The 817,996-nt window shown below is 30.2% G+C and overlaps 45 protein-coding genes, 7 long non-coding RNA genes and 2 other non-coding genes across 99 annotated transcripts; 25 read left to right on the top strand and 29 right to left on the bottom strand.

The window, feature by feature from the left end:
• The first annotated feature begins 2,603 nt into the window (after window positions 1–2,603).
• LOC143193987 (uncharacterized) lies at window positions 2,604–40,370 on the top strand. 2 transcript variants are annotated; one of them, XM_076400510.1, is made up of 8 exons: window positions 2,604–3,070; window positions 28,567–28,743; window positions 31,772–31,937; window positions 34,925–35,182; window positions 35,457–35,598; window positions 35,821–36,337; window positions 38,083–38,248; window positions 38,667–40,370. In XM_076400510.1, the coding sequence occupies exons 2-8, from the start codon at window positions 28,597–28,599 to the stop codon at window positions 38,765–38,767; spliced, it is 1,497 nt and encodes a 498-aa protein (XP_076256625.1). In that variant the 5' UTR covers window positions 2,604–3,070; window positions 28,567–28,596; the 3' UTR covers window positions 38,768–40,370. The 2 variants fall into 2 exon arrangements, with proteins under 2 accessions (XP_076256625.1, XP_076256624.1); XM_076400509.1 differs by lacking the exon at window positions 2,604–3,070 and having other exon boundaries at window positions 28,406–28,743.
• LOC143194045 (uncharacterized) lies at window positions 21,475–27,401 on the bottom strand. The gene is made up of 2 exons (XR_013005169.1): window positions 27,231–27,401; window positions 21,475–27,176 (listed from the first exon to the last, which is right to left on the bottom strand). It is a non-coding gene; the product is annotated as an uncharacterized LOC143194045 (long non-coding RNA).
• Window positions 40,371–40,753: 383 nt separating the features above from the next.
• tweek (transmembrane protein KIAA1109 homolog tweek) lies at window positions 40,754–66,616 on the top strand. 3 transcript variants are annotated; one of them, XM_076400418.1, is made up of 80 exons: window positions 40,754–40,889; window positions 40,996–41,313; window positions 41,369–41,579; window positions 41,896–41,988; window positions 42,042–42,340; window positions 42,400–42,543; window positions 42,753–42,889; window positions 42,948–43,103; window positions 43,204–43,444; window positions 43,520–43,676; window positions 43,804–43,912; window positions 43,971–44,163; window positions 44,217–44,355; window positions 44,428–44,557; window positions 44,613–44,819; window positions 44,873–45,067; window positions 45,123–45,405; window positions 45,462–45,757; window positions 45,815–45,942; window positions 46,003–46,311; window positions 46,372–46,641; window positions 46,705–47,086; window positions 47,137–47,294; window positions 47,345–47,482; window positions 47,558–47,789; window positions 47,850–48,006; window positions 48,066–48,221; window positions 48,699–48,910; window positions 48,968–49,105; window positions 49,159–49,302; window positions 49,358–49,522; window positions 49,583–49,774; window positions 49,828–50,005; window positions 50,105–50,345; window positions 50,401–50,581; window positions 50,727–50,888; window positions 50,940–51,062; window positions 52,181–52,301; window positions 53,858–53,986; window positions 54,299–54,427; window positions 54,684–54,875; window positions 54,927–55,139; window positions 55,204–55,359; window positions 55,412–55,631; window positions 56,030–56,186; window positions 56,240–56,387; window positions 56,472–56,664; window positions 56,713–57,100; window positions 57,154–57,513; window positions 57,564–57,713; window positions 57,822–58,067; window positions 58,166–58,343; window positions 58,402–58,610; window positions 58,745–59,306; window positions 59,366–59,482; window positions 60,198–60,384; window positions 60,445–60,531; window positions 60,585–60,722; window positions 60,786–60,929; window positions 60,990–61,127; window positions 61,178–61,384; window positions 61,792–62,002; window positions 62,053–62,279; window positions 62,386–62,615; window positions 62,671–62,881; window positions 62,932–63,087; window positions 63,163–63,302; window positions 63,363–63,564; window positions 63,621–63,706; window positions 63,758–63,914; window positions 63,970–64,127; window positions 64,191–64,383; window positions 64,442–64,635; window positions 64,688–64,846; window positions 64,903–65,049; window positions 65,112–65,294; window positions 65,352–65,546; window positions 65,613–65,743; window positions 65,800–65,989; window positions 66,051–66,616. In XM_076400418.1, the coding sequence occupies exons 2-80, from the start codon at window positions 41,028–41,030 to the stop codon at window positions 66,236–66,238; spliced, it is 15,069 nt and encodes a 5,022-aa protein (XP_076256533.1). In that variant the 5' UTR covers window positions 40,754–40,889; window positions 40,996–41,027; the 3' UTR covers window positions 66,239–66,616. The 3 variants fall into 3 exon arrangements, with proteins under 3 accessions (XP_076256533.1, XP_076256534.1, XP_076256535.1); XM_076400419.1 differs by lacking the exon at window positions 54,299–54,427; XM_076400420.1 differs by lacking the exons at window positions 52,181–52,301; window positions 54,299–54,427 and adding an exon at window positions 51,274–51,322.
• Window positions 66,617–66,661: 45 nt separating this feature from the next.
• On the bottom strand, window positions 66,662–85,569 carry ATPCL (ATP-citrate synthase). Of its 5 annotated transcripts, none has more exons than XM_076400478.1 (20): window positions 85,429–85,569; window positions 74,242–74,481; window positions 72,589–72,792; window positions 72,195–72,527; window positions 72,014–72,134; window positions 71,762–71,959; window positions 71,551–71,681; window positions 71,195–71,421; window positions 70,753–70,794; window positions 70,029–70,193; window positions 69,740–69,973; window positions 69,459–69,679; window positions 69,297–69,339; window positions 68,558–68,678; window positions 68,361–68,504; window positions 68,116–68,301; window positions 67,901–68,019; window positions 67,674–67,845; window positions 67,547–67,616; window positions 66,662–67,490 (listed from the first exon to the last, which is right to left on the bottom strand). In XM_076400478.1, the coding sequence occupies exons 2-20, from the start codon at window positions 74,444–74,446 to the stop codon at window positions 67,112–67,114; spliced, it is 3,315 nt and encodes a 1,104-aa protein (XP_076256593.1). In that variant the 5' UTR covers window positions 74,447–74,481; window positions 85,429–85,569; the 3' UTR covers window positions 66,662–67,111. The 5 variants fall into 5 exon arrangements, with proteins under 5 accessions (XP_076256593.1, XP_076256594.1, XP_076256592.1 ...); XM_076400479.1 differs by lacking the exon at window positions 85,429–85,569 and adding an exon at window positions 80,842–80,939; XM_076400477.1 differs by lacking the exon at window positions 85,429–85,569 and adding an exon at window positions 80,254–80,443.
• On the top strand, window positions 73,342–133,574 carry LOC143193986 (facilitated trehalose transporter Tret1-2 homolog). 7 transcript variants are annotated; one of them, XM_076400505.1, is made up of 12 exons: window positions 115,591–120,397; window positions 120,463–120,602; window positions 121,305–121,393; window positions 121,480–121,500; window positions 125,524–125,665; window positions 129,674–129,809; window positions 131,446–131,631; window positions 131,709–131,807; window positions 131,867–132,066; window positions 132,124–132,345; window positions 132,563–132,749; window positions 133,038–133,574. In XM_076400505.1, exons 3-12 carry the CDS (start codon window positions 121,380–121,382, stop codon window positions 133,478–133,480), a joined length of 1,650 nt encoding a protein of 549 aa, XP_076256620.1. In that variant the 5' UTR covers window positions 115,591–120,397; window positions 120,463–120,602; window positions 121,305–121,379; the 3' UTR covers window positions 133,481–133,574. The 7 variants fall into 7 exon arrangements, with proteins under 7 accessions (XP_076256617.1, XP_076256618.1, XP_076256621.1 ...); XM_076400506.1 differs by lacking the exons at window positions 115,591–120,397; window positions 120,463–120,602 and adding an exon at window positions 73,409–73,468; XM_076400507.1 differs by lacking the exons at window positions 115,591–120,397; window positions 120,463–120,602 and adding an exon at window positions 111,397–111,568 and having other exon boundaries at window positions 132,127–132,345.
• Window positions 85,650–95,054, bottom strand: LOC143193989 (facilitated trehalose transporter Tret1). Of its 2 annotated transcripts, none has more exons than XM_076400512.1 (6): window positions 94,860–95,054; window positions 88,915–89,050; window positions 87,907–88,092; window positions 86,900–87,019; window positions 86,679–86,845; window positions 85,650–86,615 (listed from the first exon to the last, which is right to left on the bottom strand). In XM_076400512.1, exons 1-6 carry the CDS (start codon window positions 94,947–94,949, stop codon window positions 85,710–85,712), a joined length of 1,605 nt encoding a protein of 534 aa, XP_076256627.1. In that variant the 5' UTR covers window positions 94,950–95,054; the 3' UTR covers window positions 85,650–85,709. The 2 variants fall into 2 exon arrangements, with proteins under 2 accessions (XP_076256627.1, XP_076256626.1); XM_076400511.1 differs by lacking the exon at window positions 94,860–95,054 and adding an exon at window positions 89,864–90,098.
• Window positions 133,575–133,823: 249 nt separating the features above from the next.
• On the top strand, window positions 133,824–142,072 carry Gbeta13F (guanine nucleotide-binding protein subunit beta-1). 2 transcript variants are annotated; one of them, XM_076400539.1, is made up of 8 exons: window positions 133,824–134,387; window positions 135,555–135,640; window positions 137,309–137,518; window positions 137,956–138,079; window positions 138,134–138,346; window positions 140,997–141,159; window positions 141,221–141,369; window positions 141,433–142,072. In XM_076400539.1, exons 2-8 carry the CDS (start codon window positions 135,584–135,586, stop codon window positions 141,537–141,539), a joined length of 1,023 nt encoding a protein of 340 aa, XP_076256654.1. In that variant the 5' UTR covers window positions 133,824–134,387; window positions 135,555–135,583; the 3' UTR covers window positions 141,540–142,072. The 2 variants fall into 2 exon arrangements, with proteins under 2 accessions (XP_076256654.1, XP_076256655.1); XM_076400540.1 differs by having other exon boundaries at window positions 134,129–135,497.
• Window positions 142,073–144,790: 2,718 nt separating this feature from the next.
• Nipsnap (protein nipsnap) lies at window positions 144,791–147,761 on the bottom strand. Of its 3 annotated transcripts, none has more exons than XM_076400556.1 (7): window positions 147,672–147,761; window positions 146,890–147,028; window positions 146,547–146,720; window positions 146,312–146,483; window positions 145,718–145,862; window positions 145,540–145,662; window positions 144,791–145,233 (listed from the first exon to the last, which is right to left on the bottom strand). In XM_076400556.1, the coding sequence occupies exons 2-7, from the start codon at window positions 146,934–146,936 to the stop codon at window positions 145,085–145,087; spliced, it is 810 nt and encodes a 269-aa protein (XP_076256671.1). In that variant the 5' UTR covers window positions 146,937–147,028; window positions 147,672–147,761; the 3' UTR covers window positions 144,791–145,084. The 3 variants fall into 3 exon arrangements, with proteins under 3 accessions (XP_076256671.1, XP_076256670.1, XP_076256672.1); XM_076400555.1 differs by lacking the exon at window positions 147,672–147,761 and adding an exon at window positions 147,256–147,381; XM_076400557.1 differs by lacking the exon at window positions 147,672–147,761 and adding an exon at window positions 147,115–147,243.
• Window positions 147,339–173,646, top strand: LOC143193972 (rabankyrin-5). Its single transcript, XM_076400476.1, has 17 exons — window positions 147,339–147,478; window positions 147,568–147,798; window positions 147,862–148,004; window positions 148,058–148,247; window positions 148,304–148,473; window positions 166,260–166,486; window positions 167,621–167,807; window positions 167,895–168,200; window positions 168,318–168,466; window positions 169,822–170,186; window positions 170,280–170,544; window positions 170,640–170,822; window positions 171,669–171,918; window positions 172,018–172,166; window positions 172,244–172,483; window positions 172,540–172,706; window positions 172,762–173,646. The coding sequence occupies exons 1-17, from the start codon at window positions 147,475–147,477 to the stop codon at window positions 172,920–172,922; spliced, it is 3,387 nt and encodes a 1,128-aa protein (XP_076256591.1). The 5' UTR covers window positions 147,339–147,474; the 3' UTR covers window positions 172,923–173,646.
• Window positions 148,800–164,261, bottom strand: LOC143194029 (uncharacterized). Its single transcript, XM_076400580.1, has 4 exons — window positions 164,048–164,261; window positions 155,673–155,900; window positions 149,460–149,630; window positions 148,800–149,374 (listed from the first exon to the last, which is right to left on the bottom strand). The coding sequence occupies exons 2-4, from the start codon at window positions 155,719–155,721 to the stop codon at window positions 149,118–149,120; spliced, it is 477 nt and encodes a 158-aa protein (XP_076256695.1). The 5' UTR covers window positions 155,722–155,900; window positions 164,048–164,261; the 3' UTR covers window positions 148,800–149,117.
• Window positions 173,647–174,616: 970 nt separating the features above from the next.
• wkd (TBC1 domain family member whacked) lies at window positions 174,617–178,051 on the top strand. Of its 2 annotated transcripts, none has more exons than XM_076400532.1 (8): window positions 174,617–174,826; window positions 174,887–175,007; window positions 175,061–175,207; window positions 175,275–175,467; window positions 175,531–175,745; window positions 175,797–176,033; window positions 176,090–176,282; window positions 176,868–178,051. In XM_076400532.1, exons 2-7 carry the CDS (start codon window positions 174,893–174,895, stop codon window positions 176,272–176,274), a joined length of 1,092 nt encoding a protein of 363 aa, XP_076256647.1. In that variant the 5' UTR covers window positions 174,617–174,826; window positions 174,887–174,892; the 3' UTR covers window positions 176,275–176,282; window positions 176,868–178,051. The 2 variants fall into 2 exon arrangements, with proteins under 2 accessions (XP_076256647.1, XP_076256648.1); XM_076400533.1 differs by having other exon boundaries at window positions 174,639–174,795.
• A 98-nt stretch (window positions 178,052–178,149) lies between these two features.
• FAM21 (Family with sequence similarity 21) lies at window positions 178,150–186,147 on the bottom strand. Its single transcript, XM_076400461.1, has 15 exons — window positions 185,918–186,147; window positions 185,676–185,855; window positions 185,481–185,623; window positions 185,244–185,427; window positions 185,051–185,191; window positions 184,895–184,994; window positions 184,684–184,824; window positions 184,394–184,629; window positions 183,293–184,337; window positions 182,872–183,127; window positions 182,558–182,808; window positions 181,083–181,211; window positions 180,821–181,032; window positions 180,021–180,744; window positions 178,150–178,344 (listed from the first exon to the last, which is right to left on the bottom strand). Exons 1-15 carry the CDS (start codon window positions 186,029–186,031, stop codon window positions 178,247–178,249), a joined length of 3,954 nt encoding a protein of 1,317 aa, XP_076256576.1. The 5' UTR covers window positions 186,032–186,147; the 3' UTR covers window positions 178,150–178,246.
• Window positions 186,148–186,598: 451 nt separating this feature from the next.
• Window positions 186,599–187,652, bottom strand: LOC143194024 (protein DPCD). The gene is made up of 4 exons (XM_076400574.1): window positions 187,526–187,652; window positions 187,110–187,472; window positions 186,822–187,058; window positions 186,599–186,759 (listed from the first exon to the last, which is right to left on the bottom strand). Exons 2-4 carry the CDS (start codon window positions 187,368–187,370, stop codon window positions 186,652–186,654), a joined length of 606 nt encoding a protein of 201 aa, XP_076256689.1. The 5' UTR covers window positions 187,371–187,472; window positions 187,526–187,652; the 3' UTR covers window positions 186,599–186,651.
• purple (6-pyruvoyl tetrahydrobiopterin synthase purple) lies at window positions 187,621–188,543 on the bottom strand. The gene is made up of 4 exons (XM_076400582.1): window positions 188,306–188,543; window positions 188,130–188,238; window positions 187,995–188,074; window positions 187,621–187,936 (listed from the first exon to the last, which is right to left on the bottom strand). Exons 2-4 carry the CDS (start codon window positions 188,207–188,209, stop codon window positions 187,659–187,661), a joined length of 438 nt encoding a protein of 145 aa, XP_076256697.1. The 5' UTR covers window positions 188,210–188,238; window positions 188,306–188,543; the 3' UTR covers window positions 187,621–187,658.
• Window positions 188,544–190,011: 1,468 nt separating this feature from the next.
• Sara (Smad anchor for receptor activation) lies at window positions 190,012–202,239 on the bottom strand. Of its 2 annotated transcripts, XM_076400460.1 has the most exons (21): window positions 202,111–202,237; window positions 201,404–202,040; window positions 201,243–201,346; window positions 200,849–201,194; window positions 200,459–200,734; window positions 200,047–200,328; window positions 199,837–199,968; window positions 199,639–199,763; window positions 199,492–199,586; window positions 198,809–198,993; window positions 198,483–198,755; window positions 198,258–198,371; window positions 198,038–198,202; window positions 197,787–197,946; window positions 192,236–192,386; window positions 192,076–192,180; window positions 191,807–191,966; window positions 191,506–191,746; window positions 191,298–191,424; window positions 191,080–191,241; window positions 190,012–191,006 (listed from the first exon to the last, which is right to left on the bottom strand). In XM_076400460.1, exons 2-21 carry the CDS (start codon window positions 202,038–202,040, stop codon window positions 190,848–190,850), a joined length of 3,999 nt encoding a protein of 1,332 aa, XP_076256575.1. In that variant the 5' UTR covers window positions 202,111–202,237; the 3' UTR covers window positions 190,012–190,847. The 2 variants fall into 2 exon arrangements, with proteins under 2 accessions (XP_076256575.1, XP_076256574.1); XM_076400459.1 differs by having other exon boundaries at window positions 201,243–202,040; window positions 202,111–202,239.
• A 15-nt stretch (window positions 202,240–202,254) lies between these two features.
• On the top strand, window positions 202,255–204,486 carry LOC143193997 (UDP-N-acetylhexosamine pyrophosphorylase-like protein 1). Its single transcript, XM_076400524.1, has 6 exons — window positions 202,255–202,880; window positions 202,935–203,097; window positions 203,152–203,220; window positions 203,280–203,480; window positions 203,542–203,703; window positions 203,760–204,486. The coding sequence occupies exons 1-6, from the start codon at window positions 202,662–202,664 to the stop codon at window positions 204,374–204,376; spliced, it is 1,431 nt and encodes a 476-aa protein (XP_076256639.1). The 5' UTR covers window positions 202,255–202,661; the 3' UTR covers window positions 204,377–204,486.
• A 4,354-nt stretch (window positions 204,487–208,840) lies between these two features.
• Window positions 208,841–216,957, bottom strand: LOC143193990 (uncharacterized). 3 transcript variants are annotated; one of them, XM_076400514.1, is made up of 8 exons: window positions 216,817–216,957; window positions 215,638–215,868; window positions 215,349–215,515; window positions 214,819–215,164; window positions 214,652–214,758; window positions 212,999–213,313; window positions 212,194–212,460; window positions 208,841–211,786 (listed from the first exon to the last, which is right to left on the bottom strand). In XM_076400514.1, exons 2-8 carry the CDS (start codon window positions 215,834–215,836, stop codon window positions 211,622–211,624), a joined length of 1,566 nt encoding a protein of 521 aa, XP_076256629.1. In that variant the 5' UTR covers window positions 215,837–215,868; window positions 216,817–216,957; the 3' UTR covers window positions 208,841–211,621. The 3 variants fall into 3 exon arrangements, with proteins under 3 accessions (XP_076256629.1, XP_076256628.1, XP_076256630.1); XM_076400513.1 differs by lacking the exon at window positions 216,817–216,957 and adding an exon at window positions 216,367–216,530; XM_076400515.1 differs by lacking the exons at window positions 212,194–212,460; window positions 216,817–216,957 and adding an exon at window positions 216,367–216,530.
• Window positions 216,958–217,263: 306 nt separating this feature from the next.
• On the top strand, window positions 217,264–219,906 carry LOC143193996 (uncharacterized). Of its 2 annotated transcripts, none has more exons than XM_076400522.1 (9): window positions 217,264–217,545; window positions 217,609–217,731; window positions 217,805–217,962; window positions 218,016–218,414; window positions 218,481–218,617; window positions 218,667–218,829; window positions 218,887–219,032; window positions 219,131–219,357; window positions 219,422–219,906. In XM_076400522.1, exons 2-9 carry the CDS (start codon window positions 217,609–217,611, stop codon window positions 219,506–219,508), a joined length of 1,440 nt encoding a protein of 479 aa, XP_076256637.1. In that variant the 5' UTR covers window positions 217,264–217,545; the 3' UTR covers window positions 219,509–219,906. The 2 variants fall into 2 exon arrangements, with proteins under 2 accessions (XP_076256637.1, XP_076256638.1); XM_076400523.1 differs by having other exon boundaries at window positions 217,371–217,509.
• Window positions 219,907–222,484: 2,578 nt separating this feature from the next.
• On the top strand, window positions 222,485–223,376 carry LOC143193574 (COMM domain-containing protein 3). The gene is made up of 3 exons (XM_076399872.1): window positions 222,485–222,624; window positions 222,725–222,999; window positions 223,052–223,376. Exons 1-3 carry the CDS (start codon window positions 222,495–222,497, stop codon window positions 223,244–223,246), a joined length of 600 nt encoding a protein of 199 aa, XP_076255987.1. The 5' UTR covers window positions 222,485–222,494; the 3' UTR covers window positions 223,247–223,376.
• Window positions 223,377–223,654: 278 nt separating this feature from the next.
• On the bottom strand, window positions 223,655–225,651 carry LOC143193570 (uncharacterized). The gene is made up of 5 exons (XM_076399867.1): window positions 225,510–225,651; window positions 225,035–225,122; window positions 224,730–224,965; window positions 224,364–224,547; window positions 223,655–224,310 (listed from the first exon to the last, which is right to left on the bottom strand). Exons 1-5 carry the CDS (start codon window positions 225,643–225,645, stop codon window positions 223,896–223,898), a joined length of 1,059 nt encoding a protein of 352 aa, XP_076255982.1. The 5' UTR covers window positions 225,646–225,651; the 3' UTR covers window positions 223,655–223,895.
• Window positions 225,652–227,578: 1,927 nt separating this feature from the next.
• LOC143193569 (M-phase inducer phosphatase 2) lies at window positions 227,579–231,110 on the top strand. Of its 2 annotated transcripts, XM_076399865.1 has the most exons (5): window positions 227,579–227,720; window positions 227,813–227,928; window positions 229,085–229,725; window positions 229,805–229,992; window positions 230,152–231,110. In XM_076399865.1, the coding sequence occupies exons 3-5, from the start codon at window positions 229,123–229,125 to the stop codon at window positions 230,420–230,422; spliced, it is 1,062 nt and encodes a 353-aa protein (XP_076255980.1). In that variant the 5' UTR covers window positions 227,579–227,720; window positions 227,813–227,928; window positions 229,085–229,122; the 3' UTR covers window positions 230,423–231,110. The 2 variants fall into 2 exon arrangements, with proteins under 2 accessions (XP_076255980.1, XP_076255981.1); XM_076399866.1 differs by lacking the exon at window positions 227,579–227,720 and having other exon boundaries at window positions 227,805–227,928.
• A 94-nt stretch (window positions 231,111–231,204) lies between these two features.
• On the bottom strand, window positions 231,205–234,094 carry LOC143193568 (aminomethyltransferase, mitochondrial). Its single transcript, XM_076399864.1, has 6 exons — window positions 233,741–234,094; window positions 233,444–233,652; window positions 232,750–232,952; window positions 232,566–232,694; window positions 232,327–232,476; window positions 231,205–231,487 (listed from the first exon to the last, which is right to left on the bottom strand). Exons 1-6 carry the CDS (start codon window positions 233,988–233,990, stop codon window positions 231,214–231,216), a joined length of 1,215 nt encoding a protein of 404 aa, XP_076255979.1. The 5' UTR covers window positions 233,991–234,094; the 3' UTR covers window positions 231,205–231,213.
• On the top strand, window positions 232,803–233,349 carry LOC143193575 (uncharacterized). Its single transcript, XR_013005059.1, has 2 exons — window positions 232,803–232,943; window positions 233,240–233,349. It is a non-coding gene; the product is annotated as an uncharacterized LOC143193575 (long non-coding RNA).
• A 624-nt stretch (window positions 234,095–234,718) lies between the features above and the next one.
• Window positions 234,719–236,737, bottom strand: LOC143193573 (lysosomal membrane ascorbate-dependent ferrireductase CYB561A3). Of its 2 annotated transcripts, none has more exons than XM_076399869.1 (5): window positions 236,593–236,737; window positions 236,196–236,407; window positions 235,928–236,136; window positions 235,716–235,873; window positions 234,719–235,613 (listed from the first exon to the last, which is right to left on the bottom strand). In XM_076399869.1, exons 1-5 carry the CDS (start codon window positions 236,664–236,666, stop codon window positions 235,454–235,456), a joined length of 813 nt encoding a protein of 270 aa, XP_076255984.1. In that variant the 5' UTR covers window positions 236,667–236,737; the 3' UTR covers window positions 234,719–235,453. The 2 variants fall into 2 exon arrangements, with proteins under 2 accessions (XP_076255984.1, XP_076255985.1); XM_076399870.1 differs by having other exon boundaries at window positions 236,573–236,721.
• A 116-nt stretch (window positions 236,738–236,853) lies between these two features.
• On the top strand, window positions 236,854–238,766 carry LOC143193572 (serine/threonine-protein kinase 16). The gene is made up of 7 exons (XM_076399868.1): window positions 236,854–237,362; window positions 237,464–237,621; window positions 237,685–237,835; window positions 237,890–238,020; window positions 238,078–238,232; window positions 238,286–238,420; window positions 238,480–238,766. The coding sequence occupies exons 1-7, from the start codon at window positions 237,253–237,255 to the stop codon at window positions 238,594–238,596; spliced, it is 957 nt and encodes a 318-aa protein (XP_076255983.1). The 5' UTR covers window positions 236,854–237,252; the 3' UTR covers window positions 238,597–238,766.
• A 2,240-nt stretch (window positions 238,767–241,006) lies between these two features.
• On the top strand, window positions 241,007–246,794 carry LOC143193566 (uncharacterized). The gene is made up of 11 exons (XM_076399861.1): window positions 241,007–241,140; window positions 242,809–242,943; window positions 243,048–243,156; window positions 243,211–243,389; window positions 243,449–243,619; window positions 245,284–245,541; window positions 245,660–245,824; window positions 245,898–246,002; window positions 246,066–246,188; window positions 246,244–246,393; window positions 246,458–246,794. Exons 1-11 carry the CDS (start codon window positions 241,095–241,097, stop codon window positions 246,649–246,651), a joined length of 1,635 nt encoding a protein of 544 aa, XP_076255976.1. The 5' UTR covers window positions 241,007–241,094; the 3' UTR covers window positions 246,652–246,794.
• A 3,946-nt stretch (window positions 246,795–250,740) lies between these two features.
• LOC143193567 (uncharacterized) lies at window positions 250,741–253,022 on the bottom strand. 2 transcript variants are annotated; one of them, XM_076399863.1, is made up of 6 exons: window positions 252,773–253,022; window positions 251,966–252,089; window positions 251,516–251,637; window positions 251,089–251,229; window positions 250,885–250,967; window positions 250,741–250,851 (listed from the first exon to the last, which is right to left on the bottom strand). In XM_076399863.1, exons 1-5 carry the CDS (start codon window positions 252,885–252,887, stop codon window positions 250,915–250,917), a joined length of 555 nt encoding a protein of 184 aa, XP_076255978.1. In that variant the 5' UTR covers window positions 252,888–253,022; the 3' UTR covers window positions 250,741–250,851; window positions 250,885–250,914. The 2 variants fall into 2 exon arrangements, with proteins under 2 accessions (XP_076255978.1, XP_076255977.1); XM_076399862.1 differs by having other exon boundaries at window positions 250,741–250,967.
• A 3,982-nt stretch (window positions 253,023–257,004) lies between these two features.
• On the bottom strand, window positions 257,005–567,662 carry LOC143193970 (voltage-gated inwardly rectifying potassium channel KCNH6). Of its 14 annotated transcripts, none has more exons than XM_076400463.1 (24): window positions 566,829–567,662; window positions 459,462–459,695; window positions 399,359–399,508; window positions 396,274–396,406; window positions 392,058–392,315; window positions 389,246–389,364; window positions 389,029–389,177; window positions 382,161–382,241; window positions 312,220–312,463; window positions 303,360–303,541; window positions 299,364–299,384; window positions 297,510–297,664; window positions 294,991–295,232; window positions 285,514–285,823; window positions 279,294–279,484; window positions 277,953–278,098; window positions 277,733–277,892; window positions 274,660–274,770; window positions 271,107–271,175; window positions 266,377–266,576; window positions 262,745–263,074; window positions 261,153–261,274; window positions 260,736–260,880; window positions 260,492–260,671 (listed from the first exon to the last, which is right to left on the bottom strand). In XM_076400463.1, exons 1-24 carry the CDS (start codon window positions 566,902–566,904, stop codon window positions 260,630–260,632), a joined length of 3,870 nt encoding a protein of 1,289 aa, XP_076256578.1. In that variant the 5' UTR covers window positions 566,905–567,662; the 3' UTR covers window positions 260,492–260,629. The 14 variants fall into 14 exon arrangements, with proteins under 14 accessions (XP_076256584.1, XP_076256582.1, XP_076256578.1 ...); XM_076400462.1 differs by lacking the exon at window positions 299,364–299,384 and adding an exon at window positions 298,686–298,715; XM_076400465.1 differs by having other exon boundaries at window positions 389,041–389,177.
• On the top strand, window positions 295,114–308,272 carry LOC143194043 (uncharacterized). Its single transcript, XR_013005167.1, has 3 exons — window positions 295,114–295,245; window positions 307,990–308,079; window positions 308,139–308,272. It is a non-coding gene; the product is annotated as an uncharacterized LOC143194043 (long non-coding RNA).
• Window positions 452,515–453,340, top strand: LOC143192534 (uncharacterized). The gene is made up of 3 exons (XR_013004800.1): window positions 452,515–452,642; window positions 453,081–453,144; window positions 453,201–453,340. It is a non-coding gene; the product is annotated as an uncharacterized LOC143192534 (long non-coding RNA).
• A 3,915-nt stretch (window positions 567,663–571,577) lies between the features above and the next one.
• Window positions 571,578–590,400, bottom strand: LOC143194028 (uncharacterized). The gene is made up of 2 exons (XM_076400579.1): window positions 590,091–590,400; window positions 571,578–572,583 (listed from the first exon to the last, which is right to left on the bottom strand). Exon 2 carries the CDS (start codon window positions 572,552–572,554, stop codon window positions 571,991–571,993), a length of 564 nt encoding a protein of 187 aa, XP_076256694.1. The 5' UTR covers window positions 572,555–572,583; window positions 590,091–590,400; the 3' UTR covers window positions 571,578–571,990.
• Window positions 590,401–629,570: 39,170 nt separating this feature from the next.
• On the bottom strand, window positions 629,571–630,929 carry LOC143193539 (uncharacterized). Its single transcript, XR_013005047.1, has 2 exons — window positions 630,428–630,929; window positions 629,571–630,350 (listed from the first exon to the last, which is right to left on the bottom strand). It is a non-coding gene; the product is annotated as an uncharacterized LOC143193539 (long non-coding RNA).
• Window positions 630,930–643,727: 12,798 nt separating this feature from the next.
• LOC143193576 (uncharacterized) lies at window positions 643,728–644,815 on the top strand. Its single transcript, XM_076399873.1, has 3 exons — window positions 643,728–643,883; window positions 643,999–644,143; window positions 644,210–644,815. Exons 1-3 carry the CDS (start codon window positions 643,788–643,790, stop codon window positions 644,332–644,334), a joined length of 366 nt encoding a protein of 121 aa, XP_076255988.1. The 5' UTR covers window positions 643,728–643,787; the 3' UTR covers window positions 644,335–644,815.
• A 238-nt stretch (window positions 644,816–645,053) lies between these two features.
• Set1 (SET domain containing 1) lies at window positions 645,054–657,017 on the bottom strand. The gene is made up of 23 exons (XM_076400449.1): window positions 656,588–657,017; window positions 656,295–656,523; window positions 655,256–655,422; window positions 654,852–655,098; window positions 654,556–654,741; window positions 654,187–654,282; window positions 651,584–651,766; window positions 651,201–651,505; window positions 650,978–651,138; window positions 650,684–650,923; window positions 650,518–650,629; window positions 649,001–649,373; window positions 648,738–648,865; window positions 648,296–648,684; window positions 647,802–648,237; window positions 647,398–647,549; window positions 647,247–647,342; window positions 647,014–647,187; window positions 646,424–646,610; window positions 646,071–646,358; window positions 645,796–645,977; window positions 645,569–645,739; window positions 645,054–645,503 (listed from the first exon to the last, which is right to left on the bottom strand). Exons 2-23 carry the CDS (start codon window positions 656,519–656,521, stop codon window positions 645,330–645,332), a joined length of 4,674 nt encoding a protein of 1,557 aa, XP_076256564.1. The 5' UTR covers window positions 656,522–656,523; window positions 656,588–657,017; the 3' UTR covers window positions 645,054–645,329.
• Window positions 656,015–656,366, top strand: LOC143194041 (uncharacterized). Its single transcript, XR_013005165.1, has 2 exons — window positions 656,015–656,156; window positions 656,208–656,366. It is a non-coding gene; the product is annotated as an uncharacterized LOC143194041 (long non-coding RNA).
• A 208-nt stretch (window positions 657,018–657,225) lies between the features above and the next one.
• On the top strand, window positions 657,226–657,775 carry UQCR-11 (Ubiquinol-cytochrome c reductase 11 kDa subunit). 2 transcript variants are annotated; one of them, XM_076400587.1, is made up of 2 exons: window positions 657,226–657,448; window positions 657,516–657,775. In XM_076400587.1, exons 1-2 carry the CDS (start codon window positions 657,356–657,358, stop codon window positions 657,687–657,689), a joined length of 267 nt encoding a protein of 88 aa, XP_076256702.1. In that variant the 5' UTR covers window positions 657,226–657,355; the 3' UTR covers window positions 657,690–657,775. The 2 variants fall into 2 exon arrangements, with proteins under 2 accessions (XP_076256702.1, XP_076256701.1); XM_076400586.1 differs by having other exon boundaries at window positions 657,263–657,466.
• On the bottom strand, window positions 657,765–658,755 carry MED21 (Mediator complex subunit 21). Its single transcript, XM_076400583.1, has 4 exons — window positions 658,572–658,755; window positions 658,407–658,517; window positions 658,240–658,344; window positions 657,765–658,156 (listed from the first exon to the last, which is right to left on the bottom strand). The coding sequence occupies exons 1-4, from the start codon at window positions 658,611–658,613 to the stop codon at window positions 657,980–657,982; spliced, it is 435 nt and encodes a 144-aa protein (XP_076256698.1). The 5' UTR covers window positions 658,614–658,755; the 3' UTR covers window positions 657,765–657,979.
• Window positions 658,756–661,456: 2,701 nt separating this feature from the next.
• Tao (Serine/threonine-protein kinase Tao) lies at window positions 661,457–669,082 on the bottom strand. 4 transcript variants are annotated; one of them, XR_013005153.1, is made up of 14 exons: window positions 668,650–669,082; window positions 667,953–668,114; window positions 667,729–667,838; window positions 667,276–667,491; window positions 666,908–667,034; window positions 666,569–666,784; window positions 666,154–666,490; window positions 665,553–666,090; window positions 665,143–665,278; window positions 664,600–665,091; window positions 664,366–664,524; window positions 664,193–664,311; window positions 663,887–664,105; window positions 661,457–663,014 (listed from the first exon to the last, which is right to left on the bottom strand). XR_013005153.1 is itself a non-coding variant. In XM_076400483.1 (14 exons), the coding sequence occupies exons 2-14, from the start codon at window positions 668,073–668,075 to the stop codon at window positions 662,999–663,001; spliced, it is 2,727 nt and encodes a 908-aa protein (XP_076256598.1). In that variant the 5' UTR covers window positions 668,076–668,114; window positions 668,650–669,082; the 3' UTR covers window positions 661,457–662,998. The 4 variants fall into 4 exon arrangements, 3 of the variants coding, with proteins under 3 accessions (XP_076256598.1, XP_076256599.1, XP_076256600.1); XM_076400483.1 differs by having other exon boundaries at window positions 663,968–664,105; XM_076400484.1 differs by having other exon boundaries at window positions 663,968–664,105; window positions 665,553–666,087.
• Window positions 669,083–669,427: 345 nt separating this feature from the next.
• Window positions 669,428–676,831, top strand: LOC143193978 (transmembrane protein 145). Its single transcript, XM_076400486.1, has 13 exons — window positions 669,428–669,551; window positions 669,607–669,756; window positions 669,855–670,038; window positions 670,174–670,400; window positions 671,377–671,559; window positions 671,617–671,701; window positions 671,759–671,980; window positions 672,047–672,219; window positions 672,879–673,010; window positions 673,065–673,226; window positions 675,937–676,138; window positions 676,200–676,385; window positions 676,472–676,831. Exons 1-13 carry the CDS (start codon window positions 669,462–669,464, stop codon window positions 676,687–676,689), a joined length of 2,214 nt encoding a protein of 737 aa, XP_076256601.1. The 5' UTR covers window positions 669,428–669,461; the 3' UTR covers window positions 676,690–676,831.
• On the bottom strand, window positions 676,825–680,654 carry LOC143193994 (uncharacterized). Of its 2 annotated transcripts, none has more exons than XM_076400519.1 (6): window positions 680,197–680,654; window positions 679,433–679,652; window positions 678,817–679,380; window positions 678,573–678,764; window positions 678,112–678,286; window positions 676,825–678,026 (listed from the first exon to the last, which is right to left on the bottom strand). In XM_076400519.1, exons 1-6 carry the CDS (start codon window positions 680,426–680,428, stop codon window positions 677,904–677,906), a joined length of 1,506 nt encoding a protein of 501 aa, XP_076256634.1. In that variant the 5' UTR covers window positions 680,429–680,654; the 3' UTR covers window positions 676,825–677,903. The 2 variants fall into 2 exon arrangements, with proteins under 2 accessions (XP_076256634.1, XP_076256635.1); XM_076400520.1 differs by lacking the exon at window positions 676,825–678,026 and adding an exon at window positions 678,482–678,495 and having other exon boundaries at window positions 678,146–678,286; window positions 680,197–680,647.
• Window positions 680,655–680,923: 269 nt separating this feature from the next.
• LOC143193999 (ankyrin repeat domain-containing protein 13C) lies at window positions 680,924–686,419 on the top strand. Its single transcript, XM_076400527.1, has 11 exons — window positions 680,924–681,061; window positions 681,831–682,064; window positions 682,245–682,286; window positions 682,378–682,482; window positions 682,548–682,679; window positions 682,732–682,943; window positions 682,997–683,128; window positions 683,191–683,361; window positions 683,471–683,620; window positions 683,680–683,927; window positions 683,979–686,419. The coding sequence occupies exons 2-11, from the start codon at window positions 681,953–681,955 to the stop codon at window positions 683,992–683,994; spliced, it is 1,320 nt and encodes a 439-aa protein (XP_076256642.1). The 5' UTR covers window positions 680,924–681,061; window positions 681,831–681,952; the 3' UTR covers window positions 683,995–686,419.
• A 2,356-nt stretch (window positions 686,420–688,775) lies between these two features.
• LOC143194003 (testicular acid phosphatase homolog) lies at window positions 688,776–691,447 on the top strand. Its single transcript, XM_076400530.1, has 4 exons — window positions 688,776–688,936; window positions 689,577–689,678; window positions 690,294–690,494; window positions 690,646–691,447. Exons 1-4 carry the CDS (start codon window positions 688,844–688,846, stop codon window positions 691,381–691,383), a joined length of 1,134 nt encoding a protein of 377 aa, XP_076256645.1. The 5' UTR covers window positions 688,776–688,843; the 3' UTR covers window positions 691,384–691,447.
• Window positions 691,448–691,859: 412 nt separating this feature from the next.
• LOC143193981 (polypeptide N-acetylgalactosaminyltransferase 1) lies at window positions 691,860–696,045 on the bottom strand. The gene is made up of 9 exons (XM_076400492.1): window positions 695,460–696,045; window positions 695,246–695,390; window positions 695,025–695,188; window positions 694,802–694,951; window positions 694,622–694,750; window positions 694,324–694,571; window positions 693,951–694,180; window positions 692,674–692,878; window positions 691,860–692,600 (listed from the first exon to the last, which is right to left on the bottom strand). Exons 1-9 carry the CDS (start codon window positions 695,656–695,658, stop codon window positions 692,358–692,360), a joined length of 1,713 nt encoding a protein of 570 aa, XP_076256607.1. The 5' UTR covers window positions 695,659–696,045; the 3' UTR covers window positions 691,860–692,357.
• On the top strand, window positions 696,025–699,274 carry LOC143194001 (prostatic acid phosphatase). Its single transcript, XM_076400529.1, has 3 exons — window positions 696,025–696,480; window positions 696,572–696,670; window positions 697,430–699,274. Exons 1-3 carry the CDS (start codon window positions 696,388–696,390, stop codon window positions 698,492–698,494), a joined length of 1,257 nt encoding a protein of 418 aa, XP_076256644.1. The 5' UTR covers window positions 696,025–696,387; the 3' UTR covers window positions 698,495–699,274.
• A 1,050-nt stretch (window positions 699,275–700,324) lies between these two features.
• LOC143194011 (DNA polymerase beta-like) lies at window positions 700,325–701,841 on the bottom strand. Its single transcript, XM_076400543.1, has 7 exons — window positions 701,760–701,841; window positions 701,508–701,707; window positions 701,288–701,448; window positions 701,104–701,226; window positions 700,876–701,044; window positions 700,634–700,823; window positions 700,325–700,582 (listed from the first exon to the last, which is right to left on the bottom strand). Exons 1-7 carry the CDS (start codon window positions 701,824–701,826, stop codon window positions 700,488–700,490), a joined length of 1,005 nt encoding a protein of 334 aa, XP_076256658.1. The 5' UTR covers window positions 701,827–701,841; the 3' UTR covers window positions 700,325–700,487.
• Window positions 701,842–702,783: 942 nt separating this feature from the next.
• Window positions 702,784–704,299, bottom strand: LOC143194010 (DNA polymerase beta). Its single transcript, XM_076400542.1, has 7 exons — window positions 704,218–704,299; window positions 703,966–704,165; window positions 703,746–703,906; window positions 703,562–703,684; window positions 703,334–703,502; window positions 703,092–703,281; window positions 702,784–703,041 (listed from the first exon to the last, which is right to left on the bottom strand). The coding sequence occupies exons 1-7, from the start codon at window positions 704,282–704,284 to the stop codon at window positions 702,947–702,949; spliced, it is 1,005 nt and encodes a 334-aa protein (XP_076256657.1). The 5' UTR covers window positions 704,285–704,299; the 3' UTR covers window positions 702,784–702,946.
• Window positions 704,300–705,255: 956 nt separating this feature from the next.
• Window positions 705,256–706,861, bottom strand: LOC143194008 (DNA polymerase beta). The gene is made up of 7 exons (XM_076400541.1): window positions 706,690–706,861; window positions 706,438–706,637; window positions 706,218–706,378; window positions 706,034–706,156; window positions 705,806–705,974; window positions 705,564–705,753; window positions 705,256–705,513 (listed from the first exon to the last, which is right to left on the bottom strand). The coding sequence occupies exons 1-7, from the start codon at window positions 706,754–706,756 to the stop codon at window positions 705,419–705,421; spliced, it is 1,005 nt and encodes a 334-aa protein (XP_076256656.1). The 5' UTR covers window positions 706,757–706,861; the 3' UTR covers window positions 705,256–705,418.
• Window positions 706,862–706,932: 71 nt separating this feature from the next.
• On the bottom strand, window positions 706,933–707,717 carry LOC143194037 (mitochondrial fission process protein 1; the record flags this gene model as incomplete). The annotated part of the gene is made up of 4 exons (XM_076400589.1): window positions 706,933–707,052; window positions 707,118–707,293; window positions 707,470–707,597; window positions 707,669–707,717. Coding segments are annotated over 4 exons (354 nt in total), but the record flags the coding sequence as incomplete, so codon positions are not given.
• A 25-nt stretch (window positions 707,718–707,742) lies between these two features.
• Window positions 707,743–708,035, bottom strand: LOC143194044 (uncharacterized). The gene is made up of 2 exons (XR_013005168.1): window positions 707,952–708,035; window positions 707,743–707,803 (listed from the first exon to the last, which is right to left on the bottom strand). It is a non-coding gene; the product is annotated as an uncharacterized LOC143194044 (long non-coding RNA).
• Window positions 708,036–708,051: 16 nt separating this feature from the next.
• Window positions 708,052–708,123, top strand: TRNAP-CGG (transfer RNA proline (anticodon CGG)). Its single transcript has one exon. It is a non-coding gene; the product is annotated as a tRNA-Pro (tRNA).
• A 432-nt stretch (window positions 708,124–708,555) lies between these two features.
• On the bottom strand, window positions 708,556–711,431 carry Cdc45 (cell division cycle protein 45). Of its 2 annotated transcripts, XM_076400491.1 has the most exons (10): window positions 711,139–711,431; window positions 710,643–710,996; window positions 710,413–710,592; window positions 710,221–710,356; window positions 709,950–710,169; window positions 709,673–709,877; window positions 709,379–709,573; window positions 709,128–709,327; window positions 708,994–709,070; window positions 708,556–708,867 (listed from the first exon to the last, which is right to left on the bottom strand). In XM_076400491.1, the coding sequence occupies exons 1-10, from the start codon at window positions 711,187–711,189 to the stop codon at window positions 708,803–708,805; spliced, it is 1,683 nt and encodes a 560-aa protein (XP_076256606.1). In that variant the 5' UTR covers window positions 711,190–711,431; the 3' UTR covers window positions 708,556–708,802. The 2 variants fall into 2 exon arrangements, with proteins under 2 accessions (XP_076256606.1, XP_076256605.1); XM_076400490.1 differs by having other exon boundaries at window positions 709,950–710,356.
• An 80-nt stretch (window positions 711,432–711,511) lies between these two features.
• On the top strand, window positions 711,512–712,974 carry LOC143194016 (18S rRNA (guanine-N(7))-methyltransferase). The gene is made up of 7 exons (XM_076400554.1): window positions 711,512–711,682; window positions 711,734–711,771; window positions 711,824–712,002; window positions 712,063–712,137; window positions 712,194–712,312; window positions 712,373–712,583; window positions 712,762–712,974. The coding sequence occupies exons 1-7, from the start codon at window positions 711,647–711,649 to the stop codon at window positions 712,923–712,925; spliced, it is 822 nt and encodes a 273-aa protein (XP_076256669.1). The 5' UTR covers window positions 711,512–711,646; the 3' UTR covers window positions 712,926–712,974.
• Window positions 712,975–713,011: 37 nt separating this feature from the next.
• Window positions 713,012–816,702, bottom strand: LOC143193998 (nucleoredoxin). 2 transcript variants are annotated; one of them, XM_076400525.1, is made up of 9 exons: window positions 816,445–816,702; window positions 799,673–800,112; window positions 768,467–768,622; window positions 768,273–768,401; window positions 768,115–768,215; window positions 717,248–717,443; window positions 717,103–717,193; window positions 716,196–716,393; window positions 713,012–714,155 (listed from the first exon to the last, which is right to left on the bottom strand). In XM_076400525.1, exons 2-9 carry the CDS (start codon window positions 800,042–800,044, stop codon window positions 713,971–713,973), a joined length of 1,428 nt encoding a protein of 475 aa, XP_076256640.1. In that variant the 5' UTR covers window positions 800,045–800,112; window positions 816,445–816,702; the 3' UTR covers window positions 713,012–713,970. The 2 variants fall into 2 exon arrangements, with proteins under 2 accessions (XP_076256640.1, XP_076256641.1); XM_076400526.1 differs by having other exon boundaries at window positions 716,196–716,387.
• Window positions 723,880–723,950, top strand: TRNAG-GCC (transfer RNA glycine (anticodon GCC)). Its single transcript has one exon. It is a non-coding gene; the product is annotated as a tRNA-Gly (tRNA).
• Window positions 816,703–817,996: the final 1,294 nt, after the last annotated feature.

Raw genomic sequence — 817,996 nt, 5'->3', positions numbered from 1 at the left:
GCCAACATGTTATGTATGAGCATGGCAACAAAAAAATCTGTTCATACATAATTTAATAGAAAAATCGTTAAACTATGATTAAATTGGTCTAACTGGCAACAAGGCGAAATAATCCTATTTCTCACATGTTCGCCAAATGCACCGTTGCCGCATTGACGTTTGTATTGCAAACACTCGGACTGTCAGACAAATCGGTGTTGATAAACATTACTCTATTCATACAGAATGCGTCCAAAGATAATTATAATTATAAATTATTCCAAACAACTATTTACTATTTTAAACTTAATTTAATCTTACATATTTCATATTACTGAATTATTCACATAAATTTCAATAAACCGAAGCGAATAAAATCATTTATAATAGGTGATATATTGCACTAGTTCAAGCAAAATTTTAAAGTACAGCTTGTTATTGGATCGCATAGCTAACATCAATCAGTAACACATCCAGTCTTACTGAATTTTTTAATTTCTCTTTTCACAGTTAACGAAGTTAAAGTTTACAATATTGTACAATGAAAATTTGTTTATCATATAGAACCCAGTTTTTACTAATTCTAAACTGTCAACTGACTAACTGTTTTTTTATATTGTAATTACACTTACAGTACAATTAAAATTTTTATATTTTAATTGCCTCTGTAAATATTATCATTTACGAAACATTAAAAAAGTAATGTATAAAAATATTATTGTTAAAATTAATGTTAAAAATATTAATAATATATTAATGTCAACCAATTAATTAATATCTACTATCAGCATAGAATTTTTTTTTAAAGAAACTGATTTCTCAATATGAAGATATATAAAATAAATATAATATAATATGAAAATATATAGTTTTGGTTAATGGTATAAAACGATTAACCGTTGTTGGTAATTATCACTAGTCTATTGACTATTTACAAGGTTGGTTAACAGGTGGCTTTAAAGATTACTTCTCCACTGAATAACAAACTATTTGTCTTTTAAAGATGGGCTTCGACAGGTAGAGCCGTAGGACATTCATCATTGCAAATATGTGCGAATTCAGGTACAAATACTTTTGTTATTCTGAAGTATTTAGGATATTTTTGCACTCAAACGCTTGCAAGGAGGTCTATTATGCGGTTACGCCCCTATCGAAATTTGAAAAGATCTATAACAGGATTAAATAATTAGACTGTAATTGAAATTAGATTTTACTGGAAAAAAATATTATTTTTTTTGGATAATATATTATTTAAATAGATTAAAAATTTAAATAGAATTAAAAAATAGTTTGATTAAATATTACTAAGAGTATATAAAATATATGGAATGAAAGAAATGTGACGAAAAATAGTTGATTCACATAATTGACAATTATTAAATGAAATTTGACAGATGATGATTTACAAAATTTAACTCATTTTATATGACAAACTGTCACTAAAACAGATACCTACTAAAAAAACCACATCCACTAACTCTAAATCTTAACTTCAGAAATATTAAACAATCACAAACATAAATTTAAAACCATGCCCCAGGGATTCGTACCCGCGACTATCTGCGATAGTAGGTCGACCGTTCCGTCACCTTTACCACCGCGCCAACCAAGCCAGCCTGTTAACTTTATCTTTTAATGTATAAAATAATTCTCTATAATTCTTATCCTTTTTTCCTTCCCTATTTTTATAAAATTCATTCACAAATTATATGTTAATATGCTATATGCGATTTATTCAACAATTTAAAATACTGTTCAGTATGAAAAATTATATATGATATTAGTAATTACATAGTCAGTAATTTAATTAATATATTTAAAATTATTATTTATCAATAATTATAATGTTAGATATTAGTAATTAGGATTTTCTTAAACTAAATGTTGATAATAATATGACATCTTCAAGTATAATATGAGTACTAATAAAATCGTAACAATTTGATGACTTTTAGTCTATTTAGCAAAATTTAGTAATAAACTAATTCTACAAAAGTTTTAATATCATTCTAAAAATATATTTAAATATATATGTAACATTTATCGATATATTTTTGTCAACATATATAATATATTTTGGTACAATACTTTTACCAGTAAGAGGTATTTTCATACAAAACTTTAATTAAGATTCTAATAACAATAATATGGTTTTATTAATTTATAATTGCGCGCATATCGCAGGCATTATTATGAGGAATTCGATTAGTTGCCTGTTAAAATTTTGTGATTAAATTTCAAATAACTATTGACAAAAAACCGTATGTAGCCGGATTAAAAGCAGTGGCTATTGAGCATAAAAGACCGGCCTGTAATTTTTATTCTATTATTTCGCGTTTGAATAAACAATGGCAATGAGATTATAAACCGTGTACACTCTATAGGATTCAATCCGTCGGGAATAGGTGGGCGAATATAATCAATCGTGCAGTCGGCCAACTCGTGGAACTATCCTATATATACATAATTCCGCATACCGTCCGGCTTTCGCGACGAGCCGGCAGCGCCGCGCTGGCTTTCATTCCCGCGCACGGCCGACTACGCACCACCAGACCTGGACACGCGGTACCTCCCCTCCGTCCGCGCCGCTGTTTGCGTGCGAGCCACGCCAAATGTTGATCGTTGAGTCAGTTCAAGCCCGTTTTCCGTCGCGGAAATATCAATTGCGGGGGCTTGGATCCGGACAGCTTGGTGGTTTCTACATGGGCTTCCAGTGAGAGGCCGTACAGAGCTCGGGCGGGGGACAGGTCCCGTGAATCGTCTTCGTGGTCGTCGTCGCGCTGCAACAAAACGACCGAAAAGAAACAAAAGAGGTCCGCGGTGAGATTTCGCTAACGGTATATGCAGCGACGTTCGTCATCTCTCCTCGCGTCCCATTCATTGGTCGATACAGCTAGGTACGCACGTGACATTTTCGTATTTTCGCGTCGGGTCGCGGGATTTTCGCAGGAAATCGGTTCGGTTCAGAGCGCCCATCCCGTCATTCGGTTCCCCCCTGGCCCAGACTTCTACTTTCGAGACATTGAAACAAGTGAAAGTGACCGGACAGGCAACGACACTCCAACAACCCCGCCCCCCTCCCGTTAGTCAGGTGAGTACGTCGATTTTCCCTTCCGATAATGTACCCAGGACATTCCGCCGAGATCCCGATACGTAAAACGGAAAGGGTGTTTCTGTAACAAGAGCATTGCCCGGGTGATATCTGGCATGTGACGTAGCATGTGCTTCGATCTGATTGGCCCGCCCCTGACACCGTACCTCTGTCCTCGATTTCTGCGATTTTTACTCCTTTATTTCCCTTAATTTAACCGACAGGACGCCGTTCCTAATCACCCTCATACTGTTACTTGCGTCACCTTCCACATTCATACGATAAACCCCATAAAACTCCGTGAATTTTAAATGAAAATGATGTCTGCAACGTGTCCTTATTGACGACGTGATGTGCGCTGTTGCCAGGTATGCGGTGGATTTGCCACTCCTTTATCAATGATCTTGGCTAGACCACTTGTTATGCTGAATTATTTTTTCTTATTATTTTATTTTCTCGCTTCACGCGCTTGTTTGATAGATCTTGAGATATTTACGCAACACCGGGTTGTCGGTGATGCAGTTCTGGGGGATATTCGTCGTGTTTTAGGCGACCGTTTACACGAAAAGGGCACTTGTATCCCGGTTTCTTTGTTCTCGAGGACGCAAATTAACGGTCTCGTGTAATTCGTGCGCTATGGGGCTGTGGGAATTGGAAGGGGATTTTTCCCATGCAGAATAGAGCCGTATAAGACCACCATATACTTTGTATGAGTTTTTGATGTAATTATAAAAATAATAAAATTAAACTCAGCTGCAATTCCCGCTTCAAACAGGTTTGTTAATTTCTTCGCGTAAACAACAAATCGGAATTTTAATAAAAACAAATTATTTTTTCACATAATCTCTGAAATCAAAATCTGTTGTTCAAGGTCACAGTTAAGGACATTTTTTCTAATGAGTAAAAAACTCAGTCGTGTACTAGATCCTGATTCATATTGATTTTTAATACAGTTATGGTCAGAGTATAGCAAGTTACTGTTTGGTTCTAAATTAAATTAAAGGTTAATATGTTATCCGGTTTAATAGACAAATAAATTAATTGATTACTGGCTGGAAATTCGAATTTAATTACAATGGTAAAAATTGTGTGTTAATGATTTTATGGGGTTCGACCTATGAGTCAAGATTATTTTATTAACTTTTGGCATATCATCAAAAAAAATTTAAATACAATTTAATTGTCTGGACTATTTTTTTAAATAAAATATGATAACGTTACTGTGAAGAATATAAAGTCAATCTCATATATATATGTATATATATATATATATATATATATATATATATATATATATAAATTTATAAGAAATTTTATAAGTAAAAGTATATAAAGTATATATTTTATAACCATATATAAAGTTATGTGGTTATAAAATAAAATTAATATTAATAATTACATTAATATAATTATTTGCATATGTAAAGCAAAAATAGTATTTAATAATAATTAATAATTCACTTGATTAACATATTTATAAGACTATGTGTTCTATCATTTACTAAAGTTAATTCAATTTAACATATAGGAAATATAATTTTATATTTAAGAGCATATACTTAATGAACACCTTGCAAAGCAAAACACTAGCAAGAATAATCAGTAGCAATTCCGGATATAATATCCAACCATCCGGGCTTACACAGCATGTTACTGAATGATGATATTAATGAGATTATTGTTCTTTGTGAGAATTTTTTCTCATCCAGATAGTTAGTCCATATAAGTCATAGTGAATAAAAATTAAACGCTAAAATTTAATTCAATAAAAAGAACAAATTCAACGAACAACCGTCTAGTAATGTATGGATATTTCTAGCTTTTAACTGAGCTATTACTATTGTCATAAGTGCAGTTTCTATAAACTTGTTTTAACCGAAACAGAATAGTTTAAAACACTCCAATATCTGATATTAAAAATAATAATTCATTAATTAAAATATAATAATACGACTTTGAATAAGTTTTTGTGGCTCATAATTATTAATTATTATGTGTTATTTTTAAAAATTAAAACAGGTAGACAATTTGTATCATTATGGTTACCTTTTTTGACTGGTCAATACAATTCTTGACTTTCCAGCAGTAATTGAATTTTACGAGTATTTCAGAAGAACAGAAGAACATTTATTCAGATACATATTAAAAGGTTCATGATATCGTGGACATCGCTCTTTTTCTTAGCAATAACTGATTAATAATCATTTTCTTAAACTATACGGAGATTTGGCGTTAGATTCAATTAACATACTTCTGAAGTATATGAGATAAATAATTTTTTTCATTGAATGTTTTATTGTTTAGAAAACATATTTTGTAATTTTTTATTTTTTTATTATTATTATTTTATTATATTATTTTTTTGTTTTGATGAAACTTTTATTATTCTATGAATAACTAAGTAAATATTATCATTTAAACATTGAAATGATTATAAACCATAAATATACAATAATGATAAATATTTTAATTAAACATCTGAAAAATAAGCCGTCAATATTAAATGCGACATCTATTGGAACAAGAGTTAAATGAATAGAATAATGTTTGGTGGATAATATGGGTGTAGCAGGAGTTCCCATTTAACTATAATCAAATAGATATTCAGGTGTGATTCTCTGTAGTTTTATTACAAATTTACTGGGATGTACGAATTAGTTTGTAAAACCGCCATTTTACTCTTTTATTGCTCGGCTCGCGAACACAAGATCACAGTTTTCCCTCTGAATACAACCTTCGGTACGATGGATCATACGTCTGAATTGAATAATCCATTTGGATTTTGAGTATATCCACCCAAACAGCCTAGATTGTTCAAAATAAGTACTCCGTAGATTAGTTTAGAGATTAGATCTAGATATATTTTGACGGACTTTAAGCCAATAATAAATTGGAAAAATTCCAAATAAACATAACCCCATAAATGTAATTATAATTTATATATATTGAAAAAATATTACTACAAGAAATTTCTTTCGGCATAAAACTTGACGTATTCCAAATTATAAAAATAATACATTTATAATAAAATATTTTTAACAAAAACATTAAACCGTCGTAACCGGGACTTCCTATTTTCCGCCACATTAGCTCAGCAATAACATTATACATTATTCTGATTATTATAGATAAAAAATAGGTGAAAACATTATACGTGCCTTTGAAATTTGCGCGTTTCCCTCGATTTCCCCCCTTCCCCCCAACAGATCCTGATTTGGTTCCAATGAGACCACCTCAGAAGTGCACTCTTTCGAGTAAAAAAATAATTGACGGAGAAATCGGCGAACATACATTTAAAAAAATATACAGCCGAATATAGAACATCCTCCTTTTTCGAAATCGGTTAAAAATGATAGATATTGAATTTGAAACAATTTGCACATGTTACCATTGTAACAAACACTCACGCACGCAGTCCTGTTAACGTTATCTATTGTTAAATAGCGAGAATTTATTCAAAGTTCCTATAAATCTACATATATTCGAGACAAATGCGATGATATAGGTCAGCAACTGTCACTTTCTAATTGATTATATTTATATCATATTGATTTGTCACAGTTCGCTTATTACACATGACATGACTTTTTATTTGTTTTCTAGATTATGCTCGAACGAGGTACCTCAAATATTTGTTTGTCGGAAACCACCCTGCCTACTTGAGATAATCATTTTTATTTTATTTAAACGCGTTTAATACATAAACAAAATTCGATTACATAATTTATGCCGCTTTTTTATACTATATGCAGTATAAAACCAATTTTGTTGGGATGGGTGAGAAATACGATTGCAAATAATAGATAATTTAAAATGAAACCTTATTATATTCGGTTTGCTATTTTTTTCATAAAATGAAACGTGAAAAAAACATGTTCCATCAAGTTTAATTAAGGCTTGTTAATAGGTTTTAAAATTAAATAGTTATTAGTTATGTTTTCATGTGATAAATAATATTTAATTTAACATACATTTATTTTTCATTTGAAGTTTTCCTCAACTTTTTGAAATCCAAAATTTAATTCAAAATAGAAATCCGATTAGCTTTGATAAATATGCATTTAAATCTCCAATTTCTATAATGCTCCTCTGTTTGTTTATCTGTTTCCCAACTACTGTAAAATACAAAAATAAATTGATGTTATTAAATGCCAGGTCAGATGTAGCACGTGCGAGCAAAATGCCAAAAAGTTCAAATATCAGTATCTAACACCGTCCACCTTTCCATATGACTGTATGTTATTATTTTTGCAATATAAGCTTTTATAAATGTCTCATTAAAATTATGATAATAATGATTACTTTAATTAATTCTGATTTTTAATTATTTGATGTTTTATTTTGAAATTATAAGAAAATGAATTCCATAGAACTTAAATGCTATTCATTTTGTAAATTTTCTTTATTATACCATATACTACTAAGAGGTATTTAATATTAAAGGAGTTTTTAATTATACTGATACTAATACTTATTTACTTAATATTCAAATACTTATGAAAAATGCATTTTATTTCAACTAAAGTACCATCCATTTCCAATCAACAGGATGTTCAATGATGAATTCCCCATGGAAAAAAATTAATGTCCTAAATAATCCAATCTTGGAACCATTTTCTACATAAAGTTGCATAAAACGAGTGTTATTGCTATTATGTTAAAAGTTCTCTGATGACCTCTTCCCTATCTTGTAACTAATTAGTTGAGCAATTTGTGGCCGAACATTATCGCTCAAAAATTTACTTTGGCGCATATTCAATTCTTGTTTTTGGTACTTATTATTACAGAGTATAGAGTATAGAGCAGAGTAAACTGTGTGAATGAACAAACACCAAATGCTAAAAAATTGAAAATGTAAGATATAGGATTAGAACAGTCTCAAAATAAAAATTGAACTATTCTTAAATATATTAGGTGCTTGTATGTATTCTATTCATTTTTTTTATTTTCATGCGTTTTAAGAGAAATTTTGTTGTTGAGTGGTGTTGAGATTGTATACACAGTTGAGCTGCAACAGTGTATACAATCTTGGAACCATTTTCTACATGAAGTTGCATAAAACGAGTGCTGTTGTTATTATGTTAAAGGTTCTCTGATGAACTCTTCCCTATCTTGTAACTAATTTAGCAATTTGTGGCCGAATATTATCATTCAAAAAGTTGCTTTGGCCCATATTTAGTTCTTGTTTTAATGTAATTAGTAATCCTTTGGTCTCACTAAAGAGATAACATAACTTTTACTGTATGAACGTCCCATGTCGGTATCGCAGTTGACGTCGATAGAATGGTTCGCTTACTCTTTTCCGTAGGATTATCAAAATAACTGAAGATCAATGTCAACTATAGAGTTATAAGGATAAACATAGTTCCTTTTTGAAGCAAGATTAGCACATTTATTTACCAGATCATTCCCATCGCCATTTAATTTATACTAGTATTTTTTTGTTCAAAATTCGCTTAATCATTAACGTAATCTCCATCAAGAGCCACACAATAATTCCAGCGCAGCGCTGCTCTAACATTTCAATACCACTTTTGTAGAACGATTTATCTTTTGCCTCAAAATAGGCCTGTCGCCACTTGCTGTCCACTCAGATGAGGGTCCTTTTGATTCCGAAGTGAAGTGATGGATCCATGTTTCATCCATTGTGACATATCGACAACACATTTTTATTTTTGCTCAACAGTGAGAAAACGCGGCATCCACTTTGAACAGAACATTCTCATAGTCAAATGCTTATGCAATATAAAACCAACACGTGCCTTTAATATCTTTACGATGTTAGCTAACTCATGCAACTTCACTTTTCGATCATTCAAAACGATTTTGTGATTTTTTTTATGTTTTTTGGTGTTATCATCTCATTTGGACGTCCACTGCGTTCTTTATCATCGGTGTTTTTACGACCACGTTTGAAGTCAGTAAACCAACTGATAGAGCGGAATCCTTATAGTACTTTTCAAGTCATTGCTTCGCTTGAACGGTATTTTTCCCATCAAGAAGCAGGGTAAAATTAAAACCGACAATGTTTTTGATCCACTGTTTTGAAAAGAACAAAAACAGTGCCACCCTTAGCACAATAATTCACAAACTTATGAGTAGAATATAATAAAATTTTAATAGCTTTCTTTTCAAGGTTAATAGTAACTGAAAAAGCGATAAATACAATAAAACAGCGCTATCTATGTGTTAGGCCTGAGACTTTTCAGCTCATGTGTTATTATGTTATTCAAAGTGCCATTAAGCATAACGAAACTAATTATACTGATTAAATCAGCTATATTCATCAGGAGCACAGACAATATTCTATCAATCAAAATCTGCAACGACTGAAATTTGGCCACTGCAAATAATAAAAAGGGCCAAAAACATACAAAACACAATACATATTTTTCAGAAGCAAAATCATAAAAACGCCATAAGGAATAAATAATAAATCTAAACTTTTGATAAGGTGTATTATATAGATTATAAATAAATTTTAAAAGGACTGAAAAGTGTCAAGGTCATCAAGTGAAGTGCATAATGCAATAAAGATAAATAAAATGTTTAATCACGTAGAATCATTCATGGAATTATATCTAAATCAAAAGCGCCAAGGTTAGTTGTATGGCGGTCACCAAAAATAAACTGAGAAAATTTATCAAATGTTATTGATTTAGTAGACAATTATTATCAGCCCAAACGGTATGACAAATAATATCGTACTTTTTTAGCTTTAAGATTTAATTTCTTTTAAGAATGCTATAAATAACTTCTCATTGCTACTTGTGTTACAGTAATAATGTTGTGTTGGAAGTGCAAATTGGTTCGATCCGTTCTCAAGATGTCTCTGGCTATTACATGTACATTGCATAGCGACAGCTAATTTTGGGTGACATCACAGGAGTTAGACATATTTGGTTACATACTTTGTCAATAATACTTTCGGTTTGAATGTCATACAAAATCTCAGTTTTTTTACTGTATAAGCAGCATGTGCGGGAGGTTTTCTTTCTTCTTCTGCTTTAGTTGGAAGAACACTGCAGCATCGAATGCTTTAGAAGTTTTGGGCGATAATACTGCAACTGATAAATGTTTGGAAATACTCAAGTGGTACTATTTTACCGAAGTTGCCTCTAATTTATTTTTTTCAAAATGGAATTAAAAAATCGCCTTGCGTGAGAAAAAAAGTATTAGCTAGCGATATGCAATACACTGATTAATCTGTTCATTAATTTTTTTCAGAAATAGAAGAAATTAACGTGCTCTACAAATAATAATGCCTTCCATCACTTTATCATATGAAGGAGATCAGTTTTAACATTTATTTATCGTCTAGTGTTTTACACTGTTTCTAATTTAAATTTCGTCATTCAATGCATAATGTTATATAGTCTTTAATCAGTTAAAAAATGCAACGTCAATTATTAATAATGTAATTGTTTTAAGTTTAAAAAACACTGAGTAAACGCACTACATGATAAAAATGTTTATCACATGGTGTGATAAAATTAAATTGAAAGAGAATAAAATGGAATTGATTATGCCAGACAAAAAAGATTATTTCTTGAACCCATTTATAGTATATCAAAATTTGCCTTAATTATTATTAAGTTAATATCACATGACGCCTAACAGCACACAGCAAAAAATTGAAAATCCGAGATATATAATTAGAATTAGTCTGAAACAAGTCCCCAATAAAAATATTTATTATCGCATAGAGTGATTTATTTAAATTGAAACAAAATAAAACTAAATAAAAATAAATATTTGGATATTGCATTCAGTTGATCGAGACACTTTTGTCATACTATCACTTATAAAATATCCATCTCCGTTTATCTACGTTGGAAAAGTAAACTTTCCTGCAAGTGATATTTTATTTGCTCTTAATTCGTCATATCCAAAGGTAAAAGAATATTAACATTACAGAACAATTAAATAAATATTCAACACGACAATGCTCGCCCACACATGTCAAACCGCTGAAAAAATATTTGGAAACACTTTAAATACAAGTTCTAGACCATCTGCCGTATTTTCCAGATATTGCTTCGTCCAACTGTCACTTATTTTCATCACTTTTTGAACAGTATATAAAATTTAATAACACACTTCTTCAGTTCTAATAAATCATTTTTATAAAAAACGCTATGAATTAATTCCAATACTCGATATTTTAATGGAAATATCCTCGATTAACCAGACCTAAACGATTAAAACTGAAAATATAGCGAAAATGAATTTCTGTAATTGGAAAATAATATATATATAAAACGATTCAGAATTGGAAAAATAGAATAGTAGTAAAATTAATAATAAATAAAATGAAAATTAGTCCATACAGTGAAATTTATTGAACAATAGGGATAATAATATTTTTTAATGAGCTGATATAGCGATACAGAAAAAATATCGATATATCAATATTTTTTTAGTCGATATTTTTCGATATCTTTTCAAAATAAATTAAATATAATTTATAAATTTAAAATATCGATATATCGAAATATCTATATATTTTCGGTGACCAACACCCCTAAGCTGGAATGAATCATGGCAAAATGTTTCAAAGGAAGACAGTAGAAGTGCGGGATAACGCAACCAAGGCCAACTAGGTATTGCGACCATGATAACAGTGAGAATAATATGACAAGCGCAATTAGACAATATCCACAGCGAAAAAACGATAAGACAATTAATGTTAAATGTTACTAAACATTGATATTTTATTTGTTTGTAGCAGTAATTTCCTTATTGAGACCTCTATAAACATTTATTACTGGTGTCGTAATAATATTTTTATAACAATATTGAATAATTAAATCAACCTTTTTATCTTACCGAAGGGGTCAAGTATTAATAATTTTAATATTTTACTCGGTGTTGTTTTCTTATATGTTTAAGTGTTTACATATATGTATATTACTATTTAATTTTTGCAATGCAATTGTTCCGCTTTTAATTAATATATTATAGTATGTACATAGACAAATGCAGTTGCATGAAATTAACGAAAACTCACTTTTGGTTGAGAAACACTGATTATACACAATATGTGATAAAAATGTTCAATCACATGGAATGATTCATTGAAAATAAAACAATGCTGAGCTGCTAACCATATACATGACCAAGGTCGGCCATAAATTGGAATCACCAATTAATATTTCAATAATTGTTCGAGATTACGAATATGTATAAATTGTTTGCATAAATTAAAATTTTGAGCATGTATTTTATGAATTTTTACAGACATATATTTTGAGGCTGTAGGTTTTTTCTGTAAATTATATCAAGGCTTTACTGTCAAATAAATGCTGTTTTCCAAGTATTGTGCATGGTTAGTCATAGTTTCCTGGCAATTTTTTTTGGTAGAATTCGAATTCTATGTCTAAAAAACTCAACTAATACGTTATTGTTGGTATGAATCTGAATGTTTTTTTAAAGGTTAGTAATTTAGCGTAGCCTCGTAAAGCGCTAAATAGCATGTGCGGTGAAACAATATCAAATAGATAATGAACAGAAATAAAGTATATATATTAAAGAATCGGTATCGTGTTTCATATTTGACAGAATATTTAAGCTTTATGGTTTAAATTTAATGGATGCTGTTGAAGCTGAGAAATTAATATAAATCTTTTAGGTCGTATAATGTCGAAACTTCGAAGATGATGTAAATATTTGACGGCTCTAAATCGTGTGCTAATGGTGTCAAAGTTGATGTTCATTTTTAAGTTTCGAAACTAGACCGATTCTATATTTTTTAAATTGATTACATCTTAAATTAGATATGTTTAGTACAATTTTAATTTTTGTTCAGTTGTACTTGCATCAATATACAAGTAAGGCGAGTATGGGATAAATACATCAGTATGTATTTCCCTAATTAAAATTACTACTTAAATTAAAGTTAACATTAAATACTCGTAGACTATACAAACTCATGTAGGTTCGCTTCAACTCGAAGATTTAAAAGACCAATTATTCGAGTACCGCCGATTAAAAATGATCGAAATAAATGGGTTCGACGCAACCTCTTCGTCGTTCGTCTTAGGACCTCTCCTATATCTGCTCTATACTGCTGACATTCCATCAACAAAAGAAACATTACTTGGAACCTTTGCTGACGACACAATGATTATGACAAACGACATATCTCTTCCTAGGGCAACAGAAAAAGTACAAGTGGCAGTCAACAAAATCTACAAATGGACGAAATATTGGAAAATTAAACTTATTAGCTCCAAATCTGTCCACGTTAATTTTGCATTGCGGCGAAATAATAAAAACTTAATTATATCACCCAATGGATACCCGATTCCGAAGCAGAATCAGCTAAATACCTTGGAATCCATCTTGCCGGTAGATTAAATTGGAAACATCACGTTAGACAGAAAGCAAAACACATTAGAAACAGAATAAAACAACTGTACTGGTTAGTCGGAAGATACTCTCAACTTGATCTAAAATCAAAAAGGTTGATCTATAATACCATTATAAAGCCAATTTGGACCTATGGGGTGCAAATGTGGGGTTGCACTAAAAATTCAAATCAACTAATCATACAACGCTGTCAAAACAAGGTTCTTCGATTGATTAACAATGCCTATCGCTACGTAACCAACGAAGAACTGCACGATGACCTGGAAATCAAATGAATTTGCGGAGTTATCCAAGATTTCGCTTTGAAACACGAAAGAAGATTACTAAATCATACTAACATGGAAGCAATACAACTGCTGGACTGTCAGGAGATTGAATCGAACCAAACCATACGAATTTATATAAAGTGTATACCTTTAGTGTAAACTATAGCTATAAGTTATTATAATTTTATAATTGAGGAATACATTGATGTATTTTCTGGCACTCGTCTTGCTTGTGAATTAATATAAGTACAAATGAAAAGTACTAATAAATTATTTTTAATTAAGATTGTACTAAGCGTATCTAATAAAGATGTTATAAAAAATGTAGGTTCGCTTTAAGCTTCTGCGTGTTGTTCAGTAGCTATATTGCTTCTACGTTGCTGTGATTTAGTAACCTCATTTCATGTTTTAGGTCGAAATCTTGGATAACTGCGTAAATTCATCTGACTTCCAGGTCTACATGATGACCGATCGTTCTTCGTCGGTTACGTAGCGATACGCATTGCTAATTAATCGAATAATTTTATTTTGGCATCATTGCATTACAAATTGGTTTAATGTTTTAGTGCAGCCCCATATTTGAACCATATTCTAGTCGAAATAGGTTTTATAAGAGACTGATAAATAAATCTCTCAGGTCAAGTTGGGAGTATCTTCCGACTATCCAGTACAAATCTTTGATTTTGAGTATAATCTGCTCTGGTTTTTATCTAACTTGATATTGATTCTAGAAAAGGCTAAACAGTGGGAAGAATGTTCTCTATATTGTATCTAGTATATGCATCTTCTATACCTCTTAGGACTTTGTTCTAAAAAATGTGTATTACTTTTCACAGAACATTCCCATAACTGTTTTCCACAGGGCCATATCGATTTTAAAATTTGCCTGTACAACAACATTTCATTATGTATTCTTTTCATTTTGATGTGCTTTGATTTTTAAAGTTACTTATCGTTGTTGCTATTTGGGATGATAGTGTTATTCATTGTTTTTGTTGTATGGACAGTTTCATTATATGTAAACGAAATGTTGTTAGGAATATGCATTGAGTTACTTTAGTTAACATGTGGGATTAATAATGATAGAGAATAAGAATTCTTTCATTTTAATTGGGCACAAGTAAATATCAGGAAGTGTTATACGTTATAGCATCTTATAGATTAAATATGACATACAGAATAAGTTATTCATACCTTTTGAAAATATAATCTCATTTTTGAATTATCAAGGGAATTATGGGAAAGTATATTTTTTACTAATTAATTAATTAATTGCCAAATGTGTCTTAACAAGTCTTTGATTGTTGAGACATACTTTCTTAAGCTTCATTATTCACTATTAATTTTACATGCTAAGAATATTTTTTAAGGTTTCGACATTGCAATAGTCTGCAGCTAGAGCTGGAACTATCGGCTCAACTTCACTTTTCTTGAATTTTCCGACACCGGTGAATTGGATAAATTCAAAATATATTTCATGCTTCCACTGGTTAGTGTGAATGGACCAATTTTAATGTTTAATGTTTACAAGGTTGGAAAAAAACTCCTACAAATATTTTTTTACATAAAGTGATTATATCTTTCTTTGTCCACCCCCATCTTGTCATGAATTCCCCGTCTATCTTTTTTATTTTCGTCCATTATACAGTTATATCTCTTGAGAATCAACCTTTCATTGGCTACGTTTAATTAGAACATTGGACACCACCCTTTATTTGTAGCAAAGTATACACCAGCCTCTCACTCTGCTTATAACATAATATGTTTTATTTGTTTCCCCAACGTTTATTTTTGATTTATCGTCGAAAGTTTTATTGATAAAAACGGCGAGAAAATCGTTAATTTTCTTCTGTTATGCAAAGAGATTGTCACTTGTTCTATAATTGTGTGATACATTTTTTACTACAGTTTATACAGCGGTGTTTTTACATATTAGAAACATTATTCTATATAATTGATCATTAGAACATTCAAAATCATTAAAACACATAAATATAATTGAGCAATACCTTTTTATTAGCATTCAGTTTATATCTGATTTACTAAAACAATATATAAATGAACATATGTACACTGGAATATTTTTTAAAATATTTTAAAGTCTGCTTTTTACCAACTAGGGTTTATCTGGACTGGTCCTATAGTGGGCTCCAAATCACGGTCCTCAGTATTAAATCTACCGACTGACCAGTGACCAACTTAGAGACCATCCCAGAGGACATCCTACCTTACCCAGCCGGGTTACTGGCGCGACTGGGATGGTTATTCCTTATCGGATTTTGCACTCTTGTCTATGACAATCACAAATATTAAACAACCACAAACATAAATTTACGACCATACCCCAGCAGGACTCGAACACGCGACTATCGCAACAGTAGCTGGACCGTCCTGTCACCTTAATCACTGCGCCAACCAAACCGGCAATAAGTTACATAACATGTGGTAAATTATATATTACACTTTTCAATAAAATTTCAGGTAACCGTGTACCCTTTATAACTCTTACCATCTGTGGCCGACATATTTCATGCGAAAGGATGGCTGCGTCTTTCGATTTGATAGGCATGTGTAATAACAGTTTCATTCAGCTTTAACAGCTAGTAAAGGAAAGATAGGATGAATTATCGGACAATACCTTGAATATACATTGTACCCATTTTTCACAATAAAACTTCAAATCAAAATAAATTCTTTAAAGCTAACTTATAGGCCTAATAAATGTTTTTTCCTGTTGGTGACCCAGAATTCAGTCAGTGGTACCAAATCACTATGTCAAATTTCACATCCAAAATAATAAATAAACGTCCAAATAATAAAACTTGTTATATTGTTATGTTATTGTTAAAATGAGTAATTGTCAACAGTTTTGGATGAATAGTTATGTTAACAAATATAATGGTCATATATGGAAGGACGCCAACTAACACAAGATTTAGCAAACATCCACAAAATGTTGGAAAGTTAGAAAAGAAAACTACATAATATGATATTTCACCTAATAAATGTATAAATAGAAGCCTTATCTTCAATTTCAGATGATTATAACAACATATTTTTAATATTATCGATTTATAAATATAATACTAATTTGCATCGGCATTTTTCCCATTTTTAATACAACGTATTAACGCATAATAACCATAACATATTCACCACATGTAATACAAGCAAAAAACATAAAGTTCCATAAATAGAATCGAACAACAAAAATTAAATTTACACATTTCTATATAACGAAAAAGACTATTATCGAATAATCCTTTGAACGAACAAAAAAAAATCGTATCCTTTATTTAATACATAAAATGGAGTCTAATTTGATTATGTCTGAATGGAAAACATCGGAGCTCTATTTGAGCAATGCCGATTCAGGTATCTCTCCATATCTTCCAAAATCGATGGAACTTTCGGAGAATCCTGATACAACGAGAACAAGCGATAATCAGATGATAATATCAAGGAGAAAATAAAAATTAACATTTTTGGTTCGGGACGCTGAATCAGAATCACTAACGGAGGAACGTGAATTGATTAACAAGTTAAAAGACCCCTCGGGGTTTAATCTTATTTTATGGTTATTGTTGTTGATGTCGCTAATTTTATTGCTTAATTAATAAACAATATAAACACTTTTTTTTATAAAAATTAATGCCATTAAAATGTATAGTCTATTCAATGTTATGAACCACGTCATCAAGACGTCGAATATATTCGAATTCCTATCGGAAATTGTAAAATCGTTTTAAAATCTGACAATGACAATCTTCTCATTTTAATCTCATTAAATAGAGATACATTGCTGTCTGATACGTGCAAACATGTAACCGAATCAGCCTACAAAATTCGCCTGGTTGTCAACTTCAAAAGTAAAGCATTAACAATAAAATTGTATTAATTATTTTTATTAAAAAGCTGCTTGGAATAATACTCCAGAAATTAAGAGTACAACTAAAGGAATTAATTATCCAAAAGAAGTGAAGGAAATGGTAGCTGAAAACGTAAATTACGAAAAAAATGTCAACAAAACAGAACACCTAAAAATAAAAATAGAAACGATATAACACAAAGACTGAAAAAAGAAATACTGGAAATTAAAAACAAAACCATAAATGACTATCTGAGAAATTTAACAGATGATAAAAAAACTGATTACTTACTCTGGAAAGCCACAAAATATCTAAAGCGCTCATATCTACACAGTCCATCACCTATAAGAGACCTATGTGGGAATTGGGTACGTGACAATTCCCAAAAATCAGAAGCATTTGCTGAATATCTAGAAAAAACTTTCTAACCAAACGAATCTAATATTGAACATAATTTGACGGGCATAGAATCTGAAAATTCGATGATTGAATTAGTCACGCCGAAAGAATTAACCAAAGTTATTAAAATAGACATTAACCCCAGGCAATCACCAGGCTACGATTTAATAACAGGAGAATTACTGCTAAAACTACCAAGAAGGGGAATTTATAAAACTCACTAGCTTAATCAATACATTATTTAGATTAAAACATGTCCCACACATTTGGAAGATGGCGAGAATTATGATAATTCCAAAACCTGGGAAGGCAGCAAACGAAATAAAAGCCTATAGACCTATATCACTGCTGCCAGTAATATCTAAGGTTTTTGAAAAACTCCTGCCGAAAAGAATAAAACCGATCATAGAGAGAAAAAACCTAATACCAACACACCAGTTTAGGTTTATTAACAAGCACTCAACAATTGACCAGGTCCACAGAATAACAGTTGTTATAACAGAACAACAATAACAAAGTAACAGCTATCGATAAGGTTTGGCATGAAGGCCTTGTTTATAAACTATGGAAAATGCTACCAAAACAACACACCGAACTATTAAAATCATACATTACAACCAGAATGTTTAGAGTCAAACAAGAAGAAGCTTACTCTACAATAAAAGAAGCTAAAGCAGGTGTACCACAAGGAAGTGTACTGGGACCAATGCTTTATCTACTCTACACTTGTGATATACCACAAAGGGAAAATATTATATATATGGCTACATTTGCTGATGATACTGCGATTATAGCTGTCGGAGACAATAGTGAAGAAGCCTCACGAAAATTACAACAGTCAAGTGACAACATAAATAATTGGACACAAGCTTGGAAAATAAGAATTAATGAAAGTAAATCTGTACATGTGCAGTTCACCTATAAACAGACCGTACAAGAAGCAATAACATTAAATAATACTATCATTCCGTATAGCAACAACGCTAATTATCTAATTAAAAATTTTATTCTTTTTAAGACATGTCTGGAAGTTCCATTGGACCTCTTCGAGGGTTACCTTTAGACCATTTAAATCCTATGCCCTGTAAGAGTGTATGAAGGAATGTCTTACATCCCTCAAAAAGCTGCATGTCTAACTCTTTTATGCATACTTTCCAGGCTAACAATTTTCTCTGAAATAATTTTATTAAATTATGTTTATATCGATAATGTTCTTATACATTTCGTATATTTGATCTCGAATAGAGTCAATGATCAAGATTCGTCACCCACTTCGTATGTAGACGGGTTTTTTGGTTAAATCTAACGTATTGTTCTTCATTTTGTAAGCGATCTTATTCACAGTACCCACACTAATATTCAGCGCAGCAGCAACACGTTAAAAACATTTTCAATAAAATTGCAATAACTTTTAATATCAACAATTACCTGTCTCTAACGGAATTTACGGGCAAAAGGGGGCGTTTGTTATCTCGTACCTTTTCGAAATAATTTATTAAAACCACAATTTGTGACCCTGAATATCTATTGTTACAGAGCGATTTCAATTTTATTAAAATAATCAAAGCACTAAAATAACGTTTTCCGGTTTATAACCTGTGGTAATTATAACTAAAATTTTGAATAATTTTGCGTACGCCTGACAACCGGACGACTTTGACAGACATTCGTTTATGCGTTCGAACCGAAAAACGAATTTACAATACAAATAAACTTTGAAAAGACTATATGTAATTAATTAGTGCTCAATATGATAATTTATTTTATATAAATTGAAAATGTGACATAGGTTTTGCACACTATAAACTGTACATTAGCAGAGATCAAGTACTGAAATAGGGTCTGTGACCAAGTTGTTATCAATGTTACCTTGTTTAATTATTTCTATTTTTGTCTGCGCAATGTTACTTTTTCCGAATACAAATACTAACAAATAAAGAGACGTGCGTTTCCATATTCATTTAATATCCAAGCAAACGACAGCGTATTACACTAGAGTTTTGCTATAATGGATAACACAGCTTCAAGTAAAGGTATGGTCTTTTATTTAATAATTTACGGTCCTGCGACTATAAGGTGTAGGAAGAACATTACGGGTCCTAATAGGATTGTATGGGTGCAGATTCTCCTGGGTGTTATTCGACGCCATTTTCGACAACGTGTTTATATCTATTTAAATTATTCGTTACGTTTACATTTTTCGAAAAACTCGATGTGTTCGCACAGATATTTTTTGAGGATTTTGATAGAATACGTGAATTTTTTGAGACTAAATAAAAATCCTCATTATTTTTCAGAGGTTAATGCCTTAGAATGTAAAAACCATTTTATATAGTCTTTCCAATAAAACAGCCAATGCATTATATCAAAATTTGTGACGTCAACACGTCACAATGTTGCCCTATTAACTTAAAATTTTGGTTTACAACGTTTGCCGGTGTATAACCCTAATTATTATCACTAATATTTTGAAGAATGTTGTAAACATTTGACAACAGTGTTGATCAGTACCTACACAAAAATGGAACTTTACTGACTATTCGGTTACATGTTCCGACGCTCCAGACAGCACTCTGTCTCTTTTTAACTAGGGTAAAATGGGAAGAAAAAAATCCGCTCCAAGTTTAAAACGATTTTTACATTTTTATAAATTGCATTTGCCAGTATATTCGACGTCATCTATGACATGCATTGGCTGTTGTCGTTGACCATCCATAGTATCAAATCAAATACTATCGAATTGAACAACATTCATGTCAAAGCAAATGCTTTACTTTTTATGTATCATTTCAATATATATCAATCAATCAAATATTCATATCAATATTTGGTGATTTCGGTACAGCTGATAAAGAACACTCTGAACTGTGCTAAATCACTATGGGTGATCATTATTGATTGCAACAATGCTATGCATTGCAGCGTTGGAAGCAAAATGTTTATTAAACAATCGAAACCGGACAAGGTTATTTTGCTACATGATAATGCCCACATATTATTCATTCAAGGCTTTCCAAGTAGGCTATGGTAGGTTTTACACGTAATTGAACATCTCAGATTTTGCAATGATGTGTAGCTTGGGGTTGTCCAAGAATAGTTTAGGCTGAGTTTTTTGTACTATATACATTTTTTGTTGCTTATGATTTGGTTTAGTTGATTTTCCCTTGATTTTAACTTAGTGTTCATATACACACTATGTTGTTTGAATATTCCAGCATCTACACAATTTCGAACCATTGTCACCTTTTCAATAATTGAATGAACATGTTATTGCTTTTAAACAACTTTCATACGTTCATATTGTGCAAAAAATTACTTATAGAGGAAATCAATTAATATTTATATAAATGTGTTATGTTGTCGTTAGATATTTTAACTTGCACCATCACGTGGTTATATTTCTTATACTTTTATTTCAGTGTCGAATTGGTCACACTATGTATAGCAATTTATTTGTAGCTGTTGTTATTTCTTTGAATCAATGGTGACGCAGGAATACATTTAAATCTAATTATCAATAAGCTTTCATGTATTTATTAAAATGATAAACAACAAAAAGTGTGTTTGCAAATTGAAGAAATATATGATAATTATTAACACTTTATAAACTTCACCACATTACAAAAATACGCATACCTCATAATTTTAAAAATCTTCGTTCAACTTTTACTTAATATTAAACAACAAAAACAAAATCAATATATTATTTCACATGCTTCTTGATTTCGAAACATTATGTTTTACCATAACAGCAGTCAAACAAAACAAAAACAAACTAACCTGGTGTCGATCAAAAACTAGTAGAAAAGTATCATATGCAAATTTTGACATAACTACTCTCTCGATCTTAATCAATACAAAAACACCAAAGTTTTTAATTATACTCAGATTTTCAACTAAAATGAAATGAAATTTGTGTTATTAAAGTCATATATAGTCTATTAGAAATTATTTTGTACATACGTCATCTAAATTTGTGACGTCAAAACGTTGCAATGTTGCCGCATCAACTCTGAGTTTTAGTTCAGTTTGGCTTTGCCATACAACAAAATCCTAATCTGAATAAAATAATTGAAGAAAAATGTCATCAAATATTATTTATTTTAACATTATAGTATATCTAAAAACTGCAGTTAATTATACAGCCACAATAGTTTATAGGTTAGAGTTATAACCTCTTATCACTATTGCTTTCAAGAATTTTGCATAGGTCTGACGACCGAACGACTTTGACAGGCTCATTCGTTTACATGTTCGACCTAATCAGACAGCATTGTGTCTCTTTTTAACTAGAATAAAATGAGAAGGAAAATATTGTTTGATTCTAAAGGAAATTTACAAATTGCGGCCAGCAATACATTAAACATCTTGATGACGTATATACAAAAAAATTTTGAATAGACTAATGTCTGTTCTACAAAATTCCTTTAATGAAATACTTTTAAAAAATAGAACAGAATCAGAGATAGAAACTATATTTTATTAAGCTTTATTTTTTATTAAATTTACTAGAAAAAGAACACAATAGTTTACGGAGATCGAAAGTATTTTTCATTTTTTTTTGTCCAATCTAAGAGCAGCAATGCTTTTCAATTAGCTCGACTTCCTCTATTTTTTTACAGCCAAGCTTAACATTAACGTTGTTTCCTTTTCCGCTCTACAGCCACTTTCATATGTGACTTTTTTTTACAGTACAAAACGAGAGAAGAACATGATTTATTTAGTCGGCCACTGATACTGTCAAAGTGGCATTTTTAATTAAATCATTTAATCCGACTAATAGAAATAAGAGAAATTAGTTTTAAAATTGAAAAGTATTGCATTGTATGGCAAGAAAAAATATGTCTTAAAATTATATAATGATTTGAAATATAATGAGTAATATTATTTAGATTTCAATACATCCATTATTTATGATAATCAAATATCTACACTTAAAAGTATAATTTTTTGTTATATTACTGCATTTGTCATTCTAGATCGCGTGACTGAATATATAAGATAAAACTATTTCATACGACAAAATATAAAAATAAATCAGACACTGTTATAATGATTCCCCAGCGTATTAAATTAAATGTTTTCTGAAAACATTATATTTTGACAGTTTTTAATATAGATATCATTACTCACTCAAACCAAATTCATATTAAGGTTAATATTTTTAAAAGACAGTAATTTTTATTTATATTATAGATTTAATACATCATGATTTATTATTTTAAGTAAATACAATTTATGGTAATAATACTGATCTATTTTAAGTAGAAAATAAATTAAATTAAAATGTACTGATAAACAAAACAGAATACAAAGGCCATATTATTTAGAAATGTCACTTTGACAATGTTTAATTTAGATAGAAACCGTGTCGGTAAACAGTCAGTATCATTTCATTCAAGGTGCAATATTTTTGCAAATCAATCTGAGCCGAAACATTTATTATTAATTTAGTTAAATCCTTTTGATTAGCTCTTTGTTATATTTACTTCACGGTTGTTATCAGATAGATTAAAAGCACCTGTTATATTTTTGTCAGTAGTCATTTCATTACGTTTTTATTTTTCCATTGTACGGTTCAAAACTATTGTTGTGTCATGTTCTTCTTTTTATAAAATGCAAGTTGTAAACAATAAATATAATAATAATATTATTTAATATGAAAGGATTTTTCATCAAGAATTACTATTATAATTAGAAAATTAATGTTGTTTAAATCTTCATCCACTATTTTTTCCACTATAGGCTTTATTTAGTTTTTATCATCCATACAATATTTATGAATGGATAACTTCGTTTTGCCATGTTGCCACAAAGATGAAAATGTCATAAAAAGTTAGATAAAATATTTTGATTTTACTTGTGCCAATTGTTATATAGATTGATATTAATATTTAGATTGTTATATCATAGTAATTAAACGCCATTCATTAACTACAACGGCTAAATTAAAATTATACATTTGACATTTAAATTAATTGAACACAAAATGACCCTTAAAGGTACTTCATATTCATTATCGGATAGACAAAGTGCCATATTCGCTTTATTTTTATCAGTGATTGCTTGCATGATTGATCGATTTACAATTAAATCACCGGTCAAGACATGCGTTGACGGTTATTATATATAGATGGATTTTCGTAACGTTATCGCGAAATTGTACGTGACCAAAACTAATAATCAGCCCAAGAAGACCGAGAACACAACCTGTGCGTGGTTCTATTTGGTGCATTGTGCCGAACGTGCATTAACCCGTGTCACACCGCCAAGCACACAAAGGTCGCCAGTGTTTAGTTTTGTCAACTTGAACGAGAGGGTTTCGCGAAGCGACGTTGCCGCCTCGTGCCCGGATTTTCCTTATTAGTCGAGGTGAATCGATCGAGATTAATTTTAACTCGAAGTAAAATTAGTTTTCGGATTTTTCTCTGAATTTTACCGCACATTAACAACTACACAAAATTTAAAAAATCGATCTCTACGTAACTTATCATTTAATTTTTTTTAATATTAATTTGTAGAGTATCCTTTACTAACTACGGTTTATCTGGACTGCACTTACGGCTGCTACCGTCTAGTCAAGAGACGTCAATATCCATTTTTTTACTGGATGTTTATTAATTTTTAAAGACTACATAAAATAAAAAAGTGAAAAAATTAAAAAACCAAAAAGTTACTAGTGATCAAGTGGGGGAATGTCAAAAAAATGACGCGCCCTTGTTGACACGATCGCAACCTTCCTAGTAATCTGAAACCAAAAAAAAAACAAGAAAATTCTTAATCTAGAGAGTAGGTAAGTGCCGTAATAGTACAAAAGTCCATTTTTTGACATCCAAATTTTTAAAAGATAGAAAAAAACTTAATTTTAATAGAAGAATCTATAGAGGAGGCTTATACAAAATGTCAAGTAAATCGGTTCAGTAAAACCTAAGATATCATGTCAACCGTCTCGAGAAAAACGTGTTTAAAGCTTCGTGGTGTAAAGTTACGCGCACTCTAGATGCCGCCTGACTAAAACAGCAATATCTCCGAAAATAATTTATATTATAAAAAATCCTCTTAATAGCATATTCTTGAATGTTTGAAAATATGAAAAAAAAATCGATTTTTTCAAATTTCCAGAATAGATTAATGCAGAACAAATTTAAATCTAATAGTGTCTAATAGTCATACTAGTAGCTTATGACTAATGATTCAAAATCTCTATTGTATCTGTACATGACAGGACGCAATGACAGCTTCATTTCAAAATTATTTTGTCCTTACATTTTAATTTCCGTTATTACTTTCGCTAATTATTCTAATTAAAAATATATATTATTAATTAAATTCAGTCTTATGAATGTTAAATAATAAATCATTTAAATATTATGCTTATGCATTAATAACGATTGGTGAATTTTTGGCGGACTTGCCAATAAAAAAAATTGAAATTGTTCCAGTTCAGAAATATGTTTTGAAACAATCGAAACAAATTAAAAATTGTTCCTTGCCCAAGCCGACGCTGACACAGAATAGGTATGACATAATATTTTTTCAAAAACCAGACGCTTATTATTTCTAATAGAAAGCCATGAAAGAAATAGAAGAAAATAATGAAATATTGTTCTCGAACAGGAAGTTTTTTTTTCTTTAATTCTTTACGGTACCATAATATATGGGTTGAAAAGTACCGGGCCTAACACATCGATGGCGCTGGTTTTATCGCATTCACTACTTTTTCAGTTAGTATTCACCTTTAAAAGAACGCTGTTAATATTTCATGATATTCTATTCATAAGTTTATTAGTTATTGTATTAACAGTGACACTACTTTTGCTATTTTCAAAACAATGGATCAAAAACAATTTCATGTTTTAATTTTATACTGCTTCTTGATCTATATTTTCTACTATATTTGCGTCTATATAATGGACGTCTAAATGACGTGGTAACACCAGAAAGCATTTAAAAAATCCACAAAATCGTTTTGACTGACCGAAAAGTTGCGTGAGTTAGCTAACATCATAAAGTTATCAAAAGAACGTGTTGGTCTTATATTGCATGAGCATTTAACTATGAGAAAACTCTGATCAAGATTTTTTCCATCGATAATTGACAATAAATGAAACATGGATCCATCACTCCGGAATCAAAACGATCGTCATCTGGACAGCAACTGATGACAGGCCTATTTTGAGGCAAAGATAAATCGTTCTACAAAAGTGATATTGTTATGTTAGGGTGGCGCTTGAATGATTTTGTGGCTCTTGATAGAGATTACGTTGATGAATAAAGTCAATTTTGAACAAAAAAAAACGCGTTTTCTTTGTTACAACCAGGGCTTTTCAACCCATGTGTTTTTACAGAATTTTTACTTCTAGCTCCCCACATCTGGCAAGGTACGTATATTATATAAAAGTATCTGACAATTTTAAAATATTGTTTACCCTTTCCATTGTTATTAACGCAAAATAAATTATTTGTATTCCCGTATATTCTTGACCAAAATAAAAAATTTAATTTTTAATTTCTTTTAACAATTTCAATTTAACAACAACCGTATTAATTATTAACCAATTTTTACAGGCATATTAAATGTCATATAATGTTCAAGAAACAATAGATCCTAATATCTGACGTGTACTTATTTTGAAAATAAAGTCATTTATAATTTCAAGCTGAACCTTTCACGAAAAAAAAAAGACTCAAAACAAGCCCGCAACAAGCGTGCCAATCGTCGCGTGTTCAAAACGCCGTGGTGGGGGTAGGAGGGGCTATGAGGCACGCCACAGTTGTCGCGGCGTTGCCCCACCTCGCCGGACTTCCCAATAATTCAATCAATATTGCAAGCGTATGTCCTTCTATCCGACGGAATTTATGCTATTTTTGATATTAATAAGCCTCTTTCTATTTATTATTTTTGAATCTAGATGATGGCAGGGATAGTAGCAAAATTGCATATCGGTGTATCCGAATAAACCGGTAAAAATTAATAAAGCGGCAACGTCGATTGCCGATCAACCCGTAAATATATGATTATGCGTGGTGCGCGAATACCACTCGCGCCTATGCTGTTGTTTTCTATTTTCCAGACGGTTTTTTTTCTTTTAGAAAATGGTTATTTAAAATGTCATAACCACATTTTTCTTTCTCCAAACGTATATTTCCTTATTACTGTTTTAATATTAACATGAATTTTACGAATATATATTATCTACTCTGTAAATCGAGAAATTGTAAATACATTTGGATTAAAACATATTCTGGACTTACTGTTTTTCTGTGAATGTGTTATCTGTTTCCTTTTATATGTTAATATTCATGTATAATTTTAAATCAACATCCACTGTTGCAAATTATTTGTCCATATTTCGCAAAGATGAAACCGCAATAATCAAACGTCAATTAATGGTAAACGCATCACCTTATTTCCCCCACTAACCTAAAACCCTTGCTTTTTTAACTGGTATGCTATCGAATCAAATATTTTTCGCATCTATATCTAATGATTTTAATCTATTTTTAGGTATATTATTTCTGTTTTATTTAATAGTATTAATACGCTATTAATATGACGTATGATTAATTCATCTTACCAAAGTAATAGCAGTGTTAAGAAAAATAACACGTGTTCTCAGTTGTGGGCAACGTTGTCGCATCTAATCGCGATGTTCCGCTCAGCCATTGGTCGGGCAGGTTGTTGACGTTTTTTCGATGTCTTGTTTATTTTGCGAGCGAATTAATGTTTTTGGTAATGGGAACGTGACTGGGTTTGCGTGACCGAAAAAAGTAGGTTTAGATTATCGCAATAAGATTCAGTAACATTATGTTATGTACGATGAAAAGCCAGCAAGCTGTTAGTCGATGAGTATTTTATTTTCGCCGTATTCAGTACGGTTTTCTTTTTTTGTTGTGTTCGGAACGGAACGGTATAGATTCGATTTTCTTCTTTTTTTCGATAGTTTCATTCGGTTTACAGGGTGGAATACTTATTTAAATTTTGAATAAATGAATTAGCCGTTACATAATTAAATAATTTCCAAATTAGTATCATTAGGAAGTCAGCAGTTAACATGATTTTAACGAGTAGAAACTTCATTTTCCATTCATAACAACTTGTATAGTGACTATAATATTTGTAATACACGTAATCAATAATATAAACTAAAACGTACTTTATGCATACGTGACGTACTACATCGCTTCGTTTGTATATAAATAGATATAATTAAATTATCTATAGTGTAAAAACAACGTTGACAATATCAAGCGATATAAAATTTGCATTTTAAATTGAAGTTTGGTATTTTTAAGAACGGTTAAATTTTACGTAGATTTTGAAATATTTCACGACATTTGGCAACGTTTTGCTAAAGCATGTTTTACCTGTCCTTGTCTATCTCTCTTTTTAATACCCCACTACTACTATCACCGTGTTCCCGGACAACTAGTTTGTCGTACAACTACGTTGTTTGCGGCGAAATTTTCAGTCGTTTCGTGACTTTGACTGTGATTCGTGGTGGGGATCATGGCGTCCGACGACGCTAATCCCATATCCGACGCGCTCTTCAAGAAAACTCTTACCAACATGAAAATCATTCTGTTACAGCCGGTGGTAAGTGCCAACGCCGTCGACAAAATGAGCCTCAGCACCCTCCTCGAGGCCGCGAAATATCTCGAAATGCAGGAACAGCAGCAGAAGGCCACGCAGGAGTCGACATTGACGACTGCCACTATTCGACCAGTGGCGTCGGTCAACGGGGGAAGCGCCCATTTACAGAATGGGGTGAGTTTTTATTTGTAACTTGCCTTGAGAAATACTTAGCTTTTTCTTCAACATTGTTTTGTATTTATATACCATCAGTTTTAAAAAATCATCTTTTTCTCAATGTCATTAACAAATATCAACATATTCCACTTTTTATTATTGAAAAAAACAAAACTGATATGAGATTTTGTGATAAAAAAAATATAGCACCACATAAAATAAGAAAGTGAAATGATATCCTTAACTATTACTTAGTTTTGCCTTAAATTAACACATTTTTTTATAGAATCCTTAATATAATTTATTTTCAATTAAATAATACTGACCCGTAATAATTAATTACACAATTGCATGTTGCCAATATGTGGTGTCGAATATATGTTTCACAAATACAAATACAACATTATCAGGCTAATACAATAAAATATAATCTTAAACTCAGCATTCTACTAATCATTGCCGGTAAAAAGTTCATATAGTAATTAAATATTGCTAAGTTCTATATATTTGAATATATTTTAATTAGTATATTATACAAATAGTATATTTATTAGATGTAATTATCATAAAAATTTTAAAATTTCTCAAGAAGAATAGAAATGAATGAAGAAACAAGCCACACTCATAAGAACCAAGATAGAATATTCTGAAATGCCCATATGTAAAAATAATATCTAATTAATTTGCCTCTCAATCTCTGCTAGACATAAAATGAACACAAAGGTATTGTTCTGATAATAATACCTGGTATTGATACTGAATAATAAGCTGGAAACATGGAATAAAAAATAATAAATAACTTAAATGAAATATATAACTTGCATTTTTGTCCGAAATTTATATCATTTTTCACATAATTAACAGCATTTGAAAAATATAATGTTATAGTTGCTGATAACGTAGCACATGTCTTTTATATTAATAAGCTACTGCAATTTTTAAAGGTCCTGACAGTGTTGCCAAATTGCCGAGGCATAATTACTATAACAACATGATATTTAGATATTATAATTTTACGATAACTTCATCAATATTATAATTATTATGAAAATTTTAAGGGCCAATATGCGGAGGATTAAATAAATTAGAATAACTTTTACTGTAAACATAGATTTAACATTTTAATTTTATTGATTTTTTTTTCGTTTTTGTATTTTTAGTAAAGCTGTGATTTAAGAAAGTTTTTTCTGGCCTTATTATAAAAAATATATTTATATTATTTTTCACCGTTGCTTTAAAGACACCGGAGATATTTCTATTAGGCCAGGCACAAAATGGGACGCAGCTTGGTGAGGTGATGCAATTATAAAACTGCCAGACACCGAAACCGCACAAATGCGATTGCAGTTCTCGCTTCGCAGTAAAGCTGTACGCAGTAGTAGGCTTGATAGAATTGCAATTGTTACTGCACTAATAACGACTGAACAGGAATTTAGTTCTGAATCTAAGTCGGAAGACGAATTCGAATCTGAAATGGTAATGTTTATCTCCTAGATGGCTAGTAAAAGGTAACTGAGAAGTTGTGTCTAAAAAGAAGAAAGACTCACGGAGAATTTACTTTAATTAAAGAATTTAATGAAGAATTTTAATTTAAGAATTTAATCCTCATGTAATCTACATGACTTATATCGTACGAAACTTGGCGAATGCACGCAGATTCGATTAATTCTTCTTCCATTTTTAAACACTCGCCGTGACTTTAGGCTAAAGACTGCGACAAGAATACTGCGTTCCGCAGGATCACGTTAGCCAAAACCGCGCTGCGAAACAATATTGCATGGTAGCTATCGTTCTTCAAACCCACAAATTCTCGCTGCGTCACCTCACCAACCTGCGCCCCATTTTGCGCCTGGTCTTATATAGTGTTTGAATTGCACATGGTTGGAACGATGCGTCTTTAAAAGCCATCGAAAAGTTTACAACAGCCTTTAGAATTTTTTCTGTTCAAGTTAAAGATATTAATTAACGACTACATAATAGTTTTTGTTGATTTCAAAAGTGTTTTAACACTTATGGCAACTGAAAAAGTTCGAAAATGAAGAACAGGAAGGAAGAACACAGATTCATTTACACACAGATTACATATTCACATACAGATTACTGGCGGAACAGTTTCTAAGTGTCAATCTATTCGAAAATTGGGTTACTACTATAGTCTTAAAAAAGATTTTTTTACATTTCAGTACTTTGAATATCGATATTTTAAAAAAATACAGATATATCGGCGAGCATAAAATGTCGATACCAAACCACCCAAATTTTTCTTGATGTCCTATCGAAGTTTTTCCGCTCCACTTTTCACGCAAGATTTTCACTTGATAACCAGTGGAAGAAATCCCAAAACAAAAAATTCGACACTGTTCTTCGAAAACTCTAGGTTTTTCGTATCGATATTTTACTTTACAACAAAAAGTTTGATACTCTCATTTACAACTAATGATCGACGTATCGGTATTTTTCGTCATCCCTGTTTCAAATATTATTCATTGTGCACATTAATATCGATAATTCATTGATTAAGAATCGTCATTTATTACCAATTATATATTATAGATAATTCAACAATATCGTAGACCTTTAAAAATATAGTTTATATATTTTACTGAATTTTTCTTGAATGTCCTCTCATTAAATTTCGTAACGCTGCTGGTATTCCACAACAAAAGTGAAAATGCTTTATGAAGCATTTCTGGTAATATTTCCTATGTTTTTTTTAATTAAACCCAATTGCGAAGGAGGTATTAATCCCCGTTAAACATATTTTGTAAAGATCATGATCTATCACTGAAAGCAAGTGAATTAATTTATTATATTTAGTGGAATAAATTATGGAATCGTATTAAATTTTTTATTGTACTTACAACATATACAACACAAACATAATTTATCCAGCTTATGAAAATATGACAGTTGTGCATCTAAATAATACATACACTGAATTTTAAACGTTACTCAACGTGTTAGATATTACGACTTACATAGATGTAAGCAGGATACATAACAAATATAGAGCCATAATATTATTGAAAATTACGTTTTGTTTCAGACAACGGGAACAGCGCAAACCATAACTGTACAACTAGGAAAAATCATTAATACAACCACTCCACAAACAAGTGTTGCAAATATTCAAAATTCCCAAACACAGCCCACCCAGACCGTGGTAATATCAAGTAACAATATTTCATCCACCTTTTTACAAGGAGTTCAAGGTACGTTAAGCAGCATTCGTAGCAAATAATAATGTTTGACCATCCTACAATAATCACCGTAATATGTCAAATAATCCAGAAAACTAGAAATAATGTAAATCGTTATCTCTTTTGGGAAATTATTTTTCAATTAATTTTCATTTCTTTTCATATGCATATGACTATCTAATGAAGAGCACGTCAAAACTACATTTTATCTGTAACATATTTTGGTTAGTAGCTCAAACATAAAATAATAATCGTTAGCAACTAAGATATGGGAGAAAGAGGTGAACAAGCTCAAAACGATAAGATGAATGCTATATGTTAAATATTAGAACGCCGATAGTAACGGTGACCGATTTGATCGCCTGTTAAACTCACTGGTAATAAAATACCTCTATTATCCTAAAATAACCCCAAATAATTAAAAATAGGCTAGATGACCGTAATAAAGTAATAGAGAATCACAAAAATATTGATTTATAATAATAATATACTAAAGGGAGCTTATTAAAAATACATCTATATTAAAATAAAAAGTGGGATTACTAAGATTTTACCAGAAGTAAAAAACCAAACTCAAAGTTCGCCATGTTAAATCAAACACCAATCAGAAGCGCTACAAAACATTGACGTCATTTACTGTTTCCTTACATAATTTATTTGGATAATTTATCGTACATTGTACAGTTCAAAAAATATTTTGTGTTACCAACGGGAAAAAAATATATCCGAAAAAATTAAACTGGGATTTACCAAAGCAAATAACCAAAATTTTCTCAGAATCAATTCGTCGATAGGGACTATGCATAATAATGTTAAAAAGAATGCTAGAACTTTTATGGAATTGAGGCGAGTGAGTATTCCAGACAGACTAACCATGAAATGTGGTAGAATATTGAAGAACATTAAGTAAAAATACTATCGGTATAACACTTTGCAAGAAAATTAATAAGTGCAGGTAATAAATATAAAGGGTACCTAATAATAGCACAAGTGCCCTATATTTTCGAAGACAAATCAAAATTGTATTGGTTGGTGGCCAACCTTCTGAAAAATTTTATAATCCTAATTTGAAAGTACAGATGAAAATATCAAATATATTAATATATAAACAGGGTTACTAAATTCATTTTATATAGTTGGTAGTAACTAAAACACAAAAAAATTTTAAATTATTTACATTTGATGATGGATGTTTGATTATCTTAGTAGCTCTGTAGAAAGAAAAAGTGTACCCGGTGTCATATTAAATTATCTTAATAGTTTGGTCAATAAAAAGCACAAATTATAATTTTAAAGTTTATTTTAATAATACCCTTACAAACTTATTAGCATGTGCAAAGGCAATACTTTATCAAGTACTTTACAAAAGCTAGGTTTAAACATACTTTAACATATAAATAGGGGACTATGAATTCTTAAACTAGATCTTTACTTTTCTTTTACTTCACTTGACTTCAGGGACAATATTTGGGTTTATACATTATCTGTAAGTATTTTTCGAAGTGTTTGAAACTTCTGTTTACCATAACACATACCAAGTTGTAAAAACTTGATAAAATAACATAGTTCATCAAATATGTATCAATTACTCATAACCTGGGCTCATCAAACTATTTGATGTACAAAAAACCATATACTGACTTTTTGTAATCCAGCCATAATGGAATTTGATTGACACTTGTTGAGAATACATTTTTGTTCAGTAGTGAATGGCAGTGAATGTTCATTATCTTCAGTTAGAGGCCCATTTGTTTTCTGTTAGGTTGACATTCAAATCTTGTCGTGTATATACTGACTTTATGCACTTGTACGGCTAAACCCACCACATTATATTAAAAATAATTTTCGATATTATTTGGTAACTGAAAAGGGAACGAAATTATTAGGGATCCGTATACACAGTAAACAAAACAAATAAGGCCTAACCATAAATGTTATCAACAGAGTTATTTACCTCGATATTAAAATGGTCTTATTGCTATGAATAAATTTCCGATATTCAAACTATACTGGCTGGCTCGCGTCTTTAGATTTAACCACATTTTTCTGCCCTGGAATGAAAATAGGCTACTTGTTTTTATCAATGTATAGCTTATATTAGGGACTATCTCAAAATCGATACACCTCAGAATTTTAGTAGTCTACTTTTTATCAACGAGGGTTTATTTGGACTGGACCTACAGTTTAACGTGGGCTCTGAAGCATGGTCCTCGGCATTAAGCCTACCGGCCACTCGCAGTGACGAACTTAAAGACCATCCCAAAAGACATCTGGTCTTACCCAGCCTAGTTACTGGCGTGACTGGAATGGTTATTCTCTGTCGGATTTTTCACTGTTGCCTATATATACCCCAGCGGGATTTGAACCCGCGACTATCGCAACAATACGAGGACCTCCTGCCGCCTTAACCGCTTAACCGAAGCCGACAGAATGTCTAATTGTAATGCAAAATTATTAAAATGTGTACGACCAAAACAACTGTCATGCGCAGATTTAGAGCGTTTAACGCGTATATAAAATTAAACTATTTTAAAAGTTTTCTTTCAAATTCATGTTTTTGTAGAAATAACTTATTACGAGTAAAATAAATACATAGAATTGTCATAAAATACTTTTTCAAAAATAGTCATCTAGCCTATTTTACAATATTACACTGACAGCTGTCATAATGTTTCTGGTGAGATGTTATTTAATTGAATATTTTTTATTTAAGTCTTACTACAGCCACACGACAATTACCTAAAGTCTCCTCAAATTAAAAAAAAACAGATTCATACTTATGACTAATAATAATAGGTTTCTATTTGACGAGCATTAAAAGATAACAAAGGAATATAATAAAGAAAGCCGATTAAACATCAGCCGTGAAACATTTGATATTGCATATCTATTTTAAAATAGCATAAACACCTTAACATTAATTATACAGGCTACTGAACGATTGTATTGTTATAGTACCACGTTTATTTTTTTATTCACCGGGTTATTGTGTATTTCAGGTCCAATTTCATTCGCAACCGCTACACCGATAACATCAACACCACAGACTACACCTCAAAATGGAACTTCGCCCAATGGTATATCACAAACAAAAAAGGAACAGGACGGACATATTTCCAGTACAACATTATTACCAAACCAAAGACCTCCTAGGGTCTTAAATAATTCGTTTGACATTATAAATCCACTCGTTATCGACGAAAGTAACCCGGCGGAACAAAAGAAAATTAAACAGCCTCCTATGGTGTTCAGATCAGGTTAGTATCTCCATTAACTAATTAATCAATTTAATCGAAGATGTATTAGTCATATTTTATTCATAAATAAAAATAAACATTAAACAACTGGGTAATCAGTACGTTTTTAAAAGAAAAATAATTAAAATATTAATAAAAACAATATTCTTTTAATTTCCCTTTCCATTGAAATTTCCAAATGGGCAAATTTCCAATGATATAATTTATCTAATCTCAGAATACACTAGCTAGAATATTGGCATAAAATATATTTCAAATGTTCTCTGGATTTCAGGTACTAGGGAGGTTCATAATAAATTGGAAAAACATCGAAGAGCCCACCTGAAGGAATGTTTTGATTTTCTAAAGAAGCAACTTCCCGCCAATGGTGATGAAAAAAAGACTTCAAACTTAAATATTTTACATTCATCTTTAAAGCAAGTATCAGCATTTATGCTCTTTTTAAACTAGAATATTTATATGTTCTATATTAATTATCTAATTTTAAAAAATTATTACTGTACAGCTTTTTAAAGAATAAATAATAATTAAAAAAGATATATTTTCAAAAATAATGTTAGTTTTAATGTTTTATTAAAATAGCAAACTTTAGTTCATTACTTCAAGTATAGTATATAAATCCATAAATTACATTTCAGATATATACAAATTTTAAAAAGGCGAGAACGAGAATGTGACCATGAAATGGAACGTTTAGCCCGGGAGAAAATAAATAACCAACAACGACTAGCCATTCTTAAAAAGGAAATATCTTCTCATTTTGATAACGTTGACTTTTCAAAGATTTTACCTGAAATTCCACCAAACACAACGAGCCTTACTCAAAGCTGCAACGCAACTGTTCAATGCGGTGGGATCCATGTAACAAATAATCCGCATAGTAACTCTGCCAGTACAGTTATTAACAATGCAGCTTCTGCTAATATTATCACAAACGTCGGTACTGAATCTACGAGAACTGAGCCTGTTACCACATCAGTTTCAATTGGTGAAATAGGAAACGTAAACGGTGGAACAGTTGTCAGTTCCAATACTGTGATAAGCCAGTCAAACACTGTGATAACAAACGGAGAAAATAAAATTTCCATTCCGATCTTGAGCAAAACTTTGCCCATTGTAACAACTCAAGCACCAGGAGTTACTAGCATAAAAGAGGTAAATATGTGTTCTATTATTACAAGCATTCAAGATTACTGTGAATTAATATAATTTGGTGTATCACTTAATTTTTGCTATCTTGTTATCTATATTCTTGCTTAATCTCTCAAATATTCGGATGCTGTCGCGAAAGAAACTTTCTGTTTACTAGCCAAGGTGTTTATCTACTAAAGTATACATTAGTACAAATAGTATTTATATGGGATCAAGTTTGATGAACAACCGCGCGTGGTACAACCTTTCTTCCATTCTTATTCAGAAGAATTCTGAATCGCAACAAACAATGTGAGGTTAAGTATTACCATGCTGCAATATAAGTTATTGGTTACTGCCTATTTTTAACGGGTTTTTCGCTCAGATAATTCATTGTTGGAAGTAATGTTGGTGTATAACTTAATTTTTATTATCTTGTTTTCTATATGTTTGCTACATCTCTCAAATATTCGAATGCTGACGTGAAAGAAACTTACTGTTTACTAGCTAAGGCGTATACTGTTTATCCACTAAGGCGTACATTGTCCAGAACAATTAGTATACGGGACCCAGTTTGATTAATAAGCCGCGCGTGGTACAACCTTCCATTCTTATTCAGAAGAACTGTGAATCGCAACAATGTGAGGTTAAGTGTTAACATGCGGCAATATAACTTCTCACTGCCCATTTTGTTCTGGTTCTTCGCTCAGGTAATTCATTGTTGGAAGTAATGTTGGTATATAACTTAATTTTTACTATCTTGTTTTCTATATGCTTGCTGCATCTCTCAAATATCCGAATGCTGACGTGAAAGAAGCTAAAGCATATAATGTTTATCCACGAAGGTGTACATTGTTCAGAACAATTAGTATACGGAACCCGGTTTGATTAATAAACCGCGCGTGGTAGAACCTTCCATTCTTATTCAGAAGAATTCTGAATAGCAACTAGCAATATAAGGTTAAGTGTTTCCATGCGGCTATGTAACTTCTCACTCACTCTAAGCTTCCTCACTGATTATTTTCAGAGAGTTCATTGTTGGAAGTGATGTTCTGCAATCACATCTGGCCATTAATTAGTAATAGTAAATAAGTCACTCTCTTCACGACCCAGATATTAAATACAACAAGAAAAGCTCTTTTGGTGGTGGTCCTATTTGTACATCAATAATACTGAGTAGTTCGGAATCTACTCACGATTTTTTACGTTTCGGAATCTCGAATCTCGTTTCGTAAAATGTATAATTTTTATTACTCATATTCAACAGTTTTTTTTGTTGCTAGAATTTGTGAAATACACTGGTCATAAGATAAATTGGGTTCGTATGTGGGACGCAACTTTCAAATTTTTTAATCTGTCGCAGTTTGTGCAATGTTAGTTTAACTGTTTGACTTCCTGCGAGACTGATCTAAAACAACTAAGATGGAAATTACCATTTGTACCAATTGTAATTATAAAACAATGTAACACTTGCACATGACCGACATAACGTTAATATCAAAAACATGCATTGATTATCGCACTTTAAACACACTATTCGTTGGAATTGTAGCGTCAAGTGTCATCAGTAGACTCAGTTGTTTTAAATTATGTAAGTCACGTAGGCTTGTTCGGTGTTCTGAAACATTAAATCCTTTCAAAAAATGGAGAAAATATTTTTATTTTAAATATAATTATAGACTCCAAGAAGAAATATGTTAGAATTAAGTCCAACACCTAATATATTAAGTAATTATTGTAACATAATAGATATATACGGTTATTTTAAGGTGACACAGCCTATACAAACAACGGGTATTTCTGTATTGCCGATGCCGTATCCAGTAAATCAAGGCTTAGTAGTACAAAAAGTGGCAATTGTGCCCCACAAAGGCATAACTGACTTGACGCCAATAGTTTCAACCCATTTTATTACAACTCCTCAACAACTTAACGGTAAGATTTGTTTTTTAAAAACCATTCCACTGTAAAAATTATTATAAATTATATTGATATATGAAAGTATAAACCAGGAAAGGGATTGGAGTTCCATATTGTGATACAGTCTGATTGTTTTTTTTTCGACATCATTGTATATGTCATTTATACTTCCAGGATGAAATTAATCAATTTTTTCAAAATACAGTAAATCCAATTTATTCAATTTCAATTGTGATTTAACATTAAAAATTTTTCATACAAGTATTCAGGTTATATATTCATATTTATTTAAACAACAGCTTTAATTAGAAATAATAGCATTAATATATTATTGGTTTTATATATTGAAATGTTTTTATACATTTTAAATAAAGTTTAAATAAATCAAAAACATTTTTACATTAATTTAAAAATTAAAAAATTCATGTTCTAGGTATAAATGGACAATTAAATGGAAAAGTAGTGCCTATAACTCAGTATCTGGTTAAGCCAGTGGTTGTGGTAAGCACTGCAAGTCCCCGACCTGGAAGCTAGTATATTAATTTGTAATAATTTTTCTTTCCATACATAAAAATATCCCAAAAAATTGTTATTAATTGACTTTTGTAAAACATTTCTCAAAAGTACAGAACCAATAATCTAAGATGCAAAAAAACAACAAAGAACTTAGAAATTGGTTGTGTACATTTTTTTAAATTACTGTATAATTTGTAAATTACTGTATTATAAATAGAGAAACACCAAAAAAAGTAATCAAAAACTGATATTTTACACTAGAAGAAATTATTTTTTGAAAGACTTATTTATTTATTTTTGTTTTTATATATACATACAAATATCTTAGATATATAGATTTTTATTTTTGTTTCGACCTGAATTAAGAATGATTTGAGATATAATTTACAGTGATTTTTGTTACCTCTTTATTTATTTATTTATTAATTATTTAACGCGCGTTTAGTATGTAATATAAATCAAATTTATAATAAAAACCTTTACGAAAATCACTTAAAATTATTTCCCAATGTTAATGGACTGGTATAAATTTAAAAATCAAAATTTCCTTCAAATGTTCTAAAACAACAATATAAATCCTTTTATCTAGCTTTAATCTGGTTATAGATATAGTACTTTCCCAGTGGCATTGATGCAAAATATTCAACTACTATTTATTTAAAATTATTCACCCACATATCTTCTTTAGTTATGTATAAAATTAAATTCATCATCTTTAGGGCAGTTAATATTATCAACAATATAAAAGTAATTATTATGTCTAGTCATATTGTTTACTAATTAAAAAATAATGTATGTGAAGCAATACCTATGTAGCACTGCCTAGTGTAATCAATGCCCTATCTACACATTTTTATCAATCACTATAATTTAAATAATTAAAAATTGTGTACAAGTTAATATTCTAGTACACATAAGGTGCTATATAATTTGTCATTTTACAATATAGTGTGTTTAATAGAATCAATCAATATCTCTGGGAATAAATCTAGCGAAATCAATTGTTATACAATCGGCAATAATAATTGAAGGCATGCCGAGGATTCATTTTTACAATTTAAATTGTCACGTGTGTCTTCCTTTTTTTAGGAGTTTACTTTTATTTGACATAACATTGAAACAATTAATGACTATTTCTTTGTCGTAGCCTTGTATCATTAGATCTCTTAATTTTATGAATGTAAATAGTAGAGAACCTTTTTAAAATGGTTTTCAGTGTAAATCGGAAATGATCAAATATTTAAAATGTGTTTAGATGAACTGATTACCTAATGTTTTTTTTGTTGATTTTTTTCTACTATGACTTAATTTGTTAGAAGCTGTTATATTATATTACTTGCTTATAGTTAGAGTTTAATTAATTTTAAGTTAACTGTTGAGATAACTATTAGTTTGCCTAAATATATTTTAAAATCGACTGGTGATATACTGGATAAGTTTGTATGAAATAAATGTTTTCATTAAGGTTTTGTAAATACTTAGCTTGTAAATAAATACTTTTGTATATAAATTAATAATAATAATGTACAAAAATAAATTCAAAGGTAGATATGTTATTGTAAATATATTTTAAAGATCTCTCAGTTCTACTGAGGAAAATATACTATTATAAATAGACAAAGTGTTTGAAGTTTTTTTTCTCCTTCTGATAAATAATTTACCCTTTTCTTTTTATTCTAATAAAATTGTATATTTTTTTTAACCAGACTCCTTCAACAAAAGCGATCAAATTAAACTATAGTGTGCTATATACGTTAACTAAGATATGTTTTAGTTATTTCTTTGGAAACAATCTGCTAAATATTTGGATAAGTATCTTAATATTAGATACAAAGATGTATTGTACAGAGAACTTTTTAAAATTATAACAATATTTTTATAATCTGTATTTATCACAGATTTCTATATTCTACAAATTACATTTTTTCATAAATTTAATCTAAGTAAATTTTATAGATATCTGTAATTAAAGAATACCTAACATATCGACGCTGTCAAAAACATATGTTTTGATTGACAGTAAAATGATGCTAAAGGTCAGCGGTGAATTTAATCGAAAAATGTTAATTAAATAAGAAACAAACTTAATTATCTTATCAGTGTAACATAATGAACACAATAGGTTTTCACGGAATGATTGGTAATATTTTAAATTAATTCAAGTTTAAAACATGCATGTTACATATCTTTATGTACAAACATAATTTTTGCACTTTCATATAATTTGTTTTTAAATATAATTTTAGCTAATGTCAATAAATATGCCAACTAATAATAAATGGTTCAAGTTGTAACAACAGTTAATCGTGTACAGTACCATAACGAGTCATTAATAATGAATACGACTGTGTCATACCTGTTTGAAAAAACAGAAGCCTCTAAATGGAACTCGACAATACCTTTGGAAGATCTTAAAATGGACTCGAATTTTCTGATGCTTCTTTTCTCCTTAATATTCGCAGTTTTATGGGTTATTTATATTACATACTACAATTCAAGAATATTGGGTTATATTATTACAAAACTTGTTAACAAATTTATAAGTGAAGGATATTTCAAGATTGGTATATTAACAGTGGCTTGTTTTTATTTTATAAGTTAACATTAATATCATTATAGGATCTCTTAGTATGAATGCATTATCTGGAAAAATAATGTTTAGAGACTTCATTTATATAACAACAGATTATACTTTAAGAATTCAAGATGGTTATCTAATTTTTCGTTGGTGGAGAGCATACGTTCCAAGGGATGTGAGTGAGGACTTGTCACATTCAGATACTAGATTGTCTGTTATGTTAAATGTATTTGAATTACATGTATACAATAGGTATGTAATGTCATGAAGTAATATTTTATAATGCATTTTTTGAATGTAATAATACTTTTATGGTTCTCTAATTTTTGACACTAAGAAATGGTTAAAATATGATATTAATTATTATTTTGTTATTCTTGAAGTAAATATTTAAGTATACTAAAAGCACTGTTTTAGAAAATAGAACATACTTAACACACCTAATTTTAATCAGAATTTAAGTACAAATGCAGTTTTGTAGCATGTTTTATTATATTAAAAATATATTTCTCTTATAAACCTTTTGTTTGGAATACTAATACATATTTTATTATGGAATCAATTTTAGATCTTATATGTACTCAAAACTAGTTAAAACATTTGGTTTGAATCCCAATATTTTTCCAACTACAGATCAACAAGTAAATGAAGAAATAGAACGGTATATGTTTAATAATTTTATTGGTACACTTCTTTTAAATGTATATGTTATAGGAATGAAATTGAGAGTCATTCCCAAGTCAAAAAACCAAAAAGAAAAAAACAAAGACCTGAAGCTGCTATGGCTAGAACATGGAGAGATTTGATACCTGTGATTAAGTGTGATGTAATTTCTAGTCGGTTAGTTTTTGGCAACAGATTGGTACCGACCACATTAAGCATTACTTTTGAAGAAAGCCATTTTGTTTATTCTACTAAACCAGCAGTATGCACATTGGATCGGTTTATGCATTTTATCAAATGTAAGGCTGAAAATGTAAAAGTGATGTTAGCTCCAAGTTTAAAATATACAGGTGATAAATATTTTAAATATGCACTTTCTGATCCAATATTTATTCTAATTAATCATTAGGGATGTTGGATGAACCTCCACGTTATATGGGTGAAGGATTTGTTTTAATGTCATCAAATGATTTAGAATTATACTTTTATATGGATGAACCAGGGTTAGTACCAGAAGAACCTGTTTTAATTACATTAGCAAATGGAGATATTGGTAAGCACAACTTTGTACTAAATGATATAAAAAGAATAAGAATTAAAATATGTGAACATATAAAACTTCTTCAATTAATGTTATTTATTTATATTTAAAACTGACCAAATTTTTTAGGTCAGAAAATATTTGTAACTATAATTTCCATAAATAATATATGTTTCAAATAATTAGATAACGCTCAGTGTAAAGTTAATTTATTCTTTTAGTGGAGTCGAGCCCACCACAGTGGGGAGTTGACATTAAATGTGGAAAAGGAACGAATTTTAGTTATGGGCCTTGGGCAGATAGACAAAGAGAGCACCTATACAAATTTTTTTATCCACAAGATTATATACCGATGGAGGTAAATTAAAATTAAACTTAATTAAATTAAGATAAAAATAACTTTTTATTTTTAATAGGTTACAAAGATACCAAAGCCAGGCGACAAAAGGGAAATGCAATCTTTTGATGTCAGACTTCTTATGCAAAATGATGCCACTATTGACATACTATTCACTAAAGATAAAGAAACTAATGCTGTGCATATAAATGTTGGCGCTGGAAGTTATTTAGAGGTAAATTTCACTAATGAAAACATTAGGTCCAAATTTTATATACTCACATTTTAATTGTATAGTAATATGTCGCAAACATACATAATAATAATCGTTTTAGATTACGATTCCTTGGGTTACTAAAGACGCTGGATATACAACAAAAATTAATGGCCAACTGTTACATTTAGAGGCAACTACTAGCTTACAATTCCGGGATTTAGTAGAAAGTGAAACGTTAGAATTCAGTGTGTTGTGTCATTATCCTCTAGTATGGAATGAGCATCAACTTTGGGAAGTAAATCTTACTGGTTGCAAAGCTACAGTGAATTTAGTATTTTCACATAAATGGTTTTTCACAGGTATTTTTAATATCTACTCCAATTATGAAAGTTTAATCCGATGGTTATTCATTAAAGTAAATTTAAATATTTCAGATCTTATTAACGATTGGGCGTCAAAAGTACGACCAGATCTAATGCATTTTGTTCCATACACATGGAGATTTGGATTAACATTAAAACATTGTGAATTAATGACAATGATCAATCAATATAATTGGATAGATTGTAGCAGTGCTGGTCAGAGAAATAGGTAATTGATAAGAACATTTCAAATTTAATAACTTTTTAAAAATATTCATATATCATTCTGTCTTTTCTGCTATTTCCATTGTGTATCCTCTCATGTACCTTATAATATATGCATAATTGTCTTTAAGGTTGGAAAATACACAACTTGCTTTGTGTGCTCATTTTCTACATATGTCTTTTGACTTGCCATTTGATGAATTTTTACCAGACACTGTCCCCATTAATTTAGCAATACAGGTATTATATGAACTTTTTTTTACAAGCATGTTTCTTTAAAGTGCTTATTTCTTAACAGGGTGAGAGTATTGATTTAAGTCTTTTTATTCCTGAATTTCACACAAGCAGAAATATAATATCATCACTTGAAAAACATGCCAAAGTGCTATCGAAAGATGGATCGACTACCAAAAAGACTGAAATAATTCCAAAATGGAGAAATGTTTGTCAAAATTCTGCTGGTTGGATTGATTTTTGGTGGATACCAATAGGTATAAACATTCTATAGACAATATAGATATGATTGCATAATAGCGGTTTTCAGGCGCAATAAATATTATCTATGTTTATCATCCTTGTCCACCTCTTGGACCACAACCGCAAGCTGATATTTCTACCCCAGTAAAGGAGGAAATTTTACTTTCTCCTATAAGATTTCCCCATCAAAGAAAAAAACGAAAAAGGTACGTCTATACAACTAAGTTGCTGAATGTTGCTGTGTTAATGTACTTATCTTAATATATGTGTTTAATTAGGTCACTTGAACGTGGTCAGAAATTTGACCCTACAACACTAAAAGCCGACACAGTCACTGTAGAATTGGAAATAGGACCATCCGTACTATTATTATATGGAACTGCATTGAAAAATTTTATGATATTCAAGGTATTAAGAAATACTGTCTAGTATTTAATTTATTTGGTTTTATGCATATTTTCAGGAGAACATATTTGGTGAAGATCAAGTTTTTACCGACATGCAACAAGCGCAACCGAATGAGAATACAAATAGTTCAGATATGAAATCAGAAGACAGTAGTAATAACATTCCTTTGGAACTGAAAGAAGACTTTGACCATCGTTATTATAGACCTTTAGAAGTTGATGTTTCTATTATTATGCATGACATTCAAGCTCATTTATTGAAGGTATGTTCTACATTATTTTATGACTAAAAAATATTTCCTATCATCTTTATTAGAGCTGCACAGAGAAAGATCCCCCATGCCCTGTTATCTTGGTAGAAAGGTTTGGTTTTGAAATGAAAAAAAGATATGATCAAACAGAGTTACAGCTACTTCTAAGTCCAGCAGTACTTTTAGTATCAGATAATTTGGTAAGACTTACCAAGGATAAGCATTTAAATCAAGGAAAGCTAACATTATCATCATTACAAGTAAGTAAAACATTTCAAATAAAGTTTCGATTATATTAAAATGACACATTTATAGATCAGGGGACATGCTATGTTCTCAGATGTAGGACAAGCTTTAGATCAAGATACTATTGAATATGGTTGGCTGGTTGAAATACAGTTAGGAAAACTTGCCGGAAAATTGAGTGCGCCCCAATTGTATACACTTGTGGCAAGCTTAGAAACATTAATGTTGCTAATTATGGATGACGAAAATGAACTAAATTCGCCTAAAGATGATGTACTGTTAAACCAGCCAATTGCCACTAAGAAAGATACACCTACTATTCAAAACGTCCATGTTCAACATGTTCAACAAGGTGTGATAAGAAGTGGCGAGTCATAAACAATTCAAATGCGAATACTATTTTTTTAGCTATTCAGCACTTATTACAACCAAAAAACAGTGGTACAAGCCTGATGTCCAGAAATACAATAGTCAATACAAATGCCAACAAAAATGACTTAAAAACTAAAAAGAAAGAAACAGATGATAAAAGTATTAGAGGATCTATGAGGGCAGCAACAACATCGCAAGATGGTAATACTGGAAACAGCTCAACTACCAGTGCAATTTATTCAGAACATACCCTTAAATATAAATTAATCAGAGTTTCAATAGATGCTATTGATTTTTGGCTGGTTGAAAGTGGAGCTGCCTTACAACTTTGGGTAAGAACAATATTAAATCTATTTTATAATTAAACCATTAACATTGTTGATTTATAGTTATCTCCTCTAAGACTTGCTAGTTGTAATCTGCATGGAAAACAGGTCAGTTCTGGTTTATCTTGTATTGTCTATGGTTTATCTTTGAGACAATTAGTATGGCATCCTCATAAATATAATCCGAATAAGTAAGTATTAAGATATTATTATATTTTTAAATGACTAGACTTAAATGATTATTATTTTAGGTCAAGTATAGAATCGCAAGATTTATGGTTAGAAGTGGGTGCAATTAATTTTGGACCTTTAATAATTGAATCTGCCATATCAAGTGATGTGAAAGAACAGCACCTTTACCAAACTCAACAAAAATTTCTAAGACTACATGATGAAAAATCGAAAAAGCTTTGGTTTTTATGGCCAGAACTCAATAAAACTACAGGCAATTGCGGATGCACCGGCGGGTGTATGTTTTTTGGTTCTAATAAAAACGGACCACGTTTTTTTAAACCTAGCAGAAAAGATCTTGACGAGGGTATAAATATCGCAGCTTTTCGGTATTTTACGATTTTTATATACAATAATACCAACTAATTTTAATATTTAATATCTTTCAGAATAAACGAGCCTGGAAAAGATCCAGGATATGGGCAAAGCATTTTACATGATAACTCATTGATTTTCAGAACTCCACCTTATATCATAAGTGATATAACATTGCAAGACACTTTTTATTATACAAAAGCCAAAAAAATAATTAATAATAGTCCAAAGATAACTTCACAAGAGGCTGATCGATCTGCTGAAAAAGAAAATTTGCAGTTTGTTAGCCCTGTAGGATCAACAGAGAGGAAAAGTAACAGGAGATTTTCATCAACTTCCATGAAGTATGTTCAAAAATACCAAAATATTTAAGATATATCATGTTGCATTTATAAACTTATTTTCAGGGGCACTCTAATTAAAGAAGTTCCTTACTCCAGACTTATTGATAACAGTGCTACAAATCTACCAAGCAAGCTTGACAGCGATTCCAAATTACATTCAGATAAAACCAAACTGAATGTCATTGATTCATCTGATTTGCTTCCAAAAAACAGTGCATCCGATTCAAAATTGGCTGTGGATTACTTTACTAACTCTGAATTAAAAGGCGACATGGTATCATCAGTAAAAAGTGATATTACATATACCAAACCTGATATTTTTAATAAAAGTGAAATGTTAAAAGGAGCGACTGGCGATATTAACATTATGTCTAAAAGTTTTAACGGCAGTGATAGCCAGTATTCATTAGGTGGAGAAGTATGTGAAGAACAATTGTTAAAGGAGGTAATCATTTCACTAAAAATAGTTGGAGGTGCTTAATTTTATTATTACAGGTACAAAGAACCACATCTATGTCTAGTGAAAATCATTCCGAGGCATTTTTTTCGGCAGATGAGGATTTAAACTCTCGAAGCTCGAGTTTACGAAATTCAATTTTAAGCTCCGGGGATGCTTTTACTAAACAAGAAAGTAGTAGTGTTCCTCCTCAAAGGTAAAACCCACAAGGAAATTATATGTTTATATTAAAATGGTGTTTTCCAGGAAAAAGTTCTCTAGTGAACTAAATATAGTGACCGATAAGAACCGACCAATTCCAGCACCTGGATCAGCACCCGAAGCGGGAAAATTAAAACTTTCCATGCATAGAAGCGATCATGAGATTCATACACCAGAACATAGGTTTGTTGTGTTAAAAACGTGTTTCAAAACCGAATGCATTAGAAATTCTTTTAAAAAATTATTCTCATGTTAAAGATCTTTTGAAAATCACCGTACTGTACAAGGTTTGGTAACGCCATACAGGCAACCTACAAATCGCTCAGTTAGTCCGAAAATTACGTCAAACACGGATCAACCGTTTGAGGTCCAAGCTGGTGGTGTAATGAATGATACATTTAATGACAGCTCTGACAGTGTTAGCAATACTAGTTATGTTTCTGCTGTAGGAAGTCAAGAAGATTTTACTTTAGTTGATCTTCATATGCAGGTACTTTATATACTGATATATTGCTAGAAAATGTAATTGTTTCATCTTGTATAATCATAGGTAAATCGCCTAATAATTGATTCGCCTATGCTGATGTCCAGTTATGTAACTCATTTAAGTCAACTCAAATGCCAAAACTGGCAAAACAAAACAAAAGAAGATCAATTTTCTGCCCCGTTATTTGAAAAAAATTCAGAAGGAAAACTAGAGTATGTTGGTAAATTAGAGGAAACAATAACATATTAATCGAATTGAATAACGAGAATAATTTATTAGGTGGAAGATTTGTGCCAAACATGGAACTATTAAATGATGGTATAACATCTCTAAAAATGGTGTCTCGATCGGATTCTGTTGTAGGAAATCAAAATAAAACCCCTACATCGCCATATGTTTATATATGGGATAACGAAGATGTTGAAAATGATTCAGGTATTATGGAGCGATATTGAAAGGAAATAAACTATACATTTAGTAAATCCTAGTTTCTTTAATAAGTGTGAATGACACCATCAGTTCATCAAAAATGATAAATGAATGCAAAATTTCGTCAAAAAAAAATTTCGTTTAGATAAGAAAAAAATATTCTCCATCAAGATCAGGATAAATAAAAGCTCTAATCAAGTTATCTCTAAAATCAAGTTAAAGTACAATTTATTTCAACATCCTTCTGTTTTCTCGCTGGTTTTCTCATATTAAAAAAATCTGCCGTGAAAACCAATTTTTACAAGATAATATAGTAAAAATATAGTGGTGAGATTAAGTTATGTATTTTTGATCGTTGAAAAAATAAAGTCGCAACTATAAACTTATTTTCAATTTCGTTTAATTTCCGCGAACTTATTTTATAATAACCATTAAATTACTGTTAAAAGCAAATTTTTTATTCTTTGTATTGTGTTTTTTTAGGCTCGTTTCAAGAAGAAGAACTTTTGAGTAGCCAAACTGATGCTGGTTGTAGAACTATTGTAATAGTTAAACTAAAAGGCGATTTGGATGTTATGATTAGCCCATTATTATTGGAAACTTTGCAACGATTTGTTGATTCCCTAACACCAACAGTTGCTAATTTACATCCGCTAACTGTTATTAATCATTTACATTTCTCATGCATTGGCCAAGTAATACTAATTTATATGGTTTCTAGATAATGGAAATTCTAATTTGTTGTTATCTAGGTAAAGTCAGCAAATATTTTAAAAACCACGGAAAATGTAGCAAAACTTTGCCAACCGCCGTCAGAGAACGACAATAATACAACTACATATGAAGAAACTATCAAGACACAAATACAAGCTGCAATATTTTTACCAAAAGTTTGTTTATATATTATTTTTTAGAGTTTGTTTTATTATATTTTATGTTACAGGTGAATGTAACTCTCTTACAAATATCAATCGTAGAAGAAATTATTTCCTTTTCTGCATTGGACAATATTAAAGATTTAACCTGCGTGTCATTATTTTCTGTATGCTTTGATAATATAGCACTTAAATTTCATTTTGACCATCAAGTGATTTTCCATATAAATACCGCTTAAAATTACATTTTAAAAACGATAATTTTAGGCAAAAGAAGTCTTAGAAAAATTTTTACGACCATCGGTGGTAAGAACTAAAAACAAAGGAGCAAATTTAGCAAAATTTTTACGCTTGCAGTCAAACACAAACCCTGACGTTATACAGGGCGAACCTGTTTTTATTGAAAGTTGTGAAAACCAACAATCGCAATTGGTAAAGTTATTTTGGTAAATTTTGTATTTATATAAGGTATTTTAAGAGGAACTTTTGTAGGTTGTATGTCTTAATATTGGTAAAGCTCACGCTCAACTACGACGATTGCGGAATGAAAGTTCCATATTAAACGATGCTGTTATCACCGCTATTCCACCTTATAAGTCCAAAGTATCCTTTATTCCCACTAAAATAAAACCTATGTATCGAGGATTAGAATATTACTTACAGCCAATACCAAAGGAAAATAATGTAAAATTACATGTATATGATTTGTATTTGCATAAATATTTCTGATTTTTTAGATTTCACAATTAGATGAGTTGAGTAATGAAGATAAATTAGGTTTTATTATGTTCGAAGGTGGATTAGAAGGGATATCTATAAAAATAGTTAAAAAATCAAAATTTGATTCTGATACACCAATAAATGGTTCAATAGATACCCAAACAAATGAGTCCATTAAATCTAATGAGAATTTAGGTATGTTATTCTATAGTATAAATAATAAATAATAATTCTGTTTATGCTGTGTACAATTATGTGAAACTAGTTTGTTAAGTATAACATTATATAATTTAGAATCAACCGGAAATACTCCAAGAGCGAATACAGAAACAAAACCGACAACAAAAGAAACTCATACCCCAAAACCAGAGAAGAAAAACGCCGAAGAAGGTAGTCACGCTGGTGAACTAGAAAAGGATTCAAATACGAAAGATAATGGAAATGTGTCATCAGGCGTAATAGAACTTAAAATAGTTTGGTTTAATTTTGCCGCTCCGCCTAGAGCCCCCATAACTAGAAAAATCGATTACACTAGGTATTAGTTGTAATATACATTTAATTGGTTTATTATTTAATAATAATTAATTTAGATTGGATTGGAATTTGTTGAGTACAGCGTCTCCAGCAATTAATGCTTGGATGAATCCAAGCAATCGTTTAGCCATTCGTGTGGTTCATATGGTCAGAACAATGTACAAAAGATCAACAGCAGCTGTAGCTTCTCTCATGGCCGATGCTTTAGAAGGGCAACATATACATAGTGTTCCAAAGGTAAAATGCTTCAATTGTACGAACACCTTTTACATGATTATTCCGATTTTTAAGTCGATACAAATTCGTATATTAAGTTTATACAATTTAATAATGAAAATATGATAAATTACAACAAAATATAAATAATACCTGTATTTTATAGAGTCGATATGGAAAATTGACGCCTCTTAGTCATACGTTGCACGAAGATCCCAGTTTACAACTTTGTCAAATACTAAGGAAATATTTTATTCAATGTGATTCATCGTATATAGAATCAAATCTGAGAGAATCTGAAATTCCGCCGTTATTTATTCTGCGACAGGTACTAACGTTAACTTTCACTATCTCTAGTAGTTTAATAAAATATTTTTAGGGCGTTATAGTATTAAGTCGTCAATGGAAAAATACACTATACACACCATTAATGCCCCAGAATACTTTAAAGTCTAGGTTAAAACCTGTCAATGTTACAATTGCCGTGCCTGATATTCAAGAGGTAAGCTTTTTTCTAATTTGAATTTCATCATTTTAATATAATGGCAGATAACTGTATACAAACATATCTTACTTAAATGATACAAATAAAAATTATATCATAAAATGCATGTGTTTTTTAACGGACATGGATTGAAGTGTTAGTCTTGGTCTATTTTATTTCAAAAGAAAAGATCATTACCCTATTTTATTTTAATTAATTTTTTATTTAGGTATTATCTAACCCCGATTGTGACACTAAAAATGACGATAATGTGGACAGTAAGATATCAAAATATTTTTCAATCTATATCCACTTCGTGTCTAATATATATAAATGTGTTAGAAATTTGTAGATAATCACTTGTGCACTAACTAACTAGAATGGGATTATTAATAATGTTGTATAAATATATATATTTTCGGTTCTTAAACTGTCTATTGATATGTTTCTATCAGCGACGTTTAATGAAATTTTAAACGACATATTGCTTTAAAGCCATAAAGAAGTTAATATGATTAATTACAATATGAAAATCTATTATAATAAAAGTAATACATCAAAAATGAATTTAAATCCCACCTGGTTTTCTCGGCTTGCCTCTTTGCGATCCCTTTGAAGTCTCATTTGTATGGCCCTTTATAAATACCCTCCCGACAATTAATAGGTTTATTGGCAGGATTCCTCTACCTAAATATTGGAGACTATAAAAATAACTAAGTGACTAAAATATCTAAAATTTATTGTGCGTTAATTCCTTTCATTAAGCACGATCACGTGTATCATTAGAGATTCGTTAAAAGTTGTACTTTCCAATTGTGATTACTTTGTTGAATTATAATTATTTCGAAAATATTTTTTCACACACCTAATTCATAATAGATTTTTCATGTAGTAGTTTTGATTAATTAAACTTGTATGCTAATTAATTGAATTTAGTATACATTATTTTTCTTGTAATGTAATATGAAATGTTTAATAATATAATTAGCATTGGCCTTAACATTCCGTTAAACGTTGCGATCAATGATCAATTTTTAAACTACATATATCATCTAACATGAGGTTTAAAGGTTGACATTTTAAAGCATTTACGTGTTGTCATACCATTGTCACTACCACCTAAACATTTTCACCAGGAATCCTGTTTCACGGACGGTGAGGCCTCGGGCAACGAAGAAACCGACATTACTGATGAGCACGCGAAGCTACTACACGCAGGCATCATTTTAAGACCGAATGCACCGCATAGAAATTTGGGTAGGTTAAGGGTTAGTCGCTTAAGAGGCAGTTTGGATTTCAATAGAATGAGTGTCGCTAAAAATGTTTAATTCTTCACCATTACGGAATTAATAAACATGTGAATTATTGAATCTTTTTGAAGGAAAAAAATAATATTCACAGATCGGTGCTACGTTTCAAAGATCATTTGTACCATATTTCTTCATATGAAATTAATATAATTACGAGAAATATAAATCATGTAGTTTATACAATTTAGCAATGTGAAAGAAAGCAAATTTATGAGTGTGATATCTGTTGATTTCATTTTAATAATGTTAGTAAAATTATTCCTGTTATTATTATTAAAAGATTATTTTACACGAGAGAGTATAATTTCACGTTATTTATTGTAAATATTTCAGTTAAATGGACTCCGCCGCTATCTTGGTGGTAATCTATTCTTATAACAAGTTATTGCTCTATTATTTGTGAATATTTGGAGTAATACCGACTCTTAATATATACCTATAAAAGTAAGATGTTGGATAACGCTGATCAATGAACGTATTCAAAGGAACCGTGTAAATGATTACTTGTTTCGTATATTACTTCATACTGTTGGATCCAAATTGAGTACAAATCTAAATTATTTAATAGCAATCATACAAATCATTTAGCATGATTATATAGCGCGCTCCATTTACCATAACGCTGTTTAATTCTAATAAAAGCGGTAATCAAATAAAACCTACACCAAATAGTTACTATTTCAAAATTGCTTTCAATGGCTTCTCAACAGTTACAAGGGAATTTGCAAATCTGTCACCTTTTTTCAATATTTAAATTAAACATTACTCCAAAGTATTTCATACAGCCCAGATTTAACTCTAATGTGTCGATGTCAAACGCGGTATTTCTGACAATGATGCAACAAAACCATGAACGTAAAATAAAGAAACAGATTTCTAATTCCTATACAATAATTTAATTTTATAATTTAAGTTCAATTATTTCAGAGAACATGAATATTTAAATAGACATTGCACTAGAAATAGAAAATTACTATAATCATTTAGTAGCTAATTTCATTTTTATTAAATTATACTTATAATTATTATTTTATTTTTCGAATCTCGTAGTTTTATTTTTTTTTATCATTAGAAATATATTTGCTATAAAAAGTGTAGAAATAAAAATGTGGGAAATACTTTTATGCAATTATAGGAAGCAAAGATGCAAAATATTTTATCTTATTGCATTATTCTACAGTACGATATTAGATTATTTAGGTATTTTTATCCATTCAGTAATTTCCTAGACAATTTAGAAACAAGATTTTGCCTTTATTTCATGAATTTCCGTTTCTAAAAGTCCCTGCATATCCAAACTAATGCTAATGTAACAAATCTAGTAGTCTATCGCTTTACATTCCACGCTCAGCTTTTTCATTTTTTTATCTTGTGCACATCATGGTAGGCCACAATAATAATTTTATATTTTCAGTGTACTGTAGAAGCTTCGTTTTCAAATTATAACGTTTAAAATCATTGATCTTTACCGACTACAAAGTAAAATGGGCCAACTTTTTTTAGTTCCATGCATGCCATCTAAAGATTTAACCTCTGTCCAGCCGTCGCCAAGGACGGCCGGGTTTTCCGAAACTCAAGTAGCTGTTGTTTCCGGCGGTGTGGAAAGCGTATTGGCTTCACCAAGTCCTCCTGGTAAGTCGGGTATATTTAACCATGCGGATAAACAGCGCCGCTCAAATTGATAAATGTTGAGACATACTTTTAGATTTGTTATAATATCTTACTTTTTTAGGCCCTCTCAAATTTCAATAAGTTGAAAAATAATTTTATCTGTATTCAGCCATTTTAATATCATCGTAATTAATATTACGTAATGCCGTAAATAATTAATATTTTAAATACGTAATATAGTCTCGATATTTATTGATTTAAGTACTAATATCGGAACAAATGCCTGTAAAGCTTAGCCTTTATTTCCATGCTTATTCGTGGCGACCGTTTTAGTTCCAGTCAGAAAACGCAAAAAAAGTGTCGTACCTGTCCATCCTCCTACTAGCAGTAGAGCCAGTGTGGTGTTGCCACTTTTAACCAACGCTAACCCTTTTGCTAAACGCGTTATTGACGATAGTATTTGTAAGTAACGTTTCGGTTCTATCTGTGATGTAATATAATTTACGTAATTTGTTTTGCCGTACAAAATGCTGTGTGCTAATGTATTCCTTTATAATTTTATAACCACTAAAATATGTATATAGTTTGAAATCTTCTGAGCATGTAAGACTGCTGATGCAGTACTTTGCCATGACGATTTTTTCAGACTATCCTCATCTCTTCCTCCAACTAACTGAAAACTAACATTCACTTTAATATTAATTATGTAATGCATTAGGTTATGGGACGCTTCGCGAAGATCGTACTGTTGTGAATCTAGGATCGGATCCAAGTGACGCTTATAGTCAATCAAGCCCCGATTTACCATCTAGTCCTACTCATAGGGCTCTAGGACATGCACACTCAAGTGAAGATTTGTACAGTTGGATGGCCAAACAAGACGCGGAAACTGACATTAAAAATTTAGAAGGTGACCTTCAACCAATAGTTATAATTTAATTATTATTAAAACATGCTTTAGGTTGTCTGGAAAGTAAAGTAGATACTTTACATACAGAATCATCTGGAGAGCATGGAACTTTGCCGCGCGAAAATATTATAGAACAGGAAATTCCGTTACAACCGATCCAGGAATCCGTTAGACTCTTAGATGCCAATCAAATATTTCAGCCTCTCTTGTCAAGTTTAGGAGTTATGCCGCAACAGTTACGTTTTACAACTATGACAGAATCAGGTAAAATATATTGTAGAGTATTTTCTGGATCATATTTGATTTTGTATTGAATAAAAAATAATAGGAGTTGGCAATGAAGTTACAACGCTTGATGCGCTTGGATCAAACTTGTGTTTGGTGGGCAACATGGAAACTCTCAGAATAGATATTGTGGTGTCTGAGCATGGAAAAATCGAAAAGAAAAAAGGAAAAAGTAAAGGCAAACGAGGCTTATTAATAGGTTCGTGTTATCTTAATTGTATATATAAAAACGCTAAATTTATACTTTGTAGAAATAAATGCAAATGATGAGTCCCCTGCATTTGTGTGTGAAAAGGTGTTAGTGGAATTAGAAATTGATCGAATGACAGATATGGCTGTAAATGATTTAATGAAAACTAAAAATGTTTTGTACATTTCCAGAGGACAATTAAAAAACCATACATCTACTGCAATTAATTTTACTATTGGAGTTAGATATATCCATCAAAGAGTGAATATGCCATTACTAAGGTAATAATTTATAATATTTATAGGAAACATATTTCACTCAATAATTCCTGGGTGTAACTAACAAAACGACAAAATTCAATTGATAGCATAATTATATCAAGATATTCTGCTTCAAGAGAGATACAGTATCTAAAAATGTATACCTTTCTTGGAGTATAATTTCTTTTTAATTTCAAAATCATCAAGCTTCAATTTCACACTCAATTGGCAATCGCTCTTTCATTTGAACCAGGTGTCAAAATATTTAGCCTTTAATAACATTTAAAGCAAACGTCAAATTGTCCTAAAGTGTTGACAGATGTTGTTAGAAGGTTCTGGAGTTATCTATGCCAGACTCACCTACTTAATAAATTTTATATAGTTCCTATACTTATACATAATGGGATACTTTAATTTAGGTTATTGCATCAAATAAGTAATATGTATCAAAATGTAAAAGATACTCAAAACGAGTTAAGAGAACAACAACCTACTGTTGAGATTCGAAGGCCAAAAACAAGTGCTAGTGATCATAATGAACAAAAACATCATAGCTCAACATCAGATTTTCTACAGGTAAATAATCCATATATACATATTATGTTATTTTGCGATGTTTTACTGTGTAGGATGTACCAGTAGCACTATCAAAACAGTTAACATTGAAAATATCTGATCCCGGATCGTACAGTTCTCAAAGTAAACCAGTAGTAATATCGCCAAGTCCTAGTTTAAGATCAAGGCCTCAAAGTTTTGCTCAAAAATTAAGATCAACAGGTATTATTATATATAGAAATTAATACATTTACTACTAAAAAGCTTTAAATCCTATTACTATAATCATCTATTATATTTTTGAAGGAAAAAACGTCAAGGGTTATATCAATCTTAGCGAAGGAGGTGGAACGCCAAATTCTGTTAGTACACCAACTGGGTCAGCTTTGGAAAGAATTACTGTGTCATCAGATAAGAGCATAGGACGATGTTGGAAAACTATCTACTATTTATTAGAATTGTACGCCAATATGCCTGATACAAAAACTATAAAGCACAGGTAAAATATTTGAAGAAAAAATAACTCTTATTTAAATATATTTTTTAGATTTTCAGTAGGAATTAATGATATATCCGAACATTACAAAGGAAACCGTAAATATGATATTCTTACAGAAATGAAATCTACAGAAGATATTGAAAAGGCTGAAAGTACACCACCACCAACACACTTCCATAAGGAAACACATTTACACAGTGTTAATGAACATACTAAACTGATTGTTTTTGGTGTTGCCAGAATTCATAGAACTAGATTATTGGCTACTTTGTCTGGTTTAAAATTAGAAGCTGAAATAACTAGTTTACATAGTAGTTTGACTGTTAGGAAAAAGTCAATACCTCAAATGTTAGAATGTTCATTAACTGGGCAAGTTGGACGAACTATGATCGTTCTATTGGAGGGAGTTGCACCTAATCTACAAACTGTTGTTAAAGTAAAATATGTTTTTATTTTTGATAAGTAGTTTTCTCATTAGTACAATTTTAGGTTACTATTGGAAAATCTCAAGCTTTGTATTCATCCGTTACAAAGCGACAAAAGGATAAAAATTCTGGCTTACTTACTATCGGCGCAGTAAACATTGATATTCCCCAACACCCAGTTGCCTTGCATGGCATGGTAACTAGAGGTAGCAAACAATTAAGTTCAACACTTCAAGAATTGAGAGTGCAAAGAACTTCATCCCGTGTATCTAGAGGTGTTCAGAATGAAGATGATCAACAGAATTCTCCTAATCATCCTTTGAAAGATACACCACTTACAGGTCAATCGTCCCATTCAAAAGGAACAGTTGGTGAAAAAGGGTTATTACAGCCATTAGTTATGCAGTTTTCAGTAATTTTACAGGTAAATATATATTTTTCTCTCTTAATCTTATATACATTGTTTGTTTTTAGAGTTTAAGTATAACAGCAGCGTTATTGCCATCTTTACAAGCCCAATATAAAATGGATCAAGTTAACAGCACAGGTTTTACAGGTAGCAAGGCTAAGTTTACCATAGATTTACCGCATCATACATTAAGTTTTACTACAAAACTCCCACAAGTAAGTAATATATAACATAGCTCCATAATATATTGTATTATAAAATATTTTCTATCTATATATGATTTTTATTGGTTGCTGTTTAACCATATCAAACATTTATCATAGGGATATACACAGACTGAAAAAACTGAACCAAATCTACCTTCAGAAGCTAGCATATCCCTTCCAGCAGTTCACGTAATGGCCGAATACATCCCCGAAACAGCTGCCAATGGCTTACGTAATCCTGAAGGAGTTGTTTTTAAACAAGGGGGATATTTAAATGCTAACGCGGACATAGGAGTTTTCGAACACAGTTTAACGACCGATTTGCTAAACCATTTAGTGTTCGTTCAAAAAGTGTTCATGAAGGTACCTAGAATATGATTAGAGTTTGATAAAAAATTGTTTGCAATAATTATAATTTCATTAAAAACTAGCACTAGGAAAATAAAATATCTTTTTTACAGGAAGTAAATGAAGTAATTCAAAAAGTATATGGTGGGGAAAGACCTGTACCAATATGGTTAGATGATTCAGAAGAGCCATCAACATTAAACAGATTGTTGTTTTCTTTAGTCATTAAAATACAACGTATACAATTAACTGCAACGACCGCAGGAAGTTCTGCTGTTAGATTAGAAACTGGTAAGAATAACTGTTAAACAATATGTACTACGATCTTTTAAAATCGTTAAAATTATAGGATCTGTAGTTTTGGAGCTATCAAACAGAGTTCAAAATGTATCTGGATCAAATCCTAGTAGTACTCCTCGGCTTTTTGGTAAAGCTCAAGTGGAATTAAATTTATCTTTAGGGCAGATAATAAGAAATGCTTTGTTTGAAGAAGCGGATATTGAATATCAGCATGTGGCATTTTTTAATACCAGAATTGGTTTGCGAAATGCTTTCCAGGTAATTGTACTAAATATTCAATTTATATTAGTTTGTTTTCAAAAAAGTATAAAATTTTATGTTGGTTTTCTTTCTTTATCTAATTAATAAAAACATAATATAATGAATTATAGTAATTAATATGTAATTTACAGGATGAAATTGTTGAAGGCGAAGATAAGGAAGTGGTCCTGATAACTCTAAAAAGGCCTTTAATTTATATTCAACCTGCAGCGGTTGACAAAGCAATATTAGTTTGGTTGAACTATAAAAATGCATATGATTATTGGAATGAAAAAAGAGCTAATCTTAATAGAGAGGTTAAAGAAGAAAAATTCCAGTTTGGCCAGTTAACCAGTCAACTTAGTGCTCCGCATTTAGGGACTTTATTTTTACAACTCACTGTTGAGGATATGGGCATTTGCTTACCGTTAAATCCACTTCCAATAACGTGGAATGGTCGTTCTGCATATGAAGAAAGTCGAGGAGCTGTAGTGGTAACTTTGGAAAATACAAGTATATCAGCGTGTAGCTCTGGTTCACTCGTAAGCAAAGGCAAATTTTCAAATTTGTGCCTTCGTTTTGCTGAAGATTTCGAAAATTCTTTAGACGATTGGAAACCTGATATGACAGACTCTTCTATTATGAACTTATGCGTTGTTAGTGATGGTACATATGAAGTATGCAGTCGTACTGTGGCAACAAAAGGTCCAAATGGTATAGTTTTACTAAATTGTCATATTATAAAATAACAAATATTTTCTGGATTATTTCAGAAAATGCTAAATGGTTGTTAAATGTGCAGTGGCAAATGGAAGGTGTGGATATCCATTTAGACACCAATGTTGGTAAACAATTGTCAGCTTTAGGACACACTCTCACTATGCTAACAGGTAAGAATTATACTAGATTTAATTTTGCATCAAAAAGTTATTCTCAATTAAAATGTATATATTATCGATTCAGGCTTACTATATTGTGGATTCGATATTTAGAATTAGTGAAATTAGACCGAATGAAGATGACAGAACCTTAGGGGATCCAGTATAGCTAGGTGAATGAATAATTTAACTAGACTGTAAATAACCGACTAGTGGAAAGAATGTTTGAATGATTCTGAAGAGAAACATCCTCTGTTTCTCTAATATATAAATATATATCAAATATATATTTTGATCGTATTATTTTAACTAAGGGCGTGCTTGCTTACTGTCCTCAGTGTCATTCTAAGCGCAAGATGTTACGTAATGTTTTAAATAAATCAAATTAATAATTTAAAATAATTAAAAATGTTTTTTTTAAATATCTGATATTTCACAGTTTCAGTATGTTTCGGGCAATCCCTATGAATAACAAAAAAAAAGATACTATGAATATGACTACTTTAAAAATGTAATATAAAAAGTATCAACCTCCTGTTATAAAGGAGCTAAATTCATACTTGACGACGAGGGAAATATTGAAATTAAGAACTCCTACCCCACCTGCCGTATTCTCACTTCTTTTCACTTCGAACCATACACATATATGACCAATTTTTTACAATTTGCAAACTTCGAAGAAAAAAACTCTTATTCAAAATAGTACACTAGTAACATTTACTTTTAGGAGCAGAAGATACCGGCATACCATTTGATTATGATTCAGATGAAAATGATCCTACCGATGGAACAAGAACGTCACAAGAAAGTATTTTACCATCTTTTATATTTGACCCATCCTTAGATAACAAAAGCAGATCGAAATTGATCGAAAAAGAAATGAACGAACAAGCTAAAATTATCAACGATCTGAGGTAATTAATTTTACTTATATTGCTAGAGCGGTTAATTTATATCTTGTAAACATTTTATAGATCGCTAGGAGCATCTCATGGCACCATCGAATTAGAAATGAAACGATATCACGAACTAGAAACTATGGCGTATAAAGATTTTCGAAGGTACTCTTAATATTTATGGTAATTATTATTTTACATAAAAAAATATGTTATAGAGATATGATTCAGAAATTAAGACGGCAGAGTATGAGAGCTTCATCTATAAAAGGAAAATTCGGTTTAGGATCTAAAAATAGTACATTTAGATCTAAATCATTTGTAGTTCCAAGTCCAATGCCAGAGGACCAGGGAAGGTTAGTAATATTAGACATAATTGAAATAATTCATATATTTTGATTGGTTTCATACTTTTTTAGTCCTGGAAGTATAAAGCTTGACACAAACACCGGAAGTTTCGATAGTTCTCCGCGTTCAGGCCCATCAAGATCAGCATCATTACGTGTGAAAACCACGGATCAAGGACCTAGAGTCACTTTTAGCGATACTCAAACAATGAATAGGTAACATTTTGCATTATTAGATTTGACCTCCATGTAATGATTTTAACTGCATATGAATAGGCAAAAATCCTTACCAAGCGCAAGTTCAGAAATAAGTCTCCCTGAAACTCAGTTAGATTGGGTTGACCAGTTGGATATTGAGGGTGAAAAAGTGGCTTTAAGGAAAAAGCTACCTGCTTCATATGAGTCAGTAGAAGGGTAAGAGATATATAAGACTACACCAATTGGCTATAACATTTTATTTCTAGTTCTCTTTTAATGGATAATTTTGAAATTGATCAAGCTCTAACATCTAGTCCTGTGCAATCTACTAACACAAATTTGTCACAAACTACCACACTTCAAAAATGCCAAGAACCTAACGTTGACCTAGAATTAGATGTAAAAGTATTTATCAATAGTGGAAAATGTGTGTTACACACTAAAGATCAATTACGTGAAGATGAAATCAAACTGTAAGTGTAATTTAATGTGTTTACTCCTGTTTACCACTATTTGTTTATCATTTAAGTGCTTGCATGTAATTTGAACAATGGTATCTAGTAATGAAAATGCAAAATGTAAACAACTGTTAAATTCGATGGTTTTGACAATTCTCTATGATTTTCCATTTAATATTAAGTTATTAGTGTATACAGGTGCTAATCTGGAATACTCAAAATGAAGAGTTGTGAAGGATATGTGAGTATGCTGGCTACTCATCAAACAGTGCCTTCTGATTATCCATTGCGATGCAGCAGGGCTTGGCTCGTGCCTTGTGGTGAAAAAATGATCAGACTATATGCAAGCACCTATTAGTTAGTCTGTTAATATCCGCTTATACAAAACTTAACAAACGGTTATTCGGATTATATGATTACAGGAGTCGTATGAGAAAAGATAGATCATCGTCAGCAGCTGGTTTATTAGAATATTCTAGTTCCTCTAGTCCAGATGCTATCAGAAAAAATAAGGAAAAACTTACATCACAAAGCAGTGCATCCAAGCTGCGAACAACTCCACATAATACCTTAGTGGATTTAACAATATTTCATATACCTGGATTAGATGTAAAATTACAATATCAATCAAAGGTAATCAAATTATGGTAAGTATATGTGAATGTACTAATACTGCTTTTTAGGTTATTTTTGAAGAACACCAGGAACAACAATTTGATTTTGATAAAGCATTTTCATCAACTTCAAAAATGCCTTATAGTGATTCGGAGCAATCAAGAATTGAACGCGCTTTTAAACGACAAGAAAGTCAAGCCGAGCTAAAACCACATAGTTTAAATACAGATTTACGAAGTTCGTCATCAATGCATGGAATAACGAATCCAAATTACGGACACTCCCCTACATCTAGGTACTTCATTCATATTGCGAATTATGAATATTTTTTAAACTACAGTCAGATCATATATCGATAACAATTGTATTTTTAAGATATTAATAAACCTATTTATTTTCAGTTTGGATAATTTGCAATTTGGAAATTACACACCTCCGTCAGAAGACACATTCCGGGTTTATACAAATAATACTTTTACTAATGTAAAGAAACAAGGGATTAAAAAGGCATCGCTTTTCGTTTGGATGACATTACAAAGTGTTCCTGAAGAAACCATTATTAGCCCACATATTTTGGAGTTCTTAGAACAAACATTAGAACCTATACCAGCTAAAACCTTGAACACAGCTAGTAATAATGGCACTATAATTCATTTGATCACCATAAGTTATTGTTACATTTGCAGATACATCATTTCTTTCATCTGATCAAGATATAAATTATGGAAATTATGTTTATGCTAGTTTCCCTGTTGATGTGATTGTTTATTTCCATATGCAGCCTAGCACATTTAGATTTAGTTGTCTTCCAGTTTCAAGAGTAGAGTGTTTACTACAATTACCATCATTAGATATTGTGTTTAGCTCTAAAAGAGCAGAGGATGATTTCTTTTCAAGGTACTATATTACAAAATATATCAGTATATTATTAATTATATTTATTCTAGTGAATTTGGAGATGGCACTCCAAATACTGCAGCAACAGCTGTTGGAGGATTAAGTGTAACTGGTTGCTTATCAGATTTCTCAGTTTATATTTTCCATCCATATGGTGGAAAGAAATCAGCATTGAAAGAAGCTCAGTGGTCTCCATTATCTGATAGGTAATAGCTTAATAAAAGTATCTGTACTACTGTAAGTGTTAAATAGCTCAATATTAATTTATATTTAAATCGCAGCGAACGGAAAGATTCTTTATCCATTAATGTAGAATTTGTTAAATTCCATTTATCAAGATCAAGAATGTTGAATTTTAAACAAGAAGTCAACAAAGGTTTAAAAGGATCAGATCAAAGTAGAGCAGTTATACGATTTTCCAGTAAGCATTACCTCATAATTCAAGTTATATTATTTTTAAATGGGAACCTGTGACTTTCAGCTATAATAGACATTGGTTCAGCGTCCTTTAAATATGATATGAGACGATTAACGGAAATTTTAGCATTCCCTAAAGCTTGGTACAGGCGTTCAATCGTTCGTAGAATGTTTCTGGGCGATTTAAGTATGTCCACTACTTATAGTGAAGAGGAAGATGTTATGTCGCATAAAACGTCACCTGGAACCTCAAGAAATAGTGATAGGTAATGTAGAAAAATGCTATTGATATACTTAACTGTTATTGGCTTAATACTTTCAGAAGTTCCACCACACCGTTACTGGGTGGCAATAGAAATCGCCATGATGATCATATTTTACAAAAACAAAACAAAATGCGCGAAATAGGTACGACTTCCGTGCGTTTGTTTGTTATTTTTAAAAAAATATCGATTGTAGGGAAAGCTTTTAGTAATGATTCAACTATACTGGATGAAACACCAACTCCCTCTGATTACAAAAACATGACTGCCTGGGAGACGCTTGTCTTGTTTGCAGTAAATTTTAAAAAGTTAAATGTTCACATGAATATGGGAAATGTCATGGGAAATGTTTCGTAAGCTGGATATTATTAAATTTCGTTATTTTATACTAAATATATCTTTGTATAGTTGGATGACGCGAGAATTTCGAAGCGATGGTCGTTTAAGTATTGGCTCAACTGGTCACAAAAACTTATATATCGCATTTGGCTTAGAAGGCTCAAGCTTGGACGCTAAAGGGGGTATTGTTGGTGGAAACATTGAAATCGCCAATATTGATACCTTTGGTTAGTTTTATGATTTGGAAATAACATACCTTTAACATTTTTACGTCACTTAAAAAATTTTAGTTCATATAAGGGAAGAACCTGATGTAGAGCCATATCATACAGTTGGATTGAGATTAAGAGCATTAGAATTACGGCTTGATTATATGGCGACTTCTGTTTTAATGTGTCGCGTTAGCGATTTAAATGTGAATCTGCGTGACGAATGGAAGTTAAACAAACCTATTGGAAGGGAATCGTTTATGCCCACTAGAAGGTAAGTTATTCATAACAGTAATTTTTAAAAATTTCTTTACTACAGCTGGAATTTATAGACCAGCAAGTATTTTTGTTCATGGCGTATTAAGTTGGGATCAACTTCAAATGATGATATCGAAATCAACGACGGCTGACCTGTTAAAAATGTTTAACAAATTAGAAGAGTTCTTTTCACAACAGTTTAATAGTAGTAAAAGAGCTTTCAGTAGCTTTTCTGGCACTAGACCTCCTAGAGTGACACCACAAAAGAGTAACTATTTTCATTATTGCGGAATGCATAAAATTTAATTATAATATTTTAGACCGTGAAGCCCAATTTCCATTATCACAATCCCAAGTACCATTAGCTCCTCTGCCTGATGCTAGACATCATCGTCACTGGCAGAAGGTTTTATGTCAAGTTGCTGGATTACAGCTGAGTACAATGCATGTCCCATTACCAAACTCTGGTACTGTTTTAGGTTGTTTAAAATTCAATATTCATTTACTGATAGTCATAATAATAAGGTTCTTTTAGGAGGCTCGATGGAACTTCACGGAAACAATGTTTCTTTGGCATGTTTCCACGGTATTAATTTTAAGAGTAAATCATGGGCATTATTTAGTTTAAGAGAACCTTCTATTAATTTCAATACAGAAAGTCAAGAAATACCATCAACAACAGGTTGTTTTTGTTTATAAAAATATCATTGCTTACAAGTAATAATTAACGTTAATATACTTTAGAAGATGCACCAGCTCAAGATGTTCATGTTGTTCAAACTCTACTATGCAGCCTTGGTTTACATTCTTTGAGGCATTTATCAATGGCTCAAGTGTGCAAAGTCACACGTGCTCTTATATTTCCACCACAGTTTAAAACATTGCAAGAATGGTTTCACTATGCTTTTGCTAACAGTCAAATTGATGGCAAGTATTAAACGTATATAAAAGTAGTTCTACAATATTGTATGTAATAATTTGCAGAGGTAGATAAGTTCCCATCCTTAGAAAGGGAAAAAGAGGGATTTAATTCAATAGAACGTGCCAGTAGGAGCAATAGTTCTACACCTAAACTTGCTGACCCTAATCATACTCGAGAGGTCATCTTTGCATTGCCAGGCATGCAGATTCATTTAAAAACAGAACATTTACAGTGTGCCAAATTACCAGATTTAACTGGTAGGTAGCCTTTTGTTATCATTCTACCAGTTATATAATATCCTACATTAAACAAAATTGTTTTAGATGATAAACCAATAGTTGAATGCAGTTTCATAACAGAATTTGAAGATCACATATTCGTTACTGTAGATGCGGAAGCGTTTTTCTTCTTACACGATCTTATTACATCATATTTGAAAGAAAAAGAACGAGTGGTAAGAAAGAAAATATTTTTAAATTTATGGAATATTGATTTAATATGGTTTTTCAGCTTGGTGGTTTTGATAAACGCTCAAATGATCAAGAAAAACTGAAAACACCCCTCAGTGAAACACCTAAGAAGGGTTCTATAGACGGAGATATATTTGCTAATGATTGGCGAAACTATAATTGTAAAACATGGCATTTGGAACCGACTGTTCGATTACTCAGTGTTGCTGGAAAATATATTGAACCATATGGTAAGATATTTGCATGTTTTACATTACCATATATTTATGAACAATGATATAATAATTATAGGTATTGATTATATATTGCAAAAATTGGGTTTTTCTCATGCTCGTACAACAATTCCCAAATGGATGCAGAGAGGCTTTATGGATCCTCTTGACGCGATATTGGCCGTCTTGATGCTAAGAATGATTCAAGTAGTTAAAGGCGATCAATCTCACAAAGACGAAAAAAAGGCGATCGAAAATAAAAAATAAATTTAGCGGATTTAGCCGTATCACGTAGTTAAAGGTGTAATAGTAGCTGTAGTGTTAAATAATTCTTCAAAATCATCTTATCGTATGTACACCAGAATTCAATGTGTTGGGAACGCAATCAAATAGTGAGAATTGGTTATTGTATATTCAGTTTTTTTTAATTGTTTATAGATATTTAGTGTATGGTGATTATTTTGTTGTATATTTTTAATGCAGGTTGTAAATATTTTTGACAATTTATTTAATTTAAAAGGAATTTTTGTTAATAATTTTAACAAACTATTAAATGAATTGCAGAACGAATTAGTTAAGGAAATATATAGATACTAGAAAAATGCAAAATAATGTAGTTGAATTAATAAATGTATTTAAAAATGATTAATTGTTTTGTGTATGTTCATACAGGGAATAATAAAAAACGCCTTTTCAATCTTTAAATGAATTTTATAAGTAAATTAAAATCATCAAAAGTGAGTTAAATAGATCATAATTTCTTATTTCATGTGATTACAACGCATACAAAAATATATAAATTATATTTCTCCCTTTTTCAATTTTACACCAATTAAATATAGTTTTATCACTTATTCAACAACCAATTAACATAATTGGGGGTCAAGAGATAATAACAATTTTAATAATGTTCATAATAGTCAATATTTTAACACCTCTTTAATGATTAATGGTAATTTACAACTAACAAATAAATATGTTTTGGAGCTTTCAGCAAATTTACTTAACTTTTAAAGTCTAAATATAAATAAAAAATCTAAAATATACATAACAAACTAATAAACGGAAAATTTGAATTTAGATTCTACAATAACTTTTATATCTGTTTATTTTCTTGTGTTTTTAAAATTTGGATTTTATTTAGCTGTTATATTGTTCAGGTAAGACATAAGAAATATCATCCCATGGGTGCCTGTAAAGACCCTGTTTCAGTCTTTTTTGGTCCATGTAATGACCAATGAATCCAATATTTCTGCCTAGTACAAATAAGGAGTTTATGGCACCAATATTTATATATTCTTGAGCTTCTTCACTTGTAAAACTACCGCAGTGTCTAAGCATATCAACAAAAGTTGTAGCTATGCAACCATCCACATTTAAGATTAGATTTGGTTTTTTGCTTGTAGTAATCTTTTCTACTTCAAGGGCATATGATAATAAAGGAGTGGCTGGAAAATTAGCTAACACATACTCCTTTATAATTTTTACTCTCTGATCAGGATTGTTGATAGATTTAACTCTAAAAAATAATTGAAATTATTAATCACGTAAATAAAAGAAAATATTTTTAAATACCTGTGCCCAATACCCATAATTAATTCACCTTTGTTTCTCATATGATTAACAAACTCGGCAGGATGCATTCCTGCAAAACAATTTTTAATTAAACAATTTTTATCTTAAAGATGTGACTTTTTAATACCTTTATCATATGCTTCGCTGAACTGTTTAGCAGAACTGTCTAATGCTCCACCAAATCTATCTCCAATAGTCAACAGTCCAGATACCAAACTAGAAACTAAATCTTTACCAGCTCTTGCACAAACGATTGTATTATGTGCTCCCGAAACAGCTGGTCCATGGTCAGCAGTAACCTAAATATAATACCTGTTAACACTTGATATTGAAATATTTAACTAAATTACATACCATAAGACACATTTCAAAGAATTTGCATACATATGGTGGAAGGCACCTTTGGAACCACAAAAGTGATATGACACCTCCAATACCAACGTTTTTCTGTAAAACCTCAGATATTGGCATTCCTAAAATTTATTTAGGTTAAATGTTTAATTAACGACTGAAGGGTGTAAATTTTTATTTGACAATAATGCAGGTATATCAGATATTTAAAAACATACCAGCATATATTAATTCTTGTCCTCTTTCATCACAGATTGAAGTCATAAAGCTGGCTGGTTTTCTAATAAGCCCAAGTTCTCTGGCCCAACTATAATCCATGGGTACAGTTGGTGGGGGTACTTCAGGTGCAGGAACAATAACACCTTGTTTAACTAAATTATCATAGACTGATCTAATAACATCCCCTAGATAAAAGAAATATGCGTTAATTTATATAACAAATTCGTAAAAAAACATGTTATACCTAAAGAATCAAATGAATCGGGTACATGTGCTCCCGCTTCTCTAAGAGCAGCATTTTTAGATGTAGCCGTTTCTTTAGCAGAGTTGGCGCATGATCCGGCGTGTCCAAATTGAACTTCAGAAGTAAACATACTAGCACAAGTACCTAGAACAAAGGGAACTCACTGATTTTTGAAGAGGAAATTCTTTGATAATTACCTATGCACCAAGCTACTAAAGGTTTATTCAATTCACCATTCTTAAGGGCTTCACACACAAAATATTCTTCAGTTCCACCAACTTCACCAAGAAGAATGATCATTTTTACATTATCATCAGCCTAGAACAATATTAAGATATACTAAAATTTAAAGTAATAGATCGTTCAGTAAGTGTTCAATAAGAAATTATATGATTTGGAATTTGGAAAATATTGGTAATTAGATAGAAATTAAACAGACTTAAGTCTAGAATCTAAAATGAAATTTTTTGGTAAAAGGAATCTTATTTTCGGATGATTTTGAAACTAGTACTAAGAAAAATACGTTAATTTCATCAAAACACCTCTCATATGGCTAAAAAAAATAACACTAAAATCAATGATTGAAGTACAATTGTTCATTCATCTTAATCATCAGATTTAGCGCCCTCTCATGGTTGTTATCTAACATCTCAAAAAATGTATATGTAAAAAGGGATATTCATAGAATGAAAAGCTAATATCAACTATAAAAGCATATTTCATAGCCCGGATTTTAATTTCAGTTATAGAACACATAAATTAGATGACCAGTACATGTACATTTCTTACTAAACCTAGTATGAGAACAACATATATTATTATTTGTGATTAATGATTTATAGAGTACTGAATACAACAAAACAAACAAAATTAAGACAGAATGACCAGAAAATGAGAGGGTATCATTATTTTGATTTATAAATTCTGTAAACAAACCTGATATCTCCTTATATGATCCATAAAAGTAGTTCCTGGATATCTGTAAATAAAAAAGTTATTAACATAAATTATCAAATTGATATTTTTTTATTTTGAAAAAATAAAATGATCTTAAATTAGAATTTAATAAAAATTAATTCAAAATAAAGCTTTGCTTACCTATCACCTCCAATTGCTACACCTTCATATACACCATCAGTCGTGTGTGAAACGATGTTGTTGAGTTCATTAGACATACCACCAGATTTTGAAACATAAGCTACACTACCAGGGCGGTATAGTTTAGAATGAAGAATATTGTCCATCATACCCCCAGTATTACCAATTTTGAAACAACCTGGCTTCAAGCCACCTACTGTTGCTGGCCCAATAATTACTACCTAGACAAAAAAAAATATATTAGAAAATATTTCTTAAGGCATTGATAAAATATCACTAACCCCTTTTTCATCAGCCATTTTAATAAGTTTCCTTGTCATATTTTCCGGGATACCTTCAGCAATAATAGCAATAGTTCTGATTTGAGGATAATCCATAGTTTCCACGGTGCTCTGATATGCTGATCTCAGTGATGCGAAAGATATTAGCACATCTGCGTCTGGATGTTTGGTCATAGCGTCATTCATTTTTTTATAAACTGGTATAAGAATTTCTTTATGTCCCCAATAAAATTTCTGATAATAAAAAAATGGATTTTCTTGCATGTGAGAAACTATTTATATGTATTACCTGTTTATGGTCACCTGTGAAAGGATATATTATAGCTACCACACTAGGTTCAGATCTTCGACAAACAAAATCGAAATCGAGCATCGATTGTACAGCTCTGTTTTGCATACCCCATACTATAGATTTGGTGGTTGCCGTAAATAGAGGTGAATACTTTCGTGTAGCCTATTAATATAACATAACATGTAAACCTAGTTTATGAAAAGCAATATTATGGGTTAAAAATAAAATAAAAATAATTTTAATACATTAGATTGAGAATTATATCAAATTAAAGATGCCCATTGGCAAACGATTTATCTTGCGTATAAATGTATGGAATGAAATCAAGGTTAACCTTACGATTTGTTAATATCTTAAAATAGCAGGAAATCAATTAACATGTTGAAGTTATCTCCTAAAAATCTAACTTTACAGGTAATTTATTATATGAATTTATAAATAATCATATAAGAGATATGCATTTTTCATGCAAATTTTGTGAAGCACTAACTGAAATGAAAACAATGCAGATTGTTTCTAAAACAATAAAGCTTCACAAAATAACCATTCATTCTTCAATGTACAAATGAACAATACAAACCAAATACAGTAAAAACTGACAAAAAAAACAAACATTAAAGAAAAGGCAACTTATAACATACGCGAGGTTGGTGTTTTAGAAACATCCTGAGAAAATTTTAATGAATAATTTTAAACCAATATGGCCAAAATGAATGATTACCTGACATGATGGGTGGTCTTTAGTGTCCATCTGGTTTGGATCCTTAAACAATCACAGAAATTTTATACCTAATTTAAATTTGGCAATAGTGCAGTAAAATAAGCTAATTGGACTAGCCATTTTACAATTTAGGTTGAAATTTATTTTATTTAAAATATAATTTTACATATTGCATGCATTATAGTACTGCACTAGGGTTATTAAAAAACGAAAATTGTATTTTCTTAAATGTATCTGTTAGTTATATAGATAATAAAAAGTAGATAATAAAGACCAAACCACCATAAACACACAATATTATAAGGAAAATTGAAAAATCCCAAACAATTTTACAGAGTTAATACTCATTAGTATTTGCCATATATAAAATAACATTTTTTTTCACACTTTAAAGCACAATAAAACCAACAAGACAGATAGAAGAATGAAAATTGTAACTTACACTTCTTCTTTCAGCCGCTGATGCAGCTGCTGCTTTTAAGGCGCTTTCACGAGCAGCCGCTACTTCCTCTGGTTTTTTCTTGATAGGTTGCTTATCACCAGATGGTAACAGGAAATTTGCAGTAGTAAATTCGACGTTATTTTCTTGAGGAATTGGTCTTGTTCCTAGTGCCATACCAACTATAGCAGTCATATGCGTTTCTGGTCCAAAAACGTACAACGGTATTCCTAAAATATTGATACATTGCATTATTAATCTACATAAACCATTGATTCCTAAAAATTTAACGGTACATCAATATAATCTGTCTGATATATTGCATTTTTGTAAACATTACATTACATCTTAATGCTTACCCAAAGTTTGGCCAACTTCTCGCATTCTCCTCAATCCTTCTTGATAATTTGGACCAGCTCTTCTCACGAAAATTTTTATGTTTTGTTCAATCATCCTGTCCTTGAATTCAACAAAAGCTGTTATAATTCCTCTGTAAATAAAATAATAACATAATAATGATATAATTTTTAATTGTTAATAGTAAATTTTCTGTTATTTTATTAAACCAACCTGAATGTAGCTGCAACATTTGTAAAATTAGCAATACCACCGCCAATGATCAACACTTTTCCTTGAGGGTGTTTCTCGTGGGTCATAAGAGACAAAATTGTTTTAGCATATTCATATGTCTGTTGTTCAGAAGGGGCTCCAGAATATTCTCCATAATTCGCCAATTCAGAGGTACCTCCAAGATCACAAATAGTATCGCTAAACAATTATGTATTAGCACTCTATATTGATATGAAACCGTTACATTAATACCTGTAGATAACTGATGCTCCGCCACCAGCTACCATGGTCCAAATACGTCCTTGTCTATTTAATATGGTGAGTTTCAATGAAGCTCCAGATTTGGAGTCTAAATCGGCAATATATGCCTCCTCTGTAAAAAAAAGAACAATAGGTTAACACATAAACATAGAGGTGGTAACGTTTATTATACCTGGATAAGCATCACGTCCAAATGGTGGAGGATAGTCAATTTCTCCCCATTTGGGTCTGCAAACAAAGTCGGCAGTGCTGTCAAGTTTCGCGGCCAAATCAAGAATATAAATTTCCTTATCAGTCACTACTAATGGATTTATTTCCAAATAAGTAAAATATAAGTCAACATAGAGTTGGTAAAGGTTGTAAATAAATTTGGATATCATGGCTTTTTTAGCGGCTTTAACTTGTCCAAGTAATATTTTGGTAATGATTTCCTCAGTGACAGATTCTCCTACTGGTATATCCAATTTAACAGCTTTACTGTCAACATCACCGATATCAACACCACCTACAAAAAATAAACATGAGTTAACATTTACCAGTTTTATTTAGAGAAATATTAGAAATACCTTGATGGTAGAAAAGTATAGTATCGGCATGTCTGTGGGAATATATGCACACATAAGTTTCTTCTTCATCCTTATGAGGTACAAATGGTTCGATGATGAAATTTCTCAACTTGCCAGAGGCTTGACCGATTTTTTGATCCTTGTCCATACGTTCGCCGACCCATTTTTGAACTTCGTCCAGAGTTTTGTTAACAGCAATTAAACCTAAAAAGTTAATAAATGTTAATAAAGATGTATTAGGTCGAAATAAATCGATAATGGTAATAGACCATAAATTGCATCTATCAACAAATGCCCATATTAAAATTAGTCGACTTCTTTTAAAATTATCATATAATGTAGGTTCTCAACAGCCAATTATTATTATTGGAGGGATTTTTAACTACATAATTTAACATGAAGAAATCTACAGCTAGGGTTTGTCGGGTGCATCTGATATTCGTGGTGATATAGTTATTACTGAAATAGTTATTAATGAACTTAGTGAACCAATGGTTCCGGTCTTAAGAAGTAAACATTGCATTTATTGACACAACGCTTCTGAAGATCACCCAGGATTAAACAAATTATGATAAAATGACAAAAATATATAGAATATTATTGTTAAAGAATTAGAAAAATAAAATTGGGAGGTATTATAAATATTGTTGCTTTGAGGACATAAATGGTTCAGTTACCTACATGAATTAATAATGTGCCAAAAGACTAAAACATTCAAAAACACAATATGACGCGTGTATTTGTAGTCGAACAGTTTAAATACAACTTGGACTGTACCCAACACAGTTTTCATGATTAGTATTCTTTGTTAAATTGTCCGGTTGTGTTGTTTAATCATTAAATTGACTATGAAAAAGAGTGCATCACTAAACAAGTCAGGGTATGTATTTAAGAGATGCTAATAAAAATTAAACTTGAGAATCTATTGCATGCATGAGTGAACTTTAGTTTATTTGAAAATATACCTAGACAAAGGAGTCTTAAGGTAATGTAAAATGGTAAATAACACTGCTTTATTGAGATTAATTAAATCCCTTTGTTCTAAATATACCGACGTTTGATATAATATATTAAAAATAGTAGTAAAGTTATGAAAGATTATTTAACACCCATATTTTCTCAATTGTTTTAGGCGTTTATTCAAAATATGTAAACATATATATAACACCATTTAATTAAGACCTAGGACTTTAACATCAATAAAAAATATCGTTTTAAAACAAAAAATTTTATAGATCATTAATTTAAAAATTAATAAACATTTTATGAGATGATAATTAATTTTAAACTTTCATCTACGTCTTACGCTGGTAAATAAATTAATATTAAACAATTTTTCATATTTGTCATTAGATTAAAAATAGCATGTTTTGTTTGGTATATTATAGTTTTTTAAATAAAATGTTTTTGATAGGCCAACAAAATAACCTTAATATAATGTGAAAATTAATACATATGTAATTACTAAATAACCTTAAAGAACTTTCTTTCTCATTTACTTATTTAGTACAAGGTTTTCCTAATGAAGGAACTACAAATACTACGATAAAAATTGCACGATAACATTTAAAACGAATAAAAATTGAAACAATGTCAGAAACCCTAAATTGAAGGTGACATATTAAATATAGGAAAAAAGCTTATGTAACTTACCTAACTTTCCTCTCCTTTTAATCAACTGATCCGGTTTAACCACTAGGCGTTCTGTCTTCAACCAAGGGTTATTGGCTACTACTTCAGCAAATTTGGTATTAGCATCGATGCTCGCAAAACGACACAATGCTGCGGCAGTATCATTGCCTAAATGCTTATTAATCAGATTTTTGCCTGTGGCTTCCCTGATGGCCTTGGCCGACATTTCGTTAAATATAGTATTCTTTCAAATTTGTAGATCTGGGAAAGAAAAAGACCTGATCAGTTCTGGATTTAATTTAAAATGAAGGCAAATAAAATATATTTTACTAGTATCACAAAGATCCCAATTAATTATAGAAAACTATTGAATTTTAGAACTCGACAATTATAACTAAACCTAATAAAGATGTGTGAACGGCACGGCCTTGATCTTCGTAACAGTCAACTACTTACCATCATGACAAGCATTTTGTTGTTACGTTATTTTTTTCATTGAAATGGTAATTGTTTGGATGTTAAAGCATTTGAGGTAATTGTTGTGGATCTAGTTATCCACTTATTGAAAAACGTTTATTTGTATTACAAAAGTTAAATATAATAAGTTATAAATAGCTCAATACCATCTCCTAAATATTGTAAATGTCCCCGTCGTTCAAAGGCGGAATATTGATCTTAAATGTTAGAAAATTTTGTTTAAACTAATATAACTCCCAACAGTAAAAATACGTTTTTTAGAGTACATACGGATAACACAATTGGACAATGACATATTTTAAAATAACTTATGATGAAGTTTTGACGTTAGTAAAGGTTATCTAGACAAAAAGATTTATACAATTTATGCTTAAGTAATTAATAGTTATAATTTCTTGGAATTTTTAGTTTACTTACTAATTTCTAAAGCATTTAATAGCTCCACAAAAATAAGGTTAACTTTTTAGACTACTGACAGGACAATGTTTTGGTTACCGTTAAAATAAATAGATTTTACTTTTTCAACAGCGTCACTTATAATATATACTATATAACAAATGTAACTGTAAAATAACTTCAAATTTTATGAGAAATCAGTTCTTTTAAAATATAAATGTTTTCATATCGTTAGATCTTTCTAAAAATACTAAGAGAACTATGACGATGGGCATACGTACAGAACCATCAATACGTAAAACTCATAATTTATTATTATTTAGAGTTTTTAAAGAATTGGTGATGCACGTGTTATCAATATTTAAAATTTATAGTTTTATTAGTAAAAAAATAAAAGATATCATTAATAAGACATTAAATAATAAATTTGAAATATATGACACAGTTAACAAATGAGAAAAAAAATTCATAAATTCTTTTTTTCACATCTGTCATCGTCACTATAATACTTTCACCAATCACTATATTACCCAGATAAGAGAAAAATACAAATTTCACTTATACTTATTAACATATTACATTATTATATATTTATTATAATTATATAATATTTACAAGTTTAACTAAATTTATTTATTGATTATGACATTAAAATTTTTCTGGATTTCTTATTAAACATATCGATTATTTATAATAACATAACTAATATTTCAATTAGATTGATAACATTTTTTAAATCTTCAAAGCAATTTTATTTTTTATCGAGTTAATTTTCAAGTTATATACTGAAAGAAAGTAGCATGTAGATGAGTCGGGCAGATGATCAAGTAGAAAATCGCATTATAGCACCCAGCAACGGATCTTAGAAGTTTGACAAAACAACTATCAATAACACGGTGAGTTATAAGCATCGAGCGATTCTTGCTCAAAGTTTAAGTACAACTTCCTGTTTTCTGGGTATATTTAGCAGAAATTATCTTACACTTTTCGATTGATTTGATCCTATTTTACCGAGCAGCAATGCTGTTTTGTTGATTTAGGATCTGGAGTTCGAATACAACATATCGGGTTATCCCATAGGCATAGTCCAGCTCTGTTGACATATTATAATATCGATAAATTAATAAAATTTAAAAATTTTAGGTAAACATCAAAAAGGTATAAAAAAGGTTTTAGGTATCAAAAAATACACACATAACAGGCATAATGAAACAATCAATCACGTCATCAAAATTTCTAACGTCAGCACGTCGCAATGTTGCCATATCAAACTTGATTTTTGGATCACAATGTTTGCCGGTTTATAACCCCTAATTATTATCATTAATGTTTTGAAGACATTTGACAACATGACAGCATTCTATCTTTTTTTAACTATCTTAATATGAGAAGGTTAGCTCGGTCCCGGGGTTAAAACGAATTTTATATTTTTATAAACTTCATTTGGAATGTATTCGATGTCATTTATGACCTGCTTGATTGTTTTATTGGACGGAATATAATAATATATATATTGTATTACAAATTACATAGTACTTTGTGATGTTGATTAATATCATCAGCAATTATTATTAATATAATGTTTTGTACACGATTCTACCTAACCTAACAGATTAAATAACCTTTTAACTATTGGAATTATGAAAATTTCACCTAAACACGACCTCGAAATGTTTCAAACTGTAAAAACAAACCAGTCTTTGGCAGAATGACATTTAATCTTGTTACTTTCGAACGCTATGTTCTCTTCAAAGCGCTGTTTCAAATAAAACTGGCCTCAAATTAATCATGAATTAGATTCAATAAAGCCGAGGCCTCACTATTAATTTTACAATTGACTCTCATGTCAAGACTACTTTTATGAAAACATATTTGCAATATATGTGTCCTATCTACGTTTGTAATTCAAGTAGAAACGCATGTAACATACTTATAATATGTCCCGAGTATTTCTTTTCAAATGGCGATTCAATTAAATAATCTTGGAAAGTAACCTCGATGCTTTATATTTTATTTTAATTTTTCTTATTTATTTGATTCTTGTTTGGAAATAAAACGACGAACTACTGTTGTGGAACACGACCTTATAAATACAGGGTGAAAGTTACGAAATTAGTTTATTGTTAAGTTGTTTTTGCTCGATCGGTGCCTCACCCACCTGGTTCGAGTACTGACACCGTTTTCATTAATATACTTTCAAATATTTTTTCATATCAGAGATGTTTTATCACTACCTATAATTCGCACACTTGTTTTTTTTCCATCGTACTGTATGAGAACGATCTTGTTTATATTTTAATTTATACCAATACTAAGAACCAACAACTTATTCAAACAACTTTTTTCATATTTGCAAAGTGGTTTTACGATTTGATTAATATACGAGGCTAGCCCAGGAAATACTCGATCGAAAATATGGAGGTTAATATTTCTTTTCCACGTTCATCAAAAAATAATACCCTTAGAAAAATCGACAATTAATTAATTAATTACAACATTTTTAATTTATCGACATCGTTATATTATACATTATTAAAACCAGGCTAGCTTTTATTCTACAAATGCCTTGACTAATACAGTAAATTACTCAAGCAAATTTTGAAACTAATGTGTACTATATATTACCAAAAATACTGAAATAGTCGATCAAAGATGGTGATAACGATTAAAACAGTAGAGAAAGATAAGAAAACAATGTGGAATAATGGCCGATTCAAAGTGCGTTAGCAGACATAATGGCCATTTCAAAAATTTCGAATAACTACTTATGAATGATTTTACGCCTGGCACAAAGGATCTGATCATCTTCATAAAGAAAAACAAATGCAATTTGAATGATAAAATCCTGAAAATGCGGACGCATTTGATAAAAAATTACGTTTTCATTTTCCGTTTTGTTTAAAACTCATTTTTCCAAAATTGAAAACATTTCTGGATAAAAGAGTATATAATAGCTATGTAATGAAAATGTATAATCTGCGTTAGATATTATGTTGAAGTCATCGTTAGAAAAAGTGTATAGATCAGATATTTAAAACAATTAAATAAATTGTACAACAAATTGGATGTGGAAAACATGTAGCAGGTAAATATTGATATTACGGTACCAATATGAACGCTGTATTATCGTATTTGAATTACATCATTACGTATGCGATGTGATCAAAACAACTTTAGTATTTCATAATACGACAGCAATATTCAAACAGCATTACAAATAGTGAACCTAATTGAGTTTAATTATTTTATGAAAAATATCGACCTAAGGATTAGGTACCTTTTTAGAACGACATCTATAACATAAGGACAATGAAATTGAGTATAGATAAAAGGAAAATTAATAAAATACAAAATAAAAATATTTAAGGAAATATTTAACCTTAATGGCATTAAAATGGCCCATTTGTATAAATCACCATAATGATCATAATAGAATGAATATTTTAACGTTACCTATTCAAATCGGTTCCGTTTAAAATTAGTTTTATAAACGCAAATTTAAAATGTCTAATGAGTTGTATAGTATATTGTAGTTTCACACTAATGTCTTTTTGTTGATATTTAAAGTACGTCACAAAAAGAAAGTATTATGGCTATCCTTACCTAGTATTTCTTCAACATTTCATACATTTTTTAGAGCAATTAAAATAGTATTTTGTAATACTAGATAAAAATTGGAGAAATTCAACCAACAATAATTATAGCACTTAATAAGAGTTCATTCTTATTTTAATATATGGTAATTCAGTCAAAGTGAAATGAAAGTGAGTGAGTGCCTGTTATAACCTAAAAATTGTAACTAAATACTTTGAAGAAGACCAAACAGGAACAAAGCAATATATGAGTACAAACAAATTTTTAATTTTAATAAAACATATTTTTGATGATACTCATTACTTATTTATTTACGTTTAAAACCTCAAACTGATTTAGAATATATATAAGTGGCGATTTCAACATAAAACATAGAAATTATAGGCTAATTATTGCTGAATATAAATGATCGAAAAATCGACATACGAATAATAACAAATGAACGTCAAATAAGTGTTTTTTATATTAATAGTAGACTGGTACCGAACTTCTTAATAATTAGCATCAAAATGTTAAAACAGTGACTACAACTCAGTTTATATTTTAACATTTATCATCTTGTACATGTCCTAATAAATCATTGACGGAAAGCGACATAACACAGCTATGGAACCATGGACCATAAAACAATGTTGAACCATTTATATAGGACTGCATATTAAAAAAGCCGATATTTGGGTTCAACATGAATTAACAGTGAAAACAAAAAGAAATCGAGCCATTTTTGAAACGAGAGTACAATAATGTGAGACAAATATAGTGATTGAAGCCTGGAGAAGTTTCATAAATAGCTGTAAAGCCTGCAGTGACACCGATGAACGTAATATTGTTTGAGGAGATTGGAAGGGAATTATTCATCATTATCCACTCGACTCTTTACTATTAACAACTAATGCTATTGAAGCGGGCGATAAGAGAAAGAACGTTCAGAACTGATCTATAGGAAACGTGTTGTTCCAACAACCTTAGATCACAAACATCTCTACTGATACGGCAAAAACTGAGTTTGGCTGCGAAGAACCTACATTTGTTCATATATCCACAAAACTGAAACAAATAGTGCAAAAGTGGACTTCAACAAAGGCTTGCGAAAGCTTTGTATCTCTAGCATACTGAAGTTCAGTTAGTAACATAATTATGGTTTTGCCACAAAACTAATAAGAGGTCATCCATTATAACGATGTATATATCACTGATTTGTGATTGATATTTAACTATAAACTCGCTTGAAAAAGTATGAAAAAATTTTTATTAAAAAAATATTTTACTATATGGGTTTGAATTTACAATAAAAATCAATCAAACTCGTGAACGTTCAAAATGGAAAATATGTAACTTAAGTATTGATAGACTTGTTCTGTCTTGGATTTTTCGATGAATCGATGTTATATAAAGTGTTTCACCATAACAATTAATTTGAAACAATTGCAAATCTAAATATAAAAAAATCATTACTCATAGGATTCAAAGAAGCTTATAAAAAATTGCCATTTAAAAATCAATCAAAAAAGAGTATTCGAAAAATCGAAAAGTAAAAGTCACCGAAAATAGGTAATTTTCACTTACTTAAATATAAAACGGTGAAGAAATTCCTGATGCGAGAGACGATATCACCACCGGCACTTTCACTCTAATAATTGAATATGGACAGTGACTTGTGTCGATGCTCAAACCAACGAACAGGCTAATGACACTGCGACCAGTTCCTCGCGTACTGACCGCTCCTGCTGCTTTCACCCGACTGGCCCACCACATGAAAACGGTACACGCTATATTGCTAACAATAATCACACCATACATGTTACCGTAGTGATGTTGACGTGATAATAACGCTATTGTTGTCGAATTTCATGATGTTCGAGCTCCACACTCAAACACTATTAATCTAATACCTAATACTCACTTAAGAATCATGTAAGATGAATAATTATTTTTGTAAAAAAAAGTACAATTTTTTTTGACATATTTGTGTTCCGTTGATAGCATAATTCGTCATTTAAATGAAAAGTTTCCATTAAGTAGCACATCCATAAGGATAATATGAAACATAATCCTATAAATAATTAAATATTAACAGACAGATAACGGAAAGTTGAGGTATTTTTTTAAGATATGATTCTAAGAAAGTAACTACATAATTTCCAAGTAACTCACCTAATACAAACCGATAACAGCATACAAAAGTTACAGTAAAAAGTATCGAATTGGCATAGAAAACAAAATATAAAACAACTTGACAATAATATAAAAGGCGACTGGTTATTATTGACATTTATCATTCACCTGTTTTATAATACAGCTATGTCAAACCGGTTACAATTCAAGCATCTAAATTGACTGAAAACTATATTATTTTCTAACATTGCTGAATAATTCCATTGGGTTATAGAAAAACGAAAAACATATTTTCCTTTCCGCATTTGATCTAGTGACCCGTGTACAAAATAAATATATTTAAATAAATTAAATCCAATAAAACACTGGGACCGTAAAGTAACTTTAAGCTAATTAAAATAAATGGGGTAATTTAGGTTATATGGGACTTTTGTATTTGATTTTGTATAAACTGTTGGATATAATTCGTAACGTTTTTGTCATTTTTTTTTTGAGTGAATATATGTGGATGCCTATCGGAGAATTTTTCCTTCAATGTACGGTTTAAGCATATTAATTATAATCAGTAGCAATTTCTGGTATTGTTTTATTCGGTTTTAGTAGTTGAGCTTCAACTAATGCTGATGTTCCACCTGGTTTATTACAACAGATCAATTTTTCATCATCGATGATAATCCGACGATAAAATATTTTTCGAGTATACTTTTTTTAAGTTCTATGGTTTTTGTTTAGAAAACTAAAGCGCGGTGTAAAGTATTTAGTCTGTGATATAATTAAGGAATTATATATATAACGAACGTATATAATACATATAATTATACGAATATTAAATAAAACAATACTTTTTCCTTATAATCATTTACTTATTTTAACTACTAAACACAACTACTCATTTTTAATTTTTGTTAGAAATAAAATCACTCTCTGCAAAAAAACACTTATTTAAAAGTCTAACTGTTGAGATAATTTTTCGGATACTTAAAGAGGTACAAACGAACAACGCTACAACAAACGACATCTTTTTTGTGTTATCTACTGAATTAACCCTTTCAGATTCAACAGTGGTTGGAATTAGCTTGAGTCAGCTCATTGTAACCAAACTGCAAAGCAAAGATGTACTCTTTTGTTTCCCCACATTCAGATATTCATCTGTTATGTATGAGTGCTCTAGTTTATCTGCAGATAGCGCGGTCGCAGAAAGAGCATAGAGCATTTCCCAATTCCTCTTGAAGGGTAGTGTTGACTTGAAGAGCAGCAGCACGTAAATTCAAATTATTAGCAATCATTGAAAGATGTCATATATATCAACTTTAACGTCTACTGTTGTGGTGTTAACCACATAACCAGAAGTTATATAAGTCTCTATAGTTGCCAAAGTCCGCTAGACATAATATTAAGCGAGGTTTGATTATATTATTGATTTATTTCATGAAATTGTAAAGATGTTTCTATATTCCATATTTTGCTAGCTTTCACGGGATATTGATGCGCTCCCTAGTCGGTAGGTACGTTTGTGAAATTTTATACACTTTTGTATAGAAGGAACTGGTGTTTAAAAAAATGTTTTTTGATTAATCACAAATTGTCGGTAAAAAACCAGACTTGTTTTACATTTTATAAATTGCTATACTAGTGTGCATACAACCTTATCAAAATTTCCAATTTATTTTTATTCTTCAATATTCTTTTATGCATTCAATTACAAGTTATACTACTTAACAATATTTGATATTAAATAAAGCTATTATGAGATAATCACAAGAATGCTAGGTTTTTTTTTATTGAAAATCAAATTCCAACTGCTATATTTTAAAAAATGTTAAATAAAATTCTTAAAAAATATTGTTAATTATAACTTTAAAACTTTGGTATATTTCTTCCCCAATCTTCGTAACCCATCTTCGATCTTAGATTATGTTATTAGGTATTAGTATTTCAAACTAGTACTTGATTATCTATGTGGAAAACATATTAGTTGAACTTTAAAGAAAATATTTAGGATTATTAAAAATTTAAAAATACCTATTATCACGTCCATGGGGTACTTGAAAATGTTTTGGTGAATGATCGTTTATCTTTTATCCATTCATCTTTGACATGACATATTGTAAATTCACTTTAAGTTTAAAAAATCCTATGAATAATCCATGTTCTACATATTAATAAATGTTGCTTAACACGTATGTAATATTTTAATAACAGCTTGAATAATTTCTGGCTGTAAAATATCTACTAATCGTTATTAAAATAGAAAGCATTTAAAAGCAAGTGGTAACAGCAAATTTACTACTATTCCTACGTAAGTAAAACTTCAAACAAGAAGAAAGAAATAAAGAAGTTTTAAGAAAAAGTTCTTAAAAGTCAATTTTAATGTTCCTTTAATAGTGATTAAGATTTTTAGATTAAATGGAATAAAATTATATAGAAAATTTAAATGTATTTCCAGGATAATTTGAAATAAATTCAAATAGTTATCGCATATTCTTTATACGATTCCACATTTCAATACAAAAGCGTATTGCTTTTAGTGTTCAATATTCATATTATAAACACGCATTTAGTAGTATATTCAAATAATTCAATATAAACCATTCAAATAACTATCACTGAAATTACATCTAATGGTATGATAAGAAATTTAGTAATTATGGTGGTACCTAATCATAAAGTAACACTTAGTAATGTTGCAAAACAAAACAAGAAGCATAATAGAAAACACGAAATGGAATTCTAATTATAAACGATGATCACTTTTAATGAAAACTTTAAAATCAAATATAATATGGAAAATGGACCATATAAGGGCATCCGATCAATTAAATTTAAACTAAAATTGTCATCGATTCCATAAATCTCTAAAATATCAAAATATTATTGCTAGTTTCCCTTATTTTGAGTTAAATTGAAAAACAAGGTAATAATACTTTTTGTGCCACATCACGTGACATAACATCAACTTAACATTGTCATTAGGAAGGTATTTTCAACGGAGAAAACAACCGTTTAAAAGCGTAAAGAATATGCATATTAATATAAAATGATGTGTTAAACCATATATTAAGCATAAGAATAATAATATTAAAATGAATTCGACATTAATACCGATTTCCAGTGGCATTTTTTCCGAAATGTTAATCGTAAATTATGAGATAAATGTGGTCGAGAACAACGAAACAAACAACAATCTCGACTTAATTATGAACTTGCAATGATCCATTCGTCATTGAAAACAGCGCCCTAATAAATATTATATGATAAAAGCATTCGGTAATGATTTTTTACAATGTTTCGCGTGGTCAATATATGATTCGACAATACCAATAACCTTCAAATAACCTAAACTAAAATAACCCCACTGTTAGTGAAATTGATAATATTTATAGAGTTGCAATATACATATATAAATTGTACCTGAGAAGGATAATTCTCGACTTTTGTTATCTTCAAGCGTTATATATGCTCATTTCATCCCCTACTGGATTTTACAATACATTAACCCAATACATGTACATATAAATTGGCACTGATTTAATATTAATTTATCTTTCAAACTATTCTAAATAATATTCGTTGAAATATTTGTTTTGGTAGAAAATGAACTTGCGTTCTTAATTACATTAATACTTAAACAAAGAAATGTGAATATAATCACATTCAAACAAGGAATTGAAATTAAAGTACTCTCTTCGGTAATAATAATTTCTGATAAGTTTATTTAAGTTCTTTAAAAGCAAGTTCTTTTTAATAGTGACATTTTATTAAAAAATAATCTTTAATCTTATCTTTGGCATTTTTATTACATTTCCTTTTTGACTTGATTGATCAGGTCAGATAGTACATTCCTATGATTTCCTACATAAATCGTTACCCTTTAAAAGTACATTGTTTGAACTGTTTCCTATTACAATTAACTTATTGTAATAGTCAAATATTTATATTGAAATTCTTGATATTAACATTAATTTGTTGACCTACAGCCGACTTTCACAGCTTTCGCAGTATTCAAGGATTATATGAAAAGTTGTTAAGCTTGTTACACTCCCATATACCTTATTATTTTACGGCAATTCATTGCTCAATAGCACAAACTAAATACTTTTAAAAGATTGAAATAGTAATATTAATTCATAACAAAATAGAAAATATTTGCAGACTAATGGCAAGGTCAACATAGGACTAACAAAAATAACTGTATATTATATACTTCGTATATTATTTATTATATCATAATACTTATAATGTATTAAGTATTAAAAATATTTACTGTGTGTACTGTAACTACTTTATTTACATATTTTATACTATATTTTTATATTTTCTTTCGCCAATAACATTAAAATTATTAATAATCCTTATCACAAATGCATATAAAAATCTTATTTTGAATCAACCCAATATGAAATCAATAAATACAAAAAGATAAACAACTAATCAGATTTTTAGTAAAACGTGAATACTTGTAATAAAGCACGTCAACATAATATTCAAAATAACATTTAGCGCATGTTATTCTTTTTTAACTACCCATAACAGAAAAGGATACAAACAACCGGAAAATGTATATAGGTTATAAATGCATTTAAATTTAGAAAAATAGAAAACAGTGAATGGGGTAATAACACTTACCTTCTGCACCTTGTTAATAAAACGTTTATATATAATAATAAAATGAGTAAAATGGTTTTATCGTAGGTTACAAAAAATTGCACAAGTACTCTCAGAACACGAATCACAAACCTTTTGACAAATCGATTTTCCACCAATCATGACATATTTGAACTACTATTGTTTTAACCTACCTGGATTTACATCATCCTGATATATAGAAAAATATATAAAAACAATAATTTGAAAAAATATGATTTATTTAAAAGTAATACATTTAATAAATTATGAATCACTTCATACTATTTTTTAGCTTTAGAAGATTGGAATTTCCTAGCAATATCTTCAAATGTTTTACCTAGTGTTTCAGGCAACCAGAAATACATATATATTAAACCTGCGGAATTAATCACCCCTGATATTATAAGTAAATTTGCGAAACTTATTGCTTCTAATATAAATGGAAACATTTTTATAACAATAAACATTAACAAATATGCAACTGATATTAATACGCCACCAAGTTTTCCTCTAACTTTTACTGGAAGTAATTCACCAATTAATGACCAGGGTATGACTAAATATCCTAATGAGCTAAAGCATACATATCCGAGAATAAGGAACAAAGGAATATTATTACTGGTGTATGTATGTGGCTGTGTTGAATTTGTAGTAAAATCAGAAGTTGGAATGATTGTTGCAGCAGATTCAGTTTTATTGAAATTGGTAAGATTACTATCAAGGAATGGTTGATAATTTGACGTGGTATTATAGTTGTGTAATGAATGACTATTAGAAAAAATATATAAATAAAATCCACATGCAAAGCCAGTGATTATCATTCCAAATGCAGAGAAGAACATGACTGTTCTTCGGCCAAGATTTTTCGAAACCAAAGTCGAAATTATAGACATAACGAAACGTATGATACCAAGCCACACTAAAGCAGTGAAACCATCTATTGAGTTTTTATTGCCAACTTCTCTAAATATATCGACGGCGTAAAATATTATGATATATGCTCCTGATAATTGTTGAAATAAAAATAAAATTATTAGAATTATTACTGGTTTCCATACTGTAGGATCTTTGTATGACTCAAAACTTCTCTTTAGCCGAATAAATGCTGATGTTTCGTTTACATCGTTATTGTCACATGTTGCGTTGCGTTTGCTCTCCAATATTCTTTTAAAAGCCTCTTCATGGGTCTGAAATTGTTAAAATATATTATATTATTGTTATGTTATATAATCTAATTTATAAAATATTACCGCTTCGTCGCTATATATCCATCGTAAAGCTTTGGAGCTAGCTATGTGGTCATTTTTGAATACCACTAGCCAATAAGGGCTTTCTGGTATAAAATATAAGCCTAAACAAGAAAGTAGAACTACACCGAAAAATATTTGTGACATTAATCGCCAATTAAACCAAAAACCTACAATAAAATATTTTTAGAAAACAATCAGTAAATATTACGAAGATAATTTACCAAAAACGCAAGTTAATAATATCCCAAAAGTAACAAAAACACTATTTAGTGAGAGTAACATTGGTCTGAATTTCGGGTGAGCAATTTCACTTACGTATACTATGGATACTGTAGTTAGCCCTACAAAAATAAAATAATTAAAAATCAACATACCTAAAACATGATATGCAAGCATGGCATTAATAGGCAGCTAATTATATGTTACATTAATGTTTTTTTATTGATTACTATAAAATAGAAGTGAAAAATTAGATGATATATTTTTATGTATTTATTATTAATTAATCGAATATATTAATATATATCTAACAAGTCATACAATACGTTCCATGATAAAATATAACGAATACATGATCATCTATCGATCGAGAGTAGTAGAAAAATTCAACGCCACTAAAAGTGGCGATGCGAATGCTATTTTAACAGCGGAAGAATATTATGCAATTATGGAATTATTTGCTAAGGAGATTTAAAAACAACAGATATTTATTAGGAAATAATAAAAATATTGACATAATGTGAATTTGTTTCTTAAAATTGATTTGCTTAAAAGTAGTCGTAAAAGCCTTGAAGCCATATTATGTGAAAGATTTCCGAAAAATCGATCACACTAAAAATCTTCGCAAAATATACATGAAATAATTTTTGGAAGATTGTTGATTGAACTAAGAGAGATGTGCCCTGTATTTTTCTTGAATTATTATTATAATCTTTCGCACCAACTTGATGCAATTTGTGACAAAAGACCCGGTTTATGGACAAAAAAAGGTTTTCCATCTAGGTAACTCATCTCCATGTAGCTAATTAATCCAACTTATTCGACAAATTTAGCTCCCTCTGACTTCTAGCTCTTTTGCCAACTAAAACAATATTTCATAGAATTCACTAACTCGAATAGGAATAGGAATTATTTAGTGAAAACGTTACAACCATGGGATGGAAAATCAAGATATTAATAATGAAAAGTCCGATTTATAAATATAATAATTAGTCATGCTTAAACTTACCCCCACTAAATCCCGCAATTATTCTAGCGATGTAAATGAACCAAACGTTAGTAGCGAAAGCATGAAGAACCCATGCCAATAAAAATGGTAATGTTGTGATGATACACATTTGTTTCCGACCATACCTATCCATGAGAGGACCAATAAATATGGATCCCAGCGGAAGTGCTATTGTAACGATACTTGCTGAAAATTATCAATAATATATTAAGAAAATATAAATATTCTGTAGTAAATAGTTAAAGAAAATCACTAATGTGTAAATTTAATAAACTCTAAATACTCTCTAAAAATATAACCGTTATTTATATTACTTTTAATATTAATGTTGTTATCTATTTTTCAACACCAATAGTATATATTCCAAGTATTAAAATCTATAATAGAATTATGTTATTATTAAAATTATTACACATGATTGAATGGAAATGACTTTTATTCAGTGTTGATAAAATAATTAAATATAACATTTTCACTTATGTAGTATTTCAACTTGACATTTTTATTTAAGGTACATTGAATACATAAACGCGATTTCTTGGTAGGGAACATTCATATTGGGACCGATGAATTGTTTGTTGGGAATCATGGGTAATTCCGCATCTTCTATAACTATAACTAGCGAATTATTCATATGCACAAATGTCATTTATTCATGTTATAAATTATTTATAATTAAAACATAGTAATATAGATAACATGTTAGAAAATTTATGTCAAATATAATAAAACTAAACACACAATTATAGCCCTAACACTTAAGCAATCCTATTAGCCCTCTAATACCTATTCATAATAGTGTAACCTTTAATAGAAAAAATAACAATGAAGCCTAATCTTATCTTATTTCGGTGGTATAAGCCTTAATTTTTATTATTAACTTCCACTTCTGTAAAATGTAATAAACAACAGTAAACCGCATTTTAGTGGTTTATTTATGCGATTGTAATCATAGTAATGAATTTATTTAAATATCAAAAGATAACATTGAGAAAATCATTTACTTACCTATCCATGATGCTTGCGATTTATCTATGACTATATCTGGATCAGAGTCTTTCAGTTGGGGCAGTAATACAGCACTAAATGCCATATTAATACCGGCCTGTATTACTAAAGAATGAGCAATACAGCATGCCATAATCTAGAAATAGGATAAAGTTTCAGAACATACAGAAAAAATCACAATGGGGTAATAGTTTTTCAAATTAATTTGAAGTTTTTCGGTATATTTTCCATACGGATAATTTGAATAGTATCTTTAATTGACTTATAGGTTGTTAATAAATATATTTTGTATATGTTAGAAAACCCAAATAATTTTGTTAATTGCCGGCTTGGTGGCGCAGTGGTAAAGGCGATAGGACGGTCCTACTACTGTTGCTATAGCCGCGGGTTCGAATCCTGCTGGGGCATGGTCGTAAATTTATATTTGTGATTGTGCTAGGTAAGAATGTAAAATCCGACAAGGAAAATGACCCCAGTCACGCCAGTAACCAGGCTGGGTATGACCGGATGTCTTCTGATATAATTTCTTAAGTTGGTTACTCGCCAGTCGGCAGGCTTAATGCTGAGGACCGTGGTTCGGAGTTATATATATATATATATATATATATATATATATATATATATATATACAAATTGTTAATTTTTTAAAATATCTCTTTTTTGTACTTATTTGGATGAATGGTTGGTTATATATTAGGTTTATATAGAATTACATAAATATCTAATTTTTAATACAATATTTAAATATATAAATTTAATTATTTAATATCTATACTCTATTAAATATTTGTATTTTACTCTCAAAAATATCTTATATCTGTATAATAAAAAACAAATTATTAGAGTACAGAACGATGACTATATATACAATATAATTCAATAAATAATGGTCATTGTATCTAACCTTACTATTAAACGTCAAAATAACCACTTGTTTATTTAGTATTACCTGTTTTAATGTGTCTTTTCCAGAAAACGAAGGATCATGCTTAACTTCCCCCTTCTTGGCACACTCATTTTTCTCAATATCAATCGGTTTCATTTTTTTTCAACACAAACACACACAAAGCTTATTTTGGTCAAAAATTTAATGATAATAGGAAAGAATCCATATCACCCACACAATCGAGACTAATGAATTGAATACTTGAAATAAGTCGAACGTCTTGTGTTTTTGCAGTTTTATCAGTTATTAACGCGACTATTAGTGTTTATTTAAAAACCAACCATTATATATTATCGGTTGCTTTACTTTTAAATCAATATTGTTACATTTTTATCAATAATTGCTTTACTTAAAAGTTTAGCCCAAACAGTCATATTATGACAACCTAAACTCGGTAAAACAGATTTAATATGAAGATCGAAGGTAGAGTATTTATACAGAAAACGAGGGGATGGATACAATACAATTTTTTAAGCTAAAATGTTGTTCCAAGAAATCGCCGGTGAAATAACCTCAGAAAAATCCCCTAATTCTTGTTTTCGAACAGGTGTGATATTAAAAAATAAGCGAAGTAAATTCAGGACGTTATTTTTTAGACCAAGTACACCTTTCGATTCTAGGAATTAAACCAATGTAACTTATGTAATATTTATGTTATACAATTTTTATTTTTAAAATTATTTGACAATTATTTGATGCTTATTGAGACAACCTTAAATTTGCTGTATTTTATTAATTATCGTATTACTGGTTGCCTAAGTTCTGGCATTATGATTATATTTACAATTTAAACGTAAACGACAAATTATCCATCAAATAAATTAATGTTGTCAATATTATAGAACTTGTATTATAGAATATTTTAATAATAATAAATTTATAAGTAAAGAGATAATAATAAGTTCATAGTATATTCCGCAACGGTAAACTGTTATTGTTTCTTATCAAATAGATATTAACTAAATGCCTAATACTAACGTATAAAATAATATGTATAAAAATATAAACTTTCAAACTTGGTTTTCAAGTATTTATTTCAAGACTGTTATCTATATCGCTTTAGTTCCTATAAACAATAGGTATAAAAATAAAAGTTCTTATCGTTATATAGGGAGTATATGACATTTGGTTGTTCCATTATTTATTATTCTGATTGTCAGTATTTTATTTTAGTTATTCGTTAAATATTAGATGTAAAATACGTTTTACAATATGGCCACAATAGGAATCATAATTAAATTACTAAATGTTCTTCATTATATGTAGTTATATATGTATGGAAATTGATTTATCAACTTTATTTAGTAAAATTTAAAAAAAAATGTATATTCAAGATTTATTAAAAATTGATTGAGGAAAATCGAACTATGAGTTGGGCGGAATGTTGGAAATATTATTTTATTATTTACCATATTACTGTAAGCATAACACAAAATGCATCGCAAGAAAAGACTGAACATCAGCGAGGTCAGATGAATACAGTAGCGGTATATGTCGAAGACAATATATTTAAGACAGCAGTAAAAATGCGGTGATTCGGCAATATAAGAATATCTCGTCATATTTTACAAAATCCGTGAATATCCTCATGGAAATGCTTAAATCAAAAGCCGTCTTCATCCCACATTACACTTTCCGAACTCCACCAGTTTCTTTTGTCGTATTGTTTATTTATTTTGAATGACATTGTTAGTGTGCTTTGCATAGGGAAGAGTGTGATTAGTTTTTATATGCTTTAGTGATTAAATTACTAATCATAAGTTCATTACTATAATATTAGTCGGTAGTACAATAAAAATATAATAGACTTTCCATCTTGGAAATGTTGTATACCCGGATTCATGTACAGTAAAGATATGCAGCATCGTTTTCCTTTGAAGACTTATCCGGCGGCCTTTAAAAAATGGATTGATAATATTAAACAATCCAAACCGGCTGGATGAGTTATGAAAGAAATTTATGATTGTTATGAAATGTAAATAGAAGATATTCTTTAATTCTTGGATCAAATATTTAATAGTCGCAACTTCATTAAGGGAGGATTAAGTGTAAGTTCAATACACAAAGGATTTTGATACAAAAATATTCAGCACTTGTACGACTACCTGTATCCCTATATGAATAAACAATATTTTACGTTGTACCGTAGTACATATTTCAGATTATTTGATACAATTTTTGAAAAAAAAAATTAATTGTAATTTTTGTTTATATTCAATTATAAATTACTCAGTATATCGACAAGTTAAGAGTGATTTTATAGAGATAAGACAATATTTCATGCCCCAGACTTGCTTTACAAAATTGCTTTATTATATTATATTATTACGTCAATAATATAACACATTTCTTGTCAGATATTGTAATACAAAAGGAAACTTAAAACCTTTTAATTGTACAGGGCATAATGATCTTCCAGATAAAATATTAAAAATAATAACAAAGAGCGCCATATAATTTTGGATTTAAGAAGTAAATAGAATTTTAATAGCGAAAGACTCAAAGTTTGGTTTCAGTATAAGGAAATGATTGTATTGGCTATGCACCAAAGTTTTTTCTTATATATATATATCAAATGTCTAAATGATTTCATAGCTAAATTTTTGCTTACAGGTACCTACAACGGAGATTTAAATTGACCAATCAAATTACTTGAGTGTGATTATAACCCCATTTAGATACTGGACGTAGCGAAACTTTTCTCCAGAGACTCCTATTGAGTTTCTGCTCTATTAGTCTTTGGTATCAATTAAGTTTATTAGTACAAATGTTACGATGGGTCATTCAATTCACTCCAAATGTTAGTGTATTTTGCATTTTCAAACGAAATAATTACAATACTGTATTTTATATTTATATTTTAATTACGCAATTTAAAAGTATTTTATATGTGAAATAGAATCTTGTAATTTGTATTGTATTTAAAGCAAATCGTGTATTTTGCTCAGCTCTAACTGTTTCAACGTGATCGAATGCAATTGCCGCAATGAATGTTACACATAGAGTAATAGAGATGCAACTCAATAGGGGGCTCTGGCGCAAAGTTTTGCTTTGCCCAACATCCAGAGGGAGACATAATGGACCATTCAAGTAATTTGATTGGTCAATTTAAATCTCCATTATAGGCACCTGTAAGAAAAATATTTTACTCTGAAGACATTTGATTGGCTCATTAGTAATGTTTGGCACGTGACAGCCTTGACGTCATGTTTAATTGACCAATGAAACTTAAATAAAAAACAATTTTTTTCTGAAATAAATTTATTAACAAAAAATATAAATTTATACTGTAAATTTATTTACAAAATATAAATATAATATAAAAATAAATATATCTATAAAATATAAATATTATATAGATATATAAAACCATAAGCAAAACTCTTTGGTGCATTGCAAATCAAAATTATCTCTTCCATCTCTCCGTCAGTACTTTTAATATTTTATCCGAACGATCATTATAGAATGTAGAATTAAAGGGTTTTAAATTTACTTTTTTTAAACATTTGACAAAAATTTTGTTATATTATCGACGTGGCAAAATCGCTGAATAAAATAAGACATAGCTCGAAAACCTACTGACAGTATAATAAAACCATTTTGTTAGAATCTGGGGCACGAGATATTGTCTTGCCTCTATAAAATCAGTCTCAATTTGTGAGTCTACTGATTTATTCATAATTGTATGTAAACAAAAATCACACTCAATTTCTTTTTTAAAAAGTTGTATTAAATAACCTGAGATGTACACTACTGTACAACGTAAAACTTTGTTTGCTCTAATAGGAACATCTGGATTGAAGTACAGTAATTAACAGTAAAAATGAGCAGAAAGGGAGATACTGGCTGAATGAATACAAACTTTACCATTACCTTCTGGAGTTTTTTTGTTTCAAATGTCGATGATACTTGCTTCGAACACCCTGGTGGTGGGCCTGGAACGATGGAAATAGGCACTACAAATATAGTAAGACAGTTTAGAAATTAATGGTAACAATTATGAACAGAAATGTGACTGACTCCGTCAATTTACCTTCTATATAATTTTGACTTTGATCCACTTCCATTTGTACATATTCTGGGCTTGTGGTATTATTTTCACCATCACTAAATTGTTCATAAGTACTTAAAGGAAAGTTTAAATGTATCACAAAAATGTCTCACATGGTAACAACAATAAATCTGTTTCATGTTTAACTCAACCAGTTTAGGATTTTTAATGTGTTCTACTCATTTCTTAAAGATCGCTTTTTTAACGGAAAACGATGATGCATTTCCTCACTATCTGTGCATTCGGGCACACAACACTTCCTAGAACGGGAATGCATTTCAACTACGGATTCGTATACAGTAATAAAATAAAATAATAATTTAATGTATAAACGTTATAAAAAGCTAACCACAATGTTCTCTATATAGGGCATATTGAAAATGGCGTTCAAAATTAAAAAACCATAAAACGAAATTCAACCATTCAGATTCCGTCGCGTCTCTTAGCATAGTGTGTAAAACAAGTAATGTGTTAAAGGTAACGACATCTACACGTTGAACGTCGCGAAACATATCGCCAAAATTTCTTATGAAGTTAAATCTCTATTTCTCTATGACGTTACTTTAGTTGGATTTGACGACCTTATCCAGCTAATCTGATCAAATGTAGTAAAGCATAGTACACTTAAATTATTCAATAATCTTTATCTTCGGTAATGATATGATGAATTAAACTGTTTCTTTTCTCTGTAGTTAGGTCAGTTATTCTGCCATTTTTAATTACCTAATACTTTCAGATGTAATGAATAACTAACCACTATTATTAAGTGAAATATGTTTCGGAAAAGGCAATTACTAATAGCGAGAACTTACTGAAGTCTCCAATATAAATTTAATATAAATAATGTGTAAGTTGCTAATAATTTACGTAACTCATTTAGTTCGTTTAGTAAACAATTCCATTTTAAATCAACATTAATAATTACTATAACCTATAAGTAAATATTACCTGTTTGAAAATATCCTTTGTAGAATGTGGCGGATCTTTTACATCATCGTCATCATCCATTATGTCTTCACTTTTTTCAATATCAGCCATTATCTTGCTTATAAAAATTCTTGTGTTAGTAATAATAATGAGAATATATTAAAATTAGGTTTATATTAACTGCACACAGTCGTGACTAGCGAAATAATTACTTTAAATATTTCAGCGACTTCTGTCGTTTGCTGTTTTATCAGCCTCGAACGAATCGAGAGAACATTGTTTGATATTGGATCAAATTATGTATTAAACATTGTTATTATAATGTTTATATTAGATTTTATATAATTACTAAGCATCATCACATCTAGATTATTAATAAGAATTTGTCTAAATTAAAACAAATATTGTTTACACTAGTTCTAAATATTTTTGTTCTTTCAACTCTCAAGCAAGTCCTTAAGAACGCCTTCGAAGTATAAAGTTTTTGGCTGTTTTAATAAGTGGGCGGCAGCAACAACTGACTAGGTTACATATAACGGTAGCAAATATTTAAACAATTATTATTTAAACGTATTGTACTATAACATAACTTTTGATGTTTACGAGATATTAGTAGCCGTATCTATAGGTGAAAATGTGACGTATCAATGAACTGTCAACCGACCTAACCTATATTATAGTTAAGTTAAATTTTGGAATTTCTCTACAGAATTTAAGTTATTTGTTGTATACAGATGCTAATTATGGAACGTTCACAATTGCATTTTCGACATTAATTTTTTTAATTGTTTTGAAAATATTTGCTATCAAAACCGATTAAAGACTTTCATAAACTTATGCTGTTCTGCTATATATAAAGGCCGTATCTGCCTTCTAAGTACCTTTAAAGTATTTTAAATTGTACGTACGTACGTTTAAAATAAATCGTACTTGTAATGCTCTTTCATAAAACCTGAAATTTTGAAGTTACCTTTTTCTAATAACTGTTTAACCAGACTCCTCAGAAGCCATAGAAAGAAACAGGCTTAAAAGAAGAAAAAGGCTTAGAAGAAACAAGCCATCATAGAAAAAAACAAGCTTAGAATGAGCCACTGTTTTACTAGATTGACCAGCTAGAACCAAATGATCTTCGGCTGATGTCGCTTCAGGTTCGGAGTATGGTTGACTGTCGTAGTTTGATTACTACCGGGATGTGTGGACGGGTAGGGATTTTATTAAGATGTTGTCGTGTTTTAAGGTTCCTATGGAGAATGTGAGGACACTGAGCATGTTGATGAAATTTTTCACACATTGACGTTCATCATAAACCATGGGGTGTTGAGTAACGCGCGGACTTTTTTGGATTGGAACCCTTGTAGTAGTTCAAGTTGTCTCTCCGAGACATACCTGTACTACAACTGTGCTCCATTGAGGCAGATTGGACGGACTAGCATTTTATACAGCGTCGCTTTCTGTGGGATTGGGAGTTTGCTTTTTCTGCAGAGTAGAGGAAATAATAGGCTGTACACGCCATTTCCTTTCTGGAGCCATGGGATAGGAACTTTATAGATTTGGAGGCGATAGGCGCGGAACTCATTCTTGCGATGGAACAGAATATCCTGAGTTTTGCTCGGGTTAATCTGTACCCGCCAGAATTTGTACCACGCTATCGCTTGGTTCAGTTGTGTATTGCGTCGGGAAAGTAACCTTCTGTGAAGAAAGCGGTATGATCTGCATAAAATGCGTGGAAAAGTTTGTAGAGCGGGAAATCGGCCAAATAAAGGTTGAATAGGGCTGGGGTTAATGGAGCACCTTGCGGAGATTGGATTACGAGAGGAGACTGCGTCACCGATCCTCACCTGAAAGGACCTACCGTCCAAGTATGAATCTATCAGGGATATTAGGTTATTCGGTAGACCTAATTGTTTTGTTTTAAATATTAGACCATCGTGCCATACTTGGTCGAAAGCTTTGGAAACATCTAAAAAGATGGCTCCGGTTCTTCGACCTTTTATCAGTGCCTGGTGGATAGTTGCTGCGACGCGGGCAGCTTGATGGAGGCATGAATGTTTGGCACGGAAACCGAATTGTTCGTTCGGGATTATGTGATGTGCGTCTGTGAAATCGTTTAATGCGTTTAATATCGCTTTTCCGACAAGTTTGGAAGCCACTGTATCGAGTCACTCCTGTATAAAGAGGTAATCAAGTTTTGTTCGTCCTAGGCGCATGAGGGCGTGCAAAGCGGTTTATTTATTACAGGAGGAAACTAAAACTTAAAAAATGTTATTTATTACCTTAAATATTTTAAAATACAAATTATAAATTAAAAAATTATTTGTCCAAAATATATTTAAAAATACAATATTTGAATATATTGAATATAGTAAATTCAAGTTAGAATTTTGATTACGAAACCTCTTTTTCTTCTTCATATATTTTTATAACTTTTTTATATTTTTTTGCTTAACTATTTTTTATACTTAATTGCGCACTATCCATATTAAATGTAGCAATGCAAAATTTTCGGTGTTTGCCTTTGCAATTCTAATTGTTCTTTTCATCTAACAGAATAAGCAACACCTAATTAGTATTATCCTTATTACAATGCCTTTGATCGCCATTTTCTGGCAATATCTGTATGATAATCTTCGTTATATTTGGTTATATACATTCTTTTGAAATAAATTAAAAAATCTGGAAATAGCTTCGCACACAAACGAATTAATAGAGGTTCCAGGTACCGTTAAATAACATTTAGGTAATATAACATAACAGCACATTTATAAAAATATATATGAAAATTTTTATTTGCAGTATTACCAGCTTATGTGGTAGTACTTAGTCTTTTTGGTGAAGGTTCAAGTCCTGTCGTCTAGTTATTCGGACGCACAAAACAAGGTTACGGGCCTGCCCATTTAAATTCCCAATATTTCTATATTTTGTGGTGTAACAGGTCAATTGAAAGGTCCCCGGCCTGACACATAGATGGCGCTACTAGAATTAAATGCATATGTTTTTAGTTACCCTAACCCTCAAAAGATGCATGGATAAATTTCACAGCTGTCGCTGTCAGCGGATCATTAGTTAGTAAATAATAGCATTTTGAGTGAAGGAACTTTTGTTATTGTGAAAGAAATGGATAAAAAGGAATTTCGCCTGTTGATAAAATATTGCTTTTTGAAGGGAAAAAATACAGTTGAAGTAAAAACTTGGGTTGATGCCGAGTTTCCGGACACTGCCCCAGGAAAATCAACCATCAAATATTGGTATGCTAAGTATGACGTAGTGGACGCCCAAAAGAGGTTGTTACCCAAGAACACATTAAAAAATCCACAAAATGATTTTGAATGATCGTAAATTGAAACTGAATGAAATAGCAGACATCCTAAAGATATCAACACAACGTAGCAGTGTTTGTAAATTATCAAGCGTAATAAACCCGAATTTTTGCGTCGTCGAAGTCCAATCGTCAGTGGACTGCACACAATGAACCCGCCCCAAAGCCTGGGAAATCGCAACAGTCGGCGGGCAAGGTTATGGCGTCTGTATTTTGGGATGCACATATCATGGAATAATTTTTAATGCCTACCTTGAAAAAGGAAGGACCACCAACAGCGACTATTGCATAGCGTTATTGGACAGTTTGAAGGACGAAATCGCCGAAAAACGACCGCATTTGAAGAAAGAGAAAGTGCTGCTTCACCAAGACAATGCACCGTATCAAAAATCCATGAAGGGCTTTGAATTGCTTCCTCATCCACCGTATTCACCAGATATGGCCTCCAGCGACTATTTTCTGTTCTCAGATCTCAAAAAATGCTCGTTGGGAATAAATTTTCGTCGAATGAAGAGATGATCGACGAAACTGTGGCCTATTTTGAAGAAAAGGACAAATCGTACTACAAAAATGGTATGGACGTCGCTATAATCAGTGTATGTATCACCCTTGAAGGAAATTATGTTGAAGAAAAGAAATAATATTGCCAAAGAAATTTATTTGACTATAGTAGGCCAGGGACTTTTCAATTGACATATCATACAAAAGCGAATTAGTTTAGATTTATTGCGACGGATGTCAGCCAGATGACACATGACACGGATGGCAGACATATGACAGTAGTCATCATGGGATTTTTGTGTATTTTTTAATTTGTTTTATTGTTTCTATAGGTTTTTCTAAGTCTAATAGAAAGTTTTGTTTGTTTCTTTTGGCATCTGGATAAATTGTTATTCGAATATTAATTATTGCTAGTAAGTAATCTATTTTTATAAGTTAATTTTAGGTGGATAGATTTCTCTGCATTTAACTTGATTTGCCATTTATTACCTTAATTGTTGACAGCTGTCTGCTATTTATTTGTTGTTACTTCATATAAGTTATTAATTGAAACGAGTAAGGCAGAACCATTGGCGAATATATCTAATATTACTCGATAACATTTAGGAATTTCGCAATTATTCGTTATTATTCCGAAAATATTCTCAACTTGACTTAAAATCAAAAAGATTGATTTATCGGTGAGGTGCAAATATGGGGTTGTCAACTGCACGATGACCTCGAAATCAAATTAATTTATGTTGTTATCCAAGATCCCCTAAAATCATGAAACAAGGTTACTAAATCACGGCAAAGTGGAAGCAATAGAGCTACCGGACTATGCGCAGAAAATCAGAAGATTTAAACTTGAATAGAGTGTTACTGTAAACTCTGAACATAATTTATGAAATATATACTGTATTTATCTCGTATTCGTCTTGTATGAGTACTGCCAGCGCAACAATAGTAATAAATTAAGTTCAGATTGTACTGAGTATATCTAATGCAACATGTAATAAAAACTGCATCTGCAATAATACATTTTAGTTTTGTAAAGTGGTGATCAGAAATGTATGATTTATAGCAAAGATTTAACTAGCTATAAAAATATAGCTAAATATTTGTTAACGCGTTTTTCAATTACAATGAAAGTGTCGTAAAGTTAGATGTAACTATAACGATTTTAGAAATTTGTAATCTCTTTACTATAGAGATTTTCTTTGATAGCTGTAGGCAAACTGACAATGGAGGAACCTCTTTGAAAATACTTTCTTAATAAATAAAATATTGTCGTTGGGTCTACAACATACACATTTATTATTTATTAGTAATGATATTCTAACTGCTACATTAACTTTTATAAATCAACACTTATAAGTACGGGTAGCTTGATCAATGAATTCGTGGAGCACTATTTCTCAACATAAAATTAAATATTTAACGCCATTTTAATATCTCATCATTCATATGAACATCATTCATTGTTTAGTTACAAGTAATTTTAAATTGACGTGTTAATGCACTTTTAACAATGGAAAAAATTGTGCGGTGTAGTGCTTAAATTCTGGTAAAAAGCTCTAAAGGTTGTGGCAATTCATATTAGTGTGACAAATGAGACTACACGGAAGTGAACAAGTTTTAGTATATAACTGGCTAGTTGAGAGCAGGCACATTTCAATAAATGAATAACATTTCAATTAGTTTGGTTATGTTTGAAGTTTTTAATGTTTACTATGTCGTATATTGTTCATTCTACGCATTCTGTATCTTTTTAACTAAAGTAAAATGAGAAGAAAAAATCCACTGCCAGATTAAAACGATTTTTACATCTTCACAAACTGCATTTGGTAGTATTTTCGAGGTCATCTATGACGTACATTGGCTGTTTTAAATAAATATTAGGCTTTTAGTTTAAAAAAGCACTTTAGCGGTTACATTATTGGTTAATGTGGATGATGCTACAATTAACTTTATCAATTTTTATTGATGTTTATTACGTTCAAATTATCAATTTTAACATTTAACATTTTTCAAAAGTTGAATTACAGTTTAGAACTTTTTAAACTGACATTTTTTGTGTGGAAGATACAAATCCTCGGATAGCAAATATACTAGATGAAGATGTAAATAGAAAAACTATCTTGTGTTCAACAAAGGGAAGAGACACTAATTTATCTGAAGATGAAGAATTGAATGTTTAACTGAACTAAACCATTATTAAAGATTGCTATAAATTAATAGTGAATTAAATGATTTCACATGTTAAGGTTACATACATGTTACTTACAATATTAGTAAAGTAAAATATTAATGTCACGTTTATATATAGTTATATTTATATTTATATATAACCACGTTTTATCAAGAAAGATACGAGCTTACGCACGCACTGACGTTTAAAAAAAGTTCTAGGATTATTCCAAAGATGCATCATAGTTACACATCATAAACAATATACGAGTATATCACTGAAGGCCATTGTAATTGTAGGTTTCCGAACAGGCGTTACATTAAATTATTTTAATTCCAATATTTTACTGTTAGTTATCATGACACATCATTTCGCATATATTTATTTTTATGTATAATATTTATTAGAAAAGATTATAAAAATAGTGGAAATTATTATTTATCATTGAAATTTTTAAAATGATTTACTGAATTTACTAAATAAGTTAATAAAGTAAGGGTGTCGGCCACCGAGAGTAATATCGATATTTCGATATATCGATATTTTAAGAAATATCGATATATCGTCTTCGATATTTTAAAAAAATATTGTAATATATTTCGATAATTTAATAAGTTTATAAAAATAATTAAATGGTTTTTTTAATGTAATATATTTAATTTTAAAAAAAAAAACGATATTTGTTTCGAAAAATATCGATATATGTGTAAATCGATATTTTTTGACATCCCTATATTGAAATACCCATAGTTAACTTATTATAACATTTAACATTATTATTAATACATTTTTACTACCATTGTCATTAAAATAAATAACAGAAGGGTCTCTGAAATATGCGTATAAAATAAAAGTTTAATTCTTCGTTTGATATTCGTTCGTTTTGAAAAGGCATTTGATTTCATGAATAAAGACAAATTATTGGAAGTAATGGAAGGTTAGGTAGAGATGAGCTCAACGGCGACCAAGGTTAGTGGTACTTTCTTTCGTACGGCTGTTTTTCTAGTTTTTGTTGTAGTGCTTTTGTATTGCTTGAGGAGAGGTCAACGGCGAGAAATAATATTATATGATACAAAGTGTCTCAAAAATGTTTATATTTGTCAGCTTGCTATAACAAGGCAACGAATACGGGGATCGGAAGTGCTGTAAATGCGTCATCTTTACGGTGCAATCTACATAAAGATCTAAAAGTCCATCACTATAAAATGTATTTGGTACAAGAATTAATGCACAAGAATGTCAATCTGAGTTTAAACTAATGGTTCTGCCTTGTTGAATATTGGGTCTCTGGTAATTCTCATTTATAGCAAAATATCGTCTAGAATCGTTATATGAGTTAAGCTTAGAACACTAATAAAGATGCTACTAATTCAAACTGAAAGTAAGACAATAAAAACACATAAAAAAGATTGTACTATAGTACTGAGTATATCTAATGCAAGATGTAATAAAAACTGCACCTGCAATAATACATTTTAGTTTTGTGAAGTGGTGATCAGAAATGTATGATTTATAGCAAAGATTTAACTAAAAGATTCTAACTTAAAGATTCGTTAACGCATTTTTCAGTTACAATGAAAGTATCGTAAAGTTAGATGTAACTATAACGATTTTACAAATTTGTAATCTCTTTACTATAGAGATTTTCTTTGATAGCTGTAGGCAAACTGACAATGGAGGAACCCCTTTGAAAATACTTTCTTAATAAATAAAATATTGTCGTTGGATCTACAACACACACATTTATTATTGTAATAATATTCTAACGTAATGATATTCTAACTGCTACATTAACTCTAAATCAACACTTTTAAGTACGGGTTAGCATGATCAATGAATTCTGTAACAAAAAAGTTGAAGCGAAATAATTAGACATATAAGCAACACATAAAAAATACACATAAAACCTGTACTATCAGCTATGAATTTCATCATATGCATATAATATAATGAGTATAAGTAAGATAATGAGGTGATCAATTGTTACCATATGTATGTTATGCAGTACGGCCCAGACTATCCGACCATCTGTTTTTCTAATTACCTGACTGGTGAACGAATGAGACGTGTTGATCTGTTTTTACGTTGAATTGGCAATCGTTCCGCAGTTACTCGAAGCGTCGGTGTAGTTACATGGAGTCCGGCAAAAGTATCGCAGCTGAAGCTGTAACGTCACAAAAGGTAAATTGAAAGTGCTTAACGACCTCTAGTCATACACTGTTTCAAGTAGGAAACACTCAAGCTTTGAAAAACATCCATAGCCCGTAAATTCGCTGCACATGAGTCACAGTTCTAGATGTAACGCCACCAAAGGCGGACTGTTGCTGTGAATTAACATAATCTACTGGAATTTGGACAGAAACTTGCGTTTCAGGGTGAATGGCCTCCAAAGGCCGATTGCAGTAACTCATTTTCTTAGCCATAGACTATTGGTATCTGCAGTCCATGGGAATATGGGTGGAAACAGTGCCATTTCAAAGATCTTAATAACGAATAATAAAAAAGAATAATATGGTTGAGATAGTTGCCTATCACAAATGATTAAAGTAATTTTGCAAAACTGGCACCCGCAATATTTATTGTTATTTGCTAATAGCAATTAAAGTACTTAAGATAATAATTTCTCAGTTATATCAATAGTTATATCGAGATAATTATTTTTCTCCAAAGTAGCAATATATGGAAACAACATAAAAAAGTATGACAATATATAGAGCATTGTCACCTGATTCATTTATTATTTTACAATATTAAAGTATATAATATTTAATTTAATAAACGTTTAATGTCAATGTAATATATATTTTTAATAAGGTTTTAATATGGTTTTTGTAAAGGTGGTTGTTACCATTGTGTAGACTACAGTGAACCAATATACTACATTATGATTTGTTAGTAGGGACACAAGCGTAAAATAAAATGAAAATATTTCATTTTTGTTTGTGTTATGTGTGATGTTTTTATTGTTTAAATGCCCATCTTTTATTGAGATGTAAACTTAGCTAACGATATTGTTTATATTATTATTTAAGCTGTTTCTCTTTGAAAAGCGATTATGATTATTAATATTTTAAGATAATTAGTAGAATCGAAAATTGAAAGACCTAAATACTAATAATATCAAAACTTGTATTAATGGATACTGGGATAACGTATTATTGGCCTATTTCCTTTGTATTTGGTTTTTTTCATACCGTCTATGAGCCCTAAATGTACCGTGTATATCAGGATTATTCTCTTGTAACTTATTTCAAACATGCATAAAATGGTCTACAATAATGTCAGTATCTATACTAATATAATTCTTATATAATTTTACTAAATGTAGATGTTTACACATAGTGTATTCAAATAAGCTCTATGAACAATGATATACTCTACTAAACAATGTTAGATTTTTTTACAGTTTATGCGATTATGTAAGCTTCACGGTACCATATCATTGTTATTGTCACATCTAGAATATATAACTAATATTCATATTTTAATATTAGTTGAATTTTACATTGTGTTTTATACTAATAATATGTAGAATATAACAGATACCTACTGGATTTAATATATCTTCATAAAGTAAATGTCACTAATTTCTTTTCACTACATTTTTGTCTCAGTTTAGCTATAATTTTTTAGTTTTCTCTGTTACTAATAAAAACTAGTTTTTCGTTTTTTTTTTCAGAATTTCATCAAATTTTCGCTAACCAAGTGACTTCATTTCTAATACGCTCTTGGGGAGAAACATATAGAATTAGCTTAGTCTCTAGATTACTATAGTCTCTAGATTGCAAACCATATTAGAAATGAACCTATTGGAAATGTTTGTTATGCTAGTTACATATACATTTACGAATTAAAGCTACAGTTTATTTTAATAAAAAACCTTGAACAAAAATCAAATAGCACTCGATCAAATAGTACCAATTAAATCAATAATATAAATAAGGAGATGTATTTGTTGGATACAAAGAACCTATTGCCCTATTAACAAAACGAGTACATCAATTATTTGTTTTTTTTTTTAATATTTACCGATAAATATTTATAAAAGCGTTTTAATATCATTTGCCCTTTATGAGATTTTGTGTTTCTAGTCTAGAATATTTTTGTAAATAATGTCAATTTTATATTAATAATAATTTGTCAAAATAAAAGTTTGACGATTTGGTAGTATAGGGGTCAATAACGGCTCCTAGTCAAAGGTAGGAATTCCTCTTATGGTCTTTAAATTTATGTTTGTAATAATACAAGAGCAAGAGCCTGATAAAGAACAACCATCTTACTTACAATACAAATGATAAGGTAAAGGGAAATGCAGTTTTAGGTACTCTATCGGATCTTTGAGGATAGATCGCAACTAAAACGCTCTTTTCACAACCTAATGAAAGATCTGAAGGATTTCTTTCGAAAACTGCATTGATTCCTGTTGTTACCATGAGTAAGTTGGATACTTTGTATATCCATTCATTCTATTCATATATATAAACTAGCGACCCGCCCCGGCTTCTCACAGGTGCAATGCTGATACTAAATTAAATACACTACAGAAAATATATGAACGTTGTATATAAAAACATAGCGGCCCGCTCCGACTTTGCACGGGCATAAAATATATATGCCTATGTCACTCAATGAAAACATGATAAAAATCGATCCAGTATTTTTGGTTCATTCATTACTGCCCTTGGCCTGCACGCATTAAATTTGGAGTAAAACAATTCCTCTTCCCCTATACTTACTATGAAGATTTCCTGCTATCTTTGGAATATCTAAATTCATACAATTTTTATTACATTACACATTTTTAAACGCAAATTTTAAATTTGTAATATCTCCGAAAATATTTGTTTAATTTACATGCTGTAAGGAATCATATTGATCTATATTAATTGCACACTGTATTTAAGGTACTTAATTCGATAAGGATTAATGCCGTATTGCTTAAAATAGCTTCGTAAATAAGCCATTTTCTCACGTAAAAAGTAAACAATAAAAATGGTTAATGTTGGTTATCCCTAAAAGATAAACATATACCATCGCGGACATTTTTGTAGACCTTTTTATGGTGTACAATACTGTAGTACATTAATTTGAACTAACTCGTAGGGTTAGGCAGCGTTTTTGCTAATTGCTAAATAAGCCTAAAAAAATAGGTTAATTTACGACATCACGTTAGAAACCTCTAAAATTAGCAATGTTGCCTTAGTATATTATGCATGTATTATACATATAAACCTTCCTCTTGAATCACTCTATCTATTGAAAAAAACCGCATCAAAATCCGTTGCGTAGTTTTAAAGATTTAAGCGCACATAGGGATATAGGGGCAGAAAAGGCGACTTTGTTTTATACTATGTAGTGATATAGGAAGATATTTTGATCCTTGAATATTTTTTGAAAATACTCTTAACATTCTTAATCACACGATTAGCTTCCCTGTTGATTCTAAGATATTATGTACTGCTCCATATTTCGTAAGAAACCTCCAGATATATAGGGTTATATTGGTCCGAGACATCATGCGAAATCTTTACTTGACAACGAATGATTTTTCTTATACCAAACTACCAAGTCTCTAACAGTTTACGCGTGTATATGAATCCACTCGACAATCGACAAAGTGCACTGAGTAACAGCGGTTGTTGAAAAGGCATTCGAAAAAAAAGAAATACTGCCCTGCAATATTCCTGGATGTCTCACAAGCTTTCGAGCGGGTATAATACTTGGGATTAACATACAAAATGAGGAAATTGCTACCGCGGAACTACCGTCTACTGCTGAAATCATATCTTTTCGAAAAAAAGTCAATCATAAAGCCAATTTGAACTTACGGGGTGCAAATAAGGGGTTGTACTAAGACATAAAACCAACTAGTCATCCAACGAACACAAAACAAAGTTCTACGGTTAATTAAAAATGCTTATCGCTACGTAAGTAACGAAGGGCTGCACGATGACTCCAAATTAAATGGATACACGAAGTGGTCCAATATTTCACCTTAAAACATGAAATAAGGTAGCTAAATCACACCAACGTGGAAGCAATACAGCTGCTGGACAACACGCAGAAATTTAGAAGATTGAAGCGAATCAAACCACACGAACATGTTTATTGTATAAGTGCATTTTTAACTTTAGCTTAAATAGTTTTAGTAGATTAGTTTTATTTTAATTTGGGAAATACATGGTGATGTATTAATCTCGCACTCGCCTTGCTTGTGTATTAATGAACCTACATCAGAACTCTAGTAATAAATTAATTGTAAATTAGGGTTGCACTAACTATATCAAATGTAAGATGCAATTAATAAAAAAAAATTATATGAATTTTAGCTATACCTCTTGGTTAGATTTCATGGTTGGTTTTTTGGTAATTCGTAAAATCTACTATCTGTCAAATGAAAAGCATTGACGCCATCGGACCTGGTTACTGATGTGAATAGTTATAAACAATAAACAATAACTATATAGAGCATTTCGCAACTTTGATCCTACTTGTTAATTTATTTATGAAATGTACAGTACGTTTTGCCCATTACATTTTACGATCTACTTAACTTTTTAAATTAAAGCTCATTTAATTTTCTATATACGAATAAACATTAAATAATACATTTCTCTAATTCAAATGGAAACTAATATATATTGGATATTTATTGAATACTATTCATACAGACAGTCCAAAAGAAATTCAAAAGTTTTAATTATTCGACTACTTTTATGAAAAACATAAAAAGCATCAGTATTTTTTTGGCATTTTACCTAAAATATATAAAACCATCAATGCACGCCGTAAATGACGAATATATTGTCAATTGCAGTTCGTATTTTATCCTAGTTAAAAAAAGAATTAGAAATGTTATTTAATGGGCGTATGTAACATGTAACCGAATTACCCTATAAAATTCGATTTCAGTTGGTATTAGTGAGCTATGTTGCCAAATGTCTTCAAAATTCTTCAAAATATTATTATATTGTTATATGCCAATGTTAAAATAAACCAAAAGTCGAAGTTCATGCGGCAATATTGCAAAATAAAGACGTCATAAATGTTGAGGACGTGCATTGGCTGTTTATTGGACTGGTTATAGAGTCGAAACGAACATTAATTTCCATAATTTTTCCAGTTCCAGAAATAAAACGATTTAAAACCTAATAAAAAAGAGATGATACCAAATATATAGATAAAATAGTTATAAATATAGGAATAAAATAAAAATATATATAAGGATAAAATAATAATAAATATAGATAAAATCAGAGTTGGCCACCATCTTAAATAGGTGATGGTAGCTAAATAACAAAAAATATATTAATTGATGACATAGACAGTCCGTGGCATTCGAAAAAACTTACATGAAATATTTGCATTGCATACCAATTATAATTATACAAATTATACAAGGCAATTAATTATAATTAGAGAAATCAAATTATTAAATAAAATTTTAAAAATTAAAAAAGAAATCAAATAAAGTCTTTCTAACCAAACTTAATAATATAACATAGCAACATTCTTGTTAAGCACCAATTATAACTAATATTATTTTTAGTATTTATTAGTAACAAAATAAATAAGTTATAACACGAAAAATTAATAAAAAATAAAATATTTTTCTTTGATCATACATTAATCAATTATTAGGGCAATGGCGTTTGAAAATTATGTTTATGTTTGTCCATAGGCAATAATATAAAATCTGACAACGAACAACAATTCCAGTTATATCAGTAATAAAACTAAGCCAAAGTGGACGTAATACATAATGAAATATATGAGCTTTTTAAATTAAAAAGGAATGTCGTTAATATTTTACACACAGCGTGTTTCAATCCATTTCAACATCGACCCGTCCTTATTGAAAAACCCTATAGTAGGTCTGGGAACAGGTAATAGATAGAATATTTTTTACATATTTGCTCTAGTTCCGGGCGTTAGTCGGAAAAAAATCTTATCATGGAATATCGACTTTTATTCCCAGTCACTAACCGATGTAAAAAATATTCACTTATAGCCTTTGAATCCTCTATGTTTCAATTCACTCCACATTCAACATTTAATTGCCTTCCCTGCGAATTATTCCCATGATTTTAATGGAAGATGCCTGTTTATTTTACAAGGTACACTTCTTTTTATTTATTTCTTATCGAATAATGCTTCTAATATGATTTTTGGGCTTAATTCACAATTGTTAAACTAACAGAATGAAAATAACTTCAAAGTACCATCGAAACTAGCTTAAACATGGAAATCAAGTCTGAAGTAGTCACGACCAGTTTTTCAAAATAAATCATTTAGTTTTCAAGGCATAATATAGAATAAATATAATACCAATAAGTTTTAATATATATGAAACAAGGTAAGATCTATAACATCAGGTTAAAAAAAAAGCAGAGCAGATCAAAGTCTGAACTGGTTAGAAGAACTGTAAAGGAAAATATATCCAACTTGACTTCAATAGATTAGTTTACCAGCCTATTTGGGCTTGGACGTAGCTTAAATATGGGGTTGCACTAAAACATAAAACCAATTAGTAATTCAACGCTGCTAAAACAGAGTACTTCTATTAATTACCAATCTTTATCGCTATGTAACCAACGAAAAACTACATGGTAATCGAGAAACCAAATGATTTTACGAAGTTTTGTTTTTTTGTTTTATAAAACTTTGTTTTAAAATAAGATTACAATGTAGTAACTATACAGCTACAGCACAACACGCAGGAAATCAAAAGAATGAAGCGCACCGAACCACACGAACTACTATAGTTACAAGTGTTAAGTAGTGTAATTTAATTTTAATTTTGAAAATATATACTGATGTATTTGTTCCCTATGTGTTTCTTCTGATATAATGATGCAATCACAACAGAATAGTAATAAATTAATTTTGTAAATTAAGATTGTACTAACCATATCTAATGTAAGATGAAAATTTTTAAAAAGCTTAATCTCTTCTCTAGGTAAGGTATAATATTATGCTTTAATATTCGAAATAATTGATTTAAATAATCAAGTCGTTAATGAAATTTTTAATTATTGAATCTGTAAGTGAAACTTTCAAAAAATCCTCTTGCAGATCTCTGAGCTCTGGATTCATATAGATGAATCATTAACAGGTCAATTGAAAAGTTCCCGGCCTGACCCATAGATGGCGCTACTAGAATTAAATTCATATATTTTTTAGTTAGCCCTAACCCTCAAAAGATGCGAGTATAAATTTGACAACTGTCGGATCATTAGTTTGTGAATTATAGCGTCTTGAGTGAAGCACCTTTTGTTATTGTCAAAAAAAATGGATAAAAGGGAATTTCGTGTGTTGATAAAATATTGCTATTTGGAGGGAAATCATACAGTTTAAGCAAAAACTTGGCTTGATGCCGAATTTCTGGACACTGCCCCAGGAAAATCAACCATCAAGGATTGGTATGCTAAGTTTAGAACTGGTGAAATGAGCACCGAAGACGCTGAACGTAGTGGACGCCCAAAAGAGGTTGTTACCGACAAAACATTTAAAAAATCCACAATATGATTTTGAAAGACCGTAAATTGAAATTGGGTGAAATCGCAGACACTCTGAAGATATCAACTGAACGTGTACATCATATCATTCACGAATATTTGGGTATGAGAAAGCTCTGTGCAAAGTGGGTGCCGCGCGAGCTCACTTTTGACCAAAAACAACGACGAATTGATGATTCGGAACAGTGTTTGAAGATTATCAAGGGTAATAAACCCGAGTTTTTGCGTCGATATGTGACAACGGATGAAACATGGCTCCATCATTTCACTCCGAAGTCCAATCGAGAGTCATCCAAGTGGACAGCACGTGATGAACCCGCTCTAAAGCATAGGAATAGTCGGCTGTAAGGTTATAGTATTTATATTTTGAGATGCGCATTGAATAATTTTCATTGACTACCCTGAAAACAGAAAGACCATCAACAGCGACTATTACATAGTGTTATTGGGCCGTTTGAAGGACGAAATCGCTGAAAACGGCCGCATTTGAAGAAAAAGAAAGTGCTGCTTCACCAAGACAATGCACCGTGTCACAAGTCAATGAAAACGATGGCAAAAATCAATGATTTGGGCTTCAAATTGCTTCCTCAACCACCGTATTCTCCAGATCTGGCCGCCAGCGACTATTTTACTATGGTAGGCCGGGGACTTTTCAATTGACATGTTATAATCTATATATAACATATTTCGTTATAGTAATGAACAATAGTAAATAATGTGTCTTCCGTCCGTTAAATAATGAGATGTCCATGAAATTTGCTTCCAGGACCACATTGAAGACGGCCATGAAAACAAGAGCGGTTGCTTTATGTAAGTTGACACTTCATCAACAAATTTATATAAATCGTTCAATATGATTGATTATTTAGGTTGTAATTACCAACAAAACATTATATGAATATTTGTATAAAAAATACATATTTTTATAATTGCGAAAAAAGTTTCTCGACGGGTGATCCTCATCGATAAAATCGTCCTTATCGGCAGCTGAAATTTGCGCAAATTTGAGTTTCAGGCTCGGTACGTTCTAGAACGCAGCGTTTTTCCTATATCATCGAGCACATTGGCAACTGGTGACGAGTAGTTGTCCTACGTCCATGTAGGTTAAACTTTATTATCTCTCGGTTGCAATATATTAACGATTTGTTTAAGTGAATTCGTGTTTTTTGTTAATTAAATTAGTTTATAAAGACTCCGCGGCGGCCCTGTGTGTTTATACCGAGAGGTAAGGGTAAATTAATAGTGTTTGTTTTTTAAATTCGAACAGTCACAGATAATAGATTGAATAATATAATATTCTATTATTAATACAGTTGTATAATAATTTAATAATTCTAAATAAAAATCTTTACATTTAAGGTTCAAATTAAAAGAACTTCCTAAGATATTTTAAATTATATTATTATAAATAACATATAACTTAACAACTTACTAACAAATATCCGTATATTTAATAATATCCGAAAATTAATTAAAATTTATTGAACATTTTGAATAATAAGTGTTCATTTAATTTATATCCATTATTAAATGTTTTGTTTATATTTATTCTTAGTAAAAGCTTTGTAATGTCGAAAATATATTCTAATATATTCATACCTTGAAACGTTAGCACTTAACCTTATTTTTTGCTATTTTCGAAACAATTGCCTCTAAATATCAAAGATTTTTCAACCGGCATCAATTTTTAATGAAAATTATATTTGTTTATTCTTTATTTTATGTAAAAAATTATTTAAATCCTCGTTATAAATCATATTTGTTTTATATTGTTCGAACTTTTAAAACAACTAAAATATACGTCATTTTTACTTATTCACAGCAAAGTCTGTAAGTGCAGCTTACACTTACAGACATTACATTTTTAATACCCCGTTTAAATATACATACTCAGCAAAAACTAAAATAAATGTGCTGGGGTAGTCTATTTACATCAATGACTTATTAATGCAATTCTATTTATACTATGTTACTTGCAATTTACTTTCTGTCTATTTTAATGGTTCTGGAATATATCCTTATTAATAAATTCAAATTTAATTTATTTTGGTTCAATTATATTTGTTTCATGATCAACTTTAAACTAAGAAATAAGATGTGGGATTATCTCCATAGAACATCTATATGTTAAACTGAACTAATTCTATATTCTTTATTACACAGATTTTCATGTTGGATTAATAATTTTTCCTATCTTTTCGAATGATCCTATATAGGACAACAACAGATTAATGTTGAAATAAAAACTGACATATGGTTTAATTAAAATCTATTATATAAAATTAGCGTTCAATTGGATAACCTATTGCACTTGCTACTTTGGATACCAATATTTTTGCTATTTTTTATGCTCTTGTTATTTAATAAGTCTGTATTAACATATGGTGCTTACGATAACTGTTATTACGATATAAGGCCTAGGATTCTCGTACAAAACAATTAATTTGTCGCGTCTTCTGTTGGGTATATTCTGTTGGTTTGCGTTTAACAATTGGCTGTAAGAATTTTATTGGATTATATTATTGCAGATAAGTTTATCCATATTTCTGTTTTATGTACATCTTCCATGGTTCCTATTCATCTAATTTCTCTTTCTCGCTTGATACTTGCAATAATATCACACCCCGGCAAGAATGTCACAACTCAACAATCCTAATTCTAAAAACATTTCCTTGCTCCACAATGCTGGAGTAGTGATGCTTCTGTAGTTGCATAATTAAACACCAGGGTACAAAAATATCGTTATAACCATTTTGAATCTAGTAATCCTGGAACCAAGTCACTTGTTGTCCCCGAGTTGGTACAGATATGTACTCGACTAGCTGGAATAACGTCACTTTGTGACTCTCTTCATAATTGAAGTTAACATGACCATGGTAACATGCTGTAACAACCCAACTGCTAAAAAAAGAAAAGATAGATTTAACCGTTAAAATAAGGAACAGCAAGTTAATTAAGATTGTAAAAAGTAATTCAAGAGTAAATTTTATTAAAAAATTGATGACGCACAAAAATAAAAGGGGATGATGTAAAGCGCGAGAAAAGAGGAAAACTCCAATTCCAATTCCAACTCCACCAAAAAAAGGTTGATTGCTCTTCACAATGTTCCTCTAAGTCCAATATTTTTGATCTCATCAGAATAAACTACATTCTCAGGTTTTTTTAAACCTTTTTATTAATTTATTTTTATTTTATTTTTAATTACCAAGGAGCATTTGCTAAAGGCGAAAAAAACATTCCAAATGATGCAGCAAATGAAAAAGATTCTAAGAAGAAGGTTAAATATAAGAACTAAAAGTAATAAGTCAAGCAGTCATAGATTGTCCTGAATATTTCGTTGCTTAATAAAAAAGGAAGTATAATCAAGTATTAATAATACTACCATTTCAAACTATGAAGCATCTGGACATTTCTTGATCAGTTTTTTTTCATTTAACCTCAATATATTACACGGACACTGTAAAGTTTGGTTTTGTTATCATTTGTTATAAGTTAGGTTTTATAATTGTAGCTTTATTCTAGCAGGAGGCAATATCGGTTGCATTGCTGTTAAAATATTTTGACACTACTGTGACATTACAGGAAAAGTTTTACTAACTTCATCTATATTATTAGCCACACATAACATTAAATTTAATTAATATATCTGTATATTGTCAATTAGAAGAACTATGACAGCTCTTATCTTGGGATACTATAGTTCATTTCTCTAAAATAACCACTATGAAATAATCATACATACATTTTAATAGTTTTTATTGTATTTGAAGTATTTTATTTGTTTTTTTTATAATCCTTGAAGTACTTCAGCACTGTTTCAAAGTAATTTTTAATTTTACGACAATATACTATAAAACACAAATGAGTTTTTAATGCTTAAAGATCTCTTTGTCCAATTTATATTATTGTTATTTAAAACGATTAAAAATACATTATAGATGTCTCAATGTTGTCGTTATATAATCATTTTTTAAACTTTGATCACTGTATTATCAGATATGAGAGCTACAGAATCAAGTGGTGTTTGTTTCTATATGCACTATAAATAATAGTACGATATTTATTAATATGTAATTGTAATACATACTATATATTGTAATAAATATAATTTAATTAAATCCAATTGTTGAAATTTATTTCTAAATCAGCTTTCTAAAGACTACAAGATTGTTCAATATAGATGTTTTGGAATTCAAAAGAAATGTTGTTTCCATATTACCTGCAAACTATTATTATTGTAACATTTGGGATAACTGGACAAAATTCTTAAAAAAGACAAGACAAGAAAGTTTGGTGAAGAAAAAATAATTTTCAAATCATCACTGCTAAACCAAAGTACGAATTGTTTCAACATTCAGCTTATTGGTTAGATTCAGATCCTTCTTATTTCTCAATATTCTCGCACCTTGCTAAATTCTTTAATGGAAAATTATTTTGATAATATGATGAGATGATAACTGCCGTAGAGGTGCATTCTGTAGCCCTTTAAAAGAACACTACACTGATTCATACATTCGATGATTATTGAAAAAAGTATATTGACGTTATTAAAAATTCATTCTGCAACTATAAATCTGTTTTCATTTCCATTTTTGGAATGATCCTTTTCATTTTCCCAAACTTGTTGAACATTACTTTTATTTTTTGTTTGTTGAGAATCAGTTTCTTTCGAATAACATTTGATATTAGCATTTATAACGTTTAAATTATTATTGTCATAAAACTAATTTTTAAGCACATTTTAAAGTTATAAAAATAATAACATAAAGAAACTTTATTTAACATTTTTAACTATTATCAATATTTAACTTATTATGTCATTATTCGTATTCATCTTCAATACGTTTTCTTTCGACAGAGAAACGTTCTACATATTAATTGCACTGATGAGAAGTAACTTATGGTTGATCATTATCTACTAAATTGGCTTAATTGAGGGACGTCTTTTGTTTAGGGACTTATTTGTTTAATTAGAGCATACACTTGCACTGCAGATCAGTTATGCTGTAAATACAAATATACGGGGCGATCAAATATAAAAAAACTGCCAAATCAGCAAAAATAATGCTGTAAACTAATATAACAATAAAATATATGTGTTAGTAATTTCGTTTTATTAATACTGTATGTTTGTTTATAATAAAGATATAGATTAGAATCAGACAAGGTTAAACAAAATACAAAATCCCTAAGGCATATAATAATATAATTCGGTGCATTCTAAAATAATTATAATATAATTCTGATAGCCAGACTATGCTGCATCGATCTCAACAAATGGTTATATGTCAGTCGGAAGGTGCTGTGCTTGATGATTACGCTGTCTGGACCCTGTAGAATTTCCTACGATGTTAAATCATTCAATATGAAGCAAGAGGAAAACTTAAACTTACAACAATATATTCATAATAATACACTTATACTGACTCCACCGTTTCCAACTTTTTGCACTTGGAATTGATGTAGCAGACTCACTTTTTACAATACGTCACAGAAAACTTTTATTTTCTATTTTTTTCATAAGAATATCAAAACCATCGATGTTAACAATTAGGTTAGGTCTTTAACTGATGAGATGTACATTTATATTTCGCATTTTCATCAGTAGATATAGCTGATCAAAATACATGACACGACATCATTTTCGATTCTACGGTATAAAAAGCAGTAATTGTTGAATAGAATGGGGGCGACCACCAAAAATATATTTCTATAGAATGTGTGATCGGATTGAATTCTTTTTAATTATCTAAATCCTTTTGAATGCTTGATTTTCATTAGTATCGAACACACGATTAAATTCGAATCAAAGCCTTCTTAATGACGGTTAATATGACAACGGTTACCTTAGCAACATGCTGTAATAAATTATCGGTTCAATCTATTCGCAATAAAAATTTACTTTTTATTCAAATTAATATATATATAGTGATATGAAAAGGTTTCCAATTAATCCTTTAACAAATTCTCTGGTGTTGTTGTCACAAACACAGTGCCTTAACTTTTTATATAACGATTATCGGCTGTAATAACAGGTATACTTATTTGTTTTTCAGGTTTCTTTTGCAAAGACCAGTTATGCATTCGGTTCAAAATATTGTCCATTGTCCGCCATTACTTTCTCCTATCTTTAACACAGTATACGAGTCGTCCCTTGAAAAACGTAAAATTCAAGGTTATCCACCAATCATTGCTACACTCATTTACTACATTATTTGTCTGAAGTATTTGATAAACCATAGATTATATTTCTATATATTCTTATTCTCTATCTTTTTGACACTTTATATAAATTCGTATGGTTTGGTTCTCTTCAATCTCTTAACATCCTGCGCGCTGTCCATTAGTTATATTGCTTCCACGTTAGTATGATTTAGTAATCTTCTTTCGTGTTTCAAGGCGAAATCTTGGATAACTTCGTAAATCCATTTAATTTCCACGTCATCGTGCAGTTCTTCGTTGGTTACGTAGCGATAAGCATTGGTAATCAATCGAAGGAACCTTGTTTTGATAGCGTTGGATAACTAGTTGATTTGAATTTTTAGTGCAACGCCATATTTCCACCCCATAGGTCCAAATTGGCTTTATAATTCTCTTGTAAATCAACCTCTTTGATTTTAGATCAAGTTGAGAGTATCTTTCGACTAACCAGTATAGTTGTTTTATTTTGGTTCTAATGTGTTTTACTTTTTGTCTTTTTGTCTTTGTGGTAATGGTGTAGGAATCCTGTTAGCCTAATTTCTGATATCATCATAAGACGGACCGTGTAGATCAGAATAGCCGGCTTGGTTGGCGCAGTGGTAAAAGCGACAGGACGGTCCACCTACTGTTGCAATTGTTGCCGGCGCGAATCCTACTGGGTCGAAAATTTTTTAATTTATATTTACAATTGTGAATGTCCAAAAAGTAAGAATGCAAAATACAACAGTTGAAATGTAATAACCCGGCTGAAAAACGACTTAGAAATAAACTTAGTTTAAACGAATTTAATTATATGTATTATGACTGTAAATTATAATTAATATGTAAATTAATATTAATATAACCTAAGTAATATCGCATACTTATGTAAGGGTATTTATGCTAAAGCTTTCTAAATAGCATTGTTCTTGCCCAAATTGCTATGGAATTGTTTCCCAAGTTTTGGTAACACCGCCTTTGGTTGTCTTAGGCCCTGAACTGCGATGCTTGTGTCAGGAATCCACTGACTAGGGATGTTTTTGGGCTCCTTCAATTCAGCATTTGTGGCCTTACAGCTTCAGCAGCGATATTTTATCCAAACTTCAACTAACTATGCCCAGAAATACTTCGAGTAACTGGGTAATGTTTCCGACATCAAATTGTCATCTTTTTTGGTGTAATTTAAAGTAATTTGATTCAGGTTAAATGAATAAATTCAAAAGGAAGCAGCAGGAATTCTAGCCACTGCGCCAGATATATAATGTAAAGGGTTTAAAACAATAAAAGCTTTTATTTTACATTAAAAATATATTTTATTTGCGTAAAGAAGTGACGACTTACTGAAGGGCAAGCATAAAATAATACTGCCAGTTCAACATTGTTCTAATATAAACCAAACTCTTATGTCTAGACGTCTCACTCATTATACCTTTCAGACTAACATAAATACACCGTAACTATTCGTAACCAGGTCCGTATTAATTGCTCGATATAACAGATATACTTCAAACGCAAATGGATATTATGACAAAAATTCCTTGTAGAGTCTGTTGAGCAAATTATATCATTTTTATTACCGAGATTACATATTTAATGACTTGTTTTTTAATGTTTTGTCAAAGTGGCAATTAATTACGAAACAATACCTATTATCTGTTATTATCATGTGAACGTTCAAAACCGAACCTGTAATCTGACTGAAACCAACAAGGCAAAATGCCTTGTAACCAACCGATAGCAAAAGTCGATCAAATGTTTTATCAGTTTTCTTGTTTGATAAAGTAACTTCCCAGTGTTAATTATGATTAATCGTTTCCTTAAATGTATAATAGTGATATATAAAATATGTAATAATGTTCTTTGTTTTAATTCAGTTCTTTGTATATCAGTTCAACATAGGTCCTTACTTAAATATGGTTTTTTTGTATTTTGGATTACCGCATAGAAAATGGAACTGCGACTAAAACAAACAGCTTAGTTAGTAATTATGAGATTAAATTAAATATTTATATTTTTAGTGATTATAGTAATCGAAATTCGATTATAAATTATTAATTTATATATATTTTTTGCAAAGGGTAATAATCATTGCCTTTTTTTAAATTTTGTCTATGCCTTAGCTGCGAGCATATAAAGTATTCTATACCAATATATATAGTGCCATTAATTTATTTTACCTTAATTCCCTGCAACGCATGTCAAAAAATTGATTGGAAAATACAGCTAACAACTCTAATTTGTATTTTTCTAGATCGATTCTTTGTTTAATATGTATTATATTTAAAATTTTATGATTCAAAATTGTCTAACCGAGGTTTTTTTTATATAAATTCATCACTTTAACCATTTTTTTGAATTATAAAATCTGAATAAATAAAGTGTTAACTAATTTAAAGCTAATTTATATTAAATTAATTTATATTAAATAAATTAGCGTGCGTTTGTTAATTTTGAAAAATATATTTAGCAATAAGAATTTTCTCAGTATAAAAAATCTTTGTCACCAATAGATTAGAGTAGATTTTCTTTAGGTTTAGTACATACAACGTATATACAGAGTCAAAATAATTTGAATATGTTAGTACACTAATATTTTTATTTTTATTTCATATCATTTTCATGTCATTACTCTAACAATAACCTCAAATATGTTTTGGAAAAATCTTTATATTTTTATTATAATTGATATAAATAGTCGCATAAACTTGTTCTTTTGACAAAAATTATTAGGTGTGATTAAAATCAATTTAAATGATCTGTTAGGAACTCGAATTCTTTATAATATACAAATTATTCCTACTCATAAGTTCATGATCTTAGGATCTGCTCTACACAACTGTTTTGTTTGACCAGCGACAGCAGAGTACAACAATAAATCCAAAGGAATATCTTTTATAATAGTACTAGCAGACCCAACATACGTTGTCTTGCCTGAACATTGGATTTTTGTTTGTATATGATAATTTATTTCAACAATAAATTAAATACTATAAGATTGATCAGTCAATTAGTTATTTTGTTGTGATATGTTATTTTAATTGAAAAATGTTTAAAAGTATGGTTATGAATCTTGAAATCAAAAATTTTGATTTCAGGGCAATGGTACACACATACAAAAGAATTGATGGTATATACTTTCTCTACTATGGTAATTCGTATAGCACGTTCCAATATTGTAGGGCTGCAATAAGAACAAACACATTTGGTGGTTTGCATTTTAAAAGTGTCAGCATTTGTAGAAATATCTGACGGTTATATTTTAAACTATCAATATGATTTCTGTAACTTTGAAGTCGAAACATAATTAGTATTATTCAGGAAATATTAAAATAAATTGTTAATAAGTAACTGCCCTATTTGCACTTGTTTGTGCACGGTAAATTTTACAGTCCATCGTGAACACAATGGGAATGTTGTGACATTTTTTTGAAAATTTCCAATATTGTAGGATTACAATGAGAACAAACCTCTTTATTCTGTTGGTTGCATTTTAAAAGTGTCAGCATTGGTAGGAATATCTGCCGGTTATATCCAAAAAAACTAATCCAAAATAACGCATTATATCAACGCACGAATAAGTAATAGAATAATTGTTTAAGTAAAATATTTCTCTATTACCACGGCCACCATAGATACCACATTTAAGTGCAATTGGAAATCTATGAGGTTAATTGGAACTCTCTGTTATACAAAATAAAAGAACGACTTATTTGTCGTGTTATATATAGCAAAAAGCCGCTGCTGTTTGCAGGTAGGGGTTTACTGTGAGTATGCTCCAGCCATAAGAACATGTGAAACTGGTTTCGACAATTCAAATGTGATGATTTCAACGTTCAGTATAAAGAAAGTCCTAGTAGGCTGAAAATATTCGAAGGTGAGGAATTGCAGAAGTTATTGGATGAAGATTTAGTACAAACTCAAAAACAATTTACTCAAAAGGTGAATGTGAGCCGAGTCGTAATTTGTGAATCATTACAAGCAATGTGGGAGATCCAAAAAATGGAAAGATGAACGTCACGTGAACTAAATGTCTGGAAATTAGAAGATTGAAAAATCGCCAATGTAATGCTGTGTTAAAGGTATTAAAGGAATTAATTTCCCATCGAATAGTAAAAGGTAATGAAAAATGGATTTTTTGCGGAAATTCCAAGCGAATTTTCATGACATGATAATACGCCAGTCTTCATATAGTAAAACGAGTGAAAAGTTTTCAAATCACTTGGATGGAAGGTTTTATCGCACACGCTTTATTTTCCAGACCTAGATCCATCCGAATACCATCTCTTCGCATCGAAGAAGTTAAAAGATTGGAATTGCCTGAGAGCTGGGCAAGATGTATAAAATAAAATGGCCAATACTTTGAATAAATATATTTTAACTATTGTATATAAATTTTTATTTCTTTAGCGAAAAAAAACCGAAAGGAATTACCGACACACGTATCACAATTAAAATATCGGTCAAACTGATTATGTACAATTTTAATTTTAATGATTTTCTTGAATATTACTGGAAAATAATTCAAAAGAAATCCCCATATCAACTATAATAGATGACTTGGCATTCACACGTGTGCTGCAACATAAAGTATGGAGTTCTATAGATAAATCAATTTAATTTTTACTGTTTCGATAACGACATGATAAATTTCCTTTATCAGCTGGATTATATTGGAGACAAATAAAGTCGTTTCAAATAATTACTTTTCGCACATAAACCGTGATCTTTTCGATAATTATTATGAATGATTATATCGTAAACTAAATATTAAACATTTTCAGTTTTTCGCCTACGGCTAAGTATTCCAAAGGATACACATTTAATTGGGATTATTTTAAAACTGTGCAGTCACAAAGATGGATCCCATAGGGTAAGCCGATTATTACATTTATGAATTTATCCGGCACATTTCTTACGTTGCACGTATATCTTACTGATTTTTGTCTTTTGTTTCAGGGCCAGCTGTTTGAGTCTGTTGTAAGTATACTTTTATTTTATTTAAGTATATTAATGTGCAGGATTTTTCAAAGGGGGGTCGATGTTGAGTGGAATGTGTGGATGTATTTTTTTATTTGAAAGGTCCACGTAAACGAGTATGCAATCAATATAACATCATTCAAATGTCCAATAAGTAAGCCAATTATTATCAATGATTTAATGAGCGATGGCCTGATTTATGCCTGCAAGTCATACCGTATTACTGGAGCAACATGTCGTTCATGCCAATATTGTTGATTTTTTTCAAAACAAGTCGATTATAATTGTTCTGTAGTGTTCGTCGTTGATGATAACGCTCCAATAGCGCCTTTTTCGAAAATGTATAAGCCAATGAGGCCACTAATCCAAAAACCTCCACTAAATAGTGCTCATCTGACTGAAATGCTCTTCCAAATGCTCCAAAGTCCAGTGAAGTAAACACTACTTTTGTTATTTTCAAAATAATCGACCAGAAACAATTTTATATTTTAATTTTACACTGCTTCTTCATGGGAAAAATATCGTTTAAGTGAAGTGAACACAAAAGTGATATTGAAATTTTAGAGCGGCGATGGAATGACTGTGCGGTTCTTGATGGTGATTACGTTGATGGATAAAGCCAATTTTGAACAAAAAAAAAGAGTTTTATTTTATACGCCCGGGACTTTTCAGCCCATGTGTTAAGAGTATATGCCTAGTCTTTGTTGTTTTTGGCAGGCGATGTATTTTGGGGGCTAGCCGATCTGATTCGAATCAATCGTCTCGTATTTAACCATCAAGCGTGGAAGAGCTGACTAAATTGGGCGCAATGTTCTAACCAACATGCTTTTCAATAAGGAAACTTTATAATTTGGATATGCTGCTCAACCACGGTAATTTTCCAAATGATGGAACAATAGAAATAGGTTAAACGGACACTGTCAAAACAACCTAGCTGCAACAGACTGCCAATGTCAACGAGTTACAATTAAAACCTCTGTATTTTAATTAACAAACACCAAAGAAAGTATAAAAACAATAATTATGGCATAATGTATTTATAACATTATAATTCTTGTTGCTATTAAAACACTGATGAGGCGTAGAATGCTACCACAGTTTTTTTTTTTAATTCTTTCAAGTAATTTTTCTTGCTTCGGTTGAGATTTTACACCATGGAATCGAAGTCAATAATTTGGCGTAATGTTTGAGGGACAGGAATGTCGTGAATATGAATCACTAACGGTTAAGAGGGATATCTATGAGTATTATGAGTCCTTCAATTTTGAATATTTTGGAACTCATACATATATGCAATATTTTCTTCGAGTTTTATATATATTTAAATATGGTAAATAATAATAAATAGCAAAATAATAATATAGACGGAAACATACTTTAGAAATAAGCTTAAGATTCAAGAGAAAATAATTTTATATCCATATATTTAAGGATTTTACTTGTTCTAGTTTTACATCCTTAATTTCGGTATTTATTACCTCTGGTTCACCCAACATCATCAGCTTTCGTTTATCTTTTGTTGCTTATTTTAACGAGAATGGACCAATCCACTGTATTAACCATTGATTGAATGAAATCAGCAAAACTCCTATCGACATTTCAGGTTTTTCTGTTTGAAATTTGTTTATTATTTGACCCATTAATGATATAAACAGGATGAGGCCCAAGCTTCAGCTTTGTCTTAGTCCTACTTTGATTTTGAAGGAGTTAGATATCAATGGCAGTGACAGTAATGACTTACAATTTTATTACTTACTCCTATTTGTTATAATATAATCCACAGTATTTCTATTCCAAATCTGTCTTTTCCAAATTAATAAATTGTAGATATAACTTTGTTTTGTGTAATACATTTTCCTTTTAGTCTTGTATACGTCTTATCTGCTATTGATTTGAAACGATTTTCGATTATTTGTTGTATTTAATAAACTATTATTATGATATAGAATAGTGAATTCAGGTTTCTAGACCTCGTATTTATTTTATTAGCTTTTAACTAGCATTTTATTAGCATTAATAAAACTGTAACAAAATTTCGATTTTTATTAATTTTATAATAATACATAATTCACTTTTTCGAACAGAGAGTATTTTTAAGATAAAAGCGTTTAAAGTCATAGGGTATTCGATATTTCATTTTTAGATGTCTCGTCTCTAAAACAAAAAAATAAATCACTAAAAGCTATATCCCCGAAAATAATTTAAATTACGACAAATCGTCTTAAAGGCATCCCATATTCTTAAAGGGTTACCTTGAAAATATGAAAAAAATCTATTTATAATAGTTTACAATTTACAAACCATTTTGCAACAATAATTTTTAAATTAGTGATAATGGAAATATAGTGACATAAATATTTAAATTCATTTATACATATTCCACACTATTATTATTTTAAATCTGTTGAAATAATACTCATACAAATTCTTTACTAATAACCAAGATTACATATTTCAATTACTTGTTTGGTTTTGCGGTAATATGAAATATTCAACGAATGTTATATATCTTAATAATATGTTGTATATCCGTGGTGATTGTACCCATTAATCATTTTATAGATATGTAGTTCGTTTTTTTCACATAAAGTTGTCACTGTGGCACTCAAAATTGATTCAAGGAATTTGACTTTATTTTTTACAGGATATATTAGAGCCTTGAATAAATTCTTGTTTTATATGAAAATTAATGTTTCACAGGGTGTACAAATAACTTTTGAAGCTTTTGTTGTATCTTTGAGGCTTTATTCAGAGAAATTTGTATAACGTATCTTATTCAAAATGTTGTCCATCGTTAGCGATGACTTGATCATTTTTTTTAATTTCAAATGCAACAATTTGTATGTTTGGTTGATGGTTGGTAGAATTTCGATAGCTCATATCTCAAAAACTATAAGTGATAATTCAATTTGGCAATCGAGAACGTTTTTAGCATGCGGAATATTACTTGGAATGTGAATTGGAAAGAAATCGGTAATTCATAAGACCATTTTACAATTTTGGCCTAAGTTAGAAACAGAGCCTAAAGTGTAAAATTTCGATAGCCCATATCTCGGAAACTATAAGAGATAATGCAATTTGGCAATCGACAACGTAATTAGCATGCCGAATAATATTTGGAGTGTGAATTGGAACGAAATCCGTAATTCATAAGACCATTTTATAATTTTGGTCTAAGTTAGAAACAGAGCCTAAAGTGTAAAATTTCGATAGCCCATATCTCGGAAACTATAAGAGGTAATGCAATTTGGAAATCGACAACGTAATTAGCAGGCCGAATAATACTTGGAGTGTGAATTGGAACGAAATCCGTAATTCATAAGACCATTTTACAATTTTGGCCTAAGTTAGAAACAGTGTTAAATTTGAGCCTAAAGTGTTAAATTTTAATAATAATTAGAAGCTATAAAATGTCAAATGTAAAACAAAATTCTAAGTTGATGCGGCAACATTGCGAAATTCGGAATTTTTCGTTCATAAATGTTGATGTCGTGTTTTGGCTGTTTTATTGGATAGAATATATAATACTCATACAACATCACTAAGACTTGTAGGTTATGTTGTTAACCGAAAAAAATTTGCCATTTTACATTACTTAACCGATTATTGAAACGCGTTTGTACAATTAATGTTTAAATGTTATAATTTATGCATGAAAAATCATTTTCAATAATATATTTTCTAATTTAAATAAATTATTTCTATCAAAAATATCATACGTCACTAATTAATTCCAACATTTAACATCGGCACTTCCAAATAGAGGCGTAAAATAAATGCAGCCTTTCCTCTTTGGTGGAAAATAGCGAAAGTTATTCAAGCCATAACTATATTGATATCGATAACTCTAATGATTATTAGGTTATATTTCCATGGCATAAACAGAAGCAGAATAAAACCATAAGGTTAATTTTATTCTCTTTATTTACTTTAAAAAATAATAAACATTTCGATTTTGTGAGAACTAACCATTTTAATTGCCTAATTATATAGCCTTTTTAATAAAAGACATAATTATTTTAGTAAACCGGAGAAAAACAACTCTAGCGATGCTGCCGAGAAAAAGTTTGAGGGCACTAAAGATGAGGGCCTTCGAAATATGATAACAAGCTGCAAATCCTTAAGCAAATACGAAGGAAGATCGTTCAAAACTTTATTTCCACAAGTAAGTATACCAAATATTAAATTTATTTTTAACCGACTTCAAAAAAAAGAAGGTTCTATGTTCGAGTCTATTTCTAATTATTTCTCCGTCAATTATGGACCGATTTTCAAAATTATTTTTTATTCGAAAGAGTGCACTTCCGAGGTGATCCCATTGGAACTAAGTGAGGATCTGATGGTGGAATCTGTGGAAATCGAGGGAAACCCTCAAATTTCAAAGGCATGTTCAAAGTTTTCACATATTTTTTTATATAAAATAATCAGATATTTGTGTATAATGTTACTGCTGAACTGATGCAATAGTAGAGTACTAGAAATATTGCAGGCAACTGTTTCGATAGTATAATTGGTGCCGAGTCCAAACAATACAAAAATAATAATATAATTTTTAACATATACACAAAATTAAATTACGAAAAAACAAAGTGATCAGTTGGTAGTAGTTAAAATAATATTGTAAATAGATAAATAGGTTTAGGTAGGCATTAAACTAAATTGTGCGTATATAGTAGAATATAAAATACGTCTAGTAGATAGGTTAAATAAGCTATTTGTTTGTTTATTTAGTTATTACAAATATTTTTATGTATATATTTTATTTTAAAAAAATTTTTTCATGTCAAAAATTGATTATTATTATTATTATTACTAAGATTGATTATTTTTTACGTTATTGTGAGTCCCTTATTTATTTTTTAAAGTGTGTTCAGTTTTTTTATTAAAAGTATTTTATGATACAATGAATTAAATAATATAAACGCAACTGCGTATAACATCTTTGCAAAAGCACTCTCTTAGCCGTTGGTAGAGCATTAATTGATAACTCCAATTATTCTAACTTGATATTTCGTTTGGTTGATTTTTTATTTTCGCTTGCTTGAAACAGGCGAGCCTCATATTGTTTATAGCGTATAATTCCATTGGACTTACAAGGTGAATGTAGAGGTTGCAGAAATATAATATACTATTGTTTGTTAATCGTTAAAAAAAGAATAATTGTCTGGTTAAATTAATCTTCGTCATCCCCGTGATATTTATACATACGGCATAAATTAATGACTAACTTTATGACGAAATTATTTATATTTTTGTCATAACGGGATTCTATCTAAGTAGTATTAGTTTTGTCAATATTTACATATTATAAAGCGGTAAATTTCATCATAACCTATACGAAGCACTAGCTAATATAAAAGGAATAATAATTATTTATTTATATAGTGTTACACCTACATATATTTACTTAATTACTATTCATCATACTATATAATAGTGTATGAGGTTAATCAGCTGCATTGCATTCCATATAGAAAATAAGCGGAATAATTTTAAAATATTAGCATTACTGATAAGTAACAACATTGAAAACTAAACCATTCTGATACGAATTTAAAATCGTTTTCATTGAAACAATATCTAACGTATTTAAATCCAAAATGAATGACCATTGGAAATATGCTAACTAATAAACCAGCATTTTTTTTAGACAACAATTCTTTATTGTATAACAATTGTGATATGTGATAATAATTATTTAGATATTGTATATTAAAATATCCATAATTAACTGTTTATATGATTGGATATCAAGATAAAATCAAAAGTTAATTACGATTAATGTATTAAATTTTGCCAGTTTATAAATTTAGAATCCCCAAACAGAAAATAAATTGTGTTAAAAGAAGCGATAAATACATATAAGTAAATTTTAATTTCAATAAAAATATCTAAATAAGCGATGACTAACAGGTCATTTGAAAAGTCCCCGGCCTACCATAGTAAAACATATTTTTTTGGTAAAATTAGTTTTTTTTATTCAACATAATTCCTTTTAAGGGTGATACACTGATTATAGCGACCCTCCAACGTTTCGATACCATTTTTGTAGTACGATTTGTCGTTTGCTTCAAAATAGGTTTCAGTTTCGGCGATCACCTCTTCATTCGACGAAATTTTTTTCCCAGCGAGCAGTCTTTTCAGATCTAAGAACAAGAAATAAGCCCTGGGGACCAGATCTGGAGAATACGGTAGATGAGGAAGTAATTCGAAGCCCAATTCATGCATTTTTGCCATCGTTTTTACCGACTTGTGATACGGTGCATTGTCTTCAACTCTTTGTTGTTTTTGGTCAAAAGTGAAATCGCGCGGCACTCATTTTGCACAGGTCTTTCTCATACCCAAATATTCGTGAATAATATAATGTACACGTTCAGTTGACATCTTTAGAGTGTCTGCTATTTCATTCAATTACAATTTACGTTCATTCAAAGTCATTTTGTGGAGTTTTTTAATGTTTTCGTCGGTAACAACCTCTTTTGGGCGTCCACTGCATTCACCGTCTTCGGTGCTCATTTCACCACTTCTAAACTTAGCATACCAATCCTTGATGGTTGATTTTCCTGAGATAGTGTCCGAAAACTCGGCATCAAGCCAAGTTTTTGCATCAACTATATTTTTTCCCATCAAAAAGCAATATTTTATCAACACGCGAAATTCCTTTTTATCCACTTTTTCACAATAACAAATGTTGCTTCACTGAAAATGCTATAATTCACAAACTAATGATCCGACAGCTGTCAAATTTATACACGCATCTTTTGAAGGTTAGCGCTAACAAAAAAACATATGGATTTAATTCTAGTAGCGCCATATATGTGTCAGAGCGGGGACTTTTCAATTGACCTGTTATATTATAAAGCAGTAAACTAGAACTTACCACTAGAAAATTAATATTATAAAAAGGTATAGTTTCAGCAGATGCTCAGTAACGTTAACACTCAATAATAAAAACATTGTGTTAATATAAACACAAAATTCGTTCATTTGCCAATTAAGGCGGACTAAAATTGCAGATTATATTTCTTCTAACTAAAAAATTATTATAGCTGTTGAAATATTTCTTTATATAGTCTGTTACAAATATATGTATATAGCTCGTCAGCGAACAAAATAGCCAATGCCCGTCAATACAATTTATGACGTCAGCACTTCGCGATGTTGCCACGTCAATTTAAAATTTTTATTTTGAACGTTTACCGGATATAACTTCTGATTACAATCACTAATATTTTAAAGAATTTTGCAGACCACATTGATCAAACCACATTCTACCTCTTTTTAACTAAGATAAAATGAGAAGGAACTGCCCGAATATATTAATTTCATCTATGACGTGCATTTGCTGTTTTATTGAACGGATTATATGTACTAATCGTTTCTTTTAAAACGTGTATTATTTAAATCTTGAATTAACATTAACGAGTTCATGCTGTATTTGGATAAAAAACATAATCTAACACGCATTAAAAATTTGCAAAAATAAAAGTAATAATATAGTATAATATAATAAGCAATAAAGAATATAATAAATAATCACTCATCAATATATATTTGAAAACCAATATAATTCTTAATAATAAGTTATTTATAAAATTACTATAATAATATATAATAGAGTATTCGAGCAATAAATATAAGTATCATATGTATAAGGTGTACCAATAAATTTTGAAGGATTTACAAAAAGTCCTTAACTTAATTATTTATAAAATTACTATAACATCTTAGGTATAGAGTATTGGAGTAATAAATATAAGTATCATATGTACAAGGCGTATCAATAAATTTTGAATTAACTTAAAACCCTAAGGGGTCATAATTTGTCTCCAAAAATTAATTAAACATATTGCAGTAATTTATTGGAATAAAGCTTCAAGATTACAAAAATATCATCAAGATTTATTTAGGTGCACATCTTATATTCCTCTAGGATCATCACTCCGTACTGACACATTATCATGTCATGCCGAAAATTCACATCTAGGAATAGCTTTTACCTTAAATTCGTTATTATACTAGCAACCTCTTAAAAAAATCACTTAAGTATAATATTCCCAATATTCTAGATTTAACAATGATTAATTTTTAATCTAAGTAGACAGACAGAATCATCATTTCTGTATAGGACCAAAACCAGTTATTATAAAATATGTCGTTCATTCCGTTACAGATCTTAGCATCCCTACTAGCTGCCAGTTTTCACATCGGAAATGGAATCTCATTAGCTTATTCAGCAGTATTAATTTCTCAATTGCAACATGAAGAAGACAGTTTCAAACCAACAAAAATGGAAAATTCATGGATGGGTTAGTAAAATAGTATCATTAATATGACATAATGGTAAAAATAAGCTAATACTTTGAGTTAGTTAATGAAATATTTTGATGGTCTAACGTCTATATAAAATATCATTAAATATTACATTCTAACGATGAAATAACTGAATTATTCGCAGAACATTTAGCTAACTTATTCCAACCGAATGATATAAAATCTACAATAAATATAAATATTTTTTATCAGACCGAGGTAGCTGTAAATCTGATTTCTCCAATGGAAGTTATTACTGAAATTAACAACAACCTCAATCCTAAAAAGGCCCCTGAAATTGATGATATTTCACCTGGCTTATTAAAAGTGCTGCCACGAAAAGCAATAATCATGTTAACATATATATTCAATGTTTAAAACTGAACCTATTTCTCTGCTACTTGAGATATCAAAATTATGTGAGAAACTGCTGTTAAAACGTATTAAACCATTTATAGAAATACCATATTTCCAAAGTGCACAGAGTAACAGTGGTTGCTGAAAAGGCATTCAAGCTATTAACCAGGTATGGCATTTGGGATTAATGTATAAACTAACCAAATTGCTATCCCGGAATTACTGTCGACTGTTGGAATTAATTCTGGAGAAAATTTAAAGTATCACATGAAGGGGCTTTCTCAACACTTAAACTTATTTCGGCTGGAGTTCCACAGGATAGTATCTTGGAACCTCTCCTATATCTGCTCTATACTGCTGATATCTCAACAACAAAAAACAGTACTTGGAACATTTGCCGATGACACAGTTATCATGGCAATAGATGTATCTCTGTCTAAGGCCGTACAAAAAGTACAAGTAGCGGTTAACAAAATTAACAAATGTAATAGAGACTGGAAGATTCAGCTTAACAGATTCAAATCTGACCATGTTAATTTTGCGTTGCGGCGAAATCCCAGCAACCTAATTATATCACTTGACGGATGTCCGATTCCTCAAGCAGGATCAGTCAAATACCTCAGAATATATCTCGATGGAAGATTAAACTGGAAACATAATTTTAAACAAAAAGCGAAGCATATTAGACTCAAAGTCAAGCAATTGTACTGGTTAGTTCGAAGATACTCTCAACTAGACCTAAAATCAAAGAGATTGGTTTATCAGTCAATCATAACCAATATGGACCTAAGAGGTGCACATATGGGGTTGCACTAAGAAATCAAATAGACTGGTGGTAATACACCGTACCCAGAACAAAGTTCTGCGATTAATTACCAATGCTTATCGCTACGTAACCAACGAAGAGCTTCACGATGACCTGGAAATCAAATGCATACACGAAGTGTTCCAAGATTTCGTCTTAAAACATGAAATAAGGTTTCTAAATCACAGCAATGTGGAAGCAATACAGTTATTAGACAACACGCAGAAAATCAGGAGGTTGAAGCGAACTAAACCACTTGTTTACATAATGGAAATGCATACTGATGTATTGAATCCGTACTCGCCTTGTTTGTATAGTAATGAAAGTACAACAGAACACTTGTAATAAATTAATTTGTAAATTAAGATTGTTAATATTTCACTATTTTTATTTTTTCTTAAATATATCGACATTTGTTTTGGGTGACCAACACCCTTAGTATTAAATAAACATATCCTTTTGTGTTTCAGCTAGTGTACTCATAGTAGTTATACCTCCAGCCTCCATAGTGAGTGGTTTCATTATGGATAATTTTGGTAGATTAAATTGCATAAAAATAGCAGGCATCCCAGGTGTCATTGGTTGGTCTATGATTGCTTGTGCTCAAAATGTACCAATAATTATTTTAGGCAGATTATTAGTTGGTATATCATCAGGTAGAGTAATGCTCCATATTTCCTGACTTTTCAAAATTTGTACAATCGATTCTCAAACTGTGTATCAATGATTTCAGCTTGGGGTACAAGTCCTGGTATAGTATATATAACAGAAATCGCAAGCTCGAATCTAAGAATGTCCCTTATGGCAATTGCACCTACATATGTATCATTAGGTAAAAATTTAAATAGACCTAACTTTTGAAATAATTTAACTTAACTCGCCGATTATCAGGAATGGTTTTAACTTATTTTTTGGGATGGTACTTACATTGGAGGATTCTAGCTTGGATATGTAACATTTTCATCGTAGTACCTTGTTTAGTTTGTATGGTAATCCATGAAAGTCCCTCATGGTTGATTTTAAAAGGACGTTATGACCAAGCCAAGAAAAGTTTACAGTGGATACATAAATATCAGAAACCACCAGGTGAAGTAAGTTATTTAAATATATCTGGGTAAATCAAAAAGGAAAACCTATGTGTATTTTAGCAGGAGACATATGCCGAACTTCAGTATAAATTGCTACAGGAGGAACAGGAGAAAAAAAAAGAACAAAAAAGTGAAATCACAAAGAAGGGTCTGAGGTTTCTTGTTAATGAATTTCTCAAACCAACAGGCTGGAAACCGCTGATTATATTAACAGGGCTTTTCTTTTTCCAGCATTTTTCAGGAATTTATATTACAATGTTTTACAGCATTAGTTTTATTGAGGTAAGATTTTTATTTTTAAATAAAACACTTTTTATAATGAAATGCAATCTATATAACTTAAATAATGAGTATGTTGATATTCTTCCAAGATTTTTTTTTTAATTATATAAGTAATTTGTTAATGTATTCGTATATAAAAAAAGGTTAAGTTAATTTCATCAATACTTTTTTTGTTAAATTTTCAGAATATATTTTGATAATGTATTATATTTTATAGGAAGCACAAACAAATATCAATGCCTATTTTGCATCTATATTAATAGGTGTTGTACGATTGATCATGTCAATTGTTAGTATATACATTTTGAAAAAGTTCCGTAGAAGATCTTTAATTTTTGTTAGTACAACACTGATGTCCATTTTTATGTTTATCGCAGGAATGTGGACTGGTTGGATAAAAGAAGGTATTTATACGTATAATACTATACATTAATAACATATAATATTTATACATATATAATTTATAAAAATTTATAATTAGCTAGAAATTATATGACTTTTTAAAGTCCTGCTATATTCTGTAATGATTCGTAATTGGAATTCTGCTATAATGTTCGATAAATTTAACTAGATCTGATAACTTGACTTATTTAAACTTCAGAGGACTTTAAAACAGTATATAATTTAATAAAATCCTATTTTTTATTATATTTACTCAATAATATAATTGAATTTTATGTTTTTGTAAACAGGCACAACTCAGTTACTTTGGGTCCCTGTAGCAGCCTTATTATTTTATGTAGTCGCATCAACAATTGGTTTACTACCTATACCAAATATGCTCATAGCTGAATTGTTTCCATTGGAAATTCGAGGAATTGGATATTCAATCAGTTACAGTTTGTGTTGCATATTAATGTTTATAGCTTTACAGACATATTATACAATGAGTGACCTGTTTGGTGGTGCCAGCAATTTACAATTATTTTTTGGTTGTATTTGCTTGGGTGGGGCAATCTATTCATATATATTCTTGCCAGAAACATTTGGAATGAAACTTAATGATATTACTGACTATTTTAAATATAGATTTATTTATATTGGAAGTGGTAATGAAAAGCCTATAGTACAAAGTGATACACAAGAAAATATGTTATCCACAACTGACTACAATAACAAACAAGAACTTGTATAGAATTTAAAACATTTTACCTAATTATAAAATTTTGTATTAAAATATTGCGTTCCTTAATTGTACTTAAATTAATATAGAAACATATTTCTTAAAATTGTAGTTTCAATTATCAGTATTATTGGTATATTTTAATTCGAATTAATTAGTATTGATTATTATATTACATTATGTCCTATATTACTATATTTTTAGTACAATATGTTTGTATTTTATATAATTCAAACATATTAAATAAATAAATAAATATATATATATAATAACAAGTATATTATTATATAGATCTTAATATGACATTTTAAATTATTTTAAAATAACTTCTAATAACTGATTGTTGGATAACCAGTGAATTATCCAATATAATATATATATACATGTATATATATATACATATATACATATATATATATATATATATATATATATATATATATATATATATATATATACATATATATATATATATATATATATATATATATATATATATATATATATATATACTAGTAGTGTCATCTAACAGACAATAGCCATACTAATAATAATCCTACAGATTAAAACTGATTGGAATGTTAGTGTGATAAATTCTAGAAGGTGGCGTTAGTAAAAAAATGGCGTCTATGACGTCACTTTCTCGGCTCCATAATCGTTACGAAAAGTAGGGACCGGGATCGCCGCACCCAAGAGTCGAATTCGTGAGGAAAAATCGTCGGAAAACTAGGAAAAACGTGTGGAATAGTCCTTAAGTAGTGCAAGATTGATCTATGGACCTATTAGTGTAGTAAACTTAATGAGTAGTGCGCGGGATAACCAAGAACTGTATGCATATCCCTCAATGTATTCGTGATTGTGTGAACACCGTAGGATAGTCGAACGAAAGTGATAAAAAGGAGTTAGGAGCCGGAAATTAGTAAGTTTTAGTTATCGCATCTGTGGTTCGTGTATAATAGTATTTGATAATATAGAAAATTTTTCAAAAAAAATATTAGGAAGCATATAAGTAATGAAACAAGTATTTCCAGCAGGTGCAATGACTGTCATGGCGTCTCCCTCACAGAACTGTCATTTTACTATTAATTCATCGTTTTTTTGTGTTTCACTTGTTATCCTACTTCTTAAAAGTCGTGTATGTATTTTATAAGATTTTATATTTATTTTGGTGACTATTTATGTTTTATCTTCTCACTTAATCCTTGTAATTTATCAGTTTGTGATTATAGGTGTGTCTCAAAAAATGCAATTTTCAATTTCTATAGGCGGGATATTAGTAGTGTAAGGGTTTGTACTTTAGCTAGTGCTTTTAATTAACTTGTTATCGTTTTACTATCGCTGATATATTAATTATAATATGTTAATATACATTTTAAGTTTGCTATACGACATTGTATGTTTTCCCTTTAAAAATCAGGTAGAAGTTAAATAGGAAGTATATGTGAATAATAGCCCAATTGGTATAAATTATATAGTTTACACATTAGAATCTAAAGAATACACATCATATATTTTCAACTGCTATTTTATTGATCAAATAATTATCAAATGACACTTTTAAATAAGATAAGGTTTATTCTAAAGTACTTCAATGGATTTGAAAAGTGACATTACATTTGATCATTGTAATACTTTCTTGATAACGAGGCATTGCTTTAAAACGCTATACTACAGTTGTGGTTTTCCTGTTAGAAATATGTTTCATGGTTTTAATAATCTACTGATCTTGATTGCGTCAATATCTTTTTAATAAAAATAAAGATGTAATAACACCCGATATTATAACTTACTTATAAAGATAGATACTTATAAACGTTGATTTATTATCAACCCAAGAATGAAAAAATTAAATCTATACTGTCACTTTTAAAGTGTTTATATCAAATATTGGGAATATGGATATTTTTAGATGTTACAATTAAAATTAAATATGTATGTTTATTAAAGAGAGCTTTTATTTTTTCCCCAATAAGGATATAGTTACAGAATTGATCTATTTAAAAATATTTCATTCCAACTAAATCAATAGGTATGACATATGTGTTCTGGAATATAGAGTACTTATATATTGTTTAATTTTTCGTAGGTTTTTGTTCATAAAGGCCCCTAAGCAGTATGAACGAATTGGACACTTTGAGGCAAGAAGCTGAAACTTTAAAAAATGCCATTAGGGTAAGTAAAATTAATCAACATTCTTTTATATCAATATTTTTAGCCATTACAAATATATATATATATATATATATATATATATATATATATATTTGTTTAATATAAACAATATTTTCAGAAAGTTTGATATTTACTGAAGTTGTGGATTGTATGAAAACAAATGTGTAGAAAACAACACAATGATCTATTTGTCTAAATATATAAATTAATTATGTCCTTTGAGTTTTCAATTTTATTAATTAATCAATGCATACATACAATCAAGGTAGAAATTAACATTTATATATCAGTTACCTAAAACAGATAACCGCAATTAAAAGAAGATAACCACTGTAACTATTGTGATTTGTTCTTAATTATTAACACTTTATTGTGAATTAAGTTTTAATTTTAAATAATTATCTCCTAGATTATCTGACACTACACAAGTTTAAGTAATCATTATAATTTAACTGTAGCAGGAGAGGCATACAGCAATCTAGATATGCTTTATATAAATAGGATGTTGCAAATTAAAATTATTATTTATAAAGACAACAGGGTTTAAAGGCCTTGATGTATATTTTTATTATTTCTTTTTGGTTACACAGGATATTGCCATACAACCACATGTTATTCATACGCGTGATTTCCTGTTTTAATAAGTGTACAGTACTCTTACATATAATAATATTGATGCTTTATTATCTTAATTTTAAAAAGCTTACTTTTTAATAAATCATGTATAAATGAATATAAATCATGTGCATACAATATGAATTTCTGTTTACATTTCAATAAAGTATATCATAATATATTTTAATAAAATGTGTTTAATAATAACATGTTAATTTAATGAAATAAATTGTAGTAAAGTAAAAGAAAATAATACACGTCAATTTTTTTGGAAAAATTGTTGAATGTGTTCTGTTCAAAACTGTTTTTTTCATTTGGTTTTCCTGACATATATCGATTAATATTCTTTATACATGTTGGAAATCTTAAGGTAACTATAACAGTAATTTTTAGTGATTATTTAATATAATTTAAGATTAATTAATTTTTTTAATTAACTTTTGACCAACTGTTATGTAGTATTAAATAAGCTAACATTAAATATGTATTGTTTTATATTAAGTTTGATTTTAAAAAAATTAGTCACAAATGTATCCATATTTGACAAGTGTAACAGAAATTCATATTTCTAACGGTAGTGAATACAAATTAACTGTTTCCAGTTTGAACATGCTTTGATATTCAAAATAGTCCAAATATTTAGCCGAACAAGCACTTGTTTCGGAATTGTAATAAAATATTCACGAGTATAAGGTTATGTTGTGTCTGTTTTATGCCTAAAAGGGCGTGGTGTTTGTTCCGTTATATAAACAGCCTCAGCTGTCCTTAATTCTAATACTTATTAATATTTTTGGAAATTCAAATATTTGGTCCTTTTTTATTAATCTTAGTTTGTAATTCTGTTAACAATATTTTGACAATAATGAGGTACTGAAACTTAGCAGGAATGTTAATTGTAATGCGTAATAAGAACATTTTATATTTATAGCTCTTACCAAAAATTAGAAAAACCTTCAATATCGAGTATTAGTTCTCTTTAATATTTTCGAAATGTCATTGTTATAAAATTGTGTTTGTATTGGCCATTTCGTTTAAGTTTTATTTGTTTTTCAGGATGCTCGCAAAGCAGCGGCAGATACCAATCTGGCTACGGCCACTGCATCTTTGGAACCCATTGGTCGGGTGCAGATGCGAACGCGTCGGACCCTTAGAGGTCATTTAGCTAAAATTTATGCTATGCATTGGGGTTCTGATAGCAGAAATCTTGTATCAGCTTCTCAAGATGGCAAACTTATTGTTTGGGACAGTCATACCACTAATAAGGTAATTACTTTATGATATATATTTGATTTCCATTAATTTGATCGAATTTCCATTGAATATTAGTTAACAACATTAGTGTAATTTTAATGTTGAAGATGTAAAACATTACACATTTTTGGTCTAAAATTACTTAATTTAGATGACCTGATATTTAAAATATTTAAAAAAAGTCAATCATTGTTATTGTAGGGCCTCATATATGCATAAAGGTTTGAAGTATATTACTGGCTGAATATATTGTAGAGTGAACTGGGTAGATGGACATGTGAAATAAATGCTTTTTCTGTATTATTCCCATAAAATTATATTTTTATATTTTATAAAATAGACAATTAGTACTTCTTTTTTACAAGAACTATTAAACATGACCCTGATATTCAATTGTAAAGTGTGAATATGCTAACATTTCATAGTTTTAATTATTGCAATTATTTTAGGTTCATGCTATACCCCTTAGATCATCTTGGGTAATGACTTGTGCATATGCACCATCCGGATCTTATGTAGCATGCGGTGGATTAGATAACATTTGCTCTATTTATAGCCTAAAAACTAGAGAAGGTACAGTATAACGGCCTAAATAACAAATATATGTTAAATGTATTTTATGTTTAGGCAACGTTAGAGTAAGTCGGGAGTTACCTGGTCACACAGGTTATTTATCTTGTTGCCGATTTTTGGATGATAACCAAATTGTAACCAGCTCAGGGGATATGTCTTGTGCACTTTGGGACATTGAAACAGGACAACAAGTTACTAGTTTCCTTGGACACACTGGAGATGTTATGTCTCTCTCCTTGGCTCCAGATATGCGCACTTTCGTTTCAGGTAAAATAATTGTGCTGTATATAATTCTTAAATTTCTAGATAACACAGTGAGGGGCTAGGGCGGTTTTACCATTAATTTCTACAGAAAATTATTAATACTACTAAAATTAAATATATAAAAAAACATTTAAATATGTAAATGAAAAGAGAAGCTAACAGTCTCACTACCAAAAAATCCGTGCTTCAAATTCTAAGTTGAACATGGGGCAGAAAATGTTAAAATCTGAAAAATAATAATTCCAGTCAGGATGGATAAGCTCAAATTTGTAAAAAAAATTGTTAAAGACTATGACAACATAGTATGTTAACCAGAAATGATCAATAACTAATGTCCCTGATTTAATTCCACAATAAGTCCAGTTTGAATAACGCTAACGGGTTATTGACCAAGTAAATAAACTGAAAAGGAAAATATTTAGGGTTTTTGTATTTATTACACCTGACTTATATGACCTGATGAACCTCACATATCTTCTAAAGCTGCACTTCCTGAAGTGTTTTTTTTTTGCAAATAATTCGACAATTAGGCACCAATTTTTACTCTAAATTGCGTGGAATAATTTAATGCATATTAGAAGTGAAAAAATTACGGCAGTGCAATTTTCAAATGACCACGGAATTCACCAAATATCTTACTATATTGAACAAAAATTGTTACACCAATTAAGCCCACTTGAACCAAATGCTCAAGAGTAGTTCCTCTGGCATATTGTTAAATGCATGAACACAAAGCTGGATATGAAAAAGAGTGTATTAACGTAGGTTGGGACCCGATCGCAACAATGGTAGAATAAAGATATAACGCATCATATCAAGAATTAAAAATATTGCGTTGGAATTTAAGAGTAGCCATTGTATTTTGTATCGTTACATCTTATCAAGCTGCAAAGTTATTTAATTATCTGAAATGTCTCAGTCAGTCCAAAGTGTGCAAAAAATGGGTAATCCATATGAATTACCCGTTTTTCACAACTAACTCCGATGCTTTCAAGAGCTGAAGTTATAGCCAGGTTATATAAACGTGACGTATGAAAGGTTTCCGGAAAGGCACAAAACAAGTCCGCAACAAGCAATTGTTGGAAAGATCAATGAAATTACAATTTCATCGAAATTAGCGACCATATTTATCCTGACTACAAATTATCAGCCTTTTAAAACTAACTTCTAAACTCTTCTTCAGTTTTACAGGTTAATACTTTAGAATTACCAAATAAAAATTAGGATTATAACTGGATATTTAATCTCCCGAAAGATTCGTCTCATTACTTTCCGTATATTGATCAAAATTCAGTTATTACCTGAAGTTAATTTTCTATACTAACAGCCCTGAATTACAATGTATCGATAGATGTTCAATAGATAGATGTTCATCTAGATTAAAGCGTATATTTGAATTCGTCTCTAAGGTAGTTTTAGGTTGGCGTGTTAAGATTTAATATACAGAAAGATGGCAAAGCGTAGTAGTTGGGATCTGCATACTTTGTATACTTTTTGAAAAAACTTCGGAAAAGAAACTTATTTGGAAAACCATGACAATGAATACTACTTGAGAGTATATATAATTAACTAAAACACACAACATTTGTAAACCAACTTCAAATTAAACGACTAAAGAGACAACAATGTTATTATTCAACATGACAACGCCAAACCGGTGAAAACATACTTGGAAACGTTAAGATAAGAAGTAGGTAGCACTCGATGTATTCTCTAGACCGTGCTCCTTCTGGTACTACTTGTTCTGACATATTGAGGATAGCCTCAAAAGATTTGTTCTTTCAAGATAGAATCCTTAAGTTGCCTGAAATATTTAATAAATAGCGGCTGTAGATAGACAAAACTTTGAATATAAAACATTGTACAGATTTTTCACAATAAAGGTTCAAATTTGAAAAGTAGTTTATTCCTTATGATCAATCACTTATAATTAATAAAATAATTACAATACAAATTGTGTTGACTATATTATTTTTTATGCAGTATGTTACTTCACATTGAATCCCATGAAAGCGAGAGTGATAAATACAGTAGTGTTATCGGAGTAAGTTCAGTTTGGCTTGTTCTATCGAAGGTAACACGTTTTACTATGAATGTTACAAATGATAATATCAAAATCACTGATTTAAAAGCCTAACTTTCGTGTGATTTTGGAAATAGCTTCTTAGAACCAAAAGTTGTAGTCTTTTAGATAGTGCTGTTCGATAAAGGCATTTTATTTGAGCCTCATGTACCCAGCAGTTGAAAATTTTCTCTTAGAGTCAATACTGATTGGCACCAGCTTGAGTAAGCTTATTATAAACAAACTGTAAGAATGTAACTTTTTAATTCTGGTTTGTGGGTTGGCGGTGTGAACTTAGAAAGGTGCGACAAAATATCCGTATGCCTATTAGAATATCTTTTACTTTTCTTTTTGAAGTCATGCAATTGTTTCTAAATCAGTCAAAGACAATTTAGGTCGCCATTGAATGTTATCCCGGGCGTACACCGAAAGCTAACGGTTTATGAAAACCTCATATAAATTATTTAATTAATAATCAGAATTAGTGTTAACATTGCTAAAGCATTAATGGTTATGATACAATATTTGTAAAGTACATCACTTATGTGGTTTATGTAGATTGTTGCATCTTAACATAATGTTTATTTACAGGCGCGTGTGACGCTTCCGCAAAATTGTGGGATATCAGAGAAGGAATGTGTAAACAGACTTTCCCAGGACACGAATCAGATATAAACGCAGTAACATTCTTTCCTAATGGTTTTGCTTTTGCGACGGGCAGTGATGATGCAACCTGCCGCCTGTTCGACATCAGGTAATACAATTTATAAATACAGATAAATAGGTATTCAAATTATTGATTTGATTTATTATAGGGCCGATCAAGAGTTAGCGATGTATAGCCACGATAATATAATCTGCGGCATAACTAGTGTAGCATTCAGTAAATCTGGTCGGTTACTTCTGGCTGGTTATGATGATTTTAACTGTAATGTATGGGATTCAATGAAAACTGAAAGAGCCGGTAAGATTTCTTGAAATACATTTATTGATTGTACTTAAATTATTTCTATTTTTATCTTTTTAGGTATTTTAGCTGGTCATGATAACAGAGTAAGTTGTCTAGGAGTAACAGAAAACGGAATGGCTGTTGGTACTGGTTCGTGGGACAGTTTCCTGCGTATTTGGAATTAAAATCACGCAAGAGAACTATAATATATAAAGCCAAAATTTCCGTTATAATCTCACCTACATCACGCAGTGATTTTCATTTTTAAAAAAAATATTACGAGTCACTTTTCATTTAGCGTGTCATATTATTTTCTTCACCCCATCAACTAACTAGGAGCATTTACGGAAACATGTTTTGCCATAATAAACAAAAATGCATTTTTATTACTATAACTTTATATTGTAACTATATTTTTTTAAACTTATATTTGAACTATTGTATGTGTATAGTATTTTTATTTAATTTTTTTCTGTTTTTGTAATGCTGTGCTTTTTTGAAACTTATTTTTATAGACACACACCTACACACACAAAATACACACGTTTTTCTTTACCGCTTTGTTAATACGTATTTAAGATCGTTAGGTTTTAAGTTATCATTTTCTTTGTGATTATTTCCAAAAAAATGCTTATAGGCCTGTATGTGTATATTAGTGACATTATTTATTTAAGTGTTAAAAACTGTTTAGAATTAAATAAAAAGGCGATAATATTTATTTTGTTTCAGTTTGTTTTATTTTTATTCTAATTATTATTTTGGTTTATTGATATATGTATATTTTTGTTTATATAAATCACTTCACAGTGTTGTAGGTGAGACATGGACACTCGTATTCAGATATAAATCATTTTGCTTTGCAACAACCAGAACGTGGGCCACAAGGCCCTTTTTCTTTCTTTTAATCATAGTACAAAACGTTTTCATCTATATTGAAAAAGACCAAATAGGTGTACACCTAAGCATTTGACATTTTTTCCTTAAATCTGATTAAGACATGTTTAAGGGTCGTAAGATTTTTTTGCTTGTATTGATCCCCGGTTAAGGAATTTGGTTCCGTTTCATGAATTATCGGTTAGGATTGGCTTTTGATCTATCGCGTAGACACGAAAGATAACTAGTCAAGAGTAATCACTGGGTGGTTATTTGTGCCATAACGTGTAGAAGGTTTTTAATAGTATAAGTAAGGATGAAATGATTAGCTAGTTACATTTCTTCATCCTGCTTTTTCACTATGAAGAAAACCTGAATCATATAACTGACCAACTCAAAGATTGGCAGAATGACTATATACAAGAATAAAATGTGTAATACTGCCGCGCCATTTTTAAAAAATGGCGTCTATGCGTATTTAAACTATTATAAGAGGTTTTCTTTTCGATGCCGATTTTTTTTGTTGTAATTGTGTGATTTATGTTCAAAATCTATTTTCATTGTCGCTAAACGATTAATGATTTTTGTTAATATTTGTTGTTATTAAAAATTTGCCAATTTTATATTGGAGCCTGTTATCAAATATATCATAACGTGCTATTATTATTTTTGTTCCAATTCATCTCTATTAATTTTTATATTCGCATTGAATATCAACTATTAGCATATATTAGAATTAAAAAGCATATAACGACTCCAATATAAAATCTAGGAACATTGTTTCGTTACTTTTCGATATAAAACTTAAGGATATAATAGTAATAAACGGTATACACTATTTAAGCTTTTTGCTTACGATATCAAATTTTGCGTCGCAAATGGCGTGAAATCCTTTTTGATTTTTGACGACAGATGACGTAAACACGGTCTTTTTTTCAAGCACATAATAATTTCTTTAAGGAATGTAACTTTTTTTATGGAAGCTTTTTTTATATGTGCTAAAGTGGTATAGGACACAATGACAATGTTTACGGACACTTTATCAGTATAAAAAGGAGCTTCTCCAAAAAATCCCCTAAGATGTAAGTGTATAATTTTTTAAAAAATTACTTATTAATATAGGGATATAAGATAAAAAACCAGTATGTACATGTATATATGAGTAAAAGCTAAGGGTACTCGAAGGTGAGGCTGTTGAAAACCTTTAGAATAAGCAATACATATTCCTTAAATGGTTTTAAATATAATTTGGCTTCTATTGAACTTTTTTATTTAATTAAAACAAAAAAGTTCAATCTTTCGGGACGCTGAATTTAGGGCTCAAAAATCATTTTTAGATGTTGTATTAAATGTATCTCTACGAGAATAATTTAATTTTTCTTAATCAGATTTACTAAAGAAAAGCTATTCTGCGATAAATGATGTTTATTTTTTTTATTTTTGTACATACTACGAATATTCTATCTTGATAAAAATTATCGCAGATAAAGGTATTTTTGTTGATCATTAAGATAACAAATTTCAATCCTGGCCTAACTGCTATCATCCACAAGTAAAATGAGTAAATATATGGGAAGTTATATTCATATTTTTAATTAAAAGTAGAGATACTATACTAAAAGTTTTCGAATTGTCGATTATATCAAAACAAATCCCTTTATCTACCCTAAAAAAACAAACGACTACGTTTGCTTTTTTAGCTTAGACGACCCTTCAAGCTTCGTGAGTGTGTTTTTTTATAAAGTTAGGAAACAATTGTCACAGAATATAAACTAAATATTAATATTAACGTCTGGTGAATCTAAGCGCTGTTTTTTCAATATTTGGGCACAAAATGCATGTAGCTACTTTCTTTTTCTTATAATAAGTATGAAAGTTTCCTTGGAGTGATGTATAATACTATTTTTGGAGAGGCCCGAAATACAAGGTTGTAACGAAGATGAATAAAACAGATGACCAAAAATAATAACTTTATATATATCACGAAAAAACCTTGTATATGTTTTAGGAAACGTTATTATGACGGGCATAGTAATTATTTTGACAAGTGGTTATGGGGGTATTTTTTTTTTCATAATTTCAGTAAAATGGAACGTTTCGTTTAATGTTTACATAGTCTTTTTCAAACACTACATACCGACAACAATTTAACTGCGGCTATTCTAGCGGTCGACGGAGTTCTGAATCGTAAGGTTGCAACTCCCATTCGAACAAGACTAACACCTTTTTGTTTTAAAGGTCTTGTTTTCTCCCATTTTGTTTCGTTTTGCTATTGTACTTGTTTATTGTCACTAAATTTAAGATAAACGCTATAATTTAAAAGGTATTCTTTTAAACTATGGCGCAAATTTTTCAACAAAAAGTAGGTTTTAGTCTTATTGTCTTTTTTTATTGTTACCGATTAAAAGAATGCAGTAATGATGACGTGTCTCGTATGATATAGCATATATGTAATAATGTAATGTAAAACTACAAATAAAAATATGAAAAAAATGTTGTTTCTGTTTATATTTTCTTCCTAATTACTTTTGTATATAATACAGTGTGTTATTAATAAAACTAATTATACTTTCAATACCCATTTATTTAAATCTATATTCAACTTGAGAATATAACTACAATTAGTTTACAAATTGGGGATTTAAAAATTATAGCATAAACATAAAACAACATTTCTTCTTAAATACACAGTAACATAAAAAGAAACAAAAATGCAATAAAGCTTCAGTGGTAAATTAATATTAAAATAGAGCTTGAGTTGATCTAAAAAAGTTCAAAATTCAAATGAGTAAAATCATTTTTAAAATAAAATGGCGTTTTTATAATTTTCCGTTCTAGTCCGTAGTCGATCTCTTATTTACTGGGTTGGAGAAAATTCTGTTGGGACCATAACTCGGCAATGCATTTCTCTGATCAATGGCACTGTATAAGCAACACACTCATCCCATCCAGGTGATCTCCAAGCACTTTCTCTTGTTTCTTTCCTTTTGTTTAAGTTTTCATAACCTAAAATAAAATTAAAATGATTATAAAGCACAGAATTTTTTAACAAGATTTTCAATTTTTATTATGTATGTGCATATGGACTACAGCAACTGGACCTACAACTGAATGTGAACATGAACCATGAATTATCCTCCATTCAAACACCCCATGTCATCCTGTGATTAAGATCACTTCAGAGGGGATCCCCCTATAAATAACTGAACACATTCATACCCAGGCTGGAATTTGACCAAGCGATTTTTTTAGCAGCAAAGCCAGACAAATAAAATTTATGAGTTTCATTAAAATTTAAGTAAAATCACTTACACCAAATATGATGAACATTGTATAATCTACCAATCTGAGAAAAGAAGCCTGCAAAGGCTTCATCATTATTTTTTCTGAAGTTGATAGCTCTTGCCCAATTATTTCCCCACTCAATCATAGTACCTGAAATGGTTTTTTATTTAATCACTGACAAATCTACAATTAATGATTTCATTACCTGGTTTAAGAGCATAACTTCTTATTTCATAAATATTTTTAGGTTGCCTTAGAAGTATTTGTGGCCAGTAACTAAAAGCTAATAAGTATTGCAAATGTCTTGCCCTTACGAGTTTTCCCTGTTCTTCTTGTATTTTTTGATATTCCTATAGAGATAAATTTTTAAAATAACCAAAAAGTTAACATAACTAATGTAACCTAATAATATTTTTGTTTTATTCATTTTATCAATTTAAGTATTAGTTATATGTCAAGTTAATGCTTATGTTTGTGAATATAAGTATGATAAGTATTTTGGTTTTCTGAAACACTTTAACAATGTTATGCTTCAAATAAGACTTAGCATATGTAGACAATTAGGTTTTATATATCATAAGTTAACTATTACACAACAAACAGTATATATTATAGATACATTATTGATATGTTAATATTGCAAACTGGTGCGGTGATGTAACAACTGATTTTAATAGAGTAATATATTTACTAAATAAATATTTTTCACTACAATGCCATTTTTAAAGTAAACAAAATTGTAACATATATTATGTTACCACTTATATTATATACCTGTTATGGTATAAATCATACTTACCAAACTTGTATCAGTTAAATTATTAAAAGCATCTATTTGTTGAAAACCTCCTATGAATCTCCATAAATGTAAAGCTTGATCCTGATCCCCCACATTCACGGTCCAGCTTCCAACCAACTGCACATTTTTATTTAGACTATCTTGAGTTCCAATCCAATCAACTATATTTTTCCTATATGATATTATTCAGATTTAACTTAAAATTATTACTAAATAACATAAAAACACTTCTTACACATTGGTTAAATATGGTTTCTTAGAATCAGCTCTGTAATTATGTGTCTGTAAAGCATAAATTACTTCTTTATCACTCAACATACGACTATGACTTTCTTTAGTGGGTTCAATTTTTCTAACAAAAATTTTAGATAACCAAGCGTCATTTTTGGCTGTTGTAGTTGAAATATTCCTGTAAGATAAAAATACATTTAGGTCAATAAACACAATTAAAGTTATTCAATAAACCTATTTAAACATATTATTTTTAAATATATCTATCTAATATATATATATATATATATATATATATATATATATATATATATATATATATATATATATATATAATTTGAACTTACCTTATATTGGAAGATATACTATTTATACATTTTAAAGAGTTGGCCATGTTACACTGTTTTGTTTTTCTCACCAGTTTATTTTTATTATTTTAAGAGGTTATCAACCAGAAATTTGGAGATATCAAATTACGTACAAACTCTGGAAAAAATAGAATTAAATAGTAAAAATAACACTTAATTTTTTTTACTGAAAAAAAAATTTGATTTAAAAAATAAGTTAAATACTTGATAAACATTTAAAATTCAAAAGTTTAATTAATAATTAACTATTTGATATTATCCATTTGCTACTTTAACAAAAATAATTTAATATAATTAAAGATACATGACAAGATTTCGGAACTTATATTACGGAATAAATATTACCGGAATATATAAATTTCAATAATGATGGAAAATCACAGAGACATTAGATAACAAACTGATTTCCAAGTCATGACAGATACCAGCTGATTTTTAATTTTCAGAATCAATTTTAAGGTTATATTTATTTATTTTTTTCTGGGCGGTTCGTTGGTGCTAAAGAGTACTCTCTCGTAAACATTTCCTCCGTTCCAAGTCTCTAAAGACCATTGCCTTTAAATTATGGGTAAGAATACTAATAAAATATGTTTTTTCATAAACCCAATTTTCCTACTAATTGTATATCACAAGTGTGACATTGTATTTATATTTTAGCTAACTCTGAAGTTGTTAAATTACAACAACATCTTTCTTTGCTTAAGCAAGAATACTCCAAGCTGCAAACGAAATATAGAGATTTAGAAAATCGTTATACATACATTGCTGCTACAAACAGTGATAGCACTGAAAATGATTTCAGTAATAGCTTTGCTTCAAGATTGGTGAATATTATTTTCAAACTATATGATTCATCATTATACAGTGATATCAATATTAAATTAGTAGGTTAGTACATTCAAATGACTTTTGTAATAATAAACATTTCATACTTTTGCTACATTTTAATAGATAAGATATTGCCAGCACATAAAATTGTTTTAACTGCTAGATCAAAAATATGGGATGAAGATTACTTAAAAGATAAGAATGAATTAGATTGGTCAAAAATGGATTCAGTTGTGGCAAATGCAATTGTTTTATGGCTTTATAAGGTTTGATATGACATTATATTATGGTATAAGGTTTATAATCATTTACATTTTAGAGTGAAGTTCATTTCAACTCAGATGATACAACTCTACAATTAATTAGAAAAGCTTGTGAGTTCAAATTAGATAGCTTGGTGGAAACTTGTGAACAATATCTTATATCTGTTGTTAATATAAGAACTTGTGTTAAGTTTTATAGTGTGGCTGAAGAAATCCAAGCCTTAAGCTTGAGAGAATATTGTTCTGGTATGTGTTTTTACATTTATATTATGTTTATATACTAAATAAAGGCATTTACACAGGACTTATTTCTACACATTGGGATGATTTAAATTCAAGTGACTTTGAACATATGAATGCTCCATTGTTGTATCAAATGTTGAAAAGCAAAACACAATTACCATTACACAGTGCTGTGAGGTTACAGAGGGAAGATGTTGTATTTTTATGTTTGGTTGAAAATTCTAATAGGGTAAGTACAATCATCTCTTTTTATTTCATAGTTTGGAAAATATCTGTTATTTGATATGAGTAATTATTTATTAGGAGTTTGAAAAAATGTATGATAATAATTTAAGAATATATACTTCATTTCTTAGAATAAGAAATAGTTATTTAATGGGTATCTTGAAGTACTATTTAAGTTGAATATCTTATAAACAAACTATTATATATGAAAGCTGATTTAGATAAATTACTTATTAAATTTAAATTCCCCCTAAGCTAAAGGTATAATCATTTTAACAGTTAATCTGAAAGATATATTTTATTAAAAAGGCATCTTTAGGAAAAAGGTGGTTGAGGTATAGTTATTATTTATTACTTAAATTTCAAATTTATATTAAATTAAAAGTAAAACTATAGTTATTTTAATAATTAATAGTACATATTATGGCACATACTTTAATAATGTGTTCCCCTAATTAAATTATAATATCATTAAGAATCACAGTTTGATAGACTCAATAATCTGTCACTGTATTAAGTGATTACATTGTATTTTAGTAAATTATAAAAACTTTCTGTTTTAACATTTTATATAATGCATTATCATAAAGTTTTTTACAATATTGTAAGGTTGGTCTGAACATATTTTTATTTTTTTTAATAGAGAATTCACAGCCTACAAACTAAAATAATGGTAAACAAGTAAATTGGAAACAAAGCGTTATATCTATATCCTGCATTACATAAATCTCCTCTACAGTAACAATGTTCTATAGAAGCTGTCCTTAGGCCTTTATCTGAATTGATTTTACATCCTTCAGTGTAAGGTTCTTCAACCTCAATAGCTTGATGCCATTTTCCTTCTCTTATCTTTTGTGTGGTTAATTTCTGAAGTGCACAGTCCCTTTCAGTACCATTTATTAAAACTACAAAAAGCAAAATTATTAAAGGTATACTTCTAGATATTGTTCATTCAGTAATATGTAGAAATTAGATTGAAATAACACTTACCATCACTAATCACTGCATGACTGTTCTTCTTAGTACAGAACGTTGAATATGGACAGTCAACAATAAATTTGTCAGAATAGTCAAAATCCTTACATAAATTAGCATTTGAATCATAAATATATGGAGCAAACATACATCTGTAACATTGAATAGCTCCAACGTTGAAAATATCTGAAATTAAAATAAAACTTAATATGTTTAGATAAGTTGTGTGGATCATATTAAAAAATATTTATTTCGCATTGATAAGATGCGATTTTTGATCATGTTTTTTATTCCATAATAAGTAATTAAATTTTATTCCAATATAAAATCAATTTGCAAATAAAATAACGTTTAAGCGCTAAATAAGTAAATACCAAAAACCTTGAAAGTACGAGTCGTTAATATGCAAGTAGTGATTTAGAACGTGATCAATAACTTTTCAACTATTACTTTGAAATAGATTGTTATAGTTCAGTGATTACTGTTTAGTAATTATTACAAATTGTCACTGATTACTTCTAAATGTTTGACAAAAATAAATGCTATGGTCAGTTTAAAATACGTTCACTAATATAAATTTCATATTAAGATTAATTTAAGGAAATATAAGTATAAATACATAGTTTTACAGTATAAAAGCATAATACAAAGTAATGCAATCATATCATAACAAGGCCATGTTAATAAAACAAATGAATATAGGCAATGTTTGTTTTAATATTTTAATTTAACTAATACGCATTGTGTTTAATTAATATCGGAATATGGACGGTACCCAAGGGCCAACTTAACCTATATTAAAAACAAAAAATATATAGTTGAAGCGCTTTTACTATTAATTTACAGCAGCATATGTATATTTGTAATAACATATAATTTTAGTAGTTAACTAGAGTAAAATTATTAAAAAGTTTAAAAAGCCTAGTAAGGTTTATAATATGTATATGTATTGAATTCCGGTTCTGGATTAACTTTTGATTAAACTAGATTAAAATTATCTGGAATTAGCTACCAACATGAATATTTTCTAGATAAACCTTTATTTTGAAATTGCTTTAATTTTATAAAGTTACTAATAAGATGTTTGTCGGTTAAAATATTAATATTGAGGGGTTTTAATATGATTATGTTGCATAATAAAGAGCTTTGTGATAGTCAATCGCAATTCTTATCAGAACAAAATATATAATTCCGAATAGAGGATATATGAAATCATTTCAATTTGTTGCTATTTTATCTTACGTAAGAACCCCGATCACATTGACGGGAAGTACGTAATTACGTAATTAAAATCGACGATATGAGAGTATACGATTTGTTTTGGGAACAATTTGGATAGTAATACCTGACACGAAAGTGCGTTCCCATTTTCATTATTATTATCGACCTGTTACCGCTCGAGTGGCGTGAAGAAATATACGTTTAGTCATTGCGAAAATGTAATTATCAAACTGATGTTACATACGCATCAATTTAATTAATTTAAATGCAACAACCCAACAGTTTCCCACTATGAATCTATGGATTAATTCTATTAAAAATTCAAATACAAGGATACATAATTTGATTAGTGAAATATAGTTTTATACTGGATAACAGAGAATAATCCGTCGATATTTATTACATTTATTGTTGTACTGTATACATAATATACCGCAACATTGCAAAATTTACAAAACAAAGTTCTCACCACAAATTTGTAATTTTAACTACATAGTATGTAATAACCAGTACTAGTCACGCCGATATCTTAAAAATACCGAACAAGTTCCGTTGGTTATCATTTTTCTTCTTCGAAATGAAACCGCACTATAAACTGGTTATTTAAGGGGCATGGTTAATATTCATTTTGCAAACTCTATATAATAATTTTTATAGATATATGTGTATAAAACAATTATAATTCTTTTGCGTAAGTGGATACAAGGCAAATTGCTATATTAAAAACAAAAAAAAACTGTGCTATTTATTTTCATCATTATTATTTTATGTTATCTTTTAGGTAATATCATTATTTAGAAATGGCAATTTTAGAGTACTGATAATAGAGAACAATTTCAATTAAATAATTGTTCTGGCTGGCTTTAGTAGTAGCACATTCCACTTAATATATATCCATTTTGCAGCAGCACATTCTCGATTGTATGTTTTTTTTTACTAATAGTCCCATGAATATTTTTCTTAAATTTCCACAGGTCTAAAAATAAATTATTCTCAAACTGATATAATTTTACTCACTTTTACTGTTCTTGAGTACAATGTTCCATTTTTTAGATCGATGCTTTGATACTAACATATAGTCCAATAAAATAGCCAATACACATCATAGATCCCGTCGAATATATTGCCATATGCATTTTTTAAAAATGTAAAGTTCGTTTTAAACAAGGAGCGGATTTCTCCTTCTCTATTCTACTCCGATTAAAAACAGACAGAATGCTGTCTGATGTGTCGGAACATGTAACCAAATCAATCTATAAAATTTTGTTTGTTTTATCAACGTTAGTGAAAATAATTAGAAGTTATAAACCGGTAAACGTTGTATACCAAAAGTTCAATTTGATGCGGCAATATTGCGACGTGCTAACGTCATAAATTTTGATAACGTACATTGGCTATTTTATTGGATAGATTATGCCTGTCGATATGAAACGTAATATGTCGACCGCGAAGAAAAATATCGATACTTAATGAAATATTTTTGCAACAGCTAGAAAAAAAACATCAATATATAAAAAAATTTACTGATATAGACTGATAATAGGTAGTAATAGGTAGGTAAAGTAGGTACCAAAAATTAAATTTTAAAGGTTTATTAATTATATCGATATTTTTTCGTCATCTCTAATTGTTAATAGAAGTAACAGATTTAAAGTGTTAGTAATTTAGTTTAAACAAAGTATGGTTAATTATATTTATCAATTTATACTAAAACAAACTGATAAATTACATCCTTTGGCAACGACATTTTTTTTGATAACCAACCAACTACGCATATTCTTGGCAGATTTTCCAGTGCCTTATCCTTGTGGCAAAACCCATCCTTAGCTGGTTTCCGGACATTTTTAGCTACTGTTTACGGTGATAACCAATTTTGCTTTGACCATAGTCATTGTTTGCGGTCGTCAACATTAGACGATGGCTCCAAAACTAAATTTAAATTAGTTATGCATACAACGTCTCTTCGCCAAACGTACGTGATATAACGGTAAATTAGTAAATTAAATTCAGGGTGGGTGAAATAATAGAAAATGTTAAGATACTAAATATATCTACAAAATATAGAAGGTGGGAATATACGAATAGAATGCCAACATAACTTTAATAGTATATTCTCGACACAAAGACTAATTCCAACTACTGAAAATTTTGCCAATAAACTGAAATCATAAAACGTCGAGTCAAGACAATATGACAATAGAGGCTTTGTATAATGAGTTTTTTAAGCAACTTCCTAGGCGTCCTTTAAAATATCACTAGAAGGCTTTTGGAGGAACTCCACGTTGACATGGTGCTAGATCAGGTGAAGATGGCGACTAGTTGTGATTGTAAAAATGCGGTAACTATAAAAAGGTGTCGTTGGTTGACACATGAGATTTTAGGTAGATTCCTTTATTTATTTCATTGATTCATTGAAATATTTCGGTAAATGTTTTACCATATTCAAGGCAGAACTGGATATGAACCCTCTGCATATTCATTGGTTAAGAAACAGAATGACCTTTAAATTGTAGCATTTACTTTTTTATTTACTCACCTTAGCGGCTTAGTGATCAATGTAGTTTAATATGTGACTTTTAGTTAATATTAATATATATATATATATATATATATATATATATATATATATATATATATATATTAATATGATTCTCCTCTGTGATAAATGTTGTCGAAATGTATATTATTATAATATTTTTGATCCATTTTTTTAACATATTTTTATGTCTGAAGAACATATTAACTTCTAGTTCTTAACAAAACTACACATATTTTGGTTATAATCTAAACTAAATATATATAAAAATAAAAACATCAACGCTAATCTTTCTTCTTTATTATTATCCAATCGATACGAGAAACTGGGCAATTCATATCGGTACGTATTGTAAAGAATGCAAAAGTTCCCAAACTGGTTTAAATAAATGTATATTATCAAGTTTTATGGGACTCCAGTCGATGACGTAAACTGTACGTAAAAGTGTTTTGGGGTACTGTTCGAATATTTTAAATCGTTCGGTTCTAGAGTAATATTTTAAAAATTTAAGAATAACTAAGAATCATACAGTTTTTTTATTTTATAAGTAATCTAAAGAAATATGCGACGTCGATTACCCAAGGAATGCAACGCTACAACGTTCGATGACAAGATCAAACCAGTAGCAAAAATCACTTGTCAATAAAAGTCAAGGTCGATAAAAATAATATACATATCTGTGAAAGACTACCACTGAAAATATAATGCATCTGTATAAGTGATGATTAGGCCAGAATATCATTTTTTAAGTCCGCAGATATCAATGTCATGGCCGCCTGTCAAAAACCAAATTTGTTTACACGTTTATGCGAAATTACTGACGTAGTCATATCATAAATATTATATTATTTGCATTAAGTTTTAATTATCCAAATATTTTATAATATATTAATTGAATGAAATTACAAGTAGAAAATATATTCGGAAAGTATTCGGATTCGGAATAGGGTCGATTATTTGACGAACTGGTGGGTACCTCACAAAGTAGATTAACATGGACAATTGAGTAAACGATATTTTCTTTATTAAATAAGCTAAATATCATTGAGAGCAATATCGCATTTAACCCAATTACGTATTACGACATATCCAAGATGGCCTTATTCTTTAATCGGAAACGGCAATAATTGAACGATCCAGATCAGAACTTGTTGGTTCACGAAACCTCTATTATCAATTTCCGGATTTTCTGGGACGCTCACCCACATCACGGCACCACACTAGTTAATATTGCCCCCAGATAAATACACTGAATTGATTTAATTAGGAAAAAACAACGTAGAGGTCAACGGACGCCATTTTTTTCACGTTGGACATAACAATAATTAAAAATTTAATGTTGTTCAAGGGGGTCGATATTACAGGATACCGTAAAAGTGGGCTTTTATGTTCGGTCGTTTAAGTAGCAGGTTATAGGTTATCCAGTTTCGATAATATGTTTTCTTATCGAGAATTTGTATTTAAAACGTTTCAAAAGAATATAGAAACGACAGTGCACGTACTATTCTTTAATGTTACATTAATATAATGTTTTATATATAACCATAAAAATTTTGAAGGGTTATACATTTTGGAGATTGTTTATATATTGTTTTCATTTCTATTAAAAAAATTAAACACAGTTAATTGAAAAGGTTGATTACTGGTTATGTCTTTATCTTTTAAAGTTTATATCCTTTGCTGGTCATTCACTATTTTCTCCAATTTTTCAAGCAGCATTTCGAAAAAACGTCTCATGTTTAAATTTTATCAAATAGGCAATTGTAGTGTCCTCTGATCGGATGTTTCTGCTTGTATAATGACTATTTTGAACTATTCTATATCGTTTTGATGATACGTGATAGTTTCGTTCAGGTTGATATCACCGAATATATATATACACCTTATTAACACCGCGGTTACTTTCCAATTTAGACCAGTGTTACTTACTTTATCGATACTGAAGGAATTGTTAAGTATCCTCAAGCTACTCTTGAAGCAGAAGAATACAAATGGGCTAAATAAAATTGTTTTTCATAAATAACTGGAGGTTATACTCTTTAAAATAATGCAGTAATCTTTTTAAAATATTTTAGATGTATTTCCAATAAATACATTATTTATAAAAACTAATAGTATCTATGGAAACCTGGATATTTATCAATTTCTTTATTTATTGTAATTCTTTAAAATTATTATTATATATATATAATAAGTTTTATTTTTAATGCATATATTGACTCTTATTTGAATATGAATTTTATGAATTTGAACTCAAATATATATGCCTCTGCATCATTGAATTTTTGCAAAATATCATAAAATAAAAAATCTGAGTTTTTGCGATTTATTTTATTTAATTTAAATTTAAAAATTTAAAGGATTTATTTATGTACAGTGTTCAAAATAAGATTAAAATAATTCATTGTAGACTTTAAAAAATTACAATTAACGAGGGAACAATAAAGTTTTCATGGAAAATTTGTACTTACATTCAGCTATTATTAGTAATATCACAGACAAGTAAGTGGTGGTCTCCATTATGTCGTCCGCCGACCATCAAATTCGCACTCGAAACCTGCTGGTGGTCCGTTCGATCGTAAGGCTCATTAAAAAAAATCCGCGCGGGTTCTCATTACAGTCCGTGCCGTTTGTGGTACCATCCGTCTCGGGCTGGATGCTCGATACACTGCTGGTGTGGATCTCTGGTCAATTTGCAACTGGCGGTTTCCGAATGGGAGAGAAAGAAAAGACAATTACTCGGGTATAAATGAATAAGGTTACAAAACCATCGACTTCGTTATATAAGAAGTGTCTTGGACGGATTTATTATATAGCTGGGTTGGGTTTTTGATATTTCCTACGTTATTTAATTGGATAATCTGTGTATTTAGTTGACACACAACACAATTTGTAATTGAACATGTTACTAAATAACTGTTTTAATAATATGCTCTTTTGAGCAATGTTCTTCTAATAATTATTATTCGAATGGCTTTAAGGGTTTCATATCGTAGTATTAAAATAGTTTTAAAGTTATTAATATTACTGAAATATTTCATTTCTATCCACTCATATTTTATTTTATCATAACTTTGAACTTGGAAAGCAAAATCATTCTGGACATATTTGTCTATAATTTAAATTAATCCTTACACTAAAAAATGTTACCTTTGTAAAAAGGCCAATTAAAATATTAATAGTAACTGGCTGAATTTAACACGTACAACAATGTTACATGTCTTCCATTTCACATCGTATTACTGTCAGAAAATGGATATTCATCTTGCACACCTGACTAACTGTAAATCTACACATTTTCTTTATCATGCATCAAGAGTAAAAGAAAGGTATGCATATATCCGGCAAATGCAGGATGTCGATGTTGACCGTTGAAACGACAACTTTTTATATGATTTATATTAGATACCAACATCCTAAAATTTTGAGTGTCTGTGGTAACTGCGGTTTTTGTGAATCCGATTTCGTAATTTAAAAAGTCTTATCAAAGAATAGTTTGGTAATTTTAATGTACATTAAGGGGCTATTCTAGTCTAGAAGCACGCATGTTAGATATTTTATCAAGTGAAATTAAAAAAACAATATATTTACAATATCTAGACATTTATTACAGTTTAAAGAATATATAAAAAAAAGTTAAAAATTAAATATCAAAAAATTTAGACCGATAATTTGCAACCTTCCTAGTAATTTGCAACCCAAAGAAAGTAAAAATCTTAATTTAGAGAAGAGCTGCTAGAGAACAAACTATAAAAAGTCAAAGATTTTTTATTCAAATTACGGCTGTTTTTAAGATTTTAACGATTTTTTTTTGGTTTTTCAAATTTTTTAAAAAATAGTGAACATCCAAATTGTTATAGTTTTACTTTGTACGATGGAAAAATGTATACAGTAGAACTTGAGGTATCATGCAACAGTCTAGAAAAACGCGTTAAAAATATCGTTTTTAGAAGCCGCGTCAAGTTTTGAAAAATCCTCTTAAGGCATATTCTTAAAGGAATAAGCTTTGGAAATATGAAAAAACATCGACGTTCCCTTCAAACAATACATTCCAGCAAAGCAAATGTCTTTTAAAGGATTTGTTTTAATTTGAATCTTTATTGTGAAAATTCATCACAATGTGTTTTAATCAAAGTCCATCCATAGCCGCTACTTTGCTACATCTTTCAGGCAATTTACGGATTCGATCTTCAAACAACGATGTGTTTTCAGGCTTTCAGGCCTTCAAATTCTCGTCTTTGCATTTTTAAGATGTTCAGAACGCTCTTTGCCTTCGGTGTCAAAATCACCACTTTTAAGACGTCGAAACCAGTATTTACGTATTGAAATCGATGTCAACCATAAGCTCCACACAACAGTCGATGACCTTCAGTCGCCTTTTTTGTCAAACAGAAGTAAAAAAATAAACCTATGGCAAATGCAATTTACTCGGTTCAAATTCAGGCATTTTGACATACTCAATATGAAATTGATTACAAAAGTACCCGATGCGATTTAATACACAGTAAATGGTTTAAAATTAATGTATAGACCTGATAAAAATAATGTATACTTTATCAATATGTCCAATTTTAGAGATAATATAAAAATTAAATAAATGGGGACGGCCCTATCAACTGCTTATGATGCAATTAACTATGATGGAAAAACGACAAAAATACTCCCAAAAAAAGCAACATATTTTTCATCGCAACATCGCTCTTCACATGTCCCAAAACCAATAGAAAAATACTTATAAATACTTATTGAAACACTCAAATGGAAACCCTCGCCGTATTCTGCAGATGCTCCATCCGACTATCATTTGTTCCGATCAATAGCACATGACCTGCAGTCGGGAGAGTTCGCTTCTTATGTATTGCAAAAATGGGTTAATTCATGGATATCATCTAAGAAGGAAACATATTCCGCACATACAGAGTCTGTGAGTTCGTTTTAAATACACTATTTTTAATAACACAAAATGTTTCGTCAGCCACTTTTATTTTAACAAACAATATTTTTACAAATACTCTATGAGAAATAAAATCTGAAATATTGTTAGTTACTTTGAAAGCTTGATGTTTGTATTAAAAAAGTAATATTTAAAGAGAACCATCATTCTATAGCAAAAAAAAAACGATCCAATTTTGCTACCAGTTTTTAACAAATTTTTTTATTAAAGCCCTGTTAACATCAAGTAAACAATAATTAATTTGATTAATTTTATTATGAAATTAAGTAGATACTACAAATATGTCGTCGCAACTTCTGCAATCAGTTTGTTGTCATAAAAAGTGTTTGTTTAGATTTTACACAAAAAAATATGGCTAGAATAGGTGCAGCACGTCGCCATGGCACAATCATTTGACAGGTCACAATTTCACCTCATTCGTAGAAATAAAAATTCCCTCCTAATTTGAATAGGTTTGAAAAATACAATAGTCACTGGTTCGAATCCAACTAGGCAAAGACAAGAGTTTAAAATCCGATAAGGAAAATAATCCCAATCACGCCAATAACCAAACTGGCTGGGTGTGATCGGGTGTCTTCTGGGATGATCTTTATTAAATTAGTCACTCGCCAGTCGGTAGGTTTACTGTCGAGGACACTATAAAATATAACAAAAGAATTGGTTTGAAGAATTCAAATAACTTTGGAATTTGAAAATTGCCCGATGGTGGAAAAGCAACAATGTACAGTATCTTGCTTAATCCGTTTTTCTCTTTGCACTAGAATAAATCCATTTTGGATCATAAAGAAACAAAATAAACAAATTATAATAATTATATACAATTATGAACTAATTTGTGCCCCCAATAGAAACTTAAATATATTACTAATTTGAATTTTATGAGTCATTTTTATATCTGAAATTCATACCACATATATATTTCGTCGGCCACTATCCTTTGTTTCGTCACTTAGTCCAAATAGCACTAAAATATTAATTACATTGTACATTCATACCGCCACAAAAACACATTTTAAACGTAAATTAAATCCTTAATTATTTGGATTATTTTAATGGATTAATGAAAATGTACCAATCTAACTACATCGTTATTCCATTATAAAAAAAACAGTCGTACTATTTTATAATGCTCGAAAAAAAAAGTATGTCATGGTCATCTTCAGAACAGACAATAGTTTACGTCTTTAAGACAACCAGCATGTTTAACAGTTACCGACATTAATCTAACTTAATATTTCCACTCAAAATACACACACTATTATTAGCGGTAATTAATAATATGATTATTATTGTTATTAAATTAGAACGTATAACTTAAAAGTAACATGAACCTTGAAATTTCGCACATTCGAATAGTTGAATTTTTAACAGTTGAGCCTTGCAGTTTATTTTTACTCGCCATATACTTAAAATATTTTGTTATTGATTGTAGCAGGAATAAGGATAGTTAAAAGGCCGCCGAGCAAAAATGTTAAAAGATGAGAACAGATTTTCAGTGAGTTAACGTATAAGGTTACCGCTCTTATTTGGTGTTCTTCTACTCGTCAAAACAAAAAAAATGTGTCGTTTACGTAAATCTATCCGTCTCTGTAAACCGAAATTAAGGACCGATAACTCTTTTTTTTACTGCTTTTGTGCGCCTTCTTCGTAACATTAGTTCTCTCAACCACCCTATTCCCCTGATTTCGTTTCGGACACGTTATATGAGACATTACTTTATATTAACCCAATATAAAGAGTTAATATTTCCCTAGAAATATTCTAATTGAAAATAAATAAAAAATATTTTACTAGTTATCAAGTTGTGGTTATTTTCTAAATCGTTTGGAATTACCCTTAAACTACTATATTAATTAAAGCAAAAGACGCATCCAGTATAATTTACATAACAGCTTGTTTTGTCCACTCTAGAATTATAGTAGTTCGACACATTGGAAAAAACTAATGTAATATTATATTTACAAATAAACAAGACTGACTGACAGCAGAATGTTATTACAACCGAAATCAGGGTTAGTTTAAAAGGTCCTCTTGTTAACGACACATATGTAGACACTTGATATTAAATCTCCATAGAACGTTTTGATGGACGTTCCTTGTTTTATTTTACAAAAACGGGCCAAGGAAGCAATTTTGTAGAGAACTACTTAAATATACTACTTATATAATTATTTTATAATAATTAAGCTGTGTTACATAATAAATATATGAGCAATAGTTCAAAAACTATTAAATATAATTTCCTAACCATAATTATTTTTGACATTTAAAGTTTTATTCATTATTTTTTAATATAACACTAGTCTAATTGACAAAAGCATAATCAAATAGTCAGACATTATATATTAAACATTCTAAATTAAATATTATTCAACTTAAAAGATTCTTTTATTTTTCAAAACTATTTAAGCTACATTGATATCAAAATATTTTATACCAGAAATTATCTATACTATCACATTATTACATAAAACGATAATTATAATAAATTAGATAATCGGTATCGTCTTTCTTGGTTATATTTTGACGGCAATATTCTTTAAAATACATGTCGAAAACGTCTCAAAAACTTTCACTAGTAATCTGACATGAATAAATCAACGTTCATTAGTTTCATTTATATCCGGAATCATAATTTAACACACTATCAACTGATTTCACATTAATTTATCGCAAGAAAATAAATATAAGTAAAATAGTTTTATCTCTAACGGTTTACTTTATGTTGCTACTAAATAAGGAAATATTTTTCTGTTAGAATTGATTCAGATTTTGGAATCTAGGCGACCGAAAATAGAATTGGGGCTATCTTAAATATTTGTCAGTTTATTTTAAGTGCTTTTGGGCCAAAATTATATTCTTTAATTTATAGTATCTATATTCTCCTGTTTAGCAGCAAGTATTTAATAATTTATCTTAACATAAATATAATGGGATTAATATACTTACAAACGTATAAATAATATATAACAGTGTTTCTAGAAATGTTTGGACACAGACTGATGTCATTTAAAGCAAAGTGTTTGATAAATTCAATTCGAGCCAATTAAGACGTTGTTAACTAACACGGTCTAGTTCGTCAAAAATGTAATCCGAAAAGAAATGGCCATTATACTGGTTCCAGGCAGGAATTGTTATTAAGGTGTATTCTCAACGTGTCATTTAACATTTACTTCGTATAAAAAGGTGTTTTGCGCTGTGGCTTTTGTTATTTGAAAGTGTGCTTTGTAATGATTATTAATATTTTAGATCTTCACGTTCATTAAATTAAAAATTGATATAATTGTTTTGTACTACATTTTGAAGCGATTTGACGCAGAAACGTAATCAATAAATATAATTACATGTCTGTTGCCTTGAATAAGTGTAATATCAATATAACGGCGTAAATACAGTTTGTTAAAGTGTAATCGTACTGGGAAATTATTGAATGTTTAAAATTATTAAAACCCTTTAAGGTAACAAATTAATTTAAAAAAGCAGTTCTGTCTTTATTCCACCTAATTCAACGCTCTTTCTACGCTGTTTGTCATTTTATTACTGTAACAACGTGGATAAAAGTTTATTAACTAATGGCTACCGCGTATTTTATAGTTTGTTATTATGTATTGCGGAAATAAAATGTTATTGTACTTAAAGAGAGAGAATACCAATTAGAAGTTTGAAATATTGTTGCTAAATATAGAAAATCACTAAAAATAAGACAAGAAAACAATATGCCAACAATATGATTACAAAAATAAGATTACTATAAAATAAGGTCCATGAAGCATAATAGGAATGGCTATAAAACTGAGTTATCAAGTTTCAAATTTTGTTTTTAATTAACGCCATACCACCGTCAAACTGTATTCACTATATAATTGGGATCTAAACTAAGTTTAATAAAAATCGGCCAAGAATCCATCTTGGTTATCAATAAATTGCTTGGCAACGTTGAGGTATTACGGACTAATTTAGTTACCAATCCGTTGGACCAGTTCATTCGCGTTTATTATTTCAGCTATATGAGAAATTTTACCGTCTGTTCTTATATTTTCTTTCAATTAAACCGTATTTTTGATGTCATTCTTGGGTATTGTTTTTTCAGCGTCTGACATAGAAACATGCGCATGAATTTTTTTTTTGGTATTTTACGTATTATTAGACGTTAAATTAACTATAACAAGTAGTCTAAACAGTATAGCTAAACGAAATTAAAAATTTAAACCTGTAATTAATGTCGAAATAATAAATATGTGTGTTGTTGGTGTACCTTGTGTTGTTTCATAACCTTAATGAACTATAATTTAAAAATAAAATAGAGAGTTTTAATGTTTCAGTTGTAAGGATATTTACAGAAACCTTATTCAACATTCATGTTTATTATTGAATGTTCTATATTTCTTTAACTACAAATAATTATTGTTTGTCGAAAAATTATTATATTCCACAATATTTGTGCCAACTTTTTGTTAGTGCGTTTAAAATAATTCAAACTTATCTGTTATCTAAAATTATGTATTACCCAGAGGAGACCTTTAACTGTTTTGATATATTGATGATATTTTGTTTCAATGTAGGATTTATAACAACTAATTCGTGGTTATAACAATCGGATGTTCATAACTTTTAACATCTTATAAAATAAACCGTCTCCACCAAACCAACAACATAATTCTTGTGGTTTGCCTCTTTTTGTCTTTGTTACTTTGTTTGCAAATTTAAATTTTCAAAATTATTCCTTTTTCTATAAATAATAATTAATATAATAATTAAATCTTTTATCTATTAGGTAAACAGTTTTCCCCCGTCCTGAATCATTCCTCTATAGTTTTTAGATTAACACTACGCTATTTATCTTCCAGATTAATGCATGCTGAACTGCCAATCATAACCAACATGTAAACCTGATAATCAATATATTATATATATATATATATATATATATATATATATATATATATATATATATATAATATATACAAATAATGAAATATATATATAAAAATATATTAAAGTAACCTTCATCAAACATTTGTTTGTTGCGATAAATAGTTATCGAATAAAGACTAAGACTTAAAATGATTACGATATATTATGGATTTAGACGATATAGAGCAATACAGTATAAGTACAAATAATCTTTTCAATTAATATTTTTCAAGAAACCTTCTAATAACAAAAACTAAAGATAAATTTATAATCTAGTGTTTTTAATTTAAGCATCCCCGAATTTTCACTTTCCAAATTTTCATACTGGATATCAGTATTTCATATACCTAACATATTTTGACGAACGTTTTCTTTGTAGCATTTAACCTATATATAAATATATACCAGTTTCATATTTAATAGTTACTTGAAATAAAGCACGTAAGTAACTATAAAGTCTGTCTGTATTGGTTCTGGTCCCCTGATGATATAATCGTAATTAATATAAAATTATTCATGTTTTTTTTACAAACAGTTCCTCCATTCAAACACGTGTTACCAGTTGTTAAAAGTTACTTTACACTAACTTAATATTGAAAGCTTCTTTTATCGAGCTAATTCCGTGCTAAATAGCATCCGAAAAGATCACTTAGAGTTTATTTATAAGTGGTATATTTTCTTTTAGAGCGAATTCTTTAAAATTGCTTTTATTATAACGAAAAAGCCACATTCCATGCTATATTTAAAAATTATCAAGACTACTCACTTCACCCACGATTTAGATTAAAAAATAATTTTTATTTCTGTGTTATAATATAACAATTAATATTTATATTTAAAAAATGTTGATTAAAACTTATTCCTATTTTATATAAATTATATTTTGGTTCGAACTATTTTTCTAACATAAAATATATTTATTGTATAATATGTAACATGTAAATACATTCTTTAAATACTTCTTTTACTAAAACATACCTTTAATTTATTCCTTTATTTAAAAAAATTAACACTTGTTTCACTTATCACTGGATAAAAATTTTAAAAATCATAATAAAATTTAAATCTGATAATTTTTTATGTTATAAAAAGTACGGTTAACCCTTCACCCAGCTGAAACCCTTTATTTACAACTGAACAACTGAAGTTGCTTTTTCGCTCCTACGATTTTGATTGTCGACAAACAACTATCGTCGGAAAACGAGTGGTAAACAAAATCGCTTCGATATGCGCAGTTGCCACACTTCTCTTTTGGACGATGATATATTTGATTTCTAATTATACTTAAAATAGTTGTACATGATGGTTTGCTCTTAATAATCAATAAATTTGGTATATTATGTATTAACTTTACAATTTTACAAATCTGTAAATATATAAAATATATATTATAAATGAATCCAAATATACTTTGGAATACTTTAGTCATCATTCCATAAGATACCGACAGATATTTTTCAGCATACATACATTCATGAATAAGATCTAATAGTATTTCCGCCGTGGTCCATCTCACAAAGTACGGAGAACTCATATTTCTGGGTCTCTATATTTGGCGATCCTAGCCTTTATATCCCGATTTCAGCCTGCAAGGTACAGTAAAAAAGCGCTAAATAGATTTGAATAGGAAAATAAATTATATGAAGGATATTTCAGAAGGTGACTTAATATCATCCAAAACAGGCGACTTAACGAACCGCTGGCGGAAATGGTCAAGTTTGTCACTGAATTTTGTTCTGCTTTTTCTGCTTAGTTACTTTAGTTCGCCGGCGTCGAAGAGGCAGTGACGTCAGGAGCCGTTCATTCTTAAGAACTGTACAACCTTTGTGGCGAATAACCTCTGACTCATCCCCGAAGATACGAATACAGGGTGACTGAGAAAAATTAAACGTAGCTTAACTATCAGATGTTTATCAATTATTGGAATTTCCACTAATTTCTTTATTTTATAAAATATTGATGTAGAATCATTTCATATTATTATAATAAATAATCATTCTATAATCACACGGAGCCAAAATCATATTCAGTCTTGAGAAAATACCTATTTTTCTTTTACTTGTTATTGCCTAAAATGCCGCTACAATTTTTTATGGGTAATATACTCTGTTTTTATAGGTATTTAAAATTATGTGTTTATCTTCTAAGCTTTATATTAACGCATACCAGTTGGATAAATGCGTATAAGTATCTTAGTTTTTAAAAGTTTTTGTTTGAAAATCTTAAAGTAACATTCAACATTAGGCAAAATTGCAGGTTACTCATTAAAATATTCTTCTTGAAGAGTCTTTAATTCTGCGGTCATGGTTTTTTATACCTTTTTCATAGAACTATTTATCTTTGCTTTTAAAACAGTTGAAGTATATTTGAATATCTTGAATGACTATGGTATTTCGCTTTTAGATTTTTTCGATTTAACCAAAGCTCTCCCTTGAAAATGTTTAGCTCTGCAGGAAATCGCTAGTTATAATCTGATCTGTCATAAAATTGACACTTGTCAGAATGAACAATGAATTGAACTTGTAGGAATGTTAGAACAATTTAGAAATTGGTATATATATATATTGATCAAAATATTTTCTCACATTTTCTACAACTTTATCTCATCTTTCTGAGAATATGGCGATACTGTGATGAGAAAAGGATGTTGGTTAAGCAGCGATCCAATTATCGATCCATCCATTTTCGCATTTCTTCAGCATTTTGAAAACCTGTGTGCCAGTCAAACCATGTTGCCTTGATTTCAACAAGTGATTTTGCTCGGCAAAATTACGATGGTTAAACGGTTTGAAATGGTGTTTTCAGTTAAACGTTGAACTGCTTTTTCGTCAGATAAATCATGCAAGTCACTGTTTTCGAACTTTGTTAGTCGGTCCTCCTTCAGAAAAATAACCTTTGTTAATGACATCAATACTTTTAACACTATTAAGTCATTAAAACTAAAAAAGACAATTGTTATATAACGGAGCATCACCATCATAGATGGGCTTCGGCTGCTGATTTTTTAATTATTCATTAAATAACTCAATAATATTAACTAGAAAACTGTTATTTATGTAAATAAATATCAAAACCATCGAATTTAACAGTACGATTATGTTGTTTACATTGATACTATTTTCACAAATAATCAAAATACTTGCAAATACCTAATATATATATATGTATATATATATAACATTTGTTGCAGCTTTCTGATATTGTCAATGTTTGGTCTCAGCAAGGTGAACTACCACTGGATTTAGCGCTCAAAAGTAAAAACGAAAGCATAGCAGCTACTTTGGTGCAACACAACGCCGACATTAACATAAGAGACTCTGATGGAGAACCCTTACTGCATCGTGCTATAAAACGGGGTGATAGTTTTGCCGCATTGTTTTTACTACATTATAATTGTGACGCTACATTGTCAACTAGGTAGGTAATAACAACACAAGTTTGCAAATATAGGTCCAATTTGATAAAAATTCATAAAATGCCTTGAAATTGTCTTCATCTCTGGCGAACAATGAAAGCGATTTCATTATAGAAGAAAATAATTTAATTTCGTGTGATTTGATTCACGATTTAAATTTATCGAAAGAATAAGCAGATTTGCGTACATCGCAGTTGCAGGAATGGAAAAATTTGGCCCTAAAACACAAATCACTATATACAAGAATAGAAATCACGCGATTTTACCGTTCTTAAAAATATAAAATGATATGTGTTTCTAAAGATTTATTTTATGTGATGAATACACCATATGATCGAAATAAAGGGCGTTTGGTTATAAATAGTTCTAATTACAGTTTGAAGGATCCACGCTGGAAATAAAAACCATCCATTCCGATTGCTCAAGCAATACAACTAACAAACAAAGTTTACAAAATGTTTAACGCCTAATGAAGCAGCAGCATGAGCATCACCGTATTACATCGACAATTTGTTCCAACATTATTGCAAGATTGGAGGTCGAATGTCTCTCAAAATCCATTTTCTGTATTCACATCTTGAGTTTTTCACAAAGCATGATGAGTGTTTACTGCTCGAACAGGTCCCAAGGTCACAGTTCATTTCTGATTTATACTTTTTTAACTTAATAAATGACCTTTAATTGTAAAAGAAGTAAAATAATGAATTTATTAAATATTTCGAAAACTAGAACCAAATTTAAAAAACGGGCTGTTGATTTGATTTCAACTCCCTCAAGTGTAATCTGGCAGGTTACGTTTAGTTTTATAATTAAGTATAATACTATCTACTACTACGATAAAATATAGTAAAACTTCAAATAAAATATAATTAAGGCTGTTTTTTCAAATTTATTTCATTTTAGTTATCTATTTTTCATAATATCTTTAAGCATAGTAATGGATCCGGTTAAAGGTAATCAAAGTTTACACCCATTTATAGATTTACTAATTAACTTCCTATTACTAACAGTAATTTAGACATATTAGTAATAGGTTAGTAATAGCCGATTTGATATATAAGTTCGTAAAACTTGGTTATTCATGGATAATAAATTAAATTAAATGGATAAAGGAAATATTTTTGTTGCTTTTTTAGATCAGAAAATGATTCTGCTTTACATTTGGTCGCTGGTTCTACCTACTTGGAAGACTCAGAGAAAATAGCCGAAAAGCTTCTGAATAAGAGCTTAAACGTTAATGCTCAAAATAAACTCGGTTTCACAGCACTTCATATAACAATACAAGCTGACAATTTCCCTATCTTTAAGTTATTACTTCAGCAGGTATTTATGTTTTTCAATGCGCATTATAGTAATGTGATTTTATTTCATCGCCTTCAATAATTGTAAACATCGTGTATTATTTTACAGGATCAAATTAACGTAAACCTGAAAACAAATGAGGAGCATACTCCCCTCTATTACTCTTTGCTAAAATATGACATCGACATTACAACATACACCGACGATTTGCTAAAAGTTGGAGCTCAAACTGACCCTATATATACGTCACATTGTTGTTCGGATTTGTTACAAACGCTGATAATAGGAGCTGTTAGAAAAGGAGCAGCTTACTTAGCAAAATATGTGCATAGCTTAAATCATGTGAATATAGAAGGTGAAAGTGCCTTGCATTTGGTTTGTGAAAGAAATTATGCTGATTTAAGTAGTGTTCTTGTAAGTTGACATGCATTTACACATATATTGTATGAAACGTTACCTGTTTTTATTCACTTTAATTAGCTTTAGTAAATTGATTTTTCAGATATACATTTTTTGCATATTATATTTTAGGTGAAGCTTGGTGCGAATGCAAATCTTTTGTCCAACGAACTTAGACAATCTCCACTGCATTATGCTGTAAAAAATAATGCAGCAGATTGCATAAAGACTTTTATAGATCACAATCAAAATATTGAGTTAGATAATAAATCTGATAACAGGTATATCTTTTACTTATTACGCCTTAATAATGTGCTTAAAAAGCTAAAAATGTTACCTTAATTAAATAACAGGCCAATTGAAAAGTTACCGACCTGATACATAGATGGCGCTATTAGAATTAAATCCATATGTTTTTTAGTTAGCCCCAACCCTCAACAGATGCGTTTATAAATTTGACAGCTGTCGGATCATTAGTTTGTGAATTATAGCATTTTGAGTGAAGCAACTTTTGTTATTGTGAAAAAAATGGTTAAAAATGAATTTCTCGTGTTCATAAAATATTGCTTTTTGAAGGGAAAAAATACAGTTGAAGCAAAAACTAGGCCGTGTTTCCGGACACTGCCCCAGGAAAATCAACCATCAGGGATTAGTATGCTAAGTTTTGACGTGGTAAAATGAGCACCGAAGACATTGAACTCAGTGGACGTCCAAAAGAGGTTGTTACCGACGAAAACATTAAAAAAATCTACAAAATGATTTTGAATTACTGTAAATTGAAACTTAATGAAATAGCAGACACTCTAAAGATATCAACTGAACGTGTACATCATATCATTCACTAATATTAAGGTATGAGAAGGCTCTGTGCAAACGTAATAAACTCGAGTTCTTGCGTCGATATGTGACAATGGATAAAACACATCATTTCACTCCGAAAGCCAAACGACAGTCATCCGAGTAAACTGCACACGATGAACCCGCTCCAAAACGAGGGAAAATGCAACAGTCGGCTGGAATGGTTATGGCGTCTGTATTTTGGGATGCGCATGGAATAATTTTCATTGACTACCTTGAAAAAGGAAGGACCACCAACAGCGACTATTACATAGCGTTATTGGACCGTTTGAAGGACGAGATCGTCGAAAAATGGCCGCATTTGAAGAAAAAGAAAGTGCTGCTTCACCAAGACAATGCGCCGTGTCAAAAATCCATGAATTGGGCTTGGAATTGCTCCCTGATCTACCGTATTCTCCATATCTGGCCGCCAGCAACCATTTCCTGTTCTCAGATCTCAAAAGAATGCTCGCTAGGAAAAAAATTTCGTGCAATGAAGAGGTGATCGACGAAACTGAGGCCTATTTTGAAGCAAAGAAGAAATCGTACTACAAAAATGGTATCGAAAAGTTGGAGGGTCGCTATAATCAGTGTATCATCCTTGAAGGGAATTATGTTGAATAAAAAAAAAATTTGCCAAAAAAAAATGTGTTTTACTATGGTACGCCGGGAACTTTTCAATTAACCTGTTATAATAATTAATATTTGCCGTAATGTAATGCATCCTTAATTATTTTGATCGTATTTGGACTTTTTTATATTTATAAATCGTTCTATAGTATATTAAAAATATTTTCAGGATAAATGTAAACTTTAACTTGCGGGATATAAATGGAGATACTCCAATAAGCTTAGCGCTAAACGAGGGTTACAACGACTTGGTACCACTTCTAATTGAGGGCAAGGCTGATATCAATATTCGAAATGGCAAAGATTTCACACTTTTACATCAAGCCATTATGAAAGAAGATTCCAAAACCTCTGTTTTTTTATTAGAACATGGGGTTGACATTAATGCTATAACATCAGAAAATGAAACTCCTCTACAATTAGCCATTCATTGTCGATTGCCAGAAGTGGTCGATGCCTTATGTACTAAAGGTGTCGATATGTCTGCACCCGATAGGCTTGGTAACTGCGCATTATGGGCGGCATTAGATTCAGGTAAAGCACGTTTCAAATATTGCTGCGTAATTTGTATGAAAGAACAAAAATTGTACATTTTTCGCAGTAATGAAAATGACGATGAATTTTCAGATCAGGAAGATATAGCCAATATTTTGGTTCGTCATGGGGCTGACACTGACTGCTGGGGTGAAGGACCAGATGGGTGTAGACAAACTCTTCTACATAGAGCCATAGATGAAAATAAAGAGCATGCTGCTATCTTTCTTATTAGAGCTGGTTGTGATTTAGATTCACCTAGGATGCCTGGTCCTAACGGAGAAGGCGGAGAAGAAGCTAATGATGGCCTTAGTCCGCTTCATTTGTGTTGTCAATGGGGATTGGAATCCGTCGCTAGGTAATTTTGTTACAAGTTAATATTTTCTTACTTTAGTTTAATTTTTATCCGCTGTTTTCAATTACAATCAAAATCGATATAAAATTGTATTTTAGAACGTTAATAGAACATAGAGCGAACGTTAACACTAGGGACAAAGATCTAAAAACACCTCTTCATGCAGCCATTGAAAATCAACATCACGAACTAATTTCATTGCTTTTGAGTGTTCCGGAAATTGACCTGACATTGCGTGACAAAAGAGGTTTATCACCATTTGCTGCAGCTTTAACTTCAAGGTAAGTAATATTATATTGTTTAAAAAAAACTCGCAAAGAAGCCGACAAGAAAAACCAGCCAAAAAAGCCAAAAATACGGCTGTTTAGATGCAATTTTTACATTTTCAATTTATGGAGGTAATTGGTGATTTATGGTATTAGATGCGAAAAGTATGATTGTCGATTTTATAACTTTTTGTTCTGTTTTCAACTATACTATCTACACTATTCTATTTCAATATACTAACTAGGCTTCGCTTTGGGTAACTTTAAAGGCTTAAAATGTTCTCATAAAAATTATTAAACTCTTATTAATATTAGATACAAGTATTAACAACTAATGGAACGCTTATTATTGTAAACCTCAACGGCTTTTAGTCAGGGGAACTGCAGGAGTTCAAGTACTTGGATTCAGTAATTCAGGAGAGGAAAAGATGTTCTCTGATGATAACGCTGATACAGATGTTGAAGCTTCGAGTATTTTCTATGGTATAGTTCGCATTTTAAAGCTAAATGGACTGATAATAAATGAAGAAAATATCGAAATGAAATGAAGCACTTATAGTTGTAAATCTTAATGTCATCTAGACACAGCTAGTGCGTAATTCGACTATTTAAGATCAATAATACAAGAGAAAGAAGTTCTGTATGCCACCTTTTGAATAGTAGACATACATGATTGAAAAACATAGAGCAATCTGAAATATAAGAGACTAACAGCATAACTGCAAGTCCTGAGCGTCAACAACAATATGTTGATTCAGGGGTAAACACTTTCCTGGGGCGCCAAGTATAGATTGATGAATGAAATGATGATGCTAATTGTTTTTAGTATGTAATATATAATATGACTTACATTTTTTGCAGGAATAACAAGGCGGCTACAGCAATTTTGGATATATTACCAACCGCAGCTGAACAATTCGACAACAAAGGCCAAAATTTCCTTCACGTAGCTATAAAACAAGACGACATTGAAAGCGCCCTATTTTTATTAACTGTACAAGTTGATGTTAATTCTAGAGTACAAGATGCTTTATTAACACCACCTATCCATTTAGCGGCCAGATATAGTAGTGAAACTCTAATTAGAAGTTTACTGTTGGCTGGTGCAAGAGTAAGTATCCATTAAAATTGTAAGTAAATAAAGCGTTTTATAAACTAGTTTCATTTTTTAATTTTTTTCTGGTAAACTTTGTAAAAGCAAGTATTTTAGGTTAATGATCGGGATGGCGGAAGGCGTACAGCACTTCATATAGCAGCTGAAGCTGGTAATGCTGCTGCGGTTTCAGCATTACTTCAAAATGATGCTGATTATGACGCAGTCGATATGGCCAATGATAACGCTCTTCACATAGCTGTAAGGTAAACTTTTAACATTTACTAGAACTAATATACTATATTTCACATGCATTAATTTTAAAAGATTATTATTTTTCTAGAGAAGGTCATTTAAATGTTGTAAGAGTTCTGCTAACTGAATCTGCCATAAATGCAGAGTTAGTAAATCTCAAAGGACGAAATCCTTTACACGAATTATGTAAATATGGTAAAGAAAATGCAGCAGCCATATGTGAACTATTTTTAGAGTGTATGCCAGAATATCCCATTGATAAACAAGACGTTGACGGTAATTCTCCACTATTATTGGCGTATATAAATGGAAATGGACAATTATGCAGGTAAATGTTCACTAGTATTGATTTTTAGTATTGTTTAATATGAATACTTTTTACAGGTCTCTTGTAAAAGCCAATGCTTGTTTAGCAACAGAAAATCTTGATAATGTTTCTATTTTCAATTATCAAGTGGCTAGCAAACAACTGCTAGTCAGACTCTTGGATCAACTCAGCCAACCTGCAACCTGGACAAAGAACGCAGATAGTTGTCAAGAGTGTGGAAAAGGTAATATAATAATATATATTTTTATATTTATAATAGTCGTATAAATGTATTCCAGGATTTTCTATAACTGTGAGAACCCATCATTGCAGGCATTGCGGCAGAGCTCTTTGTCACAAGTGCAGTGAACAGGAGGTACCTATAATTAAATTTAATGAAAATAAACCAGTTAGAGTATGTCAAGTCTGTTTTAATATTTTAAAAACAGGATCTACATAGTATGTGAACTAAATAAATTATATTTATTTTTTGAGGCGATTTAAATTGAGCGTAATTATAAAGTTATAAATACAAGATCACGAATTAAAGCTTTCTTAACGTTACGCATTCAAATTTGATGGGACATAATATAATTATAAATACGATGTATCATCAGGTTACAAAAGCTTTTATTATTTATCTATAAAGTACATTTTTCTTAACACTAATGTATTCCTAGAATTATTACATCGCGACAAAGTATTACGTCACGCTCAATCTGAAATCTCCACTCAGGACCAAAGCAAACCTCTATAAATTGATTGTTATTTTTTGCTCTAGTTATTAATTATTTATTTTCTATAAAAATCCTAAATATCTAACTTTTTATCACCATTTCAACTTTGTATGATGTTGATTAACAAATCAACTATTAAGTGTATTTTTAAGAACAATCAGAGAATAGAGGTTTTATATGTTATTCATCTAAATGTTATATATGTTTAATATTAATAAATATATTATGTTTAACATTCCATTTAACACATTAACAATAGGGCTTTATTTTATCAAAAAAAAATTAGTGGCGATATTACTATTACATAGTATTTTAAATTAATAAAATAGGTGCCATTTTTGTTATTTTTATAATATATGTATCAAATATTGGCTAATATATCTATAATATATTTATAATGTAACAATTTATATAAATCCCATATAATAATAAAATTAATGAATGTCTTGTGATGGGTTTCAGTTTTATTCTTTGTATATTCATTTTCAAAATATTAGATGTGAAAGTTGTATTTAACTTTAATAATAATTAATTTAAAGAATGTTTCACTAATTTTAGTATTTCATACATTTCCAAAATTTAACAAATAAATCTCATTACCACTGTTAATTGAAAAATTATTGTATCAAATTTATTAGAAAACATGTTATGTAAGCTATTTTTTAGAGATGGTCATATTCCTTGAAACTTAAATTAACATCAACTTTGGTATTAAAATAGTGGTTTATGACGGAATAATCGAATTAGTAGGATGACGTAAACTAATTTAAAATATTTTGAAATTTTAATGTTGAAACCAAATTTCCAAAGAGCTAAAACTATTTTTTAATAATAATCCTTGTTAGTAAAATCCTATTAAATTTACTTAATTTACTAGTACTACACATAAAATGTAAAATTTATAATCTTTTAAATAACTAATGATTCTAAATAATTTCTAGTGTTGTTCGATCCATTGAAAAAAGTTCGATCATAAATAATTGTAGATATATCGATATAGTGATAAAGATATTTTAACTTATATAAATCGAGAACGTTCCAATTTTATACTTTGGTTAATACCAATATTGCCAGAAACATAATTTTCCTGCAGTATTGAAAATATGGGATTATTATTTTTCGCACATCAAAATTTAGAATGCAATTTTTAACTTAATAGAATATTGCATTTGACAACATCGCAAATCAAATTATCATTGGATTATCTTCATTCAATATTAACTGTTAGGTTATTTGGAAAGTCTTCATCACTTTTACATATAGTTAAACTAAGTAATTCAAGATATATTAAAATAAATATATAATTCTATATAAATTATTAATTCCAAAATTAAAATATGCAAGCCGTAATATATACCTAACTTAATTTTATTTATGTTAATTTGTCAAAGTCAATCATATGTCACCAAATTGACCCCTCCCCCTTAATTTGTAGTTTTTGCATTATCAAAAATAAATTAATGAGTGATTAATTTTTTATTCACGTTCATTATAAAGAAAGTTTAAAACAAATCTGCATGTTATGTTTAAATTTCGTTAACGGAAATATGGACTAGTGTAAAAATTGAGGACAAGATCGTAAATAGATTGTGGGAGGTAAACATCAAATTGTAAACATGTTTTAAAGGTGTTAAATGTGGGTGTGCTCTCGACACCAGCCTCATTAATCTTGCATTAAAATTTGAAGATAAGAATGGCACATTCTATTAATTCTGCTAATGCTGACACAATCTCAGAATGTTCAGAAGCCTCAACACTTATCGATGGATCAGTCATTTCAAATGTTCCAGATAGGCATGGCTTTTTAGGTTGGTATATATTTCATAAAGAAACATAATTGTTAACAAATATTGTGTTTAAGGTGGTTCACAATATTCTCCAGAACCTAGACAAGGGCCACCTCCTGGAACTGTACTCAGGAGGGAAAGAAAATGGCTAAAAATGTTGAGTACATGGAATTTTTACATGGAAAAAAACTATAAAAAAGTTAAAGAAAGATGTCGAAAAGGTACAGCTTTTATCTTAGTACTTTAGGACTACTAAACAATAAATTATGTGATAATTTCATATTGCAGGTATACCAATGTCGATAAGACCACGTGCTTGGTTATATTTATGTGGTGGAAATATATTAATGAAAAATAGTGAAGGCCGCTATAAAAAGTGCCTTGATGAATCTGGCGATCCAAAATGTCTTGAAGACATTAAAAAAGATATACATCGGCAGTTTCCTCAACATGAAATGTTTAATTCAGAAGATAAACCAGGGTGTGTTTATTAATATGTATATTAAAAGTCCCTTAAATATATATACGTATATATTTATTTTAGACAACAAGAATTATTTAATGTACTAAAAGCATATACAGTATATAATCCTAAAATTGGATATTGTCAAGCCCAAGCACCAGTAGCAGCTTTTTTACTGATGCATATGCCAGCTGAACAAGCCTTTTGGTGTCTAGTTTCAATTTCAGATAAGTATTTAAAAGATTACTACTCTCCAAATATGGAGGTTGTTCAAAGAGATGGATTTATACTACAAGGTTGGTTCAACATAATTTATTACTGTAACATATTATTATAATCTTTATTAGGCCTATTGAAAAAGGTATGTCCTCAAGTGTATCGGCATTTGAAGAAAGTAAATGCAGAGCCAATGTTTTATTGCACTGAATGGTTTTTATGTGCTTTTACAAGAACATTACCATGGGATACACTATTAAGAATTTGGGATATTTTTCTATGTGAAGGTGTGAAAGTTTTATTTAAAACTGCACTTGTTATTTTAATAGGTTGTTTGGGAACTGCTAAAAGTCGAAAAAATTGTCCTGGTAATAAGCATAATGTTGTAATTAGAGTAAGATGATTATGTATAAATAATCTCTAGGATTGTGTGAGACATTGGATAAACTTCGTAATCCTCCTGAAGAAATTCTACATGAGGAAAACTTAATCTACAGTATAAATCGCTTAGATCTATCAGAAAGCGATTTCAAAGATGAACACAGAAAACAAGCTATTAGAATTAAACTTGAAAAACTTCAGTTACAAGCAAATGGAGAGCAAACTTGATAATGACAGTAAGGAAAAATAAATACTTTCACTTCAAGATTATTAGAAATTTTCCAATCAATATTTTAAATTTGTTTAGTTAAAACAAAAACCAAAATACTGTTATAAATTACATTAAAATCATAAAAATTATCATAAATTAGACAATGAATATACATGTCATTGAAATGTGGTGGATGTACCATTAGTTAATCTATGAATTTTAAACTCTACATAATTATTTCAAAATACTGCATTTAATTTTAATTTACTATATGATCTTCATATCAAAATACTTTAATTTTTTAGTTTATTTCTTCAATATTTATTTTCTTTTTGAAAAATGAGAATTTGATCACTGCTTAATGTTTCAGTATTTCTTCTGTTGTAAAATAACAGGTACTCTTTCTTGACCTAATCAACTTACCTATCCTATAAAAAGTTAGATTTACGTAAAATGATTGCCTAAGTAGTAAGTACAGGTCAGCTCAAGTACATATCATATAAACCTTATGTTAAGATGTTTACTTTCAAAGTTTTTTAGTATGTTTTCTAAACTCTGTATTATTAAAGATGGGTTTTTTTTATTTAATTAATTATGACATATTTTTCAGATTAATCAAAGGATCATGTAAGGCAAAAATGTATCAATTTGCGACATACACTGTGAGACTTTCTTATTGTGCATTATATTAAGAATGCATCAATACAGAAAATATGCTTTTGGTACCTAAATAATCAGTATTGATTAATAAATAGAACATGTTATTAACAGTGACAACCTTATAAAATATTTTATTTATTTTACAAAGCGGACATTAATGGTAATTATAAGGAAATTTGAGTAAAAAGTCAAATTATAACAAAACTATATCAACATTCCTATAATTTAGATTTTATATGACTTACATTTCATGTATTTGCCAAATATTTCCTTATAGTTACCTTAAAAAGTTATCACATAATATTATGTTTCAGAGCAGCTCAGTTTTACATTAAAGGTTCATTAAACCAAAATAATGAAAAGCATTTTTTGATGTGGAAATGTACAATAATTAATTGAATGCGTATATAATAATTGTATATATAAGAGGAAGTTGCTGATTTCCTGCATTAAAAGTTGTTTAATTTATTAAAATATGTTGTTGTTTTATATTATGCACAATCTAGTCCATAAGGTGCAAGTATTTTCTTATAAATTATTTAGTATAGTTTCTATTTTGTAATACATATGTATATATTATCTATAAATTTATTTATTTTTGTTAAAATTAAGTTTGGTCAAGCTCCATGATATAACCGTTTTGATGAAACAGCATGTTTTAAAAAAATTATGAATGAAATGTAATATACGTCTTATAATTTCGAATAAAGATATCAATATCGAGTTTGACACATTCTGCATATTATCTAACGAGTTGTGCTTTTTTATTTTCTTGAGGGGTTTATGTTGATTCTTAATTTGCACAAATATGGAACTTTGGGATGCGGGTTAAACATCACGACAAATACAATTTTGGTTATTCACTATTTTTTTTAATTAATGTACAAGAATAGTCTTATTTTTATTAGATAATACTATTTAATTTTTTATTGTTTCAATTATTCGATGGTTATTTCTTTAGTGTTATGAAAAGAAAATTGTTATCTATTAATTGTATTTACTAGAAATATGCCAAATAGTTGAGGCCAAACTGTTCTTGATTATGTAAAATTACATTATCAAAATATTTACAGGTCATTATAACTTTATATTGTTTATAAATATATATTTTGTATTATTAATAAATGTGAAAAAGTTGTTTTATTTTAACAAACCTCATTTAAAAAATGGTATTATTCCCAATATTTTTTCAAGCAAAAAATTATGTCAAATTAGTCATTGAGAGAAAAAAATTAACATCATATATATGTATATTTAAAAACAGTATAACATGGTATAAAATATTAGTATAACTTATTTTCGAATAAATATAATAGATATGTCTATTATTTATTTCAATGCTGACAGTGGATCATTATTAATAACTTCTTTATTTTGTAATTTTCGTATTTGAGTAGTTTTTGCCATTCTTCCTCTTTCACTAAAAACTAAAATAAAAAACATCTTATAAATACCTTATACAGAATATTATATTAGAGTCTTGAATAAGTCGTCGCTGTTTTCGATATTATCGCTGTTTCCATTTCATGATTAATATTTGATATCTGTAATTTTTCGGATATATTTGTGTCGAATTTTACAGTCTCACGTTTTTTCTACAAATCTAGAATCTACAGGTGGATTATTTAAAATTTTTGTTTTAATGGTAGAAAATAAATGGTTTCACTTTATAAAGACTTGTCAGATGCTAGCTTAACTTGAAAAATAATTCAAATATAACTATACAACAGCTTCTAAGTATTAAAAAAAAACTTAAAAATGATTTAAATGTATTGTATTTGTGGTTTAATTTGACGAACTCGGAGATTTTCGAGATTAACAACTATTTTTGAATTGAAAAATTGAATTTTGAAATTGTTAATATCAATTTCTCTAAGTAAGTCTCAAGCAAGCAAGAGCACATTTTAAACAGTTTTAGCGGCCTGGTTTGCGCAGTGATCAAGGCGATAGGACGGTCCTCCTACTATCGCGATAGTCACGGATTTGAATCCTGCTGGGGCGTGGATGTATGTTTGTGATTGCAATTGTAAATATTTTTATAGGCAACAGTGGAAACCGACAAGGAATAACTCCGTCACGCCGGTAACCAGGCTGGGTAACACCAGATTTCCTCGTTGTTAAAAAAGAGGATTTTAAAATACACTAAAAAGTCAATTTTATAAATATTTACAACAGATAATCTTGTGATTAAAAAAAATCGGAATCAAATCCTCTAATTGAAACTGATGAGTATCGCGTGGTGTCCGTTATATAAGTAAAGGCAAGACAAAGTGATTTTTAAAATGTGACAAGGTTAGGTATCTTGTTAGAAACATTATGAAAACCTATTTGACTTGTCCGCTAATTCCTCGATATTGCATGATTTGGTTTAGCAGTACTTCTTTTATTAGACTTTCTGAGGCCATGAAGTGACTCGTGGATATCCCCAAAAAATGTATGATACTTTCAATGACAGTTTTGTTATGTATCAAATTTTGACAAAAAGGTATCGATAACTTATTCAAGATCCCGGAATTTTAAAATATATACAATATCTTGATTAAATATCACAACGGATACCTGTATTACCAACGGAGAAAGAGTTGTATACAATAAATTCAAAATAACAGTCAGCTCACGTCATCATGATGTCTAATGATATCGCAATTTGTAAATTAATTTTAAGATCAGACAATATTTTCCTTCTCATTTTATTTTAGTTAGAAAGAGATACAAAGTTACAGCCTACAAAATTCGTATGGTTGTCAAACGTTTTCAAAATATTAGTTACAATAATTACACGGTATAAACCAACAAACGTTGTTTTGAGACTTAGCTTGATAAATTTTGAACTTCTGCTTATCATTAGTCTCATTAAAAATATCGAAGATTTGTAGATAATAAGAGTCAGGAACAGATTGCGTTTCTAATGTTTCTTGGAACAGAAACCAACCATACTATATTGTTAAAATAAATTATATTTGCTAACACTATTTCTGTTTCACTATTTTATTTAGATGAATGCAAAGTTGATGCCGAACTCACTTCATAGAATTAGATGACGTGCGTTCACTGTTCTATTGAACGAACTATATATTAATGACCAACATTTTAAACAACTCACCTTTTTTCACTTCTGGATCCTTTACACTGGTCACTGACTTTGAACTGAATAAATCACTGTCACTTTGGCTGTCATCCAGGTCATCAAATATACTAGTTTTCTTTATTGGTGGAGTATTTCGACTTTTTTTAGTAATATTTGATTTTGCGCCAAATAATTCACTGTCGCTTTCTGATTCTGACTTGTCTGAAAATAGGCCTTTAGTATTCGAATTGGATTTATCCCTGCTTATCTTTTTGTAAGATTTAGAATTCTTATTGACTGATTTAAAAAAGTCATCGTCGCTCGACAAATCTTCATCTTCATCAAATACGTAACGCTTCGTATTTTTCACATTCTCCATCTTAGCATCGGGCTTATAATCTTCATTTGATTTGTCAAGGTATAATTTTGTATCACAAATGATTTCCACTTGTTTAGAGTCAGCTTCGCTTTTTGCAAGAATTTCCGCTTTATTCTCGATATTTGATAATTCCGGAGAACTATCTAATACTCTTTCAGGTTGTGGTACAACTGCTATGCTTTTTTCTATGTTAGCGTTTTCATAGGAAATCGAATGGTTGATCGTTGTTGTATTTAATTCAGATGTTTTATTATCTTCAATGACTACTGAAGAATTATCATCTAATCCAAGATCACCAAACTCCGTCATAGATTTCCTGGCAGCTTCCTGCCTTGCCCGTCTTGTTGACGGTCGCCTTTTAACAGGAATTTTAACTCTATTCTGAAATATTTTTATGAATTAATTACGAAAAAAATAAATTTTCTTGTTGTTATGCTCCAAAAACTAAGTAACTTACTTTGGTTAAGCTTATTAGCATATTGGGATTATCAATTATATGAGAATTTCCCTCATTACCAATTTGTTTTTGTTCATTAGTCGACTGGGTGATATTATTTTGATTAGTTTCAATTGGAGCTGATACAAGATTAACTTTTGATAGAGGTCTAGCACCTGGTCTCAAAGCTGCTACATTTATATTTAAATTATGTTTTAATTTACCTGGCGATGCTAAAAATTAACATCAACAAAATATAATTCGCATAAGAAAGTAAACATACGTTTATTTTTTGAGAATTCCTCCTTCGTTTCTGATACATCCACAGTATTATCCCTACAGTCGATATTCAAAATTTTCTTGATACCAACTTCTTTTGAATTGCCATGTTCTTCGTTCGTATCTTTTAACGCTGTAATCAAAGATTATATAGTATTTTAAGTGATTAACTTGTTAATCAGTATTTAATGCTCGTTAAGATGTTATATGGAGATAACATAATATATGATTGTAAAAAGTATCAGCGTATAAGTACACAAAACACAATATCGCAAAGATTTCGTATAATAATTATATGAACACATTATTGAATCAATATTCGGTGTTCGAAGCTGAAACTGTACTTATGTGAGATAGAGATGTGATGGTCGATGAGTCTAGACATAAGGAATCTTGTTCACATTAGAATAAGATTGACCCGGCACTATTGTTTGTACTCTTGGTTCAATAATTAGGCACTGTTTGGCTTTAAATAAAATATTTTTAAGCCGGCTTCATTGGCGCAGTGGTTAAGGCGACAGGATAGTCCTACTCTTGTGATAGTCGCGGATTCGAATCTTGCTGGGGCATGTATGAACTTTATGTTTGTGATTGTAATTGTAAATGTCTTTATAGGCAACAGTGGAAAATAATATCAGGAATTAACCACCCCAGTCACACCAGTAACCAGGCTGGGTAAGACCGGATGTCTCCTGGGATGGTCTCTACGTTGGTCACTGGCCAGGTAGGCTTAATGCGGAGGGTCACTGTTCCGAACCCACGTTAACCTGTAGGTCCAGTCCAGATAAAACCTTGTTGGTAAAAAGGAGGTTTTAAAATATTAAAAAAAAGTTTTTGTTTTAAACCCTTTACATTATATAAAGAGTCTGTCTCAAAAGTTTCCACAAATATTTTTAGACAATTTACCACCGACAAATATACATTTTTAGTAACGTTTCTACCAATACTGGAGAGCAACGGAGGTCTTTAAGCTTTTGCGTTGAAGCATTTTTTCTAAAAACTCCTTTCAGCGCTCTCCTTTTGATGCTGGAAAATAAGACCAAGACTGATATGTTGCTACATCACGGCTGATGTGCAACTTGCTGAAAAGTATATGCAAAAACATGGTGGACATATTTTGATAGATACATAAAAGCTGTTTTTATATCAGGATTTCAAAGCCGATATTCACGCAAAATATAATAAATATGTAATGCTCAATTATACTCTTTCATATATTTTTTCTCATACTCTTTGCATAAAGTGCTACCTTTGCTTATCCCTTACTCATACACAAGTTAAAAGCAGAGAGTTCTTTAACTGGGAACTGAAAGCTCTGTTGGATATTTAGCTCACTGGAAAAAATAATTTTGGAAACTTTTGAGAAAGGTCCCGTATGAAAATGTTTATAGTTATATAAATTAGAGTTTTTAAACTAAATTAAGTTCCTAGTAACGGTAATTGTTTAAGTATTCAATTAAAAACATAAATTCCTTCTACCTTCCAAATCATCTTTTCTTTGTACCAAAATCGGTTCACTGGTCAAATCTCGACAGCTGTCAATTGGGGTGATATAGTCAATTTTAGACGATGAATCTTCAAGTACTGGAACAAGATTACTTGGATTTGTATTTTCATTGCTATTTTTAGTTACAAAAATATCTTGACTCTGCCGTTCATTATGTATATCAGAAAACAGTCTTCTTGATGAACTATCATGGGGATCAAATGAAAAATCATCAGTGTCAATTCTACAATAAATTAATTCACAAAATAACAATTTTCAAAAAGAAAATTCGGTATAATTTATGTACCTAGTTATTTTTAAATCCTTTACTATATCACTAGAAGAGTTAATGTCACTGATAATATCTAAACTAGGTGGTTCATTGTCAAATAGACTTGATCTTTGTGGCTGGACACTAGATTGTAAGTGGTCTAACACAGCATCACTAATTGAGAATCTATCACTATCTGCACTATCGGATCTAGCATCCCATTCTGTATCAGGAGGTGGATTTGAATCAAATAAATTTATAGGAGGTGGAGCATTATACTGCTCAGATTTATCTAAAATAAAGAATAATCATTATAAATAACGGGAAAACATACACACACACACACACATATATATATATATATATATATATATATATATATATATATATATATATATATATATATATATATATTTAGAATTTGAATCCTTATCATATTTTATAATTTTTTGATTACCTGTGACCAGAGCATAAGATATTTCATCACCAAGTGAATTAAATTCATTATATACTGTAGTATCTTTACTTTTAGAAGACACTGATGCAGGTTCTTTACAAAACGCTACACCTAAATTATCAAAAGTTTCATTGGATTCATTATTATTGAAATTCTTTTTATCATTGTTTGTTTTTGCTTTAAATAATTCATCATCAGATGAATTATTACTATCAAATAATGTAATGCCTTTTGCAGGACTCATATTTATAGGCTGATTTATTCGATTAATTTCAAATTTTGGTTCCTCTTCTAATTTTACTTCGTTTTCACAAATACTATCGTCTGGCTCTTGACAATTAACATTACCAATAGGTAACTCAAAATCTGCTGTTAAATTTTCTTTCACAACATTTTCAGATGAATTGTTATTACTTGTATTTGATTGTTGTTTAGACTTTTCTGAAGCCGTAATAACACTTCTATTTGTACCTTCAAACAGTTCATCATCATCTGAATCATCAAATAAACTTAAACTTTTAGTATTCAAAGCCTCTTTTTTTAAAGGTATTATCTTATTCTCATCATCTGACTCAAACAAAGTAATAGTTTTTTTTTCTCCCACCTTATCAGGTAACGATGATATTGTTTTTTTAATAGATATATCATTGAAAAATGAATCATCATCATCATCAAAAAGACTAATTTTTTTATTCACCTTTATAGTTTTACCAAAAACCTCTTGAGATTTTTGTATCAGTGGATTAGGTTTGGGTATCAGACTATTTGTTAAGTTATTATTCCCAAAAAGATCAATATCATGTTTCTGAGAAGTTATTGATACATCATCATTATCATCGTCATCATCAAATAACTGTAATGTTTTGTTTGGTTCAGAATCTTGTACAGCTTTAGTTTTATTTGATAACACAGATTTAACCTTATTCATAGATTCTTCAAATTCTTCTTCCGAAGATTCGTTAAATAATATATTTTTCTTAAAAGTTTTTGAGGCAGATAACATATTTGGGGATTGGCCAAAAACATATTCTCCACCAACAGGTTTCTAAAAAAAAGACAATAAAAAATTTCATTCAATAAATGAAGTATCATGATAAATACTTTCTTAATTGACAATACTTCACATTCACTTGGTATCTCTGGAGGTTTGTCTTCAACATATGGAAGTGTGACTTTTTCATTTTGATGAGAATACTTGTTAATTGAAACTTTTCTTTTCTCGGCTATTCTTGAAATATCCTCTTCACTAGAATTATCATCCAATTGATTTAAATTTGTTATATTTTTTCTTATGTTGAGTGAACTGTTATTTTCTTGTAATATATTATTATTTTGATCTGGAAAACATATTTAATAACAAGTGTTTTCTGGGAATAAATTAGAATGCATACTATCATCAGGCTCGACTTTAAATAGATCATTTTTTTGTGATAATGTTTGATAATCTGAGGAGAATAAGTCGTCTTTATCATTAGGTATTATTGTTTGATCTGTTTCATTCAAGGGTGGAGGTTCATCAGAAAACAGACTACCTAAATGATAATTTAAAAATTGAAATTAAAAAAAAAAAGATTTATGTTCTAAAATAGAGTAATAAATTACCATAACTTGAAGGCTGTATAGATTTATTAATTGTGCTTGTATTTATGTTATGTAATTTTGCTGCTAATTGTTCAGCAAAATTTATATTCGAAACAGGTGCCTGCAAGTATATGTTATATTTCTAAATCAAAAACACAAGAAAAATATGCAGTAAACCTTGGATGTATAAGAACTGTCATGCTGTGAGCTAGTCTCAGATTCATTTACATTAACATATGAAGAATCCTTTAACATAGTATGAGCTACAGGTTCGTTAATCCTGTTATTAAATTCCATTTCGGAACTTGTTCCAGATCCCTTAAAACTAATTATGTAAAAATTTTGAACAATTTTATTAATTAGTCTTTACCAATATTTTATCCTTTATAATTTCATCATCTGAATTACTACTGCTATAGCTATCTTCCTGTTTTTCAGATTCGGAATCACTTTCTGATTCAAGACCAATATGCCACTTTTTATACCATTCCTGTGTTCCAATTAAGTAAGGCAATGGTCTTTCAGAATACATATCTTTAGGCTGCAATATATAGCTAAAAATAGGTAAAAGATAATGTACTGTTAAGATATCTAACAATATTGAAACCTTGTTTCTGTTTCCTCATCTTCACTGTCACTTACTGAAACTTCAATTTTGTCAAAATATTTATTTATAGTGATCAATCCTTTTTGAATTACTTCTTTTATATGCATCTCGTTATCTTCTTTTACTTCAATATTATTCTGGATCTTAAATAATACAGGTTACTACATATAAATTTAAACACATTTCAATAAATACTTTGCCATTTATAGAAGTTAGGGTTTCATCATCTTCATAAACTCTATTCTCAATAAATTGTGTATTTCTTAAACTATGAAATTCATTTCTTGTCACGTCCAACTTCACAGAAACTATGTCCAATTTATTTAATAATTTGTCTATATTTAAGCTTGTTGAATTAGTTTCCGATAATAAAAACTATTTAAAAGTAATAAGATTAGTACAAAATGTGTTTAATTAAAATGATAGTAAAAACTTACATCAGAAATTCCTTTTAAATGGTTCAACAAAGCAACATCACCTGCTAGAGACCATTTAGGCGCATTTTCTATCATTTCATTACTTTTCCATGAAAAATTATGGTCATTTTCCATGTTTTTATAATCCACAAAACAAAGCTGAAATATATATATATATAACAGCTAAACACCAAACATTTATCGTTTAGGTTAAAAGTAAAACGTCAGCTGATTCCACAGATTCACACAACACAGAGGAATCTCAATAATTTTGTGCACAGATTGCATTCCGTACTCTATGAGCTGACCACAAAACATATCAAAATATAGAGAATTGTCAATATTTTGTGCATTAACATTATATAGAGTATTCTCTACCTTTATATTTTGCTTATCTGACTTAATTTTAGGTGGTATATTAATAAAAATAATAAAGCAATTAGAGTAGATAAATATTCCAATATTTATTTAACTAAGTTAAAACAAATTATGGTTAAAAACTTATATTTAGGAACATTATTACTTTATAATTTTCATGAATCATTACAATATGTGAAAGTTTATTAGAATACAAATGATTGATATCATGAAAATTATTTATTTATTAATTAATATATTTTCATTATATAAGAAAAATTATATAAATCAATAGTACAAAGGGTATTTCTTATTTATGGACTAATATCAAAGCATTAAAACAAGTTTGTAAGAGGTAAATGTTTTAGTTTACAAAAGTCATATTGGAGCAAAACAATCTAGCTGATCTTACAATTATTTAGATCTTCAGAATTTTGCGGTTCAATTTTTTTTATTTCTTCAAAAAGGGCTTTTTCAAATTCTATCATTTTCTTAGGCTTTTTATACTAAAAGTAAAGTGTGTATAAATAAATTGATTATAATACAAAATTCAATAGCAAAAACATACTGTTATAATCAGAGTATTAAACCTATGTGAGCAGCTAACATTTTCCTGTTCTAGTTCAATTTCAAGTCTGTCAAAGTCGGGAATATTAATTTTCTTGTAATATTTCTTATTACTTGTTTTTACTATTATTGAATTAGTTCCTTTATCAACTATAACTGAATATACCTCAATAGGATATGGTAAATTTCTTATCCGCCATTCTATGTTAATTCTAGTGTTTCTTCTGGTAACGAAAGGCTAAGGAATATAATCAAATATATTTTAACAAATTCACTAACTCACTAATACCTGTCCTGAATTCTCCCGTATCATATATTTTTCTTCAAAATTATATGTGGGTTCTGGGTCACCAATTTCAACATCCCAAGATTGTTCCCCTTTTAGTTCCTTATTCCTTCTCCAAGCCCGACGAGTAACAACATTTGTGTTTAGGTCATATTCTTCAACCAATTCAGCACCATTATCTAATTCATAATGCACTTTTTTTAAATTATTATCTATAATACAAGATTTTTTGGCCTTCAACAATTTTGTAAACCATACTGACATTATTATATTTTATATAGGATAAATAACTTAAACCATATATTTCGAACAAATATATACCCGTTGCTTGGAAACAATACGTATTTAAACCTTATTTAGCGATACCTAAAATTGAGGTTAGAATAGATTGTATTGATATTTTAAAAGTGTATATCTACATCGTAACTTATTCATAACTGCTCATCACACTTACAAATTGCAGATTTCCTATTTTATAAGTAATTTCATATGGAATAAAATAAAATCGTTTAAATAAAATGTTCCAATTAAAATATATTACATTTAAAAGTTTCAATCTCCTTTATATGAAACAATATTATTTTCAGTCTCGTAAATTTCAACTTCATGAAGCCACTCAGGATGATCCATAATATTTTTCATACGCTGCCAAATATACACTGCAACATTTTCAGTTGTACTAGGTACATTTTTAAAATACTCTATATCTTTATCCAAATTTTTATGATCCATTGGCTTCATTATTGCTTCTTCCATATATTGTTTTAGATCGGTTAAATTCATCAGCATACCCGTTTTTGGGTCAATCTCACCAAACAAGGTAACTTTCACTTTAAAAAGTATTTTTTAATAAGTGTGGAATATTATCAATAATATTATAGTTATTACCAACATAATTATGCCCATGGCCATTGATGTGGTTACATTTTCCATAGACTTTCTTATTTTCTTCATCGCTTAAATGTGGACTACAAAATATACATATAATAATTTAATAACTTATGGTACTTATGATGTTGATACCTATGTAACCTGTGACACGCTGATAACATTATTCTTCTAGTTTGGTAACATTTTGGATTAATTCCTTTTACATCACCCATGTTCCTTCTAAGCTGAATTAACAAAATAGCTGTTTAACCGAAAAAAAGGACATTACATTTTACATATAAATAATCTTAATCCAATTTAATATATACCTCTATGATAAATACCTAGTCGCAAATTTACAGATTACCTTTCCTTTGTGTATAGAATTTTAAAAACAGAAAAAGCCACTTAAAATATCAATATGATAAGGCTAAGTTTGGAACCTCAAGATAACAATAAGTTGTTTAACATTATTAAATACAATTTTAAAAGATATTAAAAATATCTTTTAAATATATATATATATTTGCATTTAAAAAGTTTGCCATAAAACTGTTAAGAAGACATAACCTTAACATTAATCCGTTAATTTTGAATTTACGTATCTAGATATATTTATGTAAGTATCCTCCAAAATATAACAAATAATTAATTCAGTAAAAATGTCTGAAGCGTTAAATAAAATACAGTCTGTGTTAGAAGAGATAGAGCGAATTAAGAAGCCGCATGAACCTCGTAGATCCTTATTTGAAGATCCAAATCAAACAAAACAAGCAAAAGAGAAAAATTGTGCTTTTTTAGAGGAATGGAATCATAGATGGGGAAAACATAATTACGATTATGTATACACAGTACAACATCCAGAGGAGTACTTGCAAAAAGTTAAAGAAGATAGAGAAATTTGTTTAAATGGATTAACTGAGTTAATTAAAAGGTATAACTATTTTGTAAAATGTTCTTAATGTGATAAGTAACATATTTTTAGATCTGGATCACTGTTAGACATATCTGAGGATTTTATCTTAATATTGACTGAAGAAATTTTAAAAGCAGATCAACATGCTTATTTACAAAACATACATTTTCAAATAAATAAATACATTTCAGATGCTACTTTATTTTTAAAGGAAGTTGAGATATATCAGAAAACACAACAAATAAAATTAAAGGGAATTGAGCATGAAATTGACAATTTTAATGTTTTTAACTGTTAGTACTTTAGTTAATAATGTTAATATAAGATAGATTTTATTTTATTTTGTATTATATAATTTAATAGAATATCTACAGTATTTACACATATTTTATTTCATTTCAAGATAATGAAGGAGGTACATTTTTATCAAACACATTGGCCTGATACTTAAGTTTATCCACTTTACTAGCATTTTTCAACTTTTCATCATCTAGTAGACGTTCGTTGCGTTGTTCTTCAATTGACTCTGTAAACCCAAATGTTTCAATATCCACAATAATTAAAGAATAACAAATAATCATACAATTTGTAGAAAATTCAAAGTGCCAAAATAATTTAATACCTACTATTATAAGGTGTATATTTATCAGACAAAATGTTCTCTATGTTATAACCTATAAAGCCGATTATTCCTGCGAATGGTAATGTAATGTAGGGTGCGTATCTAGAAGAGCCTCTTAATAACGTATAAAATATAGGCCACATTTTAATCAAAAAATGTATACAAAACATCAAATTTTATATATAACATAACCTTTAATTGGAAAATATGTCTTTATTTACTTTGTTTTAAATCCAATTTGGAAAGATTCATCCACAGAATATAAAAAATTAAAAGTAATTCTGGAAAAAAAAACAAAAAAAATATATATATATATAAAAGTGAGTAAAAATGTCGATATTTAAAAAAACCATATCGGAAAACAAAAAATGATAGCATATTTATATTATATCATAGGCCGGATAGGTCTTACAACATTTTTTAATGTTTCATTGTTTCCTATATTAAAATTAAAAGATATCTCCTTTAGGGTACACTCCTAAATAATAAACAGTTAATGTGTGTTATTTAAATTTATTAATTTAGTCTTTGAAATATAATACAGTTACAAAATAAATGTGCAATTTACAATATAATAAAATTTCAATTTTTTAACAATTGTAACAACAAAATAGATATGAATATTTATATTAGTAAAATTAGATAAAATAGATAAAATACAGATACTTATAAAAAATATACAATAATATTGTTAACATATGAAGTAGAGATTCATAGCAAGAAAAATTAAAATAGCAACAAAAAATTAATTATATTTTTTTAGAGTTTTAACAGTGATATCTAAATTTTGATCAGTCTAATACTTAATAACGTTTCTAACATATAGATCTACATCTATATTTGAAAATACATCTACATTATAAAACCAGTCAGCAAAAAAATTATGGTTAATTTACAAGTGAATCTATATCAATCTAAAAAAGCTAAACAAATTATTTTTATAATGTAGGCACTTTATATCTAAAACTATATATATGAAATATTTTCTAAATAATGAAATATAATTAAATTGTAGATTTACAGCTTAATATATATCATCACAAAATCTATATATACCACAAGAAAAAAAATGTGAATCTCTACTTTGGCTTTTTTATTTATAGACGTTCTGCTTTTAGCTTTGTTATTATGCTTGCTATAAAACTGAATACATTTTATACCAACATACTTTATAGTATTTGCCTTCAAGTATAGTAAAGTTTAGTACTAGCTTATAGCCAGATATGAAAAAACAAACAATTTTAGATTCATGAAGTTTTCTTCCATAAATAGTTAATTAGCAGACCATCCATTTAAACTTTAATTAATTCATATCTATTCCAACTATGTTTTGTTAGGAATTTAATATACGAAAAATCAATTCTAAGACGACTATGTTATCACCCAAACTATTTGTAGTTATTCTATGTAAGACTGGAATCAATTCATTATCCAAACTTTTCATATAAATTGGTGGAAGTTTGTTTCCATTTGCTCCAGCTGAATAAGAAACCTGAAACATATAATAATTTTTTATTGTTCGTTGCCCAATTTGCTAAGAAGAAAAGTTTAATTAAAGTGCTTACATTTTCTACGTGTAATGTAGCTCTAATTCCAATTTTTTGACAACTGTTTGAGACTAAAAGGTCTAAATATTTCACAAGAGCATTGCAGCAAGCTTTTGCAATGGATTCTGAAACTTTCGATACATCAAGAGGATCTTGGTTTCTAGAATTCTCCTCTCCATTCTAAAATATAAAATAATTAACTGATTCATGAATATTTTTAGTGATCAAACATTTACCTTTAAAATAAAAACTTCCGTCCAGCGAATGAGTTTAGTTCCATTGTTGCAAAAATAATCCTTACCGTTATGTACTCTTATTGAAGGGACACCTTTCATATCATTTTGATCCACAGGAGATTTTACACTGAAAATGAAATATTTTTTTATAAAAATACTTGCAAAATATTGGTAAGTCTATTGAATAAAAAATATTATTTGTAATTACCCCACATTAAAATTAGTTTCACTTTCACCCCAAATAATATTGACAGTCTCATCTGATATAGCATTAACACACCCACATGATATGGTATGATTTTTCATATTACGTAAGTCCTCTCTTAATTTTTCTAAATGTTCTGATGGTATTTGTATCATTAGACCATCTTCAACAATGTTTGATTTAGCTGTCAAACCTGTGGCGGACTTAAGTGAACCATTAAAAACTATAAAACTGGCTCCTGTTACTAAAATATATATATATAACATCAGAATTTCTAACACAAACTAATAATATAAATATTTACGTTTCCTTGGTTTATTATGTATATTTATCGCATGAGTAGTGTAAACATTCTCTATGTCCTGTGTATTCTGAATGCAAACCAAATGACTATCAGCTTCTGGACTAAAGTTTCCAGCAAAAGCTAGGATATGCTCACTAGAGTTATTAATGGATTTTATAACCTGAAGAAAAAATGTATTTGCCAATTTTAGGTTTTTAGTTAATATAACACATTTAAAGTAACAAGAAACCAAGACAAAAATCCCTTTATTGTGGACCAATATAACTTACTTGATCATATCTGTTTTTAGGAATAATAAGTGTCGTATTTTTTTCTTCCATGTGTATGATTAAACCTTTAATTTCTGGTAAGGTAAAAGTAAAATTTCTGAAATCCTAAAAAACTTCTCCATTGAATGAGAGCTAAATAATATACGGAAAATAAACATACAGCTAGAAGATTGATTATTGTATGTCCTATTTCTACAAATACACTGTCTCTATATCTAGTTGAAACAATAGGACTTGGGTAATATCTATATTCGGCCCCTAATCTCAAAATTAATCTTAATGGAAATAATTTTGCCCAGGGTGTTTCCCATCTACAAAATAATAAAATACATGTGTTATAAATTTTTTTTTTTTTTTTTTTTTATAATTATATACATTGTTACTAGTCGTTGCCGACTAACCTACAATTTGTCCTTATAATAGCTTAAATCTAGGTATATATCTAATAGGACTCATCAGTCCTACATAGTCTCTAACATAATAATAATTGTTTTAACACTTTGAGTTTTTTCTAATGCACCTCACTGCACTACACTACAACACACTACACAAGTTCAAATGGTTTGGTCCTTTTGAGTCTGCGTCCGGTTTTGGTGTTGTCCAAGAGTTGTAGTACTTCGAAATTAACATGAGAGTGAAGTCTCTCCTCATGTCTCTTTGCAATTCTTTTAATTTCTTGATTGACAGTCGGTATCTGAAGATCTCGATGTAAATAAATGGTCCGGTAATATCTGGGTGCACCTACGATGCTTCTTAGGACTTTGTTCTGGAAAACTTGTATTAGATTTATGTTGCTTTTTGCGGAACATCCCCATAATTGTATTCCGTATGTCCATATAGGTTTTAATATTTGTTTATATAGAAGTAATTTATTATGTATAGTTAATTGAGATTTTCTTCCAATTAGCCAATACATTTTTCTATATTTTAACTCAAGTTCTTTTCTTTTCTTTTTGACATGTTCCTTCCACCGTAGTTTTGCATCAAGTGTCATTCCGAGATACTTAGCATTATTGCTGTATGGTATGACAGTGTGGTTTATGGTCAATGGTGTAAGCGCGGCCTGTTTATAGGTGAATTGAACATGCACAGATTTGTTTTGGTTAATTTGTATTTTCCAGATTTGGGTCCATTTATTTATAGCGTCAGTAGCCTGTTGTAGGTTTCGGGTTGCTTCTTCGCTATTGTTTCCGACAGCAAGAATAGCAGTATCATCAGCAAATGTAGCCATTGTAATGTTTTCGATTTGTGGTATATCACATGTATAAAGTAGGTACAGAATTGGCCCCAGTACACTTCCTTGTGGTACACCTGCTTTAGCTTCTTTTATTGTAGAGTAAGCTTCCTCTTGTTTCACTCTAAACATTCTGGCTGTGATGTAAGATTTTAATAGTTCGGTGTGTTGCTTCGGTAATATTTTCTGTAGCTTATGGACGAGGCCTTTGTGCCATACCTTGTCGAAAGCTTGTGCTACATCTAAGAATACAGCTGAGCATACTTTATTATCTTCATAGGCTTTTTCAATAACATCTGTTATTCTATGCACTTGATCAATCGTTGAATGTTTGGTAATAAACCCAAACTGGTGTGTTGGTATTAGGTTTTTTCTCTCTATAATTGGTTTTAATCTTTTCAAGAGGAGCTTTTCAAATACCTTAGCTATCATCGGTAACAGTGAGATAGGTCGATAAGCTTTTATATCATTTGGTGATTTTCCAGGTTTTGGAACCATTATTATTTCAGCCATTTTCCAAACGTCTGGGACATATTTCAGTCGAAATGCTGCATTGATTAAGTTAGTGAGCTTTATAATACCCTTTCTTGGCAGATTGTGCAGCAATTGCCCTGTTATTAAATCATAGCCTGGTGATTTATTTGGCTTGATGTTAGTTTTAATAACGTTGGTGACTTCTTTCGGAGTTGTTAATTGAATTGTCGAATTTTCGCCGTCTATGTCCGGTAAAGTATGTTCAATTTCACTTTCGTTTGGTTTGAAAGTTTTCTCTAAATGGTCAGCGAATGCTTCTGCTTTCTCCAGGTTGCTGCGTGCCCAACTTCCATGCATGTTTCTTATCGGAGGACTATGTAGACAGGATCGTTTTAGGTATTTAGTGGCTTTCCAGAGCGAATAGTCTGTGTTCTTGTCGTCTGTTAAATTTCGTAGATAGTTATTTATGGAATTGTTTTTAATTTCCAAAATTTCCCTCTTCAACCTTTGTGTTATGTTGTTTAAGATATTCTTATTTTCAGGTGTTCTATTTTGCTGCCATTTTTTCCGTAGTTTTCGTTTTTCAGCTACCATTTCCTTGATTTCTTTCGGGTAATTTATTCCTTTGGTTGAAGTTTTAATTTCTGGAGTGTTATTCCAAGCAGCCTGTTGGATGTCTGCAACGAATTTTTCGGTTTCATAATTTAATTGGTCTTCTGTCTTAAGGGGAACATTTAGTTGAATTCGATTGTTTATTTCTTCAACAAATCCTTCCCAGTCTGTCCTCTTGTTGGTTAATGTTGGATTTTGTTGTTTTCTTATAATGTTTTCACTCAGCGTCAAAATCACAGGTGTGTGATCTGAACTTAAGTCAAAATTTTCTTCAACTTCCATGTAATTAGTGGTTATGTTTCTAGCTATAAAGAAGTCTAACAGGTCTGGAGTTTTCTCTGGATCGGTAGGCCAATAAGTTGGTTTTCCTGTCGACATGTAACTGCACCCTAGCTCAGCAGCTGCTTTATGTAATTCATTACCTTTAGTTGTCGTCATTCTAGATCCCCATCTTGTATTTTTAGCATTGAAATCACCACCGATTATAAATTTTTCTCCTAGGTTGTTTAGAACATTCAAGTAATTTTCTTTTTTTTTGGTTGTATCTTGGAGGGCTATATATGGAAGCTAATGTAACCCTGTATTTGCTAGATATAACAGTTACTGCCGTTACCTGATTTTCTGCTAAACTGAGTCCGGGTTCTTGATGATGGCATATATTATTTTTTATTATTATTGCACTTCCTCCTCTTGCTGTGTTAGCTGGATGAATGGTGTGGTAAAAGTAATATCCTCTAAATTTAATAAAGGATTCCTTTGTCAAATGGGTTTCAGATATTAAGCAAATATCTATTTTTTGCAATTCTAGGAATACTTGTAGGTCAGCGTGATGTTTCTGAATCCCATTAGCATTCCAAATTGCGATGCGGATGTCTTTACTTGCCATTTTTAGTTCTTGAGGCCACCGCCCTATTGTTTTCGAGTTTAAGTAATCTTTCAGAAAACGATTCAATAATCTTTTCCTGGTTGTCCAGCTTTGCTATAAGTTTCAATAGCAGTTCGTTGGTTGTAACGTCTTCTTTTTTTGTTTCTTTTTGAGCGGTTTGGTTTATGCTTTGAGCATAGGTCATTTCATCGTTGACTTCGTTGTACATTTTTGGTTGTTTATTTTGAGTCACTGTTTTTTGCTCTTTAGCCTGACTGATTTTATTTCTTCTCTCTTGGAATGTTTTCGCAACTACGCATCCTCTGTAGCTTGCTGGATGCGCTTCATTGCAATTCGCACATTTCGCTTTTGTTCCTTTGGGTTTTTTGCATTCTCCCGTGATGTGTTTTCCTGAGCATTTTACACACCTTGGTTCCCTTTTACAGAATTTTTGTGTGTGTCCATGTAATTGGCATCTCTTGCACTGTGGCACAAGATTTGCCTTTCTAAGAGGTTCTATTTTTACTTCGACTCCTAGAATTTGTTTAATTTCATAAATTGCTTTTATGTCCGTGTTATGTTGGAATGATAACATAAACAGTGGTAAAGGCTTCTTCTGGACAACTATTTCTCCATTGTTATTTTTATTTCGTTCTTTTTTCAGGATATTTGTGACGTCAGTACATTTAAGTCCATTTTTTATTAACTCTTCCACTATTTTAGTAGTTTTAGCTGTCGGTGGAAGCCCTCTTGCCATTACTTTAATGTCTCTGGTTTGCTTATCTTCATACGAGTGCCATTGTAATTTTAGGAATTCCAAGCACTCAGCAATTTTCGTAAAAGTTTTACGACATTCGGCGTTTAATTTGATTTGTCCATTGTTTAATGTTGTTGCTCTAAATAGTATATTATTTGTTTTCATTGTTTCATATAGCAAGTCAAAGTCTGTGACATTACTTACTATAATTGGAGGTGGTCTCGGCACTTTTATTTCTTTATTCAATTCTTGTGCTTTAATGGTTTTTGGTTGTTGTGGTGAAGCTTCAGGTGTATAGTTTGCTTTTCGTTTCTTATTTCTTTTAACTGTTATCCAGCCTACTTCTTTTTGCAATTCTTCCTCGTCTGTTTCATAGTTTACAGGCAATTTGTTTTCAGTGCACTGGTTCACTACGGGAATGCTAGTTGGATTGTATGTGTTTTGGTTTTTTATTAGGAGTTGTAGTGCATCTAATTGTTTTTGCATATTTGTTAGTGCAATTTCCAGATTCCGTCGGGCTGTTTTTTCGTTAATATACGCATTATAGAGAGCTTGCTCATTTTGCGTTCTCTTATGGTTTTCTTGACAAAAGATTTGATTCTGTTGTGCCAGATAAGCTTCACCTGACGTTGAGGATTGTGTTTCCATCTCATTTAGTCTCTGGTTCTCTCTATTAATCATTTTTATTTAATGAATAGTTTAATTCACGTTTTTACAAAAATTTCAGTACCGGTATTTGTTTCAGAACCGTTATAACGCCGCATTTGTGGTACAGATGATGCACCTCCGACCCTTAACAGCCCCCAAAATTTTACCTTTGTTACTTTATTGCAGTGACCATCGTTTTAAACACATTTTCACTAAACATTTAACGCGCAGTTTTAACACTGTTATTGTCGTCACGGTTTTTACTTATTTTTTAAAATCGCATTTGTGGCACAGGTAGTACACTTTCAAATTTATTACACTGACCGTCGCTCCAAACACGTCTTTACTCTACGAAGGTCGAACGACAACATGTGTTATAAATGATTATTTTATATTTCAAATAGTTAATACACGCGTGGTCTGAAATATATATTTGTTTCAATTTTAAATTTGTATCTATATTACTAAATACATTGTTCTGAAGTGTGATGTGAATAGTAATTTAATTTTATTTCCGTAAGACGCAGAAAAATAAAGTATATTTTTTGTCACGTTTACATATTATCAATTATATATACAAGCAATGTGAAAAAAACTTTTTCCATTCAGTGTAGCGTGGGCTTGTGCTTAATTTCATATCCCATTAATATTCGGTAAGCTCAAAAAGGACCTAAAGGAATCCACTAAAAAGGCCCTTTGTAAGTATATAAGGGCAAACATATTCTATTCAATGTAGTCACCGTCTAGTGAAATACCAATGCAAACTTTTGTAGATCTTTTTTTCGTAGACAAAGAGGAATAAAACTAAACATTTCTTCCATACGCCAATAGTTTATTACATTTTCCTGAAAGATAATGTATATATAAAACACTCCAAAATAGTAATTGATATTCATAATTACACAACACTGAAGCACACCTTATATTTTTTCCCGCAGTGTATTAAATTGAAAAAATAAAAAGCAATTTTAAACTGAAACTACTATTCAATTATGTATGGCCATTTTTTTGCTAATAATATTTACTAATATTTAATATACATCAAACTGACAAAACTCAATACTATGGTTCCAGAATTGTAGAGTTCGGCCTCCCGATTTAAAATTTATTTAAGCACATACCTGTGTATTAAAATTCCTATAAGATATGATTCTTTCGGTTTGATGATTTTATCTAAACATTGAAATGTAGGTTTTATATACACAAATCCTGCATGATTTCGTGAATCCAGAAAAACAGATTTATTATGTAAAGATATTCCTAGTTCCTTTACAGATGTACCTAAGCAACATAAGTCAGTAATTAATTATCTAATTATATAAATATTAATATCTTAGCAATGTATTTTAAAGTATATAATATAAAAACTGACCTTTAACAGCATCAATATATACATTATGAATATGAAAAAATAAATCTTTAGGTACAAAACTTTCTTCATCTATATATTCTAGTAAATATATTACTTCATCTGATCCAACATTAATTAGGCCTTCAGTAGAAAAACACCAAGCATATTTATTTATACAACAATCCACTGTAAAAAAAAGGTTGTTGAATAACATGATGGAGGTTATTAATATTACACTTACTATTTATAATTTTAACATGAACAAAAAGGTTTTGATTAATGGCAAACGTTAATGTTTCGTTTTTTAACATTTCGACGACACTTGGTGAATTGGAACATTCTGAATATAGTACATCTAAAAAACAAATTTATAACAAGTTACAACATTCTAAAAACTAAGAATACATTTTTATTTTAACCTACCTGGGCTATAAAAAATAGTCAAAAATTAACATAATTTACTCACCTGTTTTATTAATACTTATAGTCGGAGGTAATTTGGTTTCTGATACAGGTATGTAACAGCCTGTTTCTTGATCAATTTTGGGTTGATTTCTGCTAATTTTAATACCGGGCACAATGCTTTGAATTTTTTCGTCTTTTTTCACGGTTTCATCCAGTGGTTTATCAGATTTTATATCGGGATTATAATTGAAATCTTGATCCAAATTTGTGAGATCGCTCCCTGGAGCTATTCCGTCACAAAACATTACAGATTTGTTTGATTTTTTATTTGACCCTAATATAAAATAACACTGAACTATGTACTAACTGAATACTATTAAAATATACCTTTTCTTTTCAATACTCCTACAGGGACCATGACAGTTGGAGGATTGTTTCCTGTTTGTCCAACTTGTTGTAGCGGAGAAACAGTGGAACAATACTCTAAGGGATTATTTGGATTAGGCCGAAAAGATGGAGAATTTCCTGATAAAGGTGTGTTATGATCTGAACTGGACGTACTATTTGTATCTCTAAAAAATATTTAAACTGTTATTTTATAATGACAAGTTTGTTAAAACCGTAACAATAATAATTTACATATACAACATAGCATATATAATGTTGGAATATTAGTCTATAAACTTTTCGCGAGTCATTCTTTAAACCACAAGTTAACGTGAAACTGTGGGGCTGCGCATTGATATTTGTCAATTGGTGAAGCCACCCAACTGGTGAATAACCAACTAGGAAGCCAAACATGCTTAATGAGTTTTATTACTAGTGTACTAGACAAATATTTTGTATCAGATCTTAAACGCTTGTAAAAAACACAAACATCTATAGCTAGAACGACATTCGTACGTCAACGATATTGGTGGAGAAGGGATATATCCTATTCTAGATCCTACACCACCAAAATGGCTATATAGTAATTTCATAAATATTTTACAAATACAATCTAATAGTTATAAGATTGTAGCTGTTTAAAAACTAAATAAATTCTATACGTCTTTATCCTAAATCCTTACCTATTCAGTATTTCAAAACATTTATTGCAAACTCTGGCATCTGCATTCATGTAATCCAATTTAAATTTCAAATTACAACATTTTGAACAAAGAACCTAAAAGGTAATCCTGTTATCTATTATTTCAAAAATATCCATATAGTTTTACCAAACCACATGCTCTACAATGATGTCTCCTTTTTAAAACAGTAAACTTCATATCACAGTGCAAACAGGCTACTGCATCAGAATCAGGTATCCAAAGAGGCGCCTGTTTTCCTAGCCATGACTTATCTGTTAGTAAAAAAATATATTATTATTAAAGCAGAACTATTAAAATACTAATATTCTTTATAAAATAATTTACCAGAAAAAGAATCAGTACTATCTCCAGCAGCTTCATTAGTAATATGTGCTCCAGGGTTTTCAATAGGTAATTGAGACGTATTTTCAGTATTTTCTTCCCCTATTAGACTAGAGTTATTTCCTCCTACAAGATCTAAAATAGAAATAATATTTACAAGAAAAGTTTCAAGTAATATAAATTACTTCAACATATTTCTTATATTTAACTAACCTTCAGTGGCACTTTTGTTATTTCTGGAAGCTTCATCTGTTTTCGGAGTTGTATCACTCTTAAGTTCAACATCCACTGTATTACAATTTGATTTATTATCTTGGGGGTCTACGTTTTTACCATCATCTATAGAAACTGTACTAGCTGTGGTACTACTTTCTCCACTGCAATCCGAAAATGTTGGACTTGATGAACCACTTTCTGAATCACTGTCATCACAAGTTTTTGGTTGGATTGACTGGTTTATATAAACATTATTGTATGGTGTTGAACCAGGACTGCCTATAGAATAAAATACAAAAATCTTAACTACATAAATAATTAGAATACAAATATAAATATATATTTATTTTAAAACAAATTCATAACATTTTGCAATCTTTTTCTGTGATTTTTTCAATTTTTTTCATACCGATTAAATCGATTTTTCTTCCAACTTGGTTTGTATTTTCATTGTCATTCTTTAAAGGCAAGTTTTGGGGTCTTGGTAAGGAATCCTGATCCTTCTCAAGTAGTTCATCACAATCTGCTACAATGCCATGTTCCAATTTTTCATTTTTATTCTCCTCTTTATCAATGATTTCCATTTCTTGGTCTAACTCTACATGCTCCAAATTTGTGGTAACATTTTCTTTTATTTGATTTGTTTCTTTTGAAGTTTCGACTTCTAAATCATCTTCCGCATTATCTTTAGAAAAAAATTAATTAATAATAATAAATTAAACTACCTCAATTTATACTCTCATGTTTTCATTTACAAATTAAAATAAAATGATTACTAAGTTTCTCAAAAATATTTTACCTTGCACCATTGTATCTTCAATTATATCAACATCAATTATAGAATCATTCATTACTCTTTCATTGTTCTTTAGCTCTTCACTAAGTGATGACGGCTGATTATCTAATACCTCCTGTTCAAAATTTTCTAACATTTCAGTTAATTCATTTTCATCAATATTAATATCAGAAAATCCAATAATATCAGCATTTTTTGATGGTAAATCCATATTCACAGTTCCTAATTCTGTTTTCAAATTATGAACTTTGCTTGACACTATACTATTATTGTTGTTAATGGTTAATGAAACTTTTGAATCATCGGCTGTAGCTTTGATATTATAAGAATCTAACATTTTTTCACATTCCTACAAATATTTTTTAAAAATTTATACATACATTTATGCATAACAAACCTCATTGGCACAATCACCATTCTGTTCATTCAAACTAACAGGTTCTATCATATACTCCTCATTCGAATTAGTTTCACCTATTTCAGTTAAGAGCTGATTTGTATCTATATTTGGAATATTTTCTGTAAACTCAGAATTATCTATGTCTATTAATTTGTTACCTTTTACTTTTTCTACATCAGCAACTGACTTAACAGAGTTATCCTGTATTTTATCACTATTTGATTTATTTACATCATTATCATTAGTTTCCTGCTTAACAGATATCACGTATTGTTCATTTGGTAGTAAACAATGTTCATCAGTCTTCATTAATTTCTTGTGTGTCTCACTTCCACTTTCAGCCAAGGAATGTAAATTTTCTTCAGAATTATCATATTTCTGTATATTATCTTTATCAATTGTTGATATTTTATTGTCATTACAATTTGGAAGTTTATGTATATCTTCTATATTTTCAATTAGCTGCTGATGTTTAGGTTCAGTATCATCTACTAAATCTGTGTCATTTTGTCTGTTCAATAAAGCTGACTCCTTAACTCCATTATTGTCACTACCATGATCCTCATTTTTAAATGTGCCCTCTTCACATTTGACTTCTCCTTCTTTGTTTATGCTTGTATTTAAATATTCATTGAGACTATGAAAAACATTATTTATACTATGCTTTGTTACAACAGGTGATGGTGTATTTGAATTGTGAGGTTGATCTGCAGCATTTTTAGAATGTTGATCAGTTAATTCTAAATACTCAAAGTCATTCAGAACCTGATCCAAGTCTATAGTATATTTATCCATCTGAAAATAGTGATAGAGTATAGTAAACATATTGACGATATTTTGAATTAATTTGTTATTTATCAGTTACCTCTTTTAAAAATTATCAACAATATCATCTCTGTCCATTACTTCAATTTTGTTAAATATTAAGAAAAATATTTTGACGTTTTGTCTTCACATGACATTGTTACTTTACGTCATTTACTTAATTTTAAAATAATATATTGAAAAGTATATATAAATGATATTTAATATTTATATAGTTCACTATCTTAGTGAAATAAAATTTGAGAAAATCAGATTCATTATCTTTTAATTTATATATATATATATATATATATATATATATATATATATACTTAAATTTTTGAGAGTAATTTCAATACATAATTATTTAATTATTAGTAATTATAATTATTTAAATAGAAGTAATCTATAATTATGAAATTTTTATTTTATTTTTGGATATTATTTTTTTGATTTTGAACGTTTAACAATAACTTCAAGTTATAACCTGATGAGTTGTCATCTGCTATCAGAGTTTAATATAACCTTAGATTTTTGAGAAAAAAACAGGGAAATACAGCCTCCAAAATAGGTTTTTTGGGTGTTTTAAAAAGTTTCTTATTGCCAAAGAAAATGGATGGTTTTGAGGAAATTAAAAAACTTCTTGAAGATTGCAATCAGAGTCATATATTAAAATATTGGGATGAGCTGTCGGTAGAGCAACAAAAAGAGTTTTTGAAACAATTAAATAACTTAGATATAAAAGGTGCTTGTGAAATGTGGGAACGACTTCAAGAAAGGGATAAATATGATAAAATTGATGAAAACGATGTCATTCCTGTAGAAACAGAGGTATTGTATTATGCTCTTTAAAACTCACATAATGTATCTAATGTGCAATATTAGGTTGAACGGAACTGCAGCCATGATGTCATAATTGCATATAGAAATATTGGGCTGGAAGAAATTTCAAAAGGCACTGTAGCTGTGATAGTTTTAGCTGGGGGTCAAGGAACTAGATTAGGAATGTCATATCCAAAAGGCATGTGTTCAACTGGAATCCCTTCAGGTATGTTACTATTAATGTTTATTAAAACAACGTTTTTATAAAAATTAATTATAGGAAAAACTTTATTCCAATTACAAGCAGAGAGGATAAAAAGACTACAAGAATTAGCTAAAGAAAAATCAGGTATTGCAATATTAAATATAGAAGTAAAAAAATATTATTTTATGTTGTAAATTCTTCAGGAACAGAGGGTATAATACACTGGTACATTATGACTAGTGAAGCCACAGATATCATAACTGACAAGTTTATACAACAAAGTCAATATTTTAATTTAAATAAGAATAATGTTAGATTATTTAAACAATCCCAAGTTCCATGTTTTGACTTAGAAGGAAAGTTTATATTAGAAGAAAAAGATGGTATTGCAATGGCACCTGATGGTTAGTTTTATAAATGTCTGATATAATAATGGCCATTGTAATGTAATAATAAAAAATTTAGGTAATGGGGGGATATACAAGGCTTTGAAACAAAATGGAATTTTGGATGAAATGGATAAAAAAGGGATTAAATATGTATTTGTTCACAGTGTAGATAATATTTTAATTAAAGTAGCTGATCCTGTATTTATTGGCAAAGCTGTTAAAGATAAAGCTGACTGTGGTAAATTAGTTAAAACAATCTTTAAACAATATTTAACTGCATTACATTGTTTTTAGCACTTAAGGTTATTAAGAAGACAGATCCAAAAGAACCTTTGGGTGTAGTAATAAGATCAAATGGTACTCCAAAAGTTGTTGAATATAGTGAAATTTTACAAGCTGGAAAACTCGAACAGGCCTCTGGAGACGGTTTAGTTTTTAATAGTGGAAATATATGTATTCACCTTTTTACTGTTACTTTTCTTAAAACTATTTCTAATGAATATGAACAAGATCTTAAATTACATGAAGCCAAGAAGATTATTACACAAATTGGACCTGAAGGAGATAAAATTAGACCAACACAACCAAACTGCATTAAAATCGAGAAGTTTATTTTTGATGTGCTTCCTTATAGTAAGAATTTTATGGCTTGGCAAGTTGAGAGATCAGAAGAATTTTCACCAGTTAAAAATAGTGACTTATGCAAAAAGGACTGTTTCACTTCTGCAAAAGCAGATTTATTAATGCTACACAAAAAGTGGGTTGAAAATAATGGAGGAATATGTAAGGGAGTTGAAATAGAAATTTCACCTTTAGTATCATATGGCGGTGAGGGCCTTGATTTCATTAAAGGAAAAGAATTTAAAGAAACTGAAATTATACTTGCTAAATCAGAACAAACACAAATTTAAAAAACAAATATTTTGCCCAAAAGTATTTTTGTATATGTAATAGTCATGTGTTATTAATTTATTTATACACAAGATTGTATATTTTGCTTTAAGTAAATCATTATAAATTTGCCACGTTTTTCATTATAATTTAATTTTACAAAATTTATTTGTTAAAAAAACTATATACCCTGAAATTCTTTTTCATCCTTTTATCTTGTTTATGAAATGATAACATAGTTTTGTTACTATTATTTTACCCAGTTGTCGACTTAATTTAACTATATAATGTACAATTTAATTCAAAAATGAAAATTAGGTGCTATGATTTTCACCTACCAATAATTAATGGCATAAAAAATGATTACATAGTATTCTGAGTGGGATAAAAAAAATGCATACAGTATGATAACCTTGGAAATCGTGGATAAAATAAGTGTCTATTGCTATAGTCAAGAGGCTACGAGCGGTGTGAACCAGCATATTTGACACTGAAGTGACTTATTGACGTATTTTGAATTGCAAAAGGTGTTTTGCTTATGGGTTAAATCCAGTTCGGCCTCATTTTTGTAACGTTTTGGACTAACAGGGTGTAACATTTCATGAAAAAAGATGTATTTATGGGAGAAAAAATATTTTACACGAAAATAAAATAGTCTAAAACAAGGAATAAAATATGAATTGTTTCAACATCTCGTTATTTGAGAAATTCCATTTGTGCTTACTTATAAACAGGGTAAAAACGATTTTCACCAAAAAGATAATATTAACATAACTAGAGGAGCTTTTTGTAAGTCCTTCGGAAAATCAGTACATTAATGGAATCCATAATTTTGTTTAATTATGTTGAAATAATTGTAGTAAAATTGAGGGCAACTATACTGAAAGATGAATTTATTTTTACAACTATAAATCGTTTTTTTATTTTGACCAAGTTACTAAGCAGTGTTACAATCATGTTCATTAAATATTGTATGGCTATTATTTCCAATTTTACGAAGATACAAAACTCGTTTAAATATTGAATGGAAACGCTGATGTTTAACTTATAATTAACAATTATAATCTTCTGAAACTTAAAAAATATCAAAACAAAACTCCAGTTACAAAGTTGTAATAGGGTATATATCAGTAGTAGATACAGGATTTTCTTTCGGGACGGTCTTGTCTATGTTGTTAGTTATTGTTATTTATGTAAACGCTAACAACTTTTTGCCAAGGGAGAATTGAAACAATAAGGAGACGTACTGAAAAAGCTGGCCTTATTCGATTAAAAGCGATATTTTAAGTTTAGGCAACGGAGTTAAATCTGCTTTTGATGGCGATATAATATGTTAAGGAATATACTCCTCAATAGAGTTTATTAAAATAATATATTTAATTTAATTTAAATGTTGACATTGTAACAATTTATGCGGTTACAATATGATAAGTATATAAGAGCAATTGGAAAAATTAGATCTGGCGTAGTCTTTGGGGAGAAACGGTTATATTTGAGCACTCAGGATTAAAAGATCCAGGTATGTCGTCACTCTTTCAATTGCCTTCGATCAAAGGAAACACTCTAAATCGCCTTTAATGTTCAATTGTAGGTTGCTGTAGGTATACAGCGCATATTTATATTAACGACTGGACCAGCTGGGTTAGATATTGTTAAATGCAAGTTGGTCTTATTCTCGTTACTCGCCTGTGAATTAGGCACTCCTAGCTCACACACAAGTTCCTACTGATGGAATAATTATTTCAGTTTTTTTGATCATTTGTATAGAAAATAAAATAAAATATATTTCTGTACTGTATATATATATTTTTATTATCCTTTAAGTTTTTGTACATAAAGCCTTACCCTAGCTTTGTAAGATAATAAATATTTCTCACTTTTCCATTTCACAAAAATCACTTGCTAAAATATAATTTTAATTTTAGTGCCCTAAAGTGTGGGCTTGCATTGATCAAAAATCTCACTGGGGAGCGTTGGGTTTTACGAAAAGAAAAGTCGCAGTCGAAAATTTATACCTTTGCAAGTAATCAATGTGATTTATTTAAAAGTAGCCTTAATATTATGTGTATTGCATTTAATATTAATAAATACATCTAAATTATTGTTTAGAATATGAGATAATTTTATCATTATTAAGGGGAATATCTATTCGTTTTTCCTGTAGGACAATATTTTGTACTTGTAGCTTTCTATAGACTTAAATACCTACGTTATATTAAGATTTTTAATTTAAAATATTAGCAAGTATCTTTTTATCACCAAAAATAAAATATATGCCTCTTATTTTAGAAAGCTACAATCGATAAAATTATATAGCTTTTTGGTGATTTTGTATACAAATCTTGTTTTATGGAGAATATCAAAGTTGTTTGTTTGATCTTTTTTGCATTTATTTTGTATGTTATATTCTAAAATATCTAATCTTACTATACCATTAGAATAGCTCTACCTACTCTTTTTTTGCACCAAAATAGGTTTTGAACACTTTTAATTTGCCTAAAGTATGCTCCCGAAAGTACTTTTGTTCTCGTTTTGGAGCATATTTTGGGCATTCTATCACAAAAATTTTGGCTTTCTCGGACACAAACTATAGCCTGTCTTAACCGTACCAAATTATATAACGTCCATTTTTTCATTGCTCAATATTTAGTAAAACATACAAAATATCATTTTTAAATTGTTGTTACATTGATTCACTATATCAGGTCCATTGAATGCATCCAAAATAAATTCATAAGTTAAACTAATCAAAAAGCAAAATTGTTTAGAAAAGTAACGCATTTTTTGGGATGATGGTTCAGATATATTCTATAATGTTTTACAAAATTAATAAAGGACATCAAATAAAAATGTATCTATTTAAAATTATATCTATATACAGAAATAATTTTAGAACAAATGTGCAAATAATGTCTAAATTTTAATAACGCCAAAAATTCTCGTTCTTGTAAGTAATGTTCTTGCTGGTTTTTTTTTTGCTAAAGAAATATAACAATTCTCTTTCAAAACAGGGTTCTCACAATTCCGTACCATATCTAGCAATAGTAATGTTATCTGGCTTATTCTAAAATCCTAAATTACGACCTATGAACAGTGTTATATAGACTTATAACTACATTTATTCTACACTTACAACCTTAGTAGTTTTTTAAATATTTGTATGCACAACCTTGAGTAGAGCATCTCTGTATTTTTTATAGTATTATCCGTGTTATTTACAGACGATTAAATGTCAAAATAATTGATTTGATCTGAAATAGATCCGCTTATAAGGTATTGCTCAATTTCTGGTTGACCGAATGATTTATTGGAAATATTGAGCTTTATATAATAAAAATATTGTTGCTCCAATTACTTGTTACGAATATGAGAATATTCGCGCTTTTGCTCAAATTTTGTGCTCCACTATCCTATGACATTATTTCTTAGATATATTTTAATTGAACAAAATATAATTGGTGAACGAAGAAATCTGAAATTGCACGCCAATATCGCTAAAACATTATCACTTTTTAATTATTTCTACTCTTATAAATTGGTATAAAAAAACAGCCCTTTTCATATTATCTCGATAATTATATTACGCATAACTATCACACTGACATTATAAGTATCACCGTCTCTCTGAGATATAGCTCAGTTAAGAAAATATTACTATAAAAATGAGTGTAAAAACGTATTAAGACATCGTAAAACAGTCTGCATACTGCGCAACTTCAGGTATATTTTGTTCCTTAAAATATATCCTAACTGCTAGCAACCATTGTTATTTAAAATTTTAAGAGCACAGATCAAGTGTCTCATTCAAATCACACTGGTCGCCAGTAAAATAATTTGAAACCCTCGGATATGCACTGAAATTACTTTCAAAATTGTATTGGACAGTACCCAGGTGTATATAGCATGCTTATACATTAGCAGCAGAAAATCTGTATCCTTCGGTCAAAATATTGTTATCAATTACATTTCTTTTTAGGTATTGCTTAATAACAAGATTTTATATGTGCGGCCATATTCGTCATTGGTATGTCTGCTACAAACTACAATACATTGGCCAGTATCGGTAACAAATACACAATATCTTATTAAATAACATAAAATAGTGAGCTTCATCCATAAACTTTTCAGGTGTCAACAATTATTAACAAAATATGTACATTTTGTTTGCAGGTACAAATTTGAATACTATGGCAAAAGTATCCATGCAAAAAAGGAAATAGAAGCAGAGGTGGAGTAGACGTCATAAGCATACCAAAAAACCTTGTGTCAAAGCTATTCTAAGACGTTTCATAAATCATCTGTTGCATTTTAATATATGAGTGATAAATATTGGAATTGCTATAATTTGTAATTATTACCTGTAGCTTTGGCAAAAGATATACAAATATTTTTCTCTATATATAGCTTTTTTTAAACTGGTTGATAAAATTACAGAACAAGAGGGAAAGGATAAGCAAAAATAAGATAAAAACAAAACAAAAAAATATTTCGTAAAGTTCGTTCATTTCTTGTAAACAAAAAAATTACAGTACCAAAAGAAAACTAGTCGTAGCCTAGTAGTAATGATTTTGGCCGTTGGATATTATAGTCTCTACATCCTTTCACTTAAGAGCTAACTTACATCTAAATAACTGTAGTCTCAATAAATTACTAAATATCTTAAAAACGCTATTAGCTATATAATACAACTACATGCTACGCTTAACTTATCTTTGGATTTAATTAATATTTCACAAAATCAAACCAGGGCTGGACACTGGAGAATGAACTTTACGTATCAAAGAAATGCCCCTTTATTTGCTATTTCGCTGTTTATATAGCTTTTTCATGTTTCGTAAAAAATGTAGAATTAAAAATATTACCAAAAGTGAAAGTAATCGCTGATAATTTTCTTGTACAAAAATTCGAAACCGCGCATTTTAGGCTTTCTATATCGTACTTTTTTTTTATTAAACATGGTGAAAAATTTTGATTTGCACTTGAGATTTGACCTCGGGCAAAAGTTAATTTCTCTATGGTTAAAGAATAAATCTTGCCTGAAGGCCTCATAAATATCTACAAAAAAATTCAACAATCATATCAATATACATCTTCACAGCCCAAAATTCAAAGAAATATATTTAGTAAAAGAAATAGTATCAACAAAAACAAAAATGAGCATTGCAAATGAGGGGAAACAAGTAACATTTTTTAAATAATATAAAAGCATAGCGAAATTGACTTTTTCGTTAGATAACTGTCATGAAATTGACACGATTTTTATTAAGATTGATGGAAAGCAAAAACAATTGACAAGGGTCAATAAATTGACGTCGTCGTAGTACTATATCATTGAATTAATGGATTTTTAAAAAATTGACAGTTATGAAGCTCTACAATATTCAAACGTGGTAATGTTTCGTTTGCGCGACTATAAAAAAACTATGCAAGATGGCAATTTTTTTGAGCAAGATTCTCACTTTTTGTCAAAGTATTTTTTGTCCTTTACAAGATCAGAAATATATGGTGTTACTTCATCTTGTGTTATACTTTATTTCTGAATCTCGAAAATCTACCGCTATGTAGGAATACTAGACATTTTAATACTCAAATATTTAGTCGCTCAAAGTGATTTGTGCCTTATAATTGAGTAAACAACCTATTTTATAATCATGCAATATTTAATCTATATTCCGATTACCTAATTCAGTGAATTACAAATTCTGCCAATTAAAAATTTTATGTAGTAAGCTAGGTAGAGTTCTCCATGTGACGTACCTATTTTTATTAGGTAATAATTTTCTGAAACTTTAAATTTAAAATGTGATGTATATAATTACATTGTGATGTATGGATCTTAAATGTTGCATAATTTAAATATTTGGTTATTCATAATCTTAGTGACTGTTTAAAAATGGCGTCGATTTCAAATAAAAATTTTAAGTCTACAATCAAGAGATCAGAATATTCATTACAGTCAAATTATTAATGTATATTCGTTTTTTTTATACATGTTTTTTTTACTTGGCGACTGTTTAAGAAATATCCAGTAAGTAATTAATTGTATTACTTTTAATAACCTTAGGACTCAAACTAATCTTATATATTAAATAACAAGTTAAGAATATTTATATATGTATATAATAATAATGTATATATATTTATTCCGATATAACCTAAAATATATTAAATATTTCTCCTTAAATCTATGTTTTACTTCGTTTCGCAAATATTATCTACAAAAAAACTTAAAAGGAAACTTATAAGTGTGACTTAGCTCCGATTCTTACACTAAACCAATAATGGCATCTCACTTTAAATATTTCGCGTTTTATTTTCAAGAATCGCGTCAACATATTGTCTTCTTTATTTTTATCAAAAGTATTTTTCTTCATGTTATATACTGCATAGTAGGCAAGAATCAAAAATGGTCATTATTAGCATGCTTTTTAAGAGAAATAAATGAAAGAATACAAAACTACCCAGAAGAAAAGTAAATTTTTGATTCTTCCTTAATGTATTGTTCAAAAGCCCCACGAGAAAATGTGCATATATGGTATAGAAACTGTGTTGATATTACCTTCCAGAGGATATAGCACCACCAAGCTAATATTTAAATCAAGTGGGCCTTCTTACGTTAGGAAATGTTAATAGCAATAGTTGACATCTTTTGATGCTCTATTATTCGACAGATAAGTTGCATCTTATGTTCATTATTTATATAACTACTCGTACGTTCAAGCAGAACAATAATAATAAACTAAAAATAATACAAGAATGGGGCACGCTTAAGTATATTTACCGATGCTATTTTACATTATGTATATGGTATATATGTTTTAATATACATGGAGGCTAAAGCATTCCTTTTAGACAGTTGCAAAATATTTGATGTTAAAAAATTGCATTGTATAACATTTTTGGGTAAATAATTTAAATACGAAGAAATTTGCTTTATAATAAAATATAAATTATTGTAGATAATTTTGATAATTTTTGTCTAATTGTCTAAAAAGAATATTTTTAGTCTCCCATCTACAGCAACTTAAAATTATTGCTTTATACAAGAGATATCAGGCCAAGAGTGCTATTATTTGAATATTCCGAAAATATATAAACAAATAGTAATTTATGTAGATCAGTAGTTATGATAGCAGTATCTAAAGAAAGATAACTTTTACAGATTTTTGCGAATATATAAACGGAATATTCTAAATATCTGCACCTCTAAACCTGGCAACCTCAAAAATAACTTGTACTAACGGTTCACCTTCGCAGGGGAGTATCTAAATTTTGAGGGCTTCCACTTGAGCCGCCAGTCCATCATCTTGGTTAGGAAGAGGAGCATCGCCTGCACCGATTTCATTGGGTGTCCCATGTACTGTAGTACCTCGCCGTTGGGGTTTGCGCGAACGACGCGCTGTTGGTATGAAAGAAGTAGGTTGTGGGGGCTAAAATTATACAAATAATGTTACAGTAAAGATGTTAAATAAAACATTTAAATATATGCATTATTCAAAATACTTATTAACTAGTTACAGCTTAGATTTATTATAAAAAAAACGACCGAATATATTCTGTTAATGTTAGGAGAAAAAAGTATATTGTTGTGAAGAAGTTGAAATTACATGGACTTCTAATAGTCCAAATATGCAAATTTTATATATATGAATGTAAAAAAACTAAAATTGTTTCTGTAATTATTAAATAAAGTAAATTATTAAAATCATTTACATTTCACAAATAACATGATACATAAACACACTGTAAATATTTCAGACATTTGATCAAAAACAAGATACAAATACATGTTAAATATGTACTGTGTGTTTATTGTGATGTCCTTTATAAAATCTACCTGAAAATGTTGCATATTAGGTGGACGACCGTAGGGGCGACGGTTTCCGGTAGAAGCCGGACCGCGACGCTGCGCGTTCTGTTGTGGTTGTGGGGCAGGGGGCCGGCGCCCTCCTTGCATGGCCGCGGGGTCCTTTTCCTGTTGTTGGTCGAGACCGAGCACAGACACTACCGGTGTAACAGCGCTACGTTGTTCAGCTGGAGGAGTAGCTGTGAGCACGGAGCGCGGAGTCGCGCTGGTACTGGGTCGATCCAAAAATGTACCATCCTACATCAGCAAATTACAATATACACAACAAATTACCGAGCTATCATTCGATCAGATTTTTTTTTATTATTATCAGATCCATTCAGTTCAATTCTCAAACGCATAGAACATGCACACACTCTGAAGGACCTAACCAAAACTCAAAACTGTTAATGCATTGAAAAATTCAATAATTAGAATAAGTAATACGATATAACGTCACTGTTAATGTGTTGATTTAACTTTTTACATAATTCACAAAGTATATACTATATATTAATATACATATTTTATAATATATTTTAGAAATGTATCAACATTGAACTAATGAAAATATTTCAGAATGTGTGTAATTTATAAAAATCTTAGTAATAACTAACATTTACATCAAAATGAAATTACATTATAAAGAATACATAAAATACGTTATATTAATAATGAAAATAAAATAAGAACAGCCAACAGGAAAAGGACTGTGGATCGAAAACTTACAAAATATAAGTACTATAGTTAAAAATGATATTAACTTTGGAAATTATAGTGAATATGTAGGACTAACCTCATTTAATCCAAATGGTACTCCCATAGGCCCAAAGGATGCCATGGAAGGGTGCGGACCCATAGGATCAAAGGTTCCATCGGCAGAGGCATACATAGGTCCTCCCGCGCCTGTTGGATCCAAAGCGCTTGGATGGAAAATGTGATGCGGGGGATGCCCATATAAAATCGTTTCAGGAGGTGCTGGAGCTGGAGCATAGCAAGGTCCGCGTGGAGGCGAAGCTCCTCCCCCGGGAGGTGTACCGGCAGCAGCGAAATGTGGTGGCATGCCATTTGTTGGTGGGGCGCCTGGTGCCACTCCATATGAATATTCATACTGAAAAATTTGGTAAAAAGCTTACAAAAAATACACCTCATAATTTATAAAATTATCTCATGCAAAAGAATAACATGCATTTCCTATGATAAATTGCTACCGCACATTTCGATCATAATTCATGTTAAAGTACATTCTAATAAAATAAAATGTTAATGCCAATTTTTAACATATACTTTCGAATACGCAAGAATGCTATATTGACATCAAATATGAGGAAAATAATAATATATCTTTCTTTATAGCTTTGCATACTATTGAAGAATATTCAAAGAATAATTCAATAAGTAATTAACACTAAGGAGTTAGTTTGTTTTAATATTTCAGTCAGTTAGCTGATCAGTATTTGTACAAAAATTTCTATACATTCTGTATTATGACATTTCAATATACAAAAAGCGTTTTATAATTTTCACAGCTGTATTTTTGTTTGTTCATAATTACACAAACAAGCTAGAATATGAGTGTCATGATATTACTATCAATGTACAATACTGTATAATACTGATTGAGATCTTATAAATTGAAATGATTGAATCCTTCCTGAATCTTTTTTTTCAATATTTCACGATATAATTCAATACGTTAACGTACCAATAAGTGATAAATATAAAAAGCAAATAAAAGTAATACATACGGCATATACATCAAATGAAATAAAATACTATCATTGTAAATATATATTAACAAATAAACAGTTCAAACAAGAACTCGTGCTTCGCTAAAGGCAGGCTAATTTTCTCAAAAAAATACATATTAAATTTTTAAAAACCGAACCTCAATATTGGAGCTGGGGCGCCGCACCAGCGTCCAACAGTACATAGGCCTGTGGCGGCGGAGGATACAAACCCGCCACGGCGCACTCCAAGGGGCCACCGAGGGCCTGAGCGGACTGCGGTGCAAGGGACAGACATACATACAATATTCCATACAAGTGATTTTTGAAAAAAATTAAACTTTGCAAATGTTGTATATTAAACTACAAAAGAACTTATAGATAGTAAGAGCTCCAGTTGACATTGGCAAATAATGTGTAAAAATATATTTTTTTAAGAGGAATAGAATCAAAAATCCCTTTTAAAATATAAGGAAGCTGTAATCACAAAAATGTGTATATCAACATCACTTGAACATAATCATAATATATAAAATTTAGCTTATATATTGAGAATCAAATTACTTAATATAATAATTATTTGGTTATTAAAACAATAAATGATTTACTGTTATTGTACCTAGTCTCTTTAAGTATTATCTTGTAATTGTGAAACATCTGTACTGTTAAAATTCATCACATGCATTCATATTTGTAAAAATAATACCTAGTTTTACACTTACCGGAACCATTGGATACTGTTGGGGCATATATATAGCTTGAGGAAACATCATTGATGGATAGGGAGCAGTCTGATGTGGACCCGTCTGTGTAGGATAGACAGGTGGTGCTAAAATATAATGTATATGGCTGCTAGAAAAAATACAACTAATGTTATAGATTGTTATACCTTGATATACAGCTGCCTGTTGATTTGGCTGATCTTGGCTAGCTTGAGACACCTGAACTTGTGCCTGAGTTGAACTAACCATAGATGGTACTGGAGGTGCATAATAAGCAGTCGCACCAGCATAAAATTGTGGTGGTGAACCAAAAAATATTGGCATTTGTGGTTGCAATGTAGTTTGGTGTGGAGGCGGTGCGGGAGATCTACCGTCTGCCGTTATTTGAGAGTCATATGGTGGGGCTGCGCTCGGACGGCCAAATGGTTGCTTTTTAATGGCGGGGGCAATATTCAAACGGCGCTCACGTAGCATTATATTATCAGGATTTCGTAAAGGACGACGTGCATCATCCTGTAAATTAATATTTTTATTGAAATAGTTTTTTTCAATATTTAACAATTGTGTTATATGAATTTATAATTTAATTTAGTATTACAAGTTTACACTCATAATACACAAAAATAAATTAAAGAGTAATATACAATTGGCTATTTTGAAAAACATTATTTCACTATATAAAAAATCAAATTCTTACCTCTGTTTCAAACGTTATAAAACCATAACCTTTGGACACACCTGCACGATCTTGTATTATTTTAGCTGCCCTAACAGCTCCAAATTCTGAAAACAGTTGCATCAACTCAGTTTCTGTTGTATTAGCAGCAATGCCTCCCACGAAAATACGATTTGGGACTAAAGTTCCTGAAATGAAATAATGGGATTTTCAATATACTCCAAAACGTGCTAACATTTCAAATTTTCTAAATATATAACTAGTTGATAGTAATAGTAGAATAATAGTAAGAATATGTCTTAAAAATTACCATATTTAGGTGCATTTGTAGATGGTGGTGGACTAGGTCCTTGTCCAGTTCCATTTTGTACTGGAGTAGCTGCTGGTGTAGGACCACCTGATGAATTTCCACCTGATATTCCCTTTTTTGTGCCTCCATTACTTTGGACGGCTGTCACTTGCGACTGTTGCTGCTGTGTCATGTTGGTGGTAACACCACCGCTTGACATGACGGGCTGAAAGAGTTGCGGAGCAACTATTCCTAAAAATTATAAATAAAAAATGAGTTTAAAATTAAGATATATGTATGTATATTTATATATAAATATAAATATATATATATATATATATATATATATATTATATATATATATATATATATTATATTATTTGACCTAGTTATGCTCTCCTATTTCAGTAACTATATTCAAATATTTTTTTATAAAACAGGGCATATAATACAAGCACATCTACTTCTCTTTTACCTCCTTTCACTTCAACAATTTGAAACAATCAATAATAGGGAACCACTAAATTGAAATTCTACAGATATAACTTTAACAGTTAAACAAAGACGTTTAGCATTATATATAACAAAGAACTTTTATACATTTCAGAACGCGCAGCCCGATATGAGCTAGAGTCAAGGGGCCTCTAAACAATGCACCAAACGAAAACACTGCAGTAATGCTGCGGATTTTTAGGGCTAAACTGTATGGAGTAATGCGCGAAATTTTACACAACCCTTCTTCTAACTTACTTGCAGGACCTGGAACTTTTTTACATTCATTGATTCCCCTACAACTATAAACTTTATGAACTGAAAAACTAAGCCGATTTCGCTACTCAACAACTCAACTGTCGATAAGATGGCGTCCGCCAATCGGATACCTCTTAGCTCTGACGTAACAAATCAAAAACAATGTTGCCAAATTATATTTTTTAAAAACTTCATCATGGTAGTAGAATTTAATTATTTTCTGTACAGTGTTTTTTCTTTTATTTTATTTTTAAGCTTTTGTAAAAATATCTGTGGATATAATATTAATTGTTTATATACAGGATAACTCTTTATTTATACGGTTTTTTAATTTTAAATCCTGGATTTTAAAACACAATTAAAATCATTTACAGTTGCAGCAATTTAAATATTTCATATAAATGTATAGTTTCATATAATTTTAAAGCAGAATCATATAAATTTACTTACCAAAGGATATTAGGTTTTTGAGTTCTAAAAGTGTTTCTTAAATATATAAAAGTTAAAACTTTTCTTAATATAAACAACATACGTTGCCTGAAATCATTATAAGACTAAATTATTTCAATTAAAAAGAAAAGTTTTTAAAACGTATAACTTTCAAAAAAATAAACAATTTCAACTGTCATGATATTTTGAATATTTTAATATAGCACACTGAGATCCGCAATTACTGTTATAAATTATTTATTTTTCAGCATTTCAATACATGTTCTTACATTTCAAATGAAATGATTTATTTTCTTGAGTAATAACCAAACAAACTTAATTCTTTAGAAATTTAAATACATTCTTATAATTTCAAATTACCCGCTAGTATATATAAATAAATAAATCCTGTGGATTGGTTCATTTACAAATAATGCCACCTTTTGATAATATTGTAGAATAAAATTTGACACAATTATAATCTGTCAAAAGGTTTTGTGTTGTATAGATATTGTGTTTATTTTTTAATTGCATTTTAACTACAGCGATATATCACCTTTACCTTTTGCCAAGTTAAAAATGTATTACAAATATTAAAGAATTTGTGTGGGAAGTTAAAGGCGCGCTAAGTAATTAGCACATCGTTAGACTTATTAGTGACCAAGAACATGGCGCCATTTTAAGAAATTAGTTTGTTTATGTTATATTTTAAAAGTAATTTTTTTTCTTGTGCCTTTCATATTTATAAAGGTAATTAATTATATAGCAATAGTTAATTTTGAATACTGTAAATATAAGCCAATTTACTTTTAGATGGACTATTCAGCCAATTTTGAAGATATATCAGATGTGTCTTTATTTAATCGTTCAAATATATATGAAAGTACCCCCAAGACTGATAGCTCTGTCCTATGTAATGTTTCAAAAAAAAGAAAGGTATTTTGTTCCTTAGTTCTTTTTATGTAATATACATTTAAAAGAATTATTTATATGTAATTTGGTAATATAGTTTACAGAAACCAAAAGCAGAAGAAAATTGGTAGATTCTTTGGAATCCCCTTCAGTGAATATTTCTAATGAAAGTTTATCTCATAAGTTTCAAAATATTAACATTGAATCTAGCTATTGTGTTTCGGGGCCTGCATTTAAGTATTATAAGAGCAATGGGTATATATAATTAAATTATTTTATTTTCAATTATTCATATTTTCTACTTATAGTTGTGAGAAGATTGAAACACCCCCTTCGACACCAGAATCAATTATAAAGTCATTTGATACCCCAAAAAAGCCCATACTATTTCAGAAATGTTCATCAGCTAGCAGTGTGCCTTCTCCGTTGAAAGAACAACATGGAATATTATATCCAGATTTGAAACCTTTAGTACCTCAAAGGAAACCTTTAACCCCTCAAAAGTTAAGGGAAAAAATTAATAAAGACCCTGTATTATCTAGAAAAATAGTTTCAAAAGAAGACAGATTAATTCATGAAATATTAACAAATGATGTAATAATGGGAAAGATTTTTTATCATATATCTGATGGAGATTTATTTAGAATATCAATGGTTTCAAGATGTTTTAGGAATTCATTAGAAAGGAACTTTAGTGCTAGGAAGAGGTATGTTTAAAAATTCAATTACTATACTATTTAATTTAGATTATGTTTATTATATATTTATTTTAGATTTGAAAATTTTAAGGAGAATCATAAAAAAAATAAAGAAAATTATAAAATTACACCACCCAGTAGTCCTGAATCGAAACAATGTTATGAACCTGTAAGTCCAAGAAGTCAAAAGTTTAAGGAGTACACGGACTTTGGTAAATATGTTATTTTTCTATAAGACAATTGCTAACATTTAATTTATAGGAAACCTATTGAATTTCAACCAATCTCTAAATAAATGCCCAAGGTGTAAAAGGCCATCTATTGTTGAATTTTCTATAGGAATATGCCAAAATAGGAACTGTGGATATATTTATTGTCAGAAGTGTGATAGTTTTGCATTTCAATATGGAGATTTTATTGATCGGTTAGTTAAATGATTTTTTCAACCAATTTAATTATAGTAATTTAAAATTTGCTTTAGGTGCCGGGGTATTACTTTCGCTCAATCTTTGGATAAACAGAGAAAATGGCTTGAAGACATGAGTAATAATTCACCCGATTGTACTGTTGGTTCAATATTAAACAGTACAACTGACTATCTTTCTTCAAATATGCAGTACTCTTCTGGTAATATTTTTACATAGTTTCTTCAAATTTGTACTGAAGTTATGATATAAGAATGTTATAGGGTAATTATTTGCATATGTTGAATGGTTATTTTTTAGGATATATATCTGGATATGATACATCACATACCGCATCTGTCAAAAGAAATCTCAGTAAATCTTTTGGTGGTAATGGTAGTATATCAAGACCTCAGAGAGCTTTATTTGATAGTAATAGGTCCACAAGGGATAATGAAAGTTTTACAAAAACACACAATTGTGATGATAGAAGGAAATCATCAATTAAGATCATACCAGTAATACAAAATGATAAAAAGCGAATTGAGGTTTGTTTCTTACTTTGTTTGTAAATAATTAACATAAGTAACATTTAAATATTTGGTGTTTTAGGTAAAAGAACCATCATCTCCTCCACCCAAGATTTATTCAGCATGTTCAAAACAAAGTAAAAAAATGCTGAAAAGGTTGACCAGATAATTTATGAATAATATTACATTCCTTTTAAACAATATTACTTTTTACTGGACTTTTTAAACTGTGATTTGTATTTTAGTGTTTAACACTGAAACTGTTTTGGTCAAATGTTTTACTCATTCCATTAAAAAGAAACAACCCCGTTTGTATAATACTGCGGCCTCATTTTCGTACTTTTTTGTCTCCAAGACATTTCAAACTTTTGTTTTAAGAAGTTTTAATCCAGCATATATAATCAACGATGATAATCTATCAACGTGGTTGGATTCGATCTGATTTAATTAGTTGTACATAATTTACGTTAAGTGAATATATATTCTAGTTTAGTCTATTTTACCATTTACTTTTAGAATTATGATAATACATTCCTTTTTACTTATTCAATAAAATTTTAAATATTATTGTATTTTTATATGTATATATATATATAAATAAGTATATATTTTATAAATTTAGTATAACATTTAATCGATTGGACACAACAAAATTATAGATTATACAACAAAAATTTAAAATAATTAAGTTGTAGAGAGTTTAAGGGTGCGATAGGCAGGGTTAAGGGAATTAAGAACTAATTATGCTGTATTTATATGAACCGAGTTGTGCTTCATTGAATTTTGATTCTGACAAAAAGGTGTAATACAAGGTTTGATTACTATATATTTGACCTCATCTCGATTTGTAAAGCATTTCTACAATAATAGCTATTTCGGCTATGGACTTTTTGTTCTTAGCTTTCACATTGTGCCTTATTACATTTACATATGTAGTATATCTAAACCCTAGCAACATTCGAACTAACAGTTATCATAGCAGTAGTACGTGTGATGTGCTTAATAGCTATTAAAATAGAATTTTCTAATTTTATTAGTTGTAAATTTCATGTTTAGGGTATACAGCTGCAAAAGAATATTTTTCATAAAAACAATAAAAATTACATCCTTAAAGTTTTTATCAGCATATATTGCATAATGCAATATTTAATATTAACTAAAAATTAGAATAAAAAGTAACATGTATTTATATATATATATATATATATATATATATATATATATATACAGGGTGCACAATAGGAATTCACATTTTGAAGTTGGACTGTTCGTTAACAATTAGTGCAGAAAAGTATCAATCAAACCATATCATATAGATTGTTTAATGTACTTATCGTGGAGCGTTGGACTGGGGTTCAACACCCGTTTTTGTTAAATACATGACTTGTCTCGATACAAGAGCCAGTATAGGTATGAGAAAGAAAAGTTAGTAGGGGGCGCTGCGACTTGTATCGAGTGGGTATACATTACCAGGGATCAAAATAAAGTCTCTCTTTTGTTCCAAGACCATTTCTAGTTCCATTCCAGTGGTGTATTAATTCCGTTCCGTCCCGAATCATAAGTGATTCGTAATAGTTTTCACTTGAAACGTGTTTTAAGAATGCTAATTCCTATGTTATAGTTCATCGACACAGATCTCTGTTAAAAAACATTCTGTATTCAAGAATCCAACGTCGAAATCTGCAATTATGTTTGTTTTATTTTGAACTTCTCCGACTTAACTTGCTGCCATAAAAATTTAATCTCTAATTATATTGGCTCATAAGTTTAACTGTATTTTAAAATTTAAGATAAGTTAACAAACATAACTTGGTATTAGTTGATAACTTGATAAACGTAACTTGTTTAGGTTTATTAAAACTACTTTTTTTCTATGACTACCTTCCAGTAATTATATATATTAAATTGCAAATTAGGGATTTTATAAAGTTATTTCAATATATCGATATTTTAAAAATATATATCATAGAGTAATATTACTCTATGATATATATCGGTGAACAAAAATTTCGATACTAAACCACACAAAATTTCTCTTGAAATTCAGGAATGGGAGATCTCAAAACAAATGTTCGATACCATTCTTGGAACCCTAGGTTTTTGGTATCGATATTTATTTTGCAACTAAAAGTTTGATAATCTTGTTTACAACTATCGATAATTCTTTGAAAAAATATGGAAATATCCGGCAAAAGAATATCGTTGTTATATTACTATTTAATATCGACTGTATCAGTCGTACTTTTAGTTAATATTTTTCGTTCTAGTAGTTTTATTCGACTGATTTTTAACTTCGTGGATCTGTCGTCCTAGCCGCGACCTTGACAAAAATTTACCCAATTTGTGTTTGCATATATTTATATGTAATATATGTAGTTTTATGATTATTTTGATAGTTTGCTTGTTAATAACAATATATTATATATATATATATATATATATATATATATATATATATATATATATATATATATATATATATATATATATATATATATATATATATATATATATATATATATATATATATATATATATATAAATATACATATATAGTATTTATGGTTATTGTACAACTTTAGTTTTTAGATTTTGTTTAAGTTGTATTGCCTCTTTTTATTATAGTATATTATTTAAAAATAAGAATTAACACTTTAAAATAAAATAACACATTTGTGGGGTATTATTTCATTCCATAGAGAAATTTCATTCCTTTTTACAGAACCACAGAACATCCAAATATAAAAGTAATTCTACTTCGTTTAAAATTAAATTATAAGTTGCATGTTATGTATTGTTATTATTATAATAGTATTCAGTAATTAATTTTTTCATTTTCTTTTTTCAAGTTAGTTCTTGAAGGAATATATTCATCTCGGTTTCGCTTATACTAACATTGGAAAATATAAGCACATAAAATTAACTTCTTCAATCAATTATCTTCGTCCTTTCCTCTCTCACAGTTTTTACAGGAGGGCTTGTCTAACATCACTAATTAAACAAAACAATCGAATCGTGAGTTTGACTGAAAATAGTAATCACTATTACGCTGTTTTTTTGACTGTCGACCATTTTCAGTCGATAGTTCCCAACGCTAATTTTAAATCGAAGGTTATTAAGATAATTTATGAAAATAAAAGTGAGTATATTTTAATATGGAAATTGATGATAAGTACAAACATACTATTAATTTATTAAATAATAGTGAATTGTTTAATGAAGATCATTTGAAAATTATGTTAGAAAGTTGTTGTTGCACGTTAACAGGTAGAACAGTAAGTAAAGGTAAATGTTCTTATTTTTATGGTTTCATTATTTTATTTTTATTTTACATTATTATTTTTACTCTTACATTATTTACACTTTACTTCACATTATTTTTTAGATTTTTGCTCATCATTAGATGAACACTCGACGCAGAAGAAAGAAACATACTCTTCACTATTGTATATTTTTACAGAATTTGTACGAAACAATCAGTCTACAGAAGATTTTGTACAATTCCTGAAAAAAGAATGTGATTTAAATAGCAATGTAATTAAAATAATTGAAGATTTTTATATCAAATGGAGAATACATATAAGAATTCAACTTCTAAATATTGGAAATGAACTCCCTCATGTGACAGATGTAATGTGGAAAATTGACAATATTATTGATGTAAGTCTATTTATAAAGTGTATTCATTGAAATTATTTGATTAATTTTGTAGTCCAACTCTTCAAATAATTCAGAAGGGCCAGTATTTAGAATTTCTTTGAAACTGGAAAAATTTGATAGAAAGTCAGAAGGCCCATCCATTGAATTTTTAGAGTTTTCTTGTTCAACACCAGAATTGCAGGATTTTGTTTATAAATTAAATGATTCTGTACGGCATTGTCAAAAATTTACTTCTGATCAGCAATGAGTATACATTATTTTGTACTATATATAAAACATATTTTGTGATAATATAATTTATAAATATGTTGTATTAAATATAATAAGTTAGTATGTTTAATTATATTGCGCAATATATTGATATATTTTGTTTTGAATTATTTCATATTTGAATCATGTATCTTATTCAAAATGTATAAGATTCTCTTTTGAATAATCTGCTGTAATTAATTTCTTCAACAATTATTCCAATTGTCACATTATTTTAAGTTCCATTGTTTTGTTTTATTATTAGTTAGAATGAACTTCATAATCTCAATTATAGTGATATAGAATAGTGATTCTGATGGGATTAAATACCAAATGATTTGTTATGAACCAAATAGAATAAGTTTGTTTAGATAAGGAGTTCATATTAAAAACATAAAATCCTTCCTAATATGTACAAACACATTTTTTATTATAGCATTTCATATGTTTTAATAAAATTCCATAAAGAAATAATACAGGTATTTATATCATATACATTAAATATAATAATATAATTAATTACCATTAATATGTTGTCCTAGTAACTTTTTGTCCATTGTTATCAGTTTTAGTAATGATTTTTCTAAACAAATATGTATGTATAAGTTATGTTAGTATTATATCATATATGATTTTATGGAAAAATATTAATTATTGCTACAATAATTAATATTTTTTAATTTTGGTTTTAGTGTCAATAAATCGGAATCAATAGAAATATCTTCATCATTCTCTTTGCAACTAGTCATTCCTAAATCGAGACATTCATCTTCCATTTCAGAGAAGACATTCCTTGTAGCTATTGAGTCTTCAATATGGTGATTCAACGAGTTGCTTTCTCTTGGACAAGATGTTTCAAGAGGACATTGATCCATAGAACACTTTTCTTCAGGACATTGATTATTGGTTTTTGAATTTTGCATTGAATTTTCTAAAAAGGTTTCCATTGAAATTGTCAAGTTGTTAGTTGATAGTGAGGAACTATCCATGAGATTTGTCTGTATTATTTGCTGGCTGGTTACGGGCTCTGTTAACGATATATTTATTTGGCATTGTTCTGGACTGAAACATTTAGTTTATTAATTTTTCTCAAATATTTTACTGATAAAAATTACCTTAAATTTCGATGAGTTGTTTCAATCATTTGGTGAGGATTGATACAAATATCATTAGGGCTTGTAGTGGAAAATGGTATGGATGAAATAATATTTGGCCATTCTAATCCCAAAAATAAATTTGATGTGTTAGGACTTTCTGATGATGGAAAGTTTATTGGAGAATCTAGGGGGGTTGGGCAACCTAAAAAATGTAATAAAAAATGCACAATTATATTAAATTTTATGGATTAGATTAATTTTTTAACAATTATGGTATAATGTTTTCTTTTGTATTAACTCTAAATTTTTCACAGTGTAATATTTTTAGATAAAGCACGGACTGCAAATAGAATGTATTTTTTTATAATGAATACTGGTACATACGAGCCATATGAATTTGCATGTTTGAATTTCCACTATTTGTCATATTTCCCATCACTTTAGATAAGTTTTTTTCTTGTTTTCGCCATTTTGCTCTGCGGTTTTGGAACCAAACTTGAACACGGGCTTCGGTTAAATCAATTCTTAGAGCTAATTCCTCACGGAAAAATACGTCAGGATAGTGTGTCTTACTAAAAGCTCTTTCTAGTTCCTCTAGTTGATAATTTGAAAATGTAGTTCTATATATATAAAAAACGTATCATTAAAAATGCTTTTGTCTGCTTTTTATTATGTTATAAAGCACCTACCTGTATCGTCTTTGTTTTCTCTTTGAGTTTATATTATCAATAGAGCTCTCTTCTTCATTAGGAAAATGTTTCAATGTTTCGGCGTATTCTTAAAAATATGGATAACTATATATGTACCTACTCAAGATTGCAGTGATCTGGTTTAATTTTATGGACAATTGAATTAGAAAACCGTTTATTCAATTTATTCTTAATTTAATAAAAGGTGCTTCTCATTTTATAATTCAATTATTAAGGAAATTCCATATGACTGGAAATTCATATATGTATTTAAAATTGATGTGTGAAAGTGAGCAATATATTTAAAAGAGGTAAGAAATTTTATTTAAATATTAATGCCTTTATTAATGAATATATAAGGAACCATAATTATAGTGTTACTTATAGACATACTAATAAATAAAGGTTGTTATCCATGAATATTAAATAGCAATTTGTAAAATTTAAACTAAATATTTCTTTGACATGACATTACCATATTTTTCATCTTCACCGCAATCCTTCTCCCTCGGTTCAGCTAAGCTATTTAATAGGCCATTAATACTGTAGGAACATTGCGATTCTAAAGCATCACCTATTATTTGAGATTTGTTTATTTTATTTAAATCCATGTTTAACTGTAAATAATAAAACCTTTTAACGATAAATATTTTCAAATATTATAAAGTAATAATTATTCCTTTATTATATTTGTAATTCGATTAATAATAATGTGATTATTGCGAAACTAGGAGGCCGAGAAAGCATATAGATATTCTATTGCTAAAACTAGTTTTACGACTAAAAATATTAGTTTTGATCTATATGTAAGGCTTTATGTATTAAAATTAGAATGTTTACTTATATATTTGTTATTTAAAATAATTTTTTAATAAAACCAAACTATCTATTTAAAATATTTGATATAATAATTATATTGATAGCTTACTTGACTATGTAGATGGCTAGTACTATAAATAAAACCTCATATAATAAATATAAACAATTCGTTTGTACGTATTTCTGTAACCACTCAATATCATTCTAGTTTGATAAAAAACACTTTTTACTTATACTTTAAAAAGCTCTCTTCCATGAAACGGCGACCTGTATAAGGTGCTTATTTGAAACCTTTATAGTGCTTTATACCAGAGATATTAACTATTTTAAGGCTCTTTGCTAAGGGTTTTCTATGATTTCCTTCCGCGTAGTTCTACTTCAGTATAATAGTTATTTCATTTGGTTTAAAAATTGATTTATATTAATATTTTTTAGTTATATATTATGACATTTTTATATACACATATATACTAAAAATTGTTGATAACACATATGTTCCTAGTTGAAATGTAAATCGTTTTTACAAATTTATTGAAGATAAATTTTTAGATATTTTAAAACAATTGTTAATTTATTAAGGACAGCATATTTTAATTAATAATAACATGATAATTTTATAACAAATTGTCGGTTTGTAGATTAACAGACATTCTAAAGCATTTATAGATCGTTGGAGTAACATCGGGTATTATTATTTCATTATAAATTAGCCCAATAGCATCGAATTGACAAGCGTCTCTAGCAGGGTTCATAATAGGACCATCAAAATTTGCATTCGTGTGGTACGTTTCTCCACTCGGTTTTTAGACTATTTCGCCGAAATTGTCATCTAAACGTGATTATATCCATTTCTCACGGCAGTAGTTGTTTTATTAAGTAAATTAAAGGATTCGTCCTCACTTGATAGTGGTAACGGGAGAATCCTATTTTGGATATGAATGGTTAGTATAAACGCAGCAGCAGCAAAAAATGACATGGAATATTCATTGTATAATAGTGACGAGATCTTTTAATTATATTCCTTTTGTGATACTCTACGTTAATTATCAATTATTGATAAGCACTAATTAATCATTAATTGTATAAGTGCTATAATTATTTTTAGATGCTTAACACAAACTTAATATAGCTTAGTATCCGCAATGGTCAAGGCGACGGACTGCTGTTAGTACACCTGCCATAGTGACATATTCAACGAATCCTGCCCGAGCGGGGCTGTAAATTTATGTTTGTTATTGTAATTGCACAGAGGCAAGCAAAAAAAATGAGTCTCTAAAATTCGATGATAATACTTATTATTATACTCCTTTAAAAGGAACAGGTAAAATTCCTGTGAGGGACTGCGCCGACCATCTTGAGCCAGATTCTCAATAGTTTGAGTCAAGCGGGGAACTGCAAATGTAAAAATAGCCCAATTTGCTATTCAAAAATCAGTAATATATTTTGAGCCAAACATAGCAGCAGAGTAACTTCTGTAATTTTCATATTTTTCTGTAGCAATTACATAAAAATTCTGCGTTAGGTCAACTTATAAATTTAATATAAAGTTGAGGAAACAGTAGTTTACGTTTTTTGTAATAGATAATAAAGTTGACTAATATTTATTCAATTAAACCATACATAGAGATAGTTTGAAGAGTAACAGTACGTGGAATATTCTAGATATAATGGTAGCCGCATTCATTTACTGCGTCGAACATTATTGTGCTTTGAAAATGGTGATTGCAAAAAGTAATCTTCTTCATGGGTTTTTAATTTTTTAATTCCGGATGGAAAAAATACAATGCAGGCTCAAAAAAAATGTTTATAGTGATTTTTTAAAAATTTAATCAAGTCGCACATTTAGCTGATTAGCGAGTACATTGGGGTAACACTCTTTTAAAGCATTTAACACAAATATTTTGAATTACACTAGTTATGGGTGACAAAAGGATATCGCATTGTATCACTTTATTACAGACATAGTACGGAGCATGGACGGTGGTACGAAATACCTTGTTTTAGATTTGTTGCGTGATTGCTATATTAGACTTGCTACCAGTACCCCATAGTTGGATCTATATGAGCAAATAGGGGTAAGCATTGATTCGTAGCAATTATTAATGATAACTTGGATTTGCAGCCGATGAGCCAATACACTTGATATAGATTAAGTCCACGTTGTTTTCTTTAAATGTGTGCTTCTTCTAGGTTAGGTTTCGATCTAGATGAATACCAATATACTTAACATCCTCAGCTTTGGGGAAATTAACAATTATTGTTATTTACTGATGGCATGTTCTTCTACACATAGTAAATGTTGCGTGGGTAGATTTTGTTTCATTTGCTTTAATACACCATGTCTTCAACGACATTTCCAATCTATTAAGGTGTGTTAGGAGGTGCCTTGATTCTGTTACTGAATCTTCGTGTAGTAGATCGACTGTATATAGGTGTTTGTAGTGGCGAGACGAGTTATAGTTTGCTCTTTTCGTTCAAGAAATGTCGATGTTAAAGATGAACTTTGAACTGGCCGGATAATCGGTGAAAAATTCATGATATTCTTAATTATACCGAGGTAGACCGATATATTTCCCTACTCAACGTCGCTATAGGACTAAACATCGACAATAAAACAGTTCTCAACTATTCATATTATAGTGAATACAAAAAGATTTATATAATTTTGATTTGTAAATAACTCGCAACGAAGCCTCACAAACGATTGCAAAGCCAGAATTGGCGTCAAAGAATAAAGGCTATTAAAAAATGACCAAAATTGATCAGTAGGAAAGGCGTTGTCTTTCTTCACGACTTATAACACTCCTATATCGAATCAGAAATCAGTCTGAGTTTTCGTTCAATTTCGGCAACACGGTATTAATGAAAAAAAAAACATCTTCACTATTACCCAACGTTACTATAGGATATGAGTTATAGAAGGATTGGCACTAACATATCTGTCAATGTCAAACGCTGTAGAGTTGTCAGTGTCAAAATAATATCTCAAATTTAAATTACCAGATGATCCACACTATATATCTTACAAATATTATCAATATTAAAATATCTAGTTTAATTATTAACTATTTTAATGTAATAGTGTGTAAATAGTTTTTTTTATTGTGAGCTGATTATATTTTTTATTATTAAATAATTTAATAATTCAATATTTTTTATAAATTTAGTAATATATTTATGACCGTTGAGTAGTTCTAATGTATCGTTGTTGATTTCACATTTATTTACTAGTAAAAAGGCGCGAAAGTCAGCTGGTGAATAGCCCGAAAATGTGTGACGCCGGTTTGGGTTTTTCTCTGGGAAAAGAAATGAAAGAAGTTTCCTTATTTGATGGGGATACAAAAGATTCTGGTTACTGTGAAGACCAACATTCTGATTTGGAAAATTTGGTGGATGATTCTCCATTAAGGGACGATAATGTGGAAGATTCCATTGTATGGTTCTCACAATGTGATATTGCGGAAAATGTCACACCGAATAAGACTAATTCTTGTGGCAAGAAGAAACGATTATTTGGTACACCTGATGCCTTAAAAAGCCCTACCCAGGATGCCGCTTTTAACTTAAAACGTCTAAAACTTTTTGATGGTAGTAGTGTCGAAACAGAAATAGATTATTTTAGTTTTTTAACTCCTACTAAGAAAATAAAAGTTTGCGAAGAAAAAGTATCTGTTAATGTATACTACCAAGAAGAAAAAGTAAAAGAGGCTGTTGAGAAATCTGAAGCTGATTCAGATTTAATAGGCGATTTCTCAAAAACTTATATCTTGCCTTTAGTCTTAGGTGTTCATCCAGATCTTAAATCTATATCTCCATTAACGATGCATGATGTTTTACAGGGAAAATATAGCTCAACTTTGGATTCATTTTTAGTAAGTTTTTTATCATTACACATTATCATTTTTAGTACATTTTTAATAAAGAAATATTTATTGGTTAATTTACTTATAGATTATCGACTGCAGATATCCTTATGAATATAACGGTGGACATATTGAGAGAGCTGTTAATATATATACTAAAGAAGATTGTTTAAAACTGTTAGAAGTACCTTCAAGATCAACTAATAAAAGACACATATTAATTTTTCATTGTGAATTCTCAATGGAAAGAGGACCTAGTATGAGCAGACTTTTAAGGTAGGATATATATTCTATAATACTATATTTATGTTATATATATATATATATATATATATATATATATATATATATATATATATATATATATTTATATATATATATATACATATACATATATATATATATACATTTTTTAATATATTTCTCTTTTTACAGAAAACAGGATCGTTTTATTAATAGCTCCAATTATCCAAATTTAATATATCCAGAGATTTATATACTTGAAGGTGGTTACAAAAAGTTTTTTGAGTCATTTCCAGAATTGTGTGTGCCCAGAGAATACAAACAAATGCTTCATCCTGATCACACTGATGATTTTAGATATTTTCGAAAAAAATCTAAATCTGCTGATTGCATCAAAAATTCTAAAAAGAATCCATCATGTAGAAAAATTAGGAAGTTTTTGTCAGATAACAGTTTTGAATAGGGCAATATAGCAATGTATAATGATCAATTGTGAGACAGTGCCATAAAGTACTGATGTTTTTAAATTTTGACTTAATTATTTTTAAATATGTTATAAAGATTAACAGAGATTTCATTTTGTAATTGACTCAAAGGAATTACATAAATGTAAATATATTTTTATTTATTTTGTTGACTGAGGTAGTATTATATTATTGTTTTGTAAGGTGTTTTTTTATTATTATTTGGGATTGAAACAATAGTATAACCAGATTGTTTTATAAGTTTAGACTATTAATAATTAATATTGAAAGTATATGATATTGATATAATGTATATTATTAAATTTTTATTTACTTCATATTTTGATGTATTGTATTTATATTTCAAAATTATATATGACATAAAGATTTTTTAGATATTAAGTAAGCAATTATTCTTAGTGTTGTAAGCTTGAATATTGTGATGTGTGTTATAAAACTTTATATTCTAGGTATTGTTATGTTATGTCTTGAAAATATTGAATTATATACTTATTGAAGTGCTGATATTGATGTTAATTTAAACCAGTGCAATTTGTGAAGATTTAAAATTATTTTTAGTGAAATTAATAAATATGGTGCAATGATTTGCTTGTGATTATCTAGATTAAAATTTAGTGTTTTCAAATTCATTTTATTTACACGAATAAAATTATTTTTATAATTACACATTTGTAGTTTTTATTTATTTTATTCTGTTATTTGAATAAAGATAGTTGATATAAATATCCTTATAGAGACTGAATTAAAGAAAAAACACTACTTATTAAGGTTATTTAGCTTTATTATAATAATTTGATTTAATAAATGGCATTTTTGTAATAACACCTTCATATATTTTTCCGCGAATTTTCAGTCCAACTTTTGTTCCAATTTTGCTGGATTCTGTTGGAACATAACCCATCGCTATATTTATGCCTAAACTTGGTGATGGGCATCCTGATGTTATTTCACCCAGTGTTGTACCATTTTCAGATAAAATGGTTGCACCATGGCGGGGAGGCGGTCCGGCTTTTGATGTCACACCAATTCGTTTTATTTTTGACCTGTATAACAAACAATATGTTTAAATATTACTACTATACATGGATATTTTTTTAAACAGGAAGAAATATGTCAAAGGTAAATGAGCAGTATTGATTCACTGTCACAATGCATCTGTAAAAATTACGTTTTACAGTACGCTTGTTCTCAAACATCATTGGAGCTACTACAAATTCAAAAGATGAAACAAGAATTCCAAATTTTAATCACAAATAAATACTTATCTGAACCAATTATTGAATATGCAAGTAAGTCTTAGACATTTGACGATGCGTACAGATGGGGGAAGATTGAAAACGAGCAAGACTCACCAATATCGAGAAGAACTGAAAACTAAATCAAGAGAGAAACTAAAATTACTACTGGAGTGGTCTGCTCGCTAAGAGCCAGTTAGGAAGTTACTACACTAAAGCGTGATTTCCGTTGAAATGTATTTAATATTTGGATTGGCAGAGCAATAATATTAAAAAAGTCGGCAGAGTTTTCGTAAAGTCGCACGATAAATGTCTCGAATATTGGAACTCTTCATGCAGCTCTACAACCATGATCCACTATAGGAATTATAAACTCTACCAATAAATGATATGGCGAGATCGCTGAAGTGGAATAAATGTTACCAGAAGTAAATAATGTTGGTGTGTTAATAATTTAAATACCAAGTACCCGAGACCAGAACGGTTGCGATCGTTAAAACGGTGAGGACTTAACGAAGAATAATATATTCTTGCGGAACCTATAGCATCCTATTGGTCGGGAAGTGGCTCTTCTCGAGCGCCTATTATGGATTAATGATGATTGATTTTATGTACTTCATCAAACTATTATAATCACTTAAATTTACCCGTCTTTTATTTGTTGAACAATTATGTCTGCACCAGGAAAATTTTTAGATTCCCTTCTTCTTTTAGCGACCAACCAAGTTAAACCTCCTTCAATAGGTGTTATATTAGCATTAATATCACTGCCATAAAGACATAAGCCTGCTTCTAATCTAAAATGTTTAATTTTCTTATAGATTATTCTGTATATGATTTCTTTAGTTTTTCTATAGTTGTAAAGATAAACACAATTTTAACCTACCTTAATGAATCTCTAGCTCCTAATCCTGCAAGTTTTACAGCAGGATTTTCTAGTAGAAGTTTTACTACATTTTCTGATTTTTCTGCGGGAATGGATATCTCAAATCCATCTTCTCCAGTATACCCACATCTGATAGAAAATAATACTAATATCTCTATAGTTACATTGATATATTTATATATACCTAGTAATTCTACAATCTCGAACATAACCAATATTTCCAGTTGAAGTTTTCATAAAGTATATTTTTTTTAAATCTACATCTGTGTACTTTTGCAATACTGATGAAGCTTTCGGTCCTTGTAAAGCAATAAGAGCTTTTTGGAGCGGATCGAAAAATTTTATTTGAATATTAGAGGAAGGATTTATTCGTTTTTGGTAAGACACCTGTAAATATTTCGGTTATAAAAACACCAAATGTATAATTTTATTCATAGCATTATTTCATCATCCTGAAGGGTAATTAACACTATTACTAATAGGAAAATATATAGTGACCAGATATGTTTTAAAAGATTATTTAAAATGAATGTTTCAAAAGTTTTAAAAAATAATTGCCTTATTTTTAAATATGTATTTTTTATGAATTTATTATGAAAATTTTTGTGAAAGATAATATAGAATATTTTGTTGTTTATCATCTTCTATATTTGGTAACGGCAATATATTATCAGTTGTAGGATGACGAGCCTTGAATAATAACTAGAGGATTATGATAATATGGAAATTAAGAAATGCAGAGCACATAGTTAAGAGAAAATGATGCAATAAATTAGAAAATAGTTCCAATGACTTTAATTTTTAATATTTATGTTCAGCTGCGTTTTACGTTTTATGTATTGTAAGCATATACATTATACAGTAAGCAGTATACTTACTAAACCTTGTAACATAATATGTTGATCTTGTATCTTCATTGCAGCGTTGGATACGACATAAAGAAATTCATCATTAATTTTTGTAACAATTAAATCGTCTAAAATACCCCCTTTCTCATTAGTAAACACTGTTAATACTGAACTGTTCGCTTCTAAATTACGAATGTCCGCTGTGCATAGAGTCTCAAAAAAATTTACACTATATTTTCCTGAAATTAATTTTTAAGAAATAATATTCTCAGTAAATAAAATAATTGCTAATATAAACAAATACGCCCTTAAAATATATAACTTTACCTTTAATTTCAGTTTGCAACATGTGAGAAACATCAAAAATACTTGCATTTTTTCTTGTAAACAAATGTGAATTTACGATGGATTGATCGCTGTATTGAACGGGAAGATTATAACCACCAAAATTTACAATTTTTCCACCATTATTTAAATGAAAATTATATAATGATGTTAACTCTCCAATATCGGTTGAAAAGGGTCGCTTGGTTTTAATATGCGAATATTTTGTTAAAAAACATTTTAAACTATTCATTTTCAAACGTACCTATTTACGCACTACTAAGAAAAAACTACATTACAGATGAAATTTATTTCTTAATATTGTTTGGGAATTATAAAATAATGTTGAGACATTTTAAACAAATCAGTGCGTCTCTTTAGATAAATATAAGGTTAAAGTTCGCTAGTTGTTTTTATATTTTACAGAAGTCCATGGTTAATTCAACGTAAAGATCTAAAGATATCACAATAAAATTAATATGTCATTTGATCCCAAAATATTGTTATTTAAGATTTTTATATAATCAACAGAATTTAAATATTTGATTATATTTCTAGACTCATAGATTTATATACACAGTTAAATAAAAAAGACTGAATATCGTTCCAGTGTTGATAAACTGATAGCAGTTTAAGCACTTAATATTTGTGCTTTTAAAACTATTAATTTAAAATTCTGAAATTAAATTTGCCTATATTTTTTTCTATTCTGTTTGTAATCGCGCATCTAAATTAATTCCTTCTTATTAGTGTCCAGAATAAGAATGTAACATAATAAATGCTAAATACAATGTATATATAGGTTAGATTTGTGCTAATGTTGGATAACTATGTTTGAACCCTTTTATATGTTACGATTAAAGTACCCAAAAACAATTACAGGATAAACATCGATTTGAGCTCCAAGTTAAAATGCATCATTACTTATATGATAATAATGAACTTATGCATTTTAAGTAGAGTGATAAATAAAACACGATACACTTGCATTTTATATATTTATACGATATATATTTTCACTAATAATATAATACTAATATATATATATATATATATATATATATATATATATATATATATATATATATATATATATATATATATCATATATGTCTATATTACCACATAAAATATCACACAAATAGTACCAACAGAATAGTTATTTCAACATGAATAGATTGTTTATATATAGACAACAGTATATGTTAACATTATAGAGAAATTCATTAGACTTTAAACAAAGCAGTCAATATATGGATTGAGATAGTAATCCAATATATAAATATATAAAGTTATTAATACCTGTATAAAGAATGAATAGTTTCTTAAAAAACATTTTCACAATAAGTTCAATTTAAATTTTTTTACAAAAAAGGGTGATGTACTCAGTCTATTCGATTTTTAAGTATTGAAAAATAAATAGTTCTAAAATACGATATGAAATTTCCATGTCAACTTTAGCACCAAGAAAATAATTTTAAAAAAAATGTAAAATAGCACCACTTGTTAGGTAACAAATTATATGCAAATGGAATTTCAATATTACACATAAATCTAAATAAAACAGTAAAAAAAACATATAACATAAAAACAAAGAAAGCCTTAACAGTATTTGAGTAAAATCACATTGGTTAAAATGCCTAAATTAAACATTACATTTTATCATAGATCTGACATAAAGTGCTAAACATAAATTTGATTTTAATTTCATTACTTTTATTCAGAACCTGTGAGAGCAAGCTCATCCTCTGGTATTGTAGCTCTCTTATAAAGTGGTTCATTTACCAAATATAAAACCAAGAGACCATATAAAGTTATAATCAGGCCAATAGCATTAAAAAGAAAAGCCTCTGGTGGAAAGCTTGAGTATGAACCGCTGAAAAAATTTCAAGAAAAATATTTTAACACCATACATGTAAAATTATTAGTGTAAATAAAAAGATAAAATAAATCTGCTTCAGATTTTACAAAAACTTACTTTAATGTCCATATCACTTTTTCTGTAAGTCCTGTCAGAGAAGAAATTAGACCCATAACAAAAGCACTTGTACCTATTATAACATGAATTGGCATGAGTGTCTTTCTTAATGTAGGTGATAATCCCGGATATAAGAATGATATAAATCCAGATAGAAACTATAAATAAACTGTATTTAAATGTATCTGTATAAATAATGATAAAACATATACCTGCATAGAGAAAATAATCACTGTTAACAATCCAAGCCAAGAATGAATTGTATATAAGTTTGCTATTGGTTCCTTACTTAAATTATGGGAATCAAAAACAGCTTTTAATCCAATAACAGACATTATGAAGGCTAATAAATGAAGAGCTGCATGTATTATTTTTAGTTTCTTTTTTTGAAGCATACGTCCCGTTCTGTACACTAACATTGCTAGAGATAACAAATTCTCAAATAATATGAAAACATCCGCTTTGAAAATATATTATTACCTTGTGAGTATAAGAAAACCATTCCCAATAACATTAAGAATGGATGCCAGTTGAATTGTGTTTTAGGATTACTTTGCCAGGTAAATCCACCACGACAATGTAATATCCAAAATAATACAAGTAACAGTAATCCTGTTCCCAAAGAAGTAGTAAAAGAATATAAAGTGTTGTACATTTTGGTTCTTTGATGTTCAGATTGAGCTTCCATTATTCTATAAATAAAAATATATACGTTAAAAATTATTGTTAAATTAAACCATAAAGTGGTATAATGCTAACAATTAAATAAAGCTGTTTATTATGTTAAAAAATATAATACATATGCATATAATACTGTAGAAATAAAAATAACTTTTAAATATTAATTCCTTTGTTACCTGTAAAATATTTAACGCACCTTCTATTGTTTCCAGATGGTAAATTGTTGTCTAACTCGTGTTCAGATAACAGAGATTCTGACTCAGAATTCATCTACCGTAAAATCTGGAGCAACAGGTCTAGAAATCAATATTTTGCATTCCCCCACTAATTTATAGAACGTACAAATTATTTTTGAAATACCCAAAACATACGATTACTGAAAATAAAAAAGCAAGAGATAGGAGAAAATCATGCAAAATTCTATAAGGTTTTAAATATATGGTATATTTTGAAGCTGTCAAAACAAGTTTTAAAAAATGCATGACTATATGAGCAATGCATGACTTTTTTTAAATAATCGACTAACAGAATGAATTGGCATATATTCATGGTCTTTTTTAAATCTTTGTGATTTTTTTGTTAGTTACTTTATATTTATAATTTTATACTTTAGCAAAATTATGCAACTCCTGCTGCTCTTTAAATGTTAATGCAATGGAATTTATCGTTAATGTAGTTTTTACATTTTGATATTCTAGTTTGATTCGAAATTTTAATGCTATATTTATTAATTCTTAATTACTTAGTTGTACAATCTTAGTACTTAATTTTAAAAATTATAATATTATAATTATAGGTTAGAATATCATTTTGTTTGTATTATACATATTTAATTAAACTTTCTAAATTGAAGACGATGAATACTTTAGGTCTTAGTACATTATTTAGGATGGGATGTTTGTGTGTAAGGGAATCCGTAGATATAAACGGTGTAAAATACACTGTTAAAGATCGTCTGGGAGAAGGGTAAGACATATAGATATATAGTAACGATATTTAATAGTGAATGAAAGTATTTAATTTTAAACAGAGTTATGAATTATGTCCGTAATAATTTATATTTTTAGAGGCTTTTCATGTGTTGATTTGGTAGAACAGTCATCTACGAAGAAAAAATATGCCTTGAAACGAATTACATGTCATAGTATAGATGATCAAAAACTTGCAAATGAAGAAATATCTTATTATAAAAAACTGAAACATGCTAATATAATAACATTGATTGGTAAGTCATAAAGAGTAGGTCATTTTACATTCTAACATTTTTATATTTGTAATATATATTTAGATTCATGCATCAAGGGTTCAGCAGATCTTGTTGTACAAACCACTTCAGAGGCTTATTTACTTTTACCTTTCTATAAACGAGGAACTTTACATGACTATTTAGTTCTTAAATCATGCACTAAGAATTATTTAAATGTTAGAGAGATTTTGAGGTTTGTTTTTAATAAAGCAGATGTTATATCTCCTCTATTTTGTTACTATTTTAGGTTATTTTCAGATATATGTGAGGCTGTTAGATATCTCCATCATTTTTCCCCTGAGCCAATTGCTCACCGTGATTTGAAAACTGCAAATGTTTGTCTTACAGAAAATATGGAACCAGTTATAATGGATTTAGGTATATCATTTCAGCTATGCTTTTTGAATTATTTTTATTAATAAATTATTATATAAGGTTCATGTGCTCCCGCAAAAGTACAGGTATGTGGAATTCAAGAAGCTCAAAGACTACAAGATATAGCTGCTGAAAGATGTTCTATGACTTACAGAGCACCAGAATTATTTCATGTTGAAAGTTTTTGTGTTATTGATCAGAGGACTGATATATGGGTAAATATTAAAGAACTTAATGTATTAAATATGTCATGTTATAAATGTTGTAGAGTATAGGCTGCATTTTATATGCTCTATTATATTTTAAATCCCCATATGATATTGTATATGAAAGGGGAGACTCTGTAAATTTAGCAGTCATATCAGGAAATATTCCATTTCCAGAAGAAACTCCATTTCCAATGGTAATATTTAAACAATGCAGTAGTTTTAGAATTTATAATATAAAAATATTATTTTTTAGGAATTACACAATTTGATTTTATCTATTCTTAAAGTGAATGTAACTGAAAGACCATTTATTGAAGGGGTTATTGAGTCATTAACAAACTTAAAAAGAAAAATGGAATTTGCAGTTTAAAACTATTTTAAAAGTATATATACATATTTTTGTATAATGTTTTGCATTTAATATTTTATTTCATATAACTTGTATAGTTTTGTTTCTAAAGCATTTTATTTATTTTTAAATATTTATAACAGTTGAAATATTTTTATATACTAAATGTAATAAATTTGTGTCAGTGTAAAGGTATTTATTTAATCTAATTTTTACTTGATTAAATTTTAGTTGATTTAATCTTAAAGTCATATATATTTATTTAAACAAGATATTAATTGATGTCACAGATGTTGGTAAGTAAACTGAAGAATGAAATGATTGAATTAAACAGACAATTATAGCTGTAAAATGGTAATAAATGCCCTAATTGTATTTTTTAATCATCTATTTGCATTATTTAATAGTATTATCATCAGACTTTTGTTTCTTTTTGTTTGATAAAAATTGTTCTAAAAACAATTTATTAATGAGAAGAATTAGAAGTCAGAGGTAGATAAATCTGGCGAAACCAGGATGTTGAAACAATTTATACCTTAATAATTTTAAGGTGCGCTATATTAATGGAAAAATATGTTTTTCTCTAGTAAACATTTCTATGAATTCTGGTATTCAGTTGATCCAAAAGCTTGCAATAATAATTTAAGTTTGTTATTTTACCTGATTGGAGATAATTTTCCAACACAACTATTTGCGTCCTAAAAAAACTAAGGCTAATACTACTTTTATGTAAGATTATCATTTTTTACCATCTTGTGTTAATTCAGGATCATGGTGGTAGAAACAATTTTCATCCATAGTGCTTAAATGAAAATCCTTTAAAACATTTTGTTACATTCGAATATTTTTTTATTTCGTTGTTAAATTTTTCAATTGAAAATTAATTGAATTATTAAGTTTTCGTTATATGTTCTTATGAAATATGAAACATTACAATGGATGTCCATCTTCCATTTTTTTTTCTAATTTCATGCAGTGTACAATAAACCAAACTTATTCAACATTGTCAGCGTTGAGACACATTTGCTTTTATTAAAATATTAATTGCAAAATATCTCTTATGTATTCAAAATAAGAAATATAAAATATTTTTAGTCGTGTATTTTTTATATAAAACTAAATTAACAATATAGATTATGTAAATATATGTATTGTCCCTATTCGAAAAACAATAAAAATCATCATTCTTTAGTTGTATTATATTTTTGTTACTCCCAGGCATTATTTTACGTCTTTTATAATTTGCGTTTAAACTGAATTGCAAGATTTTGAATAACTTGCCTCTGATCTGTGGTGTCGCTTTCTGGCAACCATAGAGGATTACTCTATGCTGGCAACCAACGTATTTTGTAACTAAGTTGGTAGCATGACGCCATTATGCGTGCATTTCTTTCAGGTGACAGTTTTAGAAACCTATAAAATCTTTATAAGCTAAAAATGCCTTAGATTGAAAACTCCAGCAATTGATTTCACTATCTCAACGAATATTCCTCAATTCCTATTTCTATGACCAAGAAAGTGTTAGTCTAATCTAACTTATTAAATAAGTTTGAAAATTTTATTTAGTCTGAAAATCCATCGAATTTATATTTCAATTATGTATTTTAACTTCGGTCTTTATGCTTAGGGTTAGTGTATTATTTATAGTAGCGAGAATTTGAAACGGATACAATAAGTTTCTGTTACTGACTACGTGACTTTCTTGTGTTCATCTAAATATATATTAAATATTATTACAATCGCAGCCATGGCAACGCTGTTTGTTGGAAAACAGTGACATTAAAAATTCTAATTGTAACATTTTTTTTGATTAATATTTAGTAAATTATCAATTGTATAGACGACCTAAATCGATAATATTCTGTATCGCATCAGATTATTCCATATTTTATATTGGCAGGTGCAATACATTTTTTATGATATATTAATCTTTGAAATCTTCTAATTGAATCATTTGATTGAACAGGTGCTATAATTGAGTTAAAATGTATTTAAAATAATTATTTATCTGTTATTTGTATTGATAATTTTGTTGTAAAGTTGATTTTTGCCAGGTGCGTAAACTAGAAAAAATGTATTTATTTTAATTGTATGACAACCTTGTTGGAAAATTTGGAGTAATTTAAGATATTGCTGTTTTATATTGACTATTTGATAAGTAACTTGAAGGATGTAGACAAAGAATAGGTGGACGCATATGTTATTTCTTATTCCGAAATTCTATTAAATTATTAATAGTTATACTTAATAATATTTTAGTAAAGCACATTTTTAAAAAAATTTTATTGACATCTATGGATCTAAATTTCCTATGACTTTTATAATTGGAACATGCTTCTATACGTGAAAGAAATTTAGAAAAACGTGTTCTGCCTGTGTGTGTCTATATCGTTATCAATTATATATCAGCTCTAGATTAAGAAACAATCACTACATATAATAATTTTGAATTTGATTAGAATGATTTCAGTAATCAGTTCACCGCTGATCTTTGAAGCGTCGAATTTCTTTTTAACACTATGACTTATGTTATTTATTGCTTAGTTTTTATATTCTATTGTATTGGTAAGTAAGATCTCTATAGTATGTTTTAAAAAATTCCTATAAACGAAATCTGTAAGGGTAGTAGAGAAATAATAGTTATCATATTTTATTTTTAGTCATATTAAAATAGAAAAAATATTTTCTTCAAGTAAAAAATTGTAATCATTATTTTTAACATTATTTGGATTTAGATCTTTGGATTAACCACAATTAGAATAGTTCTTTAATTACTATATATTAATTTGTATGAGAGCTATAGTTGTCGGGAGTAGACGTATCAATTTGTTCATAACAATTGCTACTTAATTAATCTCTCTTTCATACTTCAAAAATGTTGACAGCCAGGTGTTTTTGAAAATATTATCGAAATGGGATAACAATGGTATCAATGTCTTCTAGTGAGTCGAATCTCTTCCTTCGTAAATGTTTTTTGTGCTCGAAAATAGACTGAAATCGCACATTCATAAATCTGGCAAGTAAAGGGTATTTTCTATAATAATGGCCGTTGCTATATGGAACGAGAGAACAAGATTCAATACACTATTTAGTGGCAACTGTTTTCTGCTCTTCTAAATTAATTATGGTCTTATTTCTAAACATATTGTGTACATAGGATGCATTTTATTATCTATTATTTTTTCATTGTCGTAAGGATTTCCTTACTTTTATGGATCTATTTTCGTTCTCTTTTGGTATGTAACATTTGTTGCCAAATACTTTTTGTAAATCTGTCAAGTTAGCTTCTAAACTTTTTTAAATATAAATGTTCATTAATACATTCGTATTGACATTCATATTGATATCATTTGTGAGGATTCGATTTTAGTTTGAATTCTATCACGGCGTAGGAATTTTGGTTTTCTTTTAGTATGTTGACACTAATAACTGTCAAAGGAGGACGAATTTGTTTGTTTTTAATGTATAAGCCGATTTTGATCTCCACTGCGACTTCGTTCAGGTTATCTTTATACCGTATTTTATAAACCGTAGCTAGTTCTTTATATTTATTCTGCTATTTACAACAATAATTTATTGAATAAGTTATGTGTAATACGTTGGTTACACCAGTTTTAAGAACCAAAGTGACATTTTTTAATGAACAATTTGCTTTCCATGGTTGGTTGTATTTCTCAGTTCTGAATAATTGTAGCTCCGCCACCGTATTAAAAAGAAATTACATTATTAGATGAACGTTAAGTCGACAAAAGGATGGATTTGATCCTGTATTATTTATGGAGCTTGTTAAACTCAGACCAATTTTTATTTGTAAATAAAAAGATATAATTAAATAATTTGAAAACACAGTAAAAATATGAAGGAAGTAATCTAATGTAACAATAGATTCGACTTTAAATTATCAAAATATGTCAATTTATTGATATTAGATTATTTCCGGAATACTATTTAAATTAGCATAAGTGTTTTTTTAAGAAACATTAATTAATTAATATTCTTGTGATAGTGACAGTTCTGGTTATTTAATAGTGACAATAACTTCAAATGTTATCATTTAAATCAGTTAATCGTTTATTTTCTTATCAATTAAAATATTTTTGATTAGAAACACCTGAGTCAACAATGATATATATATATATATATATATATATATATATATATATATATATATATATATATGTCTGTATAGTTAATTGTTATAAATATAAATATATTTTAAATAATTAAATTTAGGTGTTGTTCACCCAATAAATGAGAAATGCTCATCAGACAATGATTGCAGCAAGGATAAAAGTTTTTGTATCGACGACGTCTGCCAATGTGACAGATTATCGATTTATTCCAAAAACATAAAACAATGTTGGAATTGTAAGTATTGTATTTTATTATAAAACATTTAATATTTTTATTTAAACATTTATTATTATGATAAAATAATACAATTTTTAAAAATGTTTTTAAATCTGTTACAGATGCAACGGAATACGCTGCTGACTGTTTCGAACCTGAACAGTGTACCGAATTTTTGGGCGAACATGGAAATTGTATAAACAATAAATGCTTATGCGATGACGGATATAAGTTAGTAGTTCACTAATATTGTTAATATTAATAGATAATTCAGTAATGTTGCAGATGGTTAGGAGGCAGCTGTATTAGTTACGTTGGTAAAAACGAGTCGTGTTCTGAGAATGTCTCCTGCTTGGACGCCAATGATCCACTTGCTTTAACTTGTATAGATGGAGTTTGCCAGTGTCGTGCTGGATACTATGATCGAGGCATGGATTGTAGAATTCAGTCAGAGTATCAAAAAGGTTAAATAAACCAATAATGGATCATTTAAATGATATTTACTAACATTATTTCATTTTAGAATGCGCTATCAACAAAGACTGTTTTCCAACTTCCAACTCTGTGTATAGTTATTGTAAACTTGGAAAGTGCACCAAGGACTCAACTTTTAAAAGTGATATCGAGGAGAATGTCACAATTTCCAATTCGCTGTTGTATTTTAATGAAGACAATACCGATGACTGTTCACAAGGTTAGATTTAATTCTGTAAAGTATCGTTAGCAAGTAATAGGTCAATTAAAAAGCCCCCGGCCTGACACATAGATGGCGCTACTACAATTAAATTCATATGTTTTTTAATTAGCCCTAACCTAGATGTGTGTATAAGTTTGACAACTGTCGGATCATTAGTTTATGAATTATAGCATTTTGAGCGAAGCAACTTTTGTTATTGTGAAAAAAATGGATAAAAAGGAATTTCGCGTGTTGATAAAATATTGTTTTTTGAAGAGAAAAAATACAATTGAAGCAAAAACTTGGCTTGATGCCGAGTTTCCGGATACTGTCCCAGAAAAATCAACCATGAAGGATACGTATGCTAAGTTTAGACGTGAAATGAGCACCGAAGACGGCGAACGCAATGGACGCCCAAAAGAGGTTGTTACCAACGAAAACATTTAAAAAATCCACAAAATGATTTTTAATGACCGTAAGTTGAAATTGAATGAAATAGCAGACACTCTAAAGATATCAATTGAACGTGTCCATCATATCATTCACGAATATTTGGGTATGAGAAAGCTCTGTGCAACACTTTGCGGTGCCGCGCGAGCTCACTTTTGACCAAAAACAACGACGAGTTGATGATTCGGAGCAGTGTTTGAAGATGGTTAAGCGTAATAAACCCGAGTTTTTGCGTTGATATGTGACAATGGATGAAACATGGGCTTCGAATTGCTTTCTCATCCACCGTATTCTCCAGATCTGGCCACCAGCGACTATTTTTTATTCCCAGACCTCAAAAGAATGCTCACAGGGAAGAAATTTTTGTCGAATGAAGAGATGATCGCCGAGACTGAGGCCTATTTTGAAGTAAAGTACAAATCATACTACAAAAATGGTATTGAAAAGTTGGAGGGTCGCTATAATCAGTGTATCATCCTTGACGGGAATTATGTTGAATAAAAAAAATAATTTTGTCAAAAAAATGTTTTACTATGGTAGATCGGGGACTTTTCAATTGGCCTGTTAGTATAAACATCCCATCCGATTTTGTTTGCAACAACAAATGGTTCCAATTTTTATTTTCAACCAATTAGTGTGGCAGTAAATTTTCATACTATTGGATCTTTTATCAACTACTAAGCTGTCTGAAAGTTCATTGAGATAAAAATCTTTTAAATAATTGAAATATAAACCGACAATTGGGATATGCCAGAGCAGCATCACCAAAGTTTAGAAAATAGTTTGATGGTCTTCGGCAGTAGGTTAACAGGTTAACAATCTAACTTTGATAAACTGAATAACTCTGAATAATACTAAATGGAAAACTGTTATTTTGTGTAGAGAAATGTCAAATTCCTCGAATTTAACAGTTAGGTCAGGTTATTTAACAGTTGTTTAGATAGATACTTTGTCTTTTCGTCAATAGATATCGCTGATCAAAACACATATAAACAACTAATATTTTATAGGATATATTTAATTTATAAAGATCTGTTAGTAAGATTATAAGTTATTTAAGTAATGTTGTGGCTATAAGGCTTTAAGTTATAATATATAATTCATTTATTGGTTAGAATTTAAATTTAAATTTATATATATATATATATATATATATATATATATATATATATATATATATATATATATATATATATATATATATATATATAAAGATATATGTGTGTTTTTAGGTATTTTATCCAATTTTACCAAAGAAGATTGTAGCAAATGTTCTAAGCATTTATACTTTCGAGATTCAATCTGTATTTGCCGGCCAGGATATTTTCTGCAGGATGGTGAATGCATCCCAGAATTAGGAATGAGTGATTCATATAAACATTATACTGAAGATAGTGACTGTCCCATAAAACCTAGCAAGCTTAGTAATGGGATATGTTACTGTAAAAACTATTGGTTTCAACATTATACCAACAGAGAATGTAAAAAGAGTAAGTGGTTTTGAGTTAAATATAGTTCCGTTGAATACTTTATAAAATATGAATTATTTTATTATTATTATTATTAATTTAATTTATTAATTAATAATTTATTGTTAATTTATTTTAGCTACTCTCCAGTATACTTATAATTGTATGGATAATGATTGGTGTAAAGCTATGGGACCATATGCTTATTGCGATTCTAACACCAAACAGTGTAAATGTATAGACCAGGCTGTTTTAAATAGCGATACGTTTTTATGTGAGATTCCCGGTGAACGTAATTTAACCGGTGAGTAAAATTTTTAAAGATTTTATTATGTTGATTTTATTATTTACACTAAATTTATAACGTTTTTTTATAGGTATATGCTTGGAAGATACCGATTGCTCGTTGTATCAGAAGTGCTTGAATCAGGAATGTCAATGTGAGAATGAATTTAGTCAAATGGATAATACATGTTTACCCAGTACGTCATTCTACATATTTCATTGTTTATGCCTATAGGCTGATTCTTTTATTTGGTTTATAGAAATTGGAGGTTCATGTGAAATTTTCAACTGTTCTCACATTGAAAATGCCGAATGTATTTCCAACCAAACGTGCCAGTGTAAAAGCTCAGCATATGTAACAGATGGATATAGATGTCTTGAAAGTATGTTTGAAAACTAATTGTATAAAATTTTACATAATATGACATTTTTTTTTAGAATCAACACATCTCAATGATGAATGTTCTATTGAAGAGCAATGTCAAGATATTCCGCATAGCAGCTGTATTAGTTCGTCGAATGGATCTTCTTATTGCACGTGCCAGAATAATTATTTAGACAAAAACGGTACTTGTTATTTGAAAAGAGGTGAATAACTGTTTAATGAAATGACTGTTTAAAATTAAATACCTACTATTATTATTTTTTTTAGAATACAAGTCTCAATGCGCCTCCAGACTAGACTGTACTATACTTTTGGGTGATTCATTCGTATGTAGGAACAGTCTGTGTCAGTGTCCAGTTTATTACACCTATAAAGATGATGTTTGCGTTCGTAGTTCATCGTCGAAAATATTAGCCCTTTATTTTATGTTATGGGCTTTGGTTTTTGTAATTTTAATGTAACTCAAAATCTCGGAATTAGGGAATATCAATAATTAACATGGATTAAATTTATTATCAGAAATTATGATTGAAAATCAAGTTAAAAGTGCATCGGAATATATTTATTAGCCGCAAGTGTTCTTAATAGAATTTAGTTAATAATTTATTGATGAATTAGATATAACTAATATGATCTGTTCTTTTTTATAGTAATGTAATATAATTCATCTTTTTAGTATAGTTTCTAAATATATTTTAAAAATAATTTACAATTAGCATTGATTTCTCAATAGCAACCTCAACTGGAAAAATGCTTTAAAGTTCCTTTTAGTAACACTAATATTAAGTAACACACAATATTACCTTAATATTTATTATTATAACATGGTCACAACAATATCCAATTGGAGATTTTGATGTGATGTTTTAATAATCTAAAAATTTTTAAAAGATAAAAAAATCCTTGAAGCTTCTGCCAGCGCCACCTACCTGGTTCTCGAACCGGGAGAATGGTTTATATTCAAATCAATATAAATATACAAAAATTTTATGAAAATAGGTTCAACCGTTTAGGAAGAGTTCAGTAACATGAACGTTGATAGAACAATTATATTTATAAAGGAGATTTTCTTTTGTTAGCCTTCCGAAAACTACTCTAATGTCATCTAAACTTATTAGAAAAATTAATAGAAATAATTTCACTTACGAGCGTATTTTAATTTTATTGTCAATTACAAAACGGTATTTAGTTCGATTTGTTTATTTCATAGTATTAAATTTTTTAATGAAACGTTATATAAACGGAGTTTATTATCAGGGGTGTGCAACTCCAATGGTAAGTAATGGGGCAAAGTTTTGCCTAGTTCAATCATTGGCGGCGCTGACAACGTGAATTTGATTGGTTAGTTTAAAATAATTATGTAGAAACCTTTAAGGAAAATACTTTGCTTTGATTGGTGTGTTATTTCGCCTGATTACTTTGTGACGTCACATTTGAATGAAAATTTAATTTTTAAAATTAATTTATTAAAATAAAATCGTATACAAATATACATAAGTGTAAATAATATAAATATATATTCTAGGTAAAATTAAAATATCTATAATTCTTCTATAATGCCTTCCCATATTTGTTTAGTGCCATCAATTTTATGGGATCTACTAGAGTTCTAACTTATATTGATATATTGAAGGTAAACTTTAAATCTTTCCCTGTTGATATTTTATTAATTTCGTTATACCAAAAATACAATCACACCTCATGATAACTTTTAAAATTTGGTCCTGAAAATCATTATGGATTGGACGGTTGAAACACTAAAAATGATATTTTTAGACTGACTTAATGAATGACTTAAAACTACAATTAAGAACACGGGTATAATAATTTGTAGGTTAAATTTGTTTTGTTTACGTTGAACTCTTTTTCACACCATCCATGAGGTAGAATTTCTAGGTGCGTTTTCAGAAGAACTTGAGCTGAGTTGTTGTTTGTGAAATGATTGAAATATGAAGTGCTTAATTTCTGGAGTGTCAGTTTCCCTATGAATTTGATTATTTATGACATACCATGGAGCGTTTAATATTCTCCTGAGGAGCTTATTTTGGAAAACTTGAAGCCGTTTGACCTGGTTGGGTGTAACAAACTTGAAGTAGACATTAGATCCGTAGAGGAGTACGGACCGAATTAACATCTTGTAAAATAAGCATTTGATGGAGATGAGAAGTCTACTAGAAGGGCAGATCAGAGAAGAGAGCAGGTTTGCTATCCTCGAACCTTTTTGGATTGCTTTCTGGTTTTGGGAATGCCAACCGAACCGCCGGTCGAAGTGAAGACCTAGGTACGTGACGTTATCCAGCCATGGAATTATTGCGATGTTGATCTTAAGTTGCGAGACGCGCAGTGCGTAACGCTTCTTATCGAAAATGACGGCCTGGGTTTTCAGGGGGTTGATTTGCAACCTCCAGAATTTGAACCACTTGACCGCATGATCGAGCTGCTTCTGTAAACGTTCATGAATTGTAATTTCGAACCTGGCGGCCGCGAAGAAAGCAGTGTCGTCAGCGTATAACGCGACGTCAATGTGCTCCTTTCTCGGCAGATCTGAAATAAAGAGGTTAAATAAGGCTGAGGCCAGCGGGGAACCTTGAGGTACGCCAGCATCGATTTGTTTACGACTGGAAAGTGATTCCCTGATCTTAACCTGGAAAGGTCTGTCCGAGAGATAGGACTTGATGGGAGCTATGGAAGGGTGTCTTACATCCCTCAAAAAGCTGCATATCTCTAATTATTTTATGTATACTTTCCAGAAAGACAATTTTCTCTAAAATTATGTTTATATCGATGAAATAGTTTGTGTACTTACTGTTCTTACACATTTCGTATATTTGGTCTAGAATAGAGCCAGTGTCAAGATTCGTCACCCACTTTGTATGTAGACGGGTTTCTTGGGTGAATCTAATGTATTATTCTTCATTTTGTAAGTGATGTTACTCACAGTACCCACAGTAGTATTTAACACGGCAGTAACCCGCTAAAAACATTTTTAGTAAAATTGGAGGGATATATTATTTAATATCATCAATAATTACCTCTCAAACGGAATTTACCGGCAAATTTGTGAAAGCCCCCTTCCGTTATCTCGTTCCTTTTCGTAATAACCTATTAAAGCCGCAATTAATTTGTGACCCTGAATATACATTCTTTTTGGCATTTTCAAACGAAGTAATATGATATAATATTATATTACGGAACGACTTAAAATTTATCAAAATAAAGGGCTAAAATGTTTTCCGGTTTATAACCTGTAATAATTTTAACTAATATTTTGAATAATTTAGCGTACATCTGACAACCGGACGGCGACCAGCTGTCAGACATATACAACATTCTTGAAATCAATAGTGATAAGAGGTTTTAACTCTTACCTATAAATTATTGTGGCTGAATAAATAACTGTAGTTTTTAGATATAGTATAATGTTAAAATAAATTATTTTTGGTAACATTTTTGTTCAATTATTTTATTTAGAATAGAATTTTTTTTATGTCAAAGCCAAACTGAATTAAAACTCAGAGTTGATGCGGCAACATTGTAATGTTTGGACGTCACAAATATCCATTACGCATTACTAAAAAAACTTTGAATTGACTATATGTTATGTAATACGGCAATCTGTTTCAAAAGTACCTGAATGGTGAACAAGTGAGGCGCGTTGATCTGTTTCCTAATAGATAAGAACCTTTAGTGTCGTTTTCTATCGCCGTTTAACCAGTCATCTCTTCTTTAGGTTAAATAAAAACACTTTTTAAAGTAAATTAATAGCTTTTATGATTAAAATTTTTTCCCAAAATATAACTGGAGATCATAAGACTTTTGGCCCTTTTGCATTCATTTAATTAACCGGAATCAAATTAATTATCAAGGATAGAAGACAGGTTTGTTGTTGGATTACCAATCGTTTTGCAGTTACTCGAAGCCTTTCTTGGTGTGGTTAACTGGAGCTTGGGTAAAAACGACCCCTAACCATAAGCTGTTCCAAGCAAGAAACATTCAGGCTTTGAAAAGCTCTAAACGTGGATGCCCGGTATATGCATAACAGTTCAAGGTGTCAGGCCATCAAGGACGGTCGATGGAAATTTGGGTAGAGACAGTGCAATTTCGAAGATCTTCAAACGCAAACTTTGGAGGACAAACGGAACAAATTTCGTAACAACTATAAGCTGTCCAGGCGAAATAACGACTACGTACATCCCTGTAGTCGTTCCTTTAGGAGGAAAATGTTATGTAATACGGCCCAGACTATCCGGCCATCTGTTTTTTGACTACCTGAATGGCGAACGAGTGCGACGGGTTGATCTATTTTTACCCTCAGTGTCCCTTTGTGTCGCCGTTAAATAAACTAATATTTTGAAGTAAATTAATAGTTTTTGTTTTTTAAACCCTTTCACATATTATAACTTGACACTAGTGTAAATCCATATTAAATAAGCACATTCTCGTATTCGTTTTAATAAATAGGTAAAATTTGATGTTACAAAATTGTGTGAAATAAAATGTTTATAGTGCGAATTAGCAGATGTTTGTCATCGATAAGAGAAAAACAAGTATTTTATTTTTTGCAAAATAAGCCTGTTTATTTGAATAATATGTAAATATATTTTCAGTTGGATCAATGATCGTATAAGTTTATACCTGAAATATTCCATTTATATGTTCGGGATTTTTTAAAATTTGAAAAATAACCTGTCCGGAGATGTTATAAAAACAATCGTTGAGCTAAACTAACGGCTAGGTCCATTGACTGCGATTGTAGCGCCTCCTGCATTATTCGAGTCTGAAAAGCAACGTTAAATATTAATAATTATACACGAGGAAAATATTAAAATAATAATTATTTCATTGTATTTTTCATTAAAAGTTTATGGATATATATTACAGATTTCTGTTTAACCTACTAGATGCTCCGACCGAATTGCCAAAAGCAATGTTCAAGGTTTGGCCATTTGGTAATTTATACTGTTGACTGCCAGAAAAACTGGCAGAGCCTACTGGGCCGTTAGGCCCGAAAGCCAGTGACTGGGATTGTCCTCCTGCGGCTGTAATATAATGGTAAAATTGGTATCATATATCCCAGAATAATGACGAAGAGAAAATAAGAAGGAAAACGATGAACAACAGAAAAGCGAACAGAGTAAAGAAGCAGGTTGTTCAGATACGTTGGGGATGATGCGGTCTAATCAATGTATACGTGAAATTGATTTTGATGAATTTGAATAATGGATACAATGTCTACGTAATGGTATAAGTCGTTAGGACAAGTTAATAAATATAACTACAAATTGAATCACAGGAGAAGGTAGAACTTCACTACAAGATTTTTACCAGAAGCCCCGAATTTTCCAAAAGGACTGTCAGCTTCGTGAGATTGTGCCTGAGCACTGGCGTCTGCTGCGGATCCCCCGAAAGTTTGAAATTTCGGAAATTGAAATGATGGGAAAGGAAATCTAAAATCATTCATAAATATTTGATTGAAAGCTAAATAGATATTATCATTATTAGAAGTCTAGAATTAATAAATAACATTTATTAAGTGTAACGCTTTATATTTTATTTATATATGAACTTTATATCTGCAATTTAACAAGAATAAAAAAAATCGATTTCATAATAACTAATTAATTTAACGGATAATTCCCGTTATAATTAATTGATATTACTATTGTTACGAGTAAATTTGTTTCATTTTATTTTAATATTTCTTTTTTATAAATTAACACCTCTGAAAATTTCAAATTGTTCCGTTTGTGTTAGACATTTTTATAACCTACTTACCCGTTTTGTCGTTTTACTCTAAGGGAAGAAGGTTGGCTACCTCTTGATTGTCTTCCGTTTACTTTTCTTTTCACATTTAACGTAGACTCTACCACGATCTCATCGAATGGTTGACCGAAAGCAGCTAAAATGTGGTTTTGTTAGTTTTTGTGCCAAAAGTATGACGAAATCCAATATTGCTCAAAACTCGAAAGTTATATAAATTTTAAAAAAATATATGAAAACCGTAAAATTACAGTTGTGAAATTTACTACAAAATAATATTTATACAAATATTTACATCTAATAAAGTTACTTCACTAAAATTTTGGATAAAAGATGCAATTTGCTTACTAATTAAAACGCATTTTAAAACGTCTTGGTAGTCTGACAGAAAAAAAAAATTAATTAAAATTAAATCTTGGTCTACTTTGCATATAATTAATGTTTTGTAATAAATACCTGTTTTATTATTGTTATTTCTTTGCAAGTATATTATACAATATTTTAATATATAATTTTGACCATCATAAAGGAAATAATGCTGGTTTTGTTTTTCAGGAAGAGGCAGGATGTTTTTTATGTATTGTTTTCTCGATTTGGATATCAATGAAATTAGAATTGAAATTAACAGGTAATATAAATGTTAAATCAATTATTGAAGGCCGACTAGCAGTAGATCACATTTTGTAAATTAATTTGATATTTAAATAAAAGCAATAAACATCTGAATAGTTGTTATGGCTAATCAGAAAATTCAAATTAATGTTAACAAAAAAATGTCATAAGAATGTATTAACTATTAGAATTAATTATATTAAAACTTACATTTTCCACTAGATCCACTGGTTAAAGAAGTGCTCTCTAAAGGTGCACAGTTCGATAAACCTATCACAGCCAAGACTAAAACCCACATGGCAAAAATCACAGATAAGTGCTTCATTTCCTCGGCAATTAATCGATATTTAGAGAGCAGGATACTGAGATGATTGAGATTATCTCTTGTAATGCTGGTAGAAAAGAGATTGAATACGACCGTTCAGAAAATGAAAGTTTGTGAATGTCTGACGAATATATGTCGCTGCTGACCTTCTTCCTGGACGTTAACCAATCGGTGGTATACGAGGGCAATGGTATTTGTTGAAGACTTTATCAACTACTAATCTTGTAAATAACAGTTATGAGGTAACAGTATTAAAACGATCTTTCTATTGTTATAAAAATAAATATTTTGCTGCAGTTTATTTGTCACTTTTATCGAGTCGGAAGTGGTTATTTGATTTTATTTAAATTAGTGTTTATATTACAACGGGATGTGCAAAAGAATTGTTATTATAAAATACATAATGCTATGGTATATCTATTCGCTTTAATTACTTTTTAACAATATATTACTAATTAAGTAAACTGACATTGACAATCGAAAATGTCAGTTGATAATTCATGTTAAATAATATTTATTTTTGATAACATTTAACAATGTAATTTTAATGTTTTACTTCATAGCTGAAAACGTACTTACTTTAGGAATTTTTCTTTACTCGTATGTTATTTTTACATTTTCATTTAAAATTAGGATTCTATAATGTTTGTTTGATAATAAATACATCTTAATGATGTTTTTATGAGATTAAGGATATAGGGTGATATATGTTTTTTTTTAATTGTCTGAGTCTCATAAATAAAACTTGTAAATAAAATATGTAGGTATTGTATTAGATTTAAGAAACCATACACCCTTGTATGGAGTGCCGTCATCAAAATTTAAAGGAATTTGATGACGTTTAGCAAGACAATAACAACCGTCAGTTGCTTGAGCTTTGTTTGGAGAAGACACCAGGGAAAACCAAGGTTTATGACACCGTTGGCTTTCCTTATAACCGTTCTCTTCCACTAAGAATCAAAATCGTACGTGACTTTATATATATCACATATTTACGTATTGATTTTTATGAGAAATACCGTTTTAAGAAAAAATAGATAATTTGGAACTATATTTACATTTTATTTATTATGAAATTCTTTATTATGAAATTTATGTACTTAATTTAAATTTATAATTAAGTTACTAATTGTAAAAACAAATTCATTATTCATTATTCAATTCAATTTTGTTTTTCTCGATGTGTCGATCAGTTTTCGATTTACCGTTTGTTGTTATGTCAATTACTTAGTGGTCTCATATCATTTATATTGGTTTTCATTATCAAAACTGATTATTTCTTGCCATTGGCGATAATTCTAAGTAAATAAATTTAGAAATATTGTGATTGTTAGACATTGCTTTCTTAGATTATTATATGTTGGGCTTCTCTTTCACTTTTTCCTGTTAAACAGGAAGAAGCCAACAAAGGGAGGGATATATTGTATTATACTTCATGTGGTCAACTCATGGTTATGGCAATAACAATAAGATATAAAATAAAAAATATGCAAACAAATAAAAACGAAATTAAAGATATTAGTTTGCTATCGAAGTTCCAGGAGAAGCAATTTTTCGTCCTTAGTAGGAGTGCCGAAAATATAACGATAAATATTTTTGCCTAATTTTAAAGATTTAGCGTATTTTGGTATCTGATTTTTAAGGAATTTTAAAAATATCGCTGTAATGACAAAAAAAAATCAGTATTTTCTTTTCCTCCGATATATCGATGTATTGATAATTTTTAAAAATATCGATATTTTTTTCGGTCCCCTTAGGCCTTAGTATTGTAGCCTTGTGAAGATTATGAGAATGAGAATTATAATGGTTTTTTTATAAAGTGCATGTATTCTTTAGACTGCGTTGGTGCGTCAAGATGAACTAAGTAGGACCCGAAAACACAACTATAACTTAATGATATGATGATATGATTAAAAAGGAAAGATATATGAAAGCATACGGTAAGGGAATTTGCGTGGTCTTTCATGGAATTGAAAGACGAAATATACATGTCATATGAAGAATAAAAGGATGAACCGATGACAACTGATGAGAATATAATATAGATGAAGATGTATGCAGACATTAAATGCACGACTGTATTTTTATTTACTTCTTAAATTATTCTTGTTCAATTTTTGTAATATACCTTTTATAGTGTCTATACAATTCAATTCAATTTGATATTCTTTAATCTTAAACAATGCAAAGAAAAAGTCCAAAATTGAAACATATTGGTGGCGTTGAAATTAAAACATCGCGTTTTCCAATTATAACTTGTATATTTCAGTATATTTTATAAATAAACATGATGGATATTGTGATGAAAGTTTGATGAAATATTTATTTCGTTGTAAGAGAAAAAGTGCTTTACCTGAGCAAACGTCAGATGAAATCGTATCCATAGATTTATAAAAATGCATTATTTTCACATTTAGGTCGACATTTTTTAGATTGGAACTACTGGTTATTCTGGACTGGAACTACTGCTTAACGTAGGTTCCGAATTACGGTCCTCGGCATTAAGCCTACCGAGTGACGAATGACCAACTTGGAGATCATCCCAATATACGTCCGGTCTTACCCAGTCTAGTTACAGGCGTGACTGGGATTATTTTCCTTATCTGATTTTGCAATCTTGCCTTTTGGATATTTACAATTATAAACAATTACAAACAGAAGTATTGACCACTGCGCTAACGAAGTCATTATTGAGATTATTTGATATAATATAACTGGAAAATAGAGTAATCCGGTTTTGTCACGTAATCTTTATTTTTTGGATATGCTAGTTCTTCATGATAAACTAAACTCCAATCAGAGCCCAATACATCAGTCTTCAGAGACCGATTGTTATAGGAACGTTGGAAGTGGCGGGAAAATATTGATATTTCGACCAAATAATTTTTTTTTTATAAAAATTATCGTTTTTGATAGTTTTCCTATATTAGCAAAATATATAGATATATCTTCATCAATTTTATAGATTTCTTAATACTTTATTAACAAGTGTAGGATACGTATGTCATTACGTTGTGGGCAAACTTTGGGAATATCTGGGGTTTTTGATTACACAGCTTTGTAAAAAATGTCTAAAAGCTGTTTGGGTTTTGTCACATAATCTTTATATTTGGGTATGCTGTATCCGAAAATGACTTGATCTTTGCCATAGGACGACATGTTTCGTGACAATTTGGGAAACTATGTTAAACAGTTATTACATTAAAATAAAAGAACTTAAAAATATTATTTAGTTAACAAACCATTAATGGTACATAATTTTTTATTTAGTATAAATTTACAGGCACATACTAAAACATTTCTGCCTTTTTATTTTCTGTCTTTTATATATTATGTATACCTACAATACGTTTGATTCTAATATTTCCTTTGTACATTTTCGCTTGTGGGATAAATCTGGAAGGTTTATATGAACAGTAGTTTGATATCATTGAGACGCTCCTTGCTATAGTTTCTCCATCTCTTTAGTATTATGGTAAAATCGTTCACCTTGCTCTTCACTCACATCTCATTAATTTTTTCGAAAAGTAGTCGAGGTGGGATTGAAGAAGACTCAGACTCATTAGGCAACCTAAAGTTTGAATTGTTTTTGGTAGTTTTTTGGCGATTTGTATATAGTTAAGGACTTTATAATGTCCTAAACATTTCTCTATGACCTCCTTAAATGCAATCTTCTTTTCATTTTGAGGATCTGTCATGGTCATGATGAATTGTGGGCCAGTTATAAGCTGTCTAATACCTGGTCCAACGAAAACACCTTCCTTCACCTTTGTTTCTGAGAGTCCCGGAAACTTTTAAATCATATATTTGAATCAATTTCCATCTTTGGCAAGTGATTTTACAAAGTGCTTCAGCAATCCCAACTTTAGGCGTTGCGATGGTAAAATGACCTTATGTGGAGGTACCATTTCTTAGTGGACGTTATTTTGACCAACTTTTAGCTCCCTCAGCGGCCAACACTTAAACATTAACAGCTACTATTTCTTTAAAGAAAGTAGACATATTTTCTCACACAAGTTTTTCGGAATAATGAAATTTCCTGGCCATTGAAGAAGTAGTTGGTTAGAGAAATATTAGATTAATGATGCATTTATGAGAGGGTGAGAAAATAACACTATTTTATTTTTTCCAATTTATTGGGCATTTTTTAAATATTACATAGTATTTATTAAAAATATGATAAAATGTGTATAAACATATTATATTTGTGCTTACAAAATGTACTCGTTTTAAGTTATTTAATGATTCATACGTAACAAGCGACTTTTTAAAATTTTATCCTTTTTAATGCCAAAAAACAAGCTTTATGCTCATTAACATTTTTTTGCGAGGTGTCACAATTCGAACTAGGCAAATTAGAAGAACCGTTAATACTTATCTTCAGTTCATTTAATACCTCACACTTACATATTATTTTTCTTGTTCGATCTTTTAAAAGATGTTTTCTTTCAAAACTAATAAACTATTTTACAAGATTGCTATAAATTAATTGGTAGGGAATATTTATGATTGCCAACGGTCGATCTTTATTCTGTAACGTATTAAATGAATACATTTACGTAAACAAGAACGAGGGTTCGTGTGTAGTTTTTGTGAAGAGTATCAGCGACACAAAACACCATCGATGAGTTCCAAAGACTGTTTTGTGTATGCCTTACGTCTCCGTTAATGTATCTTATATCTTACTTACACAGTGGACATTCCCTATTTTTTGCTTCCTTTTAAAAATTTTGTTAAAACACAAAAATGCTATCGCCGCAAAATCGAGAAATGAGTCCACCTATATCACAGTGCAACTTGATCAACTTTTTAATTATTATTTTACATTTTTTCTCGGGATATACGAGGTGAAAATACACTAAGTGAGGGGGAGGATATTTTAATTTTACTTTTAAAACACTTTTCAACAATATATTGTTGATTGAACAAAAGTGATTACTGAGCAGAAAGCTTTAAAATGGCGAATGCGCGTACAAATAAAAAATAATGGAAGAAAGTAATTTATGTTGGTTTTACAGTACAGCTTAATTAATTAAACATAAATGAATTATCTAAATTCTTCTAGAAATGGGAGACACTTTGATTTGGAGCAGTATTTTTTAGCTGATCTTGTACAAATTCTAAACTTTTATCAACAACTTGTATACATTAACATGTTAATGCATTCGCCTTTTAATTACTCATCGAGCTACCCAGGTAATCAGAAGATATAATAAAACTATGTATTAGTATTGCTTGAGGTACATAAGATTTAAATAACATTCCTCGATAATTCAAAATTACTTTTTCAAAATTGTTTCTTACGATCACATCATAAATGTTTATTATTATCTGTAATTCAAAGTAATGCAAGCATCAGTGTTAAAATTGATATGCAAGATATCTGGAAGAACTGTAAATACATAAGATACGAGAACAGAATAGATTTTGGTAAAGGTAACATATTCGAAGAACAGGGGGAAATTTTAGATACATATTCAACAAACACTCAGCTAATGATTCATAAAGGTTAAACAAAATCGAAGTATAAATGATTCTTCCCAGAAATCTTATTTATAATGTAAAAATTGACGAGTTTGTGAATTGCTTGCCTATATTTTTTGTTAAATATCGGTATATTTAAATCCCATCAATTATACAAACAGGATTAAAAAGTATTATTGAATTATCTTTGAATTGATATGTGGTGGAATATTCTAAAAATGAAGTTTGAAGAAAGTGCGAGTAAATCCGAACACAACATTTGAAAAAGGGTAATCAAAGAAAAATTGCGAAAGTTTCATTAAGCCAAAAAGAGAGGAGAGATAAAATATCACAAGAAATGTGCGCGAACTTGTGCGCAGATAACACTTAATAATAATCAATAAACCAATATCACATTTGCCCGTCCTTTATACATACAGTACAATTTTCTCAATAACTCTCGTTGTACTAAGTGTATTCCAACCCAGTGCATTCTATATCTAAAGTTTCAACATAATAGAATTACGAATGTAGGCAACTAGAAATACGTGAAATTATGATAACCTGTAATCTAGAGATTACATTAAGTACACCGACAGTTATTAACACTTATAATATTGATTATACAAATTGTTTTGTACATAATTGGGTTGAAAGAGTACTACGTACACTTTCAGAATGAAATAACAAGTTTGCATACAATAATATTATACAACGATTTTTGAAACTATATTTCTTAAACATATGAAGCCATTGAAGTGGTGAGCCACCTCAATATTGATACAAAAACATTCAAATATAATGCCGCATGCGAAAACTTATTTTAATATAGTGGTGAATAAATAATAATCGAGTTATGTAATATTAGAATCAAACGTATTGTAGGTATACATAATATATAAAAGACAGAATTGTTGGAGTAAGTCTAGCTCTTTCACCATTCTAGTTAAATGTAATTGAAAATAGGCAATAATATTTGATGTTTAAGTCGCATATTTTTTAACGATAAAAATTTATTAAAATTCTATGCTGTTCGAGTTGCAACACCTTTAAAAGATCTACACAATTATATAACAAATATGTCAAATACTTTAACAAATAATTAAAAAAGTGTCTTTTCTGTTACTAGTTATGTCTAGACAGTTAGATAATAACTGCTGAATTTTTATAATTTAAGTTTATATAAGACGGATTTTTTAACGTTCGAAACCCCATCTTATTTGGTATTTTCCAAATTCAGACATCCTTCCGATTATTAAATTCATTGGATCATGTACAAAGTAAAAGAAAATTACTGAGTAGTTTAACCAGAATAAAAGCATCCGAAATAAAAGCGACGTTGTTATGATTTTGGAAAATACGAAAATCACATTTTTCTTTATCTTCAGATACTTGACTCTCACTGTTCGCGGGATATTTAATATATTTTAAAATATATTCTCACTGTTTTTAACAATATTTATAATGTATATATAGTAGTACAGTTAAGATATTATCTTCTCTTAGATACATTTTTCATTTTGTTATTTATATAAAGAGAAGAATTTGAGTTTGTTATAGACCTTAAGTCCAAAAATTAGAAAAATACAGTGGCTCTGGGAGAAAGCTTGATAATGGCGAATGCGACGGTGTAGATTTTGTGCAATTATATTAGTTTTAGAATAAACATATTTTAGGTAGTACAATATTAATATCCTGACAAATTGGTATTATAATTTAGATCAATTAAATTCTATAAAGGAATGATATAATTTTAATAAATTAATTTAGAAGAAAAATATATAACATTTTTCAGCTTTGAATATTAGGCTATATAAGATATCGAAAAAGGACAATGGTCTATAACAAAGCTTTCCAACAGTCTATGTAAGCGGTTTGTTAAAATAACAAAATATTTTTGGGCAGGTGTTGTACGTATACAAAATAGGCTATTTACAGTAAAATTATATTGAATTTTTTTCAGAACCGACTTGAGAATTGTGAAATATAAAAGAATATAGAGAAAAAGACTAAGGAAATCCATTGAAATGCCCCACTGTTTGTAATTTTAGTAACTTAATTAATTTCGCTATCAGCTTTTCAATTAATAACCACGAAAATGTTATGTAATATTATTATTATTATTTTGTTTCCTTATGGCGATATAGCCACAGGACCAACGGTTATCATATATCATATATAGATAATTTTGCGGCATTCTCTTAACTTATTACTTTGGCGAGGAAGTAAATCGCGGGCTTTAGTGCAGTTCAATGTTGCTTTCTAAATAACTACTGTCGCTATTTTTTGGATTTCTTTGTTGGGCTTCCCAGCGGCGATTCCTGAAACGAAATCATTCTGTATAGCTTCTGGTATGTCGAATCGCTAGTGTCTTAATTTGCTTACCAAATCTAATTCATCTAATGATTCTAATTTAGCGATAGGAGCGATTTTTTCCTCTTTGGTGTCTTTTTCTTTGGAGATGAGACATTCTACCCAGGACGGGTCTTGGAATTTTTCAAAGTCGAAAGCTTTATTGAACGAAGCGAACCTGAAATGAATTGCCATAATCATTGAAGAAATATTGATTTTTCTTTAAAAAATATCGATATTTTTAACAAACAAGTATTGATATTTGTAAATGAGAGTACTGGACTTTTGTTTTGAGATTTCTCCACCGTGGACATCAAGTAAATTTTATTTGGTTTGGTATCGACATATTTTGTTCGCCGACATATCGATATTTTTTTTAAATATCTATTTTAAGGGCTCTTGACTTTATACTGGATGCAAAGCAATAGTAATTAATAGAGTAAACTATACCTCTGTAATGCTTGGGAATGATGAGTCCTAGAAATAGGTTTTGGTTCACTAACAGAGCGTTGAAAAGTTGTTCGCCCTCGACTAGATGATGGCTCTAATACTAAGTTTTCATAGTCGGGCACCTACGAAAAAGTATTGTTACTAAATCTCAAGCTTGAATCGTCAAATTAAATAATAATAATAGTGTATTGTGGGTTGTTGAATAAACCTGTTGCTTTTTTTTCATGTCTTGTTATCAGTCTCATCATGACTATCATGACTCATCAGTGCTAAAAACTACTGAGCAAATATTTCCAAAATAAATTCTTTAATTTTAACCACAAATATATTTTTGGACTATTTAGACTATTATTTATGGGTGTATTTTAAGAATCAGTTTTATTCCAACAATTCACAACTTTTAAACAAACCTGGAATTGGCTATTTGTGAGAAATATTTGGATAAGAGATTGGGTTATAAGTAAGTTGTGCTATTTTGAATAAAACTAGAGTAATTTTAAAGGTACCTTTAGTAGCGTTATTAAAAAATAGATCTTAAATTTATTAAATTCTAATTACATCGATTTAAAAATTACTAGTCTGGATTTAAATATATTTTTAGCTAACAGGACCTTAAAAAAATATGAGACAATATTATATATTATAAGACAATATAATAATATATAATGCTTAGAATGTTATAGGTATATGGGATATATGGATATATTTTTCGGGAATATTATTATGTGAAATGTTTTGGCAAAGTGTTTATTGTTATGGCAAAGTCCACATGGAATATATAGAGCAATTGTCCGAGGATTTGGATCTAAATGAAGATTCAGCACAAAACAAAAAATATTAGGTTAGAATGTACGAGGAGAGGATGAATACTAACTGTTTTGTGGATATGGTAGAATGGTGTACACAGGTAGTAACAGAGGAAATAAAAAAGTGCAGTGATATCAAAATGACTTGACAAGGAAACACACAATCGAAGGAAACAAGAATTAAATGTAAAAAGGTAAATATGCTCTCTAATGAAAATAAAATACATTATTTGGATATACAATTGTTAATTAGGTGGATTAGGCTTCTAGGGGGTACCACTATATAAAAAAAACGCGCCTAGAATTCAACCTCATGCTTCTCATGGTGTGGAGAAAAGAATGTAAATATAATAAAACAACTCTAACCTATAAACTATTGTGGCCGTATAATTAACTGTAGTTTAAATTATTCGAAAATATATGCATTAGATGTACTATAATGTTAATATAAATCATATTTGATAACATTTTTGTTTGATTATTTTATTTAGACTAGAATTTTGTTATGTGTCAAAGTTAAAATTAACTAAATCTCAGGGTAAGATGACATAGGTTCACTGCTACTTTGTATACTACAGCTCTTTCTGGTTGTTACTTGTTTTGTTCAGATAGCATATGAACAGCATTTATATCTGATAATATAACTAAAATGATGTCGGAGTCGAATACATCTATTGTCAAAAGATTGCTGGGTTACACACAATATAATATAATATCATATGAAATTAGATATCAGATAAAACAGAAAACTAAACAAGCAAGCAAGCAAACAAACAAGAGGTGTACCTCTGAACTCTTTAATACTGTGACATCACCGATCGCCCAACCGGTGGGTCCCTGTGTCAGTCCTTGCATCTGGCTGTGACACTGATGCCCGATACTATTGACTGGATTTGTCTGTCGATCTTGCAGTAGCGCCAGTATCGTTTTGACGTCATTGCCCAGTGTACTTTCTAACGTTTCCACTTTCCTACTTAATGATTCTAGTTGGCCATGTAAAGCTTCTAGATGGGAACGGCTAATATGAAGCATCTCGCTATCTTTATCGGAATGTTGAGGTACAATCGGTTGTTGAGGTGGGGGCTGCCCTCCACCTGCGTCCACTGGCACCAGAACCTGAAACGATCTGTTTTTAAGAGCTGTTCATTCTTAATTTACTTAAAGGTATCTTTTATTTTTGAATATACCCTATCACTTGGTAATAAGTAAAATATAATAGTAAAGTGGTGTTTTAATACATTTTTTGCAAAAAATGTATTAAAACTTTGCACTTTGGCTGGAGATCCCCAAGGCAGTGTCTTGGGACCAGTTCTCTATCTTCTTTACATTGATGATATCCCAACAACAACAAAAACACTACTTGGAACATTTACTGCCGACACAGTTGTTACGGAAAAAGATATATCTCTGCCTAAGGCTTTACTATTGGCAATGAACAAGATTTGTAAATGGACTAAAGATTGGATAATACAGTTTATTAGTTCAAAATCCATCCATGTTAATTTTACGTTGCTGCGAAATGATAAAAACCTAATATATCACTTGACGGATGCCCGATTCCTCAACCAGGATCAGCTAAATACCTCGGAATCAATTTTGATGGTAGGTTAACTTGGAAACATCATATTAACATTGTACTGATTAGTCGAAAGATACACTCGACTTAAAATAAAAGAGTCTCAGTCTCAGTCAATCATAAAGCCAATTTGGACCTTTGTGATGTAAATATGGGGTTGCACTAATCATCAAACCAACTAATAATACAACGCTGCTGAAACCATATTGTCAAGTTGCCACTGCTTATCGCTACATAACCAACAAAGAACTTCACGATGACCTCGAAATCAATTTGATAAGTTATCTAAGTGTTCATTTTATATATGCATGAAATAAGATTATTAAATGACAGCAACGTGTAAGCAATACAGTTACTGGAGAACACGCAGCAAATCAGAAGAATGAAGCGAACTAAATCACATTATGTTACCTTCTAACAGGTGAATTGAAAAGTCCCCGGCCTACCATAGTAAAACACATTTTTTTGGTAAAATTAGTGTTTTTTATTCAACATAATTTCCTTCAAGGGTGATACAGTGATTATACGACCCTCTAACCTTTCGATACCATTTTTGTAGTACGATTTGTCCTTTGCTTCAAAATAGGTTTTAGTTTCGTCTATCACATCATAATTCGACGAACTTTTCTTTCCAGCGAGCATCTTTTGAGATCTGAGAACAGGAAATAGTCGCTGGGGGTAATATCTGGAGAATAAGGTGGATGAGGAAGCAATTCGAAGCCCAATTCATGGATTTTTGTCACAGTGCATTGTCTTGGTGAAGCAGTACTTTCTTTTTCTTCAAATGCGGCTGTTTTTCGACGATATCGTTCTTCAAACCGTCCAATAATGCTATGTTTTAGTCGCTGTTGATGATCCTTCCTTTTTCAAGGTAGTCAATGAAAATTATTCCATGCACATCCCAAAATACAGATGCCATAACCTTACCAGCCGACTGTTTCGTTTTCCCACGCTTTGGAGCGGGTTTATCGTGTGCGGTTTACTCGGATGACTGTCGATTGGAGTTCGGAGTGAAATGATGGAGCCATATTTCATCCATTGTCATATATCGATGCACAAACTCGGGTTTATTACACTTGATCATCTTCAAACACTGCTCCAATCAACTCGTCGTTGTTTTTAGTCAAATGTGAGCTCGCGCGGCACTCACGTTGCACAGAGCTTTCTCATACCCAAATATGATATAAACGATATGATGTACACGTTCATTTGATATCTATAGAGTGTCTGCTATTTTGTTCAGTTTCAATTTACGGCCCTTTAAAATAATTTTGTGGATTTTTTAAATGTTTTCGTTGGTAACAACCTCTTTTGGCCGCCCACTGCTTTCACCGTCTTCGGTGCTCATTTCATCAAGCCAAGTTTTTGCTTCAACTGTATTTTTTCCCTTCAACAAGCAATATTTTATTAACACGCGAAATTCCTTTTTATCCATTTTTTTTTCACAATAACAAAAGTTGTTTCACTCAAAATGCTATAATTCACAAACTAATGATCCGATAAGTTGTCAAATTTATACACGTATCTTTTGAGTGTTAAGGCTAACTAAAAAACATATGGATTTGTGGCGACCGCCACGACTTTTTAGGCCACCACGCATTCACTTACACCAAGGTTGGCAACGCCGGTGGATTGGTACCATACAGTTCCAGGTTATAAAAGACCATCACGACGATGTGTCGCTCTCCCTATCCCTTGGCTCCAGAAAGTCTCATACCTCGGTCTTCAGTTCGACCGCAGATTTCAATGGTCTGCCCAAATCCAGCACGCCATTTGCAAAGGAAATAGTCCGTGCGTTACTCATGGAGCCCCATGGTTTATGAGGAACGTCAACACACACCTCGAATCAGGCATCCCGTTTGTGAAAAATTTCATAAACATGCTCAGTGTGAGGTTCTCCATACGAATCTTAGCACACGATAACACCTTAATAAAATCCCTACCCGTCCACAAACCCCGGTAGTAAACAAACTACGGCAGTAACCCAGGGTCTCTGTCGCCCGCAAAACGAACATATCTCGAACCTGAAGCGACATCAGCCGAAGACCATTTGGTTCTAGCTGGTCAATCTAGAAAACGAAAAAAAAAACGTCTCGCTCTCTTTTCTTTTCTCTACCCCCTTGTAACAGTACCACTTCCACACCGCTACCATACTTCCTTCCCCTAAAACCTTCCTTCCTTTACTTTCCTTTACATGTATCTTTAATATCGCAATAAACAAGTATTTTTTCAATCAGTGTTTTTAGTTCTCGTGCAAATTCCTTCCAAAAGTAGTAGTGAATGTTCGGACAAACAATTGCATTGACAGCCACACATTTCGACCGACCGACCAGACGAACATTCCTACAGATTTAATTCTAGTAGTGCCATCTATGTGTCCGGGGTCGGGGGCTTTTCATTTGACCTGTTATAGTGTACAACTTTAGCTTTAAGTAGTTTAATTTAAATATAATGTCACACTTCTGCTTGTGAGTTGATGCGCGTAACTGTATTTTTATGCACGATGTAATTAATAAAAAATATTTTAATTCACTGATTTTAGCGTTAGTTTGAGTTGCGTGAGAATGTTCGTTATTTTGGTGGGAAATATCCAGTAAATCATTTGTCATTAGCAATCATTGTCCGGGTAAGTTTGTAGGTAATATACGAACAAAACTTATTTCCTTTCAGAAAAATTCGTGCTAACACCTTGGTTAATTTTTAGACAATAAATCGTTTCGAAGCTGAAATATCAGTTCCACATCGCTCTTCAGCTTTTTATATTGATTCAAAACCATTGAGGTAAACCTTAAGTTTCATCCATAACGATGAAATGATGCATCATAAGATATTTTAAGTTTACCTCGTCTCCATGTGGTTGCTCAGTTTGAGGTACTGGTGGGCTTGGACTGTTTGTATAGTAGCTGGTGCTGCTGGATAAAGGTGCACTTGAGTGGGCGTGCGATGATGTTGGAGGTGGAGGGGCGCTCTGTTGATGAGTGTCGACCGATGACTGACGTCGTATAGTACGAACTCGGTACGAGGACGGTGGTGTAGCTTGAGCTATAACAAAGAAGAAACGAATCGTTTTAGTGGTTGTATGCAAAAGTATACGATGTTTTTCATTTACTATCTATGTTTTCTGATAACAGTCTTTAGAACTCATGGAATCTATGCTAGAACAAATTATCATGCTGAATTTTTCATGCTTACGAAAAATCTTTAACTAAAAGGAATTATGAAATTTTATTTGTATAAGTTAATGACTCCCAAGATATGTTATATACATATATATATATATATATATATATATATATATATATATATATATAATTACTGTTTGTTATTAATTACTTTAGTTATTGTTTTAAAGTATTAAATAAAATATAGTGCTTCAATTTTAACAAAATTAAGATATTTATTTTATTTTTATGTAGAAATTTGTTTTATAAAGGCGTTTACAGAAATTTCCTCATAATATACTATATTTGGGAATCATTGTTATGTTCTATCGATTTTATGCTAAATATTTAAACGTTTCTAAATGGCTAATAGCTATATGATTACATACATACAGTTTGTAGAAGATATATAAAGATAATTACTAATGATATATCCTTTAGTAAGGAGTCAAAGAAATAGAGAGAAAGGAAAACGAATCTATTGAACCATAATATTTTTAATTAATACAGTCTAATAGGAAAACAATGCTTTATTAATGAACATATATATTTTATATATAAAATTCATAAGATACGAGGGTTGCTACTTATTTTTTGAGCCTAATTATAAAAGAACAAAAGTAGCTTTGTTGTTTTTCAAAGTATTCTACATGATGATCATTTTTAATTTACTGCTGCATGCACTTGAACAGTAACAATCCGAATTCGTAACACTTCTTCCACTCTGGTTGAGGCACCTCTAAAACATGGTTCTTGGTTGCAGCAACTTTTTCTTTAGACAACAAAAAAAAACAGCGATATAATGTATTCTTGAAATGCGTAAACAAAAAAAGGCATTTGATACAATATTAGAGCTGATGAAAGTGGATTCTTCGTTGTCGCTTCTGTTTTCGTATTTCAGGTAGCACTTTCTGTAAACAAGTATGTGGCTGTGTTCATAATTCAATATTCTACGTTGCTCTAATCGTATGTTGTCACATGTCCAGTTATTCCAAAGAAACGGAGGATTATTTGCTTCAAAGTGCTTTGCTCACGAATCATTTTTGTCGGATTTGACTCGTGTTGGAAGACCTATTAAGTGGATTCTTGTTTTTTTGGGGCTCATACTCATACATATATATATATATATTATTAGTTTATTTATTAATATCAATAGGCATCTTTTTTATCTCTCTTTCTTTTTTCTTCAGTCTTTTTTTGCCCGTCATACTAATGCTCAAGGATGACTTAATTTCATTCAAGTCACGGTCTTATAGAGATATTATTTTGTTCACAGCATCAATGTTTTCTGGTACAACTAATTTTGGATGACTTTCACCATTTTCGTTTCTGAACGAAGTATGGCTACGATTAGAATTGTTATGCTAACTTTATCACCAAATGTTCATTAGCTAACTCCATATTTTCACTGACACAAAATTTTCGAGCCACTGTAAACAATACCAACAAGTTTTCTGTAAACGATAAAACGTTCTGAAGAAAGTTATGGTTATTAAGGTCAAATTTCCAATTGGAAAGGTCAGACAGAGCCTAACAACACTTTGTGGTATTGCAACCCACAGTATTGCCAAAGCTCAAAGTATAAGTAGCAACTCACGTGTATGAATGGATAATGTATCTGATTCTATTTTTGGACTATAGATAGTTCTATTAGTGGCATATGAAAGTTTTATTTTATTAGGAATAAATATTGGTTTTGGAAATTTAAGTAATAATAGTAATACCTGTAAAAATAAAGCCATGGCTTTAAGAATATTAAACTCTACGATGGATTTGTCATAGTTTCACCAGTTAAATATAATTATAAAATGAAAACCTTATGGTATTTTAGATATTCTAGCTCGTATAATTTTGGTTATGAAGACGAAAATGCAGAAACAAGCAGCTGACTGAGAAGAAATATAAACCAGGCCTTTAAATTAATTTTAGAGGATTTACAACAGATGGTGTTACTGTCGCATCGGATACATTTCTAATCAACTTCATTTTGAAGCCTCACGCGCTTCACTTTAGGGGCTTTAGGGTTTTAGGCTTCACTTTTCAATATGTGTCATGTGTCACTTTGTCAAAGTATTATGTCAAAGTAAGAATATGTATTGAGTAAATCGTATTGATTTTATATAAGTTTTCAATTTAAATGTTCAGAAATTCGATTCTTCAATGTGAAGAAAGAGACGACTGAAGGTCATCAAGTGCTGTATGAAGCTTATACCAACCATGCTCTGTCGATTTTAGCAGGCGAATATTGGTTTCGACGTTTTAAAATTGGTGATTCTGACACTGAAAACAAAGAGAGGTCTGAACAGACAAAAAAGACGAGAATTTGAAAGCATTACTCAATTAAACCAATTATAATTGAGACGCTTGAGTCGAGCACTGCGCTAAAACTGTCGGAAACGAACACATACCTAACAATGTTATTCTTCAGCATAACAACGCTCGATCATATGTTGCAAAACTGATGAAAACATACTTGGAAACATTAAAATGGGATTTGATACCCTAACTCCCGTATTCTCCAAACTTATTTTCTTCTAATTAATACTTGTTTCGACATAGTCGTGGCCTGTCTGAGCGACACTTCAATTCTTACGAAGATTCCAAAAAATAGGTTGATTCTGGATAGCCCATGATATACATTGTTCTTTTAAATGAAATCCGTAAATTGACTGATTTATAGAAAAGTAGCGTCTATGGATGGAGAATACGTTGAATAAAATAAATTGTACGGATTTTTTACAGTAAAGCTTCAATTTAAAAAATCCTTTAAAAATTATTTATAGGCTACATATCAAGATTATCGTAGTATCGTAGTATCCGCGATTCGCTATGGAACTTTCGGCTCTTTTTAAGGCATTTTTCATGACATCTTGCAACATCTGAGGCTGAATGTCTTCAATTTCGTGACGAATATTGTTTTTAAGATGTTGAATCGTTTAGGTTATTCATAACCTATAACATAAACATTTGATTTTAAAAGGCCCCATAAGAAAAAGTCTGATGCTGTTAAATCCGAAGATCTGGTTGGCTATGCCAAATCGCCATTTCGCGAAATTAGTCTTCGTTGAAAAACATCATTCAATAATTGAATTGTTGAACGAGCTGTGTGTGCTGTGACCCCGTCTTGCCCTTCATCTTCCATTTCAGACAAAAGAAAATTTCGAATCATGTCTTGTTACCGATCAGGAGTAACAGCAACTGAAATACCTTAGTCGTTTTCAAAAAAAAAAAGGACCAATCATGTTTCCGGAATGAATACCATACCATACAGTTGTTTTTAGAGGATGCAATGATGTTTCATGAATTAATTGAGAATTCTGTGTTCTCCAAAACCGACTGTTCTGGTTAGTGACGTGGCCACTGAGAAGAAAATGGGCTTCATCGCTTACGAATATCGTTAATTTAGACGGAAAATCTTCAATTTCACCATACAGCCTTAGGATTGCATTAGTGTGCTCAACTCGTGGTACGGGAACATTTTCAAATCAGTTTTCAAAATTCGCCTTAAACTGCGTGCAGAAATATATTACTGGGAATCACGTGAATGAACCGAATTGATGTTTCTGCCGACTCTGCAACACCAGAGCCACATTTTCATCGTTACGAGGCGTCCGTAATCTTGTAGAACGAGGCCTGTCTGCTGTCGTATCGTACTGTCGAAAATTCGCATGTAAACGATAAATTGTGGTTTTGTGAGGCAATAGACGATTAATTTTTGACGCAATTTCCGCTGAGTGGCAATAATGGAACGATTATTTTCAATAAATATTGTCACTATTTCTGCTCGTTCTTGTGGCGTATATTCATCCATAATAAAATTTGGACATCTACACAAGACAATGGTTAAAGCGAAACTAACCTAAACGTCACTTAACCAAGATGGCGCGCAATCAAAATGGTAACGGGACTTTTGCCCCACCTGTTATATTGACAAGAAAATTATTGTAAAACCTTTTGATGGGATAAAATCCTGAGGATGAAATCTTTAAGAAATACCTACAAAAATGGCAGTACGTATATATCTGCCTTGGAAGACAATGGTACTATTAAACCGCGAAATTGAAATATATGATGTCTATTTTATATCTAATTAAATGTTTTCATATGCCAATATTAGTTTCTAATAATCTACCTCATGACTTAGTTTATTATTAACTAAAAACAATTAATACTTTCTAATAGAAACGGGATGTTATTGAGATTAAAACGCTAACCTTTAAAATTCATCCGCTGAAAGTATAGGCTAACAATAAAAGACGAAGAGTTGTCTTAAAACAAAAAGAAAAGGAGAAACCCAATTGGTTTTAGTCACAAATAAATATTAACTAGTACGAACAAGAAGCTTATCGAATATCGTTGTCGACTTGTTAACAGTAACAGTGAACTTTCGTAACAAAGAAAGAATACTTACCTACTAATGGTTGGTGGGTTTTGTGTAACCTGAGATCTGGAATGCTCCTTTTCAGTTGCGATAACATGCCTAAACACATAAAAACGCAAAAAACCTGTTTTTAACAACACAAACCTTGCCTTATCAATGTTATACATTACATCCATTAGTTTTACTTGCATTTTTTCGATAATATTAAGGTAATCTTTTAATGAATTTAGTTAATCACTTGTAGATAAAATTTTAAAAATAAGAACTATATAAAATAGAAAACTACTACAATAACTCTTAGCAGATTTTTTCACATTGTATGGCCGAGCAGAATTTTTTAATGTTTGTCAGAATATGTGACAATTAAACAATTCTTGGGTCTCAAAAAACATATTCTTTGATAAATAACAAATTACATAGTTTTCCATAATAAAGCCTTGAATTTACAAAAAAGGAAACATCAAATTAATGCACAGTCCTAAGAAAATTGGTATTAAATTTCCAACCATTTACGAAGGTAAGAGTATGAGTAGTATTAATGCAAAATTATACTTAACAATGGACGTTTTGTTACTTTGTCGGTGACACTGTATTTTATATGATATATTAAATATTCAGTGAAAAATATAAATTCGCAACGAGTTAAAAATCCGTATTATCGATATTGATGTAATTGTAAGGAAAACGTGTTTTTTTATGAATATATACGTTGTAATAGATTATTGTAATATATCGAATGGTTCTAATAAATATGAATCGAAAAAATGCATTTTTTAATTCTATTCCCATATAATAATAAACAGACGAAATGTTGCTTGTGTTATTAAAATATATCAGTAAAAAACAATAATTATTATGATATAATGGTATGGGTATATGTTAAAAATAATTACTTATCTACGAAAGGTAAAGGGGATTTTACTGAACTGGTAAGTTACTACTCATATAGACTATTTTGTTACCAGTAATATGACCATAATAAAATCAATAGTTTCAATAATTAAAACACTTTTTTAAGTTTGAAAGTGTATATATAGTTCATTCTGAGTAGTACCGTACACTGCAATGAATAAAGGCATCGATGAATCCGATATTGTAGTTTACAACATAAAGACATAAAACAAGGTATTTTGCCTTTCGACTTCCTGTTATTGTCCACAATAATAAAACGATTTTTTTCATCGAAGTTTTTAATAAACATGCATGAAAAATGCTCAAGGAGACTGGACAAAAAGCTGTTCGATATCATTCCATCATTCGTCTAGATCTAATGAGGCAATAGCGCATTAAAATAGTCATGGAAAAGCTTCAGACAAAACGGGGCGATCTACTGATATTTGAATAAAAAATAAAAGTCTTTTATTGGTCCTTTAAAAAAAATCCCTTTATTATTGTTAGGAAGTCGAAAGAGAATTTCCTTCTGCTTTTCTTTCATAAGCTAACGTTTTGGAAATAATGCTTAATAGGAAAATATTTAAAATACTAAAAATTACTTTATTTTTAAGCTCTTGCTATTCTATTTTATAATAAGCTACTTAATTAAAGTGATTATAACTATAAACCTAAACATTCTCTTAATTACATCAGTTATAAATTAGTTAATGCTACTCTTTGTTTTTTTATGACTACAAGAAAAATTGATGTAATCATAAATAAAAATATTTGGAAACGTACGTCTGCCAGGCCATACTGTATAGATATGAAAAATTGATAATCTTAAACGGCCAAGTTTGGTGAACATGTTGAGGGTGTGAAAAATATTAAATTAAATTACAATAGTGTACCTTTCCCACCTATTATAAAAGGTATCGTTACATGCTATTGCTGGCCTTTTTTGGGCTTTAACAAATGACTTCTACACTGGTGGCTTTATGACGTTTGGTTGTAATTTCTTGTTCACCATTTCTTATTGATCCTAGTAATGATAGAGTATGAGCTTGTTCTTATATAGATGCTTTCCTGAGACCAATGTCTTTTGTGTTTTTATTTCTTTTTACATAAAGAATTTTCTTTTAGCATTAAGCCTAAGTACCGTTTGGGTTTCTTTGTGCATGTTTCGCTTAGTTTCATTCATACTGAGAGGTGATTCTTAATTATTCAGATGAATTAAGAGTTTGAATGTCAGTGTAACTTCAAAACCAAGGTAAGAAACAATTTTTAGATCTAATTGTGGCTGACGAAATTATTTAGATAATTTTATAATAATGTTCTTAAAATACAAGGTAATTTTTCTCCATGACAGACAACATTGCGTCATATATTTTGATATCAAACCAAACGAAAATTGATTTGAATGTATGTACTGCTCATGAGGTGTAAACATTAGATAATTTAACCAGTTATGCCAAAATAAGTCACCAAAAAATAAAAGCTGATATATTAATACAAATTAAGCACCGGCGAATTTAACAAAATATACCAAAAAAGGGAATTATGAACCGATTAAAATATGTTCCAGGTAGTTGGAAGATAGTTAAGATTTCTAAACAACTCCTGTTGAGAAGATTGAATCAAATTGGAGAAAAAAACACTCATATCATCAGACACCACTCATAGAAAAAGGCTACAAAGAAAAAAGGCGTGCTCAGCTTTATTCTTAGGCATACTTCAAGCTTTTGACAAGCTTCATATTTTAACAATCAAGATGGCATGATGGACTTATCCACAACCAAGAAAAAATGTTATCGAAGCAACACTATACAACCCTTTAACTCATAGCTCAGTCAGAATGTTTAGAGTTATATGAGTAAGTGCATTAATAAAGAAGTGTATTGTGTTGGAGACAATAGCGAAGAAGCAACCAGAAAGAAACAACAGACAAGAGACAATATATATATCTGGAGCCCAACATGGACAATAACAGCTTTTTTTGAAAGTTTTTGAAAGCAAATCAATGCATATTGAGACCACATATATTAATAGCAATGAATAATGCAGCCTATCTAACAACAACACTTATTACAAATATTTTGAATATCTTGGTATGAATTTTGGTGTGAAGCTCCGATGAAAATGTCATGCAAAACCGAAAAGAATTTGAATTGAAGTATATGAAAATGTATTGGTTAATTGAAAGAAAATCTCAATTATTCGTATATAATAAGTTACACAATATTACAACTGTAAAAAGAATCAAACTTGATATTTTATAGCACAGTGAATTGTATTTAACACAAAAAAACAGCGGTGTTTAAAAAGAACATACAAGAATATTATTATAGAAATATTGATGGATTCTCAAGTTTAAAGGTAATGTAAAAACAAATTATAGGTTAGTCGTAAAGGACTAGTAACGATGTATTAATAAAAAAAATGAAATCAATGTTGTTCTAATTCGTTCTAGGATGATTTCAGGATATAATATAATACTTTCGTTAAAAACTATATGGCAAATACTATACAATGCTTATATTATTTCCAAAACGTTAAACTATTGATCTAAATGAATCATTTGTTTCTTATGTAAGTTCTAAGAAAAATAGCAACCAAGGTTACCTTATGACTTCACACTTGACATCAACAAAAAGCTTGTAAAAATCCGTTTGGAAAAAACGTAAAGAAGTCAAACAAACCGTCGTAATACCTGTTATGGAGTTTAATGTGGATGATCGACGTTTCTCCTCACCAAAGTCCAGGTTCATAGGCGTCACGTCCTGACCAGCTTTATCCGTTGAAAATTCCAATATGCCATGGCCTGTAATGTATGTTTTCCAATAATAATTTTTTACCATATAATATTTTCTGTGATTGACAAGTAATGAGTTAAGAATTAAATATAAACGAAACATTAAAAAGATAGACATGTTAATATATTTCATAGCATATTTAGCAATTTCTAAAACTGGTAATTGGTATGGCGCGGTCCGTTGGAAGTGTTAATTTGCTAAGGAAGTTCCGTGACATGAGCTATGTGCTCAACAAAACATTCAGCCATTGTAGGTATTCACCAGTCGACGCTTTGTTTAATTATAAAGAAAATTGCATTTCCATCCTTACAAAATTCAATTTCCGCAATATTTAATGAAAAATTATTGTTTTAAGAAAACTTGCGTTAAAAAAAAGTATTATATTATTGCGTATATTGAAGAAAAACTGAAGGTTACACTTTGGCGCAATTTACGTTTTTGGTTAGAGAAGTGTGTAAGAATGCATGCAAAAAATTTACCCTCTAAGTTTTATATAATATTATTCTTTATAAAAAATATTATCTATTCAAAAAATACTGTTTATAACAATAACGCTAAAATCATAACTTAATTTTTGTATTATAAACATTATTTAATTATACTGGCATTTTCTCTCTGTATAGTATTATCAGAATGTACTATTTTCTACAACAGGCAAATCTTAATTAACAAATAATATGGTTATTCATTCTACGCCTATAGAACCAAATCTTTAACATATTTTTTATAAGTTATGTAAAATGATACTCCTTTATATAATATAAAAAGGATTTTATATCAATAAATTGTAAGAATAAGCTGCTGCTAATCCTGGCAAACAAGTCTTTGTAGAAGTATAGGCCCTTATTTGCTCGATAACAACTTCAATTGAGGATAACATGAGCTGATCGTAAATTACGATCGATGAGTATTTTTATGAACGTTTTTATTTCATATTTTTATGGTTCTTATTTTACGCTATTCCTTGTTAGTTGCTACTATTTCTTAGAACATCTGAGGAAACATTTTGTAAGATTTATAGGTATTTTTAATGATTTTGCGTTAACAGTTATATTAAATTATTAGAAAAAGTATCTTTAAAGGTATTTGTGAATTTATTTTAAGGATTTATTTGTAAAATCAAGGTTTTATTGTGATAAATTGTGTACATTATTATTTTTCAAACTATTGTGACTACTTGTATAGAAAACACGCCTAGAGAGTTTTTTACATGTTACGTAAAATTTTTTAGGAAATATAAATTTTTGTTCTTGTTGAAAGTTCTTGCCATTTAAAATAATGGTGTATCCGCAAAAACGCTTTTATGAAAATGTTATTTGACGTTTTAACACATATACGCCATAGAGTATATATAGAGGTTTACTTAAATCCGAAAACCCGAAAAACGAATTTTCTGGTGATACCCAGGAAATGTTTTGCGTGGTCTGTTAAATGCTGGCTCTGAGACCACTTTTTATATTCTTTCATTTCAATTGGCCTACAAAGGCGTTTCATTGGCTCATTTCTATAACGTCATTATTTGTTTCAGTTTGTTTACAACGCTATTTTTGTGTGTCTGACATAAAATGCAATCAGTATTTTTGTGTCTTAAATATAATCACAATTATTTGATTATAATGTATCTTCATCCCCAAAAGTGTTAGCTAGATTCAGGATGTCTGTGAGTGTGTGATTTAGCATTGCTTTTACCTGGTATGTATATAATTATTTATATAAAGCATTTGTGTTCATATATATTATTATTTACCAGGAATACAACAGAACAAAGCTAGATTGAAGTTAAGTGTGTTTATACTATATGAAAAGATTTTCCTACCGTTTAAAAAGTTGTTTGTAAAGAGACATCAATTAAAAACCCAATTATTTTGAAGGGGTTCATTTACTTGAAACAAATGTATATTGGTCAAGATACTTATAATTAATATTCTGGCTTAAGACTCCTTAACCGAGATAACCTTTTAATCAAGGATGTTAGTAAAATATATTAATACAAAATAATATAATACAATTTGTAAATCATGTCTAATATTGTATCATGTCTAATATATCTGTAATAAAACTATTATATTGTTAATAATAGATGGCTTAAACTGCCTTTTTAACTTCTCGATTTTACCATAATAAGATCACAACAATAATTTTGATATATATCATACATTTTAATTTTTTATTGCTAAGTATTACTTTTTGGTATGTTTTCTACATTCTTACGTATATCATACGATTGAACTGTTTTAATTATCCGTTCTATAATTTTCACAATAACATTGTTAAAATAATTAAATCTCAATACATCAATTCAATTTTACGTTGAACAAGTAAGTAAAATATTTTCAGCTTTCAGCTGTGCTGCTCTGCTTTTAGTATGAGGGAACAAAAAGATGGAAACTTTAAATATTTTATTTGAATTGATAGCAGTAAAGAAATATAAAAAAGGGAAAAAGAGCTATAGACAATTTTGATTATATTTGCCACGAGATATGTTATATCTTCAATTAGATTGCAGCTATTTTTATATCCACATTTAATTATTTTTTATTTATATACATTATATATATTATATACTTATATTATAGCTTTTTGATATTGTAAAATATTTGTATTTATATAGAATTTTATATTAATAAATGGTTTTGAAAAATTACATTTTTGGTTTTATTTGAAATGTAATTGGTAGAATGTGGCGTCGGAGGTTAGTCACGTGATGCGTATGAAATCGTCGACCAATGAAATGCTCTGCTAATAAAATATTTTCATTACAGGTGCCTGTAATGGTAATTTAAACTAACCAATGAAATTCAGCAAAATGACGTTCTCAGCGCCTTCCTGCTGAGACCACGCAAAACAGTTCTGAAATTATTTGTATTAAGTTAATACTCTAGATATTACTCTGTGATGTACGCACATAAACACATACAATGTAAAGTCATCATGACACGAAAAAATCTATAATCGTTTTTTTACTCTTACCTGATTCCGATTCGTCACTATATTGACTCTCTTGTCGTCCATTGACGGAATTTCCCCTTGAACTTAAACCGTTAGAACGGGAAGGCACACCCCTGAAATATCTGCTCTCCTTGTCTTTCGGATAAAACGATCGTCTAGGTACAACCCCGGCTTGTTCTTCCTGAAACCCCAAATTGATTTTATTGCAATATCGAGTCAGTATGACCAATACTGTACTCACGTCTCTGAGATTGAAAGTGATCTCGAGATTTGTCAAGAAGTGGTTGTAGAATTCAGGATACAGTTCCAGTACGTCAAGCAGATCTTCTCTATTTATCTTGTGGAGATCACAGTAAGTCAGCGCTCTTACATTACAGGCACTTTTTCCTAAGTTCAATAAAATATAGTCAATATGATCACGGAGAATATAGATATTTACATTTATAGGCAATTTTAATAATATCAAGCTGTAGCTACTTTGAACTTACTACTTATTTGAATCGCTATGCTAAGAGCCACGAAGGCATTTAATTGGTTTGTTTAATTTTTATGATGCGTTTGTTTTTATTTTGGGTGCCAATTTCTAGGTGCAGAAGTAAGGAAGAGTACTTTTAGTGTTTTCTATATTTTAGTCTTAATGAATATTCGTCGTAACAAGCGTAACCGGGTATAGAGAAAGCAAAATAATGAGACCCAAAAAGCCCAAATGATCTGTATTGTACTGTATTGTATTGTGTGTACTGTTACTTCAACCAACCGAATGTGAACGAGTGAGACGCGGGTCTGTTTTGTAATAGATAAGAACCTTCAGTGTCGTTTTGTATCGCTGTTCAATAATCACCTTTCTTTGAATAAATCAGTTTCATCAGTCAGTAAAGTAAATTAATAGTTTTTGTGTTAAATACCCGTTCACATATTATAACTTGTATAAAATTGTATACATGAGGCCTTTGTATATATACAAACAAAATAAAAATTGTAATTATACTGTATATTACTATATATCATACTAATATATGAATATGAATGGTAAGTGTTTGATATGTTTTTGGATTAAAGAAGTTATTAGTATTATAATAGGAATTGTATATACTATATACTTTTTTGCTTATATTGAATTTTATTTTAATACGTTTTATGTAATACAGTTGTTTTAACAAATTAAATTTAGTTTTTTATTTACATTCTATTTATAAATAAAATGTAACGTCAGCGGTTAGGCACGTGCCGCATCTGCGTGGTAAAATTTTTTTAAGAATCAGTAAAATACCCTTTCAATAATATCTTTTCTTTACAGGTGTTTATAATGTATATTTAAACCAACCAATCAAATTACCAGAATGGCGAGCACAGTACCATCTGGACATTGGACGTAACGTAGCGAAACTTTTCCCGAGATATACCTATTGAGTTCTCTCATATAATTCTTTAAATATAATTTACCTCTTTATAACAAATATAGTAATAGGATGGAATAAAAGTGATTTTTCAATTTATGGTGGTTATATTTAATAGTCATATTTGTTATAAATGCATTTTTTGCATTATTAGCAGTAATTAAAACTAATAATTAATTACTTACCAATTGTTGGATGTAAACAAGGATTTTCACCAAATATATCATATTTTCCTAAGATTGCCATTACAATATCATCTCGTAATATCTCGATTGAACCTCTGGATATAAAATACAACGACGTCAAGACATCGCCCCTGTGCACCAATGTGTCTCCAGGTGGTGCGTGAGTAGTCTTAAATTTCAACGTAAGGGCTCTGTGATGGCAGAAATAAACAACAGTTAGTTTACGCGACACAATAGATAAGTTTTATTGAAATATGGGCGTTGTTTCGAAATACTCCGCCACGTTTTGTTGGTCATAAAATCAATTTCTACTAGTATAGCTGTTTGTCACTGTGACGTGTAAATATCGGATTTTTTCTATAATAATTGTTGGAGTATGTTTTTGAAACATGGAAATAAATGTATATCCCAAGCTACCAAATATGAAGACATGAAAGTATATTCAACGTAAATGCAAAAAAGTATTTTCAATCATAGTGGATATGGATTGTGAGGTGTAACGCAGTTGTGGCGGGTGATGGAAAGGTTCTCGAAAAAATCTCTGAAAAGCAACCAATGACCAATAATTAAACATACAGTCAGTAAGACTCGAATATGAGATGGGAATTTCTCCTGTATGCGGCATATTTAGAATATTTGGCCCCAAACAATTACTATTTTTTTGAGAGTCGATTGGTAAATAAATAGTTCAAAAATTTGTCGATGACTGCAAGTTTCTTTAATGATGCCATTTGTATATTCTCCAAGAGATGGCGTCAAATTATAGAAAGCAATGAACAATACTTCATTAGTGATCTATTTATTTATGAAATAAATTTTTATTTATATCTGTGTCGGGGAAGGTAATGTTGCTTATGTAAGAAAATCTAAAAAACTAATGAACAAAATTTAATTTATGCTAGCCTATCTCATTTAATTTCATTTAATCCATAAATATTGTAGCATAGGTGTTTTTTGTCAACCATTTTTCATTTTCGTTTCATTGCTTTTAAACGGTGTCACAATTTCTGCCCAATATAGTCTGCATTTCATATGATTTTTCAAGTTTAACTCTTTATTACTTTCTATGTTGAATATTTTAAGAAGTTTTGAATTGAATGAACGTTATTTAATAATATATTTTGTTGAAACATATGCGTTGTTTTGTTCTGTTACGTGACGCTTCATTCCAAGCATAAAATCAATTTTCATTGCTAGTTCTGTTTGTCATCCTGCCGTGTAAAAATAGTATTGACCTTTTTTCTTTTATAAAACAGACATATTGTCTTGGTCGTTGTTTTTTTCGATCGTTACTCATAATATATTGATGTTGGTACTTAGTTAAGTTTGTGATTATATTTTACTAATATATTACGACAATTTTGACGTGACTTCTCAAAAAGAAGACAAAATATTATTATTTATGATAGATTATTTGACAAAGGTTGTATATCTTTGTTTACTGTATATTTTTCAATATAATTAAAGGGAGAGATATTACTTATATTTTTAGGGCATAATTACGGATTAATAATAGTAATAACTTGGCTATTAATGATTTAGGTCAGTTTACGAAGGCTCTATAATAGGTATTTTGCCTAAGCCAAACCTAGCTCTACTTATCTTTAAAAATGATGAGATTAAAGTGGAACCGATTTTACCAGGTTCAGTACTTTTGCAATATACACAACAGAAATAACAGGTTAATTGAAAAATCCCCGACCTCACACATAGATGGCGCTATTCGAATTAAATCCATATGTTTTTAGTTAGTCCTAATCATCAAAAGATGCGTGTATAAATTTGACAGCTGTCGGATCTTTAGTTTGTGAATTATAGCATTTCGGGTGAAGCAACTTTTGTTATTGTGAAAGAAATTGATAAAAAGGAATTTCGCGTGTTGATAAAATATTGATTTTTGAAAGAAAAAAAATACAGTTAAAGCAAAAACTTGGCTTGATGCCGAGTTTCCAGATACTGCCCCATGAAAATCAACCATAAAGGTAAAATGAGTACCGAAGACTGCACGCAGTGGACGCTGAAACGAGGTTGTTACCGACGAAAACATTTGAAAAATCCACAAAATGATTTTGAATGAGCGTAAAATGAAATTTAAATTGAATGAAGTAGCAGACACTCTAAATATATGAATTCAACTTGTATATCATATCATTCACGGATATTTGGATAAGAGAAAACTCTGTGCAAAGTGGGTGCCGCGCGAGCACACTTTTGACCAGGAACAACGAAGAGTTGATGATTCGGAGCAGTGTTTGAAGATGATCAAGAGTAATAAACCCGAGTTTTTGCGTCGATATGTGCCAATGGATGAAACACCATTTCACTCAGAAGTCCAATCGACAGTCATCCGAGAAAACGCAACAGTCGGCTGGCAAGGTTATGGCGTCTATATTTTGGAATGCGCATGGAATAATTTTCTTTGACAACCTTGAAAAAGGAAGGACCATAAACAGCGACTATTACATAGCGTTATTGGACCGTTTGAAGGAAAAAATTGCTGAAAACGGCCGCATTTGAAGAAAATGAAAGTGCTGCTTCTTCAAGACAATGCACCGTGTCACAAGTCAGTGAAAACGATGGCAAAAATCCATGAATTGGGCTACGAATTGCTTCCTCATCCAAAAGAATGCTCGCTAGGAAGAAATTTTCGTCGAATGAAGAGGTGTTCGCCGAAACTGAGGCATATTTAGAAGCAAAGGACAAATCGTACTACAAAAATGGTATCAAAAAGTTGCAGGGTCGCTATAATAAATGTGTCACCCTTGAAGGGAATTATGTTGAATAAAACAAACTAATTTTGTCAAAAAATATGTTTTACTATAGTAGGCCGGGGTCTGTTCAATTTAATACCAACAATAAGTGTTTTTAATATAAAATTTCGGCTAAATGCACCGTTTTTATCAGAGTTAGTACCCAGCGATTGTTTCAGATATTCGGACCTGAAAGAATGTGGCTGAGAAATATTGCTGAAATGAGCACTTATTTTGTAAAGTTGGAGCAAAACACTTTTTATAGAGGATACAAATGGCGCGGTACTACGTAGATAGAAGAGAACATAGAACAGTAAATAGATATACTTAGAGACAGTTTTTGTCACGATCTAGTCCACTTCTCTTAGATGTTTTGACTATATTTTGATCAGCGATATATATTGGTGAAAATGCGATAATGTTATTTTAGTTTTTTGTTTTGAAGTAATCTAATTCCAAAAAATAACGGCATTTAGAACCAAAAATGTTTCAAGACAATGAAATTCAACACATATTGGACAAAAATAGAGCTTAAATTCTCAAAGAGATTTCAGAAAGCGTAGCAGTTGATGAATCAACTGTTTTCAAACCTTTATATGTGATATAAAAAAATCGAGAAGAAGCGAAAGCGACTGTTTTATTGGACCGGCTATAGTATTTACGCTAAGAAACCTTATGCAGGTGGCTTGTGATTACTAGGAATAAAGAAATAAAGAAAAAAAAGTTTAGGAAACGTTTTTATAGATATTTGTACCATTACAGATTCCGTGCCAATCAATCATTTGTGTTTATTGGAAATAAGCAACAGATAGTTACGATCGGACAGAATACGGAATTTAATTAAAAATTGAAGGTATTTTGATATATATCGTTCGAGTTTGAAGGTTGCGGCCCTTTTTTTGTCGTGTTAACGGAAATGATATCGGCAAAATAAAATTGCTAAATAAAATTGCCTGCTTTTGAACGTTCGAAGCATAAAATCAATTTTCGGCTCTGGCTCTGTTTGTCATCCTGACATGAAAAAAACACTATCGACTTTTTTTCTAAAACTGAGCCTATGCCTATTTATCGTTTATAGTTTTTTTTAGCGATACCGTAATTAATGGTTATCAGTCAACTTTTATCCCATACATTAAGTCCAAGTCTGTACTTTTTATTTAATATTTATGTTATTCAAAACAAGTTCTCAATTTTTTTAGTTAGTTTGAATTTTTATATTGCTACAGCATTGATTTTGTTCTTTATTGTCATTTAAAATTAGCGATTTATAATTATTTTTGCCAATATAACTTAAATGTTTATCATTTTATTCTAGTTAAAAAGAGACACAGTGTTGCTTGATAAGTTCGAATGTGTAACCGAACTAGCCTGCCAAGGTTGTCAAACGTATGCAAAATTCTTCAAAACAATAATAATAAGAGGTCATAAACTGGCAAGCGTTATTTGAATGCTTTGCTTGTTTTGATACATCTCAAATCGCCGCTTATTATTACTCTGGTTGAAAATTCCGAAGCCAGGCAGAACTTATTGCGTCTCTAAACAGTTATTTTGAACGAGATAATAGAGCCCCTTCTTGCTTGTAAAATGTGTAGGAGGTAAGCACTTACTGTAAATATTAATTTGCTGCGATTTTTATTGAAAATATTTTTTAGCGTGTTGCAGCTGCAATTAATATTAGTATTGACACGGTCACTGAAATATCTCAAACATAATTTAATATGATTATTTCAGCGGAAACTGTTTGTGTGATAAGTATCGAAGAGGTCTAATGGAACTTCCGGATATTGCTTTTAAAAGAATGCAATTTTTAAAAGCATATAAAAAGTGATAGAAGACTTATTATTTCAATTTATGTATTTAGATGAGTCGTGGTTATTTCAATGGGACCACTCATGTTAAGATGATAATAAAAATAGTGTTATGATAACAAAAGTTGATAGACAAAGGTAAATATTGAAATAACAATTGATTAGATATTGCAAATATATAGTATTTCGTACTGAGGACAGGAATGGTTAATAGCATCTCTGGTTTGGATGAACTCGTAAAGACACATTAAAGAAAAAATTGACGAAAGATGGAATTGTGAACAAAGGTTAGATTGGAAATTAACAGTTTACTTATTCACTTGAATGGACCTTTCTCAATATGATATAATTCAATGCTGCCAATTTCAAATACATGGTGATGAGAATGGAAACAAGTAAAGGTGAGTATATAATTAATATATTATAACTGTAGGTCTGTAAATCTTAATGTTCTTTTAATTTTAATGTCTTATTCTTCAGAATATACATGAGCATTTGGTTCAAATATGTCAGGAGAGAAAGAATAGTAACTGTTTTACAGGTATGACAAATGCATTAAGGAGAATGCAGTGTTTAAATCTAGTATTGCTAAAAAAGATGTATACAGGTATTAACAGAACAAACGAAGAAGAAATACAGTGATATTAAAATGTCTTTACAAGGAAACAGTGTACCGAAAGACAGAGAAGAACTAAGTGTAAAAGTTAAATATACTCTCTAATGAAAGTAACATATATTACTTGGGCATACAATTGTTAATTAGCTGGATCAGGGCACCAGGAGACACAACTACAAACGCGCCTAGAACTTTAACTCATAGATGGTATGTAAAAGAGTTCAATGTAAATATAACCAAATACAACCCTAACCTACAAACTATTATAAATGTGTACTTAATAGTAGTTTTAAATAGTTTGTTAATATATGCTAATATTAAAATAATAATTACTCTAATGTTAAAATAAATTATATTTGATAATGAGTATTTTATCTAATTATTTTATTTAGATTAGAATTTTGTTGTACGTCAAAGCCAAACTAAAGTAAAACTCAGAGTTGATATGGCAACATTGCGACGTTTCGACGTCTCAAATTTAGATGACGTATGTACAAAATAACTTTAGATAGACTATATATATATGAATATTTAAGTAAAATGTTTCATAAAAAAATATTTTTTAATTTCTCCCTGTAATGTAAATAATATTTTTAATGCTGTTTTTTAATTGCTCCTGTAGTAAATAAACGAAGAAAACTTGGTTATAACTTTATGCATGGGAGATCGCATTCTAAGTCTGTCTATTTTGTGACGTTGACTTCCTTTAAAATATTAATAATCATTTATTTTAGGTTCTCGTTGCTACGAACGTTATAACGAAATAGCGATTTAGGAATGCACTGAGGTCAATACACTATTTTATATTATGTTCTGTCAGGTATGATAAATGTCAAATAACTTAATTGTGTCCCTTTTTATAGTTAGAATACAAGCTAAATATTTGTTTTATTTATAAAGATTAAAGACATACAGCGTATCCAAGACAAACAAACATTAATTTTTGTATATCAGACATTTTATTATCAAACTAATTTTATTAATTAACTTTCGGATAAACGTTAAATTAAGGTCAATTATAATATATAAATATATTAAAATGTTACCTCAAACATCCTGGACTGGCTCCCTCGAAGACGCCGCAATTTTGCAGCAGGTTTCTGTTCAGATGGAGACAGATGTCGGCTTGTAGACATTCCGGAAACCCCTTGAGGACCGAGTTCATATCGATCCCGTTCGTGTAGGTCCAAGCGTGTTGGAAATATTCCTCGAGACGTTGACGTAGAGGATTGGGTATCTGATGGAAACGGATAAATTCGCGCACGCGTAACATCTGCGTATGATATCGGGCAGTTCCTGAGTATAGACGTTGGATGATCGCCGAAACGTTACCGAAGATGCTGGCATACATTAGTGCTGCAATAAAAATTCAATTAAGTCTGTTGTAAGTGGTTGTGTAATACAAAATAGTTATATATCGGTCTATATATTAATTTTAAAGGAATTATAACAGATAGTATTACTGTGTATTAAATCGCATCCGGTACATTTGTAACCAATTTCATGTTAAATCTTCACTGATTGTTTCAGTATTTGTCATTTCGCTAAAGTGCAAACAAAAATGTTTTTCAGCGCGTTGAAAATGTCTGGATTTGTATAGAGTAAATCGCATTTGCGGGAAGTTCTACTTTATAACTTCAATTTGAAGAAAAAGGCTGTTGAAGGTTATCGAAAGCTGTGTGAAGCTTATGGCAACTATGCTCCATCGATTTTAACATGTGAATACTGGTTTACACGTTTTACAAGTGGCGATTATGACACTGAAGACGAAGAGCGTTCTAAACCGCCAAATTAAATTGAAGATTTGAACGCATTAGTAGAGACAATTGATGCGTTTGAGCAGAGTATAGCGCGAAAAAAGCCGAAATACTAGGCTAAACCATGCTATTCGTCAGCATTACAACGTTTGACTACATGTTGCAAAAGCGGTAAAACATTCTTGGGAATATTGCAATGGGGAGTGCTACCCTACCCGCCGTATTATCTATACGTTGCTCCTTCTGATTACTATTTCTTTCGATATAGGAGTCGTGACCTGTCTGACCAGCGCTTCATTTCTTATGAAGATACCAAAACGTGGATCAATTCGTTGATAGGCTCAAGAGACACGTCGTTCTTTCGAGATGGAAAGTAAATCCATAATTTTTTTGCCATTCCAAATTTCGGGAAAATAGCAAATCTTTTGAGGCGATCGAAAAAAATATTTATTTTGTTTAATTTTATAATAATGGAAGTGTAATCGATGGGCCATGTGGTCGAAAATAATCGGAAGAAGTAATATCTGCTAAATAAGATCGGTGGGGTAGGTTTTTTATTTAAGTGTTTTTATATTATTTGAAGATCTTTTAAGTTGATTGAAGTATTTTTATAAATGATACGAAATTGTGTTTTATTAGTTCCTAATTCGACATTCTTCGGTACTGATAATATATATGTTGTTTTCAAGAAAATGGTACCTTAAAAAATATTTAATAAAATAACGTAGTTACAGAAGCATTAATTTATATCATCAAACTTCCAAAAAGAAATTACCTGTACTAAATATATTAAAATTACAAAAAAGCAGAATTAAAAAATACGTCAATATGATTTGGTAAATATAACTTTTATCGATTTTATGGTGTAGCAAAATAACGAATATTAAGATTGTAGGATGTGAAAGTGAAAAGAAATGATAGAAAAACTTTAACAGGTCAATTGAAAAGTCACCGGCCTAGCATGGTAAAACACATTTTTTTGGCAAAATTAGTTTTTTCAACATAATTCCCTTCAAGGGTGATACACTCGTTATAGCGATCGTCCAACTTTTTAATACCATTTTTTGTAGTACGATTTGTCCTCAATTTCAGCGATCACGTCTTCATTCGACGAAAATTTCTTCCCAGCGAGCATTTTTTTGAGATCTGAGAACAGGAAATAGTCGCTGGTGGCCAGATCTGGAGAATACGGTGGATGAGGAAGCCATTCGAAGTCAAATTCATAGATTTTTGCCATTGTTTTTTTTTCACTGACTTGTGACACGGTGCATTGTCTTGGTGAAGCAGCACTTTCTTTTTCTTCAAATGCAGGCGTTTTTCGGCGATATCATCCTTCAAATGGTCCAATAACGTTATGTAGTAGCCGCTGTTGATGGTCCTTCCTTTTCAAGGTAGTCAATGAAAATTATTCCATGCGCATACCAAAATACAGACGCCATAATCTTGCCAGCCCACTGTTGCGTTTTTCCACGCTTTGGAGCGGGTTCATCGTGTGCAGTCCACTCGGATGACTGTCGATTCTATTTCGGAATGAAATGATGGAGCCATGTTTAATCTATTGTCACATATTGACGCAAAAACTCGGGGTTATTACGCTTGATCATCTTTAAACACTGCTACGAATCATCAACTCGTCGTTGTTTTTGGCCAAAAGTGAGCTCGCGCGGCATCCACTTTGCACAGAGCTTTCTCATAGCCAAATATTCATGAATGATATGATATACAGGTTCAGTTGAGATCTTTGGAGTGTCTGCTATTTCATTTAATTTCAATTTACGGTTTTCGTCGGTTTAACAACCTTTTTTGCGCGTCCACTGCGTTCAGCGTTTTCGGTGCTCATTTCATCACGTCTAAAGTTAGCAGTGTCCGGAAACTCGGCATTAAGCCATGTTGTTGCTTCAACTGTATTTTTTCCCTTCAAAAAGCAGTATTTTATCAACATGCGAAATTCCTTTTTATTATTTTTTTCACAATAACAGAAGTTGCTTCACTAAAAATGCTATAATTCACAAACTAATGACCCGACAGCTCTCAAATTTATACACGCATCTTCTGAGGGTTAGGGCTAACTACAAAATATATGGATTTAATTTTGGTAGCGCCATCTATGTGTCAGGCCGGAGACTTTTCAATTGACCAGTTATATATCATAGGGCAGCACTTACTTGGAATGACAAGTGCGTAATGTATTTATATACTATTTTGATATTAAGAATGACTTATATGATATAAGGAGAAAGATGCGGATTAAGTAAATATTACTTAAATGTTGAAGGATTATTAGCCATTCAGATATTCATGATGCTTTTAGATGAGAGATATACATTTATTTTCTTGTGAGAGGTAGTCATTGCCGAAACAGAACAGATTTTCCTTGAGAAGAGGAAAGAGGAGCGTTGAAGAGGAGGGACGAAATTAACTTCAATATTAACTTTATAGATTATTTTTATGAATCTGCATTTCCAAGTATCATGGGAGTATTTATCAGAATATATATTAGTATGTTCCAAAAACAACTATATACTAAAAACATAATCTATAAACATTAAATAGGGACACAGTAATATTTTGTCATTCTAGAGGCATGTAACACGAGATATTGTGGTACAAGTGGCAGATAAAATTGGAACTGAAATGCCTGGCGAGAACCATTGATATTTGATGGCTCGATAATGTACGTCTCCTACTATACCGATGAAATATTTATTGTCTAGACTTATTTTGCCGCAGATGGTGTTAATAAATGTTTCAGTAACGTTATGTTATGGTTAATGAATATTTTACTTTATGAATATTATAAAACAATAATACAATTATTTTATAAAAAGTGATAAATATTTTATCATATATATGACACTCAATATTGAAATAGTGATTATATAGATATAGATTAATTCATTATTTTTTAATAAATGTCTTTTTTAATGATTCGTAAAAAGATCTCACTGAAATGCATACTATAAAAGGTCATTGAACAGTGCCCGGCCTGACACATAGATGGCGCTACTATAATTAAATCCATATGTTCTTTGGTTTGCCCTAACCCTCAAAAGATGAGTGTATAAATTTGACAGCTGTCGGACCATTAGTTTGTGAATTATAGCATTTTGAGTGAAGCAAACTTTTGTTATTGTGAAAAATATGGATAAAAAGGAATTTCGCGTTTGATAAAATAATGTTCAAAAAATCAACCATCAAGAATTGGTATGCTAAGTTTAGACGTGGTGAAATGAGAACAAAAGACGGTGAACGCATTGGACGCCCAAAAGAGATTGTTACGGTGAAAAAATTAAAAAAATCCACAAATTGATTTTGAATGAGTGATACCAAGATGACTTGATAAGTAAACATACCATCGAAGAAAACTAAACGTAAAAAGTAAATATGCTCTCGAATGAAAGTAAAATAGGTTTCTCAGATATACTATTATTAATTAGGTCGATTAGGCCTCCAGGGGAATAACAGTACATAAGAAAATTCGCCTAGAAACTCTACCTCATGGATAGCGTGGAAAAGAGTTAAATGTAAACAAAACAAATCTAACCTATAAACTATTATACCTGTGTTATTAATTTTAGTTTTAAGTCATTCAATACTATATGTATTAAATGTACTGTAATGTTAAAATAAATTATATTTGATAACATTTTTGTTCAATTATTTTATTTAGATTAGAATTTTCCTGTATGTCAAAGCCAAATTGAACTAAAACTCAGAGTTGATACGGCAACATTGCAATGTTGCGACGTCACAAATATCCACGACGCACTACTAAAAAACTTTGAATAGACTATACCTAGAAATTAAATATTTTATTAAGAAGTTTACTCAGGTAAGATATAAATAATTCTATCTTATATTTTATTAAAATTACAGGGAAAAGGGTGTTCTTACCAAATTTAGAATAGTATTTTTTTTACTTTTATTTTTTCCTGTGAATAAACTATTCTACTTGTTATAGTCTGTAACAAATTCTATGGCATTTTATTAATTATTTATATTTATACATTCTTTATCAATTCATTGCATTATTTTACAGTTTGCATTTTTGGTTTTGTGCTAGTTAAAATTTTTAAATAAAAACCGAATTAAACAACAAAAATAAAAATAATGGTTTATGTTCCACGCTTGTACGTGTATATTTGCAAATAAATAACAAATATGAATAGAGTTTTTTTTTAAAACCACTTAGATTCTATACTTACGGCAACTTTTGTTCCTTCTGAATAACTAAAGCAGTTTTTGTCAACGTTTCACCACATAACATACTTTAATACACCTAATGTGCATATTTTTAAATACATCTCGACATTAGCATCTATCGAAACGGTGTGTCTCTTATTGTTTTTGCAATTTACATTATGTCATTACTTTGATATTTAGTGTTAATCACTTTGTGATACCAATATTTTTGTGATACGTTTATGATAATATTTAGGATGACCCCGTTTTAAACAATTAGTATTCAACACCCGAATTTGTTCATTACAGAACTTGAATGTTATTAATTATTTGTAGATCATAGAGTGTTTGTTATAAACATTAACCTATTCTTGATTAATTGAAAATTATGGCAAAAAATAAATTGGAATGACGTTAAAAAATTACTTCTATGGTAAAATGAGTTGTTTTACGAGACTCTGAGAGTATTATTGGTTGTAAAGGGCATACACGTAACCTAAATTTTGATATTAATATTTTAAGAACTGACCCGTTTAAATATTTTGTAATCATATTGCAATAATATGTAAATTTATTGAAGAAAATATAAAAACGTGATCTAATGGACGTTAAAAACAGAATTCACATTTCCTAGTGTTTGACAAAACGATACTAATACCCAGAGTTATTACACTATTGGATTTTACCGTTAATTAGTTTGATTGCGAACGAAAATATATATCTCAAACAGGACAATGTGGTTTAATACCTCTGTATGGGATTATCGTACTGGTCGGTATGGAGTCCGGATTTAAATCCTTTAATTTTTGAGTTATCCTAGATAGGAAAGTAAATGATCAAGAGAAATCACTAATTAAAATTCTTTAGTTTAAAAAAATGTCTAGTATGTATACGTTCATTATTAATGTAAAACGTGTCTTTTTATGTTCGTGCATTTAATGACATAGCATGTATTTAAAAATAAATATTGAAGATAATTCCATAGTAAAAAATGTTAGAGTTTCATTTTAATTAAATCAATAATTTCACCATATATAACTAAGTCATATTGACTTTAAAAGCGTCGATTTATTATTACTTATTTCCATCGCCTTACAATTTCAGAAGACCTCACAAGAAAAGTACAGTGATGTTTTATCGTTCTGCAGAATGTCTGTCGTGGCATGTAGCACCATCCTGCTAAAATCACATGCACCGTCTATTTGGTGCAACATTTATTGTTAGTTACCATTGTCCTGTAGTGTTCGTCGTTAACAGGATGAAAAATTAAGGACCAATGACGTCGCTAGACTAAAATCTATACCAAATTGTCGGTCTTGGTTTTACCTAAAGTTTGACTAGAGTTTAAGAATTACGGGCTCATATATTCCTAAGAATATTGCAAAAAGACCATCCTCTGGCAGATAGAAAAGTATATAACAATCTCACATTGATTATCTTAACAAGGAAAACTTGGGAAAATTAAATTAGATACATTGTAGAAAATGTAAAATCGTACTATGAAAGTTATATTGCATATAAACATGTGTGCAAGAATAGTGGATAGGAATGGATACGCTAAGAAAGATGAATGTTAGAATACAATGTTGCCATGTCAAAATATGTTACTGGATTAACTCATATGGTTGATTGGTGGTACGACCGGAAGGTATTATAATTCAAGGAGGAAGAATAGCGATCTCACAAAGAAGCCTGATGCATGCGGGAGTACCAATATATAATAAAATGCCAAAAGAATTGAAACAATCTATAAACCTTAGTGCGTTTAAGAGTCGGGCGTAGAATTATATTAAAAGTAAGCGTTGGTATGCTCTTAGAAATTTCATTTTTCGCGCATTATGTTTCTATTTGTTGAATTTTGCATGTAGAGTAACTGTTAAATAAGTAAATGTTGTCCAGTTTCAGAAACAACTGAAATGTGGTAAAACTATGCCACTCTATTTTTAAAAAGAACAATTAAGTACATCAAGACAATCATTGAAGAAAAACTATCCTGAATATACCGAAATACATTATTTTATTATTAGCTTTAAAACGCTATTGGACTACTAATAACATAATCTTCAAATATTAGAGATTTTGTATCAGAATATATTTTATATTATATAATTTTTGTTAAGCATTAATTTTTGATTATGTTCAAGTTTGGGCTAAATAAGCGCAATCTCGGAAAACTTGCATTGGAATTTATTTTCATACAAATTTAGCTCCATAGATATTAATTCAGTTGAGCCCTTAATGAAAAATGAAAACTTTTCTATAAAGGCGATCCAACACAGACATACATCAAAAACCGAATGGAAATGTTTAAATATGAGATTAAAAACATTAAAAACAAAAGTAATTTCTTTTTTTCATGATCTAAAAAAACACATTTTTTTATAGTTCGTTAATAAATGGTTTATTAATTATTGTATTTATTATTATTTATTTTATTCAAGTTTAGCACTCCAACAATAACGTCCAAGGATCGAATCTCGCTGGGGCTAAAGCTGTTTTTTAAGTTTATAAAATAAAATAAAGTTATAGTGTTCGTTAAAATTAAGTGAGTGTTTAAAGTTGCTAAATAACGCGACTATAAATAAATAAATTAAAAAATATATATTTAAACAAATATTTTAGGCTCTGGCCAAAGCGCTGCCGGCTCCAACTCTTACAAAGTAGATTATTCGTCGTTTCTGTTTTACGTAAATCAACCACAGACGCGGAATTTTTGAAAATGAAAATCTGGCAATATTGTACAGCAAGGTGCAAAAGTTTTAATCAGAAGACAAATCCCTAAATATATTCTAAACAATGTTAAAACAGAAAGTTGGTGGTTAAAATATTATTAAACGAAGATATTTAATTTTAAGCTGTGTTAATTAAGATTTTATGTTACTTTCGATTATTCCCATATTGCTGGAATTATTAAAGAGAATTATGACAAGTTGGATAAAAAACTATTGAGACTAGTATGGTCACGGAAAGTTATATATTACATTTTTTTTCAGGTGAAGTTGTGAAACAGCTCGAAAGAAAAAAGATATATGTAAAAATTTCATCCCAACATAGATTAACAAAATTTGAGAATAACAAGAATCGTCAGTCTTCTAATCCTTACAATTTTGCTTGACTTTCGAAATCAGCTTTTGATTTAATTTGATGTCTGATGAAGAAAAAGGAAAATTGTTCTTACTGAACAACTGTTATTGCAAGTATACTAATCGAATATTTCAGGTAATAAATACGTTATTTTCTGCATCAAGAGTTAAAATGAATTTTCCATAGAATATTAACAGTTACAACATAGTTTCACAGAATTTTAATTTCTCATGTGTTGGTGTATTGTTAGTTCCCACGTAGGATATAAGACAAAGTAGAAAGCAATAGATAAATGAAAGACAAACTAAAGATGAAGCTCTGTAAGGGCGTGATTGAAAAGTAAAATAAATTAGCAAAGAACAATACAATTTTATTTAAAAATTTATATAAAGAAATTATTCTTTTTACCAGCCTGGAGTATTTATTGTTTTGTAATATATATTTTAGGTGAAAAATATGGATAACAGGTGTATATAGTCTTTATCTTTTATCCATATGAATACATAAATAAAGTAATGAACATATGCCGGAGTTATGAAATGAAATGTTGAAAATGAAACTAACTACATTATTTGTATAGATGGAACCCATAGGACTAATAGAAGAAATTATGAATTATTCACATTACTTTTGCAAACATTTTAAAGCATTGGTAAATAATACCGAGTAGTATTACCGAATAAAACCCGAGTTTTGTTATGAACCATGGCTTCATCACTTCGAAGTCCAATCGACAGTCATTCGAGTGGACCGCATACGATGAAACCGTTCCAAACCGTGAGAAAACGCTTTACATAGCGTTATTGGACCGTTTGAAGGACGAAATGGCTGAAAAACAATGCACGTCGGTGAAAACAATGGCAAAAATCCATTAATTGGGCTTCCAATTGCTTCCTCATTTACCGTATTCTCCAGATCTGCCCCCCAGCGACTATTTCCTGTTCTCAGATCTCAAAAGAATCTTCGCTGGGAAGAAATTTTCGTCGAATGAAGAGGCGATCGCCGAAACTGAGGCCTATTTTGAAGCAAAGGACAAATTGTACTACAAAAATGGCATCGAAAAGTTGGACGGTCGCTATCAGTGTATCACCCTTGAAGGGAATTATGTTGAATAAAAAAACCAATTTTGCCAAAAAAATGTGTTTTACTATGGTAGGCCGGGGACTTTTCAATTGATCTCTTATCATTTTTAAATTAGTCCTTTTACTCTATTATGAGAGAAACATGTTTAATTTAATACATTGTGGTCGAATTTCGGCCACAGGGCGATCACTAGTCTTAATAAATCACCTAATAACAATTTATTAATTTGATTAATAATAATTTTTTTTAAAACGGGGAGATAACGCGATCGAAATAAATCTGAGCGAACCATATTCGAAATCCCGACAATGGAGCGACACAATTGAATCCGAACGCTATCTCGGTCGGGTGCGATCCCATTGCCAAATCCGACGGTGTCATTACGCGCCTTTCGTATGTGACAATTGCCATACTTACAGCCAACCAACATGACGCAAATGGTAAATATCTTCTCGGCGTCGGTGTTCGGCGCCACGTTGCCAAATCCCACGCTAGTCAACGAGGTGAACGTGAAATAAAGGGCCGTTACGTATCGGCTCTTGATGCTGGGACCGCCGGTTCCGTTCGGCAGGTATTGTTGGTTAGTGTCGTTCGCCAGGATGTCCAGCCAACCGATTTTGGAATGCAGGACCGGCCGTTCTGCGTTACCAATGGCGTACCTTTAAAAACAGGGTAAAATTAATTACATACAGCTAAATCATTTTTTCTTCTATTTAAGTGGGACATTTCAAATAATCTAATAGAATTTTGATTTTTATAGACTCATTGTTATACGATGTGGGTCATATATTTTGCTTTTTGATGATGATGAATAATTGTTATTTTTTCTGACATGAATGACTACCATGTCAGCCTTGATAATATTTAAATTTAATTATAAATTAAATGAAATTGATTAATTAAATTATTAATATCGAAATTAACTCCATTTAAGTGGCTGTCTTGACAGTATTGGTAATATTTCATTGTCTTAAACTAGTTTTAAATATTAATTGTTTGATGTTTATTAGATAATATTATACTTAACTTATGTTCACAAAGATTCTATTCGATGATGTAAAATTGCAGATTTGCGATCTCAAATCAAAGAACATTTTTAAAAATGATTTATAACAAAGGTGTAAAATATTGAAAAATATATTGATAAAATTAATTAATTTACGATTGTTACTTTTTCTGTAGAACTATAATTCTAGCTGTATCAAGTTTAAACAGTTTAGTAGCGACGACTAAGATATTAGTTCATTTTTTCAAAATATTAAATAGATTTGCTTGTTTACTTTAACTACAGTAATCTCTCACAAAAATGAAAATCAGTTTCGACTAAAAAGGTAATTTAAGGAAAAACAATGCAATGAAACTATATTTTAAAAATGTAAATTTGAAATTATAACTTTTAAAGGTTTTTCAACAGTAAAGTTCATAAATCATAAGTTTTCTTATTATCAATGTCAATAAATTGTCGGTAAATTGAACTGTTAAAGGCAATCGTGTTACTGTTGTAAATGTCGAAATAATAGCAGTTCAAAATTAACTGAACAGATAACAAAATTTGTATAATAACAAAAGTTCAACACTTATTATTCTCTATAACTCAAGTTTGTTACACATTTGAAACATAATTATTTAGTAATTTAAAAGTAATATCAATAATGTTTTGTTATTCGATGTTTGAATTACTGGATTTGACAAAAAAGTGTGTTTTATGTGTAAATTATACGTGTTATAATAATAATTATACGATATATTATGATAGCTCATATTCTTCAAAAATATGTTGTTTTTTTTGCTCTCACTACCTTATTAAAATAGTTCTCCAAGCTTAATATATACTTATTAAGTCATCTTAGAATTATTTGGGTCGCAGCGTGCATTATTTGTACTATTCTTTTAGTCCTTGCTTTGATATGATGAAATCATGTTTCATTTGAGTTATCTCATTTATATTCTAATACCGTCAAATATTGTTTTAAAGCTTAACAATATTATTGAGAAAGGTTATACAGGAGATACAAAATAATATGAACACCGTGTTATATAATATATTTTGTTGTATGTTGGCACCACTACTGTCGTGTAAATTATGTGACACGTATGTGTGCTCAGTTTAGATAACAAGTGTTGTGGGTTATGTTTTTGTGTATTATACGCAAAACGTTAAAATAAGGGATCGGCGAAATGTGTAATCTCTTAGACTTTTTCGGAAGTTTCATGGCCGTCCACGGTAATGACAGTTTACACAAACATGGTAAAATATCATCGGCAAAGATGAATAGTTGGCGAAACCCAAACTTAACTGACAAAGACTGATTGACACTCGATCAACACCGTTTTGAGGAAAACAGTATAGCGGAATCCACAAAGTTAACATTCATGGCTACGAATGCAAAATTCTTTATGACTAAAGCTGCGAAAACCTGCGAAAACCTTGATAACTGGAAACATGACACTTGATGATTGGAAGAATGTGATATGGTCGATGAATCATGGTTTATGTTAGTTCCTACGCAGAGCTCCATCTCTAACATCACTGAATCAATTGATTTACAAGGTATGCTATACTATACTAAGAGGTTTAAGGAGTATTATAATATAATCAAACATCTCTCCTTGGTAGCAAAAATGACAGATATTAACATATTATGGGGAATTGGTTTATGGGGGTTAAATCTCATTTATCATTGAAGCACCTCGTAAATGTTTTGATACAGGAATGGGACAACATTCCGTGAGAAACTATTGAGATACTCAGCGAATTCATTACAGGTATTGGTATTATTTTGTCTGTTCTGTGTACATGTCCGAAATGTTATTTAAAAAAAGTAACACTGTTATCACTTGCTTAAGATACTTATTACGCAGCCCTCGTAATTAGAATTAAAAGCATAAACACACTGAACAGTTCTAAATAAATACTAATATGTTATAAAGCTTACCATATACACGCTAACCAATGAGCAATCAAGGCAAAGGTAGCCATCAATAATAAAAGCACTGCTGCTCCATATTCCGAATATCGGTCAATTTTCCTAGCCACTCTCACCAATCTCAGCAGCCTGGCCGTCTTCAAGAGACCAATTAATGTTGTCGTCTGGAAAAAAGAGATGTGCGTTGTTTTTCATAGCGTTTGTCTCAGACCAACACTTCGTTATTAGTTTTGAAAATGTGTGGAGTGGTAAAGAACCAAACCTTGCGTGAAAAATTGCCAGTTACATGGTTATGTTATAGTTTATCCAGTAATACATCGAATATTATCCAAAATTGCATTCTTATTATCAGTAAAAAATACCAGTTTATATTCGGAGTGTTCCGCGTCTGAATTTGCATAAAACACAATTTTGAATAATTTATTAATAAATGTTAAAACGCATTTAATGTTGAATCTGTTGTTGAATAATGTTACTTGCTACTGTTTTGTAAAATTAAAGGTAATGACATTTATGTATTTATTTTTGTCAAATAACAATTGATATTACGTATTGCACTGATATAAATTTCTATTTTTGTTTTTAATTTAACATTTTAATAAAGTATAATTTAGCTTTTGGCATCTTTATTTAATAAAATAACAAAAATTTAAAATACGGCGGTTCGTCATACTCATAGACAATTCTGTTTTTCTTATATTCTATTAATTTTTTATGTGTTTATAATATTTTATAAAAAACATTTAATTTATAAATAAATCTTTGTAAGAAAATAAATATAAATATTGGAAGAATAAATAAGGATATACTTTATTGAAAATTTTATATTATGGTCCTAATTTAACCAAAATAAAAAAATAAATAAATAAACGTTCATCTTACATACCAAAAGCTTTTTTAAAAAAACTTTTAAAATATTTAACAATAAATTTGTTAGTATTTTACAAAGATCTATTCACCGTAAGTTATAGATACTAAAGGCAGCTATGGTTTTTATCACGCACATTTGGTTACAGAATCATAAATAAATAAAAAATAACAACGAAAACAAAATAAGCGAAAACGAAAAGGAGAATATCTAATTATATCTAATGATTAGGGAAAACAAATAATACCAAAACAAGAAAATAACAACGAAAAACTAAAGGAAACTAAGGACACGTAATTTGTTTTACAAATTATTACCTGCTTCTCATTATTATTACTTTCCATAGCCTGGAGAAATAATAAAAAGAACAAATTAAATTGTTACTTCGAGCAAACGTAAATATATCAAAGTAAAAAATAACGTAAAATGTGTCAGTAAACTATACAGTAGTAGATACAAACAAACGAGATGTTTATATACAGTTGGTTGGTGTATACAATTGTTATCAATACACACAAATTCAGTTTTTCTCTATACATAATTGGTATCTGCTATTCCTTGTGTGCTTACTTCCTTTACACTAAAATAAATATCGATCAATGTACTAAATACTTAGTCTTGTTGTTTTTCTTTTGGTTCAATGTATAAGCTTATAAGTAGAAAAATGCATTCCAATATAAAATATAGCAATACGAAAATATAGCGTGCATCAAACTCCAAAATAAAAATCACAAGCAATACTGAATTTTAAATATATGTAAGGTAGTAATGTCAAGAAAACCGTGTAAAGATTGTGAGTTATATCAATGGAAAAATTAATATAAAATTATACTCGAAGAATGTGATTTTTAAGTCAATTTGAGAAAGGCCGTGAGTATCATACAATGATTTATTGTGATATTATGGTATACTTCGAGTATATTTTTGCATTGAATCCTAAAATTTCGCTGAAAATAATAGAAAAATAGAAGCAATTCAAAACTATGTCTCTCTACCTCATCCTTATCCAAGCCCAACTATAGAAAAGAATTGAAAAAAGGTTTGTTTAAAAAATAGTCGACTTACAAAAATCCACTGTTTACCAAATAGGTTATCATAATTGTAGACACTTAACATAATTAATAACAATGGTCAACAATTATCAGTTACGATAAATGGTTTTAGGAGAGACGAAACAGGAGTGAAATATCGTCTAAACAAAATCCACGAGTACAAGAGGTACATAAAACTAACATCAAACACGTAGTCTCTTGCAACAATCATTCCCTGTTTTCTTGTTCAAAATGCAACACGTATTACATTAATACAATATATGACGATAAATACACATATACAGGGCGATTTATGATATATTTTACATATGACGTTAACATTCCCAATATTGTTTTATTATTTTAGTAACATTAACTGAAAATATGGTTCATTATTGAATATATTTGATCTATATTTATTTATGCTAAATGTTATGAGTACAAGTATTTGGGAGTGAATCTTGCTGCAAAAAAATCTTGGTAACAAAAGTAGACCTGGATCAAATAAACAAAATATAAAACTATCAAATACATAGTAATAATCTAATGACAAGGGAAATATAATTCATTATTATGTAAGAGTATAAGTAAATAAATTATTGTTTTGTAAAAATAATGATGTACTCACTGAAATCTCCAAAGTCTGATAATCCATTCATTTTAGGCTATTAAATGTACAATATGTTAATCGAAAGCTCGCATAGTTGATTATATTTGGAGATTTTTAGGAGAATTTCACTGTTCTCATATATAGTGGTGGCTTTTTCGTTTGGTTTTAACTGTATTGGCTGAGTTTGATCTAAACGATTTTAGTATTTTTTATGGTAATGTTTATTTATATGGATCTTGGAATTCTTGTTAATTGTTCAAATTAATAAATTAATTTAAATGTGGTGTTTTTATAATATATATATATATATATATATATATATATATATATATATATATATATATATATATATATAATAGGCATATAGAAATTATTTGTATACTATTTTATTTTATTCAATAATTTTTTAAATAAAATGTTTTATTTCAGAAGCTTTTCAATGTTTATTTCCTTTCTTATATATAGTTTCAACATTAAATCAATTATTGGTCAAATTTGTGTATATTTATTTATAAAAAATAATTTATATATAAAAAAGGAGTACGTAAACGTAGCTGTAACTTTTAAAAAATAAATGGTGCCTAGTAAGAGCATGCGACAAATTTAGAGATATTTGTTTTTTATTCTGTTGTCACATATCAGAAATCAAGAACGAAATGTGATTTTTATTAAAGGAAATAATTTCAATATGAATTGGAAAAACTTTACTGTAACAAGTCTGTTGAAAATCACTGTTTTCGTATTAAAGGTCAAATCTTATTAAACAATCTATTAAGTATAACACATACAATTTACCTTAAGGCATAAATGGTGGATCAGTTTGGTAGGAATATTCCATACTGTAAATAACGTTATGTTATCTTATGTAATAGTGCCATCTTCGAAATTATTATTTGAAATTGATGCATTAAGTTATCTAAAAATATAAGTTATTACCCTTTAGACAACTACTAGTTAGGGGGTTAATGGTTTAATTAAGATATGATAGTGATTTAACATGTTATTGTTCTGGGACGAAATAATATCTGGTTGGCGGGATATTTCCTGCCCAAATGTTTGTTCGAAAATATCTCTTTAATTTACAAACGACTATATGTGGAAAACAATTCTATAAATATATTTGGCGTTATAGTAATGGTAACAGTATTGCGGTCGTGTTATTAATGTTGTTCTATAATAAAGGGTTCATTTACGAGTTTAACTGTGGCATTAATTCGCAATTAGGATTCTTTTCAATTCATTTAATTTTAATGTCATGATACCTAGTTTATATTGTTGAATATAAAATAAAATTAAACTTAATATTCGTTTAAAAATAATATTATATTTGATGTAACAATTTTATCGCTTCTGGTTTTAATAAGTTTTAAGAATTTTTATTTCAAATTTGTTTAAACTAATTAATTTGAATATAATATACTTGATCATTATAATTTTCTTAATGCATTTAGCAAGTTAATATAGCACTGATCAATAGTTTCTTAATAGTGGAGAAGATACAGAACCAGAGAAGATCACAGATTTTTTATCATTACAACATTGGGAATGAAAATCGAAGTTAAAAAATCTAAGCAAGGTTCCAAAAATAAAAAAAGAGAAGATCTTGTCACACCTTCAATTACTTTATAACAGCTGTTCGTAAAATATTTGGTCAAAAACCGATATATAAAAGAGGGCTGTCCACCTCACGACTCATGTTTGTCTACAATGGAGATTTTCCCTGGGAAAAGTAAATTTTTCATCAGCAATCAAGGGTTTATTGAAGAATTAATGGAGAATATATTCAGCTGGCTGAGGTGTAGTGGGATATAAAGTAGGATTGAATAAAGCAGGTGTTGGTGGTTGTAAAAATTTAACTTAAAGAATTTCAATTGTTAAAATATTCGCAGAAACTATATATATAAAGAACACTGTCGGTAAAAACATTTAACTATTATTACTACTTGATTGTAATGGAGTTATGCGATCACTAGAAAGGCTAAGTACTACAATGCTATCTAATGTACACAGAGTTACCATTAGAAAAGCACTTCTAGAAATATTTAATTTAGTTACAATTTTTAAAGTCTTTAACTAACAATTCTTATATTGAGAAAAATAATTTATACTTTATTATTTGAATTCAGGAAACCTACTTGAGAAAATGTTATTTAATTTTATAATATAATATATAATTTTTTGGTATGGAAGTAGTGTATAAACTAAATTATAGTTACCTGCTAAAAAATTGACTTTAGTTTGTTTCCGGTCTGAATTAACTGTCCCATAACATTTTTAGCTTGTTAAGTTAGTCTTGGTTCAGCTTTTACTTTAGTTTTTAGTTCCAAGACTGAATATTGTATATTTAATATTATTTCTGGTTAGTGTTCTTTATTAATACCCTTTCCAAGACTTATCGGAATCGTGTTACAATATAAAAAAATGTACTGATTGGAATGACTGAATTTGGAAGAAAATCTAAATTACTATGGGGACTTTTTGCGAGAAGTAATGTTAACATAACGCAAGTATTTCAGAACAAAGATCTGAGAAGTACTGTTGATGCACCCAGATACTACAAGGACGATTACTTACTCCGAGGCCTTCAAATTCCAATTGTCCAGACGAAATTGCTGCGCCTCTTGGACTGAACACTGAACTAGGATGCAGATTCAACCAAACCGTGTGATCTTGTGTTGTAGTGGAATGGTAAATATCTGAAGTGCTATTAACTTTTATTTTATTAGAGAGTAAGTGTCAATAGGTTTTCCAACTTTTTGATGTTTCTGCTTTAATTAGATATATTTATTGATCATTTTCATATCAAAATAAATAACATTTCCATTTAATTTTAAAAACCAAGAAGCTATAATTAATAACATTTCAGTAAATGTTACTAATCTTTATTTTATACAATTTGTTACTTATCATCAAAAGTATATGTTTTAGTTATGTTATAAATCGCCCTGTATTCTACAAATTGGTGGTTGATTTGTAAAATAGCATTATCAATATTAAAAATATAATTATAGCTAACATTAAAGATAACATTTCCGTTAAAGATAAACCACCAATTTCAATTTATTATCAAATAAAAATATATAATCAAACAACACTGCAAATGAAATGAACACAACGTAGTAAGTGTAATCGAATGAATGTTTTCTCGATTCTTCGATCGAACGTATTAAATAATCACCATTTACGTACGTAAACGCTTTTAATAACAATCAAAACATCCATTGAAAACGAGAACCACAAGTAAGTAAATGGAAACCTTATCGTCAAACGTATAGCTGTAATATATAATATAATCGAAATCCTAAACATCTCAGACATACGCTCGAACAGCAAAATCTCAATCCGCTTACCTCATCAGTGTTGCTGCCGAAGAACAGGAGATCGAAGGGGACGGCCGCCACCAGGTCTATGAGGAACCATCCCTTTAGATAATGTATGGCGATCTTCCCCGGGTCGGATATTATTTCGTCGTTGCCGGATACGTAGGTGGTGCGAAAGTTAATCAGGATGTCGATTATGAATGTAACGTCAACTGGAAAATAAAACGGTTTAGTTTTGGGCCAAGGAGGACGTTTATACGAGCGGTAACAGGAAATCGTCGTCTAGGGACAATCCCAACGTGAAAGTTTTATTTACCTTCGAGGCTGTGTGGAGCTTTTTCGGTTTTTTTTTGTAGATTATGATATAATAAACGTTTTATAATGTCAACTTGCATGCGTGTTTTTTATGTGCATTTTATCTATTTTCATTTTAATTGGTGCGTCGTCAAAGACGAATTCAAATAACGTATACCTTTCACATTAATAATAAGTGTTTAAAGAGGGAAGTTTTAAATTACTTACATGTTTCGTAACAACAATTCATTCAAGACATTCAAAATATATTTGCGCATAATCTATTCAGAATATTTTCCTTCTCATTTGATTCTAATTAAAAAGAGACATAATGCTGTATGATAAGTTCGAATATGTAACCGAACCAGTTTGCAGACGTCCGGTTGTCAAATGTATACAAAACTCTTCAAAACATAGGTAATAAGAAGTTATAAACCGGCAAACTTTGTTTTAAGTCTTTGTTTGTTTTTATAAAATTTAAATCATTGCTTGTAATTACTCGGATTGAAAATGCTGAAGCCACACAGAACAGATTGCGTCTCTAATCAGTTAATGGAGGCCCCCTCTTTCCAGTAAAATTCGTTAGAAAGGTAAACATTTTTACTGTTACATATTAATTTTCTGCACATTTTATTTCCACTGAAATAATTGTATTAAATAATATGAACATAATTTAATACAATTATTTCAGTGGAAGCTGTTTGAAAAGTATGGAAGAGATAAGATCTATGTGTAATTGTTCAGAATATACATGAGCATTTGGTTAAAATGTGTGAAAAGAGAAAGAATACTAAATGTTACTAAATGCATTAGGGAGAATGTAGTGATTAAATCTAGTTTTATTAAGAAATATTTATACTAATAGTAATAGAGTAAAAGTGAAGAGAAATACAATGATATCAAAATAATTTTACAAGGAAACACTGTACCGAAGGAAACGAGAACTAAGCGTAAAAGATAAATATGCTTATAATGAAAGGAAAATATATTACTTAGATATACAATTGTTAATTAGGTGGATTAGGACTTCAGAGGATATCACTAAAAAATGCGCATAAAACTCTAACTCATAGGTGGTATGGAATAGTTCAATGTAAATATAATAAAAACACAACCCTAACCTACAAACTATTATAACTGTATAATTAATTGTAATTTTAAGTTATTCGATAATATATGCATTACAAGTACTATAATGTTAAAATAAATTATATTTGATAATCGTATTTTTGTTTAGATAATTTATTTAAATTGGGATTGTTATATATCAAAGCCAAAATAAACTAAAACTCAAAATTCACTGTTTAATTGAACGGGCTATAGTTGTATATTTTTAACAGCCACTCATATTTCCTATGATGAATAGAGCTAGGGTTATATTTAATGTATGACAATTTTTTCTGATATTTACTTGTGGCTAATAAAAAAAAAGTGTTTAAAAAAGTAAAAAAAGTTTCAAAGGCTTCTGCTGTAGATTTCTTCAATCTGCCTATCTCGCATTTTATTGGTCAAACATAAATCACATAGCACGTTTCACGAATCGCATTTCAATATTATTTGACTAAAATTTGTTTATTGAAGCAGAGTAAAATGTCTGGTACGTCTGAATGTCATGAGTTTTTACTAAATAATTGAGTTTTAAGTTATAATTTATCTTTTAGGTATATTTAAGTTTAATCTTTCGGAGTATCGATAGATTATCAGACAACTTTATTTCATTGGTTGAAATTTTATTTGCAATTAAATCATAAATTATAGTGGCTTGCATGCATTAATCTGCTGCCAAAACTCATCAAACACTTTTAGAAACATAACGTCTCTTCAAAAAATCTTCGTTATTAGCCCAATTCTTGCTTCTGTATTCAACCTAAATCGTTGGTGATTTTGATGTTATTTGCAAATAATGGTCTGGAGGACCAAATAAGCTCGAATATAATGAATTGCAAGACTTATTAGAGGAAAATCCTGTTTAAACAAAAACTCTTTTCACATAACTTTAAGACAGATTAAAAGTTGGTGAATCAGCTGTTTTCAAGCGTATATATTCGATGGGAGAGATCGAAAAATAACGAAAATTGTTACCACATGAATTAACGTCTTTTTAAACTGCTTCAACATCGCTGTTTCGGCGCTTGCCAGCCAGTTGTCACTCACGATGAAAAGCGAATCTTCTAGGACAATCGCAAATGCAAAAGGTCATAGGTTACTCCAGCAGAAGTACCTGCATCAACCACCGAAGCGGAATATTGATGACTATAAAGCCTTGTTCAGCATATAACGGGATCAATAAGGTGTAGTGTATGATGAGCTGCTAAAACCGAATAAAACTGTTACCACAGGTTAATTTAGCAAATTCAACAAATTGAAAATATTGCTGCAAAAAAGACCAACAATTCTTCTACAGCTGCGCATGATTTCGAAATATTGAAAGAATTGCGAAAATAGGTCGATAATGACCAAAATAAATATTCTTTTTTTCGATATGATATTCATATGTTTCCAAAAAGGTGGGAAACATTTGTAGAATATGATGGGAAATATTTTGATTAATATTTATTGTAGCAGTTTTTCTAAATAGATGCCATTTAAAAGTGAAAAAATTATTGGGAACTCATGCATGCACCTAATATAATGCATATCTTATTAATATTTTACAATGCAAATGCAAATAAGATATCATCAAACACTAATATCTTTAAAAACTATATTTCGTAAATTATTTGCAATTAATTATTTAAAATTTACAATAAAATAATAATAAAAAAAACAATATGTTAGATAACAGTATGAAAATAATATATTTGGAAGATTGTACTTATTTCCACGTATATTTGCTTTCCAGAATATTGTAAAATGGTCTAACTTTAACTCTAAATTAGAATTAGTAACTTAAAAACATGATTTACTCGCTAAAATTAAATTCTAAATACATTCTTTCAAACTTAAAATTAAAATTTTTAAATGACTTTCGGCAGGGAGAAAAATAAGGTTTGCGAAATTTCCGAAGAGATTTACATAAAACGTAATCTTGCATTGATTTTTTACTTTGAAAAAGTTAAATAAAATTTATTTTATTATCTTTAGTAATAAAAAAACTCGCACTGATGATAATTGGCTTTATTCGAAGAAAATGAAATCATAAATTATAGCCTATTTAAAGTTTTCTTGTATATCAAGATGTTTCATTTATTGCCTGCCGCAATTTGTAAATTCGTTTCAGAATTAGACAATATTTTCATTTTATTCTAGTTAAATCTAGATTAACATTATTGACATCTCGTATTACTTTGTTTGAAAATTCCGAAATATTTCGAAAAGGAACGAAATAATTGCGGCCCTTTTGCCCGTTAAGGGGGTAAATATTAGCGTGTTGCCGCTGCGCTGGATATTAGTGTGGGTACTGTGACTAACATCGCTCAGAAAATGAAGAACATTATATTAAATTCAACTAAGAAAACCTGTCTATATACAAACTGGGTGGCGAATCTTGACCATCTTGATATTGGCTCTATTCAAGATCAAATATACGAAATGTATAAGAACAGTGAGTACTTAAACTATTTTACCGATATAAACATAATTTAATAAAATTATTTAAAAAAAAATCGTTAATCTGGAAAGTATACATAAAAGAGTTAGCAACATGCAGCTTTTTGAGGGATGTTAGAGATCCCTTCGTATGGGGCATACTCCTACGGGCCTTCATAAGGTTCCTATATGATTTAAATGGTGTAAAGATAACCCTTGAAGAAGTCTAACGGAACTTCCAAACTGAACTATTTTTAATTGTTACTAGGTAAATATAAATAAAGAATAGTAAAGAATTATTTTAATAGACAAGCTGGTCGAGAATATGATGAAATATCCCATCAAGAACTAGGAAAGGAAAGGAAGCATTGTCAACCATAACACCATCCGTTTGGATGAACTCGATAAGACATAGAGGGGAAGAAATTTATAAATGGTGGAATCGTGAACATGTTTTACATTATCGTTACATGTTTGACAGACTGGAAATTAATAGTTTAGTGATTGACTTGGACAGTGACTCGGAAAGTGACAGTGACTAAAGTAAACCTTCAGGATATGTGATAATTATGTGCAATGCTGGAAATTCCTGAAACTGAGTGATGAGAGTGGAAAAATAATTAATAGTTATAGTTAATTTATAGAATATAGCTGTAGAAAATGGTATTGAAGGCTGTGAAAGATTTGTGTGCATAGATATGATTGTAATTGTTCAGAATTAAACATGAGTATTAGGTTAAAATGTATGTGGAGAGGATGAATACTAACTGTTTTGTAGATATGGTAAATGCGTTAGGTAGAATTCAGCAATTAATTTTATCAATAATTGTTTACACAGGTAGTAGCAGAAGAAATAAAAAGACAGTATATCAAGATGACTTCACAAATAAACACACCATCGAAGGAAACAAGAACTAAACGTAAAAAGGTAAATATGCTTTCTAATGAAAGTAAAATGCATTACTTTGATATATAATTGTTAATTAGTTGGATTGGGCCTCCAGGGGGATACCACTACATAAAAAACGCGTCTAGTAGTCTACCTCATGGATGATGTGGAAAAGAATCCAATGTAAACATTAGAATTATTATAATGTTAAAATAAACTATACATGTTTGATAACATTTTTGTTTCATTATTTTATTTAAATCAGAATTTTTTTGTTTATCAAAGCTCAACTGAACTAAAACTCAGAGTTGATGCAGCAACATTGCGACGTTTTGACGACGTATATACAAAATAACTTTGAATAGTCTGTATGTAATTTATTGAATATAGTTTGAATATAATTGTAGTTATATTTATATTATGTTCATTAATGATATTGTTGAAAAATATATTTCAACATACGGGAAACTTAATATTAAGTTTATGCTTATTTTATATGCTTTCTTTGCATGAACATTTCCTTGAAGTTAGACTTTCTTTAACGTACTTAGAACTTTTTTATTAAAAGAAATTCGCCAGAAATTCAGGCTACTTCACCAACATTATTTTCACACTTTTTAGTTTTACTACTATCGCTTGTTTTTGGTCAAATATTCTTCCCTGAGAAACGAAATGAATTTTAAACTTTTCTTACTTTTATTTTAATTAGTCTTCGTACTTTTATTTTAATTAGTGGGATTATTTTCATAGTTAGCGTTCATAGTTGGTTGCTGAAGACGCATTAAAAATAATGAAATGTCTCTTATTTTAACAATGTTACTTCGTTCTTAGTAATTTAAATTAGTTTCAAAATGTTGTTTATCGAGAATTATAATATTTCGATATTTTGGTATTTCATGAATGGTATCATCAAAAGTACGTATATTACAAGTTCAGAAACGTTGGATCTAATTTTTCACCATGTCCACGAAACATAACCACTTATAGACCAAACTTTGCGCGACTGAATCATTATAGGGCCGCAAGTACACAGATAAACAAATTTTGTAACACATCTTACTTTTTTTTTGTTTTTTTTTATTTTTGTGTATAATTTTAAGGAAATTTGTTATTATGACGTTATTTTAGTAGTATCTAAGTTAAATGTCATTTGTTCAAATGTAAACACATAATAAGAGTGTTGCTTTTGTGTGCAGAAATGGGTTTTTAAAGTAGACAGTGGTAAACCTCCGAAAACCTCTTATGATCTCTTATATCAAGCCTACCAGATGATTAAGGATCCAAATGTGGAGGGTCATTGCTAAACGAAGATGCAATGCTTAATTGTAATTTTAATTGTAATTTTTATTGTAATTTTAATTGCAAGAATTGTTGTATATATTTTCATGATTCTCCTGTTATGTTAAATTAACTAAATATAATTTAACAGTGCCAGAAACCTATTTTAATTTATTTGTGTGCGAATCTATCTCTAGATTTGTTTTATTTATGGGCAAAGAAATCTACAAAAACAAATGTCTAACAAGTTCGGAGCCGACTTTAAACTGTAGGTTCAGTCCAGATAAAAGGTTGGTAAAGAGGATGCTTTAAAATATATAAACAAAATGTAATTACTATATTCAGTAAATTCATATATTATATTTGTAAGTATATTTTGGACAAATTATCAGTTGCCAGACTATATATTGATTTTTTTTATGTATTTTGAAAATGTTTTATACAAATATTAAGTAGCATTTAAATGACATATTTTAGTAATATTCTATTTTTTAATTCACCCCTGTAATATAAATATTCTTTAATACTATTTTTCATTCACATCTTCAAGTGGTTTAGACGAACACAACTTGGTTGCAACTTTATACATGGAAGATCGTATCTAAGTCTGTCTGTTCTGTGGTCAGGTCCTCTCGATTGCCTATATAATAATTTTCGTAAAAGTCTAAAAACAAGTAATTCACAGTAATCCGTGCTTGTAATGTAAACGGATCCTTTTATTCAAAAGTGATATTTACTTCGCGACCAAAAAACAGAAATGATTGGGAAGATCGGGGAAACATTATATCAAGAAACAATTTGTTTTTAACCGACCTTAGAAAAGGAGGAGGTTCTATGTTTCTGTCAATTATGGACCGATTTTCATTTTTTTTTATACGAAAGAGTGTACTTCCGATGTTGGTCCCATTGGAACTAAGTGAGGATCTGATGATGGAAACCAGGGAAATTGATGGAAATCCTCAAATTTCAAAGGCACGTACAGAGTTTTCGCATATTATTTATTTAAAATAATCAGATATTTCTGTCTAATGTTGTCTAAAATTGCTGCCTACAAGAGTGTAAAATCCCAGTCACGCCAGTAACCAGGCTGGGTAAGACCGGATATCTTCTGGGATGATTTTTAAAAAAGTTGGTTTAACGTTTTTAAGGTTGGTTAATGCTGCGGACCGTGGTTCGGAGCCCACGTTAAACTTTAGGCCCAGTCCAGATAAACCCATAGTTATAAATATTATATATATATATATATATATATATATATATAAATATATATATATATATACATATACATATATATATATGAAATATATATATATGGAAAAAAGTACTTGGAAGCACCCACAGAGAACTCGTTTAAATATTTTGCCGCAGATGGTTCTTTGTTATAAAATTGTAAAATTTAAGCTTATTAGTATATATATTCTTTATGTTTCCCACATAAGCTTTCTGTATTGCCCTTAGTAATAGGGAAATATTCTTAACATATAAGTTAATAAATATTTTTAATTAAATATTAATAATTAGAGTATATTGCTTATTGTATTTTCCTTGACATTTTTTATCACATATTTTACATAAATATTTTTTGTTTTTGGAAAATGATATTTCATAAATAATCTGATGTTTACATTTATAAAAAATCAACAATGGTGTTAAAAAAATACCCCAGACTGCCAAAAAATATAAAGATAATGAACATAGAGGATTGGCGCAGTGGTTAGGGCGACAGGACGGTCGTCCTACCGTTGCGATAGTCACGGGTTGTGTGTCTAAAATGTCTTTATCTTTATAGGCAGCAGTGGAAAATCCGACAAGTAGTAACCATCCCAGTCACTCCAGTAACCAGGTTGCATAAGTCTGGATGTCTTCTGGGATGATCTCTAAGTTGGTCACTGACCAGTTGGTAGGTATAATGCCAAGGGCCGTGTTTCGGAACCCACGTTAAACTGTAGGTCCATTCCAGATAAACCCTCGATAGTAAAAAGGAGACCTTAAAATATTTAAAAAAAAACCAGTATCGGCGTATAAAGAATCTTCGTTTAAAGAGATGGTGAACTCATTGTTGGAAAAGTAGAAACGTAATATATCTTTGAAAGAATTAAAAAAGAAAGCAAAAGTAACTAACAAAAGAAACTTCAAAATCGGCTTCAATATATCATATATAGCTAATAAGGATAGTTAGAATGAGGTTTCGAATATTTTTAGCAATTTAGCATGCAATGATGAGTTAACTGACCAACTGCATTTGACCAAGCGGTGATATGTGTACTATTACGGATAAACTATTTATATATTGTTGAAACCTGTTGTCAGTTTTCTTTCTACCATCTTACAATTAAAATTATTTGATGAAATTACGATAAGCTATGAATAGTTTGAATCAAATATTGGAACCGTAATATACGGTGAATAAGGCCTTAATAAAAGTTTCATAATTGTTCAAAACCATCTTTCAGATGGAAGAGACAAGGTTAAGTTTATGAATATGTAACATATGTATACATTAATACCATATGGCACTAGAATAATAAGGATCAATTGACGACAATGGAGAATTTAAAGGAAATGTAAAAAGACAATGGCGTAAACAAAGAATATGTAGTAGGTTTTATTGGTTGGTGAGTTGACACTTTTCTAATTAAATGTCATATTCATTCTAAAATATATAAAATATATTTGTCTAAAAACGGCGCATCGTTTAGTTGCATCATTATTGAAACCAAAGTAAATACTATGTTGGGAACAATTATTTTTAAGTTGAATCAATTGAGATTATTAATAATTGTTCTTTGATTGATTAATAATTGTTGTATTAACATAAAATTTGATATATAAAAATATAACAAGTATTACACTTGGTATATAAAAAATAAAAAAGTTAATCGAAACATCAAGTTGGCTTACCAATTAAATCAATAATAACAATGGGGTCCTCGCTATACTTTTTGTTTTTTCTGTTGTTGAAATCCGGCTCGCCAAGCAGGAACGCCGCCACGTACGGGGTGAAAATCGCCGTGTACATTACCAGTATCAGTATGATCCAATCCCAAACAGCTTTAAATGGCGAATAATGGAGAATGGTGTAGTTATGTATCCTTGGATTTTGCAGCTTATATTCTGGCAATACGTCTGCGCCCAACGATAACACCTAAATACACAAATTATATTTAGTTAATTATGAAACGAATAGAATGTTGGTAATTTAAAGACATATGGAGTTTTTTTCTATTGGGTATTTTTTACTATGAGCTAGAAATTGAGCTAGTAGCATTAAAAATAGTTGAGTTTTAGATTGTAATATATCATTTAAGTAAATATACAGTAAATAAAAGGGGTTATGTATATTGATCATAGGTAATTATTTTACAATTACATATTTCAAAATATGATCAAAATATATCAAGATATTTGAAATAGAATGCAATTCAGTTTGGATACAATTAGCGTTGGGAACTATACAATTAGCGTTGGGAACTATCGACTGAAAACAGTTGAAACAGTCGATAGTCGCAAAACAGTCGAAACAGTCGATAGTCAAAAAACTAGCGTAATATTGATTACTATTTTCCGTCAAATGCACGGTTCGACTGTTTTGTTTAATTCGTGATGTCAGACGAAGATGTCAGACGAGCCCTACTGTACAAACTGTGATAGAGGAACGGACGAAGATAATTGCTTGGAACAGTTAATTTTATATGTGCTTATATTTTCCAACGGTAGTATAAGCGAGACGAAGATGTATATATAAATTCACTTTTCATTAATTTCATTTTAAACAAAGATTTACTTTTATATTTGAATATTCTGTGGATCTGTAAAAAGGATTGGAATTTTTCTATGAAGTGGAATAATACCTCAAAAATGTTTTATCGTATTTTAATATGTTAATTGCTATTTTCAAATAATATATTATAATAAATATAGAATACAATTGAACTTAAACAAAACCTAAAATCTAAAAATGGACAATAACTATAAGTACTAAATAAAAATTAAGCATATACCTAATCATAGAAAAAAAAAAATTAATGACATAATTAAAAATGATCGCACTATAGCTACTAGAGCTCCTTTAAATAAAGTAAATGATTTATTTATTATTGAACGGAAATATTGTTTAACAAAAATCGAGAGAGTAATTGAAATATTACCTTTTATTGCCATAAAAACAGTCAAAATTATTTTACTATTTATCATCCACAATTTATTACAGTAATAATCTTGAAAAATATCGTTCCAAAATGCTGCTATATTAATATACAATATATTGTTATATACTAGCAATCTACCAAAAAAATCATAAAACTATATATATTACATATAAATTTATGTAAGCTTAAATTGAATTAAATTAAATTTACGACGCCATTTTTATGTGTCTGACATAAAATGCAATCAGTATTTTTATTTATCATTTAATTATAATGTATCTTCATCTCCAAAAGTATTGTGTATGCAGTGTATGTGCGGAAATAAAGAACCACACCTAGTTTTCCTTGGAAGAAACAACTCAAGTTACCTAGGGTGTGTGTGTGTGTGTGTGTGTGTGTGTGTGTGTGTGACTTAGCATTGCTTGTACCCGGTACGTATACAGTTATTTATATAAAGTATTTGTGTTCATATATATTATTATTTACAGGATTACAGCAGGAGAAATCATGAGACTATTACACACAGTTTAAAAACAAAATGTGTCCTTATAGGACGATGGCAAAATTACATTAAAGGTAAATGTGATTATACTACATCAAAAGATTTTGTTACCCTTTAAAAAATTGTTTGTAAGGTGCCACAAATTGAGCTTGATTTTATAGAGAAGGGATTATCATGCCTCTTTTATTGTATTGTTAATAATATATGCTTAAGCTGCCTTTTTAACTCCTCGATTTTACCAATAATCCATCACCAATAAGAGCATAGTAGAAATTTTGATATATATCATACATTTTAATTTTTTGTTGCTAACTATTACTTTTCGGTATGTTTTCTTCATTCTGACGCATATCATACGATTGATAATTATCCGTTCCATAATTTTCACAATAACATTGTAAAAATAATTATATTTTGTCACAATATATTTTTGGGTTGAACAAGTAAGTAAAATATTAAGAGACACAGACTTTCAGCTATGCTGCTGTGCTATCAGTATGAGGGAACAAAAAGATAGAAACTTTAATACATATTATTTGAATTGATAGCACTAAAGAAATATGAAAAATGGAAAAAAGAGCTATAGACAATTTTGATTATATTTGCCACGAGATATGTTATGTTTTCAATTAGATTGAAGCCATTTATATATCCACATAGGATTATTTTTTATTTATAACTTATATTTAATTATTTTTTATTTATGTACATTATATATTCATTATGTACTTATATTTTGGATTCTTGATATTGTATAATATTTGTATTTATATAGAATTTTATATTAATAAATGGTTTTGACATTTTGGTTTTATTTGAAATTTAATTGGTCGGTGGAATGTGACGTCGGAGGTTAGTAACGTGATGAAATGATGCATATGAAATCGTCGACCAATGAAATGCTTTCCCAATAAAGTATTTTCATTACAGGTGTCTGTAATGGTAATTTAAACTAACCAATGAAATTCAGCGAAATGACGTTCTCAGCGCCTTCCTGCTGAGACCACTCAAAACTATTCTGAAATTATTTGTATTTATTAAACACTCTCTATATTACTCTATGCTACAACAATATTAATATAATTAGTTACATAATAAGCGACCTGGTGGTGACTCATAATTCCTTTAATTTCAGATTGATAATAGCACTAAATTTATATTTTTGTAGATAGTTTGTCTTACCAGTTTTTAATCACAATATTATCTACATTTACATTTTTTATACTGTTTGTGCCTTTCTTAACTCAAAAGTATACTTGTTCAACACAAATCATAATATATTTAAGAGAAATACAGGGATAAATTGTTCAATATTTTAAAGGCTTACAGACCAGAAATAATCTAGAACAAAAAAGGGCGCCATCAAAACTTTTAGTCAAAGACATAACTCCTGAAGTTTTAACATAAAGGGGAATAAAGTTTAATATCTTCACTATTTCTGTTGATAAATATTAACGACATGGGGTGTTTGGGGTTGGCCTTTAAATTTTAAAACTTTATCTTAAAATGTCAAGTTAAAATGTTTGGAGTAAGTACGCAAGTTTATAGATATTGTATTATTGTATGTAAGGTCCTTACAAATCCAACAGCAATTAGAAATGAAAAATTTAATATATTAATGATTTGAATTAAAATTTCTATAATTAGAACAGGAAATAATGCGAAGTAAAGGCACAAACATCTAAAGTTTTAATAATAGATAAGTCCAAATTAACACAGCTTTTGAACTTTACCATGAAGGAGGAAGCGACCTTGTTATTTCTGTTCATAAATGTTGTTAAGGAGATTGCTCGATTATAACTTTATAAAACTTTCACAAGTTTAAAAGCGGAATTATTACATAGGATTTCATTTTGTGATGTTTATTAGATATTTGCTGAGTTTATCCTTTGATAAAAAATTAATTTGTGTAATAAATGTAGTGAAATATTTATATATTTGGTAATTTAAACTAAAACATGTGTAAGACAGTAAACATATATAAAATTATAACAAACAATAACCAATACCTATCATATATAGTAATGATGCATTGTAATCTGTAATTAAAATAGAATAGAATGTTTTATATTTTCTAGATGATTGTATTTTTTACATGATATATTTGGAAATGGAGTACTTCACTGCAAATTATTGACATTATTCTCTGTGTACGCCATATATGGCCTTTTGAAACGTTTTTTTTTGTTACAAGCGTATAGTATTACAAGCAATATAGAGGGCTTGAGAAATTAGATTATGATTGATTGCTTGGTAGTATATATTTTGACTTCGAATGGGGACCGTGCAGCTTATTGTACTGACCAGAAGAAATTTGGGAAAATGTAATTCAATGCCGATGATGATGATACTAAATCATAAAATGTACGAGAGAAGAATCTTAAAAACCAAAAAAAATCAATAGTTCTACCTATATATAATACAAATGAATAACCGCAAATTTACTACCAAGACTTCAGTGGTTGGTAATGATCTAAAATTGGTGCCATGTGGTCAAAATGTATAGATCAGAGCGACAACGTGTCTCTCCGTTACATCTTCCCAGATCAGACTCAAAATAAAAGGTTCAAACCATACTGGTTAGTAGGAAGATATTGGTTTATCAGTCAATTAGAAAGCCTTTGGTTTTTAGGGTGTAAATATTGGATTGCACTAAAACAAGTGGTATCAAGCCGAGTGGTAATCCAACGCAATGCAATAATAGAAAGATCTTCGATTAATTACTGACGATAGAACGTAAAATATAGTCAATGAATCACAGAAGCGTAGAAGCCATACAGCTATAGGACAACGCGCAGGAAATTGGGAGATTGAAGCGGACCAAACCACATGAACTTGTTGAGTTTTACTCTTAACTTTAGCATAAGTAGCCTAATTTAAGTTTAATTGGGTAATACTTACTGATGTATTTATTCCGCACTCGTTTTGCTTGTGTATTGATGCAAGTACAACAGAACATTAGTAATAAATTAATTTGCAAATTAATATTGTATTAATCATATCTAATATAAGATGCAATAAAATAAACGCAATTATTTAAATATGCTTATTAGTTGTTATATTTAAAAGGTTGATTATATATTGTTGTTAAAGATACAAAAAGCAAGGGAATTTGGTAAAGTCAGCTTGTTTTATTCCAGAACCATGCACAACATTTTAACATTTTTTGTGAATAACCCATTTCAAGGTCTTGCCAGTTTCTTTGAAGTGTACGGAATGACCTATAGGCATGGAAGCATAAAAACTTCAGTTCTGAAGCAGAAATGCTTTAAGGCTTCTTTTTGTTGAATTTATAAAATGATGGCGTCATATTGTGCTATATTGTAATGGATCCATCAAATCTTCGATACTGGTCATAAAGACCTTCTTGGACAAAGCAGGGAGTAAACTCTTTCTCACGATATCTAAACCAGGAAGACGACACTCCTGGTAGAAGTGTTCCATCATTAGAGCCTTGAGCCAAACAACTCAGCAGCATCTGTGGAAAAATGTAAGTCTCTTACGAAATCATTTAGCTGGATCCTGATGTTCTGGAATTTTTTCCATATTATTTTTGTTTTCAGCATCAAGTTTCAGTCAATAGTTCTACTTATACATAATAAATTTGATACTAAATATGAAATTTATTAAGACCTGAAACGCAAATAAATAACTGCAAATTTACTAGCAAGACTTCAGTAGTTGGTAATGCTCTAGAATTGGTACCATGTGGTCAAAAGGTATAGAAGGTCAAAGCGACAAACTGTCCCTCCCTTAAATTTTCACAGATCAGGCTCAAAATAAAAGGTTCAAACCATACTGGCTAGTCGGAAGATATTGGTTTATCAGTCAATTATAAAGCCTTTGGTTTTTGGGGTGTAAATATTAGATTGGACTGAAACATCAAACCGAGTAGTAATACAACGCATTGCAATAATAAGATCTTCGATTAATTACTGACGATAGAACGTAAAATATAGTTAATGAATCATAGAAGCGTAGAAGCCATATAGATATAGGACAACGCGCAGGAAATTGGGAGATTGAAGCGAATCAAACCACATGAACTTGTTCACTTTTACTTTTAACTTTAGAATAAGTAGGTTAACTTAAGTTTAATTGGGTAATACTTACTGATGTATTTATCCCGTACTCGTTTTGCTTGTGTATTGATGCAAGCACAACAGAACATTTGAGAGGTTGCACTAAGCATATCTATATCTAATGTAAAATTCAATAAAATAAATGCAATTACTAATAATGCTGGTTTGTTGTTATATTTAAAAGGTTGATTGACAAAAAAAGCATGAATTTAATTCTAAATTATTTAAATATTAACCGTACACAGCAGATTTGGATTCTGATGAACATATTTTGAAAATTCATTTCAGAAATGTTGAATTGAGGGTATTTATATTGATAGTAATAACGTTTAACGATAATTTGATTTCATTTACGTGTTATGTTATCGTATTATGAAAAGGAAATATTGTTCATTAATTGCAAATTGTTATTAATCAACATTTACAATGCCTCAATTGAATTCCAAGTAAACGCAGAATATATTTCCGAATTAATTTATATCCCCGTAATAGGTAAAGCCGTTCGGATACAAAGAGTAATGAAATGGAACAGAAAATATCTGGGTATTTAAATACCAAAACCCAGTGAGCACAACATAACTCTTAGTTAGACGGTGCTATCTGTAATTTTGTGTAGTGCTATCCTCTGGGATACAACGTAAATTCTCATTAAGAATTTGAATTGTGAGGCGTAATATTGCGTTGTTGTGTATGGTAGCTTACACCATTGTCTTTATCGCAGTTGTGTAAGAAGAAAAGAAATGTAAGGAAATATTAAAATCTTTGTAATTACTAAATGTTCATGAAAGTTTTAAAGGTCTGAAAATTATTTCTAAAAGCTGTTTAGGTTTTGTACTGTAATATTTATGTTTTTGGGTGTGCTGATTCCAAAAATGACTTCCAGACTTTCTTGTTATAGGACGACGTGTTTCTTGATAATTTGGGTAACTATTTTAAACCAGTATTACATTAAAATAAAAGAGAAAAGACTTGAAATATATTAATTTTATTGTGTGAGACACTCAATTATACTCAGTATCTTTTCTCGATCTGTTTAATGTCCTGGTGAAATCGTTCATCATGATCTTCAATAACATCTCCCAATTTTGCTTGAAAATAATCGATCTAGTAATAAAGAAACTCATTAGGTAACCCAAAGCTAGAAATGGTATTTTAGTTAGTTAAATTGAGTATTCTCTGTAAAGTTAAATTTTAGTTTCTTTTGATGATTTGGTTAGAATTAGGATTTTTACGATTGCCTAAAAATTTCTCTATGAACTCCTTCCTAAAGTAATCTACCCTTCTTTTTGACGACTCGTCATAGTCGTGAAAAATTGTGTTATTTTACATTGTACAAATTGCTTCGAACTTTATGTTTAGCGGTGGTAAAAGAACTTTATGTGGAGCTACCAAAGCTCTTGTAGAACGTTTCTATTCACTAACTTCTTGGTTTCTCATTTTCGGTGGTCAAATAGTTTTGGTTCACAGATTTCCCCGATATCTGTTATGCTATTGATACAAAAAATAATCCATTTCAAATTTTTGTAAGTTTCTTTGAGGTACAGAATGACCTATAGAGATGGAAGCATAAAAACCGCAGTTCTGAGGCAGAACTGCGTTAAGGCTTCTTTCTGTTTAATTTATAAAACGATGGCGTCATATTGTGCTATATTGTAATGGATCCATCCAATCTTTGATATTGGTCATAAAAACCTTCTTGGATAAAGCAGGGAGTAAACTCTTTCTCAAGATATCTTAACCTTGAAGATAACACTTCTGACAGAAGTGTTCCATCTTTAGAGCCTTGAGTCAAGCAACTCAGCAGTATCTTCAGAAAAATTTAAGCCTATTACGAAATCATTCAGCTGGATCTTAATGTTCTGGAATTTGTTCTATGTTATTTTTGTTTTCAGCATACCAAAAAAGTTCATAACAAATCGTAGCAGGTTTGCTTTTTAGTTTCTTATTAAATACATTTAGGTTATTACAAATACAATGTATATATAATTTTTTAGTAGTTTAGTAGGATCTCTGCAGCATATAAGCATCTGGAACACTTGATTTATGCATTGCTAAGCAGTCTGAAAGTTCATTGAGCTAGGTTAACATTCTATAAATCTTGTAATTCATTAGTATCATAATGTCTGTTTCTAAACTGTTGAAAACAAACCTGATAATGGGCATATGAGTGAGCAACATCAGTTTCAGAAAATTTTTCTAAATTATGGTTTTAGTTAAATTAAACATACGACTAATTACGTATTAGGTACATTAATTTACTTGTAGTTTTCTCTATTTAAACCTACTTGCTGAGTTGCTGGGTAATAATAAATATCATTAATCTGTTATATGCACTAACGATGTGTTTTGTATCTCAGTAATTTAATTATATTTTAAGTAATAAGTGTGTTTGCTATTTGTGTGTTTTTTTACCAGATTTTTATTCATACTTTTGTTTTATAAAACTTTTTTTTATAAACCAAACAAAACCATACGTACGATTCGATTTCAAACCTGTTTCATAATTCTTTTCACTATATGATATCGATTTTTATACATTTTATATTTTTCTTCTTTATTTTGAAATTCCTTTTTATTTCCATTCTATTTGAAAATTCGAAAATAAAAACTTTATATTTGCCCATTTTCAGATTTTCTAAAAAATACATATTTCCAAAAAATATCAATAATTCTTTTTAGCCATATCAAGATTACTTTACACTAGTGAGGGTGAAGCTTTAATTTTTAATACTTAATTTTAAAGCTGCTCTGTTTTAAAAAAAACTAAGGATATTTTTATAGTTTTTCAAACAATATCTGTCAAAAATATAGATATTTTTTTTCAAAAAATATAAATGGTAAGAATTCTCTAAGTTTGCCTGGAAATTATCAATTCTATTTGACTTAATACATTAAGTTTAGGGAGAAACTATTATAGTTATGATAGAAATATATGTAGGTATAAGTTTAAATTAAAAAATATATTAATATGATAAAATAATAATAAAATATTATTACATATTTTTTCCTATGCATAGAAAACCAAATAAACTTACATTAGAGCTAAATATTGTTTATACTTACATTTCCTATGTTATTTTTAATATGTCCAGTACCAGTGGGACTCTTTAACTTATCATAATCCACTCCCATCGGCATCCCATTGCAGGGCTCAACCTTGACTTTGCTACTATCTTCGAAACCGGTTCCCTTGATCCGTACCGAACTCCATTTGACCGGAAATCCGATGATAGACGATCGTTCGCGGCCAATTTCGTATTTCAAGCTACCGCCTACTCCGGTCCTTTTTCCCTCGATGATGTTCGGATGGATTCGGTTAGAGTCCTCGCTCGGACTGTTCACCGAAATGACGCCCGTGGTGCGGCGACTGTCCGTTGTGGCGCGGCTCTCGCTCGATTTGCTCTGCCGTCGCGTCGAGACGGTGCTTTTTTTCCGTTTCTTCGGGGTTTTCTCCTTCGGTTTTTCGGTGTTTGGTGTTACTATGAGGGGAATCTCTACTGCTAGATGCTCGTCATCCATTTGGGGAATCGACAACTCCTTTTCGGGAGCATTAAGGGATTTGACGCTGAATAGAGCTATAATGTCGTGAGGCAGAACGAGATTCGATAACGGCTATAACGATAATATGGACGCTCGTCTAGATCGCCTTGTAATTAGATGATGTGTATCTTTCAGTCAGTCGATGTGGAGTATTGTTGCTTTTGGTGTTCGAATTGTATTTTTGATATGAAGGATATGTACTAGGTCGAGTTCAGACACATATATTTTTATACTTTCTATAAAATTTTAAACGAATACTTGTTTTTGGGTGAAAAATTAGACATTTTCTAAGTTAAAAACAGTGTTTGACAATATTTGTAAGCTACTTTGGAGTTTTAAAGTTAATATGGATAATCTGAACACAATAACTTCAGAAATAAGCAAGGCAAGAATTCACGAGAGTGACCTTCCTTTCAATGCTCTCTGATAATTGAAAAGAGTAAAGTTTAATAGGGCAACGAATTGTGATGAAACGTATTTTTTAAATTTAATTGAAACGTTAAAAATTATGACAATGTTTACCATTTGTATATTCTATAGAAATGTTTACCATGTCGTTTCGAAAGTCATTATCTTTTCTAATAGTTTTTCTAATAGACATCGATAGGCTTAACATAAATAATAACGTTGCATAGGTATGTAACGTTATTATTTAAAACATATGTCATTTTGTTCTATTGACATCAAGCTTTAAAGTTATACATGTTGTATTTTACGAAAGTAACACCATCGTATTCTTATCCGGACCGTCACTATTCTTATTTAATCAAAAGAAAAAAGTCGCTGAAAGTCATCGTTTGCTGGTAGAAACTTGCGATGCTCGCCTAACCTTATAAACATGTGAGACGAGGTTTCGAAAAGTCAAAAGTGGTGAAATGTGCAAGACGAAGAACGTTCTAGTAGATCGAAAAAGTTTGAAGATGCGAAACTGCAAAAAACCATGGTTATCACCTGGCGAAACCGGCCCCAAAGGCCAACTCGTTTTGGTCGCAGCACAATGCTCTGGGTTTGATGTGACCAGAATGGCATGGTGTATTACGAACTGTTGAAAACATCCACAATGGGCCCGAAGACACGATCAAGTGATTTTTCAGTACTATAACATGCCGTCTCATAAAGCAAAATCGGTCAAAGATGCGTTGAAATCGCTTAGGTGGGACATATTATCGCATCCACCGTACTCTCCAGACATTGCCCCGTCCGACTACCAATTTTTCGCATCAATGGAATACGCGCTTGCAGAGCAGCACTTCCCCAATTTGGAAGAAGTTAGAAAATGGCTCGTTGAATGGTTTTGCTCAAAAGAACAAACGGTTTTTTTGGGATGGCATACATAAATTGCCTGAAAGATGCTCAAGATGTATAGAAATAAATGGCCAATACTTTGAATAAATACATTTTTCCATTTTCTTGAAAATTATGTAGCTTTTTTTTCCGAAAAAACGGTAATGAGTTTCCGGTAACACCTGGTAAGTTTCACTAAGATACCAGACAAGATGTTAAAGGAATGTTCGGGTCGTATATCTAAATAAAATTTTGATAAAACATTCAAAAGATATTTGAAAAATCACTTTTTAGTTTTAAAAGAGAGCTTGAAGAAAAATGTTATGTCAAAACTTAAGAAGCGTAAGTCAAAATAGTGAATTTTTAATATTGTTTATTTACTTGTAAACACTTCTAATTATTTATTATATAAATTGTATATATTTTGAATAATTTAAGACTTTGATTCTGCAAAGGATTAATTTCGTTATTTGTATTTATAGCGGTTTTACACCAAAATTTGATTGTTTTATAAATAGAAGACGTAAAATCGTTTTCATTATAACATAACATCATTAAAACTTTCTCGTAAAAACTTCTTCGAGTTTTCGTAGATTCCTTTGAATATATTAGAATACTTACTTGTTGAAGATTATTTCATCTTATCTGTTATATAAATATTTATAATGTTAATTTGTGCTTAATATTCTTAATTAAATTTGTTATTTGCGAACGTTCAGAACGTTTTATCATGTTATTATTGTAACATTTTTATATGTATTAGGTTTACAAATATGATTGATATCATTTGGCATTTTTTAAATCTGTTCCAGATATGACATCTCTTCTAAAAGTAACTTTCAAGTTATATTACAACTAACATTTTCAACCCTATTTTGTTAAAAAATAAATTTAAGTAATATTAAATATTTCTTCATTGTTTTTTTTAACATCTTTTTGAAATGTTAATCTTCTGATATTTAAATTGTATATATTTTGAATAATTTCGTCAAGACTCTGATTTTGCAAGGGATTAACTTCGTTCTTTGTCATAAGAGCCTTTATATTCCAAAATTTATTTGTTTTATAAATAGAAGACGTTAGATTGCTTTCATTATAACATAACATAATTAAAACTTTATCGTAAAAATTTCTTCGAGTTTCTCTAGATTCCTTTGAATCTATTAGAGTATTTACTTCTTCAACATTATTTCATCTTAACATATCTGCTGTATAAGTATTTATAATGTTAATTTATGATAACATTCTTATTATTTTCGTATTAGATCTACATATATGATTCCTTTTTTTGAGGAAAATATGGAAATAATTCTTATTCAAAGGCCTAAAGAATATAACATGTGAGATTTCAAAAAGAAGTCTGATATAGTAATTTATCCTTCAGGTATTTTAGAAATACGTCGTCTAAAATTATATTGAAGAAAAACAAGAATGTTATTACAAAAACAGAAAATATTTATAAAACTATGAGCAAACATTCAACAATCTACCAGTTACATAGAATCCCAGATATTATTGGGAAAGCCTATGAGGAGAAAAAGGTTTACAGAGAAAAGAATATCTAAAAAGGAAAATTTACGAAGAGAAAAACTATACCTTGAACTCCTACATCTCAGCAAGGATATCTAGAATTCATCAAGAAGAAGCTTACTTAACAATGAAAGAAACAAGAGCAAGTGCACCGTAAGGTAGTGTTTTGGGTCCTGATTTTTTACGTACTCTAGACATACGACAAATAGAAAATGTTATTATGATTTCATTTGCTAACGATACTGTGATACTTGTTATTGGAGACAATAGCGAAGAAGTAACCAGAAATCTATAATAGGCAAATAATAATATAAATAAGCGGAACCAGTCATGAAGAATAAAGGTCAACGAGACTAAATCAGTGCACATTGAATTCGCCTACAATCAGACTTCATATACGAATAAATATGCATTGTACAAAATACCTATATTAAACTACCTTGCGACGATTCTTGATACAAAACTTTGTTAAAAGAAGCATACAAAATAACTCAAATTAAAATACCAAAGAGTGTTTTAAAATTAAGTACCGAAATAATAATAAGTATAAGAAACATACATATATATATATATATATATATATATATATACATATATATATATATATATATATATACATATATATATATATATATATATATATATATATATATATATATATATATATATATATATATATATATACATATATATATATATATATATATACATATATATATATATATATATATATATATATATATATATATATATATATATATATATATATATATATATACATATATATATATATATACATATATATATATATATATATATATATATATATATATATATATATATATATATATATATATATATATATATATATACAAAATAAAATTAAATAAATATAAGATTTAAAAAATAAAAATATAAGATTGACCGCCTGAAGCGCTTAATCAGCCCTATCCTGTTTTCTATATTTCTTTTAGTGATTATCACTTCTTCTGATTCTTTCTAAGATTGATAATTTTTAAGATTTCTTTTAAATGGACCCTTTGTATTCAAAGGTTTAGTAATTAGACAATATGTAAATCTGATAAGGAACAACAATCTGGAAATGTATAAATATCTATGCTGGCTAAGTATATTTTTCTAAATCACTTGATTGGTAACTTAATACGTTTTCAGTAAAAGTTTGTACCAGTTATAATTAATTAATTTTATATTTTATGGACAATATCAATTTAAATCATTGACAACTCATATTTTTGAATAAAACGATACTGTGCAATTTTTATTAATCAATCAGTTTCATTTTATTTATAAATTAGTCGATTATTTTTGAAAGCCTGTACCTGGCATTTCGTCCTTTGTTTTATTTACGAATGCTGTTTTGTCGCGTATTGTAAACATAATGATTTTATTTTCATTTCAGTTTGTATACTTTTCACTAAACAATTTAATTAATAGATGTTGTTATTTCCCACAATAAACGGAATATGTTATATCCTGTGTGTTTGTTTTATATCGGATGTGCCGATACACATTTACATGAACTAAGTACAGTTCTTATTTAAAGATACACTTGAATTTGTTATATAAGGTCAATTTTGTTCGTTAAATTTAATGGTAACTGTTTAAAATGTAATAGAAAAGTGTTGTATTTTTGTATAATGTATTTTTTTATAATGTATATTTTAATTATGCCGCTTTACTTATGTCCTGAATATCGTACAATTGTATACTTAATAAAAACCATTCACTTAACGAGTCTTTCTTGTTAGTAAACTAACTAAGTTAGCCTGAAGTCTTCGCCCTTAAGCTTACCAATTGGTGAATAACCAACTGAGGTTATCTCAGTATATATCTGATCTCGCCCAGTTTGACTGGAATGATTGTTCTTTCTTGGATCTTACGTTCTTGTCTCCATTCATGTTTGGGTATATTTCAAACCACTGAAATTATCATAAGAGTGGTAGAAATCGACAGATAACATTTTTGGAAAATATTATATTCTTTTACTAACTTTACGATGCAGCAAGAACTTATTGTCTTTTACCATTCTTAAGGTATACTTTGTTTATTCCTTTTAGCGTACATATTTTAATTATAACCATGCTTTATATGTCTTGTTTTTAATAAATACGTTTAGCATACAATTCTTGATATTCTTAATTACATAAAAGTCAAATTAAAACAGAGGTTTTCCGAACTTAATGATTAACATGATTCTTTGAGCTAGACGACGGATTGTGAACATTTAAGGGCAATAAGACGACAAATCAAATAATATGAGACCTTTTAACTGTCTCAACAGGTTTGATATTTAATTTTAATTCATTTATGCTATTTATAAGTAACATCAAAATTAAACATTTACATTAAAATTGTTTAAACCTAGTAAAATATTTATGGATCATAATTAATATTATTAAATCAAGAAATGAATCAAAAATACGTTGAATACTCGGAAAGGAACACAATCGCTTATCTTGAAAAATTGTTTTATAGCACATAACCTATTTCTATATAACACTTTCATGAATAGATTGAAACATGGGAAAGGCCTGTTAAGAAACATGCTAAAACATCAAAAGCAGTAATATTTACTATTTTGAAATAAAACTGTTTAATGGAACTTTTTTCCATTAAATAAACAATTATTTTTATAAAAGTATATTATAAAGCTTTATTATATATATATAGTCAATTCAAAATAGCAGTGACACGAGTGTCAACATATGTCCTTCTAAAGTTGTAAATTCGTTTTACAGTCCGACAATATTATCCTTGTCATTTTATTTTATTTAAAAAGAGATAGAATGCTGTTAGCGAAGTACGTACATGTAAGGGATCGAACCTGCAAAAGTTGTCCGTTTGCCAAACTTCTGAAAATTCTTCAAAATATTATAATTACGGGTCATAAACCGGCAAACGTTGTTTTTATTGAAAATATTTTTTTGCGCCTTGCAGCTGCACTTTATATTAGTACGGACAAGGTCACTAAAATATCTCAAAAAATAAAAATAATATAACCTTTAATTTGATAAAAAGGAACCGTGTTTATCCGAAACAGGTGACGAATCAGGATCAATCTTGGTGTTTCAGAGATCAAATATACGAAATGTGTAAAACAGTAAGTAGTTTTTACATTACATAATTTAATACATTTATTTCAGAGAAAATTGTTAGTTTGGAAAGTATCCACAAAGATTTAAAAGACATACAGCTATTTCACAGATGTGGAACATCCGTTCATACATTGTTGGATAATCTAGGATTTAAGTGGTGAGATAACCCACGAATGGTTTTAATGGAACCCTCCAGAGATTGCTTTTAAAATAATACAATTTTTAAAAACATGTAACAAAATCAAGGAAGAATTATATCAATTTATATATTAAAAAGAGCCATGAATATTTCAGAATGGTACATTGGGATACTCATGGCGAATGATAATAAATATAGTATAAAGACAACAAAGGTTCATAGAAAAAGGTAAACGTTGGAATAACTATCGATTAGGTTTTTTTAGTCATAACATTTAATCATTGTAGACATATAGTTCTTCATGCTGGAAACAGGAATGGCTTTATTCCTGGTGCAGAATTAGTGTTTCTCTAAGTCAAAGGATGACTACCATGAATAAATGAACCATAACTTGTATTTGCAATAGTTTGGAAATCATCTTTTAAAGAACTTGGAGGAACAATTAATTATTGTTATGGTGGAGAAAATCCCAACAAGTTCATCAACAAAGGCTGCAATTAAGGAATGGCTTAAAGTACATAAAATAAGTTTCGAGGAAATCATGTTAAAGAATAAACTATTTCAAATTATTCCTCGGTAAATATAAATGAAATATTTAATTGCATTTTATGTAATTTACATTTTTAGAATTAAGCCTGAAAAAATATACATAGTAGATCAGATTACTGAATGTTATGCCCACAGAGTATTATGTCTCCCCCCTTATCACATTTTTAATCCAATTGAGTTGATATTCAAACCAGAACTGTCTGGATTTAAGGAAAGAGGCATTGTCGAAAATAACACCTTCGGTTTGTATGAGCTCGATCGGACACATTGAAGAAGAAATTGACAAGTGGTAGAATCTTGAGCAAGTTTTTAATAGATTGGAAATAGACAGCTTGGTTATTAACTTGACTAGTATTTCTGAAAGTAATTGTGATTGAATAAAACTTGAAGAATGTTGGTTTATGATTCAATGCTGACGATTACCAAGACAGGGCGATGAAAGAGGAAACCACTGAAGGCCAGTATACAATTAATATTAATATCAATTAATATCAAAAGAATGTAATTGTAGGGAATTGTAATATAGAGTGTGATAGCTTTATGGGCATGTGTGTTATTGTACAGAATATGCATGAACGTTTGGTTAACATGTATGAGTAGAGAAATAACATTAACTGTTTTGCAGATATGGCAAATGCATTAAGGATGATGCAGTCATTAAATGTAGTTTTATTAAGAAAGATGTATACAGATAGTAACAGGGCAAACTAAAGGGAAATGTAGTAATATTATAATGACTTTACAAGGATACATTGCATCGAAAGAAACAAGAGCAACTAAGCGTAAAGCATAAATATGCTCTCTAAGGAAAGCAAAATACATTACTCAGACATACAATTGTTAATTAACTGGATTAGGCCTTCGGGGGATACCACTACATAGAAAAACGCGTCTAGAACCCTATCGATACTAGTGTGGAAAAAAGTTTAATGTATATATAATAAACCAACTCTAACCTATAAATTATTGTGGCTGTAAAATTAATTGTAGTTTTAAGTTCTTCGATGTATTTGATGTATTATAATGTTAAAATAAATTATATTTAATAGAATAGTTGTTCAATTATTTTATTTATATTAAAATTTTGTTATATGTTAGAGCCTAAATCTACTGCTAAATGCCTAAATGTCACTGCTATTTTGAATTGACTATAGCCAATATATGTCAAAATTACAAATGTCACGAAACGTCGCAATGTTGCCGCAGCTACTCTGAGTTTGGATTTTTTTTGGATCTATTAGAGCTCATGAATTTAGTTTAGTTTAGTAACATAAGTTAAGTTTTCATATCATTCGTCTTTAGGAAATTGTGAAGAGAATGAACATGAGGGCTCTTTAGATAAATTACATTCTATACTAACGCAGGATGGCTCTATAACTTCAATTCCAGATGTTCCTATATGAATAAACGGGTCAAGGCAATATCTTATACCCCAGAAAATTATTTTATTATACTATCAGTGGGTCTTTTATTTTATCCACCTCGATAGTATAATATATTTTTGTAAATATTTAAAACATGTAAATTTAAAACCTTTTAATTGTACATCACATAATGATTTTCCAGATAGAATATTACAAATAATAAGGTGCGCTGTATACTTTTGGGTATATATAATTTTAACAGGGAAAGTCTCAAAGTTTCTTTTCAGTATAAGAGAACGAAAATACAGAATTTTAATAGATCTTTAATAGATTAAATTGATGACTCTAAACAAATATGGAAAAGGGAAAAGACTGAAGAAGTAATTTTGATTTGCTCCAAATTCGTTTGTTTATGATTTTTTATATCTAATATTTATATTTTATAGGTATATTTATTTTTGCATATTATATTTATTTTGTTCATTTTATTTAATAAACTTTTTCAGAAATTAAATTGTTTTTATTTAAATTTTATTGGTCAATTAAAAGTCACGTCAGGGTTGTCACGTGCCGCACCTGCCTGGAAAACTTTATCAAAGAGCCAATCAAATGTCTTCACATCGAATTGTTTCTTCACAGGTACCTAAAATGCAGATTTGAATTAGCTAATCAAGTTACTTGAATGGCCGATTTAACCCCATCTGGATGTTGGGCTAAGCAAAACTTTTCGCCAGAGACTCCTATTGAGTTTTCTCTGCATTACTCTATGGCTATATATGTAACAATGATAGTTATTGTCAGCTGTAAAACAAAGAAATTACATTTAAAGGTTAAAATATACATAGAATAAAGAAATTTAGAAGAGAAATTTATATAGAAAAATCGGGTCCCACGTTAAAGCTTTTTGGAATCTCCGTTACGCGGTCAAATGTAAATGAAAACTTTAACAGGTAGATGTATTCTCTCTCGTTCGGCATCGGTATTAATAATTCTAACCTAACAGTTAACGGCCATTTTTAGGTGATATAATTTGTATTGTTTATTTACGTCAAGTTTTTCGGTATGTGTTTTTATATATAGTTGACAATTACTTTAGATTATTCTGTGTATTTTAATTTATTAGTGTATTCAAAAGAAAACTTTAAGATTTATAACTAAAAGAAAACCTATAACCTAAACTATAAGAAAAGAAAATCTTAAGAAATCCTTTTTATATTAAAACCTTAAGATATTATTTTAAAGATGAGGATTATAGACCAAAATGTGGAAAGCCATGGCTGAAACAAGATGTAATTCCTACTAGTAATTTAGATAGCAAATATTTTGTTAAATAATAATGAAATAATATTGAAATATTTCTCTTTCGAGATTCTTTACCTTTACTACAAGACAAGGAACATATGCCCCCAGTGACAATATTAAATCACATATGTTTTTTGAGGCTGATAGATATATAGGAGATTCTTCTACCCCAACAAGACCCAGAAGTAAGTATATAATAAGAAACTTATGTTTATTATTAGAGAATGGAGGTTCTAACTTGAAATTTATATGTTCATTTACAGATAACTCAGCCTGTCCCATCAGTTTCGTTTCAGGTTGGTTGAAAAACTAATGGCTTTATCCTAATTAAAATGTAGTGGCAGAAGATATAAACTGTTATCGAAGATATTCTGCTTGCCTACTAGAAGAACATTAGTGCAGATACTGAATAAGGTTCCTTTTTGCTACTGGAGTAGTAGACCTCTAATTTTGGTCGTTAGTTCAGAAACTTGACTGTATATAGACCGAACTGCAGTTGTTATATTTGATAAAATGTACCTCAATTTAGGTAGGTTGTTAATTTAGTTGATTTTAAAAAATAGTACAACAGAACCATTAATAGTTATATTATCTTGTTTTAATATTTGTTTTAAATATTATAGAGAAGATAATAACAATAAGTTTTCCCAGTAAAATGAAAAGAATTTTTTTTAATTTCCCGCTAAAATTTTTTACTATAAATTTTTAAATTTTCTGCTCAAATTTTTAAAATTCCCGCCGTAATTAGCTGTTATACGGCGCACGCGTAAGCGCTCGCACATGGGGATTCCGAGCGTAACTTAGAACCAATTTTAACATAGGAGATGCGCTTCTAAGTTTCTTTATTCTATGAATATATATATATATATATATATATATATATATATATATGAAATTTTAAATATTATCTCAACAATCAATATTTAACAAATTTTAGCTCAACTGAGAAAGGCATCACCTGAACAAAATCGCATTGGAAAATGTCGTGGGAAAGTATTTGCGCTATTTTCTATTACGTTGGGGATTTCAGTGCCTCGCGTCAATTATGAAATTCCTTCATTTAAAAATTTGCAGGTCATATTTCTTATTACTCTTCGTCCAGTTTTCTCTGTATTTAACATTTTTAATTCGTTTCAGAATGAACTCATTTTATTGCTAATAAAAATGTATTATGTATTGATAACTGTTAATACTTTCGTAAGTAAAGAAATTTAACCATTATTAATTCTAAATGTTAATTTTACTTTATTGCAATTTTTGATGACTATGAACCTGATAACTACATTTGATAATTGTCATTAATTAGTAGATATGAAATAAGTTAATAATACTATATAAAGAATATTCAGGGCATTGAATCACGACTCTTGGAGAGAAGATAAATAAATAATATAAACTATATTCTTAAATGTTGTAAAATATTCGGCACAGAGTATCATTAAGTAGTTGAATGATGTGTTAGCAAAACCTATATATCAGTAAATATTTTGTTGACAATGAACAAATTATGCATTCTTCCTACTGTTGCGATAGTCGCGGGTTCGAATTCTGCTGGGGCATGGTCGTAAATTTATGTTTGTGAATGTTTAAAATTTGTGATTGTCCTAGGCAAGAATATATAATCCGACAAATAAAATGATCCCAGTCACGCCAGTACCAGGCTGGGTAAGACCGGATGTCTTCTGGAATGATTTCTAAGTTAGTCACTTGCCAGTCTGTAGGCTTAATGTCGAGGGCCGTGGTTCGGAGCGCACGTTAAACAGTAGGTCCAGTCCAGATAAACCCTTGTTGGTAAAAGGAGACTTACAATATATATATAAAAAAATGATGTATTCATTAATAAATACCATGCTGACGATAGGGCGATTTTATCATCCTGCAAGGATGCAATATTAACCGCAAGAAATTTCATCTCAATAAAATCCATTTGTGCTTGAAAATATGGCGTATCAGAGCGAATGAGAAAAAATCGAATCATGGGATGAATCACCGTATAGAATGTTACACCTATCGTAAATGATGCTTAACTAGTAAGAAACATATATTAAAAAAGCATTGCATGTATTGTCCAGGTATATGTATATTAAATTTACCATATGTAAGGGTGATGAAAGAGGAAACCACTGAAGGCCAGTATACAATTAATATACTTTAATTGTAGGGAATTGTATTATAGAGTGTGAAAGCTTTATGAACATGTGTGTTATTGTTCAGAATATAATGTTTGGTTAACGTGTATGAGTAGAGAAATAACACTAACTGTTTTGCAGATATGGAAAATGTATTAAGGAGGATGCAGTGATTAATCATTTGACGCGCTCATCATAAGTTAAGCTTTCATATCATTCGTCTTTAGGAAATTGTTAAGAGAATGAACATGGGGGCTCTTTAGATAAATTACATTTTATACTAACGGGGGATGGCTCTATAACTTCAATTCCAGATATTCCTATATGAATAAACGAGTCAAGGCAATATCTTATACCCCAGAAAATTGTTTTATTATACTGTCGGTCTTTTATTTTATCCAGATTTTTCCACCGGGATAGTATAATATATTTTTGTAAATATCTTTAAAACATGTAAAATTAAAACTTTTGAATTGTACATCACATAATGATTTTCCAGATAGAATGTTACAAATAATAAGGTGCGTTGTATACTTTTGGGTAAACATAGTTTTAACAGGGAGTGTCTCAAAGTTTCCTTTCAGTACAAGATAACCAAAATACAGAACTTTGATAGATCTTTAATAGATTAAATTGTTGACACTAAACAAATATGGAAAAGGGAAAAGACTGAAAAAGTAATTTTGATTTTCTCCAAATTCATTTGTTTTTGATTTTTTAATATCTAATATTTATATTTTATAGGTATATTTATTTTTGCATATTATATTTATTTCATTCATTTTATTTAATAAACTTTTTCAGAAATTAAATCTATATCAGCGTATCATTAAGTAGTTGAATTATATGTTAGCAAAACCTATATATCCAGTACCAGGCTGGGTAAGACTGGATGTCTTCTGGAATGATTTCTAAGTTGGTCACTCGCCAGTCTGTAGGCTTAATGTCGAGGACCGTGGTTCGGAGCGCACGTTAAACAATAGGTCCAGTCCAGATAAACCCTTGTTGGTAAAAGAAGACGTAAAATATATTTTAAAAAAATTATGTATTCATTAATAAATACCATGCTGACGATAGGGCGATTTTATCATCCTGCAAGAATCCAATATTAACCGCAAGGAATTTCATCTCAACAAAATCCATTTGTGCTTGAAAATATGGCGTATCAGAGCGAATGAGAAAAAATCGAATCATGAGACGAATCACCGTATAGAATGTTACACTTAACGTAGATGATGCTTAACTAGGTAGAAACGTATAAAAAAACATTAGACGAAACATATATTAATAATATATGTATTGTTCAGGTATATGTACATTACATTTACCATATTTAAGTGTCCAAATCAAAATACATACTTAGTACAGCAAATTTTTCCAAATCAGAAGCAGATAAGCCGGCTTGATTGGCGCGGTAAAATAGTGGTAAAGGCGACAGACGGTCCTCCTCCTGTTGTGATAGTCACGGGTTTGAATCATTAGGCAAGATTGCAAAATCCCCCAAGGAAAATGATCCTATTCACGCCAGTAAACAGGCTGGGTAAGACCGGATGTTTTCTGGAATTGTTTTTAACTCAGCCACTCACCAGTCTGTAGGCTTATTGTCGAGGACCGTGGTTCGGAGTGCACGTTAAACAGTAGGTTCAATCCAGATAAACCCTTGTTGGTAAAATGATACCTTAAAATATACAAAAAAGCAGATAAATATTTAAATTATCAATATCGCACTTAGCTTGAAGAATCATAGAACTATATGATGAGACTGGTATAAGCTGATTTCTGATTCTAAAATAACGAAGTAGATGTTTATTTTATTTACTTCCCTATATCCCAAAATAAGCTAAGTCTCTAGTTTGCATGAAGAAATAAACTTGAATGGGCTACCTTGAATTTAATATAGGCCTCTTTGGCAGTTGTACCACCCATATTCTGTCACGGAGGTGAAACCGGCCTGTTAACTAAAGGGCTTATAAAGCAATGGCGTGCCACACATGTCTTTCTCAATAGACAATCAAACCTTGCTTGATAACTATAAGAGAATATATAATAGTCTAAGAGTTAGCAACACTTTTGAGAGAGAATTTCAGGTAAGCTGATATTTTGATATATAATCTCTTTCACTCTCTCGGTCAGCACCGGCATAAAAATGTTTGGCAATGAATTAAATAGTTATAAATATTAATAATTTAGTTAATTAAATAGTTATAGATACGATGCGCACTGGGAAAGGTAACCCCTGCCGTCAAGCAGATGGGCCGGGTGCTGATCGAGAGAGTGAAAAAGATCAAATGTCAAAATATTGGTTTACCTGAAAGTTTTGTTTTTTTCTACGTTACTAGCTCCCGTACTATAAGTAGAACCAAATATTATAGAGAAGATAATAACAATAAGTTTTCCCAGTAAAATGAAAAGAATTTTTTTTAATTTCCCGCTAAAATTTTTTACTATAAATTTTTAAATTTCCTGCTCAAACTTTTAAAATTCCGGCAAAACATTTTTTAATTTCCCGCCGTAATTAGCTGTTATACGGCGCATGCGTAAGCGCTCCCACACGAGAATTCCGAGCGTAACTTAGAACCAATTTTAACATAGGAGATGCGCTTCTAAGTTTCTTTGTTCGAGGTGAAACCGGCCTGTTAACTAAAGGGCTTATAAAACAATGGCGTGCCACACATGTCTTTCTCAATAGACAATCAAACCTTGCTTGATAACTATAAGAGAATATATAATAGTCCAAGAGTTAGCAATACTTTTGAGAGAGAATTTCAGGTAAGCTGATATTTTGATATATCATCTCTTTCACTCTCTCGGTCAGCGCCGGCATAAAAATGTTTGGCAATGAATTAAATAGTTATAAATATTAATAATTTAGTTAATTAAATAGTTATAGATACGATGCGCACTGGGAAAGGTAACCCCTGCCGTCAACCAGGTGGGCCGGGTGCTGATCGAGAGAGTGAAAAAGATCAAATGTCAAAATATTCGTTTACCTGAAAGTCTTGTTTTTTTCTACGTTACTAGCTCTCGTACTATAAGTAGAACCAAATATTTGCTATTATCTGAAAATAAATTTGTTCAGTAGAAACATCTGTAGTAAGTTCTAGGGGTGATTTAAGAATTGCCAAAGACAGAAACATTATGCTACCAAAACTGTGGGTAAATATATGAAAGATTAAATAAAATTTTCGCCGAAATTAGCGGAAATAGAATGAAATTTCTCAGAAATACTAATTTATCGCAATTTTAATCGAACATTTACTTGCAAATAGGATTCGTTTATGTTTTTTTGTTTGTTTGGTTGAAACATACATATATACATTTGGTTTACTTACTACTTATTACAAATAATATATTATATACATAACAGTGCTAAAAATAATGTTCATAATGATATTAAATATTATATGATTTATGCATAAAGGTGAATATTTTTTTTGAAGCATAATAGATGGATTGTGATGATATTATTTTTCCTTATTAAACGATCAAGGTGTCTATTCAAAGAGTAGATTCTCAAGAAACGTTCGAATGAAATCGAATAACTATTATGGATAAGAATTTAATACCGCCAACGATCAAAGAGAAGAACACAGAGCCTGCATAATAGCATATTTTGAACGTAACAGTGTAACATTGATGAAACGTCCTGATTGAAGTGTTAAATCCAAATAGATGTAATGACTTATTTTCGAATAATAGATTCCATTAATATAACGACGGATGTTGACAGAGACCGCTTCGAAGATCAATATGCTGTATTTATAGAGAAATTCCTGTTGTAGGATGCGACTGAGGATCCCATAATAGAAAGTTAGGCGATTGATTAGATTTCGTATTTTCCATTGAATGGAAATGGATGGTAAGTGATATATTTCGACTATGGAATTTGCTGTATGTAATGTGATTAATAAATTAAAATATCGACGGGCGAAACTGTCAACAATGAATATTATTGAACAGCAGTGAATATTCGTATTAAACCACCGTACTTATATAATTTTTGCTTTATCATGATAAACCATAAACCTAAAAGACCACTCCAAAGACATTATTTTGAGTGGAATGAAGATATTAAAATCGATTCGAAAAGCCAAAGAAGGCAAAGGAGGTTGTATTCAAGGGATTATTACTGTGAATACTTTGTACAAGTTTCACATACCAACAGAGCAAAATACCTAGGTATTAATCGGGGTGGCAACCTCAGATGCAAAGAGCATATAAAAAAGAAGGGCGATGAACTCAATATCAAGTTTAAGAAAACTATATTGGTTGCTTAGCCGAAACTTCCATATATTAATCTATAACAAACTAATTTTGTATCAGCAAATACTGAGACCAGTGTGGAATTATGGAATTCGGTTGGGGGTTGCGCCGGTGACTCCAATGTCCAAGTAATTCAGAGGTTTCAAAATCAGGTGCGGAAGTATATTCTGAATGCGCCTTGGTATGTATGCATTTCTGACCTCCATCACGACCTAGAAATTGATACGGATGTGGACACTATCAGAAGATTTGCCGATTCCCATCAAAGAAGATTTCAGAACCACGTCCAGAACACGGAAGCGTCTAGACTTCTAAATATGGATAAAATGATTAGACGTCTCAAATAGAAAAACCTTCTGATCTTGAAATGTTTGAACACTTAGTGATTCAGTGGAAAATATGTTAGTTTTTTAGTAGGTCAAAATTGGTAGGTTTAGTAGATTTTTACTAGTTAAATAAATTAAAAAAAAAAGTTCAGTCCCACTCTTACCAACTAGGATGTATCTGTATCTGTTTGGACTGCTTAACGTGGGCTCCGAGCTATAGTTTTTGGTATTAAGGCTACTGATTGGCAAGTGACCAATTCAGAGATCTTCCCAGAAGACATCCGGTCTTACCCGGTCTGTTTATTGGCGTGAGTGGGATAATTTTCCTTATCGGATTTTAGACTCTTGTCTTATGGACAATTGCTGTTTTAAACAAATATACAACCATGCCTTAAAAGGTTTTGAACACGCGCCCATCGCAACAGTAGGAGAAATGTTTTACCGCCTTGACCACTGCGCCAACTAAGCCGGCTTTTTTGTTTTCGATAATAAAGTTAATTGACTTAACAAATTATTTTAAAATAATTTTTCTATTCTTGTTTACATAAGAACCATTCGAACTTTTTTCAACAATTTCAAACTTGCTTTTATTTTGTAGAAGAGACATATTATTCATTAATAAGTGGATCTCATTCTAACAATCACAAATATAAAAAATGTTTCTTGTTGATAATCTTTTGGAAGGTTAACGGTATCGAAAATCGAATGCGATCGGTAGTCAGCGGTCATGTTAAAGAAGTTTGAAGTTTTTGGGTGACAATTTGTTAAAACCGTAGTTTTACATTTGCATAAATTAGACATAAATTATGTTTACATACATTTAGTTATTTTTTTAAAGGTATAATTATCGATTAGTAACAAACAATATCAGTTATCACTATTCTCACTTTTCTACGCAAATTTATAGCATTTATTCGATAGTCTCTGATTATATTTTACAAATAAAACGATTTTAAAACCGGTACTAAAATCATGGCTTCTCTTTTACTATATGGTGAAAATTATCTTTTTCCAAAAATATTGTTAAGTTACCACCACTTTCTAACACTATTCAGGTGAAACTATCAATTTTCAGTCAAGGGAGAAAATATCTTCAACATCGAAATAATTAACCTTTTAAAAATAAATCAATAGACCATTTATTGTATAACATATCTTTTCTTTTAATCAAATCCTATACGAGAATCGATGTAAATTTATGTTAGTGATTATAGAAAAATATTGTAAAACTCTACCTGGAACGACCACTTAATCAGTCAAATGTGTTGAGGAGTTTTCGCAAAATTTCTTTAAATCTCATTATGATTTAATTTTATCCTTAGCCACATTAATTTTATAGTAAATAATCGTAGGAGATTTTAGAATAAAAACGTTAAAAACTCAGGATGGAATTATAAAAAAGTTGACCGACCTAATATTCACGATTTTTCCATTAGTACTTTGTGACTTAAATGATTCATCAATAATTTCGACTAACATTATAACAAACTGTTCACCACATTATCTAACACGCAAATGCTCCTATGGGAACATAATAGTTGAGTTGCATATTCAGTAAGTTTCACCGAATTACAATACTAAATTACCTATTAAATTGCCTATATGAATTAAAATGATGGTTTAATCAATATGTTATAAATAGATGAATCAAAATATATTAATTAGTTTATAAAAGGAAATCAATAACACAGTGTTTGTATTATTGGGATGGTCCAATGTTAACCTGTTTTATTTGAATATATACCATAGCGACAAAAAGTTATACATTATTAAGGTGGCTTTCTATTGATTTTATTCTAGACACAATATTCTTTGTTGGACGTACTAAAATTGTGGAAAAAATTAATTTTTATTGAAATATTCTTGTAATAAATCGAAAATAAATTGTTATTTTAATTTGACTTGTTTTTTTATGTCTTAAAGTCTCCTTTTACTAACGAGGGTTTTTCTGGACTGGACTTACTGTTTAACGTGGGATTCGAACCACCTCGGCATTAAGCCTACCGACTAGCGAGTGACCAACTTAGAAATCATCCCAGAAGACATTTGGTCTTACCCAGGCTTGGCTACTGGCGTGACTAGGATCATTTCCTGTGTCGGATTTTGCACTCTTGCCTAGGATAATCACAAATATTAAACAATTACAAACATAAATTTACCACCATGCCCCGCAGGATTCGAAGTAATCTCAACTAATACTCAATTATGCTAACGCTTCTATAGCTTGGTTTTTTCAGTTTCTTATGCATTACTGACTCATAGTTTAATAACATGTTAACAGTTTGATTCAGCGAAAGGAATTTTTAGTGACTAATACTATAATTTTAAAAAATCTTACTCTATTTTTATCTCGTGCTCTTGACTTGCTCTTTTATTCTTATTTATTATTATCAATAACATAAGTATGATAAAGTCGACAATTTTGATTTTTTAAAGAAGTTTATGTAATCACATGTTTGTACGTTTAGTGTTACGTTTAATACAAACCAAAAGAAAAGTATCCAGCCATACACATTGACAGCGCTACTAGAATTAAATCCATATGCTTTTTAGTTAGCCCTAACCCTCAAAAGATGCGTGTATAAATTTCACCGCCGTCGGATCATTAGTTTGTGAATTATAGTATTTTGAGTGAAGCAACTTTTGTTATTTTGAAAAAAATGGATAAAAAGTAATTGCGCGTGTTGACAAAATAATGCTTTTTAAAGGAGAATATATAGTTGAAGCAAAAACTTGGCTTGATGCCGAGTTTCCCGACACTGCCCCAGGAAAATCAACCATCAAGCATTGGTACAATAAGTTTAGACCTGGTGAAATAACCACCGAAGACGGTGAATGCAGTGGACGCCAAAAAGAGGTTGGTACCGACGAAAACATTAAAAAAATCCAAATGACCGTAAATTGAAATTGAATAAAATAGCAGACACTCTAAAAATATCAACTGAATGTGTATATCATATCATTCACGAATATTTGGGTATGAGAAAGCTCTGTGCAAAGTGAGTGACGCGCGAGCTCACTTTTGACCAAAAACAACGACGAGTTGATGATTCAGAGCAGTGTTTGAAGATGATCAAGCGTAATAAACTCGATTTTTTGCATCGATATATGGCAATGGATGAAACATGGCTCCATTATTTCACTCCGAAGTCCAATCGACATTCACCCGAGTGGACTGCACATGATGAACCCGCTCCGAAGCGTGGGAAGACGCAAGAGTCGGCTAGCAAGGATATGGCCTCTGTATTTTGGGATGCGCATGGAATAATTTTCATTGACTACTTTGAAAAAGGAAGGACCATCAACAGCGACTATTACATAGCGTCCATCCATCGTAATTTCCAGATCTGGCCCCCAGCGACTCTTTCCTGTTCTCAGATTTTAAAAGTATGTTCACTGGGAAGAAATTTTCGAATGTGTTTTACTATGGTAGGCCGGGGACTTTTCAATTCACCTGGTATATTAAAATATAGCAATTCTAGAAGTCTCAATATGCGCTAATAAATATATACTTACGAAATGAAAAATCTTTCGTTAAAAGGAAAGAAAATGATAAACATTTTTACTATTAATGACAAAAATATAAAAAAATATATAATTTCGTTCTGTGTGTTTCTAATTAAGTTTTATTAAATACATTTTGAGTAAAAAAAACAGTATTACTTTCCGAGATTGCTTGTTATCATATATGGAACAAAAATAAATTATTTAATATATAATAAAGTACCTGTTATATTACGCTTATATAATTTATACATAAGAAAAATATTTATTACATTACAATCACATTAATTAAATGAAATTATTTTGTTTCCTTTCGGACATGTTATTCGAAACGTGTGGTCGAGAAAATATTAATTAAATTTTGTTTGTTTATTAACTGATGTTTTTTCGACGGGTTTCTTATAAAAATCTGATCTCTATAATCTCTTAGATAACCCAGTATTTTAATTTTTTTTCAAAGGAAAATTGGGCTATTTTTATTACATTCTCTATCTTTCATATTTTAGAATACGGTGATTAAATTTAAAAAATAAAACTATGGAAAGATGATATAAACTATCTGATAGGAAAAATATAAAATTTTATGGGGTACTTGCAATCATGTGATAAATATCTTCATTGACATTGACATGGAAATTATTATCATAGCGTGCATCACTTGTTTCGTTAATTTACATTTTACTGGCGCATTTTTATTTTATGTAGATATATATATATATTGAATAGAAACTGTTACATTTTATTGCTATTTATGAGAATTATTGTTGAAATATTCAGCGATCTGTAGCTGACATTAAATCTGTCGGGCACGTGACATTTAAAAGTTCAAGTTCAATATCTATTTTTAACTAAAACTTTGCTATAAATGATAAATTAACTTGTTTCTTTTCAATTTTGTAATAAAACATATCTTGTGTTTCTTTAAAACATTTTTGTTGTATACCCTAGAAATCTGGTAGAATAGATATAAAACTTTTGAACTCAATGAATTGAATTATATCATTCCTTCAATTAATTAACATAAATCATATTATATATTAATTGCTGTAAATTTTTTAATTACATTAATTTAATAATTTGTAATTTATAAAAAAATCACCACCAATAAGAAAATTAATACTTACTTATGTTAAACATAATTCATTTCGTTATGATATGCATTTTATTAACGAAATTTAGCTTTAAAGAAATTCATAAAATTATTTATTTAAGAAATATTCTTTCAATTCATATGTAAAGAACAAAATTTCGGTGCTATGGTGTTGGTCAATTGTTTATAAACAAAATCAAACTAATACAAATTTTAAAATGTTTACTTTGGGTCTTTTAAATTAGTCCATTTTATACATTTTTGATGTATGTCTAATGTGATTTAGTCTCGATATAGTCTCTTTATTTTAGTTTCTTTTATTTTCAATGAAATATTGGATTAAAAAACAATTTAAGATTACTATTTCTAGATTGGACAAATGTTGACAAAAAATTATTGTTTGACAATATATATGTATTTTTATGTAAATGTTTTATTGAGAAAATCAATTTGCTATTCCAATCTGTCTGAGAAGCCTAAATTCTCAGATAATCCACCATTCAGATGAGTAGTTTTATCTAACTTGTTTCTTTTCAATTTTGTGATAGAACAGATCTTGTGTTTCTTTATAATATTTTTGTTGCATATCCTAGAGGTCTGGTAGGATACATATAAAACTATTGATTGAATTCAATTGATTGAATTATATTATTTCTTTAATTCATTAACATAAATCATATATTAATTGTCGTAAATTTGTTTTATTTTTTTTAAATTATTTACTATTTTATTTGTATTTAGTTTATATAGATTTGTTATAAAATATAGAATTTGTTTTGCATTCGTAATTTTTATACATACGTTATACATTATGTATATAATATTCCAAACATTTTAAGCACTGTTGGGTTCATAACTATAAAATGCGAAATATAAAAATAAGTTTGTTTTAAATTAAATCTATAATTATAATACATTTTTGAGACTATTTGCTTTGTTTGAGTTGATGTCTAGATTTATTCATATTTAAGTTTATATATATATTTCATTAAAACAATGTTAGTAAAACAAATGTGGATAATACACACATCTCTAATCTCTATGTGGATTAGGGCAATAAGGTAGACCTAGTAAGAAAAAGGTTTTTTTACTTAGATAAGAAATAAGCATATTTAAGATAATTAAGTAGTATAGAACAGATACAGGAGAAATGACAGTTGAATTATATGTTTTCCGGATTAATTTTCTATCTGCTACAAATGTTAGAGAATGCAACTGTTATGGGTCTGACCATCGCGGTCATGTGCATGGGCCACCTGCTTTAAGACTACCTGAATGGTGAGCGAGTGAGATGGGTTTGGTCTGTTATCTAATAGATAAAAACAGCCAGTGTCGTTTTTAAAGTAAATTAATAGTTTTTTGTGTTCTAAACACTTTCCTATTTTATAAATTGCTTACCTCGTTACTTTATAGCCCTACCTCACATTTCTGAGAAGATGGTGTGATTAAAATCATCCTTTCTCTCTCTCTCTCTCTCTCTCTCTCTCTCTTAATAATATATATTAGTACCATTAACATTATTTCAATATGTTTTGAGTTATACGATCTATTAAGAAATAATTTATTGATAAACAAATAATTTTTATAGTATAATAATATTTATGGAATAAATCTCAACAAATATAAATAGGTTGATTAAGCTAATGTTCGAAATATATCTTTTATTTATTTACACATTCATAATTTAATGTGTTAAAAACGTCCTATAAATATAAGCACTATTGTTGGAGATACTTCCATAATGATATTTATGTTGTCAGGATATTAAATAACCACTTGATACGATCGGTTGTTTATATATGTATCAATCATGTTAACGGTAAATATTTTTAGAACGTTATTGGGTTACATATTAACATGTGTATATTTAGCGATATACATTTAATAATACAACAGCAAATTTAATTTAAATATACAATATGCGATGGGTAAAATTAAAGTATTACTTGGGCAATGTTTTACAAAATAGGCGATTTGAATAATGACACTAAAAAGAGATAAAACCGGTGTAACCGTTTTTAGGAAAAGACAAAATTAATAGTCTTCAATTAAATGACTCAATTTGAACGCATCTTACATAGAGGTAGTTAGATATAGAGGCATACATGGGACAGTGAAAATAATATGAATTAAAAACAAACACCAGAGTGAAAACACCAGAATTGTTTAAAGTTTAAGAGGGATAGTGGACGAAACCCAAAGTTAACTGACAATGACTGACAAATATTAAAAGGATTGCGACCAGACAACATAAAGCTGCTACGGCAAAAGTAATAGCAGAAATCAACATTCTGTTGAGTAATACTGTTGCATAAACCTAACATTAATGGAAGGGTTGAGCTTGAGAAGTCCGTTATAATAAAAGCGAACGTAATCTGCGAAAAATGTGGTTTAATGATCATAAAACTAGGATATTTGATGGTGGAAGAATGCGATACGACGATGAATCATGTTTTCTATGAATGGCCTGGTTTATGTACGGAGAACCCAAAGAGAGGCTCCTGTAGTCAATCATGTCTGGTTCTGTCTTTCACATTACTGGCTATATTATCGTGAATTAATATCTCGACATCTTCAATGATCAATTTCTTACTATGGTTATCATATTGTTGCCATACACTGCCATATATAAAATATATATTCATATATCTTCTCTGGTCATCACAATCATCAGATCAAACTATTCGGATAACTATTCCGCGAGTAATGACAGGGGATCTAAAAACAAATGATGGCTCAGCATCTTATTAATAAATAGATATTTTGGATATGTCCGACGCCCATATTATTTTGTCCATCGTTTGCACATTATGAATATATATATATATATATATATATATATATATATATATATATATATATATATATATATATATATATATATATATATATAAGTTATATGGATATCTAAGTAATTGAAATCAAGGAAACAGTATAGGTTTCGCTTTTATTAGAATAATAGTTATGGATAAAGTTAACTTATTTTTTTGTCCAAAAAGTCACAGATGTTCTACCATAATAGAATTATAGCTTTTCTATAATTCCATAAAACTTAATAAATTATACCATATATCATTGATTAATACCAGAAATGTATATTAATAATATGTGCACTGAAAAACACCAGAAACATAAATAATTTTTACCACAATCTATTTTACAAAGGCGAAAAACACTTTTGTCATTATCTTTTAAATTATATTATTTAAGATGAATAATAGGAAATAAAAACTTTAATAAATATTTTTAAATTAATTTTATCTTAAATTGGTGTAGATAAATATACCTTAACTTACGTTATATTATAAATATATATTATGAAAGTTTATCAAATTAGTAATAGTAACTGGTTCGTTTCCGCTCATCAAATATTAACACTGCAGAAGCCGAGAACATTACTCTTTGTAAGCTCTTAAGTATAATTGACCTCTTAATAATTTATTTAATTCGAACGTCTTTATCCGTTTTAAAAATTATTTCGCAAATAGTTCTCCACATTCTGTATTTCTTTTGATTAATTATTCCTACATTCTGTAAATATTATGAATCGTGAATGTCTCCAATAACATTTAACACAGTAGTTAATCCTTAATGTAGGTGTTTTCATGCTCTTTTTCCATTCTCGTTGTCGTTAGCTAGTTGCATTTAGTAAAATGTCCTAAAAAGGCGGTTTGCGAAATAAGCCAAGATGTTACCAAATGATTAAAATAAATAACTTCTTATTTTTAGAACATATGTTCAAATAAACTAAAAGTAAAAAGGAATTGTTAAATTTGTGAACTATAAGTGCTGCCAAAACTAATAAATATAAGTAACAGCATTAGCGTTACATAATTTGAAAAAGAAAATATGTACACCTAATACATCCATTATATTTTTATAATTCTTGTAACTTGATAATAAACATGACACTATATCAAAAGCTCTTTTATTATATATACATAATTAAGAAAATAAACTTACTCAAAAAACATCATCAATAAGAAAATGAATGCTTACATAAGCTAAACATAATTCATTTCATTATGATATGCATTTTATTTGTTTATATTTCATGAAATTTAACTTTAAAGATCATACTACAATTCATAAAATTATCCATTTAAAAAATACTCTTTCAGTTCGCACTTAAATAAATACATTTCGGTCTTATGGTGTTCTACTAAAATTAATTGTTTATAAACCAAATCAAATCAATACAAATTTTAAAATGTTTACTGTGGTTTTTTAAATTAAATTAGTCCGTTTTCTTACATTTTTTGATTTTTTTATGTCTCTTTAATTTAGTTTCATTTATTTGAAATGAAATATTGGATTGAAAAACAATTTAAGATCACTATTTCTATACTAGTGTAAATGTAAACACAAAATTGTTTTATAATTTGATAATATAAGAGTACTTTTATGTAAATGTTTTATTCAGAAAATCAATTTGCTATTCCAACCTGACTGAGAAGCCTACATTCTCGGATAATCCACCATTCAGATGAGTAGCTTTATCACCAAGCCCCGTAGGGGATCTGTGGGATTCTAAACACAGAAAACTCTGATATGTTTACTGTTGACGAGTCGCATTATATTCGTGAAAATAAATGAAATTTTTCACCCAAAAACGTATTCGAGCTTAAAACAAGGCTGATAAAAGACAATGCAAAAGAAATTCTCACACTATTTTCATTAAGAATTCTGTTATTGGGAGAACGCGACGCGCGTCACTGTCTGGTCGGGTTCGTCGCCGTTTTCAGACTGAAGCGATAAGCGATCAAGTAGGGATGCAGGGATGAAGGGAGCGCAGGCGCCCTGTACTTCGGCGGGATGAATGGATGACCCTGGTGCAATGAAATTTAAAACTCCGTGAGCATCATTGGAAATAATTTACTTAAATGTAATTATCTGGAAAATTAGATTAATTTTTTTTCAGACTAACGAGTGCTAATATATTTATTTGTTGGAAAATTATCAATCTAAATTAAGGTTATTAAATAAAAAAAGAAAATTAAGCGTGAACATCTTTAAATTAATTGTTATATATTATTCCACATTGATTTCCTAGTTGTATCAGCCTATAAATTAATTTTAAAGGATATACACTATGATTAGGTTTATTTTAGAGATGCCATTAGACTTAACTATGCAATGTTATCATTTGACATATATGTTATTTTATTCTACTGACATCAAGGTTCGAAGCCATACATATTATATTTTGTGAAGTATCAGTATGAGTGTCACTGTCATATATTTATACCTCTTACACATTATTAAGTTTCGTGACCGAAAACGCTTAAAAAGTTAAAAAATATAAAACGTTGTTTTGAAAATTCAAAAGTGGTGATATTGGGGTGTAAGACAAATAACGTTCTGGCAGATCGAAAAAATTTGAAGATACAAAAAATGCAAGTGTTATTGGATGATGACCCAACCAAAATTCAAAAACTATTTACAGAAGGGTTAAATCTGGCCTAAGAAACGATTAACGACCGATTACGAGCAATGGAGAAAATCCAAAAGATGGGAGATGCTGCTTCAAAGGTATGATTGGAAGTAATTTTTGCACAGAATAGTGACGGATGATGAAAAGAGGATCTTTATCGAAAACCCTAATCATGGTTATCACCCGGTGAAGCCGACCGATCGATTCCAACTCCAAATCATTTTGGTCGGAAGACATTTGGTGGAACTTGACGTGTACTATGAATAGTTAAAAAATGGTGGGATAGTTAACAGTGATCGCTACCGACAACAAATCAATTTGAATCATGCATTGGTCGAAAAACGTCAGGAATGGGCCGAAGACACATTAAAGTATTTTTACAGCATAATAACGTGCTGTTTCATAAAACAAAACTGTTCAAGGAAGCGTTTCGATAGGACATATTATCACAGCCGTTGTACTCTTCAAACCTTGCCTCGTCCGACTATTAACTTTTGGTATCAATGGGACACGCGCTTGCAGAGCAGCACTTCGCCAATTTCGAAGAAGTTAGAAAATGGCTCGATGAATGGTTTTGCTCAAAGAACAAACTCTTTTTTGGAATGGCATCCATAAATTTCTTGAAAGATGGGCAATATATATAGAAGAAAATAACCACTACTTTTTTCCATTTTCTATAAAATTATGTAGATTTTTTTCGGAAAGTTTCCGAATTTGTATAGAATAAAGTGCTACCCCAGCCGCCACATTCTCTAGTCTTTGTTCCTTCTAAATGTTATTAGTTCCGATATATGAGTCGTGACCTGTTTGAGCAGTATCAGAAAATATCAATGAGATATCAAAAAAATGGCCGATTCGTGGTTATACTCAAATGATACACCGTTCTTTCGAGATGGAATTTGTACATTTGAAAAAGGGGTGGCTATCCATAAATAATACTTTGAATAAAATATGTTATAAAAATTTTTCACAAAAAATAATCGAATTAAAAGATCCTATAAAAGTAATTTATAGGCTGTATGTGTTAATTATAATCTTCTGTCTGTACAAATAATTAATGCAACGGCAGATTAAGGTATATAACTGGCGACCTTGTTCGTTTTCAGTTGCAACTTCCTATATATACATATATATATATATATATATATATATATATATATATATATATATATATATATATATATGTATATATATATATGTATATATTATAATATATATATATATATATATATATATATATATATATATATAATATTCGATTCGAAGTTTCTCAACACATATCCAATAAAGGCAACAATTTTCAGCGTATGAAGAGATAAATCAATCAACTTGTCAGGGTTCAGTCAGGTTAAGCCTTTGCTGAGATAATGTTGTGACACTAGTACAGGTAGAATGCAAAGTTGATCATAAGAAGAAGTAATCTAATATAAATTTTGTAATTGGATTTGTTATAAATATATAATATTTATAATATAATTTCAAAATATACACTGTTATTTGATGGTAGACAATGACAATGAAGACAAAGAATAACAAATTATCTAAAGTGCAAGAAGATGCGGAATTGAACATATTAAGACGCAATTTCGATCGAAAAATATGTTATAAATTAGTTAGATCAATTAGACCAATTAATGAACCAAATATATTTTGATGGCCGTTTATCTCAAAGCAGTGCCCATGAAAGAAATACACACTTATGCTATGTTTATATATTGGAAAATGTTAACTATTATTACATCTAAATAGAGATAACATTAAATTGTTATAGTTAATTTAAAAAAGTTAAACTTGAGTATAATTTAAAGTGATATACATATTTTTCATTCTCATTTATAGTAATATACATTCTTCGATCCACTATTGGTAATTATGGCTATATCGCCTGTTGACTGGAAAATGGGAAATCAACACGAGTGGGTCCTAATAGTGCCTCTATACATATATTTCCATAATAGCTGGATACAAATCAATAATCAAATGAAGATTCCATAATCATATGTTATGGAGTATAACGTTAATAAAATTGTGTTTATTACTATATTGCCGTAAGGTAAATTTTGACTCATTGATTAAGCTTATTAATTGGATATAATATTAAAGCTTTTCAAATTGGGTGTGTCTTTTCTATCTGCTGTTTATTATTTAATTTATTATATAATCGTCCAAATAATAAAAGTACTAAAATAGGTGTTCCTTAATAAACATATTGACATTTCAGGAACTGTAAATACTATTCGTTTGGTAAATCAACACCCTTACATCAAAGAAACAGAAGATTGGCTGAGAACGTTTCTACTGTCGGTAAAAGTTTGTAGGAGAACTCGAGATATTTACTTCCTCATTGTAGACAAGAACTTGACTTTTTGTACTTAATCGTACAAGATTCAACGCATTCAAATGTTCTTTAGTGATGAAGCGCATTTCTTGATGAACATATACGTTTATTAGTATAATTTCTGTTTGGAACGACGTTAACCTATACGAGATGGATTAGGAGACGAGAAGCACTATAGAATGATAACAACAACTTTATTTTGATCCAATCAGCCAGTGATATGAACGTAGACAATATATTGTTGAGGCAATATAATTTATTTCGATCTATGTCTAAATGTTCTGTTCCAAGTGACTGGAGAATCATCTATTAGTTAAAGGTATATTTAAAAGTTTAATGCCATTTCAGTATTTACATTTTCATAACTAAACTTAAACAACATTCGGTTATTATATTAAATTTAATTTGAAAACTTCAAAGATGTAGTAAGCTGTCTGAGAAATAATTAAAATGGTTTTGTCTTGTTTCTTCACTTTGGTCTTGAGTCTACTTCCGTGATCAAATCAAGCAGCTAAGAGGTGACGCGAATTGGTCTTTGTGGCTACGAAGTGAGTGTGTTGAGAAATCAGTTAAAAAAGTTCTAGTATTTTTGGAATGTAAAAGGAAGTCTTGTTATCTCCTGTTATCTATACTTAACGACACAATTTTCAGATAATTATTGCAATTAATTTGGACCAATTTAGGAATCTTGAAAAATATGTTTTGTTTATGTATATATATTATATATATATATATATATATATATATATATATATATATATATATATACATATATATATATATATATATATATATATATATATATATATATATATATATATATATATATATATAAACTGCTTAAAATACCCAAACAACTGTTCGTAAATTTAGCAAATTGAAGTATGAAATACGTTCTAAATATTTATTTAGTATAGCTTTTATATATAGTCGGTTTGAGGAAACCGAGTGGAGGTAAACAGAAATATATAACGAATAAGTTGCAATCTAAATTTTGGAATTAATTCAATATACTTTTTGCTCTCTATTTCAATCTGTAGATGTGTTATTTTGTTCCAAATATTTTATATCAACAAAAAATAACAATTTAATATAATATTTTATATTATTACATATCGTATGTTTTGTAAAATTTTGCACAATGAAGATCGGTGTATCTAAAGATCTCATATATGTCACCGCAATCTTGCGAACAACTTTCAAATATGAATCAATAAATCAATCGACTTGTACTAAATGATATTTTCTGGATTCGTATAAATATTGCATTAACTAGGGTGATATCAATGTGTCAGAAATTTCGTAGAATATTTATTTATTTTATATCAGGACTAAATACAATATAATCAAAATAATTATATTGAAAATTAAAAACAGTAAAACTCATATTTCGCTCTCATTTCGCAACCTATTTAATATCGAATTTGTATATTTTACTATTTATTCCAACTGATATTGCACTGAAAACTATCAGTTGTCTCCGATGTTGTATTTAACATTTTCATTGTATCATAACACGTGCAGCACGTTCCTTTAAAGGTCGAAAGGTTACGAAAGTCTTCGATTGGCTACGTGCATAAGTTTATAATCAAAATATATTTTGTCTTTTATATATAATGTTTATATATTTATTATATCTTGGTGAAAATGTGCAACAATGTAATCGATATAACTTTTATAAAATAATTTATATTAAGCTATAAAATTTAATTGTTAAATTGCGTTTTATTTAATGCACTGTTATATAAAATTTTATATATATATATATATATATATATATATATATATATATATGTATGTATGTATTGTTATTTAATTTATGAAAGCTTTAATTTCTATAAGTGTGTCTTATGTATTTGTCGTATTTGTGATATTCTCATAAAACATTCATAAGCACTTAATTCAATTATTTCCCGTTATTGTTTACACTCCAGTTAAGTTTGGAATGATTATAAACCTCAGGAGTTGATCCAGGATATGGGATTGTGGGGAGAACGTGACCCTGAATCCATTACTGATAGGCCATTTTCTAAGTGGTTTGATTGCCAAATTTATAGAATGAAAATTTCAACAGATCGCTAAGCAGCTATTAAAACTACAATTTTCGCCAAAAATCATAATAATTATTAGCTCGTTGATTGTTAGTTTGTGATAAAAAAATTAACACACAATTGTATATAATTTATTTCTGGCGATGTAATCTCTTGGAATATCCCTGGAAATTATTCATATATACCAAGTTGATAGCATTTATCATATATAAAAACAAAGCTTATCTCAATAAAAAAGCACCCAATATACTTTCGTGAAGTATATTTAGATTTATTCTTGATCTCATAAAATATTTGCTACCATTTGGATGGGATTTTATAGTGGGTTTTAAATTTTGTTCTCCATTATAAACTTTGAAATATAACGAGTAGGACTAAAAAATATATCTCAGAACATAGCAGAAATGGACAGATAATAAATTTGAAGTTCGATGCAATTCATAACAGAATATGGTTCTGTTATTTTAAATGTACGGAAATTCGTTTTAATAATATGATTATTTTAAAATGAAATAGTACTTCACGCATTCTTTGTTATTAGTAGTATAGTTAGTATAATATTTGTTCATTGCTTATCATAATATTAGGTGTGATATTTAGTAATAAAATTTTTTCGATATATAGTAAGATGTAAAATAGCGTTTTCAGAAAATATTTTTAGAGATACGGAATATTATAACAGTAAATTTTATTAAACATAAACGTAAAAGTATTTGTGAATATTATAAGAGACAAGAAAAATTAATTAAAGTTTGAGCTGTTGTGTAACAATCGTTTTAAACAAAAAGTGATTGTTTGATTGAAACTGAATTTTGAAAAACTTGTTGACTACACCCAAAGGCATGACAGGATATTTATGGTACAATATTTTTAGATATTTTTGAAAATCCCTAACTCAAATGTCCAGCTCCATACGTCGTATTCATCAAAGATCGTTTTTATTTGCCTATTAACTATTTAAGTCGTTAGTGCATAACTTATCTATATAGTACTTTCAACTATAAGGAAATCGAAAAATTGGTCTTAAAATATCGTAACACTTTGAAGGATATGGTACTAACTCATTAAAGCAATCTGTTCCCGAATTTATATAATATATATCAGTGGCGGCCAACTTTTCTGTATGTAAAATCTACTTTTATCTTAAAAGTGTGTCGTGATCGACTTGCTGCCCTACGAAAATCTAAGGGGAAAAAAGGGGTGTGAAATGCATACTAGGTTTATACACTGCGTATGAAGAATATGTATATTTTAAGACCCAACTTTTGATAGCAGCATTCCGTACATACATATATTTTTCTAGTTCGTAAAGAATATCTATAATTTCAAGCAATAAATTACAAAATCGCAGCAGAAATTTACTTCTGTTTAGCTATCTGACATCGCCACGTATTAATAAATCAGGTTGGCATTCATCGGGTTGCAGTTGGAAGAGACGCAGTTTGAGTGAACTTCCTCGAATTATATTAACAATTTTAAATGTGCGTTACCTCTTTTGGCTAAGAATTTATCTTCATTTTGGCGTAGGGTAACCTATCATTGCAGCTGTCCCATCCGTTGTTACTTGTTGAGACTAATTTAAAAAGTGATAGTTTAAAATCATTGAGCAAGTTTTTAAAGGCTTTGAATATGTTTACAACTCTAGTAGTTTCCTTCAAAATAACCATACCCAAAAATTCTTCTTTATATGTAAAATACTCAAAAAATCATATGAACGAAAACAACTAATTGTACTGTATTACTTATATCTGTCGATTCATCAGAGTGAAGGAAAACATAATAACATCTATAAATTTCATTATATAACTGCTCCTTTACATCCCCATGCATCCTTTCAATATGTCGCGTTACTGTGTTCTCGGATAATTGTAGATCTTAAATTGATATAAAATAATTCCTTTACGAATTTACCGTCGAAAAATAGCGTAAATTATATAACATATAGTTTACTTTCAACGATCCAGTAGTTCCTAACGTTATGCTTTCTCAACTTGAATTTGGTGGCTAATTTGTTTGACGCTTATTATGTAAAGATAAAAATAATTACTCCTTTTTAGCAATGGCTACGAAGTAAAAACATGTATTATTCACCATTGCAAGAAAGTAATCGAGTTCACGTTCTTGAAGTGATAAGTTTTCGGTTTACTAATCATATGCATCAGTATACTAGTATATAAAGAAATTCAATAAATCATGATTTTCTGCAATTATCTTCATTACATTGAGGGAAGTCTATAATTAATAGGCTTAGCGAAAATTTTTCCTTCCTTTTTGAAGAAAACGGGGACACTTTTTAACATTTTAGTGTAATTTTTAGCCTTACAGTTAGCCTATTTTAGCATAACATTTTAGTGTAATATGCGCTACAAATAATTAAATTCCAATAAAATAAAATACGCCTAAATCAAGCAACCAGGAATAGCCGTCAGATCGATGATGCAAAATATATAAACAATTATTTTAGGCTCTGGCCGACGCGCTGCCAGCTCCAACTCTTATACGGTAGATTATTCGTTCTTTCTGTTGTACGTAAATCAACGGACGCGTAATTTTTAAAATCAAAATCTGGCAGCGTTGTACCACAAAATGCCAGCTAGCAATTTTGAATCGGAAGAAAATCCCTAAATTTTACATATTAAAATTAAAATTATTAACTATATTAAAACGGGGTGTGTTAAAATATGACTAAACGAAGTTATTTGATTGTAAGCATTGTTATTTAATATTTTGTGTTATTTTCGTTTATTCCTGTCCTGTATTGTTGGAACTATTGAATAAAGAATATTGAAACTAAGAATGGTTTGATCACGTACAATTATATTTTACATTTTTTGTAGGAAAAAATACTTTAATGTGTCCGCTTTATCGGAAGTTATATACAGCTGTGAAAAAAAAACTCGACGTATAGAAAAATTTCATCTCAATACAAATTAACAAAATTCGAGAGTAACAAGATTTGTGGGTCCTCTTTGTTTATAAAATATTTAGAATTTCGAAATCAGCTTTTGATTCGATTTGATCTCTAGTGACAGAGGATAATTAGGAAATAGTTAAGAACTATATTTGCTTAAGAACTGATATCAATTGATATGGTTCTGGAGACATTCATGAGACATAGATTTTTATGTAAATTTAGTGGTATTAACTTCTGATTTATTTTGAGTTTCCCTGGTAAATATATTTCCTAACACTAACCGAATATAGCATGTAATAAATACGTTAATTTGTGCATCAAGAGTTAAAATAAATGTTGCAAAGAATATTAATTCCTCATTTGTTGGTGAGTTGTTAGTTACACATGGTAAATAGACAAAGTAGAAAGCAGTAGATTTATGAAAGCCATAGAAGGGAAATTAAGGGTGCAAAAGTAAAATTCAGATTTACATAAAATACATAAAATAATAGCTTAAAACAAAATTATTCTACTGACAGAAAAAAACTGCAGCTAGTCTTTTAAACCTCGAAAAGTATATATGTTGAATATATAAGCGAAGAACAATGCAATTTTATTGAAAAATTAGGTAAAGAAATTATTCTTTAAATTAAAATTGTTTTTACAATATATATTTTAGATGAGAAATATGGATGAAAGATAAAAATTATGTTAATACATAAATGAAGTAATGAAAATATGCACATAAAATGAAAAAATATGTGACTATATAATTTGCCTAGCCGGAAGTTATTTACATTTTGGACGTAAGTTTTGAAAAGTCAATAGTTTAGTTAATGATTATAAACATTACTTTAATATAATTTCTATATTGTAAAAAATAAAGTTCCTAATGGTATTCGTTATTATTTTAATTAATATACAAATTTGTAGTACCTCATTTAATTAAGTAAATTACAACAGGCAAGTGACAATATAAATAATTGGACACAAGCTTGGAAACTAAGAATTAATGAAAGTAAATCTGTACATGTGCAGTTCACCTATAAACAGGCCGTACAAGCACCAATAACATTAAACAACACTATTATTCCATTTAGCAACAACGCTAAATATCTCGGAATGAATCTCGATGCAAAAATTCGCTGGAAGGAACATATAAAGAAGAAAAGAAAAGAACTGGAATTTAAATATAGGAAAATGTACTGGCTAATTGGAAGAAAATCACAATTATCAGTACTTAATAAATTGCTATTATATAAGCAAATATTGAAACCTATATGGACATACGGAGTTCAATTATGGGGATGTTCTGCAAAGAGTAACATTAATAAAATACAAATTTTTCAGAACAAAGTCCTGAGAGGTGTTGTGGGTGCACCCAAATACTATAGGACTGATTACCTACATCGAGACCTTCAGATACCCATATTCAGTCAAGAAATCAAGAGAATTGTAAGGGGGCATGAGGAAAGACTCCATTCTTATACTAATATTGAAATATTGCAACTTTTGGATATCACCAGAACAGGACACAGACTCAAAAGAATAAAACCACCTGATCTTGTGTAGTGTTGTGTAGTGAGGTGTATATATTAAAAAATTCATTCAGCAGTGACATGTACAAACATTATTTCACCAGGGACTAAGTTAGGGCCGATGGGTCCTCATAGTTATATACCTAGATTTAAGTTAGCATAAAGACAAATTGTAGGTTAGGCGGAAACGACCAGTAGACAATGTATTAATTAAATAATCATTAAAAAAAATACTAGTTGATAACTAATAAAATTAAATAATAACGTTATAACAACCCAACAATTATTTCTCGATTAGTTAGGAAAAGAGGAATAATTTGAGATAATTAAATACTCGTCGGTGAGCTACACAGTTCGTCGCGTTTTTTGCCAGAGAAAAGTTTATAAATACACATTTTTAGTTAAGCCGTGCTCGTACTCGTACTTAAATCTTTAACGAAAACACTCGTAAATAACCGGCTGCTTATTATGGTCGTTATGTTCTATCGAAACGATTATTTCGAAGGAATCAAACCGGTGGCACAATATTCGATAATAGCGAAAGTATTCGGAATCTAGGCCACCAAAAATACGTGCCCTGAACAGATAAGTTTGGGAGGGGCGTGCTTGAGATACATTTATCTGACAGAGGGTCGTCCTTGGTTTTATTTGTATTGGACATATAGTATAATCTATTATATATAAAATATATATAAAAAGATAAGCAGGATTAGTAGATATATATCGTATATAGATATAATTATTGAAACAACTAGTTATTTACCAAATAAGTTTGATGTTATAGTGTTGTTTTTATTAGTATGGTAAATATTTTCTAAAAAGAACTAATTAAAACAATATGTTATTGTAATGTTGGATTATTATGAACATTCGAATATTGATTTACCATTATTTTAAAATACGCTTGAGAGCTGGGTTTTGTATGTGAGATCAATAGAGTGAGAGGTTTTGTAAGACTAATTTCCTATATTCACTCTAACCTAACATGTTTACAAAAAAAAACAGAATATGTTTGTTACAAAGAAATAAGTCAAATTGGTATTAGGGATGAAACTATCCTTATATAATTATTAAGAAAATTGATCGATCGCGAATATTGAATAAAGAATCCTCATCTTCTGATGAAAAACAGCCCGTTATGAAAAAGTTATGTACGTATTGTGTTCTAACCACCACAGTTGTGATGGAGGCCATTAAATTAGAAGAGCAGAAAACAGTTACTATTAGTGATATTTTGAACAAACTTATTATGAGGAACTATGTTAGATGTGTGTGACACTTATCAGATTTTTTAAATTGGTAGTATTTCATATTAGTGATGTACAATATGATATCTAATTTAAAGATTTTTTTTACAGACTACGTTAAACATTAAGTTCTACAACCTTTGGCTCATTATATCAGAACAATTTAATTAAGTACAACCATATCTTAATATAAGAAATTTAAAATTATGTTACTACCTTTGGGAATTGGTTACTATCGAGTCTTTAGTAATTGACTACTTTTTACTATCGACTGTTTCAGTCGCGTACTTTCAGTCCTATATTCGGTCCTACTAGTTTCATTCTACTGATATTTAATATCATGACTTTGCCAACATAGCCGAGAACTTGTACCGACAATAACATAAATAGTTATGTTTTGTTATAGTGTAATATAATTGTAAATAACAATATATTGTAGATATAATATAGCAGCATTCTGGAAATCCATTTTTCAATTATTTATTAATGTAATATGGTAAAAATAACATTAATTACAAATAATAGTTAACAAATTTTCACTGCATTTATGATATCTTGGCTACTGTTATGTCTTTTTGTGATTAACTTTTTCGATTTTCTAAGTCTCTCCATTTTTGTTTTACAAGCCTTTTGAATATTATTTAATTTATTTAATGAGAAGTTTCATTCAAGTTTTATTGAATAATAATCTTAAACTTGAAAATCTAATTAACGATAAATACAATTGTTATTTCATTTAAAAAGGGTACCATAGTTAAATAGTTGTAAAAGATTGATTGAGAAAATACGACACAAATATTTAGTGGTCATTACTCCATTCCTCTTTATAATTTGGTTAAATAATACACATAAATAATAATAATAGTACATAAATAGTACATAATTCAAAATGAAACTGTTGTTTTGAACGTAATAAATTCCAGCATGTTCCTTTCCTTTTCTTTCGCAAAAAAAGGTTTGAAAATTTATACGCAAATCTTATTTATTATTAAAAAAAACGTAAGCCCATGTTGGAATAAAGTAGAAATAAACAAATTATTTTATTCTATTATCTCATTGCTATTTCCTGAATATTAAAATACGATTAAATATGTTTGGGATCATTATTTAATTCCTTTTTTTACACTGTCGTTTGCAAATTTAAACTTATTTTAAAGAAACTGATTTTTACACAATAGATGATCAAACAATTATCTCTGTCCTACGGATGTTATATTGTGCAAAATAGATTGAAGTTGTTTTAAAAACTGTGACTTATCTCTACTGTAGAATGGCGTACAGTCACTCTAAATTCTTTCAAGAATATTATCTTATTAATTGAAAGGGTTTTTGAGTAAATACGGAAATTTAACATGCTATTAAAGAATTAGGAATAGTTTTCAACGTTTTGACAGTTAATATTTATGTGTAATTACATATTATATTACAAGTGAAGTGTCGTGTAACTTTATAAAATATATTTTTAAATATTAACAATTTTCCTAAGAGTACAACGTTACATGTCATATTCCCAATCCGTTTGCTCGAAATAAGGTTGGATAGCTATTTGCTCCGCTTCTCCGTGAAATGAGGGTTTAGACGGCATGAAAAATAGTTGTGGATTGTGGCCTGTCTCGTTTTATTTTTATTTAACTCGAATCGCTACACAGATATACTTTTCTAATGCATATATATTTTCCGGCTTTTGAGTTAGTTCAGTTCTTACGTACTGCACGACATTTTGAATATTAAAAACAGTCAAACCTAAAACTGTCTTGACGACTGAATAAATATTTGTATGAAGTAATATGTGATATTTTTTAAAATGACTGATACTTGTCAAGATAATTAATTATAATACCATGTAGTACAGATACAGAAGATAGACAAAATAATATACACCATGCAATATCTTGTTGCGTGATGACAATTATGCTTTTGTGTAAATAATGGGACGCGTATGTATTGCTCATTTTACATGCCAGGTCTTGTAGGTTATATTTCAGTGTATTATACGCTTATTTTGTATCAGTACTCGGTTCGCGCGAGCTTCTGCGATGAAAACGACTGAATTGTCCAACGATTCAGGAGAGACAGTATTCACGGTGTTACCATTACATTACAAAACATGGTAAAATATCAATAGTGAGGACGAATAATGGGCGAAACCAAAAGTTAACTGACAGAGACCGACGAACATTAAAAAGTATTGTGGTCAGCAACAAAATCTACTGCGATAAAAGTAATAGAAAAACTCTAGGCTCTCTTGAGTAAGACTGTTTCGATAAAAACATTACGGTTGGAGTTCCATAAACCTAATATTCATTAGATGATTGAGAAACTCTTTTTGTCGGTTAAAGTTAGCGCTGCGAAAGCTGTGGTACAATGATAAAACTTGGATATTTGTTGTTGTGTCTATGTATGAAGAACTCCTAAAGATGCACCTGGAATGCATGAGGCTCACCCTTAAGCATGGGCGAGTGTCCCTTATGATTAGGGTAGTAATATTATGGTATTCAGCTGGTTCTCTCATTCACATCATTTCTCGGGTTATTGCGAATTAATATCTCGACATCCTCAATGATGAAGTTCTTACTATGACTATCGCATATTGCTGCCAAACACTGTCACATACCATAGCCAACAAGTTCAGTCTTGGTTTGAGGAGAATTAGTATCATCAAATATCTTCCCTGGTCAGCACAATCGTCAGGATTCAACATATTTGAACCCTTGTGGGGGGTTTTAAAGAAAATAGTGAGGATATTTTGATACAAGAATGGGTCAACGTTCTGTTGAGAGCTATTCAGGTTATCCACGAATCTATTTCTTGAAGAATTGCAGTTGTTTTAAAAGCAAATGGTGGCATAACACTTTATTAATAAATAAGCAGTGTGCATATGTCAGTCCGCTATTCGTATAATTTACCCTATATTTGCGTATTTAGCTTGAAAAGTGATCTTGGACAATTGTTTCGTGCTGTACACAGGCTAAATGACACTGAAATGCCCTTTTCAGGCCTTAGATTTATTGATTTGTTTCAGTTGTTTTAGAAATTGAATTTTGTTTTAAATTCAAGTTTTATAGGACAATAAAACACGACGTTAGGGGCTAGCCACATGATGACACGGTATCGCGCCTGACCGATTTACTTTATTTAAGAAGCAATCAAATAATTTAACGGCATAATCGTTTCTTTACAGGTGTACAGATTACAGATTATAACTAACCATCAAAATTACTTGTATGACGACCATTGTAATATAGTTAGCGCAACTTTTACAACAACTAGCGAGTTGAATCATTATCCATTATTAAGAAAATATTTTTTAATTTCAATTTTATTTAGCAATATAAGAAATTTCAATCAGCGATCAACTTGTTCTGTTTTATATTAAAGTATAAAAAATATGGTTCTTATATATTATACTATTTGATAATTTCCGGGAATAAAAATAAATAAAATAATATAACTAATAAAACTGTAATAAATATTAATAAATATAATAAAACTTAATTAACAAAACTTATATTTTTACGAGGAATATTATCGAGGAATTGTTAGAGTTTCTAATAGATATTGTGGTACCAGAATTAATTTTTGTGGCATTGTCATGTATAAAATCAGTTGTTAGTTCAAATAATAAGCAGATTTTGGGTGAATTTTTTCATGGAATATATTCTTATGTAAATAATGATCACGAAAATTACGTAAACATCAGTGCTTGATGGTTTTATATTATTAAAAATTGAATACAGTTCATGTTGAAATTGGAAAAATCACTATATTTTTTAAAAATTATCATAATTATTTAAATTGTTCATGTTTGTGTGTAAGGATAGTCCCCTTATCTATGCTTATAGAATACGAATAAAAATAAATAGCAAAATTATATGAAAATATAGTTTTGATATTTCAAAATCATGTACGCCTTGTTCTTATCCTCGGAGGTCCTCAAGACAGGCCTTTTGCGGTAGTTTTTAAAATATGACGATATATCGTTGTTTAAATTGTTTTTTCATGTGAAACCTATCGGGCAACAGATTCTGCAATGTATGCGTCTATTATTGGTTAGACTTGTATTTAGCCTCATCCTTGTATATACATATGGTCGATATGTCGTCGATAGGTAGGTCGATATATAACTACTATTATACATTTGAAACTTTGCTATACAAACATCAGTTAGTAATACAAGTCCCAAAATATAATAGAAAACCGATGTAATATTGGTAATTGATAAAAAAGGTTTTATATATAAATGTAAAAGTGGCATTCATTTCCCCAATATACCCGAAAATTATACTGATTAAAATATTAATTAAGGCGATTAAGATAAAATTATTTATCTGGAATTTGTATTTTTGCGCCATCAAAATGTTTTAACACTACGATATAGAAATAACCGAAGTTTGTTTTAATTTTATGTTATTAAATATAGCGATAAAAATAATTCGTAAAATAAAATATGGTTTTAATACTTACTAAAAGTCGATAATATTAGAAAAATGCAACCAACAAACCTCACGAACATTGTTGTTAACTCGTTCTTGATGCTTTTTATCACCCATGAACTTAGATAGCTCGTCCAAAATACCGCTCGCTGGATCTTGGCTTCCCCGTCCTCCCCATATACTCTTACGTTGGCTTTTCCGTCGACCTTCAGTGGAATTCTTGTTTACGCCGTCCTGAAGCTTGGTCGTTGAAATCTTGTCCAGGCCGCCGGTGTGGCTGGTGTAATTATCCAAGTATTTATCCGTATAATAACCGATACGGCCGGATTGTATGAAATTGTTCCCTTCTGTGTTATCATTCTCGCCGCTCTCCATGAAATTGATGTAGACATTGTTACCAAGTGACTTTTCCGGCACGATAATATCATGATCACTCTCAAAATCTTTATATGGCTGGGTTGAATTTAATCTATACATCAAGCTGCCTCTTAAGCTATGTGGAGGTTTCGGTGAAACTTGCGATCTTTTGTATGGTCTAAAATATACAAAAATTACATCAATACTTATTAGATAAATGTATTTAATATAAATACTTCAGAAAAATTTTATAATATTTATCTATTATTATTTTTATAGTGCTGTGATCAAGAATATTTAAGAGTTTTAAATTTTATATGAGTAAAAAAAATCTAAATAAGTTTTGTTTCTAGTACGGGGGACCATGTTCAGTAAGTCGACCATTGGGTGCTTGAACAATGAGATGTCTTGTTAACATGAGCAAATTGATTATAAAGACGACTTGGGCGTCAATATCATGTTCATCTTTTTGTTTTGTACTCCAAAAACTACTTTGGCTCATTGTTTGTATCAATTAATGAGATTAAAGTTGGATGGAACAACGTTTTAAAGGTCATTTAAATAATCCAATTCAACAACTGTCTCAAAGATCTATTTCAGTGTAAATCCGCAAAATATTTTATGGTTTGGAATATCCAATATGGTAAATGACTGGCAACGACACGATTGATAAAACTTATAACATAATTTTAAAGATTGAGAAATCGGTGTGGGAAATAGTTCAGGCCATATGATCATTCATTTTATTCGGTTTTATAGGAACATTCGGTTGAGAGAAATAAGAATTTGTGTAGAAGTAGCCCGTTTGCGTGTTAGAAAACCAATACTGTGAAATGAACAGGAATGGTGATATGGTATTTATGGTTTTTGAGATGTAAGTGGATTCTTTTACGTTGATTGTTTGGAAAGAATAAAAATAGTCACTAAGGAGTATCAAGCATCGTTATTGTATCCGTTGAGTGAGAAAACGAGAAAAACAAAAATAATATATTCTTTCGCTGGGATAAGGTCGGACACATTCATTAATTAAAATTATGGATTCAAAAGCTGAATATTCACTAAATTTAAATTTACTGACTTGACTTGGTTTTTTGAAATTTGTGTTACAATTAATTAAAATATCAGACCTATAAATTAATTTTAAAATATTTACAACAGATGGTGTTATTTGTAACTAATTTCATTTCGAAGTCTCACTAAATAGACTTCAAGTGATATTTCGTCGTAGTGTGAAGAAAAAAATTGTTCAGTATATTGAAATTGTGTTATCACACTTCTTTACTTCAATTTCCTCTTTAATTTCAATACTTCAGTTGAAGGTCATTGAATGCTGCGTGAATCTTATAAGAAATATACACAATTAATTTGGATATGTGAATACTGTTTTTAACATTTTAAAGGTGATTAATTTGACACTGAAGTCAAAGAGCGTTCTGAGCGGGTGAAAAAATTAAGACAAGGATTTGAAGGCATTATTTAATTAAACTGTCAATGAGGCAATGTTAAACCGGCCGAAATATGAGTAAAAATACAAAAATATTGTTCTTCAGTATGACAATGCTCGACCACCTGTTGCAAAACCGGTGAACAAATATTTTCGGAAACATTATAACTGAAAGTGCTACTCTACTCGTTGTATTTTTTAGATTTTGCTCATTCTGAGTACTACTTGCTCCGACATATGAGTCGTGATCTGTCTGAAAAGCGCTTCACTTCACAAAAATGGCTGGATAACTTAAAAGATTCATCGTTCTTTCGAGATGTAATCCGTAAATTGACTAAAAGATTGAAAAATGCAACTGCTATCGATGGGCAATATTTTGAGTACAATACCGATTGTACTGATTTTTCACAATAAAGCTTCACAAAAAATCCTTTGAACCTAACTTATAGGCCAAATATTTTAAGGGTTTTAAAAGGTAGATAGCGTTAAAGAAACAAACAAGTAAACTATATACAGTTAAATTAATGGCTTTATAGATGTTAGCAATATTTTGAAATATTTCTACTAACTACTTATGCAGCAACATAGCTACGCTGAAAAAAAACTATAAATACATATAATTTAATAAATAGTACGATATAATTTACCTGCATTCTCTGTTATTCAAAATGCTGTCGCTGCTACTTATCATTCGTTTATGTTTCTTTTTGTTTTTCTTCTCCGTTTTCGTCTGATTCTCAAAATCATCGATAATCCTGCGGATTATGTTAAGATTTTCCGTAGTCTCGGCATCACTCGAATCCTTCTTGTCCATCTTTTTCTTCGAACAGTTCGCTTGTATAACCATGTTTTATAAGTGTGAACATCTCTTTAAATTCTTATTCGAGTGCTTGATGTCATCGCAACACGGACGGATAATGGTAAAGCATCATTGGGATTTTAACGCTATTCTACATTTTCTGTGGGTTATGTCAACATTAGTAGCTAAAAATTAAATTTTTAGAGACGTTTTAATTATCACATTTCATACGTGTTTGTGCCCATCTATACTACGTGGAATATTTAATATACACGCATTATGAATCGTGACGCAGTAATATTTTACGACACGAAGTAATACTACTCGAACAAGGTCTGTGCCAGAGCAACGGATCGTTGCAAAAAAACAACAAGCCTTTAATTATGTTAAAGTGCTTATGAAAATGCAGAAACATACAAGAAAAAGGCTGTGAGAAAATTTATTTATTGTTGATGCTAATTTCAGAAATTGTCGTCAAATGAAAATTGCCTTAAGAATGAGGAATGCAAAAGAAAAGTAATGAGGTATTCTAGGAATGTGGTAGGTAGAAGTATTGGATACAAATATACGACAGTATTTTATTGAAGTCACTGAATAATATATAAAGAATGGCTTTATTTTATTTTTGAATTATTTTATTTAATTTATAAAAATATTATATTTTGTTATTTTAGATTTGTGTAATAATAGAATAATAAAAAATAATAAAAATATATAAAATTATATTAATTTGCTCCTATTAGAGCTACTTTTGTTTTTTTAAAGGGTTTGTGGAAATGGAATAAATCAGGAGACAAAAAAAAATTGCAATAAGCAATAGCAAATTAATTTTAGCAATAAAAGCGAGTTTCAGTTCCAAGGAAACAAGTAACCATTCTAGTAAATAGTCAAGTTCGTTTTCCATATATGTGTTTCATTTCATCATCGACCTGATGTTATTGGAAAATCCTATGTAATAGCTATTTTTAGATGTTAAAGAACCAAATAAGTGAATATTTTATTTTTATTAAAACAGATCATCATTAGTATATCTTTTTTGTCATAAATATTTAGAAATTAGGGTAAGTTTGTTTCCTGTTACTAGAGTTTATAAAAAAAATGAAAAAAATGAATAAGTATTTTATTACTGGTTAATGTTATTAACTATACGTAATATAAAAAAGCTTTGATTATCCAGAAAGTTTTATTAATTTAATACAGACAAAAAAGAGCGTATAGTATTAAGTTTAAAATGAACTTATTGGAAAAGCCAATTTTAGAACAAGTCGTTTTTTCTTTGAGAGTTTGGGAAACAATGAGAGTTTATCAAAAGTTTTATTGTGTTATGTAAAACATTAAAGTGTCTAGAATATTAATTTTAAAATTGATGTACAGTTGATGTTATTGAGTTCACTTTTCAAGTTTGAGAAGTATTATGTAACGAGATACTTTAGATGTATGTATGAGTTATATATAGAAAATCAGCAAATTGTATTATTCTACTGAAAGTTCAATTTCAATATAGCAAAATTTGTATATTACTTGTGTCAGTATATGTGCAATTTTTATCAGAATATACAAAAAGAAAAAAAATGATTGCTATCTTTTGGATTTTTTCTGGTTATTTTTGTGACATAAAAGCTCGAGGTTTTGTGATATCTTGATATAATGAAATAATAAATGTTTGCAAAAACATAAATTTACTCTTTTATCTTTATAAATATCATATGTGGCTAATTTGTATGCATTGGGCAACTGATTTTGAAAGCTAAGGTATTAATATTTACTTTTATTTCTGGTTAAAACAAAATAAAATAAAATAAAAAGTAATAACAAAAATAATATAATTGGTTCATCATAACGTGCAATATTATGAAAAATATTTCTGTTTTTAATTTACAGCTTAATGAATTTCTTTATATTTTGTTAAAATGATTTAATAAAAACAAAATAATATAGGTGGTGCATCAGAACGAGGAATATTATGATATTTTATTATACAAATATACCAATTATGGTATTCCTGAATATTTTATTAAAATGCTTTATGCTAAAATGGTATTCTGATATGTTATGAAAAATATTATTTAGTATATAAGTATATATATTTAGTATATATTATATATATATATGTATATTTAGGTTGGATCGGTGAAGACAACCAATGGTATCTAAAATAAGAACCACCTGCTGAAGTAATCATGTTATAACAATATATTAGTATATTATTTCACCTGTTCACTGGATTCTGGGCAGTATATAATATACTGAGCAAGCATCATCGTTCCATGTTCATATCAGATAATGGATTAGTTTTTAAAAATCCGTGAAACCTATTGACAGTACCAGTAGTCTGTTTTCCTGTCAAATTTTACGCCCTTGCTTATAAATAATCACAAATATTCAAGTCTTCAAGGAGTTGAGTTCCCGATGCTTTCAGCAGTGATATAAGCTACTTCAGTATAAATATATTTGCAAAGTTTTGTTATATATATTAATTTTAAAATGTTATAGAGTATTTATGTATTATTGTTTATTATAATGTATATATATATATATATATATATATATATATATATATATATATATATATATATATATATATAGATATATTTATTATATATATATATATATATATATATATATATATATATATATATATATATATATATATATATATATATCGATAATAATGAACACTTTAGTGAAAAAGGAAACATGTATTATTGTTTATTATAATGTATATATATATATATATATATATATATATATATATATATATATATATATATATATATATATATATCGATAATAATGAACACTTTAGTGAAAAAGGAAACAAAAATAGCTTTGGGAATGTATAATTTGATGTTGCGTGAGATAGTCGATTGAAGATATTAGAAGGTAGTGTGTATGGACCATTTTATATGATAATTTAAACATGTGTGTGAAATAAAATAATTTTTAAAGTTAAGGTAAGTGGAGAACAGTTAATGAAACTCATCCAAAGAACTGGAAAAAAAATTATGCAAGTGGAGCATTGGAATCAATAAGATTTTCGGAACAAATTATATTGCGATGATAAAGCCTATTTTCTTTTAAAAAACTTATAAAAATACTTCTATTTTTTAGTTTCACTGATGACTTATTTAATTCTGTATCTGATACCATCATATATTTTTTATATGAAAGGGGATAGAACTTGGAGTCTCATTATTATCATGAAAGCATTTTAAATTTAAATCATATTTTGAAAACTGAACTAATTGAACTTGAAGCACAATGTTATATTTTAAAAAATGTTAACATAAATTTAACTTACATTAAGTTATGTTAAATCGTTATATTTTCTGATTTCTGTGCAAAATTTGTATGCAATGAAAAATGTTATTTATGTTTCTACATAATTATTTTTCAAGTCACGTTTACTGTCCGAATATTTTTTAGATATATATTGTGTTGTATACGATACATATTAATATTTAAAAAACCTAAACGATATGAACAATTTTTATTCCTTTTATTTAAATTATTACGAATTGTTGTTTCATTGGTGAATTCTTTCGTAAGAATTTGTTTTCTATTTCAGTGAATAAAAATAAATGATTTTTAATTGATTTTTGCGTTTCAAACCGATTCTATATATTCGCTGGAATATATTTTGACGTATTTTCCAATTTATTGGACAAATATTAATAATACAATCACAGAACAAGTAAGCAAGAAGTAAATAAATAAGAGGTGGATAATAGTTAAAACCAAAAAAAGCGATTATTTGTAGTTAGTTTTATTTATTATTATTTATATTTAATTAGTTTAATATTTAATTAAATGAATTATATTTATTAATAGATGTAAAAATTATATGCAATGAACATTAGAGTAATTTTAATATTTAATTAAGATGCTCAGAACAATAATAATAATTTATACATATCATAATAGTGCATTTTAACAAAAAATATCAGTTTTCTAAATTAATTTAAGGCCATTTTTATGTTAGTAATATTTCTTACATAAATATTGTATAGTTAAATACGTATTGGTTCTGTATATCTATTAAAGTTATCCTATTAATAAAGTTGTAAATTAGAAGATTAGTAACTCAGTAATCATAAATAAACTTTAACTCTATATATATTTTTACGCTTTGTATTCATGTTATTTGATATAGGTGAGATATATATGCGTGGTATAATATTTATATAATTTCATCGTCGTAAATCGTCAATAGGCTGGTTATGCAACGAATAATAATTTTCATAGTTTTAATAGTTTGGAATATATATTTGATACATTTTAATAAAAGACATTACAAGACAAACAATATGGCATATTTTCATAATGAAGCATATTATGAAAAACCAAGTTCTCCTGTATTTCTAATACTATTCTCCTATTTCAATGCAAGAAACTTCAAGAAAATATAATGACATTTGAATATATAGACGTACTATTAACGGATTTCGTGTGTTAGTGTGGGTTGTAATCTAAACGAAAGCAAAAAATAAAACAGTGTTTTGTTATGCTAAAAATGCCTGCTTGCAGTCCACTAAACCAATATTTTTACAGGTGTGTGTTTATATTTTTGTCGAAACAATTTTTTACCTCAGATTACATGCCTATGGAGAAAAAGTTATATGCAGTTAGGAACAAGATTTCGAAATAAAAGTTTTTGCATGATATGAACAATTTAATTATTAATGCTTCCGAAATTTCCGTGTCTCTAATAGTGATGCATATAATATCAAAATTAAAGTATTGAATTAATTAATTTACAACATGTTTATTAAAGGGCTCCTACGGCAACGTCATAATGCGGTATATTATGAAACACTTAATTCTATTGTACCTCCGCTAAGCCAATTCCTAAGTAAATTCCAACGCATTTCCAAGTTTACACATGCTAAGAAAAGTTCCAGCACTATATATAAAATTAAACAAAAGCTCTACAACATAACAGAAACTACGTACAACAGCGGCGAAAGAAAATCAAAACTAGACTAAGTGGAACCCGCTGGCGAAACTACAAAAGTAATTTAGCGAAATTTAAAATCATTAAGTATTAAGAGTCACGCAACCTTGTCAAGGTCAAATGACAAGGTGGCACGTCAAATGCGGCGTTGTTTTCAGGTTATTACTCTTACATGGTGGTGAAAATAAATTCCTTTTACTGTCCGGTTGACCGTAGCATCAACAGGTATGCTTACGATGAATAAGCATTTTCTGTGAATGAGAATCGGATGTTTGTTATGTAGGGCGAAATAAAATTGGAGAAGACTTAATATATCAAGAGAAATGTTTAACGTCCGCTATAATCAAGCTTATAAAGTTAATTTTTATTTAACAGAATGATTAGTGATACTACTATCGATTATTCCTCAGTATATATTTAAGTAATACGCAGTTATGTATATATTTATGCAATAATGTGAATATAACCATTGCTTTAGGGAATGCTATAGGTTATTTAATATTTGTTTTCTATAATGTTTTAATAGAAAATCTATTTTAACATAATAAAAAGAATGCATTCATAGAATATTGTCCGTTAATTATTCAGTGAACTCATGTCACTTTTACATATAACAAAATTCTGACTAAAATATCTAAAAAAAAATAATGAAACAAAAGTAATGTTACTAAATATAATTTATTTTAACATTGTAGTAGATCTAATGCATATGTTATCTCATTCCTGTTTGAAGTAATTAATTAGAGACGCATTCTTTCTGGCTTTAACTCTGCCAATGGGTTCTGCATTTTATTTCAGAGCAACAATGAAAGGCGAAATTTATCAAAATAAATAAGGAGCCATAATAACGATTGCTGGTTTATAACCTGCAATTATCATTAACGTTTTCAAGAATATTGCAGACAGAATTATATCTCTTTTTAATTTAAATAAGATGAGAAGCAAAATATTGTCTGATTTTAAAACGAATTTACCACTTGTGATAGACAATATATTCGACATCGTGTTGACGTGAGTTCACTGTAATTTTAAATAGACTATAAACACATTATCAGACTTGCCAGTTTATTTTTTTGTTTAGTTTTTAAGAATATTAAAATGCTACTAGGTAAAAATACCAGAAAAAACAGTATTCCAAACTTATGTTAAAGAAAAAATGTTTTGTATTTGATTTTTAAAGCCATATCTTTTATTTGGAATAGTTTTACTTTTATAGTTGAATGATGTTCTCCTCCTCCTTCATCCTCTGGGTGAGTCCACTGTTGTCGAGGAGTTGTAATATTCCGACGTTCTTATGATCAAGCACAATCTCTCCTAATATTCTTACTCTGACCATTGATACTATTTGTAGATGTCCGTATTTCAAATAATATACCATCGGGTACCAAGTTTCGATTATGTTAATATTATATTTCTTAGTGCAACCCCATAGTAGCACATCGTAAACCCAAATTGGTTTCAAGATTTGCTTGTATAATAAAAGTTTACTATGGAGTATTTATTCGGATTGCTATACAAGTAACTTGTTTTTATACAAAATTCAAAAAATATCAGAAATAAAGCAGAAATGTTCACAAAGGGAAACAGTGCAACCATATTAACAACCCGTAAAGAATAATAATTAAAAAAAAGTGTTAAGTTAATTTCTTAAATAATAATGGCTGGTTAGAAACTACATAAAATTTAGTAGATAACATGTTTTTATTGTACGACTAATCGTTATGAATAAGGGTATCAGATTACTATATATTATGCTATAAAATATATCCACAAGAAATCATCATAAAATATCTTCAATGCTTCTCAAATTCTGTAATCTAGATTAAATTGTATATATTTTGAAAATTATTATTATAATTTATGATATTAGTTGGTAGTTATATAAGTAGTTATTAAAGAACGTTCGTTCTTCATCATTAGAGCTATTATAAATCAGAAACAACAGCAACTTTGGTTCCCTAATGCTGTGCCAACACTTGGCTAGTACAATTCGTGCTAATTCCACGCATAAACTTAACAAAAGACGTTTAGTTCATTAAGTTTCAAAGCTTTTGAAAATGGTAAATAAAATAGTACGATCAAAATCACTAAAATTATATTAGAAAAGAAAGAAAATGTAAAAATATTTATTAAATTTTCTGTTATTTACCATCTTCGATAATATTTATGCTCAGAGTTTTGACAATAATTTAAATTCACAAGTTTTTTATGTTTTGCGAGTATCATTAAAATCTTCAATATTATTTTTATTTATTTGCCTATTTAGTATTTTAATTGCTTATTGCATGTTTAAAAAATAACTTCAATTATTTTGACTTATACCATTGTTTAAACTTTTATAAATAATACAAACTTCTGTATTACTTTAGTTTTCTACCTTTAGCTTCTAGTGGGAAATATTACTCTATATATAACCAATTTGAGGTAGTTTTATAGGTGAGACAAATCTAACCAATTTTGCGTCATTAAATGATTATATTTCTTAAGAAGACCTTAATTAAGAGGTACAAAATATCTAAGAGTATAATAATTGATGATCTTTATTTTCAAAGTATTAAATGACGAGAATTGTTCGTTAATTATAGCAACCGTCATTTATTTTTAGTTAGAATTGAACTAAAAATACGACCAAGTATGTTGTTGCCACGTGAATTTCCTTCATGTTGCCTACATTTATTGATCAGCTGAATACTTTTTTATATAAACTCACACGCCCAAGTTATATTAAATGTATATATTTTTAATTCTCAATTAATTTCAGAATGATACATCGATATTTATAACGAGAAAACAAACAAATATGATATTCATTACAAGTTATGATTAAGAAGAATTAAGAAGTTTTAGAAGTAGATGGTTCTTATCTCCTCCGGATCGCACAACTTGTTTCTGTCAATATCGAGTAATTTACGAGTTATTATGTACATAATAGATTACAAACACACTACATAAAGGAAGTTTTAATAAAAACTTGAAGTCTACCGATCTCAGAAAACATTTGGTTACTTCTATGTGATTAATATAGGGATTTTTTTGTAAAAAGTTAGTAATATAATGGTAATATATCATTAAAAAGTAATTCGATCATATTTATTATGCATTAACATTTATTAATATTACTATTAACAGTAGCTTTATTACTATTAATTATATAACTAATATTATAGATTTTATTTTAAAATAAAATATTTTTTTTGGTTTTTAATTTAAACTTATTTAAATTTCTCTAAATCACAGGGAAGAATTAATGAAAAGCAGTCTATTAAAATTAAATTAATTTAATTATTTAATTTTATGTTGTTCGATAACAAAATCACGTTAAATTGCACTTAATAAAGTTTAATAGGGAAAAAGGCGCCTCTCTCATTTGTTTCTGTCGCTTGTGATTTAAAATTGGTCTCGTTAGGTTCAAATAACGTTATAAATTGATTAAATTAATACCTTGTTTGAATGAGGATATTTTTGCATTATTTTTTATAGTTCACGAGAAATCGATAACTTAATAGCCAATTACATTTTCTTTAAAATCTCGACAAAATATGTTATTAATTTTTTTAGGAGTTTTAGAATAATTATTTAGGAGTGTTTTTGTTGTAAATTGATAATATCAGTGAAAAATTATATTACGTTGTATATGTAAGCAATCCAGGATTATTGTATTTATGCAAAATTTGCGGTATATTTCTTCAACAAATGTATTAATATTAAATTATTACATTACAAATTTAACAAATATAATGGTGAAAAGAATATCATATGCAAGTTAAATTATCAGTATTTATTCTATATTAAGTATGCTGTATGGGCGTTAAATTATGTATGAGAGCTTATTACGTTTAACATGTAAATTGCCTATCAAAAGGCATATTACGTTTGAAGAGCTCCTTTGATGTTTCTGCAAGCTTTAAGAATGTTATGAACATAAACTTTAAAAAATGTTCGTATTGCATTTTAAATGGGGAAACAAATCCATTTTACATGAAAAATGTTATTGTAAATATATTATAATCTATCTGTGGGCATAATATTGGTTGCTATTGTTACTGTTTTATCTTTAGTTTTGAACAAATCACCATGCCTATTTTTATGACAAAAATTATGGTTATAGCTATCAGGGGTGGAGAACATTTGAATTACTTGTAATTAAAATATTAATTGATATACAAATACTTGTACAAAATACTTAAAAATGTATTTTGTAAATTATATTTCAAATATCTGACGCTGATTTATTTTGTGGTTAGTATTTCAAATATTTATGGCCTCAAAATGCGTTTGAACTCAAAAGCACATATCGGTAATTTCAAACAATTTACTATTATTACAATTCAATTAAAAGAGTGCTTAGGGAGAAAAATTGATAGGTTTTTTAAAATTTTACCTGAATTAAATGTAACCGTATTGTTGTAATGCTACTACTATAGTTACAAAATGCGTTGGTTGCCAGAAAGTATCACAGCAGATAAGAGGCAAAGAAATAAAAATTTTGCAATTTACGCAAAATAGGCCAATTACAAAAAAGGTTAAATAATTCCTGGGAGTAACAGAAGTAGCAGTATTAGTAAAGAAGGTAATGGTTTGATTTTGCAAGGAGCTAAACGATAAAGGCAAAAAGCCTTGAACTTGCTTGAACTATAACCAAATATAAAAAGTATATTCATAATATATAACAAAAGTATGGGTTGTAGAAAAATTGTTTGCTAAAACAGGTTTTATTACTCATAGTATATTTAAAAATCTAGTGTAAAAATCTAAGTAAGGAAATTCTTGTTTTACTAATTAGTAATATGGGCTTGATTAGTTCTATTCTGTTTACATATTTACATAACATAAGCAGCCATGATGGCCAATAATAGTTATCCATCATCTAGACTGGCGGATTGGACTCAAAACTATATGATTGGCATTTTGTTATTTCCTTAGGGTTTCCTACAATACCATTCTTACTAACTAAAATGCATTAGAAAGATGGTAATGGTATGAATCGGAACTTCCTTTCATTTACTAAGAATCTTAAAACTTTTTCTGAATACAAAATTGAATGTTGAAAACTGACTGATTTTATTTCTTTTGTCGAACTTGTTAAAACATCTAAATATACGTATATTAGTTCAGAAATATCTTAGAATATATATATATATATATATATATATATATATATATATATATATATATATATTAATTTAATACATTACTATTAAATCTAAATTATCATAAAAATCAAGACATTTTTATTAATATAAACGGCTTATACTTGTTGGCATAGTATGATTGCAGTACGACTGCAACAATATACTTAATATATACTAAGCTTAAAATAGTGAAAGAAAATTGTGTCAGCTCGTATGACCTTGCAGTTCAGTGTACGATCGATTTTTAATGGTTAGACATTTTAAAGTTAAATATACAAATGTGTCCCCTTTATTAATTAAATAGTTTTTAGTATATGATGTTAACAACTTTCAATGGAACACTAATTAATTAACTAAATTAAAAAATAAAAAGAAATTAATTAATTAAAAATTATATACAGAATGTAATCCTGCAAATCCTGCAAAAAAAAATCCTACTGATCACCTTTTTATAAATTTTAATATGTAGGTCTGCAAGTATACTAGTAATTTAGTAATTTTCGTAAAATGTTAAATAACAATAACTAGATTAATAAGTAAACAAATTAATTAATTAAAAAAGTAAATTTATGAGAAATTGTTCATTGAAAATTTAGGTTACGTTAAAATGTCTGAAATGTAGTAGCGTAACACAGCGTTATTTATGACAAATGTCGGAATTTCCGGTTTCCATTTGTGTATTAGTTTTCTTTCAAGTCAAAAGACGTCCCTCAAACCACAGGGGATTAATTTTCCTTTTGTTGCTAAATAAAGCAGTTTCTACGTACACAAGTTTAAAAACGAATCCTCTCGTGAATCCCGACAAGCCTCTTCTCCCATTTTGATTCGAATCTCTCGCCAATTTTCGCGGTGATTCCTTTTGACGGCGCCTCTCAAAGACAATTTAATATGGAATTTTTCAATTAACCAGTTAAATATTAATTAGCTTACAAATTAGCAAATAATTCTTCGTATTTATCTGTAGTGTTAAATATATTTTCGTCACAAATGTTGTTTTGATTGTATATGTTTCAAAATACTAAGTCACGATATTAGCTTTGACAGATTACGATAGATGACGTATATTTATACCATATCATATCGCATATCTCTGAAACCACATTATATTAATGTAAACTTTGTTATTTAATTTTACTATTCATTTCCTTTTGATGCCATATCGTGATTTTTTTTATAGTTTTAATAATAACCAAATAACCAATAAGCAAGGTAAATAGTACTTCTTTATTAATGGTTTTATAGAAATAAGTGGACGATATATCAGCTATAGTTTTTATACATGCAACTCTCCATTCGTGGAAACAATAAACCTCAATATTTTATAAATTCTGATAGATAAGCTTGATTGATTTGTTTAAATCGATGTGACTGGCAATATGCCAATACGATTTGCTTTTATTACAACTCCTTTGATATTTTATTCTATTGATAGTCAATCTAAAAAATCAGTTAGTGGAATAATATACCGAATTAAATAATATAATTCAATTAAATAAAATAATTAATTAAATTTATAATTAAAAATCTATTGTAAATGCGTCAAACGTAAACATTGGTCAAAACTATTTATTTAATAATTAACAGGTGTTAATTTGCAATGCTTCAATATTTTTCTTAGTGTCATATAATAAATAATACTTTTTTTTTAATAACCTGAACGGTTTAAATTTTATTTGAATTTACATATTTTGTTTGAAGTTTCATTGGTTTGTTGAAAACAAAACAAATATTAGTGTCTTTAATCTTTTAATAATCGTCGTAATTCGTAAAATCGAATTTGTCGTAATTTGTGAAATATTCTAACAGGCTTCATCACTTGGAACAAAAAATACCCTTTGATAAATAATTAGTTAAATATTTCAAGGATGATACCTATCATTTCTTAACTAGCGTTCTGATTGTACAAAAGCGAATTTTATTGAATTGTTAGCTGGCTTCGACTAAACATTACAGATGTAAACCTTGAAACAATTGAGCAATTAATTAAATATTTAATTTTGAGACGTATAACTCGCATTCAATGGCACGAATTAAGATACATTTCAAGAATTATCCAGATTAGATTATTTAATATTAATTAATATTATCATTCTCGGTTTAATTTATATTTTGAGCGTTTGTCGGCTTCGTTATAAAAACTAATAATCTATCCTATAGAGCTTTCCATTCAGTAACCTTGGAATTATGTGATTAAATTCTTTTTTCAATTAGTTTGAATTACAATAACTTCTACAAGGACTGCTGAATTATAGGTGCATATTAGATATGGTATTCAGTTATAAATGATTTCATAATTGATGTTTTAGAGAATACAATGTGAGGTTAAAGTGCTTATTGTAATTTATATTTAATATAATATTTTTTATTGTATTATATTTATTTTAATAATTTTAATATAATAATTTTTATATATATCAAAGCAAGCTTTGCGATAGCGTTGCAATTATTTGTTAGTATAAAGGAAAGTGCTGCTAAAAAAGAAGAGTCATTGCTTATTGTGTATACAAGGATGTTTTGACAGGGAATGCTATCGTAGGTATAATGAATTGTTTAAATACAGAGTCAAAATTACAGAGATTAAATATCGCCTCGTTTGATTATGACTCGTTTGACCAACAACCTACTGAACTAGCACTTTCAATCTTATAAGGAAGACGAGAAATAGGTTGTAGAACGGTTTGTTTCAAATACATATCCCCTTTTCTAAAAGTGAATTTTCACGTGTTATTACAGACACTGAAACTGTTTATCTCTGATTAAAATTAAATTCAGTTTTATATTCAAGATAAACTTATAAGGACTTATTTTTAATAAACATATACATATATTATGTTACGCATCTGTTATATAATTATAGCTTTTCCAATATTGATAATGTCTGTATAATATTGGTGAAAGGGTACAGTGAAAATATTTTAATGAGAAAAGCTTGGGTACGGCTAATATGTCGAAAAATACATAATCTAATTGTAATACGCTAAAAGCGAATGTGCAAAATAACTTATTTTTGCCAAGACACTATTTAAAAAAAGCGATCATAAATTATGATTAAAAATAAAATTATCTTTTTAGCATGTCTGTACTTACAACAACTATTCGTTAAATATAAACAAAAACCGACATATAAAAAGTTATTCCCTAAAAGAAAATACTAAGCGAGTACGATTCATTGAGTTTCTATCGTTTCTCAAACTGGAGCGAGAATAATTAAACTGTAGGTTTCCGACGGAGAAATCGGCTTGATTTATATGCATGAAACTTAAATCGGTTGTTTTTCTTCTTTTCGTGAATGGGAGGGAAAAAAATTAAATGGGCTTCGTGCTAGCGTTGGCGTGGCCTGGAACGGACTGAACTTTCCGCCAAGGGCCGACAAATCAATTTCTGAAAAATAGAGAGATATTCCGCTTGGGGTTTTATCGGTTTCGAGGCTACGGCAGCGCCACCGTTACGTATGCGCGGCAAACGCCCTTTCGCAGTGGCAGCTCTTAGACATTTTGGCGCTGCTTATGCACGAGGTAAAAAAATCACAAAAAACATTTTTACAAAAAAGATTGAACCGACTTCAAAAATAAGGAAGTGGCTAAATAGTAAAACATATTCAAAATTAAATTTTTGTTCAATTTTTTTTGTAAAATATTTTATTTTTCTCTTTTTAGTTTGTTAGATATTTACTCAATAAATTACGCTGTTATTTCATTAAGTATTACAATGGAATGGATAGCCTAAGTAAAAGTACAGCCCGTATGAGGAAAGTAGGAATAAAGAAACAATGACTGAAAATAAGGAATGTTTGAGGCACTGGGGCCCGCTATCTAGTCTAAGTGATTTGACAAGTGTTTCAACTAAACTGGAAAAAGAGTTATTGTCCCCGCTTGAAATCGAACCCGCGACCTCCGTTTGGGTGCTAAACGCTATAACTATTACGTCATAAAAGCAGTTGTGTACAATATTTCTACGAGATTGTATATGCTATAGTTTGTGCTTAAAAAGCAATCTGAATGGCTTTTGCACTGAACGACTTCCGATTTTTCGTCACATTTGCTCAGCGATAACATTATACTCAAATATGTGATTATTATAAATAAAAAATATGTGAAAAAATTGTACGTACCTTTGAAATTTGAGTGTTTCCCTCGATTTCTCCACTTCTCCTCAAGAGATCCTGATTTAGTTCCAATGGGACCACGGATAATTGACGGAGAAATCGGCGAACATACATTAAATATATATATATATATATATACGTATAGAGCCGAACAAAAAACCTTCTTCTTGTTCGAACTCGGTTAAAAATATTAACTAATGACTGTCAATTAACCAGAAAAATAACTTTGGGGTGATAAACTAAAAACATCCGGATGAGACGACAATAAATCCGAAAATAAAACATACATTATGTATATGAATCCCGTCACGCCAGTAACCAGGCCGGGTAAGAGCGGATGTCTTCTGGGATGATTTCTAAAGTTGTCTCTCGTCAGCCGGTAGGCTCAATGCTGAGGACCGTAGTTCGGAGCCCACGTTAAACTTTAGGCCCAGTCCAGATAAACCCATAGTTGGTAAAAGGAGGCTTTAATATATATATATATATATATATATATATATATATATATATATATATATATATATATATATATATATATATATATATATATATATATATAAAATTGTAAATTCGTTTTAAAATTAGACACTATTTTGTTTCTCCTTTTATTCCTGTTAAAGAGAAGAAAAAGAACACGCAACCCAATTAGCTTACAAATTTTGCCTTGTTGTCAAACCTCTGGAGAATTCATCAAATTATTAGTGATTATAATTACAGATTATAAACCAGCAAACGTTTTTGTGCTTTACTTGTTTTAATAAAATTAAAATTACTGCTTATTATAACTCTGAATGAAAATACCGAAGCCATGAGATAGTCAGAAACAGATTATATGCATTATATGTACTCTATTTCACAAACAGCTTAGCAGCTCTATACCTAGATGTGTATATTATAATAGATTGTATTATTCTGTTGGAACCAAAGTGGCCCAAGGCTGCATTCTCTACTGCATATTCTTCAAAATAAAAAAGAGCTTCTTGAGAAGGAATTGTGGTTATATAAATATTTTCGACTCTTCTTCAAGCGCAAAATATTTATTTCTACGGAGCTCTGATACTAAGATTGTTGTTAAATACGGCGTTGTCAACTATTATAATGTAGATGCTAACAGATGGTCTGTATAAAGCGATATTCTTAGTTTTTATTGGATCTTACTTCTTTGATCAATAGCAACCAACATTTTATATATGCTGTTGAATGACCGCATACAACTTTTTGATACTATTTACTGAATACTGATTTACACACTGCAATTAGTTCTTTTCTTGGCACGTCTATAAGATTTCATAGTAATAATTTGTCTAGATCTGCCTCTAGATCTAATCTATTTATGATATGATATACTTAATCTATAATTTTAAATATTTAGTGTAACCAACAAATATATATTTGCGACAATCACTTATACTACTTATGTCATCCTACCTACCTAACAAATTACAAAGTACTAATGCTAGTAGAAGACACATATCAGGAGTTGGAATGTTGTTATGTTATGTTAGTTATATTTTCATCCTCTTGAAATGACTCACAAAAACTATGGATAACATTCAAATAGTATGTCTTGTTAACATATTTTGTTAGTATTGGGTATTGCCCTCCAGCCAAGGATGAATATTGAATTAAGCAGTGTTACTATTACGAAGAACTGAAAATAATCTTCAACCATCTTGTTTTAGTCTTACTTTCTCGACTTGATTTTCGCAAAAGTTGATAGTTTAGTAATTAGTATAATTATTCCAGTAGTTACATATATATTTCTCCTTAGTAAGCCATAAAAAATATTTATCAAATAATTTACCACATACCCACACCAATGTCAGAGCTACCTGCACATAAAAGCGATGAAAATTTTTGTATGAACGTACACTACAAAAGGCACAACAACTAAATAAGGGTGTTATTATTGTTAGTTGCACTATATTTATAACTTTGTCACAGGTGTAACCATATACAAAAGTTATTTAGGGAATTAGGTCACTTATATTCTCCGATACAAGCTTCATATCTTTTTTTTTTCATTTTATAGAACAAATGATGCGGATTAATTTAAATCATACGCATTTGGCGTAAAACGATATCCTTGATCTTCATTCGGTTCAAGTTGAACTAATCACTACGAAATACTTTATATATATCCAGACGGCGACCGAATTTGCTATGTCATATGATATGAAACTCTGCGATTAAAGTTCCGACGTAACTGAAATGTTGCTTTTATTCGTTCAGTTTCTCTCGTTATTCTAAAGATTTCATCATTAGTTTTATTTATTCAAAAATTCGGAGTTCTACACGATCGTATTTCATCTCAATTATTTAAAAAAATCTAAATAATAAGAAAAGTTTTCCAGTTTTTAATGTTTTATAATCGAAATTATTATTTGTGATTTAATTAAATATGAAAGTTTATTATTGCAAAAACTCTATAAGAAAGTTTTTAAATTAAATTCTTTCCTAGTTTATGGGTTATTAAATATCAATATAAGGTAACGCCCTTGTTACCATTACCTTGACCCATGCCTACTGGATTCCAATGTAATTCAACGCCTCTATTATGGATTTTCAAACGTTTATTGCCCTACTGTCGATTTTCGTAAGTGTTTTTTAATAGACTATTAAGAATAGAACGTGTTTTTTTTTAAATAAATCGTTACATCCGTGGTTAATATTTTATATTTCCTTTTTTGTTATGAAAAAAAGCAATAAATAAATGTAATAATGTTTTTGATAATTTATATATCACACAAACAATATTAGGAAAAATAATGTCCAGATAGGACTAGTCTAGGACCTATCAATATTAGTTAGTATAAGATCACAAGCAGCAATTATTGGCTAATTAATTTTTAAGAGAATAGTGATATAGCAAATACAACTCCACACTCTACAATCATACATACCATAAAATGATGCTAGTCCATTATACCGGCTATATTCTATCAGGATAAAATGTTGATGAACAATTATTTCATCGCTGTATTAAAAAAAAAATTGCTTGGAATTGAATGGAAAAAACCTTTTAGGAATCTCCTAGTTTCCTAATAAATGGGGTCTACTCTGTATTGTGAAATTCAAAGCATATACATATATGAGTTATTTATTTATTATTTTTATTAAACCGTTTTCTTTTCAATAGAAAAAAACTCCATATCTAATGACTTTATTATTTTTAATGTGTTTGCATTTAATTTTATCGATATATCGACAGCATTAATTATTATTAATAAATCAATTATAATAACTTACCTGTGCTACCTTTTCTCCCATTTTTGGTGTATGTATTCCACTTTGAAAGTACTTGGCAGATCCGTTGTCTTGAAGGGAAAACTAAATAACAACAACAACAACACATTAAACTAATATAAAAACAAGTACGGACAATCACAATTAGATTTAGTAATTAGAACAAGCCAAGACATGTTTGTGTATTAGTACTTGAAAGAAAAAATATTAATTTGTTTGAATAATAGTGTTAAAAAATTTTAAAGGTAAGAAAGAGGTTACATTTATATTACTGTCCTATTAGATTTTCTTGGAGAGTGGGAATAATATAAAATGGCATATAATAAAGTGTTTTATAATTAGAAATAATTTTATTAATAATTTAATATTAATGGCCTCAAATATTTAACATATCTAAATTTTATTAACAAATTATATATTTTGAAAGCTTCCGATAAATGACATATCTTCAACGAACCGATATATTTAGGATTAACAACACTTATATTTAATTATAGTCGTAGAGAAATAGAGATTTAACTTCATAGGAAATTTTGGAGAAATGCTTCGCAACGTCCAACATCTAGATGTCGCTACTTTTAACTTATCACTTGCTTTAATTACTACGCTGTAAGCACCGAGGGGATCTGATTGGCTTATTTCGTTTCTATGGTACGTTTGTTGTTTATTTATTTTTAACGCCATTTTCAGTATGGATCACATATGGAATAGCGCGTTTAGACACTAAATTATTAGTTCATTACATTAGTTCATTATTAGTTCATTATTAGCTCTAGCTAATCTAGCTATTCGGGAATATACATCCTTGGCTAGTATGTTGTAGAAATAATTTGAAGCGCTCAACATAAGTTAATTTATTTAATCTCATTGGCCTTTAGGTAATTGTGAAGAGGATGAACATGAGGGCTCTAAATATTTACATTCTATACAAAACGGAGATGACATAAAAATACTGTCCGTAGGCTAACTCTGTTATTCTACGGCACGTCGATAATAACACAATATTTGTCAAATGTTTTTTGTCAAACAGGGGAAGACTCAAAGGCTTGTTTTCAGTATTATAAAACAAAAAGACAGAACACTGATAGATCCTATTAAATTGATGGCAATAAACAAATATGAAAAAGAAAGACGGAAGAGATAATTTTGATTTGCAATGCACCAAAGTTTATATAAATAATATAAATATTATGTATATATATATATATATATATATATATATATATATATATATATATATATATATATATATATACATAATATTTATATTTTATAGATATATTTATTTTTATATTATATTTATATTTTATTTAATAAATTTATTTCAGAACAAAATAGTTTTTTATTTAAATTTCATTGGTCAATTAAACGTGACGTCAAGGCTGTCACGTGCCAAACATTACTAATGAGCCAATCAAATGTCTTCACAGTAAAATATTTCTCTTACAGGTGCCTATAATGAAGATTTATGTTGACGAATCAAATTACTTGAATAGCTAATTATGGCGCCCTCTGGACGTTGGGCAAAGCAAAACTTTGCGCCAGAGTATCCTATTGAGTTACATCTCTATTACTCTACGATTATACTTAAATATATATAAAACGCTACATAACATAGTTAATGATATATTAATTTTGTTTTAATATTACCCCAACTGGTTTATTAATCTGCTGAGTGGGCAATAAATAATATTGATTTTAAATTGTTTTAATTAAAGTGATCAATGTTAGCATAATTATGTGTTTTATATAGTTAACTACAATTTTCAATTCTCAATAATTGTAACCCGACTTTCGTAGGCATTATTAATTAAAGATACATCGAAAAAGAATAAAAACAAAATGATTACTAGTTAGTCTCGCTAAAACTCGAGAATGCCTGGACCGACTTAACTAATTTTGGTTTTGTAAAATTTGTAAAAGTCCAGGGAAGGTTTATACAAAATTCACTGTCACTGTTAGTTGTCAAATAGTTATGGGTGCGTTTGGAAATTTATCTTGTGACTAAAAATGCTGATTACCAATTAAAATTAAAGACCACCAATTATCCAACTGCGATTAGACTATTAAACACACTATACAGGATAATTTTTCTGATTTGCCACGGCACTGGCACCTAGGCATTATTTATATGCCATAAAAATGTAGTCATTTTTTGATTGGTGCATTGATTCAATCATGTGAAAATTTGAAGAGTAATTGGAAACAAAGTGTATATGGTTAGAATGCAACGAGGTCGTCCGCATCGAACACAATAACAGCGAGCACGAGACAATCAAGTCGAGAGATTCCTTATATTGCATACAGACTGACCCAACGAAAGACAACGAATGGGTTTGTTGACTCAGGAATCAGCAGCATTCCACCAAGGTCCGAAATGAGATTATGGTTATGCTGTGCCGGTAGAAAAGTAAAATTGCCATAATTGGTCCATAACGCTCATGAGTTTCTGGTGTGGGATGTAATGTGATAAAAGTTTTTTGGTAACATTCATATTCATACTAGGAGGGCTTTATAGGCAATCCGGATACGGAAATTGACATACGTTGAGCTTACAATCCAACAAAGAAGTGAACTATATTTCAAAAACTACAAACGTTTATCAAAACAACGATTTAGTAAATATATTTAAATAGCATTGGATTGGATGCCAGCTAACAGACATATTATCGTCATCACATAATTGACGAACTGGCTATTGTTATTGTCCGAGGAAATTTGTTCAACGGGTGACAAATCGGTGATTGGTGTACTTTTCTTGTAGGACCATAATATCGTCCTGTAAATGCCAGATCTTTAGGTGAGAAACTGAACAAAATAATCACAAGCTTATTTTGACGCTGTCGTTATGTTAAAGAACGCATTCTATTGATTAATTCTGGTCCTTTTGGATTTACCAGGTTCGACCAGATCATGATGACCAATTATTTTTTAATATCACCAAACACTTAGAATCAACTTCGTTGACATCAATCCGGGCATTGTAACCGTTCTCAAACAAACCTTTGTTTTTGCTTTTTTTTTCATTTCACTTCAAGGCCCCAGTTTCGTCGATCAACTCTTTATTCGACGAAAATTTCTTCCCAGCGAGCATTCTTTTGAGATCTGAGAATAGGAAATAGTCGCTGGATGAGGAAGCAATTCCAAGCTCAATTCATGGATTTTTGTCAGTGTCATTATGATTTTCACTGACTTGTGACACGGTGCATTGTCTTGGTGAAGCAGCACTTTCTTTTTCTTCAAATGCGGCCGTTTATCGGCGATTTCGTCCTTCAAACGGTCCAATAACGCTATGTAATAGTTGCTATTGATGGTCCTTCCTTTTTCAAGGTAGTCAATGAAAATTATTCCATGCACCAGCCGACTGTTGGGCACGATTTGGAGCGGGTTCATCGTGTGGAGTCCACTCGGATGACTGTCGATTGGAGTCATTCTTCGGAGTCTTCATTCTTCGATGTTTTCGGAGTGAAATGATGGAGTCATGTTTTATCCATTGTCACATATCAACGCAAAATCTCGGGTTTATTACGCTTGATCATCTTCAAACACTGCTCCGAATCACCAACTCGTCGTTGTTTTTGGCAAAAGTGAGCCCGCGCGGCACCCACTTTGCACAGAGCTTTCTTATACGCAAATATTCGTGAATGATATGATGTACACGTTCAGTTGATATCTTTAAAGTGTCTGCTATTTCATTCAGTTTCAATTCACGGTCATTCAACATCGGAATATATACATCAGTATGCATTTACCAAATTAAAATTAAATTAGTTCACGTGGATTTTTAACTGATTTCTTGCGCGTTTTTCAGTAGTTGTATGCATTGCTGTGAATTACTGAACTTCTTTCAAGTTTGAATATCAAATCTTGAATAAATTTGTAGATTCATTTGATTTCAAGGTCATCGTGCTGTTATTAGTTGATTATGTACCGAGAAGCATTTTTAATTAATCGAGGAAGTTGCTTTATGTCTTCTATGAATTAGTGTTATTAAAGATTTGCATATAAATATATATGCTCATAAATATATGAAGCAATATACATTAGGACCTTGTATAGGTTAAATGTGTCTTCCCTAGAAAAAAATCGACTCAGGTTCTACTTAGTTAAACAATGATTTTGGGAAGGATTAATGTTAAATGAACATTTTTAGTTCTTGTTGTAGTTGTCCAGTGATTTATTTACGGGTATATTATTTTGTTATTATATCTATATTTTTAACATATAAATAATATTCACAACATAAACGACATTTCTTAAACAATAAGCGATAAATTTACAGTAGTTTATAGACATATTTAATGACCGATAGGATTAACTTTTATTAGGAACTGTAGCAAATAGAGTGTCATCAGTTTATCAAAGTTAATGGTTCGGTAAACAATAAAAACTAAATAAAGCTTAACTCTCTCAGCGACGACAATGTTATATAATACATTTCCAAAATCATTAATCGCTGGAGGAAGATATTAATCTATAGCGGGGCAAATTGTTATTAAAATTCCATCAGAACAATTTGCTAGAACATTATAATCCTAGCTTGAACAGTTTGGTATTATTTTGATATTATATTATCAACTATAGAAGTAGAACTTTTTTATAAAGTGACAAGTATAAAATTCACGATAAATAATATAGTTCTTAGTTCAAAGTGCTGTTACTTGATAGTTATTGATGGCGTAAAACAAGATGTCACAGCTATTCCTGGAAATATTTTCCAGTAGATCCTAAAGATATAGCACGTACATTAAGGAGTATCAAAAAGAAGCAAATTCAGTGGTGGAGATTTATTGCATTATATATGAAATTACATATAATAATTTTATCTTCTATAACTATAAAGTCAGTACTAATTTAAATAAAATTCTAACAGTGAGTCAAAATCAAATTTTATATATGTATTAATTGATATATATAGTGTACAAGGATTTGTATTTAATTTTATTAATTAAAATTAAACATTATTTCAATGACTATCTTGTCTATTGTTGTTAAATATCTTTTATAAATTAAATATTCTTTGATTTATTCTACATAAAAATTAGGTCAGAAGGAGTAATGCCTAGGGAGTATAGGAGACAAAGTGATATATTGTAGCAAAACCAAATATGCTCATATATGAATATATTTCTGAGCATTATGCTTCAAAATATATAATATGTCATGTCAGTTTTTGGCTATATTTAGGACCTGTTTAATTCAGCATAGATTTAATAGACAATCAAGAATATTATATTGTATTCAATTTCTAGTTAACATAGCTAACTAGATACTTAATAGGGAAATGTGCCATCGCTAATAGGTCCACTACAAATAAAAATGTTGCAAAACTGGTTTGAGAAGATGTGTGTTTTTTATAGGTTCTTGTTATGGCTCCCAATTATGGTAGTATATTATATATAATATTTTATATTATGTTTATCTTCATGATACAAGCTATAGTCTACTACACTTTAGACAAAGCTCACTTCCAAATCTCTTATATCAGAATTCAGATGTTCCTTCTGTTTAAACTGGCAGAGCATCATATTACATTATAATATTTATAAGTGAATATTTTTACTGATAATACAATTAATTAGAATTCACTTTATCAGTCAATTCATGAGAAATCCTTAGTATTTTTTCAATTTCAAGTTTATCTATACCTAGGAAATTCAATAAACAGATAATTTTAACTAAGATTAAGATTGATTAGTACCGACTTGTTAGACACATTGGTTAAGGCCAGAGCAGCGATATTTTTTTAATCTTAGTTTTTAAAAAGGAGACCAAGAGAAACTACAACAAGAAACTGGTTTGTCAATGGATTAAAACTATTAACATTAGATAATGCCTCAGATTATCTAGGCTATCTAATAATCATTAAAATACGTATCCTCATGGTTTACTATTTCTGCTAACACTATTCTTATGGCTCATCCCAGTGAATTTATGGATATTTGTAATTCAAGTTATTTAAGGCGTATCTGGATGCTCATATAAATTATAATATTATATTATCTAATTTTTCAGTATAGTAAATACAATTAATCATTCAAACAAATTTTTGCCAAAAATATAGAAGAACACCTTTTGAGGTAAAATTTCATTGCAGATGTTAGAGAATTTCTAAATTATTAAGGCGGCTTCATCAGACAATTAACATAAAAACTTATTCAACATTGATACGACTGAGAAAGTTTTAGAAAATTTTCTTGAAAATGATATCAGTAATTAATAAAACATAAAACCCAGAAAAAAACATACTCTTCTCCTTCTTTATGACGCTTCAAGGGGATAGGAAACTATAGAAATCAATGACCACTTGATATTTTTCGAAGAATTACTTAAATAATACAACCAATGTATTAACATATTAGTATTCCTTAATCTACATTTAATTTCCAATAAGTATATTACGTTTTGCTCAGTTTTTTATCATGTTATTTTTTTGTGTGTAGTAATTTATATTCAACTACGTACACGAATATGTGTATATGTAAAATTGACCTTAACGATAATTTCTTTAATAGTTTTCATTTTTCTGAATCGTGTTTAATAGCAGAACATTAAAATATCTATAGAATAATAATACTGTAGTGTACGTTACGCCAATGACTCCAATTGTGTCGCATTATACACAGTGCCACCCGTGGCCAATTCTTGAAACTATTCTAAGAAAATCCATAATCAATTGAGGATATGAAACAGCGCCATCTAGAGTCAGATAACGTAGATGTTTTTGATCGATTTTTTGGTTAATAGTTTATATAAAAAAACGCGCCTTTCGCCGGCTCACAGATGCCGCTCCATTCGTTGACATTTTTTCATTTAAATTTAAATGTAGCAATATCTATATAAAATGGGAATAGAAAAAAGTGGTACATACTTGAGGACAAACCTTTTGTTTAACCGAATCGGTAGGATTCGACAGGCTCGGACTCTTCCGTTCGTTTGATTGTTGAGCTGTTCGGTATCGTTGGAGGTCGCTTTCCGACGAAACGTTTGGAAATTGTTTACTAAGAATTGGTTTACTGGCTACAAATAAGAAACAATGAATGGTCATGGAATACGATCGGTTTATTCAATCTATTTTGATATCTTACATAAACTTTGCGCAGGATAACCAGTCCTGAAACATTGTCTTCTAGCTATGGCGTCCAAGCTTGTGGCGTGGGTTACTTTATGTAAACTTATTGTATTTTGATTGGAATAATTTAAATGCCTGAAAGAAAAACATATTTTAAAATATACAGTAGTTTATAAAATATATTCTACAGCACATAATATTCAAAAAATATTCCTTGTTGATGGTTTGGTCCAGATAAATGATTATAACTACTATTTTTATCAGATATTTTGATGGGATTAAGTCTAATAGTAATAAAAATATGCTTGAACCAAAACTAATATGTCATATGGATGTTTTTTTAATTGAATTAAATTTTAATATAAATAAAAATGCATTATAAAAATATAAACGTATGTAGTATATGAGAATAGAAAATGATTTAGTCTTAACAATGAAACAGGCAATACACGTAATAAATGGCGTCAAATCTATTGTCAAATGCAGTTTATAAAAATGTGAAATTCATTTTAAACACGTAGCGGATTTTTCCTGTCGGTACATCTAACCGAATCAGTTTATTAAATGCGATTTGTGCTGCTCGTTTTTGTGTCGATACTGTTGTCAAATGTCCACAAAATTCTTCAAAACATTAGTGTTAATAATTACAGGTTACAAACCGGCAAGGTTATACGTTGCGACGTGTTGACGTCATAACTTTTGATGATGTGCATTGGCGGTTTTTTTGTATAATTGTAATCTTGTCGCATTTTTGTCAAATGAGAAAATGCAAATGTAAGACCGTTAGTTTTCTGCCAGTGGAGTAGTGTTTAGTTATCAATGATGTTATATTATATAGTGTGAAAGGAAGAGAGATAGAAGTATATCATTAACCAAAAATTAGTTAGCGAAAAAAAATTGATATGTTAACGTATTTGAAAAAGTCTTTTTTATAATATCAGTCATTGTGTTATGTACAATTTGTTATTTTCAAAAATATTTTAACGGATTATGACTTAAATATTATGTAATTCATTGCTAAATCGCCAGTTTAGTAGAGGAGCCAAAAAGGTCGTAAAAAAATAAAATTATATATACAATTGTACAAAGTACTTTTATTATTTTTATGGCATATTCAAGCTTGTGTATTTATTTTTGAATGTAATTTATGTGCTTTAGATGTGGAGGCAGAGCTTAGGGTAAATAGAAATCAAAATGGGATATGAATAAATTAGAGAATCAGATAAACAAAATTTCGAAAAATCAGACATTGTTACACATGGTCAACACAAATGCCTACAAATTAATATTTATTATTTGTTATTTCTATTTCATCTGAGATAGTAATGATGAATCGAAAGCACGTTGAGACATTTCTACCAGCCTACTAGTATTAGGTACTTTAAATGGTTCCAGAACTATTAAGTGATTTTTTACAATTCATTTTCAATTCAAGTTCACAAGGCGTGTGCCCAAGAATGAGGAAGAGATTTCAATGATCTAATTCTAGTGAAGTGGTACTTGATGTAACCAGAGATTAATCTCAACATAGAAATGTAGTCTTTCAGCAAAGAAAAAATCAATTGGTAAAAGTTGCAGAAACTCATCGATGTTATCGATCCTAATTTGAAAATGTTTTGTATTATCCGATTAATGCCCCTGTAATTGTCCCTGAATATTCTTAGTTATTTTTCTCTTCCGTCATATTTTTAATCTAGAAAAAATATCATTTGCCACGATTTTGGTGCGATCTAAGTTAGGAACTAATCTTCTATAGGACGAAAAAAGTGAACCGATATTCTACAAAATCGTGGTGTATCGGTAAACCCTGCCTTTAGAGTGCAAATATTTTTTACGACATACGGCCTTACTACGTGTTCCGATCCATTTTCTTTGGACTCAACAGGCTGTTTGCTACAGTCTCACTTCTTGCTACACTTCACAGTGTATATCTTTTTGACATCACCATTGCATATTTGTAATCACTGATATTTGGAATTGATTTTAAACTGATAGTATTCATCATCTTTCGATCTCTCGATATTAATTCAATCTAGGAACAACCTTTTTTTGCTTTTGAATCAGCTACTTGTTGAGCCTTTAAAATTATTTCAGGTACTCTCTGTTTCATTTAATAATACTTCTAATGACCTTGCTTTCGTATCAATGTCTTGGCTTTGAATCATAGTGCTTGCTACATAACTCCCAATAGTTCTCGTTTGATCCGAATAATTTTAATGAAAGTAAGGTATTAAATTCTTGGACCTCGATTTTTTGTTTTTGGCTATTTGGAACAGGGCATCAATATCAACAAAAACTGGAATCAATCTCTATATGATTTATTAAATGAAGAATTGTCAGCACAAACTTCTGTGAGTATTCGATGTGCTTCAGCTATATATTTTTTTATTAAAGCAGAGAACCCACATTTTTCAGAAATTCTGTTCAGTTAATATAAAAATGAGCATATTTATCATAGTCATCAAACCGATATAAAGTGAATATTATTCATAATGTTGAATATTATTGATAAATTCTATTATATAACAATTCAAAAGTAATTTAGATAGTTGTTAATGTTGTATTAAAATGTGAAGCTTGAAAAAAATATGATACGTCAAAAATTCTGTCCTGTAAAAATTGTCGTATAAATATGTTGTTACTTTACAATTATTTTAGCGTTTCTAATGGTCTATGTATGTGCCTACACTAAATTATCTATTTTCCAATTAGTCTACAGCTGCGAAGTGATATCTATTAACAGATTCGAGACGCATGACAAATTTCATGCGATAATAGATAAGCTGATAATGTTGTTTGGTCATTAAGCGTGTTGTGAAAGCAATTACCTATTATTGCTCCCGTTGTTCCCATTCGTTCGAGATCCGATTACTCCCCGTTCTTGGCTTTCGCCCCTTTCGAAACTGGCCTGGTGGCTGGTGGGGGCACTGTGACTTATCGTCAGAGCCGTGTAGTCAGGAGTCCGATGCACAGTTCCTGCATGGAAAGGGGCGGGAGGACTCACGTGCGGCACCTGAGGAGCTTCTGTTCGGGTCACCCACGTTTGCTCCGACAAAATTGGCGTTGGAGAATTGGAGGTTAATGGGCTAAAAATACAATAAGAATAACCGTTTAGGAATAACAACTATTAAGAATTATTAAGTAATAATTTGAACACTATAATAATGCTGATATTTTATGGATATTTATAAATATTTATTGAACACATTAGTTTTTCAATTAAAGGAAGATATTTATTATGGCGAAAATACAAAAAATATATCTTGTTTGGTAAATTATATTTGGTTGGTAAGTGCACAAAATGTAGTCTTAAGTACTAATTTTACCTAAAAAAAATCTAATTAATTTATAGTCGATTTGCAATAATTATCTAATATAATTTATAACAATACATAAATAGTACAGACAATTAAATATCTTACGTCAACGATATATTGTGGATTTTGTTAGAAGACCTCTGATAATTTATTGACAAAAAATAAAATAAATCTTTCCGTGTATCCAACTTTTGTATTTGACTGTGTATAAAATAAGTTGAATTTCATCACTAATATAAACAGCATTAACTTTAACAGCCTTAACAACTTACTAGAGGCACTAAAGAATTACATAATCATCAGTCAGTCTTCCATAAGCCAAAATATTCTTATTAACTTTAGGGCACTAGTTTGAATATATCATATAACCATTATCAACTATATAAAATGTCAATCTCCCATTATTCATCATGTATTCATCACCATTGAGAAATATTCTAACTTGGCTATTACTTGATATACCTACATATCCAATTCCTCATAATTTACAGTTAATTAATTTCCACTGAAATATTCGTGCTGTGCTGGATTTCAAATAATTGCGATCTGACAGTCAGAATGTACATATTTTAAATTGAAATTGTATCGAATTGGTTAATGCAGAATAGAAATATAATTAAAAGAAAAAAATTAAAATAAAATTGGTTAATGGAGTGTGTTAAAATAGAGAGCTGTCATAAAAGAATATTATAAATAAATAGACGGAGAGAGAAATAGACGAATAAAACTCTAATTAAGAATTTAATGAGCAGTTTAATTTAATAGCAATATAAAACTAAAATAGTACTCGTAAGAGCAACTGGAACTATATTCTCTTAAATATTTCTGCTGCTTGAACGGCTATGCTGTTGTAACAACAAGTTCAATGTTAAAGTGGCGAAAAGTTGCTCTGCATAACTATTTTAGAATATATTGATTGATATATTGAATATATTGAGGGCTTCCCAATTGAAATTATTTTTCTGCGACCTATCGCAGGGCAATATCATGTCAACATGTTTTGCTTTTGTAATTTTAAATTAATATAAAACTAGAACTCTAGCATTTTCAATACATCTTCATGTGTGTATGCTAACTGATAATTATGACTAAAATAATAAAAGAACGTAACACCAAATAATATATAATTTTTATATAGATTGGGTAGTCGATATCGTGAGAAAATACTACCATCTTCATACTTAATAAAATCTTACAGTTATAACTTGATATCGGCGTTATATAAATATATATAAGGGCGAAATATAGCCAATAAAAACGAAAATAAAGCTTTTCCCAGTCTCGAATAACACTTATGTCGTTTTCCTTTTAGCAGTTGTATTATTAGATCTGAAATATGAATGGAAAACGTTCCTGATGTAAATGGGTTTATGCGCTTTATTTATAAGATTTGAGATTGCGTAATATTGAAGATTGTGTATTAAGTTCTCATTAAAGAAAATATGAAATTATGTTTACTCGAAGACGTACTTGTTAAGGGAAAATGATACAGGTTAGGTTCTAATGATTTTAAAAAGCATTATTTTATCGTTTTGGCAACAGATTGATGTTATGCGAATATAGAGATTCAGTCCCTCAAAACCATGCATCAGCAAAACTACACCTGCCACTTTCAATACTACAAGTGAAAACTGAATTACTTAAATGTTATGAATGTAAAGATGTTTATGTTGTTAAAATATTAACATGCATTAATGAATTATGTCAATCATTAGTATAAATATAATTAAACAACTCTATAAAATGTTAAAATCACATAAACTGATATTAAGAGTGCTTGATATGTTACCATAGCACCGGCTATTATTTATGGTTACCATGCTAATGTTACTGTGACAGGTACACGTCAGTTGAATTCTTATGTAATGAAACATCTTAAAATTCATGTCTAATAATCTTAGTTGCTTATTATATGTTTTTATTGAGCATCTACGGCTAAGAGGGAGTAATTATGTCAAATTTCAAATTAGTTGGATCTACAATTTCAAAGATTTCGTGAGTATGTGACAGTCAGTCCATCAGAGATATTTTGATTATATTTATGTCGATGAAATATAATTCTGAATGAATACCCAATACTAAAGAAAAATATATTTGGCCGTTCCATTGTGATATTGTGGAAAAACGTGTGCGACGTTGAAAATATAAATAAAATATATAAATATATTTCCGGTCGTCTATGTTTACACCAGCAAGTTATTAACATTTCAATGTTAAGCAAGTCTATAATTATCAAGGCATTTAATTAAAAGCAGACAAATAAACACATGTTAGCTATTTCAATCGAGTGACCGTGATTGAATAATTTAATAAAATTAATTTATTAGCAATGAATATATATTAATAAAATATACGAATTGAAAATATTTTTAAATTTAACTGAAACTTTCTTGATTATAATTATATTTTAGTATATTAAAAATTCTCCAAAAAAACATTTATTTATCTTCTAAATTCTATAATACCATTATAAATATTTATATAGTCTATCCAATAAAACAACAAATACACATCATTAAAATATATGATTCCAGCATGTCACAATCTTGCCGAATTAACTTAGAATTTTGATTTACCACGTTTTGTAACCTCTAATTATTATCACTAATATTTTGAGGAATTTTGTCATAAAAAGTAGAAATACTCGATGAAGACTTATCTCAAGAGCTTCAAGAATTATTTGAATTATTGGAAGTTCACTTATTAAGAGCTGTTAGTGTTGTGAAATGTTGGAACTGATAAGCAAAGAAGCACATTTCTTCACCTATGAATTGAAATAAAAGCACATTAGAAGGATTTATTTGATTAGTTAACAAGTTATTTTGATTAAAAAACATAAGGGATTTTTGTATTGATATTACCAGTGTTGATGATAATAGTGTAACTGATAATAATTCGGAACCGATTCAATCTCTATTGCGAGCTTAAAAAAATCCTTAACATTCTTTTTGCAACTGCACTAAGGTTGTGGTGCTAAATGTGGATGTAGTCTTGCTCAAATGTTGATTCAGATTCATATATATATATATATATATATATATATATATATATATATATATATATAAATATATATATATATATATATATATATATATATATATATATATATATATATATATATCTTCTATCTTACTGGAAGAAGAACGAATCGAAGAAGACGTGACTGTTTAAGTTGAGTCTGAAGATTATAAATCAGACTAAGAGTATTGTTAATACATATATAAGGTGCATATAAATTTTTACTTATATCAAATGTCTGTCTATGTATATAAGTTATATTTTATAAAAGGGTGTTAAACAAAAAAATCTTTTGCTTAAAAAACTGATTTATTCAACAAGACAAGAGGCGACTGGTTGAACGACTGACTGACTAGCCCGTCTCACCTGTTCACCAGTCAGGTAGTTAGAAAAGCAGATGGCCGGATAGTCTGGTACATAACATACAGGTGGTTACAATTTAACTCGTTTGATTTTTAGTAGCTCAGTATCTCAGAAATGGCACATTACAAATTAAAATTCCATTTTCTTGCCGAAACCTGGATCGTATCATATAACCCCTCGTATAATTAACTTCCAATTAAAACAATATTGTCAGTTACAATCAAGTCGATACAAATCACACGTAGAGTAATCAAAGCGTTTAATTAAAGCATGAATGCACACTGATCTAGCCCGCTCAGTGAAGCCGAACGAACGTGTCACATTAATTGCGTCGTCGACGACTTACCATTGTTCTAACGTCTCCTCCTCCTCCTCCGCGGCAGTGACGTCACTGGGCGGCGTTAAGTAACCTCCAAGGCGTAGTCCGCGACCTCTGCCGAGGCGAAGACTCTGACGGAATGAGGCACGTGCTCTGTCGACTTAAAAAGTGTTAGATAGAACATTTGGAAGTGGCACAACGAATATGTTTTACTATAAATAAACGCAAACCATTAAAATATTTAAACCTATGCCAGCATTGAAATATTTAATCACATACAAAATATCCGGATGACCTATTAATGGCCATACCAATTGCATTTACTTCAATTAAAAAGCAACAAAATAATTGGTTAATCAAATTATTAATATTTATCTGGCCTATTCTACAAGGGTCGTTCAACAAGTTCTTAGAAAATGGAGTATGGGTTGTCTTAACAAGCTGCAGTCACTAGGTATTAGTAAAAATCTCACTTATATCAATAATATCATTTAATATTATATTACTTAATAACATTTACTCAAAATTAGAGATATTTTATTTTTAATGATGCATTGAAAATTAATTTTTATTAAAAAAATAAGAAAAAATATAACGACTGTGAATTAATTTTCATGTATTATGAATCTATTTAAATTGGAAAACAGATATGTCTTATAACTAAAGTTATAACACATTGGCCAATAAGTTCTTGTCTTATACATAGATGGTGTCATCGTTGACAAACTCTTTGGTTCTGGATAGTACTAAAGTTCAAATGAAAGGTGTTAACATTTAATGTTATTTCGACTATTAATTGATGCATTACAAGGATTTTAATTAATTTTTCTTTAAGAATTGTCAAAACATATTTTTATGGGTTGATTAAAAGTTACTCTATTGACGCTAAAACTATTTTTGAAGGCAAAAAATCCATTAGTAAGGGTTATAGAGACTCTGCATCAGGAAAATCAGTTATTTTTAACAGATATGATAAATGGTCAGAAAAAGATTGGTGATGTTGAATGCTCTTAATAGCGTTTGTAACACATGTAAATCGAAAAGTATTAGAAGAATATCAGATTCATCATTTTGTAGGATGAATTTGTGCAGGTGCGATTCAAAATGTTGGTTGGGGTGAAATAAAAAGGCTTTTTTACATCTATATAAGTTATATAACAATAAGTATAAGATATTAAAATTTAAAAAAATGTCAGTTAGTGAACATCGGTGGGTGAAAAACCTCCAGCACCATCAAAAAATAAATTGTTCCATAAAAAAGGCGGAAACAAGTTTCTCAGTTAGAGAGGCGATTTATTGATTGATGTGTCACATGCTGATTACACACTCAATTTTACTAGGTCAAATTATGTGGTGCCAATGAGAACTTGTAGTAGTTGACATTAAACTTCACTGTCTAGATTCTTTCAGATTTTCAATATGTTGCCGAGTGCTGTCATGTTATAAATCTAATTTGTTTCGTCTCTACCTTCATATTAATTATTTGTTATAAATATTTGGCTCGAGCTTTTTTTGTGATATAAAAATCATAACTCAACAATATGTTCGTTTAATGCAATATGTTCATCATAAATTTTCAGCTTCTCTATCAATTTCAATAGCTTGATGGCTTTTATTTTAAAGTTAAAAAAGAAAACCCTTCCTGCAAATAGAGCTCTTAATTTGATATTTTTAATGAACTGGTCTGAGAAAAAATATACTTCAATGGCTCATAAAAATAAAAAAAAAGTTGCCATCTGCCATCTAGAGGCATGACGAATAATTTTGAAAAACTATTTTATGGCCATCTTACATCTTATTTTAACCGGAATAAAAGTTATCTCTGTAAATAAATGAATTTTTGTAAAAATGTAATGTTCGTTTAAAATTCAGAGCTCATATTTCCTTCTCATTTTACCCTAGTTAAAAAGAGGCAGAATGCTGTCTGATCTATCGGAACATGTCTATCTCGAATCAATCTATAAAATTCGATTTGTGTTAGTATTAATAATGCCCTAGACTAAATCATTTTGTCAAATGTCTACAAAATTTTTTAAAACGTTAGTGATTATAATTGGAGGTTATAGACCGGCAAACGTCGGGAACCAAAAATTCCAATTTGATGCGACAACATTGCAACGTGCTGACGTCATACATTTTTATGGCGGGCATTGGCTAGCATATTTTTTTGGTTGCACTGGACGATTTATATGGGTACAGGTCTTATTTATACAATATTTCAATAATTTTGAATTGTAATTAGATATTCTAAGGTGTATCGATGGTGTGTTGTTCTCTAATGTAACTATATATTCCCATAAAGAGTTATTAAACACATACCTTAAATGTAGGTATCAAACAAATTCCATTATGGTTAGATTAAAAAGACCTAATATGGAATATATAGTTTCTTGAACATTAAACGCTTCGATGAGGTCTAGTTCACCAGATTAAGGGTAATTGATTCATATTTGACTGAACAATGTAATTTTATGAAGATTTTACAGCCTGGTACGTGTCGGTTATGACAGATGGAAGTTCCAAGCACTTCGAACAATACTTATTTACAATGTATGAGCTCAAACATTATCACTGATGTCAAGGAAAGTAAAATAAATGAACCAGATCTCTAGTTTAAGAATTCATAAGATAATTTAATATGCTTAAGCATGTCTAAACACAAATTTTGTAAAGTACATGAGGATGTATTGCAGCTGAATGTGATTAAAATTACAATTTGTGCGTTTTATTTACCTAAATGGTATTAAAATTTTGAAAAAATAGTAAAAAAATTATTCAAATAAAATCGAAAGACACCAAAAAGTTCAAACTTTGGAACGCTGAAATGATGGTTTTAAATTTGCTACTTTTATTTTACTAAAATCTTAGTAATGGCACTTGTAATTTAAAAATAAATCTTTTGTTTGAATATATCTATGATTAGTATAGATCAATATTTTCCTGATTCTTTATAACACCATGCCATCATGCCAATCGTAAATCCATCAAAATTAATTTACGGTCTCAGTACAGTAAATGTAATTCAAGAACACTATAGCAAAATAACGATACTTAAAATCAATAAATATTATACCTCAACCAATTAATAAAGTGCCACAAGATAAATACTTACATTTACTTAATCTATTTTTGCCAACCGGACTGCTTTCGAGAGACGGTGTGGGAGCCGTCGTTAGATCCTCGAAGTTGATGATGATTAAGCTGATGTCATCCACCTCGCTTCGAATCGGCGCTATTACTTCGGAGCATAGGAACTTTGAACCTGCAAGTAAACAGATACGGATTATCCGATGGATCCTCCGTCGAAAATATATTTTCGGACCTCTTTTTTTCGGCCGCTAAGGGATATCGAAAAGATTGGCCGAGGTTTCATTCGTCTTTTTCCTTTGACGTTTCATTCAACTCGGACCAGGCTATCCAGTTATCTTAACAGGTCCAGCAGACACGTTTCAAACTTTTTTATGAGAGGAAACATATCAATAATAGTCTTGTTATATATATGATTGTAGGTGTACGTATATCCTTTACACGTAAAATTTGAAATGTGCCTGCAGGTTAACATATAAATAAATGTTTGACTTGAATTTGATCAAAACTTTAATGATTAGTTGATCAAAACTAGGTACTTGACTATAAGGTGGTGTACAGAACTATATTTTCGATATTATTGTGTGAGGAATAATTTATATTAATTTAGTTTATATACTCAATAATTTAATTTATATTCGTAATTATATTCCCGATAATGGTAAGTAAATAAAGGCCATCTTTCAGGCAATTTATGGATTCCATCTAGAAAGAAGGACGTATCTTTTCAGGCTATTCATGAATTGACATATTTTTTGGTATATTCATAACAAGTGAAGTGCTGCTCAGATAGGTCACAATTCACATGTCGGAACAGGTAGTAATCAGACGAAACAATGTCTGGAAAATACGGCCGGTTGATTAGCACTCGCATTTTAGTGCTACTAAGAATGTTTTCATCGACTTTGCAACAAGTAGTCGAGCGTTGTCATGCTGAAGAATAACATTGTTGTGTATTTCTCAACTCAAAAGCATGAATCGTAATCAATAACGATTTCCATTTATGATAAACCATGCTGATTCTACCAATTAAAAATCCCACTTTTACCATTGATGTTGATGCATGATCTGTTGGTAACCTATGATTTTTTTGCTTCGAATTATCGTAATGGATCCACTTTTCATAACTAAGAACAATACGATGTAAAAAACCTTTCTGATTTTGCCATAAATGAAGTTCTTCTCACACGACCAAATGCCTTTCTTGGCTTCTATTTGAAGTTCTTCCATGCTCTTCAAGCAATTGGAAATGATTTACCATGTTACTCCCAACAATTCTGCATATTTTTCTTGCCTCTTAAATAGATCATTATCGAGTGATGCTTTCAAATTCTCCTTATCGAATTTGTTGGCTCTGCTGAAAGCTCCTTCTTTCGGTATCACTTTTCAAACGTTGAAATCACATATTGAAATCGATGAAGCATGGTTGCCGTAAGTCGTTCATACAGCATTATATGACCTTCAACCGTCTTTTTCTTAAAATTTTGTCATGTAATACCATGCCACTGCAGGTATTTTTGCAACAACATCGTAAATTTATTCAACTGATGTCGATAGAAACCTTCACTAATAGTTTCATTTAGTTTTAGTAGTTCATTATTCACTGCACGTTGCTGATACCATCGTATGTGCAAGAAGATTTTATTGCCATGAATATTCAGCTTCCGAGTTGATGTTGATTACTCCTGGGCTAATTCATGATATTTTGCTTCTGAGATTGTCATACCAGATCCATTTTTTCATTGGCAGTTACAACATATTACAGAAATCTCCGATATTAAAACGCTTTGATCCAATATGTTCAGTCAATTCGTAGTGTACCCATTTTCCTTCATTTTGAATGTATCCTATCGCATGGAAATGTTCATATTTCTAACTTCAACACTTTTTTGAAAGCTTTCGTCATTCGAAATTAATTGTATTTGACCTTTTTTGTCCCTCCAGAACTTTTCTTGTAATCGACATCAGAATCGGCACTTTTAAATAATTAAAACCAATCGACGATTAGGATATGACGGAGTAGCATCATCAAAATTTTCATCATTTTAAATTCAAATAACAAAAGTAATGATTGTGGAAAATACAATATTGATCGTTTCGTGATTAGCGCTTCTATATACTGAATAATTTAAGAATATAATATGGAAGGAAAACTATTATGTTATCTAGGGCAAGATAAAACTATCTAATTAAATAGTTAGGTTAGGTTTTTCAATAAATGTTTATATTGATACTTTGTTTTTAATGAATCTAAATAGACAGAAGAATAGAAATAGACATAGAAGCACATAATGTTACTTCTTTGTATTTTAATCTAAATTATTCTGGGTGTAATGTCTCAAGTATTTTTAATTTGAATTAAATTAATTCACTGCTGGTAATGACCACTGACCACAAATTATAAATTTGAATGGTGTATTGAAAAATAAAATAATTTTTAAGCTTGACTCTATCCACTGAAACGTTTCAAAATCGATCAAAACATATTTGGAAAAACTAAAATGGGAAGGCCTACTCCATTCATCATATACCCTAGGTAAGACTCTGTAAGATCACCACTTGTTCCCATAAATGCCATATGGTCTCTTTAATAAGACCTAAAATGTAACTACCTGACGGTTACTTACAATATTTACAGCTCAGACTTCTAATGTCAGAGAATTTATTAATTAAAAATGAAAATATCTTGTTATAATAGTGCCAAGCTATAATCATATACTGAAGAACTAAAAAATACTGAGAAAGTTCAGCTGAGAAGTGCATTTATGTGTTATTTCACGATTATATACAAAATAAAATTTTGTTCTCATTATTTACGGAGAAAATCCTCTATTGTTTTTCATATTTAATTCACAAAGTATTAAGAAGTTTTTACAACTAAGTAAGATGTAGATTAGATTTTAATTAATTAAATTTCCATTTTTTTTACAACGTTCCAAGCTTTATTAAAACCGTTAAATATGTAATAGCGTCGACGAAAGTTGGAGGCAACTTCACAAAGGTTAATTATATTCCATATCTAGAGCGAGACAAAATATGCGAAACTAATCTCCTGAATGTCAATTTAATTATTCACACACGTATGACCTTTAAACACACTCATCCGAATTTCAATTATGATATTTTGTATGCGTAAAATTGATTTGCTGCCTTTATTGAAAAGATAATGGCAAATTACGGCACGGTCAGAGGCGACAGTTTAATCTGTGATTTAATTAATTCCTATATGGATAAGATGAACGCTGGCATCGAATCAATGACAAAACATCTATATTGTTCAAAATCTACAGAATGTCAATAATGGAATAATTAAAAGGTCTTGAAAAGAAACTTGAAAAGTTTACGGCCTACCAGAGTAAAATAAATTTTTTTGGCAATTTTTTTTTATTCAACATAATTCCCTTCAACCGTGGTACACTGATTATAGCGACCCTCCAAATTTTCGATACCATTTTTGTAGTACGATCTGTCTTTTGCTTCAAAATAGTCCTCAGTTTCGTCGATCACCTTTTCATTCGACGAAAATTTCTTCCCAGCGAGCATTCTTTTGAGATCTGAGAACAGGAAATAGTCACTGGGGGGCAGATTTGGAGAATACGGTGGATGAGGAAGCAATTCAAAGCCCAATACATGGATTTTTGCAATCGTTTTCACTGACTTGTAACACGGTGCATTGTCTTGGCGGTTTTGCAAATGCGGAATTGCTAATGTGGCCGTTTTTTCGGCGATTTCGTCCTTCAAACGGTCCAATAACGGTATGTAATAGTCGCTGTTGATGGTCCTTCCTTTTTCAAGGTAGTCAAAGAAAATTATTCCATGCGCATCCCAAAATATAGACGCGATAACCTTGCCAGCCAACTGTTGCTGACTTGTTTTGGAGTGGGTTCATCGCGCGCAATCCCCTCGGATGACCCTCCTTTGGACTTCGGAATAAAATGATGGAGCCATGTTCCATCCATTGTCACATATCGACCCAAAAACTCGGGTTTATTACACTTGATCATCTTTAAACACTGCTCCGATTATTCATCAACTCGTCGTTGTTTTTAGTCAAGACTGAGCTCGTGCGGCAACCACTTTGCACAGAGCTTTCTCATACCCAAATATTCGTAAATAATATGATTTACACGTTCAGTTGATATATTTAGGGTGTCTGCTATTTTATTCAATTTCAATTAACAGTCATTCAAAATCATTTTGTGGATTTTCAAAATATTTTCGTCGGTAAAAACCTCTTTTGAGCGTCCACTGCGTTCACCATCTTCGGTGCTCATTTCACTACGTCTAAACTTAGCATACCAATCCTTGATGGTTGATTTTCCTGGAGCGGTGTCCGAAAACTCGGCATCAAGTCAAGTTTTTGCTTCAACTATATTTGTTCTCTTCAAAAAGCAATGTTTTATCAACACGCGAAATTCCTTTTTATCGATTTTATATTGTTTAACTCAAAATGCTATAATTCACAAACTATAGATCCGACAGTTGTCAAATTTATACAGGCATCTTTTGAGCATTAGGACTAACTAAAAAACATATGGATTTAATTCTAGTAGCGCCATCTGTGTGTCAGGCCGGGGACTTTTTAATTGCCCTTTTATATTAATGTTGTAAATTTATCAATTAATTAAAGAGTTTCTTCTTATATCATTTAATTTAAAGATATTACGGAAACTAGCGTTTTAGTCAGGTTAAATTACTTTGCATTTTTTATATATATTAAAGTCTCCTTTTTACCAACGAGTCTTTATCTTTAGAGGACCTATAGTTTAACGTGGGCTCCGAACTATGATCCTCGGCATTAAGCCTACCTACTGGCGAGTAGAGAAATCATTTTCCTTGTCGGATTTTGCACTCTTGCCTAGGACTATCACAAATTTTAAACAATCACAGATATAAGTTTACGACCATGCTTCAGCACGATTATAACCCGCGGTTATCGCAACAGCAGGAGGACCGTCCTCTCGCTTTTACCACTGCGCCAACCAAGTCGGCACATGGTTTTTTCTGTAAAACTTTTATTAGGTTTAATATACTTATTCTAATGAATGTGTTTTCTTTGCACTGGACCTTTTTAATGGAAATTATCGATATTTCAAAAATTATTTTTTTGCCCGCTCCACTCATACTTTTCCCATCATAGATTTGTTTAAGGCTACTTAACCAAAATAATTGTTTTTGTATATATTAGAACGCGTGGAGTCAGAAATGCATATCATGCCCGCGATAAGTACATTAAAAGAAACTAAATACAATATTTGTTTATACTCTGCTGTGACTAATTCTGTAGATCAACAAGATGAGATGAATTTTATAGAGGTAGAGCATTATCTCATGCCCCAATTAGTTACTCTCAAGATTGTTTTGTTAAAATGTGTTTTTTTCTTCTGTTTCTCGCTCTATTTTATACAAATAACAAAATAATTCGCAAAGACCTAATTAGCTATAAACATTTATTTCGATAATAATTTTATTAATTCAATTACAATATATATTATCTAAACTGCACTATTTGGTTTGGTGGATACATTGTGTTATATCCCTTAAGTTACTGGTGGTGCTTAAGGATGATGGATCAAGAAACTCCTTTCTGCAGCTTGATTCGTTGTAACTTTCAATGAGGAAATGACTAGTCTAGTGTATTGTAACTTTGTTAGATAGATGGAACACTTGTACTAGTTTTAATAGTGGGAACTAGTGCTAGTATATTCAATTATAATGTGCTCTCTCGAATTTTTTCATTCATGTCCACTTTCACAACACATTGAGCAATATGTACCTTGAGGTATGTCAAATTTTACATCGTGGAATAACGGTCTACAAAATACCCAGAAATAGAATCCCAGATGTTGAACACGGGCGGGGTGCCAGCAGCGCCAACTATTAGCTGGCAACCCCGAGACGTTTATCTGGGATGTTATTGAAGGTTATTTCTATTCATTTAGTCCTCAACCATCGTTTTGTTTAGACGTGCCACCATCGAATGCCCAAGCCTCGTCTCCAGGTAACACCGCTGCCATCCGTTTATCTAATTGTATTTTTCACATTTTTTTATATAGCCAATAAATAACGGTCACATAATGTAAACACCACTGTTTCATTTGGTTTTACCTCCATCACCGAGCCACATCATTGACCCTAAAAATGTAATAAAAAATAGGTATTGCTTGTTCTGATAGAGGAAAAAAATAAATAGGATTGCAATGGGTAAAAATGGAAAGGTTTGCATACCTACGTATAATATGGATAGTGTCTAATTATTACCTATACCTATAGAAGTACCTATAAAAATATATAAAACTACATTTAGTAAATTGAAATATTATATTTTTAAGTATATTTTAGACAAATAGTTTATAATTTTCCCTTTTATTATGGTTAAGTCAATATCAATGTACAATTAGAAAACAAGTTACTAGTTGTCAGATTAGATATTACTTTTTTATTAATAATTTGATTAATAATATTTCTTAACCTTATTTTCGCGAGCCCTTAGGTGGCTCAGACGAACGAAACGCTACAAATTCATACAAAGCAGATCTCATTCTATGTATGTCTATACTGTGATTTTTATGATAGATAATTTTGACCAATGTTTCTTGTTTATTCTTACACCCTCTAAATTGTGAAGATTTTAACTTTGCTGTTTACATAATTTTCTATATGAAAATAAGCTTGCCGAATTTATTGGGGGAACCAAGTACCCTACTGTGTGGATGTTTTAAATGAATCTATTTTTAGGTATCAAGATTAGTTCGGCTCTGATAGAAAATGTCGCTGGCAGTAGCTTGATTGAAACCTAACAAATATGCGAATAGTTTTTAAGTGAAGTGTGTATACTAGTAAAAATACTCAGGAATATATTCATAAGAAAGTAAGTATAGGAAAAATCATACATCGAAATAAGAAAATGTCTTTCAGCTCCATTTTTCTTTAAAACTAGAATTACCACTGAATTTTGTGAGAAACTAAATGCATTGATCCAGAGATCCAGATATCCGTTGACCCATAATAACTCAGTCACTCACCGTTGGAAGAGTAGTTGCAAATCCTAGCGTTCATTAAATTGGTTATAAATGGGGACATCAACAGCCCAGCACACTTACTATTTTCGCACAATCCAAATTTTAATTTTGAATGTTTCTAATGGACACCTTGCACATATGTTTTTGTTCATGGAAATCTATATACGTGGAAAAGCCAAGTTTAGCATTTAATAAAAATAACTAAATGGCCGAAAATTAATCAATAGTAAGGTCTGAGTCACGCTTTTAGTTTTTTGCATCCAACATAAAACAAACCTATAAGCAAGTACAAATTCCGTGCCAAAATTCTACCAACTAGTTAAATAATATAGAATCCATTGATGCTAAATCTTATTCATTTTGGTCATTTTGAAATCGAAAAGTCACGATACTTTATCAAGGATGGTTTTTATGTTATTTCTAGTTTAACTTATTCAAGATATAGCAATAACAAGAAATAATAGATGTAGAATGATCAATGACGAATGTGGTAAAATACCGATTAATAAAGATTACGTTTTACAACTGTTACTGTGATGTAAATGCGACTTACCCAATTTTAAAAGCTTAAATATTAAGTTAAAAAGGCTTTTCGTAAACTCCCATGAAAATTTCGCTACACCTTCTTGAAATATAAAGACACGTCACCTATGTGCATACGTTATAAGACAGGCCTTTTGTCTACGTTCTTTCACACGACCTATTTTTAGATTGCCTCTAAAAAGCTGAATAAGCGAGGTTATAAATAGATCGTTTTTTGTCCCTTTGACGCGTGTGTTGATTCAGATTAAGGTATTGAACACTCTTTTCTTTAAGAAGTAATATGAGTTAAATTTGACATATTTGCGTATAAATATCGATATATTGTTATAAGTAACTTTATATAATATTATTTGCGGTATATTTTCGTTTATTAACCGCTAATTTCACACCACTTTTCTTTTAATATGTCATCCATTCAAACAAGTGATAAAAGTTTGGCGAATTTATCTTTGCACCTTCTGTGTATTAGATTAATATTAATCATTATATTAATCGTACAATATGTTTGGAAAGTTGTATTATAATATATTAGTGTCATTCAAAATGTAACGTTAATTATAAATTGAGTTTATTTTAAGCTAGCATCAAAATTTTATATGTTAATTAAGGTGATGAACCATTAATATAATAGCTTAGGTTAGTATACCATTCTTATTATAAAAAGTGGAAATTATCAATTTATTAATGGACTCAAAATACTTATTCAGAAATCGAATTAAAATGCTACCAAAACGGATAATTGCGAATGGTATTTTCAATTTTATGTTTTTATAATGATCAAAATTTATTTAATGTTTACGTTATATATCACATTCAGTTTTAGAATCTAATAAATTTTTGAGCAGATATTAAATACTCACTATTCTCAAAACCCTTATCTTTTATGATATTTTGCATATTAATATAAGCACTTATTTAGTATCTCTATTGTCAACACATGTTGACTTTGAAGTAAGAAACCTACTATATATTAAGCATATCTTAATATACACTTTACTACCTATTTAGTATTATTACGTTAGGTGCTTACATATATTTTGATAACTGATATCTGTTGGTGAAAATGCGAAATATCACTATAAACAGCTGTTGAAAAACCTAACCCAACTGTTGAATCAGAAGATGATAAAATAATAGATTCATAGTTAGCATTATTGAATGAGTGTATACACATTCTAATCATGGAACGCTCAAAATTACGTTTTCAATATTAATTACTTTTATTGTTTGCTACTGAAGCCCATTAAACACCTATTGAAACTTATAGTGATGTTGTTCCCTCTATATATTTATTGTCGCTTTTGGTTTCAACGTTCATGTAAAACTGGTGGTTGTGATGTCATTGGAAAAGAACGCCTTAGAAAGTCCGAGCGCTGTTAGGGATCTTATTTTATTTATTTAGTAATAGGTCAATTGAAAAGTCATACCATATTCAAAATAATTTCCTTTAATACACTGATTATAGCAACCTTCCAACTTTTCGATACCATAGTAAAACACAATTGATGGCTTCAAAATAGCCATCAGTTTCGGCGATCAATTCTTCATTCGACGAAAATTTCTTCCCAGCGAGCATTTTTTGGAGATCTAAGAACAGTAAATAGTCACTGGGGGCCAGATCTGGAGAATACAGTGGATGAGGAAACAATTCGAAGCCCAATTCATGGATTTTTGACACGGTGTATTGTCTTGGTGAAGCAGCACTTTCTTTTCCTTCAAATGCGGCCGTTTTTCCGCGATTTCGCCCTTCAAACGGTCCAATAACGCTATGTAATCCTTCCTCTTTCAAGGTAGCTGATGAAAACTATTCCACGCGCATCCAAAAATACAGACGCCATAAGATTGCCAGCCGACTGTTGCGTTTTCTCACGCTTTGGAGCGGGTTCATCGTGTGCAGTCCACATCGTGTGCTAGTCGATGACCGTCGATTGGACTTCGGAGTGAAGTGATGGAGCCATGTTTCATCCATTGTCGCATACCGATATAAAACTCAAGTTTATTACGCTTGATTTTATACGCTTTATTATCTTCAAATACTGCTCCGAATCATCAGCTCGTCGTTGTTTTGGTCAAAAATGAGCTCGCGTGGCACCCACTTTGCAAAGAGCTTTCTCATACCCAAATATTCGTAAATGATATGATGTACACGTTTAGTTGGTATCTTTAGAGTGTCTGCTATTTCATTCAATATCAATTTACGGCCATTCAAAATAATTTTGTAGATTTTTGTATGTTTTTGTCGGTAACAAAATCTTTTGTCCATTGCATTCACCGTCTTCGGTGCTCATTTCACCGCGTCTAAACTTAGCATATCAATGTTTCATGCTTGATTTTCCTAGGACAGTGTTCGGAAACTCGGCATCAAGCCAAGTTTTTGCTTCAACTGTAATGTTTCACTTCAAAAAGCAATATTTTATCAACACGCGAAATTTCTTTTTTATCCATTGTTTTACAATAACAAAAGTTGCTTCACTAAAAACGCTGTAATTTACAAACTAATGATCCGACATCTGTGAAATTGATACACGCATCTTTTGAGGGTTGGGGCTAACTAACAAACATATGGGTTTAATTCTTGTAGTAAAATTTATGTGTCAGGCCGGGAACATTTCAACTGACCTGTTACATACTATAAATTAACATACCCCATATCCCATGAAAGGAACTGAAGCAGCAAATATCTGCGAGATCTTAGATTATAGTATTGTTATGGGACCAAATTTAGTTTTCTTTGATCTGTTGCAAACAGCACGTTTTACTTTTAATATTTAAATAATAAACCTTTATCTTACAGTATTTAATCATATTTCACAAGAATTCAAAGACAGTCGACGAAACTGAATTAAAGCACTTAAATAATTTTCAAATAGCTTAGCAGTTGATGAATCAACTGCGATGGGAAATATCCAAAAGGCGTGAAAGTGGCCACTACACGAAATAACTGAAAATTCCATTTAAAACCGTTCTAATATCGTTGTTTTGTTTAAAACTAGCAATAGCGAGCAGATGTACCATCATCTTGTGTAACAACAATCGGTCCCACTTTATCAGAATTGTGAAAGATACATTGTTTCAGTCTGAATGAGAAGTTCAATCGCTCCAAGCGTACTCAACAGATATTCGACCCTCGTAATTACTGCTTGTTGGTTGATCAATGCAGCATAATTAGGCTGGTACAAGGTGTCGAAGTACTGAAGAAGTGCAAAAATGGATCGATGATTGCATTACTTCCAAAGTAGAAAATGGTGATAAATATTTGGTTTAATATATATTTTACCATTTTTTCTGAATAAATGACTTTTCTAAAATGATTAGAATACAAGCAATTTACATTTGGTATTGGAACAATACTATTTTTTAAATGAAAAATAGTCAAATAATTGACTCATCATGTTCATAAGAACTGAACATATATCCGAACAAATCTTGTAGTATTGACCGAAGTAAGTAGTACCGGATTTATTATTTTGATCAAAGTTGCATTTATGCTGCATAATGATGAAAAACGGCCTGAAAAAATAATTTGCAACAAAATGCGACATATGCAAACTAAATTATTGCTATATCAAACAGTAAATACTGTTTAACCAACATAAAATGGGTGATATTGCTTAAGACTTATTGTTGGACAATAGATTTTTCATAAAACGCTACAAATCTATTCGAATATATAATAATACAATAATAGTTAATATAAATACAGATTGATAATGACATTAAATAACGATGATGAATTTATTATATTAAAATGAAGATTATATTAAAAAATAACCTGAATTTAATCAGTTCACCATCTAGTACATAATTAGTAAATTTATAAGGAACGAGGAATTATAAAGAAAAAAAAATAGCAGCACAACAGTTTGAATAATTTATCAATCCACGTCACTGTCACAACACTTGATTAATCGCAAATAAACTCTTTACTGATTAATGGCGTCGCCAGACTGTTTTAATCAATTATCAGCGTAAACAATATAATTTCGCGTACCAGTTGATTCGAACTTTCGTTACATAGTTTCCTCACAAATTTCAGCTGTAAAACAAACGCAAATTGTATTAAAATAATAATAAACGTTTATTACGCCAAAATTAATATAATAAATTACGAAAACTCTAATAAATCACTTATTATATCTCTGAATGGAAGTGAAATTCGATGAATGAACACAAATATTAACATCATAAGATGTGACCTCCTACCGACCTATAAGTTTATTACCGATAATCTCGAAAGTTTTCGAGAAATTATACATAAAAAAGCTAAACTATATAATAGAAAAAAGAAAAATTATTCCAAAACATCAGTTTGGCTTTCGCAATAAGCCTGGGAATATAGAACAAGTGCATAGACTTGCAAACAAAATAAACGCTGACCTAAATGCCAAAAGGTATTGTTCGGCTGCTTTTCTAGACATATCTCAGGCTTTTGACAAAGTATGGCATACGGGCCTGCAGGTTAAACTAAAGAAACTTTTCCCTCATCCGGATTATCAGTTACTAAAATCGTATCTCACTGACAGACATTTTATTGTAAATCAAGGCGATGAACATACCGAATTAAATCCCATATATTCAGGAGTTCCGCAAGGTAATGTACTGGGGCCAGTGCTGTATCTTCCGTATACGGCTGATCTGCCCACCACAAAAATAACTACTGTGGCAACATATGCAGACGATACAGCAATCTTAGCATCCCATGAAGATCCAGACACAGCATCAATAAACCTACAAACTCATCTGGAGCAAATATAATTATGGTTGAAGACATGACGCATTAAAGCCAATAGTAACAAAATCCACGCATATAATGTTTACCCTGTGTAGAAGAACATGTCCACCATTGAATATCAATCATCGTCAACTCCCCCAAGCAGAACATGTTAAATATATTGGTATGCACTTAGATCGACGCCTAACCTGAAAGAAGCACATATTCTCTAAACGGAAACAACTGGGACTAAAACTATATCAAATGTATTGGCTCATCGGGCACAAATTCAAGTTACCATTAGAGAACAAGGTATTGCTGTATGAGTCTATACTCAAGCCCATTTGGACATATGGAATCCAACTATGGGGTACCGCTAACAAATCTAATATATCCATCATTCAACGGTTCCAAAATAAGGTGTTGCATGCCATTGTTGATGCTCCGTACTATATTTCAATTAAAGTGATACAACGCAATATTCCTCTAGAACCTATAACGAGTGTAATTCAACGTGTTTGTGTGAAGTACTTCGAAAGAGTGTCAGTGCATCCCAATGTATTCGCTAATCAGCTAAATATGCGACGTGATAGTGAAGTGCGTAGACTAAAACGTTTAACACCAGCTGATCTGATTACTGGACATATGTAGACTTTAAAATAAGACTAATTAATTAAGATAATATTTTATACAGAAGATTGCTTAATGAAGTGATTTTCTACATGCGATGTATATATAATATAGACATAAGAAATACTTATTGCTAATAGGGCAGATTGTGGACTCACGAAGAGTAATTTTAAAAAAAAATTCGATCAAGATATGTTGAACTTCTTAATGAAAGATAAAGTTCTTTTAATCGCTTTCTTCAACCGAATTAATGATTGAAAGAAAACTAATAATAGTTTTTGATCAGGTTAATCCTTCCACATACTTTTTGCGACTTTTTCAAAGATTAGTCGAGAGTTGAGCCTATTTTCAGTGTCGAAAGATTTGGAATGAAAACTAGCAAACCTGTTTTAACAGAGTGATATTGGAAAATTATCACCATTAAAACTACTCAATTTTCGATGATTTTCGCTGCAATTTTCCCTTTTCAGAAATAAAAAATCGACAAAAATTATCTTGAGGAACGTTAGCTTCCAAGGCGCAATAATTTTTGTCTGAGTTAACGAAATATTTATATCTAGTCTTTATATCTTTATCTGACTGTTGCCTTTTAAACGCGATAGAGAATGGCTTTATTGAAAAAGCATTACTTACTTATAATAACATGCTCGAAAAAACAAACGATTTTAGTCGGACAACCTTTCTCCTTATAATCACTTACTAGTTAAAAAGGAGCATTATTAATTTAAAAAAACTAAGTATGTATGAAACTTAAGTATGTATGGCTAATAAATTTTTAATTACAAATTATAAATACAACTAGAAGAATAAACTCAAAAATATTTTATCAAACATTATATAAGGTGGGGCAAACGTCCCGCTACCATTGACGCAATTTCCGCTGAGCGGCAATAATGGAACGATTATTTTCAATAAATATTGTCACTATTTCTGCTCATTTTGGTAGCGTATATTTATCCATAATAAAATTTAGACCTCTACACAACACAATGGCTGTGTGTGTGTAGTAACAAACTGAGCTAAACATCACATAACCAAGCTGGCGACCAATCAAAATAGGAGCGGCACTTTTGCCCCACCTTATACAAATTAGATATGAAAATGAGCATTTATTATTCAAAAACTACTTTAGTCTCTCAGTATCTTTAGTCGCAAAGTGTTGTGTTGAATCTGAATAATTTTTATATGATCATTATTGTATCAGTTTGTGTATCATAGCATTTGTTTTGACGAAATAGAGACATGAAAATTCACTATTATAACTAAAAATGTTATTAATTAGAAAACAAATTATCTTCTATAAGAGTTTTGTGAGATACTTATACATTGTTAAGTCACTTTTACTTTAATACTCGATTTGTATATATTGATGATTCCTGATGTATATTAATGAAATAAATGGCATCTTAGTGGTTCAGTGGTCAAGGTAACAGGATAGTTTTCCAAGTTAAATTGTGGTGGAGCATGGATTATCCAAAAAAATGAGCCTGCAATAAGGTTAGGAAGACTAGGTATCTTCTGAGATAAATTTAAAAAAAACAGATTAGAGAAACTTTAAAAGAAATATTTTGTTTTATTCAGTGTAAACGTTTTATTGAAAAGTATTTCGGCAGTGTTGTTGTGTTCTCTCGGGGTTAAGAGAGAAAAAGCAAAGAGAATAAATTTACATATCCTTAGGGAATATATAAGATATATATTCGAGTTCGAGGGGTATCGTTTCAAAATAATTGATTACGTCTCAGAGGATGACATTTGAATTTAATGCAAATTTAGACGCTTGGAATTTATACTTCATGCTGGAATAGAACTATTCATTTATCAAAGAACTTCCACATATCCAGTGTTATATTTTTTATTATACGAGCCATAGAAATGCCTATTCTTGATTTTAGCCTAAGTATATTTTATTCTGATAAGTTGTAGTACTTTCTATTTTTTGGTAATGATACAAACTAGGACAACACCCAACAAATTTATAACTATAGTGGAAAGAAAAATGTTACCTAAAAATAAATTGGCAGCTTACATATATTGGATGATCATATATTCAGTCCCAAACATAACAACAAGGCAGAACACTTTCAAGAGTTCTTCAGTACGCTAGGTAATATATTTATAGCCGCAGGAGATTACAAGTAAAATATTTAATGTGGGGTTCAAGAATAATCAAGAAGAACCTTCAAGAATAATAAAGGTAGAGAACTGCTAAAAGCAATAAAGACAGATAATTTACAACATACCTCTACTGGTGAACCAACATATTGGCCAGATTTCAGACAGAAATAAAAAGTCAGATACTATAGGTTTCTGTATTACAAAAAATATTAGTACTAAAAAGTGTCATGCAGTATCGTGTTTCGGCCTGTCCTCTGATCATTCACCAATAATAGTAACACTTTTTTCAAAAATTACCATCAAAGATAAACCCCCTTCTCTGTGCAATAATAAAACTAACTGGCCCTCATTTAGAGAAATCTTAGACCGAAACATCTCTCTAAACTTACGGTTACAAAATGAAATTATACAGCAATAAACATTATAAAAAATATACAGGAGGCAGCATATTCCGCGACTCCTAACAATGAAACATTTGCAAGAGAAAATACACATATATCATGCGCAATACAGAAAAAGATAGTTGTTTCTAGTTGTCCTAGCCTTCAAAGGACACGTGTAAAAATTTTGCATTCAGTTTAAATTGTTTTACAAAAAGCATGTAAAAAATTAGAGGTTTACGTCACTTTCAAAGGTGAGTATTTTGATAAGTCAAATTTAATTCCGCCTAAAGGTTTTATTAGCTAAGCTCTGCAATTAAAATGTAATTAATTGACATTGGTGATCATGCTAATTTAGTGGACCCTTCATTAAGTCTTGCCGCGCTTGTTATTGGTAAATATATGAATAAATACAGGTTCGTGCTGATATGAGAACTGTTTGTTTGTCACACTAGTACTTGAGCATATAACTTCAACTTGGCCCCAGTACGTGACCTGATCATCACCAACCCATGGTCAACGCTCGGGGTGAGTGTCTACTTCTCAACCAATACGTTGCTGTTGGTGCTACCCATGTAACAAAATTTCTGACCTCGGACAATATTAGCATCTCATTTCTCATGCTGCTTTCTATGAAATTTATTGTGAGCTTTTCTATACATTTTATAAACTGTTTCACCAATCGATTTTTTCATATTTCTATACTAGAATTCCGCTTTAAACGAATTGCTTTGCATTTCTAATGCAATCTCGTATATAATGATGTAGAATTTGACTTAAGTATCGGATTTGAAAGATCTCAAGCCTATATATATTAACAGTGTAACAGTGTTCAAGATATGAAGCCATGCAGAAACACAGAGGAGTTGCTTATTTCACAGACACTATTAGAATCCCATTTTTGTATAAAAAGCGGTTAAAATATAATAAGGGATAATATAACATATTTAGTAATTAATATAACATAATATTAATAATAATAATACACCTAAAACATAATTTTAAAAAATATGATACTTTGCTCACTACACATTGTTAACTCATTGAATTCATTACTTAAATATTATTTTGGATCGAGTATGTTACTTTATTATTGACGATTTAGAGCTGACTCGGTAAAAATAGAAAGAAGAAGGAAAGATTAAAGTAATTTAGTATTAAGCGGAGACACGTATAATTAAATTCATGTTAGTTGTTATTGACCAGAAAGCTTTATATTGGATCAGATAGCAAACAAAAATTATAAACACTATAAAAATAAAACAACAATATCATAAGTTAAAATCAATTTAATCGGACAAGATCAAAAAATATACAATTTCCTCAATAAAATTCTATAAGCGATCTCTTTCCGCCAATCTAATAAAATAATCGCCAACAATTCGTAATAAGAAAACTTGGGACGAAATACTCGGAAGTTATCTGAAAAGTTTTACAATGCATAAGCCCAAGTTTCGAGTAAAACCAATTAAATATATACAATATCCAAATAAATAGGCCCCTATCTGTTAGAAAACTTGGACGATCGCCAAAGTGATCTTTGGCTATCTCAAATATTTCCAACAAATCTCAATTGATATGGAATTTTTGTACGCTGTAAGAACAATTCGAGGAACAGGTCGACTGAAAAAAAAACAAGAAATGTTTTATCCCTTGTTATGGCTTTACGTTTAGTTGTATAACAAAGAAACTAATAAAAATACAAATATGGGTGGTGTTTGCATATAAAATATTTTAAGTAAATCATTTGTTATGCAGCTCAACGCAAAGGGAGTCAGGTAATTTGCCTTGTTTTTATATTTACTGTTTCAGATACAGTAAAACTTTAGGTTACAAAAGAGTATAAGACTTACAAGATACAACAAATCACAGATCTAGGTCATCCTCTGGTTTTTCTCCTCTCCGTTCCCGCTTTCCCTATATAACAATTTAGTAGTTGACTCTAACAGTGACTCAGATAGTCAGTCAAGTTGATGTGGCACAATCGGTATAAAAATTGTATTAATTATTAATTTAAATATAGTATTCGGTTTTTGTTATGTATACTTGTTCATTCTTAAACCATATTACCATTAACACTATGATTTCCAGTTATTAAAAATATATATGTTTTTTCTACATAATACCCATGGATCTTAGTACACTTGGTCAGAGTTTCTCCAACGTCAATATATCTTTTCAAAGTCAATTAACAGGATTTGTAACGCATTCTAAAACATGCTATGAGCTATGAGATTTTAGGCACAGCTTCGACTACGGTTAAGATTCATATTAAAATCCATCCATCGAATCTTCGACCACTTTTTACCGGTTGATAGGGAAGGGGTCTTCGTAGAATTGTCAATTTCGGATGAATTTCCTTGAGGTTTAATCCATCCAAAACAAACAATTTCATGACATCTCTATATCCCATACATTTTAATGAAAAATACATAAAACCTCTACTGCAAAAATTCGTGTAAAGAAACCACTCGAGAGAAAAAGATGAAACCTGCTATACGAACTCATGACACTGTCTCTTAAGACGAGAAATACATTTGTGGTTAAAATACCATCTCTGTTTCGGATCGAGAATTTTCATACGTAATATGGTGAATAAATGAACACAATGAACACACAATTCTAACCTACAAACTATTGTAACTGTATAATTAACTGCGGTTTAAGGACTTCGAATAAAGTATGTTTAATTAATATTTGTTTCATTATTTTATTTAGATTAGAATGCTGTTATATGTCAAAGCCAAAATGAGTTAAAGCTCAAAGTTGATGCGGCAAAATTGTGACGTTTTGACGTCATAAATTTAGATTACTTGAGTTCACTGTTTTATTGAGTCGGCTACGATTGAAAGTCACTAACTTTCAGAAATATAACATTGTTTCTTAACTAAGTATTTATAGCTAATTCAAAAGACAAGTAAGTCTTTTATAAATTGGATACGCAGTAAGCAAGAAAGGAGTTGGAGTTCCTAACGGATGACCAGGATATGCTATGACTTTTCTAAAATTTGATCCGAAGTATTAAAATACTCTGAACACAGAGTTAAAAGGAAATGACAAATTACCATGTAATATGATACTATGCATGTTAGTTTTTCATCGCAACTTATCTTTTAAAGAAGTATTGCAAGACAAGAGCTTTATTTTTAAACAATTATTGAATATATAAACAACTATCCTAGAGAGAAACTTAAGCTGAACTATTTCAATACTTTAAACACCCTATAAAATTGTTGTAGCCACAGAAACTATTCCTATTAAATCATTTTATATTATGTAAATGTAAATTGTATGTAAAAGCATTCGTAATAAATTGGCCAGCAAGAAAATATTTTTTTTGAAACTATATAAAATTACTTCCATTAAAGAGTTTTGGTTCAAACATATTACAGAAAAGTCTGAAAATTGCAAGAAACTATCTAATAACTTGGCTTCTACGCTTGCTTGTACTGCCTCCCTTTTTGAAGTAAAAGTTTCGGATTAATATTTTTATGTAATATGCCGTACAAATAAATATATTCCACTAAAACGAAAATTGCCCAAATCAAGCAACCAGGTATAGATGTCAGAGTTTAAGCGGGTTAAGAGTTTAGCTCGCCGACAATAACGTATTGTGATCGAATATAGCTGGGGTTAAAGTATTTTTAAGAGTTTATAAACTAAAATAAAATACAGTATTCATTAAAATTAAGTGAATTTTTATTTTTTTTGCATTTGAAACGATAATAAAACGGAAAGTAATTGATTAAATACAATATTATTAAACCAAAAACAGTGTTTTTTTGTGTTGCTTTCGGTTATTCTCGTATTTTCGGAATTATTAAAGAGTTATGGCAAGTTTGCTTAAAAAACGATTAAGAACAGTATGATCACGTAAAGTTATACTTTACATTTTTTGTGGAAAACACAATTTAATGTATCCGCTTTATCCGAAGATACAACTAGGATATATGTGAAAATTTCATCCCAACATAGATTAAGAAAATTCGAGAGTAAAAAGAACCGTCTATTTTCATTGCTTACAAGATATTTAGATTTTCGAAAACACAATATTTATTTGATGAAATCATAACAAATTGGATGCCTGGTGAAGAAACAGGTGAAGAAACAGAAACAAGAAAAACTTTGATTATTGCTTGATTGTTTTTCTTATTGATATGGTTATGGAGACATTGTATATTATTGTACTAAAGACTATTAAGATGTTTGTGTGAATTTTGGTAGTATTGACTTGTGATTAATTTCAGGTTTCGTTAGTAAATGCATTTCTTAACAAACCACTAACCGAATATTGCAAGTAATAAATAAGTTAAAGTGTACAGTAAGAGTTAAAATGAATATTGCATAACAGTTATAACATAACACTAACCATAACAGTTATAAAACAGTTAAGTTAAATATAAATTTAACAAAAAAGTCTTAAAAATAGCTAAACCAAAGAGTTTAGTTTTCTAAAGTGCTTGTAACTTTGCGCAGTATTGATAGAGCGTTGTATTAAAAGTATCATTTACTGGTGTATCTGTTGTGCCATCTTTTCTATATTTCTCAAAACTAATTTAAGGTCCCATTATATTATTTGAAAACATAATTTATTATTTATAGTACTATTTACCGACAGTCCTGGTATCTTTAATATAATAAATACTAAGTCTCAGAAAGTCTTTTTGTATGGCGCTCAACCTCTTCCAAACTCTTCTAAGGTATATTAAATTTTATTTATCCTATGTTATCATGCTAAAACAATTTATAAAATCAACAGTTTGAAGCTATTTACTAATCAGTCATATTGTTTAGAATATTTCAATCTTCTATCAGGCATAGTTGAAGGTTAGCTGAAGGTGCGAGCTTAAAGGTGAGGTAAACATATTAAAAGCAATTATGAGTGTGACAATTATAATTAGTTAATGTAGTTTTACTGCAATCGGTTTTTTAACACATCTTTCATACTAGATTATGACAGACTATTATTATATGACACTAATTAGAATATATGTTTATTATTTGTATAGTTACGTAAAATGAATTTAGTTCAATTTTAATCTATAATCTATATAACCATATAAGTTTTGTGCAAGAAATTGTGACAAAATTACATTCTCTGATGAACTATGGAAGAATTGTTAAACAATTTTATAATGAAACTATTACTGATTGAAAATTTATCAATAACTATAATAATATAAAAGATAATAATGATGAAAGACAAATTTGATAATAAGTGCATTATATACATAAAGTGGAAAGCGCACTTCATAGATTATGCAAGTAAGATTCAATTTTTAATAAGGAAATTGTAATAGTTTAGAATTTCCTCAAATTAATTAAGAATAAATTTATTCAGCGATAAATAAAACATTAAAATGAAAATTAAATTATTCTTTTTAAATATTCGTTTTGATATCAATATTTAAATAAACTAGTTACAGTTCTATCGCTATTAAATTCAAAATTTAAATAATTAGATTATAAACATATATGTATAGTTCAGATACAAAATATATATGTAAAGTTTAGATCGCAGCATATATTTGCACTTTAATAATATTCATTTCATATGACTTGCAATAGATGGCATAACTTATAATTCCGTGATATAATGGGGGCACAACTGTAAGCGATAATTTTGTTTTAATATTTTAGTTCTATTTGGTATATTGATTAGCCTAAATTGTCGCTAATGAACTATACAGATTTCCATACGGCGAAACATAATTCAAACATTACTGAATGCACAATTTGGTTATTATGTAGCTTGACGTGAACGCCTGCTCCGTTTATCAGATTAAAACTATGGAATTACACGGAAGCATCAGTCGAGATCCTCTGGAGATTGGAATATTCAGGGCCAACGTGATGCATTTTACATAATTAAAAATGTACCCGTGCATGCAGCGCTGTTATTGTTCATTTCAGATAGCGGTCGTATGATAACGTATATCGTGTATCAGATCAAACTTGAACTATAAGTTTCATTGTGTTTTCATAATCTCCCTACTGACAAGACTAGACCATCCTACATGTTATACCAGAAGGATTTCATTACAAAATCGGGGTAAGCAGATGCTGAGTTTTCACTGTTTTGATGCTGGAAACTATGAGATAATGTCGGACATTCATCATGTATATAGACGTAGCAAAAATAAGTGCTACCCGGAGCTTGGTTGTGAAGTTGTCTGTAATGGTCACACTTGCCTTGTCAGATTTTTTCGCTGAATTATACGCCATACATCAGGCTCTAAAAATGTACCTACCCAACCAAATGGAAAATGTCTCATCCTCTCAGACACCTACATTTCGCAGGATTGCTTCTTTGAGCGGAAGTACGTTTATACGCTTGTCTCCAAATATCTGAGTCTTCTGCGATTACTCTTGCTGGCTGGTCAATTGCTGATGCTAGTATGGATCGCTTCCCACGTTGGGATACTTGAGAATGAACAGGCTGCGGAAGGACGCTACGGGGTCTGCTCTCTATCGAGAACATACGTATCATTATTGACCTCTATCTTATCATCATAACATTTACTAGAACAGCAGTACAAAGACTTTAGTACACGGAGGATTAAACAATCTTTTTGAAATAAAAAGTAACTTTTCAGCCTCCTTCTTGTTCCTCCTACCCGTTCTCATTCAGTAACACTCAATCGTCTGAGACTGGGACACTGTTATTTCTCTCACAATCACTTTTCCTCATGCTCTCCATGTCTTCAAGCTCTGAATCGAGCTCTAAATTATGTGATCAATCACCAGTCTCTGTCTTCCACCTTTTGAGGTCTGCCATCGCCTTTCCCCTATAAGAATGGATGAATGAATTCGGATTGAATAATTAGTCGGCGGCAATAGCGATCGGTTGATGGGATTTTTGCAAGAGATCGATTATCATCATAAAATTTAAGTTATATGAATCGTTCCATTAGCTCTCAATAATTTTCGTTTGTGTTTGAATCTTTTAACTGTTCGCCACTGTTACTGTTATCCTGTACGTTAAAAATTCGCCGTTGACGGTTATTTTATCTATATCGACAATTTTATATTTACAAACTTCGTTATATAGTTTACTCTAATTTATTATAAAAAAAAATTAAACACATAAATATTTGTGTTTCTTCAAGTTCTTGGTGCGGGATGTCCTGTTCTGAGCGCAAAAGCAGAAAGGTATAGTCGCGAAGTACCGATAAAATCGTCGAAAGAGGAAGAAACATAACTGAGTTGGGAATTTCTCTTAACAGTCAATTAATTTGCTTGTATCCATATTGACCTTATCCTATTCGTTTCGTGTTTCGCCAAAAACGAGGTATAACGCCGTTGGGCCCAGGAGGCCAACCATAACAAGCTATTCGGAATTAAAACGGAATATTTCTGCTCTCTTCACGTTCCTTCCCTTCACAGCCATGCCGTAGCTCTGAATCGACTGAGATTAGCTCACTGTCATGCCTTACACAGTCACTTAATGACTTCGAGCCCATCTGCTCACCATGCCATTTCTTTCACTCTATCACGTACTGGCTGATTGTCCATGAATCACCCAGATTAGGGCTATTTATGGGCCGCACAATTGTAAGAATTCTTTAATAGGAGAATATACAATCATATTCCTCGAAATTTAATGAGAAGTCGATTATCTTCATAGAGTTTAGCCTATGCTGAGATAAGTGTCGCTGACCAAATAACCATTACCACTTCGGTGTGAGTGCTAGTGTGTGCTGTCGGGATTGAGTCTCTACTTTGTCATGGTTGTGTTTGTTGACTTGAATTTGTGTCCATTTTAAATTGTCTAGTTCGCCTTGTTCGTGTTTTTTATTGTAATGTGTTCGTGTAATTTATGTTTGTCCCCGCCCCTTTATATTAACACCGTTCTATTTTACAGTCGCAAAATGACGACCTCCGTCAAAGCTATAAAAATTAATGTGCTTAAATAATTCAAATTTCCACAATCTATTTACCTCAAAGCTAAACAAATTTATCTTTGTGCTTTGGTTCCCAGCTTAGTATCTATAATGTCTAGAAAAAGGTAGATTGTCATGGCCAGAAACAGGTGATTATGAGTTGGTTCGGCCTATAAATTATAAAGTCAAAGGTAAAGGCATGATGATCACAGAACCAAGCTCCCGGAGTTTGTGGCGAGTCACTATTGATGTGTGAGGCCCCCTGTGTCTTGATAAAACACAATACCTGTCCTAGTGGCCAGATGTGGCCGCTTCTGGGCAATTGCTCCAGAAGGTTCATTTGATCAGAATATACCAAGAGTTTGGGCATAGGGGAGCAGCTTATAGTATATGATTTCCTCCCAATCCCACCATACGTACAATAACTTTTTAATGGCTGTCAATCTCGGCCACCCTTTATGCAAGTTCACCGTGCTTCGATCATGAATTTTTCGGTAGAAATTATAGACAGAGAACCATTTTTCAACGGCAGACATGTCAAATCTTCAGTCGAAAATTATGAATATATTAAATTTTAGTTTTTTAATTTTTTAAATTTACAATTTTCCATTGATTTTACTTATGGTTTATTATCATGTTTATTAATTATTATTATTTAATCTACAAATTGATATAACTTTATATTTATTATGCCCTTTCCTCTTGGCAATTGGCTTTCGCTGAAAATCTAAAATTATAAAGAAGGTATAAGCTAACTATCCATTTTTACTTAATAATCGGTAGTACTATGGAACGTTACAAAATGTGTTTGTTTATTTTATACTATACTAGCGACCCGCCCCGGCTTCGCACGGGTGCAATGCTGATACTAAATTAAATACACTACAGAAAAAATATGAACGTTGTATATAAAAACATTGCGGCCCGCTCCGACTTTGCACGGGCATAAAATATATATGCCTATGTCACTGAATGAAAACATGATTAAAATCGATCCAGTATTTTTGGTTCATTCATTACTGCCCTTGGCCTGCACGCATTAAATTTGGAGTAAAACAATTCCTCTTCCCCTATACTTACTATGAAGATTTCCTGCTATCTTTGGAATATCTAAATTCATACAATTTTTATTACATTACACATTTTTAAACGCAAATTTTAAATTTGTAATATCTCCGAAAATATTTGTTTAATTTACATGCTGTAAGGAACCATATTGATCTATATTAATTGCACACTGTATTTAAGGTACTTAATTCGATAAGGATTAATGCCGTATTGCTTAAAATAGCTTCGTAAATAAGACATTTTCTCACGTAAAAAGTAAACAATAAAAATGGTTAACGTGGGTTATCCCTAAAAGATAAACATATACGATCGCCGACTTTTTTGTAGACCTTTTTATGGTGTACAATACTATAGTACATTAATTTGATCTAACTCGTAGGGTTAGGCAGCGTTTTTGCTAATTGCTAAATAAGCCTAAAAAAATAGGTTAATTTACGACATCACGTTAGAAATCTCTAAAATTAGCAATGTTGCCTTAGTATATTATGCATGTATTATACATATAAACCTTCCTCTTGAATCACTCTATCTATTGAAAAAAACCGCATCAAAATCCGTTGCGTAGTTTTAAAGATTTAAGCGCACATAGGGATATAGGGACAGAAAAGGCGACTTTGTTTTATACTGTGGCGACCGCCACGACCCTTTAGGCCACCACCAATTCACCATCAACAACTACAAAGGTTGGCAACGCCGGTGGATTGGTACCATGCAGTTCTGGAGTATAAAAGGCCATCACGACGACGTCTCGCTCTTTTCTTATCACCGTCCCCCTGTAACAGTACCACTTCCACAGCGCTACCGTGCTTCCTTCACCTTAACCTAATATCCTGTCAATCCTCCCATCGACCACATGTATCAATAGCAAGTTGAAATAAACAACTTTGATTCAACCAGTGTTTTTAGTTCCCGTGCAAATTCCTTCCAAAAATAGTAGTGAGTGTTCTGACAAATAATCGCAGCGGCAGCCACACATTTCGACCGATCGACCGACCCGACGAACATTCCTACAATACTATGTAGTGATATTGCATACTAAAAAAATTACCTAAATTTTGTATACAATATTGCATTTATCAAATAGTTGTACCCATTTTCTTTTCGGTTTTTCTTAGGTTGTTATATATTCCCTATACGCCTATTCCGATCATTCTCTGATATCTTATTAGAAATAAAATCGTTACGTTAAGATACCAATTTCAGTGTCAGTCAGAGTTTAGAAACAAATTCAGAAGATTTAGGTCGAAACAGACCTTCACGTTGGAATATGCGACGAGCACCAAAAGGAACGTAGTCCTCAGTCATGTCATTTAATGAAGAATATTCATGAATGTTGGTGAAGTCTTGCGACATTAATAGGAGCGTATTAGTTCAGAAGTTATAGAGTTGCTCTGAGGTCAGATTATGGGTTGTTGAGACTGAGAATATTTTATTTAGACTTGCCTCTTAACAAAGGCTTTGCTCAAGGTCTTCGACATTAATCCTAGAAACTGGCAACTGATCAATTTAGAGACCGCTATAGAATACATTCGTTCTTATTTAACCTGGTTGCTGCCATGATAAAAATAATGCCTTTTATGTGATTTTACACTTTTAGCTGGCGCGTATTTGAATTTGCGTATTTTGAATTATATGAGAATATTTAATATTAACAGTGATTGTTAAATATGCTTAGATTCTGTGATTTTAGAAGCAATTCAAGTATTCATTAAATATAATTTTCAGTAAAAAAAAAATAACATATATTGTACTATTTAATATGTCCTATTGGAAAAAGAAATTATCATTATTACAACAAATTCTCTATTTAACATTAACGGTAAACTAGATAATGAAATCTAGCGTAAAAATCATTTAGCATAGAGTGTGATTTTCTTTATTTTTAATACATTTTACTATTTTTCTGCAATACATTTTTATATATACATTTGAAAATTGAAAAGAAAACTATAAAGTTAAAAATAAACTATTATAGAACTATAAGAATTAAAATTATACATATTTAAAAATCTACTATCTTTGAACCCATTCAGCCAATTATTCTCCGCATCTCCACCAATATTGTCCGTTTCATTGCCTCTTTATTAGCTGTAACATCCTGAGCGCCAATTTCAAATTAGAAACTCCAATGTACCTGCATAATATATAAGGCTAATTTTTGACCATGCTCTGGACACACTTCGATTTTTTATATTTTTTGTCCAATATGATTAAATTTCTTTTCATTTTATTTGTAATGTTAAATTCTTCCATGAGAGAACATTTTATGATTATTCATTTCAGGCTTTATTCAACTTTATTACTATATAATTAAAATATTATATATTTTCTATCTCTATAATTTTTTATTTATTATAATTTTTTGTGAATAAAAATATCGGTATAACTATAATATTTCTTACAGAAAAAAATTATACAAATCTGTTAGTGATAAGACCAATTTTTGAATTGTGTTAAATTTACTAATAAATGAAATACAAAATAAATAATTCGTTAAAATCTGTATTCATAGGTATAGCAATAATGCTTAAAATTTATAGACACGTTTTGCGGGGTTGCATAAACCCTTCAGCTCTTAATTTTTCTCATACATACCGTTTAATTAATATAAATAACAAAAAGGTTAATAATCTTTATATCCCTGCGATAAATATAATTCAAAAATAACTATATCTACAGCATTTGCTAGACCGCAATAGGGGCTATCTTTGACCTTAATCTTTGAAAAGCTAATTGAGTCCCGTTTTATGCAAATATATACGAATTTTGTACCAATAAATAATAATAAAAAAATGTGCGACTCAGCTATGTTAATTCAGAACATGGCAAATTTGGTTTTGGTTCAAATATATCTTTTGACAAGGACTGGACATAAAGTTTAGGTTATATTTAGATATTTGTAATGTTACACCTCTTTATATATTATAGAATAATATTTAGAGTCAGTGAAATTCAACTTGTTTATTTCTTGAATATATAAGAAACTACTTGATGACATTTAGTATAAATAGTTTTTTGTAGATTAATTGGGAACTTACCTTGCAAAATAATATAATTGTTGTACTACTTAACTTTTTGAATGTTAAATTGGCTTTCTTTCATTACTTCAAGCTAATCTGTATTTTTATATTTTCCTGGATCAATAGTTCAATTTTTTTAGTTATATCATTGCAATTTTTGCAGGAATCCATGTAAGTTGCCAATATTCCGTATATTCCAAAAACAATTTTGACTAGGCGTCTAGAGAATGTAGGAGTTTTATTTCACTGTTATAATTTCAGATGAAGAAGAAATTACGTACACTGCTATTTTGCTTTAATTTAATAAGTAATAGTAATTTATAATAAGTAAATAACAGTAATGAAGGAATAATAGTAATTTCGCTCTAAAAGCTCCACTTCTAATATGGCAGATTATTCCCTGTTTTTGTTGTATGCAAATCGACTCCGGACGTGAAATTTTACGTTGTAGCTTAAATCCTTAATAGTCCATACGTTTTGTATTTGAAACGATATTGACAGAGAAATTGAGTAAGTTAAGATATTATTAAACGATTTTATTTTATTTTAAGCGGCGCTGTTTAAGATCTTGTGTTACTTGTGGTTGTTCCCGTATTGTTGGAACTATTAAGGAGTTATTGTAGTTATTATTTAACAGTTAAGTATATTAACAATAAATTATGACAATATAAAATTTCATTTTACGTTATTTGTACAGTTCATGGTAAGGTTTAGTGAACTGTGAAAGGAAAACATATCTGCGAAATTGTCATCCTAATATAAATTAGCAAAACTCCAGAATAACAACAATCGTCTGTCCCCTATTTATAAGGTAAATAAACATTAATTAATCCATATTCAATTTTAGGAATTTCAATTAATTTGATATCTGGTGAAATTAGACAGGAAAAAATATGACAACTACTGTTTTTGTAGATAACAGAATTATTCTCCTACCAAATAAGCCTGTTTTTTTATTCAATATGTTTCTCAATATATATTTTAGCTGAGAAATATGTATTAATGAAAAAATTAAGTGATGAAAATATATAGATAAATATTAAGATGTTTAACGATTAATGCAGTAAACAAAATATGTAATGATATGACAATTTATTCTTTGGAACTTTTATTAATTATTTCAGTTACTTACTTTATAGACCTAAATTTTCATAAGTCATTAGAGTTTATTTAATGATTATAAATGCATTACTTTAATATAATTTCTATATTGTAAAAAACAGAATACCTAATTGTTTTCATTGTTTTTTTTAATTAATATAGAAATATGTATTATACTATTTAATATTTCATATTTATGTAACATAAAAGTAAATAAAAACCATATATATTTAAAGTTGATGCTCTGAAGTTGTTGCACTTATCATAGTTCTGTTATAATGTTCATTGGTGTAGTAATTTAAACTTATTATCACTTTGTTGATTATTAAAATGTAATGCAAATTAAATTTAATTAAATACCATTTAAAAAGGTTATGAATGTTATTTGTTGAGACAGTTTTTATGTAGTTTAATTTGCAGCCTTTTGCTACTGTAACTAATGTTATATATCAAATAAATTTCTGATCCTATACTAAAAATATTATCAAAAGAAGTTTCAGAAATATTAACATGTCATTTTTAAATTATTTTCTCTACTTTATTATGACAGAAACTTCATTAAATTAATAAATTGTGGTCGAGTTTTAAATATCACTAGTTTCTACTTATTTATTAAATACGACTGTATAAACTATTCGACAAATACAAATTCTATTCTGCAAAATAATTATGTATATACTAATATTTGTTAAATTATAACATAAAATAAGACAATATAACCGTAAAAAAATTATATTGCATGAATTCTTGTAACTCGATAGGTAGTATTTAGATTTATTTCTTAAAATCAATTAAAGTAATTTATATGAAATATATATTTTCCTTTAAGACATATCAGTTTTAAATAAACAGCTAAGAAAAATTCATTATGAAAAAGTAAAAGTTACCGTAAAATGTTATCGATTTGGCAACCACGCAAAAACCTTCGAATTAAAATCAAGTGTGCTGTTGTATAGATTAAAACCCGTCCCAATTAGATTTCAGTCCAGGCGCATCGCAACTTACCAGGTATCTGCGTCAAAGAAAAAAAACCACCACCTCCCCTTAATACGCCATCGCCAGCCCGGTCTTCGACTTTTCTAGATCACACTCGCGGCCTACTTCGCGTAAAATGTCATTCGCACACATCACAAGCTCTCGAACGCACACCTCCGTCACAGTGGCCTATCGTTCCACGGCCAACTCCAGAACGTGAATTGGCCGAGTTAGCCGTATACTAACCGGTTTTCTTAATAGACCCCGGTAATATTCTTAATCTAAGGGCTAAGGTATTTTCATATCAGTCCGATAAGCCGTTACTTCTACGCTATTTTATCGATCGGTCGGTCGGCTCAAAAAGGCGAGCCGTTTTAGCCTAATTTCAGGGACCCCCCATAACAAATTATCGAGTGTGGAACGTTGGCGTCGGTGTGAGATCGTGTCAGTTTTTTTCGTCGTGCTGACTACTCATGATTCGCTCTGATGATTAATGAGCCGAGAGAAGCCTCATCGACTGCTTTCAATTTAATAATTAACACTTTACGGTGGTAAACAGACCTAATGCACTTGTCGACTGGTCGGTTCTACTCCTTGTTTCGAGTCTTTGTCCTGTAATGAACTTAATTTCTCCCCTTTCTAACAAAATTCTTAGTAAAATAAAAATATAAGATGACTTGGTACCATTGAGAGAGTGAGATCTGACTTTATAGGTTCTCTAAAATATATTTTTTCTCTAGACTTATTGGATTCTTTTTACTTTTCAATTACATCATTAAAACGAATTTTTCTTGATCTGCACAACAGATTATTTGTAGCCATGTGATGTTTTGTTTGAAAAATTTCGCTATTCACGTATTGATTATGATTTATATTTGTACCTTGTATGTATTATTTAATTAAAATCATGGTTTAGCAACTGCAACAATAGATATGTTAGAAAGTTTATTGCCTGATAGCGAGTTAACAATGACCGAATTTCAAACCGCCATAAAGTAATTAAAGTATGGTAAGACCGCTGAAGGCAACTATCTTATGACAGAAATGAACAAGGCTGGTTGTGAAACGTTTCAACGGTTTCTCGTACTGATCACACAAATTTGGCGATCGTAGAAAGTGCCGTCAGCATAGAGGAAAACGCTAATTAGCGTTTTCCTCTATGCAGTTGCAGAATATGCCATGATTTGACTATTGAGAGAGAGAGATAGAGTGATGTGACTTGATAGTTACTCTGAAATATACATTTTCATACTTCGGTCGAAAGTACGTACTTTCGTTCCCAATTTCAGGGAAGAAAGTTAAACATTTACTCCCTGTGTTTACACCCGCGCCCTCTATAACGGCGGGAGGAAATAATTTCTTATGCGCATTTATACTCGTAATTAGGGACTATTTATTCTGCCGCTACAAGAAATTGTTTACCGCTGTCATTAACGTTGCTACCTCTAACCTTAAAAATAATCATCAATGTTGTTTCGAATGTTGTTAATAACATCGAAAAATATATTCGAAAGTCTGATATCTCTGTGCAGAATATTTATAGCCAAGCCATGTTTTCTTTTTTAAAAATGTCTTTATTTACGTATTACCTGTTATTAATATTTATATTTAATTATAAACAAAGTTTATCAACTTCTCCAGCAATTGACATTCGAGAAACTTGATTATCTGATGATGAGTCAGCTATGGACGAACTGCGAGCGGTAATAATGTAATTAAAGTGTGGTAAGACCGCTGTCGTTGGCCAGCTTACGACAGAAATGGTCAAACGTTGTTTCAATGAATTCACATACTGTTCATACAAACTGGGTGATCGGAGAGCGGACTGTAAGTATGGAATAAAACGATCATTGTACTGATCCTGAAAAAAAGAGACAGCAAACATTGTAAGGCAAGATGTAAAACATATGTCTCCTATCAAATGTTCGGAAGACGAGAGACTTTCAAGAGTTCACGAGGGGACAAGCCGAGAAGCACAGGCAGATTTTAAACCCAATCGAGTATAAATAATATTTTCGGGCTAAATGAGCTGATAGAGGAACGTATTAGAGGCGGAAAGTGTGCTATTGTCGTTTTAATTTATTCTTACACTGCATTTTTCTATATATACAGAAGCTCTCATTGCTCCTCAAGCTGAACATGTTTCCCTAAAAGTTTTTTAGGCATCTTACCATGCTTTCATTAGTTATCTATTAGTGCAAAGAGTATGAGTAAAAAGTTTTTAAAAATAAACACGGCGTTCAATATGATGTTGCAAACTTCTTGGCCGATCTAATGTTCACTTACGATAACGCTATATTCACTGATGGGGCGTATGAAAGAGAAGAATTATCACGATTAAGACTAAAACCTGTCTCTTTCGAACTTCTATCTTGCCAGTCCATCTATATGCTTCCTAGACTTGGACTCTGTTACGGTCTGACATATGTAACCTTGAGGTCTTTCAAATACGACACTTAAGGTAAATTCTGCATGTTTATCTCCAAAATCATATTAGATATTAGAAACGTTTCTTATCAAATTATCAGGTCAATTCTTTAACTGTCGAATTTTATTCTCCAATTTTCATTAGTAAATAAACGGCATACATCACATATTTATGAACAAATATTTAAAAAAAATAAATAATACCTAGAAATATTTGTTAAAATAATAATAAAATTTAGATCTTTTGCTAAGGAACTGTGATTTATGATAAACTACAAAACATATTAAGAAATAATATCATTTACTGTAAAATAACTTTTCTTAAATTAGAGAATAAAATGCATATAATTATGTTATCAGCAGCTAATTATGTAATATTTATATGGATCAAATATAATATAATTTCCAACTAAATTTTTTGCTAATATAAGAATATACCATGACTTATTGAATATAGTCGATGAATAAATCGAGTAATATGTGGTTTTCTTAACGATATTTTCATCCGATTCTTTAAAATTTTCAACCTTTTTCTTAACAAAACAATCTTTTTAAAATTCAAAGGTATCCTTGTACTGTAACACATATTATTTGTATCCTAGCAAGGAGCCCAAAGACAACTTAACTTATATTTTTCTCATTATATTGTATATTTAACGTGGATTGATGTTTGACTTTATTATGCAATATATATTTATATTATGTATTCTATTTTAACTATGTATATAATATTTAATATATATTTATATTCTATTTAACTTTAACTATGTATTCTAATATACTTTATTGCGGTTGTATTTGCTAAACTTATATTGTTTTATATATTACCGAGTTGAATCAAGAACGAAAATAAAGAATATCCAAATATCAATAGCAAATTTGTTTGCCGCTAGTGTTTTATTTAACCCAAATCACACTCCTTGACTATTTGTTACTCTGATCAACGCACACATGGTATTCCCAGACTAAATATTAAAGAGCAGATCAGTTTGGTAGCAAGTATAAATTTTTAAATTAATCGCTCTATGTATGGTCACCATTTCTACTAATTTCTTCTTTCATTAATTGAATAAGTTAGAAATATGATATAAATTTCTTTTCCATTTACTTACAAATTATATATAGATTCGATAGCATTCGCTCATTTTATTTTGCAAGGGTTTAAAATATGTTTTGTTCTCTTATCCATGTTTTAATATCTGGTGATTAGATTGATTATTCATTAAAATGTAATAATATTTTTAACTGCGTGAGATTTTGCTATTCATATTTTAGAGGAGTAAAATCAAAATATATTTAACATTAATTAACAAACGTACATCATGTACCCGAAAATTATGAATAAATAATTTTTAAAGAAATAATTTAAAATATTCGTTATGAATGACAAAAATATTTATAATAAATTACAAGATACCTTCTGTAAATAGATATCTGTAAGTTACAGTAATAAATTGATTATCTGAGGTAACTAACACTAGTGAGAGAGAATTCAAAGAGAACAGACTAGGCTCTGTTGGATGCCTCATTAAAATAATAAAATAAATAATTGATGTAGTATTCATTTGCTAAGATTTTTATAGTAATTTAGACTGATATCATTTTCATGTAGTCAGTTTTTATTACACCCAAAATGAAAAGATATTCAATTAATTTTTTGTTTAATTTCAATAAAATTTATAAGAATTTAAATAGAGATCCGAATTGAAGTTAAAATGCTTTATTGTTAAAAAAGCTTCTTTATATATTTACTGAATTGTTAAAATATTTTAAGGTAAATAAATTGCTTGAAAAATAAAATGATCAGCAGTCAACACAGTAAATCTATTTTTTAAATTTTTCACTAAAAGCTATAGTGCGAATATTTTGACTAATCTAAAAATGATTCCAAACATTCCGAAAATAATCGTAATTCCGAATTGGAATTTATTTAATTACACGGCCTTCAAAAATAAATTATTTCGGAATTCCAGCTCAATTACGAATAAATATCCGCACTTGACAATAAAACGAAATCTTAAAAATAAGCCTCTTGTTGGCAAACGGACAAAGCTAATGCTAACAATTTAAATAGTCCTAGTTTTTTTAGCGTAATTATTTGGAAGTGACTTTGGTGTGGTTACAGTTATTGGATGTTTACAACAAAATACAATAGTGAAATTTCGCGAAAAGCATAAAAGTTGTTTTACATTTTTATGTTTTTCTCACGTTCAACAAAATTTTCTTCAGTTTTAAAGAACATATTGTTTCACTTATTTATTGCTTTTTCTATGCTGTTATACATATATTTTTTTATAACATCTTTATTAGATATGCTTAGTACAATCTTAGTTATTATTATTATTACAATTAATTTATTACTACTTTTCCTATGTGCTTGAATTAATTAGCAAGCAAGACGAGTGCGAGAAAATACATCAGCATGTATTCCTCAATTATAAAATTACAATTATTTATTAATTATTAACTTATAGCTATAGTTTACACTAATAATACACACTAAATGTTCACACAAGTTCGTATGGTTTTGTTCGTTTCAATCTCCTGACATCCTGTGCGCTGTCCAGCAGTTGTATTGCTTCCACGTTAGAATGATTTAGTAATCTTCTTTCGTGTTTCAAGGCGAAATCCTGCACAACTTCGCAAATCCATTTTATTTCCAGGTTATCGTGCAGTTCTTCATTGGTTACATAGCGATAGGCATTGGTAATCAATCGAAGAATCTTGTTTTGACAGCGCTGTATGACTAACTGATTTGAATTTTTAGTGCATAGTATTATAGATCAACCTCTTTGATTTTAGATCAAGTTGAGAGTATCTTCCGACTAACCAGTATAGTTGTTTTATTTAGGATCTAATGTGTTTTGCTTTTTGTCTAACGTGATGCTTGTCTAACTGTTGATGATCTTGTTGATGTCTAACCCGATCAGAAGCTTGTGAGACATCCAGGAATATTGCAGGGCAGTATTTCTTTTCTTCAAACGCTCTTTCAATAGCCGCAGTTACTCTGTGCACTTAATCGATAGTTGAATGCTGATTTCGAAAACCAAACTGGAAATCTGGTATTGTTACCAAATGTTTAACACGTTTATATATCAGCTTCTCAAATAGCTTTGATATTGCAGGTAGTAGCGAAATAGGCCTGTAAGATTCGACTTGTTCTGCAGGTTTGTCAGGTGTTATACATACTTATTTTTAATATTAATATGTTTTAGTCTGGATTGGTCCTCTACTTTCGGGCACTTATCTTACCAATTCTTCTGTAAGACTCCGAGATTTAGGCTCTGCTACAGTCACACATATCTAAGCTTGGGGCCTTTCAAATGCGAAGCTTAAGATAAATTCTATATTTTTACTTAAGGAAGAAGTTATGCATGCGTATAAATGTATTTTTCATCTACATACAATTTTTTCTTTTCGAGCACTACATATCTTCTTTCTATATTTTCACTTATTTTGAGTTTTAGCAATCTCATCTAATTTCGGAAGTGTACGGGATCTGGTTAAAGTACGGTTTATGTAATTGTTTATTCTAAAATAGATTTCTTTATTTATGGATTTTTTGACATTTTTGAAGTCTGTTATTGTTCCACTCTTCAGGTGTTGTTTTTAACTTTTCTTATCAAATTATTAGGTTAATTATTTAATGAATATAAGTAACATTTTAGACTCTCGGATTTTGTTCTCTAATTTTTCCAAAGGAGTAAAATGTATTTAACATTACTAAGTAAATGGCCCTCATATACTTTAAAGTTTTAAAACTTTTCTTCAATTTTAAAGAACATATTGTTTTATTTATTTATTACTTTTTCTATGCTATTATACATGCTTATATTATAAATACGTTTTAATTAGTTTGATTTGGTTGATAAGAAGAAAATTGGTTATATTGGTAATTGCTCTGAAGAATATCTGTTTGTCATCAATTCATATGATGTTGGACTTATTAACAATAACTTTTGTGATGTTTGATTAAAATCAAATATGTTTTCTGGTTATCAAATGTGTGCAAAATGCTAGCAATTTTATAAATTTTAACGCTAAATTTATTTCAATATGATTTGTTTACATCTTACAATATTTATGTATTAGTACAATCCTAATGTATTACTATCGTTCTGTTCTAATTACATTAGTATATATGTAAGATGACTGTCTTAAAATTAAATTAGTCTACTTAACCTAAAGTTAAAATTAAATACTTATACACTATACAAGTTCATGTGTTTTGGTTTGCTTCAGTTTTTGCTTTCAGTAACTCCCATTATTGTTTATTTTAACAATTCTTGAGTACTCTTTCTACCTTTCACGTCAACAATTACCAACTTTAAAACATAAAAACCAATGGTATCAGAAAGAATAAGCCTATATTATTGTAAGTCAGCATCACAACCACTGAACCAAAGTGAAAAAAACCAATTATAGAAGCAGTTTTTTATTCATGAAACATATTTCATGAAAAAAAGAGCATTTCGAAAATAACGTACCCTTATTTAGAGTCGTTTTTCATTTTACTTCCAATATCTTACAAAAAAGAGCCGTCGCTATATTTATCATGACATTTGACAATAAAAACGAAACATTATCTAGCTACTTTACATACACATTTCACGAACCCCCATCGATAAAAATCGCCATTCGAACACATTTAAAATAATTTCGCTCGTTCCAGGCCTCACTATACATATCATCCGTAAAAAAACCCTCGAAACTCGTTTACATTTCAAAGGAACCTCAATTCATTGTTATCAGTATAAATTATTATCTGCGATCGTTATCATCACTACATTATGTCGTCGGACAGCATTCGATTTGTTAGTCCCGTTTTACCTATTTGCGCGTAACCTTGAAATGACCTAGGGGTAATGTAGCGCCCAAACAAAAACTCACCAAACTGTTTCAACCGTAAATATATCAGTCGGTCCGTAAGCGACTCTTATCTCGAGCAGCTTGTCTCGAAGTGGATCGAAAGCATCGAGACCAATGCTAAATGGCTACACCAGCCAGTTTTCTGTTCAAACGTGATATGTCGCTCGCGATTTATCCATTAGATAAAGATAATCGTAAGGTTAGTTATTTCGCAATGCGGTGAAATTTAAATCAGCTTATAATTATTTAAATGAATTTATAAAGTCGAGCTTTTCTGTTCTTGTCGTCGATGTGGAAAAATGGAAATGAGACTGTATGAGTAATCAGATCGTTAACTATCAAAGAAATGAGAACAGTACATTACAAATTAAATACAAAACATACCGAGGATTTTATAAATCACTAGAGATGGACTTGGTGAACTTCGTATAATCTAAATCCATCTTGTAAATTTACTCCGACAATAACAATTGCGCCGGCATGGTTGGCGAAGTGGTAAAAACTGCTGGGGCGTGTTCGTAAATTCATGTTTATAATTGTTTAATATTTGTGATGTGAGGCAAGAGTGCAAAATCTGACAGGGAAAATGATCCCAGTCATACTTAATTCCGATGACCGTTTTCGGAGCCTACGCTAAAATGTAGGTCCAGTCCAGATAAACCCTCATTGGTAAAAAAGGAGACTTCACAATATAAAAACAAAAATAAAACAGAAACAATTGCCATTTCGTCGATTGTCGGTGAATTAAAGCTCGTCGCGTGTTCAAGCTAGGTATTTTGTCAGGTCTGAAGACGAAATTATCAGATTGCATTCGATCCAATGGTATTTTGAACATTATAACTAGTTCTTTCTTGTGATTAAAAAAAGTTTATAGTTGTTGGACAATAGTTAGACAATAACTGCTTTACTATTATACTCCTATCAATCTCCGCATCCGAATTGCCCATAAAATAAATTTGTAAGGATTGATCTTATGATTACAGCGCTCCTAGTAAGTGATAAATATATCTTTGCATATGAGATTATTCGAAATTCTGTTAGCTTATTTCTGACACAAATTTGAGTGTTACCAAAAAACATTTATAGTATAATACTTGGAGAGTGAATATGAAACAATTCTATACAATATGCATTGAACCAAACGAAGTCATTTGAAAAAAACTTTTATATTTTTGAATGTAAGATAAAAGTAGTTGAATAATTTTGCCATAAATTAAAGATTGTGGTGGTGAAATCTGGTGGCAATTTTACTTTTCCACCTGCACAATATAACCCAGCAGATTTACAAATATTTTAATGCCCTACAATATTGACCAACGATTGTCAATTACCTAATTTTCTGATAGTAATAGAATGCTGCTCATTCCTGGATTACAGGGGCACTGCGTCTGCGGATTCTCTTAATTTAATTCATGTCGGGCTCTCTGTTGTTGCGTTTGATGTGCTTGAACACGAACTCATTGCACTCTAAATCTATCGACTTCATTTCCTGTCACTCTCGAACGTAATAGTGACATACATTTTGTATTTTCTGTCCCTCGCTAGTCCTCAATGCGGTTAGAATGTGAAGTAGCTCGTCGCACACTTGATTGACTTCGACAATCTAAGTCAGGTCGTATTTTTCTTGGGACTCCGAACAATAAAAGTAAGGAAAGTTCTTCCGCAGTAAATAGGTGATTAATAACAAATATGAAATATTCTCCTTTACTATAAACAGCTACAGGATGAAGCTCGGTGAAGATTCCAACATTTCTAAAATTATTTAAATAAGTCAAAGCTGATTTATATTTGAATGAAATGTGAAGTTCCCCATGATATTTAGATATTGCTCTGTAGGGCTACTATTTGTTTCAACCTATTACATATAGTTTGTTGAGAATTATTATGAAAATTGTAAAAAATGACTTATTTATGGATTACATCTAAGATAGAGAAGTTTTTCCAATGTACAATTTTGTAGCAATGGACAATATTTTCAGTAATAAGTATTTTAAAAAATAAACAACATTTTAATAAGAAAACTACTAGGGATTCATTCCCTCATTCTCTAAAACATATATATGTTATATCGCATGACTAATACACCTCTCAGTATGGATTGTTAATACGACGAAATAGGTAACACGTTTGTTTCAAACCTAGTTTATGTTATAACTATCTAAGTGTGTTTTTTTACCACTATTTAACAAGCCTTCACTTATTTTCTGAAGTAAAATAACATTTCAAAGTAAATTAAAAGTCTTTAATATTTTAAACCCTTCACATTTCATAATTTAAATAATAACTAGCTTATTTCCGCTCGTTTTACCGAGCACAGGGTTTGATTTAAGTGCAGAATCAAGGTGTTAAATATGAACAAAACTTTATTACAAGTATCAGAAGCATTCTCAGAAGACTCAGGAATATGCAGCTCTTTGAGGGCGAAATATTTAAAATTGGCACTCGGTAATAACCAGCAAAATGTTTATATTTTATGTAATTTACTTTTTTTTAGAAAAAAGCCTGAAAAAAGATATACTGTACATCAGATAGCAGAAAAATATGGTCACAGCGTATTACGCCTTTCCCCCTACCATTGCATATTTATTACTATCGGACTGATATGGTAGTTGATATATAATTATTATAATGGACATGCTGGTCAAGAGGAATATGCAATAAAGAACTGTTAGATCTTATAGATGGAAACATTATTTAGAATAACACCTTCGGTGTGGATACACTCCATCAGATAGACAGAAGAAATTGATAAATGAAGGAATCATGAACAATTTAATAATTAACACTAGAAAATTAGTGTTGTGCTCTTATCTAATTTCTTAAGTATATTAAAACCTTTCAAAGAAAATTATGTGGTTGTATCAATCTGTAAAAAATTAACCCAAATATTTTAGCGATAGTTATTCTGTATGATGGCAAAATATTAGCTTCGCTTGATAATCGTAGATATCTGCACGACTCATTCACTTGTGTGTATTGTAATCTATAACTAAAGTGAAGTTATACGTAGTTTTTGTAATAGTTTTTATATGCATCATAATATATTATTTTGTGAGCAAGATGTCTAGACAGCAAGGTAGGCGAAAATATAAAATTGGTTCCAAATTCTTAGAAATGAAATTCTGCGAAATAGATTAAAGATATTATCTCCTGATGACCAACATTTTTGACCAGTTTAGACAAATTTGATTATGATAAAAAAGAAACGCAAGTGACATGGTGTCGATAATGGAGCCCGGGCTAATGAGGTAGAGATAACCAATCAAATAATCAAACAGAATACTGAACAAATCGTAGCCAAATATTTTGAAAAGAAGAGAGCAGACAACATAAACTTGCCATGCCACTTGCAGATGTCACTACCACAAAAATTAGTAGCTATCGTAAGATCCAGCAACTGAACTGAAATTTCTGCCTTTTAATGGTATGCCTTATCCAAATCAAGCCCGGATAAGCAGTTTGTAGATGCAATTAAAATAGCTGCAATTTTTGATATTTATTTCCTGTGTGTCCTTATTCAATAACTTTGTAAAAATACCTAATCATTACTTTTGTTATTTTTTATTTTTTCATAGATTTGCATGAATTTGCCACATTAAATGTTATATTGTTTGTGTTTTTAAATACAAAATATCGCCACTCAACCTATGTCATTAATCTGAACAATTAGCGGTCAGATACTTCAATATTCGTTGAATGTGGTGACTAGTCTGGAGCTTTTCATTATTATAGCAACATTGGAAGCTTTTTCTGACAATTTTTCTAGTTTAAGTTAGTTCTTATCACATGCTTAAAATTAAAAGTATATATATATATAATTAAAGTGTATTAGATCCAACATTGTGTAATATTTTTCAACGAGTGTATTCCTAAAAATGAAATTTACAGAAATAAACAGTAAACAAGAACAAAATTGAACTTATAAATATTATAAATAGAAACTCAATGGAAAAAATATAAGTTCAATTTTGTTCTTGTTTACTGTTTATTTCTGTAAATTTCATTTTTAGGAATACACTCGTTGAAAAAGAAAAATAACCAGCCATAAAAATCTATCTTCGGTCTATTGGTATTGGTAGAAAGGAATCATTTTCCATTAAAACACAAAGGACCAACTCTTGTAATCCAAATAAACTCTTTCGCTAGAAAAGTTCCGAATCTAAAAAACAATTATTTTTCGAAGAAAGGAGTCTCGCACATTTACCAAAAATATTAGACGAATAAAGGATTTTATTTCTTTTATTTTCCAATTTACCACGGCTACATAATATATATAATACGCACCTTTATACTGGAAATGGAAAAAATCTATAAAACTTTATGGGATACGTTTCAAGTATTCTCTCAATAAGTGTCTCTCTATCAGTTGAAAATAAGCATATTATCAACTTTTCTTCTCTGTATTTTCTTACCTTTGTCGGATTCTTATAATTCCCGCGAGAGAAATATACCGTACGCTACAATCCGTTTACCAGCACCAGAGAATATTTCAGATAAGACCCATTCGCAAATAGTTAAATAGTTTATCTCTTGAATCCCGAAAAGCTGAGATGCTAATGTGATTTTTATAGATTTTTTATTTTCTACGAAACATTCTTGTTTGTTGAAGGGCAATCAAAAGTTTCTTTATCATTTGGTGTATACACTTTGAAATATCTGCTTGGAGGATTCCTAGCTGTGATTCAATTGCTGATTGCCTTTACATTTTGAATGTATCTAAGGGAGAGCCGGCCACTAATGTCGAAATTACCACTTCTAATATATTTGTTCGATTATGATAGTTGGATCGGCTACAGCGGTTTTAGACTCGGACAATGTTAGTCTCCTACTTTTTAGATCACTTTGTATGAATTTGATCCATGTCATTTCGGAGCTGTGCGCTGTGTGTTTTCACCCAAAAGGCTCATTTCGCTACAAACATCTGTGAAGAGTAGTTTACTTTTTATTATGTTCGAATCTTTTCAATTGAGTTCAGAAACGAGAATTAGGTTCGAATTTCAATTGTGCAGTGATTGTTGCAACGAATGTTTGTATTTCTGATAACATCACTTTTGAAAGACATCAGCTTACATCGGACTGTAATAGTGTCCAAGTCCCGGAGCTACACGGAAGGATTGACATAAACGTTCGAAAGAGATTTCTCCTCTTCCAAGTATATGGTGTTCTTGCAGAAGCGAAATACGACTTTATTCTCCTTTGTTACTTTTCACATAATTGCATACTTTATTGAAAAGTAGTGGCGAGACATCTCCTTGGCGAACATGTTTAGCTTCCAAACCTGTCCTTCGCGACAATTGAAGCGAGACTTATACCTCGATATTTCTTACAATAGTTGGTAGCTTGGTTACTATTTTCTGTTTTCAGTATTGGAACAATTATCGCTTTATTCCATGCTAAAGGTATTCTTCTCTTGTCTTTCCGAGAGCCAAATTTGTGTGAGTAGCACGTGAAGCCATTGAAACAATGTTCCCCACCGGGCTTGATCCAGAAATGATCAAAGATCCGTCGACTCCAGCGGTCTTACCAGATTTTAATGATTAGTTCAGAGTTAATTACATTGCATTAAGGCTAAAGGTTCCTTAAGAATTTTAGTTTGCCTTTAATGCAGCATTTTAGCATTACTCATTAAAGAGTGCTTTGAGTACTTGAGTACTTGAGCCTCAAACCAATTCATTCAATTCCGGAGGTACTATGATTATTAAATGGGATATAAAGAGGCTAAAGTCTATATCAATGCAAGATGAGCTTGTTGAATGTTTACTGGTAAAGTTGTTTTCAAACATTCATGTTCCATATACTCGAAAGCACGAAAAATTGCGATACATTTTCTTGCATTAACAATTACATAAAGCACAAGTGGTCAGAATGAAAGTGGTTTTTGCATTTTATCATCAATGATTAAGGAAAATTATACTTTGTATTGGGTGAGGCTTCCTTTAGTTATGTACTGTGAGTTTGCACATGGGGATGAGGCTATTCAAGTATAGATATGACTGAATATTTTTTTAACATTATAAAGCTTATATACATATTACTTATGCAAGTAATGCTAAATTGAAATATTACATTATATACCCGCCATATTTATCATAAATATTGCAGCAATACCAAAAATATACTTTTAGATTTGTTATTAAACCACCGATGTAAAATTAATTTGGTTAAAACATGACTCAATTCTTCAACGATACATAAAGCATTTAATAATCTAAAAAATAATAAAACCATGTAGTTTAAATTCTTCTATTATTTTCATGGCACCATAAAGTATAGCTATATTTTTCACTAGATATACATGTTCTCAATGGTATCACCCCGACCGTTCTCTGATCTAAATTAAAAATCAGGTCATACTGTCTCCACTTTTCTTCAGCTTTTTAAAATTCCCTTTGCATATAATCGTAGAGGAAATTGTTCCCTTGGGCGTTCACTAGACAATCGATGTATTTAGCTATTGTCCTTATACAAACTGATGCTAAATATAGGACTGGGAATAATAGAAGTTTTTGTGTTCGTACAAATATTTCAAACTCGGATTTTTTAATTATGGTATAAAGTAGCCAACTATGTGACTATTGATTTATATTCGTCGCTAGGTATCGAGTGTTATAATATTGTTACAATTGCTAAAATACAATTTAACTATATTGGGCCAGTATTTATATAATATGGTACTTAAATATAATCAGAAAATAGTATGATTTTTGATGCTGTTAAATTCGGTTTTAGTCACAATCAAAACATGAATTTCCTTTGAGCTTGTAATTGATGGTTATTTAGTTAAGTTATATTATTAGCTAAGTTATATTATTAGCTAAGTTATATTATACTGCCATAAATAAATATCGATATATATATATATATATATATGAAATTCTAACGAATAACAATATTTTATATATTTTTTATTCTGAAGAGCAAAAAAAAATTATAAATAAAATAAATGTCCCAAAAATCTTCGTATCATTTGCATCCATCTTGCAAATTCTCCAACAATATCAATAGTATTTTTCTGACCATACAGTCACTAACAGTTACTTCATATTTTAATTCAATTCTTAGTAAATGTTTACTTCACCGTAATTAGAAAATAATTCGAAGTATGACTATGACAGCATTTTTTTGACCTCATTTTCACGTTAACGAATCCGTGTACCTATCAAAAAATACTTTGTGACAGTGATAGTTTCAATGAAGAACAGCCTAGAAGCCACTAACATCTATTAATGTTGACTATGATTATTAATATATGATCAAGTGACTATAACATCGTAAAAATACATGAAAAAAAATTCTATCATTCATTTTATCCGTTCTATATTAAGACTTTAATATATTCAGTAGATATTATTCTTATCTATGATCATATCTTTGGAGTAATATCACATTTCTTGACTAAATTATTCTGGCATAGTTTTTAGGATAAATATCCCTCAATATTAATTTACACATTCTTGATATCAAAGGATTCTTGGAAGCAAAAAATCCTAAAAAATGTATGTAAAACGATACTGATTTATCCATTTTAAATTTTTTATTTGGTGCGCTTACATTCAGAATGATTGGGAAAGTATAGAATTACACGAATTAGTGTATATGAAAGTCATACGCTACGTTAAAAATGATTAATAACAATAAAAAATACGAACAAAAATTAAAAAATGCCCCACATAAAACAATGGAGAAACGCACACACTAAAGCATTATTAAAAACTTTATAAAAAGCCTTGCTGTTTGAATCAAGCGGCCATTCCCGTCATGTCTAAAGCTGAAAAAGGTAAATGTCAGCGTGCCAGTGTGAAAATGATACCAACACAAACGACCTCTGCATTTGACAGGCGCTGGCTTCTCTTATTACTAAAATATACTGCTGCAGTAAATATACAGGACAGAACATTAATTCTCTCGCCGAATGAACCTACAGAAAGCTTTTAAGTTAAAAATAATGTTATAGTTTCAAATTTTCTCCAACTCAAATGAAGGAATCATGTATATTTAATAATGTGGTTTAATAAGCTAATAGTTTAATATTTAAAATAGAAATATAATGAATAGAACTCGTAAAAACAAGATGATTTAAATAAAAATTTATATCACATAAGTCTAAATAGCTTTTAGCCTGAAAGAAATATTAAAAATCAAAGAAGATAACGTAATTGAATAAGAATATTTAAATTTGCCACAAAATACGAAGATAGTGAAATTTCTTGGAAAGCTTATATTAAAAAGAAAATACATGGTCTCGAAATAAAAAACAAAAAAATGTGTTAGATATTTGATAGAAAATCTGTAATGTATAATCAAATACTAAAACCTATGGAATACAGAAAAAAAGAAAAAAGTCCTGAAAACTTTTGTGGATGCATCCAAATACTATAAGAACAATTGCTTACACAGACCTTCAGAGATTCAAAATTGGCATAGAATAAATCAAGAGATTAGCACCAAGACGTGAAGAAAGACTGCATTCACATGTTAACAAGGAAGTGATGCAACTCTTAGGTAACACTGAAAAATGCTACTAAATTTATTAGAGACTAAGTAAGGGAATGGTCTTCCCAGATAAGTACCTAGTTTTTGTTACATTAGTAAGTGTAAAGACAAATTGTAAATTTGTAGGGAAAAAACAAGGACTTTGGTCCCAAAATTGAAGCCGTAGAGTATTGAAAGGTGATTTTCGGTATATGCAAGCACCTACGAAATATATACCTATGTGATATATAAAAAGTTATTTCAGCTCAGGAAATAAAAGTTGTGTTTGAATTATTATTGGTGAATTGAAAGCGAGATAAGTCCTATGTCAAGTAACAGTAAACTGGAAAGATCATATCCGAAGAGGAATATTAACACTGTCAATTAAAATATATGGTGGGACAGAACGATGTGTGATATAAATTGACAAAATATTTCTGACTGGCGAAACTGATACATTTCTTGTGGCAATATTGTATCTCATGTTAAGCAACCAATTAAAAGTCTTCCGAAAATAGCGGAAAGAAAGCTATACCCTCATTAAATCTTATAATTAACCCCTTTTGATTTTGTATCATATTTTATGCCACATATGATTTTTGTATTATCTTTATCAGTTGTTTGGATAAATGTACATACTCCTATCAAAGTGTACTACACGCTGGATAGATAAGTTTTATTAGTGGCTAGCTTTTAAAATATTTTTAAATGAAAAGTATTTTTCTTGTGAAATAAAGCGTGCATTTTGAATACAACAAAAATTTGTTTTTTGCGTGGTATCAGAACGATTTGAAAACGTATCAAAATCTACGTCACACCAATACAAAAATATTACTCTTAATACTTAAATGTACAAATCTCGATTTTGATAGAGCAGAGAAACTATCATAGAAGAAAATTCCTTCCACAGTTTTAAAATTTGCGTTTTGTCCTAAAACAATACTAAAATAAAAACTCGCAAGGTAATCAATATTTTTATGCTATAATAAGTGAGAATAACAAATCGTAACATATATTCTCGATGCCAGACTACACACATAAATTATATTCATATTGTGCCTTTAGTTTTGTGAAATTTAAAAGCACAGCTCCTAAAAATTTTACTATCCAAATATTTATTTTATTTAAAGCTTAGACAGTGGCTGAAATCGTCAATATATTTAATGAAAACGTAAACAATTCTCTGATAATTTTTATATAAACCCTACAAAAAATTAAATATTACATTTATAAAGCTTTTCGCAATTCTAAATTTTCCAGGTTTAGTAAATACCCTTTTCAAAATTCGTCAATAAATTTCAGCAAAATATTTCGGCCCGCATATTAACGTTTAACAAACCGATAAATTATTTTACGTATAAAGTTATATGCTGAATATTATTAATACATACGTTTAGACTGAAATATCGGCAGTTTAGTTCTAAGAAATTAAGCAAACATACCGCCATTTCCTTTTCTTATTGGAAAGTAAAATTTCGCGTGACTGACATGAACATTTTTTTCCTTTGTCTATATATAAAAAGTTCTGCTACGTTGTTTTTGTATTAAATTAGCGTAATCTAGAGCAGAATCGTTCCAATTTCGTAGTATTTTGTTTTATGTTTTTGTAGAAATATATAAGTGAAGCATTAGAAGTTATGTGATCAACGATCAATTATATGAAAGCCCTGATATCATAATAAGGGGGTTTCAAATACAAATTACTACAAAAACTGTATGCGTGTAAGGGCAAAATTAATCAAACCTATTCAAAATAAACCTTCTTGAATCTAATGCAGTTATGCCAATATTTTTGCATCCTTTAAAACCGTTTGTGAGTTTGATTTCTAGAAATGTTTTGAAATCTTTCTCTGATGAGGTTTTACTCTACTCAATAAACTAATAACTATATTTTCGAAGCATTCTTCTAGATCAGAAGACAACCAGAAGCTAGGTAGAGCTAAATCATGTGAAGATGACAGTTATGAAATAACATGATTTGGATGATATATATTTGATGTAAAAATCACACAAAAAAAACAATTCCGATCTTTTGGGAAGAGATTAATGCAAATGACGCATCAAATATCATTTCTTATGGACAGCTTCATTGGACTGCCTGTTAACAAATCACTGTTTATGGATAAGTGTTTCTTAAACACATTCCTTAATTTGGTTGCATTATTGCATTTGCATAGTAAATACGGTTAATATTTCATTAGGTCCAGAAATATGTTGAAAATGTGTATATATATCAAAAGCAATAAATAAATGATATGAATTATTAAACACATTCGTTGGAGCATAACTAATAATCATACATATTATTATAAGTATATATATGTCATTTGTATTTTGTATATATCACAAATTTCAAGATCAGGTACGTACTTAAGATACTTGGATGTATGGAGTATTTGCATATTTTTTAATTAGCGATATTTAAAAGCGGTGAAAATTCCAAGTATCAATGTAAACAACTGTTAAATAACTAGACCAAGCTTTTGAACTAGATGATTTTGAAATTTCTATACATAAAAATTTTTTTTCTATTTAGTATTATTGAGACATTCATTAAATTTCTGTTTGATTCGAATAAATCTTCTGCCGATGCTCAAGAACTTTTAGAAATGTATGGTAATGTTGCTTCGTCATATCCTAATGCATGGTTTCGATTAAACAAAATTAAACAAATGGTCTAAGATAAAGAAAAGTCTGTTGAATGAAAAAAGTTTGAAGACAATTTATTATCGGACGAAAATCCAGCTTAAACTCAAAAAAAAACTTTAAGACATCTTAACAATGGATGAAGTTGTTGTTGTTGCGATAGGTTTATATCCGATGGATAAATCCAAAAGAAACAATATCTTGTAGTGTATTGTGAACTGCTAAAATTGATTGAAACTGTTAATGCAGACGTTTACAAACCTACTGTTGAAAAAGCAACAGCTAGTAACAGAGTTATTTACTTACATGACAACGCTCGGTTGCACATTGAAAGAGTGGTGAAGAATACAGTATGAGAGTGGGAAGTTTCGCGCCTTTTGAATGCAACTTCTTCAGATCAATGGCTTGAGTGGGATACGGCTTCGAATCTCCGAAGAAGTGTGAAAGTTGTACCAAATGATAAAATAGAAGAGATCATGTTACAAACATTTATATGCGCAATAATATAATGTAGAGCGATTTGTTTTTGGTAAGCCGCATGCATCTTCAACGTTTGTGTAAAATATGTTTCACTATACCGCTCCAAAATACGGCCTCTGTTGTAGTTAAAAGCAACAGTTTAAGAGTTTATCAGTAGGAGTCAATAAATGTGCTGACCCAATGCAATTAACAATAGAAATTAATTGACAATTTCAGTGAATATAAGGAGCTAAAATGCAAATATGGATAGCTTGAATACATATTACGTAAATCATGCAATAAAATCAGACGGTTATTACACTAGAACTTTAAAGACACAGATACTAACTATATTTAATTGTAAGGATTTATTAAGAATATTAATATCTATTGCAAGAAATTATTTTTATTTCTAGGAGGAGACCCTACTGTAGGGTCGAGTTATATGTTATTAGGAGACTGACTAATCATTTCATGATCTTAAATTAATTGCACAAAGTATAATAAGACCGAAATCATTTGAAAAAGTCTTAAAATTAAGGCATCAATCTTAATCTATCCATGATCATTATCTAAGTATAATTAGAATTGTTTTCAAATTTAATATATTTAGACTTTTTAGATTAATTAAACTTAATCGAATACTAGTTAATATCCCAAAATTATTTATTTAAATTAAACAGAAAATGTAAAACTTCTTGCATATTTATACTACTATAAGGTTTCTCAGCTGACTCAAGCTTTGATACTGTTACGAAATCTATTGTAAGCCATTCAAAATTAAATCACAATCCTGGTAAATTCTATATGCTTGCTGCTCGTATATCCGAAATAATATATTTCTAAATAACCATAAAAGATTTGGCTATAAAACAATTCCCAACAATAAATACTGTATAGCTTCTTCTATCAGCCAATATTAAAACCAAATTTTATTTTAATCCTTGTAATAATTTTTATCCGGATTTCTTGGATTTATTTTTTTTTTCAAGATCATTCCGGACATATATATCAGATATGCAAGGTCGGGAAATTTATTTCGGAAATATAGCAATAATTTAAATTAAACACCCACGATATTCTTAAATTTATCATAAATTTACATGGCAGATAAGTTTGCTTTTATGAAGAAATAAACCCCGTTGGTCGAAATGAAACCGAACCGCTTTTATATAGGAATATAAAACTTTATCTACGTTGTTCTTAATATCGAAGTTTGAATCAAGATGGGGAATATTTCGGTTGAAACGTTTTTATATTTTACTATTAAAACGATTAAATTCGGTCGAAAAAAGCTACATTTATTTTATAGGCTCCGTTTTAATTTTAATTAGTTGTGTTTACTGTTTGAATTTTAGTTAACACTTAACAGATATTATGGATATTGTATAAGGAAGTAATAAAAGAAATACTTTTAACTTAACGGCATTTACAACATAGTCTTAATAACACATAGTGCTGTAAAGCTATAAAAAAATTAATACCATGTTATTCAATAAGTTAACACTCAAATTTTAAAAATAATGTTTGCTTTACGTTGTTTTATATTTTATAAGAACAATTGATTTCAGTGGATCGTTGAATTCGTTTTCTATTTAAAAGTCATTTAGAAAAGAAAAGCTTTAAGGAACAATTTAAACTTTGAAACAATAGCTTTAATTTTCAATGATTACAAGTCTTATAAGCTGCAGGCATTATACTAGATCTAAATACTATATGCCTTATATTAAGTGGCTTTGGTTTTCGAAAAGCTATGCTCTATAAAAAATGTAATAGAACACATTGGAATTTGGCTTTACCGGCAACCCTTGTCGCAAAAATTTATTTTAAATTTCTAGATTAAGTGGATCCGAAAATAAATAACAAAAAAAAACAATTTACAGAAGGAAACATTATTTTTGATCAAGATGTCGTACCTGCTTACGCAGCTCAGATGACTAGTACTCAGGGTTGCCAACGCCAATTTATCAAATTCGCCAATAATTAAGTCAAATTTCCTTAGTTGGGGAGAAAAATTTGCTGATTCTCCACACATTGCCATCAAAATTATTTTAAGAAATGAAACAAGCCTCAACCATTTAAACAATATTCAATTTTATCTATTCATACGATGGACTAAACTGTAATGTAGTGAATTATAACATTACACTTTTTTTTGAATTTTTTTTTAGTAACATTTTGTTTGATGGATTAAATCTGACTGATAAAGACTGTCGCACATTTTTTTAAATCTATTTTCTTATTGCCATTAAAGACACTATAGTATCTGTTTTTAGTCCATTGCGGTTATTTGTTTTTAAATTTTTAGGGGTACTAAATGTTCGTTCGCCCGATGCTTCCATCACAAATTTGCTGTTCAGGAACAAGTATTTTACTGCAACGCTTTTAATGCGAAATATTTTACTTCAATGGTATTCACCATCATTGTTCACTTCTTGAAGTTTAAGCCAATGTTGATCAAAATTCAGTATAGGATCAGTTTGTCATCTAATTATTACACTGATGCAGATTTATGAAGCACTGTAAATCGTTTTAGCACTCTATCAACATTAAAATTATGATGAGGTTTCAAAACCTCCGCATTTTCCGCGCATCATGCCAATACACAATAAATCCTCAATCAACATGAAATTCCCCGGAGATGCCAATTCCCCACAAATTAGAAACGCTAATAATACTGAAATAAGTGTATAAAGCACACATTCCACAAACTTCACTATATTCCAAATCAATCACCAAATTTAGTTCCTTATGACTCTTGGTTCGTTTCACACCTCCAAAAAATTTTCTTGGACTTCTTTTATCAAATGAAGCGGTAACAGCTGCAGTAGATGAGTATCTTGCATTAGTTCCCCTGCAGAGTAGTCCCCTTGTCTAAAATAGATGTTAAAGATTTGTTCAATTTAGTTTAGTCTCACCAACCGACCCACAATAACACACGAGCAAAGAAAATAAATCCAATCCTGCATTCTATTGGAGGCCAATCGCGTTACCTACATGTACAATGCCCAGCGCGGCGTTCGGTGTGACGCCATCCTGCTAAAACAATACATCATTCTCGTCCATATTATTCAATTTAAACTAAAAGAAATCATTTATCCCCCCCCCTTCCATCTATCAATAATTTGAGGATACTTCCCTCCGATATAACAAGTATATTCTTGCGTCGTTCTATATACAAAATTAAGGTCATCTTGTATAGGTTCTCAAGCTCCCTCAGCAAACAAAGCAGATTGTTTATAGTTGTTAAGTTTAAGCCATTTGCTCAACATGACTGCAAGTCTAATTTAGTTAATCTTTATTAGTTTTGTCTTTGTCTACTTTATTATTATTTAAAAAAATAATTTTGAGTTTTCCTTATAGGTGGTTTCGAAGGTTTTATCTCTCGAGTAATAAATATAGATATAAAAAATGCAACATCTCTCATTTATTCAGTCAAAAGCTATTACGATTTGGGAATGAAAAGTCCAGAACGCGACTTATGTCATATTTTGCTTTTTTACTTCCGAAAATAGATGTTCAGAAAAATGACATTGCATTTGTGCTTAAGATGAGTTCTTAAGAGAATTCCAATGTTAGAATTGATTTTCACGTTTTCTTTCTGAAAAATTTGATATTGAAGCTGAAATTCGTCCTGACTGTTGATTCATATCACGGTAGACCGACATTTTGCACTACAAAGCATTCTTCATAAAGTTGTTTTGAGCCACTTATATAAGATTGGAAAGTAAAATAAGCAGAAGGATAGTACAACGATAAGAAAGCAAAAGAGGCCCTATATTTGCGCTTGACACTAATTTGCTGTGCAAGGCGAAATCACACCACTTTTTAAAATAAAAATTGATTAAGTGTGACCAAACGTGAATCACAAAATATTTTTTTTTTAAATATTTACCATAACCTGGAGAAAATTATGATAAGATTTAAAACATCACATTGACGCCAAGGAAGAAGCTTTTAAGTGATTTATTTGGATTCGAAAGAAATTCTTTACTATAAGCTGCTTGAACTGGGTTAAACCGTTAATTTGGTTCTCTACTATTAACAAATAACGGGACTGATGGAGGCAATTAAAAAATAGATCAATAAAGAATTGATAAAGATGAAAGGCGTTGTCCCCTATTATGACAGCGTTAGACCACAAATATATTTAACGACTCTGACTTCGATTTGTCATCAATTAATCACTGCATAGACCGGATCTTGCCCTATCCGACTAGCGATTTTTTCCGTATCTGAAAAACTCTCTAAATGTTGTAAAACTGACTTCAAAAGTGGCTTGTAATAGCCATTGGGCTCAGTTTCTCATCCAGAATTATTTATTAAGGAATTATGGTTTTACCAAAGAAATGTAAAAATATAATTGATGAAATATTATTACTTTTAGTTACCTTCTTATTTCTAATGATTATTTTTTTGAATTTGCAGCAGTTACCTTGAAGAAAAATAAACATAAAAATATGTTTATTAATTAAGGATTTAGAATGAGGATTAATTTTTCATGTACCTAATTTTATATCTGAAAACAATTAAGATATGATTCCGACGATCAGATTAATCACGTTCCCCTTTGAGTCTAACCTACTTCTTTACACGTGGGAATAAATAAAGATAAATGCATCGACCGTCTAATATACTCGTTTCCTAAACAGGACTATATTTCAAAAGGTCCGTTCAAACGGACCAGCCAGCAAAAAGGCGGCGCACCGTTCTCTCCTTTTTTGCCCACACTCCCGCCGGTTCCCTTCTTCAATCCATACTTTCCCGTTGAAAATCATTAATCATCACGAGCTCGAGAAAGGTGTCCGATAGAAACGCGGACCCACCAACGAAAAACAATTGGCACCGAGCCATCGCGCCCGTGACGCCATCGCTTGCGCTTATGACGTCGAACCGTCGTTTTCCTATGGGATAGTGTGCCGGCAGGCTCGGATCAGACAGCTATACGGATGACGTTTCGTGTCAATACCACTTACGAGACGAACCACGTAAGATTTTTTTCTTGACCTTATCGAATTCGTATAAAAGATTTTCAATTTTATATTTTTGGCTGAAAATATCCGAAAAACAGACATACAGATTTTGTTCTTTAATTTGTTTTTCTTTAAAAGCAAATTTGTTTATACAAATTTAAAATGCTAATAAATCCCTTCCTCTCGAGCTATCCTGACCAAAACCTGATGATTCTAAATCTACAAATGAACTTGTCTGTGCTATTTACCGCAATATCAACAGCTTTTCCTCTAAAATATATAATCTTGCTTCTACTTGCTGAATTATACGCCAAAAATAACTTTTTCTAAACACAAACACTGATTAATACTAACAGGCACATTCGATTCCATATAGTGTTTCCTCAAAATAGATCATCCCCATCCCCTCGCCTGCTTGTATATACACAATTAAGTCCAACTACGGTTTAACAGATGACAGAAACGCTCTTACTGGAGACAATATGGACAGACTGCTGGACTTCCTCCGGATAATAAAGTATACCCATGAATATACCGACAGTGTCTCGTACCAAATCGGGCTTTGTTTTGCAGCAGTGTTCGCTGTGTTGATACTATCACCAAGTCTCATGTACCTCATCTTGATATCTGCTATTTACGTCCCAGTCTCCAGGACAGTAAGTCTATTATGGAACATAAGCTGCGAAAGTGATTTGATTTTTATATTTTCCTATATTGTTAATATTTTATATTTTAAATTTTATTTATATTTATATTTGTTCTTGCTTTCTTTTTTATTTTAATTGTTCTACCATTAGTTACGTTCATTTTATTGTATTCATTTATTTCATGTCAGTGAACAAATTTATTGCAATACCTTGTACACATTGTTATCAGTTACTAAGTAATAGAATAATGTTGAAGTAACAACAATTTTAATTACAGTATAATCAATCTATCAATTAAAACAATGATTAATTATTTTTCGATAATTGCCACTTTTCTGGAAACTATAATGTCGTTACTATAGTAGTTTTCATACTTTTTATTATTTAGTACATTTCACTACACAACTACATAAAAACGTACGGTTTTGTTCTTTTATGTCTACGCCCTGCTTTGGTGTTACCCAAAAGTTGCAGCGTTTGCGTTAAGATAGGAATGGAGTCTTTCCTCATATCTTGTTGAAAATATCTTTATTTCCTCTATAACAGTTGGATACTCTCGATCTCGGTGTGCTCACTTAGATTAAATAGAAATATTAAGGAGCAAGAAGATAGTTATGTTTAGGTTTGTTATATTGAAATGAAAGCCTGCTATATAGATGCGTATATAAATGTTGTATTAATGTGAAAATCTATAGTTAGAAGGTAATTTATTATGCTAGAGGATGTGTCCCATGTAAATAGAGGATTAGTATTGAGGTGTGCAAGTGCAGTTGTGAACATATAACGATAATAGAAACTATAATTTCATTTATTTTGAAGAATATATAGTAGTAAATAAAACTATATTTTCATGGGCGTGATGTGAATTAAAAGGATATTGAATGGCGAATTTCGAAACAAACAAAAAAAGTTTCAATTTTCAGCAAAAAAAATAAAGCCAACTATTACAGTTCATTGAAGTAAAACATTTATCATTTATCAGCAGGAGCTCTAAATGTTGCACTAATTGAATATCAATATACTATAACACTACACTTAAGTATACTAATGTTATATTTTACACTTGAGACTTGACTGGAACTGATTTTTTAATTATTAAATTTGAATGTTTTTTTCTTAGCAGAAATCAAATAAAATGTTTCAAATTTTATTTATTTTTTTTATTTTTTTTTTTTAAATTTTTTATTTTGTTTAAAATAACATCATAATTATAAAGAAAAACTGATGAAGGATTTCTATAACATTATTTAAAATTTAGTCGAGTACTCTCTTTATATTTAAAAAATATTTGTAAATGTTTTAATTTATATCTACAATCCCAAGAAATATTTGTAAATGTTTTAATTTATATCTACAATCCTAAAACAATATTATCAATTTTATATTGCCCCTACAATTAATTTACTATCTCACAAAATTGTCTTCTGGAGTAGAGCCAAAATATCGGTTTGTATGTTCTAGCAGGAGAAATAAAATTTTTGCATTGCAAATATTTGAAATACTCAACTACCACGAAGAGTGAATTATAGCTGATAGGCTTATGCACTGGCAATTAATGTCTCATTATTTTCACATATATTCACACTAACCTTGCTATAAAATATCATTTCTACAGAATTCTATAAATGTTTACTAGAACTATTATATCGCTTGGAATCTCAATGATATTACAATATCAACCAAATATGTTCAATGTTCAAAGTTAGTTAACGTTCAAGATGTTAGTGTCATGACAAAGCTACAGTGGTTACTGATAAACAATATATTTATTGAAGTTTGTCATCAATAAGTTTAGTAAATATTTTACAGTTTCTTTAAGATTCTCCTTTCTGACTAAGATGGTTTAACGAACCTTTCGACCCTCAATATTTTTTTCGACTTTCTCATAACTCCGTAACAATTTTCATGATTCTAATCATCCAATAAACCAGTGACTATTGAAGAAAACTAGAATTAGTCAGATAAGAATAATGTTGGTGAATCAATCTATATGAAGAGCATTTAATGTATCTCTAACCAATTTCGTAATATGTGGGAGAATATAATATGTAGTATTAACGAATGTCAGTTTGAATAATAATTTCTGGTTAGTGGATTTGAATTCTGCATCCTTTATCCTCACTTGCTCAGATGCGGCAGCCTGTTCATGTTCGTTCATGGACAGTGTCTTCTTCACACCTCTTGCAACGTAATCAATGCTACTGACCGTTATGATGCGTTTACTATCTCGATATTGCTGATACTTTTGCAACAAAACGTCGTTAAATTTGTTCAAGTACGTCTATATAAATCTGCAGTAACAGTTTCAGGACTACCTTCTAAACAAACCCACGGATATTTACAATTGGGATTATGTCAGTAGATCAACTTTTCATCTCCGGTCATAATATGACGCTGAATATCTCTTTTACCTGGCAGGCAATGAAACCGCAATATTGAAACGACTGGAATGAAATAGCCAACAACTAAATTAGATTATTTGACATTTGTTTACATTAACAATTAGTATTTTCTAATATCATACGTAGTAGTATAGTATATCACGTTCGAATAGTATAAAATCGTAACATATTTTGATTGATTGATATTTTTTTAATTGACCGATAATTCTTTCATTACTATAACATAGCAATTAGTATTAAACCGTATTATTTTTGCATAAGTTACTTTCTGTTTTTTTTTATTAATAATAAAACAATTGAGTTTGATTAATGTATCTTGATGACCTTTTCAATGTAAAGATAAATAATTTACGTGGTATTATCCGACTGACTTCAGAATTTAAAAAATTAAAAACGTTACGTTAATGAACGAAATGACATTTTTGAGTTATGTAAGGTCGAATAATTTGGCTCGCATTCAATATTTATATAAAATATTATCTATACCATATCTTAATATATATATAACATTTTTATATAACATCGATGTTTCGATTATTGTTTCTCAATCAAATGTTAATAAAACAGAACTGTTATTAGATTATTTAAATTAAGAATACGATAATCATACGTTAATTATTGCTACCGAAAAAAAGCGTTCTTCCTGAAGTCTATTTTACGTTGCTAATGATTCACATCCACTTAATCACCACACTGTTTGTTCCGGTAAGCGCGCACCTGGCACAAATTTCGTCTGAAAACTAAAATATCTCAAACGAAAATAAAAACATATCTAGCCCGTAAACCCGATAAAACGAAACTTAACCGATATTCCTCGAAAGAATGGAATTTAGTCCACTGGCGCTTTTTCCGAACAATCAACTACATTTTTGAATTTCAGATTAAAATATAAATGTAAAACATTCGATTTCGTTTGGATTTTAGACACACGGCTGCCAGACGATGAAATAAACTAAATTTTTTATTGGGCTTCAGATTAACTTCTAACTTATAATATATGGTATATCCAAAGATGCTGTAAACATACATTATCAATATATTGTTGTAAGGTATTGTTTGTCGCAAATTTTAAATTAGCTCTAGAATAAGACAATATTTTCCTTCATTTTATTCTAGTTAGAAAGAGATGCAATGCTGTCTAATACGTTCAAACACGTAAACGAACAAGCCTGTCGAAGTCGCCCGGTTGTCAAACGTATGCAAAATTCTTCAAACCAATAATGATACGAGCTTTTAAACCGGCAAACGTTAACTTAACGCTTTGCTTGTTTTGATAAATTTCAAATCGCTACTTATTATTACTGGGATTAAAAATGCTGATGGAGGATAATAATGGAGATCATCTCTTGCCATAAAATTAATTATAAAGGTAAGCATTTTTACCATTAAATATTAATTTGCTGCGGTTTTTTTGGAAATATTTTTAGCATGTTGCAGGTGCACTGAGTGCAACAGTACTCACACGGTCACTGAAATATCTCACAAAATGAAAAACATAATCTTGGATTCGCCGAAAAGAAACCGTCCTCTTTCGAAGCGGGTGATGAATCAAGATCAGCTTGATGTTAGCACTATCAGAGATCAAATATATGAAATGTATAAAAACAGTGAGTAGTTTTTTCAATATAAACATAAATTAATACAATTATTTCAGAGGCAACTGTTCTGTCAGAATACAATTTTTAAAAGCATATAATAAAATCAAAAACTTATAATTTCAGTGTATTTGTGTATTCAGATGAGACATGGATACTTCAGAATGGGACCGATATACCCAGCGGTCACTCATAGAAAGATGAAATGAAAATAGTGTTAGGACAACTAAAGTTGTTGGAAAAAAGTTAACGTTGGAAAAACAATTAATTAGGTTGTATTAGTCATAACATTTATTAATAATCCATTGCAGATATATTGTGCTTCATGCTGGAAACAGGAAATATTAATAGCACCTTAAATTTGAATAACCTCGATCAGACATATTGAAGGAGACATTGTAAAATGATGGAATCGTGAATAAACGTTCCATAGATTGGAAATGAACAGCTTAATTATTCACTTGAGTGAAACTTTCTGAATATGGGATAATGGCTCAATGCTGATTATTTCCAAGACAGGTATGTATATAATTAATATACGATAATTGTAGAAAATCGTATTCTAACAGTGTGAAAGGTTTATGTCCATTAGAAAAGTGTGTTCAGAAATATACATGAGTATTTGTTTCAAATGCTTGAGGAACCTATATGTTTTATATTAGTATTAGTTGTTTGTATCATTCCGATAATTTTTTCACTTTAAAAAATATATTGAAGATTTATTGAGAAAAATTTGTACAATATATATTAATCAAAATCCTCACTTTCTACAGATTTTCCCGGTACTTCTGGTAATATTGTAGACCGATTTTAGTTTGGCAGCGATTTAATCATTAATGCATGCTGGCAATTCTTTAGCATATCAGAACCATTGATATCATCAAAAGGTACTATGTTTGGTGAGTAGGCTGAGTGCGGCAGAACTTCCTATTCGAACTGCAACTACTGCTTGATTTCAGTAATGACAATGACAATAAGAGCTTCATTCACCACACCCTCAATAGATTACACCTTGCTGATCCTTCCATATGCACAGCAAGACTTTATGCCCATGGATAAAGCTTGATCCATGAGCCTATTATCCGCTTCAGTGTCGATATGGATGACTCTCCTAATGATGTTAATGAATCAACTGCTAAGCTGTCTGATCTACGCCGCTCTTTGTTACAATCTTAGGATCTTTGAACCAATTTTAAATCGTTAAAATCAAAACCGTAAATTGAAGTGTTATGAAATTGTAGCACCATAAATTTTTAAAGTCATTTTATTTGACAGCATATTGCTTTGAATCAAATAACAAAAGTAGTAAATGCCCCAGATGCAATTTTGAGCACTCCATAATTAGAATCTGTATCTGTATGTATTAAATAACTCCATAATTCTAAACGCAAGACTGTTATTTAATGTAGAAAAATGTGAGAAGTTATTGGAATGAACGGTTAGGTTAGATTGTTTGACTGAGTGATACATTTTCAGGATACATACGAATTTTCAACAATAAATATCACTGATACATGAAAACAACTATAAGTTATCATACAGTATGATTCTAAATGTACTCCCTGAAATTACTAATTAATAGATTTTAGGGTTTCAGTATCTATTAAATCAATTTCAATAAAAGTTCCTCAAAGTTTTTAGGAGATAATTTGTTGTCTTGGTTGTAGTTTTAATAGGTGAATATAGGCAATATAATTCGAGCAGAAATAAATATAGACTTGCCCATAATTGTCTGATAAATATTCGTAAACAGTTTATTCAAGGTCGAATTTTTTGGCTTTTATACTATGTTTATTTATTTAATTATAAAAATATTTCAAGACTAAGACTCCTTAAATATGAAATAACCTTTGTGTTCGATAATAGATATAGAATAACGAAATTTGCAAATTTTGAGTTTTAGATTAAAAAACAAAAAAAAAATCAAAATTCATTCAAAGGAATAAATAATAGAACCCCTGAACATTAAAAGTTTTTGTTAGTCGCTAAGTTCATAAATTAGAAAATTGTTGAAATTACCAAGAATAAAATTTAAATGGCCGACAATACTTTGCAGTTGAACGACTAAGTTTATATCAATCAAAATAATTTTACTACATGTTTATTTATGCCAGATTAATAAATATGTTTCTTTACCTATATCTACTCAAAATGTAGAAATTTCTTCTACTAACTACAACTAATTCTTACCGTCTTTTCGATAATATAAGACCTCTGCGTGCTTCTCGATACCCTTCTGTAAGGCGTCCCTCAGACCGTTGACAGCCTGCTGAGATGTAAGCGGACCGCACAGAAAAGAACAGGAGGCAGATCTCTGCATCACTTCTGCTCTGGAATAGCCTGCTAGACGGCAAAAGCCGTCGGAACAGTAGATGATGTTGCATTGTCCCGGTTTCGAATAGTTTGCCACTAGGAACGAGCGATCTGAAAACAAATTAAATCTTTTTAATATCAAGGATAAACATTAGGTAACGCATTTTAAAAGGGTTTTAAAATACTTTGGCGACTGGCTGCTAAAAATAATCATCAAGTTAACAACATGGATTGTCTCGTACTGACATTTTATAACATTTGGTACAGTGTCATTATTAGCATTTTTTTGGGCATCAACCCAAATTTAACCGAGGAAATATAAACATAGAAATGCGTGACGAGAGGTGGATGACTTTCTGACTCAAAACAGAGTAATACACATTTTTCAGCGTACATATTTTGCATATATTTAAAATCTTATTAAGGCCAAAAGAATTTTAAACATAATAACATGTGATATTACTTTATGTGCATTTTTCCATACTACATGCTTTTTATCACATAACAATTGACTTAAAATGTTAATTTTAGCTTCGAAAGCAGGGAAAATCATACAGAGCCATATCAGAGGAGGTGCGTGGCGATCACTTAGTCAAATATTCAGAATAGTATTATTTCAAGAGTATTTGTACTTATATGTTATATACAAGAATAATTCAATATCCAAAACTGACGTCATGTAATAACAATTGGTACCTTTATTGAATGTATATTTTGTCAATCCTTCCTTATGGCTTCGGGAAATGAATTGCTATAGTCTGACATCTGTGAAATACGTAAATGTTTCTCTCCGAGATCATCTTAGATAGAGTTATTCGAATAACATGCGACAATAAGGACGCAGTTCATTCATATGTCCATGGATTAAATAGGTAAAAAATTCTTCCACACTTTGCACAATTTTACAGGCATATGTGGAGCATTTGACCTTCTGAGTGAAAGATGCGACAAGAAGAATATTCGAGGTCCTTCAGTACTATTGGTTGAAAAATAAACTGTTTCCCCAAGCACCGGCAATGCATTGATATGATATGATTGATATAATGCTTCCATATAAATAATGCGGTATATTTGAGAGTTTATATAACAATGTTAATTTTAAGATACGTAATATATTCAGTTGTTTTTAAGTAGGTTTTGTTGTAGGATAATAGAATAACTGATAGATAAAATTAGTGTTCTTTTAGAATTGAAGAATTGACAAAATGAGGGTCATTTAACACAACAGAGTTAAGTCCAACACTCAGTTTGACAAGGCGTAACAAAAATTGTTTCTACATGATACTACTCTAGCTCCACCAAGATAACCTTAATGGAAGGGCTACATTTCCGAAATATTTTATTAAGAAAAGCAGAAACTAAGAAATATGTTGTATCACCAGTCATCATTCACATTTTTCTATCTGCGATTTGAGATCCAAGTCTGAAATCATGAAATTCATATGGCGATAAGCATATGATATAAGAAAACACTATCCTGCTTCTAGATTACAATTTGTCCATGCAAACAGCCCAAAGTATTAACTCTTGACTTAAGGAACATTAAAATATCGTCAAAGATCTTTATTGGCAACTCAATCTTTAGAACAATGACAGGGAATCTTATACAACTATCTATCTCCAACATTCCTTTGGTAAATATTTAAACATATTTGGTAGAATTAGCTCTTCTATAGGCAACTGGTGGCCAAAGCTTATTAATAAATAAATATGTATATATGTATACATGTTTACATTTTCAGTGTAAATAATACGATGGGTATGTATTGGTAAATATACGTGATGCAGTTATATTTCAGTGTATTATGTAATATATTCTACCACTAAAAATTGTTAAAATAAGCGACATTAAAAAATCGGACTTCTAACGAGGGCAAACAATTGGTGCTCTGTTAGCGCGAGAGTCTTTCATGTGCGCAGTACCCATGGTATTGACAGCATATACAAAAATATGGTAATACATCATCAGCTAAAAGAAATAGTATAGGCGAGTAATAGGCAGGATAATATAGCAAAACTAAACTGACAGATGCCGATAAACATTATAAAGTATTGTGTGCAGGCAACATCAAACCACTGTGTTAAAAGTAGCACTAGAACCCAACATTCACTGAACACTCACTAATACTGTTTCGACAAAACACGATGGGAGTTAACATTCATGGAAGGGCTGCGAATTGAAAACCTTTTATCACGAGAGACAACGCTAAGCTGCGAAAAAGTAGTACAATCATGAAACCTAGACAATTGGTGATCATCGTTTACATTGTTTCCTATAAATGGGCGGGTAAATGTATTTAGAACTTTAACTCACTGGCTGGATTACTGGCAAATTGCTGTTGTAACATATTGCTTAATAAACACTGCGCTATTCCAAGATGGTACTGGGCCCAAAGTAGCTAAAATGTTTCAATCTTGGTTTGAGTTTGAATCTAATTTTTAAAGTCTCCTTTTTACCAATGACGGCTTATTTGGAGTGGATCTACAGTTTAACGTGGGCTCCGAACAGTCCTCGGCATTGAGCCTATCGACTATCGAGTGACCAATTTATAAATCATCCCAGAATTCATCCGGTCTTACCAAGCCTGGTTATTGGTGCTAAATCTTTTCCCTTATCGGATTTTGAACTCTTGCCTTGGACAATCACAAATATTAAACAATCACAAGCATACATTTACGACCATCCCTCAGCAGGATTCGAACACACGGCTGTCGCATCATTAGGAGGACCGTCCTATCGCATTTGCCACTGCGCTAATCAAGCCGGCTTACTATTTGTATTTGTATACTATTTATTTTATTGAAAAAGAGGGACACTTGTTGAACGACGATGCAAAACAACACTGAGGGTTTTTGTCTATTAGAAAACTAGCCAAGCCCATTCTCACTCATTACACTACTCAGTCCTAAACCACATGGCCCCCAGCTTACAGTCCGTAGCTAGGGTCAGCAACATATAGGAATATTTGTGTGTTTATCGAATATCAGAGAGACGATATATTTAAGGTGTATCAATCTTTAAGGTAAGTTCAAATACAACAGAGTTATCCATTCACAAAAGTGTCAAATAAGTTTTCTTATTTAGTATGAAATATCAGTTGTCTAATGTTATCTAATGTAAACCGATGGAGCTTTTACAGGCTGAGTTACAATTTTTTAGAGTCATATATTAAATACTAAATAATAATATTTTTTTACTAGTCCTAATATATAATATTACGATTTCATTCCAACGCCTAATAATATTATAAGAATGTTGAGTTCCAGCACAATTTTGTGCCTCGAAATCTCGATCGAGTGAAATCCACAAACTCTTAACTTGATTTAAAATAAATTACGTCTTCGGTTCTTATCGTGGATTTCGTCAATCTGCGCTAAGTTAAAAGGCTTAATGCAAGTTTTAAGACTTGCCGATAAAAACTTTCGTTATTAAAAGCCGTTTTACCTATTTGTTGAGTTAGTGGACGAATGTCGGTCAGCGAAAAGTTATGTGCCCTTAATAACCGAACAATAAAGTAGAAACGGGGGTGAAACTTTTAACTACGGCATCATTAGAGCAAGGTCTTTTGTTAGATATTTAATATGGTCAATAATACAATGAAACCAGCACAATCGGATGTCGTTATGCCTGGACGACGAATTTACGACATAACGAATTAGCAAGAAATAAAACTTGTTTTTATCGTAACAGTTTCTGTGAACTACAGTTCGATAATATTTTATGTAATGCTTATTTTATTCCAAAGCTTTCGTTAGCCTATTTTAAAAAATCTATTTATAATATCAAATTTTAACCAAAATCAAAAATATTGTAATGGGAAAATATGCAATATAGATAATACCGTTATATGTTTATTATAAGTTACATTTCAATAACTTAAAAAATTCGAACTCGCAAATTTCTTGGCGACGAAATGATATCTCATTTCTGCTCTCACTGGTGACTATTCATAATAAAATACGATAAATTATGTAAAAATATCTACAACAAATGCATTGATATATAACATTTAATTCACTTTTCACTAAATAATAAAATAATTATGATGCTGTATAATAGGTACGAAGATATAAGATCTGGTAAAATAACATATTGATAATATTTTGCATGAAAATGTGGGTATGAGGTATAAACATAAATATATACAATGTAAGTTTAATAACGACCAAATTTACTCAGCACATTATCCATCCATTATTTTGCATTTGATATGATAAATTTAAAAAATTAGCATATATTGGAAAATTAAAGTTATCTTACATGAGAGTAACACACTGTTTTACAAATCATTAGTAACAAATTAAATGATAAAGAATTGCTTTGATATTAACTCACAAGATATGGCCTCCTGTAATGATTTGTTCGCAGTTATTTAAAGATTTTGGTCAAAAATCTGTAAATACATGATAAAAGGGAAAACATTTATTATTAACTATTTGAATGCACATTGAAGAAACCAAATTTCTATTAAAATTATATAGGTTCTACTATATTTTTAAATAAAATTAATTAAACGTTCCTTATTTAAATATAAATAGTAATAATATCACACCATTGCGTTTAACAGCTCAAAATATTTTTCTAGCTCGCCCAAAAAGACAAAAACGAACTAATAATATTTTTTTACTAGACCTAATATAGATAATTATATATTATAGATATTTATTTATTATTTATAATGTTACGATTTCATTCCAACGCCTAATAATATTATAAGAATGTTGAGTTCCAGCACAATTTTATGCTTCGAAATCTCGATCGAATGAAATCCACAAACTCTTAACTTGATTTAAAATAAATTACGTTTTCGGTTCTTATCGTGGATTTCGTCGATCTACGCAAAGTTAAAAGGCTTAAAGTAAGATTTTGAAACTTGCCGATAAAAACTTTCGTTATTAAAAGCCGTTTTACGTATTTGTTGAGTTAGTGGACGAATGGCGGTCAGCGAAAAGTTATGTGCCCTTAATAACCGGACAATAAATTGGAAACGGGTGTGAAACTTTTAACTACGGCATCATTACAGCAAGGTATTTTGTTCGAAATTTAATATGGTCAATAATACAATGAAACTGTCGCAATGAAATGTCATTACGAATGGTGGATAATTTACGAGGTAACGAATTGTCAAGAAATAATACTTGTTTTTATGGTAATAGTTTCTGTGAACTATAGTTCGACGATATTTTATGTAATACTATATTTTATTCCAAAGCCTTCGTTAGCATTAACTAAATAATACAATTGTTATGAAGCTTTACAATAGGTACGAACATGTAAGATTGGGTAACATAAAATAATATGAAAAAATAATAATATAAATTTACCGTGCAACATAATCCATCTATTATTTTGGATTTAGTATGATAAATTTAAAAAAATTACCATATATTGGAAAATGAAAGTTATCTTACATCAGAATAATACACCGTTTAACAAATCGATAATAACAAATTAATTGATAAGGAATTGCTTTGATATCAATTCACCAGATCTGGCCTCCAGTAATGATTCGTTCATAGTTCTTTAAATATTGTGCAAGTCAAGAATCTATGAATATATAGTAAAAGGGAAAACATTTATTAACATTTGTTAACTGTTTGAAGAAACCTAATTTTTATTAAAATTATATATATGTTCTTTATTGAAATATAAATAGTAATAATATTGCACTATTGCTCATTAACAGCTAAAAGTATTTTTCTAGCTAGCACAAAAAGACAAAAAAGAAAGTTTTACACGTTGAACTGTTTATAAGCAATGGATGAATGATTTTAATGTTAAAGCGTTAACTTCGTATTAATTAAAATATTGCTAATCATTAATACTAGAAATTATTTATAATAAAGTAAATCAACTCCATATATTAATAAAAAAAACATTCTGATATCAGTTATCTGATATGTTGATGATTAGCGATGAATTTCACATTTATATTATAACCTATTATTCTCCTTACATCAGTAAGTTTTTTACAAATCCCTTTTCTCTAATTTAATATATCACCTGATGTGATGGCATAGATAATTAGTTAACTTTTAACATATCCGAATACTTCTAAGAAACTTTAATAATCATTGAACTATTTTAATAACATAAATGGCGGAAGCAAATTTAAGTTTAATTAAATTTCAAAGTTAGAAATTAGTGAAAATATTTTTTAAGTTTTATATTTCGTCACAAAAAACTTTGCACCTGTATATCAAGACCTTCATCTGGTTTTGTTTTCAGTATATGAATAATGTTATTGAAAAATATGTATTTTTTATCTTATACTAATTCTTATATATATTTGTCCTGCCTTGGTTAAACTTTTCACAAAAAAAAACTGTAACACATTTTTATTACTAATATTCCGTAAAAAATATATTTTTACAAAATAGAGCATAATTTATAGCTTTTCATTGCTTGAAAATCCAATAATAACTAAACAGTAAAAATAATTTTATTGATCCACTAGATATATTATACTGCGACAGTTTGAAATATTACTGATAATTAAAAAACTGCAGGTATCCGTTTTAAAGTCATGATGTTATTACGACATAAATAATTCAGAATTAATCGAGTTATTATTGGAAGAGAGAAAAAATAAGGCATTACAGGACAGTAACCCCAAAGACCGTGTATTCCTTTGTCTTTTTAAGTTTCCAATAACTAACAATTGTATTTCTAAGATACTAAGATTAAAACGTACTTAAATAATTTTGAAAATTTTTATTTAACAATTTTATTAATGCTTTAAAAACACTTTGGAATATTTTTTTTTATACTTTTGTCCTGAAGAAAGATTCTATACAGATTTTAAATTAGTAAAAAACTCATTTTTAGTTTACCATATTATCATTTAGCTACAGATACTGCTAGCAAGCTTTTTCATTTTTCTCGATTTGTATAATCTTTTGTGTCCTTTTGCCAACTATGGGTTTATCTGGACTAGACCTAAAGTTTAACGTTTAACAGCTTGGTTACTGGCGTGACAGGGATCATTTTCCTTGTCAGATTTTGCACTCTTGCCTAGAACAATCACAAATTTTCAGCAATCAGAAACATAAAGAATTCAAATTCAAAGCAGTATCGCAACAGTAGGAGGACCGTCCTATCGCCTTTACCACTGCGTCACCAAGCCGGCGCAGAAATATTTAAAATGTTTATATAATTATAATTGTTATCGAAATCAAAACTCATCATTTTAGTTTCCTTTTAGATGTTTATAAAGGCAATGATATGCCTGAGTTTCACAGAAGTATACCTGAATTGGTATTACAAAAGGTGCAATCATATATATACAAAACTTTAGAAATTTTAAAAACTTTTAGTCCATATTGACCCTATTGATAATATTGAAAATATAATTCTAAATACTTGATAGCCTACCTACAAACATATATTGATGCTATATACCTACTTTTCATATATATATAAATACTTTATATTCTTCTGCCAACGTGTATGTAACTGAACTCCTCCTATCGTTCAAAATGAAGATGGTAGGTAGGGTAGAAAGTAGGGTAGTTTTGAATCAACATTGGAACAATTGTACTATCAAATTGGTTCTTTGTTTTGAATGACTGATGCCGATCCAATATATTTACAAATCTATTTTATGGGTAGCGAGGAGCAACAAATTAAGACACGAGAGAGAAATTGTCGAAATATTTTTGAAAAGTGATAATGAGTTAGTCCAGTGGTTCAACATCAGTTCCAATAGATTGCAGAACGAAAACTACATAATTATCATTACAACAGAAGATGCCATAGAAGTACCAACTGTGAATGAACATTTGAAAGTCGAGATATGCGTATAAAACGCATAGATTCGTAGACCTTTAGTTTCACATATTTTCATCAAACTGGTTCAAACAAATTACAATCTACTTGAAAAAAAATTAAAAATTCGGTTCTAAAATGTTTGAACAGGACGTCTGTTGGGCCTGCTAGTAATATTATATAGCTTTTAATTTGAAACTATTAATTTGACAATCCAACAGCCAAAGAAATTTCAGAAAGTAATAAGTAATTTTCGATACTGAGTTGTTAAAAAAAATCAAACTACAAGTATATAGAATCAATAGAAACCTTTTTGTTAAGTAAAATGGATCTAAAAAAATTTACAAGTAACGTATTTACCTCATTGTCCCTAGAAATAAAATTTCAACAACATTAAACAACAAAAGTAAAAATGATATATATGTTAGACATATAGAATAAAATATGTAAAATATATTTGAAAAATGAATTACCACCTAAAATCTCGAGGGAGTTTTATGGAAAAGATTCGTAAAATTAGTTATACACAATGAAGGTCCGTGCCATCAATTGACCTTTGACCTTAAACCGTCCTTTTCGGCTATCATTCCGACTGAGCGGAGAAATATATAACGCTTTTTTATGGTAATTAGCGCAAAACAAAATTCTGCAAATACAACGCTAAATTTATGTTAACACACGAAAATTAGATGAATGTTTCTTCGTTATGTCCAAATTTAGTTGAAGCTTTTCGCTTTTACAATCCTCCGCAAAGGCGTACAAAAACATTATCGTCATAAGTAACGTAATTTACATTTCTAATTAATAGATTATTAAGATATATACTAGATTTATTAATAGATAAATTATATATAATATTAGCTTTTAAAAGTTGTAGTGATCAAGAAAAAGTAAGACGTAAATTTGTGGTGTTCTTGGGATTCACACCAAACAGCAAAATAGAATATTGTTTGCAAGTTAAGGAAATTGTGTAAAACTATACCTCCCAAGAAGATCGTTATCGGCTGATAAGTATTAGGTTTCACGATATTACGCCTTCTTACATAACGTTGGCTGTGCGTCAACCAGCTTATTTGTTTAACCAAAAAGACCGATAACATTTTATCTAAAAAACGAATTCAATATCAGTTTTGAAAACTAGCAAAAAACATTGACAAAAATGCATTATATCAATGACATGTATTATTCCACATGTATTCAATGACAGGCAATTAGAAAATCGAAAAATTCTTCGCTGCTTTAATGGTATGTAACGGGTGATGAAAAATGGATTTATTTCAAAAATCCCAAGCGAAAAATATCATGGTTATCATATAATTATGAACTATTTAAACCCAAACAAACAGTTAATAATGATCATTACCGATAATAAAATATCAATTTCAATAGTGTATTGATTGAAAATCGCTCACAATACGCTGAAAGACTTTATAAGACTCATACACTAAAACGAGTGAAGGGACTGTAGAAATCACTTAGATTCGAAGTTTTATTGCACCTGCTCTAATATCCAGACCTGGCTACATTCAAGTGCCACCTTTTCGCCGACTTGGGTTAACTTAAAAAAGAAACTGTTCTTAAGCTGAAAAACTGGAAAGACATCCACAAGTTGTTTCTTCGGTTCACATAATGACATTTAATATTTAAAATCTATTCATTGTATACAATTTGAGAATTACAATGATTGCTTCGTTTGTTCAGAGCTCCAAATTTTTCACTAGATGTTTTATTGGTGGGTAATTCAACAACCTTAAAAATAATTCTTCAGAAAAATATTTAGAGCTATATCGCAACGATATAGTTATATTATAACTTATGTATTGTTAAACAATATAATAACAAATTCATTACATATTGAAAGACTGAAATATTAGCTTGTCATATGTGACCTACATGAGAAATTATAAAGGTATAACACTTTTTATGTAGCTGAAATTATTAACATTTCCTAATGCAGTGAAATCACTTAATTTTACCCGTGAATACAAATTTATGGGAACAAGCAACATTTTACAGTTAAATTAAGTGAAATGTCTTGATGCAATTATTTAACCCTCTACCTTCTATAATTCATACTAAAAAATATTCGTTGTTATTTATTACCCTGTATTATACCTTTCAAATGTTTCTAAGCCATGATATTTTGTAGACTAATTTACAACATATGCGGAAAATAAATGCAAATGTTCTCGGCGTTGCAGTATACCCATTAACAATAAAAACTATGTCTTTATTACCATAATTTTAACTACTTGAGCTATAAATTTAAGAAAAGTAACGATATATGATGGCGTTGATGATGTATTTATTAATCTGTTCTATTAGAAGGCACGCCCATCGACGCTTTACCAATAAATTAGATCCAACGAGTTTATGTTCTAGAGTTAATAACGAACCAACTGAATGATAGTGGTTTTGATAATATGGTGAACATTACTAGAAAAAAAGAAGAAAATTCATAAGTAGAACAACTCTGCCGTTTTTTTTTATTTAGGCAATCTAAACCATAAATAATAATTTATCTGCATAATGCTAATTTTGCTACATCAGCAAATATCCATCCATTCTCAGCAAATATCATACTGATTAAAAAGTAAAACATCACGACTACTTAGTGGTAAATTCTGCTTCATTATATGAATGAATTTATAATTATAACCACATTAATATAATAAATATTAAGGTTCTTATTAAAAAAATTTAATTTGTTAGAAATGTTCCCTTAAGCAGGTTCCCTCAAAACAGATTCCAGTAGAATATATAGAAAGGTAATTAAATAATAAAAATTATTATATTTTTAAAAAGCTGTAACAATTTATTTGGAAATTTATTTTTTGAAAGACCAAAGCTGCATATACCTACGACTCCTACGTATATATGTTATATAGTACGATTGATATATCGATTAATATCCATCCATTCTCAGCGAATATCATATTGATTAAAAAGTAAAACATCACGACTACTTAGTGGTAAATTCTGCTTCATTATATGAATGAATTTATAATTATAACCACACCAATATAATAAATATTAAGGTTCTTATTAAAAAAATTTAAATTGTTAGAAATGTTCACTCAAGCAGGTTCCCTCAAAACAGATTCCAGTAGAATATATAGAAAGGTAATTAAATAATAAAAATTATTATATTTTTAAAAAGCTGTAACAATTTATTTGGAAATTTATTTTTTGAAAGACCAAAGCTTCATATACCTACGACTCCTACGTATATATGTTATATAGTACGATTGATACGACCTTAGTTGTTCAAAATACACGAGAGTATCTATGTTAGATCGGAATATTTGATGAGTGAGTTGTCTAGACATAAGGACTTTGTCTACATCAAATTAGGATTGAGCTGTGAGTATCATCTATGGCAATATTATAATATGGACCCAAGAAGTCGCCAATTCGTTTCATAAGATAAAAGTTTTTGCTTTTAAACTCTACATCTTTCATAACTAACTTAGCGAATAGGATTTTGGAGAAATTGGATAGTTCTCCGTTAAGTTCACCCAATTAACCGAAAGAAAAACTTACTTATCAACAAATAAACGTTATCAAAAGAAAAAGCTGTAACATCACAAAAAGTGAATTAAAGGTGATTCCAGTCCCATAGCCGTTACAATTAGGATATACCCAAGCTTTGAAAAGAAATTTTGGTCGTACCTCTAGATAGGTAGGACGATATAATTTGAAGTCACAAAAACTAGGGAAACCATTCTATCCAAGTTATAGCATGGAAATTTTGTTAAAATAGCGCTGTTCAGTACGTCATTAAAGACAAAATGAAGAACGGAAGTACAGGGATACTCACAAATAAATTTATTACACTGGCTATTACTTAATAAGGAGATGTTGGACTGATAATGTAGACATGAAACACGTAATCGCACAAGTAAGTCTAGGAAAATGTATAACTGACCAAATGAGTATACATTATTCAACTTATATGATTCCATGTTACCATTTCGATGAAAACATTGTGACCCTATGTAGAGCAGAATTTTTATAAACAAGTTTGAAAATGAATATTGCTGAGTGAGTATGTATTATTTAACATTTTTCTATAATTTTGTACAGAATATATTGGACGTATAATAAATTTTCGCTAGTGTAATACTACAGATGAAATTCACGTGCCTTGTAATAAATTATTCACAGTGGGAGATTTCTCTCACTTGATAAGTTAAACATACAACAATTATGGTCAAGGATATCATGATCTAATAGAAAAGAAACCAAATTTATTCTTAAAAACGTCCAAGAATTTTTGATATATCCAATATAATCAGTATCAATATATACATATAATTGATAACAAATATGAAATAAATAATTATTGACAACGTATTTAACGCGTTCGATTCTATTAATAAAAGCTGCGCCCTTCTACCCTATATATTTAATTAAGTCCACAGATTTCACATGGTTGGAGTTCGCAACTGGTTAATCAAAATGAGTTAAAGTTTGAAGAATTAGGGTTAGGTCAGAGTAATATAATAATGCCGTTGCACAAATGTTCTCGTAAAAAATTATGACTGGTAATAAAATATTTTTTTCTTATTAATTCGACAATATGAGCTACGTGATAAAGGATTAAAAGTGAATCATTAGTTTAATGAATATTTGCTATTTTTACATGAACATGCGGTCCAAATACCAAAGCTTAAATTGAAATTTGTTAATAAAATTATTGTTATATTTGACAATTTATCACAAGGCTTTGATGTTTTCTTGAAGATAAAGTCTTTTATTTTAGCAATTATCATAAGAGTATCAAAGGCGACAGTTATTTTAAATTTCGAGGATTACATAATGTAACACCTCTGGCGAATTTACTACAATTGATGTGTTCAGAGGACATTACACTACAAAGACTAGCGGAGGTAAAATCATCATGAATATTTAAAAATCCTAATACACATAAACTAAGAGCCATATTAGAACCCTTATTATTTATAACAATGCTTCTATATTCAAATGAAACTCTTCTCTAAAAACTTTTTATTTATGAATATTTTTATTTTATGTGAGCTTTCAGTAAATTAAGTGCATTTTAACCAGTTTTACTTTGATTGACATAAGATATTGTGACTATAAAATTGTCACAGATTAAAGAAAAATATTGTGGCGTTGAAATTAGTTTCGGTGCATTTAATTTAAAGTCCATGTAAAACTGATCACAACATGCAATTTACGGTATTTAGATTGTTGAAAGTAACTGTAATTTTAGGTTGCTTTAACAATTTGATGCTGAATAAACCTATTTCGCTGCATTGGATATTAAAGTAATCACGAAATGCAATATGTAGTTTAATTTGTTTGTTAAATACTGCAGTTTTTTTTTGGCAGGGAAAAAGTAATGGATGGATGGTATCACTAATAATATGATGCTTATTCAATTAAGTTATATTACACCGCGTTTGCAAAGCAACATTATTTCTTAGCTCTGTCAAAAGATTATGTCATTTCAAAATTCAGAAGGAAATTTCATTTATATTATAAAATGAATGTGATAAATTTGAATATAAAATATTTATATTTTTATATATAAAATTAAGAATTAATTTGTACAATTACTAATTAAATATCCATAAACCCTACTATACAAATTACTATCAATATTTACTAATTGCTAACAATTTATGAAATAAAGAAAATATAAATAATTCATAAAATATTGTGTTGGAAATTAATTAATCTTTTAGGAAAAAAATCAATGTTGAGTTTTTGCAAATGCAAAATAATTCCCGCTTTCCACTATTTTTTATTCGCAAAGGAATATATAGTATTTTCAAAGTTATTTTGTACATACGTCTTTTAAATTTGTGACATCAAATGTTGCCGCATCAACTCTGAGTGTCAGTTCAGTTTGGATTTGACATATAACAAAATTCTAATCTAAATACAATAAATGAACAAATATGTTATTAAATATAATTTATTTTAACATTATAGTAAATCTACAGTTAATTATACAGCTACAATAGTTTATAGGTTAGAGTTATAATCTCTTATCACTATTGCTCTAAAAAATTTATACGTCTGACAACCGGACGACTTTGACAGGCTCATTCATTTATGCCTTCGAACTAATCAGACAGCATTGTGTCTCTTTTGAACAATCAACTATATTTTTGGTAAATGATTACTCGACTACAATGTCTAATACGATTCGAAATTATCGTTACCACATAGTTATATCATATTTAACACATATGCCAATATATTTGATTATCTTAATTTTCACATTACCGAATCGATGTATCTATCAAAAAATACCTCCTACATTTGTATGAAATATAAATCCTTAATAGTCAGTGCCGAGAAATTATCTTCAGTGTTTAATACCTTATCATTCTAATCGTTTATTCAGTATTCAACATGTTTACTAAAATTACCAACAGAAATGACGACTCTGTGTGACACTAACAGTAAAACTGTTGATAACAGTAACACATTGTATGAGAAAACAAAATTGTTGTTTATACCAATTATTATTACAATTATTACGCAATTATCCCATACTTTCGCATCATATTAACCTTCCCTGAACTTCCATAACTATTTTAAAATCAAAATTAGCTAAATCGATCCAGCCTAGCTCGAATTATAGCGAGACTAACGAGCCGCAATTCGTTTTTATGTATATAGAAGATATAAGATTTTCAATAATATTAATCATAAATAACAAAAATTCTAGTGAGGATATTATTAAATAAACTCGGATGTACGTCTAGCTGGAAACCACCAACAAGTATTTACATTCGTTATCGTGTACTTCTTCCAGAAGGTTTCGCCGTTCGAGATTTTTTCAATCGTCTCCGAGTACCTCTTAAACCGTCGTTTCCAACCGCTCCTACCTTTCCCAGTCCACACTTCAGCCAGTCGATTTTTCGCCACGTAAAGGAGAAAGTAAAATAGCGGAAAATCGGCGGTTAGCTCCGTGAAATACGGGCCCGTCGACGGTCGTTGAAATATCGATTGTGTTGCAGCACTTTTCACCAACCTTTCCAGGTTTGTAGTTTTATAGTAGGCATATCGTATTATTGTCGCCGGGGTCGGACACATCCGAACTGGACAAATAATGGATTGGCAGGGGATGGTTTCGCCGAAAATAGAAAGGGTGTTCCGCGTTATAAAAATTATACTGCCCATATTCCTGTGTTTTTGTTCCGTTCTTAATTTTTTACATTTATATTTTCAAAAATATATCTTTTTTTAAAAATATATCATCAAATTAATCATTTTACCTTTTAGTATTTAGTAAATAAACCACCCTTTACTGCATGTATAACCTGCTTTAACAACTTGTAGGGAATATACCAGTCTGCGAGGAATATCATGTTGATTAGGGATTTAATAGGAATTGGAACTATTCGTAGTATGCGTAAATATAATATCGCATAAATATAATCCGGGTCGGAACACATAATTATTTCAAATGAATTTTTAGGTTCCATCCGAAATCCGAAACCCGAAAAGAACCGTTATGGACAGGTTAGCGCCTAGATGGTACAAAGATCAATGATGACTGATAAAGTGAAAGATAACATCAAGTTCAAAAAAACCAACAATATATATAACACTATATATAACAATATAACAATAAATTGTATATTAATATACCAGCATTTTGTGTCGACTGAAATCGACTGTTTAGTAATTGACTACTTTTTACTACCGACTGTTTAAATCGTGTACTTTTAGTTACTATTTTTGGTTTTACTGGTTTCATTCGATTGATTTTTAACATTCTGGTTCTGTCGTCCTAGCCCCGACAAAAATGTACAAAATTTATTCTTACATAGATTTATCTGCAATATATATAGTTTTATTATTTTTTTGGTAGTTTATTTGTAAATAACAATAAATTGTATATTAACATAGAAGCATTTTGGAAAGATATTTTCAAGATTGTTAAGGTAATAAGGTAAAAAAATTAAAATTGTGAATGACTGTTTTTATGGAAATAATAGGTAATATCTGGATTACTCTCTCGATTTTTGTTAAAAAATATTTCCGCTCAATAATAAATAAAGCACTATATATATATATATATATATATATATATATATATATATATATATATATATATATATATATATATATATATTAGTGTTGGGAACTATCGACTGAAATCGACTGTTTAGTAATTAACTACTTTTTACTACAGACTATTTAAATCGTGTACTTTTAGTTACTATTTTTGGTTTTAATGGTTTCATTCGATTGATGTAGCAATTAACATATTAAAATACGATAAAATATTTCTGGGGTATTATTCCATTTCATAGAAAAATTCCATTCCTTTTTACATATCCACAGAACACTCAAATATAAAAGTAATTCTAGTTCCTTTAAAATGAAATTACTAATTGCATGTCAATAGTATTCAGTAATTTTTTCCTTTTCTTTTTTAAAGCTAGTACGTGAGTTATCTCCATCCTTGCCTTTCTCGCAATTTATACAGGAAAGGGTTCGTACATCTTCGTGCTCTGACGTTCGTTTGAAATCATGAATTAAACAAAATAGTCGAACCGTGCATTTGACTAAAATAGTAAATATTCTTTTCAGTCGCTAGTTTTTTTACTATCGACTATTTCGACTGTTTTGCGACTAACGACTGTTTCGACTGTTTTCAGTCGATAGTCCCCAACGCTAATATATATAATATTATTCTTGAATAATATATTTAATATCAGCGATGCATTGTTTTCTTTTATATTTGGTGTAGATCCATTGGAAGCTCAACAGTTACAAATAAAATCACTAGTGACAGTGTTGAAGCGATATCCACTACTTCATAAATCTGGACAGCACAAAAATTAGATGACGAGTAATTAGCTTATGCTATGCTGGATTTTAATCAACACGGTCTTGAACTTCATGAAGATAATAATGATACATAAATCGATTTTGGAACATCGGTCGAGCGAAAATTTAGTATCCGTAAAAATGTAAAAAGAAAAAATAGCAATGGCCTAAATACAGATACTGTAATATCTTTAATGGCAACAAGGGAAGGAATTAAAAAATTGGGAAGGAATCTGTGGGGAATCAGGAAATGTTTCTCCTCAATTTGGGAAGTTTGATTTTAATTATTGGGGAATTTGATAAATTGACATTGGCATCCCTGTATATAACAAATAATTCAACAATTTCATCCATCTAACTTCTAAGTTCTATTGTTAACAGGCCTATATTATTTCTGGATAGTAAAAAATAATAATTTTGATGTAAATGACAACAGATTATCTTGCGGACCAAAAATGTTGAAATTAATTGCAAAACTTTTAATTTTTACCATCAGAATGAACGAAAAATGTCGTTTCCAACTATTTCAACATCGCCTTTTTATTGTTTTCCAAGCAAAAAAAAAAGATTTTTGTAGTGCATCTGCAGTGATGAAAAATGAATTTCTTAGAATAATCCCAAATGAAAAAAGATTATCATCACATCATAAAATGATCATAAAACCTTACTGTATCTACTGGCATATATTTAATATATTAAATTATAGTTTTTGCAAAAAAACAATAGCGATTAACAGTTGCAAAGTCCTTATATTATAAGGATACAGCATTACAGATCGAATGGGAAATTGATCACAGCCAGCTGTCCAGCATCCCCAGTCACCACCTTGTGATTATCACGTTCAGATCGACGCAGCATATCTTACCACATGGTTCGAAAGCTGATCGATAATTTCAACACGGTATTTGATTGACAGAAAAATTGCACCAATTCCTTTCAATAAATGTACTTTAAGTGAAAAAATGATCCAAATCCGAATTTGCACTTATAGATTGTTTGGTGACCCAAAATTTACAGTTGTTTTGAAAAATATAAAAACCAAAACATATTTTAAAACAGTAGAATGAAGTTGCGTAAAAAATACAACATGTTGAAGATATCAGGATGCAGAATGTTTGCAATTTTAAAATGCGAATGGAGAAGCTCACACAGGTCTAAAGGCAACAACGTACCACGATTCAAAATACTGTTTAAGTCTGTTCAAAATAAAAAGAATTTTCTACATCTGCGTCTAACTGATAAAGCATGGATCAATTACTACGACAACGCTTCCAAATTAAAAAGGTTTTTAAAATTAGCCGATAATTTTTTAGGCGTACATATCATAACTGTAAAAAAAAACATTAATGTGTATATGATGTGTAATATTGTATGGAAAGATATGTTGTTCTACCGATGAAAAGGATGGTTAAAAAAGGTATTTTTGATGTAAAAACTAATTAGTCTTTTGATTTAAGTAAATTTGCTACAAGTCTGAATATATAATAAATAAAATGAATACAGTTTATGTAACAAAATAAATTGAATAAAGAAATATTTTGTTTCAGTTTCTAGGATTTATTAATGTTACTTATTGGTTATATAATTTATATAATTTGCATATACCATAATGACATTCTTGAAGACTTACTTAAATTGTTTGTTACTTGCATCCATTAACACCGAATAATATTGTGTAAGCTCGGCAACGCTCGCCTGACCTGACAATAACCCCATAATGCTAGAGGCCTTAGAGGAAGCCTCATTAACAAAATCTTATGCAAGTCTCAAGTCGATACCTTAAGTAGGCCCGAGATACCTTTTTGTGATATTACCTTAGAATATATAGCGCACCACCTGTTGATGTCTTTTCCACAACGCTATTGGGGCTAAGTTTATAACCATTTCAAGAGATTATTGATTTAATTTAAAAAAAAAACATTCACTTCGGTTAAGAGTTTCAATTAAATAGCATCTGTGTCAAATATATTTTACACAAATTTGTATAAGATTTTAAATCGTCTCGTATTACATATTTAGAAATATCTTCACAAAAAGTAATTCAATAATATCAAGTAACTTCACGATAAACTCTTCAAAATAAATAATAATAGGTTTACCGAACTTAATGCATAAAGATTGCACGTAACTTCATTCTATGGAAACGAAAATCTACACAAGATCTCTACAACTCAGAGCCTATACGACATGCTTCTATATCATTTTCGTTCTAGAAATAGAGACCCGTAATATCATCGCTATAAAATCTACACCAGTTACTGTTTGAATATCCGATAACCTTTTAGGAAAGAAATTATTTTGAGAAATTATTTCTCAATATTTCGATCATATAAGCAAAGTCATCAATTTCTTCGATCGGAGGTTTGATACACAACTCTCAATGTTAAACGTATAATTACTCTTCTTTATTATAACATTTGACATAAATAATATTTTACCATTCTCAAACGGCAAACATTTATCTGAATACTAACCAGTAAGCTCATGATATAGGAAAAACAAATTCATGACCTTTTTACTACATCAATGACATCTAAAAGTAATTTCTTTGATGATATTATATCAATAAATGAAGCTAAAATAATTAATTTACCATTTTTAATAACAATATGTTTACGACGCTTCATGGATGTAACATCAAATATTGGGTATATTAATAAATAATTAAATCGTGTTTCATTAATAAACAACTTTATTAATGTACGATGTTAAGCGAACTTTTCAAACTCACTTATCTAAAGTTTGTGAATTTAATTTTGCTGCAGCACGAATAAAGGCCCGTTGATAAACAAAAAGACAGCTGCTTACTGTTTTAAATTTACCTGCTAATTTTAAGCATTTTTTAACATTCTGTGTCTTTTATTTTTAATGGTATTAATGATGTATCATATATTTAACTAAATTTATAACATTCATTAATTATTATATAATTTCAACCTGTTAAGTATTTAGATATGGTTATCGCTACGGGTAAAATGTCATGTTTCAGTTTGTAGCTCGATGAAATTGTAGCTCTCTAAGCTATATAAAAGTTATGTTCATGGTATATTATAAAAAACATTCAAAGGAAAAGGAAGATAATAAATCTGGAACTTAGCGCAAATGAAAGCAGGTATAAGAAAACTTATTAATGAAAGAGAAGAAACCAAAGAAGCTGGTGGATATGTACAATACAAAATTACAAAAGTTGACGAAAATGAATTTTTAAATTATTTGTACAAGTATTTGTTACTTCTACTGCACAAACAATTACTTTATCGTTATATTATTTTAACAGATATTACTTATAGATGATGACAGCTGGAATCAACACAAATATGGCAATAGAACCCTTGAACAATCTCCTAAAAACAAATACCCTAAAAAGGAATACTAGGGTAACAGTTGGAAAACTATTAAAGCCGTTAGACGAACTGTGAAAAGGAATTTTAGACATTGAACGACAAAATGCTAAAAACTTTCAAAATAGACTAATTATCAGATCCCATAAGAAAACTCACAATAGATAACGAACATGCATGCAGTTTTACAGCATTCACGCAAATTTTAAGTAAAATATTAGAATAAAACGATAAAAAATATGTTAAGGTATATTATGTCTAAATAAATATTTTATTTATATTGTTGTGTCTTACTTAAAATTACTTTTTGTTTGATTTATTCCATTTATTGTAATAAAATTTGTTATAAGATATATTATTTATTTTTTTCTACACTGGAGACTTATATAAACGGAAAAAAATCACAGATTTTGCTTCAACTCTTATGTTATCAATTTAATTCACATTTTCTATTAATTACGTCCTATATAAGATGGGGTATATAATAAAAGTAATATATATTAAAAATATGGCCATATTTAATTCTAATCTTTATTATACTCTTAAAAAAACAGTTTTCATATTATTTAACATAAATATCTTTGTATTCTAAAGCAACCTACAAAATTATTTGTTAAGTGTTACAAATTATAACATTTTACTATTAATTCATACCTTATACAAATAATTATATTACCTCAACAAACATTTGTGAACATAAAACTAACCTAAAATTTACTTTTGTTTTGGCGTAAGTCCTCTTCTTCTTATCGCGAACTGGCCACAGAGTAAGATCTATCAAATGATCAAGGACGCGTAGAAAAATAGACAGCAGAGGCATTCATTTTTCCATGTTCAAGCACACTGCATTCAATCAACAATCATCAGTTCAATAATCAAACATTCATACATTTTCATTAGTTAATTAGTTGTATAATAGTTAGTGTTAGTAATAAAATGTTAAGGGAAACATAGTTTCATTCAATAAATTACCCGAAGACCTCCATACTTTCTTACATTTTTGTAATTTTAAAAATATAATACTCCATATACCACCTATACTTAAATATTATAATATAACTATTTTATTTAACTTATTTAATTTTTAAATATATCTATCAAAATAAACAATTCTTTTTATTAAAACTAAATAATTAATATGATGCAGAAAATAAAGTATGTTTTGTTTGTATACATATAACTATTATCGAAACAAAGAAATTTAGAACTAAATCAATGAAATGCTATCTTCCACATTTTTTTTTTTTTGAAGATCGATAACACTTAAAAACTTGACAAAAGTCACGCTGATATCTGCCCATATCAAGAATTAGATATCATCCGGTTTGAACCAGATGGAAAATCATTACTAGTTACCTAACTATAAATAACATATACGCCGAAATTTCTTATGCATCAGATAAAAAAGGACTGAAATATCTGTTTCATTTAGTTTCATCTGTCACGCACGTTGGACTGGTTGATTTCATGATGTGTAGCGATAGCACAGGTATAGTTAACTATCAGCCAATGGGGAAGGGTTTACCTTGAATATGTATTTATTCTAACGTTTAAGATGCTCAATCAATAAAAAACATTGGGCTTCTTGCAAATAAAGTGATTAAAAATTGATTATTGAAATATAAATTGATCTAAAATAATGTTGTTTAAGTTTGTCGTCAATTTCATTATAACTGAGCTGAACCTCTTCTTTCCATGAAATCTAGGAATGATGTTAGGTGTTGAAATTATAATTGCGACATTGAATTATAATTTATTTCACTATCGTAGTAGAAACTTTTCATCGCCAGTCATATTATGCCGCAGAAAATCATCGCAGGTTTTTAAAAATGTTTGATATACACTGAAAACTGTTAAATATACGTGAGGTTATTTAACAGCTGATTGTATTAATACTTCGCACTATATCAATTAGATCTCGCTGATCAACATATATGCAGGTCCATAATTAGAGGGGCCCTTACCGAATTTATCAAAGAAACAAGCGCAGTGTTTCAACACGAAAGCTAAAATCCGTTTTTAAATTAGACACAGGATAGTAAGAACTAACCTGCTACTGTCACGAATATGACTTGTATGAATGACTAATAATAGATGAAATTTATATTAATATTACTCAATATATTACAAATATTGTACTGAAAAATAATATTTGTTTCTTGATATAGCAATTTTTCTTCATATCATTTGTCTCATCAAAATAAAATAAAATAAATATGTTGTTAAAATTGAAAAGGTTTATTTCTATAGCGCAAAATGAAGTGACTACTATCGAAAGAAATAAAATTGGTGGTAATAATAAGTTGTTAATCCAAATGTCATTTATTTTGACACAAATCGATAACCTTTAAAAACCTTTAAAAAATGGTGTCGATATTTACTGATATCAAATATCTATTTTGAAATAGATGTAAAAACTTATATTTTATATAAAAAGCGCAAAAGTACATGTTTAATATATCATGAATATATAACTAGAAATAGTTCAATACTAACCAATTATAAAGCTTTTCTACGACCTATATGCGTATTTCTGCAACTAACTCGATAAGAAAGAAAATTAATTATTATTAATCCTGTCGAATTCTATCAGCACCATCTGCAATTAAAAAAATGAACTTTCTGTTTATTTTAAATAAATTATTCAAAAATAAGAAACAAAAAATATCTTTTATTAGAGCTCGTCACGCATTTTCCCATAGCTAGGTTTGATCCGTTATTTCCATGATGTCTAGCAATAGCATACGAATGGCTAAATATCAGATAATAAAAGAAATTGACGTAGTTTTAGCAAAGCTTTTAAAATCAACATAAAGTAATATTAATCAATATCACAAATTACGTAAGGTAGATTCTTATTAGTACAATTTATTTCATAGAAACAAAATTAAATTAATATATTATTATAAAGAAAAATGTATATTTAAACCATTAACTGATAAAATAGCGGTAGAATGTTGGCGGCGATTCATTTTCCTATTAGTTTAACATTTCGAGTGGCTAATTATATGTCACACAACTCAGTCAATTTACTCTTGCTAAATATATTAATAATTAATGTATTAGTTTATTAATAACCCACTGATCACAGTATATTAATGATAATAATATAGTTAATGTTACTAAGAGCAATATATAAGATACAATAATGCAATGATGATCATAAAAGCAACATATAAGCAAAAATTGTTTGAATATGTAGACATTATTGTCTACAATAACACCTTAGTTCTGGATGAACTTGATCAGATGCAAAGAAGAAACAAATGGTGGAGTCGTGAAAACATGTTAGATAGATTATAAATCCACAGTTAAAATACAGAATAAAATATTTGGGATTTGGGGTTATGATCCACTGCTGACAATTGCTAAGACAATTGACAGAATGATGAGAGTGGAAATAAAGTATGTGTGCTAATATAGAATAACTACAGAATATCGTATTATAGGGTGTAATAGATCTGTGTGTAGATATTTTCCAGAATATTCATGAACATTTGGATAGAATGTATGAGGAAAGAATCAATACTCCTTTTCAAATATGGAAAATGCGTTAGAGAGAATGCAGTAATAAAATCTAATTCTACCAAGAAAAATGTATATAGGTAGTAACAAAAGAACGTAATGAGAATTACAATTATATCAAAATGACTTGACAAGGAAACACAGCAAGGCAAAAAGATAAATATGCTCTCTAATGAAAGTAACACTACATAATACGCGCATATATATAGAATTGTACCTCACAGGTGGGGTGGAAAATAGTTCAATCTAAAAATAATAAACAACCATAAGCTACCAGCAATTGCGGCTACACAACTAACTGTAGTTTAAGTCTTTCGTTATCATATGCATTATAAAAAACTATAAAATAAATTACATTTGACAACATTATTTTTATTTCATTATTTTATTTATTATTATAATTTTGTTATATTTCAAAACCAAAATAAACTAAATCACAAAGTTGAGCGGCAACATTGTGACTTTTTAGTGTCATAAATTTCGTTGGCATGAGTTCATTGTTTTGTTGGATAGAATATATTTAGTAATAATTTATTCTTAAGGACATATATTGTTACATCCGAATAAACCGATGCACTAGCATTAGAGGATGAGAAGTGCTGATGAGAAGCGGACTACTGGCCAAAACTAGAAAAAAATGATTCAGCAAAGTTTCTGTCATAAAGGAAAAGGCTTCGCATTAAAGTACAGAATATACGAATGGTACACCATATCTGATAGAAGAAGATTATTGTTTTAGAACTGACAAAATGTAAAATCGCTGTTGATGCTCTCTTGGAACCAGCTATGATTGATTTTGGAAAACCGTCAGTTATCGACTACCGATGAAGTGTTCATTCCGGTGTGTCATGCTATTCAGCCTAAATTACATCGCATAGTCGTTTTCACAATCCATGGAACAGTAAAAACATATATTCTATCCAGCCGGCTGGGTGGCACAGTGGTAAAGACAACTGGGCGGTCTTCCAGCTATTGCGATAGAAGCGGGTTCGAATCCCGCGGTTGGAATCGATCGAATGATCGTTTTATATTTGTGGATGTAACCAGGCTGGGTAAGACGTGATGTCTTCTGGGATGATCTCCAAGTCGGTCACTTGCCAGTCGGTAAGCTTAATGTCTTAAGATGTGGGTACAGTAACTAAAAAATCGAGGAGGTTGACGTGAATAAACTCCGTATACATACATACATAGATACCGATTTATCTATTCTGGCTGGAGATTTCAGTGCACAGTGAGGCCTGGATAGAACTGACTAGGAAATAGTTTTAAGAAAATTTGGCTATGGAAAAACCAATAAAAATGATTTACGTTCATTGTTATCTGCCTCATTAGAAAACTTTGTCATGGGTACCACTGTAGTCCACTACCGAAACATCAACTAACATGGCGAAATCCAAGAAACATTCATTCAGCGATGTTTTCGTTTGACGCTAACCATGTATTTGTATATTGTGGATAGGGCCAATATCTCCATTGCAATCACGACTTGAGCTATCTATGGAATCCAAAACATCCGAAGAAGCCTTAAATCAAAATCTATAAATACATTCAAAGCACTAGAACATCATCAGCGATACAGATATCGATGCTACAGAAAAGCCAATATCTGAAACAATTGCTCAGTGTGCCACTAAAGAATGTAAACTCGATGTAGAAATGGTTCAAAATGATAGAAAGCGATATGAAAAATAGAAGATTAACATTGTCTGTGGCTAGGACAGCTGCGGCCGATTACCAACTGTAGCGAGATTTAGTAAAGTATTAAGTCATCAACAGCGGTGTATTGGTTGAGATGTAGAGATTATCTCCAAGCGTCCGCTATGAATTAATGAATATGGTGATGATAACAATAATGACGTGTTTCTGTTCAAATTTTTCTTTCCTATTTTTGAAAGGAATTATTAAATGAATTATTATTTGACATTATTTACAGCGTTATTCAAAGAGATACATTTTCAAGATTATTAGTTTTAAATCGAACTGAGCCGGCTTGGTGGCGCAGTGGTAAAGGCGATGGGACAGTCCTCCTACTGTTGCGATAGCCGCGGGTTCGAATCCTGCTGGGGCATGGTAAACTTATGTTTGTGATTGTTTAAAATTTGTGAATGTTGTAGGCAAGAGTGTCTTCTAGGATGATTTCTAAAGTTGGTTACTCGCCAGTCGGTAGGCTTTAATGCTGAGGACCGTGGTTTGGAGCCCACGTTAAACTGTAGGTCCAGTCCAGATAAACCCATAGTTGGTAAAAGGAGACTTTAAAATATATTTAAAAAAATCGAAATAGAAGGGGACATATTGGCTTTGAAACACCTCAAATCTTCTTTGTATTTTAGTATGGTCTCCAATATTTCTTGATAAGAACCAAAAAAATTGCGACGGCGAATTTATGTGGTAGTCATTTTCTTATTTCTTAATATTTACCTATCCATACAAACGCTTTTCAAATATCAATTCAGTAAGTCCCAGATCATAGGCAATAATGCATGCAATCAATGCAATCCGTCATATCAAACATGTAAACCATTGTGAGTCCCCGAATATTACAACCACTAGATGACATCGATAATACGAGTAGTTCAGTCCTAATAAAAAGACATATCATTTTTACAGAAAACAAAATATGTTTAAATATTAACAATAAAATAAGTAAAACGTCATATTAGTATTTGTTTGCGGACATGACAGATTTAATATTGTTAAAGGTTGCGTATTAAAATCGTCTAAATAAGTGAGGTTAGGTTGCAGTAACATCCAATGACATTTATCTTCAAAAACTTACCTTCGCTTGTTTCGATAAATTTTAAAATACTGCCACTAATTTTCGACGGCATGTCTAGGTTCCAATTATTACACGTTTTTTTCGATCACTAATCACACATATTAATATTCCCAGAATGTCATTGCTAATAGTACCTAATATATATAAATCGACGAGGAGGGCGAAGTAGCCCACCGCCAACTACGATTCTTATAAATTATTTGTATAATAAGTGTGCCGTTTCTATGGAAATATGTCTTGTTTGTTAAACATAAAAACTCTTTTTATTAGTATATCGATTTTATTGGTTCAATCTGGTAAAAAAAATTCTTGGTTATTATTTAGTTTATATATTGAAATTAAATTGTTTGCGAAGAACTTTTTAAAGTAAGTAATTAATATAACATACAATATGTAGGTTCTCAATGCCATATTATATTTAGTTACTCCATTGTTCCGATGATACCATTGGATCATAGATTTTTATAAATAATATTATATGGATAAATAATAATGTTAAATAATAATTTTATATTATTATAAAAGATTTCATTCATTTTAATTTCGTTCAATCGTGTATATTTTTTAATATTATATTTTAGATTCTCCAGTTTATAAACTAAAGTTATTCCTGATTGAACCTAATGTCTAACGTGGGCTCTGAAGAACGATTCTCTCTGTTAAACCTACAGATATGGCCAAAAAAGAAACAATCCCAGAAAAGATCCAATCATACTCAGAATATTTACACATGTGACTAAAATAATTGTTGTTTTTCGTATTTTGCAGTAATCTCTAATCTCAGTAATAAGTAAGAGTACCTTTAATTCCTCATACAATTCATTTAAAGAAAATTAAAAATTATATTAAATCATAAAACAATTCTTGAATACAGAATCTACACAGTTAGTAAAAAGTAGGACCCCATCAGGCTAAAACACTTTATGACATTGAACATCAAAGTTACATTACTTAACATTTTTGCAAACGTTTAAAACAACAGTGTTTAAGTTTCAAATTTATAATCGCTGCTAAGTTGTATAATCCTAAATATAAACTTTCTTTTGAAACACCTTGTAAAAAAATAAAGCAATTAGAACGAATATAGGTCATCAGATATAGCAATTACTACTTTAATAGCTAGGATGACACATAAACGTCGCACTATTGTTTTCTTTTACTATAACCAACCAATTTATTGAAATTAAACAAGTACTAATTAAAAAGCTGCAATATGTAGTAATCTTGCTAAAATAAAAATAAGTTCATCTATATATTTCATTTATTATTAATTATTTTATTATAATTCCACCTCCAACATGTTATAATTATGCTATAAATATTCAAGATTGTATTAGAAGAAAGAAGTATTATAAGAAACATGATGAAGTAGTTATTATCAATATACAGATTGTTTTATTAATGGAAACTAAACATGATTCAACCTTATTGGTTGTGTGCCATGTATATTACCCGCTGAACAATTATTATGTACACTTGAGGTAATTAGAAGACAAAAACAAAGAAAAAAAAGTTATAAGGAGAGCACTTCCAGTTAAAGAACAACGTACGTGCTTAAGTATCATCCCATCTTAACATTTCAAGAAGCCAGTTATTCCTAATTTGCCTCTATAAAGGCCAACAAAATATATTAAATCACGACATATGGATAAATAAATTTAAAACAAACATTATCTACACAACGGATAGATAAGCAAATAAATTTAAAATGAGAAAATAAAGTTAACGATATACAATACATTCAAGCATGCCTATCTAGCTTTATCTTTAAATTTCAGTATGGATGCAGATTCTATACTAACAATAATTAAAATCGTTTGGAATCTTTTTGGTATTTCAAATATTTTCATGGAGACAGATGTTTCCAAATAGTTCAACAACGATTTGGGTATTAAACCTATTAAAAACAAATACTTATTCACAAATGACTTCAGGTATTTTTATTAGGTCACATCGTAATATTAATACTTAGAAAATACCATAATGTTATTGGTGATATATAAAGTTTTATATTGTATATTACAAGCATTTTTTATATTCAATAATATCAATTCTAAATAAGAGATTTGTACTGTTGGAGGACAATAAAGACCAATCATGGCCTATATTTCTTCGTGTGGTCTAGACTAAACCGAACTAAATTATACTGTCTGAACACCCTCAAAGCTGACTGAACTCTAGTAATTTCTAATAAAAGTTTTAGTAAGGATAATAAGCACAAGGGCCACTAAATAATATACAATGACCTTTAGTTTACCACTAGGTTCCTTATATTATGGTGTGTGAATTTTATTTCAATAATATTCGAAGTGAAGCAATTTAACTTGTTTTCGTTTTTTTTAGATTGAGATTTTTTATTAGATAGAATCTTATAGGTCAATATTGCAATATTGCTTATTGCAGGTAATTTCCATTTTTTAAAATTGTACTTGTGAAAAAACTATGAATGCAGCTTTCGGAGTTACGGAGAGTGGAGAATCAGTTTGAAGACGACTAAATTTGCTGACATCAATTATGTGTAGAAGAAATTAGCATATACCTATCAGTATAAATAATAGTTAGGAAGCTACTCTGGAAGGCTTATGTAAAAAAAATTGATATTAAATTTAGGAGAATGTGTTGGCTGCTGAAAAAATTCTACACAGTCAACATAACAAGTACTACCTTGTAAGCAAATCATTAAACCCATATCGACATATGGCAATCGAATATGGCATTATACCAAGAAGAGTAATCTAGACATAATTCAGCAGTTCTACTGTATTCAGGTAAATATTGAAGAGTACCATCAATACCTCGCAATAAAAAATTGACCAAAAGTTACGAAAAAACTTCTTAACCATTTCAAAGTGCAATCTGCTCAAGATGGCTCAGCCTTTATGCCAACATAATGTGATATATGCAATGCCAGGGTACTCGTTAATATAAATGTAAGTAATTGATATAGTTAATAGAAATCGTTCAGATTGTAATATTAGTAATATCACTAAGATATTAGCAAATAAAATTTTTCTCATTTCAAAATTATTATATATTAAAAGGGCGAACTTCATTTAAGCTATTAACATTTCACAATCGTTACAAATTGCATCTTCAAGATATTGAGACTCATTAACTTTGTTATCCTACTTAAACAAGTATCTGTTAAAATAAAAGTTTTTGTTTTTAAACCCACACATTTATTAACTTACATATGTCACTGATCGTTGATATACTTTTATCCTTGTTCTTATTATCCTCCCACTTTCCTATGTACACTTTCACACATTCACATGGGATCTTCTACACACCTGTTGCCATTAATGTACCCTTTCATTTTTAGATATTCCTGAATTGTTTAAGTAACGCTTAACATTTGGAAGTTGTTTTAGAAGTATCCAATATGGGGTTTGTCTTTATAAAAATATCACACCCTTATTTTATGTAATCTATCTACCATTTAAACTATTTTACGAAATCCCGGTTTTTGCATCAGTTTTATCATTTTTCTCAAAATACAACGATATAGTTTTAACTACAGTGGTTTTGAGTAACATAGTTTAATAACAATGTTTGTAGTATTATATTTTATTATTTCAATAATTATATTTTATATATGCAGCTGCGAATATGATTTAGGACAAGCAAAATAAACAGTAAGGTTCATAAATATGGTCAATAAGGTAGATTTTATGAAACAATTTAACAGGCAATAACAATTTAAAAATAACAGTAATCCCAGTTTATTGTATTGTTAATTTATGAGTAATCCGTGAAAAAAAATCATTTTGTATCCAAAAAAATTGCTGCTAATCGAAAAATCACTTACTTCTAATCCTTCTTCAAATTCCATTCAAATATATGTGTACTCCATTTCAAAATATTACACAGCTCTTACATTTTTTAGCGGTCTTCCTTTACTGTGTATTGGTATTTTCTACGATTAAACTTAAGAATGGATTTTAAACCTTCTAAAAATCCCATTTGAATATATGTTTACTCCATTTCAAAATATTACACAGCTCTTGTGTTTCTTTATCATCATTTTCTCTGTATTAATAGATTCCACGATAGTAGTAAGCCTTGTGTGCTATATCTTTTACTTACGAAGCTTACGAACACCCAGCAAAGTAGAAACAATACAACTACTGAACCAACCACATAAACTTCTATAGTGTATTAACTTTAGATTAAGCAGTCTAAATTAATTCTAATTTTGGAAATACAGATGAATTTATCCCACATTCTTGCTACTTGTATATTGATGCCAGTACAACTGAACTATAGTAATATATATTTTCTATATTAAGATAAGTATATCTAACCTAAGTAAAAAAGTACTCATATAATTATTATATTAAGTTGTACATTGTATTAAGTTATATTTTCTATAAAGTATGAGGTGTTCTTTTATGTTTCTTGTTAACACACATTAAAGAATGTATATCATGTTGCCATAACTGAACATTTTTATATTAGGTGTTACACCCCCTCCTATAATTTATGTTCAAACATTCAGTTCCCCATTTCATTTGCATTTAACCCGAATATTTCGGCTGTCATAGCCAGGAAAATTAATTTTCTCCAAAGCTGTTTCTTTGTTTTCGAAACCGGGACGAGGTTATCGACTTGGACGATACAGTATGTGTTTATCCTGATACATCATTCAGTAGGCATTTAATCCATTCCGTTTACAAAGCAGTAACAGATACATTTTAAAATATCCATGCTTTTATCGTGATTTCCGAGATTAAAACATTCCAAACAATTCAAGCCAACGGACTTTTTAAAAATAATTTATATTCCAAATCTAATGATGTATAGACAGCTCAAAAGTTAATGATAAATTTATTATTAAAATATTTTTTATAAAATTAGTTATCATATGCATTTACTTAACAATAATAGCTTGTAATATTTTTACATTACGAATATAATGAAAAAAACGAGTTTCTTAATATTATAAATGTTTCTAATTCACACAGTATTAACTTCGATATATCTGGAATTTCCATTATTCTGTACAGCTACTCTACGCGATACAAATTATTTCTAGTTTACACCGATACAGTGCTATTTAATGACAAATATCTAGCCATGTATAGATTGTTATATTCCAGACAAATTATTTTAGTTATTATTGATTCTTACCTTATTTGAACATTTTTTGTGTTTTTTTGTTTTATTTTAGAGTCTCCTTTTGCGAAATAGGATTTATCTGGACTAGACTTACTCTTTAACGTGGGCACGGAACCACGATTCTCCGCATTAAGCCGAAGTCCAATTGGCCAACTTGGAAATCATCCCAGAAGACAACCGGAGTTACCCAGCCTGGTTACTGTCGTGATTATACGGAGTTTACACTCTTGCCTAAATACAATCACAAATGTTAAATAATTAACACAAATTTACGACCATACCCCAGCAGGATTCGTACCCAGGACTATCGAAATAGCAGAATTTTTGTATTAAAATATATTTTCAAAAATGTCAAATACAATTACAGAGTAAATAGAGATTTAATTTTATTAAGTAACATTGAATGAATATTTTGAATGAATATACACACAACATCTAGATGTCACTACAATGTTCTTTTCGAAGCATTTTATTGGTTTATTTGAATCGTCATGCTAAGAGCTGCGAAGGTATTCCATTGGTACATTTCTTAAGGGTGCGTTTATTGTTTTTTTTTTGTTGTCCTTTTCTGTTTGTAGGATGTAAACAAGAGTACTTATTCTTCTACCTGGCCAGAGTATAAACCCAAAATGTATTTAAATGAAACAATATCAAAATTATAAAGGTAAATGTGACTATACTACAAGAAGATTTTTATTACAAAGTCAATCAACATTTAAATAGTATCAAATTATATTGTCCTAGCACCTATATTAAGGGGTTAATTTTTTTAAAGAAATATATTTTGGCTAAGTATCTAAATTAATGTCCTGTAACTTAAGGTTACTTAACGGCGACAGTTTGGATTTTTTTTTGTTTGGAATGCATTCAGTTAAAAATATATATCTTTCAACAATTATATAAAAAAAGATATTTAATGCGAAGTTATTAGAATTATAAAAGGAAAAAATGAGAAATTTTTTCTTAATATAATAAAAAGATAGAATCTCTCAAAGATTATATTAAATTGAATGTACAAATGTTAAATGCAGTAAATGGTATGTTGTATTTGTTGATATATATATATATATATATATATATATATATATATATATATATATATATAAATGCAGTTATTAAGTTAAAACATTATGTACTATAGAAACATAAGTATAATTTCCGCTTATATGAAGAAATAGAACACAATTTGGCAATAGAGTTCTCCAGTAAAGTTTACTGCGTTAAATAAAAGTTAGCTATGAAAGACAACAATATTTTGACGTCTAGATTGGTGGTTTAATTTGGATTATTTTATCAAATATTGAACGTGGTTAAGCAAAATATACTTTTAAATATATGTATATTAAGAGGCAATAATCCGTTTGGATTTGTTGATATCGACTATTCTTCATAATCTATTTGAGCCAGATTATTTCTGAATAAAATTATAAAATTCATAATATATAGGCCATGTTTATGATAATTTACTGCTTTCCAGCTCGTAAATTCTACCGGTATTGTTTCGGATAATAAAACGTGAAAACTTTCCAACTGTTGTGGATTGATATTGAAGTCAATTGGATATTTTTAGTCCACGAACTAGCGTCTTTGAACAGATAAACGATTATGTGATATCAGAATAATTGGAATGTTTTCGGTTTGCATGTCGGCAATGAATAGTTTTATGAGCTCCACGGCAAATCTCTCTTTTTATTACCGAATCCGATTGTTTTGTTTATGATTTTACTACAGTTATTTATTTTATCAGTATTTTCTTCTTTTTTGTCATTGTTAGCGTAAATACTATGAAAAATATTTCAGTTGTGTATTTCCTGAAGTGAACATCCTTTACTTCACCATGAGGATTAAAAAAAAACTATACGGAAGTACGGAGATAATAGGTAATAGATTGCGCAATGGGTGATTCTGCTGAAATTAAATGATTCGCCATCTCTTTTTATCTGCCTCTTTCAATCCAATAAAATTTGCACCGACAGATGTCTTCTTTCTAATATTAAGATTCATTTTATATTATTCGAGAATAAATCAAGTGATATTTTTAGTAAAAATTAGGTAGCGATGACTGATGGATTTTTAACATTCCAAAAAATAATAATTTAACAGTTTTTAGCTTTATTTATTAAACTGAATTGATTTATTTTGCTCAATCACTAAGAAGTCAAGTACTAGTGTTGTCATTGATTTTTTTTTTATATTTTAAAGTCTTCTTTTGCCAGCGAGAGTTTATCTGGACTGGACCTACAGTTTAACATGAGGTCCGAACCACCGTACTCAGCATTAAGCCTACCAACTAGCGAGTGACCAATTTAGAAATCATCCCAGAAGACATCCGATCTTACCCAGCCTGGTTACTGGCGCGGCTGGGATCATTTTTCTTGTAGGATTTTGCACTCTTGCCTACCGCCAATTACAAATATTATGCAATCACAAACATAAACTTACGACCATGCTCCAGCAGGATTCAAACGCGCGACTATTGCAACAGTAGGAGGGCATTTAGTATATTGTCATTTTATTTGCTTGTTATGTAATATTTGTTTAGATTTTTCCTAGTTGATTCAACAAAATTGCTGAAAACAAAAAATGCATCTATTAAATATTTAGGCTCAAGATATTTGTGATCTATATAAAAAGTATCTTTATCAAGAAACAATGGTGATTCAAAATGAAGAAAATTATCATTATTATTTTGTGTTAGGTTGAGGTAGAGCATTAAAAAATATAGACCGTTCATTAGTATCTGATCAAATCAATCATTCAACACTTTTTAAAACCTTATATAGAATGATGTTTGGCTTTGATCTCACGACAAGCTTTAATTACTGAAATAATTTCCTTTAAGTCAAATTTTCTGTACAGGTAAATAGTAGCAGATCCGCATTTCCTATCTAATACGTTTATTGTTGTCAACGAAAGTTATTGGTGCCATTATTCCGGTGCTGGGGACGGTATTTACAGTTAACGGACCGTCAATAAAACAGTATTCAACAAGCGTGAAAATATAATGAATTATTACCAACGTCTTAAACAACTTGTAACTCATGTAAATAGTAACACAATGTTCCAATATAATAATAAACAATATTCTATTTAATCCACTTTTTTTGAAAATAACAAAAGTTTAGCTAAAACCAACTTATAAAGTAATAGATAGATGGATCCAAGGAATTGAAGAATAAAAGTGTCATATATCCCTTGAAGATTGGTACCATTCAGAAATCATATGAGTCGATCATCAATGGTTTCGTATGTATAAATCAGGAGACATTTTGTTATTTCAATGTGTAATATACAATACATAATAATTACATTATAATATACAATACTTAGGTTAATTCTTATTTCAATGTATACATTTCAAAAAGGTTTTGTTGTTGTTAATATATATTCTCATAGCTTTTCTTTTAAAAACCACCTATAAATGAATGAAAATTATGAAAACCGTAATATATCTTACACCAATTTTTCTCAATAACAGGTCAATTGAAAAGTCCCCGGCCTGGCACATAGATGGCGCTACTATAATTAAATCCGTATGTTCTTTAGTTAGCCCTAACCCTCAAAAGATGCGTGTATAAATTTGACAGCTGTCGGATCATTATTCTGTGAATTATAGCAATTTGAGTGAAGCAACTTTTGTTATTGTGAAAAAAATGGATAAAAAGGAATTTCGCGTGTTGATAAAATATTGCTTTTTTAGGAAAAAAATACAGTTGAAGCAAAAACTTGGCTTGATGACGAGTTTCCGGACACTGCCCCAGGAAGAACTTAAAAGAATGCTCACTGGGAAGAAATCTCGTCGAACGAAGAGGTGATCGCCGAAACTGAGGCCTATTTTGAAGCAAAAGACAAATCAGCAAAATACAAAAATGGTATCGAAAAAAGTTGGAGGGTCGCTATAATCAGTGTATCACCCTTGAAGAAAATTATGTTGAATAAAAAAAAACTAATTTTGCCAAAAAAATGTGTTTTACTATGGTAGGCCGGGGACTTTTCAATTTACATGTTAAATATATTTTTTAAAACGCACAAATGAGTGGAATACATTGAAACACCTAGTAGCTTACACACCAATGTTAATGTCCATTTGAATAAAGGCATATATTTATGTTGTTTTATACATCAAATATCGAATAATAGTTTTATTAATAGCTTTAATAGTTTTATTTGGTCATTGTTTTGACATTAATGTTAATGATGAGACGCTCCGAATAGCAAAAAAACTGAATATTCCAACAAATTATAAGAATATTTAACATAAACGCAGCCCAAACACGCCTAAGCAAGCTAAACAAGACCAATCCAACCAGATAAAATCCATATGTGAATTGAAAAATTTAATGTAAAATACGTTCAAAACAAAGTAAATTAGGAAAACAAATGGACATCCTCGAAACTGCCATCAGTGTATTAACATGATACCGCTATATTACTACAAAGATGGCAAAAAGTGATGAAAAAGAAAATTTAAATGTACATAAAACCCGTATCAATTTTTCTCAATACATTTTTTACTCAAGACAACAATTATAAGAATTACTTTCAGAGCTAACAAGCGTTTTGTATGTTTCAAAAACATATTTGTGAAACTATTAACACCTTCCTTTCACTTCCCAAACAGTTTGTTAAAACAATTAACAACCAAACACTGCAATAATAATCTGCGTCGCATTAGAAGAAAATATTAAAAGAATTCCTGAGCAATATATGTATGCTCATTAACTCGAACAACAAGGCATCTCAAAAACTATATAGAGAAACAACTATAAACACGAAATAGAACTTATAGATGTTAGAAAAATAAACCTTTCATTTCAGTCTGCGCGTTCGAATACGGCATCCGCGTGGAACCCGTCCAACGATCAATAGCCGGATCGAACTGCGTCTGACACTTCTCCAAAATGCGAAAACATCACACACTAGAACATGTCCGCGTCCATCGGTACGACCATTACGATGATAACAACGTACGCGCGTATTCGTTTACCACCGCGGCTCACAACAAAATAAGCGGCAGCGCTATCGGTTTCGAAAAAGCCCACGTTTTCGAAAGAAGCTGGAAAGTAAAACAGAAGTGATACGAAAATAATCCGCGACGAAAATACGCGAAGCGAATGCGGTGGTGGATGTTATGGTCGTCTATTTTTAAATGTTTATATAGGCAAGTCTGTGGGATCTAGCCGGCCGCGAGAGTGCAGTTCATATTTTCGGTTTCTTTGTATATATAGTCTATTCAAAGTTTTTTTATATATGCGTCATCGAAATTTGTGACGTCAAAACTTTGCAATGATGCCGCATCAACTCTGAACTAAAACAGTTTGGCTTTGACATATAAAAAAACTAATCTAAATAAAATAATTATACAAAAATTCTGTTTTCAAACATAATTTATTTTAAATTTAAACGCATTTAAATTAATTTAGCATTTAAAACTACAGTTAAAAACAAATGTATAATATTTTGTAAGTTAGAGTTGTTTTATATATAGTTACATCGAACTCTTTTTCACACCACCCGTGAGGTAGAGTTCTAAGCACTCTAAGTTCTACTTTCAAGTAGTGGTATCTCCCTGGAGGTCTAGTCCACCTAATTAACATATATATATCAAAGTAATGTATTTTACTTTCATTCGAGAGCATATTTACCTTTTTACCTTTAGTTCTTGTTTCCTTCGATGGTGTGTTTACTTGTCAAGTCATCATGACATCACTGTAATTTTTATTTCTTCTGCTACTACCTGTGTACACCATTCTTGATAAAATTAATCACTGAATTCTGCCTAATGCATTTACCATATCTACAAAATAATTAGTATTCCTTATCTCCTCATACATTCTAACCTAATGCTCATGTTTAATTCTGAACAATTACAATCATATCTGTGCACACAAATCTTTCACGCCCTACAATTCCATTTTCTAACTGTAGTATATTAATATTAATAATGTGCATACCTTTAGTTGCTTCCACTCTCATCATTCTCAGGAATTTCCAGCATTATCATATACCCTGAAAGATTCCTTTAGTCACTTTCACTTTCCGAGTCACTGTCCAAGGCAATCACTAAATTTTTAATTTACAATCTGTCTAAAACATGTTCACGATCCACCATTTATCAATTACTTCCTCTCTATGTCTTATCAAGTTCAAGTTTTTTTAACAACTGATTTTCAAACTACAACAAAAACATGTTATGGTTCATTTCTCCATGGTAGTTGTCCTTAGATTTAGAGGAAAACGTTAATTCTGTACCAAGAATAAAACCATTCTTATTCCCTGCGTGAATAATAACATATCTGCAATTAATTATTGATAAATATTATGACAACCTAATGAACAAAACCTAATCAAATGCTGATATAACTTATACCTTTTTTCATCAATTTTTGTTGTCTTTACACCTTTTTCGTTACTGTTTTGTCAACAGTGCCACATTAAACTATTTTGATAGATAGATACACAAGATACACAAATTTAAATAACTTATCTTCCTTAGTCTTATTGTATGCCTTTAAAAATTGAATTCTTTTTACGTACCGGGACTGTGAATTAATTTTGAGTGATGTTTTTATAAATTAAGAATGTTTGACTTTAAGGCCATTTATTTATTACGTAAGATGGGTGTCTTAATAATACTTACGTAAGTTCACAAAAATTTGGGAAGTTAAAATAATACTTTTAGGAAGCTTCATACGCGCAAAATTACTAGTCCCGTTGTATGTATAAATAAACGTTTCTAAAAATTGTTTATTTGAAAAATAAATATTAAAACAAACCAAACGTCTATTTTATTCCACTTACATTAGGGAGGGGGTCAGCAAAAAAACATCAGTTGACGAAGCGCGAAAATCAAAAGATATAGAAAACCAAAACAACTGCATCTCTCCAATCCGATGATATGGCCAATGGCCTAACCCTCATTTATTTGTGGGAAATATATCTTTCTACACGACATTTCCAGCCAAGTCCAACTAAATTTCGCCAACTAAATATGGTACAAATTCTGACGATTACGACTCGAACAAAATTATTTCTCGACGATTCTCTTTCATCGCCAAAGCGAGTTCCGCTCGTACCACCTGCAAATTAAAAAACTACCCACCCCCTGACTGCATTAAGCCACATACCATTCCGGGATTTCCATCACTCGCAAACTTGCAGTCCTTGAATCTCATGCCAAATCAGTAATACATCTTTATATATCTGTTTCTAATTTATGGAATTTTATAGCATTAACCTTAACCTAATTGTGCTGTCTACCCTCCCGTGGACCACGTATTACGTTAGTGAAATAAACCAGTATTTCTGTTGTCGCAACAACTAATCATTTAAATAATATTTTCTACATTTTTAACAATCCGCCGAATGGGCTTTATGTTAAATCCATTTTTGTTATTTTCATTATATAACACATATATATATATATATATATATATATATATATATATATATATATATATATATATATATATATATATATACTATGTAGTAAGCGTGTCTCCAAAATTATAATCTAGAACCTGATAGCAAAAACTCTGAATCTTGATTGTCAACATCCAAGTCTATACTCACATTATTTTCTTAGCTCGTTATATATAATACTTTCCCAGATATCGTCCTGAATTAATTAATTAGGGACATATTAGGGGGCATTGCCATTGGTACACTTTATTTTGGGACCTCTTAAAGAGGGCTAATCTAATTCGCTACATTGGTTACCCTGATATGACGTATCTACGAAACCCAACAAGATCAATGTGCGCAACAATCATGAGAAACATATGAGGAACTCATCGAATCCTATTTAGTCGACAATCCCACAAGAGTAGCCGAAATAGAAGCCAACATCAAGAACCCAAGCAACATGTAACAACATGGCCGTACACTATTCAAGCTGGAACAAATTTACAACCTGACAAAACTCCAAATCGCCGAATCTTATTATTTATTTTCTTATTATGTTCTAATATATATGTTCTAACGGTTCATTTCATTCAAGCCTACGAAGCTACGTTCAGCAGCAGCTCCACTAGGATGTCACTACTGTGGCAACGCAAAGACAAATAGGCAACACCAAATTTAGCAACAGTTTGGATTGTTAAACAACATTTATTACACATTTATAAATCTATAACATATTAATAATCAATATAATTTTAGAACAGTATTTGTGATTTTTTATTCACATAATTAACAGCAAAAAAGAAGTTATAATTTTCCACCATATTATTTGCCCATATTTACCCTCTCCTTTAACGATAATCCTTCGGCTCTCAGGCTGTTAATGCCATAAAAATTGCATGCCTGGAAAATAATTTTCGTTAAAATCACACATTATAATAATATCACTGGAATAGAAACTATAAATAGGACAAGGGAGATTATATTGAATACAAAATTGTATTTGTAATATATTAAAAAGGATAATGTCAATGCTAATGGAAGTTAGTAGAGATAAAAAACCATCTAAATATTCTGTTTTGTATATTATATAATACATAATGGATAATTTAAATATATAGAAGCCTTTGGGCTCACTCTTTTTTTATAAATGTCGCCTTTCATAGCTTTCCATAAAAGGTTTTAAAAAATATTAAATTAATGTATACAATGTATGTTAAAAAGCTTTTTCAGGTCAAATGATATGAATAAACCATTTAAAATAATTAAATTAAACAGTAACTCATCCGTTTCAAAAAATTAATTGAATTTATATCACGTTGTATTTTTAAAAGGTTATAAATGAACCAACATAATTATAAAATAATATTAATTTTAACTAATTAAATTGATATTAAGTTAATGTTCAAATAACTAGTTACTAATTATTTAGTATTATCTGAACCATATACTGCCTCCAGTTTCAATTAAGTAGAATTTAAAAAATTATATAACAATATAAATTAGGATATCTATATATAGATACCATTGAAAAGCGCATTTCGACAATCTGATTCATAGTCGCCACCTATATTTATCATGCACCAGGTACATCACCGTCCAAAAATTGCATTGGTAAACTACTCCAAACAACTAGATACGTTCACTTAAAATTATGACACTTAATGAAATCATTTCTTAATTAATAGTAATGAGACATAGCGTCGACATTATCCCCTATAAATATTAGAACACGATTTTAATGAATATAATTTTAATTAACTTGAAATAAAAAAAGACCTGAAGACTATAATAAAAATTGATTGATTGATCAAGACACTTCTCTTTTGAATTCATTCAATTAACTGGAATCCAATTATTTAAAAAAAAAGAGATTAACAAGAAATGGACACGGGATAACGCTGGATCAGCAATCATTCCGCGGTTACTCTAAGCACTCCTTGTCATACTAAAGTGGAGTTCCGACCCTTGCCATAAACTATTAAAATTAAAACATAGATCTATGCCTTGAATAAAATCCCTAGTCGTAAATTCATGGGTGTATTATTATAGAAAAAACGTGTCATAATTAGTCCCGGCATTTAAATGTTTAAATAGTTCAGTATCAAAATCAGTTCGTATGGTAATTTGCGTTTGAGTGTATGCACTTCATTGTCATCGCGCACATTTAACTGTTTGGCGAATGCATTGGGATGCACTAATAGTCTTTCAGAGTACTTCGCACTAGCATTCCGAATCACATTCGTTATGGATTCTAAGGGGATATTGCGTTGAATCAGTTTGTTGGACACGTAATATGGGGCACGGACGATGACTAGCAACACATTATTCTGGAACCTCTAGAGGATACCTATGTTATATTTGTTAGTAGTACCCCACAGTTCATAGGTCCAGAAGGGCCTAAGTATTGACTTATATATATGTATTGACAGCAAAACCTTGTTATCTAATGATACTATATGTTTTATAATATCATTATATTTTTTTCCATGTCAGACCTCGATCAAAATGCATTCCCAGATATTTAACGTTGTCTGCTTACGGAAGTTCATGATTATTCAATTTTATTGAGGATCATGTTCTTCTACAAAGTGTGAATGGATAGATTTTGTCTCATTTTCTTTGATACGCCACGTTTTCTACCACAGTTCAACTTTGTTAAGATAAAGTTGGAGGTTTTTGTGGCTGATATTGGATCCATTATCATGTAAAACCACTGTATCGTCAGCATATATTGCAACAGTAGTGTTTTTTGAGGTCGGTAGATGAGCTGTGTACATAAGATATAACAATGGGTCAAGAACACTGCCCTGCGGAACACCCAAACATATGGGCTGTATGTCAGTGTATTCGTCACCCTGTTTGACACTAACATGTGTATCGGTGAGGTACGACTTCAGCAGTTGAAAGTGCGTTGATGAAAGGGGAAAAACTCTCGAAATAATAAAGAAGTTTGTAGACGAGAGAGGAGTAATTAGAGGAAGTTATTATAAGATTAAGTGATTAAAAGCCTTAGGAATACTTCGGAAAAGAATAACAACCTGAAGACATTGAAGTGCATATTCATAGCACGAAGGTGTTGCTGTGTATATGCTATCAACTGCGCGTGCTGTACTACGAGTTGCTAAAACCGAGTGAAATGATTACAAGCGCACGCTGTCGAACTCAACTTACGAGTTTGAGTTAGGTACTAAAAGATAAGTAGTCCTTATATGATGAAAGGTATATCAAAGCAATCTTGCTATAACAGTGCGTATTCGCATAAGACTCAAGGGGTTAAAATTTGAAGCGCAAAAACTTTCTACCCGACCCACCGTATTTTCCAAATATTGCTCCTTCGTATTATCATTATTTCAATATTTTCTTGGATTTCTCCAATATACAAAATGGATTATTGGATCGCCTCCAAAGAATACGACTGTTACCGGTAACATAAGCATATGGGCAGCAATTTTCAGAAATATATTTTAAAAAATTCTTAGTCTTATTTATCCTACGTATAGTAAAATTAATTATAATAAAAAAATTATGTATTAAGTGTCTATTCCATGTTTACCAACATCAGAAATAACGTTTTTAATTTATAGGAAGAGTTTTCGAAAGGCTTTCTCTCTCTCTTTCTCTCCTAAACTTGTACCTCAATTGATTTGAAACTTTGGAAATGTACTCGAGAGAGCCATAATTATTAGATAAAAATCATGAATCTTTTGTAAACATGTCGACTATCGATTGTGCTTTACATTGCAAAAATACAGTGTGTATATGTTATTAAAAATAGTTACTATATCCAGGGTTGGACAGTATTTGAATTACTTGTAATCCAAATACAAATTTGGCTTTTGTAATTGAAGTAATTCTTAAAAATGTAATTTGTAATTGGTATTTCAAATAACTGACGATAAGATTACATTATTACATTTAGTATTTCAAACAATAATGGATTCAAAATACATTTTTATTAATCTTTTAGCATTCCACAATCTGCCCAGTGGGTAATACGTATTTGATGAGATTTATGTCATACAGTGACATCGTAGAAGATCGCTTCAGAACGTGATTTCCTGTAAAATACATTTGAACATAATGCATTTAACGATCATATCAATGAATGTATTCTACAGAAAATAACGCTCGATAACTCCGGTAAGAAAAATGACAAAAAAAATTTGGCAACTATTCTTTCAATCTTTTATTCTACTATTCTATTATTATTCTTCAACATTCTTCTCTTCAAATTGGGAAAGAGCTTGTCATTTTCAATCTTAAACAGTTAGCTTCACGAAACTTTTGTATATCAAATAAGTTTATTACTACGGATTTTATAACAGAAAATTAAATTCACTCTGTATGAGTTATGCATTTTGAACGGGTTTAAAATACAGGGACTTTTAATTTTCTTTAAAATACTATTTTATTTTATGACAAGAAGAGGCAAACTTGACGAACGCCGATTTGAAATTCTGTAGGCAAAATTAAATGACTTATTTGATAAGTTGGATAAGATTAACACTTTCTAGGCTATAGAACTAGACTACTTGTAGGAATTTATTGGATTATAGATTACATTTAGGGCAAACAAATGATTCCTTTAATATCTGTAAGAATAAGGAAATTTACTATTATTGCATCATAATTAAAGACAGCTTAGAAGGAAGATTTGATAAGTTTTGGCGTCATCACCCTTGTTACAAAATCGGTTGATTGCCGCAAAGAATCTGAATAGATGAGGCTAATTCCTGAGAATGAAAGTAAAGGTGATGATTTTATTGTTTTGCAAACAGAGCGAATAAAGGCAAAAGGCAGTGAATGTAATCTATACATACAAATGTATTCATACAATACAACTCATATATATAAAATATATTATAATATATATTTAGTTTAATATTTTGTAATTTGTATCTTAATTAGAGCAAAGCACGTATTTTGTATAACCCAGCTCTGGTTATACTCAGAAAAATACCTGAGCATATTTTCTTTATTTCAAGAATATTTCATAATGTATTCGAAATATTACCGTAGAACACGTAATGCAAGAATTTCAAACAATACATCTACATAACTATAACGACATAATTTAGTAAAAGCAATTTCCTTCAAGTAACAGTTGAATCGGTCATACGAAATATACCCCACAGACATGTGAATCATGTCGGGCCTCGTACGGGTAGTGAGATAGGCAAAAGATTAAATAAAAATATGCACAGCCTAGCAGGGCTCATCTCATAAAAAATGAGATATCCACAATCCGCATCCGGTCATTTCGGGTGCCTAACACGGCCTGAAAAATTCATTTTAATTTCGTTACGAGTGTGAAACGGCCAAAATTGAATTGCTTTCTGCAAATTTCATTTAATGCTAGTTTTATGCCGCTTTTTTTATCTCGCACTCATAAAAAATATCAATATATTTCAAGAAGAATATATTTTCTTCATTTTATAAAAATAAAAGATAAATGTATATTATCACAAAATGTTTACAATTCGGTTATATAGATGCATTTGTGCAAATGTAAGAAGTTAATTAACCATACAATAAATTTAATTAGTTTAAATATATATATATTGACGCTGCAGTATCAAATGAAATTTAAAAAATATATAATTTTCATACGAGTATTATATAGGTTTATTAAAATAAAAATGTTCAATATATTTATGATAAAACATATGTACTTTTACCTTCTATTAAGTGAGTTAATAATGTTAAACAAGCACTAACATTTTCGACATCTCTAATAAGACACGTACTAATTTAATCAACAAATAAATTTGTTGTTATTGAATTTTTTAGTTATTAGGCTATTTTTAAAGTGTAGTTTTCATATATCTTCTGTAATATTTAAATGACTCATTACACGTAGACCGTATGGATTTCATATATTGATATGTAAATAATTATTCTTTAAATCATAATTCATCATTAGCACACTTTCCATATGTTACACGGAATTTAAATGATGTTAATTGAAATTCACCTCCGAATTTTTTTGAGAACAACAAAGGATTCCTCAATTATCTTCTCTCGTCCTGAATGAATACCTTGTTTCAACGACATGTGTGACAGGATTGATTGGAACAAGCGGTAGTAGGAGTAAACGATGTCTGGTGATTACTGCGGTTAATATGAGACTATTCCTTCTTTTCATTTAGATTTTCTCGGATTTTTTTTATCTCAAAAGAATTTTGTTGCATTTTTACTTATTGTGGCCTTTCCTTTTCAATGCTGAACTCAAATACATTATTAACAACTTATAGCAACCTTCCATGTTGTTTAAAATTTAAATTCCTCATCTTCGAACTTTTTTAAATTGCTCTTGCTTTTCGCTGTTGCTACAATATCGAACCAATGTGCAGCCCTTTATATATTTCCTATAGCATTGGATGTAAAAACCCCTTTGAATTATATAAAAACTAAACTGTATACCACTGACTTTTAATTCGACGTCTTCGTGTCTCAGAAATAATATTTCCTGTTATATTTTTTAGCTACTTCGATTCGTCTTTCACCTGTTTCTGTTCTTTATATGTGAGATCAGAGGCCAATGCTGTTATAAATAATGGCCTATATAGTATTTATATAATTTGTATGTATATAATGAACAATATATATACTCCCAGAATCTGCATGAAAGTTTTATTTATCTTTTATTAGTACTAAACTTTCATTTATTAATAATAAACTATTTTTTATTTCATTGTCGGTTCTTCATAACAGGTCAATTGAAAAGTACCCACCCTGACACATAGATGGTGCTACTAGAATTAAATCCAAATATTTTTAATTAGCCCTAAGCGTCAAAAGATGCGTGTATAAATTTGATAGCTGTCGGATCATTAGTTTGTGAATTATGGCATTCTGAGTGAAGCAACGTTTGTTATTGTAAAAAAAATGGATAAAAAGGAATTGCGCGTGTTGATAAAATATTGCTTTTTGAAGGGAAAAAATACAATTGAAGCAAAAACTTCGCTTGATGCCGAGTTTCCGGACACTGCCCCAGGAAAATCAACCATCAAGAATTGGTATGCTAAGTTTAGACGTGGTGAAATGAGCACCGAAAACACTGAACACAGTGGATGACCAAAAGAAGTTGTTACCGACGAAAACGTTTAAAAAATTCACAGAATGATTTTGAATGAACGTAAATTGAAATTGAATGAAATAGCAGACACTCCAAAGATATCAACTGAACGTGTACATCATATCATTCGCGAATATTTGGGTATGAGAAAGCTCTGTACAAAGTGCGTTCCGCGCGAGCTCACTTTTGACCAAAACTACGACGAGCATCAACTTCGGAGCAGTGTTTGAAGATAATCAAGCGTAATAAACCTGAGTTTTTGAGTCAATATGTATCCTAGTAGACTGCACACGATAAACACTTGAATAAGAAAGGATCATCAACAGCGAATATTACATAGTGTTATTGAGCCGTTTGAAGGACGAAATCGCCGGAAAACGGTCGCATTTTAGGAAAAAGAAAGTGCTGCTTCACTAATAATATGCACCGTCTCAAAAATTCATGAATTAGGCTTCGAATTGCTTCCTCATCCACCGTATTCTCCAGATCTGGCCCCCAGTGAACATTTCCTGTTCTCAGATCTCAAAAGAATGCTCACTGGGAAGAAATTTTCGTCGAATGAAGAGGTGATTGCCGAAACTGAAGCCTATCTTGAAGCAAAGGACAAATCGTCGGACAAAAACTACAAAAATGGTATCGAAAAGTTGGAGGACCGCTATAGACCGTGCATCACCCTTGTAGGGAATTATGTTGAATACAAAAAATTAATTTTGCCAAAAAATATGTTTTACTATGGTAGGACGGGGACTTTTCAATTGTTCTGTTATGTTTATGTGGCATTGTTTATGTACCATCGATTCTACTTTAATTCATTTTGTCGTGTTTTTAGAAAGCCAAAGGAACGTAATGCTAATTTGGAGCTGTTTCGAAAAGGAAAACTCCAATGTGAAATTGTTCGTTACGTGTAAACATCCAGGAAGTGGTAGAAAGTGCACAGCTACCACTTCCTACTTCCTAACCACAAAATCATCAAGAAATCATAGAAGCTCGTCCGCAGAAGCTCCCGGCGCGTCGGCCTTCATCGAACACCTCAGGTAGAATTCCTACCAGTAGCAAGACCGCCTTGTTTTTGTGAATTACGAGGTCAAAAACAATTAAGAAGTGTATCCTCGCGACATTCTCGAAGCTGTCGTACTTCCGCGGGCAAAAGATCTATCAGACAAAAGCGACGCAAAATTAGTACCCAGTCCATTTTCCAAACATCATCACATCAATAGAATGATCTCCCTACTCGCTGGATCTCAACCCGATGAACTACAGCATGTGGTCCATTTTGTGCTACACGCCACAAAAGTTTAGTGTTACTGAAGCAATCGCTCCCTCGAGAATGGGACCGATTGTCACCAGTAAACCTGCGGCCTGTGTATCGCGGCAAAAGGAAGGCGTCTCGAAACCGGCCCAGTACATTATTATTAAAGGTCGATGTTATTGTTATTCATTGTTGTTTTGTTAAATTTGCCTCATTTAATAAAATTATCACTTAAAATGTATCATGCTTTTGTGGTTATCAAAAAAAAAATTAATCCAAACAAATGAAACAAATGATTGAATCACCTTTGATATATATTGTATGAAATACTGGCTTGAACAGAATTACATAAAACGGAAAAACTCTTCAAGGTCGACGGTGCTATTATTGTTGCTGCAACCACTCTCGCCATATATGCAACCAATCGATATTTTATCAAGGGACTACATAATCGGAACACTACTTACGTCGAAATTAGTTTATCTACCCGTTATTTACTGTTAGATAATTTAACTTTATTCAGATTATAATTATCGTTACTTTATTATACTTTTGTGTGTATTGAAGTAGAATTTCGAAGAAATAATATTAGGAAGGTCATAAATCAAGTTAATATAAATAAGGAAAAATAAGTGACTGTAATTTAAACATCATTAATAATTATGTTTAGAGTACGACATTGATTCTGCGCTGATATTTTCGACAGGTAATTTGATGTTTTGGAAATTAAGGGTTATTTTATTGCAATATACGCTCTATTATATATACTATGTGATTTTTGAAATACTCAAAAATTATTGGTAAAATATCGTATAAACAAAAAAATTCCCACAACAAAAGCAATAATATTATTTAATTAATTCTGTAATGGTAAACTTAAAGATTATAACTCTCTTCGAATTCAACCGATCGCAACATATTACAACATATTTAAACTCTATTTTCTAAAACTGCTGACGAATGTCACGTATTCGATTGACTCTCTGTACTCTTTGAGTTAACATTAACTATGGCAGTTTATTTTTTGTAGACTTAGTACCTAAGACGAAGTACACCATATATAATATTTTACAAATTTTATTTTAATAAAATAATTGGGCACATTTTATTTAAAATTAAACCACAAAACCGACCAAACCAAAGTGTTAAATTGTCCAAAACATTAGGACAATGGTGAAGGGCATTTTCCCACTGATGGGAATGCCAGCTCAAAGTTAAAGCGACAACTCAGCCATGAGGAAGATTTTGTCACTGAAAATGATTAGACCTACATTCAACACCCACGTAGTACCACTAGTCTGCTTGAAATATTCCAAAGTTACGTTTTTACACCAATTTTGTTTAAATTTGAAAGCAATTGATTTTTAAATTTTTTTTATATATTTTAAAGTTTCCTTTTACCAACTATGGCTTTATCTGGACTGCACCTCCGGTTTAACGTGGGCTCCGAACCACGATCCTCGGTATTAAAGTCTACCGACTGGTGAGTAACCAACTTTAGAAATCATCCCAGAAGACATCCGGTCTTACCCAGTCTGGTTACTGGCGTGACTGGGATCATTTCCCTTGTCGGATTTTACGCTCTTGCCTAGAACATTCACAAATTTTAAACAATCACAAACATAAATTTGCCATGCCCCAGGAGGATTCGAACCCGCGGCTATCGCAACAGTAGGAGGACTGTCCCATAGCCTTTACCACTGCGCTACCAAGCCGGCTTTAAAATTAGTATTCGTGTTATTAACATTTTCAACATATTTCCATGAAATCTATTTTGTAATTTCAAAAACTGTTGAATACTTGCTACATTCGAAATTACTTTGACCAGTCGAAGGAGATTTTTTTTAAAGTATATTCTAATATACAATTCTAATATATAACATAAAAATTAAAAATGCCAATATGTTTGATAAGTTAACAAATTGCTGAAAAACTTCTCTCGCATTTGGATAAAATGCAAATTATAAGACAAAAACAAGAAGAACCGGCATGGTTGACGCAGCGTTCAAGGCGACAGGACGGTCATCATACTGTTCCAATAGTCTATCTGTTACTTTGGTTCGAATCCTTCTGAGGCATGATCCACAAAATTTATGTTTGTGATTGCTATTGTCCAAAAGGCAAGAGTGCAAAATCTGATAAGGAAAATGATCTCAGTCACGCCAGTAACCAGGCTGGATAAAAACGGATGTCTTCTGGGAAGATCTTTAAGTTCATGTTCTTCTTCAACCACGTCACTCACGTCCAGAAAACGCGATGCCGACGACACCAAACACCAAGTATACTTATATACACCAGACAAGGAGAAAAAGAAATTAAGAATAACAGGTCAATTGAAAAGTCCATGGCCTACCATAACACATTTTTTGTCAAAATTAGTTTTTTTTATTCAACATAATTTCCTTTAAGGGTGATACACTGATTATAGCGACCCTCCAACTCTTCGATTTTTGTAATACGATTTGTCCTTTGCTTCAAAATAAGCCTCAGTCTCGGCGATCACCTCTTCATTCGATGAAAATTTCTTCCCAGCAAGCATTCTTTTGAGATTTGAAAACAGGAAATAGTCGATGGGGGCCAGATCTGGAGAATACGGTGGATGGACACTGATTTGTGACAGAGTGCATTGCCTTGGTGAAGCAGGACTTTCTTTTTTTTAAATGCGGCCGCTTTTTGCGATTTCGTCTTTTAAACGATCCTATAACGCTTTGTAATAGTGGCTGTTGATGGACCTTCCTTTTTCAAAGTAGTCAATGAAAAGAGAGTTCACGCGGCACCCACTTTGCACAGAGCTTTCTTATACCCAAATATTCGTGAACTATATGATGTAAACGTTGAGTTGATGTCTTTAGAGTGCCCGCTATTTCATTCAATTTCAATTTACGGTCATTCAAAATCGTTTTGTGGATATTTTAAATGTTTTCGTCGGTAACAACCTGTTTTGGTGCTCATTTCACCACATCTAAACTTAGCATAGCAATCCTTGATGGTTGATTTTTCTGGGGCAGTGTCCGGAAACTCGGCATCAAGCCAAGTTTTTGCTTCAACTACATTTTTTTCCCTTCAAAAAGCAATATTTTATCACGCGAAATTCCTTTTTATCCATTTTTTCACAATAACAAAAGTTGCTTCACTCAAAATGCTATAATTCACAAAATAATAATCCGATAGCTGTCAAATTTATACACGCATCATTTGAGGATTATTGCTAACTAAAAAATATATGGATTTAATTCTAGTAGCGCCATCTATGTGTCAGGCCGGGGACTTTTCAACTGACCTGTTAAATATGCATTTCGAAATGGGAATGATACGTGTTTGGTAGATCCTGAAAGTTTGGTATTCTTGAAAATTCTGGAGAGGAATACAACCTGAATATTGGCAAGCTATAAGACAAATAAAGAATTATAAAAAAAGAATTTATTATTATATACAAAATATTCGATAAAATAGCACCAAAATTATATATAAAATAAAAAGGTTCCCTTTCTGAATAACACTGAAAATCGCAGTTACTTTAATGTAGGTCTAAACTCAATTTAAAGTACTATATTTTAAAAATATACAGACAAACTTTATAGACAACTTCGATTTGATTTACCTTTTATTCGTTTCAAAATAGGTTTATACAGTATCCCAATAATTTTATTCCTGCTATAAAATCCGAAATTTTATTACTTTGTTTTGTTTCTGTTGGAACAATAATGCTATCAACCGATATTAATTTGTAAATTCGAAAATAACAGTTAATTGATGTTAACGTTTTTAGTAGTAGCACGATGATTGAAATAATTATATTATAAATGGAAATAAAATTTTATATATCGTATTATTGGCATACAGTTGTTTATAACGCATCAATGCAAGAAAACAAATTTCATGGTTTTCTAAAGCAGGTTGATTAATATCTAATAATAATTTTAGTTATTGAAATTAAACGAAAACAGTGCATTGTAATAATAGCGGAACACCAAAAATACGACCAGGCCGCTAGTATGAAAGTTTTCATAGTGAAGAGAGTTCATAAATTCAATGTTATAGCCTTTGACTACCGAAGTCAAACAATCCTTCCAGTACAAGTCATTGTTTATCTAAATGATACTTTCAAACATCAAATATTAGATGGATTGTCGGCATTTTAGTATATTTTGTAATTTCAAAAACTGTTGAATCCTTAACACATTCGCAATTACTTTGATCAGTCGAAGAAGATTTTTTTCAAACTATATTGGAATTAGCACAAAAATTAAAAATGTCGAAATATTTACTTAACTTAATTATATTAATTAATATTATTAATTAAATTATTTAATTATATATTAACTCACTATCAATTTAATTACTTAACTTAACAAATTGCTGAAAACATTGTCTGGCTTTTGGATTCGATGGTTTCTTTATATTTCGATTATTTCATTATTTTCAATACATCGCTACGCTTACCGACTAACCTACATGTAGAATTCATTTTTTACCGACTTCAAAAAAGGAGGACTTTCTATGTTCGGCTGTATATATATTTTTAATGTATGTTCGCCGATTTCTTCGTCAGTTATGAACCGATTTTCAAAATCCTTTTTTTATTCGAAAGGGTGCCCTTCCGAGGTGGTCCAATTAGAACCAAGTTACGATCAGAAGGGGGTACGGGGGGGAAATCGAGGAAAACCTCAAATTTTAAACGCACGTACACGTTTTCACATATTTCTTATCTAAAATAATCAGATATTTAGGTATAATGTTATTGCTGATCTGATGTGACGAAAAATCTGAACTAGTTCAGAGTAAAAGCCAGTCAGTTTGCTTTTGAAGCACTATCCATATCATATGAGAAGTTGTAGAAACATGGTAAACAACTCTTTCTATAGTGTAATAATTAGAACGTTAAGGTCACACGCGGAGGTCGCGGGTTCAATTTCCAACAGAGCAGTAACTTTCTTTTTTCTAGTTTGGTTAGAACATTGGTCAAATCACGTAGACTAGGTAGCGGGACCCATTGCCTGAAACATTCCTTATTTTCAATCATTGTTATGCTATATCCATTATCATCCATTTTAACACTTAATAAAATAACTGCGTAATTTATTGAGTTAATATCTGACATTAAAAAAAGAAAAATAAATAATTTTTACAAGAAAATTACAATTTTCAAAAAATTACACAAAATTCAATAAATAATTTTCAAGTCGGTTCAATTTTTTTAAAAATATCTAATAATAGAAGTCAAAAACCAAGACAATAGAAAATTAAAAATGCCGATGACTTCAATTAATAAACAATAATACTGCCAAGGGTGTTGTCACAAAAACCGTAACCTTATTGGATTTAATTTTAAATGAAAAAAAGTGTCAAATACTTTGCGGGAGAAAAAATCTATATTGTATCCGAACAGACTTCCGGCACAATCCCTGTTTTTTCCCTCGGGGAATGTCGAGATTTGCTATTCCTGACTGTAAAGTTAGATCCTTATTGCTTCTTTATTACGAAATCCCTTTCGGCTGTCTTCGGGAAAACATGTTTTTTCCCTTCCGTGACCTTAATTTGCTCGAGAAAGCCAATCGTTGACACTTACAGATATAAATAAAATTTTATTAGCATTATTGTATTGTTCGTATGTGATTAAAAATAAATAATCTGCTGTAAAATTTATTTTAACAAACTTTGTATAACTATTACTTAAAATATCGGTCCTATGTAAAGAAACTTATATTATTTCTAGTACACCCTCACTTTATATGTAGTATAAGCATGACATCCAGATTTCACAAAAAATTAACGAAACAACATTAACTAAATTAACGTTAACAGCATATTAAATTGAAATAAAGGTATATTAATTTATCTCGAGGTTCTTTATCTGGAACGCCTACGAAAACAACTGATGTTAATTTGAAAATATATAACAGAAAATCGATCCTTGTCTGCTGTTCACATAAAAAATTAATGCTTGTTAGACCATTTGATCTGATCGAAGTTAGCAATAGAGCCCCTGAACGGAAGTTATATTAGTTAAATTATCTGAATCAGAAAAATATGTATTGCTCCGATATTTGGACACTACTGCAGTCTGACATTTGTAAGCTTAAGGTGTTTTAAATAGTATGCTTTAGTCATATTGAGGCAAATTATACATGTTTCCCTTCGAGACCGTATAAAAAAAAGAAGAACAAATTCTTCTGAGATGCAGATTATCATGTTTTGGATATCTACATATATAATAAAAATAGGTGAATTGGTCGAAATATTGAAATAATAAAAGGTGTTGACCTCCAAGAATCATGTCATGAATTCGGCCTTTTGTGCGGAAGACATAGTGAAAGAAATAGCTCCGAAAGAGATATAGATCAAGATCATCGAACGTGGCCTGAAAATAGACTAATATTATCACCAACTGTGGCGAGATCTAATGAAAATTATTCGAAATCTTGCCACACCAACAGTAGTGTATTGGTTGAGAAGTAGTCTCCGGCTATGGATTGATGATGATGGTGATGATAATAATGAATCGGATAGAATAAAGTGGTTGAAACGTCAAACTAATGAAAAGTTCAATCCTAGATATTCAAAATAACAACACAGAACACAGATAAATCAACATATTAAGTTATATATTAATAGCTTTTGGACATATTAAATTTTTTTGTGATTTTTTGTAAGGATGATAGTTGAATTTTAAATTAAATTAACAATTGCAATTAACTCAACTTTTATTTAATATCTTTAATATCTTCCTACCTTTTAGATCTTTAACATCACATATAAACGTCTGGAAACAGTTGTTTCAAGAAGTCTGTTTCTAAGATAGATCTCTGAGAATCTTCGAATGTTTTTGATCCTCCAGAACGTTCAATATCACTGATATTAAAATTATCATTACTAAATCCTTAAAATCATAATCGATAATTGGGTTATAATGGAGCAGCAATATAATATGTTTCAAAAAGTGTTTGATGAGAAGCAGCAGATTTCTTCAAATTAAACTATAAAAGTAGTAAATGTCCAAAATGTAATAATGAATGTCCACATCAGGATAACTGTTAAGACATAACTATAGAACATCTTGCAAATTCTAAAATAACGATGCAATTATATTTTTCTCCGTTAATTAAAATAAAGTTAATTTCCGTGAATATGTAATCGAACCGACAACTCAAAATGAAACAATGCATTAATAATGACAAATCACAAGAGATATTGAAATAAATTAGAAAAGTTCATGCACTATCTTTCATACTACATTAACTTAATGACAATGGTTTTGAGGCTAGTCATGTAAAAATATTTATTTATTCATATTATTAATGTGGAACACTAATAATATGAGCCATATATTCATGTACAGCCCATATATTCGGGAACACCCGAATATATGGGCTGTACGTCAGTGTATTCGCCATCCTGTTTGACAATAACATGTCTGTCCGTGAGGTACGACTTCAGCAGTTGAAAGTGCGTTGAAAGGGGAAAAACTCTCGAAATAATAAAGAAGTTTGTAGAATAGAGAGGAGTAATTAGAGGAAGTTATTATAAGATTAAGTGATTAAAAGCCTTAGGAATAGTTCAGAAAAGAATAACAACCTGAAGACATTGAAGTGCATGTTCATAGCACGAAGGTGTTGCTGTGTATATGCTATCAACTGCGCGTGCTGTACTACGAGTTGCTAAAACCGAGTGAAATGATTACAAGCGCACGCTGTCGAACTCAACTTACGAGTTTGAGTTAGGTACTAAAAGATAAGTAGTCCTTATATGATGAAAGGTATATCAAAGCAATCTTGCTATAACAGTGCGTATTCGCATAAGACTCAAGGGGTTAAAATTTGAAGCGCAAAAACTTTCTACCCGACCCACCGTATTTTCCAAATATTGCTCCTTCGTATTATCATTATTTCAATATTTTCTTGGATTTCTCCAATATACAAAATGGATTATTGGATCGCCTCCAAAGAATACGACTGTTACCGGTAACATAAGCATATGGGCAGCAATTTTCAGAAATATATTTTAAAAAATTCTTAGTCTTATTTATCCTACGTATAGTAAAATTAATTATAATAAAAAAATTATGTATTAACTGTTATTATGAAATTACTGATGTTATTGATCAAAATTATGTATTAACTGTCCATTCCGTTCTTCAAGAATTGTGCGAAATATATAAAACTATGTTTACCAACATCAGAAACAATTTTTTAAAGGAAGGGTTTTTGAAAGGCTGTCTCTCTTTGTACTTGTACTTCAATTGACTTGAAACTTTGGAAATGTACTCGAGAGAGCCATAATTATTAGATAAAAATCATGAATCTTTTGTAAACATGTTGAATATCGCTTGTGCTTTATATTGCAAAAATACAGTGTGTATATATGTTATTAATTGGTATTTCAAATAACTGACGATAAGATTACATTATTACATTTAGTATTTCAAACAATAATGGATTCAAAATACATTTTTATTAATCTTTTAGCATTCCACAATCTGCCCAGTGGGTAATACGTATTTGATGAGATTTATGTCATACAGTGACATCGTAGAAGATCGCTTCAGAACGTGATTTCCTGTAAAATACATTTGAACATAATGCATTTAACGATCATATCAATGAATGTATTCTACAGAAAAATAACGCTCGATAACTCCGGTAAGAAAAATGACAAAAAAAATTTGGCAACTATTCTTTCAATCTTTTATTCTACTATTCTATTATTATTCTTCAACATTCTTCTCTTCAAATTGGGAAAGAGCTTGTCATTTTCAATCTTAAACAGTTAGCTTCACGAAACTTTTGTATATCAAATAAGTTTATTACTACGGATTTTATAACAGAAAATTAAATTCACTCTGTATGAGTTATGCATTTTGAACGGGTTTAAAATACAGGGACTTTTAATTTTCTTTAAAATACTATTTTATTTTATGACAAGAAGAGGCAAACTTGATGAACGGCGATTTGAAATTCTGTAGGCAAAATTAAATGACTTATTTGATAAGTTGGATAAGATTAACACTTTCTAGGCTATAGAACTAGACTACTTGTAGGAATTTATTGGATTATAGATTACATTTAGGGCAAACAAATGATTCCTTTAATATCTGTAAGAATAAGGAAATTTACTATTATTGCATCATAATTAAAGACAGCTTAGAAGGAAGATTTGATAAGTTTTGGCGTCATCACCCTTGTTACAAAATCGGTTGATTGCCGCAAAGAATCTGAATAGATGAGGCTAATTCCTGAGAATGAAAGTAAAGGTGATGATTTTATTGTTTTGCAAACAGAGCGAATAAAGGCAAAAGGCAGTGAATGTAATCTATACATACAAATGTATTCATACAATACAACTCATATATATATAAAATATATTATAATATATATTTAGTTTAATATTTTGTAATTTGTATCTTAATTAGAGCAAAGCACGTATTTTGCCCAGCTCTGGTTATACTCAGAAAAATACCTGAGCATATTTTCTTTATTTCAAGAATATTTCATAATGTATTCGAAATATTACCGTAGAACACGTAATGCAAGAATTTCAAACAATACATCTACATAACTATAACGACATAATTTAGTAAAAGCAATTTCCTTCAAGTAACAGTTGAATCGGTCATACGAAATATACCCCACAGACATGTGAATCATGTCGGGCCTCGTACGGGTAGTGAGATAGGCAAAAGATTAAATAAAAATATGCACAGCCTAGCAGGGCTCATCTCATAAAAAATGAGATATCCACAATCCGCATCCGGTCATTTCGGGTGCCTAACACGGCCTGAAAAATTCATTTTAATTTCGTTACGAGTGTGAAACGGCCAAAATTGAATTGCTTTCTGCAAATTTCATTTAATGCTAGTTTTATGCCGCTTTTTTTATCTCGCACTCATAAAAAATATCAATATATTTCAAGAAGAATATATTTTCTTCATTTTATAAAAATAAAAGATAAATGTATATTATCACAAAATGTTTACAATTCGGTTATATAGATGCATTTGTGCAAATGTAAGAAGTTAATTAACCATACAATAAATTTAATTAGTTTAAATATATATATATTGACGCTGCAGTATCAAATGAAATTTAAAAAATATATAATTTTCATACGAGTATTATATAGGTTTATTAAAATAAAAATGTTCAATATATTTATGATAAAACATATGTACTTTTACCTTCTATTAAGTGAGTTAATAATGTTAAACAAGCACTAACATTTTCGAAATCTCTAATAAGACACGTACTAATTTAATCAACAAATAAATTTGTTGTTATTGAATTTTTTAGTTATTAGGCTATTTTTAAAGTGTAGTTTTCATATATCTTCTGTAATATTTAAATGACTCATTACACGTAGACCGTATGGATTTCATATATTGATATGTAAATAATTATTCTTTAAATCATAATTCATCATTAGCACACTTTCCATATGTTACACGGAATTTAAATGATGTTAATTGAAATTCACCTCCGAATTTTTTTGAGAACAACAAAGGATTCCTCAATTATCTTCTCTCGTCCTGAATGAATACCTTGTTTCAACGACATGTGTGACAGGATTGATTGGAACAAGCGGTAGTAGGAGTAAACGATGTCTGGTGATTACTGCGGTTAATATGAGACTATTCCTTCTTTTCATTTAGATTTTCTCGGATTTTTTTTATCTCAAAAGAATTTTGTTGCATTTTTACTTATTGTGGCCTTTCCTTTTCAATGGTGAACTCAAATACATTATTAACAACTTATAGCAACCTTCCATGTTGTTTAAAATTTAAATTCCTCATCTTCGAACTTTTTCAAATTGCTCTTGCTTTTCGCTGTTGCTACAATATCGAACCAATGTCCAGCCCTTTATATATTTCCTACATCATTGGATGTAAAAACCCCTTTGAATTATATAAAAACTAAACTGTATACCACTGACTTTTAATTCGACGTCTTCGTGTCTCAGAAATAATATTTCCTGTTATATTTTTTAGCTACTTCGATTCGTCTTTCACCTGTTTCTGTTCTTTATATGTGAGATCAGAGGCCAATGCTGTTATAAATAATGGCCTATATAGTATTTATATAATTTGTATGTATATAATGAACAATATATATACTCCCAGAATCTGCATGAAAGTTTTATTTATCTTTTATTAGTACTAAACTTTCATTTATTAATAATAAACTATTTTTTATTTCATTGTCGGTTCTTCATAACAGGTCAATTGAAAAGTACCCACCCTGACACATAGATGGTGCTACTAGAATTAAATCCAAATATTTTTAATTAGCCCTAAGCGTCAAAAGATGCGTGTATAAATTTGATAGCTGTCGGATCATTAGTTTGTGAATTATGGCATTCTGAGTGAAGCAACGTTTGTTATTGTAAAAAAAATGGATAAAAAGGAATTGCGCGTGTTGATAAAATATTGCTTTTTGAAGGGAAAAAATACAATTGAAGCAAAAACTTCGCTTGATGCCGAGTTTCCGGACACTGCCCCAGGAAAATCAACCATCAAGAATTGGTATGCTAAGTTTAGACGTGGTGAAATGAGCACCGAAAACACTGAACACAGTGGATGACCAAAAGAAGTTGTTACCGACGAAAACGTTTAAAAAATTCACAGAATGATTTTGAATGAACGTAAATTGAAATTGAATGAAATAGCAGACACTCCAAAGATATCAACTGAACGTGTACATCATATCATTCGCGAATATTTGGGTATGAGAAAGCTCTGTACAAAGTGCGTTCCGCGCGAGCTCACTTTTGACCAAAACTACGACGAGCATCAACTTCGGAGCAGTGTTTGAAGATAATCAAGCGTAATAAACCTGAGTTTTTGAGTCAATATGTATCCTAGTAGACTGCACACGATAAACACTTGAATAAGAAAGGATCATCAACAGCGAATATTACATAGTGTTATTGAGCCGTTTGAAGGACGAAATCGCCGGAAAACGGTCGCATTTTAGGAAAAAGAAAGTGCTGCTTCACTAATAATATGCACCGTCTCAAAAATTCATGAATTAGGCTTCGAATTGCTTCCTCATCCACCGTATTCTCCAGATCTGGCCCCCAGCGAACATTTCCTGTTCTCAGATCTCAAAAGAATGCTCACTGGGAAGAAATTTTCGTCGAATGAAGAGGTGATTGCCGAAACTGAAGCCTATCTTGAAGCAAAGGACAAATCGTCGGACAAAAACTACAAAAATGGTATCGAAAAGTTGGAGGACCGCTATAGACCGTGCATCACCCTTGTAGGGAATTATGTTGAATACAAAAAATTAATTTTGCCAAAAAATATGTTTTACTATGGTAGGACGGGGACTTTTCAATTGTTCTGTTATGTTTATGTGGCATTGTTTATGTACCATCGATTCTACTTTAATTCATTTTGTCGTGTTTTTAGAAAGCCAAAGGAACGTAATGCTAATTTGGAGCTGTTTCGAAAAGGAAAACTCCAATGTGAAATTGTTCGTTACGTGTAAACATCCAGGAAGTGGTAGAAAGTGCACAGCTACCACTTCCTACTTCCTAACCACAAAATCATCAAGAAATCATAGAAGCTCGTCCGCAGAAGCTCCCGGCGCGTCGGCCTTCATCGAACACCTCAGGTAGAATTCCTACCAGTAGCAAGACCGCCTTGTTTTTGTGAATTACGAGGTCAAAAACAATTAAGAAGTGTATCCTCGCGACATTCTCGAAGCTGTCGTACTTCCGCGGGCAAAAGATCAGTCAGGCAAAAACGACGCAAGACTAGTACCGAGTCAATTTTCCAGACATCATCACATCAACAGAATGGTCTCCCTAGTCGCTGGATCTCAACCCGATGAACTACAGCATGTGGTCCATTTTGTGCTACACGCCACAAAAGTTTAGTGTTACTGAAGCAATCGCTCCCTCGAGAATGGGACCGATTGTCACCAGTAAACCTGCGGCCTGTGTATCGCGGCAAAAGGAAGGCGTCTCGAAACCGGCCCAGTACATTATTATTAAAGGTCGATGTTATTGTTATTCATTGTTGTTTTGTTAAATTTGCCTCATTTAATAAAATTATCACTTAAAATGTATCATGCTTTTGTGGTTATCAAAAAAAAAATTAATCCAAACAAATGAAACAAATGATTGAATCACCTTTGATATATATTGTATGAAATACTGGCTTGAACAGAATTACATAAAACGGAAAAACTCTTCAAGGTCGACGGTGCTATTATTGTTGCTGCAACCACTCTCGCCATATATGCAACCAATCGATATTTTATCAAGGGACTACATAATCGGAACACTACTTACGTCGAAATTAGTTTATCTACCCGTTATTTACTGTTAGATAATTTAACTTTATTCAGATTATAATTATCGTTACTTTATTATACTTTTGTGTGTATTGAAGTAGAATTTCGAAGAAATAATATTAGGAAGGTCATAAATCAAGTTAATATAAATAAGGAAAAATAAGTGACTGTAATTTAAACATCATTAATAATTATGTTTAGAGTACGACATTGATTCTGCGCTGATATTTTCGACAGGTAATTTGATGTTTTGGAAATTAAGGGTTATTTTATTGCAATATACGCTCTATTATATATACTATGTGATTTTTGAAATACTCAAAAATTATTGGTAAAATATCGTATAAACAAAAAAATTCCCACAACAAAAGCAATAATATTATTTAATTAATTCTGTAATGGTAAACTTAAAGATTATAACTCTCTTCGAATTCAACCGATCGCAACATATTACAACATATTTAAACTCTATTTTCTAAAACTGCTGACGAATGTCACGTATTCGATTGACTCTCTGTACTCTTTGAGTTAACATTAACTATGGCAGTTTATTTTTTGTAGACTTAGTACCTAAGACGAAGTACACCATATATAATATTTTACAAATTTTATTTTAATAAAATAATTGGGCACATTTTATTTAAAATTAAACCACAAAACCGACCAAACCAAAGTGTTAAATTGTCCAAAACATTAGGACAATGGTGAAGGGCATTTTCCCACTGATGGGAATGCCAGCTCAAAGTTAAAGCGACAACTCAGCCATGAGGAAGATTTTGTCACTGAAAATGATTAGACCTACATTCAACACCCACGTAGTACCACTAGTCTGCTTGAAATATTCCAAAGTTACGTTTTTACACCAATTTTGTTTAAATTTGAAAGCAATTGATTTTTAAATTTTTTTTATATATTTTAAAGTTTCCTTTTACCAACTATGGCTTTATCTGGACTGCACCTCCGGTTTAACGTGGGCTCCGAACCACGATCCTCGGTATTAAAGTCTACCGACTGGTGAGTAACCAACTTTAGAAATCATCCCAGAAGACATCCGGTCTTACCCAGTCTGGTTACTGGCGTGACTGGGATCATTTCCCTTGTCGGATTTTACGCTCTTGCCTAGAACATTCACAAATTTTAAACAATCACAAACATAAATTTGCCATGCCCCAGGAGGATTCGAACCCGCGGCTATCGCAACAGTAGGAGGACTGTCCCATAGCCTTTACCACTGCGCTACCAAGCCGGCTTTAAAATTAGTATTCGTGTTATTAACATTTTCAACATATTTCCATGAAATCTATTTTGTAATTTCAAAAACTGTTGAATACTTGCTACATTCGAAATTACTTTGACCAGTCGAAGGAGATTTTTTTTAAAGTATATTCTAATATACAATTCTAATATATAACATAAAAATTAAAAATGCCAATATGTTTGATAAGTTAACAAATTGCTGAAAAACTTCTCTCGCATTTGGATAAAATGCAAATTATAAGACAAAAACAAGAAGAACCGGCATGGTTGACGCAGCGTTCAAGGCGACAGGACGGTCATCATACTGTTCCAATAGTCTATCTGTTACTTTGGTTCGAATCCTTCTGAGGCATGATCCACAAAATTTATGTTTGTGATTGCTATTGTCCAAAAGGCAAGAGTGCAAAATCTGATAAGGAAAATGATCTCAGTCACGCCAGTAACCAGGCTGGATAAAAACGGATGTCTTCTGGGAAGATCTTTAAGTTCATGTTCTTCTTCAACCACGTCATTCACGTCCAGAAAACGCGATGCCGACGACACCAAACACCAAGTATACTTATATACACCAGACAAGGAGAAAAAGAAATTAAGAATAACAGGTCAATTGAAAAGTCCATGGCCTACCATAACACATTTTTTGTCAAAATTAGTTTTTTTTATTCAACATAATTTCCTTTAAGGATGATACACTGATTATAGCGACCCTCCAACTCTTCGATTTTTGTAATACGATTTGTCCTTTGCTTCAAAATAAGCCTCAGTCTCGGCGATCACCTCTTCATTCGATGAAAATTTCTTCCCAGCAAGCATTCTTTTGAGATTTGAAAACAGGAAATAGTCGATGGGGGCCAGATCTGGAGAATACGGTGGATGGACACTGATTTGTGACAGAGTGCATTGCCTTGGTGAAGCAGGACTTTCTTTTTTTTAAATGCGGCCGCTTTGCGATTTCGTCTTTTAAACGATCCTATAACGCTTTGTAATAGTGGCTGTTGATGGACCTTCCTTTTTCAAAGTAGTCAATGAAAAGAGAGTTCACGCGGCACCCACTTTGCACAGTGCTTTCTGATACCCAAATATTCATGAACTATATGATGTAAACGTTGAGTTGATGTCTTTAGAGTGCCCGCTATTTCATTCAATTTCAATTTACGGTCATTCAAAATCGTTTTGTGGATTTTTTAAATGTTTTCGTCGGTAACAACCTGTTTTGGTGCTCATTTCACCACATCTAAACTTAGCATAGCAATCCTTGATGGTTGATTTTTCTGGGGCAGTGTCCGGAAACTCGGCATCAAGCCAAGTTTTTGCTTCAACTACATTTTTTTCCCTTCAAAAAGCAATATTTTATCACGCGAAATTCCTTTTTATCCATTTTTTCACAATAACAAAAGTTGCTTCACTCAAAATGCTATAATTCACAAAATAATAATCCGATAGCTGTCAAATTTATACACGCATCATTTGAGGATTATTGCTAACTAAAAAATATATGGATTTAATTCTAGTAGCGCCATCTATGTGTCAGGCCGGGGACTTTTCAACTGACCTGTTAAATATGCATTTCGAAATGGGAATGATACGTGTTTGGTAGATCCTGAAAGTTTGGTATTCTTGAAAATTCTGGAGAGGAATACAACCTGAATATTGGCAAGCTATAAGACAAATAAAGAATTATAAAAAAAGAATTTATTATTATATACAAAATATTCGATAAAATAGCACCAAAATTATATATAAAATAAAAAGGTTCCCTTTCTGAATAACACTGAAAATCGCAGTTACTTTAATGTAGGTCTAAACTCAATTTAAAGTACTATATTTTAAAAATATACAGACAAACTTTATAGACAACTTCGATTTGATTTACCTTTTATTCGTTTCAAAATAGGTTTATACAGTATCCCAATAATTTTATTCCTGCTATAAAATCCGAAATTTTATTACTTTGTTTTGTTTCTGTTGGAACAATAATGCTATCAACCGATATTAATTTGTAAATTCGAAAATAACAGTTAATTGATGTTAACGTTTTTAGTAGTAGCACGATGATTGAAATAATTATATTATAAATGGAAATAAAATTTTATATATCGTATTATTGGCATACAGTTGTTTATAACGCATCAATGCAAGAAAACAAATTTCATGGTTTTCTAAAGCAGGTTGATTAATATCTAATAATAATTTTAGTTATTGAAATTAAACGAAAACAGTGCATTGTAATAATAGCGGAACACCAAAAATACGACCAGGCCGCTAGTATGAAAGTTTTCATAGTGAAGAGAGTTCATAAATTCAATGTTATAGCCTTTGACTACCGAAGTCAAACAATCCTTCCAGTACAAGTCATTGTTTATCTAAATGATACTTTCAAACATCAAATATTAGATGGATTGTCGGCATTTTAGTATATTTTGTAATTTCAAAAACTGTTGAATCCTTAACACATTCGCAATTACTTTGATCAGTCGAAGAAGATTTTTTTCAAACTATATTGGAATTAGCACAAAAATTAAAAATGTCGAAATATTTACTTAACTTAATTATATTAATTAATATTATTAATTAAATTATTTAATTATATATTAACTCACTATCAATTTAATTACTTAACTTAACAAATTGCTGAAAACATTGTCTGGCTTTTGGATTCGATGGTTTCTTTATATTTCGATTATTTCATTATTTTCAATACATCGCTACGCTTACCGACTAACCTACATGTAGAATTCATTTTTTACCGACTTCAAAAAAGGAGGACTTTCTATGTTCGGCTGTATATATATTTTTAATGTATGTTCGCCGATTTCTTCGTCAGTTATGAACCGATTTTCAAAATCCTTTTTTTATTCGAAAGGGTGCCCTTCCGAGGTGGTCCAATTAGAACCAAGTTACGATCAGAAGGGGGTACGGGGGGGAAATCGAGGAAAACCTCAAATTTTAAACGCACGTACACGTTTTCACATATTTCTTATCTAAAATAATCAGATATTTAGGTATAATGTTATTGCTGATCTGATGTGACGAAAAATCTGAACTAGTTCAGAGTAAAAGCCAGTCAGTTTGCTTTTGAAGCACTATCCATATCATATGAGAAGTTGTAGAAACATGGTAAACAACTCTTTCTATAGTGTAATAATTAGAACGTTAAGGTCACACGCGGAGGTCGCGGGTTCAATTTCCAACAGAGCAGTAACTTTCTTTTTTCTAGTTTAGTTAGAACAGTGGTCAAATCACGTAGACTAGGTAGCGGGACCCATTGCCTGAAACATTCCTTATTTTCAATCATTGTTATGCTATATCCATTATCATCCATTTTAACACTTAATAAAATAACTGCGTAATTTATTGAGTTAATATCTGACATTAAAAAAAGAAAAATAAATAATTTTTACAAGAAAATTACAATTTTCAAAAAATTACACAAAATTCAATAAATAATTTTCAAGTCGGTTCAATTTTTTTAAAAATATCTAATAATAGAAGTCAAAAACCAAGACAATAGAAAATTAAAAATGCCGATGACTTCAATTAATAAACAATAATACTGCCAAGGGTGTTGTCACAAAAACCGTAACCTTATTGGATTTAATTTTAAATGAAAAAAAGTGTCAAATACTTTGCGGGAGAAAAAATCTATATTGTATCCGAACAGACTTCCGGCACAATCCCTGTTTTTTCCCTCGGGGAATGTCGAGATTTGCTATTCCTGACTGTAAAGTTAGATCCTTATTGCTTCTTTATTACGAAATCCCTTTCGGCTGTCTTCGGGAAAACATGTTTTTCTCCCTTCCGTGACCTTAATTTGCTCGAGGAAGCCAATCGTTGACACTTACAAATATAAATAAAATTTTATTAGCATTATTGTATTGTTCGTATGTGATTAAAAATAAATAATCTGCTGTAAAATTTATTTTAACAAACTTTGTATAACTATTACTTAAAATATCGGTCCTATGTAAAGAAACTTATATTATTTCTAGTACACCCTCACTTTATATGTAGTATAAGCATGACATCCAGATTTCACAAAAAATTAACGAAACAACATTAACTAAATTAACGTTAAAAGCCTATTAAATTGAAATAAAGGTATATTAATTTATCTCGAGGTTCTTTATCTGGAACGCCTACGAAAACAACTGATGTTAATTTGAAAATATATAACAGAAAATCGATCCTTGTCTGCTGTTCACATAAAAAATTAATGCTTGTTAGACCATTTGATCTGATCGAAGTTAGCAATAGAGCCCCTGAACGGAAGTTATATTAGTTAAATTATCTGAATCAGAAAAATATGTATTGCTCCGATATTTGGACACTACTGCAGTCTGACATTTGTAAGCTTAAGGTGTTTTAAATAGTATGCTTTAGTCATATTGAGGCAAATTATACATGTTTCCCTTCGAGACCGTATAAAAAAAAGAAGAACAAATTCTTCTGAGATGCAGATTATCATGTTTTGGATATCTACATATATAATAAAAATAGGTGAATTGGTCGAAATATTGAAATAATAAAAGGTGTTGACCTCCAAGAATCATGTCATGAATTCGGCCTTTTGTGCGGAAGACATAGTGAAAGAAATAGCTCCGAAAGAGATATAGATCAAGATCATCGAACGTGGCCTGAAAATAGACTAATATTATCACCAACTGTGGCGAGATCTAATGAAAATTATTCGAAATCTTGCCACACCAACAGTAGTGTATTGGTTGAGAAGTAGTCTCCGGCTATGGATTGATGATGATGGTGATGATAATAATGAATCGGATAGAATAAAGTGGTTGAAACGTCAAACTAATGAAAAGTTCAATCCTAGATATTCAAAATAACAACACAGAACACAGATAAATCAACATATTAAGTTATATATTAATAGCTTTTGGACATATTAAATTTTTTTGTGATTTTTTGTAAGGATGATAGTTGAATTTTAAATTAAATTAACAATTGCAATTAACTCAACTTTTATTTAATATCTTTAATATCTTCCTACCTTTTAGATCTTTAACATCACATATAAACGTCTGGAAACAGTTGTTTCAAAAAGTCTGTTTCTAAGATAGATCTCTGAGAATCTTCGAATGTTTTTGATCCTCCAGAACGTTCAATATCACTGATATTAAAATTATCATTACTAAATCCTTAAAATCATAATCGATAATTGGGTTATAATGGAGCAGCAATATAATATGTTTCAAAAAGTGTTTGATGAGAAGCAGCAGATTTCTTCAAATTAAACTATAAAAGTAGTAAATGTCCAAAATGTAATAATGAATGTCCACATCAGGATAACTGTTAAGACATAACTATAGAACATCTTGCAAATTCTAAAATCACGATGCAATTATATTTTTCTCCGTTAATTAAAATAAAGTTAATTTCCGTGAATATGTCATCGAACCGACAACTCAAAATGAAACAATGCATTAATAATGACAAATCACAAGAGATATTGAAATAAATTAGAAAAGTTCATGCACTATCTTTCATACTACATTAACTTAATGACAATGGTTTTGAGGCTAGTCATGTAAAAATATTTATTTATTCATATTATTAATATAGTAATAACAATGCGTAATTATTGAGAAAAAATTATTTTAATTAAACAGTTTGATAATGGTACATCATCTTAACCAATCTAAAATAAATAACAAAAATATGTCATTGTATAACTACAGCTCGTCCAATAAAACAGCCAATGCACGTCATAGAGGACGTCGAACATAGTGCGAATTGTAGTTCAGCCTATAAAATTCAATATGGGTTTGCACTGGTCGGCAATGTTGCCAAATGTCTACAGAATTCTACATCAGTGATAATAATTGAAGGTTACAAGCCATCAAACGTTCTAAACTAAAATGCTAAGTCAATGCAACAACATGCTAACGTCATAAATTTTAATGGCGTAAATTAGCTCTTTTATTGTAAACCCTATATGTACTACGTATAGTTATATACCTATAGACACAATAGCTGATCTTATCACTGTCAGTGATTTGGAAAAACACAAATCCAAAAATTTTGAAACAAAATTGAATTGTATCCTATTACTATTTCCTATCTGACTATTTACTATTTCTGGGTGTTTCCTGAACAATGTTTCCTAATGTTGTAAGCGCGATGGTATGCTCAATGCCAAAATAACATGTACTTCAAAAATAAACCAAAAAATAGTATGGGATAGACATTATTTATACAGCATTTCACTACATTTCCATTTACCTTACTATCAGTTATGACCAAAAACTTTTAGGAAAATAACTTTTTGCAATATATAACCGATATTAAGTTCTATACGTCACGAACTATTGTTCCCGAAAACTTTATAGACATACCGCAGCATCATAAAGGGGAGTTAAAAGGGCCGTTAGATCTCCATTTTTGAAAAAGGTTTTTTTTATTCTCACTTTTTAACGTATCGAAAAGGCATTCAGGGCCGTTGGTTCGCGTTCTAAAAGATAAAATATTTGTGGCGTTTTTTTTCTACTTTTAAAACGCCGACCTTTATATTTATTACACAGTCTAATAATTTCAACATGTATACACGATATATAAGGAAAAACGGGGAAATATCAGGGCAAATTGAAGAAAATGGTAAATGGAAACAGTATAAATGTTTGAACAGATATAGACGTGTATAAAATGCAAAATTACTTTATGTAAAGAGCCCTTGATAAATACTAATATAAAAATGTTTAGTTGCATAAGGTTTCTGCAAAGTTATAGTTATTTCTGATAATATTCTAAATTGTTCAATTAGATTTGTCATTATATTTTTGAAAAAGCATTATTTTATAGTTTCAAATAAAATGCAAATACATTTTTATTTATATTTTAGAGTCCCCTGTTTTACCAACCAGGGTGTGGACCTACAACCACAGTCAAAATATACTGTCTTATCCAGCCTAGTTACTGGCGTGACTGAGATCATTATACTTGTCGGATAAATTAAAATATTTAAGCGAAAGTTGAGAGTAAACACATAACACAGTACAAGTTCGTATGGTTTGGTTCGCTTCAATTTTCTGATTTCCCAAGTCTTTTCCAGGTTGCTGTGATTTAGTAACCTTATGTCCGGTTTTAAGTCAATATCTTGAATAAATTCCGATAATTGCGCCCTATAACTCTAAATAAGCTAACTCTATATAAATCTAAATTAGCTTTAGTTGACTGACAAATCAATATCTTTGATTTTAGGTCAAATTAGAAATATCTTCCAACTAACCAGTACATTTACCGTTCATATTTTGTTGAAAATCTGGGTGAAATCGCTCAAATGGCAAGTCTTCACGAAATTCGCAGCATTCATGAAACATAATCCTTTTCAAAATAAGCAAACCTTGCGAAAACGTATAATTTTCCCTATATGAAATCCAAATATCCAAATAAGAAAACTAGTACGTTATAATTTTATATTAACTAGCTGACCCAGCAGACTGCCTCAATCGATAAATAAAAGACCTAATAATCCGTAATTAATAAAAAAAATGCTCGGTATGAATTAATTACACATGATATTTCATACTTAAAAAAGAGAGTTTTCCTGAAACACTGGCTATTTATAAGGTTTCAATTAGATATATACAGACACACACACACACAGTTATGATACAGTTTGTTAATCAATTTAAAGCTTTCTGATAAACTATATTTTTTGTTTTGTTTTGTGGTGCGTAAATAAACAAAGATGATGGTTTTCGGTCGCGCGAACACGCGACGTATCCATGCGCGAAACAGGGAAACTCCAAGTTGAATCCGCAAACTTCCAAAGACTGGCCTTGAGATTTATTTATTGTCATCGCAAAGACCAGGCGTACTGGAAATTGTGAAGGTTTAAAATCGAATGGTAAATCTGTCGGGATCAAGACATCCTCACCTTCGTAATTTCCCTTTATGATTGTTGCGTCAATGACGTTATTCATCATCTTTTTCACAGCCAGTCTTGTTCCATTGCACAGTCGACGTTGATTAATGTTACGCCGCATGATGACAACTGATCCTATTTTTAACTTCAAATTGTGAGGTGGTAATCCAGGCAACTACAGTGAATTTAAAAACTCCGTGGGATAGTTGACTACGTCCTTCTGGTTCGTAACGGTGTCGACTGATTTGAAGGAAACCAGCTGTCTCGTAAGAAAATTCATTTTCTAAATGAACTGCCAAATGGACTACTGTAGGGTGTTTTTCATGGATCGCAAATGAAAAAATACGCCAAATTGCTTCGTTGCTACTTAGATAGCAACCCATCTGGTACTGTGATATTTTGTCATTTGCATTGGTTACAGCGAAGGCGGTCATATCGCTACCTTTGTTAACATATTTACATATGTACTTTATCGACTTCACAAAGTTACAATATTCCACACTGATGTGAGTCTCAAAAGCTTTGGATAATATTGGCGAGTATGGCACGATCCAACAATTGTATACATCAATATTTTGTGCTCTTACCTTCTCAACTACCGATCGTCCAATGTCTGCAACTCATCGCCGACGATACAATGGGTATCCATCATTTCCCATTATGGTTTCAGCAATCAGGTCTCTTGGGTATCGCTTGGAACACACGTCAACCATACAGGGTGAATTGTAGTTGAATACTCCGCAAGGTTCAATAGTTTGGTAACTACTGCATGCAATTTTGGGTCAACTGTACGAAAGTGGGCATGAAATTGTTCTGTACAATATCTGTAGCGCCAAATGATGTAATCTGGAAACAGCTGTTATATTTCTGAATGTTGGCCAAGAAGTGCTTAGAATCATTTCCAATTCCAGAAACTAAAGAGCGTAAAGGATCTGGTGGTGGGACGAATTGCGGCAATTTTACATTGCCTCCAGCACAACATAATCCAGTAGAATCACCACTGTATTTTAAAGCCTTGCAATATTTACAAATTATTGTCATTTCTCCAATTGTTACCGATTTGTCGGCACAATAATCTATTGCCGCATCATAGTGGAATGCAGCTCGTTCCAGGATCACAGTATCTGCGGAATCGCTAAATTTCATTATGTCGTGCCCGCTGATGTTGTATTTGATGTGCACGAACTCGTTGCATCCTAAGCCTATCTACTTCATTGTCACTCTCTAAAGAACACAATTCTGACATAGCAATACGACTCTTGATCTGTCTCTCTCTGGTCATCAGTGCGGTTAGCACATGAGGTAGCTCTTCGCACATTTGATTGACCGCAACGACCTAAGTCAGGTCATCTCCTCGGCATCGTAAATTGTAATTAATCAAAGTAAGAAAAGTTCTCGCGCACTTAGCAGTAAAGTAAATTGGAATCAATCAAAGTGAGAAAACTTCGCGCACTCAGCAGTAAAGTGTCACAAATCACAAAAAATGAACAAAAAAAGAGCAAATAATTTGAAATGTCACTATCACAAAGGATGACCGAAGTTAAGAAAGTTCTAGCGCATGTAGATTGTCGGATTCGATCCTCGACATCAAAGAAAAAACAAAATTGTTGTTTTTATTTAATTTCATTTTTATCGCATTGCATTTTCATATTTATTCACCTTTTAAACCTTTCCGGGACTTCCGCAAATAATTCAAGACCAAAATTGTCCAAATCGGTCCACCCCTTCTCCAGTTTTAGCGAGACTAACGAACAATTCATTTATATACACACAAACACACACACACACACACACATACACACATATATATACATATATATATATATATATATATATATATATATATATATATATATATATATATATATATATATATATATATATATATAATTAATATAATATATAGATAATTAATTAAAAATGAAAATAAATTCAAAATTGCCAATTAAAGAGTTTTAATTAAATTTTGTTTTAATTATTTGTTTTATTTTAGTGTAATTTTTTATCACTAGATATATACTAGTATATGTAATCAATACTACATAAACTGTAGAATATATGAGCTTCGGCATTATGTTTACCAACAGGCACGCGACCAACTTAGAGACCATTACAAAAATCATTCTGTCTAAAAAATAACCACAAATATCAGTCAAATACATGACTATCATAGATATAGAAGGAACACCTTGACCACTACGCTACCAAGCCGACTTTTATTTGTTATTTGATAATTTTAATAGTTTAAATAGCGTTTGGACCTTTTCGTTCATCACAAATACAAAAATATCAATTACAAAAATTCATAGAACTCGTCGTCAAACATAAAACATCTGTTTGTTTTTTCATAAAATGAAGCGTCCCGCTGTTAAAGTTTTACAACAAAAGTTATGATCGATTCTTTTGAATAATAATATTATTATAGATTGTTACGGATCCAATTTTTTTTTGTTTTAACTATTTTTAATTTAATATTTTTTTCTAGTCGTAAGAAAATTCCATAAAAATATTTATTATAATATAGGAGGTAATTTTCGTATGGTTTCAGCGAAGATTCGACCTCCTAAAATACTAAAACGTATTTGTTCTTACTTTTTGTCTTCTTTAGGATATTCAATATATACAAACAAACATTCATTAATCAGAGTCTCAATCATATCAATGTAAAATTGTGATTATATAAAATTTATAATTTTTAATTGACTAAAAAGGAAAACAAAAACCGATGGACACTCGCACCAAAATTTCAATTTACAATCTCTCAAATTTGCCTGTGTTAATTTTACCACTTCTAAAAGTTCGAAGAAAATAATCATCGTTTTCTTCACTAGTGTGTTTCCATGAAAGCCAGTGACATTTTTCCTTGAATAAATTACAAAAATAACTTCACGTAAATGAAAAGCATGTTTTATTGACGCGTTACTGTTCGATATTTTCGAAACAAAATATGTTATTACACCTATTATGCAATATGACACATAACAAAAATAAAGCTTGATGGCAAAGATTGTTACAGAAAATAGATGAAAATAGTTCAATCCTAAGGGTATGAACTACCTCAATATTAATTAAATAATACTAAAATTAGTTAACATCTACAAAAGAAATTAATATAAATTTTAGAAACTGATATTGAAATTAAATCGCATGAGAAATAAATATTGAGAAAATTTTAATTTAACAACCAAACTTACTAGCATATTATAAAAAATTTATCTTAAAAAAATTTCTTTATTAGATACCCTTAGTACAGTCTTAATTTATTAAACTATAACAATTAATTTATTACTACTTTTCTTATGTACTTAGATTAATTAACAAGCAAGACGAGTGCGAGAAAATACATCAGTATGTATTCCTCAATTATAAAATTTTAATTATTTATTAATTATTAACTTATAGCTATAGCTTGAGTTTGAATTAAGTTTTTATTATTTCGCCTCAATGCAAAATTAACGTAGACAGATTTAGATCTATTAAGTTAAATTTTCCAATCTTTCGTCCATTTGTAGACTCTATTATCTATTATCTATTTGTAGTTCTATTGCTATTGTAGGCAGAGATATATCTTTTGCCATAATAATTGTGTCGTCAGCAAAGGTTCCAAGAAGTGTTTCTTTTGTTGTTGGAATGTCAGCAGTGTAGAGCAGATCACAGGAGAGGTCATAAGACGCTACCTTGTGGAACGCCAGCCGAGATATTTTTAAATGTCGAGAACGTCATTTCGTGCGATACTCTAAATTTTCTTCCGAATAAATATGACTCCAGCAATTGACAATAGTTACGCGGTAACAATTTACTCAGCTTACAGATTAATCCCAAATGCCAAACCCGATCGAAAGCTTGTGAGACATCCAGGAATATTGCAGGGCTGTATTTATTTTCCTCAAATGCTCTTTCAATAGCCGCAGTTACTCTGTACATTTGATCGATTGTTGAATGGTGATTTCGAAAACCAAACTGGAAATCTGGTATTGTTACCAAATGTTTAACACGTTTAAATATTAGTTTCTCAAATAGCTTTGATATTGCAGGTAGTAGCGTAATAGGCCTGTAAGATTCGGCTTGTTCTGCAGGTTTTTCAGGTTTTTTGAGATTAATTATTTGTGCAACTTTAAAGCATTCCGGGACATGCTTCAGCCTTAAACAGGCATTAAATATATATGTCAACATGATGATTGCTTTTCGTGGCATTTCTTTCAATAAACCAGGTGAAATGTCATCTATACCAGGTGCCTTTTTAGGATTGAGGTTATCAATTTCAGTGGCAACTTCCAGTGGAGAAATTATATTTAGATTTACATCGGGTTGATAAACAGGAGATGTATCTATTGTACGTCGTCCTACGTCATTAAGCATTATTCTACATCATTTTTAATTGGCGGTACTCGAATAATTGGTCTTTTAAATCTTCGAGTTGTTTTCCATAGCAAATACTCTTTGTCTGCTTGTGAGCTTAATTCACTTACATACTTTTGAAAGCAATTCTGTTTATATTCTTTGATCTTTTAACTATGATTACTAATTCTATTAAAAGTAGTTTTGTCTGCAGCCTTTCTGGTTCTGTGCCATACTCTTCTAGCTTTCGCCTTTCTATTATCATTTCTCTAATTCCGAGGGGATAAAGTACTTCATATTCTGATTTCTCTCTTGCCATTGGGGTAGCATCTTTTGCAGCTGACCGAATTTGTGCAGTTATATGTTTGGTTTGTTGCTCAAAATCATCTATAGTTTTAAGTCTTACTTTTAAACTGATTTTTTCCTGCAGTATTAATCTGAATTTGTCCCAGTCACTATATTTCTTAGTAAGATTAGGCTTTTCTGCTTTTCTTGGGATTGTGTAGCCCAGTGTTAACAATAGTGGAGTGTGATCAGATGTTAGATCGCACAAGCTTTCTGTACTAATTTGATTTAATGAGATGCCTTTTGTAATGTAGAAATCCAGCAGGTCTGGGACTTTATTACTGTCTGTGGGATCTTATGGATAATAGTTGTCATAATATATTTAGAATTAAAATATCTACATGACTAGATTGCAAATAATACAGAGTATTGCAAATTGGAATAATACTACCATTAAATCAAAATTATTCGCACCTAAACTATAAATATGTGTTAAAGATTTCATAATAGATATAAATGGCTTCAATAACAGGTAAGGTTGAAAATTATTTTTCCAACGACATGACACGATATTTCCATAATATATTCTAAATATAAATCGAAAATGCAAAACTACAGAAATAGAGGGTAGTTTAACAGTATCATCAAATTATTCAAGCAAAATTTTCTGTATGCTAGAAATCTTGAAAAACTACAGCATAATTTCCCAATCGGAAAAATACAGAAATAAAATATTAACAAAAATAACTATAGCCTTATGCAAATGTATGTTAGATATACAACCTACAAATTAGTAATAACTGAACTTGTTATAATATACCAAAATTGACATGAAAATATAAATTTACAAACATTATGGTTCATGAATATGATTAAAATATATAATTAAGTTAAAAATATATAATTAAAAAATAAATATCAATAAACAATATTTTTAAAATTACTGTTTACAGGAAATTTTTGTTTTAAAGAACTTTAGAAGTTAGTAAAGTAAATAAGTTAAAGCTGAATTAACTTAAGCTGTCATTAGATATATTAGCAGTTTAATAATGGTAAATTCAATCTTAAAAACAAACAACTTAGTAAAAGCTACACACTTTACAACATTGCCAAGTTTAAGTTCTATACGTTTGACACAAGTCATATAGGCCAGAATTAGCTTTTACTTTTTTATTTCATATTTGTAAAAATTAATCGGCAACCTAACAATGAGACAACATATATTTTACACAACAAATATGTTTTTCTTGTCAAAACGAATAAAAATTTATTTTTTCTCTTATATTTGAAGCTCTTTGGTTAATACAAAGATTATACCAAAACTAATCTACGAAGACTTAGAAAGTAGTCATTAAAAATGCTACTTTTTGAAATTAGCTTAAACTGTAATACGATAAATGTCCCGTGCATAACGATAAGTCAGTAATATATTAAATAATCTTTTTAGCCAATTACATATTACATTTGTTAAAGTTATTTTGTATCGCGCCATTTTTTGTAATAGTGAAGTAATTTTAATTTTACTGATTTTGAATTTTATAATTATGTCACTAATATATAATATAAATTCTTGTCACATATATAACAATAAGAAATATTTCACAGTTCTTGATGAGGCTTGTTTCTTTTTTGTAGACCAAAATACAAACATTTTAACGTTGAAAATACTCTCATCGGATAAGCTACGTGTAATTTACTATGAACTACTGACACCGTTTGAACCTACCACGAAATATCCTTAACTATTTGAATTGAGATATTTAGTTCTAATATGAATAAAAAGTAGTCCGTATACAAGAAGAGACTACACAATTTTATAATATGGCCAACTTGCCCACAAAAGCCAACAATATCATTAATTACAAAATTACAAAAAAACATACATCTATTTACTTATATATTGATTAAATTAGAAATATTTCTAAAATGATATATTTGTTTATGAGTAAACTCATTTTTCTGTTGGGAGTTAAGTAAAAACCAAAACGAATTTTCAGTTCCGAAAATGGAAATTGATTTAAGGAAGGTATTCCATTGAAAAGAGTTTGGTTGGTGTAGATATCCATTTATATATAAAAATGTTAGCAAAAGAGCTTAACAGCGATATCAATATCTAGTTTTAACTAGATCCTCACTTATCTTATAAAACAGCAAATCCACATCATCAAAATGTATGACGCCAGCAAACCGCAATATAGCTACATTAATTTAGTGTGTTGGTTTACAACGTTAGCTTTGTTGTGTGTTTCGAAGAATTTTGTACATTTGAAAACACGACCAGTACCAATACAAATCGAATTTTATGAATTGATAGGGTTACATATTCCGGCACATCAGAGAACATTCTGTCTCTCCTTAACTATGGTAAAATGAGAAAGAAAACTCCGTTCCGAGCTTAATACTAATTTTACATCATTAAAAACCGAATTTGACAGTATTTCGACGCGCATTGTCTGTTTTAATGGAAGGACTGTATGTTCTTGAGGTTAAAAACAACTCGAACTAATCAATGATACATGTGAGTATTTAATAATGATATATGTAAAGATTTAGTATGTAAGTTTATTTTATGCCTACTAAAATGGTAATAACACTGTGTGGCAGAATTATTAACAGAATTATCTAACATAGATAAGATTGCCTGTTCCGAATTCCTTGTTCTAACAGGTCAATTGAAAAATCCCCCGCCTGGCACATAGATGGCGCTAATAGTATCAACTCCATATGTCTTTTAGTTTACCCTAACCCTCAAAAGATACGTGTATAAATTTGACAGCTATCGGAATTATGGCATTTTGAGTGAAGCAACTTTTGTTATTGTGAAAAAAATGGAATTTCGCGTGTTGATAATATATTGCTTTTTGAAGGTAAAAAATACAGTTGAAGCAAAAACTTGGCTTGATGACAAATTTCTGGACACTACCCCAGGAAAGTCAACCATCAATGATTGGTAGGCTAAGTTTAGACGTGGTGCAATGAGCACCGACGACGGTGAATGCAGTGGACGCCCAAAAGAGGTTGTAACCGACGAAAACATTTAAAAAATCCACAAAATGATTTTGAATGACCGTAAATTGAAAATCAATGAAACAGCAGACACTCTAAAGATATCAACTGAACGTATACATCATATCATTCACGAATATTTGGATATGAGAAAGCTCTGTGCAAAGTAGGTGCCGCGCAAGCTCACTTTTGACCAAAAACAACGACGATTTGATGATTCGGAGCAGTATTTGAAGATGATCAGGTGTAATAAACCCGAGTTTTTGCGTCGATATGCGACAATGCATGAAACATGACTCCATCGTCTAACTCCGAAGTCCAATCAAGTAAGGGAAGGTGATGGCGTCTGTATTTTGAGATGCGCATGGAATAATTTTCATTGACTACCTTGAAAAAGGAACGACCATCAATAGCGACTATTACAGGGCATTATTGGACCGTTTGAAGGACGAAATCGCTGAAAAACGGCCGCATTTGAAATAAAAAGAAAGTGCTGCTTCACCAAGGCAGTGCACCGTGCCACAAGTCAGTGAAAACGATGACAAAAATCCATGAATTGGACTTTGAATTGTTTCCTCATCCACCGTATTCTCCAGATCTGGCCCGCAGTGACTATTTCCTGTTCTCAGATCTCAAAAGTATGCTCGCTGGGAAGAAATTTTCGTCGAATGAAGAGGTGATCGCTGAAACTGAAGCCTATTTTGAAGCAAAGGACCAATAGTACTACAAAAATGGTATCGAAAAGTTGGATGGTCGCTATAATCAGTGTATCACCCTTGAAGGGAATTATGTTGAATAAAAAAAACGTGTTTTACTATGGTAGGCCGGGGACGTTTCAATTGACTTGTTATTGTTAAAAATACTGTCTCTTAATATAGTTACATAACACGTCACGTTTCCTAGTAATAGTGTGAATACCATTTAGTTTTAAAAGCTATATTACTCAACAATGCAACCGATATCCTTCCATAACTATTGCATATTTACTGATTTTGAAGGAAACGCTTGAAGACATGAAACCAATTTTAGACTTTATCAAATACAAAAACTACAACCGGAAAGTTTGTACTGATTTTAAAATTGTTACTCTATTATTACTTGATCTAAAGGAAGTTTTCACGAAATATTGTTGATTTCTCTGTTTGTGGGACAGTAGAGACATTAAAAACCACTATGAAGTTAAAGATTTGCCTAAAATAACTGTCTTTGTTTGTGATAATCACGTTAAATATGAACACAACTTTTCCACAAGAAAATGTGATTCTTCCAACCCTACATATAAAACTTTGTTTAATCAACAATATTGTCAAAGCCATTGATAAAAATGATAAAGGATTTTTGTATTTCAAAAATGTTTACTCTAAATTAAATGATGTTAAATTAAGAGAAAGCATTTTTGTAGGCCCACAAATAAGAAAACTAAAAAACAATGAATTCGATGGAGATCTTACCGCGAGACATTTAGCGGCTTGGTTATCTCTAAAGAAAGTGATTAGATGAATTATTATAGGCAATGTTAAAGCGGAAAATGTCCAGTTTTTAGTGAATGAATTTTTACAAAAATTTAAAATGACGGGATGCAGAATGTCTTTAGAAATACATAACTTTTTTCCATATATAAATTTTAAAGTCACCTTTTACCAACTATGGGTTTATCTGGACTGAACCTAAAGTTTAACGTGGGCTCTGAACCACGGTACTCAGCATTAAGCCTGCCGACTGGCAAGTGACCAACTTTAGAAATCATCCCAAAAACCATCCGGTCTTACCCAGCCTGGTTACTGGCGTGACTGGGATCATTTTCCTTGTCGGATTTTACACTCTGGCCTTTTTAAACAACCACAAACATAAATTTACGACCATGCCCCAGCAGGATTCGAACCCGTGGCTATCGCAACAGTAGGAGGACCGTCCCATCGCCTTTACCACTGCGCCACCAAACAGGCAAATACATTATTCGTATTCCTATTTCGATATTTCCCCCTGGTCTTAGAATGGCGAGTAACGAACAAGGTGAAGGAAAAAGTTAGTATTTCGTCATTTTCTTTCAGAATATATGGCTAATTTTTTTATTGAGCACTTAACTTGAGCTACTTCGATTCATTTTTTATTTATAAATATATATTACTATTTTTTAAATAATATAAATAAGCATGTCCTTATTTATTTATAGTACTTTAATTTATCTAACTAAAACTATCTAACTTTAAAATGGTACGTGTTACAAAAAACTGTTTAAGTTTTTGTAGTCAGCAGGTATAATTTGACAAAAAAAGCCATTTTAGAGAAGTTATTATAATAATAATTATTATATAAAACCTCTAGTAAAAATAAACCTCTATATAAATCTTATAATAACATTACAGGGTCGACAATTCCAAATAACGTATGGACTTTCCATTTTCACGGACTTCGCCAGCCATTCTCCTTCGCGGGGGTTGAAAAAAAATCAGAAAACTAATAGCATGGGTAAACTAGTTCTTGTTATTTTTTCCGTCGGCCAATAAACAGGTCGAAAACCACTAATTACAAGCAATTTTTCCTTTTCAACCTACTTTACGGGAACAGAGTGTCCGCTCGGCCTTTCCGTATTTTCCTTTTCGCTTTGTCGCACGAACCCCGGGTCCCCTTCGTCGCCGGTGGCCGAGACTTTCCGTGAAAATGAATGGAAAAAATAAAAATTTCCATTTTCGATGCAGTAGAAAACGAGTCGGCACGGAATGGGTTCGGGAACGCCGCATAGTTGTTTTAAAATAATTAGATACGTTGTGAATAACACGAATTAAAGTGTCTCGTTGGCGATGATACAAACAACGTTTTGTTGGCTGCCTATACATTGTAACTTATTTAATTAAACCACTATTAGAATCCGTTTAGGATTGTCAAATTATACTATAAGAAAATTATAAAATAACAGTCTGGATTCAGAATGATTAAAAATAGTAATGCTTATTTTTTAAATTCAATATTTTAATATTTTTCTTATATAACTTTTTATTGATTAAATCCAATTCGCATGCCATTCCAATAATCACCAGTTAGGCAATATAAAACTTCCTAAAATGTCATGTCATATCATAAAATTAAAGATCTGTCAACAACATAACCTCCATCTCTTAGAGATTCCATATCTTCTATTCGAGTCTTTTATTTTATACCTTAAATATGTATTGTTTTTAGAAACACAGGATATATATTAAATATTATGGATTGTGAATTTGATTGATTTGAAGTGAACAAGATTGAAAGACGCAGAATTGAGTCCAACTAAATCGCCATATGGGATCGCTATAAATTAAAATTGATATATTTGAGTCACACATTAAATACATTCTGTTATCGGTATCGCTGTATTCACCAGACATTGCCCCTTCCGTCCAACACTTTTTCTGTCAATGACTCCCAGCCTAAACCGGTCAGGCTATTGACAATTATAATATAATGTGCCTATTTAAAATGCACTGTGTCAATTTCTGTAAAAGATATCTGTACATATTTGTACATCTTATAACTGTAATCGTTAAACTACTTAGCACACTATGGAGTGTATCTTTATCAGTCCGTGAACCGTATCGATTGATTAGTGACCAAGTAGGAGATATTATCTCAGAAGATATTCGGTCTTACGTAAGGTGGCTCCACTGAACTTTTGTTCCAAAGATTGGCAAGAACGTTAACATAAAAATTGTATATATTCTGTAAATATTCTGACGAAATCGAAATATATTTGTAAAACTAAATAATCTGTATATGTATTAATACCATACTTATAATAATAGTATTATTTATTATTTTAATTACGGCCTATGGGTAATTTACTGAGAAATATTAACAACTAAGCAACAATATTATTCATCAAGTTTAGTTATGATAATAAAAAAGAAAAGAAAATAGTAATACACGATATAATATATGCATATTAATTGGACCACTACTTAAATAGTCTTAAAAGAAGTTAGAAAGTTTGCTCTTATATTTATTAACAAAATCGATCAACTTTCATAGAGGCAAATGGTTGAGTGGAATCTCTTAGTTTCTACTAGACATTCTGCCAAAACAAAAACAGTTCATTCCATTATATATATATATATATATATATATATATATATATATATATATATATATATATATATATATATATAATAAGAAACAATTCCAATTGTTTCAAACACGATATGATATTTAGATGAATCATCAAGAGTAAATAAGAACAAATCGATTTTTTGAATAAAAATCCCAAAACATCCCCAAAAAGATGTAAATCAAGATCATAACGAACGCCCTGCGAAATTAAGGGACATGAGTATTCGATGGCAACAATGATACAATAAGCAACAATATTCAAAGAACTGAGGCATCAGCAGCAGCGTATATATTGAAACGAGACATTCTGCTCAAATACCGGCTATGGATGTGTTGATAATAAATATATATATATATAATGTTGAAAATAAAACATATGTAGTTTTAAAACGAAAATACAACGGAATTTAATATTATACATGTCAATAATTACATGTCCAATGACTACACTGTAAACTATAAGTTTGTCCAAAATAACAGTAAACTCACGTCTTCTCATCATCTCGTCATGTATTGCTTATTACAGTTTGTAAATTGGTTTTAATACCAGACAATATTTTCCTCCTCATTCTAATTTAGTTAAAAAGAGATACAATGCTGCCTGGCGCATCCGAACATGTAAGAGATATAAAATTCTCATTTTATATTATTCTCTCGTATATCTCTCAGATATCTGCAAAATTCTTCAAAACATTAGTGATAATAAGAGGTTATAGACCGACAAACGTTGTTTCGGCGCGTTAAAATCTGTGATTACTCTGATTGAAAATACCGAAGCTAATAAATAGTCTGATCAAAAAAATGCGTTAGAGAAGTAACTATTAATACTATTTCATATTAAGTCCTGCGGCTCTTATTGGAAATAATTTTAGCATGTTGCAACTGCACTAGATGTTAGTATGGATGCTGTGACTAAAATACCTAAAAAAAGAATAACGATAAAATGATGGATACACCGAGAAGAAAGCGTCTACATACAAAACGGGTGACGAATTAAGATAATCTTGATGTTAGTTCTATTCGAGGGTAAATTTATGAAAAGCATAAAAACAGGGAATAGCTTTTCCAGTATAAATATAATTTAATACAATTATTTCAGAGATGAATTATTAAAGAAGATTTGTTATTTCAATTTGTGTATAAATATAGGTATTTCAAAATGGAACATTAGGCCACCCTTGGCAAGACGCTAATATAAAAGTTGATAAAAAAAGGTAAAAGTTAGAATAAGATTTGAATCATAATATTTTTAATAATTCACCGCAGATGTATTGTTACTCATGGTAGAAACTGGAATGGTTTTATTCATTGAACAGTGTTTTCCTTCAAGAGCGACTACCATGAATTAATGAACCATATTTCAAATTGTTACCTGGTAGATATAAATGAAATGTGTAATTGCGTTTTAACTAATTTACTTTTTTGTAAGTAGGCCTAAAAAATATACACAGCAGATCAGATGGCTGCACAATACGGTCACAGAGTGTAACGTCTTCCTCCATATCACTGCATATTCAATCAAATTGAACTGTTATAGGATGAGGTAAAAAACTACTACAATAGGCATACAAGTCGAGAAAGATATACAAACAAGAACGGTTTAGATATGCGAAAAGAAATATTGTGTACGATAACACCTTTCAGTTGATTCGAAATTGACAAATGATGGAATTGTGAACTAGTGTTTCATTGGAAATTAATAGAACAATTATTAACTTAGTGGCTCGTTAAGTGACAGTGACTGAATAAAACTTTCTGAATGTGGGATTATAAGTCAATTCTGACAATTACCAAGACGTAATGTGTAATCAATGTAGAATAGCTATCGAATATCGTATTGCAGAGTGTGAAAAATATAATGTTAATTATTCAGAATGGACATGAGCTTTTGGTTAAAATATATGAGAAGAGAATTAAAACAAACAGCAAATATGACTAATGCATTAGACATATTGTAGCGAATAAATCTAATTTTATTAAGAATACTGTACACAGTTAATAGCCGAAGAAATTAAGGAGAAATACACCGGTATCAGACTTGACAAGGAAACACAGCAACAAAGAAAATTAAAACTACACATAAAAAGGTAAATATGCTCTCTAATGGAAGTAAAATACATCAATTGGATATTATTACAATTGTTAATTAGGACTGGATCTTCCACATTGGATACCACAGGTGGTTTGGAAAATAGTTTAATATAAATATAAGAAAATAACCTACAAACAATTGCTGCTGTATAATTAATTGTGGTTTAAGTCGTTCGATAATATATACATTAAATTTTTTAATAAAATATAATAATTGACTAATATATAATGATGACCTACGTTAACTGTTTTATTGGAAAGATTGGATAAAGTTTTCATTATTATGCCTGAAATAAATAACAGATATTTTTATAAAAATTTGTAGTGATGGTTGTTTGTTGAAGATTATGGTAAGTTAATTTTATATATTTTGTGCTTTCACAATTTATTATTGTAAGAAATATTAAATTTGAATTAATGTGTGATAGGAAAAAAAATATAATTAGAAAAATGAATTCAGTGATATCATCCATATAGGAACATTAGTTCTGTGATAATATTAATTATTCAAAATAATTAATGTAAAACGAAGGATAAAGCCAATTCATTGAGACCTCAATCAATCACCATACAACCGCTAATTTCCCACATTTTCGGAGATGCATTTAAAAATGTCTTTCCAGTTCGTTACGAATTTAGTCGCTTACTAATCACGCGTTAAATACGGAGGGACACGACAGAAAGTCGAAACACATATAACACACACACACACATACAGATGTTTTATCAACACCAAACGAACCCATACGATGGTCTATATTTACCTCGATACCTCGGGTAAAGGAAAGATTATTATTAGATTATTTTTAGCACTTTTAAAATTAGAACGGTTTTAACATAAATTAGTTCGACATCATAAAAAACACTTTTTATAATGTCAAGACAAAAAATCAAACGATGCGAATTCAGGTGAATATTGCAACCTTGCATTTGGAAATTAGATAAAATAATTTAACTTTATTTACATTAATATTATAATTCAAATGATTATTTTATATATATATAAAACAAATGATGAACTAATTACAATTACAAATTACAAATGACTTTGAATTAATTTTCAGGTATCTATATATATTTGGGAAAAATTATTTTTTAATTTACAGTTTTTTAATTTAAAACATTTAAATCAATAACAATGCACAATTAAAAAAGAAGTTTTCAGTCAGATTAAATATTGTTTTTTTGATGTATTTTTGAAATATTTTATAAAAGTGTTATGTAGTATTTAAATAAAATATACAATATACAAATGAAATGCTGTTTTTTAATTTCCACTGTAACAAATATTCACGTTTGGGGCGCCCTGTGAGTTGTTAAGACGGTTAAAACTTCGTCACATAACATCATCATTCTATTTTGTTATTTTATGGGTGAGACTATCCCTCTATATATTTTCAGAGATCACTTTATCACATATCTGCTTGTCATTTCTTCTTAAAATGTATCCTTCAATTTGAACTTCCTGTTCTTTATCTTCGAAACTTTTGGACTGTCTAGAGCTTTCCTTATCATACATATCGAAAATAATTTTCATACTCTTTCAGTTTCATTAGCAATCATCGGTTCACATGCAATCATCAAGCACTAAACCTTCAATAATAATTCATAATTTCATAATTTCTCTAGAGGTGAAAAAATTATAAACGAAAAGCTGGAGATGAATATTGACATATTCAATATAGCGATACGTTACGCCTTCCTTCGTAAAACTCTAAAAATAAATTTATAGCCCCAGTATAACGCATTATCTAACAAAATTGACTATACATGGCACAATCCAGTAGGTTGAGAATTAATCGTTTAATACCTAAAATGTCCTTATCGGAATTTCCATTTTACCGGAATAAAACTCTGGAATTGTCTGTCTATTCATTCCGGAAGATATATGTGTCTATTCCATCTATTATCGCTAGGTTTAATGGTCGTAGTTAAACTTCGAATAATTTCACTGTTATTTATATGATTTTTGTATAACTGACGGAACTGCAAAAATAATATGTATGCAAAAATATACTCGAATTATATAATTATATGGTGTCCAGTAACTACTCGCTTGCTTCTAACAATATAACAGCGTCATTCTTCATTATCAAAGATTTATTTAAAAAATATATCTCTACCTATAGCTGTAGAAAAAATACAAATAGCCGTAAACAAGATCCACAATTGAAGACTGGAAACTACATCTTAAAAGTTCCAAATCTGTCTATGCTAATTTTGGGTTTCCGCGAAACGACAAAGACATGATTATAATAGCACTTGGTGGATGCCCAGTTCCTCAATCAGAATAAACTAAAGGTATCATCATCCATCTTGATGGTTAGTTAAATTAGAAACATCATGTTAGATAAAAATCAGTACAGATTAGACTCAAAATCAAGAACTAAAATCGAAGAGATTGGTTTATCAGCCAATTATCAAGCCAATTGGAACCAACTAGTAATCCAACGCGGTCAAAACAAAGTTCTACGACTAATATCAATACTTATGGGTACGTAACCAACGAATAACTACTCGATGACCTCGAAATCTAATGGATTTACGAAGTTTCTACATCGCAGTAACGTGGGAGCAACTGGTCAACACGCAAGAAATCACAAGATTGAAGCGTACCAAACCTCACGAACTTGTAAGTGTAAATTGTTACTCCTTTTTAATTTTAGTTTAATTTTATTTCATTGGAGAATTTGTAAATTAATAATAAAAAAATAAATATATCTAATGTAAGATGTCATGAATTAAAAAAAGATTACTAAATAAATAAATATTATAAATAAAAAAAACAGTAAAGTAAAACACATTTATTGCAAATCATATACTTCGGTAATATTGCTATAAGGTGATTTTAAAAAATATTTCTTTTAGAATAGTAAGCCTAGAGTAGCCGTAAGATAAATTGGGAGTTGATAATAATAATAAGTAAAAAACACCCGAAAATTATAGTTATTGAGTTTCTAATTATAATTTTTGGGTTGATTTAGTGTATAAGAAAAGAAACATTCGAAAATAATTTTAAAATTAAATGTACACTAATTTGTACATAGAATTTAATATTTCATTTTCAATAAAAATATTACTATCACTGTGGTCTGATTCATAATTTTCAAACAAAAAATATCACTTCAACTCCTCAACTTTATCAGTATCACAGTCATCAGAGTAATCACTCTCTCTATCTTAGAATTTACTGAATAGAAGCCTTCAACGTTCTCGTATATGGTAGGGGTGTCGGCCAGCGAAAAGAAATATCGATATATATATATATATATATATATATATATATATATATATATATATATATATATATATATATATATATATGTATATATATATATATATATATATATATATATATGTATATATATATATATATATATATATATATATATATATATATATATATATATATATATATATATATATATATATATAGTCAATTCAAAATAACAGTGACACGAGTGTCAATATATGTCTGTCTAAAGTTGTAAATTCGTTTTACCGCCAGACAATATTATCCTTGTCATTTTATTCTATTTAAAAAGAGATAGAATGCTGTTAGATAAGTTCGAACATGTAACGGAATGAGCCTGCAAAAGGTGTCCGTTTCTAAAAATTCTTGAAAATATTATAATTAAGGGTTACAAACCGGCAAACGTTGTTTTAACGCTTGGTTTTAATAAATTTCAAATCGCCGCGGTTTTTATTGAAAATATTTTTGCGACTTGCAGCTGCACTTATATTAATGCGGACACGGTCAATAAAATATCTCAAAAAATAAAAAACAATATAACCTTAAATTCGCTAAAAAGAAACCGTGTTTATGCGAAACAGGTGACCAATCTTGTTGTTTTAGAGATCAAATATGCGAAATGTATAAAACAGGAAGTAGTTTTTTCAATCGAAACATAATTTAATACAATTATTTCAGAGAAAATTGTTAGTCTAGAAAGTATCCACAAAGATCCAAAAGATATACAGCTATTTGAGGGATGTTAAACATCATACATTATTGGATAATTTAGGGTTTAAGTGGTGTAAAGATAACCCACGAAGGGATTTAATGGAACTTCCAGAGATTTCTTTTAAAAGAATACAATTTTTAAAAACATAAAATAAAATCACGGAAGAATCATAGCAATTTATATATTTAAAAAGGCCATGAATATTTCTGAATGTTATATTGGGTTGCTCATGGCAATATAATAATAAATATAGTATAAATACGACAAAGGTTCATGGAAAAAGGTAAACGTTGGAATAATCATCGATTAGGTTTTTTTAGTCATAACATTTATTCATTGCGGACATTTAGTTCTTCATGCTGGAAACAGATGTACATAAAATAAGTTTCGAGGAAATCATGTTAAAGAATGAACTAATTCAAATTATTACTCGGTAAATATAAATGAAATATTTAATTGCATTTTATGTAATTTACTTTTTTAGAATTAAGTCTGAGAAAAGATACATACTAGACCAGATTACTGAATGTTATGGCCACAGAGTATTATGTCTTCCTCCCTATCACTGCATTTTTAATCCAATTGAGTTGATATGGGGTATTGGAAAGGATTATTACAATAGATATTCAGGTCGAGGAGGATATTCAAACCCGAACTGTTTCGATTTTTGTGGAAAGAGGCATTGTCCAAAATAACATCTTTGGTTTGTATGGGCTCGATCAGACACATTGAAGAAGAAATTGACAGAAGGTAGAATCTTAAGCAAGTTTTTAATAGATTGGAAATAAACAGCTTGGTTATTAACTTGACTAGTATTTCTGAAAGTGACTGTGATTGAATAAAACTTTATTAATGTTGGTTTATGATTCAATGCTGACGGTTACCAAGTCAGAGTGATGAAAGAGGAAACTAATAAAGGTTAGTATACGATTAATATACTTTAATTGTAGGGAATTGTATTATAGAGTGTGAAAGCTTTATGAGCATGTGTGTTATTGTTCAGAATATACATGAACGTTTGGTTAACATATATAAGTAGAGAAATAACACTAACTGTTTGGCAGATATGGCAAATGCATTAAGGGGGATGCAGTGATTAAGTCTAGTTTTATCAAAAAAAATGTATACAGATAGTAACAGGACTAACTAAGGAGAAATGTAGTAATATCATAATAACTTCACAAGGATAAATTGCATCGAAAGAAACAAGAACTAAGCGTAAAACATAAATATTCTTTCTAATGAAAGTAAAATACATTATTCTGATATATAATTGTCAATTAAGTGGATTAGGCCTTCGGGGGATACCACTACATACAAAAACGCGTATAGAACCCTACCGATACTAGTGTGGAAAAAAGCTCAATGTATATATAATAAAACAACTGTAACCTATAAATTATTGTGTCTGTAAAATTAATTGTAATTTTAAGTTCTTCGATAATAAATGCATTTGATGTACTATAATGTTAAAATAAATTATATTTAATAAAAAATTTGTTCAATTAAATTATTTATATTAAAATTTTGTTATATGTCAGAGCCTAAATGCATTAAAACACAGAGTAGCTGCGGCAACATAGCGACGTCTCCCGTGTCACTGCTATTTTGAATTGACTATTTTGAATTTCTTTGAAAAAGTATCGAAAAATACCGCCTAAAGAAATACCGATGTACCTATATATCGATACTTTTCGACATCGCTAGTATATGGTATATGACCAGCTCATTCAACATTGCTTTATCAGCGATAGATACTTATTTGCAATAGTTAAGTTAAAAGACCAAATAATCATACGTCAAAGTCATATAATTGACATCTGAATAGTGAAAAAAAAATTTTACCACTTTATCTGTAACTTTACGACAGGTATGTGAATTTTTGTTTTCGTTTTGTCAAAAAAAATGTTTGAATATTAGAATTATCCCGACATTTCGTGCAAAATTGGGCAAAACTATTACTGGAACTTTATATTATTAAAACTATTACTATAACTTATAAAGTTGTCTTTAGAAAAACACAGATATTTTAAAAATTAACAACCAGTTGATATTCATCATTTTTCCGTTCAATTAAGACATGAAATTTTAACGATTTCAAACCATCATTAGACTTTAATTAAAACGAAATTAAATGGAAAAGTGTTGATCTTACATAAGCCTAATTAACAGTGTTAAATTAAAGAAACAGCCGAGCAATTAAAAGGCGCCAAAAAAGCAAAATTCATAAAATTAAAGAATCTAATTTTCTTTTTATGATCGGCACATCTAATGCCATTACACTAACAATAGATAGTAAGATTCGGAAGATCCTTATTGCAAATAGGGTTTCTAATCTTATGGAATTAGGGAGATCGTTTCAGTGAAACGTTCTATCCCGTCAGCAGCAACTTCCATTTCCCTGCAGACCTAATTGGGCCACCAGAGATGTGTGGTATTTGTTTTCAAGCGTTTGCTATAAAGGTACATTTCCACATAACTTCTTCAAGATAGCTGCCATATTCATATTAATTATTTTATTTAGTATAATATTTATATTGGAAGTAATATAATATTAGAAGACATTAAGATAGTGTATATTAAGTAAATATAACTTCATTATAATATAATTAGAACATTGTCAATACCAGGTGTACCTGAAAGTCATGACAGGTTTTTCTGACAGATGTTTCTGGACTTAATTAGGCAATGCTATGTTCTAACACATATGTTATTTTATTCTACTGAGATCAAGCTTCAAAGCTATATGTTATATTTTGCGAAATTAACACTGTCATGGATTGATTTATACCTTTTTGAACGTTTTGAAGTTTCGTGTCTGAAAAAGTTTGAAGATGCGAAACTGGAAGAGCTGGTGGGAAGATGGGTGCCTCATTAATTCAATGACAGGCAAATGGAAAATCGAAAATTAGGGTATGAAATACTGCTTCAAATTCTGCTGTTTTGATCGCAAGATAACGCTCTATGTTTGATAGGACCAAAGTGGCGTGGTGTATCACGAACTATTGAAACCTGGTTAAACAGCTAATAGTGATCGCCACCGACAACAAATGATCAATTTGAACTCTGCATTCATCGAAATATGTTCAGACTGGGCGTGAAGACACGGTAAAGTGATTTTACAGCACGATAACGCGTCGCCTAAAGCAATACTAGTCAAAGAAGCGTTGAAATTATTATCGCAGCCGCCGTACTCTCCAGAACTTGCCCCATCCGACTATAAAGTTTTCTCATCAATGGGACAGACGCTTGCAGAGTAACATTTAGAAAATGGCTCGATGAAAGATTTTGCTCAAAGGACAAAAAGTTTCTTTGAGATGGCATCCATAAATTGCCTGAAAGATGGGCAAGATGTTTAGAAATGGCCTGTATTTTGAATAAATACATATTTGCATTTTCGTAAAAGTTATGTAGTTTTTTTCGAAAAGAAACGGTAATGACTTTCCTGTACTGGACAGCTGATAGGTCATTAATTATTTAAAATTAATTATTCATCAAACTATGGTTACGATAAAAATTAGACAAGTTAGCGGTTGATTAGTGTTGAGAACTTCCTCGGCAAGTACATAGTCAATTTCACGGTGATATTTGTCCTTATACCTACTTAAGTAATTAAGGAGAGCTTATTTTTATACTTTTAACCATTTTTATTATAACGCAGGTTAATTTCAGGAAGTACGCCTGTTGCCTATAGGCAAATTACATATTGCGTTTAAATACTTATAATACACATGACGTATAGAGAGATTATCTATGTAAAAGCATTCTATTGACATACGAAATGTATACTATTATCACAGTCTGTAATGTTAATAATCAAAATTTCCTTATCTGACGTGGAGAATACGTACTTATCCACTCATGAAGTATCTTTGCATCTTAAAAGGACTTAGTATTAGGTTTGTATTATAATAAAGAAACATAAATGGTCTGTATTTCTTTAAAATTTGCACTGATATAATCAGATAACTGTTATCGTTAGAATATATGGTGTAATGCTGTAAGGCGTGGGAAAACGCAACAGTTGGCTGGTAAGTTTATGGGGTCTGTATTTTGGGATGCGCATGAAATAATTTTCATTGATTACCTCGAAAAATGAAGGAACATCAACAGAGACTATTACATAGTGTTATTATACCGTTTGAAGGGCGAAATGGCCGAAAAACGGCCGCATTTGAGGAAAAAGAAAGTGCTGCTTCACCAAGATAATCCACCGTGTCACAAGTCAGTGAAAACAATGGCAAAAATCCATGAATTGGGCTTCGAATTGCTTCCTTATCCACCGTATTCTCCAGATCTGGCCCCCAGCGACTATATCCTGTTCCCAGATATCAAAAGAATGCTCGCTGAGAATACATTTTCGTCGAATGAAGAGGTGATCGCCGAAACTGAGGCCTATTTTGAAACAAAGGACAAATCGTACTACAAAAATTTTATCGAAAAGTTGGAGGGTCGCTATAATCAGTGTATCACCCTTGGAGGGAATTATGTTACCAAAAAAAAAATATGTTGAACTATGGTAGGCCGGAGACTTTTCAATTAACCTGTTATAATTTATTTTAATTAAATTATAATCCGTACACTTAAAATTTCTTTAGGTTGGTATGTATTTTAAAAAGTTAGTGTGGTTCGTTCGACATTATCATGATTGGTTCCTCAACATTATTTAAACTTTAAAAAATTATTTTATGTGTAAATATTGTGGCAAAACATCTGGAAAATTCAAACGTAATAGTTTAATATGAGTAGAATTTTGATATATTTTTTATAAATTACAATTTTATTATTGTTATATTTCAGCTTATGCAATGAAATTTATAATATAAAATATTTTATTCTTCCGATTTCTTCTCAATTATTATTAATTGTCTCTTAAACACAATCCTTATATTTATAAAATATAGGTATAATATTATAATTTATATAATGTTGTATTATATTATAATTTTTTTTTCTTATAATTTACAATTACAATTGAACAAAATATTTTTCTCCTACCATAATATATTTGTTTGTTTTTTATGTGTCGCCGTAATACTAACCAAATTTGGAGCCTTTAAAGTTGCAGAAATATTTCCTAACCTAGCCTAGCAATATTTAGACGAAGCAATGCAGCTCAGAGTGTAATACTAACAGAAGTAGAAGTGAATGTAGCTCAGATCAGCAATGGACTATTGAAATTTTACAATACCAAAGCTTACAAAACCACTTCATAGTCCGAATACCAAAAAAATTTTGAATTAAAATCATTGTCAATAAAGCGTTTACATGTTATGTATTATTTAATAAAATAATCAGCTATTCTAATATAATTCTATTACGTCTTTTAAGAAAATAATGGGCCAGTTTTCTGACAGAACCGTAAGAATGTATATATTAAAATACTATTAATAATACACAATAGTTTTCTCTCATCAGATATAGAGAATTGGCAGACAATATAAACAAACAAAAAAATTAGCAAAATATTTGGATTCTGGAAAGGCTACAACGAACAGTATATTGTGATTACATCAATTTAAACACGTCGAGAATTTACGAGCAAAATATAACGATTATGAGCTGAAGCATGTAAAAACCCGCCTAAAAGATCGGATTGCGGATTTATTTATCCTGTGGTGATTGCGATTTTTCCAATTATTTATTCAGAGAGAATTGAGATAGATGCGACCATTATCAAAAAAACTGTGACCGTGCACAAAATTCGCATGTATTTTCCAAGAAGATTTAATGTATTCTATAAATAGGCGATGAAAACCTTGGCATTCGTTTAAATCGGTTTTATTTCCTGTATTGAAAAATTGGAAAACCGACGGTGCACATTTGTATTTTTAATATAAACATGTTTCATTTAATTTGATGTCTCTGATCGGTCTTTAAAATGTTTACGATTTTATGACAAGTGGATTTTTTTATTCCTTCCATCACTATTTGAACAGTTTTGCTAAGTTTTACTACCAAATCAATGGCCATTCTCTTGAACAATATTCCTCATTGATAAGCGATTACATGAATTATATCAAGAATTAACAGAATTAGAGCTTTACATTTTAGAGCTTTTAAACATCGTTTACACACCAATCTCGAGTTTTAATCAAGGATATTAATTTCATCTGAGTAGATTACATATAAATCAGATAAGATATTAACTGTTAACTGTTCAAATTTTGAGTAGGCGGTCCCGTGCTTATCCCAATTACTTTTAGGTACTAATAATTTCAGCATCCATATTAAAAACTCCTACTTTGTGTTTTCCTGAACGGGGGACTTTGCTATCCTTCTAAAAGAATCTATAAAGTAAACTATAGTAACTTAATAATGTACCATAACCACTAACATTTATGACGAACATGTGTCGCAATGTTGTCGCATTCACCTAAAATTTTGGATGTCCCGACGCATCACAAAGCATTCTCTCTCTTTTTAACTAGGGTGAAATGAAAAAGAAAAAAACGCCACGAGCTTAAAACGAACATTTTACATTTTTACAAACCCCATTTTGCAGTATGTTCGACTTCAGCTGTTTTTGCGGAACATCATAGAAAAATTATACAAAAATTGAAAAGGAGAAATAACCCAAATTTGTAAATAATATGAATAAATTGACAAAATAATTATTCGTAAAAAGTCCGAGTTTAGTATCGATTATAATAATTTTTTCTTCCACACGCACCTTAGAGAGACGAAAGAATTTTCAGCTTTGTCGATTCAGCCAGCGTATTACTTCAGCAATAGATCCCTTTTTTTTCATATAATTTATCCGAAATAAATAAACATCTACACATGCTCTAATTAAACGCTGTTACGGATGTGGCCAAACAGTCCTTTCGTAAAACATATATCTCTGCAACAGGCATGTCGGCCACGGAGAAAATTATCGATATTTTGAAAAATGACGATATATCGGAGAATAAAAAATATTTCGATATTTATTTTTAAATATATCTACATTTGTAACATCCAAGCAAAATATCGATATTTAAAAAATACAGACCAACTTCGTTGGCGCAGTAATCAAGGCGACAGGACGGTGCTCCTATTGTTGCGATGGTCGCGGATTCGAATTCTGCTGGGGCATGGGTGTACTTTATGTTTGTGATTGTAATTGTAAATAACCATTCCAGTCACGCCGGTAAACAGGCTGGGTAAGACCGGATGTCTTGTAAGATGATCTCCAAAATTGCTCACTCGCCAGTTGGTAGACTTAATGCCAAGAACGGTGATTCGGAGCCCACGTTAAACTGTAGGTCCAGTGCAGATAAACCATCGTTGGTAAAAAGGAGAATTAGGAGGAGTTTAAGGAGAAAAAGGAGTTTAACAAACATTTGAAATTAAATACAGGTAAATAAACACCAAATTGGAAAGAATTAAATAAAAAAACCGTTGACCACTTAAGTTAGATACCAAAAACCTAACCTTAAACCTTAAAGACTTGTTATATATTGCAATGTTATATATGTTATTATTTATACTATATATTCGAAATATATATATATATATATATATATATATATATATATATATATATATATATATATATATATATATATATATATATATAATATTTTTCCTGCTCTGCAATAGGACCTATATCATGAACATTACAAGAACCCTCACCATTTATATCAAGCCGATAAGTAAAAGATGTCAATACAATAAACGATTTTAACATCCTCTTATAAGAGTTACGTACGAATATATATATATATATAAATATACGAAAAGAGTACGAATATGTACGAATAATTTATATTTAGCATTAACTCAATTTTTAATATTCTTATACAGATTTTTTTTTTCAAGATTTTTTTTCATCGATAATATTTTGCCTATTTTCTTGAAAAACCCTTAAATAGTAAAAATCCCGATTTTTTTCGGTTAAACAATCAATAAATCGATTTTCACAAGATATTTTGGCAGCCAACTTTACACCTTTAAAAGAGTTCTCACCAATCCTGGCACAGACGTTCACTAAACAGTTATCGCCAGAAATACCACAATATTTGATCAATGCTACAGTTTTAAAAATTACCTTCTGAAATTTTTTTCAATTTCAAAGCCCAATAACTTTTGACTCAGTAAATGAATGACATTGCTTGTATATCTAGAATATATCTAGACTATTGCCTTTAAGACGTTCTATAGAATGGTTTTTTTAAATAAGTATCACTGAAGGTATGCAACTTTAATGCTATCCGTGACGAAAAAAACGAAATCTTACTACCAAGCTATAGTTAAATGTAATAAAATTTTGTACAATTTTGGGTGGTTTAGTTCGATTCAATCGTCTGATTTCCTGCGCGTTTTTGAAAAGCTGTCTTACTTCCAGGTTGCTGTCATTTAATAACGTTATTTCATGAATTAAGTATAATGTATTAGTGTAAAATCATTTGATTTCGAGCTCGTCGTGCAATTATTCATTGATTTCATGACGAATATATTAGAACTCAACAACCTGCCCGTGGGCAATCAGTATTTTTTTTATGATTTCCGTTATGCAATATAACTCTATTGACACGCAGGAGGTCGCTTCAGTATATTCTTGTTCTATAGATTATTTTAACTTATTCTAGAGATTATTATATCTCACTCAATGTGCCTATTAATCATATGGTATGGTTCATTTGAGCAGACGCTCTTCACTGTCATTGAGCACATATAACTGTTTGGCAACTGCATTGGCATATTAGTTATGGGTTCCAAGGGGATATCGCGCGGAATTATTTTGTTGTAGATATAATATGGGGCATTGACGATGGCTCGTAACACTTTATTCTGAACCTCTGAAGGATAGCAATGTTTGAATTGCCAGTAGTACCTCACAGTTCAATACCATAGGCCCAAATGTGTCTATGTATTGACTTATACAGCAAAACCTTGTAATCTAAGGATAATTTAGATTTATGACCTATCAGCCAATATATGTGGCTTAGTTTAAGCCCAAGCTGTTTGCGTTTAGTCACTATATGCTTTTTCCATGTTAAGCGTGGATCAAAATACATTTCCTTATAATTTAATATTATTTGCTTGCGGGATTTCATTATTATTCATTTTTACAGGGGGACAAGTCCTTTTACAAACGGTGAGTGTCACATGAGTATACTTGTCTCATTTGCTTTGATACGCCTTGTTTTTAAACACAATTCGACTTTGTCTAGATGTTGGAGGTTTCTTGCAGCTGATATTGGATGTCGCAACAGTAGTATTTCTTTAGGTCGGTAAGTCAACTGTATACAATAGAGGTAACAAAGACACTGCCCTGTGGAACACCTGAATATATTGGAAGTAGATCGGCGAATTCGTCATCCTCTTTCCATTTAAAAATTATAGGGGATGCCTGGTTCATAAAGATGTGCAAGAAAAAATCTTGTTATTATAAATCTTATTTATCCAGCACTGTAATTAATTTAGAACACTTAAACATTATAAAGAACATTTTTATATTAACGGGTCTAATGTTTTAGTGCAACTTATATTTGTAATATCTAATATTTGTTCTAATAGTCTTTACAATTGACTGATAAACCTATCTCTTTCATTTTAAGTCAAGTTGAGAGCATCTTCCGTCTAACCAGTAAAATTCTTTGATTTTGGGTTCTGCTTTTTGTAATGTAATGTTTCTAATTTAACGTACCGTCCAGAAAGATTTCGAGGTGGTTTCATTGAGAAATTGGCCATCCTTTAAGTAATATAATTAGGTTTTTGTCATTTCCCCGAAACACAAAACTGATGTGGAAATATCTCGAGCTATTGAGTTGTATTTTGCGATCTCTGGTCCATTTGTGGATCTTGTGCACTTTTACGTTTCTATTTATTTTACTATTCCATAATGACTGTGTCGTCGGCAAATGTTTCAGTACTACTTGTTTTTATTGTTATTAGCAATGTAGAGCAGATTCAGAAATGTTCCCAACACTTGCAGAACTCCAGTCAAAATAGGTTTAAATCTTGAAAATACCTCTTCTTGCGAACTCTTCTGTTTCTTTCGTAAAGATACGATCCCAGCAATTGACAAAACCACACAATGTCAATAAACATACAAATAATAAAACACCAAAAAATGTTGTTCCTATTTCTTTTCTAGGCTGAATCACCGTACTGAAAAACCGGGTATAACCAGTTTAAAATCAACATTTACTAAGAAAAACACATACCTAAGCTTCCGAAATTGCATGCATTTTGTTAAATGAAAAACGGAGCAAAGATAAACAAATTTAATATGAATAACAAACAGTGTTTTTCGGTATTTCATTTCAACGGTACTTAAATCTTATAAAATGAGCTCTTATGACTGGTAGTACCAATGTAATCTTCGACTTTAACATCGTAAATTTATTATGTTAACCCAAGATAAATTAACCGAGCTGTTAATTCGTGGGACATAATATACATGATACATCGCCATCATTATTATGAAAATAATTAACTACTTAACTTCGTTTATGTTACAAGCTGGTCACGCCGTTTATATTTTAACACAATATCAATATTTCTTTTATCGTTATTATTGATTATGCAATTTAATTGGCCCGCAGATGGTTAGGCGCTTATGTATGTTTATATTAAAGAGTGTACATTATCTAGAAATAAAATCGCCTCCTTGTTCTATTAAAAATGTCATATTTTTTCATAAAATAATGAAGAAAACCACTACCGAAAGTTGTATTCTTGTTAAAGTTAATGAAAAATATGATAAATTCGCAACAATTTGTCGAAATTGGTTTTATGGTTCATAGGTGGACATTTTTAATATGGATAACAAATAACATCCGCAAAAATGCGAAGGTGAAGAAAGAGAGGCGATCCATACCAGAAACAAGACCTTATAGGACTGTTATATCTTAACTAGTTAATTATTCAAAATATTTCAGTTACTGAAATTATTCCAAAATAGAGAAATTGAGTGCCACATAAATTAAAACTGAACAAAGGCGAATTTACAAAATTCGCAATTCAACCTAAGATATACCGTAACGTCAAAAGATTTTTAACATCATTAACAGCATTTCCAGTTGACACGAGATTACTAGGGCACTAAATATTCGAAGAAATCAGTGTCGTGTCTGGGGACGTGAACGTATTTCAGTTAATTAGTTATTCACTAGTTTAACATGATATTAAAAATTTGTATTATGGTAATACAGAATAATTTGATAGCCAAATATGCTTACAGTATTAAACGGGTGCTGGATTAATTAATGCACAAGCTGCTTAAAACTCGCAACATCAGTCTAACAAACTTTCAGTTCAGTTCATGCAGTTCGCAACAGAGGACTAGCGCTTATCCGGGCAACAAACAATTTCTCCATGATCCTCATAAAACACGTCTTTCTATGGCCATAACAAAAATGGATAAACAATAGCTGTTAAACATGTTAAAAGTTGCAAAATAAGTAAATCATAAATAATTCCTTCCATTTTGTTATCATATTGATTAACAAACCAAATCCCTAATTCAACAGAAAAAATTCGAAATCTGATCCATACTAAATCAAACATATTCAAGGGAGATAAACTTTGAAATTTGATGGTTCGAAACCCCAACTATATTTCACGTTGCCTTTCTCGCTTCTCTACCCTTCAAAAAACACCCGGCTTGGATGAAAAACCGAAGAAGCCAGCTGAATATTTCATAAAGTACAATACTCAGGGGATGCGAAGTTTGCCGACATCGTTTAAGTCACTTCAGCGGTGATTTCTGTGGGAGACGCTCCAAATTTAATAAATTCCGACTTGGCAATCCTCGGTAGATGGAACAACAGAGGAGCTCGCTCTGTTGACGAAACTGTCGATTTTAATTAACAATTTTCGTGATCCATTTTTTATCAGTTTCGAATTTATTTCGATGCTTCTAGAAATTTTAATTAAAAGATATTATAAAAATACCAAATGTAGATCTATTTAGTTGCAGTATGTGAATTAGTTTTGTCATGCCTGTATTCGGCTAGAGCTAATTATTGTAACGATGGTCCTCGGTAGTACAAAAACACCGGACAAAATTAAACAATAATAATTAGAACCGGACTTAATTGCTGTTATTTACATTATAACTAACAAAATGTTCTGAAATGAATGAATAACAGAACTCCGTCCACGGAGATTGTTGAAGAGAATGACTGTTTGAATATTTATTTAACATATCTACTACAAGTATTTTATATTCAACTATACATACACAATTTAGCTTAATACCTACCTGAACCTATTTATCCATTTATAACATTACTTTTACTAATCTGATCAAGTTAAAATACGGTAGTAGTTAAAATAATATTGTAAATAGATAAATAGCTTTAGGTAAGTATTAAGCTAAATTGTGTATGTATATTAGAATATAAAATACTTATGGTAGATAGGTTTATGTTTATTTTTATTTAGTTATTACAACGAATATTATGTACATATTTTATTTCAAAACGATTTTTTGTGTTAAAAATCTAAGTTCAATTATTTTTTAATTCTTAGTGACTTCCTTATTTATTTTTTGAAATCGGTTCAATTTTTTTGTTACACATATGTTAACACGATTAACTTGATAAATCGTGGTAGAATTTCGACCATTGGGCGATCATTAGTAATAACAATTTCTTGTCGTGTGATAATCCGGATTATTCTCCAAGAAACTACTACATTTTTGAGCATCACATAAATCTAGTACACAAACAATCTCTTGCATCATGACAGTAATACTATAATTACATTAATCAATTTCTAAGTGCTCAAGAAGAAATTAATCAAATGCGGACCAATTCAATCGAAAATGCTTATTAATAGCAAACAAACGATTAAGTTCGACTATTATGTTTGACAGTGAAGGAAACGTATACCTAAAAATAAACGAATAGTTCTGATGGCGGTTGAGTATAAAGATTTATTTTTAAAATCAGTGTTTTGCGTTCTATAACATTAAATGATTTATAGTTTCAATTTATAAGCACCACTTTTTTCATACAATTACACGGTACTAAGTCTCAAATATCTTCAATTAAAAATATCTATTTAAAACTCGGCTACGTAAATCGCGTATTAAATGTTGCAGATTTGCAAAGAGACGCCAGAAGTTATTAATGGTATGGAAAGCGTTGTGAAATTACGTTAATTTTGTATATTTATTCATAGTAGGTTAAAATTAAAAATATTCCTTATTTTTATTAATAAATAAATTTAATACACAACCCGGTGAACTTCCTATCAACTACATGTAACTTGCAAAGTTTTTCGGGGAATTAAACCACTTTGCATGCTCACCGACATATCTTGTCTTCTATTTTGAACATTTTGACCAAATCATTGATCTGATGAAGAAATATTTGTAGTTCTTAGACAGTAGTTTGTCTTAGCTTATAAAATGTGAGGCAAAAGTCCCGCTACCATTTTGATTGCCTATTACTTTGCTCAAAGAAAATATAAGTATGTTAAGTTTAGTTTTCATAAACAGTTTATTTGATATTTACATTTTTTTTCTTCGTTATGATTGAAAATGTATATCGGCTGCAACTTTGGGCTTTTTTAAGGCCTTTTCATGACATCCTGCAACATGTGAGGCTGAATTTCTTCAATTTCGTAACGAATATTGTCCTTAAGATGTTAAATCGTTTGGGGCTTATTCACGTAAACTTTTGATTTTAAATAACCCAATAAGGAAAAGTCTACTGCTGTTAAATCCGAAGATCTGGCTGGCTATAGTAAAGCGCCACTTCGCGAAATTACTTGTCTTCGTGCAAAAACACCATTCAATAATTGAATTGTTGAACGAGCTAGGTCTGCTGTGACCCCATCTTGCTGAAACCACATGTCCTCTAGCCCTTGCTCTTCCATTTCAGACACAACAAAATTTCGAATCATGTCTTGGTACCGTTCAGCATTAACAGTAACTGCGATACCTTGATCATTTTCAAAAAAATAGAGAGCAATGATACAGTGGTTTTTAGTGGATGCAATGATGTTTTATAAATTAATTGAGGATTCTGTGTTCCCCAGAATCGACTGTTCTGTTTATTCACTTGGCCACTGAGAAGAAAATTCGCTTCATCGTTCATTATCAATTTAGACGAAAAATCTTAACACATATTTAACGATAACCCAAACAGTTATATGAATTTGATATTATAATTTGCTTTGTTGGTAATTTAATTTTTTGTAAATGTCACAAAATTATATTATTACTTTTATATTGTTTGGGCTCGGCAGCGACTTCAGTCAATTATTATTATTATTAGATATTTAATTTTAAAATGTATTTTTTGTATTAAAAATCTAGGTCTGATTATTTTTTAATTTTTAGTGAATTCCTTATTTATTTTTTGAAGTCGGTTCAATTCTTTTGCTAAAAATATATTATTTTTCTCTCTCTAGGATTATATATTTAATCAATATTTTACGTAGTTATTTTATTTAATATTACACTGGGTAGACCAAGTAATGGTGCAGCCCGTATGAGGAAAAATAGGAGTAAAGACATCTATTACTAGTAGAATCAGAGTTCTAACAGTAACTAAAACAATGTTATAATTAAATTTTTAAAAGATTTATATATCTCTCTATTTAATATTGAATTAAACGACATCAAATTTTCTTAAAGCACGCATCCTAGCGAAATTTTATGTGGAGAATATAAAATAAGAAAATCGAATACACAAATCCTTCAGGATCACGTTTGTAGCATATAAAAGGCTGGCCATAGACAACGAGTTCTCGTTTAGTATTGCCGAACGAAACTGACAGATTTAATGGCAAAGCCGAGTATTAACAAAGTGAAAGTTTAGGTGAACAGTTCCCATGTTGATCCATTACGCGTAATGGTTTCAATTATTTGTCTTTTTGTGCCTTTTTATGTTAGCAAAAAAAAATTAAATAATTTTTATATAATAATCCACTTATTTATTAGCATTTACTCTGAATAAAATATTCCACTTTGTCGTAATTGTATAAATACATGCAATGTAAAAAAATGTAATAAAAAAAGCCTATATAGATAGAGCACAAATCTTCAATAAGTTATGGCATGACAGCGTTATGCATGCGCTTCAGGAATGTTACCGAAGCAACAAACTGAATTACAATCTCATATTACAGCCAGGACGTTTAGAATTAAACAAGAGAAGGTCTACTCTATAATAAAAAAAAGCTAAAGCAGGTGTGCCACAAGAAAGTGTATTGTAGCCAATTATTTACCTTTTCTACACGTGTGATATAAAACAAATGTAAAATATCAAAATGGTTACATTTGCTGATGACACAGCTGTTCTTCTTTGCTGACTACTGACTGGATTCAGACTTGGAAAATAAAAATTAGCGAAATTAAATATGTGCAAATGCAATTGACGTATAATCAGATCACACAAGGACCAATAATAATAACACCAATCTGATTGTTGGACATATACCATTCCATATAGCAACAATACTAAGTATTTGAAATATAAGGAAATGTATTGGTTAATTGGAAGAAAAATCGGATTTATCAGTACATAAAAAATTGCCGATTATACAAGCCGGTACTGAATTCACTTATGGGGATGTTTCGCGAAAATGTTTCCAGAACAAAGCCCTGAGAAGTATTGTAGTTGCACCAAGATATTGCAGGACTCATTACTTATATCGAGACCTTTATATTCCAACAGCTATTAAGTAAAACAATAAAATTGCAAAGAAACATGAGGACAGACTGCATTCTCACGTAAATATCGTAGTAATACAACTCTTGGATAACACCGGAATCTCGTGTAGAGTAGTGTAGTGAGATATATTTAATAGAAAAGCAAGAGTGTTAATACTTAAACAATATTACACTAAGACTTATTACACTTATTAGACTTAGATAGGGCCAATGGGTACTCCTGGATATACCTAGGTTTAAGTAATTGTAAAGACAAATTGTAGGTTAGTCGGCGACGACTCTTTAATTCTACTTAGAAGAACATGAACACCAGTGAATACCCCCCACTTGCCAATTACCCTAGGCGAAGAATATTAAATATATTGACATGAATCTAGATCGTCGCCTAACTTGAAAGAAGCACAAACTTATATCAAATATTTTATATTGGATATTCGACCACAAACCGAACTTATTATTAGATAACAATGCAATGGCTGTATGAATCAATTCTTAGACCAAGTCGTTCATATGAAATCCAACTATGAAATTCTGCTAGCCAGTCTAATGTAGCTAAAATAATATCAGCTAAATATGAATATTCATTGTATTATATTTATTTGAGACAGTGTTGTATTAAAAAAAGACGTAATGTGACTGCGAAACATTACATGAAATTTGCCCGAATTAGATCGAAGTTGCTGCGAAAATTATGGCTGATATCGCCCACAAAAATAACCTACTGACCTATTATTTCGCGACCTTTCTTGGCATTAACCGTTCTTTCAGTACATTGCGACAACATCGTTGGATCTTATACGGATAAACTTGTCACAATTTCGTATATAATTTCATTGTGTTGATATAGAAAAACTATACTAGGAAAGTGTGTAATTTATATATCGATATTTTTAATTAATATAGCGCGTGTCACAAGCGCCAGAATATTCTATTAAATCCATACGGCGGTTCTGGAAATTAGAATTATATTCTTATAAGACCATAAAAACATTTAATTAATTATTATATTAGCCAATTAAATGTTGCTACTTAAGTTACACGCAATTTACCTTAGCACATAATGTATTAGAAAACTATAACATAATACTTAATATTCGATAAATAATAAGTGACAACTATGGAACCAGAAACGATGGACCTTGAATAATGTTCCCAGTATTTCCAACAATATAATCCATTAGAATAAACTGAAATGACTTTTTCCCAAACTTATATATTATTGTTAATTATTTTGTAAGAAATATTATATAATAAATATATTATAATATAATTTGTTATAATGAATATTATTATAACAAACTAAATATGTATATCTCTTACCGATTAGAATTTAGTTATCTCATTGATATCTCAAGTAATTACAAAAACTAATCGAAATTAAATAAAATCTGACGAAATAAATATTAATTTATATATGAAACAGTATATTTTACAAATATAAGGGATTATATTAGAAATTGCTAAATTTCGATGCCCTCCTTTCAAATTATATTAACAATAATTTATCATGTAGGATGATGAAGAGTCGACCCTTGAAGTGACAGAGGTCTAGCACGAGGATCAAACCATAAAGTGCTTTTACAGCTTGACCACATGTTGACAAGTTACGTAAATTACGGGATAAATGACGGTGTAGAATAATTAATTTAAGGTTTCTTTTTGTTCAAACTGTGAGAAAGTTGCGATTACGGAGATTTCGGAACATTTATTATAATTGTTAATTTAAAAACAAATATTAAAGCAGAACAACTCTAATTTACTGAATGTAACAGAGCTGGATATGGTTACTGTAATATTAAAAAACAAATATACTTATATACAAATATATTTCAATGATGTATAATAACAGCATATTTTGTAGATAAGTTCAAAACATTATTTTATTATTTAATAATTTCTATAACCTTAGCGTTTATATTCGAGCCTAAAAACTACATATCATTAAACAGAAATATAAATTTAGAAAAACTATAGTAAACGCATAAATTATATTCAATTTTAACTCATAAAAATACCGTAAAAATATAAAAGTTACTGGACGAAAAAATTAAACACTTACAGCAACAAAAAAGTATATTCAAACCCAAAGTAATTAAAAGATGATACATTTTCAAATAATAAACATATTAAAATGTTTATTTTGCAAAGATTACATATTGTTATCTAGAAAACCCAACCAACATATTGTCTTTCTACGTCATCTAACCTTAGCCTTTCTGTCTACATTTCAAGAGCATAAATAACAGAGCTCAACAAAAAAATTATGTTTTTTTGATAGTCTAAATATCTCTACGGATTTCTATAGTTTCAAGACCAAAATTTTCTCTCAATTTTACGATTTTGACGTGTCTAATTAATTAATAGTGTCTAATAATAAGTCTTTGTTATCTGATTTATATTCGCTTTCTGCGCAATGATGCATCAAAATTATCACAAAATTAAATTGGTTCCGTACAATATTAATTACAATGAATATATGATGAAACAGCATTGGACAAGGAAGGAAATTGGTAACTACATTCATAAGTTGACTATGAAAAAAAAGAGGACATTGATGAATTTATAGTAGCTATGACTCATTTTGAAAGTGAAGCTTAGAGAAGTTTTGTGTTGGTCGTAGCCATATAGATAACAATAAAGCACCAAACTTTAAAAAAAACTATGTAAGAGAACTTGACAAGCAAACTGGAAGGTCCTAAGACCTGGGAATATATAGTGAAGAACACTTCCTTCAGGATTTAAAAGTGATTGAAGGAAAGTCCCAGGGTAGATGGGGTTATTACATAATGGCAGATTACTTAAAATCATTATAAAAGAAACATAAAACATAAATTCTTCTCTTTTTCAACATATGTGTATATTAATTAAACGCTAAAACAAAACGAGATAGAAAAAAAAGAGAAACATAGAGCCAGTATTCCGAAAACCGTTCATAGTTTCGTGAATTGTTGGCATAAGATTATTAGAAAGTACAGTTATGTCAAGAACAAGAAAACCATTGTTGACTAGTGTAATTCAGCGTGTAAAGAAATAAAAAAAAGTTTTACCGATCTAACTATTTAAAAAAATATAGTAAACTTATTAGAAGAGAATGTGAAACTAACAAAACATTTTTAGAAAAAAGTTATATTACTATACTCTACAACTATGTAATTGTGATACAACAGAAATCCATTTAGGTATAGAAATTTAATGATTTTTATATTAGGAACGAACCATAAGACCGAAATATTTTCATACATTCATTAATTTAAGCACGACGTATATCTACTCCTTTCTACGATGATAATTAACAAAAGATCTCGATCATGTAATAATACGTGTTATCTAGTAAAACAAACCATATTATTGCTTTATTCCCTCATCTGAAAGTAGTCTTTCTTTTTACAAGAATAGAAAATAAGAAAAATATTTCAAAATTTACGAATTCTACCTAATTAAGAATATTAAATGTATAAAATTAAGTGAAAAAAGTTACATTAATATCAGAATAGTTTACTAATAGAATACCATAGTTCTAATAAATACAAAAGATCCAAAAATCTTAACGATCAAAAAACTTAACTCTACCGAATTAATTTTAAAAACATTAAAACTATTATACTAGATCAGAAACTAAACCAATTAATTTATTAGTTTGTTGTACCGTTCATATATTTTTGGATCATACATGATTTATTGGGAAAAAAATTAAATAACCAATTGTAAAAGTATGAAATTATTGAAACAGTCACTTTGAATTTGAAAATAATCGAAACTTTTGAAATATAAGAATATAAAATTATTTTAGATCATGAATATTTCACAAATATTATTTAATATATACTATTTTGTTGTATCGGAATACCTGACTGATAAATAGTCTTAAAACATTATGATTTTTATATCAAAAACGTAGATATATTAACTACATTATAACAAAATACATTAATCAAAAAATATTTTTATATGGCAATCAATTTAAACATGGCGTGTTTTTTAACCCTTTCTGTGATCATGGTTAACAAAGGATCGTTATATTTCTATAATGTAATAGCATAATTTTGAGTTTACCCCCGAAAAAAACGTTTTATCTAGAAAAACCAACTAACCTAATAGTTTATGACCTCCTCTGACCTTAGCCTTTCTGTCTAGGTTTTACGATCACATATGATTCACCACCAAAAGAAATTTAGAGAATCAATCGAAAAAAGTATTTGTTTCCCCGAATATATTTACAACGGTCACTGTCAATGTCATCAAAATTGTTAACAAGATAAAATTACAAACCAAACATTAACGTAGGCAATATTGAGAATGAAAATAAAATCGTTTAAAGCACGATAAAGGAAAAATCAAAATACTTACTGTCAGTATCGAACTTTCTAATAATAGTTTCGATCAGAGTAGTCCTCGGTGCCACCAGACCTCTTCTGACAGGCATGTTTTATCACCCCTTGATTATTTCAAATGGAATACGTCATTGTTTTTGTATTGTCACTGTTGTACTGTCCAAATTAAATTCATTTTATTCAGTCCTAGTTGTATCGCGTAGCGTATATGTGTATATGAATGGAAAAATTCGTTGAAATGTTCAAATTACCGGCGTTTCTAGTTTTCGTTGGTTTGCTTGAAACGAACAAAGTCCTTCGATGCGGCATAAAAACTAAATTCCACTTCAAAGAAAAATCGATATTTTTCACCTGTACGGATTCCAACAGGAATATTCCGTTTTCCTCTGAACGTGTGTTGATCGGCGTATGTGTGTATGTGTGCGCTTTTAAAAATCTCAATTGAAAGCCGCAAAACCAATTTCAAAAACAAAACCTTCTTGTAATATAAGGCAGATTTTCTTAAGGCATTGAATATTGCGTTAACATTTGTAAAAAACTTCTCAGCTTGATGTTTTCTATATTAAAATCGCGCTTGCGGTTATTTTTATCGCTGCTTTGCAAAAATAGATCACCGAAATTCACTTCTTTTCACCATAGATAACTTATCTTCATTATTTTTCTCATTTATTATTAAACAAACCGCGTTTTTCTCACTGAACCTGTTCGGTTTTCGGTTGTGGCTTGTCGGTACATCTTAAAAAAACCATAATGGAAAATAACAACAACGAATAACGAAAATATCACAGTCAGACTATAAAGTAGGCTCTGATAAAAACAATCGACATTTGCGATTGTCGCGGCCAACTTGACGTTTGGGAAAATTCGTGCGCGAATTTGACAGTCGGTCGGAAAATCTAGCGTGTTGGGGAGGGGGGCGCGCGCAGCCGTTTGTCACCACCCGTTGCCATGGCGACGCGTGAGGAAAACTGAAGTGCATTCGGAAAATTCGGCCGACGTGGTGGTTTTCGTGGCGAAATCGATCAGGAGTGGGATTTGTTCGTATTTATGTTGGCGGTTTATGCGTCACTAAATAGCCGAATAGTTATTTTCGTAAAAATCCGGCGTGGACAGGTTAAAATAAATCGAACGTGTTTCGTATTTTTTCGCCACCTCTAATAACCAAAGCAATTATGAATTAATTCTGCCCGTGCTCTGTCGAGCCTTCGATAGATGGTGCTGAAATAGTATCTTGACGTTAGTGACGTTATGCACAATTTAAATAAACAAATTCTTACAAATAATAACGCAATAACATTATATAACTTTTGTCTGTACAACATAAAATTATATATATATATATATATATATATATATATATATATATATATATATATATATATATATATATATATATATTTGTATATTTTAATATATACTAAAAATCACTAAAAAATTTATAAAAAAAACCATCAAAATGACTCTAAAACAATATATGTAAATCAATTTTTTTTTCTTAAAATAAAAATGTTAAAATTTTACATAGAATATATCGAGTGAACCGGCGCCTTCGCCATTTACATAGAACAATATAACTTCGCCATTTTATCATGAATTCTTGATTTGATTATGTTTTGATGAAAACAACTGAGAAAAACTCAACATATTGCACAACCCTCAATTACAATATGGCATATTTACAAATCAGCTTACAGTATATCGATTTGTGACTGACTTGGTATTTAAAATTAAATAATTTTCTCCATAAAAATCTAAATCTATTAGAAATTCAATATAATATTCCATTTTCCGATAAACTGTCTATATTCCTAACAATGTCAATTCATAACATGTCATATTCCATTTATATAAAAACAAATTTATCAGGTATCCATTAAAAGATAATGATTAGCAAAACAATTAGTAAATAAAGTATATAGGTAGTCCATCCTACATAAATAATACTATACATCGTCTGGTACAATATGATCAAATTATCTATAGTACTAAACATTATACATCAACTGTCATACTTGACAATAATGAGTCCCACTCTGTGGATATACTTTTAAATATTATCCAATTATTTTTAAATAATATGCGGTTATTTATAAAACTAGTATGCTATGCACTTACATTTTGAGCCATTGATTCAATAAAATTATTGTTAGAAAAAACTTACCTTATGAATAAGATGGATAGTGTACGATATCCCAACCAAAAAGGTTTAATATATCTGCCATCGTAACTCGTACGAGCTGCAAAAAATTAAAATTCTTTATTTTGACACAAAGAATTTTAAGTCCAATAATAAATATCTTGTCATTAATTATTATGTATAGTGATCGACTGTAATAGTTTCATCATATCCCAATCTAGCCAAATATGTAGCACACGTGTTAAATAACACAGGTCGTAATTCTATATAAAAATACTTTGCTTCTTATCACTGAAACAATCTTTTATAACTCGATAAATGCCTCTCAGTACTCATTGAGAAATCATGAACCCATGTTTTAATGTTCTTTTGAAAATTCTTTGTGACGTTGTGCTTAAAAAGCTACTTTCAATTACCAATATCCAATTTAAAAAGGTAAAAGTATAATGGCGTTCAATTAAATAAATAAATTATTACTAATTTTTTGCCTCAAGACATAAATGAGTACTATAACCTAACATTGAGGGAAAAGTAATAAAATTGTAAATACCGTAACCATTCACCAAAAGCAATGCCATATCATGAAAAAATACAAAGTGTACTAATAAAATGTACCAATCCAGTCGTTATTACAATTAAATTGTTTTAAATCCACATAAATTTTTTTTATATATATTTTAAAGCCTCATTTATCCCAAGTACTTGACGTTATTTTTAATTATATTGCAACTATATATTTGCTACCGATGAACCTTATATATATTATTATTATATTTTGTTTTGAAAGGTTTTGTTTTATCTATGAAGTTGTAAAATTGTTTTTATGTATATATAGTGTTATAAGCACATGTGGATTATATTCACGCTAGTATTGTAAGTTAACTCGAAACCCCGACACTCAATGTTAAGTCTGACAACTGGTGGCTTACCAGTGTCGAGATATACCACAACAGAATTTTGCAGACATTTTGGCAATATGACCTACTAGTACCAAGCCAACTGGAATTTTGTCGAATAAATGTCGTTTTTTCCCAAAAAGATTAAATAAATTTCTTAAACATTATAAAAAACCATTTAATTATTTTTAATAAACCTTTTAAATTGGTACTTAATTATAAATGTTCAGTAATTTTCGAAATTAATTTTATTTATTTATTCTTTTTTTTTTTTGGTTTGCTGTGTTTTGGTACTTAATTTTAAGGATTTATTAAAACTATCAATATATATGGCAAAAAATATCGATATTTTTCTCTCCGATATATCAATATATCCGCACCCTAATTGGGAGTGAATATTGCATCAGAGCATACATGAAACTACAAATATAGGCAATTTACTCTTCACGTATCACTTGCTATCTTTATTCATCCTATCGCGGTCTTTTCACAGCTATAATCGCAGATAATAAAAATGGCGATAAAAGTGTAATTTTCAACGAACTTATGACCAGTAAAGCCAAATTTACCCATGATGTCGCACATTTTTTAGACCAACTAGGTGTTCAACAAGAAAATAAGCTTCGAATGTGAAGACAGTAAAAAGCTAATAACACATAGATTATTTAATTTTTTTTTATTTATTCAGGATTTTCAGTGGCAATGGAAAAGAACGAATAACGAGAAGATAAATTATAGAAGACTTAGAGACTAGTCCTATATAACTTCGAGCTGATGGAAAAGATAGGAAATCAGTGCTCAGTGCTAGATTCAGTAATCTAATTCCGTTGAAATTCCGGCACAGAGCACTGACTTTTCCTTCTCACTGGAATGACAGCTAAGAATATCGAAAATTGAAAAAGTAAATCACTGATGTATGTATTCATGTTTATTTGATTCATTAGATATATAACAAATTTAGTAATTGTACTGACTAGTGCTTTTCATCTTTTGTTAGATTATAATTTTATGTCACTAAAAATATGAAATTTTGTTTGTCGTTATAAAAAGGCGTTTTAATAATTCTCAAGCCTGTGTTCTGATTTTTTATATTTTTCTTCTCTTCTATATTACTCTTAACCAGTGTTACTTCAGTTTTAACCTCTTATTATTCAGCTTTAGCCTGGACTCCTTATTTCCTGTTCATTTTTTGGCCATGTAGTTCTTGTAAACAAAACTAGTAACGCGAGTAAATATTAAACCAGTGTTTCTATTCTTCGTGCAAGTTTAACAACCAATGTTCTTTATAGAACAATGCATGTTTGCATTTAAAATAATAATTTTGCCGGCTTGGTGGCGCAGTGGTAAAGGCGATAGGTCGACCCTCCTACTGTTGAGATAGCCGCGGATTCGAATCCTGCTGGGGCATGGTCGTAAATTTATGTTTGTGATTGTTCTAGGCAAGGAAAATCCGTCAAGGAAAATCATCCCAGTCGCGCCAGTAACCAGGCTGGGTAAGACCGGATATCTTCTGGGATGATTTCTAAAGTCGGTCACTCGCCAGTCGGTAGGCTTAATGTTGAAGACGGTGGTTCGGAGTTATGACTATATAGTGTGACCCACGTTAAACTTTAGGCCCAGTCTAGATAAACCCATAGTTGGTAAAAGGAGACTTTAAAATATATATAAAAAAATACTAATAATTTTTCTGTAATTGAAAGTTTAATCATATTAGGTTTAAAATAAAAAGCAGTTATTCTCAATATCTTCGTTTTATTTACAAAAATGTGTACACCAATTCTGAAGTTATAAAAAGTAAAACGCGTTCGAAAAATAGTTTGTTTCTTATTTAAGTATTCCGTAATTTTAAGATTCTTCTAACATTTAAGAAAAGAATTTTGTATATAACAACGTTCTAATTAAGATCGCAAACCTATCCTAAACTTAAAGACTAAACTCACAATACCTTCAGCCTTTCATTTTTTCGATAAAAAAAAAGTTGTAGATCTTTTTTCACTTTAAGAAAAAAGACTCAACTTTTTTGTATTAATATTATTCGGTCATGTATTCTAGTTCACTAATCTAAAGCACCCTGTTGAAAGTCTAGATATTAACAATATAATAGTCTTTGGTTTGCATTAACACTATGCTCGCTCCATTTGTCGATTATTCAGCCTTAGGGCGACCTGTTGACTTCAAGTACTCATAAGAGTTAAGTTTGTAGGCCAAATAAACAATGGACGCAGCTGAAGCGAAGAGAAAATTCAATCCAATTGGCACCACGCACTGATTTAGTAGGAACGCACACAATGCGATCTGCGCCACTAACAGTACCACAGCCAAATAAAATATAACAGCATCAATAATCGACGATAAAGCTTTGACGAGTAACTGTAAGGATATCTTCGAGTCGCCATTCTTCTGGATCTGCGATTGGACCAAAATGGACAGGACCTTCTGTAAGACCGATCCAAAGATCAGCGACCTGAACATGAAGATGCTCTTCTCGGCGGATGACTGCAAACCGGTCTGACTAGTCTTCAACCACGTCGTTAACATTGCGGGCAAGATATACGTTTGAGGGCTGCAGATGATAGTATTAATCCTCTTGATGGTATCAATAGAAGACGTGCGATGTAGTTTCAATGGTTTCTCTTCGGTCTTCTTCAAAGTAACGATTGGTTTAGGCAGAATGGTAGCTGCCTGAGTTGACGTGATGGATGTGGACATCTTAGTCTAAAATGTTGGTTTGGACGGATCTGCAAAAAAAGATGGTTTTAATAAGCATTATATATCTTTGAATAATTTAATTAAGAATAATTTATCTAAGATAACAAACAGTTTTAACAAAATTTGATAGGATGGATTACGAAACATAGTCTGGTTATGCTACTGCCCCTAAAACACTCGGAGCTTCAGAGTCTTACCCATCAAATGGATAATGTAAAATAAAACAAGAAATATGAGCAGGTAAAAAAGTTATAAGTAATTGTAGATAAAAAGGTGTAATAATGTAGATAAATTATAAACTTAATGAAGCGAATAATACACTCCAACAAAAAAATGTCCGTAAAAACTTTGTAAATCATTTGAGTACCGAAACTGTATTTCATTTTTTTATCATCCACAATTCTTTTGCAATATGATATTCATTATTTCAAAAATATGGTACATTATATATACCAACATTTTAAGAACCATAGGTTTTTATCCAATTACAGTTTCTGTTTTTTAAATTAATAAAATGCGCATATTAGGCACTATTTTTTGTATTTCCTTTCTCTTTTTTGTGTAGAGTTTCTTACAAAGGTTTTTCTCCGGTATGATGTATTTTGTTATTCTCGTGATATTGATATTTAATCGTTCCTAGTAAAATTTCTCCATCAATTGTATGTGCTGAAGGTATTCATATAAATCAAAGCTTTAATCACAGACATACAGACGGTTGTGCAAGAGGTAGACTTTACGGTTCATCGGGCAATTTGTTTTGTTAATTACGATATAATATAAGTAATAATAGCTTTATAATGCTCAAAAACATTAAACAACACTAATTAACAAAAGTTTTATGCAAAATTTTGCTCTTGTCGGGTGCGAAAGTTCTTCCCATACATAAAAAATGAAATTGTATAAATCTCTTTCTTTTGTTTAATACTCATAAGTTCCCTTGTTATAAACTCAATGAGCAACAAGCAAAGAAATATAAGTATTTGCATTACGCAATAAAACACATTTTAAACTTGTTTCTCATATTGAAGTACTCCTGTAAGAAAATTATGAGTTATACGAACTGAACGAGAATTAGAGCAACATGAAGAAAGGCCTGGAGATAGCAGATTAGATCCTGCTGAAACGTCGTCAAAACATTCAAGCAAACATCAGAAACAACATTATGGCTTGTTTTTATCACAGAAGTATAATTTAATTAACTGCAAAATAAAACACGCAATAACCGTTTTTAAGATTGTTATTAATTGTTATGATATTTACACTCGAAATAAACTCAATTATCATAACTAAATATTTTTCGAATTTACTCTACACTTATAACTACTCAAATCAAATCTATTAAACATAAATTTGCACATTTCAAGTATGCAAATTCTAAATAAAACAGACACTCAGTAAAACGGGTCACCATTATTACATGCGCATGTAAGTCATTACAAGATTAATTTTTGTTTAATTAATGGCTTTAAGTCGTTATATTTAATTTCGCAATCATAAATTATTGGTCGTTTTAGTTTTGTTTTGCTTAATTTTATTCTTTGTTGTTGTAGAATTATAATTATGAATAAATGAATATATTATCAATGAAATGTGGTTGCACTTTTAATGCTAGCGAAACGATAATCGTTTATATTACCAAGAATTGTAAGTGAAATATAACCAGTTGCGTCCTATGATTGTAAAACACTTTCATTAGTAGTATAATAAATGCCATAATAAAAAATAAGATCATTTATTTTATATATTGGGCCTATAAATTAAGTAATTAAAATTAAATTTTAAAGGATTTACAACGCTTATCTGTAGAAAGAAGTAGTAATTAGAAGGAGCAATGTCTGGAAAATACAACGTGTAGAGTAGAACTTTCCATTTTTATGTTTCCAAGTATGTTTTCATTAGTTTTGTAACATGTAGTCGAGCTTTGTCATGATGAAGAATAACATTGTTGCGTCTTTGATCTTATTCCCACCGTTTCTCGCATAATACTGGTTTTGAATGCATCAAATACAGTCAATAGCGATCTCCTCGTCTACAATTTTTTCTGGTTGTCCAGAATATTTTTTGTAGCCGGCTTGGTGGCGTCAATCAGTATTTTTAAGACGTCGAAACCAGTATTCACATGTTAAAATCAATGGAGCATAGTTGCCATAAGCTTCACACAGCATTCGATGACCTTCAGCCGCTTTTTTCTTCATATTAAAGTAAACTAGTAAAATATTTTCAACGCACTGAAAAAGTATTTTGTCGGCACTTAAACGAAATAACAGATACTGATAAATGAAGCCTATCGCTGAGGCTTAAACATAAAATTGGTTACAAATGTATGTAACACGATTTAATAGACAGTAACACCACCTATTGTAAATCCTTTAAAATGCATCTATAAGCTTGATACATCTAACAAAGAACACCCAGCTAAAACAAAAGAGTTTCAAAATGGGAAATTGGAAGCTTAAACGGAACGAAACCAATCACATTCGTCGATCATTGCAATTTAATCTTATCGTATACTATAAACATAGTGCACACCACTGTACTATAAATAAATTATCACAATAGAAGCCCGCAAATCACTGATCCCGGAAAGATTTGAAACAAACAATTTAATACATACGTCTACACGTAGCGAACTAAGTACGATGGTACTAGCCTCCAACCACAATTAAGATTAATTAATCTGGAATCTTTTATTTTCATTCCAGCTACGCGTCAGTCGCACCGGTAACAAAACTAGTTGCTTTAATGTATAACAGAAAATTTAGAACAATCGGTACAGTGCCAACGATTTAAAAGAAATGTAATATGATTGGTTTTTAAGACCTACTTACCGGACTGACGTCATCGAATAACAAGAACAATTCGCGTTACGCGTTGGATTTTTGACTCGGTAAATATTTACGTTAGCGATAGTAAAAGCCAGACTAATAAAGCACTCGGTGTATCACATGTGCACTGATAAAAACAATACAATTTCAGGAGGAACATCAAAAAATAATGATAAAAAATCAGCTAGGTTCAGCGCGTGAATTTCCTGTAGAGGAATTGAGAAATTAATGAGGCCAATGTTAAAAAAATGCTGGCAAAATATGTTATCTTATTTATTCCAAAGGCTATATAACCATTTTAGTTCAGTTGATTATCTTTATATTGCAACATCTCTAAGTATATAACGAATATATATAATTATGTTAAGTAAAGAATGTTAAATCAGTTGCCTGAAAATGTATAATTCAATTGTTTGAATCACAACAGTTTAAAGATTTGTTAAATTAGATACAAATAAATATGTATTATATCGACAAAATATCTGTGTCTTTACTTAAATATGTTTTTAAATAAAGAAACAGAGACTACATATGTCTGCACTCATGCATTATCTGGAGAGAATTATTGGAATTAATAGAAACTTGATTTGACTGTATCACTTTCTTTTTCAAATGAGTGCCTTTCGAATTATTTCCAGTTTTTATTTTTCTTGGTAACCTACGTAATGAATGGCCACCACCTTGTCATCATACTTTACCGCCATCTTTGGTGGCTTATTTACCTTTAAAAATCCAGGTAAAACGTGGATTTAGTCAATCTTATTAGGATTTCCGTTGGACCTTATGCTGTAAAAGTTTCCTTCTTTCCAGATCATTATCTTGATTCTTCGATATTTACATATATCATTTTTGATTAAATATTAATACTATTGCAGGTATAAGAAATGTAAGAAAGATAACTTATAGATAGAATAGATAGATGGAACTTAATTAAATGGAGATATTAAGCCAGTGGCCCGAAGACATCTGGGCTTACCCAGCTTTATATATTACTACTTATTTTATATATATTACTGCTCCTTATATACAATTACAATAATAAACAGAACATACATAAAGCAACCGCGTGCCCTAAAAACTTTAGCAACTATAAGAGAATCGTCCTTATTTTATAACAAAAAGATCATCGATCAAATTATTGGAAACCTACACAACCTAATGTCTGAATTTTCTTAAGGTATGTCACTGATAGATTATCAAGAAATTTTAAAGTATCTCCTCATAAAAATAATATGAAAATCATTTAAAATAAACTACTTCGTAGTATTAACAATTATATAGTATGTTCGTTCTAATTCATAACATTATAAATAGGTCTTACAACGTCTGGTCTATTACTCATCATAGATAAAATACTTGAATTAATTAAACATACGTCTTAAAAGTGAATGAAGATATACCTAGTACTAATTCAATAACTCCTATAGAAAGATAAACAAACTGATCAAAATAAAACTTTTTAAGTTAATTGAAGTAAACATCTAATCTATGTAAATACATCTTGATTTAACTTTATTAATTACAACTATATTTTCTTTATATGCAAACAAATATTTTAAAACAATCATCATTTTCATCGAAGTAACTAGTTTTGATACAATGTGATATATATAATTCAAAATTAGTTCTAAAAAAATTTGGTATCTCGACACCACTGTACAGTCTAGTACCTTAACCGTACTTCATGCAGTTCAAGTATAGATATATTGAGATAATTCTGCAACGCATACCTTTGCGACTTGGCATCACTTCTTGACTACTTCTTACTTATCCTTTTGAAAACGTGTTACATTCTACGCAACCTTAACATTCCTTTTCTATCTAAAATCTGCTCTGCAGACACAACAGGAACAAGAATTGTTTCAATGAAATATCTATTTACATCGGGCTTGGTTTATTTGCATCTTGTATTTATGGGTAATAATAATTTTAATTACTTCAAATTTAGAGCAAGGCTTCGTTGAACTGAGATTACTACATATGTACTTAAAATTGTCCGAAATTAAAGATGTCTGACTGAAAACATTATATGGAGAGTACAGAAACAATTTACGACATTACCTATTTTGTAAAAGAATAAGTTTAAATGTATCAAGCAAGCCATGACATTTGTCTGAAAATGTTACAGAGCAAAACGAAGTCGAAATGTTGTAGGACTTTCGAATCCAAACAGATCGACAAATGTCATTCGAGGCAACTCGACGTACCGTACCTAATACAAGGGCAAGTTTTTTATTTGCTAATAAAAGTTGTCAGATGCCTACACAATTAACATTACGTTTGGATGTTTAACTTATAAACACAGAAAGATTTAATATTAAATTGTTTTATTCTATCGAAATTCTACGAAAATTTGAATACAAAACATTCTCCAAAATTACACCAGATCAAATTTTTATATAATAAAAAAAATTATAGAATACTATATATAAAATAAATAGAAGAAAGATACTGACTGGAGTACTATTTGATGCGACACATTTAGACAAGTTCAATTCAAATTTAGATGATGATGATGATAATGAATTAGCATGATTATCAGAAAAAAACTAATTATTTGGATATACCGTAACAAGCATAAAATGTTTATTATCGTCTAACAGTTGTGTCCTTATGTTTAATGCAGTTTAATATGTTGACCTTAATAAATAACGATGTCTACACCAATTTAAAAAAAACCTTATAAATCAATTGCATAAAAATAGCACTATTGACCCCAAAGGTGTGCCCGTTAACCCATAAATTTTTATTTGCAAAAACGCAACTGTAATCTTTGTTATTGCTTTATTAATAATCGTTGTATATTAAATATTGATATCCCGAAAAATATTTTCAATTAAATTAATTCGGCTATATAACTATATTATGGAAAAATATGATATACTTTAGTCATAACTAAAGATTTAAACAAACAAAAAAGAAAATCTTATTGATAATATTTCGATCAGACCATGAACAAAGGTTGAAAAATGATACTCGTATTTTTGGAATTTCCTCATGATTCGCTAAAATCGTTTGCTGATACTCATTATACCGCCAGAATATTTAATATTGGGAAATCAAAATTTTTAAATAACCGTTGATAATCCTCAGCTCAATAACATATCTAAAATTAACAACATGGAACATTGTATTATTCCAAATAATTGCGTTGGCAAATGAATCAAAATACGAGGGTCAAGCTACAATTACTAAGAATAGGAATAGTCGATTATTAAATATTGCAATATTTTATTTAGTCGCATTTATTCAGTGCATTTAGTAGAATATTAGATGTAAACTTCAATCAATTAAAAACAAATAAAATGGGATTGCCAGGAGAAAACTTTCGAACAATATATTACTATAACTTCCAGAGAGGTATGGACACGTATGGATATGAAAAATTCATAATTACAGTTTAACTATGGTATAAAGAATTTCCAGAAACTTTAACATAGAAAATATGAATTTATTATTTAACTATTATTTTCAATATAAAGCTTTAAAATGTTAGAACAAATTACTATTTGGTTTTCATTAGAATACTATAATAATATCAAATTCCAATAAAATATATAATTTTTTAGGAACTGTAATATATTTGGCATCTAATTATTTTGGCAATATTTTGTAAAAACACAATAATACCTAGGGCAGTCATCACTGATATCATAAACACTGTATCTTACTGGATTTCAAAAATTGAAACATTACTGAAACATGAATTTCCTAACTATTTTTGAACCTTCAATATAAAAATCATTTTAAAATATTCTTCTATAAAAAATCATAGAAAAAGATAAACCAAATATCTGAACATACGTCGTGTTGTAAAACGTAGATTAACAATTTAAATTAACAGTTTAGCAGATAAGAATACGCTAATTCACGTGATTCGTGATAAGAGCTGATTTATTTGCATTACCTCGGAAAACATTGATACTAAACTATAGCAAATCTATGAAATAAGTACAGTGTGTTAAAAAAGATCTAATAAAATTTAGTTACATAGAAGCAGTGGTCTAACTCACTATTCATATTTGGCCAACAACATCCCATAAATGCATGAAACAGACAATAGCGCATTGATACAAATGAATTTACTAATATATGGACATTAGTTTTCAAAAATTAAAAAATAAGATATTAAATTATTAACTCTCAACCTATAATGCGTGTTCACTTCAGATGGAAAGTTAATAAAAATACAGTAAAACACAAGAATCAGGCTGAAAAGAAACTAAGAAACTAGGAACGAAACCAGCCTAAATGCCAATAGTACCACCTTGGCACTACATACATCGTGGGAAATGCGTTAACTATAAAAATTGATGATTCATAATCATAATGGATAAAATAACCAGGAAATTCTAATGAATAACATATCTATTAGGTAAAGTAAAAGAGTAATCAGTGAATAATCGAGTCCAGAGAGTCCAAGGTACATCCATTCATTGGTATTCGTTAATTAAAACTGTATCAAATTTCAAGAGTTTCTAGGAAAATAATAATGCTGATGACAAAAATTGATAACATCATTAAAATTGATAGCAAGTCTTGTGGTTTTTGTTGTTGAACAAAATTATCATATGTTTTATGGTTTATTTTTGTGAAAAAAACTTTAAATAAACTTGCCGATATTTTTTGGATTATAATGAAAACTAGTATAGAAATTGAATAAATGTTACAATTAACCTTTTTATCAATTACTATAATGTCAGGCCTACTGTCGTACTTGGTTTGGTAGAGTATGGCTTTCAATATAAATAATTATTATGATTGATTTAGAACCTGGTTCCTTCGTTTAAAGCTGGCTTCCTGTTGTTATTCTCAAAAATAGTGACCAAAAATTATGACAAAGAAGATAATATGTCTTCATCATTTAACATTGAAACGAAGATTATATAGATTATCCTCCTTACTCACTAGATCTAGAAAGATGTGATTTATGGCTATTTCTCAATCTCTAAAAATATGCAGAGAAATGTTGCTAACAAAAAGGTTTTATAAGGTTACTGCCTATTAAAAAAGAACATTTCTGAAAACTTATATCAATTTCCATTAATAATTCAGCTAGATAATGGTTTGTAAAACTGAAATATTAATAGAGAAGGTTAACCAAACTATGAATTCCCGTGCACTAAGTGACAAATATTTAGCAATCATTAAACGGCACGATGACCAACAAGAAATACGTAAGTCTCACAACAATTTAAAATATTCAACAGCTGTAAAATATTAATTTTAAAAAAATCCAAAATTGAGAAACTTAAAAATATATTATTACTAACAGAGAAGGTTAAACAAACTATAAAGTCCAATATTTACAAAATCTTGGCAAGCCTCAGTTAACACAATTGCCGATATGAAGGTTTCCAGTCGCTAATTGAATTACTAATCTATTTTAAATATATCTTTTATGCTGGAAAATCTATGACATTTTGTCACAACGTTATTATATAATAACATATCGGAATATTTACGTTTAAAACTTCATCTAACAGGTAAACAGTTACGAACCACTGGGTGTAAACCACAAGGTTAAATCTGAAACCAGTATATCAAATTAATTCCAATATTTAATTCGCTTTGATCAAGTGATCTGCAAAGATATGTACCCTTGTCATTGGAGACAATACAAATGAAGGCATTCGTTGAAAAATGAATGGCACAAAAGCAATAAATATGCATTTTTGGTTTGTAAACAATTGTGATAGATTTAATGAAGGCTAAAAATGAGTAATCATATAGTATTTCCTATAAAAAACCTATCTAAAAACCAGCTTGTATCAAGTTTTAAATTAGTGAAATACAAAGGTTTAAGGTTAGCAATTTATTTTTTCGGTGGTAGTATATTTATAATTTTATTAAAAAATCGATGTATAAATTCTATTAAGGCTAAATGAGTTTTTAACTGGACTTTTATATAACTAAAATAATGTCGATTTTGTAAATAATAAGTGGTTGAAATAGCGTTGGACTAATAGAAATAATTGGCTGTTTTGCAGTATGGAGAACTGCACAACAATAATTATATTAGATATTAAAATATAATTTTATATATAAATTAATTTTTAATACTAGTAAAACAATATTTTATATATGTTTCTCCCAACAATATAAATTTTAAAAATATATTAAAATTCGTGCCTAAAAGTTCTGAAAAGTGAATTTTATGAACAAAATTGCTGGAGAAACTATTTGTCTTGTTGAATTAAATGAGGAAATTTTGGATCAATCATAAAAATGGGTAGAAATAAAAAGGAAAATTTTAAGGATTTTTTAAATTTTGATCGCTTAACAATTTCCAGACGTTTAAAAATATTATTAGAGTGAATTAAATTAGGTTCTATATCAGAAAAAAAAGGCAATTAGAGTCGAATCTATATGTTATTTTAGAACCAGGTAAAGAAGTAATTTTTGCATTGTATTTTTACTGATGGTCCTAAGCAAAAAATCTTATTATCGTATTAATCACAACCCCATCATTATCAACACCGAAAAGAAATATTTATGCTATCAAGTTATCTTACTTTTATTATCAATCAAATATATAGTGTATTCAATTGTTACGTCATTGTACATACGTCATTAAGATCAGACAATATTTTCCTTCTTATTTTATTCTAGTTACAAAGAGACACAATGCTGTCTCATAAGTTTGAAGATGTAAACGAAACGGCCTGTCAAAGTCGTCCGAAATGTCACATTTTTGAAAACAATAGTAATAAGAGATAATAATTAACTGTAGTTTTTAGATATACTATAATGTTAAAATAAAATATATTTGATAACATTTTTATTGAATTATTTTATTTAGATTAGAATTTTGTTATAGTTCAAGACACAATACGGAAACACGTTTTGGACGTCACAAATTTAGATGACGTATGTACAAAAAAACTTTGAATAGACTATACATGTTTTTATCAAATAATAAAAATAAGGCTACCCAATGCCACCGATTTAAACCCAAATGAAGCCATTCATCACAATCGTCAGTCTCAAAGTTCCGAGTATCAACGAAAATAATAACATGCCAGATTTATTGTTAATTGATGTTTTTAATTCGCTGGCGGAAATCATCCTTTTAAGACATGAATGGGTCGTGTGCGTCACATGATAATTTGCCGACATCAAGTCGGAAATGTTTGATAAAGTTTCGCAGTATATATCCGTGAGCTAATTACTATTTATGCTTAGAAATCCCTTTGATCTTTCGAATAGAAAACAACTTGTGCATAATAGATTCAAAATGTAAATAATACTTTATAATGATTAACAAATCGATATATATTTTAGGCCCAATAATAATATAATTTTTCATCCGGTACTACCCGGCTTGGTTACTAGAGTCTATTGAACTTGCTAGATGTTACAATATTGCTTATAAGACTGTCACGAGGGTTTATCTGGACCGGACCTACCGTTTAACGTGGACTCTGAACCACGGTCCTCGGCATTAAGCCAGCATTAACTTGAGAGAACATGAGACCATCTCAGAAGCCATCCGGTCTTACCCAGCCTGGTCACTGGCATGACGGGATGGTTATTCTTTGTCAATTTTTTCACTGTTGTCTATAGAGACATTTACAATTACAATCACCAACATAACGTACATCCATGCCCCAGTAGGACTCGCTACTATCTCAACAGTAGGAGGATCGTTAGAGATAGTTGAACTTTGATACAGTTAAAGCTTATAGGAGGACGACTTTTTAGAGAAGAGTTTTTTATTTTTAGAATTTTTTTCTTTATTATTAATGATCTATAGTAGGGAAAATACCAAATTAATGAACTACATTGAAGCGATTATAATACAATACATCTAAAATAATTCATAAATATTAAACGAATTTTAAAAGGTATATCATATTTAAAAAAAATTAATCATTAATAACATCATAAGTCCGGATCAAACGACATATTCAGAAGTAGTTAGCCTACAAAACAAAATTAATTATATCATTGTCGTAACTGTAATATAATGGAAATTACAAGAATTGAACTAAATCTGAGATATTGACTGATTATTAATGATCTGCTAACGAAAAAAATGTAACAATAATAGAGGAGAAATACTATTTCTCTGTTTTATGGTCATTTATTTAATCCATACTGCATAATGTGGGCTTCGAACCACAGATAGACCGTTTATATGTTGTATTGGGCGTAAAACTGTATATAAAATATTTGTTGTTTTGACTTTTTTGGTTCTGATAGAATCACGCGGAATATTCAAGAATGCTAAAGAAGTCTACATGAGTAATATAACTCTTCAGAGTATCTAAGGCATGATAATTAACAATCAGCACTTTCGACACTGTATTTTATAAACATTACTTCTAAAGAACGAATATCAGTTTATAAGACAAATTTATCCAGATGAAGACATTGTCTGAACATTTACCAAATGTCAGTTGCACAATAATTTCCAAGGCCTCGCATTAAATGACAGAAGCTAGATGAAAGGATGGTCTCATAGTTTTAACTCAACACAACTTAGGTCAACGTACAAACGACGTTTTTTACAGATTATCCGACGACAAAAAAGAACTTTTTGTAAAATCATGATATATACATGTGAGAAGTGACACTTACTTTTATTCTGCTTATTAGTAATAATAAAATATTGTTCATTATACAGCTCATGTTAATTAAACAGCCACAAAACACACCATTGTAAAATAATAGATCACTTTAGTAACAACACTAATATATATCCTTTCATGTCATTGCCTCATTTTTAATTACTATATAACAAGTAAATAAAAATATAATCACATTCTGCTAAACTGAACTGTTGGATGGCACCGTTTCGTCAGAAATTATTTTAATTAAATTCTAAAGATCAGCGCCTACTTACATGACAAGAAAAAACAAAACAGTTATCATTCTGTGGAATTTGCGTTCATCTGATTTAGGAGAAACCACACTACGTAATTATTCCAGTTTTTTTTATAAACGTTTTTTCGACATACCCAACATATTAATTAATTTTAGATGTTTAAGTTAACAATTAACCCTATTAATTTACTAATCAAATCCAATTAAATAATCAAATATTGGCATCTATCCTACTATTAGTATTATGGATTAAGTAATATAATAAATCATAACGATCAGTCCTTGATTCTTGACAACTTTAGATGATATTATAGACTTCTATGTTTTCTAAATATTTAAAAACCCCAGATCTTATCATCTTCGTTTCGTTAAAAAAAAGGAAGTTCCATAGTTCAGATGTTCATCTTACTCATATATTATTGGGTTTTTATTACCGCTTATTACGCGGTATGAGAATTAATTATGTTTCAGTTGAATCATATCAGTGCCTTGAAATCCTACATTAAAATTGGACATAAACATAGCTTCAATTAAAACAGAGATAAAGGAAATTGCAATAAAAAGAACAGGACGTTACATAAATCAAGGCTTTACAGATAAAATAAACGTATTTCATGATAATTAAGCAAAGGCGATTTGATTCTTTAAAAACTTGATTCATTAAATGAACATAAAAAGTCCCGCAATAATAAGACTGTTAATATATATTTGAGGAGTATACAATAGATGGCGTAACTTGTCGTATCAAACACGTGTTTATATTACAGATTTGCTAATAGACTTTATAATTATTATGTGTATTTGTTCACCTGTTACTGAAATGTAAATAAGTTTAGGTTTATAAAAATAACAATATTAAGATAGAAGATGGCATTGAAAGAAGAGTCTCTATAAAAATGAGACAAAGTTATTTATTGGACGATAATATTGGCAATTCTTGTTTATTAATTTTTTGAATCTATTTTTATTATTTCACTGAAGATTCCTCAAAATTAATTTAGAGCCTTAAAACACGTTCTTTAACCACGTTCTTACAAAACAATATAAAATAGGTTTAAAAATATTTTAAAACGAAACCCTTTAAAACTGAATATAGCTGTTAAAACGAAATAATTTGTTTGGATTTATGTTAAAAAATATTAGCAACCTTCGAATGATATAAGTATTTAATTTTTTTTAATAATTAAAAATCCGATCAAAATCAGATATGGTTATAATGAATCAAGTTTCCTGTTGATTCAAGCTGATTAGAATATTTTACATTAAATATTTAAGACATATTAAATACAGTAGCCATAACAGATGGGAATTATTAATGCAAATTTAGTATAAAGAAACATCAAAACAAAAAACAAAAGATTGGAATTACTGTATCAATTTTTCAATTTCAAAGTAAAACAACTGAAGTTTCGTTGAAAACAACCAACAGTGAATATTATTATTTAGGCACACCCCAAGTAGAACACGATAAAATAACATTACAATCCGAAATATATTGGTCAGAACATCTCGAGAGCATCTGGAACTTTAGTCAAGATAGTCGTCTCAAGTTTGATGACCATTGAAAAATGCTTTCTATTAGTTACTCCTCAACGGATACACGTCATGGTTTTAAAGAAGTAATTATAAAATGTAAGGGTTAATAACCTGAAGCAAGCTGTAACCGATCACTGACCGATAAACATGGTTCGATAGACACATTGATTATTAGGTTAACAAAAGCTTTTGCGCAAATTTAATCTCATTATTATTATTAATTCATATTATAAATAAGAAAATAAAAATAATAAAATGTAAAAAATAAATGTTGTAAAATGGAAAGATAAATTATAAGTATTATGTTCTGCAACACTTATAGAACAGTACATATTTTACTTCAAATAATGTATTCATTCCTCCTATAACTTCTTAATTTTAACTAAATCTGAAGCATCCTTTTCGTGGTTGTGAACATCGTATTTTTTAATTCTAACGATTAGTGTTTAAAATGAACAGTAGAAGATGTATTTCTACAGAATAAAATTTATCTCGAAATATATCAGTTGTCGGAGAGACAGGCAAATGGATATAAAAATCGCCTTGATAGAAATAAATTTAAATTTTTTTCAACTTTATATTTAATATATTAGTTAATAAATGTTATATTAATATTATATTACAAATACTAATATTTTGAAAGTTTTTTCGAAATCTTTAAAAGCCATAATAATAAAATAAATAATAGATTATGAATATATGGAAGACTCGATAAATTACTATTATATATAAAACATAAAACTCAGCACACTATTGAAATTTGTTAAATGAATCATGACTTGCAACAAAACCCACCGAAGCATTAAAGAATGGATTAGTCAGGGGATTAACATTTTCCATTTTTATTTCGATTAACACGGTTTTTGATGTAACGGACTTCTGATGCTAACAATGCGACTAAAATGATGTATACGTTTCCGTATTATAATGCCTTCTATAAAACATAAAAGTAATAATAGGATACATTTTTAATACATAATAATCTGCAATACAGTAACCGAGCGTTTCTAGAACTATTAATTTAGTACCAATTTAGTTTTATTTAAATTTCTCGAATTCCTATTTAAAACGACACACTTTGTTATTAAATAAAAAACATTTGTATTTTAATGAATACTACTGGTGATATATAGATTTCTAGATACATGTCATATCACCCGTCTACGCATCTCAAAATAAAAAATTTATAACAAAAAATTAAAATAAATTTATAAATTTTATTTAAAGTATTGTTCATCAATAGCCGCTACTTCTCCCATCTTTCAGATAATTTACGGATTTCATCTCGTAATAATGATGTATCTTAGAGGTTATCCACGCATCAACCTATTTTTTGACTGCAACAAGTAATAACCAGAAGGAGCAAGGTATGAAGGATACAGCGGATGGGGTAGTACTTCCTTATCATGCTGAAGAACGTTGTGTCTTTAATTATTTCATAGAGTAATGCGATTAGATGCCTCGTTTAAAAATTCTTTGGCTGTACACCACTTTTAAAACATTAAAACCACTATTTACATTTTGAAATCGATGAAGCATGGTTGCCATAAACTTCGCACAGCATTACATGACCTTCAGCCGTTCTTTTCTTCAAGTTGAAGTAAAATATAAAAATTCCCACATATGCAATTTACTCATATACTAATATTAAAACCATTTACTGCAAAATGAAAGCTGTTAGTGAGACTTCAATATAAAGATGATTACAAATGTACTCAATGCGATTAATATACAGTAACATCATGTGTTGTAAATCCTTTAAAATTAATTTATAGGTCTGATAGTAGGAAAAAGTAATTCAGAACCCTATCTGGCGTTTCAAAACTCAATCAGCTTTACTGAAAAAAATATAAAACGACTTTGGAGAATAAACCCATTTCAAGCCAGGCTTCGAAGACATCGTTCAACCTGCCCACTCAGACTTCAGTTACTTCGAAGGCGGCCCTATTTTTTAAAATACATCAACCAGACTTGATTTTTGTAGTTTTCTAATATCCGAACAAGAATCTTTCGCGAAAGAAAATACTACTATCTTATCGCAATTTTTAAATTTATGGAATAAGATATTATCCAGTGCATATTAAAAAAAAAGAGCACACCATTTTCGTAAATGACATCCTCATAAATAAGGTAGTAGTTTAGAAAGAAAAACATGGTGCCATCAAAAGAAGTGATTTAACTAGCAAGGAGATATAGGGGTGTCGGCTGCCGAGAAAAATACCGATATTTCGATATTTAAAAAATATATCGATATTTTTTTTAATAAACATTTACTTTTCAAAATCAAGTACCAAAATGCACTAAATTTTAAAAAATTAAGTACCAAATTAAATGGCTTATTAAAAATAATTAAATGGTTTTTTATAATGTTGAAAAATAATGTTGAAATTGAAAAAATATCGGCCAAAAATATTAATACTTTTTTCAAAGAATATCGATATTTATTTAAAAGCAAACTACGAATAGGCCCAAAAAAGCCTATCCAATTGATTCTGCCTCGAAAGGTTTTTTTTATTAGAAAGAACGATATGATAATATAAGTGATATATAAGGTCAATTGAAAAGTCCCCGGCCTGACACATAGATGGCGCTACTAGAATTAAATCAATTTTATTCCATTTCAGTTAGCGCTAACCCTCAAAAGATGCGTGTATAAATTTGACAGCTGTCGGATCATTCATTTGTAAATTATAGCATTTTTAGTGAAGCAACTTTTGTTATTGTGAAAAAAAAATGGATAAAAAGGAATTTCGCGTGTTGATAAAATATTGCTTTTTGAAAAGAAAAAATACAGTTGAAGCAAAAACTTGGCTTGATGCCGAGTTTCTGGACACTGCCCCAGGAAAATCAACCATAAAGGATTGGTATGCTAAGTTTAAGACGTGGTGAAATGAACACCGAAGACGGTGAACGCAGTGGACGCCCAAACGAGGTTGCTACCGACGAAAACATTTAAAAAATCCACAAAATGATTTTGAATGACCGTACATTGAAATTGAATGAAATAGCAGACACTCATCAACTGAACGTGTACATCATATCATTCACGAATATTTGGGTATGAGAAAGCTCCGTGCAAAATGGGTGCCGCGCGAGCTCACTTTTGACCAAAAAACAACGACGAGTTAATGATTCGAATGATTCCCCTCAGAAAATATGGATCAACCGCATAGATTCTTTGACTACAAGTGGGAGAGCTACAACTTTATTTTTATATTTATATTATTTTATACAAAAATATTTAAACGTGAAATGAATATGTAAGTGATAATGAACATTTTCTTTTCCATATTACTTGAATAAAATAATTGTGCTATGTCGCCATGAATATGATGTTTTTTCAAAAAATTTGAAAAAAATCTTAGGAAATTACAGGGAGATCCCGACGACACTACTATTTTCATAGTAAATTTTATAATGGTAAGACTGCATACATACATAAAACACTATATTATATATCAATTAACATAAAAGCAGCTCATTTGATTGTTAACTTGTAAATATTTAAAATTCAATATTACAAAAAATAAGACTTATGTAGAACCATAGAAACAATTTAGATGTAATTGGGTGTTATCTACATAATTATTCAAATTTAAGACTAATTTTTCAAACAAATGTTTCTATTGTATCATTAAATAATTTTTAAAACAGAAACATAAGCGTTCTGGATTTAACAATTATATTACAAGTTTTTAACAAAAAATTAAATCAGAATTATTGAATGTCGAAAAATAGGTGGTTTTAAAATATAATATTAATTACATTAGTACTACTGGTCGTTTATACATTATAATTCAATGAACACCTAAAAAATAATAGAAGATATAATTCATAATACAGAGTAATACACAAATTAGACAAAAAATAAAACTATAAATTTGTAATAAGTGTATCAAAATCTTAAATTATTAAAACAATTACTTTATTGAATAAACAATTATTTCCATGTACAAAACCAGAATTGTTCCAGTATTGTTTAAAATTGAATATTTATCAAAAAATAAAGTTAGGACTATATAAGGTTAAGCCCTTCAAAAAACACATGTTCTGAAAATCGATATTAAGTCATTGTACTCTATAAATCCTTAACGCTAGGGCAAAATAAGAAATCATGCAGAGCGTGTTAGTCCCTACGCCAGAATCGCTACTTTAACTTGGACTTTGAACCCTCACAAGAATCCGACATTATTTCCCGACCTTAATAATTTCGCAAAACTGTTTCTCAATTATTCAGAAAAAAAATTGACCGGCTCGAAATCTCGGAATCGAATTGACGTTTTTGTCCATCATAGTGAAAGTGTCACAAGCGGCTCGCAAAAATTTGCCAAAAAAAAGATCCTTACCTTAAAATCTGATTGCTGATGGATTCTCTCCAATAGGATTAATGCTCCTAAAGCGTAATGTTCTTTTCACTGATTTTTCAATGTTCACTAACCAACCAGGAAGGGCAGAATTCGAATGCGATATTTACTATTAGGTGAACGAATCTTTCCATGACACACTGTGATTATTCGATAAACACTGGTCCTCTCATGGAATGTGTTTGATACTTCAACTTTTTAACTCAGAAATGCTGGTTACCACCGTGCAGACTGACTATTTAACCGTCGTGAGCGCCTGAAACCAAAACAGAGAATGAACTGCAACGAGAGCGAGCATCCTTCAAAACATTATTGTTTGAAGGCCAGTCTGCGTTCCTATTGGCCGATAGCGGAGAACCATGGGCGTGCTCTTAGAATTGCACCTATTTAAATAAATTATTATATTGTTAATATTAAATAATTCATTTATTACATTATATATATTTATTGAAGTGTTAAATTATATGAGTGTTTTTATTAGTACTTTTTATACAATACAATATAGGGTATATAAAATAGGTATACTGTCATGGTTTTTCCACCTGAAAATCGATGGTCTATCCAAAGTAGTGGCGAACTCACGTCATCTCAATTTATGACGTCAAAATGTCGCACTGTTGCCGCTTTGACTTAACTTTATTTTTGTTTATACTTTATTTATAATATTGATTTAACTTTGACATTTTGTGCATTTTAGTTAATTTTAGCTATGATATGTAACAACATTCTAATATAATTAAAATAATGAAACAAAAATTTTATAAAATATAATTAATTTTTACATTATAGTTCATCTAATATACCACCACAATAATTTGTAGGTTAGTGTTATTTTATTATATTTACAATTAACCCTTTTCTAACTCACCTATGGTATCCCCTGGAGGCTTAATTCAACTAATTAATAACTGTACATCTTAGTAATGCATTTTATTTTCATTAGAGAACATATTTTTTCATCTTTTTTATGTTTAGTTATTGTTTCCTTCGTTGCTGTATTTTCTTTTATAAAAACAATATCGTCAAATTAATTTAACATCACTGTATTTCTCCTTAATTTGTTCCGTTACCTTCTGTAGTTATTCTTTGCTGCATCCCATAACAATTCGATTAGATTGAAAATGCAGTATTAGGGAGGAAGACGTTACACTCTGCGGCCATATTGTTGAGACATCTGATCTACTGTGTATTTTGTCTGCCCAGACAATTTTGTCTACTAAAACGTTGTTCCTTCTAGTATTCTTCATACTTGATATTTTTGTATTATTATTTTAGTAAGATAGTAGATTGTCTTATAGAAGCAATATATAAAACGTAAATCTATACACCATCAGTCAACGCCAATAACCAACTTGTTAATCGGGAAGCTTAATGCTGAAGATCCTGGTTCAGAGCCCCGATTAAGGAATAGAACCAGTCCTCGATAATAGCTCAATAATTTAATTAACAATGAAATTAAAAGAAAATATTATTATTTTCTTCATATTCTATATTTAATTTGTCGTCAAGAATTAGGAAAACAAATAAAACTTTTAAGAAAATACTGGAAATATATTTGACGTTAATTATATGTCACCTTTCAATACTGCCTTATTTGGATATGGGGCAAGAAATTAAAATTTTTTCAAATATTATGTTAGACCAAAAAAATAAGAAAAAAAATTCACTCAAAAACAGAGACCATACCTCATATTTAATTCTATATTCAAGATCTACAGTCACTTCAAAACAAATGCGTCCTTTGAGTATTAACAAACGTACAACAGAGTAATAAATTAAATGAAAACCAACAAATACTATAAAAAATATATGTAATAAGTGGAAGATGGAAATAACAGTGAATAAAAATAAAATTAATATCTACAGCAAGACGGGTAAAAATATAAAATAAATTTAGTTATTCTGGTACCTATGAAAGGTCAAGAAATGGCATAGATACATCAAAATATATTCGTTTATTGGTCTGGGTCTGTGTTGAAATACATGCGGCTAAAACTTCTGAAAAGTCATCAAACATAATTAAGCCGGCTTGGTTGGCGCAGTGGTAAAGGCGACAAGAGGTCCTCCTGCTGTTGCGATAGTCGTGGGTTTAAATCCTATTGGGGCATGGTCGTAAGATCGGATGTTTTCTGGGATGATCTCCAAAGTTGGTCACTCGCCAGTTGGTAGGCTTAATGCCGAGGACCGTGGTTCGGACCCACGTTAAACAGTAGGTCCAGTCCAGATAAACCCTCGTTGGTACTTAAAAATAAACAAAAAAAATAATTAAAAAAGAATCAATAATCGGAATTACTAGAACTTATTCTCTTTCATCAATCCAGATATACTATTAGGTAATTTTATTGATATCTTATCCAAAAAAAAAATTAGTAGTGTCGTTTTCTTCAATATCTTCACGACAAGTAAAATATGTTTGGGTTGGTATTGGAGGAAACCAATAGAGATCCTCCAGGATTATGGAACCACTAATGTCTTAGTGGGACTCGCCCTAACCTCGTAAACGCTGCTACCAGTAAACCGAGTTTCAAAACATTTTTACTATTATATTTGATATACTAGTAAAATTAGGAATAATAAAAACTTCATCAGGTTCTATGTTAAAAGCATTTAAAATGTATCTAAAGTTGCGTTTAACAATGAAAAATATTTCTGGCATATCACAAAGCATGCAAGAAATATTCAAAATTGTTTTCTACAAAAAATGGAAATGTCTTGTTCGACCGAGATTTGACGAGTTTATAATGAAATTGTGATTTTTGCAGTAACTTCCAAATCAGAATAATTTCCTTTAATCCTCTTAAAATTTCAGAAAAAATTAACTTACTAATGAGTAAGTACACTTACAATTACCGACATTTATCTTATTTATTTTCATAATTTTTGGGAAATACATACTGATGTATTAATCCCGTACTAGCACTGCTTGTATATTCATGCAAGTACAACACAACAGTAGTAATAAATTAGTTTGTAAATTAAGATTGTACTAAGCAAGCATGTAACTAACAAAGAAAAATTTTCATAATTTATTATACAGATCTAAAGTAAAAAAATATGTTAATAAATCAAGACATCTTATTTATACGTAATAAACAATGAAATGGAATTTTTTATATCTACGCCAATGCTAGTAGTGCATGAAAGAACCAATCATATTGAATCTCGTGCTGGTCACGTATTCTGCGTACATAGGAACTATGTTAAAAAAACCTACTTTTTCATGTATGTTTGTAAACAAAAAAAAATGCAACGGGGCACTTTGCACGTCAGTGTAATTGTGTGTTAGTTGACAGTCATCCTCCTGGAGACGTTTGATTCATGATCAATATTTACCAATATTAAGCTATCAGTTGTCAGAAGGATAAAACTGGAAGAACTGCTACACACCATAAATTATGGATGCCGAAAAAATATTCATATTTTTGGCCGATATTTTTGTAAAAAAATTAAATATATTTCTTAAAAATTATTAAAAAATCCGTTGAATTATTATTTAAGGTTTAGTATATTTTTGATACTTAATTGTAAGCATTTATTAAAAATATTAATATATATTGCAAAAAAATATTGATATCTTTTTTCTCCGATATATCGATATATTTTTAAAATATCAAAAACGATATATCGATATTTTCTTGAATATCTTTTTCTCCCTGTTTCTCAATTAATATTTTATAGCACTGCAACTAAAAGAACTTTGTGCCTTTTAAAAGTTATTTATGAAGCTCAAGTTTTTTTTAGTGTATAAATGTTGGAAGGAGATAGTTTAGTTTTACGGCATTAGCAATAAATTTAACGTAGCTAAATCTGGCGAATGCTTGCGGAATCATATGAGTTGAATGATCAATCCCTTTCTTGGTAAAAGGAAGTAATAACGATCAATACCATGAATCTTTACTAGAGTTTGAGGATGCTGAAAAAATATCGATATATCGATATTTTTGCCCAATATATCGATATTTTTGCCCAATATATCGATATTCTTACACAATATATCGATATATCGATATTTTGTTAGCCGAAATTTTTCGATATTTAAAAAAAAAAGTAAAAGATATGTATTTTTCCTTGAACAATCAATTTCTTGAATAATGAACTGTGAAAAATTGAATGGACCGTGTTTCCATATTTCATTCGCTATTAAAAAATAAATGTTGTGTGAGCAACAGTATTTAAGAAAAGGTTATACCAAGGTATTGCTCTATTGAGGTTCTTGAAAAATATCTTCATAATAAAGAAGATTATCGTATGCATCCTAACGAGGAATGGTAAAAAGGTCGTTCCGTCGCATTGACCGCTGCGCTACCAAGCCAGGCCGAAGAGGCTGTACTGTTTAGAAGTTGTTTTAATGTAAACTAATAGCCGTTAATATTCCCTTATACATTACTTACTCAACAAATAATATAATTGCATGATAATTATTTGATAACAAAGAATTTTTATTCAAACATGAAGTTTAATAAAGGTGAAGCCAAGAAGCATGTCAAATGATCTAATTAAAGTCTTATAATGTATTATTAATAATTCAAAAACATACTAAGTAACATAATCCAATTGGAAAATCCAGAAATATTGAGTTAAACATATATCTTTTTAAACCCTGGATATACAGATGAAATTTGCGCAAAAGTTGTTATTGATATGGTTAAACTGTTATTATAAAATTGTCATGAGACTTATTGCGGTATTATTAAGAGAAATTTACTTACTTATTTTGAAGGTAGCTGAATTCAAATACAGACTTTCGTATATTTGGTTCAAAGATGTCCAAAAAGAATATATTGAAGAACAATAAAGCAATTTAAATAAATTATGGATGTTTTAAATCAAATATAAAAAATAAAATGTTTATTTAAAATCTATAAAAAATATATAAATGTGTTTTAGATTTCCTACCGATATTTGATACTTTTCGCATTGTTTTTTTTTAACGAAACATTAACCCTAACTATCGGACTTTTAAAAATGACTGTTATACATGCTAATTTGATAATTATGTAAAATAACCCAGTATAATTATTTATAATGATAAGACGCAATATGAGAGTAATTAACAAAAATTATTGTGCCAATAAATGAACCAATAATATCATGCAAATTATTTTATATCAGTATAAATTTGTAGCCGGAAAAAATTCCATTTTATTCAACTGCATTTAATCGGTACTGCTTAGATCAATGAGAAAAAATATTTCGAGTGCCAGGTTTTTAGCCAATAATCAAACAAAATATTTTTTACAAAGTACTTGATGAAATATTAATTTGTTTATTATTTAATATTTCAAATAATTTAAAAATAAACCAATATTGAGTGTATAAGTTAATTTTTTCAGAATTTTAGGAAAAATTCTCTCGTGATCTATAGCGTGCATCGGCTATTTGAATTGAAACTATTGAATATATAGTATTTTTGACGTCGATATTAGTTATAAAATGTATAATTTCTGAGCATTCATGATCCACAACAACTTAACGCAAACGTAAGGAAAGTTCAGCAGCTAGGAGCCATCCAAACTCTTGCACCAAGTGAAAACAACTTGAAAACTAACGCTTGATACACTTTGGATAAAAAGTTGTTCAGCCATTCGACTACCATATGTTCAGTTTAATGCAGCATGTCTCTAAATTTCTATCGTAAGGGCATTTTTGTATTCCACGTTACTTGAAAAGTGCCACAAGGCCGTAGAAAACAATCAGTATTACCGAGATAAGGTCCTTATATTTTTCTAATAAGTTTATGGAAAATCTATAAAAAATAATTCATCCTAAGAATTATCCTTAAATATAGTCTTTAATTGTTCAGTTAATTAGTACTTTGATAAAGATCTACTAAATAAAGTACTTATTGCTGGAAAGTAGATGCATGAATATTTTGTTTTATACTATTAGAAAAACAATTTGTGTTAAAAATATTATCACGTTATATGGAAGAAACTAAAGAAGTTTAAATTATTTATAAAATGAAGGTACACATTGTAGTTTAAGGCAAATAATATAAGTTTAAGACTGATGATGTTAAACAGATGAGCCATACATAAAAAAATAAACTTTTTACATATAGCTGAATCATGTCACACAAATATGTATGAGACATTTTTAAAAAAATGCAATCAACTTCAAAAAATAAATTAGGAACTCTGATCTTTTCGATTCCAAGAAATTCCGATTTCAAACTGATCAGTTAGTAGTACTTAAAATAATATTGCAAATAGATACATAGGTTAGGTAGTTATTAAGCTAAATTGTGTGTATATAGTTGAATATAAAATACGTCTAGTATATAGGTTAAATAAGTTTTTTGTTTATTTTTATTTAGTTATTACAACGATTATTATGTACATATTTTATTTTAAAGCTCTTACATCAAAAATTGAAAATCTAGACATGGACGTTAATGGTATAAGCAGATGATGTTGAAGATTGTATCATTGAATTTCGAAGCTTACATTGATATAGGAAATAGGAAAAATTATGAAATTAATTCATATTTCCCTTGATCACGCTATAACACACTTGATAACAACGACCATACCAATTTCATTAAGCTTTTTATTTTATTTTATAGAAATAAAATTGGATAATTTCACGATGCTTAACAAGTACTTAAACTTCGCGCGTTTGACAGTTCGCACACCATAAATGTCAAAAAAATAATTTATTATTTTCTCAGCACACAGGCCATTCAATCTAAACGTTAATCCAATTTTGAGTTTATTGAGTGAGTTTTCTTTGTTTATCCCAGTTAGTTCACCGTAATCACGCCTTATATTAAAAGATTAACTTAATATCGATTTTTCGAAAATTTTGATCATAGAGTAATAAGAAAACTCAATAGGTGTCTTTGGAGAAAAGTTTTGCTTTACCCAATATCCAGATGGGGTTATAATCGACCAATCAAGCAATTTTATTGGAAGACATTTGATTGGCTCTTTAACAAAGCTTGGCACGTGACAGCCCTGACGTCACGTTTAATTGACCAATAATATTTAAATAAAAAACAATTTAATGTCTGAAATAAATTTATTAAATAAAATACAATGAATGAAAAATAAATATAATATAAATATAAATATATCTATATAATATAATACCCATTTTATCCAAAAGTATATGGTGCACCTTATTATATTTAATATTCTATCTGGAGGATCATAATGTAGAGTACAATTAAAAGGTTTTAAATTTATATTTGTTTATAGATATTTGACAAAAAATATATTATATATCGACGTGGCAATATGGTGGAATAAAATAAAAGAAATGGCTCAAAAACTTACAAAGCCAGCATAATAATACAACTTTTGTGGGACATGAGATATTGCCTTGCCTCGGTTGTTCGTAGAGGAAATATAATTAGGTTTTTGTCATTTCGCCGCATCGCAAAATGAACATGGACAGATTTGGAGTAGTAAGCTGCATTTTCCAGTCTCTAGTCCATTTATAGATCTTGTTGACAGCTAATTCTTGTTTTATTTGCAAAATGCAAGAAAAATTAAGAATGTTATGTATCAAAAATCGTTGTAATAATCACTATATTTTTAATTTTTTCATATCGAATTAAATGTTCATAGCTCAGACGAAACAACATCTGTTTGGTCAGCTAGATATATATAAATGTGCACGACTATACCCAAAGTACATCTGTAGATATCGCACAAACTATATTAAAAATAAATCAGTTAACAGAGTGATTATACATTTCGAACATGCATGTATCGCAAGGTACTTTAATAGGTTTCACTGGGTCGCTTGTATCAATCCACGATAACCTTATATTGTGTAATGATTAGTGTATGTTTATTAAATGATTATCGCTAAAAATTAATATAAATGTGAATAAATATTAATATTTTCGGTGCAAAATTAAATATCCTCTAAACGATATAACAAATGGATGTTTATTAAAACTTTGATAAAAATTATGTAATTTATTTTTGCATATTTATAAGTTGCTAATAATTTTAAACTATTAAGAAACTAAATATATTTCAGAAATTAACAAATATTATGTTTACGATAAAAATGCCACAATTATAAATTTGATATTTAGGTACACAGTGTATACCCATTAAATTCACAAAAAAATCGTTAAAATACACGTGCTCTATTAAATGATTAATAGTCATAAAGTTAATGTGTCAAAACTAAAAAAAATAAATCTATTCCAATCAGTAATTAAGTTCTGCTATTTTATATTAATAAAAAATTGAATCAGGAAACTTTGAAACAAAAATTTATTAAGAGAAACATATTAGGAAGTAGAATTGGGCAATTACAAAAAAAGTGTACCAGAGAAAGAAATATGGATTTTAAATTGCTCTGGTAAACATTGATGAATATATGCGGCATTTTTAAGACAAAATATAAGAAGAGATATATGAATTAGAAAATATGTTTAAGAATATATAAATTCATAAAGAATTCTTTTCTTTTCTTTTCGTAAATTGGTTCAAAAGCGCCGAAGAAGAATGTTTTGAGGAACAATAGAACAATTTTAATAAAATGTTTTCTTTTATATATTTTAAATTTTCGTTTTACCAACTAGTGTCTTATCTGGACAAGACCTACAGTTTAACGTGGGCTCCGAAGCACGGCCCTCAGCATTAAGCCTACCGACTGGCGAGTGACCAACTTAGAAATCATCCCAAAAAAAATTCGGTCTTACCCAGCCTGGTTACTGGCGTGACTTTTTTTTTTTTTTTTTTTTCGGATTATTACTCTTCGTGAGTCCACAATCTGCCCTATTGGCAATAAGTATTTCTTCTGTTTATATTATATATACATGGCATGTAGAAAATCACTTCATTAAGCAATCTTCTGTATAAAATATTATCTTAATTAATTAGTCTTATTCTAATGCTTATTCTAAACTCTACATATGTCCAGTAATCAGATCAGATGGTGTTAAACGTTTTAGTCTACGCACTTCACTATCACGTCGCATATTTAGCTGATTAGCGAGTACATTGGGATGCACTGACACTCTTTCGAAGTACTTCACACAAACACGTTGGATTACACTCGTTATAGGTTCTAGAGGAATATCGCGTTGTATCACTTTATTTGAAATATAGTACGGAGCATCAACAATGGCACGCAACACCTTATTTTGGAACCGTTGAATGATGGATATATTGGATTTGCTAGCGGTACCCCATAGTTGAATTCCATATGTCCAAATGGGCTTGAGTATAGACTCATACAGCAATACCTTGTTATCTAATGATAACTTGGATTTGCGCCCAATGAGCCAATACATTTGATATAATTTTAGTCCTAGTTGTTTCCGTTTAGAGAGTATGTGCTTCTTCCAGGTTAGGCGTCGATCTAAATGCATACCAAGATATTTAACATGGTCTGCTTGGGGGAGTTGGCGATGATTGATATTTACTGGTGGACATGTTCTTCTACGCAGGGTAAACGTTATATGCGTGGATTTTGATTCATTGGCTTTAATGCGCCATGTCTTCAACCATAATTGTATTTGCTCCAGGTGGGTTTGTAGGTTTATTGATGCTGTGACTGGATCTTCATGGGATGCTAAGATTGCTGTATCGTCTGCATATGTTGCCACAGTAGTTATTTTTGTGGTGGGCAGATCAGCCGTATACAGAAGATACAGTACTGGACCCAGTACACTACCTTGCGGAACTCCTGAATATATGGGATTTAATTCGGTATGTTCATCGCCTTGATTTACAATAAAATGTCTGTCAGTGAGATACGATTTTAGTAGCTGATAGTCCGGATGAGGGAGAAGTTTCTTTAGTTTAACCTGCAAGCCCGTATGCCATACTTTGTCAAAAGCCTGAGATATGTCTAGGAAAGCAGCCGAACAATATCTTTTGGCATTTAGGTCAGCGTTTATTTGGTTTACAAGTCTATGCACTTGTTCTATAGTCCCATGCTTATTGCGAAAGCCAAACTGATGTTCTGGAATAATTTTTCTTTTTTCTATTATATAGTTTAGTTTTTTTATGTATAACTTCTCGAAAACTTTCGAGATTATTGGTAATAAACTTATAGGTCGGTAGGAGGTCACATCTTCTGGTATTTTTCCTGGTTTAAGTATCATTAATATTTTAGCTACTTTCCAGATACTAGGGAAGTAATTAATTCGTAGCATAGCATTAAATATATATGTTAATAGTTTTATAGCCTTTTCTGATAGTTCTTTTAAAATTTTGCCAGTAATTAAGTCATAACCAGGAGCTTTTTTAATATTAATCTCTCTCATTATTGTATGTTTAACTTTTTTGACCGTTAATTTCTCGTGCGGTAAATCCATTTGAAATGGCGAATCTAGAAAGCTAGTAATTTTATTTTCGTCATCTTTATGTAGCTGAGACTGGAAAGGTTTAAAAACATTTTTTAAGTGTTTTGAGAAAATGTCGGCCTTCTCTTTATTGCTTCTCGCCCAATTATTTTCGCTTGTTTTAATAGGTGAGTTATGCTGCTGGGATCTCCTAAGCTTTTTTGTTGCTTTCCACAACGAATAGTCTGTAGCCTCAGTTGATGTCAAGTTTTCTAGGTATTCTTGAATGCCTTGGTTCTGTTCGATTTGGATTAGATCTCTCAGCTCTTTTATGGCCCTATTAAATTTTCTTTTATTCTCTTCAGTCCTTTGCTGTTGCCAATTTCGTCGTAACTTTCTTTTTTCTGCTATCTTTTTCTGTATTGTACATGATATATGTGTATTTTTTCTTGGAAATGTTTCAATGTTGGGAGTCGCGGAATATGCTGCCTCCTGTATATTTTTTGTAAGATTTATTGCTGCTATTTCTATATCCATTTCAGTTTGTAACGGCAAGTTTAGAGAGATATTTTGGTCTAAGTTTTCTCTAAATGAGGGCCAGTTAGTTCTATTATTGCACAGAGAAGGGGGTTTATCTTTGATGGTAATTTTTGAAGAAATTGTTACTATTATTGGTGAATGATCAGAAGACAGGTCGAAACATGATTCTGCCTGACACTTTTTTGGATCAATATTTTTTGTAATACAGAAATCTATTGTATCTGGTTTTTTATTTCTGTCTGAAGGCCAATATGTTGGTTCACCAGTAGAGATATGTTGTAAGTTATCTATCCTTATGGCTTTGAGCAGTTCTCTACCTTTTGAGGTTATTATTCTTGAACCCCACATTAAATGTTTTGCATTATAATCTCCTCCTGCTATAAATCTATTACCTAGCGTACGGAAGAATTCTTGAAATTGTTCTGCCTTGTTGTTATGTTTGGGTGGGCAATAAATCGCAGAAATTGTTAATGGTCCATGGGCTTCCTCTATGGTTATACTGGTGGCTTGCAGGTAGTCTTTGCGGAATTTTTCTTTTTCGAAATGCTTTATATCATCTCGAATTATTATGGCTGTACCTCCATGTGCTTTATCATCAGGGTGATTTGTATGATAAAGCTTATATTTAGGAACTTTCAAATAATTTTTGTCCGTAAAGTGTGTTTCGGAAACCATCATAACGTCAATATTTTGTTCAATTACGAACATTTTTAGTTCCCTGGCATGTTGTTGGAGCCCATTGGCATTCCAGACGGCGATTTTGTAGCTATTGGTTTCAGGCATTAGGCAAGTTTGCTTACGACGGTTGTGAGTAGACCAAGCATCGTACTCATTTGATCCATTAGTTTGGCCATCATATTTTCTAATCTTGAGATGTTGCTAGTTTCAGTAGGTTGAGATATTGTCTCTCGTTTTTGTGCTGAACCATTTTCAACTATTTGGGCATAAGTTATGTCTGGTTGACTTGTTCTGGTGGGTAGTGGTAGATTGGTAGTAGTGGATTGTTTTTGTTGATGCCTTTTTTCCCTTAAGGCAGGATAGAGTTTCTGCTGTAGTTGCTTGTGAACTGCGCAACCCTTGTAGTTCGCTGGATGATTTCCGTTACAGTTGACACATTTCACTTTTTCATCGCGAACTTTACGAGTACAATCTCCTGTCTTATGTTCTCCTGCACATTTTACGCATCTATATGATTTGCGACAGTAAGTCTTTGTGTGCCCGTGCGCTTGACACCTTGTGCATTGTGGTATAATTCTTTTTATATGTGGTGGTTCGCATTTAATAATATTATTTTCCAATTTGGTGATTTCATACACCGCCTTATTGTTTCCATTAGGTTTTATGTCTATATAAAACATAGGCAGAGGTTTTTTTGTCGTGTGATGTCGTATATTGTGAATATTTACGACCTCGTGGCCTTTTTCAGCTAGTGCTACCTTGATGGTGTTAAAGTCCGTCCCGTGATGTAATCCTTTTAATACGAATTTAAATGTTCTCTCGGATTTTGGCCTGAATGTATGGTATTGGGTGTTTCTTTCATCTAATTCTTTTATAAGAACTTTAAAGTGATCCGCTTCGAACAATTGGATTTTAATTGTTTCATAGCTCACTGTTTTAATTGTGTAGTTCGTAGTAATGGTTTTTAATAAATCATGGATGTTTTTTATTATTCCTACCTTATAGACTGTTATTGGTGGTGGTTTGGGAACAACTTTTTCAGGGCTTGGTTGTATGTTCTCTTCAATTTCTTCCGACAGGTTGCTAAAACTGTTTTTTGTCTCTATCGGTTTCTGCAACCAATAGTCACTGATTCTTGTTTGTTTCCTCGCGATTTCTTCTTCTGGACTTCTCAATCGTTTTTTGTTAACGACTGTAGTCCATTCTGATGGTGGAGTTTGCGTTATTGCTGTTTGTTCTAATCTTATATCAAAGTGTGCAGGTGATTTGGTTGAATCGCTATTGTTTGCCATTTTTTAATTTTTAATATTTTATTTAATTTACTTCCAGAGGATAAAAAAAATAAAATAAATACATTGTTTATTTCACGCACTTCATTTTTCACTTACGTTATTTTAGCACTAGTTTTTTACTATAAATACTATAAATGAATTTCAAAAGGACTGTTGTAAAATAAGATGAAATTATTTTAAACACTAATAAAAATGAGATGCAGTCCTTTTGTCTGGTCACGTAAACACGTATTCACTACACTTTAGGTCCACTGAGAGACGGATAGCCGCATCTGTTATGCGTTTTTAACACTCAATTAAATAACCCTAATAAAATACTGGGTTTTTTTAAAGAAAGGTATCTTTTTATAGCTTGGACCGTATTGAAAATACGTCTTCACCCTACGAAGGTTGGAACTGAACTCACTGGCGTGACTGGGATCATTTTCCTTCCTCCGGATCTTGTACTCTTGCCTAGTACAATCACAAATATTAAACAATCACAAATATAAATTTACGACCATGCCCCAGCAGGATTCGAACCCGCGACTATCGCAACAGTAGGTGGACCGTCCTGTCGCCTTTACCACTGCGCCAACCAAGCCGGGTAATAAACTGTTGATGTTGGTAAATAGTTATTCAACAAAGAATGCGTAAATATAGTTTGTATTTTCCATTGATATTTGGTACTTTTATTGCAGTTCACTTTGCTTTTTTAACCCACACTATTCAACTTTTAAAAATGACTGGGATACATTCTAATTTGATAAATATATAAAATAACGGAGTTTAATTATTACTAATGATAACACGTAATATGCGAGTAATTCACAGTAATTAATCTAGCAATAAATGAACCAATAATATGTACATTATTTTATCTCAGTATAAATTTGTAGTCGGAAAAAAAATCAATTTTATTCAACTGCACCTCATCGGTTCAGCTAAGATCAATGAGAAAAATGTTTTTCAGATTTTAGTTATTAGATTATGATTATTTAGTCTTTCAATATAGAAAGTAACCAAAGCCATATTTCCACATTAGGATATGTTCTCGTTAGGTACAAAATGTCTATCAATAGTTAAATATGGGGTTAACAAAATATATTTGGACATATTTGTTCTTTAGATAATACCTTTATACCACGTTAGCTTGTTGTTTAGGAAGAGTATCAACTTTTTAGCTAATAATTAAACAAAAGTTTTTCCACAAGGATGAAATATTCCTTTCTCAATTAATATTTCCAATAATTTAAGATTAACGAAATAAAAATCATCACCACCCTTCCACCACGTGATATTAGTATTACTTAACTCGTACAGATTTTCAACTTATAATTTTATTTACAATAGAAATGATTTCATGATATTCTGTGTTTAGATTTAGATATACAGTGTATGGGTAACTAAGCTATTATATTCATAAAATGCCTTATAATACAAGTGCTCTCTGTACTAATCAGCAATAGTAATAAAATCAACGTCAAAATGAAAAAAAATCTATTCCAACCATTAATTAAGTCCTAATATTTTATATAAAACAATCTGAATGTAGAATCTTTCGAAGAACCACACGAATTTAAGGTTTCATATAAATTAAATATGCGTCTTATTATTCAGTATATCTTTTAATATTTAACTCATGTGTGGCCGGGAGTACTGTAGAAGTTAGGGATGATCGTTACATCGATATTTCGACATTTTGCCGATATTTTTTTCACTGATTTATCGATATTTTTGAAATATACTATAAAATATTTTAATGTTTTGGTAAATCTGGTGAATACAGTTAACATCGTCACAATTCGTACTTTAATCCACTTATTTTTGTAATTCAGAATCATGATAATAGACTATTTTAATAAAATTTTAATTAATATATTAGAAGATTTCTTAACTGCCATAACAACACTATACTGTAACTTTCCGTATAAAAACAAGGCCTGTTATAACAAATATCTCTAGACAAAATAAATGTAATTATATTAACTCAATTTAACTCGAATTAAAAAATACTCGTTATGTCTGAACAACCCAGACACATTTCAGATAAGGTTCAGCTTTACTGCTCAACATATATATAAATAGATAAATTCATATATTATCTAATTGATCCTTAATGCATAATAAGTTCTGATTATTTTTGAATATATATCAATGAAATTGATAATGAATTATATCAGCAAAATAATACAAACTATTTTAGGATCTAGCACCTATGACTCAAATTAAAAATTTCCAACTTTGGCATTAAATATTGTCCTTTATAGAAAAAAAATTACATGAAGAGGAAAGGAAAAATATAATATAGGAAGTATGCTATAAATAGAGTTTTAAGAACTTGGTAGTTTATGTTGTTAAAGAGATAGAAACATCCCCATGCTGCTGTTACAGTCTCGAGTTGGAATCCAGCCAGGATATGGATATATCTATTTTATGTTTGATTGCTTAATATAGTGATTGTAATAGTATAGTAATTGCAGATATGTATATTCCAACGAGTAATAATCCTTTTCACACCTGTAACCATATTGAATAATACCTTCTAAAGTGGTAAACCCATATTAAGTATTTTAATTTGCATGGTCTTTTTTAAGTATGTCAAAATATTCTACACCAGATTACTTTTAGGGTATAATTGTTTTCCTGTAACAAAAGATCTCTTAAATAATGTTTTGTTTTAATATACTTGGTTGTAAATTAATAATGAAAGGTTCTTATCACATCTGAATGGGCGTTTCGTCAAAACCTTTCGTCTGCAGATCAATTCTACACTTTCTAGACAGACAGATAGGTTGCAGAAAATTTATAATAAACTAAACTAAATTTCTGGAAAAATGGTGATACCATGTCGAAAGAACGATGTTGGTTTGCCAGCGATCGAATCACAGATCGATTTTCGCACTTATTTAGCGTTTTGAATCCGTGCGCCAATCAAGCCATGCTGCATCGACCTGAACAAATAATCAGAAGGTAAGTAGGCTGGTAAGTACGCGGGATGCATCAGAATTTCCCATTTCAACTACAACAGTATATCCTTCACAAATCTTGATCGTTGTCAAGCAAGATGTTAAATGTGGTCTGTTATTCGCTATTGCTGAGCTTCTTTTATTCAATTCATTTTGTTCAGTTTGTTCAATTGGCATCGATAGAAATCTTCGGTGATAGTTTCATTCAGTTTTAGCGGTTTATAGGCTACACTTTGCTAATCTGACCATATGCACAGTAAGAATGTATGGCCATGAATATTCCGCTTTGGTATCAATATGGATGGATCTCCTGGAATAATTAATGCCTTTTGTGAATTATCGTAGTAGATGACCTGCACCACAATGTGACAATGCACCACAGATTGTATTTTTCCTCTGAATATTTCCCATTGTATGTAAACGTTTGGAAATAGTTGCCAAGCACCAACTGTCAAGCTGTCTGAAAACCCTTTGATGGTTTGAGCTGGATTTTCGTTCAATAAATCTTGCGATTCATTGCCTTCCATTTTTGTATTCGCTCTCGAAGAACGCTTTTTTCTTTCTTGTATCATAGTCAGTACTTTTAAATTATTGAAAATCAAACCGATAATTTGGATATGATGCAGCAGCATGACCATAAGCTTCGGAAATTATTTGATAGGCTTCGGCAGCAGATTACTTCAAATTAGATAACAAAAATAATGAATGTCGAGCAATTTTGAGCATTCTATGATTAGCATCTGTATATACTGGATAACTTAATAATACTAAATGGAAAACTATTATTTTACGTAGGAACCATGGAATTTGACAATTATTTACATTTATTATCAGACCAAATCACATGGAATCACCTAATATTTATTTCATATACTCAAATAACTCTATTAATTATCATAATAATTTTATTTAAATGTAATTAATAAATTAAAATGTATCCTTCACATGTACTTCACACTTTTATGTTCTTAATGACCTGCTGACGACATATTCAGCAAATCTAATCATAACTAAATCAAGACCATATTTTGAGGTCTTCGAACAAATACGACTTTCAATTTAATTCTAATTTTAAACGTATTACTTTATGTCAACAATAGTAGACCTAATTTTCCACAAGGAATAGAAAGCAATTTAAAATAACTTTAGCTCACGATTTCGACTTCAGAGATTCGGTTGGACTTTGGACCCGATCATTTTAACACCCGACAATTATTTCGACGTATCCCAAAATGCATAGGCCGTCGCATTTCACGTGCCCCTCACGTGAGAAGTGCGTGAACATTGCGTGATGCACCAGAATCGGTGGTGGTGGCCTAAGAACCTGACTGCCCATCTGGGCGTAGAATCGTATTAATAGGAAAAGATGGTTTATCTTGAAATGGGCCTGTTTGTACTGAAAAAATTTTTATTTTAGGGAGATTTTTGATGATAAGTTTTACATAAATGTTCATTTTATACAAAACAGCTTTAATCACCTTTGTTCGTTAAGTTTCAATAAAACAAATTCGTTATTAACAACAATCCGGTTGTATTGCAATAGAACTAGAGCATGCATATATTTAATAAAAACATTATAAATTGAACATTGAATGTTTGAAAAATTATTCCAAAAACAAAATAAAATGCCATTATTACTGTACTTAAAAATATAGCTTCTAACCGTAAAATTGAAATAAATATTAACAATTGCTCAAAATACATAATGGAAGTAGTCAAATAAAAATCAAAAACGGCAGGTACTTGAAGATTGGCGAATGTTGCTTCGTTTAATTGTTTGAACCTTGAAGAAAAAGATGAAAACTGATAATTTGCTCATAATAGAAGTTTAAAAGTATATCTGTTTCAGAAAAAAATAAAAAGGAAATTAAGTTCTAGTAATATTACCCAATAATTCTGCATATTTGGTAAAATTAACGTATACCTAAAATTATATTTTTTTTCCTTGGTGAAATTGAAATAAATAAGAAATAAAGCCCGACAACTCTTTCGACAGATTCCAAAATGTAAAGACCGATGTATTTCACGGACAAAGCACGTGAAAAATGCGTGAACATTGCGTGATGCGACAGAATCCTAGTGGTGGTCGCATGAAAACCTACCCATCTAAAACAGTTATATTAATCGAAAAAGAGGCTTTTGTCTTCATTTATGTGTGTTTGTATGGAACAACATAAGATATGATTTTATTTTTGGAATTCGCTAATTTTATAATGCCAATTTCAACCACCATTATTTCAACAATTTCGTTATTAACAAAAACCCAGTGAAATAATAATTGGATTAAGGAATTATGACAGAATGTGTTTCGGAATGATCTACTGTTGATATTATCAATAATAATACAACCGCGTTTTTTCTTGGTATGTATGGACAGTTATTCACAACAATAAGTCGCACAAAGAAAATAATAACTAGATATTATTGTACACCGGCTGAGAAAAGAAATCAAGAAAAAGTTCTTTAATTAAAAAATGTTCTTCCATTGTAAGGTAAGGTCCAAGGTAATGCATTAAAATTCAAATTACATTAAAAGGGCTGAAAGATAATTATTGTAAGAAATAAGTGTTTGTTTTATGGTTTTCAAATAACCATGACTCATCTTCAACCAAATATCATAAGTAGATCATAAAAGTAAAATACTGGTTACTAATTTCAACATTTACTACATGATATCAAAATAACATTTTTTGTTAATATTTTAGAGTCTCCTTTTTCCCTACTAGATTTTATGTAGAATAAACTTACTAGTTAACATGGAACCACGGTCCTTGCCATTAAGCCTACCAACTGGCAAGTGACCAACCTAGATATCATATCAAAAAACATCCGGCCATACCCAGCCTGGTTTCTGGCGTGACTGCTATCATTTTCCTTGTCGGATTTTGCACTGTTGCCTTTGAACAATCGCAATTATAAACAATCACAAACATAAATGTACGACCATGTCCCAGCAGGATTCATTACAACAGTAGCAGAACCGTCCTTAAAAGAACTTGGTTAATGTTGAAATTATTCCAAGTGAATAAAAAATTACATTTGACTTGTTAATTGGAATAAATTAATTATTATTTTTTCAAATCATATTATATTTAAATTAAATTCATCTTCCAGATAAGAACTGACAACAAATTTCAAATATTTAAAAAGATTTTTCAAACAAACTTACTCCAGTAAAAAACGTAAAAATGATTTAAACAATATTTACATGTTTATTATGTTTCTAGATATCATTAAATCCGCTTAATAGCAGAAACATGTGTCATTACACGATAAACAACTATGGTACACCAAATTTGTGAAGTAAAATATTTACTGAAATAATAAACGTTTGTTTACTATATATATCATAGCATAGTTAATAAATAAATATTGTTTTATTAGTCATCAAGTTTAAAGGGACGCAAGTATTGGAATTTACAGGAATTATTAGTTGTCTGTTTATTTGTTCAAAATCATTATTACGCATTTACCTTAATTAAACGAAATTTTATTTAATGTAGGCTAGTGCGTCAATTTAATGAATATTAATCCTTGAAAATATGTTTAACCTATCATGGCAAGCATTCCGCCTTTTCCAACTTAATTACTATAAGAAACATGACGTGAAGTGATATATTTTATAATCAAAAAACTATTTTTATTCTATTGTTCTAGCTCTAAGAATAAGCTGACTTTAATTAAGTATGCCAATAGATCCCAATTTCTTGAAAAACTCTTAATTTCACTCCCAGACTTTCTTTAAATCCTCCAACCTTGTCTACGATTCGACTTTTCCTCCATAGATCTTAGATTCCCATTGAATCTATCAATTAAGAAATTCTCAAAGAGTCAATGTAGTATATCTATTTAGACACCGAAATTACTGACTATTCCAAATAGTATGTACTTTGATACATTCCTACTGACAGCCCTAAAATAATCAATAAGGAATATTACTAAAGAGACATGGAGTGTAATTTAAGTAGTGACTAATTGTGTTTAATTAAGTATTGACTAATCGATATTTTAAAAAATATCAGTATTTTAAAAAATATCTATATCGATATATCGAAGAAAAAAAAATATCGAAATTTTTAAGAAAAAAAAATGAAATACAGTAATGCTCCGTTATCCGCGGGAATTACGTTCCGATAAGATGGCAGTGGTTGGTGAAATCGCGGTTGCCGAGGGATCCATACATGTACGGATTTAGAGGATAAAAGCATGTAGTTTTGTTAAATTTATAGTTGAATTAATTTTTTTACATACTTTAAAGTCTCCAACTATGAGTTTATCTGGACTGGACCTACTATTTAACGTGGGCTCCGAACCACGGTCCTCGGCATTAAGCCTACCGACTGGCGAGTGACCAACTTAAAAATCATCCCAGAAGACATCCGGTCTTACCTAGCCTGATACTGGCGTGACTGGTATCATTTTATTTGTCGGATTATATATTCTTGCCTAGGACAATCACAAACATAAATTTACGACCGTGCCTCAGCAGGATTCGAACCCACGGCTATCGCAACAGTAGGAGGACCGTCCTGTTGCTTTTATATCTACGCCTCCAAGCCGGCATTTGAATTTATTTATCTATACTTTAATGAAGAAAAATATATGTATATATATACCTATATATAAAATTTATTTTTACTTATATTTTAGTTGCCGATAAAAATATAAAGTAACAAAAAATATATATAGTACGAAAGTCACAAAGTTATATGTACTTCGAAAATATACATGTAACAAAACATAGTTTATTTTAAAAAATATTAAATGATTGTTGGCTGTTTCATTATTTTCTAAATGTTTGTCTGTGCTTCTTTATACGGTAGTAGTAAACCCTCTAGACCATTATTAAACTTCATACATCATTCCAGTGAAGGACCAGGTCCTAATTCTTGAGAAATATCATCTTCATTGTTTGATTCACTATTTACATTGCTTATCAAAATTTCAACAAAATTTTCTATGACTTCATTGTCAGTATCGGCTAAATCTTCAACATCTGTTGACTGAAGTTCTTCAAAATCTTCATGTATTTGATAAATAACTTGTAAAATGTTAGTGACTCCGGCTTCTTTGTCCAGCAATGCTGAGATATCGATAACAACTTCCGGCACTAGGTTTTTCCAACATGCATTTATAGTTGCTGATATAGTATATTAAACAATATTGAATTAAACAAATATCAAACAAACAACAAACAATTAAACTGTTTCCAACTTCCAGTAACAGTCAACGAAGAATCTGCTTCCATGTAAGATGCGACTAAAAGTGCGCTTTAGGTAGATAGTATCGTTTAAATTAGCGTTGGGAACTATCGACTGAAAACAGTCGAAACAGTCGATAGTCGCAAAACAGTCGAAACAGTCGATAGTCCAAAAAATAGCGACTGAAAATAGTAATTACTATTTTTAGTCATATGCGCGGTTCGACTGTTTTTTTTTCGTGATGTCAGACGAAAATGTACGAATTCTGTCTGTCTGCATAAATTGTGAGATAGGAAAGGACGGAGATAATTGCTCGGAACAGTTAATTTTAATTGTGTTTATATTTTCCAAGGGTAATATAAACGAGACAGAGATGTATATATATTCATTCATGTGCTAACTTCAAAAAAGAAAAGGAAAAAAAATACTAATTTCTATTAACATGTAATAAATAATATAATTTTAAAGGAAGTAGGATTACTTTTATACTGAATGTTCTGTACAAATCCACAGAAGAAAAAGGAATGGAATAATAACACCACAAATGTTTTATCGTGTTTTAATATATTAATTACCATTTTTAAATAACAGTATAATAAATATAAATAGTACAAAACAACTTAAACAAAACCTAAAAACTAAAGATGTTCAATAACCATAAATACTAAATAAAATGTAAACATATAAATAATTAAAAAATCTAATCCATGACGAACTAAAGATAATCGTACAATAACTACCAAACCCTTTTTAAATAAAAGTTTTATTTATTTTTGAACGGAAATATGTTTAAATTACTCAGGAATATTATCAAGTTCAACTTTTCTCCTGTGAGCCGATTTCTTCGATCGTTAATTATTTGCCCAGATTTTGAAAAAACTCGTTCCGAGGGGACAGATGTTGCAGGTATAGATGAATATTTTACATGTAACTGATATAATTCACGTAGTGTCATTTTATGGGCTTACCAAAAATCCAATCGGTTTTCTAAACGCCCAATAAATGGCTTTTCCAAATACTGCTTAATCTATAATGTTCCTGCAGTACTTGGAGTAATTACTTCTTTCATTCTAGCCATTTTTTATCAAAATTTCTTCAGATGTCAATACATTCTTGGTCAGTAGTTGTGTCTTGAATTTCGAGTTGTGGAATTATATTTGTATTTTTTCAAGTTAGAATGGAAGACACTCTTTGCTGATAACTTTTTGTATCGCCTCATCATTTGCAATACCAAATCCGGCTTTTTTAAATCTAGGATCTAAAAATGTGGATTTCTGTGTTCATTTCTAAAATTTCCAGTCTTTTATTGATGACATCTAATAGGCAATTTTGAAAAATTTTTCCCCATTCACTTGTTAAAATCCTGGATTTGATGGAATGCTGCAGTCCCCTTATTAACGGTATAATTAAAGACATCGTGGTCATTATTTCAAGAGGCTTTAAAAGTTGAACACATTCTGTTAAGATAGTCTATTCGTCCACAAATAAAAACTGTGGTACTCTTCTTAATATCTATCAAAATAAATAGTTGTTGAATATTAAAGTAGAGTTTTTTTCTCAGAAAATGTATTTATTACAAATATTTAATATACTTTATTCATCTCTTCACCGTTAATATTTGTAAAAGAAATTTAACAACTGTTACTGCAAAAACTTCTTCAAATCTTTTGGAATCGATGCAATTTCTGAAACCTTTGGAACCTAATTTTAATTTTTTCAAGATTTTAGGAAAAAAGTTTTGACAAACAAAAGGCTTGGACAAAAATCGTGAAAGTTTATTAAAAAAGTATTACCTATTATATCAGCCAAAAGTACTACCTATTATGCCAGTCAAAAGTATCTTACTATTTATTATTTACAATTTTATATTTTTGCCCTCGAAAACTAGCTTTCCAAAATGCTGCTATATTAATTTACAATATATAGTAATTCATAAGCAAACTATAAAAAAACATAAAACCACATATATTACATATAAATCTATATAAGCATAAATTCAGCGCATTACTTTCAAGGTTGCGGCTAGGACGACACAGCCAGATAATTAAAAATCAGTCGAATGCACTAGTAGAACCGAAAATAGTAACTAAAAGTAAACGACTAAAACAGTCGATAATAAAAAGTAGTCAATTACTCAACAGTCGATAGTCGATTTCAATCGATTGTTCCCAACACTAGTTTAAATGCTGCTGTTATACCCTGATCTAATGGTTGCAGAAGCGAAGTTGTGTTAGGCGGTAAACATTGTATTTTCACATTGGTGTCGATTAAATTTAAGGTCTCCGGATGTCCGTGCGCATTGCCAATAAGCAGAAGTACCTTAAATAATAGCGACTTTGAGGCCAAATACTGTTTAACACTAGACACAAAACGATTTGTAAACCAGTCTGTAAATAAGGTAACAGTAATCCAAGCATTATTTGCTCTCCAGAACACAGGCAGACAGTGCTTATTGCTATTTCTCAAGGGCCAAAAGGACAAACAAGCAACAAAACAAGAGTTAATCGGCCCTTACCTATTAGCTTAAACCTGAAAAGCGAAACTGCGGGATAACTGTATGGATATTCTCTAAATGTTTTAAAAAGTAGACATATTTTTAATAAAATTTTTAAAAATAAGTGCCAAAATACACTAAACTTTTAAAATAAAGTACCAATTTTAAAAGTTTATGAACATAATTAGAAGGTTTTTTTTGTTTAAGAAATATTTTGTGTATATATTTAGAAATATATATATTTTTGAAAATGTTTTCGATATATCGATATTTTTTCAGCATCCCTAATTCAGCGAACTGCAGCAGCCATTTTTGTTTAGAGCTTGGCAACAGCACTAATTGTTTTGATCTGATATCTGATATTATTATACCGAATTTATTATTATAGTGTGTTTATTATCATATTATAACAAGTCCATTGAATAGTCCCCGGCCTGACACATAGATGGCGCTACAAGAATTAAATCCATATGTGTTTTAGTTAGTCCCAGGGAAATCCATCAAGGATTGGTATGTTAAGTTTAGACGTGGTGAAATCAGAACCGAAGACGGTGAACGCAGTGGACACCCAAAAGAGGTTGTTACCTACGAAAACATTTAAAAAATTCACAAAATGATTTTGAATGACCTTTAATTGAAATTGATTGAAATAGCAGACACTCTAAAGGTATCAAATGAACGTGTACATCATATCATTCACGAATATTTAGGTATGAGAAAGTTTTGTGCAAAGAGGGTGCCGCACGAGCTCACTTTTGACCAAGAACAACGACGAGCTGATGATTCGGAGCAGTGTTTAAAGATGATCAAGGGTAATAAACCCTAGTTTTTGCGTCGACATATGACAATGGAGGAATCATGGCTCCATCATTTCACTCCGAAGTCCAGTCGACAGTCATCCGAGTAGACTTCAGACAATGAACCCGCTCCAAAAAACTCACCGTTTTGAAGAACTCGGGTTCTGCAGCATAAAACCTTGTATAATCGGCACGATTGAAAAACTTAGTTACTCTGACGGTCGCGACTGCATAAATGAACTTTCATAGAGTTTGAAAAGCCCTTGGGCATGTTAAGTTATCACATTTGGCAACTGCAGTTCGAGGAGGGGGATAAACATGTTGCCAATTATGGCAATTGTTTTTGGTGCTGGGTGTTTGCAAGGGTGGCAGATCCCAATCGAGCGGAGCTGAGAACCACTGCTCTTTTAGTTTCTTTACCGGTATATCAATTTTCCCAGAAACATAAAACACACCATTATAATATCAAATTACCCTTAAAATATGATCGATGTTTTACCGCTAACGTAAACTTTCTAACGGTCGATTCTGGAATTTCCAACTCCTGGAACCACAAGTGTTTCTTTTTTGTACGTTTGTTTTAGAGATGAATTTAAAAGATTATATAAAAAAACAATTCGCTTTTACACATTGCCGGGTTATAATCGCTTTGCAGACAATTGGCAACATGGTTCACTAGTACCAACCAAAATCAAATTTTATAGGCTGATTCGGTTACATGTTCCGAAATCCATCTCTCTTTAACTAAGATAAAATGAAAGGGAAAAATCCGCTTCCGGTATAAAACGAATTTTACCTTTTTAAACCCACAATTGTCAATATATTAAACGTCATCTATGACGTGCATTGGTGTTTTATTGAACGGGCTAGAGGATTAAATCATATTTCAATAAAGATTAATTTATTGACGAGACGAAAAAATATTTTTGCATTTTTGAATAAAAACGCGATAATTATTGTCTTGTTTATATCGTCTTCTCTACTAAGTAATCGCCGATAACGTGGCGACTGTCAGGCCTATAAAACACGATTCGATTGCAGAGGTTGCGTTACCCCAGAATCGAGATCCTGTTTGTCAAACATTCCCAGAATTTTGCCGGACTTTGTTCGGTTCAATTGTCGAGGCAACTTTACTAAGACTCATCTTTATGCAATAACAAGTTTTTTGTATTACATTACAATCTCATTAAGTTATCGCTTATACCCTTGTTTGTTGGATATTTGACCGATTCTTATCGCGAATCGGTTAGTCTTTAAATCATTATTTTGTTTTGGGGATTTTTTTCTACACTAGTGACAAACGTATTTTTCTGTTTGTTGAGAAGCGTCACCATCTCTCGTGAATACCACTTTTATTTATTTTATTTTTAATATTGTTTTGTATAATTAATATAAAAAATGTGTAGAACATATGTATAAACTAAAATTTATAATACGCGGTACCAGTTGTATATGAATAAACTTAACATTTTGATTACGTAAGCAAAACGGATCAAAATATAATAAAAACTCTTGATATTTTACAAAAACGTAAATGAAGAAAAAAATTTTGCAATTTTGTCATCACTACATAGTATAAAACAAAGTCGCCTTTTCTGTCCCTATATCCCTATGTGCGCTTAAATCTTTAAAACTACGCAACGGATTTTGATGCGGTTTTTTTCAATAGATAGAGTAATTCAAGAGGAAGGTTTATATGTATAATACATGCATAATATACTAAGGCAACATTGCTAATTTTAGAGGTTTCTAACGTGATGTCGTAAATTAACCTATTTTTTTAGGCTTATTTAGCAATTAGCAAAAACGCTGCCTAACCCTACGAGTTAGATCAAATTAATGTACTACAGTATTGTACACCATAAAAAGGTCTACAAAAAAGTCCGCGATGGTATATGTTTATCTTTTAGGGATAACCCACATTAACCATTTTTATTGTTTACTTTTTACGTGAGAAAATTGCTTATTTAGGAAGCTATTTTAAGCAATACGGCATTAATCCTTATCGAATTAAGTACCTTAAATACAGTGTGCAATTAATATAGATCAATATGGTTCCTTACAGCATGTAAATTAAACAAATATTTTCAGAGATATTACAAATTTAAAATTTGCGTTTAAAAATGTGTAATGTAATAAATGTGTAATGTAATACTGGATCAATTTTAATCATGTTTTCATTGAGTGACATAGGCATATATATTTTATGCCCGTGCAAAGTCGGAGCGGGCCGCTATGTTTTTATATACAAAGTTCATATTTTTTCTGTAGTGTATTTAATTTAGTATCAGCATTGCACCCGTGCGAAGCCGGGGCGGGTCGCTAGTAAATAAATAAATTAGTCGTACTAAACTACTGAAAACATTTAAAAAATCATAGATTAACTTTATCCATAGAACTAAAACAAATTATCACAAACAAATTTGATTGGGTAATAAGTTAAATTAAAATGATTACTTTAAGACGTTGATTGAGAATATATTAGTACTAATTCCAATACTCAGTGGTATAGCAAAAGAACTAATATATTAATCAGATGTTATTCAGTAAATTCTTTCCAATATGCAGCTGTTGATATCGCAGGACTTACTTCACTAAATCTCGCCACAATTCTAAGATGCTCGCTGCGACATCAGACAGAAATCTGTGACGAATTCATTTACCCCTCATCCGACAGACATGTCTAAACCACTGTAATCTTCGTCTCTCAATCTGTCTCTTAACTGGCCAACTTCATTTCTAACACTATCTTGAAGAGAAACATATGAGAACATAGAATATGCCTTAAGCATCACATTTGAAAGACCTCAAGCTTACAGATGTAATACATGTACCATCTTAGAGAAGCAAAAGCTTCTGCAGTTTGACCAATTTAGCTTATTAATTCATTGTTAGATGCAAGTTTCTTATCCTATATTACTGATCTCAAACACATACTCTAATTGGATACCGCTAAGATTTGAAATAGCTAGCGAGCGAGCTCTGTCAATAGTCTTTTCTTTATACATCTTACGCTATATGGCCCTGAAGTACATGCTAAAAGCCTCAACATTATATAAGTAAGCTTTTATAAGCAAATATAGCGCTATCATCAACGAACGTTAGAGCAATCAAGGACTTTGCAACATCATACTGAACGTCATATCTCTTTATAGAAACTTTTCGCATAATTGCATACCGTAATATAAGTTATATAAAATATTTTTAACAAAAAAATTGAACCAACTTCAAATAATAAAGAAGGAACTGACTAAAATTAAAAAATAATCAAACGTGGAAATCAAATCTTGGTAAAACAAAAAAAAAATAATAGAAGAAAAACGTTTTAAATTAAAATACGTGCATAATAATCGTTGTAATAACTAAATAAAAATAAACAAAAACTTATTTAACCAATGTACTACAAGTATTTTATATTCTACTATATACACACAATTTAGCTTAATATTTACCTAAACCTATTTATCAATTTACAATATTATTTTAATTACTACCAACTGATCAGTTTGAAGTCGCTACAAGCAACAAATAAGATTTGTTTTGTTCGTAATATATATATTTTTTTGTATATGTCACAGAATTATATTATTATCTTTGTGTTATTTGGGATTGGCACCGACTTCAGAGTAATCAGTTGTAGTTAAAATAATATTGTAAATAGATAAATATATTACAATGAGTAGGCCAAGTAGAAAAATAGGAATAAAGAAACAGTGATTCAAAATAAGGAACGCTTCAGGCCCCGGAGTCCACTACTTAACCTAGGTGATTTGAGAACTCTTCTAACCAAACTAGAACAACAACAAAAAGTCACCTCCACCGAGAATCGAACCCGCGACGTCCGCATGTGAGCTGAACGCTCTAATTACTACACCTTAGAAGCAGTTGCCTGCAATATTTCTACGGCTTCTCAAATGATATAGTTAGTGTTTAAAAAGCAAACTGAAGGGCTTTTACACTGAACGTCTTCCGGTCTTCCGTTACATCAGTTCAGCTATAACATTATATATAAATATCTGATTATTTTAGATAAAAAAATAGGTGAAAACTTTGTACGTGCCTTTGGAATTTGAAGGTTTCCCTTGATTTTTAAACATGCATGAAGAAATGTAACAATGTTTAGGGGAACAGGTTCAGCTTCCAAAGCTGCCCAAAAGCCAGTCTATATAGTCTATACGTTCTATAATTATATTTAATATTATATATTTAATTATTGTTTTTCCAGTTTTATTCTCGATTTTGTCGACCCCGTATGAGAAATTACTTTTGAGTATTTTTGACAGAATATACATTATTTTATTTAAATTATATAGTTATCCTCCACATTTGTACTTATTTACAAAGCAGTATGGACAAACACGATAATGTTTGTATAATGTAATAATGATAATGTTGATAAATTTTTCTTTAATTTTGATTACTAAATTTGTTATTATGAAGTGTAGTCTGTACTGTTATACCGCTTTATTTACCTAAGATAGCGCTGTAACATATTCGCGGGTCATGGAAAAAAACAAAGCATATTTTGTTGTAGATTGGTTCAAACAACAAACAAATTGTTATACGTATTTTGTCATACTAATGATCGACCTGTGGGAGAAATTCGACCACAATTTATTAAGTTAATCATGTTCCTCTCATAAAAGAGTAAAGGGAATAATTTAAAAATGATATGATACTAAAAATTACTTTAATAGTATTTTCAATGGAATATCAGAGATCAGAAATGTATTTGATATATAACATTAAATAATTAAAATAATAAATGACTGTATATTAAAATATATTAAAATATATGCAAACTATCTCAAGAACTAATAGTAAAATTTTTTATATTGCATTTAATTAAATTTAATATGCATTATATACTAAGAGTTGGAGTTGGCAACGCATCGGCCAGAGCCTACATTATTTATTTATATATTTTGTTAAATTTAATTAATTAAGATAAATAAAAAATAAATTAATTAAATTTAATGACAAGACTGATCACTATTGTGGTTAAAAGTCTCCCCAACGTGTTAATATTTTGTGGAGACTATTTATGTAAAACTGAAAAATGTGTACAAAAACCGAGAGGCTAGGACACCCCTATATATTACTCATTCCTAACGAAAACGAACATGTAAAAAGTCATCAAAAGTCAAAACAAGACATTAATGCGTTAATAGGTTAAAATAATGGCATAAGAGAACAAAAACAACGATAAACCGACATAAGACAGTGGTTAAGATTTCTGTAGTCTAGTCTCTGGATCGGATTCCGCAGAGCAAGGATGTATATGGATATTTGTGGTCGTAATTGTGAACGTCTCTAGATAACACTGTAAAAATCTGACAAGAAATAACCATTCCGGTTTCATTAGTAACCAAGCTGGGTAAAGCCTGATGTCAGAAGATCTACGAAGTTGGTCACTAGTGGGTAGGTTTAATGCAGAGGACACGGTTAAACCCTGACTGGTTAAAAGAAGGATAATAAAATGTAAAACAATAAACAAACGATGAAATAATTCAAAAATAAATAAATAATAAATAAAATTATGCATAAAAAATAAAGAGAAATCCAAATAATTTTTGGAAAGTTTTATGGCTACAAAAACTTTCTAATGAATCATATAAACAATATATTCTCTTAGTAGTTAATAAGTTGCTGTATTTGGTAAAATGTAGGAGACCGACATTGATATGAATTAGGAACTTAACAGTATCCAATGAGCATTCTGTTGGCCTTTTTTATCTACTATTCTACAAAAGTTATATCCATTTTCTAGGTAGGTAGCCAAAAATGAGAAAAGACAAAGAAGTTATTCCATTGTCCAATAAATCAAGTTTCATTCCTAATTATGAGGCCTATAAATTAATTATAAAGCATTGATGCAAAACAGAAAGTGTTATTGTGTACAAAATCACATCGGGTACATTTGTAACTAACTGCATGTTACCGCTCAGTATGTCTTATTTCATCGAAGATTGTTTACAAAGCATTTTCCAGTGTTTTGGAAATGTCTGAATTTGTAAAGTAAGTAATCCGAATAAATTGCGTTTCCGGGAAGTTTTACTTTTTATTTAAATTTGGCTTAAAGTAATCGAATGCTGTGAAAAGCTTATGGTACCCATCATCAACAATGTTATTCTTCAACATGTTAACGCTTGACCACATGTTACAAAACCGGTGAAAACATACTTGCAAACATTAAAATGAAAAGTGCCACCACACCTGCCGTGTTCTCCAGACCTTGCTCCTTCTGATTACTTCTTGTTCCAACATACGAGTCGTAACCTGTTTGAGCAGCGCTTCACTTGTTGTGAAGATACCAAACTGCCTGAACGATGTGATAAAATAGCAGGTATCAAAATACATTGCGCTGATTTTTCTCAATAAAGTTTAATCAAAGCAAATTAAAAAAGTCCTTTAAAACTAATTTATACGCATAATACAAAACTACAAATAATAGATGAATTCTATCGAGATTCAGAGATAATAACGTGAATATAAAACAATCTAGTTTGAATATTGGATGAAGAACATTGTATATTTCAGTTATAGAATATTTAAAAGGCAATAACAATATTTAAAATACTCACTTCGCATATCAAATTATTTTCGATTAGAAATGCACTCACCGGAAGCAACTTTTAGCTCGCATCGGCATAGTTAGGTCAGTGGCTTCATCCACGGTTTGTTGAACAGAAAAGTGACCGGTGCGAAATGTTTTGTTTATTTTTAGATTACGTTACATTTAGAAATGGGGCCACGAAGATGATGTTAGGATTTTGCCGCATGTCTGGAATGGCATTCTTATTTCTTCGGTTGAATTAAATACAACTGAAGAATAAAGTTTGGAAGGGTTTGGTCAGACAACCAAAGAAAAATTAATTTATAGTTATTATAATTGTTGATTATAAGGAAGCATTTTTTAATATCAGGACTACAAATTAATTTTAAAGGATTTACAACAGATTGTGTTACTGTGTATTAAATTTTATCGGGTACATTTGTAAACAACTTCATATTGACGCTTCACTTTTCAATATGTATCGTTTCGCCGAAATGTAAACAAAATTATTATTTATTAAGTACCATTAAGTATTACTAGTTATTTAAGTACCATGAAAATGCTTGAATTTGTACAGAATAAGTCGCATCCAATGTTGTGTGAAGCTTATAATAACCATGCTCCATCGATTTCAACATGTGAATACTGGTTTCGGCGTTTTAAAAATGGTAATTTTCACATCGAAGACAAAGAGCGTTCTGCACAACAAAAAAAACTTGAGGACGAGGATCTGAAAGCATTACTCGATGATAACCCATGTAAAATGCAAGAAGAATATGTAGAATTATTGGAAGTAATTCAAGAAATATTTTGCAATCGCTTGAAGGAAGTGGTAATGATCCAAAAGCTTTGGTTTGGTCATCCAATACATTGATATACTGCGCATCAACATCAACTCTTTCAGTTTTAGTTCAGTTTGGCTTTGACATAAAAAAAATCTAATCTAAATAAAATAATTGAACAAAAAAGTTACCAAATTTAATTTATTTTAACATTATAGTATATCTAAAAACTACTGTCTAATTATACAGGCACAATAATTTATAGTTAAGTAGTTATGACAGCTGGTCGCCGTCCGGTTGTCCGATGTACGCTAAATTATTCAAAATATTAGTTATAATATCTACCGGTCATAAACCGACAAAGATTATTTTATCCCTTTGATTAGAAATAAATTTTAAGTCCCTCCGTAATATATCATATTACTTTGTTTAAAAATGCTGAAAACAATAAATATTCAGGGTCACAAATTGATTACGGCTTTAATAGGTTATTTCGAAAAGAAACGAGATAATGGAGGCCCCCCTTTGTCGGTAAATTCCGTTAGAGAGGTAATTATTGATGATATTAAATAATAAAAGTCCCTACAATTTTATTGGAAATGTTTTTTAGCGGGTTGCTGCCGTGCTAAATATTAGTCTGGGTACTGGGAATAACATCGGTGACAAAATGAAGAATAATACATTAGATTCACCCAAGAAAACCCGTCTACATACAAGTGGGTGACGAATCTTGACCATCTTGATATTGGCTCTATTCGAGACCAAATATACGAAATGTATAAGTAAGTACACAAACTATTTTATCGATATAAACATAATTTAATACAATTATTTTAAAGAAAATTATCTGTTTGGAAAGTATACATAAAAGAGTTAGGAACATGCAGATTTTTGACGGATGTAAGACATCCTTTCATACGCTCTTATAGGGCATAGGGTTTAAATGGTGTAAAGATAACCCTCAGAGAGATTTAATGGAACTTCCAGATATGAGCTTAAAAAGAATTCTATTTTTAAAAGCATAAAATAAGACCAAGGAAGATAAACTATTTGAATTTGTGTATCTTGATGAAACTTGAATTTTTCAAATGGTTCATTGTGGCACTCTTGGCAAGACAGTAACCAAAAATGTGTAAAGACAACAAAAATTGATGGAAAACGGTAAAAGTTACAGTAGCATTCGAATGCTGATCGAGAAGGATATTCCATCAAAAACTGTTTAGATATGTGGAAGGAAGCATTGTAAATCATAACACATTCGGTTTGAATGAACTCGATAAGATATACAGGGGAAGTAATTGATAAATGGTGAAATCGTGAACACATTTTAGGCAGATTAGAAATTAACAGTTTAGTGATTGATTTGGACAGTGAGGGGGAAGTCCTTCGATAATTTTATTTATATTAGAAGGTTGTTGTATGTCAAAACCAAACTGAACTAAAACTTAGAGTTGATGCGGCAATATTGCAATGCTTCGACGTCAGAAATATCCATGATGCATGACTAAAAAAACTTTTAACAGACTATATGTAGTACAACAACAATGCACCAACAGGTTTATAATTGCGGAAGACAGGATGTCATTACACAACTAGACAACGACGGTGATTAGCGTGTTCAGAAACGAAATGTAGATTCTATGGATTCTGTAGAAAAGTTGGTGAACAATAGACGCAATGTGATTATCATGTATCTGTTCTAATCAATTGTACAAGTATAAGAACATGTTCTGAGCGGTAGCTTTGTTAGATATAACAGCGTCATGCAAATATACGATAATACTTGTGCATTGTTACTGAGGTATTGTTTAATTACTTACAAATTAAGTCCTAATTTTAATCATTCATTATTTAATTTCAATTTAATCTGAAATTCCATAGGAGACTATACGAGAAATATTTATTTCAGTTAGGACTAATATCAATTATCACTTTTGTTGTTCTTGAGATATTAAAATTTTATAATTATTTTACAATTGTTATTGAATAAAGTATGGAAATAACAACTATTTATCATAACTTTTTATTTTACGTTCTAAAAGTAATAACATTCCACGATAATATACATGTTAATACAAAATAATATCAATATCTAAAACAAAATACCTTTTCGACTGATTGATGTTTATGAGATGGACTGTTATAATGTTTACAGGCAATGGATCAACAGAAATCCACTAATGTGTTTTTTTCAGATGTATAAAGCATATGCATGTATTTTGATCACGGATTACTATTGGTGAAAATGAGATGAATTAATGTAAATTAATGTAAACTATTAAACCACTTAATAAATTTGTTAAATTAGATTATTTTGACATTTCTCTGTATGAAATAACAGTGTTCTATGTAGTGTTATTAAGTTATTCAGTGTATGCAGACGATAATCATGGAACGCCCAAATACGTTACTTCTATTGTTTGATTTAAATACAAATACGTATGATGATGTTTCTCAGATATATTCCAATTATTGGTTTTGGTTTCAACCATTTAAAAGTAGTGTTTTTGATATCAGTGACAAAGGGCTGTCTGGAAGACCGAGAAGGTTCGAAGACAATGAATTGCGGAATTTGTTGGAACGGATCTTAGTTCAAACTCTTAACGGAGTTTCAGACAGCGTAGCAATTGATGACCCACTATCTCCAGACGTTAAGATGCGATCAAAAAGATCCAAAAGAAGTTGGGATCAAGAGCGGATTGCTATAATTTTATTGCTATTGCTTAGCTATAGACTAGTAGAATTTAGAAATCATAAGACTTGGAAAACAATTTCATACAGGCTGTACCATGGAAATTTCCATAAAAACAGTGCAATACAGGAGATCATCAAAAATAACGTAGAGGATGAAAATACAATCGAAATTCCCTAATAATTTTTATATGACTTATATTTCATGACTTATATTCATATGTTAAAATAAAATTGATTATTGATTGAATTGATTGTGATTGAACTGAAAACAAAACAAATATTAAAATATTTTAAAATCATTTACCTCATAAGCGAATTAATTTGTTCAAAATTTCCACTTGTTAATGGTTAATTTTTTGCATTATCTGGTCATTTTTTTTTGGTTTAATTAACCTTTCAAAATAATATGGAAACAGTATATTTCATCTTTTATTATTCCACGATCATTTTTTATGGAAATAATTATCATTAAATGTTTTTCCGAGCCTGATATTTATTGTTTTCTTGAAATAAATGACGCTTTGTGCGACGTTGCTTCGCCACTTGAACATACTCTATATTGAAACCGTGAGAAATTTACTATTATATTCTAGTCATATACGACATTAGCGAAATGTTCCTTTAAATATATTAGTTAAATAAAGAAATATATTACTGCAAGGATAAATTAGTTAGAATTTTCCACAAATGTTTTTAAACTTGAACAGACAAAGAGTATTAATACCGCATTTAAGAAAAAAACTTGTGACCTTCAAATCTTTTTTTACTGGTAATAGTTCCTAGCAGTTGAGCATAAGTTGCAGTTTTATTTTTAGACATGGTATTACATTTTATTTAGTATTCTTTATTTAGAAAAACTAGTGTTTATTAATAGAAAATTAACTTCCATTTCTATCTATAGCATACTACCATCTTTCTAACAATAAATAACATCACCAAAAAGTAATCATTTCGATTAGATTGGCGCAGTGGTCAAGGTGACAGGACGGTCCTCCCTCTACTGCTAGGATAGTCACGGGTTCGAATCCTACTGGGACATGACAGTTGTTGTGTTTTTTCATATTTGTGTTGGTTATAATTGAAACTGTCCCTAAAACAAAAATGCAAAATCCGGCAAGGAAAATGATCCCAGTGACGTCAGTAATCAAGCTGGGTAAGACCGGATATTTTCGGGGATCATCTCGCCAATCGTTATGTTTAATACCATGTTATATTTATCCTTCTGGCAGTTCAAACTTTATGATAAACCATTTTAAATATAGCAATTAAGATATTCAATATAATCAGACAAATATAGAACTAATAAGTAATTCCGTTGGGACAAAATATGATATTTTTCTTGAATATTTTAAAATATATTTATATTAATATAAAATATTTGCTTTTGTTTGCTTATTATATTTTAAAAAGCGCACATTTTACTAACTAGGGTTTATCTGGGCCGTCAACACGGTCAATAACATTCAAGCCCGCCTGGCGACTAATTAATTTCAAAAAATAATCCCAGAACATATACCCAGGCTTACCACACAATTATTACACATATTTATACACATAAATCTTTCACACTCTACAATAAGATTTCCTGCAGTTATCGTATATTAACAGGTCAATTGAAAAGTCCCCGGTCCGACACATAGATGGCTCTACTAGTTTTTTAGTTAGTCCTAACCCTCAAAAGATGCGTGTATACATTTGACAGCTGTCGGATTATTAGTTTCTGAATTATAACATTTTGAGTGAAGCAACTTTTGTTATTGTGAAAAAAGTGGATAAAAAGGAATTTCGCGTGTCGGTAAAATATTGTTTTTTGAAGGGAAAAGTTTAGTTTAGTTTAGACGTGGTGAAATGAGCATCGAGTGGACACTCAAAGGTTGTTACCGACGAAAATATTTAAAAAATCCACAAAATGACCGTAAATTGAAATTGAATGAAATAGCAGACACTCGAAAGATATCAACTGAACGTGTATATCATATCATTCACGAATATTTGGGTATGAGAAAGCTCTGTGCAAAGTGGGTGCCGCGTGAGCTCACTTTTGACCAAAAACAACGACGAGTTAATGATTCGGAGCAGTGTTTGAAGATGATCAAGCGTAATAAACCCGAGTTTTTGCATCAATATGTGACAATGGATGAAACATGGCTCCATAATCATCCGAGTGGACTGCACACGATGAACCCGCTCCAAAGCGTGGGAAAACGCAACAGTCGGCTGGCAAGGTTATGGCATTTGTATTTTGGAATGCGCATGGAATAATTTTAATTGACTACCTTGAAAAAGGAAGGACCATCAACAGCGACTATTACATAGCGTCATTGGACCGTCTGAAGGACGAAATCGCCGAAAAACGACCGCATTTGAAGAAAGAGAAAGTGCTGCTTCACCAAGACAATACACCGTCAATGAAATGTCACAAGTCAGTGAAAACGATGGTAAAAATCCATGAATTAAGCTTCGAATTGCTTCCTCATCCACCGTATTCTCCAGATCTGCCCCCTAGCGACTATTTCCTGTTCTCAGATCTCAAAAGAATGCTCGCTGGGAAGAAATTTTCGTCGAATGAAGAGGTGATCGCCGAAACTGATGCCTATTTTGAAGCAAACAACAAATCATACTACAAAAATGATATCGAAAAGTTGGAGGGTTGCTATAATCAGTGTATCACCCTTGAAGGGAATTATGTTGAATAAAAAAAAAATAATTTTGCCAAAAAAAATGTTTTACTGTGGTAGGCCGGGGATTTTTCAATTGCCTGTTAATTATATACTCACCTTTAGTTGTTTCCACACTCCTCGCCCTGTCTTGAAAATTGTCAGCATTGAATAACAATCCGATATTCAGAAAGTTTCATTCGAGTGAATAACTCAGCGATGTAAGCAATATATCTAACATTTATTCATGATTCCATCATTGTTAATTTCTTCTGCAATGCGTCTGACGAGTTTATCCAAACCAAAGGGTCAATTAACAATTTCTGTTTTCAGCCTGAAAAACAATATATCTGCAATAGATTATTAATAAATGTTATGACTATTAAAACCTAATCAATTGTTATTCCGTTTACCTTTTTCCGCCAACTTTTGTTGTTATAACACTATTTACATTATCATCTTTCACTGAGTGAGCAATGGATATATTGGTCCTCTTCTGAAATATCCATATCTTGTCTAAATACATATATTGAAGTAAGTCTTTCTTGATTTTATTACGTGCTTTTAAAAATTGTTCTTTTAAACATTTCAGGAATCACTGGAAGCTCCATTAGACCTCTTCGATACTTTTCAAACTAGTAATTTTCTCTGAAATAATTATATTAAATTATGTTTATATTGAAAAAACTAGTTACTGTTTTGATTCATTTCATATATTTCATCTCTGATAGCTCTAAGATCAAGTTGATCTTGATTCGTTACCCGCTTCGTATAAGGACAAATTGTTTTCGGTGAATCCAAAATCATATTTTCGGACGACTTTTGTAGGCTGATTAATTAGATACTCTAACTTATCAAACAGCATTCTATCTCTATTTAAAAAGAATAAAGTGAGAAGGAAAATGTAGTCTGACTCTAAAACGAATTTATAATTCGCGACCGGCAATACATTAAACATGTTGATGACGTGACTTCACTGTTATTTTGAATAGGCTATATATGAATGTAAAAGATGGTTTAAATAAGTGATATCCGGTATACACTTATAAACTACTATTATACTTAATGTAATTTATAATTAATTATTCTATATTAATTATTATTCTAAAACCTATTTTACGTGTCTATTAATCAAATTTGACGGTAACAAACGTTTTACCTACGCATTTCACTGTCATATCGAAAATGTAATTGTTTAGCGAGTGCATTCGAATGTACTGACATTCTTTCAGAGTACTTTACACTGACCTTCGGATCACACTCGTTATGATTTCCAGCGGGATTTCCCTAGGCTGTTACTGGCATAATATGGAGAATCAACGATGGCACGTAGCACTTACGTTTCTTATCTTTCTTCCAATTTAAGCATCGATTCAGGTACATTCCTAGATATTTAATATTATCTGCTTACGGGAGTTCATGATTATTAAGATCTACTGGAAGGCGAGTCCCTCTACGTAGGGTGAACGCCAGGGAAGCAGATTTTGTCTCATTCGTAATGTTATCAACCAGAAATGAATTTTATTGAAATAAAGTTGGAGATTCTTTGTAGGTTTTGTTCTCGTGAGGTGAAAAAATAGCCGTGTCGTCAGAGTATGTTACCACAGTATTAGTGTTTTTACCAACTAGAATTTATCATCTGTTCTGGTTCTACAGCTTGATATAGACTCCGAACCACCGCATCGCATACCTTTAGCATTATGCCTATTTTCTGGCCTGTGAGATCCGATCTTACCCAGCCTGGTTAATATCATGACTATAATTTTTATTCCTTATCGGGGTTTACACTAGAGACATTTACAGTTATAGTCACAAACCTAAAGTACAGCCATACCCTAATACATTCGAACCCACAACTATCACAACGACACAAATAATTGTTGAAATAATTAAAAGGAATATGTTCAATATATAACTACTTTTAATTTTATTTGTAAGTATTTTTTAATTCTATAGTATTATTTTTACGAAACAAATATTTTAATAAAAACAAAAAATTAAATATATTCAAATACGATACAATTCTATTGACTTAAAACATCATCTATTTCAATTAGTAAACCAATAGGCGCGAACAACATTTCACAATTGTGTCCAATAAATTTTAAATTAAGGACGTATTGTTCAAAACGTCTGTAAATCCGAAACGCTTCGTCACTTATTGTAGAAAATACGCTGTAATGTATTTATTATTATTATCGTCTCATTTATTTAATTTTAAGGTCCTTGTATATACTGATTGTATCAATTGAATTTTTTAACAGAGAAACTGACGCAGTGTCGTTACGGACTTGCCCTTTGGACTTCCATTAACTAATATCATAGAGTAATAGAGATCCAACTCAATTGGGGACTCTGGCGCAAAGTTTTGCTTTGCCCAACATCCAGAGGGCGCCATAATGAGCCGTTCAAGTAATTTGATTGGTCTATTTAAATCTCCATTAGAGGCACCTGCAAGAAAAATATTTAACTGTGAAGACATTTGATTGGTAATGTTTGGCACGTGACAGCCTTGACATCATGTTAAATTGACCAATGAAATTTAAATAAAAAACAACTTTTTTCCGAAATAAATTTATTAAATAAAATTCAATTAAATATAAATATGATATGTAAATGTATATGCAAATATAATATGTATGTGCAAAAAATTTTGGTGTATTGCAAATCAAAATAATCTCTTCCGTCTTTTTTCTCTTTCATATTTGTTTAGTGCCATCAATTTAATAGGATCTATCATAGTTCTCTCTTTTTGTTTTTGTTTTCTTATACTGAAAGCAAACTTTGAGTCTTTCCCTCTTAATATTCTATTCACCTGTTTTACTCAAAATTATAGAGCACACCTTGTTAGTACTTTTAATATTTCATTTGAAAGATCATTATGGAATTTACAATTAAAGGGTTTTAAATTTACTTTTTTTTAAACATTTGACAAAAATGTTGTTATGTTATCGATGTGGAAAAATTGCTGAATAAAATAAAAGACATAGCATCTTGGAGTCTGGGACACGAGATATTGTCTTGCCTCTATAAAATCAGCCTCAATTTGTTGGTCTACTGATTTATTCATAATTGTATGTAAACAAAAATTACACTTAATTTCTTTTTAAGTTTTACTAAATAACCTCAGATGTACACTACGGTACAACGTAAAACTTGGTTTGCTCTTATAGGAACATCTGAAACTGAAGTTATAGAGTCAAGTAATTAACGGTAATAATGAGGAGAAATCATTCTTTTTGGCTAAATGAATGCACACTTTACCACTACTTTCTGGAGTTTGTTCAAACGCTGATGTCGCTTGCTTCGAACACCCTGGTTGTGGGCCTGGAACGATGGAAATAGGCACTACAAATATAGTAAGACATTTTAGTAATTAATGGTAATAATTATGAACAGAAATGTGACTGACTCCTTCAATTTACCTTCTATATCATTTTGATTTTGATCCACTTTTTTTTGTACATATTCTGGGTTCATGGTATTATTTCCATCATCACTAAATTATTCATAAATACTTAAAGAAAAGTTTAAATGTATCACAAAAATGTCTATGACACACGCGGTAACGATCATAAATCTGTTTCATGTTTAACCCAACCAGTTTAGGATTTTTAAAGTTTTCTAGTTATTTCTTAAAAATTGCCGGGTACTTTTTTAACGGAAAATGATGATGCATTTCCTCACTATCTGTGCATCCGAGCACACAACACTTTCTAGAACGAGAATGTATTTCAACTACCGACTTGTATATACTAATAAAATAAAACAATAATTTAATTTATAAACGTTATAAAAAGCTAAACACACTCTTCTGTATATAGGGTACATTGAAAATGGCGTAGAAAAAAATAAACAAACTATAGAACGAAATGAACGAAGTAATATGTAAAAAGTAGCGGCATCTACATGTTGGGCGTCGCAAAACATTTCCCCAAAATTTCCCATAAAGTTAAATCTCTATTTCTCTATGACTAATAAACTCCCATCTTCTACCTTCTACTAGAAAATTCTTCGATACATTTATGGTGTTTTTGTTATTATGGAGGTAAATGTGCATTGAAAACAATTCGTTCAAAAAAACGATTTGCGTTCATTTAATTGCATCATCAGAGATATGAATGTCGTAAATGCAACAATATTAATTAAAAAGTCACAGTATACTGGTTAAGTTGGTACAAATATATGATATGGGCATTCAAAATAAGTGAAAAAACTGATAAGGAACGTATAGATGAAAAACAATGTACTTTGTCGGCATACATTAACGTATTCAATGTTATTTTTTGCGGGTTTGTTGAAATAAAATGTTGATTAACAAATGTTCTATTTAGGGTTTTTATTTAAAAGCACGTCAGTGCTAGTATTAAAGTATTATAATAAACGAATATAAATTAAAATATTAATTATTCAATTTAAAAGATTTTTTATTACTCTTAGTGATTTTATAATCTCGTTCTTTGCGTTTATTCAGCTGTTTATGATTTAGAAATTGTGCTAATATATTGTTATATGGAATCTATCATAAATCTTGATAGTTTTGACAACATTCGTTCTTAGAATGTCTTGCCATAAGAAGAGTATGTTTTCTGGAACTTAAAAGTAAAATTGTATTAATCTCAACAAAAAAAAAGAATTATTAGGTCTAAAGTAGGCTAAATAACATTACAAGAACTTCATTGAAAAATTGACGGCCAAGAAATCGGCTATTTTTCATAGCTTAATAGGCGATGCTAGATCTTTATGGAATATTTAATGTATCAGACATTCAGCATAGATTTTCACAGTAGAGATTCTTACAGCCTCCTTATTCATATTATTGCGAATTAGCACAAAAATTGACGAGTATTTTAAAACAACAACCCAACCGTTGGACCAACAATATTGCATGAGTAATATTCAAGAGTAATGTTTCTTTTGTCTAAAGAACTACATTTGAATTGGAATCAATCTGAACTCTATTGTGACCATATTAATTCCAAAGGAATTTCTCAATTTGTTTTTTTGCGCATCAAACAAAATATTGCTCTATTTTAATATGAAAAAACCTACAGATAAACTTGGCGACTAAATATGATTACATCAACATACGGGAGAAAACAAAACAATGCGTCAGAATGACTTTTCTGCTTGCTATAAAATTGGACCATATTAAATTGTTACATGTAATTTAAAATATGATATGATCGTGTTACATATGATGATCAATGCATATGATATCTAGAAAATTAACGGTGATTAGAGTTTGGCAAACACAAAAAATCGGACATTATCTTAAAAAAGGCTTTATTCCAACAGAATTAATATTAATATGTGGTAAAAGTATCCGAACTGAGCAAACTGAACTGAAAAACACATATATTGTCAGTAATCCAAAATCTTTTGTTACACTATGACAACTGACCAGTACAAGTTAATTCTAGACTTCACTCATCTACAAATAGTCCACTTATTACTATAAGGGATGCTTATTTAATGTTGTATCTACCCAGCTTTTAGATGAATTAGTGGTTCAATTCTAGAGAAGGAATTTTTAGGTTATAGCTTGATAAATAACGGTAGTATTAAATTTTATAAAAACAAAATAGCTGACAAAAAATACACGATAGAACACATGGTAGACTCTGTGCTCTTTGGTAGTTAGTAAATGAAAACTGCCTAAAACCCTAAAATATTATCACAGGACAAAATATTCAAGTTCCAACCTGTTGTGGTATTGACAAAAGCATTTATCATTATCGAGTAATTTGCAGATCCAAAAACCTCCTTTGTTTGTTCGTTGTCCTTTCTTCAATAGTTTTTATTTGGTTAAATAAAAATTACTCTGAGAAAATTTATGGTTTATATTTAAACTATAAATTAAACCAGTTTTAATTCAAAAACGTAGATTACTTATTCCCGTAAATAATCAATTAAGAAACCGGTGTTACTATTGTGGCAATCAACATTATATTTATAATTTGTTTATATTCCAAACAAAATAATTTAAAATTTAATCAATATCATCAATAACAATTGACGATAATTGTTGCGCATTCTACATTTATTTTATGAATAACAATAGTTAAGCAAATAATATATATCGCAATAATTTGACAAATGCTTGATGTTATTTGCATGCAAATGATGCAATTAACAAATAATATTATTTATTATTATTATAACAATATTTTTAATGTGAAAAAAATACTTTTTATTAAAATACAGTATGTGTTGTTATATAACGCACAATCTCAATTTCTGGATACTTGAACCGTTTGAAGCAGATTTTCATTAATCATAATGAACGAAGATCAATGTGAAATAAAGAAATAGAAATAAAAATACAACCATAATTGTATATGTGTAGATTCTACACGCGGACTTAATGCATAACAGGTCAATTGAAAAGTCCTCGACCTGCCATAGTAACACCACAACAACACATTTTTTAGCAAAATTAGTTTTTTTTCTTCAACATAATTCCCTTCAAGGTTGATAACTGGTTATAGCAACCCTCTAACTTTTCGATACTATTTATGTAGTAAGCTTTGTCACTCCGAAGTCTAATCGACAGTCATCCGAGTGGACTGCACACGATGAACCCTTTCCAAAGCGTGGGAAAACACAACAGTCGGCTGGCAAGGTTATGGTGTCTGTATTTCGGGATGCGCATGGAATAATTTTCATTCACTACCTTGAAAAAGGAAGGGCCATCAACAGCGACTATTAGACAGCGTTATTGGACCGTTTGCAGGATGAAATCGCCGAAAAACGTTCGCATTTGAAGAAAAAGAAAGTGCTACTTCACCAAGACAATGCACCATGTCATAACTCAGTGAAAACGATGGTAAAAATCAATGAATTGGGCTTCGAATTGCTTCCTCATCCATCGTATTCTCCAGATTTGGCCCCAGCGACTATTTCCTGTTCTCAGATCTCAAAAGAATGCTCGTTGGGAAGAAATTTTCGTCGAATGTAGAAGTTCTCGCCGAAACTGAGGCCTATTTTGAAGCAAAGGACAAATCGTACTACAAAAATGGTATCGAAAAGTTGGGGGTCGCTATAATCAGTGTATCACCCTTGAAGGGAATTATGTTGAATAAAAAAACTAATTTTGCCAAAAAAATGTGTTTTACTATGATAGGCTGGGGACTTTTCAATTAACCTCTAATAAATAAATAATAATCTGGGTATGACCAAATATGTTACATATACAAATATTTAAAACTTGTGTTCTGGATTGTTTAGTTGAAGAAAAAAAGATCACTCTAAAATATTATAAAAATGTAGAGTGTCAATCGTTGGTAACAAATATTCAGTATTCCTTTTACGAGTAACAATGGTTGAACAAATATATTGCAAATATATATTATGTTGTAAGCGTTTAGTTAATTTCTCATCGAATTTACATATTTGGTAATAAACTTGTATCGTCAATTAGCATTTTTGTCGATTTTTCAACTATTACAAAATAAATCAAATAACAAATATTTAACGAAAATAATCTTTCTGTTATAAGGTCATTTTTTCGATAAAAAAACTTTTTATTCACGTTAATTATTTCACATTATTACAAGTAATAAAACTTGTTAAAATAATCTAATTCATACAACATATACATATACTAATAAGTGCTTTTAAATTTAAATTAATTATGCCCCATTGCTTGCATATCATAATACAGATATTATCAGATACATGTATATATATATATATATATATATATATATATATATATATATATATATATATATATATATATATATATATATATATATATATATATATATATATATATATATATATATATATATATATATATATATATATATATATATATATATATAATCGATATAATTCATATTTGTGATTCACGCGAATAAGACGTGTTCTGATTTAAACTGTTTAGATTCTTACAGCGTTGTAAATAAAATGTTTGTAATGTGATGATAAGAAAATGTTAATAGCATGCATGCAGTACGAATTTCAAACATATTTTTTGGTGTCAGCATATAAATCTTTGTACATCCAATTTGAACTAATAATACAACGCATGTAAAAAGTGTAATGACCTTTTTTTAATTGTGAAATTTTAATTTCGTAATTATTAATACCAACCTGATCAAAGGAATCTTTAATTTTGTATTGATAAATCACTGTTATTTAAATAACAAATTTTTTTTTTTTTTTTTTTATAATTATATACATTGTTACTAGTCGTTGCCGACTAACCTACAATTTGTCCTTATAATAGCTTAAATCTAGGTATATATCTAATAGGACTCATCAGTCCTACATAGTCTCTAACATAATAATAATTGTTTTAACACTTTGAGTTTTTTCTAATGCACCTCACTGCACTACACTACAACACACTACACAAGTTCAAATGGTTTGGTCCTTTTGAGTCTGCGTCCGGTTTTGGTGTTGTCCAAGAGTTGTAATACTTCGAAATTAACATGAGAGTGAAGTCTCTCCTCATGTCTCTTTGCAATTCTTTTAATTTCTTGATTGACAGTCGGTATCTGAAGATCTCGATGTAAATAAATGGTCCGGTAATATCTGGGTGCACCTACGATGCTTCTTAGGACTTTGTTCTGGAAAACTTGTATTAGATTTATGTTGCTTTTTGCGGAACATCCCCATAATTGTATTCCGTATGTCCATATAGGTTTTAATATTTGTTTATATAGAAGTAATTTATTATGTATAGTTAATTGAGATTTTCTTCCAATTAGCCAATACATTTTTCTATATTTTAACTCAAGTTCTTTTCTTTTCTTTTTGACATGTTCCTTCCACCGTAGTTTTGCATCAAGTGTCATTCCGAGATACTTAGCATTATTGCTGTATGGTATGACAGTGTGGTTTATGGTCAATGGTGTAAGCGCGGCCTGTTTATAGGTGAATTGAACATGCACAGATTTGTTTTGGTTAATTTGTATTTTCCAGATTTGGGTCCATTTATTTATAGCGTCAGTAGCCTGTTGTAGTTTTCGGGTTGCTTCTTCGCTATTGTTTCCGACAGCAAGAATAGCAGTATCATCAGCAAATGTAGCCATTGTAATGTTTTCGATTTGTGGTATATCACATGTATAAAGTAGGTACAGAATTGGCCCCAGTACACTTCCTTGTGGTACACCTGCTTTAGCTTCTTTTATTGTAGAGTAAGCTTCCTCTTGTTTCACTCTAAACATTCTGGCTGTGATGTAAGATTTTAATAGTTCGGTGTGTTGCTTCGGTAATATTTTCTGTAGCTTATGGACGAGGCCTTTGTGCCATACCTTGTCGAAAGCTTGTGCTACATCTAAGAATACAGCTGAGCATACTTTATTATCTTCATAGGCTTTTTCAATAACATCTGTTATTCTATGCACTTGATCAATCGTTGAATGTTTGGTAATAAACCCAAACTGGTGTGTTGGTATTAGGTTTTTTCTCTCTATAATTGGTTTTAATCTTTTCAAGAGGAGCTTTTCAAATACCTTAGCTATCATCGGTAACAGTGAGATAGGTCGATAAGCTTTTATATCATTTGGTGATTTTCCAGGTTTTGGAACCATTATTATTTCAGCCATTTTCCAAACGTCTGGGACATATTTCAGTCGAAATGCTGCATTGATTAAGTTAGTGAGCTTTATAATACCCTTTCTTGGCAGATTGTGCAGCAATTGCCCTGTTATTAAATCATAGCCTGGTGATTTATTTGGCTTGATGTTAGTTTTAATAACGTTGGTGACTTCTTTCGGAGTTGTTAATTGAATTGTCGAATTTTCGCCGTCTATGTCCGGTAAAGTATGTTCAATTTCACTTTCGTTTGGTTTGAAAGTTTTCTCTAAATGGTCAGCGAATGCTTCTGCTTTCTCCAGGTTGCTGCGTGCCCAACTTCCATGCATGTTTCTTATCGGAGGACTATGTAGACAGGATCGTTTTAGGTATTTAGTGGCTTTCCAGAGCGAGTAGTCTGTGTTCTTGTCATCTGTTAAATTTCGTAGATAGTTATTTATGGAATTGTTTTTAATTTCCAAAATTTCCCTCTTCAACCTTTGTGTTATGTTGTTTAAGATATTCTTATTTTCAGGTGTTCTATTTTGCTGCCATTTTTTCCGTAGTTTTCGTTTTTCAGCTACCATTTCCTTGATTTCTTTCGGGTAATTTATTCCTTTGGTTGAAGTTTTAATTTCTGGAGTGTTATTCCAAGCAGCCTGTTGGATGTCTGCAACGAATTTTTCGGTTTCATAATTTAATTGGTCTTCTGTCTTAAGGGGAACATTTAGTTGAATTCGATTGTTTATTTCTTCAACAAATCCTTCCCAGTCTGTCCTCTTGTTGGTTAATGTTGGATTTTGTTGTTTTCTTATAATGTTTTCACTCAGCGTCAAAATCACAGGTGTGTGATCTGAACTTAAGTCAAAATTTTCTTCAACTTCCATGTAGTTAGTGGTTATGTTTCTAGCTATAAAGAAGTCTAACAGGTCTGGAGTTTTCTCTGGATCGGTAGGCCAATAAGTTGGTTTTCCTGTCGACATGTAACTGCACCCTAGCTCAGCAGCTGCTTTATGTAATTCATTACCTTTAGTTGTCGTCATTCTAGATCCCCATCTTGTATTTTTAGCATTGAAATCACCACCGATTATAAATTTTTCTCCTAGGTTGTTTAGAACATTCAAGTAATTTTCTTTTTTTTGGTTGTATCTTGGAGGGCTATATATGGAAGCTAATGTAACCCTGTATTTGCTAGATATAACAGTTACTGCCGTTACCTGATTTTCTGCTAAACTGAGTCCGGGTTCTTGATGATGGCATATATTATTTTTTATTATTATTGCACTTCCTCCTCTTGCTGTGTTAGCTGGATGAATGGTGTGGTAAAAGTAATATCCTCTAAATTTAATAAAGGATTCCTTTGTCAAATGGGTTTCAGATATTAAGCAAATATCTATTTTTTGCAATTCTAGGAATACTTGTAGGTCAGCGTGATGTTTCTGAATCCCATTAGCATTCCAAATTGCGATGCGGATGTCTTTACTTGCCATTTTTAGTTCTTGAGGCCACCGCCCTATTGTTTTCGAGTTTAAGTAATCTTTCAGAAAACGATTCAATAATCTTTTCCTGGTTGTCCAGCTTTGCTATAAGTTTCAATAGCAGTTCGTTGGTTGTAACGTCTTCTTTTTTTGTTTCTTTTTGAGCGGTTTGGTTTATGCTTTGAGCATAGGTCATTTCATCGTTGATTTCGTTGTACATTTTTGGTTGTTTATTTTGAGTCACTGTTTTTTGCTCTTTAGCCTGACTGATTTTATTTCTTCTCTCTTGGAATGTTTTCGCAACTACGCATCCTCTGTAGCTTGCTGGATGCGCTTCATTGCAATTCGCACATTTCGCTTTTGTTCCTTTGGGTTTTTTGCATTCTCCCGTGATGTGTTTTCCTGAGCATTTTACACACCTTGGTTCCCTTTTACAGAATTTTTGTGTGTGTCCATGTAATTGGCATCTCTTGCACTGTGGCACAAGATTTGCCTTTCTAAGAGGTTCTATTTTTACTTCGACTCCTAGAATTTGTTTAATTTCATAAATTGCTTTTATGTCCGTGTTATGTTGGAATGATAACATAAACAGTGGTAAAGGCTTCTTCTGGACAACTATTTCTCCATTGTTATTTTTATTTCGTTCTTTTTTCAGGATATTTGTGACGTCAGTACATTTAAGTCCATTTTTTATTAACTCTTCCACTATTTTAGTAGTTTTAGCTGTCGGTGGAAGCCCTCTTGCCATTACTTTAATGTCTCTGGTTTGCTTATCTTCATACGAGTGCCATTGTAATTTTAGGAATTCCAAGCACTCAGCAATTTTCGTAAAAGTTTTACGACATTCGGCGTTTAATTTGATTTGTCCATTGTTTAATGTTGTTGCTCTAAATAGTATATTATTTGTTTTCATTGTTTCATATAGCAAGTCAAAGTCTGTGACATTACTTACTATAATTGGAGGTGGTCTCGGCACTTTTATTTCTTTATTCAATTCTTGTGCTTTAATGGTTTTTGGTTGTTGTGGTGAAGCTTCAGGTGTGTAGTTTGCTTTTCGTTTCTTGTTTCTTTTAACTGTGATCCAGCCTACTTCTTTTTGCAATTCTTCCTCGTCTGTTTCATAGTTTACAGGCAATTTGTTTTCAGTGCACTGGTTCACTACGGGAATGCTAGTTGGATTGTATGTGTTTTGGTTTTTTATTAGGAGTTGTAGTGCATCTAATTGTTTTTGCATATTTGTTAGTTCAATTTCCAGATTCCGTCGGGCTGTTTTTTCGTTAATATACGCATTATAGAGAGCTTGCTCATTTTGCGTTCTCTTATGGTTTTCTTGACAAAAGATTTGATTCTGTTGTGCCAGATAAGCTTCACCTGACGTTGAGGATTGTGTTTCCATCTCATTTAGTCTCTGGTTCTCTCTATTAATCATTTTTATTTAATGAATAGTTTAATTCACGTTTTTACAAAAATTTCAGTACCGGTATTTGTTTCAGAACCGTTATAACGCCGCATTTGTGGTACAGATGATGCACCTCCGACCCTTAACAGCCCCCAAAATTTTACCTTTGTTACTTTATTGCAGTGACCATCGTTTTAAACACATTTTCACTAAACATTTAACGCGCAGTTTTAACACTGTTATTGTCGTCACGGTTTTTACTTATTTTTTAAAATCGCATTTGTGGCACAGGTAGTACACTTTCAAATTTATTACACTGACCGTCGCTCCAAACACGTCTTTACTCTACGAAGGTCGAACGACAACTTAAATAACAAATAATCTATCAATCTATCAATCAGTCTTTTCAATAAAATAGCCAATGCACGTATTACCAAAGTCAGTTTATAAAATCGTAAAATCCCTTTTAAACTTGGAGCATTTTTCTTTCGCATTTTTTTAATTAGCATTACTCTAGTTAAAAAGAAATAATAGAACAAAGTCAGACGCATATGAACATGTAACCAAATCAATCTATAAAAATCGATTTGTGTTGGTACTGGTCGACATCGTTGTCAATATAAATATAATAAAACAACTCTAACCTACAAACTATTATGGCTGGTTAACTAACTATAGTTTGAGTCCTTCAGTAAATATACATTAGATATACTATAATGTTAAAATTTTACTTTATCACGATATTTTTGTTTCATTATTTTATTGACATTAGTATTTTGTTGTCAGAGTCAAAATAAACGGAAACTTAAATTTGGTGCCGCAACGTTGCATTATAAATTTTCTTGACGTGCATTGGTTGTTTTAGAAGAACTATAGTAGTAGGATTTTTTGGATAAATTTTCTTTAGGTCAAACCTGTTAAAAAAACTACTTTGCTTGAACCTATTTGCCAAAAACAGCTGTCATTACAGTGACTACTAAAATAGCTGTTGCTAAAAAAATTAACATTATATATGTTATATAAATTTTCTGTTAAAAATATTTGTTCTTTCTAACATTCTCCATTTTTACACGATCATCAATAGAAGCAACAAAAACTTACATTAATATTAAAGTAATTTATGGATGTTTATGGAAAATGTACCAGCTACAACTGCTAGTAGGGATGCCGAAAATATGTTAATATTTTTTTGCTAATATTTTTTACCGATATATTGATATTTTTTAAAAAGGTATCGATAGTTGTAAATGAAATTATCGAACTTTTACTTGAAAATAAAAAGGTCGATATTAAAAATCTAACGTTTTACAAGGGGTTTTATCAAACTTTTGTTGTATGATTTCTCCCTCCCGGTCATCAGGTAAGTTTTGCGTGGAAAAGTAGGACTAGGACGAAAAATTCTCTTTACGAAAACCTAGCGATTTTGAAGAAGTGTATCCAACTTTTGTTTTGAAATTTCTCATAGTTCATGTGCCACAGGAGGAACGATGTTGGTTTGACGACGATGATGTTACTTCTTCGATATTTCAAAATCGTGTGCAAACCAAGCTATAATGCATCAATCTGAAGAAATGACAACCTATGTCCGGTGGGTACCCTGGGTATCCTTCAAAATTGTTACAATGTTTTCCTAAAAGTTGGCATGCAAGAAAATGCATGTTCTTAGCTATTGTTTTTTTTCAACAATGCATAGTTGAACTGACTACAACCATCTACAGTAATAGTTTCATTCGTAACAGGTAATACACTATACCTTGTTGATCCTACAATATATACAACCAGACTATGAATATTCCGCTTCGGATCCGATGTCGATGACTTTCCTGAAGGAACCCATAACTTTCGCACTTGGGATTATCGCAGTAGGTTATTGCGCCACAAAAAATTTAAAAAAAAACCACAATGATGAAACGGTTTGAAATGACATTTTTTGTCAATTAGCATGATAACAATGTTCGCTCTATCTGGATATTTCCCATCCCATGTAAATGTCTAGAAACAGTTCATCATTCACCAACTTCTAATCTGTCTGAAAGTTCTTTGAGAGTTTAAGTTGGGTTTTTGTCCATTTTAATCTTGTAATTCATTGTCTTCGAATATTTTAGTCCTTCAGAGCGTTCTTTATCAATGACATCAAAATCGCCACTTTTAAATCGTTGAATCAAAAACCGAATATTGCGATATGACGAAGCAGCATCACATCTAAGTGATGTTTGATGAGCTTCTGCAGCGGATTTCTGTAAATCGAATGACAAAATTAATTAATATCATGATTAGCTTCTGCATACACTTACTCATTATGATATATAATACTAAATGGAAAACTAATGGTTATTTTATGTAGCAAAATATCAAAACCATCGAATTTAACAATTAGGTTAGGTAGGTTAACAATTAACATAAATACCACTGACCAAAATACATGCAACAACCTAATAGTACAGTTATTATATTGAACTGTCGACATTTTAGTAATTTTGGAGTAGACTATCGTCAAATAAATTTATCGATGATACTAAAACAAATTGGAAATATGCCCAGTACCAAGCACAATAATACGCTATGCTAAAGATAACTTGCCTTAGGTTTGGATACTTCAATTCGAGACAATGAACTTGGACAAAGTTACAGCCAAAGTAATCAAACATATCGTCACGTAAGAGCAGATTTTTGGTACTAACATGGTACCACAGAGTTCACTTTTAAATCCCATTGGGCCCCTATTAGATAAAATAGAGCGAATAAGTTTATACGATGACTTATACCTTACGCCTACTTACAGAATTGGGATGAAATATTGTAAGATATATGTTCTGATGTGTCCAAGAAACATGTTAGAAAGTAATAAAAAAAAGTATTTAGCAACCAAATATGCAAACACAATGAACAAAGTAAATTTCAGTTGTGAAAAATATCTGTCATTTCGGCAAAACAGCTAATAAAAATGTATAGTACCTGGAAGTTCCTCAATTTATGGTAAAACAGCAATATTGAACTAAAAATAGTATTCCTTCAATCAACTATAATTTAACTATCTATATCCAGAAAAGAAAACTGCTCTATTATTTATATAGAATAAATATAATATACTATACACTTAACACTCGTTAAAATACATTTGGTGTATAGACAACTAAGGCGGCATTAAAATTTGACTACCAATAAATTATATGTACCCTAAAACGTTCACAATGACAATGTTGATATTTAGTTATAGGTGATAATGGACAAACTTATCAGCATTATATTATTTAATCCTTATGTTGAGCATGTCATGTACTTTAATTGAACTAAAGTACATACACTTGTTTAATTTTATAGCATACATATATTACCAACTGTATTTAAGGTAGTAAAGGGACTCATCATAGATAGAAACATTTTAGAAAAACTCATCTTCCCGAAACCTAGTTAGGTCAAAGGTAATTTTAAAAATGTGAAAATTTTAATAAAATAATGTATCCACTCAAAAAAAACAAAATAATTAATAATTGATGTTAACATAAATTATTAGATTGAAAATAAAAACACATGTCCAATAATATTAATTACTACTTTTTTTCAGATATTCCACCATCAGCCATGTGCGCCGCTATATTCACAATAACGACAGGACAAAGACTTGATTTTAAATTAGTAAAACAATGCTACATTGTTGGAAAGTTTTTCGCATTTACGCCGATCAGCCGCAATGGATCGCGAAAAAATGCTATCATTGCAAAAACATACCCTGTTTTATTGTTTTTACTCTATCTAGGCGCTACCAGTTTTTCCATGTACGAGCGATTTTTCATATATGAACATTTTAACATATCTCAGGCCATATTAGATGCAATGCAGGGAATTACAGAGTTAATATTTATCGAGGCAATTGTACTGAGCAGTATATTAAGACGAAATAACATTAAAACATGCATAAAATATATTATACAGTTGGAAGAAAACGTCGGCTTGGATATACGAAAAGCTGTCAAAGATACTAGTAAATGTTGGTTTCGAATAAGAATTATTATTTGTCACATTATGTATTGTTCAATACACCTCTACGACAATATCGCAAATTGGGGAATAGTTTCTTATTCGTTAGCTTTTGTTATTTTCCGATTTACTACGTACTATATGCTTTTCAGTACCATATTTATTAGTATTATATGTAAATGGATCAAAAATAGATACCTATATCTTGAGCATACGTTAGAATGTTGTGGTAACCAGCTAAATATTGAAACTACAATTCTCTATAAAACCAAAAAGACAATATATGATAAAATTAAAGAGATCTCGCACAATTTTAAAATACTGTATTTAATTGTTGAAGAATTTAATATTGTTTTTGGTCATCAAATTTTTTTAATCACTCTATGTACAGCACTGGAGATAATGAATGGAGTAAATTATGGCATGCCCACAATACGAAACATAGATATTGATGATGATACAATTATTATTAATATAATATATCCCATATTATATATCGTAAGTAAAGCCTCAAAATAACATGCTACTGTTATAAAATATACCAAATATATAGAAAACTTACTAAAAATATCAGGTAATGTAAAATGAGAGTGATAATTTAATCAAATTTTAGTGTTGTGTTACCAAAATTGTCATGGCTTGCGATTCGGTAGTAAAATCGGGCCACAAAATAACCAAATTATGTTATTTGTTATATGAACAATCATCGGGATATGAACGTCAGGAAACCTTCATTAATTTGGCCCAATTTACTCAAGGTTTGTTCATTTCCAACTTAACGATTTATAGACAAATTATAATTATTTTTTAATCGTTCATTGTAGGGTTATGTCCGCAATTTTCCGCAGCTGGATTTTGGTTAGTGGATCAGTCGATTTTATCTACTTTATTTTCGTCTGTAATTACATACTTAATAATTATAATACAATTTAATATGACTCTAAAATAAGGATAAAAGCTTCAATTTATTCATTGTCACTCTTCAATTAACAATGGGATGTTGATGTAACACTGATGCAAATAAACTTTAAAAAATATAATAAATTTTAAGGAAATATAGCAGACATAAAACATTTCAAGTTTTTTGGCGTCGACAAAACACCATAAGGTTTCCTTTCACATTTATGTTATGAACCCAGACCCATAGATTTTTCATTTGCAAATACAAGTTCACTTCAGAACTGCTCATTTGAAGTCTAAAAAACCAGCGCAGGAAGATTTAGAGCTATTGCATCGTATTATAAAAAATAACAAACACAGTCAGAAAACTCAACTATAATATATAAAATGCGATATGTCCAAAGTACACAGAAGAACACTTACCTTAAATGGACTAATATTAATAAGTTGTTATTATTAAGTCAATAAAACACTGATGTTATAATAATATAATGATCACTCAAACCAGAATTTTCTTCTAAATTGTTTTAAAGGATAATATAAAATAAAAAAAAAGATATTTAGAAAGAGTTTTCATTATTTGTGTTATTTATTTGATAAAACAATATTCAGAAATATATACTTATTTCATATAAAATTTTGAACAATTTTATATGAATATATTTTTTACATTGTTTGTATTAAATTAAATTATTATGAAATGAGTAAGTAGGTAATAAATTTAGAATATATTTCAATTAGATAATATAAAACCTAACATAAAAACACAATAAAGTAAACAAATCATTAGTCTATATTTACAGATATATATACATTTAAAAAATTATAATTTAAAAACAGACACAAAAATACTTACACTGACCGCACATACTTTACAAAAAGAACACGGGAATAACACTATCCTATTTAAACTAATCTTGAAAAAGTTCTAGCTTTAAAAATATGGAAACTTAAAAATAATATTATACAATCCCGTTTCAAACGTCTATATTTCGCTTTTATACACGACCTAACTATCTCACTTATAATTTCGACATTGCAACATTAATTTAGTGTACCTCTGCATGTAGAAGCACCACATAGACATGTAATTTTATCTTCTTCTATGGGGAATTTGTAATCATAAGTAATCTCCTCATTAACACCTATAGGTTGTTTTGAATATATTACAATCTTCTTCTGAGACTCTATAGTGATGACTTTAGCGTAACAATTTGGCTAAAATATGAAAAATATATACGATATAATCCTTCCTTTCACCATTTTATTTAACCCAAACTTACATTGCAACTATGATTTATAAATCTAGCCAAGTTTCCACACTTTGTTGCATCAATAATGCTTTCCAGGTCAATGCGGAATAAGTATGAACTTCCGATACCCGTAGCCTCGTATTTTTGTTCCCTTAAATCGGCAACACTATGTCGGATCATTTGACCTACGTACTCAATCACCTAAAATGAATATATTAAAAAAATATATTAGCCAAAAAGTCAAGCATAAACTTTACCATCTCATCAGCAGCGATCGGTTCCATTGCGAAAAGACCCCAATCATGAATAGCAGATTTAGCGAATTTCAGTTGTTTCTTTCGGAACTTCAGTTGGTTGAACTTCAACAGGTCTGAATCCGTTTCCGATCCAAAAGCAGTTAGCAACCGTCTTTGATTTGACCTGGCTTCTCTAGATAATCCTAAGCAGAATTGTGATGTTAAAATAACCTTTTATATGAAAAATACGTTTTACTGAGCACTAAGACTAAGAAATTAAAAAAAAAAGTACAAACCTTGTTTTGCAGGAGCAGCTGTTGTCATAGTAACTGCGTGAGCTTTGGCGTGATGATATTTATATCTCGACTTTTCATGTGCTGTCATTTTATAATAACCTTCAGTTCTAGCACTGCCTGTCAGATGGGTACGTTCTTCCCGTTTCCGTTTCTTAGGTGGGGTTGAATACAAATCTGTCAAGCAATGATCTACCCAATGTGTATCATTTAACCAATATCCCATAGAATCATCAGCCAATAGTTCCTCATAAGATCTTTTTATATATTCAATGTCCTCTTTGTCAATGCCTTTATAAAAAAAAAGATCAATTATGTAAAAAATTATTTCAATTAATATTGTAATTTTAAATGACCTTTTGTAAGAAATTCGAACAAAACCAAATACTCGGACATCTCATCGCGACCTTTATGAGTAACATTTTCATATGATGGGTAATATTCAGGATATTTCTTCTTGACAGGTTGCATCTGTTCATATTGTGTATTCTGCAATTCTTGCAATTTCTTCTTTCTAGCCCTAGGTTGTTTTGGCGGTTTCTCCTATAAGAATATAAGAAAAAATGTTATATAAATATTAGAATAATGTACAATAATGCATTTACATTTGGCATATCAAAACAGTAATTTAGTGTAAAGTAAAAAAATACATTATTGTAAAATTATATTGGTTACAATCAGCTTCATATTTGTAAAACTACACGCTCATAGAACTCTATACTAGAAAAAACTAAAACCTTTTACAAATACGGATAACATATCTTCATCTTTAAGAAAAGCTAACTTCAATATGAATGTATAAAACAATAAAGACATAATAATATTCCTTCTCCAATTGTTGAAAAAGTAAAAAAAGTATTGAAAAGTTATCTAAGTAATAATAACCTATCCTTAATATGTAGATTTTTTTTTCACATTTTAATTCTATTAAATAAATGAAGCACACCTTTTTAGCCTTTGGTGGGGACACGACGGGCGCTGGAGCTTCCTTATTTGTATAACCATGATCATGAGCTAACGTTTCAGCACTCGGATATTCAGTTGGGTAAGATTCTTCTGGTTTTGTAACATTCTCTTTTTCTTCCCGCCTTGCAAGACAATATGAATGTTCAATAGCCACCTACATAAATACATGGTTTAGTCAAATTTTAAAAGTATACACTATAATCACATCCAAACCTGGCTAGATGGACTACTTTCGCCAGAAGTTTCTGAAAGTCGTCTTTTGAAATCTGTTGTTCCATTAATATCTTTTGATGAGATTTTCTCAGTCGTCTAGAATTTGTGCAAAAAATGACTAATTAGTATTATATATTGTATATAATTATACCTTCTTTTTGATAGTTTTTCCTTTAATTTTTGTATCACTTCCTAAATCTAATGGCTCCATTGGTGGCTCTGGATTTCTTACCTGCTGAAGTAGAGCATCTCTTTCTGCTTCCAACTCTTCCAAGGTCTTTTCTTCAATAGCACTTTTAGTCTCTGAAAATGTTTTATCATTTTTATAATTATAATGATTATTTTCCTTTAAAAATATTAAATAAAACAAAGCACCACATGAATAGAAAATCTTATAAATAATCTTAATATAAATATATATATATATATATATATATATATATATATATATATATATATATATTTATAATATATAAGATATATATATAGAAAATATAATATATATAATTATATACTGTCTAAAATAATTTAGAACTTGCCACTAACATTACTTACCCTCATCATCATCTTGAATTCTGTCAGGGTATTCCGAAAATATTGGTAATGACAATTCATCTTGTGTAAGCTTGCTGTCATTTTTATACTTCACAATGTCTTTGAATAACTTGTCTTCTTTATGTATTTTGTTGGTAGATTTTTCTCGATCCTTATCATCCCGATTACTATCCCTTTTTTCCTGTTTTCTGATTCTTTCCTCAGGTTCAATAACTTCACCTGACTGAGCGGCTACCCTTTCTTGGCGTTCCTTCTCAATTTGTTCCATCCATTCGTCGTTCTTTCGTCTTCTTTCCATTAATATTCGTTCTGTATCACTCGCATCACTATCACTATCAAATATGTTATAATAGTTGCTTTTTGATTTTTCAACAGGAGTAGAATGTTTTGTTGATTCGTCAATAGATGGAAATTCATCTTGAGTATCTGTATCAATCTATAAAATAAATTATACATACATATATGTAACATAATATTACTTAATCATGAATTACCTGCATAGGTATAGGTGTTTTATTCCTCTCAACAGTACCATTATCCATTGGTTCAAAGGTGGACATTTCGTCATCTTTCTTTGGTGAGAAATCAGTTCTATTAATCTGTACAATCGCTGCTTCAGATTCGTCGGAACTGATTTCTTCACTGGAACTGCTCTCATCATCTGAACTGAACCCAGAACTCGAACTAGAACTACTTGAAGACATTTTGCGGGATCTATTAGATGATTCTCCCTTTCTGAAGTCAGAATCTTCATCATCATCCCTAATTATCTCTTCTTGATCAGATAGATCTTTGGATTCCTCATCCTCGGCAGGTATAGGTGATGGAATTTTCTTACGGCGAAAACTAGGCATTTTAGGTAATGAGGCTCGCAGACCAAGGCCTTAAAGATTACAAAAATAACAAACAAAAATTAAGAAAAAGCGATCTTATTACCGATGTTATCATAACCACCATAACCATCTGTATTCTGTTCCAAAAGAACATTTACATTATCTTTAGTTAATACCAGTTTTTCTGCTTCTTCCTTCGTTTGGGTAAGTTTAGAATTTTCATCTTCCCACCTACAATATAAAAGACAGTATATAACAGACAAAAAATAATTTAGAAAGTCTATTTATTTATAAAAAATAATTAGAACAATTATGTTCATATTTAAACAAATCGATATAGATTAATATATAGAAAAATAAACATACCAAGATTCAAATTTTTTGAAGGCAGTCATCTCAACCATCTTTTTATTGAAATCCTTCTTTAATATATTTTTGAGTTCTTGAGTAATCTGTTCTACCACTCCATTAATAGTAGGAGTATGTAGATTATCTTTTTTGCCCAAATTATTAATAGTATTTGTAGGAGTGGTTCCTGGCATAGGCTGATATGGAAAGCCATATGGGGCAGCGGACGCTACAGCAGGATGGAAAGGTGGATAATATGATGTTGGATAGGGGTAAGCGGATGGATGAGCCGTTGGTCCGTATGAAAATGAACGCCAATCTGGGGTATATGCCAAATGCGCACCTGGTGGTGGAGCAGAATATGCATAGGAGGCAGTTTGACCAGGGTAACCTAGAACAAACAATTTCTCAGCAAATTTATTTCATATATAAATTAGAAAACAAAGAACTTAATTTTCAGAGAATAAAATCCACGCCACCTTTCAGGCAACATAAAAAAGCTGTCACTAAAAAAATGTACGAACTTTGAGGCGATAGTTATTTGAATTTACGTACACACACCTACAGTTTACTAACTACAGTTTGGAACTATAGTCTATCCAAAATAGCAGTGAACTCACGTCAAGATGTATTGCCTATTGCAAGTTTGTAAATTCGTTTTAATATCAGACATGTTTTACTTCGCATTTTATTCTACTTAAACAAGACAATGCTGGAAACAGATTACGTCTCTAATTAATAACTTCGAACAGGAACGAGGTAATAGGAGTCCCGTTTTTACTAGTAAAATGCGTTAGAAAGTTTTAATACAGTTAAATGTTAAGCTTCTGCGGTTTTTATTGGAAATATTTTTATTGAATTCCAGCTGCACTGAATATTAGTACTGTGACTAAAATCTCTTAAAAAAGACAAAATAAATTTATAAAATGTATAAACAGTGAGTAGTTTTTTCAATATAAACATAATCAATATAAATATAATTTAAAGTTAAATGCGGCAACACTGCGGCGTTTTGACGTCATAAGCTGAAATGATGGGAGTTCAGTGCTATTTTGGGTACATTATAGTTACCCGATAAGACACGCTATATTGTGTAGTATATATAGTGTATACACTATACCAGTGAATATGCCGCGTGAAAGAGAACTCTACGTTACAAATCCAACAGTTATGCAACCGCACTATACAGATATTCAGCAAATCAGTTAAGTTATTCATTGCATTTTCGTAAATAATCAAAATTTCCATCACCCATGACAGTATTTCTCAAAAATGTTTTAATAATGAAAGACACGTGTGACAAAAATCGAAATCGAAACTTCTAAAACATGATACAGAATAACAATGTTATAAATTGATATTGTAAACTTTAGTGTTCTGGATTCTATGGCGCTTCGATATTTTAAACAAACCTCTGATCCCCTCAAAATCACAAAAGATCGCAAAAATATTTCTATTTTAAATGTAAATTTAAGCTCAAAAAAATTCTGTAAAAGTTACTTTATAAAAATAATCTAAAAAATATATAAACTTACCAGAATATGAAGGATAACTTGGATATACACCAGACGGAATTCCCGGTAAAGGTGGATATGATAGGCTATTTGAAGGTAATGGTGGTTGAGGCGGAGGCACATCCGGTTTAACCTAATGCAACAGCATCAATAAATCTATGATTAACAATCAAAAGTATAAATTTACCTCTTCAATTTTGGCACCATCAGTACTACTCAAACTAGACATACTCATTCTATCATCATTATCGTTATCAAATTTAAATTCATTTTTTAAGTCTTTTCTATCTATTGGACTATAATTTTTCTCTCCCGTTAGCAGTTCATCTTCGCTTGAGGAAATATCACTACCTAATTTACCAAAATCATGAACCTTTTTAAGAAAGGCAGATGTCTCCAATGCGTCCTTTTGCCTCGCTACTACTGCCTGAATTTTAAAAACATTATATATAACACCAAATTCAATGCGATTGCCCTATACCTGTTCAAGAGCAAATTTATGGCATTCTAAATAAATCTCCTTAGACAAAAATGGAGACGGTGGTACAGATAGAGGTAATTCTTCTTCATTTCTAGGAGTTACATCAACAGCTGGAGCCATAGGATTTATTGGCATATCACTTAGTGAAACGCTAGAGCGACCTATAAGACATAAAGAAGCATTTAATTGTATTTTCACACAATTTCTATGTATAATCACGCACCATCGTCACTATCTATAGATGTTGTAATAGGTAATTGTTTGGTTATTGTTGGCGAATCTTTTGAAAATTCCTTATTAGTATTTTCCTCATCAGATTCTCCGCCTAAGCCTAAAAAAGGTGCCATACCACTGGTACCTTTTTCAAGCAACATCGCAATTCGTGTATCTAAATCTAGTGGGGTGTCATCATCTTTATCTTTTGACCTCTTTTCATCCTTTTCCCGTTCTTTATCTCTCTTATTTTTATTTTTGGTTTTCTTATCTCTCTCTTTGTCTTTTTCTCTACTTCTCGCCCTATCTCGATCTCTATGAAACACAAAAATATACACCTCAAAATAATATAGTATATAACAAAATATGATTTTTTGCAATGATCAAACTTACCGATCTTTATCTTTATCTCTGCTATCATTTGTTGGCCATTTGACAGATGATGTAGATGAAGTTCTATCCCATTGGTCGGGGGGTGGCCATTGTGGTTGTGATATAGGCCAAGGTGTTAAATGGGCGTGATAAGGCGGTGCAAAAGGATAAGCAGGGGCAGAACCCAGTGAATGGTAATCATATCTGTTAATATATAAATCAAAAGATCAATAGCAAGTTACAACAATAGTCAAATGACATGTATTTGTATGAGTATACAACTAATTAATAAATATTTTTAAATTATCGTGACTTTATTCATCCAATACAATTCCCGATTACTTAAATATCCTGAGCGAGATCCTGATTATGAGCACTTGTGCATCGCACTGAACACATCATATTTTTTGACATATATATTATGTTGGATATTGGATATTGGACTATAATATTCATCTTATATGATATGTACTAAAATTATTCATAAAATTCCTTATCTATTGTAATTTTTAAATTAACAATAATTAATAATTTAAATACGTACAAATTTACAAAAACCACATAGAGTTTGACAAAAATGTTAAAATTATTTGACGGAATTTGCGTATTTGCACTTGGTCAGAGAAAATAGAGAATTGAATGGGTAATTTTGGAGAAAGGTTTAAGAATAACGTATCCTCGATCTAGGAAGTGTTGTGTACACGGATGCAAAGAAAGTATTCGGATGTCTAAGAAATGTATAATCATTACAGCATGTTTTGTTGTTGGTTGTGGTAAGTTTATATTAATAATCATTCAAAAATTTATTTTTTAATTTTAGAAATTAATTCCCTCCCGAAAGAAGCTATGCAAACGACAATATATTTTTATTCTTGGATCGATTATTTGATAGTTGAAACTCCACTAAAATAATAGGCCCTGAAAGTAAACCTTTTAAGCGGGAATTAAGTGAAATTCAATATATGAGAAATCTTGGTGCAAAACGATTCCGTACTTAAATAGTGCAAAATTTTATTGCCCAACTAAAAACAAATTTGTTAAAGTGTGGTGTAAAAATATTAGTAAGTATTCAAATAAATATAATGGCTTAAGGGTAGTTAACCAAGATAATTTGGAAACATTCTTAGGATCTATTAGAGCTCATAGAATCAGGATCACCCTTCAATAAGCATGATTGAAAAATAATTTAAAGCGCTCATCATAAGTTCATTTTTTTCATGTCATTCGCCTGTAGGAAACTGTCAAAAGGGTGAACATGAGGGCGCTTTAGATAAGTAATATTCTTTACCCACTGGGGATTTTTTACCAGGAGTTGAAAAATTTCAACTTGACTCTATACCTTCATATGTTCCTATATGAACAAACAAAATGTTATGTTTTACCATAGCATATTTCAGGTTTTGAACTTTTGAAAAAAGAAATTAATCATAACCATAATAATATTAATATTCAATTAGGAGTAACTCAATAGACCAACGAGATGAGACTGATTTTATAGAGGCAAAACAATATATTATGCCCCAGACTCCAACAAAATTGTTTTATTATACTGTTGCAATATTGCCACATCGGTAATATAAACTTTTTGTCAGATGTAAAAAAATTAATTTAAAACATTTTAATTACACAGTACATAATGATCTTCGAGTTAAAATATTTAAAATAATAAGGTGCGCGAATATACTTTTGGATTCAACCAGTAAATTGAATTTTAACAGGAAAAGACTCAAAGTTTGTTTTCAGCATAAAAAACTCAAAGTTTGTTTTCAGCATAAAAAACAAAAATAGAGATAGATCTCTAATAGATCCTATTAAATTAATGACCCTAAAGAAATATGAAAAAAGGAAAGGACGAAAGGGAAAATTTTGAATTGAATTTATCGTATAAGTATTTTCTTGTATATATGTATAATATATATAATATATATGTAAAATAATATATATTATATTTATATTTTATAGATATATTTATGTTTATATTTTATGGTCATATTTACTTTTATATTTTTATTGAATTTTATTTAATACATTTTTTATTCTAAAATTAAATTGTTTTTTATTTAAATTTGATTAGTCAATGAAACGTGACGTCATGGCAATCACGTGCCTAACCTACCAAGCAAATTTTATCGAAGAACCAATCAAATGTCTTCATAGCAAGATGTTTTCCTTATAAATGCCTATAATGGAGATTTAAACTGGCCAATTAAATTACTGCAACATAACCCCATCTAGATGTTAGACGTAACGAAATTTTTTTCCAAAGTCTATTGAGTTTTCTCTATATTACTCTATGTCGTTGGTCGTAAACAACTAAAAGGAAACTTGGAAACTGGCTGTTCGAAGCACTCAGTGAATTTGTCTGGTTTAATATGTAACGGCTGATATGTTTACATTCCAACGGTATAATTTACGTTAAAGTTGAATCTGATTGACAGTATCGTCTGATCTGTATAATCTGATCCACACTACATATAGATTTGTGAAACAACGTTTGAGTTCTATTCATATGAGGGCAGTGATATCAAAAGTATCAAAATAGTAAAAGTATCAAAATAGTAAAGAAAGTTAAAATAGTAAAGTACAGTTAAAAAATAAATCAATAGATGACCATATATACTTACGAAAGTGGTGTTGTCCCCGATGAACCATAGTTTGTTGAAAATTCACTTGGTGTGGTCCCATAACCCATATCAGCACTACTGGGTGTAGCAAAATCCCTAAATATTATAAAAATTATAACTGTGGAAGTAGATATAAATAATATATATAAAATTGAATGTATATATATTTTCGGGTATGTGAAAAATGTTGATTGATTGAATTGAATGATTCAACAAAATTACCATGAATCAAAAATATATGTTGACAAAAAATAATTTATGTTTTGGATAAAAAGCAGCAGTATACTAAAAATTGCTAATGCAATCTTGTGAATGGGCTTTCTGGTTTATCTAATATATTATTTTTACTGTAAAAATACTTATATTCACCTAAACCCTCTCGAGAGCCCATATCTGTCTTTATCTCGTTCTCTCTCCCTATCGCGATCATTCTTGGAAACGCGTGAATATTCATCCAAATATTCATCAGACGACTTTCCATGATGCTTTGTTTCCTTTTCTTTTAATTTATAATTTATTTTGTCGTCAAAATCACTATCATGATCAAATGTCAACCTGAAAAAACAACAAGAATTTAAAATTATGTATCTTATAAGTAGTTTATAATTATTTATTTGTATAGTTTAAAATAAGACTAAATTAAATTTAAAATAGTCGATAAACACCTTTCTTCTTCAACTTTTGATTTTTCTCCATTGTCTTTTTTTGATGAATCAATCTGATCTGATCCAGATGGATATGTATGGCAGGCTGGCTTCTTTTCAACTGTCAATTCTTCAAATCTTTCTTTGCATTTTTGACCAAATGAATCCAAAAAGACATCTAATATTTTCCCCATAACACTGGTATTGTTTAATTTTTCCACACATTGTTTAGCTGATTTAACTTCTTCATAAACAACTCTTCCAATACCTAAGGGAATTAAACATTTTTACTTCAATGCATCAAAACAGGCAATAAAAAAGTTTAAATTCTAATATTTAATATTTGTACTTAAATTTAAATATCTATTAAAATTTGACATGAATTTTACTACTAATACTAAATATGAAATTTAACATAATTATACCTAGATGTTTATTTGTAACTGGGTGATAATATATAAAAAGTTCTTCAATTACTCCAAATTTTTGTACAATATCTCTTAGAAACTGCTTATCAATATTATCATTTAAATGAAATATTGTCACTTCTATAGAAGGCGGTTCTCCAACATAGTTGTGATCAATTTTAAACCTAAAAATTAACATGGGATAATATAATTAAAATCATTTCAAATTAAAATAAAATAATTTTGAATTTGCCCTCGTATATAAGAAATTATTGGTCGCATGACGTCAGAAATTGACATTAGAAATCCACGTCGTAATTTTTTCTTAGTTTGTTATATTTTTATACCAAATTTTCAATTTTCTTTTTAAAACATTGCTTAGATGAAAAAAATATCCATTTAACTTCAGTTTATTAACCTTTTAACTAGGTAAAATGGACTTTTTATTGTGAAAAAAAGAAAAGTTATACTATTTAACAAAGAATTAATAATATGTATCTGTATATATATATGTATATGGGTATATACATATGTATATGTATTTACAGATATCGTTATTTTATAGTATAATTATATTTTAGCATTGATAAATCATATTTGTGATACATTACTAATTCAATTTTGAAATTATTTACAAGAAACTGTTTTATTGTTAGGCAATACAATCAAAAAACCACTACAACATTTTAAATAACGAAAATATTTTAAAACTGCTCAACAGTAAGCAATAAAAACGAAAAAATCTATTTTCATATGATATTAAACCATTATGAAAAGTAAGGTTATGTTTCCACCCAACAAAATAAAACTTGTTTATATACATAAACATAGTGAGAAAATAATACATAATTGTACTTAATGTAGTTTTTACAGAGTTGTATTATTATATAGTAAAACATACGAATTTTTAATTCAGCAGGTAAGGGTAAATTATTAAATATCATTAATTAACAGTTAAGTTCTATTGTAGGACCGGACCAATTTTATTACTTTCTTGTTAATAGGAAATAAATAACAAATTAAAATAAATCAAACTAAAATCTTTATACTATCTTACCGTGGAACTGGCAAATCCAATGTTTCAAGTCTTGTCCATATCCTTGTCAAGTGGGACCGTGGATCCCGTAAGGTAACAGGAGGATAAGTATTATCATTTGGCACAACCCCATCATATCTATAAAGTTTCGAACTTCCTTTTACCAAAAATGGATCTACCAAAAGCTTATAATTTTTCAGCTTTCCTTGTACTGGGGCATTGTGGGTACGGTGATCCATCCCATTCATGTCTAAAAGATAATATGAAAAATTAACTATCTTCCATGAAAAAAAAATGCATATTTAGTATCTTACCTTATTTTAATAAGTTATTGCAAAATTGGGAGAAAAAATAAAATATAACAAGAAATAAACAAGAGGGTCAAATGAACTCAGCTGGGATCAAACTTTAACACTGCTGGCATTTTAAAATTCTGAAAATTTTGAATCTAAACTTTAAAAAAACATGTATTAAAACAATAGTATGTCAGAAAAATATTTTGTGTGGGAGACTAAGGGATTTTTTGAGAGTAATTATTGGAGCTTTAATACTAAAATACCCTAACCTCGTTTTATGTCAAGAAACGCTGAATACATCAAGTTTTGACCTGTAATCATATTATAGTCAATATATTTACTAATCTTCTAAAAAATTAATATATCATTTTTTAAATACATTCGTTTATAAAATACTACTGCAAAACTAAACAATGTGTTTAATGTTTTATAAAAGTTTAAAGGAATCAAATACTATATGAGTATTGATTGTCGTTGTACTTATTACGACCAATCAAAATCATATATCTTGTTAGGAATTTATATGCTATATCTTCCTTAGAAAATAAACCAAATTTAATGCTGCATTATAAATCAAAGTTTAATTATAACAATACAGTTTAATAAAACTATAGAGCAGAAAATGTCAATTAATATTTATCTATTCTGTAGACAAAACAAAGCTAACTTCAGATTAAATATGATATATTTTTGACTATTAAAAATATATGACAGCAGTGACATAAAGTGTCTATAGAGATTTTGGTCAATTACGTAAAACTAAAAAGAGTTGTATAAGAGATAGACATGTTTTTCGAAAGATTCTTAAAAAAATTACCATCAGTTAGAGCTCAAGAGGATGAAGATGAAGAATTGGTTGATCCTCAACAAACTTTAAGGGTAATCTACTGCAGATCTGTATAATAATATATATATATATATAATATATCATTATGCTATTTTTTAGGCTCAGTGCTTAGATACTGATCATTGTAAACATTTAGCAGAAAAATATCAAACATGCAATGATAGAGTAAGCTCGAGAAGCCAAACTGCAGAAACTTGTGTAGAAGAACTTTTTGATTTATTGCATGCTGTTGACCACTGTGTCACCAAAGATCTTTTCAGCAAATTAAAATAAACTAAAAATTAAGTAATATAATTTAGTGTTATGTAGAATTATTTTTTGGCGAAACATTCACTAAAAAAAAGATAGTTCTTAAATAATTTTCTTTTATTTCAAATATTTTTCAAAAAATATATTTACAGTTTTCATAGTACAACAGAAAAAAAAATCACTTGACATTTCCAGGCTAATGCATTATAATCAATCTCAGTCAGAATATATTCAGTTGCTAATTAAAATAATGTACTAGGAAGATGTAAATTATTAGAATTAGATCCATTCCTAACCCTCCTTATCCCCCTTAATCATTCCCTTCCACCGAGGGTAGCTTTTGTAAGATGTTGCATATCAAGTTGGGCTTGTGCAATATCACTTAATGCAGCTTGAATTTTCTCTAGAAGTTCTTGGCCAGATCTAACAACAGCATCTAAACGATCAGCTGCTTCTTGATTTTCCTGTTCCAGCTGCCTGAGACTAGCAAGCTATTCATTTGATAATTTTTTATACAAATTCTTATTTAGTTATATTATTAATGCCTATATTTTAATTTGAAAATGTATAATACCTGCAGCTCAGCGGAATTTTCCTCACTTGGCAATGACTCTATTAATGTATCAATATCTTTTGCACATCGGGCTATTAATGTTGTAAACAGTTGAACATAATCTTCCTAAATAAGCAAATTGAATTTTTGATAACATAATTAATAAATCAAAAGAATATATATATTACCTGACTTTGTTGTTGTGGAGTTTGGGATCCACTTCTATCAAAATTAGGAAATTTGCTTGAAGGGGCAAATTGTTGCAATATTCCTATACTATTACAAAAATGTTCTGCTTGCTAAAATTATGTTATTTATAAAAGTTCTTTATATAACATTGTGCATATAGCAACCTGATTTATACAGTCCTGTAATTGCGTTAATCTATCTGCCATAATAAACGTATTTTCAAGATATTTATAAACACAAAATATAATGTATATTCTCTACCATGAAGCTATTAATCATAACAATATATATTTTCTAGAAGCTAGGTTAACTCCAACAAAATATTGAGTTTTCTAAGTGTTTTGTGTTTAAGTAAACACTAACGTAGGGATGTGTAAAAAATATCGATATAAATTTATATATCGAAAAATATCGATATATATCTATATTTTTTCAGAAGAAATTAAATATAATTTTTAATATACCTAAAATTGATACTTAAGTTTAAACGTCTAGCAAACATATATTTTTAGGCTAATATTTGACTATTTTTATATTTCCTTTTTTCTACATATTTTAGAGTCTCCTTTTACTAACTATGAGTTTATCTGGACTGGGCCTATTTAATGTTGGCTCCAAACCACAATTCTCGGCATTAAGCCTACCAACTGGCGAGTGACCAAATTAGATATCATCCCAAAAGACATCCGGTCTTACCCAGCCTGGTTACTGGCGTGACTGGGATCATTTTCCTTGTCGAATTTTACAACACTGTTGCCTAGCAGGTTTTGAACCCGCGGCGATCGCTACAGTAGGAGAACCGTCCTGTTACCTTTACCTCTGCGCTACAAAGCCGGCTAAATTTTCTTGGCATATTTTTCTTGGTAGTCGACACCCCTAATCAACTGAACATACAGTTAATTGCCAATCTAGGGATATTTTTTTTAAACACATATGGGGGGTGTCGGCCATTGGGAAAAATATCAATATCTTGGTATACCAATATGTTTTTCGACACTTTAAAACATATGTCAATATTTTTTGGACATCCGTAATACATATAATTTTACTGATTACTGATGACATATAATTTTAACCACAAAATATTGAAATATGTATTTAAATATAACACAGCTTATATGGATGATGATATACTTACAATATTTGGCAAAGAAAATATTTAAAAAAAAAAACTAAAATCAATAGTCTTCAACATATATATTGTACTGTACTTTATATTTGGCAGAGTTATATTTAAGATAATATAAAATGTTCCATATTCTATAGTTTATTAAATTTTGTATATTTAAAAGTATAAGTTTTAGATTAAATCTATTATATTACGTTTTAATGTATTGTCAGTACAACATATTGTCATTAAACATAGAAAATTATAAGAATGTTCCTTTGATATAATTCATTCTATGGAGATACACTTCTAATTCCTCTGTGGAGTCCCGCAAGGTGCTCCACTAGCCCCAGCACTATTCAACCTTTATATTGCTGATTTCCCGCTCTACAAACTTTCCCACACAGCATTTGATGCAGATGATACCGCTTTCTTCAAAACCGACTCCAAGTACAGCTGAACCAAGCGATAGCGTGGTACAAATTCTGGCAGCTACAGATAAACCCGAGCAAAACTCAAGCTATTCTGTTCCACCGCAAGGAGTTTCGCGCCTATCACCTCCAAATCGATAAAGTCCCTATCCCATGGCTCCAGAAAGTTTCATACCTCGGTCTCCAGTTCGACCACAGATCCCAATGGTCAGCCCAAACACAGCACGCCATTTGCAAAGGAAATGGCACGTACAGCCTACTATTTCCACTACTCTGCAGAAAAAACAAATTTCCAATCCCACAGAAAGTGACGTTGTATAAAATGCTAGTCCGTCCAATCTGCCTCAACGGAGCACAGGTGTAGTACAAGTATGTCTCGGAGAGACAACTTGAACTACTACAACTGTTCCAATCGAAAAAAACTCTGCGTGTTTTCGAAATGCGAAAAATTTCATAAACATGCTCAGTGTAAGGTTCTCCATAGGAACCCTAGAACACGACAACAGCTTGATAAAATCACTACCCGTCCACAAACCCCGGTAGTAAACAAACTACGACAGTCCCAGTCGTAACCTAGAGTCTCAGTCGCCTGCAAAACAATAATTCCCCGAACCTGAAGCGACATCAGCCGAAGACCATTTGGTTCTAGCTGGTCAATCTACTAAATGGAGAAAAAAAATTCCTCTATGTTTTGTGATTTTAACCATAAATACTTTTACGACCACAAAACATTGAGAACTCTCTATATTTTGTGTTTTAACACCTTAACCTTAACGTTAAGAATTTTAGACGAAGAAAACTGTCTATAAAATGGTTTGTATATTTTTAAATAATGCTGATAAAACAAAGAAATTTATTTATTAATATATCCAATATTTAGTAAGTAAAGTAATATTAAAACTACGAAAATAGAAAGTTTGTTCAATTTCCTGAAATATACAATATTTAATAGAAACCACTTCAGATAAAAATTATTTTAATTTATAAAATTCATTATCAGTAAGAATTATGAAGATTTAATCAGAACTTGAACTTCACAAGAAAATGTTGATTATAACTTTTATGGTTTATTGTTAAATAATAAATACATCTTCAAAACTCTGTATATGAAAAATGTCTTTTAATAATTTAAATAACTTTATAATAATATCTACACCAATTCTGTTTTCGCATTTTTGTGAAATTTTGAATGCTACAATTCAATTATTTTTATACACTTTAGAAGGCTTTTCCTGCTCTACAAACAGAAAACAAGATTATATGCACATTCAGCACCATGCTGCCAATTTAGCCGTTGCTGTGATCACTTATAATTGATGAGCATAAAAGCACTAAAATGCTTTCATATAATTATATATGACTGTTTTCATGCCTTCAATAGGTCTTTCTTAGAGGAAGATGTAACTTAACTTGCCTGACGGTAATATCCATTTGAAAAATTAAAACAGGGAAAATCACAGGTTGACCTTTCATATCCATCTAGGAAGTAGTAAAATAAAATTGAATATATCATGAGCTGATTATATAATTTAAGTTAAAAAAAATTATGCTAATAATAAATTTGACACAAATAGCTTTAACAAGTATTTACAGAGTATTGACTAAATTTGCAATAACTAAAAGTTTAATATATATTGCCACTTTTCTTTTCATATAACAAAGATAAAAAAACATAACAGATTTAATTATAATTCTTAGTCTATGGCATCATATCATAAAAAGTGACAATATCTCTAGGTGTTATATAAAATCATGTAGACACCAAAAATATATATATATATATATAAAAGTGGCAATTTTTTTAATGTCATGAAATATTTTCTATTTATTATATTAAATATAATAAATATAAAAAAAACCATTACATGAATTCCTAAAAGAAAATACTGTTGCATATATATTACGATGGCCACAAACAAAATCATTTGAAACATTTTAATACATCAATATTCATAAAATTTACGTGCAGCTGTAATAACTATCCCAATAAACAACAAAAGTAATAAAAGAATATCAAACGATTTTGTTCTAATATATTTATTGAATTTGAAAGAAAATACTTCACATTCAAATAAAAATCACATTGACATAATTTTGAGCAGCATTATAATTTTTTGTCTTTCCTTTTCTTTTCCCAATAAAAACTAAACATTAGCGAACATATATATACTATCTTGTTGTTTATCAAATTAACAATATTTACACCATACAGTAAAGAACTTTTGATTCGACATTTTTTCTCTAGAATAAAATTAATATAATTGGTTTCTGATCATTTTCCAGATATTAATAAAACCTAGAATATCCAGGTACATATATTAACTAATTATATTAAAGCAGATCCCGTCATATATTTTCAATATCAACTATCAATATTCAATTGAAAAACAGAAATGTATATTTTCTGTAAATACAAGTTAAAGGGTTAATTCACCAATCAGAAACAAATTATATTAATAAACATTTTCAGTTTTCTAAATTTATAATCTAATCATGAGCTGTTTAAGGAGAGTGACTTCTTGGCAAAGCTACAAAAAATCGCAAATAAATAGCCTATATATCTATTGAAAAGAGACATGTTTACAAAAGCGTCTTTACATGCATTTTTTTACAGAATACTTCAAAAAAGCCGATTGGGTAATTTTAGATTATCGTTAAGCGTATATACCAAACTGTTTGGTATAGTTAGTCTTTTTTATTTTTTCAGTAACGTTTGTAATTTAGTATTACACATTTTCATGGGTTACTTGAAATTATTTAAAAAAAAACATAAATTTGGCAATTATACATACCACAAATTTACAGAGAAACGTATCCGTTTAACTTACTATTTATACAGGGTTAAAAAAAACTTATTGGCAACAATATAATGGAAATGAGAAAAATCTATTTAAGGAAAATCTAAAAATAAATTATTTATATAGTTTTAACATTGAAATTGCAAAAATGTATCACAGAAGTGTGGATTTCTAACATAGAAATTGATTATTTCCCTCTCCTCCCGATATTTTATCTCGACAGCGATGAATATAATTGATGACGATGATGTCAATTAATCAAAGTTACATCTGAAACATTAAAGGATTTTCACTGTTAAAACCTCAGACGGTTAGATTCGGTAATTAATTAGGCTAAATATATATTTACAAGGTTCACTTCTACTTAAATATTCCGCATACCCAATGGTGATAGCATGTTCAAATAATAGAGTACGTCGATTAAAATTAACATAATGGTTCCCTCGCACTAAAATATTTACATTTTACGAAAACATAATTGGTAGAGCTTAAAAACTATTTTTAAAAACAATTGAAAGTAAAACTTTGGCACTTTCTATAGTAACTAAATTCTTAAAATTGAAAAGGTATATTTTATAAATTATAAATACCTGGTTTTTCACTTTATTTACAGTATGGATTGTTAAAAAACAATGAATAAAATGCCCGTACGTCAAATGTACTGCTGATATTTATAAACTATAGGTCACTTTTTTTAGGAATTATGTGCTCCTTTGTTTGCCTGAGCCTACTATTAAATATATAATTTTTTTTCAGTCTTAATTTTAATCTTTCAAGTTGCTTGTAATAACAAAAACATGTTATCTTATAGTGAAACAAAATTAGATTAATTTTTAGCCAAGATTCCAAGTGATATCCCATCTTTCCTTATAAGATTTCTTGAGATGGTTTCCCTTGAGAATATATAAAGTATAACTTAAGCAGGCAAAAAAGGCAAACACCATGTTTTTATTATTATTTTCATACAACAAATAGATTTATTGGATTATTCTAATTATGGAAATTATTAAAATTTTCAGCAATACTTGCAAATTAAAATTGGTACTATCAGTCAACAATTACAGATTGCTATGACCACTAGGTGTGCTAAATTAGGTTTTGTAACAGCAGATAGAGTATGTGTCTACATATTTAAATATTACCAAATTGGCTACAGCTTTTCATTTCCGGGATAAAATCTGTGCTAATTTGATTAATTTGCAATATTAGAATCTAACTACTACCCAGAATTAGGAGGAAAGCTGGTGGAACTATTGGAGTGCGCCAGGCTCAGCATAGAACCTGACAGACTAGCTTCTCCATCATAGTCATCTCGAGATATATCATAAGTCATTTCATTCATCTCAGCAATTGCAAGTGCACTAAACAAAAAAAATTTAATTATCAGTTTAAAAAAGTCTATAGTCATCTTATTTCTATTTATTCTAATCAATGCAATATTTTATTACCTTAAACCCAACCTGACAGATTCCTCATCAAATTCTTCAATTTGTTTTTCTTGTCCCTCGTGAAGTCTCCTAATTCTCTCACCACGTTCTTCTATAAAGCGATTATTTTCAGCAAACATCTATAAATTAAAATGTTAAAATTATCTTTCTCAATAACGAAACTGTTTAATTACCTTTTGCTCTAAAAGTGTCTTTCTAACATCAACCCTTTGCTGAAGCTCATTCTTTTCACGATCACGTTGTGCTTGAGCTTGCATTTTATTTTTACTTTGATAAGCGATTAAAATTTCTAATTCATATTGTAACCGTTCCTTCATTTGTTGGCACTGCATCTATAAATACATATTACATTGACTTAGGATGACGACACCATTAAGTTTAAATTATCATAGTATTCCATCACTTACCTCTTGACTTTCGTCCAACTTTATACATTGTTTTTGCAACATCTCGGCAATACTTTGCTCATATTGATCACCTAACAGCGCTAATTTTCGTCTCTGCTCCTCTTTTAGCTTTTTAATAACAGCCTTCTGCTGCTCTTTAGGAGTAGTCAATAAAGTTTGCGCTTTTAACGCTTTATATTGCTTTGTTTGTACTTTGCAAGTTTCACGAAATTGTTTTCGAACTAGCATTTCCTTTTGCTTAAGAGACTTTGGTTGCTGTTTTAGTTGTAACGCGTGTTTTTTGCGCATTTCACGTTCTGTTCTTTTCATATATTCTGATTGATTCGACAATTCGGTATCATGTTGATTTCTCACTTGCTCCTCCCTAAGAGCATGAACAGCTTTTTGTTGACGATATTCCAATTCCTGCGTTTTCTCATGATGTCTTAATAACATCGAATGAGCTTGCTCCAGCTGCTGTTGTCTTTTATTGAGTTCTTGACGCAGTAAATCCTAAAAATGTTATAATAAAATCATTCTTCTAATGTATCTGTCATAGATTACTTGTTCCAAATGATGGTATCCAAGGAGTCTTTTTCGTTGAAATTTTCGTACTTCCAATTTTAATTCCGCTCTTTGATCTTTAAGCAATCGCTCCTCATGTAAGGCATCAACTTGCTTCATACTATCCTTATGGCTCCTATAAAAAATTCAGATTTGTTGCAAAAATATATAAAATGATGGTAATATTGTATTCATTTATGATATTATTATAATAATCTAAAAAAAGGAAATTTTATTACTATCAATGATTGCAAAATAGCAGAACATTATAAAAAATATATAAATGAAATGACTATTATCTGAAGGCCATTGAGTGCCATATAAAGTATAGTGAATATTGAAGTTACTAAGGTTTCATAAATGAAAACCAATCATCTTTAATTTGTGGCGTTGAATTTTTAGACACTTACTGTAGAGTTGCATCTCTTTGACGTTTCGGTGTAGATTCATCTAGTGAGAGCTCCCGTTTCCATCTCTCTTTATTAGCTTTGTACTCTTTCTTTCGATGCACTTCAAAAGCCTTTCTATCATTATCCTGCTTACTTGTGATGTCTTTGATTAGTTTTTTCTCCATTGCTATAGTTTGCTTCAGTTTCCTCTCTAATTCTTGTTGATGTTTTGTCTGTAATTTCTCCAAATCTTTACTAAAGTTGGCTAAAAGAGCATCATATTCCTTATCTAGTTGATTCTTGTGACTTTCCATTTCCATTCTGCATTTGTCTTCTAATTTTATGAGTGCGCTCTGGTGTTCTCGACGCATTCGTTTGTAACCAGACATTTGCTCATGCATTTCTTCCTGCATATGCTCCTTTTGTTGTTTCGTTACGATACTGGTTGTTCTTATAGTAGCGAAATTATTTCCACCAGCGTGTTCACTTAACGCAGCCGCAGCAGCATGATTAAGTGGTTTATGACGTTTGGTTGTTCCATCTTCACCACATACAACTGCTAAAAATAAATAATTTAGCGAAATTTAAAATTATAAATTTAACATAAGCTAAAAAACAATACCTGCATGCAAACTGTTTGTACTGCTAGATTGACTACTAGCTGACACGCCAACAGAGTGAACTGAATGTTCAGATGTAACCGAATTACTTTTCGAACTATCCCCTCCAGTAGGTTCTTCGGGAGTATCATCAACGTCTGGAATCGAATCAATATTGCTTTCTGTTTCGCAGTTTTCAACCATCAAAATCTTTTTCATTTTTCTATAATTTAAATTATCCAAATCTCTAACCGCTGCCTTAGTTCTTTGAATAAGATCAACTAAAACGTTAGGTGATATACCCTTTACAAAAGGGTGGGCTAACAGCTGTTTAGAACTTAATCGATTTTGGGGAGATTTCTGCAATTTTAAATAAGTAAAAAATCTTATCATTTCTTTTCTAGAATATTATTATTCTATAACAGTAAATTCCTATACCTGCAAACAAGCTTGTACAAAACTTTTAAATGTGTTAGTCCAGTCTGGAGAAGTTGATAAAGCTGGAGAATCATTCTGGGCTATGTGATATAAAGCTGACATAGCATTCATGTTAAAGTAAGGTGGTTTTCGCTCAGCCAATTCTATACAAGTTATTCCCAATGACCACACATCAACTTTACCATCATATTGACCTTCATCCATCGCTAATATTACCTATAAAAAAATAAATATGTTCAACATATAGATGTAGTACTTTCTCTTTCTAACTTTAATTTCATGATGATATTTTAGGATTTTGTAAAGGTCAATAGCAAATCAGTAGGCTAATATATTTACCTCAGGTGCCATCCAATAAGGTGTACCCACAAATGAATTTGCGGGGCATTTAATGGAAGCGCTACCAAAATCGGCTAATTTTACTGTACCATTTTCCGTTAATAATATATTCCCAGCTTTAACATCTCTACAAATTAAATTCAATTATCAATTATATAAATAATCAATCAATCAGTTCAATTATATCCGTAATAAAACATAACATTTTTATAATTAATATTGGAAAATTTTGACTACCAAATAATTAAATTATATACTAAATTTAAAAAATGTAACTAATACTATATTTAACCTATTAAGATATGACCATTAAAAAAGAAAATTCAAAAACACAGTTTAACTTCTTTACTATGAAATAACAATATTACCTATGAATTCGTCCAAATTCATGCAAATAACTCAGACCTCTAAGCACACCATCACAAATTGCTGATATTTCATGCTCTTTAAGAGGTTTCTTGTGAACTTCCAAAATATCTGATGCTGATCCCAGACAATATTCCATAACAAGCCACGCAGTACTTTCCTTTAAATAACATCCTTTATATTCAATAGTATTTGGATGTTTTAATTGTTTTAAAAATCTAAAACCGAACACAAATATGAATAATTTTATGAACACATATGAAAACTTTAAATGTTTGTTATGTTCAATATTACTTTTAACACTCATACATTATTTAAGCTTTAAGGTAAAATTTTAAAATAAGCTTGGAAATTATGTAAAAGATTTATGATACATCTTGTATAAAGATAAAGATAAAATGATAATTAATACTGGCTGTTAAGATCGCGCAATTAAGATCAATATTGAACAATACCTTATTTCTTTTATAATATCTTGCCATTTCTCCAAACTTTGTTTTCCTGTAAATGACATTTTCTTGATAGCAACAATTTCTTTTGTAATGAGGCATCTTGCATAATAGACCTAAAATTACAAAATAATTAATTAATTGTTGAAGTTATAAACACTTTCTATGTTGTTAAAAATAAAAATATACATCAGATAATATCTAACTAAATAATATATAACATTTCTTACCGCGCCAAAACTACCATGGCCAATTTCCCGTAGATCATCAAATATTTTTTCTGGGTCATGTTTAAAAAATAATTCAGCTATGTCAGGGTCTCGAAGACTCCCAGGACGGGGCATCGGGGCCATTTTCTACTTTTGTAGGAAAACTAGATTGAGCTCATTTTTCTAAAATCATACATAGATTAGATATGCATACAAAAACTAAATAAGATTGGAAAGATAAGTTTATTTAATGCCTATTAAAATATATTTGTCTATTATGAAAACCTGCAATAAAAATATTTATTCTATATATAGGATATAATATTTTTAATATATTATTATATATTTATACAAAAATGTACAAATATATAATTGTCAGATACTAATTATATTAGTATCATATTCTGGTTCTAAAAACTATCAATATAGTCTCGAAAATAATATCCCCTTAATGAATAAGAGTAAATATGACTATAAAAATTCGCGCAGAGCTCAAAAAAAAAATTGAGATATTAAAAATACACATTATGATTATTTTTATTGGAAAATAGGAAATTAAAACCCCAACTTATATTTTGCTCTAAAATAAAATAATATATAACTTTTTATAAAAATACTCTCTATGATGTGATTTGAACGAGCCCAATTTGTTAAAACAAAATATAATTATGAGGTTCCAATGTTTACCACGAACTTATTAAAAGAAACATGAACTTACAAAATACTAGATGGATATCAAAATGGCGTCGTTTTAACTTGTCTGTATACTTTCACAGTATAACTGACACAAACATAGTAAATATTTCACATATTTTATCCACTAGAAGGTTATAACACTGAATAAGCGGTTAATATACACCGGAATAACAATTATGCAGCTTTTGTTTAAATAAAATAATTTCAAAAACAACTTGTGTGCTACTAGGAGGTATATCTTGAAACTGTCACCTAGTAACCTAACCTCAAAATTAATGTTCCCATTGATATTAACAGATGATAAACGGAATCATTTTAATTTAGTCATTTAGAAGTAAAAACTGTACTGATTACACAAGAAAATTATTTGAATTTCCATTTGTTTAAATTAATCACGAAAATCTGAAAAATGGCTAACCCCACCCAAAATAGATATTTAGATTGGTAAAGGATAAAACAGTTTCCCCATTATATTCCTGCTTCAAATCTGTTGCCATCTTTTGGATTTATATATTATTAGAAATATATATTGAATAGATTTCTTTAAAATTATTATAAGTTATCATAGAAAAACATTTGGTTAACATTTTGTTAGTTCTACTAATTTGTGTATATATTCAATTTACAACAAATTTATTTTAAATAATAACTAATAATTTTGTTATTAAATGTTTTTATTTTTAACAGTTCCCTGAAAAAAATATTACATAAAAATAAATGTTTTCAAATATACAGTTTCTATAGCAACTTTTTAAGCATTGATCAATGTATACATAAATACTGTATGAACAAATTGTGTTCTCAAAACAATTTATTAAATATATTATAAGTATAATGTTTTTATTTGTAATTATTTTAAAACTACTTTTGGTAATTAGAATAAGTTATTGCAAATATATCGAAGGTACCTTAAAAACAAATGAAGTATGTATTTTATATAAAATCTAAACACTAAATTTAAAGGTATTAATTGCTTTAGAATTGGGCTTTTTTGGCAAGATTTTGTTTTTTATCGGACGAGGGTGAATTTGAATATGTCATCGATTACAATGAAGATCAAGGTGATCTGAATCTACTTTTATACTATGACACGGAGGATCAGTGGCCAGCAGTATATAAATCAAATAAAGTAACTATATTACGTGTTCATATATATATATATATATATATATATATATATATATATATATATATATATATATATACATTTATATCACTTTTATTTAGACTTGCCAGGAAAAAGAAGCTGTTCTAAACATGCAACAAAATCAGATTGTAAATTTAACTGCTAGAAGTTCTATTATTCGCGAATATTCGGGGTGCCAATTTACTCCCATAGTAGTTACTACGCCTGTACCGCTTTATACCATTAATATACCGAAACCTAATAAATGGGCCGCTAAAAATAAAGGTAAACTGGAATATTTATTTTATTACAAGTAATAAAGAAAAAGCTTTAATGCGTTTTTAAAAGAATGTTTTATTATTAAGCAATATCTTTTTCTTGTATAACATGGTACTTCATCAGGTATTTATTCTTTTTAAGGAACTATAAAAGTGAAATTTTCCACAACTACCATGAAAATGACTATAATGACCGAGATAACAACATTATCTTCAAACACAATCCAAACAGAAGCTATTCAAATTTCGTCTGAGAGTAATGCAACAGAACATCCGTCATATTCAAGTTTAGAATCCGATTCCACTTCTATTACAACTACTATTCCAACTTCTACAGTGTTAATAAATGATACATGGACTACAGAAACAGTAAGATAATCTCAATTATAGTACCTACTTCTTAAAGCCTTCCTATTTTCGCCTATCATAGTTATTAAAATTGAATTAGTCAATAAAAATAAATGAATTAAAACAAAATAGAGTATTGTATCGTTTTTACAATGCTATTTTTTTAGTTTTGTGGCTTGGCAATTATGAGTCCTGACGTTTTTGTCGAATTTTTTAATACTAAAAAGGATTATTGCGTTCTTTCTAATAAAAATAATATTTATTCGTAGACCACAAGCAAATTTTGATCGAAGGTCGAAGGTCTGCCAGTTTTGATTGACTTGATTATAGGGACGTTTGATTTAGTGATAAAAGCGTACTAGCTGACTAAAAAAGCAAAGTAACAGTGTAGATTCCTTTAGGCGACTGAGATTAACACTGATTAACTTGAAACTGTGAAAATGAACTCTTGGAATATATCAGATTAAACAATATCGTATTTACCCTTATGAACACTTGTACTCTATTTAGGTATCTCGGGAAGATACCTCATTTGTCAGACTCCAATTGAGATCACGATATTCAAATATAAAAGTTTGTAATATATGTATAAATACGAGTATAAGTGTAAACACTGACATTTTATTCTTGCTATTTCTATCGCTTGGTTATTTCTGCCGTACGCATGTCACAACCTACCTACTTATACTATAACCGTAAGCGCAACCGCAAAATACACTAAATTGGATATACACTTGATAATGTATATGCTTGATAACATCATCCACTATTCTATTCTGTTTTTACAGATTTTTTTAGCTTTAATTTAATAACCTTTAACTACAGTTATATTTTTTATAAGAGAAAAAATTTATTTTAATTGGACGATGATCAAAAACGCCTAACATTTATATAAGATCACCTTCTTTTGGCCGATCAAAAGTATCTAAAACTCCTAGGTCAGATTTTTTGCCCTTATCATTACACAAAATATAATTTCTGGTCTATTTAATTTCAGAGCTCTATCAACACACAACCTTCCAAACAAAAATTTAAAAAGAAAAGGTCTGTTCCTTTAAAAACATCTGTTTCGAATATAATGAGGAATGGGAAAACAGTTATGTGTCATAATGCAAGACGTTTCAGAAGTGCAAGGGAAAGGTGGTGGTTTATTGCTGTAAGTAATTGCTATGGAACGAAAGTAAGTTTTTGCTGTTGTAATTGGTGTGGAATGGAACCTAATGTTAATATTTGTTAGGGTATAAATATTAATTATCAGTTACTGATGACTAATGGACCACCAGGGGACTATTGGCATGAACATTTTTCGGCTGATGAATTCTGTTAGAATTATACCATAAAATATTATATAAGAAAATAACTGGATTTATAATTTTTAGATATTCTCCCAATATTGTTAGCATTTTCTGTAGCATATTCGTTTTTATTATTGGGAATAACTGTTTGTTCATTGGAGCTCAAACAGAGACAGTTATTACACACAACTTACAAAATTTTTGTTTTATCGTGTGTACTTCAACTGATCGGTATATTGGTACTAAATATTACTTATTTAAAAATGGCCGTTAGTGGACGAATATCTCCTAAAATGAAGCGATTTGGTAAGTGTAAATTTAATATGTAATTTTATCCCGATTTTCAAAGTTTAAGAATTATAATGGTTTCAGGAAATATGTTGTTGGGTGCTTCGGAAACATGTTATTTATTACTACTTCTTCTTTTGGCTAAAGGTTTCACAATAACCAGGGGTAGATTATCAGTCAGGGGTACTGTTAAACTGACTGTTTTCATGTGTTTATATGCAACTACATATCTTACGATTTTTGTCTATGAAGCTTTGGTAAGTAATCCCACCGATTTCAATTTTGCAGCAGCTATCACTTTAAAATATATAGTGCGTCCAAAGGGAAAATTCGTAGTCTGATAAATAACATAAAAACAATTGTAAAAGTATTTATAGATCTAAATGTTTTTATAAAATAATTTCATGAAACTTAATAATTAAAGAAAACTTTTGAAGGTAAATATTTTCCATCCATTTTTATACAAATTATTATCCGAAGTGTAAAAACGTAAAGCCGGACCCTTTAAATTTTGTATTGCGTGACTACTTATGGCGATTCTTTTAAAGTTAACTGCGGTTCATTATCTGCAGTTTTGCTCATCTATATAAGCTTCTAAATAAAAAAATAAGTATTTTTCAGTGAATATTGCATTTTCTAATGTACGTTATCTAGGAAACACCTGTTCTTTCAGTGCAAGTTTATCTGAAAAAATAACCATTTTTCTCTAAAGCTAGCATTAATCGAATTTCATGAAAGACAACTACACTAATTTACATGTTGGACGCATAAACGATAATCCCTTCTAATTACAGCCTTTCTCAACAACGAGTAATTTTCTCTATGGACATCCTATATTTTAGGAAATATTATTAAAGCAGTTAACCAACATTAACAGCATATCTCGCATATTTTTCAAAACATGAATGTATTTTAGGTTTTTGATCCAGGGGAAGTTCTTTATTTATACGAATCACCTGCAGGTTACAGCCTCATTATTCTAAGAATATTTGCCTGGTTAATGTTTATATATTCCACCGTTGTCACCCTAAAAAAATACCCAGAAAAAGTTGGTATCATACAGTATAATTTAGATACAAAAAATAATAAGATTCGTTTTCAGTCTAATTTTTACTATCCGTTCAATTTATTTGGAACTATTTGGTTTGTTGCTGGGCCTGCTTTTATCATTTCTGCAAATACTTACATCGACAAATGGGTTAGAGAATCGGTGGTTTGGGCAGTCCTATTATTTATAGCTTTTGGAGGACATCTGATGTTTTTGGTTTGTATTTGTAAAGACGTAAATTTCACCTTTCATCAGTTCAATATACAATACCGTTATTAATTCTTATTTTCAATAGCACTATAAATATTTATGTGTTACAACATTCGTACTGATATTTGTTACACAATTGGTTGTTCAATAAGTGTTGCGGTCAATACAATTGGACGATCGGATAACTAATTTAATCAGAACAAGAAGCCAAAAAGATTCAGAGATTTCAACGATTTTTGTTAAACGAAAGATAGCATTCATGGAAGCATATTTCGAAACAGTTTTCCAGATTCTTATTTTAGTCCATCAAATATATATAGTCCATAGAATCCCTATATTAAAGGATGCTTGGACAGTGGCGGCTTATGCATAAGCGCTGCAGTTCTGCAGAGCTTACGCAAAAAAACTTGCTTATACTTAGCAAAAAAAAGCTTCCAAAAATAATTATGTATCTGACTAAAATACTAAAATTATTGTTGTAATAAATGATATAAAAAACAGCAATGGACGTGCGAGCCACGGAAGTAACGTGGACCAATGGAATAACTTGACTCACGCTGTCGTTATTATTTATCTGGGCCGCAGGATTGTGCTCTGCGAGCTTCTTCAAACACCCGCGTGTCGCTCCGCTCCCGCTGTGTTAATCCGAACGGTATAAAACAAGGCCGATATTTAAGTAGAGATTTCGCTGCATTTAACCCAGTGCCGTATGGGATATCAGTTATCTGTATGGGAATTTTACCCGACATTCGTCCATTAATAATAACAATATTAATAACAGTGACTATAAAATGAAATATTCTTGCGAGGAAAAGGTGGATTTAAAGGAAAAGATACCAGTACATTTCCAGATATTATTATTGAGAAATCTGGTGCAAGTAGAAGAAAAAGTTATACCAATAAATTTAATAGAGACATTTGAAAATAAAAAGACATGAAAACTCTAAAATCCATTATAATAATTGTATGGAATTTGCATTACTAGGGTCAGTTAATACTATGGCTTAATTAGATTCTACATTTTGGATAAATGTACAGAGACATAATGAAAATGTGTCAAAAAATAGGTATGTTTTATCAAAAAGTTATAAATTGCATTAAAATTTGTGGAGCGTTTGAATTGGCTCTTCGGGGACATGATGGAGCGATACTTCCCAGAATCCGGGGATATTTCGTGGACTTATAAATTTTACGTCTGAACTAGATGCAACTTTAAGTGAGCACCTAAAGAGTGCTTCAGTATTTAAAGGCACCTCCAAACAAATACAGAACGATCTGTTACAATGTATGCTTGAAGTTTATCGTGAACAAATAATCGAGGAAATTGAAACAATTGATATTGCTGCAAAATCTCAAATGGTAGTCATTCTTTGATATGTTCGTGATGGTGAGCCGATTGAGCGTTTTCGGAACTGCTTAATTCCTTAGTAAAACAATTGTAAGCGTTATAGATCCTTTAATTCAAAATTCACCCAACAAACTGATCGCACAAAGCTATGATGGAGCAGCGGTGATGAGCGGTCAACATGCAAGCGTTCAAACATTAATTTAAAAAAAATATCCCTTTGATGACTATGTAAATTATTATTCGCACCAATTAATTTAATTGGCTATGTCTAAAGCTGCCTCTACAAATTCCTGGAGAGATTCCTGGCTTTTCTTTATAATCCACCCGAACGAGTAGAAGAGATTAACAAAATTGTAAACAGGCATCCGCAAGGCGCTCCGACCCATTGGAACTTTATTTTAATATTGTATTCGAAAATAGAAACCACCTCATTGAGTGTTTGGATGAAATAGAAAATCAATTCAATCAGACAGCCTCTATTCACCGTACATTAAATGAACCGATCTTCAATTTTTGGCTAACTTTTTTCCATCATGTGATGCCCCACGTAGATACTTTTCAACCAACTGCAGCAAAGAAAATTTTAACCTACTAGAGTAAGAGACGCTATCGATAATTTTTAACGCAATAATATTCAAGTTTGAAATAATATTGATAACATAATTAGTGAAGCATCGATAACAAGTCATGAGGCACCAGAGAATAAACGCAACCATCCAGGCAACAGCAGATTTGATCACCGAATTTTTACTTTAGAAGTGTGTGATGTTATAATAAATTGAGCAAAAGATCGCTTTCATTTTAAAAAGCATCTAGTAGTTGCTCACTTTTCTTTTCGGAATGATTATTCAAGAAATAATTGCAGAACATTAAATGGAGCACTTCTTATTTTAAAATGTTTAATAGCAAATAATCTATGAGATACGTTGAAGGATACTAGACAATTATTAGAAATCGTGGTAACAACTCGTGACAACATCCGAGGCTCAACGGTGTTTCTCAACACTAAAACACATCAAAACGTTTCTCAGAAATTCAATGACCGAAAGACGTTTATCTCTGAAATAGTAATATCTCTAATTTTAATGACAAAATGATTACCAAATTGGTAAACAGAAAAAAAACGTAGGTTGGACTTAATTTATAAAAAAAGGTAAGTTTTTTTTGCAAAAATTGCAGAACATCTTCAAATTTTTATCAGGAACCGCCACTGTGCCTGAGGCAACTGTACTGAGTAATAAAAAATATTTTTAACGTGCTTCAGAAGATAAATGGTTTTTTTTTATCTAACGATAACACTTACTACACATACATACTCAAAAAATATGGTATACATTTTTGAGTAGACGCTGTATTAATGTATTACAGATCTTAACTATGCCTAGTGTAGCGAATAAAAATTTTCCATATCACGTTCGGACATCGCAAATAGGTGTAATGGAAATTAGTGGAACTGCTGGAAACAGTACTATGGAACAGTTTGGGCATCACATTTATGAACCCAGTAGCAATTTAACAGAACAAACTGTAATAATACCACTAACAAGAAGAACCGAAGAACTTTGCGAAGGCGAGAATTTATATTACCTGTGTATTTATATTGAATAATAGCCCAAAATTTGACCTTTTAGGTCTTTATAATAAAAAGCGCCTGTCTACACCTCAAATTACAGAAATAGCTGATGAAATTGCAATGGACGAAGAACGAACTAGAGATTTGACAATAGAAAACGTTATTAAGTGGTCATTGGCAAAGAATATACCAGCTCTTGATTTTGCTAACTTTCAACATATTAAAAATAAGCGAGATAGCATTGGTAATATACCTATGTATATTTATACATTTTTCAAGCATACTATTAACATTCCTTTTGTTATATTTTAATAATACAATTTGTTTAAGGATCAGCTTCATCAAAACTTACAGACAGTACTTTTCACAATGAAAATGTTACTCGAAGGCCATCTCTGGTTAATCATTTAACGACAGAAAATCAAAACGGCCCAGGGAATTTGGATGAATATGTTAAGGACGTGCCAATTGAGTTATTTACGGTTTCAAACGTAGTTTCTGCAACTAACAATATTCATCACATGGAAAGAACCCGTTTTTCAAAGTGAGCCATTGATTGATTAGCGATAAAACGCACAATATAATTATATAGGTAGAAACTAGAATTTATATATATATTTTTGAACTCACAAATACACAATTAAGATATTATAGGTATATAATATAAGAATAAAATTAATTATTATCTCAGACTTGTTTTATTTAAAGTTACATTTATATTTATATAGCTAAATAATAAATCTGAAATGCTTGCATCCATGCCCAGCTATGGATGCATTCCGCAACTAACATAATTTTACAACTTCTAATATTTTCTAGGCCCACAATTTATTTTTAAAAAATTACCAAATAAAAACTTTCACTGAGTCGCAAAAAGTAATTTTATACCTCTTAAATGCAATTTAGCCAACTACAAGAAAAATATCAACTTATAATAATAATAATACGATAACGGTACATAACATAATTAACTATAATATTTAATTAATAATCAGATAACAATTTAGTATTTGTCAAAAATCTTATAATAAAAACTATTAACTAACTATTAATAAAAATATCCTTGTGTAAAGTAAAATAACCATTATGTTATTGCTTTTAGAAATATCAATATAGAGAGTAAAAATTGCACAAATTTATTGCTCACATATTCAATATTATTGATTAATCTTCAGATCAAACATTCAAAACATTTAAAAAAAATTGATTCTGGGAGGTGTATATCGTCCCGATAATATTAACATTGTGCTATTAACACAATTAATATGTTCTAGAAAATGATACTGAATCAATAATATTGACAGAAGCCTAACATTTTTCATATTTTCAAATTTTTAAATATTTAACACTAACATGAGAATATAAAACAATGAAAAAATTTTAACATCAAATTGTGTTTAGTTTCTATTCATTAATAAAATAATTTGCAATAATATAATAGCAATTAATTGTAGATTTCAAAATTATAGGTATCAAAAAATGTTGTATAAAATATAAACAGTATACATCTTAGCTATGTTCACCTTGGCTAATATATAAACTCCATAAGAACATAAATAAAATGATATAGAAAATAATTATAGTATGAAGTAATACTTACTATAAAAAGAGCTTTAGAAAAAATAATAAAGTAGAAACCAACATTTGTATATGTATAAAAAAAATACAGAATCAGATAATACGCTAAAAAGTTAAGTGTCACTTGTGTTAAATTAAAAATTTACCTATAGATAACACAATGATCTTTTAGTAAAATTAAAGATTAATTGTCATTACAGTTTTGATATTTCGTAGCCTCCTTTGCAGAAAGTTGTTTTTTGTGAACAACCCTCACATGATATAAGAACGATGTCATCTGAAGAATACGATATGGACAATCAGGACACTACAAGAACACCTCAATTAAATATTTTTAATGAAATAATATTGTATTTAATCAAACTGTATTGATTGAAGTAAAATTCTCTAACCTTTAAAATGCTACTTTCATCGCAATCATGTGTTTTCATATGGGCATCCATTGATATTTGTCGATTGGTCTTAAAACTACACTTTTCGCAATGAAGACGGGGAGCTCCATGATTTCTTTTTATATGGCGCTTCAAAGTATTTAAACACTTTGATTTATAGTTGCACTTCAAACACCTAATTTAAAATAAAAATAAATTATAATATAATATATTTATATGTAATCTGAAACTTTTTTCCTATGTCAAATTGATCAACAAGTTCATTTACTACATAAGTTTACACACTACTTAATTATACCGAATGAAAACATGACATAAGAAATCCATATCTCCTTTTAATTAATACATGCATTTGAAATAAATAACCTACCAGTTATCCCTTCTCTTATTTGTTAGCAAATTTTTGAAAAATATTAGTGAGTTTTAGTTGGTAATTAAATTAAAATTTATTTAAATCTTACTTATGATATTCCTCTTCTGGCAGACGTATATGACATCTAATTATGTGTGTTTTAAGTCCATTTTTATAAATAAAATGTTTATCGCAGTGCCCGCAAATAAACTTCGTAAAACCTTCGGAATTTTGATGCATGTGTAAAAGATGAAACTCTAAATTTTTCTTGTAGATAGATTGAAACTTACAATGGCAACACCTACAAATTTTTTAACTTGGAACAACAGTTGAATAATCAAGTAAAAACTTACTGAAAAATATTTTGTTTTTCCTTTTTATGCATTCGATCATAATGTTTGTCCAACTCCCTTTTTGTCTTCCCTTTGTAGGAACAAGTATCACATAAAAATGGTTTTTCAACATCCATATGAACCAGTTTAATATGAGATTGCAAATATTTATCATGTTTTGTAATAAATTTACATAATTCACATTTAAATACTTGTTTTGAGTGTTTTTTAATATGTGCTGCTAATCTTTCTTTTGAAAATGTTTTATAGTCACATTCAGCACAAGTGAATGAGTATTCTCTATCTGAATGAATAGATTTGATATGGTGTGTTAAATTATGCTTACGTGAACATTTTAAGTTGCAATGTGGGCACTGAAAGAAATTTATTTCATCAGGATTTCGATGCACTATGAAATGACTTTTCAATTGGTGCTCATATTTTGTCTTATAAGGGCATTCCGTACAGTTATACCATTTGATATCAGCAGGATCCAAATGAATAAGTGTATGCCTTTCTAAATTTGCTCTTGAAATGCCAACATACAGACATTTATCACAAGAATATAATTGCTTAGAAGATGTACTGCAAAAAAAAAAGTTGTCAAATAACACTTGGCTAGCAACAATTAATTTACCTAGAAGAAATTCCATTCACGTCTACATCTTTGGTGTTAATATTGTTTGTTATTTTTATTTTAAGTTTGTTTTTTATGGTACTCCAATTTGCAAGGTCTTTGCTCGCTCCTCTTTTGAGTTTCTTATTAATATGTTTTTCTCCAACATCATTTTCACTTTCAGAATGAGATTCATATTTAAATTCTTGATGAAGCTGGTCATCAGGTTCCGTTTTAATAACTTAAAATGAAAAACAAAAATAATAATTGATGATTAAAGTTATTATATCATATAAATAATATAAATTATTATAGCCAGATTTATCAACTATCTTTATCATAATCTTTGTAATATAAATTTTAAATGATACATTATTTCTTCCTGAACATTGTAATATAAATTTTAAATGATACATTATTTCTTCCTGAACATATATTTTATACATTTATAAAATCTAATCAACGAAAAGATAATTTTACATATCAACTAAACATATTATTTAATTTAAATAATCATTAAATATTAATACATATTGCTTTATGAATGAATATAGCAATATAGTTTTAAATTAGAAAATACAGCTCAACTATATTAAAGAATTTATAACTTGTAATTAATTATTAAACTTTACTTTAAATTTAATTACAAAAATTTTAAGCACATGTCATAATTATTAAAGATATGATTCATCCATCATTATGAGTTATAAAATAAAAATCATAATTTTTAGTGGTATGATTGCTGGTTATTTTAAACTGTATAAGGAACATTCAGGAAAACTTACCAATATCGGTATCTCCATTTAAAGAATTAATTGGTTCTTCCGTGAGTACAGATTCATCTGAATCACTTTCTACTTTGATCTGTACATTCCCAAAATCTGTTTGTATATGTGCATTTTGATTTTCATCTACTACCTTAGGAGTTTTGTGACTATATTTACATTTTTTAGATTTTTTTGGTTGTTCGTCCTCTTCTTCAATGTAATTTAATATGAGTTTCTCCTCTTCCCCCATGTTATTAGTTTATTTTTTTCAAAAAAATTATATCGTAAACTTAATGAAACTATAACAATTAAAGTATTGTAGATACAAAAAAACTTATAAAAAGTCAGATAAATATATAACGTAATATGAATATGAATATAACAAATATATTTAAGTTATTAAAAAAAGATTTAAAAAAATATAAACAAAACTAATCAACAGAACGCCAATGTAACTTAGCTTCTGTCTGACATGAATTTTGACATTTCCCATTAGGGATGAAGGAAACTTATCGATAGTTTTTGGCCGACCTATGTATATTTTTGATGGCCCATAGTTTTCGATTCCTTTCAAAACAAAAATCAAAAAAATTATTTAAACATTTTAAAAATTAGTACATTTTTTTTGATCGATATTTCAATTTTTTTATTTTCTGATCGAGCTGTTGAAAAAAACATTGATAATTTTTATTCTCTGATATATCGATATTTTTTTTCGTGTTGACATCCCTATTTTCAACAGAGCGTTCCGTAAATTGTTTGCCATGGATTTTTATCAAACGATTTTGAATTTAACAAGAAGGTTAACTATAATTTGAGACTACAGGAAAGTGTAGTGAAATACATGGTTTATGACTGACTCGTTTTGCGCATGCACATTACGGTAAAGTACATCTAATTTTATAGTTACATTTTCACTTGCCAATTCCCTATAAATGGTTATGAATGTTTAATAAAATACCAAGAGAAAATAAAGAACTAGTTTTTTACTGATTACCAAAGAAATGAACAAATAATAGCGAAATTGAAACATCCAATTGAGTTTATAAATGTATATTAATCCCAGTATCTGTTAGTATATATACCAGTACCAGAAATGAAACTAGTCATCCAGCAATGCTTGATAAAGTTAGTGAAATTTGTATACATAAGTATACAAATATGTATATAATGATACTATTGCATATAATATTGTACATATTTGCAGTATGAAAAGTACAAAGTTGCTACTAGATGAAAAAAATCACAAGAAGATAATCCATACATACAAAGAACATTATGACATCTTGGTGGTGTGAAAAAAATGATAGAGAATATACAACACAATAAAATATACTGATAATATTTGAAAATATTGATGCAGCTACTTTAATATTGTAATATACCATGTTTGATATATACTTTGTTTTGTTTGTTTCATTTTCAATTCCACTAATTATCCTAAAATATTAATAAATGCGTTGTCATGAGTAGTTTTTCAAAAAGATACAACGTTAAATATACTTCTTGACAAAATACGAGCCTGTAAACAAATACCGCAAATAACCAAAGAATAACGAATATTTATTTTACGTGCATAACCACAACATATTGAGAATCCCTCTGTGTTTTGTGTGCATAACCAAACTAAATTCAAATATATTTTGTTTAAGTGGACATGCGCCTAACTAGCCAGTTATACACTACATGTTGTTCACTTCCTTGTGGTCTGTCAAATTCTATAAAAGTAGCTAACTTAATGTAACAGAAACGAAAAATTACCAGTTATAAAAATATGTCGGAGGAGATCGAAGAATATCCTTTACATAAAGCTGTTTTTCAAAATGATTTACCTGGTTTATCAAAATTATTACGAAAACACGATGTGGCATCAAAAGATAAACACGGTATGTATAACTTAACATCACAAGTTATTTTATTAAGTTATATATTTGGACTAATATTTATGTGAGGTTACAAATCTTTAAATGTTATTTGTTTATAGACGTTGAATCGTGTTTTTTTTATCATAGCAATAACACTAGAGTTCTTTATTATTTAACATGTAATTATGTTTCTTACAATAGGTAATACTGCCCTTCATTTGGCTGTTATGTTGGGTCGAAAAGGTAAGTGTAACAAATCAGTATTTATTGTGTCAGTAAATGCATAAATTTTTTACAATCTTTTTTTGTATTTATAAATAATATTATTCTTTAGAATGTGTGCTACTTCTTTTAAAATATGATGCTCCAGTAAAAGTAAAAAATGGCCTAGGTTGGACTGTGCTGTCTGAAGCAGTAAGCTATGGAAATCGCCCCACAAGTATGTCGTTGGTTAAAATATTTGTTTGGCGTTATATTACTTTACATTTCTTGCTAACATTTTAGTATCCTCTCTTGTGAGGAAATTTAGACAGCAATCTAGAGAACAAATGGAACAGAGACGTCCAAATTTGGTAGCGGCATTAAATAAGATCAGTGATTTTTATATGGAATTAAAATGGGATTTTCAAAGTTGGGGTAATACTTTAACATTAATAATTTAATCAATTCTAACTAAAACAAAAAATAGTACCTTTAGTTTCAAGAATTTTACCTTCTGATGTATGTAAAATATATAAATCTGGGGCTAGTATCAGATTAGATACTACCCTTGTTGACTTCTCTGACATGAGATGGGAAAGAGGTGATATTTCTTTCATCTTTAATGGAGATGCCAAACCAAATGAAAGCCTAACTGTTTTGGATAATAATAGTAAAGTTTATCAGCAAGTTAGATATGAGGTAATTAATACTCTATTTTTTTGTAACAAACTACAAATGTTTTGTTTGTGAAGGAATCTGAAATGGAAATTGAAGATGAAGTAGATCTTTTAATGTCAACGGATATTTTAGCTGCCCAAATATCTACAAAAAGGATCTCATTTGCTAGAGCACAAAGTGGATGGATATTTAGAGAAGACAAAAAAGTTTGTTATTGTATTATTTCATTAAATATTTTATAGCAAATGAAGTTAATGTTTTATTAAAGGAATTAGTAGCTGGTCAATATGATGCAGAACTATATACTGTTCATGGTCTAACACTTGATAGCCGAAAAAGAAGGGAACACCTGTCCTCAGATGATTTACAAAAAAATAGAGCCATCCTAGATAGCTTTACAAAAGGTGGGAATTTACAAAACTTGGATCAAAATGGTGTTGTAAGTATTCAGTATGCTATTATATAGTGTTATGTGGAGTTTTGATTTGTTAAATAAAATGCTAAACATTGTAGCATATAGATTTACTAAAATTAATAACAATTTTTAGCCTGTAAGGAGAACAAGTTTGGTACCACCACCTGAAAAAAATATTACTTGGGAAGAATATATAAATGCGGAAGTAAATAATTATCCACGTCTTGGTAGAGATTTAGTTTATAAAGAGTCTTCTAAATCATTTAAAGCTACTATAGCAATGGTAAAATAATAACCTTTTCTGATTACTTAATATTAAAAACATTAATATATGTATTACAGAGTTCAGATTTCCCTTTATCTGTTGAAATGTTGTTGAATGTACTAGAAGTTATAGCTCCATTCAAACACTTTTCAAAACTTAGGGATTTTATTAATTTCAAATTACCTAGTGGTTTTCCAGTTAAGGTTGAGCTACCTATACTACCGACAGTTACAGCTAAAATGACATTCCAAGAATTTGAATTCAGAAATGATATTCCAAACAATATGTTCAGTATACCTAATGATTATATAGAGGACCCCACAAGGTAAGTTGATATTTAGTAACTAGTTTTATGGTTATTTGTTATCTATCCCAGATTTCCTGATTTATGACGCCCTGAATTGACCAGTTGCTTTAAGCTCCATTTTGAGCCTAAGCCTCAGTTTTTGGCAATTAACGAACGTCATCGGATATTGATCAAAAATTCAAGAACCCGTTTTCGATTAAAAAGTCAATTGTTGAAAATTGATGAACAATTAAATAAGAATCCTGTTTTACTTCTTGAAGTCCCTATGCTCTTTACTTTAGGTAGTATATATGGGGCAAGCTGTCTGGTCTATGTTGAATAGGGAATGTGTTTTTATCATAATCTTAGAGGCTGAATTTATTTCACTGTACTTAGTATATGTTTTAAATCTTTTTATAAATAGTTTGCACTGACAAAAATCATAAATAACTAATTAATACATTTTTAGCGATATTATTTTGTTAATTTTAGTAAAATTGGCTAAATATTGCCTGACTTATTTATTTTTGACTTCTCGTTTTATATTATGCTAAATTGACAAAATCGCGTAAATTCATTGTTAAAAGTTTGTTACTGTTTTTACAGAATGGATCGGTTATGTATAATTTTAATCATTTTCATGAAATAATTTAAATATTAACATTTTATCTACTTTTAGGTAAAAGGTGTATTATATTTATGTAGAGGCTGTGCATATTTTTGAGATTTTGGTTGACTTACTGTCATGCCATGCTTACTAATATTTTTCATATATTTTATTATGTTATGCTTGATCCACTCTGTAAGTCTTTTTTAATGACAGGGTCTTTTACGATGTAAATCTATAGTTGATTTTTTACTAAAATATTTCAGAAAATTTTAAAATGTGTTTAACGAAATAATGAAAAGTATCTAGTGAGACATATATAGTCTAACGTTTGTTGTATTTGGTGTAAAATTATTAAATATAATGGTATTTATACAGAACCCATTAAATCAGGAAACTAAATTCGTATGTTATGTTTTCTGATTTAAGGAGAGTCAGTAAAAATATATAAGGACTTTTTATCAACTGAGCAGCTTTTTTCTCTAGAAAGTGATTTAATATTATGTTGCATTCTTTTTAAAGTGTCTTTTGTAATGTATTGATTTTATTAATAACATTTCATGATATTATGGAGCCATCAAGAAATTAAATTGATTTTTGAACCCATTATTATAAATGTTTATATATAAATTATAAACCAAACATACAGTGCAACTGTGTTATATATAATTATAAATAATACCGCTGCATTATCTAATTAAGTATTTAGAGAAAGGAAGCAGCAAAGCAAGGTTGAACATATCTTAATTCTGCTTCTTTTCAATCAGTATTGCTTTTATTTTTAATTTAGTTATATTTCTGTACTTAATGAATCCTTTCACGTTAAAAAGTACAAAATGTTCACGAACTCATACTTGCAGTATCAAAATAATTATTAGCGATATATATAAGTATAATTATATCACAAGATATAGAGTTTACAGGAATAGTAATAACAGAGTTCACATTTTTTATCTGTTTTTCTTATCGATGTTGATTTACTTGTATTTTTAGATATAAGTTAGTCCATATTTAACCTTGCTTAATCTATTTAAAACTTTTAATATACTGCACAAATATCCAGTATTTTTTATAGAAATGATGGCCATAATTTATTGATTATCCATAAATATATATTAACTTTTTTCGTCCAAATATGATTTATGTTTCTGTGGTTTAAATATACTAAAGTAACTAGGCCTTAATAGTAAAATTAACCCCGCTATCTACATTCATTCACAGAATATATTCCATAAAACTACTAGTATATTACAAGAAAATAAGTGTCTTATCTGAAACTGGCCTATTTCTAATATTCGCCTTAAATGTATATAATTTAAGGCTCCGCGTAAAAGTCAATGAACTAAATTTACATTTTATCATATTTGGGTAAATTTACACTATATATTTTCAGAGGTAATCAACATTTATTATCATATCTCCCCTGGCTCACTTCAATGAGATAAATATGTACTTTAAAAAATGCCTTTCTGGAACTAAACTGCTCAATCTCTAAAGCCGTTCACATATTTCACTTTATTGTATTACAAAAGTTCCAAATAGTATTTATTACATAGTTTACTGTGAGTGTTATAGCTAATTTAAATGGAAATACACATATCAGTGTGAATATTTTGTGTAGACATATGAATGTAATACAATTTTTTTAAAATCTAAATTCGTTTATGTTCATGTGAAGTAATACTAAAATGGAAAACAATGAATTAATTTAGAAATCAGTAAATTAGCATATTATTGCTTTTCTGTTAATTTGTATTAATGTTTTTATACTCTTAAATTCCGTGAAACAGATATAGCGTATATTTATGTACCATTTGAAGAATAGCCGTCAATATGTTTAGATACTAGTAATGATTTCCAATAAATTGTAAAAATGACGTTGTATGATGAAGATATCTGTAAATATAGCTTTTCCGAAACTTTATTTTGTTTTTTTAATTATACTTGGAACTAAACTGAAACCTCTTCCAAAATGTTAAATATGATCTGCAGAAATTATGCCATTTTCAGATGCTATTATTTATTTGCTTGTTACTTTTGTAGTAATTATAACGTATATTTTGTTGTCCTACCAATTCGGAGGTAAACCAGGAACAAAATAATTTTTTCAGCTCAAATAACTGATGTCTTTGTTCTAGTGAATATGGCATTATTGCACACATGGCATGAGTGACTAGTGATATTCAACATGTAAGGAGATGTAACAACATATATGTGCGAGTATATTAATTGTATGAAAAAATAACAAATAATAAGTAAATAATAAAAGAACGTACATGTAAAATCAATACAAAACGGGATAGAGAAGATAGTAAAATAAAATTTTAGGAGAGAGGCCGAAGAATTAATTTTTTTAAGATCAGAATTGTATTTTTTTAATCCAAGTACCTTCTAATAAGAAATAGGAGTACTGCCACCGCAGAAGAACATTCATGCATAGGAACTGATAGGAGGTTACGTTACATGTATGAAAATGAGTGAAATGGTAGTATCCAATTAGTAGTCTTTATTCGACTAAGGATGATAAGCTGTAGGAGATGTTAATCTCTAATAGATTTCAGACCAGAATGCTAGGTTGCCTATTTTATTGATATTTATAGAAAATATAATCAAAATGACAAGGAAATCGAGATTATTGTTGAAAATGAATTGATAATTAACGGATACTTATTGGAAGAACTGAAGAAAGAGAAAAAAGAGGAAGGAGGAGTACTGTTCAGTACTCAGTCTGCCTGGGAATGTGGAAGAAGAATATTTTACATATAGATCAACACTATAATCAAGCTTTAACGACCTCCGCCTCCAGTAGCTGGTTGTCTTCACATTCTGTTGTTTCTCTTTTCTGTCCCGAAGGTAACAAGTGTAATTTAATGATTACTGGTGCTATTAAGAATTGAGTCTAAATGCATACTCAAAAAATCGTAAAAGAGATTTTTAAACCATTTAACTTTTCGGTCAAGAATCTTAAGAAAGAGCTTTTTAAAGCTTTACTTGATGGCATGTATGAATGTCAAATATTCTGGAAAATCCGCACATAAAGGTAAAACAAAATTGAATATGGATGAAAGACAGCCGTACAATCGGTAGAAAACAAATCCTCAATTTCAGATTGAAAGTTTTTTATTTTAATAAATGTCGACAATTCGTTCAGATTCGAGGAGGACCTAGATTCAGGTTTCTGAAAATATATATTCGATGTCAAACATAGTGGAAAACATTGATGATGTCTCAAAATTTCTGTTTTATTAACAGTTTCCTCTCAATGCATTCATTTACTACTGACGATTGAATGAATTGTTGTTCAGGATTTTTTAAGAATAATTAAAACAATACATCAAATATGTTGCAACGTCCCATTGGAATTTCTAACGGAGTTTTCAGCTCAAGTTCAGTCTAAGAATCTAACGAATATAATTCAATAGCATGGTACAAATATATAGAAAATGCTTCCTGAAAATAGGTTTCGATTCGATTTCGAAAAGAGCTGGAACTCTCCGGATTGCATTTTATGAGAAAGTTCCAAAACTTCAACACTAATCTTCAATGGTAACAAAATATTTGAAGAGAAGCGTATGTTTGAAAATTTGCAATTATAAAAGTTCATTTATATGTTAAAAGTTAATTAATTAACTTTATTGAAGATGTGTTCGTTATTTTTTAAAAGTATCAACATAAAATGTATTCGATTGATAATTTAAAAACAATTATATTCATAAAATAAATCTATGAATATTTTAACGTTATTTAGAAATAAAAAACAAAATATGCTGGGAAGTCCAATCCACTTAGGAATACAATAAAATATCATAGTCTAAAAGTGCTAAGATGAATATTTCATGACTATGTTTTTTAAGTTATTTTTATTATATTGTTTTAATTTTAAGTTGCTAGTAGTATTGTATTTTAAAGAAGAGCGAACCTCTGTTTTCTGCCGGAATGTTATAAGTGCGATTAGGAAAGCAAAATAGCACCTTGAGGTAAAATTGTGTCAGTTATAAATTAGTTACGTGTGGCTGCTTATACATTTTATATATAATAAAATTCAAAACCAAATAAAAAATAAACTTGTATATTTACTTAAATAGTGCCACTTGAACAAAGGCAATCAATAAGACTGGGTATATTTAATTATATTGCCAATTAAATTCATGGTTAAAGAATATTTTCTTGTTAATTGTATATACTTTTAAGAAGATCAAAACCTTTATCATATATAATCGCAAAAATAATGCTTTGATTACTTATTTACGTATGATAAGACAATATGGGTATACCTATTTAGTATATTAGGAATGGCACATAAGTGAAATGATTTAGTTTTACAAGTACTTCTTATAAACAGTGCAAAATGAGTAAACTGCAGTATTTCGTTCTCATAGCTGTTTCGGAGATATTCGGTTGTTTTGCTGAAAGTGATGATGTACTAAGAGCCGTTGTTGTGGTACGTTTTTATATTTTTTAATTGGATTAGTAATACAATTATAGGATAGTATTTTTGACGAGTTTGCTAAAATTATTACTTATTAATTGATAAGATACATGCTTTTAGATACCGATCTAAATAATTATAGTTACTTATTGAATTTTACTTTTTTAATATGACGAAATATCTATTATTGAATATATAATATAAAAAAGTTTCATAGCTATCCAGTAACGCTTTTAAGGAAGAAACAATAACAGTTTAACAATAAAATAGCACGAATGACTTTTGAGCAAATTTAAATCAATAATAACATTTTAATTTTAATTGCCCTGCCATTACTTTTTGATGTTTTCATTTAATTAAATTTTCAATTGGTATATTCCCTATTTTTTAATTATTAATATTTTTAATAACTCGTTTAATTATATAAAATTATTAAGATATATGATTATACCTATAATAAGTAAATAAACACATAAAACCCTTAAGTAGCAATCGAAACCGCGATGTCTGGTCGAAGCAGGCGTACTTTTATGTAGATTTATGTTGCGGAGATTTATGACACCAAATATGTATATTGGTCCAATATTACTATATAAGAAATTACCTTTTAAACAAAACGATAAAATTAACAATAATTTGAAATGTGTTTTAGCTATATCGACATGGTGACAGATCACCTTTATCATCTTGGCCTAATGATGACTATTTCAACGACACTTCTCTTTGGCCTGACGGATACGGACAGCTGAATAACGTAAGTAATGGTATAATATAGTTTTGAAATGATAAACGCCTTTTCGTTAATTTGCATAATATGGTAATCAATGTGGCAAAAACATTTAAACGAATGTATTTGAATAGAGCTTGAAAAATATGTAAGTCAAGGTTAGTGGCGTATTTATGTATAATATGAAATTACAAAATAATACATTTTTACAATTTAAGCCACAAAAAATATTGTATGAGATATGTAATTTAATTTGAAGACATTGTTAAAATTAAATATTAATACAAAATATGTTTTACTTCAATTAAACTATTATTCATTGATATCCACCAATTTCAGGAATGTATAATACTATGTTTTATCCGATTTCGTAATATGAAAATACTTTATTGTGACACATTCAGAGTATTTTTGTTCCAGTGTTAATTTAAATGTAATTTTCTTAAATGAACTTTTCGGCTAACACTTAAATTTGCAAATTGGTGGAAGTTTTTATGTTCAATAAAAATGCGCTTTAACATTTAAAATTAAAATTAATCTAAAACTATTGTTATTTATTATTATTGTTGTAATTTGTTTATGTTTTAATGAAATTATTGCGTATTATATTATTATACTGCTAATGTATTATATAATGTTTAGTTTGGTAAGGAGCGCCATTATCGTTTGGGTCAATGGTTGAGGGAGCGTTATGATGGTTTTTTACCAGCCCGATATAACCGTAATGATATCTATATACGATCAACAGACGTAGATCGAACCTTAATGTCTGCACAATCAAATTTAGCTGGGCTTTATCCACCTGTAGGCGATCAAATTTGGAACAACGATATACACTGGCAGGTACTTCTTTGTATCTATTTTATTAGACTATAAAGGTATTAATTTCACCATTTAATAACATGCACAAAATGAATTTATTAAGAAACTTTTTCATCAAAATATTAATTTTAATATTAGTAGTAATTCAAACTATATATTTATATTCTTATAGGCGATTCCAGTTCATACAATACCTGAAAATTTAGACGAAATAGTGGCCGCTGCCATTCCATGTCCTAAACATGACAGATTAAAAAAGGAACTTCTGAAATCTGAAGAATTCCAACAATTAAACTTAGAGAATGCAGAACTTTACCATAATATCTCACAACTTACAGGATATGATGAAAAAAGTGTCGACCTGGACACATTCTCTGGTTTATTTTCAACTATTACGATCTACAAAGGTTTCAACCTTAGTTTACCCGAGTGGACCGATTATTACTGGCCTGAGATTAAAAGTTTGGCAGCAAAACATTTTCAAGTTAGCACATACACTACAGAATTAGCAAGATTAAGAACTGGGCCATTTTATAGTTATTTTATCAATTTTACCGAATCAGTAATTGCACAAGGGCCATTTATTGCCGAGGGACTTGATTATTCCCCAAAATTTTTAGTTGTTAGCGCTCATGATACAACAGTTGCCGATTTAACAAATTCTATAGGGGTTTTCCCTGACGCTGTCCCAGAATTTGCATCTACTATTATCTGGGAAATTAAAAACAGATTAAATAATTCAAACGATCTATATTTAAATGTATTTTTCAAGAATAGCACCGGCCTTAGCCCATTAACCATACCGGGATGCGATTTTGATTGCAGCTTTGAGGATTTTTTAACGATTATGCAACCAATTGCCATAACACCCGAGCAAAAACAGTTGGAATGTTACGAGCAGCTATCATGAAAAAAAAAACATTAATATGTATTAAGAAGTTTTCCAACAAGAAATAAAACAAAGTAAATTAAAACATTTTTTAATAAACATTGTAACCTATCTAATCTAATTCATTGTAATAGTAAACACTTTCAAATAAATTATCTCTATCGCAATAAATAAGCTTATCAATAATTCATATAGAAATTTTAGATATTCTATTTGTTTCATAAAAAGCAATCATGATATAATCAAAACTTTAAAACGTGTCTCAAAATATCTCATAGATTGTAAAAGTTTGAATAGAATTTTCTTATCTTGCTAATATAATAGGAATTTAAGAAAAATCAGTTTAAACTTTATTTTAAGATAATTCGAAGATTCGAAAAAAGATGAAGTCGAAAAAGATTAGAAAAAATTGATTAAAAAACGATTAAGTATGATATAATTCATGCGTATATTCATGGGCTGCCTATAATAATAGCCTAAATCGTCAAAAAAAATACAGTAATTAAGAAAGAGTTCTTTATTTTAAAATTAAGTACATATAAAACTGTGTTGAAATCTGAAAAATCTGTTTTACAACGTGATAATAACTGAATTTTATAATATATGGTTTTAAAAGTCATCATTAAACAGTTTTTCCATCACCTTTAAATAAATATTTGAGCAACTTGTATAACTTTACATAACATCAATATACACTATATATTTTACATGACAATCAGTTTGGTATATAAATAATATAAACAAAAGTAGAAATACAGTTAACACCACATAGGTGAAAAAATTTAGAAATAGTGAAAAATATCCATATGAAAATAGGTTTTGATAAAGAATTTTTAAATATACATATTCAGTCATCTCTTATGTAGAAAAATATAACCAGATTGTTAAAACACTGGCCAAGTTCTAACTTATGTAGGAGCAAGTAATGGTTAGAAAAATTTATCATTAGATCATATCATTTTTTGATATAAGTACATAAAATTTATGATTAATTTTTATGCTGCTGAGGCGGTAGAATTTATATGTGTAAATATCCATTTTTGAAATACATCTCCAGTACAACGCTCTACCTTTACGCCTTTTCCATTTTGAACGCCATTAGAGCTTAAACACTTCTTTGCAGCTGGATTATAGATGGTTCCATTCTTTCGTAACACCCAGTACTGTTCTCGTTTATGACCGTGGCATTCAGTTAACTGGACGTCGCGTTCATTGAATACCTCGGCACATACATTTTCCTATCGAAAACAAAAAGCAACTTAAAATTAATATTTGTATATTTTGAAATCTGACTGCAGGATTGGGCCATACCTTTCTAAGTTCACCTTTATTGCTTAATGAAAAATATTGCGACACAGCCAAAAATTGATGACACTGATATAAACCTAAAGGACCAACTTTATCTTCTGCGAGCTGTAAATCATCTAGACACATGTCATATTCCGTTCTAATTTGTCCATAGCCAAAAACATTTTCATCAGGAACAAATTTTTCTGGGTAGACATTATCTAAGTACCTGTAAGAACGAAATAAAGTTAAATAGTATTACTTAAATATTAAATAGGTCTAGTTAACATATTGATATTGAAGGGGGATTTTGATAAATTAAAAAAAAACTTTTTCTGTATAGTCTAAAAATTTTACATTAAATATATGTACTCATTTAAGTTTTTTCTGAAATTATCAAAATTAAATTAACATGAATTTTCAAGGGATATCCGATTATCCAAATGTGAGTATTAAATATTATTATCTGATAGGTGTCTATGTTCGCACTTTTCCCTGATCTCTACTTCACTAGCTTGTAACTCTTCGATTTTTTGATTGATAATAAAAATGTTTTATTTCTTATTATTTTCGGAAAAACACTACATTTTAGGCATTTAGACCAGAAATATTTCTATCTTGCACCCAATATATAAACTAGGGAAAAACAATTTAAGTTTTTCCTAGATGACTTTAAAGTTGTATCTGTAGTATTACCTATTCAATAAAACAATACAGCACACTTAAAAGGCAACAGTACATAAAATATTCCAGATATAAAAGTAATTTGTTGACTCAGTCAAAAATTATATTTTAGTTTCCTTTTTACCAACTAGGGTTTATCTGGGCTGAACCTACTGTTTAACGTGGGCTCCGAACTACGGTCCTCGGCATTAAGCTTACCGACTGGTGAGTGATCAACTTTGAGATTGATTTGAACTTTGATCGCAGAAGTCATCTGATCTTACCCAGCTTGGTATTAGCGTGACTGGGATCATTTTCATTGTCGGATTATGCACTCTTACCTAAGGACAATCACAAACATAAATTTAAGCCCATGTCCTAACACGAATCGAACCTACGACTATCAGCCATCTCAAAAATTATTGCTTTTTGAAAATGGAAAATGCTTTTAAAACAATTTGAAAATCATTTGACTCTGTTTTTAGTAAAATGTCATCAATGAAAACGGATTATAAATTAGTATTTGAAATGTATATGAATAAATTCATTTTGAGTAACATGAAAATGAAACAAAATTACTTTTCCCCCAATTTCATTATCTTGTATCACATATAATATCAATTTTATTAGAGGTTTACCATTTGAAACTCTTGCATCTTAATTTCTGCCTGAGTTGCTTTCTATGAGTTAAATCACCTACTATTGGATTGTTTTCAAGGGCAGGTTGATACATGAAGAACAACCTTTTGTAATCGTCCATCCACACGTGTGCCAAACGTGCCGTATTTATGCCATGAGTATCTTTATTATCAGGAAATGAATATGGATGAAAATCTCTAAATATATGACCTACTCTGGAACAAGGGACCTGAAAAAGTTGCTTAACTTATTTAAAAGGTAAAAATAATCAATATCAATTAACTACAAGGTTGTTTTGATTTCATAATATTTTGAATTTTTGAAAGATAAGATATAGTGAGACAGATTTGAGAAACATTTCTCTACACATACAGTTTCTAGTCTTCCACCACACTGCCAAATCCTAAATGACATTTCTAAATTTTCGCCACCCCAACCATCCATTTGTTCATCATAAGAGCCTATTTCCCAGAAGAATTTTCTATCTATTGCAAATAATCCTCCAGCCATAGTTGGTGATTTAATTGGAGTAACTTTGTCTTTATCATTCTCATCTTGTATATCTATCCAAGTGAAATGACCTGACCATGAAAAGCCACCAACTTGAAAACTGGAATCTCCTTAAATTCAAAGATTACTATAATAATTAACTTAGATATTATGAAAATACCATTTGTTGAATATGCTAAATTGCTGGCTTCAATGACATCTATTATTGGAACTAATACAGCTGAACTATTTTCTTCAATTCTATCTAATAGTGGTTCAATCCATTCTTTAGTGGCTTCACAATGAGCATCTTTAAATAATTAATATATACTTTCTATAAATGTATAAATTTAAATATTACCTAAAAATATTAACACATCACCCTGGGCTTTCCTAGCTCCTTGTAATCTGGCACGAATTAAGCCCATTCTGTGTTTTAATCTGATCATCTTAATGTTAAAATTTTTTAGCCTAGTATCAATGTAGTATTGCAATACTCCTTTTAAATGAACTAAAATATTACATTTATTTAATAATTTAACAGTTAAAAATTATAATAAATGTTTGCTGTTCTGGAATCATACCATCTGTACTGGAATCATCTACCAAAATAATTTCTTCTAAAAGATGACTGGGTGTTTGTAAAAGAACACTCCATACAGTTCTTAAAATAACTGACATTAATTCATTATAAAATATCACAATAACTGATGCTTTTAATTTTGGAGAATATCTTAAATTCTTGCACCTAAATAAAAATTAAATGTAATGTGATTTAATTAATTTTGTATAGGTATTTGTACACCTGCTGTTTCTTGGGTCCCGTAATTTTCTATCTAAAGGCATTCTATCACTTAAAACCGTGTTTAGGGCATATTTTTTAAAAGCTGTCTCACCATCTATAGCATCTTGTCCATCTAAAAATGCTGCCTCTCCTTCATCACCTAAGCCTAAAAAGTTAGAAATAACATCATGCATTTATATCATACCATATATTCACACTCTATGAAAATTCTAACCTGGAATTATTTTATTTTCCCAATCTTGTAGTTCACTTTCATATACATTATGCTGAATATTCACTAATTCTTCTATTTGGCCAAGTTGAGTATTTGTAGTTATTTTATATTTTAAATACATATATATTACTAAAATAACTATACAAATAGTAAATAACTTCACATAAATCCGTTTTAGGCGAAAACATGTTTTTAACATTTTAAAATGTTTACTTGTGTTGGTATTTAATTAGCATGCTAAATATGTGAATATTATTGCAAATTATGCCAACATGTCACTAGAGATAAAGATTGTATTAACGTTGAAAATACTTTAAAGATTGATTACTTCTTTTGTATGATAACGTAAGACATGGCTCTTTCACTTTACATTTTTCTTAGAATATTTTAAAGAAAATATATGAGGTTATATCTTCAAAATTCTTGTCTTTCTATTTTATCAGATTTTTATTTTTAATGTTACATATTCTAGTTATGTTTAACATACAATTTTTGTGTATTCATAATCTAAAAATAATAAATAAGAATTAAACCGTTTCATTTTTTTATCAGTATGATAAAATTATCTTCTGTAATATTTACTTCTAACTTCATATCTATCATGAAATATATAGTGTCAAATTTCAAAAATAGAGATTACTAGTGCTATTTTATTTCCTTTGTTACTAGAAGGATAGAAAAAGAAAACCAATTTTGGTGTAATACAACACAATATCATCAATTAGCCACATTAGAATTGTTCAAACTACAGAACAGAGAAAAACTGCCCTCAACAAAAGTGGTTTTGTGTTGAGGGTTGTTTAGTAAACAGTAACCATATGGTTTAAAATGTTTTAAATATTTCTGCGGTATAAGTTTAATTTTTCTTTATGGCTGTGATTTTCTAATCCATTCGACGCTGACTGAATAATTTAAAATTAAAAAAAAAATGAATTTGTTTTGCTCGATTGAAATTGCCATTCTGTTTGGTTTTTTTACCTTTTGTTCTGCTTTAAATGATACTTTAGATGCAGTTGTTGTGGTGAGTTTTTATAAAATATTTACTACTTATTTATCAAATATCAAAGTAGAAATAAACATTAATAATCATTTTAATTAAAACTGTTATTTAGGTATTTCGACATGGTGATAGGACTCCAGTTAGACCATATAATAATGACCCCTATAAAAATAAATCTTACTGGCCTGCAGATTGGGGAATGTTAACAAATGTAAGTAAAATTGCATATTTATTTATAGCAACATTATCAGTAAGTATAAATAAAATGTAATACTTTTGTATTGTGGTTTATGTAATCAGTAGAAATGTGATATATGCCTTTGGAAGTTATTCAAGATGATTCATTTGAATGTTTACACTTGTATTAATTATATATTATATATAAAATTCTATTTCTGTGTAAATTAAGAAAATATTTATAATATTAGATTGTATTATAAATTATTTAAAAAAATTGGCTACTTATATTTAACCCAAAGTGTAGTGTTAAAGGGAATAATTATAATTGTATATCTAATCGTTTTACATTACATCTAAAATTAACAAAATGTATATTTGTATATGTATTATTTAAAGCTTTTTTTGCACCTAGGAGATTAGTTTTTGAAATAAATGGCCATTTGCCAGTGACTACTTACACAATTTTGGCAATATTTATCTTTACTCCTAAAATCTGTAAAGCAAAGTAACACAGTGTTGGTTTTTGTTCTTTCCATTTATTAACTTACATGTATTAGTATTAAATATAAAACATTAAATGCTATTTCTGACAGTATGCATATTATATAAAAGAACATTGTATTATATAATGGATATATTCCAAAATTAACAGAATATAGTCAGTAAACCAAATGGTAGAATACATCTGTTTGGGCATATTTAAGGCATTTAAATTTTTTTCAGATTTATAATTTAATTTGATTGTTTACATTTACTTAATTAATTTTTATATATGAGTTTTTTGTTTCAGACTGGAAAGCAGCAACATTTCAAATTAGGTCAGTATTTTCGTCAAAGGTACAGTAATTTCCTACCACAAGAATACTCTGGTAAGGATATATTTGTACGATCAACAAATGTGGATCGTACTCTGATGTCCGCCGAGTCGAATTTAGCGGGTCTCTATCCTCCAGTCAGTAAAGATATATGGAATAATAATATCCTCTGGCAACCTATCCCAATTCACACTATTCCAGAAAATATGGATGCCGTTTTAGCCGCAAAAAAACCATGTAAAAAGTATGATTACCTATATGAGCGTTTATTAAAAAGTGATTTTATTCGAAATATAAATCATATGAACCATGATTTGTATGCTTACTTAACGAGGTATTCAGGCGACTCCATTCAAGATTTAACGCATTTAGAATATTTATATAACACTCTTTCTATTGAAGCATTGTATAATTATACATTACCAGACTGGGCTCAAAAAGTTTATCCTAAAAAAATGTTATTTTCCGTTGGACTAAGTTTTACCTTAGCTACATATACACCAGATTTAGCTAGGTTTAAAATAGGACCTTTCTTTAATGAATTGGTGAATTATTTTATAAATCGCACAAAAACCAACCAGGAATCGGAGTATTACGCCCCAAAATTTTTGATGTTTTCGGCACATGACACAACTATCGCTAATTTACTAAATGCAATGGGTGCTTTTGAACCGCATTCTCCACCTTATACTTCAACGATTATTTTTGAGTTACACAAATCAGCAGAACAAGCTTATGTGAATGTTTTTTATAAAAACACTACAGAGGCCAGACCCATTACTATACGTGCCTGTACATTTAACTGTAATTTTGACAAATTTTTGGAAATACTAAAGCCTATTACAGTTAGTCTTGACATGTGGGAGTCAGAATGTAATAGTTTGTGGTTATTGAATAATTATTGGAACGTGTACTTGCTGTTGGTAATTCTTTTTGTGGCTGTGATTTGTATTATTACTTTATCTCTTTTAATTAAGTCTCGCGCCAAGAGGTCTGAAGTAAATTTATATACCCAACTTCCCAATGAAGAGTATGCTTAAAGAAAAGAGCTTGTTTTATAATATGACCTAATGAACTTACACAATTTTTATACTGAAACGGTGATTTTTACATTTTAACTAATTTATTTTACAATACAGAATAATATTCTTATACAAGATTATTACAAGCTGTAATCAGAAATTGTCTAGATCCTAGTGTTTCTTAAAATATTTTTGATATTTTATTTGCATATTAAAATATAGAACAACAATATTTTAATTGTGCCATTTAATAAGCATAAAATGAGTTATGTTGGAACAAAGCATTATGTATTAATATACATATTCATTTTTAATTGTGTTTCATTTTCTTTGTGTCGTACATCCGAAGGTTTGGGTTTTTCATAGTTTGTAAGTTAACTTATATTGGGTGCTTTTATTATTGCATGCCCTTTTATTAAATAATTATTAATAGACTTATCGAACATTCCCCAAAATTTTCTATTGGAAGTTTCACAGAAAGAATCTTGATATAATTAGTTAAATTATATATTACGGAAATTACTATTGTTTGTTATTTGTCGCCTTGCTTATTTTCTTTTTACATTCGGAATTTTATTGATGGATACACTTAATTATGATTCATATTTATTACATTTTTATAGCATATGTAAAGGTATCAATTCAAATTTTGAAATAATTTTGGTGAGTTTTAATATCTTCAGATTATAACTATGTACTTAACTTAGCTTTACTCAGTTTAATAGTTTAAGGCGAAGATGTTATAATAATGTGAAGGTACAATGTAAATTATATTGATGTAATATATCATGATATCAACTTTGTTTATTTACTATTTTGTGAATATATATCAAGTTATTACTCAAATGACCCCTTTAAGCTCACGTAAACATTGATTATTCGTTGCATATCAAAGTGTATTAAACATTATTATCGCTTTTATGCATATGTCTTAAGAAAATTATTTATTATTTTTAATGATAGTGTAGTCTATATCATGTGATGTTACTTCAATTACATGCTAAGTATTTATTTTATAATTTCCAAAATAAAAATATGTTTAGAAGCCAGCTTTACACCATAATAGGCCGGTCAGTGCGAAGTTCGTCTTTAATACCTACATTTCTGAAACAAAAACAAGCAAGGGAATTCTAGAGTTCACTTAAACACGACTTTCATAATACGAATTGAAACAGTGCACTCTTTCAATCGCAGGACGGCAACATTCGATTTAAATTTTTGCTTGTAATAGCGGATAAATATTGATAATTGTAAATTTTAAATTGTTATTGTTTATTACTTGTTAAAAGAAATTGTTTCAAGGCTTAGTTGACTGTTCATTATTGGTTTTATTACGAAGTCCCAAAGATGACAGGCCCGTTAACATTTGTTTGGCATTTTTAAACACATTAATTTAGGGGATTATTTAATAATTTTTGTGGTTTCTATAAAAAAATGTACAAAACAATTTTGTGTCTTGAAATACACTTTATTATTCAATTAATCACTCCGAACTTCTTTTTTGCTGAATATAGATGATGCGTTTTCATTTCTATTACATTTTGCTATTACCTCGTTGACCGGTAAAAACGTTCTTCGCAAGTATTTTTTGAGGCATTAGTTTTGAGGCATTAGTTGTCAGAGGGACCCAAATCTGGTAACATTATCCAAATTAATAACACTTTAACTTACTGATTTTCGCAATACTTTGTTAAGCGCTGCGAGAGGTTGCATTATTTTGATCGACATTTATCGTCTTTAGAGCTATATTCGAGTAGTGTCCTTATTTCACTATTAGTAAATATGGCAGTGATTCTCTTTGATACGCCTAGTGCTTCCAACACATTATAAAAATAGAAACAACAGATATATTGCAATACTATTTTCTTTTATTTATTAGACAGTGTTTCTTTTTTGGTTGTCTTTAATATGGACTAAGAGTTTATATAAAATATTCAATACACCATATTGTAAAATCTGTAATATTATAGCAGCTCTTTTACATTTATATGAGTATCATTCACATACACAATTAAATATTTCTATCGACTGGTTTTTTATATGGATAGTCAATAATATCAAAAATATCTTTTTCTGAAGTGATTTCAACTGCTTCACCAGGAACTCCTATAAATTTTAAATAAAATACATTTTTAGTCTATAACAAAAAAAAAATACCAGTTGTTCCTAGAGGTCTGAGAGTGTATTCATTCAAGGTAAATCCATTTTCTAAAGCATGAGCTCTCATTTGTTGGTTAAATATGTCAGATCCAGTAAAGTATAATAAAGAGCAAAAATATTGATCATATGGTTGGAACCTAATATCTAGTCTTCTTGTTGGAAGGGCTGGTTTTAGTTTACAAGCTCCCTATATTAAATAATTTAATAGAATTAAGCTACCTAAACTATTATAATAATACCATAAACTTTGTATCTCCAAGTGATAAAGTTTCAGTAATCATTCCACAATCTTTCAATCTATCTACAATAATTTGTAATACAAATTTATGTTTTTTGTTAATTTTGTCACTGGTATAATCTGGATGTGTAATTAATGTATCAATATCACCACTTTCTGATTTACCTCTTCTGAAGACATAAAGTACTTTAATAATGAATATAGAAAGTTTATTTTTGAGTGACATTACCTATAGCTACCACAAATAGTTATGGTATATCTTGAATCTAACTTGCTAATTTCTTCTTTTAATATTTTTTCGATTTCCTCAATTTCTGTCCTAGGTATTTTCTTTTCAAAATCATCAAAATACCTGAATTTAAAATACAAAAAAATCAAAATAAGTAATCACTCTGATTTTACACACAAATTACTTTAATCCTACAATTTGGTGATGGCTCAATAGATTTTGATGTTTACTCAATTGGTCAAGTGTTTTTATACCACTATCAACAAGCTTCTGAGCTTTTGCAGGTCCTATTCCGGATACTCTAGTTAAGAGGTTAATTGCTTGGCTAGTTTTGTCTTGATGTATCTATATTAAATTTTGAAATGTTATTTTATAATTAATCATATTATACATAACTTATTTACATTTTCAAGCTTTTGTAATTTGCCAGTTTGAAGAAATTCATCAATTTTTTTAAAAATCTTTTCACCAATACCTGGTAATGCTTTAGCTTCATTACCTGACTTTATTCTGGTAGGATGCGAAGCTAAAGTAGCTGCAGCTTTAGAATATGCTTTATATTTATACATATTCCTACTGACGTTTTTTTCGTATTCCGCCAATTCTAAAATTACTAATAGTATACTTTCTATTTTTTAAAGGTTTTTTGTTCAGACCTGTAAGAAATTCAGAGAAATCATAATTAAGATTATTTTCATGACTTGGTGCTTTTCGTTTACTCATGTTTTGAAAAAGTGTTTAAAATATTAAAAAAGATAATTATCGCTTTTATGCATATGTCTTAAGAAAATTATTATTTTTAATGATAGTGTAGTCTATATTATGTGATGTTACTTCAATTACATGCTAAGTATTTATTTTATAATTTCCAAAATAAAAATATGTTTAGAAGCCAGCTTTACACCATAATAGGCCGGTCAGTGCGAAGTTCGTCTTTAATACCTACATTTCTGAAACAAAAACAAGCAAGGGAATTCTAGAGTTCACTTAAACACGACTTTCATAATACGAATTGAAACAGTGCACTCTTTCAATCGCAGGACGGCAACATTCGATTTAAATTTTTGCTTGTAATAGCGGATAAATATTGATAATTGTAAATTTTAAATTGTTATTGTTTATTACTTGTTAAAAGAAATTGTTTCAAGGCTTAGTTGACTGTTCATTATTGGTTTTATTACGAAGTCCCAAAGATGACAGGCCCGTTAACATTTGTTTGGCATTTTTAAACACATTAATTTAGGGGATTATTTAATAATTTTTGTGGTTTCTATAAAAAAATGTACAAAACAATTTTGTGTCTTGAAATACACTTTATTATTCAATTAATCACTCCGAACTTCTTTTTTGCTGAATATAGATGATGCGTTTTCATTTCTATTACATTTTGCTATTACCTCGTTGACCGGTAAAAACGTTCTTCGCAAGTATTTTTTGAGGCATTAGTTGTCAGAGGGACCCAAATCTGGTAACATTATCCAAATTAATAACACTTTAACTTACTGATTTTCGCAATACTTTGTTAAGCGCTGCGAGAGGTTGCATTATTTTGATCGACATTTATCGTCTTTAGAGCTATATTCGAGTAGTGTCCTTATTTCACTATTAGTAAATATGGCAGTGATTCTCTTTGATACGCCTAGTGCTTCCAACACATTATAAAAATAGAAACAACAGATATATTGCAATACTATTTTCTTTTATTTATTAGACAGTGTTTCTTTTTTGGTTGTCTTTAATATGGACTAAGAGTTTATATAAAATATTCAATACACCATATTGTAAAATCTGTAATATTATAGCAGCTCTTTTACATTTATATGAGTATCATTCACATACACAATTAAATATTTCTATCGACTGGTTTTTTATATGGATAGTCAATAATATCAAAAATATCTTTTTCTGAAGTGATTTCAACTGCTTCACCAGGAACTCCTATAAATTTTAAATAAAATACATTTTTAGTCTATAACAAAAAAAAATACCAGTTGTTCCTAGAGGTCTGAGAGTGTATTCATTCAAGGTAAATCCATTTTCTAAAGCATGAGCTCTCATTTGTTGGTTAAATATGTCAGATCCAGTAAAGTATAATAAAGAGCAAAAATATTGATCATATGGTTGGAACCTAATATCTAGTCTTCTTGTTGGAAGGGCTGGTTTTAGTTTACAAGCTCCCTATATTAAATAATTTAATAGAATTAAGCTACCTAAACTATTATAATAATACCATAAACTTTGTATCTCCAAGTGATAAAGTTTCAGTAATCATTCCACAATCTTTCAATCTATCTACAATAATTTGTAATACAAATTTATGTTTTTTGTTAATTTTGTCACTGGTATAATCTGGATGTGTAATTAATGTATCAATATCACCACTTTCTGATTTACCTCTTCTGAAGACATAAAGTACTTTAATAATGAATATAGAAAGTTTATTTTTGAGTGACATTACCTATAGCTACCACAAATAGTTATGGTATATCTTGAATCTAACTTGCTAATTTCTTCTTTTAATATTTTTTCGATTTCCTCAATTTCTGTCCTAGGTATTTTCTTTTCAAAATCATCAAAATACCTGAATTTAAAATACAAAAAAATCAAAATAAGTAATCACTCTGATTTTACACACAAATTACTTTAATCCTACAATTTGGTGATGGCTCAATAGATTTTGATGTTTACTCAATTGGTCAAGTGTTTTTATACCACTATCAACAAGCTTCTGAGCTTTTGCAGGTCCTATTCCGGATACTCTAGTTAAGAGGTTAATTGCTTGGCTAGTTTTGTCTTGATGTATCTATATTAAATTTTGAAATGTTATTTTATAATTAATCATATTATACATAACTTATTTACATTTTCAAGCTTTTGTAATTTGCCAGTTTGAAGAAATTCATCAATTTTTTTAAAAATCTTTTCACCAATACCTGGTAATGCTTTAGCTTCATTACCTGACTTTATTCTGGTAGGATGCGAAGCTAAAGTAGCTGCAGCTTTAGAATATGCTTTATATTTATACATATTCCTACTGACGTTTTTTTCGTATTCCGCCAATTCTAAAATTACTAATAGTATACTTTCTATTTTTTAAAGGTTTTTTGTTCAGACCTGTAAGAAATTCAGAGAAATCATAATTAAGATTATTTTCATGACTTGGTGCTTTTCGTTTACTCATGTTTTGAAAAAGTGTTTAAAATATTAAAAAAGATAATTATCGCTTTTATGCATATGTCTTAAGAAAATTATTATTTTTAATGATAGTGTAGTCTATATTATGTGATGTTACTTCAATTACATGCTAAGTATTTATTTTATAATTTCCAAAATAAAAATATGTTTAGAAGCCAGCTTTACACCATAATAGGCCGGTCAGTGCGAAGTTCGTCTTTAATACCTACATTTCTGAAACAAAAACAAGCAAGGGAATTCTAGAGTTCACTTAAACACGACTTTCATAATACGAATTGAAACAGTGCACTCTTTCAATCGCAGGACGGCAACATTCGATTTAAATTTTTGCTTGTAATAGCGGATAAATATTGATAATTGTAAATTTTAAATTGTTATTGTTTATTACTTGTTAAAAGAAATTGTTTCAAGGCTTAGTTGACTGTTCATTATTGGTTTTATTACGAAGTCCCAAAGATGACAGGCCCGTTAACATTTGTTTGGCATTTTTAAACACATTAATTTAGGGGATTATTTAATAATTTTTGTGGTTTCTATAAAAAAATGTACAAAACAATTTTGTGTCTTGAAATACACTTTATTATTCAATTAATCACTCCGAACTTCTTTTTTGCTGAATATAGATGATGCGTTTTCATTTCTATTACATTTTGCTATTACCTCGTTGACCGGTAAAAACGTTCTTCGCAAGTATTTTTTGAGGCATTAGTTTTGAGGCATTAGTTGTCAGAGGGACCCAAATCTGGTAACATTATCCAAATTAATAACACTTTAACTTACTGATTTTCGCAATACTTTGTTAAGCGCTGCGAGAGGTTGCATTATTTTGATCGACATTTATCGTCTTTAGAGCTATATTCGAGTAGTGTCCTTATTTCACTATTAGTAAATATGGCAGTGATTCTCTTTGATACGCCTAGTGCTTCCAACACATTATAAAAATAGAAACAACAGATATATTGCAATACTATTTTCTTTTATTTATTAGACAGTGTTTCTTTTTTGGTTGTCTTTAATATGGACTAAGAGTTTATATAAAATATTCAATACACCATATTGTAAAATCTGTAATATTATAGCAGCTCTTTTACATTTATATGAGTATCATTCACATACACAATTAAATATTTCTATCGACTGGTTTTTTATATGGATAGTCAATAATATCAAAAATATCTTTTTCTGAAGTGATTTCAACTGCTTCACCAGGAACTCCTATAAATTTTAAATAAAATACATTTTTAGTCTATAACAAAAAAAAATACCAGTTGTTCCTAGAGGTCTGAGAGTGTATTCATTCAAGGTAAATCCATTTTCTAAAGCATGAGCTCTCATTTGTTGGTTAAATATGTCAGATCCAGTAAAGTATAATAAAGAGCAAAAATATTGATCATATGGTTGGAACCTAATATCTAGTCTTCTTGTTGGAAGGGCTGGTTTTAGTTTACAAGCTCCCTATATTAAATAATTTAATAGAATTAAGCTACCTAAACTATTATAATAATACCATAAACTTTGTATCTCCAAGTGATAAAGTTTCAGTAATCATTCCACAATCTTTCAATCTATCTACAATAATTTGTAATACAAATTTATGTTTTTTGTTAATTTTGTCACTGGTATAATCTGGATGTGTAATTAATGTATCAATATCACCACTTTCTGATTTACCTCTTCTGAAGACATAAAGTACTTTAATAATGAATATAGAAAGTTTATTTTTGAGTGACATTACCTATAGCTACCACAAATAGTTATGGTATATCTTGAATCTAACTTGCTAATTTCTTCTTTTAATATTTTTTCGATTTCCTCAATTTCTGTCCTAGGTATTTTCTTTTCAAAATCATCAAAATACCTGAATTTAAAATACAAAAAAATCAAAATAAGTAATCACTCTGATTTTACACACAAATTACTTTAATCCTACAATTTGGTGATGGCTCAATAGATTTTGATGTTTACTCAATTGGTCAAGTGTTTTTATACCACTATCAACAAGCTTCTGAGCTTTTGCAGGTCCTATTCCGGATACTCTAGTTAAGAGGTTAATTGCTTGGCTAGTTTTGTCTTGATGTATCTATATTAAATTTTGAAATGTTATTTTATAATTAATCATATTATACATAACTTATTTACATTTTCAAGCTTTTGTAATTTGCCAGTTTGAAGAAATTCATCAATTTTTTTAAAAATCTTTTCACCAATACCTGGTAATGCTTTAGCTTCATTACCTGACTTTATTCTGGTAGGATGCGAAGCTAAAGTAGCTGCAGCTTTAGAATATGCTTTATATTTATACATATTCCTACTGACGTTTTTTTCGTATTCCGCCAATTCTAAAATTACTAATAGTATACTTTCTATTTTTTAAAGGTTTTTTGTTCAGACCTGTAAGAAATTCACAGAAATCATAATTAAGATTATTTTCATGACTTGGTGCTTTTCGTTTACTCATGTTTTGAAAAAGTGTTTAAAATATTAAAAAAGATAATTAACAGTTCATTATAACCACAAAATATTGAGAATTTTTCTGTGCTTTGGGATTATAACAATTTAAAAATGATATTTCTACACAAATGTCAAATATATATATATATATATATAATATATATATGGGTATGCAACTACATATTCAGGTAAACAACTTTATTTAAACAATAATATAAGCTAAAATGAGTCTACTAAATACAACTTGTACTCTAAAGAATTATTTTGGCTCAAGTTTTCGTAAACTCTCATCGAGTGCAAAATCTACAAAATTATCAATAGGTTTAATAATTAACGGTATTGCTGATAAACCAACAGCCGTAACTAACCATTTACGGCCACTTTTAGGCAGCGCCTTAGATTTTTTTAAGCCCAAATTACAAAAGGCACATAATCTATTTATTGTAAAACCCGGAATAATCACCGATGCTAGTAGTTGCCATATTAATGTATCCGTAGTAGTAAAAGCCACTTTAGTAATGTGATTTTTTTCGTTTTTATTTGTCTGAAAAAAATTAAACATTACTTATAAGAAAAAAAAACAAAATAATATTATTAGTTGCCTATCTAATTATTCTGATGTTTGGGCACGTGGTTAGTGATTTGTTTTGTGAGTCAATTTTCATAATGGCTTAAAATCATTAATACTAGAAAAAAACATGAAATAGTTTTATGGTATACCTTAAATGAATGTATACTTTTATCGGCTGTGTCGGCAAGAACATATACTGTTGCTATTCCGTATGTTACGTTAACCCATTTTGTTCCTATAATTGATCTAAATGCCTCTCCTATCTCATTTGCATACCCTAGAATTTAAAGTAATTTTTTCTAATTTTTTAAGACTTTAAGGTTTAAGACCTTTTGTTGATAAACATACCTAAATACCTTACTGGAGTATCCCTATACAAATCTTTTTTTTTTCTCGGTCATCTTCTCATTGATATTCTAAAGGGCTGATACTGAGACTGCGTTCCGCGTTCCACCAAATAGAAGTTCAAGAAAATATTAATAACTATAATGTTCATGAAAAAGTGAAATTTTAATTATGTTTGAATTGCATTTATTTTCGGTGTATATTTTAATATATTCTAACTACTTTTAGAAAAATATGAGTTTTGTAAATTAATATATGAATAAAATGTTATGTGTCGTAATATTACCTGAAATAGCTGTATTTTAATAATTTTTAATATTATAAGATTTTAGAAAACTACATAATACAGTTGTAGATTACACATTTTCGCAAAAGGAACTTACAACGGCCTGTTGGTCTAGGGGTATGATTCTCGCTTCGGGTGCGAGAGGTCCCGGGTTCAAATCCCGGACAGGCCCGGTTGGAACTTTTTTAAGTATTTATTATAAATCCAGGACACACTATTAGTTTACAACTATAACGAAGATGTTTTTCTAATATCTATAATTTTTTTTTTATTGAATTTAAAATTTATAAATATGAAAATTATTTTTATTTTCAAGTTTATGTTTTGATTCTCTATTATCAATAATTTAAGCATTTCCTAATTTGAGGTTGATTTGATAAGAATAATGTGGGATTAATACAGAGAGTGAATTAATATAGCTGGGAGGAAAATAGTAATGTATCTTCAACTAAGCTGTAAATATATATATATATATATATCTTGCATTCTTAGAATCAGTACAACTGGCTGTTAAATAGTCTTAACTCAAGGAACGCGAATGAAGATATTTTACTGACACAAATCCAATATTATAAAACCAGAATATACCAATATAATTAAACACAGTTGAAGTAAAAAAGTTTATTGTTTTGTATGCTACTTTGTACAATTGATTAGAATAAATTAAAAAATACCTTATTTTGCTGTGGATGATATTCACTTTACAATACATATATATATAATAGTTTAAAAAATTAATTGAAACTATCAATAATTTAAAAAACATAAAACACAAGACACAAAATCATAACACGCATTCTCTTCTTCATAATTGATAAAGTTGGCTTTGAGAAATAAACAGCAAAATGAAATTAATTTAACAGGGCGGCAAGGGCATCAAAAAATCTAGTCCGATCTTTTGTATATATTTCAAAATCTGTAAGATAATACAAAATAATTAATTGTAATTATAAACTGTACCTTAATAACAACCAAATAATAGAATTAACAGTTAGATAAGTAATTTGCAGAATTGACCTTTAATTTATATGAATATACTTACATGATGTATCAAAATAATCACAGTTAGTTTCACAGTTCATTTTCTCTGAAGCTTGTTCAAATGCTTTACCAAAGAAACTAGAAAATTAATTATATACAGATATAAATTATTTTCATTTGGATAAAATTACTCACTTTCTTGGTGAATTTTCACAAACAGGTGGTATACCAATTAAGATGCATGTACCATTTTCAATATTTTTTGGTACAGATACTATAAGAGGTAGATTTGCGGCTTTTCTGTTCCTTGACATACTAACATAGGCTTTTAAGATAAACTGAGCAAGCATAGACAATATGTGTAAGTGGGAGAACATATACCAATCTATACAACCCTACAAAAATGTTATATATTATGTTGCACAATTTTTGGAATAAAATATTACTTCCTGAATAATATAATACACAAATGGACCAGCATTTATGATTTGTTTCATATCTAGTGCGTTTTGCACAGTTTTGAACAATGTTTTAGCCACAATTTTTGCCCTCTCAATAGCATTATCAATAACGTCCTTTTTGTTTCTAGATAAACAATCTAATGTTTGATTAAATAATTCTTCAGGTTTCTTATCTCTTGGCTGTAATATAATACTAGTGAAAAAAATTGCATAAAAAGCATAATCAGAAGTTACTTTTATTATTTAATACAACTGTATTCACTGTACTATTAAACTTACTGATGCTTCCAAAATTGCCAGTAATGCAAACACTATATCTGACGCACAATATTTGTGTTGATAACCATACTGTAGTATGAAAGAAGTGAATTCAATATCTTGTAAGCCATACTTTTCTGATAATTTTTCTAATGAACTGTGAAACTCCTTCCTTAACTGAAGATCCATTGATTTGAAATGTTGTCTGCTCTGTGCTAATGGTAATCTATAAAAATATAATTAAGACTTATACAATATACTTAGTTTTTATGCAGAAATTATAATAATAAGGTATTACCCCATATCTGCTAATAATTCATGTATCTTCTTATCACCCTTTAAGGTCCATAACTTCATTCTTACAGCTGTAAATGTTGAATATTTTATACTATGCTCTACAGTCCAATGCCTATATAATGTAAGTCTCAGGTCCTTTTCAAACAATATTTTCAGTGATGTCAATACATCTGTATCATTAGTCTTATTTTGTAGTCTCTTACAATGGGCTCTTAAAGTTTCTAAAAAATGGTACTTAACATAAAGATTGTTTAAATATATATGCAAATTACCCATTTCTAGTATATACTGAGTGTTTTCAATTTTACCAAATAATAACTGCTCTGTAAGTGCAACAATAGCTAGCCAAAGCAAATCTTTATCTTCTTTATTAAGCTTCCATGCAAACTCAAACATACAAATAGCACTCTGAAAAAGCTTGGATTATATAATTTTTTACCAAAACAAACATAAAAAGTATATACCGCTCTGGCATAATATGTAAATTGAGAGTATTCAAATAATAATTTATTTCGATTTTCCTCCCACAGTCTTCTTTCTCTTCTTTTTTCGATTGCCTCCTCTGCTAACCTTCGCCTTTTCGATGCTCTTCCCTCATTATCACTATCATCATCAGTTGATTCACTTTCATATTCTGAGTCAGACTAAAATATATTTGGGTTTACTTAGATTATTAAATAGAAAATTATTATACCTTAAATAAATCTGAAAATTCAGGTACTGATACATCCTCTTCTGGACCTGTTAATAATCTAATTTGTTCAGTTGAGTAAATATTACAAACATCTATGGGCCTATGGCTATCTAATATAAAAAATACTATATCTTCTTGTGGATCTAGATCTTCTACTATATCTATAGTTCCTCCGCAATTAATTAGGACAAAATATTTTACATCCTCATAGTTTTCATTATATGCACGTCTTAAATCTTCTAATCCCTGCACAACAGCAACAGTGTAAAGAATATTTCTGTATCTTAAGAGTGATTGCAAAATTTTGCATGCACATATGCTATCAATATCATAATGAACCATTAAAAAAACTCTCTGAAAATAGAACATCTAATTTACTACGTAATTTGCTTAGTGATTATTGAAAATAAATACATGCTTATGAATTGTATTTAAACAATTTCAGAGTGAAATCGATGTTACAAGATATAAAAATAGTTACGTTATGAAAACTTACTTTCCCAGCTAAAAATTCATAGAAATCGGCTTTGAAATCCTCAACATACATGATAAATTACTAAACATTTATTACATTATAACCATATTATAACCTGGTTTACAACCGCCAAAACCGTTTGAAGGTTTTAAGTTCTTTGACATTTAGAAGAAAATAATTAAAACATCTATTACAAATTTATTTTATCTCATATTATATAATAAAACAAAAGCAACAAAAAATTAAAGTAAATTGACTGTTTAATATAAACAATAAAAAACACTAGAATTATTTCTACAAAAACATCAAATCATATTTTATTATTTAGGGATTTATGATTTACTTCTTTAATAAATTCATGCTTGCCAACAATAATATTTAAAACGAATCACTTTCGGCACGTTCCAGTTTGAGGTTATAGTTTTTGTTATTGTATGTGCGACTTTTCTATGGTGCGGTTCTATAACATTTTATCGAATAACAAATATCAAATACCATTTTGCTTAGAAATACTGGTACAGTGTCAATTATGTCTCGACCTGAACACCTAGCTCCTCCTGAAATAGTAAGTTATCAATAATTGTTTTTATGTTTTTAATAATGCTGTTTGTTTTAGTTTTACAATGAAACAGAAGCCAAAAAATATACACAAAAGCAAGTTTATTTATATAGTTTTTATGATTTATTATTAATCAAATTTTTTTAGTTCTCGTATCATTGAGATTCAGGAACAAATGTCTGAAAGAGCAATTGAATTGTTACTGTTACCTGAAGACAAGCAAAGTCTCATATTAGATATTGGTTGTGGATCAGGACTCAGTGGAGGTGTTTTAGATGAAAATGGACATTATTGGGTTGGAATGGATATATCTACAGCTATGTTAGGTTAGTCTTTGAATTATGAAGTATTCTATTATTTTATAAGTGTCGAATATTTATTTTTAGATGTGGCTTTAGAAAGAGAAGTTGAAGGTGATTTATTATTAGCAGATATGGGAGAGGGCTGCCCATTTAAAGCAGGTTATTAAAAATAATATGAGTCTAATATGCAATATGAATAATAATGTTGTTTAAAGGTGCTTTTGATGGTGCTATATCAATATCTGCATTGCAGTGGCTATGTAATGCAGATAAATCACATCATAAACCTGTCCAAAGGCTTTATAAGTTTTTTAGTACTTTATATGCTTGTTTAGTAGGTATTATATTGGTCGATGCCTGACTTTATAATAATTTGAAATTGTTTATATTTTAGAGTAGGTCAGCTAGAGCTGTTTTACAATTCTACCCAGAAAATGGTGAACAAATGGAATTAGTAACCACACAGGCAATGAAGGCTGGCTTTTATGGTGGTGTAGTTGTTGATTATCCTAATTCTACAAAAGCTAAGAAATTTTTCTTGGTACTAATGACTGGAGGAAATATGCCTTTACCTAAAGGTCTAGGAACAGAAGGAGAAAGTAGTGGTCAGTTTCTGATTAATAAATAAAGTTGAAGTTGAGGGGAATCATTTTGGATGTATATATGTAATCCTTTTTAACATACTGTAATGCCATCAGGTTGATCGATCTGACTAAGGCACCAGATTTAAGTTATTGTTTCTGGGAATGTGATATTAAAAATAAATCTCTTAAATTTTTGTAGGTATTGATTATTCAAGAAGAGAGAAAATAAAACGCCAAAGAGGTAAACCGTTAAAGAGCCGCCGAGAATGGATATTGGAAAAGAAAGAGAGAAGGCGTAGGCAAGGGAAGGAAGTACGTCCAGATTCAAAATATACAGGAAGAAAAAGAAGCGGACGATTTTAATTTTAGGATTATAAAATTATATGATTTAATTATTAAATTATCAAATTATGTTGTATTTTATATATTTCCCACACAATTCCACTCACTTCTTATATTAAATAAAACATCTTTATATTATAATTTTTTTAATTATATTTTCATGAAACAAGACACTTACAAAATTTTACAGCTATATTTATGGTTTTGTGTACTACTCAACAATTAATACTATTATTCATACATATTAACTTTTCATTTTTAAGAACAAAAAGCTAAATTGTTTGTTTACTGCCTACTTGACCAAAATATTAAAAATTTCGGTGCTTTCACTGGTAGATTTATTCTATTACTAATACTTTTATAGAATAATAAAAATAATGTTATTTATTTTAACAGCCCCTTTTTATTTTCGAACACATCCAACACTGAAAAAGGCAATACATACAGGAATAACTACTTTTCAGAGTTTATACTATAGAGTATTTTGGTTACATATTTTTGATACTGATATTTCAGTTATTACTTTTGGTTTCTACTCGTCTCTCGCATTTGTAAACCTTTCTGTTATATTTTAAAGGATATTTTTACAATGAATTGTTTAAATAATAGTTTCGGAAACACTATCAACCTACATATATAATTAATGCATAATTAAAGTAGGGATATAAAAATCTTTTGAGAAAACAAAGCCGATTAAGGTCCATGTACCTATAAGCAACTTTATGCTGAGTGCTAATTGAAGACGAAACGGTGTTTTTCTAATATTACTTAACATTCAAGAATGGTTGTAATGAAACTACACTAACCAGAGTAAAATACTTTGAATAACTTCTTATTATAAATTGGTAACCATCAGAAAAATACTACGAGAAACATTGTGAGTAGGTTATATATGTTATGTAGAGAAAAATATTGAAAATAATATTTAGATTTTACAGATCAGGCAAGAGCAACTATTAAAAATTATTTGATTTATCTATTATATAAAGTGAAACAATATTGAGTTCGAAGTAGAAGTGATTATATCACATATTATTTAAAAACATATGTTATATTATAAGCACAATTACAGATTTTCGACGTTTTCGACGCCTTCATCCGCTATGTCCTTGAATTGTAGATCGTTTATTTGGAATTTTCTCACGAAGTCGTTGACGCTGTCTGTTGTTATTTCAACACCGTATTCCATTGTTGCAAATCGTCGGTTTGGTATGTCGATAGCTACTAGTAGGGGAACTACGTCATCTAATCCTAGAAAATATTAAACACAAATAGTATCAATACTCCTGGTTATACAATATGCTTGAAAGAATTATAATTTATTACGTTTGGATGACATTGGTGCAAGTTGGGAAAATTTATTTCGATTAAAATAGCATATCTCTAGTAATACTTATTTGAAAGAAAACAGTCCGTAGAACATTTTAGATATAAGATACTTTTTCAAAGTTTATTACGATCGTCATATATTGTTTATGAAAAGCGAATAGTGTGTAGTTTTTCTGGTGATGAGTGTTAGTATTATTAAAGATGAACTTTGCCATGACTAAAGAGGATGGATACTTGAGTTCCACATGTGTTAATGGTGAGAATTTGAGTGGAGCGAGTTTTCCTTTGTGAATCGCTATTGATATGAAACGATATTGAGCCATATTTGGACCGAACGATAATGAAGGAAGGCAGGAAGGAAAACTGGATCGATGATAATAATGTGCAAAATATGGAGATCGAAGTTTGGTGAGGGAAGGTGATGCAAGGAACGTGTTTGGTGGGATTGAAAAGATGTTAATTGTATTGTAGTAGCTGTCAGATTGGCTAGGAAGTTTTGGGGTTTCCACTCCCGCTCAATTATCATTTGTTCCGGTCATTACCGAACTTTTTTAATGGTGTAAAGCAGCCTTCAAAAGAGGTTGATGAAAATCACTTGATTAAAATGTTATCGATCAGAATGACACATAACAGATCAATTGAAAACTCCCCTACTATAGTAAAACACATTTTTTTGGCAAAATTAGCTTTTCTATTCAACATAATTCCCTTCAAGGGTGATACACTGATTATAGCGACCCTCCAACTTTTCTATCCCATTTTTGTAGTACGATTGGTCCTTTGTTTCAAAATTGGCTTTAGTTTCTTCGATTTTTATTCGACGACAATGTATTCCCAGCGAGCATTCTTTTGAGATCTGAGAACAGGAAATAGTCGTTGGGGGCTAGATCTGGGCAATACGGTGAATGAGGAAGCTCAATTCGAAGCCCAATTCATGGATTTTTGAACACGGTGCATTGTCTTGGTGAAGCAGCATTCTCTTTTTCTTCAAATACCCCCGTTTTCGGCGATTTCGTTCTTCAAACGGTCTAATAACGCTATGTAATAGTCGCTGTTGATGGTCCTTACTTTTTCAAGGTAGTCAATGAAAATTATTCCAAGCTCATCCCAAAATACAGACGCCATAATCTTACCAGCCGACTGTTGCCTTTTCCCACGCTTTGGAGCGGGTTCATCGTGTGCAGTCAACTCGGATGACTGTCGATTGGACTTGGCCGGAGGGAAATGATGGAGCCATGTTTCATCCATTGTCACATATCGACGCAAAAACTCGGGCTTATTACGCTTGGTCATCTTCAAACACTGTTTCGAATCATCAACTCGTCGTTGTTTTTGGACAAAAGTGAGATCGCGCGGCACCCACTTTGTACAGAGCTTTCTAATACCCAAATATTCGTGAATGATATGATGTACCCGTTCAGTTGATATCTTTAGAGTGTCTGCTATTTCGTTCAATTTCAATTTATGGTCATTCAAAATCATTTTGTGGATTTTTTAAATGTTTTCGTCGGTAACAACCTCTTTTGTGCGTACTGCGTTCACCGTCTTCGGTGTTCATTTCACCAGGTCTAAACTTAGCATACCAATCCTTGATGGTTGATTTTTCTGGGGCAGTGTTCGAAAATTCGGCATCAAGCCAAGTTTTTGCTTCAACTGTATTTTTCCCATCAAAAAGTAATATTTTATCAACAAGCGAAATGTCTTTTTATCCACTTTTTTTCACAATAACAAAAGTTGCTTAAGTCACAAACTAATGATCCGACAGCTGTCAAATTTATACACGCATCTTTTGAGGGATGGGGTAAATAAAAAAGATATGGATGTAATGCTTGTAGCGCCATCTATGTGTCATGCCGGGGACTTTTCAATTGACCTGTTATATCACTGATTAGGGTTTAAGATTTATTCTGAAACACATGAAAAAATCTAAATCACTCTTTACCCTATCATTCGATTACGAACCTATTAGATCTCTAAGAATATCCGTTGATTCGCTATCGGTTCCTACAAGAAACTGTAAAAAGTAGTCATCCTGGTCGCATGCAGAAAATAGACGATCTTCAAACATCGAAGAGTAGTTTATATTGTTGGTTTTGTAATAATTATTGGCTGCCGGTATCAGTACAGATTCGGCAAACTGTAATTCAGTGTCTTCTGTATCTGCAACAAAATAATGTTATCCATTTATATCGCTAGAGGCAATAATCAATTGTTATTAGTACCACGTAATTAATTGTTATAAGATTACAATTTTAATGATATGAGTTTAATTTTAATTATGGTTATCAGAAACTGCCAGTTTCAGTTTGTAACAATGTAAAATTCGTCTTAAACTCGGAGCGGATTATTTCTTCTCCTTTTAACCTAGTTAAAAAGAGAGAGAGAGTGCTCTGATGCGTCGGAATATGTAACCGAATCAGTCTATAAAATTTATTTGTGTTGCTATTGGTCGACTCTGTTGTCAAATGTCTACAAAATAATTCAAATCCTTAATCATAATAATTAGAGCTTACAAACCAAACCAAAATTATAAATTAATGCGGCAACATTGCGACGTGCTGATGTCGTATATTTTGATAACGTGCATTGGCTGTTTTATTGGATAGACTATATACGCTTTCCTCTAGCGTCAGTCATGGATTGATGATGATTAATACTTTATAAACAGCTTTGCATTCAATTTCATCAGAAAAATTGTATACATCATTTTATTGACATACAATGATGGGAAAAAACTTGTAGAAAATTATTAAAATCTATTAATCCAATCTAATATTTTGTCCAGATTAGCCCATTTGATTTGAAAAATAAAACGATAAAATCGGAAACCTTGATTAAATTGACGGTATTTACAATCTTGATCACTCACCCACAAATAAAACTATTGCAGGATAGTCGTGAAGTTTCGTCAAGAATCGATCTGTGAGGATATTCACCGCTCTTGGTTTCCACGGGAAGTTCTAAAAATTGTTGTCGTATAGAGTAATGTTCCGTTGTAACATTATATTTTTTACCTGTGCTAAGGGATCTTCAGCTAAATCCGTTCTAGCGTCCATAGTGATTACATGTCCGTTACTATCCAACAAGAGTAATGTGGGTATACCTCGTACGCCATACAATTGTGCTAGTTCAGCTCGGACTGAAGCTTGTTGGAATGGTACTGACAGCCAAGGCATTGATTCTACGTAGGCACTATAAGATTCCGCACTTCTGCAAACAAATATATGTGGTAAATAATACATGTTATGAAGCACTGTTAGTACAAGATAATATTACATTGGATTTCCCTGTAGGAAATATATTAAGTATGACATATATACAAAATATGTATTAGAATCTATATTTGTATACATACGTGTAGTATAAATACTTGAACATAGGATCGAAAGTGTTAGTACTGTTGGAAACTATCCACTGAAATCGACTATCGACTGTTTAGTAATTGACTACTTTTTACTAACGACTATTTCAGTCGCTATTTTTGTTCGACTGGTTTTTTGTTACTATTTACTATCGACTTTTAGTTATTATTTTTGGTTCTACTAGTTTCGTTCGACCGATTTTTAACGTTCTGGCTCTGTCGTCTAAGCGGCGATCTTGACAAAAAAGTAACCAATTTATGATTACATAGATTTATATGTAATATATATATAGTTTTATGATTTTTTTGGTACTTTGCTTTTAAATAACAATATATTGTATATTAACATAGCACCATTCTGGAACGATATTTTTCAAGATTGTTAATGTATTAGGGTTAAAAAATATTAAAATTGTGAATGATAAATAGTAAAATACTTTTGACCTTTTTTATGGCAATAATATATTACCTATTTTGATTACTCTCTTATATCTCTTATTTTGATTACTCTCTCGATTTTTGTTAAAAAATATTTCCGTTCAATAATGAATTTAATACCGGCTTGGTGGCGCAGTGGTAAAGGCGATGGGATGGTCCTCCTACTGTTGCGATAGCCGCGGGTTTGAATCCTGCTGGGGCATGGTGGTAAATTTATGTTTGTGATTGTTTAAAATTTGTTAATGTTCTAGACAAGAGTGTAAAATCCGACAAGGAAAATGATGCCAGTCACGCCAGTAACTAGGCTGGGTAAAGACCGGATGTCTTCTGGGATGATTTCTAAAGTTGGTCACTCACCACTCGGTAGGTTTAGCTGAGGACCGTGGTTCGGAGTCCACGTTAAACTTTAGGCCCAGTCCAGATAAACCCATAGTTCGTAAAAGGAGACTTTAAAATATGTATAAAAAAAATAATAAAAAAATAAATTTACTTAAATGACTTAAATTTAGTAATTATTTTTTTCAATTTCATTTTAAAATTACGTGAAGGAATATGTACAGTACCGTTGGAGAATATAAGCAAATGAAATTAATACTCCAAGCAATTACCTCCGTCATTTCCTCCCTCACAATTTATACAGGAAAGGGTACCTACATCTTCGTCTGACATCACGAAATGACAAAACAGTCGAACCGTGCATTTGACTGAAACTGACTGTTTTGACTGTTTTCAGTTGATAGTTCCCAATGCTAGTTGTTAGGTTTCATCTGGCAATGTTTCCATCTGGAAGTTCGATCTTTATACCCATAACTTTCTTCACAACGATTTCTCGTTTGTGCACAACTTGCGTTGTTTAGAGTGACTTTAACCTACTCGTGAACATTTTCGTGCAATAATTTTTTTACAACTTTGGAGGTGGATTATCAAAACATGAGCACATTGATCAACTTATTTCAACTCTTGGTGATGAGGCCACGTCATTGCTTACTGCAAAGCATTGCCATTACAGATTTCACTTTATAGGAAATTTTGGAGAAGTGTTTCGCGACATCTAACATGTAGATGTCGCTACTTTTAACTTATTACTTGTTTTAATCGCTATGCTTTGAGCCGTGACGGGATCTGATTGATTCACTTTGTTTCTATGGAGAGCTTACATAGAAAAAGGTGTGTTTATTGTTTGTTTCAAGTAAATATTTATGGGTGTGCTTAGAAATTTATTTTGTAACAAAAAATGTTGAATATAGATTTAAAATACTGGCCAATATAGACAATATAGCATTGAAGGACATTTCACGGCACTGACCGTTTAATATCACGATGCCGCGGCGGTTCCGTTTTATATTATATATTATAGATTATTGAAAGTTTTTTTAGTAATGCGACATGGATATTTGTGACGTCGCAAACATTGCAATGTTGCCGCATTAACTCTGAGTTTTAGTTCAGCTTGGCTTTGACATACAAGACAATTCTAATCTAAATAAAATAATTAAACAAATGTCTTATCAAACATAATTATAGCTATAGTTAACATTAGAGTATATCTGAAAACTACAGTTAATTTTACAGCCACAATAATTTATAGGTAAGGGTTAAAGCCTCTTAACATTATTGCGTTAAAGAATTTTGCATACGTCTGACAAACGGACGGCGGCCTGTTGTCAGACGTACGCAAAGTTATTAAAAAATATTAGTTATTACTAGAGATTAAAAACACACAAACGTTATTTTAGTGCTTTGATTATTTTGATAAATTTTAAATCGCTCCGTAATATATGATATCATTTAGTTTGAAAATGCCGAAAACTATAGATAGTCAGGGTCACAAATTGTTTGCGGCTTTAATAAAATATTTCGAAAAGAAACGAGTCATTGCATTTGCCTATAATTTCCGTTAGAGAGGTAATTATTAATGATATTAAATAATATAAGTCCCTACAATTTTACTGAAAATGTTTTTAGCTGGTTGCTGCTAAATATTAGTGTGGGGATTGTGAATAACATCGCTTATGAAATGAAGAATAATACGTTAGATTTACCCAAGAAAATTCGTCTACATACAAAGTGGGTGGCGAATCTTGACCATCTTGATATTGGTTCTATTCGAGACCAAATATACGAAATGTATAAGAACAGTAAGTACACAAAATTATTTTATCGATATAAATATAATTTAATAAAATTATTTTAGAGAAAGTTGTCTCCTTGGAAAGTATACATAAAAGAGTTAGGGGCATGCAGCTTTTTGAGGGATGTAAGACATCCTTTCATGCACTCTTATAGGGCATAGGGTTCAGTTAGTGTAAAGATAATCATCGAAGAGGTTTAATGGAACTTTCAGACATTGCCTTAAAAAGAATTCAATTTTTAAAGGCATAAAATAAGACCAAGGAAGATAAACTATTTGAATTTGTGTATCTTGATGAAACTTCAATATTTCAAAACGGTTCATTGTGGCACTCTTGGAAAGACTATTGCTGGTCGAGAAGGATAATCCATCAAAAATTGTTTGGATAAGTGGAAGGAAGCATTGTCAACCATAACACCTTCGGTTTGAATGAACTTGATAAGACATACAGAGGAAGTAATTGATAATGAATTGAACATGTTTTAGATAGATTAAAAATTAACGGTTTAGTGATTGAATTGGACAGTGAGTCTAAATATGGCAGTGCTCGAATGAAAGTAAAATAGGTTTCTCAGATATACAATTGTTAATTAGGTGGATTAGGCCTCCAGGGGGATACCACTAAATAAAAAACGCGCCTAGAAACTCTACCTCATGGGTGGTTTGGAAAAGAGTTTAATGTAAACAAAACAAATCTAACCTACAAACTATTATAACAGGTCAATTGAATCAGAATCGCTACTAGAATTAAATCCATATGTTTTGTAATTAGCCCTAATCCTGAAAAGATGCGTGTATACATTTGACAGCTGTCGGATCATTAGTTTGTGAATTATAGCATTTTGAGTGAAGCAATTTTTGTTATTGTGAAAAAAATGGATAAAAAGGAATTTCGCGTGTTGATAAAATATTGCTCTTTGAAGGGAAAAAGTACAGTTGAAGCAAAAGTTTTTCGGACACTGCCCCAGGAAAATCAACCATCAAGGATTGGTATATTATGTTTAGACGTCGTGAAATGAGCACCGAAGACGGTGGACACCCAAAAGAGGTTATCACTGACGAAAACATTACGAAAAACCAAAAAATGATTTTGAATGACCATAAATTGATATTGAATGATATAGCAGACTCTCTAAAGGTATCAACTGAACGTCTACATCATATCATTCTCGAATATTTGGGTATGAGAAAACTCTGTGCAAAGTGGGTGCCGCGCGAGCTTACTTTTGAACAAAAACAATGACGAGTTGATGATTCGGAGCAGTGTTTGAAGATGATTAAGCATAATAAACCCGAGTCTTTACGTCGATATGTAACACTGGATGAAACATGGCTCCATTATTTCACTCCGAAGTCCAATCGAGAGTCATCTGAGTGGACTGCACACGATGAACCTTCTCCAAATCGTGGGAAAACGCAACAGTCGGCTGGAAAGGTTATGGCGTCTGTGTTCTGGGATGCACATGGAATAATTTTCATTGACTACCTTGAAAAAGGAAGGACCACCAAAAGCGACTATTACATAGCGTTATTGGACCGTTTGAAGAACGAAATCGCTGAAAAACAGCCGCATTTGAAGAACACGTAAATGGAAAATAATTGGAAAAAGAATCCATGAATTGGGCTTCGAATTGCTTCCTCATTCACCGTATTGTCCCCTCTGGCCCCCAGCGACTATTTCCTGTTCTCAAACCACAAAAGAATGCTCGTTGGGAAGAAATTTTCGCCGAATGAAGAGGTAATCGTCGAAACTGAGGCCTATTTTGACGCAAAGGAGAAATCGTACTACAAAAATGGTATAGAAAAGTTGGAGGGTCGCTATAAGCAGTGTATCAGCCTTGAAGGGAATTATCTTGAATAAAAAAACTAATTTTGCCAAAAAAATTATTTTAATATGGTAGGCCGAGGACCTTTCAATTGACCTGTTGCCCGTGTTCTTAATTGTAGTTTTAAGTCCTTGGATAATACATGTATTAGATTTACTATATTAGATGTTAAAATAAATTAACATTCTTTTTCAATTATTTTGTTTATATTAGAATTTTCTTGTATGTTAAAGCAAAATTGAACTAAAACTCTGAATTGATGCGGCAACATTGCAACAAACAAAACAATTTTTTCGGACAACATTAAATGATAAATTAGTTCATTAGTTGTTGATCTTATAAAACTCACAAAATAGGTTTTTCGAATAACTTTCCTATTGGGCGTAATTCTGGTCTAATGGAGTTCGTTTTTTTTTCCTATAAGTTTGTTCATTAACCCGGAAATCAGCGAATAAAAATTCCACCGGAAAACTATTTATTTATTCTATTTTTCTGTAGGAATTGAGGTAGTAAAGTTTCGTATATTTGAAAGCATCGTCGACGGAGAAAAATAAAGGAAATTACGGCACTTATCCGGGAGTTTGGCGGGAAGTTTGTAGTCAAATGAGCGGAAGTTTAATTTAGGCGTCGGCCAGCCCGGTTATTAAGCGTCAGCCGTTGAGTTCAAATAGAGGGAGTGCATTCAGGCGAGGTCTGAATTGCACGGGAAAGGTTGAGTTTAGGACGGGAGATCGCCGAACAATTATCTGGGGGAGACGCAGGATTGCAAACGTTAAGTGCCCGTAATATTTACTGATTCCCTCAGTAAGGTTTGTTATTAATTTTTCCGTAATTTCATTAATAATGTTTCTTGTTTCTTTCTTTAATAAAGTGACAGTTAAACATTAAGTAAACGAATGAAATACTTTACATAATATTGTATTATATATTTATTATCTTTCACAAATTACACAAAGTAGAGCGTTTCACAGCTGGAGATATATTTTGTCACCTGTATTTTCATTAGCACTCCTGCGGTTTTTTTATTAATTGCTTTATAACAGATTATTCATTTTTTATCAAATCTCTCCTACTGATATATAGTCTATCCAAAAAAGCAGTGAACATACGTCATCAAGATGTGTATCTCTGCTTCTTTGTTTTTCTGGTAAGCATGTCTTATTACAAACTTGACATATTAATTTACTTTCACTACAAAATTTAAATGTATTAATTAATTTATCCTATATGTAACAACTGAAACTATAAAACTTACATTTGACTCTCTATATTTGTAATCCTGTTAAAACGCTGAAATGTTAAATTAAAAGGCGTTCTTTTGAAGTAAAGAAGGAACCTCAAAATATAACTTTATAAAAAGCCATATCAACCGCTTTAATAATTAAACAAATAAGCAACATCAAATGGGAGCAATACCGTTTATAACCATTTCTTTTGCTTCATAGAGTTATATATAGAGTGTTAACTTAATACAGATAATTTCGGAATTGTTTTTCGTGGTTTCAGGAGGAAAGCGCTAATAAAACAAGCATGATATTAAAGGCTTGTCTATAAAATCAAGCTCATCTTGTTGGTCTACAAATTGTATTATATTACTTTATATTAAAATATTTTATTTACATCGTTGTTGAAAAGGTTACTTCGGTTAATATATATTTGTTTCAAGTAAATAAACCCCTTCAAAATACTTAAGTTTTTAATTGTTGGTACTTTATAAATTATATAATAACAATTGGTAAATTAATTAATTATTAATTTTATATTGTTATTATATTATTACTAATTTTATATATATAAAATATAAAAGTAATATTATAATACAAGAAACGAAAATATATACATTGACTCACTCTACAGTTATTATAAGAATGTATGAACATAAACGTACAAGCATCGGTGGTTCAGTGGTAGAATGCTCGCCTGCCACGCGGGCGGCCCGGGTTCGATTCCCGGCCGATGCAGTTCTTTTTTTTTATTACAAATATTTTCGATAGTTGACCGGAACGCCGAACAACAAAATTCAATTCGAGAAGATACTGAATCATTTAAAGCAACTTTAACGGGTTTCGGGGCGACATCCGACTTCAAGCACTTTTACGCAAAAGAAATGTTTCACAATAAAAGTATGTTTTATTTTTTTCATTCTCTTTTCTTTCAAAACCCTATAGTTCTTTTGTTTTTGGCGTCTAGTTTCTGGCGTAAGAAAATGGAGGAAATTATGGCACTTAGTTGGCAGTTCGGAGTCGAGTAGGGGGAAATTTAATTTCGGCATCGACCAGCTGGGCTATTAAGCATCAGATCTCCGAGTTGAAATTGCGGGAGTTCATTGATGCAGATATTACCCGAAGGGATTATTAAAGAAGTTGGTTGCTTTTTTTATTAAGAAATATAAATGATTATCGTTAGGTTTTAGAATACACTGAAGTACCAGTAGAAAAATATTATATTAGATAATTTCAAAAATTTTTTCGTTTATTATTATGGATAATCATAAATGATTTATTTATATTTTATTTAAGCTCTACAAAAATGTTTGCTTGACACTTTTATCACTGGCAATGAATGAAATACAAAATGTATAATGTTCAATTATTACAGTATAACACAAAATTTTCTGTATTTGAATTGAAGTTTTTCTATATTGGTTAAACGCCACTTGTCGGATTATATACTGTTTTTAGTGTTTTTTTTTTGTTTTATTTAGTATTCAAATATTGAATAATTAGAAAGAATATGTCATTACATTAAAAAAGTCACTGAAAATATTTTTGTTTTTTTTTGTTTTACTCTTTGTGGCATGTAGAAAATCACTTCATTAAGTGATCTCCTGTATAAAATATTATCTTAATTAATTAGTCTTATTCTAAAGCTTATTATAAAGTCTATATATGTCCAGTAATCAGATCAGGTGGTGTTAAACGTTTTAGTCTACACACTTCACTATCACGTCGCATATTTAACTAGTTAGCAGTATGTTGGGATGCACTGACACTCTTTCGAAGTATTTCACACAAACATGTTGAATTACAGTCGTTATAGGTTCAAGAGGAATATCGTGTTGTATCACTTTATTTGAAATATAGTACGGAACACAACAATCAACAATTGCTCGCAACACTTTATTTTGGAACCGTTGAATGATGGATATGTTAGATTTGCTAGCGGTACCCCATAGTTGGATTCCACATGACGAAATAGGCTTGTGTATAGACTCATACTCATATGATATGATATGATAACTTGTATTTGCGCCCGATGAGCCAATACATTTAAGCCAAGATATTTAAGATGCTCTGCTTGGGGGAATTGACGATGATTGATATTTATTGGTGGACATGTTCTTCTACGCAGGGTAAACGTTAAATATAATATAATAGGTGGATTTTGTTTCATTGACTTTAATGCGCCATGTCTTCAACCATAATTGTATTTGCTCCAGGTGGGTTTGTAGGTATATTGTCTGCGTATGTTGTCACAGTAGTTATTTTTGTGGTGGGCAGATCGGTCGTATATAGAAGATACAGTACTGGACTACTGACAATATAACAATATTTACATAACTAAATTAAAATTTAAAATTTATTAAAATAAAAAATCTAAATTTAATATAATATTTCCACATTTTATCAAGAATAACATTGTAAACGCAATAAAAGTAGAGCTATATATAACAATTGACAATACTTTAAATATAACTATATTTGATACATTGTGGATTAATGTAATAAGTTAGGATTAAAACATTTATTTGGTATTGTCATGTAGATCATTTATTATGGATTTTCATAAATGCTGAGGACAACAAGCGTTTTTATATTATGGACCATTTTTTTATTGAATAGTACTTTGATTCTTTGCATCTTTTCTATTTTTTATAACCACAAAAAGATACATTGCATGAAATGTATGAAAGCATTCTTTATCTAGTAACTTTTTGCGGTTTTAAGGTTAAAAAACAAATAAGAGTGCACATGAGACACAATGTATTTCACCAAATAGAATAGGATTTTTATAGAAGAAGTTTATATATAGAAAAAATTAAAAATAAATAAAAAGGTCAATAAGTAAGATGAGCACACAGATCGACAAGGCACAAGTAAGTCATAGGCGGCCGAGGGCATTTCAATGTTCATTGTTCAAGTATATAATAATTTTTTGACAGTTTTTTCATTTTCATGTTAGGTGTGCAACTATTTTCAGGGAATTCTTAGAAAGTTTGATGAATTTAATTAATGTAAAGTTAAAGGGCTTGTAATAACTAATGTAACAATATAACTGATATAATGAAGTCATAGTGAAATTGTTGTTTATTAAGTTAGAAATGCTTAATTACACTTTACACATTAATTAATAGTGTTCTGAGGTTATAGTTTGTAGGTGGAAACTTTATTTTAGTATGTGAGTGTAGAATTGGTGTATTAACAGCATGAAATGTCACTTGGTAAGTTATAAATAAAATATTTAGAACGAAGGAAATTTGAATTCACATGAAAATTATTTTGAAAGCAAGTGGATCGTATAATATCGCTTTAAAAGAAAAATAAGCCTGCTTTGATAATCCTATTAAAGATATTTTTTTAAACAAAATAGCATATTAGAGTGTATAAATAAATTTTTTTTGAAATGCGATGGTTAATACAGAGAAATAAGTATTAATACAATTCCAAGTACTGTCAATGGTTAGTTAAATATGGATTTTTCGTTGAACTGGTTTATTCAAGTAAATTCATTGTCCTAAACAAGTGAAAAATGGAAGAAGTACGAACGTTGTCATATCACCAACTCACATACACATACTTATAAATACTCTTTTTGAGCTTTTGAAACAATTTCCATTTGACTTGTTTTACTTAAACCATCTGTAGATTTTTTCAAATTAGAGAAGTAAAACAAAAGCTTCCTGCAAATTAAAAGGTGAGAAGGTTATATAGTTGATAGAGATTCATTGAGCAAATACGATACAAATATTTAGTACTTCATTCCTCTCCACTATCAAGTCAAAATATATAAAATATAAAAGTAATTTTACAACATTAAAAATGTATCTGTTTTAAACATAATAGAATCCAGCAATTATTTCTTTCCTCTTCTTTCGCAAAGAAAGTTCGAGAAGCGATATGTATATCTCCACATCTTCACTTATTACGAATGAAAAAAACAATAGAAGTGTGCACTTGTTTTTTCACTATCGACTAGTTCGACTGTTTTGGGAGTATCGACTTTTTCCAGTGGATAGTTCCCAAAGTTAATTATGACGTTTCGAAACTCGTATCTTATATTGCAGACTTTTTTTAAATTCATTTATTAACAAGATCTATTTAGTTATATCTCTTATTTCCGTCGGATATTGTTGTTACAGAGAAAACGATGCGGTATTTTTAAAGATATATTCGGAATTTCCATTTTGAGGGACCGCACAGTACACACAAAAGCTTTTGATAAGGGGGCTTTGACGCAGCGAAAAGCTATTTAATCTGACCTGGTGCGAAGGACATTAAGATATTGTAAGCCGTAAATTGTCGGCTACTGTAAAATACAGATCTACAAGCAGAAGATCGCTGGTGAAACAGCTACAGTACGAGAATCGGACTATGAATATAAAGAAACATTGTTGTTCTTTCGAGTTCAACACGAATAAGTAATTCTAAAGCAGTTGCAAAAACATTAAATATTGTTATTATTTATGGTGAATGTTATATATGATAAATACATGTGTAAATACATATATGAAAGGGACTCTTTCTTATTTCTTTTTTTATTTCTTCCTTAAAATGAGATTTAAAAGAACTGTTACTAAAAGTATTGTTAGATACTACTAGTTTATATGTAATCAAGGAATAAATCTATTTTTTCTTCCTTATAGAAAGTTAATTTCTTAAAATTTACATTAGTGTTATAAATGGACCCAGCAACATTTGGAGAATACCGAATATGTGTAAGTAATGATCTCCAGTTATTAATTTTTTATATGAATTATGATCATTTTTCACTTTAAAACGGCATTTACTGAGAAGAATTGGCATAATATATATTAATAAAAATATTCTCCATCACTTTCTGTAACTTTCTCTCGTTTTTCTACCATGGTGATACAGTGTCGAAAGTTGGATATTGAATCCATCATCGATCCGTTCATTTCAAAACTGCGTGCCAGCTAAGTCATACTTAATCGATCAAAACAAGTAATATTCAGAAGAAGTTAATTCTGGTGAGTACGCCGGATACAGCAGAACTTCCCATTTGAGCTGCAATAGTGTATCCTTTAAAATTCTTGCAACATGTGACCGAACGTTGTCATGCAAGAGGTTGGCTTTGCGTCTGCCACTCGCTGGTCATTTTTGCAACAATACATCGTTCAATTTAATCAATTTTCATCGGTAGACATCTGCAATAACAGCTTCATTCTGTTTTAGCGGATATACATAGCAGATGTATATCGGTTTGGATGTGGATGGCTCTCCTGGGCTAACTCATGTCTTATTGTATTTGGGATGGTCGCAGTAGAACCCCTTTTTCAGAACCCCCTAAATCAGTCGTGATACGCCAGAGATAAGTTTTCTATTTTATCTGTCAAATAATGAAACTCAACTTGATCTAAAATCAAAGAGTCAATCTATCTATAATACAACTATAAAACCAATTTCGACCTATGGGGTGCAAATACGGGGTAGCATTAAAAATTCAAATCAACTAGTCATATAACGCTGTCAAAACAAGGTTCTTCGATTGATTACCAATGCCTATCGCTATGTAACCAATGAAGAACTGCACGATGACCTTGAAATCAAATGGATTTGCGAAGTTATTAATTAAGATTTTGCCTTGAAACACGAAAGAAGATTACTAAATCATACTAACGTGGAAGCAATACAACTGCTGGACAGCGCGCAGGATGTCAGGAGATTGAAGCCAACAAAACTATACGAACTTAAATAAAGTGTATACATTTAGTGTAAACTATAGCTATAAGTTAATAATTAATACATAATTATAATTTTATAATTGAGGAATACATACTGATGTATTTTCTCGCACTCGTCTTGCTTGTTAATTAATCCAAGTACATAGGAAAAGTAGTAATAAATGAATTGTAAATTAAGATTGTACTAAGCGTATCTAATAAAGATATTATAAAAAAAATGAAACCATAATATCGAAACTGTTCTAAATGGCATTTGCAATTAATTCATGTAGTAGCCATTTTCCCTCGTTGGGTTTTCGTCCATTAAGTCTTGTAATTCACTGTCTTCGATTTTTTTTAGATATTCTGGTCGTTCTTTGCCACAATTGGTTATCAAAATTACCACTTTTAAATCATTTAAACGAAAATCAAGGTGTTTGAAGACTTTGTCAGTAGATTTCTTAAAATCGACCAATAAAAGTAATACGTAAAATGTAAAAATGTAATTTTTAACGTTTGATAATTAGTGTTTATATAAATTGAATAACTCAATAATACTCAAGGGAAAAATGTTTTTTTACGTAGAGAAATGTTGGAATTATCGAATTTCAGTTCGCTGTTATCAATATTGTATATGTCATTGATTGAAATACATGCAAGACCTAATATTTAGTTTTAGTTATCCATAGTAGATCCCACTTCTCTGATTCTACCGATGTTGATGGTTTGTTGAACAGGGCTTATTATTTTCTATACTTCAAAAACTTTTTAGGTTTCCAGGTTTGTTTTTTGTGTAGTAAGTTACAAATAAATATTTTTAAAATCACTTGGTTTCAACTCACGAGAACTCGAACCCTTTCCTTCCCCATTTATCATTCTTAAGGCTTCCAGGCATTTGTGTAACTTACTTTTGAGGGATTCATTACGAATTAACTTGTATTAAGAAAATGTCATGAGATATTTAATGCTTAATCGTAAAACAGATGATTAAATTCAATCAGTTTTCGATTTCTCATAAAAGAAAGCTGTTGTCGTCTTTTTCAGTCCCAGAAGACCAACCTCCCCCCCCCCCCTCTGGCACTTTATAACGCATTTTTCACTACCTAAATTTTTATCTTTCATAACTTGGGTGCTATAAACTCGTTTTATAATATATTAGGGGGATTTTCGAAACGGTTCTTGAAAATATTTCAAGAAATTTAGTTTTTTTGAATCGATATTTCATATTTTTTATCGACATATATAATTTGGTATGAAACAAAAACGGGTTATTTATTTTTCTAAATATATTTCGGATAGTATGAGCATATTCATATTTTATCTATGGCTCACCTGATGATTACATAAAAAATGATTTATTTTAATAAAAAATAGAAGAATTAATAATTGTATCTGTGACTTGACGATTTTTTAAAATACTATTCTTAGTGGTTCAATAATCTTCCTACTGGGAACCATCAACACAATATATACACATATTTTCAGCTACAGCTTTTAGTAAGTTACAAATTATTTTATTAATTATTATTTAGTATTTTATAATTATTTAGTATTATAAATATATCTTTTTATTAACCTATTTCGAAAAAGGAGGAGGATGTTCGGCGGAATATATTTTTTAAATGTTTGTTCGCCGATTTCTCCGTCAGTTACGATTTTCAAAATTCTTTTTTTTTTGTTCGAAAGAGTGCACTTTTGAGGAGGACCCATTGGAACAAAATCAGGATTTATAGGGGGAAGGGATATCGAAGAAAACGCTCAAATTTCAAAGGAACGTACAAAATTTTAACATATTTTTTATCTAAAATAATCAGATATTTGGATATAATGTTATAGCTGAGTTGATGTGACGGAAAATTGGAAGCATAAGTAACCAAAATGGGAAACATTTTGGTGCAAAAGCCATTCAGTTTACTTTTTGACCTTGTAGGGGAATACTGCCCTGCAATATTCCTGGCGTCCCACAAGCTTGTGACCGGGTATGGCATTTAGGATTTATATAAAAAATGAGCAAATTGCTACCGCGGAATTACTGTCTACTGTATCCTATCTTTTCGAAAGAACATTTAGAGTCCCTCATGAAGGGACATTCTCAACACTTAAACCTATTTCGGCTGTAGTTACACAACATAATGTCTTGGGACCTCTAGACAGTTGATATCCCAACAACAAAAGCAATAGTACTTGGAACATTTGCCGACAACACACTTATCATGGAAAAATATTTATTTATATCCAATTCAGTAAAAAAGTATAAGTAGCGGTAAACAAGATCTACAAATGGACAAGAGAGTGGAAAATACAGCTTAATATCTCTAAATCTGTCTATGTTAATTTTGCATTGCGGCGAAATGAAAAAAGAAGAAGAATGATATCACTTGACGGATGCCCGATTCCTCAAGCAGAATCAGCCAAATACCTTGGAATATATCTCGATGATAGGTTAAACTGGAAACATCAAGTTATACAAAAAGCAGAGCAGATTAGACTCAAAGTCAAGCAACTGTACTGGTTAGTCGGAAGATATTCTCAACTTGATCTAAAATCAAAGAGATTGGTTTATCAGCCAATCATAAAGCCAGTTTGGGTGCAACCCCAGGCACAAAGAGATCAAATCAACTAGTAATCCAACTTACTTTAAATAAAGTTCTACTCTTAATTACTAATGCTTATCGCTACGTAACCAACGAAGAATTGCCCGATGACCTCGAAATCAAATGGATATACGAAGTGATCCAAGATTTCGCCTTTACACATGAGATAAGATTACTAAACCACAGAAACGTGGGAGCAATACAGCTACTGGACAACATGCAGAAAATCAGAAGATTGAAGCGAACCAAATCGCACGAAATTGTTTAGTGTATTTTTAACTTTAGCTTAAGTAGATTAGTTTTATTTTAATTTTGGAAATACATAGTGATGTATTAATCCCTTAGTCGCCTTGCTTGTATATTAATTCAAGTACGACAGAACAGTAGTAATAAATTAATTTGTAAATTTAAATTATACAAAGTATATTTAATGTAAGATGCAATTAATAAAAAAAATATTGTAATTCTTATAAATAAAATAATTTAATATCGTTAACGGACAAAGGAAAATGCTGTGAAAATGGTATCCATTATCTAGATTAAACCCAGCATTTTATATACATGTATATATTTCGGAAAAATCGTTAAATCCTTTTCTGCCTTATCTTCATCGTTGGGGTTCTCTCAACAGCATCTGGTAGAACGATAAATTACAAATGGGATATCGAGTCCCTGTATATTTTCAGCAGGTTTCGTTTTTGATGGCGGAGGCCTGTTTTTGTTCTCTTTCGTTTTTTTCTCTCCTTTGACCAAGCCGAAATTCTCGATTCCCTGAGCCTTAAATAGATTTCAATCTTTCACGATATTTTAATGGATTTCTTCTGTAGCTCTTTAAAATATTACAAAATATTAACTATAGTCTATTATATTTCATAACTAGCGACCCGCCCCGGCTTCGCACGGGTGCAATGCTGATACTAAATTAAATACACTACAGAAAAAATATGAACGTTGTATATAAAAACATAGCCGCCCGCTCCGACTTTGCAGGGGCATAAAATATATATGCCTATGTCACTCAATGAAAACATGATTAAAATCGATCCAGTATTTTTGGTTCATTCATTACTGCCCTTGGCCTGCACGCATTAAATTTGGAGTAAAACAATTCCTCTTCCCCTATACTTACTATGAAGATTTCCTGCTATCTTTGGAATATCTAAATTCATACAATTTTTATTACATTACACATTTTTAAACGCAAATTTTAAATTTGTAATATCTCCGAAAATATTTGTTTAATTTACATGCTGTAAGGAACCATATTGATCTATATTAATTGCACATTGTATTTAAGGTACTTAATTCGATAAGGATTAATGCCGTATTGCTTAAAATAGCTTCGTAAATAAGCCATTTTCTCACGTAAAAAGTAAACAATAAAAATGGTTAATGTGGGTTATCCCAAAAAAAGATAAACATATACCATCGCGGACTTTTTTGTAGACCTTTTTATGGTGTACAATACTGTAGTACATTAATTTGATCTAACTCGTAGGGTTAGGCAGCGTTTTTGCTAATTGCTAAATAAGCCTAAAAAAATAGGTTAATTTACGACATCACGTTAGAAACCTCTAAAATTAGCAATGTTGCCTTAGTATATTATGCATGTATTATACATATAAACCTTCCTCTTGAATCACTCTATCTATTGAAAAAAACCGCATCAAAATCCGTTGCGTAGTTTTAAAGATTTAAGCGCACATAGGGATATAGGGACAGAAAAGGCGACTTTGTTTTATACTATGTAGTGATTTCTATATTTTTAATGGGTGGGCTTTAACAGTGGGCTTCAACAAACATAAAAATTTTCCCACAAGATATCCGGTCTTACATTTTGATTCGGATTGTAGACTTAGGATTGCATATACGTAATCGCAACCATAAGTAAAAAATAATGATATTCGCAGTTATAGGAGCATCGCTACATTGCGTGAATAATTCATGATTTGACTACAAGCTGGCTATTATTAAATTATTATATGTTCAGTTATATTCATTAAGTAATGGAAGACCTGTGGTGTAAACATATAAGTATGTACTTCTCAAATTCAATTAAACTATTTAAATCAATGTTAAGAATAAACTCTTATACACTATACAAGTTCATGTCGTTTGCTTCGCTTTAATTTTCCTACATGTTGTCCAGTAGCTGTATTGCTTCTATATTACGTTGGTGTGATTTAGTAAACTTGTTTCATGTTTTAAGGCGAAAACTTCGATAACTTCGTAAATCTATTTTACTTCGAAGTTATCATGTAGTTGTTGGTTATGTAGCGATATGCATTGGTACGTACGATAATTATTTTTTTAAATATATTTTATTTTGGTATCGTTGGATTACTTGTTGGTTTAATATTTTAGTGCCACCGCATATATACACACAATAAGTCCAAATAAGCTTTATAACATAGTAATAAACCAATCTCTTTGATTTTAGGTCAAGTCTGATCTGCCCTGCTTTTTGTCTAAATCTTATGATATATTGAATTGAATTATATTTAAGGTTATATATAAATATTTTCATTTCTAAATCTTGGTATTGTTAATACGAATCTTTCAATCAGTCTATTGTTTATTATCATTCTTAAATATTTTGTAGTATTAGAGCATGGTACTCATGGATTTATCTTATTTGTTAAGCTTACGTGAGCAGAAAAAAATTAATGTACCACAGCCTAGTACCTTTCAATTTTATTAACGTAGATTTGTTGTTTATACGAAATTATTTTCTGTCGATGATAAAACAGCTCCGCTAGTGAAACACCATCTAAATACAATTGTGAAAATAATATTACCGGAACTAAAAAACTGTTAATTCCAGGTAAATTATTACTTAATTATTACATTATTTTACCATAATATGTGGCTTGTTAAAGTATACAGTGCTTTGAAGCTAATTATTAGACACTTAAAAATAACTTGTGATATAAGGGCTATACTGCGGAGTATCGTGAATACCTTAAATGAAGTAGTTTTTAAAATAATTAGTAACGTTGGGAACTATTGACTGTTTAGTAATTGACTACTTTTTACTCTCGACTGCCTAGCTCTTTTTTGGTTCGACTAATTTTACTACTTTTTATCTATGACTGTTTCAGTCACTATTTTCGGTCCGACTGATTTTGTTACTATTACTATTCAGTCGTGTATTTTTAGTTACTATTTTTGGTTCTACTAGTTTCTTTCGACTGATTTTTAACGTTCTGGCTCTGTCGACCTAGCCGCGACATTGATAAAAATGTACCCCATTTATGCTTACATAGATTTATATGTAATATAAATAGTTTTATGATTTTAGTGGTAGTTTGCTTATAAATAACAATATATTGTATATTAATAAAGCAGCATTTTGGAACGATATTTTTCAAGATTGTTAAAGTAATAGGGTAAAAAGATTAAAATTGTGAATAATAAATAGTAAAATACTTTTGACTGTTTTTATGGCAATAATAGGTAATATTACGGCTACTCTCTCAATTTTTGTTAAAAAATATTTCCGTTCAATAATAAATAAAGTATTCATTTTATTTAAAAAAGCTCTGGTAGTTATTGTACGGTCATTTTTAATTATGTCATGGATTTAGTCATGGTTTTTTTCTATGATTAGGTATATGTTTAATTTTTATTTAGTATTTATGGTTATTGTACATCTTTAGTTTTTAGATTTTGTTAAAGTTCTACTGTATTGTCTATATTCATTATAGTATATTATTTAAAAGAACAATTAATATATTACAATACGATACATACTATTTGTGGGGTATTATTCCATTCCATAGAAAAATTCTATTCCTTTTTATAGATCCACAGAACATTTAAATATAAAAGTAATTCTACTTCTTTTAAAATGAAATTATTAATTGCTTACTAACAATATTCAGTAATTTTTTCCCTTCAATTCTCTTTTTTCTTAATTTCCTTAACCTGTTAATATGGTGTATTGATAAAAATAGAAACAATTTTCTTTTAAATTCTTAATATCTCGAACTTTCAATTTGCAACGTTTACATTTAATATATTGGAACTTCATGTACAGTTTAATAGTGTATTTTTATGTTGTTTTTATGTTTTTACTGTACATAAACTGTACATGAAGTTTGCATTCAAAACAATAAAATTATATCATAAAGTTAAAGTTCAGAGGGTTTTGTGTTAAATCCGGTAACCTGTAATATTGATTTGCATAAACATAAGCTTTACGATATTACACATATGCTGCAGATATTCAATTCCATACAGAAATAGGTTGGATTTGATTGGTACTGAAATTCAATGTGGTTATACACTACGTTACACCGACAGAGTAAATGTTTCCATACGCTTCAACAGCATATATCATATATTTTATTTGTGCGTACGTAACCCGCATAACAAGTACTGGTTATAAATTAAATGCTATTTTGTTGAACAGTTGAGAAACAGTGATAGAATAAGGTTATAAAAACTATTAAAAAATATAACCTTCTGACTATGAAAATAGTCCATTGAATTATTGTTCACAAAATAAATTAAAATTATTTTTATTTATTATATATTTGAGTCAATCTATAATTATTATGAACAGTATCAAAACATAAAATAAGTTGTAACATGAAACAATTGAAACAAATATAAGTAAATATATTCACAATAATTGCAGGATTTGATAACTTTGACAATTTAAAACATTGAGCTCGTTGCCTTTAGGAATAATGTTAAACTAAGATATAACAATGATATCAAAGAATAGCCAGAAGTCACTGTATTTTACGATGAGTACAACCATATTGTACAATCATAAAATTTCCTTTTATGTCACTTTACTGAACATAGAAAACAAACAGTTTTCAATATACTGTTTAGCGGTAGCAGTCTCTGTATCCTTTAATTTAATTGCGTCCTCAGGCTTGTATTTAATAAAAATATTTATGTATCCATATTTAATTTTGGGAACTTCCAACACTTGGGCTGCCTAACGCATAGGTGGCGCTAGTTTTATTTCATTCAGCACTTTTTCAATCAGTACTAACCTTCAAAAGAATGCTGTTAAAATTTCACGATATTCTACTCATGATATAAGTTTTTGAGTTGTTGTGCTAAGAGTGACACTACTTTTGTTATTTTCAAAACAATGGATCAAAAACAATTTCCTGTTTTAATTTTACACTGCTTCTTGATGCGAAGAAATACCGTTCAAGCGAAGAAATCGCTTGAAAAGGACCGCTCCATCAGAGACAACAATAAAATGTTTGCTATTGATGTCAGGTTTGATGACTTCAAACGTGATCGTAGACACACCGATGATGTAGAACGCAGTGGACGTCCAAATGAGGTGATAACACCAGAAAACATTAAAAAATCCACTAAATCGTTTTGAATGATCGAAAAGTGAAGTTGCGTTAGTTAGCTAACATCGTAAAGATATCAAAAGAACGTGTTGGTTTTATATTTCATAAACAATTGAATAGGAGAAGGCTCTGTTCAAGGTGGATGCTGCGTTTGCTCACTGTTGTCCAAAACCAAAAACGTGTTGATGGACCGAAACGTGGCGTCTATATGAGACAATGGATGAAACATGAATCCATCGCTTTACTCTGGAATAAAAACGATCGTCCTCTAGGAACACCAACAGGTGAACCCGCTCAAAGCACCCGAAAGCAACAATCGGCGGAAAAGCTTATGGCTTCGGTGTTTTGGGATGGGCGAGGTGTAATATTCATCGAGTATCTTGAGAAGGAAAATACCACCAACTGTGAATATTATATAGCCTTATTGGAGCGTTTGAAAAAATGAAAGAAATGTTGAAAACAATTGCCAAACTACATGAATGAAAACATTGCTACACTACAAACTTTGAATCTCATATCCACCGTATTCGCCAGATTTGGCTCCCAGAGACTACTGGCTATTCGCAGATCTCAAAAAAAGCTTACCGGTAAGAAATTTCGTTCTAATGAAGAAGTTATCGTTGAAACTGTGGCCTATTTTGAGCCAAAAGATAATCATTTTACTAAAGTAGTATTGAAATGTTAGAGTGGGGTTGGAGTAATTGTGTGGCTGTTTATGACGATTACGCTGATGAATAAAGATAATTTTGAATAAAAAAAGCGTTTTCTTTGTTACGCCCGGGACTTTTCAGCCCATGTATTAAGTACTGTTTCTTGTTGTCTATAACATTTGCAGTGAAACAATCATATCTTATTAAAACTTCTAACGCAGTTTTCAAAACATAGCCCGTTCACCCTACTTAAATGATAAACGTTTTACATTAATGCTATTAAAATAAGAATTCACAAAACAGTTTATAATTCTAAATTCTGATGTTGTAGCATAGAACCGTATCATACATAATACGTGAATGCATGTACTAAAATTGCGTACATATAGACTATTAAATTAGACAGGCCTGAATTGTTTATTATGCAAGAAGTTTGACTTGTTGATACGAAAGAATATCAATCAATATCAGGAAATTGTTAAAATTGAGATCATAATCTCGTGGGATTTTCGAACAAAACAATTCGGCCTTCCAAGAAGAGTTCACAAGAACAATATACAAAATGAAAAAACAGAATTCTCTAGATAAGTAAAATTATAATTTTATGCAATATTTGACAAAGAATAGGAAATACCGAAGAAAAGAAATATTAGAAAGTAATACAGAAAGCATATAAAATACTGCTGAGTAAGGTAATAAAATGGAGTTTTATGAGTATTTATAGTGTATTGGTGAGTTAAGTGTATATTGGTGATAAATAAAGAAATAATTTTATTTTCAATGATAATTCAGTCAGCGGAATAATTAATTTTGACAAACATTATTAAAAAGCCACTACCTTGGCTCTCCATTGATAAAACGTGTGGGAATCGATTTTCTACAGTTTCTACATTTTTTAAAAAATCCTCTCACAAATTTTTAGATCGACCTGATTCAAAAAGCTACTATATAAAATATTTTTTACAAAAAAATTAAACCGACCTGAAAAAATAAATAAGGAACTTACTAAAAATTAAAAAGAATCAAATTAAGATTTTAATAACAGATTTTTAACATAACAAAAAACATTTTAAAATAAAATATGTACATAATAATTGTTGTAATAACTAAAGATGAACAAAAACCTTATTTAACCTATCTACTACACTTATTTTATATTCTATTATATACACACAATTTAGCTTAATACCTACCTAAAGCTATTTATTTATTTAAAATATTATACTTTATTTTAAAATGTCTTTCTTTGTGTCTAAAAATCTAAGTTTGATTATTATTTAATTCTTGCTGTGTTCCTTATTTATTTTTTGAAGCCGATCCAATTTTTTGTTTAAAATATTTTAATTTTCTCTTTTCAGTATTAGATAGTTACTCAATAAATTAGGCAGTTATTTTATGTGATATTACTATATGTAGGCCAAGTCAAGATGACGTCAAGAGCCCGTATGACGAAAAATAGGAATAAAGAAACAATGATTGTAAATAAGGAGCGCATTAGGCCCCGGGGTCCACCATCTAGCCTAGGTGATTTGACATCAGTTGTTAACAATATTTCTAAGAGGTCTTATATACTACAGTTAAACCCAATAGATCCTGATTTGGTTTCAATGGAACCATCTTGGAAGTGCACTCTTTCGAATAAAAATTTTGAAATTTGATTTTGAAAATCGGTCCCTAATTGACGGAGAAATCGGCGAACATACATTAAAAAATATATATACAGCCGAACATAGAGCCTCCTCCTTTTTCGAAGTCGGTTAAAAATAAAGATAATCCAAGAACATAATTCCTTTCATATCCAAAAAACTGTTCTCTTTTCTTTCCGACTTTCTTTGACGATGTGTCAACTCAAACTCACTTTGGAGTAAAACTGTCGGATCTTCGTCGAATACGTCTTTTCTTAGGCTCTTGTTTATATGTAGGTGTATGGACTATATATAAACCTTCCCTGGACTTCTAGTCTATTCAAAATATCAGTGAATTTACGTCATCACGATACCAAATATATTGCCTTTCTGAGTTTGAAAATTCGTTTAAAAATGAAACAATATTTGCTTCCTCATTTTATTCTAGTTTAAAAAATATACAATACGATGTGTGATACGTTCGGACATGTACAATAACAATTAGAGCTTAAAAACGGGAAACGATTGCGTCTGTAATTACTTCGAACAAGAACTAGATAACGGAGGCCCCCTCTGGCCGTAAAATTCATTAGAAAGGTTAGTATTTTTATTGTTTAATATTAATCTGCTGCGGTTTTTATTGAAAATATTTTTAGCATGTTACAGCTACACTGAATATTAGTATGAACACGGTCACTGAAATGTCTCAAAAAACGAAAAACAAAATTTTAGATTCACCGAAAAGAAACCGTTCTCATACAAAGAGGGTGACGAATCAAGATCAGCGCGTGTTAGCACTATCAGAGATCAAATATATGAAATAAAAAAACAGTGAGTACTATTTTCAATAGAAACATAATTTAATACACTTATTTCATTCAGAGGAAACTGTTCTGAAACTGAAGTCTGAAAAGTATAGAAGAGGTATAATGGAACATCCAGGCACTGCTTTCAAAATAATACAATTTAAAAGCACATAATAAAACTTATTATTTAAATTTGGATATGTAGGGGAGACATGGATATTTCAGAATGGGACCAATATACACAACGGGCACTCATTGCAACATGATAATAAAATAGTGTCAAGACAATTAAAGTTGATGGGAAAAGGTAAACGTTGAAACACGATAAGTTAATAGCACCTTCAGTTTGGATGACCTCGATCAGATACAATGAAGAAGAAATTGATAAATGATGGAATCGTAAACAAACGTTCGATGGATTGGAAATCAATAAACTAGTTACTCACTTCAGTGAAACTTTCTGAGTATGTGATTAGGATTCAATGATGATTATTACCAAGACAAGGTGATGAGAGTCGAAACAACTAAAGGTGAGTATATAATTAATATGATATAATTCTAGGAAATCGTATTCTAAGAATGTGAATGTCTAAGAGTCTAAAAGGTGCGAGGATAGAAAAATTACCAACTGTTTTACAGATATGGCAAATACATTAAAAATAATTCACTGATTAATTTCATTAAGAATGATGTACACAGGTAGTAGCAGAAGAAATAAAAAATACAGTGATATCAAAATGACTTGACAAATAAAAACTAAACATAAAAAGGTACATATGCTCTGTAATGATAGTAAAATACATTACTTGGATATACATTTGATAACATTTTTGTTTAACTATTTTTATACTTTTTTATAGTTTCATACTAGAATTTTGTTATATATTAAAGCCAAACTGCACTAAAACTCAGAGTTGATTTGGCAACATTGCGACGTTTTGACATCATAAACATTGAATAAACTATATATATACATTAGATGTACTGTAATATGAAAATAAACTACATTGAGTTCATTTGATAATATTATTTTTGAAAGATTATTTTATTTATAATAGAAATGTGTATATACCAAAGCCAAAATGAACTAAAACTTAAAGTTGATGCGACAACAATGTCTTACATTTAGATGAAGAGAGTTCGCTGTTTTATTGAATCGACTATATATAGAAAATAATAACTATAATAAGTTATTAAAGATAACAAATGTAAATAAATATATCCGATAAAACATAACAGTCGTTTATTTACGCTATGAAGATAATATTCGGTCTTCATCTCGGTTATTCGTCCATTTAAAAGATATGGGGCGCTACATCGTCAGAATTTCAAATTGTATTATGATCGTGGCCGGGTATCTCTCGCCTTTCTGCTAAATTATTTAGCGGATAGCGAAACCGGCTATTTCCAGAGAGGAACCAGATCCATTAAATAAGAGGGATCCCTTTCAGCTCGTAGCTGACGCGAATATCTCGAACTTTTGTTGTTTTCGAGTTACTTGCCATGCAATGAAATTATTTAGCCACATAACATCGTACAAATTTGGAATTTACCTCGTGTTCGAAATGTTTGGAATGTAGTCCAAGTTGGAAAACTGAAAAAAGGTTTAATACATTTGGGTTGGATATTACATCATATTGTTGGATTTGTATTAATGGTTTATTTAATTATTTAAGTTGTAGAATGTTGTGTTCATAATGATGATTAACAATGGAACAAAAACATATTCAAAGGTGAATTTAAAAATAATTTTAAATATTTTATGCAATGTTTTATTACTGTGGATAATGCTAGAGTCTATCAACACGAACCTATTGGTCTATAAATTAGTTTTAAAGTATTTTGTTAATTTGAAGCTTTATTGTGAAAAATCGTTACAATGCATATCATTCCATGTATTGTCCATCGATAGTCGCTACTTTTTCCCCCATCTTTCAGGCAATTTAAGGATTCCATCTCGAAAGAACGGTGTATCTCTCGAGGCTATACATCTTCATAATAAATGAAGCGCTGTTCAGACAGATCACGACTCATGTCGTAACAAGTACTAATCAGAGGAGCAAGGTCTGGAAAGGGCACTTCCGGCCTGACACATAAATGGCGCTACTAGAATTAAATCCATATGTTTTTTAGTTAGCCCTAATCCTCAAAAGATGCGTGTATAAATTTGACAGCTGTTGGATCATTAGTTTGTGAATTATAGCATTTTGAGTGTAGCAATTTTCGTTATTGTGAAAAAAATGATTAAAAAGGAATTTCGTGTGTTGATAAAATATTGCTTTTTGAAGGGAAAAAATACAGTTGAAGCAAAAAATTGGCTTGATGCCGAGTTACCGGACACTGCCCCAGGAAAATCAATCATCAAGGATTGGTATGCTCAATTTTATACGTGGTGAAATGAGCATCGAAGACGGTGAACGCAGACACCCAAAAGAGGTTGTTACCGACGAAAACATTTAAAAAAAATCCACAAAATGATTTTGAATAATCTTAAATTGAAATTGAATGAAATAGCAGACACTCTAAAGATGTTAACTGAACGTGTACATCATATCATTCACGAATATTTGGGTATGAGAAAGCTCTGTGCTGTGGGTGCCGCGTGAGCTCACTTTTGACCATAAACAACGACGAGTTGATGATTCGGAGCAGTTTTTGAAGCTGATCAAGCGTAATAAAATAAAGTTTTTGCATCGATATGTGACAATGGATGAAACACGGCTCCGAAGTCCAATCGACAGTCATCCGAGTGGACTGCACACGATGAACCCGCTCCAAAGCGTGGGAAAACGCAACAGTCGGCTAGCAAGGTTATGGCGTCTTTATTTCGGGATGCGCATGGATTAATTTTGATTGACTACTAAAAAGGAAAGACCATCAACAGCGACTATTACATAGCGTAATTGCACGGTTTGAAGGACGAAATCGCCGAAAAACGCCCGCATTAGAAAAGAAAATCGAAAGTGCTGCTTCACCAAGACAATGCACCGTGTTACAACTCAGTGAAAACGATGGCAAAAATCCATGAATTGGGCTTCGAATTGCTTCCTCATCTACCGAATTCTCCAGCTCTGGCTCCCAGCCACTATTTCCTGTTCTCAGATCTCAAAACAATGCTCGCTGGGAAAAAATGTTCGTCGAATGAGAAGGTGATCGCCGAAACTGAGGCCTATTTTGAAGCAAAGGACAAATCTTACTACAAAAATGGTATTGAAAAGTTGGAGGGTCGCTATAATCATTGTATCACCCTTGAAGGAAATTATGTTGAATAAAAAAACTAATTTTGCCAAAAAAATGTTTTTACTATGGTAGGCCGGGGACTTTTAAAATAACCTGTTATATAGAAGTAATAGTATATTGAAATTGACAATTATTTTTACATTAAAAACATTGACTCCTATTCAAGGGCTTATTAAAAATATTACACATGTGTACATGTGTTCTGATAATTTTTTCAAGATAATTTGGAGAAATTGGTACAGTATACAATATATTAATTAAAACATGTTTTATGAGTTTTCTACAACTTTTTAGGATCTTTCTAGCAATATAGGGACACCGTGTTAAAAGAATGATGTTGGTATGGGAGCATTCCAATCACTGATCCATTTTTCTACTTCTTCAGCATTTGCGAATCAATTTGAATAAGTGATAAACAGAAGGTATGTCTAATGAGTACGTTTCACAACTTTTGCACTACATGTACAGCAAGACTTTATGGACATGAATATTCCGTTTCGGTGTCCATATCTCTGGAATAATCCATGATATTATGTGCTTCGAAAATAAATATCTTCCAGTAACTATAGAAATTATAATATCATTTATTTCGTGTGGTAGCCTGAGTGCTAGTGTTTAATGAGCTTTAAGTAATGAATGTCGAAAATAAAATTTTGAGCGTTAAATTATTCATTGTCTGTATACACTGAATAACTAAATAATACTAATTGGAAATCGTCGTTGTGAAACAGCTGATTGCATTGAGAATTCGCATTTTCACTGATTAAAATACATACAAGCACTAAAAAATTAAAAATGTATAATGCTAATCAGTTATAGTCCATCCAAAGTTATTTTGTGCATATGTTATCAAGATATTTAATGTATTGCCTACCGCAATTCATAAATTCGGTTTAGAATCAGACAATATTTTCCTTTTCATTTTATTCTAGTTAAATAGAGACACAATGCTGTTTGATAAGTACGAACGTGTATCTGAACTAGCCTGTCAAAGTCATCCGGTTGTCAAATGTATTCAAAATTCTTCAAAACAATAGTGATAAGAGGTTATAAACCGGGAAACGTTGTTTTAATGCTTTGTAATTCTAATTTAATTTATTGAAAATATTTTTAGCATGTTGCAGCTGCACTGAATAATAGTATGGACACCGTCACTGAAATAGCTTAAAATTGTAAAGTATAATTAAGATCAGCTTGATGTTAGCTCTATCAGAGATTAAAATATATGAAATGAGTGAGTATTTCTTCAATACATACATAATTTAATTCAATTATTTCAAAGGAAACTGTTAGTCTTCTGGAGTTAACTTCTGGATATTGCTTTTAAAAGAATACAATTTTTAAAAGTATTTAGTAAAATGAAAGAAAAATTATTATTTCAATTTATGTATATAGATGAGACATGGATATTTCAGAATGGGACCAATATACACAAAAGTCACTCTTGGCAATATGATAACAAAGATAGTGTAATGATAAATAAGGTGCGATAGACTCGATCAGACGCCTTGAAGAATTGATTGATAAATGGTGGAATTGTGAACAAATGTTAGATAGATTGGAAATTAACAGCTTAGTTATTCACTTAATTTCTAAGAAGGGTGTTGAGAGTGGAAACAAATAAAGGTGAGTATATAATTAATATATGATAACTGTAGGATATGTTATTGTACAGTATAAAATCTTTATGTGCACAGATATGTGTATAATTGGTCAGAATATACATGAGCAATTGGTTAAAATGTGTCAGAAGGGAGATAATAGTAACTGTTTTGCAAATATGACAAATCCATTGAGGAAAATGTAGTGATGAAATCTAGTTTTATCCAGAAAGATGTATACAGGTATTAACCGAACAAACGAAGCAGAAATACAATGATATCAAAATGTCTTTACAAGGAAACACTGTACCGAAAGAGACAAGAACTAAGCGTAAAAGGTAAATATGCTATCTAATGAAAGTAAAATATATTATGTTACTTCAATATAATATATAGTTAATTAGATGGGTTGGATGACGTCACAAATCTAGATGGAGTATGTACAAAATAACTTTACATAGGTAGCAGAGTAAAAATCGTAATATTTTTATTAACAGTGTCAAGAATTCAAATTTCAAATTCCTTAACAAGATTTCCAACAATACTCAATGAAATAAAGGTAAAGGTTATATACCTCAAGTTATGAATTGCGATTCATTAAATATAAACTAATAGGTTCTGATATCATTGGTCGTAAAGCAAACTAAACGGTGTAATTTCAAGTTAGGCAAGTCGAAAAAGAACTATAGAACTCTATTATCTCCGCTACATGTCCTACCGTACTCGACCACGCTCTGCAAATACTTTATTACTCTCTAGACCCCTTCGAAATTTCCCCGATTCTCCCTCTTTTGCGAAGACCGTCGTAGTCGCTCCTGAAGCGGACGCGTCGTATAGCATCTGGTTAAGCGATAAGCGAAAATCGCGGGGGAGTGAATGAGGGTGAAAAAGCGTCAGAATAATCTACAGAATGTGCGGTCCCGCAATTTATATCGGGCTGCAAAACGGCCCTGCCAAATTGCAACGGATATCTTTCTCAGGGAGAGAGAGTATTGTGGATACTGGCAGGATTCTGAAAGATCTTTTCGCTGCACTTTATTAGATTCGAAAGCACATTGAATTGTTCGCTGGTGGATAATGAATATTGAGGACTCAATATTTTAGTAACCAATATATGATATTAGCTTCTGGAATTAGTTCGTAGCGTTTAAAAAAGATGGTGCAGGTGATTCATCATGCCGTTAAACTTATATTCAACTGTTTATTAAATGTCCATTTGAGGACATTTTATTTGGTTAAAAAGTAAATAACAATAATTTATACACTTTATCAAATATATTGTATTACGTACTGTACAAAATAAAGAGTGTTGGGAGATGCTTTGAAGGCATTGTCAACAACTTTCCTATTTTAGTGAAAGCCTTAAGTCGACAATATTCAGTAATAACACTTGATTGAATAAAGACTTAGAACAATTACTAGATGCACATTCGTGTACATACATAGGGTGTTTTGGTCCGCGAATATTGTACTGAGTACAACATTCTCACTCTTCACTCACAACTCGACGTGCAGTAGTCCAACAATTAATTTTTTTTTATAATATCTTTATTAGATACGCTTAGTACAATCTTAATCTACAATTAATTTATTACTACTTTTCCTATGTACTTGGATTAATTAACAAGCAAGACGAGTGCGAGAAAATACATCAGTATGTATTCCTCAATTATAAAATTATAATTATTTATTAATTATTAACTTATAGCTATAGTTTACACTAATAATAAACACTAAATGTTTGCACAAGTTCGTATGGTTTTGTTCGTTTCAATCTCCTGACATCCTGCGCGCTGTCCAGCAGTTGTATTGCTTCCACGTTAGTATGATTTAGTAATCTTCTTTCGTGTTTCAAGGCGAAATCCTGCACAGCTTCGCAAATCCAATTGATTTCCAGGTCATTGTGCAGTTCTTCATTGGTTACATAGCGATAGGCATTGGTAATCAATCGAAGAACCTTGTTTTGACAGCGCTTAATACTTTTGAAAGTAATTCTGTTTATATTCTTTGATCTTTTTATTCGTCTGTTTACTAATTCCATTAAACGTAGTTTTGTCAGCAGCATTTCTGGTTCTGTGCCATACTCTTCTAGCTTTTCGCCTTTCTTTTATCATTTCTCTAATTTCGAGGGGGTAAAGTACTTCATATTCTGATTTCTCTCTTGCTACTGGGGTAGCATCTTTTGCAGCTGACCGAATTTGTTCAGTTATATGTTTGGTATGTTGCTCAAGATCATTTATAGTTTTTAGTCTTACTTTTAAACTGATTTGTTCCTGCAGAATTAATCTGAATTTGTCCCAGTCAGTATATTTGTTGGTAAGATTAGGCTTTTTTGCTTTTCTTAGGATTGTCGCGCCCAGTCTTAACAATACTGGAGTGTGATCAGATGTTAGATCGCACAAGCTTTCTGTACTAATTTGATTTAATGAGATGCCTTTTGTAATGTAGAAATCCGGCAGGTCTGGGACTTTATTACTGTCTGTGGGCCAGTAAGTGGGTTCTCGCCCTGAATGATAATTACAATTTGTAAGGTTAATGGCTTTGAGTAATTCGTTTCCTTTTCCAGGTGTTATTATTCGTGAACACCAAGCTGTATGTTTAACATTAAAGTCTCCACCAATAATAAACCGTGGGCCTAATTTTGAAAAGATATCTTTATATTGTTGTTGTGTCATTTTATGTCTTGGTGGACAATATATAGCGTCAATATTTATTTCAGCGCCGTTTTTTTCGATACTAATTATCGTAGCTTGTATTTCTTCATTTTTAATCTCTTCTTGTTCGAAATGTTGTATATTTTGTTTAATTATTAAAGCTGTTCCGCCTTGAGCCCGTTCACTGGGCTGTAGTGTCCAGTAAGCATCATAACCCCGTATTTTAATGTATTTTTTTTTAGAAAAATGTGTTTCCGATATGAGACCTATATCTATGTTATTTGTTTTTAAGAATAATTCTAGTTCCCGGACTCTTTGATTTAGTCCGTTTGCGTTCCCAACAATTAATGTATAAATAAAACATAATATTCAATGACAAAGCTCATTTTTATCTAGGAACTTTTGTAAATTATTCAAAACTGTAGTTATTAGTTCGCTACTAACCTAACAGGGAGACACTTTGAAATTTGAACTTTTTTTACTAGCAACAAGATCTATATGATTTATAATTACACAAGTATACACGGTTTTTGACTTGAGGAACCAAAATCTGTTTCTAAGGGCATCAAATAATGTTAAGAGTCGTTTTCATCTGTTCGGGTTTTAAAGTTGAGGCGAATTTGAAGATGACCAAACAGGTAACCAATTACTAATAAAAAAAACAGTGATTTTGGGATCTAAACAAAATCAATGTTACTTTATGATTAATATGTCATTTGCTACATAGCATTAATATAGGTTTAAAATTAATTATATCGAAATAAATAAGTTAATAAAAATAAAGAAATACTGTTCTCTTACTAAATAATTTAAGAGCAGTGTTATCCATAAAGAAAAATATAGTTTTTATGGTATATAAAACCTTAATTAAATTGAGGCCTACTTTAGTTTAAGGTTTTTTCAGATTTCTTTATCAAGAAATGGAACTTTAATTATATATATTAATAATATATAATATTATATAATAATTAAGGATAATATCTTGAATTTAAATGTGTTTAATACTTTAAGGAATATTTGAGTATACATCATAGTAACTTTCAAATATAGTGGAGATTTCTATGCTATTTGTGGACAGTTTTACAGGATTGTTACGCCCTTGATTTCTGGGTTGGGCTGTGTTTAGGGTGGTTATTTATTAGGTTTTATAGCGGGATGTGCGTTTAATAGCTCGTAATTTGACTGTGCAGGCTCGTCGGGAGCCTATAGTTAAAATGTATGGCCGAAAATAATGAAAATACTGAACATAGTAAGTTAATACATTGCTAATCTCAAAATTAGAGTGGTTGGTTTTAGAGTTGTTTAATATATAATATAATCTCTTTATAAGAATTATAAAACACTATTATGTATATGACATAATATTATAAATAGTGATATTGAAGTCTTACACTTACACATAAAAGACTATTGGAGTGCAACTAAAAATATGGATATATCTTTTGTAAAATATCGATTTTTTTTTTCTCCGATATATCGATATTTTTTTTAAATATCGATATATCGAAATATCGATATTTTCTTTCGGCAGTCAACACTCCTAGACTGGCCAGTGACCAACTTAGAGACTATCCCGGAAGACATCCGGTCTTACCCAGCCTGGTTATTGGCGTGAGTGCGATGGTTATACCTTGTCGGATTTTTCACTGTGGCCTATAAAAACATTTACAATTACAATTACAAATATAAAGTACATCCATGCCACAGCAGGATTCAAACCCGCGACTATTGCAACAGTAGCAGGACCGTCCTGTGCCGGCTTGGTGGCGAAGTGGGTTCGAATCTTGCTGGGGCATGGTCATACATTTTTGTTTGTGATTGTTTAAAATTTGCGAATGTTCTAGACAAGAGCGTAAAATCCGACAAGGAAAACGATGCGTGACTGGGACGCCAGTAACCAGGCTGGGTAAGACCGGATGTCTTCTGAGATGATTTCTAAAATTGGTCATTCGCCAGTCGGTAGGCTTAATGCTGAAGGCCGTAGTTCGGAGCCCACGTTAAACTTTAGGCCCAATCCAGATAAACCCATAGTTGGTAAAGGGAGACTTTAAAATATACATAAAAAAAGGACCGTCCTGTCGCCTCTAGCACTCCGCCATCAAGCTGACAGTATCGCTTTTTTGATATTTGAGAATAGACAAAAATCAGAGGGAACTAAATAATATTGGCCAATAGGATTCGTATTTTCTAAAAAAGGTAAAAATACCTGTTATTGATATAGATATAATTCTTAGTTTATTTCTATACGGATTAATATGCTCTAATACATCATTTAGATCTGAAGGCAGACCTAATAAATATATATTTAACTTAATCGAAATACAAAAAGCTCAAATGTATACGCGCGATATTATCGCATTTTGAGCGAAATGTACGGGACCTCGAGTTGTACGAGTCGCTTAGTGAGTCACTAGGGAGCAAAGTGTTTGTTTATAGCGTAACTTATCCGTGGACTATAATGTCCTTTTTATATAACGTCGTCCGTTATGCAAAATGATTGATATCGGCGGCTTATCGGGTAGGTTTAGTTGTCAGGTTTGTGTTTGACTATTAAATTCGGTAATTACAAACGGACAGGGAGAATTGATGGATTGTTTACTATAATCAAATCTTTCATCAAGGATTATTAAAAAAAAACCTTGGCACAAAAGATGAACATCAATCTTAAAAATCAACTTACATATAATTTATAATTAAGATATGAGGGTATATTAAAAAAATAATGCCCATTAAAACAGAACTCACAAACTTCAAGTTTTCCATGTTTTTTGTAATTAAATTAAGTTAGTTCATACTGAACGTAATAATCGTTGAATATTGTTAAAAATAATCTTTCAAACATCTTCATGATTAGCTGAGGTTTTAAAGTCCTTTGTAAAGAAGACAAACAGTAACATATGTGTACGTCAAAACGGTAGGTGGGTGAACGTTATATTTATTTAGGACCTGTCAGCCTCTTGGGCTCAGCTTTTTGAGAGGTTTAGTTAATTTTCTTTGAATTTTTTGTGGCCTGTGGTTGGCTTGATTTCGGATCTAGAGCTGAGCTTGATTCGGAAGGAAGAGGTTCTATGTTCGTATATATTTTTTTATATATGTATATTCGCCGTCAATTGTGGGCTGATTTTCAAAATTCTTTTTTTATTCGAATGAGTATACTACCGATGTGGTTCCATTGGAACGAAATGAAAATCTGTTGGGGGAAGGGGGAAAATCGAGGGAAACGCTTAAATATCAAAGGAACGTATAAAGTGTTCACATATTTTTTATCTAAAAAAATCAGATATTAGTGTATAATGTTACTACTGGGCTAATGTGATAGAAAATCGAATGTCGTTCAGTGCAAAAGCCATTCAGTTTGCTTTTTAAACACTAACGATGAACGGAGGTCGCGGGTTTGATTCCCAGCGTGACCAATTATTTTTTTGTTCCTTAGTTAGAAATCACCTAGGCTAGGTAGCGGATCCCGAGGCCTGAATCGCTCCTTATTTTCTACAATTATTCTAACTGTCTATGATTCTATCTATCAGTTTCTTTAATTCTGTTTTTCTTCATACGGGTTGCACATTTATTTAGCCTATCCATTGTAGTATAAGATAAGTGCGTGGTTTATTGAGTAAATATTTAAAACTAAAAAGAGAAAAAAAATTTAATAAAAAAATTGACAACAGACTTCAAAAAATAAAAAAAGAACTCACTAAAAATTTAAAAAAAACACAAAAAAATATGTACATAATAATCGTTATAATAACTAAATAAAAATAAACAAAAACCTTATTTTACCTATCTAATACACGCATTTTATATTCTACCATATACGCACAATTTAGCTTAATACTTATCTAAATCTATTTATCTGTTTACAATATTATGTTAATTATTACCAATTGATCACTCTGAAGTCGGTGCCGAGCCTAAGAAATTTTTCTTATTATTTTTTAATTGTTATTGTACTATGTTTCACTTCAGAACATAGCTATTCACATGCCTTTTCAGAATTTAGTGAAGTAAAGCTACATTAAAATGGAAAACATTACCTCCCTTGCTGCTTTTGCCGGAGATTGACCCTTCTGATTCATATTAATTGCGATCAATGAAGTAGAGCTTTCTGAGCAGTTCTTTATTTATATGAAGGTACCAAAATTTATGTACGTAATAAAAGTTAAAGCATTCTTCAGGCATAGTATCAACAGGCTGACAGAAATATTGATAATGTAGCGGATAGAGATGCGCATTAATTTGATTAAAACAAAAATGTCGTAGTTAACAATGTATGGATAAGAAAAAACAAACCTAATCAATGTGCATACAAAATAAAATAATATACTTAATTTATTATATATATATATATATATATATATATATATATATATATATATATATATATATATATATATATATATATATATATATGTATACTTTATGTAATAATGTTTGATTTAATATTTTTTATCATAATCCATATCCATTTTGCTATCGATCTTTTTTGTTTTTACCTAAATTATTTCCTATTTTAACATTTCCACAAGCACTGCTGTTAGTTATAAACATTTCGACCCATTAATAGTTCAATAAAAAGTTTATTATACCTATAAACTATTTTATATTCCAGATAGACGAACGTAAATTTCAATTAAACCAAAATAACGTGTTCAAAAAAGAAAGCGAGCGCCCAAAGAAGCAAACTAACTCAAGAACATTCCGTAACGGAAAAGTTATACGAGTGTTGCTACCGAAATCTAACAAGCAATAACATATTTTATTGCAAGCTTTATTAAAGGAAAAATCCGACCAACTAGACGGACGGTTCTGACGGCTAACAAAGCGAAGTTGACTTTATAGTACAAACTTTTTGAAGCCATCATTATAATTAAATTTATAGGTTTACATGTATCAGCTGATACGAGGAATCACTAAGTGATGTTACACATCATCTGCAGCTTTCACTGGAAACTGGAAAGAAAATAGTGCTATAAAAGAAAGGTTTATTCTCGTTGAATTCCATATATCTATTTTAAAAACAATCTCAAGAAATATTTTGAATGCAAAACAAATGTTTATGAAATAAAAGTGATTCAAAAGATATGTGTAAATGTGGATAATGATTTTCATAGTTATAAAAAGCCCTTGATGTACTAGGGTAAACTAGTCTCCTTCCTGGAAGAATCCCCAACTCATGTGACCAACCAACCCCCAACCAGGGGAAATGGACCTTCTTGAGAGCAACTCCTTTACTTAGTACTCTGTTTAAACTACTTATTACTCTAAGTTCTTCTAGCAGTGCCAAAGTAGCACGCTTATGCCAGAATTTAGTGCCTTATTTAGTACTCTATAAATTAGGGGGATCAAAAACACATTTTATCATCGTAAGTAGATAAAGAATCTTTAGAGAAGAACACTTGTTTAATATACTAAACGATGTTTTATTTACACTTGTTTAATAATACAGGATATCATATTTATGTTTCTAATACATTGTTATATGACCATTGCTATCAATGTGTTTAAAAAGTACAGTATGCTCGCGTACTCATTAAAAAAGTGTAACCATATCCAGTAACAACATAATTCGTATGCAAGGATATCAATGAAATAAATTTTTAACAATACATTCATAATCATATTTAAGTAATTGCAGCAGGAGCTATAAGGCATCTTTATGCTCCCAAGAATAATTGAAAAAAAAACAGGGAATATTACAACCTTTGTAAATTTAACAATTCGCGATGTTTTCGCTCAAGATGATTTTGTGGGTTGATAATGATATCGACTTTTTAGAATAGAATATTATGATTAGTATGCATATAGTGTTCAGTTAGAGCCGAGTGAATGGTATGTCCATATCTCATAGATTTATGTACTTATCATCCTCCCAATTTATTCTATAGTTTATTCAAAGTTTTTTTCTACATACGCCATCAAGATGTTTAAAGTATTGCCTGCCGCAATTTGTAAATTCTTTTTAGAATCAGACAGTATTTTCCTTCTCATTTTATTGTAGTTAAAAAGAGACACATTGCTGATTAGTTTGAACACGTAAACGAATGAGCCTGTAAAAGTCGTCCTGTTGTCAGACGTACGCAAAATTCTTGAAAGGAATGGTGATAAGAGGTTATAATTCTAATCTATAAACGATTGTGGCTGTATAATTAAATGTAGTTTTTAGATATACTATAATGTTAAAACTAATTATATTTGAAAATATTTTTGATCAATAATTTTATTCATATTAGAATTTTGTTGCATGTCAAAGCCAAACAGAACTAAAACTTAGAGTTGATGCGGCAACATTGCGACATTTTGACGCGACAAATTTAAATGACGCATGTACAAAATAACTTTGAACAGTCTATATGTGCATTTTCCTATGTGGTTTTTTGATATAATTTGTATATTGTGTTTCTTTAGTACCTTTCTAGTGTCGTCTATTATTCTTTAAGAAGTGGGATGACTGCTATGGAAACCTTTTACTGTCTTATACTCTCCTGTTTTCTATTTTGTAATAAATGGGAGTTGGGTCTCATTGCTATATATAGCTGTATATAGTTTGAGGAAAGACACATCTGAGGTGATTAAGTCAATAGTTTTAATCAATAAACCCGGCTACAATCCTGAATCCGGAAAGTTACGACACCGTAAGTCTCAAGTAACGACAAACAACAAGACAAAACATATCAAACAAAATATATATATTAATAAATCCGATACAATTATTTTTTTAGTTCTCTACTTAATAGAGACATTTTTTTAAACACGTCATTACTATTTTTATTGAAACAAAATCAACATATTATGAATTGACGAATGGATGGAAAGGTTGTTCTCTTTCCCTTAAATATATCTAATTAAAAATAAACTTAAAAAGAAGTTGTTCGAGCAAGACATTGACGTCATGTAACATCTTGATGTTATTAAATATGCATATTTTAATTAAATTAATGAGTAGAAAAAGAGCATTTCTATCTTAAATATATATTGGCTGGTTCGCGAATATGTTTAATGAGGCTTCATCACTACACTCTCAGGTGAATCTAAGCTGCGCTAGGCGATTGAGAACGCGGAGGTAATGAGACAATTAAGGGACCGTAACCAAGGCAACCGGGAGAAGGGGGACATGCATGCAGAAGCATCATAAGGGTTCGTTGGTGAATAATCAGATTGCTCTTGCTAAGGCAGGGAGGGGGGAGGTGTTGCCTTAACCGGCTGTGACAGGAGTGGCGAGACATATGCCACGTGATGACACAACCATCTTCTATAGTTACATCTCAATAATAATTCATGTTTTAGTTCTGTTGTTCTTCATCTTTTTATATTGTCATTTTTATTTTTATTACATTCGTCGATTATACAGGATTTTTGACCTATCGATTATTTGCACTGTTATACGTTTGCGCTAGTAGAATTTACTTTTGTATATCTTTTGTCTTACTACACTTAAAGGCCACTTACCTACATATCTATTGTTTTCATACATTGGAAATATTTTGATTTTATTATGGCTCCTCTCTTTCTTTGTACATATAGATACAAAAAAGAGCGTTTGTGGCTTTTCAGTATATTTTTATCTGATGCCATTATTGCATTTGCAATATACTGCACATTTTGCAAATATATACTTTTTTATTAGACATTTTACAGAATTAGACTTATATATTTGATGTTTCAAATTTCTATTTTATTTTTAAGTATATTTTAAACAAGACTAGTGTTGGTGCCTTTAAATCACATATAGGACGGGTAATTTCTAATTTGTTCATCATTGTCTATTTAATAATATTAATATTAAAACTCATGCCAATGACCAAAGGACATGGTAAATGGAAAAGCAATGTGACTTTATACTTAAATGTTGTTACTGATTTATCTTCAACCATTGCTCTTCTGACATCGAGAGGGTTATGATTGAGGATGAAATTGAGTGAGATTTACAAGAAAATATTGAGGCTAGAAAATGTCGAAATAACACCGTGATTTCACACAACAAAGGTTTATTACTGGAATTATTAAAATTATTTGAACTTGTTGCGGTTGGATGGGTAGTAGAATATTCATATATTGAACTCTATTGAAGTTATAAGCAGGTCAACATTTATGTGGTTAGGTTATAGTGTATTATAAAAATATATATGTTATTATTTTAATAAGATTTATCATTTTAAAATGACTAAAACATAGTAAGATTTATAAATAAGATAAATAAATCGCCAACATCTCTTGGATATTGTACATAATTACTAATATATATACATACATATAATCCAAAACACCGTTTGTACCACTTAGTGGTGTAGATGTATCATATTTATTATCTATTGTCTCGTTCTCCATATATACAGTTTTTTTACATCTTTTTCTGCCTCAGTTTAGTTTTCTTGCTTCAGCTTCGCTTCGCAGTTTCGCTTAGATCACTATCAGGTTTTCCTTATCTCCTTCTTTGCATTCCAATATTCTTTTTACCTGTTTTGCTTCCTCCATGGGTTGTTTCCATGCGTATTTATCATAACACCAATTGATTTATCTACATTCTATCTATTGTTTCACTAATTCAATATTGAGTCGTTTTTATTTCTCTACTTCTGATCTGGTATATCTTTGTTACCCGAAGATGCTTCATACGTCATTTCTGATGTTTGAATTTTACTTTCATCTCTGTTTGACAATATTACGTCAGATTTTGACCGAAATTTGCTATAGAATAAGTGTTGAAATTGTAAATTGTTTTGAAGATCTCCATTTTGGTTATTTATAGCAACAATAATATGTTGGTTATAATGAATAGTTACTTATAATATAAGTAATAATTCATGGTTTCTTGAATTTCAATTAGGTGAATAGTTGGGCAATGATATGAGTTGATATTTTATGAAAAATCATATAGGTATATTTTCATGGTGAGAATGTAGCCAGTTCGACATGTCGACGTATAATTCTTACTATTTTTTGCTCTGAAGAAGGTCTATATAATTATATTTATTTTTTATTTGATTCATTTTTATTCTCTATTCTCTAATTTAATTACAATGCAACTACGTCAATGCCTTCCATTTTACTAAGCTTAACAATATATTAGAATAAGGATCAGTCGGTCCGACGGCAATTAATATTTCTGTTTTAACCTAATCATCCGTACAGGAGTATGACATATTTGAGGGTTGAGATAGCTACGTTTACAACGCATTTGTGATGAACTACGATGGGGATTTATACGTCAACGTCATAAATCGTAAATTAACATGTTTTGATGTTGTATCCCTCTGCATGATCTATGTTAATATATTTTTAACGTTTTGTCGGGAATAAAAACATATTCATTATGTATATTAATGGTAATGCTTGTATAAATAGATAACATACTTTTTAGGTAATAAATTTTGATAATATAGATTTTGAAATTTTAAGAAATAACTCTTTTTGTACGACCGATTTAGAAAAATAAGACCATAAAAATAGGGAGCCTTTTTATGAGTGTTTGAGGAACCGATAATATAGATTCAATTTTTATTGTTTATTGAACTTTATTGTTAAAAACAATCTCTAACAGGTCAATGAAAAACTTTTGAAAAACCCAGGCCTGATACATAGATGGCGCTACTAGAATTAAATCCATATGTTTTTTAGTTAGCCCTAAGCCTCAAAAGATGCGTGTATAAATTTGACAGCTGTCGGATAATTAGTTTGTGAATTATAGCATTTTGATTGTGAGGCAAAAGAGAAATCGTGTGATTTACAAAAGTGGTATTGAAATGCTAGAGTGACACTGGAATGATTATGTGGCTCTTGATGGAGATTACGTTGGTCATTGAAGTTAATTAAAAAAAACGCGCTTTTGAAGTTAATTAAAAAAAACGGCCGGGACTTTTCAGCCCATATAGTGCCACCTGTTCCCATGTTGGAAAATGTGTGTTTTACGCTATCAAACAAAACTAAGAATGTGTACAAAAAGTAATATTAAATAGCCTAGCAGTACCAAATTGTATAGCAATGCATAAATAGTATGTTCTTAAAAAAGTCTTTTAAAATTATTTATTCCAGTTCGAGGGAAATACTCCTAATTCAGCTAGTCGGGTAGCTAATTTCTTTTATATATTTCTTTTTTTTTTGTTGTTTATTCTGGATAACACAAAGCTCGAATATGTTAAATAGACAAAAAGTGACGCGTTGTCGTTGTATACTAAACAATTACCAGTTTAATATTCGCTAATCCTGTTGTACCACATATTAAACTGAGATAACAGTATAATTATATGTAGATAACATTATAACAAGATCATTACGTTACCTCAAATTAGAATTAAGTTTTCAGCATATTGTCTACCCCGCAAACTTATCTAGCTCAATTCAGAAGGACAGAAAATTACAATATATACGCGTTTCCCTACATGTCCCCCCTAAATAAGCCCGAAGCAGTTTAGTTGCCGACCCAATTTAAATACAAATCGGTATAGGGGGCGGTGTGATATGGGCGTGGGGATGAGGAGGACAAGTTTACGATTTCCATCCCCTTAATGAAACCGAGTGTTAATGGCCCGACAGAAATAGGGTTAGTCTTAATTTAATTACAACGGCTTCAACGCCTTAGCGTTGATCTTGTTTGTATTCGGGTAATTAGCATATACGGATTCTCGTTAAACGTTACGTCAATAACTTGACAGAGGAACGCTGGGACCTCGAACGGCAGACATAAAGTTAAATACAACGGGAACGGGATGACTATGCCGGTATTTCTTAATTAAACTCAAACTTTAACGACTGGTGTTATTTTTTTTGTGGGCGATGCGAAGAACTATTTTTTACAAAATATGTCGAATAACAGGTCACTCGAAAAGTCCCCGACCTACCATAGTAAAACACATGTTTTTGGCAAAATTAGTTTTTTTTTATTCAACATAATTCCCTTCAAGGGTGATACACTGATTATACCGACCCTCCAACTTTTCGATACCATTTTTGTAATACTATTTGTCCTTTGCTTCAAAATAGGCTTCAGTTTCGGCGATCATCTCTTCATTCGACGAAAATTTCTTCCCAGCGAGCATTCTTTTGAGATCTGAGAACAGGAAACAGGCACTGGGGGATCTGGAGAATACGGTGGATGAGGAAGCAATTCGAAGCCCAATTCATGGATTTTTGCAATAGTCTGCACTGACTTGTGACATGGTGCATTGTCTTGGTGAAGCAGCACTTTCTTTTTCTTCAAATGCGTCCGTTTTTCGGCAATTTCCGCCTCAAACGGTCCAATAACTCTATGTAATAGTCGCTGTTGACGGTCCTTCCTTTTTCAAGGTAGTCAATGAAAATTATTCCATGTGCATGCCAAAATACAGACGCCATAACCTTGCCAGCCGACTGTTGCGTTTTCTCATGCTTTAGAGCGAGTTTATCGTGTGCAGTTCACTCGGATGACTGTCGAATGGACTTCAGAGTGAAATAATGGAGCCATGTTTCATCCGTTGTCACATATCGTCGTAAAAACTCAGGTTTATTAAACTTGATCATCTTCAAACCCTGATTCGAATCATTGTTTTTGGTCAAAAGTGAGATCGCGCGGCACCCACTTTGTATAGAGCTATCTCATACCCAAATATTCGTGAATTATATCGTGTACACGTTCAGTTGATATTTTTAGTGTTTGCTATTTCATTCAATTTCAATTTACGGCCATTCAAAATCATTTTGTGGACTTTTAAAATGTTTTCGTCGGTAAAAACCTCTTTTGGGCGTCCACTGCGTTCACCGTCTTCGGAGCTCATTTCACCACATCTAAACTTATCATATACATACAGACAGATCACTGTCTCAGATTCGTTCTAGAATAAATTGGATCAACTCTGACGTGTCCGTCTCTAAAATGGATACAGATTAAGGGGTATGTATAAAAAGATCCTCTAAATTAGCAATTCGATCTAATGTTTGCGTACTATAGAAAGACTAGTGATTCCATTTCTCTAAGGAACAATAGATTGTACTGAAAGGATCTTCAGAAAACATAACATCAAAATTGCATTTTAACCATACAGAAATTTTTCTCAGGTGCTTGCTAATTCTAAAGCTGCTGCAAATGTATCTGCTAAGTGTTCATAAGAAAAACCTGGATATGGATAAAATAACATGGACGCTTTGTAAGATATGGTTACAGAGTTCAGTCAGGTCTGGCCGAATACTGGATGGATACTGATCATAACATTCTAGGTATTAGCCATTTTACAATTTCGGAAAAAAAACTTTAACAGGGTTTTGAGATGTATAAAACACAAATATAAAAACACAGGCAAATATCTATAAGATCAATACTACCTGGTAGGTCATCATCCCGGTTTTTAAATTATTCAACAGACCATGATAAGCACTTACTTAAATTGCTGCCCTAAAAATACAATTTGTAACGATTACAAAATGTCGGCTAATTTTACTCAATGAATGTAGCTCCAATTCAAAAGCCAATAGTTCAGATATGAATGACGGTTCAAAGTCTCAAGCTTACTATAAAATAGTTGTTTGTTTAACAGATTGCGTTTATTCATTGTCGTTTCTCATCAAATGACAGATTTGTAATTAAAAAACAATTGTGATTCCTGATATATAATATAATAGTATTAAAACTATCTTAACCAATCTTAATTTTAGAGATATAACATTTATCGTATTTGAAATTTTATATTCGGAATTTTTAATTAAAATATTATAAAGTATACATATAAGTTTAACAATATTAACAATATCGAAGAAAGGATACCGAATGACTGTAATTATTGCGTATGTTTGAAAGTTTAATAGTTAATTCATTACATCATTAGGGATTTAATGTCTCATAAATTGTGGAAATAAACCGGAAATATTTGATATTATCCCCAGTTCTGAAACACGTCTTAATTAACTATATAATATAGACCTTCAGCTTTATTCCGAATGCTATTAACTCCATCTCCAACTGTCGGTGATTATCTATGGGGATAAGATCAGTGTACTAATTATATGTATAACTTGATAACATTGTTAATCGTTAAAAATAGTGTACAGAATTATTTTTTCTTATCAATATGGGGGATATATTTTTCACTTTTTCTGTTAGTATTTAATATCTACTTTGGAGAAATTACATGCTTTTAAGACTCTATAAGAGAGACTTTTTTAACTTTAAATAAAATGAATGAATGAAATAATTTTCCTGTTTGTATATACGGATTGTGCAATATGCTCTTTTTCGACCGTTTTTCTTTCAGGACTTTGCTTCAAACATCAGTTGTAATCGATAGTGGTAACCCACGATAATTTTATTCCAGTCTGTTTTTTCTAGGGCTTTCGGTTATTTATTTCAGTAATTTATCTATTGTTGGCCAACGATTAGTTGTATGACAATTGTAACTGGCATGTAACAAATTATTTTTGGCGCTTGCATGTATGCATGTAACATGTATCTTAGCGATATCTATTGGTGTAAATGCGAAGTACACATGCAAACAATCTAACCTAACTGTTAAAATCAATTTTTCTATTAAATAAGAGTTTTCCTTTTAGTACTAATGGGTTATTCAGGGAACACAGATGTTTACCATAAAGCGTTCAAAACTAGCAGCTTAGAACTTAATAACTGATGATCAACTATTTCCAGATATTCACTTGTGACGAGAAAAATTTAAAAGGGGGAAAATTTATACTATATGAATTGACTTAAGATACCATTTTAAACTGTTTCATAACCACGGTCTCATTGCTTGTCAGAAAAAAAGAATAGTTTTCTGTAATGTATTGCAAGCGGTGATGAAAACTGCATCTAATAAAGGAATCACAAGGCCATAAATCTTTAGTTAGTTCCGAAAACCATTGCTGTTCATATGATGGGATCAACAACACGAAGGGAAACGAAGAAAACTGTTACTACAGATGTCTAATAAAGTCAATTGAACAAACGCAACGACGTATTGTTACCAAAAAAGACTAACAATGGTAAGTAACAGACAGGCATCTTTTTCTTTGTATTCTTAATATATGTTTTGTTTTTTCAAGTTCATCATTCCTTTAGTACTCTAATTTAGAGACTTCTGTATCCCATTCGTGGTTGGGATATCGGAGAAACACAAAAATTACGTGATGCCTTTTAACAAAACCCCATCAAGGAAACGCTGCATTGGTTCGACTCATAACTCATATGTTGCTCTGACGAAAAGTGCCGTTGGCGTGTCCTGAAGACCATCCAATAAGAAATAGATTACAGTATTTTGAATTATATATATCATAACAATTTTTCCCAATAAATGCCTAATACGAAAAAATGCTCATAATACATGTAAGCATATTAACTACTAATTTGATATCTTGTACATAAATAACAGAAGTGTTCGATGTGAAAGAGCACAATTATGTAATCAAATGTATATTATTAAAATTCAAATTAATTCACAGTCCTAGTATATTAAACGAACCATAACGAAGTTAACTGATTGGCTCTCGTTTATTTCCTACTTAAAAACCAGACCGCATTTAAAATAATAGTTAAAACAGAGAATTAAGCTCAATCAAACGACCTACCATTCTACAAATTAGATTGAAATAGAACGACACGATTTAACGATATCCCCGATATTGAATCATGGCTTAATTAACTGCATAATGCAAACATTTAACGTCGCTCGGCTAGGACTATTAACCCCCACAGCTATTCCTCGCGTTCGAAAATTCCCCCCACGGACCAAATTAACTCCCCAGAACTATTTATAAGTTCGCTTCCGCGTTGTTCTTACTGAATTTTAAAATTCCTCTCACCCGCGGCCAGATGGAGAACTTGATTTTATACGCGAATTTTCGAATAATGACTCTAGTCGATATTTAGTAGTTATGTTTATAGCTCCTATTGATAATTTATTGGTAGTTTTTGCGGTTTAGTGTCCTAGTTGTAACCAATATATATATATATATATATATATATATATATATATATATATAATATAAATATATATATATATATATATATATATATATATAAATTGGACATATATATATATATATATATATATATATATATATATATATATATATATATATATATATATATATATATAAATTGGACAGCTGTTGGATCATTAGTTTGTGAATTACAGCATTTTGAGTAAAGCAACCTTGGTTATTGTGAAAAAATGGATAAAAAGGAATTTCGCGTATTGATAAAATATTGCTTTTTGAAGGGAAAAAATCCAGTTGAAGCAAAAACTTGGCTTGATGCCAAATTTTCGGATACTGGTCCAAAAAAATCAACCATCAAGGATTGGTATGGTAAGTTTAGACGTGGTGAAATGAGCACCGAAGACGGTGAACGCAGTGGACGACCAAAAGAGGTTGTTACTGACGAAAACATTTAAAAAATCCGTAAAATGATTTTGAATGACCGTAAATTAAAATTGAATGAATAGCAGACGCTCCAAAGATATCAAATAAAACGTGTACATCATATCATTCACCAATATTTGGGTAAGAGAAAGCTCTGTTCAAGGTGGGTGCCGCGCGAGCTTATTTTTGTCTAAAAACAGCGACGAGTTGATGATTCGGAGCAGTGTTTGAAGATGATCAAGCGTAATAAAACCGAGTTGGCCCCCTCATTTCACTCCGAAATCCAATCGACAGCCATACGAGTGGACTACACACGATGATCCCGCTACAAAGCGTGGGAAAACGCAACAGTCTGCTGGCAAGGGTATGGCGTCTGTATTTTGCGATGCGCATGGTATAATTTTCATTCACTACCTTGAAAAAGGAAAGACCATCAACAGCGACTATTATATAGCGTTATTGGACCGTTTGAAGGACGAAATCGTCAAAAAACGGCCGCATTTGAAGAAGAAGAAAGTGCTGCTTCACCAAGACATGCACCGTGTCAAAAATCCATGAATCCATGAATTGTAACAGAGAGCTCAAAGATGGGCCAAAGATATTTCTTTATTTCTTTTCGTGAAGACCTGTATCTACCAATTAGTATACTATTATAACCAAGTTTTACGACGTGACATTACAGCAGTACAGTAGGAATTGACGACACCTTCATCACAGATCACAGATCATTCAACAGCTGTTGATGCCGGAAAATCCTGCTATATTTCTTGGGTGATTTGTGTTTCTGTGATGATTTGTGAGCTCAGAGACAATGTCCTATCCCCTGTTTCTCCATGCATGTGGATATATCATTCAAAATAATTTTTTACAACTCATTTAGAAAACATTTCAGTTTTTTTCGGATAATAGGTCTTAACATAAATAAAAGGCTAAGTAATGTTGTGAAACGGAATTTTTCCATAATAAAGTGTTATTTTTAAGATACAAAAGGAAATTTATTCATGGACTATCTCCAAAGCTATTACTATATTATTTTTAACAAATTGACATAACAATTATTTGAAATCAAAAGCAATGAAGAAATAATTTATTTTATTTATTAATCGATCAAATATTTATCCTCAGAATTAGCTGAAAACTTCTATAAATGTGTACTTGTCAGATCTGCAGCAATAGCGATTGAAAAAATATCGAAAACCGAATTTAGTGCTCTAAAATATTAAAAGACCGTGAAAGCAGTGAAATTCCGATAATTAAACCAGATTGGATTCTAATTTTTGAGTTTTATAGCCTGAGTGCGATATATGTTTCAGTTCCTTAGTCATATCACCATTGGTTGAGATTGAAACTGAAACAGAGATTGCCGAGGTAGAAGCTGCAGCCAAATTTGCCAATCTGACCAAATTTAAAGGTAGCTAATTAAACATAAAAACGCAAAATATAGTATTGTAGCTAAATTTATAACTATAAAAGTGCATTTTTCTAATTGTAAGAAGTATTTGTACATTTTTATTTGATGGTCTGCAAAATAGTTTTTAAGTAAAATAATAATATTTTCGTTTTCATAAAATATAACTTAAAATCCGGTCTGGATTATTCGGTCGACCAAATCTACCATGCCAGATTCTTCAATTTTCGCTGCGTAGCTAAAGATTAATTTTCATGGCAGAAGCCCAGCACTTTTGTTGTTAATCAATTCTGGCCTTTTTCTGATTTTCTGCTTTAATTACATTAATTGTTATTAGTGGCGAGCCGAATTAATGATTTTCTCAAATTTGGGCATTCATCTGCTTTGGTGCCAATTTGTGCTTTGCATCTATATTTGTAAAGCTTCTTCGGGATTTAACTACGATCTTTCTCGCACATTAGTATTTTGCGTGATTCACTTGTTAATAGTCCGTAGCTTTTTTACATGTATTCTTATTTAAATAGTTCAGTACTACTTATGGTAGAAATTTAGTTCCGTAGCGATATCGTGAGACGAAATATGTCAGTTTATCTCGATATTTTGAAACATTTTATAATTTTTTTAATCGATTGATTTGAAATCATGACTAATTTCCGGAATGAAAATGCGAAAACGAATTCTGATATTGGTGTTCATCACCGCTCATCATTGTAAACATAACACAATTCGTCTTTTTGAAGAAAAAAACGGGAAAAAGACCTTCTGGAATTTTCCAAGCGCAATAAGATTTGATTGACCAAACGAATGACAATGGCCTTTTAGATGACTTAATTCAACAGCAATTACCAGAGATATGCAACTTTAAAATAACAGATATATATATATCTGTTATATATATATATATATATATATATATATATATATATATATATATATATATATATTTATATAATATTCATCCAAATTATAGACAAAGAAATATTACTTATAAATAGAGTTTTTTAAAATCTCTTGACCTTTCAAAGACAAAGAAAACTCGAATTTCATTTAAACGACAAAGAACAATAGACAGCTCCCTGGAAAAGGTTAAAAATTGTTTAGTCCAAATAATAGAAGAGCGAGAACGTCTGCTGGAAATAATTCCCAGACGAGACGGTCGACAATTCAAATTCGAAATGGGAATCGGTTCGTGAAAAAGGTCGTGTTTTCATAACGTGACGATACGGTCGCCGAGGGAAATCCCGACGGTATAAATGGTCGACGGGGTGGTCTAATCCCCTATTCTAAACAATCCCGGAAGAGAATCCCCTCCACTTTTAATCAAAAAATGAAAATTAAAGGGAAAACAGGCCCGTTGTGATCCATTGCAGCACTTTAAGAGTTATCCACTCTGATTGTTCGAAGCCTAACGGTCCACGGTTGCAGCGCTCTGTAGGTTTGTTGGAGGGAGAGGTTGCGATTGTGATCATTTGTTTTGGTGCTGATGGAAGGAAATTAAATTATATTCTTCTACGTTCCCCAACGCCAGTCAAGCCTATAATAGAATTTGGGGTAGAAGGGATCGAGCTGTTATAAAAAGACGCTAATAACACATCACATTTCATTCATTCATACATTTTCATACATTTCAGTTCATTATTTCAGTCATAGAGCTTTTACGTCTGTTGAAACGACGTTATTGCCATTTTACTGATTACGTAACTGTGTTCAAAACTTTTTCATTGTATTCCAGTTTACTTTGCTCGCATCTGTACAATATCACGGCTGATGCATATATTACTATAAATATAAATATACCCCCTTAAGTATAATTAAGTAATAATGCTTCCCAATTATCATTTTTCCTTACGGGTAAATTTTTAACGTGTCCAGTTTTATGCCAAAACAGTATTGGTATGGATGTAATTGCACTATTAATTTGAAAACTTGAATAGCTAAGACAAAGAATGGTGATTCTGTCCTGTCAGAAACTAAATGTATGTCCTCTTGTACCTCAAAGATCTGATGAACACCTATTGGTCGATATTTGGTGTTAAGTTGGTTCAGATCCGAACAATAGGGTGTGTACCGTTTTAGCATTTTTATTCTTATTTAGAGTCTCCCTTTTACCAACTAGGGTTTATCCGGACTGGACCCACTACTTAACGTGGGTTTCGAACCATTGTTGTGGACATCCGGTCTCACCCAGCCTGGTTACTGGCGTGACTGGGATCATTTTCCTTGTCAGATTTTACACTTCTGCCTTTCCGACATTTCCAAATATAAATAATTACAAACATAAATTGACCAATCAAGTCGGCTTTTAATATATAATTATTGTGCGGATCCAAGCCTAATGATATGCTATTTGAAATATCTCGAATAACTGTTTAGTGGAACTATAGTTCGATTGTTAGCACATGCATCATCTAATGTGCGCACAACTTTTTGAAACCCAAAACAAGTGTAAATAGTACTCACATTGTTTAATAGTGTACCTAGGGCTCTTATTGAATAACTTATTATATAACTACAATAAAGTTCACATCATTGTATATTTTTAAAATAATAAACCATGAAAACGTGACGAATTTGTGGGGCCATTTATATTTGGATATTGATATAACTTTAGTTCGTAATAAATTAATATTATTTATCAACATAACCTATTTATAAGAATAATTTTACTTATGCACTGTACTAATTCTTTCCAAGTCAGATGCAATATGAACAACATATTCAATCCAGTAATTTCTCAAAAATGTCCTGTCTCTTTATATATGTAACTTTATATCTTTAACTGTAGGAGCCAATTATGAGAAAAGTCAGCTAACTATGAGATAATTTTTAATGTGCTCTATTGCTAAGCCCAATTATCGATAGATTCTCTGCTGTTGAATTAATATATTTAAAAATTAGAATACAAAATAATCTCTCAAAAATGTTTACGATAAGTTCAATTTTGTCCAAGCTTTTCTCATATCCATTCAAGTCAAAATACGGATTTTTCGTCTAGAATTACTGACTAACTAGAATATTTTAATAGACAATAGTTTGTTCAATAAATTTTGTCGTTTGATATAAGGTTTTTTAGTGAAATAAAACACTGGCACGATAAAATTACTATGTTTGTTAATAAACATAAAAAAAATAAGACTAAAGCACTGATAGTGATTCTTGGCACTACTTGCATGAAAATGAATATGTTTAATTTGGGGTATAATTTTGTGTTTGAAAGGTCAGTTAGTAGAGGTCAACACTAATTTAGTAAAGTCTGGAAACAATTTACAATTTGGATTCCGAAAAGCAACTCGAAGTTAGTAATTAGTTTTAAATAAAGTTAAGTTTCAGTTGGTTATCACCACATTAGCCTCTATTTCGTATCTGAGTGTACCTTAGTAAGAAAAATATATTATTTAGTTAGAGTAAAATCTTGTTCATGTTTTATGTGCGTGTATATATCATACAATTTTGTATTAAAATATTTTTTAAAATGGTGTTTGTTTGCTATTCTGTGTTTTATTTGTTTCTCGTCTTCAACAGTGATGCATTGAGTTCAAGGATTCTATGCTTTTTAAGCGATTTTTAAAGATACATTACATCCACTGCTTGAATAATTTCCAGCTCACAAATGTACGAAAGTAACTTAGGTATTCTCAAATTTTATTTAATATATCAGAAAATACCTTAAATATATTCAATATAACTCAGATATCAATACACTGAGCTCTCTAGTGTAGAAACTTCATAATATTTATCAAGCAATAATTTATCTCATTTAAATTACCATATTCCTTAATCAACATGAAATATTGCCACTAATATGAGAACAATAAAATATATTTAAAGAGTTTTCTCACTAAAACCACTCTTTCATTCTCAAGTTGTAAATTAATAGCTGAAAATACATCTATATTGACATATGCCGCTTGATGATTAGTTCTATCCAAAAATAACATCGTTTCAATAACACTAATGTTTTTGAGCTATGATATCATTAGACATTTTATGTTACATACCTGTCACTAGAAACAAATATAACTTCAAAATTGGGCTCCTTTTTTCTTATAAGTTTATACACATCGGATAGTTGTGGTGTAAAAGCTCTGCAAGGTGGACACTACAATAAAAAGAACGAGTAATTGTTGTTGAATAATCATATTTTGTAATAAATTACCCAATTAGCAGAAAAATAGAATCCTCTTACACCGTCTGGTAAATCCCGATATCGTATGTCACCCTGTGGGTATTTCATATGTTCCTGATAATAGAATCCACCAGGTTGAAGAACGATATCTTTTAAAACCTATAAAAATAAGAAAAGGCAAATTACAAGTAGTTTTGTGGAAGGTATTATTATTAAAAGCTTACTTCATCAACAGGTCGAGGTTGCCATGGAAAATTAGTACCATTAGGGTCTTCCAGTAATTTTTCTTGGGCGGATACGCTGATTGTGGTTCCATCTTTGTCCAGAAGTACCAACGTGGGTACACCAGATTTAATTCTGTACCTTCTGCTCAGTCTTGTCTGTAATTTATACAACACGTTTTAATTTTTTGTTTTATTTTTTTAGATTTGGTAGAAATTATAATTGAAAACACTACTTGATTTAAATTTAAGCATATTTATTTATCTTATAAAACAAAAAATCCAATTTAAATATTTGTACTTAATCTAATTTTCCCGTTTATTTTTCTCGTTTTTCCTTTCTCTCCCTATCAGAATGATAAGTGATTGTTTTTTATCCGCACGGTAATGTTTAATACAAATGAATTGCTGTTTCGCGTTTTATTTTGAAAGCAGATAAGCAGATAAACACACCGAGAAAAATAACAATGGAGGATAGGAAAGCATGTTTGTTTAAGAATTTTAAATTTAATTGAATATATCATATGTATATGTAATTTATCTATTTTTGGATAGATATACTCCAATGGTTAATTAACTTTAATAAGATGTATTAAATCTCTAAAAATACATAAATATTCGCTAGTAACTAACTCAACTAATAAGTAATTCCGTTTTTACAGTGACAGCAATTTTAAAGATATATATATATATATATATATATATATATATATATATATATATATATATATATATATATATATATATATATATATATATATATATATATATATATATATATATATATATATATATATATATATATATATATACTTCATCATTATTTTTTTAGTCATTATATTCTTGTGGAAGCTTATAGGGAACATGTTCTGTCTAAAACCAGTGAAGAATATAAAGAATATGACGCCTTACTGAATGATGATCAATACAATATTTTCATACATGACCGTCACGAAATTAATCAAAAGGAACTGAAGGTAACATAAACTGAAGCCTATTAAGAAATTTATTTGTGATTTTGTATATTTCGAATTTGCTTAGCTTGCTTTGCTTAGAAGTACTTGCATGATACCTCTTGGTAAAAATTCGAAGTGTTTGACATTTCTCTACTTTAGATTTTAGGATGTTTATTACATTTGTTGTAGAAATAAAATTTGTTGTAAAAGTCAGTGGTTTTTGCAGGAGCAATTGCAAAATTTATTACACAAACACACTGCTCAAATTGTTAAAGACCTTTCAGATAACCTAGAAGTTAATGAACTGTTTTCTGACGCTTACACGTGATATCAAAAATCCAGAAGGAAATTGCGTCAATGGTAGCGGGACTTTTGCCCCACTCTATATAAATACGACTGAAATTTCATTCATAAAATCTATTCAAAGTAGTAGTGAGCTCACATCATCAATATGTATAAGGTATTGCCTATTGCAGTTTGTAAATTCGTTTTAATACCAGTCAATATTTTCTTTCTCATTTTATTTCACTTAAAAAGAGATACAATGCTGTTTGATAGGTTCGAACATGTAAACGAATCAGCCTACAATAGTCGTCCGGTTATCAAATGTTTGCAAAATTAATAAAAACAAAGTGTGTTCAAAATATTAGTGATAATAATAAGTTATAAACAGCCAAACATTGTTTTTTTGTTTGCATAATTAACTGTAGTTTAAGTTCTTAGTTTTAGATTATGCATTAGATATTAGATATTATTTTTATAACATTATTTTTTTACATCAGAATTTTGTTATAGGTCAAAGCCAAAATGAACTACAGCCAGAGTTGATGCGGCAACCTTACGACGTTTTGACGTCATAAATTTGGAGGACCTGATTTCACTGTTATTTTGGATATACTATAAAACTATTATCATCATAAATCATCCAACAATGTTAATAAGTGTTATCGTTGAAGAATATCCACGGGCCTAAGAAACGATTTCTTACGAAAAAAAAGTTTTTATTGGTTCGTTTTTATTGTCAAACCGCGTAATCAGTGAAGTCCGCAATGGTAATCTGGATTTGGTGTTTACGTTATTTGAATGATTTTAAAGTATACGAAGGCGTAATTCGACTCCTCACTTCCTCGTGTCAAGGTTCTAATAATAGTCGTGGAGTGGTTCCACTGCCTATTGGGCCTATTTTTGTTTGTGAAAAATGTGATGTTTACATGAATATTGAATGAAACGAACAATTCGTACTTGTATTTGTTTACATTGGGCACAAATATTGGATTTTTTCGTCTAGAATTACTGATTATCTGGAATATTTTAATATATAGTAGGTTTTTCAATAAGTTTTGGATTTGATAGAATACTCTTCTAATAATCTACTAATTTGTGTGATGTTTTCAATGTTTTTTCTAATGAAACAAATAACTGGAAAGATTTGAAAACACTATGTTAATAAACATACAAATCAAACTAAATAAACAGTAATGCTGATACTTGACAGCACTTGAGTGCTATTGTGATTGGTTGTTATTGACGATATGTGATACTAATTATCTGTTCTATAATATGAGTATGAATAGGTTTAATTAATTGATTCTATATATTTTTATTATAATACCACTACATTTTTTAGGTATATTTTTATGAACATTCCACCAAAGTGATTATTAACAAATAACAGTATGATAAATAATTCGTTGATAGAGAAGTATTGTAATTCTAATCTAACCTGTCTATGACTAAATAACAAATAAGATTCTAATTACAAAACAACATAAAAGAAAATAATCTAATATATTTAAGAACGAATGCTTTTAGAGTAGTTTTAATCGAGTGCAGTATAGTTATGTCAGCACTTGACCCAATCCTTGCACTTCTTGTGGGTTCAAGTACTTTAGCGAATTTTCTTTTTAATCTCAATCCATTTAAAACACCTTATGGAAATTCGAAATTTTTTAGTTTTAAGAACAGAAATGTGTATATAGTATTTTGGTTTGGTTAAAAGTTGTTGAACAAAATTAATCTTTTTCAAAAAAAAAAAAAAACGTGCGGATTCTTTGAAATAACGTTCCAAGATTAATATGATGATTTTAGAACTTAAGCTTAAACAATTTTGTTGAAGGTAGAAGAAAGTTTACCTGTTGAGATGGTGTTATTTATATCTAGTTTTATTCACTGTACATTATCTGAACATTTATAGCAAACTTATTGTTTATTGTAATTTTGTTGAAGTTTCTTCATTTTTTTAAAATACAGATTACTCAAAATATGATTAACAAATAGCAGACTACATTTTCTATGATAACTTAGTAAAACTCGTTGAGACATATTTTACATTGTATTTTACTTCTTCCAAATATCAAATAATAAAATTAAATAGTTAAGATATAGAATAGATAATTTTTCGTTAATACTAACCTTCAAGCAATAAGTGTTGAAAGATATAGTGACTATTTATTTTAAAGCATTAAATGTATTTAATATTTGTTGTTATTTACGAGCTCACGTGCTAACTGCACTGATAAACAGCGAGAGATAGAAAATGATAATATGTTACTCGTATTTCTATGTCAGAATTGCATTCAAGAGTGACTAGAAAATAAGTGGATAAGCTTAGAATGCAATGAGATGCACATCAGACATAACAATGTCAAGCATGACACAATAAAATAGAGCGATTCTGCAGACGCTGTGCTCCTGTGACCCAGGAACGAGCAACATTCCACTACGACCCGGAAATAGATGATGGCAGCAACAAATCAGTTATAATTGGGGGAAAGACAATAATTTGTTAATATTGTAAGCCATTAAAGCACAACAGTGAATCTACTGGATTATATTAATCTACAACTTCTTGGTCAACATTCCAAAAGGTAATAGTTGTCAAGATTTTCAAGATTCAAATTTCTATCAAATAAAAACATAAATTTATCATTTACTAGAAGCTCTGTTTCCACTACTAGATGCAGATCATCAATTCTTATAAATTTATTCTACAGGCAATCTAGAAGCAACAATTAATAGGCGTTGTGCTTATAATCCAACAGTGAAGCAAATTATTGTCTAAGAAGTTCAAAGGTTTCTTCATTTGAACAACGATTTAGTCAAAATATTCAAAATGACATTGTATGCTAACATAACATCTGATAGCTGCTGATGAGTACATGAGGAGGTTTAATTTATCGATAATCGACGGATATTGTTGTTGTACAAGAAAATTTACAAGATAAATGTAAGTGATGAGAGAAGTTCATCGGGTCATCTAGTAATTGATATAATGAAAACGAATATTTAATAAATATTGTTTTTCTTGTCGAAAAATATCATTGAAGCTAAGCAAATCTTGATAAGCTTTATATCGAACTCATTCAAATGAATTTTAAATGAATTAATATTTTTTTAAATTAGATCGGCTATTTATCGACTGATGTTAGTGCACTAAAAAGAATATTTTACTTTAAAATAAAAATAAAGTAATACTAAGCTTAACAATAAACCGAAAAAGTATTTTCTGCAAACCTATCGTCATCGATTTCAAAGAGAATTAAAATATTCTTAGATTTTCCACAAAAGAAAGGAAACGGGGGAAGTAGAGACTGGTACATTATGGTTTCATATACTTTGAGACAGTTCAGAAGAGGAAAATAGCAGTCCCCCATTGAATTTTCCGGAGCTTTTTATGTTTTCCTTTCTTTTTTATATTTATGCCCGTATTTTTTCCAAGTCTGCTTTAAAAAATAAGCTTCTCCAGAGTTCTCCTGAACACTTTCGTAAAGTGGTCTTTGATAACAACGATAATGGTAATGTATTTTCAATGACGTGTTGGTATGATGGGTTGTGTTTTAAACATAGGATCGAAGTAGCCCCAACAGATTTTTAGGAATTATTACTACCAAACTAATTTGATTTATTAAAGCTGTTAATAACAGGAAAGGAGTTTCACACGAAATTACAATTCCTATATTAACATATTTTTACTACTACTTGTCATGATAAGAATATGTGGTTTGAGTGATAATTTGATTGAATTTTATCAGAAAATTTTGGAAATTACTATTTTTGATACAAGATAATATAAGTAGCTATTACTAGGTGTTAAACACATGTTATATAATGCGATTAATCCGGAACTAGATATTCTAAAAAATTGGATTGGTATACAGTTGTGACGAATGATGATTGACAGTATTTTTCTGTCTGTAATATCGATATATTTTTGGGTCAATATATTTTTCAAAGAAGTATCGATAATTGTAAATGAAAGTATAGAACTTCTAGTTGTAATGTAAAAAACTTATGGTTTCAGAAGGAGAATATAGAATTTATTGTTTTGGGATCGAACTTTTTCATGCTGGGTGAAAAGTAGGACTGGAGTGGAAAAAATTCGATACAAGTTTGTTTGTTGTAATAGGATATTTTTAGAAATATCGATATATCGAATTATTAATAATTTTCTCCATGGTCGACATACCTATTTCTAAGGAGATCAACTTGCTTATCAAGAAAAAATCAGATAGATTGATGTTCTATTTTCAAATCCAATTTCGCAGTTACTCGAAGCAGTGCCTGATATATTATCTTGGACCATATATCTCATATATCCATATATTTTGGACAAAAGCATTACAGTGGAAGCTATAAGATTACAAAAGGTAAATAAAAGTTGCCCACAGTCCCTTAACCATAAACTATTATCATTAGAAAATATTCATCTGCACTTCGTGGATTTCTGGCATACGCATCGAAATTCAATATGGAAAGCGGACTGAAGTTCTGAGAAATAACAGCCTACTGGAATTTCAAGAGAAGTTTGCAGTTCAGGTTGTATCACCTAAGAGCAATCAGCTGTAAACTATTGAAATTTGAGCACCAACATTTTACAAATCATTCCATACAGGTTAAATCATGGAAATTTGGACAAAACAGTAATTCAGAAGACTAATAATTTAACAACAATAAGCTGTTCAGACGGGACAATAACCACGTATGATCACATTCAAAATAGCAGTGAAGTCGCGTCATCAATATATGCTATGGTGTTAGTGTAAGTGTTAGAGTCAGACAGAATTTTCCTTCTCATTGTATTCTATTTAAAAATATAGAGAATGCCGTCTGATAAGTTCGAAAACAATGAGTAGTTTTTTCAACATAAACTCAAGAAAGACAACAAAAGTTGATGGAAAAAGGTAAACGTTGGAATAAAAATTAATTAGGTTTTATTAGTCATAACAAGTTTTTCAACATTTTTAAAAGTTCATTGCATATATATTGTTCTTTATGCTGGAAACAGCAATGGTTACTAACACCTTCGGTTTGGATTAAATCTAGATTTATCAAGAAAGATGTATACAGGTAGTAACAGAATATACTAAGGACAGAAAATACAGTAATATCAAAATGACTTTGCAAGGAAACACTCCGAAGGAAATAAGAACTAAGCGTAAAAGGTAAATATGCTCCCTAAAATGAAAGTAAAATATATTACTTGGATACATAATGGTTAATTAGGTGGATTAGGCCTCCGGGATATCACTATATAAAAAAACGCGCCTGGAACTTTAACTTATAGGTGGTATGGAAAAAAAAACAATGTAAATATAATAAAACACAACCATAACCTACAAACTATTATAAGTGTATAATTAATTGTACTTTTAAGCCCTTTGATAATATATCCATTAGATGTACTGTAATGCTAAAATAAATAATATTTTATAATAGTATTTGTTAATTTAATAATATAATTCTGTATATTTAATAGTCATTTTAATAATGAAATTTTATACAAGAGGCAGTGTCAGAAAAACATGACCGCGAATATTGACTGATCCTTATTAAGACATTCTATATAAGCCTATGAATGAGTAAAGAAATGATAATGTCTTCGTTTTAAAAACGGTTGAACGAATGAAGCGTAAATGCATTCTGCGAGAGTTAAGAAAAACAATGAGTTATAAATGCTGGAGAAGTGTTAAAATTATATGCTTGATGAAATAAATTGATATACGTTCTTTTACTAGTTAGATCAAGAATATGCAGATGATTAATTCATTAAACTAGAATGTCTTTACTTAACACGTTATTATACAATTGTAATGCTTGAGTTCATCTTTACTATAGAGCGCTATCGGAACGCTGCTGTAACTGGAGAGCTATCGTTGTTCCCCGTTATGTAAAAAAGGGGGAAACGCAATACCAGACATTGGTGAAGAAGGGAAACGCATAAACGTTCTGGAATGTTCAGCGGATATTACGTATTTTTTCCTTTTTAGGCGACTCTTAAAGCACACCGAACCATAATGCAGTTTCATTTCTTCTTTCTTCTGGAACGTAAAAAGTGACTGGGATCATTTTCCTTGTCGGATTTTATATTCCTGCCTAGGACAATCACAGATATTAAACAATCACAAACATAAATTTACGACCGTGTCCCAGCACGATTCGAATGAGCGGATATAGTAATAGTAGGAGGACCGTCCTGTTGCCTTTACTACTGTGCTACCAAGGCGGTCATTTGATGCTTGTTAGTAAGCTTGTCGTCTTTAAGCCTTAGTCATTTTGTTATTTACAAATCCAAATAAAATATAAATTTTTTCGATACCTTGGATTTAAAAGTTTAATTTTTAGTTTGTAGTTTTTAAAGAATATGTGTCAAATATATAAATGTACATGTACAAATACATAAATGTATAAATGTAATATACGTACATCATATATAAATGTATCTAACATAAGTTTGATGATAAAAATGTATTATGGTAAATATATTATCTATAAATACCGTAGTATTGGTTTATTTTCTTGAGTGTTAGTAACAAAAGTTCTATCAATATAGAATTATAGGTGACGGAATTAATTTGTCGCGTTTCACAAAATATATACAACATGTTACAACATTGCATTGTTCGTTCCAATAATGTATTTCCGGCAAAAGTATATTCCAGTAAACTTTATTCATTGAAATAGTAATTTATACTTTATCAAATAAGACCGTAAAGTATATTTGCGTTAGCATTTACTTTACCAGTTTAATACGAAAAAATTAAAACGCTACTGAAAACCGTCGAATCTTAAACTATTTGAGTCAAGATGTCTTCAGGTGAAGACTCTTGTCAAAGAAATCAAGAATCATTGTGTGATCTACAACTATGACTGGGTATTGTATAATTGATATGTTTAAACCTTTCATCAAAGAAGAAACGACCTGAATATATACCTAATATTTGGTTAGTTATTACTTGATATGAAGAAATCTCAAGGTCATTTTAAGACAACAATGTTCCTACTCCATTAGCTGTATTTTATAGCTTCACTTTAATTTTTTTTTATAAAGGAAAGCTACATTAGGCGCATTATTTCAAGTTTTACAATTGAAATTAATTTGTTGCCGATTTCATTGTATTATACGAATACATGTTTTATACTAAAAACGCTATAATAATAACTATAACTATAATTTCCATAAATTGAAGGTATATTGCAATTTTTTTCACAATAAGAATGAAATGATACAATACGCTGTGCATGTGTAATATCCCGAATATTGCATTAGGTTTTCGTGTAATATATTGTCGCTCGAAAAAGGAGAAAGTTATACCCGTTTCCCGCTGAACGTTTCCGAGTTTTATGCGTTTTCTTCTCTCCTCATTCGTCGTTACTTTGATTGCGTTTCCTGATTTTTTACTGAACCATTGTAACGAAGAAGTTTTGTTCGAATTGCCAACAGCGTTCGATTACGAGGGGGTAAGATAATTTAGGTTTCTTAATTTTAGTTACTTTCTTATATATTAAGACGATATTCTAGTCAAGAAATCTTTTTTTCATATTACTAAAACTTAATCCTTTAAGAAAATGCCTTTAAGATAATTTTTCAAAATTTATATTATTTTTGTAGATGTTTTAGTGACGCGGTATCTAAATACCGATCTTTAAAAAAATATTTTTTTTTGATTTTCCAAGTTGAACCCTTTATGTATTGCGGGTTAGAGGCTATTTCTATTTCTATTCTGCTTCTTTTTTATAAAAATAGACCACCAGTAATATTTTTTTTGGTTTTTCTACAAATGCAAGTATTATTATAAAAATTGTTATTTCCTATTTAAATGTTTCATGAGTTTTATATATACTGAATTTTCTGAGTTGCACACCAAATTTATGTGGGCGATTGTCAGATCATGCAGACGTAAAATGCATAATATATCATGTTAAAGGACATGGAGGCTTGTAACATGACAGCGTTTAATCGCCCATCTTGCGAGCAACAACAAGGAAAATCTCTCTAAAATCTGTTAATCAATTTTGAACCAGTCTCACCTCCTGTTTACTCCACTAATCTTGCGTTTCGCGATTTAACTTTTTCTGTACTCACTTCCTCATTACATCTTGTGCATCTTTTTATTTGGAGAGCAAATAAAATTGTTACATATTGGGGAAATGGATATATATATATATATATATATATATATATATATGTATATATATATATATATATAGATTTATTTATTATTTAAGTATTGACACTACACTTCTAGCTATTAAAGTGGACTGCAATAATAAAGAGAAAAAACTTATAACTATGCTTCAAAATCATATATCACCGTAATAACTGTTATAACTCAACACACACACACACACACACATATATATATATATATATATATATATATATATATATATATATATATATATATATATATATATATATATATATATATATATATTATAATATTTAAGCTTAGATTAATATAAAGTTAAAATTAAAAACAAAAAGTTAAATTAAATGGAAATTTTTAGAAGAATGTTTAAATATGTTATACTATCGCTCTGCAGCACAACTCAAGAAGTCACATTTTGTCGGCATCACGAATGACCCCAACTCTCTTCCCAACTTGTCTTCAATTTTCTATTTGTTCACACGTTCTACAAGCTGAGCTACGTTCTGAGTAATACTTCTCCGTTTATCCTTGTATATGTATACATAATTGTTAAGCATTATCAGCTAAACCATATAATAAGACATATATAAGCTAAGCTATATTAGTAAATAATAAAGATTAAATTGCATGATTGATTGAATTGATAGTTTATTTGATAAAATATCACCAGAAACATGAACTGTAATCCGCCACGTGTTCCAGAAACAAATGTTGTAGGTATGTCAGAAGTGACAAAAAATATGGATATATCCATATATCCTTATTTAAAAATATATATTATAAGTTTACTAGCCCAATGATTAAAAACAAAAGCCCTTACTTTGGAAAATATATCGGTTTATTGAAAAAAATATATGTCGATATTTTCTCAACAAGGCTAGGAGGCAAATATTATTTTTGTTCTGCACGAACTTCGATTGTTTTTTTTTTTGATAATTTTACAGTTTTTTTTTCAGTTTTATCTGAATTAGTACAGATCCACACGCTTTTTAGAATACGCGTACACTTTAGAATCCATAATTACTAAGTTAAAGACATAATTTGTTTATTTTCATGTCCAACTTCAATATTTACTAACTATATATTGGCGTCATATGATATCAGGGAGTGTTAGCGAACATTTATTTCCCGCAAAAATAGTATATTTTTAAAAATTGTAAATACATATAATATTAGATGTTGATTTTGGAGATTAACATTTTTTTTGTCAAGTAAACAATTAATATTTCAAATTTGCAATTCTTTTACGCGAATAATTCAATCGTTTTCAACCATCTAACAAACGCATGAACACTCTGAGGGTTTTACGACATACGGCAAAAAATCTCATAATCTCCAAAATATTTTCGCCCGAAAGGATCCGTAATAAAATTTTATCCAGAATTTTTTTTTATTAAAAAGCCTCGCCCCAGAATTAATATTTATGAAGATGTTTTAATTTCATTTTCATTTCTCTCGTTGTTTTTCTCGAATACTTTTTGAACTTGTTTATGTTCCAAAATTAATCAGAATAAATCAAAGGTTGTGCGGCGTAATTATAACCTGTAATTGAAGGTATTTGGTTAGGCCGATTTTGTGTCAAATATAATTAATATACTTTAATTGTAGGGAATTGTATTATATAGTCCGAAAGCTTTATGAGCATGTGTGTTATTGTTCATAATATACATGAACGTTTGGTTAACATGTATGAGTAGAGAAATAACACTAACTCTTTTGCAGACATTTTTTTTAAATAACATCTTTATTAGATACGCTTAGTACAATCTTAATTATTATTATTACAATTATTTTATTACTACTTTTCCTATGTGCTTGGATTAATTAACAAGCAAGACGAGTACGAGAAAATACATCAGTATGTATTCCTCAATTATAAAATTATAATTATTTATTAATTATTAACTTATAGCTATAGTTTACACTAATAATACACACTAAATGTTCACACAAGTTCATATGGTTTTGTTCGTTTCAATCTCCTGACATCCTGTGCGCTGTCCAGCAGTTGTATTGCTTCCACGTTAGAATGATTTAGTAATCTTCTTTCGTGTTTCAAGGCGAAATCCTGCACAACTTCGCAAATCCATTTGATTTCCGGGCCATCGTGCAGTTCTTTATTGGTTACATAGCGATAGGCATTGGTAATCAATCGAAGAATCTTGTTTTGACAGCGCTGTATGACTAACTGATTTGAATTTTTAATGCAACCCCATATTTGCACCCCATAGGTCCAAATTGGCTTTATAATTGTATTATAGATCAACCTCTTTGATTTTAGATCAAGTTGAGAGTATCTTCCGACTAACCAGTATAGTTGTTTTATTTTGGTTCTAATGTGTTATGCTTTTTGTCTAAGGTTTGCAGACATGGCAAATGCATTAAGGAGGATGCAGTGATCAAATGTAGTTTTATCAAGAAAGATGTATACAGATAGCAACAGGACAAACTAAAGAGAAATGTAGTAATATCATAATGACTTTACAAGGATACATTGCATCGAAAGAAACAAGAACTAAGCGTAAAACATAAATATGCTCTCTAATGAAAGTAAAATACATTGCTCAGGTATACCACTACGCGTCTAAGAACGCTACCGATACTAGTGTGGAAAAAAGCTCAATGTATATATAATAAAATGACTCTAACATATAAATTATTGTGGCTGTAAAATTGTGGCATTTGATGTACTATAATGTTAAAATAAATTATATTTAATAGAATATTTGTTCAGTTATTTTATTTATATTAAAATTTTGTTATATGTCAGATCCTAAATGTACTAAAAGTCAGAGTAGCTGCGGCAACATTGCGACGTTTCCCGAATCACTGCTATCTTAAATTGACTATATATATATATCTTCTACTATAGTCGAGCTAGATTCGTTGGACCGATGCTTTAGAATAATACTTTATTGTTTTGCAATAAACCAAACCTTTTTTTGACAAGATCATGGCTAAAACGCATTTTAAAGTTGCATTAGAATGTATTTTTGTGTGCGTACACAGATGTCCGAAATTCAACATTTTCGAAAAAATATAGTTACCAAAAATTTTTGAGGAATTTCTTATCTGACGGTAAACGGAAAGCCTAGATCTATCAACTATTTCATAAACAAAACTCCATATCCCCAAATAGCAAGACACTGATTATGCGTAACGTGAGAAATCCAGCTTAGGTGTGTCGGCCATCGTGAAATATATCGATATTTAAAAAAAATCCAAAGTACCAAAATATATTAACCGTTTAAAAATGACTAAGAAAATACTTTAAAATTAATTACCAATTTGAAAGGTTTATTAAAAATAATTCAATGCTTTTTTTTGAAAAATATCGGAAAATATCGATGACCGCTATCATAAGAATATCGATATTTTTTCGGCATCCCTAATCCAGTTGTTCGCTTTCCTCTGTGCTCGTGGCGGGAATATTTGTTCATTGCACATCGGAATATTTGATCTGATTGGTCAATCCTCCGCCGCCCGCACCCCGTGTTCACCGCGACAACCAGTGGTTTATACTTGCCCGAGTCCACATGAAAATTAATGCACTTGTAGCTCGCGGAAGTAATAATCTGTTGAAACGGGAATTTTGATAAAATATCGGACATTTTTTTACCTAACGTTGTGTATCCCCAAAGTATTGAACCAGGCGCCGTGGCTGGGTGTTACTGTTACATAGCTCGACTGACATAACCTTGGCTATGAAGACTGCGCACTTGAAGGAAAAAGATGTGGACAGATGTTTCCATTTCTGAGTGCCTTGTGTGTGTCTGAGTGAGTTCTATACCTATGTTGGAATTTGGAGTTACTAGAACTTAGAAAATTATTCCATATAGGGTATACCATAGACATTTGGATAGAAACAGTGCTATTCAAAAGATAATTAAATGCAAAATGGTGGATGAAGGGACATGCGATAGTCACAAATAATTTTATTACAAATGTTAGCTGTCCAGACGGTAAAACTACCACGTAGATCCTTCTGGTTTCTTTAGAACGGAGATGTTAATCGCACGATTGATTCAGGCCTGGTTAGAAGACTGAATGGTGTAATGAATCAGACGTCTAGTAAATCTAGAAGTATCAGTATCAGTCTAGGTTTGTGCTCGATGTTCAACATTCGCCACATCTTTCCGAAAATAAAATATTATTTGTTAATTTTTTATATAGTTTAAAATCTCCTTTTACCAACGAGGGTTAATCTGGACTGGACCTACTGTTTAACGTGGGCTTCGAACCACGGTCATCGGCATTAAGCCTACCGACTGGCGAGTGACCAACTTGGAAATCATCCCAGAAGACATCCGGTCTTACCCAGTCTGGTTACTGACATGATTGGGATCATTTTCCTTGTCGGATTTTGCACTCTTGCCTAGAACAATCACAAACATTAAAGAATCACAAACATAAGTTAAGCAGGATTCGAAACGATGCGACTATGACAGCAGTAGGTGGACCATCCTATCGCTATTAACACTGCGCCAACCCGTACTTCAGGAAACATTTGATGATGAACATTTGATGGTGATGAAATGATGTGAAAATAATTCTGAAATTTGAAATAATGAACCATTGATATGTGAAATGCTGCTGAAGTTGAAAGGTAAACGAACCTCAAATAAGGGAAGTACAGTCAAAACAATAATATAAACCAATCTAAAGCATATAAAAACCTCAAATTAACAGGAATAGTTGGAATAGAGTTTATATATTCGTATAAATCTTGATTTTATTGACAGTTCCACCCTATCCAAGAGCTTTCGATAGTCATCTGCATACAGTATACTGTTTACACTGGTAAATGGTCCAAGTTTTTCGAGAAATGTCGAACAAAACGACACAAACAAAGCCATCAATCGACGTCTTATGACTGCTTCGATAAGAAGCTGAAATTAAACGAGACGCAATAAAAAAGCGACCGAACACGAAAACGGAACATAATGGAGAAGAACTGGATTTATGGCGATCATTTATGTCGAAGATTGGGAGAAAAAATCAGGCTTGAGTTCCGCCTCGGGTTGTTTCGAATTCAATTTTTCTCTATAACCAAAGGGTGTCCCCCCGTCGTCTGGTTAGAATTTCAACAAGCTAATGGACGAGATGGGAGTGTTTTATTACGAAAACAGAAATTACTTCGGCAAGGTAAATTGAACGATATTCCAATAATGCTCTTTCTGTTATGGCACATATTGAATTTTAAAAATGGAGCTAAGGTTACAAAGGAAATTTAACAAATTACTTTATAAAGTTACAACCGTAAAAAGAAAAAGCTAATGAAAGCACTGTATAAAAAAATTCAACTATTACTGGTCTAAATGACAGTGTGAATATGTGACAGTTGAACAAATATATATCCTAATTATGATGGGACATGGTCTTTCAAGGAAAATAATTTTATCCACGCCAGTAACCACGCTAGGTAAGGCCGGATGTATTCTGAGATAATACCTAAGTTCTGTCCTACAACTGTAAAGTGGGACTCTAGTGGACTCTAAAATTTAGCTAAACAAAAAGAACGCTTGTAACTTGCTTTTCATTAACTTCTTGTCACTAACTTCAAAATCGATATGGTGTTGTTCGGTCAGAAAGTTGGAAGCAATTGTAGAAACTATTTCAGTTAAAGTAAATTAATTGCAAGAACTAATTCTTGAATTTATTCAGTAACCATAATATAAAAATCACAGAAATAGCTATATATACGTACGTAATGGGAAAGAAGTACCAACGGAATAAATTGTTGGTTTGATGAAACTTTCTCTGAACATGTCATGTCAACTTTGCTATAATGCTGTTTTAGCTGTGCCTATTTTATCGCTGCCACCAATGCTTGTCATTAAGTAATAATCAATGAAGAACGGCACGAGGACACGAAATCAAAGGGATATACGACGTGATTCAAGATTTCGCATTTAAAACCGCAGCAACATCGAAGCGATAGCTACTGGAGAACACGCAGGAAATCAGAATATTGAAAAGAACTAAACTAAACCACATAAACTTTTATAAGTCTTAACTTTAGCTTAAGTAGTTTAAATTATTTTAGTTTGGGAAAACATATTGATGTATTAATCCCGTGCTTGCCTTGTTCGTCTATTAATGGAAGTTCAACAGACCAATTGTAGGCCGGCTTGGTGGCGCAGTGGTAAAGGCGATGGGACAGTCCTCCTACTGTTGCGATAGCCGGGGTTCGAATCCTGCTGGGTCATGGTCGTAAATTTATGTTTGTGATTGTTTAAAATTTGTGAATGTTCTAGGCAAGAGTGTAAAATCCTACAAGGAAAATGATTCCAGTCACGCCAGTAGCCAGGCTGGGTAAGACCGGATGTCTTCTGGGATGATTTCTAAAGTTGGTCACTCGCCAGTCGGTAGGCTTAATGCTGAGGACCATGGTTCGGAGCCCACGTTAAACTTTAGGCCCAGTCCAGATAAACCCATAGTTCGTAAAAGGAGACTTAATTATTAAACTTAATTATGAAATCTATATCTATATCTGTTATATGTTATCTATAATGTTCCATTTACACCGTATTATTTGATAATTGCTCCCTCTTGTTTGGTCAAGAATCGGTTATTCGGTCAAAAGGATGTGTTTACACATTTTCTTTTATTTTGAACACTAAGAACTCACAAAGTATAAATTGTAATTAAAATTGGTTTATTGAAACTTGTAATTAATACATTCTAAATAAATATCTAAATGAGCCACAAGTTAAAATTTAAATATACATTAAATAAGAGAATATAGAACTGCCTTTGTATTAAGAAACATTGACGGGGTCTTTTATTATTTATGAATATATATTCTTTCGCCGTGATAGATACGTATGTACAAAGTCTATTCCAATGACCCTACGCAAAATAAATATTATGAGAAAATCCTTTTAGGGAAAGAGATTTATTTTTTGCGACCTTTTAGTGCTCCCTATAAACTTTATGAGTTCCCACTTTGTTTTTGCCCTTTTTTACGACGGATGTTTATCTAGGAAAAATACGATGAAAACTGATACTTTCTATAGTCTGTGCTATAATATACGTGGTATATTCCAGTGAAATTCATGGAAGCATGAATACAATGTAAATAATTTTATGGCAATTTTTTATATAGCTATTTTATAGCGTCTGAACTTGTATATTTCATATTATTCGTAGGAAAGTTTTAATGTTTCTTTATATTTTATTACGGAACTGAATAATAAAATAAACCTAGTTTGATTTTTTCCCTAAAACAATCATTTTACTTTATTTTTTTACTTAAAATGTATGCGAATCTGATCAGAGCTATTTATTGGTGGAAATGCGAACTATTAAAGTCAATAACTATTAAGAAATATAACCTAGCTGTTAAACCATACCGATCACCACGGCCCTCTAGGCCACCACGCTTTCGGTTAAAACAAGTTCAAAGGTTGGCAACGCCGGTGGATTGGTACCATGCAGTTCCAGGCTATAAAAGATCATCACGACGACGTCTCGATCTCTTTTCTTTTCTCCACTCCCTTGTAACAGTACCACTTCCACATCGCTACCGTACTTCCTTTACCTAACCTAATATCCTGTCAATTCTCCCGTCGACCACATGTGTTATTCAATAACGAATTAAACAAGTTTTATTCAACCAGTGTTTTTAGTTCTCGTGCAAATTCCTTCCAAAAATAGTAGTGAGTGTTCGGACAAACAATCGTATCGACAGCCACACATTCCGACTGACCAGACGAACATTCCTACAAATTCGTTTGGTTTTGACATTTTGACTACATAAAGTAATAGTTTTCATTTAGTATAATTGAATTATTCAGTGCACAAAGATGCTAATCATGGAACACTTAAAATTGCATTTTCGAAATTCGTTACATCGACAAAGAATTGAAAGACTTACTGGACTAAAATCCACTCAAACAAACGCAATTTATGAATAAACTATTTAATGACGTTTACATGTAAAAACATGGTAAAGATTCAAAAATAAGAAAAATGGCTACCGTACGTAATAGACTAAAATGCCATTTAAAACAGTTTAAATATCGTGGTTTTATTGCTTACTAAGCAAAAATTGAAGAGGTTTCTGTTTCTTTTTGTAATAATCCTAAGCGTAAAAAGCACTGGATAAGACCAGGAGAGATATTTACATCCACCAAAGTGTAATATTAGTCATAAACTCTAGCTGAGCATATGTCGGGATCAGCAAATCGTACTGAAGATGTTTACCGACACCAATTGAACAAATTGATGGACTTCTTTTTCCACAAAAGAAAACTAGCAGTAACAGACGCAAAGTATGTTGTATGATAACGCTCAACCACAAGTTATACTTACTAGGATAATCCTAAGGGTAAAAAGCCTTGGATTAGTCCAGGAAAGACATCCACATGGTTTTACTGTGCATATGGTGGGATCAGCAAGGTGCACTGAAGATGTTTACCGACGTCAATTGAATAAATTTGGGACATTTTTAGAGTTATAACGCAGGAACAAATCAGTTTAAACCTAAGACTCAAAAGTATAGATGATCTTGAGCTGTACATCTGAAATATGATTGAAAAAATCAAGAGAGAGAATATGAAGTATATTACTGCCTTGATATGAAGGAATGCATAAAGGAAAGATGAAAAGCTAGAACAGGATGGCACAGAACCAGAAATGTTGTCGGCAAAACAATATTTAATAGAATTAGTATGTCAGACAAATCAAAATATTAACAGAGTGGCTTCGAAAAATGTTAATCTTCTTACATTTATACAAACCGGAAGCAGACAAAAGATTACTCGCTACGGAAAATAACTCGGAGATTAAAAGACCAACTATTAGATTACCGCCCATTAAAAATGATCAAAATGAATGGGTCTGACGCAACGATGAAAAAGCTGAATTGTTCGCAGAACATTTAGCTAACGTATTCCAATCGAATAATTCAGAATCTACAATAAATATAAACCCTGTTTATCAGCCCGAGGGAGCTGTAAATCTGATTTCCCCAAAATTGACACAACCTCAACCTAAAAAGGCTCCTGCGTTATTAAAAGACCTGCTATGTAGTGTAGTAGTATTGACAGGTCGTAGTGATATGTATTCACTGCTATTTTGGGTTGAGTAGTAGTAGCAATTTATTATGTAAAGAAAACAAAAAACTATATATATAATATTTTTGCAAAGCATGAGCTTTAGTTCTTTCGCGATAAAAGCACAATTTTTGATTCAGATAAGGGCTGATATTTATGTACACCTAATATGTCATGTCCCCTTTTAATGCAGATCAAAAGAACGATATAGATGGCCGATTTTAACGTTTTCGTTGAATACAACAAAACAATTATTTCGCTTCTTCGACTAAAATCTGCACGTGTGACGCCATTACAGCACCAGACTCCGGGCCTTTGATGTACGCAGCATATTTAATTGCTTGGGGCCTCAGGTTGATGTCATTAACGCAGGTTGAAAACTGAAGATACTCTCACAACGAATATAACAACCATTCAGCACACGAACGAGTGTTTACCTACACGCAAATATACGTTTTTTTTCATCAAGTTATTCCCTAAATAAATATAAACATGAATTTAATTAACGAGACGCCTAAAAAAGATAATAAAAAAAAAACGTTAGAGGTTATTTATTTTACTGAAAATTGTAATTGTTTAATGTGGGATGGTTGTATTTGAGATTCTTTTATATTAACAATATTCTGTTAATTTGATTATCTAGGAAGAAGAATAATTATGTAATCATTAAATATTGTCTGAGATATATAATATTTGATACATTTACAATTTCAGAACTAGTTTTATTTTTATATATTAGTATATATTGGCGTATAAATTAGCATTAGAGGATTTTTTTATTTGAAGCTTTATTGCGAAAAAACGCTACAATTTGTTTTATTCAAAGTATTGTCCATAGACAGCCGCTACAGTTTCTCGTTTTCTGGCAATATATGGATTCTATCTTGAAAGAATGATGTATCTTTTGAGGCTATCCACGAACAGGTCATTTTGGTATATCCATAAGAAGTGAAGGGCTGCTCGGACAGGTCACGATTCGTATGTCGGAATAAGTAGTAATCAGAAGGAGCATGGTCTGGATAAAACGGCAGGTGGTATAGCACTAGCCCTATTTTAATGTTTTCACCGGTTTTGCAACATGTGGTCGATCGAAGAATAACATTGTTGATAATGAGTTAATCTAGTCTCTCCAAACGGTCCTCTTCAATTTTTTAGTTGTTCAAAACGTTCCTTGTCTTCGATATTAATATCAGCATTTTCAAAATGTCGAAAACAGTATTTACATGCTGAAATTGATGGAGCATGGTTGCCATAAACTTTATAAGGCATTTGATGACCTTCAGCCATCTTCGTCTTTAAACTGAAGTAAAATAGTAAAACTTCCTACAAATGTGGTTTACCCGATAGAAATTCTGACATTTCCAACGCATTCAAAACAATTTGGTTCATACTTTGACAAAATTAACACATGTTGAAAACTGAAGCCTTTCAGTGAGACTTCAACATGAAGTTGATTACAAATGTATCCTACGCCATTTAATGCATATTAATATTATATGTTGTAAATCTTTTAAAATTAATTTATAGGCCATTTATTATATTATATAATAAATAGTACTTATTTTACTTTTATATGAAGAAGTGTCTAGTATGGTGCTACAAATTTCATGGCTGATCTTATGAACGTCGTTCACAACTTAGAACGAACAACGTATTGGCAATTCATATCGATGTTGTAACATATGGGCTGAAAAGCCCCAGGCCTAACACATAGAACATTAGATAGCCCAAGTTTTATTGCATTCACCGCTTTTTCAATTAATACTAACTTTCAAAAGGAAGCTCTTAAAATTTCATTGTATTCTACATATAAGTGTGTGAGTCATTGTGCTAAGACACTACTTTTGCTATTTTCAAAACAATGGATTAAAACAATTTAGTGTTATACAGTTCAAGGACTCCACTCCATCATAAACTATAATAAAACGTTGGCTTGCTGACTTTAAACGTGGTCGTAGAAAACATCAAAATAATTCCCAAAATTGTTTTCAATGATCGAAAAGTGAAGTAAAGAATGAACTATGAATACGAACTATGTATGAATGAACATCGTAAAGATATCAAAACAACCTGTTGGTTTTATATTGCATGAGCATTTGATTGTGAGCAAGCTCTGATCAAAGTGGGTGTCGCGTTTGACTATTGACTATTAACAAAAACATGTTGATGATTCTCGATGATTGATGAGAAGTGTTTAGCCATGTTCAAACTTAACAAACCGGAAGTTTTGCGTCGATATGTGACAATGGATGAAACATAGATCCATCCCTTCACTCCGGAATCAAAACGATCGTGATCTGAGTGGGCTCACCTTACGTGTTTACTTTTTTCAAAACTGTTTTAATTCCTCTTTGAGAATCGACATTGATAGTGTCATTTGATAGTAAATATTGTTAATCGTCATTCAGTATTTGCTGATATTTTCCTCCGAAGTTATTAAACCATTTATAAATTATGTAAAAAATACCAAAATGTACCATTTAGTTGTGTTATATATATTATCTATTCTCTCCTTCTTCATCATTGCTTCCCATATTCTTGTTTTGTGTCCTCCATGCGCAGTAAATATCCCCAGCAACAGGGTTATCTAATTTTTATATATTCTTTCACTGACTCAATATTGAGGTTTTATTTCTTTACATCTCATCCTTTTCATCATATTTACACTCCTTACTCTACACTTACGATGTTCTCTCCTTGACAATACCGACATTTTGGTATTTATTTTTTAATTATGAATTTACTATTTATGGTAAGGTACAAATTCTTGTTCTCATTCATTCAAGATATTTCTTTATTATCTTGTTAATTAATGCAATAAAAAGGATTGGGCTTAAAGTTTTACCTTGTCTTAGTCTTGTTTGGGTTTGGGAGGTTTTCATACCTCGTCGTCTGCAATCACAGCATTGGTATTTATCCTGTATACTTCTTGAATTATTATTACCATTTTATAACTTACATATTTTTCTTCTAATATAACCCATAGCTCTCTTTTCACTCTGTGAAATGCGTTTTCTAAATCAATGAAAGTTAGATATATCTGTTTTTCTTTGGGTTGAACTTTTTTCACTTTTTGTATTTTATGAAATATATGGTTTAGTATATTTTGTAGCTTTTCGAAAATTGTTTTGTGATTCGGTCTACGGTTTTTATAACGTACCAGAGTGATTCAGCTATAATTATTATAGTTTTTTATGCCTCTTTGTATGTATTGAGCAAATACTAATACATATAAATATAATAGCAAATATAAATACATGCATATGATAAAATGAAAATAGGTCTATTCATTTTGAATTTGAGTAGCCAATACATCACAAAATGCACATTTGTAAAATTTGATCTAATTTTAATCTGTCTATTTAATCTTCTAATTTACTAAGGATTTCAAACACTAATTTGTGTAAACTGGTTTCGTTAAAAAATGACAGTAAAGTAATTAATTATAAACAAAAGCCGTAGAAATTAGAGCATTAATGCCGTTCCAATGATCTTCATGGACCCAAGGTGTTTATTATTCAATATGAGATGAGAACCTACAAAAAATATGTAGTTCGTCAATTAAAAAGGTTAAAATCATTTAAATATATTAAAATGTTAATGTAAGTGTATAATGATCAAAATATAAAATACATTTTATATTATTTATAAGTATTTTTATGTATTGTTATGGAAATATAAGTTTAAAATTGTGCTCTGTTAATATACCTTATTAACATTGTCGTTGAAGATGATATTATTTTACGGAACATTCTAGGCTACGCTCTTTATGTACTATAAACGTTGCCATTTTCTACAGTAAGTGGAGTAATAAATATAGAAGACGAGGGTGGAAAATCCCAGAAAATCATTTAATTTTTAAAGAATTTCAGGATGGAAACTGAAAAAGGAAATGATTATATATTTATAAATGAATGTTTAGTAATAAAAAGTTTTATCTATTTACTATATATACTACATTGAGAGTAATAATGACAAAACAGTAATTTTAACGAAAATGACTTTATTGTTTTTCTCTATGTTCTCTATGATCAAAGCATTTCTGGTTGAACTACTCTTTGTACACAATCTTTCCACACTGGGTGAGGTACTATTCTTTAATTAATGTATTATTGATGGGAATAAAATAATCTTTTGGTTCCTAATTACAACTGTATGGAGAATGACCAATCAATTCCATCTTTTGGGCTGTCAAATAGGCGGTTGCATGGGTCGCTTCTTGTTTTCATATTACATGAAGCACTTGTGGTAAACAAATGGTTATGTATCAATCAAAATTCACCATTCCATGTTGCTCTTATGGCGCAGTTGCCACATGTCCACTTATTATCTTTTCATTTTACTGGATTTAATTCGCCTTGGCTCATATTCATAGATTTAGGATTCGTTACCTGTGTACATGTTATTTATAGATTTTATGTACCACGATCGTATTTATTGGCTGTTTATTTGCGTCAATTGATATGTGCATATTATTAAGCTTTTGTCAAAAATTAATCGCAGCTAAATGTTCATGCTATATTTTATTGATTCTCGTCATATTAATGTTCAAGCATGGCTGAATCCATGGTAAGTCACATGACCATGTTGCAATATCATATCACGCACAGTATCAATATTTTCTGGTACAACAACTCGTTATACCAATATTTCATAGTAGATAAAGATAGGGCTCCTAAAAGTTGAAGTTGAAAGAGTTTTGAAGTCGTAAAAATATAAACGAACGAAAATGTTTTAAACCAGTTAATTCCATGATTTCTCTGAGATAAAATTTTCATGTCGCGGTTTCATTTCAGCAACACAAAATGAGTTCAAATGAAAAACTTTTCGAAGATGGTTATGGTTATAAAGATAGAACTTCCAATTAAAAACGTCAGATAGTTTCAGCAAGCCTTAACATAATACTGTCAAGGCTCAAAATATAAGTAGCAAGCCTCGTATTTTAAAAATAAAAAGATATTATATAATTTGTTAAAAATGATTTTGTTATGCTTTAGAATCTTATTTTTTCAGTATTTCAGTAAGTTTATATCAGTATTGGGCCATTGCTTAGCCTGGCCTCCGAATGAAGATTTTCGACATTACTACAGATTGGTGAGTGATACAGAACATGGTGAGAATATTTCAAGAAGCATTCAGTTATACACAAACTGGTATACTGGCGTAGCTGGGGAGATAGTTCTATCAATATTATGCCGTTGTCAATTAATAATCATACTTAAACACTGTCGAACTGACGAAAAAACGTGTCATTGGTTTGTATTGCAAGTTGTATCTTGCACTCTAAGTTTGTTTACACAAACTTTTGCAGTATTGCGTTTCGCAGTTTTCGTATTGTGTTTGGATAAGCTTGTACATCGTGAAGTTTTCTTCGCTCTGGATGTATTAACCCCGAAGTAAATTCATCCGAACTTTACAAAAACTTTCGAAGGCACCACTTCATTCACATGGTCCTACGCCTCCCGAAAATGGCTCACGTAAAGGATAACAGAAAATCTGAATTATTTAGGGAACTATTGAAAGAATGCATGATATTGTGTTGGACGACAGGTGTACCAACTAAAGCTGTGGAGATATTTAATAGAAAGGATGTGAAACAAACAATTAGAGATGTGAAAGTTTGCGCAGGATAGGTGCCCTAAACTCTTTTGGAAATAAATTTATTAGCAATTTTTGTTACGATAGGGATATGTGTCTACTACTTACATGCCAGAAATTAAACAGCAGTCAAAGCAGTAGGTGGAAGCCGATGGTTCAGGGAAGAAAAAAGCAAAGTCGACTGTAACAGGGATCCTGTTAAATGATTACCTTGAAAACGGTGGAACAATTACTGGCTTACCCAGCTCCAGTTGCTCCAATCTTCTTGTCCAGTTGAAAATTCAGAACAACGCACCGGCTACACAGAGGTAAATTGACAATGGAAAAACGGTGGGCTTTGGGAGCTCTCTGTATCCAAATTTGGTAAAATTTGGGTATGGGAAGTGTTTTTCATCCACTGAAGAAGTTCAGCCTTCACGACTCTCACTTTTGGGAATGAATACTGATGTTGGAGAAGCTCTGGGCCAAGTGTATTAAAGCCAATAGAGGTTATGTAGAACAATAAAATCATTCTTAACTGAAAATCGCAGTGTTTTATTGTTAGAGCGAGAAATTTTTACCTTACCCTCGAACGAAGATAACATAATTTTCATTTCAGTAAATTATTGAATAATAACATTGATTAATAAAATCTATTTAATTCTTTAATAACTTGGTGCTTATTAAAAATTAATTATAATATATATCATTTAATTTGCCTTATAAGCTAATTAATATAGAAATTAACTATTATAGACGTCCACAAGGACGTTATTATATCTTAATTTCGATAATTACCCTATCTCTTTTAAGTCCGCTACAATCTTTTATATTTTATATCATTTATCATCTCCGTAATTAACATTACAAAGATTAATGTAGTAACGATCTAATCTTAAAAGCTTCTCCCTTATACCGTTCATTCATAAAGTTTAAATTGCTTTCCAAGACTACTTGTTGTCATATTCGGGTGCATTATTTTCATCCTTTAGAGGCTATTGATATTTAATTATCAAATGATTTAGTGGTGGTTTTTAGCAGGTATTTTTTTGCTTAATTATATTTATAAAAGAGTAATTTTTTTAAAGAAAATATCGGACTTATAGTCTATCCAAATTTTTTTATACATACGTCATTTGTTTCGTCATACGTCAAAATTTGTAAATTCGTTTTAGAACCAGACAATGTTTTCCTTTTCATTTAACTCTAGTTAAAAAGAGACACAATGCTGTTTGATAAGTTCGAACGTGCAATTGAACTAGCCTGTCAAAGTTATCCGGTTGCCAAACGTATGCAAAATTCGTCAGAACAATAGTGATAAGAGATTATAAACCGGTAAATGTTACTTTGCAACCTTATAACGTTAATGCTTTGCTTGTTTTGATACATTTCAAATCGCTGCTTATTATTTACTGTGATTGAACATTCCGAAGGCAGACAGAACAGATTGCTTCTCTAATCAGTTAGTTTGAACGAGATAATGAAGGCCTTCACTTATCAGTAAATTCGTTAGAGAGGTAAGCATTTATACTGTTGCTAAATATTAATTTGCTGCGATTTTCATTAAAAAATTTTTAGCGTGTTGCAGCTGCATCGAATATTAGTATGGACACGGTCACTGAAATATCTCAAAAAATGAGAAATATGATTCACTGAAAAAAAAACCGTCATACGAAGCGGATGGCAAATCAAGATCAGCTTAATGTTAGCTCTATCAGAGATTAAATATATTAAATGTATAAAAACAGTGAGTAGTTTTTCGAAGTAGATATTGTTTTTAAAAGAATATCATTTGTAAAAGCATGTAATAAAATGAAGGAAGATTTATTATTTCAATTTATGTATTTAGATCAGACGTGGATATTTTAGAATAGGACTAATATACCCGGTTACAAGATAATAAATATAGTGTTATGACAACAAAAGTAGATAAAAGTAGGTAAATGTTGAAATAACAATTGATTAGGTTTTATTAGTTATTACATTTATTAATAATTCATTGCAGATACATTGTACTTCATACTGGAAGCAGGAATGGTTAATAACACCTTGGCTTTGGATGAATTAGATCAAACACATTGAAAATGAAATTGATAAATGATGGAATTTTGAACATATGTTAGATTGATTGGAAATTAACAGCATAAACTTTTTGGATATAATATGATTCAATGCCACCTATTTATAAGAGAGGGCGATGAGAATGGAAACAAGTAAAAGTGAGTATATAAAAAATATATGATAACTGTAGAAAATCATGTGTAAAAGGTTTATGTGCACAGATATGTGTGAAATTGTTCGGAATATACATGAGCACTTGGTTAAAATGTGTCAGGAGAGAAAGAATAGTAACTGTTTTGCAGATAAGGCAAATGCATTAGCGAGGATGTAGTGATTAAATCTAGTTTTATCAACAAAGATGTATACCGGTAGTAACAGAATATACTAAGGAGAAATACAGTGATATCAAAATGACTTTACAAGGAAACAGTCCGAAGGAAATAAGAACTAAGCGTAAAAAGCAAATGTGCTCCCCAATGAAAGTAAAATATATTACCTGGATATACAATTGTTAATTGGGTGGATTAGGTCTCCAGGGGATACAATTACAAACGCGCCTAGAACTCATAGGTGGTACAGAAAAGAGTTTAATGTAAATATAATAAAACACAACCCTAACCTACTAACTATTATAACTGTGTACTTAATTGTGGTTTTAAATCATTTGATATGATTTTGAAATGTTAAAATAAATTATATTTGATAACAATATTTTTGTTTAATTATTTTATTTAGATTAGAATGTTGTTGTATGTTAAAGCCAAACTGAACTAGAACTTAGGGTTGATACGGCAACATTGCGACGTTTTAATGTCACAAATTTAGAGGACGTATGTACAAAATAACTCTGGATAGACGATATCTATGAGTTCTCGATTATTGAAAATGAAGATGGCTTCACTTGTGATAGTTGATACAGACAGATTGATAGGTTAAATATACAACACCTATAGAAAAATTATAATTAGAAAAGGATCTTAAAAAGTGATCTTAGGACCCTTGCGCTATTATGATTCAGAAACACTAGAGGGCCGGAGGTATAAAAGGCGGCCCTTTTAACGGATTTGGTTTTCTTTTGTCTTGTGCTTTGATCTGAAATTTAGCGAGAAAAAATGGATAAAAAGGAATTTCGCGTGTTGATAAAATATTGCTTTTTGAAGGGAAAAAATACAGTTGAAGCAAAAACTTGACTTGAAGCCGAGTTTCTGGACACCGGCTCAGGAAAATCAACCATCAAGGATTGGTATGCTATGTACAGACGTGGTGAAATGAGCACCGAAGACGGTGAACGCAATGGACGCCCAAAAGAGGTTGTTACCGACGAAAATATTTAAAACATCCACAAAATGATTTTTAATGACCGTAAATTGAAGCTAAATGAAATAACAGACAGTCTAAAGATATCAACTGAACGTGTACATCATATCATTCACAGTGGGTGCCGCGCGAGCTCACTTTTTACCAAAAACAACGACGGGTTGGTGGGTCAGAGCAGTGTTTGAAGATGATCAAGCATAATAAACCCGAGTTTTTACGTCGTTATGTGACAATGCATGAAACATGGCACCATGATTTCACTTCGAAGTCCAACGAACAGTCATCCAAGTGGACTGCACACGATGAAAGCGTGGGAAAACGCAACAGTCGGCTGGCAAGGTTATGGCGTCTGTATTTTGGGATGCGCATGGAATAATTTTCATTGACTACCTTGAAATAAGAGGGACCATCAACAGCGACTATTACATAGCTTTATTGGACCGCTTGAAGGGTGAAATCGTCAGAAAACGGCCCCATTTGAAGAAAAAAAAATGCTGCTTCATCAATAAAATGCACAGTGTTACAAATCAGTGAAAACGATGGAAAAAATCCATGAATTGGGCCAATTGCTTCCTCATGCACCGTATCCTCCAGATTTGGCCCCCAGCAACTGTTTCCTGTTCTCAGATCTTAAAAGAATGCTCGCTGGGAAGAAATTTTCCTCGAATGAAGAGGTGATCGCCGAAACTGAGGCCTATTTTGAAGCAAAGGACAAATCGTACTACATTTATTGATTTACACTAAAGCGTTAGTACTTAGGTTAGGAAATAACAATTAGTGTATTAAATTTGGGCAATAACAATATACCATTAGGAAATAAGTTTTTACAATCCTAATTACATGTATATTCGTTGTATAGTAACATGTAAAATGTTGTAAATATGGAAATTTCTTAAATTAATTTCGATTCGTATCCCCGATTTACGTACATAATATTTAATGTCTTTAATTATTACTAGCTTTATAAAATGTTTCCATATATTTCCATTTAAAATTGTATTATTGCTCTAATGAAACATTTTTCATATTTGTTAAAAGTAAATTTTCAGAATAGATATTGTTTTTTTGTGTATTTTTAAAAATTTATTTAGTATTTAAATGTTAACTAATATTTATATTGTTATTATTATGTATATATTTTTATAAATCATTTTTTTTTAACTAAGAGGCACGAGAGCGTAATTTTTAAAATCAAAATATGGTAGCACTGTATCGCACAATGCCGCTAATTAATTAACTAACAAAGTTTTTTAATTTTCAGCAGGATTATTTAATATTTTGTTTTACTTTCGGTTACTTCCGTATTGTTGGACCTATTAAAGCGTTATGGCAAGTATGGATAATAGGCGATTTAGAATAGTATGATCACATAAAGTTAAATTATAATTTTTTTTATAGTCAGGACAAATTAATGTGTCGGCATTTAATGTTTTACATCTGTGAAAGAAAAACCCGACATATGCGAAAATTTCAACCCAACATGGATTAACAAAATTTGTGAATAACAAGAAGCGCATGCCTGTTTTGAATACAAGATATTTAGATCTTTGAAATCAGCTTTTCATTTAATTTGATGTCTGGTGAAAAGAAAAATAGTTCTTCTTAAGATCTGATAATAATTGATATGGTTCTGGAGACATAGTATATCATTACACTAGAGGTAATTCTAAACGCTATTATGATTGTTCTCTAAATTTTGGCGGTACTAACATTTGATTCATTTCAGGTTTCATTAGTAAATGCATTTCCTAACAAAATACTAATCAAATATTGCAAGCAATAAACACATCACTTTGTACAACAAAAATGTGCATTACTATTGCAAACAATTTTAACAGTTATAAAATGGATTCATAGAATTTTAATTCCTCATTTATTGATGAGTTGTTAGTTTTCACATAAGACAATATATAAAGCGGTAGATAAATGAAACCCATAGCCATGAAGGCAAATTAAAGATGAGCTGCCTACAAGGGAGATATTCTAGATTTACGTAAAATACATAAAATGATGTATGGATTGACGACAGTAAAAACATTACTGCTAGTGTTTTAAAGATTGAGGAGAGAAATAAATAAGCAAACAACGATGCAATTTTATTTACAAATTTGTATAAAGAAATTGTTTTTTTAATCAGCCTGGTGTATTTATTGTTTTTCGATATATATTTTAGGTGAGAAATATGGATAAAAGATAACGATTATATGAATACATAAAAGAAGTAATGAATACTAACTTCATAAATTGCATAGATGCAACAAATAGGACAAATGAAGAAATTATGAATTAACAGCAATTTTGTAAACATTTTCAAGCATTGATAAATATTAAGATGTTTAATGATTAATGCTATATGATATGTAACCACATCACATTTTATTCTTTGAGCCTTGTGTAAATTATATTGACTATTTAATTTTTATGACAGACCTATGTTTTGAAATGTCAATAGTTCATTTAATTCAACACGTAAATATATTCCTTTAATATTAAAAAAAAATTTAATTGTGTTCGTTATTGTTTTAGTATACGTGTTAGAATCAAATTTCAAAACATATATTAATTTATTATTTCATATTTATGTTTGTAATATAAATGTAAAGGAAGGTCATAAATGTTATACTTATATTTGATACAGCATCACGTTAGACAAAAAGCAAAACACATTAGAACCAAAATAAAACAACTATACTGGTTAGTCGGAAGATACTCTCAACTTGATCTAAAATCAAAGAGGTTGATCTATAATACAATTATAAAGCCAATTTGGACCTATGGGGTGCAAATATGAGGTTGCACTAAAAATTCAAATCAGTTAGCCATACAGCGCTGTCAAAACAAGGTTCTTCAATTGATTACCAATGCCTATCGCTATGTAACCAATGAAGAACTGCACGATGACCTGGAAATCAAATGGATTTGCGAAGTTGTGCAGGATTTCGCCTTGAAACACGAAAGAAGATTACTAAATCGTACTAACGTGGAAGCAGTACAACTGCTGGACAGCGCGCAGAATGTCAGGAGATTGAAACGAACAAAACCATACGAACTTGTGTGAACATTTAGCGTGTATTATTAGTGTAAACTATAGCTATAAGTTAATAATTAATAAATAATTATAATTTTATAATTGAGGAATAACATAGGAAAAGTAGTAATAAATTAATTGTAAATTAAGATTGTACTAATCGTATCTAATAAAGATGTTATAAATTTTTTTTTATAATGCCCAGTGGTGTGGCCAATTTAAACTTATGAATACTTAATAAACATTATTGATTATTGAGAGTTAGTGGAAATTAGATTTCATTAAAGGCAATTTAAAAAACTTAGTTCTTGAAATTGTTTGTATACATGTTAATATTTTTTAATATACGGTCATATATTACTTTAATTAGTGCTATATATCAAATATTTTTCTGATCTTATGTTGAAAATATTGTCAAAACAAGTTTAGAAACCTATCATATTTTTAAATTATTGTCTTTGCTCTTTTATGTAAGAAACATGATAAACTCACTAAATCGAATTTCGACCACTGGGATCACTTTTTACTCGTATATGGCCCGACTATTATATATACAATCTTAGCATTACAGTTAAAAGTGACACAGACGGCATTAAACATGTAATTTTCCATATAGCATTATTATTTTATGAAGAAAACTACTATAAAAGTTTATTTTTTTATCTAGAAATTCGTGTATATTGAAGATTTTTTTATCGCTTTGATGGATGTCAAATGCCTTCACAGCGATACAACGGGGACAGGCATAAAGTTTAATATTGAACATTTTTTCTATAACTTACCTTTAAATTTATCTCACTAAATGGCATTGCAAACCAGGGTAATCCCATCAAGCTATCCCGATGGCTGATTTCGAAATCGCCGTAATTGTCATTGTGCGCCCACATCACTACTTGCACCACTTCCAGTTTCTTATCCAGTTCCCCGTTTAAGCAACTGCCGTTCAACTTTTCATATAGATCGCGTAGTTTCTTCAAGAAATCGTCGCTTTGCGTGTTGATGTTCGCGAAACTGAAGTAGATCCCGGTGATCTGGGAATTTTTCAATACATCGCCTGTGGGAATTGAGTTGAAATCATTACAGCTGTTGGTTGAGTCGCACTGGATCAGTTTCTTTCCGAATATTCGGTCATACCACTTTGGTTTTTCGTTCATTTTGAAGGAAAGCTTCGTGTATACTGACTTGATGATGGATCGAGATGAGTTTGATAGTCTTTATATATCTGCAATAAAAAACAACATATAAAAATAATGTGAAAACACGTTCATATTATTATTATTAGATTATTTATTATAGCAATGAAGATCGAGGTTTATTAAAATTTTCAGAAAACTTCAATCATCCTAAAAATTATTCATCTTAGTCAGATCTGTTGAAATCACGATCTCAACTTGTCAAAGGATCAGACACATAATGGATTATAAAATCGTATTGTTAATCTAGTAAGAACCTTTATATACTAAAAAACATGCAAATTTAATATATTCCAGAGCAAATTATCTTGTAAGAAATCGGCAGAATCAAAATCACAGAACTGTACCGATTAGTTGGAGAGTAACTTGATCTCAGAACACAGGCATAATTTTTTGTATATGAGTCAATTATAAAGCCTATTTGGACTCATAGAGCATAAATATGGGGCGGCACTATAATATCAAACCAACTAGTAATTCAACGCTGCCAACACAAAGTTTTTCGATTAACTACCAATTACTAAATATCAGCAACGTGAAAGAAATACAGCTACTGGAGTAATAGTATTAAATTAATCTGTAAATTCGCGATTGTACTAAACATAAGTATGTAAGACGTAATAAAAAAATTAAGAGATAATTGCTTTAAATAAACAATTGTTGGGAATAGTTGGATACATTCGTTCTTTTATTGATTACTAGTTATAGCTAGCCACGCTATGCCGTGACTCAGTCTGATTAAAAAGAAAAAAGTACACGTCTTTAAATTGTTTTATTTTACAATGCTTGTCGGTCTATAATATTTTAGTTATTTCATTATCTGTGCTGATATACAGATCGATTTGACTACTCTAGAACACGCTATATGTAATTGCCTATGTTAGAAGAAATAGGTCTCTAATTTAACTACAAAATAAAAATAACAGTAAAATATGACAAATACTTAAAGTATTAACCGATATTCCATCTTAATATACGGGTTAAAAGGACTTTTCTGTAGAAGAATTATAACGTATGATGAAAAGTTTATATTCTACTCCAAAAAAATCCCAAATGAAAAAAGTCGTGAGTAAATTCTTCGAAATTCAGTACACCGATTCCAAAAGATGACGTTCCAATAGAGAAGATTCTCTCAAACAAACACAGCAGAAATAATTGATTGAAGGACTTTTAACAAGCATATCGCAGCATGACATCTCTTAAAATCCATCTATGTTTCTAGCTTGAAGTGAATCACATGTGGCGTATTTGCCAGACTGTGCCCCATCCGCCTACTATATTTCCATTACCATTACCATTTGTTTTAGTCTATGCAGTGTAGTGGCTAAATATTTCAAATTTTTTCTCGCCGTTATTTATAAATTACCTGATTGCCTGGTTGGGAATATAGAAAGCAATAGACTATAGTTACAAAATAAAAAGTTTTAACAACAACATTGAACCGGCTTCAAAAAATAAATAAGAAACTCACTAAATATTAAAAAATAATCAAAGTTCGATTTTTAATAATTTTTTTTTATAAAAATAAAATATGTACATAGTAATCGTTGTAATAACTAAATGAAAATAAACAATAACCCTATTTAACCTATCTACTACACCTATTTTATATTCTACTGTATACATACAATTTAGCTTAATACCTACCAAAACCTATTTATGTATTTACAATATTATTTTAACTACTACCAACTGATTACTTTGAAGTCGGTGCCGAACCCAAACATTTATATTAATTTTGATTTGTTTTGTTGGCAATTTAATTTTTTGTATATGTCACAAAACTACATTATTATTTTTGTTTTTTTTTTTGTGCTTGGCAAAACCTTTATTCCTCCAAATTATTCATTTATATAAATAACATTTATAACATGTCCACATTGGCATTTTTTTAATATAGCAAAATATTATTTAATTTTCTATAAATATTTTTCAATTAGACAGATGTCCGTCATAAAATCCGATATGAACATACTGGATGAAACTAGAGTCATTAGTTAGGTTATGCTAAGCATATAGTTGTATATGAAGCTGATCGGATACTTGTCTTTGACATATTTCTATATCTTCACTCAGAGAAAATAAAGATCTAAAGTTGGAGATTCCAATTACTGCTTGCATATATACATCATCAATGCTGTATGTTGTTTTGGTACTTCTCCTGTATCTATTAAAGCTATTTGTTGATTGTCTTGTGGTATTCATTCTCTGATATCCATTCTAAGTTTAATTTACGAAGTTTTTTTCTTTTAAAATGTTTTATGCTGGAAAGAAACTTGTAATGGACCCCGTATTATATATGGTACTAAAAATGCATTCAGCTTAATGACTGATAAAAAACTGTGTTAGATGGTCGATTTTATCACGTCCATCATTTCTCTATGCAATTATGATTTATACAATTCTGTAACTTTCCATCTAAACTAAGGACTAACATTTTTCGACAAATATATATTCTTTCTAATGGTGATTATTTTGTTGAATAAAAATTTTGAATAAATTTTAATTTCTGTTTTAGACATCTAATTGTCATATAAATCACTGTTATTCATTTTACGTAACAAAATAAGTTATTATGAATAATTCACAATTAAATACGCGCAGAGAATAATTTATCACCTTAATTAACACACTCTGTATTCCCCTCCTATTAATACGTTCCTTTTCTTGTTATTCTTCCCCAACGGAGATGTCATTAATTATCGATAACCTCTTGAAATACATCTGGGAATAGTAACGTTTCAATACGCTTTTCCAATTGCGATTCCCAATGAATGAAGAATCTATTTTAAACAGACATAACGAGCGATATTGCTGAACATGGACAAATATAAATTCCGATGCCAGTAAGCTCTTAATTTAATGGGAACACTTAAGAAAGACGTACATTCACCAAGGAACAAGCATATAAGGGCACATCATTGTTATCTCCAATTATGTATAGCTCTCTTTTTTTCTAAATAACGGTTTTTGAACACTGGGTTTACAAGTATTATTTTGTAACTATATAGTAGTAATATATTAATTGGTACTGTTTTAAATTAATATCTCCTTATTTTAAATGAAATTAAAAATGTATTGTTACAAATATTGTGCATCGCTTGTTGCAACTTTTCATTCTGTTTTCAAGCAAAAGATTAATCCTATGACGGAAGAACTCTTGATCTTTAGATGGAATCCACGAAGCAATCATCAGTGGATGGAATAATGTTTCAATAATCAAATAATGTTTATTGATTATCAGAATTACTTTTGTCAGGATGAAAAATAATTTTATTATGTCCTTCGCCCGTAGGGTACTGTTTTGGGGCCACTCATATATTTATTCAATACTGCCGACATTCCAATAACAGAAGGAAGAGTACTTGGAAGATCTGTTGACGGCACACTCATTATGAGAAAAGATATATTTCTGACTAGAGCTATGAATATATATATATATATATATATATATATATATATATATATATATAATTGGCACTCAACAAGATCAACAAATTGTCTCGAGACTGAAAGTACAACTTAATGACCAGAGTACTGTCAAAATACGACACTTGACTGAAAATGTCAAATATACGTTTCCGTGAAAAATACAATTGCTCAAGCAGAATTAGCGAAATATCTTGGAATTCATATAAATTAAATTGGAAATGTCACGTTAGCTAAAAAAAAGGCAGATGAGACATAAAAATTAGCCTGTACTGAATAGTCGGAAGATAGTCGCAACTTAACTTAAGATTACATATATCACAATAAAGATTATATATCAGTCAATAATAAAGCCATAAAATAAAGTAATTGATAAAGTTATCAAACCGGCTAGTAAACCAAACCAAACCACACGAACTTGTATAAAGTCAATACTAACGGTCAATTGAAAAGACCCCGGCCTACTAGTTTTTTATATTCAACATAATTGCCTTCAAGGGTGATACACTGATTATAGCGACCCTCCAACTTTTCTATGCCATTTTTGTAGTATGATTTGTTCTTTGATTCAAAATAGGAGTCAGTTTCGGCGATCATTCTCTTCACTCGACGAAAATTTCTCCCCAGCGAGTATTCTTTTGAGATCTGAGAACAGGAAATAATCGATGGGGGCCAGATCTAGAGAATACGGTGGATGAGGAAGCAATTCGAAGCCCAATTCATGGATTTTTGCCATCGTTTTCACTGACTTGTGACACGGTGCATTGTCTTGGTGAAGCAGCACTTTCTTTTTCTTCAAATGCGGTCGTTTTCCCGCGATTTCGTCCTTCAAACGGTCCAATAACGCTATGTAATAGTCGCTGTTGATGGCCCTTCCTTTTTCAAGGTACTCAATGAAAATTATGCAAGGATCATCCCAAAATACAGACGCCATAACCTTACCAGCCGACTGTTACGTTTTCCCGCGCTTTAGAGCGGAGGTCTTTTTCGAGAGGAGACGTCGAGCGTCGTCACCGATCTGCACTTAGGGAGATTAGGTCATTCAGTAGACCAAGCTGGTTCGCTTTGTAGACTAGACAGTTGTGCCATACTTGATCGAAAACTTTGGAAACATCTAAAAAGTTGACTCCAGCTTTGCGACCTTCTCTTAGTGCCTGGTGGATGTTTGCTGCGACGCGAGTATCTTGATGAAGGCTTGAGTGTTTGGCTCGGACACCGAATTGTTCGTTCGTGATTAAGTGGTGTGCGTCTGTGAAGCTGTTTAGAGCGTGTAATATCGCTTTTTCGGCAAGTTTGGAGTGATCACAGTTTAGTTTTTGTGTCTATTTTTAGATCTCTAAGTTCAAGTTAAAATTATTTAAGTTCTAGTTTATTTTAAATATAGCTTTTACAAAAAAGTAATCCAATTAACATTACGCTAATTCATGTACCATCGTACCTACCATTTTTATATTATGCATCATCATTTTTTCTTTTAATTCCAATTTTAATTAAAAACTCTTTATTTTATTATATTTTATTGTTTAAGTTTTACTATCTATGGTACGTACTTTTATAAAGGCGACCCTCATACCGCTAAATTTTATTTCAACGCCAAATTGCTGCATTATGACACTTCATTGCTGTGAAGTGTGCGCCAGATGGTAGTAAGATTATTTTTTGCGACATGTGCATGTGTGATTAATGGGGAACTTTTTCCAGTGGTCGGTTTTATTTGCCACCAAAAACCCGACCATATTCAGCATTCCGGTTTTATGTGGCCCAATTAAGATACTTTTAAAAATGGACATAATATATTGCATATTATTAAATATATCGTAATTAAAGACTACAGCAATTAATTATTAATTCATAAATAAATTTATCAATTATCTATCAAGCATATATGAATTTACTTTAAATTAAATGATGGGAACAGTCTTAGGACTTACATACCAATATTTTTATCATTTTATTATTTAAAACGAATAATTAATCAATAGGTGTCTTCATTGCTCTCTGTATTTTGACCATTGGGACTTTTGTATCGCCATAACTCAATGCTTTTTGTGAGGTTTTTTTTTGGGAGTGGGTACATAAAAAGCCATGTAAATAATCAAATAAATCTGTTAAATAGTAGGACACAAGCCACCTTACACTCCAAATGTAAATATTCATGTAATATTAATTCCATTTACGATGATCCAACTTCTATATTTAATTCATTGCTCCAATATTATAACATAGCATATAAATATATACATATAAATAGTAATATAATTATAATAACAATTAATAATCGAAAAAATTCATTCAATTATATTAAAAAAATCCTTCGATTATATTGATAAAAAAATTATTATAACAAAGAGTGAGAGAAGCCTTATAATTATTTCTAACAAACTTTTAATTTTGGTATTTAATTGTAAAGTTACAGTACATTTTGATACTTAATTTTAAAATATTTTAAAATTTATCTCTACTTTATAAAATTTCTTACAGAATATCTTTTTATGTCGATATATCAATATTTTTATTTTTTCTTAATAATATCGGTTGTAATTTGTAAAATATTATTTGATATGATACTTTACGTGATATATTTGACTTGTAAAATATCGATATTTTTCCTGTTTGTTAAAAAAAATGGATATTTCTTTATCCGATATATCGATATATTTCTAAAATATCATTATATCGAAATAATTCTCTTTTTTATTATTATGATAGCACTATTTCAAGCTTTATATACGGACAAAATAGATCTGAATCAAACCATCTCGGCCATATATAATTCATTTGTGATGTGTAATGCTATAAATTGAATAACACTGCTACAAATTCTAGTTTTCGAAATCGCATATAGTTCGCCTTTATTCATCAATGAATGATTTAGATAAATAGAACAGTTTTGCTTTCTGCATGTTTGAATCATTTTGTTTATTAAATGTAATTATAATATTTGTTTAAACTAATGTTGATTTATTATTATCCTAGTTATTGGAATGGATTTAATTAATAACGCTTTAATTAGGAAATTGTAAAGCTTGTTTAACTGCAGCACTGAATACTAAGGAGAGCAAATGAGCTCCCCAATTAATATGGATATAAGCAAATTACCATTTTCCGAGCGAGGTAGAAATAATAAGAAGATAATGTCTCAATCCGATTATAGACGACTGCTTAGCAGTGCAATGCGATGCAAAGTTTGCAACAAATATTCCAGGCAACCTTACTTAGGACTTATAAAAAAAAGGTTGCAAAAATATACATTAAAATAATCATATTAATAAAAAATTTGCTTGCTTGGTTGGCGCAGTGGTAAAGGCGACAGGACGATCTACCTACTGTTGCGATAATCACGGGTTCGAATTCTGCTTGGTCGTAAGTTTATGTTCGTGGTTGTGTAATATTCGTGATTGTCCTAGGTAAAAATGCAAAATCCGACAAGAAAGAACCATCCGAGCCATGCCGTAACTAGGCTGGGTAAGACCGGATGTCTTCTGGGATGATTTCTAATTTTGTCACTGGCCTGTCGGTATGCTTAATACCGAACACTGTGTTTCGGAGCCCACGTTAAACAGTAGGTCAGATAGTAGCAGTAGTCCAGTTCAGATAAACCCTCGTTGGTAAAAGTAGACTTTAAAATATATATAAACAAATAATTAATTGCACAGCAACAAAAGCTCAATGTTAAAGTAATAAAAATGTATTCTAAATTATTTAAAAATAAAATTGTAAATACAATATATTCAGATTGTCCATTTTTATAAACAAGCATATTTGATGGAAATACATGAACATATCTTATAATATCTATTCAAAACAGTAGTGACACACGTGACCTGTCAAAACGTCGCAATGTTGCCGCAGCGACTCTTAATTTTAGTACGTATTGGCTCTGACATATATGACTCTTCGTGGGTTATCTCTACACTACTGTTCTACATCCCTCAAATAGCTGCATATCTTTTTGCTTTGGATGGATACTTTCGAGACTAACAATTTTCTCTGAAATAATTGTCTTAAATTATGTTTCTATTGAAAAAAACTACCTACTGTTTTTATATATTTCGTATATTTGATCTCTGAAACGTCAAGCTAATCTTGATTCGTGACCTATTTCGCATAAACACAGAGTCTTTTTGCCGAATTTAAGGTTACATTGTTTTTTATTTTTTGAGATATTTTAGTGACCGTATTCGTACTTAATATTCAGTACAGCTGCAACGTGCAAAAAATATTTTCAATAAAAACAGCGGCGATTTCAAATTTATTAAAATAACGTTTCCCGGTTTATAACCCGTAATTATAATATTTTGAAGAATTTTGCAGACCTTTGACAAACGGACAACTTTTGCAGGCTCTTTCGGTTACATTTTCGAGCTTCTCAACAGCATTCTATTTCTTTTTAAATAGAATAAAATGAGAAGGAATTCTCTTGATATTGTAAGGATATTGTGTGACGGTAATACGAATTTACAACTTTTGACAGACATAATATATTGGTCACGTGTCATTACTGTTTTGAATTGACTATATATAGAATGTTTTAATATAATGAATAGTTTTACCTTTAGAAAATTCGTTAATAAGATTTTCAATATGTAGCCGCTTTATAAACTCAGACTCATCAGATAGCATAGCAATATTTTTCTTTCCGATTGAATATATTTCTTCTAGTCCATTCTAAATCGTAAATAATTCATAATTAGTTTTAAATTAGAGTATGAGTCCTTAGCTGTAAGTACACAGAAATTGGTATAGTTAATATAACAGTAATACAATAGTAATGTTCCTTTTCCTTTAAATCTTTATGGATTAAAGCTTCATCAAGTTTTTCATAAAAATTAAATTGGTCTTGGTCAAAATACTTGTCAAAATTCTCAAAATTCCACAAAAATTTGAAAATATTAGAATGAGAGGATAATAGCTAAAAAATTTTCTTGTCCTTTCAATGTCTAGCACTATTATAAACAGAAATTCAAATAGCTGATATTCACTTTCGTGGGATTTTTTTTATTAACTTTTCGTGGTCTTGAAATTTCTAAGTATATGAATTTCGTGTCTCTTTCCAAGCAAGATGTTATGTCTTTGGTATATATAAGTATGTTACTAAACCCCTTATCTGAATGATGTTCATTTAAAAAGTCTTTCAGATTGTTCAAACTTTCTCAAGGCTTAATTTATTTCACTTAAATAGTTGTTTCTGCAAAACTTTATTGCTGTTAAAAGGTTATTGCAGACAAAATTTAGATTGTAATATGAGAGACAAATGATAAGTTGCGCTATATCAAAAATTTTGATAATGTTACCCAATCATGTTTAAGTACCAAATTGATTAGCTTCATATGTTCTGATTTTATCGAGCCTTTCTCCAACAACTTTTACTGGTGAAAAAACGCTTGCTTTTATAGATAGGGCATCATTAACTGTTTGATGAGCAACTCTTTTTTTAATAAATTTTATAGTTTAAGAAGCCAAACAATAGTTTTTGAACAATATTTAATCTTCTTATTCTGTGCAAGTGCAATTTATTGACTACTAACTACGACGTAAAAAACATAGTTTGATTTGTTTAAATTTAAAAGTCTGGCCATTTTTTGATCATAGTAGTATGTAGCGCGATTATGGTGGCCTTCTTCAATAATATTTAAAATTTTCAATAATATTTAAAATTTTCAATAATATTTAAAATTTTCTCTGCAGCAGACGCTCTGAATCTGCATAAGCTTATTTAAGCCGATCTAACAAACACCTTCGGTTGCATTTAATCACAGAGAAGCGCGAATTTAAATTGCAAAATAACAAAGCCGGTCGTGAATGGGGCGACACCGACGAAATGTCAGTGCACTTTTGTTAATTTGCCGCCAATAGCGATTCTAACAGCCGGTTTGGCGGCGAGCTGCAACCACACAGACGACAGAAGGAGAACCTGTCTCAGTTATTTTAGGTAGTTTTGTGGCTTTTTGCTCCTGTTTGATTTATTCTGCCGGCCTGGCTCGTATTAGAGGCCAGTCTGCTTGATTTTACTGCAACAATTTATTTTAAATATATATTTTCTGGTGGTTCAAAGTATATAGTGTTGGTAATGCGGCAAATTTGATCGTGTATAACATTTATAATATATTATCACAGGAAATGTATTAATATATTTTTTAAAGTATTTTAAAGTCTCCTTTTGCCAACTATGGGTTATTTGGACTGGCCCAACTATTTAACGTGGGCTCCGAACCACGGTCCTCAGCATTAAGCCTACCGACTGGCGAATGACCAACTTAGAAATCATCCCAGAAGACATCCGGTTTTACCCAGCCAGGTTACTGGCGTGACTGGGATCAATTTCCTTATCGGATTTTAGACTCTTACCTAGGATAATAACAAACATATATTTACGACCATGTCCGAGCAGGATTCGAACCTGCAACTATCGCAACAGTAGGAGGACCGTCCGGTTGCTTTTACCACTGCGCCACCAAGCCAGCATTAATAATATTTGATTTGTGTATAATAACATAATCATGGATAAAATACAATAAATATTGTCTTAACAGCAGAAGCGTTGTTTTGAAAAAATATCAACGAATCGAGTAGGGTAGCATAATAATTACTCATAAAATAGTAATTGTTAAATACTAAAGCCATATAGCATGAATTTTACGGAAATACAGCACACATGTTTGTAGGAAATAAAATTTTTCGTTAAAATTCGTGCTGGCCTCCAAGGTTACTCACGGGTTACAAGATTCAATTGACGCCGAAGTGGAAGGTAAACGATCATACAGACCGTCAAGTCAATAAAATATTGCGAATTTAGAAGAGTATCTTATATGGGCGCATGTGAAACAGTAAAACACTGTTTTTTGCGTTTTTTTTTTGGTTGGTTCATTTGCGGCTAAGTGGCTCGAAGTTTAAATTTGGCAGCAAAGTTACATTTGACATATTCTGCTTTCAAAAGACTGTTCTAGAAGATAAGAAATCCTAGAGTATGTGTGTTCATATTTGGTGAAAATAATCAAGAAGTTACTGGATATTTTGGACTTTTTTGGTAATTATATACTTCCAATAGACACAATTTGATTTATATGCAAAGAATTTCGGTTTAATTTTTTCGACAAAGCTTTTGTTGAAAACGTTTCTTTCGATGTGAATGCACTTTTCAACATGGCTGGCAAAGCAAACTTAAAAAACTTATAAATTTATGTGTTGAATATCTTATGTTGTTAAATGTGCTTTAATGGTTCTTTTTTAGTTAAAATGATTTATTTACATTTGAAGACATCTCAGGTGTTGCGTCCCAGGATGTAGTACCGTTTCAAATAGAATGTACAACTTTCTTAGGGATCCTGCTCTATGTCAGAAAAGGTAATAAATAATGAAAAACTGATGGGAATCTCTTGTGAGGTCTTAGATGAGAGCAAAAGGGTTTATAGTGTACATTTCACACAAGCTGACTACAAACCGAAATGTGGAAGAGGACTGCTTAATAAGGATGCGGTTTCCAGTTGATATTTAAATTGTAAGTCGTTTATAGTATTAAATATATGTAATTCGCTGTGGCATTGGAAAAGGAAAGCATTGATGAGATATGTCAGAAAACGTTATTGGGTTAAATAGTGAAGTTATTGAAGCCCTTGAAGCCCGGCAGTATGACATGTAATTTGAGAAAGGCTGGAACTTTTTTTACTTTTTTGGTAAATGATATCTTCACTGTTCTATTTAATTCCCAGGTTTATGCACAAAATTTAACTCAACAAGCAGACTGTCCAATATTTTATATCAGTAAATGCCTATATTGTTCAACACGGTCAACGGTACTGAGAAATGAGACGCGATTATAGTTAGGCGTTGTTTGATTTGGTGGGTGAGAAAAGTGAACACAATAGCAAAAGGAAAAAATAAAACAATTTTTATTGCCACATCTAAATTTAACACAGCTTATACGTATGACTTATAATTATATACTTGTAGTAAATATGTGTCAAAAAAGATTTAAAAGGAGATTATAAAATAAATAGTCTTCAAAATATATGTTGTACTGTATTCTATATTTGGCTCAGTTATATTAAAGATAATAACAAATGTTCAATATTTAATATTTGATAAAACTTTGTATATTTAAAAGTTTAAATTGTTTTTTTGTAATTTTTTTTATATTACGTTTTAAAATAGTGTTAGTATAATATATTGTCATTAAACATAGAAAATTTTATGAGTTCTCCTTTGAAATAATATTACTAATGTAAATTTTACATATACCTAAATAAATTAAATTTCCACTCGTATTTGTCGCCCCCTCTGGTTGCAAATGAATGCTAAACTTGTTCACCGGTAATGCATGGGAGATACCCTTCTAATATCTCTCTATTTTATGGTCAAGCCTTCATTGATTGGCTTACTTGAACGCTTTTGATAAATAAATTTATAATAAGCATAAATTCGGCGCATACTTTCAAGGTCGCGGCTAGGACCACACAGCCACATTAAAAAAAAAAAAGTCGAATGAGCTAGTAGAACCGAAAATAGTAACTAAATGTAAACGACTAAAACAGTCAATAGTAAATAGTAATAAAATCAGTCGGACCGAAAATAGCGACTGAAAACAGTCACTAGTAAAAACAGTCGAACCAAAAATAGCGACTGAAACAGTCGATAGTAAAAACTAGTCATTTACTAAACAGTCGATAGTCAATTTCAGTCGATTGTTCCCAACACTACCTTTTACCATGTTTTGGCGTAACTCGTCAGACGGAAGGCATATCTGTCTTCGTTTTGCAATTTCGCAAATGTATTCCGGGAATTGCCACATCAGAACCATCTGCTTTTAAGTTAAGCCGCGTACACGTTAAAAGTTTTTAAAGCTTTTATTGATATTTACTCCCAAAGTAAGTTTATATTAAACTTAAAAATTTTAGTACATACCAGAAAACTATTTATGAGTGTTCCCAAAGTTGGGAGTTTAATGTCCGCTAAGGATCTTCAGGATTGCTCGATAGTAAATTTTATTTATTAAATTTTACTTTTTAATTTTTAGGGAGGTCCTTATTCCATGTAAGTAAAATTCCAAACCAAGTGAGTATTCGCACAGTTTGGATTTGTGAAATTCTTTATCTTTAATAGATTCATCCGTATAGATAACTACAGTCTATCCAATCATTTTTTTAACAAAATAATTAAACTGACTTCAGGGAATAAATAAGGAACTAACAATTAGAAAATAATAGAAGTCGAGTTTGAAGTCGGCGTCGAATCCAGTTCAGTGTCCAATCCAAACAGCTATATTAACTTGGATTTGTTTTGTTGGTAGTTTAATTTTTTGTATATGTCACAAAATTATATCATTATTTTTGTACTGTTTGGGCTCGGCAACGACTTCAAAGTGATCAGTTGGTAACAGTTAAAATAATATTGTAAATAGATAAATAGAATTAGGTATTAAACTAAATTGTGTGTATATATTAGAATATAGAATAAGTGTAGTAGATAGGTTAATAATGGTTTTTGTTATTTAGTGTTAGGCATTTGATCAATAAATTACGCAGTTATTTTATTTAATATTACAGTGTGTTGGCCAAGTAAAGGTGCAGCCCGTATGAGGAAAAATAGGTATAAAGAAACACTGATTGAAATTATAGAGCGGTTCAGGCCCCGGATTCGCCACCTTGTCTAGGTGATTTAACACATGTTCTAACTAAACAACAACAAAAAGCTATTGTCCCTCGCGGGAAGCTAATTCGCGACCGCCGTTTAGGCGCTAAACGCTTTAACCACTACACCATAGAAGCAGTTGTGTAGAATATTTCATATATCTATAGCATATTTGTGCTTAAAAGCAAACTGAACTGCGCTTGCACTGAACGACTTCCGATTTTCCGTCACATCAGCTTAGCAATAACATTATACACAAATATCTGATTATGATGGATAAAATATATGTGAAAACATTGGTACGTGCCTTTGAAATTTGAGAGTTTCTCTCGATTTCCCCCCTTCCTCAACAGATCCTGATTTGGTTCCAACGGGACCATCTCGGAAGTGCGTTTGGAAGAATTTTGAAAATCGGCCCATAATTGACGGAGAAATCTTCCTTTTTCGATGTTGATTGGAAATAGTAAATGAACATAATCGAAATTTAGGACTTCAGCACGCTGCCATGTTGCTGCATCAAATTGGGCTTTCGGTTTACGTTTGCCGGTTTATAACATTTAGTTATTGTTATTAAGGTTTCGAAAAATCCTGCATATTGATATTTAACAGCAGGGCCGACCAGTGCAAACATAAATCAGAATTAAGAGACTGACTGTGTTACATACTCTGACGCATCAGAGAGCACTCTGTCTCTATTTAACTAGTGATAAATGAGAAGGAAAAATTTAGTCCGAGTTAATCCAGTTTAAAATGAGTTGTACTTTTTAAAAACTGTATTACGCAGTATATTCATTGGCTGTTTTATTGACATGACTATATGTAGCGGCTTATTCCTTTTTACGTGGTAAGAACTAAAAGTCGTTATTTAACATTAATTACTTTCGTCGGACAAAATTGTCAATAATAAATGTTATTTTAGATTTATATCATCGTCTGCGCGAAGATATTTTTTCAAGAAGTTAGAAAGCACCTTTTACATCATTGGTTCTTGATATCATTAAAAATCAACTCACATCATTCAGCAACTGTCTGATTTATATTCGTTGGATTTCTGGCTCAATTGACGAGATTAAAACCAAATCTAAGCAGGAGACCATTCCTAAATCTAACACTATTTCAATGTATGAAAAAAAAATTAGCATAAATGTATTGCATCTTTTGATATCTCATGCTTTTCAGTTTGAATGAATCTAAATCTGTCTACATTAATTTTACAAATAAGAAAAATTACATCCCTATCCTAATAAGTAATATTGCCAAATGGTAACACAGCACACTATTTAGTAATGACACTAGACGAACTGGTGAATAGCTCTGGAAACGTTATGTAAAAAAGAAGAAAGAAGTGGATTAAACTTAGAAGAATGTATTTATTAATTGTTAGTAAAATTAGAAGCAATTTTGTCATGTTAATATACAATAAAGTACTTATATATAAGTAAGTACTTACTGCCATTTTGGCATATATCATCCAGATAAGGGGTTATGCCAAGAAGAGTAACCTGAATATAATTCGTCGGTTTCAGAACAAAGTATTGAGGAGAGTTCTTAAGAAAGGTGCTTCAGAAATTGTGATTTTCATCGAGGCTTGTAAAGGGGCGGCAATAACTAGGACATCAAAAAAATTGTTCAGATTAATGAATAATGAAATATTAAGGTAGTCTGGCTTCCGGGTCTGATAAGATTACTCAAGAGGACTAACCTTTGAACTATTTTAATATAGTGTGCATAATCAGAGTGTATTACACATTAATATTAGTGTAAACGCGTTTTCATTAATTTATCACGATTTAGTAACATTTATACAATATTTAAAAATTATTTAAAATTTCATATATAAGAAATAAGTTGTAAGTACTTGTAACATGCAAGTAATTACTTTTAGGTAGGTAAATCTAACAACAGACGTAGCCAGACATATAATAAATGAGGGGCTATTAAAAAAATTAAGAATGTCAAATGGTTGTTGATAAATATAACCAGATATTCAGACAGAGACAGATATTCAGACAGAGACAGGCCGCTCTAAAAAGACCTTTGCAGAGCCTAAATATTATTCATTGTTTCTTTTTTATTAATTAGCGAGTGAGACAAACAAAATTAAGAAGACTGCGCTTACTTTTAAAAATAAAAGCGTAAATTTAAGGTTAGCTATTTTTTTTCTTTATTCTTTTATTCTATTTTTTTTCTTTATTCTTTTATTCTATTTTTTATTCTTGATAGTAAACATCTTACTATCAAATTTTTATTTAGTGAAAAATTTAACAGGTTTTTTAATATTTTCAATCACAACCGAAGTAATACAATCATAATTTCATTGATGGAACTTAAACCTAAGTAACTTGACAGCATAGTTATAAATTAATACATATTCACAATATACTACATTATATGTAATATACGAGATTACATAATTTAATGAATATTTTTATTTAGTAAGTAATTTTATTTTGTATGTTTAAATAATATTTTTAGTTTAAGTTAAACAATTGTTTAAAATTATCAGATTACATTGAAGCAATTCAATTATATTTTCTATTGTTTGGTGTTGCGATATTAATTAAGTTTGCAAGTATTATTTGTATTTCCTATTTTATATCTGAAGTATTTGCATTTTTCAATAAAGAAAATTTCTTTTTTACTAAAATCAACCAGAAACTTCGTGCTAGGATCTTCTTAAAACTCGGTTCGATGAAATTTTAATATTCAAGGCATCAGAAAATATTAAAATAAAGTATAAGAACATTTTTATAGGCTTTAGGTTAGGCAACTAGCACCCTGCATGATATTTATATGAAAAACACTTTTAATATGACATAAAATTAATAATTGAAATTAATCATTAACTGTAATTATCAATTATTAACAACTGCTTAATTTCTTCATTTTAACGAATATAGTAATAAATTATAAGAGAATGGTTATAGAACTTACTTAATTCTGAAGCTTAATATTATTTTAAATTTAAATTAAAATTTTAAACAAATATAAAAAACATCTATACAACATTCGAAACATTATAATACTACAATTTATTATTTAATTTTTAAATTTCGTCTAGGAAATAGTTCAAATTATGAACAAACTACAAATTACATGATCATATATGTAGTTAAAAAAAATAAATATATTGAAGACCTAGCTTAATCTAAAAAGAATAAATAAAACATCACCAAGAATTCAGACGTTTTAATTTAAGAACTTTAACAGCTTCACTGAAACGCTGGCGATGCATTCTGTATTCCATTTTCGTCATAAATAATCTCCTGCCGTTTTATATGCCATTTTAAATAGCGAAAACTCACCCAAACAATATCTCCGTGTCTGATTCATTGCATTTTCGTCGAAGAACCGCGGCGATTCCGACAAATTTCCTGCTATTAAATCTTTTGCGATCAACCGATAAATCAGTGGTGCTGTGAACGGAACGCTGGCGATTGTTCGCCTACCGATAACAATTCAAATTGCGGCGTTCTTGCGTTGACTAGAGCGTCAAGGTCACGCGAAGCGAGCGCCGCGACGATACGGCATCGACTGCTGCGAAGGCGCCGCGTCGAAACAAACGAAACAGCCTGAGCGACTGAGGTCGTGGGGATCCTGTAGTTTTTTACGGGTAATCGTATTTTGCGCCATCGGTTAACAAGTTCATTTGTTAATTACTAATTCTTAGTGCGATTTCGAATACTGAATGATTGTTCAATAAGTTGTCAAAGCACCGTCTAGCAATACCAGATGTACCGGAAAGTCTAGCAATACCAGATGTACCGGAAAGTCATTACCGGTTTTTGTAAAAGATGTGGTTAGGCTTAAGTAGGTTATGATTTGATACAAATGCCATTTTATTCTATTGACATCAAGCTTCAAAGTTATACATGTTATATTTTGCGAAAGTAACACCGTCATAGGTTCATACCTCTTTGAAAATGTCAAGTTTTGTGCCTGAAAACGTCAATTTTTGGCACGCATTACTTTTCTTATTAAATTAAAATAAAAAATCCGCTAGTCATATTTTGATAGTAGAACCGTACGGTGTGCAAGCTCTAACCTTAAAAACATGTGACGAGGCGTGGTTTCGAAAATTCAAAAGTGGTCATTTCGTGTGCAAAACAAAAAACGTTTTGGTAGACCGAAAACGTTTGAAAATGCCAAACTGCTAGAGATATTGGATAAATACTCAACCCAAACTAAAAAACAATTGGCAGTTGGATTACGAGTAAGGGGGGAGAATCCAAAAGATGGGAAGATGCCACATCAATTGAATTATAGACAAATGGAAAATCATCTGTGAAATATCTCTTTCATACAATTGTGAAACAAGCGATAAAAAGTGCATTTTTTTAAATCCTAAGCGCAAAAAATCATGTTTATCATCTGAAGAAGCTAGCTGATCAGTTCAAAGGCCAAACTGTTTTGGTCGCAAAACAATGCTCTGTGTTTGGCGGGACCACAGGGGCATGGTGTTAAAACCTGGTGAAACACGAACTGTTAAAACCTGGTGAAAGAGTTAATAGTTATCACTACCGACAACAAAAATGTCCAGAATGGGCCCCGAGACACAGTAAAGTGATTTTACAAAAATCGGTTAAGAAAGCGTTGAAAGCACTTGGGTACGTACGTACTCCGTACTCTCCAGACTTCAATGGGACACGCGCTTGCAGAACAGTACTTCGCTAATTTCGAAGAAGTTGGAAAATAATTCGATGAATGGTTTTATTCATCAAGGACAATCTGTTTTTGTTTTGTAGTGTTGGACACCACTCTTTGAATTTGACGCGAATTTGTGTTGAAATAGGACAAAAAATCAGTTGAAATAGGACAGTATCAGTTTGCAAAAGGATTTTTTTTAAGAACTACTAA

The sequence above is a fragment of the Rhynchophorus ferrugineus genome, unplaced genomic scaffold, assembly GCF_030347505.1.
Source record: "Rhynchophorus ferrugineus isolate W39M unplaced genomic scaffold, kcgeb_rfMv2 rfM3, whole genome shotgun sequence".
NCBI classification, from domain to species: domain Eukaryota; kingdom Metazoa; phylum Arthropoda; class Insecta; order Coleoptera; family Curculionidae; genus Rhynchophorus; species Rhynchophorus ferrugineus.
This window is presented reverse-complemented; position numbering and strand designations above follow the sequence as displayed.

Coding starts and splice junctions, on each gene's coding strand:
- purple (XM_076400582.1), bottom strand. CDS start 188,209: ATGGGTGATGTAAAAGGAATTAATCCAAAATGTTACCAAACTAGAAGA. Junction 188,075..188,129: donor GCGTGTCACAGGTTACATAG/GTATCAACATCA, acceptor TATATTTTGTAG/TCCACATTTAAGCGATGAAG. Junction 187,937..187,994: donor CCATGGGCATAATTATGTTG/GTAATAACTATA, acceptor TACTTTTTAAAG/TGAAAGTTACCTTGTTTGGT.
- LOC143194011 (XM_076400543.1), bottom strand. CDS start 701,826: ATGAGTAAACGAAAAGCACCAAGTCATGAAAATAATCTTAATTATGAT. Junction 701,708..701,759: donor TTTCTCTGAATTTCTTACAG/GTCTGAACAAAA, acceptor TAGTAATTTTAG/AATTGGCGGAATACGAAAAA. Junction 700,824..700,875: donor TTGGAGATACAAAGTTTATG/GTATTATTATAA, acceptor TATTTAATATAG/GGAGCTTGTAAACTAAAACC.
- LOC143193573 (XM_076399869.1), bottom strand. CDS start 236,666: ATGAATTCTGAGTCAGAATCTCTGTTATCTGAACACGAGTTAGACAAC. Junction 236,408..236,592: donor CCATCTGGAAACAATAGAAG/GTGCGTTAAATA, acceptor TTTTATTTATAG/AATAATGGAAGCTCAATCTG. Junction 236,137..236,195: donor GGTTTTCTTATACTCACAAG/GTAATAATATAT, acceptor TGTTATCTCTAG/CAATGTTAGTGTACAGAACG.
- LOC143193567 (XM_076399862.1), bottom strand. CDS start 252,887: ATGAAGCACTTATCTGTGATTTTTGCCATGTGGGTTTTAGTCTTGGCT. Junction 251,230..251,515: donor TGGAAAATTCGGGGCTTCTG/GTAAAAATCTTG, acceptor ATTATATTACAG/CCGCAGGAGGACAATCCCAG. Junction 250,968..251,088: donor CAATTCGGTCGGAGCATCTA/GTAGGTTAAACA, acceptor GTTGCTTTTCAG/ACTCGAATAATGCAGGAGGC.
- LOC143194016 (XM_076400554.1), top strand. CDS start 711,647: ATGTCTCGACCTGAACACCTAGCTCCTCCTGAAATA. Junction 711,772..711,823: donor GCCAAAAAATATACACAAAA/GCAAGTTTATTT, acceptor AAATTTTTTTAG/TTCTCGTATCATTGAGATTC. Junction 712,003..712,062: donor TATATCTACAGCTATGTTAG/GTTAGTCTTTGA, acceptor ATTTATTTTTAG/ATGTGGCTTTAGAAAGAGAA.
- LOC143193574 (XM_076399872.1), top strand. CDS start 222,495: ATGGAAATTGATGATAAGTACAAACATACTATTAATTTATTAAATAAT. Junction 222,625..222,724: donor AGGTAGAACAGTAAGTAAAG/GTAAATGTTCTT, acceptor ATTATTTTTTAG/ATTTTTGCTCATCATTAGAT. Junction 223,000..223,051: donor AAATTGACAATATTATTGAT/GTAAGTCTATTT, acceptor TTAATTTTGTAG/TCCAACTCTTCAAATAATTC.
- Gbeta13F (XM_076400539.1), top strand. CDS start 135,584: ATGAACGAATTGGACACTTTGAGGCAAGAAGCTGAAACTTTAAAAAAT. Junction 135,641..137,308: donor CTTTAAAAAATGCCATTAGG/GTAAGTAAAATT, acceptor TTTGTTTTTCAG/GATGCTCGCAAAGCAGCGGC. Junction 137,519..137,955: donor ACAGTCATACCACTAATAAG/GTAATTACTTTA, acceptor CAATTATTTTAG/GTTCATGCTATACCCCTTAG.
- tweek (XM_076400418.1), top strand. CDS start 41,028: ATGGTTCAAGTTGTAACAACAGTTAATCGTGTACAGTACCATAACGAG. Junction 41,989..42,041: donor GTAAATGAAGAAATAGAACG/GTATATGTTTAA, acceptor TATATGTTATAG/GAATGAAATTGAGAGTCATT. Junction 63,088..63,162: donor TGGTCTCCATTATCTGATAG/GTAATAGCTTAA, acceptor TTTAAATCGCAG/CGAACGGAAAGATTCTTTAT.
- LOC143194001 (XM_076400529.1), top strand. CDS start 696,388: ATGAATTTGTTTTGCTCGATTGAAATTGCCATTCTGTTTGGTTTTTTT. Junction 696,481..696,571: donor CTTTAGATGCAGTTGTTGTG/GTGAGTTTTTAT, acceptor ACTGTTATTTAG/GTATTTCGACATGGTGATAG. Junction 696,671..697,429: donor ATTGGGGAATGTTAACAAAT/GTAAGTAAAATT, acceptor TTTTTGTTTCAG/ACTGGAAAGCAGCAACATTT.
- Nipsnap (XM_076400556.1), bottom strand. CDS start 146,936: ATGGCCAACTCTTTAAAATGTATAAATAGTATATCTTCCAATATAAG. Junction 146,721..146,889: donor AGTATATCTTCCAATATAAG/GTAAGTTCAAAT, acceptor TTTATCTTACAG/GAATATTTCAACTACAACAG. Junction 145,234..145,539: donor CAATGTTCATCATATTTGGT/GTAAGTGATTTT, acceptor ATTTTATTTTAG/GTTATGAAAACTTAAACAAA.
- Tao (XM_076400483.1), bottom strand. CDS start 668,075: ATGGCCCCGATGCCCCGTCCTGGGAGTCTTCGAGACCCTGACATAGCT. Junction 666,785..666,907: donor CTTATTGGATGGCACCTGAG/GTAAATATATTA, acceptor ATTTTTTTATAG/GTAATATTAGCGATGGATGA. Junction 664,525..664,599: donor AGTTGGACGAAAGTCAAGAG/GTAAGTGATGGA, acceptor ATGTATTTATAG/ATGCAGTGCCAACAAATGAA.
- LOC143194024 (XM_076400574.1), bottom strand. CDS start 187,370: ATGTCAGTATGGTTTACAAAATTGTTGAAGGCCAAAAAATCTTGTATT. Junction 187,059..187,109: donor TACGGGAGAATTCAGGACAG/GTATTAGTGAGT, acceptor TATATTCCTTAG/CCTTTCGTTACCAGAAGAAA. Junction 186,760..186,821: donor TTAATACTCTGATTATAACA/GTATGTTTTTGC, acceptor CTTTACTTTTAG/TATAAAAAGCCTAAGAAAAT.
- LOC143194028 (XM_076400579.1), bottom strand. CDS start 572,554: ATGTCCACATCCATCACGTCAACTCAGGCAGCTACCATTCTGCCTAAA.
- LOC143193576 (XM_076399873.1), top strand. CDS start 643,788: ATGAATGGAGTAAATTATGGCATGCCCACAATACGAAACATAGATATT. Junction 643,884..643,998: donor TATATCCCATATTATATATC/GTAAGTAAAGCC, acceptor ATCAAATTTTAG/TGTTGTGTTACCAAAATTGT. Junction 644,144..644,209: donor TTTGGCCCAATTTACTCAAG/GTTTGTTCATTT, acceptor CGTTCATTGTAG/GGTTATGTCCGCAATTTTCC.
- LOC143193570 (XM_076399867.1), bottom strand. CDS start 225,645: ATGGATTTAAATAAAATAAACAAATCTCAAATAATAGGTGATGCTTTA. Junction 224,966..225,034: donor AGAAAACAAAGACGATACAG/GTAGGTGCTTTA, acceptor TTATATATATAG/AACTACATTTTCAAATTATC. Junction 224,548..224,729: donor CATGCAAATTCATATGGCTC/GTATGTACCAGT, acceptor TACATTTTTTAG/GTTGCCCAACCCCCCTAGAT.
- LOC143193994 (XM_076400519.1), bottom strand. CDS start 680,428: ATGGGGGAAGAGGAGAAACTCATATTAAATTACATTGAAGAAGAGGAC. Junction 679,381..679,432: donor GTGAATGGAATTTCTTCTAG/GTAAATTAATTG, acceptor TTTTTTTTGCAG/TACATCTTCTAAGCAATTAT. Junction 678,287..678,572: donor CCAGAAGAGGAATATCATAA/GTAAGATTTAAA, acceptor ATTTTAAATTAG/GTGTTTGAAGTGCAACTATA.
- LOC143194003 (XM_076400530.1), top strand. CDS start 688,844: ATGAGTAAACTGCAGTATTTCGTTCTCATAGCTGTTTCGGAGATATTC. Junction 689,679..690,293: donor GATACGGACAGCTGAATAAC/GTAAGTAATGGT, acceptor TATAATGTTTAG/TTTGGTAAGGAGCGCCATTA. Junction 690,495..690,645: donor ACAACGATATACACTGGCAG/GTACTTCTTTGT, acceptor ATATTCTTATAG/GCGATTCCAGTTCATACAAT.
- LOC143193569 (XM_076399865.1), top strand. CDS start 229,123: ATGTGTGACGCCGGTTTGGGTTTTTCTCTGGGAAAAGAAATGAAAGAA. Junction 229,726..229,804: donor CAACTTTGGATTCATTTTTA/GTAAGTTTTTTA, acceptor ATTTACTTATAG/ATTATCGACTGCAGATATCC. Junction 229,993..230,151: donor AGTATGAGCAGACTTTTAAG/GTAGGATATATA, acceptor CTCTTTTTACAG/AAAACAGGATCGTTTTATTA.
- LOC143193997 (XM_076400524.1), top strand. CDS start 202,662: ATGGATGGTTTTGAGGAAATTAAAAAACTTCTTGAAGATTGCAATCAG. Junction 202,881..202,934: donor TCATTCCTGTAGAAACAGAG/GTATTGTATTAT, acceptor GTGCAATATTAG/GTTGAACGGAACTGCAGCCA. Junction 203,221..203,279: donor ATTAGCTAAAGAAAAATCAG/GTATTGCAATAT, acceptor TAAATTCTTCAG/GAACAGAGGGTATAATACAC.
- LOC143193987 (XM_076400509.1), top strand. CDS start 28,486: ATGGCGTCCGACGACGCTAATCCCATATCCGACGCGCTCTTCAAGAAA. Junction 35,599..35,820: donor ATTTTACATTCATCTTTAAA/GCAAGTATCAGC, acceptor ATTACATTTCAG/ATATATACAAATTTTAAAAA. Junction 36,338..38,082: donor GAGTTACTAGCATAAAAGAG/GTAAATATGTGT, acceptor GGTTATTTTAAG/GTGACACAGCCTATACAAAC.
- LOC143193978 (XM_076400486.1), top strand. CDS start 669,462: ATGTTTTTATTTGTAATTATTTTAAAACTACTTTTGGTAATTAGAATA. Junction 670,401..671,376: donor ATACATGGACTACAGAAACA/GTAAGATAATCT, acceptor ATTTAATTTCAG/AGCTCTATCAACACACAACC. Junction 676,386..676,471: donor AAATAAGCGAGATAGCATTG/GTAATATACCTA, acceptor AATTTGTTTAAG/GATCAGCTTCATCAAAACTT.
- ATPCL (XM_076400478.1), bottom strand. CDS start 74,446: ATGTCGGCCAAGGCCATCAGGGAAGCCACAGGCAAAAATCTGATTAAT. Junction 72,135..72,194: donor TGGACGTGATGCTTATCCAG/GTATAATAAACG, acceptor TTTTTTTTACAG/AGGAGGCATATATTGCCGAT. Junction 69,974..70,028: donor TCACAGGTGACCATAAACAG/GTAATACATATA, acceptor TTTTATTATCAG/AAATTTTATTGGGGACATAA.
- LOC143193981 (XM_076400492.1), bottom strand. CDS start 695,658: ATGTTAAAAACATGTTTTCGCCTAAAACGGATTTATGTGAAGTTATTT. Junction 694,572..694,621: donor TTTAGCATATTCAACAAATG/GTATTTTCATAA, acceptor TTTGAATTTAAG/GAGATTCCAGTTTTCAAGTT. Junction 694,181..694,323: donor GTGGTGGAAGACTAGAAACT/GTATGTGTAGAG, acceptor CAACTTTTTCAG/GTCCCTTGTTCCAGAGTAGG.
- Set1 (XM_076400449.1), bottom strand. CDS start 656,521: ATGAATGGGATGGATCACCGTACCCACAATGCCCCAGTACAAGGAAAG. Junction 648,238..648,295: donor AAACACCTATACCTATGCAG/GTAATTCATGAT, acceptor TTTATTTTATAG/ATTGATACAGATACTCAAGA. Junction 647,550..647,801: donor AATTCAAGATGATGATGAGG/GTAAGTAATGTT, acceptor AAACATTTTCAG/AGACTAAAAGTGCTATTGAA.
- LOC143193986 (XM_076400502.1), top strand. CDS start 73,437: ATGAAAAAGAGTGCATCACTAAACAAGTCAGG. Junction 125,666..129,673: donor TCAAAACTTTATTTCCACAA/GTAAGTATACCA, acceptor ATTCCGTTACAG/ATCTTAGCATCCCTACTAGC. Junction 129,810..131,445: donor AATGGAAAATTCATGGATGG/GTTAGTAAAATA, acceptor TTTGTGTTTCAG/CTAGTGTACTCATAGTAGTT.
- Sara (XM_076400459.1), bottom strand. CDS start 202,040: ATGGATAAATATACTATAGACTTGGATCAGGTTCTGAATGACTTTGAG. Junction 199,587..199,638: donor ATTGTAGAGCATGTGGTTTG/GTAAAACTATAT, acceptor ATTACCTTTTAG/GTTCTTTGTTCAAAATGTTG. Junction 198,372..198,482: donor TATAAGTATTAATAAAACAG/GTGAGTAAATTA, acceptor TTTGTTTTTTAG/ATGTACTATATTCAGAATGT.
- UQCR-11 (XM_076400586.1), top strand. CDS start 657,356: ATGTTTTTCGAAAGATTCTTAAAAAAATTACCATCAGTTAGAGCTCAA. Junction 657,467..657,515: donor GGGTAATCTACTGCAGATCT/GTATAATAATAT, acceptor GCTATTTTTTAG/GCTCAGTGCTTAGATACTGA.
- LOC143193990 (XM_076400514.1), bottom strand. CDS start 215,836: ATGTCAAGCGGTGGTGTTACCACCAACATGACACAGCAGCAACAGTCG. Junction 215,516..215,637: donor TACAAATGCACCTAAATATG/GTAATTTTTAAG, acceptor ATTTCATTTCAG/GAACTTTAGTCCCAAATCGT. Junction 213,314..214,651: donor AACAGTATCCAATGGTTCCG/GTAAGTGTAAAA, acceptor CAAATTTTTCAG/TATGAATATTCATATGGAGT.
- LOC143193999 (XM_076400527.1), top strand. CDS start 681,953: ATGTCGGAGGAGATCGAAGAATATCCTTTACATAAAGCTGTTTTTCAA. Junction 682,680..682,731: donor ATGGGATTTTCAAAGTTGGG/GTAATACTTTAA, acceptor AACAAAAAATAG/TACCTTTAGTTTCAAGAATT. Junction 683,129..683,190: donor TATTTAGAGAAGACAAAAAA/GTTTGTTATTGT, acceptor GTTTTATTAAAG/GAATTAGTAGCTGGTCAATA.
- MED21 (XM_076400583.1), bottom strand. CDS start 658,613: ATGGCAGATAGATTAACGCAATTACAGGACTGTATAAATCAG. Junction 658,518..658,571: donor TACAGGACTGTATAAATCAG/GTTGCTATATGC, acceptor ACATAATTTTAG/CAAGCAGAACATTTTTGTAA. Junction 658,345..658,406: donor CTCCACAACAACAAAGTCAG/GTAATATATATA, acceptor TTGCTTATTTAG/GAAGATTATGTTCAACTGTT.
- FAM21 (XM_076400461.1), bottom strand. CDS start 186,031: ATGGAAAATGACCATAATTTTTCATGGAAAAGTAATGAAATGATAGAA. Junction 185,856..185,917: donor ATTTAAAAGGAATTTCTGAT/GTAAGTTTTTAC, acceptor ACTTTTAAATAG/TTTTTATTATCGGAAACTAA. Junction 184,630..184,683: donor TAAAGTCGAGCCTGATGATA/GTATGCATTCTA, acceptor TATGTTTTCCAG/ATCAAAATAATAATATATTA.
- Cdc45 (XM_076400490.1), bottom strand. CDS start 711,189: ATGTATGTTGAGGATTTCAAAGCCGATTTCTATGAATTTTTAGCTGGG. Junction 710,997..711,138: donor ATGAATTTTTAGCTGGGAAA/GTAAGTTTTCAT, acceptor TTCTATTTTCAG/AGAGTTTTTTTAATGGTTCA. Junction 709,328..709,378: donor TGTATTATATTATTCAGGAA/GTAATATTTTAT, acceptor ACATTTTTGTAG/GGTTGTATAGATTGGTATAT.
- LOC143193972 (XM_076400476.1), top strand. Junction 148,005..148,057: donor TTGTTTTATGGCTTTATAAG/GTTTGATATGAC, acceptor TTTACATTTTAG/AGTGAAGTTCATTTCAACTC. Junction 170,187..170,279: donor ATGGGCGGCATTAGATTCAG/GTAAAGCACGTT, acceptor ATGAATTTTCAG/ATCAGGAAGATATAGCCAAT.
- LOC143193572 (XM_076399868.1), top strand. CDS start 237,253: ATGAATACTTTAGGTCTTAGTACATTATTTAGGATGGGATGTTTGTGT. Junction 238,021..238,077: donor ACCAGTTATAATGGATTTAG/GTATATCATTTC, acceptor TTATTATATAAG/GTTCATGTGCTCCCGCAAAA. Junction 238,233..238,285: donor ATCAGAGGACTGATATATGG/GTAAATATTAAA, acceptor TAAATGTTGTAG/AGTATAGGCTGCATTTTATA.
- LOC143193989 (XM_076400511.1), bottom strand. CDS start 89,956: ATGAAACCGATTGATATTGAGAAAAATGAGTGTGCCAAGAAGGGGGAA. Junction 89,051..89,863: donor GAAAAGACACATTAAAACAG/GTAATACTAAAT, acceptor TCCTATTTCTAG/ATTATGGCATGCTGTATTGC. Junction 86,616..86,678: donor GGATATATAGCGACGAAGCG/GTAATATTTTAT, acceptor TAACAATTTCAG/ACCCATGAAGAGGCTTTTAA.
- LOC143193970 (XM_076400462.1), bottom strand. CDS start 566,904: ATGCCTGTCAGAAGAGGTCTGGTGGCACCGAGGACTACTCTGATCGAA. Junction 312,464..382,160: donor TGGGAGAAAAGGTAGCACAG/GTAAGTTATTAT, acceptor TTGTGTATTTAG/GTGTTATCGTTGGGCGCAGA. Junction 285,824..294,990: donor TTGCGTCATGTTGGTTGGCT/GTAAGTATGGCA, acceptor TTTTTATTGCAG/CACTAATGTATGCCAGCATC.
- LOC143193568 (XM_076399864.1), bottom strand. CDS start 233,990: ATGAATAGTTTAAAATGTTTTTTAACAAAATATTCGCATATTAAAACC. Junction 233,653..233,740: donor GTTGCAAACTGAAATTAAAG/GTAAAGTTATAT, acceptor AATTAATTTCAG/GAAAATATAGTGTAAATTTT. Junction 232,953..233,443: donor ATATTATGTTACAAGGTTTA/GTAAGTATACTG, acceptor AAATATTTACAG/GTGTCTTACCAAAAACGAAT.
- LOC143194008 (XM_076400541.1), bottom strand. CDS start 706,756: ATGAGTAAACGAAAAGCACCAAGTCATGAAAATAATCTTAATTATGAT. Junction 706,157..706,217: donor CACCAAATTGTAGGATTAAA/GTAATTTGTGTG, acceptor TTTTAAATTCAG/GTATTTTGATGATTTTGAAA. Junction 705,754..705,805: donor TTGGAGATACAAAGTTTATG/GTATTATTATAA, acceptor TATTTAATATAG/GGAGCTTGTAAACTAAAACC.
- LOC143193566 (XM_076399861.1), top strand. CDS start 241,095: ATGACTTATGTTATTTATTGCTTAGTTTTTATATTCTATTGTATTG. Junction 241,141..242,808: donor TTTTATATTCTATTGTATTG/GTAAGTAAGATC, acceptor AATTAAATTTAG/GTGTTGTTCACCCAATAAAT. Junction 242,944..243,047: donor CATAAAACAATGTTGGAATT/GTAAGTATTGTA, acceptor AATCTGTTACAG/ATGCAACGGAATACGCTGCT.
- LOC143193998 (XM_076400525.1), bottom strand. CDS start 800,044: ATGAACGAAAAACCAAAGTGGTATGACCGAATATTCGGAAAGAAACTG. Junction 768,402..768,466: donor AACCTCGACCTGTTGATGAA/GTAAGCTTTTAA, acceptor TTATTTTTATAG/GTTTTAAAAGATATCGTTCT. Junction 717,444..768,114: donor ATATTTGTTTCTAGTGACAG/GTATGTAACATA, acceptor ATTTGTTTGCAG/AAGTGCGGAATCTTATAGTG.
- wkd (XM_076400532.1), top strand. CDS start 174,893: ATGGCACATTCTATTAATTCTGCTAATGCTGACACAATCTCAGAATGT. Junction 175,008..175,060: donor AGATAGGCATGGCTTTTTAG/GTTGGTATATAT, acceptor ATTGTGTTTAAG/GTGGTTCACAATATTCTCCA. Junction 175,208..175,274: donor TAAAGAAAGATGTCGAAAAG/GTACAGCTTTTA, acceptor TTCATATTGCAG/GTATACCAATGTCGATAAGA.
- LOC143194029 (XM_076400580.1), bottom strand. CDS start 155,721: ATGGAGACCACCACTTACTTGTCTGTGATATTACTAATAATAGCTGAA. Junction 149,631..155,672: donor ATTACTAATAATAGCTGAAT/GTAAGTACAAAT, acceptor TTTTAATTTCAG/ATATTTTCAACGTTGGAGCT. Junction 149,375..149,459: donor TCATGCAGTGATTAGTGATG/GTAAGTGTTATT, acceptor TGCTTTTTGTAG/TTTTAATAAATGGTACTGAA.
- LOC143193996 (XM_076400522.1), top strand. CDS start 217,609: ATGGACTATTCAGCCAATTTTGAAGATATATCAGATGTGTCTTTATTT. Junction 217,963..218,015: donor AAGTATTATAAGAGCAATGG/GTATATATAATT, acceptor TTCTACTTATAG/TTGTGAGAAGATTGAAACAC. Junction 219,033..219,130: donor AAATATGCAGTACTCTTCTG/GTAATATTTTTA, acceptor GTTATTTTTTAG/GATATATATCTGGATATGAT.
- LOC143194010 (XM_076400542.1), bottom strand. CDS start 704,284: ATGAGTAAACGAAAAGCACCAAGTCATGAAAATAATCTTAATTATGAT. Junction 704,166..704,217: donor TTTCTCTGAATTTCTTACAG/GTCTGAACAAAA, acceptor TAGTAATTTTAG/AATTGGCGGAATACGAAAAA. Junction 703,907..703,965: donor AATTACAAAAGCTTGAAAAT/GTAAATAAGTTA, acceptor AATTTAATATAG/ATACATCAAGACAAAACTAG.